This window comes from Nycticebus coucang, chromosome 11 (assembly GCF_027406575.1).
Source record: "Nycticebus coucang isolate mNycCou1 chromosome 11, mNycCou1.pri, whole genome shotgun sequence".
Lineage (NCBI taxonomy): Eukaryota > Metazoa > Chordata > Mammalia > Primates > Lorisidae > Nycticebus > Nycticebus coucang.
Genome location: NC_069790.1, coordinates 16,301,856 through 17,455,288, shown reverse-complemented (window position 1 = coordinate 17,455,288; position 1,153,433 = coordinate 16,301,856). Strand labels below are relative to the sequence as shown.

At 40.1% G+C, this 1,153,433-nt stretch overlaps 6 protein-coding genes, 4 non-coding genes and 1 pseudogene across 19 annotated transcripts; 6 read left to right on the top strand and 5 right to left on the bottom strand.

The window, feature by feature from the left end:
• Nucleotides 1-15,232: 15,232 nt before the first annotated feature.
• LOC128560568 (U6 spliceosomal RNA) lies at nt 15,233-15,341 on the top strand. The gene has a single exon (XR_008373061.1). It is a non-coding gene; the product is annotated as a U6 spliceosomal RNA (small nuclear RNA).
• A 20,282-nt stretch (nt 15,342-35,623) lies between these two features.
• On the bottom strand, nt 35,624-266,016 carry VPS41 (VPS41 subunit of HOPS complex). 6 transcript variants are annotated; one of them, XR_008383626.1, is made up of 30 exons: nt 265,974-266,016; nt 255,573-255,611; nt 225,916-226,023; nt 217,825-217,902; nt 183,960-184,034; nt 166,668-166,730; nt 162,825-162,890; nt 130,159-130,278; nt 128,654-128,800; nt 122,545-122,611; nt 108,362-108,459; nt 105,034-105,163; nt 103,453-103,568; nt 102,176-102,232; nt 98,722-98,783; nt 97,205-97,286; nt 94,373-94,465; nt 81,166-81,293; nt 79,691-79,835; nt 75,565-75,606; nt 75,378-75,428; nt 72,956-73,093; nt 61,433-61,487; nt 59,866-60,006; nt 58,476-58,612; nt 46,143-46,242; nt 45,991-46,035; nt 44,130-44,209; nt 37,411-39,551; nt 35,628-35,798 (listed from the first exon to the last, which is right to left on the bottom strand). XR_008383626.1 is itself a non-coding variant. In XM_053608791.1 (29 exons), exons 1-29 carry the CDS (start codon nt 265,992-265,994, stop codon nt 39,471-39,473), a joined length of 2,565 nt encoding a protein of 854 aa, XP_053464766.1. In that variant the 5' UTR covers nt 265,995-266,016; the 3' UTR covers nt 35,624-39,470. The 6 variants fall into 6 exon arrangements, 2 of the variants coding, with proteins under 2 accessions (XP_053464766.1, XP_053464767.1); XM_053608791.1 differs by having other exon boundaries at nt 35,624-39,551; XR_008383627.1 differs by lacking the exon at nt 44,130-44,209.
• LOC128598441 (dynein light chain Tctex-type 1-like) lies at nt 201,622-202,353 on the top strand. The gene has a single exon (XM_053608799.1). It carries the CDS (start codon nt 201,647-201,649, stop codon nt 201,986-201,988), a length of 342 nt encoding a protein of 113 aa, XP_053464774.1. The 5' UTR covers nt 201,622-201,646; the 3' UTR covers nt 201,989-202,353.
• LOC128560581 (U6 spliceosomal RNA) lies at nt 206,777-206,878 on the top strand. The gene has a single exon (XR_008373066.1). It is a non-coding gene; the product is annotated as a U6 spliceosomal RNA (small nuclear RNA).
• An 88,704-nt stretch (nt 266,017-354,720) lies between the features above and the next one.
• On the top strand, nt 354,721-871,527 carry POU6F2 (POU class 6 homeobox 2). Of its 3 annotated transcripts, XM_053553939.1 has the most exons (10): nt 354,721-354,825; nt 469,400-469,571; nt 592,974-593,065; nt 596,767-596,995; nt 736,988-737,319; nt 817,673-817,813; nt 844,546-844,752; nt 857,278-857,446; nt 867,328-867,496; nt 870,768-871,527. In XM_053553939.1, the coding sequence occupies exons 1-10, from the start codon at nt 354,721-354,723 to the stop codon at nt 871,270-871,272; spliced, it is 2,121 nt and encodes a 706-aa protein (XP_053409914.1). In that variant the 3' UTR covers nt 871,273-871,527. The 3 variants fall into 3 exon arrangements, with proteins under 3 accessions (XP_053409914.1, XP_053409913.1, XP_053409912.1); XM_053553938.1 differs by lacking the exon at nt 354,721-354,825 and having other exon boundaries at nt 469,353-469,571; nt 870,876-871,527; XM_053553937.1 differs by lacking the exon at nt 354,721-354,825 and having other exon boundaries at nt 469,353-469,571.
• On the bottom strand, nt 552,536-552,642 carry LOC128560507 (U6 spliceosomal RNA). The gene has a single exon (XR_008373005.1). It is a non-coding gene; the product is annotated as a U6 spliceosomal RNA (small nuclear RNA).
• A 34,639-nt stretch (nt 871,528-906,166) lies between the features above and the next one.
• Nucleotides 906,167-909,448, bottom strand: LOC128560182 (ubiquitin carboxyl-terminal hydrolase 10-like; annotated as a pseudogene).
• Nucleotides 909,449-964,545: 55,097 nt separating this feature from the next.
• Nucleotides 964,546-966,766, bottom strand: LOC128598749 (high mobility group protein B1-like). The gene has a single exon (XM_053609498.1). The coding sequence runs from the start codon at nt 966,681-966,683 to the stop codon at nt 966,039-966,041; it is 645 nt and encodes a 214-aa protein (XP_053465473.1). The 5' UTR covers nt 966,684-966,766; the 3' UTR covers nt 964,546-966,038.
• Nucleotides 966,767-996,468: 29,702 nt separating this feature from the next.
• YAE1 (YAE1 maturation factor of ABCE1) lies at nt 996,469-1,000,553 on the top strand. 2 transcript variants are annotated; one of them, XR_008372925.1, is made up of 4 exons: nt 996,496-996,633; nt 997,622-997,683; nt 998,129-998,250; nt 999,946-999,961. XR_008372925.1 is itself a non-coding variant. In XM_053553860.1 (3 exons), the coding sequence occupies exons 1-3, from the start codon at nt 996,505-996,507 to the stop codon at nt 1,000,373-1,000,375; spliced, it is 681 nt and encodes a 226-aa protein (XP_053409835.1). In that variant the 5' UTR covers nt 996,469-996,504; the 3' UTR covers nt 1,000,376-1,000,553. The 2 variants fall into 2 exon arrangements, 1 of the variants encoding a protein (XP_053409835.1); XM_053553860.1 differs by lacking the exon at nt 997,622-997,683 and having other exon boundaries at nt 996,469-996,633; nt 999,946-1,000,553.
• Nucleotides 1,000,554-1,057,345: 56,792 nt separating this feature from the next.
• On the top strand, nt 1,057,346-1,148,573 carry RALA (RAS like proto-oncogene A). 2 transcript variants are annotated; one of them, XM_053553602.1, is made up of 5 exons: nt 1,057,346-1,057,544; nt 1,121,354-1,121,509; nt 1,123,154-1,123,362; nt 1,129,441-1,129,615; nt 1,146,539-1,148,573. In XM_053553602.1, the coding sequence occupies exons 2-5, from the start codon at nt 1,121,396-1,121,398 to the stop codon at nt 1,146,659-1,146,661; spliced, it is 621 nt and encodes a 206-aa protein (XP_053409577.1). In that variant the 5' UTR covers nt 1,057,346-1,057,544; nt 1,121,354-1,121,395; the 3' UTR covers nt 1,146,662-1,148,573. The 2 variants fall into 2 exon arrangements, with proteins under 2 accessions (XP_053409577.1, XP_053409578.1); XM_053553603.1 differs by lacking the exon at nt 1,057,346-1,057,544 and adding an exon at nt 1,057,627-1,057,744.
• Nucleotides 1,116,292-1,116,398, bottom strand: LOC128560560 (U6 spliceosomal RNA). Its single transcript, XR_008373054.1, has one exon. It is a non-coding gene; the product is annotated as a U6 spliceosomal RNA (small nuclear RNA).
• Nucleotides 1,148,574-1,153,433: the final 4,860 nt, after the last annotated feature.

The window sequence follows — 1,153,433 nt, the reverse complement described above, 5'->3', positions numbered from 1 at the left end:
CACTGTGGAGAGGCGAGTGCTCCTTAGGGCCTTATAGCACTTTCTCTACTTAACACACGTCCTGATTTTCTTGGAGTCTTAAGGGGCCTGGTAAGTAGCATCACTCTTCCTTGCCTCATTCTAAGATAAAGATGTAGTAGAGCAAAACAAGGGCTCCGTTAGTGGTGAATAGCACCCTGGAAGGCAGGCCAGGCCTGTGTGGGCATGTGGGCTTACCGCCACACTTCTCTGTCTGAAATCCATCACCTCATAAGGGCAACACATGCCCTGCCCTGCAGCCCGTGAGGCGAATGCAGAGAGCTTAACAGGAGGGCGGAGGATAGAGAGAAGCCAACTGGGTCCTTCTTCCAAGCTCTCCTTCTGATAATGCACTCTTGGCCTGGCTGCCAGTGAAGGACAGAGGAGGAGGGGGAGCCTAGCGTGCACTGGAGGATGTTCTTCATGCAAGCAGAAGAATCTTAGAATAAATGCCCCCCTAACGTCCTGTAATTATTTTTATACGTTCATCAAAACATTTGTGGAATGAATGCTTCATTCTGAGGTATCAGTTAACACTTTAGTTTTTAAGGATAATGATAGCTCAAATTTCTACATCAAATAGCTTCTAGTCATTTCTAATTCCCAGCAATCTCTCTGGCTTAATTACATGGTGTGTTGGTTATGTTTGGATACTGGGTACAAGTGTTATTTGTGGTAGAATTTTCTCCCCCAAATAGCTGAGTCCTCCACCTATTTTTAGTGGCTGTCTTAATTTAAATTCAAACAGGACAAAAGCCAGGACCCAATGTCCTGCTGTGTACACAGCTTAAGAATGATTTCTAAATATTTGCTGGTTTCTGTAAGAGGAAAGACTCTTGTGAGGCTTTGAATATCTTGACGGGTTGGAACCAGATGAGAAGCATATGCTCCTTATTTCCAGAACCCATCTTCACGTAGGAGAAGGACTGGCAGTGAAAATTGAAAGCTCCCTTTCTAAATAAGCAGGTAGAGGGAAGCCACATCTGCTTGTGGAATAGTTTGGAAATCAGTAAAGGTGAAGAGAGGCCAAAACAGATCTTGGCAGTGGAGAGTGAAGTGGAAAGAACAAAGGCTTTGGAACCAGAGACTCTTGGCTTAAGAACGTGGGCAGGTCACTTACATCTTAGAGCCATGGTTTTATCGTCTGTGAAGGGGAGTTAATAATAGCACTTTCGCAAAGTTGGTCCAATTACTGACTGAAGCCAGGCATAGGACCTGGGCGAGCTGGCACCAGTCACCACATTTATACATCAGGCTAATAGCACACGGCCGTCATGGACCAGCACCCTGCTTCTTTGTCAGTGCTTGTGGAAACAGGAATGCAGGAGTTTTCTGAGCAAATTTATTTTTCAAAAACTCCTTCAGAGGCATTGCCCATATGTTCTCTGGTTGAGCTGGGTTTTTTTTTTTTTTATTTGTGAAAATGTAAACGCACACTTGGGCATTTTCGCTCTGTTACCATTGTTGTACTGTTTACCTTTTTTACTTGAACATAAGCTGTGAGTTTCAATGTTCATCTGGTCTGCTTGGCTAAGAGAATGACATTTATGCCACTTGGAAATGGTTGACATTTAAAACTTAGCATTAACTGTTGGAACACTTCCAGGCTAATCATGGAAAACTGATTTAAATCCAGTTCTCTGCCATTTCTCTGCCCCCCTCCCCCCCGCAACACCCCAAAAGGAATCATAAGAAACTATTAACGTTAGCCACTTTGGGTGAGTGAGAAGCGGGGGAAAGGAGCAGAGGTGTAGCAGGCAGCCTCTAAGACGGCTGATGACCCCTCCGGCATTCACGCCTTCGTGTAGCCCCTCCTCTCCAGTGTAGATTGCACTCAATGATTTGCCTCTAATGGATAGAATTCAACAGGAGCAATGATGTCACTCCCAAGAGGTGGTTATAAAAAGACTGTGGCTTCCACCCTGGTGATTTCTCTTCCCGTTTCTCTCATCTGCCTACTCACAGGACTGCTGGTTGCCATGTTGTGAGTTGCCCTGTGCATAGACCCATGTAGCAAGGAACCAAGGGAGGCCTGCGAGCGACAGGCTGTGAGCAGCTTAGGCCCTCAGTGCCCATGAGAAACCAAATCCTTACAGCAACCAAGTGAACTTGAAAGAAGATCTTTCCCCAGTTGAGTGTTTAGATGAGACTCAAGTCCTTGGAAACAGTGTGGCTGCAACTTCCTGGAAGACCTTAAGCCAGAGACAACCAGCTAAGCAGTGACTAGACTTCTGACCCACAGAAACTGTGACATAATAATGCTTCGTTAGGTTATGCTGCTAAGTTGGGGGTAATTTTTTACACATCAATAAATAATACAGGAAGAGAGGATGAAAAAGTAATAAAAAATAGATTTCACTTTTTATATCACGCCTTCTATACTACATGGATTTTCTCATTATGTATATAATATATATGTAAATATAATGTTTACTCTTTAAAGTATTGTCCACAGGGGTTATTTAGGCCAGTAGATTATTGTACATACTATAGATGGGCTCAGTCAACATAAACTCCAATGCTCCTATTGCCTTCCAACGCCACAGAAACTAGAAAACTTAAAAACAAAACAAAACATTTTTCCAGACTTTCTGGAAGCTGGGACCTCATACATGACCTAGCTTTCACCAAGCAGACATGCTGCTTGGATAAAATTTCAAAGGAAATTAGCACTGTTTGGTAGTCGCATGTTCTAGCCGGACTTACAGGAGATCTCTGTTGCTCTACAGTCACTGTGGCAAAGGCTCTATGACCTGCATAGAGAAGAGACTCTAGTGCACAGCATTCAAAGTGTCAAGCCATAGAGGGAATGGCTGTGGAGATTCCATGGGGCTCCATGGAGCAGCTGGGTGTTAGAATATGGTGCCATTGTTCCCGTGGGACGACATCCAAGATCAGAGTTTAACTCACCCCTTCTCCCTCCTGCCCCTCCGCTCTTTCTCAAATAGGTTAAAGTATTAACTTACTAATTACTGATAATGTCAGTTAAATGTTTTTGATATATTCACACCTCAAATGATATACATAAAGCCTCACTTATTTTTGTTCAAGGTAAATTAACTTTACCTTGATGGCTTTACTTTCCCTGTACATCTATACTCTTTCTTCCAGTTTTCTTCTGCCTTTTCTCTTTTCTCGAGAGTGAAAGAAGGTGGCACTGTCCATAATTACACTGGGACAAGAAGAGTAGTCAATGAATCTTCGTTCGTGCCTTACAAGTAGGGTTGTATTTTTGGCAGCTCTCTCCATCAGACCGGGAAATATGCTTATAATTTTTTTTTAATTAAAATGTAAGATCAAAATTGAATTAGTTTTTCTTTCAGTAAGTTAAAGTACATAGAAAACTATAGAAGGAAAGTATGCAAAAACATCGGCATTTTTAGATTCCACAGATAAATGAGCCCACACAGGACCTGTCTTTCAGCATCTGGTTTATTTTACTTAACATAATGTCCTCCAAGTTCATCCATGTTGTTGCAAATGACAGAATTTCCTTCTTCTTCTTCTTCTTTTTTTTTTTTTTTAAGGCATATACCACATTTCATAAATCTAAGGAAACTGAACTCACAGAAGTAGAGCTAGAATGGTGGTTACCAGGGGCTGGGAGTGGATGATGTGGGTCAAAGGATTCAACATTTCAGCTAGGTAAGAGGAATAAGTTCAAGGATCTATCTTATGACATGGAGACTATGATTTATAACAATATATTAAATTCTTGAAAATTGCTAAGAGAATAGATTTTAGGTGTTCTCGTAACAAAAAAATAATAAGTATGTGAGACAATGAATATGTCGATTAGCTCAATTTAGCTATTCTACAATGACTACATATTTCAAAAAATCATGTTGTACGTGATAAATAAATATAAGCAATCACTATTTGTCAATTAAAAAATTAATTAACTTTTAAAAATGTTAATATTGGGGTGGCGCCTGTGGCTCAGTTGGTAGGGCACTGGCCCCATATACAGAGGGTGGTGGGTTCAAACCCAGCCCCGGCCAAACTGCAACCAAAAAATAGCCGGGCGTTGTAGCGGGCGCCTGTAGTCCCAGCTACTCGGGAGGCTGAGGCAAGAGAATCACCTAAGCCTAGGAGTTGGAGGCTGCTGTGAGCTGTGATGCCAGCTGAGGGCAATAAAGTGAGACTCTGTCTCTAAAAAACAAAAATGTTAATGTTGGCTACTTTCAGATGATAAGATAATGGGCGATTTTTATTTCCTGCTTCTGTATATTTTTCAGACTTTCCTAATTTCCTCCATTATAAGTGAATTATTTTTTAACTAGAAAGTAAAACTTACCCAGAAATTTAAAAAGTAAAGCTTTCTTCATAACCCACCTAAATGAACATACTTTAATATTTCAGAAAAGTTGCATCTGTTCAGAAACTGAGTATTTTCTCTAACAGATTCTCAGATTGTAAACAGTCACTGCGAGATGGTTTATTTCTGACCGAGAGGGAGGGAAAAGTCAATTCATGGGTCCATAGAGCAGGGGGCAGGAGGTGAGGGGACGGGAAGCCCAGGAATTTTAGAAGGTCTTACTAAGAATCTCCAATTCGGAAGACAGAGGCTAAAGATCTGGGGAAGCAAAGAAAGAGAACGGGGCTCAGTCCCTCAGGACTGGGCAGCAGCAGGTGTCTATGTGCCACTCCCCATCACACAGACTCAGGCTCTGTGAGCGGCTGGACTGTGGCCGGGCTGTGCTCTGCTAAGTCATCAGCAGGTGTGTACATGTGAAGACAAAGTCACCAGATTGCCTAGTGTCAACCCCAGCCATCAATCACCAGAGGAGCTCTCCCTACGAGGGCTTCTTCCCAAGGAAACCCAGGAAAACCCCTGTGTCTGAGGGATTCACACAGGAGGCCCAAAGCAGGGACAGTTTGGTATCACTGCCTGAAGCAGAGGACATAAATACAACAGAATCAAATACATACTAAAAATGACCACTTCACCAGACACACGGACTTCAAGTCCCCCCCCCCCAGGTGGGGCCCTCGAGTCAGTATTTTAATAAGCCCTCCCGGCGATTCTGATCCCATGCTAAAGTTTGAGAAGGACTGCCCCCAAACAGTGAAATAAACATGGGGTGGCTCATTAACTCCACACAACACTAAAATCATTTGAGTATGAAGGTAACAGACCACTGTCCCGTATCTGTATAAACTCAGGAAATACACTTCTCATGGGTATTAGAAAGGGGGTAATTGGATGAAGGAATCCAGTTCTGCTGCTGAGGTAAGCGCTAAGGTAATAAGGGACAGCAGGACACTTGGCGATTAGCAATGGGCTGGCAGGGCATGGACGCCTGGGCCAGAGCTGGGTGGAGGAAGCAGGCCTGGGTCTTGGGGAAGGAGGTGCTGCCTGAGACTCTAGGATCTGGGCCTGAGATCCCACTGGGGTGGGAGGGAAAGACAGAAAGACTCTGCTTCCCCCTTCCTCATCCTTCCAGTTTCTGGCCAGACCCTCCTGCTGGCCAAAACTAGCTTAAAAACCAGCCAAACTGAGAATCTTGGGAAATGTTACACAGAGGAAAAGCCCTTCTGTGATTCACAGCACAGCAGGGGAAGTGTGGGGGAGGACTGAGGGTCCTTAGGCCCAGGACGGGTGAAAGTCTTTGCCCAATCTACTGAATGACAAATCAAAATAAGTGACCGAGCGAGGGAGTGGTCTGAAAAGACTGGGGTCAGGGCCATCTTCATGGGCTTACAAAGTAGTTGCATAGGGTTCTGTGCTTAAAAGGGCCCCACGCAGTCTAACTCAAACAAAGGCCCTACATTTTCATTTTGCACTGAGCCCTACAAATTAAGTAGCCAGCCCTTACAGTCAGCATTAAAGTATTTAAACATAGAATGATCGTGTGCACAACGCAGAAGGCAAATGTTATACTTATATACATATACATAATGTTACAATAACTTAACAATAACAGACAAATGAAAGTCTTGATATTTCCAACAAAACCTTGCAACTGACAGCAGAAGTTAGTCTAAGCAAGTGAATTCCCTAAGTAGACCCCTTACGAAGTCAGGGAAACTGACTTGAAATGTTCACATGTAAGTATATTACTTAAAGTTGAAATAAGATCAGTCTTAATAATTTTCAACTTACCACAGGGAAAAGAGTGAGATGACCCAAAAAACAAAATAAGGACATGTAGCAAAGATAGGAAAAAGACAGCACACTTACACAAAATGTGAGTGAAATTGTCTATAGCAGTAATTTTTTTTATGCCGTGAAAAATTTTAAAGATCATTAATTAAATCAAAGCATGGTAAGTATATTCTTTTTTTTTTTGACCAACATAATTTAAGTGTGCCTCAAGTACAGGGTCAAGTGCCGTGAGATAAAGAAGGTTGAAAAACACTGGTCTAGAGGGACTTTACCTAACAATTGCAATCAGTGTAACCTGGCTTATTGTCCCTCAATGAATCCCCAACAATAAAAAAAAAAAAAAAGAAAAACACTGGTCTATCATTACAACACATATAAATATACTCATGAATTGAATCACAGAATTAAACTAAAAAAAAATTAATGTCTGTAAGAGATACAGGGCATCTATAATTACTAGTCTACAAGAACAATCGAAATTTTCAGTAAAAGGATGGACAAACTATGTCCGAAAACACAAAATGAAACATGGGTTGCAAGATACTATCAAGCTAAAGTGAAGCAAAGAACATACAGAGTGTTCATAAAGTTTCTGTGCAACTTAAAATAGTTGTAAATTATTGCACGCAAACTTTGTAGACACCCTCATAACTTGCCTAAGAGTGTCACTCTGTACAGTTGAAGAGTAAAGTTCTTAAGAGATTCGTGATTGTTATGAAGGCAGTACATCAAAATATGATGTAAAAATTATTTTTATTTATAAGATATTCTTGAAAAAGTCTATGAAAATGTAATAGGCCAAAGCTGTCAAGGGAATTTCATTACAAGGTAGGTAATGTAGAATAAGATTTCTAATTATGCCTTAGAATAAGATTTCTAATTATGCCTTACCTTCTAGATCTGTACCCTCTGTGATCGTAGCCAGTGGCCACACACACGTGAGCAAGGCAGAGTGCTTAAGAGCAGCAGCGGGTGGGGGGATCTAATGTGAGATGGGCTAAATAGTAATAGTAATCCAAATACCACCATTTGTTAATCCATTCATGGGTTGGTGGGCATTGGGGCTGCTTCCAAGACTTGGGAATTATGAATTGGGCTGCAATAAACATTCTGGTGCAAATGTCTTTGTTGTAAAATGATTTTTGTTCATCTGGGTAGATACCTAGTAATGGAGTTGCAGGATCAAAAAATAGGTCAACTTTAAGTTCCTTGAGAATTCTCCATACTTCTTTCCAAAAAGGTTGTATTAGTTTGCAATCCCACCAGCAGTGTACAAGTGTTCCCTTCTCTCCACATCCATGCCAGCATCTGCAGTTTGGGAATTTTGTGATGTGGGCTAATCTTACTAGAATTAGGTGATATCTCAAAGTGGTTTTGATTTGCATTTCTCTGATGATTAAAGACGATGAGCATTTTTTTCATGTTTTTGTTGGCCATTCATCTGTCATCTTAGACTTTACATCTTTTATGTTTACCTGGATGAAGTTGGAACATATTTTTCTTCGTGAAGTATCTCATGAATGGAAAAAAATATCTGATGTACTCAATACTATTATGAAACCAATATATAATCACTTATACACTTATATGAATGATAAAACACAAATATAGTCCAGCGAAAAGAAGGAAAGGGGCGGGAGAGGGGAGGGGAGGGGGCTAGTGGAAAGAGAAGGGAGGGCTTGGGTGGGATCTTGCCTAATGCAAGGCATACACTTCAAAACAACTAAGAGTAAATTATAAATGTCTTATCACAGAAAATAAGTAAGTGAGGTGATGGTTATGTTAATCAGTTTGATTTAAGCATTCCGTATTGTATATCAAATCATCACGTTGTACCCCATAAATGTATACAGTTATGATTTAATAAAAAATTAAATAAAAAATAAAGTGGAAATGCACTGTAAGTATAAAATAAATACCAGCTTTCTCAGGCTTACCATGGAAAAAAAATGTAAATTGCCTTACTAGTAATTTTTCATATGTATTTTGTGTTGAAATAATATTTTGGATACATTGTGTTAAATAAAATATGTTATTCAATTAATTTCATGTGTGTCTTTAAAATTTTTCAATGTGGCTTCTAGAAAATTTAAAATTACCGGGCGGCGCCTGTGGCTCAGTGAGTAGGGCGCCGGCCCCATATGCCGAGGATGGCGGGTTCAAACCCAGCCCCAGCCAAACTGCAACAAAAAAATAGCCGGGCGTTGTGGCGGGTGCTTGTAGTCCCAGCTGCTCGGGAGGCTGAGGCAAGAGAATCGCGTAAGCCCAAGAGTTAGAGGTTGCTGTGAGCCGTGTGATGTCATGGCACTCTACCCAAGGGCGGTACAGTGAGACAATCTCAAAAGAAAAAAAAAAAAGAAAAGAAAATTTAAAATTACCAATGTGGGTTGTATTATCTTCCACTGGACACTGCTGTTTCTCATAATCAACTTAATTAACACAGTTTTTTTTTTTTTATAAAATCATAACTGTATACATTGATATGATCATGGGGCATCATACACTCGCTTCATAAACCATTTGACACATTTTTATCACAGTGGTTAACATAGCCTTTCTGGCGTTATCTCAGTTACTGTGCCAAAACATTTACATTCTACATTTACCAAGTTTCGCAAATACCCCTGTAAGATGCACCACAGGTGTGATCCCACCGATCCCCCTCCCTCAAACCCAACCCCCACTTCCCACTTCCCCCTATTGTTAAGTTGTAGCTGGGTTATAGCTTTCATGTGAGAGTCCCAAATTAGTTTCATAGTAGGGCTGTGTACATTGGGTACTTTTTCTTCCATTCTTGAGATACTTTACTAAGAAGAATATGTTCCAGCTCCATCCATGTAAACATGAAAGAGGTAAAGTCTCCATCTTTCTTTAAGGCTGCATAGTATTCCATGGTATATATATACCACAATTTATTAATCCATTCGTGGATCGATGGGCACTTGGGCTTTTTCCATGACTTAGCTATTATGAATTTGGCTGCAATAAACATTCTGGTACAAATATCTGTGTTATGTTGTGATTTTTGGTCTTCTGGGTATATGCCCAGCAGAGGAATTACAGGATTGAATGGCAGATCTATTTTTGGATCTCTGAGTGTTCTCCATATATCTTTCCAAAAGGAATGTATTAATTTGCATTCCCACCAGCAGTGCAGAAGTGTTCCCTTTTCTCCGCATCCACGCCAACATCTCTGGTCTTGAGATTTTGTGATATAGGCTAGTCTCACTGGAGTTAGATGGTATCTCAAAGTAGTTTTGATTTGCATTTCTCTGATGATTAAAGATGATGAGCATTTTTTCATATGTCTGAAGGCCTTGCGCCTGTCTTCTTCAGAGAAGTTTCTCTTCAAATCCCTTGCCCAGCCTGCGATGGGATCCCTTGTTTTTTTCTTGCTGATGCGTTTGAGTTCTCTGTGGATTCTGGTTATTAAACCTTTGTCAGAGATATACCCTGCAAATATCTTCTCCCATTCTGAGGGCTGTCTGCTTGCTCTGCTTACTGTGTTCTTAGCTGTGCAGAAGCTTTTTAGTTTGATCAAGTCCCAGTAGTGTATTTTTGAAGCTGCTTCAATTGCCCGGGGGGTTCTCCTCATGAAATACTCACCCAGACCAATTTCTTCAAGGGTTTTCCCTGCATTCTCCTCTAGTATTTTTATAGTTTCATGTTTTAAGTTTAAATCTTTAATCCAATGAGAGTCTATCTTAGTTAATGGTGAAAGGTGTGGGTCCAATTTCAGTCTTCTGCAGGTTGCCAGCCAGTTCACCCAACACCATTTGTTAAATAGGGAATCTTTTCCCCACTGAATGTTTTTAATTGGCTTGTCAAAAATCAAATAGCGGTAAGTAGCTGGATTCATCTCTTGGTTCTCTATTCTGTTCCAGATATCTACTTCTCTGTTTTTGTGCCAATACCATGCTGTTTTGATCACTATCGATTTGTAGTAAAGTCTGAGGTCTGGTAGTGTGATTCCTCCTGTTTTGTTTTTATTTCTGAGTAATGTCTTGGCTATTCGAGGTTTTTTCTGATTCCATATAAAACGAAGTAATGTTTTTTCAAGATCTTTAAAATATGACAGTGGAGCTTTAATAGGGAGTGCATTGAAATTATATATTGCTTTGGGTAGTATGGACATTTTGATAATGTTGGTTCTTCCCAGCCATGAGCATGGTATGTTTTTCCATTTGTTAACATTTTCAGCTATTTCTTTTCTTAGAGTTTCATAGTTCTCTTTATAGAGATCTTTCACGTCTTTTGTTAGGTAAATTCCCAAATATTTCATCTTCTTTGGCACTACTGTGAATGGCATAGAGTCCTTAACTGCTCTTTCAATTTGACTGTTGTTGGTGTATATAAAGGCTACCGATTTATGAATGTTGATTTTGTAACCTGAGATGCTGCTGTATTCCTTGATCACTTCTAGGAGTTTTGTAGTAGAGTCCCTAGTGTTTTCCAGATACACAATCATATCATCTGCGAAGAGCGTGAGTTTGATTTCTTCTGACCCTATATGGATACCCTTGATCGCCTTTTCTTCCCTAATTGCGGTGGCTAAAACTTTCATTACAATGTTGAAAAGCAATGGAGACAATGGGCAGCCTTGTCTGGTTCCTGATCTGAGTGGAAATGATTCCAATTTAACTCCATTCAATATGATATTGGCTGTGGATTTGCTGTAGATAGCCTCTATCAGTTTAAGAAAAGTCCCTTCTAGACCAATTTTCTTGAGTGTTCTGATCATGAAGGGATGCTGGATATTATCAAAAGCTTTTTCTGCATCAATTGAGAGAATCATATGGTCTTTGTTTTTTAATTTGTTTATGTGCTGAATTATATTTATAGATTTACATATATTGAACCAGCCTTGAGACCCTGGGATAAAACCGACTTGGTCATGATGTATAATTTGTTTGATGTGTTGCTGGATTCTGTTTGTTAGGATCTTGTTGAATATTTTTGCATCTATATTCATTAGTGATATTGGTCTATAATTTTCTTTTCTTGTTGGGTCTCTTCCTGGTTTGGGGATCAGGGTGATGTTTGCTTCATAGAACGTGTTGGGTGGTCTTCCTTCTTTTTCTACCTTTTGGAACAGGTTGAGTAATATAGGTACTAATTCCTCTTTAAAGGTTTGGTAGAATTCTGACGTGAAACCATCTGGTCCCGGGCTTTTCTTTTTAGGGAGGTTTTGTACAGTTGATCCTATTTCTGAACTTGATATGGGTCTGTTCAACATTTCCACTTGATTCTGGTTAAGTCTTGGAAGGTGGCGTGCTTCCAAGTATCGGTCTATTTCCTTCAGATTTTCATATTTCTGAGAATAAAGTTTCTTGTAATATTCATTAAGGATTTTTTGGATTTCTGATGAGTCTGTGGTTATTTCGTCTTTGTTGTTTCTGATTGATGATATTAGAGATTTTACTCTTTTTTTCCTGATTAGGTTGGCCAGAGGTTTATCTATTTTATTGACCTTTTCAAAAAACCAGCTTTTTGATTTATTGATCTGTTGTATTATTCTTTTGTTTTCAATTTCATTTAATTCTGCTCTAATTTTGGTTATTTCTTTTCTTCTACTGGGTTTGGGGTTGGAATGTTCTTCCTTTTCCAGTTGCGTGAGATGTCCCATTAAGTTGTTAACTTCCTCTCTTTCCGTTCTCTTGAGGAAGGCTTGCAATGCTATAAATTTCCCTCTTACAACTGCCTTTGCAGTGTCCCAGAGGTTCTGATAGTTTGTGTGTTCATTGTCGTTTTGTTCCAAAAAATTGGCGATTTCTTTCTTAATCTCATCTCTGACCCAGCTATCATTCAGCATAAGGTTATTTAACTTCCATGTTTTTGTATGGGTATGCAGATTCCTGTTGTTACTCAATTCAAGTTTTATTCCATGATGGTCCGAGAAGATGCATGGAATAATTTCTATTCCTTTAAATTTACTGAGGTTAGACTTGTGACCTAAAATGTGGTCAATTTTGGAGTAAGTTCCGTGGGCTGATGAGAAGTATGTGTATTCAGTTTTGTTGGGATGAAATGTTCTGTAGATGTCTGCTAAATCTAAATATTGGATGGTTAGGTTTAAATCTAAGATTTCTTTGCTCAGCTTCTTTCTGGAGGATCGATCCAACACTGCCAAGGGAGTGTTGAAATCTCCGACGATTATGGAGCTGGAGGAAATCAAGTTACTCATGTCTGTTAGAGTTTCTCTTATAAATTGAGGTGCATTCTGGTTGGGTGCATAGATATTAATAATTGAGATCTCATCATATTGAGTATTACCCTTAACAAATATGAACTGACCATTCTTGTCCTTCCTTACTTTTGATGGTTTAAAGCCTACTCTATCTGCAAATAAAATTGCAACACCTGCTTTTTTCTGATTACCATTTGCCTGAAATCTGGATGACCATCCTTTCACCCTGAGTCTGTATTTGTCTTTTAAGTTGAGATGTGACTCTTGTATGCAACAAATATCTGGCTTGAGTTTTTGTATCCAGTCAGCTAACCTATGTCTCTTTAGAGGACAGTTTAAGCCATTCACATTGATGGAGAGTATTGATAAGTCTGGTGGAATTTTGGGTATCGAGTTTTTCAAAGGTCCAGTGGACTTTTTTAATCCTTTTGCCAGTGTGGAAGTTGGAGTTTGATCCGAAGTTTCTGAGTGAGTTTACTTTTGTGGTATAGGATTGGGTTGGTCATTGTGGAGGACAGGTCTGAGAACATCCTGAAGAGCTGGTTTACTTATGGCAAATTTTTTCAACATATGAATGTCATTGAAGTATTTAATTTCTCCATCATAGGTGAAACTCAGTTTAGCTGGATACAAGATCCTGGGTTGAAAGTTTTTTTGCTTTAGGAGATTAAAAGTTGATGACCAGCCTCTTCTGGCTTGAAAAGTTTCAGCAGAGAGATCTGCAGTTATTCTAATATTCTTACCTTTGTACGTTATAGTTTTCTTTCGCTGGGCTGCTTTGAGAATCTTCTCTTTCATGTTAACTTTAGTGAAGCTAATTGTGATATGTCTGGGGGATGACTTATTGGGGTTGAATCGTGCTGGGGTTCTGAAGCTGTCTGCTATCTGAATTTCAGATTCTCTAGGCATGTCTGGAAAATTTTCTTTCATAATTTCATGCAGAAGGGCCTCTGTGCCCTCGGAGGCGACTTCATCGTTCTCAGAAATTCCTATAATCCTTATGTTGCTTTTTTTCAAATTATCTGAGAGTTCTCTGAGTGAGTGATCGTTTTTGCTCTCCATTTCTCTTCCTCTTTGAGAGATTGGGAGCGTTCGAAGACTTTATCTTCAATGTCAGAAATCCTTTCTTCTGCTTGCTCCATTCTGTTACTGAGGGATTCTACTGTATTTTTCATATCTTTGAGGGCTGTAAGTTCTTGCTTCAGTGTGTCTAAGTCTTTGGTGGTTTTGTCTTTAAATTCGTTAAATTCTTGAGACAATTTTTGAATTTCTCCTCAAATTCCTAATTCCATTTTATTAATCTTGTCTGCAATCCAAATTCTGAATTCGATTTCTGACATCTCAGCCAGTTGTTTATGAATGGGATCTTCAATCACATCTGCCGTATCTTTTCTTGGGGGGGTTGATCTGTTCTGGTTTTTCATGTTACCAGAGTTTTTCCACTGATTCCGCCCCATGGTTATTTTACTCCCTTTGGTTTTTTCCCCTGGGGTTTTATCGAGGGCCCGTACAGTGTTGTGGCCTGAGAAACTGGGGCCCTGTCTGGTGTGGTGGAGCAAAGTGGTTCTGTCTTGCTTTCAGCTGGTTTCTGTTCGATCCTATTGCAACTTCTACTCTGGCTTGAAGTCTTAGCGGCAGCTCCGCCGTCTCCGCTCCCTCCTTCTGCAGCCGCAGGGCCTGTGGGAAGCTAAACCTTGCTGGTTCTTTGCCCCGCCACTGGCTCTCGGGTAGAGTGCTTTGAAAACAGCAGCACAGAGGATCCCGGGGCACAGAGCCGGCTCCGCGGTTACCCTGGTAACAGGAGCAATGGCGGAGGTGCCACAAGTAGGTCAATTAACACAGTTTTGATGTAGTTCATGCAGTATGGTTGATTTTGTTTTAGTTTCATAGGAGAAGCCTGATCAAGGCTGAGGATTTGCTGCTTTGGGTACCTCTGATGAATTCCATCCTTACTGCCATAAAATTAATCTTATAAAAAACGCTACAGTTCTTACCACTAGCACCAACTTGTTTATGTTTTCATGCTTCGGTCATTTTTTTTTTTTTTATAAATTAGTAGAGGTGAAATCAAATAATATTCAGAAAATTTCATAAGACAAAATAGTGACACTGTCAGAAGTGGACAGTTTGCTGGCTGACAGGCACCCTGCCCTAAACAAACAGCTCTGGGAGTTTTGGGGTGAATTCATGTAGGAAAGTCTGAATTCAGCACATTAGAGCTGATGTAGAAGAATCAGAAGTCATTTAAAAATGTATAAAAGTTTAACTTTTATGGAAATCAAATGTAAAAACGTCAAGAATCACCTATAAGACAAAAAGTTGCTGAAAATATAGAATGTTACCAAACACAATCATAGAGTCATAAATCTCTCCCAGTCATTGACAGATTATATAGAAAAAAATTATAGCTGAATAATAATATATATACACATAAAGATGCATATAAACACCAATGAATATACATGTATATACTCTCATTTACTTTGAAAATATACTTCCTTTAAGAAAACTATAAACATAACATTGGGTTAGACCTAAAGATTCAATAATGTAAAGATGTCTCATCTTCCCAAATCTATCAACAAATTAAATGCAACTGTAAACAAAAAAAAAATCTTATTTTTGTGATTTGATTAGTTTTAAAGGTCTTGCAGGCAGGTGCAGTGGCTCATGAGTGTAATCCTAACCCTTTGGAAGGCTGAGGTGGAGTTGGGAGGATGAGACCAGCCTGAGTAGCAAAGCAACAGAGGTGCCACTCTCTACAAAAAATAAGAAAATCAGCCGGGCATGGTGGTGTGTACCTGTCCTCCTAGCTATTTGGAAGATGAGGCAGGAGCATCACTTGAGCCCAGGAGTTTGAGCTTGGGGTAGCCTAGGTAACAGAGCCAAACTTTATCTTAGGAAAAAAAAGAAAAAGTGTGCTCGCCTCGGCAGCACATAAACTGGAATTGGAATGGTACAGAGAAGATTAGCATGGTGCCTGTGCAAGGAAAAAAAAAGGTAAGAAAAGGAAAATAAAAAGGTCATGTAAGATAATATATAACTAAGAATAGCCAGAAAAAAATTCTAAGAATAAAAAATGACGTAGGTTTGCCCTTTACAAATCAAAACACATGAAACCGTAACAATTAAAATGGGACAGGTAGAGGACTAGACAAGGAATGAATCACAGGAAATTAGTATGATAAAAGATCACTTACAAAGGGTGTGGGAATTCAGCCAAGGGCCAACTACTTGGGATTAACTTTTGCAAAAGTTCAAAATGGAAGGGAGAGGAGGGAGAGGGGACGGAAGGGGAGAGGGTAATTGATGGAATCTCATCCAATGAGCAGCCCCTGGATAAAGAGCTCAAGTATAGCTTGAAATTTACCTTAGAAATTAAAACAACATAATCCAAATATTTGTACCCTTGTATTCATCTTAAAAAAATAAAAAGGTGGATAAAAAGTAAAACCTTAAAAACAAAATATCTGAGCATTAATTTATTTATGTTCTTTTACTGAATTACAAATAAATAAATATAACGTCTTTAAAAATTCAAAAGTGATCCAAGGTTGTATTATGAAAAATGAAATCATTATGTCCACATATCCTCCATCTTATCTTGCCTTACTACTACCATTTGCATTTTATGGCTTGTTTATATCTTTAATTCATCTAGAATCTAGTCTTTTCTAGTGATAGATCTATCTTTATTGTTGTAGTTCTATAACGCAATTTAATCTGCTAAGGACAGTTCACCCTCATTACTTTCTTTTTTAAACCTTTTCTTAGCATTCTCTGAGTTTCTTTTTACTCTTTCACAGGTTTATTCTTATACATTAACTTTAGCATTAGTTTTTATCAAGTTTTACAAGCAATTTTTTTTTTTAGATTTTGAATGGAACTGTGTTAAATATACAAATTAACATGGGAAGAATTGGTACCTTTTCAAGTCTTTCCATCCAGAAATCAGAGCTGTCTCTCCATTGAGTCAATAACTTATTTGTCTCCATAAATTGTTTCCTTCATATTGGTCTTTTATATTTCTTTTTATAATTGTTTCTTGGTGTCTTATAATTTAGGTTTCTATCATATTTTCTTTCTTCCCTGGAGCTTGGTTGCAAAGGTTTGCACTATCACACCACTCCTTCTCATGGTCTGAGCACTTCTAATTTTTGTTGATTTGTTTCTGCCTTTGGTATTAGCAGCTGTGTCCCCAGGGTGCACACATTTGACTGGGCTGTGCTCTCTGGAATGGCCCCATCTTTCTCACTGCTGTGTGTGCCTTTAAGTGTCCTCAAATGCCTCAGTGGCAATTTCCATACAAACTGGGGATGTTTTCCTCTGAAGTTCTCTTTTCTCCAGGAACTTAGCTCCTCAATTCCTAACTGCCTAGGTAGCCCTGAACTCCAATTTCGGGCTCCCCAGTCTAGTGAGACTGTTGCAACCTCCAGTCCTCTTTCAGACTCTGCTGGTCTCTACACCTACTGTGGAAGAGCCTTCCCCACCTCTGGAATTTCCTTTTTCCTTAGTCCTGACTACCTTGTGCTCTCAGATACCTTCAAATAGTTTTGCTGTTGTTGTTGTTTTCAATGGAGTTGTTGTGTGTTTGTGTGTGTGGGGGTGTTTTCCAGCGTTTATAGTTGAGTGAGTCCAACTCTCAGCCACTTTTTTACAGTCAAGCACGAGCCCCTCCAAAAAGCCCTTACCTGGTTAGATGACACTGTATTCTTTCCCTTCAGGGCCCAGAGGTGGCCCCACTGTTATCAAGTGAGGAGTTGAGGAAGTCAAGGGAATAAGTTGTTTCTGATGAAGAGTTCATGACCAGGCAGATGTCTATTCTATGAATTTAGAGTTGAGAAAACTATTTCCTAATTGAAAATCTAGCATGGGGAGGTGGTGAAGGGGGCGAGTCTCTGCCCTCTTCTCCTCCCACCAAATCCACTTTTTTCCATGATCCTTCAGGTACCAAGTCTTGAATATAAAAAAGGTGCCTCTGGTAACAAAGCTCAAGATGAAAAAAGGGACAAACATGCTTTGTCACATAGCAACACACACAAAAGATATGCCTGGGGCGGGTCACTGCAGTGTGAAAGGCCCCATTATCCACTGGGTAACCAGCTTCCCTCCGTTATCTGGATAATTTTGGCTGAACCAAGCAGAGCTGACGGAAGGTGAGCTAGAGGCTCTAGGTCATGGGTGGTAGGGAGGGGGTCAAATGGGGTCCCACAGGGAGGGGAAGAGAGAGGCTGGAGGGGGTTTCCCTGCTGGATATGTGATAGGCCAACAAGTTTTCTGGAGAATTAACTATTGTATCTGATTGCCTTTGGCTTCCAGTAGGACCACCCTGGGTTCTGAATCAAGCCATCTCATGGACGCATCTCAGTAGCTGGATACAGTTTTCTCTACCGTGCCCCCTTCCTGAAGCCGGAGCCCCTCCCTGCTGCTCCAGTCTGTCTGTCCTTTCTGGTGTAGACCTCAATGGCGGGAGATGGTCTCTGCTCAGTGTTGGTGTTCACAACTATGACAAAGTTACACGAAGTTTGGCAAGTGGATGTACCATATTTAGAAAGATTTCATTTCGCTGGAATTTTAAAAAACATTTTGTACTTCCAAAAGAAAATATAGATTATTTTTACAATTCTTGTATATGAATAACTTCATCTTTGTAACAAACAAAAGAACGCACATCAGTGTGGCAGTTTCTATAATTATATTGCAACCACGAACCTCATAAATGTGAAGGGGGAGTGATTATTTGCTAGCATCCATGGAAAATTCAAAGGTCTTTATTTTGGACCTCCAGTGCTGTCCCTTGCACAGAATTTCATGTTACCTGGACGTGTTTAACAACCAGCAGAGGAATGACTTGGTACTAAGCCCTGGCTCCTCAGGGCACATGAACCACATGAACTTTCTCAGGCTCTGTGGAAAAATCTGCCCATCAGGAGCTAAAAATGTCCCATTGGTCCAATTTTAGAACTTTCTCTCTGAGTGAGTCTTTTAGAAGTAAGAGAAACCCAGAGGGGAAAGGAGGCTTCAGGCAGGAATGGAAAAAACAGTCATGACCCAGAAGTGGAGAGGGGTGATCCGTCCAGCCCAGGTCAAGTCACTTGCCCAGTCTCAGTTCCCCTCTTCTGTAAAATGAAAATTGATATGATTCCAATGTCTTTAGGGCTGGACTTTAATATATTAATATGCTTTTTTTTTGTTTTCAAAGAGGAGAGTTTGTGGAGTTTCCCAAATTCATCTCACAGCGAAGTAAGTGCCTTGTTTTCTGAGCTTGACAGAGGATGGATGTTCCAAGGCCCCTGCCGGGAAACACTGGACAGGAGCAGGTTCTGGGTTTGTTCTGCAGGTGTGGCCTGATGTGTTTCCCTTTGTGTGTTCAGAAATACACATCCTGTGCTATAACATGCTCTATCACCCCAGGAAGACAAGCAGAACAGGAAGGAAAGGAAATCTTTTTATCCATCACTTCAACAAACATTGAGTGCCCATTATATCCAGGTAATATGCTCTGTCTTGGGAAGGGATTACAGAAAAGTAAGACAAGCAATTTGAGGTCTGCAGGAGTAGTTGTTTGCCATCTGCAGTTTCCAGGGAGTCCCCAAACTCTGGATCCATTGTTTGAAGGGTTTGTGCTGGGTTGAGTAGGAGGTAGTGACGATACTGGAATTTCCCTCTTCAGTAGGTCCTTGGTCTCGGGGATTTGAAGAATGAACCCACAGACATGGGTGGGATAGTGGGATCTATCCTATGGGTGGGATAGATCAGTGGCAACATAGGATTTTTATTAGAAGTTAGAAAGGAATACAGAAGAAGTGAAAGGCACCAGAGCTTCTGGGGAAAGAACTACTGGGGAGTCTCTACGTGGGCTCTTTTTCTGGGGGTATTAGGTCTTGAGAATTACACTTGGCCAGGACTAGGCAAATAGAAACACATTTTCATCATTAATGAGTGTTATTGACAAAGGAATGAACGCAGTCCCTCCAGCTCAGGGAAAAAGGTCACGGTGTTCCCTTCATGAACTTGCCCAAGCCTAGGAAAATGGTGTCCCCTGTCCAGCCTTAAATGGAGTGGGGGAGAATCCTGTGTCAGTGATGTGGCAATAATTTAACACTGGCATAGAAAGAGTAATCAGAATCACTAAATATCAACCAGAGAAACTATTCATGTATCAGGGAAAACTGGAAAAGTTTTTTCCAAGGTACTAACTGCTACATACTATAATTTATGGCCAGCTTAAAAACTTTACATTTTTTAAAATGAACATGTATAGTTTTGTAATCAGAGAAAAGCAAACAGTCATATTTTATTAATAGTTTATTTATTAAACACGTTAATTAAACACCCCCCACCAGCCAAACTCTCCTTTCTTCTAGAACAGTGGTTTTCAACCTTCCTAATTCTGTGGCCCTTTAATACGGTTCCTGTGGGTCTCAATCGGTGTTCTAGAACATTGATCTAAGTGACAAATCCATTTCAACTGGAAGAAGTTTCCAGGGAAAATGAGGTTAGGAGATGTGCAATTAGATATTTAATTTTGTTATATAGTGAAAAAAGAACAACAGGTTATCCATCAGAGTGTTTACATATGGCCAAGACACAGGGTAGGCTGCCACCGTGGGCACTTAGTAAGAGCTTTCTCCCCAACACTGTGCATGTCCCCTACCACGGCAAATGAGCTTATAAATACATACATCTGAGTTTGTGAGCTAGACAGCTTGTAGTGACTCTTTTCAGTGTCAGCTCTTTCTGTGAAGTCTTTCTTGGGTTGAGGGCTGAAGCCGATCAGGTGGGCGGTTGCCTCATGGCCCACTCGCCACTCACTGCCTGTGGTTTTTGTTTCCTTTTCTGGACTTTTCCCTCATGTGGCCAAAAAAAATTTTTTTTTCTTTTTCTTTTTTTTCCCTTTTTGGCCGGGGCTGGGTTTGAACCCACCACCTTCAGAATATGGGGCCGGTACCCTACTCCTTTGAGCCACAGGTGCCACCCTCAAGGTTTTTCTTTCTTTCTTTTTTCTTTTTTGTTCCCGTCAAAAATGTTATTTTTTTGGACTGTTTCTTCCAAACGGAGAGGAAGACACCTTGGTGCCTGTGGCCCCATGAAAGGAAAAGTGTGCTTCCTACTGACTGTCACTGAGAGAGCTGCGTCATGACGAGGCCTGGGCACCAGAGCCTGTGCTCCCCAGCGCACCCACGCAGAGAGGCCAGGGGGCCCTCACACCCACCACTGCCCACAGTCGTCAGCCCCATGGGACCCCACATCTGTCCTGGTCTTCCTTCTGCCTAAACACCCCAACTCTTCTGTCTGGGCACTCTCACCCCCCTTCTGTGACAAGCACGTCCCTCTCCACCCTGGAGTGATGGCCTCCAACTCTGCCACAGCCTGGCCCGGACACTCCCAGTCCACTTCCCAGGAGTCCTCACCAATGTGGGCAGCATGTGTCAGCCCTGCAGGCCAGAAGGAAGATCCCATCTGTCCTCAGGCCCCTGTGCCTGTGCTCCCAGGGACTGTCCTTGGGGGCACAGTGGCTGAGCCCTGCTTTGGTCCACAGTCCTCCTCCTCACCCATCCTGCAGGGTCTGAATAAATGGCCAAAGAATCACACCAGCCCCAGTTCCTCCCATGGCCCTCTCTTGCTACCTCCCCTTCAGCCAATCACCCTCTGCCAAAGTCACACCATACACCTGGGGTCTCACTCCAGGAGACTGTGACTCAGGCACACCCTTTTCTGCTCTTCCCCCTACCCAGCTCTCCTTCCCTGTGCACCTGTCTTCATCACAGCCGTGACCTTCCCCTCTGTCGGCTGTGCTCGAGTGGACGCCCTCTACTCACTCTCATTGGTCCAGGCAGCCAGCACTGCTGTCACCATGGTTGCAGCCCATGAGCAGTACAGGAAGTCACACGGTCCCCCACGACTCTGTTCCCAGACCTCAGCAGGCCCCTCATGGCCTTATGCGGCAGCCCATCTTCAATGCCTCGGCCGGGCATGAAGCCTCAACCTGAAGGGAGACCCTAGCTCTCCTTTCTCCTGCTCTGATTCGAGCAAACTTCATCTTCTCTTTCTCAGAGAAACCAGCAGTCCCTGGGAAGAACCTATTCACCCTCTCGCACCCCCCTCTAGCCACTGATCTGTGTTCCCCACACTCACCACAGTGGAAGGGACATCTCAGCACCTCCTGCGCCTGTGCCCCGGGTCACTCGCTGGCACTCCACCTCCTCAGACCCTCACTGCATCCGTTTCTCGCTCTGGTGTGTCTCTGGCCCCTCTCTCAACTTGGCTCTTTTCTATAAGCATTCAAGGTGCTCTCGCCTCTCCTTCAAGTCCGTGTGGTTGTGACCACACGGTTGTGACCCATTTCTGGTTGGCATTTCTGGTTGTGACCCATTTCTGCCCTTGTCCCATTCTTCATGTTATAGACACGGTGAGTTCTAAGTAACGAGGGACGATCACAGTGGACACACACCATAGGCATTCGGATGTGTGAGCTAGCGTCCTGGAGGGCTGCCTGGGTTAACCGTGTCACATTAAGATGCAGGACTTAGAAGAATTGGCCAATAAACAATGACCTTTGAAGCTGCAAGAGTGGAGGTGACTGCTCAGAGACGGGGTTTAGAGAGAGACAAGAGGTCTAAGGAGGCCCTCAGACACCACAGCTTCTGTGAAGCTTGGGAGCCACCCACGCCAGAAGTACTTTCTTAAATCCTTAAAAATGACATTAATTGGCATATATCGAGCAGTAACTATGTGGCAGTCATCACTCTAAATGCTTCAAAATCCTCACGACTACAAGAGGCAGATACTGTCCATGACTCCACTTCACAGAGGAGGTACGAATGGCTAATAGAGGTCGTGCAGCTAAGCGAATAATGAAACCCACGTCACGGCATCCTGAAATCTACTTCTGTTACATTTCTATAATATAACTTCTTACTAGAGAGCAGAGAGATGGGATGAGAGGGAAGGAAAGTTTTTATTTAATTTCTGTGAGAAGAATTGTGTGTATGTATAAATATACAGACAGAGTTAAAGATAAAAATGTTCTATAATATAATTGCTTAGTAGGGCTATTTGTCTAAGAACGTCATCACTACCCAAACTACAAAGGGTTGTGCAATTATTTTTTTAATTATTTACAAATTTATTCAGCAACCATTTATTGAATGTTTTTCTTACATTAGGAATGATGCTGAATAGCATGAACGCAAAGATGCGTGAGAGATAGCCTTGACTTTCTGGAGCTCCTTGACTTGTTAGGAATGTAGCTGTGAAAATGCTACACAACAGGGCAAACACCATGGAAGAATTTGCTAGAGGACAGCCTGTGTTTGGGCTCCAAAGCCAAGTAGATTAAGCACTGGTTGTTTATCCAGCACTAGTTGTTTTTATCCCAACAAAAGCGGGATGCTAAGAGTCTCAACGGGCTGTTGCAAGGATCATGGGTGGTGGTGCACATAGACCATCCATGAATGGTAGTGGCTGCTTTATGAGGATAGTAAAAAATAATTATTTGTATTAGTCACCAACTTTTTCCAGAGAAGGTAAAGAAGTCTTTTTGGAAGAGGTGATATTTAAGCTGAGGGTTAAAATTGAGGAGGAATAAGAGACGAGGTCATTTCAGGCAGCAAGCAGGAAATTTACAGAAGTGCAAAAATGGGAAAGAATATCTGAAGTAGGGCCCTCAGGTAATCCAACTTGCTCACAGCACAGGGAAATTCAGAGATGCGGAAGGGATGGCCCAATGATGAAGAAAATCGCAAAAGAATTTGGACAATTATCCTCCAAAGTGGTAGACTCCAAAGTTACCACAAGGATTCACTCATTCGCTAAAGATAAAATTAGAACTTCTACAAGTATTTAAAATCTTTTATCCTTTAAAATTTTTGTATTTTTCACATTTTGAGATAAACACGCTGGTTTTTTTTACAGTATTAATAGTACCTTTATGGAATTTAAAAACAAGTATACATATATTGGGAGGGAATTCTGAAAAATTTTGTAGATGAGCAAAAATGTTGTAGAAAGCCTCTGAGGAGGTGTAGGCAGGAAGATGCTGTGCCCAGTTTTGGATTTCTGGTGGATCTTTCTGAGAGTGGGGAGCAGCTCAGACAGACCGTGGCAAAAAGGAAAGCCAGGCCAGCCGGGAGGTGGTTGCAATAGGCTGGGTAGTGTTTTCACCTTCCTGGGAGATTAATCTGTGGGATTCATGAACAAAAAGGTGAATGGAATTCCCTGGAATTTACACAAATTCCTCAAATCATAAATTATTCTGTATTTTCCAAAACATTCTATATATGTATTTTTAAATACTAAGTGACCATAATAATAAATGGTAAATTATTTTTCTGAGATGAATTATATATATTTAAAGTTTCAGTTTTCCGATAAAAAGTAAAATAAATGAATAGTTTTCAAAACTGCCAACCAATATGCAGGGCCAGCAATAGTAGGTTGAAGAGGAGGGTGGATGTGAGCATTTTTTTGGAGATAGAGGCAAGAGCATTGGCTAAGGGATGTGATGAGCGAGAGAGAGGAATTTTCCAGAACAACTAGAAAGATAAACTATTTCTGTCCAATCAGGGTTGTCTATAAAAGACAATGCTCAAGAAAAATACATTTCCGTGTTTGGGTTATCTGTTGCTGTGTCACTAATCACACATAAACATAGTGGTTCTCGTTAGGGGAATGCAAATCAACACTAGGCATGAGACACACATCGCACCCATTAAAATAGCTATTATAAAACCAAACCAACCCCTCCCCCTGCCCCAACCCCTCACCCCCAAACTCAGAAAACAGTGACAAGGAGAAATGGGACACTTATGCATTGCTGTGGATCTGTGAAATGGTGCAGCCAGTATGGCGATTCCTAAAAAGTTTAATAATAGAATTACTATATGATCCAGCCATTCCACTTCAGAGTGTATATATATATCTATATCTATCTATATATATATATATATATATATCCCAAAGAATTTAATGCAGGGTCTTGAACAGGTATTTGTATACCAACGTTCGTGGTAGCGTTATTCCTAATAGCCATAAGGTGGCAGCTGCTCACCCAAGCGTCCATCAATGGATGAATGAATCAATAAACAAAATGTTGCATATACATATGAAGGAATGTCAGCCTTAAAAAGAATGTAATTCTGACCACACTACAATATGGCTGAGTCTTGAGGACATTGTGCTATGTGAAATAAGCCAGTCACAAAAAGACAAATATTTTATGATTCCCCTTACATGAGACACTAGAGTAGTCGTCGAACTCTAGAGACATTAGAGAATGTCTCTCGAATGGTGGTCATGGGGGCTGGAGAGAGGGCCGAGGGAGTACACAGAGCTTCAGCTGGGGATGAGGAAAAAGTTCTGGGGAGGGATAGTTGCTCAACAGTGTGAGGCAACTCAAGCAACAGAATTGTGCACTTAAAAATGGTTACAATGGTAAATCGTATTTCCTATATATGTTGCCACACTCAAGTAAAAAAGAATCAGAGCAAATTTCCCTTCTTGACCGGGGCCATGATCCAGCAGCAAGGCACACGCCATTTTGCCTCTGCCAACCCCGAGATGCACAGTGATGTAGCAATGATGCTTCTGTCCCCAGCACAGGGCCGGAGTCATGGAGGGAAAGCCGAGGGGTCTTGTCCAGGCCTGTCCTGGTCCAGTTGTGCACGCTGGGCAAGCCACTTCCTCACTCTGGCCTTAGTTTCCTCTTGCAGGGACTAAGGGGAGGGGAATGAATGTCCCACATTCCCTGGGTTTGACTTGAGCCCTTCCATGGGACAGGCCACTTTGAGGCAGTGGGGTCAGGCTTCAGAGTCAGCTGGTTTTGAACAGCAGACCTGCCGGTTCCCGCTGGGTGACTTTGGGAGTTGCTCATATGTGTGATGGTTGATGCTCGCTGTCTGCAGGGACCTTAGCTGAGGCTGTCATTTGGACCACCTGTTCAGAGCCTCTTTTTTTGAATGGTCTGGGCTTTGGTTGAGCTTGTGAGCATCCTGAGGCATGTGCGTGGTGTTTTTATGACGTAGACTCACCTCCGCGTGCTCTAGTGGCTGAGACTGTTACATTGCAAAAAGATCATGCATGGTACATTCTGGTGGCCACTGACCAGTACTGTTTCCCTTCTACTCTATTTTCTCTAAGTTCCTTTATCATGAATTGCTTGAAAAAGGCACAGAATCGGGAGTTTTCTCAGATTACAAATTGTGCCAGGTATAACACTGGACTCCACTCCTATTCCGTGTCTATTTCAGTGTGCCTGTGTTTTATTCACATAGCTGCCATTGATGGTAATCGGTGCGTACATAAGAACGAAACACAGCAAAAGGACAAAGCAACTTAGGATTTCTGCAGTTGGAATAGGCAATAGGCCTTAGAACATTGACATCTTTCCATATGCTAAGGCCAGAGACCTGCTGTGAATATTTTCCTCAAAACCATCGCAAAGTGCTCTCCTCCAGCCTTCACACCTGCGATTAGTATTCTGGAACGGACATTTCTCTTCCATCTTCTATTTTTGTCTGACCATCTTTATACATCTTTACTAGGTTTTTTTCAGGAAAATAAGACCACTGTTTATTTCATGATCTTGCCAGGTTAATAACATTGTCTCTGTTATTTTTTTTAAAGGCTACAGAAACATAATTTCACCCTTCTTTTTAATTTAGGTTAAAATAGTTAATTTTATCATTGATCCTAGCAACTTCCCCAACATCCTAACATTGGTCACAAGATGCACAGATTGAGAAAATAAAATCATACTTTTCAAAAGACAGCAAGCCAAGTTTTTCCGCCTTCTTCTAAAAAGTACATCACCCACGAGCCTGATGATATGGCAAATGCACAGCTTGAGTTGGTTCTGAGAAAATGCCTTAGAAGATTCATTCTAAAAGTGTATCTTGACCTTATTAAGTGAGACTACAAAGTCACAGTGGTACCTGAAGACATCAAAATAGTAGCTGTTAGGAATATTTTCCTTTGGTGTCATTAAGAAAGATGCCAGCCAGTGCTGCTCAACAGAGTTCTTTCCGGTCAGGATGAACTTGGACTTGAACTGTTACCGGAAGAACTGGTAAGACATTTTCATTTCTTAGTCAAGCAAAACACTGAGGGAAAAACAATAAATTAGAAGAAGACAGAAACCCATAAGAAATATGTACTTTTTAATTTTTTTTGAGACAAAATCTCACTTTTGCCCTCAGTAGACTGCTGTGGCCTCATAGTCACAGCAACCTCAAACTCCTAGGCCTCAAGCGATTGTCATGCCTCAGCCTCTTGAGTAGTTGGGACTACAGGTGCCCACCACAATGCCCAGCTATTTTATAGATGGGGGTCTCGCTCTTGCTCAGGCTGGTCCTGAACTCCCGAGCTCAAGCAATCCACCCTCCTTGGCCTCCCAGGCTGCTGGGATTACAGGTGTGAGCCACCGCGCCTGCCCCCTGGAATATTTACTTTAAAAGAGAGTCAGGGGTAGAATGTCTTTGCTGATAGGAGCAAATTGATAACTGTAAAAATCATATCCTACTATTGACAATCCTTTTGACATTTTTTATAAATTATTTTTGCACCAAGTAACGGATATTCTTATAAAAATTACAAAGCAAAAACAAACAAACAAAAAACCCCCAAAACCCATCTTTCCCACGTCTTCCATCCTACAGTATAGAAATGGGTCTTTTCCCTGTATCCCTGCCAACAGCCCGGGCAGATTTCCTTGTATTTCCCTAAGTATTAGTAAGGTCACGCTTACTAGTTTGTTTTTGCTTTTCAGTGAATTCCTTCTTACCATCTTTGCCCATTTCTTACTTGGGTTATTTGATTCTCACTTTTTAAAAACATTAGATAAATGCTCTAGATATTTAGAGGAATTTCCAAAATTCTGGAAGGCAAGAATCATGTCTTACTGCATTTTGTATTACTTAGATTTAACATTGTGCTTATTGTTGTGGCATTTACAAAATAAAAGACTGTTTTTGGTCGAGCCTCAGCTACTGATGAGATTGCAGAGTGGCGCATGCACTTGCAAGATGGACATAACGCAGTAACTGGACTAAAAGCTGATGTCCTGGAAAGTACTAGCTGTGTGTAGAAATATCTGGTCAGGAAATGAAATAGATTCAGAAACACTTTTATTAAGAAATTGGCACATCCTTTTCTTTATTAGAAACCCAAGCAGGAACAAGAAAAACAAACTGAAAGAAAGCTGCCTTCAAGGACAGCCTCCCAGATGGATCTGCGCCGTCAGGAAGGCCCCGGGCGAACGGGCGTCGCAGTTTCTGGCTACCTTGTCTGTCTCTTTCATTCTACATTTCGTTTTTTAGTTTTTAGAGCATCTTTGTCACAACTTCTCTGTTATTTATGTTGTAACCCTACTGCCCAGCACAGGACACAGAGTACAATAGGCTCATAAATGTGAGGATATGGAGTTTGTGCCAAAAATATTGGGAAGCGTTTTATTTGGGGGAGGGGAATCGTTTTAAATGGGTTAAGTGTATTAAAAACCATATCTACCTTAACTCGCGTTCCTACCTCCACCACCCCTCCACTCTCAGCCCGTGTGGTTGGGACAGGCCCGCCCCCCCAGTGGCTCCACTAAGCAGGCTGGCCAATCGCGGCAACACAGGAAGCTTTCTGGAGCTCTTGGAACAGGGGCTGTCTTTCCTGAGACATGTCTCAGATGGGCTGTAAATGCATTTCTAGGAAAAACCTTAGTTCAAGTCTCTTGAGGCCAGTATGTCTTCCCCATTCAGGAACTTCACTATTTGTTACTGAAAAAACAAACAAACAAACAAAGGACGTTTCCATTATTTTTGTGGCCGCAAAGAAAAATTATAATCATAAAATCTTATCTGTGGATGCTTCCACAGACCAGGCTGCTGAGGTTATTAAAGTCATTTTTCTATATGAAGTGAACACAAGAAATTGTCGGCACTTTGGGAAGAAGACTACAATCTGATGTTTCCAGTGATCTTGAAGAGGCATCCTAAGGGTACTAAGGGTGCCGCCTTGCATACAGGGTCATCTGAAGGTTATGTGGGAAGGAATCAAAGGTATTTCAGACAGGACTGAGTTTGCTACATAGGTGTAAGGAAGAAAGCAAGCTAAAAATCAAGCAATAATCTAGTTCCTTTGTGGGTCTTCCCTACTGTGCATCAAACAAAATCATGTTCTTTGGGAAACTGCCAATTTCATAAGCACTCTTTGGATGACCATGTGGCGGAATCATTCTTCCACTGTCTGGCTCTGGGTCTGAATTCCTTTAGCACACGCGAGGACTAGAAAGGGCTAGCCCTTAGCAAAGCTGTGTCAGCTCCCTTTGGGAGCATTTAAATCAAGAAATATATATTAAGAACCTTTGCGCTCAGTACTTTGTCAGGAGTTGAAAGCATGGAGTACTCTTCGGCTTTCATTCTCCATTTTATTTCTGGGTCAGGATGACGTATAGTGTGAAAATGTGGGACCTGGAAGGGTAGACGGTCACACAGACCTGTGTGCAACTCCTGACTCTGCCACTTTCCAACTTGGACAAGTCAGGTTAGCTATTTGGGTCTTAGTTGCTATCTTTGCAAAATAGGGATAATAGGACTAATCTTGTGGGATTATTGTAATCATTACACGAGACAAGACAGATATGAAGGAGCACCCTAACTGTGCAGTGAGGATGCAGGCTCGACGAGAGGGTCACCTACATGCAGATACCACATACCCAGCTACCTTTGGTGACACCGTCTTTCAGTGTTGCTCTTGTCCATACAGAGTGATCAAGGAAATATTTATTAAGCCTTGAAGATGTGGCAAACCCTTTGAATAGGTCCAGAGGGAACGAGCGCCATGTTTTGGTCGTATGTGTATCTAGATACACATAATTACAGCCTCCTGGAGCAGACAGATGCTTTGATTACTATGACATGCTATGCTAAAGAAATGTACAAGATGCTAGGTGAGCACGGAAAGGGGAGAGGCAAATTCTGACTTATCATGAGCCTGGAAAATCTAGAGGTTCATCAAAATGGCAACTTTAAGGAAAAAGAGCCCCTTAGTATAACTGCCGTGTTATCAAAGAATCACAGCTCACAAGATGCTGTTTTCTTCATGGTACACATGAAACTCCATGACCTCCTGATTCCAACACCAATATTGTTTTTCTGCTCCCTTTTCCTTCTTCTCCACCTTCCACTTTTTAAACATCCTTGTAGCCAGAAGGAATCATGCCTTCTTTAAACTATCTCAAAACCAGCATGGCGACAGTACTTGGTGACTGATCAGGGAGGAAGGGGAGACTGAGTGGACACTGGCTCAGGAGAAGGCTTTTAACATATACTTCCTTGTTCAGCCTTCAGCTACAAGATTTGGGTCTGAGTAGACCGGGGCTAATGCAGAGGTTACTCCATCACTATCCCACTAGCCAGCCATCAGTCCATCTGATCCTGCTAGAACAGAATAGCCGAGGCTGGGTACTTTATAAAAAGAAAGTGTTTATTGGGCTCCCAATTCAGATGGCTGGAAGGTTCAAGTCTGGGCAGCTGAATCTGCTGAGGGCCTCAGATTGTTTCAACCCATAATGAAAGGGGAAGGGGCCTGGATGAGTGTAGAAAGAGCACACACATGACGGGACGGGAAGCAAGAGAGAGAGACCAAGGAGCCAGACTCTTTCTTAACAATCTGCTCTTGGGGGATCGGTCCATTCCCTAAGAGTGAGAATTCACCCCAGCAGGAGGGGCATTACTTTATTTACAAGGGATCCACTCCCATGACCCAAACCCTTCCCAGTAGGCCCAAGCTTCCAACACCACCTCATTTCAACATGAGTCTTACTGGGGACAAACCACATCCAAACCATAGCATTAGGGAACATATATTTGTTTTTTATCAATATCTATATCCCCAGGCACTTAGCTTGACATCTGTTTCTATGCTTCATGTACTATCAGGAAGAGCCCAGACTCTGTCCCTACTCATGGAGGAGAGTAGCCCCCACTATTTAACTGAACCTATTCACAACTGAGCAATGCTATGTGCAAGGGTCTCCCTTGCGGATGGAGTCTTGGCCTCACCAACTCTGGGAGACCCAGGCATAGCGCCATATTTCTCGCAGTGCCATTTTGACCAAACTTTGAGTTGTGTTTCCATCATTTGCAACCAAGAGCCCTGACTAATGCAATCATGTTACCAAATGTACTTTTTTTTTTGAGACAGAGTCTCACTTTGTCACCAAGGCCAGAGTGCCGTGGCCTCAGCCTACCTCACAGCAAATTCAAAGTTCTGCTTCAGTTTCCGAAATAGCTAGGATTACAGGCATGCACCACCATGCCCTGCTAATTTTGAATTTCTTTTTGTGGAGATGGTGTCTCACTTTTGCTCAAGTTGGTCTTGAACTGACCTAAAGTGATCCTCCTTCCTTAGTCTCACAGTGTGCTAGGATTATAGGCGTGAGCCACCTTGTCTGGCCTACAAGTACATATTTTTTTTATATGTTTTGAACTGTATTCTTAGCACGAGTATTTTTTTTTTTTTAATTGAAGCCAAAAAGAATCTTAAGGCAGCCATCTATGTTAAAAGAGACTTCAAATTGAGTTCTGAGATGTGAGTGGGCTCAGGGGGCCCCTGGTGTTTATCAGTTGTTCAGGCTGTGGTCTCTTGGGAAGGGGAGGTCTGCTCCTACTGAGGAGACAGAGTCCATCAACAGAATAAAGAATTACCATGTTGTATTACTTTTCTAGGATTGCCATAACACAAGACCCCAGCCAGACTGGGTGGTTTAAACAACCGAAATGTATGTGCTCACAATTCTGGAGGCTGCAAGTCCAAGTTTAAGGTTTCGATGGGCTTGGTTTTTTTCCTTGGCTTGCAGACGGCTGCCTTCTTGCTGTTTCCTCACACGGTCTTTCCTTCACACACAGGTGTTTGTGTGCAAATTTCCTCCTCTCACATGTATAAAGGTCAATGCTGGGTTAGGGCCTGCCTCTATGACCTTGTTCCACTTTAATAACCTCTTAAAGGCCCTATCTCTACATACAGTCACATTCTAAGGTACTGGAGTTAGGACTTCATGCGAATTTAGGGGGACGTGATTCAGCCCACAGCATATGTGGAAGCACTCATTCCCTTTTCTTTTATGGAAGCAGCAGCTAGTAAGAGCTAGCATTATTATAAGCTGGAGAACATACATAGAAGAGGCAGAAAAGGAAAGGAGGCTGCAAAATGGTCACATGGGAGAGACAAGTGGATCTTGCCTGGGGGAGGCTGGGGGAAAGGACCCTGTAGTGACACTGAATTAACAAACCAGCCGAAGATGTGGTATGAAGACACACGACAGATGGGCACAGGATCTGAGTGTAACAATAACAAGAGTGTGAGAGTAACTGATTACATTCGCCATTTCTAGGGGGATTTAGATATGCTTACAGTGGAAAGGGGCCTCAGAGATCAGCTCAGGCCGCTTGGAGTGCAGTCTGCAGCAGCCTGGCAGACGGGCACCAGGTCTCCTGGGTTCAGAATCTACAGATGTCACTATGGCTGGACATCTCCAGACAATAGTTCTCCTACGTTGAAATTACACCTTTCTTGCTACAACTTTCACTGATTAATCTCAGCAATTAGACTTCTGAAGTGACGTGAAAGCAAGCCATCTTCCCTTTCTTCTTTTTATGCAACTTTGTAAACCTCACACATCTACTACTCTCCTCAGTTTTCATGTCTTTAATACAATGTACTATCCAATTCCTTCCTGGTCTCTTAAATTTCATGATTTCAAATTCCATCACTCTCCTAATGACTTCTACTTTGTCAAAATCCCAAGGCTCTTAACAAAGGGCTCTCACGTGTGAACGGAGGATGTTCCTTTCTGTGAATAGAACGAATGGCCTATCAGAATGCTGCATTAGATTTTTCAGCAGTCACTGATGGTATGTATTTGTAGTCAAGTCACTGGCCTAATGATTAGTTACCTGCTGCTGTGTAACAAATGACCCCCACATCTAGCAACTTCTAACAATACCCATTTATGTTTACCAGTTTCTGAAGATCAGGCATCCAGGAGTGGCTTAGGTGGGCGATTCCAGCTCAGTCTTTCCTGAGTTTGAAGTCAAGTTGTTGGCTGTGGCTGCTGAGTCTGAAGTCTTGTCTGTGACATTTGTGAAGCATTTGCTACAGGCTTGTTACTCTGCCTGTGCTAATGCTAAGTATTTTCCATGCATCTTCACTCCCAAGTAGATGATACCATCATCAGCCCATGTTATATATGAGGTAAGAAGCTCAGAAGTGATAAGCAACTTACTGAAATTGTTGCTCAGTAAGCAACAGAGCAGAGATGGGAACGTCAGGTCTAACTTCAGGCCTCTTCTTGCCTTTGGACTGATGACCAGGCCTCTCCAACCTGTTCTTCTATAGATTTTTAGTATAGACCAGACCTCTCTATCCTGTCATTTTATAGTTTTTTGAGTATAATTATAGAATTTTGTATTTCTTTTCTGTTATATTGTGCCATACTTAAAACTAGGTCATTTTCATTCTTGATTCTATCATTTCTAAGTTCCTTTCACCCATAATTTGATCTACAAATACTACTTGCACACAGAACCAGCATGAAGAAACCAGGATGCACAGATGTGTGTACAAAACAGGACACGTATTAACATTAGAATAAAAGCCCGGTGACTAAATGTACACAGTTTTTGATCTAAATTTGAAAGCTGAAAGTAAAAATTGCCCTCCTTAGGCAGATGTTGACCACACAGATGTGAACATGTAATATACGTACCTGAGGTCACCCAGTCCTTCAATATTTATATGAAATTGACTCAACACCTTGTCCACTGCTCTTTGATGAGATTAGCTTTTAACATTGCTGCAAATTTCAGGGTTTTAAAAAAATTCTGGTCATCACTTGTGGGTCTGAGACGCTTTTCCCATTCGACTCCAGCTCCTGCCTGCTGTTGTTCACTTCCCAGAAGTTTTTCTAATACCTACTCACAAATGACATTATTTTTATATCAGACCTTACTGAACATTTGGGATAATTGATGGGTTTGGCATCAATGCAACATGAAATTGAATATTCATCTTTCCTTTCTTAAAAAGTCCTTTGTAGCCGGGCGTTGTGGTGGGCACCTGTAGTCCCAGCTACTCGGGAGGCTGAGGCAAGAGAATAGCCTAAACCCAGGAGTTGGAGGTTGCTGTGAGCTGGGTGATGCCATGGTACCCTACTGAGGGCCATAAAGTGAGACTCTGTCTCTACAAAAAAAAAAAAAAAGTTTCCTTTGATCATCCAGGTTGGTTGGTTTACTCTTTCCCTAAAACCCTCATCTTTCACCTACCCCCCGTTTATTATCTATCTATCCATCTATGATGGGTCAAGTGCAGTAGTGAGAAGGGGGAAGGGTAGACCAGGAGCTCCATCTGTAACTGTGATCAATCTGTACTACTCACTACCTTCGGACCAGCCTCAACACCCTCACTTTAGAAAGAAGAGCAACAAGGCTTTTAGTCCTCTGTAAAACTCTGGGCTAAGCTTTGCAAATCTAAAGATTCAATTATTTGGTCTGCTTAGAAGAAAGAATTGGAGGTTTTGCTGTTTCTTCTTCTATTAGTCATTTTTGTGCTTCTGTAAAGAAAAAGGTTTATTTGGTTCATAGTTCTGCAGATTGTATAAGGAGCATCACACCAGCAGCTGCTTCTGTTGAGGGCTCCAGGAGCTTCCAATGAAGGCAGAAGGGGAGCAGGCCTAACGGCAGAGGGGGAGTGAAGAATGGCTGGTGCCAGGCTCCTTTAAACAAATAGCTCTCTCCCACCAACTCACTCATTACTGAGGAGGGCACTAGGCCATTCGTGAGGGATCTGCCTCCATGACCCAAATGCCTTCCTCTGGGCCCCACTTCCAACATGGGGGACTGAATTCCAACACGATTTGGAGGGGACGAACATCCAAACCATAGCGACTCTCTCCCCAGGACTCTTTGTAATTAGAAGTGAGCAGTATGTTCATCTGTTCTACCAGTTGTGGCTTTAAGTAACATTTTCCTTATTCTGTTCCATGCAGTGTTATACAAAACTACTACAAGTCAGAGAGGGTGACTCACATCTTCGGTTGCCAGAAACAGTGCTGATTTTTAATAACGTCCCTTTACTCTCTGAATGTGTTCTGGTTTGGATCAAAACTTGTCTGATCACTCTAGTCAAAGAGGATTTGATGGGTTTTTAGGGGAAAATCACTAACACTGCAACATCAAAGCAAAGGGGAAGACTGAGGCTACTACCTGAGATAACTGTGGCAAAGATTAATTTTGAACAAAAAAAAAAAAAAAGTTTCAGCTTAACTCACGTGGTGATCTGATCTATTCCGGGGTTTATAGTACCTGTAGCTAAGGACCTTACCGATAGGTCTAGTTTTTGACAGTGAATACAAAGGTTTGTTTTTAGAAGACCATGACATGAAATGGAAACTATGGGAGTTGGAAGTGCGCTGGTAACCAGGAGGTACCCAGAAAGGTAAAGCACAGGAACGGCCCTCTGCCCTCCTATTCCCACCTCTCATCCCTGCAGAGAGAACTTCACACCGGACGGAGAACAAGGTCGTTCTCCGTCTGTGAAGGGAAATTCAATGAGTGCTCTTTCTCTGTTATGACTTGGGGAATTCTAAGAGATTTTTCTCCTTTGAGGAACAATTTATTTGAGAGGATAAGGGAGCATATAAATAGCTGCTGTTTGTGCCACAGTAATGGGAGGCTGGAGTGCAAACTGCCTTAGGTGAGGGGCCGACTGTGTTGAGGAAGACACGGAGGTGCCAGGAGCTTACACTGGGCTGTGAGGGGGACTAAAGACGTTAGAAAGTGTTATCAGTACACTGTTAAACATTGGGAAGTGTACGACTCCTGAGATCTGCATTGGATCAGTCTGGATGGAAGATTAATATAGAAACCGGGTGCAGAACAAATCAGAGATGTTGCGTGTTGGCAGGAAAACTGGGGAGGAACTAGTTAGCACCCACTGAGAAGCTGGGTAATAAGAATCTGGGTTAAAGACAACAGGGGGAGAATGTAAGAGACACTCGGGATGGGGAGGCCGAGGAGAGGGGGCACTCAGAGAGGTTTCAGCTGGCTCGCACCTGGGAATGTACTGTGCCCAGGACAAGAAGGGAAGTGAGGATGAGGAGGGAGGAGTGTTACATGAGTCGAGGTGAATTGGGAATATCCACCAGAACAGGGCTGTGCTGACCAGACACATCACTCACGTCATGGAATGTCACTCAGGCTACAAACAAAAAATACATTCCTATTTACATACATATCAATATCTATCAGGGAGAGAAACTGAGATTTATTTATTCATTCCACAAACATTTGCAAGTGCCTCGCGTGTGTCATGCTCCTCTGGGCTGCGGAGCTCATGGTCCACAGTGACGACACTGACGGAGCAGCCCAGGCCGGTTCTTTCTTCCCTTTGCGCTTTCTGCCCCTCCCTTGTTTAGGAGGCTGAGGTTGGGGATAATAACTGCAAAGAAGAAAAAGCAAACTTTGTAAGTTCCAAAATAGATTCTTAAAAATTTAGAGTCAATAGCTTGCAGGAGCCTCAGCCTTCTGAGTAGCAAAACCCAAGGTTTACAGCAAAAACAATACAGAATATTTAAGAGCAAGTTCCACTGTCCCAAAGAAACATTCCACTGGACTGGAGTGGAGGAGGAGGAGGAGGGGGGGGAGGAAGCGGGCTGAGGGAGAAGAGAGCTGAGAGGGAAGGGAACCCTGCCCTGTATTCTGGTCTGAGTCCTCGGGTGGGGAGATGGCTTTGGAGCTTTGAGGACACAAGGTGTCCCACTTCCTGCCTTTTGGAGAGGTGGCAATCCTTGCAAACCAATTGCTCACTTTCTCCAACTTCTGCCACCCAACTCCCCCTTTGAGCATGGTGAAGAAGCAGTAAAGACCAACTTGGTTGGCAAAGTCTGAATTTCCCATAGCACCAGGGCCGTAAGGCAGTGTGTGTGCAAATTCTCTCAGTCTCCACAGAAGTGCGGCCGAGGCTAGTACAAGGACTGAGCCAGAGTCAGCTGTGAACACAGTCATCTCAGAGACACCAGCAGCGGCTGCAGAAGCTGGGAGGCTGGTGGGGATGGTGGCATTTCACCCAACACCAGCATGGACAGAGGTCCACTGAGGACCACATGCCTCTTTCTCATTGATACTGGGTACAATGAGACCGTCCCCACAAGCCCCAGACTTAGAGGCAACCCAGGATAGAAGGGGGTGCCTAGACTGAAAGAGAAAAGCCCGATTTATCCAAGTTTCCCATGAACTAAGTTACATTTATGCTACTGGTAAAATGTGAACTCAAAAGAAGCTTCAACTTCCTCCTTTTGCGGAGGAGAGTTTGTGGTCTAAGACGGTGCTTGTGTACAGACAGCTGCGGTACAGCCTGGTAAGGCAGATGGAGCTCTGGGTGCTGTGTGAAGACAAGTGCGTGGTCTTCCAGCAGTCTGAGGCGGTCACATCTGAGCAGAGCATGGGAGGATAAAGGACGGCAGCAGTATGAAGGTGACGGGAACTGCCAAGAAATTCACAGCAGCCGCAGTGAGGCAGCAAACAAGAGGAGGCTGCAAAGTCAAAGGCCCGGGGTGCTTAGGCCGAGCCAAGACCACAAGTCCTTTCACACGTGGGGCACAAAGGCTCCCACAGGACTAGAGAAGGGACATGGTATGACTACGTTGTCATTTCCGATCTATCATTCTCGGTAAATGCAAAGAAAAGCCTGGAGAGTGTCTAACCCCAGGGGCCCCACCTCGCAGGCTGGGCTTCTCCTCTCTCCTATCTTGTCTTTACTATTAAGATTATAGTGACCCGAATCACCCCAACATCTGCTTCACGTGAGGAAAGAGGAAAGCATTTCTCCTGGATTTTATAAATTGGTGTTTGGCTAAGAGTATTGAAATGAGAAGTGAAAAGTATGGTTTAGCAGAGTTTTCATAGCCCAAGCCCTGACAGCAGAAACTAGGACGAGCAGATGTAATGTGTAGCACGCAGAAATGTCTCCCACACACGCGTATACACATAATGTGCCTTCATGTTACGAAGAGCTTTAAAAGAAACCGAGAAATGTGTGTATTTTTACTTACCCGATGTTTACTTAGAAATGATGACTTGCACTGTCGTGAGGGGCTGGTTCTCTGACAGAGGTGGGGTGCGGACTCCCCGGGCAGCCCAGTTCTAGGGGGCAACTTTGTGAATAGCTCCTTGGAGCTCTCCTTATTGTTCCCCTAGCCCCATCAGTGAGTCCACAGGCCATGTGCTACTTTGTAATCAATTCCTTTCTGTTCCAAGAGTGGACTTTGCTTTTCACACACTGACCAAAACAGATTAAATAAGCACGTAAAACAACAACAACAACAACAAAAAACCAGGATCAAATATGCAGTGGTTAACATCAATTACTCTGAAGGCAGACGGAGTGGACTTGAACCTTCAGCTGTGCATTCCTTAACCGGCTATCTGACCGCAGACAAGTACTTACCCATTATGTGCTTTACTTTCTTCATCAGCAAAATGATGATGATGTAAGCATGTCTACTTCATAGGCCTGTATGACAACTCAATGAGATGACGTATGCAAAGTGCTTAGCTCGGTGCCTGACACATACTAACTGCTGAATCAATGTTTAACTTTGTAACATTAAAATATACTTCACCCTCAAACAACATGAGAGTTAGTGGCACTGTCTGTCCCCTGCCCTAGTCAAAAATCTACAGATGATGTTTGACTTCTCCCAAACTTAACTACTAATAGCTTAGTTTTGACTGGAAGCTTTACGTCTGTGACCCTAACAACACGTCTATATTTTGGTTTCTTCATCTGTAAGCCAAGGGACATCAGAACTCCTTCCTGGGGACGCCATCACAATTAAATGAGACCTTGCTCGTGGGAACAGCTGGGCATATTTGGGAGTTGGCGCGTGCTCAGTACACACCAACATCCCATCCTCCTCCAAAAGACAGAGGCGGGAGGCTGTACTGACTCCATTTATGGCACTAAGTGAACAGGAACAGTGAGGACGTGTTTTTCACACTTTCATATCTGTTAGAGGATGGCCACACATCCTCACGTTGATAAGCCAGTAACTTTAGATACTGAATTTTCTCCCTCCATGACAAGCTCTGTTTACAAGGGCAAAGGAAGCTCCAAGGAAGGATGTTTCCTTTAAGGAAACATCATTGTGTCTATCTTTTGGTATTAGGCAGCCCCATTTCTCCTGAGAATCCCCCTCAGGTTTCACAGGGCCACTTGTTTCCTTCCTGCTATTAAGACCTACCACAAGCCCCCAGACTCTAAGGTGCTAACACTGTCTTCTCTCCCAAGGGCGCCGGAACTCCTGACTGTAACTGTTCACCTAGTAAAAGTGAGTCTTTCACAACAAGAAGAGCTAACCTTTATTCAGTCAACAAACACCGAGTACCTGCTGGGACCAGGCACTCTGCTAGTCCAGGGTACACAGAACATGTCATGTGGTCAGTAAACACAAAGGTGCAGGAAAACAGCCAGGTGTCACCAAATGAGTGACAATTTGTACAATGGTTCATTAAATGCCTATTAAGAAGATCACCATAGTTAATGACATATAAAAAAATGTCGAATCCTGGGCGGCGCCTGTGGCTCAAAGGAGTAGGGCGCCGGCCCCATATGCCAAAGGGGTCAAACCCAGACCCGGCCAAAAACTGCAAAAAAAAAAAAAAAGTCGAATCCTGAATGGGAGTCTGGGTGCCAGCAGAACATCTGGAAACAAGGTCCACGCTGTGGGTAGGACCTAGCAGGATGATTGCAGCTGTTCTTCAGCAGTCAGAACAATTTTTAATAGCCCACTTTATTGTTGAATAGTTTTACTAATGTCTAAAAAATTCATTTTAAACTCCTAGACTTACAATTCCACTTAGTATATAAAGAATAGTAAACAAACAAATAAATGGCAAAATAATTGACTACCCATAATATTTCAAAGGCCTGGGGAGAGCCCCAACTTTGTTACCAACTGCAAAGAGAAATCTCTAGTAGGCAGACATAGGAGAGGGAAATGTTTTGAGCCCAACATAAACATCCCTTAACAGCAGTGGTATCAAACACTTCTGTTGTTGCAGAAACAGTCCAAAAACAGTGGTGAGGACGAATCCGACAAGCAGAAACGAGCTATTTTTTCATCTCCAAAATTGCACTTCCTGGTCCGCGGTTCTTGGCGCTGCAGATGTTGCAGAATTGTGCAGCGGAATTCTAAAAATGCAATTAAACCACAGATTAAAGAGATGGGCCTTTTCTCCACTCACATTCAGAAATATTATGGTAGCCTTAGTTGGGAGCAGACAGAGAGGAAGTGACAGAACGCCACTCCGTTTTCTAAGGGTTATTTCTGGTTCAAACAGGATTCGGTGTAGACCAGCTATTATTCTGTGGCGCTAGCCAGGGACGCCCCACAGCAGAACAAATGTAATGTGACCTGGAGGAACACGGTGATGCTAAATAATAAGGGCGTTGCAGCACACAAGTCAGGCTAAGGGTCTTACCTAAGATACACAAGTTCCCTCACATCTCTACAGTACGGCAGGCTTAAATCTGATCCAAATGACTCTTCTTGTGTGGGTATGCTTTTATCCTGTCTACTATATAGTACACTAAACATTTTACGTTTGAAAAGTAGATACATTAATTTTCCCCTGATGAAATTGAAAACAAAAGAATAATACAACAGATCAATAAATCAAAAAGCTGGTTTTTCAAAAAGGTCAATAGATAAACCTTTGGCCAACCTAATCAGGAAAAAGAGAGTAAAATCTCTAATCTCATCAATCAGAAACAACAAAGACGAAATAACAACAGACTCCTCAGAAATCCAAAAAATCCTTAATGAGTATTACAAGAAACTTTATTCTCAGAAACATGAAAATCTGAAGGAAACTGACCAATACTTGGAAGCACACCACCTTCCAAGACTTAGCCAGAATCAAGTGGAAATGTTGAACAGGCCCATATCAAGTTCGGAAATAGCATCAAACATACAAAACCTCCCTAAAAAGAAAAGCCCAGGACCAGATGGTTTCACGTCAGAATTCTACCAAACCTTTAAAGAGGAATTAGTACCTATATTACTCAACCTGTTCCAAAAGGTAGAAAAAGAAGGAAGACTACCCAACACGTTCTACGAAGCAAACATCACCCTGATCCCCAAACCAGGAAAAGACCCAACAAGAAAAGAAAATTATAGACCAATATCACTAATCAATATAGATGCAAAAACATTCAACAAGATCCTAACAAACAGAATCCAGCAACACATCAAACAAATTATACATCGTGACCAAGTTGGTTTTATCCCAGGGTCTCAAGGCTGGTTCAATATACATAAATCTATAAATGTAATCCAGCACATAAACAAATTAAAAAACAAAGACCATATGATTCTCTCAATCGATGCAGAAAAAGCTTTTGATAATATCCAGCATCCCTTCATGACCAGAACACTTAAGAAAATCGGTATAGAAGGGACATTTCTTAAACTGATAGAGACCATCTACAGCAAACCTACAGCCAATATCATATTGAATGGAGTTAAATTGGAATCATTTCCACTCAGATCAGGAACCAGACAAGGCTGCCCATTGTCTCCATTGCTTTTCAACATTGTAATGGAAGTTTTAGCCACCGCAATTAGGGAAGAAAAGGCGATCAAGGGTGTCCATATAGGGTCAGAAGAGATCAAACTTTCACTCTTCGCAGATGATATGATAGTATATCTGGAAAACACTAGGGACTCTACTACAAAACTTTTAGAAGTGATCAAGGAATACAGCAGTGTCTCAGGTTACAAAATCAACATTCATAAATTGGTAGCCTTTATATATACCAACAATAGTCAAGTTGAAAAAACAGTTAAGGACTCTATAATGTTCACAGTAGTGCCAAAGAAGATGAAATATTTGGGAGTTTATCTAACAAAGGATGTGAAAGATCTCTATAAAGAGAACTATGAAACTCTAAGAAAAGAGATAGCTGAGAATGTTAACAAATGGAAAAACATACCATGCTCATGGCTGGGAAGAATCAACATTGTTAAAATGTCCATACTACCCAAAGCAATATATAATTTCAATGCAATCCCTATTAAAGCTCCACTGTCATACTTTAAAGATCTTGAAAAAACAATACTTTGTTTTATATGGAATCAGAAAAAACCTCGAATAGCCAAGATATTACTCAGAAATAAAAACAAAGCAGGAAGAATTACGCTACCAGACCTCAGACTATACTACAAATCGATAGTGATCAAAACAGCATGGTAGGGTGGCGCCTGTGGCTCAGTGAGTAGGGCGCCGGCCCCATATGCCGAGGGTGGCAGGTTCAAACCCAGCCCCGGCCAAACTGCAACAACCACAACAAAAAAAAAATAGCCGGGCGTTGTGGCGGGCGCCTGTAGTCCCAGCTACTCGGGAGGCTGAGGCAAGAGAATTGCGTAAGCCCAAGAGTTAGAGGTTGCTGTGAGCTGTGTGATGCCACGGCACTCTACCGAGGGCGGTACGTGAGACTCTGTCTCTACAAAAAAACAAAACAAACAAAAAAAAAAAAACAGTATGGTATTGGCACAAAAACAGAGAAGTAGATGTCTGAAACAGAATAGAGAACCAAGAGATGAATCCAGCTACTTACCATTATTTAATCTTTGACAAGCCAATTAAAAACATTCAGTGGGGAAAAGATTCCCTATTTAACAAATGGTGTTGGGTGAACTGGCTGGCAACCTGCAGAAGACTGAAACTGGACCCACACCTTTCACCATTAACTAAGATAGACTCTCACTGGATTAAATATTTAAACTTAAGACATAAAACTATAAAAATACTAGAGGAGAGGGTGGCGCCTGTGGCTCAGTTGGTAAGGAGCCGGCCCCATATACCAAGGGTGGCGGGTTCAAACCCGGCCCCGGCCAAACTGCAACCAAAAAATAGCCGGGCGTTGTGGCGGGCGCCTGTAGTCCCAGCTACTCAGGAGGCTGAGGCAAGAGAATCGCTTAAGCCCAGGAGTTGGAGGTTGTTGTGAGCTGTGTGAGGCCACGGCACTCTACCGAGGGCCATAAAGTGAGACTCTGTCTCTACAAAAAAAAAAAAAAAAAAATACTAGAGGAGAGTGCAGGGAAAACCCTTGAAGAAATTGGTCTGGGCGAGTATTTTATGAGGAGGACCCCTCCCGGCAATTGAAGCAGCTTCAAAAATACACTACTGGGACTTGATCAAACTAAAAAGCTTCTGCACAGCCAAGAACACAGTAAGTAAAGCAAGCAAACAGCCCTCAGAATGGGAGAAGATATTTGCAGGTTATGTCTCCGACAAAGGTTTAATAACCAGAATCCATAGAGAACTCAAACGCATTAGCAAGAGTAGAACAAGGGATCCCATCGCAGGCTGGGCAAGGGATTTGAAGAGAAACTTCTCTGAAGAAGATAGGCGCGCGGCCTTCAGACATATGAAAAAATGCTCATCATCTTTAATCATCAGAGAAATGCAAATCAAAACTACTTTGAGATATCATCTAACTCCAGTGAGACTAGCCTATATCACAAAATCCCAAGACCAGAGATGTTGGTGTGGATGTGGAGAAAAGGGAACACTTTTGCACTGCTTGTGGCATGCAAATTAATATATTCCTTTTGGAAAGAGATATGGAGAACACTTAGAGATCTAAAACTAGATCTGCCATTCAATCCTGTAATCCCTCTCCTGGGCATCTACCCAGAAGACCAAAAATCACATCATAACAAAGATAATTGTACCAGAATGTTTATTGCAGCCCAATTCATAATTGCTAAGTCATGGAAAAAGCCCAAGTGCCCACTGATCCACGAATGGATTAATAAATTGTGGTATATGTACACGATGGAATATTATGCAGCCTTAAAGAAAGATGGAGACTTTACCTCTTTCATGTTTACATGGATGGAGCTGGAACATATTCTTCTTAGTAAAGTATCTCAAGAATGGAAGAAAAAGTACCCAATGTACTCAGCCCTACTATGAAACTAATTTATGGCTTTCACATGAAAGCTATAACCCAGTTACAACCTAAGAATGGGGGAAGGGGGAGAGGGAGGGGGGAGGTGGGAAGGGGGAAGGGGATTGGTGGGATTACACCAGCGGTGCATCTTACAAGGGTACATGTGAAACTTGGTAAATGTGGATTGTAAGTGTCTTGGCACAGTAACTGAGAGAATGCCAGGAAGGCTATGTTAACCAGTGTGATGAAAGTGTGTCAAACGGTCTGTGAAGCTAGCGAATGATGCTCCATGATCATATCAATGTACACAGCTATGGTTTAATAAAAAAATAAAAAAGTATCCAATGTACTGAGCTCTACTATGAAACCATAACCCAACCATATGAAAGCTATAACCCAACTATAGCCTAAGAATATGGGGAAAGGGCATAGGGAGGGGAGGAGAGGGGGGAGGATGGCGGAAGAAGGGTGATTGGTGGGATTACACCTAAGGTGCATCTTACAAGGGTACATGTGAAATTTACTAAATATAGAATACAAATGTCTTAACACAATAACTAAGACAATGCCGTGAAGGCTATGTTAACCTGTTTGATGAAAATATTTCAAATTGTATATAAAACCAGCACATTGTCCACAATTGCATTAATGTGCACAGCTATGATTTAATAAAAAAAATAAAAATAAAGAAATGAAAAAGAAATAATTTGAGAAGCCCACAGAACCATGGGGACGGTGGGCTACGCTCTGAGCACCTTCCTCTGAGCACAGTCACTTCTCTCTGTTGCCGGAGCCAAGCTGCCAACTCACCATGCTGGGCACGGGCAGGCACTCCTTGTGGAACATGTGTCGGCAGTGGAAGACCACCACGCTGAAGGGCTGAGCTGCATCTGGGGATGGGGAAGAAAGGACTGAGTGCCACAAGCCGACCAGGACCTCTAAAAATCACTCTCGACTGAAAGCCAGCCGTACTTCAATCTTCCTGCAATAGGCCGCCTTTGGAGGGTGGCTTATTTACAGAAGCCATCACTGAGTGGTGCTGGGATCAAACACAAAGCAGGCATTATAACCACACCACTCTGTGACTCAGTTTACGTGCTTGGCCTCTGTGTCCGTGAACCAGGAGGAGAGGTGCAGCAACCTTTATTTTCAAAATTAGAATCAGTCTGTGTCTGTGTGTCCCACCCCCATAATCATCACATACCACATACTTAAGTCAAGTTTGTGGCTTTATAAAAAATCATCCCAGTTCACCTGCCACCTTTGCCAAGACCACTCGCTGATTTCAGAGGCAGCCCTGGTTGAAATCCCGGGCTGTGACCCTGCATTTCCTGCACTCCCATGTATCCCCTCCTCACCTGTTCCTGCTCTGTGTGGCTAATTTACCTCTGGTAAGATTTAGTTTCCTGAGCAGATTAAATTGGGAATTTAATCTAGCTGTACTGAGGGAGTGTGCATGTGGTCTCTTTCTATTGTAACACTGCCCAAAACACCACGAAAGTTCACTCTTTTTCTTGAGCCCACTACAGCTGTTAACAGAAGCACTTAAAAATCTAAAGCTAGTTCCTCTAGAAAAGAATCTAAATGGAATGACTTCTCAGGCTGCTGCACTATTAAATATTCCCTTCATGTTGAGTAAACGTGAGGTCAGCCAGGTGTTTAGCCTTTCTCTAAGCTGTATTTATATTACAAAAGCCTTTTTAACAACCTAACAACTACATGCTTTTTAATTTCAATGTTCACATTATGTGAATCTCATCTCCTCATGTCATAATGAACCTTAAGTAGGGTGCTTTTCATTATAGATGAAGAGGAAGAACTATAAATAAATGCTTATGCCCTTTTAAAGAGACACAGTCCTAATCAGATGGTGGGTATTATGTTTCACACGAAAGGTGAGATGACCTGGGAACTTGGAACTACACAACAGAGAAAAAGATGAAAGAAAAGGGAATTTTCCAGAATTTTTTCCCCATACACACATGGTTTTTTTCTATCTTGGAATCTAAACTGATGATAGTTTTTTTTTTTTTTTCATTTTACCCTAGAACAGTGGTTTTCACAGACTGGCCCAGGAGCTAGTAGCATCAACATTACCCAGGAACTTGTTAGAGACGCATGTTCTCAGGCCCCATCTTGGAACTTTGGTCTACGTCTACCAAGCCTGCTGGGTGCTGTTGCCTTACCCCAGAGCTTGAAAACCTCAGTTCTAAAGAATGGCAGCACCAACATTTAACCAAGAGGGATGAAATTCTTCCCCAAGGCTGGGCACTGTTGCTCACACTATAATCCTAGCACCCTGGGAGGCCAAGGTGGGTGGATTGTGTAAACTCAGGAGTTCAAGACCAGCCTGTCTCTACAAAAAATATAAAAATTAGAAGGCAGGCGATGTGGCAGGTACCTGTACTCCCAGCTACTGGGGAAGCAGAGGCAAGAGGATCATTCAAGCACAAGAGTTTGAGGTTGCTGTGATGTAGGCCGCCAAAGCACTCTACCCAAGCAACAGAGTGAGACTGTCTCCAAAAAAAAAAAAAGAAATTATTCCTTAAATTGGATTATTCTGGAAGTGGCATAATTTTATAAATAGTAATTAGCAAGTTTCAAAATTTTAATTCCACCCCTTATTAAGATACGTATTTGAGGAATGTTTTGTCCCTCCCCACTTCCTTACCTGACGGAAGAGTAGGGGAAAGACACGACTCACAGATATTCTCCTCTGTAAGAAAACACACACACCACTTAGGATCATGTCCTGTTTCTACCTGCTCTGCTGTTCTGAATACAGGGCATGTGATTCCAGATGGTTATTTCAGTCTTACCCACCATCAACTAGAACTCCTTTCATTTGAGTCCGGTGCATTTTCTTCAGTAAGGACAAAGAGTCAGCTACGAGAATCTTCTTGCAGCCTTCACGAAGCAGAATCTAATGCACATGTTTTAAAAGAAAAGCCATCTTAAATAGACTCAGAGACGGGGTGAAGGTGCACCTGGGGGGACTCAGGGAGTTGGACTTACTAGTTCTCCTGCCCACAGCACCCACTTCCCTACAAACCACTGCCAGGCAGACCTTTCCAGCCAGGATTCAGCCACCACTCTGCACTTTTTCTTGCAACCATAAAGTGGCTCTTTAGCATTTGTAAAAACCAAATATAACTTTCAGAGTCTGACAAAGAAGCTGCATATTAACAGACTGTATTGTTATCTTAAAGGGCTTCTTTGCACATCTTCTCTTTGGCAGATTCTGCCCCCATGTGATCTGTCCATTCCAACCTTCAGGTCTTTTCCCAAGATGGAAAACTTGCCATTGCAAAATCGTCCATTTCATAAATCCATCTATTTGCTGCACAGATATGTCCTGGGCCCTATCATGTACAAGGGTGCAGACAATAAACTGCTCAGACGTGATCTCTGTCCTAAATTCCCTGCAGGCTGCAACCTGTCTTCCCAAATCTAATCCAGGCCACTCAGCACTGAGCAATCAATGCAGAGTGTGTGTGCCATTAACCTCCAAGTCTGCTGACCCCTGGCGCTCACAACTGAAAGATGACCACAAATTTTAATATTCTGCCATTAAATTCACTTTCTTCTTCTTCACCCAAGCATTGTGTGTTTCTCTGTGCATTTTTCTTGGTCCTCTGTAGGCTTTTTATTATTTTTCCCCCTTCCTGCCTGGAGGATGACGAGAGAGATCACAGCATATCACCAGTCTCGGGTGTCAGGAGCACACAGCAGGGGATGCTGTGGCTCCTGCTCAGCATCAGTGCTGCTTCAGAAGCAGCAATGTGATGGAATCTGAGACCCCAGCTGCTTCCAGGTAGCCAGCACACAGGTGGAAGGGGAGGCGTCTACCTTTCACACCCATTCTGCGGGCCATAGTGGGAGCAGCCATCCCCTGCTGGGTTTTCTTAGGGGTAAGTAGGAACCTGGGGGAAGGCCCTGTGAGGCATGCTAAAGCCAGGAATCATTTCTCACCAGAACATGCAGCTGCTTCACAAACAGCAAGAAACTCTCTGCTTCGGGGCCCATGTGTCTCTCATTACATGGAGTCCACACAACTGTACGCGTGTAGACACGGCCGTCTCACCACAGGAATCACAGGCCTTCCAGTGGTGAGTTCTGCGGTCACAGGCGCGCCTTGGCTTTCTTCAGATTAGTCACTCTCAGCTCTCAGACTCTGATGGGCATTTTGTTTCACAGATTAAATCACACCACCAGGGATGGGAAGTAAGGAGCAGCCAATCATGGTCCTCCATCCCCAGTGTCTGCAATGACACGTGTTCCTCCAAAATCCCTAAAATTCCCTGCGTGAATGCAGCCAGAGGCTTTGCCCCCATTTTATATGAAGGCAAATATTCAGGAAAATGGAACTGCTGTTGAGATTAAAGATCTATACCCAACATTTCTAGCATTGACAAGCAAGAAATGACCTGATTTCAGTATTCCTACATTAAATGAGAAACTGCCTATGAAATTTGGTTCTTTAAAATTCTACTAGAAATAAAATATTTTGGATTTTATAAAGATACCAACATTTTAACAGATATTATTAAAATATTCAAGAAGAAGAGAAAAATATAGTAAGAAAAATATCTAAGAAATATTGATGCCAGTAAATTGTAAGCAAATTTATAAGCAAACATATCAAGCAGCCCAGTCTCCAATAACAAATATAAAACTTTAGAAAAACACTGCCCATTGTTCCATCTCTGGTAAAACGCTCCAAAAGAAATGGCTCTGACCCTCAGTGGGTGCCCAAGGCCCACTGCATGAATAATACAGGGGATGGTGGAGCGGCCGTCTAGACAGAAGCCAGGGCGTCTGCAAGTGGGAAAGGAAAACAGTAAGAACGGCAAACCCAGAAGGGATCATCTCCTCAGCACAGTCCCACTTTTCTAAATAGGTTCAGTACAATCTGTCTGCCCGCAGAAAGTATTTTCTAGGAAAAACATTCAGAGGCAAACAGCCAGGGGAGGGGAAAGTACACAAATACAGCTTACTGTGTTACTTTCTACTTCATTTGGTCAAAATCCAAGGCGTCAAATCGGAAAAACATGAAAACATTTTAAGTTTCCTTCTGTGACGCCAGGCAGGGATACTTTCTCATGAAGAAAGCGATCATTTGAAAGCCAAGGTGAAAGATGGCTTAGGATTATAATGAATTACATACACTGGTATGGTTTTCAGATGTACAACGATGCATTATCCTGACTGCGGATTCCCAGGGGCAACTACATCAGTGACTCCCAACAAATGTGCTGCTAGTGACACACCTTCACCCCCAAGAGCTGTTATTTGGAATTTCCCACGAACGCCTTTATAATACCCTGAGGGCCTGCAGTCAGATGCCTCAGAGATTGGTGTAAGGTCACCCTCACCCCTTTCTGACCTTCACACTCGTGATCTCTACTTCCGTCTTTCAAGGTCGTCATCCTCAATCTACCTCCCCAGCTATGGACAATCACCTTCTTCCTGTCTCCTTTCTAACTTGCAAATGTGATGTTCTTTACCTAGGGGCACACACGCACTTTCTTCTGTTCTCTAGATTTTCAATAACCAGAATAGCATCGGTCACTGCTGTGCACAATATTTCATTACTTTGTGCTAATTTTTTTTTTTTTTTAGATAAGGTCTTGTTCTGCTGCCCAGCCTAGAGTACAGTGGCGTCATTGTAGCTCACTGTGACCTCCAACTCCTGGGCTCAAGAGATCCTCCTGCCTTGGCCTCCTGAGTACCTGGGACTATAGGTTATGTCATAACACCCACCAATTTTTTCTGATATTTTGTAGAGATGAGATCTCACTATTTGCTCAGATTTGAACTCCTGGCTTCAAGTGATTCTCCTGCCTTGGCCTCCCAAACTGCTAAGATTACCAGCATGAGCCACCAAAACGTGGTCTCTATTTTTATTTTTTAAAAACGAAATATTTAGGAAGAGGAGTGAGAGAGGGGGTAGGGAGGAGGAAAAGTATTTGGGGGACCTCACCTAATGTGCATGATGCAATGGTACATTTCAAAACTATTAAGAAATGAGTATAATTGTGATGGATGTGTTACTTAGTTCAATGTACGCGTTTCATATCGTATACTGGAGCAGTACCCTGAACCCCATAAATGCATCAATGTACAAAGTTATGATTTAATAAAAAATAAAAAAATGAAATATTTGATAAACAAAGAGAACAGAAGTAAAACGTAAATATCCTACCAGTTAGTCACGTGCTTTCTACCTTTTATTCTAGAAAATGAAGTCGTGCGGACGCAGGTGGCACTGTCTCACACTCTTTTCCTCTTTCTTCCTTTCAAACAGAATTCCCACTTTGTTCAGTGTGTGTCTGACCTAAACACACAGCTAGCTGAGACTCCCGTAACACAGATTTGGTCAGTGACATCAACATCAAGCCACGTCCTTTCTGAGCTTCACTAGAAAAAGCTCCTTGCTTCCCACATCTTCTTTCCTGGAATGTGGATATGAAGCCTAATGACACAGCATCCACTCTGTGACCACGAGGCATAGACCCTGGCGTACCTGCTCCTGCTGATGGACAGGTAGGCCGTTTCCAGTTTGGAGCTACAAGGATATAGCTTCAGAGGACATTTTTATACAGATCTTTTTATGGTCCTGCTTTTTTGCTTTTCATCTCTTAGAAAAACACCTAGGAGTGAAACAGTAGGTCACAGTTTTTTAAGTAACTGTCAAATAGTTTTCCAAAGTGGTTAAAGTTATACTCTTCCAATATTAAGTTTTCATATCTGATAAATCTACTCTCCTTCTTATTTATGAATAATCTTAGTCTTATATTTTTAATATAAATTTTAGGACCAGTTTATCGATTTCTAAGAAAAATTCTTTGGGGATTTTGATTATAATTTTATTGATGATTATTTTAGAAAACACTGATAACACTTAGGATACAGATATACTTTTAACAAATACATAAATGGTCTGATTCAACTTGCTACTGACATATATTTTTGCATTTGTGTTATAATAAAGATAGGGCTGTAATTTTGTCCTATTACCCTCGTATAACGCTGGTATTAAGGTTATCATCATATAAGGAACTGAGGAATGTTTTTATTCTATTTTCTGAAATAGTTCATGTCAAATAGGAGCTGCTTGTTTTTTAAATGTTTGAGAAAACTTGTCTGGGAAACTGTCTATGGAATACTGCTGGAGTTGTGGCTGCAGGTTTGACTACTGACTTCAGATCTTTAATGACTACTGGTCTAGTAAAGTCTATAATCTATTAGTAATTTATATTGTCCTAGAAAATTGCTGATTTCTTCTGCATTTTCAAAAATACTGACATAAATGGATATTCTTTACTTAGTTCGTAATTTGAAAACTTACGTCTGTCTGCAAGAACTTTCTCTTTATATATGGTTATGCTGTTTGTTTCCCAGTATCTTCTTCTCAGACTTCATGGAATTTGAAAATATGTTTTGTGATGTTTCCTGAATGTTTACAGACTGCAGAAGTTTATAAGTATGCAGTTTTAAGGATTATGTTCTCCTCCACCAATAGTTCTTTTTTTCCTCCAAAGTATGCCTACTAGGCTTTCATAGACCGAATCATTTTTTTAATCCACCAAAATATTTCTTGCCTGTTTCCTGTTTTACCACGGTTTCCTATTTTGTGTTATAACTGATAGCCTCTAATACCACTTTCAGAAATTAAAGCCAAGGCTGGGCGCAGGGCTCACACGGTAATCACAGCACTCTGGGAGGCTGAGGTAGGTAGACGGCCTGAGCTCATGAGTTCTAGACCAGCCTGGGCCAGCACGAGACCCCGTCTCTAAAAATAGCTGGGTTTTGTGGTGGAGAACTTGTAGTCCCAGCTACTCAGGAGCTGAGGCAAGAGGAACACTTGAGCACAAGAGTTTGAGGTTGCTGTAAGCTATGAGGCCACGGCACTCTACTGAGGGTGACAAAAGACTCTGTCTCAAAAAAAAAAAGAAAGAAAAGAAATTAAAGCCAGTTGGAAACATTTTGCTTTGTAATCTCCAGGATGTCCCAAAAGTTGCTTTACACAGGGACATTGTAACTGAATGTAATTTTATTTATATTTGTAGCCAAATGTAACTTTAATTACAAAATATTCATTAAAAAATTTTATAAAGAGGTAGCCAACATGTAGAGAATATTTTGTAGATTTTTGTAAAATTTGCAATGGATATTTTGTAAGTAAAAGTATTAGAATTTCATTGAGGATAAAGTCTTTTCTTTCTTCAATTTCGATATGGCATTACTTTTCAATTCACAAAGTATTTGCAGGCATTGGTCAGAATGCACAATATTATCTTTTGGAGACTCATTTTTCTTATGGGGCTTTTCTCTGCTTTTCCTGGATGAATAATCTATGGGCCAACTTCTTCCTATATCCTTCCCAACCACTGAGAAGGATAATTCTTCCCTCCAGAGTTCTAAGCTTTTCTAAATTACATGTTTTATTAACACCAGCTTTATTCTTTTCTCTTTACTGTTTTCAAGACAACCAGCTGTAGCTTCTACAATATGTTACTTGTTCTATTTTGTACTACTGTAAATTTGAAGACAGCTGTGGAAAAACCATCCAGCGACCTCAGATTTGCCCTATCTTCTCGTTCTTATTTTTTTGCAGTTTATCATCATTGGTAACAATCCCAACCAAAAGCAGAATTCCAGACTCATAGACATTTTACAAAGCAATAAAAGAACTGTATATCAGCAAAGTTATTATGGTTCATTAGAAACAGCTGCCATGGAAAAAATGCCATCAAAAATTGTGCAGTTTCTGAAATTTTTTATTTTAAAAGATTCCTCAAACACTGAACTTTGTTTAAATTGCACCGATTTTCATTAGAATTGCTAATGACAGCTACCTGGTTTTACAAGTCCCCAATAAGTCACAAGCTAGACTGAAAAACTCTCCTTATTTCTAATCCATCCTTAGGCCATGAGGCTAAGAGTTTGAGGTTGCTGTGAGCTGTGACGCCATAGTACTCTACCCAGGGCAACGGCATGGGTCTCTATCTCGAGAAAAAAAAAAAAGGAACTTTAGAAACAGAAGGTACATTTTAGTTTAGTACCTTTAGCTACTTGGGAGACTGAGGCAAGAGAATCGCCTAAGCCCAGGAGTTAGAGGTTGCTGTGAGCTGTGACGCTACAGCACTCTACCAAGGGCAATATAGTGAGAATGTCTCTATTAAAAAAAAAAAAAGAAAGTATGTTTTAGAGGTCATCTAATCTTAAGGTCCCTAAATGTTAATACATAGGCTAGTGCCAGACAGGGTGTGTTAAGAGATATCAAAATGTTTTAAGAACATTATTTTCTGGTTTCCCCAAGGAGATTCGTCTCCAGCAGATCTGGGTTGGTACCTGAATCCAGTAATTTATAAAACAGGTCCAATAATTCAGGCAAACAGCCAGACTTGATAAACACTGATATAATCAAATGGGAAAACTGAGATCCAGAAAGCTGAAGTGCCCTACCAAAAATCTTAACAGGCCTGTTAACTGCAAAACCAGGACTAGAGTCCTAGTCTATAAGCACAGCATCGACTGCTCGTCCAAGGACAACAGGCTGCCTATTCGTCTTCTGTGCAAATCCCCTGCTGTAAGTGGCCAGCACAATGAGCGCGTCTCCAGAAACCAGCCGGACAGCCAGAGAGAGACACCTGGGATAGAATGTGGAAGAACTCACACAGCAGCACTATACAAATAGTTCAATTTTACCTAAAAAGATAACATAAAAGAAGTACCACCAGGTGCACATGGAGTTTAACAGGCAGTGCTACTGTAGAAAGGAAGATGATGTCATAATCATAAAACAGAAAGCAGGAGCCCTGAGTCTTAGCACTTAGGTGCCTTATAAATAGATACATAAAAACAAAAGGACTCATGGCTATATCTAATTATAGAGAATGGAAAATCTCATCTATCATAGCTTCTATTACAACAAAAAAAATAGTACAGGGTCAATTTTCCTTCCCTCATCAGGTAAGGTCAACCTTACTTTCAATACGCAAGGATTCCACATTTACACCATTTTTGAAAACTAGAGGAAGGGGAGGTGGGGCAATGCCTCTCTTAGGTTGGTAAGTGGGAAGAGAGTTGAAGAAACCGAAATAAAACAAAGCCTCACAACCCTAATCTTGGGCAGATGTCAACAGGTAAAATATAAATCGAAGGTGAGACTAATGAGAAGCATTATCCATGAAAAGAAAAAATAAAACTGCCAAATCTCAGGACCCAGAGTAGCACAGACACACACAAAGGTTCGGCTCTAGTGCATGATGGAGGCAAACTGCTTAACGCCTCCTAGCCCCAACTTTCTCATCTGCAAAGCAGGTCTGTGGTGACAACCTGCTGGGGGACACACATAGAAAGACTCTGTTGAGGGGAAACAGATAGAAACACGGAGTCACCCTCCACAGTAACACAAATCCAGAGGAGTTCCATTGCAAAGATAGTAGGCTGAAGGCTACCCCATCTTGTAAAGGCTAAGCCACAGGTTTCTAGAGAGAGCTTTGAGATCCTGCAATCAGGAGACCCAAACCAGCAGCCCACAGCAGAACATCCTGGTCCAGACAGAAATGCAGAGAAATGTACTCAGGCAGGTGCTGGTCTAGGTGATTCAGCTTTGTAGCTACTGCTGTCCATCCAGCTGGCCTTGTGGATTTCTGGAGCCCCTAAAGCAGTGGTTCTCAACCTTCCTAATGTCGCGGCCCTTTAATATAATTCCTGTGGGTCATGACAAGTATCTAAACTGGAGGTTTAATCTAGCCCCTGCTCTTTCCTTTTCATTTTTCTGGTGAAAATAGGGGTCTGAGAATGTGCAATGACTCGTCAGGACCATTGGCTACTTTACACGGGGCTCAGATTCACACCAGGGACTCGGATGCTATGGCGTCATAGCTCACAGCAACCTCAGATTCCTAGGCTCAAGCGATTCTCTTGCCTCAGCCTCCCAAGTAGGCAAAGTTTAGTCCAGTGCAACTTCCACCATGCTACGCTGCCTCTTTAGAAGCAACTTAAAAACACGCTCGCTGTTTTTTCACCCAGAGATGTTACCCATAATGTAAAACTAAGAATTTACTCTAATTAGCAGACTTTTCAGGGATTATTTGAGGGTGTAAGAGCTCAAATAAAAAGGCATGAGACTTAGAGAATTCGGTTCAAATCTAGTTTATCCCCCTCCAAGATTAGAAAATCATTTAACTTTTTAAAGACTCAGTCTTCTCATCTGTAAAATGGAGATGACAGTTCCTACAAGGCTCTTGTGAAGATGAAATGTTTGTCAAATAAAACTGTCAAAAGAGGCTTGGTGTGGTGGCTCATGCCTGTAATCCTGGTTCTCTGAGAGGTAGAGGAGGTTGGATTTTTTGAGCTCAGGAGTTCCAGACCAGCCTGAGCAAGTGTGAGACCCTGTCTCTTCTAAAAACAGCCCTGTGTGGTGGTGGGAGCCTGTAGCTTTGGGAGGCTGAGACAAGAGAATCACATGAGCCTAGGAATCTGAGGTTGCTGTGAGCTATGATGCAACAGCACTCCACCCAAGGGTGATAGAGCGCAACTCTATCTTCAAAAAAATAAAAACAAAACAAACAAAACACTGTCAAAAGAAAAGTGTTCAAGAACAAAGATGCTAAAATTCTCATGAAAAAGTCTTCAACAACAGAAATGGATATAAATTATAAATAAAATAAAAGCTAAGTGTAAAGATGTCCGAAAAATAAAAACATGAAAATATTAAAAATATATTTAAAATTTTATTGCATAGACTAATTTGGAAACTGGCCATTTTATGGTCAAAACTGAAGTATCATATTGTTTTAGAAATAATTTATATCACAGCAAATCCTATTTGTCCTTGAAATCAGGCTTAGAAACATTTTTAAGTATGTGAAGTACAATACAGGTTGCTTTCAACCAACTGACTTCCTGAAGTCTTTAGGATTAGTGGTGTTATTACACTAACGAGGTGTAAAAAATTGATAAACAAATTAAGCATTGATAATGTAGTTGATACCATTTCCTTCATTTCAACTATGTCAGTCATCTAACGTACCTAATAACGCTAAACCTTGGTGGAAGAGCACTGTTGCATTTTAGAAAATGTGAAATTTTAAAACCAGAAAAGTTGTGCAAGTTTTTATCCTATAACTTTGTCTACCCCCCTTTCCAATTAATAATTGGCTAATGAATGATGGATCATCAAAAGTACTTTTAGTACCCAAGTAAGTTTTAAAATGCTGCAAACTCTATTATACATTTCCCCTTAGAAACTTCCAATGTATACTAGCAAAAAAAGGTGCCCATGAGCCATGTGATAGCATTTCCCTAACGTCTGATCATGGGTCCCTGTGTTAACATCCATGGAAGTCACTGCCCAGCCCCACCATGTCCCATCCCACACAGTGGAGTCCAGATTCTTGGAAATTTATGAACCTGCATGAATTCCCAAATTTTTAGCATTAACAGAGTTGCCAATTTTTTATTTTGCTGTGTAAGAACATGTTTATGAAACAAACAAAAAATGTGAAAGCAAAATTAAAAACATGTATGTGTAAGCCCTTCTGGAAACTGCAAAATGTTTTGTAGATAGATTTAAATTATTTTTATAGAGATTCTAGAGAAAGAAAATAAGTAAATGGCTATTAATAAATTTTGGAAAAGGAAAGCTTTTTCCAGAGAAAAACATTTCTAAAATCTTCCTTCACCCACGAGGATGTACTCCCTGGAATTGTTTGAACAACCTGCCCCAGGAGAGCTTTTTCTCTCTGTATCCTCCATCAAGACATCTGAGCACCAGTGCGGATGAAAGATGTGCCAATTTTCACAGGCTCTGCCACCTTCTCTGGGGGTCCGAGAAGCCACTCCTTGTTTGGGGGGGAGGGCTATCCAGGCAATCACAGCTCTTTGGACCCACTGGCTAAATAGTTCTGAGCCTCCTTAACCCATTACCCAACTGCATACTTAACATGGCTTAAGGAAAAAGCTCTCAGGGTATTTTAGAATATAATTAAAAAGGATAAAATGTCAACTTAGCAGCTGTTTTAGTGGATTTTTTAGTATGCTTTCATTTTGCATCTAATAATAATTTTGTTTTTATTTCCAGCTGATTCAGAAGTATGCAAATTTATTTGTAAAAGATAAATAAGCAGTGACACTACAGTGGTGCCCATGAGCTTTGTTCTCTGGAGGAAGAGCCGAGTAAAAAGGACGCATTAGGTGGCTTTGCAGGCACCAGGGAGGCTGAGGGAAAGAAATGCACGCTTTTCAACCTGGAGGCTGAGCTTCATGCACGAAAGCTGGAGGACACAGTGAAAATTATTTATTACCTGCCTTGGGGTAGAGTTGTTTAAGAGACATCTCAATGACTTCTCAACAAATGTAGGTTTGAAACTTCCAGCATACCTGGCATAGCAGGTGGTGAGGGCCGATGAAGTCCAGATCATTATCAAGCTGGCTCATACCAGACGTTTGTACGGTCTGACACTGAAACCATCTTCACTAAAGCCTAATTCCAAAAGTCGGAATCGGCGACTTCCCTGCCTGATCACCTTTCTTCATTCCGAGGGTGCTGGGCAAAAGGCAAGCTCCTCCCTTCGCCTCTCCTTACCTATTACCCCACTCCCATACATTTCTTTCTTGCTTGCTTTTCTCAGTCTCCCTCTGATAACCTCTTCTCTGGGTTATCCGCAAACCTTCAAATCCTACTAGAAATATATGTCTGTATTTCTTAAGGCTTTTTGCACAAAACCTACTTCTTTGGCTTAACTGAATACCGATTTTTCTCCCATGAACCTAATTTCTCACAAAGCTCTCCTCAGCGAAGGCTCCTTGGTCTCCCACACCACCACCTGCCTTTGTCTATTAAAAGCCTCTTGTCTATTAAAGATGTCTTATCCAATAACACCACAGTCCCCTGTGGACGGCAAGCTTGCTCCACAAGTGTCCCTGCTCACTGAGAAGCCGGAGCTCTTCTTCCTTATCTTTCATGTCCACCTGGATGGCTCAGCAAAGGCTGTGGCCTCACAGTTTTATTCCTTTTTTTTAAATTTCAGATTAATATGAGGGTATAGAAAATTAGGTTGCACTGTCTGTGTTTGTTGGGTAAAGTCCGAGTTGTAGTTGTGCCCCTGACCTGGGAGGTGTGCCATTTACATTGTGCCTGTTAGGTGACAGCACTCCAACCCTCCTCCCCCACTTTGTTCCATTTTTTGAACACGTCTACAGTGACTTCGCTTCAGAAATTTTAATGTAATGATGTCCCATTCTCTGGCCACAGCCTCTTGTCCCTCCAGCTCTGCCTCCCTTTTCCTCTCTTACACCTACCTGTTCTTGAGGCCATCAACCTCCCTGAAATTGCTTCTTTCCATCCGGCCTCTTACCTAAGGTTGTAGCCCTGAGGTCAACAGGTGGCCCCTACTCTGCAGTCTGCACAGTGACAACTGCCCCAATCTCATCATAATGCTCCTCTGATTACAACTCATCTTTAGGCTTTACCTGCAAAATCTTATTATTTCCAGGAAAGCAATTTCATTTATTATGACCAAAACTCATTTTTAAGTGAATTAGAGAAAGAGCAACAGCCCAAATTTTTAAGGAAATTCACTCTAAACAGTTTTGAGCTCTACAGAAGCTACTGGTACCCTGAACAATAGTAATTATTAGATTTATTTTGAAGAAAAGATTAAGATGTTTTGTAATCAGCATATTATTTCATGAAAATGAGTTCCATTATTCTTATCATAAATTCTGAATTAACAGTGATCATGAAATTGTACTATTCTAGGAAACAGACAAAAGGCTATATAAAATCCTATATTTTAATATCTTTCAGGCAATAGATTACTGGATGGCATAAAAAAATTGAACTATTTGAAAAAATTGTTTTATTCCTCCAAATAGTAACTACTGTCACACTCTCCTCAATTCCAGAAATATAAGAATGCCTGCTCAACGAGAGAACATTTGGGGATAGCTAAAGAATCAGATAGCTATCTTAAAGGGTAATGTTTCAAATTTTTCTATTTTAACAATTTTCTAAATATTTGGGCCTAAATAAAACAAAACTATCAAATTGAAGTTGCCTACTGATATCTGACCCTAGAAATGTTTATCCTCTGAGTCAACTCATTCAGTATGCTCACATATTCAAGAAAGGATACTTACCTGCAAATTGTAGTCCTGTAGAATTTTAACCAAGGAATCTCTCAAATTAGGAATCTCCATTCCTTCCTTAATACGATGAATTAATAGAATTGGGTCAACGTGTGTGCCAATATTGTTTAACAAGCCAGTGATAAATGCTACAAAATACCACACAAAGCAATGAACACATAAGCAATGTTATAATGCAATTTTATTTGCACATAATGCATTTTCAGACCAAAAGTTATGTAAGAAATTATTTCCTTCAAAGTAAGTGTTAAAACCATTTAATCTTAAAAACTTTCAAGAATCTTTTTTAAGACATAAAGGAGACACTGCATGCAAATGTTCAAAAACAGTTGAAGAAATGATTACTTACCTTCGGAACAGTTTCTAGTGTCAAAGGGCTGCTACTAATATTGATTGAGGACTTACTATGGCTTAGCTATTACACATTTTTCTCCAATATTTTGCAAGGTAGGAATATTGTATCCCCATTTTACAAAGGAAAATGAGGTGTTTTATTTATCCAGAGTCACACAGCATGTAATGAGCCCAAATTTAAACCCAGGCCAAACCCAAGTTCATGATATAGTCTATTACTTCACTTTGCCTCTTAAGTTTCTTAAAGTACTACTTTAGCATGCTAACCTAGGTTCCTTGTCTTTTCAAGAGGATAAAGTCATTAGAGTCAATTTCAGATTAAGGCAGTTACACAAACATAAAGCCTTTGAGGGGGTGGATTTTACTTTGTCAGTACCACGTGTGCTAACCAATTGTGCCACTGGAGCACTGAGGGGGTGGATTTTAAACCGCTATTGCTAGTTTTCTTTAAAAGAGAAGGTGGGTTACTATTAGGTGACTATTTTTGTTTTTTTCTTTCCAAAATGGAGATCTAATGCAAATGGTCAAGCTGAGGGCCAAAAAAATGCGAACTCCTGGTGTTGCACTGATAAAACGGGGCAGGAAAGAGACCACACACTGTAATGCAAACATTCAGAATAGTCAGTGTCCAGTAATGGTTATGCTTCCGTAAAGAGACTGTTAAGGTCTGTATACTTTCACAATAACTGCTCCTGCATACAAAGTAAAAATAAAACCCAGACCCAGCCAACACAACCCAGATGACACACATTCAATTTGGGTGAAGTAGGTAAAAACATGCCTCCTGGGGACACAGGTAATAAACTGTGCAAGCTCCTATTCTTCAGCATTCAGATAATGCAACAGAATGGAGCTTTATCCCAGCTCGGGAGGGTGACGGGAATCGTTATCACGCACCTGGCCTGTTTCTATTGGAGATATTCTGTCATATTTTTAACCCAATGTATCTTGAGATAATTCTTACGCTATGCGTAACTGACTATATTGAGAGAAAAAAGTTCCAGGCACAGATGGCTTTTGTGCTTACGTGGTTTGTCGATGGAATATAAAATCAAATCTTCCCAGAGTTCTCCATCATCTTGCTCCTTGGCAAATTCAATTGCTTTATCCACATCATGTAATTCCTCCATAATCATCTTCAGGGCGCTTCGGCTATTACCCATTCGGCCTAGGTTGGGTGAGGATGTGAGAACGGCGTCACTTAGAATATTTAAGCAGAACAATTTTTTTTTTTTTAGACAGAGCTTCAAGCTGTCACCCTGGGTACAGGCCGTGGCATCACAGCTCACAGCAACCTCTAACTCCTGGGCTCAAGCGATTCTCCTGCCTCTGCCTCCCACGTAGCTGGGACTACAGGTACCCACCACAATGCCTGGCTATTTTTTGGTCGCAGCCGTCGTTGTTGTTTGGTGGGCCTGGGCTGGATTCCAACCCGCCAGCTCAGGTGTATGTGGCTGGCCCCTTAGCTGCTTGAGCCACAGGCAGAACATTTTTATAAAAAATAGCCATCTCATAATTTGTTCACAGTTTGAAAGCAAAGACAAAAACATTTATTTCCTTATATGAAATCCGCATGTATTATCTGTAACAGCAAAACAATGCCTATTTACTTGATGTTTACCCTGTGCTGAGGACTCATTTTCGGGCTCCCCATGAATTACGTCACTTAATCATCACTGTAATCCTAGGAGATGCCTACTCCATAGAAGAGGAAAAAGAAACAGTAATTTGCTAAGATCATGCAGCTACTAAATAGTAGAGCAGGAACTGCTGGCAGACCCTGACTTCTGCCGACAGACTTGCATGGTTTTTGGATGTGAACACCTTACTTTCAGTCACACTTAGGGGAACAGTCATTCTGCTTCATGAGGCGGCCCTGAACATTGCTTTTTTGCCCGGCTTGTGCCAAATGCACACTCATTTTTCACAGGGTGGCCTTATTTCCTTTTCTTTCAAGTTCAGGGAAAAGCCTTTCAGTAACTCTGATGAGATGAAAGTATTTACCAACTACACTTCTATTAATTATCTTTACACACTTTGCTCATTGATCCACTGGCACTTGAATCGTTTTAGCAATTTCCATGACTTTGTAATATACGACATCCAGAAGTTCTTATGCAGTGGAGGGGACAGTGACTGCCTGGCTGTGCCTTGGCAGGTCCAGGTTATTTCCTGGTAAAGGTTTTGGAGTCCTTCTCACTGTGAGTGGCCATTATCAATGGATAACAGCTGGCTTATGAATAAAACAATATTCCACTGGATATCCCTTCTATGGCATTTTGTTTTTCATATAAATATTTCCACCGTTTATATCTTTTTAAAAATGGCTAACTTAAATATATATATGCATAGGATTTTAAAGTTTTTACACTTATTTCCACAACAGCTGTTAAATCACTCTTCCTTATTTACTGTGCTGTGAAGTCTATTTTTATACTATATTAAATTCCTGTACAAAATAAGACTCGAAATTCTGTATTAATTTAGTCTAAAACCTAACCTATGTCCTTTCTTACACAATTCACATCACATTATTACCCCATTTCTTAGTTTATGGACCAAAATGGAAAAAAAAAAAAAAAAAAGCTACTTACTCAGAAGATAAACAGTCTCTTCTACAAAGTTTCTCTGCTGACAGATCTCAAGGGCCTTCAATCAAAGCAGGGTACATGTTACTACCAGCTACCAAGCCAGAACAAATATAAACAAAGTCACTTAAGCTTACAACCTTCAAGAATTTTCCCACTGTCTCTGTTTGTTTATTTATGTATTTATTTATTAGCAGTCACCTTCTGACCAAACCACTGCCTTTCTTTAAAAACAAAACAGCAAACTAAACCCAAATCTCCTTAGGAGTTATTGGTGGCTGCTCTCAGTTATCTCTCAGGGAGAGGGATTGGGCTCTACACAATAGAGTTGAAAACATCTTTGAAGCGGAACACGCCATGAGCAAAGGCAGAAAACAAGACCAAGAGGCTGAAACAAAGGACCGTTCCCATTAAGCATTTTCTCTTTATGCTATTTGAGATTTCTTCAGAGCACTACTTCCTACCAAATCCATAGTCAATTATTTAAACCATTTCCTTCTACATAAGAAATGTTCATGGTTACATTTTCCCATCATTGAGTATACACACACTCAGGAAATACTTGCTGCCGGAATGAATGGGTGAAGTAACTGGGAGTATTTCTATTGCTACCTTACAGAGTTTTAAAGAACCCTGCTCAAGGATTGGCCAAAGTGAGAAGGAAAAACACACTGATGATCAAGAAGACTCAACAGAGAAGCAACTATGCAGATGACAATATTTCTGTGAGTGTTTAAAAAAAGACATACTATGTATTGATACATAACTCAATCATTCTAAATCAGGTGTCCTCAAACTTTTTAAACAGGGTCCAATTCACTGTCCTTCAGACCGTTGGAGGGCTGGACTATAGTTTAAAAAAGAAACTATGAACAACTTCCTATGCACACTACACATATCTTATTTTGAAGTTAAAAAACAAAATGGGAACAAATACAATCAAACCGCCTCATGTGGCCCGTGGGCTGCACTTTGAGGACCTCTGGGAATTGACTGAAACACATTTATTATATGCTCTGCGCTGGGTGCTAGAGGGTCAGGTTGGATAGAGACGCAAAGATGATAACAAAAATGTTAATGATGACAACACAGAAAAAGAGAACAAAGTGCACAGAGGAGGCGGCTGAGCGGGAGTGGGAGCAGCGAGTCCCCCGGGAGCTCGGGTCCAGAGAGGGACGGAGGCGACCATGCAGTATTCCATGATAAGGGGACATGAAGTGAGGGCCAGCGCACAGAGGAGGCGGCTGAGCGGGAGTGGGAGCAGGGAGTCCACTGGGAGCTCTGGGTCCAGGGAGAGACGGAGGCAACCATGCAGTATTCCATGATAAGGGGACCTGAAGTGAGGGCCAGCGCACAGAGGAGGCGGCTGAGTGGGAGTGGGAGCAGCGAGTCCCCCGGGAGCTCGGGTCCAGAGAGGGACGGAGGCGACCATGCAGTATTCCATGATAAGGGGACAAGAAGTGAGGGCCAGAGCACAGAGGAGGCGCTCTGACCTACAGGGACCTCTTGTGAAAAGCTCCACAGGAGAGGTGGCATCTGAACGGATGTAGTAAGATGAATGACCAGCAGGGAATCCTCACCTCACACCCTCCTGCCTAACCTTCCTGCTGAGTTGCTCGTCGCTCACTCTGACTTAGGGCCGAGAATCCCCACCAACCCGCACAGCGCCTGTGGCCTGTCCCACTTTCCCCTGTGGCTTTGCCTTCCTCTGCTCATCTCTCCATCGTGCCCCATCCTGAAATGCTTCCCTCACTTCCCACTCTCCACCCCTGGGAAAGACTTCAGAAAAATATTCATGTGGATTCCACATCTGGTCAGATCCCAGGTATGTACCCCAGCTGAACCCTGCACATGGCTTAGCAACACTTTATCAGAACTGTAATCAACTTCTCATCCAGTCATTTAATTTCCCTCTGCTGGGACCATGTGCATTCTAAGCCTTGTCTTTTTGCAAAATGCATGGCCCAGAGCAGGTGTGCAACAAATATGGTTTTTGTTTTTTTTGCAGTTTTTGGCCGGGGCTGAGTTTGAACCCGCCACCTCCAGTATATGGGGCCGGCGCCCCACTCCTTTGAGCCACAGGCGCCGCCAACAAATATTTTCTAAATGAATGAGTAGGTAGAATGAGGAAGATCAGTTGATTGCATATTCAGAAACACCCAGTCCAGGTTGTTTTAAAACAAGAGCCAAGGAGTTAAAAAGAATAGCTTAATTTAATTAGCTCTTTCAGGTCAATGATCTACCTTGGGATAGTTAGTTTTGATATTTTGATTTTTGACTTAAAAATTTTCCATAGGCTATACGTTTTAAACCAGTGCCTCTGGTTGGAGAATACCAGCTAAAGGACAGAATAAAACTGATCACAGAGATCAATTTAGCAAAAAAAAGAAAAAGAAAACACCCAACATCTTACTTTAGAATTGCAACGAAATTAGAATGGTGTTTTAGGCTACACATACCATTTAAATAGGTAAATCAAATAAGAAAATGAGAATAACTAAAAGGCACAATGAAAACAATTTGATGACTCACAAGACTTCTCTAAAAACTAGGTGGCAGAGAGTGCTAGCAGATCCCTGAATATTCTTTTCCCACAGTAATAAGATTGTAGGCCACAAATGTGGACTGCTCAGAATTAAAAAACAAAACAAAAGAACAGAAAAACTATCTCCGCCTCCAAGGTGGTAGGGACCACAGAACTAATGCCAACCCAGAGCTGAAGAACGCCAAGTGGCAACTTCTGGGAACCTTCTTTGACGCCGCAGTGTGTGACCCTTGGTTTCCTTATTTGCAGTGCTTACATCCAATTTGCTGCTGGAACCATGGATGGCACTAGCTCCCATCACAAGGTCAAGTTTACACAAGGTGCAGGAACAAGAGAAAAGAGCCCTGGTCTCTCTGACTGTGTGGCAGGATACCCACTGCACCACACCAGGACTTTCACGTGATAGAAAGTACATTGTTTCTTTGTTTAAGCTGTGATTATTTGGGGGAAATTTATCACTTCTAGCAGAATCTAATCCCAGCTAATACCCAGAAAATCCTCATTCATTGTGATTAAAACATGGTTTAGCTATTCCTGTACTGTCTCTCCCATTAATCATTGCTATAAACAATGGAACTTTCTTACCAACTCTTCACTCTCCTGCAGAGAAAGAAAACACATTTTGAGAAGTTAAACAGGAAGGGAAAAATGCAAAAATCTAAAGTCAGAGGACTGGCACTACTTTAGTAAGAAATCATTGAAAAATTTAGTGCCTAGATTTGTGCTGGGTCGGAGATATACAGGATAGTTTATGGTTTGGTAGGACTGTGTCATGCACAGATAAATAGAAGATTGTCATACAAATGAATTGGCAGAATGCTTAGAGAAAAACATCTAAACAAACAAAAAAAAAATCTAAACAATCATGATTATTTATACAATTTAAAATAGTTTATTACTAAAAAGTAGTCACGAATCAATTGTGTACTTGGAAATACATTTACATTTTAAAGTACCACTCAAAAACTTCAAACACAACTATACCTCCTTCCTTGGGCATATGAGAACGCTTGAGAACAAGTTTGTCTCAAACCACAGAGTTTGCAGTTTGGAAACTCGCCTTAGTTTCTAAGAGGTAGCCACTGGCTTTATGTGCTATTTAAATTTAAGTCAATTAAAATTAAATTAAATTTTAAAATTCAGATCCTTGGTACCAACAGCCAAATTTCAAATACTCAGTTGCAAAAATGTGGCTTGTGGCTACCAGGTTGGACAGAGAAGGTCATAAAACATTTCCACCCCTGTGGAACATGCCAAAGAACAATGATGCTGTAGGTTTTTATGCAAACTCTCAAAAATAAAAATTCCTGCAGGAAGAAATGTCTAAAGAAAGGTTGAAATTAGGAAGGAATGGTCTGAACGCAAGAAGATACCTACTACCCTGTTTCCCAGAAAATAAGACAGTGTCTTATTTTAAGGTGTGCTCCCAAAGATGTGCTAGGTCTTATTTTCAGAGGATGTCTTATTTTCGAGGAAACAGGGTACCTAGTTCAAAGATAGTATGATTCTCTGAAATTTTAATTTCACAGATTTTTTTTTAATGTTTCATGACTAGGTTCTAATGTATCTTAAATCGTCTTCGCATAAGTGAGAAAGTAGAGACTGTAGAAACATCTAGAAATTTTAAGTATAAAAAGACAGTATTTCTAGTACATAGAACTTTTCTATTATTGATCCAAATGAAGCCTAAAAGCATGTTTTCTTATTACAGACTTCTGAAGGCTCCTAGACTCTGGTGTTCCTTAGAGGAAAGAGCAGGGAGACGAAGATTTTCCTTAAAAGCAGAGGCATAAACACACACACACACACACACAAAATGTGCATGGAAAAGGAGAACAGAAGTAAAATAAAAGTGAAGAGACAGAATACTGTTAGAACATGAGTAAAAAATAATACAAAAATAATCTTTAATTATTCTCTTCCTGACTTAGTACAAATGTAAGGGACCGAGTTAGAACATTGAGGGTGACTAACAGGAACTGTAGTTTAATTTAGCAACTGTAAATGAAATAATTATTTCTACCTAGCCTCGACCTTGTCATCCTTTATCCAATCTCTTCTTTAAATTTCTTATTGAAAATCTATGAACTTTGTTGTCTCCCAAGTTTATTCTTCAAAATTCATAAATACTGCCCCCTTGTGAATGCTATTGGATGTGAGAGAGATCATATAGATTCAGGCATAAACCTGCCAAAGCAATAAAGCTGATACTCTGCTTTTAACTACCCTAGGCACAAGCAAACTGGACTTGCCCACTGAAAACTCACCTGTAAATTACAGAAGAAAGGATAGTTTAACTGTTTTTAATATTTATGTCTTTCACGATTCTTGCAATATTAGGAAATGCCTTATCTGTTATTATCTTAATTAACTTTTTAAATATAAAAAATGATTCTTTCCCGTCATGGAAAGAATAAGGGGTCTAAAGTTAAGAGATCAAGTTCTAAGTCTTGGTCCCTCAATTTACTAGCCCTAGATTTTAGGCTTTCTTTCAGCTTATCGTATATAAAATAACTACTGACCTAAAAGCACTTTTGTAGAGACTGACTAGAACAGTGCATGAAAACACAGAAACATCACATGTAAACACAACAGAAATACAAAGAATTTTAATTTTTTAAGATTGTTACAGATGTTATATATTTCTAAAAAAACACTATCTTCTTTAGGATGAACAAGTTTGTAAAAGCTCAGGATTACTTTTGGAATTTACGAGTTGTGGTGATTTTAAATCCTGAACTCTGGTCTTTGATAACTGTGTCTCTAAAGGGCTTCTGATGTAATGTCAGGATCTCTACGAAATTTCTTTTTCATGTATCAAACATTTTAATTTTTATGTATAAATTTTTTTCTAAAATTCAAGTACCGTCACCCAGAGGCAACCACTACTGATACGTTCGTGAATACTCAGTCTTTCTGCAGTTCCATCTACACACGTAGTTATCCTGCTAATTTATGTAAAGGGTCATCCTCTAACTCATGCCCTGCATCTGGGTCTTTTATTCAATTGAATTTCAGAAAGATATTTCCATTTCATGAAATACAGAAAAAAAAATTTTTTTTTTAAAGAGTCTCACTTTGTTGCCCTCTGTAGAGTGCTGTTGCTCACAGCAACTTCAGATTCTTAGGCCCAAATCACTCTCCTGCCTCAGCCTCCCCAGTAGCTGGGACTATAGGCGCCAGCCACAACACCTAGCTATTCTCGCTCTTGTTCAGGCTGGTCTCAAACTCTTGAGCTCAAGCAATCTACTCGCCTCAGCCTCCCAAAGTGCTAGGATTGCAGGTGTGAACCACCCCACCATGTCCAGCCAGATAAACATTAATTTTAAAGGTTTTTGGCAGATAATTCCTTCAAATGAAGGGAAGGTGCTCGAGAATGCATGCAGCCAGTCCTCTGCTTATCAATATGGAGGTTGTTTCTAGTTTTCTATTCTCTTAAACAATGGTTCAGTGAATGAAGCTCTGTGTACACGTATTCCTGTATTTAACCCAATAGTTCCTTGAGACAAATTTCTAGAAGAGAAATTTCTGATTCAGTTTTGATATCTATTTCGTGAATGCCAAAATAAAGACTGTGAGAATTCATGCTATCACTAGGTGGATTCTCCATACCCTTATAGTATTACTAATATTCCCCAATTTACTAGAAAAAAATGAAATAAGTTACCCATTTGTTAGGTAAAAATGATAGGTCACTTTTACCAACAGATTTCCATTTGTGAATTCAAACATTTTCATAAAATCATCCAGCATTCCATTTCTTTTGTGAACACAGGCCATTTTTGAATTGGGACTTTCTTGTTTAAGTTCTTTTGCAAATGTTTGTATTATATTATAAATACATACTTCATACCTTTTATGGATTGCCAATGCTTTCCCAATTTGTCTTTTTAATAATTTTAAAATATTAAGGGGATACAAATGTTTTAGGTTACATGGATTGCTCATATTTGAGGTCACAAAACAGGTCAGAACACATTCAAAAACACTGAAATTGTACCGTATATCTCCTCAGACCACTGCACCATAAAACTGGCAAACAATCGCAAGAGAAACACTCTTACCTATACACAGTCACAGGAATTAAATAACCTGCTGCTGAACAATGATTGGGTCAAGAATGAAATTGAGATGGATATGAAAAACATTCTTTGAACTGAATAACAAAGGGGACACAAGCTATCAAAATCTATGTGACTGCAGTAAAAGCATTCCTCAGGGGAAAGTTCATAGACTTATATGCCTATATCAAAACACAAAAAGACCACAATAAACAACCTAATGTCCCCCCTCAAGAAACTAGAAAAGGAAGAACAAATAAAACCCATACCAGCAAAAGGAAAGAAATAATGAAAGTCAGAGCAGAAATAAATGAATTGAAAAATAAAACAGAAATACCAAGGATTAACAAAACAAAAGTTGGTTTCTGGAAAAGATAAATAAAATCAACAGACCTCTTCCTAGATTAACCAAGAACAGAAGAGAAAGGACCGGAAATAAGATTAATCAGCAATGAAAAAAGTGACATCACAACTAATATCACAGAAATACAAAACATCATCCACGAATATTAAGAAAACCTCTCTGGGCACAAACTTGGGGGGGCACAGAGGAAATGGACTAAGAAGCGTCTAAGACCCCAATGGCAATAACTAATACAAATAAATTAGATTTGTTTAAACTAAAAAGTCTGCACAGTGAAGGAAATAATCAACACAAGAAGCAGACAACCCTCAGAGCAGGAGAAAATATCTACAAGCCAGACTTTCAATAAAGGGCTACCAAGGAGAATTTACAAAGAACTCAGGCAAATCAGCAAGAAAAAACAAACAACCCCATTACAAAAGCTGGCAAAAGACATGAACAGAAGCTTCTCAAAAGAAAGACAAATGACCAATAAACATATGAAAAATGCTCTCCATCACTAATTAGCAGGAAAATGCAAATTAAAACCACAACAAGATATCACCTTACCACAAAAAGAATGGCTTTTATTATAGAGTCCAAAACAACAGATGCTGGCATAGATACAGAGTGAAAGGAACGTTTACACACTGCTGGTGGGACTGCAAATTAGTACAACTTCTATGGAAAACAGTATGGAGATTTGTCAAAGAACTAAAAGAATTAAAGTAGACTTTACCACTTGGTCCAGCAATCCCACCACTAGGTATTTACACAATGGAAAATAAGACTTTTCATCAAAAGACACCTGCACTTGAATGTTTATTGCATTACAATTCACAATTGCACAAACGTGGAATCAACCCAGTGCCCATCAATTCATAAGTGGATTAGTAAAATGTATACAAAGACACACACCATGGAGTACTACTTGGCCATAAAAATGATGAATAAATACCTTCTGTGACAATGTGGCTGGACCCGGAGGCCATTCTCCTAAGTGAAGTATCTCAAGAATGGAAAAACAAACACCACAGGCACTGGCTATTATATTGGAGCAAACTAATGAGCACACTTGTGGACAGAGGGAAGTAAAACTTAGTGGAAATGAACTGAGGAGGACAGAAGGAGAATAAAAAACCCTACCTAATGGGTATGATGAGCACTATCAGGGTGACAGGTGCACCTTCAGCTGTGACTCAGGCATTGCTAAAACCATCTGCAAAATTTCTGGCCAACTACTACTTATTGCGGGATTTCAATTAATTCAAAATAAAGTTGACCTGGACTCTTGAAGATTTCAACCAGCTGGCAATTTAAAATCACCCTTCCTCTTAGCAATTACCCAATCTCAACAAAGGTAAAAAACCATAAATGAGAAAGATTCAGGTGACGTTTTGCCAGAAGTAAATTAGAAGCAATAGTGGATAAACATGATCTGGTTAATACCTTTGAACCCCTAAATATTTCTCATTTAAAATAAAAACAACAAAAAAACTTCTTGTACCTAGGACTAAATACCCTATAAACTTCTGAGAAGCAGAGGACTTCTTTGGAGGAGAGGGGCATTAGAAGGATAAAGCTCTGAATTTTATGTTCAGGAAAGGAGGACCCCACATTTTCTGTCTGTGTCCACAACCTTCATGTCACTGCCAGCATGTCCGGGTTCATTTAATGGGGAAATCTACTTTGTCATTCATGAACTGGTACATGTGATAGCTTTTTCATGTGGCAAGTATTCATAAAATAAATTAGTTTCTAAGATTAAGTGTATATATAATTTTTATTTTTAAGGAAAAAGGAATGAGAGCCTTCAGGAGTTCATATGTCATAAGTATGACATCCCCAAAACTGTCTTAAAGAAGGTACTTATGACGTATGAACAGAAGATCTTGATAACTAGACAATCTCTTATGAATAATTCTATATAAACTGAAATACGAAAGCCCACTTAGGGTATTTTAAAAATGTGGATTACTGACTTGATTATTTTATAATGGTCTGTTTCTGTCAGTACGATCTCTAATCCATGTTGTTCAAGATTCTCATTCAGTGGGAAACATGAGATATATTTAAAAACAAACTATATTTCTAATATAACTGGCCTTGGTATGCTTGTGTTGAGTCCTTTTATAATTTGTAGTTTTTAGTGGGCCAGGAAGGAAGGTTCTCAGCCGGGTGTATGTACTAGAAGTTCCCACACGCAGCCTGGGGTCTGCTGCTCTCCTACTGGCCAGAGAGGGGGTGTCTTCCACTGAGTTCTACTGGACCAGGAAATTGCAAACCAGGTGGGCTGCACGTGTGTGAGTGACATGAGTGCACTGGAGTCTGGGCGGTATCTCCGCACCTGTGCTGAGTTGATGAGCAGAACGAGCCCAGGACAGCTGTAAACCACGTCCACGGGGACGGCTCTGTCTGAGAAGTCACATCCTCTCTGCAAACATATGACATTTCCCCCAAAAAGTGAGATGCAAACGAAGGGGCACTGCTAAAGGATGAGACTCTCACTCTACTGCCAGACCACAAGGTCCCGTGGTGAGAGAAGAAGAGAGCAAGATGATGTTTATTCTTCAGAAAATGTCTTAGGGGCCTAAATGTAAAATGTTAAAAGGTTTTTTGTAAGTTAATACGCAGGTAAGATTTTTTTCCTTAACTATAGACATTAAATATCCACTGAGCTGAAATTGGTTTGTCATAAATCTCATACATTTACAATTAATCGGATGGGCTAAAGAAGCAACTATAAAACTTGTAAATGTGCATAAACTGTGTTATTAATCAAGTTCTTTACACATATCTCTTATGAGTCAGATATGTTTTTTAAAAATTTTGTTTATAAACACAGCTGAGTAAAAAGTATTTATCTGGCCATCTAAATTTAGTAAAATATTTATAGATGTTAAATAGTACTAGGTTGTTTCAAGAACTGTGGGAAATAATACCATTGGCCTTAAAGAGTACCCAACAAAGACATTTACACCAGAATGTTTACTGCAGCCCAATTCGTAATAGCCAAGACATGGAAACAGCCCGAGTGCCCATCAACCCATGAATGGATTAACTAATTGTGGTATATGTACACCATGGAATACTATGCAGCCATAAAAAAGGATGTAGACTTCACATCTTTTATGTTTACCTGGATAGAGTTGAAACATGTTCTTCTTAGTAAACTATCTCAAGAATGGAAAACAAAGTATCCAATGTACTCAATACTACTATGAAATCAATATATAATCACTACACATTCATATGAATGGGAAAACCTAACTATAGTCCAGAAAGTAGAAGGGAAGAGGAGAGAGAGGGGAGGGGAGAGGGGAGGCGGGAGGAGAGAGGGTACATGATGCAATGGTACATTCGAAACTATTAAGTAAAGAGTATAATTGTGATGGATGTGTTAATCAGTTCAATGTAAGCATTTCCATTGTATATCAAATCAGTACACTGAGCCCCATAAATGCATCCATGTACATGGTTATGAGTTAATAAAAACAAACAAAAACAAAGACTGCCCAGTTGTCAGCAAATACACAGTAATGCAGTTTATTTTGAAATAGCAGTCTCATAAAACCTACTGGTCTATATTTAGCCCCAAGACCTTATATACATTATTTATTTATTCACCCATGATGCAGCAAATATTTAGTAAATATCTAATGTATAGTGGCTTACTAAAATGAATAAGACAAACCCCTTGTCTTTGAAGAATTTACAGAAAAGTGAGAAAGAGAGACCAGAACACAGATAATTATAACTGAGTGTAGTGTGCCAGAGAAATACAGAAACACAGAAGGCAGATATTTAAAGCAGACAGGTCTGGGTGGTGGAGCCTATAATTCAGCACTTTGGAATGCAGAGGAGGAAGGATCGCTTGAGGCCAGGAGTATAACACCATCCCAGGTAACACAGGAGACCCTGTCTTGTACAAAAATTAAAAAAAAAAAAAAAATTAGCTGGTGCACACCTGTAGTCCTAGCTACTCAGGAGGCTGAGGCAGGAGGACTGCTTGAGCCCAGGAGTTCAAGGCTGCAGTGACCTATGACTGTATCACTGCACTCCAGCCTGGGCATCAAAGTGAGACCAAGAAAGAAATGAAAGAATAAAAAGAAAGGAAAAAGAAAGAAAGAAAGAAAAGCAAGCAAGCAGATAAAGTGCAGGACCTATGCTATGATCTTGGTTTATCAAACTTAATTCCTGACTCTAGCAAGAATTAGGCTTCTGGCTTTGCAGAGACTGTCTTCCTCCCAGGCTCTGACACAGAGGCCACTCTGATCCTGGGAAATGGACTCCAAATCTTATCAGTTGTGCTTGATGATTGATTAAATTCTAGATCCTGGATTAAACCTTTCTTCCAGTTAAGCCTGTCACAGAAATGTTTGAGCTCCTCTTCAAAATTTAATCTGAAAGACCACCTTTCCTCATCATAAATTCCTGGCAAAACCTACTGCTTTGAGACTAATAGTCTTCACCTTTGATAGGGAAGGATGAGCAGAGATAGGAGGGGAAGAACGGCAAACCGCTCACCAGTAACGACAACCTCTTTACCTGAAGTGCACAGTGTGGGAGTCATACCTTACCTTTTCAAGAGGGCAGTGGGTGCTATCTCGGAGAAAGGGAAGCAAATTTGGGCGATCGTATTCCGCATAAAGACTGATCTGTTTCTCATGGTAGCGCTGCCCCTTATGATGGTCTCTCTTGAAAAGCTTATGCAAGTACTAAAAGGAACAAATACTGAATGAATATTAAAATAAGGAAATCAGTAACTGGGTCGCATTGTTACTTTTAGTTCTACACAGCCCCCATGGAGAGGCTGGGGGAGAAGTAGTCTGTGGGAAAAACCTCCAGGTGATGGAGGTGTGGAAAGGAAGGGAAGGGGATTCTGACACTCTCTCCAGATGGGCCTTCCCACTTAGCAACAATGGGACCTTTTGCAAATCACTACCTTTCCTGTGTCTCAGCTTCTTTTTCTGCCATAATCCCCCTTGGGTTGTTGTAAATCAGTGGCCTTTTGTAAACCACTGAGAACCATATGTAGCATACACTAGGCTCTCCAGAAACGTTAATGCTAGTTGTTAATATGGTCATCATCATCTGCTTCAGAGAAGAAATAAAATGATAAGGGGTCCTCCTACATTATACAAATTCTCTTCTTTTACATAAAAGGGGGTAGAGTCATGGGTTTAGCATATGTTCTTGAAAACTCAAGTAGCAGGCACTAAATTAAGTCTCATACATTCCACACTCTCCGCTTTGTTCTTTATTAAAATGAAATGTTGCCTACACCAGTGACATCAAAAGCAAAAATAAAAAGTAAAAATCAAGAAGAATATGGGTGTTCTCAATTTTCAAAACTGATTCCTTACCCAAGCTGTCTGAAAAAGTTAATGGACTTCTAAGGAAATAAGTAATTGACTTTCTGTTCACAGAGAAGATTAAGTCTGTCAATATCATACTCAGATATTAGAAAACAGTGCTCAGTGTTAAAATTAAATGTAAGCAAAACCCTCACAACTTACTGAAGGCAGAGAGACTTAATCATACTGAACGCACACAGTGCAGTCACACCTTTGAGTGGCTGTATCCGAGTGGATTGGTTTGTTATAAACACAGAGCATCAGCCTGCTCTTGAAGCTGTGATTGTAAATGAGTGAGCCATTGCACATAGCCACAAATAAGCCTAAGCACGACATATGCACCTTAAAGAGTCACTCCCTGGACTAACAGTTCACATATCCCTGAGGCAACATGGAGCAGTACAAGCAGTCAGACTGAACCCATCTGCCACGCTGAGGCCTGGTGAGGACCACTGCCGTCTCCTGGCAACAGGTCAGTGTGAGCTCGGATACACGGTGCTGTTTCCCAGAGCACAAACAGGACAGGGAGGCTCTGTCACCTCTACCAAATCAAATTTATACAGATGATACATTGCCCAGCAGGGAAGATGAGCCATTTCACTGTGGGCTCTGCCACGATCTCACCATTGGACTGATTACAATGTCACATAAATAGCTACGGCCTGTAATCCTGTTTTGTGGCTTAAGTAGGTCAGAAATCATTGCTTTATAAATGGAAGGAGGCCAGCAGAGTGGAGCCTTGCTTGGGTAAGCAGATAATCTTCAGATTTCCAATCATGGGCAATATGGGAATAGCATCTGAACAGCCCCCAAGCAAGAGAATAAAACGGTGCCTCACATAAAACTGACTTTTGAATAAAATGGTATTCCCTACGCCTCCTCCTGGGGTGCAAGAAGATGGGCAAAGATACTCAAGTACAGTCATTGATGCCCCCAGTCCTGCTGGTATAATCCCTGTCTACTGAAGCTTTTTCTTGCATAAGTTTTACAGGACATAGAAAACACCTACTGTCCCCTACTATATCCCGATGATCATGCAACACAGAGAGTCCAAGTAGCCCCCCAAGGAAATCTAGAATAATGTGCCTTAATGGTACAACCACCCAGCTACACAAAAATGTGGGATTAGCTATTATCAAGGTGAGGAACAACCACAACAAAAAATAGGGTGCTACTTTTTAACAATAACTCTGTGGTTCTAGACATAGAACATTATGTTCTCTGTATGTTATTACCTTGGAAAGAGAACTTGGTATCTACTGGGCACTTGGCTTTTGCTTTGATTTATGCCATGATTATACTTAATGCTAACTATAGAGGGAATGTGATTACTCCTAGGCACAGTGTAACACAAAGATATTCATTATAATTTTTATATATCGTTGTATTATGTGTATATATATTATAGTTATATATAGATTAAAAACTTTTTTCCGTCACAATTCAATTGTGAGTCAAAGTGCAAGTGCCTGATCTGGAATTAATCTCTCCTCAGATTTATAGCACAAGCCACATTTTTGTTATTATTGAATAACGTTTGTGGTCAACCCTCCAGTCTTGAGTATTAACCTCCTGCAGCAATACTCAAAGGTGACTCACCCACTGTTCAATCAAAAGGGTAAAAGACAGAGCCTGCTGTACTTACCACGTGTTGCAACTCTGGCCTGTCTTCTAACTCTTCTACTACCTTTTTAATCTAGGGAAAAAAGAAAAATTTAAACACGGACTTATGAGGACATAAACACAGCTGCAAAATTTTCTCGTAAACATCTTTCTTTTTTATGGTCCCAAACATTGATCTGGTAACACATATAAAAACAAAAAACACTCACTGAAATTTTATCTTCATTGTCCAAAAGCATGTCCACAGCTTTCTGAAACAAAGAAAGAGCCAGTCACTGAAACCTTCTATTTGAGAAGACAAGACTAAACACAATGCCGTGTATGTGCTGCCACCGTCAAAGGTAGAGGGCTTATTCTTTATAGTTAAGAAGGCCCTTACAATGGCCCTTACATAAAATGATACTTATAAGGAAATGCATTTGCAAATGTGTCTCAGTCTGAGGCCTCTGTGTTTGCACACTGCTAAAATGGTGCCTTGCTGTAACTTACCAAACACAAGACATCTTGACCGAACATAGGTATCTTCACAAGTTCTCATATGACTCTTGGTTGTCTTTATCAGTAATGAGCTTCCCTTCCTATACCAGGACTGAGCCTCCCTCTAAAATTCCAGACATAGGGAGTTGGTCTTAGTGGAGAAGGGGTAAGGGCCAGGGAAGGAATGACAGCTGAAGTTTCGTAATGACATAAAGCTCGTGGATTTCTAGAATTTACTTTAACCACCACTAACATTCAGGAAACACAAATCAGACAGTTCATGTCAAGAGGTAGTGTGAAGACAGCCCATGAGGCTGGGCCTCACCCCGAACACCTGGGCCCTGCTCCGGACTCTGCTGCCACCAGCTGTCTGCTCCACACTTGATGTTGGAGCGGAGCATCCCTAAGGTTACTCATCTTTTCATCAGGAAACTCCAAGATTACTGACCTTCAGTTTGTACTCTTGAATAGCAACTAGTTTTAGCTCATTTATCTTTTTCCCCACAGCTACATATGCAAAACTAAGCCTTAGAGACATGTGGTGAGGGCAAAGGGGAGGTTAAGCACAAGGGAGACTGGATATGAGGAAAAAGTGATTAAATTCTGTATTAGCATCTCATCCTTTTAATCATTTTCCCCCACAGAGGCACAGCCTCTCTACATGAATGTCCTTGGAACTGCATAATTCTATATAGATCTGTAGTCCCTAAAGACTTGATTCAGTATTTTAAAAATGAGTTAAAGAATCTTTGAGAAAAAGAGGTAGATCTAGCTCCTATCTAAATGAAGTTTACATTTGCAGAGATTAATATAAAATATAATTGAAACACAGGGTCCTACTCTTTGATTTATCTAAAATTTCAGTTTCTTGAATAAGAACACTGTGTTTTATGAACCTTGTTATTACCATCACTGGCACTTGTAATTAGATTCCTTTTTTAAATTTAATTTTTATTAAATCAACTATACATTTGTGGGGTACCATGTGATGGTTTGTATACAACGTGGAATGCTTACATCAAAATGATTAACATAGCCATCACCTCACTTATTTTTTGTGGTACACTCTTAGTTGTTTTGAAATGTACCCTTGCACTGAGCACATTAGGTGAGATTCTGCCAAATACCCTCCCTCTACTCTCTCTTCCTTCTCTCTGGACTATATTTGTGTTTTATCATTCATATGAATGTGTTAAGTGATTATATATTGCTTTCATAAAAGTATTGAGTACATTGGATACTTTCTTTTTCATTGTTGAGATAACTTTACTAAAAAGAATGTGTTCCAGCTCCATCCAGGTAAACACAAAAGATGTAAAGTCTCCATCTTTTTATAGCTGCATAGTATTCCATCGTGTACTATAAATGCCACAATTGGTTAATCCATTGATGGGTTGATAAGCATTAGGGTTGCTTCCATGTCTTGGCAATTATGAATTGGGCTGCACAATAAACATTCTGGTGCAAATGTCTGGATACCAAGGAACTGCAGGATCAAATGGCAGGTCAACTTTTAGTTCCTTGAGAATTCTCCACACTTCTTTCCAAAAAGCTGTATTAGTTTGCAATTCCACCAACAGTGTAGAAGTGTTCTCTTGTCTCTACATTCACGCCAATGTCGGCAGTTTTGGGACTTTGCGATGTGGGCTAATCTTACTGGAGTTAGATGATATCTCAAAGCGGTTAGCTGTGTACATTAATGCATCGTGGGGTACAATGTGCTGGTCTTATATACAATTTGAAATTCAAAGTGGTTTTGATTTGCATTTCTCTGATGATTAATGATGATGATCATTTTTTATGTGTTTGTAGGCCATGTGCCTGTCATCTTCAGAGAAGTTTCTGTTCAAGTCTCTTGCCCACAAAGAAATGGGGTTGTTTGTTCTTTTCTTGTTGATAATAATTTGAGTTCTCGGTAGATTCTAGTCATCAGACCTTTGTCAGGATCATAACCTGCAAAAATCTTCTCCCATTCTAAAGGTTGTCTGTTTGCTTTTAGCTTGATCAGAGCCCAGTAACATATTTTTGGTGTTGCTTCAATTCCGGGGGGGGGGTCCTCCTCATAAAATACTTTCCCAGGCTACTATCTTTAAGCATTTTCCCCGCACTCTTTTCTAGTATTTTTGTAGTTTTATGTCTTAAATTTACGTCTTTTATCCAGTGAGAATCAATTTTTATTAGTGGTAAAAAGTGAGAATCTAGAGTCTTCTACAGGTCGCTAGCCCACCATTTGTTGAGTAGGGAATCTTTTCCCCAATGTATGTTTTTGTTAGGTTTATCAAAGATCAAATGATGATATGTGGCTGGGTTCATCTCTAGATTCTCTATTCCAGTCCACATAGATACATCTCTATTTGTGTGCCAGTACCACGCTATTTTGATCACTATAGATTTGCAGTATAACCTGAAGTCTGATAATGTGACGCCTCCAGATTTGTTTTATTTCTAAGTAATATATTGGGTAATTGTGGTTTTTCTCCAATTCCACATAGTACCATCTTTTCAAGTTCTTTAAAGTCTAACATTGGTGCTTTGATAGGGATTGCATTAAATCTGTAGATGGCTTTGGGCAGTATGGACATTTTAACAATGTAGATTATCCCTAGCTACAAGCATGGCATGTTTTTCCATTTGTTAACATCATCTGCTATTTTTTTTCCTCAGGGTTTCATAATTCTCATTATAGAGACCTTTACATCCCTTGTTAGATAAATTCCCAGGTATTTCATCTTCTTTGGCACTACTCTGGAAGAACAGAGTCCTTGACTGTATTTTTGGTTTGAATATTGCTGGTATATATAAAAGCTACTGATTTGTAAGTATTGATTTTGTAGCCTGAGACACTGCTATATTCCTTGATCACTTGTAAGAGCTTTGTAGTTGAGTCCCTGGGGTTTTCCAGGTATAAGATTATGTCGTCTGCAAAGAGTGAGAGTTTGATTTCCTCTGACCCCATTTGCATACCCCTGATCCCCTCCTCTCAGCTGATTGTGAGGCTAGGACTTTCAGGGCTACGCTGAATACACACATGGAGTTTGTATGGCTTTACAGAGCCCCTGTGAGCTATAAGCTTGGATCTGCTCCTGCTATTCAAATTTGTCCTACAATAAAATCACATATCCCACACGTCCTAGACCCGAGAAGTAACTAAGACTAATGGAAACACCACATGCTGGGTCTGTGAAAAAAAAACAGTAATAAGTGAATCAAAACAGAAGCACACTTACCTTTTAAATTCTTGAACATAGACCAAGAGGGTTAAATGAGCCAAAGCACAAGCCTAGTTTCTTTATTTCTAGGAATTATATTGTTCACCAAAAATAATTCACATACACACAACTTTAAAAGTTTCACTTTAAGTTACAGTTGTTCTTATAGAATAAGAACATCGGCGGCGCCTGTGGCTCAGTCGGTAGGGCGCCGGCCCCATGTGCCGAGGGTGGCGGGTTCAAGCCCGATCCCAGCCAAACTGCAACCAAAAAATAGCCGGGCGTTGTGGCGGGCGCCTCCCGCTACTCGGGAGGCTGAGGCAGGAGAATCGCCTTAAGCCCAGGAGTTGGAGGTTGCTGTGAGCTGTGTGGGGCCACAGCACTCTACCGAGGGCCATGAGGTAAGACTCGGTCTCTACAAAAAAAAGAACATCAAGGAAAGCCAAAATGCCAACTACTAAAATTCCTAAATGCCAACTACTAAAATAATCAACATCATCTAATCAACATAATCTAGTGAGGACCAGAGCATGACCATCATACAGCCGAGCTATGTGACTGATTCACAATTCAGCATTTGGATACATGTCTAATCATTAAAAATTTGGAATAGTGAAAACAATATATCAGTTCTGAAAGAGTACCTTACCTCTGAATCAAAATCCATTAATAAAACAATTTTATCCTTGATAGAACTGAAAAGATTATGCTTGTGAATCAACTGGAAAACGTCTTTATGTCTTAATGTTAAGTATATCTCCAGTGCGTTGCCATAGTTTTTGTCATAGGTGTACCTGGTAATAACAAAATTTTTTCATTAATACTCATCAACCACTCTATTTAAAACACACATAGCTTATGTTCCACAATAATAAAAATAAAATCTCTTGTTTAGAGAAAACACAACTTGATTTAGAAAAACATTCCTTGGGATTTAATTATACCGGACCAATTGAGTATTCCATTCTCAGAACTTTGCTTTCCATGGGAACAAAATTTCCCCAAATTTACATTTATTCAAGTAATAAAAAGTTCCTTTATTTGGGGCTCTGCTTCTGAAGTTTTACAGAAACCTGTACACCAAAGAAACTGTGGCCCAGAATGAACACACTTCCAATTTTAGTAATAGAAAAATCAGTTAGAATTTTTAAAAGCAGTATTCACCTGACAAAAGTGTTATATTCCAAAAGCTTGTCTGTAAGGAGGTTGTATACAATTGAAGTGTGCTTTTCTGTTGAACAATGTTGTTGCTCACTTTAAGCCCCTGAACACCAGCGACACTGAACCCAGTTAGTGGACATGAAGAGTACGGCAGGGTCCACGGGGCGTGTGGACGCAAGAGGAAGTGATGGGGCTCTTACTCAGTATGCCACGAACAGGACCTCCTCTGTGCAAAGTCCAACGCGGCCCTGAATTCCAGGCCATTCTGGTGTCCCTTTCATGGACGTGGGCAAAGGAATGAGAAAACGGGAGAGGGGTGGTCTGAAGTGAGGGGATTAAGAGGGGCTGACACGGAAACGGTTTCCTTGAACAGCCCTGCGGTTCTCTGTTCCCCAAGAGCATCAGCAGGTGTCATTCACTTCTGTACACCCAGCACCAAGCCTGAAAGTGCCCAGTAAATATGAAAAACATGAACCAAGCTGCCGTTTCCTGAGCCGTGACTCAGTGTCAGGCACTGTGTTTAGTCCTCTATTATGACATCTTATTAAATCTTAAAATCATCCCATAGGGAACTGTGATCTTAAGAGATACAGAATCTGACATTTGAGAGATTCATGGACTTGAAGAACCAAGAACAGGATGCAGAGCCTCGCTCCCTGGGAAAGGGTGATGCTTGACTGGTCTGAAACCCTGCTCCCTTCTGTTTCCTGACCCGCCTCTCCCAGGCACTAGGGGCAGGGCTCCTCTCCTCTGGGAAACAGATCATATTACAATCGTGTGGTTTCACACATTGTCTTTTCATTCAAGTTGCTGATGTGAGGTTTATGAAAAATGTTTACTAGGAGTGAATGTAGGAAAATGGTATAATAGGCATCCTTCCCATTCAGAGTTTGCCAAATCTGAAGTATGAAAAACTTTTCAGGGTAGATTGGTATGGAGAAAGCAGCACTAAAACATACTCACAAGTCTGCCAGGGTTTTAAGCAAAGTCTTATTCTGACTGTCTTTCTTCAGGTGATCCCGAACTGCTTGAACTATTACTGAATTGTTATACAGATCCCCAGGCCATTCATGGATCAACGTGGCAAAACCCTAAACCAAGGGGAAAAGCAGAAAGAACACTCCCTCAGTAGATGGTGATTGAGATATTATTACATGTACACTTGGTCTTGAGGTCTTCCTTCCCGGCATGCAACTCCTAAAATCCTTGGAATCATCAAAGGAGGCTTATATGCCAACAACTGAGTGGTGGCTGGCAGGCCCTCAGCAGCTTCAGGATGGGGCTGGTCCCAGGAAAACCAAGGCAGAATTAGAGGGTTGGGACACTTAGCCCCACGCCCAACATCCAGGGAGTGAGCAGGTGTTTTCCCTACATACCAAGCAAGCAATCAGTTCTGTGGGGCTCTCACCTGGGAATCCTCTAACTGACCGATTCTGACACCACCTGCTCAGACAGCATCAGCCCCCACAGACTGAGGGCGCATGCCCACAAGAGGTGCCAAATGCAAATAATAGGCTGTCATCTTTACTTCTGACTGGTCAGCTATAAATTGGGGTCCCCACACCCCTTCCTTAGGTTTGACTAATTTGCTAGAGCACTTATAGAACTCAGGAAAACACTTTCCTTACATTTACCAGTTTATTACAAAGAATATTACAAAGGACACAGATGAACGGCCATATGGAAGAACTGCACAGGATGAGGTATGTGGATGAGATGTGGAGCTTCCAAGCCTCTTGGGCACGTCACTCTCAGGAGCCTGTGTTCAGCTATCCAGCTGTCTCAGCCCAGCCCTTTCCAGATTTTAATGGAAGCTTCATTACATAAGCACGATTGATGAAATCACTGCCCACTGCTGACCAGCTTAACCTTCACTCATGTTTTATGACTCCAAGTGGGGTGCAGCACTTTGCTTGCTCACAGAGGACCCCAGGAGCACTCTGTGCCGTGAGAGTACAGTGGGAGGAACTGAGTTTGATTTTACCTATATTCTTGGAACAATCTAAATAGTTTAAACAATGCTTAAAAGTAGTTCACATAACAGTCCACATAATTTTATGATTAAAACTTTGGTTCATAAACATTTCATTAGTTTTCAGATTGGGTTTGGAGATGATGACGGGTGGCAGAGAGAATTACTGCACTGTCATCTCCATTTTACATTTAAGCAGGTGGTGTGGCAACTTCAGTTTTCATTTGTGCAATGCGTAACTAAGAAAGGTTTCCTGCTCCTTCTATAAAGTACTGCCACGCGGAAGTTAGGTCTGACTGGCCCATCCTCCTTGTGGACTAACTGTGCCATTTAGATGATAAACATCTTACAGATAACATCCAAGTCAGCTGCTTTCCCTACCACCTTCTATGCTCTTGAGGTCTGGGCCGTTGGTTCCACTGGCCGTGTAGCTGGGCACTGCACAGCCAGCATGACTGCACACCCTGCTGGGGACAGAGCAGTTCCCACAGAGCAGTGGAACGTGGAGCACTCAACACTTTTAGCAAATCGTCATCTTTATTCTCCTTCCACTCTGACTCCTAGCCCCTTTTTCATGTTGGGATTTAGGACTCTGGCTCAGGTCTTACCCTCTTGGTCCTTATCCTGGCTATATCTGGATCTCAAATATTGTGTTTCAGACAGAAACATCAGATCCCACGATGTGATTCTTGGCCAGTGCCCTGCTTAGGCTCTGCCCTCCTGATTCTTGATGTCAGCCCTCATACTTTATAACTCAAAGTACGGAGGAGCAGTTTACTTACTGATCCTTGACAACTTTTAAGAAAAAAATGTATTTGAAAGGTAGCACAGAGACGTAAAAGATCCCTATCACTTAAAAATTATATTATTAACATTGAATAACTCTACTAATACTTTAATGAACTATTCTCAATTAATTTTAATAAACTATTCTTAATTTATTTATGATATTTAGAAATGAAAACAGTCTGATAGAAGTGGTTTCTGTAAAGTACTAAGACTTGGTAAGAAAATCCTGAAAGAATGAGGAATATAGTTTGCAGTAAAGTTCTGCCCAGTTTCTACTAAAGCAACTCCTAGGAAGGATGGTAAGAGACTAGAACAACTGACCACACATTTCCCATTTAAACTGCAACTTTTCTATATATTATTATCATAATAATTTTACTGAAATATACTTTAGTGATTTGGGGAGGGATTTAATCAGAACATTAAAATGTTTGTAGAACGAAAAAGATACTTTGAATCAAGTTTCTGTTTTCTTATGACTATAGAACATAAAAGAGTCTGCAGACTTCCACCCAATACTGGCAGCTCTCAGTATCCCCTACACTAGAATAATACTGTTCGGGGAAAGAAGAAACTTAGCCCCATTTTCTCTCCCCCCATCCATGTAACAGCCTCCCAGTACTGCCAACTTCTAACACCAAGTAAGACCAAATTACCAGTCAGGTTGTGTGTGTGATAAAAGCAGGATGACCCCACCATAATCTGAAATAAACATGTATTACATTTCATATTGGGTTTCTCTCTGCTTAACTCGTTTTATATACCTTTGAATAAATGGGCTACCTAAGAACTATTGATAAAAATCAACCCTGTGGTCATTATAATTAAAGGACACAGTCTTCAGGGAGCTGTTACGATCGAATAAACTGGTTACAGAACACCCTGGTGTCCATTATAGGAAGTAAAGTTTACTGAGTATTCTTTAAATGAAATGCCATACAAATCTCTGCACTTTAAACATGTATAAATCTTGTCATTAATATTAAAGCTTAACTATTTAAAACAATTCTACCAGGTTGCAAAATAATAGGCAAAGCTGTATGCTGTTGCAAAGTAATAGGCAAAGCTGTATGCATATGACTAGAAACCCCATACAAACAAGTTCCAAAGCATCATTATCTCTAAGAAAATCATATCACTTTGTATGTTTTTTAGGAACAAAAGATAATTAATCAGTCAATATTCCAGAGAAATACAGTTTGTTTTTTGCAATCTGACCTTTAGGGCTCTGTTTAGCAGTACAAAATTTTCATCCACATATTATGTGATCAAAAGTGTTGTTAATTGTTTCATCAATTATGAGACAACTTCTTTCAAATTAAACATTAAGATAAGAACAAAGGAAGCTAAGATATAAAATATTTATAAAATCTTGGCTTGGTGCCTGTAGCTCAATGGCTAGGGCACCAGCCACATACACCTGGGCTGGCGGGTTGGAACCTGGCCCAGGCCAGCTAAACAACAACAAAAAGATAGCTGGGTGCTGTGGTGGGTACCTGAAGTCCCAGCTACTTGGGAGGCTGAGGCAAGAGAATCAGTTAAGCCCAAGAGTTTGAGGTTGCTGTGAGCTGTGACACCAGCACTCTACCAAGGGCGACATAGTGAGACTCTGTCTCAAAAAAAAAAAAAAAAAAAAAAAAAAAAATTATAAAATCTTATGACACTAAAATGAAATTATGTTTAACCTCCTTAATCTGCACTGACCAGGCAGATATCCTAAAACACTTAGGAGCAAACATCTGCAAGCTCCTTGGTTAAGTTGGCTTCTTTCTGTCAGTCTCAGTCAGTAGTCTTCCCGAAGTATGAATCAGTAAGGCAACTTTAATGATACAGGACTCAAAACTGTTTCTTGAAAAATAAGAGCTGACTCATGTGAAACAACTGTAACATAATCATAAAAATAAATTTTTTTATGCTTTAATTATATTACTTTAAAAATAGGAAAAGTATAACACACGTGAGTGTTTCTAAATAAAGTTCACAGAACACTCATAATTCTCTTTCTTTTGGGAAGATGTACAAAGATGGAATATTTATGATGGCCCCTCTGTGTACCAAGGATGTACTAGACCAGGGGTCCTCAAACTGCAGCCCGTGGGCCACATGAGGCAGTGTGAATTGTATTTGTTCCCGTTTTGTGTTTTACTTCAAAATAAGATATGTGCAGTGTGCATAGGAATTTGTTCATAGTTTTTTTTTTTTTTTTAAACTATAGTCCGGGCCTCCAACCATCTGAGGGACAGTGAATTGGCCCCCTGTTTAAGAAGTTTGAGGACGTCTTTGCTGAAGATATCTTTTTCAGTAATTAAGGCCAATAATGGTCTTTCTCTTTCTTGATGTCTTATAGAACACACTGCTCCACTGTACTTATTTTCTATAGCTTATGAACAAGGTCTCTGCAGACAGCCCGGAAACCTGGTAAAGGATAAATAAGACTGTGTTTTTGTTTTTTCCTTGGATCCAACTGAGCATTCAGCCCAGGTCTAGACAATGGTAGGTTCCAAATAAAGATATATTGAATGCAACTGAATAGGAAATGAACAGGAACCATGCCTCTAGCCTATTAGTAGGCTGTCAATGACAGAAACCATTACTATGAAATCTTCTTTACACATTTGGAAAGAAACAGATCTGTGTGGTTAGAGTAGACTGGATTACTACATTACAACATACTGTTAGTAAGAGAAGACGAAGAAACAAACTACCCCCATTAGCATGTGCAATTATTAAGGAAATATTTTGTTAAATTTTAATTCATGCAAAAGCACCTAGACCCTCCCTATGCTAACAATACAGGCTTATAAAAGTTAATACATTTTATTGTAATACATGAATCTGGGTGCTTATATCATACTTAGTCAGGAACACATGGTTGACAGCAATTGTTCAAAAACAGATTAGAGTAAAGGACCACTACCTTAAAGACGGAAAACCATCTCACAATTAAAATGCAGTGTTTGCCATATTACCTCTCATTAAATCTAGTTTCTGGTTAAGAAAGAACGCTGACAAAGTGTTTTGTCCACAGGCACTCAGAACAGAGGAGTTCATTGTCTCAATCCCCTTCTAGTCTGACTGCCTTCTATTCCACGTACTATCCTTCTTGCAAGCCATCTCATATTCTTGTTGGAAAGAGAAACTTGTGAATCACCACGACACCAAAATACAAGAAGGCAATGACCATCCATAGCACATTGTAAAGAATGAAAAATGAAAAATTATCAGTGGGTTAAGCCCAAGAACTTTCAAAGGAGCAAAAGATTTTTTTGCCACTTTCATTAAAGACCATGAAGATGCAGCAAAATTAGAGAACAGCAGCTGAGGTCCTCCTGGTTTATGGACACTCCTGGCACCAGTCACAGCTTGAAGAAAGAGCTTACCAGCCTTTTCTAGAACCTGTGAAACAGAAATACTACAGTTTTCTCTGGATAGAGGGGGAAGAAGGCAGAGTCCCTGCCACACTTTGTTTATAGCTTTGTTAGAGTACTTGGTATATTATAAGATAATTCTCCAGTTTACATCAGGGCGAACAGAACAACTAAAGATGGATCTTCCTCTGTTGCAGGGCCTGTCCTGTACACTGCAGGATGTCAGCAGCATCCTGACACTACCCTCTAAACATCAGCATGGCAAACTCACCAGCTCCAACAACCAAAAGTGTCTCTGGACATTGCCAAATGTGTTTCCTTGGGGGAAAAATAAGCTCCAGCTGGGAACCACAGGTTTGCATGTTTGGGTGTGACAGAAGGGGCATCACTTCACTCATATTTGTATGACTACGGGTGGCACATTTCTGGAATACAGCAGGCACTAATCTGATGTTTTTCTGAATAAATGTGTATTAAATGAACAAACTTAAAAAATGATAGCCCATTGGAGGCGGAGCAAGATGGCAGGCGAGTAACAGCTTCCTTGCATCTGGGCACCGTGAGTCTGGGGAGACAGGACTCCAGGCATCTCTGGCTGGTGGGAACTGCCTATCATCACTCCTATGGGGATACAGGGAGTCAGCGAGAGACTTCTGGACCCCAAGAGGAGGACTAAAACAGTGGAAAACCGGCAAGTGGTCGCGTGTGTTCAATCCGTCTAAACCCGCCCACAACTGTAAGTTCAGTAGCAGCGAGTCTGCAAACCAGAAAGGCCTTACCTGTGAACTGTTTTGATGTCCTTGGACTTGGCACTGAGTTGAAATGCCTTGGGGAAGGCCTGAGCGGGAGTGCGGAGAACTTTGGCCGTTGTCTAGGGCCCCAGTCTGAGCCGCTGAGCCACACGGAGCTAATAGTGTTTGGCGGTGGGTCACACGGAACCACTGTTCAGTGATCTACCCCGGCAAGCTCCGCCCTCAGGGTCGCAGAGCTGGTAACCCAGCAACCAAGTAGCCTAAGGGTGGGGTCTGAGCCGCCTTGCAACCCTAACCCTCAGGGGCAGAGTGAGACCGGTTTTGGCACACTGGGTAAGTGGATAGCCACTTCAGCAGTGATTCCAGCGAGAAAGCTGGGAAAGCTTCTGCTCAGCAAGTTTACAAGTGCAAAGTGCCTTTTAAGTGGGCTGAAGAGAGATTTAGGTTGTCTACCTGCTGGGGTTTGAGAAATCAGCAGCCTCCAGTCGTATCAGAACTCTGACTAACATCTCATACCCCAGAAGACGACGTGTTGCCCAGACAACATTCAATAACATATACAAACTGCTTTCTTTTTGGTTGTGTATTTTTTTCTTTTTTTTTTTGTTTGGTTGGTTTTTTTTTTGTTTGTTTATTTTGACGTTGTTGATGTTCTTTTGTTTTTTAATTTCAATCTTTTCCATACAGATCCCTTTTTCTTTCTCAATTTTTCTAGTTTAATTATAATTTCCCATTGCTGCCTTTTTTAATAACTACAACTTCATTTTTGCTAGTGTTTCTACCGCTATCATTTGGTTTTTCACCCAATTTTATCCCTGTAAAGTTTTCTGTTTGCTTGTTTTGGTTTGATTTATAGCATTTTTGTCTTTCCTCTCTACTTGGTGGAGGTGGGGTACTGTGTCTGATCAGGTTAGCAAAGAGCTGCTGACCTCAAGGGAACCACCCAACTGGGCACACCCAGAAGGTGGGGTTTTTTAAGGTTGTGTCAAAGTACCCTACTGTACACCTATATTGCCCTGTCTCCCTCTTTCTGTGCTTCTCTTCTTTTTGTCAATATTCCTTATACCCACCCCCTCTCCTTTCTCTATCTTTCTTTTTTTTCTTATCACTCGGTCCTCCTTTCTTTCATCCCTTTTTTGCTCTTCAACCTTCTCACCCTTCTGGTCCTGTAACCCTTAGTCCACAGGCACAAGAACTTAAAGAGCAAGAGGAAGTGAAAGGAAAATTAGGGCAAGGAAACAGATAAAAGAAATCACTCATGAGGAAGAATCAGCAGAAAACTCCAGGCAACATGAAGAACCAGTCCAGAACAACCCCGCCAAGGGACCATGAGGTAGCTACTGCAGAGGATTCCACCTATACAGAAATGTTAGGAATGACAGAAAGGGAATTTAGAATACACGTGTTGAAAACAATGAAAGAAATGATGGAAACAATGAAGGAAACTGGTAATAAAGTGGAAAATAACCAAAAGGAAATCCAAAAACAGAATCAAATCAGAGATGAACGATATGAAGAATATAAAAAGGATATAGCAGAGCTGAAGGAACTGAAACAGTCAATTAGGGAACTTAAAGATGCAATGGAAAGTATCAGCAACAGGTTAGACCATGCAGAAGAAAGAATTTCAGAGGTAGAAGACAAAGTTTTTGAGATAACTCAGATAGTAAAAGAGGCAGAAAAGAAGAGAGAGAAAGCAGAACGTTCACTGTCAGAATTATGGGACTTTATGAAGCGTTCCAACATACGAGTTATAGGAATTCCAGAAGGGGAAGAAGAATGCCCCAGAGGAATGGAAGCCATACTAGAGAATATTATAAAAGAAAATTTCCCAAACATCACCAAAGATTCTGACACATTGCTTTCACAGGGATATCGGACCCCAGGTCGCGTCAACTCTAACCGAGCTTCTCCAAGACACATTGTGATGAATCTGTCCAAAGTCAAGACAAAAGAAAAGATTATGCAAGCTGCCAGGAATACGCGCCAGTTGACCTACAGGGGCAAATCCATCAGAGTGACCGCAGACTTCTCTAATGAAACTTTCCAAGTAAGAAGACAATGGTCATCTACCTTTAATCTACTTAAACAGAACAATTTTCAGCCCAGAATTCTGTACCCTGCTAAGCTAAGCTTCAAAATTGATGGAGAAATCAAATCATTTATGGATATACAAACATTGAGGAAATTCGCCACAACAAGACCAGCTCTACAGGAAATACTTCAACCTGTTCTGCACACTGACCACCAAAATGGATCAGCAGCAAAGTAAGAACTCAGAAATCAAAGGACAGAACCTAACCTCCACACTGATGCAAAAGATAAAACTAAGCAATGGACTCTCACCAAATAAGACGAATAGAATACTACCACACTTATCAATTATCTCAATAAATGTTAATGGCTTGAATTCCCCACTGAAGAGACATAGATTGGCTAACTGGATTAAAAAACACAAGCCATCCATTTGCTGTCTGCAAGAAACACACCTGGCTTCAAAAGACAAATTAAAGCTCCAAGTCAAGGGTTGGAAGACAATTTTTCAGGCAAATGGAATTCAGAAGAAAAGAGGAGTTGCAATCTTATTTTCAGATACATGTGGATTTAAAGCAACTAAAGTCAAAAAAGACAAAGATGGTCACTTTATATTGGTCAAGGGAAAACTACAACAAGAAGACATTTCAATTCTAAATATTTACGCACCGAATTTATATGCTCCCAGATTCTTGAAACAGACCTTACTCAGTCTGAGCAATATGATATCTGATAATACCATCATAACAGGGGACTTTAACACACCTCTTACAGAGCTGGACAGATCCTCTAAACAGAAATTAAACAAAGATATAAGAGATTTAAATGAGACCCTAGAACAACTATGCTTGATAGACGCATATAGAACACTCCACCCCAAAGATAAAGAATATACATTCTTCTCATCACCCCATGGAACATTCTCCAAAATTGATCATATCCTGGGACACAAAACAAATATCAACAGAATCAAAAGAATTGAAATTTTACCTTGTATCTTTTCAGACCATAAGGCACTAAAGGTGGAACTCAACTCTAACAAAAATGCTCAACCCCACCCAAAGGCATGGAAATTAAACCATCTTCTGTTGAATAACAGATGGGTGCAGGAAGAAATAAAACAGGAAATCATTAACTTCCTTGAGCATAACAACAATGAAGACACAAGCTACCAAAACCTGTGGGATACTGCAAAAGCAGTTTTGAGAGGAAAATTCATCGCTTTAGATGCCTACATTCGAAAAACAGAAAGAGAGCACATCAACAATCTCACAAGAGATCTTATGGAATTGGAAAAAGAAGAACAATCTAAGCCTAAACTCAGTAGAGGAAAAGAAATATCCAAAATCAAATCAGAGATCAATGAAATTGAAAACAAAAGAATCATTCAGAAAATTAATGAAACAAGGAGTTGTTTTTTTGAAAAAATAAATAAAACAGATAAACCATTGGCCAGACTAACTAGAAATAGAAAAGTAAAATCTCTAGTAACCTCAATCAGAAACGATAAAGGGGAAATAACAACTGATCCCACAGAGATACAAGAGATCATCTCTGAATACTACCAGAAACTCTATGCCCAGAAATTTGACAATGTGAAGGAAATGGATCAATATTTGGAATCACACCCTCTCCCTAGACTTAGCCAGGAAGAAATAGACCTCCTGAACAGACCAATTTCAAACACTGAGATCAAAGAAACAATAAAAAAGCTTCCAACTAAAAAATGCCCTGGTCCAGATGGCTTCGCTCCAGAATTCTATCAAACCTTCAAGGAAGAGCTTATTCCTGTACTGCAGAAATTATTCCAAAAAACTGAGCAAGAAGGAATGTTCCCCAACACATTCTATGAAGCAAACATCACCCTGATACCAAAACCAGGAAAAGACCCAAACAAAAAGGAGAATTTCAGACCAATCTCACTCATGAATATAGATGGAAAAATTCTCAACAAAATCCTAGCCAATAGATTACAGCTTATCATCAAAAAAGTCATTCATCATGATCAAGTAGGCTTCATCCCAGAGATGCAAGGCTGGTTTAACATACGCAAGTCCATAAACGTTATCCACCATATTAACAGAGGCAAAAATAAAGATCACATGATCCTCTCAATAGATACAGAAAAAGCATTTGATAAAATCCAGCATCCTTTTCTAATTAGAACACTGAAGAGTATAGGCATAGGTGGCACATTTCTAAAACTGATTGAAGCTATCTATGACAAACCCACAGCCAATATTTTACTGAATGGAGTAAAACTGAAAGCTTTTCCTCTTAGAACTGGAACCAGACAAGGTTGTCCTCTGTCACCTTTACTATTCAACATAGTGCTGGAAGTTCTAGCCAATATGATTAGGCAAGACAAGGAAATAAAGGGAATCCAAATGGGAGCAGAGGAGGTCAAATTCTCCCTCTTTGCTGACGACATGATCTTATACTTAGAGAACCCCAAAGACTCAACCACAAGACTCCTAGAAGTCATCAAAAAATACAGTAATGTTTCAGGATATAAAATCAATGTCCACAAGTCAGTAGCCTTTGTATACACCAATAACAGTCAAGAGGAGAAGCTAATTAAGGACACAACTCCCTTCACCATAGTTTCAAAGAAAATGAAATACCTAGGAATATACCTAACGAAGGAGGTGAAGGACCTCTATAAAGAAAACTAGGAACTCCTCAGAAAGGAAATAGCAGAGGATACTAACAAATGGAAGAACATACCATGCTCATGGATGGGAAGAATCAACATTGTTAAAATGTCTATACTTCCCAAAGCAATCTACCTATTCAATGCCATTCCTATCAAAATACCAACATCATACTTTCAAGATTTCGAAAAAATGATTCTGCGTTTTGTATGGAACCGGAAAAAACCCCGTATAGCTAAGGCAGTTCTTAGTAACAAAAATAAAGCTGGGGGCATCAGCATACCAGATTTTAGTCTGTACTACAAAGCCATAGTGGTCAAAACAGCATGGTACTGGCACAAAAACAGAGACATAGACACTTGGAATCGAATTGAAAACCAAGAAATGAAACTAACATCTTACAACCACCTAATCTTCGATAAACCAAACAAGAACTTACCTTGGGGGAAAGACTCCCTATTCAATAAATGGTGTTGGGAGAATTAGATGTCTACATGTAAAAGACTGAAACTGGACCCACACCTTTCCCCACTCACAAAAATTGATTCAAGATGCATAAAGGACTTAAATTTAAGGCATGAAACAATAAAAATCCTCCAAGAAAGCATAGGAAAAACACTGGAAGATATGGCCTGGGGAAAGACTTCATAAAGAAGACTGCCATGGCAATTGCAACAACAACAAAAATAAACAAATGGGACTTCATTAAACTGAAAAGCTTCTGTACAGCTAAGGAGACAATAACCAAAGCAAAGAGACAACCCACACAATGGGAAAGGATATTTGCATATTTTCAATCAGACAAAAGCTTGATAACCAGGATCTATAGAGAACTCAAATTAATCCACATGAAAAAAGCCAACAATCCCTTATATCAATGGGCAAGAGACATGAATAGAACTTTCTCTAAAGACGACAGACGAATGGCTAACAAACACATGAAAAAATGTTCATCATCTCTATATATTAGAGAAATGCAAATCAAAACATCCCTGAGAGATCATCTATCCGCAGTGAGAATGGCCCACATCACAAAATCTCAAAACTGCAGATGCTGGTGTGGATGTGGATATAAGGGAACACTTTTACACTGCTGGTGGGACTGCAAACTAGTACAGCCTTTCTGGAAGGAAGTATGGAGAAACCTCAAAGCACTCAACCTAGACCTCCCATTCGATCCTGCAATCCCATTACTGGGCATCTACCCAGAAGGAAAAAAATCCTTTTATCATAAGGACACTTGTACTAGACTGTTTATTGCAGCTCAATTTACAATCGCCAAAATGTGGAAACAGCCTAAATGCCCACCAACCCAGGAATGGATTAACAAGCTGTGGCATATGTATACCATGGAATACTATTCAGCCATTAAAAAAAATGGAGACTTTACATCCTTCGTATTAACCTGGATGGACGTGGAAGACATTATTCTTAGTAAAGCATCACAAGAATGGAGAAGCATGAATCCTATGTACTCAATCTTGATATGAGGACAATTAATGACAATTAAGGTTATGGGGGGGGGAAGCAGAAAGAGGGATGGAGGGAGGGGGGTGGGGCCTTAGTGTGTATCACACTTAATGGGGGCAAGACATGATTGCAAGAGGGACTTTACCTAACAACTGCAATCAGTGTAACTGGCTTATTGTACCCTCAATGAATCCCCAACAATTAAAAAAAAAAAAAAATGATAGCCCATTTGGGTGCCCGCAACATTAAATTTAAATTCAAATCATACATGACTATTTTTAAATGTATGGCTTGGGCAATTTCATTAGTCTCTGGTTTCCTCATCTGTAAAACTGGGACATTACCACTTATGGTGTGGGGAGTAGAAAATGGCCATACGCATATCAAAGGACAGAGTGTATGGAACATAAATAACATATGTGCTGTCTTCCCTCTAGTAAGCAAACAGATAACTTCTAATACTCTTCTCTGATCCTACTTCCTACTTTCTCTTTAATTTCCCTTTGGTGAACTTAGTTCTGAGGCTCAGGTTTTAACATTCTGAATTTTGTTTTTGTTTGTTTTTTTTTGAGACAGAGTCTCACTATGTTGCCCTCGGTAGAGTGCTATAGTGTCACAGCTCACAGCAACCTCAAACTCTTGGGCTTAAGCGATTCTCTTGCTTCAGCCTCCCAAGTAGCTGGGACTGCAGGCACCCCCATAACACCTGGCTATTTTTTGGTTGCAGTTGTCACTGCTGTTTTAGCAGACCCAGGCTGGGTTCGAACGCACCAGCCTCGGTGTATGTGGCTGGTGCCCTATCCACTGAGCCATGTGTGCTGCCAACATTCTGAATTTTTTAGTAGTGTAAGCACTAATAACAGCTTCTATTCTATTTATGATATCCATAAAATGGTACTCAGCCCCTTTTCTTTAGATTTATCATGGAGGTAACTTTAAAAATTCTTTAAAATGTACATGGATTAGGTGTTTTCACCGTCTACATAAACAATACTTATCATCAGCATTTATCTACCTCAGTTCTATCTTCCAAATTTGTTTGTTTAAATCTGTTGCTCCACTGTATTATTTTCTAGACCTTAACATTTCCCACCGAGAACAAGTAATTATGACCACGTCAGTTTACTGTACCTCATAATCACTTTCCAAAAATTCATGTAAGATCATTTCATAGATGAGAGGTTTCAGCACTGGATCCCCTCTTGGCAAATAAGGACTGATAGCCTAGGGAAGGGAGAGGAAAAAACAGTCCCTTAACAAGTGGCAAAACAAAACTATTCCGATTATGCAAAACACAGAAAAGCATATTTTTATTTTAAAAATTTAAGACAACAGAGTATTATGAAGAATTTTTCTTAAGACGAAAGATTCAAAGGAATATTACTTTCTAACAATGAATTATATTTTTAAAAGTCTATGTACCTATGCTTTACACATGAATGAGTAAATAAAAAAATTGCCTAGGTTAATCTATTTCTTTGTTCTTCCTGATAAACTGATGAGAATCTAAATAATAGGAGCGAGAAGGTCACAGAGATTATAAAAGTCAATTTGTTAAGTAATCGGGAAGTATAAGGTCACCTACTCATCTTTCTGTCCTTAATTTGGAGTATATCAACCTTTAACACCTCATAATCACCTTTTGACACTAAGAAAAATGTATCTTATGTTCTTCAGGTATTTTCAGTGCTGTGTTAAAAGTCAAATTTCCAAATACTGTTCAATGACCCTATAGGCCATGGTTTTGTACGAGGGACATGGAACTGGGGTCACCATCCCCAAGGAGCTCACAGCCCCAGAAGGAAGGAAAGCAGACACTTACACGGTAATAATGATATTAAAAGGTGTTACAAGAGAGAGGTCAAAAAGTGCTACGGCAGCAGAGTAGAATGTTGCCTCTCACAGCCTGAGGTTTAGGAGGCAAAGAAAGGAGGGGAAGGGCATCTGGCAGGAGAGCATGAACAGGCAGAGCCCTGAAGACACGTCGTCTGCAGGGGGCACGAGGGGCCCAGACACGCAGGATGGGGTCACCAAAAGGGAGATGTGGCTAGAGAGCAAGGGGTGCTTGTATCATGAGAGGAATTCCAATTTCATTCGATAGGCAGGAGGTAAACAACAGGTACTAGGGAAGTAGGAGTCCAGATTTCATCTTTCTTTTTTCTTTTTTGAGATGGAGTCTTGCTCTCTTGCCAGGAATAGAGTGCAGCTCACTGCAACTTCAAACTCCTGGGCCAACTCTCTCACCTTGGCCTCCCAGAGTGCTAGGATTACAGGAGGGAACCACAGAGCCCAGCCTCCAGATTTTTTTTTTTTTTTTTTTTTGCAACAGGGTCTCCTTCTGTTGCCCAGGCTAGAGTACAGTGGTGTCATCACAGCTCACTTCAGTCTCAAACTCCTGGCCTCAACCAATCTTCCCATCTCAGCCTTCTGAGTAGATGAGGCTTTAGGCAGGAACCACCATGCTTGGCCACATTTGGTTATTTAAGCAGCTAGTTTTGGGTTAGGGTTGCTGGCAGATCTAGTAGAAGGCACCTGCCATGGCTTGGGCACGGCTTAACGCAGTGGTGCCGGAGGGGAAGAGAGACCCATTTGGGATCGGCATGGTAAACTGACAACAGCTGGAGCGTAAGTAGAAAGAGGATGTGAGCAAGATGGTCTCATCAAGAGCAGTGGCTTCCAGCCATTAAGCACTGAGAAATGAGTATGTTGTTTGTCATAAACACAGACTGAAAGCAGAAGGAACAAATTTGGGAAAGAAATGTATTTAAATTAATTTGAGTTATCATCATCAGGAGTATATACAAAGAGAAATGGCCGGGGGAAATTTAAAACAGAGGTCTGGGTCACAGAGCCATCAAGGTAAATGGAGCCCCACAATTCAAGAACAGCCCAGCTGCCCCAATGGGAAGTACCACTGTGGCCGTCAGAGAAGAGTAACTTTAGTGGCGCAAACCAGGAGGAGCCACAGGCCTGGAAGCTGGGTACCTGGGAATTTCTGAAAGCATGTTTATAACTCAAAGGGAGCATTCAAAAGGCCCACAAACACTGAAAATCTAAAAAAAAGGTTTGAAATAGAGAATACTTTATTGATTAATTTGGATATTGTACACTAAGTTGAAATATTTGGAAAAAAAAAAGAAAAAGAAATATCCAAATTATTTATTAGAGCCAGGTGGTCAGATTTCTTTATTTGGCTTCTAGCAGGTAAAATATTATTTAAAAAATACATTAATTCTTCAGTAAATTTTAAAGTCTTAAGTTTTACAATCTATTGGAAGAGATTATACCTGTTTTCAAAAGTCATGAAGAAGAACATGAAAACTTCATCCAAACACAGAGAATAAGATAAGAAAGTGAACATATTATATATACATCAGAAGACAGAATATTACAATGTTATAATATATATTATCTATGAGGTTAAATAATAAAGTTCACAAAGTCATCCTAGAAAAAGTGCTACATACCTGTCTGCTGAATATCATCATGGTCACCAGATAGCCAACAAGAGTACTTTGAAGGTGACCATAGCAACGTTTAGCAATCAGATATCTAACACTTTTTCAAGGATGAGTTTGTGAGCTTACCTGTCAGACTTCATATGGTGACAGCTCTGATGTCCATTACAGAAAAAGAGTTTCAAACTTGCTTTGAAGGGTGGACTAGGAGCTGGCGTCAGTGGAGAGCTTCCAACGGCAAGTACCTTCAAGGTGACCTGACCGTAGTGACATTCAGCAAGAAGGTATGTGTCACTTGTTCTAGGATGAGTTTGTGAACTTAATTGTCTGATCTCCTATGTAAATACTTTACACTAGTTTTATAGTTTAAAAATTAATTTCTAAGACTTCAATTTTTCTTTCCAGCTGAGATATTATCTTGCAAATAAAAAACTTATTGTAATTTTATTTCCATCTCAATATTAATATACCACTTGTAAAAATTAAGAGTTAAAGCTTTGCCTACCTTAAGTTGTCCAATTTCTTTAAATTTATAAACTTCATATTCCCAGAGTGCTGCATTTTTTCCAAGAATTTTCTGGCATTTGCTGGCAGTACAAATATCCCAGGGAGAAAGAAAGTACAATTAAAAAACCCCAGAAACTGAGTAAGAGGACATTTCCCCCACTTAGATAAATTGTTTAGATAAATTTCCCCAGAGTTTTGACAAATTTCTAACTCAAGCACCAATGAAAATATAGGGATTATTGTTACTCACTTCATTACATACATAATGAAGTTATGAGGTGACAACTTATAAAAACTAATACAAAATATTTTCAAATGAAACCCGATCTTTTTCAGAAGACTATGATGATTAGGGTGTTTTCTCTTTGCCTGTTCTGAGCTTCCTGTTTACCCAGATAAGCATTGCTGGTTTGAGGACCTTTCTTGCTGTGAAGAAAATTCACCATCTTGAAAAGTACCTGAAGTGCCAGATCCTTACAGAATAAACCCTTAAATAATGGACTACAAATTTCAGAAAATTAGAATCCTATCCTGTCATAGTATACAATCTGGAGGACTGTTTATGTGTGAATAAAACCTTACTTTACACAACAAGGAAACACTTTCTTACGCAATCTCGGGGACTCAAAGCGGCCCTGAAGGCAACCTTTGGGATGCCATGGACGCCGTCACTTCCCAGCACTGCACACGCTCCAGAGGGAGCACCAACACAGGACAGGCCCACATGACCATGGCAGGACATTTATGGTTTCTGCCCACTAAGACCCCTGCAACCCAGGGTCCTCTGGTCTGGTCACTTCCTTTTAACTGCTACTCTCTTGTTGGGAAGCAATTCTGTCTGAATTGTCAACACAATTTGTTCTGGACCATCTTTCAAGGACACTTGCAAAGCAAATAGTTCGAGAAATTGGAGGACACAGAGGTGTTTCCCTCCAGAGTGAAGGGCAGGTTTGCTTACTGTCCAATACAATGAAAGTAGTGTTTTCTGGGGCAAATTGCAGGCGGGCTTTCTGCTTACTAGAAAAAAACTCAGATACCCTAAATTCAAGATTTCTCTCCTGAAACACAACCCACTGTATGAGCAGGGTCACCTGGCCCACTCTGTGTTGCACTGTGGGAATCAGGGCTTGGGGACCTGGGCAAAATGCTGATACTCTGGTTACTACTGTTGCTGAGATAGTCTGTTAGCTCTGACCCAGAGTCTCATGTCTTTTTCCAGTACTAAAGAAACTGTAGCAGACTAATCTGTTAGCTTACAAATCTCAGTACCCCTGTGATTCTTAACACCTATCTCATTAAATAATTAAAAAAACAATTCTCCTTTATGAGAGTAAGATCTTTGGGGGAATGATATATTAATCCATTCTGTGATTGAAGCCATTAGTATTTAAAAATTGTCTCTGGTAGAAAGATGCAAAAAAATAACCTGTCAGCTGCAAAGAATGGCTTATTTTTGTTGTTAACTTTGGTTAGTTCTATTTACACAACAAATAGTGGTGAAAATGTGGTCATTACCGTGCTGCTATATCATAATCTCCTCTCTCCATCAGGTGGTTTATATATGCCAGGCCAATATCCTAGGGAAAATCAAATGAAGAAATCTCCTAATTCAACTGGAACAACCAAAAAATTACATGTCAGTTTTTAAGGAGGCCATAGTACTAGTAGTATCCTATTAGCACTTCTGACTACAACCTTTTTATCTTATAGTTTGTTCTATGTAATGATGCTGCTTCTTGAGAAAAATATGAACATATTTTTAAATGTACAGTAGAACCTCGATACTTGACCACCTCCTTAATTGACCCAATTTTCATAGACAGGACATGTACCACACCTATGTGTCACTACTGTAGGCCTAGTTCCTTATGTTGACCACCTCCGTCTACTGACCAGTTTGTCACAGTCCCGTGGGTGGTCAACTTGGAAAGGTTCTACTGTATTTGTATTTTTGTATTAGAAAGTCATGGTCTTTAAAAAATAATGTTACTATTTTAAAGGCACCTAAAAGGCCCCTCTCTTAACAGATTTCCTACAGAGGAAATCTTCAATATTAGACACACAATCCAATAATCCCATGTTGTCACTGGATATAAAATTATCTCTTGTGCCTTCACCTGTAAAACATGAGCTACATGCTTCCTCTATCCCAAGTATGAAGAAATGTTTTAAGAAAAAATGAAATAAAAGACTACAATATTAAAAGGAAATATGAAAAACCAAAGCTAATATTAAAGTAAAATGAGCTCAGAAAAACATGTAATTCAAATCCTTAAATTTATAGATGAAGAAACTGAGCTGGAAGCAGGGAAGGAACTGGTGTCAGCATCCCTGTTGATTCACTCGCTCCACTCACTTGACCTATTCTGAAAGGATCTGGGTGGATAGCACCTCAGAAGTGTGGGAGCCTGGCGCCAGCCTGATCACCCAGGACTCTTCTGGGATATTATTTCCACCTGAAACCATGTTCACAAGAAGCTTAACCTCAGACTGTGTAACAAAACTAGGATTTTAACTTCTACTTTATGTACAGAAATGTGTATGTGAAATTTGTTCCTATGTGGCAGAAATGGCAGGAGCTCATTTCTTCTCTGGATGCCTGGTATGAGATTACATGTGCTAGGAGAAAGAATTCTATGCATAATTAATGTACAGACATGCCCATTTCAGGAGTAAAGGGAAATGCCCACAGTTTTTAGTTATTAAATTTTTATTTTAATGATCATCATGTCAGAAATCATACTTAAAAATCTACAGAAATTCGAGTGAAGAAAGAGCATGTAATTTGCTTATTTCTCTCAGGCCAGATCACACACCACAGTATCCATGGAGGGTCATTCTGTTCAGGTGAGAATGTCTCCTGTTCAGAGCCAATCCCCCGACCTCTCTCCTCACAACTGGGCCTCTTCATTGCAGAGCTTGTCCTGAATGCCTCCACTTTCTCTGGACACCTTTTACATCAGCCCTATTTTGTTTCTTTCCCTCAGCACAAGCTTGTTTAAGTGCCTGTCTCACACAAAATACTCAACAATAACCATCATCCCTCAGGCCATAGCCCCTGGCTACAGTGCTCACTCCTTTCCACTTCACAGCTACCCTGAGAGTCCATATTCCATAAATGGAAATTCCATATTCCATAAAGCATTATTCTGCTTTATAATCTCTCATCCACTCCCCCATGACATGTTGAAAGTAAATCCTACATAGGCAATTACTTAGCTACTTTCATATGGCCAAGTCCAGCCTCCAACTGACCAGCCGGCCTTGTCATACTTTTCCTATCTGCTCTCCTCACTACTCAAGCACTTAACTCTCTTTACAACAGGATGCTCTTCTCTCTTTCTACCATTAAATGATCTTCCTCTAGCTCTTCCTAATCTGTTTTATAAACAGAGGGTGCTCCCAAAATGTATACATATTTTAAGAAAGGAAAAACTATACTGACATCTGCAATTATAAGTGATAACAAGATAAGTAATGTTATTGGTATATACTGAATCATTATGAAAATTTTGAGACACACAAAAATCAAGAAATGTAAACTGTGCATGGACTGAAACAAATGAAACTCTCCCAGCAATACACTAGACGAGCAGGTTGAAACTTGCGCAGGTGAATCAGAAAGGACGCTGTAGACTGTTTCTTAGAAGTGAAATAATGGACCATAACATAGCCTGTTTCTTCCCTTGAATGACAGTGTTCCTGATGTTTCTATTATGGTCTTCTGTCCACTGACATTACAGACCTGCTATGTGTGTGGCCTCACACAGTTGACTGAGACTTGTTTCCTAATAATTTTCCCAAATCTATTTTTAAGTCCAAATCTCTCTCTTTCTCTGTGAATAGCAGCACAATCCACCCACAGGCTCAAGCCCAAAGCCTGGAGATCAGCCTCGACTTCTGGCTTTCATTCTTTTGTCCACACAGTCAGTCATCATATTCTAAAGATTCGAGTTCACTGCATCTTCCATCTACCTTCACCTCTCCACTCCTACCAACTCTGTGTTGGCCTCACCACTTACCACCTAGGTTACCAGGAAGCCCCTCACTGATCTCCATGTCAGGGAGATGTGACGGGGCACTGAAAGCTCAAACTGCTTTCTAGAGGTGTCAAGAAAGAACGAAGGTCTTAATTACAGATGGTCCTACCAGATCTGACTCTTGCTAGTGAACCCTCAAGTGTGCACCTAAACCAACAGGCCAGGCCATTTCACTTCTTTGCATCTTGACATACACTAATCTAAGGGCTAGAATGCCTTCTCTTCCTTATTCTTCGTGGTTTTGACTGAAATAATCATAATCATAATGAGAATTAAGGCTTTCAGTGGAGTTTTACCGAGCAGCATAGGTTTAGGAATCAGTGCTGATACCCAAATAGCCCCAGAAGACTGAAGTTTCCCATTTCATCTATAAACAGAGTGCTGGGCTAGAGGATCTCGAGGACCCTGCAGAGATGTGTATGAAGGAGATGACTCCTCTGCTTTCACTGTCACAGGAAGCAGAAAAAGGAGTTCTCACCCACTGTATTTTCCCAGAGTCTAAAATATAATAATAATGTATTGCGTGTCCTAGCTTAGCCTCCATAACAAAACCAACTGAGTGTGTCATTATGGAGACACTGAAATAACGCAGTCTTACAAAACCACTCTTTTCATGAATTTTTGTGATAATGTGATTTTACCTATGATTTAAGAAACTTCCACAAACATAAGTGGAAAGCTTTGTATTTAAAATGTTTTTCATAAACACGGTTTTCAAATTACCTAAATCTACCTCCTAGTAGGTGCTTTAAGTCTCTTGTTTATAAGCACAAACTGATTTGATGAGATATTCTGACTCCCCAGGTTAGGGAATTACTATGAAATGAATTCTCAAACGATAGGACAAATCTGTTCTTTTCTACTCTTAGTCTCATTATAACTTCACAAAGATAAAAGTCATATTTCAAACAATAAAATAGCACACTTACCAGAATCTTATGTCTTTTAATGTTCCTCTGACTAATTGCAGCTGCCATCAAAGCTTCCTATATTCATGTAAGTATGATAAAAGGAGCAAAAAAAGAGGGAGAGGGGAGAGAAACATATTAAGGTTACAAACACTATGTTTTGTTTTAGCATTCTGGACAACATGAATAAACCCCATTTCTCCATGGTTTTTGCCTGAAGCACTGGAATTTTTAAATGCCATGGTTGAATGAACTGCACTGAATTCAAAAACAAAAGCAGTCAACCAAAATGAAGACTTCTTTTATTTCCATTTGAATTCATTTCCACATTAGGATATTGGAATCACATTTCAGACACAAATCAAAACACAACAAAATCTCCTCCCCTCCATACCAAAAAAAGGCATCTAAAGCCTTTTTTCTAAAGTTCTAAATCTTCATGAAATATACTGAGACAAAGGGGTGCTTTTCTTTTACTATAGTGCACACATTTCTGTATACCTACAATTAAGTGGGATTTTGAAAACATAAAATTATTTAAGAAACTACAGGATCTAAAATAACATGGTCATAACTGGGTTATGAACTAAATATCAATACCTGGACTCAAATAGTTTATAAACTAAAACAATTAAAACTTTTCCCGAGTCCTCCCAGGCAGTTATAAACTGAGTGTGACGAACAGGCAGACCACGTATTGCTGCTGTTTTTAGCTGGTTATCTAAAGAGTTTACCAACAAAATAATGCCTTCGAACCTAATGAAGTTGAAAAAATTCTTTAAGAAAATCTTGACTGAATCCAAATTCTTTTAATAAAGGAATTTGTTTGTGAAGCTTGGATTTGGTCGAGGAGCCAGAGTTGGGGATCTGCAGGGCCACACATGGCCTTGAGGCCACAGGTTCTGCACCCCTAGACCGGGACACATTACTCTATCCAAAGGGGTAGTTCACGCCATCTTATGGGTATTAATTTGATAAGTATGAATGATTGGTTTCACTAAAATATCCAAATAGATAACTCTGATTTACTAGCTCTATTTTAATTTCCTTGAAAAAAAAAAATCACAAAAATTTCTGTAGGCTAGATCTACCTCCTCCCCACTTAACACTAAAACCAGTCAACCTAGTGCAATATTCTGTTCCCTAATTTCTTAAAAGCATATTAGAATGTTATTAACCTCCTACATATTTTTGGCTTGGGGCACTTTGCTTTAGCTACATAAAAGATTTGCTACAAAAATCTTTTATCCTATGTTACAGATGAGTCAATACTTTTAAGGAAATAAAATCAAAGCTACTTCATATTTCTTCTTTTCCAGGAGCCAGTCAATGTGATCATCTTGGTCTCGTTCCTTAGCCACTACAACGTCTCTTGGACTCACAATGTAAAAGAGTGATTCCCCTTCTGAGTATTCTAAAGGCGAGAGAAGAGAGGAACAACTTGGGTGACTCAATGGTAGAAAACACGGCAATGGATCTGGGGTCCTCGTTAGGCTAAACAATCTCAGAGTAAAGAGAAGACCCTTTACCTTTGTTGCAAGTGTTTGGCTCTGCTGGAATGGAAGAGCAGAGAAGAACAAAATGTACTGAGCATTACTAACAATATTTAACAGTAAAATTATTTGAAAGGAAGGAAAGAGAAGAATGGAGTGGAGAAAAAAATACTAAAAAACTTAAAAGAAAATAAGGAGGGTTTAAAATTCTGACTTTAACACATTAACTCTGGCTTCAGCTGAAAAAGTGTTCAACATTCTCTATGTCTAGTGCATATGAGAATCCATCTGCTGTATATAAACCTTATTGGTGGCCATTTGCAGCACTGTTCTATTTTTACAGAACAATTACACCCCATAGTCGGCGATAAATGTTTCCTCCTCATCAAGGTCAAGGCCACCTAAGGCATAAATGACAGACGTCCGGCCCTAAGGACGTAATCTATCATTTCAGCATGTTGTGCACAATGCCAATCTGAGGGTTTCCTGCGGAATTCAATTATAAAACCTGTTTTGGAGGGTTTCTAAATGTGCAGCAGAGTTCGCTCTGAGCAAAATACCTAGATTGTACGCTTTCGGTTGTGAATCACTTTTTGCCGAGCTAAGAGTTATACGCTCAACATTTTTCCACTGATTAGGGGCTTCATATAAGAAAGTTCAAACATGTACAGAATATTTCTTAGCTCCTTTGGCCAAAATGATTACTGAAAATATTCTCAGAAAATGTCAATTGCCTTTAAAGCAGTAAAACAATTTCTATAAAGCAATAAAAGATTTCTATAACCGTTCTATTTTCATCAATCTGTTTTCCAAGGATGTAACATTCAAACACAGATGTCCCTGATGTGACTGAATAGTAGGGTTTTCCCTTTATTTCTGGGCAGTAACTAAGTACATTCAGCCATCCACTCAACAAATATTCACCAAACACTTTCTATGAGCCAGGTCTCTTCCAGGCTCTGATTACTCACTTACAAACAAGAAAGATATTACCTCTGCCATCCCAGGGCAAACCCAATCCTTCTAGGGACATAAAGTTGGGAGTGGTAAGACAACCACACAGCCATGCTGCTCAACTGTAAGTGTCGTGTTACATAGTTCGGACAATAGAAAAAATGCAAGAACAAAAAACAAGGAGCCTAATCCTCACCTTGGTCCTAGTCCCATCTCTATCCTCCTGCCCCACTTCTGCTACTAGAGCTCAGATAAGTTCTGCAATATTTCTGGGCCTGGGATGCCTGAGTTTTCAACATAAGAGCTCTGCCCAGATTCTTTCTAAGATCCCCTCAGAACCTCAATTTAAATTCCTTTAATGTAAAACAAGTGGAAAGTGAGGGTGGGGGGGCTGTAAGAAGTCACATGAGCCAGATCTTTGCTATCTCTCACCTAAGCGATAATCTCTACATTCGTTCTCCTGAAAGCCTCTGACTGTCAAAGCATCAGAAGAGATCTCTTCACAAGTCTCGGAAAGGGGCTGGATGATGTCCAGTCTTGGCCTGGCACAGTATTCTCGTTCCTTGTGGGGAAAAGAGAGGGAAAGGCTCATCTTACTTACATGTCTACAGGTTATACAAATTCATTGTCGTTAGCCTTATTTGCCTTGCCTTCGCCATCTTGGCGCGTGTAAGCCTTTCTGACAGCCTGGCCCGGGCGCCCTTTTAACACTGTTTGTTCTGACATTGTGCATGAGGTGAAGAGGACAGGCACTCCCACTTCCCGTGCAGCTCCCAGGGAAGTGGTGGCCCAAGATGGTGACCTTGTACTTAGACAACTTTATTACATCTCTTCCACACAAACATGAAGAAGAAAGATAATACCACACATTGCTCTGTTATCCAAATCGTTGCCACTACTAGTAAACTCGCTGGTAATGCTGAAAAGCCAAAGATTAAGAGTTGTTTCCAGATCAGAACGTGCTGGGATGACTGATGGAAATGTTCTACACCTACACTGCTCACTGTGGTAAACACCAGTCACAGGTGGCTAATGAACACATGGAATGGGATTAGTGTGACCAAGAAACTGAATTTTAAATTTTATTTAATGTTCATTAGTTTAAGTATAACAATCCCATATGGCTGGACGGTAGCCAGATGAAGACAGAAGGAGGGAGGGCCGCGAGCAGGCGTTTACACAGAGTCTGTGACCGTTCAACCAGCCTGGGGGGTGACTGTGTGCAGATTACTCTCCTTGAGTTCTGAGCCTCGCAAAATGAACTACGACTCTTCCTCATTTTACAGATAAAGGAACCAAGGATCAAAAAATTAAGGTTAAACAAATGATAAGGCTGGGATTTGTGGAAAAACTGGGACTTAACGGTGAACCTTGGGTTTGAAATCAAGTCCATTTTACTTCAAAGTTCATGCTTTTGAATATTCGACATGCAGTCATAAAACATGTGTTTGAACTTATCTTCCAAAACAACAATACCTACAGCAGTATGATACCGGTAAAGGGAAAACCAGAGAAGAACAGAATGAAAAAATCCAGAACTATACCCACTGTTCAAGTTTCCCAAACAAAAGAGTACGCCTAGATTTCCTTGACCAATTTTGTAAGGTTAACTGAGTAGTAATTACAGTAGCTTTCTACTCACATGTTGACAATAATCCAAAATAAAATAGCAACTATAAGAGATCAACTAGGACAGGAAAAAACTAGTGATTATATACCATAATTTACCTGATCTGGAGAAACGAGAAATTTCTCACTTTTGAAACAACTAGAAAAAAATGAGGAAAAAACAAAAAGATCTGAATACTTAAAAACAATGAAAACATATCAAAATTAGAAGAACAAAATAAAAATACAATTTGAATGAAACAGAATTAAAAGAATAAGGCTTCACTGGACCATAGGAAAAGCTCCTTTATACATAAAAAAAGCATCGGGAATTGCAATTCATTTCACTTTACACCTTCTGTTCTCTGGTCAAACTGCTCTGCTTACCTGTAAACTTCCTAAAAGCAGGAATAACACACATGTGCTTTATTAATGAAGAGAAGAAAAGTAAAACACTGGGGTAACAGCTTAACCAATTAGGGTGCACTAACCAGATGGACCAGTACACAACTACCAAACATGACGATGATGGCGAGTATTACACGGAAAGTCTCTGCAGCGGTAACACTGAGTAATACATAATTTTCTCTTTTTCAATATGAAGAAAGCAAGCAGGAGAGGGGATGGACCAAAGCTTAGCTCTTTATTCCCTTAGTCTTTCTAATGAAATGTATTCTGTGTTTAAAGATATGAGGTGCACTTTGGTGTTCTGTAAAGGAGTAAATATATATACTGGCATGCATATTTTCAAGGCATTTCCAAGACCCTCATCATTTCTTCCTCTGAAAAGTCCATTTTCTAAATTGCTGTATGAGGCTGGCTTGTCTTTGGCTTTTATCTCCTTCTAATGGTCTCTTTTTTATTAACAAGGGTTTTCTTTTTTCTTTCTCTGTGGTCAACTGTTTATTAGGCCTTCCCTTTTTCATTTCACTGCTTCTTTCCTTCTCTCTTTCAGTCACATTCTCAGTCTTTCCCACATTCCTCAGCAAAAGCACTGTATTTATTCCCTCAGGAGCCTCTGCTTTTCTTTATTTTCAATAAATAAATAAAATAATAGTAAACTGATGTTCTGCAACAGGGCTCGAAGCCAACCCTATTGATTTTAGTAGGTCGAGTGTTCACTTCAGTCTACAGCATTTCACTGCCTAGCAACATGGCCACCGGAGCATCAGGTTACTATAGTGATGGCTTCCTAATGCAGGTCTGCGCTCAGAGAAATGCCCAAGAGCAGCTACCACTTCAAAACCATGGCTCCCAGGGTTTTTCTTCTCCATTTTATTTCTTGCCATTTGAAAAGGAAAAAAAGGAGATGATACAAAGTGAGCCCACTTGCCTACTTACTGTAAAGAGCTAGAGCATCAATTGCAATTTTTTTTTTCTATACAGCACCCAAAAGAAAAACCTTTCATGATAAGCTCTCCTTGTTTATGCCTTGAAGACACCTCCGTCCCCCATCTTCTTGCTGGCAGGACCCCTGGACTCTAACAATAAAGACGAAGTGGGAATAGGACCCAGCAAAGGGAGACTGGATGTGAACGCCCTTCCACTGGGCCACACGCAGGAGCGTGGAAATTCCGTACTAAAGTCATGTAGTATGGAATTCAGATCGTCTGCCACTTTCTATAGGCCACACATTTTGATGTACCATCATTTGCACTGATAACGGAGAGTTAACAACAATCCATTTCAAAGCAATAATCAAGCTACTCAGGATCACCAGACCACTGGAAAGAGAACAGATATGTCTGGACCAAAGACAACAATGAACTGCCCTTTCTGTAATTCCTTGTGACCACGGGGACCCTTGTTGTTGCAGCTGATCAACTTCACTGCTGTCGTTTCTGCTAATGCACAATGTCAGCTTAGTTTCTTTGCCTTTCAGCAAGAGGAATCCTTCATTCCTTCTGACTAAAATACCAAGAGAGAAGGAAAAATAAAAGACCCTCTTTGCTCAGCAAAAGGAACTAAGGCAGGCAACGAGAAGAGTTTCTGAAAGGTAAATATGTTAGGTGTGTATCTCTGCCCACCTTATTTTATAGGTCAGAAAGTCCTGCTCTGATTAGTGAGAACTCCTCTGATGGGTAACCTGATCTGGGTACAATGCCAAAAATGAACCCCCACATCCTTTGGTATTCAGGGAGAAAATAATTACCGTTTTTTCTGAAATCTCTTTGACGTAGGAAAGTACAACAAGCTGATCACACAGAGGTGCAAGTCCACTGATGTAGAATTCAGTTTCAAACTGAGACACTGCAAATGAAAGAGATACAGAATACATCATTAACAGGAGCAAAGGCAGCATGAACCAGGAGGACACAGTGCCTGTGAATGCCAGATGGACCACTTAAAAAAGCCAATGTTGGGCGGCGCCTGTGGCTCAGTCCATAAGGCGCTGGCCCCATATACCGAGGGTGACAGGTTCAAACCCGGCCCCGGCCAAACTGCAACCAAAAAATAGCTGGGCGTTGTGGCGGGCGCCTGTAGTCCCAGCTACTCGGGAGGCTGAGGCAAGAGAATCGCCTAAGCCCAGGAGTTGGAGGTTGCTGTGAGCTGTGTGAGGCCACAGCACTCTACCGAGGGCCAAAAAGTGAGACTCTGTCTCTACAAAAAAAAAAAAAAAAAGCCAATGTTAAGGGGGCAAGCTGAATTCAGCACCATGAGTAAGCACTAAAAATGCTTCACAACAATCAGTACCAGGAAAGAATACTTAGGAGCTTAGACTTTAAAATGTGCATAACAAATAAAACTGAATCCAATGATAATAGCAGCATATAAACGATCAAGGGTGACATGCCCAGCTAGTTCAAAAATGACAGATCTCATGAAGACACTTTAATTTTCTTTTTTGCAGTTTTTGGCTGGGGCTGGGTTTGAACCCACCACCTCCGGCATATGGGGCCGGTGCCTACTCTTTGAGCCACAGGCACCACCCAAAACACTTTAATTTTTTTAAATGTCTGAGTTTGAGTTTTATACAATTGGGGTGTTACAATTACACAAAAGTCAAAAGGCATGCTAGCTGTAATTATAAAACATTATAGACCTTCAAGTTTTAAAAAAAAGTACCTAAATACAGATTACTTTATAATGAAAACACCATTACTTCTTAAATGAAATAAGTCAGAGAAAAATAATAAATTTATTTCCCTTTAAAAAATAATCTATTTAGGGCAGCGCCAGTGGCTCAGCGAGTAGGGCGCCGGTCTCATATACCGAGGGTGGCGGGTTCAAACCTGGCCCCAGGCAAACTGCAACAAAAAAATAGCCGGGCATTGTGGGGGGCGCCTGTAGCAAACCTAGAAGAAATGGATAAATGAGTTTATTTGAGATTACTCACAGGGTTCACTCTTGGATGGCATAGGACTTTTCCAGTAAGTACAATCTATGCTGCCTGCCCATTGTGGCACCTTAAATTTCTTTTTAGTGAATGCTGTGGAATCTTCCTTGCCATCACTGCATGTGTACGAGCTAATTATATTAAGCAGGTACATGTATCTGTCATGTGTCTTAACATGATCTGTGTTATGTTAGTGATATTATAATTGTTTTTTTTTGGTAGGCTCATTTTTTTGTAAAAAAAAAGTGATATTATAATTGTTTTTTTTTTGGCTCATTTTACTAGTAAAATGAGCCAAAGATACTAGTTTACAAGGATTTGTTTATAGGGGCCCTCAGGACCTTGCAGTTTTTAGTGGTATTCCTGTGCTTATCTTAAGCCAGTGCTTTGCTGTTTACCCTTTGATGTCCATTTTCTCTGTTGGGGAACCTTTTTTTTCCCCTCAATGGTTCATTAATTTCATTTATCTTTTCAAATAGCCAACATTTTTATTTTTGTGGATCCTTTCTATTTTTTTAAGTTTCTATTTCATTTAGTTCTTCTGCTCTGATCTTTGTTATTTCTTTTCTTCTGATATTTTTGTTCTTTGAAATACTTTTCTAGTTCTTTGAAATGTATCATTAGATTATTAGTTTATGATTTTTCTACATTTTTGATATAGGCATTTAGTACAATAAACTTCCCTTTTAGCATTGCTCTTGCTGTATTCCACAGATTTTATATGTTTTTTTTTTTTTTTTTTTGTCATCCCGCATAAAGTGCCATGGTATCACAGTTCACAGCAACCTCCTCTTGCCTCAGCTCCCTCGTAGCTGGGACTAGAGGCACCTGTCACAATGGCCAGGTAGTTTTCTGTTTTTAGTAGAGAGGGGTCTCACTCTGGCTCAGGCTGGTCTCAAACTCCTGAGCTCAAGCAGTCCACCCACCTTGACCTTCCAGAGTGCTGGTATTATAGGTATGAGCCACCACATCCAGCCTGTATGTTGTATTTTCATTTTCATTTGTTTAAAAAATTATTTGATATCCATCTTAATTTTGTTATTTACTCTAAGATTGTTCAGGAGAATGTTGTTTGATTTCCATGTATTTGTATAGTTTCCAAAGTTTCTCTTGATACTGATTTCTAGTTTTATTCCATTGTGGTCTGAGAAGATACTTAACATGATTTAGATTTTTAAAAATTTATTAAAACTTGTTTTGTGGCCTAACATATAGTATACCTTAGAGAGTGTTCCATGTGCTAGTGAAAAGAATGTATATTTTGCAGTTGTTGGGTAGGATGTTTTATAAATGTCTGTTAGGTCCATTTGTTCCAATGTGCAGTTTAAGTTCAATGTCTCTTTGTTTATTTTCTGTCTTAATCTTTCTAATGCTGGGAATAGGATCTTAAAGTCTCCCACTGTTATTATATTGCTGACTGTCCCTCTTTACCTCTAGTAATATTTATTTTCTGAACCTGTATTCTCCAGTGTTGAATGCATATGTACTTATAATATTTATATCCTCTTCTGAATTTGCATGCTTCTAGTCAGTCATTTTGAAAAAAAAAAAAAAATTGTTGTCAGCTTATAATTTACCCACTGCACGTAGACTCTGTCTAAATTATTACTGATTCTCAATTGGCAAAGTCTGGTAAAATTTACTGCTTAATAAATAAGCATTTATTATAACAGCTGGAATTGAGACGTGAAACAGATTTGTGCTTCTGCAGTCTTCTTGTGTTTTCCTTAAGAGCACATTAGAGTTTCTATCATGTTCTTAATTAGAGGACAGAAAATTTTCCATCTTTTTCCTATAAGCTATTGTGGAATAGGGAATCAGGATCTGAAGAAGAAAAGATTTGGATAGGATTATTTTCCAGTTTCTCTGTTCTGTATCTTTCAGCTCATTCATAAAAACCAAGACCTTGAGGTACTCAAGACCTTGGTTACTTAAGGAGAGGCACTGACACTGCCTGCTGGGCTGTCAGCCCATTTGGCATCCCAAACAGGAAGAATGCCTGTTTTACTGACCACTTCTTTTGTGATGGGGTGATGTTTTCCCTTCGGGGCCTGTGGCACACAAGCCTAGCAAAGCTTTTTTGTGATTACTGCGAGAACAGTTGCTGAAGAATATCTGATTCTTTGTTCTTCACCCAAGTTACTGATAAGGGAACCATGTATAGAGTTTCAACAATGAAATGTGATTTAGCAAAACCAATTCAAGTCCATTTCTACCAATAAGAATTTAGTAACCTCAGGAGGGTCACCAACACTTCTTTTTAATATGCCTGTACATCTTCTAAAATGTGACATTGCTTCTCTTTCGTTACTGGGTCCTGTGGGGCCCCGGACGATTCAGTACCATCTTACATTCCAGATGGCCCCTGCCCCACACCCCAAATGCACACACAGCACTGTGAGCTTCGCCAGCCGGGTGTGCTGAAGGTGCTCATCTCTGCACCTGTGGTAGAAGTGGAGGCGGTTTAACACGTACGCTCTTTTGTGAACATCTATCACATGCTACTTTACCAAAACTGTTTTCAAGTACCTAGATAAAAACCTTCAGGAAATACGTGTCAGTGGCAGGGCTGGGACCAGAGTACCCTCCCTGGGAATGGAAATTCTGTGGTTTCTTACCAGGCACCAAACCACTCATGAAATCTAATCAATGAAAAGCATAAGAAATACTGTTCTTTTTAGAGTGTATGTTGCTACTTAGTAACTTTTTGGTCATCCTCAGTTTTCATTTTGGTATGAAAATTATTGCGAAAGCAAGTGTGTAAAGTGTAGTGTTTAAGATCAAAAGCAAGGAAAACTACGTGATCTGCAAGGGAACAGAAGAGGAGGAGGAAGGAAATTCATGTTACCTGTATTTTGGATTATATTTCTATTCTGATCCCTTTCTCTTATACATGGGAAGAATTATGCTCATGGAAGTTGAAAATACCTAAACAAGTTAATTTAGAGGGAGTTATAAACCAGTTTTCCTGACTTCAGCATTCAATATTAGTTCCACTATGACACACTGAGTTACCTTATTTAGGGGAAAAAAATTACATGAAAGTTCCTAGATCTGCAGCTGACACCACAGAACTGTGCAGAAGATCTGAAGGAAGATGCTTTTAGACTGTGCTTTGGGTTCCAATGAACATTTACTCCCAGAAGAATCTCTGCAACACCACTCCTGTGTCAGTGGGCTCTGAGAATAAACCACCCCAAAACTCGGTCTCTTAAAACAACATTGATATTGTACAGCAGGTAATCATTAGAATCATAACCTAGTAATATTTGTACTTCTTCCACTGAGCTTTCTGTCAGATCTTTGGAGTCCAGTGTAATTAAATCCATATACTTCTTACAAAATGCTACCTCGTGTCAGTGTCATTTAACTTGCCAAGCTGGACTTTGCTTGAGTCATTTTTGGTCTCTGGACACCATCTCAGTTTGGATAGTGAGTGGTTTTTCTATACTGTCCCAGGATTTTCCCAAAACAACCACTAGCTAGACTAGCCAAGAAGAGGGGGAAGATCCAAATAAACAAAATCAGAAATGAAAAAGAAGACATTACAACTGACACTACAGAAATACAAAGGATTAGCTGAGACTATCATGAACAACTATCTACTCACAAGCTAGCAAACCTAGAAGAAATGGATAAATTCCTGAAAACATATAACCTCCTGAGTCTGAAACAGGAAGAAAGAGAACTCCTAAGCAGACCAATAACGACTAGCAAGACTGAATCAGCAATAGAATAAAACAAAACAAAACAAAACTCCCAACAAAGATAAGCCCAGGACCAGATGGACTTACACCTAAATTCTACCAAAGGTACAAAGGAAAACTGGTACCAATCCTCTTGAAATTATTCTAGAAAATTGAGGATGAGGGTATTCTCCCTAACTCATTCTACAAGGCCAGTATCATTCTGGCCAAAACCAGACAAGGCGACCACCACAACCACCACCACAACAAAAAGTACAGACCAATATTCCTGATGAACATAGATGCAAAATCCTGAAAAAAAAAAAAAAATACTAGCCAACCAAATCCAACAGCACATAAAAAAGATAACACACCACAATAAATAAGTTTTATTTGGGTTAATAGGGATGCAAGGATGGTTCAACATGAGCAAATCAACAATGATGGTACATGACATGATAAAGGACAAAAACTATATTACCATCTCAGTAGATACAGAAAAAGAATTTAGCAGAGTTCAACATCCTATCATGATAAAAACCCTCAACAAACCAGGCACAGAAAGAAGATACCTTACCATAATAAAGGCCACATATGGTGTGCCTTCACTTAACAGTCACAATGCAGGGGAATATGGCACACCTCCCAAGTGAGGGGCACAACTACAACCTGGACTCTACTTAACAAACAATGTAACCTGTCCCTTCTGTTCATCTGAAATAAAAAAAAAATAAAGGTCATATATGACAAACCCACAGAGAACATCATACTGAACCAGGCAAAGCTGAAAGCATTTCTTCTCAGAACTGAAAAAAGGGAGGGCTGCCCACCTTCACCACTCCTATTCAGCACAGCACTGGAGTACTAGCTAGAGCAGTTAGGCAAGAGAAAGAAAATGCATTCAAACTAGAAAGCAGGAAGTCAAATCATTCCCTGTTTGCCGATGATATGATTGTATATCTAGAAAAAACTAAAGATGTCACCAAAAAATTCTTCGCGTTGATAAATGAATTCAATAAAGTTGCAAGACATGGAGATCAATATACCAAAAAAAGTAGCATTTTTATATAAGAATAACATCTAGCTGGGAAAGAAATCAAGGAGATATTTATAATAGCTACAAAAAATTAAAATACCTTGAAATAAATTTAATCAAGAAGATAGAAAATCTCTATAAGGAAAACTGCAAAACACTGATGAAAGAAATTGAAGAGAATTTTTTGGTGACAAAAAGGAAATCATCCCATGTTCGCGGATTGAATGAATTAACATTGTTAAAATGACCACACTATCCAAAGCAATCTACAGATTCATGCAATCCCTATCAAACCATCACTGTCATTTTTCACAGAATTAGAAAAAACAACCCTAACATTCATATGGAACCAAAAAAGAGCCAAACAGCCACAGCAATCCTGGGCAAAACTGGAGGCATCACATTACCTGACTTCAAATATATTACAAGGCAACAGTAACCAGGCCAATTGATGTTTTACAAGATGTCTGACAAGAACGTACATTGGGGGAAGGAAACTCCCATAAATAAATGGTTCTGGGAAAATTGGATTACCGCATACAGAAAAATGAAACCGTACCCCTCTTATCACATACAAAATCAATTCAAGATGGATTAAATACTTAAATGGAAGACCCAAAATTGTAAAAACACTAGGAAAAAACTCATAGAAAATATTTCTGGACAAAAAAATTTATGACTAAGACTTCAAAAGCACAGGCAACAAACATAAAAATAGACAAATTAAGCTAAAATAAGCTTCTAACAGCCAGAATATATAAGGAACACAAATATAACAAAAATAACAACAAAAACTTGCCCAAGGACATGAATAGACATTTTTCAAAATGACATATAAATGGCCAACAGGTATATGAAAAAATGTTCAATATCACTAATTATCAGAGAAATGCAAATCAAAACCACAATGAGACATCATTTTACTCCGGTCAGATGGCTATTATTAATAATAACAGATGTTGGTGAGGATGTGGAGAAAAGGGAACTCCTATACACCGTTGGTGGGAATGTAAATTAATATAGCAATTATGCAAAGCAACACAGACATGTCTCAGAGAACAAAACTAGAACTACCATTTGCTCCAGCAATCCCACTACTGGATATGCACCCAAAGGAAAAGAAATCAGGTATATGAAACCAGCACATTGTACCCCTTGATTGCACTAATGTACACAGATACGATTAAAAAAAAAAAAAAAGAAATCAGTGTATCAAAAAAGATAACTGCAATTGTATGTTTATCACAGCCCTATTTACCACAGCAAATATGGAATCAACCTAACAGTCTACTGGTGGATGAATGAATAAAGAAAATGTGGCATGTATATACAATGGAATACTAGTCAGCCATAAAAAAGAATGAAATCGTGTCTTTTGCAGCAACAAGGATGGAACTGGAGGTCATTATTTTAAGTGAAACCAACCAGGCATAGAAATCCAAATATTAGCTATTCTCAGTCATAAGTGGATGCTAAAAACACGTGCCTGCCCGGACATAGAGAATGGGATGATAGATAAAGGAGGCTCAAGAGGGCAAGGGGAAGAGGAAGGAGCAGGATGAGACATCATTTGGGTGATAAATATTCCAGAATCCAGACTTGACCGCTATGTGATCCATATACGTAACACAATCGCACATGTACCCCATACATTTGTACAAATAAAAAACCCAAAAATTGAAATAAAGAAACGATGTGGTACACAAAAATAATATTGCCAAGATTTGCAGGGGCATAGTTAAGCAAATTATCAACATTCAAATAATACTGAAATGAAATCATTTTATTTTGTTAAAATAATTTCCTAATGTCAACAAAAATCTCTTATAGAAAACAACTCTGCAGGGCGGCGCCTGTGGCTCAGTGAGTAAGACGCCAGCCCCATATGCCGAGGGTGGCGGGTTCAAACCCAGCCCCGGCCAAACTGCAACAAAAAAAATAGCCGGGCGTTGTGGCGGGCGCCTGTAGTCCCAGCTACTCGGGAGGCTGAGGCAAGAGAAATGCGTAAGCCCAAGAGTTAGAGGTTGCTGTGAGCCATGTGACGCCACGGCACTCTACCCGAGTGTGGTACTGTGAGACTCTGTCTCTACCAAAAAAAAAAAAAAAAAGAAAACAACTCTGCAATTATAATAAATATAGTAGAGTATGATTCACAAATTAACAGTCTAAAATAATGGCTGTTTATCTTGCTTTGAGTACTCTCGCACTTCACCTCCAGCAATTCGTCTCCATTAATATCCACTTGTAATGTCATCGCATGTAAAAAATAGCTCACTTCCTAACGTGAGTTGCTGAGTTAAGAAAATGTCTACAGCCATTCTGCCTTAACAAAAGACATTTCAGAACAAATGGTGGTGTCTTGTTTTTCCATTACTCTTCACTAATGCGATGAAACATGACTGCTTTTTAGATGTAATGTGATTCAGTTTAATTTTTATATTAAGCTGAATCCCAGAAAGGCTGGCTGGAGACAGTGCTGTTAAGAATGAATGTGAAAATAGAAGAAATAATTCCTCTCATTGATTTAGAGAAAGAAATGTTGAGTGGTAATGTTTACTCTTCTAAAGAATATACATAAAATATGTAAAATTTATAGACTGACTTTTAGAACATCTTCAAGTAATTACTGGTTTAATATTTCAAATATTCAGTGGGTCAAAGGAAGTTCCAGTTTATTTATTTTCACTAAAATTCTATTCTATTCCACATAAAAATGATTTTAATAATTTAAATTAAAAACGTTGTTCTCCCCCCGCCCACCCGAAGAAAACCCAGTTAGAATACAGGTTGTTCACAGATGTCATACTACCGAAGCTCACCTTTAACTTGTCCAGAAAAGATAAGTCACAAAGAAAATAAACACAAATTATGTTGGAGAGCAAATACACTAAAATAAAACAAAAAGCAAGAGCTGGAGGCAGGTGAGGGGGAAGAAAGATATTAGAAATGCAGCGTTTCCCGGGGAGTCATGAAATGCAGCGTTTCCCGGGGAGCAGCTGTATTTTAGTCAAGGTGATCTAGAAAGTGAGGTAACGGTCGGAGGGCCCTGCAAGGAGTGTGCGGTACGCTTACTCCGGGAATGGACTTGAACTGTGATGTGCAGACAGTTGCAGCGCCCCTCCTCACATGATGTGGACATGAAAGGGCTCCTTCCCTCTGGTTTATTCAGGGGAATAAAAATTTCCTAGATATGCTAGAAGTAATCTAAGAAAAAAAGAGATTCTAGGTAGATTGGGAGAGAAAGAGAAAGAGAAAGAGAGAGAAAAGATCTTATAGCTCCAGAAGGAGGATAATGAATCTATACATGGTCCTGACCCAGAAGTGAGACCCAAGTTCTTGCTCAGCTGAGCAACAGAAACATAATGCAGCCCAAAACACAAGTTACTATGTAATTTTCTGGTAGCCACAGTAAATAGCAAAAAGAAAGAGGTATAATTTCAATAATATATTTTACTTAATGTAACATAACAAAAATATTTCAATACATAACAACATAAAAAGTTCTTACTGAGATGTTTTACTTTTTTTTACATATTTTTTTTTTTATTAAATCATAGCTGTGTACATTGTATGATCATGGGGCACCATACACTTGGTTCATAGACCGTTTGACACATTTTCATCACACTAGTTAACATAGCTTTCGTGGCATTTTCTTAGTTATTTTGCTAAGACCTTTACATTCCACATTTACTAGGATTCACATATACCCTTGTCAGATGTTTTACTTTTGATTTCTATACTAAGTCTTTGGAATTGAGTCCGTATCACATGCCAATCCACACTAGGCGTACCTCACAGAATCAGGAGCCACGGTAGCGAGTGGCTATCCCATTAGACAGCACAGGTCTAGACACCCCTCCCTTGCCTTTGAAGTCCAGTAATTTCATTAGGACCTATGATATTGCTTATCATGGATCATGCTTATCATGTTCTCAGATACAAAGTACAATACTTTCTAATTTAAGGTACTATTTCTTTATAGTTCCATGAAGTTTCTGTAGACTTACTGTTTTGGGTATTTATTCTACTCCTTTATTTTTAATTAATAGACTTTTTTTTTTTTTTTTTTTTTGAGACAGAGTCTCATTTTGGTGCCCTCAGAAGAGTGCCATGGAGTCATAGCTCACAGGAACCTCAGACTCCGGGCTCAAGCAATTCTCTTGCCTCAGCCTCCCGGGTAGCTGGGACTGCAGGCACCTGCCACGATGCCTGGCTATTTTTAGAGATGAAGTCTCTCTCTGGCTCAGGCTGGTCTCTAACCTGTGAGCTCAGGCAATGCACCCTCCTCGGCCTCCTAGAGTGCTAGAATTACAGGTGTGAGCCGTAGTGCCTGGTCTAATTCAGAGACTCTTCAATTGTAGTCTGAATTATCTTTCTGTCTTTAGTATTTATCATGTAACCTTACATCTTTTTTCCCTATTGCTTTGTGATTTTTAACATTTTCCAATTTCCACTCTATTCCTGTTGCAACATTATTTTTGTGTCTATCTACTTTTGTGCTCCTCCTGGCGTAGTCATCATTTCAGCAATGAGGTTTTACTCATAGATATTTCCTGGAGTCTGTCATCTCATTTGAAAGTTTTAAATTTTGATCTCTGTTGTGCTTTCACATCTTATATCACTTTTAAAGATGTAGCTAATTCCGAAACAGGAGATTACAGCTATGGTCTACTTTGCAGGTGTGTTTTCCTGGAGTGTATTCATTGCCAGGGATATTAGTCTGCCCATTACTTACTTTTTTTAAAAACTTGGTATCGATTTGACCTGCTATTTTTTCTGGTGCCCATTTTTAGGTGAAATGTCTATCATTGAAGTCTTAGAGCTCCCTCTTTTGCTGTCTTCATTTGGTATAAAAAAATCTGACCCCTTGCTTCCCAGATTTCCCGGCTCCGCTCATCTCTACCTTTACCCGGAACAGCTCTTTCTTTTGTTTCTGTGGCCCTGTCCTGCCCAGGGTTTCTTCTGCTCCTGTTCCCCACACTTCCCTGCAGGCCCCAGGCCTGCTGTTCTCAGAGCATCCTGGCATCCTTCCCAGTGAACGCTGCCTGTCTACTGTAGAGTCTCCTGGCCTCGAGTCTGCCAGATGACCCCTTCTCCACGCAGATGCTGATACCATAGCAGGTCTGCTGGCTATCAGTGATTTTTTTTCTTTCTTTCTTTTTTTTTTTTTTGCAGTTTTTTTTTTTGGCCGGGGCTAGGTTTGAACCTGCCACCTCCGGCATATGGGCCAGCACCCTACTCCTTTGAGCCACGGGCACCACCCTATCAGTGATTTTTTTTTTTTTCACATACACTATGTCTCGATGTTCTTAGGGCCACCTTTGCCACTCAGCTTTGTTGTAAATACCATCTGTGAGGTCTGGGTTTTGTGATTTAGCTGTTCCATTTTTATGTGAGAACTCACCTTGCTTGAACAATTATGTTGCCATCAACACTCAGAATCCTCCAACTGCAAAGTTTTAACATGTTGGTGGGGGTCTGGGTTACAGTCACAAACACACATTAAGAAATGTATAGCCATAGATATTTCGTTAATCTCAATACCATTTTCACCTCATTTACTAAAGAACAGTGAGCAGGGTTAAATCAAATTGTAATCCAGACTTCCTAATATTTTCCTTTCCTTTATCCTACTCAAGGACTCTTATCCAAACTACTTTGCCTCCTGCTGTGGAAATGGCTTATATTTTTAATGGTTTGCTCTCAAGAGGGCAAAAAGTGGTACTTAATTATTAACCATAGTAGTAAAATGTTAGTAATGTGAAACCATAGTACCCACACATGGTCTATTCCACGTAAATTATAGTACAGATGAACTACACTTTAATAAAGTAATCCCAGGGTTCTGGCCTAATAGGGCTACCACTGAGCCAGCTATTGGCAGTCAGAGTTGGGATGGAAGTTTGCACAACCACCAAGATTTAGTGGGCATCTACTGGGTGCCAACTACCACATTAGGCACATTACCCATGGTATGTCTTATTCTCCAAACCATTGTGAAAGGAAGGTATTATCACCTCTATTTAATAGGTGAGAAAAGCATGGTCAGGAAGGTTGAATAACCTTCTCAAGGTCATACACTTCAGCAAACTGCCTTGCCTCCCAGAATTCTGGTGGTTCTGTAGAGTTATATCCTATCCTTTTTAAGGCCACAGTAGTAAGATCTTGGACAAGCTATTTACCTCCCTGAGCCTCAATTTACTTATTAATAGAATGAGAAGCATGCTACCTGTACTTCAAAGAGTTCCCGGGAGAGTAGGTTAATTAAGGCTGGTAATGCACGTGTACAGCCAACGCCTATTACAACGCCTATTACCTATTACATGAGCCGTAAATACCCACCAAGGAAAGATGACGACTGCTACATTTTATACCTCCCTGGCAATTTTTTGTACCCTTAAAAATGTCTAGAGTTTTTACTTTTGGTGTTTCACTTGTCTGTATTTAAAATACTCAAATACTTACTTCTCTGTACACATGTAAAGAGGTATGCAGACTTTTTTTCCTTGGTGGGCAAGGGAAGGGTGGGAAAAAAGAGAGGTATACTAAACAATTATCTGTATCTCTGAATTATCAGTTTCCTCTCTTACCTGTTCCTCACCTATTTTGTCCATGCATTTATCCTTCTAAGGTGAAAAAAAATTATTGTAACCCTATCAGCAACTTCTGACTTCATGTACAAAATAGTTATACAGGTTTAAATGTATAACCTATTTAGCCATTTGGGCACAACGTTCATCTTTTATTTCTAGAAATAGTCATATGGATTTCAGTTTCAACTTGTCATAATGACAATCAAATTTATATTCCCCATCCACCATCCAAATGGGCAAATGAATTTCTCATCTGACTTAGATAATGATATGGCAATTTTTTTTCCTCAGAATAATTTTTATAACCTAAGTTAAAAAAGTAATGATCTATCATCCATGGCAAACTTCCTCAGAGACAGTGATTCATTCAACACAGTATTATTTAACACCTACTGTGTGCTAGGTATTGTGCCAGGCCATACAAACAGTGAGCAAACCACACCCACTGTGTGCTCCCAAAGAGGTAAAAGTATGGTAGGGAGAAATGCTTTGAATAATCCCAGGACTGCAGCAACCGTGACAAGCGCTGAGAAGGGAAGGTGTGCAGCGTTCTACACGCCTGAAACAGGGGGATTTAACTTGGGGATGGAGGCCCAGTGGCTTTCCCAAGAAAGGAACAATCAAGCTAAGGTCTGATTATGAGTCACTAAAATGAACAGGGGCAAGAAGAATGTTCTAGACAGAGGGGACAAAAGAGCACGGACAGGTGAAAGACAGTAAGTGTGGCTGCAGTGTAGAGCCCAGGGAAGGCTTGGTGGGAGCCACAGCTAGGCGGGCAGCAGGGCCAACCCAGCTCCCTGTGCTGATCCATACCGAGGAGCTTTGCCTGCATCCTAAGAACAGGACGCTATGGAAGGATGATGACATGATCTGATCTCTACTTGGAACTGCAGTGGGGAGATGAGAGGAGAGTTATTCACAAGGGAAGGAGTTGGCCACTGGGGAGGCTGCTTCAGTGGTCCAGATAAAAGACGATGGTAGTTTGGGCCAGACCAGCAATGAGAAAAATGGTGTAGGCACTGTGCTGGGTGTGTGCATGCGCTGCCTCTTGTCATGCTCACACCAACCTGTGAGACAAGTGTTCTTTTCCATAGTTCATAGATCAAATACTGAAGCATGTACAAATTTGTCTGGAGTCCAGCTAGTAAATAACCTAGCCAGAACCCATGGTTATTTGACTTCAAAGCCAACTACAAAATTAGTGTATGAAAATTAGAAATATGAATTTTTTTAAACAAGAGGGTCTCCGTGGTAAAGTTTCAAAACTTGAAAGCTGGTGGCTTCCTATGTGGTGGCTCACACCTGTAATGCTAGCACTCTGGGAAGTTGAGGCAGGTGGACTGCTTGAGCTCAGGAGTTGGAGACCAATCTGAGCAAGAGCGAAACCGTACCTGTACTAAAAATAGAAAAACTAGCTAGGTGTTGCAGGGGGCATCTGTAGTCCCAGCTACTGAGAGGCTAAGGCAAGGGGGCTAAGGGGTTTCGGGGTTACTGCCATGGCACTCTAGCCTGGGGCAAAAACAAACAAACACACACACACAAAAACGTAAAAGCTTCTTGATCTATTTTATCAAGGTACCAAGCAATGAGCCTTGAAAAGAACGTGACCTTAGGTTTCCACTTAACAAAATGGATATTCTTTAAAATTTCACGCTCATAAAGGACAAGCAGGAGACTTACCTATTTCAACGTAACGACTTGGCAGATCTCTCATCTCACCGGCATGCCGTTCCTTCACTGAACATATCTGGAAAACAAATTCATGGGTTATTTTACTCATTTGATGGAAAAGTCCTTCATAATATTTTGTTCAATACATAATATATTTGCTAAATTAACTATGAGCACTGAAGACAGAGTGCATACAATCTATCCTACGACTTAAATCACAGAAATTAATTTGAATAACATATGGCAACCAGTGCTTATATTCGCCAACATTATTCTTCAATGAAGTCTTATTCAAAGGAAACTATAAGATAGCTTTAATGTATTTCCAATGTGAATCTATTTAAGGACTATTTTCACCACCACACGCGTAAGGCCTTGCAGAACATAACCCAGTGCTCCGTGGCCAATATGAGCAACGTTCACATCAGATCCTGTGCTTCTCTTTACACGTTAGTTTATTTCACTGTTGTTAAGCAATACTCTGGGTAAGTGGCACATGCTTCTTATCTCAAGCACATTGAAAACCAGTGTGTTATATAATTTAAATCCAGGGATGGCAACTACAGCCCAATCTGTTTCTGTCATGGCCCATAAGGTAAGGATTTATTTTTTATTTTTTTAAAGGGTTGTAACCAAAAGGAAGGAAGGGAAAGATGGAAGAAGAGGATGAAAGATGGGGAAAAGGGAGGGATGAAGAGAGGGAAGAAAGTGAAACAAAAAGGAACAGCAGAAATGGTATGCAGCCCACAAAGTCTAAAGTATTTACACCAGCTCATTACCGAAGAGGTCTGCCTGCTGCTACTTTAAGTCGCATGTACCCAGTCTGGGTAGAAATCCATACTTACACCTCAGTCTACATGCTACCTCAACCGGTCACCTATCAGTCATACACACGCCACACAATACACGTGTGTGTTGACAGTGGCTGGCTGAGGGTGATGAGACTGGCTGTTTTTCTATTATCTTTGCTGTGTCTTCTGAAGTGACTATTTCTATTTTGTAGTAAGAAACTAGAAAAACTTACATGAGTTCAGCTGTTCAGGTAAGACTCAACCTGAAATCAAGGAGTGACCCGACACATCTTTAATCAGCGATCAGGTCTTTCTCCTCTTATCCTTAGGATTCTTTTATAGCTGCTAGCCTCCCTACAACTACACTATAGAAAACTGTAAAACACAGAAAATCTCAAAGCAGAAAATAAGCAGTACGCACTATTCCAGCGCATACAAAAAAACCCATTATTAACAATCTATTTTTTAGTGAAAACTACTTTTATTAACGTAACAATTTAAAACAAGTAATCCAATATATTTTTTAAATATTATTCCACAACAACATAATTCCTTAATATCTTTATAGTTCAGGCAACCTCCTGTATCCATGGGTTCTGTATCCATGGATTCAATCAACCAAGGATCAGATGTATTAAGGGGGAAAAAAATCCACAAAGTTTCAAAAAGCAGACCTTGAATTTGCCCTGTACTGAGTACTGTACTGAATCCACGCACGTGACCTGATGCACAGGCGCTGAATCAGGTACTGTGAGCAAGGCAGAGATTCAGAGCACATGGGAGCATGCGCTTTGGTCATATGCACATCGGGAGGGAGCATCTGTGGCTCCTGGTATCCACAGGGGGTCCTGACACCAATCGCCCACGGATAGTGAGGAACTGTTCTTTATTACGTGCATGTACTGTAGTTTATTTAAAAGCAAGACTCCTTTTAAACATCAGTTTTTATTTCTGTCTATCTCCATGGTAAGCAATAGTGCGATCAACATACGTGTACATAAAAGTTTTGGACTTTTATTTCCTTCGGATAAATTACTATAAGTAGAACTGGTATTGATGGGCACGTACGCTGTCACAAGGCTCTGCTTTGTGTAATAAACACATCTAAACTGCTGTCCAGCAGCACCGCGACTCAGTGAGTGCAGGAGAGGACTCACTTTCCCTGACGCAGGACCTGAACCCACAGCTGAGCGGTGACCAGATACCTTCTCTCTTGAATGCTGTCTGTCATTTGTCTCCTATCTCATAAAATTTCTTCTCCATTTCCCCAATTTTCTCTATTTCCTTGTCCATTTGGTAGACTTTCAGGCTTATAAGTTATCTACTCTTTTCCCACACTTACCAAGCAAACAACGAATTGTCTAACAGGAGCACTCCCCAATGCCAAATGGGCAATTTCAAATGATTTGAAGTTTAATAAAAAGGCAAATATAATAGCAATATTAGCATTTGGGGGGCTGCTCCTGGCATCGGTCCTGAGTTAGGCTTTGTAACATAGATCCAGTTATTACATTTTCTTAAGATTACGTTACAGTAGGGTCGACCAAGTAAGTCACTTCACGAAAGTGTGATGCAGGGTAGGAAGGCTTCCTGGAAGAAGTGGCAGGTAAGTTGAGACAGGTGCACAGGGCAATGGGCTGCCCAGGGCTTTCAAGTGTAAGGTCAATCAGACAGAAATAGAAAGCATGGGGGAGAAAGGAACACAGGTTGGATCATGCGGAACCTTAGAAGTCATGTTAATGATTACTCCTGCCATAGGCAATGAGAATCGCCTGAGGGGTTTAAGGAGAGACTGAAATCATCTAATCTGCACTCTAGAAAGATCACTGCTGTAGCTGCACTGCTTAGGATGCGGGGCGGGGGGTGGGGGGAGGGCAAACTAGGGCCAGAGAGACTTAACAGAAAAAGAGAGAGATGAATTGAGAGATCTGAAAGATGCTGACAGATCCTCAAGAGTGACTGGGCCTTTTCCAACCTACATACACCCCTGAGAGGCAGTGTTATCATGTCTCAGCACAGATGGGGACACTGATGCTTAAAGAGTTACCCAAGCCCAGCTGGCCAGAACTGGGACTTTCCTGGCCATGCTGCAATCTCTCTGAAGACAGGGATGCGTGGCACTACTGGTGGCTGGGCCATGGCTCTACGCCACCCTCCAGTTGTGTGGTCTGACCACGTGTCCCAGCTGGTCTCATAGGCAGGGAGCAGCAGGCACAGGTGGGTGGAGAGGTAAGTGCTGGCCTGAGCTCTGTCACAAAGCGAGCCTAGACACCTTGCTTTTCACTGAGGTGGCCGGAGTAGCCTCCTAAATGATCCTCCCTGTTTATTGCCCCTTTGCTGTTTAGCACCACACAGCAACCCAAGATCCTTCCAGAACACAAGTTAGATCACTTAACTGACTCCACTGTTCAAAGCCCTCTGCTGTCTTCCCATCTCATGCAAGTTAAAGGCCGAGGACGCCACAAAGGCCCAGGAGCCTCGGCATGATCTGCCCTGCACCCCTATTCAACACACATCCGTCCCTCCTACACCTGCACCCCTCCGATGACAACGGCTTCCTTGCTGTTCCTCAAAAACACGCCAACCACAAGCCTGGCCTCAAGGATGCCGTGCTGATACTTCCTCTGCTAAAACCTTCCCTCCCAACTCCCCCCACAGCTATACAAATCCCTCCCTGCAGATCTCTGCCCAAATGACATGTCAGTTACTGATGGAGAGGCCATCCCTGGGCCACCCTATATTAAGCGACATCTATCCCCCCCAGTCCCGTCCCCTTCTCCATCACCTTGTTTAAGTGCCCCCTTGGTGTTTACCACTGTCAACAGTATCCCTCCCTGGGTAACTGCTCTTCTTGTCCATCTTCCCTCACCAGAATGTACATTTCCCAAGGAAAGGAATTCATTCATTTATCTATTTACATATCTGCAACAGTGGAACTTTACCTGGGCCACTGCAGGCACCTGGTAAATGTTTTTAGGCAAATGAATGAATGAATTACACGGTTAGCTCTAATCATATACATTATTTCACTGTTTCTAGTTGTTTCTCCCCAGCAAGACTGCTCTCTCTCTTTCTTTAGAAAGATTATTTCCTTATCTTCTCCTCCCTCAACAAAATTCACTAAAATTCTAAACTGAGAAGTGCCCCACACCTGAGTCTGAATCCAAATAAAATGAAATAGTTGACATGAAAATTCTGTGTAAGTTGCATCTTAACTTGGGCACAGTGAAAGTGTATTTATTTCCCATGTCTGCTGAACAGATTACCACAAACTTGGTCGTATTCCTTTACAGTCCTGTAGGTTAGATGTCTGAGATCAGTTTCACTGGGCTAAGATCAGGGTGTCAGCAGGGCTGGGCTTCCCCGGAGGCTCCAGGGAGAATCTGTTCTCTGGCTCCCGCCATCTCTGGTGGCCACAGCATCCCTGGCCACCTGGCTCCAGGGCTGACTCCGTGGGGGTGCTGCCTTCTTTTCTTCCGTGGCGGCAGCTTCTCCCTCTCTGAAGGACGCTATGCCTGATAACTGCCCCATCAGATCCTGTTATCTTTGGGGCCTTATCAGTGCACTAGAGAAAGCACTTCCGGTAATAACAAGTGAACTTACTGTGTTATGACCCACAGACTAATTTTCCTTTTCTTTCACCATAAGAAAAGAAAACCACAAGTTTACAACAATGGGAAAAGCCATTGTAGGAATTTTTAAAATATCAAGAGTATAGGTTTACTGGATGAGTAACCAGATACAAGGGATAGAGAGTGGGCAAGCCCTTTTTCTGTCCTATCTATTGGGCAGTTTCCTTCCTGTTGCCCTAAATATGAATTAGGTTGTGTTCATTTAACACACAAAATAAAGAGACCCTAAACCGTTCCTGTATAAGGGCTAGAAAGACCTTATCTCAAGCACAGTGATGCTTGTTTTGGAAATAACAACCACTGAATTAATAAATTTATGCTTCCCTTTCCAGGGAAGGGTAGATTTTACATAGTCATGTCTCTTTCCTGACTTTTCTAGAACTTTATGGTGCGACAATGACAGCTAACATTTATTACCAGTGACAATGTGTCAGACTGCACGCTGAACTCTCCACATGTGTTCCCTCCTTGTTTTCTCTCCCCAGCACTTATAGTCTGAGGAGTACTGCCATTCTGCAGATGGGGACAGTAAGGCTCAGAGAGGGCCACCGAGGAGGTAAGCGGAGAACATGGAACTGATCCTAGGTCTGGCTCTCTGACTCCACAGCCTGAGCTCTTCCATTAGACCAGCGGTTCTCAACCTGTGGGTCGTGACCCACAGGAACTATATTAAAGGGCCGCAGCATTAGGAAGGTTGAGAACCACTGCATAAGACTATGGCTGGGATTCTTTCTCACACCATTTTTACCTCAGCTACTTTTTAGTTTATTTAAGCTATGATTAAACTATAATGTTTTTAAAGGGAAACAACTTCTGGCTTTGAATTATCAAATAACAGAAGCACTGGTGAGCGTGAAATAAATGTGAATGAGCTTTTGAGCCCTCTTTTGTAGAACAGCTAAATTTCATTTATCCAAGGCACATAAGGGTCAGATAATCATACACCAGAAAATATTCCCAAATCTTATTACTGATAATAAGTCTGTGCCTCTAGTCTATCAAATTATTATCAAGCAGCAGGATGATTTTGCTTTAACCTTTTCTGTCATCAGTAACTCTAATGAAGAAGCTAAGGCGAAGGGAAATGGAAGAACTAGAAGGAAAAACCCGCTCAACCAACCAAATTAACCAAATGTTACACATGCAGCTAAAGCCAGCAGGTTGTGGTAAATTTTTTTAAAAGACTGAAAAAAGCAGCACCATCCTGAACATGGAAAAGTTCACGAATTATTTTGCACAGCACAGAAAAGAAAGAATATATCTTAACACTTACACACCTGAAATAATTTGAGCATTAAATAGTAATTATATGATGATAATATTCAAGTGAAAATATCGGGGTCCTAAAAGCCATTTAAAAAGTCATATTCTGGCTTAGTGCCCATAACGCAGTGGTTATGGCACCAGCCACATACATGGAGGCTGGCGGGTTTGAACCCAGCCCGGGCCAGCTAAAACAACAATGACAACTGCAACAAAAAATAGCTGGGCGTCGTGGTGGGCGCCTGTAGTCCCAGCTACTGGGAGGCTGAGGCAAAAGAATTGCTTAAGCCCAAGAGTTGGAGGTTGCTGTGAGCTGTGACGCCACAGCACTCTACCCAGGGTGACATAGTGAGACTCTGCCTCAAAAAAAAAGTCATATTCCTTCAGTGTATCTGTAACAAATGAACTTTTTATAAAGATAGGGAAAGCCACCTTGACGGAAGTACCCCAGCCGATGATCAGTGTCACAGTGTCCTTCCAGCAGAGGCTGCAGGGATACATGTCTGGGCGGAGACTTATATCATCCCGGGGCACATTGGTGATCCTCTGCTTCGAGGTGATGTCAAAAATCTTCACACCCTAGAAAATAAAACAGCATTAAGCATCCTCTACCTGGGAGAAGGAAAGTAAAGGACAATTTATTAACAGCCCCTGCTGCAGACCATCGAGAACCAGCACTAGGAAATATTGACGGTGTTCACTGAAACTGCTAGAAGCTTTGGAGCCTTGAAAGGAACGTATGAGAACCCAAGCCACCAGAAAACTCCAACCTGCTTTCTGAACAAAGGAAATTTGATTACATGGCAAGGGTGACTCAAATCCAACACAAACGTGAAATCTACAGGTATCAACTGCCATTTCCAAATGACAGACAAGTAACATTTCTAATTATATTGTTCCACCACAAAAAAATGAGGTTTGTTTTATAGAAAGGCATTGAATCTGAAAAACCACCTATATAAAGAAAACTACACCTGACATTTCAAAGTTCTCAAATGGAAACATCAAACAAACAGCAAACTGAAAATGAATCAAGGGACCACAGGTTTGCTTATCTTTACTGTGACCTAGAAGAAGTAAGAACATTCAGAATAATAACACAGATTGTGAGGAGATTTCTACCATTTAAAACTGAATAGAACTGATTTACTAAACCATATCTTGAAATTCCAAGAGATACACCAGATATCAAAAAGGCCATTAAAACAAACAAACAAGTTGCAAGAGGGACTTTACCTAACAATTGCAATCAGTGTAACTGGCTTATTGTACCCTCAATGAATCCCCAACAATAAAAAATTAAAAAAAAAACAAAAAAACAAAAAAACAAAAAATACCCGGGCAGTGCCTGTGGTTCAAAGGAGTAGGGCGCCAACCCCATACACTGGAGGTGGTGGGTTCAAACCCAGCCCTAGCCAAAAACTGCAAAAAACAAAAAACACCTTTCCACTAGCCCAAATTTAATAGTAAACCTTAAACAAGAGCAGCACTGAAAATTACAATCTCCTTTCTTAAAGGCATGCCTAGAGTTTTGCCTGTGATTATACTGGGAGTAAACAGAAGTCAGCAATATTTTGCACTTGTTTCATATCAACTGTTTCCTGCCATTGGCCAATAGGCAAATGGTGTTTTCCAGCCCATATTCCCAGGGCAGCCCTTCATTTATTAAGATGGCTTTTCATTTTCTTGGCTATTCTCCATGCCTCAGGTTTCTTACTCTAAAATAGAGTCGGGAATATGTTGGGAATTACTGTATTATGAAAGCCAAAAGCAATCTAATTTCTTTAACCTCCCTGTTATGATACCACCTACCATCTGTATCTTTTAGAAATAACCACCAAAGTGAGTGGCATCCTGTCCCTTTGTTATAGCCCTATCAACTCGGCTACGCCTGCTGACACCAAATGAGCATTTGGAAGACAGAGCTGTGCTTTTACCATGTTATTGGCCCAAGCAATCAGATGGCCTCTCCACTTCACGCTCCTTATGTTCCCTTCCCCTTCATGCAGAACAGAAGACTTCCATCTATTCATCCAAGACCGTTCAAACAGCAACAACTAGGGACAAACAACATAAACAAAGAATTTTAGAATCATTCTCAATATTTTTATGTAGATATATGATTTGCATTTGGAAAGAATTCCCAGCATATCTTACCTTGCCCACAAGGTTTAAAATGAATGTGAGGGCTGATGTTATTACAAACAAAGCCACAAGATGGCACCAAAATACCGAGAGTTGTGGGAAATGCACATTCCTTAAGTCAAAAGATCTGTTATCACAGTAAATTTTTCAAACAATTATCTAGGAACTAATATATTTTGTAAATTGTTAACCAAAACATTAGAAGATTTTCAATGAAGATATAAGTCACAGATTAAACTAATAAAGGTAGCTTATGTTTTTCTTTTAACCCCCCCAAAAATAATAGTGATTTTTGAGCAGTAATTCATATCACAAAATAAGAAAAATCTGCTTTAGGATTAAGCCTTTAAAAAAAGTTCATAGGTCTTAATTTTAAAGGGAAGAATCTTTAAAATAAAACCTGCTGGATACATTTTAATATTAAAATATAACTGGTCAAAATCTTCTTAAGACTTTTTAAAATAAAGTTCTAGGAAGTCAAACATTACTAAGGGTACAGTATTTTTCTTGACATATCTAATTTAATTTATTTAGGATAGGGTGAGACACAATTATAAGAGGGATTACTTCATCTAGCAAATGCAATCAATACAACCTAATTCTTTGTACCTTCAATGAATCCCAAACAAAAAATAAAAATAAAAAGAAATTTTTTAGGACATTTATACACTTTGTACCTCTAGGCGTGTGATCCTGAAGTACATGCTCACCCTTTAAAAGCACAAGGCTAGTAACAGATTCTATAACAGAAAGTTTAAAATTCCTATCATTAGAAACAATTTCAGTTCACCTTAGTATATTTTATGTCTCCTACCTACCCCCCAAAAAGTGATTTTAAAAAACAGATAATGGGAAAAAAGAGTAAATTCACATTTTATTTGTATTTTCTTTGCATTTTCTCAACAGTTGGACGACTGCAAGGCAGAGGAGCATAAAAGAGGAAAGAAACCCTAAAATCAAGGATGATGTCCATCTTTGCAAGTAAGCCAAGTATAATCGCTTTAAAATGCTATAAATTTTTAAAGTTCTCTATTATCTATCAGAAACAAGGTGGCCTCACAACTTCCACAGTGGAGACTGGAGGCAGGGATTTTACTGCCTGTATTTAGCCCTGTCTTCCCAGTCAGTAGATACACACCACACCATACATTCTCAACAAGGTTCTAACTGATTCTACCCTCTTCCAGTCCAGGTTTGAATTAAGAACTCACCACTACCGCCACCACCACGCCGCCTCCGGCCCCCAGTCAAGACCTTCCTCCAGGAGTGTGCCCCGACTCATTCACACTCCCTGTGCCACCTTGTAGAGAACAGAGCCAAGGAGGCCACTGCATCAGACCAAATGCAGAGGGATGACAAATGTCTTTGATATTTTGAAATGAGGAAGCCTGAGCATATGGTTCTTGCTATAGGTAAGATTGTGCACTACTCAAGATAGGCAGCTAATAACAATTATTTTTAACATGAGGAATGGATAAGATCAAAATGTGTATTTTACATCTATGAAATTGTAGGAAATGGGCGAGGAACAGAAACTGCTCAATAACCACCTGCTGGAAAGAATGGTTGACTGGAGGGCTGGGACAATAGCACAGTGGTGCAGGGCATCTAATTCCCCTCTCTCCCCCATCCTCACCTAGAAATGACCAACCAACATAGTATTAAGAGAAGAAACAATCTGTACTTGTGTTGGAAAAATTAAATATGACCCAAATCTTAAATTTAAAATTCTGTAGAATATGCTAAAATTAAGACCCCGATGAAGACGAGATTTTAACTCATTCCCAGAAAAAGCCAGCCTGGGAAATAGTTGGTCAGGTATGTGCTAGAATGTCAACAACCCACCACTCCCCAATACATAGTATAAAGGAGACAGAAGGTAAGGATAGTCACAATCTCATACCAGAACACAAAGGCTTGCATACACAAGCATGCCACCAGCACTCCAACGGTCACTAGGTGAGCACAGCTGGAAAGGAAAACAGGTGTGATGGCAACAGAAAGGTACCTATGGATAAATTCAGTATTTAAAAAGAATACGTTTAAATCTTTTATCCAGTGAGAGTCAATTTTTGTTAATGGTGAAAGGTGTGGGTCAAGTTTCAGTCTTCTACAGGTTGCCAGACAGTTCACCCAGCACCATTTGTTAAATCCCCAAATTTATATTTTTGATGGGGTTATCAAAGATCAAATGACGATAACTATAAAGATTCTTAGAGAGAGTGAAGGGGAAACTTTTGAAGAAATTGGCCTGGGAGAATACTTTATGAGGAGGACCCCCTGGGCAATTGAAGCAATACCAAAAATACATTACTGGGATCTGATCAAACTAAAAAGCTTTTGCACAGTCAAGAACACAGTAAGTAAAGCAAGCAGACAGCCCTCAGAATGGGAGAAAATATTTGCAGGTTATGTTTCTGACAAAGGTTTAATAACCAGAATCCACAGAGAACTAAAACTTATTAATAAGAAAAGAACAAGTGATCCCATTTCATTGTGGGCAAGGGACTTGAACAGAAGCTTCTCTGAAGATAGGTGCATGGTCGACAGACACATGAAAAACTGCTCATCATCTTTAACCATCAGAGAAATGCAAATCAAAACCACTTTGAGATATCATCTAACTCCAGTAAGAGTAGCCCACGTAACAAAATCCCAAAGCTACAGATGTTGGTGTGGATGTGGAGAAAAGGGAACACTTCTGCACTGCTGGTGGAAGTGCAAGCTAATACATTCCTTTTGGAAAGAATGGAGTATTCTCAGGGATCTAAAAGTAGACCTGCCATTCAATCCTGCAATTCCTCTACTAGGCGTATATCCAAAACACCAAAAACCACTTTGCAACAGAGATATTTGCACCAGATTGTTCACTGCAGCTCAATTCATCATAGCCAAGTCATGGAAGAAGCCCAAGTGCCTATCAACCTATGAATGGATTAATAAATTGTGGTATATGTACACCATGGAATATTATGCAGCCTTAAAAAAGATGGAGACTTTACCTCTTTTATGTTTACATGGATGGAGCTGGAACATATTCTTCTTAGTAAAGTATCTCAAGAATGGAAGAAAAAGTATCTGATGTACTCAGTACTATTATGAAACCAATTTACAGTCACTCACACTTTCATATGAAGAATAGATCACAACTATGGCCCAGGATGAAGGAGGGAGGAGGGTGGGATGGGAAGGGAAGGGGAGAGGTCAGATCGAGGGAGGGTGAATGGTGGGATCACACCTATGGTGCATACTGCAAGGGTACATGTCTGATCTAATAAGTATGGAGTGTAAATGTCGTAACACAATAATTAAGTAAATGAGACGAGGGATGTATTAACTAGTTTGATGCAAGCATTCCAAATTGTATATGAAATCAGCGCATTGTACCCCAATAAATACATTAATGTATACATGATCTGTGCTTATGAATTAATTAAGAAAATGATTAAAAAAATAGGAATTATTCAGGGAATAATCTCTCACTCCTGACTCCACACAAATAGGACACTCCAGAAACAAGAAAAGAACTTTAAAAGGTAACAATGAAATTAAGCAAGAAATTCATAACAAAGGACAAGAAAAATAACACAAAACAAAAAAGATAAAACATACTCTCAATCCTTGGGTAAAAGAGGAAATCACACTGCAACCAAAGTACCTGAACATGAGAATGCAAACACTACACAGACATTTGGGGATGTTAGGGGATGCAACCAAAGTTTTAAACAAGAGAAAGTCTATAGTTTTAAAAAGTGAATAATGGCTGGGAAAGGCGCTTTCTAAACTAAAGTTCATCTTGAGAGAAAATTGGAAGAGATAGAAAGTAGAAAAGTGAGAAAATGAGAGTCAGCAAGGAAACTGATCAGAAAAAGATACAATGAATGGGGAGAGAGGATGTGCCTATAAAGTGACTCTGTCATCCAGATAGTAGATGAAAGAACACACCATCCTTGCTTACGAGGAACTTCTCTGGGACAAGTGAATTTAGTATTTGAAACATTGGAACCAAAGCAAAGATGGCTGACTGAAGCCAGCTTTCCATAGAGGTTCCCGTCCAGAAGGAGAGTTAAAGGACAGAAATTTAGCAAGTAACCTGGTGGATTAGAGCTGCACCAAGAGAGAAGGTTGAAGAACGCACATCAACCCTGCCAAGGTGAGCTGCGAGCCCAAGGACACAAACAAAAGGTACAAAATCCATCACCAAGAGGACGGGAGTCCCCTCCCCCATGAGAATGGCTCAGAGTGCCCCACAAACAAACGAGCAGAGCTCAAAGGTCCTCCCACTACACTCCACGGGAGAGACCCTCTAAAACTGGACCTATCTCCCATGCTACGGTGCCACGGTGTTCTCCTGCCAGGCATAAAACTGTATATATTCTCTACCTGCAATTCTGTGCTCCCAGCACTCCCCTCCACTCTTACACTGAGGTTTGGAGGCCTGTCCCCCAGGAGTCCAGATTCTTGAGTGATTCCTCGAGGGGTGTATACAGGGCCTAGACTGCAGCTGGTCAGTGCTGATTCTGCAGCACCGGAGTGAGGAGAGGACAGTCAGCTGAGAGGGAACCAGGCCAGAGCAGCAGTGCCCTGAGGCGCAGAGCAGCAGCCGTTTCTGGCAACAATAGGGCTCACCCCCGGATATTCCAAAGCCACACCTCCTGTCTCCCTGGGCAACCAGAGGAGGCCGGGCATGTTCTCAGGTGGCAATCACCATGAACAGATCTGGAACTGAAACGCAGGCCCCGTGAGTAAAGGGTTTGCCTGAGATGGTACCGGCCTGGGTGGAGCGCAAGGACTAGAAAACGCACACGCAGAGCCGGGAAATTCCCAGGGCGGGGCTGACCCAGAGGACCGCCATTTGGAGCCTGAGACGCACCGGGCCCTCAGGGGATCGTCAGCCTATAGACAAAGGAAGGCAGGAGGCTAAAACTGACACCTAACCATGCTGCAAATACAAACCTGCAGGAGCAAAGACAGGGCCTGAGGCGCAGGTTCTTGGAACTCAAAACAGCTTCTCTTCTGCAGGGGAATTTAGTAGAGACAGGAACAAACTCCCGCCAAGTTGTTCTGTTCTGTCAGTAACATCAATCAGGGGCAGGGCTGGAACTGTATGAACACCCCTCAGCCCCCATCAGGCGCCAGAGGTTGTCAGGCCTTACCTCACCCTGCTGGATAGAGGCAGAGAGTAGGGGCCTGCCTCGCCAGGTACAGATTTCCTTATGATTCAGGCAGGTGCAAACCCTTGGAGTATCTGCTCACTGGAGGCAACAGGGTCACTGCCCTACGGGGCTATCAAAGACCGGGAGTGACAGAGATGCAAGGTGGGGAAGGAGGCATCAACCTTCCCCGACTAATCTATTTGCTGGGTGGGTCATCCTGACTTCAGAGAGCACCCGAGCAAGTCATATTTGAGTTGTCACCAGACCCCTGCGATCCAGTTGCCAGAGACCTTTTAAACTCTCGCACGTGAGACAGGTGCTGACTGAGACAACTGAGTTGGACCTTTGAACTGAGCCAATCGCCTGAAGACTATTCAAGTGGTGTCCTGGGTATGTGGTTATAGGAAGGTTTGATTTTCTTTTTCCGATTGTTGCCTGTGGGGGCGGGGTGACTTAATTGCTGGTATTTCTCCACAGGTGAGACTTCAACCCAGAGTAACTGTTTCACTAGGGTTGGACAGAGAGCAGCTGAAAACAAGACAGAACCACTAAGCCCCACCACACCAAACAGGTCCCCAGTTTCTCAGGCCGTAGCACTGTACAGGTCATCGACAAAGCTCCAGGGGAAAAATTAAATGGTGTTAATTAATCGTGGGGCGGAATCAGTGGGAAAACTCTGGTAACATGAATAACCAGAATAGATGAGACACCCCCAAGGAAAGATATGGCAGATGTAAGTGAAGATCTCATTAATAAACAGCTGGCAGAGATGTCAGAAATTGATTCAGAATTTGGAATGCAAACAAGATTAATAGAATGGAGGAAAATATGGAATTAGAAATTTGAGGAGAAATTCAAAAGTTGCCTCAAGAATTTAATGAATTTAAAGACAAAACCACCAAAGATTTTGATGCACTGAAGCAAGAATTTGCAGCCCTCAAAGATCTAAGAAATACAGTAGAAGCCCTCAGTAACAGAGGGGAGCAAGCAGAGGAAAGGATTTCTACACTTGATCTTAGCCAAAAGGCCGAGAAGCAATAGAAGGATTTCTGACATTGAAGACAAAGCTTTTGAACGCTCCCAAACTCTCAAAGAGGAAGAGAAATGGAGAGCAAAAACAGAACATTCTCTCAGAGAGCTCTGGGATAATTCGAAGAAGGCTAATATCCCTGAAAGTGATGAAGTGCCCTTGCAAAGCACAGAGGCCCTGCTCCATGAAATTATGAAAGAGAATTTTCCAAACATGCCAAGAGATTCTGAAATGCAGATAGCAGAAAATTTCAATCCGAATAAGACATCCCCAGGCATATCATAATTAACTTCACTAAAGTTAATATGAAGGAGAAAATTCTCAAAGCAGCCAGACGTAAGAAAGCCATTACCTACAAAGGAAAGAATATTAGAATGACTGTAGATCTCTCTGCTGAAACTTTTCAAGCCACAAGAGGGTGGTCATCGACTTTCAATCTTATAAAACAAAGTAACTTTCAACTCCGGATCCTGTATGCAGCTAAACTGAGTTTCATTTATGATAGACGAATTAAATACTTTAATGACATTCATATGTTGAAGAAACTTGAGGCCATAACCAACCAGCTCTTCAGGATATTCTCAGACCTATCGCCATAATGACCAGCCCAATCCTCTACCACAAAAGTAAACTGACTCAGAAACTTTTCATCAAACTCCAACTTCCACAGTGGCGAAAGGATTAACAATGTCCACTGGACTTTCAAAACACTCGATACCCAAAATTTTACCAGACATATCAATATTCTCCATTAATGTGAACGGCTTAAACTGTTCTCTAAAGAGGCACAGGTTAGCTGACTGGATACAAAAACTCAGGCCAGATATTTGCTGCATACAAAAGTCACATCTTACCTTAAAAGATAAATATAGACTCAGGGTGAAAGGATGGTCATCCATATTTCAGGCAAATGGTAATCAGAAAAAAGCACCTGCTCCAATTCTATTTGCAGACATAATAGGCTTTAAACCAACAAAAGTAAGGAAGCATAAGAATGGTCAATTCATATTTGTTAAGGGTAATACTCAATATGATGAGATTTCAATAATTAATATTTATGCACCCAACCAGAATGTACCTCAACTTATAAAAGAAACTCTAACAGACATGAGCAACTTGATTTCCTCCAGCTCCATAACAGTTGGAGATTTCAACACTCCTTTGGCAGTGTTGGATCGATCCTCCAATAAGAAGCTGAGCAAAGAAATTTTAGATTTATACCTAACCATCCAACATTTGGATTTAGCAGACATCTACAGAACATTTCATCCCAACAAAACTGAATACACATACTTCTCATCAGCCCACAGAACATAATCGATCACATCTTAGGTCACAAGTCTAACCTCAGTAAATTTAAAGGAATAGAAATTATTCCTTGCATCTTCTCAGACTACCATGGAATAAAAGTTGAACTCAATAACAACAGGAATACATGTTTTGTATACTCATACAAAAACATGAAAGTTAAATAACCTTATGCTGAATGATAGCTGGGTCATAGATGAGATTAAGAAGGAAACTGCCAAAATTTTGGAATAAAATGACAATTAAGACACGAATTATCAGAACCTCTGGGATACCACAAAGGCAGTCCTAAGAGGGAAATTTATACCACTGCAAGCCTTCCTCAAGAGAACGGAAAGAGAGAAAATTAACAACTTAATGGGACATCTCAAGCAACTGGAAAAAGAAGAACATTCCTACCCCAAACCCAGTAGAAGAAAAGAAATAACCAAAATTAGAGCAGAATTAAATGAAATTGAAAACAAAAGAATAATACAACAGATCAATAAATCAAAAAGTTGGTTTTTTGAAAAAGTCAATAAAATAGATAAACCATTGGCTAACACAACCAGAAAAAAGAGTAAAATCTCTAATTTCATCAATCAGAAACGACAAAGACGAAATAACAACAGACTCCTCAGAAATTCAAAAAATCCCTAATGAATATGACAAGAAACTTTATTCTCAGAAATATGAAAATTTGAAGGAAACTGACCAATACTTGGAAGCACGTCACCTTCCAAGACTTAGCCAGAATCAAGTGGAAATTTTGAATAGGCCAATATCAAGTTCTGAAATAGCATCAACCATACAAAAACTCCCTAAAAAGAAAAGCCTGGGACCAGATGGCTTCACGTCAGAATTCTACCAACCCTTTAAAGAGGAACTAGTACCTTTATTACTCAACCTGTTCCAAAATGTAGAAAAAGAAGGAAGACTACCCAACACATTCTATGAAGCAAACATCGCCCTGATCCCCAAACCAGGAAAAGACCCAATAAGAAAAGAAAATTATAGACCAATATCACTAATGAATATAGATGCAAAAACATTCAACGAAATCCTAACAAACAGAATCCAGCAACACAGCAAACAAATTATACATCAAGACCAAGTCGGTTTTATCCCAGGGTCTCAAGGCAGGTTCAATATACGTAAATCTATAAATACAATTCAGCACATAAACAAATTAAAAAACAAACACCTTATGATTCTCTCAATTGATGCAGAAAAAGCTTTTGATAATATCCAGCATCCCTTCATGATCAGAACACTTAAGAAAATTGGTATAGAAGGTACATTCCTTAAACTGATAGAGGCCATCTACAGCAAACCCACAGCCAATATTGTATTGAATGGAGTTAAATTTAAATCATTTCCACTCAGATCAGGAACCAGGCAAGGCTGCCCATTGTCTCCACTGCTCTTTAACATTGTAATGGAAGTTTTAGCCATCGCAATTAGGGAAGAAAAGGCGATCTAGGGTATCCATATAGGGTCAGAAGAGATCAAACTTTCGCTCGTCGCAGATGATATGATTGTATATCTGGAAAACACCAGGGATTCTACTAAAAAACTCTTAGAAGGGATCAAGAAATACAGCAGTGTCTCAGGTTACAAAATCAACATTCATAAATCGGTAGCCTTTTTATATACCAACAATAGTCAAGCTGAAAAAACAGTTAAGGACTCTATTCCATTCACAGTAGTGCCAAAGAAGATGAAATATTTGGGAGTTTATCTAACAAAGGACGTGAAAGATCTGTATAAAGAGAACTATGAAACTTTAAGAAAAGAAATAGCTGAAGATGTTAACAAATGGAAAAACATACCATGCTCATGGCTGGGAAGAATCAACATTGTTAAAATGTCCATACTACACAAAGCAATATACAATTTTAATGCAATCCCTGTTAAAGCTCTACTGTCATACTTTAAAGATCTTTTCATTTTATATGGAATCAGAGAAAACCTCGAATAGCCAAGACATTACTCAGAAATAAAAACAAAGCAGAAGGCATCACACTACTAGACCTCAGACTGTACTATAAATTGATAGTGATCAAAATAGCATGGTACTGGCACAAAACCAGAGAAGTAGATGTCCGGAACAGAATAGAGAACCAAGAGATGAATCCAGCTACTTACCGTTATTTGATCTTTGACAAGCCAATTAAAAACATTCAGTGGGGAAAAGACTCCCTATTTAACAAATGGTGCTGGGTGAACTGGCTGGCAACCTGTAGAAGACTGAAACTGGACCCACACCTTTCACCATTAACTAAGATAGACTCTCACTGGATTAAAGATTTCAACTTAAGACATGAAACTATAAAAATACTAGTAGAGAGTACAGGGAAAACCCTTGAAGAAATCGGTCTGGACAAGTATTTTATGAGGAGGACCCCCCAGGCAATTGAAGCAGCTTCAAAAATACACTACTGGGACCTGATCAAACTAAAAAGCTTCTGCACAGCCAAGAACACAGTAAGTAAAGCAAGCAAACAGCCCTCAGAATGGGAGAAGATATTTGCAGGTTATGTCTCTGACAAAGGTTTAATAACCAGAATCCACAGAGAACTCAAATGTGTAAGTAAGAAAAGAACAAGTGATCCCACCACAGGCTGGGCAAGAGACTTGAAAAGAAACTTCTCTGAAGACAGCTGCATGGCCTACAGACATATGAAAAAATGCTCATCATCTTTAATCATCAGAGAAAGGCAAATCAAAACTATTTTGAGATATCATCTAACTCCAGTAAGATTAGCCCATATCACAAAATCCCAAGACCAGAGATGTTGGCATGGATGTGGAGAAAAGGGAACACTTCTACACTGCTGGTGGGAATGCAAATTAATACATCCCTTTTGGAAAGATGTGTAGAGAACGCTTAGAGATTTAAAAATAGATCTGCCATTCAATCCTATAATTCCTCTATTAGGTATAACCCAGAAAACCAAAAATCACATCATAACAAAGATGTTCGTACCAGAATGTTTATTGCAGCCCAATTCATAATTGCTAAGTCATGGAAAAAGCCCAAGTGCCCTTCGATCCATGAATGGATTAATAAATTGTGTTATATGTATACCATGGAATATTATGCAGCCTTAAAGAAAGATGGAGACTTTACCTCTTTCATGTTTACATGGATGGAGCTGGAACATATTCTTCTTAGTAAAGTATCTCAAGAATGGAAGAAAAAGTATCCAATGTACTTAGCCCTACTATGAAACTAATTTGTGTCTTTCTTATGAAAACTATAACCCAGTTATAGGGGGAAGGGGGTGAGGGATGGTGATGATGGGATTACACCTGCGGTGCATCTTACAAGGGTACATGTGAAACTTAGTAAATGTGGAATGTAAATGTCTTAACACAATAACTAAGAAAATGCCAGGAAGGCTATGTTAACCAGTGTGATGAAAATGTGTCAAACAGTCTATAAAACCAGTGTGTGGCGGCCTCATGATGGCATTAACGTACTCAGCTATGATTTAATATTAATAAAAGAAAAAGTAAATAAAACAAAAAGTAAAAAAAAAAAAAAAATACCAGTGTATGGTGCCCCATGATCACATTAATGTATATAGCTATTATTTAATAATAAATTATTAAATTTATTTAATGTATATAGATATTATTTAATAATAAAAAAAAGTTAATAATGAAGAAATACAGATGTGCCTGACAAAAAACAAAAACACATCATTGAGGGATATTTAACAGGATAAATTAATAAATGGAAAGACACATTATGTTCACGGATAATAAGACATAAAATTCTCCTTGAAGAGTTGAAGCCTCACAAAATTAACCTATGGTGTTAATATAAATCCAAAGTGAGGGTGGCGCCTGTGGCTCAAGGGAGTAGGGCGCCGGCCCCGTATGCCGGAGGTGGTGGGTTCAAACCCAGCCCCGGCCAAAAATGCAAAATAAATAAATAAAAAATATATAAATCTAAAGAGATTATTTTTAGAATTTCCCAAAATGCTAAAAACTTTTTTCAAAACAAATTTCATAACAGGAAATTGTTAAAAAGTTAAGCAATTTTATAAAAAAAAAATACTTAAAGCAGTACAGCAATGGTCCTAGAATTGACAGAGGAAGGAAAAGTAAAAGAAAGAAGTGGAATCAGAGTAATAGGTCAGCCCCAGGGTAGGCCTGGGTGACTGGTTTGCATGTGCACAGAGAAAGAGGTGCCTTCAAACCACTGAGTTGTGGTCTTGGGTATCATCTTTCTGGAAGATCCTCTAGCATTATGAATACAAAGCTTCATAAATGATTCCAGAAAATCCACGCCTGGAATTTTAAGCTAAGAAATGATTAGACACATGAGTAAAGCTGTACACAAAGCTATTTGTAACAGCCAGAAATGGATGAACTGGGAAACGATTGAGTATAATATGGAAAAGACCACAAATGAAAAATATATATCCACTTTAAAATGATTTTAATATATGTACCTTAACATGAAAACCCATTCAGGGAATAGTAAAAAAAAAAGAATACACAATGATATTAAATATGATCCCATATTTATAAAATATGAAGTGTTATCAATATTATAGAAATCTGACAGATACATGACAAAGTAATTTAAGTCTAGAAATTGGTGACAGGAGATTTTATATTATTCCATAATTATTCTACACTGAATATGTGAATTATTTTTATAATGTTAATATATTAACAGGGATGAAAATCTACGCTTATTTTTATAAGCAGGTTTATTTAGAGAACAGATGAAATCAAACAATGAAACATTATCCAAAATTCAATGGAACTTCAAGAAAGAAGGAATGTTTGAGGCATACTGAACATATATTAGAATTAATTTATATAAAACATACCTACTACTAGATTTAATAATTGACTTCTTTAGAAAACTGATGATAAAATCTTGTTGTAATTCCTACCAAAATTCAAACTTGATCCAATGGATCCTTTCTGTTCCCAGCGATGGGAGGGAGCAGAGGCTGCTGGACTCTGGCCTCCCTTTGTGTCCTGCTCTAGCTTCAAGGGAAATTTCCAGCAGAGGGCAGAAGGAAAAGGAATGAGAGAAAAATTCTGAATTCAGGCCATCTCAGGGTTGATTCCAATAGACCCTGTGGACCCTGCTCTGACACAGAATCAAAAGCGCAAAGAAGCTTCTCCCTCACTCACGTTTATAGCACAGACAGGCACACGCCATTCTATGCAACTAATGTATACTCCAAAAAAAGTAGAATCGCATTAACTTCTCTAAATGAAACAAATTTTAATTAACTTTAAATATTTGACAAGATTCACTTTATTTTCTGATTGTCAAATAGCAGTTTTAATCACTTCACTTTTATATTTCGTGCATGAAAAATAAGACAATATCTATAAATAAATAGCCTTAAAATATGTTAGGGAAATTCATCAGTTAGGACTACTCTTTTGTAAGTCAAATAATTTCTCCCACATTTCTTGGCTCTGTACGTGTTGTGTGACTGTGCCGGTTTTATCAAGGCACAATGACCACAACATTATGTCTTGTTCACTGAGACTCCTGTGTTTACTTGGCATCTGCCTAATAGACTATAAATGTACTGGGGGAAAGGAGCATATCTTACACACTGTTAGACACATACGTGTGTCATAATAAATAGTTTCCTTTCCTTGGTCTACTAGCTTTAATTCTTCTTTCTTTGTTAATACACACACCTTTGCTAGAGGAGGAGCTATGTAACTCCCCAAACCCTTCAGTTACTCAGGCTATCTTTAGTTAATAATATTCTTACACTATTTTGAACACATTGGAATTTGCCCTAATCTCAAAAATTTCAAGGAAAGAACTCAGTGACTAGCTAAGGCAGAAATACATCCTTGCTTTTAGAATGTGCTCACTGACCCCATGTCCAGTCTTAAAATGTTGGTCTATTTCCTTTGGCTCTAGGCCAGAGGACAGAAATGGAGACCAACTTGTCAAAAATTTGAAAACGACTTCTCAGGTTAGTCTTCCCCTACTAGGTTTAAGTAATTGCAGTTCCTTTATTTTAGGGACACAAACTGGCCATGAATCTGGCCTTGACAGTGCCTACCTGAAACGTGCTCGGTGGCTGCACTCGGCTTTCTGGAGTGCCACTGCACCCACTTCCCTTCATTCACACCTGGCCGGCTTCCTCCTCTCTCACTGCCCGATCCCTTGGAACATTTACTTCTGTCTTTCCTCTCTATGACTTTATTCTTTACTTTTACTCATGAGTCTAATTTTCTTTTCTTTTTTTTATTAATATTAAATCATAGCTGTGTACATTAATGCAATCATGGGGCAACATACACTGGTTTTATAAACAGTTTAACACATTTTCATCACACTGGTTAACATAGCCTTCCTGGCATTTCCTTAGTTATTGCCTTAAGACATTTATATTCTACATTTACTAAGTTTCACATGTACCCTTGTAAGATGCACCACAGGTGTAATCCCCAGCATAAAACCTGACATGCCAGCTAGTAATTATAGAGTCATTCCCATTATTGTCCTGTGCAACTTTCATAGAGGATTTGATTTGTAGCATTTATTCTATATGACAAAGAATTTCATACAGAAGGGAGAAGGGGTAAACCATCCCCTCTTCATTTCTTTTTTAAAATCCTAATCTATAGGCATTTCAAGCAGAAACACATTTTTTGGTAGGAACGCCAAGGAAAGTTCAGCTTTGGTGATTGAAAGAAAAGATACACTACCCTTCTTACAAATATTCTACACTAGTTTACCACAAAACTATCTGTCTGTGTTTCCTTGGCATTTAGTAAAATCCATTTTTTTTTCCCCTCTAGTCCCAATAATGCCTAGAGATCTTCTGAGCACGAATGTTCTACAAAGCATTTTGGTGAGTAAGCCACTGAGCCAGCAGCCCTTAAAAGCATCTGGTTAATTTATTCGGTTCATCTTCCACACCTGTGATATTGAATTGTCATTATCACAATACTGAGAGCAATTTAAGCTCAATGGGAGCTAAGTGTGTAGGGAGGAAAAGCTGTTTCCAAGAGGAATATTTTTTGTTGGAGAAAGTACTTTAGAGTTTTATTTCCCATAAATCCACATTCTGGCAGTCAGCACTCTCAGTACGTATATTTCAACAGGAGCCCTCACATCCTCTGCAATATACTTTATTCTCTTATATAAGTTTTGTGCTGATAAATCTATCTAGCGCTTTCCTACACTGCAGAGTGGTGTGAGATGCACAGCCCAGATTCTCCCGCACGTGTGGCAGGATTCCTGGAGGCTGCAATAAAGCCGCCGATTCTGGCAGCCCAACGTCCATCATTACCCGTCACCCCCTCTTCCCTGGTGGAGGAAGGGAGTATGACTGGCCCTCTCTTTATCACCCTATGATGTTTCAGGTTTATAAATCACTGAGCTCCTTCAAGCTTCCTAAATACCAGGAACAAGGCTAGCTCTAAGGCAGACAAGAAAATAGGAAAGACCTGGCAGGAGCACCATCCCATGGGAGAGTCAGACACCAGCCATGCTCCTACAGGAAGGACAGGGAGGCTGGGAGGAGACAAAGATTTCCCTAGGAATCTCTGCTGGGTCAGACAAGTTGTGGGAGCTCATGATAAAATCGAGAAATAAAGAAAAGTAAAATCCAGCAAATTAGAGGATGTCAAATGCTCTCAGTAAAAGGCTGTCTCAGTAAAAATAAACAAAGAGCATACAATGATGAGGAAGACTTGTCACAAAAGGATTTAAATAATCAAGGTCGTGAGTGAAATTTAGAAAGTGAAAAAGGCAAGCGAGGAGGTGAGTGTGGAGAAGGCCTGGCACGCGCGGGCCTCTCCTCTCCTTGAAGGAGCCGCCTGACAGTGGCAGCAATGATCAGGAACCCAGTGGAACAGGGAGGTGTCTTTGTCTTGCTTCCTGCTTTGGCTCAGGACCAAAGTTTAAAACACACAGCTTTTTAAAACATCACCAACAGTTTTACTATCGCCTTCGAGAGAGAATGTAAACCATGTAGGAAGAAAAAGGGAATTTCTTAAATATACTACAGTAGAACCTCCGCAGCAGACCGCCTCCCTGTATCAACGCCCTCCTTAAGTTGACCTAATCTTCCTAGACTGTACACGCACCGCATGTACAGATCAGTACACAGGCCACGTTCCTCATGTTGACCATCTCTGTATGGTGACTAATTCGTTACAGCCCCTTGGGTGGTCAACTTACAGAGAGAGGTTCTACTGTATTGATTTAAACTCAGTGGTTATAAGTTAGCCTACAATCTCCTTCACTTGAAGGCAATTGAACATGTTTTTAAAAGTTAAATGCAGACCCAGTGCTACTACCACAGAAAACCCCTGTACACAAGAATTCCCAAAGCTGACTCGATTGGTCACTTGCTTCCAAGTAATAGTTGAGTAAACACAACTTCGATGCAACCCAGACTCTGGACAAGCCCCTTGAACTTAACTAATTCTATGCAAACTATGTTGACAGTCTAATGCTCTAAAATTTAAAAAACACTACCAACATAAGGTAACAATTAATTTAGCAATGAAGAAATCCAAGCCAAAGGTTCCCTGTGAACAAGGGCAGCTACATCCCAGAGGTGCCCTTCAGGAGCAGGTTCCTATGCTGTACATACCCAGAGTGGCTGGGTATTGATCCCTCTATCTACCTACCCACCTATGCAGGTTCCACGATCCAGCCAGCATGCGAGAAGGCTTTATCTCTGCGTGTGCAAACACATTAATTGCAAATGTGATTTCAGAAATGATCAAGATACTTTCTAAATAATTTTACCATAAAAAAAAATCTTCTAAGTGAATCCTACAGACTTAATACAGTTGGTTGCTAACGCCAAACACCCTGAGTCTACTTTTCAGTTTGCAGCTGTCTGAGAATACATTTCCTGGGGCTGGGCTCAAGGTCCCACCCCTCAGTGGCAGGGTAGAGAAAACACAAAAGCCATCCAGTGGGCGATTAAACTTGAATTAATGTCCTGTGTGATGAACAAATATCTCTAACTTGAACTACACACAATGTCAATCGCAGGTGGCTGGTGAGAGATCCCTGCTTAGTGAGCATATGAAAAAGAAATAAAAACTGCAGCCTTGGATAACATAAAAAGTTACCTGAACACACAAGTTATGTATGTGAACAAGCCCTTCAATTTAATAGTAAAGCAAAAGGGGGGGTAAATAAAGATGAAGACACTATCCACAGAAGAAGCCAAGTCAAGTGCACCCAACTTTAAGCACTGTAGTATACTCTCTACTGTCTTTAAGAAAACCTGAATTTGATGGGACACACTGGTCGTTCACAGACACAGTTTCCATGGCAGTGGCAGAAGTGATGGCTTTTGGAGAGACTTACATCAATGTGATAACATATATTTATCCCCCTTTTAGACACTTACGTTGTCAACTTTGAAGTCTTATTTAGATTCCTATAGAATTCATCCCTGGGAACAAGAATAATTATTCCAGATTTAGCCAAAACTGGAGAAAAGGCTGCAGGCTATTCAGTCAGCAGCAAAAATGTGCTCAAACTGCCAGTAAACATCACGGGGACAATCCTCACTGTCCTGGTTTCTGTGGTGACATGAAAAGCTGCCCTGAGCAAAGAATACAATCAAACAAATCACAAAGGAAGACACCGAAGTGGCTGATAAATTAACATGTTCAAAATCACTAATACTTCAAATATGTTGCAAAATAGAAAAATGGAGTATTTTTCTTTATATATCAGATTGATAAAGAGAATGTGGTGAAACAGGTACTCACAGCTGGTGTAAAAAGGGGTGAGCTTTTTTAGGATGCAATTTTCCTGGGCAGTGTGTATCAAATGCCTAAAAAAAAAATTAGTCTTTCAAAAAATTAGTAATTCTAATGCTAGGAAGATATTCATAGTAGTAGACAAAAGTTCACGCCCATAAATTTCAAACTTCACTGCAGCATGATGTTTGACAACTGAACAGTGGACACACACCCTGAAGGTTCCATAATGGGAGAATGGTTAACAAAATTACATGTTTATGATGGAATATTGTGCAACTCACTAAACAGTACTGAGCTAAGAATACTTTAAATAATAGGGAGTTCCATGGAATGCATAAAATTAAGTCAAAACAAGATCTAAAATAGTTGAGAACACATTCTTCAGCTGCTTTTCATTATTACAAATTAATATAAAAGTAATATAGGTATTCATAAACATTTTCTTTTTTAATACTCAAAACAACTCTCAGGTCAGCTAAGGTCACCCTGTCCCTTCAGATTTAGTTAAAATTAACTCAAGCATCTTTTATTGTACATCTTGCATGGATTTGCAAATACCTGCGAATTCTCAGTGGTTGTTGCGGTAAGCTATTTTTTTGCCCCTCCTTCCACACAGCGTTTATCATCCCTTTCCTAAAAGTCCCCCACTGCTGCTTGCTGATTCCTGGGTTTCCAGGGCCCTGGCTTCTGCCTCCAGATCCTGCAGCAGATCACACCAGCGACACTAAGCCACCCAGCACATTGTACTCCTTTGACCACAGAGGTTGAGGGCTGGGTCTGTGACCCAACATGGTCTCATCATGGAGAATCTCTGGACTTTGGATATTTGAAACCAAATATCCTGTTCTGGATGTGGTTTGGTATAAGTCTGGAGCTGCCGCAGCCATTTGCTCACATTGAGAAAGAGCCAAGGGACTCAGAGATATATCTAGACTTCTACTAACATTATAAACCTCTGTATCAGTGTTTTTCAGCTTTTTTTTTTTTTTACCTCATGACACACTTGAACTTGTTAATTAAAATTCTTCAGCACACTTAAACTATGTTGATTCAAAAAAAATAAGAAAAATAATATCCTTTTTTTGATTTACTTATTAATACAAACATGATTAATACTATCATGACCAAAAATAAAACAAAAAACAATTTTTTATAATTTATAATAAAAAGATAACAATTAAAATTCTTTAAAAAACTTATTTATATTTATTATTCTGTTTATTATAGCTTCACACTTAATGAGATATCTGAGCTTGACCTTTTTTAGAATATTCTTTGCAAGGTCAAATTTTGGACAGGCATACTCTTAAATCTTCTTCCAAGGATTCTAGCCATGATTTGTGTTTTTAATATTATTAATAATTAATATTAATTATTAATATTAATATTATTAATTACAGAAAAGCACACTTCACACAAATATGATGCTGAAAATGGAAAAAGCATTTCTTTTGCTTTTTTGATAACATTTGGAAACTCACCCTTGAGAGATAACCAAAAGGTTGTAATATCTGTTATTGAATATCATAATTGCAATCCTTTGTCATTTCTCATTTTTATTAACTCTTCCTCTTCTGTAATATTTAAATTTGCTGACATACACGTGCTTAAAACAAAGGGATTTCTCACCCAATCCAGAGACATTATGTCAAGTGTAGGTGCAGGAAAATATCTTTCAAAATTTGTGCACAATAAATCTAAAGTTTATAAAATTTATGCAACATGATTTTTATCAAATTTACACATTTTCACTAGTTCAGATATTTTTACTGCATTTTCTCTTTTGATCTTTTCCTTCCAGAGCGTAATTTTTCTCTGAAAGCATTGATTTATCTGTAGATGTGACAATATTTTTGTGATTTCCCTGCATACTCTTAAGAGTTCAAACACTGAAATAAATCTCAAGAAATGCAACTTTATTACACCAAACCTCATCGTAAAGTAAATTGCCTAATTTAGAATAATGCATTTTTTAAAAGGTTGATATTTCTTTTAATTCATAAAATTTTGATAGAACTTTTCCTCGAGATAACCATCTCGTATTCGTATGCAGGAGAGCTACGTATGAGAAGCATCCACCGAGGAACATAATTCTGTAAATAATCTTAATTGCAATGGCCTTTTTACATAATTAATAATTTAATAGTGTTGTCTAGGACCTTTTGTAATTCAGACACTGATTATTTTGACGCGAGCACTTCTCTGTGTAGAAAACAGTGTGTAAAAATGATTTCTGGATTTTTTTTTTTTGAGCAAGTATAACAAATCGTTTTACACCTCTATAGATAGGACTCCATTCATACAAATACTTACGCAGGAATCCCAAGACAAGTTATTAGATTTAAAGTAATCAAATCAACAACATCTTAGCCTTTTATTGTTGTTGGGAGTGCTCAACAAAATAAAAACTGTTCCATGATCTCTTCTTTATAGATAAATCTGCCGAATGCTAAAAGGTAGGGTTTGCCACCAATGTCAGCAGATTCATCCAGCTGAACTGCAAACATGTTTACTTCTTTGAGGTGAGATATTACTTGAAATTCTATACTTTCAGATAAATCCTTAACACACTGAGTAACTGTATTATATAAAAGCAGAATTTTTAAAATTTCCTTTTTGTATTCTTCTCCAAACATTGGTTTTACAACTGTACAACAGTCTGGTAAGATAACAGATTCTACAATTATCAGAGATTTCATTTTCCTAGCTACTATTTCTGCAACTATGTAACTTGCTTCTTGTGCTTTATCTGATACCATTGCATATTTGGTCCATATTTTTGCTTGTTTAGTATTACTGCCTGTTAAGTTGTTTGAAATATTCCACTGCTTTTGGACAAGTGGTAATGTCTGGATTGTAAATGTCTCTTTCATTTACTAAGAACCGGAGCTTCATTTGCTAATGTTTCCCCACAAATTACACAGGTGGGATGGGGTGGATTTCCTTTACTATATATAAAACTGAATGATAAATAATCTTCATTATATTGATGACTAGTTGTTTTTAATTTAGTTGCCAATGTCCTGGATAAAGCAGTATTTGACACATTAGCATTATTTTTTAATTTTTGTTTCTTTAAAAACTTGTTCATTTTAAATTGTATGCTATGTAATAAAAATAAAAAATGCCAAATCAAAAATAATACTCAAAAATAATACTTTCTTAAACAGAAATATAGTTGTCAATTAAACACACCTGAAGATTTTTCAAAACTAGGATTTACAAGATAATTGTGTCCAGCTATTTCACTATTTTAAATCCAGACAGAACCGTATGATATGTTCAGTACAAGCTACAGCTCCTTACTATTTCAGGCATAAGAAGGGATTGCTGAGTCACAGAGCTCATTCATTTTGGGTGATTTCAACATATATTCGTGTTCAGTGGCAAATCCTTGTCAAATTGCGCCATCTATGGACGTGTCGCAAAACCTTATTTTTTAAGGCTACCCCCAACCCACTTTAGAAATAAGCTGGTGTTTATTTATTCTAACAGTGAAACGTTTATCATGACAATGATATACTCATATAATCAATTTAAGGAGATTTTAATTTTGATATGTACACTTACTGTGCTTTGAACTTCTTTTGAAATAATTAAAATCTTTAAAAACTTACATGGCAAACCTAAGATCCTCTCCTGGCACACTGGTTAAAAATTACTGATCTAGATTTTAAAAAGATTTGCACCTGAGTTTGGGAAGAGACCGGTCAAACGGTACAGACTTTCAGTTTTAAGATGAATATGTTCTGGGGATTTAGTGTACAGTATGGTAATTATAGTTAATAATACTAAGTATTTGCAATTTGCCAGGATTACAGATTCTAAGTGTTCTCATCCCCAAAAGAAATGGTAACTGTAAGGTAAGAGATATATTAATTAACTTGATTATAGTAATCTTTTCATAATGTATACATATATCAAATCATCACCCTGTATATCTTAAATATGCACAATTTTTAGTTGTCAGTTACATCCCAATAAAGTTGGAAAAAATAAAAATGATCTTGATAATATTTTTTAAAAGGATTAGCATTTCATAAAAAACGCTCTATTGAATCTGCATTCAAAAAGGATTCAAAATGCAAATTGTTGTTTGCTGCTGGAAGCTTATAGAAGCTAGTTGATGTTACCTGTCCTTCAGCTAAAATTTTCCATTTCACATTTTCCTCATTTCATTCACGCAGATCCTTTCCTTGTGTGCTGACTGACCTTTTCCAGCCTATAAAGCAACCGATCCCTGTGCCCAGTTCCCCTCATTCTATCCAACCATGACTCCAAACAGCTGACTAACTCGTTCCTACTGCAAAACAGTATCGTGCCAATTTAAGTTTGTCAAAGTAATAGAACTAGCTATTGTAAAGTGAGTTTCAGAGTTCAAATGTAAAGCTCCAAAGACAATAAAGTTTATTTGCTAATAGACAAACCTGGACAATTAAAAAAAAAATCCAGACAAGATCCACCTGGCAGATATATTTCTAAAATAGAAACTTCATTTGCTATGCTCATGTATTAGAATTCTTGCTACACAAGAAAGTTACACTTAAAAAAATCTACTGGTTCAGGTACTTGAAAGCTCTCTCGACTGGCACTTTTAAGAGGTATGCTTTTTTTCTTCTTTTTTCAACATGGAAACAAAATGGAATTTGGAATAAGCTTTTTATGCTCATATGTCAAGGAGTGGAGTCCATAAATCCAGTGATGGCATTCAACTACTAGTTACCTTGAAAACCTAGAATAAAAATTTATGCCAAGCAGACTACAGCTTCCAATCCCTAGTCCCAGGAGCGCTCTCAAAAGACCTACGAAGCTAGAACCTTCAAGAGAAATACCAACAAATGTGTCAAACTACAGTTCCGGGTTTTTTCCTGTTCCACTGCTATCTTTTGCCACACTATTCTGAAATGTAGGTTCCAATTACTCAAATTTTTTTTTACAAGAATAAAAGATGTTAGTAACAATGAACAACTAAATTATTAAATTAGACAGCCTTTTAAAATATTATGACATCAAGAATATCACATTGTTGACTTCCGATTTTCTTATTTAGCTCCTCTAGTTCTGGTGCCATATTAACCTGTTGTTTACAAAAGTTGGTATATGATTCCAATGATTTATGAGGTCTGACAATTAAGTTCATGAGCTCATCTCTAGAAAAAGTGCTTACATACCTCACTACTGAATATCACTACAGCCACCTTTAAAGTCTTCTCCTGGGGAAGCTCTGCACTGACACCAGCACCTAGTCCACCCTTCAAAGCAATATTGGAACTCTTTTTCTGGAATGGCCATCAGGGCTGTCATCATGAGGTCTGACAATTAAGTTAACTCATCCTAAAAAAAAGTGCTATATACCTCATTGCTGAATATCATATCATGACAGTCACCTTGAAATACTCCCCTTGACCAGCTGGTGTCAATCTACAAATCACTGTTAACAAGGGTTAAGAATGTCTTTATTCCGTATCACACCGTCATATGGCTAGTCTTTGCTTGCATTTTTTAAATTAATTTATTTCTTAGAGGTTATAATGTCTCAATTATCTGATAATTGTCTTTGCTTTTTCCCCACTGTATGATCTGCTACCTGCTCTAAAACAGAAGGTCTTGATACCTATGACATGTGATTATGCAAGGTTATCACCATCTGCCAAATGTTGAACTCTTCAAACTTCACACTTGTTTTGCTTAGCTTATGATGCTAATTTTTAAATGCTGTTGAAATGATTAGATACAAACTCCCATAACTCATTCATAAAAAAAGCTCAAGCAATCCACCCGCCTCGGCCTCCCAGAGTGCACAGGCCTAAGCCACACGGACCAGCCTGGTTTCCCTTTTTTAAAGTAACTTTCTAAAAGCTTTTCTTAGTTTTTAAAAATCAATGGTATGTTTCTTAATGAAATTAGAAAAACACTTCTAGAAATATCAACTGAATAAATTTATTTCAAGATAAGAAAAACACACTAATATCAAAACCATGCAGCATAAGTGACCTTGGAAGTGCACACCATGTACAAAAAGAAGAAAGGAATTCTCTGTAGATTTCTGTAAACCACATCCAGGTGGTGCACATTTTGAAAATCTCTATTGAACTGTATACAAACAGGTCATAATTCATCAAATGTACACTAATTTTTACTACTCAATAACTACATACTACATAATGTGTCCTGGGCACTGGCTCCTCATCTTACTCAGGCTTATGCCAAAGATGTAAAATTTGGTACAGATACCTGAGCTGTAATGCTTCAAGGTGTAGACCAAAGTGGAGAAGAGTGATCACTGAACATAGCTGGGGAGGTCCCAAAGCATGAGAAGATGGCATGACTGATGCAAAGTCAACTGATTTACAGGATGAATACAAAATTGTTGGAGTTAAACTTGTTCAAGATGTTACTAATACCACAAAGAGGCTTGTGGATGGCACAACTACCACCACCATGCTAGCATCTCTATTTCCGAGGAAGGCTTAGAGAAGATGAGCAAAGGGGCTAGTGTAGTGGGAATCAGGAAAGCTGTGATGTTAGTTGTTGCTGATGCAGTAAGTGCAGCCTACAACTATGCCAACGCTCCCACAGCCCCACAAAAAATGCTCCGCTTGCTATGATTTCTGCAAATGGAGAAACTGGCAACATCATTTCTGATACAAAGAACAAGGTTGGAAGGTGTCATTACACTAAAAGGGATGGAAAAACAATGAATTGGAAATTACTGAAGGCATGAAGTTTGATCAAAGCTGTATTTTTCCATACTTTATTAACATAATGAAAGGTCAGAAAAATGAATTGCCAGATATCTATGTTGTATTGAGTGAAAAGAAAATTTTTAGTGTCCAAGTACATTATATCTGCTCTTGAAATTGCCAATACTCATCATAGGCCCTTGGTCGTATCTGCTGAAGATGTTGATGGAAAAACTCTACGTACACTCATTTTGAATAGGCTAAAAGTTGGTCTTCAGGTTGTAGCAGTCAAAGCTCCAGGTCTTATTGATGACAAAAAGAACCAACTTAAAGACATGGCTGTTGGTACTGGTTGTGCAATTTTTGGAGAAGAGGAAATGACCTTACATCTTGAAGACATTCAGCCTCATAACTTAGCAGAAGTCGGAGAGGTTGCTGTGACCAAAGATGACATCATGATCTTGAAAGGAAAAGTAGACAAGGCTCGAACTGAAAAACTTATTCAAGAAATCATGGCGCAGTCAGGCATCACGATGCATGAATATGAGGGAAAAAATGAATGAACGTGTAGCAAAACTTTCAGATGGAGAAGCTGTGCTGAAGGTTGTGAGGACAAATGATGTCAAAGTGAATGAAAAGAAAGAGTTACCAATGGCCTTAGTGCCTCAAGAGCGTCTGTTGAAGAAGGCATGGTCTGGGAAGGGGGAAGGAGTTGACCTGCACAGGAACACTCCAGCCTTGGACTCATTAACTCCAGCTAATGAAGATTAAATTATTGTTATAGAAATCATTAAAAGAACACTCAAAATTCCTGCAGTGACCATTGCCAAGAATGTAGGTATTGAGGGATCACTGGTAGATGAGAAAATCATGCAAAGTTCCTTGCATGATAGAAGTTGGCTATGAGGCTATGCTTGGAGATTTTGTGAATACAGCAGAAAAAGAGATGGTGACCAACAAAGGCTATGAAACAGCTTTGCTGGATGCTGCGATGGTGGCCTCTCTGTTAACTACAGCAGAAGCTGAAGTCATCAAGATTCCCAAAAAAGAGAAGGACCCTGGAATAGACGCAATGGCTGGCATGAGAGGCAGTAACAGAGATGGCGTGTTCTAATTATTAGAAGTGCTTTACCATTAGTATAATGAACTAGGGTAGGAAGCTCAAGGCAGTGTTCCTCCCCAATAACTTCAGATAAGTCCGCTGAAGAAAATGACTGAAGAAAAGGCCAGCTGATGTTTTGGAAAATAACTATAACCACCAGGTACTCTTTTCAGTTGATAATTTGTAGTAGTTTACTGCTGTCATTGTCCATGCCTACAGATAATTTATTTTGCATTTTTGAATAAAATAAATTTGTATGTTCCTGATACTGGAAGCAAGAGCCACGTACCAACAGACTGCTTTCAACTTAAGTGATTGAGACATTTTTAAAAATATTCTGTTAACATCAAGATTTTGGTGCTTACATCTCACCAGATGAGAAGTTAAGCAGGCTTTCTGTAGAAAATAAGAATAATGGCATACAAAGTAGAAAATATCCAATTACATAACAATGTGTAAAATTTTGTTTAAAGTTAAAAAATACTACATTAGATATTCATCACATAAAAATAGGCTTTATTTTAGGTGATTTTGACCAACAGTAGGCTAAAATATGTATTCTGACTCTATTTAAGGTAGGCTAGTCTAAGGTATGATGTTCAGTAGATTGAGTGTATTAAATGTATTTTTGACTTACAATATTTTCAATCAATGATGGGTTTATTGGAATGTAACTCATTGTTAGTTGAGTAGCTTCTATAGTTAATTTTTCATCCCATAAGTAATTACAGAAAAATGAGTGGCTCTGAAACCTAAAATGGGTACCTGTCACATAATCTGAAGGCTTGACTGGGGCTAGAGGGTCTGCTTCTAAGAATCTGCTGCCTTCTTAATAATCCACCATATACTTAAAATACTGATAAGTCACTTTGGTTTCAGTAGTTCCCCTCCTATGTATGAAGGTTTTGACTTTTAGTTTCTAATTTCAGGAGTTAGAGATTTTATTGATGTTCCCCATTTCCCAAGAGTATTAAAATAAAAAAACATACTATCTGTGCAATTTTTGTGGTTATGCTTTCACGACCCAACAATACCATTCTCAAGTCAGGCCTTCAAATGACAAATGTTGGTTCAGCCCATGTATTTTTTCCAAACGTAACAGGGATAGGAATGTGTTTGGTTACATGTATCAGTTTTGTTTTGCTTGAGTCAGAGTGCCTATCACCTAGATAGTATTCACTGTACTGATAGGTAGGTTTCTCTCATCCTCTCCTCCCCACCTACCCCTTGCTTGATTTCCACTGATTTTTACTTCCCTTGTGCACATGTGGCTTATGGGTTAGCTGCAACCTAATAGCAAGTACATGTGTTATTTGTTTTTCCATTCTTTAGACATTCTGCTTAGGATAATGTTCACCAGTTCCATCTGAATTGTTATAAAAGGCCTTAATTCATCCTTCTTCGTGGCTGAATAGTATTCCACAATAGGTATACGCCACATTTTGTTTATCCACTCATAAACTGATGGGCACTTGGGTTGATTCCATGTCTCTGCAACTGTGAATTCTGTTGCAATAAACATTCAAGTATGGGGATCTTTTTGATAAAATGACTTCTTTTCTTTTGGGTAAATACCCAGTAGTGGGATTACAGGATCAAATGGTAGTCCTACTTTTAGATCTCTGAGGAAGTTCCATGCTATTTTACACAGAGGTTGTACTAATTTGTAGTCCCACCAGTAGTGCACAAGCATTCCTTTCTCTGCATCCACACACATGTCCACTGTTTATGGACTTCTGAATAAAAGCCAATCAAATCAGAATAAAGTGAGACATATCATTGTGTTTTAATTTTCATTTCCCTGATAATTAGTGACATTGAGCATTTTTTCATGTGTTTATTAGTCATTTGTCTACTTTTGAAAAAAGCTTCTGTTCATATCTTCTGCCTATTTTTTCAAAGAGGTTGTTTGATATGCTTCAGTTCTTTGTAGCTTTTGCTTATTAGCCCTTGATTGAATGTATAGCTTGTGAATATTATCTCCCCTTCTACAGGATGTCTATTTGCTTTATTGGTTATTTTCTTAGCTGTGCAAAAGCTTTTTGATTTAATTTAAGTCCCATTTATTTATTTTTGTTGTTGCTGTGATTGCCACTGGGTTTTTCTTCATAAATTCTTTCCCTAGGCCAACATCTAGAAGAGTTTTTCCAACATTTTCTTCTGTTGGTTGGGGACTGGCTTGTTCTTCTTTTCCTAGTTCCCTGTTAGTTTGTGATGTGTTTTTGATGTATCGATTTAAGGCTATGAATTCTCCCCTAGGACCTGCTTTTGTTGAACCCCATAGATTTTAATGGCTATATCCCTTTAGTTGTTTAGTTCGAGGAATTTTTGATTTCCATCTTAATTTCATTATTGACCCAGTAATCATTTGGCAGCAGGTTAATTTCCATGAATTTGCACAGAACTGTTCCTCCTAAAGTTGATTTCTACAGTTTCATTCCACTGTGGTCTGGGAAGACACATGGTATAATTTCTATTACTGTATTTTGAATTTGTTGAGAAATGCATTGTGGCCTAAAATATCCTCTTGGAACTGATTAAGAAGGTATATTTCGTAGTTGTGTAAAATGTTACATAACTGTTAGTCCCATTGTTCTAGAGTCCTGTAAGTCCAGTGTTTGTTTATTTTCTGGTTGGATGATCTGCCTAGTTTTGTCAGTGGGGTGTTGAAATCCCCAGCACTAAAATGCTGCTGTTTATCTCCTTACTTAGATCTAGAAGGGTTTGCATTGTGAATATGGGTGTTTCTGGTTAGGTGCATAAATATTTAGGATTGCTATGTCTTCCTGCTGAATTGTTCTCTTTACCATTATATAATGACAATCTTTGTCTTTTTAAAATATTAAATATTGATTTACAGTTAATTTTATGTGATTTGAGAATTGCTACTCCTGTTTTCTTTTGATTTCTATTGCTCTAGTGCATGGACTTTTTTTTTTTTTCCATTCCTTCATCTTGAGTCTGTATGAGTCCTGATAGTTTAGAAATGTTTCCTAAAGACAGAAGATACTTGGGTTGCATATTTTCATCCATTCAGCCACCCTGTGTCTTGAGTAGGTTAGTCCAACCATTCTCATGGGTTGACAGAATTGGTATGTTGCTTCACAGAATTAATATGTTCTGTTCATCCTATTGAATTATTCCTTATTGCTCTGGTTTATTACCGTTTTACCTTGTTCTATGGTTTTATATGAGCTCTGTGCTTTTGGGGGTAGTTTGGGGGTGGTTTTACAGTGGGGGTGTCTACTGTGTTGATCTACGTATGACATGGTTCTGAGTACTTCCTGCAGGGCAGATGTGATCTTGACAAACTCCTCAGTGTTTGCTTGTCTAGATAAGTATTTTTCCATCATACATGAAACTTAGTTTTATACGATAAAAAATTCTAGTCTGGCAGTTGTTTGGTTGAAGACAACAGAAGATGGGGCCTGAATCCTTCCTGGCTTATAAGGTTTCCACTGAGAATTCTGCAGTCAACCTGATGGGTTTTCCCTCACGTGGTATTTGATGTTTTCACCTCACAGATCACAGGAGTTCTTCCTTCGTGCTGACTTCCTTTCTGATGACTAGGTGTCCTGGTGATTATCTATTTACAGTGCTTCTCCTAGGTGTTTATTGATACTCTTGTCCCTGTATATCTAAATATCTAGCAAGACCAGGGAAGATTTCCTCGATTATTCCCTCGAATAGGTTTTCCAGCCCTTGTACACTTTCTCCTTCACCTTCAAGGATGCCTGTGTTTCTTAATGACTGTTTTACACAATCCTATATTTCTTGTAGGCTTTATACAGTCCTCCTTAGTTCTGTTTTTTTATTTTTGCCTGACTGACTTAATTCATAAAAGCTGTCTTCACACCCTGAGAGTCTTTCTTCTTAAAACTATCCACGGTGTTTTGTATTTATTTAAATGAATTTATTACCTGAAGTCCTATTTGGGTTTTTCTTTAATACTTTTCATTCAGTTAACTAGTTTCCCTGAGTTGATTTTCCATATTCTCTTGGACTTCATTCAACTGCCTTACAATTCATATTTGGAATTCTTTATTATCATTTCAATATTTTCATTTTGATTGACATCCACTTCTAGAGAGTTGGTGTTCCTTTTTTGGGGTGTCCTACACTCTGATTTTTTATACTTCTGGAGTTCTTTAGTTGATTCCTTCTCATCTGGAACAGATATCGCTTCTTATTTTTGGATTTTCTTTTGTTTAGATGGGCTCTTCCTTCCCCCCAAACACACATGTGGATGGTAGTCTAGATTCTGGGATGGATAGCCTGATTATAGATACGTTCAGTGTGATGGTTTTTTTCAGCTGTTAGGTATCTGTAGGCTGCAGCAGAAGTGAGTTGTGTGTGGGCAGAGTCCTTGTCTGTCTTGGCTTAGGAAGGATGGAGATCTTTGAGATCTTTCTCTCCCCAGCTCTGTGGTCTTCTGAACAGTGTGAATTGCACTGGCATACCCGTCTTAACCTCTGAGACAGGACGCAGTACTCTGGGTAAAAATCGATCGTACCCTGTGTGACTGAGGCAGTAAGTGTTGTAAAGGGCTGACCTCCCTGTTAGTAGGTGGCCCCTGGGGAAGCAACAAGATGCGATGTTATTTTTGGTACCTGTGACCAACTCTAGCCCCTCAGGAGAAGCACTCAAATGCCCCAAGTGCTAAGTATGGCCCTGAAACTCCTTATTCTCCACCACAGCACAGGTGGGCAGGGAAGTGAGACTGGGTGGGTCTGGATTGGGTAGGCTTGCCCTCAGGCTCCACAAAAGCTGGCAAGGTAGCTTCTAAGAGGAAGCAAAAGGTCCACTCCCAAGCTTTGGGAAAAGCCACCAACTAGAAAGTCTGCTTGTGGAGGCAAGGTTATCTGAGAATCAACCTGGCTGTTAGGAGCAGCTTTAATTCTCTCCCTCCCCTGCAATGAAGTTTCCCTCTGGCATCCGCTAGCAGACAGGAGCTAAAACTAGCTGAGCTTCCCCGCAATGGTACTAAAGACTGGGTGTGTTACTATCCAGGTTCCTGCCCTGGTCTGAGAATGAAGCTTTCTATGGGGATAGTAGAGCTCCATGAATGTGCTGTGGCTAGGACCCACACCATGCTCTCTTTTCAACTCTGCCTGTGTGGGCTACCTCAGTTCCGGAGATTAGTTCACAAATCTGCACTCCATGTCCCCGAGCAACACTATCAAGTCCTGGGGGTATGGGATCTGGCCTGCAGGCCTGTCCCAGCATCCCCAAAGATCAATCCCTGACTATGCCAAGTAGCCTATGGGGTGTTCAAGTAGGTCTGATGTCCCTTCACTTTAGGGAATGCCCTGCTCTGATGGAGCAGGTGGGCAGTCAGTACTGGGAGGGCTGGTGAGCAGGGATTTCATAGTCTAAGCATCCTTTAGTCTTTTGCAGGTCTTTAAGAGGAAAGTGTAGGCCCCATTCTCTGGAAGCCCTATCAGAGGGGAAGCAGCTCTTGAGAGCCCCAGCTCTCCCACTCTGAGGTGTCTCTTTCAGCAGCTGTGGGTTGGGGAAAAGAATCTAGATCAGAGGTCCTCAAACTATGGCCTGCGGGCCACATGCAGCGGTATGATTGTATTTGTTCCCATTTTGTTTTTTACTTCAAAATAAGATATGTGCAGTGTGCAGAGGAATTTGTTCATAGTTTTTTTTTTTTAACTATAGTCCAGCCCTTCAATGGTCTGAGGAACAGTGAACTGGCCCCCTGTTTAAAAAGTTTGAGGACCCCTGGTCTAGATGGAGGAAAGCTAGCACTCTCCCAATCTCAGTCCCTTTCTCTCAAAGGCAGCCCACCTGGGATGTCCAGGCTCTGGAACCATGCAGATCCCCTATGACCCACCTGTCCCCTGTGGCTCTCATAGTCTGGGATGATGTTAGAAAATGTTTGTGGGAGAACAAGCAAAATGAAACTGAGGAGCTGAAGCCCTATTGGGAGGACAAAGGCACATGGTAGGTGGAGAAGCAATATGAGGCCTGCCATCTTACCCTGGGTCCATGGTGACAGGAAGCACACCAAGGTGGGGCTGGAAGTCCTTTGGTGCTTTGTGTTCAAGAAGCTCCAGTTCACTGGTGGCAGCAGCTTCTGGACTCACCAGCCAATGTTTTGATTACATCTTCATGAGAGACCTTCACCCAGAACCTACCAGCTAAGCCACTCTTTAATTTGCAAACTACGAGATAATAAATGTTTGTTGTTTTAATCTATTTTTTAAAAAGCAGTGATCCACTCTTTACCCCACTGAGCTGTAAATAAAAATGCATGCGTACAAATCACAGCTAAATGAATTTATGCTACACTGCACACACAATTTCCTAACCAAAAGTATTTGGTAAAGAAATCCGAGAAGAATTTTAAAGCTATTCTTTCCTTACGTTGACAAAATCAAGCAAGGCAGCTGTTTTCTTGGGAGTGGATGAGCTATAGATCTAAGCTAAGGAACTAGAGATGAAGTCTATAATTCCCTCTAATTATTCCTGTGGACATTTTTACCTAAGGGTAACAGTGGGCTGTGAGGTAGGGGAAGGAGGGGTTCTCTAGCAGCAATCAGAACTGGTGCCATCTGGACTTCATGTGCCATGAAATGGAACCACCATTACAGCAAGTTAGGTAATGACCAGATGCTCTCCTGCTTTTATCTATGAACCATGAGACCAAGGGAAACAACAGATAACCCATAAAACAGTGAAAAGCATCTGATAGCTGGGCCTCAAAGTAGCTACTCCATAGCGCTATACTATAGAAATAACCACAGATTACCTCCTTTTTCACTTGCTCTGAACACAGAACATGCAAAGGTCCGTATGGTGATAGTAGTTTAAAAGATATGTCTGGCTAATAAAAATAGAAAAAAATTGACTTCACTTATTCCACAAGCAGAAAGATTCTTTATTTATGAATTTACTATATCTAAAACCAGAAAGATGTTAATGTATAGAAAGGTTTCACTTGCTTACTTCTTAAACAGCACTTTCAGATAACATTTTTTAATTTTAGATAAAACTCTTCTAAAAGTTTATCAAGGAACGTTCTATGGGGGGAAATTACTAGCTCAATTGCCCTTTTGTTATTTTTATTTTATTTTATTTTATTTTTTGCAGTTTTTGGCCGGGGCTGGGCTTGAACCCACCACCTCCAGCATATGGGGCCGGCGCCCTACCCCTTTGAGCCACAGGCACCGCCCGCCCTTTTGTTATTTTTAAATGCTGCCTCTTCTTTTGTGAAAGGGACAATATTACAAAGATCTAGATGGCAGTTGGAGTAACATCACTTTTTCTCTCCCTAGATCTACTTCAAAGGAATGTGGTAAAAACACTGAGGCCCCAGCTCCCCCAAGAAATTATGGTCATTTCCTCTAATAGTCACACATCAAAAACATTCAGGATAACATATGGAGCAAACACAATACCCCTCCAAAACTACGTGCCAACGTTGAGACAGACCACTTACCTTCTTCCCTCCAGTCACAAACTGCTTGCAACTGGATCTCACAAAATGTGGGTGTACAGCAATGATCTATAGGAGAAAAAGAACCCAATGCTGGATTAGAAGCCACAGTTAAAGCACAGAATGAAAACCCTTTATACATAAAAGTAGTATGATCTAAAACTTTATCCTGATACCTTGGTAGAAAATAATGTACCCAGTAGTATTCTGCAACAACTGATGACATCTGAGTTTTGCTCTTATGTGAAAAGATTTCATCTCTGAAGTCAGGTCAAAGCTCAAAGACTAGAATAAATCACTTTTACTTCCTAGATGAGTGAGGACCCCTCTGAGAGGAGAACCCCTCTTATTAGGGCCACAAAGGAAGTCAAGGCAGCAAGATGTCTCACCTATTTATAACTGAATACAATTCATAGAAGAAACTCAGAGAAATAACTCACTACCTCCTTGTCCAAGATGCCTCCCGATGATGGATGGCACCAAGTGGCAGTGCAGCCAGATATTCAGCACAGTTATACCAAGACCCCTTAACGGGAGAGACGTCAGAGCTGCTGGACCCAGGATCTACAGAGCAAACTGTTCAGGACTTTCTATTGCCCACAACCTAAGTTCCTGCTCCCTAGCTCTCTTCTGCTTCCCACTCGATCTCCTCCCAGCCCTTCGTTACCCAGGTTTCTCCTAAGGCTGCTCCACCCCCCTTATTCCTGTTTACCTCACTTGTCAGTGGCTTTATGAGTATGAACATCATTACATGGTGGGGGTGGTGACAGGGAAGGCAATCGTAAGTTCTAGGGGCTCCAGTGTGCGCGCCTCGGTCTTCAGGGCTCATCGGTTGCGGCCGTAAGCCTGCATGTCCTCTGACTCACCCTCTTTTATCCCCAAACCACCCGTGAAACAACATAACAAGTTGTTTTTTCTAACCTTACTAGAGAATGTTCTAGGTACGTACACGCAAATAGACAGCCTATACAATTTGCGTTTATAAACCTTCGACTAAATACATTTTATATTCTTATTAGTTAATACATTTGCCTCCTCCAATGGAATAGATTAAGATTCCTCTTCCCGTGTTGTCATTTTTAGGGCTTAGCACATGATCTTTCCTTCTTCTGCTGTTCCCACCTCCCAGGTTAGCCCTTCTTCCCTTCAACACTTTGCTAATCCATCCTAAATACAATACTGAAGCACTGGCAGGTTCTGTTGTTTCACATTCCCGACATCACTCATAGAAGTCCTTACGGCTCTCTTGTAATGCATAACTCTAGATAAGTGACTATTATATCACGCCTCCTCGACTCCCTACTCACATTACTGTACCCCTTTCTCCCGTTCAGTCACTAAGAAATGGAGCCATCAGAGCCCCTGCCTTCCCCCTCTCCTCCTTCACTGCTCAGCTTCCCAACAGCGGGCCTCAGCCTCATCTCTTTCATGCCCATCTCACAGGGAGTAGGTCTTGGACTCCTTTCCAAGGTTATGCTCCCTGGCTAAGCTGTTGATCTCATTGCTCAGTACTGCTCTATTTGGTGTTCCCTTTTTTTATTTTGTCATTTTTTTCCCTCTCTACTGATTTTCACTATCAACTAAAATAAGCCCTGCAGAAATCTTCCTTACACACTGTTCCTTTCTATCAGAGCGTCTTTCACCTTTATTATTAAATGTCTTGAATTAAGAGTCTTTACTGGTTAATTCTACTTCTTCAATTTACTTCTTGGTACATGGTGAGCCTCCTGCTTTTGAAACTGTGCTTACCAAGGCCACTAGTAACTTCATAATTACCAAAGAAAATGCCCTTGGTTCCGGCCTCTCCCCATTTACTCTCTGCACTGCTTCAGACGCTGCTGGCCACTCCCTCCTGGGATCCTCTCTCCCTGTGTTCTCTGACTCTACTCATCTGTTGGATTTCCACTAGTCTCTCTAGGTGCTTCTTCTTAGACTCTCCTTTGCTGTTTTTTGATTTGACAGCCCAATTAGAGTGTTCTAGAATGTTATCACCATCAGCACCTCATCTTCCCATTCTGTAGTTTTAAACTAGATAATATCTTTTAAAATGGCTTCAACTTACTCAACGGTGGTTATCAAAGTTGGTTTAAGGGCCAATCTCCATCCTAAGCACCACCCTCTAGGGGTGTCGGGCATGTGAAACAACAGAACCTGCCAGTGCCTCGGTACTATATTTAGGATGGATTAGCAAAGTGTTGAAGGAAAGAAGGGCTAACCTAGGAGGTGGGAACAGGCAGAAGAACGAAGGATCATGTGCTAAGCCCTAAAAATGACGATATAGGAAGAGGAATCTTAAGTTTCTAAAAACCTCTATAAGTTCCCTACCCAAATTCAAGACCAAACTAGCCATGTCCTTACTGAAACTATCCCTTACTGCAGTTGGTGGTATTCACACACACTATCACCAAAGCAAGAACCTAGACTGACCCTGAACTCTCACATCTTTCATTACTCTCATTCAAGCCATCACTAAGTCGGTCTAGCTAGTAAAGGATTTCCAGATTAATTGTTTCCACTCCTTCTTGAATACTATCACTCTTTTTAAAGAGCCCCTGGAATAGCCTGCCTTGAGTACTGCCTCAGCCTTCTAAGTTGTCTCCTCTTCCAAGCACTCTCCATTCCAGTAAACTCAGCTTTCTAGAAGACACATCACACCCTATCTCTCCTTATCTATTGGCCAATAAATATAAGGATAACAGGTGAAAAAAATGAATGACCTCTTCCTTTAACAACAAGAAGAGATATTGTTTAATTATCCTAACTGTTGTCTAAACCTGGTCCTAGTGACTCTTGACTAGCTACCCTTTAATCTACACTGTATATATTTGCCATAATTTCCCTAAAGCTTAGCTCAGTTTATGTCATATCTTTGTACTTAAATATTCAATAATTTCTCCGTACCTACCAGATGGAGCCCAAATTCCTTCGTCTGAATATAAAGCCAGCCCCAATCTACCCACACACTCTCCTGCCACATCATTATGCAACATCTAAACTAGACTATTTGCCACTTCCTGAACACAATTTGAACTTTCTTATTTATTTATTTATTTTTATTAAATCATAGCTGTGTACATTAGTATGATCATGGGGCACCATACACTCGGTTCATAGATCGTTTGACACATTTTCATCACACTAGTTAACATAGCTTTCGTAGCATTTTCTTAGTTATTTTGCTAAGACTTTTACATTCCACATTTACTGGGATTCACATATACCCTTGTAAGCTGCACCGCAGGTGTAATCCCATTAATCCCCCTTCCTCCAACTACCTCCCCCCTCCCTCCCCTCCCTTTCCCCCTTCTCCCTATTCTTAGGTTGTAACTGGGTTATAGCTTTCATGTGAAGGTCCTACATTAGTTTCATAATAAGGGTGAGTACATTGGGTACTTTTTCTTCCATTCTTGACCTCTCCATTTCTATTATGTTGCCCTTCCACATGGAAAGCCAGCTCCTTCACCAGCCCCTGTCCATTTATTAAAGGCAAGACAAACACTACTCCATGAAGGAAGCCACCACTTACCAGGAATAGCCCCTCTTGAGTTGGGACTCCTTAATATTGTTTCTACATTTTTGAATCTTTAATAATAGATAATACATCTGTGTGTGCGGGTGTTTTCACCCATTGTAACCAAAGCCCCCTGGGGACACATCGAGACATCAGTCACCAAATACACATCCTGTCTTCCTTTGTAGCAGCCAAATAGTATCTAGAATGTCATAAGTGTAAAACAGATATTAATGACAAAATTAATAAAGGACAGGTAGTGCTCAGATTATTGTAATCCTCATTGCCTTAGTTGAAAAAACCCACATACATATCGAAACTTGCTGAACACTTACTTTAATGGGACAGTCAAATGTCTCATGAAATTCTTCTCCAGAATATAGTCCAAATACCTGCACCTAAAAAGTAAATGAATTATGTCAGCTTACTATGACAGGAACAGAGAATGCTGCTGAGTTAGTGAGAAGAAATACTATCAAGAAAAAAAGGAAACATTTAATAATTCTAAAGCACTATGACCTCTATTAAATATCCAATGAAAAGAATCCCATCAGGGTGAGAGTGCTTTGCCGCAATGAAGTTTTTACAAGCCTCCCGTGATATAGTTCCCTTCATTTACCACAAATTTGTTTTATTAAGGCATACCAACTTTAAAAAATGAAATATATAGTAAATATTACTAATATTCTTTTATGAATTTCCCTTAACAATTTTTTCATTCCTTACAGGAAAAGAGAGCTGCTTTTTTGAGTGTCTCATTTGTGTGTGTGTGTGTGTGTGTGTGTGTGTAATAAACCAACCAAGTAGATCAATGTGGTAGATTAGGTGAACTGCACTTCATTTACAATCTTAAGCTGAATCTATCAAGAGTCTATAAATAAAAGATTTAAGTTCTACTTACCAGTGCCTCCCTTAAAGTTGACGTAGGTACTTTATTCCTACTTAATATTTTTTCTAACTGCTCTACTTAACAACACCCCAACCCCCAAAATATAATGTATATACTATCAAGGACATAAATCATAAGTTTATAGCTTGAAATTTTTTTGTGACATGAATATAATCCTGCCATCACTATCCTGATCAAGAAATAAAACCCAAATAGCTCCTTCAAGTCCCTTCCCAGTAAATGACACCCTCAAACTTACATTTCACCATGGTCTTGAATCACCATGCATATGTTATGCTGGTTTGAATGTTATAAAAATGGAATCATGTACTATTTCACTGGCTTCTATCATTCAACGTTTTCTGACATTTCATTATTTTCTTTATCCACACTGCTGTGTATAGAAGTAGCTGGCTCTCTGTTACTGCTCTATGGTATTTCAATGTGCGAATATATCACAATTCATGCGTCTGCCTTCCATTGATAGAACAACAGTGGGTTCTTTCCAGGCTGGGTTTATGATGAATAATGCTGAAATGAACATACTTTACAAATCTTTTGGTACACTTACATATACATTTATGAAGGGTATAAAACTAGAAATGAAATTGCTAAGTCATAAGTTATGCATATATTCACATTTAATACAGAGCCAAACCATTTCACAAAGTGGTTTTAATTAGTTTATACTCTTATCAACAGATCATGAGAATTCCAGGAGCTCTCAAAGACTTGGAGCTAATAGTTAGGACAAAATGAGAACTTTTTCCCAACTAATTATCCTAACTGTTGTGTCCACTCTTTCTATTTTTTAGGAAGTGGTACTATTTCTTCCTTAAATTTTGGAAAAATTCACCTGTGAAGCTATCTGGGTCTAATGGCTTTACCATAGTTTGAATATTTGTATCTCCTGAAATTCATATGTTGAAACCTAACCCCTGAAGTAATGGTATTAAGAGGTGGGGTCTTGAGGAGGTGATAAACTTATGAGGGTGGAGCTCTCATGAATGGGATTAGTGCCCTTGTAAATGATCTCAAGGGAACTAGTGAGTCCTTTGGCCTTTGTGGCTTCTGCCATGTGAGGACACAGCATTCGTCCCTTCCATGTGAGGATACAGGGACAAGGCGTCATCTTAGAAGCAGGGAGAACAGCCCTCACCAGACACTGAATGCTACGGCCCTGACACTGATTGGACTCCCCAGTCTCCAGAACTGTAGTGGCAAATGCATTTCTGTTGTTTATAAATTAATCAGTATAAGATACTTTGTTATAAAAGCACAAATAAACTAAGGTTGGCTTCTCTGTGAGAAGATTCTTAAATATAAATTTGACTATTAAAATAGATTAGGAATATTCAAACGATTTCTTCTTGTTTTAATCTTGGCAAATTGTGAATGATTCTTTTTTTAAATTCACAAGTAGGAAATTCATTCACATTATAATATCATTTTTAGAGACAGATTTCTGCATTAAAAGTAAAAATCTTTAGGACACTCATTTTTGTGAACAATATTTTTATACACTGTGCCAAGTATGTTATTTGGGTTCCACAAACAACAAATGATACAAAGGTTGGTTCCGCCTCTTTGCAATTATGAACTGTATTGCAATGAACATCTGAGTGCAGGTGTCTTTTTGATAAGATGATTTCTATACCTTTGGGTAGATACTCAGCACTGGGATTGCTAGATCAAATGGTAAGCCTACATTTATTTTATTGAGTCATCTCCATAATATTTTTCATAGAAGTTGTACTAATTTGCAGTCCCACCAATAGTGTACGAGTGTTCCTATCTCTGTATCCATGCCAGCATCTATTTCTTTTCGAGTTTTTTTTTTTTTTTTAGCCTTTTAGTAATGGCCATTATGTCTGAGGTAATGTGGTTATCTCACTGTAATTATATTTGTATTTCCCTGATGATTAGTAACGTTGAACATTTTTTCATGTTTGTAGGCCATTTCTCTATCTTTCACAGAACTCCTGTTCATGTTTTTGCCCACTTTTTGATGGAGTGGTTTGTTTCTTTCTTGCAGATTTGTAGATATTATTCCTTTGTTGGAGGTATAGTTTGCCAATATTTACCCTATTCTATAGGTTGTCTATTTGCTTGTCATGGCTGCTCAAAGGAGTAAGTTGGGACACAGATTGAGAGCACAAGCTGCAAGAGGTGAGGCTCACCAAGGTGCACGAGACCCCCAAACAACATTTGCAGTGGTCTTTTATTGAGGGGTTGAACAAAAGGTGGCAAGAGGGTATGTGCTCAAGGACCACACTCAAAAGAGACTACATGTGTTTTCTCCACGACTCCTTCAAGGAACTGCCATAAAATGTTTAATGTTTAACATCAGCCTTACTACTGCAGGACCTATCTTTGCTCCTCCGGGATTCCTGAGTTATTTGGCGGCTTGCCTCCAAGTCACAAGAGATCACAAGGCTTGCCATTTCCTCAGAGGAGTTCTGAGATTGGTGACTGTTACTATAAGCATGATGTTCAATCCTCCACATTTGCTCCGTTGATTATTTTCATTGCTGTGCAGAAGACTTTAAATTTGATTAAGTCCCATTTATTTATTTTTGTTGCTGCTATATTTGCTTGTAGAGTCTTAGTCATAAATTGTTTGCCTAGGCCAATTTGTGTCAAAGAATTTTTTCCTACATTTTCTCCTAGAATTTTTATGGTTTATGACTTACATTTAAGTTTTTTATCCATCTTGAATTAGTTTTTGTATATGGTGAAAGTTTGTTTTACTCTTCTGCTTAAAGTTATCCAATTTACCCAGCACCATTTGTTGAATAGGACTTCCTTTCCCCAGTGTATCTTCTTGTCTGTTTTGTCAAACAACAGTTGGTCATAGCTATGTGATTTTGTATCTGGGTTCTCTATTCTGTTCCGCTGATCCATGTCTCTACCTGTATGCCACTAGCACACTACTTTGGTTACCACTACAGCCTTGTTTAATTTTAAGTCAGGAATGGGACACCTACAGATTTGTTCTTTTTGCTTAGGATTGCTGTAGCTATTAGAGTTCCTTTTTTGTTCTGTTTTGAAACTGTGGATTATTTTTTTTAAGTCTATGTAAGACCTTGGTATTTTGATGGGAACTTCTGTATAAAAGAAACCCTGGCCATATTCAAACCCTTTTCTTTGCCCCAACAATGGGGTCCTGTTCACTATCTATACATCTCTTGCTTTGTAAGCCCATATCCTGCTCTTGCTCTGTAACCTTTCTTTTCTCAACAAAATTTGTTTCACACTTGCCTTACTCTGGGGTGTCTGGTCATTTTTCAACCAAGAACACTTGAAGAACTGAGAACCCAGGGAGCTGACCGAAACCCCAACATTTTAGGACACAGCCAGCTGCCTTGAAGCCCAACACTTCTACATGAAATTTCTATACAGGACTGAATATTGCAAATAAAAAAGGTATCTTTTTATACAAAATATAAGAAGAGTATAATAAAAATGGCAAGAATAAAAGAACATTCAAAAGCTTTAAATATTTGCCAAACTGAAAAGAAAGGAATATAAAACTTTGAATTAAGGTGACGTTATAATGGAAGTTGAAACTAAACAAACTACTCGTTCAAATGGATACATTTCCTTCTACCTTACAGACGGGCTAAAGGTGATTTTTAGAAAATAAGTGATGGGTGTTGTGCAGAAAAGTATAGGAGATGTAAACAAATCATACATGAGCCTATTGAGAAAGACCTTTATATCAGTAAATGAACACATCCATATCAGCACCATGGATATAGTGGTGAAGACTAAGTTATGAACTGCCAAGGACAAATGTCCCTTTAGAAATGATGAATCCATACTGAAGATAAAGTACCCTGTTTCCCAGAAAATAAGACAGTGTCTTATTTTAAGGTGTGCTCCCAAAGATGCGCTAGGTCTTATTTTCAGGGGACGTCTTATCTTTCCTGTAAGTAGGTCTTATTTTAGGAGGATGTCTTATTTTCGGGGAAACGGGGTAATACAGTGATAAGCATAAACAAAAGAGAACATGACCAAGGAAGCTCTTAGTAAACAGGCACTGAAGCTCATTACTATCTTTGAGGACCAATCAGAAGCAAAAAATGCCACTACCACCCCCATAGTAGGGGCTGAAGGAATAACTGCTACAGACGTCAAATCAAGAACAGAGCTCCTAGGTCAGTTTCAACTATGTTTAACCATTTTCCTCAACGGTTCTCATATTCTATTTCAGTATAGAAAACACTATAACTTCATGAGACAAACACATAAACTGTATCAGTATCAGTAGAAGGATGACTTGTATAATCTTCCATATTTTGGTTCATTTCCCTACTGGCACATCCCAAACTAGCTGGTCCCAAATTATATAATACTAAAGCTAATAAAATCCAAAACAATTGGAATTGTAGCAGCCCTAACAACTTCCCCAAACTTGCCATCAAAATACCTAATTAAAAAAATAAATAAGACCAATAGATAAACAACTACATGCCTTTAAGCCAGGAAACACACACACACACACACACACACACAAATTCAAGTGGGGGAAAAGGGGAGGAGGAGGGGGAAATGGTGAGCTCTCACCAAATGGGCACAACGGAAGGGTACACAGCACAACCCCCCGGGGGAAGGCCTCAACTTGAACTTTACCTAACAAATTTAAGCAGTGTAACCTAATCATTGTACCCTCATATTAATTTGAATTTTTTTTTAAAAGAGAAAATTACATAACAATTAACACCTTATAGTTATCTCCTGCCAAATCTTGGAAGAATTCTTATTAACTACCAACTGGAGTACCACTATGATTACCACAGAAGGCAGTGATACTACCTGAAATAAAGAAAACCCTGCCCTCATTAAACAGTAAGATGTATAATTCTTTTCCGCTTTAGCACAGAGATCTATTTATTTTCCAATCAGAAAACTGGGCAATAGCCCATCTGGTTTAGAGGAACGGTGAGTGAGGCGCCCAGAGTGTTATACACCCCTTCCAGTTAGTACGTACTTCATACAGCATCTCTCAAACCCTAGCTGCCAAATAACAACAGGTTAAGAATCAGAACAGGGCTGGATGTGTGAACTGTCTTACATATTTGATGGTAGCTAAAGGGACCAACATTGGGGGAGATTGCTGGTTTCCATATTCTCCACATAGGCAGAATTTTCAGACCAGGGAGTGGTAACAGCAGAGCTGCTTTCACTAAATTCCTCTAGCTGAATGAAGCTGAGCTCATTTTAGGGCCTCTGTTGTTGATCTAAGAAGGTGATTCTGTAACACACAAAACAGTAACAAGCAGAGCCAGAGCAAGCCAAACACTGAATCTATTAACCGAGGTTCAGAAAGTGCTTTTCTTCCTGTTCTGGAGTAAATAAACAAGCAAATGAAAACATATTCAAGGTCTCTAACAAAAGCACTATAGAACACTATGCCAAAGACTCATATCGAGAAAACTATGTCTCTCAAATTGTTTTAATAGTAACCAGAACACAAAGAAAAATTAGAAACCTCTTTGGCAACCTCAGTAAGACAACCAGATCTCTATGAGCCTGGAGCAGAAAAACAGGATGATGATAATGATTGTAATACTAGCTCACAATTACAAAGTGTTTCTTCTCTCCTCAGTGCTATTCCAACCAATGTATGCATATTAACTCATTTAATACTCCTAATTAACAGTGAAGTAGGAGGTATTGTTATTATTCCCATTTTACAGACTGAGGCACCAAGATGTAGAAATAACTTACTGGACCTTGTACAGCTAAAAAGTGGTAGGAGAGTCTACTCCTAACCACTAGACCACAATGCCTAAAACTCTAAAGGGTATAAGAAGTTATTAATTTTTAAAAAAATTAAATATATATATCAGGTGAATATGAAAACAGAGAGATCAATTTCAGGAAAACTATTAATTAAAATGTAAAACATACCAAAAATCTACTCCACAAAGCAGTAAGAAAAAACACAGACTTCATAAGAAAAGCAAATCAGCATAGGGAATAAATAAATAGAGACTCTCCTCCTGATGACAGAGAAATAAAAGGATAAAAACAACAAGAAAGCAAAATATGTTATGTGGGTCTCATACAATACAATCAATTTTCTTGCAACCTATGTATTTTCAAAAGAAGAAGGGTGAATAGTGCTTATTCATTCACCTCTTACCTTGAAAAGTTTAGGTCTGAGAATGGGGGAGGGAGAGAGGCCAGACTGCATCCGGGTAAGAAGTAAATGGTGTGCAGCCCACTATCGGCTGCAGAAGGGAGGCATGAGACGTGGGCAGGCCAAGCAACTCAACCAACTTCACACAGACAGCGGGAATGCCAGCCAGTCAGCTGGAATACAGAGCTACGCTCTCAGCCTCTAAGCAACACTGCCTCCAGCTTTATATTATTGAATTTCTTTGAAGAAACGAAAACAAATGGAACTGAAGCAATAATCAAAATTAGAACTGAAGCAAACTTTCCTGAAATGAAAACAATACTTCAGTATATGGATCAAAAGGACTTACTGTGGTCCAGACAAAATTAATGAAAAGAGATCAGAATGAGACATAACTTAGCAAACAGAATTACAAGAACCATTTATTATCATTGATGTTGTTGTAATTATTATTATTAGTCCAAGGTCCAAGGCAGGACAAAAAAAATTGAAAAGGTTTTGTACGAAAAGAAAAGGAGGCTGACCTCAGACATGTCTACAAAAACAAATAACAGAAAAAAGGGAGCAATGTCTCCCAAACTGAGAAAATATTTCAACCCGGGATTTTATCCTGAATTACAGTCTAGTTTATGTATAAATGTAATACATGGATATGCAAGAAATGAGAAAATAAACCTTGCATACTTATCCTAAAAGTTATCTAAAAATAGTTGCCAGTAAGCTGAAACTGAACCCTCATACACACAACATATGTGTGTGTTTCAAAATTTAAAACTCAAGCATAGAAAAGCAATGGAAAAAAAGATTGGAAATTAGCAAGGCTGGCTCAGTGCCCATAGCACAGTGGTACGGCACCAGCCACATACACTGAGGGTGGCAGGTTCGAACCTGGCCTGGGCCAGCTAAAACAACGACAACTACAACAAAAAACACCCGGGTGCTGTGGCAGGCGCCTGTGGTCCCAGCTATTTGGGAGGCTGAGGCAAGATGATTACTTGCCAGGAATTTGAGGTTGCTGTGAGCTATAACACCAAGGCACTCTACCGAGGCTGACGTGATGAGACTCCATCTCAAAAAAAAGAAAAATAAATTAGCAAGGCCGAATGAAGAGTAAATTTTAAACAATAGCTGGAATTATGCCTTTAAAATGAAAATATCGAGGGGGGAGACAAGATGGCGGACTGAACCCAGCTTTCAACAGAGGCTCCCGTCCAGAAGGAGAGTTAAGGGACAGGAATTTAGTAAGTATCCTGGTGGACTTGAGCCTCACCAAGAGAGAAGGTTGAAGAACGCACATCAACACCGCTGAGGCAAGCTGTGATCACAAGGACACAAACAAAAGGTACAAAATCCACTACCAAGCGGACGGGAGTCCCCCTCCCCCATGGGACGGGCTCAAGAGCCCCACAATTAAACAAGCGGGCAGAAATTAAAGGCCTTCCCACTACACTCCACGGGAGAGACCTTCTAAAAACTGGACCTACCTCCCCAACTGGGGTGCCGTGGTGTTCTCCTGCCGGGCATAAAACTGAATAAAACTTTAAAAATCCTTTGCCGGCAACCCTGAATCCCCAACACTCCCCTCCCGCCCACTGAGGTCTGGAGGCCAGTCCCCCAGGAGTTCGGATCCTTGAGTGATTTCTCAAGAGGAGTGGACAGTCCCCGAGTTGCGACTGGTCAGCATTGACTCTGAGGCACGCGAGTGAGGAGAGGGCACCGGGCTGAGGGGGAGTCACGCCTCGGCGGCACTTCCCTGTGGTGCGGTGCAACAGCCCTCCCCATGCATCAATACAGCCAGACATAAAACTGAATGAAACTCTAGCTTCCCCCCCACTCTCACTCGGGGTCTGGGGACCTGTCCCCCAGGAGTTCGGATCCTTGGGTGATTTCTCGGGGAGCGCACAGTGCCTGAGCCGCGACTGGTCAGCGCTGACTCTGAGACACGCGGGTGAGGAGAAAGCACTCTACTGAGGGGGAGTCACGCCTCGGTGGCACTTCCCTGCGAATTAGGTGCAGCAGCCCTCCCCAGGCAACATTACGGGGCGGGCACAAAACTGAATAAAACTCTAGCTTCCCTGCTGAGAGCTGAGAGCCCCTACTCTCACTCGGGGTCTGGAGGCCTATCCCTCAGGAGTTCGGATCCTTGGGTGATTTCTCGAGGGGAGTGCACAGTGCCTGAGCTGCGTCAGGTCAGCACTGACGCTGAGACACGTGAGCAAGGAGAGGGCACTCGGCTGAGGGGAAATCAAGCCTTGGCGGCACTTCCCTGTGGTGCGGTGCAACAGCCCTCCCCGGGCGGGCGTAAAACTGAATGAAACTCTAGCTTCCCCCCCACTCCCAATCGGGGTCTGGGGGCCTATCCCCCAAGAGTTCGGATTCTTGGGGGAATCTCTTGAGGGGTGTGCACCCAGCATAAACTGTGGCCGCTCAGTGCTGACTCTGGGGCGCGAGACAGAGGAGAAAAGGGTCGGCTGAGTGCCCGCACCAGAGCAGCAGTTCCCTGGAGGTAGATCAACAGCCATTTTTTCTTTAACGGAAGAATGCTCACTTCTGGATATTCTGAGGCCACAACCCCTGTCTCCCTGGGCAACCAGAGGAGGCCACCGGTAACCGGGGGATTTCCTGACACTGCTCACAAACCTGGGAAGCTTCCAGGGCGGGGCCGACCCAGAGAGGTGATCGGCAAACCTCCAGTAGCAAAGAGGACACAAACCTCCAGCAGCAAAGACGTTTGAACTCAGAACAGCCCGTCTTCTGTAGGCGATTTCGGCAGGAACAGACACAGAACCCCGCAAAGTTGTCTGTTCTGTTCTGTTCTGTTAGCAGCATCCATCAGGGACGGGGCTAAGCCTGAGTGAACACCTCCTTCCCATCACCTGCATCAAGCACTCAAAGATGTCAGGCCCCATCTCCTCCTGCTAGATAGCGGCAGTCTGCGGGGGCCTGGCAGACTTCCTTGCGATTCAGGCAGGTGCAAACCCCTGGAGTGTCTGTTCAATGCAGGCAACTGGGTTAGCCATCTGCAGAGATACCAGTGACTGGGTCCGACGGAGGGGCAAAGTGGGGAAGGAGACGTCAACCTTCCCAGACTGCTCTGTTTGCTGGGTGGCTCCTCCTGACTCCACGCTGCACTGGGGTGAGCTGTGTCAGAGGAATCACCAGGCTCCTGTGATCCAGTTCCCAGAGACCTCTTGAACTCTCCCACCCGAGACAGGTGCCGATTGAGACAGTTGATTTGGACCTTTTGAACTGGGCTAATAGACTGAGGACTTTTCAGGCGGTGCCCTGGGTGTGCGGTTGTAGGAAGGTTTGATTCTCCTTTTCCAACTGGGGCCAGAGGTGGGCGGGCGGGGTGACTTAATTGCTGATTTTTCCACACAGCTGAGACTTCAAGGCAGAGTAGAAGTTGCAATAGGATCGAACAGAAACCAGCTGAAAACAAGACAGAACCACTTTGCTCCACCACACCAGACAGGGCCCCAGTTTCTCAGGCCACAACACTGTACGGCCCTTCGATAAAGCCCCAGGGGAAAAACCAAAGGGAGTAAAATAACCATGGGGCGGAATCAGCGGAAAAACTCTGGTAACATGAATAACCAGAATAGATCAACCCCCCCAAGAAAAGATACGGCAGATGTGATTGAAGATCCCATTCATAAACAACTGGCTGAGATGTCAGAAATCGAATTCAGAATTTGGATTGCAGACAAGATTAATAAAATGGAATTAGGAATTCGAGGAGAAATTCAAAAGTTGTCTCAAGAATTTAACGAATTTAAAGACAAAACCACCAAAGACTTAGACACACTGAAGCAAGAATTTACAGCCCTCAAAGATATGAAAAATACAGTAGAATCCCTCAGCAACAGAATGGAGCAAGCAGAAGAAAGGATTCCTGACATTGAAGATAAAGTCTTCGAACGCTCCCAATCTCTCAAAGAGGAAGAGAAATGGAGAGCAAAAACGGATCATTCACTCAGAGAGCTCTCAGATAATTCGAAAAAAAGCAATATAAGAATTATAGGGATTTCTGAGAACGATGAAGTGGCCTCAAAGGGCACAGAGGCCCTTCTGCATGAAATTATGAAAGAAAATTTTCCAGACAAGCCTAGAGAATCTGAAATTCAGATAGCAGACAGCTTCAGAACACCAGCACGATTCAACCCCAATAAGTCATCCCCCAGACATATCATAATTAGCTTCACTAAAGTTAACATGAAAGAGAAGATTCTCAAAGCAGTCCGGTGAAAGAAAACTATTACCTACAAAGGTAAGAATATTAGAATAACTGCAGATCTCTCTGCTGAAACTTTTCAAGCCAGAAGAGGGTGGTCATCAACTTTTAATCGCCTAAAGCAAAATAACTTTCAACCCAGGATCTTGTATCCAGCCAAACTGAGTTTCATCTATGAGGGAGAAATTAAATACTTCAATGACATTCATATGTTGAAAAAAATTGCCATAAGTAAACCAGCTCTTCAGGATATTCTCAGACCTATACTCCACAATGACCAACCCAATCCTATACCACAAAAGTAAACTCACTCAGAAACTTCAGATCAAACTCCAACTTCCACACTGGCGAAAGGATTAAAAATGTCCACTGGACCTTTGAAAAACTTGATACCCAAAATTCCACCAGACTTATCAATACTCTCCATCAATGTGAATGGCTTAAACTGTCCTCTAAAGAGGCATAGGTTAGCTGACTGGATACAAAAACTCAAGCCAGATATTTGTTGCATACAAGAGTTACATCTCAACTTAAAAGACAAATACAGACTCAGGGTGAAAGGATGGTCATCCATATTTCAGGCAAATGGTAATCAGAAAAAAGCAGGTGTTGCAATTTTATTTGCAGACACAGTAGGCTTTAAACCATCAAAAGTAAGGAAGGACAAGAATGGTCACTTCATATTTGTTAAGGGTAATACTCAGTATGAGGAGATCTCAACTATTAATATCTATGCACCCAACCAGAATGCACCTCAATTTATAAGAGAAACTCTAACAGACATGAGTAACTTGATTTCCTCCAGCTCCATAATCGTCGGAGATTTCAACACTCCTTTGGCAGTGTTGGATCGATCCTCCAGCAAGAAGCTGAGCAAAGAAATCTTAGATTTAAACCTAACCAACCAACATTTGGATTTAGCAGACATCTACAGAACATTTCATCCCAACAAAACTGAATACACATACTTCTCACCAGCCCACGGAACTTACTCCAAAATTGACCACATTTTAGGTCACAAGTCTAACCTCAGTAAATTTAAAGGAATAGAAATTATTCCATGCATCTTCTCGGACCATCATGGAATAAAACTTGAATTGAGTAACAACAGGAATCTGCATACTCATACAAAAACATGGAAGTTAAATAACCTTATGCTGAATGACAACTGGGTCAGAGATGAGATTAAGAAAGAAATCGCCAATTTTTTGGAACAAAACGACAATGAAGACACAAACTATCAGAACCTCTGGGACACCGCAAAGGCAGTTCTAAGAGGGAAATTTATAGCACTGCAAGCCTTCCTCAAGAGAACGGAAAGAGAGGAAGTTAACAAGTTAATGGGAAATCTCAAGCAACTGGAAAAGGAAGAACAGTCCAACCCCAAACCCAGTAGAAGAAAAGAAATAACCAAAATTAGAGCAGAATTAAATGAAATTGAAAACAAAAGAATAATACAGCAGATCAATAAATCAAAAAGTTGGTTTTTTGAAAAGGTCAATAAAATAGATAAACCTCTGGCCAACCTAATCAGGAAAAAAAGAGTAAAATCTCTAATCTCATCAATCAGAAACAACAAAGACAAAATAACAAGACTCATCAGAAATCCAAAAAATCCTTAATGAATATTACAAGAAACTTTATTCTCAGAAATATGAAAATCTGAAGGAAATTGACCGATACTTGGAAGCACGCCACCTTCCAAGACTTAACCAGAATCAAGTGGAAATGTTGAACAGACCCATATCAAGTTCAGAAATAGCATCAACTATACAAAACCTCCCTAAAAAGAAAAGCCCGGGACCAGATGGTTTCACGTCAGAATTCTACCAAACCTTTAAAGAGGAATTAGTACCTATATTACTCAACCTGTTCCAAAATGTAGAAAAAGAAGGAAGACTACCCAACACGTTCTATGAAGCAAACATCACCCTGATCCCCAAACCAGAAAAAGACCCAACAAGAAAAGAAAATTATAGACCAATATCACTAATGAATATAGATGCAAAAATATTCAAGATCCTAACAAACAGAATCCAGCAACACATCAAACAAATTATACATCATGACCAAGTTGGTTTTATCCCAGGGTGTCAAGGCTGGTTCAATATACGTAAATCTATAAATGTAATTCAGCACATAAACAAATTAAAAAACAAAGACCATATGATTCTCTCAATTGATGCAGAAAAAGCTTTTGATAATATCCAGCATCCCTTCATGATCAGAACACTCAAGAAAATTGGTCTAGCAGGGACTTTCCTTAAACTGATGAGGCCATCTACAGCAAACCCACAGCCAATATCATATTGAATGGAGTTAAATTGGAATCATTTCCACTCAGATCAGGAACCAGACAAGGCTGCCCATTGTCTCCATTGCTTTTCAACATTGTAATGGAAGTTTTAGCCACCGCAATTAGGGAAGAAAAGGCGATCAAGGGTATCCATATAGGGTCAGAAGAGATCAAACTTTCGCTCTTCGCAGATGATATGATTGTGTATCTGGAAAACACTAGGGACTCTACTGCAAAACTCCTAGAAGTGATCAAGGAATACAGCAGCGTCTCAGGTTACAAAATCAACATCCATAAATCGGTAGCCTTTATATACACTAACAACAGTCAAGTTGAAAAAGCAGTTAAGGACTCTATCCCATTCACAATAGTGCCAAAGAAATATTTGGGAATTTACCTAACAAAAGACGTGAAAGATCTCTATAAAGAGAACTACGAAACTCTAAGAAAAGAAATAGCTGAAAATGTTAACAAATGGAAAAACATACCATGCTCATGGCTAGGAAGAATCAACATTATCAAAATGTCCATACTACCCAAAGCAATATATAATTTCAACGCACTCCCTATTAAAGCTCCACTGTCATATTTTAAAGATCTTGAAAAAACATTACTTCGTTTTATATGGAATCAGAAAAAACCTCGAATAGCCAAGACATTACTCAGAAATAAAAACAAAACAGGAGGAATCACACTACCAGACCTCAGACTTTACTACAAATCGATAGTGATCAAAACAGCATGGTATTGGCACAAAAACAGAGAAGTAGATATCTGGAACAGAATAGAGAACCAAGAGATGAATCCAGCTACTTACCGCTATTGGATTTTTGACAAGCCAATTAAAAACATTCAGTGGGGAAAGGATTCCCTATTTAACAAATGGTGCTGGGTGAACTGGCTGGCAACCTGCAGAAGACTGAAATTGGACCCACACCTTTCACCATTAACTAAGATAGACTCTCATTGGATTAAAGATTTAAACTTAAGACATGAAACTATAAAAATACTAGAGGAGAATGCAGGGAAAACCCTTGAAGAAACTGGTCTGGGTGAGTATTTCATGAGGAGAACCCCCCGGGGAATTGAAGCAGCTTCAAAAATACACTACTGGGACTTGATCAAACTAAAAAGCTTCTGCACAGCTAAGAACACAGTAAGCAAAGCAAGCAGACAGCCCTCAGAATGGGAGAAGATATTTGCAGGGTATATCTCTGACAAAGGTTTAATAAGCAGAATCCACAGAGAACTCAAATGCATCAGCAAGAAAAAAAACAAGGGATCCCATCGCAGGCTGGGCAAGGGATTTGAAGAGAAACTTCTCTGAAGAAGACAGGCGCACGGCCTTCAGACATATGAAAAAATGCTCATCATCTTTAATCATCAGAGAAATGCAAATCAAAACTACTTTGAGATATCATCTAACTCCAATAAGACTAGCCTATATCACAAAATCTCAAGACCAGAGATGTTGGTGTGGATGTGGAGAAAAGGGAACACTTCTGCACTGCTGGTTGGAATGCAAATTAATACATTCCTTTTGGAAAGATATATGGAGAACACTCAGAGATCTAAAAATAGATCTGCCATTCAATCCTGTAATTCCTCTGCTGGGCATATACCCAGAAGACCAAAAATCACAACATAACAAAGATATTTGTACCAGAATGTTTATTGCAGCCCAATTCATAATAGCTAAGTCATGGAAAAAGCCCAAGTGCCCATCGATCCACGAATGGATTAATAAATTGTGGTATATGTACACCATGGAATACTATGCGGCCTTAAAGAAAGATGGAGACTTTACCTCTTTCATGTTTACATGGACGGAACAGGAACATATTCTTCTTAGTAAAGTATCTCAAGAATGGAAGAAAAAGTACCCAATGTACTCAGCCCTACTATGAAACTAATTTGGGGCTTTCACATGAAAGCTATAACCCAGTTACAACTTAACAATAGGGGGAAGTGGGAAAGGGGGGGTAAAAGGAGGGGGATTGGTGGGATCACATCTGTGGTGCATCTTACAGGGGTATTTGCGAAACTTGGTAAATGTAGAATATAAATGTTTTGGCACAGTAACTGAGATAACGCCGGAAAGGCTATGTTAACCACTGTGAGAAAAATGTGTCAAATGGTGTATGATGCCCCATGATCATATCAATGTATACAGTTATGATTTAATAAAAAAAAAAAAAGAAAAGAAAATCAGCCCTTAGAAGTTGGAAAAAATAAAAAAATAAATAAATAAATAAAATGAAAATATCAAAGATTATCATTAAAATAACCCAAATAAATAATTGCCTCGGAACACACTAAAGAAAGAAAAAAATAACAATGACTATGTAAACATGCATGAGATCTAGATACTTGGAATTTATGATAAATTTTTATCATCAATAACCACTTTAGGAAGTCATTTCTACACTAGCTTCTCAATTCACCATACTGAGTAACTCATGGTAAGGGCCAGCTAACATAAACATGTGCGCTGCAAGATTTATTTTCAATTCTGGAAGTGCTAATAAAAATATGAGACAACCATTTTTCAAAATATATCATGCTTCTACCCCAAAATATGTCAGTTATAGATTTTATAAAATAGGAAAATAGAGGTGTTTGAAAAGAAAGGTACTAGGAGATATCTGAGGGTCATCTCATGATCCACCAGAGTAGTTAAAATATTCTACTTTGACGCAGGAAATAATAATTCTTCAACATTTAAAGCTCTGAAAATTCCTAGATGTAGTATCTTAACAAGAATTCATTTTCAATTCAAAAAATAAATATTTTCTTCCACCAAATTAATTCAATTAAATTGATATCAGCATTGAAAGAATTCCTTGCCTTTAAGAAAACAAAATGAAGATTTTCTTTACAAATACATGCGAACAAAAATGTTAGAGTAGTGTGAATCATTTTTCTCAATTTCTACACACACCAGCTCCTCCCTTAATTTGACAATCGTGACAATCTCAGAATTTCAGAAAGTACTGTAAAATCTGATAGTGCTTTTTGAAAAGCACTAGTGTTCAATTACTGTTTCAAAAGACTCTTTTGGGCAACATTAGGTTTGGATAAATAAAACGCATTCTTGTATGTCAAGAGGATTTCATGTTGCTTTTGTTAACATTAAATAGGTGTATCTCTCTTACACTGAGCATATTGTTTTTAATTTACCCATCTTAATGGCCCACTGAATTTAGAGCATGCAAAAAATACAAAATTAGATTAGGAAATCAGCTCTCTTCAGTAAGGAATACGTAAGGATCTATAATGAGTCTTAATGCACTCTTTTTTAGAAAAGTAGCTTAAATACACTGTGCATTAGAATTTTATCATTGCAAACCAACATTAGGAAAGACTTCCATTGACTTAAAAACAAAAAAGACATTCTTATAAGTGGAAAATCAATCACCACAACCACTAAATGTCACAGCTCAACATCAGCAAGAAGGGCTGATAATTGTTAGTTATACACTGCTCAGATGATATATGTCCTTGGTTGGGAAGTAGGTGCCAGGTTTTTAGAAAACTGTACATATATTGATTTTGCATTTATTTAATGTGGCCATTGTAAGACACTTTATTTTTCTGATAAACTACGATTGCTTATCAAAAGATTCCATAATTCAAGAGAAACATTCATAACTTGTATGTGAAAATGAAAACCACCAGCCCACAGAAATCATGCCCACAAAATTCAATTCTGTGGATTTATGGCAGAAAGGCATTAAACTATAGTCTTGCAGGAACTGCAGACTAGTCACTCAAGTATAAGTGGCATAGCAGTAATGATTAAGGTGACACGTCACCCTGCCACAGTTGTTAATCAGCTTAATACCAGTAATATTATTGACATTCTTGTAATTACTTTCCCTAAGGCACATTTGTGCAAAATATATTTTATTTTAATTATGACCAATCGGAAGCAAGTCCAATACTCAAAAAAAAAAAAAAAAAAAAAAATTAAGGTTGTCTTAAAGCAGGTTTACAGTAAGCAGAGTACTTTTCCAATCACTTGGGGCTGACTTTCAACATGCCCACATCCTCACCATACCTTGCCATCCTCTGAACAGACGCCCATGTGTTCTCCGCTTTCATCCAGGCTAATCTGATTTATCTTCACAGGACTCTAAAAAAAAAAAAAAAAAGACATACAACATATAAAAACTTCAGGAAAATACACAATAATCAAATGTCTTTAATTTTTATAAAATTTAAGGGACAGAAATTATCTGTTAGTTTAGATGCGTAAGTCCAGGATATATTTTATTTTGCAAATACAACTTTGTTACCACACACATAATAAGGGTGTAAAGTTAAAGAGTTCCCCAAATTATCTATTTCTCATATCTGAAGTCCCAGCTAAAATATTACTTCTTTCACAGAATGTTTTTTTTAAAACTATTCTGTACACACCTCTAAAATTATCTTTCACAACCAAAATCCATTTTTAAAAAAGGTCAAAATAAAAATCATTATGTAAGTAAGTTACAACAGGCCAATCTATTTGTTCTTCTCTTGCATAAATTACTAAGTGAACTTTTTATTTCTATTTTATGCTTAGTACTGCCTGGGGAATACCACAGGGTCTAACTGACATAAACTAACCTTGTTACACCCCCCTTCCCAATTCTTCTGAACAATTTCCAATTTAAAAATCTGTGACAAGAGGAACTAGGCTTCCTACTTGAAGGGATGTGTTTTTCAAAGAGTAAATGCACAATTGTATTTTAAATATTTTTTATTGTTTTCCCATTTGCTAGTATCCAATTGTTCACCTACTAAATTATTCATACAGGTAGATTTTCTAACAGAAGTCAAAATCAGTGAATGTTGACAATATTAATAAATAGCAAACTCTTTGTTTTGTTCTTTAATAATGAAAAGTGTCCAATTATCTCATACAAAGCACAGTAAAAACAAAATAACTACGAAAAGAAAAGCAAGCCTATAATCAGTTACAACATGAGCTTTCAAATTACTTTTTAAAATATCTAACCTTAAAATGACTTGGCTTATTGATAAGATAAATAGAAATACGCAGAGTTGAATGCCGGATCCTCAACTAGAATATATCTCAGGACTACTAAGCAAACGTCAGGGCAGACCAAAACTCCTAGACCTCAAAAGGGCCACCCACTGATTGATGCTGCTAAGGGACATTGCCATGTGCACTGTGACACAGTTGGCTACAGAATCCTTTCTCATCCTGATCTCTAAATCACTGCATAACTAATGTTCTAGAGATACAGTCCATGAAAAATAAATGTGTTCCTTGAAAGTTCCTAGAATGTTAGAAGAGGAAAGGTCTGTGGTGATAAGATATTTGACCTATTTTACAGGAAAATAAACTGAAGTCCATGGCACAGAATAACAACAGAGAAATGAGGGAGCCAGGACTACAACCTCCAGAGGACTGCAAAGGGGTGGGCAGCAAGGAATCGGCGAAAACGACGCAAAGGCTGAGCTGGGAAGGCACCTAGGCCAGCAGGCCTGGACTTCTGGCTGAGAAATCTGAATGCTCAGCTTCTACGTTCTTCTTTGGATACACACTTCCTCAAATTGTGCATGTTCTGTTAAAATTTCCTCATTCTTATCTTTGGCTCACCAAACAACATTTTAATATCCATTTTAGTCTTGGCAAATATAAGCCCCCACATGCTTCTAGTGGTAATTTACTCAGCATCCAGTTGTAATCTGCCTCAAATTATAATTTAATAGGTGTGTGTAGTCTAGGTTTCCTGCCCTGTCCAATATAGTACTATCTACACGTAGTTTCTGTAAATTAAATGTTAATTAAAAATACATTGTAAAAATTGAGTTCCTCCGTTGAACTCACACATGTCAAGTGTTGCACAACCACACATGACTAGTATTGGAATGCATAAAGATCTCAGAGCCTGATCCTAACTGCAGGAAGTTCTACTCAACAGCACAGTAATGTGAACAAAACTGAAACCCAGGCTTTCTTTCCAAGGCCTTTCTTTACTGCAATTTATATTTAGGAGTATATTTTCTTTCCATATACATGTCAAAATCTATGTAATTTTTCTTGGATGGTGGTACTGAAAATCTCATGGTCCGTCCTAATATTCTGTTAACATACCATATCATTTGCAAAGACCTAGCAGAAACATTATTTGATATTCAACCTCAGGGGAAAGCAGTCAGCTAAGGATGGTTATATCCACCACACAATGAAAAAAAATGAGGCTTTGGGAGTTTATGTGAGTTGCATACTAAGCCCTGGTTCTACTACATGGCTAAGTCACACAAGGGTATTATTCCAAGTGCAAAGAAACCAATTTTTTCATACAATATATCTCTCCCTGAATAGAAACCACTATTAGTGCCACAACATTAGTCATGCGGGAGAAAAAAAAAAATCATACCTCTGAGGTATAAGAATCCTCTTTCCTTCAATTCTCTGCTGGTAATAAAAGTTTCTCTTTCTTATTGTTTTTCTGCCAGTGATCAATATTCATTGATTCATTTCCTGACTACTAATAAACTTAGGCATTTTTCTTAAGTCAACTGGCCAATTAATTTGCTTTCTATAAACTGTTCACATCGCCTACTCATTTTTTCCCTATTAACATGCTTGTTGTTTAACAATTTATAAGAGTTCTTTTCTATTTTTAGGGTAAAAGGTATAATATTCACCCACTGAATATATATACACACATTATATATGTAGTCTCCTATTTTTTTTTGCAAGATGGTTATTGCTTTCTTTCTTATATTTAAGTCTTTTATCTTTTCAGAATTCATTTTATTTTCTTCCCAAATGGGTACCTTGTTGGGCTAGCCCATTTATTAAATAATCCATTCTTCCACTCCTGAAGAGAACTATGTTCATTATATAATAAATATTTATGTGAATTGAGATGACATTGAGTTTTCAATCTTGGTCTGTTTGTCCATGCCTGTATCAATTCAGCATTGATTTAATTACACAGAATGTGCACGGCATGTTTTGGTAAGATAAGTCCCAGTCACAATTTTTCACATACCCCCTGGCTTTTCTTGAGTACTTATTTTTCCTCGAGAATTTTAAGATGAACTGACTCCAGCGTTCCTAAACATAATGCCACTGATGGGTCCTAATTGACTGCAGCTCATCAGGGCACATGATGCTGCTGGAAACACCTTCTCTTTCTTCCAGGGCACCACATTTGCTTTTCCTGTTAAATTTCTGGCTGCTCCTTCTCAGTCTCTTATGCTGGATACTCATCATCTCAAGGTTCAGTCCTTGTACTTCTTCTCTTTAACATCCATACTCAAAACACTGATATTCTCTTCCAGAACATGGATTAACTCCTAAATTTCTATTTCCAGACTGGACCTCTCCCTATTCCACAGCAATATAAATCTATTTAAAAAAAGAAAGAACAACAAGAGAGAGAGAAAAACGAAGAATCATAGCCAGATGGTCAAGCAATGACTATCCCTGTGATAAGCCCGAGGCCCTGAACGTCTCCCTTACCCAAGAGGGCCTGAACTTGTACAGAAACAACTCAGATGCTCAGGTGGCCTATATATTCTCTAGAGGGCAACCTTTCCAAGAGACAAAAAGTACACAGTGTGATGTACTGAGAAAACTCTAGGCCAGGGACGGCAAATTTGAGTGCCTCTGGGCCACAGAATGACCAAAGCCAGGTGGGAGAAGGAATGGGTGGTGACAAACTGGAGCACGTGTTCCATTTGTAAGGAGCTGGTCTTGTCTGCAGAAATGCACCACCATGGCCAGGCCAGATCTAACCATTGCCCAAGAGAAGCCCCATATCCAAGTTTTATAGGAAATCTTCCACTTAATGTTGGCAACCTATTCAATTAAAAACAAAAATCAATAACAACAAAAAAAGACTATATTATATCTGTTCTTATATACTTAATAAGCCTCTCGACTAAAACATATTAAAAACCCAGAGCCTGGTATCCCCTCCACAGGGGACTAAGGGCTCTTCCTGATGCTGGCCCCCATCTCAGCTAATAGTGTCTACACTCCTCCAGTTGCTCAGAACAGAAACCTTAGAGTTATTTCTGACTATTTTTCTTTCCCACTGTATAGCAACTCTGTCAGCAATTCCTATCACCTCTTCAGAGGAAATTTATCCAGACTCTGACCACGTTTCACCACTCACACAGATGCCATCCTGGACCAAGCAGTGCTTGCTCTTGTTTGTACAGATCACAGTAATAGTCTAACTAGCTGACTTGCTCCTGCTCTAACTCAACAAGCCAGCACAGTGACACGGTTAACAGGTTGGCAATATGTGACTCCTTTGCTTAAAGCGCTCGCGTGGCCTACCATCTCTGGATAAAAGCCGATGTCTTTACTAGGACCTGACACTCCTAAATGACCTGGCTTCCACCCTCCCTCCAACTTCTGACTTCATCTCCTCTGCCCCTGGCTCTCTGTTCCAATCCTGAGCCCTGCCACTGCCTCTCCAGCGCCGCAGGGCCGCCGCCGCAGTTTGCCCTGTGCCTGCACTGCTTGTCCACCGGCTCTCCACCAGGAATTGTCTCAGTGAGACTCTCTGGCCGCCAATCTAAAATTTCAACATTTTACCCAAACATTGCTTTTCTTTTTCTTAGCACTTACCACTATCTTACTATATATTTATTTATCTTACTTATCATCAAACTCACTCACTAGAATATTAACTTCATAAGAGATAGTTCAAAGAAGTAAAAGTCCAATCATACAAAATTCATCTAGAGAAAAAAATAAAAAAGAATCCTCCCCCTCCCGTTCATTTTATCAAGTCAATATAACCTTACAATGTAAAAGTAAAAAAAAAAAAAATAACTGTAAAAGTACAATCAAATCTCAGACATCCTAAAGAAACTATTAAGAAAGCCAGCATACAGAGAAAAGCCAAGTTTATTTCAACCAATCCAAGGCTGGTTTAATGTAGGGAAATTAATCAGTATCATCTTCTGTTATCAAGAAAAGAGAAAAACCATAGAATTATCTCAGTGGATACACAAAGTTTTTGAAACATTTTTACCCATTCAGGGTTAAAAACTCTTAGCACACTAAGAAAAAAAACCCTCAATCTCATAAAAGGAATCTTCCCAATAGCTAATGAAATATTTCCCTTAATGGTAAAACATTGAGAGCTTTCTCTTTGTTATCTTTATAATACGGATCCTTCTAATCCAGTGGTTCTCAAACTTCCTAATGCTACAACCCTTTAATACAGTTCCTCATTATATGGTGACCCCAACCATATAATTATTTTCGTTACTACTTTATGGTTGGGAGTCATCACAACATGAGGAACTGTATTAAAGGGTTGTGGCATTAGGAAGGTTGAGAACCACTGTTCTAATCTGTAAGCATGGAACATTTCTCCATTTATTTAGGTCTACTTTAGTATCTCTAAAATTTTAAACTTTTCCTCTTAGAGGTCTTACAACTGTCTGTTTTATTCTAGAAGTAGCAATGATAGTGAGCATCCTTCCTCATTTCTGACGTGTATAATGATTCCATTTATTTGACATATAAAAATAGGCAAAACTATATTATAGTGCATATGGAATGCGCATAAAGGTTTTAAATTAAAAAGAAAAGCTAAGAAACTATTACCACAAGGTCAGTATAGTGGTTACCTCTAAGGGGAAGAGGGAAAAATGATTAGGAAGGGTCACATGGTCTATTCTTGACAGAGTGATAGATACACAATAGCTTTGTTTTATAAACATGTTATGTGTTTTTTAAAGGTTACATTTGACAATAAAAATAAACACTATAAATTTGAAAAATAAGAAAGAACCTGCTCATGAAAATGCCCAGGATCAATGTCTTTAATGAGTTATTTTTTAGATTTGGGGATTTGTTTTTTGATTGTTTCACTTTCCCCCCATGAATGTTAGGCTACTCAAATGTTCTAATTTTATTCCAGCCACTTATACTATCCAAGAAAAGAGCACATTTCAAATTTGTAGTAATAAAAAATTTTAAAAATATTTTAAGAATACTAATGATAGTAATACTACTAATAATAAATAGTACAACTACTACTACTAATTAGTTAATATTTACTGTATGGTCATTATGTGTTCTGCCCTAAAGAGTTTTACACATATTCTACCATTCAAATCTCACAGCAATTATATGAGGTAGGTACTTTTTCTTATTTCATACTTATAAATATGAAGATATATACATAGATGTAAACATTTTATGTCCTTTTTTTCTTTGATTATCAGTGTCCGAAGTTTGCCAGTTATACTGGCCTTTTTACAGAAGTAATGCACTTCAATGAAATCAATTTGCTTTACTTTTGTGGGACTGCAAACTAATACAACCTTTTTGGAAGACAGTATGGAGAACCCTCAAAGAACTCAAGCTAGATGTCCCATTTGATCCTGCAATCCTATTGCTGGGCAACCCTATCTACCCAGAAGGGAAAAAAACCTTTTACCACAGGGACACTTGCACTAGACTGTTCACTGCAGCTCAATTTACAATCACCAAAATGTGGAAACAGCCTAAATGCCCACCAACTCAGGAACGGATTAACAAGCTGTGGTATGTGTATACCATGGAATACTATTCAGCCACTAAAAAAGATGGAGGCTTTACATCCTTTGTATTAACCTGGATGGATGTGGAACACATTACTCTTAGTAAAGCATCACAAGAAGTAAGAATCCTACGTACTCTACTTTGATATGAGCTCAATTAAGGTCCTAGTACACGGTGAGGGGTGGAGAACAGGGAGAGCTGAGAAAGGGAAGGAGGGCGGGTGGGGGACAAGGGGTGTGGTTCACCTTTTGAGGGCAGGACACAATTATAAGAGGGTCCTTATCTAACAAAAGCAATCAGTGTAACCTGGTTCTGTGTACCCTCAATGAATCCCCAACAATTAAAAAAAAAATGTTTTCTATTTTATCAAGTTCTTACTGTTATTTCTCATTAATTTCTTCTCTTTTGCTTTAGAACAATTTTGTTAACTTTACTCTAATTTCCTGACATTAATATACTGCTTAATAATTATAGTTACACATTTGTTAATCACGTAATAATAGAATGCTTTCCTATTTATCATTGGCCACAAACCAAAGACTAAAAGATAATGTATAAGTATTTTCATAATTCTTTTTTGAGAAAAGTAATGGTTTATTTTGGTTCATTTCTAAGGATAATGATGGTGTATTTGTTTATGTATCAATTATTAATAAATTCTAGCATGACTGCATAGTGGTCAGCAATTGTAGTTAATATAATATCCATTTTTAGAAATTTAATGACTTTTCTTCATAACCTAAGATATAATTTCAGAATAATCCATATTTGAGCATAAAATAAGGCATATATATATATATATATATATATATATATTGTTTTTTTTTTTTTTTTGGCCGGGGCTTGGTTCGAACCTGCCACCTCCGGTATATGGGGCTGGCGCCCCACTCCTCTAAGCCACAGGCACTGACCAGCCTCATATATTTTTAATCATATTATTTATATTATTTCTGTATATACTTACTGTTTTCTTCTTCATCCACCAAAAACTGATGAAAACAAAGTTTTAAAAATGGCTCACTAGGCTTCAAGTTTTGTTCATTTCTTCATGAACCTCAAATGAATTTTGGTCTGGGTATTAGACGCCCTACAATTTGGCATATTAAAGGGTAAAACTGGTATACACAGTACTATTATCTTCCTTTTAATTAGTAAATATAATCAGTATAAATATACCTTCTGCTGATTAATGCTTTTACCTTAAACTCAATTTTATATGTCACATTTCTATTGCAAATAATTTTTGTTTGGCTTTTTTTGGTGTACTTTTGCTCACATCCTTACTTTTCACTTCCATCATTTTGTGGAATATGTGTCCTTCAAATCTGAGGCTATTTTTTTTTTTTTTAGTAACAGAATATCTAGTCCATTTAACATTGTCTTTGTATCATTTTTATTCTTTCACTCAAATTCTTTCTCTTTTCTGTCCAGGAACTACATGTTATTCATTTCTACTTTTATTTTATTAGCGATTATCTTTAAATTCTTATAAATTATACTTAAACTATGTCTCCCCAAAATCAATGCAATTGCATTAACTGACACATTCCGAAAACAAGGTATTTAGTACCTGATTATTTACTACTTCCTTCCCTTCTGTTCTCAAGCGAGACTACAAATACAGTAAAGCCTCTGTAAGTTGACCACCCAAGAGACTGTAGTGACTGGTCAACCCACAGAGGTGATGACCACAAGGAACTAGGCCTACTGCACTGATACGTACATGTAGTTTACTTTCTTGTACAGCTTTTATTAGAGAACATCACACAAAACCACACATAATCCAAATACAGTAAAATCATACAGTATCAAAGAAAATCGATACATTTATTGTTTTCTCATGGTTTAATTATTCTTTCTGAAAAGATTTAATCTTGGTTTGTTTCTTATTCTTTTTTTTTTTTTTTTTTTGTAGAGACAGAGTCTTACTTTATGGCCCTTGGTAGAGTGCCATGGCCTCACACAGCTCACAGCAACCTCCAACTCCTGGCTTAAGTGATCCTCTTGCCTCAGCCTCCCAAGCAGCTGGGACTACAGGTGCCCGCCACAACGCCCGGCTATTTTTTGGTTGCAGTTTGGCTGGGGCCGGGTTTGAACCCGCCACCCTCGGTATATGGGGCCTGCGCCTTACCGACTGAGCCACAGGCGCCGCCCTGTTTCTTATTCTTTTTACAAACGTAAGTGGAGAAAGCACTCTCAACACTGCTGCACCACTCAGCACACGTGGCCATTTTTCCACAGCAAATGACTTCAGCAGCATTATCAGATGCCTGGCATCGTCTTGTGGAGTCTCTGCAATTTCTGTGTCATCCTCACTTGCTTCTTCCACTTCATCAGCTGCTCCATGCACTTTTCTTCTGGTTGGTACTTTGGTCAATGTTGCTTGGAAAACCGCTTCTGGGCCAGGTTCATCACAGGTTGCGACCTCATCATCCATTGCAACAAAACCTTCAAAATCTACTCTGATTTCTGCCATGGGAGGTAGACTGTCTGATGAGGCCTAAACATTGTGCTCTTGAGCTCTGACAAATCCAACTTTCTTCAGACACTTCTGTATCATTACCGGCTGCCCTTTTATTCCCAGCAGAACTGATCCAGAGGACAGCATCCAGAGTGTTAACCGATTCAACAGATGGAATTTGCTTCCACACGTTTGTGTTGTAGTAACGACCACTGCAGGAGCTGGGCTCAGAAGTGCATTTTAATTGTTTTGATGATGTGTGGGTCAAGAGGTTGGAATTCTGAGACAGCCTCTGGTGATGTCTAGGAACTTTTTGATGAAATTTTCCAACACTTCTACTGGAACTTCGTTGGATTCACAACACAAAACTTTCTGGCAGATCTCCTGTTACAGTTTAAATTTCTGGAGCCAACCACTTGATGCTTAGAAATCTGCCGCCCCAAATTCCTGTGTGAATTTTTTATCAACTTCCTGGATCACTGGCCTAGAGATTCAGGTGTCAACTGCCCTCATTTGTTTGCACCAGCTTAGTGTGGCTTCATAGATTTCATCAAGGGAAGTTTTCCTTTTTCTACTTTCCTTACCACATCTCTCCAAGTACTCATGATGTTTATGTTTTGGGATGTTGCTAACTGTGGTCTTGCTAAAACCAAAATATTCCACCATCTTTCTTTGGCTGCTGCTTTTCAGAAAATGTAGAAGACCAACCTTTTTCTTCAATGTCAGCTCTTCATAAAAAGTCATTACAGATTTAAGGATATTTGCTCTTTGGCATGCAAACTGCAACCAGATTTCTACCTTATCATATATCTTAAAATTTTCTTTGGAATGTTCTTTGAAGAAATTTGTATTTTTTACTCACCAAAATCAAACCAAGTAAACAGTGGATTCACATAAGAAATAGTATAAATTGTAGGGAAACAAGAGTCAACCTCAATAATAACAAATATATGAAAACTTAAACAATGAGATATTTTACCTTTGGACTTAGCAAAGATCTTTTAAGTTAAGTCTAGTTTGGGCAATAAAGCACAAAAATGGACACTGCTGTTGTAATACTGGTAGTAATTTGAATTTGGACAGATTCTGAAGGGTATTTGTCAATGTGTACCAAAATTCTTTAAAATATGCATTACTTGTATAACCAAGGAGAAACAAAAAGATAACTTCACCAAAACCTTTTTACAGTAGGCTTCCTTTGTAAGATACTGAGAAATGGAAATTATCTAAATTTCTGAAATCAAGGATTCAAAAAAAATTTTTAATTACTTTTAAAAAAATGTATTATGTAGTAAAGTATTTGGCTTTGTCCAATGAGAGGTCTTTGCGTTTGGCGTATGGGAAGTAATCTATGTCACAATTGATAGGAAAGTCTTGGTTAAAGGCAGGTGGCTAAATCAGAGGGCTACCCAACCAGATAATAAAGTGGGTCTGCCACACCCAGGAAACAGTGTTAGGGTGGGAGCTTGCCATACCAAAAAGACCAACCATGTTATTTAAAGTGTGGGCTTTAGTGGTATCTGTGGTATCAGTCATTCTGGAAGCTGAATAACTCACCAATCAATTACACCTATGTAATAGGCGAAAATCCTGAACACTGAGGCTTGCTTGAATGAACTTCTCAGGTCGGCACACATCTATACCAAAAGGGTAACATCCTGAGGAGAAAACAGAAGCTTCACATTTGGAACCATCCCTGGCTGCAGCCTATGTGTTCTTTCTTCCTTTGGGGGATTTTGGATATCTGGCCTCTATCCATCCCTGTAATAAACCGTTATCACAAGCATGCCAGCTTTCAGAGAGTTCCGTGAGCCTCCTACCCAACTACCAAACATAAGGGTGCTTTGTGGAATCCTTAGAACTTGCAGCTGGTGTCAGAAGTCTTGAACAGATTTAATAGTCTGTGGAACTGTGCTCTCAAACCTTGAAGTTTGATTAACTCCAGGTAAGTATGCTCCATTGTGAACAAATATTACTATATTTACGGGTTCTTGTATCAAGTATGTGTCCGGAAGTACTCCCAAATTCTAGCTTTGGTTATATCTGACTGCTAAGACATTGTTATTGTTTAGGTTGCCACTTTCTATGTTTTACTAGATTTCTACAACAAATATTTACTTTGTAATCAGAAGATAAATATTTAAAAATATGGCTACATAGCAAATTCATTAATCTAAAAACAGAAATAAACCAAAATTGATATTAATATTTAAAGCTATCATTCTAAGAACCTATAGCACATTTTGAGCAGTAAATGAATAATATTACTATGCAGGTTCCATTTCCATAATGGTTCCATAATATTTAAGAAAGAACAAAAGGATTTCAATATTACGGTTATCAATGGTGTACACAACTGGCCTGGCATCCATTATCATTTTTCTTATAAATAGGAACAAATGCCACATATATATGTGTGTGTGCGTATCTGCTATTTCTATATACTGAAAACAAAGAAACAAATAGCAGCAAAAAACAAAAAAGAGAAAGGGTATAAGATATCCTCAAAATTGGAAGGAAGCCTGTAATGTAAGATTCTGTACTTCTTAAGGAATTGATTTTTCATAAAGGCTGATGAGCAGAAAGTGTCACATCTAAATATACAATTTGAGGTGTGCATTTGTATGGGGGGAGGGGGGGATACCAAAAGAGATGTGGAAAAAGGAAAAGGGCCAGAGAAAAGACAACCAGAGAAAAGTGGCCTCAGCTGTATTTTCCATTAGCTACAATTTTATTCCTAATAGAGACATGTTTGGAATTCTGGACAATATAAGTGAGTTCGTTCAAAAATCAATAATGTCAAGCTGACACTACAGAACATACAAAAATGTTTCCTTAATGGAATAAAAAAAGAAGTCCAAGTAAGCAGGAGGGGGTGAAACCCAGCACATACCTTCTAAATCTAAGATCACTACAGGTGGTCCCAAGTTCTTAAATTTAAAGAAAAGACAAAATTACCAACATGTACACCTCATGTGATAATCAATTACCTAATGTAAAATGCCTGAAATAAATACACTTAGTATGGATTATGTCAGCTCTTCAATTAGGAATAAATTCACGGTCACTTCGAAAGCTGCTTTTAGTGGTGTTCTTTGTGGCAACTTCTTTTCCCATGACACTCCTCATCATCCCACCTTAAACTATTGGTCCCCCAAGGGTGAACCTGAGAAATCAATCTGCTAATGTATAATTTGTAAGGCTCCTCTGACTAACAAATGGATAATTGATTCCTTCAGAAATGCTGCATCCCCCATGGACACAGAGTGGTATGAATAAGAGTCTCAGAGATCTACTAGTTAGCAATCGCAACATCCGCACGGTTGCCTAGGAGGCTTCATGCTCTTTAGTCACAGTTAGCGAGCAAGCCACACTTACATTCCATGTGTGAAAAGCAAATGTCTGTTCTTTCATACTTGGGAAAAACCCATTTTACTGCTTATTTTACTCTTTCTGATGATGCGTCCTGGAGGGAAGAAAGACTTCCATCTGGGTTTAAGAAGCTTATGAAAAAAAAAATATATATATATATATACATATATATACACAATCAGAAGTTTTCTACCATTCTACAAAAACAAAATCAAAAACAAACATTTATTTTCCCACTGATTTATTTTAAAACCAGCACAGCCTCCCCTTTAACTATAAACTCTCAAATCTTGTCAGCTGCTGTAATAAGATCTCATCTCTAGCATTAAGTCCTTCCAGATGAGGAATAGTTATCAATAAGCAATCTTCAAGTTGGAGAACTTTTGTGACGCTTTCTTGAAAAGTCCTAAAAGATGGATTCAGAAGAAGCAAAAGGGAAGATATAAGGAGTCCAGCCGGTTTCTCAGGAGAGCCATCAACTCAGTGCCCCTGGGCTTGCATCCCTTTCACTCCTGAGTCCATGGCAACGGTCCACCGCCCACCTTTCTCCAATGCCAACTTTTCTCCCCAGGGTTGCCAAGAACTTCCTGAGGCTGAAGCAGTGGGAACTCTGCCAGCCCTACCACTGTTCTGTGATGAGTGAGCCTACTAACCATTGCTTCCTTCCAACCTTCTCTTCTCCCACGGTAACAACTGCATTCTCTGTTGTTGAGCCTAGTATGATGGGCTAGATGAACAGTTGAGTAAAAAAATAGGTAAACAATAAAGACCCTTTTTGTTATTTACAGTCCTGAGGACAAAAGCTAAATACATCATTCTTACCTAGCACATCAGTCCCCTCCCTGACAAAAGAGGCTATGAAAATATGTTCGTGGGCGGCACCTGTGGCTCAGTGAGTAGGGTGCTGGCCCCATATACCAAGGGTGGCAGATTCAAACTGGCCCCAGCCAAACTGCAATTCGCCTGTGGCTCAGTGAGTAGGGCGCCGGCCCCATATGCCAATGGTGGCGGGTTCAAACCCAGCCCCGGCCAAACTGCAACAAAAAAATAGCCGGGCGTTGTGGCGGGCGCCTGTGGTCCCAGCTGCTTGGGAGGCTGAGGCAGGAGAATCGCGTAAGCCCAGGAGTTAGAGGTTGCTGTGAGCCGTGTGACGCCACGGCACTCTACCCGAGGGCGGTACAGTGAGACTCTGTCTCTACAAAAAAAAAAAAAAAAAAATAGCCAGATGCTGTGGCGGGCGCTTATAGTCCCAGCTACTTGGGAGGCTGAGGCAAGAGAATCGCCTAAGCCCAAGAGCTAGAGGTTGCTGTGAGCTGTGACACCACAACACTCTACCAAGGGCAACATAGTGAAACATTATCTCAGAAAAAAAAAAAAAGAAAAAGAAAATATGTCCTCATTGCATATTGTTTTGGGGGAAATTAATTAATGACAGTCATTATAATATGCTTCTTCTTAAAGAAATGGGGCAAGAGGACTTTAGATCTCAAGTGGACAATCTTGGGAAATATTAGGAGAAGAGCTTGAAACCAAAATCCTATAATAAAAAAATGATGGATATGCTCCAACTCTGACTTCAAGGCAATATGAAATTCTGGATATGCTATTATAGAAATGTTATGAAGATCTTAAAATATTCAACACAAAAAACCCCAGAAACACTGTTAGAATTAAAGTTAGTTCAGAATTAAAATAATGCAAAGGTAAACACTGAGTTTAAAATGACAAAAACAAAAATTACAAGCCTGAAAATTTCAGTCACCTTTAGCAAATACAAACATTGTATTAATTACCAGAAAGCTAGGCTGCTGGCTTTCACTTACAAGTGAGGACAGATGACAGCCTCCATTAAAACAGTCAAGCTACCCTCAGACCATTTAGACATCTAAGCTTGATTAGTAAGAGTCATCCAGTTCTATTTTTCTGTCTCACACCCCCTACAAAAAATCAAGAGTCAGTAAGTCCTATCATTCTATCCATCTCAAATCCATCCTTTCACCATTGCTGGAGCAGATGACTTCTTAATTGATGTCACTTTCCTAAACAAGCCCCACATGCAGGTCCCCAACACACTCTCATCTCCAACACCCCATTCTCCACACTGCTAATCCCCAGGCCAATGATGTAAAATGAATTTAGACGTGTTGTTACCCTGTTGAAAGTATAAACTCCTCAACCTTCCTTTCAAACAGAGCAGCCACACACACAGGTTTCCTCTTTCATGTGTCTATTTATGACTGCCGTCCAGGGATAATAATTAACAGCTTCCCTTCATTTTCAAGTCCTGAATACTAAAATATACTGCCATCTTATCAATAAGGCCATTCTTCATTGTCTAGTTCCACCTATCTCTTCAGGCACATTTCCAGCCAGACCCAAAAGATTCTAGCCATCCTATTTTCTGAAGTGTTTTCTTTCACTTCTTATCTTTGTCCTAGAATAGGCTGTGCACAGCTCCCTTCCCCAACTCAGCAAATTCCTGCTCTTGTTGTAGATTCAACATAAACATCTATTCCCGGCAAAGGCAGCTAACTTCCTTTTTGCAAGATGATATACTCCTCTTTCAATTTTATTGAAACACAGTATTTATACATAATTATGGGGTGGATGTGATATTTTGTTACATAAATAGTGATCAAGTCAGGATATTTAGGGTATCCATCAGCTAACATTTATCATTTCTATGTGCTAGAAACATTTCAAGTTCTCTTTTCTAGCTATTCTGAAATAGACAATACATTGTTGTTAATACATTGTTGTTAATCATCTTTCTCTGCTGTCAAACATTAGAACTTACCCCTTCTGGGTTTGTACCCATTGACCATCGTCTCTTCATCCCACCCTCCCCACATTTGGTAACTATCATTCCATTCTCTAACTCTATGAGATCAACTTTTTTAGTTCCACGCGTAAGTAAGAACATACAATATTTTGTGTGCCAGTGCCTGGTTTAATTCACTTAATGACTTCTAGTTCCAGCTGTGTTGCTACAAAGACAGATCTCCCTCTTTGGTATAGGAGGGTAATACTGCACTGTGTACACACATCACAGTTGCTTTGTCCATTCACACCTTGATGGGTACTTAGGCTCCTTATCTTTGCTATTGTGAATAATGCTACAATAAACCTGGGGGTGCAGGTATCCCTTTGATGTAGTTCTTTACTTTCCTTCAGATAAATTCTCAGTAGTAAAATTGCTAGATTATATGGTAGCTCTATTTTTAGTTTTTCCAGAACTCTCCATGTTTTCCATAGAGGCTGTCTAATTTGCATTCCCACCAACAGTGTGTTAAGAGTCCTCCTTTCTCTCCTGTCTGTTATTTTTTGTCTTTTTAGTAACACCCATTCTAACTGGAGTGATTTTGTGGTTTTGACTTACATTAGTGATCTTGAGCATTTCTTCATATACCTGTTGCTAATTTGTGTTACCTTCTTCTGAGAAATGTCTGCTCGTGTCCTTTGCCTGCTATTTAATGGATTATCTGGTTTTTGCTCGAGTTGTTTGAGTTCCATTCTAATATTGTGGATATTAGTCCCCTGTCAGATGAATACCTTGCAAATATTTTCTCCCATTCCACAGATTGTCTCCTTCCTCTGCTGACTGTTCTCTCTGATGCGCAGAAGCTTTTTACTTAAATACTGTCCCATTTGTCTGTTTTTGGTTTTGCTACCTGTGTTTGAGGTCTTAGCTATAAAATCTTTGCCTAGACCAACGTCCTCAAGTGTTTCCCTCGTGTTTTCTTTCAGTGGTTTTATAATTTCTTATAAATTATAGAATTTATTTATAAGAATATATTTCTTATAAATTATAGAATTTATAAGAATATATAAATTTCTTATAAATTATAAAGGTCTTACATTTAGGTCTTTAATCCATTTTGAATTGACTTTTATAAATGGTGAGAAACAGGAGTTTAGTTTCATTTTTCTGCAGATGACTATCGAGAGAGTGTCCTTTCTCCAAGGTATGCTTTGTTTTTACTGGCCTTTCTCCAATGTATGTTTTATTTTTATTGAAAATCAGTTGGCTGTGGATTTGTTTCTGGTTCTCTATTATGTTTCATTGGTCTACGTGTCTCTTTTTATATGCCATGCTGTTTGGGTCATTATGTCCTCGTAACATATTTTGAAGTCAGGCATGTGATGCTCCAGCTTTATTCTTTTTCCTCAGGATTACACTAGCTATGCGGTCTCTTTTTAGTTCCATATGAATTTCAACATAGGACAAATAATTATTTTATTGCCTGTCTCTGGCACTTAATTGTGAGATCCATGAGAACAGAAATCAACTTTAAACTCAGCAGCTGACACAGAAAAGCTCAACAAAGCACCTGAAAGAATGAGAACCAGTCATTCAGAGTCTGAGGTGCATTTCATGCAAACAGGAAATACATAAATAAATGCTCTGTAAGAAGACAATCAAAGAGCAGAGTAGATAAAAATTGCAAGAGAATTATGTGAAAATGTTACTGTCTTAAAAATAAGAAAAATGCTTAAAAAATTGTAATGCTTCTAAGTAAGTTTAATGGGAAGAGTTAACTTCTCACATGCCTCTGTTCTTTTGGGACCCAAGGTTTGCAATACTTATTATCAGGCTTGAATAGCTGATGAAAAACTGACAGTTCACATGTGGCAATTACGTCCCCATGCTACTAACTATGTTTCACAGTTAAAATGAATATGCAAGAAATGTGTCTTCTTATGAGGTTTTAAGGATGATCCTACCTCCCTACGATTGAATAGCTACATTAATTTAAGGTTCTTAAAGTGATAATCCAGCTTTAAACAGCTGCTATTTCTGATAGGGGAAAAATACTTTCTTTATCAGCAACAAATCATTCCAACTTGAGAAATAACTAAGAAATTTATAAAGCAGCAAAGTCATTTACTTTCCACTTTGAATAAACAGAAGGGGTAAGTGGTAAAATGTGGCACAGCTGAATATATGTTACACTTAATATTTTGCATAACATGGCTAAAATATCCTTTTATTCCAGAAACTATTGATCACTTACTATGAATTTAAACTTTTAAAAGTTCACCTTACAAGAATTCATTTATATAAGCAAAACTGATTTCTAAATGAAAAAGTATTTATTTGGATAAGTTACATAATAGCTAAAATTAAGCATACCAATATGCCCTGTCTACCATGAGATGGGATCTGTTGTACTCCTAATACGAGAGTACATAAATCACAACCTGTATCACAACCCTGTATCACAACCCACTAAACTGTAGATGACTCCCTCCCACTGATTTCAACCTAGCTGTAGAATTTCAAGTAGCTTTATGGTTCATCAGAGCTATCCTCTGACTCTATAAGACTAATGTGAATAGAGGGGGGCGGCAGCGACGCGCTGGGGGAAAGATGGAAGACTACCAAGCTTCGGAGGAGACTGCTTTTGTTGTTGATGAAGTGAGCAACATTGTGAAAGAGGCTATAGAAAGTGAGGTCGGGGGTAACGCATACCAGCACAGCAAGGTCAATCAGTGGACCACAAATGTAGTAGAACAAACCTTAAGCCAACTCACCAAGCTGGGGAAACCATTCAAATACATTGTGACCTGTGTAATTATACAGAAGAATGGGGCCGGACTTCACACAGCAAGCTCCTGCTTCTGGGACAGCTCTACTGACGGGAGCTGCACCGTGCGATGGGAGAACAAGACCATGTACTGCATCGTCAGCACCTTTGGACTTTCCATCTGACCTTCTTGTTCAGCCTGTGACCTTTCTCCTTTGTCTCAACACTTGTATCCATCTTCTAACCACCAACCACGAATTCAAACACCCTTCTTGTTTTCTTTAAGCGTGTTTTGTGGCACTCTCAAAATGTTGAGAAAAGGAACCAAATGGCTGCACTGTTGTGTAACTGTACACCATAGTCATACAAGAGTTTGCTGTAGGTAGTCTGAAGCCTGTGTGGCCACTTGTCTTAACTCTGAATATTTCTTTTCAAAGGTGCTAAAAATTACAATCTGCTAATGTGAAACTTGCTTTACTCCCTGAACTGATTCAAACACACTTACTTTATACTTTTGTTAGAATAAATTATTCAAATTTAAAAAAAAAAAGATTAATGTGAATAATATAAACTAATTACCTTAAAGTGCACAGAGTATATGGTTTATGTGTATTTCCATATATGGTTTATGTGTATTTCTCTGATAAATATTTTCTAACTTTTACAATAAGAATACTGTTTGATAGGAAAAAATAAATTTATTAGGTATCCTTAATTAGCACTTAAATTTAACTTCTCTTCTAATGATCTAAAAGTCAAATTACCCTATTAGAAAATAAATGTCCTTGATTTAAGCTCTAATGTACTAGAAATAATCTAAAAGAAATAAAAATCATCTGAGGATGAAAAAAATAAAACTTTTTTAGGAAGAATCATCTTATTTGTAAGGAAAATAATTTTGCCCATCCATACATATATCATCACTGTTTTAAGATAACTGAGCTTAAATTTTCTACATTACGAGAATGTTTATAAATCAGCTTTTGCTATTAATTAAAATATTCCTAACTACTCTTCTTAACTTTTAAAAATACCCTTTAGTGAGTTACCCCTAAAAGCACACTGGATTTGACTCAGATGCTGGAAACTTAGGAGACCATAGGCAATGACCATATGCAACTTCCTTTGACCCCTAAAACCCTAGGCTGCTGTCCCTCCCCAGTGACCATGAACAAACAGCTCTGTGTGTGCAGCTGACTGGTAAAAGGCTCAGATGTTCATTCACCCTGCAGCTAGCTGGTACCACCAGGATGGTGCAGTCTCAGCAGACGCAAGGGCACAGAATGGCCTACCTACCTACAGGCTTCTTATTAGAGAGATGTTTGTTTTCTAAATTCTAACAACCTTTAAACTCACAGGAAGGATTGCAAGGGACTGCCTCTGAAGAAGATGGCATCCTGCTGATACACATAAGTTTTCCTTTTGTTAAACATCATCCTCTTCCTGTGCCTGCCACATCCCCATAGAGGATGGTAGGAGGCTGGGCTTACAAACAACACAGACAGTGACCATGTACTTCAGTCACAGTCCCAGCACTCATTAAAGCATTACGTCAATAAAAGAGAAAAACAGGTTTTTTGTGCACTTTCTCTTTTATTCGTGCACCACAGACTGTGCTGGATACCAGGTACACAGTGGTGAACAAAGTAAATGTGCCCTTTGCAGTTATTATGCTTACAAATCACTGTAATGCTATTCAAGTTTAAGAGAGTTGCCTTCTGGGATCCTGCAAATCCTGCAGTTGTCCTGTGCAGTGAAACGGATGAATAGCAAAGCTAGAGTTGGTGTGCACTTGTTCCAGAGCTTGCGATGCCCACAGCCTACTGCTATTGAGAGAAAGTTAAATTTCCTTAATAGTTCAGATGAATGTCTTGAATGAGTTACCTTCTGATCTCCACATGATGTCTTCAATGTTTGTCTATGATACTAAATTTGGCAGGTAAGAAAATTAATAGGACCATCTATATAAATCACAATCAGTCTCAGCAACAGCACAAGGACCCAGCAAAGTTTCTCTTTCTGATATTCATACTTTTAACAGTAAAGTGCTAAAGCACCTGCCGTACACCAAACACAGCACCTGGTTCTGATGCCACTGCCAAACAGACCATTCTACTGGAATACCACTGTTAGAAGTACATTAAAAGGATAAGCATTTTTTCCATAAATAAATAACAACACAACTGAGTTTTCAAAATGGTGAAAAAATGTGTGACATATGAGAAAAATTTGTTCTTAAGCCAAGTAAATATTTTTCTTGCTTGTATGTATATCCAATAAAGATACAAAAAGCAGACTGATAATAAAAGGAAAGCAGAGTCATCAAATCATTGGATTACTGCAAGGGGATAATGAAAAAGAACAACTCCCTAAGAATTTCACTTAACAATAGAGCAACTCATATTACCAAACTCCCTACATGATATAAAGAGAATTAAAATAAAAGAACAAACGTGGCCTGAATTCAAGGTATTTGTGTACAGAGTCTGTGATCCCAGCCCTTCGAATGCACCTCTATTTTACATTATTATTTAACACATTCCATTACAGAGCACTGTTCAGGGGATGAGTTTCACAAGTGACCTGACTCGAGGTCAAGGCCTGTGTTCTATTAAGCTTCTATCCCTAACACATCCTTTGAAACCACTTGCTGAAGGAGTAAGAACCAATTACTAAAAACATCCCCAGTACATGCTCCTCTGTGTGGAGTGATGGAGGATGGTGTCACAGAGAGGATGAGAAGCTGAGTATTTCCATAAGCAAAGTCAGGAAAGCACATTTCAACAAGAGCCGGAGGACAAAGTCTAGATTCACTACAGGCCACAACATAGGGGAACACCATTCGCAAGGCAGCCGAAGCCTGAGGGCCCCACAGAAGAGCTATTTCATTCCACAGGCATCACGGAGTCACTGGAGTGTTTTCAGTGAGGGGAGTAACAAAATCCCAGCACTACTTCAGGAAGATTGCTTGGGCAGCCGTGTGAAGGATGGATTAGGGGAGATTACTTGGGTTTTACTTCAATAACCTAGGTGAGATTCAATAAAGACCTGAACAAGGGTGGTGGCAATACGAAGAATGAGCAGAGGAGAGAACAAGCTAAAAGGAGCATCCAGAAGATACGCAAGGAACAATGGAGACAGACGATGGAAGACCAAATGCCGCAGAGATGGACGAGAACAGGGCCACCTGGAGAGCAGACATTCACCAGCGGCCAGGAGAGACCTCGTGTCAGCAACTAGGCCTGGTGACTTCACCTTGTCTAGCCCATTAGAACCCACTGATAAGAAACAAGGGCTTTTAAAAAGATAAGCTGTCTAATTAAAAGCCTGTGCCACTGGCAGGCCCTTCACAGGTTTAGTGCTTGGAATTCAGCAGAGAGGGCACACTGCCAGCCCTTCAGTTCCAATGGGATTCACAGCACAGACATTCTCATACATCATACAACCAAACTGATTTGATGAGTTATTTTAAACAATAATTTAGCCTAAAAATAAATGCACTGGAAATCCAAATGGATTCAGTAAAAGGTGGACATAGTAAATACGGTGCCCACTGCAGCTGGCCATGCCTCCACAACTCCGGGTCCACAGGGTTTCTAACACTACAATACCAGAATACGGAATTCTTTTCTTTACAGAGAACATTCCCTAGCAAATCTAATAATTTTTTTTTCCTATAAAAGTAAGGCAACAGTAATGGGACTGTCACCCCTGAGGCTATATAACTAGAGAGGGAATTATAAACGTATAAACATATTACTACTCTTTAAAATTAAGTCTTAGAAGGCTCCCCTTCAGGCTGTCCAAGTCCTAAGGATCTGCTGTGCCATAGCTCTGAGGACAAACTTCATCACCGAAGGACACAAGAAAGCCAAACGCAACACAAATCTGCGATGGCGGCAGGGCCATCTGACATCCCACCAGGGCCCACAGATATCCCTGTTTAATTTCTCAATATCCAAGTGAATGATACTATCAAAGATAAAAATCTGTTAGGAGTAGAAACATTCTTACTTATTTTTCTCACTTTTATTTTTGACTCAATAATAACAGTAACAAAAATTCTTATTTATTAAAAAAATAGTAAAAATCGCAGTAAAAATCGCTTACTGAAAAAGGGCACTTGAATATAGCAGCTCAATTCATAATTACAAGAATATGGAAACAATCCAAGTGTTCGTCAACCCACAAATGAATTAATAAACTGTGGTATATGTGTACATTGAAATACTATTCAGCCATGAAAAATGATGGAGACTTTGTGTCTTTTTGTATTTACTTGGATGGATCTCCCAAGTACATTCTCCTAAGTATCTCAAGAATGCAAAAGCAAGCATCTCATGTGCTCTGTACTAATCTGAAACTAGTAGGTCAACTATAGGCTCACAGGAGATAAAAACATAATTAAATTCAAGAAGAGGAAGGAGGGGAAAGGGCTGGGTAAGTTCCCACCTATGGTCACCATGTAGGATATATGACACACTTACTGGATCATGGACTCAACTACCAGACTTTGGAGTCTACCTTACAAACACAAATAATGTAACCCAGTAGTGTGTAAAAAAATAAAATACTTAAAAAATTAAAAAGGCTAGTTTAAATAACCAAGACTAACTTATTAGCCAAAGGGAAAATGCCTAATTAACTTTTCCAACATATAATTAAGACGGACCACTTAACATTTCAGAAATTCAGTTGTACTTTGACCCCAGAAATTTTTGTCATAATGTGCCGCAGCATAAAAACATTGCTTTATCAATTCTCTATTGAATCATTTCCCTGGTAGGTTGTCCTCTCTCAAAAGTTCTCAAAAGCAGCATCTTTGTAAACCAAGTTGCCATGTCTTCATGTTGAGAAGAAATTCTTTCTTATAAAACAAGTTGCAATGTCTCTACGTTAAAAAGAAATTCCCAAGGTCAACTCGCTAGATCTACACCGGGATCCATTTTACAAAGCTAATTACCTAAGCAAACAAGTTCTTAAAACACTAAAAGACACAAATGGGAAGGATATAGAGAGCAGTATAGCCCCCGCACAAAGATGACATGCAAATTTATGAAACGTTCCACATATTCTAAAAAATGAAAACAAGCCCATTTGTGTCCTCTGATAAAGGACAGCCCCCCCCCCGCCAAAAAAAGTAAAGAACCTGAGGCAAAAGGCAGCAAAATCACAACAGAAGCTGTCTGTGCTTCTCTTTTCCCTTCCTCCTCCTTTCTCCCCACCTCCCTTTAGGTTTGCATGCCCTATATACACAATGAACATTATTGAAGTCAACTGTATGAATAAATTTAAAAAATAACCATTCTCCTTTAGGACATGTAGTAAGCGCCTGCAGTCGGACTTTTGGCTTTATCCACCTTCTGACGAGGCTAACCATTTGCTGGGCCTTATACTACATCCTTTACATGTATTAATCCCCCAGATTCTCAAAATTATCATATAAAGCAGTGGTTCTCAACCTTTCTAATGCCTCCTAATGCTGCGACCCTTTAATACAGTTCCTCACGTTGTGGTGACCCCCAACCATAAAAATATTTTTTATGCTACTTCATAACTGTAATTTTGCTACTGTTATGAATCATAATGTAAATATCTGATTTGCAGGATGTATTTTCATTGTTACAAAGGGGTCATGACCCACAGGTTGAGAACCGCTGATACAAAGAAAAGATCAAAGGTGTGACTATAACCCACATTTTACACAAGAAGAAAGTGAAACAGGTTAAGTAACCTAGCCAAGACAACAGAAGTGGAGCAAGGGCTGTCGGGGGCATCTGACAGCGAGCCCAGCCTGCACCCAGCGCTCCACCACCCACTCCCTGCCTCCTCCAGAACCAGCCAACCATCTTGCCAGACACCACTGCCCTCCCAGCTCTTCAGCTCCTCTCACGCCATCACCCCTCCTCTTTCCAAAGCCTTAGTGGGATAGTGGGTTCCAGTTATGCAACCGAGTCACGGGCTGAACTGGGGCTAAGGGTAGAAATGGGAAATGAGTAAGCGCAAGGGGTTGACAAATTTTGACCAATTTTTGTGTAATTTTTGTTTACTAGTAAGACAAGAACTTTACGAATTTTCATAATATTAAGGAATGAATGCTTCCTTGAGAAGAATTTTTTTCTTGAGAAAAAGTGAAGACAATGTAAAAACTAAAACTTTAATACTTTTAGGAAGAAATACAGAAGGACAGCTTTACAACTTTGTAGGAGCAAAAAACAATGTTCTCTCAAAAGACACAAAAATCACAGACCATGAATGAGAAGACTGATACATACATACATATGCACACACATTTACTGCATTAAGATAAAAATGTTTCTGAACTGAAAAGATGATAAATGGGAAATTAAAAGGCATAGACTAAAAGACATTTGCCACTTGCCTTTCACCTGGAGGAGCCCAGCACCAGTATCTGGCACTGATCAGACTTCTACAGACTTTACCAAAGAAAGGGATGTAAAATGTAATCTTACAGCTGTTTGACTTCACATTTCTCTGGTTACTCTGTCATCACTACCAAAATTCAGGCTCTTTTCATGTGGCTACTGGGCATTTGGAGTCCTGAGAACTGCTTGTTCATACTGTTTGCCCAATTTCATACCAAGTAAATAATCCAAACAGGATTCTCCTTATTCATCCATAAAAGTTCATACAATGATAAAGTTCAAATTTAAAATATCAAGTTAGTATGAAGTGGATGTTTTCCTAAAAGTCAATCAATGGTATATTTATAGTAGAAAGATTGGCAAGTACTAAATTTGACTTGTTAGTGACTTAATTATTCTGATTTTGGGCCACCCTGATTAAAGTTTTTATTTCTGCTTGTAAACAATGAACTTTTAAATTACAAATCAATTTAGAACTTTACACATATACTGGCAAAGCATATGAATTAATAATTCTCAAGAGTAAACAGCCTCATTAGTAACCAAAAAAAACAATGAACTAAGTCAGTAAATTCCCATTTTCTAGAAATCTAAGTGGCAATGGATTTCTGAGTAACAGCAGCCATTCTCGGTGATGAGATACAGCAATACCCTCTCAGACAGTGCTGGTGAGATGTAATTCAGTACAACCTAACTGCTGGGAAATGCAGGAATCTGTGGTGCAGCCTTAAAAATGTTAATAGCATCTGACCTTGTCATTTACCTTGCAGAATTTATTCAAAGGAAAAGTCACTCACTAGCTTCCTCACTCCACAAGGACATTCATCTCAGTGTTATGTCTAAATTTAGCATCATTCATTAAAGAGCACAGGACACCGAAAAGTTGGCTTCTAAACAACTTCAGGCAGCAACAGATCTGCTTTTTTCTTTAAGAAATTCATACATGATAAGGTTACTACTCACACATTTCTGTCACTGAGGAAGAAAAAATGCCCAGAATAATATACTACATTTTTCCACTACAGTAAAATAGAAACATGTTTTTAGACCACTTCACAGGGCATTTAATTCTCTTCCTCTGAGACGAAACTCAAGACAAACACTGATCTGCTTTCTGTCACCACAGATTTGCTCACATTTTCTAAAATTTTGTATAAATGCAATTTTATAATATGTACCCTTTTGAATCTACCTTCTTTCACTTAATATGATAAGAGTTGAGATTTATCTTTCCTTTATTGACAAGTAGAACACCATTGCATTGATGTACCACGTTTTGTCTATCCTTTCACCTGCAAATGGACATAAAGATGGGTTTCCTGTTTGAGTCTATCGTAAATACTACTGATATGAATGTTTATGGAGAAGTCTTTGTATGAGAATAAAAAGACTGAAGTATAAGGTGTGCATATGGTTTATGTTTTTAAAACTTGGCAAACTGTTTTCCAAAGTGGTTATGCTATTACACATTTCCACCAGCAATGTATGAGAGTTCTAGTTTCTCCATATCTTCACTAACACATGGTAGAGTTAGTCTTTATAATTTTATTACTCATTCTAATAAGGTATAGTTAGTGAAATGCACTGTTTATTTTACTTAGTTTTAAAATTATTTTTTTCCTTGCTATAAATTAAACTTAAGTATTAAAAAAGCTGAAGTATTAAGATTTCATAGCTGCCCCTGGACTAATGAATTTCTTCTTACTAAAGGTATAGAATAAAGTCTGGACAACCAAATGATAAGGATGTTGTGGAAGAATTTCATGTCTTGGGTGGATGGATGAAAAATATCTCTTTAAATGTACATATATCCTAATATCTCATGGATTCTATTAATTGAAAAAATGTTCAGAATTACAGCCAAGGGAAATAATTTCTAGAGAAGGTTAATAAGACAAAGCTATTCAAATAGAAAAACAGAACTTGTTCAAGGAGTAAGTATATACTACTATTTTGAGACATACCCTGTCAAGGTTCCCAGACACTAAAAAGTCTACTATTAACAAAAAAATTCAAGGTAAACTTATTTGTTATTAAAACTATCTGCTCGAACATCCGTGCTTTATCCATATATAAAGTCCATGCCTTCTGGTCCACAACATCTGATTTACCATCAGCCTTCTGGTTTCCCCTAGTTCCCTACACACTGTAAGCTCCAACGTTCATCACCACAAAGAGACTCCCCTGAAAATACTCCATTCTTTTCCTTCTGGTCCTTAAACCAAACCTGCCAAATAAGTCTTTTCCATTGCATCTCGCCCTCACCATCCATTCTTCCCGCTCCAATCCCCTATTCTCAAGCTACAGGAGAATAAACAAAACATACATATGTAGATTAAAAACTCTGAGATAAATGTTTCTTACCCTTTGGTGATTCCCTGAAGAAGAATGCATCACTCTGGCCCTGCTCCAACATCCTGAAAAACTTGCATTTGTTTTTCAAGATTCATTGTAAATTTTACTTTCTCTGGGTTCCCCATCACCCACTTGCAAAGATGAGAGATTCCTCCTCAGGGTTTCCAACTTGCTCATGAGGCTTTTCATACCTTTACAATAAGCACCTGAGCCCCAAATAGCCACCTAAACTGAAAGTATCCTCCACTACAGAATAAAATTCACAGGCTTCAGACAGCTAAGTCCCAGGCTACTACCCGGATCAGAGCTACTTTCCAAAAAGTTAAAATTACTTCAACCCTGATTTTGAAATATGTGAAGTCCTGGAGTAATTTTTTCAGTAAAGAAGTATCTTCGGGCAGCACCTGTGGCTCAGTGAGTAGGGCGGCCCCATATACTGAGGGTGGCGGGTTCAAACCCAGCCCCGGCCAAACTGCAACAAAAAAATAGCTGGGCGTTGTAGCGTACGCCTAGTCCCAGCTGCTCGGGAGGCTGAGGCAAGGGAATCACGTAAGCCCAAGAGCTGGAGGTTGCTGTGAGCTGTATGACGCCACGGCACTCTACCAAGGGCAGTAAAGTGAGACTCTGTCTCTAAAAAAAAAAAAAAAAAAAAGAAGTATCTTCAATTTTAGTTATTTAAGAGATATTTGCTCAAATGCAGTTACCACTAATGGGTCAGACGGTACAACATTCTGTAAATACGATGATTTAAATAAGAGAAGCACCCTTAACTCTGAAAGTTTTCTTAGCCTTTTTTGCACATAGATGCCACCAAAGTTATCAAGCTACCTATAAACAATCCACAAACTTGAGATAATTTAATGCGAAAAATTGGAAATATGACTTTGCTTGGCATCATTTATCACAAGTTAGAACGATTTCCACTTAAATAATTCTCAACTTGTTTAATACATCTCTTAACACTCTATTGAGTACAAATACAGGAAATAGGTTCTTTAAACACACAAGAATCTGAGACCTGTCAATCCATCTTAGATAAGTATTACAGGCACTGGCACATTTGCACCAACAATGTACCATTGTGATCATATCAAGAGATAGATGCCCTGTTTCCCAATTAATGATGCCACATCTACAGGAGCACACAAGAAATAGATAGCTTCTGGTCACCAAGCAAGTACCACCATCATCAAGTTGTAACAGTACAACAGGGTTTCTTTGTTCAATGATATGTAGCTTAAATTTTTAGATCTGCTCCAAAGATTCTTTCAATAAATAGTCACTCCAACTTCACACTAGCCACACTGTGAGTAAGCCCCAAATAGCTGGGTGTTCAAGGGAATAAAGAATGTATGGCATCTGTATTAACTCTCAAAGAAATAGTCATGTCTCATAACATACACACAATAATCCTGATGCACAAAAGGAAGGTATAAAACCCTGATTATTTAGAAAAGTCTGGAGCATTCCAACCTGTGGGAACAAAAGCTCCTGAGCTCACTCTGGATCCTTCTAGACCTCTAAAAATGAAGAGTGTCCTCTTCATTTGTCTCCTTTAAGATACTCTTTGTAATAAATCGGTAAACATAAGTAAATGCTTCCCTGAGTTCTGTGAGCTGCTCTAACAAATCAATCAAATGTAGTGAGGGAGTCAAAAGAACCCCAATTTGAAGCCAGTCGGTGAGAAGTTCTGGAGGCCTGGACTTGGGCCTGGTGGGGAGGAGGGAGCTGTCAGTCTTGGGGACTGAGCTCTCGACTTGCGGGAACTGATTGATGCTATCTCCAGTGGACAGTGTTGGAACTGAAACCGAGGATGCCCTACTGGTGTCCACTGCATGGTGCGTGGAGAAAACCCCACGTTTGGTAACAGAAGTCTTCTGTGCTGACTACTGTGGTGGGAGAGCAGAGGAAAAACACAGATTGAGAATGTTTTCCACAACATTACCTCTGCCTCAAAATATTAAAAGTTTAATATTAACCTTAACACAAAATGCCTAGTAAGCTCCTGTTTTATTTGTTTATTCCTTTCCTTTTGCAATTATCTATTTTATAAGCTTTTATCTAACATCTCCTGCCATAGCACCTCAGAGCAAAGCCTCATTATTTTCTATTTCTAAACAAAGAAACAAAAAACAAAGGTAAACTGTAGAAATGTGTGTTTGATGGGTGGAGTTCTTTGCTTTCCCACTAGCACATGTAAAGGAATAAATATTTAAAACATACAGCATAATGTTCCGGAATATTCAATAGCCACATGGTACAATCATTTGATCATTGCTTCAAAGCAAATGCTCTTAATTGGTGAGCTTTAAAATAATATGCTTAAAGAAAGTAGAGGCTGTTAAAGAGAATGTACCTACACTTAGGTGCTGGACAGCAATGCTTTAGTCAAGGCAAGACCACATACGTGTGCACCCACACACCACGGATTATAACGAAGCTGAAAAATTCCTTTCACCTTGTGACCACGGCTCTGTTCTTACGCAGCAGCACAACACGTTCCTCGCGTGTCTGTGGTGAGGGTGGTATAAATAAAACTACTGCACTGCAGCTGTATAGATGTCTGAGACACACAATTGATGTACGGTACATAATACTCGATAATGACAATAAACGACTGTGTTTCTGCTTTGTGTGTTTACTTTAGAGTGTCCTCTACTTACACGGTAAGTTACCCATCAGGCAGCCTCAGGCAGCCTTCAGGAGGGACTCCAGGACAGCTCCATGTGTGTTTGCTCTTGAAGATCTTCTACTGGGACAAGATGTAGAGTGGAAGGCAGTTGACACTGACCCTGCATAGGCCTAGGGTAACATGTATGTTTATATCTTACTTTTTTTTTCCTTTTTTTTTGAGACAGAGTCTCACTCTGTCGATCTGGGTACAGTGTCATGGCATCATCAGAGCTCACTGCAACCTCAAACTCTTAGGCTTGAGCAATCTTCTTGCCTCAGCCTCCTGAGTAACTGGGACCACAGGTGTGCACCACTATGCCCAGTTAGTTTTTCTATTTTTAGTAGAGTTAGAGTCTTGCTCTTCTTCAGACTGGTCTGAAACTCTTGAGTTCAAGCAATCCAACCGCCTCAGCCTCCCACAGTGGTAGGATTACAGGTGTGAGTCATTGTACCTGGCCTTACCTTAGTTTTTATTAAAAAAAACTTTCCAAAGTAAAAAAAAAAAAAAATTAAAATAGAAAAAGCTTACTGAATAAGGATATAAAGAAAGGAAGTATTTTTATATAGTTGCATAATGTTTTTGTTTTAAGCTGTATTATTACAAAAAAGTAATAAAGTTAAAAAACATTAAAAAGTTTATAAAGTAAAAAAAGTTACAGTAAGTTAAAGTTCATGTATTAGTGAAAAATAAAATTTTCATATAAATTTGGCGCAGCCCCCCTATACAGTGTTTATAAAGTCCACAGAAGTGTACGGTGAGGTCCAAGGCCTTCAGACTCACCCATCCCTGACTCACTGACTCACACAGAGTAACTTGCAGTCCTGCAAGCACCATTCACTGTATGTCTCCAAAATGGGAATACCATTTTTATCTTTTATGCCGTATTTTATGGTATCTTTTCTATGCTTAGATATGTTTAAATAGACAAATATTTTCCATTGTGTTACAACTGCTGATGGGATTCAGTACAACAATGCGATGTGCAGATCTGCAGCCTCAGAGTGGCAGGTCACACACCACACGGCCTGGATGAAGAGCAGGCTCCACCATCTAAGTATGCAGAAGTACGTTCTATGATGTTCACAAAATGATGGAAGCACCTAATAATACACTTCTCAGAATGTAACCCTGTTCAGTGACATGTGACTATACTGTAATTAATGGCATCGCATAGGGGTAAATATCTTGTGGGAATTGAAAAAGAATCGGAGATTCTCTAATGATCTTTAAGTAAGGTTATTTTATTCTGTGAGTTAAATAAAACTGAACTTTATCAATCAAGCTTGAGTTAACATAAAACTATATCTAGAAGTAATCTCCAAAAGCAATTTGTGGCTAAAGCATTTTAATTCACAGATATGCTGACTATTCCTCTGAATACACTGACGTCTGCATCGACATGCACAACAAAGCATCTCCTGACAACTGTCCTTCTGGAGCAACAGAGCAGTCACAGACACAGACAGTGAAACAAAGAATCCCACTGACCTTTTTATGTAATCATACAATATACAGCCCCGGGAATAACTTCAAAGGCATGATTCCTTTACATAAAGATCTCTAAACAGGATACCAACCCAGGAGGTTTGTTAGCACTGAGAAGTAAGTGGCAGAAAGGGTTGCTTCAACTGACAAGGGTAGTTCAAGCTTTGATCCAGATCAACCAAAGACATAAACATATGCAGGTATTCGTCAGGTATGGTACCCAGGTCGGACTCATACAGAATCCAGGAGACAAATCTCAAAGGCACAGTTCACTGATTTTTACTTGCGTACTTACCTGGGAAACTGTCAAAGACGATGATTTTCAACACTGCGTAAGATTCCCCTGTGTCCTCCATCAGGTCACACTGTTACCTGACTCTGTGACCGCAGTTCAATTTTACCTTTTCTTGACCATCACAGGAAAGTCATCACACACACGTGCTCGTTTGTGTCTCACTTCTTTGGCTAAATATTAAGTCTGTGAAATTCACCCACATTGCTGGACATGTTGATAGTTTGTTCTTACCAATTACTCAGAATGCACCATAATTTATTTATCTATTCATGAGACATTTGAGTTGTTTCCAATTTGAGGATGTTATGAATTAACATCTTCTTTGTGTTTTTTGTGGATGTATTCAGGAGAGCAACTGCTAGGTTGTGAGGCAGGCATATGCGTAGCTCTAGTAAATTCTGCCAAAATTTTTTCTGAAGTATCAGAAGGAAAAGAACTACCTTTTTTCAACATGCAGAATGATTTTTGTTATTTCTTATTTTATACCACATATATGTAAAGTTAGATACCCTGCAGGCCATGATTCCATCTCAACTCAAATGTGACAGTCACCTGGGAATTCTTTTAAAAAGAACAATTCCTTCATCTTCCCATATGCAGCCAAACAAACGCCCACTGGTTGGTGAGGATTAGGAACGACTCCTTCATGACTTGTATTATCAGAAGCAAAACTATAAATGTAATGAATGGGTTAAACAGTATTTTTTAAGAAAATAAAGTGTCATGTAAATGAAATATATTATTACTTTATTTAATTTGTTTAAATTATCTTCACCTAGAAGTGAGAACTAAAGTTCATAAATTTTTAAAAATGTTTAATGCTTGTTTCTATGTTTCTAATAAAAGAGAAAAAATTTTGATTAACTATAGCAACCACTGCACTCAAAATCAGCAAATCCAAGTCAAAATGGTATTTTTAGAAGTGAAAGGAATCCCTTTTTAAGAGAAATAACACAGTGCTCTACAAAGCAACCACATCATCAGAAACAGCTTACAATAAAGGAAAAATCTCAGAGATAAGAGCATTAGTTTAAGACTCCTTTCAAAAAATAATGACAATCTGAAACTTGTCACTTGACCTTCGTTTACCTTATATGATGATCATGAAGAAGTCATGGCCTTATGAAAAACTTTGCAACAGCAGACTCAACTTCTTGAGTAAATATGCAAAAATAGCACCGAGCCATCTCTCCATACCAAAAAAAGGTGAAAAGCTATAAAAAGCTTAATTTTCAGAGATGTTATATAGGAACGATTAAAAAAGAACTGAAGAAAGATTTAGGCAAATTTATGGGTGAGACCATACATTACCTGAAAGAGGATGGATGCCAGAGAAGACACAGTGAAGGCTTACACTGAGCGGACACAGGGACTAACTTTGGCAATGGAACCAATGGATTATGCCTGTGGACCTTAGCAAATAAACACTACCATTTCTCGACATTAAGAAGACTTCTTTAGAAGCAGAAAATCATTAACCTGGAACAGGAAATTTAAGAGACCAGACAGGCAAGCTCTTTTTCTAAAGGAGAGGAAGCATACATAACTCCACAGAAAAGAGTCCCAGCCCAGCACCAGCTCACACATTTTAAAGGATGACAAGTGAAAGACTGAATATGTAGGTCATCAAGATGCATATCCAGGGTCCAGAAGGTAAATGAGGGAGGGTCAAAAGCATATTTCACTTGCCTGAAGAGATGCTAAAGTTAAACATGAACCCACAATTTGCCTGATGCATCAGTCTGATTACAGCACATACTGCCCTTTGTGAGCTGCTCCAAGGAATCTATCATCAGCCTGTGGTTCCATTTCTTTTAAGCAAAAAGCAAGGCATCCCTCTTTCTTTCAGCTGCAGAAACTACAGTCTCTTTTATAAATTACAAAAATAGCCTGTGATGGATCTTTCAACAAGTGCTTCCAAAAAGTATTATCTCTCCCCCTAAATAATCACCTTTTAATTCCAAATGTTCATATTCACACAACTGCAGAAGTTCTTGAAACATTAAAAGTATACCTTAAAACCAAAATCAAGCTTCAAATGCAACAGTTCTTTTATTCTCAATGATTCTAAATCACAACTGAAAAAATAAAAAGCCTGGTTCTTTGCTTTCAACCAATACGTGTATAATTCCAGGAGTCCAATCATGTAAACATTCACATAAAATATCTTAACTGGATGTATTTGGAAGAGACAAGCTGATCCAGGAAGGTGATCAACTTTCAACTTCATCTGGCATCTCAGTAAGATGACAGGACATATACTTATAATTGATATTAGTCACTAATTGAGCGGATTCACACATTAGGATGCTGTAAACTCCCATGGTATGTAAATTGGAGCCATTATTCACTAACAAAGCAGTATTTTTTTCTTTAAAAACAACTTACCCAGATATTCTATACTGTTACAATATATATATAAAAAAAGGAGTATTCTAGATGCTCAATTTAAAGCCAAATGGGTGCTTATAATTAACTAAAGAATTTCAATTATACATATTTATAAAGATAGATTTTTACATGGTGTTTATCTATAAAAGACATCCAGTCAAAATATATAATGTATATATGTAGACCTCTTTCTTCCTAAGTTCACATTTAAAATTTTTAGATTATACCATGAAGTTCATATTTACACTCCTAGCATTGATTTAGTTTATAAATATCCTTTTTTTCCTTTTTTTTATTTTTATTAAATCATAGCTGTGTACATTAATTATAAATATCCTCTTTATGCTATCAAAATAAACTGCTAAGACTAATGTTCTAAAGCACATATTCTTAGCGAAACATTTAGCCATACATTATCTTATACCGTATACTTACTACATCAAACTTCTGAGTGATGTTCCCCTGCACATCAAGTAAATAAACCTTGCCATAATGTGTGCCCAGAGCCAAAAACTGTAAGAAGAACAAAGAGGTAGATTAATTACTGTGTTATTAACACACGATTGGTAATTAAACCATTTTCAAAGTCAAGACACAATGTATAAATGATCTGCAATGTCTCGGAAGATATGCATTCCTTGGAGAAGGCTTGTTTCCAGCTTCAGGGAAATAACAGAACGGGACCTATTTTATTGTGATAGTGTAAGGTAGCTGTCAGAATGACTCATGAGGACCCTCATCTACTGACAACTAATGGTGTGTATGCGGTCTGTACACAATGCCTGACGGACTGAGGTAGTAAATTAAAAATGCAGCCGTGAGAGCACGACCAACCTACAGTTGAACTCAAAGTCAGAAAGAAATGATCAAGAAACTCCCCCTAATTTATGGCAAATGTGTAAATCTGTGCTATCATTTAAACTGCACACATGCACACAAATATTTTTTAGACTGGAAAATCCATGCCATATTGAGGCACTGAAAAACTCAGACACATTATACTATCAGTCAGCTTTAATATGCCTTTAAAGTTAATGTATAATATTGAGTGTAAATGTTTATATTCTAATGTAAAAAAAAAAATCCTTTTCTGTCATAAAATAACCTGAGCTACATGTTCATTTTATGACATAAAAACTACTTCACAAATGTTTAATTCTTTGCACTAACCCTAAGCAAATCAGAAGAAACTTTCGGACCTGAAATATGACATGAGAGTTGTCTTCCTTTTTATTTCTGTAAGCATTACTCAAATAGTCTGAAATTCTCTGTATTTCATTGCATGTGAACATGCTTCATTGCAACCCATAATGAAATGCTCAAATTTACAGGCACTACTAAGCGTTTCAGTCAAGCAGCACAATCTTTGAAAAATAACCTTACAGAAAGTCAAGATTTAAAAGGATTTATCAAAATGGAATTGCTTAAAATGAAATTTCAGTTCGGGCACTTAAAATATGAAGCTACATTAAAGAGGAGTCACAAAAAGGGAAAGAAGGGGTTCATTAGAAATTCATCCCCTGCAATGCCTTTCACTCCTGCAAGGTTGCCTTTTTTCAAGAAGAAAAAAGTCCCCAGGGTAAAAAAATCAATACTGGTTAATAAAACATCAGGTGTGCAGACATAACTAGGTATGACGATTCCGCTGCACAGGCCTGCCTGAATGCACCGGGTGCCATGACGATTAGTCATCCAGGGCAGACAGCAAGCCTGGTGAAAACAGGATGCTTGGGCGCTGGAAGGGAAAGGGGAAGAGGTAATTCTAGGGGGAAATTAGTCTGAATATTTAAGCCAAATAGGAATGTTTCCTCCAGAGCAAAAGAACATTCAAATCAGAAATAGGGGACTCAAATGGTTGTAATTTTATCTCTATAGTGGCATTATGACAATACTTAAGAGAAATAACCACCTATTAGGAACTAAAAACAAATGGTACTCCATTCTGAGGCTATCTGTGGTAAAAGAATGGGTCTTAAAAGCTCACAGCACCCCAAGTATCTCACGGTATTGATCCTTCTCATAAATACTGTATTTAGTTTGTTAGGAAACCGAGGGAGCTCCAATCCTTAAAGTACTTTAATACTGTGTCATTCTCTGACACCTCTGTAAAGGCCATTTTTGAACTTCTATTATAATTATTTTTTATTTTATGGAAGTTTTAGAGGTTTGATACAGGGTACTGTAGTGAAATATTAATTCCTTCCCTTTTCTTTTCAAAATTACTAGTTTTATTCATTTAATATTTAAGGTAGAAAGAAAACATAAATAATTATGACTTTATAGTTTCATTCTATAACTACAATTATGTTAGAACATCTCTGAAAAGGAAATTCAGTTATTTCTTTATGACAAGCTACCTTTTGCTTAGGAAAACATTTCATTATTTAGATTAATTATTGCTATTTCCTTTTAGAAATAAATATGTGCTCTTCACAAGAGTTTAAGAAGCTGATTATATTTAATTACTAAAATTATGGATGACTCATATCCATATCTTCACTTTCTCAAGTTTCTTTTTTTTTTTGAGACAGAGCCTCAAGCTGTCACCCTGGGTAGAGTGCTGTGGCATCATAGCTCACAGCAATCTCCAACTCCTTGGCTTAAGCAATTCTCTTGCCTCATCCTCCCAAATAGTTGGTACTACAGGCGCCCGCCACAACACTCAGCTATTTTTTGGTTGTAGTTGTCATTGTTTGATAGGCCTGGGCTGGATTCGAACCCGCCACCTTTAGGATATGTGGCTGGCGCCTTAGCCTCTTGAGCTACAGGCACGGAGCCGACTTTCTCAAGTTTTTGACTACTTAAATACAACAAAAAATGCAAAGCTGGCCACATATGTTACTGGCCACAAACGTGACAGACTCTAAATACTAATTCTTCAAATTTTACTCTCCTTCCAGGCATTAATAATCTTGAGCTTTTCTAACGACTGAGTTTTGTTTCTTTTTTCTAACCTGAAAGCACTTAAAATCCAGGATGGACAAAGAATACATGCAATTTCATCAGTCCCTTTCATGTTTAACCACGTAAAGTTAACTCATTTAAGCACACCTACTTTTACTTTAAACTTTATGAAAACAACATAAATAACTTACATATGTAAGTCCCCATAAGGATTGGGCTTTTTGTAAGTAAACAAATAGAAAAGGTGAAAAGCAGTTCTTCGGACATCACAAAAGAAACAAAAAATAGTACATTTCAAATTTGGTCAGCTGTATAATATCTACCATTCACATAGTGTCTTACGGTATTCAAAGCTTTAGAGCAGAGCATGCCTTCAATTACACGAGGAAATGAGTTTGGGAACTGGTGACAGTCCCCAGAATCAGTCAGTGAGCGGCTGAGTTAGGGTTGAAATACTTGTGGCTGGATGAGAATCCTCTTAAATAGACCCTGGATAAGGAATGCGGGTTCTAAAACAGGGCTGTCCAACCTGTGGCCCCCATGCTGATTTTGTTGATGACTTTTTTTTGCTTATCTGTGGTGTCAGACATCATGAAAAGTACGCACAGACCATTTTTTGGCAGATCAGCTTGCCTTAGTATTTGTGTATTTAATGTGTGGCCCATGAGAACTCTTATTTTCCAAAGTGTGGCAGAGAAAAAAAAAAAAAAAAGGTTGAACACCCCAATCTAAAAGTTGGCAATGACTACTGTTCCCAATCAGCATGCTTTTTTGGCCAAATTGGTTTAAATACAGTGTTTAATAAACTTTGACCTCTAGGCAGACAAATTTTGTTCTCCATTTCTTTTCCTCAAAGAAATATTACTCAACCAATAGATTAGAAAAGCATTCTAATATGCTGAAAAAGCAAGTGTGGTTTTAAAGGTTATTTTACTGTAATAGTGGGGGAGATAGATATTAAAAATTGATTAATTATAATTAAATTCAAAGGATATGCTTAAAGTGGAAGTGTCTCTAAGATCCTCAGCTGTGCTAAACTTTGAAGGATGATGTAGAAAATAAGACACTACGGCAGATAAGGTGGGCTTGTGGTAAGGATCTCTTTAGACAAAGTGGATTCAGCTTGCTCAGGGAGTCTTGTTAAAAGCAGGAAAAAAATCAAGAATAATTTTAAGCAGTTTTGTATGGATGAAGCATCTAATTCATGCCCAGGGGAAGAGACAGGTGATGAGGTTGAAAAGGTCAGCTAATAAGAGGCATTCAAATATTTATGGAAAGATGAAAGGCAAGAAAGTAAAGGAAAGCAGGGTGCGTCGGTCCAAATCATTAAGACATCAGGAAGCCAATAAAAAATTCTAAGAAGAAGAATGACATGATCAGGTTGGAATTTCTGAAAAGACCATTTTAGTAGGAGTGTTATGAATGGACTAGAGTGAAAGAAAATCTAAAGGAAAATAGATTCTTTCACAGTTATGTGCGTTAGTCCCAGGGAAAAATAAGGAATGCCTAAACAGAAGAAAAGGGCTCAGGATGGGAGTGGATTCAAGCAGAAGGGGTGTTGGGAGTAAAAACAGCCAACTGTTGCTGCCAGAGAACCACACTTACGGAAGGTAAGACATAGCACAATTTTAGAAAATTTTTCAAAAAGTTCATGGAACATACACATTATGAAAAAACTGCACAGATTTCAGAATTGTTTTACACCACAATAAACTCATGCTACCATATTTGAACAGTGTCAAGTTTGAGCATTCATTAGAATAAGACCAGTTTGAAAAGAGCCCCTAATACAGCCACATGAATTCTGCTAACATTGAAACAAGAACACTAAATTTATAGTGACACTTTGGTAGAAGAATGGTAAAATCACTGATCCTCTACAAAAGTATTGTGACAATACCCCAAAGAAATCGGCAGTTTACAAATGGATAACTCATTTTAAGGAAGGAGGATTCAATATTGAAGATGAATTCTGAATTAATTCCTCCACATTAATTTGTGAGGAAAAAAAATCATCTTGTTCATGACCTAATTGAAAAGAACTAATGATTAACAACAGAAACAATAGCCAACACCACAGACATCTCCACTGGCTCAACTTACACAATTCTGACTAAAAAATTAAGGTTGAACAAACTTTCCATTCACTGAATGTCAAACTTGTTGTGCCCAGATCAGCTGCAGACAAAAGGAGAGCTTATAAGGGGAATTTTAAGTGGGATCAAGATCCAGAAGCAATTCTACGAAGAATTAAAACAGGAGATGAAACATGGCTTTACTCTGTGTAAAAACATGGTTAAAAAACATGGTTTTTACACAGAAAACACAAAATCAAAGCAATGGCTAACAAGGGGTGGCAATAGTCCAGTCAACACCAAAGAGCAACAGACAAGAGCAAAAGTCCTGGCAACAGTTATTTGGGATGCTCAAGGCATTTTGCTTGTTGGGTTTCTGAGGGGCCAAAGAACAATCATGTTTGTTTATTATAAGTTTTGAGAAAATTAGTCAAAGATTTAGCAGAATAACACCCAGGAAAGCTTCACCAGAGGGTCTTTCCCCAGAACAGTGCTCTTGCTAATTCCTCTCATTAACTTTGAGAGAGTTTCAATGGGAAATCATTAGGTATCTACCTTATAGTCCTCATTTGTGACTTCTGACTCCTTTTTGTTTTCTAATCTTAAAAAAATCTTTAAAAGAGTACCAATTTTTCTTCAGTTAATAATGTAAAAAAGACTAAAATGAAATGGTTAAATTCCCAGGATCCTCAGTTCTTTAGAGATGGAGTAAGTGGCTGGTATCTTCACTTAACAAAAGTATCTTAACCTTGAGAAATAAAGTTTATATTTTTAAATTTTATGTTTTACTTCCATTTTTCCATGAACTTTTTGAAGTCCCCTTATATATAGGGAGCAAGATCTTGGTGGGCCTTACATAGAACATTAAGGAGCCCAGACTTCACCAGATGATGAAAATCACAAAAGAGTTTTAAAATCTGTATTTTTCAGCACATTATTCTGGCAAGCAGGTGGCAGCTGGGTTTAAAGTAGGAAAATCAGAGGCAGAAGAGATCTCCCTATTTACCAAGTCAAGCAGGAGAAAATGGAGACCTAAGATAGAATAAGGATGGCAAGAAAATCACCAGGACTGAGGGAGGGAGGGAGGGCCTGGGTGGAAGGGGAGGAGTCATATTTGATTTAGCTCAGTGGATCTCAACCTTCCTAATGCCACAACCCTTTAATACAGTTCCTCATGTTGTGGTGAACCCCTACCATAAAATTATTTTTGTTACTACTTCATAACTGTAATTTTGCTACTGTTACGAATTGTAATGTATCTTATGTGCAAGAGACCCCCAAAGGGGTCACGACCCGCAGGTTGAGAACCGCTGATTAAGACGGACGACAAAGGAGATGATGATGCCACCAAATGAAATAGAGGACAAAAAACAGGTGCCAGTTTAGAAGGAAATGAAGATGATTTCATTATGTTGACACACTGAGGTTTAGGCAAAAAAAGAACAAAGGTAGAGATGTTTAGGAGCCATCTAGATAAATTCATATATCATTCAGGTGTGAGTCAGTATGTAGGTAGTCACAGAAGTCATGAGATTAAAACCAAGAGAAAAGCTGGGCACATGGTGGGTGCCTGTAGTCCCAGCTACACAGGAGGCTGAGCCAAGAAGATCACTTGAGCCCAAGAGTTTGAGGTTGCTGTGAGCTGTGATGACACCAAGGCACTCTACCCAGGGCAACAGAGATAGACTCTGTCTTAATATAATGAAAATAATAAAAAATAAAACCAAGAGAAAGTACAAATTAAGATGAAATGTAGATGGATGGCCCAAGTTCTGGGAAATCCAACATGTAAGGGAAAAATGGATATAAAGGAATATGAAAGAAACAGAAGGGAATCTCATCTCATGATCCAGAAAATAAGAGACTGGTATCCCGACAGGTCTTGACAATTTAAGATCAGGATGTCCATAAACTGCATGGATAAGATAAAATGCAGTGTGTACGTACAACGGAATACTCTAGAAGGAACAAGTGCCGATGCCATGTCACAGATGAACTGCAAAAACACTAAGTGAAAGAAGCCGGAATGAGGTTTAAAAATATATGGTTACAGTTTAATCAAATATCCCCAATAGGCAAATCTGTACAGACAGCAAGTAGATCCGGAGGTCCCTCCCTGGAAGCAACTTCAGGCATACCCCATGATATAGCATCTAACTCTGGGAGAGAAGGGAGGAAACAAGATGAAGGGAATAAGAAAGTCCTGTGGGTAAAGATGGAATGGTTTCGATGTCCTTGAATAAAAGGGACAGTGGCTGAGCAGGGGACTAAGGACAAAAGGAGCTGAGGAAGAATGGATAAATAATAGCACTTCTAGTGGCAGATTTGCCTAGGCGTGTAAGGCACGTGACCAGCACACAGCTGCCCTGGGCATCAGAGCACTGTTCAGAGTGGAGAATTTGGCTGGGGGGCATAGTGGGAAGCAGAGACATAAAAGAATCCAGATGCTGATAAAGTAAGAGTTAGAATAATTAATCATTTCACAGATACAGGAAAAAAGAAAAGAAATGGACTGGAGATCAGGACTCCACTGAGTCAGAGAACAAGGTTTGTGGGAAAATGAACACAAAAGCTTAAAAGCTCAGTGGGGGTCTGGAGGTGGGGATCCTCCTGTTCCGAGTGCTGACACCATGCAGCATATGGCCTTACCAGTGGGGACACGAAATAGGGAAGGGGGGAAGTCACTGGAATCAAATTAGGTTGAAGAACTACAAAACCAGCCTTCGAGGGGAGGGGAGTGACAGGAAGCAGGGGTCTGTGATGTTGCACCAGGCATCTCTCAGGAGGGGGTCTCGGACAAAACAAGAGAGAGCACAAATGCTACTGGTTTTGAGTCCGAGAATCTATTTACAATGAAACAAAGTCTCAAGTAAAAAGGCAGGTGGGTGGGTGCTCAGCTCGGCTGGTAACAAAGGATAAAGGCAGGAGACGGATCAGAGCAAGGAGTTCGCCTACTGAGGAAGGACGGACGGGAGAGAGTGATGGCCGAAACTCCTGGCCTCCAGCATTATTCCGTCTACCACACGACTGTTCTGGTCCGCTAATAAGCTAACAGTGCTATTCAGTACTTGGCCTGGACTCAGAAAGTCGGTGGGAGCTTTCTTACAGCAAGAACTCAGATGTGGAATCTAAACATTCACTCATGATATAGAAGTAATAATTTGAGGCATTTTGACTGATTCCAAACACTTGTCATATAATCTCTTCTACCTCTTAAGAGCACTGAGCTTCACACTTTCTAAAATCTTACCATGTTCCTAACCAAATCTTTGTAACTTGAATTCAGTGATTGAATTTCCACATGGATCACTATCTAAATTCTACTTAATATACTCTTGTATTGTATGTGTGTGAATGGGTGTGTATACATATACAAAGTATTTTTGGTAGTAGTTTTGTCCTTTTTTGGTGAGGGAACAAGGGAGTCGATGCAGGGAAACACCAACACTGTAAGAAATCCACCCCCAAAAGCATCAGGACTGCAAAGCACAAACAAACTTACAACAGGAATGGCTTACAGAAGAGTCCTCTGGAAATGCTCCCTTACCTTGTCATGGACTGTCATACAGCTGGCTGCGTCCTTCTGAAGGATCTCCGTCACCCCATTGGAAAGCCGTTCATACTTCAGCTTGGGCTCCTCCTCACTCTCCTCCTCCTGCATGAAAAGCAGAGAGAAAGGACAGATGTCGCGGGTCTGCTTCGACAGACTCTAAACACTTCTCAGAGGGGAACCAGCAATGGTTTCTTCAATGATTGTCAATAACTACAACTAGAGCTAACAGTTAAGAGCTTTGTGTTTCATTTTGCCGAGTGTATACCAATTACTGCAGTTTCACCGGCAAAATAAACCCAGAAGTTGAAAACGGGGGTCTACAGACTTGTACTGCCACCAACTTCGTATGCTCAACCTTACTGCTTGGTACAGGTTCATGCAGTATTTTCATTCCTTACAGTTATGGAATATGGTTAGTAATTAATAAAATTGACTATAATGAACATGAATTAATAAATCTAGGACAGTTGTAAAAATTATTACAATAATTCAGAGTAATATTTTATTTTATATCAATAAGTAATGAGAAACAAAAAAGTTCATAGATTAAAAACTCTGATAGCATGAATCTGGCCAAAACAGAAATCCACAAAAATAATCCAGTCATTGACACTTCCTTCAAAAATAAATGGACAGGAGAAGGAAGGTGAAAATAATAGACTAGAAGCAGCCCACACACGCTGCTCTCAAGGAAAGGATCAAAAGCTGCAAGCAGATGCCCACCTGCAGATGGAGCCTCTTGGAGAGAGCACTGTCAATCATCAGGGAGGCCCCCAGAGATGCCAAGAGTGAGGGAGGGAGACACTCACGCAGATAGGTGGTACCTTGGGGGATGCCCATACATGGAGAAGGGATAAGGAGAGAACATCAGGGCCCCACACAGACATGCGGACTCCAGGTGTGAGGGCCCGTACCACTACCACCACGGGCCTCAGCACTGATCAGGAGAATGGCCCGGAGACAGTATCGTGAAGGTCGATCAGAGAGCAGGCTCAGCAGGGACACACTGGCCTCGTTTCTCAGGTTGCCACAGCTGACAGCACTCTGAGCTTTCAGACCTCTGGAGCATCTGGCCTACGCAGGATTCAGCTTTGCAGCCACTGCCTCCCCATCAATCCTTTTTGGGATGGAGAAGAAACAAGGAACGCAGATGTTCTCCCACACTCATAACCAGGAGCCACGCCTTCCCCTCTCCCCAGGGAATTCAAATGGACCAAGTGCCAATGCTACTCCAGAGGTCCCACAGTAGCAATCCCAGCAGGAGCTAGTTTGAAACAGAACTCTAGCCATCCAGTGGCCCAGGCCCCGCAGCCTAGCCTGCCAAACAGCAGAACAAGACGCCCCTTCCACCGTGCAACACATCCGCCACCACACTCAGAGAGATCCACTCCCCAGAGGACCCATAACCCTACGGACAGGCATGCCACCAGTACCATCTCGATACCAAAGTCAGGAAAGTAAAAGAACAAAGAAAACACAAATATCCCTTATGAACATTGATGCAGGACACTAGCAAATAAATCTAATTCAGCAGCACATCAAAAAGATAATTCACCATGATCGGTGGGTTTCATCCAGGGATGCAAGGATGGTTCAAAATATGTAAACCCATAAATATGACTCACCACATAAACAGAAGCAAAAGCAAAAACTATGTAATCATCTAAAGAGATGCAGAAGCAGCATTCGGCAAAATTCAGCATCCCTTGATGATAAAGACTCTCAACAAACTAGGCATGGAAAGAATATACCTCAAAATTATAAAAGCCATATCTGACAAACCCATAGCCAACATCATATTGAACTGGGAAAAGTTGAAAGCCCTCCCCCTAAGAACTGGCACAAGACAGGGAACCCACTGTCACCACTAGAATTCAACACAGTTCTAGAAGTCCTAGCCAAAACAATCAGGAAAGAGAAGGAAAAAGGGGGCATCAAATATCACTGTTTGCTGATGGTATGATCCTGCATGAAGAATATCCTAAAGACTGCATCAAAAGACTCCTGGAATTGATAAATTCAGGACCATATAGCTACGACCAATTGGTCTTTGACAAAGCAGAGAAAAACATACACTGAGGAAAGGGTGCCTCATTCAATACATGGTGCTGTGAAAACTGGACAGCCACATGCAGAAGAACGAAATAGGACACTTATTTCTCACCATTCACAAAAATAAATTCAAGATGGATTAAACACATAAGTACAAAGCATGAAACGATAAATATTCTAAAACAAAACGTAAGTAAAACCCTTCTAGACATAGGTCTAGGCAAAGAATTTATGACTAAGACCCCAAAGGCAAATATAACCACAAAAAGAAATACAATTTAATTAAGTTAAAAGGCTTCTTCACAGCAAAGGAAATAGAGTAAATAGACAATTTGCAGAATGGGAGAAAATATTTGTAAACTGTATATCAAAATAGCAAGAAAAAATTCCATCAAAAAGTTGGCAGAAAGCACAAACACAAATTTGAGAAGACAGTCAAAATGGCCAACAGACGTGAAAAAAAATGCTCAACATCACTAATCATTAGGGAAATACAAATTAAAACCACAATGAGATACAATTTTACCCCAGTCAGAATGGCCATCATTAAAAAGAAAAAACAAAAAACAGATGCCAGCATGGATGCAGAGAAAAAGGTAGTGAAACACCATCAGTGAGACTGCAAATTTCTACAACCTCTATGGAGAATAGTAGAGGATTCCTGAAGAGGTAAAAGTAGACCTACTAATTGATACAGCAATTCTACTATTGGGTTATCTATCCAGTATCTAAAATCATTTTATCGAAAAGACACTTGTGTTCAAATGTTTATCACAGCACAGTTTACAATTGGATAAGATATGGAATCAACCCAAGTACCCATCAACACGAGTGGACAAAAATTTTCAGAATTTTTTAAAGATGAAAGTAATCTGTCTGTGCACAGCAGCTCACACCTGTAATCCCAGCACTCTAGGAGGCTGAGACAGGTGGATTGCTTGAGTACAGGAGTTTGAGAACAGCCTGAGCCAGTGCAAGATCCCATCTCTAAAACTAGCAGGGTGTTGTGGCAGGCACATGTGGTCCCAACCACTGAGGAAGCTGAGGCAAGAGGATTCCTCAAGCCCAAAGAGTTTGAGTCTGCTGTGAGCTCTGACGCATGGCACTCCATCCAGGGTGTCGCAAACAACAACAACAAAAATAATCCATGTCCAATGATAGAAATATATAGGATTATGGGTAAGTTAACGAGAAAACCATTAAATATCATTTTGATAATATTCTGCAGACTGTACACACATACACACACACTGTGGAGTATTAGTCAGTCATAAAATGGGATTAAATAACATCCATTAACTTAGATGGAAGTAGAGACCATTACCCTAAGTTATCTTTAAGTATGGGAAAACAAACACCACATGTTGTAATAGTTGGGAGGTAACGATGGGTGAACATGGGCACAAAGAGACGGACAGGACTTTGGGAACTGAAAGGAGGGCAACGGGGGATGGGAAACAGACTTACTGGGCACAGCGAACTCTGTCCTGTCGGCAGGCACATTAAAAACCCTGACTTCAGCATTACAGAGCGCACCCATGTAACAAAAACAAACATCTCCCCCTTAATAGTTTAAAATTAAGTAAGTAATTGTACAGTCTTCACACTCCAGCCAATATTAGAGTAGCTTGAGGTACATCAGTGCTGACCCAGATAACTAGTAAAGCTTAATGAAATATACAACATCTGTCCAGGACATTGAAGTGCTGGTGTGGCAACCTGAACCAGAAGACGCCAGGGTGGTGGGGAAACTGCAGAGAGGTGAGTTGGCCTTCCACAGCCACCTTCTTCCTGGAGGCATTTACTGACAAGAGGCTGAGAACCCTAGGAAGACAGCCACTGCCAGGGACAGGGAAAGCAGCAAACCTTGTGGCACGTAAGGGGACAGAGTGACAAGGTTGGAGACCTGTGGGGACAACATCCTAGTGGAAGAGAGAGGCAGAGAAGTAAACGTGTTACACACTCCCTTCTTCCCGTTAAGACAAATTGTCAGTTTCTAAAGCTGCATAGGGTCTGACGCTAAAAAATAAACAGAATGCCTCAGAAATGTAAACCAGCTGCCTGGGCTGAGAAGGTAAGAATTAGTTTAGGAGCTGTCAGGAAATTGTGTGCTGGTGCACACCAGAGACTTAACTGGAACCCCTTATCCATACAGGACCAACAACCTGCCAAACTTAACAGAGTTGCAACTCAGTTCAATTCCTGCGTAAATAAGATGTGTAACCCCAACATGTCTGTGTAGTGAAGAGAAGGAAGACTTCTTTTGGAGAAAGTTACTGGGGCTCCTACAATTTTTCATTTACAATACAGGATTCAGTACAAATCTACTAGGAAGGCCATGGTAGAGAACCAAATGACCCAAAAGCTAGATGAATGAAAATTTTCAACAAAGAGTTATAATCTGTAAAAAAGAATCAAATGAAAATTTGTATGCTGAAAGGTATAACTGAAATTAAGAGGTCAATAGACAGTTAACAGAAGACTGGCAAAGAAGAAAATAAGATCAGTGAAATGGAAACCAGGTTAAAAAATATCCAGAGGGAAGTTCAGAAAAGAAAAAGAAAAATGTCTGAAAAATATAGAAATGTATGAGACATGCAGAGCAAAGTAAAAAGGTCTAACATCCTTTTAAGTACAGTTTCAGAGGGGAAAGGAAAGATGGGAAGGAACAGAACCAACACTCAGACAGGTAACAGCTTTTCTAAAATGAGTAAGACATCAAACCACAAATTCAAGCAGCTCTACAATCCCAAGCCAGATAAAAATGAAGAAAATCACATCTAAGGCAAACCAGAGTTAAAGAAAAACAAAAGAAAATTAGGAAAATTATGTAATAGAAAATGGGCTCGTGGAGTAACAAGTGCTCTGCCCATGAAGGACACAGGAGGCAGAGCTCACAGAAGCCTCCACCTCTGCGGATGCATATTCACAGGAAAAGGGGTTAAGCTGTGGGTACGTGGAAATGACAGATTATAACAGCACCACCCTAAAGACTATCAGATATCTCAGTTTATCCTGAGGGGGAGAAAAATACTACGGAAAGTTAAGTATAATTATCCCATTTTGTAGACTCTCAGTAAAAACCAATGATGAGAAATTCTTAGTAATTTCCTCAAGCACAATGCCTAAGTGAAGCTAAAATTCAAATTCAGTTACAAAGGCATTAAAGACAATATCTGTATGACACACTACCCAGTCTCCTGTAAAAATGACTCAACAAATCACAACAGAAGCCTCTTCTCTGCCTAAAACTAACGATTAACTATGTCATCATTAGGAACTGTTTAAAAATGTGTTTACTTAGTAGATACATTAGGGATTTACTACTGCAAAACAAATTATGCCAAAACTTATAGATTTTCTTACTATCTTTTTTATAGATAGAAGTCTCCCTGCCTTGCCCAAGTTGGACACAAAGACTACTCCTGGTTCAGTCTCTCTGAGTTGTTGGGACTATAGGCACACACCACCCCACCCAGCTACCAAAACTTCCCAATTTAAAACAACAATAAATATGTATTATTTTGGAGTTTCAATTCAGTAGTGGCTTGGCTGGGTAGTTCATTAATCTCTCACGGGGTTGCAGACAAGATGTCAGCTGGGGCTGCAATCATCAGAAGGTTTGACTGGGAGTAGAGTATCTGCTTCCAAGTTGGCTCAGTCAAAAGGCTGGCAAGTCCTTGCCTCATGGACCTCTTCATTAGGGCTGCTTGAGTATCCTCAAGAATGTCTGAAAACATTCTCCCAGCTTCTCCAGGGTGAACGATCCAAGTGAGCACAGAGCAGAAGCCCCACGCGTTGCACGACCTGCTCTCAGAGGGTGCACACTGTCATTTATGATATTCTGTTGGTCATACGGGTCCACCATGTGTGGGTGTGGGAGGGGTGAACACAAAAGCATAAATAATAGGAGGTAAGTGTCACTGGAGGCCACCATGTTGGCTAGCTGCAACAATAGTACTAGAACTTTAAGAACAATAAACCTAGTTTAAAAACAAAACAGTATTTCATGTCTACTGATAAATTACCTCAAATAATTCCCCCAATATACAGAAGCTATTAGATGTTTATTTAGTAACAGTATTAAAAACAAAGATGGTGTACCTATTAAAATTAACAACATTCTGAGAATAACTTCAAGAACTAATAGCAACAAAAGGAAAGTATAATAAAGTCTGGCTATCCAAAGTATGGCTATACGTTTCCATAAAAAGGTAGCTAACGAAAACTAACATAACCTAACGAGCTGTTATACCCCCCCCAGGTGACCTGTTTTTAATACAAAATATGAAATAGCCAAACAACCAAAGTCTAAAGAAACTTGAAAAAATAAAATTACAAAAAGCTACAAATAAACATTTCCACTTATGTGTCTACAAGCAAGAAATAGAAATCATTACAAAGTTAACATTAAATGTGGCACAGATGATGTGTGCATTTTGAAGTAAATGTGTTAAATATAAATTGAATCTTGGGTGTTAGTCTTTATAATAAGATGCCACATGTTGCTCGAGTCTGGACATCAAATGTGCAGCCAATGTGAAAAGTTAATTCTAGCCTCTTCGCTATTTTGCATAAAAGCACTCATCCACGGACCATTAGATAAAGTTACTGTAAATAAGGTTTTCCTGTCTTATTTATAAGTGAAAGCTAAATAATTTCTCCCACATAAATATACAAAAATAAATACTTTCACAACACAGTTCACTGAAGCATCCATGCTAGGTTTCAGAAACCATAAATAAAATGAAAACTCCAATATTAGGCATTTGATGTACCATTTCACGCCCTTCTGACAGCTATCTTTTATATTAAAAGCAGGCTAAAGGTGAATTTTTAAGGATTTTTCCTCCTTGCTGTAAACAAAGAAAATAGAAAGTGATTCAAAAATACAATTCATGGAGGTTATTCTGTTGCTGCAGACTCTATATCACATTTTAAATAAAAAACATTTTCAAAAAACAAGTACACTAATATAGAGTTTCACTTCAATTAAAAAAAGACTTAAATGGGAAAAAAAGGCTTTCATGCAGTTTGGGCTTCCATGGTAAACAACCCAGTGTTAATAAAAAGTAAATCAATAATTTTTGTTAAATTTTAATAATCCTACAAGCCTACAAATAAAACCATCAACAGTCTGAGTTGAGATGACAGTTAACTGCGTTTCTATGACAACCTAGTGGAACAGTACACGTCCTGACTTGCAGCTAAGTGAAGATATGAACAGAGTGACATTTACCCATACAAGAAAAATTTGCAGCTTTCCTTTAAAAAAGAATCAATTCCTCAACTAACACGGATTTTTACTAAGTGTATAGCACTTTTAATTAAAGACAAGTTCTTTAAAGCGTCCTACAGAATTCTAAACACTATCGGAAAATGAATGTCATATCACAATCATTCTTACTGAGTTTTGGATTTGGAAGAGGAAAACATTACTTTGGGGGATAACAAATTAAAGCAATTAAAGATTTCTGTCTGAAAAACCATTTAGTAATTTGTTACTGTTATTACTTTGTTACCGTAGGGCAAATTTCCATGGAGCAAATCCTGTTAACCTACCTTAGACTTGTATACCAGTAAGAATACTGCACTTTCCTTTTTACCTGATCATTTAAAATCTGCGTACAAGGAATTTCTTGTCTGTGTGTGTTTAAATTCGAAGGATGTAACATTTTTCATTCTGTTTTCATTTTATAAATCTTCCACGTTAGTACATTTTATATACCACTGTTACACTCTTGAAGCCTTGCATTTTATTTTTAAAATGTGGGTCACATGAATTCCAGGGGTTAACAGAAAGATCATTATATTTTCTATTGTAACTATTTATGCAGAACTTAAAATTTCATTTCTGGAAACCATTTCTTTATTAATATACAATTTCGTTTAGTTTTCACATAACACAATGATATAACGAAGAGGTGAGAAATCTCTTAAGTCCAAATTAAGTGGGTGTAAAATACCACCAGTTGAGCTCTCCTAGGCTTTCAGAATCTCACTCGATGGAGATGGACGTTGTCCTATCTGCCTTCACCTATGAGAAAGACCTCAGCTGACCCTCCAGAAATTTCAGTGAGATAAATAGCTCACTTGGTTTCATGTCATCAACTACACCTGACTAGGGGCAAACCCTTTTAATAAATATCCAATGTTTTAAAGCTAGATACAATAAGGAAACACTAACATCTTCAAAAGATATTCCCATTGTTTAAAAAAAAAAAAAAAGGCTTTTATGCAACTTGAACCTCCACAGTAAAAAACCAACTATTAATAAAAAGCAAATCAATAATCAACCAGGGGTATGACGGCATAAAATAAAGGCTTTCTTCCTCTAGAACATTCTCCCTAGAACTCTAATTACCTTGAAATATTCAAAATTAGTAGCCAATCTTGTAAGTTCAGCATATTAAAAAAGCTATCAAAATCCAATAATGGAACATTTGAATTTTAGAAAATTTGTATTTAAAAAATTTATCTTCACAAATAATTCAGTTTAGAAGTCCCATGACATATTATACTATTTCTTTTCACTTACTATTTATTAAAGAAGATAGAGAAAGAATAGAAAAATAAAACAACATATAGATGGTGCCAACTATAAAATATATATATGTTTTAAAAAGCATAACTAAAGGGCTGGCTGGGTGCCTCATACCTGTAATCCTAGAACTCTGAGAGGCCAAGGTGGGTGGACAGCCTGAGCTCAGGAGCTCGAGACCATCCTGAGCTAGAAGCGATTCCCCCATCTCTAAAAAAAAAATAGCGGGGTGTTTGGTGGGGCCTGTAGTCCCAACTACTTGGGAGGCTGAGGCAAAAGAACTACTTAAGGCCAAGAGTTGAGGTTGCTGTGAGCTGTGACACCATGGCACTCAACCCCAGGGCGACTGATGAGACACTGTCTCAAAAAAAAATATTTAAAAAAATAACTAAAATTAACAGTATTTCAACCAAACATATAATTTGCAACTCAAAAACACAACTAACAATATTTTAAAGAACAGATCTCATCACTATCACGGGGTACTATCAAAAAACTCAATACAGATACTGAAAAACTATATGTAATCTGGCATACATCTTTATTTGAAACTATAATGGTATCATAAATATACATGAATATAGGACATTTCCAAATATTTCACAATGATCTTGAACTTTTCCTGAAAAGGTAGGAGTGATACACTATGAGGAAAAACATACATAAAAAAGACCCTGGGGGTAAAGTTCAAATTAATTGAGGACTAATGTCTTTAATTAGCTGTTACTTCCCACTCCCTGCCCCCAGATGAATGGTACTTCCTTAAAAGGGCAACTGTGACTATCAATTATTATAAGCTATAGTTTTATTACAGAAAGATCATTTTACTTGTACAAAAAGATGACTATCTTCTAGGAAAGATGGCTTTCTAAATCCTTTAAAGTGTCAAAACATATCAAGAAAACTATATAAAACAAGCTGAATGAGTAACTTCTCGTTTCCATTAATAACACAAGGTATTACAGCTGCATCAATGACCAAACTTTATGAAAGTGACATGAAGATAATGGAATTCATCCACAACAAAACAACTATGGTCAAAGCTCCCAGGATGCCTTTCCATCGGACTGCTGAACATTGTTATGAATGCAAATACGTTAAATTTTCAACTTTCATGCAATACTGCTATTAAGGAAAAAAATATATTAATAAAAAAGCAGCTGAAATTAGGAATTGAGAAATGTAATCCAGAAGGCATAGGTCTACTTTTTCAAGTAGAAAATTCACCATGAATCAACTCACATCCATATATTATTTTTAAAACCTTAAAATACACATGGTTAAAAAATGCTTCTCAAACAGAGGTGATTGTGTTCTCCAAGGATATTTATTTGGCAATGTCTAGAGTTTATTTTTGTTGTCACAGTGAGTGGAGGAACACAGCTGCTTGCATCCAGCAGGTAGAGGCCAAGGGTGATGCTGCACAAGCTAAAGTGCACAAGAACACTCCCCCAGAACATAAACCTTTGGCCAACCTAACCAGGAAAAAAAGAGTAAAATCTCTAATTTCATCAATCAGAAATGATAACGATGAAATAACAACAGACCCCTCAGAAATTCAAAAAATCCCTAACAAATACTACAAGAAACTCTACTCTCAGAAATATGAAAATCTGAAAGAAATCAACCAATACCTGGAGTACGCTACCAACCAAGACTTAGCCAGAACGAAGTGGAAATGTTGAACAGGCCTATATCAAGTTCTGAAATAGCATCAACTATACAAAATCTCCATAAAAAGAAAAGCCCAGGACCAGATGGCTTTACGTCACAATTCTACCAAACCTTTAAAGAAGAACTAGTACCTATACTACTAAACCTCTTCCAAAATACAGAAAAAGAAGGAATATTACCCAACACATTCTACAAAGCAAACATCACCTTGATCCCCAAACCAGGGAAAGACCCAACAAGAAAAGAAAATTATAGACCAATATCACTAATGAATATAGATGCTAAAAATACTCAATAAGATCCTAATAAACAGAATCCAACAACACATCAAAAAAATTATACACCATGACCAAGTCGGATTTATCCCAGGGTCTCAAGGCTGGTTCAATACACGTAAATCTATAAATGTAATTTAACACATAAACAAACTAAAAAATAAGGCCATATGATTCTTTCAATTGATGGAGAAAAAGCTTTTGATAATATCCAGCATCCCTTCATGATCAGAACACTTAAGAAAATTGGTACAGAAGGGACATTTTTTAAACTAATAGAGGCCATCTATAGCAAACCCACAGCCAATATCGTATTGAATGGAGTTAAACTGAAATCATTTCCACTTAGATCAGGAACCAGGCCAGGATGCCCATTGTCTCCATTGCTCTTTAACATTGTAATGGAAGTTTTAGCCATTGCAATTAGGGAAGAAAATGCAATCAAGGGTATCCAGATAGGGTCAGAAGAGATCAAACTTTCACTCTTCCCAGATGATATGATCGTATATCTGGAAAACACTAGGGCTTCTACTACAAAACTTTTAGAAGTGATCAAGGAATACAGCAATGTCTCAAACTACAAAATCAACACCCATAAATCTGTAGCCTTTATATATACCAACAATAACCAAGCCGAAAAAACAGTCAAGGACTCTATTCCTTTCACAGTAGTGCCAAAGAAGATGAAATATTTGGGAGTATACCTAACAAAGGATGTGAAAGATCTCTACAAAGAGAACTATGAAACTTTAAGAAAAGAAATAGCTGAAGATGTTAACAGATGGAAAAACATACCATGCTCATGGCTGGGAAGAATCAACATTGTTAAAATGTCCATACTACATACTACCCAAAGCAATATATAATTTTAATGCAATTTCTATTAAAGCTCCATTATCATATTTTAAAGACCTTGAAAAAATAATACTTCATTTTATATGAAATCAGAAAAAACATCGAATAGCCAAAACATTACTTTGCAATAAAAACAAAGCAGGAGGAATCACGCTACTAGACCTGAGACTGTACTATAAATCGATAGTGATCAAAACAGCATGGTATTGGCACAAAAGCAGAGAAGTAGATGTCTGGAACAGAATAGAGAACCAAGAGATGAATCCAGCTACTTACCGTTATTTGATCTTTGACAAACCAATTAAAACATTCAGTGGGGAAAAGATTCCCTATTTAACAAATGGTGCTGGGTAAACTGGCTGGCAACCTGCAGAAGATTGAAACTGCACCCACACCTTTCACCATTAACTAAGATAGACTCTCACTGGATAAAAGATTTAAACTTAAGACATGAAACTATAAAAATACTTGAAGAAAGTGCAGGGAAAACTCTTGAAGGAATCGGCCTGGGTGAATATTTTATGAGGAGGACTCCCCAGGCAATTGAAGCAGTATCAAAAATACACTACTGGGACCTGATCAAACTAAAAAGCTTCTGCACAGCCAACAACATAGTAAGTAAAGCAAGCAGACAGCCCTCAGAATGGGAGAAAATATTTGCAGGTTATACCTCCAATAAAGGTCTAACAACCAGAATCCACAGAGAACTCAAATGTATTAACAAGAAAAGAACATGTGACCCATCTCAGGGTGGGCAAGGGACTTGAAGAGAAACTTTTCTAAAGAAGACAGATGCACAATCTACAAACACATGAAAAAAAGCTCATCATCCTTAATCATCAGAGAAATGCAAATCAAAACTACTTTGAGATATCACCTAACCCCAGTAAGAGTAGCCCACATAACAAAATCCCAAAACCAGAGATGTTGGCGTGGATGTGGAGAAAAGGGCACACTTCTACACTGCTGCTGGGAATGCACACTAATACGTTCCTTTTGGAAGGATGTTTGGAGAATACTTAGAGACCTAAAAATAGACCTGCCATTTGATCATATAATTCCTTTACTAGGTTTATACCCAGAAGACCAAAAGTCACAATATAACAAAGACATCTGTACCAGAATGTTTATTGCAGCCCAATTCATAATTGCTAAGTCATGGAAGAAGCCCAAGTGCTCATCGACCCACGAGTGGACTAGCAAATTGTGCTACCTGCAGCCTTAAAGAAAGATGGAGACTTTACCTCTTTCATGTTTACATGGATGGAGCTGGAACATATTCTTCTTAGCAAAGTATCTCAGGAATGGAAGAAAAAGTATCCAATGTACTCAGCTCTACTATGAAGCTAATTTATAGCTTTCACATGAAGACTATAACCCAACTATAGCACAAGACTATGGGGAAAGGGCCCAGGAAGGGAAGGGAAGGGGGAGGTTTTGGTGAAGGGAGGGTAATAGGTGGGGCCACACCTACAGTGCATCTTAGAATGGGTAGAGGCGAAATTTACTAAATGCAGAATACAAATGCCTACATACAGTAACTAAGAAAATGCCAGGAAGGGTATGTTGAACAGTTTGATGAGAATATTTCAGATTGTATATGAAACCCACACATTGTACCCCTTGATTGCACCAATGTACCCAGCTATGATTTAACAATAAAAATAAATTAAAAGAAGTAATAAATAAAATAAAATAAAAAAACAAACAAACAAAAAAAAAAACTATCTGCCTCCAAAGGCCAGAAGAAACCAAGGCGGAGAAACCCTGCATTAAAGAAACTTCACAGGACAAAATATAATATTAACAGACATTAAAATTTGTTTTCAATGACAACTTAAAAACAAAGGGAAATTCTCACAATGTCTTGTTAGGTAAAACACTAGGTCATAAAAGCTGCTTAGTATGATAAACATTTTAAGAAGTGTGTATGCACATGTGGAGGGAAAGATTAGAAGAACACCGAAACAATAGCCTCCCTAAGCTTGTTTCTTAAAGACATCTGTAAAATGGGGGCCACAATAGGACCCATATCACAGAGTTGCTGTGACCTTTAAAGAAGACAGCAAAGAAAAATCACTGTTGAGAGCTATTGCCAGTATTTTCTAAAACAAACATGTATCATATTTATTATAAAAATAAATGCTATTTTCAAAGCTGTTATTCAACATCCTCTTGAAACTTTGTATCTACTCAACTGAGGTTCTTATCTCTCAAAGCTGCTTTCCTTACCCTAACACTCTGACAGAAAAGTAAGTAAAAGTTGAGCCCCTAATAATTGAGGAGTTCTACTTAAGAGTCACAAGATATGCAGTCTTCATAAACCTTGGTCTCTCCTGTGCCCTGTGGTATCAGAATTTCATGTTCAATTCAAGAAGGAAAAAATAAGGTGAAGGTTCCCATGCCCTAAGCCACAGACCATAAACAGGATCAACTCCCATCATTTATTTTATATTGGGAAAGCGATAAGAATATATAGAGGAAGAAAAAAAAATAAGAAAAGCAAATAAGCTTTTCATTTCCTTCTAGCCATATGGAATAACCTCACCAATCTTCAGGCTATGCCATTCAGGTGGACAATTTCCGCCACTAAAGCCAACATCACCCTCTTTTCCTTTCCTCCCAATATCCCTGGGTGATCACAAGATCCTCAGAAGCAGGGTTTATACCTTTTCATTGTTCTGAACTTCACCTAACAGAACTGTGGGTGCCTAATAAAGACCAGTGAAAACAAACGCACGCCATGACAGCAGACGAGGTTTGGTAAGCAGCTTTTCTGAGACATTCTCGTTTATATTTCAACAAAGCAAAACCCAAACCACAGAATTTCAACCAAAAGGACGCATGGAGATCATCTGAACTATGTGTTATTTTACAGACACACAGGGAAGGGGGTGGGGAAAGTGGGTACAAGGAGGTAAAGGCACTAAACAGAAGAAAGGGAGCGGCAATTCTGAAACAGGGACTGAGAATCACAGATGAAGTGAGAGCAGTGAAGTTCTAGCAGCTCCTAGTGGTATACCAAACAGAGGTCCTGCAAACTCACTTTTCAGAAAAACTGACATTTATTTCTAATTTGTATGCTATTATATTAAAAAGGAAAATGCGAAAGTTCCTGAAATTATTTTGTTTTAGATATTAAATATTTAGCAAGCATTTCCAAGTGCAAAGAGGTACCTTGCCAGCCGCCCTCACCTAAGCCTCTTACAGCTTCTCAATAATTTCCACAAAGAAACAGATAAACACAATAGTATAAAAATTAAAATAACTACCAAAATCAAGAAGAAACTGACACACATTTGTTGACTGATTTTTAATTCATGACACACCCCCATTTGTTCCAAGAAAACATGAACCACCCAAATAAAAGGTAGACGCTGTCTAGCTCTTCCACCAATGCCCTGCGTCCATGACGTGATGCCTACCCCAATTCCACTGGGCAGACGCCTGCACTACCCCGAGGGACTGTTTTCCAGAAGAGGGCAACTATGCCTGTAGCCACTCCCCACTGTTTCTCCACACTCCATGTAATTTAGCCCTGGTGATCATCTTTCTTCCACAGGCAGAGATTCTAAACCCCTACTATTAGAATAGGAAATCAGGAGACAGGGCTGAGATGGGACGTAGGGGCTTGAAGGTCAAGGGCAGGTGTTAAACTTTTACGCAGAGGCTAATCAGAAAGGCTGAAAATCACAGGCAAGAACCAGCTTCAAAGGGCTTGTCAGCTATCTCTGCCACCTAACAAGAACTTTGGCTCATGACAATATCATTTACATTGAGGTTTTAAAGTTTCTCCACCCTTGAAATCACCATGACAGTTCCAAAATAACCATATTAAGTATAAAAGCTGGAGGAAACCCAATTCTAGGAATTACTACCCAAATTTTTAGTGAAAACCAACCCCTTCGCCTTCAATTCCTCCCTTCAATTAGTAAGAGGACAAAAGGCCCGAGTCTACTTCCTCTCAGCACAAGCACTACACTGCTCTCTTTCATGAGAGTATACTTTCACTTTCAGTAAAGCTTTTGCTTGATTGACTTATGGGGCATCCTGAAATTCTTTTCCACAACACCAAGAACATGGAAAAATCTCCACTAGGAGGTCGATAACACTACCACTTGGGCAATACACTAACCACGGTCTGGTGGTCCCAGCCTGGAGGGCGGCAGGACCAAGGGAACCCTGATAGCAGGAAGGTAGGCACAGCAGAGGACCAGAGAAAAACCAGTAAATGTGAAAGTAAACAATGACTTAATAAACCAGAAAATGATATGATTAATAAGTCCAAGTGTTAGTACTTTTTGAAAGACAAATAGAATAAAATAACCACAAAATAAAAGTCATCAAAAGACTATCTCCTGTAGAACGGTACTAACTAGCCCAGACTGCTTTAGCGGCAAGTTCTATTAAAAACCTTCAAAGAATACAAAATTCTTAGTTATCTGAACTGTCCCATAACAAGGCAACATAATGACTCCCCAATTCATTTTGAAAACACAGCACAACTTTGACACCCCAACTCCCAAAAGGTACACCAAAAAGAAAAATACACACATGCAGGCATCTTATATAGGAATTTAAATGTAAAAATGATACACATCATAAACCAAACCCAGCATATATCAATAGAAAACATTTAAGATCAAATACTGTAAAAATGCAACTACCGAATATTAAGAAATCTGACTTCACCGACAGGTCAAAGAAAAAAACCACAGTTTCTGAGTAAAAAAAAAAAAAAAAAACCTCTCAGTAAATAAAGAAGTTTCTCTTCCATACAGCCAAGAATGAAGAGCTGAGAATGATCGATTTACAATCAGAAGCCAAGAATAATTCCTAACAATGAAGTAAGAGAAGCATTCCCAGCAGCAGGAAACCCACAGGTGCCAACTATCACTTCTGCTTTCTTCAATACCAATTTAGACATTCTAGCCAAACGAAGACAAGGAAAGAGAAAACGTAATAAATAGATCGTTGGTGGTATGATGGTATTTGGAAGCGGTATTAACTATGGAAAGAACAAAACACAGCTTCTGCCAAGACAGAGCGCCCACTTCGGCTGCTGGTCCTCCTTCCTCAGAGCAAACTCTGAGGACACCATACAAATTACAGGAAAGAGGGATTCCAAAAATTAACATCCTCAAGTGAGAAACTGAACAGCAGCTGCCTCCCTCCCAGCTTCACTCATGCATCTCCCATCCTCCCCTACCAAGCGCAGGTGACCTCCTCCCGGAGCTGGTCACCCTGGGGATTTGCCTCAACAGCAAGTCACAAGCTCAGAAGAATCATTTCACAAACTGCCACATTGAAATGTATTTAATGGAGGAAGTAGTCAAATAATAGGAAAAAAATCCAGGAGCTGCTGTTAAGAGATACGAGAAATAAGGGTGAGCAACTATCTAGCTAAAATTCACAAATGTCCTTAAAGAAAGAAGAAGGAGAATTATCCAAAGTCCTGCTGGAATTCATAATCAAGTCACCAGGTACAAAATTAAAGTTTTCTGATGGCCCTTGCACCATACGTAGCCCATGGACACTGGACAAGTTACCTCCACCTCAGTTACCTCAGCTTTTGTGAAAAGGGGATGATAGACACCACAGAGAATTTCTGTAAGAATTCAATGTAATAAATGCATATAAGGCACAAAGCACAGTATCTGGAGCTATCCAGTGAATGTCAGAACCTGAATCTATTACTATTATGTGTGCTAGTCCCAAGTTCAAACTGCAGAAATGCAGAACTCACTTCCTCCCTTCTGAGTTTACCTCCATTATCTTACCGAACATAAACTTGAACAAATGGCAGCACCGCTCTCTCAGTTTCTCCTCCTGCCTGGCTGGCTACTCCTGCTCAGTCTCCTTTGCTGATCTCCCCTCTTCGATTGTACGTCTTAAATGTGGTAGTTCAGGCATCAGTCTTCATCTGTTCTCATCTGCTAAATGATCTCATCCAATTTCATGGTTTTAAATATCATCTCGATGATGACTCATAAATTCTTACCTCCAGCTCAGACCTGAACTAGTCTTCGTTATCCAACTACCTACTAGACCATTCCACTTGGATATCTAATTGACATCTGCAAAGTGAAATATGCAGAATGGGCCTTCTGATCTACCTCCTCACCACCATCACCTCGCCCTGAGCACCAAAGCAGCTCTAGCCACAGTCTTCAATCCCAGTGAAGAGCACCTGCACCTTCCCCACTGTTCATCAGGGTTCATTTCTTTCACTTACAGCCCCATGTCCCAGTCAGGAAGTCTGTTGTTATACTTCAAAAAGATAAAAAAAAAAAAAAAAAAATACTCTAAACCCTTTATTCCTCTTGCCAGAGTTTTACCAAAGCCTCCAAACTCATTTCCCCGCTTCCCAGTTGTCCCTCTCAGACTCGTTTTTGAAACAGCATCCAGAGTGATCTTGCTGAAATCTTACTGAAATAAAGACCCTCCCAAGACTTTCCAGCTCACTCACAATAAAAAACCAATACCGGGCCAGGCATAGTGCTTCACATCTGTAATCCTAGCACTCTAGGCTGAGATGGGAGGATCACTTGAGCTCAGGAGTTTGAGACCAGCCTAAGAGCAAGACCCAGTCACTACTGAAAACAGAAAAACTAGCTGGGCATGGGGACACAAGCCAGTAGCCCCTCCTACTCTGGAGGCTGAGGCAGGATTGCTTGAGCCGAGGAGTGTGATGCTGCAGTGAGCTACACCAGACCACTGCACTCTACCCCAGACAACAGGGGAGACCTTGACTTAAAAAAAAAAGTCCACAAATTGACTGACAGGCTCTACATTCTTTGCCATCCATATTTCTCAGCTTCACTGTCATTCTCGTATATGTTTTCCCTTTTATCTGTGAGACTTCTACATCAGATATTTACTCAAATGCCACCTTATCAGAGAGGCCTTCAATGACCAACCATGATAAAACATCAACTCCTCAGCTCCCTCCATATTTCATTTACCTAATGTTATTTTTTAATCCAAAACATTTATAACCATTTGATATTATACTTAAATGTCTTGTTTATTGTCTACCAACCTCATCAAACGTTGGCTATTTGTATAGCATCCCGAACATAACAGTATTCAATAAATATTTGTTGAATGAATAAATAATCAATCAATTTTGGACTACCTAAAATATTTTCTATCCTAAGTAGTGAAATTATAAATTCTATTCAAAGATATTTCACACCGAGGAGAGTCATGTTCATCTCTCAATCTCAAACCAATAGTAGAAATATCAATTCAAAAACAGTATTTCCAGAGCATTTCTACTTCAGTTTCCAAATATACAATTTTTGTAATATATGCATCAAAAGGAATATTTATTCATGCCAGTATCATGCAATAATCAGCAGAACTTGTTAATATTAATAGCTCATTAAATCAGAGCAAGTTTGTAATCCAAGGGCTATGTGGAAGAATATAACATTATAACCCTGTGTTCCATTTTCCTTAGCAATCAATCTTACAACAGGTACATTACCATTTGGGTTACTAGTAGCACTAAATTTGTTTATTAAAATTAATACATGTAAAGAATCAATTTAAGTTTCAATAAATGATTCATAATGTTCTACCCACCAGGTGAGATAAATAAATGATTTTTGTGTGATGCATTTTCTGATTTAAAAAGTTATCTCTTGCTTTCTCACAATCACTGGTTTTCATTTTAACAAAACTGGAAAAGAACTCAGCTTTTGAACCTAGAAGTTGTATTTTATTTTAAAATTAATTTAATTTAATGTAAAATTAGTTACTCCTTCAATATAAACAGCAACAGTTTTATTTGAAATAGCTTCAAGTACTTGTCAGTTCACTTGGTTTTATTAAGATTTATCTATCTAATGTATCCAAGGCCTCCTAACTGGGATATCTGGAAGAATTAAACCACATCTAAATGGACATCTGCTTAAGAGGCATGTTTTTTTTTTTTAAGAACGGTAACAAAAAATATAAAGACAGGTTTGACAGTAATTAACTGCTCGGTTGTAACATATCTTGGCCTGGGCACTGGGTAATGCAACGTGTGAGCAATCTTGGCTTCAGCAAAACACAAGCCAGCCAGAATAAGCCTTGGTTTAGCTATTCAGTTGCACTCGTAAATCACTAAAGGTCACGGGGACCCTCGGCTGGTAGTGCAAAGCAGACCTCAGTACATTCCAATTTCTCTTTGGTCTCTTCTCTTTCCTGGCCACTCTTCTCTAGCCTGGTGCTTTCTCTGGTCTTGTTTTGCTCTTTGTTGAAATCTTGAAATGTTTGAATAGCAATTTGATGCCTCTACCGTCAAGTTCTTTACATACAACACACTAAACTCTTCTAAGAAAAGTGGGGTGTACTTCTATATATATACATCGAGAACCTATTCAGACTAAGCAGGATTTAAAATATACACATATCTCCATGAAGTGAAGCTGCTGTGTTTCCAGCTCTACGACCAATGTATTCCACAGCACACTGTTTGTGCTCCACAAGTTGGAAAGACCCTACAGAAAATGACATTTCTGTATTGTTGATGTCTCACTACTGATTGTACTCATAAATATACCTGTGTTGTGTTGAGCTCCTACAGTCTGAGAACTGTTTGGTACTTCAGTTTAACCTGCCTAATATACTACCTGATAGGACTGTGGTCCATGTTGAAGCTAATCCATGTAAAAGCACTCAGCACAACACATGGTAAAGTAATTGTTGATTCATGATTTAAATATGATCTTGCATCATTAAAATGCATATGATGGTCCACCGTGGTGGCTCACACCTATAATCCTGGCACTCTGGGAGGTCCAAGCACGTGGACTCTTTAAACTCAGGAGCTTGAGACCAGCCTGAGGAAGAGCGAGAACCCATCTCTACTAAAAATAGAGAAACTAGTCAGGCATTGTGGTGGACTCCTATAGTCCCAGCTACTTGGGAGGCTGAGACAAGAGGATTCTTGAACCCAAGAGTTTGAGGCTGCTGTGAGCTATGACACCACAGCACTCAACCCCAGGGCAACTGAGCGAGATACATGATGCACTAGAATGTTTACTGCAGCTCAATTCACAATTGTCAAGATGTGGAAACAACTGAAGTACCCATCAACTCATGAATGGATAAACTATGGTATATGTACACCATGGAATACTATTCAGCCATAAAGAAATATGGACGCTTTATACTTTCTGTATTTACCTGGATGGATTTGGAAAACATCCTTCTAAAAAAGTATCTCAAGAATGGAAAAGCAAACATTCAGTATACTCAATACTAATATGAAACTAGTAGATGAACAATTACATGCCCACACAAGAAAAAAACACAGTTAAATTCAAGTGGGGGGGAGGAGGACAGAAGGGAGGGAGATTGGTAAACTCTCACCTAATGGGTACAATGTAGGGGGTATATGGCACACCTGGGTGAAGGGCTCAACTACTACTTGGACTTTGCCTAACAAATGCAAACAATCTAATCTAATCATTGTGCCGATAAATTAACCTGAAATTTTTTAAAAAGGAAATAAAATAAAATTTCAATTAAAAAATGTGTAAAAAGAAATGAATCAGATGTGGGAATTATCTGACAAGAATTTTACAGAGGCCATTAGAAAAGAGCTTCAACAAGCAATTATAAATTCTCTTCAAACAACAGGACTTCTCAGCAAAAAAACAGAATTTATTACGAAATTTTTTTCAGAACTGCAAAATACAATAACCAAAAGAAATAACTCACTGGATGGGCTCAACAGCAGAGCAGGGATAAGGAAGGACAGAACAAGTAAACCTCAAGACAGATAAACAGAATTCACCACCTCTGAACATAAGAAAAATTAAAGTCTCAGAAGCCTCCATACCAGTAACAAAAGGGCTATCCTTCATAAACACTAGAGTTCCACAAGGAGAGGAGAGAGCTGGAATTACAAAGTATTTAGAGAAATACTGGCAGAAAACTTTCTAGATTTGGTAAAGGGCCTAAACCTACTGATTCAAGAAACTGAGCAAGTCCCAAGTAAAATAAATCAAAGAAATCCACGCCAAGAGACAGCATAATTAAACTTGTGAAAACTAAATTTAAAAAAATTCTTGAAAGCAGCTAGGGAAACACAGCACATTACTCATGGGCACCAATTCCAATGGCAACAGATTTCTCCTTTAAAACAACAGGTCAGAAGGAAGTGGCACATGAACTGCTATATCTGGTGAAAATATCCCACAAAAACAAAGGAGAAATAAAGACATTCTCAGCTTAAAAAAAAAAACTAGGAGAATTTGTCACTTGCAGACACATTCTTAAAAAGTAAAGGAGCCCAAAGGTGGCATACAACTTTTAAAAGGACAACACAGAAATGAATGAAAATAGGGATAAGTATAATAAATATAATAGATTATCCTTTTTTCATGCATTTTAAAAATAATTTTGATAGTTGAAGCAAAAAGTATAATACCAACTGATGTGGTGCTCAATCTATGTAAATATTTAAACAATTGTCCTTAAAAAGTAAGGAGGATAAATGAAGTAAGGTTTCTACACTTGACCAGAAGTGGCAAAACATCACGGACACCTGCAGACTGTGATAAGTTATGTATACATATTTTAATACTTAGAGCAACCACTGAGAAAACTACATAGTAAATAAAAAACACTATAAATAAGTCATGGTCAAGTAACTCACAGAAAGGAAGAAAAGACAAACACTGGAAATGTAAAACAAGAGAAACGCAGAGAAGAAAAAATGGCAGACTTAAGGCCTAACATTGCAATAATTATTACTCTCAATGTGAATGGTCCAATTAAAAGATTGGCAGAGTAAAAAAAAAAAAAGGCAACTGAAAAGGTTACACACTGTATGGTTCTATTTGTTCATACAACATGCATAAAATAACAAAATTACAGGCATGAATAACAGAGTAAGTGGTTGCCAGGGGTGGAAGGTAGGGGAGGGAGTGTCTGCCATCATGGAAATAACAGGAGGGAGCCTTGTGTTGAAACTATCTGGTATCTTGACTTCAGTGGTGGTTACGTGACTCTTCACACGTGATAAAATTGCACAGAACTAAGTACACATTCATACACACAGTGAGTTACATGTGCTACTGGTAAAATCCAAATAATGTCTGTAGATTGCATCCATACTGATTTATCGGTATGATACTGTATTAGTCACATAGGACACTACCTTTTAGGAAGTGAGTGAAGGGTATACAGAATCTCTGAGTTATTTCTTATAACTGCATGTGTGAATCTATAGTTATCTAAAAATTTCAAAAACATTTAAATATCTCAATAAGAAATGTATATTAAAGTAAAAACAAATTTGGCTTTATTGAAAATATAGAATACAATAAAAAAGGCTGAGAAATAAATCAAATTTCCCCCCAATTCCCTCATTAGTCTGAAATGAAGAAGATGGGACGTGAGGTTTCATTCTGGGTCCACAGCTCTGTAACCCACAAGTTCTGTGGCATCAATACAGAAGACTCCTACAAAATGTGCATAGATGAATATATTTTCTTTAAAAAAAGTTGTTTTGCTAAGTATATAAGTTATGCATAACCTTGACCCTAACCCTAATAGTCTTCACAAGGAATGCTCAAGGGAGTCCTAAAATTGAAAATGAAAGGATGACATTCACCATCATGAAAACAAATGAAAGTATAAAACTCACTATAAACAATTACAGAGGAGGAAGAAAAAGGAATCAAATGGCAACAACTACATAATTTCACCAGACCACAAAGACATTTGTAACTTTCATTTGTTATGGAAAATTTAGAAAATGAAGGCAGATAATGATAACAAAGTAAAACTCACATGATGCAGTGTTAATATGGTCTTGCATTCTTTTTTTCCTAAGCTTTTATGTGGATTTTGGGGAGAGACTAGAATAAACTCTCAATCAGGAATTGGTAAACTACAACCAGTGGGCCAGATCCAGCAAGACACCCATTTTAATGCAGCCTGCAAGCTAAGGATGGTATTTACCCTCCTTTTAATACAGTCACATACCTACGTAATATCCTCCTTATTCCCTCTATATCTGTTTAGCTTTATTTAATACCTAGACCTTTACCAAAAAAGCTGTCAACTCCCCCCCACCCCACTTTTCATAGCATTTTTTGAAAAAAGCTTTTTTCAATAATTTTCAATTATTAATGTCATTAATCATGTTAGTGGCAGAATAACAATGTACTATATAGATATACCTCTTTTAAGTCAATTCCTTATTTCTCGATATTTAGCCCATTTCCAAATTTTTGTATTGCAAATGAAGTAAATAAACACCCTTACAAAACACATGTACTTGGGGTTGGGCAGAGTCTTGCTCTGTAGCCCAGACTGGAGTGCAGTGGCCCATCTATAGCTCACCACAGCCTCAAAGTTGTGGGCTCAGGCAATCCTCCTCCCTCACCCTCTGGAGCACTGGGACTACAGGTGTGCACCACCACACTCAGCTAATTTTTCTTATTTTTTTGTAGAGATAAGATCTCACTATGTTGCCCAGGCTGGTCTTGAACTCCTGGCCTCAAGCCATCCTCCCACTTCAGCCTCCTCCAGTGTTGGGATTACAGGTATGAGCCACCACACCTGGCTTAGATGTGCTTTATTGAAGGTCTAACTTATAATTAGCATTATTTATTTTATAAATAACTATTTTATAAGTATTTTACAATTACTATTTTATAATTAAATGTTATATATTTTATGGTAAGACAGGGGATTTTATTAAGCAATAAATATTATATATAAATAAACTAGACTATTCTCTATTGCTCCAGACTACAAAGTAATTCTGAAATGGGTATCTTTTCCCACAAGTTGAACAAGCCAAAATGTGTAGTATTACCCCATATCTCATTTTATATATGGGAGTAGGAGGGTTACAAACAAGATTTTTTAAAAAAAATTCTGTCCAATTCTACCGAGGTGCATAAAGGTTGAGTCTGGCATAAAACTAGAGTCAGAGGTGGTATAACTAGAGGTTAGGAGCCCAGCCTGTGAGTCCACCTGCTGGACTACAATCCACTTACCAGCTGGGTGACCTTGCAAGTTCTTTATCTATAAAACAGATGCTCTCATCATGGCCAAGTCACAGGGTCAATTAACACCCTAAGGACCATATCGAAGTGCCAAGCACTGTCTTGCACACTAAGTGTTCATTCTTGTAATAATCATCATTAATCACAATAGGCGCCTCATACATTGCTCCATTGTCCAATCTTTGCTCCACAGAGGGCTCAGAACCTACCTCTATAAGCAGTAACTTCTGGGATTTTGAAAGTAAAATAAAGTCCCAGAAAATCAGTCTGCTCGCTTGCTTTTGTTTGAAAATATATCTAATATGGAAGCATGTTATATTTCAGCCCAATAAAACCATTATGAAAGGAGTCACCAATCAATTAAAAAGTGCCACTTTATAAGAATAATGTGAACATCGGGAAATATTTTAGGTTTAGAATTGAGGCTTAGAGCCTCTTTTCCTTTGACTGTTTAACCTTGGACTCAGTTCCTACACCACAGCCAACCTAATGACTTTGGTGTCCTGCCTCCACCACCCGGCTCCTCTCTCACATGCTACCTACCTTTCCTACTGACAATGTGAAAGTATCTCTTGACGGCAGCTTCTCTTTGTCTTCTGTGACTGCCTAGCCCAGGCCCCTGTGCTCCTCTTATCTGTGAAGGGAAATTCCACAAGAACCACACAAATGGTCTTCCTACCATGGTCTCTCCTTCCAGTTTATCTGTCACCAGCCCCAACTCTACCCGACCCTAAACCAAAAATCAAGCCCTGGGCTGGCTTCCCAGTGGCCAGTCTGCACTGCCAGGTTCGATGCTCAGCAGTTTCATAACCTCACCCCAGTTTCCTCACCCCTCATTCACCCCATGCCCACGCTTCCTCCTACATGCCAGCCATACTGAGCACCTCACAGTTGGCTGAATCCAGGGGCACTTCATGACTTGGTCTCTGTGCACAAATTTCCTTCTTCCCAAAGACTCCCAGACTCATCTCCTAGGGTTCCAGGCATATCCACTCTTGAAGGCTCCAACTGAAGCATTCCCGACTATACTCAACCACTCCTCTCGGCTACACCCTACACAACAGCAATCATCCCTGAGCACTGAAAAGATCCAAGAGCTTCAAAAGAGGAGTGAAGCCCTTTTCAATATAATGTACTTCTTTGTTTGCTTTTCAAAAGTACAATACCAACAAAGAAATGTTCTGGCTCATCTTACCAATGTGGAATAGACAGCATACTGCATAGATTTTTTAATCCTAGACAGGAGGACCAATTTTGTTACCCTTCAAAATTTGCCACAACTAACTAAGCATTAACATAAATCTAGGACCTTTAACTAGGTAGCCTATGAAATGACATACTTTAACTATCTTGGCTATAGTATGGTTTTAAAATTTCACTTTAACGTCGGGCAGCGCCTGTGGCTCAAGGAGTAGGGCGCTGGTCCCATATGCCGGAGGTGGCGGGTTCAAACCCAGCCCCGGCCAAAAAAAAAAAACCACAAAAAAAAAAAGAAATTCTCTGGGCGGCGCCTGTGGCTCAGTGAGTAGGGCGCCGGCCCCATATGCCGAGGGTGGCGGGTTCAAGCCCAGCCCCGGCCAAACTGCAACAAAAAAAAAAAAAAAAAAATAGCCGGGCGTTGTGGTGGGCGCCTGTAGTCCCAGCTGCTCGGGAGGCTGAGGCAAGAGAATCGCATAAGCCCAAGAGTTAGAGGTTGCTGTGAGCCGTGTGACGCCATGGCACTCTACCCAAGGGCAGTACAGTGAGACTCTGTCTCTACAAAAAAAAAAAAAAAAAAAAATTTCACTTTAACTATAAAATACAAATGAAAAATTCTTCAAGTTATACAATTGATACATATACGCCACTTTCTACTATATTATTATAATTACATTATACTAGTAATTTCATTTCATTTGATTGCAGTTTTCAAGAGTAATGAAAAACATATGGATATTTTCGGGTAGACAGTATTCTTTTTCAGACATACATTAAAATAAAAACTTCATAAACCTAAAACAATGGTCTTCCTAATCATAATGGCCAAGTTTACATAAGATGGTAAATTGTTACCATACATGACTGAGAATACTACATTGTTATACAGAAACTACCTGAGCACCTGACTAGGAAGAGGTGAAGGTAAACAAGGGAAATGCCTGTCCTGTGAAAGCTAAAGTTACGAACCTACTGAGAAGAGGAGACTGAGGAAGAAGAGAAGGGGTAAAGAAGGATTCTTTGGCAGACTGAATGGTATCTCCAAATATTACTCCTCAAACTGTGAAGTGATTCAAACTAAGTACAGAAGTAAAGAAATCCATGAAAAACTTCTCCGAAGGCTTGCCTCCATAACGACTTACTATACTTACAAAGTCTAAATTTGGTCTCTAAGCAGCTAAACTACTTTGCTGGTCTATAAACTCACTAGAATCAGGAATATTTGGGAGAACAACCACTTCCACAGAACTGGTGAAAAGTCTTTCTCAGCCTTCAGTTGAGGCATCAACCTGAGGAATGAATGACCATCACAGTGTCTAAAATACAAACTGAAGTATAGTAACACAGAGAGCTCCCCGTGCACTAGGCACTGTGCAAGATGCCTTACAAACATCAATCTCATGTAATCCTCACAGCAACCACGGAAGGCAAGCAAACCCCTATTTTTCACGTGAGGAAACTGAAGATCAGACGAGCTGAGTGCTATGCCCAGGTCACATAAAAAGTATGAGGAAGGGCCAAGATACCAACCCGAGGTCACGAGGTCATGACTTCAGTCCTTTAGCACCATGCCAAACAGAACACACCAGAGCAAGAAGGCACTGGAAAGAGCCCAGAGTTGGAACCATTTCTCTCACTAATCAGCTTTATGACTTTAAACACTCAGGCTGCCCATTGGGTCTGCTTCTTCAACTTTAATAGAACTACCTTTTCCTTCAATTTCTTTCCTCAGTTTGATCAACTCTCATTCCCTCACTTCTTAGGGTTTTTTTTTTTTTTTTTTTGTCCATTTCTAGTCTAAGTTTGTGGATTTCTGACTTAAGGTAGTTTATTGTATCTGCAAATGCTTATTTAAGGATACTCAAATAAGTATCATGACAGAGCATTATATCACCATCTCCTGCTGCTGAGAATTTTAATTCTTGTTTTCTGTTTTCTTCCTATAGTGGCTTTGCAAGGCTGTTACCTGTCATTTCAATTCATTTTTAAATGTCACAGATTTTTCTGGGTAGCAACAATAGATGTTACTATGGAGAGGACAGGGTATCTGAGTGGTTTATTAGGTTTTTATAATTTCTTTGATAAGTGGCACCTTTTGTGGTGGTGGGCGAGTAGAGTGGCTAAGTCTCCTGACCTCATGATCATCTCTGACCACCCTTAATTTCCTCTGCTTTGTCTTTCCCCTTCACCACCAAGCCTCTAAGGGATGCCTCCCCCATCTCTCTCAGAAGCAGCACCATCCAACATTGTCATCTTTGGCCCCATGTACCTTCAAGTCCCTTCCTTTAAATTCCCCCAATCCACCAAGTCTTGGGTCTGTTCTCAGTCACTAAGGGTGATTTCCAACTGCATCCTGCCACCGCTGGGGCTCCACTGCATACTGTTCATGTCCACCCAGTTTCTGCCGGACTCTCGGCTCCAGTGACAGCCCCAGAGCTGGCTCTGAGGAATTCTGATGTTTATTTCCCCACCTATATTGAAGTTCATAGTTCCCTATTTCCCAATTACACAGGAGGCCTGGGTTATGTGTGCTTTTGTCTGCTCTCCATATTGATACATTTAGTATCTGGAGCATGTGTGGAAAGATTTATATTTAGGTGGCTGCAAACACCCTCCTCACCTAAAAAATGAAATTCCTGGACAGACAGCTCTAACACCACATGATTCTGAGAAGACCAAGTTCTCAGTTGACTAGAGATTTCAAAAAGAAAGAATGGTGATCTAAAACGATTTGCACTACTTTAAAATTAACAAATTGTATACCCTATCTACAAGCAAACTCAGGAATGCCTCACTCAGTGAAAGCCCCACAGGAATGGAGGTCCTTGGTGGTGAAAATGTTAGGAACCATGACTACACAATGGCATCATATATAAGACGTTCTCTAAAGGAACATGCATAAGCGCAACCTTTCCCTTAAAAGCAAATAAAATTCAAATAATAACTATAATATGTACAATTATCAGACCAAATTTAATATATTGTCATGGCTACAGTCCCATCTGCATGGACATCCAGTAGGTTATCACAGGTATTTTTTCATTCCTCTGAGCTAAATACTTCTTATTAATCCATCTGTAAAATTAATAAGCTAATTAATTTGTATTATACTTAAGCTTATTTCTTATGCATATTCTTAAAAAGGAATTTTTTAAAAAACTTCTCCATCATATATTGCCTTTCTCTCTTTAAAATACAATATTCATCCAGAAGCTGATATACTGGTTAAAAAAAAAAAAAAGATACAATCTTCAATACAACTGAATTAAGTGGATTCTTTTAAGGCAGGGGTTGAAGACTCCCTTCCCAACTTTTAAGGTTGATTAGTTTCCTTTTTGAGAAGCTAACTCCAATTTCAATGATTCGGAAATTCATATTCACTAAATGAACAAATAAAGAATAACTATTATAAAAATCTACAGTGGCTTGGCTTTTTTTTTTTTTTTTTTTTGAGACAGAGTCTCACTATGTCACCCTCCGTAGAGTGCCATGGCATCACAGCTCACAGCAACCTCCAACTCTTGGGCTTAAGCGATTCTCTTGCCTCAGCCTCCCAAGTAGCTGGGACTACAGGAGCCCGCCACAATGCCTGTCTATTTTTTTGTTACAGTTGTCATTGTTGTTTAGCTGGCCAGGGCTGGGTTTACATGGCTAGTGCCGTAACCACTGTGCTGTAGGCACCACAGTAGCTACTTTTTTTTAAGTTAAAATGTTGAGGTTAGTTTCTAAAACTTTGCATCAACTTCACTACTGCCAACATGCTTTAGGTTAAAATGCTATTCAAGATAAAGACAAAACTTTCTGTTCCTTTTTCTATTGTTAATATTTTTTTGTTTTGCTTTTAGCTAATTCATTTAGTATTTTTTTAAACACAATTGGCAGGCTCTTCCCTGAGACTCAATCATCTAGGGCCCCCACTCTACCGCTCTCCCCTGCCCCCAGACCTTGGGAATGCGGCATTTAGCCAAGCAGAGGAAGCCCAAGTTAATAACACGGTTAGCTACAAATCCCAAGGCTCCTGAATCACCATCTTACCTCAGACTCATCTGTAGATTCTTCAAGAGACCCCATTTCCTACAAAGCATAGAGAAGAAAAATGGTCAGAAGAGAAGACAAAAGAAGAAAAAACATCTGCAAGGGAAAGGCATCCTCATGTGCCCACTACCAACACACGTTTGCCCTTTCCGGAAGGGAGTCCGCAACCCCACATTACAGCACTCTACACGCTCCACCTCTCCCACCACGTCTCCTGCAACTTCACAGGCTGGTAAGCCTAAGATGGTTTACTCTGGGGTCACACAGATCCACGACCCTGCTGACCTCCCTCGTGAGTCAGAAGGTGAATAAATTATCCCAGAAACTTGTCATCCGAGGGCCTAGCAGATTCTTTCCCTTGCCAATAATGGAAATCCGTCTGGCAAAGCAGCCTCACTGATGTGATCTCAGAAGGAAAGAAGAAACTGCCATCTCAAATTATCCTCAAGCCGATTTTTATGCTGAGAAGCTCTTACACTATTAATTATTACGCTATTAATCTGGTTGAATCAAAAGGACTGTCTTGCTAGAACAGCCTTTAAAAAGAATCCCCTGCAGTGGTACCTATTAGACCCTGTGCAAACAAGCTGTATAATTTACATGCACTCTTTCAAACCATTACCACTAGGATAAATTCTGCCATTTAACACAGTTTCCCTCTTGCTAGACAATGAATCTTGCTGCTCTGAAGGAAACAAAGCAAAAAGGGAAAAATTGACTGTATCCTGCTAATTTCTCACCTGTCCAGTGAAAGAGAGAATCTGCTGATGCCATGTATCCTCAAAGAGGTCAGCAAAATGAAGATTTACTTAACGTACTTATAGATATCAATAGCAATAAAAGGTTACAACTAATATGCTGACATTCAATGTAAGCATTTTACAACAACCCATAAGCAAAAGAACAAAACACACCAAGAACATTTTAGATTTTTTTTCCAAAAAAAAAAAGAACACGTTAAGCAAGGTCATATATTACTCCATGCAAGTTGGATAGCAGGACAAAAACATTTTAGTGCTTAAAAACATTTTAATTTCATTCATCAAAACTCATTAAGACCCTGGTAGGTAGCAGGCACCCTCTGAGGCACAGCCTGTGAACAACAGTCCCTACCCTACAAAGCCATCTCTAAATGGGAACAAATAATATTTGCAATTTAGTATTTTATTATAGTTCTATCATTAACCTTGATGCATATTAGAATCTCCTCTAAATCCTAATGCAGTCTGTTTAATTTAAGGTCAATCTAAGTCCTAAAAAGTTCTTAGTAATTTGGAATTATAGTAACTTTTTGTTTTTAGCACCACATTAAAAAAACAATTTTTCCACTACCTGACCACTGTAAAATGGTTAAATGACATGTATTACACCCATCCTTCCAGTGTTTCTTCTCTGCATTCACCATCCCAACACCTGGCTTTAGTCCCTTAACTATCTCAATCCTTCGCTTGTGAACACAGTCCACTTTAATAGTCACTGTTCAGACTTCCTTACTGAACATCTATTACAAATTGCTCATTATGCTAACTTCTTCACTCATGGCATCCTGAAATTTCCTAACAACCTCTGGGATCAGAACAGGGAGGAGGTTTAGAGGTTGAACTTAATGACTTCTAACATCCCTCCCATCCCTAAATATTAAGTTATTAGCATTGGCAAAACAAGGCTTTCACAAGTATGCCAATAAACCGCACCTAGATTCCTACTAATATTTCCTACTTCTAGATTCTAAAAAGACACCTTATTACTCTTTTCAGAAGAATTACATTAAACCTAAGGAAATTATTTTCCTATTTGGAATACATGCAAATATGCACACAGAGTTAATGAATGAAAGCCCAATTTATGTTCCCCAGCCCACAATTTCAATCCCAAAACTCAAAACCAAATTACACTGTTGCTGCACACCAGACGCACGCAGTGCCAGGATTTGATACCTCGAGGCCAGCAGATCTCAGAGACCTGAGTCTTCAGAGAAAACCAGGCTCTAAGAATAGCTTCCTTGGCTGCTGTTATCAATAGAGAAGATTTACTCCAGTAAACTCTGAAACTTATCCTCAGCACCAGTATGAACATTCCAGACAGAGATAGCCCTCAATAAAATTCATACTTTTGTCCACAATACTACAAAAACAATGCATGAGTAAGTGACTTCAGGAATTAGTCAGGTCTGTTATTTCCTGGCTCCATTCATTCACTAAGCCCTCCTATTAATGTTCTAAAGACAGAGAAGCAAACAAGAAGACAAAAAGCAAATGTCGCCAGTGGGGGAATCTAGGAAGGCCCAACCTCAAGAGAGATTGCCATCTGAGAAAGAGCCAGTGGTTTGCAGACATTTTTCCAGCCCCACACTCTCATTCAGAGAATCTAACTCCAGGGCTGGTGTGGTGTCTCACATCTGTAATCCTAACAACTTAAAGGTAGAGGCAGGTGTTTGACAACATAGCAAGACCTTATCTCCACAAATACTAAGGAAAACTAGCTGGATGTGGTGGTATGCACCCGCAGTCCCAGCTCCTTGGGAAGCTGAGGCAGGATTGCCTGAGCCCAGGAGTTCATAACTGCAGTGCGTTTTGATCATGCCACTGCACTCCAGCCTGTGCAACAGAGCAAGACTCCATCTCTAAAAAAAGAAAACAAAAATCTAACTTCAAATCATGAAAAAATACAAGCTAAAAACTGTGCTATTCTCTTAAGTGAACTAAGCCAGACACAATGAAGAAAAAGATTGTATGATCCCATGGTGCCACTTAGATAAGACAGAAGTAAAACAGAGGTTACCAAAGGCAGAGGGAGGAGAGTAATGGAGCGTTATTTTCTTAGCTTTCATTTCATGATGATAAAAAGTTCTGGAGATGGAGTGTGGTTGTCTTAGCCTGTTTGTGCTGCTACAAAGGAATACTTAAGGCTAATTTATGGTTGATGGGCTCAGGATTCTGCAGGCTACATAGCAGCACGATGGCAGCATCTGCTTCTGGTGAGGTGCCCCTTCCATTCACGGCAGAGGTGAAGAGGGGCCAGTGTGTGCAGAGATCTGACAGAGAGATAGGAAGCGAGACACGGCAGGAGAGAGCAAGAGGGCAGGTACCGGTCTCTTTAACACCAGCTCTTAAGACTAATAGGAGCAAGAACTCACTCACTAGCTCATGGATAGCACCCAGCCATTCAGGACAGGTCTGTCCCCACAACCACACCACCTCCCACTAGGACCCACCTCCAACACTGGGGACCAAATTTCAACACGAGATCTGAGGGTACAAACATCCAAACTGTTGCAGTGGTTATGGCTGCACAACAACATGAATGTATTTAATGGCATTAAACCGTGCACTTGAAAGTGGTTAAAATGATAATTTTATGTAATGTATATTTTACATAAAAAAAAAGTGCTATTCTGAGTAAAGCAAAAGTGACGGGCTAGAAGACAGCCAATAACACAAATGTACAGCTGGACAAATTGTGGGTAACAGGTCGACAACTAAACTCACAAAAATAGCACTTTACCTTTCTTTTGCAAATGAACCCCTTAAACTCAATCATATGTCCATCGTCTACCCAAACTGCTTCACCTAATGATTTCTGTGTCTTGACACAGGAGCTCTCTAATGTATTCATCCACTGCCATCAGGATTACCTTCCCAAAGCTAGCTTGCTACCAGATAGCTTGCTACCTCCTCAAAGAACCCTCAGTAGTCCCACAGCCCAAAGAAAAGATTTCAGATTCCCCAGCAAGGCAGTTAAAGCCCTTCCTAGGCTGGCTCCCAAGAGACGTTCGGCCTCACTTCCCACTCTCTCCATAAACCTCGCACCTTCAGGCACACTGCAGGACCCCTCACTGAAATAGAGCATGTTCACGTCTCCATACCAGTGGTGGCAGAACGGTGGCCTGGGGTCTGGATACGGCCTACAGATGTTTTATTTGGTGTTTTTAAAAAAGACTTCTATATAAAAATATGTACTTAAAAGTTCATCAAACTCAGACCACATGTCTATACACTGTTCATATTTCCACATTAGATCAGCAGGAGCTCAACAGTTATGCCCAGGACAGAACACATGCCACCCACCATATGACATCTAATTTCCTACACCAGGGCACTCCCATTCATATGTATTGCCCCTGCTGACTTTGAATTTGTTCTCCCTGCCCTGACCCTGTCCTCACTTCCTTCTCTCAGCTTAGAAGGTGCTGGGCCCACACTGCACCCACCCTGAGGGAAGGCTTTTCGAGCTCCGTGGAAGCCTCGGAGTTAGCACAGGGAAAGGGCTGCCAGGAAAGCACGCTGAGGGCTTTCACTTTTGCTGCAGCATTAGAGCTTCGTTTTTATGTTTCATAGTTTCATGATGGCAATCTGACGTTTGAAACTGAAAATCACTGGCTACTTCGGATTCCCATCCTTTGTGTACAGCCCAATCTAGGTCTCACCTCCTTCCCAGAATTGTTTCTGGTGAGCCCGGGCCTCATGGTCTAGACCTGGCCTCCTGTGGCCTTAGTTTCTTCCCATACTCCTCAGTTAGAAGCTAATATTATCTGCCTTGTCCTACTAGATATCATTGTTAATATACTGTGGACAAACCCAAAGGCTTTGGCCTCTTAGTGTCCCATAACCTACCTAAAGAAATAGCTCAACATATGTTTGCTGGTCACCATAAGAAATAAGCAGCCAATCTAAAACAATATTCTGCCTCCTCTGTATATTCTGTGGTATTCGTGAGCAATACCAAGTATGTTTTCCCCAGACAGATGTTTGGACTGCTAGCTCATGCTACAAGATGGCTACAGAAGGGGGACTGCAGGAAGGCACCAGTAAACGCGGACAGAGACATTCCAACCACCTGGCAGGGCCCTATGAGCTCTTACAAGACCTCTCTAATCAAAGCCTTCAACCAACTCTCACCCCTAATCCTACCATCAGTGCAGGACTGTGAGAGCACCCCAAGACTCAGAACGCTGGCCTCAGAGGTCAGCAGGGGTGAAGAAGACACCTGCAGCCTAGGGGAGCAACACCAGGAACCTCCCAGGTTAGGAAGTCCTCAGAATTTTAAGCTTCTTCACCACCACCCCTTGTTTACTGGGAGAGCAAAACAGAATTTAGAAGACAAATGGTAGGCTGGAGAGCCTGAGTAAGGCTGACCTGGCTCCATGTTGTCTAAAGAAAACGAACGGAGACAGGCTCCAAGAAATCTTTTAGCTCCATTTAAGCCTGGAGATAGACATGAAGCATTCAATGCCACACTGCCACCTTCTCTCCCTTGCTGACCAACAGTGTGCCCCAGCTAAGCTTCACAGGAAAGAGGGTTGCAACAGACCCCAAAGTCTGACATGGGCACAAGAATGAAGAAATACTTTGTGTGACATGTACCTGATAACCCTCTGTCACAAAGACTCAGTTTTGATAACCCTCTCTCACGAAGCACAAAGGAGCTATAGCCAGTTTTAGGGACTCAAGGAGAAGGCTGGCTGAGCAACAGAGAGGGAAGAGTACCCGACAGGGGGTAAGAGTTGGGAGACTATTACCAAGCCCATTCAACCCACTTGGCTCAGCTTCGGTAGCCAGGTGACCCAGTCCCAAATTCGACTTTGCATCAATACTCAGTGCGAGAGATAGATTAATACTTTATCTTCACAAATTCTGATTCAGTAGATTTAAAATAAGAGCCTTTAATCCCAGTTGTTAACGACAACAATAAAAAAAATAAAAAATAAAAAATAAATCACTAAGAAGGACCAGGAATTAAGCAGAAGGCAAGGGGGACTGAGCACTGTGAATGAGGAGGAAGCTGCATGCGGCACAGACACCCTGGCCTGATGAGTGGCCTCCCTCCAAGGTGGTGATGTGGGCAACGGGGATACTACTAATAAACAGCCCGTCACGTCAGCCTCCGGCCAGCCAACCCAGAGGGAGATGAGCGGCAATACTTACAAAGCTGTGAGCAAGTTCGGCTAAACTAATTTGTGACTGCACTTTAGTTATACGATGGTAAAGAGCGGGCCCTCAAAAATGTGTCTTATCTTGTGCTTTTGCAACTTCTTGTTTAGGCTTTTTTTTTCCTTTACTTACTAGTAATATTGCCTTTAAAAGATCTGTCTTGGCCAAACTGTTAAGAAAAGAGAACTGTGCACATGTAAGTCCAGGTTTAGATAATTAATCTTTGTCCTACTTGTAAAACAACCTTTTCAACCTACTCACTTTAACACATTTTATCCCATCTCATATTCCCAAGAGTGATGGGGAGTAAAATTCCCACTTCGCAGATAAGAAAACTGAGGCACTCAAATATGTGTTGACTTGATTTTTATTTTATACATTATCACATGTGGGTATACGCAAATGTGCCATCAGATAATCTATAAGTGATCAATAAGGACAGAATCCCCCTAACTTCTAAAATACAGAAGGAGAATTCAAAGCAGAAATTCTCCTATCTGGTCAAGGAATAGATGGCCTGATAGTTCAGATACTGTCATGGAGCAGGGTCCAGGCAGGCTGAGGAGGCAAGATGAATGAATGTGTACCTAGGGAGCAATCTACATTACACTTGAATTAACAACTCTCAAAATTATGTATCAAGTAAGATAAAATAATTCCACATAAATCCTACCAGGTTAACAATTCAGAATGTTATCCTGCCCCCAATAAATTTATTTACACATTTTATTAAACACATAGTATCTATAAAGAACTATCTCTGTGGGAAATACAGACATGAGTAAGTTCTTGTTCTTATTCTTGAGGACTCAGCAATCTGTAGGAAAGATAAGACAAATACACAAACAACCAGACTGGAAGCTGAGTGTTATTCCTAAGAGAGAGATGGACAAATGCTGTTGGGCATCTGTGATTACGAAGGTCAACTATAAATCATTTGGGGGCTAAGCAAAACTGCTGATTAGGACATTTCCAGGCAGAAGGCAGAGTATTAGTTCTTTCTGTGAACTATACAATATACATGTTGTTACTTTTGCAAACTACTTTTATGATATTAGGCAAAAGCAAGGATTTCCCAGTGACTTATAAAAAAATTTCATTCATATCTAAAAAGTGATTTTAGTTTTAGACTCTGTGAACTGTTTTATACTATGTTCACTCACTCAATGCAGATGTCATGATTTTGGTTCTTCCTGAAATTAAGGAAGGAATAAAAGCATCCACCAAAGAACACAACACTCAGGAAAGTTACTGTGTTGCTCCTCTTGGAGAACTGCCTGCATTTACATACATGACACCAAGAAGAAAGATTATGTCCTGACTTCCTTTTTTTTTTTCTTTTTTTTGTAGAGACAGAGTCTCACTGTACCGCCCTCGGGTAGAGTGCCGTGGCGTCACACAGCTCACAGCAACCTCTAACTCTTGGGCTTACGCAATTCTCTTGCCTCAGCCTCCCAAGCAGCTGGGACTACAGGCACCTGCCACAATGCCCAGCTATTTTTTTGTTGTTGTTGCAGTTTGGCCGGGGCTGGGTTTGAACCCGCCACCCTCGGCATATGGGGCCAGCGCCCTACTCACCGAGCCACAGGCGCCGCCCTATGTCCTGACTTTCTAAAGGGTTCAAGGTAGCAAAACAGAACTATTAGCAAATTTATATACTCTACTTTTACATAGTTTTTAACCTTCAAAATTTGTATAATAAAAGCCTAATATCTTTGTCAGATTCCAATGACTTTCTACTAAAATGCAAAATGCACCACAGAAAAGTCTAACCACTTTTTCATCTCTGAGGACTAATAATATAGATACAATTACTTGTTAGCTTTCTTAAAAAAAAAAAAAATTAACAGAATAATCTGGGAATGTTTCTTTCTGTCAATGACAACAGACAAAGACCGCTGATCTTTTTAAGAAAGACACTGACACCACCGGGGAGGAGAACGCCCACTTCAACTTTATTCTAGCTGCTAAAGCATCAAAGGGGGAATAATGACTTGAGAGAAAAATCATCAAAATAATAGAGCTAATTCCACTTCATAAAGTGATGTAAATGATTTAGAGTTAGATTCTTAAATATATTTTAAAAGGCAAGGTACTCTAGTGAAAAACCAGGAGCTTTGGAGAAGACTGGAGATTTTACTAAAAAGTCTAAACAAGTTACTCAAGTTGTGTGAATTTCAATTATCTATTAAATGCAATCATTTAACACATATTTCTTTAGTATCAACCAACATTCTATGTGTTGGGCTATTTAAAATAGCAGTGAACAAATCCTTGTCATGATAGATCACATTCTAATGGTTAAGAGTATATGGAAATATGCAGAATATACAGAAAAAACACTATGGAAATTTAAAAACAGTATGCCAAGTAGTGATAAGCATTATAGAAAAGAACAATGCAGGAAGGAAGATTCAATAAATTTATTTACACATTTTATTAAATACATAGTACCTATAAAGAACTATCTCTGTGGGAAATAGAGATGGTCAAGAGTTCTCACTCAAAAGGAACTCTTGGACAAAGACATGAAGAAATGAGGAGGAAAGCCTTCTAAGTATCAGATTCATAAAAGGAAACAGCACCAGCAAAAGACCCAAGGTAGGAACATGCCTGGCTTGTTGAAGGAACAGTAAGAAAGGTGATGAAGTGACAGAAGGTAAGGAGGAGAGTAGTGGAAAAAGAGATAAAAGAAAAGAGGCAAGGGAAAAGCGAAGGACAAGATCTTGCAGGGCAACTAGGCTAACAAAAGGCTTTGGTGACAAGCCATTGGAAGAGTTGGAACATCAAAGGTATTTGCCTGCCTAACAGAATTCTTTTGGAAGAACCAAATGCACTGTGAAAGGATTTTTAAAACTGGAAGGTGATACACAAACGTAAAACATTCTTGTTATATCCCCAACTTTCTACATGTCTTTTTACAGCAGACAACTCTGCCAAACTCTTTTGTACAAAACAGTAAGAGTAACTTTCTCCATTCCCACTACACTATGTCTAAAAACATAAGGAACATGGTTTTTTGCTTTAAAATCAAATAATGAAATAATTACATTTCAACATAAAATGAACAATGTGAAAAACAATCTCACCACTAATCAAACCAAGCAACAGTATGTCCTTAATGAGCATTTTGTTTTGAACTGACCAGAATAGAAAAGGTAGACTCAAGTATTAGGAAGAGATTCTCTTGTTACCACGAAGAACGGAACCAAATTTCTACTTAAGTCAAATTTCTTAATTATGGCCTATATAACATGTACCCAGGGGAAATTTCATTAAGAACTGAAAATAAATGAAGTATGTTGCAAAATTAAATTAAATTAATTTAAAAATTAAAAAATTTAAAATTTAAATTTAAATTACTGAACTAGGTAATGTCTCTTAATCACTTTTTAAAGTCAATTACACAACTGACAACCCTGTTAATTTGTGAGGAAAAACAGTATCAAACGGAAATAACATTGCAAATGGACATTTAAATTATCTCCCCCATGTTGTAGTCTTGATCCGCTTCTCTTTTTTGTTATTTTGATTTTATTTTGTCATTTCACATAATAGGAATATGTTTATTTAAAAATGGAAAGTGATACACAAATGTAAAACATTCTTATTATATCCCCAACTTTCTACATGTGATTTTACAGCAGACAACTCTGCCAAACTGTTGTACAATGTTATTGTTAAATAAACATATTCCTATTCCCATCACTAATTTCTACCCTAAACTACCGTGTCACGTTGCCAGTTGATGAGTGGATATTGCTACCGATGTCTTGCCATCAAAAAATAAATCTAACTTTTACTGAGCCAAATAGTTCTAAGCACTTTAATCTTATGTATTACCTTCTCCCATCTTAAGCCGGCCCTCTGAGGACCGTAATGTTACTACCCCCATCTTACACTAGAAAGTTAAGTAAATAGCCCAAAGTCATACTTTAAGAAAGGCAGCACTTGCAGCCTAGCCATTTTTGCTCCAGAACCAGTGCGTTTAATTCCTGCTGCACCGTAATAGTACTTCAGCTCTGTACCTAAATCAATAAATAGAAAAGAAAATTTATCATTTACTCTCTCCTGGTTTTCACTGTCCTACTTAAGAGTGGAAAGCAACTTAAATTTCCATCATCTGGCTTCAAAACTCAAGTCATCTCCTCCTACTCCACGAGGAATCAGTCCCTGGGGTAACCTGGTCTGCTTTCACGTCAAAATGTCACTGGCACAGGACGCGGGGACCAGGCCCAAGAACAAGCCCCCTCGGAACGCGCTGCGCCCTTCCCAAGTCCCCTCGGGGGGCCGGCACCCTGCGCCCGCTCTCGGCTCCTAGAGAGGAACTTTCGCCGCCCTTGCCCGCCGCGCTGTGGGGCCGCCTCTGTCCCCACTCCTCCGCACCTCGACATCATCCACGCCACCCCCTCAACCCTTCACCCTAGTCTCCCCTTCCCCTGCGCCTCCAACTAGATGCTGCAGTCTTTACCTGCTCCTCCGCTTCCGCCATGATGCGGCCGGCGAGTCACATGACAAACCCGGAAATGAGAGGAACCCAGACTCTGGTCCCGGGGCCTTCTGGGAAGTGTAGTTTCAGCCTCACCTGCCCCAGCTGCGTTTTCTAGCTGTTGAATTTACGGGGGCTGATTTCTGCTGCGGACTATCCAAGTTTAATTGAGTTCTGCTCTGGAGAATCTGAATGTATCTCTGTTAGTGCTACAATTTATTTTATTGTTGTTCTTGTTTCTGTGATTATTAAAGTAGCATTTATTAAGAACTTTCTATATATCAGTCCCTGGGTGTATAGCTTTGCATAATTATCTTTTTCATCCTCCCTGCAATTTTGTACTATTATCCAAAATTGTTGTAGGGAAGAATATTGGAGCTCAGAGGTTAGTAAGGTTATTGTAGCTCAGCTAGTAAGAGACAGATCCAGAATTAGAATTCAGTCCTGTCTGATGCCAAAGACTCTATGATTACCAAATGCTGCTTTCTCTAGAAGTGTTCTTGCCTTTTATTCCCCAAAGTATATTCAGTGAATATAAATCAGTCTTTCCAGTGGACAACCAGAGAACAATTTGTAATCTAATAAATGCTATTTAGCTCTTACTGCTTGCTACTTAAAGTTAACATTGTCTTCTGGCATGTGAACATTGATAGTATTCTTTAAATCTCTTTTTAAATTAAATTATTTGTTAACTTTTTGTTTTGAATATTTTATAGATTAGCAGTTGTCAACCTGTGGGTTTCCACTCCTTTCGTGGTCAAACGACCCTTTCACAGGGGTTGCCTAAGACCATCCTGCATTTCAGATATTTACATCATGATTCATAACAGTAGCAAAATTGCAGTTATGAAGTAGCAATGAAAATAATTTTATGGTTGGGCGTCACCTCAACGTGAAGAACTGTATTAAAGTGTAACCGCATTAGGAAGGTCGAGAACCACTGCTATAGGCACATGTTCATGGTAACATTAACATTCCAGAAGTGGGCAGCTTAATAGTCATGCTTCTACCTCAAATCACTGACTTGTTTCTTGCACATCATCAGTTCACCGTCTCCCAACTTCAAGGGATGAAGGTAAAGGTAAGATTTAACTCCCCATTTTCAGTTTTTAAGACCTAAAAATTGTTAATAAACTGCAGAAACCAGACCTAAAACATTATTGGTAGATCAGTTCACTAGTTTTAAGGATCTGTCTCTTAAGTTTGTTGTATAGGTCTGAAATAATTTACTAACAATAAATTATAGCCATGTTACTCATAGTGATAACTTAATTTCATTATTTAAACAATATGAATGCTTTCGATATTTTCCAATATAAAATGGTATTTCTAAATTTAAGAAACTTGAAACATCAACAAGGGCGGCGCCTGTGGCTCAAGGAGTAGGGCGCCGGTCCCATATGCTGGAGGTGGTGGGTTCAAACCTAGCCCCGGCCAAAAACCAAAAAAAAAAAAAAGAAACATCAACAAAATGAAAAGAAGTTAAAAAAATATTCATGTCTATATCCTTTATAGAAAAAAGATTTAGAGGATGCTTTTTATTTAATAGATTCTTTTCCTAATCTTGGCTTCCATTCCTTTTGGATTGCTACCTTTTTCAATGCAAAGGTCTTTCTTGATAGCTAATGACAAGCAAAATTACACATTATGCTACTGACTCCAAGCAATCATCTCAGCCTTTATTTAATTAATTCCCTCTCCTAAGTTAGTTAAAATAATATTGATGTTATCTTTAGGAATTTTAGCAAGTCTTAGCTTATTTTACAGTTGAGTTTTGCAAGAACTGTACTCACTGAACCCTGGTACCTTTAATATTCTACATGTCACTTTAAGATACAGTTTATTGGGAAGGTCCTGAGCAAACACACTAGGTTCTCTACATGTTCATGTTAGATAACTAGAAAAAAATGAAAAATTATAAAATAAAATCTTAAAAACACTCATAATTCCTCCATTCAGATCATCGTTCTTGGATATATTTCTTTATTTGTTTTCTCTCCTTTTCTCTCTCTCTTCCTCCTTTCCTCTCTTCTGTTCTCTCTGTATTTACTTAAAGATTTTTCCAACAGAAATCATATATCAAGTTTTCTCACCTGCTGTCTTCACTTAGTCATACTTCAAGATTTTTTCCAATAACATTGTAAAATATTGTTCTTAACATGATTTTAATGTTACATATTACATAATGATATTCTCTGGAAAAAAAAACGTAATTCTTGTAATGATTCTTTTTTTGTTTGTTTGTTTTTCAATTGCCAGTATTTTTTATTTCACCACACTTTTATTAGTTTTTAACAAAACACACTCACCTCTTTAATGAAAGTGTTACGTTTTCTGAGTATATTATTATACCTTGTAGCAGAAAACCAAGTTAGGTCACTTGTTTTCCTCTATAAAAGAAATGACTAAAAGGAAGATTGGCTTGACATGATCTTAGGGTTTATATTAACAGACAGCTTCTTCATTTTGTTAAATAGAATAGAAAAAAAAGGATTCACCATTGTCCTCTAGGACTGTGATCCCCAACCGTCTGGCCTGCAGACCATCTTGTTAAGTATTGGGCCACACGGCAGGAGGTGAGCAGCAGGCTGGCAAGTGTGGCTTCATCAATTTTCATGGCTACTCCCCACTGCTTGCATCAGCACCTGAGCTCTGCCTCCTGTCAGATCAGCCAAGGCATTAGATTCTAACTCTCCAGTAAACTGCACATGTGAGCGATTTAGGTTACATGCTTCTCAGTCAGAATCTAATACTTGATGATGTGAGGTGGCGCAGAGGCAGTGATGCTAGCACTGTGGAGTGGCTTCAAATACAGAACGGACTGTTTAGTAACAGGGAAACAACTTCAGGGCTCCGACTGTTTCTGCATTATGGTGAGTTATGTAATTATTTTCATTATATATTGTAATGTAATAATAACAGAAATAAAGTACACAGTAAATGTAATGCTCTTGAATCATCTGGATTCCCCCCTCCCACCAGTCCATGGAAAAATTGTCTCCATGAAACGAGTTTCTATAAAAAAGTTGGCATCTGCTGCTCTAGGACATAAATTTCTTCTCTTTCCTTCATGTTTTGAATATTAAAACAAAAAAACAAACACTTATGTGGTGATATTTTAGTGTCTTGAAATAGATTTCTAAGCCACCGAAATTAGGGCTATGTATCCCTTTCTCTGCTGAACCTGGGGTTTGTTCTATTTTGCTTGTGATGAGCCTGTCCAGGCTGGGTCTGGTAGATGAGATGCCAAGTGTGCTCTTTGTCTTTTGTCCTAGGTTGGAACTTTGTGATTAATTAACCCTGTGACTAGTTACAGTCTAGTCTTCCTCATGACCACCTCCCTTGGGACTTTTTTTTTTTTTTATTGTTGGGGATTCATTGAGGGTACAATAAGCCAGGTTACACTGATTGCAATTGTTAGGTAAAGTCCCTCTTGCAATCATGTCTTGCCCCCATAAAGTATGACACACACCAAGGCCCCAAACCCCACCCTCCATCCCTCTTTCTGCTTCCCCCCCCCATAACCTTAATTGTCATTAATTGTCCTCATATCAAAATTGAGTACATAGGATTCATGCTTCTCCATTCTTGTGAGGCTTTACTAAGAATAATGTCTTCCACTTCCATCCAGGTTAATACGAAGGATGTAAAGTCTCCAGTTTTTTAATGGCTGAATAGTGTTCCATGGTATACATATACCACAGCTTGTTAATCCATTCCTGGGTTGGTGGGCATTTAGGCTGTTTCCACATTTTGGCGATTGTAAATTGAGCTGCAATAAACAGTCTAGTACAAGTGTCCTTATGAAAGAAGGATTTTTTTCCTTCTGGGTAGATGCCCAGTAATGGGATAGCAGGATCAAATGGGAGGTCTTGCTTGAGTGCTTTGAGGTTTCTCCATACTTCCTTCCAGAAAGGTTGTACTAGTTTGCAGTCCCACCAGCAGTGTAAAAGTGGTCCCTTCTCTCCACATCCAAGCCAGCATCTGCAGTTTTGAGATTTTGTGATGTGGGCTATTCTCACTGGGGATAGATGATATCTCGGGGTTGTTTTGATTTGCATTTCTCTAATATATAGAGATGATGAACATTTTTTCATGTGTTTGTTAGCCATTCGTCTGTCATCTTTAGAGAAAGTTCTATTCATGTCTCTTGCCCATGGATATATGGGATTGTTGGCTTTTTTCATGTGGATTAATTTGAGTTCTCTATAGATCCTAGTTATCAAGCTTTTGTCTGATTGAAAATATGCAAATATCCTTTCCCATTGGGTAGGTTGTCTCTTTGCTTTGGTTATTGTCTCCTTAGCTGTACAGAAGCTTTTCAGTTTAATGCAGTCCCATTTGTTTATTTTTGTTGTTGTTGCAATTGCCATGACAGTCTTCTTCATGAAGTCTTTCCCTAGGCCAATATCTTCCAGAGTTTTTCCTATGCTTTCTTTGAGGATTTTTATTGTTTCATGCCTTAAATTTAAGTCCTTTATCCATCTTGAATCAATTTTTGTGAGTGGGGAAAGGTGTGGGTCCAGTTTCAGTCTTTTACATGTACACATCCAGTTCTCCCAACACCATTTATTGAATAGGGAGTCTTTCTCCCAAGGTATGTTCTTGTTTGGTTTATCGAAGATTAGGTGGTTGTAAGATGTTAGTTTCATTTCTTGATTTTCAACTGGATTCCAAGTGTCTATGTCTCTGTTTTTGTGCCAGTACCATGCTGTCTTGAGCACTATGGCTTTGTAGTACAGACTAAAATCTGGTATGCTGATGCCCCCAGCTTTATTTTTATTACTAAGAACTACCTTAGCTATACGGGGTTTTTTCCGGTTCGATACAAAACGCAGAATCATTTTTTCCAAATCTTGAAAGTACGATGTTGGTATTTTGATAGGAATGGCATTGAATAGGGAGATTGCTTTGGGAAGTATAGACATTTTAACAATGTTGATTCTTCCCATCCATGAGCATGGTATGTTCTTCCATTTGTTAATGTCCTCTGCTATTTCCTTTCTGAGGATTTCATAGTTTTCTTTATAGAGGTCCTTCACCTCCTTCGTTAGGTATATTCCTAGGTATTTCATTTTCTTTGAAGCTATGGTGAAGGGAGTTGTGTCCTTAATTAGCTTCTCATCTTGACTGTTATTGGTGTATACAAAGGCTACTGACTTGTGGACATTGATTTTATATCCTGAAACATTACTGTATTTTTTGATGACTTCTAGGAGTCTTGTGGTTGAGTCTTTTGGGGTTCTCTAAGTATAAGATCATGTCGTCAGCAAAGAGGGAGAGTTTGACCTCCTCTGCTCCCATTTGGATTCCCTTTATTTCCTTGCCTTGCCTAATTGTATTGGCTAGGACTTCCAGCACTATGTTGAATAGTAAAGGTGACAGAGAACAGACAACCTTGTCTGGTTCCAGTTCTAAGAGGAAAAGCTTTCAGTTTTACTCCATTCAGTAAAATATTGGCTGTGGGTTTGTCATAGATAGCTTCAATCAGTTTTAGAAATGTGCCACCTATGCCTATACTCTTCAGTGTTCTAATTAGAAAAGGATGCTGGATTTTATCAAATGCTTTTTCTGCATCTATTGAGAGGATCATGTGATCTTTATTTTTGCCTCTGTTAATATGGTGGATAATGATTATGGACTTGCGTATGTTAAACCAGCCTTGCATCCTTGGGATGAAGCCTACTTGATCATGATGAATGACTTTTTTGATGACAGGCTGTAATCCATTGGCTAGGATTTTGTTGAGAATGTTTGCATCTATATTCATGAGTGAGATTGGTCTGAAATTCTCCTTTTTGTTTGGGTCTTTTCCTGGTTTTGATATCAGGGTGATGTTTGCTTCATAGAATGTGTTGGGGAACATTCCTTCTTCCTCAGTTTTTTGGAATAATTTCTGCAGTACAGGAATAAGCTTTTCCTTGAAGGTTTGATAGAATTCTGGAGTGAAGCCATCTGGACCAGGGCATTTTTTGGTTGGAAGACTTTTTATTGTTTCTTTGATCTCAGTGCTTGAAATTGGTCTGTTCAGGAGCTCTATTTCTTCCTGGCTGAGTCTAGGGAGAGGGTGTGATTCCAAATATTGGTCCATTTCCTTCACATTGTCAAATTTCTGGGCATAGAGTTTCTGGTAGTATTCAGAGATGATCTCTTGTATCTCTGTGGGATCAGTTGTTATTTCCCCTTTATCATTTCTGATTGAGGTTACTAGAGATTTTACTTTTCTATTCCTCATTAGTCTGGCCAATGGTTTATCTATTTTATTTATTTTTTCAAAAAACCAACTCCTTGTTTCATTAATTTTCTGAATGATTCTTTTGTTTTCAATTTCATTGATCTCTGATTTGATTTTGGATATTTCTTTTCTTCTACTGAGTTTAGGCTTCGATTGTTCTTCTTTTTCCAATTCCATAAGATCTCTTGTGAGATTGTTGATGTGCTCTCTTTCTGTTTTTCGAATGTAGGCATCTAAAGCGATGAATTTTCCTCTCAAAACTGCTTGTGCAGTATCCCACAGGTTTTGGTAGCTTGTGTCTTCATTGTTGTTATGCTCAAGGAAGTTAATGATTTCCTGTTTTATTTCTTCCTGCACCTATCTGTTATTCAACAGAAGATTGTTTAATTTCCATGCCTTTGGATGGGGTCGAGCATTTTTGTTAGAGTTGAGTTCCACCTTTAGTGCCTTATGGTCTGAGAAGATACAAGGTAAAATTTCAATTCTTTTGATTCTGTTGATATTTGTTTTGTGTCCCAGGATATGATCAATTTTGGAGAATGTTTCATGTGGTGATGAGAAGAATGTATATTCTTTATCTTTGGGGTGGAGTGTTCTATATGCGTCTATCAAGCACACTTGTTCTAGGGTCTCATTTAAATCTCTTATATCTTTGTTTAATCTCTGTTTAGAGGATCTGTCCAGCTCTGTAAGAAGAGTGTTAAAGTACCCTGTTATTATGGTATTATCAGATATCATATTGCTCAGACTGAGTAAGGTCTGTTTCAAGAATCTGGGAGCATTTAAATTGGGTGCATAGATATTTAGAATTGAAATGTCTTCTTGTTGTATTTTTCCCTTGACCAATATAAAGTGACCATCTTTGTCTTTTTTGACTTTAGTTGCTTTAAATCCACATGTATCTGAAAATAAGATTGCAACTCCTCTTTTCTTCTGAATTCCATTTGCCTGAAAAATTGTCTTCCAACCCTTGACTCGGAGCTTTAATTTGTCTTTTGAATCCAGGTGTGTTTCTTGCAGACAGCAAATGGATGGCTTGTGTTTTTTAATCCAGTCAGCCAATCTATGTCTCTTCAGTGGGGAATTCAAGCCATTAACATTTATTGAGATAATTGATAAGTGTGGTAGTATTCTATTCGTATTATTTTGTGAGAGTCCATTGCTTAGTTTTCTCTTTTGCATCAGTGTGGAGGTTAGGTTCTGTCCTTTATGAGTTCTTACTTTGCTGCTGATCCATTGTGGTGGTCAGTGTGCAGAACAGGTTGAAGTATTTCCTGTAGAGCTGGTCTTGTTGTGGCGAATTTCCTCAATGTTTGTATATCCGTAAATGATTTGATTTCTCCGTCAATTTTGAAGCTTAGCTTAGCAGGGTACAGAATTCTGGGCTGGAACTTGTTCTATTTAAGTAGATTAAAGGTAGATGACCATTGTCTTCTTGCTTGGAAAGTTTCATTAGAGAAGTCTGCGGTCACTCTGATGGATTTGCCCCTGTAGGTCAACTGGCGCTTACTCCTGGCAGCTTGCAGAATCTTTTCTTTTGTCTTGACTTTGGACAGGTTCATCACAATGTGTCTTGGAGAAGCTCGGTTAGAGTTGAGGCGACCTGGGGTCCTATAGCCCTCTGAAAGCAGTGTGTCAGAATCTTTGGTGATATTTGGGAAATTTTCTTTTATAATATTCTCTAGTATGGCTTCCATTCCTCTGGGGCATTCTTCTTCCCCTTCTGGAATTCCTATAACTCGTATGTTGGAACGCTTCATAAAGTCCCATAATTCTGACAGTGAACGTTCTGCTTTCTCTCTCTTCTTTTCTGCCTCTTTTACTGTCTGAGTTATCTCAAGAACTTTGTCTTCTACCTCTGAAGGTACCTCTTCTACCTTTCTTCTGCATGGTCTCACCTGTTGCTGATACTTTCCATTGCATCTTTAAGTTCCCTGATTGACTGTTTCAGTTCCTTCAGCTCTGCTATATCCTTTTTATATTCTTCATATCGTTCATGTCTTATTTGATTCTGTTTTTGGATTTCCTTTTGGTTATTTTCCACTTTATTAGCAGTTTCCTTCATTGTTTCCATCATTTCTTTCATTGTTTTTAACATGTGTATTCTAAATTCCCTTTCTGTCATTTCCTAACATTTCTTCATAGGTGGAATCCTCTGCAGTAGCTACCTCATGGTCCCTTGGCGGGGTTGTTCTGGACTGGTTCTTCATGTTGCCTGGAGTTTTCTGCTGATTCTTCCTCATGAGTGATTTCTTTTATCTGTTTCCTTGCCCTAATTTTCCTTTCACTTCCTCTTGCTCTTTAAGTTCTCATGCCTGTGGAGTAAGGGTTATAGGACCAGAAGTGTGAGAAGGTTGAAGAGCAAAAAAGGGATGAAGGAAAGGAGGACCAAGTGATAAGAAAAAAGAAGAAAAATAGAGAAAGGAGAGGGAGTGGGTAAAAGGAATATTGGCAAAAAGAAGAGAGGCACAGAAAGAGGGAGACAGAGCAATATAGGTGTACAGTAGGGTACTTTGACACAATCTTAAGAAAACCCCACCTTCTGGGGGTGCCCAGTTGTGTGGTTCCCTTGAGGTCAGCAGCTCTTTGCTAACCTGATCAGACACAGTACCCCACCTCCACCAAGTAGAGAGGAAAGACAAAAATGCTATAAATCAAACCAAAACAAGCAAACAGAAAACTTTACAGGATAAAATTGGGTGAAAAACCAAATAAAAGTGGTAGAAACACTAGCAAAAATGAAGTTCTAGTTATTGAAAAAGGCAGCAATGGAAAATTATAATTAAACTAGAAAAATTGAGAAAGAAAAAGGATCTGTATGGAAAAGGTTGAAATTAAAAAACAAAACAACATCAACAACATCAAAGTAAACAAAAAAAACAACCAAACCAAAAAGAAAAAAAAAAAAAAAAAACACAACCAAAAACAAAGCAGTATGTATATGTTATTGAATATTGTCTGGGCAACACATGGTCTTCTGGGGTATGAGATGTTAATGACAGTTCTGATACAACTGGAGGCTGCTGATTTCTCAAACTCCAGCAGGTAGACACCCTAAATCTCTCTTCAGCCCACTTAAAAGGCACTTTGAACTTGTAAACTTGCTGAGCAGAAGCTTTCCCAGGAAAGTGCTTGTCGCTGGAATCACTGCTGAAGTGGCTATCCACTTACTCAGATTGCCAAAACCAGTCTCACTCTGCCCCTGAGGGTTAGGGCTGCAAGGTGGCTCAGACCCCACCCTTAGGCTACTCAGTCACTGGGTTACGAGCTCCCACCCGATTCTAGCTCTGCGACCCTGAGGGCGGAGCTTGCCGGGGCAGATCGCTCACAATGGCTCCCTGTGACCCACAGCCAAACACTATTAGCTCCATCTGGCTCAGCGGCTCAGACTGGGGCCCTAGACAATGGCCAAAGTTCTCCGCATTCCTGCTCAGGCTCTCCCCAAGGCAGTTCAACTGAGTGTCAAGTCCAAAGACACCAAAGCAGTTCACAGGTAAGTCCTTTCTGGTTTGCAGTCTCGCTGCTACTGAACTTACAGTTGCGGGCGGGTTTAGATGGCTTGAACACACGTGACCACTCGCCGGTTTTCCACTGTTTAAGTCCTCCTCTTGGGGTCCAGAAGTCTCTCGCTGACTCCCTGTATCCTCACAGGGGTGATGATAGGCAGATCCCACCAGCTAGAGATGCCTGGAGTCCTATCTCCCCAGACTCACTGTGCCCAGATGCAAGGAAGCTGTTACTTGGCTGCCATCTTGCTCTGCGTCCCCCGTAATGATTCTTTTTGTTATATACTTCAAGCGTACTCATGAACATCCCAGTGCATAATTTGGGAAAATGCTATAATTAAAGGTGGTTTCAATCACAGAAATAAAGACTGACCAAATGAGAAAAGGCATCGAGGATTTCTTCTGAGCTTGCTATACCAAGGGAGTTAGGCACCACCACTTGCATTTGGTAGAGACTCCAAGGCAGGCAGAGGAGTGGGAAGGCTTTACAGTGGGATAAGGGAAGGCTTCAGGTGGGCCCCAGCACTAGGCAGTTGGCATGGGGAAACTGTGGGAGAGCTAACTCAAAGTGGAGCATCCTATGTGATTGTTAGAGGTGCCTGTCTGGTTTTCTCTGCTTGGTCTTAAGTTGGAAGTGGGGACAAAAATTAGACAAGTTGTCAATTGTTAATAAAGTCCTGGTCTCTTGGGGCTGATTGTTAACAGAGGTTAGTGTTAAGCTTCCTGGAAGGGTTTAGAGATAGCAGCCTGACTTCCTACAAGTTTAACTTAAAGCAGGCTGGCTTCCTAGCCTTTATGCAGGTAAGAGATTGGGTTCCTGGGCAGGTTGCTGTAGTTGCTGCAGATTGTGAGTCCAGGCTCTATTTTTATATATGGTCTGGCCATTGTCCATTGCCATATACATGTTCAGTCTCCCACAATTCATATTCCTACAAGCTGTACCCTCCTACCATCAAACATTAGATACTATCATTTTTCAATTTCATCCGTCTATTTGAAGGGAAATAATATTTTATTTTTCATTTTAACTTGTATTTCTTCAACTTCTGATGAGTCGCTATTTTCCATTAATTTACTGGCCATTTGCACTTCTCTTCTGAATATTCTGCTCTTGCTTACCCATTTTCTTCAGAAAGGTGGTCATTTCCTTATTGACTTGAAAAAGAAATGCGGAGCTGATGCGCAGGCTCTGGTTTTGAAGCTGAGTCTGATGCTAGAGATAAATATTAATTAGTATTTGAGGTACAGTATAGTACTGCAATCTCAAAGAGTCTTTGGGAAAACAGGCAGTCCCCGGTTTATGAAGAAGATAGGTTATATAGGTTTGCTCTTAGGCTGAATTTGTATTTAAGTTGAAACAGGTACATTTACCTATTATCTATAAGTGTAACCTCTCTAATTGTGAGCCCAACATCTGTCAGGTGTTTGTAACTCAGGGACTTACTATAGCAGCCTCCATTCTTAAGTGCAAGTTGTACATAAGTTGGATATTTGTAACTCCAGACAGCACTGCATGCCAAGTAAATTAGAGAGAACATTGAAGGGGTTGAGTTTAGGCTGTCTGCAGGGATTATCTGGCTAGGAACTTGTGAAATGAGTGTACTTGTATTTGCACCAAGGGGTTTTATTGTTAAAATCAAATAGTCACTGTATTTTTCTTAATTTACAGAGAAAAGTTAACCAATGGGGAAAATATCCCATTTATGACCTTTTTCATACATGTTTTCTTGGAATCTTTTATTTTTACTCAGTGCTTAGGTAAAAAAAAGCACTGAGACACAAGAATACATTACATTAAAAATAGTAAATAAAGTCTAACAAAGAATCAGAAAGACCTACCATACTGCTTTGACAGCTTCTTACTTTTAAATAAACACATGTTACACCTAGCATAGTGCTTGACACGTGATAGAAGCTCTTTAATTATTTGTTGACTGAATCAATTAAATAATTGAACATATCTCTATTTGTGGTGTTTTCCCAAGAACTAGATTATTTGGTGCCCTACTGCTTGAATAAGTTTCAGACCTGTTCTATGAGAAAATAAGATATTGAAAGTTTAGAGCAGTAGAATGATATCACAAAGGTAATATTCATTGAAGTTTAAGTCAGCAGTGTGAGGGTTCAAAGGTGGAAGTGATCAAATCAGTTGGAAAGATCAGAAACCATTTCATGGGGGAAGCAGTGCATCAAGAGTTTTTAAAGGTTGGGTAAGAGGTTGATGGTAGAAAGCAGAGGAAAGGGAAAGTATCCCATGTAGACAGAGAGAACAGGATGAGAAGAGACAGACATAAGATGTGGAATAGCAGCCAAAGAATCAGATATAAGATCAATTAATTAGGATGGTGCTAGAGTCTGCCAATGCCAGATATAAATCTAGTCATGATTCAGATATAATACCTTCTTGTATTTTATTGGTAAAAGAACTCCTATAACATTGGTGGCAGCAATTTGTTTAAATAAAAGACTATTTTCTGGTGTCTGTAACAGTTAGGTATGGTTGTGGGATTAAGATCAGGTTGATGATGTATAAATGGAAATGTTATGCATATCTTTCAGGAAAGACTCTTAAAGGGAGGCAGACAGCTGGGCAGATCCCTTTTACCTTTTCCTTCCTTCCTTTCTTCCTTCCTTCCTTCCTTCTTTCCCTCCCTCCCTTTCTCTATTGTGTTCTTTTTTTAGATGAAGTCTCACTTTGTCCCCTAGGCTGGAATGTAGTGTCATAGTCATAGCTCACTGCAGCCTTAAACTTCTGCACTCAAGGGATCAACCTCCCAAGTAACTGGGATTACATGCTACCATGCCTGGCTAATTTTTAAAAATTTGTTTAGGTCTTGTTATGTTGCCCAAGCTGGTCTTGAACTCCTGGCCTCAAGTAATCCTCCTAAGTAGCTGGGATTACAACCACCCATGTGAACCACCATGCCCAGCATACTCATTCTGTTATAAGATTCTCCAGCAAATATCTAGATCCATAAGGTGATCTTGAGTATGGAAACAAAATTCTGTGGATGTAGCTGCAGATAGATGGGAGGAGCCTGTGTTCCCGATGACTTCAGAGCTACCACACCTCCCTGAACTACCTACCTCCAAATGCATTTTGAATGAAAGAATAAATCCTTGCATTTTTGTGGGTTGCCTGTCACATGCAGCCAGACTAAATCCTAGCTGATGCAACCATGGGGACTCATGGAGGGTTTTGAGGATAGAAAATTACTTGACCAAAAGACACCACTTCCTGCACGTGAACAGATCATCAGTTTCCAACTTGAACACCTGCAAAAGGGGACAGATCACATGCTCTTGTATGAGAAGAACAAATTTTACATTACAAAATTTTAAATCTGGGGACACAGGGTAAGAAGAGTGGCCCCAGGGTGCAAACTTGCCTTTGGGTCTTTGTAGTTCATTGAAATGTTTAAGAATTTGGGAATCACATCAGGATTCAAATCCTGTCTGTATCATTTACAGAACACTCTCAGGCAAGTGAACTTCTCTAAACTCCAGCATTCTCAATTGTTAAAGGGCTGAAAGTACCTTCTAATCAGCAAGATTAGAGAAATTTTTCAAAGAACTGAAAGTAGACTTATCATTCCATCCTACAATCCCACTCTTGGGTATCTACTCAAAGAAAAAGAAATCATTATATAAAAAAGACACCTGCACTTGTATGTTTATAGCAGCACAACTCACAATCACAAAGAATCAACTTAAGTGTCCATCAACTGAGGAGAAGATAAAGAAAATGTGGTATATTTATACCACCAAATACTACTCAGACAAAAGAAAGAAGGAAATAATGTCCCTTGCAGCAACCTGGATGGAAATGGAGGCCATTATTTTAAGTGAAATAATTTAGAAAGAGAAAAATAAATGCTGCATGTTCTCACTTATAAATTGGAGCTAGAGAAGGACACACAGTGGTATGATGGACTTTGGAGATTCAAGAGGTGGGGAGAAAGAGGGGATGAGGGATGAAAATTATCTATGGCGTAGAATATACACTATTCAGGTGATAGGTACAACAGCCCAGAACTTAGCCACTATACAATAGATACATGTAATGGAATTCAATGTGTACCCCCAAAATCTATTACAATTTTTGAAAAAAGGAAAAAAATATGAGAAAGAGAAGTAAGCGGAACCAGAGATGGAACAAAACTGACCCTGAGTTGATAATTATTGAATTCATGGGCAGGTGGAGGTTTATTGTACCATTCTCTCTACTTTTGTGCTTTTTAAATTCTCTGTATTTTAAAAATAAAGGTCAAGTTGTCAGAAGTTAAGTGGTAGAAGAGGAGGAGGAAAAGTGAAAGAAAAGGTGCAGATGCTGCACTATTATTCCCATCTCACAACATGGAAAGTCAAGGATGTTTTTTTATTTGACCACCAAGAAGTAGAGGCCTACCATTAAAAATTACAGTCAATAAGGGTTATAATTAGTTAAAATGACAGTGTGACTTGCAGGAGAAGTAAACAGTAAAATATCTACTAGGAGAAAATGTGTACAAAGCTCCTAGCAGAAGTCTGGGGCCCAGCCGTGTTTTCAATCAATGTTTTACTGCTTTTGTGTTTCCTACACTTGAAGGTCCATGTAACAAACACTACAGTCTCCTCTCCGGGCTCCATTTCTCATGATCCTCACTTAGAGGCTCAGGACTTCTCTCAAGAATTACTTGTTTTTATAAGAAGAAGAAAAGGAATTTGCTGGAATTTACAGAGTTGCCCTGTTCCTAGTCTCTCAAAGGAAAGTCTATGCAGGGATGATCAGAGGGCCTTTACAGGTAAAAGAGAGGATAGTCTTTAAAAATGTCATTTTCTGTACAATTATAGAGTGCATGGAGTTGTGTCTTACTCATAGTGAGGTTGTGTTACCTCTCAGAGGGGTTTGCTCACTTGGTGGGTAGCAGGCCAGTAGACAGAGCCACTTGGGTTACACCAAGGGGGTTTTATTACTTCGCACAAGTAGGGAGCACCCAAGGTAGGCAATGAGTCCCGAACAAGAGGCTGGGCTGGTTTATAGTCAGAGGTGTGATCAGATAGCATCTTGTGAGGGGGTGATGTCAGGAACAGTGCCCTGACTGAACCCTGCACGGTGACGCCAGGACGCGATCTGGTTGGATCCTGTATCCTGCCATGCAGTGTGCTCTTCTTCATTCAGTCCCCACTCCGGGGTCCGAGCACTTAAGTTGCACCTGTTGGGGTCCATGGCAACTGAAAAACAACTCACAACTTCGTTATATAAAAGTCAAACCAGATTGGTCTGGTGTGGTTACAGGTGGAAAACCCTACCCGTTACCCTTTTCTACAGCCATGTCCAATTAGTGATCATCCCTTTATGTATGTGTGTTATAATTAGAAATATATTGGGTCTTTGTCCCTGGTTACTAGCACAGAGATCTTAAAACCTTTAGAATTTCCAAAGTGAGTGTGGTATCTTGGTATCTTTTGTTGTTCATAATAAGTGTCATCTGATTACACCAGAGTTTATGCTAATGAGGTGACTTAAGGGGACACATTTGTAGCCTCAGGATGAGACTTGGTCATCAGAAAGACCAACTGATGATAGGACTAGAACTTTCAAACCTGCTCCTCCACCCTCCACCACCCACCAACCTCTAGAAAGAGGGGCAGAGAGTGATTAGGGCTGGAGATTAAACTCTATAAAAATTCCTGAAATAAGACTTGGTGAGCTTCCAAATTGGTAAGCCTATCTACATGATGGGGACAGAAGTTCCTGTGCTCTGTACCCTTCCAGACCTTGCCCTAGCCAGCTGTTCATTTTTACCCTTTATAATAAATTAGTAAATAAGAGCAAACTATCTTCCTGAGTTCTGCGAGCCATTCTAGCTAATTAAAGGATCTTAGGAGGGCTCTGTGGAACTGCGGATGTATAGCTAGCTGATTGGTCAGGAGTGGAGGAGGGCCAGGACTTCCTCCTGGCATTTGAAGTGGAGGGCACTTTTATCTGACAGAACCCATAAGCTGAAGGTCTAGGCTAACTCTGGGTCATCTGTGCTAGAAATGAATTTTTTTTTTTCTATTTTAAAAAAATTTTTAAGTGTTCAGCATGATAAACGTTTGCAAACATACACAGCTGTGTAGTCATTAACTAGACCAGGATATAGAAAATTTCCAGAACCCTGCAAAGTTCACTAGTGCCTATTTTCTATCAATACTTCCAACAATCTCTAGAAGTAAACAGTATATTGATTTTTATCACCATAGATTATTTTCCTCCATTCTTGAACTTCATATAATTGGAATCATACAGTATCTACTTCCCTGTGTCTAGTTTCTTCCACTCAACTTGCCATCTGTGAGGTCATCTATATTGTTATATGTAGCTGTAGTCTATTTTTTCTTTGTCATTAATTTGGCAGCTTAAGAGTTAAGCAAGGGCTTACATTTGTATTTGCACACATATTTTCTGTCTACCTCTGTGGAGTAGGCCTCTTATGTTCAGTATGTATGTTTCCCCTCACTTTTCAGGTCACTCTAAGTCTCTGGCCTCTGTCTTCTTTGCCCAATGAGATTGTACGCCCTCTTTCTTGGGTTTAAGACTTCTGCAAGAAGAACTTGAAAATGACCTCAAGGAAGTAGAAATGAATTGTTGAACACCCAGATGGTGTCCACTGTCTCAAAGAGTCTATTGTAGGTAATGGAAAACACCCCAGAGTACGTTAGCATTTCGTATCTATGGATTTCTAAAGGGAATGGAGAAAGTCAATCCCTTTGTAAAAAGAAAAATGTAAGTGGTCTGTTCAATATTACTCAGTAATGAATAAGACAGAGAAGAGCTCACAGAAGGAATTTTTTTTTCCTTATGATCACTACAGTATTTGAGGGGATATATTTTTCCCAGATTTTTTCCCCTCATGTATTCAGGGGACTACCTATATATGAGTTAACTTAGATTATCATCTACAATACTATGGCACTTTGTTTTTTAACTTGTTATTATATCAAAAATATAATGCCACAGAAATATAGAGCTATGTAATTATTTATGCTTATGCAGTCTTCCATTGAGCTGATTACCATAATTTATATAACCAACCCCCTGCTTTTGAATATTAAGGTTGCTTTCAATTTTTCACTATGTAAACCGTATTGTGATGAATATCACAATGTGTACTTATCTGAATCATAAATATTTCCTTAGAAAATTGTGTAGAGTCAACCATATGTTATAAAAGGCACTACTAAAAATATACACTGTTCATTCTCCTTATCTGTGTTTTCTATTATCTCTGGATTCAGCCAACTGTGCAAAAAAAGAAAGAAAGAAAGAAATAAAATTGTGTCAAATTAGAAGAGCTTGGTCATTGAAGCATTTGAAGTTGTCATGAAAATTCTTTGGAAACATCAGGAAATGCCTTTTAGAAAACCTCTTCAGTAATCTAATGTGGTAATTTTGAATAACTTAGGAAGTTTTTTATTCATTATTTAGATTTTTATTATGTGTTTACTGACAAGTACCTCAAAGACCATATGTTTGAGTTTTCCCCAGACATAAAACGCTTATGCACCATCCACTTACTGAACTTCTTTCATACTTTTGACATAAAGGCACAAAACTGATTTTTTAATTCAAGGCATGAATTTGATCTGTTTGGAATCCAGGTGTTTAGCTGTGTCAGAAAAATGTTTTATTTCATAGAGAATCTTTTATTTTCAATCAAAATTCTGAAATGAAATCCTTAAATACATCCTACCACTGAATCCAAATACCATTTAAGAAATAAGGTTCATTCTTCAGCAAGAGTTCAATTTCAAGATATGTTTGTAGAGCGAGAACCTTCTTCAAACATAGACATGAACATTTTTTTAAAAGGAGGAAGAGGAGAGAGAAAGGAGGAAGAGGAAGCCTTTATTGCACTAGGTGAAAGCAAAGGCAGTGGTCAATTGTGTTCCAGAAAATATTACAGTTGCAGTACCAGTAATTAAAGAAAATAAATCCTAGCACTCAGGGAGGCCAAGATGGGATCACTTGAGCTTAGGAATTTGAGACTAGACAGAGCAAGACTGAGACCTTGTCTCTACAAAAAAAAAAAAAAAATAGAAAAATTAGCCAGGTATGGTGACATTCACCTGTAGTCCCAGCTACTGAGGAGGCTGTGGCAAGTAGATCACCTGAACCCAGGACTCTGAGGCTGTAGTGAGCTATGATAATGCCACTGCACACTACCTAGGGTGACAAGGCAAGACTCTGTCTCAATAAAAGAAAAAAAAAGAAAAGAAAAGTAAATAAAAGAAAAAATACGCCATGATGTTGGTTTAATAGTTTTGTACTTACCTAGAACATAAATTTACAAAGAAGATCAAGCTTAATTACTACAGGGTTTTTCTTTTAATAATTTTTTGTTTCTTCTGTATTCCAGTCATTATTGGACTAGCTAGGCTGGAATGGGGTTATTGACCATTTATGTATCAGTTTCATAGTAATAAGCCCTGGCCCCCAAAATGAGGTTTAGGACTTTTTGATGTGTTATTTTAAGGAGTGAAGAACTTTACTGCTAGGCTTTTTTTCCCCCAAAAAGGAGCTTATCAAGGGGAACACAAGAAAGAAATTCACAAATGAACAGCTAAGGTAACATCTCACATGAAAGTGAAGCCAGACCTGTGTCTTTAGGAAATTCTTGTTAGACTCCCATGTGGTATTTCTATCTGGCTTGACAGCTACTGAAGAAAAAGTCTTATGTCGCAGTACGAGAACCCAAGACTCAACATCTCCAGCTGATGAATCATGAACTTCTTCTCTGATGTATAAATGGCTGGAAAGTACTAGAAAAACGCCCTGTGCCATCCTGGCCCTCCCTGTGCCATCTGAAATGCTTTTGCTTTCATGCCTTTCCCTCCCTCTGGTTCCTGCAGATCCTACTTCAGACTGGAGTGTTCCGGCCTCGCCATTCCCACAAGCCAGCTCCTACTCCTATTCCTTCTCCCCACTCCATTCCAGAGACATCCCTCACATCTTTTCATTGTGCTGTGTTGTGGCAGGCATCTATGGGATTGTCTGCCCCACACCCTTTTTCTAGAAGTGGCTCCCTACCAACCCCAGTGCCCCATTCACAGCCTACGAGGTACCTACAGACTTTCCACTTACTGGATACAATTATTGATCTTCATTCCTTCCCTGGGATTTTTTGGAATTAAAACTGAAAGAGATCAAACTATTTTCTGATGCCTTGGATTCTATGAGATGTCCCAGGAATGTTTTGTTTTCCTGTTGAAACAAGTTCAAATTAGTTTTCTGCTGCTAACGGGCAAAGGCCCCTAACTGATTGTGTACACACACGTGCACACATGGTGGTTTTCTCCTCATAGCAATTTTTATGTCATATTTTCCCTGCCCTTTGCTCTAGTAAGTGGGCTTTGGTAACCAGGGAAACGGTCTTAGTTCCCAGCCCTAGGGGATTAAGGAACGGTATCTCACAATAGATGGAAACAGGGAGGAATTCACCGCTATTTGGATGATACATATGATCTTCACTCTCACCTTTCCTTGATATGGTCCCTCAGCTGCATGTGTCACTGACAAAGACCAGGACTTTGTCACTCTTCCAATAGTAGCTGAATTATAGCCAATAATTCATTCTACAATACCTTCTTTGCTAGGTTTCAGAAGGGCAATCAGAGATCAGCCAGATTCAGGGCCAGGAGCCATTTTGAAAGATGGCTTCAAGTTCAAGAAAAACTGCGATACTGAGGCCCTTAGAGATATTGGGTCAATTGCGTGGTTTGGGGACTAGTCAGGAGAGTAGTAGCTTTGGGTTGATCTGATCTATGGCTGTGAAGGAGAAAGTCTTCAGGAGAATCCTGAGGTCAACCAGGCAGCCAGCCAAGCACCTGGGAGTATTCCTACTGCGGTAAGTATTCCTTGAGGGAATAGTCATATTTGCTTAAGTGGCATGTGATTGGGAGAGAAGGCTCTTGCATTTCAATAGAAAAGAATAAAGCACTGAACAACCAAGACTTGAACATAATTTTTTTTAGTATAATCCTTGCCAAATTAAGATACAGTCTTTTCTCAGAGCACTGAATTTCTACTTTCTTTGAGTTCCCATCATACAGTGGTTGGAAATCTTTCCTCTTTCACTAGCAAACTGAAATAAAAACTACATATCTGTATTTTTCTAGTGATCTAAAATGTTGCCAAGTTTGCAAACTAGTCCACAATTTGCAACTATTATCTAAGACTCTGACACTAAACTGCAGGATTGAAGAAAATATTCACACTTTAATAGGGAGAATCTTTGTTGATCTGGCCTAATCTCAGTGTAATTTCATAGTGAGAAAGGATTTATGGTAACAGTTGTTAGCTGTGGTCCCAACGCCACATTGCTGTAAATGGCTGAAAGATCAATCAATGCCTTTAGTTCGGGCAGCTCCCGTAGCTCAGTGGGTAGAGTGTTGGCCACATACACCAAGGCTGGAGGGTTTGAACCAGCCTGGGCCGGCTAAAACAACAATGACAACTGCAACGACAACAAAATACCTGGGCATGGTGAGAGGTGCCTGTAGTCCCAGCTATTTGGGAGGCTGAGGTAATGAATCGCCGAAGTCCAAGAGTTTGAGGTTGCTGTGAGCTGTGATGCCGCAGCACTCTACCAAGGGCAACAAAGTGAAACTCTGTCTCAAAAAACAAAACAAAACAAACAAACAAAAAAACCCCCAAATCTTTAGTCCATCTGCAAACCCAAACAGTCATCTCATTCTATAATAATGGCTTTTTGTGTTTGCACATAACTACATTCTATGCTTTGGGCTAGCCTCTCTGAAACTCTTAGAAATGATACCAGAATGACTCCCAAGTCCCAAGTAGATACTACGTCTTTTAACCAGAAAGCCCTCTCCCAACTTTAAACAAGAAATGGGTTTTTTACACCTTGCTTAACACCACTGCCACTTAAGTGTCGGGAAGCTATCCTTCATTCCAAGTATGAGTTATCAGCATTTGTATACACCAAACCTGGTGAGCTGTAGTTAATATTGTTATAGTAAAGTGTGCTTTATCATGCTCTTTTCTCATTGTTTATTAAAACTATCAAAACGTTCTCATTGTTTATTAAAAACTTTTCTGGGAGTATTTTTTCTAGCCCATGCAAAAGATTAAATAGATTAGCAGTTTTTCCTGGAGGTTGGATGAGTTAATTCTTCGGCAGTTTGCTGGATATTAATAGTGTATTATTACTATGTAATTTATTTTGAAATTACAAAACTGCTGAAAAAGCATATTTTCTACTACCCGTTTACACAGACGATAGTCGTGTATTTAACGATCAGCATGTAGCAAGCACACGAGTGCAAAGATTAAGAGACAGTTCTGCTAAATACACAGTGTTAGAACATTTAACCAAATTCAGAGTCAAGGTGATGACTGCTGCATCTTATTGTAAGTTTTTCTATTTTCTCCTCCCCTTGTTGAGGATAGATCCCAAACTGAGTCCATGATCTCTTCTTGAAAATCTCCTCCGGAGTTTCCTTTCTCTGTGACTGGCACCACCTACCTGCCCAGAGCAGAAAGCTGGGAGTATCCCCCAGCTGCTCACTCATCCATACTCTCAGGTCTCAACATGTCACCGAGTTCCATTAATTTGGCTCTGTGCCCTTCTCTGCATCCCCGCTGTGCCTTCCTGGTTCAATTCACTATCCACCCTCCTCTAGAGTATTACAACAGCCTCCTACTTGGTCCCTGCTTCCATCCCTGTCCCTCTGCACTGTTGCAGCTGGAGTGATATTTTAGAAAGGACAGGTGGTGGTATGTTTCCTCTGAAACTGGCTCTCCATTGCTCTTGGGATGAAATTCAGTTGATTCTTCTTCAGCACCTTTCCAGCTTCGTGTGCTACCACGTCCTCTCCTGCTCTCTTCTCCAGCTGCACAGAATAACGCAGAAGGCTCCCACCCTCTCTAATCCCTGGACCTTTTTCTAAAGAACCTCCCTGTCTCCTGTACCCCACCCCACTCCCATACTTAGTTGCTAAAGTCTCAGGCTTCAGAATTGTTACTCACATTGCCTTCACAACAAAAATAAAAATTGTCTACCAAACCAAAACAAAAATAGCCAAATAGGACGGTAGTAAACTAAAAAATGTCTGCGCAGCAAAGGAAACAATCAACAGAGTGAAGAGGAAACCTTGGAATGGGAGAAAACATTTGCGAACTCTTCATCTGACAAGGGGCTAATATACAGAATACACAGGGAACTCAAATAACCAACAGTAAAAAAGAAAAAAATAAACAAACATTAAAGAGTAGGGCACGGATCTGGATAGACATTTCTCAAAGGAATGGCCAACAGATATATTTTAAAAATGCAATCAACAGGAAGATGCAAACCAAGACCACAATGAAATATCATCACACCCAGTTAGAATGACTGTTATCAAAAAGACAAAAAGTAAGTGCTGCAAAGAATGCGGAAAAACTGGAACTCTGGTACACCGTTGGTAGGTACGTCAATTAATACAGTCACTATGGAAAACAGATTGGAGTTTCTCAAAACACTAAACACAGATCTACTATATGATGCGGCAATCTCAGCACTGAGTATTTATCCAAAAGAAAGGAAATTAGTATATCATAAGAATACCTGTTCCTTACAGCCCTATTCATCAGCGCCAAAATAGGGAATCGTTCATTGCTTATATAAGTGTCCATCAATGGGTGAATGAATAAAGAACTGTGGTATATATACTTCATACTCTGAGGTCTCAACATGTATATATTGTATATTTCAAAATAGCTACAAGAGTTGAAATATGTATAAGACAAAAAGGTAAATGTTTGAGGTGATAGATACCCTAAACCCCCAGATTTGATCATTATATATTGTATGTATGTATCAAAATATCACATGTACCTTATAAATATGTACAAGTTCTGTATATTGATAAAGAAAAAATTAGTCTTGGCTCAGTGCCTGTAGCTTGTGGGTAAGGCGCCGGCCACATATACTGGGGCTGATGGGTTTAAACCCCGGCCTGGGCCAGCTAAACAACAATGACAACTGCAACAAAAAAATAGACGAGCATTGTGGAGGGTGCCTGTAATCCCGAGCTAATTGGGAGGCCGAGGCAAGAGAATCACTTAAGCCCAAGAGTTTGAGGTGTGAACTGTGACGCCACAGCACTCTACCCAGGGTGACATAGAGAGACTATGTCTCAAAAAAAAATTCGTTTCTTCCAAAGGTATAGTCTCTACTTCTGGTTTGAATTTGTCGCAAATTTCTTAGGATTTTAGGCAGCTTAAGCTGCCAGTTTACCTACATCTGGTTGCCACGAAGCTACAACATCTTTAATAAAAATAGGATTGTCCTTCTATCTTTGGAGAGGAGTTTGGGACCCTGGGAAACTGGAGTTTTATTTATTTATTTTGCAGTTTTTTGGCCAGGGCTGAGTTTGAACCTACCACCTCAGACACATGGGGCCGGTGCCCTACCTCTTTGAGCCACAGGCACCGCCTGGAGCTTTTTTAAGACACTAGGGTATTATTCCACAAACATATGGGTATTTACTTCGACTCTTAAGTTGAGCAAGTTGCTTTCAGTGTCTAATGCTGCCTATAATAACCAGGCTGTCATTTGATGATTAAAACAATTTATTTTACTATGTATCTTTTATCAGTAAATTATGAGATAACTTAACAAGTAACTTAGCCCTCAAAACAGTTGTGACTTGGAAACAGTTTTTTTGAATCTTTGTAAATTGTCAGTCTTCAATCAGATGATCATTCAGCTGTTAGTCAGTTTTTTTCTTTTCTTCCTCTCTCTTTCCTCTTTCCCTTCCTTCCTTCCTTTCTTTTTTATAGACAGAGTCTCGCTGTGCTGCCCAGCTTAGAATGCAATGGCCATTCACAGGTATGATTATAGTGCACTGCAGCTTCAGACTCCTGGGCTCAGGTGACCTCCCACCTCACCATCCCAAGTAACTGGGACTGCAGGCATGTGCCACTGAACCCCACTTCTTGCAGTCATTTGATAAAGTATATTACTTACATTGGCACTTAATGTTAGGTTCATAGGGATTTTTTGTTTCAAGATTTTCACAGCCAAAGCCTTTAGAAACATATTGACACAAAATAATTAAATACGGAGAGCAAATCCAGTTTGTCAGTGAGAGTAGTTTATCAGTGTAAGTGATGAGTAGAATTAATTTCATCTTCCAAAGAATTAAGGGTGTACTTGAAAGTCTTACTCATAGTTGGATCAACTGAGTGTATTATAAAGGTTTTGTTTTGTTTTTTGTTATTTTTTTTACCTACCACATCCCACAGTAAGAAACTCATTCTAATATCATAACCTAGTTATTGATCTATATACTGAGAGTGTGTATGTATATATATACACACACATATACATGCACATGAAGATAATTGAAACAAAATTTCTGTGAAATAATGCTTTCCTTTAGTATAAGTGATGCCCACTGACATCACCAATTTTTTTGTTCTTTTTGATTCTGTACTAAACTACGATATTCTAGACTCTCCTCATTCAGCTGATTTCATGATCTGCAATTTGGAAAGTGCTGATCATAATTATCGACAAGTAAATAACAAGGCAAGTGAAATAGAATGGGATAACTCTAGTTTTTCACTTTCTAGAACGTTTTTTCAATTTTTTTACCTTAGATCTCAGTTTCTGGTGAGGCTCAGTCATAGTGTTTTGCTTTTCCATTTCCACCCTTCAAGGTCGGCGTGAGGGCAAGCTGAGCTCCTCGTAGCTTTTCTTGGACACAGTAATTCTTCTAGGTAAGAACTTTTAACTCAAGGTCTACGATCATCACAACTTCTCCTCCAGACTGAGTGTGGAGGATAACCTCTTTTTCCGGGCTCATCTGGACTGTTCATAGCCATCTTCCTCTTGCTGGTGTGGGGAAAGATGGTTGAGTAACAAAGCCAAACTCCACTGAGGGGTGGCAGAGGATGGAGAAAGCCCTGGGAGCAACACTTGAGCTACTAAATCAGGCTGTGAAGGATTCTAAATGTGTCTCGTATTTACCAAGTACACAAGAGAATCTGCTTTCCACAGTTTTGAATTGAGTTTTCTCATTTGCATGTGGAAGAGTCCTGATAATATGATAAACAGATGGACACAAAGGGCTTGATACTGGGGTTGCAAGATCCCATGTCTGTGGCTGTATTGGAAATATCAATAAGTATTAATATAGGCTCTCATCCAGGGACATATAGGCTGCTCGGTGACTTCTATAACAAGATAGTATATTTTAAGAATATTATAGGTGGCTGGGTCGGTGGCTCACGTCTGTAATCCCAGCACTTGGAAGGTGGCCGAGGGTGGATTGCCTAAACTCACAAGTTCGAGACCAGCCTGAGCAAGAGTGAGACCCTGCCTCTTAAAAATAGCCAGGCATCTTGTGGGGGGCATGTGTTGTCCCAGCTACTTGGGAGGCTGAAGCAAGAGAATCGCTTAAGCCCAAGAGTTTGAGGTTGCTGTGAGCTAAGATGTCACAGCACTCTACTGAGGGTGACCAAGTGAAACTCTGCCTCAAAAAAAAAAAAATATATATATATATGTATACACACACACACACACACATTGTAGGGATTAGTTTACATGTCCTTTCATTCCTTTGCACCTGTTCTTCTACCCCGTTTCTCCCCCATTCAGCCAGCTGGGCATTCTTCACTCATTTCCTCAGGAAAGGAATGGTACAGCAAAAACGCAAAGTCTTGGCTTTTCCTTTGCAATTGCCCAGACTTCAGAAGAACAAGAAGGAGGAGTGAAGAATAAGACACAAAAAGCTCTCTAACCTGAAGACCAGAAGGGAGTTCTCTAAATTGAGGGCAGAGACACCATCTGGTAGGAAGTTGGGAGAAGCTCCGGGCCCAGCTGTCCAGTCCCAGCTCCAGCATCTGGTTCCATGAGCAGCATCCAGCCTCAGCTCCTGGGCCCTTCCTGGCTCCAGTCTGGCCAGGCCCACGCAGTCCCTGTGCTGAGAAATTGTGTTACGTGTCCGGCACGAAGGCGCAGTGAGAACCTCCTTCTAACAGCAGTTACCAGATCCCTTGCTGAGCATCTGTTAGGAAGAAACTGCATGTGTCTTGGCATTTCCCTGAGGAGGGAGGCAACACCCACAAAGAAACATAAGAGCCCCCTGAAGTAGGTGTTAGCTCTCCACACAAAGGGAGATATCAACACCCATTGCATCTGGACTTGGATGATGGAAATTATTGCCATACAGAAAGCTAGGCAGAAATAAAAGAAAAAAGCCCAACCTGACCCCCAAGCCCCCTTCCACCCCCAACACACACTATTACCCCTACCACCACCTTCATAGTTGATTATTATAATTGTGCAGAAACCAGGGTTTCAGTCAGTTAGTATGAACCTAATTCACACATTTGTGTTTCAAGGCTTCTCAACAAATGTTAACCACTGTCGATCAGGCCCAATTCTAAGCACGGATAATATAAAGACGACAGCCCAAGATTCCCTACCCTCATGTGGCTTTCAGGTGCAGACATGTTTGTAGCTAATCCCATTATATATGGGAAGTGCTGTCAGGTTCAAAGAGCTGATGGGATAGGCTCAGCCTCGGGGGCCTCCCAAGGCCTCTTCTATTCTATCGTTCAATACTTTTTCTTTCTTTGGTCAACGATTACCCTGCATTATCACAATTTTCCTTTCACTGTAGTCAGAAATATTCAACCTGCATAGTTCAATGCAGGAGTTTTCCTATAATATTTTCTGCAGGGTGAAGTTTGGCATTCCCTATAGTGTCAAAAACCCTAGAATAAACAATGCACATAAGAGCCTCTGATAGATCACCCCTCCCATCACCAAATCCTAGCAAGAGTGTGGGGCTCAGTCCCATCTGCTGCCAGTGCTTTGCAGGGTCTGACTCCTCCCGTCACGGCCTTGCCAACCAACCACATGGCCGCTTCCTTCATTACGATTTCCACTCCAGTGCTGGTATCAATTCTCTCCTCTTCATAGAAATAGCCTGCCCTTCCTATTTCCTCTCTTCCTCCCCAGCTCCTTCAATAATTGACACTAACCCAGAGCCCTGAGCCCAGACGCTCAGCCTTGGGCAGCCCTTGATTATGGAGCTACAGAGTGGCCACGTCAGACATCAAATCCTGATCTCTTGGGCTCAGCTCATCGCCTTTAAGTGGTGCTTGAACGCGACTGCTTGAGTACATGGCTTTGTGGTGGTTCTTTAAAAAATTTTTTTCCTACTTCTTCTCAGCGAGTCTTTCTAAAGAAATACATTTTGAGCTAAGAGCCTCATTGAGGGTAGAGAGTACATTTGCAGGTTTCAAGGAATTAAAAACCAGGCCACCACCTGCCAGGATAGTTAAAATGGAGCCAAACAGCTCTTCTGGAGGAGGGGCCTGCCCTTAGTAGGGAAGTGACTCGGCTTTCTAATCCAGGAGAGAAATGAATTTTTCAGAAACAGAAGACATACTATTTTGAAAAGAGTATGTAACATTCCAAAGACATACACTTCTAAGTAGAGAGTTCTAGTTGGGTGATTGCATTACAGAATAAGTTAATAATTGAAAAGGCTGCATCTTATTAACAGGCAAAGCATTTCCCTGAACAATAGTTTTTCTACATTCTTTTCATTCTGTAGACTCAGAGAAGTCTTTTGATGGATCATAGGCCTTTTATAAACCTGTGACCCAGATTTAGAAAAGCTGTAGTCACTGCACACTGACCTTTTATAGTAAGCAAGCTCTCTGCTTCCTTACCCCATCCCAAAATGAACGCTAAGGGAAAAAAGTCAGATAGCAGGAATTGCATGCACTAGGTATTATAACCGAAGTTTGACATAACTCTGTCACATTTTGGCAATAAATTAACTAGTGAGATGGCATGTTAAGTGGAACATATTCCCATTTATTGTCAAGGACTAGATATTGAGCTCAGTTTAGTGCCATTGCTGATTTGTATTTGCTTTATAGCAACAATAGATTGGTGCCTCTTCTTTAAGACAACAAAATTAACCTTATCATTCTCTTCACACATCTGGCAGCAACTTTATCACATTGATATGTTTCAAGGCTGAGTGGAGAGAGAATTTTTAGTTAGGAAAGACTGGCTGCCCAGCCCTGCCTTCTCTCTCGGCCAAGACTGTTTTTTCACATCATTATAGATAATTCTCAAGCTTTTCTTAGAATCCAGGCCAAAGGAAGAGATGACGGAAAACAGGAAAGGTTGACCTGTGGCCACTGATTAAGACTCGGTTTCCAATTACTAATTTCTTGTAGGGGAGCAGTCTTACTGTATCCTTATAGGACATGACCTTAGAACACAGTTGACCACATCAGAGTAAGAGGTACAGTGTGTGGGTCTTTTCCTTCTATGAGCACATAGGATAAATATGGTCATAATAATTTATACAAATGTGTTACATTCGTATATGGTTGTCTTAAATTCTCTTAACATTCTGATTTAGTCTAGATCATGTCATGTCCTTACTGAAAAGATTCTACTAACTACCCTTTATCTAAAGGACAAAGTCTAAACTCTTTAGCATGACATTCAGGGCCCTCCAAGGAGTAGAATGAAAAATGAAGGAACAGAGTTGGACAGCACTGTAATTTTTTGTTTGTGTTCGTTTCCCTTTTAGATGTGCAGTCTTCAAGAGCATGATTTGGTTCAGTTCTGTCTCTGCCATTTCCATTTATGTGACTTGAGAGAAACAACTCAGTGTTTCCATATCAAGAAACAGAGTTTCTGAAATACCACTAGTTTCTCCAAGGTCACACAGATGGAAAATGGCAGAGATAAGAGAGAGGGAAGGAGGGAGGGGGATGGGGCCTTGGTGTGTGCCACACCTTCTGGGGGCAAGACATGATTGCAAGAGGGACTTTACCTAACAAATGCAATCAGTGTAACCTGGTTTATTGTACCCTCAATGAATCCCCAACAATAAAAAAATAAAAATGGAAAAAGAAATACATAAACCAAAAAAAAAAAAAAAAAGATTGAGATCCAGTCTGTCTGACACCAGAGCCAAGCTTCTATGTGTTCCTGTGAGCCAAGTCACTGGTAATAACAATAATCAGGACACAGCAGAAGCTCAATTCTAACTTACTATTTCCCTGAACAATAGTCATTAGTGTCTCTCTAAGACAGCATTGACAGGTAAGCCCGTGGCAATGCATTGGTAGGTACATAATTAACATTCCCTATAATGAATTGAAGATCAAATTAATGACTTCCATGTCTCATAGGAGGAAATTGAGACTCAGGGAGGTTAAATGGCCTGCATAGTTACGGGGATAGAATGTGGCAGAGCCAGGATTAGAACCCAGATGCTTTGATTCTTAGTCTAGTGTTCTTACCATGCCACCTGTTAATCATATATTTAAAATTTACAATTAGACAGATATATAATTGATAATAAAAGTGCAAACATTGAAATTTTCTAAGACAAGAAATTTCTTGGAGAAAAATCTATCATATTCTTCTACTGGAAGAAGTGACAATTTATCTGTTATTTTAAAAACACCACTGTTGTACTTTTTAAACAAGATTTTAAAGTAAAATCTATGCTTCCCTGTAAATAAGGCAGATTTTAGCAGGTAGGCTCAAAGGGCTAGAAACATAAGAAACTTAGGATAAATATAAAGGAAATCTATTTTTATCAACCCAGTCCTTAGGATATCAAAATTAAAGTACAGGTGTGTGCGTATACATTCTCCTAATCAGTTTTCCTCCCGTCAACGCCCAGGTCACCCTACTAGAAAATATAGCAGGAAGTTCAGAATTTACAGATTTCTTAGCACTTGAATAGAATAGAATGAGGAAAAGCCCAAACGAAAAAGCCTAACGTGGCTTTAGCAAAAGCAAATATATTTCTTGGGTTTTTCTGCTCACTTTTATTTTCAGAAAGTCTTACTCATCTAGCACTGAAAATAAATTCAGCTTTAATCCTAAAAAGAAGAAAGAAAAAGGAGAAGAAAGAATTTTTCCCCCTCCGGTGCTTATAATACCCTATTAAAAGCTTGAGAATAAAACTTCCTTTCCTATCAATGTTGTCCTTTTCCATTAAGCAAATATTGATTTCCTCTTCCCCTCCGCCTTTGGATACAGGAGTCCAAATCACCACTGGTTCTTTTGGTTTCTTGCTTTGTGTCCTATCAAGGCTGAGTGTTTGTGGGTTGCCTGCTGCTAGGCAGCCAACAGGGGGTGCTCACTGCATATTTTGATGAGGGGGAAAAAAAGATTGGATTCAAAGTAATCTTCCACTTTCTTTTCCCTTTTCTTTCAGTACAAAAGTCAAGACTGTAGTTGTTCTTACTTACACAGGTTTTGCAGATGTGCTCAGAAGCAAAGTGAGGAAAATGCATAGGTCAGTGAAGGAGGTGGTAGGGACAGCCAGTATTTATACATGAAATGGGGATTTGATGTTCTAAGGGGCTTGGGTCCCTGAATGATCTGGGTCATTGATCATCACTTACACCTAAATTTGCTGGGCTATAATGACTAAATTTATTGGAAAATTTATCAACTTCTCCCTTTGTGTTCATGGACCCAGAGTGAATAGTCAGAAAATATGTTCTAATTTTGCTTTCCCCCATTACTCTAAGCTCATTTCTTAGCGCCCCGTTTCAGCTTCTCCATGGATAGAATGAAGAATGGCTCGTGTGTTTGTGCTGACAGCTCCTCCTAGGAATGAACTTCTTGGTGTCCAAATGGCAAATGAAAATAATAACGACATTTTGGTATATACAATTTTAAGAACAGCCATATGTTATAAGATTTAGGGAAAACTGGGGAGGTGTTAGGATTTTAAGTAGCTCTTACCTACTTAGATTCAGATTCAGTTTGAATTGATATAGTCTCCTAAAAATAAAAGAACATTTGGCATATTCAAATATTGTTCAATTGTAATGTTTAAAGGTCAAAGCTTAAACTTGAAAGGAGATTAAAAAGAAGTTGCTTTAGCACCAGACAAATGCTGGCAGGAACAAATTATTTTGAATTATTTGCCTCTAAAGACAGATGGAAAAAAATTAGAAGTAACCAGTGCTCGTTAGAGGAAAATACAGTATGTGCAAGCTCTGTAAAATATATCAGGCTGTATCACCAAAAAATACCAAAATTCACAGGTATATACTGAGATATTTTAAAAATCGTTAATATTGCCTGCTGCTTATCAGACTAATAAATAAGATTTCTGATAGAATTAATAAAGCCTTTATTTTGATTTACACAGCAAAGACTTCAGAAAGAGTGATGGTCTTGCTCATTATTCCACAAAAACCACAAGAAAAAATGTGTATCTTAGGAACATATTTTGTTTTCTCTTTCTGAAGCCCTAACAATTTCCAGCTAAAAGACATATTTTGATTAAGATAATATTTTTCCCTAATCAATATTTTTTACCTCTGGGTTATTACTTCCTTGAAGGCTTCTCTGCGTTTTTTTTTTCTTTCTAAATTAGTCCGGGTAGTTTATGAGAAATCATCAGCTCTGCCATCCGCTGCTGTTTACATTAAATCTTTCCCTACGTGTTTACTGCTGGGTGGCAGGGCTTGTCTCTAGCCTGTATGGCTTGGCATCAAATCTTGAAATGTGTATTTATACTTAATTGGAGTGGGGATAGGGGCACAGAAGCAGATTTAACCATCAATGCAATAAGCCTACTCTCAACCAACATTCACATTTCCAATTTGGTTGGCAATGGGCCTGAGCACTCCTTGATGTGAAACCATAGCCAGCGTGGTGTGGTTGGTTCATATGTGTGCCTAGAATCGTGCGCCATTAGGTGTTTATTGACTTGCTGTCAAAGGATAGAAAGGCTTAGTCTGGATTTTTGTACTTGTCTCATTGCGGCTGGGTGATACGTCCTCTGGGGACCAGCCCTGGTCGGCACCCACACTCTGAGGAGCACTGGTGAGGCTGTGGACAGAGCAGGGGAATGTGCTCACACCCAGCCCTCCAGGGTCCTTGGCTTCTCCAAACACTTGGTGGCTGCACATCTTCTCCACACACTCCCACCCACCTCACCCCAGCCTGTATGACAACACACACACACAGAGAAGGATATAGGGCCTAACATTAAAGTTCAACGTTATGTGCTACCTTGACATTTTTGTAAAATCCGGAGGACCCTGAATGACCTAACCACAAGCTCTCCTCCCTCCCTCCCTCCCTCTGTACAGAGAGGATTCCTTATTCACCAATAAGATGAGTAAGCGGCAATCACAACACACACACACACACACACACACACACACACACACACACACACACACACACACCCCTAATAAGAAGGAGGAGATTCAACTTGAGCCTGAATTCTTAGGACAATGCCTCAAATCCTAGTCCTATCCCTGGACTCTTGTTCTAACTCAGCGTGTTTGGACTTTAAAACGGGAAGCAGGGGGGTAATTAAGGTGAAGAGATTGTGGATTTACAGGTCTAGAATCAGATCTGGGAAGAAAACGAATACCATCAAAACCCCCTGGCATATTGGTAGCTTTCAAGTCAATGTGCATTACTTCCTATGTGGTCCAATGTGATATTGGACATGAGTATTGATAGAAAATGCTATCTATATGTATACATACATACACTTTATATATACTTTAAACTATATATAAATACTTTGAAAAATATATGTATTCATACTTTAAAGGGAGCATGGTTCTTAGAAATATGGCTGGCTAACAGCTACTGAGTCCTTCTGTTGGGTTTCAACCACTTCCTTGTCTTCTAAAATGTCAAGGTTTCAGGCAGCTGCTGGGTCCTCAGTTCTTGGAACGCTCTTGGTCAAAAAATGACCAGACACTCCAAAGTAAGGCAAGCATGAAATAAAGTTTATCGAGGAAGGGAAAGGTAGGGTTACAGAGTAAGAGCAAGACATAGGCTTACAGAGCAAGATGCATTCTCCATAGGCAGGGAATGGGCCTCCATTGCCAGGGCAAGTAAGCAAGGAAGGCAGAGTTATGGCTGAAGTTCTCTTTAAAACACCTGGGTCAGGCTTACCTCATGGTTCAGGGGACCACAGGTGCCTGCCACAATGCCAGCTAATTTTTCTATTTTTAGTAGAGATGGGGTCTTCTTCTTACTCACCATGGTCTCAAACTCCTGAGCTCAAGGGATCTGCCCACCTTGGCCTCCCAGAGTGTCAGGAATACAGGCCTGAGCCACCCTGCAAGGCCTGCTGAGTTCTGATTGGTAGATTGGTAGGGTAGTCTCTACTCCCCAGGTGTAAGCATTCTTTTGGGACAAAATTAATGTGGATGGCACCAAGTTGGCAGCCTGGGGGTTCAGCCCTTGTCCTCCTTCCTCAGGAGCACTGTTCCTAGCTCACTCCCTAAAAATTCTGCTCCGTTTTCCCACTAAAGTGTCCATGAAATTAACAACAAAAAAATGCAGCCCTGGACCCAGAGAATGTTGGTGTTCTGGCAATAGCAGATGCTACAGTGCGAGGAGACAGGCATGCCCTTTCCTTCTGCCCTTTTATTCTCCCCGTCCCCATTATCTCCTATATACCCAATTTTAAAAATTTAATTGTAAAATTGACCATTTTAGCCATTTTTTAAGAATGAAATTCCGGCTGGGCCCAGTGGCTTACGCTTGTAATCTTAGCACTCTGGGAGGCTGAGGTGGGAAGGTTGCTTGAGCTCAGGATTTCGAGAACAGCCTGAGCAAAAGTGAGACCCCTGTCTCTAAAGACTAGTGGGGCATTGTGGTGGGCACCTGTAGTCCCAGCTATTCTGGAGGCTGAGGCAAGAGGATAGCTTGAGCTCAAGAGTTTGAGGTTTCGGTGAGCTATGATGCCATGGCACTCTACCGAGGGTGACAAAGTGAGACTCCATCTCTAAAAAAAAAAAAAAAAGAATGAGATTCAGTAGTGTTAGGTACCATTCCCATTGTGCAGTCAACCTGCAGAACTTTTTTTATCTTGCAAAATTGAAACTCTCTACTCATTAGACAACAGCTCCCTGTTCCCCTCCTCTTCTCAGCTCCTGGCAACCAACATTCTAATTTTTTTTTTTTTTTTTATTGTTGGGGATTCATTGAGGGTACAATAAGTCAGTTACACTGATTGCAATTGTTAGGTAAAGTCCCTCTTGCAATCCTGTCTTGCCCCCATAAAGTGTGACACACACTAAGGCCCCACCCTCCTCCCTCCTAATTTTTTAATTTATGAATTAGACTATTTAGGTACCTCTTAATAAGTAGGATCGTACAGTATTTGTTTATTTCTGAGTGGATAGCATAATGTCCTCCAGGTTCATCCATGTTGTAGAATGTATCAGAATTTCTTTCCTATTTGTGGCTGCATAACATCCCATTTTGTACATATCACATTTTGTGATACTGTGTATTGAGTAGTCACTCATCCATCGATGGATACTTGTGTTGCCTCTACCTTTTGGTTACTGTGAATAATGCTACTATGAACATCAGAGTACAAATATCTCTTAAAGACCCCGCTTGCAGTTCTTTTGGTTGTGTATACTCTTTGCTTATTTTCCCTGGCAACGGAGGCCCATTCTCTGTCTATGGAAAATGCATTCCACTCAGAAGTGGAATTGGTATTTGCAGGGTTTTGTTGTTGTTGTTCTCGTTTGTTTGTTTTTTAACACAGTGTCTCATTCTGTTGTCCCAGGCTAGAGTGCTATGGCATCAGCCTAGCTCATAGCAACCTCAAACTCCTGGCCTCAAGTGATTCTCCTGCCTCAGCCTCCTAAGTAACTGGGACTAATTGTGTCTGCTACAGTGCCTGGCTGATTTTTCTATTTTTAGTGGGGTTGGGGTCTCACTCTTGCTCAGACTGGTTTTGAACTCCTGAGCTCAAGTGATCCTCTTGCCTCAGGCTTCAACCTCCCAAAGTGCTAGGAATATAAGAGTGAGTGACCATGCTCAGCTTATTTGAAATTTTTTGAGAAACTGTTGTTTTCCCCTATAGCTGCACTATTTTTCAGTCCTACTAACAGCACACAGTGGTTACAATGGGAGCAATTTATCCACATTTCTGATTTTTTTTTTACAGTGACCATCCTAATAGGTGTAAGTAGATATTTCCTTGTGGTTTTAATGTGCGTTTCCCTAACCATGATGTTGAACATTTTTCATGTGCTTATATGCCATTTGTAGACCTCTAAAGAAATGCCTCTTCAAAGATTTTTCCTATTTTTTAAGTGGGTTTGTCATCATTTTTTGTTGTAGGAGTTCTTTATATAGTCTGCATATTAATCCCTTATCAGATACATGATTTGAAAATACTTCCTCCTGTTCCGTGAGTTGCTTTTCACTCTGTTGATTTTGTCCTTTAATGGATGACCTTTTCCATTTTGATGTAGTTCAATGTATCTATTTTTGTTGTTGTTATAGCCACCTGTGCTTTTGGTGTCATATCCAAGAAAGCATTGCTAAATCCAATTTCATGAAGCTTTCCCCCTGCGTTTTTAATCTAACAGTTTTAGTGTTTTAGCTCTATTTTTAGGACTTTAATTCCTGTTGTGTTTATTTTTGCATATGGTTTAAGGTTAAGGTCCAACTTTATTCTTTTACACGTGAATATTCAGTTTTCCCAATGCTGTTTATTAAAACATATGTCTATTTTTAAAATATTTTATGTATTTATTTATTTTTAAAATTTTTTGATGTGAGAGGAGTATTTATTCATCTATATGGTGGAGAGATACTGGCATTGGGGGTTGAACTCCGTCTCCTGAGGGGTTATTTTGGTCATTAAAGGACTTGGCTTAAAATAATGACCACTTCTGTTATGGGTTAGGAATTTGGCCGCCACTTTGCCACCTGCCTTTGCCTCCAGGCATTGATTACAGCCAGGATGTCAGCCCAAGTTGGGGTCATATCTGGAGGTTTGGTAGAGAAACATTCACTTCCAAATTCACTTGTGTGGTTTTTCAAGTATTCAGTTTCTCCTGGGCTTCCGTTTCATGCAGGCTGTTGGATAGGAGCCTCCCTCCTTGACATAGGCCCTTCTCTGGAGGGTAGTTCAGAACACAGCAACTATGTTCCCTCAGCAACTGGGCAAGTGTTGCAAGATGGGTTTTTTATAACCTAATTTTGTAAATAGTATTCAATCGCTTTTGATAAATTCTATTCCCTAGAATCAAGTCATCAAAATCCCCCACACACCCAAAGGGAGGGGATTACACAAGAGTGGAAATACTGGGAGGCAAGCTCCCTAGCACACAGCCCAGGCACATGTATGAAATGGTGTTTCTCTATGCAGAGGTGAGCAAGGGCTACCCAGATTTGGGAGCGAGCCCCTCACTCTCCATTCCCTACTCCATTACAGGTCTAAAGATGCTAAGTGAGGAAAATTGTACTATTCATCTTGCAATATGGAATCATCCATTGTCTTTGCCAAGACAAATTAGTAGAAATTCATAGGAATCCAGCGAGAGCACTTTCCAACTCATTGGTTGGCTGCAAAATTCAGTGTGGCTAGCAGAAACACAGCCGTAGTTGAAGACTCACATTGCTCACCCCTCTCTCATTCTTTTCTTCTTCTGGGTACATATGAGGATTATACTTTCACTCTCTCCCTCTTCTTACTGTTTGTAAAGTGACAAAAGCATCAGGGACACAAGTGTGAGACCCACCGGCACATTCACCCACCTTCTATAAAGAAGGCTGTGTGTTGAGAAGGAACTACTTCAAGAATGAAGCAGCTGGATCCATGCCGTACCGAGGAGAGTTATTCTCTGCAGGAGACATGTCTGAGAGAGAAATAGACCTGTGAGATTTGGGGCTGTTTGCGACAGCAGCACACTTTGGCCCTTTCTGACTAAATCACTAGGTTTCTTCTGTCACTGTTGGCTTTTGGAGTAACAACCTGGGACAATGGTGGGTAGGGGAGGGGAGCCTGCTTCTCACTGTCGTGGTTTCTGAGGCAGCAGAGACCAAACCAGGGTGAGCATGTTGGCTAGAGCATGACCTCTGTGGAGTTGCCTATGGAACTGGTAGTTATGGTCTGACCTTCAGAGACGCCTCCAGGTCCCCACACTAATGGTAGGTGGAAAGGAGGACCATGACCATTTCAAACTCAGCTCCAGTGGGCCTCAAGCTTTTGCTCTTTAATGCTCAATTTGAGAAGAAATGGACTTAATATCTTCAGGATTCTGAGAGAGAAATGATGTAACCCTAGCATTAGATAACCAGCCAGTTTTTCCTTTGTGTTGGAAAAAGAAATACATAAACAACAAAAGATCATTCTCTGTTCAAAAGAATAAAACCATGGATTCAGTATAGATTAAAATAACCATTAGCAAACACTAAGAAAAATGTTACGTGATAAATTCCTACAGAATGTATGGTTTTCTTGGGGAGAAATGTTTGGAAATGATCACAAATGGAAACTATAAACAAGTAAATATCCAAACGAAGAAAACATCATTAAATGTTGAATAAAAGATCAAAAAATAATATCTTAAAAGGCTTCACAACCACTCAGTTTTACTAGAAAATTCCACTGTACTCTACAGTCTAGAGTCCTGAAATAAAATGTAGAAAGCCATGTATTCCATGAGGCTATGGAGTATGAGGTTATCTTGACTCGGATACTGAAACCTGACAAAAATAGCACACAAATAGTATGGACTAATTTTAATTATTTATATAATTGCCTAAATTATAAATAAAATTTTTGTTTTCTCATCTTGACATGGAGATGATAAGACTACCTACACTATAGGTAATTGGTGGCTATCTTTGTTTCTACAAAAATTTCCAAATATAAAATATTTCAGTGAATTATATATGCCATATTCTCGTTCTTTTAAAGATATTGGTTTTACTCAAATGAACTTATAGGCTTCTGATGATCAACATACAAAGAAGAGTCCCCTAAGAACTTGAAAAGTATTTCTAGTTATTCTTGAGAAATCAAATGGTAATAATAATAAAGAAGAGTTTGAGTAGAGAAGTACTGTTGAAGTATTTCCCCTAATAAGACAATGCATAACAAAGTGATAATGACTAAAACAACGTATGGATAAAATTTAATGGAATAGAATAAAAATCTTAAAATAAATTCTACTTATTATTTGATAGAAAAACACCACATATACATGGAGAAAGATTAATTATCCAACAAATAATGTTCAGGATGTTAACTATTTGGGGGGGAAAAAGCCCAACAGAGTCTTTACCTTTATCTAGTACAGTGAAATAGATCACAAGTAAAGTCAAAATTTTGAACATTGAAAGAAAATACTGTGCAGATGAATGCATTTAATGAATCTTTGCATAGAGAAGGACTCTCTGGCCATACATGCAAAGAAAAGAAGAGAAATGATAGATTCTATGAAAGTTTTGTGCATCAAAAACCCTTTAATAAGAAATCACAAATTGGCCTACGGTGCTGGTTCACTCTTGTAATCCTGGGAGGCCAAGGCAGGGAGATTGCTTGACTTGCCTGAGCTCAGGAGTTCAAGACCTGCCTGAGGAAGATTGAGACCCCATCTCTACTAAAAACTGAAAAATTAGCTGGGTGTTATGAGGCAAGGCACCTGTAGTCCCAGCTACTCTGGAGGCTGAGGGAGGAGGATCGCTTGAGCCCAGGAGTTTGAGGTTGCAATGAAATATGATGATGCCGTTCCATTCTACCTGGCGTGACAAGACAAGGCTCTGGCTCAAGAAAACAAACAAAATAAACTATCACAAATCTATCAGAAAGTGTTTGTCTTTAAAGATCATTTGTGAGTTAGTAAGAAACTATTCCAATAAAAAGGGGCAAAAGACATTCATAAAAGAAAATTTTGAAGGCTAAAACAGCTATGGAAAAAATGTAACATTCTGCATTTAAAGAAATTTAAAATTAAAATAACAATAAGGTAGTCATATTTTGCTTGACATACAGAAAGTTGATTGTGTAAATGTTAACACTTAATACTGCAGAGACTTCAGGGAAGCTCTCTTGGGAATAGCTGAGCATTAAATACTGTGTAGACTTCGTCCATACTCCCAGCTGGGAAGACCAGCAGTGAAACTGCACTTTGGGTGAAGAAACAAGGTAATTAAAGAGTTTGCAAACAACCGTAGTGGGTTCAGCAGGAAGGCACAGTCAGAGCAGGTGGCTGCCTGGACATGCCTCACTGTCAGGATTCTCAAAGCAGAGAACAACTAGCTCCTTTTTAAAAACAAATCTGTTCTATAATTTATTCATCTCAAACATGTGTGAGTTCGTCATAAATTACTGTCTCAGATTATGATATGAATACCTGTCCATACAAAAAATGTCAGTGGTACTAAAAAAGTGATCATTCTTTGATCATGGGATGAGATTACAGGGGTATGTGTGTTTTTTTTTTTTTTTTTTTCTATTTTCCTGTTACCTCTGCCGATACAGGCAATTCTCTTTGTAAGGTGCCTTGGACAGCATCAGATTTAATTAGATGCTAAAATAATGCTTTTTGGTGATGAAGAGAAAATTATTGATCCTACTTATAAAAATACATGTCTTTTTGTCTAGAACACAGACTCAAAGGTTTTAGACAACTGTCGTATATGGGAATTTCTGCATTTTACACCAGCTGCTTTAGGACTAAAATATCTTTTGAAGTCAATTTTAAGATCAGTGTAACAATTTTGTATCACCTCAAAATAAAAATCAAAAACTCTCCCTTCAGAGGCTAAAAATGGCATTAAGGCAGCAGTAGAATTGCAGACATGCCAAGCCTCTAACCACTGATTTTCCTGTTTCTGTGACATAACTGAGATTTCTGGTCCATTTGTTTTGAGACTTGGAATTGGCATCTTCCTGCCTCCCTGCATAGATGTGTCTGACAGTGTAAGACATGGGACTATTTCGGATTTCTATAGCTCTAATGTGTCTATCAGAGCTCATTTACATTGTCTCTGCAGGAGTCTATCAGCCCAGTCTCTGTGACGGGTGTTTTAAGATGAATTATGCAAGAAAAGGACTATATTGGCCCAAGAGGCTGGATTTCTTCCCCATCCAGGGCTGATTCCTCACAGAAAAGGGAAATTTCATGAGATGAAAGGGACTTTCTGAGGAAAGAGACCCTTTGGGGAAACAGGCATATATTGTTACCTCTTTCACGCTCATCCATAATTTTTTCCTCAAAAGAATGATCTAAATGCTATACTTACAAACGCAGATTCCTGAAGGGGCAGCTAGTTGACTTCCAGAAGGGGACGCCGCCCTCGGCTGTGTCTCTGATACTGTCCTCACTGGTCACGGATCCAGTGTGGCCCCTCAGGCAGCATTTTTATGAGGAATATCCTCTTATTTAGGTGTGGACAGCTACAAAAGTAAACAATGGAAACAAAAACTGTGGGTCAAAAGGGCATGTTGGCAAGATGTAGCCAGCCGCTGTCTACCGTGTGACCCTCGTTTACTGTCACGTCAGGGTCCCTTGGCCTAGAGGGCACAGAGCAGTCTGCTTAATCGTTTTTGAGCAATACTACTACTTTATTCCTAAAGTCTTGCTTTGGTACTTCTTAGCTGGGGGAGAGTTTGTGTGTGTGTGCGTGCACTTTAGTCTCCCCAGTAAAAGAGGGATGTTAATCCCTACATCCCCAAGGTTTGTGAGGTCTCAGTGAATCGGTGACGTATGGACCTGATGTATGATTTCTCTTCTCTCTTGTTGAGTTCATTTGTCACTCAGCTCCTGTTTCATCAGTTCCATCACATTCTCTTGTTCTCTTCACTCCCTGTGTTCATTCATTCTTACCTTCTTCCTCTCTTGCTCTACTCTGAATCTGGAATGTTCTCTCCACCTCTCTTACCATTCAAAATGTCAGGCAAAATTCAATTCATGTTTCTTTCTGCAAGAGATCCCTTTGACATACTCCACCCCATGCTGATCTCTATAAACATATTTCATTATTTTTCCTTTTCTAATTGCAGTTCCAGGCACAAAGTAGCTTCTATAACATCTTCATTCAATGACATGTGTTAATTTCAAAACTAGACTATCAACCAATTTGAGTATTTCCAAATAGTTCTTCTCTAGTTATGCTGGATATCTGAACCAAATTCCAACTCAATTTAAGATTTTTCATGAGCAGAGACACTTCTTTTGAATAGTCTGTAAAGCCTAATGCAATGTTTTCATGATAACGAGCACTCAAAGAATGTGATAAATGGAATAATTTAGATGTTTATGTCCAAGGAAGAAAGGTCACTTAGCCTATCTTTGGATAGTCTTTCAAGCTGGGTCATTCAGATCACTGTGTTCATCAAATGTGTGTAAAAGTAAAGCAGGTTACTTATGAATGATTTTTTTTTTGTTTGTTTTATTTTATTTATTTATTTATTTTATTTTTATTAAATCATAGCTGTGTACATTGATATAATCATGGGGCATCATTTACTAGCTTCACAGACCGTTTACCAAGTTTCACATATACCCTTGTAAGATGCACTGCTGATGTAATCCCACCAATCCCCTTCCCTCTACCCACCTCCCTCCTCCCTCCCCTCCCTTTCCCCCTTCCCCCTATTCTTAGGTTGTAACTGGGTTATAGCTTTCATGTGAAAACCCTAAATTAGTTTCATAGTAGGGCTGAGTACATTGGATACTTTTTCTTCCATTCTTGAGACACTTTACTAAGAAGAATATGTTCCAGCTCCATCCATGTAAACATGAAAGAGGTAAAGTCTCCATCTTTCTTTAAGGCTGCATAATATTCCATGCTGTACATATACCACAATTTATTAATCCATCCGTGGATCAATGGGCACTTGGGCTTCTTCCATGACTTAGTAATTATGAATTGGGCTGCAATAAACATTCTGGTACAAATATCTTTGTTATGATGTGCTTTTTGGTCTTCTGGCTATATGCCCAGTAGAGGGATTACAGGATTGAATGGCAGATCTATTTTTAGATCTCTAAGTGTTCTCCATATCTCTTTCCAAAAGGAATGTATTAATTTGCATTCCCACCAGCAGTGCAAAAGTGTTCCCTTTTCTCCACATCCACACCAACATCTCTGGTCTTGGGATTTTGTGATATAGGCTAGTCTCACTGGAGTTAGATGGTATCTCAAAGTAGTTTTGATTTGCATTTCTCTGATGATTAAAGATGATGAGCATTTTTTCATATGTCTGAAGGCCGTGTGCCTGTCTTTTTCAGAGAAGTTTCTCTTCAAATCCCTTGCCCAGCCTGTTATGGGATCCCTTGTTTTTTTCTTGCTAATGCGTTTGAGTTCTCTGTGGATTCTGGTTATTAATGTCTCTTTGTCAGAGACATAACCTGCAAATATCTTCTCCCATTCTGAGGGCTGTTTGCTTGCTTTACTTCCTGTGTTCTTGGCTGTGCAGAAGCTTTTTAGTTTGATCAAGTCCCAGTAATGTATTTTTGAAGATGCTTCAATTGCCCGGGGGGGGGGTCCTCCTCATAAAATACTTGCCCAGACCGATTTCTTGAAGGGTTTTCTCTACACTCTCCTCTAGTATTTTTATAGTTTCATGTCTTAAGTTTAAATCTTTGATCCAGTGAGAGTCTATCTTAGTTGATGGTGAAAGGTGTGGGTCCAGTTTCAGTCTTCTACAGGTTGCCAGCCAGTTCACCCAGCACCATTTGTTAAATAGGGAATCTTTTCCCCACTGAATGTTTTTAATTGGCTTGTCAAAGATTAAATAATGTTAAGTAGCTGGGTTCATCTCTTGGTTCTCTATTCTGTTCCAGACATCTACTTCTCTGTTTTTCTGCCAATACCATGCTGTTTTGATCACTATCGATTTGTAGTATAGTCTGAAGTGTGGTAGCGTAATTCCTCCTGCTTTGTTTTTATTTCTGAGTAATGTCTTGACTATTTGAGGTTTTTTCTGATTCCATATAAAATGAAGTATTGTTTTTTTCAAGATCTTTAAAGTATGGCAGTGGAGCTTTAATAGGGATTGCATTGAAATTATATATTGCTTTGGGTAGTATGGACATTTTAACAATGTTGATTCTTCCCAGCCATGAGCATGGTATATTTTTCCATTTGTTAATATTTTCAGCTATTTCTTTTCTTAGAGTTTCATAGTTCTCTTTATAGAGATCTTTCATGTCCTTTGTTAGATAAATTCCCAAATATTTCATCTTCTTTAGCACTACTGTGAATGGGATAGAGTCCTTAACTGTTTTTTCAACTTGACTATTGTTGGTATGTATAAAGGCTACCGATTTATGAATGTTGATTTTGAATCAAGTGGAAATGTTGAACAGGCCCATATCAAGTTCGGAAATAGCATCAACCATACAAAACCTCCCTAAAAAGAAAAGCCCGGGACCAGATGGTTTCACGTCAGAATTCTACCAAACTTTTAAGAGGAATTAGTACCTATATTACTCAACCTGTTCCAAAAGGTAGAAAAAGAAGGAAGACTACCTAACCAGTTCTATGAAGCAAACATCACCCTGATCCCCAAACCAGGAAAAGACCCAACAAGAAAAGAAAATTATAGACTGATATCACTAATTAATATAGATGCAAAAATATTCAACAAGACCCTAACAAACAGAATCCAGCAACACATCAAACAAATTATACATCATGACCAAGTTGGTTTTATCCCAGGGTCTCAAGGCTGGTTCAATATACGTAAATCTATAAATGTAATCCAGCACATAAACAAATTAAAAAACAAAGACCATACAATTCTCTCGATTGATGCAGAAAAAGCTTGTGATAATATCCAGCATCCCTTCATGATCAGAACACTTAGGAAAATCAGTATAGAAGGGACATTTCTTAAAATGATAGAGACCATCTACAGCAAACCCACAGCCAATATCATATTGAATGGAGTTAAATTGGAATCATTTCCACTCAGATCAGGAACCAGACAAGGCTGCCCATTGTCTCTATTGCTTTTGGACATTGTAATGGAAGTTTTAGCCACCGCAATTAGGGAAGAAAAAGCGATCAAGGGTATCCATATAGGGTCAGAAGAGATCAAACTTTCACTCTTTACAGATGTTATGATAGTATATCTGGAAAACACTAGGGACTCTACTACAAAACTTTTAGAAGTGATCAAGGAATACAGCAATGTCTCAGGTTACAAAATCAACATTTTTTTTTTTTTTGAGACAGAGAGTCTCGCTCTGTCAGCCTCAGTAGAGTGCCATGGTGTCATAGCTCATAGCAACCTCAAACTTTTGGGCTCAGCCATCTGAATAGCTGGGACCACAGGTGCCTGTCACAATGCCCAGGTATTTTATTTTATTTTTTTAGAGAGAGGGTCTTGCTCTAGCTGAGGCTGGTCTAAGCTCCTGAGCTCAAGGAATCTGTTCACCTTGACCTTCCAGAGTGCTAGGATGACAGGTGTAAGCCACCCCACGTGACCCACTTGTGAAGAATCTTGCAATGAGTGTTAGTTAGCTAATCCTCTATGATATATATATGCGCTTTTTTTTTGCAGTTTTTGGCTGGGGCCAGGTTTGAACCCACCACCTCCAGCGCCCTACTCCTTTGAGCCACAGGCGCTACCCCTCTATGATGTATTTTTAAAGAAATCAAGGTCTCTGGACAAATTCTGCCATATAAGCAAACGTTTATTAGATAAGCATTTTCAGGAAGCAGGTACATAAACCACCCCTCAACTCATTCTGTGGGTCTGGGAAGGCTTCATTTTTGGATTTCCTATGTGATCTGCAAACATCTTGAATGTAGTGTTCCCTCGAAGAAAGTGTAGCAATGGTTCAATGGCACAATTTAGTTTACCTGGACATTGGCAACAGACGCCATTATCCTTGATATAATTGGGATGGGAATCAGGCTCTCGGGGCTATCACAAAGGCATGCAGGTGTGTACAAGGGTAACCTACATCTATTTACTCAACCCACATCTCTTAGTACCACTTGTGTAACTTATTTAACCATTTCTAACATTCTTTATGCTAATTATCAAGCCAGTAATTTCATGAAAACAAATCTGTTTCAATATCCAGTATGTAAATGAGTGGTTTCTAGTTTTTGATTGAAGATAAAGATAGCTGTCTCCTCTGGATAGATGTAGTCTTTCTGATTGAAAGCCAGCTGATTCCTCTTTGAGTATAAATTTATCATTAGGATAAGTGACGGCCCCAAAGGCATAGATTAAAATTAACACCCACATTCACTTATATCTTGTTGTCTGGGCTGAAGTATTTTAAAGTGAATTGAAGACATCATAACATTGGGCTGTAAGATATATATGGTTTTAATAACATTTCTATTTCTTCCAAATGGTATTCAAATTCAGGAAGGACTTCAGAATCACTGTCTGGAATGATCATATACATATACATATGTAACATAAGTTACATATACTCCTTAATGACAACACTATTGGGAAAGGGAAAAATACTATTATAAAATTGTTTTTTAATTTTTTTGTTTCAATCCTGTAATCCCTCTACTGGGCATATACCCAGAAGACCAAAAATCACACCATAACAAAGATGTTTGTATCAGAATATTTATTGCAGCCCTATTCATAATTGCTAAGTCATGGAAAAAGCCCAAGTGCCCATCGATCCATGAATGGATTAATAAATTGTGGTATATGTACACCATTATGTAGAATATTATGCAGCCTTAAAAAAAGATGGAGACTTTGCCTCTTTCATGTTTACATGGATGGAGCTGGAACAAGCTGTCAGGACTAGTCAAAAGGCAAAATTCCTCTTAGTTGTAAAAACTTCTCTTTTCAGCAGTAAATAGCCTATTTGGCACTAAAAGTCTGTAGGGCATTGAAAAGCTAGGATTGGGCAGCGCCTGTGGCTCAGTCGGTAAGGCGCCGGCCCCATATACCGAGGGTGACGGGTTCAAACCAGGCCCCGGCCGAACTGCAACCAAAAAATAGCCGGGCGTTGTGGCGGGCGCCTGTAGTCCCAGCTACTCGGGAGGCTGAGGCAAGAGAATCGCCTAAGCCCAGGAGTTGGAGGTTGCTGTGAGCTGTGTGAGGCCACGGCACTCTACCGAGGGCCATGAAGTGAGACCCTGTCTCTACAAAAAAAAAAAAAAAAAAAGGAAAAGTTAGGATTGAGGTCGATAAAGAAGTGAATTCCTTTGCATCGCAAAGTAACTGGAGTTGTTTCCCTTGGATAAAATGAGTGGTCAGGAGAATCTAGCACAGAGAGGGCCTGGGGTCAGAGAAGAAGGGATGGAGAAGACAAGTGAGAGCTGGGGGATGGGACCCAGGGGAACAGAAACAAGTGGAGGGAAGATAGACCCACAAAAAATGACCTGAAGTAGAGACGACCTTCAGATCTTAGCACAGCCATGTCTAATACTCGATTTTATGTGGTTGCCAATTCTAACCTGGTGGTATGTATTTCACTTCTGTTAGTGTAGCTTTCAATAAAACGCCCACTACATTTTCTTGAAGACAGCTGTGACTAGAGGTCCTTTGAGAAAATGAAGGAAGAGAGGTGGACGGAGCATGGAGCAAGGAAGTTCAGAGAGAGGACAGCAGTCCAGGTACTGTAGCCATTAAGAACTCAGAAAAAGCGTCAATCCAGAATGGGAGGTGCCCATGAACTGGTGAGGTCCCTCTGGGAATCCTCCCAAAATCTTGGGGAAGGCTTGAACTTCTGAAAATGCTTGTCAGATAGGCTGGTGCCATCTTATTTCATATATGAAAGGGAAGAGTAGGTACCCTGGAGCCTGGAATACTTAGGGACTTCTAGACCTGGAATTTAGTGTTAAATCAAAGGAGATCCAGATTTATTTGATCCACGTGTTATATTTTCCTTTAGACAATGAAGCAAGCTGATATTATAGTAAAATACTGGAGAAATGTACACCCAATATTGACTGCCCCAAGTGCTGAAGGTTTATTCAGGAATCTTTTGTTTAACTGAAAGAGGGAATTACTTTCTCACATTGGAAGTTTGTCTTTTAAAAACAGGGACAAACACTTCTACACTGCTGGAGGGAATGCAAATTAATACATTCCTTTTGGAAAGATGTTTGGAGAACACTTAGAGATCTAAAAATAGATCTGCCATTCAATCCTATCATTCCTCTACTAGGCATATACCCAGAAGACCAAAAATCACATCATAACAAAGATATTTGTACCAGAATGTTTATTGCAGCCCAACTCATAATTGTTAAGTCATGGAAAAAGCCCAAGTGCCTATCGATCAACGAATGAATTAATAAATTGTGGTATATGTACACCATGGAATATTATACAGCTTTAAAGAAAGATGGAGACTTTACCTCTTTCATGTTTACATGGATGGAACTGAAACATTCTTCTTAGTAAAGTATCTCAAGAATGGAAGAATAAGTATCCAATGTACTCAGCCCTACTATGAAACTAATTTGTGGCTTTCACATGAAAGCTATAACCCAGTTATAACCCAAGAATAGGGGGAAGGGGGAAAAGGAGGGGAGGGAGGGGGAGGGGGGCTGAGGGAGGGTGATTGGTGGGATTACACCTGCAGTGCATCTTACAAGGATATATGTGAAACTTAGTAAATGTAGAATGTAAATGTCTTAACACAATAACTAAAAAAATGTCAAGAAGGCTATGTTAACCAGTATGATGAAAATGTGTCAAACGGTCTATAAAACCAGTGTATGGTGCCCCATGATCGCATTAATGTACACAGCTATGATTTAATTAAAAAAAAAAAAACAGGGACAACATTTTATGATTAAAAACATATTCTTATTCAAAACATTTTTTCAAATTATTTTTTAACAACACATTTTTTTGATGCTAGAATGACTTGATGCTAAAACAAGATCATAAATACAAATTGTAGCTGCTGCGTCTTGATGCCCTGTCTTGGGTCTGGTGCTCTGAAAAAAACAGTTGCTGCCAGATTCAAGCTCTTGCTGGCAGAAAGGCAAATACTATTGAATTTAATGGAATCTTCTTACTCTTTATTCAACATAGCATCCTTCCAAGGCTTTGAGATCATAAAATATACATCTGTCTATAATGTATCTCAATGAGCTTCTTTTTGCTGTGGATATTCTGAGGAGGTCCAACCTTAGTTTCCAATTCTGTGGATGCCACATTTACCTTTGAGACTAAAGTTTATTCAGGAGCATTTTTAGGTGTTCAGCCTGAGGTGTTAGGTCACTAACACTGTAGGTCACTGATCATTTGGGGGTTTCCAGTGATATTATTTATTTGGGTTTTAACATGTCTAAAAAAATTAGACTGAGTTTGCTTGTTTGTAAAATTTTACTGTTTTATCTCATAAGTATATTGAAGGTTTGTTCCCCTACACTCAGCAACCAGTCAACACATAATGCCAAGGAAAATTATGTTTATGGGGTTTGCATGCACTGAATAGGATAGGTATTTGTTACACAGTGGAGGATAATTTAATAGACTGAGTCTGAGTATTTAGAGTTGTGGCTTTTTTTCTTTTTTAGAGACGGAGTCTCACCCTCTTGCCTCAGGGTGGAGAGTGATTGCATCATAGCTCACAGCAACGTCAAACTCTTGGGCTCTAGCGATCCTCTTGCCACAACCTTCCAGGTAGCTGGGACTACAGCTATGGGCCACCATGCCTGGCTAATTTTTTCTATTTTTAGTAGAGATGGGGTTTCAGTCTTGCTCAGGTTGGTCTTGAACTCCTGAGCTCAAGCAATCCATCTACCTTGGCCTCCTGGCGGGCTAGAATTACAGGTGTGAACCACTGCACCTGACCTAGTGTTGTGGCTTTTAGAACAGAAATAGGAAGATTGGAAATGATAGAAGAAACAGGACACTTGTGGTTGGATGTACAAGTGGGTGTGTTAGGGAAGAAGGCACAAGGGAGGAGAATGAAGATTTCTGGGCAAAGATATAAAGTAGGTGCTTCATGCTTCACGTTCACCTGCAGTTTGGTGTCTACACTGTTCTTTGATGTCCTATTTTCTTTCCATACCATCTGACCACCCTGGAAGAACACCACTGTGCTTAATCACAGGTTTAAAAGTCAGATATCAAGTTCAGGATCTATGACTACCTACCTAGTCTGTGTGAAAAATACATTGCCCACTTCAGCATTGTTCCTCCATCAGTAAACTTATAATATCAAACCAAAGACGTTGATCAAAATTACTGTTTCATAGCATCTAAGATGTGATGGATTGAAGACTCAAGCAGTTTCAGGTACAACTGAGGGAAGAATAAACACTACCAGCTACACTCAAGATCATCATTGTCCATCTGATTTTGGGGTTGGTAAAATGTGAAATATTGGCGTCAGTGAGATACAACAAATGAAATATTTAATGTTACAGCGTCTTGTCAGCATTAAAGTGCTATACAAATATTACTTATTATTATTTATATATTGAAATGTATAATAAATGAACCTGATGGATACACAGACATGATTCACTTTTATCAAATTCTGACACATGAGAATGGGGAGCTATCCTCTGAAACTTGAGAGGGCAGCAAGTTTATGAAGCATCACATTAAAGTTCACCTCATAAAAGTGAAAATAGATTCACAAGATAAACCTATTCTTACAGAGCCACTGTTTACCACAGTGAAAATTATATATGCTTTAGAACATAAATATCTGAAGTCTATTACATATAAAATGGGCCATTCTTTTACAGCTCTCCTGTAGAGGAAATGAAGAGGTCAGATTCCAGAGCACCAGGTTTTGTTATCTTCACCTTGAAAGTTCATTCTGAAATGGATGGTGAAATTAGTAAACTAGCACTCAATCTTCAGGAGTGCTAAGTAAAATTCTAACTTATTTTTCATGTCCTGGGTTATTGATACAGCTTCATGTGGAAAATAGTCCACATCATTTATTTTGTTAAGGGAAAGGGAAAATGTATCCCAGCAATAAAACTAGAGAATATATATGGTAAGTGACTTTAGGGCCATCTCAGAATGTTATTTTTAATGGTGATTAACTTTCATGCAAGGTCTTCTCTTGGTCAAAATATGGAGAGGAAAACAGCATACATAGAACTTTTTAAAAGAAGTAGTTGAGAAGAGAATACTGGCTGACCCGTCCCCTAATCCTTTAAATTTATGAATACACTTCTACTCCTTGAACATTGGAAAGATATTGATTCTATTGATAAAATGTCCAAATCTCGATTATGTTTACTAATGGAGTATAATGGAACGTGATTCAAAGTGGTTTTTAATTAAAAAAATTTGTCTATTTGCCTTTCATGTATGTCAACCAGGGTATTTCACTGGACACGCCTATCACCCAACAGCTAAAGCAGGTTCTGAAAACTGGTCTCCACAAGATTGAGGATTTGTCTAGTTTCATTATTCTTACCTTAACTATTACAATGGTTTGGGGTAGGGGGCAGAGAGAATGATCACTTGCAGCCATCAGACAAAACACACAACTCAGTCTCAAACCTCCCCTGGAGCAAAAGTATGGCTTAAAGTTGGAAGCTTAAGGGGTTTTTAAAGCCTGGACTTTTTCATCAGAATGTTAATGGCCTTAAATCCGAGCAAGGTAAGTGGAGGAGTGTGAAGAAGTTGTAGGTAGGGAAGCTTTGACATTTTGCTCTGTATTTAAAAATATTCTTCAGATTGAGAAAAATATGATTTAAATAATTGAAAAAATACAATATTTCCTGTTGAGTAGGTATGGAGTGAAATTAGAGAAAAAATATTAGTTGATATAATAATTCTAGATGTGTATACACTTAATGGAACTTCAACACGCATAAAATAAAAACAGACAGAACTGACAAATTCAAAACTATAGGTGGTTGATTTTAACGATCTTTTCTTGAGAGTGTAAGTAGATAAAGGCATGAGAAAGGCAAACAGATTTGAACAATAATGTCAACCAGCTTAACCTAGTTAACATTTAAAGAACACTACACTCAACAGCTGAGTGTACTGTGCGGGTCCACTTCTGCCTGGATATTTTCCTCCTGTCTATCCTGCCTCCCTTCCCGAGAGTCTTCCCGTTTCTTCTTCTCCTCAGCCTACTCAGTGTGAAGACCAAGATGAAGACCTTTATGACGGTCCACGTCCACAGAATGAATAGTACACACATTTTCTCTTCCTATGATTTTCTTAATAACTTTTTCTCTAGCTTTATTATAAGAATACAGCATATGATACTTATAAATATTAAGTATATTTATATAAATAAAAATACTTATATTTATAAATATTAAGTATATTTATATAAATATAAATACTTATAAAAATTTATGATACTTATAAATATAAATACTAATAATAGGCAAGGATTTGGGTCAACAATAGGCTATTAGTTAGGTTCTGGGGGAGTCAAATTTTTATGCAGATCTTCTGCCGTGCAAGGGGTTGACATACATAACCCCTCGTGTTGTTCAAGGGCCAACTGTACAAATTATTTTCAAAGACACATGGAATGCTCATTGAGATAGACTGAACATATTAAAGGATTGAAATGATGCAAGGTATGTTGTTTAACCACACCAGAGTTAAATTATGACTGAAAAGAAACATACCTGGAAAAATCTTTACTATTAAGAAATTTGAGCAACACACTCCAAATATCCGACGAGCCAAGGAAGAAATACAAAGAGAAATTAGAAAACATTTTATATGCAAATTGGAAACCCAAGATATTACATTTTGTGAAATGCACAAAAAGCAAATCCTTGGAGAGAAAACTTGTATCTCCAAGTGCTTATACTACAAAAGAAGGAAAGTTAAAATCAATTATTCAAACTCCAAATTCAAAAAGTTGCAATAGAACAGAAAAATAACCCTTCAAAGAAGCAAAATAAGGTGGAAATAATAATATTAATAATAATAGAAACTTGAATTAAATGGAAAAATGAATGAACAATAGCAAAACAGTGAAAGCAAAAGTTAGTTCTTTGAAAGGATCAAAAACTGATAAATTTCTATACAGATTGATAAAAACAAAAAGAGACAAAACACTAATTTTTTAGGAGTTTTAGGAGTAGAAGAGGGAATGACTGCCGATCCTACAGACATTAAAAGGGTAATAAGGAGGTAGACTGAATTGGCAAACAAACCTGATATCTTAGATGAAGTTGACAGTCTTTTAAAGATGGAAAATATCAAACTGAAACAAGATAAAATAAATGGCAATATATTCAATCACTTGAGAGATATCAATATTGTATTTAATGTAATACCTTTACTTATTCTTCAGAATTCAGCTTATCTTCTGAGAGAGATCTTAGAAGTCACACAATTTTAATTAATAATGTTGAACACATAAAATATTTGTAAATATGTTTATAGGTCAATTGGTCAGTTCCGGTTACCATAATAAAATACTACAGACCGAGAGTTTTAAACAACAGACATACATTTTCCCAGTTCTGGAGGCGGGGAGTCCACGGTCAAGGGGCCAGCAAATTCAGTTTCTAGTGAGGGCTTTTTTTTCTTTTTTTCTTGTTTGGCAATTTTATTTTATTTTTATTTATTTTAATTTTTTTTATTAAATCATAGCTCTGTACATTAATGCGATCATGGGGAACCATACAGTAGATCATTTGACATATTTTCATCACACTGGTTAACATAGCCTTCCTGGCATTTTCTTAGTTATTGTGTTAAGACATTTATATTCTACATTTACTAAGTTTCACATGTACCCTTATGAGATGCACCACAGGTGTAATCCCACCAATCTCCCACCCTTGACGCATGCTTCCCCCTCCCTCCCCTGCCTCTCCCCCTTCACCCTATTCTTAGGTTATAACTGGGTTATAACTTTCATATGAAAGACATAAATTAGTTTCATAGTAGGGCTGACTACATTGGATACTTTTTCTTCCATTCTTGAGATACTTTACTAAGAAGAATATGTTCCAGCTCCATCCATGTAAACATGAAAGAGGTAAAGTCTCCATCTTTCTTTAAGGCTGCATAATATTCCATGGTGTACATATACCACAATTTATTAATCCATTCGTGGATCGGTGGGCACTTGGGCTTTTTCCATGACTTAGCAATTATGAATTGGGCTGCAATAAACATTCTGGTACAATTATCTTTGTTATGATGTGATTTTTGATATTCTGGGTATATGTCCAGTAGAGGGATTACAGGATTGAATGGCAGATCTATTTTTAGATCTCTAAGTGTTCTCCATATCTCTTTCCAAAAGGAATGTATTAATTTGCATTCCCACCAGCAGTGCAAAAGTGTTCCCTTTTCTCCACATCCACGCCAACATCTCTGGACTTGGGATTTTGTGATATAGGCTAGTTTCACTGGAGTTAGATGCTATCTCAAAGTAGTTTTGATTTGCATTTCTCTGATGATTAAAGATGATGAGCATTTTTTCATATTTCTGAAGGCCGCGCACCTGTCTGCTTCAGAGAAGTTTTTCTTCAAGTCCCTTGCCCAGCCTGTGAAGAGATCACTTGTTTTCCTACTTATACGTTTGAGTTCTCTGTGGATTCTGGTTATTAAACTTTTGTCAGAGACATAACTTGCAAATATCTTCTCCCATTCTGAGGACTGTTTGCTTGCTTTACTTACTGTGTTCTTGGCTGTGCAGAAGCTTTTTAGTTTGATCAAGTCCCAGTAGTGTATTTTTGAAGCTGCTTCAATTGCCTGGGGGGGTCCTCCTCATAAAATACTCGCCCAGACCGATTTCTTGAAGGGTTTTCCCTGCACTCTCCTCTAGTATTTTTATAGTTTCATGTCTTAAGTTTAAATCGTTGATCCAGTGAGAGTCTATCTTAGTTAATGGTGAAAGGTGTGGGTCCAGTTTCAGTTTCTACAGGTTGCCAGCCAGTTCATCCAGCACCACTTGTTAAATAGGGAATCTTTTCCCCACTGAATGTTTTTAATTGGCTTGTCAAAGATCAAATAACGGTAAGTAGCTGTATTCATCTCTTGGTTCTCTATTCTGTTCCAGACATCTACTTCTCTGTTTTTGTGCCAATACCATGCTGTTTTGATCACTATCGATTTGTAGTATAGTCTGAGGTCTGGTAGTGTGATTCCTCCTGCTTGTTTTTATTTCTGAGTAATGTCTTGACTATTCAAGGTTTTTTCTGATTCCATATAAAACGAAGTATTGTTTTTTCAAGATCTTTAAAGTATGACAGTGCAGCTTTCATAGGGATTGTGTTAAAATTATATATTGCAGAAAGAGGGACGGAGGGAGGGGGTGGGGCCTTGGTGTGTGTCACACTTTATGGGGGAAAGACATGATTGCAAGAGGGACTTCACCTAACAATTGCAATCAGTATAACCTGGCTTATTGTACCCTCAATGAATTCCCAACAATAAAAAAAAAAAAATTATATATTGCTTTGGGTAGTATGGACATTTTAACAATGTTGATTCTTCCTAGCCATGAGCATGGTATGTTTTTCCATTTGTTAACATTTTCAGCTATTTCTTTTCTTAGACTTTCATAGTTCTCTTTATAGAGATCTTTCACGTCCCTTGTTAGATAAACTCTCAAATATTTCATCTTCTTTGGCACTGTGAATGGAATAGAGTCCTTAACTGTTTTTTCAGCTTGACTATTGTTGGTATATATAAAGGCTACCGATTTATGAATGTTGATTTTGTAACCTGAGACGCTGCTGTATTCCTTGATCACATCTAAGAGTTTTGTAGTAGAATCCCTGATGTTTTCCGGATATACAATCATATCATCTGCGAAGAGCGAAAGTTTGATCTCTTCTGACCCCATATGGATACCCTTGATCACATTTTCTTCCCTAATTGCGATGGCTAAAACTTTCATTACAATGTTAAAGAGCAGTGGAGACAATGGGCAGCCTTGCCTGGTTCCTGATCTGAGTGGAAATGATTTCAATTTAACTCCATTCAATATGATATTGGCTGTGTGTTTGCTGTAGATGGCCTCTATCAGTTTAAGAAATGTCCCTTCTTATACCCATTTTCTTCAGTGTTCTGATCATGAAGGGATGCTGGGATATTATCAAAAGCTTTTTCTGCATCAATTGAGAGAATCATATGGTTTTTGTTTTTTAATTTGTATATGTGCTGAATTATATTTATAGATTTACATATATTGAACCAGCCTTGAGACCCTGGGATAAAACTGACTTGGTCCTGATGTATAATTTGTTTGATGTGTTGCTGGATTCTGTTTGTTAGGATCTTGTTGAATATTTTTGCATCTGTATTCATTAGTGATATTGGTCTATAATTTTCTTTTCTTGTTGGGTCTTTTCCTGGTTTGGGGATCAGGGTGATATTTGCTTCATAGAATGTGTGGGTAGTCTTCTTTCTTTTTCTATATTTTGGAACAGGTTGAGTAATATAGGTACTAGTTCCTCTTTAAAGGTTTGGTAGAATTCTGACGTGAAGCCATCTGGTCCTGGGCTTTTCTTTTTAGGAAGATTTTGTATGGTTGATGCTATTTCTGAACTTGATATAGCCCTGTTCAACATTTCCACTTGATTCTGGCTAAGTCTTGGAAGGTGACGTGCTTCCAAGTATTCGTCAATTTCCTTCAGATTTTCATATTTCTGAGAGTAAAGTTTCTTGTAATATTCATTAAGGATTTTTTGAATTTCTGAGGAGTCTCTTGTTATTTCATATTTGTAATTTCTGAGTGATAAAATTAGAGATTTTATGCTTTTTTTCCTGGTTAGGTTAACCAAAGGTTTATCTATTGTATTGACCTTTTCAAAAAACCAACTTTTTGATTTACTGATCTGTTGTATAAATCTTTTGTTTTTCATTTCATTTAATTCTGCTCTAATTTTGGTTATTTCTTTTCTTCTACTGGGTTTGGGGTTGGAATTTTCTTCCTTTTCCAGTTGCTTGAGATGTCCCATTAAGTTGTTAACTTCCTCTCTTTCTGTTCTCTTTAAGAAGGCTTGCAGTGCTATAAATTTCCCTCTTAGGACTGCCTTTGCGGTATCCCAGAGTTTCTGGTAATTTGTGTCTTCATTGTCATTTTGTTCCAAAAACTTGGTAATTTCCTTCTTAATCTCATCTATGACCTAGCTATTCTCCAGCATAAGGTTATTTAACTTCCATGTTTTTGTATAAGTGTGCATATTCCTGTTGTTACTGAGCTCAACTTTTATTCCATGGTGTCTGAGAAGATGCAAGGAATTTCTATTCCTTTAAATTTACTGAGGTTAGACTTGTGACCTAAGATGTGATCGATTTTGGAGTTTGTTCCATGGGCTGATGAGAAGTATGTATATTCAGTTTTGTTGGGCTGAAACATTCTGTAGATGTTTGCTAAATCCAAATGTTGGATATTAGGTTTAAATCTAAAATTTCTTTGCTCAGCTTCTTATTGGAGGATTGTCCAACACTGCCAAAGGAGTGTTGAAATCTCTGAGTATTATGGAGCTGGAGGAAATCAAGTTGCTCATGTCTGTTAAAGTTTCTCGTATAAATTGAGGTGCATTCTGGTTGGGTGCATAAATATTAATAATTTAGATCTCATCATATTGAGTATTACCCTTAACAAATATGAAGTGACCATTCTTATCCTTCCTTACTTTTGTTGGTTTAAAGCCCATTGTATCTGCAAATAGAATTGCAACACCTGCTTTTTTCTGATTACCATTTGCCTGAAATATGGACGATCATCCTTTCACCCTGAGTCTATATTTATCTTTTAAGGTAAGATGTGATTCTTGTATGCAGCGAATATCCTGCCTGAGTTTTTGTATCCAGTCAGCCAACCTGTGCCTCTTTAGAGGACAGTTTAAGCCGTTCACATTAATGGAGAATATAGATAAGTCTAGTAAAATTTTGCGTATCGAGTTTTTTTAAAGTCCAGTGGACATTTTTAATCCTTTTGCCACTGTGGAAGTTGGAGTTTGACCAAAAGTTTCTGAGTGAGTTTATTTTGTGGTAGAGGATTGGGCTGGTCATTATGGAGGATAGGTCTGAGAATATCCTGAAGAGCTGTGTGGTTATGGCAAATTTCTTCAACATGTAAAAGTCATTAAAGTATTTAATTTGTCCATCATAAATGAAACTCAGTTTGGCTGGATACAGGATCTGTGGTTGAAAGTTATTTTGTTTTAGGAGATTAAAAATCAATGATCACCCTCTTCTGGCTTGAAAAGTTTCATCAGAGAGATCTGCAGTCATTCAGTCATTCTAATAGTCTTCCCTTTGCAGGTAATGGATTTCTTACATCTGGCTGCTTTCAGAATCTTCTCCTTCATATTAACTTCAGTGAAGTTAATTATGATGTGCCTGGGGGATGTCTTATTTGCATTGAGTCATGTTGGGGTTCTGAAACTGTCTGTTATCTGAATTTCAGAATCTCTTGGCATGTATGGAAATTTCTCTTTCATAATTTCATGGAGAAGAGCCTCTGTGCCTTGCATGCCACTTCATCGCTTTCAGGGATTCCAATGAGGTGGATATTAACCTTCTTCAAATTTTCCCAGAGCTCTCTGAGAGAATGATCCATTTTTGCTGTCCATTTCTCTTTCTCTTTGAGAGTTCGGGAGCATTCAAAAGCTTTGTCTTCAATGTCAGAAATCCTTTCTTCTGCTTCCTCCACTCTGTTACTGAGGGATTCTACTGTATTTTTCACATCTTTGAGGACTACAAATTCTTGCTTCAATGTGTCAAAATCTTTGGTGGTTTTGTCTTTCAATTTGTTGAATTTTTGAGACAAGTTTTGAATTTGTCCTCGAATTTCTAATTTCAACTTTTGAATTGCTCCTCAAATTTCTAATTCCAAATTTTCCTCCATTCTATTAATCTTGTTTGCAATTCAAATTCTGAATTCGATTTCTGTCATCTTGGCCATTTGGTTATGAATGGGATCTTCAGTAACATCTGCCATATCTTTCCTGGGGTGGGGGTTGATCTACTCTGGTTATTCATGTTACCAGATTTTTTCCACTGATGCCACCCCATGAATATTTTACACCATTTGCCTTTTTCCCCTGGAACTTTGCTGAGGACCCGTACAGTGGTATGGCCTGAGAAACTGGGGACCTGTTTGGTGTGGTGTGGCTAAGTGGTTCTGTCTTGTTTACAGCTGGTCTCTGTCCGACCCTAGTGAAACAGTTACTCTGGATTGAAGTCTCACCTATGGAGAAATACCAGCAATTAAGTCACCCCACCCCTCACAGGCAACAATTGGAAAAGGAAAATCAAACCTTCTTACAACCACACACCCAGGGCACCACTTGGATAGTCCTAGGGAAATTGACTCAGTTCAAAAGGTCCAAATCAATTGTCTCGGTCAGCACCTGTCTCAGGTGGAAGAGTTTAAATGTCTCTGGCAACTAGATCGCCGGGGTCTGTTGACCACTCAAATATGACTTGCTCCAGTTCTTTGTGTTTTCAGGAGGACCCACCCAACAAATAGATTAGTCTGGGAAGGTTGATTCCTCCTTCCCCACTTTGCAACTCTGTCACACCCAGTCACTGATAACCCCACAGTGCTGTGACCCAGTTGCCTCCAATGGGCAGATACTCCAGGGGTTTGTACTTGCCTGAATCACAAGGAAATCTATGTCTCCTCAGCCAGGCCACTGCACTCTGCCACTATCCGGCAGGGGGAGGTGGGGCTTGATGGAGTCTAGGGGTGTTCACTCAGTTCCAGCCCCACCCCTGATTGATGTTACTGACAGAACAGAACAACTTTGCGGAATTTGTTTCTGTCTCAGCTAAATTTCCCTGCAGAAAAGAAGCTATTTTGAGTTCAAAGAACCTGTGCCTCAGGCCCTGTCTTTGCTCCTGCAGGTTTGTATTTATAGCATGATTACCTGTCAGTTCTAGCCTTCTGCCCTCCTTTGTCTAGGTTAATGATCCCCTGAGGGCCAGTTGCATCTTAGGCTCAGTAAAGCGGTCTTCTGGGTCAGCCCCACCCTGGGAGTCTGTGGCACTGTGCGTGTGTTTTCTAGTCCCCGCGCTCCACCAAGGCCGGTACTGGCTCAGGCAAACCCTTTACGCACAGTGTCTGTGTTCCGTCCCAGATCTGTTCCGCTGGTGGTTGCCACCTGAGAAGATGCCCGACCTCCTCTGGTTGCTCAGAGAGACAGGGGGTGTGACTCCAGAATATCCAGGGGGTGAGTCCTATTGTTGCCAAAAAACATTTGCTGCTCTGCGCCTTGCGGCATTGCCACTTCGGCATGGTTTCCTCTCAGCCAATCATCTTCTCCTCACTCCCGTGCCACAGAATCAGCACTCACTAGCAGCATCCCAGGCCCTATTCACACCCCTCGAGAAATCACCCAAGAATCTGGACTCCAGACCCCCAAGTGAGAGTGGAGGGGAGTGCTGGGAGCTCAGAATTGCAGGTAGGGAATATATACAGTTTTACACAGTTTTATGCCTGGCAGGAGAGTGCCATGGCACCCTAGTAGGGGAAGTAGGTCCAGTTTTTAGAGGGTCTCTCCTGTGGAGTATAATGGGAGGACTTTTGAACTCTGCTTGTTTGTTTGTGGGGTACTCCAAGCCGTTCTCATGGGGGAGGGGACTCCCGTCCACTTGGTGATGGATTTTGTACCTTGTGTTTGTATCCTTGGAGTTGCAGTTCGCCTCAGCAGGGTTGATGTATGTTCTTCAACCTTCTCTGTTGGCGCAGCTCTAATCTGCCAGGTTACTTGCTAAATTTCTGTCCTTTAACTCACCTTCTGGACTGGAGCCTCTGTGGAAAGCTGGCTTCAGTCAGCCATCTTGTCTCTGCCCCCCTACCACTCATATTTTCATATGAAAGATGAATCACAACTATAGCTTAGGATAATGGAGGGAGGAGGAGGGTAGGGAGGAGGGTGGGTCAATTGAGAGAGGGGACCACACCTACTTTCAATATTGAAAGTACAAGTTGGATCTATTGGGGTAGAACACAAATGTCTTTTTTTTTTTTTTGCAGTTTTTGGCAGTGGCTGGGTTTGAACCCACCACCTTCGGCATATGGGGCTGGCCTTTGAGCCACAGGCGCTGCCCAGAACACAAATGTCTTAGCACTGTAATTGGGTAAATGAGGTGAAGGCTATGTGAATTAGTAGGATGTAAGCACTCCAATTTGTATAAATAATCAACACACTGAATCCCATAATGGTATAAATGTATTCATGATCTATGTACAAATGACTTCATTTGAAAAAAAAAAAAAGAAAGAAAATTAATGTAATTCTAATAGAAATACGAGTGACAATGTTTTGAGATTTGTATTTCCTTTGTTATGCTTTCTTGAAGATACATTTTGTAAAGGGAACATGTATTATTTTTAATCTGAGAAAAGTTTTTAAAATTATTCCTTATTTTTAAGTGCTAAAAATGTCTTTGCATGCTGGGTAGTGACCCACCTGGTGATCTGGGATCCACTGTCTTTTCTTGAGACTGCAGGGTCACTGTGTCTCACATCTCCCTGTAATCTACGTGACTCGTACTCTCTGGAATTGTGTAGTTACAGTTAGGCTGTTACACAAAATGATCCTGCATCTGGAGAGATTTCACTTCCTTTTCCTTTAACTTCAAGGAAAGTCTATTTTCTAAGACTTACTTTTTTGAATGAGTGATACCTTATCCAAGGGGTCACATTTTAATAAAACTTACCTCAGAAGTCAAATCACAAAGTTGTAAAAACATCAGTAGACTGAAATCAGGATTGTTTTACAGCACTGAAGGTATTTCAAAGCTCTCTACTAATGAAAAAACAGCACACCTGATCAAGAAGTTTCAGCACCCTCGTCAAAACTCTTTATCTAAAAAGGAATTTCAGTGTGGCTGTGTTGGAAGCCGGTCATCAGCTGCCTATCACTCAGCTGACTGGGAGTAACAGTGATGCCAGCATTGATTACAGATTGTTCCATCTACAGAAGAGATTGCAGTTGTAAGAAGCTCACCCAACTGTTAACTTTTGAGAATGAATACACAGTTCTCTATTCCTTTGCAAGAGTATCTAAGTAGGTAATAAAGTGTGAAATATGTAACATAAAAGTATCTAAATCTGCATCTGAATATGTAAAGTGCAAAATATGCAGTCTAAACTATTTAAATACATAATTAATATATAATAAATTACAAACTTTTTGTCTTTAGGAGAAAGAAACATTGTGTCACATTAAGAGCACCCCATAGAGTTCAGTGGAGGTTGCACATGTGTTTTCTTGATCAGAGCTTTAACTTAGTGAACACACTATTTCCTTCTATTTCCTTAACTCTGTTGCAGGAACAGAAATGGCATAGTAAGTGCATATTACCCAGGCGTGTGTTTCAGCAATGTCATTCAAGCCTGAGTAAAATGTTGCACATAAAAGGGGCCAGGGATGAGAGATAGAAAGAGAGAGAGATTGATTTTAATTTATCCTCTGATTTTTTTTTCTATCAGACATTTATATTTAAAAATAAAGATAAGATGGGCAGCGCCTGCAGCTCAAGGACTGGGGTGCCGGGCCCATATACTGGGGTGGTGGGTTCAAGCCCAGCCCTGGCCAAAACTAACTAACTAACTACATAAATAAATAAATAAAGATTATTTTTAAGAATAAGATCTTTTAATTTTGTTCATTTATTTACTAATGAAAATGATCAATTTTTCAGTTAATTTTTATCACAATGAATAGGCTTACGATTTAATTTCCAATCCAAATCTTCTGCCATCTGCAGACCTCCCTGCCCCACCCCCCCGGGCTCTTACCTATTTTGGGTGAGAAAGAGGTTGGTGGATTAATTGTCATTATTCTTAATTTTAAAAGAGAAAAACATAAATATGAACTCACCTGATGATTTTATTATCTATTTTAGGATACATAAAATAAAGTGATTTTGTTTATAAATATAAAAAAATCATTATGTCAGAAGAGGTCTGACATAGGATCAGAAAAGGTTATGAAACATTGATAGCAATAAAATGATTATAAAAGAAACAGTGATCCCTTCTTAGTTTGCTCCCCCAAAACAACAGGTCTCAAACTCAGTTTTTTTTCATGCTATAGAGCTGATATTTTCTCTTATCTTCCCCCCAAAGTTATAAACTGTAATTTCTGGTTAGTTTATCATTAAGGTTGTATTGCTATGACTGTATCGGAATCCATCAGAAGAGCGCCCACGTTAAGACACCCACATTACGATATCTGCACACCTGAGGGCAGCCACTGTGTCTTCTCTTTTTAGGTGTCCTATTCCTACTCCAAGTGAGAAATTTCTCAGATCATCCAGTTAATGGGTAACAGTAGCACATTAAGATCAACATCTAATATCTAAAGATGCCCAGGAAGTATTTGGACTCTTCTTATGGGTAATTTGTTCTTTGAAGGAAAGATCCTGACATGCCCCAGAATACTGAACACTCAGAAACCTCAAGTCTCCTGCAGGATCATGCATTTCCTTGAGATTTACCCACACCTGCCAGCATGCCTGTGTGGCATCTCTAATCCTCCTAAGTCCCCAGATCTCTAAGCAAGATGTCATTAAGACAGTGCCAAGATTTATAAAAAATGTCAGCGGTTTGCATTCACCTAAGTTACTCGTGGCTCTGAGTTACATCTTCTGCTGGATTTTCAAAATTCATTTCATTTCTGTTCTAGTGCTTTCCAAACATGCAACAGACTGCTTCTCCTTAATTTGTCTGTCCTTCAAAATGCTACTCACTGAAGGAGGAGTATGTGTGAGAAGTTTTTTCCAGAATGTAACAATGAAAGGCAGTGGCAGGAAGGTGGGAGGGAGTGTTGGGTCCATTTCAGGTCATGGTAGACACCTGAAAGCCGAGGTTACATGAACTCTCCCATCAAGTCTCAATTCTATAAATCAGCTCCGGCTTCCCGCCGAGGTGCTCAGCCCCCTTCTCCCTCTTCTCTCTTTACTGATCTTCTCCTGCCTTGAGCTCCGATTCCTACTCATTGATAAACAGCAACTGCTGAACACCATCAGGCAGTAAGTAGGGCAGTTCTTGCTGCTTTATAGCCCCAGAAATGTTACTAGACCCAGATGCTCGGCCTCCTGCCACTGTCAGTCAATATGCAGAGACGGGGATAGGTCCATCATGCGTTATTTGCTAGAAGGCTGGCAATTCTGATGAACAGTGAGAGCAACCTCTCTTAAGACTGTTCTGTTCTTCCAACATTGCAGCTCAATTCATAATTGCCAAGTCATGGAAGAAGCCCAAGTGCCTATTGAGCCATGAATGGATTAATAAATTGGGGTATGTACGCCATGGAATATTATGCAGCCTTAAAAATAGATGGAGACTTTACTTCGTTCATGTTTACCGGGATGGAGCTGGAACATATCCTACTTAGTAAAGTATCTCAAGAATGGAAGGAAAAGTATCCAATGTACTCAGTACTATTATGAAACCAATTTATAATCACTCACACTTTCATAAGAAAGATAAATCACAACTATAGCCCAAGACGAAAGAGGAAAGAGAAGGGGGATGGAAGAGGAGGGGGAGATTTGATGGAAGGAGGGTAAACGGTGGGACCATTCCTATGGTTCATATTGCAAGGGTACATGTCAAATCTACTGAGTATAGAATATAAATGTCTTAACACAATAATTAAGTAAATGAGGTGAAGACTATATCAACTAGTTTGATGTAAACATTTCTAATTGTATATAAAATCAGCACATTGTACCCTATAAAGGCATCAATGTATTCATGATCTAAAAAATTACAGCTTTCTATATAAAAGTTTAGAGACTACATTAACCTTTATTTTAAATAATAATCAGTATAATTCAGGGACCTATTATAACATTTTAATTTAAAAGTTAATCTCTTAAATCAATCCACCTAAACTACTTCAGATAGGCATCTTTAGGGTTGGAGTTATTTACAAAATAGAAAGAATGGGAGACAGGAGGTAGAGGTCACTTAGGACCTAACCGGCCAGACCAGCTGTGTCTTGCCGGCCCTCGCCTGACGAACTCCGTCTTATTCCCACTACATGTGTTTTCATTATACATTGTTCATGTAACGCTCTGGCAACCCTGAGAAGGAGACACTATTAACCTCATTTTACAAGTGAAAAACCAAAAGTTGAGTAAGACTCAGTAAATCGTCAAAGAGCATACATTTATAATTGTTCTTACCTTCCATCTTAAACTGCTTATCAAGGCATTTCTACTTTAGGAGGATATTTGTCTCTTACTGGTAAAATATGACTATTTTAATCATGCACCGTGTGTGCTCAGATAGAAGAGCTGGAGATAAAGGAAACAGGAAGACTATAGCCAATTTTATGGCTACTGGTTATAATCCATTGAGCAAAGGAAAAAACCCAATGAAGAAAAGGCTAAATGCAGCAGATCAGGTGTTCCACCTACAGGGATTTGCACTGTGGTTGGTCTATGTCCCAGGATCTTCCCACATACCTGCAAGCAGCTAACTGATTAAACAAAGCACCCAAATTTCAATATCTGGCTACCGGTGTTCAATCAAATGGGGGCAAGAGGGACCCAGCCATTACTCTTTTTGGCAAAAAGGCAATAGCCTTGTTCTGATTTGGGCAAACTGACAATGATAAATCAGTGTGCAAAGACAGGCAAATATTCTGCAAAGGTATTAAGAAATTTTTTAAAAGACTGAAAACCCTGGATTAAGAGTACAGTAGTAGTAACTTAAGGACATTTCAAGGGACGTGAATGCTTTTTAGCAAAAATATCAAAGAATATGTGATAGAAGAACAAGTTGGCAAGCAGCACAGTAATAAATTATAGGCAAGAATTATTAATTGATAAAATTAACGGATAAAAGTATGAAAACAGAACATTTAAGTAGTCTTAAAGTACTTATCCATAAGATAGTTGTCACAAGGAGAGAAATAGTAACTTCACATTTGAGAAACCTGGCAAATGTCACCTTAACCAAATAACCAAAATTAACATCCTCAGTAATGAAATGTATTGACACAATGTGTTTCCTGTTATAATGCACTAACAAAAACATATTTTGTTTTTGTGGATCTTTAAATAGATAATCTTTTAATGAATAATTAAATTTGAATGTAAAAAGCATTAAACAAATCCAAATCAAGAGATGTTCCAACAGTATGACCAAGCAGTGCTCTTCAAAATTGTAAAGTTTATGAAAGAAAACAAGCCTTTGTCCGATTCATAATATGCAAATATCTTTTCCCATTCTGAAGCTTGTCTATTTGCCTTGGTTGTTGTCTCCTTAGTTGTATTAAGTTTAATTAAGTGTTTTCAGTTTAATTTAAATCTTCTTTATTTATTTATTTATTTTTGTAGAGACAGAGTCTCACTTTATGGCCCTCGGTAGAGTGCCATGGCCTCACACAGCTCACAGCAACCTCCAACTCCTGGGCTTAAGGGATTCTCTTGCCTCAGCCTCCCAAGTAGCTGGGACTACAGGCGCCCACCATAACGCCTGGCTATTTTTTGGTTGCAGTTTGGCAGGGGCCGGGTTTGAACCCGCCGCCCTCGGTATATGTGGCCAGCGCCCCACGGATTGAGCCACAGGCGCCGCCCTCATTTATTTATTTTGTTGTTGCAATTGCCATGGAAGTCTTCTTCATAAAATCTTTCCCATACTTTCTTCAAGGTTTTTATTTTTCTTTTTTTTTAAATTAACTGCAAACTAATACAGCCTCTTTGGAAAGAAGTATGGAGAATCCTCAAAGATCTCTAATTAGACCTCCCATTTGATCCTGCAATCCCATTACTAGGCATCTCCCAAGAAGAAAAAAAAAATCATTTTATCATAAGGACATTTGCACTAGACTGTTTATTGCAGCTCAATTTACAATTGTCAAAATGTGGAAACAACCTAAATGCCCAGCAACCCAGGAATGGATTAACAAGTGGTGGTATATGTATACCATGGAACACTATTCAGCCATTAAAATGGTGGAGATTGTACATCTTTTATATTAACCTAGATTGAGTTGGAATAAATTCTTCTTAGTAAAGCATCACAAGAATGGAGAATCAAGAGTACAATGTACTTAATTCTAATATGAAGGCAGTAGATTTAATACAAGGAGGGTAGGGGAATAAGGGAGCAGAGACAGGGGAGAAAGGAGGAGGATGGGGGATTACGGTGTAAGGCACACCTCTTGGGGGCGGGACACAATTATAAGAGGGAATTTATCTAACAAATGCAATCAGTGTAATCTAATTCTTTGTACACTTAATGAATTTCAAACAATAAAAAAATACAAAAAAAAAAAGAAAAAAAGAAAGACAACAAAGGACAATGGTCCAAGATTAGAGGATACCGATGAAATAAAACAACTAAATGCAATGTGGAATCCTGCGCTAGAAAAAGGGGAAGAATGAGAGAATTGACAAAATTCAAATGGTGCCATTGAATTAGTTAATAGCACTGTACCAAAGTTCATTTTGTGGTTTTGATGCTTTCACTATACTTTACTGTAGTAAGATGTTAATATTAGGTAAATCTGGGGGGAGGGTATGTGGAAACCCTTTGTGATATTTTTGCAAACTTTTTAAGAGTCTGAAAAACGAAAACTTAAAAAAAACCAAATCTAGTCATTTGACTTTGTTTTCCATAATGTCTGTTATCGTTATTATTTCTTTGGTTTTCTCTCTTCTTTCCTTTCTTTGTGTTTAACTTCTTTCTTTGGATACCTTATAATTTTTAATTCTTTTGTCATTTTCAATAAATGTAATTGTGCTAGCTATCTATTTCTGCATAGCAAATTACCCCAACACTTATTGGCTTAAAATGATATAATAACCTCCCAATTTCTATGGGTCAGGAATCTCAGTTTGTCTGATTTTCAGGCATTGTGGCTCGCAAAAAGCTGTATTCAAGGTGCCAACTGAGGAAGCAGATATTGCATGGCTTGGCAGGGAAGGATCTACTTCCACGCTCTCTCGCTCGGTTGTTAGAAGTTATTCTTCCTGGGATATGGCACAGAGGGCCACAATTCCTTGCTGGGTCTTGTTTGGAGGTTTCCCTCAACTTCTTATTACATTGGCTTTTATTGGTAAGTAGAGCACCTCATCACATGGCAGCTTCAACAGAAAAGAAAGTGAGAAGATTCAGAGGGAATGCCATTGAGACAGAAGTCAACATATTTTATACCCTGCTCTCTGTGACATCCCGTCATGTTTGCCATATCCTATAAATTACAAACAAGTCATTAAGTCCAGCTCCCACTCAAGTGGAGGAGAGTATAGAAGGATCAGAATACCAGGATATAGTAATTAGCAGGTACCATTTTAGAAGCTACCTATCACATTATTCAATCTTTACCTCTAAGTAGTTTATGGTAGTTACATTTCACATGCTGATCTTACAGTTAACCATCTCATTATTAATTTTGAACATTTTATAATTTCCAAAATAATTTAATCTTTGATTTGAGTATAATAGTTGATTTGTATTTTAACATTTCCAATATATATTTATTTCTACTGTTAATTTTTTTGTTTTATACTTACAATGTATTCCTTTCATATTTTTCTTTCTTGACTTCTATTAAACAATGTATACTTTCCTTATTTCTGTTTAGCTCTCTGCTGGCTCAGAAGTCATATTAGTATTTATCAGTGATTACCCATAAAAATTTAACGGACATACTTGATTTCTAGAGATTATCAATATTTATGCTTTCCTTTTGAACAATAAAATAACTTTAAACATTTTCATCCCATACTTCTTCCCTTCTATTTTACAAATTATTTTTATTTGGTAATTTAATTCCACCTTATTTTTATAGATCATCCCCCATTAACATTATGGTTCTTCCCCCCAATCTCTACTTATCTAAATTTATCCACGTGTTCATCAATTTTGTTTTCATTTAGGCTTTTTAAAAATTTTTGTCTTCTTTTATTTTGAATTTTTTTTTTTTTTTTTTTTTTGTGGTTTTTGGCCAGGGCTGGGTTTGAACTCGCCACCTCTGGCATATGGGACCGGCGCCCTACTCCTTGAGCCACAGGCGTCACCCCATGTCTTCTTTTATTTTGCTTATTATTAGTTCTTAAATGCTTCAGTCTGGGTTCAACTTACACACTACGATGGCTCTTTCAGCAAGGCTTTTCACGTGTTGGACATATGATAGGTCTCTTTTTTTATACTCCATGTTTCTTCAATCTTTCAAATGATATCCATCCCCTGGTCTCTTTGAGGTTTATTCTGCGAGTGTCCCTGAGATCCACCCTTCAGTTCACCCATCTCTCTTCATGTTAGTTTCTTTACATAAACCCTCCCATTTATCCATCTATTCTGTTTCTACTTTAGTTATATTTTCCACTACTAGAAGATCTGTTTGATTCTTTTTTTTTTTGTCTGTTTGATTCTTTGACACTTCTCTTTCACTGGTTTTCTTCTTTGAGGTTTAGTATTATCTTTTGTTTGTTTAATTATTATAATCATGACCATTTCACTTAATATAATCTTTTTTTAACCTAAAGAATGCAAAGTATTTATATACACATGCTTGTTATTCCCCATGACTATTCCTATCAGTAAATTCTTGTCTCATGTATTTTTAGTTTATTTTTTAACATTGAAGCTTACCTTCAATGTTTTTTTTCCCTATGGGAAATATCACAGTTTTGCATATTCTTCTGTCAGAGACTGCAGGTAAGTCATGAACCTGGGACCAATTTTTATTATACAGTATAATTGCAAAGTAAACAAATAAAAAAGTAAATTTACCACTTAAAACATATGATAAGACTAGATCTGGTTTTCAACCAACTGAGGGTATAAGTACTATAAAGGAGACCAACTACAATTCATATCTATTGTTTCCTGGAAGCCTCAAGTCCTATCCTCACTGGGAATTAAAATTACAGCCCCTCTACATTATGAGATCTAAAAGTTTATCTCTAGTGTTTTTGTATTAGCTGAAATGTTTACTTTGTTGGATTTCCATTTTCTTTTTATTTCTGCTTCCTGAACATTCTCCTTTCTTTCTGATCAGACCAGGTTTGCCTTTAAAATATCTTCTTAAATAATGTTATATTTAATGTGATTGTATTTTCCTATATAGTTTGAAATGGGAACCAGCTGTCAGAATTATCTATTCAATGAAATACCTACAAGTTTGCTGGGACTGGTATATCTCCTTGGGAGAAGCTGCACCCAAACTCAAACTTAAACTATGATGTAATAATCTCCCAATTTCTATGGGTCAGGAACCTGGGGTTGGTTTGTCTGATTTCCAGGCATTGTGGCTGTCAAAAAGCTATAATCTTCAGAGTCTGAAGCTTTTCAGGTACTAACATATGAATTCACCTATTTGGATCACTTGTGCTTACATAAATACTAACCATATCAATGGGAAGTCCTTTTTGTCTCTTGCACTGGGCACGAAGCTGTGGTGCCCTCTCTGCTTTTTCATCTCCAGGAAGACCCAGATGTCTCTGCTGCAGCCTCTCTCACTCTGTGACTTGTAGGTACTGAGAGATACATAGGCAGGACACTCGGTTATCCTGGAAAGCTGGGAAATGGGACACCTTAACCCCATAATCTATAGTTTAATAAGAACAATTAGAAAGAGGAAAAAGAGAGAAGAAAGGAAGGGAAGGAAAAAAATAAGAAGAAACCACACATGAGGGAAACCAGCAAAAAATTCTGCCAACATGAAGAATCACAACACACCATCTCCCCAAAGGGACTGCAGAAGAATCCAACTATAAATTGTTGAAATGACAGAAATGGAATTCTGATTATGAATGACAAATATGATAAAAGGAATTAAACGGAAAGTGGAAAATCAGCAAAAAGAAGTCCAAAAAATGCCCTAAGAAATTAACAAAATTAAAGACAAAGTCATCAAGGATCTGGACAAAATTAGAAAGGATATAACAGAGCCTAAAAAATTGAAGGAGGTATTCATGGAATTTCAAAACATGGAGAAGAAAGAATCTCAGAGCTTGAAGATAAAACTCTTGAGTTAACCCAGTCATTTGAAGAGGCAGAAAAGAAAAGAGTAAAAGCAGAGCAATTTCTCAGAGAGTTATGGAACTGCCTGAAGAATACAAACATACAAATTATAGATATCCATGAATGAAAAAAAGAGAGTCCCCAAACCATGGAAACTCTTACTGAAAATTTCCCAAGCATAGCCAAAGTATCATACAAAGTATCATACAAAGCATAGCCAAAGTATCAAAGTATCGTATCCTACTAGATAGATATTGAGTTCCAGGACAATGAAATTCAAATAAAGCATCTCCAAGACACATTGTAATTAATGTGGCTAATGTCAAATGAAAGAGAAAATTCTGTAAGCAGCTGAGCATAAGCAGCATCTGACCTACAAGGGTACACCCCTAAGGTTAACAACCAATTTCTTAGTGCATACTTCACAAGCCAGAAGGTAGTGAGTATCTACCTTCAATCTTATCAGACAAAACAATTGCCAACCCAGGATCTTGTATCCTGGAAAACTAAGTTTCATATTTATGAAAAAATCAAATGTTTTATTCACAAGCAAACACTGAGGAAATTTGCCACTACATGACCTGTTCTTTTTAGAACTATACTATAGATAGGCCAACATGATAGATCACCAACAAAGTACAGCTACCTGGAAAATACATGACAAAGCCTAGCTACCACATGGCCCACGTGATAAAAACAAGGCAACAGAGTTTCACACAAAAAGACAAACAGTAATCCATCCTACTTATCAGTTTTCTCAATAAATGTGAATGGCTTGAATTCCCTATTGATGAGGAATGGGCTGTCTGACTCGATAAAATAATACAAGTCAAGTATATACTGTATTCAGGAAATGCATTTAATAAATCCTAAGACCAAATCAAAAGTTTTTGCAGGTTTGGAAAGGGTTGGAAAATAATATTTCATGCAAATGGAAACCAAAAGAAAGTGGCAGTTGAAATTCTTATCACAAATACAATTGACTTTAAAGCAAGAAAAGTAAAGAAAGACAAAAATGGACATTATATACTGGTCAAGGTAGTAATTCAATAAGAAGACATACCAATCCTAAATATTCATGCACCCAACTTAAATGCTCCTAGTTTTATAAAGCAAACTCTACTTGGTCTGAACAATATGATAAAAACAACATCATAATGTCCAGGGACTTTAAAACCCCACTGACAGAACTGGACAGACCCTCCATGCATTAACTAAACAAAGAAATGTTATACTTAAATATGACTCTATAACAAATGGGCTTAAAAGACATATACAGAACATTTCACTCTAGTACTATGAAATGTACATTCTTCTCATTAGCTTATAGATAATTCTCCAAGGTTGATCATATCGTAGGTCACAAATCAAGCCTCAAAAAATAGTTATGTTTCATTTTATGAGCCATTTAAAGCATATTCTAGGATAGGACAAGAACATAATTATATTACTGTTATTTTGAAACAAAGTAATAATCATAAGGTAAAATAGACAACAAAAGCTAGAAGTATAAAATTAATAAGTGAAAAAAAACCTGTACTCTTAAATTTAGTGTCAACTCTTGATTTTTCTCTCTTTAAAAAAATATGCATATATTTTCTAACTTTGACCACTGAAATGACATATTCTCAGCAGTCCTAAAAACCATTTTCTCTAAAAAGAATCTAGGACTAGTATAGAAAATGAACAAAAAAATGAAAATTCTGGAAGATCTTGTTGGCGCAGAGAGCAAGGAAGCTATCAGAGAGGCTAATGGGATCTAGTCAAAGTATGCACCACCAGCTCGATGGGCTGCCCTGGCAAAAGATGTGACAATCTGAGCATCAATGAGAATGATGATTGCAATTGTTTAACACTCACTGAAAATATAAAAATCTGTGAGTTATTAGTTATTTAAAAAAGGAATAAAAAAAGAAATAAAACATAACTCATTGTTACAATATTGGAGGTTGCTAGGGCACAAACTCATTACTCTGAAAATTGACAATGAAAGGAAAAGAGCTGAGCATTTATCTTGCTTTTGCAAGTGTGAATTGTGTTTCAGAGGAAGCAAATATTCTTAGCGAGTGTATTTTTATGTACAAAAACTGCTAATAAAAACAGAAGGCATCATGAAGTATCACCATTTTGCAACCTTCTAAAAAATAGCTTCAGATGATGGTCATTAATGGGCAATGAAAGGAACAGGTTGTTAGTACTAGAACCCTGAAATTTCCTATCTCTATAAGCGAGAAAACCAGGAATCAGATGCCTCTCAAAGCAATGCAGTGTAAAAGTAGGCTTGCAAACATCAAAATTTGGCTCATTTAGGCTGGGCACCTGTAGCTCAGTGGCTAGGGCACCAGACACATATACTGGAGTTGGCAGGTTCAAACCCAGCCCAGGCCTGCCAAACAACAATGACAACTGCAATCAAAAATAGCCGGATGTTGTGGTGGGCATCTGTAGTCCCAGCTACTTGGGAGACTGAGGCAAGAGCATTGCTTAAGCTGAAGAGTTTGAGGTTGCTGTGAGCTGTGACGCTACAGCACTCTACCCAGGGTACATTATGTGTACCGAGGACATAGTGAGACTGTCTTGAAAAAAAAAAGTCTCATTTAAAGCAAGCCTGTAGATCTAATTCTCAGTCCACAAAAATATAAGAGATAGAGAAACAAGTTAAATCCTATTGGGAGAAAACAGCTAAAGTCAGAACATGGAATGAACTTGGCTTCTTCAACATTAAAAAATAATAAACATTTTTTAATAACATAAAACACTAATTGAAGAGGGGATTTTTTAAAAGTGTTTTGTAGGAAACTTAAGAGAAATAAGAAAATACAAAGAATAAACCATATTTGAATCTTAATTCAACCAAACAGAAAAAGACATTTTTTGAGAGGATATCAATTTTGAGAGTTTGAATATGAACTGAATACTATATCATCAGATATTTAATGATATCAGAATTATTTAATTATTGATAAAATATTGAGTAATAGTGATTATTGATTTTTATAATAATCTTTGGACATGTAAGAGAATATCCTTTCTTTTTTGACATTCACATTGAAACTAAACAACAGAGACCCTACAGTTCACAGAGTCTAAAACATTTACTGACTGGACCTTTACAAAGAAAGCTGGCCGACTGCTGGTTTAACAGGTCAACGAAACTTTGCTATAGTTTAATAACTTTTACCCAATACACTGAAATGTTTATATGGAATATGAATATCCATGGTGAAGGCCTTTGGCAATGTTCAGATTAACGTGTCGGTTGAGTATTCAAGCTCTTGTGGACTGAAAACAAGAACAAAACTTTTATAACTAACAATTTTGTTAGGAACAAGGTAGAATGCTAATACAGCATGAAGCTTCCTTTTCCAACTCACATTGCAAGAATTCTAACAAAATTTGCTTTACATGTGTCATCAAACTACATGCTCTAAATATGCTACTAATCTAAACTCATTTTTTACATGGTTACATACTACCTTGTTTTATGGATATGACAATGATTTCCTGACTGATGGGTATTTGGACTATTCCAAACAATAAGACATAACAATTTTATAAATATCCTTATCCTATCTGTTTTTTACACATATTGGCCTACTGTATGCTAAATATATCTTAAATGTCCTAAAAAAAAAAAGAAATCATATTGAAATGTTTAGGTAAAAGAACATGGCATCTGGGATTTGCTTTAAAATAGCTGCCAAGAAAGCGGAAGGGTAACAAAGAAAGTACAATAGCATAGATGTGGTTGAGGCTGGATGGAGTTACAGGTTTAGTGTACTCTCTATGTTCCTGTCTTTTTGAAATTTTCCTTAACAAAAAAACAATGAAAGAGAATAGTTTATTTCTTAGTGAAATCAAGAATAAAGATTAAAACATTTCGGGCGGCACCTGTGGCTCAAAGTGGTAGGGCGCAGATCCCATATGCTGGAGGTGGTGGGTTCAGACCCAGCCCTGGCCAAAAACCACACACACACACACACACAAAATAAATAAATAAATAAAAGATTGAAACATTTCAAATATTTAAGCATTTAAAGCAATTTGCCTACAAAGGACTTTTCCTCTAGAACATTAAGTTTTAGGAGATCAAAGGAAAATGTCCTTAAAGTTGAAGAAAACTTAATATAACCCAAGAATACTTTATCCAATCAGAACTTTTTTTATAGTTAAGGCAACAGGGAATACACTTTTAAATATATAATGACTTGGAAATTTTAATATACTGAAACTCCTATTTAAACAAATAACACACACACACACACACACTCACACAAAAGCAAAGAAAGAAAAAGCCAGGTGTAGTGGCTCACGCCTGTAATGCCAACACTGTAGGAGGCTGAGGAGGGAGAATTGCTTGAGCTTAGGTAGTTCGAAAGTTGCCTGAGCGAGAGTGAAATCCCATTCATGAAAAAAATGAAAATCCAGCCAGGCACTGTGGCCAGCGCCTGTAATCCCAGGGGCTTCCGGAGGCTGAGGCAGCGGGATGCCCAGAGCCCAAGTCTGCAGTTGCAGTGAGCTATGACACCATTGCACTCTGCTCAGGGCACAGGCGGATTGTGTCTCAACAACGACAAAAAAGCAAAGAAAAAATAACACAGCCTAATTAAAGATCAATCCAAATCAGAATCAGTAAATGGGGAATTTGTGTTATTGAACTGGTGGAGAGCACATATTCATTTAGCCATGGAAGCATTCTCAATAATTGTGCTAATAATTTTTATAAAACATAATGTAGCTTTTAAAATGAATTCCTAGAAAAGCTTGAAATTCTCTCATACTCTTTGCCTAGTTTTCTTTGTAGTATTTATCAGAATTAATAATACAGACGTTTATTTGAAGGCTACTTTGTATAAGGTCTGATTCCATGATAAGTCTTTAAGCTTGTTGAGAGCAAGGGCCATTTTTAAAATGGGTTTAATCTTCATCACAGTATGAATTCAACATTTAAAATAATGCCCATCCCATAATAGGCACATAGGTATTATTTTTTAATAAATAATAATAATTTGCAATTATTTGTTAAGGTAAACTCTTCAAGGTGACCATAATAACTTGGGACTGGGAAACCTTTATTTTTTGACAACTTTATTGAGGTATAATTGAAACACAACAGATGGCCATTTTATGCTTATTTATTTATTCTTTTTTTACAGAGCCAAGTTCTTGCTATGTTGCCTGGTCTGGTCTCAAACTCCTAGGCTCAAGTGATCTTCCCCTCCCAGCCTCCTGAGTAGCTGGGGCTACGTGGTGTGCACCACCATGCTCAGCTCAGGCTGTCATATTGAAAGTGTATTATTTGATATGTTGTAACACACATATCCCATGAAACAGTCACTATAATGAAGATAGTAAACATATCCATAACCTCCAAAAGTTTTCTTGTAACTCTTTTCAACTCTCCCTGCCCCACCCCACCCTACTCTGTGCACATATATATCAAAAGTTATTGCATAGTACATTTTAATTGTGGTAGTTTGTTGTGTATCAATTATATCCTGATGATATACTTGATAATGATAACAACTATATCCTGATGTAGTTTCTGTTGCTATAAATTAGATTACATTTTCTAGAACTTTATATGAGTGGACTCAAATTTACCCTGTTTTCCCGAAAATAAGACATCCTCCGAAAATAAGACCTACTTACAGGAAAGATAAGATGTCCTCTGAAAATAAGACCTAGCGCATCTTTGGGAACACACCTTAAAATAAGACACTGTCTTATTTTCGGGGAAACAGGGTATGTACTTGCTTTCGGGGTCTGGCTTTTTTACTCAGGATAATTATTTTGAGTTCCATTCATGCTGCAGTGTGTATCAACAGTGAAATTGTTTTTAATTGCTGATCAGTATTGCATTACATGGATAAGCAATTTCTTTTTCTCTTACTAATGAGCATTTGAGTTGTTTTCAGTTTGGGGCTACTACAAATAAAGAATGCATGGGCATATGCTTTCATTTTCATGAGTAAATATCTAGGATCACAATTATAGCATTGTATAGTAGATGTACATTTGTCTTTTTCAGATGTTCAAGCTGTTTTACAAGAAGTTGTGCCATTTACACTCCTGACAGCCAAGTAGGAGAGCTTCACACCTTTGCTGACACTTGGTAGGTTCAGTCTTTTTAGTTTTAGCCATTTTAAAAGGAGTATAGTAGTATTTCTTTGTGTTGTCAATTGCTGTTTAGTTATTGAATAATGGACATTTTTCTATGCATTCATTTGCCATGTTGGCCTCTTTTGTGGAGTGCATGTTCTAATCTTTTGTCCATTTTATTGTTGAGTTTTATTGAATTTTGAGAGTAACTCATGTAATCTAGATATAAATCCTTTATCAGATGTGTGATTTCCAAATATTTTTTCTGATTCTGTAGTTTCTCTTTTATTCTTTTCATAGTGTCTTTTGAAGAACAGAGTTTTTAATTTTTGATGAAGTCCAGTTTATTACTTTAATCTGTTTTGAATGGTGCTTTAAGGGTATGAAGAAATCTTTGCCTAACTCAAAATCATAAAATTTTTCTCCTAGATATTTTTTTGTTTTAGATTTTACATTTAGGTCACTGATCCATTTTGAGCTAATTTTTGTGTATTGTGTAAGGTATGGATCAAAATTCACTTGTGTTTTTGTATAGGGTTATCCAGTTGTTTCAGCACTGTTGAAATTATCCAATGAATTGATTTCTCATTATTATAAAAAAAAATCAGTCGTCCATATGTGTGTTTTCTATTTCTGGACTCTATTCTGTTCCGTCTGTCTATTTGTCTATCTTGATGGCAATAGTTCATCTCTTGATTACCGTAGCTTTATACTAAGCCTGAAGGTCAGCTAGTGTTAATCTTCGAACGTTTTCTTCCTTTTCAAAGTTGTTTTGGTTCCTTGCTATTCCACATACATTTTAGAATCAGTTTGCCAATTTGTACAAAAAAATACCATTACAATTTTGGTTGGTATTACATTGAATCTATTGATCAATTTTGGAAGACTTGACAACATTGATTTTTCCAACCTATGAATATGGTATACCTCTCATTTTTTCAGGTCTGCTTTAAATTTTCTCAGCTATGGTTTCTAGATTTCACTTTCTAGGTCTCTTCTATTCTATCAGATTTATATCTAAAGAATTTCATATTTTTATGCTTTTGTACATTATATTTTTAATTTCAATTTGATTTTGTACTGCCAGGATGTGATTGATTATTATATATTTCTCTTAGATCTGGCAACTTTTCGAACCTCATCTATTAGGTCTAGTGGCGTTTTGTAGATTACATTAGATATTCTATCCAACATTTTAAAAGGATAGTTTTACTAAGAAGGTAGCATAGAAATGCTGATTTATCTTTCATGGAAAGGGAGGCAATAGCACCTAGAGTCAACTATTTTGAGGACATTTTTATAAAACAAAGTACAGAAACAGGGTGATAGTTGAAAGAAGTTCTGGGGCAGGTACTTTTAAAGATAATCTGGTATGTTTTTCATGCTGATGGGAATAATCTAGAGATTAAAATGTTGCTGATGTAGAAGAGAGAGGAGAATATTTTAAGAACAATGTCATAGAGCAACTGAGAGGAATTGAGACCTTGTGCTCAAGTGCCAGGGTTCTTCCTCAGAAGCAGGAACATTTTGTCCATTGAGGCATAAGGGAAGGCAGAGCATTTGGTATCACTGCACGCAAGTCGGCAGATTTGGTGGTGGGAGTGGGTGGAGGCTTCTACCTCTGTGCTTTTGGGGGAAGTGGAAGGAAGGTCATCACTGAGAGTGGGGATGGGTGAGGACTTGCTGCGGGTTTAAAGAGTGGGGAGCAAGTGCAGAATTGTGCACTTGACCAGGGACATGGACTTGGCTTGCAGGGCAGCCCAAAGTGACCCTTTGAGGCTAATGCTCTTAAGGTAATTAATACCAGAGGGCACGATTTGGGTTTTTCTCCCCCCTGCTTCCTTTGCTTGGAAGGAGGAACACAGTGAAGCATTGTATTTAACCTGTGCTGGGTGTTACCAGTAGTACGCAGGTATAGAAAAGGTGAGATTGTGCAAACATGCCCTGTCTCCACTATTCACCAGCAGCAGGGACTAGGGGTTCAGCCACATAAGCAAACTCATGAGACGCCCAAGGCTTCAAGTTTACTCAGGTATAAGAAAGAATAAACAGTAGGCAACAGAGCTTGCAGAGTAATGTTACCAAGGAGGTCTGTGATTCCTAAGGCAGAGTGTTCCATTTCCCAGTCATTCTGCACGTGGGACGTACACAGTCGCAAGGCGACTTCAGCTCAGGGAAGCCATGAGCTCTTGGTTTCTTTGCTGTATGCCTCACAGTTCATGTAGCTCCCCCAGGAACAAGTTCTCAACTCACAACCCACATGTTCTAGGTCTCATAGATTTTTTTTTTTTTTTTTTTGAGACAGAGTCTTAAGCTGTCGCCCTGGGTAGAGTGCTATGGCGTCACAGCTCACAGCAACTTCAAACTCTTGGGCTTACACAATTTTCTTGCCTCAGCTTCCCAAGTAGCTGGGACTACAGGCACCTGCCACAGCACTCAGGTTTTTTTTTTGCAGTTTTTGGCTGGGGCTAGGTTTGAACCCACCACCTCCGGCATATGGGGCCTGCGCCCTACTCCTTTGAGCCACAGGCAGTTGTTGTTTTAGCTGGCTAGTTTGAAACCGCCAGCCCCGTGTATGTGGCTGGTGCCCTACTCACTGAGCTATGGCTGCCGCCTCCATTCTTATCTATTGATCTGGTATTATATACTCTCCTAACAATTCTTTGTGTTAAAGTTGCAGGAGAGGCCCAACCTCCAATTGAATTCTCAGGTGTCTTGGGGGCTAGAGGAAGGTTTTCAGAATAAGTGTAATTATACAACGTGAAATATGAGCTGGTTAAGGCAGAAAATATTAATAAGATGGAGGATAATAAAAGTCAGTGGTTTAGGATCCCAGTGGGGTACAAAAAATGATAGAATTGGGGTAAATGCTACAGGGTGTCCCAAAAGTCGCCATATAGAGAGAAAATGGGAAACTGTAGCTGAATATGCTTTTCTTTGTAACATATTCACTACAAAATTTTACAAAGTATTTACAAAATGTTTTGTACATGTTTGCCACCTGTTTGTAAAATTTTGTAATGAATATTTTGTAATGAAAGATACATTTAGCTACAATTTTCCATTTTTCCTATGTATGGTGACTTTAGGGGCGAGTTCTAAGACATCCCTGTGTGTGTTTCTGGAAGCATGAGAGGGTAACGGGGTGCTTGGAATTGAGATTATGAAGGTTTGCTGGCAGGGTCTATACAAGACTTTCAGAGTGAGTGGGGAGTAAGAACCCTGAAGACGAGAAGGTCAAGGGAAAAATCATCTATTTGGTGATTCAATATAGATGAAAATAGATTAAGATGCTGAGTTTTTGACTACTGGGCTTGGGTGTTTCTTCAAGAACAACCTCAAAGACTTCTATCATAACACCATGTATGATATAATGTAATGTAATCTATAACTTCATTTTGTTACATTTATCTTAATCCAGTCATTAAGTGTGCTTTTTGAGTTTTAAGCTATATTCTCATCTTATCAAAAGATAAACTTTCCTCTACACTGTGGAAGAGGCCTTTTTTTTTTAGCCCTGTCATTGTGCTCACCGCTGCCATCAGCATCTCTTCTTCTGATAAATTCCACCATCTCTGGCTCTGGAGCGTTCATACCAACAGCATCTGTACATTTGAATATGTTCACTAATGCTACATGTGAAAAAATACAAGGACTTTTCAGGGTGTCACTGCTATCCATATCATTTTTCTTTGTCATTAGAGTCCTACATTTCCAAATGCTGAGGTCAATACAATTTCTTAGGTACTTCTCCAACAATGTGGCCTACCATTTTTTTATGTTATTGTATCATCTTTCTCATTTAAGAACACAGTGTTTCAAAAAAAATCAACACTAGTATTTAAACTCAAACTTTATATACTGTGTTATGTAGAGGGAAAGAAGAAAGTAGAAGATGAAAGAAATTACAATTTATAAGAATCCATCATTGTTCCATGCACTAATGGACAATAGTAGAAAATGGTATGATGAACATTTTCTCTTTTGATATTCAAAACCACAGTCAGGTCAGCTAAGGTCAGCCTGTCCTTTGAGATTTAGTTAAACTTAACTCAAGCATCTTTTATTGTGCATCTTGCATGGATTTGCAAATACCTGCGAATTCTCAGTGGTTGTTGCGGTAGGCTGTTTTTTTTGCCCCTCCTTCCACACAGCGTTTATCCTCCTTTTCCTAAACGTCCCCGACTGCTGTTTGTTGATTCCTGGGTTTCCAGGGCCCTGGCTTCTGCCTCCAGCTCCTGCAGCAGGTCACACCAGTGACACTGAGCCACCCAGCACATTCTACTCCTTTGAGTACAGAGGTTGAGGCCTGGGGGTGTAACCCAACATGGTCTCAGCAAGGAGAATCTCTGGACTTTGGGTATTTGAAACCAAGTGTCCTGTTCTGATGTGCTTTGGTGTAAAGTCTGGAGCTGCTGCAGCCACTTGTTCAGAATGAAAAAGAGCCAGGGGACTGATGAAGAGGTTTATCTAGAGCTCTATTAACATTATAAACCGCTAGATCAAGCCAGACCTGAAGCCTACAACCTCTATACTTTTCAGTTTTGTGAGCCAGAAAATTCTTGTTGTCCACGAAAGTCTGAGCTTGTTTTTACATTTTGGGTATGGTAACAGATCCCACTTTACGTTCTGTGTCAACTTCTTTAAACTCTGCTGAATATTTGAACTCATTACATCTCACTTTCCATAGCTTTTCTCTCTGCTTGTTATTAACTCAGATGTGGAATTCAGCCTCTCTTTCCCTGGGAAAAAAAAAAAAAGTCCCTCTCTCAAGAATTTATGTGTGTAGCAGATTTCAGTGGAGGTTTAGAAATCAAAGAATATGTACAATGCAGGGTAAAGAAGATAGCTACAGTAACAACATATTTAAACAACATTGACTATTAGCAATTCCCATTTGTAGATCTCTTTACTGTCATAGGATTTGTTGAGGAATTGCTCGTTCCCATCCACACTCTCAGGCTCTAGCGGCCTGGTCTTTCTTGCTTTTTTCTTTCCCTCTCCCTCTCTGCCCTCCCTACCTACAATTTTATTTATTTAGCTGTCTCTTTGTTATTTTGTCTTCTTCTACCTTACTTTTGGATCTTTTTGGCTAAGCAGTGTATCCGGTATTTTCCTGAAGAATTGTAAATCCCTCCTCAAGAGAATGATTTTGATGGAATGGCTAGATAATTATATAATTTTATACATTTTTTTTCTGTTTCATGAATGTCATTTTGGGGGGTAAGGCCCAGTGCCTTAAATATAGTTTTACAGTCTAGCGAATGTTTACGAATTATGAATGTCAATCGTTTATAATCTGTGTAGGTTTGCTAACTGACAGAAGGATTTGGCAGTAACAAAGTGTAACTGGAAAGAGCATGAAAAGTCCAACGTCTACACTCAGGCACACTGCTGTAAGGGAGGGAGTGGTAGAGATGGGAGCAGAAGCAGATGGCCCTGGACCCTTTGACTCCACTTACAGCAGCGGTTCTCAACCTATAGGTCACGACCCACAGGAACTGTATTAAAGGGTCGCAGCCTTAGGAAGGTTGAGAACCACTCACCTAGAGGGACGTGACAGTCATTAGAGATATTTGAATTACCTGGAGGTAGGTTTGATGCTGATCACAGGTGAATGTTCTTCAAAAACCTTTAAAAACTTTATTTATTTATTTTTAAATTATAAACAACTGAAATTTATTTCTAATAGTTTTGGAGTCTGAGAAGTCCAAGTTCAAGGTGCTGGCATTCAGTGTCTGGTGAGTGCTTTCTTTTTTTTTGTTCTATCTGAATATTAATTTGTTTGCATTATTATTATTATTATTAAATCATAGCTATGTACATTAATGCGATCATGGGGCACCATACACTGGTTTTATAGACCGTTTGACACATTTTTATCACCCTGGTTAACATAGCCTTCCTGGCATTTTCTTAGTTATTGTGTTAAGACATTTACATTCTACATTTACTAAGTTTCACATATACCCTTGTAAGATGCACCGCAGGTGTAATCCCACCAATCACCCTCCCTCCGTCCACCTCCCCCCTCCCTCCTGTCCCTTTCCCCCTTCCCCCTATTCTTGGGTTATAACTGGGTTATAGTTTTCATGTGAAAGCCATAAATTAGTTTCATAGTAGGGCTGAGTACATTGGATACTTTTTCTTCCATTCTTGAGATACTTTACTAAGAAGAATATGTTCCAGCTCCATCCATGTAAACATGAAAGAGGTAAAGTCTCCATCTTTCTTTAAGGTTGCATAATATTCCATGGTGTACATATACCATAGTTTATTAATCCATTCGTGGATTGATGGTACTTGTGTTTTTTCCATGACTTAGCAATTATGAATTGGGCTGCAATAAACATTCTGGTACAAATATCTTTGTTATGATGTGATTTTTGGTCTTCTGGGTATATGCCTAGTAGAGGAATTATGGGATTGAATGGCAGATCTATTTTTAGATCTCTAAGTGTTCTCCAAACATCTTTCCAAAAGGAATGTATTAATTTGCATTCCCACCAGCAGTACAGAAGTGTTCCCTTTTCTCCACATCCACACCAACATCTCTGGTCTTGGGATTTTGTGATATGGGCTAATCTTACTGGAGTTAGATGGTATCTCAAAATAGTTTTGATTTGCATTTCTCTGATGATTAAAGATGATGAGCATTTTTTCATGTCTGTAGGCCGAGCACCTGTCTGGTGAGTGCTTTCTTATGGAAGGGGTAAATGTGGGAGGAAGGCAAAAGGGCCTAAAAACTTTTTAAAAATGATTTTATTTTTAAATTTCCATTCAGGAAGTATTGCATATCTCAGTTTATTCAGATACTGAAATACTGTTTGGGACATTCACTTCTAACAAACTTCCCATTTATAGTATTCATTATAACACTGCCCTCAGTGCCACCGTAATGTAAAATCCAGATGAAGAATATCTACCTTTCAGGGCCACTGTGAAGTCCAAACATGCTACTACAAGTGAAGCGCTTAGAATACTGCACGGCAAATAGCAAATGCTCTATGTTGTCCACAGTCCCCAAACTGCTTGGTCTTAGGACGTCTTTGCCCTGCTATAAAACTACTTTTGGTTTTGTGGATTTTACTCATCAGTATTTACTGGATTAGAAATTAAAATGAAGATACGTAAAATTGTTTACTAATACTAATTCAGTTAAAATAACATAAATAATATTTGATGACACATAACTATATTTTCCCCAAACAACATCATTAGTGAGCAGAGTGGCATTTGACCTGTTTGTACATCTTGCAAGTTTTGGCTTAGTACCCTCTGCTTCTGCATTCAATCTTCTATGAAATCACACATCCTGCAGCCTCGGGAAAACGCGACGTATGTTCTTCAGAAAATGAGAATGAAAACGGAAAAATCTCATTTTAGTATTATTTTGAAAAAATTTTGTTCTTACAGATGCACTGGAAGGGCCTCAGGAACCCTCAAAGGTCCTCAGACTGTATCTTGGGAACCACTGTTATGGTTTCTGTTATTATTACCATTGTTGTCATTGTTTTTAATAATGATGATGGTGTTTACTGAAAAGCCAGGATAGCAGTGGGTTTTCCAATGTAAGAGCTGTCATTTTTGAAGTTCTCTTGATGAATTTGGTTCATCAAAATGCATAACCACAACCAAAGGATTTCATGAACAGAGTAAATGGAAATCAAGGGACAAGTGGCTCCCTGTGGTATCTTTTTCTGCCTTATTCTGGGTACAGTCGTCTGGTAGAAACGATGACAAAGTCAGAGGTCTGATAAGGCATTAGTATATTCACAAGTCACTCTTGCCCAGAGTCAATAGACTCTTGAACTTCTCTGTTGTTCATTTTAAACACAATATCTTGTCACTGTTTCTCATGGGAAAATCAGTGCTTCCAAATTATGTTGTGGAAAAACTGTAAATCTTAGGTCACCAATGGTGCCTCGGCTCAGCATCATGAAGCCACTCGCAATTGGGTAGTGCCTGGGTCTTGGTGTGCCAGGGTTTCCCTCCTTCCCCCCCAACCTTTTTTTTTTGTAGAGACAGAGTCTCACTTTATCGCCCTCTGTAGAGTGCTGTGGCCTCACACAGCTCATAGCAGCCTCTAACTCCTGGGCTTACGGGATTCTCTTCCCTCAGCCTCCCAGGTAGCTGGGACTACAGGCACCCACCACAACGCCTGGCTATTTTTTTGTTGCAATTCGGCCAGGGCCGGGTTTGAACCTGCTGCCCTCGGCATATTGGGGTGCCCTACCCACTGAGCCACAGGCACCACCCTCCCCCCCCCTTTCTCTTTTAAAAAATCATCATTCTGCTTTTGGTACTTTTCCTGTCCTTAATTTCCATAGAAATATGAAAATAACAACTAAAGATCCCAAGGTACAGATTAGTTTTGCTGGTCAATGTCCCATGGAAGTAAAAGCCGTCTGATAGTGGTTAAGAAAACTGACGATAGTTAAAAAGATCATTCCAGAGATGTGCTCTCCAAAACTTGGAAGTATAGGTAAAAATGCAGTGTTAGGAGGATAAAAATACAGAAAACAATACATCATTCCAGTGGCTGATGGTGCCAGATGAAATTCTGGGAAAAACTGACCTTGCAAAAGAAGACAGAAGCAAACAGAAGTCAACTATAGCTTGTGGAAAGGAGAGTCAGCACTGTCTCGATGGGTGTACCTCCTCCCGTTATGCTGTCTCCTGTCCACCTGTCATCGGGTTCCCACGTCAGCCTTGAAGGTCACATGGTGGCAGAGAGAAACCCACTGAGCTATTTTGTACAGAGCGCCCTGCCATCATGAGTAATCTAGGAAGAAAGGTGAAGTCAGATGCACTGGGGTGGGAGATTTGGAAAGAAAAACCAAACAACCAGTTGGAGGAATGGCAAGATTAATCTTATAGAGGCCAGAAAGGTAAGTATGAAAAATCAAGGTGTAGCAGAGAAATGGAAAAATAGAGTAAAATTGTAAACAAAGGAACAAACTACATCAGAGACAAAGAACAGGTCTCAACAGAGAGAAAGGCGGGTTGTACAGAATTGAAGTGCGCCGAAGACAGCGTAAGAGAAAAGGTCTGGGAGGAATGGATTCTTCTCAGCGACTGTTTGAAACTTCTGTGCATTTTTTTCTGCTTCTGGTCCTTGGAGTGAAGAAGCCTCTAGCTATGTTACATCTTCTTAACCCTAAACATTGCAAAGTGTTCACTGAGTATTAACAGAGATGAGCAACATCTCCACTTTACCTTGGTTCCCAGTGCTGCATTTATCTATGTCCTTTGTGCTTTAATGTCAAGAAATCAAGGGTGTTCCTCCCCTGAGAAACTAGAGGCTAGGGTTTGGGGAAATGGTGGGGCCTCTCCTGGTCTGATTCATGGCGACCTGCTGCTGTCACTGCTATCTCATACACAAAATAATCTGGGTTGGGAGAAGGGCATGTCCAGCTGCTTCATAATCAAGGAGGGGGACTTCGAAGGTCCAAAAGTGCGTGATTTTGTGGACCTTTGTTGGAAAGCTGAGAAAGCAGAAGAGGTGATGGTGATGGTGAATATTCCCCTTGAGGAATCTCCTTTCCTGAATGCTAGTGTGGGAGTGGAGTGAACATTGGTCGACACGTCCCCTGTTCTCTCCCATTTGTTTTTCACTGCTCAAATCTTAAAAGCATGTGTCGCCCACACTGCAGGAGGAACAGATGGTTTTACTCATGCTGTTCCCCTTGCCCTGAACAGAAGCTGTCTTCTGTTTATATCCCAACCCAAATCCTCCCACCATCTGCACGAGTCCTTCTCAATTCCCCAGCAGAATTCATCTCTCTACCTGCTGGGTATATACAGGACAGAACTCAAAAAGCTTTCACAAAACGTTGTCTCCCCCAATCCTTCCTATGTACCTTTGAAGGATTATTCTCTCCTATATCAGATGTGAAACTTGTAACTCAGAGAAGCCACCACTTTCCCAAAGCCACACTCAGAGGTCAGGGATGAAGCACACCCTGACCCAAGCCTGTACATTATGATGCCTAAAAAAATGCAAACACCTTCCACTAGCTAGAACTGGACAATTCCCCAGATAAATCCTTTAAGCACTTGGTTTTTATTTTTATTATGTTTTCAAAGCAAGCCACGCTATTTTGCTGTGTATCTAGCACTTAATACAGTACTTGGCACCTTGAACAGGCTCTGTAAATACTTGTTGAAGGAGCGGAGCTTCAGAAATGGTAGGTACTATTGTACATTATCTGACTCTCTAATGCATAAATCTTTGGCTTTAGCGCACGTTCAAATCATGTGCCTGTTAATTTTGAGCAGTTATGCTGGTGGGAATGCAAATTAATACATTCCTTTTGGAAAGTCAAGTTTGGAGAACACTTAGAGATCTAAAAATAGATCTGCCATTCAATCCCATAATTCCTCTACAGGGTATATATCCAGAAGACCAAAAATCACATTATAACAAAGATATTTGTACCAGAATGTTTATTGCAGCCCAATTCATAATTGCTAAGTCATGGAAAAAGCCCAAGTACCCATTGATCCACAAACGGATTAATAAATTGTGGTACATGTACACCATGGAATATTATGCAGCCTTAAAGAAAGATGGAGACTTTACCTCATTCATGTTTACATGGATGGGGCTGGAACATATTCTTCTTAGTAAAGTATCTCAAGAATGGAAGAAAAAGTATCCAATGTACTCAGCCCTACTATGAAACTAATTTATGGCTTTCACGTGAAAGCTATAACCCAGTTACAACCTAAGAATGGGGGGGAAGGGGGAAAGGGAGGGGAGGGAGGGAGGAGGTGGGCAGAGGGAGGGAGATTGGTGGGATTACACCTGCGGTGCATCGTACAAGGGTACATGTGAAACTTAGTAAATGTAGAATATAAATGTCTTAACACAATAACTAAGAAAATGCCAGGAAGGCTATGTTAACCAGTGTGATGAAAATGTGTCAAATGGTCTATAAAACTAGTGTATGGTGCTCCATGATCGCATTAATGTACACAGCTATGATTTAATAATTAAAAAAAAAAAATTGAGCAGTTATCTTTCTTTTGGAACCGCATCTGTAAAATGGGAATAATCGTTCCTACCTCACGGGTTGTTTTGAGGACTGTGCCAAGTGTCTAACACACAGCTTGGCTGAGCACCCCATCGTACTGGCTAGTAAAACTGTTGTCCCCATGCCAATCTGAACCGGCCTAAGTTGGGGGACCGAGCTTCCAGAGGGCTTCTTCCTAGGCGCCCCTTGTCCCCCAGCCACATTGGGAGGTGCCTAGAAGGCTTAGCTCCCAGGGGGCGGTTGAGCCTCCAGTTGGGCGGCGGCGTGTGGAAACCCGCGCTGCGCCGCAGGGGGGCCCGGGCGGCCAGCTGCTCTCCCCGGGGCCGGCCGGGCAGGCGGCGGAGCGGGGCTCGCGGGCGCCCGGGAGGGGAGGGCGGCGCCCCCGGGGCGCGCTCCGGGCTTGGCCGCGGACCCCCAGGGATCAGAAGCGTGGGGATAGCTGCTCAGCTCAGCCGAGGCCGAGGAAGTCCAGCTCGCCCCTCCTCCGCCGCTGGCCAGGGGTCGCGTTGCGCGGCGTGTCCGTCTGGTGTCCGCCCGGGGCAGGGTCCCAGGAAGGCGCCGACGCGAGGGCGGCCCTGCCCCACCTGCCCTCGGCGAGCCCGCAGGTTTCCCGCAAGTTTGGCTCAGTCCTCGCGGGGTCCCACCGCGCCCCGAGCCCCCGCGTTCCTTGCTTGGCTGCCCCTGCCTGCTCCTCCCGCGCCAGAGGAGGTGATGGACGCGCGGGGTCCTGACCTGGGGTGACCGCAGAGACCTTGGGGTGCGTCTGCGTCTCCGAAGCCAGGGACGCACCCGGCTTCGCACGGACGGTGCATTTTAATGCTGGGTAGCGGGACGTTCCGGGAGGCTACCCAGTTTGTGCACAGTTTCTTTTTGTTTGGGGATGCTGATTTAAGAGGGTGTGTCTGCTTAGATCATGGGACAATTCTTAATAAGTCCTTCGTTCTTTCCTCTTAAAGCTTGCTTTAAAAATGTTGAAAATTGTACTTGCTTCTTATTGAAGTTCCTTTTAATTTTCAAACCGTGATGTTGCACGATACCATAATATACATAAGGGTATATAGTTGTATTAAATAGTTCTCAATCCCCCCTACCTCTCAAGCTTAACACCAGGTGTGAGCCTTGAAAAAGAAATCTCCATTTTAATAACACAAAGATTTCTTGCAAAATTTGTGTTGAAAGTTAGGAAGAGTACGCTAACGGACTTCAATTTAAAAAGTGGACAAAAGCAAACGTCAATAACCCCCCAAAGCCACTAAATTAATGAATACTAAGTATGGATTTTGGTTTTCAGAGAGCAATTTTTGCACTATGTATAAGGTTGGCTTGAAAGTCAGGTTCTGATCTTAATTCTGCAAAGGCTAAAAAGCTACTAGGTTTATATGCCTGTCCCTCCTTATAATAACTGGCCCATAAAACACCTGAAGTGTGTAGAATCAAATAGCTTAAATAAAAAAAGAGGTAAAATATTTGTCAGCACCTTACATCAATTTAGATGAGCTGCAGGTAAATCATTCCCTAACCTTTTATAAGATGAAAAGTTTAGTGACTACTATTTACACACTTTGAATATTTTATATTTGAGTGGTCATCTCAGTTTACACAATGATTGTATATATTCATTTCCAGTCAACAAATATCAGGGTATGTATGTTATGGTGATGGGTAACATTTGAAGCTTTTCCGTAAAAGTGACTTTATATAAAACTGTAGAGATTACTGCATATTGTCAAAAGGTCATTTAAAGATTTTGAAAATAAAATCCTGAGGGACAGCTTAAGAGAAGTAGAGTCATGGATTATAATTTTTAAAATGTATATGGGGGTGCAAAAATCAAAGTCTCAATCATCACATCAAATAGTTCATTTTGTTTTTGTTTTGCTGTAAACATAGGTTTCTAGAGCATTAAAACAATCCTCATAGGTTTGTTAAACCTTCAGTGGAAGATTACAGCCCATGTTTTGTCTTTGGTGAATAGCTGTTTGTCTCACTTTATTTACTAGGTATTGGATATTTGTCAATGTCATTTCATATCTACAGAAAATTCTTAGGCTCTGTGGAGGTAGTGAATGTGTGTGTGCGTGTCTGCTGGAGGTCACATGACAGTTTCATCCTATTTGGTGGAGCGGCTTGACTTTTTTTCCCCTTGCTTTTGGTGATGGTTGTGAGTGCAGAAGTTGATTGACAGATGCGTGCCAGAAACCTCCATTCTCCTTTTCAAAGACAACATATGATGGATTGTGATCTCTCAGCGCAGCAGGACACGGGGACCATGCAAGCTGTAATTGGTCAGGTATGGAGTCAGCCATTTCTCAACTCCCCTTTTTTTCCACAAGGGTCTCACCGTATGATTCACATAATTCATATTTACAGTATCATCTTTCTACCTGTATCTTCAGCTACCTGCCAGCGTAGTGCTCAAAGTGCGAAAGGCAAAAGGCGCCGATTAAATCTGGCCGGGAAACCTCAGCTGAAAACTTCAATACGATGCTTTTAAACAGAAACTAAAACAACCACAAAACCATCGGAGAACAAATCTAGTTTATAATTGGTCTGACTGTTTTGTTTAAGAAATCTGTTTTAGGAATTTATTTTCCCTTTAAATTGTGATCTCTGAAAGAACTAAAGTGGAATAAGGGCATCTAAGTGTTAGGTTTCCTGGGTAGTAGTTAACATTTTTCTTAATGCTGTTCTAGTGTTCTGATGTTGACTGTTTTCTTCTGCCTCTCTTTCTCCATGTGGGAAATATAAATATATAAATACATGTGCCTGGACGTCCAACCCAGATCATGTGTGACTGAGCCCGGTGAATGTAGTAGTGGTCTTGGCGGCTGCAGAGGGGCAGGCTGCAAATTAAACACTGCCACAATCTGAGAGGTCCAGGTGGTCTGCTGGTGCTTCCTAATGCAATCCAGCACAACAGCTTTAATAAACAGCTCTATTTAGTTCCTCCTCCCTGTATCCGAGGAGGTGAGCTGCTCTGGGGCTGCTGTGATGAAATGCCAGAAGAATCTCTCTCAGAGGCCTCACAAGCTGATGTTTAGAGCTTTCCTGTTCTGTCGTCTTTGTCTTCCAAATGGGTCAGTGAGTCTTGCTCTTTTTGTCTGGTGCCTTCTGTCCTCAGTAGTTTATGTGTGTGTTGTAAGCCAAATTAGAAGCCAGAAGGATCATTGTATTTTCATTTTCCTTCAGATAACTAAAGTGGCTGAAAGGAATGATAGTGCCCTGCTGCAGAGGGCGGCCGATTTTTCTGACTCTGATGGGGGTGGGGTGAGGGCAAAGGAAATACTGAGCAGATGGTTTCTTTTTCTTTTTGCAATGTATTTTTGACTCGTTTTTTCTAAGTTGTGCGTGTTTACTTACGAATTAACTCATAAATCAGAATGTGCTTACGAATATTTATAAACTCCTAAAAGTTATTTATTTTTTTATTTATTTTTTGCATACTTTCCAATCTAGACAAGCTGGCAAGGTGATGACATAAAATTTGTTTGCTGTACGTTAATAACATGGGGGAAAATATGCCATCTTCCTCTGTGTTCCACAAAATTATAGCAGAGCACTTCAGGGTTCTGAAAGCACATGGTTTATTAATACCGGCATATTTCATAATGTATTTTTAGATAGAAAATGTCAAATACATAATACCATGTTTCCACAGGCTCACGTTATTTTAAAAGAAGTAGGTATTTGCTTCGACAGAAAAATATTTTTTAAAACTTTCAAGTTGGTTTTTGTTCTACAGACATATGAAGTGAAGTCTCTGGGCGTATATTTGTCAGGAGAAAATATACCAACTGATTTTATATACTGTTAATACCTGTCTCAGTGTGAGAATTCACTGATGAGTAAATATATCAAATGTAGCCCAAATAATTGTAGTGGAGGGGGATTAAATAATGTCTGTTAAAATAGATGATCTTTTCTCATGTAAGTAAATCTTGAGCTCCTGATAACTGTCTTACCCTGTTAAATAAAACTTTTCTTAGGTTGTGTGTTCTCTGCTGTGTGGTGTAATAATGGTACTTAATGCTGTGCAAAATTATTGTGTTGCAGTATCACATAAGAAATAGCATTTCCTTTTCTATATATTTCTGGTGAAAAATTAGGAGACACAGTTCTAGTTTGTTATTCAATATTATTTATTGGAAATCAATTGTAGAGGTATATAATTTTAAAAGGTTCAGGCATATATACTTTAAAAAAGGAATCAGTATATATTTTATAGAGATCAGGGTTAACTTTTGTAAGGATTTAAAATTAGTTATTATCACATAGCTCTGTATTTTGTGTGTATTTATAAGTAACTTGTACAGGTCCCATATGTCCAGGAACTGTGCATGTTAATGACTTGTTAGGAATACTTTGTAAATAGTTGCATCAAAATAGTCACATCTTTTCTTAAGATGTTATTTCTCATCGATTATTTGTTAAAAAACTCAAAATGTCAAATTAGTAAATTGTAAAAACAGTTCTGAATATGGTAAAAATTTCTGTGCTAAAAATATACAAACTAGAATGTTTATTTTTATTTGAATTTGAAACATTAAGTGTTCAAAAGGAAAGGAAAATAAAATATTGTCCTATATGAGTATCATAAATGTCAGAAAATCTAAAGTGAACTTGTATCTATAAATATAAACACGAAGGTGGCGTATGCATTTGAAATGAATTCATTTTAATTGATATAGCACAGATAAGCATATTTACTCAATTAGTTCTAATAGTAAGAGAAAGAAGATGGGAATAATTTTTATTGCTTTTCAGTCATTTATAATCAGAAAGGGATGGTTTAATTTTGAGCTCTTCCTTTAAATATCATGGGCTGCCTACTCAGCAGGTGTGAACAGTCCCACTTAATAATGCAAATGTTTGTTTTTTTCTCAAAGACACATAGGAATAGTTATTATTTTTGTCCCAATCCCCTCTTCTGAGTCTTATTCCTAAATGGCTTTGGATTGGAGGAACAAATAACCAGTTTTCAGTGATATTTTCCATTCAGAATACCAAAAGGTTCCTATGAAATATGAGCTTTGGGTTTTTCATTCACCCCTAGGATCAAATATCCACAGTTGCTTCCATTGGAGGGAAGACTAGGCTTTTCTGTGTTGCTGGCCATGATCCAGCTCAGGGGAGAGCACCGGCTTCGCAGAGTAGATATTGCTGATATATGCCTTTCCCCCAGGATTTCTCCTCCCCTAAGCAAGCAATTAGGCAGTCTAGGACTTGGAAGAACAAACGCCCTGACGCCTTCAAGATTAGGGAACTTGGTTCATTCATACGATTTTTAGAATTCAGACTGGATTTTTGATAGCAGTTATCTATAGCAAGCTTCATAACCCCTTGGATGGACTGTTATGCTTCAGGTGATTTTCAAAACAAACTAAGCAGTTAAGTTAAACAGGTTCTGAACTGTGAGTTTGAGTGTCATTTACAAATGAAGACTTGCCTTTACACCTCTCACGGTCATTAAATGTTTACTACATCTTTTCCTTGCGGTAGAACCGAGTTGTGAGTGACAGACTGGTTGATCAGTATTGCAGTCTTCCTGTTTGTTTTTTTCTCATCTCATGTAGATGCGTGGCTGTGTCCCATGCTCTTTCTGGCACTGCTGTCCCCAGAGGACTTAGCCAGCCTACCATCCTGATATATAGGCCTGAGGGTCCGGGCTGGCTGCGTGTGTCTGTAGAGAGACTTTTGCAAATATTACAGAACAGCAAATATCACACTAGTTGTTAATAAAAACAATAGATGGCGCAAATTAGATGAAAATATTTATCAAGCGTATCTAAGAGTTTGCCAGCAATGGGAGAGACACAGCTGGATAAAGTCATCGTAGACGCACTTCTGGTTAACTTTGCTAAAGTATTAGAAGAGAGGGGAGAATACAAATTCTATATTCAAATAGCACTAGAAGTGCAATCAAAGACTTTGCAATTTTTCTTATTGGTAAATGGGTCTTTTTTTTTTCAAGACAGATGTACATAATTTGAAGTGTTGTAAAGTTGTGTGTTAAAAAAACAAACGCAGGTGTCTCTGAGCCCGTGTTGCATAGGTGTGCACATATTTGTCTAATAGTACCTCAGTGTGTGTTTTTCCACACGGAGATTACAAAACAAAAATACTTCACTGTTACAGCATCATTACAACTGATTTTTATATGGAGGCTTGTTCATAGCATCCCTTGTTCCAAAAAGGATTTAATGTAGCTTTGAGAATAATTTGCTTACCTAAAGCATATTCAATTTGCCTACCTAGAACATCTCACTCAACATAATGTGAGAGGGAGGTCTGCTAGGGAGGAAGGACCCTGTCAGTGTGTGAAAAACACACTTACTCACTGTTCTTGGTCCAAACAGATTGGTCATTTTATGCTCTCTATATAAAAATTAAACTTTGGGGCTAGCCCTGTTATACACATGCCAAGTATAACTCCCACATACAGATTGCTTCAGCAAATTTATATATTTTGGGGGCGTGAAATTATTGCTGCTTGAATTTTGTTGAGAACATTTTGCTCCCAAGGTATTTATTATAGGTGACTAGTATGCCAGAAAAATGTAACTTAAGGATTATTCTTTCTGAATATAAAATGGTGCTAGTATTCTTTCGGTAAGTGCCAGACATAATAAAATTGAATTTGTACTACGTATTTCTTAGTAACCTTAAAGACTTCACTTAATATACTTCATTAAGACTTAGAAGAAAGTCTAATGTTAGCAATTTATGTTTTATCAGATGTACTCAATTTTTGATTACCTTTAGACTTTTTAAAACTAGAGCAGCCATTTAAGTGGGAAAGCCAATTGTGTCCATTAAAGTAAAATTTATCAGCATAGTAATAATACTAAATAATAATGTTAATAATAATACTAAACAACCATTACATGGGATAGGTTCTGGAAACCAATTTTTTTTTTCTGTTTCTAAAGTCAGTTAATGAAACTCTCTGTATACACTATTCAAGCATCATTGTCAATGCTTAAGAATTTAAAGCTTTTTGATTCCTTTCTCAAGCATATGCAGAGAGGTTGCTGCAACTTTTAAAATACAAATGCTTGTGAAAAAGTTTGTGTGTGATAAATGTTTTATGTGTGAAATCTATAGTGCTCATTCCGGAGGTCAGTAGAGGTGTTTCTTCATTGACCTTTTCTTTGCTGTGTAAACTGCATGTTACTGAACAGTTTAGGAACAGTCTGAAGCATTTTTCTCTTTTCATCTTAACTGTTGGCTAAAATTAGAATTTAATTAACGATTAACGTGTCTGCAAATATTGAAAACTGGACTTTTCAATTGCACTGTGGTATTACTGTATAAACCGTTGCTTTTTTTTCTAACACTTGATCGAGTAGAAAATAAAGTTAAGAAATTGTTAAAAGTGCAAAAGGGTCAGTCTTGAAGAAACAATATGCAAAAAAGACAAATATTGACCCTAATTTGAACCTTAAAAGAAAATCCAAACTACACAACGTTTAAATTAATTTGTTTTGGGGGGCCAAACCCTTACTTGGGAGATAATAGCTGCTGTAAATACAATCTCACGCGTGGATTTATATTGTTTCTCTCCCATCCTCCCTCCTTTCCTTTCGTCTTTTTTTCCTTCCTTCCTTTTCTTCTTCCTCCCTCCCTTCTTTCCTCTCTTCCTGCAGTTTCTTCCTTTTTTTTTTGGTAAATGAAATTTGTGTCTAATAAGGTAAATTATGAGTCAGGGTTTATTCTGTGAACATATATAAATTGCTCTGCTGAGCCATATTGTCTTAAACTGATCCAAAATTCTAATCAAGATTTGTACCAATTTTGCTTTTTACACATTTCTTCTGAATCTCAATTTGAAGAATGGATTGTAAGACACTGTTATTTCCATAAAGATTCATTTTTCTTAATTGTCTTAACACAATAACTAAGAAAATGCCAGTAAGGCTATGTGAACCAGTGTGATGAAAATGTGTCAAACTGTTTATAAAGCCAGTGTATGATGCCCCATGATCGCATTAATGTACACAGCTATGATTTAATATTAATAAAAAATAAACAATGAACATGATTTTGAGAAAAGATTCATTTTTCTTTTCTTATTCTTTCTAATTCTAGAATGTGAGCCAATTGTGGTGAAAATTGCTTACATTTTTATTTAAACAATTTCTTCCTGGTTTGCCCTATGCCTGTGTTTTTTTCTTTACCCCATCTATCAATGACCATATTATTATTAATACAGGGCTAGCACTTCTTATAAATAAGAAATCATTGGATGCAAATAACAGCAAAATAATCAAGAGCGTCTCTGATTACATATATTAAAGGAAATTCTGTAGATTTGAAAAGCCTTCATTTTTCATGTTGCCTTGTCTTTAGAAAATAGCTTTTTCTTTTATTACCGGTTGAAAACCCCCATGATATGAAGGATTCTGTCTTCAAAAGACAAGAGATTAGCTGTTGATAGTCGGTACTGATTCTGGGTAAAGGGTGCCATTTTCTAACTTTTACCTGTTTTTAGTCCTTCTCCCCAGGGGGTGGTTAATTCCCAGGGGAACAGGTACCCAGCTCTCCCCTTCTAGGGTTAAAGGTGCAAGTAAACGTGTTGACACCTTTAATGAAAAGGATCCAGCCACTCCATGCTTTGCCCTGGCGTTTTGCTCTCTTTTTTCACTGTCGTTTCTCCATCAGTTTGTCTTCTCTTTTCCTCTGTCATCCAGAGTTTGATGAGTAATAAATGAAAAGCGAATCTTTGTGGGCTTCTCAGGGAGGAAAGGGCACTGGAAAGAGGTGCAAGACCTCCAGCAAAACAAGCCAAACGGCAGCAGAAGACTTACAAACACACTCGCTTCTTTCCTTAGTATTTCTGTTAAGTTATTCTGTAAGCTTACTTCATCTCACCTGGCAATTGAGATCACCCAAAACGAGCAGTGAAACAATTCTTGAGGACGGGAACAACAGAATTAAAAGCAGAGCCGAAAGGAAAGAAATGGCTTCCCAGTGTTTGTGCCATCCACGAATTCCAAAATTAAGGAACGCTTTTAAAACAAATCTCTGGTGCTTTTTACAAGAATTTAAGCAGGGCCCTGACACTGTGAAATAGTAGCTTATTATAACAGATATTTCTGGGACTTAATAGAATCTTGACGGCATATTTTGTAACTTTGATTTTTGATGAATAATTAAAAACTATTTTAAGAACAATATATCTAACACCTAAATCTTAGGGACGCAGATACGCTTTAAAAAACATCAAATACCTGTAAAATGATGTTTTTAACATTGATTGCAAGAACTCAGGCAAGCTCCTCTTTAAAAGAACAAAATGTATCATTTACAGAGAGCTTAGCTTTCAGGGCAGAATTCATATACAGATTTTCTTTTTCTTTAATGAATTTTTTGTTGTTGTTGAGAGTGAAAGGTAAATACTATGCCAACACAGTGGCATGCATACCAGAACCCCAGTTGACACTGAAGACAGACGGGGTGGGGGCAGGAAGCTATTTCTTGAATCTTTAGTTTGCTGACTCCAAAATCAAAAGCCACCATGGGCAAGAATGGAGCTGGGCACCCAACACCAGACTACAGCAGGCCAAACTTTCTTCAGACAGAGCTGGTTAATCTTGTAATCCTTAAGTAATACTAGAAAACAATCCTCTTTCAATTTTTTCTCCAAAAAGTTGAGAGTTGGGATAAATGTCAAATGCTACTTAATGTGCACGAACAAAGCCAAGAACATAGGGCTCATTCTACTTCCTGTCAGTCCCAGTGATTCATCACTGTGGTCAGGGCAAGCTGTAGTCTTGGCCTGAAACAATTTTATCCTTTTTGATTTTTTTTGTTGTTGTTGTTAAAAACTAGAAAGTTCCAGCTTAGATCTTATATCCTTAGGGTTACAATATTGAATTCAGAATTGAGAAACTTAATCTTGCAGCCAGATTTGACAAATGCTGGTTGAATGGTGGGCAGAAGTGGTGATTGTGGGATGAAATGCCCCAGGTCAGAATTTGGGAAAAGTAAGAGATTTTATGGAAATCTGGCTGTGATATAAGAACTCCCAAGTTTGAAATTTCTCTCTCATCATATGGTCTTAAAAGTAGCTGGTTCAATGGTCTTAAATGTAGATGGTTCAATGGTCTTAAAAGTAGCTGGTTCAATGGTCTTAAACGTAGATGGTTCAATGGTCTGAAAAGTAGATCTATGCTGTATTCATTTCCTTTGTTTCAAATCTTTCTTTAGCAGAGTAACTTCTTACACATTCTGAAGTGTGTTTCTTGGTGTATTTCTAATGTTGCTAATATAAAAGGTGTTCGTAGTAATATTCAAAAGGTTTCTGGGAACACAGGATAACAGTATGGCTCAAATCAAAAACAGTCATACTTTGTTCTTTGGTGGAATGTTAATACTAAATTCAAGAACTAAAGTTGTGATTTCTTTTTGGAAATCTTTTCCATTCGTAAACAAACCTGTATCTAGATTTCCAGAGACTAAAGAATGATAATGAGGCAATCACTAATTAGTTAACACACACACATATGTTTAAACATTTTGGGAATACTTGATTAATCTCCAGTAATCTAAAAACATTTTAAGTCACTGTTTTCAATTTTAATACATGAAAAAGTGATGGTAGATATTTACTTAAAATACTCTTCTCACCTAAGTTGTTGAAGAAAATGGAAAAATACTTTGCAACTTTTAAACATCAAGATCATTACCCCGAGAATTATAGAACATAGTTGATCATTGTATGGCAAAGGATGTTTATTTCTTTCCAAAAAACAAGCACTCTTTGTATTGCAATGTACTTCCATTTCACACTTTGTACAAGTGTTCCAGCTGAAACATCAGCTGGAATTGTTTTATTCCTTTCCACCAATACTCGTCAGCTAGAATTTAAGCAGCCAGTACAGAATCCGAGGAGAACCTCCAGAACATGAGTGCAATTATTCTATGCTTATTACTGAGGCGAGTTAGAGGATAGACTTCTATGAGTTTTTTTTTGAACTTTTTAATTAAAAATTTTATTTAACAATGCACATTTATGGCAAAGCATTTCAACAGCACAGTGAGTATAAGGTGCAAAGTCAAATATCCCATCATTCCGCTCTCCACAAATAACCCTTGTAAGCAATTTCTTATACGTACGTAGGATATCCTTCCAGAAATTTCCTATGTGTGTATAAGCATAGAAAATCCTTATGCAACCCAAGTAGATCTATACTATACATAGGGTTCTGAAATTACTTTAATATCTGCTCCTGTTACTATTCTATGAGTAATATGCCTTCTTTTTTGTTGTAGTCCCTTTTATGTATGTGCAATGAGTTAATTAACCAGTTCTCCTTTGATCTAGTTTTTAAAATAAGTAACTTTCTCCAATTAGTTTAATATGCAGAGATGTTTCATTTCTCTTAGCGTAAAAGATTTCAGAATCTTCTAAATGGGGTTTGCTTGACCAAAAGAACTCTAAATGGTGTCTTCTGAGAGAAGGTTAAATGTAATGTTAGAAGCAAAGCGTACACTTATACCAAAAGAAAATGTATTTATCATTTATGAATTGAACACTCAATCAATTGACATAGCAATAAACATCATAATATTCTATTTGGTAATAAAGGAAGAACGAGTGAGAGAGACATAAGGAGCCAGTTCTGTGTCAGACACATTCTGACTTTAAGACCTCTGAATTGGTTCCAAGCTTCCAAACCCAGGGGAACAAAATGCGTAGTTATTTTCTTTCGTGGGACTCAATGCTGTTTATTAAGATAATTGACATAGACGTATGTTTCCCAGGCCTGATTCAGTGAGTGTACCTAGATTAGCGAAAAAGAGACCAGAAGAAACTCATGGTAATTAATGTCAGTTAAATTCTTGCTGTCTGTGTTTCCTATTGTCAGACTAATCCTTCAGCCCTGATTCACAGGTTAAATAATACAGTCAAGGGAAGGATGGAAGCAAAACTCATGAGAGACTTAGCTCTTGAATTCTACTAACTTAGGGATTTTGTTAGGGTGAACAAAATATTTACTGTTATACTTAAATTGTAAGACAATGTAAGAAGTTATATCTCTGCTCACCCATCTTCATCACGTGACCTCACATATACTAAGAAGAAAGTGAATGAAGTATTTGAAAGAGATGGGAATGTGGGCTGACTCTGGCATCTTTCCTTGCACAGATTTCCAGAATTGATACTATGCCACTGCCTATTGTGTGGCTGTATGCTTTTTCTTTATTTATTCTTCTCTCCAGAGGCCAGAGCAACTGTCCCGGATAGAAAATGGCCATGCTTCATCTGTAGGTTTAAAAGTTGCCAGCTTCTTCTCATGCAGCTCAAAACAGCCTTTCCAGAACAAATTTCAGAGCATGTCTTTGATATTAATAATTGCATTTGATACCAATGACTTGGGAAGTAGGTACAAATCATTCCCATTTTATGGAAGTGGAAGCTGGATAAGAGGGGTTCCTTGTTTTATTTGGAGCCATATTGCTAATGAATGGAAGATAGGAGATTTGAACCCAGGTATTCTTTCTAGAGTTTGACTATTTCCGAACACCTTGGTTGTTAACTCTGGTACCATTTTAGAACCACTATGGGCAACCTTTAAAAATACACTGATGTGCGTGACCCATCCCCAGAAATCCTGATTTAATTTATCTGAATGGAGCCTGGATACTTTTTTTTTTTTTTTTTTTTGAGACAGAGTCTTAAGCTGTCACTCTGGGTAAAGTGCTGTGGCATCACAGCTCACAGCAACCTCAAACTCTTGGGCTTAAGCGATTCTCTTGTCTCAGCCGTTCAAGTAGCTGGGACTACAGGCACCCACCACAAGGCCCGGCTATTTTTTGGTTGCAGTTGTCATTGTTATTTGGAAGGCCTGGGCTGGATTTGAACCTGCCAACTCTGGTGTGTGGAGCCCTAGCCGCTGAGATACAGGCAGCGAGCTGGTATTTTAAGAAAAGTTTTACTGATGATTTTAATATACTGGATTAAAGTCCCTCTCAAACTGGATAGATGTTATTTTAAATAATAAAAAAAATGCAGCACTGAACATGGAACAATGTAACCCCCTCAGTCATAAATCAACCGCAGAAGAGGAATGGGGGGAATGCAGTCTGGTGTTCATTCCGTGTTTGTGTTGTGAGCATTCCATTGGGAAGCTTGTAAACGTCATTGAACTTCTGAAAAAATGTTTAATAATGTTTTTCACACAGAAAAAGGACTAAACATTTATCATTTAATATAATCCACCAATGAGTGAGCAGGTGCGAGGTGCCAGGCACCTTATAAGCGTAACTTAATCCTAACAACAGGTCTGTGAGGTAAGTACTGTTACTACCTCCATTATACCACTAGTTACAAAGCTGGAGCTAAGGAAGTGTTTCAAGCTGGAATTTGATCTTAGGGTGCAGGAGGCCAGATTTAAATTCTTAATCACACACAAAACCACGGAACTGAAACACGACCCCAAACAATAGACTGGTGGAGAGTGCTATCTGTTGCTTTTTGGTTGACTCCCCGCCTCCCTCCCTCCTTTCCTCTCTTTCTCTCTCTTTTCTTCCTCTCCTATTTTTTGGCCTCCTCCTCCTGAGAATGCATGACTCATTTAGTTCCTGTATACACGAAATTTACTGTTGCCGCCAACATCTGTTATAGTGGGGTTCCACAGGGTGGCCTGGAAGATGATTCTTCTGTAAAATAGAAAACAGTGGACTAGGGGAGTGGGAGTATGGAAGAGCGCACGGTGGGTGCTCTTTGGTTGTGGCCTTCCTTCAAAGCACTGCTCCTCACTACACAAGGACTCACTGTGGCCTCAACCAGGCGATTTCTAAATCCTCCGTGGGAAGTGCCCACAGACATGGCAGACCTTACATAGAGCGACCAGTGGGTGCTGTTCTGTGTGCCAGAGGAGCAAAATTCCCACAGAAAATTTCAGGGCAGGTTTGAAAACAGGTTTATATTTTATAATGCTGATGGAGTCCTCACTATTTGAGATTAATAGCTGGGTCCTGAGACCATCTGAGCTGGGTCCTGAGACCAACCTTAGAAACTCTTGTGTCTGTCTCTTTTATCTTTTAATGGATTAACGTTCCATCAATCATCCATCTAGCTTTTCATTGATTAGCGTTCTTGCCTGAATTTGAAATTTACAAGGTAAGTTTGCTCTCTCTCTCCATTCTTCACAAAATTGACTAACGTCCAGCCATATGTATGTCTGGCACTTCTGAACTCATTTTTATGAAATAATTATTTTGCATCATTAAGGGTTATGGTGATGGCAAATCGGGGATTCTACCAAAGAGGTACATCTTAACTCAACTTTTGGAAAAATTTTCAATAATATTGTGGCACTTTTCTTATTTTAATTCCATTTTTGGAACTGGTTTAAATAAAAGGTATCTTTTATCCTGTTTAACTGTTTTTAACTAAATTTCTTCCCATTGAATGGCATTTTAAGCATTTGTGACCTTGGAGGCAGCAGTAGGGCTGAGAAAGAGAAATCACTTCTTTACCTAGTTGCTTGAAATACTCTAAAAACAATAGCTTTGTTTGCATTTGTGTGTTTTGAATAGGACCAAATAGAATATACTCCTAAATACTCCTTTAATTTGTACAAATGATTCCGTTATGTCAGACCTCCTGGATGTATGGTTAGGAAACAATATAATGATCTGGTGAATTGAATCACCATGATCTTCAGCAAAGGGCTTATTGCTTTGGAACATCAGAAGGCAACATAATACTTCGTGAAGCTGTGTTGGTCTTTCATCTTTTTTTTTTTTTTCGCCTTGAGCCTGTAATTCACTGCGTATGTCTTATATCACCACCTTTCCCCACATGAATCCCTCCTCCTAATGAACACTCTCAATCAAAGGGAGGAGACATGGTCACTGTTCAGATGGATGAGCTCAGTCCTGAGACCATCTGAGCTGAGTCCTGAGACTATCTGAGCTGGGTCCTGAGACCATCTGATCTGGGTCCTGAGAGCATCTGAGCTGAGTCCTGAGACCATCTGAGCTGAGTCCTGAGACCATCTGATCTGGGTCCTGAGAGCATCTGAGCTGAGTCCTGAGAGCATCTGATCTGGGTCCTGAGACCATCTGAGCTGAGTCCTGAGACCATCTGATCTGGGTCCTGAGACCATCTGAGCTGAGTCCTGAGACCATCTGAGCTGGGTCCTGAGACCATCTCAGCTGGGTCCTGAGACCATCTGAGCTGAGTCCTGAGACCATCTGATCTGGGTCCTGAGACCATCTGAGCTGACTCCTGAGACCATCTGAGCTGGGTCCTGAGACCATCTGAGCTGAGTCCTGAGACCATCTGAGCTGGGTCCTGAGACAATCTCAGCTGGGTCCTGAGACCATCTGAGCTAGGTCATGAGACCATCTGAGCTGGGTCCTGAGACCATCTGAGCTGGGTCCTGAGACCATCTGAGCTGAGTCCTGAGACCATCTCCTGTAAGAGCCCAGTGGTATGGGGCAGGGTGTTGAACCTGCTGAGGGGAGGTAAACTTGAGAAGTGTGTAGAATCCAAGACAGTGGACTAGGACCTGTGTTGGAGATTTTGTGCATTAAGATTTTGAAAGTTTTCTATTCACAACTCTATTTCTTTAATATTTCTTAGTGAGTTTATTTCGAATTCGACCAAATCTTTATCAGAAATAGAGTTTTAAGGGAATGTTGAAGGCAAAGGATCATGCTACCTCCTGATTACTTACTTTAAGTCAGCTCATTAAATTGATACAGCATCATGATACGGGGATCCAAATTATGTTTATGGCCAAATGAACAGCAGAGTATGTTCCCAACTCACTGGCTGTTATTTAAGTTTAGAAAAATTTGCTCTCAGCCACGCGCGGTGGCTCAGGCCTGTAACCCTAGCACTCTGGGAGGCTGAGGCGGGTGGCTTGCTTGAGCTCATGAGTTTGAGACCAGCCGGAGCAAAAAGCAAGACCCTGTCTCTATGAAAAATAGCAAACTGAGGCAAGAGAATCAGTTGAGCCAGAGTTGGATGTTGCTGTGAGCTATGACACCCCAGCACTCTACCCAGGGCAACAGCTTGAGACTCTGTCTCAAAAAAAACCAAAACAATTGCTATCTTATATTAATAAAAAGATAAATAGGTGCCTCATGTTCTCATTTTATTCTATTAGAGTTTCAAGGAGAAGTAAACAGGACACTTTCTCTAATTCTTGAGCTTGTTTTTATTTTATTACTTTTATACTCGTTGAAAACTGTGACTTTAGATCTGCAGCCAAATGGATTTGCTAATGTCTCATGCCTCAGTCTATCTGAGGAACAGACTAATTTCCCCAAGGTTTTTCTCTCCTACTGGGAGTGGGGCAAAGACAGAAAAGACCAAATTCCCATACAGAAGCGAGGGCCATAGATGTTGGACTCTTGCCATGCACCAATGTAATACGGAATTTCTCCTCTCTCGGGTGACCAGGCTGTTCACATTAAAACCCGCTGCCAGAGGAATGGAGCTCTTCCTCCCACTGTTTATCTGGGCAATTCCTTGCAGTCAATTTTTGCAGTAAAGGGTGATGAGGGCGGTGCCTTGCTGGGGCACACTGAGAGTCCAGACAGAGGGGCTGGAATAATACAAGGTCCTGAGCTTTTAGTATCTTAAGTTTAGACTGGTGTAGGGGTGTTTCTTTTTCTTCCACTCTTCTCTCTGTCCCTTCTCTCTCTTTCTCTCCCCTTCTCCTCCCCGCTCCCTTTCTCCCTTCCCTCCAGTGAAATTGGCCCATAATCATCTTAGTCTAGGAGAAGAGTTGCGAGAGACTATACAGGTGGTATTTTCACTCTTTACTCAGCATCTTACTCGCTCCCTTTATCCCACTTTCCCAAATCAACCCTTAATTATCCCTAGAGGTGCCTCTGGCCTGCAGAGGGAGCTTGGTAATTGCTCTGGAGTGATCGCTACTTTACAACCGTCGCTGTCCCAATTTGTACCTTGGTAGAATGCTCTTCTCAAGCGGGTTTGAGGCCTTGAGTTACCTTTGCTCCATTTCTTTCCTTCTTAACATTCCCCGTCCGGGAATTTTGGGCGTTTTGGGTGCTCTGCTCCTAATTTCATTTCAGAAGGTGTAAATGAGGCTGTCTTTGAAAAGGTCATTTTCCATGGTCATAGTGATGTCTGAACGGAAAGGGGCTTCCTAAGCCAGGGTTACTTATTCATAGGGCCTAACGCATTTCATTTACGCAGCCATCACTGTGGTAGCCAGTGGGTGCTTATTTTTAACATGTCATAATGCTGAATCTTAGACATGAAGGAGAGAGACAAAGTCCTTTTAACAGACATTAAAAGACAAAGGGGAGTAGAGAGTGAGGCCCCAGAATTTGTGTTTCGGAAGTTTGCATTGATAAGATGTTGAGTTGTTTGGGGAGTGAACGAACAAGACGTGACCGAGAAATCATGACGGACACTGATGCCATTTGCTACCACAGTTGTTAGGGGTTTCATGAGGAATATTTTTGTATGTGTTCAGTGGAGAAAACAAATCTGTAGCTAACACTTTTCCACCTTTAAAACATATTCCTTAAAATATTACTCTGGGTAGAAATATCGTATTATGAAACATTTCTGCAATGTTTTGTGCCATATGAGACAAGTGACTGAATAATTTTAATTTTTCTGCAGTATAGGAAATGGAGTATTCAAATCCTGTAGCAGGACACCTGTAGCACAGTGGTTACAACGCCGACCACATACACTGGGGCTGGTGGGTTAGAATCTGGCCTGGACCAGCTAAACAACAACAACAACTCCAACAAAAAACTAGCTGAGTGTTATGACAGGCACCTGTAGTTCCAGCTACTTGGGAGGCTGAGGCAAGAGAATCGCTTAAGCCCAAGAGTTTGAGGTTGCTGTGAACTGTGATGCCACAGCACTCTACCGAGGGCAACATAGTGAGACTGTCTCAAAAAAAAAAAAAAAGAAGCCAAAAAACTTTTAATACAAAAGGCCTTAGAACTGGCAGCTTCACATGTACTAACGAATTAACAAAGTTACTGAAAAATAAAATATGATGATTAAAAAGATTATTTTGGTAGTAGTTGCAAAACTTTGGCATGAGTTACTATTATACATTATCCTCTAAGAGCTGCTCTGGTTGACTCTTAAATAAAATTTTCACAAAATAATTCCTAAATAAATTTATGTTAAAGAACAATTTTTTTCTATTTCTGTATATAAGGATAAGCAAATGATAATATCTGAGCACTTGGAATTTAATATTTTTATTGGTTTTCCAGTCAATTTTAAACCTATATAAATATGTATTTATTTGAATGAAATAAGTGTTGCTCTTATGTACAACAAACTGTGGATAAAAGAACATAGGCACGGGTTAGAAATAATTTTAGAGTAGATCAGTAAAAAAAAAAAAATGAAGCATTAATTAGTTTTATTTATTTGACTGACTGTCATGCACTACAGTTATCATTTTCAAGTTTCAAATCAGAATTCTTTAATGTTTTAAGAAGTGATACATAACTTGAAAAATGTGAAAACATCAGGGATAATATTGAGAGTAAAATCAGGTTTTCTTAGGGATTACAAGGTTAGGTTTGTGATTTCAGGAACAATCTACAGCAGTGGTTCTCAACCTTCCTGAGGTTGTGACCCTTTAATACAGTTCCTCATGTTGTGGTGACCCCCAACCATAAAATTATTTTCATTGCTACTTCATAACTGTCATTTTGCTACTGTTATGAATCGTAATGTAAATATCCGATATGCAGGAGACCCCCCAAAGGGGTTGCGACCCACAGGTTGAGAACCGCTGTGATCTACAGGAAATACTGTCTAGCATTTGAACTGAAACTGAGCAACGCTGAACTTCATGTTATCACACACACATACACACACACAATCAATGGTTCATATACATATTTTTAACACTACATGGAAACCTATTTTTTTTCTTCTTGCAAGAAGTTGAACCTTGGGAAACTTCTGAAATACTTCAGGTTTGATCCACGGACGAGGATGTGTCTGGTGTTCTGGGACCAAGTTCCAGGCGTTGGCCTCTTGGTAGACAGAAGGAGCAATGTGTTGTCAGAGGCTGTGCTCTCTCTCTGGAGGCAAAATTCAGCTCCAGTGATTCCTTAGTGCCTTTCCCTACTCTGGGTAATATCTATTTTCTTGTCTCTCCCAGAAGTGATTTTTGTACTTGGTTGAACAAACCTTCGTCCACCTGGAATTTGATGCGTCTGAGGCCAATAAAAAGGCAACACCTTCCATTTTGTTAGTGTCAGCTCATCTTTGTGATTTTCAATTTCCCTATGTTAATTGAGATTTAGAGAAACACCGCTTCATCTCTTCCCAGAAGACTGCAGCAGCGCTGCGCGGAGAAGGGTGAGTGAAGGAAGGGGCACCAACCTGGAAACAGGAAACAGGACTAGCGTGGGCTGGGGGTGGGCCTGGGGAGGCACAAAGCCAGGTAGAGAAATAAAGGCTCCGCAAGACATAGTGTTGTGTCTCAGGAGTGTAGTGACTGTAACTGGTGGGTCCCACAGGGTTGGGGGAGTTGGGCTAAAGGGGAATAAAAGGTGGTGGGGTGATTCCCAGTGGAGGAAGAGAAGGATAATTCTGCCTGGAGGAGCAAGGAATTTGGCACAGAAGCAAGCTGGCTGCCTGTGTGTTGAACCCAGGGCATGGGACCAGAGGCCGGGACACAGGAGTTGCTAAATTGAGCTTAGGACAGGACTGACTCTGGAGGTGCTTGGTCAGCAACCTCTGAATCAAAAAGCATTGTGTGGTCCAAGGATCCAGCTGGCTCTGTCTTGTTTTCCCCATTTCCTCTGCCACTGCCATTAGCCTCCCTGGGTCCGCCCTCCTCACTTCATGTCTATACGCTCCTGGCTCTGCAGTTCCCATCCTGGTCACATCACCCTCAATCCTCAGGCAGAACCTCATTACCTGCCATTGTGATCCTGTCACTGCCCTGCTCACCTCCCCTTGCCTGTGCTCTCATGATTTCATGTGGCAAATTTAAACCCTACCACCTGGCACCATCCTGATTCCCTCGTCCTTGACTTCCAACAGTCACCTGTGGACAGACAAATCGACTCAGATTTCCTTATTGAAAACTTCAAATCATTTCCCAAAGAAATCCTCAAAAATAATAGATATTATATGAGCCATAGACTCTGCAGCTGAGTGCTCAATGCCTGAGGTTTCCTCTGCATAGCTCACTGCGTAGCACTTCAATGCCTTTGTGTCTCTGTTACTTGCATTTAAAATGGATCAAAAGTACTAAGTGGGGCTAGGCACAGTGGCTTACACCTGGAATCCTAGCACTTTGGGATGTCTAGGAAGGAGGACCACTTGAGGCTAGGAGTTTGAAACCAGCCCGAGACTTCCCCATCTCTAAAAAAAAAAAAAAAAAAAAGAAAAGAAAATTTAGCCAGGCATGATTGGGCACACCTATTGTCCTGGCTTCTTGGGAGGCTGAGGCAGGGCAATGGCTCAAGCCCAGGAGTTTGAGGTTGCTGTGGGCTGTGATGATTTCACCAGCTTCTGGCCAGGGCAACAGAGCAATATCCTGTCTCAAAAAATAAAAAAAATAAAAGACAGATTCTTGGGAATTCATGAACATATGAACATCTGTCTCTTCTGGGTCTATAGGTATGATTAGAATTACACGAACCAGGACAATTTAATTAGAAAACTGGTAAGACATTAAATTTCAAGGGATTTATTTTCTCCACATTCAAAATGCTAAAATATTGTTAAAGAGGCTGAGTTTGGCCTCTGGAACTTGTCTCTGTCACTGGCCTGCTCTCTGGCATTTGTTTCTTCTGCAGCCTGAAGGGTGAGGGCCGGAATATCAGAAGGCAAACTTTGGAATAGCAGGCCCATCATGTGACCAGCTTTTGTACCTGGCACAGCTAACGGAGCTTCCCTGTGCCTCGGTTTCTTAAACAGTGACGTGGGAGTGATAAAAACAGCAGCTTGCTGTGAGAACCATCTAAACAAAGAAGCAGGGTGCACCCCGAGCTCGTGATGTGCTGTTCACCTGTTCACTTCTTCTGACCCTCCCTTCTCTTGCTCCCTCTCGATTTAAACTTTCCTAATGGAAGTGCTCCTTTGCATTTTCAAATGGTACTTCATACCATGCTACTTGAACCTTCTTACAGGCTTGGCTTTTTTGACCCTAACCTTCTAAGTCTAGTTTTCTGACTCCTTTTTTTTTTTTTTTCTCCCAGATAAAGTCTTGCCTTTGCCCCAGCTGGGGTGCTGGGGTGTCAGCCCAGCTCACAGCAACCTCAAACTCCTGGGCTCAAGCGATCCTCCTGCCTCAGTCTCTCAAGTAGTTGGGACTATAGGCACTTGCCACCACACTCAGCTAATTTTTTCTGTTTTTAATGCAGATAGGGTTTTGTTCTTGCTTAGGCTGATCTTGGACTCCTGATTTCAAGTGATCTAGTTTTCTTAGCCTTCTTCTATTTACTTAACTTACTCCCGCTTCTTTCTCTTCTGTGGGAGGTATTCATTCCCCCAGGTTCGACCCCAGGTTCCCGTCTATACTCCCATCAACTTTAGGATCTTCAGCATTACTCTACAGATCTGCATTTAAATTCACATCCAGCCTGGACCACTTGATTACCTGGGTAAGATACATGGCTTTCCCGGTACAAAAATCACGTTGGACCCTAAAGGAATCTTTCCTACAAACATGCTCCACTTAAGTATCTGCGTATCTGTCTCAGCGTGAAGCAACGGCACAGGTGGGATTCACCAGGCCGTCTGACTCTGTGTTTATACCGCTTGACTTGCTCGTTTCTGCAAAGGGTGTCACAGCCTTCCTTCCATTCACCTGGGTGTAGAACTGTGGTCATCTCAACTCATCCCACATTGAATGAATGGGCCGAGCTCACGGAAGGTACCTGGGCTGAAAAATCCCTCTGTCCAGTCTGGCTGCCACCTCCCTCCCAGACTGGCCTATGGGGTAACTCCCTCCGAGCCTTCCTGTACTGGTTATGTTTTATGGCCATCAGTGACCTTCAAACATCTCTATTTTCAAGCAAATTCAACATAAAAGGTCCCAAATGCAGAGCAGACCAAGGCAGTGGGGCTCTGATGAAGTTGTGGGAGGAACCCAGGTTATCACCTGCTCTGTACTGACTTATTTTATAAGGGAACCAGATGCAGGATGATTTCCTAAGACACAGCTTTGATTGGATTCTTCCTCGTTTGGAGACATTCAGTGGTTTGTAGACCAGTGATGAGGTCATGCAGAGCCCCCGCTTGTCTCTGTCAGGGTTAGGGTCTTTCCCTCCATCCATTAAGACTTTAAACTCTAGTCTAGTCAAAGTTGGTAACTCACTTTTCTCAACCTTCTGCAGTTTCTTTCCTCCCCACCTCTGAATTTCCATCACAATTTCTGTTTACTAAATTATGTCCATCCAGTTCCAGCCGTCTTCTACCTGCCTGCCCATACCAGTGTCCTCAGAGTATGCTGTGCCTGTTTTCGGCATCCACACTCTGCTTGCTTTACAGTAGGGTCGTTCTAAACCTGTGTTCTCTTTCCTCTCGATGATGACCTCTAGGGGTTATTCTCTATTTACTCCTTTGGTGCCCTATGTCCTTTATGCTTAAACCCAAGGCTCATTAAGCACATGGCCTTGGACCTAGATCTACTGAACACAAACATTTTTTTCAGATTGTGAAAAAATTCATTCATTCAATAAATATTTATTGAGTATTTTTAGGCAGATTTCTAGGTCCTAGAGATACAAGGTCCCAGCCTGTGTCATGGAACTGAAGGCAGGATGGATATATGAAGCAGGGGTGGTGACGGGCTCCTACTCTGAAGCTGTAGCAATTTCAAACAGTTGTAGAATTTTTATAGGAAAGAGATCAAATCAAACTGACCCTAGACCCCCATTTTGACCCTAGGAGATGACCTGATTTGACCAGGGTCAGTGACCAGACCTGGGTGAACTCTCTGTTGTAGAATTTTTATAGGAAAGAGATCAAGTCAAACTGACCCTAGACCCTCATTTTGACCCCAGGAGATGACCTGATTTGACCAGGGTCAGTGGCCAGACCTGGGTGAACTCTCTGCCCCCATCTCTTGGCTCTTACATTGTAGCCCTCAGGCCGCTTCTGACTTATCTCTAAGCATGAGATCCTTTTGGTTTAGAAAAATGGGCAAAACAGAGATTATTCTTTGAATATTTTCTATGGCCATTTAAAAAATGATTGCCTTTTTTCGTTTTAAATTTCAGATTAAGATGGGGGTACACACAATGAGGTTAGTTTGCTTTTGTAAGGTTAAAGTCCAGGTTGCAATGTGCCTTCGCCTAGGCGTGTGCCATACACCCATGCAGCATACCCACTGGACTATCTTTTCTTTTTCCCACTTTGGATCTTCATCCTCCCTCCCTCTCAGCAATCATGAGAACAATGTATTGCTTTGGTAAGTTAGCTGTGGCATCTCCTAGACCTTGACACTTCCTGAGGTTTGAGGGCTGTGCAGGAAATCTCCCACATCCCTTATCAGGTACATTCTAGCTGGACTGGTCCTGAGTGATTAGTGATTAAAGTACACTTGAGTGCAATGTAACAGCTCAGGAATATGAGGCTTCAGCTCCCAGATCCTGTGGGAGTTTACACTGTATACAATATAATCTTGTTTTTAAAAAGCATACCAATATCTAGACATAGATATGTTTTTATACCTATTGACACGTTATGAGATACATAGATGCCATTAGGACAGCTGAACATATATAATAAATAAGTCTAGATGTGTTCTGTGAAGTATTTTTAATGCAAGGGGGATTTGGGGAAAATTTAAGCAGTAAAGGTTTTATTTTGGTGTTAATTGCATTAGTTAGCTATAAGGGTGAGTTGGATGAGGGCGAGGGAAGAAAGGATAGACCAAGACACGAATTTTAATGACTAACAGGCCTTGGGGGGTCCACACTAGGAGACAGATGCTGGAGTTAGGTCATGGGTATTTGGAGGTAGATTTTTAATAGCATTTCCATTTTACAAATATCTCCACATAACATTTAAAAATGTGGAATCTGCTGTCTGACCACAGACAGAGGAATTCGCCCATTCCTTGTAGAGTTGTACGGTCCCAATGGATAGATTCTTTCATTACCTACTTCATGCAGAGGCCATATTTCTCGACAGCCCCTAGCACAATTCTTTACACATAGTAGGCACTCAATAAAGATTTGTCAAGTGTACGAACACACAGGGTCTCCATAAAGGTGTGATCCAAGGCTGCTCGGGTGGTTCTTACTCCATTTTTATCCCCACTCAGGACTTACAGCTCCCATAGCAACAATAACTTGTACCCCTCAAGCATATGTAGTTATTTAGTATTTCTGTATGTGGTGTCAACTTTCAGGTTATAATATATACTATATATGTAACTGGTTAAGTTACTGTTGCTGTGGGAACCATAGGTTTTTTTTCTCTGTCTAAAAGAAGCCTTTGCTGACCATCTGAGGCTATGTGGAGATAACACCATACAACCTTTTCATGCCTAACCCTCTCCCTTGATTCTGGGCCCCCATTTTGGACAATTCGGGCTTAATAATCTTTTTTTGCTAGTAACACTATGACGTTAATCTTTCTAAGCCCACTTTTTCATGTACTATTACTTTGTTGGGGGTACTTTTGTGTTATACATGCATTTTGAAAAGGAGGATGAACTCAAGAGTCAGTCTGGTTATGTGAGACGTTCCTAGGGACAGTGGCGTAGAACAGATGTATTTTCTCATCCTGTCTTGTGCAACCAAAGATGAAATACAATTGCTTTGTTTCCCTGAAGTGCATACTATAACTTTCCCTTTTCTGTTCCTAATGACAGCTTTTATTATAAAAAGGATGTTTCTTAAGACTCGGAAAAAGGGCTTAAGCTTCATTTCAGTTTCCCTTGTAATTCAGTTTTGTGAATGGAGAGCCAAGGGAGGGGATGATGCATGTGTGAGGGGCAGTGAGGGGACAGTGAGGCAAGTCAAGTGGAGTTAAATGCTTCCTTCCTCGGGGGCCAGCAAGCATGTGTGGGGATACTAGATCACACTGTTTAGGCTAGTTGGCCTTGAGACAGCAGGTATTTCTGTTTTGTTATTTGAAGGGTACAGATGCATTCTCTAGGCGGGGAAATCCTCAGAAGATCTATGCCTTTCTAAATTGGGAGCTTCTTACTGTTTAACACTGATTTACCTACAGGGCTTGTATTTCTAGGGATCATGTACAGTGTCTAGAAAAGCAAGAGCAAGGTGCTATTGTTTATTATATATCAGCGGCTAATGTCAGGCTCCTCTCCACGGTATTGACTCTGCTAAACGTTCTCCCCATTCCTCTGTATCTCCCACCGTCTACCTTCCCTCAGTGGACCAGACGTCTTTCCATTCTCGTTCCTCTTGTACCTCCTCCGCCCCAGGAGCAGTGTCTCTTGTTCAGTGTCTGGTCCTTCCTTATCACCGATGTGACCCTTCCTTTTTCTTAGATCTTCTAACACGTCAGTCCTTGGTAGCCAGAAATGGTCTATCCGATGTTCTTTTTTCAGATAATCTGCACATGAATTCATATCTAGTTATTAATATGTGAGCTATCATGCGGCAGTTATACTTTGAAATGAGTTTCATGGCATTACAGTAGATTAGCCTTAAAAATTATGTTAACTTAATGGTAGGAATTTCTTTTGGGCAGTTGAGAGCAAGGTTTCTGAGTAAATAGTTTCTTACCTCTTACCCCACGGTACCTATCAGGCCATCGTCTCTGCCTTTATGCAATGCCTGTTCTTGATAATGCTTGTATCATTTACAGACAGTTTAAAAATTACTTATTTGGGAAACATAGCCAGCACTAAATTTTACACTGATGTAAAATATGCTAGAAAAATCATTCTTTGTCACAGGCAATCTTTATTTTTTTCTGCATTGGTTACAGTTTATAACCAAAGAGTTGATGATGGTGATAGATTTATTAATACTTGTGATTTTTATTGAGGACTTGCTAAAAGCTACCATTATAAAAGGTACTGGGGATAGGATAATGTTTGTGGTCCCTGTCCTCACTGACACTGTAGTTTAGGCAAGAAAATAGATGAGAAAAAAGTAAAATCAAAACTATGAGTACTAAGAAGGAAATGAAAATTATTCCTAAGCTGATGAGTTATGATTGAGGGTGGGGAATACACTTGAGATGGGAAAGTGGGAAGGCCATGTTTGAAATGGTCAGCTTGTGAAGAACAGGGCTGGTGATGGGGTAGAAGAGATAATAATGGTGTGATGGTGATGGCGGTGGGATGGTGATGGTAGTGGGATGGTGATGGTGGTGTGATGGTGATGGTGGTGTGATGGTGATGGTGGTGTGATGGTGATGGTGGTGTGATGGTGATGGTGGTGGGATGGTGATGGTGGTGTGATGGTTTGTGATGTGACCGTAACATCATGATGACAGTAATGGTGACAGAGATTATAAGCCACAGTGAGCTTTAAACATAACCTATAGTAAAAATAACAGAACCAGGTCAAATGTTACTCCTTGACATTTTATCCAAGAACACTTAGGCATAATAACAAACAGGAAGACATTAAGTTGTTTAATTTTACCTTTAATTTTGAAGGTATGCCTTATAGTAAAGGAACAAGTAGTTCTTCTAGAGTTTACACATTTTCTTTGATAAATAATGAATTCTAGAGAAAAACAAAGTGACTGGTATATTATTTTGTTCTTCTACTTTGCTCTTCTTGAGGCAAAATCCAGAGGTTTTGAAATCTGTTTCTTCATATAGTACTGGTTTTGCCTTGAGGTTATGATTTACAAGTAACAGGGAGAGAAATAACATTCGGGGGCAGTAAATTGATTACTGACCTGCTGCTTTGGTAATTTATTGATTTTATCTCTTCAGGGGGAATTTTTGAGTGATTAGTCATGTATGCCTCCTCCCCCCGCCTTGCTCCTCCCTCTCCTCCTTTTCTTCCCTTTCCTGCCCAGACATTCTCAGCGTATAGATACGAAGAGTTCGTTAAGGATCAGGTACTAATGGCAGAACATAAAAAGAGCCAGCATTTTGAAATTCACTGAGTTGCTGTTAATCATATTCAATCTTATTCATGATCCATGGGAGAACGCTTATGGAAAACTAACATGATTCAGATATCTTTGGTTTTGAATTTGGAAAACTGAATGACATGGAAAAAATCTCAGTTATTTAGTTAACCCAGGAAAAACAGATCTAGCACAGTATGTCCTACATGCTTTTGTTTTATCAACAATATAAAAATATGCGATGCATATCTGAGTATGTATGCACGCACACGAAGAGTCACCAAAGACATGCTAAAATGTTAATCTCTCATTCCTGGGATATTTTGAAGTATTTTTATTTTTTTCCCTTTTCTAAGTTCTAAAATTGCTGTAATAAAAAGATGATGTTTGAAATAAACCACAAAAACGATAAACCACAAAAACAATAACGTGTTTTGGCTTTGGACCTGGTAATTCTACTTTAAGGAAATACTCAGATCTGGATGAAGAAATTATCTTAGCACTAATACACAAACAGGAAGCATCTGATGTCTTAAAAGAGGAGAGTGATTAAATATGCTAAGGTAAATACATAGATCAAGTGACATTAAAATTAACACAATAACTAAGAAAATGCCATGAAAGCTATGTTAACCAGTTTGATGAAAACATTTCAAATTGTATATAAAACCAGCCCATTGTACCCCATGATTGCATTTATGTACACAGCTATGATTTAATAAAAAAAATTTTTTTTTCAAAGAAGTGGAATGATGTGGATGTATGCTTATGCTATAATATGCAATGTTAAGTGAAAAAAATTAGTTTATGTAATAAGGTACTAATTACATTAAAAATTACATTATATAGGGAAAAACCCACTATAAATAAGTAACCAAACTTTTGTCAGTGATGATATCAATGATAGTCATGTTTAGTAACTTTTCACCAGACACTCCCTTTGAAATGATATAGACATATGAAGATTTTTCTAATTTTAAAAGGAGAATTGTAATAAAATATCTCAGGAAAAATTCACTTGGATATTTTGGTAATAATTAGGCAGGCCTAGAACAGACTACCTTTCTGCATGTTCCTGCAGTTGGCTTACGTAAATAGACAACAAATAATAGCCTTAAATTTCTTGAACAATTTTTATATAATGCCTAAACTTTAGACATATACAAACAAATCTGAAGCTTTAGAGTTGAACTACTAGACTGTATAAGCAGTTAGAGCTTGAACATATCATTATCAAGATAATTATTAGACCTTGTCAACTCTGCTCAATTGGTCAGGTCAGTTCCAATAGGTTAATGGGCAACAGTGGAGTTCCCTAAAGGTTTTCCTGTATCCTGGACATTTGGCTTTGCCAAACTTGGGGCCTCTGTTATGCTCCAAGACAAACTCAGTGTACGAGTGGACCCCATCACTTAGGAGTTTTTGGACCTCTGGGTTATGGGGAAAAAACTGTGGACTGCTGGTGCCTAAGCCCTTAGTAAATAAATGATGGGCCCGCAAGGCACATTTGCTCCTGTTCAATTCCATCCCATAACTTGACCTGGAAAGTTGTACTTTGTGTATATTATTTACATGAAAAATACCTGTCTGGCGGGAAAAATTAAAACGGGAGAAGTAGTTGTATTTATTAATAGTAATAAAAATATACCAAAACTCATTGGCTAACAATTATTGTGCACCTATTGTGCTCCAGGCCCTCTGAGAGACGCCACGATTGTCTTCTCATTAGCCGATGATGCCGCCCTGATTTGTTATAAGACTTGGCTTTCCTGATAATTCTGACATACAAAGAGCCACAGTAGCCAGGCTCTCAGCACATACAGCGTCCAGTCCCTCCCCACCTCAGCACCTCTCGTTTTTTGGTCTGTGCCCTGGAGGTTCTCCGTCTTTGTCTGAGGCAGATGAGATTCAAGGTGAGAGAAAGAACAAACCCTGTAAGGTAATTCTGTCACTCACCTCATCTTCATAATCTTCCCCGAGCTTCCTCTGCTGCTCACCCCGGTATTGATCGTGTCACTGGCTATAGCCGGCCGAGGCAGGGGGCTGCAAACCTTTCTGCGGAAGCCTCGCCAGTGCTCCTGTTTCAGCTCCAAGAAGAAAAGCCTGCTGTGAAAACAATCAGTGCATTTGCTTTAGATCTAAGTGATTCCAACTAGGTCGATGCTTCATGCTGATGTGTTGAAAACATTTAAAAAATTTCTCAGAGTTTGATTTCCACGGGAACATTGTGGCATGTGTCTCAGTGTTTGCAGTTGTTATTTTTCACTAACACAGGCAACAACTGCTTCCTGCCACAGCACACAAAGCAACAGGGGAACGGAAGCTTTTGTCTGGGTGCATATTTACTATAAATGCTTTTTGGGGAAAGAGAGGAGCATGTGGGAGCAGGTTTGGCTGACAGAGCGTGCTGTCTTGACCTGCACTGGTCGGAGTTTGGGTCTTTTAGTTTTTTTTTATTTCTAGTCCAATGTTGATAGGGTAAAAATGCTGCAAGAGACTACTTTCTGGTTTGGTTTTGAGTTTCAAGATTTTCTTTGTTTTGGCACAATCCTAAGGCAAATCATTCATCATAACGCCAAGAGTTGCTTTACCTTCTGAAGGATCTATCCGATCTCTGCAGGTTTATATTTACATTCAGAAACGATGTGACCTCTTCATCACATCGGCATCGAGTGGTAAGATAGGCATTATGAAAAGGAGCTATCCCCACACAAATTAATATTTAGTTTATCTCTGGCAGGAGCCCAGGACAATATTTAATTGTGGAATCTAAGATAATGGGCTTTCCACCTGAAAAGTAATCTCCCTAAAGGAAGAGAGTGCTGTGCCAGCATTTATGTGATACGTTGTGGTGTTGAGGGAACATGACGAAGGGTACGGGGTCCAGTCTAAAAATGTGGGGGTCAAGGGTACGCATAAGCATATTACACCTGATCACATTGCATGTGGGGGTCAAGGGTATGCATAAACATACTACACTTGATCACACTGCTAAGTTTCCATGCCAGTTATTAATAGTAGAGTCTAAGATTTATTAAAACCAAAAACCAAACAATAACAACAAAACTGACCTATGAGGCCCACCTTTGAAATTACTTCTCCTTTATTTATTTCTTTATTAATTTATTTGAGACAGAGTCTCACATCGTTGCCCTGGGTAGAGTGCTGTGGCATCACAACTCACGGCAACTTCAGACTCCTGGATGCAAGTGATTCTCTTGCCTCAGCCTCCTGAGTAGCTGGGACTGTGGGGCACCCACCACAAAGCCCGGCTACTTTTTTTTAGAGACCTGGTCTAGCTCTAGCTCAGGCTGGTCTTGAACTTCTGAGCTCAGGCGGTCCACTCACTCAGCCTCCAGAGTACTGGGATTACAGGCGTGAGCCACCGTGCTGGGGCCACTTCCCCTTTCTTTAAAGTTGAAGTCAGAGGAATGACATCAGGGTCTGTACTTGTGCTGTGTAGCTCCAAGGAGGATCTGTGGCTAGGTCAGAGTCGGAACTCAGCTGCTCAGTGTTCTCCAAGTTGTAAAACCAGAATGTGTGTCCGTTCAGCTGCGTTCTCTTTGCTATGTCATCATTGAAACAAAATGTTGGGGTTTTCTTCTAGGCATGAACTCTCTGGGGTTGTGTTACCCTGTTTGCTGTTTACTGTCAAGATGCTGAGAGAATATTCTTATAATGAGCCAAGAGGAAGTGGCAAATAAGTGCTCTTCTTCAGGTATTTTGTGGATTTTTCGGAATGCCCACCAACAGGAAATACTCACCCCACTTTGACTCGTGATTTATTGTATAAAATCTGAGGGAAAACATTGTCATGTTTTCTTTAGTCAAAAAAGTGAGATGCCCTTTTACTCTGTTCTGATCTAGGGCTTCTCCAAACTGTTAGGTTTATCTTGTGCCAGAATTATTCCTTAATTCACAAGCTGTCTTCACCTCTGGTTGGTTCTGTGTTCATGGGTGATGTTACGGTCTGTTTTACTGAACGCCAACATGGTGTATCTCTCTCTCCTCACTGGTCTCGTGCTTGGCCATGAAGCTTGTCTTCCAAGTATGAACTGGATATAAATGATCTTCAGTAGCATTTTTATTTACCATTTGTATCTTATTTTTTAGGAATAAGGTAGATGGGGCCAGGCACGCTGGCTCACACCTGTAATCCTAGCACTCAGGGAGGCCGAGGTGGGTGGATTGCCTGAGCTCATGGATTTGAGACCAGCTTGAGCAAGAGCGAGACCCTGTCTCTAAAAAAATAGCCAGGTGGTGTGATGGGCGCCTGTAGTCCCTGCTACTTGGGAGGCTGAGGCAAGAGAATTGCTTGAACCCAAGAGTCTGAGGTTGCTGTCAGCTATGACACAATGGCACCTGACAGAGGGTGACAAAGTGAGACACTCTGTCTCAAAAAAAAAAAAAAGGAAAGGAAAGAAAAGAAAAAAAATAACGTAGATGTGGCTTTTATGGGAAAAGATACTCGAGATCTTTGAGCATTTCTTTACACTTGCATTTTGGTATATCTGTATTTAGGAAGCTCCAAGTGTTTTAGGAGTGTCAGGTCAGTAATAGGTAAGGTTTCCTTTTGAGAAGGTGTCAAGGGAGTTTCAGTTGGATATACTCTGTTTTGAAGGCACAAAAGACTGAGAGGGGGACCAAGGTCATTGCTGATAGATCTAGGAATAGAATTTATCTCCAGCTTTCTAATCACTTCTCTTTACATTTGATAGACACTTTTTATGAAATTGCACAATCCTTTAGATTGTCTTGATCCACAGAGTTTCAACCAATTTGGTCATGTTTACAGTATCTGGCAGCATTATGTTAAATAAAGAAGGTGGTATTTATGTTAAACATGGTCCCTTTTTTCCCAATAGCAGTGTTTGTCTAAAAATGCCGAAAGAGTAGAACTATTGTAAGTCAACGAGTAGGAAAAATAGTTCTAAAATGTCATTTTTCCACCATCATTTCATTCATTTTAAAAATGAACTCCTTGGGTGTGCTGTAGGACTACTATTTGTTGTTTAAATGTGCTATCAAGAGCTCCATTTGTAAAGAATTTACACACTTAATTTATGTACTCAGCTTGCCGGGTTACTTTGTTTCTGGATTTTTTTTTTCCCCTCCTCAGAGAAATGGGAGAGTCCTCATGAGTTGCAAAAAGAAAAACCAGAGGCTTATAATAAACTTATACTGGCTCATGCGTGAAGCTTAGCCTAGTATAGATTTTCCAGAAAATCAAATATGGATGTGGCGGAAATATCTTTTCTGGCTAGGAGAAGCGACTCATTAGGGGACAGTTAGCTGTACGTCTCTTGGGAGTGTCTTTCAGCAGTTACTTAAAAGTCAGTGTTTAGCAGCCAAACCTTTAGAGAAGCATGACCCCAATGCAGCTGCTTTAAATGAACATTTGCCCACAGGAGATGATTTCAGGTGGGGTGTGGAAATGGCAGGTGAATGGGGTCCTTTTGGAACAACTTGGAAAAGCTTGTTTCCCGGAGGATAGACGCCGAAACTATTAAAGTGAAGGTGAACATACTGGAAAAGAAGTGGCGAAAATTAATTTTACAGATATGATAAAGTTGTAGACATTGTTAGCCACTTTTAATGTTAAATCTTTCACCTATCCCTTGGACCAAATGAAGAGAACATTGCTGAGTGGTTTTGTGAGAAGTCTCTGTGAAAGGCAAGTTTTAACTGATGAATCTCAGGAAAATATTTTGTATAGAATCTTCTGGATTCGGTTAACGCTGAAATGTAGAGTTTTCATACTCTGGCAGTTTTTCTTTATCCTTTTGTTACTCTCTCTGTGTTGCTATTGCTTAGAACTGGAAAGGAAACTGTCCAACTTTTCCCCCCTGACTTCCTCCTACCTTCGAGGGTCATGCAGGAGCATACCCTCACAAAGGCTGGAGAGTTCTCGTTCACAGTAGGCTATAAAAACACATTTCTGGTTTAATAAATGATGGGCCCTCCCTACTTCTTAGCTCCTTTTGGCAAAAGCTGGGCTGTTTCCATAAAGCTGTTGCTTTCTTATTCCTCCTGCGGGGATTCTTCCTTTCACTCTGATGGATTCCGGAATCTTTGGTGAAAGGATGGTCCATGGAGACAAATTACTGTCTCCCTCTTTGTGATGCCCATTCAGATGCCACTGAGAATACTTAGCATTTTAGTCATAGATTTAAAAAAAAGAACCACTGGAGTTTTAAAAATCATGTTAGCAACCATCAAAATATTCTGTTTTGTTCATAAGACAAATTTAAAAAAATATTTGGATACCTATAATTTCTTGTTCTTAGAATTCATTTCCTCCTTCTGTTTTTTAAGAAGTATTATAACTATTAATCATATTTATAGATCTAATTATGTATATAAAATCCCTTTTCTCATGACATAATGTAGAAAGAGATGTAATCCACAAGTCGAAGTTGGTTTTAGGTAAAAGATTTATTTGTTGCATTCATTCATTTGTCATTCACCAACTAATCAACAGATATTTGTACAGCCCTTATGTGCTAGCCATTTTGTTGAAAGCAGAAGATAAAAGTAAAAACCACATAAAGTTTAATGTTAAAAAGGAAGTCAGCAAATAATCTTAATGTAAAGATAACTGCCTTCCCTCATCCAAGTAACAAACACTCTGAGCTAAGTATGGCTCTAGGAATTTGGCATATGATAAGGGATGAAAATGATATGGTCCTGCCCGCTTCCAGTTAAGTAGAAAAGACTCCAGCTGATCAAATAATCATGTCAATAAAAATAAAATGTCTTAAAGTGTAGGGAGGTGAATGGTCTGAAAATACATCACAGGGGGATTTGACCTCATCAGGAAGGTGGGGGAAGGCATCAGTGAGTAAACCAGGGCGCTAGACGAAAGCAGACCAGGAGTTAGGGAGATCCAGGTGGTGCTGAGTACGTTCCCAGGAGATATAACAGCACGAATAGTCCTTGAGGTTGAAAGGAATGTGACATATCCAGGGCCAGGGACGTGAAGGCCAGTGGCCACCAAGATGAATCACAGATCTCAAGGGGAGCTTACAGGTGGAAGTCAGCCAGACCAGGTCTTGCTGAAGACTTTGGTTTGAACTGAGGGACACTAGGAAGCCACTGAATGTCATAAACACGGTGGGGGTGGGGGACGCTGGATGCGTTGCTCAGAGATGCTGCTATGCTTGTATGGTTTTACAAGTTTTATTTTACTATGTTGTCCCCCCCCCCAACATGTAACTATGAGCTCCTTGGGGGAGGAACTGTGTCTTCCTTTCTGTCCCGGGCTTAGCTTCATGCCTGACACATAGATGCTGTGTTCAATACCTATTAATTCTGTGATTGGTATATTTTCTTATTCTTTTGGAATAAGAAGTACTGAGTGACCTTTGAAGTATCCCCTTGGCCATCTGGTGACTGTAGTGATGTTCAACAATGAGGCAGATCACTCTTTTTCTAGGTCGAGTTCACAAACTTAATTGTTAAACCGCGCCCTCTTCCCCCTCCTGGCTACCATTCTGACTTCACCTTCTCCACACCTCCCACATCCACTCTGGAGAAGCCCCTCTGGGCCTGCATCACTCACACACTTGGTGTTTTCTGTTACCTCTCTGCCTGGATGGTCTTGTGCTAAATATTCTCATGACTCCTTCTTTATTTAAGACATTATTTTACTGAGCTTATTCTTAGATTTTGTGTGTATGAATGGATTTTAAAAAGCACGATCCTAGTATTTGCTCTTAATTTATTGATTCTCCTGTATTTTCATCATATTATCTGTAAATAACATTACTCAGTACTCTTTCATCTAACAGATACACTGCACTTCTTTTTTTCTGGTTTTGCTGCATTGGCTAACATTCTCAAGCCAAGGGAGTGAACTCCTGCTGAGAGAAGACGTCTTTCTTTTCTTCCTAGCCTATTGAAAAGTCCTTCTCATTTTTGTTAAATATAGAGTTTATCTGAACTCTTTCAAGTGCAAATGACTGAAACCCAAACCAAGCAATGTTAAGCAAAAGAGGGTAACCAGTTCACCTAAGTGGAGGGATAAAACCGGCTGCAGACAGAAGTGGTCTTTGAGGTTCAAAATTTCTATCAGAGAAATTTGCCTCTCTGCCTCCATCTCTCACCATAATTTCCCTTTGTTGCCATTTATTCTCAGAAGTGCTCTCTTTCTAGGAATTTGGAAATACCCAGGTATGGAATGATTCTGATTGGTTTGCTGAGGTTACAAGCCCATCCTTTAGTTCAGTTTCTGTGGCAAAATGCCAGAACTGGTAGTACCAGAGGCAGTGACCTGAACTTATTTGGTCACAGAACCTTAATGAACGGGTATGAACTCAAAAATTTACACTTTTTTTTTATTTTTTTTGCAGAAATATTAATCAACATATTGTTCCTGAATGGGCTGTAAGAGCTACTTTGTATATAATTGAAGTATTGTGTCACCATTGTAAAATTTCTAAAATTCTGCATTCCAATTTATATGTTGTTCCAAAGGATGCATATAGAAAATTTTGAACCTACATAATTAAATTGTCCATATTTACCTATAATTTGAAACTAAAAATAAAAAAATCCAGAATTTAAAATAATTACTATAAAACACAATACAGCAACTCTTAAGTTAAAACATATAATCTTGTATCATTAAAGCAGTGCCACTAAAAGTAGAAATACAATTAATAAAAGATGGAAGCCAGCAGAGAATACAGTAGAGCATTCTTTTCTTTCTTCCTTTTTTCTTTTTTAGTTTAAAAGAATTTTTTTTTTTATTGTTAAATCATAGCTATGTACGTTAGTGCAATCAAGGGGTACAATGTGCTGGTTTCATATATAATCTGAAATATTCTCATCAAACTGTTCAACGTAGCCTTCATGGCATTTTCTTAGTTATTGTATGTACACATTTGTATTCTGCCTTTAGTAAGTTTCACCTGAACCCATTCTAAGATGCACAGTAGGTGTGGCCCCAACCATCACCCTCCCTCCAACCAACCTCCCCCCTCCCTTCCCCTTCCTTGGCCCTTTCTTCATAGTCTTGTGCTATAGTTGGGTTATACCCTTCATGTGAAAGCTATAATTTAGCTTCATAGTAGGGCTGAGTACATTGGATACTTTTTCTTCCATTCCTGAGATACTTTGCTAAGAAGACTATGTTCCAGCTCCATCCATGTAAACATGAAAGAGGTAAAGTCTCCATCTTTCTTTAAGGATGCATAATATTCCATGGTATACATGTACCACAATTTGCTAGTCCATTCGTGGGTTGATGGGCACTTGGGCTTCTTCCATGACTTAGCAATTATGAATTGGGCTGCAATAAACATTCTGGTATAGCTGTCTTGTTATATTGTGACTTTTGGTCTTCTGGGTATAAACCTAGTAAAGGAATTATAGGTTCGAATAGCAGGTCTATTTTTAGGTCTCTAAGTATTCTCCAAACATCCTTCCAAAAGGAACGTATTAGTGTGCATTCCCACCAGCAGTGTAGAAGTGTGCCCTTTTCTCCACATCCACGCCAACATCTCTGGTTTTGGGATTTTGTTATGTGGGCTACTCTTACTGGGGTTAGGTGATATCTCAAAGTAGTTTTGATTTGCATTTCTCTGATGATTAAGGATGATGAGCTTTTTTTCATGTGTTTGTAGATCGTGCATCCGTCTTCTTTAGAGAAGTTTCTCTTCAAGTCCCTTGCCCACCCTGAGATGGGGTCACGTGTTCTTTTCTTGCTAATACGTTTGAGTTCTCTGTGGATTCTGGTTATTAGACCTTTATCGGAGGTATAACCTGCAAATATTTTCTCCCATTCTGAGGGCTGTCTGCTTGCTTTACTTACTATGTTCTTGGCTGTGCAGAAGCTTTTTAGTTTGATCAGGTCCCAGTAGTGTATTTTCGACACTGCTTCAATTGCCTGGGGAGTCCTCCTCATAAAATATTCACCCAGGCCGATTCCTTCAAGAGTTTTCCCTGCACTTTCTTCAAGTATTTTTATAGTTTCATGTCTTAAGTTTAAATCTTTTATCCAGTGAGAGTCTATCTTAGTTAATGGTTAAAGGTGTGGGTCCAGTTTCAATCTTCTACAGGTTGCCAGCCAGTTCACCCATTACCATTTGTTAAATAGGGATCTTTTCCCCACTGGATGTTTTTAATTGGCTTCTCAAAGATCAAATAATGGTAAGTAGCTGGATTCATCTCTTGGTTCTCTATTCTGTTCCAGACATTTACTTCTCTGTTTTTGTGCCAGTACCATGCTGTTTTGATCACTATCAATTTATAATACAGTCTCAGGTCTGGTAGTGTGATTCCTCCAGCTTTGTTTTTATTGCTGAGTAATGTTTTGGTTATTCGAGGTTTTTTCTGATTCCATATAAAACGAAGTATTATTTTTTCAAGATCTTTAAAATATGACAATGGAGTTTTGATAGGAATTGCATTAAAATTATATATTGCTTTGGGTAGTATAGACATTTTAACAATGTTTATTCTTCCCAACCATGAGCATGGTATGTTAACATCTTCAGCTATTTCTTTTCTTAAAGTTTCATATTTCTCTTTGTAGAGATCTTTCATGTCCTTTGTTAGGTATACTCCCAAATATTTCATCTTCTTTGGCACTACTGTGACTGGAATAGAGTTCTTGACTGTTTTTCGGCTTGGTTATTGTTGGTATATATAAAGGCTACAGATTTATGGGTGTTGATTTTGTAGCCTGAGACATTGCTGTATTCCTTGATCACTTCTAAAAGTTTTGTAGTAGAATCCCTAGTGTTTTCCAGATATATGATCATATCATCTGCGAAGAGTGAAAGTTTGATCTCTTCTGACCCTATGTGGATAGTCTTGATTGCCTTTTCTTCCCTAATTGCAATGGCTAAAACTTCCATTACAATGTTAAAGAGCAATGGAGACAATGGGCAACCTTGCCTGGTTCCTGATCTAAGTGGAAATGATTTCAATTTGACTCCATTCAATACAATATTGGCTGTGGGTTTGCTGTAGATGGCGTCTATTAGTTTAAGAAATGTCCCTTCTATACCAATTTTCTTAAGTGTTCTGATCATGAAGGGATGCTGGATATTATCAAAAGCTTTTTCTGTATCAATTGAAAGCGTCATATGGTCCTTATTTTTTAGTTTGTTTATGTGCTGAATTACATTTATAGATTTACGTATATTGAATCAGCCTTGAGACACTGGGATAAATCCCACTGGTCGCGGCATATAATTTTTTTTGATGTGTTGTTGGATTCTGTTTGTTAGGATCTTATTGAGTATTTTAGCATCAATATTCATTAGTGATATTGGTCTACAATTTTCTTTTCTTGTTGGGTCTTTCCCTGGTTTGGAGATCAAGGTGATGTTTGCTTTGTAGAATGTGTTGGGTAATATTCCTTCTTTTTCTATATTTTGGAAGAGGTTTATTAATATAGGTACTAGTTCTTCTTTAAAGTTTTGGTAGAATTCTGATATAAAGCCATCTGGTTCTGGGCTTTTATTTTTAGGGATCTTTTGTATAGTTTATGCTATTTCAGAACTTGATATAGGCCTGTTCAACATTTCCACTTCATTCTGGCTAAGTCTTGGTAGGTGGTGTACTTCCAAGTACTGGTCGATTTCTTTCAGATTTTCTTTTTTTCTGAGAGTTGACTTTCTTGTAGTATTTGTTAAGGATTTTTTGAATTTCTGAGGGGTCTGTTGTTATTTCATTGTTACCATTTCTGATTGATGAAATTAGAGATTTTACTCTTTTTTTCCTGGTTAGGTTGGCCAAAGGTTTATCTATTTTATTGATCTTTTCTTTTTTTTTTTGTTCAGAATTGATTTATTCTAAATATTATAGTTTATAACATTGTCTATAACAAAACACTTACAAATAAAAGAGCAGGAAATAAGTGAATTTTATAGAAAATAAATTTAGGAACACAATCATCTTCAGTTGGTTATTTATCTTTTTAAAATATGGAAGTATTTATTTTATGCATACATATCATTACTTATAATTTTATGTTGCATAATATCGTTATTTTATGCTAGTTTAAAATTATTTCTAATTTGTTTAATATAACCAAATATAAAATATCAAATGACTAAACAAGGAAATAATCATTATTTTAGAACATAAATTTTAAAGTGATTAATTAAGAATATCAGTGCTTTAAAGCCACATACTTACAACCACCTAGTCTTAGAAAAAGTCAACAAGAACATACACGGGAAAAAGAACACCATTTTCAAAAAATGATGCTGGTAAAACTGGATTGCCATATGCAGAAGAATGAAACTGGACCCTTATCTTTCACCAGATATAAAAATCTACTTAAAACAAATAAAAGACTTCAATATAAGACATAAAACCATAAAAGTACTATACAAAAAATGTAGAGCAAGCCTTTCTGCACATTAGTCTAGGCAAAGAAATCATGACAAAAAACATAAAAAGCATAGGCAACAGAGACAAAAATAAATAAATGGGACTTAATTCAGAAGAAATAAACAATGGAAAGGAGAATCAACCTGCAGAATGGGAGAAAATATTTGCAAACTGTACATCTAACAAGGGACTAATATCCAGAATTTACAAGAAACTTAACAGCTTAATAACAAAGAAAAAACCATTTTAAAAAGTGCACTAAAGGCAAGAATAGTCATTTTTCAAAATAATTATTCTGCTTTTCACCTTTCCCACTTCCTGCTAATAGCTAAATTATTCCTTTGTTCTCATTTTAGTAGCTATGACATAATAGAACCTTGGAATAATATAGAGGAAAACAAGCTAGTTTTTTTTTTTTTTTAATTTTTTTATTAAATCATAACTGTATACAATGATATGATTATGGGGCATCATACACTCACTTCATAAACCATTTGACACTTTTTTATCACAGTGGTTAACATAGCCTTTCCGGCGTTATCTCAGTTACTGTGCCAAAACATTTATATTCTACATTTACCAAGTTTCGCAAATACCCCTGTAATATGCACCACAGGTGTGATCCCACCGATTCCCCTCCCTCTACCCACCCCCCCCTTTCCCACTTCCCCCTGTTGTTAAGTTGTAGCTGGGTTATAGCTTTCATGTGAGAGTCCCAAATTAGTTTCATAGTAGGGCTGTGTACATTGGGTATTTTTTCTTCCATCCTTTTCAAAAAACCAACTGTTGGATTTATTGATCTGTTGTATAATTCTTTTGTTTTCCATTTCATTTAATTCTGCTCTAATTTTGGTAATTTCTTTTCTTCTTCTGGATTTGGGGTTGGAGTGTTCTTCCTTCTCCAGTTGCTTGAGATGTCCCATTAAGTTATTAACTTCCTCTCTTTCCATTTTCTTGAGGAAGGCTTGCAGTACCATAAATTTCCCTCTTAGGACTGCCTTTGCAGTATCCCAGAGGTTCTGGTTATTCGTGTCTTGTTTGTTGTTTTGTTCCAAAAATTCGGTGATTTCCTTCTTAATCTCATCTATAACCCATCTATCCTTCAGCATAAGGTTGTTTAGCTTACATGTTTTTGTATGGGTATGCAGGTTCCTATTATTATTGGGTTCAACTTTTGTTCCATGATGGTCTGAGAAGATGCAAGGAATAATTTCTATTTTTTAAAATTTGCTGATGTTAGATTTGTGGACTAGGATGCGGTCGATTTTGGAGTATGTTCTGTGGGCTGATGAGAAGCATGTGTATTCAGTTTTGTTGGGATCAAATGTTCTGTAGATGTCTGTTAAGTCCAGATGTTGAATGGTTAAGTTTAAATATAAAATTTCTTTGCTTAGCTTCTTTTTGGAGGATCTATCCAGCACTTCTACAGGGGGGTTAAAATCTCCAACTATTATGGAACTGGAGGAAATCAAGTTGTTCATGTCTGTTAGAGTTTCTCTTATAAATTGAGGTGCGTTGTGGTTGGGTGCATAAATATTAATAATTGAAATCTCATCATATCGAGTATTACCTTTAACAAATATGAAGTGTCTATCCTTATCCTTCCTTATTTCAGTTGGTTTAAAGCCTATTGCATCTGCGAATAGGATTGCAATGCCTGCTTTTTTCTACTTTCCATTTGCCTGGACTATTGATGACCATCCCTTCACCTTGAGTCTATATCTGTCTTTTAATGTAAGATGTGATTCTTGGATGCAGCAGATATCTGGCTTGAGTTTTTGTATCCAGTCAGCCAACCTGTGCCTCTTTAGAGGACAATTTAAACCATTCACACTAATTGAGAATATTGATAAGCCTTTCGAGTGTCCGGTGGACATTTTTAATCCTTTTGCGACTGTGAAAGTTGGAATTTGATCAAAATTTTCTGGGTGGGTTTACTTTTGTGGTGGAGGATTACGCTGGTCTTTATGGAGAATATGTCTCACAATATCCTGGAGAGCTGGTTTAGTTATGGCAAATTTCTTCCACATGTGAATGTCATTGAAGTATTTAATTTCTCTGTCATAAATGAAACTCAGTTTAGCTGGGCACAGGATCCTCTGTTGAAAGTTATTTTGTTTTACGAGATTAAAAGTCGATGACCATCCTCTTCTAGCTTGAAAGTTTCAGCAGAGAGATCTGCAGTTATTCTAATATTCTTGTCCTTGTAGGTGATGGTTTTCTTTCATCTGGCAGCTTTCAGAATTTTCTCCTTCATATTAACTTTAGTGAAATTGATTATGATATGTCTGGGGGATGTCTTATTTGGGTTGAGTTGTGCTGGAGTTCTGAAACTGTCTGCTATCTCAATTTCAGAATCTCTTGGCATTTCTGGAACATTCTCCTTCGTAATCTCATGGAGAAGAGACTCTGTGCCTTGTGAAGCCACTTCACTGCTTTTGGGGATCCCTATAAGACGAATATTGGTTTTCTTTGAATTATCCCAGAGCTCTCTGAGAGAGTGATCTGTTTTTGGCCTCCATTTCTCTTCCTCTTTGAGAGTTTGGGAGCATTCGAAAGCTTTGTCTTCAATGTCAGAAATCCTTTCTTCTGCTTGCTCCATTCTGTTACTGAGGGATTCTACTGTGTTTCTCAGATCTTTGAGGGCTGCAACTTCTTGTCTCAATGTGTCAAAATCTTTGGTCATTTGGTCTTTGAATTTGTTGAATTCTTGAGATATCTTTTGTGTTACTGCTTGGCATTCTAATTCCATCTTATTTGCTATCCAGATTCTGAATTCAATTTCTGAGATCTCAGCTATTTGTTTGTGCATGGGATCTTGTGCTGTGTCTGCCCCATTGATCCTTGGGTGAGTTGTTCTACTCTGATTATTCATATTGCCAGAGTTTTTCTGTTGATTTTACTTCATGATTGTTTTTCACCATTGCTTCTGGCTGTCCTCAGAGTTGGGGAGGTGTCTCTCCAAGATTAGACCCCAGCGGGATCACTCTATTGTTGCTAGATCTTTGTAGGGAGTGACCTTGTGTAGTTGCCCCAGCCAGGGAGTTCTGGTTGTGGAAGCAGCTCCGGAGTGTGACACACCTAGATCCAGCAACAGGGCGGGAGGTGGTGCGCACAATTCTAGGAGTGCCTGGTGCCCAGTGACTTTGGCACAGAGAGCCCGAGGCTCCAGCAGTCTCTAGCCAGGAGAAGGGCTCTGTGCAGTGGCAGGGAGGGCTCCGGCGGGCATGTGGCTACCAGAGTCCCTGGCCAGATGAGCAGGCTGGTGTGGATGCAGGGAGGGTACAGGAGGGAGGATGCAGGGTTGCTCGGCTCCTGCAGTTCCTGGTCAGGGCATGTGGAGGCCCGGCGGGTGTGGGTCATGGGTTGGGGGTCATGACGCCGCTCTTATGGAGGTCCAGGCAGCCTCAACCCCAGGAGTTTGAGGTTGCTATGAGCTGTGATGCCATGGCATTCTACCCAGGGTAACAGCCCGAGGCTCCAGTGTGCCAAAACTGGTCTCACTCTGCCCTTGAGGGTTAAGGCTGTAAGGCAGCTCAGTCCCTGCCTTTAGGCTGCTCATCCTCTAGGTTACTAGCTCCACCTGATCCTTGCTCTGTGACCCTGAGGGCAGAGCTTGCCGGGGCAGTTCTCTCACAATGGCTCCCTGCGGCCCACAGCCAAACACTATTAGCTCCGTCCAGCTCAGAAGCTCAGTCTGGGGCCCTCGACAATGCCCAAAGTTGTCTACACTCCTGCTCAAGCTCTCCCTAAGGCAGTTCAACTGAGTGCCCAGTCCAAAAACACCAAAACAGTTCATAGGTAAGGCCTTTCCAGTTTGCAGTCTCACTGCTCCTTGTACTTACGGCTGCCAGCGGGATTAGGTCGATCGAACACATGCAACCACTTGCCAGTTTTACACTGTTTTTGTCCTCCTCTTGGGGTGCAGAATTCCCTTGCTGACTCCTGTGCCCTGTTGCAGGGAAGCTGTTACTCACCCGCCATCTTGGATTATTCTCATGCACAGGTGAATCTTCATCAGCAAACAGATTTGGTTCTATTTCTTTTAAGGAACGTCTACCTTGAAGTCGGGCAAGGAGCTCAGTCCCAGACTCAGTCCTATGGAAGTCACTACTCATCGCCCGGAAGGTTCAGACCACGATGAACTCAACCTTCCCGCCACCGACACCATTTACTGACTGCACTGACCCCACAGCCAGTCAGACCCGCCAGCTCGTGTGTGTGCGCATTGTGAGAGCATTCTTTTATTATTTTTTTTGCAGTTTTTTTTTCTTTGGCCGTGTCTGGGTTTGAACCCACCACCTCCAGTATATGGGGCCAGCACCCTACTCCTTTGAGCCACAGGCACCGACCTGGAGTAGAGTGTTCTTAAATATGTTAATAGGGCTTTACCTTTTCATCAAGAAGATTCAGTTCTTCCACTTGGAAATTTATTCCTTAGAATTAATTTTCTTCTTGGAAGCACTCCTTTCAGAGTTCCATGTCTGCCTACTTTTCCCGAACCCCTGTGCATGACCATTTTCCTGGAATTTCCTTTCATTTTCCTACCATAATTAGCCCATGATTTCTTAAATATCTTACTTTCTTCACCCTTGAAATCTATTTTTTGTTTTGGTTGTTGTCTGGGGACATTGTCAAGTAATTCTTCAAAAACATATGTTAAATTTCATGATTCACTACTTGTCTGTACATGACTTTATTTTGTCTTTATTTTTGACTGACAGCTAGAATTGTAGGTTCAAAATAATTTTTAGTCACAACTTCTGAAAGCGTGGTTCTGATGTTTTCTGACATTCAATCTTGCTTATGAAATGTCTGAAACCAATTTGGTCCTTCTTCCTTTGAAGATAAACATTATAATCTCTTTGGAAGCGTTTGGGATGGTCTTTAAAATCCATGTATTCTGAAATTTTACAAGAATGTCTTCAGATAATTTCCCCCCATTCTTTCTGCTCAGCACCATCTGGAATCTTTCCCAAGGAAGACTGAACATTCTATTTGTAGGTTTGTTTAAGCTTTGGATAATTTTGTTCTGTTACTCCTTTGATAAATTGTTCACATTCCTTTTCTTAGCTATCTCTTTCTGGAACTACTAGGAGGCAGATGTTGGTACTCCTGGACTGATTGTGCTGAAATCTTTTACATTTTGTATTTATTTGTCATTTCCCCCCCTAGATCTTGGAAAGTTGCCTAGAATTTTTAGTTTAGTAGTCTGTCTAGCTTTCAAATGTCATTATTTTGAATTTTCACAAACTTAAGATTCCCTTATCATCCCTGAATTAATTCTGTCTCCTCTAGTATTAGAGGGTCAGTTTGTTCTTTTGATTCTTTTTCTTTTGTGGTTTATTTTCCTCAGTTATTTGGTAACCATTGGTAGTGCCTTTTTATTTATGAATGAAGAAATAGGATAGTTATTCAAAGTTGCTGTCATGAGTTTTGAAGCTTACCTGGGTTAGACTTCATTCTAGGAGGTGTAGAACCAGCAGCAGGTGAACAGGTTTGGTGTCTTCCTGAACCCCAAAAGAAAATTGGCTCTCACTCTGGGGTCTTAGCGCTCACTCTGGAAGCCAGTGCCTCTGTATTAAAAAACAACAACAACAACAAAAAACATTGAGAAGGATCAGAGGAGATTCCCTCAGTCAGGCCCTGGATTAATCATGACATCTTTCTATAAGGCCATGGGATAAAATATTTAAAGTGGTCAGAAGGGATAGACCATATTAATCTACTCAGGATACTCAAGAGATTGCTATGCAATCATATTACTCAGGCTTTCTCAGCCCACCATCGATGAGATCTTTTTAATTTCCAAGGTCCATGTAAAAGTATTAATTTCCAGAATCATGGCATTGAAGACAAAGCATAGACTAACTGGAATTTCTTCTTTGGGGGATTTGCTGAGGAGACTCATCCATGACTCCTTTTCATTATTGTTGCATGAAAATTTGGAAAGAAAAAAATTTTGGAAAGAATATGTGTTTTACACTTATAAGATGCAATGTTTTCTCTCTCACTCTTTCTCCTCAATAAATCAACCTCCTTAATTGTGCCATTTCAAGTACTCTTTATGGTTTTTATCTACTTGATCTGTCACATTCTGAAAGAGGTATGTCATCACCCTGAGATTGCAATTTCTACCAATTTCTCAATGTATTTCTGAAAGTTCTTTGCCTAATGTATTTTGAGGTTAGATGTTTTTCCCCAATGTATAAAGTTTTTGATATGTATGTTTGGCAGAATGTACTTTTTATAAACATGAAATATTACATTTAATGCGTTTTGCTTGAACTATACTTTGATGGTAATACTGCCATCTGCTTTCCTTTGGTTTCTATTTGTCTATTGTGTTTTCAAATATATATTTTCAATCTTTTCTCAGTATTTTATTTAAAATGATTTTGTAAAACAGCCCATTTGTGCCTTGCTTTTCTTCCTTAACCTCAATTTTAGACACTTTGTCTGTTAATAGAGAAATTTAGTTCATTCTATTTATGATGTTAATTGATTTATGTGCTTAGTCTTAACTTTAAAAAAATTTATTTTCAATTGGTAAACAATTAAATATATTATTTAATTATTTAAAGTATAAATAAAGAGTACAGTTTGATGTTTGATACATGTCTACATTGTAGGATGATCAAATCCTTACCCGTATCAATTTATGTTCTGTTATTTTCTTTCCTTTTCTGTCTTTTCTTGGATTGATCAATTTTTTCCTTACTGATTTGAAAGCTCTAAATCATATTTCTCATCTATGGGAGGATAATATTAATTTTTATAACAGGTGTAATACTCTTTTATGTTAATACTCCAAATATTCTTTTCTTTTTCCAACAGCAAGAAATTCTAAATTCTATTTGTGGCTTCTCTCCATAACCCCAGGATAAGAAAAGAATTTAGCATTTATTCCACCCCAATTTGCTATATTTTATTAAAAATATTTGAAATTGGGTGGTGCCTGTGGCTCAAAGGAGTAGGGCGCCGGCCCCATATGCCAGAGGTTGTGGGTTCAAACCCAGCCCTGGCCAAAAAAAAAAAAAAAAAAAAAAATTGAAATTTTAGCTCCAGAATTTATTAAAAAACAAATTATTTACTTTCTTTTAAGTATCCCTAATTCATAATTGATCTAAGTTTTAAAATCACATTGTGAACTATTTCTTGGGCTTAACATTAATTTTACTAGTTTTATTCCCAAAATGTTTCCTGTATACTAAGAAAATTCCTTTCATTTCATTAAATGTATATGTTGATTCATATCTTCTTTACATACATTTCACAAAGGGCCCATAGATGTCATATTATTTAAATCCTTACATTTAAAAAATATCAGTAATGATGATTTGCATAGGAATAAAACTCTGGATTTATAAATCCTTTGGTCAGGATTTGGGGAAATTGTACTCAATCTCTCAACGTTTGTTTGAAGATTCATGAACTGTATGAAAAATTTTTGAGTTATCTGCAGAGAAATAAGGAAATAAGAACAATGTATGTATGTGTGTTTACTGTCATTTTTTAAGAATGTTGTCTATAATTTTGACATATCCTGTCTCTTTTCTTGTGGTGGTATTTGCTGATAATATTTTAAGTTTTTACTTGCATACAAAAAATTTTCAACCATTTAAAAAAATTTTGTATTAGATCCTAAAATTCAATTCTGGGAACCCACAGTTTCAGTATTTTTCTTTGAAGGTAATCTTTTTCTTTCTTTCTTTTTTCTTCTATACATCGTCAAGATTTTATTTCTTACACTTGAAATTCAGAAATTGATCATGGTATGTCAAGAAATAGACCCTAAGAAATAATCCTGTCTGGCTCTTAGAAAAACCTTAGTATATAAATACTTGTGACATTCTTCAGCTCAGGGAAAATTTCTTTTACTATATCTCTAATTAATGGTTTCTTTTCACTTTCTCTGTTTTCTCTTCTCTTTTCTTTTATGTTATCAACCATTGGCTATTTGTCCACTCACTCTGGCCTTCTAGTCCACTAATTTGTCTTATTTCTCGTTTGTCAAATGCTCATTCTTCCTGCTTAGTTGCTTTTTTCCTGCATTAGCATCTTCCCCAAATTCACTGAAATGCCTAAATATATATGCTTATTTAATTTTCTCTAGTTTCCTACATTCTTTTTTTCCCTGAGATGTAATTAATTCTGATTGCTCAACCTGATTATCTATCACTTCTCATTTTTTTTTTTTTTGTGGTAAAACACACGTCTGTGCACTTCAGTTAGTTTTAACCTGTGTGCACCTGCATAACCACTATTCCAGCTAAGACTTGGGCACAAAAATCAATCTAGTGCCTCCGAGACAACTGTTTTTGTAATTTTATCATCATAATTTATTTTTACCTGCTCAAGAACTTCATGTAAGTAGAATCATACAATGTGTATTCTTTTGCATATTTCTTATTTCACTTAGTATAATGTCTATGAAATTCATCATATATCAGGATATCTTTTTCTTTTCTTTTTCTTTCCCTCTTTTTTGTTTTTTTGCCAGAGGGATAAACCATCATCCATTCACCTCTTGCACATTAGGGCTGTTTTCACTTATAAGCTCTTATGCATAAGCAGCTATGGGCATTCTTGTTCATATATTGGCATGGACACGTTTTCATTTCTTTTGGGTAAAAACCAAGAGTAGAATTGCCCTTGGAAAGCTATCCACTGACACCAGTACCTCGTTTACCCTTCAAAGCAATTTTGGAACTCTTTTTTTGGAGCAGCCATCAGAGCTGTTGTCGTACGTGGTCTGATAATTAAGTTCACGAACTCATCCTAGAAAAAGTGATACGTCCCTCATTGCTGACTATCACTATGGTCACCAGATGACCAAGGGAAATACTAGTACCATTTACACACTCAATAGCAGGTGTGAGGTCCAGCTCCATATCCTTACTAGCACTTGGTATACTTAATTTTTTTTGGTGTGTAGGCATTCTAATAGGTGTTTTTTGGATCTCATAGTGTTTTATGTTGCATTTCCTTGATGACTAATGATGGTAGGCATTTTTTCATACATTCACTGACCGTGCTTTACAAATATTTGTTCAAGTCTTTTGCTTAGTTTTATTTATTTACAGATTGATTGTTTGGGATTCACTGATGGTACAAAGAATTAGGTGATACTGATTGCATTTGTTAAATAAAGTCCCTGTTATACTTGTGTCTTGCCCCAAGAGGTGTACCATACACTGTGACCCCTATCCCCCTCCCTCTTCACCACTCCCTGCTTCCTCATTCCCCTACACCACCCTTTGTATTAGCTCATTAGAATTAGAATTAGAATTGAGTACATTGGATTCTTGCTTTTCCATTCTTGTGGTGCTTTACTAAGAAGAATGTGTTCCAACTCAATCCAGGTTAATACAAAAGATGTAAAGTCTCCATCTTTTTTAATGGCTGAATAGTACTCCATGGTATACATATGCTGCGGCTTGTTAATCCATTCCTGGGTTGGTGGTTTGTCTAGTTTTTAAAATTAGTTTTTTAAAAATGATTGTTTTGTAGGAGTTTTAAGATGTGTCTGTTACCATTTATTGGAAAAAATAAATACATATATATATACACGCACACACATATATAGTGATTATCTGTCTATAGTTTGCCTTTTCATTTCCTAAACTAAAATTTTTAAGAGAATACATTGTAATTTAGATAATATTTACTTACACCATTTTTCTTTTGGGGTTTGTGATTTTGGTATCCTCTCTGAGGTGTTCCTTCCACCCTCAGTGAACAATGGTTGCAATATCTGAAGACATTTTTGTTTGCCAAAACTGTGGGAGAGGAGGAACTGCTCATTCCTAGGTGAGAGAGGGCAGGGATGCTGCTGAGCACCCTAGAAAGTACAGGACAGCGTACCCACAATGTAGAATTATCCAGCTCCAAATGCCAGTGGAGTTGTAGTTGAGAAATACTGGCTCTAATAACACACAAATGTCCAATTGAGTTTCTCATCTTTCTCTTTGAAGGGGTGTTATTAGAAAGGCTTTCCATCTAATTTATAAAGTATTGTATTCCCCTTACTATCTTACTATAGCTACTGTTTATTAAGCACTTAACTATAACACAGGCTCCACTTTATGTCTCTTATAGGTGTCTGTTATAAGCCTGAGAAGTAGGTATTCTCTATACTTCATAAATGGAGAAGCTTAAGCCAGAAGGAAAAGGGATCAATGTTCTGTGAAAGAACCTAGATTGCCATTGAGGTCAGTGTGATCGTTTACTCCATGACCCTAACAATTCTTTTGTATTTATTTTAATATAAAACTTTTGAATTACCATTTAAATTACTTAATTTTACTTTTAACATTATAATACATCGATAGTCCCCACAAAGATGTGCTCTATTTGGTCTGTGATGAAGGTGTAATCTCAGCTGAAATGCAGGGCAGTGGTGGAGATGGATATTTTCATTTCTACTTTAGAGATTGCCAAACTAAGTAACAGAGGTCAAGTGCCTCATCTGATACCCAGGGACGAATTTAGGCAATTGACTGCTTTTCCCTGCATTTTTGTTTTTGTTTCTCATTTGACTGTCCAACTTTCTGATGATTGAAAGTGGTATTGAGTAGGTTTTGCTTAGGATTAATAAAAGACATAAGCAATTTTTCCTGACAGCGTAGAAAACAATGTAAGTAAACTACTTATGAAGATTATAGTGTACTTCCCGAGTGTTTTGAGCAATCTGAATGAGTAATAGGAAATACATTTATATGCCTGAGACCTCTGAAGCTTCTTTCAAACGCATTGGGTACCTTTGATTTTACAACTGGATATCTTTCCAGCATTCCTCCCTATCACTCTATATGGAGCAGGTGTTCTTTAGAAACACTCCCTAGGCTTTCTGCCATCATCCAATCACACGGATGTTATGTGATGCTTCTGTAATGCAAATTAGATTGTGGTACTGCAGTGCTCAAAACCCTGTTGCCCACAAGGGCTTTTTTCCAACCTGTGCCCAAGCATTAGGAGCTCTGTGCCGTGTCCTCAGGGATCCCATGGAGAGGGAGGAGGCCACTGCCCTCCTGGTCCGAGGTCCTATGATTTCAGTTAGAGCAGCTCTTCTGTTTATTTATTTTATTTATTTTTTTATTTTTGACTTTCAATTTCAAGGAGTTCTGTGATGCTCGAAAATTTTTGGCACATGGAACAAAGTGCGAACTCTTAACCATGGCAAAACCAGCCTGAGTTGGCCATTTGCTAGTGTTGCTAATCAAATCTCCTTTCCTTCCCCATAATCATACACCTCGTGATCCATCCATGGAAATGTTCACGGTTCCCTGAAATGTTCTGAAGGTGTCTGATTATTTCATGCCTCTATCTTTTTGTGTGGGCTGGAGACTTTTTGTTTAATTTTTTTGTTTTGTGACATTCTTTTCTGCCTGGGGTATAAGCCTGCTGAAATTTAACACAGAGTGTCAATTCGTATTTCAGATTCATATACTAACTTGTAGTCTCTGAAGAGTCTCCATTGATCCACATACTCCCCAACACTTGGTATAATCAAATTATTAATTTTCCCACTTTAAGTCATGTAAAATTGTCCCTCATGGTTCTCCAATGCCATTTCCCTGATTACGGAGGTTAAGCACATTTCCATATGTTTAACATTTCTTCTTTTTCTTCTATGAAAAGCCCGTCCATGTCTCTTGCCCATATTTGGTTTTAGCATGTTACATATTCATTATATATTCTGAGTTAGTTACATTCGTTCTAAAAATATTCCTCCTACTTATTCCTTATATTTTAAAATGCTATTGTGCTTTTTAACTTTAATTAAACATTTAATGAAATGTTTAATTTTGATGCAGATGAAGTGAATTTTAAAACTATTTTATTTATTTATTTTTTTAGTATTTTGCTTATGAAATCTTAACCAGCTTCAACATTTAAAGGACACAGTTCTTTTAGATTGTTCAAACATTTAAAAATTATATTTTGCTGTCTTAATTGCTACTGTTTCAAGAAGGTCCTAATATCTGGTAGAACAAGTAACCTCAAAATCTTGTTGAAATTTTGTTTTGAATGTTTTTACACCTTTTTAAAGTTTATTATGTATTTATTTATTTTTATTGATACATATTAGATGTATCTGATATCTTTTTAATAAAATTGGGGAGATTAGCAACTGTACATTATTGAGTTTCTAATGCATGATCATGGTACATCTTATCATTTTTATGGGTTTTCTTTAGTATTTTTGTATATAGTTTGTACATATCAATAGAAAATTTGTAGAGTTGTTCTTGTACAGGTATTTTTCAGATTAACTTATAGTTTTGTAAACATTGTTTTTAACAGAAATTTTCCAACATTTTATATCCTTCTTAACATAGTTTTTCTAATTATGGTTGCTTGTATATAGAGCTGATATTTGTATATTGATTATACCCTATCATCATGCCAAGCGCTCTATTTCTAATATTTTGTTCTTTGGGGTCTTCTAGGGAGACAATTATGTAATATAAAACATAAAATTTTTGTTTTTTCTTTCCTAATGTTTATACCTTTAGTTTGTCTCCTATTACATTGGCTAAGATTCAACTTCAATATTTAATAAATATAATGACAGTGAGGATGTTTGACTTGTTCCTTGTTTTAAAGGTATTTCTCATTTTTTCACCGTCAAAAATCACGGTCCCATACATTTTTTGAAGATTTCCTTTAAAATGGTGAGGATATTCTATTCCTAGTTTTTAAAAAAAATTGTGTATACGTAGTGGAATTCCTATCAAGTGCTTTTTCTGAATACATTCTTTATGTTTAATATGTTAAATATCAAATATAGAATCATTCCTGTATTTCTGGGATAAATGTGATATCATGATGTATTACCATTTTGATATACACAGCTATTTTCTGCTTGCTAATATTTTTATAGGATTATTTACATCTTTGCTCATAAACAATATTAGCCTAAAAATATCTCTTATCTTTTGTCTTAATCTGGTTTGGTATTAAGGTTTTACTAACTTCACAGATTGCAGGAAGTATTTCTTCTTCCTTTTTTTTTTTTTTTAAAGAGTTTATACAAATTAGAATGACTTTTAAAACTTTAACCTGTAGTATCCTCCGAGCCAATGTGTGTGTGTGTGTGTGTGAAGACTCAAAATTACAGATATAATTTATTGAAAAATGAAGGGGTATTATCATGTTTTCCATTGCTTTCTGAGTTTTTTAGAAAAAATTTATTTTCAGAAAGTTGTCCATTTTGATGTAGGTTTTACATTAATCAGCACACATTTTTCACTGAATTCTCTTATCTTTTCAATGTGTTTTGTTTTTAGTTGTATTCCCATTTGAATCCCTAATTTGGTTTACCTGTACATTATCTCTTTTTTCCTCCATCATTCTTGTCTGAGAACTGAGTATTTGTCAGTTTCAAAGGAGCAATTTTTTTTCTGATGTTCTGTATTGAATCATCTTTCATGTTCAACTAAAACTTTTAAAATCTTTATTAGCTCTTTTGTACTGTCTTTGAGTTCATTTTACTATCTTTTTCACTAATGATTGAGAGGGATGTTTAACTCATTAATATTTGACATTTATTCTTTTCTAATATATGCATTTAAATCTATAACTTTCTCTAGAAGGACTGCTTTCTCTATATCCCACAGGTTTTAGTATATAGCATATTCATCATAATTCAGGTCTGTGTATTTTAAATTTCCATTATGATTTCTTCTTTGACCCATGAGTTATTTACTAGATTTGTAAATGTTACCAAATTTGTACATTTAAAATATATATATATATATTGATATTTATTTCTAAATTAATTACATTTTGGCCAATGTGTAGGTTTAATCTTGATTCTTTGAATTTTTTGTGGTTTACTTGGTAACTTAGTTAGTTTGCATAACTTTTTCTTGCTTTTTTAGAAGAATATTTATTTTCTTATTCCTAGGTACAGAGTTCTACACAAGTGCATTATATTGCTCAAATTTTCTTTATTTTTACTAAGTTTTGTGTGTTTGCTGTTGCAAAAATGTACAGATACATGAAAATCTCCTATTCTGGTGAAGGACTTAAAAAATCTCTCTCTACAGTTCTGCTGTTTCTTTGCACATTTTAAGGCTATTTTGACAAGGTACATATAAGTTTAGTATTGCTTTAGTTTTCAGATGAATCAAATATCTTACCAATAGCTAACAATCATCTCTATCTCTGATAATATTTTTTATCTTAAAGGCATTTGCCTGAATTAATATAGTTTACTTTGATTTCTTTCAATTAGTACATTTCTGATTTATATTTTTTGAAACTTTTATATCAACCTTCCTATATTTTATGTCCTTATGATTTATGTAGCTGAAAATGTCTGACAATCTCTTTAGACAAAGGCACACGAGAAATACTAGACTTACCAAAATCTTGATGCAATAGCTACACATAAAATGTTCATTGTGACATGGTCAGCAACTTCCTTTGTTTAATAAACATCTACCAATAAAATCATATTCAACTCATGGTATTGCTGAAGAAGTGATACCTTTGGCCAAAAGCCTATTATTATGTTGATTTTGGAAAATGGTCTGTAAGCCAACTAGTTAGAAGTTTAGTAAAGAATAGCTATTAGAAGCAACAAAATACATTTTTTATACTAAATTTCATATTTCAATTATACTAATAATGTTTTTCAAATTTAGAATGCAAACTGAAAAAGTGTCAGAGAAAACATTTCTTCTTAAGGGTCTGTGTGACATGAACATGCAACAAAACACCTACTCTATACTTATATTTATCAGTATTTTACTCACTGAGCAGAGCTTATTTCTCCTTTGAAAAAGGGTTGACCTCATTTTTTCCTATAATTTAGCTTTCTTAGAAAGAATTGCCTTTATACCAACTTGAGCAAGAGTGAGACCTTGCCTCTACTAAAAATAGAAAAAGTAGCTGGGCATTGTGGTGGGTGCCTGTAAACACAGCTACTTGGGAGGCTGAGGAAAGATGATTGCTCAAAACCCAGGAGTCTAAGGTTGCTGTGAGCTGTGATGCCATGGCACCCTACCCAGTGAGACTCTGACTGAAAGAATGAAAAAATGAAAGAGAGAGAGAGAAAGGAAGGAAGGGAGGAAGGCGGGAAGGAAGGGAGGAAGGCAGGCAGGAAGGAAGGAAGAATTGGCACTTGACATATGATGGGTAAGACTCAGAACTCTGACTTGGATAAATTTGAATTTCATATTTCAATAGTTGTGTCCCACTAATTCTGACTTGGTGAATCAGAAAAGATACTACTCATTATGTTTTAAGCAATGCTCCATTTTGGATACTTAAAAGGAGATACTTTCCCCCCAGGTGTTTACAAATACCAAGAGCTCTTTACTGCCCCACAGACTTTCCCGGTGAATTTTGTTTACTATTGGATGTTGGATTTTAAGCAGAAACTTGACCTTGTTTCATAGGACTCTTCCACTCTCTGGTCAGAAAACGTCACAGAAGCCAGATGGAGGGAGAGACTATAATCATCGTGAGTCCTTTTTCATGCAAAAGAAATTATGGTCATTCTCTTTTGTAGGCGAATGTAATTTTAATTGAATCAGCATTATTTGATTAAAAATGAGGAAAGGAGGCATTATTGTAAAAAATTTGGCATACAATCTCAACCCCTGAGAAGATACTAGTGAGTGTAATTCCTAAAACACTCATGGGCATTCAGTGAGACAAAATTTGCTCACCTTAATCATACCCATGTGCTACGATTCAACATGCCAGTTTTTTTCTTTCCTTCTTTGTCCGAGGATGCTGTACATTAAAATAGTGCATCTTATGGAAGAGTTCCTTGTCAAAGGAGCTGCCCTAATGTTAATTCCGACATAAACTTGCATAAATACAGAGGAATCCAGATTTCAGCTGCCACAATGAGACTTGGCTTTGTTTTATCTGGGCATCATAGGACACGTGATGCTCGCAGGCTCCGAGGCCCCTGAAATATCTCGCTACCACACAGGCCATATTTTTTAATAACCACTTTAACACAGAGCAGGGGAAATCTCAGCCACACACATCTCAGGATGCTATAAGCAGACAGCCTCCTGGGAGCAGCCGGTCCACTCCTAGACTTGTTTTCTCGGGACACACATCTTGTGTCTAAATTCTTTAGTGAGAGGATTCTCAGGCCTCAGTGCAGGGAGCAGCAGTGGCTCCCCAGTTATGAAACACATGGCAAATGTGTTAGTGGGGAAGGGCTGGTAGTTACACCAGTTCAGTGTCATCGACCGGATGTGCTAAAACTGGTGTCTGGGGTTTCCGTGGTCTTTGCTTAGGGGGAGAAAGAAACATTTCTGAAAGAACTATTGGTATCACATGATTCTAAGCACATCACACCCCAGGTGTTTTTGGGCTGCAAGAGAATATACACTACATATTGATGAACAGTTACCTAAGAACAACACAGCTATCTTTGGCTGAGGAAAACTAAGAACGCATCAGAGGCTACCAGCAAACTGATTCCGTTAGAAACATGCATGTGTGTACAGCTATAATGTCATTTTGTTGTATCACAGGTATCAGGTTACAAGCGGCTAATAATTTTCTTTTTCTAGTCACAGCCAAACATTCTAATGGCACACACCATAAATCAATATCAACACGCAACCTTGCTTAGCAAATATAAATGTATGTGCATTGTGGAATGATCTGAGATTACAGAAATATATCAGAAGTCAAAAGTAGCTGGTGGAGAAATGTTATGTCTTTAGTTTATTGAGATTGTTTGGAGGATCCTAATGTACTGTCACTGAAAGAATAATTTTTCCTTTACAATCTACTTAGCAAAGATTTATTGATCTTTTCCCTCTTCATAGAGAATTACTGATCCATTTTAGAAAATCAGATTTTCACACCTTTCATGAGAATGCGCCCAGCGCAGCTCTCAGGGGACTGCCTGGGAAGTTGACTTTGACACACAGTCCCTTGGAACTTGCACACCACGGCCTAGCGTCTCATGGCTGATTTGTTGCGCCAGGCAGTAAAATACTTTCATGCATTTATAGAGAAATGATTGTACTGCAAGGACTTTTTTCCCGTGCTACTGGAGGTATTCAGGGTACTGTTATTTGTGTAAACAGCATTTTTCAGATGTGGTGCTTTTTCTTATTCTTTTTCTCCCCCCCGACTTCTCAGCCATAATGTTATGAACAGCAAGGTAAGATAAAAGTTGAAATTCATGCTGCAAAGCCATGGGATGCGGTAGATCCTTTCAAGGTGTGTAAATAACTTTTTCCGAGATGTACATGTCGCTCAGGGTGGGAGTTAACCGAGGTAGCTAAGCAGCTGACGGGTTATATTGAAGTATGCATCATAATGAAGGGGTGATTTATTGTAATTAAAACACGGTGTCGGGGGGCACTTTGTATTAGACATACTGTTTCATAGAGGAACTTAATAAAGTGCTTTTCTATTAGTTATGGGTTTGGGTGAAGGATGTTGTTTCTTGGGAGTTTCCTTAGTATTAGTCAAATTTTGAGTTCTTTTGTACTGGGAGAGAAGGAATATTCAGCAAATAAAGAATTTTGAGACTGGCAGGAAGCTAGTATGTCGGTGTGTGTGTGTGTAAGAGTAGGTGAGAGAGTGGGGGAGAAAGAGAATAAAATGACGTTCCCCGGAGTGTTCTCGGCAGGAGCAGTTCTAGAATACTTTATTACGTATCTGTGGAGACAGTGGCATGGACTGTAAGTAGCTTCTGTCTCTTGATATAATAATGCACATAAAGTTGGGGTCAGATTGGGTTCGCTCTGGGCTTTGATGCTGCGGAAGGTCACTGGGGGAATCGATGGACCAAAATGAGCCCTGAGTTTCACGCAATCAATGCGATTTTTCTATTTAAAGTGGACACTGCTGGGTGTGAGTCTCAAGCTTCAAATGTGGTTCGGCTTGGGCTTTTCAGATCAAGAGGAGATTGCATTGCAAATAGGTTGTTTATTATCATAATTGAGATGATATGGTGAATGCAGAATAGGAGGGGAAGTCTGCAAGTGCTGCTTTCAAGTTTGGTGCCCCCTTATTTCTGGCAACCAAATTCACTCTTTCTTTGCTAGGAGATACTTTGCTCTCTGTTTCTTTTACTGTTTGTAATGAATCAAACATAAGGAAACCGTTTAAAAATGAGAAACAAATCATGATTAACATGGAAATGTTGCCAAATCTTTTTTTATTTTCTATCTGTTCTTCTATCTACCCATCATTGGGGGTTTGGTGATTGGAAGATAGAATGGTTCTCTAATGTATGTATTTTTTTATCAATATCATTTATAAAATAATTTTAAAAAAAGCTTTCTCTGGTTGGAAAGTGAACGGAAAATTTTTGATTATCTGCAGAGCTGGTAGAAATCTGATTTCCTGTTGACTCTTCAAGCTCTTATTTGCAGTGGCAAGCAGACCCTTACTTAAAAGGGCAAATTATAAATGCAGTTTCTCCACCAGAATAAAAGTTCTCGAGCTGCTGAAGGATCTTTTATGGGTTTCTCTTCATCATGTAACAACGCCACTGAGACACGCTGTAGGTCATTAGGGAAGCAGATTATAGAACGAAGGTGCTTCAGCTTTCTGTGAGGAGGGAAAGACTGGGATTTATAAAAATATTCTCAGGAGGTCTAGGAGGGGCTCCTCTTGGGCTGTCTCACATGGGGGCCTAGCAAAGGCAAACGTCACTGGTAGGCTCTGCATTTTACTTAGAGTACAACTTCGCTTCTGTGAATCAGGCTCCTAACCTGGCGAGGAGAATGGGTCAAGGACACTCCCCATTATCAAATGACCAGGAATCTGGCGATACTAAAGAATATGAATATTAACTTTCCATTAAGCTGAAGCACATTTGCCACTGACTTGCTACTTGATGATTTTACTCCCTACTCTAAAAGATAACATTGCTGCCTGGCTTTTAATTTAACCTTAATTTAATTTGAACTTCCAGGTTTTTAGTTTAGTAAAAGAAGGCAAGAAGAAGTAAGTCAACATCACTGTGGACCCAGGGCAGAAAGCCACATTTCACACTCCCTCACATAGGTGCTGGCAGCCTTTGCATTCAAATAAACATTAGAAAACAAACAAAATATAGAACATAAATGTCTTAACACAATAATCAAATAAATGAGGCAAAAGCTATATAAATTACTTTGATGTAAGCACTCCAAATTATACAAAAAAATCAACACATTGTACCCCATATATGCATAAATGTGTTCCTGATCTATGTGTATATGACTTAATAAAAAACAAACAGACAAAATGACCTGATTGAACATAGGCACAAATGAACTTTGTGGCCACCCTGTATATTTGTACTAAACGTAAGTAACTGGTACAGGTACCCAGAGGACTAAATTTATTTGCTAAATCTGGAAAATTGCCATCCACAGAATGAAAGGTGTGAGGGAGGGGAGAGGTGTGGCGAGAGCAAGTGAAGCCTTTGCCTACAGAATGTGGCTGGTGGGATATTGGCAATGGGGACCAGGGTTTCCCTCCCTGAGATGATGGGCCTCTGTGTGCGGGGCCCAGTCACAGTGTTTAGTTTGCGTTCTTGTCCTTGGCCCTCTCAAGTCTTCTTTCAATCATCTCTGGACTTTCATGAAGTAGGAACGATTAGGGCTCTTCTTAGCCAAATTGTTTTGAGTTTGTTTATTTAATAATAATGGTCCCCAAACTACTTAGAAATAAGCTATAAGAAATAACACTGTAGAGGATGTTCCCATCGGGTAAAACCCTAAATCTCAGAAATCTGAAATATTGTGTAAACACCTGCAAGTTATGGAAGCAATGGTTTAATTATAATTAATCATCATGAATGATGCCATTTATATTTACTTTATATAATACTAAATCCAAAATATGATTTGGGGGCAGGATTTTTTTTCCTTTGCTCTACCAATGACTCTAAAACATATATGTCATATAAAAATGAGAGAAAGGGGGAAATTTCAAATGGGCAGTTGTGATTCTTACCTTCCAGAATAAGTCTGCGAAAAGAATAGGATGCTTAAGTTTCCTCTGACATGGATTTTTAAAATATCATATGCATTACATTCTAAGTAGACGTGCCAGAAAAATATACATTTTTCAGAAATGAGTTTATAATATATGTAAGTCATTTTATATTTTGCAATATTTTATGTGAAATTTGAGCCTCTTATTTAACTCATAGTATCCTAGTATTTTAACTTGTGGGATGGTAAAAGGAAAGAGTATCCCTTATTGATTATGATTTTGAAATTTTTCTTACACACTCCTCATTTGAAAAATGAATTTGAGAGATGTAGTTGCTGTTTAAAAATCCTCAGGCCTTTTGGGGAGGGTGAATCAAGACTTCCAGTGAGATGCTCCTTCCTACAAAATCACTTTTCCCTCAGATGAGGATACTGAGGTAATGGAAAAATCCTTAATCTCAGAAGCATCCCTGAATGTGCCACCCTGAAAATTAACCTCATTCATCCCTTTCCCCCACCTTCATTTTTTTTCTTTTTTGAGACCTCAGAAAAATTGACCACATAAATTAAAGTGTCCCCTTAGCCGCCCTAACTTATGCAACCAGCATTTACTCACCAGCACCCTGGGTCTCGGAGACCTTGGCAACATCACAGGGGTCATATTTTCACCCAGACAAACTGCTCACGAGCAGTTTTTTCAACATCTTAGACCCATACTGGCTTTTCTTTGATTTCAGAAATGAAGGCTGTCTTTTTTTTTTTTTTTGAAAAGGCATTTATTGTATTGTGGCTATTTCTGGGAAAAACCCTCCCACTTTCTAGTAACCTTTGCTTTCTCCTTTGTGTCTTTGGCAATGAATTAGGCAAATAAAGAGGTGCATAGCTTTATTCTGCACCTGTATGTTTTCATTTTCATGAGGCATTATTTCTGTTCTACTACCACAGACCAGTAAGTCATGTCTGTCAACTTCTTCCCAAACCTGGTCTGGTTCTGAGGCAAGGTTTTGGTTGGTTCTACTCTCCGGAGACGTCCTGTGCCCCGTCACTCTGGGAGAAGCAACCTCAGTAGGGGTTATGACATATTTCTAGTTTTATGAATGCCAAGAGTCAATAAAATACCCTCTCACCATTTACCACCTCAAATTAGTTTAGGCAAATGGGAAATGTGCAGCAAGCTATTTCTCATCAATCACCCTCAATTCACATACGTAGTGGGTTTATGGGGACGGTGTTGAAGAGAGGGGGATTCTCATAAATCAAGTATTTGGCGGGTATATGTTGATGGTTTGAAAAAGATGAACCCTTGTTGAAACATTTAGTTCTCCCAGGTGATCTACTGAAGGAACAAGCTGAATGAATGTGTGTTTCTCACAGACCTGCAGGAGTTGTAGCTAACCAGATGTTCAAAAGTGAAGGAATAAAATGTCTTACAACTCTGGAGTCGCTCTCCTGAGGCACAGAACTGTCCCTTCCAACTGTCTGGAAGACTCACTCTGTCCCACTGAGAAGGGGTTCAGCTCACATTTACTGGAAGTGTCTTTTTCTTTTATGTATTCTACTTTTCCATCATTTAGGTCATCTGGTTACTGCTGGAAATTAAAATTTGCATTTGTATTAGGAGAAAAATAAGCTATTTCTAAGGAATCTGAATACTCTTCTGAACATTTAAGAACCTCTATTTTTTAAAAATAGAAAACAGTAAAACTTTATTTTGCCAAGAACAAATGTACTTGAATCCCAAAGGTTAGTTATAAAGACAATAACTAATACCAACTACCCATCCCTCCAAAATAAACACTCTAAAATTTTTGCCTTAAGGCAATTTGGATCTCAGACAAATGTCTTCCCACTTTCACTCTGGCTGGACTTTATTACAACTTTGGAATTAAATGTAGTGTTTATTCTTTCTTATAGATTCCATAAAAACCTTTTCAGTAATGCTGCTAAACCGTGAAAATCCTTGCCTTATTATCTATACTTATTTTAGTTTTTCTTGTTCCCTTAATTAATTCTTCCAATCCTCTGCCATAGTAGAGTGCACCCCATTGAAAAATCACACTACTGGTCTGGAAAGTTGCGCTCTCTTATTATTTGTATAAGACAAATCAAAAGACACAACTTGTCTTCCCCTTCTGTTGATGGGGAGTATTGGGTCACCACAGAGACAGGGAAGGGGAAACCATGGGTGCTTAACAAGGATGGAAGATAAAACTGCTTATAAAATGCCTTTAGTTCCTTGGGAAGAGGTGATATATAAATACAGGGAGGGATTAAGGGCAGGGATTTGAGCCAGTTTGAATTCACGTAAGTTTTGTTGGACAATTGTATCACAATATTGATTGCAGTCCAGGTTACAGCCTCCGGGGTGTCCCTTTCTCTACCAATTCTCTACTGATTTGCAGTTTATTGTTTTCACGATTCCATCACTCTCTGATTTTCTCAATATATTTCTTGCTATTTTATCATGGTCTAAAGTTCTGTTCGGCAAAGGCAGATACAAAAGGTTACAGAATGTTGGCATTGCATTTAATTTCCTTGATTCCTTGCTCTCCATAATTTATTAAAAGAAAAAGAATCAATAGTTGAGAAGCCTTATTAGTTAATATCCACTAAAATCTAACATTTCTTTTTGGTCATTTATGTCCTCTGATGTCTACATCTTCAATTCTATGAAGGATGGATAAGCCCCTTTATGGGTGCATCAACTAATTGCACTCACTTAAAGAAAAAAAGGAGATTATTTTATTTTCTTTACTCACTATAGACATTCTCCATAATTGCAAAAAGAAAAGAAAAATACAATAGTGATCCCATGTAATCCTAATTAGCTTGGCGGATGCTGGGGCTCTATCAATTACTTAAATAACAGGAGTGGGATTATGTTGGGTGAAGAAGAATCAGTGTGTGAGTTCATAGCCTCAAGTAAAAGAAGTGGTTTGGAACACAGATACTGACTTAGACTCTGGGCTTGAGATACCTATGGATACACAGTGCCCCAGGAAAGACATGTCTAAAAATCTGTATTCCTAGTTTTTGTATGATGCCGGAAGGTCAGGTGGAGAATGCATTTGGAAATTAGACTGCCAAACCAGAAGTTTGATTGGGGCTTGACTTGGTGAGATATGGGATTAGGTACAGAGCTCGGTGCAATGACTTCAAATCCCTTCAGAACGCAGGTGCCTGGAATCCTGGGCTTAAGTGGGTTGTACTGAATTCCCTCACCTGCTTTTTATCAGCAGCTGTATTGACAAGATTTTCATTACTTCCTAAATGTCTGCACTGGCTTGCTTTATTTTTCTTGTTAAAGTTTGATATTTATATATATAAAAGCCATTGGTAGCTCTGCCATTTTAGTCACCACCAATTTCATCACCCTTCCCATTTATTAATGGTCCTGTCTTCTCTCTAATACCTCTTCTCTTCCTGACATATCAGTGAAACCCTTCTTATTCTCCTCAAACTCCTTTATCTAGAATTAACTCAGTCAACTTCCACTGAGTTTTGTTTTTGTTACAAGCTTCATAGGGCCAGTAATTCTCATACATGTAAACTACTGCAAATGTAGTAAAATGTACAACACATATATTAATGACTATTTTTTATTTCTGCTGCCATAAAAATCTATCTGTATTTTTGTAGTAACTCTTAAGATAAAAATCTGGTTTCGCGGCATTACCGAGTTGCCTTTAATATACCCTGTTTCCCTGAAAATAAGACAGTGTCTTATTTTAAGGTGGGCTCCCAAAGATGTGCTAGGTCTTATTTTCAGGGGACGTCTTATCTTTCCTGTAAGTAGGTCTTATTTTCGGAGGATGTCTTATTTTCGGGGAAACAGGGTAGTCTACTTATTCATTCTTTAAGACATATTTAGTAATCTTAGCTTTAATCAATAATGAATGCCACTTCTAAAGTAATAAAAAACATTATTTCCTGAGGAAATAATCAGAAATGGAGTGAAAATTTATGTATGGTTAACAAATTACTCACAGAATGTAAACTTGGTTTTGGAAAAGCCCAAAGCTATATTTTCCTGGGGAAAATACCTGGAAGAAACTGCTCCAAAAGAGTAACAGTGGTTATCCTAAAATAGAAGAATTACGGGTAATTTTTATTTTTTCCCTTTTCTTCTTTTATATGAGAATCAGACAGTTAAGTTCCTGAACTCATCCTAGAAAAAGTGCTACATACTTCACTGCTGAACATCACTACTATCACCTTCCAGTACTCCCCTTGGCTACTGGGTGAATGCAATGAGGTAGGTAACACTTTTTCTAGGATGAGATTAAAAACTTAATTGTCAGACCTTAGTATTTTGCAATTTTCCTATAGTAACCATGTATGACTTTTATAATAATAATATATTTAAATTTTAAAAAAATAAATTTTAATTTAAGAAAACTACTGTAGCAATAGTGTTCAACGAAACCAATTGAAATACCCACATGTGACAATTATGTGCTCCTTTGCGTCTTGTTGCTCTGTGATTCTACTCGAGTTTCTGTTTCCTCTTCCTGACACCATTTCATGCCTCTAAACCCGTGCACAAATGCATACATACTTACACACACGCATACACCTTCATATACTTACATACTCACACGCACTTCTTAGAAACTGAAAGCAGGCCCATGCAGTGGTTGGTACACTTTTTCAAGCCTATCAGTAAAGGGTTGGTAGCTTAAATCCAGCCACGGTAAAGTGCTTACCTCATGGTAAATCAGCAAATAATCATCAAGTTCTTGTTTAGTGAGGGCTGCCTTCGCCACACAACACTGGCCCAAGGGTGCCAAAAATTTACACACATTTCGAGAAAGGAAAAACAGTACTAAAATTGTAAACTCAAGTCAAGTTTGACTTTGGCTCTTACAAGAAATAACAGATACAATATGCAAGATAACAAACATTACCGGCAACACTGAGTGTTACAGTTTTTTTTTTTTTATTGTTGGGGATTCATTGAGGGTACAATAAGCCAGTTACACTGATTACAACTGTTACAGTTTTAACATCGTTTTTGCTTTCTTTCATTGTATAAACATTTTTTGGCTCCCTCTGTATTTTATTCTGCAACTTGCTTTTCACTTGATATTTTGTCTCAAGTTTGAGATGCACACTTCTTAGCTAATTCTAAGACCCAAAGAGTAACTGAAAAGATCTCTTCTCTGCTCTTTTACCTATTCCTGTGGGAGAAAGAGTAGCTAATTTGACCGATAAGTTATATGAGCATTTACAAAAGTGTGCCCGGTGTGTTAAAAGTGACAGTTTCCTGTGGCACAGACTTTTGGCTCCCTGGACACATACTCTATAAAGGGTGGAGAAAGGGTGAGCAGGGCTGGGGTGGGGAGGAACGGAGAGGATGGTGGTGCTCCCTGCGTACACTTTTACAAAGTTTTTTTTCAGTGTTTGCTAAGATTATGTAAATAAGACATTAAAAGAAACAGTGTGAGTAGCCACGCCTCAGGATACAGAGAGAAAGCAAGTGGAATGAACGTGACGTCCATCATGCTTTCCTCACTGTGGCTTAGAGTCCTAGCGCTTACAGTTTCCTGGTTCAGGGGAGGATTGAAATGCTCGGTCTTTTTGAAGTTAAGAAGAGTCATTGATGAACCTTGGCCAGAAGGCTGTGGGAAGAAGTGGTGTGCGTTGCTGCCCAAACAGAGCATTCAAGGGGGGCCGTGAGGCCTTCAGCTGCAGTGATCATGGGAGAAAGTGTTGAGAAGAAGCCTCTCTGAGTGACACAGTGAGCAGAGGCCTGTGTTTGACATGTAGCATGAGCCAGAAAAACATGGCTGCCTTCAGACCCCGAGATTTTGAAGTTGTTACTCCAGCCTACCTAGTCTGTGCTGTCACGTTCGTCAGCCAGTGGTAGAGGCCTCACTCTGAACTCATTCCCTTTAATATCAGCCTCTTTAGTGGGGCACTACTCATCTCCCAGAGGGAAACGGATGTGTTCTCAGAGCCTCCTGGAGACCCAGTGAGACGCCTGCTCTTTCTTTGTTTCAGCTTTGTACGTGGACGACTGAGTCCTGCCTTCAGTGCATGCTGACTTGTTTTTAGTTGGGCAGAGAGAATTGAAATCTTCTGTTTATTTCAGGCTGTCCCTTATACCATATCCTTTGACCAGAGACCCTGCATTTGGGGGACTTGGAGACATCAACCAGGACATGAATAAAATTGGCAATTCGATCCTCACTGGGCCAACGATTCTAGATCGTGTGTGCGCACCTTGTAAGTTAGAACCCAGAGGGGATAATAGGACAGTATTAAGCTTCCTAATTTCCCACAAAAGACATCCTCCCTAATTTTAATCTGGTGGGAATATAATATTTATATCATAGAAATAATGTTCTGACAAGTTATGGTTTGCACATTCTTGTGTTTAACATGGTATTTAATTCAGGAAGGTAGTTTTCAACTCTACCCCCTTTTTGTGTAAAAATGGTAAGACAATACACTGGGGAAAAAAAGGAACTCTTGGAAATTTTCCTATCTGACCTACGAATGAGCACCAATGCTACAAAATCGCAAGGACTACTTGTGATAGCAATTTGTGTGACATTACTCTGCTGTCTATAAATACGTGCTCCATGCAAGAAGACCGAGGAGGGAGAAACTCCCCTGTAATACTTATTTAGGGACGTGAAGGACTGCTTTCCAAACCCAGGAGAGTGCTGCTGCAGTAATGGGGCATCAAACAGGCAAAATTGTATGTGTTGTCAATGGCAACAATGTAATTTTATTGATTTGCCATGTTTAAAGTGAAGACATGATTTCTAGCTTGTATAAGGTGTCACACTGGAGTAATTGCACAGCGACCAGTTTTTATGACCAGAAAAGAACGTGGTAATGCCCACACAGATTCCTCAGGCTGTCTAGCATTTATGGTTGTTCAGTAATCAGGGAGTTATTATTAGCAATTGTCCAGCCTGAATACTCATAGAAGGCACAGATGTTACGTGGCTTAGTGTTGGTTTTAGCATACTTGTTTGAATCACCCAAAAGAAAACATCTTCAGGTTGCATGCTTGGTACAGCCTAGATCCAGTCGGCTCCCTCAGTCCTTATGGTGTAGGCGTTCAAGAATCCTTATGATGCTCTCTGTTGAGTGAACTTTAACATAACCCAGGCCCAAGGGCACTGGAAAATCCATCCCTCTTTAAGCAGCATGGCAGGGTCTGCAGCAGTGATTCTCACACCATCTGGTCAGAATCACCAGCTTTCTAGGCCCTGGCTCGGAACCCGCCATGGGCAGGTACCTGGAGAGTGCATTTTGCACCAGCATCCTTGTGAATTCTTCCCTACAGTCGACTTTGGGAACCTGGAAGTAAAGGAAAGAATGTACATCAACTGTGCCCAGATGAAAATCTTAAAGCATGTGTGAGGTTTATTTCCATGATTATTTTGTTTTCCATTTTTGAAGTACCTTTATTCACAAATCCAAGTTTACATCAGTTTTCCAAGTGATTTTCATGCTGCGTTAAGGCACATGTTGTGCATGAGAATACCTGGCCATGCATTTATACTTACTCAGGGATTATAGGCACATTTTATGTAAAGATTATGGCTGAAGCTCAACCATTCTATCTTTGACAGTGAAATGCTTTGAGATATTCTAAGAGTCGTGCTTAATGAAGGAGCAGACTGTATCATTTTGATTTCAAATGAAAAGGTGTTAGTTTTTCTGAGAGCGATACAAATTTATAAAGCAATTTTCAAAATATTGCCACCTCTGTCATTAGCTAATAAATGTTTTCTGAGAATGGCTGATATTGTGACTTGACTAAATTAGAAATCTATTTCTGTTCTTACAAGTTGTTGTGGTCAACTCAGGATGTCATTTCTCACGGACTGAAATTTGCTGACAGAGCCCATGAATAAGTCGATAAATATGAGCATTTTTCTGCAGAAAAATATGCTCCAGTTAGCATTCAGAAAGGTGGAAACATGTTTTTCCATATGTTGTTTTTTTTTTTTAAATTCTCAACTCTTATTTTTAATTATTCTGGCCCTAGACACAAACTTCTCATCCCTAAAAAAGGAATAGGTATAGAAATGTTAGAGAATGTATCCTGGGCGATCTAAAAACAAAATAAATTTTGTTAAAACAACAAACCTGTAGATTTTAGGTTCTGGGATTTACATTAGTGTTTCTGAACTCTTTTTTTTTGTATCAAAATATTAAGCAATAATAATAACAATAATAATGCAAAGAAAGTAACATTCACTTTGTCAAACAAGAGTATGTCTATTATAGAGTACTTTGACTCTGAGATTCAGTATGGAGTCATCAGTTAACTTCTTATTTTTTTTAATCCATATGATGTTTTATAAGAAGGCTGTGATATTTCTGTAATTGTGATTGGCTTAGCTGGGAAACCTATGAACAGTTATTACCATCAGCCTATTTTGAAGGCAGTGAATTTCTATCTACAATCATTCCGGAGTCATGATTTGGCCCCCTTTTGAGCCCTCACCAGATGTGCATCTTATTTGGTCTATTTAGCAAGGCTTCATGTAGAGACAGACTGGCATGGTGAGTACATGGCTTTTTAGGGAGCGACTTCTCTGGGTACGCCTGTCCCTCCCTCTTTACAGTGATGTCCCCAGAGTCTCCTTAAAGTGATCAACCCTATACTTAAGCTTGTATAAATTTCAACTCCTCATAGCATTAAGCATCATGAATTTATATCGTGTGCCTACATCTTGAGTGAGAAATTGTCAGCACCTTGGTCAGCTCCTGGATCCTAGCGGTGGGAGCCAGAGGAGGGGTTTTGGGATTCCCACTCCCACCTTACAGTGTCCCAAAAGATTAGGGCTTCCTATTCCACAAACCTGTGTCAAACGGAGCCTCATTAATCCCAGGAACAAGGAGGAGTTTCCAAGCAAGGAAGAGAGCTCTTTATGCTTTAGCCCTGCCAAGATTCTAGGCATGTTACATCTAGAAGACCTTAAGGCCCTTTTCAATATCTCTCTTTATTTGCCTTGAAACTTCTTGCTCTCCTTTCACTTCCATTTTTTTTAACTTTATTTATTTGTTTTTTATTAAATCATAGCTGTGTACATTAGTATGATCATGGGGCACCATACACTTGGTTCATAGACCATTTGACACATTTTCATCACACTAGTTAACATAGATTTCCTGGCATTTTCTTAGTTATTTTGCTGAGACCTTTACATTCCACATTTACTAAGATTCACATATACCCTTGTAAGATGCACCGCAGGTGTAATCCCATTAATCTCCCTCCCTCCACCTACCTCCCCCCTCCCTCGCCTCCCTTTCCCCCTTCTCCCAATTCTTAGGTTGTAACTGGGTTATAGCTTTCATGTGAAAACCCTAAATTAGTTTCATAGTAGGGCTGAGTACATTGGGTACTTTTTCTTCCATTCTTGAGACACTTTACTAAGAAGAATATGTTCCAGCTCCATCCATGTAAACATGAAAGAGGTAAAGTCTCCATCTTTCTTTAAGGCTGCATAGTATTCCATGGTGTACATATACCACAATTTATTGATCCATTTGTGGATCAATGGGCATTTGGGTCTATTCCATGACTTAGCATTATGAATAGGGCTGCAATAAACATTCTGGTACAAATATCTTTATTATGATTTGATTTTTGGTCTTCTGGGTATATGCCCAGTAGAGGAATTACAGGATTGAATGGCAGGTCTATTTTTACATCTCTAAGTGTTCTCCATGTATCTTTCTAAAAGGAATGTATTAATTTGCAATTCCACCAGCAGTGCAAAAGTGTTCCCTTTTCTCCACATCCACGCCAACATTTTTGGTCTTGGGATTTTGTGGTATCGGCTAGTCTTACTGGAGAACTCAAACATATAAGCAAGAAAAGAACAAGTGATCCCATCTCCTTTCACTTCCTTTCGGTTGCTACCTGTATTCTTACATTAAGACTAGGCTCTTGAGCTTTGATTTAAAAAAATCTTTATTGAGGCATAATTTGCATGCCATACATTCATTCATTGTAAATGTACCATTTGATGATTTTTATTAAATTTACACAACTATTTTTTATTAAATAGTACATCTATCACCACAGGCAAATTTTAGAGCACCCTTTTCCTTCCAAAGTATTTCCTCATGCCTATTTGCAGGCAGCCCATCTCTATTCCTACCCCAGGTAACCAAAGATCTGCTTTCTGCCACTACAGATTCTCCTTTTCCAGATATTTCATTTTTATGTTCTATTTTGTTTTGATTTTTATCACATTGTATTTAGCCATTCATAATTGTAGGCGTAGATTATTTTTTTTTTTTTTTTTTTTTTTTGGTTTTTTGGCCGGGGCTGGGTTTGAACCTGCCACCTCCGGCATATGGGACCAGCGCCCTACTCCTTGAGCCACAGGCGCCGCCCAGGCGTAGATTATTTTTGTCTTCTGCTGTCATGAGGAATGTAACCTTATGGTGACCGTTCACATACAAGGGTTGGGGTGCACGTGTTTTTACTTTTCTTAGGTAGGTTCCTGGAAGTGGAACTCGGGGGTCAGATTGATAAATTTATGGTTCAATTTTTAGGAAACAGCTCAAAATGGCTATCCCCTTTCATATTACCACCAGCAAAGCATCAGGGGTCTTCTCTATGTTCTTGCCAAAAATTGTGTTGCCCATTGTTTATTACAACCATTTTAGCGTGTGTGTCGTGGTTGTCCATGTGGTTCAATTTGCGTTTACCTAATGCCCAACAAAGTTAACTCATCTTTTCGTGTGCATCTTAGCTACCTGTGTGTTTCCTCTGGTGAAAGTATACTTAAGATAAACTCAAGCTGTTTATCTTATTAATACGCTGGAGAGTTCATTATAATACATACATTCTGGACACAAGTGCTTTGTCAGTAATACTATTTTAAAATACATCTTCCTAGTCTGTAGCTTGTCTTTTTTCCTTTCTTAATGGTGTAATTTGCAGAGCACAAGCTAGTCATTTTAATAAATTTTTATTTTTCAAAAAATGGTACCATATCTAAAAAGTCAATATATAACCCCAAATTATGGAGGTTTTCTTCTATGCTTTCTTCTAGATTAGGATTTTGCAATAGCAGAATTTTGCTATTTTGGGCCAGATAATTCTTCACTGTGGGAGGCTGTCCTTTGAATTGTAGAAGGGCTCACAGCATCTATGGCCTTTATACACTAGATGCCATTAATTTCCTTTAGTTCTTTAAACATGTACATTTATGACACCAGGTTGACATTGTCATCTGCTAAATTTGACATCTGAGGACACTCAGGGCAATTTCTATTAACTGCTTCCCCCCCTTCAGTGTGGATAACACTCTCCTATTTCTTTGGGTAGCTCGTAACTTTTTGTTGCGTATGGGATATTTTTGGAGATCATATTATAGCAACTTTGGATTCCGATTTTTTTCCCCTCCTAGAGGGTTATGCCATTGCTGTTTTTCTTTTTAAATTGTCTATATCTTTTATTAGTAACTTGTTGGAAAATAAATTTTTGAAATTCATTTCCTCTAGACTAGAGTGTGTGGACACTACTTTCTGTCCAGTCCCTCTCTACCCCAACCCTGTTCATATTTTTGAGGCTGACTTTTTAGGAGTCCTTCTATTTCTGTTAACGGTCAGCCAATGACTGGTCACAGAGGGGGCCTGCTCACTCATCTCAAGCCAGTAAGTCTTCTACCCTCAGATGATGGATCTATACATGGGTCTGTCTTTTCTTTTATCTCCTCTGCAAAGCACTGAGGCTTGTGGCAAGACAGAGACGTGTGAGTAGCTTGGGCCTCCTCCAGTCAGCCAAGAGTATCAGGTGTCTCCATGACGCTCTTATTCCTCACACCTCCCAGCCAAGCTTCTGGCTGGCCCATGAGTGCCCCTGCCAGGATTGCAACCTCAGGCTAACAAAATTTGTTGTCCTAATTCAATTGTTCTTGAAATTGTTGCTTATTACTGACATCTCAGATGGGCATGGGATTGTCCAACTACTGCTCCAAATCAGGTTATCTTCCTCCTCCAGCTAAGCGGCTGGATACTCAGCACGCCCCCTACCATGTTAGAACAACTGTGAAGAAAGAACTGGGGAAAGAGGGAAGGGACAGCCCAGTAAGAACATTGCGGATTCCTGCTGTTCTCACCCAATACAGTAGCTTTTCATCAATAAGGGTTTATCTGTTTGTTCTAAGTATTTGATCATTGAAATAATTGTTTTGGATACATCTGTCCAGTTTTATAGTTACCATTTGAAGAAAATATTTGGTGACCTCTTCATTTCACAAAAAAAACAAAGGCTTTGACTTTTGTTTCCCCATAAGCGGCACCGTCTTGAATTATTCACTTGGGGCATGTTCATTCGTTGGCTGTCATCCTCGCCAGGAAAAAGAAGATTGTTCCATTAAACAGTTAGTTGGGCATGATCTCAGAAGCAATGCGGATCTTGTGGGTGGAGGAGTGGACAGGCAATCTATGAAAGGGTTTGACTCTAGCTCCTCATGCAAACTTAGTGGATCCATGAGTGTTTTTATTTCCGTGTGGTTCATTTGTTTTGTTTTCTGAAGCTGAGGGTTTGTGCAGTTCCCTACCCCCAACCTAAGGTATACGGCACTTCAGAGAGGCCAGCCTACTCATCTGTGATGGGCCTCAGATATCTAAGAAAGAATGAAATCCATTCTCATTCTTTTGCATTGTAATGTAAATGAGCTTCAGATCATTTACATTAGAGTGAGTTTCTGATAGACAAAAGTTATCCAAAAGGAAGACATCAAGGAGGCAGAGGGCACTGAGGCGCAACAGTGACCTCCCCAAACACCACAACCCACTTCCCATTTTTGCTTAAGATCAAGCTGCAGAGGTGGCTAATTTTCAAGTTGTCTTTGCATTTTATAGTGTATGTTTGAGAAGATTTGGGTAGAAAATGCTGGTGAGGGATAATACTCAAGAGTCTATTTGTTACTTTCTGTGCACATAATACTCAAGGCACTGAGATTGCTGATAGGAAAACATCAGAGCATTTGAGGAATGATCACATTTCTTTACTTTTGCTTTTCCAAGATACTCTACAGAAATATTAATCTCGGGTGGGAAAAGCCAAAGCTGTTAGTGTATGAATTGAACAGTGTTTGAATAAGGCATTTAGTTATATTCTTTGAGATTTTTATAGGAGAGGATTTTTTCCCCCACCAAGGTGTAGATATTTCTCTCGTATTTTACTGCCATCCTCTCTACCAAAAGGAAGATTGTTCTATTAAAACAGTTACCAGTGCATGTTCCAGAAGCAATATGGATCCCGTGGGTGGAGGAGAGGGCAGAAAGTTTGATTCTAGTATCTGTGAGTGTTTTTATTTCTCTGTGGTTCCTTTGTTCTCTGATGAAGCTGAGGGTATCTTTTGATGCACTATAATGTGATGTTGGGAGGTGTGCAGATTAACTATGTACATGCTATTTGTGTGACTGTTATACTTCTCATATACTCATGAATCTTGATCTGCTGGGCTCTCTCCTACCAATAACTGTAGCAGGTGTTGGTGGCTGGCTACTGATTATTTGGGTGTCAGACAATCTGTTCCCGAAGCACTTGGCCTACGCGGTAGTTCACACCACTGTGGCAGCCTTGGAACAACAACAGGAAACAAGCATCACATGTGTGTCTTTGCACAGGTGCTGTACGGGGCTGCTTTAATGGCCAACACTCTTAGTCTTCCGTTTCCACAAGGTAGATATTGAGAAAAATTTAAGCCAAGAGAAATTAAATCATGGTAAAATGTCACAAAGCCAGTAAGTGAGGAAACAAGACATGAACCATGATATAGCTGTTGAAACCTGTGCTTTGGCCACTATGGTGTTCTGTTTTCATAGGCCATTCATAGAACATTTTAGCAAAAACAATGTTACTCTCATCCATTCATCCAATATTTATGGGGTGTTCACTGTGTGCCAGAACCACATGACTCTGCTTCTAAGATTTTCTGTCCTTGCTTTAGGCTTTATAGCTTCCCAAAGGTCTAGATCCCCAGACCAGAAGCATCAGCATCATCTGGGAACAGATTAAAAGCAAATTCTCTGGTGGGAGGAGCAAGAGCTATTGGCAGGATCCCACCTGAGGTGTGTGATGTGAAGGTGTTGAGCCCCCTAGGAGAACTTCTTACCTACAACTGGAACTTTATCTTGAAATTGAAAACAATGTTACCTAAACATTTGCACCCTCTTATTAACTTGTAATTAAAAAAGAAAAGAAAGCAAATTCTCAGGCTTGCCCAGACCTACTGAATTAGAAACTCAGAATATACTGAAGCGGCAGAATATGTCACACTTTTGAAAAGGACTGAACTTAGTAGGGGCAATCGATGATGGAAGTCGCTTTAGGATGATGGGAGAAAAAGAACTTAGTGCTCCTTTTTGAGAAATGCTCTCAAAATGAAGAAGGAAAATTCAAGATTTTGCACTGCAACTTTATCATATGGGTCGTAAGTCTTATTCCAGAAAGTAAGCATTGTACGGTTGATAGCAGGTAAGTTTGTCTATTGCAGGACTTTCTGGTACAGAATCCTGATAATTCTTTTCTTTTTCCTCCCCTCTTTCTTTCTTCTCTGTCCCTCTCTCTGTTTTTCCTTCTTTCTGCCTGCTTTTCTCTTTCTTTCATAGACGTATTTTATAAATGTGTATACACACATTTAGCAACATTATCACCCTTTTCTTCCCAGAAGATCCCTAGGGTGAAGAGTAAATTACTTAAAATTAAGTAATTACTTTCTTTTTTCTGGATATATAAAATGGGTATTTCATTTTTGTGTTCACATGCACATTGGTATGTATGACCTGCAAGCTTATGTTATATAGATCATTTCCAATTTTTTCTGTTTTTTACTACAAGTTTTACCATTCTTCTGAAGATTGTAGAAAGTTTTTCTGGGGCCAGCAGACTGTATAAATAGTTCTAAAGTACTCCATGCCCCTGACCTGAAAGAAATCAGCCCTGATGAATAAAACAACAAAATGAAATTTGTAAAAAAAAATCCCCAAAGACTTTTAAAAGTTTCTATTTTTTCATAGTATCAAAACTACTCCAAGGCACTTTTCTTTATCTTACATTGAGATATATAACTAGACAAATGATGTATTTTGCAAATAACGAGTATCCTATTAAATAGAATGACACTATTCTTTATAAAAAGTTATAAAATTTCTTATCAACTCTGGCCTTCACAATGGTCATGGACAGTGTAATTGCTCTGATTTCACACTTACCATATTGTGATGACGTTCAATAAAATGCAATAAATGGAAATCTAAAGGGAGCAGGTTTGTCCTGGATCTCTGATGTTTTCAAAAGAACCACATTTTATTTTGTTTTCTGAGATTGAGGGATAGAAGGTAAACATGAATGAATACTATTGATGGCCCTCCAAGCATGTGGATAGAGTTGTAAAGAGATAAATATTCGGAGGAAAGTGGAGTGACAGCTCAGGAAGGGCTTCTCTGAGGAGGATGTTTAAATAGAGACAGTAAAGTTGAGTGGGAGAGAGGAGCAAGAGGAAGTGGAGATGGGGAAGAAGAGGGAGGAATGCTAGCAGAGCACAGGGGAAAGATCCGAGCTCTTTGGAGGAAGTATAGACAAAAATAAAAGCAAAACAAAGCAACAACAGCAGGAAAAAAAAAAACAAAAAACGCAGCTGTGTGAGCACATGGAAAATAGAGAAGTTGAGGATGAAAGGTGAGTGAGGCCAGATGATTTAACTTATTCATTATCCATAAGAGAATAGAGAGCTTCTAAAGAGTCTTCAGGGAGGGTGGAGACTGTTGGTGGGGGAGGATGATGACATGATCATATTTGGGTGCTACTTAGAAAGATTACTTTGGATGTAGAAAGTATAGATTGGAAGGGGCAAAAATGGTTACCTAGAAGTGACTTGGACTAGGAGGGGTGTATTTGGGGACCAAGCAGAAGACAAAGTCAAAAGATAGGCAAATGAATTGATTAGACTTGGGGATTACGTGTAGGTGTTGAGCAAGGGGCAATAGTCCTTCAGTGTGTGAGTCTAAGAATGTCTTTTTGGAAATGTTGTTAATTAATAAAAGAGCTATGTGAGCTACGTGAGCTATGTATGTGTTCAAACGTTCTTCTTTTTGGCTGCATGTTGGAAGGATGAGTTGTCTTGGGCCACACACAAACACTAATGAAAGCTGATTAACAAAAAAAGATCCATGCATACTTTTCATGACATGTGACACCACAGATAAGCAAAAAAAAAAAAAAAAAAAGATTCTCACAAAATCAGCATAAGGCTCATAGGCTGCAGGTTGGACACCCCTTGATTATGCATGTGTTTTTCATAGCTTTCTTTTGGATATGATAAAAGATGCAATGGTGAGTTTTCCTTTTTCAGGGCAGATAGTTTATAATAGTATTTCAAGATAGTTCAACACTATATTCCAGGAATTCACTAAATTAAGAACACTGACAAACTTGAATCTTACTTTTAACAGCAAATTTTGTTATTCTAAACATTAATAGGTAGATTCATATGTTTTAAAACTTCTGTTTTTATGAGTAAGAATATTCAACAAATAACATTATTGAGGTTACTCTTCCTGTTGAAGATGTTTATCCTTAAACCCTTTAAGCAGAAGCAAGTGGGATTCTTTTTTTCTTGTTTCAAACCAAGACTTTTTTCTTTTTTATCTTCTTAAGTCTTATTTCTTCCATTTTGTGCTTAGATTCTATGCTTGAGCAAAAACAAAAATACAAAGCAGGTAAATCATATTCTAGACATTGGTAGAAAGAATATTGGGGGAATAGTAGATTCCATCTAGATCCAGACATACATGGCAAACATAGTTTTCTTTTCTTTTCTTCTCCTCTCCTATCCTTCTCTCTCTCTCCCTCTCTTTCTCTTTCTTTTTTTCTTTTTGTCTGATGACATCACTATCTTGACATGGACCATTTTTTTGGTCAACTTTCACTGGGTGGGGTGGCCTTTTAAACTCTAGATTCCAATCTAAATAATATTATTAAAGTATACTTTAATTTTTACTCAATTTTTTTGTTCTCATTTTGAATTTTTTTGTCTCAATTCCTTACCTATCAAAATCTCTTTAATACTTTTTCAAAACTTTGGTTTTGCTTTGTTCAGTTTACAAATAATTTTGCCTGAATATCCTCAATCCCCCCAGTTCACTTTTTTTAGCTATGTTTATTTTTCCAGGTACTATTTTAATTTGTCTTTATTATTTATTTTTGTGACAATTTATTTTTCTTCGTTCCTCAGCTCTACAAACTCCTTGTAGAGATTGTAGACCACTCTTGTGGTCTTACTGTTTTCCATGAGCGATTGAATCTCTGCTTTGTATTCTTGTTTTGTAGAGGTTATTCTTTTATTAAGTTTAAAAATGTAGAAAGAGGGGCAGCACCTGTGGCTCAAGGGAGTGGGGCGCCGGCCCCATATACCATAGGTGGTGGGTTCAAACCTGGCCCCGACCAAAACTGTCAAAAAAAAAAAAAAAGTAGAACAATATAGTTGTGCATGATTCTTTTTTCAAATTTTAGATTAATATAAGGGTACATATGATTAGGATACATTGTTTGCATTTGTTAGGTAAAGTCCAGGTTGTAATTGAGCCCTTCATCACACGAAGTGTGCCATATACCCCTAAATTGTGCCTATTAGATGAGAGCTTACTGAACCCCCTCTCTCCTCCATGTTCCTCCCCCTTTTTTTATTATTCAATCATAGCTGTGTACATTGATATAATCATGGGGCATCATTCACTAACTTCATAGACCATTTACCAAGTTTCACATATACCCTTGTAAGATGCACCGCTGGTGTAATCCCACCAATCCCTTTCCCTCCACCCACCTCCCTATCTCCCTTCCCCCTATTCTTAGATTGCAACTGGGTTCTAGCTTTCATGTGAAAACCCTAAATTAGTTTCATAGTAGAGCTGAGTACATTGGGTACTTTTTCTTCCATTCTTGAGATACTTTACTAAGAAGAACATGTTCCAGCTCCATCCATGTAAACATGAAAGAGGTAAAGTCTCCATCTTTCTTTAAGGCTGCATAATATTCCATGGTGTACATATACCACAATTTATTGATCCATTCGTGGATCAATGGGCACTTGGGCTTCTTCCATGACTTAGCAATTATGAATTGGGCTGCAATAAACATTCTGGTACAAATATCTTTGTTATGATGTGCTTTTTGGTCTTCTGGGTATATGGCCAGTAGAGGGATTACAGGATTGAGTGGCAGATCTATTTTTAGATCTCTAAGTGTTCTCCATATCTCTTTCCAAAAGGAATGTATTAATTTGCATTCCCACCAGCAGTGTAGAAGTGTTCCCTTTTCTCCACATCCGCGCCAACATCTCTGGTCTTGGGATTTTGTGATATAGGCTAGTCTCACTGGAGTTAGATGGTATCTCAAAGTAGTTTTGATTTGCATTTCTCTGATGATTAAAGATGATGAACATTTTTTCATATATCTGAAGGCTACGTGCCTGTCTTCTTCAGAGAAGTTTCTCTTCAAATCCCTTGCCCGGCCTGCTATGGGATCCCTTGTTCTATTCTTGCTAATGTCTTTGAGTTCTCTGTGGATTCTGGTTATTAAACCTTTGTCAGAGACATAACCTGCAAATGTCTTCTCCCATTCTGAGGGCTGTTTGCTTGCTTTACTTACTGTGTTCTTGGCCGTGCAGAAGCTTTTTAGTTTGATCATGTCCCAGTAGTGTATTTTTGAAGCTGCTTCAATTGCCCGGGGGGTCCTCCTCATAAAATACTCACCCAGCCCGATTTCTTGAAGGGTTTTCCCTCCACTCTCCTCTAGTATTTTTATAGTTTCATGTCTTAAGTTTAAATCTTTGATCCAGTGAGAGTCTGTCTTAGTTAATGGTGAAAGGTGTGGGTCAACTTTCGGTCTTCTACAGGTTGCCATCCAGTTCATCCAGCACCATTTGTTAAATAGGGAATCTTTTCCCCATCGGATATTTTAATTGGCTTGTCAAAGATTAAATAACGGTAAGTAGCTGCATTCATCTCTTGGTTCTCTATTCTGTTCCAGACATCTACTTCTCTGTTTTTGTGACAATACCATGCTGTTCTGATCACTATCGATTTGTGGTGTAGTCTGAGGTCTGGTAGCGTGATTCCTCCTGCTTTGTTTTTATTTCTGTGTAATGTCTTGGCTATTCGAGGTTTTTTATGATTCCATATAAAACGAAGTATTGCTTTTTCAAGATCTTTAAAGTATGACAGTGGAGCTTTAATAGGGATTGCATTGAAATTACATATTGCTTTGGGTAGTGTGGACATTTTAACAATGTTGATTCTTCCCAGCTATGAGCAGGGTATGTTTTTCCATTTGTTAACATTTTCAGCTATTTCTTTTCTTAGAGTTTCATAGTTCTCTTTATAGAGATTTCACATCCTTTGTTAGATAAATTCCCAAATATTTCATCTTCTTTGGCACTACTGTGCATGGGATAGAGTCCTTAATTGTTTTTTAAACTTGACTATTGTTGGTATATATAAAGGCTACCGATTTATGAATGTTGATTTTGTAACCTGAGATGCTGCTGTATTCCTTGATCACTTCTAAGAGTTTTGTAGTAGAGTCCCTAGTGTTTTCCATATATACTATCATATTATCTGCAAAGAGCGAAAGTTTGATCTCTTCTGACCCTCTATGGATACCCTTGATAGCCTTTCTTCCCTAATTGCGGTGGCTAAAACTTCCATAGCAATGTTAAAAAGCAATGGAGACACTGGGCAGCCTTATCTGGTTCCTGATCTGAGTGGAAATGATTCCAATTTAACTCCATTCAATATGATATTCGCTGTGGGTTTGCTGTAGATGGTCTCTATCAGTTTAAGAAATGTCCCTTCTATACCGATTTTCTTAAGTGTTCTGATCATGAAGGGATGCTGGATATTATCAAAAGCTTTTTCTGCATCAATTGAGAGAATCATATGGTCTTTGTTTTTTAATTTGTTTATGTGCTGGATTACATTTATAGATTTACGTATATTGAACCAGCCTTGAAATCCTGGGATAAAACCGACTTTGTCATGATGTATAAATTTGTTTGATGTGTTGCTGGATTCTGTTTGTTAGGATATTGTTGAATATTTTTGCATCTATATTCATTAGTGATATTGGTCTACAACTTTCTTTTCTTGTTTGGTCTTTTCCTGGTTTGGGGATCAGGGTGATGTTTGCTTCATAGAACGTGTTGGGTAGTCTTCCTTCTTTTTCTACCTTTTGGAACAGGTTGAGTAATATAGGTACTAATTCCTCTTTAAAAGTTTGGTAGAATTCTGACATGAAACCATCTGGTCCCGGGCTTTTCTTTTTAGGGAGGTTTTGTATGGTTGATGCTATTTCCGAACTTGATATGGGCCTGTTCAACATTTCCACTTGATTCTGGCTAAGTCTTGGAAGGTGATGTGCTTCCAAGTATCGGTCAGTTTCCTTCATATTTTCATATTTCTGAGAATACAGTTTCTTGTAATATTCATTAAGGATTTTTTGGATTTCTGAGGAGTCTGTTGTTATTTCATCTTTGTTGTTTCTGATTGATGAGATTAGAGATTTTACTCTTTTGTTCCTGATTAGGTTGGCCAAAGGTTTATGTATTTTATTGACCTTTTCGAAAAACCAGCTTTTTGATTTATTGATCTGTTGTATTATTCTTTTGTTTTCAATTTCATTTAATTCTGCTCTAATTTTGGTTATTTCTTTTCTTCTACTGGGTTTGGGGTTGGAATGTTCTTCCTTTTCCAGTTTCTTGAGATGTCCCATTAAGTTGTTAACTTCCTCTCTTTCCGTTCTCTTGAGGAAGGCTTGCAGTGCTATAAATTTCCCTCTTAGAACTGCCTTTGCAGTGTCCCAGAGGTTCTGATAGTTCATGTCTTCATTGTTGTTTTGTTTCACAAAATTGGCGATTTCTTTCTTAATCTCATCTCTGACCCAGCTATCATTCAGCATAAGGTTATTTAACTTCCTTGTTTTTGTATGAGTATGCAGATTCCTGTTGTTACTCAGCTCAAGTTTTATTCCATGGTGGTCCGAGAAGATGCATGGAATAATTTCTATTCCTTTCAATTTACTGAGGTTAGACTTGTGACCTAAGATGTTATCGATTTTGGAGTAAGTTCCATGGGCTGATGAGAAGTATGTGTATTCAGTTTTGTTGGGTGAAATGTTCTGTAGATGTCTGCTAAATCCAAATGTTGGATGGTTAGGTTTAAATCTAAGATTTCTTTGCTCAGCTTCTTGTTGGAGGATCGATCCAACACTGCCATAGGAATGTTGAAATCTCCGACTAGTATGGAGCTGGAGGAAATCAAGTTGCTCATGTCTGTTAGAGTTTCTCTTGTAAATTGAGGTGCATTCTGGTTGGGTGCATAGATATTAATAATTGAGATCTCATCATATTGAGTATTACCCTTAACAAATATGAACTGACCATACTTGTCCTTCCTTACTTTTGTTGGTTTAAAGCCTATTGTATCTGCAAATAAAATTGCAACACCTCCTTTTTTCTGATTACCATTTGTCTGAAATATGGATGACCATCCTTTCTCCCTGAGTCTGTATTTGTCTTTTAGGTTAAGATGTGACTCTTGTATGCAACAAATATCTGGTCTGAATTTTTGTATCCAGTCAGCTAACCTATGCCTCTTTAGAGGACAGTTTAAGTCGTTCACATTAATGGAGAATATTGATAAGTCTGGCGAAGTTTTGGGTATCGAGTTTTTCAAAAGTCCAGTGGGCATTTTTAATCCTTTCGCCAGTGTGGAAATTGGAGTTTGATCTGAAGTTTCTGAGTGAGTTTACTTTTGTGGTATAGAATTGGGTTGGTCATTATGGAGGATAGGTCTGAGAATATCCTGAAGAGCTGGTTTACTTATGGCAAATTTCTTCAACATATGAATTTCATTAAAGTATTTAATTTCTCCATCATAAATGAAACTCAGTTTAGCTGGATACAAGATCTGGGGTTGAAAGTTATTTTGCTTTAGGAGATTAAAAGTTGGTGACCACCCTCTTCTGGCGTGAAAAGTTTCAGCAGAGAGATCTGCAGTAATTCTAATAATTTTTCCTTTGAAGGTAATGGTTTTCTTTCTCCTGGCAACTTTGAGGATTTTCTCCTTCATATTAACTTTAGTGAAGTTAATTATGATATGCCTGGGGGATGTCTTATTGGGGTTGAGTCATGCTGGGGTTCTGAAGCTGTCCGCTATCTGAATTTCAGAATCTCTAGGCATGTCTGGAAAATTCTCTTTCATAATTTCATGCAGAAGGGCCTCTGTGCCCAGCATGCCACTTCATCTGTTTCTGGAACTCCAATGATTTGGATATTCGCCTTCTTCAAATTATCCCAGAGCTCTCTGAGAGAATGATCTGGTTTTTTGCTCTCCATTTCTCTTCCTCTTTGAGAGTTTGGGAGCATTCAAAGGCTTTATCTTCAATGTCAGAAATCCTTTCTTCTGCTTGCTCCATTCTGTTGCTGAGGGATTCTACTGTATTTTTCATATCTTTGAGGGCTGCAAATTCTTGCTTCAGTGTGCCTATTTGGTGATTTTGTCTTTAAATTTGTTAAATTCTTGAGACAACGTTTGAATTTCTCCTTGAATTCCTAATTCCACTTTGTTAATCTTGTCTGCAATTCAAATTCTGAATTCGATTTCTGACATCTCAGCCAGTTGTTTCTGAATGGGATCTCCAATTCCATCTGTCATATTTTCCTTGGGGGGGGGTTGATGTATTCTGGTTATTCATGTTACCAGAGTTTTTCTGCTGATTCTGCCCCATGGTTGTTTTACTCCCTTTGATTTTTTTCCCCTGAGGCTTTGTCGAGGGCCTGTACAGTGTTGTGGCCTGAGAAACTGGGGCCCTTTCTGGTGTGGTGGGGCTAAGTGGTTCTGTCTTGTTTTCAGTTCCACCCTAGTGAAACAGATACTCTGGATTGAATTCTCTGCTGTGGAGAAATATCAGCAATTAAGTCACCCCATCCCCCACCGGCAAACAATTGAAAAAGAAAAATCAAACCTTCCTACCATTGTGCACCCAGAGCACCACCTGATTTGTCCTCAGGTGATTGGTTCAGTTCAAAAAGTCCAAATCAATTGTCTCAGCCTGCACCTGTCTCAGGTGAGAGATTTTAAGAGGTCTCTGGGAACTGGATCACAGGGGTCTGGTGATTACTCTGGTGTGGCTTTCTCCAGTGCTGTATCTTGCCTCAGCATCATACTGCAAAAATCCATTTTTATCTGTCTCTATCTCAGATTCTGGCTTGAAGAAATCATCCGGAGATATGACACTGCAATTTGGGAGGTGTTTCTGCAAATTCTTAGCCAGCGTTGACTTCCCACCATTTGTTACAGCACTGATTCCAATGGTAAATGTTTTCATAATTACCTTTGGAAATCACGTCTTCCTAATACTTCTGGCACCAGTTCCAGTCCTCCCAAGCAAGGCAGCAGAGGCGATGGCCAAGCTCAAGCCTGTCGCAAATCCGCCACAACCCGCTGCTCGCTAACCTACAGGCTCATAACCCTTTACCCGACGCCCCTCCTAGGTCAGAAGGCGGCCAGGTAGACTTGGCTACCAGAGGTTCCTTCCCACTTGGGCCAAATGCCGAACGGACTCCAGCCCTCGTTGGGGCGGGGCCTCCTCCCCCTTTTTCTTTCCTGTTCTCTCCTCCCCTCTTTCTTGAATTTAATGTGTTTTTCTTTCATGTGGACATGTAGTGGTTTATCTACTAGTTTCATATTAGTATTGAGCACATTTGATGCTTGCTTTTCCATTTTTATAATGTTTTATTTAGGGATGCTCTCCAAATCCATCCAGGTAAATATAAAAGATATAAAGTCTCCATCTTTCTTTATGGCTAAATAGTATTCCATGGTATACATATACTGTAGTTTATTCTTTCGTGAGTTGATGGGCACATGTGCTACTTCCACATTTGGGGGATTGTGAATTGGGCTGTAATAAACATTGTAGTGCAAAAGTCCTTATGGTAAAATGACTTTTTTCTTCTGCATAGATACCTTGTAATAGGCATGGTTCTTTAAACTGGCTCATCACAAAAGTTTTCAGATTAATATTCTTTTCCTGACTGTTCTTTTTGTGATTGTTTCCTTCCCCATCTTTCTTATAATATATTTTTATATGGATAAAGTGTTGGCTCCTTTCTAAAAATTATTACTCTAAAAACTCAGGACTTTCTGAAACTCAGGACTTTCTGAATCTCAGGACTAGAACTCAACAGAAACTGTGTGTGTGTGCGTGTTTATGTGTATGAATGTGTATGTGCAGGTGGTAATTGCCAATGCTATGTTCTATGCCAGTAGGACATTTTTAATAATAGGATTGTGCATATGAGGATATTTGTTCCGACTTTTTTCTCCCAAGTCAATTGACATCAGTACTGGAAGGTAGTTCATAAGCTGACACTACAGAACTTATCTCTTCTCTGCTGCCTTACAAATAGAATTCTTCTTGAAAATATGACTTATCTGTACTATCCTTTCTTTTCCTCTCACTGAAATCAGACAAGATTCAGAGAAGGTCCATTTCTGTATCAGTTCTTAGCCTCACTTCCACTGTTAAAAACTAACAATTGTTGATTTTTGACCTCAGAAATCCTTTATTCAGAGAAGAGTACATGGGTAGCATTTTGAGCTCTCTTAAGTCTTCCCTTACCCCATTATGCCTTCATTCTTTTCATGGTTCAACGTTTCATGTCTTCCTATTTTGTAGAAGATGGAGTTTGTGCTTTTGTTTCTCTTTCTCCTTATTACTTTCACATGCTTTTAAAAGAGGCGACTGGAGAAAAGGCACATTTATATCATCATTATAAAACCAAAAATTATATGATTTAAAAAAACTTTTAAATTTGAAAAGAAAAATAAGTTTCTTTTAGCAGATCACAGTTTTAGTTTGTTCATGAGACTTGAGTATGCCTGGTTAGAAAGAAAATAAATAATTTGTGTTTTCTTTAACACTAGTCAGTCAACCATTTTATCTTTTGCTATTTCTTATCTTTACACATTTTTCTTGTCTTTCATTTTTTAAATTTGCAGAATAACATCAAAGCATTGTACACCTAGTTTGTTGTATTGATTAGTGCCAGCTTTTCATTTGCCTCCTAATTATTGATAGTGTATTTTACACATAGAATTTTAATAGTTTTGTATAAACTGATATTTTCCTTTGTAGTTTATTTCACTGCTCTATGCTTTCAAAATAGTTTCTTATTTCAAAACTAATTTTTACAGTTTAATTCTTTTTGTTTGTTTGTTTGTAGTTTTACTTGCTGTGTTTAGCTTTTTAATATAATTGTATTTATTTTGGTGTTTAATGTGAGGTGAGGCTTTTCAGTTGGAAGTTCCCTAACTAATCTTTTCCCCTAACATCATTTCATGGAAAATTCCTTCTTTTTCCAATAATTTGTGATGTTTCTATACTAAGTGTTTTTTACTAATTGGTTCCTCACATAGTGAAGCCTTATGCTTGGTGTTGGTTTATTCCTGTAGATGGAATAAATATTTTCTCCAGCTCACCTTCTGTCCACCTGGCTCCTGGCTGACCAGTGAGGTTAATAAACAGAACCTGTCAATCTCTGATGTCCAACAGGGACCTACTCTGTTAAGATATAGTGGACTTAAGTTAATGTCTGTTCCAACTCTTAGACTTTCTCATTGTTCCTTAAAGCTAGAAATGCATCTATTCCTCCACCTGTTTAAATGCATTACCTGAAGAGCAGCATACGTTGGCTTTCATCCTCCCCTCCAATTTACCACAGTTCTTCCATTAACTTGGTTTTCCAGAGGGTAATATACCAACCTCCTGGTGACTTCAGTACTAGAAGTCAGCCAGATGAATTTAGCCAGATAAATTCTCCAGATGAATTTAGAGAGGGCTGATAGGGGTTGGAGGTGGGATTAGGAGAGAAGAAGGGAGAGATTCTACATGATAAAACCCTGTATATCAGGAGTAGTGGTAAAGAGAAGCATGAGCCAACCAGGCTCCTGCACAGTGAAGATGGTCCCATTTCAGGAATACATTGCTGCAGTGATCCTAATTCATTGCCAGCAGGAATACACTGCTGCAATTAGTGTATATTTCCCCTGGAGTTTTGTAAATCATCTTTTTCTATTGCTTTGCCTTCTTGTGTCTAGTGTTTAGTTATTTTCAGGCTCTTAATGGTTATTTTAACTAGAAATATGGAGATGAATCTATTTCCATGGAAACCTGGAATAACAAATAATAAAGTCAAATGATTTTAATGTTTGCAAAGTATTAAGAGAACAAATTATTGTTTACATAATTAGACATATAATTGGGAGTTTACTTACCAATTTTGTATTGAAAATTTTCATTAACATTCTTATGTAATTCAAATGATGAAGGGAATTTCTTTAAAATCTGAATTGTGGGTGGTTTATACTTGGGCAAGGAGTTTTAGTAGTTTATATATTCATAGCTCCTGACTCCAAACCAACACCCAGAATCTTCCTTTTTTAAAACAATTATTTTTATGTAAACAATCTATATTGTATGAAAATCAAGTGTTCAATTTCTTGACAAGGTAAAAAATAGTTCCAAAGACTTGTGAAAATAAAAATGTAAAAATACATGCGTTTTAGAAAGATGCTGTCACAGCAAATGAAAGTTCTAAGAATGGTTTTGAACAGTATCTTTTTGGAAAGCTGACAAAACAGTATGGAAATAATGAAACAGCATAATCATTTTCATAATAACTTTTCAGGGAATGTACCATATCAGCCTCAAGTGTTCATATGGAATTCAATCATAAACTTCAAGAAGAGAAATTTTAAAATATTATATTTATAGATAAGATAAAACTTTTAATTAGGAAAGAAAAGCAATGCCAAGATTTTTTAGATTAAGTTTTTAGATAAATGTATTATGTACTTCTAAGAGACTCAGAGAACAAAGAGAAGTAAGGGGAAAAGGACTGATTGAAAAGCTTCAGAAAGTTGCATGTAATATTTAAAATGAGTAATCAGATCTCATTCATAACAGTAATAATCAAAATGTGCTCTCTTTCCCAAACCCACAATATGATACTACTTCATGTTCACTGAAAATCCTATAATAAAAAACTGAAAGATGGCTTGGTGCCCATAGCTCAGTGGTTAGGGTGCTGGCCACATATACCAGGGCTGGCGAGTTCAAACCCCACCTGGGCCTGCTAAACAACAACAACTACAACAAAAAAATAGCCAGGCATTGTGGTGGACTCCTTTTATCTGTTTCCTTGCCCTAATTTTCCTTTCACTTCCTCTTGCTCTTTAAGTTCTCGTGCCTGTGGACTAAGGGTTACAGGACGAGAAGGGTGAGAAGGTTGAAGAGCAAAAAAGGGATGAAAGAAAGGAGGACCGAGTGATAAGAAAAAAAAAAGAAAAATAGAGAAAGGAGAGGGGGTGGGTAAAAGGAATATTGACAAAAAGAAGAGAGGCACAGAAAGAGGGAGACAGGAGCAATAAAGGTGTACAGTAGGGTACTTTGATACAACCTTAAAAAAAAAAAAAACCAGGGCGGCGCCTGTGGCTCAGCGGGTAGGGCGCCGGTCCCATATGCCGGAGGTGGCGGGTTCAAACCCAGCCCCCGGCCAAAAAAAAAAAAAAAAAAAAAAACCACCTTCTGGGGGTGCCCAGTTGGGTGGTTCCCTTGAGGTCAGCAGCTCTTTGCTAACCTGATCAGACACAGTACCCCACCTCCACCAAGTAGAGAGGAAAGACAAAAATGCTATAAATCAAACCAAAACAAGCAAACAGAAAACTTTACCAGATAAAATTGGGTGAAAAACCAAATAATAGTGGTAGAAACACTAGCAAAAATGAAGTTCTAGTTATTGAAAAAGGCAGCAATGGGAAATCATAATTAAACTAGAAAAATTGAGAAAGAAAAAGGGATCTGTATGGAAAAGGTTGAAATTAAAAAAAACAACAACATCAACAACATCAAAATAAACAAAAAAAAACAAGCAAACCAAAAAAACAAAACAAAACAAAACAAAAAAAAACACAACCAAAAACAAAGCAGTATGTATATGTTATTGAATATTGTCTGGGCAACACGTGGTCTTCTGGGGTATGAGATGTTAATCACAGTTCTGATACGACTGGAGGCTGCTGATTTCTCAAACTCCAGCAGGTAGACACCCTAAATCTCTCTTCAGCCCACTTAAAAGGCACTTTGAACTTGTAAACTTGCTGAGCAGAAGCTTTCCCAGTAAAGTGCTTGTCGCTGGAATCACTGCTGAAGTGGCTATCCACTTACCCAGTGTGCCAAAACTGGTCTCACTCTGCCCCTGAGGGTTAGGGCTGCAAGGTGGCTCAGACCCCACCCTTAGGCTACTTGGTCGCTGGGTTACCAGCTCCCACCCGATTCTAGCTCTGCGACCCTGAGGGCGGACCTTGCCAGGGCAGATCGCTCACAATGGCTCCCTGTGACCCAGAGCCAAACACTATTAGCTCCGTCTGGCTCAGCGGCTCAGACTGGAGCCCTAGACAATGGACAAAGTTCTCCGCACTCCCACTCAGGCTCTCCCCAAGGCAGTTCAACTGAGTGCCAAGTCCAAAGACACCAAAACAGTTCACAGGTAAGGCCTTTCTGGTTTGCAGTCTCGCTGCTACTGAACTTACAGTTGCGGGCGGGTTTAGATGGATTGAACACACATGACCACTTGCCATTTTTCCACTGTTTTAGTCCTCCTCTTGGGGTCCAGAAGTCTCTCGCTGACTCCCTGTATCCTCTCAGGGGTGATGATAGGCAGATCCCACCAGCCAGAGATGCCTGGAGTCCTATCTCCCCAGACTCAGATGCAAGGAAGCTGTTACTCAGCCACCATCTTGCTCCACCTCCCTGTGGTGGACTCCTATAGTCCCATCTACTCGGGAGACTGAGGCAAAAGAATCACTGAGTTTGAGGTTGCTGTGTGCTGTGACACCACGCACTCTACCGAGGTCGACAGAATGAGACTGTGTCTCAGAAAAACAAAAACAAAAACAAAAACAAAACAAAACAAAACAATAAAACTGAAAGATAATGAGTGTTACCAAGGATATGGAGAAATTGGAACCCTCATATGTTTTTGGTGGGAATGTAAAATGGTATAGGTACTATGGAAAATAGTTTGACAGTTCCTCAAAATGTTGGACATATAATTATCATATGACCCCCAAACTATACTTCAAAGTCCATTTCCAAAAGAACTGAAAACATATGTTCATACAAAAACTTATACATGAATTTTAGCAGTGGCATCATTCATTATAACAATAGCATGGAAACAACCTAAATATACATTCATTGATTAGTGGATTAAAAATGTGATACATCCATACAATGAAATATGATTCAGCCATCAGAAGGAATGAAGTATTGATATATGCTACAACATGAGTGGACCTTGAAAACATTGCTGTAAGTTAAAGAAGACACACAGAAATTATATGAAACCATTTATATGAGATATTCAGGAAAAGGTAAATTTATAGAGATAGAAAGAAAATCAATGATTTCTTAGGGCTGAGGGGAATGAGGAGATAGGGGAGTTACAGTTGAAGGTATTTTTGAGATGTTGAATGTTGACCATGGTGGAGATAGTCACACACTTTGTGACTATGATAAAAAAACTTTAAAGTGGTACATTTTGTGATCTGTGAATTATATCTCAATTTTAAAAACTAGAAAAAAGGTCTTAATTTTTTACTACAATGTATGCAGAAACTGAAGACATGAAAATATACAAAGTTCTCAAATATTCTACCTGTTTATTGTCCAAATATGAGAGGAATTTTCATTAACTTCCAAACAGATAAAATGTGAATGAAAAATGCAGTTGGCTATCCCACAATGTTGTCTATCTAGATATAGAAGGTAGCCCTTTTGTTGCTGGTTTAGAAATTCGAAAACTCTGTACAAAATAGGTTGGTAGTTCACAAAATTTTAGGTCTCAGATCCCCATTACAGTCTTAAAACGTACTGAAGACTGCAGGGTGCATGTCTGTAGTCCCAACTGCTTGGAAGGCTGAGGCAGGAGGACCATTTGAGACCAGGAGTCAGAGGCTGAAGTGTGCTGTGATCCTGCATCTGAGTAGCTTCCTGCTCTCTGGAGAGCGAGCCTGGGAGACAGAGCGAGACCCCCATCTCTAAAAAAAAGAATTTATAGAAAATGCAAAGAGTTTTTATTTATGTGAGTGGGTAATATCTATTGATATTCATCAAATTATAAATGCAAATTGAGGACACTTTGACATATTTATAAATACAAATTAAGGACACTTTGACCTATTTATATATTAATAAGTTTAGAATAATAAACTTATTATATGTTAACATAAATTAAAAAATTATATTTTCCAAATAAAACGATTTAAAATAGAAGAAGATAGCTGGGGTCTTATATCTACTTAATTTATTCTGTTATGATCTATTTTTTGGTTGACACTTACGAAGAAATCAAGAATCATACAGCTATGTAGCTGGAAGAGGTAGGAGTGTATTAGCTGCCTTTGGGATAATTATGATTATCCTTTGATACCACATCAAAATTTGACAAGTGATAATTTTGTCAAGCTTAGTTGCAATTATAGAATTAAAACCATCTTAATAAACTCTTAGAACTCACTTATAATAAAACCCATTGATCTGCCTTACCTTTTGAACGAACCTTTTAAGATGCATTGGTCATTTGGAAAATATTAGTTTATTCTGTTAGGTAGCTTTTCTAAACGTTAACACAATTTATTATACAAGATTAAAAAATCATATTTGTTAATGTCACCACGTGTTTTACCAGAAAAGTCTCAAAGTATTAGGAAATTGTTAAACTTTTGGTAGCAGATGTAAATCATCCAAAACCCTAAATTTTTATTTTTGAGAGCTTGAATTTTATTATTGTTAACAAATATTTTCAGGGTTTTTTTGAAATGGCAGACTTTCTTCATTCATTTTCTGAAAAAAGAAAAAAAAAAGTCTGACTGTCAAATACCAAACACTGAAAACCATAGTTTATTTCCCTTTTTCCAAATACAAACATAAACATTTGCCCACATGATTTTCTTTGAAACAGTCATTGTATTTTGGAATGCAGCCAGGGTGCTTTATGTGCATTTTCAAGTCTATCACACAGAATACTAAAAAAAAAAAAAAGATGCAAGGAATGCCATTTTTTAAAAAATTAATATTTTTGCCAGTCCGTCAAGGACTTTTAAAAGTGAAACTGGCTTCTTCCTTTTTTAATTTTAGCTTGAATTCGTGGATACTACAAATATAGTTTGATGCCATTGTTAGGATTTATACCAAGATACCAGCAATTTTATCCATCATTGTTTTTGCATCATGAGCGCAAGTGTCAACACAGTGAAAACGCAAATATTGTCTCGGTACTATTATCAAATACTTACTATTATAAAATTATAGTGTTGCTATAAAAATAATTTTGACCCTACAGATCCCCTAAGAAGATCTCAAGGACCTCAGGGACTTGTAAAGCCATGCTTTGAGAGTTGTAGAATGAGAGAACTGTAAGACATGCCTTTCCTCATAGAGTAACATATTAGGCACTTTGAACGCGGTCCACCTTCTACCACCCTTCTTTAACTTTTATAAACAGGCAGACTTTGTAATTGTCCAAAGCAACTATACAGAATGCAGAGGGTAGAAGGCAACTGCCCGTTTCTGTCCTGAGATGTGTTCTGTCCTGAGTTTGCCATGAAAACACCTGGGGAGGGTGGGGACAGTGGAGCCCTTGGAGGATGCGTGCTAGTGATGGCACCTTGTCACAGCAAGTCAGGCAGAGTGGGAAGGAGAAGAGCCAATTTCAGTCCAACAAAGTCATACTAGACAAAACTTGAAAAGGTGCCTAATCTTTAATGTGACAATGGTCATTGGAGGGAAACATTCAGAGTAGGGACAAGGAAAAAAAATTAGAAGACACTGGAAATGGGATCCGGAGTCAGTTAGGGCAAACTCCTAGCCATCATAGATCAGAGAAAGGGATTTGGTGATCTCACTTTTATGTGGGCTTCTGAAAATGGGGCTAACGTCACCTACTGTCCAAGTAAATAATAGTCTGGACAGCTTTCTTCTGGTGGACAGAAACACAGAAAACAGAAAAGAACAATATTAGACTCATATAAAGATGCTCTAGGCCAAGGAAAAATAATCATTATTATGAACACTCTATAATAGTAAGCCTCTAAGTATGATTTGTGGTAAGAAGCTGAAGAAAGTTTTAGGCAATTCGTTGACATCTTTAAAAAGATGACAGATGAATGGCTAACAAACACATGAAAAATGTTCATCATCTCTATATATTAGAGAAATGCAAATCAAAACAACCCTGAGATATCATCTAACCCCAGTGAGAATGGCCCACATCACAAAATCTCAAAACTGCAGATGCTGGTGTGGATGTGGAGAGAAGGGAACACTTTTACACTGCTGGTGGGACTGCAAACTAGTACAACCTTTCTGGGAGGAAGTATGGAGAAACCTCAAAGCACTCAAGCTAGACCTCCATTTGATCCTGCAATCCCATTACTGGGCATCTACCCAGAAGGAAAAAAATCCTTTTATCATAAAGACACTTGTACTAGACTGTTTATTGCAGCTCAATTTACAATCGCCAAAATGTGGAAACAGCCTAAATGCCCACCAACCCAGGAATGGATTAACAAGCCGTGGTGTATGTATACCATGGAATACTATTCAGCCATTAAAAAAAAATGGAGACTTTACATCCTTCGTATTAACCTGGATGGAAGTGGAAGACATTATTCTTAGTAAAGCATCACAAGAATGGAGAAGCATGAATCCTATGTACTCAATTTTGATATGAGGACAATTAATGACAATTGAGGTTATGGGGGGGGAAGCAGAAAGAGGGATGGAGGGAGGGGGGTGGGGCCTTGGTGTGGGTCACACTTTATGGGGGCAAGACATGATTGCAAGAGGGACTTTACCTAACAATTGCAATCAGTGTAACCTGGCTTATTGTACCCTCAATGAATCCCCAATAATACAAAAAAAAAAACAAAGTATATGTATAAGGACTCTTAGCCTTCCTGTCACAGGATCAGAAAATTACAACTGGAAAAGGGGCCAAGAGGAAAGACACCAGGGGGGAGAGGCAGAGGTGAGTTCCTTGAGGTTAGAAAGCATTTCAGTGACAAATCAAAATTAACATTAGAGAATGAAAATAGAGGCTTTACACTGGCAAGTTAAACTACTGTATTGATGAAACTCACAAACTCTTGTGAAACAGAGACAGAGCCAAAAGGAGCTTAAGATGATGAGAATAAAATAGATAGGAAGGACAGAGAATGGAGACCAATCCCAGACTTCTTGAAGACTAGATGAAAAAAACTTAAGGCAATGATTAAGTAAAGGTGGGGAATCCCTGAGAAATTAGATTTGAGAGGGTTTCCCTAGTTCCAAGAAGATGAGTGAAAAGATACCTACTGTAAGGATATCTTGGACAGTTTTCAATAAAAAAATGATAATTTTATAAGTGTGCAATATGCAACAAAATGTTATTTACAAAGGAGCAAGTATCAGTTGATTTCAAAACATTGATCAACTGACACTTGCTCCTTTGTAAATAACATTTTCAAAACATTGCCATTTAGAAATAAATTTCAGTAGACATTTAAATAACTTCTATAGAATTTTGAGACAGAAGTAGCAATATAAGAAATTTACTAATTCAAGATGTCTTTTGTGTGTGAAAGCAACAGAAAATCATTATAAAATAAACAAGGATTCAGACAATGCACCACCCACAGAATCTTCTTTTAAAAATTGCTAAAAGGCAAATGAGATGAATCAAAATGAAAATCTAAGGAAAGTTTTCTTCACTTTGTCACTCTGGGTAGAGTGATCTGGCGTCATAGCTCACAGCAACCTCAAACCCTTGGGCTCAAGTGATCCTCTTGACTCAGCCTCCCAAGAAGCTGGGATTAAAGGTGCCCACTGCTAGTTTTTTTTTTTTTTTTTTTTTTAAATGATTGGTTTCTCACTCTTGCTCAGGCTGGTCTCTAACTCCTGAGCTCAAGCAATCCACCCACCTTGGCGTCCCAGAGATAAATCTATTTTTTTTTTTTTATATTTCAATGACATTGTGATATTCTCAACTATGATAGTTAAAAAATTAAAAGCCAATGTGTATATTTCAAATAGTAGTTACCAGTTGAGTAACTAAAAGTAGTATATAAAACCCACATTTCTGGCAAAGACAATAAACACACACAAATAAAAGCCAGCAAGACTAATAAACAAACAAAAACCTCTAAATAACAAAAGAGGCATAATAACTGAAAAAAGCATTAAAATAAAACTGAAAATAATAATAAAAGTACAAATAACAACTGAGGTAAGCAAAACAAGATCAAATACATTGATTATGACAATAAACATAAGCATTTCAAATTTCTCTTTAAGATAGGAACAATGACTTTGCATTTTAAATATACAGACATCTTAGTAACCTCTTTAGGTGTAAAGAGATACACCTAAAATATGATATTATAAAACTGGCAAAATAATAAAAGAAGCAAATATTTATCAGTAAAACTCAAACAAACAAAAAACCCCAAGGTAGAATTCAAGACAAAAAGCATTCATTTAGAAAAATTTTGTTTATTTGATGGGAAAATGCAATTGACAACTAATTGAAACATTAAACATCAAACAATAAAAATTAAAAATACAGAAAACAGAAATTCTTAAAATTGTTAAAATCAGGATATGACAAATATTAACACATTGGTCAACTTTAGCTAGACCAAGGAAACACAGAGTAAATGTCATAAACAGTTAAAACCCCAATATTTATTGATGTATTTATTCAGAATATTAGAGGGCAAACAGGTTTTGTTTGCACACTTTGTAAAATCACAGTTTTAAATGCTTAATTTATGTGTCAAGTTCTTTTACAAACTTAGAACACACTTTGATCTTATACATCTTTAGAACATATACAAAAGTGCATCATAAAATAGGCTACAAAAAACATCCCAACAAAAGAATTCAAAGCCAAATTTTCTGCCATAAAATATTAAAATAAAAATTAACAATAGAGAACAACTTTAAAGAATAAAACATCTCCTCCACTAAATTTAAAACATCTTCAAGATAATTGTTGGGTTAAATAATAAAAATCACTGAACGAGTTATTTATTAACAGAAATGTAAACAATGAATATGAAAATTTATGAGATATAACAAACTCACAACCTTTCATTCTCTTATTTTTTTTTTTAAAGAATACGTAAAGTGTGAAACAAGGATATTGGACAGAAGGATATAATAAAGACAATAAAAGAAATCAAATTCATTTTATTAAAAGTTAATAAATGCAAAAGTTAGTTCTTAAAAAAAGCCAATAAAGGGCAGTGCCCATGGCTCAAAAGAGTAGGGTACTGGCCCCATATATTGGAGGTGGCGAGTTCAAACCCAGCCCCAGCAAAAAATTGCAAAAAAAAAAAAAAACCAATAAAATAAAACTTTGATAAACTTAAACTAAAATAGGAAAAACACAGCAACATCAGAGAGAGATTTAACACTGGATATGAAGAATGTTAAAAGAATATTATGTATGGGGCAGTGCCTGTGGCTCAAAGGAGTAGGGCGCTGGCCCCGTATGCTGGAGGTGGTGGGTTCAAACCCAGCCCTGGCCAAAAACTGTAAAAAACAAAAAAAGAATATTATGTAAAATTCCATTCAAATATACTCAAAAATCTTGAAAAAATGGGTAAATTTACAAGGAAATATAAAATTTCCAAATTAACTAAGAAATAAGTAGGGCACTCCTATAATAAAATTTAATAGTATTTTCAAATCTTTCTGAAAGGGGAGGGGGAAGAAAAATGATTCCTAGTGCAGATAATTTCACTAGTAAATAATTTCAAATTTTCAAGGGATAGATATTCCATCACAACATAATTTATACCAGAGGGAAAAATATGAAAAATGATCAAAATCCTTTTATAAACAAATTGTTATATCTTGATACTTACATACAACAGAACAATTGAAAAAACTTGTTACTACAGATATCAATGTGAAATATTCAATAAAATAGTCTAAAACCAAAATTCAGTTTGACAGTTGAATTTAAAACTCAGAATATTCTGGGTCCAAAGATGCTTAATTATTTGGAAATTCATCTGAATGGTAGTTTGTGTCAATAGATTAGTTGAAAGAAAAAAGAAAACATCTGATAAAACACAATAGCCATTTCTGATTAAATTTTTTTTAATGAATTGGGAATTTTTTTATAGTATAAAGTTGATCCCGGGTGGCGCCTGTGGCTCAGTCGGTAAGGCGCCGGCCCCATATACCGAGGGTGACGGGTTCAAACCCAGCCCCGGCCAAACTGCAACAACAACAAAAAAAATAGCCGGGCGTTGTGGCGGGCGCCTATAGTCCCAGCTACTCCGGAGGCTGAGACAAGAGAATAGCGTAAGCCCAAGAGTTAGAGGTTGCTGTGAGCCGTGTGACGCCACAGCACTCTACCGAGGGCGGTACAGTGAGACTCTGTCTCTACAAAAAAAAAAAAAGTTGATCCCTCTTCAGTCAATACTAAATATCCTACAGATATCTTACTTTAGTGAATTACTAATTAAAATTGAGGCTAAGAAAACAATGCTTCCATCACTGTCATTCTGTACTATTTGCTCACAGTGTTACAAGATACGAAGCAGTCATAAATAGAGAGGGATATGTGTTTTTGTTTGATAAAGACATGAATATGTATGTATGGCCCTAATAAATAAAACCACTGAAAACTCAGTAGCTTTTCTATCAACAACCATATATAACTTGATCATAGAAATTGCAATTGACTTATTTCACAATAGGAGCAAAACATAAAATATTTAGGAATTTGAGAACAAAAATGTCTGCAATAGATAGGAAAAAAAATTACCACAATTCACAGATAATAATAGAAGAAAATTTGAATAAATGGGGAGAAGCAAATTTCTTGATGATAATACAATATTATAAAGATGATGTTTATTCCTATCCCTTTTTTATTTCAGAATTTGACAAACGATCCTGATGTTCATCTGGTAAATAAAAAGCTAAGAATATCTAACAATTTTTGACAAAGAGGAACAGAATATAGAGAGGATTTTTGCATTATTACATACATTACATGATATATTAGGTCATTACATGTAATAGAAATATAATACATATTACGTTTCATATAATAGACACATAATATGTAATTTTTATGCATCAGTTACATTTGGTTGTGATATACATAATGCCTATGTAATATATATAGCATGTATATGTACTTAACACATATGTATGGCGTTATATATCATCACATATACTTGGTGTCCAAAAAATACTTGAGATTTCATTACAATCTAATTTTTTATTTAAAGACAAAGCATAATATGCCAATGGGTTATTCAAGTAATTGGACTCTAAAATTTGACTAGTTAGGAAAATAACCCACATGAATTCCAGTAGATGATAGATTTACTTGAAAAATAAAATTATAGAAAATTAAAAAAAAACATGGCAAATACTTATGTCTTCTCATGGATGGTGATGCGATTTCTTAACATAAAAACAATAAAAAGAATATAAAGTTTAAATATGAGTGTATATAATTTTAGTAATCTCTGAAACATTATCAAAAATCAAAGGAAATAAATTCTAGAAAAATTATTTGGGATGTGTACAGTTTGGAATCAGAAAGATTCTGTCAAATATATTTTATTAACTTCACGAATCTCAATTTTGTCATCAATGAAGCGGGAAAAACAACATTATCATGCTCGGCTGCTGAGAGATTTAGAGATAAAGTATGTACGTGCATATTTGTGGTATAGTTTGGTGCTCAGCACAATAAATGCCAGCTATTTTTTTATAATTTTTACTTCTACATATCCTTCCAAAGTTCAATGAGAAAAGTACTTAGATCCCCATGGAAAGACAGGCAAAGGATGTGAGCCATTTATAAAAGAAACTTAATTAGCTAATAAACTTGGAAAATTTAACCTTGCTAATAAGATGCAAATTAAAATGTTAATAAAATGTCACTTGCCATCTAATAAGTTAGAAAAGAATTTAAAATATAGTATGAAAAAGAGGCTTTTTCATACACTGGAAACATAAATTTTCTACCACCTGATCTCGAAGGCAATTTGGCAGCAGTCCACACTCTTTTAATGTGTAATTTCACTCCTGAGAATGTATTTTAAACTGTCAAAATTTTATTTTTGTGTGAATAATTGGGTACATCTTAAATCAAGAGACTGCATGGTTTTTTGATAACCCAGCCTTGCGATGAAATCATTTTACCATGTATTCTTAATATATATGTAGTTACAGTTACTTTTATGCCATACATTTACCACTAAAAAATACCCAAAAAGAATTTAAAAAATTGAAATAAAAATTGAAATTTTAATACATTCTCACTGCATCTCTGTACATTGTCTTGTGACATCTTATAATATACACATATCTCATTTCAAAGGCCAATGTGGAAGAATGTTCTGCAGTTAGAAAAGTTAGGCAAATCATAGCACGTCTATCAGAGCGAATGCTGTGCAGTTGTTTGAAATCACAATTTTGAATACTATTTAATTTTGAGAACATGGTTACAATATGATATGATAATGTTTACAAGGACAAATATAGTGTCTGGCTGGCTCCCATTATAGCCCCAGGCCCTAACTGAGAGCACTTGTTATGCCCTTAATAAATATTTATTGAATGAAAAAGTGAATTACCAAAGCAGGATACTGACTTATATATGTAGTGTGATTCCAAAAACTGATATAACAAAGATTAAAGAAATACCTACTATCTGTGTGTGTGTAAAATTTTTAAAAATTTCTATGATGAGTTCCATAATGCTAAACTAAAACTCAAGGCAGATATGGATTAAAAAGGTTAAGCTTAAAATATAATCTGACTGTCCAATTGAATGGTAATTTTGAAAGGATAAACGATAAAGTTTGAAATATAGAGAATATAAAATGAGTATTTCAAGACTCCAAATTTTCTACCTCTGAGGATGGACTAAGAGGAAGTTGTAAAAGATTTTTTCTTATTTAAAGGTTATTATAAATCAGTGTGTTGCTCTGGCCTCTTTCTTCGGGAATGCTGGAAAACTTGACAACCCTTGCCTTCTGATTCCTCAGAATATGTACCTTTATGATAGGGATTCCCACTCTTCAGTGTTCCTAAGAATTTTCTGAGGAGCTTGTTAAAAATATAGATTCTGGAGCTCTACCCTCTGAGTCTCACATTTAGAAGGCTTGAGGACCGGTCCAGAAATCTATATTTAATCCCCTGCCCCTCTGGGGTTCCAATCCACAGGACGGGAGGATCACAGACAGAAATCATGGAGAGCAGAACAAGCTTTTTGCCCGAAATCATACAGAATATAGAACCTTGCAACACTGCCCACTGCACGCTTGAGTGGCTCAGAATGACAGGGGGGTGGGACTTAAAAAACCTATGCTCCCTGCTAGTGTCACCACACAGCCAAAAACCGCATAAACATGAGGGCTATTAAAAACAGCAGTGCCTAAACTGAGGTCAGGATGGATGAGCCACTAGCAGTTGAAAGGGGGCTTTTTATCAAATGGGACTGGTCTAAAAGCCCAAAATGCAAGTGACCAAGAAAGTGTTAGAGAAGAGACTTGCCTGGAAAGGCCAAGCTGCTTCCAGAATGATGGGAGCTGTAGGAAGGGCTTTCATGCTTGGAGAAGCCTTGGATGATGGCCATTTTCTGCAAAGCTAAAGACTGTGCATGGGTCTTAAGCCCCATGGGAAGGGACAGGTATTATTTTAGCTGAAGGAAACAGAGCTGACCCTTGTACAGTGAAAGACTTATGGCTGCCAACCCCCAAACAGTGGAAAATCCGCATATAACTTTTAACTCTCTTAAAACTTTTTTTATTTTTATTTTTTGAAACAGTCTCACTCTGTTGCCCCAGGTGAGAGTGCCATGGTGCCAGCCTAGCTCAGAGGAACCTCAGACTCCTGGGCTCAAGTGATCCTCCTGACTCAGCTTCCCAAGTCACCAGGACTACAGGTGCCTGTCACAATGCCCAGCTAATTTTTCTTTCTTTCTTTTTTTTTTTTTTGAGACAGAATCTCAAGCTGTTGCCCTGGGTAAAGTGCTGTGGCATCAAGCTCACAGAAACCTCCAACTCTGGCTCAAGTGATTCTCTTGCCTCAGTTTTTCTATTTTTAGTAGAGACAGGGTCTTGCTTTTGCTCAGGCTGGTTTCTAACTTGTGAGCTCAAGCAATCCACCCACCTTGGCCTCCCAGAGTTCTAGGATTACAGGCATGAGCCACTGGTCTAATTTTTCTATTTTTAGTAGGGACGGGGTCTCACTCTTGCTCAGACTGGTCTCAAACTCTTGAGCTCAAGGAATCCTCCGGCTTCCACTGGGAATCCTCCAGAATCCACTCAGCTTCCCAGAGTGTTAATATTACAGGTGTGAGCCACCACGCTGGCCCAACTCTCCTAAAACTTAACTACTAATAGCTTATGTTGACCAGAAGCTTTGCTGATAACATAAACAGTCAATTAATGCATATTCTGTATGTTCTATCTATTGTATGCTGTATTCTTACAGTAAAGTGAGCCAGAGGAAAAAAATTTAGTAAGAATATCACCATTGACAAACTTTGATTCTCGATGGATAAAAGATTAAAATTTAAGACATGAAACAATAAAAATTCTAGAAGAATGTGTAGGGAAAATTCTTGACAAAATTGGCCAGGGAAAAGATTTTATGTAGGATATCCCTTTGACAATTGCAGCAACATCAAAAATAAATAACTAGGATTTGATCAAGCTAAAAAGCTTTTGCACAGCTAAGGGCACCACAAACAAAGAAAACAGCGTTCGGAATGGGAGAAGATTCATGTGTGTTATGAATCTGACAAAGGCCTGATAACTAGAAGCTACAGTCAACTCAATTTAAACTGTAAGAAAAGAGCAAACAGCCCCTCCTGTAAGTGAGCAAGAGACTTCAACAGAAACTTCTCCAAAGATGAGAGGCAAAAAGACATTCTTCTCCAAAGAACGGCCAAAAACACATGAAAAAATGCTCATCGTCTTTAATCATCAGAGAAATGCAAATCAAAACCACTCTGTGATATTACCTAACGCTAGTAAGATTAGCCCACATCAGAAAGTCCCAGATGCTGGTGTGGATGTGGAGAAAAGGGAACACTTATACATTGCTGGTGGAATTGCAAACTAATACAACTTTTATGGAAAGAAGTATGGAGAATCCTCAAAGAACTAGAAGTTGACCTTCCATTTGATCCTACAATCCCATTACTAGGTATCTACCCAGAAGAACAAAAATCCTTTTACCACAAAGACATTTGTGCCAGAATGTTTATTGCAGCTCAATTCATAATCTCCAAGTCGTGGAAGCAACCCGAATGCCCATCAACCCATGAATGGGTCAAAAAATGTATACCATGGACTACTATTCAACCCTAAGAAATGATGGAGACTTTATATCTTTTATGTTTACCTGGATGGAGCTGAAACACCTTCTTCTTAGTAAAGTATCTCAAGAATGGAAAAATAAATATCCAATGTACTCAGTACTAATATGAAACCAGTATATAAACAATTACATAATTACATGAACAATAAAACACAAATATGGCCTAGTATGGGGGCAGGGGAAGGAGGGAGAGGGGTGGAGGGGGAGGATGACTGACAGAAGGATGAAGGGCATTTGGCGGGATCTCACCCAATGAGTACATACAATGCCGGGGGCTCAGCACGCCTCCTGGGTGAGGGACTCTTTTACAACTGGAACTTTACCTTAGAAGTGAGAACAATGTAATCTAAAAATTTATACCCTCATATTAGTTTGAAATTTAAAAAAGAGAAAGCAAAAAGCAATCATAAGGAGGAGAAAATATATTTACGATTCATTAAGTGGAAATGGATCATCAGAAAGTCTTCACCCTTGCAGTCTTCACACTGAGAAGGCCGAGGAGGTGTAAACGGAACCACAGTTGCAACCTGTTTTGTCAAGAGTTAACTGTATTCAAAAAAGTTAAAGTGTGGCTCAGTCCTTGTAGCTCAATAGGCTAGAGCACCAGCCACATACACTGGAGCTGGTGGGCTCAAATCCAGCCCGGGCCTGCCAAACAACAATGACAACTACAACCCAAAAATAGCCGGGCGTTGTGGTGGGCACCTGTAGTCCCAGCTACTTGGGAGGCTGAGGCAAGAGAATGGCTTAAGCTCAAGAGTTGGAAGTTAAAGTGACTTTTGCATGACTGCACAGGGAGTTAGTCAAGTGTCAGGAATGGACTTCCATGATATTAGGGACTCACTCCCTTCCTTACATCCATAGGAACCTCTGGGGACTTTGGTAATAATCCAGTTAAGCCAAACAGGTAAGAAGGAAGCAGCCAGTAGGTAAAGCTGAGAGATGGTTCCTTTGAGTCCCTAATTAAATGATTACAGTGCTAAGGTAAAGTTCCAGTTGTAAAAGAATCCCTCACCCAGGAGGCGTGCTGAAGTCCCAGACACAGGGCTGAAGTCCCAGACACAAGGCTGCAGTCCCAGACACAGGGCTGCAGTCCCAGACACAGGGCTGAAGTCAGAGACACAGGGCTGCAGTCCCAGACACAGGGCTACAGTCCCAGCCCAGGAGGCTGAGGCAGGAGGAGGATCAATCTCTTTAGCCCAGGAGTCTGAGATAAGCCTGGGCAACATAGAGAGACCCCATCTCAAAACAAAATGACAACAACAAAGAAAGAATAAAAAGGACATTTAGTTAAAAGAGAGGCTGTTGGGATAAGAAAGTAAGGACAAAACAAGGCTTAAATTTGAAAAAGTGTATCTAGTGCCCCAACTACCAGGCATTTTGCTCCATGATTTCACTCTGGCCTCCCCACGAAGCAGCCTTTGAAAGCAAGTCAGATCCCATCCCATCATGCCTTGCTTACAGCTCTCAAGTGGTTTCCTCTCACATTCACACGTGGAATTAAATTTCAAGTCCTCACAAGGCCCCAGGAGCCCCCACTTGATCTCCCTGTTGGGCACTTCTCTAGCACCCACGGCACCATCAGCTTCCTGCCCCCCAGACAGCAGCAGCCGGGCCCCCAACGCTGGGCCTTTTCCTGCACCTTCCCCGGGTCATGCCCTCTGATCACCCTATGTAAATTACACACCCACACCTCTCCGCATCACCCTACACCCTGCTTTTTTTTGTTGTTGTTCCTGGTCCTCATCACTACTCCACATCATACTTACTTCATTGTTCATTTAGCTTTTTTCTATGTTCCCCACTGTAATTTTAGCTGCAGGATGGCCCTGGTGTGATCTGTCTCTTTCGCCCAGGAGTTTTGAGATGTTTTGAGATGGGGTCTCTCTATGTTGCCCAGCCTTGTCTTCAATGACGTGCTCCCATCACTTAGATGTGTGGGTGGCACGCAGTGCTCACTCTCACCTCTGTTGGATAAATAAATAAATATCAAAAATGCTACCGATATTCAGTCAAGAAAAATATTTCCAATAATCCTTGTGCAGCAGCAAATCAAAGTATTTTCCACTGGATTAAAAAAACATATTCTATGTTTAAAAATCCACTGTGATAGGCTATGTCTACAGACAAGTCAAAACTTGGACATGTGTTTCCTAGTTTATCTCGATGCTAATTTATTTTCTCTTTAAGATAGAAGATGATTTTTAAAAAGCTAAGTATTCTGCAGGTTTGATTAGAGTTTTGCTTGACATATTAAGGAAATGAGTGCCCCTGGGTGGGCTCCCCACCATCCGAAACCCAAGGGTGAGTTGTGCAGGCAGAGTGCACATCCCACCGGTGTCCCAGCAGGAACCATCTGTTCCCGGGCATGGAGGAAGAGGGGCACATGGCCCTTGTAAGTGGAGTGTGGGAGGGAGTAACAGAACTCAGCAGTATTTCATTCTCATTTGTTTTGTGCAAGAAAGAGAAAACTTTCCAGGCAAAATCTTTGCACACGTGGAGATAGAGTACACACATTCAATGGTGTAGCGTCGGAAGTGGTTAGGTAATGAGGCTGGATCCCAGCCCTGGGTGACTGAGACTTCCGGAACATTTTTCCATCAGTGTCATTGGGACAGAACTCACCTATATATTCAGATTTGGGATAATTCAGCCCTCACTGAAGTTCGATGACTCTAAAAAGCATTCATCTGAGCAAATTAATGGTATCTGGAATGGGCCAGATGGAGCCTTCCAAACCCACTTAACAGAGCCAATTGAATAGGAAGACTTTGGCTCATCTTCTTTTTACGTAATTTTATGATTGTGCCTTACTGATTTGTTAAAATAGACCTGTCTTCCTCTTGACAACACATCAGCCATTCAAGTTATAGCAGGTGTTTGAGGATAGTAAGCCGAAGATCTTCGTAAATGCTCAGTGGCAGACGGCAGTAACTCCCAGGCTTCCCCTGCTCCTTCCAGCAGCATAGCTCTTGCCTGCCAACAACCTACGAATGGACCTGTGGATACCTTGTTTCAGTGTGTGAGTTTCAGAAGGGACACAGCGAGTCACCAGTTGCTGATTACCTTTCTAAAATGAGAAATGAAGCCTTGAGAACCCCGGATTGAAACTCCCTGGAAGGAGCAGCTTGTTTATCACTAGCAACCATAGGAGGTAAAAGAAAAGTACTTCAAAGAGAGAAAGTTCTCTGTATGTGGGTATATGGTGCCTAATGCACATGCTTAGAATACCTTTTACAGAAACAGATCAGAATGACAAGGAAATGTTGTGAACTATGAAAAAAAGTAGACTTGGGCACGTAGATGACGCTGAACACGAAGGTGAACTTTTTGATGGTAGCAAATGTTCCCTAATCTGTACATTCTCTATGTCCTGAGCCCGACATCTTGTACATGATGAACGTTCTGTGAATGTTTCTGGAATTGCATCTGTTTTGTCTTCAGTAGACTTGATGCAGAGCCGCCCCGATCCATGCAAAACAAAGAGTATGCAAGCAAATATTAATGTAGGCTGGCCTGGTTTTAAAACTGCCTCAATTTCAAAGGCTAGAGATTTAAAGAAATATTTAACTAAGCCTCTGTTTATGGTTTGTTTTGGAAACAAATCTGCAAAACATTTTTAATAGGGGTTAATAAAGATAGTTGATAGAATGGAGAGAACCCATAAAAAACAAAGCACTCAGGTCATGTTTTTGTGAGTGGCCAAATCCCCAGGAATGAGAAGATTTAGCTAATCTTTCCAATCACATTCTCTTCTCCCCACCCCCATTTCCTTGGAATTATGTTATCTCTGCTCATCTTAAAAGCTCAGAAGCCTTTTGAATTGGAGCGGCTTTCAAAGGACAGTCAAGGGTCACCTTTGGAATATTAAAGGAGAGTGGATTACAGGAGCGGGAGGGAGGAGAGCAGGTGGTGCTGGACGCAGCCATGTACAGACCCAGGGCCAAGAATGAGAGGGGAACTCCACGGAAGCTGTGTGGGCCAAGAGAAAGCCTTCCAGATTGATAGCAAAGAGAGAAGCAACACTGGAGTAGCCCACATTTAACAGGCGTCTGGGCCATGATATTGCAAATTAGGAACAGAGGGAATGAAAATGCCTGTGGTGAAATCAACAAGGCAATGATGCCCTTTTGACCAGAGATGCACTGGCTCTGTTAGAGACAGTAGAGACATGAACCTTGTAAAATTAAAAGTCAGGTACTGTTTTATTTATTTATTATTTTTGAGACAGAATCTGTCACCCTGGGTAGAGTACCATGGTGTCATCACAGCTCACAGCAACCTCAAACTCTGGAGCTCCAGCAATCCTCTTACCTCAGCCTCCAGAGTAGCTGAAACTACAGGTGCCCACCACAATGGCTGGCTGGTGGTTCTCTTTTTAGTAGACACGGGATCTTCCTCTTGCTCAGGCTGGTCTTGACCTCTTGAGCTCGAGCAATCCACCAGCTTTGGCCTCCCTGAGTGAGTTGTCACATGCAGCCAGGTACTGTTTTAAGTGAAAGATAAAATTCTATGGAATTTACAGCCCTCTTGACACTTGTGTCTTAGAATCTTAAGGCTTTAGGATACATAGAGCAAATTCCTTCTCAAAAGACTTCTGAGTCATTTAGCTTTTAAAAAATCTAACAGTTTTCTGACTCTTTATCCATCTTTCATTGATACTACTCTTATTTTCATTTTTCAAGTACAGTCAATGGATATTTAATGAGGCCTTAGTATGAGCTGAGCATTGTACTGACACTTGGGGGAGGAGAACCCAAGGACAGGCCCTGATCCTTAGTAGCAGTTAGTTATGATTTACTTTTTGTGGGATGTGGCAGGGAGCAGATAGGAAAGGGGATCATGACTCCCTTTAAAATCTAATGAAGTTTAAGGAGCCTCTCCACAAACGTTCTCACACCGGTGGGAAGAGTCAGGCGCACAGAGCATGGAGCAAGCGGTATAGAAACTTCTTATTGTTGGGTGGCGCCTGTGGCTCAAGGAGTAGGGCGCCGGTCCCATATGCCAGAGGTGGTGGGTTCAAACCTATCCCTGGCCAAAATCCAAAAAAAAAAAAAAAAGAAACCTCTTATTGTTGCTGTGTAGTCCACCTGTTCTAAGCACTGTTTGTGAATTCTTTATTTAATTTGAAACCTCAAACCTCTCCCTTGAGACACATGCTATTATGACCCCCATTTTCCTTTCAGGGCCATGGGGGCTCAGAGAGATGTGCCCTTCAGCAATTGGAAAGTGGCACCAGGCCTGAGAACAGGCTCTCAGGCTCCACTGTCCACATGCTCCCCCAGCACTGTGGGTCTGGGGTGTGGGGATGGCCAGGGCCTGGAAGGGATGGCCACAGTCAGCCCATGATGGACCAAAGGGCGTTTGTGGGAAGTTAGAGCAGGCAGCCCCCAGATACTTCATTGCCACATGGCAGAAAATTGTCTGCGCAATTTTACAATCATTACACTGTGAACAGCACACTGTGTGGTTGTGCAGAGCCCAGCAGTGTGTGCAGCCCAAGGAAAGTCTGAATGCGGAGGGCCTGCTGTGTTCTGGGCCCAATTCAGACAGCTCTGTGGACACAGTCAAGTTTTGAACTGGATTTTTAGGAATATTAGTCTGTCAGCAGAGGGCAGGATGGATTTTTCTATTTATTTATGGAAATCTGAATTATAAAGAACTGGCTATTTTTTGAAGAAAAATTTTTCTTCTCAACTTTGTCATCACATGGAAGGACAGAGTTAGATGTGTACTCATATTTAATGTAATATTCACTTAAATAAACATTTTCTAAAAATTATATAATGAGGACACTTGTAGTAAAAGTGCAGTCCTAATATGTGTTGTGTTGTTTGGTAACGCTGCTCCTGAAGGAGGGGTGGGGGAGGCTGGGCTGGCCATCATGCAGGGGCGGTGTCGGGCCGTGAGAGGGAGAGTCTTCCAGGCTGAACAAGGGTCCGGATGGAGCTCCGAGGCTGGGCCTGTGGGAGGCGGGCGCTACTCAGACCTGGGCCACTGGGAGCTCTGCTGTCTTCACTTTGTTGAGCTCATCCCCTCAACTCGTTTGGTAACAGCTCTCTTCTTATTCAACTTCAGTCCTAGGGGAAAATACGACTTTCTTTTCCAGTGTCGCAACACTTTCTTCCATTTTTCCCATGGTAAAGCAAAGCAACATAGTCACACAAACTGAACTCGCTTCCATTTCTGGAAGGAGAATATAGGTTGTTGTGTGTGTGTGCACAGAACTAGAGAAGGCAAGTAGCCAGGGTTAGTCACATTACAGAATTCCAGGAGAAAAATCTAGACACGGTTAAATGTGTGTTTAATTGCATTAAAAATAGCAACCAAAGGCCGTCCTTACCCTTAACTTTCCTCCCTCCCTTCCTCACTATCAGGAGGCAATCAAAACATACTTACCAAGAGTCTATTTTGTATCCGACATAGTGTCAGTATTGGGAATTCTGAGACATGTCTGCCTGCTAAGGGCTGAGCTGTAGGGGCTAACACCTGAGTGTTTTGAAAAAGCTAGCGAGCGATTAACCCATAGAAAAACTGTCATTTTGGTGCCTCTATGATGCATTGTAAATATGGAGTGTGGGCACACCTGTGAGTCCCTTTCTTCAAGTAAACTGCAGATGCCATGCCAAATAGATGAGAGGGGCCACGCAGGCTTTAAAAACTGGGGTGCGTACCTTGGTCTTCCCGCCCTCCCCTGGAGGCCCTACAAACACCTCTCTAAAAACCTAAGGCTTCTCAGAGCTCAGCTTAAACACCCTGGGACTAGGACCAGGTCTTTCCCATTCTGAGAACTGAATGCATATTTCACTTTTGTAAAAATTTACATATGTTGAGGTCTGCGCACAGTATACGTAGTGTGTGTATCGTACTTTTAGGAGATCAGATGTTCTCTCTTTGTGACTCCTAAGCAATTGTACATTCAAACTGCTATGTATACATTTACTTTAATTTGACTTGTATTCTGGTTAAATCCTCATACCTACCTGTTTGAAGCCATCAGATTGCGGAGAATGTATGAATACAGGGTATGTGTAAGCAATGTCGATACTGCTGTATAACCCCATTACCAAAGACCAGATCTGGATGAGGCTGGATTGAACTCTTATTGATGCTTTTTCACAAAGGCAGCAGAAATTGAATTGATGGTGCTATTAGGTTGTCAATACCAGTGTCTCCCTTTCTTCCCAGATAAGTATACATGAAGCATTGCCCATGCAGTCATTTTAACCTCCTAAGGGCAGAGGAGCTGTAGATGTTCAAGGTGATGATCCAGATGAGATGTGTCCAATGTCTAACTGCATGTTAAATGCTTTGTAGAAGTCAGAACTCCTGTTTGATTGATTATTATGTTGTTATTTCAACCTACAGGTTTATGTTGATGAGCTGTTTGGCTTATTTGCTTGTTTATGTTTAAATACAAGTACATCTATTTTCATCCTTAATTGGACTCACTTCTAAAGTATAAGCATAGTTAACAGTACATGGAGGGATAGAGACCCTAGATGGATGCTGACGGGGAAAAGGAAATGGCACATTTACTCGAGGTGCAGAGAAAAGACAAGAGACTCTTCAATTGTGCCCATAGATGTGCATTGTTGCTAAATGAAATGCCATTCTCCGACACCAAAAGAAATCAGATACTTGCTGTTTTATTTTTTCCTTTCAAGATGATTTGGGACATTCATTGTAGCCAAATATTCCCTAGATAAAGTGTTGAGTATTGGGGTGGTGGTGCTGGTAAGAAGTGTAATTTGCCTACAGCACCAACTGAACAGAAGCTCTACACGCTATTTCATGTGTGATGATCTTTCTTGCCTCTAACACAGGATCCATCAAACTGGGAGTCATCAACTCATATAGTGGGTTGACTTGCTGATGGCCTAAGCCAAAATTTACATGCACAACTGGTAGGTTCTTTTGGGTAGATAACAGTACTCAGAGATGGTTAGGGATGGGTGAGCGTTTGTCACATCATCCACAACCCTTCAATCTAGTTATAATGAAAACAAGTTCTTAGGCCGAGAGTTGCCATACATGCAGATATTTCTTAAACTTTTATCACCAACCATTTCAAAATAGTTTTTTCAGTCTGTCTGTAAGCCTGATGAAGTCACAGTTCTCTGTCATTTGAAGTGAACATAACCTATCTTGCATGAAAGATTCACTAAAGGAGATAGGGCAAGGTTCTAGAAGCACGATCTATTTCTCTCGTAGTCATCATCAGACAACTAATACTCTCAGACCCAAAGGCTGGACATGGGATGGTTTGGGGATCAAGTCTTAGGCCCCCAGCCCAAGGGCATAGACAATAGAACTTACTAAATTCTTAAAATTCTCTGGCTCCATGCAAGGGTAGGGAATGTCTCCAAAATATTTTGGTTAATACACGTATTTTGAATATGACTAACTAAACCAAAGGAGAACATATTTTGACCCTCCTTTAAAGCAGATCAATTTGGCATTCATTGTATGCAAATTAATATAAATCATACTAAACAGCAAAATGCAGGGTGAGAGAATGGTAGATGGTGGACGGAGGTGAAGAAGCTATAGTTTGTGGTGGTGGCCAAGCATGGAATGTGGTCTTTCCAATTAAATGCTAGGCCAGGAACGTGGACCCAGGATGGAGCCTGGCGGTTGGCAAACTTTTTTTGTGAAAAGGGCAGATAGTAAGTGTTTTAGGCTTTGCAGGTGACTCTGCTGCTGGGAGCCATTAAAGGCTACTCATTCCTGGAAATGAGTGACTTGGCCCTACAAGGGAGGGTCTGGACAGCACACAATAGTGTCCCCTACAGCATATACAGTACAACTTCCTAGGTGACCCTCCCTGCTTTGACCCCCTGCTTAAGTTGAGCTGATCTTCACAGACCAGAATGCACCACATGTATACATCTGTACAGTAGGCCTCGTTCCTTACGTTGACCACCTCGTATGTTGACCAGTCTGTTACAGTCCCTTGGGTGGTCAACTTACAGAGTTTCTACTGTATTGAGTCTTCTACAACTTCAAGGCCTTAGTGACTTCTGCTTGGAAGGCATGGAAAGAAAAGTAATCCACAAATGCCTTAATGTGGAAGCAGTATTATAGAAAATTGTCTATCTGTGTAATACTGTCTATCTTTCAATGTATATTCATATACATTGTCTGTACATTGTCTCACTCAAGTCTCACAATATCCCCTGTGAGCTATAGAAAGCCATGTTGGTATGGAAACCAAGATGGAAGAGACAGCAATTCACTCCCGTCCTAGTCATTAGTGTTAAATCCTGCAGCCTGTGAGGTCTGCAAAAGCCCACGAGGCCCTGTCCCCTAAGTCTCTTTAGTACTTTATTATCTAACCTCAGCATTCACTTGGAATTTTGAATGCCATGCTTGATTTTCACAGAATACTCATCCTATTTATGTTGGGATAGGATTAAATACAATTTCAGCTCCATTAACTATAAAGTGGAGAGACACGGGGGAAAGAGAGAGCAGCTGAGAATGTTGGGTTGAGGAAGGAAGTCTAGTTGGGAGCAACATTTTGCTGTGAAAATTTACTGTGAGATAATCAAGGGAATGTATGTAGAAGCTTTGCAATTAAATACACTGTAATGCAAATTGGTGCCTGTTGAATATTTGCTGGAAATGTGGTATTTTATGCTTTTCTCCAAACAATTTTTGCTTACAGTCTAAAAGCTACTTTTAAAATAAAATAATCAGTTCTGAGTGAATTTATAGTCCTTTTAGTGTCCTTCTTTGATCTTCCTAAGTTTTCAAAATTTCCTACCATATATATATGTATATATGCATATGTGTATATATGCTTATGTGTATATATATATATGTCCCTTCCTATATGCATATATATATTCATAAATCAAAAAACACTTACAAAAGATAAAACGTCATCTTATTTAAAAATTATTGGAAAAAGGGAGGAAACATTGAATGTTAAAAGTTAGAAATATTTTATAATTTCGGGGACTACTAAACTAATGAATAAAACTGGTTATTGGTAAAAGAAAGAGAAAAATGAGCGGTGCCTATGGCTGAAAGGAGTAGGGTGCTGGCCCTATATGCCGGAGGTGGCGGGTTCAAACCCAGTCCCCGCCAAAAAACACAAAAGAAAAAAAAAGAGAAAGAGAAAAATTGCTTTTCTCCATGACCAAGGATAACAATATTCATACTCAAAGTTTCCTCTACCCCAAACCCACCAAGAACTAGTTTCTTCCTCTTAATCCTTTGTAATTTTGATTTTTACCTCTTTTCAGTGGGAGAAATTAAACACAAAATATGATGTTCCATTTGCATCTTAAATTAGCTGTAGGTAACTTGTTGTTGCCTTTTTGTCTTAAGTTGAAATGTGGCGTTTTGCAGGGGTGAGAGGATCCAATACATTTTTCCTTTTTTTTTAGGCCTTTTAGAAAACACGGAGTTGTTCCTTTGGCCATATACATGCGACTCTACAAGAAAGGTGATATTGTAGACATCAAGGGAATGGGTACTATTCAAAAAGGCATGCCACACAAATGTTACCATGGCAAAACTGGAAGAGACTACAATGTTACCCAGCATGCTGTTGGCATTGTTGTAAACAAACAAGTTAAGGGCAAGATCCTTGTGAAGAGGATTAATACATTTTTTCTTTATAGCAAATATAATTTTTCTATTGAATTCTAGAAATAGATCTTTTGTATATAACTTTGCATTTGGTACTTCACAGGCAAACGAAGGTTTCCTTCGCTTATTGAAGCCTGCCTATCTTATTTACATTTCTCTCAAAGCTGCTCTGATTGCCTGCTTTATAGTTGGTTTGTATGTACATAAAAATGTGCTGGACCAAGTTCAAGGTCGGTTTGGAGAGGTGTGGGTATTTCCATCGTGTGGCTGCCCCTGGACACGGCTGCTTTGCTGAGTTAATGACCTCACTATCGTTAGTTTCTCTGACTATAAAATGAGAATGACTATGCTTACGAAAACTCTGTCCGTTAAATTATCGAAACGCTTTAGCTGAATTATAACTCTGTTTATATGGTATTATTTTTAGCAGCCTGGTTAAAGAAAAGCCCAAGTTGAATTCTCCTCCTTACTGCAGTGTCCTGCGTCTACTCTTAAAGATTTTACAACAGAAATACACTGGATATCTCTATTTAAAATGTGAAAGGATATCAGAAATTTGCATATGATGAGGGTATATATTCAGTTATTATATAACAAATGATCTATTACTGCATGCTAACTGTACATAAATTAACTCGAATATCAGTTAGATAAAATTGTTAGAATGTGCGAAGCACTGGGCAAATAGGTTCTAGTAGAAATCATCTAGCCTGCGATTATAGTTATTGGAAATTTGTGTTGTAATTTAAAGATAATCCAAGCTGGCACATTCAAGATATACGAGATAATATAAGGAAATAATTACAAGGAAAAGATCTCCCATGGTCAGATAATTTGGATGTACAAGGATAAACAAAATTAGACGGGTTTCTTTCCTGGTAGACTTTCCTGCTGTGTTTTCCATGTGGGCACAACTGTAGAACTCTTTCATTACAGAATAACGTTTGGGACAGGAGTTTTGTAGAATGCTTTTAAGGAAATAGTGTTTCATTACAGCCTTTTCATTTTCCAGATGAGGCCAACAGTAGTTCCGTAGCTTCCTGTGCTTGTCTAGAGGGTGAAGCTAAATGCAAGCCTGGGGACTGGACACTATCCGCTGTCTTCCCCACTGCACCTCATATGCACCACAGATTCCGCCCAGGCAGTGTCAGCCGGAGGAGTGTTTTGTTCCTACATTCTGTAGGGAAGAAGATACTATTTATAGGATGCTCTGGCCGTCACCCTTCCAGGCCTCACTGGCTCGTAGTTCATAATTAAAACTCTTGGATAATCTTTGACTTACCAAGTCCATGAACCTTGATTTTTTTTTTTCACTCAGTACCTACTGTACAGTATAGAAGGATGAAGATTTTGTTGTTTTTTATTTTTTTACACATTCCTTTAAAAAAACTTTTTTTTTGTTAAGCAGGCCAAGGCAATGTTTGAACTCACTGCCCCTGGTGTGCGGGGTGGGTACACTAACCACTGGGCTAAAATGCCCAGCTTGGGAAACTAACCTACTGAGGTTCCAGATTCAGCTTTATATTCAGCTGTGTACCTTCGGTACAAATCACCCAGCCTCTCTGAGCCTCGGTCTCTTCCCCATAAAAGGAGGCTAATACCTTACCAAGTTTGGGTAACATTCGATGTTTCTGAAGGGCCTGTCTGGTAAAGTATTCAATGAGTAGGACCAGTTTTTGTTCTTTAACAATACTTCAAGGAGACAAAGAATCATGGTGTAGTTTTGATGTTGATTGCAGTTGTAGGACATGGTTATAATTTTTGTGGCAATTTTGCTGATAGACTCTTCTCTTTGCACTATCCATCCTTGGGTCTCTGATGACCCTCCTGGGTGTCTGTATTGGCACATCCTGTATTCCATTCTTGCACACACTCAACACTGTTCTATACTGGACCAGTTACATGAATTGCAGAGAAGTCGCAACTTCTTCTACTGTTGTAGTAACAATTTCAGACTTTCAAGTAAGAAATCTCCATCAATTCTATTTTATTCCTCTCCTGTACTGGCTATTTCTGTTCCTGTTTATTGCTGCAGAGATCCTGGTACAGGTTGAAATTGCAGCTCTCTTACATTTCTGTGAGCACCTGTGTAAGTGTGTGTCAGAAAATCCTTTCTTCACTCCCGCAGAAAGGATTTCAGAGTGCCATGGCTCCTGGCAGGGAGAGGATGACTTCCAAGCCAAGTGCTACTTGAAAGAGGCACTCCCCCATCACTTATAAGACGGTACTCAGTGGTTACTGCTTGTGACACATTTTCAAATGGACCCCCCAGTGGCTGCAGCTGTGATTAAAAGCTGTCTGCTCACCTCCTCACTGGGAGTTTGCTGTTTAACCATGTTATGTGTGTGTGTGCACGCGTGTGTACATACACATCTATATATATATGTAGGTATGCACACACACACAAACACATGGGCTGCAGCTGCATTATGGAAAATGCAAAGTGTTTTGTAAGGGGCAAAAAATCAAATGAGTACTTGAATGATAAACTCTTGAATTTTCTAAGCTGAAGCCCGAGAGAGGCAGTAGTTGGGAACCCAGCCATGTATGATGTACATAAACGTAATTTAAAGAAGAGCTAATGGTCAGTGAATACAGACCATCTGCCAGTACATGCTTTGCACACATCAGCCAGACAGAACATCTTGAAGATTTAAGTGCACTTGAACTCAGCAGCTGCATTTCAGCTCCTTTCTATGGTTCAGAATTTAGTTTGACCCTTCATGAATACAGCACAATTAGAATATGCGTTTTGAAGTTTATTCTCTGGCACATTAATAATTTTAAGGGTTAATATTTAAGATGTTCTCTGGCACATTAATAATTGTGTTTGGCTTATCATAAGGGTGGCTACTCTTAAAGTAAATATGCCATCAGCATTACCTTAAAAAATGCTCAAATGGGAAGTACAGCCACAGAGACTGGGTGTCTCTAAGCCACAACTCACATCCCTCCCTTTAGATCGGAGAGATTATTTTAACCTGTTGTGAAGTAAAGAGTATACTAGAATTTACACCTGGGTTCTTCACATCAAGTGATGAGTATACTTATAAACACCAGGAGGTGAGGCGAGGCGTACGGTTCCTATCCCACCCTGCCCACAACCTGAATCGGAAGAACACAAACATGCATTCATTCCTAGACACACAAGAAAGAAATCTGAGGCGATTTTGAGAATTATACCTTTTTTCCCCTCTGCTTGCCTACCCCTCTATCCCCCAAGGTTCAAGCGCTCCAAATCCTCCCAACCAGACTCAGTAAACAAAATGTCAATCTATCACCGGCAAATTTAGGCTGACAATATTGCGCATCGACCACATTGATTACATTGATTACATTTCAGATATTTACAAAACAGTGAGACAAGCCTAATTTATTTTGTGAAGAGTTCAAGGAAGGTATCACCGTTTCAGAGGGGGGAAACAATGGAGAAATGTTTGTGGTTGCTATCTGCAATAATCTGATCCTGACAGAGAGTAGTATTTTATTTAGTAATTAACAGTGTAAAGGGGAGAGGAGCTGTCATGTTGGTTCTTAAGCTGGGGAATGTGATGAAAGATGATATCTGCGATCTCATCCTTTCCACTTGTTTAGGATTGTCAGGATGAGAAATGTCAGCATTATGAAAGCTCGGCTCTGCTCTTGATATGATAAAACCCTTCAAAAGCCAGTCTCTCTCTCCCTTGCACCCCTCCTCTCTCTCTCCCTCTCTCTCTGCACTTGCTTTTTTATTTATCCTGTTTTGTTAGATGGCAGAAATATAATTCTTTTCTTTCTTCCTATTATAAGCCACCATTTTTGTTTTATTATATGTTTCACAACCCCTAATGCCCCACTGAAAATTACCTTGTTAAATGACAGTGTTTCAAAGCCATGAATCCTTTCCACCATTCCCTCAGAGGTTTGAAACAGTCAACAGACTGTAAAGAATAAATAATAAAAAAGTATTGATTATTTTGATGACTGTGAGATTCAATTAAGTATTAATTTTGCCCTCCAGTGGACCTATCAAGGTATTCAAAAGGGAGGATTCGGCTCAGCTAAATGCGTGCTGAGTGCTTCAGCCTCAAATAGGGAGAAAATGTGTTTACCTACAGTATTTGAAGAAGTGCATTGATGCACAGGGTCCAATATTTAAGTGCTGTGCAAATTAAGCCCTGGTGACAGTGACATTGTTTTCAGTGGTATGAGTATTGACTAAAGAAGTGCATTTGATGACAGCTTAAACTATTTGTATTGATTAACATTTTCATAGATTATCATGTGTCATATCAAATTCACTTTTTAGGCGTGAATACATTAAAAAAAAAAAAACAGGCATACTGCAACCAATGTAATGATGGGACCCGGGAGCGTGCCGCCCCACCTGTTCCCTGTGCTGGTCACCTGTTTCCTGTTCTGGAACCATTTAGGCATGAACCTGGCAATAAATAGCTCCTAGATCACGCAAAAAGGGCACTTCTTGCCTTTCCTTTCCTTCTGCATCTGATATTTATGCCCAAACAACATTGTGCAGCTTAGTTTGCAAATGGAATAAAAGGCTATACTTGGAGAATATTTCTGATCCTAAAATGCCCTCCTAGATGAGCTGAAGAGATAGCAGATCTCCATTATTAGGGGGGAAATTTGCCTTTTTTGGAGGTGATTTTTGTTTTCTCTTTCTTTAATTCTCTGGGTGTATGATGCTCTAGGTATCCGAGTTATCGAACACAGTTTGTAAGTATTTTTCCAATTCCTTTAAAATTTTTTAAACCAATTTTTGTATGTTGTGTTGTGTATTACTTGCTTTAAAAAATGTTCATTAGATTTGGGGTCAGCTTGTGTCCCCAATCTGGGACCTGTGAAGTCAACTTCTGAGGGTGCTTATAGAATTTACATAAGAAATATCTTTTATTCCTTTGAAAGCGTTTTTTTGAGGTCTCTTTTTTCCCTATCTCTTTTCTGTGCTCTTGGGATAGGGTTTAATTGCTTCTCCCCTGGGGAGAAGGCTTCTTAAAATAGTCCGTGGTTCCTCCATAGGGGCGCCTTCCTTTTTAGTATGTTGGTGAAGTACAAGCCCAGCACTTTCTTTTTTCTGAGTGCATTAAAGACAGAACAAGGTGTAAAAACATTCACACAAAAGCACATCCCACAATTAAAGCCGTGTTGGTTAGGTTGCTTTCAAAGAAGTTTTTTTTTTTTTTTTTTTTCCTCCGAAGCCTCCTGAATCTCTCACATGCTAGTTGAGCTTTAATAGGGTGGGGAGTAATGGAGAACTCATCGGATCTGTAATAGCTCTTCACTTGACTGCAGCCAGCAATAACAGCGGGAGCAGTCAGAGATAAGAGAGAGAGGGAGAGTGTGTGTGCCGAAGGGAGAGAGAGGGAAGGGAGAGGCAGAGAGGACACGCACTCTAAAGCTGCCACTTTTTTTTCCTCCCCTTCACTCTTTTCGCCCATCCTAGGATCCAATGATAGCTGGACAAGTCAGTAAGCCCTTGCTGTCAGTGCGGAGTGAAATGAATGCGGAGTTGAGAGGTGAGGACAAGGCTGCTACTTCAGACAGCGAGCTGAATGAGCCCCTGCTTGCGCCAGTGGAATCAAATGACAGCCAGGACACTCCCAGCAAGCTCTTCGGTAAGTCTGTCTAGGTATTTCATTTCAGCCCTACCATGTTGTCCGGAAGAGCAATCCGCCCCCCACTCTCTCCCCCCCTTTTATTCTGTTGTTCATTCAATTTTCTTGTAAGTATTGGAAAGGAGCTTCTCATCCTGGAGGTGCTAAGCCACCGACGCTGATTCCAGCTGGCTAGGAGAATGTCCTCCAAACTTTTACCAACAAGGAACTTACTTGCTGCCTATTTTTGACTTGTCAAATATTTGCTGGAGTCCCCAGGCTGGAGATTATTAGGGGGGAAAAAAAAGAAAGTAGTCATAATAATCAGGAAATCAGTTCCATTGTGAGAATTGGTTAACATTTACTGAATAAATATCGACTCAGTTTCTGGTTGCTTTGCAGCCTTTTGTTAAGGGGAAGGTGAGTAAAGAGTTATTATCTGTCGTCTAAAGACGGGAGAGGAGAAACTGAAAATATCAATACAAGTCGTGCTATGCCAGGTAAACAAAAGTGGCTACAAATGGCTCAAAGAAATAACATTCTGTCATCACAATCGTAATGACTGTGTCTTCTTTTAAAAGGGCGATGAGGAAAGAAAACAGGTTCTTTGATTCTCTCCCCTACCCCTCTCCCCTTTAACATTGTGTTTATAGCCTCATGCTAAAAGTGGAGGCAGCCCAGGACCTTTCAGGAATCTTTGTTTCATAAACAAAACAAGAACAAGCAGAGTGCCACGCCAGCAAAGACATCTGTCATTCAAACAGATGACACTCTGTAAGCCAACTCAAGCAACTGTGATCTCTAATCAGAAAGGGGAGGGCTGTGTTGAGGCCGGTCCCTGAGTGATAGATGTTGATAGACGTCTGTATGGGAGAAGCACTTCATGGTTTGGAGTGACATTAGCTTTTCAGAACAATTGCTCCTGAAACATCTGCTTCTCATTATTTGCATGTGTGTGTGAGTTCGTGTGTACGCACATACATATGTGTATACACTAACTTGATAAACACAGATATATCAGGCAGAGAACTGCTTAGTCTTAGTATCTCAAGTAGTCAAGCGCCTGAACTTCAAAGAAAAACATCATTGTAGAGACTGTTTAAAAAGTCATTCATTTCGTTTAAAACGTAGGCTTTGTTTATTTAATTGTTTTTAACCTCTACAAAGAAAGCTGTTTGGCAAGTTTGGTAACTCTAGTCCAGCTGCAGAGGAGGGAGCGGTCCCCTAATTATAAATGCTTACTCAAACATTAGAATGATGTTGCAGAGAAACTTTACTTTCCAAATTTCCTCTTGGCAAAACACTGTTTTCTCCTTAAAGAATATAAGAGATTCCAGTTTCAAGAAATCCTGTGACGTTACCCTTTCCTTGAAAAGCAGCAATTTTACCTCATAATTTCAATGCATAAATTTTACATACCAATGCATAAAGGTTTTAACATTTTCATCCTAAAGAAATATTTTGTTATAGTCTAAGTTTTTATTCATATAGGAAGAGTTATGTCTTGAAACAGTCATTTCCTTTTAGGAGGCTAGTAGAAGTCAGATAAAATCGTAAATTACAGGCAAAAGCTATGCTCAGGCCCCTCTGATATTAAAATATATTAAGTAAACTCTTTGATTTTTAAGGAGTGTCAATTTCAAATCCAACAGATAATTGAGCTACAGATAATCAATTATTTGTTTCTAAAATTTGCATACATTTATAAGTAAATAAATATATTTTGCAGACTTGAGCTTGGAGTCCTAACTTGTTTTCTTTCAAGTCATCCATTAAAGATCTGATTAACTTGGCTTTTTCCCAGTTGTTTACGTTTCTCCGTGTTGAACACAGCTGTTGATTCATTCTCCCATCTCGCCCCGATTTGTATGTGTAGAGAGAGAAATAAGCTTCAAAAAATCCAAAAGAGTCAAAGAGATTTGAATGAAGTTTTTTGAAAATGTATTTTTAAGGAGAATCTTTGTGGGATGCCGTTGACTGAGGAATGGTAGTTTAATTTAAAAATTGCAGTGGATTTTTGAAGGCACCCAGCTTCTTTCTGAAATTCTTAACTTCTGACTTTGTGAGAGCTAACAGAAAAATCTACATCCTGTATCTCCTATTCTTCTCATACTCAATTGTCTTTGGTTTCAAGATTGCTTTTTAAACACAATGGAAGTATTTCACAGTTTCCAATTAGTAAAGAAACTGATGGATTAACAGTTTTGAAAACTTGAGAAAAAATGGGGGACAGTATGAGAGAGAGAGAAGGGAAGGTAGATCAAGAGGAAAGCACCCCAATGTTCTTGCAAGGTTTCCTTAGCTTTGGGGGGTATTATGCTCTTATTTTTAATAGCACTAAGCTTAGCTTTAGGAATTCTAGTTTATGTAACTAACTAAAACTTTCCAGGATAATTCTTTCCAGAATTTTAAGCAACTCTGGCAACACAATTTAAGCACTATTTTATTAAACATGCATATGTTTGAATCTTTGTTTTTGTTCTTAGAGATAGTTCTGATTCTTCTCTTTGATGAATGAAAAATTGCATTCTTGATGATGAAGAATTGCATTCTTCCTGAACTGAGAGGATCCATGTTTTTCTCCAAGCAATCCCTTTCTAACAGTATCTCTCTTGCAAACTGCCATTCTTATTATATACCTGGTATTACTGAAAACTATTCCTCTTTAATAAAAGGGGCAGATTAAGACAAATCATGTGCATCTTGATATATTTAGTTTCTCTGAGAGATATTAACCAACAGCAGGAGACAAGAGGAGCTCAGTGTTTTTATTGTTCCTGAAATTTCAGTGTAAATAGATTTCTTTGAAGCCTATTCCCCCATCGGTGCCTTGTTCAAATTAGCAGTCCAGAGGACAAGTCTGTTTCTCTCACAGTATGGTACCTTCAGCCCAAAACTGCAGGAGGAAGGCTAATACCGATGCCCTCTATGGATAAACAAAGGAAATTCCAGGAACCATTGGGTCTTTTATGCCTCTCCTTAAATTGCACCTCTGCACTTAACAGCATCCAAAGGGAACATACTGTGCGGAATGTTTCAGTGCTCTGAGCAGCTCAGAATACCAGAAGGAGAACGGAGAAGCCATATGCCAGCCTAAGTAGAAAGTTCAGAAAAGGGCCCTTGTGTTTTATAAAGTAATTACATCAGGGGTAACGTTTTGCTTAACTTGAACAGCCATGGAAACTAAAGTACACTTAGGAGAGCTAGATCCACATTTCCTTGAGAAACATGTGGTTCGGTGGTTCTCTATGAGATCATTAGGTGGTGCATTATTTATTCTTGTGAAGTCTGTAGAATAACTTATCTCTTTTCTCAGCTCATGACTGTACTATGTTAAGCTCTGAGCGGTAAGAAACAGTATGGAGGAGAACAGCTTGTGTGTTGGGGGCGCTTAAGGGAATCTGGAGCCGTGTCTTACAGTGTGGGAGATCTGTGATCTGATGAGTTATGCCGTCATTTAATATGTGACTGGTGATGTACATGTTGGAAACCATTCTCAAAACTGGCCTTTGGCAAACGATCTCAAAAGGAAGAGGTGGTTGTGTTTCTCTGGTGACATTTATAGTGCTTGTGTCAATGTGGGTGCTTCACTTTTAGTTGTGCCCATCAAGAATTCAGTGTTCCACATTCTTTCAAGTTGGATGCTAAAATTCAAATGGTAGCATCAACAACTCGGTCAGGAAAATGGCCTCAGAAAGGATAAAAGTAATATATATCCCCGAAAAAAAAAATCTGTACTAAAGTTTTCCCATGCACTGTCAGCGGAAGAAGTGAGATCTCATAAAACATGCCCTAAATATTTTCTCCCCTATATAGTTGAGATTTGAAAGATGATTTATTAACAGTGTTTCTCCTGGGAAAATTTTTATTGTTTCAAGGTAAACCTCATGATTGCTTTTCTTTAAGTCCCAGCTGTGGGACTTGGGTGGCTGTGCTGGTCTCCGAGGCTTCCTCCTCAGTTGTGTTGTACCGTTCATGAATTGGGCACACAGTTCAGAGACTTGAGCTGAGATGGAACCACAGAACCATGGATAAGTGTTGTATCTGAAAAAATAAAAAGTGCGTGGTTGGTTTTTCCTCATGATACTAACTGCGTGCAATGATACTGTAAGAGTGGGTGTTTTTAGTTGTTTATCCCTGAATGGATGGAAAGGGCTGAAAGTTGGCTCAGTAATTCCTCCATGCTAGAGAATGTACAACCTATTTTGTGTTTTTTTTTTTTTTTATTTCCTTTCTGTGATCTTTCTCACAGAAACATGTATTATAAGATCCTTTTTTTCTTCAAATTGCCATCCAGTTTGACTTGATTAGAATTTATGGCGGTGGAGTCATTTTCAATGACAAAAGGATAAAGGACTAAATTGTCTGTCACCCCTTGAGACAGTGGTCTGTGCAGGTCAGTGTGGAGGTCACTGCAAGGCATTGTGGGGACTGTATGGTGGTGTGACGCTGTCTCTTGCTTGGGCATAAGTGAAGGCCTTCATTATGGGATCACTGTCTTCATTACTTTATTTAAACGTCTCTCTCAAGGTTACAATACCTTGGGTATTTATAATATTCTGATTAAATATGCTGGAGCCAATAATCAGTACATAGGGCTTAAGCCCAAGAGGGATTTGGCTGAGAGTTGATGAGGAAAATTCTCTAGAGAAATATATCTATATTTTAAATATATATCGTGCTTCTGTATCTTTAAAAGTTTCCGTAGCATATCAATTGAAATTCACACTGAATTCACTGAAAGTAGTATATTTTGCTGGGAAAATATTAAAACAGCATATTTTTAAAATCAACTAAATAACATAAGTAATCGATTTATGCAAGAACAGTCATTTAAGAAAATCAGTAGAAACCTGTATTTGTGTAGGTGAATGGGATGCATGATAAAGTATTTGTCAAAAATCAGTTATGGTTTAATCATCAAACAAGCCCTTGTCGTGCTGCTATCTGACTACTTGAGGGGAAAGTGCACATTTAGACACATTTCTTACATTTAAGAAAATCTAATGCACTGGGGTATTACTTAAAAAAATTGGTGAGAGGCTGTGTGAATTTTGATCAATTTAGTGGGTTTTTTCACCCCCAGAAAACCATTGGTAATGCTGCATTGATAAATAACTCCACTTTAAATAGCATAAATGTGTATGCTTTTAAAGAAAAATAAATCCACGCAGAGAGGCACTGATGTTTCAACTTTTCACCACGCGTGTTCATGGAGCTGTGCTCATTTCCAAGTGGCACTTCAGTGGAGGACAGGGCAAAATGTGTGACCAAAAAGTCCGTGGGGACTTTCTTAATGCCTTCCTATCCTTTTCTCTACCATGCCAGGGTGCTCAGGTCAGGCCTCTGTTAAGAAGAAAGTTCAATTTTCCAGCGTCTAAGGACACTGTGTGATAAACACATTCACAAGTCACATTGTGAATATGGTTTACCTTTTTTCCCTCTTATTTTGATTGCTGTGATTCTTATATTTCCTTGTTAAATAGTCCTATAAACAACTGGAAATAAGACAAGGTGTTAATCTGCACACCACCCCACCTTTTAATGATCCCACGTTGGACTTCTGAATGTCTTGGATGTTTCTGACTTAAAGGTTACATCGCATTCTGGTGTTTTTGTAGTTCACCAGCCCAGTTCATGTCATAATTAATAAATAGAGGTGCGTTCCAGATCCATGCTCCCAAAGCCCAGCTCTTCAGTAGATGGCTTTCTTTCCTAATTATCTGCTTTAATTATATAGTTAGCATTGTTCTTTTCAAGAATTGACCAAATAAATTTTTCTCCCACTTCAAAAATGAGATTTGAATCAACTGTTTCAAGTGGACCTTGTTTGTTAGTTGACAATAAACAGGTAATTTGTGAGGGAATGGGTACTTTCTTTGATTGATGACCTTGCTGGTTTATATTTAAGGATTAATAATACATCAGACATTCGCACATTAAAAAGAAAGTAGAGGTGAAGAGGAAGGGGTGAGGGCTCAGTTCTGCCATTGGGCGGCTGCTGATTATTCAGACCCTCCCTGGGCAATCAGAGGAGCGGGCACATTTGCCCAAAAATGCACCTGGATCCACTTAACATGTTTCTTGATTTTTTTTTTTATGCTAAAGAAAAAGATAGCAAAGTGTTTATACCAAACTGGCGCCCTGTCAGGGGGCAATCTGTATAAAGTTTCCTGCTGTCAGGTTAATAAATTTTTAAAAAATATCCAAAGGCAGAGGTAGCTAGAGAAAGCTCCTAGTAACCGTTGCCATTCTCCAGCGGATGGGTTTCCCTTTAATATCCACCCTGGCTCTGGAATTTTCTTGTTTGTTGTCTTCCTGGGTTCTGTACTTAGCTGGCGTTTTTTGTTCAGCTTTTCTTTTATTCATGCTATTCCAGTCCTGCTTTAAAAATGTTTATCCTTTTAAATTTCAAATGTCTTTTCTTTGGGAGAAGTGAGCATAATGTTTAATTTTTTATATGGTATCTTACAGTTGAAGATATACTTCATCAAGCTATGACTCTGAATGAGGTCTTAAATCTATTGACACTGGACTTTTCGGGGGGAATTATTTTCAAGTAATATTTATATTGAAAACTCATTTACTTGGGCCTTGGCATGATGGGGCCTTCTCGGGATGTCTGATTATTTGATGTGTTAAGTTGGCTCTTCATCTTTTAAATATAAACTCTCTCACCTTCTGATTGTCAAAATCAGATTTCATAAAAATATGAAGCAAGGATAGAGTTGTTCAGTGATGTCTGTTACTCTATACTGTGCTACTGGTATGAGCTATCAGAGATAGATCAAGCCTTGTTAGTGTGAGAAGTTGGGAAGAATAACGGTAAATAACTTTTGGTTAAAGAAAGTTTGTTATTCTCAGAGAAATGCCAATTAACTTTATCTTAAAACTATTCACAGATAATTTTTAAAAAACCACCTAATCAAGATGCCTAACTCTTGCGATGTCTTTGTAATAATTAGCTGCTTTTTACAGTTCCTAGCATGTCATATGAGGATCTGGATTTTATTTGAGAATTTAAAAGAAAACTCATGCTCACTTTTCCTATTTAAATGCTTTTAAGATCTTGTATGTGATAAGAATATAGTGGTTTCTTATAACTAATAAATTAGCTACCTGAAACAACACAACTAACACAGTCTAAGTCACTTTTAGTGGAGGACTGAAATGCCGTGAAGCCTATTTGAAAATGTGAGGAGGAAAAATGATCTGTTATAATTAAAGAAACTAAGTAATATCGTTACACACAAGCTAAATGCTGAGGAGGTTTGTTATGCTGGAAACCATTTGAAGATGGGTTCTGTAATAAAACCTGCGTTCACTAAGATGGTTAGAAATGTTTTTAGAAAAACCTGTTAATTTAGTCCAAGAATGAGGTAGAAAATGAAGGTATTTATACTCATAATGTACCAATGGTAGGCAACATGAAACAATTTAACAATATGTGTGTCCAGCCATAAATGTTTTGGCATTAGCAGTTTTCTTAGTATTTCAGCTTTTCCTGTAAAATAGTGTTTCTTGGAATTGACATACTTTCCCAATATCTTTTATTACTTTAATTTTATCCTATTAATGCCAAAAAACTCCTGAAGTGTGACAAAAGTTTGTGAAAACCAAAAAACTCATATTTAAAAACAAATATTAATGCAGCGTTTTAAAATAACAGTACCCATTTATCCATTTGTTAATCACTTCCATATTTTGTTTTTGTTTCCCCACATTTTCTGTCTCGGGCACAGTGAAAACATGGAATGCTGTCTGGATGAAGCATTTGTGTGTGTTATGGTCTATTTTTTCTATATATTTTTCCTATATTCATCCGCTGCTTCGGATTATCTTGCTAAATTTGTAGTATATATTTTCTCTATCATAACATTTTAAAAGGCTGATTTATAAAAATCAACTTCCTTTTAGTTCCTACTATCTAAGCCTCATTTAAATGTACTTCTCCTGTACTTAGGTATATTTAAAACACAGCTCCCTGATAAATTTATCAAATTTAATAGTTTACCAATAAAGGGCAACCAATTCTATTGCAGTATTGCTTCAGGCATAGCTGGGCTAGCATCCGAGCTCCAGCGCCTTGTTCCATGAGGCACTGAGCAGAGGGGACAACAGGATTCCTCAGAACTGCTGCAGTTTAATTCAGTAAAGAAATTTGAAGCTTTCTGCAGTTCGACTTTATAGAAATTACATGTAATTCTAAAGCATACAAAACTTACCTAAGCTAGGGAAGACTCTTGGGATATAAATTTTGGGAACCTAAATATTGGTCTATTTGTAGGATATACATGTATTACAATATAAATATTTGTCCTTTTTTTTAAGTCAAAGGCATTTATTCAATAGGCATTTTTTTACACGTTTCTGTAAGCATTCTATGTGCATAAACACACATTTACATGTGTGTTTACTGAGGTAGAGTGCCTGGCACATAATAAATAAATCACGTTCTGAACTCTTAGTATTAAAATAGCGTGGAATAATTAATCTCCTTTTGCAGTTTTTGATGGCCGCACATGTGGTGGGTTTGCCTCTAATACTGATATGGCAAGATTTATTTTTACAAATTAATGGTTTGGTGTGCCCTCCCGCAGAAAAGAATCATCAGTGTTAAAGTAGCAGAGAGGCTAAGGTGCTGATACAGTTTAAAAATGCAAACGGATGAAGCTGTTTAAAAAGCATGAGAAATTATTATTGCAGAGTGACTTTTTGCCAAAATCAACTAAGGGTAGAAGAGAACAAAAATTCTAATGGAAAAACATATTATCCTGTACCTAAAAACGTACACACATGCGAATGGTGTAAGGGGAACTGCACTTTATCGGAGCTGGGTTTTCTTTTCTCTTCAATATATCTGTTTCACTTACCAAAATATTGCAAATAGAAAAACACGTTAAAAAGGAAGCACACAATTTGCAAAGAGAGAAGCATGAATGAAATGTTGCATAAAGCGAACATTTTAATGGATCTGTTTAATTAAATCTCTATGCTGTACTGATTCTATGGCTGGATAAATATCCAGCACAGGGATCATCCTCATTATGAGGAAACACTTCCACAAACTTTGGGGAGGAAGCGTACATCACCATTTTAGGTGTTGATCGGCTCATTTTATTTTGATCCGGAAGGTTAAGGCAGGCTTCAGTCTTGAGCCTTACCTGAGACATTGTTCAAATTTTCAGGTAGACTGGTTTATTCTTTGCACAGTTTGGAGTCTACTTCTCCCACTATATTCTGTCTTTATGGTAATTTCCTAACAAGCCAATTGGAGCCTGCAGGCCATCAGAAAAGTGTTAACAATTGTGCATCATGCTTTAAAAGGGATGTACGTCTAAGCTGCCTGCTTACAGAAAAAGAACTGGTCACATTGGAAATTGTTGATGGCACTGAGGTGGTTGCAGGAGCCTGGAATGGTAGCTACACATCTTGTCATCTGTAGTGTATCAATATGTTTTTATAATGATACAATAACCTGAACCCTCTAACGGTTTATGGTCCTTTTGAGAATTCTTATGGATTCTTAGAGTGACTGAGGTCTGAGAAAAGATCTTGAAAGCTTTCACAAAATCTGGCTGGGTGTCAGGAAACTAGCAGGCCTGTGATTTAGCTGCTAAGGACTCCTATTGACTGGGAACATCATTAAACTTTTAAGTTAAAACAAAAACCACAAAACAAGTGACAGATAGGAAGGGTAAAGGGCACCCAAACTACAGTGGAAATTAAAAGTGCTGAAGATTCTGAGATCAGAGGCAAAATGCCGTACGCCCATGGCTGGTCTTGGTCTCCCACTTAGAAACAGGACTTTGTTTATCTGCCATTCTGGATATTGCCATGTGTGCTGGAAATCTGTGTCCGTGCATTTCCTTCATGGAATCTGTCAGAACTGATAGTTGCTCTTTCATTTTCCCTGGCTATTTTTAGTCAATGATAAATAAAGAACTCAAATTTTGAATCTGGCACCAGTGAGAAATAAAACCAGAAACAGCAGGATATAACCATGATGAGTAACTTTCCATCAGCGTATGCACGGAGATCTGTCTTCTTAACATTTGTAATGCTGCTAATTTCCGTGGGCTTTTTAAAATACTTCCACATGAGCTCTCAAAACCCATAAAAGTGCGCCATGTAAAGTAAATTGTTTGTCACTTGCCGACGACCTGCCATATTTATTGTCAGAGAAATGGACATTAGTTGGAAAAGCAGTTGTTAAAGGCCAAACAATTTTTAAAGATGGCAAAGATGCGGGAGGGTTTTCCTTTTTCTAACAATGAGCCACCCCTTCAGACATCAAAAGACAAGATAATAAGACACTTCAAGCACAATTCAAGATTATATTCAACATCTAAAGGCTCATCTCTTGTCAGTTTGCATTTACTCTCCCAGGGATGTGATGCTTCTATCATCTTTCTGTCAAGAGGAGTCTGGCAGAAGAAGCGAGGGCTCTTATTTCACACACTTAGGGTTTTTTATCAAATAGCCCACACTCGTTCTGATTCAGCCAAAATGGGGGGATAATTTGAAGAAGGTCATACACAAGTACAAAAATCTCATATTGATTTGTATGATTAGAAGGCATTAAAATTGCACGTTTATGTTAGTTGCTGAGATGTTTATTTGGTAATACACTTTTGCAGCCTAGGGGGAAAAAACAGATGACTTAAAATTTTAGAATAGATGGCTGAAAGCTGAGCTGGTTTGTTTTAATGTGGCCATATTTGAACATTGAACGAGTGAACATAAAAATAATCTAATGCTTTTGGTTTAATAACATTTGAAATTAGTGTTTATGATGAAATACGTCCTGCAAGGTAAAAGTAAGATAGCACCACTGTGCCTATCAGGTGAGATAAATATATAGAGATGAGATTATTTTTTAAACACTTTAAAAATTGATTTCATATATTTAATATATAGATCAAAGGTGATGACATTTCCAATATAAATTTAATTATCAGGCTATTTTACAGTGGTTATCAAGTTTTTAACATTTTGCACTATTTAAAATTACAATGTCATTATATTTGTCATTTTATGCCATTCTTAGTCTACATGCACTTTTCCAGAGAGGGCACGAAAGAATAAATAAAGGACTTATTATGAGTAGTAGTCTGTGACAAAATTGATCACCTTTCCTCCTTTGCTCTCTGACAGTCTCAAAGCCATACAAGGAAACATTTGATTTTCAGAGGGTGGTGGGGGCATGTTTATAGAAACGAGAAGAACAATCTTACAAAATAAAACAACTGATAAAAATAAAAGTAGGATATTGGGGGATCCTTTTTATATTAAATCTTTGAAACGACTTTTCCTAGGAATTTTCATCAAGTCTCCGGGCCTCTGCTTCTCACATTTCTCTTCTTTCCTGTGAAGTGTTTGAAAACTGGCTTTCTTACTTTGTGCCACGTTCACATATCAGAGCCAAGGAGCTGGGCCTCCGTGCAGTGTAGGACAGCGTGGAATGGAAGGCAAAGGCCGTGCACTGTCCTGTTTATCACGTGGGTCTATTCTATAGGGCACAGTTTATGCATTCGACATCAAACAGTGAATTAATCCATTCAACAAATATTTGTTGAGCACCTGCCCTTTGACAGGTGCTGGGCTATGTTCTGGGGACTCAGTGGGAAACACACCAGATGGTCCGTCACCTCCCTCTCCCGTTATGATGGACTCTGAAGATGCGAAAGTGACCAAGACAGGGTCACCGCCCTGAAAGGGTCCACAGTCTGTGTTATCTACTGACTTTCTATTTTACTTCATCATTTCAGGCACCTTTGAAGGAAATCTTAAATCTTTGGAATTGTGCTTTTCAGAAGTTGTTTCTTGGTCAAAGGCCTCAAAATTAGAGGAAAAAACTATTACACCCCCCAAAAAAAATCGGGGAAGAAAAAAAGGATTATGAAGTGATTTGTGACAGATGACATTCACACTGTTTTCATCATAGAGTTTGATGCATATGTTATGAAACACAAATGCTATTCTTAGAAACTCTTTCTCCAGCGTGTCCAAAGGGAGAATGAATTAGATTTATTTTTTCCTCCTTGTATTTTCTGCCTCCATTCTCCACTCAAAATTCCTGTTTGTTTGGCTTATGGTGTAAAGTAGTGCTTCAGGGCTCTGACGTCGGGCCGTTTGGATTTGAGTCTGGCTCTTGTTAGCTGGCTGGGCAAGGTAAGCAGTGGGGTTAAACCTCAGCAGCCCCATCTCTAAGTGGACGTATGGATGGTACCTTACAGGGCAGTGTGGAGGTTGAAATGAGTGACACATGGAGCCCCCAAAGAGAACCTGGAATGTAACTAGTCCTCAATGAATTCCAGCCGTACCACACTTTATCAAGACTTGAACATGAACGTGCGATTTTTAGAAAGAACCTGATTAATTTTTAGCAACGGCTACCAGAAAACTAGCAAAAGTTCTGAGGCCTTCAGAATTAGCCATACTTCTCCATAAGAAAGCATCAGCCCCCAGCTCTTTCTGGTCAAAGAAAAGTTCTGGGGCTCTTTCCCCCCCTGATGACAACCCTTCTTGCTTCTTTCCCCCTGATGACAGCCCTTCTTGCTTTTTCAGGTCCATTAGTCACTGCTTTCTCTCAAAGTCTCTTTAGGAAAGGATCCACACTTAGAAGTAGATCACAAGCAGGTTCTAAGGCAGCGGTTCTCAACCTGGGGGTCGCGACCCACAGGAACTGTTTTAAAGGGCTGTGGCATTAGTAAGGTTGAGAACCACTGTTCAAAGGGGACGATAATTCACAATCTTCATCCTGGAGCAGATATAGAAGAGGTGGTCTTCAAGGGATGGAACAAAGGCAGTTACTCTTCAAACTCTTCAAATGTAGAATGTTGGAGTGTGAGAGTCTTTCAAATAATAGAGATTTTAAAAGTAATTTTGGCCTTGAGAAATGATATGAAACCAGATGTCTGTGGGTGGCCGCAAATGCCTCTCTAACTTGTGATTGGGTCTGATACCCTGGTGGCAGCCGCCTTTGCGCAGAGTCTCTCCAGGTGTGTAAACTGTCTCACCAAGGGGATCTGCCAACTCCCAGGCCAACCATTTATTTCTCCCTACTTTGAACACGCTGTTACCCAAATTAGGAACATAGCATTTGCCACCAGTTTAATGCTCAGAGATCTTTCATAGGATGCTTAAACATTCTGTTGAAGTTGTGACAGTTTCAGAAGAACAGTGCAGCAGAAGGATCGTAACCAGGGTTCAAATCACCACCCTTAACATAGAGGCAGAGGTATACGAGCTCTTATGCCTCGGTTTCCTCTTCTGCAACATAGCCATCGTAATACTAAAGTGTCTTTGAGGATCATACTTCTAGCCTAATGAGTATCTTTCTAAGGTCTGTGAAGTGACTGCTACCCTGATGGAGGTACTCTAGGGAGTTGGATCAGATATGAATAATCAGCAGGAGTTTCAAGTGGTAAGATCTACTTTCCCAACCTAGCTTTCTGTATAAAAGCCAAAACTCAAGCTAGACAGATTGAAAATAATCTCTGCTTCAGTAGAGAGGATTGGATTAAGTTGTCAGTCTTCAGTGTCCCAGCAGTGAGCTTTTCTCTGCCTCGAAATGAAGCACTTCTCTTAAAGGCTTACTCATGTGTGGGGAATTAGCCCATGACTGCAACTAGAAGCACTTGGAGTCTAGGGTATTTTTATAGACAGTATTTAATTGGAACTTCCTAATCTTCAAGAATGAACCTTTCTTACGCCCCCTTTTTTTTTTTTTTTAAGGAATGAACCAAAAATAAGATGCCAACCTTAAAAAATCTAATGGTGCAACATTTCCAAGAATTGAATATGCTGTGAATATTTAAGTAGCTTAAATGGACATTGGAAGTCAAGTTTGGGAGGAAATGTGTCAAGACTTTCAGTGGGGATATTAGAAATTTTGGTTGAGATTACTAAAACCGAGTTCTTTTTATACATACTGAAGTAGTCAAGATCACTAAGGGAATATCTTTCTGTTGTTGCTACCACGGCAACCCCACACATTTTTAATTATATATTCATGCCCCATGCACATTTCTCAGAAATTATTGGCATTTCTAAAAACACTTATTTAACATCTGTCAATCAATGTCAATAAATATTTGGTGATACTGAAAAATATTAAATTGAGCTTTCAGATTGAATTAATGTACATGTTTGTGTTAATATTAAGTAGAAGAAACAAATTCTCCTTTAAGCAGTGGCAATGATTGTCCCCTTCATATAATGTGACAGTTTTGACTTTCTTCACTGAATTTGTAGACTGTTGTGCCCCTCAGATGTCACAGATGTTATTGCCAGTCACTCTGTGGTTTTGTAGTTGGGCATCCAGATTCAGATCTGTCTCTACTTGGCTACTCCACTGGGTAGTGTTAGCATGGAAAGAATAATGTTGGAAAACTGATACAAAGTTGGGCTTTATTGTACAGAGGAAACAAAATCTGTACCTGTGGTGTAGAGTGGGCCCAGGTTTCTTTGCCTCTCACCCAGCTCTGGTGTGCCATTCCCACTTATTCCCTTCCAGCCACCACCTAGAATGATCTCTGCAATGGAATCTTCCAAGTTTTCATATTTTTATAAATGTTAAATGCATTCTCTATCAGTCCTGACTTAAAATCAGTACTTAAAAGAGGAATTGCTTTTTCTTTAGCAAATCCTTTTTTTCTTTTTCTTTTTACAGATTCCTCTGCTGTTTTGTTCCATGGTCATTCAAAAATTTTCTATCTTGCTTGTCAGCCTTTTGGCTGAGATCAAGTGCAAAAATCTTGCATCCAGCACAATCTTTGACACCCTAAAAGAATTTCTATGCTGGGGGAGTGGGATAAAGAAAGAGGAGATACAGGTCAAATGGGAGAAAGTTTCTGTCAGATAGAAGGAATATGTTTTAGCGACTATAGTTAATAATAATGCATTGCATCCTTCCAAATTGCTAAAAAAAGTAGATTTCAAAAATTTGCACCACAAAAAAATAAGTATGTGGTGTGATAGATGTGGTCATTTGCATAATTTAATTCAACCAATTATACATATATCAAAACATCACTTTGTATTCCATAAATGTATATAATTATTTCCTAATTAAAAATAAAATTAAAAAACAAATTTATAGCCTTACTTCTTTACTTAAAATATTAAAATGGTCTTGTTCACCAAGGCTTTCTTTAAGATGATTGCCCAGGAACACCTTGGTTCTTGGTCTTCTGATCTTTTAGGAATGCAATTTTCCTATCAGCGATCAGGCTTTACAAAAAATCTATAGACTCCATATACCTTGTTAGCTAATCTCACTTCATTTCAATTAGGTGAAAGGGCCAGGCACAAATAACCATTTAATATCTTGATGTGTTCTCTAAGGTGCTTATAATGGCCTTACTGAGAGGTTAATTTATTCAGAAAATTAACGCTTATGGAGTGTGTCCCAGTTTGCCATCCCCGCTCTTCTTGTGGTCAAAATATTTTGGTTAAGCTTTTTGATTTCCTCCATTCAAGTGAATCTTGACTACCCCTGCCTTCCAACTATTCTCTCATTTTTTTAAGCCTCTTTTGCAGTCATTTCCAGTGTTTGTCTAGTATTATCGTGACTTGTGCATTTGTCTGCCTCCCTTGCTGGGCAGCCAGACCCTAGAGGACAGATAATAGATCTCGCATATATTAAGGGGCAGATAAATGTTTTTTGAATTGAACTGCTTCTGAATTGGATGTTTCTGGACATCATCCACACTGGGTAAATACTCACTGAATATTAAGAGAAAATAGACTCTACCCACAGGAGTCTACAATCCTGTCCAGGGACAGAAGTTAAAATATATATATTGGGGTATATTATATATATACACACACCAGGGGGTTATATATATACATATTTTATGTATGTATGTATGTGTGTATTACATATGCATGTGTGTCTATGTATACACATGTATACACACGTGTATAGCCATCCATCACTTAATGTCAGAAATAAATTCTGATAAATGGATCATTAGGCGATTTTCATGTGCAAACTTTATGATGTGTGCTTACCCAGACGTAGATGACATAGCCTACTACACACCCAGGCTGTATGGTATAGCCTATTGCTCCCAGGCTACAAACGTATACAGCATGCTCCTGAACTGAATACTATAGGAAATTTAACACAATAGAAAGTGTTTATATATCTACACATAGAAAAGGTACAGTAAAAATAGGGCATTATAGTCTCATGAGATCACTATTGTATTTGTGATTCATCATTGACCAAAACATTGTTATGCTGCGCAAACCGTGTATATCAGCAAATATTGATAACAGAACAAAGATAAAGATGTGCTTGTTTACATCTTCAACAAATATTTATTGAGTACCTTCATGCTAAGTATTGTACTAGTTGCTGAGAATATGATAAAAAATTAGAATCATTCCATCTTCTTATGGACTTTGAAGATGGTAAGGAACTTAAGCACTAAACATCACCCAGGAATTTCATAATTTACCACTGTGAGAGTTCTCTAAAGAGAAGAGGAAGAAGCTCCAAGAATGAATAATGGGAGCAATGATGTTGTTGATAAATCTGCTGTTGTGATGGACACTGGGTGGACGATATGTGGATATGACTTCGGCAAATGATTCCTCTCCCATTGGATACAGTCTTGGTGGGATTCTCAAACAAGATGTTCTATTTTCTTAGCCGGGTATTGTGGAAGGCACCTGTAGTCCCAGCTACTCGGGAGGCTGAGGCAAGAGAATCGCCTAAGCCCAAGAGCTGGAGGATGCTGTGAGCTGTGACGCCATGGCACTCTACTGAGGGCAACAAAATGAGAATCTGTCTCTAAAAAAAAAAAGATGTTCTATTTTCTCCTGGACTAAGAGATTATTATATCCTACAAAGTAGACACTTGGGTGCTTTCTCATGGGAAGCTATTTCTTGAACTGTGACCCAAGGACTAAAAAGTAGCTAGAGTGTGTTTAAGTGGTGGTGCCTCTGGAGAGTGTTTACTAGTTTTACCATCTTGAATCCTGAAAGAATCTTGATTCCTGTCTCTTCACAACTAGATCTTTGGCTTTTCCCTTGAGCTCTGAAAGCTGTGTCAAACTCTTACAATAAATTCTTTTCTCTGTTTTGCTTAAGTAAGCAAGAGCAGGTTCATGTTATGTGGAGATGGAGAACCCCTGTAGTTTTTTCATGCTCTCCAGACTGAATATAGACAAGACATTTTTCTAAAATTGATATCTCAAATTTAGAATGGTGGAGGCATTGTATGTTAGCCAAACAGCATGGGTGTGAATGAATGAATGAATGAAAAGAGCAGAGTGGTGTTTGGCTATAACCTTCCCTAATGGGTAGTAAAAAATTAGACCTTTCTGGTAGAAAAAGGGGTACAACCAGGCAGGTTATTAATGACAAATCCTAAAATACGCCTTTGTAATTAGCAAAGCTGGAAAATCTGGTGAGAAACTGTAGGCTCTCCAGCCTCCTGCTTAGCCTCAGGTGTAGCCAGAGCATTCCCCAGCAGCCCTGAGTGTCTTCTACTAAAGTGTCCTTTGAGTACAGCTGATTCTTCAAGTACAAATACCTTAGTTACAATTGCATGGTTGCCCCCATTATCTATTGCTCAATTAAAACCCACTCTAGAACTTAGAGGCTTATGTAATGACAACACTTATTTTGCTCATAATTCTTTGATTTGGGCAGGCTGTGTAGAGACAGTGCATTTCTGTTCCACTTTGTCAGCTATGCAGGCCAAAAGCGGGGGCTGGAATCAGCTGAAGGCTGTTCTCTCTCCTGTCTGATGGCTGATCTCTCTGTTGGCCAGAAACTTAGCTGGGGTTGTTGGCCAGGGTACTTCCATGTGCTGTCCCACATTACCTGGGCTTCCTTAAGGTGTGGTGGCTGAGTTCTAAGGGCAAGCATTGAGAGAGAGACCAGGTAGAATCTGGCTTTTCATAAACTAGACTTTTCTAAGCTGTCCTTGGAAGTCAGCAGCACCCCTTCCACCTCTGTTATTAGAATCAAGTCATTAAGACAGTACCATATTCCAGAAGAGGGGAATTTAACTCTACTGTTTATAAAAAAGGTGTCAATGAATGTATCGACAAGTTTTTAAGACCACCACAAAGGTAATCTTACTTCTATGTATCCATTCATTTTCTCTTTCACAAATTAAAATAAGTAAATGCACTTTGTGGGCAGTGTCTTTTTTTTTTGGCAGTATTTGACCAGGGAAGAGTTTGAACCCACCACCACCGCAATATGGGGCTGGTGCTCTACTCCTTGAGCCACAGGCACCACCCAGCAGTGTCCTCTTATTAGTGAATAGGTACCTGAGTGGATCAGATTTTATTTGAGTCAATGTTAAATGAAGGGTAACATCTGCAACATTCAATGAGCATAGTTCAATATCTTCTAGATATTTGTGTGGTTAGTTCTCCTGAAGTTTACCTTTCTTTTATCACTTTCATTTCCTCACAGAGATTAAGAGGTTTAGTTTTAGATTTTGGAAACTGGGTCTGTACTTAATAAACATTAAAAAAAAAGTCTCCTCTATGCGTGTCAGGGGCAGAAGGAAGATAAAATCTAGAAGTCCACCATGTCTGCTCTTATGACAGACCATTGGTTACAACAAATGAAAATAGATTTCCCAAACCTAACATATTAAGTTCAATACATTTCTCGTTGGTAATAACAGACAGAAATTTCAGTTATAATAAACCATTTCTGAACCTTTATGTCTACCACTAGACATTGTAAAGGATAGCTGGTAAAAGAAAGTTGGTATGTTTGAAGGTATTTCAGGTAATGATTGTTGTTTACAGGAGAATCATCTATACAATTCTTCAAAAATATTTAAAATTAACTAAATTTTACATTTAAGCATTCTTTTTTGACCTCAGAATTTTTTTCTTATTGTATCCAGGAGACTCCTTCAAGCATCTTGAATGCTTGTAAAAGTTGATGCCACATTTCCTAATGTATGGTAATTTCTATAAAGAAGAGTAATCACAGGCAAGAATTAGTATTCTTGGTGTCTTAGACAGAGGGATATACCAATAATATATGTAGATCTCTCTGGCTATTTTGAGGAAAGTGGGGGAACAAAAGATCTCATTAAAATTTGGAATTATCTGTGGTTATTCTAAGTATAGACTCAGCAAATTAAAATTTGCTCAATTGCTAAGTACTGTTCAAATAATGATGATACTAAGATTTTTATTCATTGAAAAAGTCATGAACCGAGTTCTGAACTCTTTTTGCTGTCATAAGAATTCTAAGCCAGAATCTTGTCCTCCTAGACCAAACAGTCCAGCCCCCAGATCCCCAAGGCAGCCATGGAAAGCGAGGATAGAATAGAACTTGGTTGGGTTGGGTGCCAGTGTCCACACAGCAGCTGTCAGGGGGTGCCCAAGCAGGAAGGACAGGAGGGCCCTAGAAATTGTTGAGCTCAGTGCTTATAACCATTCCTGGTAGGTCAAGGGCGTGACACAAAGATGCCGTATGAAATGCCATTCTCCAGAATTCTTCGCAAAAGCTCTTTCTTTACATGCAAGAAGAGTTTCATAGTAGATACTCAAGTGTGACTACAAGCTCAGGCTTTATTATTTCCAGACTTTCTTTAATTTGCAATGATGATGAGGATGATGATTGCATAGACTGGCCTTGAAAACATACTGTTGCAGAACTAGATGAACTAGATGCTAACTAGGATTTGGCTGTTAAACCTTAACTCAGTGGTCAAGGCACTAGCCACATGCTACCGTAGCTGGCAGGTTAAGGCACTGGCCATAGCTCAGTGGTTAAGGCACTAGCCACATGCTCCCGAACCCAGCCCAGGCCTGCTAAACAAGCAACAACAACAAAAATAGGTGGGTGTTGTGGCAGGTGCCTATAGTCCCAGCTACTAGGGAGGCTGAGGCAAGAGAATCGCTTGAGACTGAGAGTTTGAGGTTGCTGTGAGCTGTGACACCACAGCACTCTACTGAGGATGACAAAATGAGACTCTGTGTCAATAATAATAATAAAACCTTAGGAATATAGAGTTTATAGAGCTATGAACATTGTTTTTTATCCACCACTTAAGGCCTTATGGAGGCTTTCTGTTTATCTCAGAATAAATTTTAAACTCTCATAAAATGGCTCCCATAATCCATACGATACTTAATCTATAACCTAACATTATAACCATGCTGTGATAATCTATAGCCATGTTGTACTAAAATAGTTTTGCTTTTTTCCATGTTTAGCATGTTTTCATGGAAACGGTATACAGCAGACTTTTTATGCAAATAAACATATATTATAGCAAGAACTTAAATGACCATAAAGTATTTTATCATATGGTTGTGCCACCACCCATTTAATTAATTCCCTGTCATTGGATAGATTGTTTCCGATTTTTTTTTTAAAGAAGAGGGATGAGTTTTATTTTATTTTATTTTATTTATTTATTTATTTATTTTTATTTTTTTGGCTGGGGCTGGGTTTGAACCTACCACCTCCAGCATACGGGGTTGGTGCCCTACCCCTTTGAGCCACAGGCGCCACCCTCCGATTTTTTTTAATTGGACATTTTTGTAGATAAAACTTTGTTTTCATCCTTAATCATTTCCTTAGAAAAAATTAATAGAAGCAGATTACTAGATCAATAGAAATACAGATTCAAAGGCCCTTCAAAGAGGATGCAGTTTGTTCTACAAGGAACAGGGTTTTGAGCCTGTTCATTGACAGCGTTTTCGATGATTTTCTGATTCCTTCACAAAATATGCATTTGATCATTATTTTTGGTCTTGGAAAAATTGGCAGGTGAAAAATAGTATCTCTTTTTACTTTGCCTATCTTTAATAGGCTTGCATAATATTTTTGTGATTTGGGGCTACTGGTAATTCTTCTGTGAATTGCCTATTCTTGACTTCTTTTATTAGGAAAGTCATCTATTTTTATCGCTTTATACGAGCTCTTTTTGCAAAAAGAAGACACCAATGTTACTTTTTCTCATATTTTATAAAGTTAACGTAGACTGTTAGGTAATAGCAAATAAATAAAACATGTTAACAATAGTATGATGGGAAAATATTTTCTTTGGAATTGGCTAGCTATCTGGAGACCAACAATCTGTTTATACATGGAAGAATATTACAGCATTGTTTTAGACAATATTGAAAGAGATGGCAGGCTCACATTGAGTAAATTGAGGAAAATTTAATAATGGTACTATGTACAAAAGTTTAGCTAGAGTGCAGGGAAACATAAAGAACAGTGGAACCCTCCCTCCCCAATAGAATCCTCATCACCTGGGGACCGTCGCCCTCTTCTTTTACCTGAAAGGAAAAAAGGGGAGGACAGACCCTAAAATCCAGAAGGCGAGAGTGACATGGACACTTCTATTGAGGGATGCAGCCACCCCCAAGAAGGGAGGTGGGAGACGAAGGAATAAACATCCCAATTTTGTTCCTGTCCTCCCTCCCTTCACAAAGCCTGAATGAAAATGAGAGGGCCAGGCGAGCGTTTGGTAGGGTCTGTGAGGGCCAGCCTCCCGGAACGCTGCGCAAGGCAGACAGAGGCAGAACGTGACTGGAGGGGGCAGAGGGTTGTAGCGTAAGGGCGCATGACTGTGATTCTGACATTGGTCTCCCTCCTCAGCCTTGCCACTTCACTGTTGTCTAACATCTAGGACTCTTATCGTAACATACGGATCACAGCAGTAACCGCCTCGTGTGGTTTTGTTGATAAGTGAAGGGCTGAGAGCGCTTGGAATAGTCTCCGCGGACGGTATGTATGCAGTTGCGAGAGGGAGGAATGCGTAAGGAGGCTGGCATGTCTCCTTCTGTTTTCTTACCCTTCTCTTTCCCTGTCTCTCCCTCCCTCAGTGATCTTTCCTTCTCTCCTAGCCCAGTTACTGGAGGAGAGATTTGGCAGGGCCCCTGCAGTGCTAGTGTTTGGGGCCAACTCTATTCCTTCCCGCAGACCTGGGCTGGACAGCTCCCTGCAGTGGCTTCCGCCCACATCCTGGCAGAAGTGTGCGCTCTGCAAGGGTCACCCCCCCCTCCCCCGACCACTGAGCCAAGGGAGGCTGTGGGGGCCCTGAGCCACGTCCCCAGACACTGGACTATATTCTCCCAGCCCAGGCTGGAGATACACACCCAGCAAGTCCTTCCCAGAGATATGTGCATTTGTTCAGAGAAATCAGAAGAAATGAATGCAAACCACTCCCCCACAGAAGCTTTTCCTTCTCATAATAACCATATGAGATGTGTCTTTAATATATAGATATGGACTTTTATTTTAATGTTTGCTTTCTAGAAAACAATGAAATTATCAACCCAACAAAATAGATACGTGGAGAGGTTTGTGTATGGAGTTTGCAATAATGTATCAATTTATACATTCTCCTCCTCGGATTGATTAGGTAATAATATGCAACAAAAGTGTATTTTCTTTTGGAGGCTTGGGAGAAGACTTTCCCAGTCAAAACTAGAAAACAACTTCAAATACACATTTGTGAGCAAAAATCACTTCCTAGGAGCCTTTAGTTGTCCTGCATTGGATTCCTAATTTTGCTGTTAATTATTACTTTCTGAATGAAGAATAATTCCATATACAGTTATTACCATTCTAATAGTGATTAATAGTTATAAAATTACCACATTTGTGCTTGTTGGTATCGATCCAAGACAGTGATATGTAGCCTGAGTTAGTGTTTGGAAAGGAATAAATTCTGTCTGATGAGTATCAGCGTAATGTGACTAATGTCTAAAGTGAGTATTCCTTCCGACTGTTGGTTGGGGATTTTTAGCTTATTCTGTGAAGTTAGTTCTTGTGTGTGAGCTTCTACAATTGTTATAGGATTGGTAAAAAGAATTGTTTAGTTTGATAAGTAATTTATATTGCATTTTAGTGCCTTGTAATAGATATTAAGGATGTAGGTCTAACTATTATTTTAGTTCATTTTTTGAGAGAGAATCTCACTACGTCACCCAGGCTAGAGTGCAGTGGCACAATTGTAGCTCATTGCACCCTTCAACACCTGGGCTCAGACAGTTCTTCCACTTTAGCTTCCTGAGTAGCTGGGATGACAGGCATGCCTCACTAATCTTTTTTTTTTTGAGACCAGGGGTTGCTGTGTGGCCCTGGCTGGTCTTGAACTCCTGCACTCAAGCAATTTTCCCACCTCAGCCCCTCAAAGTGCTGAGATTGCAGCCATGAGCCTTTCTGCCAGGCCTATACGTCTAATATATCTATTACACAATAGGAAATATAAATCAAATAGGTTGCATTATTGATGGAGTTATTTTGACTTTATGTGTAGAGTGATGATTCTAATTTGAATAATTCCAGAGCTCAGACAGGAGTCTAATAGATCAAGGTAGATCTTGAAAAATTAAATAACTAGATAGCTTTACCGGTGGTGTATTAGAGCTAGCTCACTCTGGCCTGTGAAGGACAAGTACTATACTTTAAGGAATTTTGTGAGGCAGTTGCTGAACATAGCCACTATTAAGAATTAAATTATATAATCCTACAACTATATAAATTATATTGAAAACAAAGGTAATAAATGCCGAAAACTCATGACTTCCTAAACATTTTACTGTGTTTTATTATCGTCTGTGTCAACGTTATTCACATTTATTGTACCTGCATGGTAGAAATATTGTAGGTGCTATTGTGTGTCACTTCTCAACCCTACATTCAGTGATATGTTTGTAGCCTGAAACTGGCCATGGAGAAAGTATTTACCTCACGAAAATAGGTAAATGCTTCATTTATTCTTTTGTTGATGATCTCAACTTGAGAAATGATGAAGAAAAGATTAAAAATGTAGACAAAACTTAAAATTGTGCTGACTCTATAAATGTTAGGTGACTCATAGCACACAAAAATAAGGAAATAGGTTTCCAGTATTCAAAAAAATCTTATGTGATTCTGCAATCACATAAGGAAATCACTTATGTCATGGACAAATGAGTGAAGTTCTGATATAAATCTTTATTATTTCACTTTCATCATACTTGTAAACATGAATGAAAATACCAACCACAATTTACACCTACGGTGCATCTTACAAGGATACATGTGAAACTCAATAAATGTAGAATATAATTGTCTTAACATAATAACTAAGAAAATGCCAGGAAGGCTTTGTCCTCCAGTGTGATGAAATTGCATCAAACTGCATAAAACCAGTGTATAGTGCCCCATGATCACATTAATGTACACAGCTATGATTTAATAATAATAAAAAAAAAGTTTGTCAATGGCATGAGTGATAGTCAGATAGTAATCAAATCTTTGCTTGTCGTCCGATTTTGTAAGACTATTCTTGGGGATAGAATTATAAAAGTGGATTTTGTAAGAAATAGTAGTAAGTCATAGAATTAGAGATGTACAGACTTTGAAATAGCTTTGTATACCTTGTTATTATTTGTAAACTGTGTTATACATTCTTTATACCAATTTATGATAAATATTAAACATACGCATGCGTATGTATGTATGTTTTTGTTTATCCTCAGAGGGCTAGCTGTTAGGCAGTCGGCACCACACAATCAAGTGGATGTTCTTAGATGCAAAAACAAGTCTAGGAACCTCTGCTCTCTTGATACCAACATATCAGTTTTAGGTTTGCGAGGACTCACACAGAAATGGAAAATTTTACTAAGAATTCTTTGACCCCAGAAACGTCATGAAGACATTTGGGAAAGACTATTGTAGTAACATTTTGTCTCCAAAACCATTTTCTTCTTTTTCTTGAGAGAAGTTGTTCATGAATTATCCTTCGTAGTTAGATTTCTGTAAGTAGTAAAATGAAAGTGAAGAGTTTTATCTTTATTTAGATTAAGACAAATACAACCTTCCTGACCAACCATTTAGGGTTTTTTCTTTTAGGGATTTTTGTTGTTTTTGTTGTTAATGTTTCTCTGTGTAATGAATTAAAAATATATTAAAATCATGCATTTTTATGTTGTGTAGCTGTATCATAATTGTATATACTTCAATACATTAGATGTAGGTGCGGATCTAAATATAAATGTGGAGCCATATGCATAGATCAAAATGACATCACCTGCTCCTGGAAGTAAAGAACATTCAGTCTAGACAGTGAAGAGCTGCGGCAGTCAGACGAGAGGGTCGTGGAATATACAGGGGTTTTGCAACCATGTCACACAAAGACTGATTAATGAAAAAAAATGGTCAGCCTGCAGAAATGATCCATTGGCAGGCCGTGGAAAGTTCTGAAAATATTGGAAAGGATTTACGTTTGTTTGTTTGTTTGCTTTTGTTAAGACTAGACTTATTCTGCGTGGTTTCAGTTTTAACAAACCCCAATGGATGTAGATTATAGGGAGTTGGAGGGGGTATAATACAAGAAGAATTATCCAATAACTAGAACTGTCCACAATTAAATGTAGCCTGTTGAGCCGGCATGTATCTCTTCAATATTACAAGTCCTCAGGCAGGAGGGTGAGTTGCTACAGAAAGGATTCAGGTGACCTTTGTGGTCGCTCTTCCCGTTCTACAATCCTGTGAACATCTGGTTTCTTGTTTGTGTATCACCCAGCCCTTGTAAAGGTGTCTTCCCATCTGAAAACAACAAATGTTCAGAAATTTAAGAATTGGAATTGGTCTTCCAAATATGATACAGGTAACTGAAAGTTACCTATGGTGGTCACATAGTACTTTTAAGTGATAAATTCATGTAGGTGTTCTTCAGATTAAAAACACACAAATGATGAATCCAAGTAAGATCCCATTAGAACAAATACCCTTACAAAGAAGTGCTCTCTTCAACGAAAATGTTTCTACAGAGTGGAGGTAGCACAGCACAACATCTCTATGGTCCATTTAACAGTAGATAATATCACATGCTTACACTATTGGTATATGGTTGAATACGAGTTCTCTTTTTGCCATTCTTTCTTCAATACAATTTTATAGCCCAAAATAAAAGGGAGGGCAGAGAGGTAATCAAAATTGCCATTGAAACTGAGTTGCCATTGGCGAGCTATTTCCGTAAGTATCCATATGAAGTTGCTTAAAGAATCAAGTGGAATTTTTTCCTTCTACTTTTTAAAATACATTATCCCCCTGGGGCCAATTATATCCCCCAAATCACTGTTTTACTTGAAAAAGTTCATAGATCAAATGAACAAAAATGAAACTTGACTGACACTCTGGAATATTAATTAGACTTGGCTACATAGCTATATAATAACTGTGTGCTGAAAGGATTTGTGTTGATTAGCAATGCTAATCAGATTTCTAAAGTTTCTGTTCCCCAAGGAAAAGATACTGCCATCTTAAGCTAGTATGGATTAGATGTTTATATTTTAACTCCCCAATTAACTATTCTTGATTTTTATAAGACAATTGAAAATTTTTTCATTTTAATTTTATTCTTACAGAACAAAAATTATTTCCAGGGACCAGAAAACTCACATAGAGTTTTATCCCTGAGTCAGCTTAGAACATAAATTATAAAGAAACACAGGCTATAAAAAGAAACACGGGAAAAACTTTTGAAGTATATCATTGTCTTGAATTTAAATTCAGAAATGCGGCTCAAGAAAGGGTCTCTTGGTACTTTATGAAAATACATCACCATTGTTTGCAAAAGCCCACGGAGAGTGTGCTCTGGCTGCAAAAGCCCAGGAGAGCGTGCTCTGCTTTTGTTTTGTTATATAGTTTATTTTATTGTCTTTATTACTTAAGCATCAGGAGTAGAAAAAAGAAACAGAAACACTCTAAGTGAAATGAATGGGTTAAAAATTATTAGAACTTAAAAACAGCACCACCAAACAATCTTATCCTGGGGTAACTGTTACAGGCTTAGAGGTTCGTGGCTGCAGTAGACAGAGCTACTACTTGGAGCTGCCCACCCAGGGAAAAACAAACTTCGTGTTCTCTCCTCAAATCAAAAGCAAAAGAGAAAATAATTTACAAGGAAAGAAAATATTCAAGGACATTTTCCTCCAAGTTATGTAGAAGGAACAAGAGCTGAAATGAGCCAAGATGAAAGCAGGAGTCCTAAAGATTTAGCCACCGACACTTATAAAAGGTGTAGAAACTTGAAAGCAAGCTGGGCATGATATTATTATATCTTTCTTCCTAGACTTGTTTCTTTTTATTGCAAATTCACTCTTCGGGGACTAGGTCCCAGAAATAGTTTATCTCTAGCTTCTATAAACTAGGAAAGTGTCTCATTTCCACAAAATCCAGCCTAGACTAAAATAATTTGTGAACACATGGAGTTACTTATAATGGAGATTCAGTGGGACACATTTGCTTCCAACATGGTACGTTGCTGTTGGTCACAGGGAAGTCTGAAGGGCTGCCATTATTGGGGGGAACATTTAAGGAAATGCCTTTTTGGCTAGGTCCATCGCATACTTCTTATATGTAGATATCAGCAGGGTGTAACTTAAAAAAATGGTTTAACTAAAGACTAATTTGGGGGCCATCAGGATGCCAGGATGTATATTGTTTACAAGAAAAAAAAGTGACTGCATGAGTGCATATATAGATAAATTTATATCGAATGACATGGGTTGTGTAATTTCCAGATTACATACATACAAATCAACATTACAAAGGAAATTATTGGATGAACCCAAATTTCTTTGTCATTTTTGCCATTGTTAACAGCCAAGTGATAGAGATGGTGATGGTGATGCTGGTCATGTTTGCTACCTTCCAATTGATGCTAAAAGTCTCACCCATCTTGCAGTAATTTAAGTAAGAGCCAAGCTCATTCATCTCTTCGGCAGGGTTAGAATAAATATTTGACTATGGGATTTAGCATTTGCCCTTCATGGGTCAATGGATATGTGAGTCTTAAAACCTTTTTAGGTGGAGATTATTCTAATAGAACTTCCTCCAGCCTCCTGCCTTTCAAAGGCGCAAAGCAATATTCCACGTTTCTTACAAGAAATAAGGTCACATGTGGAGAATGAACTGATAAACAATATCATTCACATGGAAACCATCACCTCAAGTTAATGAAAAGGTGGTTTCTCTGGAAAAAAAGAGATGGAGCTGATTTTTTTATGGCATAAAAAGCAAGGAATTTTACTTAGGAATATTGCCCATGGTAAGTTCCCAAATCATACTTGTTATGCCACAAAAATGAAGTTGTTGAACCTTGTATCAAAGGAAAATTATCGTCTTTTAATGTTTAATAATAATTTTTTTGTGTTGTTAGCACTGCGCTGCTAATTGGAGAAATTACCACATGTATCTTAGCTGAAGAGGAATTTGTTAAAAGATGCGTAACAGGTTAATTACCTACATAAATATGTAAGTACATCTGCAGATACATGGGTTAGAAATGCCTGTGTTTGTCTGTTTGTATTATCTATAAGCCTGTATTTCTTTGATTTACTCAGGGTTAAATCACGTAGGCTTAGGTAGCTAATATGCATATTAACTGTTAACCTGTGTTAATTAGCAGTTTCTATTCCCAGTTGTGAAAAGACAGAAGAAATCTTTGCAGGTGAGATCATGCAGGCATGGGAAAGAAACCTTTGAAATGATTGGCCTTACTCTTCATTCAGCAACAAGAAATTTGAGGTCAAGTTTGGTGCTGTGATCCTACAGTAGCTGAGGGAAGAGCCAGACCCAGCCAAGGTCTCCCAGGCCTCGGTTCAGTAATCCTCATCTCTCTCTCAGTTATGAGGTGTTGAGGTGTCACAGGTGTGATTGGGAATTATATCTTTCTTCTTAACAAACTTTAGGTTCTTTTCCCATCGGATTAAACCTTCAAAGCATTTTTTGGTAGGTACCTTTAATTTCCGTTTCTCCTCTCTACTCCTCTGCTCCCCGTTGTCTGGTACACTGGGCTCTAATCGAGGTTATCTTCCATCCCTGCCTGCCTCCTGGCACTGCTCTCTATGCCTGGGAAAGCCTCTTACTCTACCTGGCACAGAGAACTTCCTTATGTCTCTAAAAGCTAGCCCAGGACTTGCCTAATCCATAAAAACTTCTTTTGGCCAGAGCGGTGGCTCATGCCTATAAGCCTAACACTCTGGGAGGCCTAGGTGGGAGGATCCCTTGAGCTCAAGAGTTTGAGACCAGCCTGAGCAAGAGTAAGACTCCTACTAAAAATAGAAAAATTAGGTGTGGTGGAGTGTGCCAAATATTTACTTGATTGCAGATCAGATTCAACTGAGTGCTTGTTCTCATCTATAGGTGAGAAAGTAAGAGACTGTTCAGAGGTCAAGTGATTCATTCACTGTCCTACAGAGGTTTGGGGCAAAGTCTACTTAGCAGACTTGCATCTCCTCCCAAGCATTATCTTTTTAGACTAACACACTCAGGGCCAGCTCTAGTTAAAATCATGAAGCAAGTTATCATTATCTTTCTATCATTAACTAATGTTTATTGGATTTTCATGAGGTGCTAGGCAATTTGCTAAGTACTTTTCATACATAACCTCATTGAATCCTTATAACCTTTTGAAATAGAGATTATCATCCCTGTTTTGCAATTGAGAAAATGAAGAGAGAAGACACCCGTACTCAGGTCTATCTGGTCCCCCAACCTCTTCTCTTAACCTCTAAATTGCTGACCTGTGGAAGGACTCTGCTTGGGGGTGCAGTATCTTCTACTTTCCTTCCAACCTCCTTCCTCCGTTCAATGACATCTTTCTTCCCTCCAGTGTCAAATACCCCTATGATATCCCCCTGCAAATGAAAGTCTTCAGATTAAAAAAATAATAATCTTATGTTAAGATTTTTGTATGTTAATACTTCCAAGAGTACATGCACATCAAGGGGAGAAATCCTTGAAGAAAAGGAAATAGAAGTTGAATTTTAGGCCCTAAGTCATACAGGTGTTGGGGAGGTTCAGGGCTGAGTTAAGAGGCTACTTTGATTTCTCTGAAATGACATTATGTAGTGGGAAGCTTCTTGGTTGTATGGTGAGCCTGAGAGGGCTCTTTTGGGAGGTGAATTATAGCCCTGAAGCCCATAGTTGCATAACAAATTCCTATGTTTTGAATGATAGGTAAGTTTCAAGAGAATTCAGCCTGTGTGTACCCAGAGTATTACTTAATAGCAAATGAACTATTGCTTCACGTGTTATATAGTAAATCATTGTGTTAATAAATCTTCAGTGTGGTTGTAGAAAGCTTGGGCATGGGGGTGTGGATTAAGGGGAAAGTAAACATAAATGCCTACCGAAGAAGTACACACATGAGTTATAAAATTATCTTCCTAAAGAAACTGATTCTCTGGCAGCATCTGTGGCTCAACAGAGTAGGGCGCCGGCTCCATATCCCGAAGGTGGCGGGTTCAAACCCAGCCCCGGCCAAAAAAAAAAAAAAAAAAAAACAAATAACAAAAAACCAAAAAAGAAACTGATTCTAGATCAACTAACAAACTAAATACAAAAGCACTGTAATAGACTTTGACTTGGCCATGGGAGATTGGATACACGCATTTCTCATTACTGTCTGCTAAAACTCGGCAAGCTTAATCATGAAGGAATCTAAAAAGGTATAAACCTACAAGGACCCAGAGGGGAGGAAGGAAATGACCCTGAACAGGGTGTGTTGGCAAACGACTGGAAGAGGGGACTGGGTAAGTAATAACTGGCTTGCCCAACTTTCAGAAATTACATCTCCAGTATACGACTTCTCAGGAAGTGCCTGAAGGATGTGTTCCACGAAAGTGCAATATTATGCCACAAAAGAAGACTTGAGGGCTGTAAAGGAGAGGCAGCCCAGAGAGGGGTAGGGGGAATTCCCGGGAGCTTGGAGGAAGCCAGGTCTGGAGAGTGCCCAGTCCTATTTGGAACAGAGCACTGGAGTGCCCCCCAGGTTGCTCAGGCTAAATAGGACACACTTAGATGCTTGACTTGTTCAATAATAGTGATGGCAATTGGCAGAAAGTTTGGAAGAAGAAATAATGATTTACAGGTAGGAAATGATCTAAAAGTTTTAAAAAAAATTCAATATAATCATTATACACTCAGTTGTAAACAATAAGTATATAATTTACACAATAATAATAATGGAAACATCACAATTTTTAATTCAGATGTGGTGACATAATTATTCTGAGAGAGATCAAAAGAAGGATGGGTGGAAGAAGGGAGGGGAAAATGGGGTTGGGAGAACTACGTTCTCATCCTCCCAAAGAGAGAGCTATGAATAAAGATGGAAATAAAAAATCAAGACACAACATTGTAAGCCTATTGCTTAGGAATATCTGTGTGGGGTACTAAGGAGTGAGACAGGAGAGGCCCGGGTAGGCCTTGTACTATTTGATTTTAAAAAATGTGTTATATACCTTTGATAAAAATTAAACATGAGTTTTTAAACCTGAAAACACGACCTAAAGAAAAAAATGCTTATTTAAGACTCAGAACAAATTAGTAGGTTTGGTTCCTTTTGCAACAATTTCTCCAGGTTAATAAGAATATATGTCATAAATGGCTCGAACACCAGGCAATGTGTTAAAAACTAAGGGCTTGCAATTCACAGAAGAGGAGGCGTCGCTGATGAATTGATGTTCTTAGGGTAGGGGAGTACAAGGCTTTCATTTGATGCTGTCTGAAACGGCATGAAATAAATTCCAAACCAAGTTAAGGTGGCACGTGGTAGGAAGAAATTATAAATCGGTACTTGTCCGAAATAGTTTGACAAATACCAAATCAGACATTTACTTGTAAGAAGCCCATTAATTCTGTGAGTACCGTGCTATCATATCAGAAAAATACAGCACTACATTATACTTCATAGATCTCATCATGGTGCCATGAATACTTAAAATAACCTTTAATAACACAGGAATAGGGTGCCAGGCCATGCAATGGACTATTGCCTCTCTCTTCATGCAAATTCATACTTCTAATAAAAAACCACATAATGCTATAAATAATATATTTCTGGTGACTAGGTCAATCTGTTGAACAATGAAATTTACTGCTTTTTCTCTAGAAAAAGCTTAAGAGAAAACTCAAATCTTCTAATTTATTGACAACTCACTAAGGCGACCTTTATATTAGAAATGTTTCTATTCCATTCTTCTTCATAATAAAAAATGTTTACTTCCATGCAGCGTTATGAAGTCATTGTGGCTGGTTAATGATAATATTTAATTTTAAAATAATAAAATAAAATATTATGGAATGGAACATTTGTGGCCCATAATTTGAAAAATACTGCACAATTCTAGATTGCTTTCTTTTTAGAAATCCTATCCCTTTATATTTTTGAAAAACAATCCTCATTGGAATTTGATACCAGATGTGCCAGGATTGGGGAGGACAATATGAACTGGAGAAATTGGCAAACTGGCCAGTTTTGGTGCTCTGAATGACGTTCTACCCAAAGTGGAAAAATCTACAAGGCCACTTAGTTTTTCAATAATTTAAAAATGTTTTTTTACCATGACCCACAGTGAAAAAAAAAAAAAAAGCCAGCATGCACAGAAAGCATATTCTGTAAAACTTTTATTTTAGTTGTAGATAACTGAGGGGGGGTGGTGGTGGTGTTTCTTAGCAGAAAGGTTAAAAAGTCACAAAGACCGTAACTTTGACTCCTGAATCCTAACTGCAACAGTTACAAGTTGTGTAAACTCCTGCACGTTGCTTATTCTTTGTGAATCTCAATGTCCTCGCCTAATAAGTGGAGTGCTATTATCTTAGTTATACAATCCTTTCTGGGATTAAATGCAACAAGCTAAGCTACCACATTTTCCCAGCTTGTGGCAGAGAAGGGCCTCTGTACTTCACCAGACATACCCTCCCATCACTCTGTCTCTCACCAGAATCCTTTGCAAAGTGGCATAATTAACACTGGTAATTTGTAAATGATTTTCCCAACTGGTTAAAAAAGATTGGTCAGTAGGCTCTGCTAAAACATGTGTTTCTCTCCACTTTTCCTCATTCATTATCCTGTGATAGGTACATAATATGTTTGTTCTTTTCTCATTTAATTTATGCTTTGGCCAGCATTCCTGTGTTCAGAATTTTGTATATCCACCCAGAGGAAAAGATGAACATGCACTAACTTATTATACATGGTGCATGGTATTTAATAATAGGTATAGGTAATGCTGGTGCTTATTGATAGAATACCCAGGGTAGGGGATCTGATTGCATTTCTATTTTCACACCTAATTTGTAATGTAATCTTAAATCTATTACTTGAGCCTTTTGGCAAATAGCTGTTTTAGGAAATGTGTGTATGTATTTTGCAGAAGGATTCTGCACTTCCTGGAAGTTGTACTGCAAATTACCTTTAAGCTATGAACTTTCTTTGTGCATTTAGAACGTGGCTCATTCCTAAGATTCACATAATTCACAGGTATGGGAATTCGGGTGCAGCACAAAGAACTTCATGACCCCATGGCAGGAACACACATGCTCTTGTGCAGCCAGCCCAGCTCTCGAGGCTAGCTTCACTGTCCTCCCTGGGGCAAGCTAACCTCTAAAGAGACTCAATTTTCTCAGTTGTTGAAGGAACATACACATAGGCCACTGTGTGAAATGAAGTTTGTATTTAGCATAGAGCATCATGCAGATAATCAGTCAGAAAAGTCTTCAAAGACACCTTGAAAGGTGCGTGAGCACGAGGGTCTAAGGAAGCGGGAATATTGCCCTTTTCCTGGTACTCCTTTTTCTGGTTTTCCTCTATTTCATACTGTTTCTATCCAAACCAGTTGCTAATTAGAAGCCTGAATGGGGAGGTCATAGATATAGATGCCTCTTAATAGTCCACCAGTTATGAGCTGTGTGGTCTGGCCAGCTTACTTAACTTCTCTGAGCCTCAGTTTCCTTATGGGTAAATGCAGAGCCATGTTTAGTTATTGAGAGGATTAGAACTGATGTGTATAAACCAGCTGTCATGATGACTGGTGGAAATGGAACCTCAGTCAATGCTGAAGTTACACGAATGCGTCATCTGGGCCATAGCAGCCGTTGTTTCAGCATGCTCCGTGTCATGAGAGCTCGCCCTGTGTTTCTCTCTGCCTTCCCATGGCGGTAAATACCCAGCCTCCAGCCGCTGGAGACAACTGAAAGCTTAGCTGCCTCTTCAGAGAAACATGAAAATCCGAAACACAGACCAAAGTGAATAACCACGGAAGCAAGCATTCAGAAGGTTAGGAAGAAACAGAACATTTGTTTGATTAGATACTTGTGAAAACAATATCTTCAGTTTTCTTTGATTTGGGCTTGGATTAAAACATCCACTCCTAAAATACAGTTCCTTGTAGCTGAGCGTGACTTTCTCAGATGACAGAGAATCCATTGCTTACTAATTTGGGGCGTTTTCAAAACTATTCTGAAGCTTCTTCTATTGTCCTTTATGGCTTGGCCAGGATTTGAAATACAGTAACGGCACTTCTAGTATGCCTTGCTCATTTTCAGAACGTCTTGGGTATTTTTGAAGCCTTCTATTATGATTATACTGCCTCATAGCAATGACTTCTCAGTTTCTTGGAGGGAGAGTTTTACGTTCCTTTGGTCTGACCTTTGCTCTATTTTTTATTCTTCATTTAGAGCTATATATATATATTGACATTTGAACAATTTCACATTTGTCGAGAAGAGAAGTCACGTAACTCATTGTAAAATCTGTCAATAATAATAAAGACACCTACATAAAGAATAGGAATCACCTATTTGCATATCCACGGTGACTGTGTATAACTAAGAAACCAAAACGGCGCTTCATTCCTTCACACCCTTGCTCTACCTTAATTTCCTTGTCTCCACAATGGATTATTGTTGATTATGTTCATGCAGATCTGCTGCAGGTTAACGAGTTCACACTCTGGAATGTTTTATGTTAACTAATGTGATGAAAATGTGTCAAACGATCTATGAACCAAGTGTATGGTGCCCCACGATCATACTACTGTACACAGCTATGGTTTAATAAAAATAAATTAAAAAAAAAGAATGTTTTAGTCTGAAAATAGGGGCAGCAGAAATGAAGAACACTTTGATTTTTGGTTACTTTGCTACAAAATTTGCTACTCAGTTTGCTACTCAGTTTCCACAGTTATGGAAATTCTATGTACCTTTGTGCATTTTCAGAAATGAAATTGCACCAGGAAAAAGTATTATTTGGTGATCTACAACTATGATTTTTATGAAGTAGCCAATCGTATTTTAAAATAAAGAAGAATAACTTCCCAGATAGTAGGAAGACTTGCTGTTGTCATTACAGCTTTTGGCCTTCAGGTGACAATCGTGGCTTTTAAGACGTGTTGGAGGGTTTAGTTCTCTGGATGTTCTCTTGCTACTAGGGGCTCCCACACTACTAGGGGCTCATGCTGAGCCCTCGTGTCATAGAAACAGATTAAAAATAAATAACAGCAACTAAAACCCACTGGTGAAGACTGACTCTTATACCAGAACAACCGCGTTCCATGGGTACTAATCATTTGCTTCGCAGAACAACTCTGTTAGTGGCAGAAGTCAATTGTACATGTCTCCCTAGCTCTATAAAACCAGGTACTTTCCAAAGTTAAGTTTCCCTACATTTTGACTGGGACGATTAGCTGAAGTACAGGTAGATCCTTAAGCTTATGGTCAAGTTTTCTTTTCTTTTCTTCCCATCTCTATATTTTCTTTGCATGTGTGCTTGTGTGTAGAAAAAGGTAAAGTGTATGTTGCCTACAGAAACATTGACAAATTTGCCAGCGTAACTCATGGCGTGTGGGAGGCCCTTAATGTTAGACACCTGTTGATGTGTGTATGTAATGATGTAACTTAAATGATACATAAAATTATAGATAAATGGTAAAATACCTCTTACGATTTTTTTAAATTTTTCCTTTCCTTCTTTTTAATTGCACTTTAATTTCCATAGGAAGTACTGATTCACTTTAAAAAATAAAAAATACCACATTGTTAGTCTTGAGTTCATGTGCTAGCCTGGTACTTACCTTGAAACTTTCAACTGCGGATGTGTGCAGTAGACATTTATGTATCTCTGGCAGTGTGTTAGCGGAGAGAGTCCTATATAGCTATACAGCCAGAATTCAATGTGAGATGGTATTTTTAAAGCTGAAATTAGATTCTCTGCTTTGATTATTCCATTGTGGGTCCCCAGTTCTATTTTAGTGTCCTTCACCCCTTTCCTCCTTTATTATTTATAACCTGTACTCTTTGAGCAATGACCAGTACTAATCTGTAACCTTCTGTCCTTCTGCCTGATTCGCTGCCTTTTTTGAAACTCCAAGATTGAGGCATACATTCTGAGACTTTCTGAAAAAATATATATTACATTATTTTTTCATATTTCTGAGCCGGAAATAAGAGTCAGTCCTGGGTTTGCTAGTCTCATTCATTTTCAGCAGGCCACCTTCAAAAAATAAAAATAAAATAAAATAAAACAGAAAAAGAAAGCAATAGAAACAGGGAAAGAGAAAGTATAAGGAAATCACATTTTTAAATTTATTGCATTCTCTCTCACATGAACACACAAATGTACTTTTGCATATACATTAGTTAGAAATTTTTGTTTTGCTAGATTAACGCATTGGGTCTTTTTCTTTTTCCTTGTCTTTCTTCTACAACCCCCCTCCATTCACAGTAGCTGGACCTAAATAATAACAAAAACAAAGAATAGCAATTCATTTGTTCTTGGTTGCCCTAAAAAGAAGTGGGGCATAAAGCAGCATTGGTAGTAAATTCCCTGAGGACCAAAGACTCCCACTGGCTGCAGTCTCCTGAGTGGTTCCTGCCCCTCCCATGCAGCTAATGACTGAAATGGGATCCATCGCCACCGGGAGCTTTAAATTTCCTTACATTGTTCAGTTCTCCGTGATGCAATGCAAAGTGACAGCTTCCACTCCAGTCTGCCTCATTATCAGCTCTTACATGAGAGCACGGGTAGACATCCTTATCTACAAGTTGGACCTAACTTCTGTCATCATACACACTGAATTTGATCTTGGCTAAGGTGTCAAGTATACAGTAATGTGGGCATGTGTGCAAACCATCTCATATCCAGAGGGACCAGGGAAAGGAAAAGGGAGGCAAGGCATGGATTCTGCAGGATTCACAAATGAAGAACTTCGGCTTGGTTAAAAGCTACCACATGGAGGGCAGGAAAACTGCCAAGGAAGGTGTGAGAACTGTGGGAAAATTTAAGATGAGAATCTGGAAATGGATGAAAAATGCCATCGTTGGTTCTGATGTCTACTGTTGACTAGCATATGTGGTCATGAGCACTCTGTTAAGTCAGGTGTTGAACAGTCCATGATGGTTAAGGATGTGTTGTGCCCTTCCTCTGGAGTTGGTTGTGTGGTTCGTGGATTTCTGCCATGCCCAGTCTGTATTTAGACATGAAATGATCAAGTCTAACCTATAGTTTTCCCAGGCAAGCCTTACTTAACAGTTCAAAGATGGTCCAACTTCTCAGTGTACTGATGATTCAGAACCCTTCACCTGAAAGCTAATACTCTTTACTGCTGTATATGATCAAGTTGAAACCAATTGCCTGCATAGTTTTCTTCAAAACACACAGAGATCTGAGATATACATAGGTATTTACAATCTATATCAACACATACTTATCCACAAGGTGCGTATTGGAATCAAGAAGGGTAATTTGTTAGACCAGTGGGCTAAAGAGATAAGTTAAAGACTTTTTGGAAACAGTGAAATATGCTTTATACTATCACTGTACAGTAGAAATTAAATGTAGGCTATATTATGTAATTAAAAATTTTCTAGCAGCCACATTAAAAAAAACAAAAAGATTTTAAAAAGCAATTAATTTAAACAGTGTACGAGGTCAGACAATAAGTTTGTGAAGTCATGCTAGAAAAGTGCTCTCTCTGGACCTCACAGCTGAACATCACTAAGTCACCTTTGCAGTATTCCCCTGGGGCAATCTGGTGACCCTAGTGATATTCAGCAATGAGGTATGTAGCATTTTTTTCTAGGATGAGTTCACAGGCTTGTCTGACCTTGTACAATGACAACTCCGATGACCATTCCAGAAAAAGAGTGCCAAAATTGCTTTGAAGGGTGGACAAGGTGACAGGTATCAGTGCATAGCTTCCCACTGTGAGTATTCTGAAGGTGACCATAATAATATTCAGCAATGAGGTACGTAGCACTTTTTCAAGGATGAGTTTGCAAACTTTATTGTCTAACTTTGTAAGTTATTTTAACCTCATACATAAAAAAATACTATCATTTCCACAAGCAAATCAAAGTTATTTATTAGTTTAAATAAAAAACTATCAATAGTTTCATTCTTTTTTGTGCTGAGTCAGAGCCAAGTATGTAGTTTACACTGACAGGACATCATAATTGGACTTGGCATATGTTAAGTGTTCAATAGCCACATGTGAGTCGTGGCTGCTATAATAACACAGTATAAGACAGACACGGTGACTCACAAGAAGCTCTCGTTCCATTCAATACGATATTGGCTGTGGGTTAAATTGAAATCATTTCCACTTAGATCAGGAACCAGGCAAGGTTTCCTATTGTCTCCATTGCTCTTTAACATTGTAATGGAAGTTTTAGCCATTGCAATTAGGGAAGAAAAGGCAATCAAGACTATCCACATAGGGTCAGAAGAGATCAAACTTTCACTCTTCGCAGATGATATGATCGCATATCTGGAAAACACTAGGGACTCTACTACAAAACTTTTAGAAGTGATCAAGGAATATAGCAATGTCTCAGGCTACAAAATCAACACTCACAAATCTGTAGCACTTATATATACCAACAATAACCAAGCCAAAAAAAAAGTAAAGGACTCTATTCCTTTCACAGTAGTACCAAGAAGATGAAATACTTGGGAGTATACCTACAAAGGACATGAATGATCTCTACAAAGAGAACTATGAAACTTTAAGAAAAGAAATAGCTGAAGACGTTAACGAATGGGAAAACATACCATGCTCATGGCTGGGAAGAATCAACATTGTTAAAATGTCCACACTACCCAAAGCAATACATAATTTTAATGCATTTCCTATTAAAGCTCCATCATCATATTTTAAAGATCTTGAAAAAATAATACTTCATTTTATATGGAATCAGAAAAAAACCTCGAATAGACAAAACATTACTCAGAAATACAAACACAGCAGGAGGAATCATGCTACCAGACCTGAGACTGTACTATAAATCGATAGTGGTCAAAACAGCATGGTACTGGCACAAAAACAGAGAAGTAGATGTCTGGAACAGAATAGAGAACCAAGAGATGAATCCAGCTACTTACCGTTATTTGATCTTTGAGAAGCCAATTAAAAACATCCGGTGGGGAAAAGATTCCCTATTTAACAAATGGTGCTGGGTGAACTGGCTGGCAACCTGTAGAAGATTGAAACTGGACCCACACCTTTCACCATTAACTAAGATAGACTCTCACTGGATAAAAGATTTCAACTTAAGACATGAAACTATAAAAATACTTGAAGAAAGTGCAGGGAAAACTCTTGAAGGAATCAGCCTGGGTGAATATTTTATGAGGAGGACTCCCCAGGCAATTGAAGCAGTGTCAAAAATACACTACTGGGACCTGATCAAACTAAAAAGCTTCTGCACAGCCAAGAACAAAGAAAGTAAAGCAAGCAGACAGCCCTCAGAATGGGAGAAAATATTTGCAGATTATACCTCTGATAAAGGTTTAATAACCAGAATACACAGAGAACTTAAACGTATTAGCAAGAAAAGAACATGTGATCCCATCTCAGGGTGGGCAAGGGACTTGAAGAGAAACTTCTCTAAAGAAGATAGACGCACAATCTACAAACACATGAAAAAAAGATCATCATCCTTAACCATCAGAGAAATGCAAATCAAAACTACTTTGAGATATCACCTAACCGCAGTAAGAGTAGCCCACACAACAAAGTCCCCAAACCAGAGATGTTGGCATGGATGTGGAGAAAAGGGCACACTTCTACACGGCTGGTGGGAATGCACACTAATACGTTCCTTCTGGAAGGATGTTTGGAGAATATTTAGGGACCTAAAAATAGACCTGCCATTTGATCCTATAAACCTTTACTAGGTTTATACTCAGAAGACCAAAAATCACAATATAACAAAGACATATGTACCAGAATGTTTATTGCAGCCCAATTCATTTTTTTTTTTTATTGTTGGGGATTCATTGAGGGTACAATAAGCCAGGTTACACTGATTGCAATTATTAGGTAAAGTCCCTCTTGCAATCATGTCTTGCCCCCATAAAGTGTGACACACACCAAGGCCCCACCCCCCTCCCTCCATCCCTCTTTCTGCTTCCCCCCCCATAACCTTAATTGTCATTAATTGTCCTCATATCAAAATTGAGTACATAGGATTCATGCTTCTCCATTCTTGTGATGCTTTACTAAGAATAATGTCTTCCACTTCCATCCAGGTTAATATGAAGGATGTAAAGTCTCCATTTTTTTTAATGGCTGAATAGTATTCCATGGTATACATATACCACAGCTTGTTAATCCATTCCTGGATTGGTGGGCATTTAGGCTGTTTCCACATTTTGGCGATTGTAAATTGAACTGCAATAAACAGTCTAGTACAAGTGTCCTTATGATAAAAGGATTTTTTTCCTTCTGGGTAGATGCCCAGTAATGGGATTGCAGGATCGAATGGGAGGTCTAGCTTGAGTGCTTTGAGGTTTCTCCATACTTCCTTCCAGAAAGGTTGTACTAGTTTGCAGTCCCACCAGCAGTGTAAAAGTGTTCCCTTCTCTCCACATCCACGCCAGCATATGCAGTTTTGAGATTTTGTGATGTGGACCATTCTCACTGGGGTTAGATGATATCTCAGGGTTGTTTTGATTTGCATTTCTCTAATATATAGAGATGATGAACATTTTTTCATGTGTTTGTTAGCCATTCGTCTGTCATCTTTAGAGAAGGTTCTATTCATGTCTCTTGCCCATTGATCTATGGGATTGTTGGCTTTTTTCATGTGGATTAATTTGAGTTCTCTATAGATCCTAGTTATCAAGCTTTTGTCTGATTGAAAATATGCAAATATCCTTTCCCATTGTGTAGGTTGTCTCTTTGCTTTGGTTATTGTCTCCTTAGCTGTACAGAAGCTTTTCAGTTTAATGCAGTCCCATTTGTTTATTTTTGTTGTTGTTGCAATTGCCATGGACACAAAAATGCTTGACCCCACCCAAAGGCATGGAAATTAAACAATCTTCTGTTGAATAACAGATGGGTGCAGGGAGAAATAAAACAGGAAATCATTAACTTCCTTGAGCATAACAACAATGAAGACACAGCTACCAAAACCTGTGGGATACTGCAAAAGCAGTTTTGAGAGGAAAATTCATCGCTTTAGATGCCTACATTCGAAAAACAGAAAGAGAGTACATCAACAATCTCACAAGAGATCTTATGGAATTGGAAAAAGAAGAACAATCTAAGCCTAAACTCAGTAGAAGAAAAGAAATATCCAAAATCAAATCAGAGATCAATGAAATTGAAAACAAAAGAATCATTCAGAAAATTAATGAAACAAGGAGTTGGTTTTTTGAAAAAATAAATAAAATAGATAAACCATTGGCCAGACTAACGAGGAATAGAAAAGTAAAATCTCTAATAACCTCAATCAGAAATGATAAAGGGGAAATAACAACTGATCCCACAGAGATAAAAGAGATCATCTCTGAAGACTACCAGAAACTCTATGCCCAGAAATTTGACAATGTGAAGGAAATGGATCAATATTTGGAATCACACCCTCTCCCTAGACTCAGCCAGGAAGAAATAGACCTCCTGAACAGACCAATTTCAAGCACTGAGATCAAGGAAACAATAAAAAATCTTCCAACCAAAAAATGCCCTGGTCCAGATGGCTTCACTCCAGAATTCTATCAAACCTTCAAGGAAGAGCTTATTCCTGTACTGCAGAAATTATTCCAAAAAATTGAGGAAGAAGGAATCTTCCCCAACACATTCTATGAAGCAAACATCACCCTGATACCAAAACCAGGAAAAGACCCAAACAAAAAGGAGAATTTCAGACCAATCTCACTCATGAATATAGATGGAAAAATTCTCAACAAAATCCTAGCCAATAGATTACAGCTTATCATCAAAAAAGTCATTCATCATGATCAAGTAGGCTTCATCCCAGGGATGCAAGGCTGGTTTAACATACACAAGTTCATAAACATTATCGACCAAATTAACAGAGGCATATATAAAGATCACATTATACTCTCAATAGATGCAGAAAAAGCATTTGATAAAATCCAACATCCTTTTCTAATTAGAACACTGAAGAGTATAGGCATAGGTGGCGCATTTCTAAAACTGATTGAAGCTATCTATGACAAACCCACAGCCAATATTTTACTGAATGGAATAAAACTGAAAGCTTTTCCTCTTAGAACTGGAACCAGACAAGGTTGTCCTCTGTCACCTTTAGTATTCAACGTAGTGCTGGAAGTTCTAGCCAATACAATTAGGAAAAACAAGGAAATAAAGGGAATCCAAATGGGAGCAGAGGAGGGCAAACTCTCCCTCTTTGCTGATGACATGATCTTATACTTAGAGAACTCCAAAGACTCAACCACAAGACTCCTAGAAGTCATCAAAAAATACAGTAATGTTTCAGGATATAAAATCAATGTCCACAAGTCAGTAGCCTTTGTGTACACCAATAACAGTCAAGATGAGAAGCTAATTAAGGACACAACTCCCTTCACCACAGTTTCAAAGAAAATGAAATACCTAGGAATATACCTAACAAAGGAGGTGAAGGACCTCTATAAAGAAAACTATGAAATCCTCAGAAAGGAAATAGCAGAGGATATTAACAAATGGAAGAACATACCACGCTCATGGACGGGAAGAATCAACATTGTTAAAATGTCTATACTTCCCAAAGCAATCTACCTATTCAATGCCATTCTTATCAAAATACCAACATCGTACTTTCAAGATTTGGAAAAAATGATTCTACGTTTTGTATGGAACCAGAAAAAACCCTGTATAGCTAAGGCAGTTCTTTGTAACAAAAATAAAGCTGGGGGCATCAGCATACCAGAATTTAGTCTGTACTACAAAGCCATAGTGCTCAAGACTGCATGGTACTGGCACAAAACAGAGACATGGACACTTGCAATCGAATTGAAAACCAAGAAATGAAACTAACATCTTACAACCACCTAATCTTCGATAAACCAAACAAGAACATACCTCGGGGGAAAGACTCCCTATTCAATAAATGGTGTTGGGAGAACTGGATGTCTACATGTAAAAGACTGAAACTGGACCCACACCTTTCCCCACTCACAAAAATTGATTCAAGATGGATAAAGGACTTAAATTTAAGGCATGAAACAATAAAAATCCTCAAAGAAAGCATAGAAAAAACATTGCAAGATATTGGCCTGGGGAAAGACTTCATGATGCAGCCCAATTCATAATCAGTAAGTCATGGAAGAAGCCCAAGTGCCCATCGATCCACAATGGACTAGCAAATTGTGGTACGTGTATACCATGGAATATTATGCAGCCTTAAAGAAAGATGGAGACTTTACCTCTTTCATGTTTACATAGATGGAGCTGGAACATATTCTTCTTAGCAAAGTATCTCAGAAATGGAAGAAAAAGTATCCAATGTACTCAGCTCTACTATGAAGCTAATTTATAGCTTTTACATGAAGGCTATAACCCAACTATAGCACAAGACTGTGAGGAAAAGGCCAAGGAAGGGGAAGGGAGGGGGGACGTTAGAGTGGAGGGAGGGTAATGGGTGGGGCCACACCTGCGGTGCATCTTAGAATGGGTACAGGCAAAACCTACTAAATGCAGAATACAAATGTCTACATACAATAGCTAAGAAAATGCCATGAAGGCTACGTTGAACAGTTTGATGAGAATATTTCAGATTGTAAATGAAACCAGCACATTGTACCCCTTGATTGCACTAAAGTACACAGCTATGGTTTAACAATTAAAAAAAAAAGAAGCTCTAATTCCTTCCTAAAAATGTATCTATTTTAGAAATAATGAAGCAGGATTTTGGTAGTACCTTAGCTTGTGCCAGCAACATTCATTCAATCATTCCTTCATCCATTCAGATAAAATTCAGAGTGTCTCATGTACCAGACAGTATAGTGGAAATAGGAACCGTATACAGAAGTCAAAAAGGCAAACAAGGTCTCTTTTGTTGTGGAGCTGACACTCTAGTGGGGGACACAGGAAAGAAGAGACAAATAAATATGTAATCCATCAGATGGAGGTAAGGCTCCGAAATAAAATACAACAGGGTGAAAAACTGCAGGGTAATTGGGGGTGCCATGCTAGATTGCAGGGGCTGCCCAGGTGTTTCATGAGGGGACATACGAGCTGAGCCCTGAATGGAGAGATAGAGTTGTGTGTATATCTGGGCAAAGTTTGTTTCACGAAAGAAGGACTCCGAATGCCCTGAGGCAGGAAGTTAAACTCATATGGTCCTGAAGCCACTGTAAGGACTTTAAGATGAAAGCCTTGGAAAGATTGGAACCAATGCATGACACGATCTGTCTGGATGGTGTGTGGAGAAGCGGTTTGGATAATATCACTTACATTTTTATGCATATGTAATTTGTTGATTTATTTCCCTATAACCATATCATCTCTCCAAGATTACATTCAATAATCAAGTCAATGAAATTTCTGAATTCCCCTCAAACTATGCTATTATTAACCAGGAAATTAATGGTGCAGTCTGCCTCCAATTACAGAGGAGCTGGACCCAAACTGCATGTTAGGGCTTGTGTAGAGCGGGCAGCGAACCTGGACATTGGCAGGAATTGGCACATGCGACTTATTACATATCAAAGGGTTACATTAGATGTATATCTTAATTTGATGATTATCAGTGGGAAGTATTTCTGTGTAAGGGCATTTGGACATTTTGGCCTGTAAATGCAGAATGCTAGTCTACTGTCAATCTGTGCAGAAAATTCTGATAATCATCAGTGACGAATGTGCACAGGATGAAATTTGTGGTACTTTATTCTTATTCAGCATGGATATCACTAGGAAACAAGAAAGAAAACCAAAGATATCCAGTTACTTGGATCTGTGATCGCCATGTGTTCTCAGGCAGGCAGGCAGCCAGATAGAAACCATTTCTTATCTCCTATTAGAATCACAAGTTATTCCTGGTCTTTGATTTAAGTTTTCTGCAGAGTGAAAAAAGCACATTTACCTCTGCAAAGGAATTCAACTGAAATTCACCAGGAGTATATTGGACTCTAAGAACAAATCTCTTGCTAGCATCCTTAAATAGTAAAAGACTCTCTAAATGCAGTTAGGATGAAATTCAGGATCAGGATAAGAGTGGATATTGCTTTTGGAATATCATGGTGAAATTAAACATATCTGAAATGACATGAACGCCCCTTAGGAGTTCAGACTGAATAAAAAGCTGCTGAAGGATTCAAAGGGGAGGCTCTTTATCTTGGTAATTGGTCATTTCTTAGTGTGGTCAGAAAAATTGGCTTCGAGTTGTATCTGGCCATTATTTCTCTGCTTCCTTAGGAGAATGGCTTTCTTCTTGGGAATCTTAAGGTTTAGTAACAGCACAGAGGGTGGTTAGAGTCCCAACTCCAGGAGCAGAATCTGTGCCCATCTTGTTTGTCATTCTGTCCTATGTAGAACATGTTTGGCACACACAGTAAACATTTTATAAATATCAGTTCAATGACATTTGACCTGAACTGACTTAAATAGAAATTATTATTTAGTAAAATCTTAAGAAGTACAACTATGTCCTCTCTCCCTCAAGTTTAACTGTCAATGAGCTTACATAATTTGATTTTTAGGTAATGGACATTCTTTGGCTTTTAACCCTGATGGTTGTTTGGCAATTATAGTATCATACTCAAACTAGTAACAAAATGTTTTCATGTATCCAGATGGTTGATAGATAAATGATAGATATAAAGATAGCCAAACGTCTGATTAATCTTACACATTATTTTTACACAATTTAAGACATTTATTTTTCATCTGGCAACAATTCAAACTTGAAAGAGCATTATTATATTGATTTAAAAATTTTTCACAGCATGGACTTAAGTAAAATATCATTCTAAAAAAGTAAAGAAAGGGGGACAGCTCCTGTGGGAGGCACAGGCCCCATATGCTGGAGGTGGTGGGTTCAAACCCCGCCCCGGCCAAAAACTGCAAAAAAAAGTAAAGAAAGGCTTGTGTGTGTCTTGTAACATTTCTAAGATCTTCTTCATTGACTGTGGGAAAAATTATATTTCATATCAGATGAAACAAAGGGAATGAAGGTAACCAAATCCAAATAACTTCTCACCACCTGAAGGCGCGGAAGTCTTGCACCTAAGAATTGGAGAGTTACATTTTTTTCTTATGGACTTTAACTCTTTTAAAACAGGATACCCAATTTAGACACACGTGAGCTATCTAGTTAACTTGGTTGACAATACATGGAACCGCATTATAGCAGTAAAAAAGTCACTTGATTGAAGGTTGTAGGTATAGCCAACATGCTGAGCTAAGCACGCTGTGGCATGGAATTTTCCGATTTAAAGTGTTTCCTTATCTCCCTACACAAAAGTAAAATGAAACTGCCTACAGCAAATTAGGAACTCATTCATAGATAGTATTTCTTTTAAGTTCCAAAAATATATGTGGAAAAGTCACTTAATCACCATGAATTTTATTACTCAGAAGAACAACTGAAAAAAAAAAAGGTTTTTGGTTTTCTTTTTTTTCCAAATAGAAAGAAAATAATGTGTTAAAAATAAGTCTTTTCTGGACCGTGTCCCAAAATTCTTCTGCATCTTTAGATGCTAAGTTCAGCGCTGGGTGGGATTGTCAGTCACCCCAAATGAACAAGTGGTATCTGATAAGGAACTATTTAATGAAAAGGGCACACTTGGGCTTTTGTCGCCTCAGCGTGGAGGAGCCCGCCCGCCAGCGTTCCCACCTGCTGCCCAGCGCTGAGAGCCTCCGAGCTGTGTCTCACGGCTGCAGGTGAACCCAGCACTGAACCACTTTCACAGTCCAGAAAGCATGACATTCCTTGTTACCAGTGGGAGGAAAGGCTAATTGAGAAGTGTGTATAAAGGCTGTAATGAGTAGCATTTACATGTATTGATTAGAAGTAGGGCCACCGTTTCTCATTTATCACCACCAGCAGCTGTGAAATTTTCCCACGTCGATTGGCACGGCTCATATTCCCGCTCCTCTGGGCCTTTATTGCTTTTTTCCCCCTTCCCCTCCTGAACCAGAGTGCTGATCCACCGGCTGGAATGGCCTGGTAATTACTCTAGCTCTTCCACCAGCTGCCACAATTGCCAAACCGCTGGAGTGAAAAATTCCATCCCGCATTTCCGATTTTTTACATTACCATTGCATAATCATATTTGACGAATAATTAACCTGGGTTAATACTTCAGGGAGCCATTTGCAAGTAAATTGATGAGCTGAGTGCTGTCGGCTCACAAGGGCTGAGGACTTTGGCGGTGGTGCACTGATGCTAGGGCCTCGCTGCCACCCCGGGGAGTTTTCTTTCTGACCACCTAGACTGACCAGCAATATCCAATTTTAAGAAGAGCAAAGACTCTAACTTGAAGGTCGCCTTGAATGGCTGAGATCACCTCTTTGTCAAAGAGTGATCCTCATTGTCCACATCCCGGGTGTGAAATGGGTATTTTAAGTGCCATACGTCCACTTTGAGAAGTTTACTAACTCAGGAGGTTGTGTTGGTATTTAGGAAACTGTGAGTGTTATTTCTTTCTTTTTTTTTTTTTTTTGTGATTTTTTGGCCAGGGCTGGGTTTGAACCCACCACCTCCGGCATATGGGACCGGCGCCCTACTCCTTGAGCCACAGGCGCCACCCAGTGTGAATGTTATTTCATCTTCTGATCTTTTGTCTGCTGAGTGGAGAGGCTCCTCTGGCTGGCAGGAGGATGCTCCACTTCCCCTTCCAGTGGTTGGCAGCTATATTGGAAGCAAAGCATTTGTGAATGCTGGACAGAGAGAATGGATGAACATAGCAAATAATGATGATATTTCCAGATTAGATATAATCTGGATGGCCATTTTGGAAAACTGTAAGACTAGAGCAATAGAAGAGCCTTGTTGTCTAACCATGTGAACTCAAATTTATTTATAACTCCATTTCTTTGTGTGTGTGGCCAGCTAGAATATTGAATTTTTTTCAGTTGCTTTATTTTAGTCTTTTCTGAATTCTTATCTCCTCACCTGTTCATTCTGAGCCATTCTCCCTTTCAAGGCTAATCAGAGGGGCAAATGGTGACTCTGTGATTTCAGGAATAATCTCCGTTTTGGAGTTGGGCTTTGGTATGTGAGCTGAGTGTCCCTAAAGTGGAACCAGCAAGGCCAAGCCAGGCACAGAGTCAGCACTCAGCATTTGTCACCACGTGAAGTATGGCAAGGGAGGGCCATTTCTTTCAGACTCAACGGTAGCACTAAGTGAAATCAATGGCCAAACAATCTAACACAATTGGTCACATATTGACAGTATTAAACACTGCTGTTAACGTGGCTTGCCATTGATCCGACAAAAATGGAGCTCAGGGTAAAAGTAGCCTGAAGCCTTCAGACTCTGTGTTTATGGAGAAGAGATTTGAGGTGAGTTTGAGGAAGGAGAAAGGGAAATGAGAATTATTTTGCTCCTTCTACTTAAAGCATGATTTTTGTTGTCTCCACTTACTGTTCTTCATTCTGGAACATGTTTTTAGGACCTTGACTTTTTCCCCCCTCAACAGTGAAGTAGAAGAGGAAACTAGAAGTAGCTCATTTGAAAGTTACGATGTAAAGCTAATATCTATCTCTGTTAAGAAATCTTCTCAATGGTGTGTGAGATTACCTCTTTGACAGAAGTCCTGTAGGTTCTTAAGGACAATGAAACAAGTCAATCCAGTTCATAAACATCCCATTCCTAGTGTATCCCGTTGCGCTGCCTATGAGCAAGGATCTACTTGTCAGATATGAATTCTAAATGTGTTTTCCATCATTTGTATGCAATCAGATAGTATTGCAAATACCAAGGCCAGGAGAGCCTGGCCTGTCATTCCTCATGATGCCTCTGAGCATTGCAGTCGGCTGTTTCTGGGGCTCCATCTGCCGCAGGCTTGCATGTGACTAATAAGAGAACGTCCTCTTGTCAGAGAAAGTCAGCTGCTGCGTGTAGTGTCTGTGTTGTGGTTTTGAGTCAAGAGTGCCCACATCAATCGCTGTGATTTCTGAAGTGCTGTGTGAGAGGAAGCGGCGCTGTGTCAGTGCCTTGTCTCTGCAATGCATAGGCAAGAGAGAGGATGAGTTTGAAAGGTTGGGTCTCTTTCCTTACTACGTTTCAAAATGCTTGTGGGTGTTTTGGTGAATATACCTAGGGATTTGAATAGGAAATATTTTTCTCCATGATGTACATAGGTTCTTCAAAGCATTCTCACAGTCTGTAGTTATCATATGCATTTGATTGTTTTCCACTTTAATATACATCTCTTCCAGTAGAAAGTGTACTCCACGAAAATCATTCTCCATGTTATCAATGTAAGGCCTACTCCTCTACCCAGGACAGAGCTGCAGCTCATGGCTTGGTAGATTGAGTCCTGTGCAACTCCGGGGGTGATATTCACAGAGTCTACAACGTACAACCTGTGTAAGCTCTGTAAGCTCTACATGGCAGCTTAGAGGGGCTGAAATAGTAGATACTCAATAGCTATCTTTGAAATAGATGAATGATTTTTTTTTCTTATGTTATAGTGGGCAGAATATAATTTTAATGCTGAATAATGAATAAATATAAGGCAGTGGTTCTTTAGCATGTGTGAGAATCATCTGGTAGGCCTTAACAAACATGAATTGTTGAGCTCCCCTCCCAAGCTCCCCGACTCAGTAGGTCTGGAGTGGCATCCAAGAATTTTCATTTTAACAGCTTTCCAGGTACTGCTTCTGGCCTGGGAACTCACCTTGAGAACCGCTGCTAGAAAGCCCACAGATCATGATGATGACAACGGCAATGAGAAATCACTTCAATGCCAGTCTCTCTCTCCCCTTCATTTTGTCTTTCACATTTGACGTCCAGAGTTCTTGTCCTAAAAAACTGATTTAAACTTTAGCCTCACTACCAACTTTTGATGAGTACTTATGCCTATAATACAAAGTTTGAATCCTTCTATGGCAGCAGTTCTCAATCTGTGGGCTGCAACCCACAGGAACTGTATTAAAGGGCCACAGCATTAGGAAGGTTGAGAAGCACTATTCCATGGAGTGCTTAAAGCCATCTGCTATCTTTGAGAGTCATCAGTCATACCCCACTCCTCTACCCCCACCTATGTGTGTGAGCTCCAGATACACTTAGACCCAATCACCTCAACTCCACTGTATGCCAGAATCACCCATGAAGCTCTCAAAAGTACAGATGCCTGGTTCCTGTTCCAGAGATTTTGATTAGATAGGTCCCAAGTGGATCCTACATTTTTAAAAAAGCTCCACAGTTTCACTAAACTACAGATATAGCCAAAGGCAAGTTGATAATGTCACAACCTTCCCTAATAAAAAAAGAATTAATAAAAATAAATAAAATAGACAAGAACCTTAAAAAGATATGAAGATAACAATAAAAGAAAACTTATAGCCTAAAATAAGTGCAAAGACAAAAGTAAAATTCAGTAACTTAGAGGATTAAAAATAAATAGAAAGGAAAATTAAATTCAGGAAACCAATCTTGAAGAACCTATAAGACACAAACCTCTGATAAATGCATGAACAAATACATGGCAATAAATTTGAAAATCTGGATGAAAAAGATGATTTATGAGAAAGCAATTAGGAGCAATGACTCAAAAACTTTAAAAATATACTTTAAATATATACCAAATATTTTTTATTAACAAATATTTATCAAGTACTTACTATATTCCAGGCACTGTCCTAGGCAAAGAATCTAGCAGTGAACAAAAAAGACAAAATTTTCAGCCATTGTGGAATTTTGCTTTCTACGAACTGGAGCATCAAATTCTGATAGTCAGTGTAAAGAGGGTAATGAACCAATCACATAAATAATAATGATGGAAAAATAAAAGTATAATACCATGAAACTATTCAACAGTACAAAAAAGAATTACTCATCCACACTCATTCCAGAAGTATGGTAGTTTAATATTAGAAAATATGTTAATATAAGGCATCTAATCAATAAATCTACTAAATTTCAAAATGTTGACCTCAGTCGATGCTGAAATGACATTCAATAAAATTAAATACCCATTCCTGATAAAAATTCTAGGAATACTTAGAATAGGAAGCCATTTTATTAACCTGATAAAGGATATTGAAAACTAAATGCTAACAGCATACTTCATTGTGAGACAGTGGAGGTATTCCCATTTAAACCAGAAACAAAAGATGAATTCTTATTGTCACCATTGTTATTTAGCATTGTCTAAAAGTTCAGGCAAAGACAATAAACCATGAAAATAAGAACAACTATAGAAAGGGGAGGTGAAATTATGGCTCTGTGATGACAGTATCATTAGACATACCTCGGAAATCCAAGGCAACAACTAAATAATGTTTTGAATTAATAAGCAAGTTTATCAAAAGTGAGTGGCTGGGGGATAAATATACAAGAATCAATGACATTTCTGTCTAATAGCAATAAACATGTTAGAAGGTACAACAGTAAGTAAAACTATGAATTATCAAGGAATATGAGACACATGAAGAAAACTACTAAATTTTATTGAATAATATAAAAGATTTGAATATATGCAAATACATATTGCATTCTTGCATGGGAGTACTGCAAAACAAAACGATGTTACAGTCCCCAATTTAACAGTTTCATGTAATTCCAATTAAAGTCCCTATGGGACTACCTGGTTGGCTTGACAAAATCTGAATATAAAAGAACAAAAAATTTAAATTACCATGAATAATTGTAAAGTAAGTTATTGGGGGTGTGGGTAGAGTAGAACTTACCTAACTAGATAAAAAAAAAAATGTATCATGATTATATAAACCCCAGAACAGCAAGATATGGTCCAAAAAACTAAAGGTCAAAGCAAAAACCAGTTACAGACACTCCAGAAACAGATCCTAGGATATGTGATTAGAACAGTGTGTGCCAAAGTCCTAGGGGACAAAGTATGGACATGTTGAAGAACGGAAGTCTGATGCAGCTGGGGTGTAAATAACTTTAGTAACACAATAGTATGAACTTCAGAAAGCAATTTCAGCAGGCCTATACAATAGGTAATTTTAAATATATGACAGAGTCTTTTTGATCTTATTATCTTTCTTTAAAGAATCTTAGAAGGGAGTAATCAGAGGTGTGGTTCAGTTTATTGAGAGTGGAAATATTCCTTACAACATTGTTAATAGCATTAAAACTCAAAACAACTTAAATGTTAATCATCATTTATTGAATATTTTCAAAAATCCAAAAGAGAGAACTTTGAATGTTCACCACACAAAAAAAAGACAAATATTTGAGGTGATGAATATGCTAATTTCCCTTATTTGATCATTACATATTATATACATATATCACAATTCACTCTGTATCCCATAATATGTGCAATTAGGACATGTCAACTATGGATAAAAGGGGAAAAAAGAAAGCAGACACATAACACACATAAAACACCTTAAATGCTAAGCAACAAAGAACATATCAAATGAATTATGGCACTTTCATAAATTGGAATATTTTGAAATTATTAAAAAGTATGATTTGAATGGCCCGAATATATAGGTAAGTGCAAAATCAGGATTTAAAACTACATTTACTGTACAATCCCTTCTCTAATCAATATGCCTTCATACAAAATATCATCAAGAGAAATGTATCAAATGATTAGCAGTGATTAATTCTGGGATTGTGGGTTTATAGACTTTTTACAGTTAAAAAACTGAATTTTCAAATTTTCTGATGGATTACTATAAAAATAAACTTTAACAAGCATTGCATAAACATAAACATTATAGGCTCTTTATGTCATTTCATGCCCAGTTCAATTACTACCTCTTCTGTGATTTCTTCAACGATTCCCCAATTAGCATTACTCTTTACAAATAGCTCATATCTCTATAACCCTTGTCCTTCTCCTCCTTCCCACCGACCTCGCCACGTAACTTCTAAGGTTAGGGGGTGCAGAGCTTAACTAAGATACTTTCATGAGAAATATTACAAAACCCTGGAGAGAGATGTACTAAGCACACAGTCCCGTGAAGAGACTGCGCTTAAGTTGAATGCTTTGCTGTCACCATTTTGTGCTAGGCACTGCAAATTATGCAGCCTGCTGTGGACAGTGAGCCATTCCATTTTACTGATTGCCCAGCAGTTGTGGAAGGGTTATGCTTGCTGATAGGACTGTGATAGTTCCTAGATTATTGAGGCATTAGGGGTGTTTGACTTGCCTAACTTCACTCATGTATAGTACAAGAAGGAGCCTTTGCCCCGGACAGACAGCATCTTGGGAGACTGGGCTTAGAGGATCATTTCAGTGCTGATAGGCTGATGTTTTGCCACTGATTTTGTGAGTTCTGGTTAGCTCTCCTCTGTTCCGCCTACACTGTCTGGTACTTGTGTTATTTATAGGAACAACCATGACTCTTCTGCCTCAAAAGCTAACTGCTATTTGTTTTATCTTGGTTTTTATAAATAAATCACGAAAGCCACATTCTCCTACTCTTGGTGGCCTTTGTTGCTTTCTACTCCTGATCCTCTGAACGCTGTTCTGCAAGCTTGGAATCAGCTTCTGACATCATTTGTGCTCAGACTCACCTTCTCATGTGACATCTATTTTAGAAGCTAGGCTGGGAAGCGTTTTTGAGGGAGCACTTTAATGTGCAAACAGAAGAGAATTTCTTCGAATTGGAGCAGATTTCACTGGCCTCTGAATCCATGTAAGGAATAGGTAGGAGGGATGTAGCCAATGTTCCTGGCTCTCTTCCTAATTACAGGTTGATCCTTCTGGACAGACATTTAAGTCTGGCTTGCACGTAACAGCTGTCCTATATCTAGGAAAGACTCAGGAACCACCAGTAGCTAGATGGTTAGAACTAGCTACTGGTGGTGATAATTGAAAATCAGATGCCAATTCTGTTTTTTACAATTTCAGAATATTATGGGGTACATACATTTTGGTTACATAATTTGCCTTTGTATATTTAAAGTCAGAGTTGTAGGTGTGTCCTTCACCCAGAAAGTCTGCAATGTACCCGTGGGTGGGAATTTATTACCCTTGTCCTTCTCCTCCTTCCCACTAGCTGAACTTCATTGACATCTGCTTCTATGTGGACATACAAGTGTTGATTAAATAGTTTCAATTTAGTATTGAGTACATGTGCTATTTCTTTTTCTATTCTTACAATATGTCACTTAGGAGAATGGTCTCCACTTCCATCCAGGTTGTTACAGAAGACACTAGAGCTCCATCTGCTTTTATGGGTGACTACATATACCACATTTTATTAATCCATTCATGTAATTGATGACTCTTGGGTTGTTTCCACATCTTTGAGATTGTGAATTGTGCTGTTAGGAACATTTTGCTACAAGTGCCTTTCTTATAAAATGTCTTTTTTTTTCCCATCGGGTAAATGCCTACTAGAGGGATTGCAGGATCAAGGGGTGAGTCTACTTTAAATTCTTTGAGGAGTCCCTATGCTACTTTGCATAGAGGTTGAACCAGTTTATACTCCCGCTGATGAGTGTTCCTTTCTCTCTGCGTCCGTACCAGCATCCCTTGCTTTGGGGCTTTATGATGTGGACCATTCTCAGTGGGGTTAGGTGATATCTCAGTGTGGTTTTGATTTGTATTTCCCTGATAATTTAAGACAATGAGCATTTTTTTATGTGTTAGTTAATCATTAGTTTATCTTCTTTAGAAAAGTTTCTGTTCATATCTCCTGCCCAGTTGTTGATGGTGTTGTTGATCTTTTCTTGTTGATTTTCTTGAGTTCCTTGTGGATTCTTGTAATCAGTCCTTTATGTGGTTCATACAGATATATTCCTCCATTCTATAGGTTGTCTATTTGCTTTTCTGACTCTTGGATGTGCAGAAACTTTTTCACTTGATCAAGTCCCATTTATTTATTTTCGTTATTGCTGCAATTACCATTGGGGTCTTAATAAATTCTTGCCCTAGGCTGATATCCGTAAGAGTTTTCTCAACACTTTTCTCTAGAATTTTTATAGTTTTGTGCCTTTGGCCTAAATTTTTCATCAATCGTGAGTTAATTTTTATGCGTGGTGAAAGGTACAGATCTTGTTTCGTTTTTTTACATGTGGCTATCCAGTTCTTCTGGCACCATTTTATATATCTTCTTGTTGAATTGTTCCCTCAACTACTATATAAGGTCCATCTTTGTCTTTGTTTGCTTTTTGTTGCTTTGAAATCAATGGTATCAATGATCAGGGTTGCAACTCCTGCTTTCTTTGGTTTCCATTTGCATGGAATATTGTTTTCCATCCCTTCACCCTGGGCCTGGATGTGTCTTTGGGGGTCAGGTGCATTTCCCAAAGACAACAGATACTTGGATTACATTTTTAAAAATCCATTCAGCCAGCCTGTGTCTCTTAATGGGGAGTTCAAGCCATTCATGACAATTGAGAGTACTGATAAGTGGGGTGGGGTTTTGTTCATCCTGTTGTGTGGGACTCTGATACTTTGTCACCAATGCTATTTTTATAAAATACTGAAGGAGGCAGAAATTAACAGTAGAAAAAGCACTGGAGACAGAGTTGGAGAAGTAATGTTGCCATTAACCATGTGCCATGAGATTTATTCTCTGAGCCTCATTTTTCACACATAAAGGGTGATATTGCTACCTATCGATCCCTACATTAAAGAGTTGTTGTGAGGACCGAATAGGCTGAGGGAGAGCCCTTTGTAAACTGTAGAGCACCATAGATGTATACCAGAGCTATACCCTATAATGCCTACTTATACTAAACTAGGCACAGAATCAAAGTTTATGTGCATTTTCCACCTTGACATTCCTCTACCTCCCAATCTTAGGTTGACAGAATCTTTTGGCATAAGAAATACTATGTGCTAAGGGCTAGAAGCTAAATTGGCACCATTTGTTCAGATGACTACACATAAGTCCAGAGTGACTAGGGCATGGAGAAGGCAGGAGGGAAGTATATTACTTTCCACTAAAAACTACCATAAACTGGTTGATTTAAAACAACATCAATTTATCCTCTCATAGTTCAGAGGCCACAAGTCTAAAATAGGGTGACATCAGCGTTTATTCCTTCTGAGGATCTGGGGTGAAATCTGTTCTTTGCTACTTTCAGTTTCCAGTGGCAGCTGGCATTCCTTGGCTTATGGCCTCATCACTTTAGTCTCTCCTTCTGTGATCTATTTTCTCCTCTGCTGAGTGCAGTCCAATCTCTCTGTGTCTCCCTCTTTTTAGAACCCACTTGGCTAATCCAGGGTGATCTCCCTATCTTAAGAGCCTTAACTTTAGCACATTTGCAAAGACCCTTTTCTGCTATAACACTCACAGGTTCCAGGGATTAGGAAGCAGATATCTTTGGGGGCTGTGAGGAATTATTCTGCCCACCATGGGGAGAGAGATAGAAATATCTTGAAACATCATTAAAGTCTTGCTCAGGTGTTTGGGATTTATCCTGACTGCAGTGGGGAGTCACTGGGAGTTTTAAGGGTCTGTAGAGGGTCATGGGTAGAGGCAGAAGCCTAGCTAGGGCTCTGCCACAGCACAGGGCACATGCTTGCATTTTGGAAGTGGTCCCCAACTCCTCCTCACTGTGAAGAGAGTCTGCGGTTTTTGGACAATTCTAAAATCAGAAGTGCTCCCCAGACTCCCAGGGTACTCTGACCTAATCCACACCAGGGCTTCTAAACACCAATGTCAAACATGCAGGGGGCTGTGCTCTTGTAAGAGATGCACCTGATCTCATGTCCTCTTCCTTTCATTGGGAAAGAATTGAGAGCAAGTAAAAGCTGAACTGATCGTCAATGCAAAATCTCACCTTTCTCAAGAATATTTCTGATTTAATGAGTACCAAAGGTGCTAGTAAAGCAACTTGGTTGAAATTTCAGGTATCAGAGAACAGTTGGAGAGAGTTCGGAAGAAAGGGTTTTTCTTCTCTCTATGGGCAAAGTCTATCCTATTCTTAGGACTTTTCCAAATCCCAGCTCATGCCCAGATAGCTGAGCCTCCTCGCAGTTGGGAATATAGGACGAGGAAAGACAAAGAGACCAAAACCTAAGGCTCTGTGATTTATTTATTTCTCAAGATACTAATAACCTCATTTTACTAAAGTCTTACTATATTCTGTATACGTCTTGAACATAATTTCAGAGATCTTTGTTTCTTTCTAGTTCTACCTTTAATGTTTATTGCAGTCTTGAAAGCATACATCTTAAAGCTGAAAGTAAAAATATTATGTTCTTCCTTTCCTTTCCTTTCATTTCATTTCTTTCCTTTTCTTTTCTTTAGACAAAGTCTCACACCATTGCCCTGGGTAGTGTGCTGTGGTATCAACATAGCTCATAGCAACCTCAAACTCTTGGGCCCAAGAGATCCTCTTGCCTCAGCTTCCTCAGCACCTGTAGTCCCAGCTACAGGTGCCCAGCACAACACCCAGCCATGTTTAGAGATGGGGTCTGTCTCCTGCTCAGGCAGGTCTCGAACTCCTGAGCTCAGGCAATCCACCTGCCTTGGCCTCCCAGAGTGCTAGGATTACAGGCATGAGCCACCTCGCCCGACAAAATATTATATTGTTAAAACTCCCTTTCCTAGCCCCACAATAATCTATCAATAATAATCATAATAAATATTTTATTGTTAAAAAAAGTTTACAGATGTAACTTTGGTAATACTATGAAAGAAGACTGATAAAAGGATTAAAAATATTGGCACACCAAAGCAAACCTCGCTCTCCCAATAAAACTCCTAAGCGTCTTCTAATCGATCGCTCAAAGCTGATAGCTATTGCTCACTCTTCACGGAACATTGGAAGATGTGCCAGAAGAAGAGAATGTGCATGTGGTTTGTTGTCCCCTTGTGTTTATACCTTCTGTAGGCGAGGAAAGGTGGGCAATGAACTGCTGAAAATTGTTTACAAGTGTGTAGGTGATCCTGTGCATTTAGCTGCAAAGCTGTCTTAAAGAAGGTGGAAGAGTTGAGTTTGGTTTATAACTAATGGGGAAAAAAGTAAAAAAAAAAAAAATTAAGCACTACTCTTCAGAAACAAATAAAAATATTACTTAATAAAGTTCAGCACACTATGCAGTTAAGTTTTCTATGAAATTTTATATGCCCTTGATTTTGTTTCCTTATTGATGTTTTCTGTTGAATTGTACACTCCCTTGGCCACCAGAAATAATATTGAATCAACTAGTCCTGGCACTGGAAGAACTTAAAGTTCTCGTCTGACTTATACAGTATAAAAGAAAAAAATTACAGCACCTCTAGCCTGCTTTCCTGTATTCCTCCCCTGAGCTAAGAAATGCTAACAGTTTGGTATGTAAATCTTCCATATATCATGTGCTTTCAGAGACATATAAAAACATAAAAAATGTATAGATGTATAAAAGCATACATACATTCATTTAATATAAATTTAGTTAAAGTAGTAATTTACTAATTGAATGTATTTTTATGGAATTGTTATACAGATCAGCTCTGTTCTTGGTGCTGGGGGACATCATGGGACAAAACCCCTCCCCTCATTTACATTCTAGTGTTGTTGTTTTTTTCCTGAAGAAAGTCTCAAGATGTGAAATAGCTTTGACTTAGAGAAGAACAAGAAGTGAAGATATTATGCATCAAACCACTTGAGGAAGTTCTCTTACCTGGGGTGGTCTCCATGTTGGTTGTTACAGTGGCTAAGTTAGTTTAGAGTCACAAGAGGCTGCCAGAAGACCTGTGTGGATTAATAAAATGAAAGTTGTGTTAGGCACTGTTTTCTTTGTGGGCAAGACAGGAAAACTAGGAGTGCACAGAGCTCATCCACATGGGCTTTATTCTAATTTGGGAGGTGAAAAGCTTCTGGATGATTCCTGAGGATAGCTGAAGGAGTGTGCAGAGGGACTGTCTGGAGTCAGGTCTGGTTAATCAATGGCAGTTTGTGGGATGCTCCCTGTTCATTAGAAACTTCCAAGAAGACAGAGGAATTTATTCATTTATTTAATTGTTGGGGAATCATCGAGGGTACACTGAACCAGGTTACACTGCTTGCATTTGCTGGGTGGGTAAAGTCCCTCTATTAATAGTGTCCTGTCCCCAAGAGCTTCCTCCTTCCCTCTTTCTCCTTCTCCCTCCCCCCACTATGGACTAGCATTAGTTGTCCTCATATCAGAATTGAGTACATTGGATTCTTGCTTCTCAAGTCTTATGATGATTTACTAAGAAGAATGTATTTCAACTTCATCCAAATTTATATGAAAGATGTATAACCACCATCCTTTTGGTGGCTGTTTAGTATTCCATGCTACATGTATACCATAGCTTATTAATCCATTCCTGGATTGGTGGGCATTTAGGTTGTTTTCACAATTTGGCAATTGTAAATTGAGCTGCAATAAACAGTCTAGTGCAAATGTCCTTATGATAAAATTATTTTTTTTTCTTCTGGGTAAATGCCCAGTAATGGGATTGCAGGATCAAATGGGAGGTCTTACTTTGAGTTCTTTGAGGAATCCCCATACTTCCTTCCAAAAGGATTGTATTAGTTTGCAGTCCCACCGGCAGTGTAAAAGTGTTCCCTTCTCTCCACAACCACACCAGCATCTGCAGCTTTGAGTCTTTGTGATGTGGGCCATTCTCACTGGCGTTAGGTGATATCTAAGGGTGGTTTGATTTGCATTTCTCTGATAATTAGGGACAATGAGCATTTTTTCATATACTCCTCCTGGAGTCTTTGGTCTGTCACAGCCCCCCTTCTCCAACAGAGCTCAAGTGGTGTGGCCATTCACTCACCGGAACTTACAACTTATAGGCAACACATCTATGGTGCTATGTAATGAAGACTTTGATTCTCTTCATGTCTAAGTACATTCCAGGCCAGTTTCTCAGTGACACCTTCTTCAGAGTTCTCTCTCCACTGAAATATGATATTTCAGGAGAAAAGAAAAAGTAAGCCACTTTTTGCCATTCTATCTTGTCTTTAAAAAAATTACTAAATATCAATCCAAATAAAGGATTTATTCTCTCCACAAGTTGATAATCAGTATGTTCACTGAGAAATCTGCAATACTTACATAGAAATCTACTCTGAAAACAATTATAGCACCATTTTAGATCATGCTTGGCATTGATGGGCATATGATATATGAGAGAGAGAGAGAGAAAGAGAGAGAGAAAGAAAGATAACATATATCACACATTCTTAATGGGTGTGTGCCATTTAGTATACACAGTTGAATAAAACCTGCCTAGGTAGAGAGAAGGTACTCCTTGGGGGCATTTGTTGAGCCAATTTACAAATCTGTACAGTGAACAGATCTGAATTCTGAACTTCTTACTTCTAGCCTACAGTGGTTTTTAACAGATCCAAATGAAAGTTGAATGATAGGAAAAGGTTTTCTATGTGTTTTTATTAGCTCTGAAAGATAATCACCCTTTGACTCTAGTTAGGGTCTAGGGGCATTTTTACTTTCTTGGTCAATTGGCTGGGGAAGGGACAGCTCCGGTAGAAAGGCTGATACCTCAGGCCCCTTTCCCCCTTTTCAGAAGCTGCTCTGTATATTTTTAAAGGGAGTAGAATTGTGGGAGCGTCTCACTTTGTTTTTCAATATTTTCTTTAAGAGAGAGAGAAGAATATAACCCATCCTCCACTTGTTTTTATTTATTTGCTTTTCTCCTACTGGATTGAGAAAGGATTATGAGGAAACTTACTTTCACAGAGATAAAAATGCAATTTAAAATATTTAGAGGAGGAAATAGCAAAGAAAAGATTCATTCACTTTTAACAACTATTTATTGAGTGCCTACTGAGTGCTCAGAATTGGACTAGGCAATAAAGATACAATGATAAACCAAACAGTTCTCTGTATGGAGCTCATAGTCTAAAGGGAAAAACAAAATATTTATCAAATAACCACACAAATACACTGTGCTAAATGTTGTTGGAGGGAGAATAAAATAAATTATGATCTCAGTTAGCTCAAGAGAAGGAAGATGCATATGATTAGCTTTCCCTACAGACTAAGGATGAACCACTTTTGGAGGGTTCATGGGGTGATGGGAGAATGGTTGAGGTGGCTGTAGCAGGCTGGAAACAGTGGATGCCAAGCCAGGGCAGGACTTGATGCCTTTGAGGACAGAAAGGTGCCTGAGGTGGGAAGCAGAGGGAGGACTGAGGCTGGAGGGTGGATGGGGGCCAGCTTAAGTAGCTGCTTTGGAAGGGCATTAACAGGAGAGGAGGTGACTAGATTGGTTTTGATAATGAAATCAGGAGAGGTAAAATGAACTTGGGGCCCAGGTGAGTACATGAAATTCAAACTGTACAGTTTCATTCATTTGATAGTTGGGGGGGGGGGTGTCACAATTTAGAGAGAGAAAAGCAGGAAGATGCCTAGTAGTGGATGGGAAGAAGAGATGTCATTCAGGCTGGGTTAGGAGGCTCCCCGAATGGTCCTGCAGGCCCTGTGGAGGGCTGGGGCTTCAATTTATGGGTTTCTTCAGTGGAAGTGATGTTAATGCATTGGAAGAAATTATTTTTTTCCTAATTCTCAATCAAGCTACAGGAAAGTGAGATCCAGAGAAGCAGAGTGGGTTGTCCAAGGTCACACAACATGGGCATGCAAAGTAAGCTCTTTATCCCCAGCCCAGGTATCTTTCTGCTGTGCTGCTTTCATGCCCCAAATTAATGGTTCATACCATTATCATAATTTTATAGAAAACTTAATGGCTTAAATTTTTTTTTAATTTGAAGTTAATGTGAGGATGCAAACAATTAGGTTGCATTTGCTAGGGAGAGTTCCTGTTGTAGCTGTGTCCTGCACCCAGCAGGTGTGCCATATACCCTTACATTGTGCCCATTAAGTAGGAGCACACCAATCCCCTCCCCCCTTCATTCTTCTCCCTCCCCAAATCTTGAATTTAATTGAGTTTTTCTCTTAAGTAGGTGTGAATTAGATTGTCTACAGGCTTCATATTAGTATTGAGCACATTGGATTTTTGCTTCTCGATTCTTGTGATGCTTTACTAAGAAGAATGATTCAGCTCCATCCAGGTTAATACAAAAGATGTAAAGTCTCCACCTTTTATGGCTGAATAGTATTCCATGGTTTATTAATCCATTTCTGGGCATTTAGGTTGTTTCCACATCTTGGTGATTATAAAATCGTCTTTTTTCTTCTGGGCAGCTGTCTTATAATGGGATTGCGGGATCAAATGGAAGGTCTACCTTTAGCTCTTTGAAGATTCTCCACACTTCTTCCCAAGGAGGCTGTATTAGTTTGTAGTCCCACCAGCAGTGTAAAAGTGTTCCTTTTCTCCACATCAATGCCAGAATCTGCAGCTTTGGGACTTGTGATATGAGCTATTCTCACTGGGGTTAGGTGATATTTCAGGGTGGTTCTGATTTGCATTTCTCTGATGATTAGGGATTAAAAATATATAATACTAGGTGATAAAATTCGGTTCTAAAACACTGGGTAGAAAAGGGTTTAATTATATAAATACATTTCCATATATTTCTACAAGTTTCCATATTTACATAGTAAAAAAGTAGATGAATGTGTACCAAGACATTATTTTATCTGAGTGGTTGAATTATGGATAGGTTTTATTAACTTCTTTATTTTCTTTTATAGTTTACAAAATTTCAACAATAAGAATATATTACTTTTAAAATTATTAAACATAATTTTAGATTGTAGATATTTTCCTGTCTGATAAAAATTTCAGGAAAACTAAATATAGCATAACCAAAGAAATCCTACTGCAAGTACAACACAAGTTTATGTGTATTTAACTGCAGGAGACAATATGTGAGCTGTTTGGATATGAGTGTACAGAACAAAAAGATTCTGGAAAAATACAAATTTAACCTATGTGGGAGCTGAGGTTGCTTGTAAAGTAATAAAGAATGAACAAGGAAACAGGTTTTCATTTGTAAACATTGATTTCATGAAACATACTTTGAAATGAATGGGAGAGAGTCCCAGCCCAGGGTAGGTTCTCTCCAATCTCTCCAATCTTTCTCTCTTTTCTCCCCCATTGAAAAAAATGCTCCAATGTTTTTGCATTTCTGTTTTCCTTTAACTCTTTACATAGTTACTCAGAGAGATAGGAAGGTCTGGGTTATTGGGGGAACTTGAGATGCTCTCGAAATTTCAGAGGGAAATAACACTACCAACAGGTAACCTTGGGCCACAGCTTGTTTTAGATCACCTCATTTATTTCCTACTACACTAACCCCACAGCCCAGAAGAGATAGAAATGTGTACCCCACACTCACATTGTGTAGTAAATAACACCCTCACACATACATTCCAAATCTTCAAAAGCAGTTTTTAAATAATTCTATTTCCCAAAGGAGGCATCTTTCCTTCTCATCCTCAGGCACTGACCACAACTATACCTTATTTAATATCCTTCTCTCTATCATGAGTATGGCAATGTGGCAGGAGCCCTCTCAGGGACCTAGAAAACCATTTTACAACTGGTACAGGTCCCTCTGCCCATCAGCACAGAGGTTGGCACAGAACAGAAAGGAATTTTCACCTTGACTAGGGTATGGCTAGCCTCTTTGCCAGTGGGCACTTTTCTGTAGACAGGTGGCTTCATAAAGTCAGGTTGGTCCTCCTGAGAATTGATAGGTTGGGACCAGGGGCCCAGCCTGGGGCATTTAGGTTCAGAAACAAGTTCACCTCCTGAATATGTCCTGATCTCTGGATGCCCTTTATTTCCTTGTCACTTTTTGGGTACAGGGTCCCACTATGGTCTACACTGGTCTTGGATATCCTTCCCAGGAATAGTGATGACTACCATGATGATGATGCTGATGATCATCATCAGTGTGACCACCATCAAGTGTGACACCAAGAAGTGTGACCATAACTTCTTGGCTGCTTTCTATGAATACATTAAATCATATTATCCTCATAGCAGCTCTAGTAGAAAGTACTGTGAACATCCCATTTGCAGAAGAGAAATAGTGAAAGAGGTTGAGTAACTTGCCTAAATTAATGCAGTTAGTGAAATGGAGATGTCATGGTCCAGGCGTGTGTCTGACTCCAGAAATCCTGCTTTATCAAAATGGTTATGGGAAACCTTGAGTGATGGAGGTTGAGTGGTGATTGAGGGATGCTGTGGGTGCTAAGAATTCTGTCAGGAAAGAGTGGAAGAAGTTGGGGGGCTTCTTGGGAAGGATTGAGGACTTGTGTTTTGATAATAGAGCCCTGGGCATATTTGTCACTGAGGAGGAGGAAATACTAGTAGGGAAGATGTTGAAAATCCAGGAGAGAGAAGAAATTGTTGTTGACTCTAAGAAGGCAACAGAAAAGCAGGCCAGGAGGAAACAGACTTGCTAAGGCTTTCTGAACTTGCTGTTCTTGATAATGTGGAACATTGCTTTGTTCTGTCCCTTACTGTCTCTCTCAGCAAGCAAGTCATTCCATCTCTGGAGGATTTGTGTGCTGAGACATGCATTATTATTATAGAACTTCATTACTTAGCCTACATATAGGTTGAGTATTTATTCTTACTTACTTACAAGGAATTTTATGACAAAATCTCTAATGATACATTTTTTGGCACAGATATCCAGTATTTAAAATTTAAAAACAAATTTTATCATGTATGCTTGAGGTTTATAACATAACATGATGTTGTTATAGGATACATGTGATTAGATAGTAAAGATGGTTACTATAGTTAAGCAGATTAACATACATATTATCCCACATGGTACCTTTTGTGACAAGAACAGCTAAAATCTGCTTATTTAACAAAAATCTTTAATACAATTTTATTAACTTTAGTCCTCATTTAGTATATTAGGTCTGTAAACTTGTTCATCCTACATGTCTGCTATTTTATATCCTTGGATTTACATTTCTCCATTTTCTCCCCTCCCCGCTGTCTGTGGTAACCACTGTTTTATTCTCTATCTCTGTGTATTTGAGCCCTTTTAAAAATATAAATATTCCTCATTTAAATGAGATCATTCAATATTTTTCTTTTGGTATCTGGGCTATTTCACTTAGCATAATGTACTTTGGGTCCATCCATGTTATGGCAAAATCTAATTTATAAGGCTGACTAATTCCATTATCTGTCTGTCTATCTATCTATCCATCCATCTATCTACCTACCCACCTAGATCACATACTCTATCCATTCATATGCTGATGGACATTTAGGCTGTTTCCACATTTTGGCTATTGTGAATAGTGCTGTGTTGAACATGAGAGTGCAGACATCTTTATGAGATAGTGCAAACCCCAAAGAGGGATTGCTGTGGTAGTTTTATTTTTAATTTCTTTAGGAGTCTCCATCCTGTTTTCCATAATGTCTGTGTCAATCTACATTCCCACCAACAATGAACTAAAGTCTCCTGTTATCTCTATTCCCTTGCCAACATTTGTTATTTCTTACTTTTTGATAATTGCCACTCTCATAGATGTGAGGTGGTATCTCATAGTGGTTTTAATTCGCGTTTTCCTGGTAACTAGTAACACTGAGCATCTTTATATGAGGTATCTTATAGAACTGAGGGAAGATTCCTTATTCATAAAAACAATGCATTTTTTTCTGATAATAAAAATTATTCTTTAGGATCTCTGAGGAACTGACTCACTCTTTCTACCTTGTGTCTTCATAGAAATCACCCATCCCATGAGAAGTGGGGACCTCTGCCCTCTAAGTTTTCATCGTGATTCCAAATTCACTGCTGAAGTGGCATTGCTTTCTTTGCTATTAAACATGGGTTTTCTGACTCTTCTGGAGGGTCCTTTTCCTGATGGAGGTCAGCAAGCTGCAAGGTCTAGCAATGATTGATCTCAGTCTTTCACAGCGTTTTACAAAGCTGAAGTAATAGCAGCCTGAGCCATTGCACAGTAAAAGTGGTTTTATGTTTCCAATGCCTGTCCTAAAGTAGTTTTAGAGGTCAGCATTGATCAATAAATCATTCTGATCACATGTATCCTCTCTGGGGGCCCATTAGCTGGTGGTGATGACTTAGTCATCTTACCATCAAGCTTCATTAGACCAGAATTCCCTGGGACCACAAGTTCAAATCCCTGTTGAGCTGATGTAGCTCTTGGTCCTCCTGAAGTAGATAAATTGAGCTTCACATAGTTTGTTGAAAGGAGATTTCTATAAGCCATCATCTGCTGTCCAGTGGCGGTACAATGCTATGACCTTTAAAAAAAACAACAAAAAACAAAAAGAGAGACAAGCCTAATCCTATCCTGTAATTTCCCTTTTCATCTAGCTCTCGAATAAGACAGATATATGACTTCTGGAGTGGCTGGATTCATTTAATTTCTTAAAATGCAATGTCAGGGCAACAATGGCCTTTTGTTGATGATCCCACACCCTTAGTTGTGTGCAGATCATGTGAGGGCTGGGGAGAGGGAGGGTTTCCAATCTACTGCCTCCCAAACTACAGCAGAGGAATGAATTTGGAACAAAATCAGTGATGAGACTACTGGTCACCATCTTGAAAGGCAATAACAGGATTCCTCATGACTGGTAAGATTATTAGGATGAGAGTAACATCAGGGTACCTTATCTTCCTTTTACAGCCAGAGGGCATGTGACAGAGGGGTGGTCTGTAGGCCCGAGGACCTTGTTCACGCTGTGCCATATACATATGTGTGCTCATCCCAATTTAGAAAGAGCAGCTAACTGTGAGTTTTAGTTGGGTGAGACTATGTCCAAAACTGGAGTCCAAAGATATTAGGAATATTCATATAATTGAGATGCTTAGAGTCCTTGTGCAGAGTCCTCAACAGTCAGCACCTGGTTAATCTTCCAAGACTCCCTAAGAAGCCAACCAAAGGGCCACGTTATCTTCTGGGCTTATGGGTGAGTAAGTGATCCCCAGCTTGTGGTTAGGGACTGGTCATGCATTAGTTTATTTCACTGAGCTGTAAAAGGCAAAAGAATCTTTCTGTTCCCCAAGGCTCTTGCCTCTCCTCCTGGCTGCTGCAGAGAGGTAAGTGAAGTTTGTTGCTGGAGTTCTCAACAGCTGCAGTCCCCAGCTGTTGGGCCACAGACTTGTACCAGCTCATGGCCTGTTAGGAACTGTACCACACAGCACAATTAGAGTAGCAGGTGAGCAAGGGAACCTCAATCTGTATTTACAGCCACTCCCATTAATTGCATCACTGCCTGAGCTCCCCCCCACCCCACCCCACCCCCGTGGGGAAATTGTCTTCTGTGAAACCAGTCCCTGTTGCAAAAAGGTTGGGGCCTGCTGCAGTCTATAGGGTCCAAGCTTCTTCTTTGTCTCTGTGTGAAGGAGTTTCTCCACCTCAAGAGGTGGCCAGTGAACAAAGCAGTGAGAGATGCTAGCCTAGGAAGTCTGGGCCTCTCTCTATGACTGGGCAGGCTGAGATTCCCAAGGTCACTCTGTGATTTGCAGCCAGAGTGGAAATCACTCCCTAGGTCCCCTGACTCGGCATCCAGCTCTCCATCTGTTAGACCATGCAGACTCCTAACCGCCAGAGAGACACACTCAGGACACTTTAATTTCAGAGTTTCGTTCTATGTCTATTTTTCAGCTATTTGCTGCAACATTCTGGAAAAGTAAGGTTTAAATTTCCTACAATCCAAATCATTTTCTAGTTTACTTATAAGTGATTCTGAAACAGTTAGCCCTGGAAAGCTGACACCTTGATAAAATGTATCTTTCAAATCAACCCAGTACTGCCTTTATATATAGTTAAATCATCCAAATCCAGGGTGCAGAGTTAAGAAACGGAGATCTTCTGTTCTCAGGCGGCTGTCACTTTGGGTAAGAAAACACAGAGTGTTATGTTCGCTTACGCTTACTCGACTGGGGTCTCTTGGGAAAGAAATAAACACTGGCTTTTGGCAGGTTTATCTCCTTTTAGCCAATAAGAAATGGTTTCTGCAGTGATGTGCATTGGACAAAGGTGGTTTGGGGAGACTTAGTGTCAAAACCAGCAGCCAATATAATGTTGATGGAGAAAAGATTATATCTATATTTATTATTATGAAAGTTGAAGGGTTGAAGAGCAATACTGAGCATTGAACACCAATGATGACGGTTTCTGGTGCTTTAAAAAATAGATTGATTTATATTTGAACTGATGTGGCACTTATTCATGACACCAAACTGGGACTGATGTGACACATCTGGCCCCTTCCTGCCCAGTCCACACTCCCGTTTGTGGAGGCATCTGTGATTTTGCTACAGTATGGTCGCATCCCACCCTAAGAGAAAAAAAAAAGACGTCAAGAACATGAAAAAAATATGGAATCATTTCAAAACATCTACATTTACAATCATGCAAATGTCAACAAAAGGGTTTTGATGTATTTCTATTTCAGAGTAAATCAGTGAAATGAAATCAATGTATTCAATGTATTCTCATACTGTTACTGCAATTGACAGGTAATTAAAGGATTAATTAAAAGAAAGGAACAGATACAGTGATTAAGCTTATTTTTTTAACTTCCAACATCCCAGGGAAAGTTGCAGGACGACTTGTTCAGTTTTTTCCCTTCCTCTTTGTGTGATGCTTGTTTTCCTAAAGAGTGGAAATGGAAAATCAGTACGTTGTTGAGTCCCGTAACATCCTGGCAAGAGAGTGCAGTACCACAATCAGCCTTTAGGGATAGAGGGGGCGCACTTGAACTAACCACGGGGCTGCTGGGAGGGCAAGAGATCAGACGGTCACCCTTGGCACAGTAGTAAGGACGACAGCTAGCTAATTCAATATACTCCACCACCTACAATGTTCCTAAGTAAGTACACGTAAACATAAATAGTACCTGTTGGAAATCTGACTATTCCTTGGTGATAATTGGCTCTAAGAATATTGAGAAGTGCTACTGTAAACACAATGAATGTTGTACATGATTTGTGGGCTGTTTAGCCAAAGATTTCAGAATAGAAACATTAATCTGGTGAAGTCATTTAAATTCAAATTTAAAAGCCTGTGTTTTCTGCTCTCTTCATATGCTCCACTACTGTGCTCTCTTCTGGCCACAAACCTGTGCAGGGCGTGTAAGACAGTGGTTAGAATGTGGGTTCCGGAGTAGGGGAGACCTGCGGTTGTATTCTGGTTCCACTTTGCTTTATGGCCTTACTTTATAAGTTCTCTTGGTCCTAGAATAATAATACCCATATAAGGTTTTTATAGAATAAAATCAGTAAAAATACAGGCTTTTGCTTAGTTACTTGCACACTAAATGCTCACTTAACAGAACTTTTACTGTTATAGGCTCTTTACATGTCTGAAAATTATGTCTAAATTCGTTAACACAAAAGATCCTTAAGGGCAAGGGTGATGCCTCAGTCTTCTCAACAGCACTTTGCACATTGCTAATAATTGCTATATTTTGTGGAAGTTAATTGGATTAGAAGTCGCAGCCATGGTTAGAACCATTTTCTAGTTTAGATGACTCTGAGTGAAATGTGAATTCGTGCTTTTCTTTTGTGCAAAGGCTCTGTGGGTGAGGGTGGGGCCTTCTGACCAACTTGAAAAGAAGATGATGAGGAAGGAAGAGGATGATATTTCTGCTGCAATGGACATACCAATGAGTGTCCTGGTTCAGAGCACAATAATCTTTACATCCATTGTTGCAACTCTAGGGAGACCCAGCACAGTGGAGGAGCTCGCTGTGTGTCTATAGTAATCTCAGGGCACAGAAATAGTAAACTAGTTCAGCATGCTCCATTTAATTGATAACTGCACACTGATTCATGCTCTAAGTTGGACAGTTAGAATTTGTGCAAGAGAGGTGGATCTGTGGCATAAAATGACCCCAGTACACAGCTTCTCGCCTATCTCCTGCAAAAGAACCACATCTGAAGGTGAAAGTTGAATAGTGACTCTCCTAAATAACCGCTGTGGGCTATAAGTAATAAACTAATCTCCTACCCATGAGGGCAAAACAAGATCCGGTTACAGATAACGCATTGGGGGTTTGAAAGGAACTGAGCAACTTTTGAAAAGAAATGATCATTCCAAAGCAGCATTTCTCTTGCTGATTCTTTTTTGAGGACTCCAGTACTAAGAACTATTTTTTTTTCCTGGTAGTGAGAGAGAGCAACTTTTTGTAGGAGAAAAGAGATGAAGAGGATGAGATGGAAAAGACATTAAAAATATTTTGCTCTAAAAATACCTTGCTTTCCGGAGTTCTATGGAAATGGTGAAAGTGATTTTCATTTTTGGGAAAAAAGGAAGGACAAGGGGGTGATTTGTTGAAGACCATCGTAGGAGAGTATAATTTCCATTTAGGAAAACTCAGCTTGAAAATTATAAGCTCTGAAGTTGCAAATACCTTGGAAAACCTTTTCTAGCAAATCTACATCAAATACATATTCTGCAGTATTCGTCTTAAGCTGGTTGCGTGTGTATTGTTGGGTTTTACTTTTGGGGCAACTAGATGTTACAAGTAGGTGCATTAAATAAAGGACAGACACTCGATTTTAAATTTTACGTTATAATTCAGTGATTTTTTTTCGCATTTCAAAAAGATGTTTATTATGATTATCAGAATGTGAACATCGTGCCTCTAATTTAAAAAAAAATTCTGATTAATACATGTATAAGGGTACACATGATTAAGTATTTGTAATCTGAGTTGTAGTTGAGTCCTCACCCAGAAAGTGCGCCATATACCCGTGCACAGTTCCCGCTGGATGGGAACTTGCGGTCATTTGGATATCTTAATATTAGCCCCTAAGCTTTCTAAAAGGAAGACAGACTTGGGAGGGAAATATTGATTTTAAAAGTTAACCTATAATTTAACTTTTAGTATGAAAATTTGATTTTATAATTCAGATAAAATGTGTAAATAATGATGTGCAAACACTGTTCTACCAACCCCCAATATTAAGCAATGTAATGTGACCTATAGTTTAAAGCCTGAGGCTCTTTCTTTGAACAAATTCCCTTCTTTACTTTCAAAATGCAACACCTCTCTTGAATTTGATAGGTCACATTATTTTTCATATTAAAGGGCTCCTGGACACTTTTCCAAAAATACATGGGAAGTTCACATTTTGGCTGATAGGGGCCCAAGGACCTAAAGAAAAGTTTGTATCCTATTCTCAATCACCAAGTTAAATCCAGATTGTGGGTTTCTTGCCCACAGCAGGTATATAGTACCGATAACAAAGGAACATACGTACTGTGTTTAAGATTAGCAGATTATGATAACAAGCATGCATTTTGTTGTTAAAAAGCCATCCTAACTTCAGACCCCAATTAGATCATTTAGTGAGCTGAATCAACCTAAAAGAATTGAATGAGTGTTTGTTGACTTTTGAGACTCTTCCACCGTTCAGTAGTTATTTTGCAAATTCATGTGATTTTTGCCCTTTCAGCCCCTGTCTCTAGTGTTCATCACAACTGCATAGCTTATGACCAGTGCTGTGCTTTAGATTAATTGGGGGTAATATATAAAAGAGCTCAGGAAACTGTACTGCATGAAATGAATAGACTTATAATTATTCTGTTATGGATAAAGGAACCAGAAATTTAAGAAGTACTGGTTGAAGGCTGATGGAAAAAAAATCTCCGACTGGGTTTTGCAAACTAGTTGTTACATAATGAGGACTGAGTTCTAGATTTTTTAGAGTTCTATAAATGGAAGGAATTTTCCAGACAGTGGTGTTCATCCTGATTATTTAAAGATGGGCAATTTAAAGCACAGAGAAGTTAAATAAACTGCTCAAAATCAAGCAGTATTATTTGGGAAGACACGGGAGGAAAAGAGCATTCTCAGCCCTTCATCACTGCTGTTCTCCTTCCCTGCATCCTTCTTCCAGAAAGGGAAGCCAGGGTGGGGTATCTAGATTTTGACTGTGACCTAGGTAGGTGCAGACACCTTCAGCTGATGTCAAAGGAATGTTTTTGTGTCACTTGGCCAGGCAGCACCAGACAAAACAGCTTTCTTCATCATCAAAGCTTTAAGGATCTTAGCATTTTCCGAGTTGAGTTTTCTTTTGTTTCTACTTCAAACAAAATAGTCTTTCGTATCCTAGTACCATCAAGTCTGTCTTAGAACTTCTTTGTATTTATTGTAATCTGTGAATATTGTGTTTTACAGCTTGTAAATTAGATATAGAATTGAATACCCAGGCAGAGCACAGAGTGTTAAAAATGTTCAACTCCGGTGGGGGAACCCGCCAGCGGTTAAGGCCTGGTGCATATAATGTTAATATTACATTAAGTGTGGTGCTATTGCATGAGATGCTTATTGTTAATGTCTGTGGGGAGGATCCGTTCTGAAGATTTCAATTTCAATAAACAGATTACCAAGTTCCACCATATACAATTAGGGAGGTGGTAATGAAATGGATATAAAGTCCCTTGTGAGTCTGTCATCTTTTTTTTAATTTTGTAAATAACATCAGGAGCATTCTAGGGGGAAGTGCTTATGCATTTATTTATTATTGATTTTTTAAAAATACATTTAACAATTACTAGTTATTGCTAATCCAGTCTCAGTGAGTGAAAGAAGATAAACTATTTCTAGATTATTAAATGCCAAATGTATAGGGAATTGTGAAGTGGGAGGCTTCATATAAATATATTAAATATTAATGAATGGTAATTGCAAGAAATTAATTTATAGCTACATTTACTTTACAATGAAACCGTTTTTAGATTTTGCCTTTTTGTGGCTACACAATATGTATTTTAAATACATCCCTGTAGCTAATGGTTTGGATGACTACAGGTGCTTACAGCTAAAATCGTGTAGACCTTCAGAGAATCAAGTGATTTTAACATACACCCTTTCAACAGAGGGCAGTTAGACTAACAACAGTTAGTCCTCTAATTTTCAGAGGACTAACTTCAATAAGCTGCCCAAGTTTGGGGAGGTCCCCTAAAAGCTTAACTGTCATTCCTTCTGCAGACTATAATACAGCAGTAAAAATGAGTGTTGGATGGTGTGCTGCCAATATATCTCCTTGGAGTAAAATGCTTGTATGGTAGACAGAAATTCAGGATGCTAGCCATTCGTCAGGGAGCTATACAGCAGGCGAAAGAGCAGGGGTTTGAAACAGACTGTCTGGATTCCAGTTTTTCTGAACTTAGCAACTTGGGTAACCCCTCTGAGCTTTAGTTTCTTCATCTGTAGAATGGGAACAATGATAATTACTACTAATAATAATATTTACACTCTTTCTAAGGTGTTATGGGATTAAAAGAATAGTACACATGAAGCTCAAAACAAAGTATGCTGATCACGGTGCTCAGTAATTGTTAGCAAGTTTTAAAAGCCGGGTGGCACCTGTGACTCAAAGGAGTAGGGTGCCGGACCCCATATGCCGGAGGTGGCAGGTTCAAACCCAACTCCGGCCAAAAACTGCAAAAAAAATAAATAAATTAAATTAAATTAAAAAAAAAGTTTTAAAAGCCTTTCTTTGTTCACGTATACCTTCAGTAAGTAATTATGAAATATTCTACCTGGCAGGTCTGAGGCTACACGGGTCGATAGCAGTCCTCAAGTTTCATAGACTTTGCCCAATTTTTAGACATGATTGAGGACTATCAAGAAATTTAGATATTATAGTAGTCGGATTTTTCAGAGAGGCAGAACCAATAGAGACATGGATACACAAGATGGATTTATTAGGGGAAGTGGCTCACATGATTATAGGAGGTTGAGTCCGCCTGGGGGGGGCAGCGAGCAAATTCACCTTTTCTCTGCCTCTTTCTTCTATCTGGACCCTCAGCCAGTTGGATGGTTCCCATTCAAGTTGGGTGAGGACAGATCTTCCTTACTCATGATGTCCACTGATGCAAATGCCAATCTCTTCTGGAAACACCCTTACAGACATCCCAAGAAATAGAGCCTTGCAAGCCTCCTAGGTATCCCTTAGTCCCGCCAAGCTGACACCTGAAATTAACTGTCACAGTTACTGTTCTCCAGTGCCACATTATTACTTTTCTTTTTAATTTAATTTTTTTTTTTTTTTGTAGAGACAGAGTCTTACTTTATTGCCCTTGGTAGAGTGCTGTGCCATCACAGCTCACAGCAACCTCCAGCTCCTGGGCTTAGGCGATTCTCTTGCCTCAGCCTCCCCAGTAGCTGGGACTACAGGCACCCGCCACAACGCCCGGCTTTTTTTTTTTGTTGTTGCAGTTTGGCCGGGGCCGGGTTTGAACCCACCACCCTCGGTATATGGGGTCGGCGCCCTACTCACTGACCCACAGGTGCCACCCACATTATTACTTTTATAGGGTTATGTTCTTAAGTTTTCTGTCTTATCTTTCATTGGCACTTTATAATTACCCGAGGAAATAACAAGTACTCTTCCTTTCTCTGTTTCTTCACCAATCCATTCTTCAATACTCATCCAAGAAGAGGTGTTAGACACAAATCTCCCCCAAATCTAAGCAACATGGAAAATCTGGATATAATTAACCCATTCATGATTTACTGTCCAAAGACTTACACTTTTGTAGCTTTTAGTGCCATCTTTAAGTTCTATGCGGTCTTTTTTTAAGGTTGAAATGTACATACCTTTCAGTTTGGTAAACACGTAAGTATATTTAGCTCGATGCAGATAATTATTGCATACTTACTCTGTGTAAGGCATTGCAGGAAAAAATGTATAGAACAGATCCTACAGTGTGTGTTCTACTAGACAGTGGAGTTAGAAGAGGTAACAAAAAGAAAGATGATGATACAGACAGGAGGAAGGACGGAACAAAGGAAGGAAGGAAGGAAGGAAAAAGGACATGGAGAAAAGAAGGGAAGAAGTAAATGAGACAATCGAAACTGGCAGTTTGGCAGGAAGAGGGAGAGGAGAGGGGAGGAGAGAGTAAAAAAATATCTACTTAAACTTGTCAGAAAGGAGAGGCAGACCAGTGATTCTCCACCAGAAAGACTTCCCAGAATCTCTGGGGCAGGGGGCAACTTAAATGAGCCAGTCCCCACTCCTGAGATTCTGATACAACGGGAGAGGCCCCTATTCCAGTCGCTGGTGTCTCTTCCTGTGTCCACAGAAGTGGAATGAGCATGGAAGACTGAAAAGTAGGATGAGGGAAGTATCAGGAATCGCGGAAGAGGACAATGTCCCAGGGTTGAAAGAGAGAGGGTTTCTGAAGGAGGCTGTGGCTAGTGTGGGGCACGTGGCGTAGTCCCTAGCACACAGTCAACACTTAATAAATGCTAGTTGTTTTTTTAATTCGTTTTTTTTTTATTGTTGAGGAGTCATTGAGGGTACAATAAGCCAGGTTACACTGATTGCATTTGTTAGGTAGAGTCCCTCTTGCAATCATGTCATGTCTAAAAATAAATAAATAAAATAAATGCTAGTTATTAAAATCATCCATAAATTCTGAATGGAGTATCTAGGAAGACTGAGAAAAGGTGAATGGATTCTATATTTTCAGTAAACTGGTGGTTGAAAGCTTCTTTCAGTGCTCAGGGAGAGCAGTGTATGGGAGACAACCTTCCAGCTCCTTCTGCACTTTTCTGTACCATCAACACTCCCAGCTCCTTTAACATAGCGTCTCCAGCCGGCCTCTCTGCCCCATGCACAACTCCATTCCCCAGTTGCCGCCATCTATGGCAAACACTTCAGATCATGTATATTGCCTTGGGGGCCACTGCTTCTTTATTGAGACCTGATATTCATCTAAAACTGGCCTTGCATCTTCCTGGTTCCAAACTTTGGCTCCAGCCCATTCCATGTTCCTTAGCGGAAACCCTACTTCTACCATAATCCTTCTTTTGAAATCAGTGTATTTCATGAAAACTTTGCTGATTCATTCTTTGAAATTGGTTTCTTCCTCTAACTTGCCTCTATGTTCTGAAAACACCTATGATATTCTACTGGGTACAATAGCTGTGAACTTGTAGGTCTCCCTACTAGTCTTAGGCCCTTTAAGGGGAGTGGCTAAAGGGTTGTAAGTAACCAGAGGATAACTCTCATCACGGAGTTGTGAGAACGTTACCCTTTTTCTGTGCCTTCTTTGGTGCCTAACACAGCGTGTTGCATGTATCAGCTTGTTAAATAGAGGTTGAAGTTGTGACAGCCTTTGATATCTTTCATTAACCTTTTAGTCTTCATATTTTGTGCGCACAGAGTGATGAATTCTTTTTGTTTTTTGGTTTTTTGGAGACAGAGTCTCACTATGTCACCCTGAATAGAGTGCCATGGTGTCACAGCTCACAGCAACCTCCAACTCTTGGGCTTAAGCAATTCTCTTGCCTCACCCTCCCAAGTGGCCGGGACTATAGGCACCTGCCACAATGCCTGGCTATTTTTTTGTGCAATTGTTTATCTGGCCCAGGGCCGGGTTTGAACCCGCCACCCTTGGTGTATATGGCTGGCGCCGTAACCACTGTGCTACGGGTGCTGAGCCATGGAGTGATAAATTCTAATGAACGTTCTGGGTCAGACCATCAGAACTGTGAAAGCCTAGAAGAAACAAATGCAAAGGGTTAGGTATAGGAGAGAACTACCACATCTTAGTCACCTGTTACAGTCCATCCCCTACTCCAGGCACTGTCTATTCCTGACTACGGTCTCCGAGACTTTCTTTTCTCTTATTCCCCTCTCTTCTCTTTCTTTACTCTGCTAGAATTTATCTTCACAAATCTTTCAGCGGGTAGATGGTTTAATGCCTTACACTTCATGTTGTACTTTAGCTCTTCAGAACATTCACGTGCATCTCATGGAAACTGATATGCTACTTAAGCCACTTCCATCTGCCTTCAGTGTATTTCTTTGTTCTAACCCAGTCTCATTTCTGTAAAGGTCAGTGGAATTGTAGCACTAAAATTTGGTATTTCCTCAGTTTTCAATCTGCCAAAGACAGCTGTCTGACAGATACATTGGTCTAGGTATTAACCCTGCCAGGCAGATCCATGCTGGTGTCTTTGTTTCATAGATGAGAAAATAGGAGCCTGGAGAGGTCAAGTGATTTGCTCAAGGCAGCTGACTTGGGAATGGCCCCAGCAGACCCATGAGGTATCTTTCAAATCCTCGGAGCAAAGCCATGTGGGTATTACTTGGCTCACGGCCCCACTGGCCGGTGACAGGTGCCTGTCTCCCCACGTTTTCAGGATACAAAAGCAGTGCTGTGGGAAACCAGGGAAGGAGTCAGGGAACAAAGTGATGAGGAATACAGGAAGACATAAAATAGATCATGCAGGAGGTAGATAGCTTTGCACCTGCTTAAGACCATTTTGCCATGATATTTAGGGACTAGGAATTGGGTGTCTTCCTAGGTGACATCATCTTGTGTGGTGTACTGGCCATCTTCGTCAATGTCCCTTTAGTCTGCATGCTGCAGGAATGCTAGCCTTGGAACAGAAAGCAGAGCCCTTGACCCACCATCCATCACACGCAGCCTTGGATGATTTTTTCTATCTGTGTGGACGCCTTTCTGCAGATCCATCTACACCCTCTCATGGAGTTTCCATGGTGACCAGGAGGCAATTTTATAAGACACGTGGGCAGGGGCTGTGGAGCACAGAGAAGCTAAGTGTGTACGGCAGGAGAGAAACTTGGTCAATGAAACCACGTGATGTGAAAAGAGCTGGGGGAGGGGAGAGACAGCAAGTGTGCAAATAAGACTTAGTGAGAGGTGTGTAAAGTAGTTAGGACATTTTTGCATTTTAATTTCTATCAAAAGGTGCTCTATAGAAGAGTGGCACATGTTCCCTGAGCAGGCCTTGCTGGCTGTCAGCTTGAGAAGGTTTTCGTACTGGTCATCCTAGTTGCTCTATGTCAATCCATACAGTAAAATTCTCCTCCCTCCAAAATAACCCAGTTTCAAGGAAAGAGGTCTTCACGTCTGTTTCCTTCATACAATGAGGTCTTGTTGTACCTAAATTTTAGTTTTTCCAAGTTCAGATAATCTCTGTTTGGCAGAGAGATCTTTACAGTGCAAATTTGGTATCACTCCTAGGGAGCATGTTTCCCAAAGTGTATTCCACGGAGCCCCACCTCAGTGGGGTGTTCGTTCATAAGTAACACGCAGAGCTGTAGTTCTATTGTCACAAAAGTTAAACAACGTGGCTTTCTCAGGGCTAGCATGCCATTGTACTGGCAATTTTGATATGCTATTATGCTGGTAAATTTCTAAATGGGGAGGATATTCATTTTCCCCCAGACTTTTAAATTTATTTTTTAAAGCATTTTCCCTAGAACGTATCTTGATATTACTCAGAAAATGAAAGCCTTGGGTAACCCTTGTACAGGGCCTGAGTTTTCTAGGCCTGATGACATTATTTGTTGTTTGTTTTATCATTAGAAGGAAGATGGGGCAGGAAACAAAGTAGCCCCCTTGTAACTGAATGTCTCTCCTATTTCCCTGGCGTCTGTACAATTGCAGTAATACTGTGGCAGCACCTTGCTTAGCTGTCTGAAATTTGGCTTTAATCCTATGCCAGTGTGCATTTAACCCCCTTTCCTTAATCAGAGACAATTGTAAATGCAACGTGTCTGAAAGGGTAGGATCAAAGAGAATCTGACAGGGGTGACGTGAATATCAAGCTCTGACCTACTTAGGGGAGTTGAATGGACAATTAATTAGACAATTTCTAAAAAGCTCCCAAGAATCATGTGTAAAACATTAATATTGACTCAGAGGCTCTGTGTTAATTCCTGTGTTTAAATCTTTGGTGGAGATAAGTTAGCTCCCACGGGAGCTAACTAAAGATATGGAGAAGTTTCTAGGCGCACGTGGAAGTGATAGAGCCGAGAAGGAGGCGTTGCGAGTGGGAGATACTCTCAATAGAGACACAGCCTTGGGATGGGTCCCATGTATGAGGCGACTTTGGCCAAGTCCCTTAAAACCTCTCTTGGTTTCAGTTTCAGCTTTGAAATATAATAGTTAAATTAGTCCCCCTCCTGGTGGGGGGGGGGAATGAAATCAATATATCAAAGAGATACCTGGGACCCCATGTTCATCAAGGGGTTCGTTATTCATAGTAACCAAATAATAAAAGCAAACTAAGTGTCCCCCAGTGGATCAATGGGTAAGAAACTGGGGGGAATACTATTCAGCCTTAAAAAAGGAAATTCTAACATTTGTAACAATACGGATGAACCAGGAGGACATTATATTAAATGAAATAAGCCAGGCACAGGTCACCAGAGGCTGGGGTGGGAGTGAGGGTGAGGACTGGAAACATGTTATTCAAAGGATACAAAATTTCAGTTGGACAGGAGAAATAAGTTCAAGAGATCTATTATACAATACAGTGATCACAGATAATGACAATGTAGTGTGTACTTGAAAATTGCTCAGAGAGTAAATTATAAATGCTCTCATCACAAAGAAATGATTACTATGTGAGGCCATGCACATGTTAATTAGCTTGATTTAGCCATTCTGCAGTGTGTATGTATTTCAAAATATCACGCTGCACACTATAAATATATACAATTTTATTTGTCAATTAAAAAATAAATAGTATGAATCTATTTATGTTCATTCATTCTTTACGAGGTCTTTGTTTCTAGTCCTTATCTTAAACATTGTTATTGTTATTAAATTTTAAGCCTTTTTAATTTTGTGAAGGCAAAAAAATGGAAACCTAATAAACATGTATATGTAAAAAAAAATAGTAAATAAATAATAGGCCAGGCACAGTGGCTTGTCTGTAATCCCAGCACTTTGGGCTTTGGGAGGCCAAGAAAGGGGAATCCCTTGAGGCAAGGCATTCAAGACCAGCCAGGGCAACATAAAAAGATCCTATCTATTTTAGAAAAGAAAATAATAATGAGCATGCTGGCAGGTGCCTGTAGTCCCAGCTACTTGGGAAGCCAAGGTGGAAGGATTGCTAGAGCCCAGGAGTTGGAGGTTACAGTGAGCTATGACTGTACAACTGCATTCCAGCCTGGGTGACAGAGTGAGATCCTGTCTCGAAAAAAAATTAACCAATTAGTTAATTAATTAATTTTCAAAAACAATGTTTAAACCATTAATATTTTCTACCATTTTTTCCTTCCCACATGCTTTTTCAAATAAAACAGTTTCTATAAAGCAGATAAAGGCCTACTTTCGAGGATTAAAATAGGGCTCAGCGTGCCTCCTACTCTGGGGTCCTTCCTCCTGCTGGGACTTCCTAGCAGTACTGTACTGAGCAGGGTGTGAACCCACTGCTCCCTGAGGTTTCTATTAACAATAGGGTTGCCAAGTCCTGATTCGTGATGGGTGCCGTGTTGGATGTGAAGGGGCACCTTGGAGACGTTCACCACCCACAGCTGCTAGTGGCCATCAGTGTTTGTACTGAAGCAGGGCAGAGCTCACCAAAAGAGGTATTTTTATGAGCAGAGTCCAATGTCGGGGAAGCCAGGGACAGAGTATGTGGGCCTCAAAAGTGCTCAAAGGAGGGGATGCAGATGAGAGGGAAAGCTAGCTCACCTCTCCTGAAGTCGAAGGTAGACGTCGATCAGGAATTTTGTATCTGAAAGTTATTTCCCTACGGGGGGCTTTACAGAGACGTTGATCCTCTCACAAACCAGGTAAGACTTTCTCGCCCTTGGTCACTCCGTTCCCCAGCCCGCATTTTGGGACATTGGGTAGGGTCCCGCTCTTCCTTCTGTTAATACTAACTGCTGTACCATCCATTATTCCTAATTCTTTGAAGCCATCCTCAGCCTATTTATTTAAATTATGCGAAGGGTTTGTATTTCGTAAGATTACAACTTCGCTAGGATCAATGATTATGTCACGCTTCCTGGGGGGATTCCAGCCCACCCTGACAGGCAGCAGCGTTTTCATAAGGCTTTTCCATCCTGACTATAATCTAATGTCCTTGATTAAAAGGCAGCCACACTCCCCACGCCTGCTCCTCACAAAGTGGAGTCCAGATGGGACTAACTCCTTCATTTGTTAACCCTTTTAAGCCAGGCTGAGGCTGTGTGTTTGGGGTAATTAACAGGATAAAAAGTCATTGAACTTGAGGACCTGAAAACATCTTCAGGATCATATAATCTACCCCATCCTATCCCATTTTGTACGAGTGAATAGGGAACAGGGCAGAGGCAGAGATGAGCAGAGTGAGAGGAGTGACCCGGCCAACATTTACAAGCCTTTATACACCTTTGCAGTATGCCAAGCACAGTGGGCGTACGTGTTAGACCTTAGTGTAATATTGTGTCTAATTTCTGATAACACTGCCAGGAGGGATTAGTAGCCTTACTTTGCAAATGAGAAAGTTAAGGGCCACAGAGCTTGTCCAAGTGTCCACGTTTCCACGTCCAGTTATGAAGAATGGCTGCGCTGGCCTGAAGCCCCCTGCCTGGCTGGGAGCACATTCCTCCCCCCACCTACCTGTGCCCCCTCCACTCCTGTGGCTGTGGTATTTAGCACCCTGACCTCCAGCCCCTTTACACCTTTCTTTGCATATTTCAGTGTACTATAGATCTTCTCCATGACTCCCAAGTTTTAAAAATGCAATTTCCATGATACATCAACAACAACGTTTCTATAGCAGTAGCTCCATTCTGGGAAATCGTGTTGCTGTCTCAATAGGCCCGTCCCATGCCTCAGTGAGGCTCTTTCTTACAGATGCGAACAGCTCCTACACATTCTATTAAACAGGAATTCTGATTTCACATCTTGTCTGCTACCTCTCATTTAACTTTAAATCCTCAAACTTCTTTGCTCAGAGTTCTAACAGACATCACAGTCGATATCTCTTCAGTTGTAAGACAAGTAAATGATGCATTAATCAGAACTTGGCAGCTCACCCTGAGAGGGTTTGAGGGTAGGCATACACCCAGTACACCTGTTGAGAACCAATATACATTAAATCCCAAGTTAACGAGCCCCACTTGGGCATCCCTTGTACCATACCTGTAGCAGAATCCACACACCTTGGGACTTTCATCTCTTCTCTGTATCAGACAGACTATTTCTTTCCTTTTCTTTTTGTATCTCTCGCACTAAGACCAGGCCCCTGCATTATTTACTGATTTTTTAATGACTTTTTTTTAGTAGTAACAGTACTCAATTGCTTTAAGTCTGTTTCAAAAAATTATTTAATTAAAATAAGTATTTCTCAAGCAAAGCCCCTGAAATGATGCCTAGGACTATTCTAAGCGTTATGCAAGAGGGTAGAATTTTCACGCTAGACAGGAGCATTCTCAGGCTTGTTTAATTAAGTTCACACACAGCTGAGAACCAGCAAAGATGCCTCTAGCGCCGAAGGCCACGTTTACCAATTGTGATCATACTTTCCCTATTTAAGAACTCTGAGACAATCGCCTTGTTGCTGAATCCTGTGGACCTGACCCAGACTTCATTGCTTTGACTCTGCCATGGTAGGTAGGCGCTTTTGGCCATTTCTATCACTTCTCCTTTGCTTTTGTAACATCATTCTGGTATCCTCCTACTTCGTAATCATTGCTGTTTTCACTGGTTTTCCAGCTTCCTCCCCCTGACACTTCAACTCTGGTCCTTCCCAGGGGTTCTGTCCCCAAACTCTCTCTAAGTGATATTCTGTAATTCCAAGGTTCCCTTACCATATATGCTGATGACTCCAGTATTCATTCTTCCGTCTCAAATCTCTTTCTGGAGTGCAGGAATCATATATGCGTGCCTTTCTTCAGACTGGCTCCTCCGTCCCTTATACCTCATCCTCAACAACGAGCACATTCTCTTTTCTGCACAACTGTTTATTTTTCCTGTTGATTTCATTGCTGTGGTTGTTCCTCTGTCTGAGTGATGCCACCATGTGCCCAATATCCAAACTTAAAGAATGATTAGTTTGACATGTCCTCTTCTGTCTCATGTGTCTTTTTCTGTATTAAAGAGAAATGATAGTTAGACCAGATAGTTGATGAGTATAAAAGTATATAAACAGTCATGTTGGTATTTCCTAGCCTGGGATTAGAGGATGATGGAACTAAGAATAATTCTTTCTTTTCTTTTTTTTTTTTAATATGGAACGCTTTATGAATTTGTGTGTCATCCTTGCACAGGGGCCATGCTAATCTTCTCTGTATCATTCCAATTTTAGTATATGTGCTCACAAAGTGAGCACTAAGAATAATTCTTAAATTGCCCCATATTTGGTGTAAATGCCTCCTAGAACCTCACTTGTGATTGAGTTTAGTCTCTTACAAATACTTCATGATACTGAAAAACCAAAAACCCAACTAATTCAGAAAATGGTGACAGTTCTGAGAAATAACTATACCTTGGAGGTTAATAGCTTTCCCCATCATGCAGATAATTCTTGGTAATATTAGTGACCATGAAATATAAAATTTTTTTATATTCAGGATTTATAAAAAATTCAGTGTCTTCTCCAAAACATATTATTGAGTAAAGAGAAGAGAAGGCTAGAAAATAAATTACTTAAGGGTTTTTGTAAGATAAACATGTTCAACTACCCAAAGTTGCTTATTTGTTCCCTCAGTCTAAATTGAAGACCATACAAGAGAATTTATTTCCACTAAAATATGAAAGGTTAAAGCTAGACCAGCTGCAAAATGAGTTGCCTAAGACAATGATGCTTTGCATGAGTTCCTGGAGCCTTAGATATTCTGAAGGCAATAGGGGCAGTTCATCAACCATTTTTTTATTTCAATAGCTAAATAAGAATTCACTGATGATAAGCAATGGAAATATCAAAAATTTCATTGGTAGGCGGAAATTATGTTTTTTTCTATGCATTAAGATGCTATCTGTAACTTGGAAGGATAATTATGTATGTTTTGATAAATAAAAATGAGATCAAAGTGTTATCAATGTTAAAGTTTATTTGGCATCAAAATTTTCCAGGACACAGATGCTTATGATAAAACAGTAGTTAAGATTTAGATGGAGAAAAACCTGGGAACTTGTGAGAAGAAAGGGAAAGAGATGAGTTTTCTAAATAGAGGGTCTAGTTAAATAAAGATACAAAAGCAATAAGGAATAATTAGCTTGGGAGGAAAATGAGGGCTTGAATGGCCGTAAGTAATAAAACTTTTCTCAGCCCTAAACTCACCAAATCCATGTGAGATATTGCAGCTCCCAGGTGATAATTCCTGCTTTGGGATGAGCAAATCCCATCCTCGGGAAAACCTCCCCCATTCATTCCTTTCCCTCGCTCCAGGACCCTCGCATCACCCCTAAGTACTCCTGCCGTCCCTCAGTCACTGCACCCAACTGCCCTACAGCAGCACAAAGCCTCGTGTGAGTGTATCTTGTCCACCAGACTGCGTCATGTGTCTTGACTTTTTCAGTGCCCAGCACAATGTCCAACCCCAACAAGAGATTTCATCGATAGTGGTAGAATTAATAAATACATGAAAGAGTCCTTCTTCCAAGACGTAAGATGTTTTAATATTTTAGGTCCCATTTGCCAAATGAGTATCCTGAAGTTAGTGTGAAAAACTTGGGTGGTTCCATAATTAAAAACAACTTTGGAAAAATGCTACCTACTATAATCCTTTTAGATATTTACAGTAAATTGTACATGTTAAAGGTAGTTAGACTTTCTCTCCAAGTTAAACCTGGCTTGACTAAGATCTCCCAATCTTATTTGATTGTGGTAACTTTATTCACTAAATTATTGTTCCCAGGGAAGTAATATTCTGTAAGACACAGATTGGGAAACAGTTCTTTGGAGAAGGAGGGTGTGCTTACGAAGAGGTGCAGTGGGCATCATCATTTTTGACTGAGCTCAGGAGTACACATGTCCTATCATCTGTGAATGCTGGAGCCATTAGAAAAATCATTCCCCCAGGGGGACTGAGAACTTTTCCTATGTTCTTTCAACCCCAGGGCCAGCGGGGAGGTGGGGGGGGGGGGTTGAAAAGACCCTATCAGCCTCTTTTGTCTTTGTTTACTTTCATGGATCCTTATTCAAGACTGTTGAGCTGTTAAACTTACCTTTGGATAGTAGTGCTGGAATATTCACCTCACCTAAGAAGGCGGAAAGCATCCTCCCAAGTAAATTCACTTCCTAGGGAACAAAGGAGACATTTCATGACCAGTAGTGTCCCAATCTTGAGTGAAGTTTCCCTACAGACTAACATTAGCTCAGTAAATTTTATATATGGAGACAGAGAAAGTTCAGATCTCAGGAAATTTTTGTGGGTTTGCTGTCAACTCATTACAAAATAATGCGTTCTCTTGGTAACATATTCAAATAATATTAATATATATGTCTTCCCTCAAGCCTCATGTTCCATTCTCCAACAAATATTTTGAATGGCTGGATTCAAATTCTTCAACTTTGCACATACTTAAACAAATTTGATATATATGAAGACAGATAATATATAATGTATATAATGCTATAATGTGTACATATAAATATATAATGTACAATAAATACATATCCTATATAAATATAATTTTGTTTTATTACAAACTGAGCTCATCTTACTCATGTTATTTAGACTTTTCCTTTGTACCCCACAAGCCATCATTAACATCTATCTACAACAGTTCTCACTTTTTAACAACAGCATAGCATCTCAGTATCCGTGTTATTCACAATTTATTCAAATAGTCTCCTATTGATTAATTTATCTTTGGGTCATTTGTAAAGTATTTACTTGTACAGGCAACATACTTCAATGTACATCTTTGTTTTTTTTTCTTTTATTAAGTCATATATACATAGTGAATACATTTATGCATTTGTGGGCTACAATTGTTGATTTTTTTTTATACAATTTGGAATGTTTACATCAAACTAATTAATATAGCTTTCACCTCATTTACTTAATTATTATGTTAACACATTTATGTTCTATACTTGATAGATTTGACTTGTACCCTTGCAATATGCTGCATAGATGTGGTCCCCCAGTTTACCCTCCATCTATCAAACCTCCCCCTGCCCTCTCATCCCCCTCCACTTCTCTCCTTCATCCTGGGCTATAGTTGTAATCTATCTTTCATAACAAAGTATGAGTAATTATAAATTGGTTTCATAAAAGTACTGAGTACATTGCATACTTTTTCTTCCGTTCTTGAGATACTTTACTAAGAAGAATATGTTCCAGCTCCATCCATGTAAACATGAAAGAGGTAAAGTCTCCATCTTTTTTAAGCCTGCATAGTATTCCATGGTGTACATATACCACAATTTATTAATCCATTCATGGGTCGATGGGCACTTGGGCTTCTTCCATGACTTGGCTATTATGAATTGAGCTGCAATGAATACTCTGGTGCAAATATCTTTGTTACAAAGTGATTTTTGTCTTTTGGATGTACACCTAGTAGAGGAATTGCAGGAGGAATTGCAAATGGCAGGTCTATTTTTAGATACCTGAGTATTCTCCAAACTTCTTTCCAAAAGGAATGTATTAGCTTGCATTCCCAATGGTAGTACAGAAGTGTTCCCTTTTCTCCACATCCATGCCAAAATCTGTAGTTTTGGGATTTTGTGATGTGGGCTACTCTTGCTGGAGTTCAGATGATATCTCAAAGTGGTTTTGATTTGCATTTCTCTGATGATTAAAGATGATGAGCATTTTTTCATGTGTCTGTAGACCATGCACCTATCTTCTTCAGAGGAGCTTCTGTTCAAGTCTCTTGCCCACAATGAAATGGGATCACTTATTCTTTTTTTAAAATAAATTTGAGTTCTCTGTAGATTCTGGTTATCAAACTTTTGTCAGAAACATAACCTGCAAATATCCTCTCCCATTCTAAGGGCTGTCTACTTGCTTTACTTACTGTGTTCTTGGCAGTGCAGAAGATTTTTAGTTTGATCAGATCCCAGTAATGTATTTGTGGTGTTGCTTCAATTGCCCTGGGGGTCCTCCTCATAAAGTATTCTCCCAGGTCAATTTCTTCAAGTGTTTCCCCTGCACTCTCTCCAAGAATCTTTATAGTTTCATGTCTTAAGTTTAAGTCTTTTGTACAGTGAGAGTTAATATTTGTTAGAGGTGAAAGGTGTGGGTCCAGTTTCAGTCTTCTACAAGTCACCAGTCAATTCACCCAGCACCTTTTGTTAAATAGGGAATCTTTCCCCCAATTTGTATTTTTGATAGGCTTATCAAAGATCAAATGACAATAAGTGTCTGGGTTCATCTCTTGGTTCTCAATTCTGTTCCATACATCTACCTCTCTATTTTGGTGCCAGTACCATGCTGTTTTGATCACTATAGATTTATAGTATAGTCTGAAGTCTGGTAGCATGATTCCTCCTGATTTGTTTTTATTTCTGAGTAATATTTTGGCTATTCGAAGTTTTTTTCTGTTTCCATATAAAATGAAGTACTAATTTTTCCAGATCTTTAAAGTATGACAGAGGTGCTTTAATAGGGATTGCATTAAATCTGTAGATTGCTTTGGGTAGTATGGACGTTTTGTTGATTCTTCCCAGCCACGAGCATGGTATGTTTTTCCATTTGTTAACATCTTCAACTATTTCTTTTCTCAGAGTTTCATAGTTCTTGTTATAGAGATCTTTCATGTCCTTTGTTAGGTTCACTCCCAGATATTTCATCTTCTTTGGCACTACTATGAAAGGAATAGAGTCCTTGACTGTTTTTTCAGCTTGACTATTGTTGGTGTATATAAATGCTACTGATTTGTGAGTATTGATTTTGTATCCTAAGATACTGCTATATTCCTTGATCACTTCTAAGAGTTTTGTAGTTGAGTGCCTGGGGTTTTCCAGGTATACAACCACATCATCTGCGAAGAGTGAAAGACTTAGCCAGGAAGAAGTAGGAATGTTGAACAGGCCTATATCAAGCTCTGAAATAGCATCAACTATACAAAATCTCCCCCCCCCCCCGCAAAGAAAATTCTGGGATCAGATGGCTTCACATCAGAATTCTACCAAACCTTTAAAGAGGAACTAGTACCTATATTACTTAACCTTTTCCAAAACATGGAAAAAGAAGGAATACGTCCCAATACATTCTATGAAGCAAATATCACCCTGATCCCCAAACCAGGAAAAGACCAACAAGAAAAGAAAATTATAGACCAATATCTCTAATGAATATTGATGCAAAAATATTCAATAAGATCCTAGCAAACAGAATCTCGCAACCTATCAAACAAATTATATACCATGACCAAGTGGGTTTTATCCCAGGGTCTCAAGGCTGGTTCAATACATGTAAATCTATAAATATAATACATCACATAAACAAAATAAAAAACAAAGACCATATGATTCTCTCAATTGATGCAGAAAAAGCTTTTGATAATATCCAGCATCCCTTCATGATCAGAACACTTAAGAAAATTGGTATAAAAGGGATATTTCTTAAACTGATAGAGGCCATCTACAGCAAACCCACAGCCAATATCATATTGAATGGAGTTAAATTGAAATTATTTCCACTCAGATCAGGAACCAGGGAAGGTTGTCCACTGTCTCCATTGCTTTTTGACATTGTAATGGAAGTCTTAGCCATCGCAATTAGGCAAGTGAAGGCCATCGAGGCTATCCATATAGGGTCAGAGGAGATCAAACTTTCACTTTTCTATGTACATCTTTGAATATCTTCGTATGTACATCTTTTTCTGTGTATATCCTCCTATCTACATTGTAGTAAGATTGTTACTACAGGAAAGGCAACTAGACATGCAATTCCTGGGTGTTATACATGAAACTGCAAACTTTCCTTCACAATGACTGTACCATTTTATGCTCTTCTTCTATTACTAGCAATATTTTCTTTTCTTAATTATCTATTTATATTTCTTTTATCAATTGTTTATTTGTATCTTTTGCCTATTTTTCTATTAGGTTATCTTTTCATTGATAAATAGGTAAGGTTATATGTATTTTATGAATGTTAATACTCTGAATATTATAATACAGAAATATTTTCTACCAATTCTTCATTGTCTTCAGAATTTGTACTTCAAAAAAGTTGTAAATTTTTCTATAGTCATGTGTTACATTTTAGAGGGGGGCTTTGAAATTTTGTGTCATGCCTGTGAAACTATTCCCATATTTTCTCTCGGTACTTTTTCAGATTTATTATTTTTTATCAAATAGATATTTAATCTATCTGGAATTAATGTTTTGTGGATGATATACCTGGGATATTTTCAAATTGAGAAGAATACCACAAAAAATCTATCTACAGTGGTAATACAATTAATTTACTGTACATTATAAAGGATGTTTTTAAATCTTAGAAAAAACAAAATTAGGAATTTGGGCCAAGCATCAATTATAGCCTGTGCTTTTTTTCTCAAGAGTCATACGTGACAGATGCTTTATATTTATGTAGCACTTTAAAATTGTCCAAACATTTTTGTAACTGGTTCTCTTTCTCAGCGTCATAACCTTATCACTTGTTTTAAATGACTTGTCTAAGGTCTTTAAGGTAATTAATGGCCATATTGCAGTGGTTCTCAACCATCCTAATGCCGTGACCCTTTAATACAGTTCCTGTGGGTTGCAACCCACAGGTTGAGAACCGCTTCCATATTGATTCTAGAAGACAGCTCTCTTCCCTTTCCAGTATTCTTTCTACTATTATAATACACATAATGCTCATTTACACCATTCTCTGCATGCAGAAGAATCCCAAGGCAGAAAGTCTTGATTATAATAAAAGGGAAAGACTTTATTTAAGTTAAGTAGTATAGATTTGTTAGAAATCATCAGCCACAAGCCCTTTCTCTCCATCTCTGGCCTGACATAAATGGTCGTGACTGAGCTACCAGTGTGCTGGAAATGAATCTGGGGTGGGTGCCCAGTGCAAGCGTAACTGGAGAGGTGCAAATTGTGCCAGTATAATTCCTAATACAAGACAGTGGAAAATTGCTAGCACAATTGAGAGTTGTTAACACAATAGAAAAGACATTGAAGGAAAACCTGATGTGTCTCTCCTGCATCTTTTTTGTCCCTGCTGCCATTTTCTGAGGGGATAAAATGAGATGACATTGGGAAGAAAACTACCACACCAGAGCCAGCGGTGATTGCTGCTTTGAATGCCACGCAGCTGCGCCGGTGTGGCCAGATTGATCCATTTCAAAGCAAGGGTCATTATATTGTGTTTTACTCTGAAATGCAGTGCTTTTCTGTTTCCTGAGACGTCTGCTGTGATGGATGGCAGGATGCCTTACCTCAGTATATTATTTTATGCTTAACAATCCTGCATCATGGAATTAACTGAGTTGTACGTTTCAATAGTATCCCAAAGTCTGGACTATGAAAGGAATGTAAATTATGGGAGAGGAAATTTGAACAACTCTACTTACGATTAGATTAGATCCAGCATCTCATTTTTATAACTTTATTTTAATGCCTGCTAATTTTTGTTCATAGGAGAAAACTTGTAATCTTCAAGGAGTTAACTTGAAACCCCATTTAATTTCTTTTTTTTCATTATTTTTTATTAAATCATAACTTTGTACATTGATGCATTTATGGGGTTCAGAATACTGCTTCAATATACAATGTGAATTGCGTACATTGAACTAAGTAACACATTTTTAATATTTTGAGGCCATTATGCTTTGAGCATGGAAGTCGTTAAGCATCTGCATGAGTTGAGACATGTGGGTGAAGCCTCAGAGGTCTTCCCCTTCCCCTAAAAGGAGCAAGTGCACAAACAACAACAAAAGAACAAGACACATCTAATGGGAATAGAGAGTTTAAAACTTTCAGTTGTAAAAATATAATTTCTGGGTTCTTCTTGGGCTTAGCCTTGACATGTAGTCAGGTTGTGAGTAAATACGCCTACACCGTCTGCCACACCCGTGATATTTAACCTGTCATAGTCTAAAGAACGGTATCCAACATGGTGTAGCAAGTTGTTCTGGACTGACTAGATAAATTAATGAAATAAAAGTGAGTACACAGACTAGGGTATGTCTCCATGTTTTATAATAAATTCTTTTATAATTTTTCGTATATAAAAGTGAATCAAAAGTTAAAATATCCTGTTGAGTGCTGTTTGTTTACTCTCTGCCTCCTTCTATTGCTTACTAAGCTTTTAACTTTGCATAGTAGTTAAACTGGTAAAAGTGCTCATTCTTGTATTTTGTCCATATTCTTCAAGGGGAAAAATGAATTAAAACCTAGAAAATACCCAGAATCCTCTACAAACTACGTGCTACCTCTAGACTGTAATAATAATTAGGCCTGGTACTGTGGATGAATTGTTAGGGCTGGGAGAACTGAGGAGTTCCCAACTCCCAGGCTTTGAACAGTACAACCAGGAAGTATTACAATATCATTATACACATTTAATATAAACTAGAAACAATAGCAGATAGATGAAGAACTACTGAATTCTCATTTAAGTAATCCAAGAACCTGCCTGAACATTCCTATAAAATTATTAACTATTTAAATGACAACAGACACAGAACAAAAATCAGAATTGATTTGATAGTGGAGTAGGGAAATTATAGGAAATAATTTATTGTATATTTTTACATAGTTATCAGAGAAGAACTCTAATGTTCCCAACACAAAGAATTGATAAATATTTGAGTTCATAGACAGCCCAGTTGCCCTGACTTGATTATTGTACCTTTTATACATGTATCAAAATATGACATGTATAGCTATGTGATGTATCAATTAAAAAAATCAGAATTGAGGGAAGGAGGGAGAGGGGTGGGGCCTTGGTGCGTCCACACCTTCTGGGGGCAAGACATGATTGCAGGAGGGACTTTACCTAACAAATGCAATCAGTGTAACCTGGCTTATTGTACCCTCAATGAATCCCCAACAATACAAAAATAAAAAATAAAAATAAGAATTGAAATAGTTTACATGTATCTTAGATGTATTTTATAATATATATTTATCCTACAAGTTCTGCTATAAAATGCTGCTAGAAGTTCTGCTATTAGAACTAGAAATTAAGCAATTTTCTCTAATGGAAAAGTTTTAGTGGTTGTATTCAGAGGCGGAATATCCAACTTTTAAATGTCAGGGTACATTTCAATTTGAGAAACAAATAATCTGTACATTTATAACATTTGTATTATTTACATTTAGAGTTTTCTTCGACGTTTTTAGCAAGCATCTCTCAGTGTTGTCTGTGTTCCAAAAATATTGAGTCAAAAAGAGAGAAAAAAACACTGTTAGATAAAAAGAAAAAAAGATGTTTGGTGTTCGACTATAAAACAAAAATAACCCTTCAATTGGTTAATGGCTGTCTCTAACAGACACCAGCAAGAAATCCAAATTTCAGAGTGTTTATCCCTAGGATAAACCCCTCATTGTTCCTCTCCCTGGAGTCCTGGGAAGGAAGGGATATTACTCTGTCCTTGCTCTGTTAAGGCAACAGCACCATTTACTCCATCTTCTCTTTGGAAATCACTTCAGTATTTTAACAAGTTGAAGTGTTAAAAAATTTTAAAGTTAAGAGAGACTTTCATATAATAAACTTGCATCTTTTAAGCTTAACAGTTGTGTGACAGTTATAAAGTAGGGCCATCAGGCAATTTTTGCAATTGCTTTTTTGTTTGTTCTTATTGGAGTGGGGGAGAACAGAGAAAAGCTTGCTGCGGCATTAATTAATTAATTAATTTATTGAGATAGAGTCTCCCTTTATTGCCCCAGGCTAGCAGGCTAGTGGTGTCATAGCTCACAGGAACCTGAAACCCTTGGGCTTAGGAGATCTCTTATCTCAGCCTCCTGAGTAGCTGGGGCTGCAAGTTCCCCCCACAATGCCTGGCTAGTTTTTCTAGTTTTAATAGAGATGGGGTCTGGCTCTTGCTCTGGCTGGTCTTGAACTCCTGAGCTCAAGCTGTCTACCTTCCTCAGTGTCCTAGAGTGCTATGATTACAGGCGTGAGCCACTGGCCTCGAGGCATCATTTTAATAAAAGAAACACTTGCTCCTTTTGGAAAATCAGAAAAGTATAAAGACATTCGTTTTTAAAGAAATCACCCCCCCATGCCTCATTTCCCCAAGAGATAGTAACTTTTAACATTTTGATGTACTGTCTTCAAATTTTTCTTTGAACATTTGTGTTCACACATTTAAAATAATACTGTATATTTAATATTAGATCATAAATATTTTCCAATATCATTGTAAACTCTTCAGAGTTTAACATTTTATTTAACCCCCAGCTTTGTTTTACATACAACAATTTGCATAATCATTTCCTACTGTTGGATTTAAGCTATTACCAGTTGTCCATGAAACCCCAAGTAAGACTTGAACTTGTATTCCAGTTTAATTCCTTGGCCAAGTAAGTCGCTTACACTATGGGATTTACCGGATTATGATATGTAACTAACACAGCGAAGGCAAATACTTAACAAGAATATTATTATCTTTCAAGACAGTTGGAACCCAGGAAGCACAGGAAAATTACACTTGAGGATCAATTACTACCCACCCCACCCCCACCTCTATGTTTCAGAAAACTGAAGATAGAAATTATGAGAGGCTTGTCTCTTTGGGTTTTATTTTTTAATTTTAATTTTTACATACACGTGTTAATTAGGTTTCCATTTTTTTGCCTTCACAAAATTGAAAAGACTTAAAATTTAATAACAATAACAATGTTTAAGATAAGGATTAAAATCAAAAACCTTGTAAAGAACGAACGAACATAAATACATTCAGAAAAGGAATCAGACAATTGCTTCATCGAAATATTAAGCAATAATAATAATGCAATATTGTTGTGAAGTGCTGTCCAACAGAAATATGATATGAGCCACAAATACAAGCCCCAGGTGTGATTTAAAAACTAATAGTATCCACATTTAAAAAGAAATTAATTTTAATATACTTAATCCAATATACTCAAAATATTGATATTTCAAACAGTAATGAATACAAGAAAGAAAACTGCTAATGAGATATTTTATAGATTTTTTTTCATACTGAGTGTTAGAAATCAGCGTATGCACTTTATACTAACAGTACACCTCTGTTCAGTCTAGCGACATTGCAGGGGCTCGGTGGCTGATTGTAGCCTGTTGCTACCACTGGACAGGGCAGCTGTAGAGAGAGCACACAGACAGTAGACAGGAAGGCAGATTCCATCTGGAGCTAGCTACTTATTAGCAAACCTCAGGTAAGTCACTTAACTTCTCTATGCCTCAGTTTGCCCATCTATAAAATGGGAATAATAATAGTAACTACTCTGAAGAGTTGATGCAGGATTTTACGAGACAATCTATGGAATAAGTGCTCAGTAAATGTCCTGTATGGGCATCTTGAAAAACTGATCCTAATCTAACCTAACCAGTATGCTATCATCATCCCCTTTTTTCTTTTTCCCTAAGAATAAATTATTTAGAAGATTATTATTATGCTCTGGGGAAACGGATTAACACTTCACCCAAAGCCTAGATGCCCAAAGCGACATAGAATTGCATGTCTCTTTGTTAGTTGTAATCCTTATTGATGATGGCCCTTCTGGACGGCTCAACGTGGGCCTCCTCTGACAGAGCTGGGCACTGTTTCCTCTTGGCCTGTTGGATGATACGCTCTAGTCTTCTCTGAGTAGTGGAAGGGAATGTGGAGGGAAACTCAGGTTCTTAGCATGGTGACATCCTCTGGTGGCTGCCGTGGTATTTGCATGAGTTACTTAGTGGAAACTTGGCTTTATTCTGCCTCTGTTTTCAAATTCTGATATTCTAGCCTCAGCATGGAGCTGAGACAGAGATAACTGAAAAGAGTCTGGCACAGATTTCGAGCCAGAGATCTTGCTTTCCAAGCCGACTTAAGTGAACATGTCTCAGTGCTTCTGCCAGACGGAGGGAGAGACTTGCCGTGCAGGAAATGTGAATGGAGAAAGCTTTCTTCTGTCGACATGGAGGTGGGCTGACTTCCCTACAGCAGAAGGAACCTGGCTGCAGTCAGGAGCCCATCGCACCAGGAGAACGTAATGGATACTTCCATGTTAAAGGACTCTTGCTGACCAATAGGCAGGCCCTTTCCATGTAGGATGCAGTCTCCGACAAAGGTTTAATAACCAGAATCCACAGAGAACTCAAATGTATAAGCAAGAAAAGAACAAGTGATCCCATCGCAGGCTGGGCAAGGGACTTGAAGAGAAACTTCTCTGAAGAGGACAGGTGTGTGGCCTTCAGACATGAAAAAATGCTCATCATCTTTAATCATCAGAGAAATGCAAATCAAAACTACTTTGAGATATCATCTAACTCCAGTAAGGTTAGCCCATATCACAAAATCCCAAGACCAGAGATGCTGGCATGGATGTGGAGAAAAGGGAACACTTCTACACTGCTGGTGGGAATGCAAATTAATACATTCCTTTTGGAAAGATGTTTGGAGAACACTTACAGATCTAAAAATAGATCTGCCCTTCAATCCTATAATTCCTCTACTAGGCATATACCCAGAAGACCAAAAATCACATCATTACAAAGATATTTGTACCAGAATGTTTATTGCAGCCCTATTCATAATTGCTAAGTCATGGAAAAAGCCCAAGTGCCCATCGATCCACGAATGGATTAATAAATTGTGGTACACCATGGAATATTATACAGCCTTAAAGATAGACTTTACCTCTTTCATGTTTACATGGATGGAGCTGGAACATATTCTTCTTAGTAAAGTATCTCAAGAATGGAAGAATAAGTATCCAATGTACTCATCCCTACTATGAAACTAATTTATGGCTTTCACATGAAAGCTATAACCCAGTTATAATCTAAGAATAGGGGGAAGGGGAAAGTGAGGGGAGGGAAGGGGGAGGTGGGCAGAGGGAGGGAGATTGGTGGGATTACACCTGCGGTGCATTTTACAAGGGTATATGTGAAACTTAGTAAATGTGGAATGTAAATGTCTTAGCACAATAACTAAGAAAATGCCAGGAAGGCTATGTTAACCAATGTGATGAAAATGTGTCAAACGGTCTATGAAACCAGAGTATGGTGCCCCATGATCACATTAATGTACACAGCTATGATTTAATAATAATAATTAAAAAAAAAAAAACAGAACAAAACACAGCTGGAGTCCCTTGTTGAATTTGACATTCACTGCAAAGTGTGAATTATCATTGGTTGCTACTTCACTGTATCAGCTCCTTAGCACTGAAAATTAGTTTGATCATATTTTTAAATTGTGGATGTAATCAGGACTGTTTTTAAGAGTGAGCTTAAAAAGCCATGAGCAGAGCTATTCCCTATTTTCATTGTATTCCTGTATTACTAGGAGTTCTTTCATTACCTTTAGTATTTGAAACCCCTACGAACATATGTGCAGTCACGTATGTCTTTGTGTCTTTTCCTCTGTCCAAATGGAAGAGGGATCCTATTGCAATCAAAGTCCCCGTTCCATTTCCGTCTGTTTCCTCCTTCCTTCACCCCACCGCTGGCCTCTGTACCCTTAGTCTCCCACCAGATTGGTCTCAGTGGGCCCCCTCATGTCACCTGAAGTCCTTCGTATCTTCCTGGACCCTGCAGCCTGTCAGTTATTGCCTGGTCTCACTCTTCCCTGTCATAGTCTGGTACTTGTAAGAACTGGTCCTACTTGCAACCCTCAGCTCTGCTCAGGTCCCTGTGATCCAGGTTCCACCCACGGCTGCAGTGACCCTGCCCTGGCTTAGGTCAGCGATGTGAACGCTTTATTCCCTGACTCACGTGCTCTTTCTTCAGTGTTTGGTGCTGTTGTCTATCCCCCACACTACCGTGTGCGTGTGCGCATGCGTGCGTGTGGGTGTGTGTTTTCTGCTATCTCTTTGGTTTACTAGCCCTCTTCCCCCATCGCTGCCTGAATAGGTGGTCTCGTCAGCCCTGATGATATTAAACACTGATAATGCTATGTGCTGTATTTTGACTCCTAATCTTTCTTCTTTCTTCCAAAATATACTTCCAATTTTCTTTATTTTATTTATTTTTTTGAGACAGTCTCAGTATGTCACCCTCGGTAGAGTGCTGTGGCGTCACAGCTCACAGCAACCTCAGACTGTTGGGTTTAAGCGATTCTCTTGCCTCAGTCTCCCAAGCAGCTGGGACTACAGGCACCTGCCACAACACCCTGCTCTTTTTAGAGATGAGGTCTCACTTTGGTCCAGGCTGGTCTCAAATTCGTGAGCTCAGGCAATCCACCTGCTTCGGCCTCCCAGAGTGTTGGGTTACAGGTGTGAGCCACCATGCCTGGCCCACATACTTCCAATTTTCTACGAGACACTTTCCCTCAGATGTCCCAACAGGTACCTCAAAATAAGCATGTCCAAAAGTTAAAGCATCAGTGGGGAGTGACCACATATTTTATTGACCAAATTAGATTATTTTTGAATGTGGGAATTTTGTAATACTTGTAATTAAGGCATAAGAAGAAACTATTCCTGGACAATCAGGACACATGTGTAGGATCAACTTATCCCACGGACACAGCAGACACAGGGCTCTGAGACTAGGATACTTTTAGAGGCCCATGAAAACATTTTAATTTTGTTTAAAATAAGAAGAAAAACAAATGTAATAATAAATACAATGATGAGTCCAGCCTGGATTATCTCTGTCTTTATACCAATGCAATCTGAAGTATAATTTTGAAGTTTCTTTTCTTTAATGGGGGAAGGGCCCACAACGATCCCAGTGTGGCCCAGCACGTGGTCACCCTTAACGTCCACCTCTCCAGAAGTACTTCCTGCATTGATTTCTTTATCTCAGGGACTGGCATCCTCATCGCCTGCTCAGAAGACCCCACCCTGGAGAACTGGGCACCATCTTTGACTCCCCTCCACCCAGTCCCTTCTGCACCCACACCACTTGCAGAGGGAGTGCCTGTCACTGACCAGTTCCCTAAGCTTGTGTTTCCCTCGGGGGAGACTGTTCCATCACTGCCTTCATTTTAGGCCAACCAGCAAGTCAAAGAAGCAAATTTTTGCCAAAGGTTTTCTCATTTTTCTTCTTGCTTTCCTCCTTGAGTATATCCTTCTCTGCTTCCTTAACTTCCAGGCATCCTTTTATTGGCTGACAATGAAGTGTTTATTTCTGCCAAAGAACCATCACGGGCCTGCAGGCCCTTCCCCAAGCAGCACTCAGTCTCCCTCACCTGCAGTGAGTTTATTGGGAGGAAAAGCTTCTCCCAGCAGCTCAACATTCAAGGGATAACATTTCTCTCTCTTTGTCAGAGACAATGAGCCTGACTTCCCTGGCAAAGCAGTCCCAAGTTTTTGTAGATTATTCTTAATGTATAGTTTTGAGGAAAATTATAGCTGTAAGGAAAGTTAATTTTATCTGTAATGTTATATGCAGATAATGAGAATTCTGGAGAGTGCCTGCATTGTCTGTGTGGATATTACTCAACACCCTCATGACGTCCCCTCTGTATAACATTTTATCTGGTGAATTCCCGTCTGCTCTATAGATTGGACCAATGAGGCAACTTTGGGCAAAGCAGGAATACAGGGAAATCCTTTCCTTTCTGCTGTGTTTTGGATATGGCTTGTGTGGCCCCACCAAGTCTCATGTTACAAGTCGACCCCCAGGGTTGCAGATGGAGCCTGGTGGGAGGGGCTTGGGTTATGGCATGGGGGCAGATCCCTTATGAAATTCTTTGTGTAATTCTCCCAGGAGTCAGTGAATTTTTACTTTCAGTTTCCAAGAGAACTGGTTGTTGGAAAGATGCTGGCACCTCCCGCCACCCACTCGTGACCTGTACACACCAGCTTTCCTTCCCCTCCACCATGAGTAGAAGCTTCCTGAGGCCCTCGCCAGATGCAGATGCTGGCACCATGCTTCTCATACAGTCTGCAGAACTCTGAACCAAATAAACCTCTTTCCTTTCTACATTACACAGCCTCAGATAATCCTTTGTAGAAACCCAAAGGCACCAAGACAGCTTCCAGAAGCTTCCCCAACATCACCACTCTGCAGATGTCTAACTCATCAGAACATTCATATCCCGGTTTGAAATGTTTTCCATTCATAAATGAACAGTAGAGCAAAATAAAAGTTAAAAAGAAAATACATACATACAAACATATGCTCTGCATCTTATGTTAGCGATAAATTACGTTTTTGAATGTGCCATTTCAATGGTACCAAATACCACCAAAAACTTTGAATAATAAAAGAATTCATCACAGGAAACATAAGGAAGAAATCAGTGTGCCTGCCCTGAGTCTGTTAAAAAGCAGGAACACATTGGTCAATAAGCAGAATTAAAACACCAATTTCACCAACATTGAAAGGAATGACTTTTCTTTAGGAAAAACATGACCATAGAAGGCCACAGAATTCTTCTGCAGCTTCTTGGCTTACTCTTAACTTGCCCATCCTCTCTACACCATGGCTCACTCAGTTTTAAATATTTTATCCATTCTTCAAATACAATGCACAGTTAACTGTATTTGCTCATAAAATACTTTATTTTTAGAATGAAGAGCTGGTCAGTAGAGGGGGATCCACATGCTTAAGTCTACCATTTAGTGTGCGGGGCCTCAGATACTAGCCTCTTACCTTCCTCCCTCCCACCCCACTGGCATCTTTTAGATGACTCAGAAGCTCAGGACTCCCCAAGTCCAGCCATCACACAGAGCTCAAGGCAGGGATGTGAAATCTCTTTCAGTCCTCATGATGACCATGCTCTCACGAACACGTGTATTAGAAGAATTCTGATGGTGAGTGTCAGGACTGGCATGCGTCACCCAGTGAGAGGCAGATCACGTGTGGCTGGAGTGCAGCCTCTGGGATCCCAACACCCACATGAGGCAGTCCAAGGGTTTGAACAGAAGAGAAAGAAGAATGCCTTCTTTCTGCTGTGTTTTGTCTATTTGGATAAAACAGAGGTCCTGGCTTAATCAGAAGTTGGCAGTGTCCTTCCAAGCCCTTCACATGGGACAGGTGGTCATGGCCCGAGAACTTGAGCTGTAGGTGCCTGTGATTCTCCCTAAGCTCTGATGGTCTGATACCATCAAATATGAAATTTGTATTTTTTCTTTGAAGATTTGTATCATTCTGTCTCACAGTCAGTCATACTTTGGATAGATCATCTGAACCTAAGAAGTTATTATCAGTGCTACATTTTAAAATTAATGACTTATCTGAATAGAAAGAATCTAATATGCATCCTACACCTCATCCTGTAAACATGTGTTTACAAGCATAAATTTATAAATTGTTTCCGGGTAGCTCTCCCTGGATCAGTATTTTTCCAAGCTTTAAAACTCTGTCTTTCTTTAAATACAAAAAGTTTACCATTCCCATTTCTACATGCCTCAGTCTCCTCCTACAGAAGTCTCTCTTCTATACACCCCTACTGAATAAAAAGTATTTGAGTATAATATTCTATAGTTTGATTCAAAAGTGGTCTTTTTTAAATGTCATAAAATTTTATAAGTATCATAAAAATTATGTTAAAAGTTATAATACTCGATATATTTTAAAAACTACCTATGCAGAAACTCCCTCAACTGGAAAGCACAGCCTACCTCCCAACGAATGTATTGTTTTAAAATTTAATAAGTTGACATGTTGGTGTCTCAAACCTTGTGATTTGGTAAATGTGAGTCTGTCTGTGAAAATGTTCCATCCTGTGAACTAGCAGAATCAATAATCAAGTTCAGAGATGCTAACGCTGGAAAGCAGACCCTGGTCTATGGTGACCTCACCAAAGGTAGGGCCTTTAGGGGGCTGCTTGGCAGGAACCTGCTGCCTCCCTCTGGAGTCCTGACCTCTGTCCAGGTACAGGCCCTCTGGCTCTCCCAGCATACTCAGTTGTCCCCCTGTTGACAGCTCGTTTCCCTTCTCCTGTTGGCTGTGGTGAGAGCACAGATATTTTCCATGCCACCATTTCTATCCAAACCCAGTCGGAGCCAATATGTCTGGGGGCAGGACCTTCTCAGCTAGGCTGTATAGGTGAGTAAAAGCCACTTTTTCATAATTAAAGAGACATGGTGGTTTTCTAACCAGCTGTAGGATCTGCTCTGGAGCAGTTCTAGAAACCTGTGTTTCCAGGGTGCTGAGCTCCAGGTAGCTGGAGTTAGGATGGCATTATGATAATATGATAGTATTCCACTTCATTAGAGCATTACCGGTCAAGGAAGAAAACTCCCGTCACTGCTATTGTATCAAGATTACTGTCTTAAGTGCCGTGTAATGATCCCCAGAGACCAGAGGGGAAGCTCCTGGATTCATCAGCGAAGGGACTAGCTAATGCTTAGGAAGATGCATGCTGGTGTCACACTGCCTGGATTCAGATCCCAGTTCTGCCACTCTGACTAGCCTAGGTGAAGTTACTTAACCTCCTGGGGTCGTGCTTTAGCTGTTTGTAAGATGCAGGTTACAGTGTTATCCTCATCTCCCCTGCTAGGGCTATCTGGGGACAACTGAGTTATGTCAAGTGTTTTGAAGAGTCTGGCACCTGATAAGCTCAATGTGGGTCTTTGCTCTTATTGTTGTTTTGCATGGGACTCAGAGAGACCCCCCCCCCAACACACACACATACTCTACAGTGCTGATTCTCAGTCTCTGATATACACAGAAGGTTCACAAGGACCGTAAAACATGGATTCTGGTGCCTTGGGTCTGGAGCAGCCTGCGAGTCTGGGATTGCTGCTGGCCCAACGGCCACCCTGTATGCGGGAGAGGTGGAGGGCAGTGTCTACAGACAATATTATCAAAGGTGAAAAAATGAATGTGGCCCTGGTTATAACCACTCCCTGTCTTACTGTAAAGTTCACAGAGCTGCTGGGGAGCGTGGAGGGTTCAGCTGCCGAGCCGCGTGTCCTATCACTTAAGGCCTGCCACTTAAGCTGCTGTATTTCATTTCTCCCATCTTTCAAATGGGGATAATCAGCCTTGCTCTGCCTACTTCACAGGAGTGTTGTAAGGGTCAAATGAGAAAATGTATGTGAAAGCTCTTTGAAAAATTAAAAGTGCTGCCCAATTGTAAAGGGATCAATAGTGGAGAAGGAGGGGAGGGCCGGGGGATGTTTGGCTGGGAACGGAGCTCCTCAGAAGAGCGGATTCTGACTGAGGTTTGAAGGAGGCAGGAGAGGCCAATCGGTGGCTGTTCCAATGCAGAAGTAACTAATGGAGGGCCGGGCACAAGGACAGAAGCACGCAAGCAGAGAGCCAACCAGACAAACACGCTTTCTGTGTGGAGGGTCCAGCCAGAAGAATTAATGAGATATTAGACTTTTTTTAAGTAGAGAAAAAGAACATGAAAGAGAGATGGAACACTCCATCTGAAATCTCCAAAAACAAAAGAGGAGTTATTTTTCAATGCACTTCAATGTACTTTCAGTGTCACCCAGTTAGTAAATGTCCCCATCCCCTGGTCAGGCTCACAGTATGGGTGAAGCCTGCACACGGCTAGCCACTGGTTACTGTCCCCACAGGGCCCGACGCCCCTTGGGATTGGCTCAATCCCAGAGCTCTGTGGGGAGCTCTGGACTTGTCTCTTTGCTGCTTCTGGACATTGGCCTTCTCGGGGAGGAGCTGGCTGTACGGCTGTGTGGTCAGCGCAGGCATTGGGGTCTGAGCTCAGTAGGGCTCCACGTTTGCTTTAACACTCTGCCACCACTGTCTCGAGATACTTGATAATTTTTGACTAAGGGGCCCGGCACGTTCACTTGGCACTGGCTTTGCGTTCTCTCCTCTCCTTACTAACTTACCCACAACTGACCTTGCTGCTGGCATTTCCTCCTTCCCTCCACGAACCCCTTTTCATCAGAACCTGTACCTTTGGGGCTCTCCGTTGACTGTGCGTCAGTGTCACCTGAGCATTTCAAACACTGTTAAGGGGGAAGAAGCCATACTCTGTAAAATAATTTAAAGAGGTTTATTCTGGGCCAAATTTGAAGACCATGCCCCAGAGCCATGCCCAGGAAGCCTTGAGCAGGTGGACTGGCTGTGGTAGAGGAGGGCTCCTCAAACTGCGGCCCGCGGGCCACATGAGGCCGTGTGATTTTATTTGTTCCTGTTTTGTTTTTTTACTTCAAAATAAGATATGTGCAGTGTGCATAGGAATTTGTTCATGGTTTTGTTTTGTTTTTTTTTTTTTTAAACTATAGTCTGGCCCTTCAACGGTCTGAGGGACAGTAAATTGGCCCCCCGTTGAAAAAGTTTGAGGACGCCTGTGGTAGAGTTACAGTTTGGTTTTATACATTTCAGGGATACAGGAATTATAGGTAAAGTCATTAATTGATATGTGGAAGGGAGACAGTGGTTTGGCCTGAAAAGGTGGGATATCTCAAAAGGAGACTTACAGATTATAGATGAATTTAAAAATTTTTCAGCAGACAATTGGCTGAAAGAGGTAGGCTTTGTCTAACAGACCAGGAGTCAGCAAAAATGAAGCCTAAGAAAAGTCTTTAATCAGACAAAACTACCAGACTTATGTCCAGGCTATGCAAGCTTAGCCTGTTACTAGGACTCACATAGCCTTAGCCTGTTAATGAGGCACAAAAGACATTCCCTAGGAGGGAGGGGGGTATGATGAGGTGTATCTGAGCTCCTTGCTCATGGCTAGCAGCTCAGTTTTAGAGGATCCCCTTGGCCAAGAGGAGTGTCAAGTCAGTCAGCTGCTGGTGGGGGGAATCGCCTGAAGATTTTATTTTAGTTTACAATACTAATGTCTAAATCCCACCCCGGACAATTAGAACAGAATTACTGGGGCTGGGTCCCAGGCTGGTGTGTTTATGTGAAGATGTGTGTGTGATTCTAATGTGCATTCATCCATGCCAGGGTCAAGAAAAACAGTTGTGTTTGCAGAAAGCATCTTCCACCTCCTGGCTTTAGCCACAACTTGGCTGCTCTCTGTGGACATGGGTCCCTTTGTGGTCCTTTCACGTAGAGATTGCTCATTTGCGTCCACCTACTCGCCATGGCCTCAGAAGGTCAGGCTGGACCCACATCCCACCTGTTGCCCATACACCATCCTGGTCTTGTGCCTTTGAAGGCCTTGCTCGTCTGTGACGTACCACATCTCTTGCTTCATTTCTGTCCCCAAGGGCAATGTCCTTTGGCCACCTCATCTCTTATGGTCTTCAGCTTCTCTCAGGACAAGTATTGTCCTACCTAATCCTGTGATCCCTCAGAACTCTTCCACTTCAAAAACCACATGCTGAGTCCAGCTTACCCTGTATCATCTCTCAACTCTATTTTCGTTCCCACATGTTCTCCTACCACAAATAAGCTAACATTGGTTTGTTATGGAGAATAGGACATGAATTTATTTGGGGGGCCATCACTCAACTCGCTGCATAAACTCAAGTAACTTTGCAGATTGGAGCTGCAGAAAATCTGTGGTTGCCAACCTCTTCAACTGGTCCTGTTACTTGTTCACAAAGAGCTAGTTTTTCACCTCCTTTTAATCTCTGTCTACGTCACCAACCACCCCTCTCAAACTCAAGCTGGTCCCACCTCTCTCCCAGCAGGAGAGCAGGTATCCTTCTTCCCTCAGAAAACTGAAGTGGTTAGGTTATTTATCCATCAGCGTCCTCTGTCCCTTTCTCTTTTCTTCCAGTCCCAAAGAGTGATGTCTCCTCCCTCTTGCTTAAATCAACTCCTCATGCGAGCTCTGAGTCCATGCCTCCCACTTCTTTTGGGGACCTGACCCCATTAGGTTAGTTTTTTAACCTTTTCCTCTTAGCTATCTTTTTCTATACAGATTTTAACAGGCTGTAGTGTCTACCTCCTTAAAAACAACAACAAAAACATTATTTCATACTATCCCTTTATGCTTTATTAACTAGAGGATTTCAAACTTTCTGACTTCATCTTACAGCACAAAACACATTTCATTGTTTATAATATTGACATTGAAATGTCGCATTGCAAGTATTAATAAATTCATCCTTAATATGTGCTAAACACTCAGTTATTTCCTGTCTTATTCTCCTCCGTTCTGTTCTATATTAATACCTTACTCTTCTGTTTTTTTAAAGGCTGGTTGACCCCCACGAAGCTTTATTGAGACCCCACGATGTACTATAAGCCATCATTTGAAAATCATTGATCTCACCCGTCCGCTTTGTTTAAACATGCAGCAGACATGTCTTCACTTCCTCTGTCTTCAGCACTCCCTGAAAAGCAGGGTCAATCTACATTATTCCAATGAAACTGTTCATGCTAGGGTTTATTTATCCAAATAATATTTTAGGTACTTAGAATATGTTTACATATTAACAAATTGAGTGGGTATCTTTCTCTTCTCCCTCTAAAGCATTTGGGATGAGCAGTGATGCTGTCCTCCTGCAAAAATTTCTGCTTCCATTGCCGCTAGGCAGTTGTGACCTCTCCAGGCTTTAACTCATCTTATTGAATGCTTCTCCTCAGTTTAACTGCTGGGCCCCACTTTTCTGCTGCAGTTGTGAAGTGTTGGTATTCCCCAGAACTACATCCCTTAAGTCATTGCTCTTCTAACCCACTTTTCCTCAGAGTTCATTCACTCTATGGTGTTAAAATCACCTGTTTGTTGATTGCTCCTGAGTCTGTCTCCACTTACCCTTAATCCCTGAGCCTCTGGTGGTATCAACATCTCTACGGGAGTCCCTTAGGCACTTCAAACTTATTATGTCCAAACTTGAACTTTTTATAACAGCAAAAATGCAGTGAGAAAAATGATGTTTTCTGGAACCTGGGTTGGTGTCAATTATATATCCTCTAGATGAGTAATTCTTACATTTTTCTTAACCTTGATGATACCAACTTTTTACAGACCACTTTCTTCTATAGCTTCCATTTGCCGAAGAGTGACTTTTAAGTTGGCATTACTATTCATGATCAACAATAACGAATATAATCCTTATTACTGTAACATGGAATTCGTGATGCAAATCTGAACTATTACGTCATGCTCCAAAGTACAAACATTGTTAAAACGATTAAGAATCCAGCATTCCAAACACCTGATTAAGATCCAAAAGTCCAGGATGACACCTGCGTTCCCCATTGAGTCCTGCAAATTCCGGGACCCTCCTTTCCCAAGAGGCTCAGTTCTGTTTCAATAGATAATACAGAAGGACAAAATCATGGCTCTAGTCCTTGGGAGAGGACGAACTGGTCCATGCAAGGAGGCCAATAAATTGTGGACCTATTTTGCACATAAATAAAATCATTATGAAGATTGGAGTGACCCAACTGGTTATTTTTTTCTTTTTCTCTATTTTTGTTAGCTTTCCCCCCTCAGGTGCAGAAAAATTTGGATTGATGCCCATATGTTTAATTGGATATTTTAAAATAAGCACAAAAAATATCAAGTAGTCCTTTTAAGCATTTTAAGTGAGCTCAACAAGGGCCAAATCAATTAAGCAAATTGCTTTTTAAAAATAACCTACCAACTCCAAACAGACCTCTTCCCTATTCCAGAGATGGAAGATGCCAAGGTTTATCCTGGGCACATTTTTCCAGCTGAATTACCAGCTTCCGAACACTGGGGATTTAAAAGGGAAATGCTGACACAATCTCAGCCATCGTAGAAAAATGGTGCAGCTCTGATATCGCAGGGCTGTTTTGACAGCAGCTAGGGGACAACCCCATGCCCACCTGGAGCTCACCAAGTGGACGGCTGTCATCTGATGAGCCCATGCCTTGGGTGGGGCACTCATGCCAAAAATATCCTTATTCTGACTTATAAAATAAAACATTTGTTTCTCCTCTTTGATTTTCCGAAATAAACGTGTGAAAAATCTGAGAAACCAAATGGGCAGAAGATTTTCTTTCCCCCTTTGTTTGCCCCTCCCCCTCACCCACCATCGAACACACGGTAGCGTAAAAGCTGTATTTTCTTCCGAACCGTAATATGGAACCAGAACAAACAGAGGACAGAGGAAAGGTGGAGAAAAGTTAGATATATAAGCAAGAAAACTGAGCTATTGATTTTATTGACTGGTCTGTTAACTTCTGACATCGCAATAAAGTCTTATTTATTTGTATACAGAAGACTCAATTACATAGATACATATCATTTTAACAACTGGGTTATTTACAGGACAATTGCAGCTTCATAAATAATATAGACCTGGAATTTCTTGGGCTGATGCTTAGCCATTGTTACCTAAGGAAGTTGTGATGGCTGCAAGTCCACTACAGTGGGACATCACTAGAACAGCATTACAGTAGGATGGGGACACGGGAGAAGCAGGGCAACGGATAACAGCTAGTCAGGACAGGAGTGTTCGGCTTAGCTGAGATATCCAGCCAATGATACTGTGCTAAGAGCATCCAGAAAGCACTGCTGAATTGTTCTCTATCCTGCCACAGCAGGGCAATCGAGACGGTCAGGTTCAAAAATCCAGGCCTTTAAACTTCTATTTTAATGCTGCAAGCCATTAGGATTATTTATTTCAGGATTTGTTTCTTAAACGTGAAGGATATGCCTCAAGGGATATTTTTGTAAGAATAGGATCAAATATTCCCAAACATCTTCTCTTGACAGGGCAACTGGTAGCAATGAAGGGGAACATCCTAGTGCCTCCCGAGTTCCCTAAAGTTTCCTAGAGCCTTGTTCGCGTGATCTCCTGAAGTAATTCTGCATTTAACTATTATTTTAATTAGTTTTAATAGGTAGCTTCCCTGCCAGTCCATAAGCCCCAGAGGCCCAGGGACAAAATCTGGTTATTAATCAGTAAATATTTGTTGAGAATTTAGTAAATTAATTAAGTAATAAGAGGTACTGACAGCATAGTACAATTTTTAAATGTCCCTAGTATTTTGCAAAATACTCTTCATCTGGCAAGAACTTAATAAATATCAAGTTGAATGAATGAGAAAATAAATGAATGAGTAATTTTCAATGAGGTGGCTAGATCTTATTGTCGGTAGTGGACTTAGAACTCAGACCTGCAGCATAACTCCTCTGCCGGCAGGGACCAGAGAGCTCCTGGCAATCGAGTGCAGTTAAAAGCAACTGCAAGAAAAACCAGAATCCAGGCCCATGCTCTGAGCAAGCATTTGCTACTTAAGGAAGCATTACAGCTGCCAGCACCTTCCTGGTGGCTGTTGTCTACCTGGTCCTTATTTATTTGGTTATTTGTAAGTCAAGCTATACGTGTGTGGTGCACGTGTGCTTATGCTCTGCTTAGGACCTGGGTTCATTTTTGGACCCAATTCAGATGCCACCTCAGCCCATGCATAGACTCCTAGGTACCAAATGAGCCATTTGTGTCCAAACCCATCACCACCAGATATTGCCCTAAAATGATACTTTCCTCACCAGAAATTCTTTCCTTTTGCTCTGCCACTCACACGTGACTGCGCGGATGTCTGTTCTGGGCTCCATGTCCTCTAAGTCTGAGCCATGAGCAGAGCCTCTCCTCCCCATACAGTACAGCCTTTGCAAATCACCATCCCTGGCTCAGTGTCCCTCTCCTGACACACACAAAGGCTCTACCTTGCCCCCAGGAATTGACAATGCTGGGGGCTACTGCTCAAAATCTGAGCATTTGGGCAGATCAAATAGCTGTGACCCAGTTTCCCTGGCATCTGCCTGCTCTGTGTCCGGAACCCTGCTGGGTGACATGCTTACTAATATGGTCACCAGGGTGGTCTCTGTCCCCCTCCAGACAAGAAGTAACAGGTAGCATTAAGCTAGCTCACATTTACTAGGTGCCAGAAACTGTGACTATGCAATTTATTGATGTGGATTAGTGTATTTAGTCCCCTTTGAAAGAGATACCCTTTTTTATTTCCATTTTAGAGATGACAAAACTGAGCTGAGAAAGATGAAGCATCTTTCTCCACATTGGCTGAGTGATGGAGATGGGCAATGCGGATGCACTAAGCTCCGACTAGATTCTGTCCCTGGTGCTGGCATCAGCAGGGGTCCTGATAGAGGCCTCGTTGGTGCTCTCGGCTTCACCCCCCTCACCACTCCCATCTCCTGACTCAGCTTTCCTTCTCAGAGTGTGGGCCAAAGGTGGGGGTATTCGCTGGACGTCTGTCAGTGACAGCATTGGCCATCAGAGCAGAGGGTGGATGGGAGACGGGACAGAGAAGAGGCATTCAGTTGTGCTTGTCATTCATCTGAGTGCCAGGGAGGGCCTCTGAAGGGGACTGGGAGGACAACTGCTTCAGCACTGCAATGGCAGATTTGGGGTGAGGCAGAGAAACTGGGCAAAGGTAATGACAAGATTTGCTTTTGAGCGCATGCCATTAGAAGGATGAACGTGAATAGAAATGTGAAGTTAGGAGGAACTGGAGATTTTGAGGGGGCAATAATAGGGGTTTTTTGTCCTATGAGAAAAATGCAATTTCTTAACACTGCATACAAGCTCCAAGGACTTGTTAGTTGTAGCCATTTAGATTTAGAATTATCTTCAATTCCAGTCTTCCTTCACTGTTTTCATATACCTGAATCCATGGTTAGATGTTGGTCACATGAGTCTTTGATTTTATAGGTTCCTCTAAAGCAATGATTCTCAACCTTCTTAATGCTGCGACCCTTTAACACAGTTACGAACCACTGCTCTAAAGCATCCTCTGTGGCCAGTGATTTCTTTAATTTTCCCTCTTTCCTTCTTTATCATGATTATTTGTGATTGGAAAGTTGTATGTTGTCGTCATTTGTAATAATAATTGATAACAATAGCCAACATTTGTTGACCATTTATTATATGCCAGGCACAGAGCTGGGCTCTTTTTATTCAGTAATCTATTTAAATCTCACAACTATGATGCAGGTGCTATTATTATCTCCATTTTATAGTTGAAGAAACTTAACATCAGAGAGGTTAAGCAACTAATCCAAAGTCACACAGGTAGTGCATGTGAAAAAAGATGAAAACACAAGTAAATCTGACTTCACACTGTTGTCAGAATATGATTTTTTAAAAATACAGACACTCAATCTCTTCTTTCTAAGGGTTCTGGTTATAGGATCCTGAATGATTTCCCTGATTTTTTCAGAATCTGAATTTCTACAGTCTTATACATCTGACTGTGCCTCATATTCCCTTTCTTGATCAATAATCCATCTAGGACTATGTGGTCACATTGTACTGAGGATATTGTTACCACAGCATGGCCCAATTGATCAGAATTAAATCTAGGCTCAGAATCCCACTCTGCTTCCTAAACTCCTGAGGGATGAAGCTGTCAGACAGGCGGACCAGAAATTGATCAGATGCTCTGCTTTTAGCTGACATCTCCAGGAGAAATTCTTTATTACCAAACATCTCCCACTACCAAAATCATATAATTAGTATTTGATGGCATCATCCATATCTCCCATCAGATCTGGGATTCATCATATACCCCCAAATGAAACTTGCACTCTTTGAGAAAAAGAAAAGAGGTCCCTTACACCCAGGAGCTCACAACCAGACCTTGGTGATGTGCAGCTGAACGAAACCGTTTCCATCAGACAGGCCGCTCTGACCCCGACGGATCAGGCAAAACTAGGAACACTCCATAATCACACCAAAGACAAACAGAAAAGAAAAAGAACATTGTCCACACCGTAAAAGAACCAAATAACACCCATCCTGGCTAACAGAGTGAACATTGTTCTTTTACCAATTACACCTTTAGCCTGTGTTCATTTTTTCCTACCTTCTGTGGAAGAGTTATTAAAGTATTCTTCATAAAATTGTCCCAGTTCCAGACAGCATCCAATCCAGAGCAAAACTCTGTTTCCCTGGACCCTTTCCAAAATCACCTGCACAAGCTCAAATCCCTCTAACACCTTCTTACAATTTGCTTCACAGGCCCCATGGTATTCTCCCCCTGTCATGAGTCTGTAAACCCAAATGTGTTCAGCTACATAGTGGTCTGTGGCTGAAGTATGTTGATACACTTAAATACTTATTGTACACATTCATAGATTTGCATATAATCCATAGATTTGCATATGATGCAGTTTGGGATTAAAAGAGCATAAGAATTTCATCAGACTAGTGTTTGAATCCTAATGCCTTCTCTTCCTTTTTTTTTTTTTTAAAAAAAAAAAGGAGGGTGGGGGTTGTCTATCTGGGTCAGTTGCTTAAACTTTCTGAACCTTAATTCTAACATATGGTTGGTAGGAGAGTCTACACTTGTGAAATGAGATCACCAATGTAGAATTTTCTAGTATGTTGCCAGATTCTCAGCTGATGCTCAATGATGGTGAGTTTCTTTCCCTAATCTTTCCATTTCTTTTAAATAAGGCATTTTATCCAGCTATCATATTCCAGCCATAAATTCCAATTTGCCAGATCTTAAGGATATTTAGAAATTGTATGAAAATCTCCAGTTTATTCTCTTGCCTATCCTCTGAACCATAACTTATTGAACTGTAAAAGTTAATGAGTAGTGAATATTGGGTAGTTTATGCCTTTTAACATACAAAGCCTTTCCCCCACACATTATAATGTGACATCTTTTTTTTTTTTTTTGAGACAGAGTCTCACTTTGTTGCCCTTTATAGAGTGCTGTGGTGTCATAGCTCACAGCAACCTCAAACTCTTGGGCTCAAGTGATTCTCCTGCTTCAGGCTCCCAAGTGGCTGGGACTACAGGTGCCCACCACAATGCCAGGTTATTGGGTTTTTGTTGTTGTTATAGTTGTCATTGTTGTTTAGCAGGCCCGGGCCAGGTTTGAACCCACCAGACCCAATGTATGTGGCTGGCACCCTAACCACTGAGCTACAGGGGCCAAGCCTATAATGTGACATCTTAAAGGGAAGAATTAGAGACGGTAAGTGGGATACATCTTATAATCAATGGCATGTTGTGATTTAACTGGCATTTTTTTCTTTCTTAGTGGAACACAAAATATTCATGAGTTTTATATCAATTGAGTCTTAGATTTGATAAAATATGAACGTTTCAACTATTTTGCTTTTGCACCATTGTATTTAGGAATTTGGTCTATTTCTTATTTAAGTTCGGATCCAAAAGTTTAAAGTCAAATGTAAATTCAAAAAAGTAGATTTCTAAAATATTAGGACTTAAAAACTATGAGTTGTAATAAAAATTGAAGTTTGGTAGGCATATTTATATAATATGAGCTCTGATACAAACCCCAAAATAAGTTAATATAAAAATGGGAATTGCTATGCAATTGATATTATCATGTAATGGAGTTAAAATAATGATAAAAATAATCTGAACAAGTTCTGTGAAGCTTTTGTTCTATATGACTTTAAGTGGAATAAAATCTTCAGAACAAGAGGACAACAAAATAATGCTTTGCTAAAAGGATAAAAGAATATGACCTAAGTCTATTAATGATAGAACACTCTATGAATGCACTCAACTTAATAGCATCTTTTAGCAATAGATACTTTTTCAATTACAGTAATGCTAAGAAATAAATAGACTAAGTGAGGGAAAAATGGTCAGAGACATGAATTAGACTAGTTGTTTGCCTGTTGGGTTTTTTTTTTTTTAATAACCAAATCTTGAGGAAGGGAAAAAGAATCTAACCAACAATCTATTGATGGAACATTAATTTGAGTTTTGTATTCTAGACCTACTTAATCTTAATAAGGATGCAATATTTTTTTACCTCATCTCTGAAGAAAGTTGTGTAGCTCTGGGTGATTTTTTGTAGTGAGCTATGCAACGTCTTTCTCTTCCTGAACAATTCTGTGTTGTCGTCCTGTTATAGGAGCTCCTTCACTATGAGGGGTTGCTAACTAGGTATGATGCTGCAATTTCATGCAATGTAATTCCTCTGGGCCTATTTCCTTTCTGTCCTTTGCTGAGTTCTAAATGACCCTGCTTTCACCACTTTTGAGTTGCACCTGAGAGTGATTGCAAATGCTACCCTTTGGAGTATCTGTGTAGAAATGCTTTTTTTATTTCCTCTTTAAGGGATTTAAAATTTTTATTCCCCTTATTTTAAAGTGGTGCTTTGACTACTTTTTCAAAGAATGTGGTGTTTTGAGAGTAAATAACTGGAATGGATAGGCCAGATGCTTATCTTCCTGGAGCCTCACAAAGGGAAAAGTAAAGATATGGATATGGAAGGAGAAAGTGTTCAGGAAAATTGCCACAAATCACAGAGCAATGATATTGGGTTACATTTGGCATCACTTTTGTTGTGTTTTAAAAAAGAATAAATATACTTCCCTTTAAGAATGTGGGACCAGCTCTCCCTGCTGTGAACCTCTTCACTGGGAGTCCACTCCTGCCAGGTTGCAGGAAGTGTCAAGTGGCCTACGGTTATTACTGTGATTGAGAATATTCCTCCTGAATGTTTTCTTTCTCACAGTCTCACTCCTCCCCCTGATTTTTGTGGGACAGGATTTAAAAGTCTATTGCAAATGTCTGATAAAAGTTAGGAGTTTTAGGCACATTTATGCTTTTAATTCTATCCAATTAAAAAAAGAAGGAAGGAAGGAAGGGAAGAAGGGAGGAGGGAAAGAAAGAAGATGGAAAAAGGAAAGAAGGAAGGAAGGAATGAAAGAAAGGGTGGAAGGAAAGAGAGAAAAGAAACAAGAAAGAAATGAGAGAAAGAGAGAGGGGTGGAGGAAGGGAAGGAGTTATGTCCCCCAAACCAGTGTTTCTCACACTTTGTGGTGGACACGAGCCACCTGGGCCTTTTGTTACAATGAAGATTCTGATTCAGACCCCTGAGACCGGGGTGGACTGGGACCTACGGGTCTGCCTTTCTAACAAGGCCCCATATGATGCCAATGCAGCCAGCCCAGTATCATACCTTGGCTATGGAGACCATAAACTAGGAATACAGGCGTTGTTTAGCCCATTACTAAAATTATTTTAAAGAAGACTGGGGGTGCTTGTTTCTTATGAATTTGGTAAGTCTATCTGGGGAAAAAATGAGGCACAGGAAAAGGGTGTCTCTGGTGGGACCCATCCTTCTGCTTCTCCCTTCTGTGTCACATCTCTTTTTCCAACGTCCACTTTCTCAGGCTGGAGTGCTCTGTATTCAGGTTCCACTAGTACAGAAGAAGATAGCAGAACAATGCACTTCTCCCACAGTGCTGGTGATTTATTGCATTGGATGCAGGGCGTAGTATGATTTTTGAGTTGAGCGAAACTGGGTTTGGATGCTATTATTCACTAACTGTGTGGCATAAGTGAGTTATTTTACCCCTCTAAACCTTAGTTTCCACATCTATAAAATGGAATGATAATGCTGACAACACTGGGCTTCTGTGAAGATCTAATGAGAAAATATATATAAAATACTGAGCACAGTGGCCAGCACAGAGCGAGTATTCAGTAAGTGGTAGCTATTATAAAATATCGTAAAGTATTTGAGCAGTAATAGCTTACTACCGACGTTGTGTATAGATGTGGGCCTTCCATCGATCTGAAAGCCCAGAGTATAGTCATCTCCCTGTTGCTTCCTCTCTATGCTTAACAGAGAGTGGCTTAACCTTGGTCTATTTATTTATACCATTTATACAGTTCATAAACAGGCAATAGGAGCATTATAAGGGTTCATAAAATGATGTAAACAAAGTAATTAATGTATAACCTGGAACATCAAAATTTATGTGTAAGAAGGAAATTATATTGTTGTCTCTAAAAAAAAAAAAATATTGGGCCGGGCATGGTGGTTTACACCTGAATCCTAGCACTCTGGGAGGCTGAGGCAGGTGGACTGCTTGAGCTCACAAGTTCTAGACCAGCTTGAGAAAGAGTTATATCCCATTCCTAAATACTAGCTAGGCATGGTGGTGGGCACCTGTAGTCCCAGCTACTCAGGAGCCTGAGGCAAGATTTTCAATTAAGCCCAAGAGTTTGAGGTTGCTGTGAGTGATGATGCCATAGCACTCTACCCAGGAGGACAAAGTGAGACTCTATCTCCAAAAATATATATATAAATAAGTAAAAAGTAAATAAATAAATAAGAAGGATCCATGGAAAAGAGGAACTATTTATTCAAAAGAAGAACCATTTTGGGAGTGTTTAGTCAGAGGTTTCCTGCACCTAGACAAGTAAAATAAATGAACATGCTGTGATTCCTCAAATCCTGCCATGTTAATGAGGAACTCTCAAATGCTCCGGCACAGACCAGTGTCCACCTGTGGCAAAACAGTCCTTGGTCAAATGTGAAGGGGAAAAAAAAAAAGAAAAGAAAAGAAGCACAATGTTATGAGTTTTTCATTTGGCTGAATTTCTTCAATGTAAAGGATTGTCCTTTAGATTGAGAACATATCCTTGGAGGGCAGGGGGAAAGGGATTAAGTTGCCTCTGTTATATGATAATAATAGCGTACAGCAGTTTAGAAAAAATACTTTTATTTGACAAAATTAAATTCTGAGATCTTCTTTCTGTTCACCCAAATGTTACTGTTTTTTAATTTGACTGCCCTGTGAAATCTCAAAGTCTGGGAAAGTCAATGGTCCGTGATTACCCAAGCACCTGCCCTCTGCACCTCCCAGTGCACTCACAGCAGATGGAGAACCAACGCTTTCTGTGCTGGAGATCTCCAAGATTATTTGTATTATTATAAGTGACTGTACCCAGAGGTCCTCATTTTCAACTAAAATAATGATTTATCCTGTTGTACTTCATGGTTAAATTATATTCTGAACATCAGATTATTAGCCTCCTCACCACTGAAGGGTTGCACAGAGTTCAGACCTGTGGAAGGCCTCTAAGGTCTCAGAGGAAAAGAGGAGTGAGATATCACCACGGTTTCCGCGATAACTTCAGTCTAAGCCAGGAGTTTGGGCTCGTGTCACCAATGACATACTATCTCTATTCAACCTCCATCTCCTTTTCAGGCTTTGATTTCCAGATATCTGTGTGGGGCTGCTCAGCTAAGAGTCTCAGTAAACTGAAAACAGTTTAAAAAATCATAATGAGATGTTCAATGGGGCAGCCCTGGATGGCTACAAAGAGCCTAACAGATAGCAGAAAGCAAACCAGCGTGTTTCTGGAAGAGGCCTGGAGGGTGGGATCTTGCAAAAGAAACACAGCATCCTCTGACTCTATCCCTGGAACGCTGTGGGGCTACGTGTGTAACAGGTGTGAGATAAGAAGAAAGAAACAGACTAACTTCTCTCTCCTCCGTCTCATCTTCCTATATCCAGAAATCTCTCTCTCGCTCCTCCTAGGTTAGCACCAAAATTCCAAAGATTGTTTAACAGCTTTGACCATTTTTCAAGAACATTCAAAGTCAATTCTTAGTAATTCTTGCCTGTTTTAGTATGGGTAGGTAACCTTGGAAAATTTCATAACTAAGCCAGTCATACTGCCCTGAAGTGTCTGGATCCTGTCTCCTGATTGCCAAGCTTGGTGCTGACTGGCCAGTCAGGAGGGCAAATCTGTGTTGTCAGTGAATGCGCAACATGTGACAGAGGAAGATCCCAACCTACAAAGGCATGTGATGCCTTTTGCAGGATTCCCCTTTTGAAGCTTTCATGCCCTGTCTCTCTGTTATTGGCACAGATAATGAGAGCTGATAGAGCACAAAATAATACTTTATCTTAATTTCCCCCCAGGTGATAGATGTATGTGGCTGTTCAGAATTGACCTATAATAGATGTGCTGATGATTTGTAGGTTTGATTTCTTGGTAGGGAAATGAGCTGTGTTTACCTTTCTCTGGAGATGTAAGTATTCTTTAGAATTTGCACCATCTAGAAAAGTGACTTTTTGAGGCAGTTGTAAGTTTAGGTGCAATTTTCAAAATTTGAAGATCCTTTATGAGAGGTCTCTTGAGGGAAAACTAGCAACCAAAAACTGCAGGGGAACTGAGATAACAGAAGCCAACAGGAGACTGTGGGCAAGGTTCCCTTCGTGGGCAGGTGACCCCTGCAGTCTCATCCAGGAGAGACCCATGTGTGGGATTTAATGCTCTGAGGTCACCATCTTGAAATTCATCCTAATTTATCTTTAAACTTGTGCTTTGTGAGCAAAGTTCAATGAGACGACTGAGCATCAGGGGAGATGCAGGCCTCACTCCATTGGAGGCCTGACAAGTCACACTCGGGTGGCTTGGAGCCCCCTTACTATACCAGGTCAGAGTGGGCGCTGGCTGCTCCCCACTCCTGGTGCTCCTGGGTGCTGGAGTGAGGCTGCCACGTGCTCCCTTATGCCCTTCTCAGGGAGCCAGGGCTCAGGTGAAGGGAAGCTCAGTGTGTAACTTACACCAGGCCCACCCTGAAGTAAGCCTCAAACACATCCCAGGGGGAGGTTGTAAGCCATTCGGTTCATCCGACTACAATGGATTGAGATAGTGGCCCTGAGGAAGGGGGTACTGACTTCCCTCCCTAAGAAGGACGTAAGGGAGCACATGACAGCCATACTCCAGCACCCACATCCCATAAGCCGTACTCCAGCACCCACTTTCCTTTTGATCTGAGCCCCATGAAGTACAACACCCCATCACAGGTGCAAGGTTGAACAAGGCTGAAGCATGAAGGAAGGCTCTGTAGATGGGCATGAGAGCATAGGATGTACACAGTACATCATCCATGGAGCTCCAGAACCCCATCTTTCAGTTAAGAGGAAAGACTTCATCTAGGGATTGAGTGTCATGTTGACAGTGGCCCTTAGCAACGACCTCCTCAGACAGAGGAACTGCTCATTTCCTCGGAGAAGTGTAATGCAATGAGCAAGTCTTCTTAGATTAAAAGGGCATTTTAAAAATTAGAGAAATATTTTTTGGTGGCTTAATATCTATGACTAAGTTGTTTCAACTTACTTCGATAGATAACTCCATCATTTTAAGAACACTAACTCATTACCATGTACTTGGACACCACCATACACACTTACGTGTTTACACACCAAGGCACAAGCCGGCCTGCAAGAGATGTGAAGGTGAGTTAGAGAGAGTCTTTGCCCTGAAAGAACTCACGCTCTTTTAGAGACAGTGGTACTCCAGGGATAATCCCTACCCCAAAGCATTCTGACGACCAATGGTATGTTGTGGAATTTTGCTAAAGAATGCTCGAAGAGTCTTTTTCATTTGTCTCTAAGTAGTTAGAAAAATTGAGAACTTTATTGGCTCAGCTATCATGAGAGTTTAGCTCTGCTTTCATTAGATGAATATGGAAACAAATGATAAAAGAAATCATTGGAGGAAAACTGAAGAGAGATGTAGTAAATTTTGAGAGAAAAGAAAGTCTTTAAAGTCTCCTATAGCACAGATTAAGTGTATAAATAGAATGGAAGTAATTATTGACTCATTTTGGTGAATACTATGAAAACATCTTCAGATAATTGAATATGAAATTTCCAAATTGGTATTTGGAATATGAAATTTCCAAATTGGTATTTGGAATATGAAATACCAATTTGGTATTCAGACCAATTATGAAATTTGTAAGGTTTATTTTTGTGTTTTATCCAAATGTATTGAATCTCCCTTTCACTTTTCATCTATAGATGCAGCCTCAAAATAAAGATTTAGAATTACTGAGGACCTAGAGCCTCACTCAAAGAAAACTGGACTTCACTCTATTGAAGGCCAGATAAGTCACACTCTAAGAGAAGAAAGGAATTAATTTTCACATTAATGTCATTGGACAGTCTCTGTTCTCCAGGCCTCAGTGGGTGAAATTACAAGTACCAGATAACTGTAATTTACCAGAACACACAAACCCCAATGAGTATAATGAACATTTGATTTTGAAATGGGCTTACAGAATCAGCCTTATTACTTTATAGAGTCTCTAATTCTACTGGGGAACTTGGAGTCTGCATGGTGTTCTGTCCATAGGTACAGGTGTGGCCAGTATCATAAAGAAGTCCTAGCTGGCAATAAAAAGTGGTAAACAGTGGCTCTAAAAAGATTTTTCATAGAAATTGAGAGAAAAGGAAGTTTAATGTAGAGGGGCCTTCCGCGCTGCTTAGCTGGGGTTCACACACCCAACATGAAATAATAATGCATTCAACTGCCCATCTGGTAAGTAACCTTTGCGTCTCCTCCCTCACTGATGAAGACTGCAGACCATGGGTAAGCAAGGAATGAATACCAGAAAAAGCTGATGGAGCTCAGGGACCTTCCTGTGATTATGTTTGCACGAATGCACAGAGGACAGAAACCCAACCTCTGAGTGAAAAACCCACCACACCCATTAAAAATGCATTGGTCCTTACCAAGGGAATTTTAAGCGCTGTACGTGGGAGGGCTGGGAGAAGAGGAACTGGTCTATTTGAGAGAAGCAATTCACATTTACAATTCTGCTTTCTTCTCTGTCTGCTGTGGTCATCGTGTCCTCTTGTAGGAGTAAGGCTCAAGAAAGGAGTATATTCTCGCAGGATTAAAAATGTTATATTTGTTTCTTAAAATGACTTACTTGGAAGAGCTAGCTCTGTAAAAGAGGGGAAAATTCAAAACTGTCCTGAAGGGCACGTCTGTTTTATGAATACTTTTAGAATACCTAAGAGGTAATGAGCTGCTTTGCCTTAGTTCATGAAAACCTATTAAGCCAAAAAAAAAAAAAGAATTTGCAAAAACAAAAAATGAACTTGGTTTGAGAAACATAATAATGGTCATTCAGGAACTCTGAGTTTGCACTGGGGTGGCTGGGACATGGAAGGCTCAATCCTAGGGAAGGCACCGAAGAGAAGAATCAGGCTCCAGCTGTCACCCCTGTCAGCTCTGTGGCTAACGCGGTTCCTACAGGGAAGAGGGGTCTGCAGGCACCTCTGGGAGTTTCAGATGTGAGATCAATCTGGGAATGATGGTGTTGAGTGAAGGAAATGCCCTCTGACAACCAGGACTTTCAACAATTAAAAACAAGGAGAATCCAAGTGTTCCATCAAAACTCCTAATCAGTCTTTCAGGGTCTTCGCCATTTATGACCTATACTTTCCATAATAAGTTCAAATCAGAGTTCCTTTATTTGCAAAGAATTAACCCCTATTGTATAGCTATTTTAAATAGTATGTTATGATCTCTTTAAAAGCAGTTTTATAGCCAGGCCTGGTGGCTCTGTAATCCCAGCACTTTGGGAGGCCAAGGCAGAAGGAGCACTTGAGCACTGCTTTATCCCAGGACTTTGAGACAAGCCTGGGCAACATAGAGGCCCTGTTCTTACAAAACTTTAAAGTTAGCCCAGTGTGATGGCAGGCACCTATAATCCTAGCTACTCGGGAGGCTGAGGTGGAAGGATTGATTCAACCCAGGAGTTTGAGGCTACAGTGAATTATGAGGATGCCACTACATTCTGGCCTGGGTGATAAGAAGGATTCTATCTCTTTAAAAAAAAAAAAAATCAGTTTTCACACTTCTTGAACTATCTGTGAATAAATCATAACTACAAAATAGAAGTAACTGAGCTGATTCTTTTTGCGAAGCTAGAAGTCTATCAGGATTGTGAGGGAAGAAAGTTCCAGGTGCAGAAACTTGGGAACAAGGGGCTAATGCTAGCGGCCCACCCACCTGTGGTCCATAACCCCGATGGCCCCTGGCATCCTCCACATGAAGGAGTGTCAGGCCTGCCTGCGCAGCATCTGAGCCAGTCACTGTCGGCTCCCTGTGGCCTTCAATCACGGGTGCAGTTTTATCAAACGTACACATGAACTACCATTAGATGGTCTGTCAGTGGTGAGGGATGTGAGCCACTGTGTGGCTCCACACGTGACCCACAGGCCTAGTGACGACCACTGATCTAAACCATGGTCTGTGCGAGAATTCTTAAACCATTTGCCGTCATCCTTGTGCCATATTTCCTGATTATGCTGCTGCAGACTAAAAGAAGCACTATTTACGTGCAAACGTCTCACTTTGTAGGCTCTTAAAGACCTGTGTTTTCATATCCAAGCAGATGAAAATATCTAACCTCAAAATCTCTGCTAAAGTTCAGCTAAGTGTTGCTTCAAATCTCTCTGAAACCCTTAGCCAATGTCATTTATTCATTCTTTTTATATATATATATTCTACATTTACTAAGTTTCACATATACCCTTGTAAGATGCACCGCAGGTGTAATCCCACCAATCACCCTCCCTCCACCCAACCTCCCCCCTCCCTCCCCTCCTTCTCCCCCTTCCCCCTATTCTTAGGTTGTAACTGGGTTATAGCTTTCATGTGAAAGCCATAAATTAGTTTCATAGTAGGGCTGAGTACATTGGATACTTTTTCTTCCATTCTTGAGATACTTTACTAAGAACTCCCCCTCTGGCTCTGAGAAGGCCCCTGACTCCGGAGCCGCCTTCCGACCAGACAGATTAGTTTATGGTCCTACAAGGTTATGCGTGATCCATGTGTTTGGGGAAAATGGAAATGCACATTAAGAAGAAGCATTGCTTTGTGATCCAGGCAGGAGAGCATACGTAATCTCTTCTGGAGCCTGTGAAAGACTTCATTTTACACATGAAATTGTGTGAAATTGCCCTGGACTGCGCTGAATGTGGTTTTTGAAAATAAGCAGCCTCAGAACAGGCTGCTGAGCACCAGGTAGGGCCTCAAAACAACGAAGAATAAGTGTAAGCAAATGTCATCAGTGCGAAGGTGAGGGCCGCAAGCGCACAATCTTGTTGCCACAGTGCCTGCGTGGGCCTGATCCCAAACATTGCCGTGCTGGCATTAGAGACAGACAGTGGCCTGTCACTCATGAGTGAAATACAAGACAAAAGAGCCTGGTGTGGTATGGAAAGATTTTAAATTAAGAGATTAATTTTTTCATTGTTTAGAAGTTCTCTGTTTTTCTGTGTATTGTAAAATCCTCTTTTCACAATCTGGTGTGAAAACCCCCTCCCTGGTATGTATGGAAAAATAAGCAAATTTTTTTTAAAACGGTGAATTTTTAGCCATTTGGGAATTCACCTAATCTGCATAGTTGACCAAAAACGTCATTTGGGGGTCTTGAAAGCTCTCTGAAGCACACAAATAAAGCTCTTGTAAGAATTTTAAGGCAAAATAGGACTTTAGAATACAAGAACAGACACTGTGAGATTGACTCTGCACAGTTTAAAATGTCCTGCTTTTCAAGCATAATAAATAAATCGCATACAAAAATATTTAGAAGAAAGGTCTTCTGCACATTATGGGGAAATTGTTGGCGTCTTATGATAGGTCATCTTACCCTTGTTATTAAATGACAACAATCATTAAAATGCCAAACATATTTTGACAGAATTCACTTTATAAAATGTCAGCAAGTCTGTGTTTTTATTAGTTTGTTCCAAATCAATTTAGAAATTTCAATAGAATGCTTGTAAGTATTCCCTAAGCAATGTCCATTCCTGACTTTCTGTGCCAAAAAAAAAATTACAAATTAATCAGATTTTCAGATTTCTGCATAATGGCTTTGCACATTTATTACTTAATCCTATTATAAAATGCTGTTATGATTGACACACCTTGGTGGAGATAGAAGTCAATTGAATAATATGTAACAGTCAATTTTATTTGTAGCTTAATGTGCATTTTTTCTCACATTTCTATTATTTATAAGTCTGTCCCTTTGGAGAATATATAGAAGAATTTGTTTTAAATGAGCTAATAATACCTTCTTTAAAATTTATAAGTCTGACAGAATCATCTTTTTTTCTTGGTTGTCCGGGGCATGCCAGTAAACAGGGTTTCAGCTATCTTCTTGTTATTCAGAGGACAAACATCAGGAAAGAAGATCGTGTTAAGTTTTGCTTGGAATTAAATTTCAAACATCCCATTTAGAAAACTGGAAGAAAACAAAAGCTACCAACTAAAACCCCTCAAGCCCCTGGGCTGTTTGTTTCTGTCTGTATTTATTGTTTCTCTCCCTGTCTTACCTGCTATGGTTTGTTCTGAAACAAAGCACATAAGAACACACGGAGAAACTCTAATGTTAAAAGGGTTTGAAAGCTTTCCCGTTTGGGTGGAATTTCATTTTTCCTGCTTTGGTGTCCACCAGGATTCTAGCAAATGTGGTATGTCATGTCCTGTGTGGGATCCCTGCTATTTCAGTTAGCACCCAGGAAACTTGCTCAGGGAGATCCGTAGTTATTTTTAGGACATTGTGTAAAGTGACATTGAAAAAGACTTTATTTTCAGGAAAGCACATGCAAGGAAGTTTGGAGAAATGACTTAGGGGTGTGGAGGAGATGGGTGAAGCCTATTATATGGGATAACATAGATGAACATGCTCATGGCTGAGATCACACTTTCTTCCGCTGTGGGAGCTGTGGTTTCTGGCGGACTCAGTGCAACTTGACCTCCAATGCCAGCCTATTAGTGCAACTGATGATCATGCTGCTTTCTCTGTTGTTCTGGCCATCAACCTCTCAACGACTTGGGCCATCCAGAATGTCCTTTAGCATCATTTATTCCAGGTGTCTTCAAACTTTTTAAACAGGGGACCAATTCACTGTCCCTCAGACGGTTGGAGGGCCGGACTATAGTTTAAAAGAAACAAACAAACTATGAACAAATTCCTATGCACGCTGCACATATCTTATTTTGAAGTAAAAAACAAAATGGGAACAAGTACAATTCCCACCACCTCATGTGGCCCGCGGGCCGCAGTTTGAGGACGCCTTATTTATGCAATTGATAAGTGATGCAACTACTATAGCTATTGATAAACCACTCTGCCTTAAAATCTGTGCCTTAATGTTACGTGACATCACAGGAAAATGGGGTCGGGTACAATTTCTGGTCTGGATCTGATATTAAGGGAGCACTTCTTGTTTGAATTCCAGGGGCCAGAGGAAACCCAGCCCTCTCAGACCCAGGCACTCCTGACCAGCACCAGGCCAGTCAGACCCACCCCCCATTTCCAGTTGGGCCACAGGTCAGTATCTCTCAAATGCTTTCCGTTAGGCTGTATTTGGGATGATTTAACCATATAAATAACCAAATAAATGAGTTAAATCTAATTAACTCCAACAGAGCAAAGATGGTGATAAATTTTTATGTGAAAAGCTGTGTGACTATTAAATGCCACCAGGAAATAGCATGTTAGCAAAACTCTTCTCTCTTCTTAAAAAAAAAGTTGGTCTTAATCATTCGGAAACAAAATTATTTTTCTTAAAACCCACTATAACTGTGTTGTTGGTTACTGTGCTGTTTTCTGGAAAGTGAAACTTTAATGACTTGCGTGTGAAGAAAATTAAGTTATTTCAACCTTACTATAGCCATTTTTGAAATACAGGATGTGATTTAATATAAAAAAGTTAATGCAATTTTAATGCAAGTTCAGCTTATTGGGTTTGACAATACTGTACATCACACATAGCTCCTGCATTAATAAAGAAATACATTCATTATTTTTTAAAGCCCAATATTTGTTTTTTGCAGCCTGGTGTGGGTTATATGGAGATGTAGAACACAATTATAAAAGGCCAGCCCAGTTTTCCCTCTTTATTTGTTGCCCCTGCCTTCTAGCATGAAGCTTTCAGAGTTCACCCTGCTTTATGTAAAGGAAAGCTGACACTCGGGCCTTTCTCTTCCTTTTGTTGTCTTTGTTGCTGCTGGAAATTAATCACTTTCAGCACTTTGAGGGCTTGCTCGAGTTCAGAGCTGGGGTTGTCCCGACGTACTTCTTCCAGTATCCAGCAAGTGTCCTACAGCCTCAGAACCCATTGTCCAGATAACTCTGTGCCCATGGACATTACCCTGGGAGATGCCTGCCGGCTTATGGAAGCCCAGAGAGAGTTTGCCCAGGAATCTCAGGAATGGGTATCTTTATGTCATACTCTTTTGATTTATTTATTTATTGGAGACAGAGTCTCACTCTGTCACCCTGGGTAGAGTGCTGTGGTGTCACAGCTCACAGCAACCTCAAGCTCCTGGGCTCAAGCAATCCTCCTGCCTTAGCCTCCCAGGTAGCTGGGACTACAGGCACCCACCACAACACCGTGGTAATTTTTCTATTTTTAGTAGAGACAAGGTCTTGCTCTTCCTCAGGCTGAACTTGAACTCCTGAGCTCAAGCAGGCTGCCTCTCCTCAGGCTCCCAGAGGGTTAGGGTTGAAGGTGTGAGCCACTGCACCCGGCAGTGTCATATTTGTTGTAAGTTTGTGCTTGTAATGTGATATGTCTATGAACGTGTGTCTTTGTGTATCTTCATATGTGTGCGTGCTCACACCTGTGAACATACTGGGTAACACTCTAATGCCTTCAGGTTGGGTGAGTAGCTCAACAGACCCCTGGCCATGAGGAGTGGGGGCCCTGCGACAACCTGGAGAGGGTATGTCCTGCTTTGTGCCCACAAATCCAATTTTTAAAATGCTGCAAGACCAAACCCCAAATCTGTGACCTGTCCAGGGTCTGAGGACTACTCATTTGCTCCCCTCTTGCCATACTATCACTGGCAGTGATACCACACTAGGAATCTGAGTGCCAACTTAGAATTTGGTATTTATTCCAAAGTCTGTTTATTAGAATAACTTTTTTTTTTTTTAATAGGAAGCACAGACACTGGTGTGAATTTAGCAAAATGTACAAATGCCTTAGGAGCGAGGCCCCTGGGGTCTAGAGCAGCAGCGCTAATGCTAGGCTTCACGGAGTCCTCGGGTATTTTCAGGGTCTCCCTGGAAGGAGCCTGGAGGGGACATTGTAGGGATTGGCCTAAGAGCAGGCTCAGCCTCTCCACCCCTCCCATCACTCTTTAAATAAAGCAAGCCCTTGTCTCCAAATCTGTTCCTTGTATTGGAGAGGGTGACGAGGCAGGGTAAAATGGGGGTTCTGGGGCAGGCTGCCTGGACTTCAACTTGAATGCCCCCAACCCCACTAGATAAGGGACTTGGATGAGTTACTAAGCTCGCTGCACATTATTAGTAGAATAACTACAGCATTAGAACAGTGCCTGGCTTGGTATTGTGTATTGGGCTTAGTACCATGCTTATGTTGAATTACCTTTTCCTTTGTAGAATCATGCCACATTTAAAAAAAAAAAAAATGTTACAACCCTCTGGTAAGACTTTTGCATTATTTCTACTAGACAAAAAATGGATATGGGTTATTATGTTCCACGGAGCTCCCACAGGAGTGCAATGAAAGTCCTAGATCAAGGACTCTAAAATCAAATGACTCTTGTAGTCACCTGGCCTGGCCAAGTCAGGAATTCTTCCTACAGAGTTCTTCCTCACAGCTTAGTAAGGAGTCACACCCCACGGTCACACAAATATAATGCCAGTGGATGTCTTGCTCTTTCAGGGAAGAGCTTTGTATCCATAGTGAACATGAATGTACGCTCCTATAATACCATTCTAATTGAGCAAAGAATGTTCGAGTAATAAAACAATTTGTAAAAATATGTAAAATTTTATTTTATTATTTTTTTTTTCTTGTTGTTGTTGTTGAAGTTTTTGGCCGGGGCTGGGTTTGAATCCACTACCTCTGGTATATGGGGCCAGCACTCTACTCCTTGAGCTACAGACACTGCCTCTATGTACATTTTTTTTTTTTTTTTTTGCAGTTTTTGGCCAGGGCTGGATTTGAACCCACCATCTCCGGCATATGGGGCCAGCACCCTACCCCTTTGAGCCACAGGCACCGCCCCCATTATGTAAAATTTTATCCACAACAAATGTTTTTGTTTTATATCCCATTTTAGATCTTATGGTACATAAATAATTTTACCATTTTAATAATAATCATTCCAGTTTTAATTATCTACTTTACTTTCTTGTACATTCTCATGTTACAAACATTCTCTATTTTTCTAAAAACGTGTCTTAATGACCCATTTTTTTTTTCTTTTTTATTGTTGGGGATTCATTGAGGGTACAATAAGCCAGGTTACACTGATTTTAATGACCCATTATAATGACTATGTAACATCTCAGCAAGTTTAGTACTATAACAAACTATTTTTCAACATTCATGTATTTTGAAACATGAGGCCTACTTTTCACACATTTGTCTTTTTTTCTTTTGAATTATATCTTCGAGCTATGTCCTAGGATTATATTCTGAGTTGAAAGGGGATGAATATTTTTGCAGCTCTTGATAATGTATTTCCAAATTGCTTTCCAAAGGATTATGCCAGCATTCATGTCTTCCAGCCATCGATCTGCATAATGGTGTCAATACAGATTTTGTAGCATCGAGTTAATCTTTTACATTATTTTCGTTAATCTAATAGTTGAAAGTAGTATTTCATTGCTCTTTTTGAACCAAAAAGTTCAACTGATCCCAATGAGTTCTTTCTGGAATAATACAGAATAAATTAGCTGAGAGCTTCAAATATATGAAGATAGGATCAAATGGAAATTCATTGGAAGAATAACATGTAAGTGTGAGGTATTACTTGTAAAGGCATTTGAGCTCCTCAGAGGAAGTTCAAAACAAATGACATTTTCCAAAGAAATAAATAAGATGCAATTTCAATTTTTTGCCTACAGATCTTTTTTCTAGGATAGAGCATTTTTTTCTTTTTTTACTACTTCTTCAGGAATTTTCTGACCATGTTTAAGGGAAGGAAGATGCTTTAAAAACCCATGTCTTGGTTCCACTGGAAAGTGAGCTGGATTTCTCTGTTTCATTGCAGCCACTTCTGACGGCACAGCAGTTAGCCTCTGCTGTCACCGGCGTGATGCCAGGAGGCCCCCCAGCCCTCAATCAGCCAATCCTCATCCCCTTCAACATGGCCGGACAGCTAGGGGGTCAACAAGGACTGGTTCTCACACTGCCAACAGCGAATCTCACCAACATCCAAGGGCTGGTAGCAGCAGCTGCAGCTGGAGGCATTATGACTCTGCCATTGCAAAATCTACAAGGTAATTCACTGGGTGTCCGTGGGCCATGGAGGGCTGTACTCACTGGTCATTGTTCTCTGCCCTGGATGGTCAATGTGGTTCAGAGTTGCTTCCATCAGAAAGGATAAGGAACGCTTCTGTAGGAAGCAAACTTGGCAGTTGTAAATCCCGATGTTGCTCCAGCCAAAGGCGTTATCAATCCTCATCTCCTAACATTGACATCGAAACCTTTCGGGTCTTCTGGAATCATTTATGAGCAATCATTGGCCTGACACATCAAAAACTTAAAAGTAAAATTATTGTGTTTTTATCTAAAGATCTAGGTCATAATCTTTCCAATTCCCCAGTTTAGCTATGTATAAAGAAGTCAGACGTTATTTGTTTGTGTGTAAAGTGGCTAAAATATCTCCCATAGAAGACATCATTTGGAATAATTAATTCATTCATTAATTATTTTGCTGACCAGGAATTTGTAGTTATAATTATTTAATATCAATTGTACTATTTGAGCTCATATTTTGTAATGAGAAAAAAATAGATTTGTCTGTGGAGCCTTTATATTAATCACCAGGGCATTTAACAGGAAATGGACTCTAATTTTACTCAGGATTAGTATTTGTCTTGATATTATGAAGGGTTTGACTTTTCTTTAAAAGATTGGATAAGATTGACAGATTGATTTACAAAAGATTCTGTCAGATGAAGAATTATTATGGTGGAAATGGCCTGACTATAAATAGGACGCCTGCTAAAGAGAAAATGAATTTATTTTGGACTAGTCACAGATGTTTGTTTTCTTCGTGTACATAAACATTAACAATTAAAGTTTTTGCAGAATGTGGGCTTGGTTGAGTAAGTTATCAGAATAATAATTTAAAATACTTTTTCAGCTGGTGAAATGTCAGGGATACACATAATTTATTAAATTGGTCAGAGCATCAGTCCACAGAAACAAAGCAAGGAAGCACTGGTTAACTCTTGACCCGAACGTGTTCCCACGCTGTATGTCCTGTATCCCACCCATTGTTGCCACTTTTTGACTTTCATTTTAATGTTTAAAACAAAGTCTCCCTTGTACCATTAAATTGTGCCAAGAAACCTGCCATTTATAAATCATGCATGCCTAGGTTACACTAATGCACTAACTTTGCTTGTTTCAAATTTGAGAGTGCCTGGGAAGCCAGGATCTCAAGATTAAGCAAATAAAGCAGGAATACACAAGGTGAAAGCAGAAGCAACAAAGTGAAGGGAGAGGCTTTTTCATGTAGGTGGATGATGAAATCTTAATGAAGAAATGGGCATTATCAAAATGCAACCTTCCATTTGGAACGTGTGCTTATAGGAATATTGAATATTATAAATAAACATAAGCTCTCAGAGCTCCAAGGCCACAAATTAATCCTGCTTGGTTAAGACAGATGCCAATATTAGAGTCAAAAATATCAGGCTTTCTATATTTTTATTATGGGTCAGTATTCTTAGGATTTTAGTACCTGCTATGTCAAGGTACTAAAAATTGGTGACTAATCCTGCGTGGATTTCTTCCATCAAGATTTTCTCCTTTTGTTGTAATTGTCAAACTTACATATGAATTTCTTTTGTGTGTGTGTGTGTGTTTTTTTTTTTTTTTTTGGCCGGGGCTGGGTTTGAACCCACCACCTACGGCATATGGGACCGGCGCCCTACATATGAATTTCATTGTTTGGAATCTGGCTCTTCCTGGAACTTTTGGTTTCAGAAAATGAATCCCGGAGTTTGGTGGCCTAAGTAGAAGCAAACAAAAGCACGAATCCTTTTTATCTCTCCGTGCTTCTGACACCATTTCCCTATCAGCATTATCTCCCCCTGTGTTCTCATCTTTGAAACATGATGTTGGATGGGAGGTGACAAGGTCAGTAAAATAGAACATCTACCAGTTGCAAGCCAGCTGGTTACAGGGAAAGCTTCCTAATTAGTTCTAACGTCGACCCCTCCTCCAACACCTTCATGAATATGCTTATGAGTGAGTCCCAATTCCCAAATCACTGTCGGGATCCAGGAAAGATCCACCTTCTGATTTCCTTGGGCTTTTCTGTCTCTTTCATATCTTCTCATATGATCTGTTCACCACCTAGACCTCACTAGTCTGAAGAGCAAAGAGACCAACCATCCTGGTTTTCTGGAGACTAGGAGATTTCCGAGGACATAAGACTTTCAGTGTTAAAATTTGGAAAGGCCCAGGCAGACCAGAAAGACCTGGCCACCATATGAGAAGTCCAAGGGTGGTGAGGATGGTAACCAGGGAAGTCTCTTATCTCCAGGGTGCCCAAGATCAGTGTTCACCACTTGAAGGGCAAGGCCAGCAGTCCTTGTGACCAGTCCTCCAGCAGCCAACCCAAGGCTTCCCAAGGCTTTAGTGACCTACTTCAGCCTTGACAATCCCTAGGCACCATCTATGGCTTGGGTAATGTCACAAGTTGTATCTTAGATGGTAGTGGGACCCTTGGGGTGGTAGGTGGATGCCTGGCAGGCTGGAAGGTTATTTGAAGGGGTCCTGGCCAAGTTTGAGACTGAGCCAGTTCTCAAGATCTCTTCAGGTCTCATCTTTTCTTAAAGATGGCAGTCTTATAAATGTGCTATCGATGACTCAGAAGGAGTCCTTACAATTGTATAGTCAACAGCCATGAGAGTCATTGCTTCCCCTGATCTGTCCCTAAATGCTAAACACAAAAACTTCAGCCCTAGGCTTTTCACAGTCTTTTAAAATGACTGGTAAGTCTGCTTATCTGTAATAGACACTCCACCTTCTCCAGTGGTTTTATAAAACAGATTTGGTTGGTCCATATGAAGAAGAGGGACTCAAGTGTTACATGCCTTGTCTGAAGTCCAGCTTGTTCCCCCGTGGTGCTCTTGGTTCTGAACAGTGCTCCTTTTTCTCACTGTGAAATGTTAAGCTTTTATTCATAAAACAACTGGGCCAACTGGAATTTTCTCCAATCTTCCTAACTAGCCCTTCACCCTGTCTGAACTACACATCTGCTAAGAAGGAGGGAAAAAAATGTCTAACCTCAATTTCTTTTTTTTTTTTTTTGTAGAGACAGAGTCTCACTTTATGGCCCCCGGTAGAGTGCTGTGGCCTCACACAGCTCACAGCAACCTCCAACTCCTGGGCTTAAGCGATACTCTTGCCTCAGCCTCCCGACTAGCTGGGACTACAGGCACCCGCCACAACGCCCGGCTATTTTTTTGTTGCAGTTTGGCCGGGGCTGGGTTTGAACCCACCACTCTCGGCATGTGGGGCCGGCGCCCCACCCGCTGAGCCACAGGTGCCGCCCACGCCCAGCTATTTTTTGATTGCAGTTTGGCCGGGGCCGGGTTTGAACCCGCCACCCTCGGTATATGGGGCTGACGCCTTACCGACTGAGCCACAGGCGTCGCCCTAACTTCAATTTCTTAATGGTTTGAAATTCAGGGATAAATATTCAAATATTTTCCTTTTTACTGAAGTGACTGAGAGCTATTCATTTATATCCCCTATCAAGTAACACGGAATAGCTCTCAGAGCCTCAAAGGCTGTGATTCACATGTGTATTTTAATGAGCACTTATGACGTGATGGGGACAAGGAGAGCAGCTCTTCTCCACTCAGACAGTGGGGCTCATATCACAATCTCCTGCTCACAACCTGGTCCACAGATCAGTGGCATCAGCACCTCCTGGGAGCTTACCATAAACAGAGCAGCTCAGGCTCCTCCCAGTCCCACTGAACAGAATCTGCATTTTAAAAAAAGCTTTGAATGATTTCTATACACATTAAATCTTAACAAATGCTGATCTAGGGAGATTTAACAAAGTCCATTTGGCACATCTCTCTATTTTAGTCTGTTCAGGCTGCCATAACAAAAATACTATAGATTGGGTTGCTTGTAAAGAAGAGATCTTATTTTTCAGAGTTCTGGAGGCTGGGAAGTCCAAGATCAAGGCAGATTCGGTTTTGGTGAGAACCCACCTTCTGGTTCATCTCAGGCATCCTTCCACTGAATGGCAGAAGGGACAGAAGAGGCAAGGGAGTTCTACAGGGTCCCTTTTCTAAAGGCATTAATCCCACCACCAAGGCTCCACCCTCAGGATCCATCAGCCCCTCAAGGCTCTGCATCCTAATACCATCTCCTTGGGGTTACGATTTCAGCACATGACTTTAGGGGAACACATTCAGTCCATAGTATGCCCGATATCACCAGGAGGCTGCTCTGCCAGATTCTGAGAATTTGTGGTAACGGAGGCCTGGTGAAGGTGATGCCCTCACTAAGTCTTCTGCTTTTGCTTATCACCTGCACTTCAAGACGAGGATAATGACTGAAAGGAATTACTTATGTGGGAAAATTTTTACTTCTGATGGGACATTTGTGTCCCCAAGACCAAGAGCAGCTCTCTTGCATAATGGAGGCATTCTTGATGTCCTCGGTCTGAGATATTATGCAGTGAGAACTTTTCATTGCTGATAAAGAGCCCACATTGCCCTGCAGGAAGCCTGTCTGCATGGTGTAAGGGCTGTTGCCTCTTTCTCTTCAGATCTTTCCTTGAAAGAAAGACTTTCACTCTTTTCTTATCAATGATGGGATGTTATTATGAGGCAATACACTGGAGTTGGAAATCTCCCTGGATCCTAGGAGCAGCCATATAGTACAGTCTTGTTCCAAGCTGGAATGAAATTTGGGCATTAGAGGATCCAGAGAATGGCCAACCTGCAGGCTGCAGGTGTCTGCCCTCCATGCCTAGAATGACTAATAACCTGCCTCCCATCTTCTCTTGTCCCCCCGGACATTACTCTACTCCATTGCTTGGCTTTTCACTAATAATTTCAATTCACTCATGTTCCATTTTCTGTTTTCTGAGTACTGGCTTCTTTCCAACGGTGTCCTTACCAGGAACACTCCATTTCTCTCTCCATCATCTTCATCTCCATGTCCATCTAAACTTCAAACTATCCAAGACAGAAATTACCTGTTGGGCTGAATCTTTTTATTTTAGGCAAACTCAGATGTCACTGGCCAGACTAGAGATTAACCGCGCCCATGCTGAAGTGTCCAATCCTGTCCTATCAGCTATGATGTGGGTGGGAAGGGGGAATCCAGGACTATCAGGAATGGAACATGGACAAGTCTGTTTAAGAACCATGCTGGGCCACTCTCAGCAGCAGAAGGGGCAGTGGGTATGGCAGCCTGTACTTGGACCTGTCCACGGAAACTGTATAGATCAATAGGACCTCCCATAAGCAAGGACTGAGAATGAAATGAACTCTGAACTTGGAAAATACCATGGGGGTGGCGTTTAGGTTCTATTTTTAAGGAATAGAACTTAAAAGTTCTATTCTTGAAGTTCCTTGGAAGTTCTGGCTGGAACTCAAGCCCAGAAGTGCTCTAGTCAGCATCCAGATAAGACCCAGAAATGAGCTTCTCCTCAAGGCCCTGTGTCCATACGTGACATAGGGGAATCTGTGCCCTCCAGATAAGACCCAGAAATGAGCTTCTCCTCAGTGCCCTGTGTCCATACATGACATGGGGGAAGCTCTGTGCCCTCCTGTTTTGCCTCTTTCATCATCACTTACACTGGGTCCCTCCAGCCCCGTGTCCTTTGGCCCCCACTTACAGGGCTTCGGTTTGGGGTGATTGTTAACAAGTCCCTACTCATAAAATAACACTAAAAATGACTACAAACCTCAAAGAAAGAAAATGACTAAGGCCACTCTGTCACATACTGTGTCTTCCATTTTCCTTATTACTTTGGAATACAGATAGCTGTACTAAAATGTAGCGTACACTTGTCCTAGGGTGCAGAGATTATTAGTTGATGTGGTAAAATAAAGTCCCCTTTATGGAACTCAGAAGAATGTGTTGGATCTTAGGACTTTTTGAAACTTAGACAGGAAATGTGGATACATCCGGCCTTGATGTGAGTGACAACAGGAAGCACAGGGGTTAAGGGGACAGTTAGGTGGGTGTACCTGTAGGAGAGAGGACTCAGGTGAGTGACTTGTTCTCATAGCACGGGCCAGAATGACCTACTAATCACTGCAGGCAACATAAATGGAGAATATATATGTGCTATGTAGGAGATTTATATCAAAGTGTGAACATTCCAGTTAAGTCAGGCATAACATTTAAATAAATGGCTAAAAATACATTAGCGAGTGCTACTTTACCTGAACATGGAAAAGCAATTATGTGCAAGGCAAGTTGAAAGAATCAAGGCCAAAGATGGTTTCCCTGCCCTTAGCTCTGGCAGCAAACCTGCCCTGGTTTTTTTCTGGCTCTTCAAATTAAAGTCCGTACATAATAAATTACATGGCAATAGTTCTGGAATTAGGAATTTCATGTGCAAGTTACACCACGTTTCCTTTTGTTTGTGTTGTTGCTTTCACAGAGGTGTCATTTACATGCAAGAAAATGCATGGACCTTATGGGCTCAGTTCAATTCGTTTTGATAATTGCACGTCACCACACAGCTTCCATCCACAATCAATACACGAAAACTTTCAGTATCCCCCAAAGATTCCCTTGTGTCCCATTGCAGTCAATCCGCTTCCTCCAAGCAGGTAGTCCCTTGTCTGCCTCTGTCAGGAGAGATTAGATGTTCTAGAGCAACATATAAATAGAGTCATATAGTGTGGGTTTTTTAGTGTCTGATTTCTCTCGCTTGGCATAATGTTTTTGAGATTCGTCCATGATCTTGTGTGTATCAGTAATTCCTTTCCTTTAATTTCCAAGTAGTGTTTCATTTTAAAAATATGTCATGGTTTGTTTATCCATAGCCATTCTGATGAATGTCACGTGGAGGTTCCTTGACTGATCGTCTTGGGGAAGCTCTTTTGGCCGTTCTTTTCCTTGGCTGTTGGCTATACCCCTGGCTATATCTGTTATCTGTCATCTCCCTTGGCCACATCTGATGAGGAAGCTGAGTAATAGAATGTCCTTTGAGGAGTCTCAGCCCATGAATGGCTTTGGAAGTTTGGGGTCTGAAGTGTTTTGAAGATTCCAACAGTTATAGCTGTGCAGCTCCTTTGGAGATGCGTGCCTTTCAGAAAAGAGAACACTTCTGATCTTTTTGCATCCAGTCAGTTTCATGTGCCGAAGTTTTTTCCAAGATGAACATCTTCAGTCTAATTTGTTTTCACCCCCACCCTGTTCTCTTTCCAATCAGTCAGCCATGGTGTGAGGACACTCTGGCCTCCTGGGTGTTCTCTGAACATACTCCTGCCCCAGGGCCTTTGCACAGGCTACTCCCTCTCCCTGAAGTACTCAGTCCCCATAAAACATCAAGCCTCCTTCCTTCTTCCTCCCCAACCCCAGAGCTCTTGTCCCCCTTGCCTATGTTCTCTATTTCATTTTCCTCTAACATTTCACACCTTCTACAAAGTCTAAAAAATGTTTGAGTCCTATTCTTTCTTTCTTCTTTTCTATGTATTTTGGATGATGCTTACTCGGCAGTGGCGGCAGCCTTGTGACACTTGGCTCTGTGCTATCAAGGAGAGTCTCTGTGTATAATGTATTTATAATTTGCATTGTTTCTGGCTGTGTCCCTAGAAAAGAAGTCATGTGACAGGCATCTTTATGTGATTCAAGGACCAAGAATAGTGCCTGGCTCACTCATAAAAGGTGCTTAAGCATGGATGGATGGATGGATGGATGGATGGTTGGATGGATGAGTTTTAGATAATTAGTAGGATTTACTCAAACAAAGAGAAGAGAATTTTTAGTGTAGAGAAAAATGCATGAAAAGAATAGTCTTTGAGCCTTATGAACAGTTTTGGCTGTTGTTCGAATGAAAATTAGTAGTCCAAGATGGCGAAAAAACAGATTGCAGGAAAAGGAAGGGAGCAAAACCTGGGATCTTGTATGCCTCTCCTGTGTCAGGAATGGTCACACAGGGTCTGACATGAGAGACGAACACACTTAAAAAGAGGCTATGATGTTTTTGTGGCTTTGTGCTTGCCTTTACTTATTTATGCTGGACTAATTCAAAGGATTTGGAGCAGCTTGTAATATAAGAAGCATGAAAGGCCAAAAGTTCTTTATGAGAAAAAGAAGAAATCCAGACTAAGGTTTGGACCTACAGGATAAGCCAAAAGTATATTCCAAGTTACATAGTTTTAATTAGTTAATAGTATGACAAAGCATATCCATTAGACAAGAAAAAGACTTATTTTTGTTTTCTATTAACATGAAGTTTATTCATTTGTTCAACAAATACTTAACTGAACTTTCACAGCCTTGGAGGCTGTGATCTGAAGGTGTTAATACCAGTAAACAAAGAAAGTCCCTTCAAGCACATACATGGGGGTAATAAAGCAGGTGACAGCATGGAGGGTGGCAGGAAAGGGTGCTTGATGTTTTGTGCAAGGTCATCAGTCGTGGTCTCTACACCCATGGAGAGACCCAGAACACAGGAGATGAATCCATGCAATATTTGTGTCCCAGGAAGAAGTCCTAAGTGTTAAGCCCAAAGTCACAGTGTTGTCCTACAATAACAGGCGTGTTTCTTTGCTTTTTCATGTTACACGTTGGCTGGAGGTGGACAGTGACTCTGCGGCACATCTTCTGCATTGTAGGATCCAGGCTGAGAAAGCAGCCCCTACCTGGGACAGGCCCTTCTCATTGCAGTGGGAGTAGAGAAGGGCAGAACCATTGCGGGTCTTACAGCTTTGGCTCAGGGACAGTGCGTGCCACTTCTGGTCACATGCTGGTGGCTGGGCAAGTGTCTGGTCGAGCCCGCTGCCAGAGGTGAGGGGGAGGAAGATAAACAATCCTAAAAGGAGGGAGGAGGGGCACTGAATTGGAACAAGGTGCTCTTTTGTTGAACAGCCATTGTGCTGAAGAGACATGGCACATAAATTTGACGGAAGCGATCTGTAAGATTCCTCCGATCTCCAACACTGAGATTCTAGGATTCCCTGAGGTGAACTCAGTAGGTAGTCTGGGCCATCCATGTGGATCCTTGTAACACACACAAGAATAATTTTTTAAAGTTGCAGAATTTGAATGATAAATGTAAAAATGGATTATAAATATCTGAAACAATTAAGGACTATTTAAAATAGAAAAATGAGGAAATATAAGGCATGATTTCATATATCATTTATGTAACGTCCAGGAAAAAGCAAAATTATAGGGACAGAAAGCAGATCCACAGTTGCTGGGGTGGGGGTGCAGGTGGCTATAAAGGGGCACAGGGAACTTGGGGGGCTGATGCGGCTGCTCTCTCCCTTGATCATGGTGGTGGTTAGACGACTATTGTGTTTGTCACATTTGTGCATAAAGGGGGAAAGTTTACTGTATGTAAAACAGATTTCAGTTTTTCATAAAAAAGGTAAAAGATAATGCTTAATAAAATACCAAGTTATTTTGAAACACTAAAAAAATGTCTGAGTACCAAACGGCTAATGAAATTAAAGCTAGGAAAAGCTTCATGGAAACGAGAAACTCAAGTTATTCTATAAAAGAGTGCTTCGGGCTCAATTTCTTAGATACATAAACTAAAACTAAAATAATAAAGGTTTCAAATACATATAATTTGATCCCAGTTGTTTAAAAGAAGCCCAAGTGCGCCCACACACCTGGCAGAGACAGGAAATGAAAAAATGTAAGTACTACATACAACAAACTATTCTATTCCTAGTAAACTCTAGACAGTGAGAGATTATGGTGTTGCATTCTTCTTTTTGTGATTTGCATATTTTCAAGTATCTACATCAATAAGTTTTATTTTAAAATCAGAATACTTTTCTTTTCACTGCAGTGGAAGTGAAACGTCTTTCCTCACATTGCTAAGGTTCAGTCTCTGAGTCTGCGATCGTGACCTTCTAACTGTTTCTCTTTTTTAAAAAGCAACTCTCAACTCAAAGTACATTAATTCTCAAATTCAAAACAAGACAACCACAAAGCAATTCTATGCATTCATTATGTATGAACAATATTTAATATTAATAAAATTGTCTTTAAATGTGCTTGATTTTGTTGGTTGAAGGAGAAATTGCTAGCAGGGAGGAAGGTGAGTTGGGTGAGAATGTGCACTGAACAGTCTGGTACCCGAGAGGGGCAATGCAGTAGCTGCGACAGAAAAGAGAAGACAGGACCCTGGCTCTCGGTGTGCAGTGATTGTGGCTTGCTGTCACAGAGTCCAGCATTAAAAATACCTAGTGCATAAATTCATATTTGCAGTGTTACTCAGAAAAGCCCCACATGACACGCCATACAATAATACCAAATCCACCATAAAGAAGTTATGAAAAGTAGTTGCGATGTGTCTTACTTTGGCAGTTTTTCAAACCTCTGTATCTCCAAGGCTTCAGACTTTTTATTTAAAATACCTGGAGAGCCTGTTGTGCAGTACATTATCCTTGAAGCAGGCGTCACTGAGTCACTGGGGCATGGATTAAACTGGAAGCACATGAATGAGGAATATGACTAGTATACTGTGTATTTAAGAGATACTGTCAATGGAATAAAGCATTGTCAAAGGATAATGGTTTCCAGCTGCCACATAAATGTCAAAGCAAAGCCAAAGCATTTATTTTCAAAGCAGAAGGCAGGAAAGTGATGTGATCCCTAGTTTGCACATAATAAGGCTGTAAATCCATCAGGGCTTTCGATGGCGTCGAGCAGGGTGTCTACACTAGGAGGTGCACACCGCCATAGAGGCCAAGCCTCTATGAGGCCCCCAGAGTTGGTGGAAGTGAGTAGCCCACTTCCAAGATGGCTGCCCCCAGAATTTCACCCACAGCTCAAGAAGGAAAAGACTGTGTTTGCAGTTCTTCTGAATCTCATTACCGTGGATGAATGGGAACTGGTCTTACTTGTTCACTTTTCCTCTGGAACCAAAATAAAGAGAACTCCTTAACTGAGGGAAGTGTATGTGGGGGCAGGGTAAAGAGTGGGAAGGTATTGAAAATAAAGAAATGGGAGGTGCTTTCCAATTCCTCTCTGCCCACTGTTTAGAGAATGGAGGGTTGATACTCTCCAAGAAAACCCTGTCTTCTATTGTGTATGTGGATTCCCAGTGAGAAGTCACAGCTATTATTTCTCAGTTTCCTCTAGGAAAAAACGAAACCTCATTTACTAAGCGTCTGCCCTTAGCCAGGCACTGTGGTAGGCACTCTGGTCCCCTTAGGAGGCTCCCTTCTCCAGAGAGAAAGGGTCCTGGTGGCAGAGATGGAGAGCAGAAGACTGACTTAAGAGACATTAACAGATGGGTTTTGTAAGATTTGACCATGAGTTAACTGTGGAAGAATAACAGAAAACAGAGGCAAAGTCATTAGTTCAGTTTGACACTATTAGTTCAAGTTTACTGTGGAATATTTAAATGGAGATACCAGTAGCCAGTTGATAATACGTTTATCTGGAACTGAGGAAGGGATTTGTGCTGGTGATTCTGATGTAGAAAAACATAAACATATATGACTAGAGCCAAGGAGGGAAGATACTTCTGGGGAAGAGGTCAGGGAAGGAACACCATTATTCAAGCCGTGGAAGAGGAAGGGGCAGGCAGAGCGCGGCTGAGGAAGAGCCCCCAACGTATCTGATGAGTCTGTACCAGGTTGTGCCGAGGCCCCCGTGATCCTTTGTGTTTGAATTCCCTTTCATGGACATAATCTACGCGTTCGTGTTGGTGTTTTTGACTGTTGCTTACCCCTTATACAGACAAGAGGAACAAGAGGAACCAAAAAAAAAAGCATCTCTTGGTTTGCTTTCTAATCTTCGAAGGACTTGCCAGGTTTCCATGTATAAAGAAGCTATTTTAAGAGCATGTGCATAAAAGCTTCAACAGTGTTTGCTCTTTTGCTGGAAAGTAACTCAATTGATTTAAATCTATTATTTAAAGAATGTATTTGTAGCCTTAAAAATCTCAAAATGAAAATGTTTGATCTTCTTCTTTTTTAAAGAACCTGTAGTTCATGCCTACTATAGTCGTACAGGGCAGTGGAAGCAGCGTGATATCTGTGTTTGGTAAAAATTGTCGTTTAAATAACAAAGTTTTAATTTTTTGCCATGATTTGCCTTGAAAACTATGTTTTGTCATAAGCAAAATTAATTTCTGAAAAACATTTGGTCCTCTCTTAACTTTTATCTTTGGTTTAGTGTTATGATCTCCCAACTGTGCTTACCAAATTTATAGCCAAAACGAAAAAAATAAAATAGAACCCAGCATGTTTGCCATTTGTCACTGGATGAGGATTAGTACAAATACGCAGGTCCATTAACACATTTTATGCATCTCCGTTCCCCTGAGTGCCATTATTTTAGAAATTCTTAGCAGGATATATATATATATATATATATATTTTTTTTTTTTTTTTTCTTTTCAACATTTGACATAAGATAATTTGAGTTTGCTGTGTTTGGAAAATAACTCACAAGGGAGAAAGTTGCATTAAATAAATAATAGAGATAAAATTTATACTTCCATATATTTCAAAGCTAATGCTGCTAACTTACAATGGAATGGTAACACGAAGACACGGTGCTATAATTTGATTGATTTGTTTTGACAGCAGCCAAATAATTGGGAGTGAAAGGTGTCAGCACAGATGAAATATTATATAAGCACATTCAGAAGGCAGCCCAGGCAGCAACAGCAGCTAGAGTTTTGTTTCCTTTGATTCAGTAGCGTTCCTCACTCCCAGTACACTATGAAACCATGAAAGGTGCACAACTTCCCTGAGTAGGGAGACTTTTATGGAGCAGATAGAAATAGGGGTTTGTCAAATAGTTGAACAAAAAATCTAAGATGGCACAAGCACACCGAGCTAAATTATATCAGCCTTTCCCTTTCTGTTGATGTGATTCTGAGTCAAAGCAAATGTTAGATCCGATTTCTAGCCCCTGACAAGAGATGGGCAAAAAAGGAGTGTGTGCGTGGCACCATCTCTTGGCCCAGATAAGGCATTTATACAACTGAAAACCCAAGGGCCTGATAAAAATAAGATCTGAGGCGTTCGATTGATGTGGAAGTTAAATGGTCGGGAGAGGATTAATTAGGACAAAGTCTCTACATGTGGGTAAACGTGGAGCATGGTGATTCATAGACTGGACTGTGACTCACACTGACCAGGTCTAATTCCAGCCCTTCTGTGTGACCAGGATGAGGCACTCTCATTTCTGACACTTGCTTTCCTTGGCTGTTTTTTAGGGGTGTTTCAAAAATTAAATGTGGGACTGCGTGGAACCTGCCTAGCATGGTGCCTGACACTTAGTAAATGAGGTTTACTTTCATTGTTTAGAGCTGGAAAGTTCCATATGGTAGCCAGGAGCCGCTAGCCAGGAGCACATGTGGCTGTTGGGCATTTGAAACATGGCTAGTCAAAATCAAAAGTGGTGTGAGTACCAAATACATACGAATGCAAAATATCTCATTAATATTTTATATTGTTAACAGGTGGAAATAATGTTTTGAATATATTGGGTTAACTATGGCGCATTATTATAAGTCATTTCAGTGGTTCCTCTTTTACTTCTTAAACTGTGGACACTGGAAAATTTTAAATTACATTGTGTGGCTCACATTTGTTGCTCCCAAGATGCTTCTCTTGGATAGCACTCACCTGGAGGACCTGCCTACATCTCACATATGTACAACTGTGCTCATTTGAAAACAGAAAGAGTAATTGGTGCACATTTAAACTGTGGACCCTCAAGCAGAAAATCACAAAGGATCCTCTTTGGTAACAAAAACTAGAATACATTTTGTAGGTCCTCTTCTGCTATTTAGGAACAGCTTGACATTTTTATCTTACAGAGAGGAAAAAAGATGCAATTTTATGAGAAATTTCCATTGATCAAGAATCTAAAATTGTCTTTCTTAAAAGTTATAAATACTTTTTACTTTGAAATATTTAAAATATAGAGCTATTACATGCTTCCACTGAATTTGTACTATTTTTGAAAACAGCTTAAAGCAGGAAGGACACGGTGTTAGAATTGAAGACAACCACGGGATGAGTGCACAGGGATTAGATTATGTTACTCACTGTAGTTGTCTTTCTGGTTTAAGTATTTCAAAATAAAAAATATTAAGAATTTTAAAAAATGTCCCTTCAGAATTATGCTTCCATATCCTTAATGAATTAAAAAAAAATATGCCGTTAAGTTTTTTCTGAAATTGAGAAATTTCTTAACTCATTTGCAGCCCATGTTCCTTACATATTTTCAGGTTAGCTGAGTAAGTCCTGGGATGTCCACACAGAATTTGGTTTGTCCGATGAGAACCATCAGCAATGCTGTCACTCAAGAATATGCCAGAAGGAAGGCCAGAGCACAACATGAGACGCACATGTCATGGGCCTCTTGCTTTCTTGCTAAAAGTTCCCCAATCATTCCACTCAGGATATCTGCAAGTTACTGGAAGTTCCAGAAGGAAGAGGAAGAGACTCTCCCGTGACGAAATTATACACGACACAAAATTTACCATCTTAATTAGTTTTATGTGTACAGTTCTGTCCACATGGTTGTGCGGCCATCACCACTCTCAATCTCTAGAATGTTTTCATCTTTCTCAACCGAAACTCTGTATCTATTAAAAAGCTCCTAGTACCTTTCCCGGCCAGCCCTGGCAGCCACTACTTACTGTCTTAGGAATTTGACTGCTTGGAGTACTTCACACCACATGTGTGTTCTTCCTGACTGGTTTAGTTCACTGAGCATAATGTTTTCAAGCATAATGTTTTTCCATGCTGTAACACGTGTCAGAATTTTTTTCATTTTTAAGACTAAATGTCCCATTGTATATACAGACAGTCCCTATGTTACCAACAAGATAGGTTCTGTAGATTTGTTCTGGAGTTGAATTTGCTTGGAAGTTGGAACAGCAATGTTACCTATTACCTATAATAGCCTCCATTCCTAAGTGCACATTGTACGTCAGTCAGATGTTTGTAACCCGGGGACTTAATATAACAACCTCTGTACATGTAAGTTGTGCATAAGTCGATTGTTTATAACTTGGGGACGGCCTGTATGTCCCACATTTTGTTCATCCGTTTGTTCATGGACACCTTCTGACTATTGTGAATAATGCTGCCACAAACACAGATGTACAAATACCTGCTGGTTTCCGCTTTCGATTCTCTGGGGTGTGTACCCAGAAGTGGAATGCCAAAGCGCGTGGCAGTTCTATGTTTCATTGTTTGGGGGTGGCCGTGCGGTTTCCGTAGCAGCTTCATTCCCACCACCAGCACATGTGTGTTTTTCTCCACATCCTCATCAAAACTCATTATTTTTTATTTGCTGTTGTTTCATGGGAGTTTCTGTTTGTGTGTTTGTTTTATTTTGGTAATCACTATCCTAACGGGTGTGAAGTGGTATCTCATTATGGTTGAAGGAGCATTTTCGAGAGAGCAGTTACCTACTGACCTCTGATATTCCTTAATCACATCTAGGGACGATAGCTAATTTTAAAATAACCTAAGGAGAATGCACACTTTAGAAGTTGCCTTATTTCTGCTTTGTGCCCTTCAAATGGTAAATGTTATTATTAAAATGTTTGTGTAATTGCAGGCGGACTTAACATTTTCAGGTCTATACACTTGCGTTATACATACATATGCATGCATTTTGGCCATTTTGGCCTTGAAAGAAATTTCTGCAATGCGAATGCTCTTTTCCTATTTAATTCCAATATAATTAAAGATTCCGACAGATGAAAACATACCTGTAGGTAAGAGGAAAGTGTCCTTGAAGAAGGTTTTCAAGCTGTGACCTGCTCAGTGAAATACTGACCATTGCAATTCCACAGAAGATCTTAACCATTGTTCTCTTTTCCTCGTGTTTTCTCCCCCTAACCTTAAAATCTTTCCTGCCTTTGTGAGTTGTCTAAATTCCTTCCTGAATCACAAGAATTTCTTCCATACCAAAGTATTGCCTTATATCCTGCTTTTAATACCAAGAATGTTTTACCATATTCATGGTTAGTCTACTAGGAACTGTTCTCTAATCAATGTGGACTATACTATTTACATTTGTAGCAAATTCTATGTTCTAGTGCTGGTTTTACCCTAGCCCCAATTTTTGTCATTAAAGCCTTCAAGTTATAGGAACAAAATGAAGTTGGCTCTCTACTTGAGTATTTCTATCCAATCCTGCTTATTTATTAGACATCTCAAATGCATTTTGTTTTCAAAATTCTCAAATGCAGTAGGTAGTATTGTTTAGGTCAAATGAAATCTGCAATTAAGCAGCTACACTTCACCAACACATATTTTGCATTCTCACAACCTGTACAGTGTGCCCTATACTCTGGCTGAGATTAGAATGGAGAATAAGGGTGGCCAGGTCACTTAAAAAGAAAAAAAGTCAGTGTACAAAAGCCCCTCAAAATCATACAGTCATTGGTGATCATAAAATGACATTGCACACATTTTCAGGAGATTAATGAGTGGATCATAAAATAGAATTAATTTTTTTGGCCAACTTCCAGTTAGAAAGTTGTGCATTTCCTAGATATTACTTTTCTAATCACCAAACCCTTGCTCTGAAAACATTTGCAGTTCAAAACCCTAATGCTATTACATTTCTTTACTTTACAAAAATGAAAGGAAGCTATTGAAGTCCCTGACCAATCCATCATTTCTGTCCTGGTTCATACCCAGTTGTATCTTTTTAGCCAAACTCCCCCAGTCCGGCAGTTAGGGAAGAATGCAGATGTGGGTCCCCATGGGGCTCCCATCATACACATTGTAAAACTGTAGATGGCTGCCTAAATGTACCCCAGTTAGAAAGCTTGAAAATACAACTTATTGGTCACAAGAGTGGTAACATTATGAAATACAAACAAACAAAAAAAATCATTGCTACTGGAAAAACAAATAATCCAGACCAGTTGATCAGCCTCCAGAATGCCTATAACGACAGCACATTCACACACCAAAGGCTCAGAAAAATGGCGTGTGCACCCACCACCACAGCTTTTCAGAAATTCAGGGGGACCCTCAGTAAATGTGACTCAGTCGATAAGTGAAATTTTCTCTGTGAAACCTGGACAGTATTTCATTTCAGTGCTTGCCTTCTGAATGTTCCAGAATATCATGTGGCCACAGGATTAACTGATTTACAATTATCTATCAAGGGTACTTTAAAAATGAGAACTCTACATACGCTTAGCTGAAATAGCCCACTATTATTTCACATAGAAATACCATCTATGTATTTAAAAAAACAAAACTTTAAGCCACTTTGAATTTTACAAACTCTTAGGAGGAATCAGGAATATTATCAAACACAAAAATATATTCAGTTCAGAGTACATTAAAACAATAAACATTTAATTAACAATAAACATTTAATTTTAGTTCACAGCTGAAAAGAGGCCTGTTTTATAATGACTTTTGGGTGGGGGTTCCTAACTGTCCCAACTGTCCCCCAACTTAAAGTTATTTTAATAGGATATTTTATAACATTCTCTTAACAAAAGCACATGATGGCCTTTTCTGGCTGAATATTTCTGAGAGAACCTTGATACACTGAGGTTGAATTCCTTCATCCTCCACCAAAAAGAAATCTGAGGTGAATTCCAAGGTGTGTTTCCATCAAGGTGAATTTTCTGCATTCGCCACGTGCACAGAATTATCAGATATAAAAGAAGACTTAATGTAAAATTTGATCTATAATTTTATTCTTAAAAACTAGACTATATAGCCACATGCTTGTGCATACAATAGACGTGCAAGGGTGTATGTGTGTGTTCTTTAGCAAATGTGCTGTACTTTATCATAGTGTAAAATGTCATATTCATTAATTGTGTCATGACAAATGTTTGACCACACGTGATTTCATGCCTTAAAAACACAGCTGCATTTTAGGAGGAAAATAAGATGCCTCAGGTCTCATGCCAGATTTTAATGTAAAATTAATTCCTTTAAAAAAGAAGGTTTCTTTAAAAAAAAAACACAACATTTTTCTAATGTACATTAAGGATGTCAGACAGTTCACTGAAGCATATGCTCTGAGCTTTCAGGAGCAATCTGTAGTCAGGCATTTTAAATGAAAATTGATTTGTGATTTACATGGTCAGTGGAAAGAAAATTAACTTATGGAGGGTTGTAATGAAATATTAGACAAGTAAAAAAGTAGATGGTGATCTAGTGGAACTAAAAGTCCCATCTGGAAGAATTCTGTGACATTTTTACATTTATCTGTGTTCTGCATGAGTTGTAATGTTAGTGGTAATTTTATGGGACTGAACTGAAATGAAAAGGGTGTTATCACAGATTGCCTACAATATAGGATTGTGTTCAGTGGAGAGGCCTGTATCCTTTTCTCCATTTTCCTATAATATGACTCATTGCACTTTTTTCAGCTACTGTTGTTGGATGCATTCAGCCTTTTACTTGAGGTTATTAAAGAAGAACATCAAATGCTCACAAATACAATCTAACTGCACATTTAAAAGCAACACTGAGGCTTCCCCTTAGTTCTGCATTGTTTTGGTAATGTTCAAGAAAGAGCCTTCAAAATGTACATGAAAGAAGCAAGTGCGTTGAATGTAAAGCTCTTATTTTAAGCCATTCTTTTTGGTCTCAAAAGTATGATTAACACCTCACCAAAACCTAGAACATGCTAGCAGAATGGTAAACTTCTATCTTCCTAAAATTGGGTCATTCGGAAGTTACCCGTTTTTCTCCCTTTTTATTCCAATTTTGTAAAAGCAATCACAATTTGTTCTGTGGTCAAAGAAAAAATGTGCTAGGGAAGAAAGGATAAGACTCTTCCTTTACTGTTTGCTATAAAAGAAATGTCTATTACATTTCAGTAGTAATGAGCCGATGTGAATTTTGAGAGGGGAATGAGTGGGGGGCCCAATTCCATGTGCTGTTCTTTTTCCCTTTACATTTACTATATTTAACAGATGGTCATGACTTTTTGAAATACACAATTTCTAAATTACTGCACCTTCCATATTTGACAAAATTTAAATACTTTGACCCTATGCTGAAGCGTAAGCGATAAAATTATTTGCCTTAGAATTTCAATATCCAATTTCTCTCTCTTTTCTCTCCTTTCATCTCTTTCATCTCCCAGGAACCATGGCTGAATATAGGTAGAACTTCTAAAAAAATTTTAAATATTAAAGTCTTTGGCTAAATTGACACTTGTACTATATTTAAATAAATCCACTAACTGGAGGAAATCTTACTTTTAGGATAGACAGTTTGAATATTTCCTTTTATGTTTGGTTATTTTCACCACGTATTTTTAATTTGTGAAGTTATCTAATTTTTGATATGCTCAGCATTTTCTCTAATGAGAAAGTCACAAGTTGTTTCACTGTTGTTTTAATGGAACAGATTTTTAAGTTAAAATCGTGCCATTTTATTTTACCTATAGTAGCCGCTTTCTCGCCTCCTAATGTTGTTTCTGGGACTGGCCATTAGCCTCACCTGGGAGCTTTGTAAAGAATATCACTTCTAGGACCCGTCCCAGAGTTCTGATTTGATGGGTCCAGGGTACTTCCTGACATTTGTACCAAGACAAACTCCCTGGTTGAGTTTACTGTGCCGGCAGTGTTGAGACCACAACACTGTGAGAACAGCCATAGGAACACTCTGCATGAAGTTACTACGGTTCGGGAGTGGAAGGGCAGGAGGCAGGGTTGGGTTGGTGGGACTGGACTCTCCCCTGCCTTAACAGAGGACACAACCCCCCTTCTTCTATATGCAGCTTTTACGGTCTAGGAATAACTATTTGATCCAGAGCATTTGGCTTTGTATATTTAACCTGCCTATAAACAGATGTAAGAGAATTCTGCATTATTTCTTTAATAGCATTTTCAAATCTCAGGCTCAAACTACTCTTTGAAATCCCTTGGTTCTTGTGTTTGATGAGACAGGCTGCTGTCCCAGTTTAAAATAAAGTATTTTAAAATTTGCTCCTGAGAGCTGACTATAAGTACCTGTTTTCCTGAGCAACGACTGGTCTATTGCTCCCATCCTTTGGGCTTGGTTTTTATTGTTTTGTTCAAATGAAAGACGAATAACCCTCCCACCCAAATGTCCTCTAAAGTCAGAATCCAAGGCTGTAGCTGTGGGTGCTGACGTAGCATTTAAACAACTCTTTGGCATCCATCCTTCCTGTCATTTCTGCTGTGCGTTCGGTTCATAACATTTCTAGGGAAAAGGTCACGGATCTGTCACCAGCAGTGTTTGTGGCACTTGGAAAATAAAATGGGGTGGCTAATGATAGCCAGGGCAGCCCGCCTAATCACAGGATGCCGCCGAGGTCAATATCCTGTATCGGCTTTCCGTCCTGTCCATCTGAAACAATGTACTGGAGTAAATGTAATCAGTAAGTGGCCGCAAATGAATCTTTTAGAGACATCAGCATTGCAGAAACAAGAGATTCAGGAGGAGATGCTAAGTGGGATCTTTGGGGTTGTAATTGTAGCCCGGGGAATAATTACCTTAATTAATAGCTGCTAAACCCAGACCCTTGCTCTCACACTCACGAATGGGTTTGCAATTGCTATTCTGGGAATGTGTTGTGGACTCTGCAGAGAGTGCCAGTTGGGGTAAACGGACCCTGGGGACCAGACTCAGGCACAGGGAGCCTCCTGACTCCATCTTTTCCTCACCACAAGCACGTCCCTGGGGATCGGATAGCCATCTCCATAGACCACAAAGTTACAAGCGGCGGTTGTGGGGTGGGATGAGCGGATCTGTTTCTAAGAGACTCTTAAATCTCTGCCGCTTCCAGCGGATTGATAGCTCTGGTTAGGAAACAGCATCCCTCCTGACATTTGCCTGTGAATATAGAAAGAGCTCGAGAGAGAAAAAAATAATAGGACAGCTTTTGTTTGTGTGTTCTCCAGCCCTGCTTCAGTAGCCTGCCTTTAAGAGCCAGCAAAACTCTCTGTCAGAAGGGTCCAGCCACAGGCAGAGCTGTGACAAGTTGGTTTCAGACCCTTCCCTTTCCTTTGCCCTTGTCAGGGACGTCCACGCTCTCCCCTCCTCGCCTGGCATCAACTGTCCAGGCCACTCTGCCCCCTTTCCTCAGTCCAAACCTCCTCTCGGGGAGGTGCCACGTGCTTCCTCACTCTGAGGTGTAATTTCCCAGCAATGCCTCCAGAAACATTGATAGGAAAGCAAAGGCCGTCAGTTAAAACTGGATTTGGGAATTATTTCAGAAGGATGCAAAACTTCCTCCATCTTCTAGCCTCATCCTGTGGCCCGTCATGATTTCACTAATAAGATACTAGTTTCTGAGGCCACGATGTCCTCACCGACTCATTGACTGATTTACGCCCTGCGTAAGCGGATGCACGAACAACGGCTGCTGATCAAAGCTTCCTCAGCAAGGATCCAAATACTGTCAACACGCAAGATGTCATTCCCATGGGCAGCGTATGTGTTAGAGAGGCTAGCAGGCCTCTGGGAACGGTGGTGTGTCCCCACCACCTTGCAATCTTTGCCTGAGACAATGAGTGTGTCCTAGACTCTGTGAGGGAAGGAGAGGGGACTAACTCAAACGTTTTGAGGAGCTGACTGCCTGGAATCCAGCTCGTATTCTTTGAGGACGTACTAAACGCTGCACGTTCTCAGAACTCATCTCGCTCGCTCACCACAAGCTCCCTGGAACAGGTTTTGTCCTCAGTGTCCACAGTAGCTAAGACACAACGTGATTGAAAGATTTTCCCCCCAATAATCCAGTGAGGTGGCAGCTGAGTCTGGCTGAGACACTCTGCCCCTTCTGTTCCTGCAGAAATTGAGGAATCGGCTGGGTGCCTGTGGCTGAAGCAGCTGAGGCACCAGCCACATATACCTGAGCTGGCGGGTTTGAATCCAGCCCTGGCTTGCCAAACAACAATAATGGCTGCAACCAAAAAAAAATAGCCAGGCATTATGGCGAGGTGCCTGCAGTCCCAGCTACTTGGGAGACTGAGGCAAGAAAATTGCTTGAGCCCAGGAGTTTGAGGTTGCTGTGAGCTGTGATGCCATGGCACTCTACCCAGGGCAACAGCTTGAGGCTCTGTCTCAAAAAAAAAAAAGAAAAGAAAAGAAAGAAAGAAATTGAGGAATCATGTTCACCTGCACAAGTTTGGAAGCTTTGAGGTGGCTCCCACAAGCCACTTTGATGACTTGATTTCATAATCTGGGCCTGCTGAAACAGTACTAGGTGCCCAGTAAAACTCAAGAAATTGATTAACTGGAGCAACTTCATCGTGCCTCTGAATAACATGGGTCGTTATGAAAGTTTTCAGATATACACAAAAATCAAGAAATGTAAAATCTGTGTGGACGGAAACAAATGAAGCCCTCCCAGCAACATCAATAAGCTGAGCAAGTTGAAACTTGCACGGGTGAACCACAAAGTATGCCCTTTGCTGTGCTCGTTGGAAGTGCACTAATGAACCACAATACAGTCTGTCTCAAAACTTCCGTGGTGAGTTGTGTATAGTGTTTCTCCTTCCCAGGAAGTGTTTGCAAGTGAAGCCAGAGGGAGAAAAAACCATAATAATGGAGTTAGCAGAATTGATTCAAATAGTTTCTGCCATTCTTAAAATAAACAAAGAGAGAATGCCAGTCGGTACTGGTCAATATACTCAACGTGTGTCTAATGAATATTATTGCTAAAATTCTAATTAGAATACAAGCCCCAATCCCCAAATAAGTCTGTGGGCTAATGGAGTAACAGGATGCTAGACAAAGGATTAGCACAAGACTTCTCTCCTGGGGGTGATTCTTTCCCCCAACCCCAAGGGATGTTTGGCAAGGTGTAAAAGCAGTTCTATTGTCATCACAGAGGGTGGTGATGCTACTGGCATCTAGAAAGCAGAGATCAGGGACGCTGCTACACATCCTATGAGGCACAGGACACCCCCATAACAAAAAATTATCCAGCCTGGGCGGCGCCTGTGGCCCAGCGAGTAGGGCGCCGGCCCCATATGCCAAGGGTGGCGGGTTCAAACCCAGCCCCGGCCAAACTGCAACAAAAAAATAGCCGGGCGTTGTGGTGGGCGCCTGTAGTCCCAGCTGCTTGGGAGGCTGAGGCAAGAGAATCGCGTAAGCCCAAGAGTTAGAGGTTGCTGTGAGCCGTGTGACGCCACGGCACTCTACCCAAGGGCGGTACAGTGAGACTCTGTCTCTACAAGAAAAAAAAAAAAATTATCCAGCCTAAAATGTAAACAGTGCCAGGGTCAAGAAACCTTCATTAGAGAACTAATGTTAGGGGTAAAAAAATGGCAAAGGGTAAAGAAGACTGATTGAATTTCCAATCTGAAAGTAAGTGCGTTTTGGCTAGAAATTGCCATAAGGAAAGTGTCTTAATATTGTTAGCTGGATTGAAAAATGGTTTCACTGTTCTTCGTGCTTTAATGGGTTTGGTTTTACATTAAATTTCAAGCAGTGATGGAGTTAAATTCCAGGAAAATGACAATGATAATAGGTAGCATTTTGAGACAACCCACTGTATGCCAAGTATTTAATTTATGCTTTATGCACATCATATTTAATCATCATAACTCTGTGAAGTAGGTATAAGTATATCCTTTTATATATGGTGAAACTCTGGCAGTAAGAAATTTGAGTTGGGTGGCAGAGATATTTCTGTGATCGTAATACTTCATTTCTCTTTGTCCTGGACACATAGACCATATTTTCCAACCCTTCTTGCAGTTAAGTGGGCTTTGTGACTGATCCCAGCCAATGAATGGGGATGCAATCAGATATATGTTCTTCAGGATCCCAAAAATTTTACCTGCATGTTCTGTTTTCCCGTAGAGGTAAAATATCCAGTGGAGGGTGCGGGACTCTAGGGAATGGCCGGGTTCTTGAATGGCTGTGTGGAGTAGACCCTGCTCCTCTTCACTGGACATGGATGTAAAAGAAAAAAAAAAAAAAAAAAACCTATGTTTAGCCACTAAGAAATTGGAGAGGTTTCTCAGAGTAGTTGGTATGCCCTTATTAATACAGGCAGCTTTAAGTAAGCTGGAATCTGAATCTATATTTTCCTAATCCCAAAGCCCCTATTCTCAACTACTACACTGTGCTGCAAATAAATGATTATTAACCTTTTCAAAACAAGGACAAATTATTTTCAAGAAATAGTTGTAAAAAAGTGTCTGTAAAGATATTTCTTCTGGATGGAAAAGTTGAAGCATGTAATTATCACGGAATTTTCTCATTATGAAAACATAAATTATACAAATGTGTCCCTGCAGGATACAAATGCAGCAATTTTACAAACAGATAAAAGTGTGTGGATTTTATAGTGATGATAAGAATAGACACTATTCTTAACATGTTCTTCAGATAGTAACTAGATGCTTATTAGCTGTTCTTTCTAATCGCAAAGCTCAAGTAAATAAGCTGCAAGTATTTTAGGGAAAAAAAGAATGGGGAGAAGAAAACCAGGTGCTGTTTATCTGTTCCTGTTCCAAATCAAAATAATATGCTGACTCTTGATGAATGATCAAGATTATCAACTAGAAAGGCAATCACTGCACTTCCACACTGGAGAACCGAGGGGTTCACCTCTAAAAAGACTTAAGTTTTGTTGGCAAGACTTAAATCAGTGTTCTTGCCAACATATTCAATTTCTCACGCATTACTCATGTCATCACAGATTCATGATCACTAGGTTGAGAATTTTTAATAGAAAACATCCCATTTCATAAGAATACGTATAGCTCTCTCCAGTAGATGGTAGGTGTTCAAATACTTATTAAAGGAATCTAAATCATCCTGTATTATTCCAAATATAAGTGCCAACCAGAATGGACACATAGTGGAACCAAAATTGTTAGTCTGTTTCCTTTAACTTCTTGCTAACAATGATTTTACTGAACTCGATATATCAAACAAATACTCTTGCAGTAGCTATCAGTGAATGTTTCCGTGACATGCTAAGCTCAGAAGTAGTACGGCCCATGCCATTTGCCTGAAATAATGTACATGCTAACGGCAAGGAATCATCTGGTGTGGGATCAATTTCCATGGCATTAAACTAAGGACTTGCCCATGAAATGAAGTTTTGTGCTCTTTTAAGGATAGCTGCAGAATCTCTCAAATCCGTGTGTAATATTTCCAGTCTTTCTGGGACTATTTCTTGGTTTTTAGTGTTGATAATATTTTAACTTATTGTAGCCTACGGTATATTTAAGATATTTTCTTATAAATAATTGCAATTCATTCATTGGATATTTTATTAACTACCTACCCGAGGGACCTCGACCCACGTTCCCAATGTTAATGACATGCTAAGTGTGTAATATAGAGGTTGTCATTTAGTGGGAAAAGTAGACAGAAAACAGATAGTTTGCAAAATAATTTGATAGAATATAAATGTGAAATGGGAACTAAAGAAATGTTGATGTGATCTGTCTTACCACAAAATCGTTTCTATTAAGTAGTATCCAGTCTGAATTTAACATTTGGTTTTCCTCAAAATTATCATTAACTGCCTTCTTAATTAAGGAATTAGGTTGCCAAAATTGTCAATAATCTAATTAGTAATTTTTTTAAAGAACTAAGTTACTGCAAACCTTCTTGCGCTGCTATATTCTCATTTTCTGGAATTTGGGGAAGGGTCCGTCCTAAGGGCAGTCTCCTCCCCTCCCTCACTGCACAGAGGAGGAATGCACCTGGGGGCTGGGGATGATGATCTGGGTTATGGCAAAAAGAACTGGGACCTGGGTCTCTTCCTCTCTTCCTGGGCTCCCTCCACAGGCTGCACTACGAATGCCAGTTGCCAGAGTTCTGTAATGGTTAGCTGACCCCCAGGAGAAAGCAGGCATGTGAATGCCACACACCCTCCCCCCCAGTACGGTTGGTTACTCTACTGAACTTCCTAGTAACTCATTCTGTCCTGCACAGCAGTTCCTTTGAAATAACATAAAACCCAATCACTTTAATTATATCAATCCGTCTGCTAGGTTGTCCCCTGTTCTGTTTTCCAGGCTCCCAGTTGTGAAATCAGAGCACAGGGATATTTTGTTTCAGACTTTTCATTAAATGGTATTCTGCCCAGAGAAAGACATTGCTGAATCTTTAATGTTTTGCTACCAAAATCTATATGGGCCTCCCGTTCTGCTTGTTTTAGCATAAATTTCATGGAAACTACATCTTTACTACCTATGTGCTAAGCATACGGCACCACAAAAGCCCCATCTGGGGGACAATAAGCCCAGGATATTATAATTTCTGTTAGACAAAAACGCATGCTTCCCTTTTAATGATAAATTGGTTCATTCAAATATTGAATAGGATGGTACTCTTAGGATTCCTTATGATTAAAATAAGATTATTGAAGGGGAAAAAAGAGTCTGGATGGAAATGTTTTCTCATCTCTGATTAGCACTTGGGTGCTTCCAGGCCAGCCCTCTGGAGTGGTTCTCGCTGTATTCTAAGTGAGAGTCCCTGCTCCCCCCAGCCCCATCCGAGCAACACGGTGTGAATGGTGCCTCCCGTACTGGGCATTGCTGTGGCCCTGGGTACTCTGAAGTCTTAGCCTCTGTGAGTTTGGCTAGGCAGAAGATTAATTTCAATCAGTTGTTGGATGTAGTGATTTTTTTCAGGTGAAGATGAAATGCGTCCATGTTGCTGTGTGTTTTCCTCCAGAAAGGAAGCTGAGAGTAAAGAACAGGGTGCTTTTGGAAACTCCCTTTTCTTTGTGGTTCTGTTTTCTCTATTTGCTGCTTCCTATGCAACCTGCCTCTGGGTGCAGAAGTATCTTTTGTTCCAATGATCCCACTGACCTCCCCCCCCACCTTCATATAAACAAAACTATTAAATCGAGATTTTTTAAAAACTGTCTACTAATATCAGTGTTCTTGCCAACATATTCAATTTCTCACGCATTACTCATGTCATTGTTTTCATCTAGTTCTGTTACACACTATTTTTTCTAGAAGTAAAATTATCCAGATAGGCCATCAGCCAACAGATTAACTTTTTGGCCAGACCACTACCTGAATCAGCCGTCTTGTGCGTTCCTCCGGCCTTGGCTTTCTCGCTGTGTTCAGAGGCTGATTCTTTCATGCTAATCCAATGAAACAACCACCTTCCCACTTTCAGCTCATGCGTGTGTAGTGCCCCCTAGATCCCAGCTCTGCTGTCTTGTGGAGGCTGAGCTCTACGTACTACAAAGGTGGTGATTCTGGGTCGGCTACTTATATTCTACGATTTGCCAAGTTATCCTTCCTAATTAACATGCCCATGCTCACATGCCCATCTCTCTTAGTAGCCTGTCTCCATCTGACCCAGACCTGTAGCTACTCGCTTTTAGACGAGCAGAAGGAAGCAATGAAGGCAACATAATAGATGTATCTGGGCAGATCACAGCAAAAATGCCTCCCAAGTATCAAGTGCAGTTCTCGGGCCTGTCCATATATTGTTTCATTTATACACATCATGGTTTTGAGAGGTCATGATTGTCACCTCCATTTTGCTTGTTGCAAGTCACACAGCTGGGAAGTGGTGGTGCTGAGATTAAAGCCGATGCCTCCCTACCTCCACCACTGTGCCACCCTGTGCCTTTGGCCAGGCTTTCTCCCCTGAGAACCGAAGCTTCAACCTGTTTCCCCTCTGAGGTCCTTGGTGTTGACAAGACCTCATCTAGATCAGATTGCATCTTATCCCATGACTCCCTGTGCATTGTCTCCACTGAGCTTTTTAACATACAGGGAGCCCTTCTTTAGAATAGCTGTCACCCAGGCCTATTGTAATTTATACCTATTGACACTACTCTGCAGATAATTCACCCTTGCAGACTGTCACTTTCCACTGTCACAACAAACAGCTAGCAAACAGAAATCGTATGCATGGTGCCCATCAACAGAGGATCTTGGTGTCACCTGATGCGAACATACATGGAAGAAAATGAGTCTGTACCTCTGAGATCACACAGATGTCTCCTTTCTGAGCAAAAGCATCGTCTGATGACTTTGAGGGAGCCAGACAATGAAAGGAATAACTTTTAAGATGTGATCCTTACTGAATACTGAACAGGAGCATCTGCATTTTCTGGGACTTCCCTTTGGTAGATCTTTTATTCTTAAGTAGCAAAATGCAATTATGCAATTGCATCCCAAGAAACTCTGAACTTAATACGTACTGGAAACCAAAAGGCCCTGCCTATCTGCTTTGAGGGATCAAAGATAAGAATCAGAGGTCCACAGAATTTCTTCAAATGAAATGCACTTCAGAAATTTTTTCCACCTCCAATTTCATAACTAAATTGAGGTGCACAAATATTAAGGGAATCACTCCAGGTTAAATGTGGTCAAGACTCCTCATAGAATATAACTAAAGTGATTCTGAAATTAATATCATAGCAGCTACATAGACTTTGGTATCTGTTACTTTTCTCTGCTTCCCTGGTGTCGATAATAATGGAAACTTACTCCTGCTTTCACCTGGTGTTTATATTTCTTTCCTCATCCTTATGGTTTGAAATAGTTAAAGCATCAGCCCCAACCAATATGCACTTGAATTTGAAATTTGCTTTATGATGCCGCTGCTTTTCATTTTTTACCGTTTCACACCTTGTCCGCATCTTGAGCAAGCTTGTAAGATTCCAGTGCATACATTTCTTGTGATGATATATTGTCCTGGTGGAAAATTTCATTTACTGGCTGTGCCCTTTGCTGAACCTGTTGCTAGTCAGGGAACATGATAAGCGTATAAGTAGCATGCTACTTCATTTATCATACATCGTTTTAGACACTCAAATATCTCATATACAATTCCGCATTCTGCACAAAGGGGAGCTACCCAACTCACAGAAAAAAAAAATCTTCAAAGAAATTGTCCGTTTATGATATATAAATGTATCCTCAATAAAAATTAATCACGGTTTATACTAAATCCGTAAGTATCCTTTATTTTTTTTTATAACCCTGCTAACCGCGTGCTATAGAATCTGGCTTTTGCGATTTGGTGTATAAGAAGATTGGAAGTCATAAAAATGCTGTCTATTTTCAATAATTGAATTACACTGTGAAATAAATCAGGGCCTTGGGAATCTCAGCGGTGTCTCGAGGGCTGTCTGGTGCCACACCCCACACACAGGAACGTGCTCCCACATTTCTCTCCTGCTGCTTTAATTGAAAATTGCTCCGAGTCAGGGCCAACACTTGGAGAAGTTTGAACTAGCCCAGAGAGAGAAAGTGTGCGTCACGGATGGAAAGCAAAAGAAAGCTCTGAGCGTCTGTCTCAGAAAGTGTTGTTTGTTTTTTTAAGGGTTATTTTCGGAGGCTGCTCCAGGAGGTCAAGCCCACCTAATTTCAGTAACTTTTTGTGTATTGATTCCTGTTCTCCTGCCCATCATTACAGTGTTTTACTGGCACCCATGTTTATGTGGAGCATAAAAAAATCTACATTCTGTCAGAATGGGACCCTTGAAATTTTGAGCAGTAAACTTGATTTACATGAAACACTGCTTAGACTAATTAGGATCTGTCTCCGAGGAACTGTGAACATGAAATACAGCTAACAATTATGTGTTCACTGTCTCGCTTTCTTTGTAGTGTAGGAAGTATTAATACTTTGGCAGAATGGAGCCCACACAGAAATGGGAGGACTACTGGCACTGATATAAAGATGTAAATATGGATAGATGCCCAGGCATTTTAATTTGTATCAGGATATTGTCCACCAGAAACAACAATTCAGGAATTCACTTAAATGCACACAAATGTGACTCAGCTAGACCCTGCCTGGCAAGCGGTACTTTCACAAAAGGGGAGATGCCTCTCAAATGAAAACTCACTTTTTTTTTAAATGAAGAAGAATGTCCCTTTCTGAAATATGGGATTAGGATGGAGAACTTAAATGTAACACCACTTCTGGCCACTAAAAAACACTTTGACTAAATATGTAGGAGCAACCATTTCATTTCCTATATGTTCAAGTTGATCAAACTCTCACTATGCCTTGGTTCTTCCCGCTGTTTGGATCACAAAGTCTTTGAGATGCTAATGGAAGCTAGGGATGCTCTCTATGGGAAAAAACTCAAGTTCTGAGACACACAGGTGTCTGCATGTAACCTCAGCGGGTACAAATCCTCTGAGATTCACTCATGGATCCCTGAATGAGATGGAAGGAGAACTGGATTCAAATCACTTGAGCTCAGTCTGGGCCTCTGGGCATCTCAGTCTGAGCACAAGGGTAGTACTTGCCGAGTGAGTTGCTATGGAGACTAAGGAGCTGATGCGTGTACAAGCACATACTCCACCTGGCGGGTATCTGCTTCCTCTCCCTTCTTAGACTAACTTACTAAAGAGCAAAGTCCTTCCCCTGGAAAGCAGAGCTTGGTTTAGGCAGCCTCCTGGCCAAATCTCACTCACCACCTGTGTATCTAAATAAAGATTTATTGGAATACAGCCACACCCATTTTGTTACCTATTGTTTGTGGCTGCTTTTGAGTTATAGTGGCAGAGATGAATAATTATGATAACGATTATGTGGCTCACAAAACCAAAAATATTTGCCTTCTGGCCTTTTATGGGAAAGTTTGCCACTCTGCTCTAGAGCTGTTAACACAAGTCAGGATCATTTGCAGGCTGGTTCCTTCCATCCTGATTGAGGGAATGTGCTTATCTCTAGGCTCTGTTTGGGGTCAGGTCTAGGGTAGATACTGACACTTGGTGGTAGTAAAGTCTGGTAGCTGGAATTAACTCAAATGCCCATAATTAGGAAAGATTGTGAATATATTAGGGTATAGCATTTGCATAGCCAAAACTGCACAGTAATAAAAAGAATGAGCTATTGAGTGTACACAGTAACAAGGATCCCACCAAGAACGCTGGGGGCAGAAGGGCACATACTATGTGGTCACATTCTTATAAAGTCCTAGAACATGCAAAACTAATTCATAGTGACACAAGTCCCTGGGAAGGGGCCTGAGGGAAACCTCTGGGGTGCTAAAGTGTTTTAGACCTCGATCATGTAGCTCCAAGAGATGGTTCTGTACTTGGTAGTTTATATCTGAGGTGAGATAATATGAGAAAGACACACACATGGGTGCACCAGAATGCTCTGAGCTGAGGTCAAGTTTCAAATCCTGATTTTCCACCATTGACCGAGTAAGCGACTTGGGGCAGTGTCTTCATGGGGCCTCAATTTCCTCAACTGCAGAATGATCAAATGGTTAAGAGAGGCTAAACTTCCCCATCTCCAATTCCAAAATCGCAAAAATTATCTCAAAAGGTGTTTCCATAATTCATTTAGCAGAAAAACTGACCTTAACTTGTATCAGTATACTTATAGTTTTATTTAACCCACTTAATATGAAAAGGTATAGCAATTAATTTTGTTGCAGAAATATTAATGTGTTTGGTTGTGGAATGCTGTTCTAGACCATACTGGGAGAGTCATGAAGTGTGGAATGTGTTTTCCATATTAACTTTCTAAAATCTAAAAAATTCTGAATTCTAAAATACCAAGGTCATCATCAGTTAAGAGATTGTAGACACACACACACACACACATATATATATATATATCTGCCTCATAGAGTTTAATGAGAATTAAATAAAGTAACACCTGAAGAGCACTTGGGACAATGCCTGTCCTATCCAAAGCACTCAACAAAGATTAATATTATTGCTTGTGATCTCTGCTCCCACTCTAAGGAGGCTTGTTACAGTTTTTACTCAGGACCAATTGATACCAATTATGTAAAACTATCCTAATTCAAATTTCTAAAGACTGCAGTCCCTAAACTTTCCCTTGAGCAAAAAAGAAGTGGAAAACTGTGGCTTCCCAGAGGGGACAAAATTTCACTGATGGGACTCTCTTAAGAGTAGCTGTTTTCTGTCACATCCAAGTGGACACTCCTTGAACAGGGCACTAGGGTTTCTCTAAAGAACCAGAAAAGGAGTTCTATCTTAGTGCCAATACTGCCTGAATTAAAAAAAAATTACACCATTTCCATCATTCCTGCTGGGTGTTAGGATTCAAAGCACTCCACTATCCCTAACATCTTTGCCTGTGCTGGGATTAAGGTAGCAGTAACACAGAGAGATTCCCCCAAATCAGGATGAGAGAAGGAAAAATTAATGGGAGAAGCAAGTCACATAAATCATATTTCAAAAGGATCTTCAGTATCTGAAAGTAATCAAAAGGAAGAGGCTTTAAAAATGGAAAGGGATAATGGCTCTGAGCACCAAATTCTGGTACTTACTTCTGCTACTGCCTGGACAATTTTGGACAAGCCCCTGAAACCCTTCAGTTTCCTCATCTGTAAAGTGAAGGGAATCTTATCAACTGAAAGCTGGCATCTTAAATAACTTCCAATGCTGTGAGTTCTAATTATTTCAATTTTGAAAGGCTGAAAAGCAGTTCTTAACAATCACTTCAAACTCCTACATATGACATGACCTATAAAATGAGGAACTTTACAAAATATTTGTCAATGTAAGACACAGCCTTGTTTTGTTCACGTCAGCATCCTCCATACCTAAATAGTGCCTAAGTAGAACTCACACAAAGTAAGTACTCAAAAAGCATTGTTGAATGAATGAATATTTTAATAATAGATCTATTAACTGAGCAGCAATAGTTTTTTTGATAAAGAAACACTAATGAAGTTTATACTATTTAATGACTTCTGTAAGTAATGGATAGGCTATTTTCAGCCATACGGAAAATCAAAGCTCAAAGTTATTGACAAGGAAAATGTCTTAGCTCATATAACAAGGATTCAGGGGTGAATAGACAAGATGGCTGACTGAAGCCAGCTTTCCACAGAGGCTCCCGTCCAGAAGGAGAGTTAAAGGACAAAAATTCAGCAAGTAACCCGGTGGATTTGAGCTGCACTAAGAGAGAAGATTGTAGAACGCAAGTCAACCCCACTGAGGTGAGCTGCGACCACAAGGATACAAACAAAAGGTACAAAATCCATCACCAAGCGGACGGGAGTCCCCTCCCCCATGAGAACGGCTCAGAGTGCCCCACAAACAACCGGTCAGACTTCAAAGGTTCTCCCACTACACTCCACGGGAGAAACCCTCTAAAAACTGGACCTACCTCCCCTACTAGGGTGCCACAGCGTCCTCCTGCCAGGCATAAAACTGTATAAACTGTATATAGTCTCTACCTGGAATTCTGAGCTCTCAGTGCTCCCCTTCGCTCACACTGGGGTCTGGAGGCCGGTCCCGGTCGGTCAGTGGGAGAGGGGACTAGACTGGAGTGGCAGTTCCCTGAGGCACAGTGCAACAGCCATCTTTTGGTGACAATACGGCCAGGCATACAACTGTGTAAAGCTCTGTGTGTTCTCTGCCCACAACACCAGGCTCCCAGCACTCCCCACACTCCCCTCTGCTCTCGCTCCAAGGTCTGGAGGCCTGTCCCCCAGGGGTCCAGACTCTTGGGCGATTGCTCAAGGGGTGTAGACAGTGCTGGGTTGCAGCCTGTTGGTGCAGACTCTGGGGTACAGGAGCGGAGAGAGGACGGTTGGCCGGAGGGGAGCTACACCGGAGCAGCCGTTGCCTGAGCCATGGAGCAGCAGCCCTCTTTTGCTAGCAATACGGCTCACTACCAAACATTCTGAAGCCACACCCCCTGTCTCCCTGGGCAACCAGAGACTCTGAGTTTGCCTGAGGCAACTCCAACTTGCAAACCAGGGAAACTCCCGGAGCGGGGCTGACCCAGAGGTCCGCTTTACTAAACCTAAGACGCACCTAGCCCTCAGGGGATCATCAGCCTATAGACAATACAAGAGCAAAGACAAGCTGATTTGGAGCTCAATTCAGCTTCTCTTCTGCAGGGGAACCGCTGAGTTGTTCTGTTCTGTTCTGCCAGTAACATTAATCAGGGGCGAGACTGGACCTGAGTGAAAAACCCTCAACCTTCATCAAGCACCCGAGGTTGTCAGGCCTCACCTCCTCCTGCTGGAGAGAGGCAGAGCGCTGTGGCCTGGCAGACTTCCTTGTGATTCAGGCAGGTACAAACTCCTGGAGTACCGATTCACTACAGGCAACTGGGTCAGCCAACTGCAGGGCTATCAGTGACTGGACGTGAAGTGGTGCAAGGTGGGGAAGGAGGCAGCAACTTTCCCAGACTGATTTATTGGCTGGGTGGCTTCTCCTGACTCCACGCAGCACTGGAGCAAGCCACACCAGAGTAGTCACCAGACCCCTGTGATCCAGTTCCCAGAGACCTCTTAAACTCTCTCACCTGAGACAAGTGCAGACTGAGACAATTGATTTGGACCTTTTTGAACTGAACCAATCGCCTGAGGACAAATCAGGTGGTGCCCTGGGTGCACGGTGGTAGGAAGGTTTGATTTTTCTTTTCCAATTGTTTGCCGGTGGGGGGCGGGGTGACGTAATTGCTGATATTTCTCCACAGCTGAGACTTCAATCCAAAGTATCTGTTTCACTAGGGTGGAACAGAAACCAGCTGAAAACAAGACAGAACCACTGAGCCCCACCACACCAGACAGGGCCCCAGTTTCTCAGGCCACAACACTGTACAGGCCCTTGACAAAGCCCCAGGGGAAAAAAATCAGAGGGAGTAAAACAACCATGGGGCGGAATCAGTGGAAAAACTCTGGTAACATGAATAACCAGAATAGATCAACCCCCCCCAAGGAAAGATATGGCAGATGCAATTGAAGATCCCATTCATAAACAACTGGCTGAGATGTCAGAAATCAAATTCAAAATTTGGATTGCAGACAAGATTAACAAAGTGGAATTAGGAATTCGAGGAGAAATTCAAAAGTTGTCTCAAGAATTTAACGAATTTAAAGACAAAACCACCAAAGACTTAGACACACTAAAGCAAGAATTTGCAGCCCTCAAAGATATGAAAAATACAGTAGAATCCCTCAGCAACAGAATGGAGCAAGCAGAAGAAAGGATTTCTGACATCGAAGATAAAGCCTTTGAACACTCCCAAACTCTCAAAGAGGAAGACAAATGGAGAGCAAAAACGATCATTCTCTCAGAGAGCTCTGGGATAATGCGAAGAAGATGAATATCCGAATCATAGGAGTTCCAGAAACAGAGGAAGTGGCCTCGCTGGGCACAGAGGCCCTTCTGCATGAAATTATGAAAGAGAATTTTCCACACATGCCTAGAGATTCTGAAATTCAGATAGCGGACAGCTTCAGAATCCCAGCACGACTCAACCCCAATAAGACATTCCCCAGGCATATCATAATTAACTTCACTAAAGTTAATATGAAGGAGAAAATCCTCAAAGCTGCCAGGAGAAAGAAAACCATTACCTTTAAAGGGAAGAATATTAGAATAACTGCAGATCTCTCTGCTGAAACTTTTCAAGCCAGAAGAAGGTGGTCACCGACTTTTAATCTCCTAAAGCAAACTAACTTTCAACCCCGGATCTTGTATCCAGCTAAACTGAGTTTCATTTATGATGGAGAAATTAAATACTTTAATGACATTCATATGTTGAAGAAATTTGCCATAACCAAACCAGCTCTTCAGGATATTCTCAGACCTATCCTCCATAATGACCAACCTAATCCGATACCACAAAAGTAAACTCACTCAGAAACTTCAGATCAAACTCCAATTTCCACACTGGCGAAAGGATTAAAAATGCCCACTGGACTTTTGAAAAACCCAATACCCAAAACTTCACCAGACTTATCAATATTCTCCATTAATGTGAATGGCTTAAACTGTCCTCTAAAGAGGCATAGGTTAGCTGACTGGATACAAAAACTCAGGCCAGATATTTGTTGCATACAAGAGTCACATCTTAACTAAAAAGACAAATACAGACTCAGGGTGAAAGGATGGTCATCCATATTTCAGGCAAATGGTAATCAGAAAAAAGCAGGTGTTGCAATTTTATTTGCAGATACAATAGGCTTTAAACCAACAAAAGTAAGGAAGGACAAGAATGGTCAGTTCATATTTGTTAAGGGTAATACTCAATATGATGAGATCTCAATTATTAATATCTATGCACCCAACCAGAATGCACCTCAATTTACAAGAGAAACTCTAACAGACATGAGCAACTTGATTTCCTCCAGCTCCATAATCGTCGGAGATTTCAACACTCCTTTGGCAGTGTTGGATCAATCCTCCAACAAGAAGCTGAGCAAAGAAATCTTAGATTTAAACCTAACCATCCAACATTTGGATTTAGCAGACATCTACAGAACATTTCATTGCAACAAAACTGAATACACATACTTCTCATCAGCCCATGGAACTTACTCCAAAATCGATCACATCTTAGGTCACAAGTCTAACCTCAGTAAATTTAAAAGAATAGAAATTATTCCATGCATCTTCTCGGACCACCATGCAATAAAACTTGAACTGAGTAACAACAGGAATCTGCATACTCATACAAAAACATGGAAGTTAAATAACCTTATGCTGAATGATAGCTGGGTCAGAGATGAGATTAAGAAAGAAATCGCCAATTTTGTGAAACAAAACAACAATGAAGACATGAACTATCAGAACCTCTGGGACACTGCAAAGGCAGTTCTAAGAGGGAAATTTATAGCACTGCAAGCCTTCCTCAAGAGAATGGAAAGAGAGGAAGTTAACAACTTAATGGGACATCACAAGCAACTGAAAAAGGAAGAACATTCCAACCCCAAACCCAGTAGAAGAAAAGAAATAAACAAATCAGAGCAGAATTAAATAAAATTGAAAACAAAAGAATAATACAACAGATCAATAAATCAAAAAGCTGGTTTTTCAAAAAGGTCAGTAAAATAGATAAACCTTTCGCCAACCTAATCAGGAAAACAAAGAGTAAAATCTCTAATCTCATCAATCAGAAACAACAAAGACGAAATAACAACAGACTCCTCAGAAATCCAAAAAATCCTTAATGAATATTACAAGAAACTTTATTCTCAGAAATATGAAAATCGGAAGGAAATTGACCAATACTTGGAAGCACAGCACCTTCCAAGACTTAGCCAGAATCAAGTGGAAATGTTGAACAGGCCCATATCAAGTTCGGAAATAGCATCAACCATACAAAACCTCCCTAAAAAGAAAAGCCCAGGACCAGATGGTTTCACATCTGAATTCTACCAAACCTTTAAAGAGGAATTAGTACCTATATTACTCAACCTGTTCCAAAAGGTGGAAAAAGAAGGAAGACTACCCAACACGTTCTATGAGGCAAACATCACCCTGATCCCCTAACCAGGAAAAGACCCAACAAGAAAAGAAAATTATAGACCAATATCACTAATGAATGTAGATGCAAAAATATTCAACAATATCCTAACAAACAGAATCCAGCAACACATCAAACAAATTATACATCATGACCAAGTCAGTTTTATCCCAGGATCTCAAGGCTGGTTCAACATACGTAAATCTATGAATGTAATCCAGCACGTAAACAAATTAAAAAACAAAGACCATATGATTCTCTCAATCGATGCAGAAAAAGCTTTTGATGATATCCAGCATCCCTTCATGATCAGAACACCTAAGAAAATCGGTATAGAAGGGACATTTCTTAAACTGATAGAGGCCATCTACAGCAAACCCACAGCCAATATCATATTGAATGGAGTTAAATTGGAATCATTTCCACTCAGATCAGTAACCAGACAAGGCTGCCCATTGTCTCCATTGATTTTTAACATTGTATTGGAAGTTTTAGCCACTGCAATTAGGGAAGAAAAGGCGATCAAGGGTATCCATATAGGGTCAGCAGAGATCAAACTTTTGCTCTTCGCGGATGATATGATAGTGTATCTGGAAAACACTAGGGACTCTACTACAAAACTTTTAGAAGTGATCAAGGAATACAGCAGCATCTCAGGTTACAAAATCAACATTCATAAATCGGTAGCCTTTATGTATACCAACAACAGTCAAGTTGAAAAAACAGTTAAGGACTCTATCCCATTCACAGTAGTGCCAAAGAAGATGAAATATTTGGGAATTTACCTAACAAAGGATGTGAAAGATCTCTATAAAGAGAACTATGAAACTCTAAGAAAAGAAATAGCTGAAAATATTAACAAATGGAAAAACATACCATGCTCATGGCTGGGAAGAATCAATATTGTTAAAATGTCTATACTACCCAAAGCAATATATAATTTCAATGCAATCCCTATTAAAGCTCCACTGTCATACTTTAAAGATCTTGAAAAAACAATACTTCGTTTTATATGGAATCAGAAAAAACCTCAAATAGCCAATACATTACTCAGAAATAAAAACAAAGCAGGAGGAATCATGCTACCAGACCTCAGACTATACTACAAATCAATAGTGATTAAAACAGCATGGTATTGACACAAAAACAGAGAAGTAGATGTCTGGAACAGAATAGAGAACCAAGAGATGAATCCAGCTACTTACCGTTATTTAATCTTTGACAAGCCAATTAAAAACATTCAGTGGGGAAAAGATTCCCTATTTAACAAATGGTGCTGGGTGAACTGGCTGGCAACCTGTAGAAGACTGAAAGTTGACCCACACCTTTCACCATTAACTAAGATAGATTCTCACTGGATCAAAGATTTAAACTTAAGACATGAAACTATAAAAATACTAGAGGAGAGTGTAGGGAAAACCCTTGAAGAAATTGGGCTGGGCGAGTATTTTATGAGGAGGACCCCCTGGGCAATTGAAGCAGCTTCAAAAATACACTACTGGGACTTGATCAAACTAAACAGCTTCTGCACAGCCAAGAACACAGTAAGTAAAGTAAGCAAACAGCCCTCAGAATGGGAGAAGATATTTGCAGGTTATGTCTCTGACAAAGGTTTAATAACCAGAATCCACAGAGAACTCAAACACATTAGCAAGAATAGAACAAGGGATCCCATCGCAGGCTGGGCAAGGGATTTGAAGAGAAACTTCTCTGAAGAAGACAGGCGCGCGGCCTTCAGACATATCAAAAAATGCTCATCATCTTTAATCATCAGAGAAATGCAAATCAAAACTACTTTGAGATACCATCTATCTCCAGTGAGACTAGCCTATATCACAAAATCCCAAGACCAGAGATGTTGGTGCGGATATGGAGAAAAGGGAACACTTTTGCACTGCTGGTGGGAATGCAAATTAATACATTCCTTTTGGAAAGAGATATGGAGAACACTTAGAGATCTAAAAATAGATCTGCCATTCAATCCTGTAATCCCTCTACTGGGCATATACCCAGAAGACCAAAAAGCACATCATAACAAAGATATTTGTACCAGAATGTTTATTGCAGCTCAATTCATAATTGCTAAGTCATGGAAGAAGCCCAAGTGCCCATCGATCCATGAATGGATTAATAAATCGTGGTACATGTACACCATGGAATATTATGCAGCCTTAAAGAAAGATGGAGACTTTACCTGTTTCATGTTTACGTTCCATCAAGCTGGAACATATTCCTCTTAGTAAAGTATCTCAAGAATGGAAGAAAAAGTACCCAATGTACTCAGCCCTACTATGAAACTAATTTAGGGTTTTCACATGAAAGCTATAACCCAGTTACAACCTAAGTATAGGGGGAAGGGGGAAAGGGAGGGGAGGGAGGGGGGTGGTGGGTAGAGGGAGGAGGATTGGTGGGATTACACCAGGGGTGCATCTTACAAGGGTATATGTGAAACTTGGTAAATGGTCTGTAAAGCTAGTGAATGATGCCCCATGATCATATCAATGTACACAGCTATGATTTAATTAAAAAAAAAAACAAGGATTCAGGAGGTAGACAGCATTTTTATTGGCTAATTCAGGATTTAACGGTGGCACTTAAGACCTAGATTTCTTTCTTATTTTTTTTTGAGACAGAGTCTCACTACATTGTCCTTGGTCGAGTGCCGTGACATCACAGCTCACAGCAACCTCAAACTCCTGGGCTTAAGCGATTCTCTTGCCTCAGCCTCCCAAGTAGCTGGGACTATAGGCGCCCGCCACAATGCCCGGCTATTTTTTGTTGCAGTTGTTTAGCTGGCCCAGGCCAGGTTCGAACCACCACCCTGGGTGTATGTGGCTGGTGCCGTAACCACCGTGCTACAGGCGCCAAGCCAAGACCTAGATTTCAATATATAAATGAATAAATGAATGAATGGAGGGAGAAGCAAATTCCATCAAGATAAAAACAGTCAAATGTTAAATTGCCAAATGAATGATTCAGAGAATAAGACCAGAGAAATTTTCTGGAGATGTCATTGTGGAGTGTTGTGGTCCTAAGTGTGAAGGGGCTGCAGAGATAATGGCACATGACCCGGACTTGACGGTTTGGATATGGGTTAAGAAAGAGCTGGTGAAGGCATTTTATTTGCAGTGACGATTTGATTCAATGCTAGGAAACAGAAACACATGTGACATGTATTAGTGGCAAAAGGAGTGTTGAATGAAGACAGGAGAGGTCAGGAAGGAAAAGTAATTAGAGATGAATTTGGAAGAAGAGATGTTACCACTTGGCTAATCCAGTAGACCTTATTCTTTTGGTAATGGGAAGAATATTTTTAGTTAGATTTATGTAGCTGTGCTTACCATAAAGTAAAGCCCACTCTTTATAGTTTGAAGTTCCATGAATTTTGGCAATTTTATAGCTGGTGTAAACTACCACCAGGTGGGTAGAGGGAAGGGGATTCTCTGTACAATCAGTACAGAGAATCGTTCTTTAACATTCCTTCTGTCTCCTTGACCGCTACTGCTAGCGACCCCTGATCTGTTTTCTGTCTCTATAGCTTTTCCTTTTCCTGAATGTCATAGCCTTTTGAGTCTGGCTTCTTTCACTTAACATACACATTTGAGATCCATCCTCGTTGAATGTAGCAGTAGTTTTTTTTTTCTATTTTAGTAGGGTTTGTTTCACTGTTTGGATATACCACAATTTGTTTATGCATTTACCGGTTAAGGATATTGGGATGATTTCCCCTTTGGGGGGGCAATTATGAATGAAGCCACCCTAAACATTTGCATAGAGATTTTTCTATGAACCTAAGTTTTTATATCTTTGAGGTAAATATTTAGGAGAGGGATGGCTGGCTTGTATAGTAAGTATATGTCAAAAATTGTCACACAGTTTTCTAAAGTTGTTGGGCCACTTTGTAATCCCACCAGCAAAGTATGAACATTCCAGTTACTCCACATTCTTATCAGCATTTGGTGTTGTCAGTTTTTGATTTGCTTTTTTGTTTGTTCATTTTATTTTCTTTGTTTCTTTTTGTTGGTTTAGCCATTCAAATGTGTAGTAGCAGCATCTCATTATGGCTTTAATTTTCATTTCCCTAATGACTAATAGTGTTCAGTATCTTTCTTGTACTTATTTGCTTTCTATATATCTTATTTGGTAAAATCTCTAAAGAGAAAGGTTTTAATTTTTTTTTTTTTTGATCATGATGTGATAAAATCAAAGCTTTAGACTGTCTGGTCCGGGCCCCGCATGAAGGTGTCAATGATAAGGTAATCAGATGGGGAACACAAACTGTGTTCAAGGAATAAGAGATCTGGTATATCTATGAATATGAATAAGTAGTATATTTGTCCTAATAAATAGATTTGGGACATAGAAAACACTGTGCCTGCCAGTTAGTGTACCAAAAGTAAATCATACATTTATGATACAGCAGAGACACACGGGCACACGGGTACTTCACAGGTAGGAATCTTCACACTACTCCCATGGAGTTCTAGTGTCCTCTTCTGCTTTTCATACAAGGAAACCGAGGTACAGAGAGAACAATCACTCACTTTTGGTCATATAGCTAGTAAGTGGCATCTAGGGGGTTTGACCTCCAGTCATCTGCCTCTGTAACCCCCACAAAATACTCCCCTCATAGAGTATTAATTAATTTAATAGAGTATTAATTAATTCATAGAGTATTTTATTAATTCAATGAATTAATAAAACTATAAGAATCTCCAGAAATAACTATTTCCTAGCCCTGGTTCTTAGAATCAAAACTAGTTTGGCAAAAGCATTATACGTAACTCTTCCCAATAATACATCGCAATTTGGACAATAATAACATGACAGTGCTCTTCCTTATTTATCCAGTTGGATCAAGAGTGGTGGTCCCCAAGTGTAGCAGACTGTACCTAGAGTATAACCTCTGTTTTTCTGTGATTCTTTCTCATGTTTGTCACCCTGCTGATGGAGAGGAGAGGACCACTAAAGCCAGACTGCTGGGGGGAGTTGCCTGCCCTACACCCCTTAGCCAGCTCACAGTTGAGCCATCTCCTCACTCGGCTGGACCCCTTAGCCAGCACACAATTGAGCCGTCTCCTCACTCGGCTGGACCCCTTAGCCAGCGCACAGTTGAGCCATCTCCTCACTCGGCTGGACCCCTTAGCCAGCGCACAGTTGAGCCATCTCCTCACTCGGCTGGACCCCTTAGCCAGCAGACAGTTGAGCCATCTCCTCACTCAGCCGGATATGAGCTCTTTTCATTCTGCACACTGCTTGGGAACAATTATGTCCCTCAAAGGCTTGGGAGCACGCATCTTTGAAACCACTTCTGCAGAGCCAGAAGCATGAGGGGAAGCAAACAAAAAATACAACAACAACAAAAAACTTTTTATTCTTTTTCATTTCTTGGCTCGGCTGCAAGAGAATTATTTTGCTGAATCCCCCAAGAAGAGATAAGAGCTGCTAATTGTAGTATCAATCATTTAGTCTAGGAACCAAGGTAATTTGTGCTCCTAGATCAAAATGAACACATTTTTAGAGATGTTATATTGTAAGGGTGTGAAAACCCAGCTTTGCTAGGATAGTACGCTAATCCCCAGAAATCCATCTAATCTGTCTCTCGGTCAGTCAGGAAACTGAAAATGTGCTTTTTTTTTTTTTCCTTTGATACTGTGCTTTAGCAAAGACTTATATGTGGGCAATGAAGAAGTGGGAGGCTATGCAAATATCTCAGGCCTATTTTTGGTACCAGAAAGTTTACAGGTCCCTGACAGTGCTAGACCCACAACACCAGCCTTCAACTTCCTAAAACTAGATGCTTGTTGAGGGAGGAAACTTGAGTCAGCTTTTTCATCAAAAAGGTTACTGCACTTGATAAATTCCCTTAAACAACTCAAAGTTTCCCTAGTAATTCCCATTAGAAGATTAGAGATAGAGTTCCTCAAGGGAAAATTTACTGTATTTCCAGATGAAGTAAGACTATGAAGTAGAAAAAAAGTGCAGTCCAATTGAAAGTTCATTAAAAGTCTGTGATGAGACAATACAAAAATTTTCAAATGTCATTAATTTTAGATTATGATGTATCCTTCACATAGGCATCTTTTCAATTGCTTCTCAAAGGAAGAGAGAAAACAGTATTTTACCCCCAAAACACCCTCATCTGCAAAATATTTTATGGCTATACCTTTTGGCTAACTATGAGAAACAGTCTGATTCTATGGCAAGAACTGAGCATTGTGCCACTCTCTATCTGCAGGACACATGGATTTTCTTCTCAAGGTTGAATCTCCTCATCTATAAAGTGGGCCTATGAATATTTATACCTAGGGCTACTGTTGTGAGGATCAAATACATTAATGTGTGAGGAATACCTGGAGTAGGTATTAACTTACTGGTAGTCCTTTTCCTTAAAATTATGATATCATGCAATCCTAAGGAATCCCATAAACTAATCATCATTTCTATATGCGAACATGCACACATACGCATGCACACACATATACATTTTATACGAGCTTTATAATGTGAATACAGAAAGATCATAACCTGAGGTTATCTACCCTATGAGGGTACAAATTACAAGCCAGGTGTTAAAATCATTACCAGAATTAACCATCTCCAACTCAGAGGATTTAAACTTACCATCAGGCCCCACCCAGCATTACTTTGTAGCCACTCCTTACCCAGAAATGATTCTTCCTTAGAAAAGAATTTTCTGTCCGGGCACGGTGGCTCATGCCTGTAATCCTAGTTCTCTGGGAAGCTGAGGCGAGTGCATTACTTGAGCTCAGGAGCTCAAGACCAGCCTGAGTAACAGTGAGATCCCATCCCTACCAAAAATTAGAAAAACTAGCTGGGCATCATGGCAGGCACCTATAGTCTCAGCTACTTAGGAGGTTGAAGCAAGAGGATTTCTTGAGCCTAAGATTTTGAGGTTGCTGTGAGCCATAGCACCATACACAGAGTGATGCCATAGCACCATATACAGGGTGACAGAGTGAGACTCTGTATCAAAAAAAAAAAAAAAAGAAGAAGAAGAACGCTAGGTTTATAAAAATTCTATATTTTAATTAGCCAGAAGTTAGTAGCAGCTACAAATACTCCAAATGGCCTCTACTATTTCCCAATATATACTGGGAATCCTGAACTTCATAGCAGCCCATGGAAGAAAAAGGCTGGAGATGTTCAAATTCTACAACCTTGTAGGTATTTCATAGAATTCATATGGAACTTAATGAATTACCAAAGTTAAAAATTTTGTTGAATGAATTACCATTAAACAAAGCTACAGTCTACTTTGGTTCTTGGGGAAAATGTCTAGCTCTGCTTTAAGATAATAAGCTGAAGATAATCTCAAAATTAATTTACTCAAAAATGAAGACAGCTTCATAAAACTTGAGCCAGGTAGAACTTTCATGGGGACCACCCAGCTCTCTAATTCTGAATTCTGAAAAGTGCAAATGATATGTATTTATCTATCCTTCCGATTTTGTACCTAGTCACTGGGGTCTCTTCACTTTGCTCAGCCAAGTCCTTAGCCCAAGAGGTTAAGCAGTATCTACCACGTAGAAAGAAAATCTTTCCTTTTTGATCAATTTTCACCTTCCCTTTAAACCTGTTAACAAGAACCTACTCTCTGTGATGCATCCTTGGGAAGTCTTTTAGCTCCACATGTTGGGTTAGTATTGAACACTTATACTAGTCACTTTTCATCTAGCGTGGGCTTAGTTTTTGCACGAAATGATGTTATCATCCCAGTAAAAACTAGTTGTCCCCAGTGTATAACACATGGGACTGCACATTGTTCCAGTAAGATTTTCAGTAGAGGACATCAATGGGGGAAATAATCCTTAAACAGTAGAAGGAAAACCAAATAATTTGACCAAGAAGATCATGGCTCTGATGCCTTTTGTTTCTTTCTTCACCACTATTTCCAAATCTTTTCTAAAAACATGGTGAAGGGAATGAAGTTCAGGTGGCATCTTGAGTTAAGCACCAGATAAATGGAGGAGAAACTAAAATATTGTTGATGATTCAGTTTCTTCCTCTTCCTCCCACTGACCGTTTCAGGGAGCCGCATATCAGGGAGTTCTGGGGATGGTGCTAAGAAAGAAAGAAACAAACAAGACTTTAACCTTGTACGAAAGGAGCTCCAAGGCTTTTCTGGCACCTGCTACCATCTTTCAAGATGGTCTCATTGGATGGTTATCATCTTTGGCAACACCATCAGTAAAATCAGGTTTGCATTCCATCAGCAGATACGATCGGAGTCCCCACGATGTGCCGGCCTTGTGGTGGGTACTGGAATAGCAACAAAAAAGACTTGGCTTTTGAGGGGACTTCCTTGTGGGAGGGCAGAACAGTCACTCAGTCAAAGGCAGCAGACAGACAGAATATTATTACAGATTTTGATTAGAATATATATTACAAAGCAGGAAAACATAGAGTCAAGATAGAGAAAATAAAGGGGGCACAGCCTAAATGGAGATGGTTAGGTTAACTCCTCCCTCCTGAAAGTGACATTTAAGGAACTTTAATAGAAGATGTTTCCAATGATTAAACCAAGCTGCCTGGGATTGGTGTCAACTCCAGCCCTCCTCTGAGACCAGGTAATTAATCTGAGCCTTGCTTCTCTCATATTAAATTAGAAGGACAAAACAATCTACTTATCTCATGAAATTCATGAGATGACTCTGAGAATGAGTGCACATTGTTCCAATAAGATTTTCACGTGGATGGCTTAATAAATGTTATCTGTCATCACCATCTTCATCATCAGTGGTGTTATTGCCAGTTGTAATATTAAGTTGAGGTCCTCAGAATCTCATGGATCAAGACAATTTTTTCTCACTGTTTCCTTAGCCAATTGTTCCATGGATGTTTCTAGCCAAAGAGAGAGAAAGATTGAAAGTCTTCTCTCTACTCAAATCTCAAACACATTCTAGCTCACCCCAAATACACAATGGATTTATTTTTTAGCTTGTAATCACTTTGAGGACAAAGAACAGAACTGTTTTCAGTACTCTTGATTGGTCCAAGCCCTGTGTTGGGCGCCTTCTCGTAGGATGTCACCATTTAATTCACAACCATTGTTGTTCAGGGATGATTATTTCCTCTCTATAGATGAAGAAATTGAGGCTCAGGCTCAAGAAGTTTTGTTAATGTCAAGCAGCTAAAAAGTGGCAGAAAAGGATTCAGGTTGAGGAATTGCCCCCTCAAGTTCAGATATTTTTCTACTCTAAAGTAGACCCTGAGACATCAGCCTCTTCAGAGATATACCCGGTATCCATCAATTCCTATTTCATGACACACTTGCTCTCATAAGAGATGATGGTGGAATCCCAGAATTCACCCACTTGCCCAGGCTCACACTTACCTCAGTCAAAATATCTCTAACACAATGTCCCAGGGCTCCTGGTAAGTGGGATCCTGCCAGAGTCCAGAAGTTTCTGCTGATTCCTGAGCATCTCTAGAACCTTTTTATTATATTTTCTGCTGCTGTTTCTGGGTAGAGGTTAGGTCGTTTCCGACAATCTAGGATGTATCCTTTTCCTAAGAAATTATAAGTGTGTATCCCATGTGGAAGCCTCAAAATAAACCCGATATTAAAGACAAGATTTAGTGTGTTGATTTTGGTAGACCTCCTTGCAACTGTTTTCTTTTCCAGGAAGAAAAAAAAAAGCACAGAGACATTACCACTCTGGGAGAAGTGGACATATTGACTTATTAAGAGACATCATTGGCTTTGCAAGTGTCAGAACAATGTTTAGCAGGATACAGGGTTAATATTTCTGGCCAGTGAAATGTTAAGTTTAGACTAATCATGAACAAAGGGGAAAAAATTACTAAAAATGACATCTTCCCAATTAAAACAAAAGGAAAAAAAAAAAAACTTGAGAAAAAATCCTTACCAGGGAGATATTGGAAAGGTATTTTACAATGACGAGGTGGTTTCAGGAAAGTCCCCAAAGTAGAACCTTGTCCTCACTGCTCCCACTGCCTTTCCCATCCTCAGCATCACAGCAGGGGGCTGTGCACAGGGCTGTTCAGATGGAGCCTTGTCTCCTCTGAAACAGGGCAGACCAGTGATCATGGAAACCCTTTCCGTGTGAGTTTTTAATTCCCAAAGGCCTTTCTCACTGCCTTCATAGATAAAACGCTTTGATGGATAATTTTAGTGACATATACCCACAATTATGCCCTGTCCACATTTAAACCCTTACTATCAGTATAACCGTTGTATGTATTTCCAGCACTGAGGGGCAGTTCTGCTGTTGACTGTTGGAATGCAAACATAAAGCAACCTTCCTATCATTAATTAGAGCCTGAACTCGCTTGCCTTAGTTGGCCCAGTACAGTTACATGTCACGTGATGGTAGAGACACATTAGCTTTTTTAGTGACCGCACAGGAGGACTTGTGCCCACTGAGTTGACTTTGCCCATCTTGCTTTATTTTTTCAGAGTCAGACAAAATATTTCCTGCCCTCGCGCCTCCAACCCCCCACCAAAAGAGGAACATAAGCAGGTTTTTTCAGGGCTTACCCCTAAGGAGCTTTCTCAGGCCCCAGTTTCATTTCTGAGGCCTCCAGATGCCTGTGGCCATGACTCAGTTTAGCCCATGAGATTTCTTGTCTATCTGGTATATATTTGTTTCCCATTCCACTCACCTACCCTCTAACATCTGGGCCCAGGGGTAGCTGTAAAATCTTCATTGCAACAGGGTTTGAAGAATAAGAAAAAGTGATATCCATGTTGCTGACTGCTTAATGTGCCGTCACAACATCTCTGAGCTCCTTTCCGACTGAATTAATTTCAAAGATTGTTTCTTTTTTTTCTTCATCATTAAAGGCCATGTCGTAAGCCCGCCATACACTTCCACTTAACAGAGGCTATTACCCGGATTAGGCCCTGGCCTCTCCCGCCCCTGCAGCCCCCTGGCACTGTGCCTTCTTCCCACAGATGCTGGAACCCCTGATGCCGTAACGTGTCTCTTTCAAGAACGCAGAGCACCCACCGCATCTCTGCTCTGTCTCAAATTACGTCTGGGGAAACTGAGACACTCCTTTTGAATGATCACACTCCAGCTTTGATTTTTATTTATAAAACATAAAGGACTAATATATATCAGTTAGGACATTTTGCTTCCAAAGTGCATTGTAGCAAAATAATTGGAAGGCAGTTTGCAGTGTGAAATATATGACAGCTTTACAGGACATAAAAAGCAGCCTTTTCTTTGTAATAGTGTAATTGCTTTAAACCCCACAATCATAATTGTTATCAAAAAATAATCCCGAGGAAAGGCTAATATAAGGGGAGCAGACTATTATAAGAGCTCTAATATACTCGATTCCTTGAACGACAAATGCAGCTCTCAATCTCCGGGTGCTTTTAGTGTCAGTCAGAGAGCACTCGCTCATTTCTGTGCATCAAGCCTGCAGTATTGATTTTTCCACTGACTGAAACAGCCATATAAGCATAAATTTTGCATGAGCCTTTCACTTTGTAGACTCTCCTTTGGTCAGATGACACATGATGTGAACATGAAGACTGTATAATAACAATGCGTGGTCAACCTGCAGGCATTAAAGCGTGGGCTCTCACAGCTCTGAAGGACAAAAGCTGGCTCGGCAGAGGCTGCGCCCGAGAAAACAAATATCAGCTCCATCTTGGGAGCCTGCATGCAATTTTGTTTTCTACTTCTCTCCTGTATTTTCACGTCTCCTTTTCAGAACACCCCGTGACACATGCATACCTGCCACGCTCACATGCCTCTGTTGGGCTGCCCCCGCTCCAGGTAAAACTCAGCTTTACAGAAAAGAGTCACTATTCTGGGGACTGTGCAGCCACCTGAGCCCTCTCCCCGCACCACCTCCTGGCTTACTCCATGTTGTTTCACTGTGGTCTGTTGTGGATGTCATTTCTTTTTGTGTCCTGGGCCCTAGAGACTAAAGAGTGTGTAACAACATTTGATAAGATCTGGTATCCCGCTGAGAAAGCCTTATCTAAAGATGTGGCTCCTTGATACACAGGTACAAGAAAAACCAGCCTCCTTAATAGCCACATTCCATTTAACCTACTTGGCCCTGTTTGAGATCTCTGTATTCATTAATGGTTCTTTATCACCTCTCTTTATGATGGAAAATGTTGTGTTTGAAGTGTAATCACTCAGTTATGAGATTTTTGCCTGGGGAAAGAGAGAGGGGAGTATAATCCTACCCCACGGGTCAGACACCCCCTTAATCCAGGCAGTGAGATTGCTGCACCCAGCCACCCTGTTCAGCCTGGTTCACGTCAGCCACTTCGTGTACTTAATTTATATTATGATATGAAGAATTCTTGAGATTAAATTGAATTGGCCTGGGGTGGGGGGGAGGAATTATCTATAAAAGAATAAATCCCCATTGGCCGGACAGAGTTAACCAGAAGGAGAACAACATTTTCCTTTAAGTAAAATTCATGGTGCCAGGCCGCAGCTTGCTATAATGAATAACTGCAAATGTATTCACTTTCTCCCTTTGTGTAACCATCTGGAGTAACAATAATAACCTTCACCTTGAAGCTTGCTAACCTGAAGGAAGAGAGGGGCTAACCCCAGAATTAACACTTGGAACTCCTGTAGCATCTAATTAAGGTATAAACTTCACACATAGGCACTGTTAGTTTATGTAAAAGTAAACATGATTTGGTTTATTTTTATTTATTTATTTATTTATTTTTGCAGTTTTTGGCCAGGGCTGGGTTTGAACCCGCCACCTCTGGCATATGGGGCCAGCGCCCTACTCCTTTGAGCCACGATTTGGTTTATTTTTAATGAGAAGTGGTCCTGCATTCATCTGGGATCTCTCCATGGCTCAGGAAGGAGAAATGGACTCTTTTAATTCTTCTAATGTTTCCCCTTTCCAGAGAAGGCTGCCCATTATTTTTATTATTATTATTTGTTTGTTTATTTATTTGCTGGTGGTTCTACTCGTCGTTTGGAAAGAGTTTTGAAGATGATTCTTTTCATCTCCAGTTGATGGCATCCCAGGAGATACATCTACTTAAAACCAAAGTTGTTATAGTGAGCAGTGTTCTCTGAAATGAGTTTTAGCCAAAGGGAAATGAACAAAACGACACTTATGAGGCTGAGCTTGGAGAAGGGCTGGTTCTACAGGCTGGCGTGTGAAGGAGGAAGACCTAAGTTTGCTTATTCTTTATAGGAAACTAGAAATCTGCGGAGAAAATACTATAAACGTTCTTGTTAACGCTTCATTGAATGGCTTCCTCCCATTAAAATCAGCTCAAATACCAACCGGTCAGAGTAAGGGTGCCTGAGTTTGTTACTAAAAAGAAATCAGGCAGGCAGACTCTCACCCCTGAGTGTCTGCTCCTCACAGTCCCTGCAGTCTCACCTGTAGGACCCCGACCCGGGGAGGGCACACAAGGACGCCGGGGCCTCGGCCAGGCCCCGAGATTGAACACTGGAGGAAGCAGCATCTGCTCTCCACAGCCCTGTCACTGGCAGAGGGGTGCTGTGGGGAGAGTTCTTTCTTCTTTTCGTTTTCCTTTTCCCTTCTTCTACCAGCCTTACCTGAGCTTTGATTATAAACAAGGGAGGAAAACAAAGAGACTCAAGAGGTGAGACAGCTAGTAGCAGACTCTTCAGTGATCACGTTAGAGCCTGTGGCCTTGAATCCGTCCCTGTGTCTAAAACTTATTCCTGTCGGCTCAATGCCCATCTGAAGTGTGAGGGCAGCTCTGCAGCCCTCAGAGTGCATGGCTGTCCTTGTCACTTCTCTCATTCTGTTCAAGTCTCTCTGGAGAGATCAGCGCTTCATGGGAAAGGACACTAGAGGAAGTGACAGCCAGAGTCTGTCCCTTGAGCTTCAGGAGGCTTCGTATCAATGGGGCAGACATGCCAATGCACTTCCCTTCAGCTTGCTCTGTCTGAACATGGGTGCCCTTCTGACTGACCCAAAGAGGGCCCTGAAAAGGTTGGAAGAATCCTGTAGGCCAGTTGCAAAGTTTAGATTCATAATTTTTACAGCCTCTCCAAAGTCACCAGAAACACACACACAGAAATCTGAGCAACCCTATGGGGGAAAGAATCTGAAAACAACAACAAGAATCCAACTAACTGACAGTTTGAAATAGGGAAGTCTTTGCCACTATGAAATAAAAAGCATTAACCTAAATCATGGTTCAGGTCCACAGCTTTCTCTCTCATGGACATATTCTTTCCATCAATGAGCTTCCTGTTTGCAGGGGTTGGACGCTTGTGTTTGGAGAATCATGTGGCCTCTGCAATTGTTCCCCTGTGCTCAGAGGCTTTGTGCTTGCTGTTCCTTCCCTTGCAATGCTTTTCCCTCAGACGTCCACACGGCTCACTTGCTCACTCCATCAATGGTCTGCTCAGGGCATCTTATCAGGGAGACCTCCTTGAGCTACTGTATAGGAAATAGCACCTCACACCTCCACCCCACAGGCACACCTTACGCCCTCTTACTGCTTTATTTTTAGCCATAGCTCTAATACCATGTGAAAGACCAGATATTTCCCAAGTATCTGTCTATTTTCTGCACACTCCCCACTCCATGGAATAGAAGCTCCAGCAGAGAACTGAGTGTGTGGTCTCTGCTGGCTGCCCAGCTCCTGAGACACTGCCCACAATGGACATTACAGGAACACCCCACACAGCAAGGGGTGCAGCCATTGCTCTGTTTCCTCAGGCAATCTGGAGGAAAGAACCCAGCTAGAGACAGAAATATCCCTTCAGTCCCTGAGGTGCTGCTCCAGGAATTTTGAGCTCAGCAGAACAGCTCCAAAGAACTACTGGGAGGGGCGGTTTGGAGACTGGAGAATTTCCTAAAAGATGCAAATATCTAGATGCACCTGTTGCCTTCTTCGCCTCATGCAGGAGCCTGGGACCGGGGGGACCTGTGTACTGACAGAGGCAGGAAGCAGGGTGGTTTGGGGTCTGCCGACTGAGGGGCCGGGGAGCACCTGGTTAACAGAAGCTTCTATCCTGTACATGCACACAGTGGCTTGTGATAGACAAGCTTTATAAAATAACAGCAATAATAGCCTTTATTTAATTTTGGTATTTCTATATTTTTTGTACATTGCCTTTGGGCAGTGTGCAGCTTTAGTAAATAAACACACAGCTTCTAATGAGGGAATGAAATTACAGCATTGCTACCAACCCCAGAACAACAGCCCATCACTACTGCCCGTCACTTAAATGAGAAGCATGTAATGTAGGTCACAGTATTGAGAAGCTGGGGACCCCAGTGTCAAGCAAAGTGTTGGATCTGGGAGAAGGGAGCCCAAGGGGAGACGGGGGGAGAGGAGGCGCAGAGATGCCTAGAGCAACCCCTGAAAATGGGGTACTGCCAAGAAACTTCTATTTCCTTTCTCTTCTAAGCTTCTGATGAAGTATTTAACTCTTAGTTTCCTTGTGGGCCTCTCCCCTGCAGTAATCAAACCACTGTTGTTTTTTCCTCCTGGAGTTTATTCGTTGTCAGCATTCTGCCTCTTTACATCTGGGTTCTTCTCCCTTTATTCATAAAACTTAATCTTGACTGAGAAGCATATTATAAATATTTGTCAATATACTACAGGGAGTTGCCATGAGCCCACCCGAAAGTCAGGACACACTTTAGGGACACTGGAAAATCAGTGCCAGGGAAGTGTGCTTAGATTTGTGCTTTCTCCTGTCCTCGTGCCTGGTGCCTTGTGTCCTGATTTTCCCACTCTGTGCAGTCTCCCCACCCCCTCCTCAGAGGCTGGACAGTGCCAGGGCCGGCACTGGTGTGACCTTCAGCACACACCCTTCCATATAATAAGGCTCTATAAGTATTTGCATAAAAATGGAAGAGTGAATAATTCGGAGGCCAATGACAATGAAATATGCTTCTTTCTTTCTTTCCTTTCTTTTTTTTTTTGCTTAAACATTTCCAACAGCCTGATAGCCATCAAACTACCACAAACTACCATCCCTTTAGAAAAGAGGGCAACTTTTGAATTACCACAAGGGAAATGGGAGAATCCTGGTTTACAGAGTGGCCCCAACCCTCTTTCATGTTAGTCTGCCTCTTTCAGTGTGAGAAGCAGAGGCCCACTTAAATTGCTTCAAGTAGGAGGACGTCCATTGTAAATAGTAGTGGGAGTCTCTGAGAATCTAAGGAAAACACTGCAAAAGAATCGAGAAGCCTGTGTTGCACTCCCTGCGGCGGGCACGTTTTTCAGCAGAGCATCCCAGTCTCTCTCCGAGCATCTGCCTCTTCCCTTCCCATCCCTCATCAAACTGGAAGACTCTGATCATTGATAATTAATTTCTCTTACCCTCCTACATTTCTGGCTTCCCCAGTCATATTGACCCTCCTCAATCTGCTTTCTACCTCTACTGTAACTGCTAAAGGTCTCTCAGTTCCTGATATCAAATTTCAGAGAGAAATGTGATCTGCTCTGCTCATTCATTTGAGTCATGATGTGTACACATTCTAAGAGAGAATTACTATGAGCTGGGATGCTGTGCAGCTTCACGAGGAAAGTGGGCCTGGTTCAGGGCCTCGGCAGTCGCATAAACTCTTAACAAAGTGTGTTTCAAATTCTTGTTGTATTTCCGCCCAACCCATCCAGGTCATTTTGGAGCCCGACAACAACTATGTAGATTAATCTACAGGGAGTGTAAATAATATGGTAGAGTTATAAAATGTCTAGACAACTTTGAGAGTGTGAATATATCCTTTGATTAATCATTGAGCATGCAAATAGAAGAATTAGTCAGAAACACTCCTTAAAAAACCAAATGTTCTTTCTGAAGACATTATCACAGCTTTTAAAAATGAGTGTTGTTTCTTTACATTGGAATACAAATAGCTTTTTTTTACTTAATGATAAACATTTGTTGCTGTTAAAGTTATTCAATTGGGAATGATATATTGAAAATCAGAAAGTCATAGCCATTAGGTTAGAGTATTAGAAAGTCTAAATAGTAAAAGCAAAATTATAAAAGTATAACTTCATAAAGTAGATGAGAATCCTCTCCACTAAATTATTGCATGTGCCTCACGGAAAGAAAACATTTTATTCTTTGTGCTACAATTGAGGACAAAGAAGCATGTCTTTCTCATCTGATGTCAAGTGAAGAAGCTGACACATATTTGATGGTCAATGAATGTGTGGGGAATTTAATAATAAATGACTGTGGTCTTGATATTTTGGGAAATGGAGCAGAATGTAAACTACTTTGGAAAGTATAAAGGCTTTCACTCAAGTTATTTAAAAATTAAATCAGCTAAATGCCTGGTTCGAATTAACCAATAGCAAAATAAGTCATCATATCCTGTCTAACTTCAGAAGTGACATAATGGTCCTGGGTGAGGAAGGACTAATTTAAGGCAATTTGTCCAAAGCTGAGAACATTCTAGGAGGTTCCAGATGGCTTCATTTAAGGAAGAGTGTGTGTGTGTGTGTGTGTGTGTGTGTGTGTGTATAATATGTCTCCTCCATCCTCTTTCAAAGCAGGCCCACCTTCCCAGATTTCAAGCTGTGAGCTCCTCCAGGGAACAAGAATATCTTCTGCTTGGCCAGCTTCTAGCAGAGGCCCAATACAAGTCTGCTGATTGGATATATTGCTCCACACATGGGTAAAACCAAAAATCAACCAAGAGTGTAGAATGGAGCCTCCATGTGCACTTCCCCATGGGTTGGCTGATTTGAGAGAACTACAAGTTTAAGAATGGCTTCTGCCCTTCCCAGCCGGGTTCCTTGGATTCCCCCCTTGATGTTTCTTTGTTCAACATTGAAATCACCTGATTAACTATTCTCTTCTGGACTCTGTCATTTTGCTCTTTGATAGCTTTCATCACTCTCACCATGTTAGTTGTATATTACACTTCTGCTTCATTAAGCACATGGCTTTACACTTAGTAGGCCTTCAACAAGCAGTGAGCATAAGAAAAATGGGATCTGATGGTGCAAAGGAACAATGTGCTCAAAGACAGATGAGCAAAGGAAGACCTCGGTACTGAACTCTCCAAGAGAGAATGGTGTAGGGGTGAGGGGAGAAAAGACAGCTAGTACTAATTCTTTAAGTGGAAAGAGATGAGTCAGGAAGGTCAATATAGAATGTATTCCACATTAAACTCTCTCTCCATGTAGTAGAAAGAATAATGCTGCCCCCTCCCCCCAAGATATCCATATCCTCATCCTTGGAACCTGTGAATGTGTTATGTTACATGGCAAAGGGAAATTAAGGTTGCCTAAGGAATTAAGGCTGCTAATATGATCACCTTAACATAGGGAGTTATCAAGGATTAATGGGTGGAGGTAATGTAATGATGAGGATCTTTAAAAGCAGAACAGCGAGGCAGAAAATGAGTCAGAAATAAAGAAGGGGAAGTGATGACAGCGGGTCTACGCCATACAGTGCAGAAAGATTGGACCACCCCTTGCTGGCTTTGCAGATGTAGGAATCATGCAGCAGGGAATGTGGGTAGCCTCTAGGAGTTGGAAACGAAAACACATTCTGCCTTAGAACCTCCAGGAAAGAACACTCGGATGACACTTGATTTTAGCCCAATAAACCCATTTTGGATTTTTGAGCTCCAGAAATTTTACTTTAAGCATAAATTTGTTATCATACAAATATCATGTCATAAATATGATAACAAATTTATGTTCTCTATGCTGCTAAACTTATGGTAATTTGTTATAGCAGCAAACAGCAAACTAATACACCTCATGTTAATCTATTATCACGTGAAACATTACACCTGAAAGTTTACCGGCTGGCTTGTGAAGCACTCTCATCAGCCTCTCAGAGTGAAGGTCTGTCGCTTCTGTTAATTTCTCCAACTCAAGCCACGCTCAGCAACCACACATATTTATATTTTGGGAAACAATATAAATCCCAATGGAAGGAAAAGGTGGAGACTCTGAGACTTTTCACTTACTGGTACTATGACTGACATACTTGCTAATACTTTGGGGAAAATACATGTACTGGAATTGGAAGTGACTTACATTTTGAAAAACCTAGATATCCTTTTGCCATTGCAAAACCTGGCTAAAATTTCAATTTTTAAAATATGCTTTAGATAGAAGTTTTAATTTCCAAAAGGGAAAAACATCTTCCTGATGCAGTGAAATTTTAAATTTCTATTCCTGTTTGCTTTTCCCTGTGGCCTCTCTGAAAATCATTATGTGTTATTCAGTAAGAAAATCCATAATGAACCTCCTTTAGGTTGCCTGTGTCATGTCTCCGCACAATTCTACACCCACAAACCAGCTGTGGGTGTGGGTGAAAGGCACAACCTCCTGCCTCATATGTACCTGACCAACTTTGGGAAGATGCTAGCTTGGAAATAAAGAGCAAAATTATAGAAGTGAGAGAAATAGACTTATAATAGAGCCTTAAACTATAACCCCAAGACTAAAACATCTAAAGTAAGAAGATATTTATGCATATGAACAAAACTCATACAGCATCACAAATTCCAAGGAGAAAATCCACGTTACTGAGTTTTATGCTCCTATGAGGCAGAGTGCACACAGGGGAAATTTATACATTTGTTGCTTCCTTACACTTATTCTATTTTTTTCCATGTATCTTTTCATGCATATCAAAGTTTTCAGATATATATATAACTTTTATGCAGGGGCAACAAAAAATTCTTAAAAGAAACTATCATTGCTTAAAACTATTTACATCCACAGTTTTGAAACTAAATTGTCAGGTTTACCACCGTTTCCTCCAATTTCCTACTGATGTCAGATTTGCTAGACAGAAGCATAATAAAAATGGAAGGTAAACAAAGATTCTTAGCTCTGGTATCCTTGGGTAATGGAATTAACTTTCAGACGATACCATGTAGATGACTTGGTTATGACTGTAACCCACAATAGAAACAATAGTTACATGTTTTTATTTTTTTCATGTATTTGTCTCCCAAAATAGAAAAACACACCCAGAGGCAACAGCATGCTACTGTAGTCTGAGAGATTGCAAGGTAACAGATCTGCCTTTTACTTTTTGAGATCCTTTACTAGGAGTAGATGAGAAAAATAGAAATATTAACAATAACCACGTTCTGGAGTTTTATCCGGGTATTTTAACCTAGTGGCTTTACTCTGTGCTTCATTCATATCATGCTGTCCTCATCGGTAGCTGACATGAGCCACAAGTGTCATATTTTAAGAACCTTACCCCTAGACCTTGTGTACCATAAATTAATCAAATCATCTGTTCCTTGATTGCTTCATTTCCTTCCAGGACGATCTGTAGGTGGCAATACAATTGTTGTTTGCTATCTTTTCTCAAATGTATTTAACAGCTTTTTGACATCTCAGATGTAAAAACCACCAATAGCCACAAATTGTTTTTTGGCTGCTTTGTGTATCTTTGCTCTAAATGTTAAAGGGGGCAGGGGTGGGGACAGCAGATTTGTGATATTGTGAAGTGGTCAAGCTGGGCAGAACATCACAATGGCAGCACAAACCACCTTACTCATTTTAAATGAAAACAAAAAGGTAAGTGTAACAGGAAGAGAGCTGAAAAGAAAGGAAGCTAATTGCAGGCCGTTTGTAACTGCTAGGAACGGGTAAACATACTACCCTTCTCCAAGTCTAACACACTGTTCTGGGTGGACTGCACCTATTTTTTTTCTTATTATGCCATTTGAAGGACAAACTCATTCTTTACTGAAATTGCTTCAGGGCCTGAGGGCTCATGTAACTTGTTTAATCATGATTGTTATTTGATAGTATTACCTGGTAATCGCTCTATCAAAAGTTGGATGATTATCTAGAAGCCACATTAAACAAAGACATTTAAAGACTATAGGCGGATAAAATACACCCAGCTCCACCTGTGTAGCAGTAGTCTCTGGACTTCAGCAGCAGTTGACTTGTTTTCCAACTCAACGTTGTCTTGCACTGAGAAGAAATAATAAAACAGTGTATAGCTTTTGAACTCAGATGTTTGCTCAGATGTAATTCTGGGTAAGTTCTTTAGCCTGACTTGGTGCTGAGAAGTTTCCTGTCCTTCCTAAAATATGCACAAACCACCACCTGCCTTTGAGTAGAGACAAAAACCACAGTGGCCTGTTGGACCACAGGGGGAAGATGACAGGGTAGTCCAGAGTCTGGGGGCTTGGAGGCAAGAGGACAGGAGAGAGCACCAGACAGGGAATGGCCCCGCTGTGTGCAGCTAGGATGGTGACATGCCCAGCCCTGAGCTTTGGAGCCAACTTCCTCTGCGAGGACTTTCCAAGGGCCATGCTATTCTCCCAGAGTCCAGCGCCAACCAAGCAGCACAGGGACATACAGGTAGGCCCTGCCTGAGCCTTCCTAGTTTTCCCAGGCCTTGAGCGCAGGCTGGTGGGCTCGGAGAAGCCCTACTGACTCTCACTTAGCTCTCCCTGCGCGCCCGTGTGTCCCTGAACGAGCTGTTTTCTCATCTCACTTGCCTCTGCCCCTGCCCTCCAGCCCCTTAGCTGTACATGGAGTTTCTGGTGTTTTCCTGCCATAAGCGTCCTTGTATGTGCTCCAGACTTCCTGTCTCAGAGCCCTTCACAGAGCTGCACCACACTCTGCCCCACTGAGGTCTCCTTTGGCTTTGAGTTTGCAGCAGCAGCCTCCGCAGGGAGGTCAGGTGCGGCTCCCAGCAGCGTGTGCGTCCAGCCGGCCGGGGACTGTGGGGAACTGGGGGCGCAACTGCAGCCTCAGGCCTGGAGATGCAGATGGCCCAGAGCCCTGGGTGCACGCACACTGGTACACACACACCACAGTGTACACATGCATACCACACATATGCACTCCATGTGCCACACATACAGATACACCATCGCACACACTACACATATCTACACCCCCATATATACCACACAGACCACAGACACGCATATACAACGCATCACATCACACACACCACAGACAAACATCACAGCTCCCACTCACACACTACACATATGCCACACTCAGACACCACACACACAGTCACCACAAATCTGTCTCCTGAGCTCTACAGCCATCAATAAGAGCTGCCATGGAGACTAACTTAGGCAGAGGGGTTCTGTGACCACAAACGCCACAGTCAGGCAGGGCTCAGCCAGCCTGTCCGTCCCGCCAGGAATGTGTTCTGCTGGAATGCGCCTCGGCTTCACAGCTCTTCCCCCAACACTCAGCCATCTCCAAGGATTCCAATTCCTCCCTGGCATCTTGTCCCTTCCCCCCTTGGGTCACTTTATTTAAGCACGTAATTCCAGTGATTACCTTTAGGATGTATCCAAGCCATACTATGTATTTCTCTATTTACTTGAAACTGACTTTCCATTTCCGTCTGTCTTTCTGGTTCCCACTTTGATGAGACATTGTTCTCATCAATTCACCTGAAGGTTCTCAGTGAAACTTCCCAACAATGCCCAGGTAGGAACTACTTACAGATGAGCATACTGAGGCACAGGATATTTAAGTACCTTGTTCAAGACCTCACAGCTGGTAAGTAGCAACGACAGGATTTGAACCTACCCACACTCCACCCCACTGTCATTTCTCAGTGAAGAAATGGTGAAATGGAGCTAGGAACTCCTCAAGCCCTTTCCAGCTCTGTAGTTCTGTGACTTGTTTCTTACTCTACTGTTCAGGTAAATGAGTTTTTATTTTTGTCATGTTTATGCAGACTGGCTTAACCAGGAATTTCACTTATGTCTTGAAGAAGTCAGAGTGGATGTAAACCAAATGAGCTGGTAAATCTAAACCACAGTCAGTATCCACTCTCGTTTTGACTTTAGGCTTTGTGGGATTAGGATGTGAGATGTGAAGGAGAGCTAGAGATGTGTTTTTCTGAGTTGGCTGCTGCAGGGGGCAATGCAGAAGGGTGAAGTAACACTGAAAAGGGGGTCTGGGACAAAAAAAAAATATCAATCACTCAGTAGGGCTAGTTTAGGGGGATCTGTAAAGGTTCAACGTTTTTCATGTTAAACCAGTTTATAGCTAAATATAAGCTTCACATATTATGTGATTAAACTGAAAACAGTAGCAAAGGTTCCTGTTTGTGGTAAGAGAACAGGGTTGTGTTGAGGCCTTAGTGAGGATGTCCAGGGGAAGAGACCCAACTGTCAACAGGAAAGGGAAAGGACAGAGTTTCCCAACAGAATGAGTGGCCCTGGAGGGCTACAGGTGCTTGTGTCCATCGTCACAGTGGCTGGAGATCGTGATGCTCAATTTTAGATCCAATTTCTTTTCCCCAGCGGGCCTAAAATTAGCACAAGTTCATTGGCAGACTCCACACTGGATCTCTGTTCCATTCTTCATTCTAAGATGAATGCCAAACACCCACAGCTGCTATGCAGTTGTGCAGGACAATTTTGTGCTCCTTTTCATAAATAACTAGATTTTTTAATATTTGAGGAAAGCATAACATATAACCATCAATACCACACTGGGAATGCTTTAACATTTTCGTCCCCCAAATGTGTAGAATTGTCCTATCAGAACACAAACTAATTTACTATCAAGTCCTGTGGTATGCATTTTTATTTAGAGCATAGATGTAGTTTTTTTTTTTTTTCCCAACACACATGAATCATGCAGTTGGACTTTTTTTAAAGAACATAAAATGCATTGGAACCTATAACATATACTTAACAAAATTACCAGGTGCATTTTCTGTGAATTGTACCCAACTCCCTTCCCCTTCTCTTCTGACAACAAGAGTGCTATTGCTCAGAAAATCATCATTTCCCTTCACTTTTATTTGACTGAAAACAGATGAGATTCTACGGGTTTCCTAAGGTACCATGTTCTGCTCATCGGATGTAAGATCACCTTAAAGATGATTGTGGCAATTTGTTTCCTCTTATTGTGAAACCACATGCTGTCCCCAGAAATTCAGGTCACATTTTTAGGGACCTCTTTTGTGTGCTTTTTATTATTATAAAATATATATATGCACAGTTTCCAGATTCAAAAAAAAAATGCAGAAAAGTGTTAAAAACAAAACTAGAATCACCTTAGCTTCTTGTAGAACTATGAAAAATATTGCTTCATTTTTTTCTGTTTTCAGTATTATTAAAGTTAAAAATGTGTTTTGAAATGACACAGACTCTTAGAAGTTACATACTTATAATGTTTGGTATTCTTCCTTGCAGCATTTCATCTCATTACATACAGTTTATGGATATTTTTAAAAGTTAAGGGCGGCATGTGTGGTTCAAAGGAGTAGGGCGCATGCCCCATATACCAGAGGTGGCGGGTTCAAATCTAGTCGCAGCTAAAAACTGCAAAAAAAAAAGAAAGAAAAATTTAAATTGCTCTTTCTAAAGTAGTTTTTTCCTTAGTATCTTATTCTGAATATATTCCCTAAACTGCACCGTGGGTTTATAACGTAAGTAGACCTTTGGAAATCACAGGATTGTGTATTTGATACATATGCAGGTCACTATGAATGTTTTGAGACAGTGTTATGGTCCATTATTTCGCTTCCAGGAAACACAGATCCCGGGGTGTTTCCTGAGTTACCCTTGCAGGATTCAGCTTGCTCTTAGCCACGTGGCTGGGAAGGCTTCCTTTCTTTCCAACCTCAGAGATTCTACTTTTCTTGATTTTTGTGTATCTCAAAACGTATATAAAGTGGCTCTCTCTTCATACAATGTACTAAGCAAAAAAAAAAATATATATATATATATTTAAAATGTCAAAAGAGGAGATCCTGATGTAATTTATAATGACCTTTGGGTTATGAAACCCAGCAGGCACGGGCACACACACACTGTCACCCACCCGCACCTGCTGTCTCCTATCGCCCACTCCGTAACCTGAACGAACGCAGCTGCCGTTCACCGCCTGCTCTCCTCACCCCACCACCAGCCGACCCCAAGTATAAGCTCCACGCGCACAGTTGCGCGAACCACCGGCCGGACCTGGGGCCGCACCTGACACTGCCCAGTTAGGTCCCCAACAACCGCTGATGGAGCAGGGGCCCGGGCTGCTTCCCGTCTGCCTCCCCTCGGCTCTCCCTCGTGCTCAGTCTGACCTCTGGTGCCAATTCGCTGATTTTCTGCTCAATGGCAGGAAGGACTGACGACGGGAGCTGCTTCTTGACAGTCCCAAGGCCTCCAAGAAATCAAAATTGAAGTCCGGCTCGCTCTGTGGCGAGGGGCGCCGGGGGCTGCGCTGACTCTGGCCCGTCTGGCTGCCCACCTGCAGCCTGGGCCTCTGGGGCTGTTCATCGGCCGCAGCAGCCACGAGCCTCCTGTGATTTAGTATCCACAGATGGGTAGCGTGAAGCCTGGACCGCCGGAAGTGCTCCATCAGCGTGGGTTGTTAATCAAGGGCATCCGGGAGCAAGCAAGAAAGGGGCCCCCTGTTCAAGTGCACCTGGACGCCTGGACCTGCAGCGGCCCCTGCTGAGAAAATTGCCTGGTTCGAAAATTCAATCCCTGTCGTTATAATGAAGACTTGAGAGAACCTCTCTGACCACAAGAGTGGGTTTATGGTCCCCAAGATTGTTCCTTCTTGTTTCTAAAACTGTGTACATCTCTATGATACTGGCAGACCTGGCCCCATCTGGGAGACTGATGTGTGAGGTTGGCAGCCGTTTACCCACCTGGCCCCTCCTCTGGGATAAGCCTGTAGCCCTGGTATCCAGCTGAGGGCTGCCACATACGTGGTACTCAATAAATGTCAGATGAATAAATAAATAAACGGCACAGTAAATAATCTAGGTGTTCAGAATATGTGTACTGCATGTGTGTTTTTATGTGCAGATATACACATATATGCACACGTGTGTGTGGGCTCATACTACATCACAAGGATTGATTCTAAAGAATAAATCCAGAAAGGTATCCAAAATTGATTGAAAAACTGCAGATGTTATACAGCAAAAAAGTTATTTGCTCTTATTGTCAAGTGTGGTCAGAGAAGGATTATTGGAGGAGATTGTTAAGGCCTTAAGCTGAACTTTGAAGGAAAGGTAAAGTTTGGCCAGGCAGAGAAAAGCCCGGCTGGTGGAATAAACAGAAAAGGTCAGAATGTATACCTCAGGCAGTTTTTGATTTGCTGTTTTATAGAAAAAATAAAGATGCCTTCCCCACACCAACTTCAACACACATGCTAGTAAAAATGTTTGTTTGGGGTATGGAGGGTAGAAAATCCAGGCCTTTAGGGTCCACCCAGGCTTTGAGTCAGGGTGCTCAGACTTTGACTTTTTTTTTTTTATTATTAAATCATAGCTGTGTACATTGATATGATCATGGGGCATCATTCAGTAGCTTTACAGACCATTTACCAAGTTTCACATATACCCTTGTAAGATGCACCGCTGGTGTAATCCCACCAATTCCCTTCCCTCTACTCCCCTCCCCCCTCCCTCCCCTCCCTTTCCTCCTTCCCCCTATTCTTAGGTTGTAACTGGGTTATAGCTTTCATGTGAAAACCCTAAATTAGTTTCATAGTAGGACTGAGTACATTGGGTACTTTTTCTTCCATTCTTGAGATACTTTACTAAGAAGAATATGTTCCAGCTCCACTCATGTAAACATGAAAGAGGTTAAGTCTCCATCTTTCTTTAAGGCTGCATAATATTCCATGGTGTACATGTACCACGATTTATTAATCCATTCATGGATCGATGGGCACTTGGGCTTCTTCCATGACTTAGCAATTATGAATTGAGCTGCAATAAACATTCCAGTACAAATATCTTTGTTATGATGTGCTTTTTGGTCTTCTGGGTATATGCCCAGTAGAGGGATTACAGGATTGAATGGCAGATCTATTTTTAGATCTCTAAGTGTTCTCCATATCTCTTTCCAAAAGGAATGTATTAATTTGCATTCCCACCAGCAGTGCAAAAGTGTTCCCTTTTCTCCATATCCGCGCCAACATCTCTGGTCTTGGGATTTTGTGATATAGGCTAGTCTCACTGGAGATAGATGGTATCTCAAAGTAGTTTTGATTTGCAGTTCTCTGATGATTAAAGATGATGAGCATTTTTTCATATGTCTGAAGGCCGTGTGCCTGTCTTCTTCAGAGAAGTTTCTCTTCAAATCCCTTGCCCAGCCTGCGATGGGATCCCTTGTTCTATTCTTGCTAATGCGTTTGAGTTCTCTGTGGATTCTGGTTATTAAACCTTTGTCAGAGACATAACCTGCAAATATCTTCTCCCATTCTGAGGGCTGTTTGCTTGCTTTACTTACTGTGTTCTTGAGAAATAAAAACAAAGCACGCTACCAGACCTCAGACTATACTACAAATCAATAGTGATCAAAACAGCATGATATTGGCACAAAAACAGAGAAGTAGATGTCTGGAACAGAATAGAGAACCAAGAGATGAATCCAGCTACTTACGGTTATTTAATCTTTGATAAGCCAATTAAAAACATTCAGTGGGGAAAAGATTCTCTATTTAACAAATGGTGCTGGGTGAACTGGCTGGCAACCTGTAGAAGACTGAAAGTGGACCCACACCTTTCACCATTAACTAAGATAGACTCTCACTGGATCAAAGATTTAAACTTAAGACATGAAACTATAAAAATACTAGAGGAGAGTGCAGGGAAAACCCTTGAAGAAATCGGGCTGGGTGAGTGTTTTATGAGGAGGACCCCCGGGCAATTGAAGCAGCTTCAAAAATACACTACTGGGACTTGATCAAACAGACTTTGACTTCTGAGCTGTGCCCCCACCTGGTGACTACCTGCCCACAGCCAGCCCTGCCTATCCAGAGCTTTGGGAGGTTTAAACAGAGTATTCCTGTCCTCGCATCCTGAGTTCCTTCAAGGAGGAAACCAGAGCTTCCTCAAAATCTCAGATTCAAGGCTTATCTTCATAAAATGTAACATTACTTATGTTTAGTCCATTTGAAAGTCAAGTACATACATTTTCATGTTTGCCCCAAGAGGGGCATATAATTTCAAATAAGTTATCCTTATTGTTAACTTTGAAATACTGCATATTTTAGAACCTATTATCAAAATTAATAATTTATTTTAATTGCCAGTGGGTTTTTTTCCTTCCAATTTGTTAGTCCTGGGGCTGGTCTTTATGCTGGAAGGCAGCATCACAGGCTGGCAGGAGAGATTTCCATCTCACTTTGACTCCATTACAGTAAGCTTCTATAAACAGACATCAATTACAACCAGTTTTAAGGGTTTTAAAATGTAATCCAGCAGTGCTGCTTAACTAAATGAATCCCAGGAAGTGATCTCCAGTGAATTAATAGAGCAGTGTGCAGACGACTCACTATGAGTCTGAGTTAATGACTGAAGAAGATCAAATTAATTACAAGTGTCTCCAAGGAGTTTCCAGGAAGAATTCTCCCTTATCAGTTAAAGTCTGTTTAACCCTTCATGTTCAAAGTCTATACATTTTCTAATTGCTAAGATATCAAGTAATAACAGGAAGAGAAAGGCTGGTCTGACTTCTTGGAAATGTGGGTTTTCAGATACATCAAAAGCGTCTCTCGCCACCGGGAAGGAAGAATTCCCATGAAGATACTGTGATTCACCAAGTCGTTTTCATGGGTTGGAGTCCAGCTGGATTTGTTTTTGGCTCATCAGCTGAGTTCCCTTGGCAAAAATCCACGGGAGATTTCAGTGAAGTTTCTGTGGTTAAAAACTATCCACGAAAGATAACTTTAATTGGGGATGGAAGATAGACGTGTGAACAGGATCAGAAAAAACGTCTGCACTGACCAGGAAAAAGGCTTCAAGGCCATGCTTAGTTTTGCACCCAAAGACATAGTTGTTCATCAACAAAGAGGTCCGGGATGGGCTGATTTCCCCAGGAACCTCAGAGGGGTAAACTCAGAGGCCCTGCTTGTCTACACTCCTCCCCTGGTCTTCAGGAATCACCCTCAACCCAGCCCTGGACTTTGGCCCTTGCGTTTCCCTGTGTAGTGACTTTTTTATCTTTTAACTGACACCTTGTAATTGTACCTATTTGTGGGACCCATAATAACTAAACCAGGGTAGTAAGTGCACTCATCACCTCATGCATGGGCCATTTCTTTATAGTGAGAACATTCAAAACCTCTTTTCTAGCTACTGTGTAATCGACACTACCTTACTGTTAACCGTCATCACCTCACTGTGCTCTAGAACACCAGCACCGACTTCTCCTCTAACTGTAACTTTCTACCCATTGACCAACCTTTGTGTAGTGATTGCCAATGAAGATTCTGTTTTGTAAATAAGCTGCCTTGTATTTTATTACTAGAGTGACCAAAAATTATTTTGGTGAGTGCCAAGGGCAGTGTGCTTGCTTAAAGGACATAATTGGAGAGTAAAATGGCAATAGTATAGAAAACTAAAGAAGGGGCATGTCGGAAATAAGGGGTGAACAGCAGTGTGTGAGGAGGCTGAAAACTAAGAGAGAACCCCGTCACACGTGAAATGGTATTATAGAAAATACAGAGGAAATTGGGCTCTCAGATTCTCTGCTTTTCAAACACACAAAAGTTACTTCCTATAGTTTTCATGCCTGTTGGGCACCCTTATTTTCAGTCTTTCATGGATTAAATTCATTTACATATTCAGTAAGTGCCCCCTGAGAGCTTCTTCTGAGCAAGGCATATGCTGGGCCCTGGGGAGGCAGAAGGGAGCCCCGTGTCTGAGGGTCACTGTAAACTCTGTGAAGGGCCAGTTTTTAAGAGGGAGAATCCTAGTTATACTCTATAATTTGCATGATTTGGAAAAGATAGTCCTCTGTAAAGTAATATGCCTAACTGATAAGTACTAGCCACTGACTTTTCATAATTTTTTAAAATTTGTTTGTATTTATTTATTTTTAGAGACACAGTTGGTGCTCATGGGGCCCAGACTCTATGTTGCCCAGGCTGGCCTTGAACTCTTAGGCTTAGTGATCCTCCCACTTCTACTTCCCAAATAGCTGGGATTACGGGTTTGACACTGAGACAAGCTGAAGTTTTTAAAATTTACCTAAGCACACACTATGAACCCTAACTGACCAGTCGGTGGACACTTGTACTTCCTCATGTCAGAATTTTTCAATATTACATTTATTCACACTATGAGGTTTACTCTGCCCAAGCCTTTTGTCCTTCTGTCAGTCTTTAAATAAGGTGAGTAACGCACAGCTTCTTGTGAGCAGCATTTGAATAGAAAGGGGTTACTGGGGTTGATCTGTAAAATGCATCCTGCAGCAGTGCTGAGCTTCTCCTTAAAATGTACCAATTCCAGAGAAGCATTAGCTCTTCGTGACTTTGACAATTTCAGCCTCTCAGATAATATACCACGTTTTTATGTATCGTCTACATAGGGAGATGGGGCAACAGAGTGTGAAAGTCGGGTGTCCTGTGCCAAGATCAACTGTGATTTTGTTACTGCTGTAAAGTCCATCAATGATAATGGAAAGTAGATAAAATAAAATCACATTGCTCGTTCTGCACCCACCCGAGCTGGGATTTCAATGCCGGGACGCTAATTGATGCCGATTTTAGATCAGCCTGATGTTACCTTTATGAGTGTTTGTACTTGTGGGACGATCATACAAAACATGTGAGAATGACGGCTTACCCCAGCAAAGGGAAGGAAGTGCGTGAAGTACTGAGGCGGAAGGTGCTTGATGACTGTCAGTGGGGTTTTGCAAGCAGCGGGATAGAACTGTTGTTAAGTTGCTCAAGCAGAAGTGTCTGTAGGGCACTCCAATAGCAGTGTTTTAAAAGAGCTCCTTTGTCACTTTATATTCTTTTTTTTTTTTTTTTTTTTGTAGAGACAGAGTCTCACTGTACCGCCCTCGGGTAGAGTGCTGTGGCGTCACACGGCTCGCAGCAACCTCTAACTCTTGGGCTTACGCGATTCTCTTGCCTCAGCCTCCCGAGCAGCTGGGACTACAGGCGCCCGCCACAACGCCCGGCTATTTTTTGGCTGCAGTTTGGCCGGGGCTGGGTTTGAACCCGCCACCCTCGGCATATGGGGCCGGCGCCCTACTCACTGAGCCACAGGCGCCGCCCGTCATTTTGTATTCTTAGAGTAATAGGTAAGGGACAGACAAACTAATGCATGGCCCAGCCTTGCAGGGTGAAGAATCACCTTCCTCCAGCGTGAGGTCCTGCCAGACATTCACACAGATGGAAAAGCCTTTTTAATGATGATCTAAGAACATCATTTTACATATAAATCCAAGTAACGTTTTATACAGAGTTTATACACATTGCATTTTCCAGGAATGCAACTTTCGTTGACAGGGAGGGCTGAACTTGGTTTTGTTCAGATTTGCCACCGTATTTACCAAGAGTTTTCCCCACTTCACAGAAGCCTCCACTTCACATGTTGCTGGTGGCATTTAAATTACTGGTCTCGTGCTCTTTATCATTCTGATTAATAACGGCAATCCTCACAGGCTTCTATTGGTACAAAAATCGGTCTGCTTCACTGTGTCTTTCAGGATAGTCATTTAGACAGCATTTATGGTTGTAAACGTGTGGTCCTGTATTTTATTATAAATTAGCTTCCATTTATTTCTCCTTGGTGTTATAGTTGAGGGATTATATTGATTTTTTTTAGGAAAGTGTGTGTGTAAGTAGGTTATACTGTTTCAATGCAGGCTGGTAAAGGAGTGTTACAAAAATATGTGATACAAAAAACATAGTGTGGGTGTGATGTGGCTGAGAACTGCCAGTGTAGACACGGCCAGTGTTCACTGTGCAGACGCGGTGGGTGCTCATGGGGCAGACGCAGTCGGTGCTCACGGGGCAGATGCGGTCGGTGCTCACCGTGCAGATGTGGTTGGTACTCACAGGGCAGACACCGTCAGTGCTCACGGGGCAGACGTGGTCGGTGCTCATGGGGCAGACGTGGTCGGTGCTCACAGTGCAGACGCGGGTCATTGCTCATGGGGCAGACGCGGTTGGTGCTCACGGGGCAGACGTGGTCTGTGCTCACCGTGCAGACATGGTCGGTGCTCATGGGGCAGACGCGGTCGGTGTTCACCGTGCAGACGTGGTCGGTGCTCATGGGGCAGACGCGGTCGGTGTTCACTGTGCAGACGTGGTCAGTGCTCATGGGGCAGACGCGGTTGGTGCTCACAGTGCAGACGTGGTCGGTGTTCACAGTGCAGACGTGGTCGGTGCTCATGGGGCAGACGTGGTCGGTGTTCGCCGTGCAGACGTGGTTGGTGCTCATGGGGCAGACGCGGTCAGTGTTCACCGTGCAGACGTGGTTGGTGCTCACGGGGCAGATGCAGTCGGTGCTCACCGTGCAGACGTGGTTGGTGCTCACGGGGCAGACACGGTCGGTGCTCATGGGGCAGACGTGGTCAGTGCTCACAGTGCAGACGCGGTCATTGCTCACGGGGCAGACGCGGTCGGTGCTCACCGTGCAGACATGGTCAGTGTTCACAGTGCAGACGTGGTTGGTGCTCATGGGCAGATGCGGTTGGTGCTCACCGTGCAGACGTGGTTGGTGCTCACGGGGCAGACACGGTCGGTGCTCACGGGGCAGACGTGGTCGGTGCTCACAGTGCAGACGCGGTCATTGCTCACAGGGCAGACTCGGTCGGTGCTCATGGGGCAGACGTGGTCGGTGTTCACAGTGCAGACGTGGTCGGTGCTCACCGTGCAGACATGGTTGGTGCTCACAGGGCAGACGTGGTCGGTGTTCACAGTGCAGACGTGGTTGGTGCTCACCATGCAGACATGGTCGGTGCTCACGGGGCAGACGTGGTCTGTGCTCACAGGGCAGACGTGGTCTGTGCTCACCGTGCAGAAGCGGTCAGTGCTCACAGGGGCAGACGCCGTTGGTGCTCACCGTGCAGACGTGGTTGGTGCTCACGGGTCAGAAGTGGTTGGTGCTCACGGGGCAGACGTGGTCGGTGTTCACAGTGCAGATGTGGTCCGTGCTCACGCTGCAGACACGTTTGGTGCTCACGCTGCAGACACGTTTGGTGCTCACGCTGCAGACACCGTCAGTGTTCAGCTGTAGACTCAATGTTCACTGGTGTTCACCATGCACATGGGTTGTATCATTTCAGCCTCAGGTTCACTTTTCCTGGACAGTTCCTCCCACTGCAGGGATTAGGAAGAAAGCCAGGATTCTCTCCAGGTTCTCCCTGGGCCCCTCCCCTGCCCTGAGACAGGAGTCCCCTGGCCAATACAGATGGTCGGCTGCCCAGAGGCCTAACTGTACTCGGCAAGCCAGACAGGCAGGGGCAAGCAGTTCCGGTAATTCACCACTCGCCCTCTTGGCCTCTTGCCCTTTAGGTGATTCCCCTTCTTCTTCATCCCCTTTTAACTCAGCCCATAGAATCTGCCTCCCCAGAATTTCGAGTTTGAAGCAGGACTCGGTAGCCCGGTAGGTGCTCTCCTGGGGGGCCCCCACCCCAAGCCTGTGAAGCACAGCCTGCTGGGGCTTTGTGTTCAGCTCCTGATGCAAACCAGGGGATTGTGGTGTGGCTCTCTGGTGTATTGTCTGCTTGGACAACTGTGGCACCAGAAGGTGAGAATCACACAGTTATGGGTATTGACTTTGGGTATGTTCCTGTCCTGAAGTCCATCAACGATAAAACAGATCAAATAGATTTGCACCACCCCATTCCAGACTCACTAAAAGTGGAATTTCATTGCCAGGACCAAGTCAAGATAAGCTCTCAATATTTTTCAAAAACAGGAAGAAGCTTTATCTTTAATATATTAAAACACTAACATTACAAAAAGAACCATAACGGTGTATCAGAGAGAATGTGGGGCCCTCCACTACAGGCCTTGCTGATTTCTCCCTGTCTTTGCCTTCGGGGGAGGCAGGGTATCATTGCAGTTGAGGAGATGAGCAGACCTGACTTCAAATTCCGGGGGGTGACTGTGGACAAGTCACTGGCCCAAACACGGGTGTCCTTCTCGGTGGCATATGGTTAATATTACCTCCTTTCACGACATTTTGAGGATGAGGTGGGAAAGCACACCTACAATGTACCAGGTAAGTATCCCAAGGGCCTTGTAGATATAAACTCACTTAATCTTTAAAACAAGTCTTGGGTGGTGCCTGTGGCTCAGTGGGTAGGGGAACAGTCCCATATACTGAGGGTGGCAGGTTCAAACCCAGCCCCAGCCAAACTGCAACAAAAAATAGCCAGGCATTGTGACGGGCACCTGTAGTCCCAGCTACTCAGGAGGCTGAGGCAAGAGAATCGCCTAAGCCCAAGAGCTGGAGGTTGCTGTAAGGTATGATGCCACAGCACTCTACCGAGGGCAACAGAATAAGACTCTGTCTCTTAAAAAAAAAAAAAAAAAAAGTCTTAAATGAGGAAACTGAGGCACAGAGGGGTTAAAGGGCTTTCCAAGGTTCCATAGGAAGTGTGTAGTAGGATGATTGGATCGAGGCACTTGGACTTTGGAGATCATGCTTTTAACACATGTGCTACACTGCCCCAGGAAATGTATTTGGTAAATGGTAGCTGTTATTGCTATTGCTATTTTTATTCTCTTCCTTTCTCCTATGGAATGGAGGGTAAGGGAAGGCACAGAGCCTTTTTAGGTAATGAAGTGTAAGTGGGGCTTTTACCACCTACACAGCCTAGACCTGAGTCTTGTCATGGTAGTAAATTAGGCTACATTGCAACATCCATTCTGGGTCACTCTGGGACTCAGAGGGTCTCAGAATCCCCCAGTGTCACTCAAACTTTATTTGCTTGTCAATTATCTTGCACATCTCTGAAATGCAGAATAATAGAAAGAATCCTAGATTAGAGTTTCGGAACACAAACACCAGCACTCTGCCCCAAGTAGTTATGTAACTTCAGTTTAGCTAGTTAACTTCTCTGAGACTCGCTTTTCCACCTGACTTCACAAGACTATTTTATTTTAAAATTCTGCAAGACCCCTTAGTCCCTAAAGATTCTAGGATTCTCTTTCAGAGTCGGGGCTCATTTAACTTGCCATCACATACCCCACAAAACACAGAGAGGTCTCTACTCCAGCCAGGGGCCAGTACTGCCTTGAGGCCAGCTGGGTAATGCATCCTTTAATTTAGTACAAGAGTCTCTAAACTACAACCAGTGGGCTAACTCTAGCCCACACCTGTTTTTGAATATCCTGAAGCTAACAATGGCTTTTACATGTTAAACAATTTTGTATTTTTATTTTTATTTATTTATTTTTTTGATTTTTTGAGACAGAGCCTGAAGCTGTCACCCTGGGTAGAGTGCTATGACATCACAGCTCACAGCAACCTCCAACTCCTGGGCTCAAGTGATTCTCCTGCCTCCATCTCCCAAGTAGCTGGGACTACAGGTGCCCACCACAATGCCCAGCTATTTTTTCTTGCAGCTGTCATTGTTGTTTTTGGGTGGCCCAGGCTGGATTTGAACCCGCCAGCTTAGGTGTATGTGGCTGGAGCCTTAGACACTTGACCCACAGGCGCCAAGCCAATTTTGAAAAAATTAAATAGAGAATAATCTTCTACGAGACATGAAAATTCTAAGAAATCCACATTTCAATGTCCTCAGGGAGTTTTATTAGAACCCAGTCTTGTTCGTTAATTTAGGAATTCTTTGGCAGTTTTGAAATGGAGTTAAGTAGTAGTCACAACAGAGACTTTTAATCCTGTATGGCTACAATGCCTGAAATCTTTCCTAAGTGGATGCTTTACAGAAAGTGTTTGCCAACCCTGGATCTAAATGCACAGCAAGAGAAAATTTTCTAGGCTGACTTTGTGTAATTTTTAGTTTTTGCTTTTAACAAAGGAAATCTAGGGACTGTCCTGTGTGCTCCATCGGTGAAACAAATGACCCTATGACCAGGGAGCAGTCCCTGTAGTCAGGACATCACAGAATGCCCGGTGCTGGCCGTGCTGGCAGAAGGGCCTCTGCAGCTGTGTGAGCCATAGGAACACCAGATTATCCTGGCAGCGTGAGCTTTGCAAACTTTCCCTCTCGTAGCTAAGGAAACCTGCTCCATGTGCCACAACTGTCCATCAGTAACATGTCTGTGTGCTCATTTTCAAACATTTTCTTTCTTTTTTTTTTTTTTTCCCTGCAGTTTTTGGCTGGGGCTGGGTTTGAACCTGCCACTTCCGGCATATGGGGCCAGTGCCCTACCCCTTTGAACCACTATAATACAGGGGTGAGATACCTGAAGCCGTTCACCCAGTACTTTGATTTCTTTTCTTTTCTTTTTTTCACTAAAATATCCTGGAAATGGAAATGTTTTCAGCAAAACCAATTTGCTGTGGAAGAAAAAACGTGGAGATTTGATTATTTCTGATCAAGTAGAAGGCTGGGTTCCCTGAGATCCAGAGGGTTATGACGAAGATGAGGAACTGGACTTTGCGTGTGTGTTATGTCTATGGTTGTTGTTAGATCAGATTATTAAGAAGCTGGTACTTCTGAAAGCCGTTTGGATGGTAGACTTGGAGACAAACTCAAATATTATGATAGCTACAGAGGAAATTTGGGAGAAAGTCCAGAGATAACCCAGGGTTTTAAGGAAGAAACTCTTCTGCGGTTTTTAAGAAAACATAGCACTTAGTGGTTGCTCAGAGATGAGTCGTAAATAACAAAGAGAAATTTGTTAAGAACTTGTCAGTTCATTATTCCCCTCCCCATCTACTACAGACAGTGGTCCAGGCTAACCTCACCTACACTTCCTTCCCAATTCAAGACTGTGGAAGTCTTCCCACTGAGCTCGTCCAGCCTCCTCAGGGCCAGAGAGGGCCTCGTGTCTTCTACAACCAAACAGAAGCCTCTAGAGACCAGCATTATATTTTATTCCTCAATGAATTCAAGAACTGCTGTCAGGGCCAGAGCCAAAATAGAAAGCCAATAAATAAAGGGATAAAGGTTTGATGAACAAAACCAAACACCTACTTTGGTATTTGGCAGAGGGGAAGGACTTTGTGTTGAGTTTAGAGCTCTCTGAAAATAAATACAGCACCAAACATTCTTTAAACCTAAAATTCAAAATAGATTTTCTAAAAGATTGAATTCATATAAACAAAAAAATGAATTGGTTTGCTATGTTGCACTTTGGATTCATAATTATATATTTTTAGAAAGACCTATTGATAAAAAGAAAGTAAAATCCTTAAATAAAGGTGATTTATTAGTGACAACATAGCTTTCCTGGAAAGAACTTAGCACTTATAGTTACTAAACAATTATATTTATTTTAACTCTAGTTAAATAAGCAATAACAGTGTTAGAACCACTGACCTCCTTCCAGCATTCTTTGCCAATGAGAATGAAAAAACAACTTTAAGCAAACTAGGAACCAAGGGTAAAATAACGGGTGATGATGGGAGAAAGTACGGGAATATGGTATTTTGCAGGATATTAACCCAGAAACTAAAGTACTAACTGGGGCAAGTAAAAAATAAGAAGATAAAAAGGAGTCTCAAATGCTGCTTAAAGAATTCTAAATATCATATATAGGTATTCCTTGCCCTCTAGGATTTGGAACTTAATTCTGCCCTTCTCTCTACTCTAACCCCCTAGGATGGGCTACCAGGGCTGTCCAACCCGCAGCCTGCAGGCCGCATGTGGATTATGTAAGGACTTTGTGTTTATATAATGTGGTGTCAGATATCATAAAAATGATGCATGGACTTTTTTTGCTCATCGGCTTTCATTAACATTTATGTGTTTGATGTATGGCCCACGACAACTCTGCTTCTTCCAATGTGGCACAAAGAAGCCAAGAGGTTGGACACCCCTGGTTGTGACTTGATTCCAAAGCACAGAGTATGGAAAGGGAAAAAATATGGTAAACGGACCTGGCAGACAAGACCTAACCAAACGGTGACAGCACCATCGGTCATGAATTACCAAATGGACACCGCGTATACTCTGGTGTGATGAGAAGGGCATTCAGTCTCCACAAATCCTTAACAACCCTGTCAAATCAAGCTAAAAACATCTGGAAAACTTAGATTTGGGGACTTTGACAGGATACTGGCCAATATTCCTGAGAACCTTAAGTTCATGAAAAACAAGGAAAGGCTGAGAAACTGTTCCAGCCAGAAGAGGTTGGAGAGGTAATTAAATGCAGCACAGCTTTGAATTGGATCCCGAAACTCAAGGCGGACATCAGGGGAAGCCTGGCAAAAGCCAAATAAAATCTAGAGTTTACTTTAAAAACAATGTGCATTCCACAGAAAAACTCCCTTTTTTCAGCCTAAAATTCAGTCTGGAAGCTATTGAATCTGTCCTAAAGACCCATTAATACACATAATAGGTATTAATAGAAAAAAAAAAAAGAGTGCCATCAGGGAAAGAGAAAGTACTGAGTAGTTCTCTCTTGCCTTTTCCCCAGCAGATAGCAATTTGTCAACTACTTTTTCAATGTAACTCTTTAATTGCTTCAGAAAAGTTACAGAAGACCCCACATTGTAGACGTCTATGTTGGCAATAAAATTATGGTGATAGAGCAATGAAAAAATATAAATGGCTAAAAAAATGATGTAGCTAAAATACTTTGGAGTAAGCCGTAATGGGTAAGGACAAAAATAATGAAAAATGAAAGTGACAACCCTATGAATACAGCAACTTTGCTTATTCCCAATAAATCTAATTTACTTAATGCAAACTACCAGCTGTATTCAAGAATTCAGTGACTTACTTCACCTTCAAACTACAAACCAAAATATTTATTGGTTGGCCACTAGCATTTAATTTGAACCAGCCATATATAAAATTCTCCTTCAAAACATAGCTCACAACATTGTGCTTTGGGAGAAACCATGTCTTTTGATTGGAAAAACAATAACTAAGATTTAAGAAATGGTACAAATTTCAAGTAAACAAAGATAGATAGGAAGTTCTCTAATTTTCCAATCCCCTGGCTAATGACCAACTATAATCAAAAAGAAAAAATATACTCACATAGTATTGAGTCTCCAAGCACCAGTGCTCTGATTTCAGCCCTGGGGGATTGTGGAGGGTCTAGGGTCTCAGAACTTTTGTCATGGTCACTTGAGCAGGGACAGACCCAAGGAAAGGGAAAAACAGGTACACTGATTAACTTTCCCTCCAGAAACTTTCATAAGGGGGGGTCACCACCGTGGCTGGGGAGGAACTCTCCTAGGAGAGCTGTGGGGGACTTAGATGAGGAACAGCTCCTGCAGATGCAGGAGGAACTGTGGGCCAAAGCAGAGGTTATTTAAAAGATCCTCCTGTGGTGCATCTTAGAATGGGTACAGGCGATTGCACTAATGTAAACAGCTATGATTTAACAATAATAAAAAAAAATCCTCCTGAGATAGGAACCGCGGGACACTTCAGCACGAGAGTGTGATGGGAAACTGGCAATAAGCTCCTCCCGTAGACCTAGGCCCGGGAGGCACAGACCTTGTGCATGGTGTTGGGGGTGAGGGAAGTTTGCTCACCCAGTGTTTCTCATTCTCCACAGCGGTCAGAGTCCACATGGTCCAGGTCCTAATATTCTTCCACTCTGTCCTTTGTGAAAAGAGCCTGCACTCTCTAATGAGAACGCTTTGCAATTTACCATATCTGCAGGGATGCACAAAGGTGTTTGGTGGATTCTTATACCGGTTTGCAGATCTTCCTTATAGGTGTCACGGGATTGCGGGCAGGTGACCCCATCTGGACACCCACCTTCCATTTGTCACACTCTCTTAGAGGGGGAAGAAGCCTTGTGATTCCCGCAGAGTCTTGCTTTTCGATCACTGATAGTCCTTTGATATTCACCACAGGAAAGCCCCTTTACCCAGGGCCCTGTGGCTGTGCCTTCCCTCCCCCAGTAAGCAGGGACCATCCAGGAAGGAACAATGGGGTTTGTGCCTGCCACCAAGTCCAGGTGTGGTCCAGCTGAGAGGTACTGTTGTGCACTGCCTCCTTCGTGTTTCCTTTCTCAGTCAAGGCATCACCATCCACAGGTTGGAGAACCAAGACCCTTTCCAGCCTCCTCATTCTAGATTCTGTCTCTGAAATAGCACCCAATTTCCCCACCTGTTCCCTAACCCCACTCTTACAGCCTTAGTCCCAACTCTTGTTTCTAAGTGGCATTAGGATGGCCCAGCCTCCCAGCTGCTTGCTTTGGCTCTGGTATCTCCAAACTGCCTGGCGTGGCACACACAACCACAAAGAGGCTCCAGCCACTTTTTCCAATCTCACCTCACTCCCCATCTTGCCACACGTCCTATACTCTAGTCACTTAGAACATCTCATCCCCAAATCCTCTTCCTTCACATCACCCTGGAACACATGCCCTCCCCTGCCCAGCAGTGTCTACTCATGTCCCAAGCCCAACACAGATGCCACCTGCCAACCTTCCAAGACATCCTAAACAGTTTCTGCCTGGACGTTGCTGTGATGCTCACGTGGCTTTTAATTCAGTCCTTACCACTCAGTGTCCACATCTGTAAAACAGGAGAAACAATAACATTTCACGGGGTTGTAGTACAAATGAAATAAAATAATGTATTGGTTTCCTAGGGCTGTAACAGAGTATCACAAACTGGGCATCCTAAAACAACACAAACGTATTGTCTCATGGTTTTAGAGGCTTGGAGTCTAAAATCAAAGTTTCGGCAGGGCTGCACTCTCTCTGAAACCTGTAGGAGAATCCTCCTTTGCCTCTTCCTAACTTCCAGGGGATTGCCAGCAATCTCTGGCATGCTTTAGCTTGCACACACATCACTCTAGCCGTCCGTCTCCCCGTGGCTGTCTTCCTCTCTGTCCAAATTTTCTCTCTTATTAGGATACCTGTTCATATTGGCTGAAGATCCATCCTGTCTCTGATGACCTCATCTTTTATAGTGATTACCCCTATAAAGATACTCTTTCCAAGTCAGGTCACATTCTGAGATGCTGACGGATAGGACTTCAACACATCTTTTTGGAAGTACTTAAAGTTTTGGTGTGGATGGCTTGCCTGCTCCACTCTGGAGCACGACCTTGGGGTCTGTAACAGGTGACCAGGAGTGTGTGTTCATCCAAGGAAAGATCATCCACGCAGTTCCCTTCCCCTCTCTTCCCCACCCCCAAGCATTCCCCACAACCTCATAGGATCCCTGAAAGCTGAAATTATGCCACTAGATATGATACAAGCCTGTGAATAAAGATTCCAATGGACCATGTCTCTGGAACTTACTGTTCGTTCCATTGCTTCTGAAAATTGCTGGAAAGGCAATTACAGCTGTGTGTTGGTGATGGCAGTAATTATGACTGCTTTCTGAAACTGTGTATTTGATATATTCCTCACAGGTAATTTAAGGGGGCAGTGAAGTGGGATAGGTGGGTTCTTTCATGAAAGCTCACACTAGATAATGGGACGGCATAGTGGAGGGAGAACACTGAATCAACTGAGATCACGCATTAGACAGTGAAAGCAAGAGAAAGTAAGTTAGCCTACGGGTTGCCTGGGAATTTCTCTAGACTCTCACAATTGAAGTACTGGGAAAGATCCGTGAGTGAAGACATTTGCCTACAAAGTGATCACCAGATGCCATAGTTTAGATCCCTAAGATGCAGTGATCCTAACAAGTTGGCAGACATCAATGAATTTGCAGACATTTATGATCTTGCTAGAATCCAGAACACACTGGTGCCAAATCTTATGATGGCCCTAAAGATACTTTGCAAGATAAATGCATTTTTAAAGAGTTTTAATAGTTACTAATGGAAACTATTTGGGAAATAAAGAAGATAAGATTCATGAAAACAGATTCACTCACAAATTAGGACATTTTAATGTTTATATCTATGGCAAAGAAACACTGCTTCTGGATAACTCAGCCAAAAGACAACTTAATTCATTTTCCTTCCTAACTTAAAAAACAAATTCACACCTAAGCCCTCTCAAATGTTGCAATTATTGCAGATGGGGATACAGAAACTTAGACCCTTTAAGTGATTTGTTTCATCACTTTTGTCACATCTAGGAAGTGACAAAAACCAGAATCCAAATTCCTGTCTGCCTCCAAGCCTAAGCCTTTCCCCTGCACCACAACCCGAGCCTTACGTGTATTATCAAGATTCTGCACTCTCAAGAAAGCAGGCAATTACCTTGCAAAAGAACCTTGATAGTAAGATAAATTTTTCCGACATGCATATGACTAAAATGGATCCTTAGTCCATATGTTGGTCTGGTTGATTCTGCTTGAAATATCCCAAGCTGGGCTAAAGCAACTCCATATATCTAAATGCATGTTTGTGGCCCAAATTCCTCACAGTAGAGACAAACATTACAAGGAAGGAATACAATAAATTCCTGGGTCCTGCAATCAGTGTAACCTGGCTTATTGTACCCTCAATGAATCCCCAACAATAAAAAATAAATAAATAAATAAATAAAATAAAAAATAAAAAAAAAATAAATTCCTGGGTCCTCCGATTTCTGTGGGTTTTGCAACCGTGGTGGCAGCTGTTCACATGATAAAGTGATCTGGTGGGGACTGAAGAGGCTGCCATATTTACCCCGATGTTCTCCAATGGACATGCTGGAGGAAACTTCTCCCTAGAGATGATCGTGACTACTCTAATGCACATGTGGCCAGCTGTCTGGAAAACAGTTCAAATTTTGAATAGTTCATAAATATGCTGACAGACTTGGTGACAGCACATCATAGCCCTGAACATTTAATTTGATCTTTGTTCTTTAAAATAGTGATACTGCCTTTTGTGTGGGAGTAAGATATTATATCCTTTGGAGATATACACATCCCTTTTGTGTGTGCTAGCTCTCTGATACTGTTTGAGATTTTAATGTGTTTGTGATTAAAATTATAATTGGTTTGGGTTTCTCCGTGCCACTCAAGAAATAAGAAATGGCTTTACTTGCTAAGTTAAATTCAGTCACGCTTGGCGAGAATGTGATATTAATCACTACAGGGGCTGTCTCCTTATATGGATCTGATCTTATAAGATCCCCAGGTATATGTAGCCCCCGGCACTGAGGGTGGCCTGGGAGGGTCTAGGTACCTGTTGCTTCTCACTGGCCTGGTATGCGGGGTCCGTGAAAAGACCCGAGGCTTCACTCCCTCTGCACCGGGCTCAGCCACGGCACTTTCCACGTGGCTCCCGGGCCTCCAGTGTGCACCCCTCTGGGGAGACCATCTCATCTCACAGAGAAGGAAACAGGCTTGGTCCTACAGAAATTAACAAAGTCCGAATTTCACTCCTAGGTCTTTTAGAGTCCAAATCAACAGTTTTTTCTAATTTGTCACAGCTGTGCTTGTTAGATTTTTCCTACTGCAAAGATTGCAACTCATCTTCTGCCTCCAGGAATGTATACTGCACTATAGACATTTACCACTTAAAAGTGCCATGCCCTTGTTGGCTGTATGTATAATGCAGTGATTGACAAAAGGATGGGGTGTTTTTCCAGGCCACCCCAGAAACCCAGGACGGATGGCTGGTGCACTGGTCACTCCGTTTTCTGGCCTGATGTTCCGCTGGTACAAGCCCCTTTGAATGTATGGTTTGTTTCCATGGCCAGTAACAAAGGTTGAGGAATTCCTACCTGGGAATATAGGCAGAGTTGCCACCTTGTTTCAAATATGGTATTTGTGCAGAATCCAATTGCTACTCAGCATTTCTGAAACTTGGATGTCAAAAGTATGGATTTTCACTTCTTAAACTAAAACACTCCCATTAAGGAACTAAAACCTTGGGTATTTACTCATGTGAATTAGATTTTGGGAAAACCTGTGTATCCCAATAAACCATAGAGGAAAGAAATCTGAAATTATATGATCCTCTAATAGGACTGGCCCTTGGTGCCTACGTGAGATGCTGAAGTTTGTCAGTGTCTTCCCCAGAAGTTCCATGTTCTCCCATCTGTCATCTCTACTGAGCCCTTCCTGCGCCTGTCCTCATCCTCACACCTGTCCCAGGAATACATCTGAGCTCAGCATTACCTCCCTAAAGGGAGGAAGCATTGAGTGCAGGTTGATTCTCAGTAAATGTTGAAAATTGGAGTAAATTAGTGAATTCATGGGCAAAGAGGAGTCTGTGAGTTTCTTCCCCCACCCCCATTTGTACCTGAAACTTCATCTCCACTTGTTGACCATGCAGCTTTTCTCTAAAAAAGAACTTTAAAAAGGCTGGGTGGTGGGTCACACCTGTAGTCCCAGCACTTTGAGAGGCTGAAATGGAGGATTGCTTGAGTTCAAGACCAGCCTGGGCAACATAGCAAGACACCATCTCTACAAAAAAATAGAAATAATTAGCTGGGCATCATGGCTCAGGCCTGTAGCCCCAGCTACTTAGAAGGCTAGGGTGGGAAGATAGTTTTAGCCCAGAAGTAAGAGGTTATAGTGAACTATAGCCACTGCATTCTAGCAGTCTGGGCAACAGAGCAAGACCCTGTCTCCAGGAACCCAGGAGCAGGGGAGAGAGTTAGCTGGGAGGTGGAAAGAAAGGAAGGAAATTCTCAAGTCATGGTTTTTCCAGGCACACATCTAGCCTGCTTACCTACAAGATGGATCTCAGGACTACATTACATAAAGTCAAAGACTCTAGAGCTGTTCCCCAGACCAAGGGTTGCAAAAGTATTTCTAGGGAGGGCAATTGGCAGGATCTCACCTAATGTATACAATGTGAGGGTGTTCGGCACAGCCCCTGAGTGAGGGACTCAACTACAACTTGAACTTTACCTTGGAATTGAAAACAATGTAACCCAAACATTAGTACCCTCACGTTAATTTGAAATTTTAAAATAAAACGTAAAACTGCTGAGAATGTTAACTTGAATAAAGTGGTTCAATGACCTTTTTTTTTTTTTTTTTTTTTGCCATTTTTGGCCCGAGCTGGGTTTGAACCCGCCACCTCCGGCATATGGGGCCAGCGCCCTACTCCTTTGAGCTACAGGTGCCACCCGGTTCAATGATTTTTTTAAAAAAAGGTATTTCTATAGCAGGATGGCTGGGGCCATATGGTTTACATGGAGGAAACATCCTAGCTCAGCAGTGACTTCAGAGTAATTTAATTATTTAATTACTTAGTCTTTTTATAACATTATTTCCTAATGTCAATTGTTTTGGTACCATAGCATGATTTAATTTTACCACCAAATTAAGGAGCAAAACCAACAAGACCACGTAAAACACTGGTGATACTTTAGCACCAGCAGCCCCTCCCATAAGATGGCCCATCTCTCCAGATGTGCTCAACTACGCCCCAAACATCATCTTCCACCCTTTCCTTGAACACACCTAGTGATGGGAAGTTTATTTTGGACAGGTCCTAGTGTGAGAAAGTTCTCCTTTCCATCACTCAGGAATCTGACTGGCTCTACGTAATTGGGTGACATCAGCATCTCCCCAAGGGCATCCTAGGGGCAGTAATTAGTTTCATGGGGATGTTAAGAGGTATTGTTGTTTTAAAGAAAGAGAGGAAGTTGGTGGTCAAATAAGAATAAAACTCCTAACTTGAAAGATGTCAAGTAAGTCTGCTTCCCCAAGGACTTCTCAGCACCCTTCATAGGCAAGTGGATGCTTGAATCTTTATGAGGAAGAGTGATACCCACATCACTTTTTTCCTGCGTAGCTTCTCTCAAGATTAGTAGTCCGACAAGCAATGTCTGCAAGCAGTTATCTAAATAAACATAAAATAAACCTACTTTTCCTTCCCCATACCCGCTCATCAGACATCCAAAGAAAATTACAAGGAACGTTAAGTCCTAAATCCAAGCTAAATATCACAGTTCTTTAAAAGATTGTGCCTGTGACATTGCTTTTCGACCTCAACATCCTAGTTTCCTCACGTAGATTCTTTGTTCAGTGTTCCTCCTCCTCTCATGCACAGCATGTTAAAGCTAAAGTCCAGATTTGCAGACAGCTGGCTGTGTTACTCATTCACATTGTATCTTAGTTTTCTCGTCTAAAAAGCGGGGAATGGTATAGTCTACCAAACTCACTAAGTCGTTTTGAAAATTAAACATTAGATACACGCATGTTATGTAGACTATGATAAAGGCGTTAGCTGCGTGATGTTTTCCTATCTTCTCTGCTACTTAGGGCCTAACCTCTCTTAAATATATGGGTCACTACAAAAGTTTTGAGAGACTGTGTTATGGTCCATTATTTCACTTCCAAGAAAAACAGTCCACAGCATCCTTTCGGATTCACCCGTGTAAGTTTCATCTTGCCCAGCTAACCGGTATTGCTGGGAGGGCTTCATTTGTTTCCATCTGTGTGGATTTTATGTTTCCTGATTTGTGTGCATTTCAAAACTTCCATAATGACCCACTTGATCCTGCCTTTCACATTCAGGTTTCAGAGACACAGAGAAAAGTATTGAGTGGATTATCCGATGAGCTAAATTTTACCAGTCCACAGTTATTCTTTGGTTCCTAAGAGCCTTGCTTCCCCAAGATCACCTGGAAGCTGGTTAGAATCTCAGACCTGAGCCCAGATCCATGGAAGCAGAGCCTGCACTTCCTCAGGAGCTCAGACAACCCATGGATACATGAAGTGAGAACCCCGCTGAAAGGGTACATGCCACACCCAGTCCAGGGCTCCATATGCAGCGGGGCTCAGTGGGGTTTTAAGCATCAGTTTTTATCGACTGAACCCACATAAAACCTTTCAGCAAGGGAGGTTGCTAACTGGGAGATTCTGGAGTCAGAGGCATGCAGGGTAAATAGGAAGGAGCTTGCCTCATAGCAATTACCACAACTGACCTAAACAGGGTCAAAGAGCAGATACATTTTCAACACTAAAAAATAATTAAAGACCCAGCTTTTGAATTATCTTTTTAATGGCTTTTTAATTATTTAATCTTCTTTCAATTATAATCAAAGCTTTAAATTGTGAGATAATGTCAACAAGCCAGTGGGCTGTTTATCCTCAGAGACAGTAAGATGTTAGTGTCCCGACCATCATCTTTGGATTCAGACAGACCTGAGTTCAACCTCAGCTCTGCCTCTTAACAGCAATGTGACAGTGGGGCAATCACCTCACCTCTCGGAGCTTCATTGTGCTTGTCTGTAATAGGGGGACAATAGCACCTATGTCACAGGGCAAAGAAGGACAAACAAATGTACATACAGCACATCTAACGCAATGACTCACAAGCAGCAACCTTTCAACAAACACGGATTCCTGACCACATATCAACTTTATTTTTACGAAAACCCTGATGGAGGGAAAACTAGAAATGCTTTTTAGAAATATAACCACCTGGATCATTGGTTTTCAAGCCCATCATTGATGGTGTGATCATAAACCACCTGTCCCGTGGTGTCCACAGTTGTCATAATGAACAAAGGGACAAGCGTTCAGCTCATTCGTGAATTATGGTAAATAATAACCACATGATTACAAAAAGCATATTGTGTGGATGTTGACAACATCAGAGACTTCACTGAATTATGACGTCTGGTACGTAGAAGATATTCAGTGTTGGGAAGTGAAACTGATAGTTATATTCAGCCTCTGTGGATATCTAGTCCAAGCTCCCATCCAATTTGGGCATCCTTCCATACCAGGAGCTCACCCAGTCTCTGCCTGTACAACCCCAGCAGTTAAGTACTCAATGATTCTCAAGACAGCACATTTCCAAAAAAAAGTATAAAGTAATATATAAATACCACATCAAATCATATTATTAATTATAACAGACATTGTTTATTTTTATTTATTTATTTATTTTGTTTAGAGACAGAGTCTCACTATGTCACCCTTGGTAGAGTGCTGTAGTGTCACAGCTCACAGCAACCTCCAGCTTTTGGGTGTAGGCAATTCTTTTGCCTCAGCCTCCCGAGTAGCTGGACTACAGGCACCTGCCACAATGCCGAGCTATTTTTGTGGTGGTTGTTGTTGCAGTTTGGCCAGCCCGGGTTCAAACCCTCCACCCTCAGTATATGGGGCCGGCACCCTACTCACTGAGCCACAGGCACCGCCAGAGACATTATTTATTATTGTTAAATCGGCAAAAGAAGATTAGTCTGCGGCTGTTTCTATATTTTACCTCTTATATAACAAATTGCAGTTTAGTAAGTAAACAAACTGAAATCTAACTTAGGAACTTTTTGTATGTGTGTAACAAATAACCTGGTGTCCAGCCAGTCACAAAAAGTCACGCTTCAGCCAATTCCAGGCAGCCAACTCATCACACCATGCCCAAATAAAGCGGATGCCCAGCTGTAGCCAATCAGTTGATTTCTCTACTTTGCTTCCATGTTCTGTAAAAGCTTACTGCTCACACTGCTGGGCAGAACACTCCGAACCTTTTCTGGCTCTGGGTGCTGCCTGATTCATGACTTATTTTTTTGATTAAACTGTTAAATCCGTTTTTCAAAGTTTCTCTTGTATTTAACATTATAATTAACACTAAAAACTATATGTGTATATATACATGTATGTGTATATGTATGCATGTGTATGTGTGTACATGTTTACAGATATCAATTCGAGGATCAGGAACTTGTCTGTTAATCACCACCATGATATTCACAGCCTGATGTGTTCTAGAGAAGTTACATGTGAACATAGAAAGAGCCTTAGACACCCTCTGGTTCAACCCCCGAAGTATAAATAGAACACACACACACAGAAAGATAGCATATTTCATCCCTATAATTTAAAAAATTAAGCCTTTATTTTGTGCCCAAAACCCACCTTCCTTCAGCTTCGGAACACTATTTCTGATCTTGACCTAAACTGGAGCTACATTAAATATAATCCCTTTTCTTCAAGAGAACATCTCAAAAAAAGTCAAGACAGCACTCAGGCCTCCCTCCGTCTTCTGATCATTATTTCTTCCATGATCCTTTCCTCCCCAGCTCCTCCCTCCAGCCTCTGGAATTCACCACTGCAGCTCTGCCTGACCACAGTCCCCCAGCATCACCTGACACAGGCCACCCTTGCATAGGACATCTCCAGCCCCAGCACTGGAAACAGACAGCAAAGCCCAGAAGGGCTGGTGCACCCTTAATACAAAGTCCATTCCAGCCATTAAACCACCCTACACACAGCCATCTTATTGTCAAATAGTCAAACTGTTAGGTTACAATTAACTAAAATCTTCTGTTTGTGTCATATACTCTGTTCCGCTACTAAGCCATGTTTTCCTGGCTTTTTAGTTGTGTGCTTTTGTTTTGTTTTGTTTTTTACCTAAAAACAGGACTTCACATTTTTTTCCAGTGTTGCTCCCATTAAAAACTGTCAAAGTCTTTTAGCATTCTGATTCAATCATGAAAAATATTAGCCATCATCTTTCACAGATATGTCCCGACTATTGGCAATTCTAGTGTGGCGGTTGATCATTCGGCATCAAAACGATCTTTTCAAAGAAAATGTATACAGTCCATTTTTAACAGTTTTCTTCAATAATCTGGATTTATAGTTCAAAATAGTTGGCCTTGGTTTTGATAGTCCATTAGAACAAATACCCTAACCTCAAGGTATGAAACATAGGTCATTTTCAGTCAGAGATGTTACATTTCCATTATTATTTGTAGTTTGGGGCAATCCTCCTGGGGCTTATTATGTTATCTCTAGACTGTGTTCCTCCTCACACTTGCTGGCAGTAGTGTGAGCGGTGCTGCTGTTAAGCTGTCTTAGCCTAACAACATGGACTTGGGCCTTCGTATTCACCACCAAGAAGTCCCAGTGACACTGGGAAAGAATAGGCATAAGATTTAGAATGACAAAAATGTAATACCATTTCTTTTTATTAGGTATTATAAACTCAAGCACCATCCAAAGTTAGAAAAAAATAGAACTTTAGAAAAAGCATGTATTTTAATATTTTAGCTCCTTTTTTATATACACAGGTTCTGAGTTTTTAGAAGCCACTTCATCTTTTGAGGTGGTCAACTTCCTCTTTCATGAGAGTCTGTCTCCTGAATTGCTCTTCACATCTCCTGTCCCCAGGGCCTCCTATCCCCACCCATCCCTTTTCAGAATCCAATCTGACTGCCAGGATGCTTGATGCTGCAATCCACCTCTTCCTTTCCGCCTTCACCTTGAGATGCACCCTGGGGTAAGGTTAAAAGCTTCTGGTTGCTTGGACAAGTGTCCCCACCAAGCCACTCCCCATATAGAATTTGTCCTCTAGGGCTTTTTGTTCTTGCAGCCCAGATTCTTAACACGGCTGTGCTGTCCTTCTGTCAATGAAGTCCTTCAAGCTGAATCTGGTGAACAGCTTTGCGAGTGACATTTTTCAAGGACTGAAAATATTGTGCTATAAAATCAATAGATGCTATATTCAAATTTAATTATCATTTCTGGGTAAATTGAAAGCATAGCATTTCATTGACGGATTTGTTTGTTGTCATCATTACTTTTTCCTCCTTAAAAAGGAGAGTGCTGATCTTATTGATTCAGCTGTACTCTCTCTTTACAACCTCCTGCAATACTCCTCAGGACATTCTGTGGTGACTGCAGGCCTGTGATTGTGAAATAGAAATAAGGCAAAACATGGTGTTCATGTAAGACTTCATTCACACTATGCAGTTGCCACCCGATAGGAATAAAATGGGCTAATGAAAATTACTTGCAGAGAAGACTGGACAATTGGTGCAAAGCATGTCACTGCTATAAAGAAAATTCTAATCTAGATCTATCAATCCACTTTGATCCAAGTCTCTGTACTAATAATATTTAGAAGCAAAGAGGACAGAGAAGAAAACAGCATAGGGTTACAAAATAAGTAACTGACCATCGTTGCTTAAGGTGTAAACTTTGAGCTCTTATCTAGCTTTGGACACAAATCTGTGTTTCTTCAACTACCTCTCTTGGCTGATAACTTACAGCATTTGGCAGATATATGTGCTTAGAAATGCGCAAATTAATTCCCATCTAATCACCCTCTTTCACTTTAGAATAATTAAACATGAGATAATAAAATGAGTCTTTTGGAGCTGAAATTGTTTGATAGTTTTAACCTACATTTTACCTATTGTGGATGGCATGTTTGATGCCCAGCAATATCAATGCATTATTTTAGGTTTTGCATTATGTTGTTGTGACCTGTTGTAATTATAAGTGGAGATTTTTTCCTGTTGTAATTATAAGTGGAGATTTTTTCTTTATTTATGACACATAATTTTAAGGTGGCTTCCAGATATTACATCTCATTCTGTTTTCCTCTGTATGAGATGCAAACATACTGCACCCATCCAATTATATTGAATCACAAGCTTTACACCTGCTATGATTTAATTACATTTTTGTTCAATCAAACGTTTATATCTTGTACGTGTTTTCAAATCATTCTCGCTCTGGTGGCAATCTCCCAATGTGGCTGTGGGAGAAAATGGCCTTTGAAATGGAGCTTTCTCTGTAGTGTTTTAGAAAGGAAGGCAGCGTATGAAGGAGAACCTCAGAAGATGAGGGCCAGGCTTGAAGCGCGGTTTCATTAATACTGGATGACAGAAAAGGAGCCAAGTCCCAGATAATGAGGAAGGAGTTGCAATTTTTTTTAAAGCTATCTGGTGACAGGGAAAACAAAAATGACATTCAGCTGACGAATGAGCGGAGTTTGACCTAGCCTTTTGACCCTTGACAATCAATCTTACCTGCTACTTCATAAAGAATTATAGCTCTGCCACTCACATTTGACTCTGTATTTTTACTATTCCCTTTACCTTTTTTTTTTTTTTTGAATACATGGTCCAAGAAGATAAATGTTTATGTTGGATATAGCGGAGAGGAGGAAATATGGGATAGTCAGAAGGGGGGAAAAAACTGAGAAAGAGAGGCGAGAGAAACAAGACCCACAGCCATAAAATGCTTTATACATGCAGTTCAGAATCGTCAGGGATATTTTTTATGTGGCTGACCAAAATAGCAACTGGAAATAACTGATGACCCTACACACCTTCCACCCCATGCTGGGCTGGATGTGAAACCCAGAAGAGCGGGGCTGAGTTCTGAGCCCACCTTCCCACCTTGCCTCTCCGCTCCCCACCTCCGCCCACCCCAAAATGCATCCAATGAATTTTGATGAATCCATTCCCTGTCCAGGGGCTCTGATTATGGTGTGCATTGTGAAGGGTTTGGGGGCCATCATTACAGGAAAGAAAGGGCAGGGGGTCCAGGCCACCGAGCTGTTTTCATTATCTGTTCAAGGCATCAACGCGAGCACGAAACAGTTTGTGCTCAGTCCACCTTTGTGTCCGCGGAGAGAGTGTAAATCAACAGGGGTGAAAAGTGGCTCATTGGGGAGGGAGAGGAAACACCTGAGGAATAAGAGATAAGGTCCTCCCTAGCATTCGGGACACTTTGTTTTTATACATAATTTGACGCAGTTTGTCTCAAAACACTAAAACTGAGGCTAGTCAGCAAGAGCAAGTTTATGGAGCTCGCCCGGTGCATAAGCTGACCGTGGGGAGTTTTTCTTGCTTTTATAGAGTCAAGATTCTTTTTCATGACTGTGCTGGAGACTTCGGCAAAAACTCAGTCTCATAGAAGTAGAATGAATTTTTGATCATCTAATCCATCCTGGATTACTGGGAATGTAAAGCAGTTTCCCTCATCGAGCTCGGAATAAGAATCAAGTCAGCAGGGGACGAGGAGGGGGCTGAAGGGCTGGCTGGAGCCTTGAAACTGGCTGTTGATGACAAAAAAGCAAAACATCAGAGTGGGCTGTACACAAATGCACCCTTTCTGGAGCACATTTCCACACCCCGATATGTGCTCTGGCTGCCTCTGTCTTCCCAAAGAGGGAACACATTCAGGCAAGTAAAAAGAACCTGGTTATTGTGTGAAAAGGCGCCAATCTGCCTCTGACACCTTTCTGGGTAAGCAAAGATTAAACTTTGCTGTTAGCAGGTTCGCCAGCTGGACTGCAGTAGCAGCCTCTGTCCAGCCATCACTGGGCCAGGGGCCTCTGCTGCAGCCGGTCTGCTGGTTCCTGGGGTGCCACCCTCCTCCTCCATGGCATGGAATTCATGACTTCCAGAATTACAAGGCTGACAAGCTGTTTATGAGGTGTTCCTGGGCTATGTGTTCGTAAGGAATCTCCCCTCACAATAGGGCAAGCTCGTTAATGGAGGAAGTGAGGTCAGCGTGCTTCTGACAATCCTAACAAGATGACAGAATTTATGAAGTGCTGTGGTGGGAGGATGGAGTTATCTGCAGTCTATTCATATAATAAGGCCACTTGGGGCCCGCCGTTCCTCCCCTTGAATTTGTTTTCCTTTCTTCCCTCCTTTTTGTTGTCTGGCTATTCCTTTGGCCTCTCATTTGGATCCATACAGAACCACCATCATAGCTGAGGCAAACGGGCCCACTTCCTGCACTGGCGCTGGGTGACAAGGGGGAGCCATGGAAGCGGGTCCTTGGGTAAAACCTAAATGTGCTATCAGATCAGTGGTAGCAAATCCTAACACCAATTTGAAATTTTCCACTCAATGAAAGAAACTTGTGATGGTTTCTTTTTAAAGTGCAATGTCCTTTGTATTCCAATGAATGGTAACATCTCTTTTCCCACAACTCTGTGAGATGGGGTGAATCGTATTGTTCCTGGGGAAACTGATCACAATTCCCTGAGGCTGTACAGCTTGATCTGTGCAAGAAGGGAGCAAAGAATTGTGAAAGTGAAAGGGAGGAAGGGAAGAAAGGGAAGTTACACCATTTTTGGTATTAAAATTAAGAGATAGTTTGCTAGTGCTACTTATTAATTGTAACAAGTGGTAACAGACTAAGTTGATTAGCCATAGACAATATGAAAAACAGTGCCTGTATTTAGACTGTGGGAATCACTGTAGGAGAAACGTCCATTCAGAAACTCACAACCATGATGGCAGCAGCTGCCCCAGGTTTTACTCTGACTCATGTCACCTGGACATATTAAAATTAGGTTTTCCCAGATACACTGTTAATAAGATGCATTCATTTTATGTAATTTTTCTGAGTCATAGTACTTCCCGGTTCATTGGGGAGAAAAAGAAAAATAAAGAGAGTTACTTCAGATAAGCAGAAAAAGAACAAAAACACATTCCTATTTCCTCAGCCTATCTAGACCCAAAAAGCTATGAAGTAGCAAGTGGTCCACACTGTGCCTGACTACACAACAAAGTTTATCTAAATCTGATTTAAAAAAAAAAAAAAAACCCATGGTACCTTTGAATTTGATGGGCTGAAAATGTTGTTTACCTGGTTGTTGTAGCGCTGGGGTCCACCAAATGGCCCTGACTCATTGCAGAGCTCTAGAAAGGGACATTGTGGTCTTGATTAAGCCCGATCACTGAGGCTGATCACTCCCGACACCCACGGCTAACATTTATCCAGCCTGACTCACTCGTGATGGCTGAGCCATCTGACCTCCTCCTGGGAGGCTGACTTGCATCTGACCCCAGGAAAGGCCTCTTCTAGGACGTTTGCTGGACGGAGCCCATGTCAGGAGAACATGTCAGCGTCAGGCCCGTGACGCTTCACACTGAGATCAGGGATGGGCCCTTTAATATGGCAGGTGAAACAGGACATTCCACAATACCTCATATGTTCTAAGAAGCAGATTACGAACAGCAGATTCTCGTCTGTGGGTCATGCTGTGAACTACTCCAGGGTCAAAAGATTATAAGTTTGCATTCTGGTAATTCTAAGCAAGATTGTTTTAAATGCTTTCTTTTTTTCAAAATACAGTAGAACTTCCATAGTTGACCACCCCCCTACACTGACCAGCTCCTTAAGTTGACCTAGTTTTCATAGACTGGACATGCGTCACATGTATGTATCAGTACAGTAGGCCTGGTTTCTTATGTGAACCACCTCCCTACACTGACCACCTCCTTATGATGACCTAATTTTTGCAAACTGGATATGCACCACATGTATGCATCAGTATAGTAGCCCTGGTTTCTTATGCTGACCACCTCCTGTGCTGACCAGTTTGTTACAGTGCCTTGGGTGATCAGCTTACAGAGATTCTATTGTATTTAGTCCAGGTTATCTTTTGCACATTCCTTTACAATGCACAGTTTCGGGTTTCTGAACTGGAAACTTAAATGCATGCGTGTGTGTTTCTCTGTAAACAACAGAAAAATAGCCTTACTACTTTTTTGTAATCAGTGGGAGAATCGTGAGATGACAATAAGAAGTTGGATACGGGGAAGAAAAGTGCCAGCCCAAGCTAAATACTTAAAGTAGTCTTGCATATTTTTATGTCTCAATATATATCAGGAAGGCCATGCTACTCAAAATGATCTCTACAACTTTTATTCCAAGTTGTCTAAAATTCATCTTCTAGAAATATTTTTCCTATATGTTATTAAACATATTCTTTTGAGAGAATTAGCATAGTTTCATTCCAGATCAACAGCATGTAGCAGACACTAGCTAGACCTGAGAAGGTAAAGGGGGATTCTGGCCCCTGCCTCCATAGGCTTGTTTTACTGTTAACAGCCTTTCACACTTTAGTGGAAATTAGTTCGGAGCTAGTGTTGCCGCTATCAGCCCTTCACATCCTAATGAGAGTTTATTTATCACATAAATGTCTTCTATAACAGCTTAAAGAGGATAAAGTAACACCATATATTTAAGGGAATAGAAATCTAGGGATAGTAAGCATATGGCGTTCTGTTTGTAATTTCAGAGTAGAGCCTGGTTTTATCACATAAATTCCTGCTGTGCATTCTCTGAATTTCTATCTTTTGTAGAAACATAGGAAAAGATTATAGAAGAGTTATTTGGTGCTCATTAATTATTAAACTAATTAATCAGTTTTCTCCTATTTTTCCTATCAAATTTTAAATCTTAATTTTTGCCTCCCCTAAGTACCCTTAAGAGTAAAAACATCATGTTTTAGTCATAAGTGCCTCCTTAAAATACATGTTTTCCATGTGTAATATTTAAATAAGCTACTATCCTCTCTCCTCCCCAAATTCAGTCTGTCCTCCACACTGCAACCGGAATGATTCTCTCTAAATGCAAATGTTAGCATGTTACATCCCTCTAGCTCTATAGACACAGCCTCAGGCCTCCTTCCCCTGTCACCCTGACCCCCGCCTGGTCTTTAAGTATATTATTTCCTCTGCTTGGAACCTCCTTCCCCCCCACCTCATTGCACAGACTCATCCTCAGGGAGACTCACCCTCCTACCTGTACCACCTGAGAGGGGGATAAGGTATAATTTTGTGTTCATACGTGTGATTCTTGGGCTAATATGTTTTTCCCCTCTTGACTCTTGGCTCTGTGATAAGGATTCTATGCCTGGTTTTGTTTACCACTGTTTTCCCCAGTGTCTGGTCCATATCTGGCAATAATGCATGAATGGACAAGTGAGTCAATGAATGAATGAATGATTAGGTGAGCTTAACTGTTTAATAAAAGCTGCCTGCATTTATTTATTCAAGGGAACAGGGTGTTTAATACAAACATATTTTAACCCCTACAGTATCAAAACTATATGTACATCCCAGACTGCTTTTGATTCCAAAATAACTTTGAAAACCTAAGTCTGTTTATGCCTGGGAGAGAAAAAAGTTAACTTCAGCAGTACTTAAGAAGAGAAAGCTATAACCCAGTTACAACCTAAGAATAGGGGGAAGGGGGAAAGGGAAGAGAAGGAGGGGGGAGGTGGGCAGAGGGAGGGAGATTGGTGGGATTACACCTGCGGTGCAATCTTACAAGGGTATATGTGAAACTCAGTAAATGTGGAATGTAAATGTCTTAACACAATAACTAAGAAAATGCCAGGAAGGCTATGTTAACCAGTGTGATGAAAATGTGCCAAACTGTCTATGAAACTAGTATATGGTGCCCCATGATCACATTAATGTACACATCTATGATTTAATAAAAAAAAGAAGAGCTCATGATTGGAATAAAATCTCTAATGAAAAAGCCTATTTTAATTATATTCTTTAGTGTTTGTACTTAATTATTTTAATAGGGGTTTTTATAAACACACACACACACATGAACTCACATATACACATGCACGCTCTTTTCTAGACCGGCTTCAGCATACCTGTAGGAAGGCTGGGACTTTGCATCATGACGCCATCACTATCACTAGTTTCATGTTGGAATTTACAGTCACTGTAAGACAAAAATCACTTGAAACTCACATTTTAAGGGATAACATGGGCCATATTATTATATTGAAAGAAAAAGTTGGCTAAATGTATAGTTTTAGGCTTGACCATGTCTAGAAGCAGAAACGGGCCAAAGATCTGTTGCTTTAACACTGATAATGAAGGACTGAATTAGTTCACAAGTCCACTGTGACAAACGTTTCTCCCCTCTTCAGTCCAGTCTTGAATAAAAGTCTGAGTTCTGGCATAAATTCCAGCTATTCTTACGATACAGCTGCAAGGCCGCCGTCTGCGCAGTGTAGAGAGGGATTCAGTGTAGTCAGATTAATCTACTCTCACCTGCTTTCCGAGTCTGGCCTGGCAGATGCTTGCAGTTTTATTTTCATTCTCTTACTTCACATCCTTTTTTCATCTTTTTGAATAACCAGACAATCTTCCCTGTTGACCCTTTTGGCTACTGCTGTGTATTTCATCTGTCTTGTAAAGATCTGTTTGGGCCACTTAGAGAGGGAGCCCAAATAAGGAATAAACCCTATTCCCTGAATTGTGCCAATAGCATTTGATACTTCTAAAAGACACTGAAATAAACAAAACAGAAACAGCTCGAAGTGTGTCAGTTTCACAGCGGGCCATGAGAACAACCCTCCCTGCCCAGCAGAAAGCTAGTACTAAATCAGTAATGAGCAGCTTGAGTTGTTTTAAAGTTTGGTATAGGCTCCATTCATAATTGAATGTTGAAATCTAAATATTGTGAGATTTAAATACTCTGGATTTAAGAAGCATTTGCTTAAACAACGCTCAGAGGGTCCCCATCACCCCTGCACTTGTGCTGTTTCTGCACGTAGGTCTCCAACTCCAAAGGAGCCTTTGCTGATGTCAAGGTCCCTCAGGCAGGAAAGACTCTGGAGAATTCTCAGCCAGGGAAAAAGTGAAGAGACACAACTTGATTAACTTAGCACGTGAACATTTGCCTCTAGGCAGCTTCCTTCAGGCCATGATTTTTGCCACAAATAGCCTCCGTTCTCTCCTGCCCCCAGCCAAGAGGAGGCAGACAATCCTTGCACCCAGCCTGCCCATCCCCACCACCCTGGAAGGCCACCCTGACTTCTATTCCAGAGGCTCAGAACCTCTCTCCCTCCCAAGGCAAGCCCAGCCTTGGGAGGATCTGCAGCCTGTCGTATTTCCTAATATCGATCCCCCAGGGTCACTAATGACATCCTGAAACCCCCGTGGAGAAAACTGTGTCCCTCATGAAAATGTTACAAGAAAAAAAGATGAATAATTGTGACTTTATAAAGGCTTAAAATGTCTGTGTGGGTGAACTAAACATTATAATCAAGTACCAGAAATAAAACGGAGGCTGGAATTCAGTTACGTGTACCATGGAGACATGCCAAATAGCAGGGACGTACCACGATCTCTGAAGACCAGGACAGGACTGGAAGGCTGGCAAAGCTGGCAGGGGAGTGACAGGGCTCTCAGAAAGGGGCTTCACCGCACTGGGGAGGGGCTCATGACTCTTAGGCTGGTTCTCAACGCAGGTGACACATTCTGGAGTTGGCTGGTGGCCACCCCCTTCAGCTCTCAACCGTGAAGTTCATCAGCTTGGGCGCCCTAACTAACTGCCACAGACGGGGGACTAAAACCTCAGAAATTTATTTTCTCGTAGTCCTGGAGGCTGGAGTCCAAGATCATGGTATCAGCAGAAGTGGTTCCTTCTGACGGCCACAGGTCACCGACTTAAAATGTAATTTTGATTTTTACTCTAAACTTATGCCTTCTTTCAAGTGAAGACAACTGGTGCTTCTTGAAATTTTGTGTCTTGTACTGTGCTAATCATGGCAGGTGAGGAATGATATGACAGGCTCTGTCCTCAAGGACCTCACAGTGCCACTAAGACCAATCAAACACACAGGGAATAACCAGTGCCAAGTTAGGATATGGATTCAACTACTAAGTTCGATACAAACGTTAAGTATGGAGAGTTTCTCCCTTTCCACTCTGTTCTGCTTCAAATGACTGTTTTACCCAAACATTTCAGTATTGGAACAAAATTCACAAGACCATGGAGTGTGAGATAAATAAATGTCACTCCCAAAGCCTACATTTTTGGTGTGGCATCCCTGCATCGTGATCTTTATTTGTGAGATGAGGCAGATCTCACCATTGTTTTTACCCTGTTTTGAGAGTCCTCAGGTTACTCTATTTCAACAAGACTTGCCTCATCTCTTTTAAATTTGTACAGGAAAATCAAGTATGAAGTTGAGAAAATGTGAAAATTTTCCAAAGAAGGAAAAAGTTGGTTTCTGAAAACTGTGGACTATAGAAATTGACTTCATGGTCGTGCAAAGCATATATCACATACATGATTTGTGACTAATTAAAAGGGGCCATGTGTATAACAGAGCTGCCACATGGTAACCAAAACAAATTGAGGAAGAATTCTTTACTTTTTTTCCCAAGAAACTTACTAAATTTGCAGACTTGGTAGAAACTGTATGCATAAAATATTGCTATTATTATATAGATTTAGGCAGAACAGTCAACATAGTCTTTCATAAGTCCATGAATAAGTTGGAAAAATGCAGGCTGCTGGTGGTGCCATAACGTTCACAAATCCCTGAGCATGCAAATCCAGAGGATTTTCAGAGGGGAAGGGTCAACCCAAATAGAGCTCTCTGGTGTGCTGCTCAAAGATCCGTCCTTGGCCTTTTCCTAGTTAACATTTTCATTAGAGGCTAGAAAAAGGACAGAGAAGGGAGGACGGAGAGAGAAGAGAAGGGGCCAAAAAAGTTCATGACAGGCAAGCACAAGGAAACAAACTTGATTGAGCAAATAAAAGATAATGAAGACAAAGTTAGCAATCCATGCGGAGATTTACACACACGCATGTGCACTCAGGTACCGGTGTTTCTACCGCATTGCTGGAGTGGACCTCCTGGGGAGCAGCAGCACACATTAAAAAGCCTTACAAGTCCTGGCTCAACGCCTTAGTACAGTGGTTACAGCACCAGCCACTTGTACCAAGGATGGAGGGTTCAAACCCAGCCCAGGCCAGCTAAACAACAATGATAATTGTATCCAAAAATTAGCCAGGTATTTGTGGTGGGCGCTTATAGTCCCAGCTACTTGGACGGCTGAGGCAAGAGAATCTCTTAAGCCCAAGGGTTGGAGGTTGCTGTGAGCTGTGATGCCACAGCACTCTACCGAGGGTGTCATAGTGAAACTCTGTCTCAAAAAAATAAATAAATAAAAATAAAAAGCCTTACAGGTCCTGATGATAAGGAGCACCAAAATTACGTGGCTGGCCAAAGCTGAGGTGATTCATGTCTCTTGCCCATTGATCTATGGGATTATTGGCTTTTTTCATGTGGATTAATTTGAGTTCTCTATAGATCCTACTTATCAAGCTTTTGTCTGATTGAAAATATGCAAATATCCTTTCCCATTGTGTAGGTTGTCTCTTTGCTTTGGTTGTTGTCTCCTTAGCTGTACAGAAGCTTTTCAGTTTAATGAAGTCCCATTTGTTTATTTTTGTTGTTGTTGCAATTGCCATGGCAGTCTTCTTCATAAAGTCTTTCCCCAGGCCAGTATCTTCCAGTGTTTTTCCTATGCTTTCTTTGAGGATTTTTATTGTTTCATGCCTTAAATTTAAGTCCTTTATCCATCTTGAATCAATTTTTGTGAGTGGGGAAAGGTGTGGGTCCAGTTTCAGTCTTTTACATGTAGACATCCAGTTCTCCCAACACCATTTATTGAATAGGGAGTCTTTCCCCCAAGGTATGTTCTTGTTTGGTTTATCGAAGATTAGGTGGTTGTAAGATGTTAGTTTCATTTCTTGGTTTTCAATTCGATTCCAAGTGTCTATGTCTCTATTTTTGTGCCAGTACCATGCTGTCTTGACCACTATGGCTTTGTAGTACAGACTAAAATCTGGTATGCTGATGCCCCCAGCTTTATTTTTATTACTAAGAACTGCTTTAGCTATACGGGGTTTTTTCTGGTTCCATACAAAATGCAGGATCATTTTTTCCAAATCTTGAAAGTACGATGTTGGTATTTTGATAGGAATGGCATTGAATAGGTAGATTGCTTTGGGAAGTAAATACCTAGGAATATACCTAACGAAGGAGGTGGAGGACCTCTATAAAGAAAATTATGAAATTCTCAGAAAGGAAATAGCAGAGGACATTAACAAATGGAAGAACATACCATGCTCATGGATGGGAAGAATCAACATTGTTAAAATGTGGAGGACTTTTTAAAACACAGATTGGTGGGCTCTATTCAAAGTTTTCTATTTGTTGGTTCAGAGTAGAGTGTGAAAATTTGCATTTCCAAAAAGTTCCTGGGTGATACTGATAGTGCAGGATGGGGGGCCACACTTGAAGAACCACTTCTCTAGCATACGTGCATGAAAAGGCAACAGTTGTTAGAGCACAGACACCACCAGCTTTAGTTCCTCTACCTGGCTGTTTCGTATGGATGTGTTGAAACTCCTAGCATTCTCAGACTGTAATTGTTATCAACCCGTACTGTTCACAACATTCTCATTCCTGCAACTTTTGGAAGGTACAAAAGGAGTTGATGTTGTGGGTTAGATTGGGTGGAAGGATGCTGTGGGGGTTAGGCTGACTTATCTTCCATAGCACCAACTATGGTTCATGTGATGGTGTACACAGCACAGCTAGCCACGGCCTGGTCCCAACAAGCTGCAGACTGGGGAATGAACATACCATCTATATATTTATAGGAAAAGAAAGGAGAGAAGGAAGGACTTTAAACAAATTCTAAGAGATCATCTCATGAGCAAACTTTTTTTCTCATACAATTAATTCTCAGAGGAAAAAAAAGGAGGTTAAGAAATATAATTCATGAAACATCATGTACTTCAGAATTCTATTGCTACTTATCAAGATTATTAAACTCAGCCTTCATCGTCTTCCGCTTGGGTCTACTTCAAAGTATCACAAATACGTATCAGACTAGTTCATTAAACCCAGTCTGCAAAATGTCACTTTCAGTAGTACTTCTCTCTTCTCACGTGGGATTAGGCATTTCCAAAAGTAAAAGTGAGGAAAACAAATCCATAAAGGAAAATCTTCAAAGATGTGATACATAAAAAATATAAAAGATCTTTACATTAAAGATCTAGTACAGTGGAAATGTAAATGTAAATAATAAACAGAGAAAAAATAGGTGCAACATGCATGACAGAGTAGGAAGTATCTTTACTGTATGAAGAAGTCTTACAATAAAAGGGTAAAAGCATCACAAGAAAAAAATGGGCAAGGACACCAAAGAGAAAATTTACAAATTGCAGAAATGATCTCTGAGAGCATTTTAGAATTCAAATCAACATCTTTTGAGCCAACACTTGGGTCTCTTGGACATTTGAACAACCCAGCAATCTCAAACATTTTGCCACAATTAACTCATTCTGAACCTCTGCTCACCAATCTCTACCATAGATGTATGAGTATCACAGGATCCTCCAAAATTTTGACTCCAAATTAGAGCCAGAGGATTTTGTAAAACAAAGCCAATTAAAAACAGAAGAAATCAAGAAATAATCGTTAAGTACAACTCTGATGAAAACAACAAAGAAACAGGGCTCTCTGGCATAGTAAATGAAAATAATTAACTGTAGTTTAGACAGAAGTTCTTGATCCAAAGATTAAAATAAAAATGATACCCCAATGCAAGCTGAGAGTATACGCAAATAGATGTCTTTCTATTTGGAGAGGAAGTCCTTAGGTTTTTTATAGCCTGTAGAAAATTCTAAATTCCTGAATTAAGATAATTAGATCTGGTAGTGACCCCAAAAGTAAGGCTAAAAATCACTGAGACAATAATTATTATGGACACCAGAGTATGATAATAAATTCTAGAGAATTAAATCATACAGAATGATTTAAAGTCTCTCAGTTAAAGTATGTTAAAGGGGTTAAGATTTATACCTTCAGCTAATCCTTGCCCAGCCAAGTTCACATCAGCCTTACTCACTAAAACAGAACAACAAACAAAAAACACTTTTCTTCAACTATATATAGTGTACAAATTTGCAAGTTAACATATTTGGTGCTAAAAATCCATTATGTCTCTATAGGCAAAAATAATAATAATAATAACATTGTTGAACATTTAATGCCGAGATAAATTCTTTAGAAACATAATTTCATTTAATCTTCACAATAACTTTTTTACTATAGTTTACTCCTTTTTTATTATATATATAGAATTAGGTTATACTGATTGCATGTATTAGATAAAGTTCCTCTTATAATTGTGTCCCACCCCCAAGAGGTATGCCATACACCATGACCCCCCCCATTCCCTGTCCTCCTCCCTACTCTCCACTTGCTAATCCCCCAACCCCCCACCCTTGTATTGGCTCATCTGCTGCCTTCATATCTGAATTGAGCACATTGGATTCTTGCTTCTCCATTCTTGTGATGCTTTACTAAGAAGAATGTGTTCCACCTCAACCCAGGTTAATACAAAAGATGTAAAATCTTCATATACCACAACTTGTTAATCCATTCCTGGGTAGGTGAGCATTTAGGCTGTTTCCACGTTTTGGTCATTGTAAATTGACCTGTGGTAAACAGTCTAATTTATGTCCTTATGATAAAAGGATTTTTTTTCTTCTTGATACCTAGTAATGGGATTGTAGGATCAAATGGGAGGTCCAGTTTGAGTTCTTGGAGGATTCTCCATACTTCCTTCCAAAAAGGTTGTATTAGTTTGCAGTCCCACCAGCAGTGTAAAAGTGTTCCCATCTCTTCACATCCATGCCAGTATCTACAGTTTTGAGACTTTATGATGTGGACCATTCTCACTGGGGTTAGGTGATATCTCAGGGTAGTTTTGATTTGCATTTCTCTGATGATTAGGGACAATGAGCATTTTTTCATGTTTGTTAGCCATCATCTGTCTTCTTTAGAGACGGTTCTATTCATCTCTCTTTCAGTAATATATAGAATTGTTGAGTCTTTTTTGTTTATTAATTTGAGTTCTCTATAAATCCTACTTATCAAGCTTTTGTCTGATTCATAATATGCAAATATCTTTTCCCATTCTAAAAGTTGTCTGTTTGCTTTAGTTGTTGTTTCCTTAGTTGTACAGAAGGTTTTCAGTTCAATTAAGTCCCATGTGTTTTTTTGTTGTTGTTGTTGTTGCAATTGCCATGAAAGTCTTCATAAAATGTTTCCCTAGGCCAATATCTTCAAGTATTTTTCCTGTGCTTTCTTAGAGGATTTTTATTGTTTCGTGCCTTAGCCTTAAATCTCTTGTCCTTCTTGAATCAATTTTTGTAAGTTGTGAGAGGTGTGGGTCCATTTCAGTCTTTTACATGTGGTTATCCAGTTCTTCCATCACCATTTATTGAATCGGGATTCTTTTCCCCATTGTATGTTTTTGTTTGGTTTATCAAAGATCAGGTGGCTGTAAGATGTTAGTTCCATCTCTTAGTTTTCTGTTCAGTTCCAATTGTCAGCATCTCTGTTTTTGTACCAATACCATCCTGTTTTGATCACCATGGTCTTGTAGTATAGCCAAAAGTCTGGTAGGGTGATATCCTCAGCTATGTTTGTATTACTAAGAATTGCCTTGGCTATATGAGGTTTCTTCTGGTTCCATACAAAACAAAGAATTATTTTTTCCAAATCTTAAAAGTATGATGAAGGTATCTTATTGGGGATTGCATTGAATCTATAGGTCATTTTGGGTAGTATAAACATCTTCACAATGCTGATTCTTCCTAGCCATGAGCATAGTATGTTCTTCCATTTGTTAATATATTCTGCTATTTCTTTTCTTAGGGTTTTGTAATTTTCTCTGTAGAAGTCCCTCACCTCTTTTGTTATGTATATTCCTAGATATTTCATTTTTTTAAGCTACTGTGAAGGGAATTCTGTTCTTTATTGGCTTTTCATCTTGGCTGTTATTGGCATATACAAAGGCTACTGATTTGGGGACAATTATTTTATATCTTAAGACATTGCTGTATTTTTTGATTACCTCCAGGAGTCTTGAGGTTGAGTCTTTGGAGTTCTCTAAGTATAAGATCATGTTTTTGGCAAAGAGGGAGCGTTTGACCTCTTCAGCACCCACTTGGATGCCCTTTATTTCCTTCTCTTGCCTAATTGTGTTGGTTGGCTAGAACTTCCAGCACTATGTTAAATAGTAGTGGTGATAGAGGACAACAGTGTCTGGGTCTAGTACTAAGTGGGAAAGCTTTAAGTTTCACTTCATTCAGTATAATATTAGCTGTGGGTTTGTCATAGATGGCTTTGATTAGATTAAGAAATGTGCCACCTGTGTGTCACACTTTATGGGGGCAAGACATGATTGCAAGAGGGACTTTACCTAACAATTGCAATCAGTGTAACTGGCTTATTGTACCCTCAATGAATCCCCAACAATAAAAAAAAAAAAAAAAAATGTTGAAAGCAGCAGAAAAAAAAAAAAAAAAAAAAGAAATGTGCCACCTATGCCTAAGTTCTTAAGTGCTCTAATTAGAAAAAGGATGCTGAAATTTTACTGAATGCTCTTTCTGCATCTATCGAGAGGATCATATAGTCTTTGTTTTTGCTTTTGCTGATCTGGTGAATGAACTTGCATATGTTAAACTAGCCTTGCATGCCTGGGATGAAACCTACTTGATCATGATGAACTATTTTTTTTTTTTTGTAGAGACAGAGTCTCATTGTACCGCCCTCGGGTAGAGTGCCGTGGCATTACACGGCTCACAGCAACCTCTAACTCTTGGGCTTACGCGATTCTCTTGCCTCAGCCTCCCGAGCAGCTGGGACTACAGGTGCCCACCACAACGCCCGGCTATTTTTTTGTTGCAGTTTGGCTGGGGCTGGGTTTGAACCCACCACCCTTGGCATATGGGGCCGGTGCTCTACTCACTGAGCCACAGGCGCCACCCGATGAACTATTTTTTTAATGTATAGCTATAATCTATTGGTTATGATTTTACTGAGAATTTTTGCATCTATATTCATTAGTGAAATTGGTCTGAAATTCTCCTTTTTAGTTGGGTCTTTTCCTGGTTTTGGTATCAAGGTGATGTTTGCTTTATAGGACATGTTGGGGAAGATTCCTTCCTTTTCAATTTTTTGGAATTATTTGTGCAGTGTGGGTATAAGTTATTCTTTGAAGTTTTGATAGAATTCTGGTGTGAAGCCATTGGGGCCAGGGCTTTTTGTTTGTTTGTTTGTTTCTTGGATCTCAGTTCTTGAAATTGGTCTGTTCAAGAGATCCATTCCTTCTTGATTAAGTCTAGGGAGAGAATGTTATTTAAGGTATTGACCCATTTACTCCACATTGTCAAATTTCTGGGCATAGAGTTTCTTGTAGTACTCAAAGATGATCTCTTGTATTTCTCTGGCATCTGTTGTTATTTCCCTTTCATCTTTTCTGATTGGGGTTACTAGAGATTTTACTTTTCTGCTTCTAGTTAATCTAGCTAAGAGTTTATCAATTTTATTTAGTTTTTAAAAAAATCAACCTTTTGTTCTATTAATTTTCTGAATGATTCTTTGTTTTCATTTTCATTAATCTCTTATATAATTTGGTTATTTTTTTCTTCTGCTGAGTTTGGGATTAAATTGTTCTTCTTTTTCAATTCCCTAAGATGGTTCATAAGTTTGTTTGTTGTTCTTTCTGTTTTTCGAATGAAGGCATCTAATGCAATAAATTTCCCTCTTAAGACTGCTTTTGCTGTATGCCACAGGTTTTGGGAACTTGTTTCTCATTGTTGTTATGTTTGAGGAATTTAACTATTTCCTCTTTTATCTCATCCTGAACCTAACTATCATTCACCATAAGGTTGTTTAATTTCCACTTGTCTGTGTGGTGATGTACGTTTTTCTTGGAGTTGAGTTTCATCTTTATTGCCTTGTAATCTGAGAATATACAAGGTATAATTTCTATTCTTTTAATTTTGCTAATGTTTGGTTTGTATCCTAAAATGTGGTCCATTTTGGAGTGCATACCATGGGCTGACAAGAAAAATGTATATTCCTTAGTTTGGGGATGGTGTGTTCTTCCCGGGGGGTCCTCCTCATAAAATATTTGCCCAGACCGATTTCTTCAAGGGTTTTCCCTGCACTCTCTTCTAGTATTTTTATAGTTTCATATCTTAAGTTTAAATCTTTAATCTAGTGAGAGTCTATCTTAGTTAATGGTGAAAGGTGTGGGTCCAGTTTCACCATTGCCAACCAGTTCACCCAGCACCATTTGTTGAATAGGGAATCTTTTCCCCACTGAATGTTTTTAATTGGCTTGTCAAAGATCAAATAATGGTAAGTAGCTGGATTCATCTCTTGGTTCTCTATTCTGTTCCAGACATCTACTTCTCTGTAGAATTCTGATGTAAAGCCATCTGGTCCTGTGCTTTTCTTTTTAGGGAGATTTTGTATGGTTGATGCTATTTCAGAACTTGATATGGGCCTGTTCAACATTTCCACTTGATTATGGCTAAGTCTCAGAAGGTGACGTGCTTCCAAGTATTGGTCAATTTCCTTCCGATTTTCATATTTCTGAGAATAAAGTTTTTTGTAATATTCATTAAGGATTTTTTGAATTTCTGAGGCGTCTGTTGTTATTTCGTCTTTGTCATTTCTGATTGATGAGATTAGAGATTTTAATCTTTTTTTCCTGGTTAGGTTAGCCAAAGGTTTATCTATTTTATTGACCTTTTCAAAAAACCAACTTTTTGATTTATTGATCTGTTATATAATTCTTTTGTTTTCAATTTCATTTAATTCTGCTCTGATTTTGGTTATTTCTTTTCTTCTACTGGGTTTGGGGTTGGAATGTTCTTCCTTTTCCAGTTGCTTGAGATGTCCCATTAAGTTGTTAACTTCCTCTCTTTCCGTTCTCTTGAGGAAGGCTTGCCGTGCTATAAATTTCCCACTTAGGACTGCCTTTGCGGTATCCCAGAGGTTCAGATAATTCATGTCTTCATTGTCATTTTGTTCCAAAAATTTGGCAATTTCCTTCTTAATCTCATCTCTGACCCAGCTATCATTCAGCATAAGGTTATTTAACTTCCATGTTTTTGTATGAGTATGCAGATTCCTGTTGTTACTGAGCTCAACTTTTATTCCAAGAAGATGCAAGGAATAATTTCTATTCCTTTAAATTTACTGAGGTTAGACTTGTGACCTAAGATGTGATCAATTTTGGAGTATGTTCCGTGGGCTAATGAGAAGTATGTGTATTCAGTTTTGTTGGGATGAAATATTTTATAGATGTCTGCTAAATCCAAATGTTGGATGGTTAGGTTTAAATCTAAAATTTCTTTGCTCAGCTTCTTATTGGAGGATCGATCCAACACTGCCAAAGGAGTGTTGAAATCTCCAACTATTATGGAGCTGGAGGAAATCAAGTTGCTCATATCTGTTAGAGTTTCTCTTATAAATTGAGGTACATTCTGGTTCTCCATCAATTTTGAAGCTTAGTTTAGCAGGATATAGAATTCTGAGCTGAAAATTGTTTTAAGAATATTGCAGATGAATGACCATGGTCTTCTGGCTTGGAAGGTTTAGGTTGAAAAGTCTGCTGCTATCCTAATGGCTCTGCCTCTGAAAGTCAGTTGGCAGTTACTGCTGGCTGCTTGTAGAATTTTTCCTTTCATCTTGATTTTGGACAGGTTCATTACAATGTGCCTCGGAGAGGCTCTGTTTGAGTTGAGATGACCTGGGGTTTGATATCCATCTAAAAGGAGTGTGTTGAGGTCTGGAGTCTTTTTCAGTAGCTGCCTCATGGTCCCTTAGGGTAGTTCCTCTGCTTTGGTTTTTCATGTTGCACAGATTTTTCTATTGGTTCCTCCTCATGTGTTCTTTCTTCTTGTTCATCTCCTTGTCCTCCTTTTTCCTTCTCACTGCATCCTTTGCTTCAAATTACCTTGTCTCAGAGTTTAGGTCTTGAAAAGGCCTCAGCCTGAGAAAAACCAAATTCTTCCTCATAGCCAAATAAACAGAAGTCCTTGCTCTTGAAGATAATATGTTGCAATATGTCACCAGGACAACAGGTGGTGTTGTGAGGGGGGTGGGGGTTGGAGACAGCGAGCACAGCCAGTAACCTCTATGGTCCTTATTACAAACTTAGTTGCCCTCGATAATCACCTGATAGTTTCCTCAGCATTCAGACTCTGCCAGGTTGGGATCTTAAAGCTCACAAGAATCTTTTAGGGGTAAGTGTCACAGTGCTCCCTGACTCCAGTTCCCATGGGGTGTGGGAATTCCTCAGCCTGTCCCAAAAGTGGAGTTCTGATCCCAGAAGACAGAATTAAGATGGCACATTAGGTCCCTGCTAAGACCTTCTCATGACCTTCCCACAATGGCAGCCCCCTGTTAGCTGAGACCTTTTCAGTATGGCTGCCTCACCAGCCACCAAACCTATGGCAAATCTACTTCAACCAACATTCAAATCTGGTTGTTTTATACTGTTTGAGTCTGCCCACTCTTCCAAGCTGTCCACTCAATGCGCAGCTTCCCTCAATAACTGAAAACTCCTAAAAGGCTTCCTCGGATCCCAACCTTCTATGGGGGGCCAGCCAATACCAGCCTGTCCCAATCACTTGCCTAATTTATCAGATTTCCACTGTTCTGGATCATATGCTCACCACCTCACCAACAGGTATCCAGCTCACTACCTGTTTGCTGTGGTCCCTGAGCTATGACTCTGAGTAAGGTCCCCACACCAGGTATGGCTGGGTTCTCTCTTTTTCCTCAGTTGTTCTAAGAGAGCTCAGCTGAACAATCCTTTTGGTCAGCCATCTTCACAATAACTTTATCAAGGAGGTATTCTTCCCCTATTTTTCTCTTAAAGAAGTTAAGGCTTAATGAAATCACATAACTTGCCCAAGGGCTTACAATTAATAATAATAATGCCCCAGTTTTATGCTTCTTACTCTATAATCAATAACAATTCCATCCTCTTTTTTTCTAAATTGTGTTTAAATCAAAAGTGGTTAATTCAAAGTTACCTTTATTATAATTCTTAAAATGTATAAAAATCAAGACAGCACTCTGACTTTATACTGAGTTTATTAGTGCGTGGCCAAAATGAATCATACTGCTCATAGCCTTCATGCTGCAATCATGATGTTTATACAGAGATATATCAAGTGTCTGCACATTTCCTGGTGTTTGTGGTTTTTATTAACACTTATGTTTTTATTAACACTCAATGTTGAAATTTTGAGGTTTTCAAGTATCATATTTCCACACGGGGACTGCTGTAGAGGCTTTACTCCTGCTGTGCAATTCCAATGAGAACATACAAGTACAAACTGAAGGGAAATAGATGCCTTAAATTGGTAATATTAGACCTCCTTGAAAATGTAAGATGGTAAACAGGCCTTTGCTAATGTTCTTCAATGTGCTGAGAACATCCTGAGCTTGATACCTTCAATTGTCATGTTCGTGATTTCCACTGAATATTTGTAAAGGAAGAGATAAATGAGTTAAATGTACTCTTAGAAAGAAAGCTTCAATAGTTTTCTTTCTTGGAATAGAAGAGTAAATTTTTAACCACTCTGAAATACAACTCAGTTTCCTTTCCTTTGAGAATAACCCCTTTTACTATTCCTATTTCTTTTCTTTGAATCTATAGTTACTTATCTGTAGCAAAAATTCTCAAATTCAGACCATGAAATCCTATATACATGAACAATATCTAAAATTTCTATGTTTCCTACAAATAGAAACCGGGTTCACAAATCAAGAGAACTCAACATTAAATCAACCAGAACTGCCATTCTGTCAGTAGCCAATAAATTAGCATTGTTGAAAATAAAGTCACGCTTGCTTATAGAAGCAGCTATTATTGATGAGTACAATGTGTTGACCTTCGAACAGCAGTGGTGGAATAAACCCACGAAGGAAGAAATAAGTATCATTCGCAGAGTATCTACTAGTATCCAGACACTTTACCCACAGCATCACGTTTCTTCTTCCTAACATCCTTGAAGGCGTTAGGAAGGTATCAATAAGTTTTCTTTGTGAGTGAGAAAACTGAGGCTCAGGAGATTAAGTAACATAGCCAGGGTCACTTTGTATTAGAGATTTAAGCCCAGATCTTTAAAACTAATGCCCCCCACCCAACCTACCACTGTTGCTTCACTAACAAGATGCCAGCGGAGCCCCTACTGCCTGGTTCTACTTTCTAGAATGCATTATGACACTCTGGCATCTGTTGCAATCATTGCCTCAGGGTTTTTAGCTCTAGTCTTGATTTTGGAGACTATCTAATATGAATATCTAAATCCAGAAAAACTGGCCAGGAATTTGGAATTTTCTGCAGAACTCCAAAAGACTAGGGCCCTCCTTTACAAATAGACATGCTATTTGTATATTATTTTAGCACATATAGAGCATCATTTAATATGTTAATCCTTAGTCTGGGGACTTCTAGCCAAACTGGATTTGATGGTTACCATTTTCTGTGCCAGAGGGCCCTGCTTCCATCCAAGTTGGGATTAAGATTATTTCTTGATTTATTTACTTCTTTTTAAAAAGGGGTTTTACCATTACAAGCTTTAGCTCTGATTTGGGGTGAGAGTTTTGGAGGTATCCATTAGAGGATCAGAAGGAGAGAGTTAGTGATGAGATGTCTGAGAACACTGGGTTGTTCGAATGTCCAGGAGACTCACCAAATGAGTAAGAGATAATGATTTGAATTCTAAAATGCTTTCACAAGACTATTTCTGCAGTTACTACTATACATTTAAAATAATTTACAGCCAGCCACTCCCTTTAAAAAAACATCTTTTTTTGCTAGGTTGGAATTTAATGGGTCAGAAGATTCTTTCTACATGAGCAGATTTGGTATTGTAGAGCATAAAGCTTACATAATTTTGAGAACTGTCTTTAGGAAAAAGAATATAAAATTATATATTAAAGTTTTTTTTAGAATGAAGAAAACTCACAGCAAATTATAAATGTAAAAACTGAAAAAGCCATACACAGAATAAAATCATAAATATAATCTCTCATATTCTGTAATATTACCAAAGTTTTTTGGTTCGTAACATTCAACTGCCTCTTCAGGTGACAAAAATTGTGTAGTATCAACTTCTGTAGAGATTATTGAAAGATTCTTTAATGTTTCCTTGGTCATGGTTAATCTTTTTCTGAAAAATTATTCCTACTTTAGAAATAGCATTTCTCCTAGACTAGCTTCTGGCTTTGCACATTTCCACTGTTGCCTCCACCACCCACATACCGCCGGCACTGGTTCCCCTGAGCAAGGTCCCATGGCATGTCACAAGACGAGGGTAGGAAGGAATCTGCTAGAAGTCCTTCCTACACCAAGATCTCTAACAACAGCTCAACTATTTGGAGAAGAAACTGCAGATCCCATAAATACATCCCAGCAAACCAAAACTAAATGTAGTGCTAACAAAACTTGCCCACAAGCATTCCAAGTGCCACCTGGCTGAGGACAAGTGTTGGGAGTGGTGCGGGGATGGAGGGCATTGTATCAGACACAGCCGACTACAGTCAGAGTGCCTCGTAAAGCGTGTCATCAGATGGACTCAGTGCTACAGCTCCTTTGGGAGTTTTGAAGGGGTCTGTGTCCATAAGGAGCCCTGGGGCTTTAGCTTCATCAGCTTCATGGGGAAAAGGAGGTTGTCGGGTCTGGCCCTGCAAGCTCCCTAATCCAGATCCCACTCAAAGTTGGTACTGGACTCCAAACATGAGTGAGAATTCAACCCATGATTATGTAAAAATAGCCTCAGAGTTCCAACTAGAATATCAGAACACTAACCTCAAAAATAATTATTTGGGGTTCTCTTGCTTCACTCTAAGCCCATACTGCATGGAAGAAGCAAAATATTATAGAACTCTAAACCATTTCCCGAGGGCAGCCAGGAAGGGAGCGATTCTGTTCCACCAATCAGGGCAGAGGCACCCCATGCCCATGTCCCCCTGTGCCACCCCCAGAAACAACTTGACTGCCCAGAATGAACTTGTCTTCTTCCCCATGGGCCCCAGGAGCTGATCCACCTACTTCCCTGTCCACTTGTTATTTCAGCCCAGGGTTTCAATAGCCATTTAGGAAGGAAGTGCCTGACAGCTTCTCCCTCAGCGTCTGTGGCTGAATACACACCTAGACACTTTCTACTTTTCTGATGTTTTCCAAGAGGATGTCACCCACCCTCCTGTTTGGTTTTCCCGCCTGCATAGATAAAAGTAGGCATGCCTTATTATAGATAAGAGCAAAGGGGAGGGACTGTGGCACAGAATATAGAGAGAACGAAAAAAGATTCAACTGCATGTGAGAAAAATGGAGAGGGTCCAAGGAATTTTCTTTATAGGAGCAATACAGGATGCTCAGTGAGTGAGAAGGTACTACCAGGAATCCCACCTAGCGATGTCACACTGGGGAAGACCAAGGTAGATGGAACAAGCTTCAATATCAGTTCTCTCCCTTCCTTCCTCTGCCTTTCTAATCACTCACTAACAGAGGAGGCAAGATGGGATTAGAGAGAAAGTTCCTAAAAGAAATGGAGTGAAGATGGTGAAGGGAACTCCAAGCAATGGCCAAGATCACTGGCTGGGACAGCCGGTCCCCCCGGCTCTCCACAAGGAGAGCACCAGAGAAAAGGAGCTTTCCCAGATGTACAGATACACTTTGTTACACAAAAATTTTTCCTCAGGTTCACAAACTGAAGGGCATTTAAAGAAAACTGAAGGGCTAGTATAATGTCAAGGTTAACATTTTAATTGCATAAAACGTGGAGAAAGCCTACGCTTGTCATTTTTACAAGGTTACCTTTCCTGTACAATGGACGCTTTCATCCAACAACTCTATTCGAGTTGACGACATGACACAGAATGTAACTTACATAAATGGAAGAGCTCACACTCTTTTCTTCTGTATGGCTCCTCCAGAAGGCACCGTCAGGTGGCTAAATTGTGGCCTTTTAAACCTTTCCTCACAGATAAGAAATGCACATATATGTGTCATTTTGTGGTTTTGAATGCACAGGGCCTAATGCTCCTATAGTTTGTCTGGCCCCTCGGTGCCCAGAGCCCCATTGACTTCAAAGAGGGTTTTGCAGGTGGAATGGCAGATAAGCGGTGGAGAATTTAGCTCTTTTGGATGATGTGATCACATAACAAAAGGCTGCTGTAACCCCACGAGAAGGCGAAGTTAAGGTTACTATTGGAGCCTTAACTCTGAATTCCCTGAATCTAGGGCAATCCAGAGTGTGTAGCCCCACAGTGCAATACTTCACAGTGCTTTACAATGAGTGGGAAAAGAGAAAGAAAAAAATCTTGTAAAGGGTGGGAAGCCTTTCAGATCTGGGCATTGAATCTAATTTTTCTTTTTTGGTTTGAAAAATAACTTTCCAAGGTTGAAAAGTAGCTCAAGTTAAATTTCAACACATTCCAGGCACTTAGGAAAATAGCAGCTTTAATAGCACTTACAAATAGCAGCATCCATTTGTATTAGATGTGGAAGGGACAAGTGTCCTTACAGGTTTAGACACAAATGTCTGTTTAAGGTTCCTTTTAAGACTCAGGAATACAAAGGAGATTGTCATCCATAGCAGACTTTTAAATAAGACCATCCTTCTCATAACCCGTTTGGAGATACATATCCAAATCCTCGGTGTTAATTGCAACTGCCTTAAATGTTAACCATTGTGATGAAAATGTGTCAAATGGGTTATGAATTGAGTGTATGATGCCCCATGATCATATCAATGTACACAGCTATGATTTAATAAAAAAAAAAAATAGCAAAATAAAGATACAGTCGCCCTAAAACAGGACTGATTCTTTTTAAAATTAATAAAAGACCACCACACATCAGTTCATATCAGGAGGGAAGAATGGCCACGTGGGCCCGGGCTGAACCTGCACAGAGCAGCCAGGGGTCGCCTTTAGAACAGAAATTCCCCAAATCGCGTCACTCCTCGCTCAGTCCTCTCCAGGGCTAGTGCTTGCCCTCTGTCACCTCGTCCACACCACAGCCTTGCTTGCTGATGACACGGATTATTTCTTTTCTTTTCTTTTTTTGCAGTTTTTAGCCAGGGCTTGGTTTGAACCCGCCATGTCCAGTATATGGGGCCAGGGCCCTACTCCTTTGAGCCACAGGTGCCACCCAGATTATTTCTTTTCTGTCACACTCCTCTAGAATGAAAGCTCCACAGGGGTGGAGATTTTTGCCCATTTTTATTCCTGACTTACGTTTAATACCCAAATTAATGCCTGATGCCTACTGGTAGTCCATAAATACATGTTGAATGAATAGCTTGATTAATAGATGATTGGCGTTATGCATTAGCTGGGCAGAAATATCGTAAGACAGCGATCTGGCTACCTAGGTGTGGCAGAGAAGACACAGACAACCATGGTTGCAATCACAGAATAAAGCCGCCTGTAAAGGCCGTGACAGATGAGACACACATGCCTAGGGGTAAATAAGGCACAAAGTATGCAAAGGCCAAGTGAAGAAGGTATCCCCAAAGAAATTTTTTAAAAAGAAAAAAAAAAAAACTCCATAAAGGAAATGAAATAGGACATGTAATTAATGAAACAACACTTCAAAGAGGCGACGGCAACATTGAATGAAATTTTTGAAGGAAAAATTGAGGGCTACAGAAACACATTATAAATCAGAAACTACCATTAAAGAATAGATTAATAAATTGGGAACATCAATGAACAGAACACACATATCTCTATGCAGTGAAAGTAGATGAAAGGGAATCACAGGTTAGAGCTACTAGAAGAGGAAAGACCGGGAGGATAGACGTTGGTCATCCAACAAATGCTGTAATTGACTTTCTCTAGAGAGTGGAAGGCGTAGTAGGGAAAATATCTGGAAATGAAGAAGGGCTGAATTAGCATGAGAAATAAGTTCCTAAGGAAAAGATTAAATGGACAATGCTTGCTTTAAGGTGTGTTTTCATGCTGTTAGTGAACTTAAAGACTAATAACTCAGGCATACAGACATCAAAAGTTAGTTACCCAGAAAGAACACACAGGAAGCTGGTCTCCAAATTCTCTACAGAAATACTCAATTCCAGAAGATAGGCGTGAAAACTTAAAAAAAGTTTTTAGAGAAAGTGACCTGCGTATTTTGTACTCCACCAAGCAGTCATGCAAGCATCAGAGCCACGACAGGAGCCCCCCCTCTTATCCACGGGGGGTACGTTCCCAGACCCCCCAGTGTGTGTCTGAATCCTGGATATGCTGTGTTTTTTTCCTAATTAAGTACTTTTATCTTTTCACTTATAGGAAGCACTTTACAGCTTCTCTGTGGCACATTCAAATGGCCAGCATCACTACTCTTGTACATTGGGGCCATTATTAAGTAAAATAAGGGTTACTGAACACAAACGCTGTAGTACTATGATAGTCGATGTGATGACCAAGGAAGATACTAAGTCACAAGGGGCAGGAAGCAGATATAAGGTGGACACACTGGTCACAGGCACAATTCATGTCACACTGCTCAACTCAGAATGACACACTCTTTAAATTATGAATTGTTCTGGAATTTTCCCTGTAATATTTTCTGACTATGGGTAACAGAAATGATAGGTAAGGAGGGACTACTCTACCCTCTATGTAAGAGCCCAGGGAATATTGCACTACTGAAAATCCACTCAACAAACAGGTGTGTGGAAGATCCGCCTCACTCAGTAAAAGCCAAAGTTCTTTCAATGATTTACAAGCTATTACGCCTTCCAGTGTCCCTGACCTTTCTGACCCATCGCCCATCCTCTCCCTTCTTCCCCAGCACTCTCCAGCCTTACTCCCTCCTTCCTGAGGCCTGGACACATCAACCGCACACTGGCCTTGCGCCAGTGTTCCTGCCTCAAGGGTTGTTCACCACATGTCTGGATGTTTTCTTCCTTCTCCTATTTGGAGAGGATTCCTTGCCAGGCAATCTAAAATTCCAGTGCTCCAGGAACCTTCCTTTTCTTTCTGTTGCTTGGTTTTTTCCCCTTAGTAATTACTGTCTGACATCCTCCATTTTCTTTATGTATCTTGTTTCTTAACAGTCTCCTCACCTCACACACACTAAGATGTAAGTTCCCCGAGGATGCCAATTTTTATCTGTTTTGTCTGTTTCTTTGCTCCAAAACAGTGCCTGGAATATGCTAGACCAGGCGTCCTCAAACTTTTTAAACAGGGAGCCAGTTTGCTGTCCTCAGACCATTGGAGGGCCGGACTACAGTTTAAAAATAAAAAACTATGAACAAATTCCTATGCACACTGCACATATCTTATTTTGAAGTAAAAAACAAAACGGGAACAAATAACAATTCACACCGCTTCATGTGGCCTGCGGGCCGCAGTTTGAGGACGCCTGTGCCAGGCATTCAAATATTCATTTAGTGAATTAGTAAATACTTGGGGGTGCAAGTCCACCTTCCCGTCCATCTCCTTAACAGTTTTGAACCAGAGTGAACCCAGAGGTTAAAAATACCGGAGAGCCATTAGGACAATCTGATGAGTGCAGAGCTTTGGGTTAATTGATCCCAAATGTATCAGAAGTGAAAAAAAAAAAACAAAAAACACTTTTTAGGTATTGCAGCCAACATAGAATTTGGACATTTATAGAAAGGCAGATTTTTAGTTTTTTAAAAAAAATCATCTTCCAATCAGAATGAATGACGGAATGATGGGTCAGTCCTTCTAAACACTGAGCTTTCTTGCTAATGGAGACTGTGAAAATGTTATTGAATATTTTCTGACAGGGACCCTATAGAATAAATTGTCACTATGTAAAGAGTTTAGTTCAAAGAGTCCCCAAATTCCTCTGCTTTGTGACCATGCGAGCTATGCTTACTTGAGAGGCTAGGGTGCTACACAGTTGCCATGGTTCTCTGGTGTGTGATGGAGTTTTGCAGACGTCTGCATTTGGAAACTGGAGCTGTACTTCTGTGTGCAGGTCCCCAGCTCCTCCACCTCGTTACCGCCGGCTGCCCCTTGAATCACACCATCCCTATGAGTAGAGTCCAGCCAGGTTGGGTAGCCTTTCTTGAAGAGAATTACAATTCAGCAGTATTTCCAACAGGAGAAATCCATGTATAATTGTGTAAGCAGATAATCTCCTGTTTCTTTAAATCGGTCATTAATATGGTCTCCAGGCAATTTCTCCCTTGGCTGAAATAAGACTTTGCATTTCCCTGAAGTAAGGATAAAAATCCTTAAGAACAGAAGATAAAAATTCTAAAGCAAGTTGAGTTGGATGGCATTTCTATGGGAGGGCACATTTTTGCTGGCAAGTTGTAAGGAAAAGCATGAAACAAACATTTTTATTTGTTTGCTTTTCCGTTTTTTGTTGTTATTGTTTTCCTAATAATCATGTTTTATATGGCTATTCCTGTTTCTGAGTCCAGTTGACAAGATAAGGAATTCAAAATAACACTTAACACAATAGTCAAAATTTAAAACACATTCTTACATTAAAAAAAAATATTTACTTGGCCTGGAGGGTTGTAACTTAAATTAATTATGATTTCATTTAATAGGATACATGAACCAAACCATAGCAGAGGTATTACAGAGAGGTAAGGCTCTCAATAGATGAAAAGAATTGTTTCTAGTAATTCTTTAGATGCCTGCCTATTTAAGCCCAGATGACCACAGTGAGCCTCCTGAACTTTAAAGTCGATGTCTTTTTAAGAATCTTTTGACCACGGAACCATGACAGTGATGATCTTCCTAAAGATGGTATAAATAAAGCTTCAGGTGATGAAAATTAAAACGTAACAGGATCCCCGCTCTCTGTTCTCAAGTGCGATGCTTCACTGTATCATGACATTGCCAGGACTGAGATTTATGGTGCTGTCAGTTTCAGCCTCCTGCTTTACAGACATAGAAAGAAAAATTTGTGTTTTGCATTTATTGTTGAGTGGGGGATCACGACCATGTATAGGTCTGTATAGGTAGTAGGGAGGCTTGCTACTATAATTCTATAAACCATCTGAGGGAACCTTCTTTCCATTCGTAAATGTTTCCTTAATATTTACACTGTCAGTTTTCCAGAGAAGCACACAGACTCTAGAATCACTGCAAGAAGAACATTCCTGGCCGGGGTTAAGGGTGGCTGGTCCTTGGCACAGGTCCCTTAAGCCGCTATGTGTGAAGCAACCACTATGAGTTCTCTTAAGAGTATGGAAGGTTCAGTGTGGCTACATCCAGGGACTCAGTGAATGACCCATAAACTTTTTGATTGTGTTAGTATATATTTGCAGGCCACACAAATCTGTGTTGTTGGTAAGGTAAATGCCCACTAGTTCACGGGCAGTTCCCACTCTCTCCTATTCCAGAGGCCTTTCATCGTAGCTACTGGAGCAACACAGCCCTGCTATCTAGGGGACTGTCCTTCCCTTTATTCCCTTTACTCTTCTGTAGCCCACTCTCCTCCTCCAATCTCCTGGCTGTCTCCCTTCAGGCCTGTACACTCCAGTAGCAGGATAAGTGGTGGATTCAGGAGAAAGGAAAGGGAAGAATCTATCCTTTTGATGTTCCTACTTCATGTGTGGCATTGACCTAGGGCTTTACACGAATTATTTCACTTTAGCTTTATAGCATACATGTGGAGTCACTAATTTTTCTAATTGGATAGACAAAAGATTAAAGATTTAGTTAAATTACTTGCCCCAAGTTAATTATTTTATCCTTTTGGTATACTTGTCTTGTGAGAAAATCCTGTCAGTTAAAGCTAGAGAAGCTGTGGAGAGCAGACTAAGAAGGTCCTCCTTGAGTTCACTGTGTTCCAATAATTAATTGGTGAGAGCAAAGGAACATCAATTAGAGTAGTAATAGTCCTACCTGTATTAATAGCAACGGCAGTAGAAGACCTAGAACTCGTACGCTTCAATCCATTGACAGGCGTCAATATTCAACTTGGCATCTTCTCAGTATTCCTGTGTTAAATATCATTCATGTTACTGAGCTTATGGATATGAGTTTATCTTGTTGCTGGGTGCCCTCTGAACCCTGGTAGGAACTTAGTATTTTGGGGGGGTTGTGTTTTTTTTTTTATTATTATTTGTTTGTTTTTTTGAGACAGAAGTCTTACTTTGTCACACTTGGTAGAGTGCCATGGTGTTATAGATCACAGCAACCTCAAACTCTTGGGCTCAAGCGATTCTCTTGTCTCAGCCTCCTGAGTAGTGGGAGGTGCCCACTACAACACCCAGCTAGTTTTAGAGATGGGGTCTTGCTCTGGCTCAGGCTGGTCTCAAACTCATGAGCTCAGGCAATCCACCTGTTTCAGCCTCCCAGAGTGCTAGGATTACAGGTCTGAGCCACCACGCCTGGCCTTATTTATTTTATTAATTTTTTAAAGTGTTTTCTTGAAAGACAGGATTTTTCTATATTGCCCATGCTGGTCTCAAACTCCTGGGCTAAACTAATCCTCCCACCTCGGCCTCTCAGAGTGCTGGGATTATAGGTGTGAGCCACCACATCTGGCCTTGATTTCTTTTTTTAACTCAAATGCTAACGAAGTCTAACTGTGGTCTTCTTCAGAGCTGCATCCCCACCAGAGACAACAAGGGGCTCAAATCTCAAGTAATGTGGCTGGGAAATAGCCTAGAAACTGAGCTTGCCCTTAAGACCCCTTGAGTTTCTATCAGTACCCACTGGTTGCAGAGTGAATGAGCCACTCCACAAGGGTGAGGGGCCACACAAGGTTGGGGACACCAGGCAGTCCCCACACTTGCAGAGTTCTTTGTGTTATTTTCCATGTAAGACTTACAAGTTGGGAGCACCTAAGTTGGTGTAGAACACAGTCCTCCATATCTAGTCTTATCAGAAAGTCTTCAGGTTTCTCCCTTCCCTTCCTAAGTGTGGCTCTGCAGACCTTCCAAGCCTTTATTTCTAAGACAAGGCAGCAGACCCCTCCATCCTCTTGCTCCACTTTGCTGTGTCTGGAGGAAGAAGAGATGCTGTTGCAATCATGAATTTCACAATAGGGCTGGGTTTTATTAACTATCTAATAATAAAAGAGAAAAAAAATCTTGTGAATCTGAGTCTTTTTTGAATATCCATTCTCTTTAAATTCTTTCACTTGAAAAGTGACAGGCAAAACCAGAAGGCCTAAAATGGCTAATGCTTCTTGGTACCGTGAGGTTGTCATAGTTTAAGCGGGAGGACTCTGATGGAAAGAATCAGGAGCATGCCTTTCTCCTTCTATTTTTTTAATCTATAGTTTGTAATTTGAGAATATTAGTGGGATACAAATGTTACATAAATTGCTTTTGTATAGCTAGAGTCAAAGTTTTAAGTGCACCCATCACCCAGACAATATACACTGTACCCATTAGATATGACTTTACCCATCCTGACCCCCCCCGCTTGATTTTCCATAAGTATTGATTGATTAGTTCCAATTTAATAGGGAGTATATGTGGCGCTTGTTTTTTCATTCTTGTGATATTTCACTTAGAAGAATGGTCTCCAGTTCCATCCAGATTAACATTCCAGATCAGGAATTTCTGTCTGTCTCAAATCCCACCTCCTGTGCAAGTAAGTCTCCCTTTTTGCTAGAAGGAGGTAGGTGCTGCTGAGTGCCTTCATCAGCCCTGAATGAGTTGAAGTGGCAACACCTCCCCGAGGACACCCTGGCTCAGGGCCACATACAACTGACCCCCAGTCAACTGCACCAAGAAATCCGCTGCTTACATGCGTGGCACTCCCCGAGGCTTTGTGCACAGCCAGCTCACACCAGAGAGACTGAGGTCCTTTCTCGTGTGAATTTCTCTTTCTTTAATATTTTAAATTTGCTTGGAAGTCATCACAGAGCCTGAAACATAGTAGGCACTCAGGACGTACATGCTGCTTGAACAAATGAAGATAAATATACAACCTGGTTTTTGTGCCAATGGTATTTTTCATGTTTAATAATTTATGGTCAAAAGCTAAGAGATAATAAATTACTACTGGGACATTTTTTCCTACTTACTTGTATTATCTTAAGTAAAATGGTGCTTGGAAAAGAAGCTTTTGGATCCCTTTCCAATTATTTTCCTCGTAAAATCATGTATTTACAGAGATTGTCAATACTAGATGTGGAACTGCCTCTAGAATTTTAAGCCAGCAAGACTCCCCGTGGTATAAGTGGTTATCAGTTCAAGTATATTCAAAACGTAACATAAACAATCCTATCTTTTCCTCTGTGTGCACTTGAGCAAATCATTTAAGGTCTCTTGGTCTCATTTTTCTTATTTCTCAAGGGTGAGATTGGGTTTGATGAGTTCCAAGGACCCTGCCAGCTCTGATTCTCATACATTTGCTGGAGTGCTTGGCAAAAGCATCCTCAAATTACAAGTCACTCTTTCCCTGTGCCTCTTAATGACTTCACCCTTCATTTTCCCTTTCTCCCCAGTCTGACTCTCCTGCCACAGAAAATCTTTCTTTCTTGGCACTTACAATGGGTTTTTTTCCCTTTTCCTACCCGAACCTTACTTCAGTCTCATAGTTTATAAATACTACCAAAGAGATACCCTGTGTAAATGTCAATAATTTGTAGGCTATCTGCATATGCCACCAAACTGTTAGATTTTTTTTTTTTTTTTGAGGGTAAGAAATACATATGATGTCTGGTTCCTTGTGGTATCCTAGGCACCCAACACAGTGCCTAGAACCTGTAGAGACCAAGGCTGTTCAAGTACGGCCCAAGCATCCCTGCATCAGAAACTTGTTTAAAAGGTGCCAACCTCTCAGCCAACTACAGAGCTATGTAATCAAAATTTGTGGAGGCAGAGCCCTGTAATTAGCATTTTTACAAGCACCCTTGATGATTCCTCTGAACCCTGAGGTTTGACAGTGTCTGCAGCATTTCGTCCAATAGATGTGTACAGAATGCTGAAAGAATGTTTCCAAAGGAAGATAATGCCAGGGAGAAAATACAAAAATACAATGCACTTAACCCAGTAGTTCTTAAGTGTCTGCTGCAAGGAACCTCTCAGCTCTAAAGGTCAAGGCTGGTTTCCTCCAGGGTCAGAGCTGCCATACATGAGACAGGCATGGCTTTTGACCAACTTTAAACTCATTCGACAGGTCTGGTTCTTCCTCTGCCCTCAAATGACAGCACAAGGAGGTCTCACAATCTCCCTGGCCACTGCTAGGTAACACAAGCACTGTTTCAGTTTCATAAGTAGAATGTACAGATGTAGATAATGGTCAGAACTCCACTTTGATCTGAAGCATCAGCCCCTCTCTTCTCTCACATCTTATAACTCAACCCAGTTGCAACGAAAAGCCTGCAGTTGGGAAAGGAAGGGCTCTGACCCTTTCAGAGGAAAGGAAAAGGGAGCAGGAAGGTTCCTACGTGACTGGCACAACGGTCAGCTGACGTGATGCTCACTGGACTCTGGAATATGGACAGATGGCTGTTTCTGAAGGAAGATTTTGTGGGATATTTTGGAACCCTCCCAATCCCAGTCTCTCAAATACAGATCCTTTGATGTGGATAATTCACTATGTCTAAATTCCCTTTTACCTTTGGCATTTTCTGACAAAAGTCCTTTGGAGGTCTGATGTGTCCCCCTGCGGCAGGGACACAAACATGTCTCTGTGTCACTCCATGGAAGTCACTTCCTTGGCGTGAAGTGAAGAGGAAAGGGCCCCTGCTCCTTGAGGGGTGGGGGGTCATAGAAGATGATAGCTCTTACCAAAACTACAATTTAAAATTATATTTCTGTATAACATAGATGAAGAATTAAGGGATGTCTACCTATTGTCAGATAGCTCTTTAAAAATCTGCATCCTGGGGTGGTGCCTGTGGCTCAAGGAGTAGGGCACCGGCCCCATATGCTGGAGGTGGTGGGTTCAAACCCAGCCCCAGCCAAAAACTGCAAAAAAAAAAAAAAAATTCTGCATCCTGATCTAGCAGTACACTGTAGTGCCTGCTACCTGGAGCCAAAAGATCAGGTGAAGCCCCTATAACAAATTGAGGCTAAGCCAGACTGTTTAAACATGACGAGTGGGTGCTCAGAGAGCTTCTACTCTCTATGGGGTAGTCTGGCTCCCACTTTGAGCTCACTCAGAATGAATCCCCATGTGGCAGAGAGAGTCTTTAATTCTTTCCACCTAGGAGGTGCATAGATAAGAATCTCAAGACCTAACTTCAAAGGATAAAAACCATCCAGGAACCAGAGTTCCATCAACCACCAGTGGCCCACCATTCAAGCTGGGAATCCCTGCCTGAAGAACTACCTGTCCCCAGCAGTGGACACCATCAGGGCCACCCGGTTCAGGGACGGCCAGATGCCTTTGATCTATCAGCACCCTCATCTCCCAACAGAGACGCTTCACCACATCAAGTGTCTCTGGATGGATTTCAAAATAGCCTGAAATCCTCTGAAAAGTTATGCAATTTTCACATATCCTCCAGAGAAGATACGTATTTTTATCAGATTCTCAAAGAGATTCATGATCCAAAAGGCTTATCACAGCCCTAGAGTCTCAGGATGGTCTAAACAAGGACAACAAAGTTTTAACGTAACGCGATGTGGATAGCAACTACAAAAGAGATGCAGCGGCCCTCGTCTGTGGAGATGCCTTCCAAACCCCCAGCAGATGCATGAAACCACGGGTAATACTGACCCCTACACTCTGGTTTTCCTAGACTTCCATACCTACAAAGTTTAGCTTACAAATCAGGCACAGAAGGAAATTGACGATAAAAATTATTTCATAAAATAGAACAATGATCCTATACTGTAATAAATGTATCTGAACGTGGCCTCTCACATTGAGAGAATGTGTCTCAAAATGCTGTCATGTTTTCAGATCATGATTGACCACGGATAGCTGAAATCAGGGAAAGCGAAACCACAGATAAGGGGCCTACTGTGTGTAGGCACCGTAACGAGGGCATCACTTCACTGCACCCACTATGTGTTAAATGAGAGCAGAAGAGGCTGCCCAGAAAGATGGGCTGAGTTTGCAAAGAAATATATGCTCATGACAGAAACAGAGGGGGAGAGGGGGAGTCAGCATTTCAGAGAGCAGGAAAACCCATCAGCGAAAGCTAAGTGTGAGTGGGAAGCGGAGTGCACATAGTTGGAATGAGGAGCTGCATTTAGGAGAAGGAGGACGTGCAGACCAGAAAAGGGGATAGGGGTTCACATGAAGGTTGAGGACATGTACTTATTTCAGAGATGTTGGAAGACAGGGAAAATCATTAACCAAGAAGAAATCCTATTCACATACAACATTGCATCATAGTTGGGCGTTTGCAGGGTGTTTCCCCAGATAGATGGTGAAGGAAAGCAGAACCAAAGTTTAAGTAACATTGATAAGTTTAGCTGCCTGCACATCCCCTGGCATATGGTAGGTCCTCAGTAAATTTTTAGAGTAAGGAGAGAAGCTGGATAGGAAGGAATGAAGGGAAGAAAATGGGGGAGGAAGAAAGAAGGAAGAGAGAGAGAGAGGTGGAGGAAGAGGGAGCTGTACTTGAGTACACACGTATGGGAAGAGAAAACAGGAGACTGTTCCATCAGCCCAGGCAAGCAAGTCTCAGAACCTTCATGAAGGGAGTAACTTTAGTTATGAGATGTTCTGTTGCCGTAACACACAAATTCTCATCTTCTCTAAACAGTTTTTCTAGTACCTGCTCAGATTTACCAAATGCTTGACTCGTTACGAGTACCAAGGACCTGGAAGTGTTTTACTAGCCCTGTTAGTGGCTTCATGCTCATCCATCCTATGCTTTAGCCCGGTATCCCTTAAGAGCAGAGCGTGAATTCGCTGACGGCAGGGAGTGGAGTGTGGCCATGTGGGGAGAGAGAAGAGTAACTGACCCGCGGGCCCCCTCAGCCCCCTGCTTCTGATTTGGTCCCCCACCAGCCGCTCACTCAATGAGGGCAATGTGTTGGTTATGCCTGGCTGGCTTTTACATCCTGCCAGCCAGGACATACTAAAAACCTGACCTTCAACTCAAACCCTCTTAATCCATATGCTCTATTATGTTTCTCCCAGATTGAGTGGAATTTGGGTCAGCCCTGGGTTAGGATGACACTGTTCACTCTTCTAAGACTATGATTTAATCTGTCCATCTCAGAGCCACCTGAAGCACTTTTCTGTTTATCCAGATAACCTTTCAGGGCTCTCTAAGCTTGTCATTTCCTCCTTGACCACATTTATATACATATTTCATGTGGAATTTCTGCAGCACACCTTCAAATCCCGAATCCTTAGATATTCGTTCACTTCCTTTGATAACTTGCCACTTCATAAACAAAAATATCCTACAGAATTTTGAGGACCTGGCTCCTGATGCATCGGAGTGGCTGCCTTGGCCTGTGTAGATATAAAAAGGAACACAGAAACTTGACTTTAAAAAAAGAAATCTGTAACATTGCCCAAGGTTAATTACAGCTCCTTGCATGCTCGGAGGTCACATGATTTACAAGTAGTTTCCTAGAAACCTGAGCAGTAACTCCCTTTATCCTCAAGAATTCTTTAATAACATCACTTCTTTCATGAACTAAACCAGAACAAGCATGTGATACCTGACAGGTAAGAAGAAGAAAGGGAAGTTATCAAGTGGCCTATCCAGTTATAGTTCCCTATGATTATTCCCAATGATTTAGGGAACATCTTCTATATGCAGGTTGCTGAGAGAGAGGGCAGGAAGGTTTTTAAAACTCTAAATACAAAAATAATTACCTTCTTCAAGAAGCAAGTCAGTAAAAGAGGAAAGCAGGGATACATTAACTGGAGTGCAGGTGTAACACAATGTGCCCTCACTGAGGGCAAAGGAAGGAAATTCACCCAGTGGGCGCGGCATGGCTCCAGTTCCCACACACAGTCACATGGCCAGACCTTCTAGACGTCCTATGTGTATACGTTTTTGTTGTTTTTTTTTTTTAAGAAAAATGGATAATGCATATTTTGTTGGACCCTTTCCTGATTTTTTCAATCTTATCAACCAGAGTAAACCTTTTTAAAGCCCTGACTCCGGAAGTGTTCAAGTAGGGGATCCCAGTCTGCTGCTGTGTGTAGCCATGCACCACACCTTCCTCCTCTGAACAAGGACAGAGGTTATCAGAAGAGCCTAGAATGTGTCTGAAAATGTGGGTTCAAGGCAGCACACACTCATTCTCTAATACTAGGCTAAGCACTTATGGTTTAATTTTTTGTACTATGAGCAATATCACACATTCCATTTTTATTTTATTTTTTCAATTAGTGGGATAATCTCACTTGTGTTTTAGAGAGACAGTTCTGGTGACAGATGAGTACTTGGCACATGACTTGGCAATATTATTATTAAATTTAGTGAAAAGGGAGTGCGGGGCAGCAGGCGATCAAAGGTCTGTTAATAGGCCCTTTCAAGGATCTGGGTAAGGCATACGAGGTTCCACTCAGGGAAATAAGAATAAAAAGAAAGTAAGAAATCTGAAAACTATCTTGGAGGCAGAGTGAGGCGTTTCTGGAGGTCATTAATGCTCTTCTGCCTCTCCCTCTCTCTCTCTGGGAATTGAGAAAATGACAGTTCCCGGCTCCCTGTGTTTGGGTGGTACCATGTGACTAATGCTGGCCAATGAGTTTCGAGAGAAAGCGATGGGTGTTTGGGCCAGAGCATTTAATTCCCCATCCTCAAAACTCTCTTTCCTTCTGGTAATGTTCAGGATGGTGGCTGCTCCATCAGCTTGGGCACCAACATGCCGAGAAGGAACTAAGCTGATTTATGACATATAAAGAAGTAAACTCTGCTGAGATTTTAAGCTTGCTTGTTACCACCGTGTAACCTAACCTATACTGACTGATAGATTCATGTTTTCCTCTTTTGTCTCTACTGCATGAGACAAGGTAAAAATAATAGTATTTTACTCCCCCACAAGCAAGACCAACCATACTGGCAAAAATCCCAAAGATATTTGCAAAACCATTTGTACTCATTGAGATAATGCAATCATATTACATCTCAGCCCCATTAATATTGCAGCATCAATTGCTTTTTTGAATTTTCCCAGGATTCTTTTATTGATGATCCTTTTCTCCTAGTAGAATTTATCAGTAATGTAATTATTTCATTAAAACTACTAGTTATCTTCTTTTTAACTTACTCCATATAAGCCTTTAAAATGAATTATGTGAATTGAATGACTAATTTGCACATCAATACAAAATAACCACATTAATCATGCAGTATATTACTTATCCTACTAAAAAAACTCTACTGCAGTGATGGAAAGAACGGTAATATTATTTATGTTATGAGTAACTTTTAACATTTAACTGGAGTAGCATTTTGCTACACAAAGTCACATTGTTACCGGTTCTTTTCAAAGAGGCTGTAAATGGAATTGCAAATCTAGCAAAGATATATTTTGGGGGTTTTTTGGGCGGGGGGGGATTGAGTAAGATTACAAATTAAATAAGGGTGATACTATGTTGATCAAAGATATATTTTGAATCTTATGTTAAGATATAAAAATAGGCACAGCTTAAGGAAAGTATTATCGTTTATTGTAAGGCAAAGCAAAGTTAGGATACCCATGGTCTTAGAATCCTGTCTTAGATTTCCTCATCTGTAAAGTGAGAGGAATTACACTCTACCTCCTTTTCTCAATAAATAAGCAAGAACCAATGAAGTGAGATCTATAAAGGTTTTCTGGCAACACTGAAGTTGTTGGGCAGGAACAAAATTGAATTCCTTATTTAGGAAGTTTAAAGTTCAAGGTAGATAAGAAAGATATGTAGTGATGGGGAGAAATTAAAGCGAGAGCATAGTCAGATTCTTAAAAAGAAATGTCTTGTTGTACACTCTGGCTTCCACAGCTTTCTAGAGGAATCAGCCACTGCGTCTTTGTCACTTAACTTTTTTTTAATCTGAACTGACAGATCACTGGAGAATAACTGTAGGGAATAATCCATCCCCTCTACACAGGCAGAGGGGATGGATTAAATCAACCATGAAAATAAGCACTGGCCCATGTGTCTATAGCCTAAAAGAAATTTGAGTGAACATAGTGCTGTGTTTAAACCAGGTGCAGGAGCCATTGAATTGCCTGTAATATTTTCTCCATTTGAAGGGGAAGGGAACCACTGATGCTTTCAAAGCCAGGGTGCATTGCTTTGTCTGCTAAATTTAAAGGATTATTTTATTAACATAGAAATATAAAATGAACAGACTTCTCCCTTTCTCCCATAGCTGAGGCATCATGTTTTAGTGACTATGGCTTCTCTTCTACTTTAATTTTTAAAAAAGTAAAAATTTCTCTGAAAAAAAAACATGCTTAAGAAATATTAGCTATAATTTTAAACCTTTTGGCCTCCAGGGTAGATTGGCCTTCTCCGAAAAGGCCACCAAGAATGCGAATAATTGTTTTACACATTTATGGAAGAAAGATAATGAGGTTGAATGTTACATGAGTACCTTCTTGAGTTGCTTTCTGTTTCACCCAAATGCGTTTTCTTTCCTTAAATTCACATGGTTTTAAGAAGAGAGTGAGGCACAGATGGTGACTCTCCAATGTCTCAAAAAAAAAAAAAAAGGACTTGATATTAACATACTGGTGAATGTGCAGTGCGCTGAGAATTGACATCCAAGGAGAATCCCTGCTCCTGCCCTATTCTTCACCAAGTCTCTGCCAAACTCCATAAGAGAAGGATGCCAGTTATTGTGGGAGGGTTGGGATTCTCTGCTGGATACATTTGGTCTCATCTGTTAAATGGATTTCCAATAAAGACTCAGTGTATCCATAGACAGTTACTAGATTCCCTGCAGGTTATGAAAGCATCCATCAAGCAAAATCAAGGAATATGTAGGATCTACCTACCAAAACTCAACCAAAATGCACCTTCAAATCCCAGGAATTCTAAATGTGATATTGGATTAACATGAAAGGATACTGGAAAATTCGATGGGAAAAGGCAGAAGAGTATTATTTAAATTTATTTTTCTTAAGGAAGATCTTATGAAAAAGTTTAGTATTGATAGAACTGAAATTCTTCCTTTACTCACATTATAGGCTTATTTGGGGAACAAGATATCTACACTAGGCTAAAAAATCCACAGCAGTCGTGTTTCCCCAGAGCCAAAGGCAAAGGCACTAACCTCCAGGTTGTTTAACTGTCATAGAAAGTCCCAGCTCTAGTTTCCCAGCTGTTTATTTTGTACACCTAAAGTCTCTTTTCTATATTTCTTTATCCTTTCCTACCAGACTATCTGAAATATTTTGCCTTCAAGGAAACCACATTTATAAAGAAATTCCTATGTAGCCAAGCACAGATGGTCACATCCGTAATCCTAGCATTCTGGGGGACCAAGGCAGGGGATTACTTGAACTCGGGAATTTGAGACCACCCTGAGCAAGAACAAGACCCTGTCTCTACTAAAAATAGGCAAAACAACAAACAACAATAACAACAACAACAACAAAAAATTAGCCCGTTGTGGGCAGGTGCCTGTAGTCCTAGCTACTCAGGAGGCTGAGGCAAGAGGATCTCTTGAGCCCAAGAGTATGAGGTTGCTGTGAGCTATGATAATGCCATGGCACTCTACCCAGGGCTAAAAAAAGGGAAACTCCATCTCAAAAAACAATAACAAGAAAAAGAAATTCCTATATACATATCACTTAACACATATTTATATTTTTTATCAATACAAGATGTTTATTACACTCACTTCAAGTTTCTCTTCAGTAGATCAGTTTGCCATATGAATTAATTCATGCAATTTTATTAGGGATAAACTTGAAAATAGCTCACCACTTCCTTCAGAGACCCTGATATAAACTATATAAATTATAACTTATAATTATACATGTATACAATTCTTACATTTATAAAATGGTCATTAGATACCTTCAGGTTATTTCTAAGGGGACCCATCACCATATTAGCTCCAGACATATGCATAAGTTTGTGTTCACAAAAGCAAGATGGTGGCATTCCAAGGTCAAATGAATTTGGTCAGTGTGGGATGGAAAATATTAATCAGGTTTCTTTAATGCTGAAGCTGTAGTCGTTAATCACCCAATGCTCACTATGGATTTCCAAAAATAGGGTACAACGTGTGGTACCTCCCAAAGGTGTTGGCTATGGAACACTTTTTCCCCCGTGGAACATATGTGGGGACAGCACCCTTTGGAATAGTCCTTGAGAACATCTCTTGGACCATCAGGAACAAATGTCTGCTGTTGACTTTTCAAAAGAAGGTTCATGCCACAGTTGGTGTCATCGGTGGAGCCAAAGGTGAATTCAGTCCCATCTGGAGTCTTGATGTGAACCTAAGGAGCTCAGGAGATGGAATCTAATCAGTGTCCTAGGACGAATCAGAATATCACACAGCTGATGAAAACATAATCAGATTATAAAACCTTTTAATATACAAAGAGAAATACAATTGTTCTTCACTTTCTCTCTTGGGAAGGATAATTCCGTGGAAATCCTTACTGCCAGAAGGTTGCCAGATGAGTATGAATACAGAAATAGGCATACCAATTATTCAAATATATAATGGCCACAAGGGGACACATCTGTGGCTGAACCAGAGAGGTCACAGCCTCCAGCCACCTCTCCAACTCCAGAAGTGGCTTCTGTGGTTTTTGTATTTCTGTCCTTCCAGCAGTGACTGACTCCATCTGGTAGACACTTACTCTCTGTCAACATGTAAAGCCTTCACCAGCTCAAAGCTTTCAGTGACCCAGAACACTTAGCAGTGGGAGAGCAGCAACCCCATCTCTGTTTTGTTCAGTGAGCACCTGTTTGATATTTATTAATTTTTTTATTAAGTCATATATGAATACATTTATGCCTTTGTGGGATTCAATGTGTTGATTATTTGTACAAATTAGAGTGCTTACATCCTACTAATTAACATAGCTTTCACCTCATTTACTTAATCACAGTGTTAAGACATTTGTGTTCATGGGGCAGTGCCTGTGGCTCAAAGGAGTAAGGCACCAGCCCCATATGCCGGAGGTGGTGGGTTCAAACCCAGCCCCAGCCAAAAACTGCAAAAAAAAAAAAGACATTTGTGTTCACTACTTGATAGATTTGACTTGTACCCTTACAATACGCTCCATAGGTGTGGTCCCACCATTAACCCTCTCTCTATCGAACCTCCCCCGTCCCTTCCTTTCTTCCTCCCCTTCCCTCCTGTATCCTGGGCTGTAGTTGCGATTCATTTTATGGGGGCAAGACATGATTGCAAGAGGGACTTTACCTAACAATTGCAATCAGTGTAACCTGGCTTTTTGTACCCTCAATGAATCCCCAACAATAAAAAAAAAAAAAAAAAAGAAAGTGTGAGTGATTATAAATTGGTGTCATAGTAGTACTGAGTGTATTGGATGTATTTTTTTCCATACTAAGAAGAATATTTTCCAGCTCCATCCATGTAAACATAAAAGAGGCAAAGTCTCCATCTTTTTTTAATGCTGCATAGTATTTATTAATATTAATTGGCCAAGTTTTTGAAGCCTTGGGACTATCTATGTCTTTAATGTAGCTGGCTGTGATGTGTGTATGTATATAAAGAGGGTGCAAAAAAATGTATGCACATTTTAAGAATGGAAAAACTGTATTGAAATTGTAATACTCAATATATACTAATAACAAAAGTCACACTGAGCACCTCTTACAATTGCAGAAGTCAAACATGGCTTGTGTATTACAATTTTAATACTGGTTTTTTCCTTTCTTAAAATGTGTATGCATTTTTTGGCACCTTCTGTGTATATGTGTGTATATATATGTAAATAATAATTATATATGATATTATAAGTATTAACATGTCATTATATAATACATGATAGTGTATATATTATATATGTAAGTATGTAAGTACACATATATATAGTTATACAGAGGGAGAGAGTGTCAAGGAGACCTACCCTGAAAATAAGACACTGTCTTATTTTCGGGGAAACAGGGTATTATAATTGTGTTTTCACCAATCCATTAGCTCCATGGAAATGTGTATCATGTTTCTTTTTCTTAAGAGTACCTTAATGTGTCCTGCTACATAGCACCATTACCTCCAACAATATTTTAAAATACTGTACTCTCATTCTTAGGAAGTTATTTGATTCTTGGGCATTGAAGCCACTTACCCCTTAAGAAGAGCTAACTGTGTTTGGAGTTTGTCCCTGTCCCTGCTCCCACCCCCAGTGAATAAAGGATTCCCTGGCACAGGGGAGGAATAGGAAAAAGACAGAGACTCTTCAAGACAGGATGAACCCTAGGTGCTATTCACGTTTCAGAGCTCTCTGCAATCAAAAAGGAGGCTGGGACTTCACCTAACCTTTGCCCCCTTCCTGGTTCCTCTGGGAGCCCTTCCCCGAATCATTTGCACTTGAATCTGCATCTGGAAGAATCCAATTTAGTATGCTTACTTTATAAGGTTCTTAAGAGGACCAAAATGGAAATTAATGTCAAGTGCTTAGAACAGTGCCTGGCACATAAGAATTCACTGCTGTCAAAACTGTTAAGAAAAGAGTATAATTGTCTTACCACAACAAATAAGTAAGCGGGGTGATGGGTGTGTTAATGAGTTGGATGTGAGCATTTCACATTGTGTATCAAACCAGTACACTGAGCCCATAAATGCATCATGTACACAGCTATGATTTCAGAAAGAGAAAAAGAAAAGAATTCACTGCTGTCATACAAGATGTGGCCATAGTTTTGAAACTGACTTTTAGAAATGTTTTTGTCAGTGTAACACATGCATGTGGTTAAAAATCAATTCCATCCAACGGGCTTATGAAGAAAACATAGCAAGTTCTCAGCTATACTGCTGTCCACCCTCAGGGTTATTCCTCCAGGGCAATCACATTGAACCCTTCCTGGCCTTAGGCCTGTGGGTTTGCCTCCATATTTCTAAAGACTTCTGAGTTCTCTCTCTTCCTGGTTTATTAACTTAGTGTATCTTCGGTGGATTTCCTGCTATTGTGTGTGAGGATTTCACTCATGTACGTCTCCTGCTTTCTCTTCCCCCTCCTCCTAACAGCAGTACAGCCCTATAATTAGTTAACCTTGAAGCTTTAAATAGTTAAATCCCTATTTATTCTGCCAACTATGGCGGCATCTCTTGATTCTCCATTGGTGCTCTGGTCCTCACGTTCTGTCCTTCCTCGCTTCCGCCAGCCTTTCACCTCTACGTGGTCAATGATCGTAGCATTTATGTTCTCATTAAATATGTCATGCTGTGTTCATAGGTTGTTCCAAAAATTGAAAGCCTGTGAACACTCTTAAATTTAATGTCGCTACTTTCTTAATTCCTGCAGAACCAAGAAAATGTACTACAAGCAGGTGCCCCTGGTGGTCTGGATTTTAGCACCACTGAGACAGCCAAGCAGTTCATCCTTTCATATTTCAGCAAGAGCTCAGAGTCACCCCACATCTCATTCTATTTCGTTGACATTGTGTAAATGTACGATACATATCTATGTGGTATAGGGAGCCAGTCCAGGTAGTTAGAGTATCTATCACTAACATCTGTTTCACATCTGGATTATGACTTTACCAGAACAACTTTGATTTTTTCCTGATGTTTTTTCTTTCTTTTTTCCATATTCTCAAACTCTTCCAAAATCTCAAATATTTTGTCATTACAATGCAGATATTTCACCTTACAGCCTTCTGCCTTTATGCTCCACTCTGGACTGGCTGCTGTCTAGAGCAGCTGGATGCAGCGGGGCCCCTCATGTTGCTTTCTTGAGGGATATACACTGTTTCCTGAATCCTGTGTCTTCCTCTTTCTTAGCTCATGACTTTATTTTACTGAAGTACCTATTCGACTTTGTAAGAAAAATTATGCGAGGTAGACGTGTAAGTACTTGTGAGTTCCAAAACAGACCTTACTCTGTTCTTACTTTGGCAGATAGTTGAGCTAGCAATAGAATTCTTGGTGCAAGACAATTTTCCCTCAGAACTTTGAAGGCATTGCTTCTCTCATTTTAGCTATATGGTTTTGCTAATAAGAGGTATGTCAGGTTAGGGTAGTACCTGTGGCTCAAAGGAGTAGGGCGCCAGCCCCATATGCCGGAGGTGGTGGGTTCAAGCCAAGAACCGGCCAAAAACTGCAAAAAAAAAAAAAAAAAATGATGTATGTCAGTTTAATGTATGTTTCTTTCTAGGTAGCCTTTTATTTTTCTCTTTGAAATCTTTTTGGGTTTTATTTTTTGTTTTATTGATGAATGTATTTATTTATTTATTTTTTTGGAGATAGAGTCTCACTTTGTTACCCTTGGTAGAGTGCTGTGACATCACAGCTCACAGCAACCTCAAACTCTTGGACTCAAGCTGTTCTCTCATCTCAGCCTCCCAAGTAGCCAGGGTTATAGGCACCTGCCACGACACCCAGGTTTTTTTGTTTTTTGTTTTTTGGTTTTTTTTTTTAGAGACAGGGTCTCACACTTCCTCAGGCTGGTCTCAAAGCTGTGAGCTCAGGCAGTCCATCTGCCTTGGCCTCCCAGAGTGCTAGGATTACAGGCGTGAGCCACCGTGCCTGGTCATCTTTTTTGGATTTTAGAATATCTTCATTATTGGTATTCTACAGTGAGGGAACTAGGTAGATGTGGGTCTTTTCTCTTTCATCTTGCTTGGCACTCAGGAGGAATCTGGAAGGACCCCATAAGTATTTGAAGAGTGACCTGATTCAGAGCCCAGTGTACAAGAGTGAGACTGTGGGTAACCAAGAGAAGTTTACTCTAGGCTGCCATGTCCACATTAAAAATCCTAATTCTTCCCCAGTTTTTCAATTTTGGTAGAGGAGAGCCTTTTTCTTATTTTTCTGAGATGTTAGGCCTAGCTGTCAACCATTCTGCAGGTGGAGATGGTAAGGAGGTCAGCTGCTCCATAAAGGGACTCACCCGCTGCGATTCCTTAGCCTCTGACACTCTGCCAGTGGGCACAGCTCCTCTGGGGCAACTTCCTGTCTGGGGGACTCATCCTTCACTCTTTATCTTCTCAGTTTACCTAATGGTATGTGTCGGATTTAATCCTTTTTAAATAACTCCAACAAGAACGTGCCCTAAAATGTCAACAAAGGCAGTAGAGGTTAGTGAATCTCCCTGATTTTCAAAAGAAGGTTCTAAAGATGACTGGGTGATTCCCAGGTGTCTGTGTTCTTCTATCCAAACAAGGATTTCAGTGATTTTGTCTATATTCGTGTGTGTGCATGTGTGTATTTGCTAATGGCAAAACAATCTGTTGAGATGAAATAGTCTCAAAGTCATGGAGCTGGACAAGTAGGCTGACCTGGTTGGTTGAAGGGTTGGTAGCCACCCCTCTCTTGGCTGCAGCTGCAGTTTGGGCGGCTGGACGCCCCAAGAGCAATGGCTTCCAATCTCCTGGGGTTGTTCGGAATGCAGATTTTGCACTTCTCTCTGGAACCTACCTTCCTAACCAGCTCCCCAGGTGATTCTAGATGGCAGTTTGAGATGCCAACTAAGAAAGAAGCTTGGGTGCCTGAGGCAATACATGGAAAGTTAAAGGGTGTTTTCATGGAAAGAATTTACCTCTTTTCCCCTGACACCTCCAGAGACACTTAGATCTCTGCTTTAAATACAAAAAAAAAATAATAGTAATAATAAAAACGATTAGTATTTCTGGAACCAAGAACACTGACCCCACGCAAGGTGCTCACAGATCATAACCTTTGAGACAGACTTGACTCTGGTTGTTTTTGGACCTTGTTACAAGACAAAATTCCCAGCAAGTTTTCAGCTTCTGAGCTGTTTCAAAATCCCTAGTCCTCCGCCATCTACCTTTTTCCATCTACTGTGCCAAACTCCTGCCTGGCGGTGTGGCTTGCCAGGGATGCCCTTACTGAGGGCACCAGAAGGGTTTCTGACTTGCACCTTTGGTTCAGCTGCCTTACATGTTCCTATCTCAGGGGCACGAGCCGATGTCCTGTTTACTAACTCTAACTCCTCCTGTCGAGTTATTCTGTTAGATTCTAAAGATTCCACTTTTTTCTTCCACTAGAGGTTTCAGTGGGCAACAAAAGTGAGGAATAAATACAGTTGGGGAAGCAAATACTAGCTCTGGAAACACTGCTTTTTTTCATGGGCCCAGTGATTTTTTTTTTTAAGACTGGGGGAGAGGGTGGATCTGGGAGACACTGTCCCCAGTGAAGGACAAATCCAGCTGGAAAATTCTTAGGTGCCACCCCAGTGATACTCCAGAGACAAAATGCCTACTCGCTTGCCTTAAAATGACATAAGGCCTGAGCGCGGTGTGGCTGCCACCCTACACCTAGGCATGGAGGAAACGTTTTCTTACCGTCAACACTCACTTGTGACGTGAAACCGTGTGCTGTGGCCCTCCCCACGCCCTGCCACTCACGCCTCTCTCCGTTCCTTCCTGAAACCCCTTGTGTGCGTTTCTGTTCCTCACAGTAACTCCTGGCTCATTCTCAAATCAGCACCTTAATTCTCAAAACACACATTTACATTTCATATTAGCAGGTTTAAAAAAGAAGGTTTTATCTGCAGCAGGACAGAGGTACAACTGTACATGCTTTCCCAAGAGCGGAGCCATTTGTCACTGAGCAGACCGTTCTACTGAGGCTTGGTGGGCAGCCAGATACCTGAGCCACCTCTTCTCAGGAGCATAGCGTGGAGGGCATGGCAAGCGAGCAGTTACCTTTGCTCAAAGCCTGAGGAGGAAGTGGGCTGCCCCTTTAGTACAAGTAATTCTATCACGTTTTAAGGTTTTGGAAAGTACCCAGAGCCCTCACTGGCTGTGCAAACTTGGGAGGGTCACTTAAACTTTCTGAGCCCATGTTCTAATTTGTAACATGGCAGTGATATCATCTATCCAAATAATTGTCTTGCACACTTATAACTTTCACTTAAAATGCACAAAAGCAAATTATATAACCAAAATGTGCATGCCCCTGTAATATTCTGAAATTTAAAACAAAATTAAATATACAGTTAAGTAAAATTGTCTTGAAAAGCTAACTCATCGTATTAAATGAAAATACTTTCCAAACCATGAAGCCCCGTCTTAGTTTTGATACAAATCACCCTGTGTCCAGCGTCCTCCTTCTCCCCTAGCAGTTCTAGTAGCCTCGGGGATGGTGCCTTCACTGCACTTAGGAATGGATCTAAGTCACTTTGATAGTAGCCCTGCTGCTCTGTCCCAGCAAACCTGTGCTCTCTGGTGGGCAAGGCCTGCTCCTCCCTGTGCTGGAATCTGCCCCAGGCTCCCCTGTGGCTCCTTCAGAACAGCCCTTGCTGGTGGCTGCCCTGAGCCCCCGGACCACAGAGCCATGAGGTGGAGAAGGATCACGCACTTGCTTGTGGCATCCCGAGGCACTGGAGCCTATTCCCCAGCTTGTGAAGATAGAGAAATAGTTCTTTTTTTCTAAAATATACAGAAAATTTTTCATTTTAACTATTTACCATTTGCAATATTAAACTTGCCATTTTAACCATTAACTAAGTGTATAAGTCAGTGGCACAAGTACCTTCCCAGTGCTGTCCAATCATCACTACTATCTAGTTCCAGAACGTTTTCATTGCCCCGTCAGCAGCTCCCCCCATTCCTCCCACCAGCATCTGCTGTTCTGCCCTCTGTCTCTCTGGACTCTCTAGTCAGGGCATTTCACACAAATGGAATCAGCACCGTGTGGCCTTGGGCATCTGGCTTCTTTTGCTTAGTTTCATATTTTCAAGGTTACTCTTTTTGTTTCCATTCAGTGCTCTTTCTCTCCTAGGACCAGACTTATACCAGGGAACTGGGCTAAGAGAGTGTTTAGCTACCATTACCAACATGCTCTTCCAATATTTCTGGTCACTTCAATGATAAACCCTGCTGCTTCCTTCCTCCTTAGCATGGGTCCTCCACCCTCTGTAAACGTATCTCCAAAAAGGCTATTCCAGTTCCCAGACATGCCCAGAGTTTGTGTAAACATTAGCCGTGAATAGCAGCACATGCCCTTTCCCAGCAGGCTCTCAAACCCAATCTAACATTTTGCCAACCATGCCCACATGTGCCTGCACTTAAAGAGCCCAAGAAAATGCTGAGGTCTAGATCCCGACTAAAATGATTATAACAGCATGATGTTATATTTTGGCATAAAGGAGGTTACGATGTTGCTAAAAATCATGTGTCCTTGAGCAGTTGAGTATCATTTTGCTTTCTTTATCTTGCAAAGTATAGGACACATTTGTATTTCTCCAGAATCTTCTGTGCACTTTCTTTGTAAATGTAGGTAGATGTGGTGCTTTTAACTTTCCACTCCCCTGCCTTGGAAGTAATATGATATAAATACCATCCAATATAATTCTGATACCTCTGATGAGATGGTTTTATTTATGTACAGGGTTCACTGAGGAAACCTTTAACAAAGATTTAATATGAAAATTTTTTTCTAATTTAGAGTCAGTATATAGAAACTGAACAGAAAAACTCAGGATTCTTGGCTACTGCTTTGTGATGTTAAGTTACTTAGTTGGAAGTTTCAAGCTGCTGGGTTTGCCATAGCATTCTCTTCTCTCTAGGAAAATCGGTTTGATGACATTTTGTTTTGTGTTTCCTTTTTAAAATGGGAAAGTTTCAAATTTTCAGAATGTATTTCTGTGCATTTTTTTTCTTTCATAGCTGCTGGTATCGTAGTCAAATTTTACATTTAACATTGCCTTGCGTAGTGGATAATAACCAGACGTAGAGGAAACAATCACGAAAGAACATAAATACCAGGAAAGAAAGTAAAATCTTTCATCTTCCAGGCATAGGGTCAGAGTTTTACCCCAACAAGCATTTTATCTGCAGACATTCTTTGTAGTTCAAAGATGTCCTTGAACCGTCCTGATTTTCTTCTTATTTTTTTCATTTGTCTATGTCTATATTTCCCTATACTTTATGCAAGGAGCCATGTAGAAGTGTGGTGTTTCACACTTTTTTAACTCTCGTTTTCATATTAGCGTGTAGGTGGCTTTGGCGTTTATTAGACCAATAGTTATGTTCTCGTACGCCCCTCCTGCTTCTTTTTGCATGACGTACATATCTGAACATATTTTATTTTCCATCATTTTTTGCCTGCAAATAACAAATTATTAGTAGTTTACATAACCCAAAGGGGGTTTGCTTAGGCTGATGCCTTTCCAGTCAAGCTGCTGTTATGGAAAAGGTGGCGCCTGTGGCTCAGTGAGTAGGGCGCCGGCCCCATATACTGAGGGTGGCAGGTTCAAACCCAGCCCCGGCTGAACTGCAACCAAAAAATAGCCGGGCATTGTGGCGGGCGCCTGTAGTCCCAGCTGCTCGGGAGGCTGAGGCAGGAGAATCGCAGAAGCCCAAGAGTTAGAGGTTGCTGTGAGTCCTGTGACATCATGGCACTCTACCGAAGGCGGTAAAGTGAGACTCTGTCTCTACAAAAAAAAAAGAAAAGAAATGTCCCAGCAAAGGGAACTCACTACCATAAAGAAGACGTATTTGGGACCGTGGCTCATTAGTAGGTTAGCGTCTGCTGCACCTACCCGTCTGCCAATATCTATCCGCCAATATTCCCCAGTCTTTCCTGTTTCTAAATGCTGATTTAGATAAAATGCTTTTCTAACCAAAATGAAGCAGTATGCTATGTAAGTCAACCATGAAAATAAGCACTGACATGTGTGCTCCCACTTGAGAGGAATCAAGATGGGCTTGATTTGAATCAGGCAGATAGCCAGATGCAATCAGGTTCCCAAAGTCTGTATCTCCACCAGAGGAGCCATCAGGCCCCACTCCTCTGGGTCCTCCAGGCTGCAGAAGATCTTGAGAGGTCAGGATTGAGCTAGGCTTCCAGATCTTCAATAAAATGTGATCTTCCACGACAGGAGGCAGGGAGGGGGAAATGACAAAACCAAGCCTTCCTCTAAAAGTTTTGGCGAAGGGGATGATGCTGGGGTAGTTTACAGCCCTCACTCATACTCAGCCCCTCTACTTCTGGAGTCTCACCACAGCCCCAGGGCACCCTGGATTTACAAGCAAGGCAGGACATACACTGGACTGTCTGGACAGACCTAGACTCATTCAATGGCCCAAGGAAGACTTGCTGTCCCAGATGGCCTGTCATGGGAGCCCTGCATGGCACTTGGGCACAGAATTGGTACTTGGCAGCCCTGGGAATGGTCAAGCTATCATTTCACCAATACAGCCACATTTCCCTTGAATTAATATGTTTAAAATCTGACTTGCACCAAAGGTTAATTGGAAGGATCCACCTTCCCATCACTTTCACAAGATAGATTCTGCACCTTCTCTAGAAAGCTTCAAGTTATTCAAAACTTCCTAGAACCTTGGTTGCAGGCAATTCATTCTCTATATTATCCTTCAGAAGTATCACCCAAGCCATTGTATGATTTGGGTGTTTATCCAGCCTGGAGTATCTTGTCTTCCTGCATCTCACTCTCCTGAACTCTCTCTCCTCAAATCCCGCATCCACCAGGAATGGCACGTTGGCCTCTCTAACCCACAACAGAGCCCCTCTCCTGACTCTCCTAGCCTTTTTGGTCACTTTCACACTGCCGATCATTTAGTCAATTAACAGAGATGTATCACACATCTACCATTAACAGGACTCTGTAACAGGTACCTCTGAACCTAATTATTTCTTGCAAGTTAATCTTATTTCCCCACCTGACTGTAAGCTCCTTGAAAGCAAGACTATGTCTGCTTTTCAAATTTCCCATATTACCTGGCACATTACCAGTGTCCAGCTGGCATTCAATAAAATTTTTTAAATGATTTTTAACTTTAAAAAGTAGTTACTGGGTAATTTTCTTACAGAGAAAGTTCTTCAGGTGCCCTCAATATGTGGTTCAACATATGTGTATTTTTCAAGGACATACAACCAATAGATTTTTTTTAATAGGGACTAGTTTAATGTTGTAAATGGGAGTTCTTATTTTTGGAAATCTTGTCTAATTTTAGGCAAAAGAAGGTGGAAAACATTGCAGCCAAGTCTGGAGGGTTCAACATTGACCCTTATATCAATTTGATTGTTGGAAAGCTATTACACTGATCCTTATATCATTGATATAATTATTACATTGATCCTTACATCAATGAGATTGTTGGAAAGCTATGACACTGAAATTTGGGCAAAGAAGGAAGTGAACTTGGTCTTTAGCCATAATTTTCTGTAGACCATTCTTGGGTCCAACGAACTACGTTCCTGCTGCAGAAATTGTTCCGTGTTTAATAGGCATTCAAGAACAAAGGTTGTGTGCTCGGTACTGAGACAGCCGTTCCCACCAACTTTTACCTTTCCCCTAACAAGGAGACCTTAGAAGAGGCCTCATTCCCTCAAATCCTTGCTTGTCCTGGAGGTTGGTGAGTCTAATCACCACACTGTACTGTGCTAGCACCTGCTGTGCTCTCTCCAGTCGGGGGCTCAGCAGGCAAAACAACTGAGATTTAGGGTTTCGACTCTGCAAGATGGAGAAACATGTTCTCTCTTTAGGGCGGCGCCTGTGGCTCAAGGAGTAGGGCGCCGGTCTCATATGCTGGAGGTGGCAAGTTCAAACCCAGCCCCAGAAAAAAAAACAAACAAAAAAAAACATGTTCTCTCTTTAAATTAAAAAGAAAAAAAGCCCTGTAGAAACTTGAAGCTAGGAAGTCCAAGCAGATGGCGGAGGTCTGAAGTAGCAGGTGAAAATATACCAACCATGGTGGTGGTGGTGGATGAAGAGGAGACCGCAGACCATTTCGTTTTCTGCTCTTAACTCCAGTCAGGCATTTCCCAAAAGAGTTAAATTGGTTGAACTCTAAAACTCTCAATCAGATCTTGAGAGCAGGCGTGTATTTCCTGAGCAGTCTGGGGAGGGAGAGAGGGGGAAAGCACTTAGCAACGACCTCCACTCCCGCTACACCCCACCTTTAAAGGTAACACCCAGCTGCTACATTCTGCTCCTTACAAAATTTTAAGATGTGCCCAAGACGTGACTTTCTTTCTCCCAGAGCCTTCCATACTCCTTCAATACCAACGAGCCTCCGGGGAGAGGGCAAGCTTTCCCTAAAGGAGGCCGTCGGGGTGGACCCAGCAAGGCCCATGTGGCGTTGACTTCACTCCCCTTTCGCTTTCTTTCCCTGCAGCTACCTCATCCCTGAGCTCCCAGCTCCAGCAGCTCCAGCTCCAGCTCCAGCAGCAGCAGCAGCAGCCGCCCGCCCCGCCGCCCGGCCAGCCCCCGCAGCAGGCCCCGCAGCCCGCCCCGCCCCAGCAGCCGCCGCCCGCCTCCCAGCAGCTGCCCGCTCCGGCCTCGCAGCCGCCGCAGGCCCCGCAGCCCCCGCAGCATCCACCCCACTCCCATCCCCAGAACCAGAACCAACCGTCTCCGACCCAGCAGAGCTGCAGCCCCCCGCAGAGACCCAGTCAGTCTCCGGGACATGGCCTTCCCTCGCCGCTCACGCCGCCCAATCCTCTGCAGGTATGACCCCAGCCCCCGGGGCCATCCCCAGGGGCCATCCCACGGGCAGAGGGCCACCACAACTCCACGTCCAGGGCCGCAGCAGCGCCTAATTCAAACTGATCTCGTAGACGCAGGGACGAGGAAGCAGGTAGCAGGCAACTGGGGATACATGTAAACGAAACAAATAGAAGCCCATTGATGTCGCCCTCCAAAGGATAAATGTTATCTGTTTCCCTCTGTGAGAGGCCGGCACTATAAGTGCACTGGTAGCCTGTAATAATTCCATTTTATGATACTTTCTGAAGGCAGCAAAGATAGCATCCAATTAAAATTATTACTAGCACAGTTTTGTGGCCCCGTGGAGAACTGCGTCTGCTGTCCAGCAGGCTCGGTGGTTATTTCTCTATATTATGAATACAACAGTGTCTTACCTTAAGTACTTTGTGCTCTTTTGTTTCTATTTTTCTAAAGACTCTCTGGGGTTAGGAGGGCAAAGAAATTTAGCCCCAGTCTTACGTCTCAGATTCCAACCATCACTCCGCAGACTAACAAGTGCTCTAAATTCAGGCCAAGAGCCTTAACAAACATGCATCTTTATAAAATAATAAAACTTCTCTGTATCTACTTTAGTACTGTGAGGCTGAGGGCATCAAAAATAGATATTTTAGGCTAATCATGAAAGCTTATCATTAACCTACCTATTGGGAGGGAATGGATGAGAGCATTCAGGAAAATATAACTTTAAACTTCAGAAAACCATTCTTAACTCAGGTGACTTTATAATAAATTAGCATCAAAACATAATGACTGTGATGTCGACACATCATATCTGGAAATCAATAGCTTAACTGAGCCATCCATTCTTTGACTGGCATGCTGATGCCTCCCCCTGTGAGATTTCAGATGACTGTATCTGTAGTACTGTGACAATATCCAACTGGGTGAGCAGACTGTGTACCCCTTTCTAATGCCAACTCACCCCCCTTCCTTGGTGGTCGGCATACACCCCTACCTGAGGATGATAATTGCAATGGCATCCTTGGCTTCTAAATAAAAAAGTTTACAAAATGAAGGCAGATTGGTACCCAGACAGAAAAGCAGGTAGATTAGAGTCTTAGCATTTTAGAACGGATGGAGTTTGTTGCCCCATAGCTTTAACTCTGAACTTGGCTTCCCAGCAGTGGCCCAGTTTTCCTAGAAATGAAAATATTTGGTTGAGATGAGCAGCTGTGTTTTCTTGGGCACTTGGTCCAGGGCTATTTTCAATTTGAACATTTCCCTGAGTCAGGTTTGAAGCTGAATTTTCACAAGTCTTACAAGGGTGAGACATCATAACACCTCTGATGCAGGACTGAAGAACATGGGCTTAAAAGGTCTTCACTGTACACTTGACATCTACAGAGAGAGTATGTTCATCAAATTTATAAAATGCATGATTACAGCAATGCTTATGTCTTCAGCAAATCTATTTTTCCAAAGAAGGAGTTTACTGCTTTTTTAAGACCAGATAAATCAGATGTACCTATACGTCATGCAGTTAAACACTTCCTCTGTCCTAGGCACCAAAATAGGTAAAACTGCCAAGCCCTCAAGGATAAAATTGATTTGCCTTGTCCCTGAGAGTTGAATATGTTTCAATATTCCCTCCTGTTAAGTGAAAGCGTTGAGCTCCGTGGACACCAGTCTTCTCTGAACTTTGTCAGCATCTTCCAAAGCTCTGCCAGCGAAATCCCAGTGTAGACAAGCCCAGTTGAATGACAATTGACAGAACTTTCAATGCAGTGACCACTTCAGACTCATGGAAATAAATTCTCTCAGGAGAATTTCCAAAACTTCTCCTGAAGTTCCCCATGGAAATCAGGGGGCTGTTTGTTGTTGTTGTTCGTTTGTTTTATTTTTGCAACAGAGGAATGTTCAGAGCCACATGGCTTTCTTTCTTTCTTTTTTTTTTTTTTTTTTTTTTTGCAGTTTTTGGCCAGGACCAGGCTTGAACCTGCCACCCCCATATATGGGGCCGGCGCCCTATCCTTGAGCCACAGGTGCCGCCCCACATGGCTTTCTTTATAACCCTGAGAGAATGCTCTGGTTTTTCACTGTTAGGATTTTAACTTACAAACTTAATACATATATTTAGAGTACATTTAAATGTAGATAAAACAGATTCTACTTTAACTCCTTCTGTGAAGCTAATGGATGACCACCAAAGGAGTGACTTGATGCAAATTTTTAAAACATTACTGAGCAGACACAGAACTAACTTTGAATAAATCAAGTCAGTAGGAATAACAGGACTTCTTTCCTTTACTACAGGCATGTGTAAAGGAAATGGAAAATTTTAATGTTTAATTTTTTTTTTTCTACACTGGCTGCAGGGTTTTTGAGTTTGTGGAACATAGTAGGTTTGAACTTTTTAGAAAGAAAACTATTTGAAAGGAACTGCAAAGATATTTAACTCTCAAGGATACTATCTTCACAAAATGTTTTTGTTTGGAGATTATTCAGGGAATAAAAATCAACTAAATTCATACATGACAGCTTAAATTTCATTTTCTAATTCTTTATTTTCATACGGGCTTCATCTTTTTATGTTATTCAAAATCTGTCCGAGATATATTGATTATTAATTTAAAACTATGAGATGTAGATTGTCCAGGAAAGCCAGCAAACCAGAAGGCACTTTGCTAAAAAAACAAAACAACACAACAACAAAACACACACACACAACTTGGAGGATAGCAATTATTTCTAAAACTGTACGGATGCTGTCATATCTTTAGAAAAAATGAATGAATGAAAGTAGGTTGTGTAGGCGTATTTGGGTGAGGATATTTCTCAAAATGGAAAAAAGAATTAATAGTGCTAATTAGGGTATAAACATTCTAGGCAAAAATTCTCCAAATAACTCTTAACAGGTCTTTCTGTAATCTTACACAGTGTAGTTTTATTTCACTCTTTTATTCAATTCCATAAGATGGATTCCATTTACAAAACCAAGTTGTTTCAAGACAAATATGATTTGTCTTGAAAAGTATTCTCTTTTCAGAGAAGCCTATGTAGGGGAATAACTTTGTTTATTCATTTTGACCACTCAAGGTTATAAGAGGTCTGGGGGTCTACAGTGGATAGCAGAAGCTGGCCCCTCCCTGAAGGGATGTCTTTAGATTACCCACTGAGACTCACCACCACAGCTTCTTTCTTGCCCAGGAAGAATGAGGGGAGACGTTCTAAACAGGAAGTACAAACGCAAAGGTCTTCAGGGGCCAAGCAGTCAGTGTAAATGAGTAAAATTGTCTTAGTTGTAAAATCCAAAATCAAATTCAGCCTTTGCACTCCAGGATGGTTAGCAGTTCATACTCCTTACTTTTGCTCTAACCCACTGTCTACAGGTTGAGCCAAAATCTAAAACCAGAAATAGACTGGGCATGGTGGCTCATGCCTATAATCAATCCTAGCATTCTGGGAGGCTGAGGTGGGTGAATTGCTTGAGCTCAGGAGTTTGAGGCCAGCCTGAGCAAGAGTGAGACCCCTGTAATGTACTAAAAATAGAAAAACTAGCCAGTTGTTGTGATGGGCACTTGTAGTCCCAGCTACTCAAGAGGCTGAGGCAAGAGGATCTCCTGAGCACAAGAGTTTGAGGAGGCTATGAGCTATGACACCACGGCACTCTACCCAGAGTGACAGAATGAGACTTTGTCTCAAAAAACAACAACAATAATAAAATAAAACCAGAAATAGAAAGTGTGTTGAACAGAGACAGATCACAGAGACATAAATGGAAGCAAGCTTTTGCACAGAAACATGTAATCTAATCATTCCAGGGTACCAAAAAAAAAAAAATCCAATTAATTTTGATATATACATTTGATCTGGATAAAGATCTCTTAAGCACAAGAATGAATAAATAAAAGCCTCTTTCTATGACCTCTGAATTGTTTTTGTTTGTTTGTTTGTTTCTGAGAATGTTTCTCAGGAGTTTTTATCCACACCAGAGAATTCCAAACATTTTGTAAAAGCCATGATGTGCACAGATTCCTCCATGAGTGGCTGGACATGCACTGGGCATGGGTGGAGCCCAGTCATGATTGAGTGGGAATAGTAGCTCCAGAGTTTGAGGCGTCGTTCTGGTTCTAACCCTGCCTCCAACTATCTCCCACCTTTGGATAAGTCACATTAGCCCTCCAAACTTCATTTTCTTCTAATGTGGCCTAAGGTCTTTTTCCAGCCTGAGTCTACGATCTAAATGTTGGTAGGTCTCTGGAATTTTATTGCCTATCGAAAGCCTGACGGTCCTGGAGATTCACTGAGTATTCTTCAAGGTCAGGTTAATTTCTTCTCACTCAGCTGGGTGGCAGAGTGAAAAGAGAGTAGGGGACAGACATAGGTGGGATAATGAGAGCAGAGGCAGATTTTATCTTAGCCAGAGAGTCCAAATTAAAGTCAAGTTTTTATCCTCAGAGAGTCACCGCTTTAAGCTCTGGTCCCAGATTGCTTTTCCACACCTATACATTAGAGAGGCTTAAGAAACCAAATGCTGCTTTTAACCTTGGCCTTCTGCATACCATCCTGCATGGCAGGAAGCAGGGTAATCTTTTCTTTCTCTTGTTGTATTGCACATTTTAATAAATAACAGAGGGAGAGAGGATCAGTAGAAATAGGAGAGAGAAAGCCCTCTGTGGTTTTATGAGGAATGATGGTGAAGTTGCTGGAGAGACAGTATAAAATGTATTCTCAACCGTATACATTTGCTAATGGAAAGGTCTAGTTACTACTCAGGTGTGGTGGAGTAAAGCTGCATTAGAATGGCACCTCTGTTGCTCCGTGGGCACAGCTTTCTGATCTTCCTATTTGAGATGTTTTCCCACTGGCAAATTTAGTTTAAGTTTCAAAGTGTATATGTGATGGGAGCAGTTCATTATCACTTTTTAGAGTCCAAACTCTTGAGAACAAGTTAAACCTACATGACTTTTATCTTCTTTAAAGCAAACGGTTCCAAATTATTTGCCCTAGAGAAGAGGCTCAGTGTCCTGAACCAAGTGCCCCTTCCCCCCCAGAAATTAGTCTTGATCAATTTACCACAATATTAGTCAAACCGCTGTGGGTCTAAGTTTTTTCATCTATAAAGGGAAGGGGTAAAATTAAATACCTTCTAGAACTCCTCAGTTCTATTTGGAGTTTTATGTTATAACTCCCTAAAACCACGTAACAGTGGGTGAACTATGCAGGCAAATTCATATTACCCCTTTGTGTGGTCACTGTAAATTCTAACAAGATTCAGATATCTTTATACCTACACAGGATAGAATCACTGTATAGAATTCTCCTAGCCAGAACTGAGACTAGGGGAGGCTATGAAGCTCTCATCTCATATGCAGACTTTAAGGGCACACCCAAAACTTCAGCCATCAAGATAAATAATGTTTTTATATAATATTTTAAAAAATAAAAATGTATACCAAAAAACCCATCATCAATAAAATTTCAAATTTTTAAACGTAGCATCAGTAACAGTATTGAGCCATATTGAAGCCCAAAGCAAAAGAAAACTCAGTAATACCAACATTTTACTAATCATAAATTGTTGGTATTCATTTTTTTTTAAATATTGCATTAAAGTGTATTCGTCTTGATTGCTGTGTTTTGGACACACCCTTAAGTTTGGTGGTTGAGGTGAGTGCCTCAGTCACCTCACCCTCATCATGCCCATCTTAGCTACTAGCTGTGTAAATGATTTACACAAACATTCTTCAAAGTCAATGGCATTCTGTCCACTGTAAATTTCAGCCAGACCTTGGATTTCACTTTGCAGTTGAATTGGAATATTGCATCAAATTTTTGTAGAAAAACAAATGCATGGTGGTTAAGGAATTGGGGCAAGGGATGGAGTAGAAATCCATCTTCCCAGTTGCACAGAACTAATAAAACAATCCTTTTATATTGAATTGAGATGTTATGATAATCAAATAACCCTTTTGGTTGACATTTTTCACCGAATTAATTTATGATTTTATGAAGTTAAGTAAGTTTGGTGAAACTGGTAGAACTATCACGATATAGACAACATTGTCCCTGAGCAATCTAAGCCATGAGGACCTTTTGAAAACGGTTAAGAGTCCACATGGGGTGGGCAAGGCTTCCTCTTGGACTGAAGAGCCAAAGAAAACTTTATTATTTTGGATAAGAAAATCCATCCAAACTCAGAGAGCTATTGTGAAAATGAAATAGAACATACTGCTAACAATGCTTTGTATGTCATAAATTTGTGAAGCAAATGTTGATTAGCCTAAAAATACAAGAGTATGAAATTATGTCTGCTTATATAACTGTCCAGAAAACTGAGGGCTTCATTTGTGATTCATTCATTCAGCAGGAGGTCGGGTAGGAAATGAGAATCCCTTTGCCCAACAGTATTAAGCACTGAAGAAAAATAAACAAAACACACATTTACCCATATACTCTGCAAGGGACAATTTTTGCTTTTATGAAAGAAAGAAAATCTCCTTAAAAAAAAAAAAAAACCTCAGTTCAACATTACTGACATTTCAAAGAATTTATTACATGCATTTGAGATCCAGGAGGAACAACAAAGTTTATATTGCTTTGAGAGTGGCAGGGGAAAAATTAGTTTACCAAGAATGTATTTATATGCTGCAATGCTTCTTTGTCATTGTCTAGATTTACCATTCCTGGGTACTGCTCTGTAGATTAGTCAAATCATGTACAAAAGGGTTTAACAAAGCAGGCAGCATGTTCATACCACTGGCTATGGAAGCTCACGTCAAGTAGTGATAGATGGTGAGGGTGCCAGACTCAGGGGGTGGAGGAGACTCTCGCAGCATCTGAACATGAGACTTCTTCTCAAAGAAAACAGAACCACTCTGATCATGACAGAGGCAGACCATGGGCTGTCTTCAGCGAGCTTAGTAAAAATCCTGCAGCCAGCAGCCTGCTGCCCAGCAGAGTTTTGCATATACGTGCATAGATGCAGGACTTAGTAGCAATTTGAGGTGCCCAAAACGTGCTGGCTGCAACTTTGCTCTGCATGAGAAAAACTTAGCCAATATTTATGTGAACTTAATACAATATTCTTGTGCTTTCACAATCGCGTGTTATGCCTCATCTTTTAGACTCAATTCATTGCCCCCAGGTTTAGAGTGAATTGACCAGGGGTTTTTTAATTAACTTTGAGAGTGGCAGGGGACTGCCACACTTTCAAAGTGGCAAGTCAGTATTCTCCAGTTGGTGAAGAAAGTACTTTCATCATCATCTGCAAGCATCTGTTGAGCACCTATCGTGTGCATTGTGCTGGTGAGGGCTTGTGGAACAGACATGGTGGTGCCTGAGAGAGAGTGTGGGCTTCAGAAGCAGACAAACCTAAGTTCAAATGCTGACTCTGCTATATGCATGGGTCAAATCAGCTCATCCTCTAAGGCTCATTCTCCCCATTGGTTGGAGAGTTGATGTGGGGATTAAATGGAATGGCTATACGGGAGCAGCTAATTTGATTCCTGATAGACAGCTGACACTCAAAACAATATTAGTATCTTGCCTGCCTTTTTTCTTTCCTCGACTAGAGATAACCATAATCTAAGGAGCAACATGAGACAAACAGATGCACTCAAAAGCAGACAGTCATGGGATTAAAAATGCTCATGTACACAACAAAGTTATGCAGTGCAAAGGGCAGAACAGATGGAAGGAGGCTAATGACTACATGTCAGTTTTGTAGCATCATCTTGAGTCAGAGAGGCAGGATTCTGAGGTGGGTAGTGTGGAGCACACACAGGGCCAGCCTCACAAGGGGTGATTCAGAGAGACGTGGCACCTGCAGGGGGGTTAGAGACAAAAGAGAGAGAAGTGTAGCCATTGTCTAACTGGGTAATTTTACAGACTTCTCACTAAAACCCATAGAACCCCCATTTTTCCTTCAATATTATTAAGAGCCAAAAATTATTTTTCCCCCTAACTTCCCAAGGTTGTGGTTTCTGGGTACAGAAGAAGAATCTTGATGATCTCGGTTCAGCCACTATCTAGCTTTAGGGCCATGGGAAAGTCACCTAACCTTCTTAGGACTCAGTTTGTCACCTATTACACGAAAAGTTTATGTTAGATGATCTTTAAGCCTTCCCCACCTTCACATTCTATTTAGTAAGTCACACAAATAACATGATTTAAATCCTGTGGGAAAAAAGAACTCCACGCACAGCCCCCACCATAATCCACATCACCTAAGCAATTAGTTCTGAGAGTACTTGGCTGATACTTGTGGTGTGGTTTGAAATTTACAAGGTGAATTTTCCTATACATTATTTCCTGCTTTGACCTTACGAGTTCACAGTTGTAATTGGAATAATCCTGATCATTTATCACATGGTCTGTATGTATCTTAAACTGTCTAAATACTTCAGCATCTCATTTCCTCTTCACAAAAAACCTAAAAGAGACAAAAATCATCTTTATTCAGACCCAAATAACCTGAGTGTAGGAAGGCGAAAGCAAATTCCCCAACATCACTAAAAATGGCGAACTCAAAGTTCCAGGCCCAGTCTGACGTCTAGAGCATCTCTGTTTCCATTTCACAGCCTCCTCAAGGTTCATTTTGGTCGTTGGTGGAATATGTATATTCTTTTTTCCTTATTTGGCTGCCAGCATTTTGCAAATCAGCATTCCCCATAGTGTCTTCCACAAAACACCTATTCAAAGAAATGCTATTGAGAACAGCTTCCCTGGGAGGAACGCAGAGAGATCAACAGAGGACAGAGAAATGCTGTGTTCTGTGTGCTGCTCCTACCTCTTTCTCAGGATTGTTTTGCATACTGACAGCTAAAGGATGGCCTGCAGGAGAGATGTCTAGTTAACATTATTTCACCAAGACAATCCCAAACTTGCGAACCCACCCTAGTTCTTCCTTACCCAAGAGCCGGTGAATGTCCGACGGGGAATCCTTCAGGAACCACGGCTTTTATACTTCCTTCTCTAATAGGTGTAGCAGCAGCTCGACCCAGATCTCCTCCCATCTCCTTACCCAGAACAGCAAGCGGAAGTCCACAAGCCAACTGCAACAGGCTGGACAGGGGAGAAAAGAAAAGTATAGAAAGATGAGAAAAGAGGGGAAAGAGGAACTCAAAGCTAAAGCAAGGGCAGGAAAGCCGAAACCGAGGATGGTCCCTAGAGTCAATGATGAGCAAGATCACTTGGTGGGAGAACATGGTGGGAGTCTTAGAGCCCTTCGCTTTCAGATCTTCTTCCTTCTCCCTCGCTCTTCTTCATAGCCCGGTTTTCTCCTGCTCAGACACGCCCGCTGCACCAAGAGCCATGGCAGGTGCTGCTGGACCACCCAGCCCATGCAGACCCGTGGGCCGCCAGCTCGGGGACAGAGTGCACCCTCCCCTCCCCTGACCTGCACCCTCACTTCCCCTCACCTGCACCCTCCTGTCTTTTAACTGAGAATGGTGCAGTGCCCAGGAGGTCTCCCAGTTTCCTGGCAGCCCATTCTCCCCCCTTGCATTTTGAAAGGATCTGGATTCCAAAGGACAGGTCGAGTTTGTCTGAACTGTGTATGGCAAGCCAGGACTAAGTCTTCTAAAGCACCAGGCTGCCGAAGTCCCATGTCTCTGGGGCATTTTCTTAGTTGTAAGGGCCCCATCCTGCTCTTTTTCCATCTCCTATTTTGATAAACAGACTTTCCGAGTCACGGGTGTCTTCCTTCTCTCTCACCCTCCACTGTTAAGAATCCTGGCATTAAACGCCAACACCAGGGACCTGTGAGTGCAGAGCTAAGGCAAAGAAAGTCACCCTGCCGAGATTTGCGAGAGAGACAACCCCATGGCGAAGGTCCAGGTGCTCCTCGGAGTGGCTGTGTACGGATAGGGAGATCCTGTGTCCTTGGCCACTTGGCAGGATGCCTTCGAGGCTACAGGTGAATGTGCAGACAGGAGGGAATGCTGCGCATTTTATGCCAACAGCTCCAAGCTCAGAACTAGTGGCTGTGTCTGAAGGCCCAGTGGGCTCTGATCAATGCCAGCTTTCTAGTCCATTTTGTCTGAACTATTGTTTGACAGAGATCTACCCGGCCTCACCGCTCAGTCTTCTACACCAGGAGATATTTAGCTGTCATAAAACAGTAGCAAAGTTAGAGACGCCCTTCTTTTTCTCAGCTGGACTCCATATAAACTGTCCCAGAGACTGGCTGCTCTTTCTAGAGTTGAGTTCTCTGTCCTTGTACTGTGTACTGTGAGGTTGTGAAGGTGGCATTTAAAAAGAACAAAGCAGGCTTGGTGCCTGTGGCTCAAGCAGCTAAGACGCCAGCCACATACACCTGAGCTGGCAGGTTCGAATCCAGCCCGGGCCCACCAAACAACAATGACCACTGCAACCAAAAAAATAGCCAGGCATTGCGGGAGGCGCCTGTCATCCCAGCTACTTGGGAGGCGGAGGCAGGAGAATCTCCTGAGCCCAAGAGTTGGAGGTTGCTGTGAGCTGTGATGCCAGGCACTCTACCCAGGGCAAGAGCTTAAGGCTCTGTCTCAAAAAAAAAAAAAAGAACAAAGCAACATTTAAGAGTTCAGACAGGAGAAGATTTAAGAGAAACCCTCTCACTTCCCCTACTCTGGAGTATAGTTGACTTGGAAATGTATTTTTTTTTTAATTAGAGGGAAAACAATCTTCCTACTGTCTAAGGTTCTAAGAAGTAATATTCCTTAGCGTAGTCACCACCTGCAGTCCATGGAAGGAATCTGACCAACCTAGGGCTAATGGTGAATGGTCCTTTGAACCACCACGGTCAAGGCAGAAAGTTACTAAAGCCAGAAAGCAAAGATGGGATGTTTTCCAAGCTCCCTGCTGCAACAATCACACTGAATCCATTTTAAGCATCTTCAAGGCACAATCTACATACCATTTGCATTGCCAGTGAACCTCCTTAAGTGATAAACAGAGTATCTTCTTACCAGAAAGGAAGAATATTTGCATATAATCAAAGATTTTCATGGCGACTGGGACCTCACCTGGCTGACAACTATCGCTTCTTCTTGTCTCACCGCCACCCCCACGCCCCAATCTTCAAACAGCTGAGGGTATACCTGTGCTCCTGCAGCTGTGTTGTGCCCAATTCCTTTGTTTTCCTTTTCAAGACAAAATTTCCCAACTCTGCAACAGTTAGCTTAGATTACCTGAGGAGTTTTTTTCCCCAAGTTAGCAATACTTGGGTCCCACCCAGAGATTGTCAGTGAACAGAGTGGGCATTGGCTGTTTATGAACTCCCTAGCAGATTCCAATGGGTGACTGGAGTTGAGGACAACTATGAAAGGTCTTTTAAATCAGCTCCCTGTTAATTATTTCTGAAAGTATGAATTTGCACCCTCTGTTTATACAACATGCTTTTTACCTTAAATGTTGGTTGCATGAGTTGGCACTGACTTAACTTTTATGATACAATAAGACTGAGGTTTCATTTCCAAAAAGAATGTGCCCTATTCCTCACTAGATTCACAGCCCATCAGGCAAGGAAAATATCTGCTCTTTGTTATCCACTCAAACTCTGAAGTTGGGTTGTTAGTCTGGTATCTGAAGAAAAAAATCTCAAACCTGATGGTTCATATCTGACACTCAAAATATTTTAACAGGAGAAATAAATAATTCTTTCATAATCTTTAATATACTTTCAAAACAAGAACAACTATTACTGAGCGAGAGTGTATTAGATCCCTCCCAGCTGCCAAATGTTGTCTCATCTGGTCTATACTAGGGCTTTGCAGGCTTTTATTTGCGTATGAATCCTCCTGGAACCTTGACAGATAGGGGTTCTGATCCAATGGTTCCGGGGTGAAGAGTCCACCCCAGATTGTGTATTTCTAACCAGTTCCCAGGTGATGCTGGTGCTGTGAGTCCTCAGCCCACACCTGGAATAGTAAAGTTCTGCCCAAGGAACTTTCTGGTTCCTTCCCCCCCACCCCCATTTCACAGGTGAGGAAGTTAGCATTAGAACCTGTAAGACACAAGATTCAACCTAGATCTGGAGCATTAGGCCTGAGGCAGAAAGATTGCTTGAGCCCAGGAGTCTGAGGCTACAGTGAGCTATGATGAGGCCAATGCACTCCAGCCCGGATAACAGACTCTGTCTCAAATAAAAATAAATAAATAAAGGCCAGAAAGTCTTGTGCTAGTTTTAGGCCCCAGCCACTTGGTGCAGGACTGTGAAGTTCACACACACCTATGTCCTAAACCATCTTTCCAGATATATACAAAAAAAGATCCCCAAAATGTATTAGTAGATGCCATAGCCAGTGTCTGAATATGGCTCTTCTACCTGATTTCAGATAGAGGTAGTTTGTATTGTAAGCATTCTTACTCCAGTCATATGTTTGTTTTCAAAAATAGCCATTCCTATTAGAATGAGGAATTGGGAAATTTACTGTTATGATAATTAATAATTAGGATCCATCACTATAAGATAACTTTTTATGTAAAATGGAAGAAAAGTCTTCAGAAACACCTCTACTTTGGAAGGTCTTGGCCTTTCTTTCTGTATTTCCTGCAAGGAGGCATGTGGACCTAGTAACCCAGGCAAAGCCTTGACACCTGCCCAGTATCCACCTATCCCAGCTTGAACAGGCATGTCCTGATGATTCAGTGGCTTTGGGAAGAAATCTCATTAACATCTTCATCTTCAAAGAAACCTAACAGAACTTGTACAAACATCAGCCTAAGGACGCAGAAGTGAATACATGGGTTAACCTAAAAGAAAACAAATTTGGAAAACCAACTCTTAAGCCCTACAGACCCAAATCCAATCCGTGCATGGCTGTGTCCTTGTGCTAAAAGGTTGGACTAATAGGGCTTCATAGCTACGTGCATGTTTATTCAATATTTGTGTGCGTACGGACTGGTGTTAAACAAACAGGTATATGCACGAATTCATTAGAAATCTTTTTTTAAAACACCATGGCAGGGATTCCGCATAGTACCCAGATAATTTGGGCAAATCAGGGGCGTATGAGCACATGGGGGGAAAGGGACATTGTGGCTTTTCTTTCAATTCTGCCTAGGCTGCTTTTTTTTTTTTTTTTTTTCTTTGCAAGAATGACTAAGCAGTGCTGGAGATTATGAATTTGCCTAAGTGTGAACGGCTGATGCTGAGCGGGGAGGCCAGCCCTCCCCGTAGGTGATTGACCGGGGCTGCCGGTCTTCACACTTGATGCCTGGATTTGACTGCAAAAGTCTGCCAAGTCTTTTACTCGGAAATTTATCTTAATTAGATCTGAAAGACCTGCCACAGCAGAATAGTCACACCGATTAAAATGAAAAACAGGAGAAATTACTGATCAAATTAATCATAATGTCGGGTTACAGCTGTAGGTCTGATGTAATTTGCCACTCCAGTGAGTTACATCGGCCCAGGCCGGGAAGGGAAGCGGGCTTGACGCTGATCCCTAACACCCGCGCTCCAGGCGGCCGGCGGGAGGCTGAGTCCATGCATTTTCCTGGCTCGCTCTGACCTCCCTGCTGCAACTAGAAACAAATCAGGCACCAAACAAATGGGCGGGGGCTGGGGGAGCCAGGAGGGTAAACAAGAAATACTCTGTTATCCAAGTGGTGGTACCTTTGTGCCCCTTCAAAATAGTGAGCTCTGGGCTCTGTGGGCTCGGTGGGCTCGGTGGGCGCGCGCTTGTTTGTGCGGTTTTAGGCTTTTGGTTTTTCCACTTAACCTCCTTTTAGTTTCACTTGTGGTGACCTGACATTGATTAGATGCAGAGCGGGAATCAAAAGGTCAGAGGACAAAACCTTTGGCTCTGAGCAATGGGAAAAAAAACCTTTAGAAAAATCTCCTTGCCAACATAGCTCCGCAAATAGAGCGTGGATTGAAATAATCTAAAGTGTCACAACAGAGGAAAAGGAAACCCAGGCAGTGCCATCTGATTGTGCCAACGTGGGGACGCTTCTGGTATGCTCATTTTCAAATAAATGCCACTTTATACCATGTGTTTGGCATAAGATGGGTGATGTAATTTTTTTTAAGAAAATAAATCAGAGTCTACAATCTAGACTCTCAATCAGTGGTTTTCAACCATTTTTTTTAATCTCACAGCACACTTGAACCTATAGTTAAATTTCCGCTGCACAAATTGATCAAACAAAACAAAAGAATATACTTACTGTGCTTTGAAATTCTTTTAAAATAATGTAACAAATAATTTTTTTTAATGTTCATGGCACACCTAACATCTTCTCATGGCACACCAGTTGAAAATCACTTCTCTAGAGCCTTTTCATTGTATAACCCCAAACCGATAGTTCATGCCGTGTTTGTGAAACTTATCATCAGAAATGCAAAGAAAGGGACCCCAAACCACTCCTCAGTCTGGGTGTTTGATTGGGACTTCTCAGAAGTTGGAATTTAGGAGCAATGTAGGACTTCTCTACAACCATTTCTGCTTTATGGGGGAACTAAAGGAAACTCATCCCTTACTGCAGGAAGTCATCTCAAAATAGAGGCTTTAGAAAGGAACAGGGAGAGGGAATCTCCTTCCAAATCTATAGTTGTCAGATGTCCTTGGAGTGATACGACCTTTCTTTTTGACTATATGATGGGTTGCCCCCCAACTGGGCCAGACGTTTTTTCCTCTAGCTGAAAAGTCTTCCCTTTTTACTCCTTCCCACTAGGAATGAATCTGGTACTTTCATAAATCAGGGTCCCCTGAACCAAAAGAAAAGGAGGACAGTCATAGGCCTTGGCATTCAAGAGGCTCTGCCTCAGGACCTTTCTGTGGATCCTTGTGAAAAATTAGGTGGGACCACGTGCCTAGATTAGGGAAGAACATAGTGTTTTCCACCACATTGTGAGTGGTTATTTAAATCAGTTTAATGATTTATAACCAGCCTTTTTTAAAGAAAATAATAAAAGAGAATAGAAAATGCCAGGGCATATCACACATGGCAAGGCTATGTATTTTTTCTTAAAACTTTTGTTTAAGTGATGTACTTACAGACGTATATATGTGTGTATATATATATATGTATATCTAGTTACATATATAGTGATATATATACACACACTCAGAGATATAATTGACTATTTTTTATGATATATATATGCTGGATTGAGATGTAAAATGTATTTTTTTACTATGAGACAAGGTAAGAGGAATTTGAAAAATACCAGCCTGAAAGACCAACTTTTCAGGCAAGCAGAGATGGGATTTCTTAGGCATGTGTCGGACCAGGAAACAGGTTTATCAGTATCCTAACACATTGCATGTGATGATGAACTCCTAAACACCAAACACCCTCCCCAACAGTCAAACGAGAACAAAAAAGGAATCCCCACCAGCCCACACACACATCCTGTGGGGAACCTCAAGATTCAACATTATGCCTCTACCTATGTGGTCGAAAACTCACATCAAATTCGTGGATTAACACACCTATTAACTTGAAAGACTAATTAATATCTGAAAAGCTGATGAAGTAGTCCCACCAAAATGAACAGATAATTCTGAAAATGCGAAAGGGCAGAAAGAAAATGGTAGGTAGGAAGCACAGAACCCTCTGGTGATTAATTGGCTAATTTAGGTTCCTGGAAAGGGCCATGTCCCCCAGGAAGGTACAAATCAGAGGCCAGGTCCACCCCTGCTCAGAGAAGTCTGGGGCTGTCAAACTCTACATTGACAGTCTCTGGAACTTTTCTCAGTTTTTCTACCTGGTCCCCCCCCAAGGGAAGAGCTATCACCAACCTCTCCCTAACTTGCTTTCCAAATTCTATTCTCTCCTAGATCCAATCAACTTTGCAAACCACTGCCAAGTTTGCAAAGATTCAGTATCATACTTGAATGATAAGCCTCTTAAGAACAGATACCGTGTCTTACACCTCTGTGAGTCCCAGAGCTGTCAGTAATTGTTGCAAGCAATGATTTCTCATTTTACAGCTATTCATTTCGCAAATATGTAAGTGCTTGTTTTCAGATGGTAGTAAAATTATTTATAAAATTACTTGATGAAGATAGTTACTAATGAGAGAAATTATAGCTATTTATTATTATAATGAGAACAATGCCTGGCGCATGGTAAGGAATATAACAGCTGTAGATCTTGTTACCATTCCTGGGAAATTGTTTCAACTCCATCCTTCTCTGCACTATCTTTCCATGAGCTTTGGGAAATTCGGACTTGATTTAAACCATCTAAATCAACATCTTTCATTTGCATGGAAATGTATATCAATGAGGGAACATAATTTTCCAATTAACCTGTTTCCTTCTCCCCATCATCTCAGCAATGTATGGTGGTTCTTGAAATTCAGAATGAAATAGAGAAGCAGGCCTTCTTAATGTATATAGCTTTGATTGATCTGTGGGTTAAATTGTGTTTTCCAAAGCATAAAAGTATTATAAACCAGTTGGGGAGACCCAAAGAAAATGAAAGTGGATCTCCCACCTTGATGCACCTTGGACCTCACCATTTAACGTCTGGGACTTTCACATACACACTCTGTCGGAGTCAAACCCCACCGTGAGAGTGGACAACACACATGGACTCTTCCAGTATAAAAATGACGATCCAGTTTAAAACCCAGAAAGACTGTGGATGAGCAATTACACATGCCAGGCACCGCCCTAGGTATTTTGCATGTGTTTTCCTATTCTTGCTTTACAGCCACTTAAGGGAATGAGAAAACTGGGGCACAGAGAAACTGCTAACTCATCAAAGGCCTGCAATTTGTCAGAGGTCGAGTTGGGATTTCAGCCCAGTCTGGGTCCAGCCTGAGGAACCTTACACCTCCTTTAATCAGGACAGTCTGCATGTCTGACATCCAGTGTAACATCCATTTCACTCTCAGAACTGTTCTGGCTTGGAGGACAAATTATTTGGCTCCCTTACCTCAAGCCCATGCTCACCATGTTGCCACCAACATTTTTTTCTAAACTGCTTACACCTGATTTTACTCTATAAAATCCAAGCAATTTGACAGTATAAAAGCCAAGCAATTTGGATGATTTCTTAATTTAATTAAAAGGTAGAAGAAGTAATCCTTACAAAAATGTTGTGGTCTCTCCAGAGCTGAAAATGCAGTGTTCTTTAAAAATTTACAGGTAACATGGAGGAGAAGGGGTGAAAGTTTTCATGGCGGGGGGGCCTTCAGGTACTGATTGCTCCAGCTTCCCGCCTGGGCAGTCCCTGAGGGTGCCTCACAGCAGTCAGCACCCCCAGATTGGCCACATATCAAAACCACCTGGGGAGATTTCTTCAATAAATGAATTTCCAGAAAGAGAGAGAAAGAGGTGGTGGGGGGTGGGCAGCGGGAATCAGGCCTACAGATCAAAAGACACAGCAACCAATCTCACTGTGTGGGGCTTATTTAGGTTGGAATTCAAGCACACCATAAAAAGGAAAAAGTACAAGATTTATGAGACAATTGGAAATATGACCACTGATTAGATATGAAAGAATTATGTTTAATATTTTTGGTGTGATTGTGATAGATAGGTTTTTTTAAGAGTACCTTTTAAAGATATACACTGAAATACAAATGAAATCATGGCATATCTGGGATATTTTTTCCTAAAACAATAGAGATCAAAAAGAATAATATACATAGAGGCAGTTGGGTGAGGTATGAATGAAAGAATACTGGCCATGGGTTAATAATTATTAAAGCTGGATAATGAGTACGCATGAGTTAATTATACTATTATGTCTTCATTATCTGTGTTTAAAATTTTCCATCAGAAAAAAATTGAAAAAACAAAATTTTTTTGATCAGCTGGAGATCCTTTAATAATACAAATTCCCTGAACCCAACCTGAAAAAGACAAAATCAGAATGTCTTGGCTGGACCTAGTGATTTTGATGACCTACACAGGATATAAGAATAGCAGCTTGATAGAAATATAAACAGTTTATTAGATCAAGACAGGTTAGTTAAGGCTCAGGGGCAATACACTAATGTGGTTGATGGATTGAGCCACAGTATCTTAAATTGAGGGTTTAGAGATTAAATAACTGAAGACAGTTGTATACTTTGTTTTAATGGTTCTCTTGAAGCGTAGAGGTGCTGGACCAGATAAGCTTTGTGGTCCGGCCCAACTCTCTGAGTCTGTCAGTAACGCTGAGAACAGAAAAAGGAAACGAGGTTATATTTCTGTGTAAAAAAACTGAGTATGACAGGAAGATACGTTTATGAGCAGGTGAATTAAACTTTGGAACAGATAATGGAGCAGGGTAAAATGTCTTCTTGTAAGTGCTTTAAACACAAGCCAAAGCCTTATTGCACAGACCTGTGAGTGTGACTCACCCCTGGGTCCTTCCTGCCTAATACGACACCTACAACATGGTACGCACTGATGTGACCAATTCAATGTTGTGAAGTTCTCAGATTAGTCGGCTTCTTGAGATGACTCCCATAAGGAAATGGTGGTTGGGGGTGGGGTGAAGTTAATATGAGTGGAAACAGGAAGAGACTAATACAGAATAAGAATCAATCGTTGTGTCAGATAATCTATAAAGGGTTTGCCCCATGTGTACTAAGTTTGGTTTGGGAAAGGGTAGTACCACTTCTAAGCCTTCTTGGGATTCAGACTTCTCATTGGCCCCAAGGATTAGACGTAGTATGTACAGGGAAACACCATCTAACTCACAAAGATACTCATATACTTTTTAAACATTTTGTGGATTTCATATAGAAAAATATTTGATTATAACTATAAATAGTTCTTGTATTAAATTTTTTCTGCTTTTATCCCTAAGTTGTGGAAATAGGAAAATCAGAATATTGTAGGCTTTAATTAATTAAATTATCAGGCTCCTAAAAAAAGAAATAGGGAAAAAACAGAGGAATGAAGTCTTGTTTTGTTTTTCAGATACGCAGTGTTTTGTAACAGTTGATCAGAAGCTGTCAAATGCACTTATGAGAGGTTTCCCAAAGTTAATTTTTCTCATAATACAATAACCAAATTTGCTTTAACACTTGAAAAGGCCCATCCATACTAAAAAGAGTCAGTTGCTTAATCCTAAAATTAAAGGTTATTGCATGCAAGAGAAAATAATTACATGCTCAAAGTATGGAAAAAAGAAAACTTTTTTTTAATATGTAGGTATTTGTATAATTAAAGACTAATCAAGCGTGAAGGGCTGCTGACTAAACCAGAAAATGAGATTGTTGGCAAGCAATATTGTAATGTAAATGCCATTTTTGTTTAACTACTAAGAAGCTGGAGAAACGATATCCTGAACAGATTAAAAGCAAACAGCGCTGATAATAAATATTTATCAGATTTCAAATGCAACACAGAGAATTTTTATATTTTACATGCAAGATTTGTTTGCAACGAAGTATTCAGGCACTTTTCAAGGGGGTAGTTAACATCCTTATTTGGAATTGCATTTTCAGATAGTGTCTTCCTACTGTTAAGTACATGTGTGAAATTTTAGCCAAGGGAAAGGCCCCTTTTGAGGGCTACTGCCCACGATGCAGTTATCTATTAATTGGGATTTTGTTGATTAGTATTAGTTACTTTGACTTGCTAATGAATATACTGAATCTATTTTTAGAGAGGTGAGATGGGAGCTACACACCATGGTTAAAACAAAGAAAATAGAAATATTAAATGTAAAATAAACTCTATAAACTTGAAGTATGTGGCTTCAAGTAGAAAGAGCTTTGAAGTCATATAAAAAATTCTGAGGCTTTCTGTAACTCTAAAATATTATATAGCATACCCATTTGTCTTGAGGATTAAATAATGTGTATAAAGCACCTTTCAGTACCTGAAATGTGTTAGCCACTCAGTGAATCTCAGTTTTGCTCCCTTTCTCCCCTCTTAACTGCTGACTGAATTCAATCTGACCACATACCTACCTTTCCTCAGCGAGATCATGTCGCCTCTGGAGACCCTGATTCTGCACTGTGGATATACACAGAGAACTTGACCACGTCCGACTCTTGGCATTCTTGAGATTCAAAGACGGTCTCCCAGGGTGGAGGGTCTCTCTTTCTTACTTGGCCTGACCGAGCTCAGAAATTCAACAGGAGGCGGCGCCTGTGGCTCAATGAGTAGGGCGCCGGCCCCATATGCCGAGGGTGGTGGGTTCAAACCCAGCCCCGGCCAAACTGCAACAAAAAAATAGCCGGGCATTGTGGCAGGCGCCTGTAGTCCCAGCTGCTCGGGAGGCTGAGGCAAGAGAATCGCGTAAGCCCAAGAGTTAGAGGTTGCTGTGAGCCGTGTGATGCCATGGCACTCTACCCGAGGGCAGTACAGTGAGACTCTATCTCTACAAAAAAAAAAAATAAATAAAAAATAAATAAAAAAAAAAAAAAAAGAAATTCAACAGGAAAGAAAAACCACACCACAAAGAGGCCAAAGATTTCAATTTAATGACCCTTATTGTAAATTTTATTGCCTGTTTGTAGGTAGTAATTTCTCTCTGCTCAACTGTGCTCACCCCTGATTTATCTTATAAATCAAGATTTGTTGCATAAATGTAGATGTGAGCTCTGAAAAAACAGACCATCTTGACCCACTGATAAAAGTATGAATGAATTAATTAAAAGTAGCTTCTAAAACTCAGCATCGTGCTCAACAAGCAGGCTGTTTTCCTCCCACCACAAAGCATAATTATAGATAAGTTTTCGGGAGAAGAGGCAAGACTGTCATTTTTTTACCTTCAAAAACACTAGAAAATTCACTTTTCAGTTTCTAAATTAGAATCCGTCAGTTTGACTGCCTCTGTTTCTTTTGGGTGTAATGCGTATGGTATGTGATCCAGATAGCTGAAAGCTTGCAGACCTACTAAAATGCATTTAGGGATTTTCAGAAACAGATTTTTGAGTGACAATATGATAGCCTTCAGCCTTGCTGCTAGAAATTTTTATTTAACTTATTTTCTCCCTAATGTGGTAGTAACATGTACCTATTTTCTGAAGATTGCTGAACACATCATCAAATGACAGTTCAAAAAACATTTTAAAGTTTATTCTTTTCCTTTTTATGTAACTTACTTTGAGAGCTAGGAAACAGCACTAAAAGATGTGTTTCTCTCACTGCCTCTCCCCACTTGAGCTCTTTGGAGAGGTCACAGTGAAATTGCAAGTTCTTGAGTCTGAATAAAGAATACCCACAAATGTGTGAGCTCTGATTTTAGAGACTCTGAGGTTATTTTCAGAAGTGAGTGGGTCAGATGGAGGGAGGAGCCCACAGAGAGTACCTCTGTCACATAGACATAGGGTATACTTCACAGGCGGCCAGCAGGCAAAGCGCCCGGCTGCATAGAATGATGCCAATGAGGGCGTTCCATGCAACTCAGCTTCCTCGGCCTAAATTGCCACAGCAGTCCTTGCTGTCCCCTTGTCTGGGAATGTGGAGCTGTTCTTTCAGTGAATCAGAATAAAGCTATAATTAAGCTTTAAATTGCTCAAAAAAGCATCTTCCACTAAAACAAATCTTGAAGTTTCTGGTCCTGACCAAAACACAGATAGTATGCAGTTAGGTGAAGTCTTTTTAAGTCCTGTTGAAAGTTAGCAATAGCCAGGGAAAAATGGATGGTGGGGGGAGAGGAGGTGAAGTAGTTTATTCCAACATATATAAGAATAGTTGAGTAGCCCGAGAGAGAACCTGCCAGGGTCCCCTGGGTAACTCACTGTTTTCTGGGCAAATTTGTTTAGAAGATCAGCAAAATGAAGAGGACTTACAGTATACTGAGATTCACAGAGGACTTGAAGCCACCATGACCCAGACTTCTTCATTCTGGAAACTTTGATTTTCAGGTTCCTGGTACCACTTTGAATTAGGTGTCTTATCTACATTTCTGATATCACTTTAATCCTTTGAACCATTCATTCATTCATCAACTATGTATTGTGTATCTACAGATGCCAAGCACTATTCTAGGAGCTAAGGCAGAAATTAGGGGTACACCCATAAATGCACTAATGTATATAGCTATGATGTGATAAAAAAAAAAAAAAGAAATTAAGGGTACGCGCAAATAAAAGAGCAGATTAATACTTGAACACATGTATATCAAACACTGATAACTTATATGGAGGAATAATGAATGAGGTCAAAGTGAAAAAACATGCTAGAGTAGGAGTTTACTATTTGACATAGGTTAATCAGAAAAGGTATCTCTATGGAGAGAGAGATCTATAGGAAGAGAACTTGCTGACAAATGGAGAAAGCACACTCCGGGGGAGGGAACAGGTGCAACCCCCTCCCACCTGGGGTGGGAGAATGCTCACCAGGTGCAAGGAAGAACAGAAAGGCCAGGAAGATTGGAGCAGAGTGGGCAAGGGGCAGGATGGGGACCAGAGAAGAAGCAGAGGCCAGATCACTTTGGGTCTCGTAGGGCAGAGTAAAGACTTTAGTATTACTCAGAAGGAACAGCAAGTCTATAGAAGTTATGAAGAGAATAAACTGTCAAGAGACAGAAGCAGAAGCAAGAAGTCCAAGCATGAGGCTACTGAAGCAATCTAGACAAGGGTGATGATAGTTTGTATCAGGCTGGATGTGGTGGAGATGATGAGAAGTAATCAGACTCTGCCTATATTTTCAAAGAAAAGCTAACAGGATTTGCTGATAGATTGGCTTTAGGATGTAAGAAAAACAGAGGAGTAAAAACTGTCTGCCATGATTTTAGGAGCATGAAGTTCCCCATTTATTGAGACAAGGATGACTTTGGGACAAAAGTCCCAAAACTGCAGCTGCTGGCATGGATGTGGGGAGAAAGGAACACTTCTACGCTGCTGGTGGGATTGCAAGCTAATACAACCTTTATGGAAAGAAATATGGAGAATCTTCAAAGATCTAAAAGTTGACCTTCCATTTGATCTTACAATCCCATTACTAGGTATCTACCCAGAAGAGCAAAAATCATTTTATCACAAAAACATTTGCACTAGAATGTTTATTGCAGCTCAATTCATAATTGCCAAGTTGTGGAAGCAACCCAAATGCACATCAACTCATGATGGGTCAACCAACTGTGGTCTATGTATACCATGGACTACTATTCAACCCTAAGAAATGATAGAGACTTTACATCTTTTACATTTACTTGGATGGAGTTGGAACACATTTTTCTTAGTAAAGTATCACAAGAATGGAAAAATAAAAACCCAATGTACTCCATACTAATAGGAACCAATATATAAACAATTACATGTTCATATGAACAATAAAATGCAGATGTAGTCTAGTACAGGAGGAGGGGGAGAGGGAGAGGAAAGGATGATTGGCAGAAAGAGGGAAGGCATGTGGGGAGATCTCCCCTAATGTGCACACTGGGAAGGTGTATAACACGCCCCTGGGTGAGGGACTCTTACAACTGGAACTTTACCTTGGAAGTGAGAACAATGTCATCTAAAAATTTGTACCCTCATATTTATTTGAAATAAAAATAAAATAAAAAGAATGATTTGGGGGAAGAGGAGGTTTGTAGACATGCTTTATTTTTAGTATGTCAGTTTGAGAGACTGCCAAATGTTTGAGAGGAAATATAGAGGAAACAATTGGATAATTAAATTCTGAGGGAAAAGTCCATTCTAGAGATACAAACTTGGGAATTCAGTGGTGTACTGCTGGCATTTAAAGCCAGGAGTCAGGATAAGCTCATGGTGAGAGTGAGCTCCGACAGAACAGAGGTTCGAGTACTGAGCTCTGGACACCCTGACCCTGAGGATTCTTGAAGAGGAAGAGAAATTATCCTAAGAGACTAAGAAGAGGGGTTGGTAGGTAGGAAAATGAGGCACTCAGAGGCCAAGTAAATTGTTTCGAGAAGGGAATGGCTACCTATGTCTGCTAGTTTGGGTAGGTTATGAAAAAGGAGAGCTGACAATGAACAATTGGAGTTATCACAATAAGTAGTGACCTTGACAAGAACTTCAGTGGAATGAGAGTAATGAATTGGGGGATCAAAATAGATTCAAAAAGAAATGAAAGACGAAGAATTGGAGACATCAAGAATAGACAACTCTTGCCAGGCATTGTGCAAACAAATGGTACAACAGCTAAAGAGAAGTGGGGTAAAGAGAGGTTTGTTCTTTAAGATTGAAACTGAAATTTAATATTTATATGTTGATGGAAGTTATCTCTTAGAAAGAGGAAATTGATTAAACACATCAGAGGTCTTCTTGAATAGACAGCAGGCATGGAATGAAGGGTTTTCTTTAGAGAAGAGCTCAGTGTACTCATCTACAGGAAAGACACAGATGCTGGGGGTGGGGGTGGGAGTAAAAAAGGGGTGTGGGAGTTCTCTTCTGGTTGATTCTATCGTGTGTGTGTGTGTGTGTGTGTGTCAAACAAGGAGCAAGGTCAATGGCTGAGAATGAGAATGGGAAAGGAGGTGCTGGAGGTCTGAAGAGAAGTTCTAGGGGTGTTGTCCTGGGGTTGGTGGGAGGCTTTAGGGTCTGCTAGAGGAAAATTAAACTGTGGCTGGTCAGCACCCGTGTGAGTTTTTCTCCAGCCAAGGTCAGCTATATGGGTGCAGGCACAGAGTAAGTAGAAGGTTGGACAGTGAAATCTAAACTGGGTAAGGAGGGACAGACTCAGGGTGGGGCCGTAGGGAGCATAGAAAGGTGATGAAACTCAAGGGTTACAAACTCCAGTGGGGTTTAAGAATTGTTGGCATTTGAAGTAGTCAAGGAAATAAACTAGGTCGTGGAAAATCCCAGAGTATGACCTCAGGAGAGACATCTGAGGGACGGTAAATGCCATCCTCATTGGAGGAGAGAGGGGCAAACAACTGAGAGATCCACGCACAGGAAGCAGATAAACATCTCTCACACACACACACACACATGCGTGCACACATACACACACGCACACACACATACACATACACACACGCACACATACACATGCACACACATACGTGCGCACACACATACACAGATGCACACACACGCACACACATATACACACATACACACACGCGCACACATATACACACATACACACGCACACATATACACACACATGCACACACATACACACACACGTGCACACACACGCACACACATGCACATACACAGATGCACACACATACACACATGCACATGCACACACATACACACTGGCCCACCCACACCGCAGCAGTCTTAATTTCACAAAGCCTGAGGGAGAGCCAGGAGGAAAGGGAGTGGAGTGACTTAAGGATCTGCAGATTTTTGCAACAAAGGTAGCCAGTGGTGTGGACTGAGGGCATGAGCTTCAAAACTGGAATTTTCAAGGAGATGGGAGGAAGAATTGCCTGAGAACAACAATGAGAACTGAGCAGGACCCCCCCCCCAACCTGAGCCCAGAGACATGAGGAGTGGGTGGAGAACAACCCCACATATGAGATCTTCAGGAAGCAGCACACTCAGGGAAGAGCGGGACTCCTGCTAAGGGAAAAAAGGCACAGAAAATATTGTGAGATGTTGAGTGGGTAGACGATTTGGCTGGTAAAAAACCATGAATTCCAGACACCACAGAGGAAGGGTCTCAAGAACTGGGGAGGCGAGGGGGAGAAGGTGATGAAGCGCGTCCAGGTGTGAGGGTTGACCTGGGCTTCCTGTGCTTCCTGAGATGACCAACACAAACACACATACAAACTAACGGGGTTTCCTTTCAGTGGCCTCCGAGGCATACTACGGTGGCAACTTTGAGAACCCAGAGAAAAGAGGAGTGGTAATTTTGTCAAACATACACAAAGTTTGAGGGCTCATTTTCACTGCCAGATACAGAGTGAAGACTAGAAGAAAGGCAATCTTTTGAGAATGACAAGAAGGCCTTTGGGTCCTATTCACCCATGGCAAATGCTATTCAATATAAGTCAATAATCAAAAAAATTGATGACATGATCGTGGTTTAGTTAGCCATCATCAATAATAACAGTTTAGATATTATTTGCTTTTCTCCTCTCAGTCGAAATATTCATATATATTAAAATTTGAATCTTTAAATTTAAATTTAAATGTTCAAATATATAGCTACCTTGGGGGAGACATTTATCCAATAGCTACCGCCCATATGGTGAAAATAAATATAATTTTAAAATTCAATGATTTGCGCATACCTTCAAAGACACAGAATGGAAGCATATCAAGCATCACACAGGAAAATCTTGGCTATCCATCAACCTCAAAGAAATAAGTTTCTCTTGATGGATGAATTTTCCCAGAAGAACTAAGGGTTAAACCTTTTAACACTAGCACTGTGAAATTTGTAAAATGTAAATCTTTTAAAAGCATTTTGCTCCTATCCCTTGCCTTCTTAAACAGAGTATCACAGTAATAAAAATATTCTATTTGTATCATGCCTTGTGGTTTACAAAGTACTTTTACCAACATTATCTCATACAGGCATACCTCATTTTATTGCACTTTGCCTTATTATGCTTTGCAGATACTGTGTTTTTTGCAAATTGAAGGTTTGTGGCAACCCTGCTTTGAGCAAGTCTACTGGTACAATTTTTCCAACAGCATGCTCTCACTTTCTGTTTCTGTGTCCATTTTGGTAATTCTTGTAATATTTCAAGCTTTTTCATTTTTATTAGATCTGCTATGGTGATCTGTGGTCAGTAATCTTTGATGTTACTATTGCAATTGTTTTGGGGTGTCAGAAACCACATTCAGAATAGATGCCAAAATTAATTGATAAATGTGTGCTCTGACTGTTCCACCAAGCCACCATTCCTGTGTCTCTGCCCCTCTCCTCAGTCCTACCTATTCCCTGAGACACAACAACATTGAAATTAGGCCAATAAGTGATTCTGCCATGGCCTCTAACATGTTCGAGAGAAAAGAAGAGTCACGTGTCTCTCACTTTATCAAAAGCTAGAAATGACTAGGCCTAGTGAGGAAGGGATGATGAAAGATGAAACAGGCTGAAAGCTAGGCCCCATGCACCAGTTAGAATGCAAAGGAAAATTCTGGAAGGAAATTAAAAGCAAAGTGAAACACCCTTATTGCTGATTTGGAAAAAGATTTAGTGGTCTACATAGAAGATTCAAACCAGCGACAATGTTCCCTTAAGCCTTCAAAGCATAATCCAGAGCAAGGCCCTAACTTTCCTCAATTCTGTGAAGGCTGAGAGAGGGGGGACAGCTAGAGAATAAAAGTTTGAAGCCAGCAGATGCTGGTTTATGAGCTTTAAGGTAAGAAGCCAATTCCACAATAGAAGAAAAATGAAGAAGAACAAGGTGAACCAGCAAGTGCTGATGTAGAAGCTGTAGGAAGTTAGCCAGAAGATCCAGCTAAGAAAACTGATGAAAATGGCTGCATTAAACAACAGATTTTTGGTGTTGATACAACAGCCTTGCATTGGAAAAAGCTGCCATCTACGATTTTCATGGCTAGAGAGAAGAAGTCACTGCCTGGCTTCAAAGTTTCAAAGGACAGGCTGACACTCTTGTTAGGGTCTAAGGCAGTTGATTACGTTAAGATAAAGCCAAAACTCTTTTAACATTCTGAAAACCCTCAGGCCCTTGTGAATGATATTAAGTCTACTCTGCTTTTGCTCTATAAACAGAACAACAAAGCCTAGATGACAGCACAGCTGTTTATAGCATGGTTTACTGAATATTTTAAGCCCACTGTTAAGAGCCACTGCTCAGAAAAAAAAAAAAAATTGTTTCCAAAGGTTACGGTTCTTTGACAATGCATCTGGTCACTCATGAGCTCTGATGGAGATGCTTTCATGCCTCCTGACACAGGACCCCTTCTGCAGCCCAGGAATCAAAGAGTAATTCAAACTTTCATGTCTTAGTATTTAAGAAACTATATTTTGTAAGGCTGCAGTTACCAAAGATGGTGATTTCTCTGATGGATCTAGACAAAGTAAACTGAAACCCTTGTGGAAAAGATTTACCATTCCAGACACCATTCAGAATATTCTTGATTCGGGGGGGGCTCCAAATACTAACATCAATAGGAGTCACCCACGCTAATGATGTTGAGGGGTTCAAGACTTTAGTGGAGGAAGTAACTGCAGATATGGTGGAAAGAAAAAACTAGAATTAGAAGTGGAGCCTGGGCAACGCCTGTGGCTCAAGGAGTAGGGCGCCGGTCCCATATGCCGAAGGTGGCGGGTTCAAACCCAGCCCTGGCCAAAAATCACAAAAAAAAAAAAAAAGAAGTGGAGCCTAAAGATGTGACCGAATTGCTGCAGTCTCATGATAAAACCTGAACAGGTGACAAGTTGCTTCTTTCTTGAGACAGACTCTATTTCTAGTGAAGGTACTATGAAAACTGTTGAAGTAACAACAGAGGATTTAGAATATTGCATGAACTTAGTTGAGAAAGCAGCATCAGAGTTTGAGAGGATTGATTCCAATTTTGAAAGACGTTCTACCATGGGTAAAATGCCACCCAACAGCATCATGTGCTAAGAGAAATATTCTGTGAAATGAAAAGTCAATGAATGCAGAAAACTTTATTGTTGTCTTATTTTAAGAAATTGCCATAACCATTCCAACCACCACCTTGATCCGTCAGTAGCCATCAATATTGAGGCAAGACTCTCTACCAGCAAAAAGACTACAACTTGCTGAAGACTCTCTACCAGCAAAAAAGATCACAATTTGCTGAAGTCTCTGCTGATTGTTAGCATTTTCTAGCAATAATACATTTTTTAATTAAGGCGTATGTGATGTTCCTTAGACATAACACCATTTCACATTTAATAGACTACAGTATAGCATAAACATATCTGTGATATATTTCAGTGACTTGCTTTATTGTAATATTTATTGTGATGATCTGGAGCTGAACATGTAATATCTCCAAAGTATGCCTTGTATTGTCCTACAACATCCTGGTAAAACAGTCACGTCATAGATTTGACAGATTGATGAGACAGATACTCAACAGAGTATAAATGACCCAGTAGATGAGAAGGAACATAATTTCATAAATTCCTGATGATTCCATTCTTATCAGGATTATTAGGATCCTCCTGGAAGGCAAGACTAACATAAGAGAACAGAGCGAGAGATCAAACTTAGAGACCCAGAGAGGAACCAGCTGAGGACTGCAAGTGTCCAAGTGGACTTCTTAGAGGTGGAGGAACTTGAGCAGGTCTCAAAGTTCTAGTAGAATTTAAAAGAACAGGAGGAGCCAGGGGAAAATGTAGTAAGGATCCTTCTGGATGTTTGGATCAGTAGTAGTAATGGGCTTGGATGATTTCTCTTTTGTTGCAAATGGATATCCCTGCTTCAGGAAATGGTGCCCTGGCTCCAGCTCCCACTTAAATTAGTTCCTGTAACTGTTATTTTTATGTATCAACTTAACCAGGTCATGGTGCCCAGCTACTTGTTTATACATTATCCTGGGGGATTTTGTGAGTGTGCTTTTGGATAAGATTAACAGTTAAGTAAAGCAGATTGTCTGATAAAATGAAAGAGTGACCTCCCCAAGTAAATAGGGAATTTTGCAGCAGATGGCCTTTAAACTTGAACTTCAACATCAGTGTTCCCTGGGCGTCTAGCCTGTGGGCTCATCATTCAACTGATTGGATGAGGCCCACCCACATGATGAAGAGTAATCTGCTTTTTCATTCTGTCAATTTAAATGTTAATCTCACCCAAAAACACTCTCACAGAAAACACCCAGGATAATGTTTGATCAAATATCCCAGATCCCACAGCCCAGCCAAGTTAACAAAGAATGTAACCCTTCACAGGGGCTAACATTTCACACTTATTTGGGGTACCAAGTCAGTGCTCCTCATTATCAAATGTTTGTTTGTAAAAATCATTCTTAGCTTGTAGGTCGTACAAAAACAAACTGTGGGCCAGAGTTGGCCTATCAGCAGAAGTTTGCCTGCCCTTGCTATAGAGTCATAGTAATGATAATAATGATAATAATGCCCACTAAAAATTAAAGTATGAAAAGGTAAAAATAAAGATAATGAGAAACGCCAGTATAGTGTATAGTTAAGAGGGAAAGTGGAGCTCAACTGTTTAGCCCTTCTATGCCTCAGTTTCCTTCTTTTAAAAATGCAGATAAAAGTATCAACCTCATAGATTTCCAATAAGGATTAAATTAGCATTTGTGGAGTTTTTAGAACAATGCCTGCTGCATAGAATTCTATGCAAGTACTAGGTGTGCTAATGATGGTGGTGAAGTTGATGAAAGAAGGGAGTGCACCAAGAAGAAGGCAGATAAGACCTTATGATGCCAGGACACTGCGTGGTCTCCACACATTGTAAACATTGCTAGAAAATTGATTAGTTGGCCTCTGAGGCCGACCAACTCTACTAGCAACTCAAATATGGGACATTGTATTATACTCCAAGCATCAAGAGTCACAGTCCTGCTTTGTAGCCCAACAATTAAGATTATTAATGTTTATTTTATTCTGAAGACCCTACAGCCTAAGAGGGGCATGGGATGGGGAGAATGGCAAATGGAAGAGTTTGGCACTTGCCTCCGGGGTGATTCAGAACCTAGTACACAGCACACACGGAACAGCCTACCCAGTCTTCGCTAACTGCATGAGTTTACTGGAGAAGCAATAATTTTACAAAGAGGTTGGGAATTGGTATCCTTATTGAATAAAGAATAAGCTCCCAGATTTACATTCATTGATTTTCTATCCAGTTTCTATCTATGTTCATCATGTTGAATTTCTTCTTAGGATCCAAAAATCGAGCTGTTGAGAAAGCAATTGTGTTGGTATTTGCGCCCTCTAGAATGCCCACACCCTTTGAAAATAAGGCCAATTTTTATAGCCCTTAACTCTTAACTGTACTCATTCCAAAAAGATCTTTTTAAAAAATAAATAAGATTTTGAAAAATGAAAAGATCTGGCCTTATTGCTTTGATGACGATCTGCCACCCATGACCCTTTAAATATTGAACTTGGACTATAAAAATATCACTTCTTATTGATCACATGGTTATTAAAGTCAGTCAAATGCTGAATTTATATGTCAAACACTTGTAATATTTCCTGTAAATATTAGGGCAAAGGGAGAAGACAATAATGCCACCACGGAGTCACATTAGATTTGTTCAACTGAGAAATAATAAAACTGTCATTGAGAATTGCATTATATGTGCCAAGCAGTTGTCAAAAACGGCTGCACATCATTCATGTATGTATACATGTGTCTGTGTATGAGCCCAGAGAGCACACACACATGTGGAGTGAAAAGCAGCCCGTGCCCCTGGCCCCCTGCACCGTGCCTGCACAGCACAGCACCTGAGAGCAGCCAGGGTTCTGTGGGACACAAACACGTTGGGGTTCACCTCTTCTTGAACTCCAGTCTACTATGAGAGGCTGACCAACATCTGGGGCTGGGAGAAAGCCTGGGAATTCAACAAGGCAACAAATGCTAACCAAGGGCTTAAGACAGATTCTTAAAGCCCCTCAGAGTCTTAAAATCTCCACCTAATGATATTCAAGAAATCTTTTGGGGAGAGTTCAGCACAGACATCCTTAGATTTCTGGTTTCCCCACGAGACACCTTTTCTTGTAAGCAAATGCTTTCCTATGAGTGAGAGAAAGGAACCCTCAGTCAACCATTGGTGGGGGGGTGGGGGGAATCTGGGGTGGGGGGGGGTCTTCACTGGGAGTCTTGGCTTGGAGGCCCGGGGCAGGCCGGTGACTGGAGGAGTGGAGAGGCATTTCTAATGGCATTTTGATGTACATGCACAAAATTGATGTCGGAAGGATCGTTGTAAAGTCCCAAACAGCGGAATATTGAGGACATTTTCAGGTGGCAGTCAGATTCTGGCTGGGTGAGCCCAGTATATTTTCTCATGTCACAGTTGATTAGGTTCACAGGGAAGTGGAAAGAGTAAAAAATTCTCTTATTACTGCAGCGATGCCGTCTCAGCCTCTTTTCCCTTTGAATGCAACATTAGTTTTTGTCCAGAAGTCTAACTGCTTTCTACAGTTTGGGGAATTGTAAAGCAGAAACAATTTTCCCAGCCAGGCTGACCTTCACAGTAATGAGAAATGACTGGAATTTCTCTCTATTTCTCTAACATTTGGGGAGGTTTTGGAAGGGGAGAATGAAGGAGTATGCTTGTTTTACCTGATATTATGTTGTGGGTGTCCATTTGGCACTTTGAGCCTAATTTTTTTCCATTCAGAGGATTACATGGACTGTTGCACCATATGACCCGGGAGCCAGACCACAAGTGTATTGAGAAACGACAGTAATGCACTTTAAACCTTTTGTTATCACAACAGAGATGGCATTTTGTTTCAGCCATTAAATGAATAAATATTTTTCTCCTGGGGATGGCTATTCTCATTTACTCTCCAGCCCTGACTCAGGTGGGAAATGACCAGAGAGGCTGGGAAATTCCACCTTGGTTTAAGCGTGCCACCAAGTCCCTGGTGCCCTGGGAGTCCTCCCAGCCCCAGCTTCTTGTTCACCACTCACCTGCCCCTTTGCTGGGATGGGGGACACATGGGCTCTCCAGACAACACTGATGCTTCCTCCTTGGTTTTTTTTAAACATTTAAGGTTTCTACTTAAAAACCAAAACGTAGAAACGCCTAGGAGGAGAGTGTGGAAGACAAAATTTAACCCACTCCCCCACAGAAGAAACAGCCCTAAAGGGGAAATTTAGTCACGGGAGACATACCCCTGCAGCTAAGTGTTCAGGTTAATGTTTTACCATGGGGCACATTTTGGCAAAGACAGCAATTTATTGGTGTGGGAGTAGGAGGCCGTTGCTCTTCCCTGCTCCCAAACTCTATTCCTGCAGTAATTAGGAGAGGGTCATGACAATATCCTACTCTGCCACTCACTACCTATGAGACCTTCAGCAAACAAACTTAACTCTCTGAACCTCAGTTTCCACATCTGTAAAATGGGCTTATAATAGTGCCCACTTCACAAGCCTTTTGTTATTTGAAGGAAAAAAAAAAACCCACTTAGCACAATGCCTGCTGTGTGCCCACAATAATTGTCCTCAACAAACTATAGCATGTACTATTGACTCAGTTCTTTCCAGTTTAAGTCCATTGCAAACGGTTAAATAATTTGCCTGTGGTATCACACAGCACTCTGTGTGATAATCCATTCACTGGCATGTGCCCCAGAAAGACATTGGTGGGTGCTCATCTCAGGACAGCAAATGAAGGAGTACGTGGCTCAGGCCTGAAACTTGCTTTTTTCCTGAGACTGCTAAAACTATGGGTGAAAACTAAGTGTGGGATTAGTGAGTCATCAAGAGGGGAATTAACCGGAGAATTGATGTAAGACAGCACCCAGACTGCAAAGGTGTGGAGAATGGGGTCCCCAGCAGGGTTCTCAGTGTCTGCTCCATCACAGCCTGAGAGCTGTGCTCCCTGCTGAGAGGGCTTTGGTCCCACTGGAACCCTCATGAATGACATTCTCAGGCTGTCTTATCTCACAGATAAGGAAAGTGAAACCCGGAGTGTTTAAGAAACATATGCCCAGTGAGTAGACGGTGTCCAAGGACTCTTCAGATTCTAAACTTAGGATCTACTTGAATGTTATTTGCTGTTTAAAATAGTCACTACCATGACAGTGGAAGCCTGCACTTCCTAGAATAGATGTCAGAACTCAAAATGACACTTTAAATATGTGATTATCTATGGTGGACATAGGTTTAGAATATTTAAAAAATATTTTTAGAATTATTTAAAAATCATTTTAGCATATATTTAATGTTAGTATAGTTTAATATTTATTTAGTAATCCATACTTACATATTTATGTTTAATATTTATTTAGTATATTTATTATATGTCTCCTTATATACCTAGTGATTTATTTTTTACTTAATCTTAAATATATTTTATTCACTTATATATTGTATGTGTACAGAAGAAAAAATCAAACAAATTAATTCATACATAATAATTATATTTAAATTATAATAAATAGCTTAAATATTAAATATATTAACACTTACACTTTAGTCATGTATATTAGTAAATGAAAATGTTTGTCAAACTTAAGGGAATGATTCAAGGATTCACATCTCCACGATCTGCCAAAGTTCATGGGCTTTGGCCACTTTACAGGAAGGGTTTCCAGAGCTTCCTTTAGTGTTCAAACGCCAGTAACCAGCTCCCTGCTCCCACCTCTCTGTGTCAACCTCAGGGCAGAAGAATTTAAATATACCTGTTTTGCAATGTGTGTTCATAGATAAGACCTCAACATGTGGGTGTAACCCCAGCAATTTCCTGAAGAACTAGGGGTTGACTTGTGAGGGGATCTTGATAGAAAGGGGGAAAGTTGTATAAAAGCAAGCAAAGACACAAAAACCTTATTAACTTATAAAATTTGTTACTTTTTTAAATAACCTGCATAAAAGCTACAAAAGGGAGGCAGCTCTAAGAAGAGCTTGTTCAGGAGAGGAATCCTTCTCCCCCAACTTTTCTTTTTCCCTCTTATCTCTTGACTAAGTTTCTGCCAACAACCTGTCCCTCAAGAAATCTGCATCCCTCAGGAAATTTTATGCTACTAATTAGTCCAATGAGAGAAGTGGGAGTGCAGAGCCCATCTCCTGGCCCAGGTGTCGCTGGCGTCTCCTGAGAGGATAATCCACCTCTTTAATGATGAGAGCATGTTGTGAGAGAACATCTCTGTGTTAGGAGCTCCTTTGAGGAAAAACACCGATTTGGGGATGTAGCTATGCTCTTTCTCAAATTCCTTCCCCTTCCTCTGTCCTCACTGGCACCACCCTAGATTGGAATATTCTTAAGTTTTCAGCATTAAGTTTCTTCCTGCCCTCCCTGATCCGTGGTTCACCAAAGCCCTGCCTAACCCCCACAACAGACCACGCCAACCTTCCTGAAACTGTGGTGAAACATCTCAGCGGCATAAGGTGGTATGATGTGGCGCGATGCTGGATGGTATAGAGTGAAAGACCATGAAACCAGTCACAGGGCAGAGTTCAAGCAAGTCTTGACTCTGCCTCTCACTTCATGCCTTGTAAATCTCTTTTGTCACTGACTTTTAGTTTCCACTTCTGAAAATTGAGCTCATGCATAGATTTTCTGAAAGACCCCTTCTTTCTCCAACCTTGTGGTATTTATCCAAGGCTACGTTCAAGGGCTATCATCCTTGAAACTTGAGTCATTCAAAAAGTGGCTGAAACTCTTTAAGTTCTTGGAGGACCAATGTGATCCTTATTAAATTGTTTCTGATCATTTGAAAGATTAAATAAGCCATTCTTGGCAATTCTCCTGCTCACAGGCACAAAAGTGTCTAATGTTCACATTGTGACTCAATTAGCTGCTTCTTTGAGTTTTTCTGGGGTGGGGAAGATTGATTAAATGTGGAAAATGCTAGTGGTGGATCAGGAGAATGATCTTACAATAAATAGTCCAAGTGCAAAGAATGAGGACCTGAATGAGCTCAACAGCAGCAGGAAGGAGGCACACGAGTGGACAGCTCATCAAAGTCAAAACGATGAGATTGGAAGTCTAAACTTTGGACAGTGAGTGGACCTAGGAGTGAGAACACAGAGGAGCCAGGAGTGAAGGACCTGGGAATAGGGGAGGTAGGGATCTGGGGACAGAAACTGAGTTCTGCTAGAACAAGCTAAGTTTTAGTTGTGGTGCATGGTTACCATAGAAATACACAACAGACTCTTGGGATGTGTCAGTAGGTAGGCCCAAGTTGGGGCCAGACCCATACAACATGACAAGGAATCACACATGTTAAAGTCTTTCCTGGTGGGAGGATGATGGCTTTTGCTACCCTGCTCTTTTTCCAGCCCTCAGTCCCCTGCTCACACGCCTGGTTTTACAGCTGGCCACTTTCCTCTTCTGTCCCAGACTGCCTACCATCCACTTTCCCCAGCACCCGCTTACTTGCAGTATCATTGCACTTCCTTTGCTTAAGTTCCAACTCTCCTCACTTAGATGTTCAGCAACAGACACCAATTGTGTCTTTTCCTCTTCTACATGACCCATCGCTATGTACCCTTTAGGAAAAATTCCACCTGGCTTCTGTGATTCTGCAGCAGAGCCAGACGCTCTACAAGCCCTGCTATTTTCCACCATGATTACCATTGTTCTCCTTTTTTCTTTTTACTTTTTTTTTGAACACAAATACATCCAGGGCCATTTTCTCTTCCCAGTTCTCCCATCCTGCCTCCCCCTCGCATCACCGACACTCCCCTGGTTTTCAGAGAGAACTGTGTGCTTGGGTCAGTGTGTGAGAGGATATTCCTTCTCAAAATGAAAGCCCTCGTCATTTGGAGGTAAAATGCCTTTCTAGACAGAGCTGTACGACTTTCCGAAAGAGGGCATTTACAGAACCTCAAATAGATGAATCGTTTTCTTTCAAGCAGGGAAATGTATTTTACTCTTCTTGCTTCAACTGGGATTGAGCCCATTCATTTCATTTTTTTATGCTCTCCTGTTTTATTTAGAAATGATCTATTCATCCCAACCCAATTGAAGAAATATAGATAACTCAGAAAAAATTTGCCATATTATTCACATGAGAAGTATAGATGCTCCCACTGAATATTTTCATAGCTCCATTTAATTTGAGCTGTATAAACCTGGCCTACAAAATCTTCTTTTATTTGTTACACTCTCAGAAGGCAGTATAGTGCCTGCAGCGGGAGAGATCCGCATTCTAATTGTCACTGCTCCTGCAGCCCTGGACAACATATTTAACCTCAGTTTCTTCAGTTGAAAATGGGGATGATAGAATCTGTCTTCCAATGTGTTACAGGATTAAGTGGGATAATATGTGTTAAGTATCTGGTACTTACCATGTTACATGGTAAATATTATTACATGCATAAAAATCACATCTTGCAGGAATCTGTTTGCATCTCTCAATGCAAGCCTCAATGCCAGCCTAATGGGGGGGATGCTGTTTCACTCCCTGTAATTGTCAGCTCAGTGCTGCTTCTGTTGTAAATTGTAAGAGATTTGTAAACTATAATGAAATAATGTTGTAAGTGTAAGAATGTTAGATGCTGGAAAAACATTTTTTTAATCTCATTATAAATTCAAACCCTTTTGCTCAGTTGTTTTTTCTCTTTATTGTATCAGCCTGTGTCTGCTTCTGTGATAGACACCCACAGAGGCAAAGCGGTTGAGAGCTGCGCAAGGGCTGCCTCCTGCCCTTCTGCTCCCTTCTTGGGTTCTCGTATAACATCTTTGCTCAGACAGGTGTCACAACAGATCCCCAAACCCTGCTTCATGGTGGCGTGTCCACCAGAATTCTACATGTGTTCAGCTCACCACTTTGTCCAGTGGTCCTGGGTGGAAGCCACGTGAGACGTGAAGGGGAGGGGCAGGCTCCCAGCCCTTCAATTACCTCATTCCTAGACAAGGGACTTCCAGAGCAGGGTGCTGCATAGGAAAGGGGGGTCATCAAGGGAGGTTCAGAAAGGTGCCACATAGGAAAGGGGGGTCACCAAGAGAGGTTCCACAGCAGGGTGCCGCATAGGAAAAATGCAAGATCGGTGCTCGAACTGCCTCATCTTTTCTCATTTTTACAAACATGGTGAATATTTTCCTTCACCTCCCAGACAGAGACATGTCACCTTGACTCACCTTGCACCAGCCCATCCAAAACCACTTGCAAGAGAACCCTAATAAACTCTTTTCCTGTGGGTAGCTACAAAAGACTGATTTGTGTATACAGGTATTTCTTCCCCTCAAGATATTTGCATGATTGCAGGGACAATGCTCCTGTTCCAATTTGAGCAAAAAAATGACCTAATTATGAAATGGATTCCCATAATCAGTTGATTGGATTAGATTCTTGATTTCCATTTATTAACCCAGTTTCTGCCTTTAGCAAAGTTATATAAACTCTTCTGGAACCTGTTTCCATCTATCTTTAAGAAATCTCTTGAGCTAATGGCTGTGAGATTTTATCACAAAGTGGAAGAAAAACAAGTTTTTTTCACCCACACATAGGGTAACAACTCCCCTATTGGAAACTCCTCTGTCCAGCAACTTGGCTCTTTGAAACTGTTGAGAATCAAGTGACAAGCAAAAAATAATACTAATATAAAGATCGTTAAATCTTTGTCAAAATGTCCATGCACATTATTTAAAGGACAGAAAACCCCTAAGCTCTGTCCCAGATCCATCCAGACTGGTTACCTGATTACAAAAGCACAGCAGCTTATAAGCAAGGAATAAGAAGGGAAAGAGGTGCTCTCAGAAGCAAGTCCATGGGTAGCAGCAAAACATGGTGCTAATTACCAGAATGGAAAAATGCAGAAACATGCAACTTGGAAAGCAGAGGACCTCTGGACCAGTGGTGGTGTAAATGTTTCAACAGCATAAGAGATTCAGGGCTTGGAGCATGGGATGGGGGGAGGACCTGGAAGAACCAAAGCAGGAGAGTGGACAGGGTGAGGCAGGCCACTGGGATGGACCCCAACCCAGGATAGACCCCAGCCCAAGGATAGACCCTGACCCAGGGATAGATCCCAACCCAGGGATACACTCTGATGCAGGCATAGACTCTGACCCAGAAATAGACCTGGACCCAGGGATAGATACCAACCCAGGATAGACCCCGACCCAGGATAGGCCCCAGCCCAGGGATAGATCCCAATCCAAGGATAGAGCCCAACCCAGGATAGATCCCAGCCCAAGGATAGACCCTGACCCAGGGGTAGATCCCAACCCAGGGATACACTCTGATTTAGGCATAGACCAGGACCCAGGGATAGACCCCAACCCAGGGATAGACCCCAGCCCAGGGATAGACTCTGACCCAGGATAGACCCCAACCCAGGATAGGCCCTGACCCAGGGATTGACCCCAACCCAGGGATAGACCCCAGCCCAGGGATAGACTCTGACCCAGGATAGACCCCAACCCAGGGATAGACTCCGACCCAAGGATCGACCCCAACCCAGGGATAGACCCCAGCCCAGGGATAGACTCTGACCCAGGATAGACCCCAACCCAGGGATAGACCCCGACCCAGGGATAGACCCTGACCCTGGGATAGACCCTGACCCAGGGATAGACCTCGAGCCAAGGATAGTCCCCAACCCAGAGATAGACCCAAGCCCCGGATAGACCCCAGCCCAGGGATATATCTAAGTCCTAGATAGACCCCACCCCAGGGATAGACCCCAACCCGGGGACAGACCCCAGCCCAGGGATTGACCCCAACCCAGGGATAGACCTCGACCGAGGCATAGACCCAGACCCAAGGATAGACTGACTCAGGGATAGATCCTGACCCAGGATAGACCTCAGCCCAGGGATAGACTCCAACCCAGGGAAAGACCCCAGCCTAGGGATATACCCCAGCCCAAGGATAGACCCTGGCCCAGGGATAGACCCTGACCCAGGGAAAGACCCCCCACCCAGGGATAGACCCCAGCCTAGGATAGACCCCAGCACAGATCATAGGGAGAGGAGGCAGAGCACTGGACCCAGGAATTTGTGTGTTCAGCACATAGGATGAAGCCTGAATTCAGGACAGAGCCCACTCTCTCGGGAGGTTGGGTAGACTAAAGGTGGGGATAGGGTGTCAGACTGGAAGGAACCTTGCCTAGTTTTTAGAGAAAGAACTTCAGTAAGAGAGAATGCGCACAGAGCCTTAGAGTGGGGGCACCACATCAGAGAGGGGTGGCAGGGCAAAGTTCCCCAAATGGAAACCCCTAAATATCCCAGAAAGGTAGCATTGGGGGCAGAAAGCCAGGAAGATCACACCCGCTAATTTATTTTCATAATAATACCCTGGAGTCATTTAGAAAATGGGGAATTTCTTTAAGCTTAGGAAGGCACAAAAAATGTTGGTATAGAAAGGTATGAATAATATGTAATGTGATTTTAAAAAATGAATAATAAAGATTATCCTTTCCTCAAAAGGGACTTTCCTTGTGCCTCTGTTACTCCTAACACACGCATCACCAGGCAGAGGCCCCAAAGGACAGATAGCAAAATGTGGGCACCGTTAGCTCTGTGATCTGGATGGTTTAGTTTATGTCCAATTTGCTAGTCTTTATTTTATACGTTTATTTTTATTTTTATTTATTTATTTATTTTTTGAGGCAGAGTCTCAAGCTGTTGCCCTGGGTAGAGTGCCATGGCGTCACTGCTCACAGCAACCTCAAACTCTTGGGCTTAAGCAATCCTCTTGCCTCAGCCTCCCAAGTAGCTGGGACTACAAGCACCTGCCAAAACACCCGGCTATGTTTTGGTTATAGTTGTCATTGTTGTTTGGCAGGCCCGGGCTGGATTGGAACCTGCCACCTCTGATGTATGTGTCTGGTGCCTTAGCCGCTTGAGCTACAGGTGCCGAGCCTATTTTACAATTTTCAACAGCAAATTTGTAGTTTGTGTGTAATAAAAGTGATAAAGCATTAAAAAAAAATGGGAGTCCAGCTGACACTGCAATTTACTAATATTTCCGTGTATAAGTTGAAAACTGTTTTTAAACCACTTGGCCATTCAGAACTCCTGGTGATCTGACATGAATGCTGATACGTCTCGGAACCCCAGACAGCTGATATTCTCCTTTATCTATGAAATGAGAACCCCCACTACAGATACTTTCTATACCCGTATCTCCAGCAATGTTTTAGCCTATTCTTGTAGGGAAAGTATTAAATTTCCTTTGGTCAGACCATCAAAGACCCCCAATTAGATCAACCCAGTGGTATAAAGTTTTCAGCAGTAAGAGCTATGTCTTTGACCTCTTTGTCTTCAATAGACTGTTGAGTCTGTAGAAGTCACTCAGAGATGCTTATGCACTGACAAAACTCAGAAAGATTACACAGAGGTGTACACAGTCACACAACAAAACAGTTCTTACAAGGGCTAGAATGCAGGCCCTGAGGACTAACTGCCATTTCTATCTGCAGAAGCCACAGCCACATACTGAGAAAGTGTGTGTTTTAAGAAGTCAGGGGTTTCAGTGCCCGTAAGACTGGGGCAACTTTTCTGAGACTCTGATTCCTCATTTGTCAATTGCCTATCTCTCAGCATTGCTGTGATGTGAGATCACCTGGAAATACTCCTGGAAGGATTTAATGACATCATCTTCTCCCCAGAATGCTTAATATGAATATGATAAATGGGACCCCATATGGGGGTTTTAAAATACAGCATGTGGTAAATAATGAATCACTCACACATAAGAAACTCAGAGACCTTTGATCCAAAAGCTGATTCAATAATCCAAAGCACGGCCCAGTTAGAGATCAGGGAGTAGAGGATAAATCCAAACCAGCCCCAGTGGTTCTCATTTGTTCCAATGAAGTCTAAAAGGAATTTTACTGGTCGTGGTTCGTAAAGTAATAGATGTTCCTTCCTTAGAAATACTTGCAATTGATTCAGATAAGTTGCCCCAGGGCTTGGACCAAACACCATGACTGTTTTCTTTCTATAATGTCAGTAACAGATGGCCATGTTAAAAACCTTATAAAGTTGTTTAAAAGTTTTAACAAAATACCCTGCAACTCAACACATGCTCATATTGGTGACTGTGTCTAATGTCTTTAGAAATGTAGGGTGACAAATGAGTTGAAATGTAATGGGCTACCAGGAATCTGCAGTTGTTTTATAGTTATTTAAAACAAATCTGCCATGTGTACTGGGTATAAATTAAAATAACCCACATCCAAACAATTATAAGTATTTTTCAAACCTGGGGCTTGCAAACTGCCTTCCTTCTTTCTGCCTCAGGGCCTTTGCACTTGCTGCTTCCTCTCTACATAGCTCTGTTTTCAGATATTTATGAGGCTGCTTCATCTCACATCTAAACTCTCACCTGAAATCTCACCTTCTCAGAAAGATCTCTCCTGACCACGCAATCTAAAGTCCATTCATCGTATCTTTCTGATTTATTTTCTTCCTAGCACTTCCTACTACCTAAAATTATCTTGTCTGTTATTTACTTATTTACTGTTTGTCTCTTTCATAAGAATGCAAGCTATTCAAGAGCAGGCATCCTGTCCTCATATTGATCTTGACCCTGACTGTGCCTCCATTATCTAGGACAGTGCCAGGCCTATGGCAGGCAGTTAGTAAATATAAAGTGATGAATGAATAAATAAATGATGAATCCACTTATTTTTCCGTTGTTTCAGTATTTATATTTCTACCCTGTGGACCATCCTTGGGCACAATCCCTACCATATTTTATCTATAAAACATTTTTTCCTAACTCCCTATATACTTAGAATGAGAGCAAAACTACTGGGTCAAGTTGACTCAGAATCCATTTGGAAGCTGTGTGTGTGTGTGTTTGTTTGTCTGTAACAATGTCTCACTCTGTCACCCTTGGTAGAGTGCTATGGCAAAGTAGCTCACAGCAATCTCAAACTCTTGGGCTCAAGCAATCCTCCTGCCCCAGCTTCCCGAGTAGCTGAGACTACAGATACCCACCACAACATCTGGCTAGTGTTCTGTTTTTAGTAGAGAAATGGGGTCTCATTCTTGCTGGGTCTCACTCAGGTTGGTCTCAAACCCCTGAGTTCAAACAATTCACCCACCTCAGCCTTCCAGAGTGTTGGGATTACAAGCGTGAGCCACCACACTTGGTGCTTTCTAAATTAATCCTTATTAGTGGAGGGACAATTTCTCATCAGATTGTAACATCCAATGTTTCTAAAGCCAGAATTTAGAAGATATTGTTATTTGCATATATGTAATTTATAAACTACCTACATACAAAAAAAGATCTGAAAAGGCTTGTGATCAAAAGCATAATACTCATCAAAGCCAATAAAACAAATACCAAAATCCATGCAGAGAGAAAGGGGAAAAAGATACTAAATGGCAAGACGAATATCATTCCTATGATTTCTCATTAAATTTAACCCTGGAATTCCCAAGGGTGAAGTTAGAAAAGGAAATAACAGAGGTTCTGTCACTCTCAAATCCTTGTGACTGGAAGAGAATCAGTGTGTCACAAATCACGGCTCTTTTCCTTTCATGTCTTTATTCGTTCAACAAACACCCACTGCTTGCCTAACACGGCGCTGTGCTCAGTACCAGGGGAATAAGACCTGGGCTCTGCTCTTGAGTTGCTTAGGGTTCTGGGGCAGGAGGGAATCAGACATGACTGGAATTAATTACAACATGACAAGTCTTACGTTAGGTACATTAGTAGGAAGTACTTTGAGAATAACAGAAGAGGGAGCAAGCTCCTTTTGAGGGTAGGGCTCTGAACGCAAGACTTCTGTGTTGGCTCTAGGTTGGGAAGGAGCTTGTCTAGTTAGAGGCTTGGAGGTATGAAAGAACATGCTGGGTTCTAGAAGCAGCAATGTGTAAAGTGGTTGGAGCACTAAGATGCAGTGATAACCCCCTAGCACGGGCTGTGTGCCAGAGCATCAGACTTCATATGGATGCCCCAGGGTAAATGCTTCCATTACTCCCCATTGACACTGGGGGAGCCTGGGGTTTAAAGAGGCTAGGTGTGGGGACATTGTGAGGCCCACCCCCCAGGCCCTCCTTCAATGGAAGACAGGTTGCTCTAACTGTGGGAGTGTTCTTGGCACAGAGCTGCCAGCTGTCGACAACCCCACACTCATGGCCTTGGCCGCAGGCAGCCTCCTCATCCAAAGCCTCACCCAACACCATGCCCTTTTCCAGGATGGCCGCATCCAATAACCTACCCATGTGGGGCTTTAAAGGCCCAACCAGGCCACTCTTGCAGACCATCGAGCCCCAGAGCTTCCCCATGGAGGTGGATAGAGAGATCTGGCCTGCATCATAGCTTGAATTCTCTCTGCTCACCTCTGCTTCCACCCCCTCTTTCCTTTGGGGGTCAATCCCAAGGGCACTCCTCCACTGACATCCTACACACTAAACTCACAGAGTCTGCTTCCAGGCAAATTCTCATGCAACTCAGTCATTACGGCTTAGAACCCAGGCAACCAAACTGCAGAGCTAGTTCAGCCCTTTTAGCTGAGCTCCCTTGAGCTTGATGCAGAGTGAAGATGAGGCTGGAAGTCTATTACACTGCCTTTCTGTGTCATCCCAAAGACGTCAGATACTATTCTGAGGTCAAGGGAGAACAGCAAGAATTGTAAACAGAAAAGTTTCAGGATGGTGCCCTCTGGCGATGGCACTGGGACTGGCCTATGACGGGAAGGGTCACTTTATCTCTCTCTATAATGACCTATGGTCAAGTTAGAGTCCCACTTTATTTTAAAGATAATTCTTTCTTTAACTTTCTGAAAGTAGTACAAAAAAGAAAACGGATAACTTGGATCATCTAACAGCCGTGGAATACGATTTATAAATCCTTAGAAAGGGCATAAATCCTTAGAAAGATGGTTGCCTTCCAGTCTATGTTCAACATAAGAAATAAAAGGCTGGGTGGCACCTGTGGCTCAGTGCGTAGGGTGCCGGCCCGATATACCAAGGGTGGCAGGTTCAAACCCAGCCCCTGCCGAACTGCAACAAAAAAATGGCCAGGCATTGTGGTGGGTGTCTGTAGTCCCAGCTACTCGGGAGGCTGAGGCAAGAGAATCGCTTAAGCCCAGGAGTTGGAAGTTGCTGTGAGTAGTGTGACGCCGCACACTCTACTGAGGGCAATAAAGTGTGACTCTGTCTCTACAAAAAGAAAAAAAAAGAAAGAAAGAAAGAAAAGGCCTTTGAATACGCACCCTGTGAGCCACTTAGGAGAAGATGGTAACAGTCAATGCTATGATCCCCCTGCAGCTCCCCTTATATTGGGTTTAGACTGTTTCAGCCCTGAAACTGGGGCAAAAACAGTTTAAGCTAGAGCAGCAACTCCTCAGAGGAGTTGTGTCCCTCTGTAACAAGCAGCTGCCCACAACCTGCTGTACAAGGAGGCGCTATGGCAGGTTGAGCCAGGAGGAGCGCCTCCTGCTAGGGAAGGCCGGAAGCCCCTGCTCCCAACCAGCTCATCCCTGGGAAGCTGCGGTCACCCGCTGGACGGTCCTGCTTGTCTCTCCAAATGGTGGTCACCACGACAAGGCTCTCACAACCTTATTTTATCTTCCATCTTGCCATCTTTAAACACACCACAGGGCAGAACTCAGAGAAACCTGGCATTTGTTTCACAGTTTACATAACTTATTTAATGCCCTTCCTGCAGTTCTATTGTAGCTCTATCAAGTGCACTAGTATCTCCCTTTAAAGAAGAAGGGATAGAAAAGGAGGATGGGAAGGGAGGGGGGAGGTTTGATAGAGGGAGGGTAAACGGTGGGACCACACCTACGGAGCATATTGTAAAGGTACAAGTCAAATCTACCAAGTACAGAACATAAATGTCTTAACACAGTAATTAAGTAAATGAGGTGAAAGCTATATTAATTAGTTTGATGTAACCATTCCAAATTGAATTAAAAAATCAACACATTGTACCCCACAAAAGCATAAATGTATTCATAATCTATGTGTATATGACTTAATAAAAGGGAGAAAAAAGGTACAAATGAAAAAACAAACAAAAATAATAAAGAAGAAGGGATTAGGAGAATCCAACCCTCCCACAACAACACAACCATGGTATAACCTTGGCGGGTCCCTGGGTGATGGGCTCAGGTCAACTGGACCCACACCTTTCACCTTTAACAAAAATAGATTCTCACTGGATAAAAGATTTAAACTTAAGACACAAAACTGTAAAAATACTAGAAGAGAGTGCAGGGGAAACACTTGAAATCGGCATGGGAGAATATTTTATGAGGCAGACCCCCTGGGCAATTGAAGCAACACCAAAAATACATTACTGGAATCTGATCAAACTAAAAAGCTTCTGCCCAGTCAAGAACACAGTACATAAAGCAAGCAGACAGCCCTCAGAATGGGGGAAGATATTTGCAGGTTATTTCTCTGACAAAGGTTTGATAACCAGAATCCGCAGAGAATTCAAACGTATTAGCAAGAAAAGAACAAGTGATCCCATCTCATTGTGGGCAAGAGAGTTGAATAGAAACTTCTCTGAAGAAGACAGGAGCACGGCCTACAGACACATGAAAAAATGCTCATAATCCTTAATCATCAAAGAAATGCAAATCAAAACCACTTTGAGATATCATCTAACTCCAGTAAGATTAGCCCACATCACAAAATCCCAAAACCAGAGATGTTGGGGTGGATGTGGAGAAAAGGGAACACTTCTGCACTGCTGGTGGGAATGCAAACTTATACATTCCTTTTGGAAAGAAGTTTGGAGATCACTTAGGGATCTAAACATAGACCTTCCATTCTCTAGAATGGAAGATCCTGTAATTTCTCTACTAGGTATATATCCAGAAGACCAAAAATCACTTTATAACAAAGATGTTTGTTATAATATTTATTGCAAAATGTTTATTGCAGTCCAATTCATAATTGCTAAGTCATGGAAGAAGCCCAAGTGCCCATTGACCCACAAATGGATTAATAAATTGTGGTATATATACACCATGGAATATTATGCAGCATTAAAAAAAGATGGAGACTTTACCTCTTTTATGTTTACATGGATGGAGCTGGAACATATTCTTCTTAGTAAAGTATCTCAAGAATGGAAGAAAAAGTATCTAATGTACTTAGCTCTACTATGAAACAAATATATAATCACCCACACTTCCATATGAAAGCTATAACCCAACTATAGCCCAAGATGAAGGGGACAGAGGAGGGGGAAGGAAGATGGGTAGAGGAAAGGTAATTGGTCAGACCACATCTCTGATGCATTTTACAAGGGTACATGTCAAATCTATTAAGCGTAGAGTATAAATGTCTTAACACAATAATTAAGAAAGTGCAGTGAAGGCTATGTTAACCAGTTCGTTGTAAGTATTTCAAATTGTATATAAAACCAGCACATTGTACCCCATAAATGAATTATTGTACATAGCTATGATTTAATAAAAATAAAGAAGAAGGGATTGCATCAGAATGCTGGTATCAGGTCAGTATTTTGGAGGGCGCATTCTATCCAAAGGAACCTCCAATGGAACTCATCGGTTGGGCACAGTTACTTGGCATTTGGAAGCAGGAGAGTTTCTGCACTAAAAGCAATTGTTTTCATTTGCTACAGGTGCTCTTGAGCTTCATGGAACTTGATATTTGTCTTGTTAGCCATGGAACATCATGCTTTTATCAAGCATCTCGTCTGTCGGCTGTCAGGCTCTGAGCTAATGTAGAAGCCACAGAGAGAACCTAAAGATGCAATCGGTGCCCCTAGAAATGCACATCTAACGTTCATCTGATTTCTGCCACTGCTCCTAGTTTAAGGGGGGAAAGCCAAACATGTTGCCTCAAAAGTGATCATCCAATCCACTGAAAAGCCATTTCAGATTTTTTCATTATAAACTAAGGGGATACCAGAAGTAGCTATGTCTAGGACATAATAATTACTTGAGTTATAATCTTTTAAGGAAGGAGCAGAGTGAACAGTTTCCAACCTTTATAAAAGAGAATGGAGAGGTTAGGAGGTGAAAGCAGGACTGGCATGCATCTGTTTTCATGGTCAAGGGTTTCATGGTCACTGTTTTGTGGCAGTGCTCAAATGGAAAACTCAACACCACAGGAAAAGGGAGGGGAACTTTTGTAGGCATCATCATAGACCCAACCAATGAAAGGCATCTCCTCACTTCCATTGTTTAAATGTCCTGTGGGTATCCTTGATTATCAAAATGATTTTCAAACCCAAAAAAAAGAACATTGGCTGAGGAATGACTCTCACAATAATGATTTGAATTCCCTAGACTTAGTCTTCTAAGAAAAAAAAAATCAGAAAGGGGGGGAGGACTTTATTTTGCTGTCAAGTTCATCTATCTATTTTGTTAAATTAACGGCGAGTACATAAACTCCACTTTATATTTGAAATCATTTCTATGAGTTAACCTATTTTATAATGTATTACATGATTACTACTCAAATACTAGGTGACAAAGTTCACGAGAGAGAAATGGATTAAAAATGTTTAAAAAATTATAGATTTGTTTTTAGAAAAGTTTTCAAAATGGAATGCAATTTTCACTAGACTTTCTGTTTATTTACCAGAATTGTATTGTTTTACTTTGGGCATTTATGGACATCTACATACATCAGTTTATTTACTCTCAGACTTCTGGAGAAGATGTTTGTCACAAAGAAATATGCTAGGAGGGTCCATAGTGTTACTAACACAGTAGTACCATTTACTTTTAGAAATAATACAAGTCACCATACCATTTTACTTTCCTACACGCATATGTGAAAATCTAGGTTAAAAAAAAAAGTAGCACATGATTATATCATATTTTGAACACACTTATTTTCCAGAACAATAATTCTACACGTTTTAGCTTTATTCTGACACGCTTCAAAATAATCTTAACACAGATTGTTCTAAAATACAAAAGTGATATGTTTTAGAGCCAAGCTCTTAATTGTAAGATTTAGTTATAATTTATATGACCATATTTTTTGTTAAGGCAAATTCCCCACCCCCCCCAAACTTTGTATGTAACCAAACCATATGTTTTTTGTTTTGGGGGGTTTTTTTGTAAGTATAAAAATTCTTTTTTTTTTCTTTTTTTATTGTTAGGGATTCATTGAGGGTACAATAAGCCAGGTTACACTGATTGCAATTGTTAGGTAAAGTCCCTCTTGCAATCATGTCTTGCCCCCATAAAGTGTGACACACACCAAGGCCAAACCAATATGTTTTAATAACTTACCTTTATTTCATTTGTAAAGTAAAGCAACTGATATATAGGTGTAAATACGTTTATCCACCAATATTTCTAAGGTTAAAAAAAGGTTGTGGTTATAGAAACTAAAGAAAATAGACAATAATATGTAGGGTGAGTTTGCTTTTTAATACATTTTTTTCTTACCTATAATACCATATATATGTGTGTGTATATATATATATATTTGTGTTTCTTGGTTTTATTTGTTAACATTAAGTTTTTTTTAAACAAAATGAACATTTTAGTGGCCATGCTCTCCACCTCTGTTTAGCAATTATCTATTAGGGCACATATGAATAGAAAATAGTAAAAAGTATTACTCTCAAGCTGGGATTAGACAAGTCAGCCACAGACGGATTTCAAAATCTATAGCCTTTAAAACAGATACACATGGCCCCTTTCACTTCCCATTACAGAGAACAATTTTCTAGTTTCCCCCCACTCTGAAGAGTTTCTTACCTAATGCATGTGCTTGCCTCCCACTGCACCCACTTCCATTCAGACCTCTTATCCCTCTGATATTTAAAAGGTGCTAAGTCTGGTCATAGCAGTGAAGACACCATCCCATACGATCATGTTCACTTAATGGTAATACTGTGTTTGATAGTAATACAGAAAGATTACCATCACAGTCACTTAATGGTAACAGGGGTGTTTTTCATTCTCAAAGCTCATGAGTCTCCACAATTTGTTTTTAAATCAATAAATCTTATTTTTACTAATTTGCCTGAACATTTTAAAAAGCACCAAAGGGAATGTTTTCCAGAACAAGATGGCTTGTGGAATATCTAGGTTTGGAAGAGGAAGTCCTTCCATTAGATACAGTGGAAGAGAATAGCCATGGTGGATCACAAGCTTATTGCATCAGCCCCTTTTGCTAAATATGTAGATAACAAGTAATAAGAGCTCTGACAACTAAGTTCAGGAACTCATCCTACAAAACCTCATTGCTGAATATCACTCCAGTCACCTTCAAAGTACTCCCTTTGGCCAGCTGGAGACTGTAGTGATATTCATTCAGCAGTGAGGTATGTAGCACTTGTTCTAGGATGAGTTTTTTTTTTTTTTTTTTTTGCACAGTTGCCATTTTAATCACTTTCCATATTTCCTTCCCAAATAAAACTTAGACAAGACTGCTACGTTAAGGAAGATGAACAATATTAACAAACTATTTTGAGGTGGGAAATGGTACCACTTTGAAAACTGTCCAAGCATTTCCACTTCTGAAAACAGATGTGGACATCTTAATTAGCAGGACAATTAAATAGTATTTATGAGAATCAGCATCCTGTTGTAATTAAATGTGCGTTTGGCTAAAAATAGAAAGATTTATAAGTCTTAGTCTTCGTGCTTCAACCTAGCTGGATAACTATGAATAAACCAAGTGACGTCTTCAGCCTGTGAGACAGGACAGAGGAGCTGCAGGCTAACACCTGATACAGCCGGACGCCGACTTGACCTGCCGTGCAGACAGTGTTTGCTGTGTGGCTTCTCTGTCATCCATATGGGCCGCCATGTAGGTGACTCAGCCAAACTCAGAATGCCAGTTGCTCACCCCATATTGTGTTAGCACATCACAAAAACTTACAACATACTCCACAGATGTGGAATAACATACATAACTTATCCGTAGTAGATGAATAACAATAGAACAAGTACCCTTGTGCCTAGCGCCTACCTTAAGAAATAGAATGTTCCAAAAATATATTTTCAATATCCTCATTTGCATCCTTTCTGCCTTCCACTGTGGTGACAGAATACCCTAAGTCTTGGGTTTATCACTCCCTTGCTTTAGTTTATTGATTTAATCCCCAGCCCCATCAGCCCTGTCTGTCTGTCTTTCTCTCTCTCGTGTATGTTGAAATTTGCGTGTTTTGGTCCCTTATACAGCTAGTGTCATACCTGCAGAGTATGCTAGCAGGTTTTATTATCAATGGGGTTTGATTTTATCAAACGTTTTTTCTGTAGTGATGGAATAAACTCACACTTTTTCTACTTTAGGTGGTAAGGTGGAGATCTAGATTTTATTTATTTATTTATTTATTTTTGAGACAGAGCCTCAAGCTGTCGCCCTAGGTAGCTCATCATAGCTCACAGCAACCTCCAACTCCTGGGCTCAAGTGATTCTCCTGCCTCTGCCTCCCAAGTAGCGAGGACCAGAGGCGCCTGCACCAACGCCTGGCTATTTTTTTTTTGGTTGCAGCCGTCATTGTTGTCTGGCAGGCCTGGGCTGGATTTGAACCTGCCAGCTCAGGTGTATGTGGCTGGCGCCTTAGCCGCTTGAGCCACAGGTGCTGAGCCGATTTTTTTTATTATTATTAAATCATAGCTGTGTACATTAATGCAATCATGGGGCACCATACACTGATTTTATAGACCGTTTGACACATTTTCATCACACTGGTTAACATAGCCTTTCTGGCATTTTCTTAGTTATTGTGTTAAGACATTTACATTCTACATTTACTAAGTTTCACATGTACCCTTGTAAGATACACCACAGGTGTAATCCCACCAATCACCCTCCCTTCACAGACATCCCCCCTCCCTCACTTTCCACCTTTCCCCTATTCTTGGGTTATAATTTGATTATAGCTTTCATGTGAAAGCCATAAATTAGTTTCATAGTAGAACTGAGTACATTGGATAATTTTTCTTCCATTCGTGAGATACTTTACTAAGAAGAATATGTTCCAGCTCCATCCATGTAAACATGAAAGAGGTAAAGTCTCCATCTTTCTTTAAGGCAGCATAATATTCCATGGTGTACATATACCACAATTTATTAATCCATTCGTGGATCGATGGGCACTTGGGCTTTTTCCATGTCTTAGCAATTATGAATCGGGCTGCAATAAACATTCTGGTACAGATATCTTTGTTATAATGTGATTTTTATCTTCTGGGTATATACCTAGTAGAGGAATTATAGGATTGAATGGCAGGTCTATTTTTAGATGTCTAAGTGTTCTCCAAACATCTTTCCAAAAGGAATGTATTAATTTGCATTCCCACCAGCAGTGTAGAATTGTTCCCTTTTCTCCACATCCACGCCAACATCTCAGGTCTTGGGATTTTGTAATATGGGCTAATCTTACTGGAGTTAGATGATATCTCAAAGTAGTTCTGATTTGCATTTCTCTAATGATTAAAGATGATGAGCATTTTTTCATATATCTGTAGGCCGTGCGCCTGTCATCTTCAGAGAAGTTTCTCTTCAAGACCCTTGCCCAGCCTGCAATGGGATAACTTGTTCTTTTCTTGTTTATACGTTTGAGTTCTCTTTGGATTCTGGTTATTAAACCTTTGTTGGAGACATAACCTGCAAATATCTTCCCCCTGTTTGCTTGCTTTATTTACTGTGTTCTTGGCTGTGCAGAAGCTTTTTAGTTTGATCAGGTCCCAGTAGTGTATTTTTGAAGCTGCTTCAATTGCCTGGGGGTCCTCCTCATAAAATACTCGCCCAGACCAATTTCTTCAAGGGCTTTCCCTGCACTCTTTTCTAGTATTTTTATAGTTTCACGTCTTAAGTTTAAATCTTTAATCCAGTTGAGAGTCTATCTTAGTTAATGGTGAAAGGCGTGGGTCCAGTTTCAGTCTTCCACAGGTTGCCAGCCAGTTCACCCAGCACCATTGTTAAATAGGGAATCTTTTCCCCACTGAATGTTTTTAATTGGCTTGTCAAAGATGAGATAATGGTAAGTAGCTGGATTCATCTCTTGGCTCTCTATTCTGTTCCAGACATCTACTTCTCTGTTTTTGTGCCAGTACCATGCTGTTTTGATCACTATCAATTTATAGTAGAGTCTAAGGTCTGGTAGCGTGATTCCTCCTGCTTTGTTTTTATTTCTGAGTAATGTCTTGGCTATTCGAGGATTTTTCTGATTCCACATAAAATGAAGTATTATTTTTTTCAAGATTTTTAAAGTATGACACTGGAGCTTTAATAGGGATTGCATTAAAATTGTATATTGCTTAGGGTAGTATGGACATTTTAACAATGTTGATTCTTCCCAGCCATGAGCATGGTATGTTTTTCCATTTGTTAACATTTTCAGCTGTTTCTTTTCTTAGAGTTTCATAGTTCTCTTCAGAGATCTTTCACATCCTTTGTTAGATAAACTCCCAAATATTTCGTCTTCCTTGGCACTACTGTGAACGAAATAGAGTTCTTAACTGTTTTTTCAGCATGACTATTGTTGGTGTATATAAAGGCTACCAATTTATGAATGTTGATTTTGTAACCTGAGATGCTGCTTCCTTGATCACTTCTAAGAGTTTGTAGTAGAATCCCTGGTGTTTTCCACATATACAATCATATCGTCTGCAAAGAGTGAAAGTTTGATCTCTTCTGCCCTATATGAATACCCTTGATCACCTTTTCTTCCCTAATTGCGGTGGCTAAAACTTCCATTACAATGTTAAAGGGCAGTGGAGACAATGGGCAGTCTTGTCTGGTTCCTGTTCTGAGTGGAAATGATTTCAATTTAACTCCATTCAATACGACATTGGCTGTGGGTTTGCTATAGATGGCCTCTATCAGTCTAAGAAATGTCCCTTCTACACCAATTTTCTTAAGTGTTCTGATCATGAAGGGATGCTGGATATTATCAAAAGCTTTTTCTGCATCAATTGAGAGAATCATATGGTCTTTGTTTTTTAATTTGTTTATATGCTGAATTATACTTACAGATTTACGGATAATGAACCAGCCTTGAGACCCTGGCATAAAACCGACTTGGTCATGATATATAATTTGTTTGACGTGTTGCTGAATTCTGTTTGTTAGGATCTTGTTGAATATTTTTGCATCTATATTCATTAGTGATATTGGTCTATAATTTTCTTTTCTTGTTGGGTCTTTTCCTGGTTTGGGGATCAGGGTGATGTTTGCTTCATAGAATGTGTTGGGTAGTCTTCCGTCTTTTTCTACATTTTGGAACAGGTGGAGTAATATAGGTACTAATTCCTCTTTAAATATTTGGTAGTATTCTGACGTGAAACTACCTGGTCCCAGGTTTTTCTTTTTAGGGAGATTTTGTATGGTTGATGCTATTTTAGAACTTGATATGGGCCTGTTCAACATTTCCACTTGATTCTGGCTAAGTCTTGGAAGGTGACGTGCTTCCAAGTATTGGTAATTTCCTTCAGATTTTCATATTTCTGAGAATAAAATTTCTCATAATATTCATTAAGGATTTTTTGAATTTCTGAGGAGTCTGTTGTTATTTCGTCTTTGTCGTTTCTGATTGATGAAATTAGAGATTTTACTATTTTTTTCCTGGTTAGGTTAGCCAAAGGTTTATCTATCTTATTGACCTTCTCAAAAAACCAACTTTTTGATTTATTGATCTGTTGTATAATTCTCTTATTTTCAATTTAATTTAATTCTGCTCTAATTTCGGATATTTCTTTTCCTCTACTGGGTTTGGGGTTGGAATGTTCTTCCTTTTCTAGTTGCTTGAGATATCCCATTAAGTTGTTAACTTCCTCTCTTTCTGTTCCCTTGAGGAAGGCTTGCAGTGCTATAAATTTCCCTCTTAGAACTGCCTTTGCGGTATCCCAGAGGTTCTGATAATTCGTGTCTTCATTGTCCTTTTGTTCCAAAAATTTAGCAATTCCCTTCTTAATCTCATCTCTGACCCAGCTATCATTCAGCATAAGGTTATTTAACTTCCATGTTTTTGTATGAGTATGCAGATTCCTGTTGTTACTGAGTTCAACTTTTATTTCATGGTGGTCCTAGAAGATGCATGGAATAATTTCTATTCCTTTAAATTTACTGAGGTTAGACTTGTGACCTAAGATGTGATTGCTTTTGGAGTATGTTCCGTGGGCTGATGAGAAGTATGTGTATTCAGTTTTGTTGGGATGAAATGTTCTGTAGATGTCTGCTAAATCCAAATGTTGGATATTAGGTTTAAATCTAAAATTTCTTTGCTCAGCTTCTTATTGGAGGATTGTCCAACACTGACAAAGGAGTGTTGAAATCTCTGACTATTATGGAGCTGGAGGAAATCAAGTTGCTCATGTCTGTTAGAGTTTCTCTTGTAAATTGAGGTGCATTCTGGTTGGGTGCATAGATATTAATAATTGAAATCACATCATATTGAGTATTGCCCTTAACAAATATGAAGTGACCATTCTTATCCTTCCTTACTTTTGTTGGTTTAAAGCCTATTGTATCTGCAAATAGAATTGCAACACCTGCTTTTTTCTGATTACCATTTGCCTGAAATATGGATGACCATCCTTTCACCCTGAGTCTATATTTATCTTTTAAGGTAAGATGTGACTCTTGTATGCAGAAAATATCTGGCCTGAGTTTTTGTATCCAGTCAGCCAACCTGTGCCTCTTTAGAGGACAGTTTAAGCCATTCACATTAATGGAGAATATTGATAAGCCTGGTAAAATTTTGGGTATCCAGTTTTTCGAAAGTCCAGTGGACATTTTTAATCTTTTCACCACTGTGGAAGTTGGAGTTTGATGAAAAGTTTCTGAGTGAGTTTACTTTTGTGGTAGAGGATTAGGCTGCTCATTATGGAGGATAGGTCTGAGAATATCCAGAAGAGCTGGTTTGGTTATGGCATATTCTTCAACATATGAATGTCATTAAATTATTTAATTTCTCCATCATAAATGAAACTCAGCTTAGCTGGATACAGGATCCGGGGTTGAAAGTTATTTTGCTTTAGGAGATTAAAAGTCGATGACCACCCTCTTCTGGCTTGAAAAGTTTCAGCAGAGAGATCTGCGGTCATTCTAATATTCTTCCCTTTGTAGGTAATGGATTCCTTGTGTCTGGCTGCTTTCAGAATTTTCTCCTTCATATTAACTTTAGTGAAGTTAATTATGATATGCCTGGGGGATGTCTTATTCAGATTGAGTCGTGCTGGGGTTCTGAAACTGTCTGGTATCTGAATTTCAGAATCTCTTGGCATGTCTGGAAAATTCTCTTTCATAATTTCATGGAGAAGGGCCTCTGTGCCTTGCAAGACCACTTCATCATGTTCAGGGATTCCAATGAGGCAGATATTAGCCTTCTTTGAATTATCCCAGAGCTCTCTGAGAGAATGATCCATTTTTGCTCTTCATTTCTCTTCCTCTTTGAGAGTTTGGGAGTGTTGAAAGGCTTTGACTTCAATGTCAGAAGTCCTTTTTTCTCCTTGCTCCACTCTGTTGCTGAGTGATTCTACTATATTTTTCAGATCTTTGAGGGCTGCAAATTCTTGCTTCAGTGTGTCAAAATCTTTGGTGGTTTTGTCTTTAAATTCGTTAAATTTTTGAGACAACTTTTGAATTTCTCCTCGAATTTCTAATTCCAACTTTTGAATTGCTCCTCAAATTTCTAATTCCAAATTTTCCTCCATTCTATTAATCTTCTTTCCAATCCAAATTCTGAATTTGATTTCTGACATCTCGGTCAGCTGTTTATGAATGGGATCTTCAGTTACATCTGCCATATCTTTTCTTGGGGGGGGGGTTTTGATCTATTCTGGTTATTCATGTTACCAGAGTTTTTCCGCTGATTCTGCCCCATGATTATTTTACACCATTTGATTTTTCCCCTGGACCTTTGTCAAGGACCCGTACAGTGCTATGGCCTTAGAAACTGGGCACCTGTTTGGTGTGGTGGGGCTAAGCGGTTCTGTCTTGTTTTCAGCTGGTCTCTGTCTGACCCTAGTAAAACAGTTACTCTGGGTTGAAGTCTCAGCTGTGGAAAATACCAGCAATTAAGTCATCCCGCCCCCCACAGGCAACAATTGGAAAAAGAAAATCAAACCTTCCTACAACCGCATACCCAGGACACCACTTGAATAGTCTCGGGCGATTGGCTCAGTTCAAAACGTGAAAATCAATTGTCTCAGTCAGCACCTGTCTCAGGTGGGAGAGTTTAAAAGGTCTATGGCAAGTGTATCACAGGGGTCTGGTGACATCTCAGATATGACTTGCTCCGGTGCTCCATGAGGTCAGGAGGACCCACCCAGCAAATAGTTTAGTCTGAGAAGGTTAATGCCTCCTTCCCCACCTTGCACCTCTGTCACACCTAGTCACTGATAGCCCTGTAGGGCTGTGACCCAGTTGCCTCTAGTGAACAAATACTCCGGGGATTTTCACCTGTCTGAATCACAAGGAAATCTATATCTGCTCAGCCAGGCCACTGCGCTCTGCCTCTATCCAACAGGGGGAGGTGAGACCTGACAACCTTGGGCACTTGATGGAGGCTGGGGCGTGTTCACTCAGTTCCAGCCCCACCCCTGATTGATGTTTCTGACAGAACAGAAGAGAACAAGTTTGTATCTGTCCCTGCTAAATTCTCCTACAGAAGAGAAGCTGTTTTGAGTTCCCAGAGCCTGCACCACAGGCCCTGTCTTTGCTCCTGCAGGTTTGTATTTGGTTAGCTATCAGTTCTAGCCTCCTGGCTTCCTTTGTCTATAGGCTGACGATCCCCTAAGGGCTGGGTGTGTCTTAGGGTCAGTAAAGCGGTCCTCTGGGTCAGACCCACCCTGGGAATTTCCCAGCTGTGTGCCTGCGTTTTCTAGTCCCAACATTCCACCCAGGCCGGTACCATCACAGGCAAAACCTTTACTCATCAGGCCTGCGTTTCTGTCCCAGATCTGTTCCACGGTGGTTGCCACCTGAGAAGATGTCCGGTCTCCTCTGTTTTCCCCAGGAGATAGGGGGTGTGGCTTTGGAAATGAAGGAGTGAGCCCTATGGTTGCCAAAAAATGGCTGCTGCTCTGCACCTTGGGGCACCATCGCTCTGGTGTGGTTCGCTCTCAGCCAACTGTCCTCTCCTCACTCCCATGCCGCAGAATCAGCACTGACCAGCTGCAGTCTAGACCCTATTCACACCCTTAGAGAAATCATCCAAGAATCTGGACTCCTGGGGGACAGGCCTCCAGACCTCAGAGTGAGAGTGAAGGGGAGTGCTGGGAGCTCAGAGTTGCAGGTAGAGAATATATACAGTTTTATACAGTTTTATGTCTGGCAGGAGAATGCTGTGGCACTCTAGTAGGGGGAGGTAGGTCCAGTTTTTAGAGGGTATCTCCTGTGGAATGTAGTTGGAGGACCTTTGAACTCTGCTCATTTGTTTGTGGGGCACTCTGAGCAATTCTTATGGGAGAGGGGACACCCGTCCACTTGGTGATGGATTTTGTACCTTTTGTTTGTATCCTTGGGGTCACAGCTCGCCTCAACGGGGTTGATGTGCGTTCTTCAACCTCTAATGCACCAAGTTACCTGCTAAATTTCTGTCCTTTAACTCTCCTTCTGGACGGGAGCCTCTGTGGAAAGCTGGCTTCAGTCAGCCATCTTGTCTCCACCCCCCCCAGGATGAGTTTTTGAACTTTTACATTACATAGCTTTTCCCAGAGTCTATAATATATATAGAATAACTCAAGTTGTAAAGGTTGTGAGTAGTATTACATGAACAGGGGGCCCTATGGTTAAATAATCTTGGTAAATACTGAGTTAAACAGGCTGAACAGAGTTCAGAACACTGTTCAGAACCTTTGTCATGCTGAGGCACCTTGTGGGGGGGAATTAAAAGTTTATTTTTCTTTTTAATTGTGGTAAAATACAGAAAACATAGAATTTGCCTTTTTTTTTTTATTGTTGGGGATTCATTGAGGTTACAATAAGCCAGGTTACACTGATTACAATTGTTAAGTAAAGTCCCTCTTGCAATCATGTCTTCCCCCATAAAATGTGACACACACTAAGGCCCCACCCCCATCCATCCATCACTCTTTCTGCTTTTCCTCCCACCCATAACCTTAATTGTCATTAATTGTCCTCATATCAAAATTGAGTACATAAGATTCATGCTTCTCCATTCTTGTGATGCTTCACTAAGAATAATGTCTTCCACTTCCATCCAGGTTAATACGAAGGATGTAAAGTCTCCATTTTTTTTTCTTTTTTTACTGAGCACTTTCTATTTTTATTATTATTATTATTTTATTGTTGGGGATTCCTTGAGGGTACAATAAGCCAGGTTACACTGATTGCAATTGTTAGGTAAAGTCTCTCTTGCAATCATGTCTTGTCCCCATAAAGTGTGACAGACACCAAGGCCCCACCCCCCTCCCTCTGTCCCTATTTCTGCTTTCCCCCCTCATTTAATTGTCATTAATTGTCCTCATATCAAAATTGAGTACATAGGATTCATGCTTCTCCATTCTTGTGATGCTTTACTAAGAATTATGTCTTCCACTTCCATCCAGGTTAATAGGAAGCATGTAAAGTCTCCATTTTTTTAATGGCTGAATAGTATTCCATGGTATACATATACCACAGCTTGTTAATCCATTCCTGGGTTGGTGGGCATTTAGGCTGTTTCCACATTTTGGCAATTGTAAATTGAGCTACAATAAACAGTCTAGTACAAGTGTCCTTATGATAAAAGGATTTTTTTCCTTCTGGGTAGATGCCCAGTAATGGGATTGCAGGATCAAATGGAGGTCTAGCTTGAGTGCTTTGAGGTTTCTCCATACTTCCTCCCAGAAAGGTTGTAATAGTTTGCAGTCCCACCAGCAGTGTAAAAGTGTTCCCTTCTCTCCACATCCACGCCAGCATATGCAGTTTTGAGATTTTGTGATGTGGGCCATTCTCACTGGGGTTAGATGATATCTCAAGTTTGTTTTGATTTGCATTTCTCTAATGTATAGAGATGATGAACAATTTTTCATGTGTTTGTTAGCCATTCGTCTGTCATCTTTAAAGAAGGTTCTATTCATGTCTCTTGCCCATTGATCTATGGGACTGTTGGCTTTTTTCATGTGGATTAATTTGAGTTCTCTATAGATCCTAGTTATCAAGCTTTCGTCTGATTGAAAATATGCAAATATCCTTTCCCATTGTGTAGTTTGTCTCTTTGTTTTGGTTATTGTCTCCTTAGCTGTACAGAACCTTTTCAGTATAATGAAGTTCCATTTGCTTATTTTTGTTGTTGTTGCAATTGCCATGGCAGTCTTCTTCATGAAGTCTTTCCCCAGGCCAATAACTTCCAGTGTTTTTCCTATGCTTTCTTGGAGGATTTTTATTGTTTCATGCCTTAAATTTAAGTCCTTTATCCATCTTGAATCAATTTTTGTGAGTGGGGAAAGGTGTGGGTCCAGTTTTAGTCTTTTACATGTGGATATCCAGTTTTCCCAACACCATTTATTGAATAGTGAGTCTTTCCCCCAAGGTAAGTTCTTGTTTGGTTTATCGAAGATTAGGTGGTTGTAAGATGTTAGTTTCATTTCTTGGTTTTCAATTCGATTCCAAGTGTCTATGTCTCTGTTTTTGTGCCAGTACCATGCTGTCTTGACCACTATGGCTTTGTAGTACAGACTAAAATCTGGTATGCTGATGCCCCCAGCTTTATTTTTGTTACTAAAACTGCCTTAGCTATATGGGTTTTTTTCCGGTTCCATACAAAACGCAGAATCATTTTTTCCAAATCTTGAAAGTACAATGTTGGTATTTTGATAGGAATGGCATTGAATAGGTAGATTGCTTTGGGAAGTATAGACATTTTAACAATGTTGATTATCCCATCCATGAGCATGGTGTGTTCTTCCATTTGTTAATATCCTCTGCTATTTCCTTTCTGAGGATTTTATAGTTTTCTTTGTAGAGGTCCTTCACCTCCTTCGTTAGGTATATTCCTAGGTATTTCATTTTCTTTGAAACTATGGTGAAGGGAGTTGTGTCCTTAATTAGCTTCTCATCTTGACTGCTATTGGTGTATACAAAGGCTACTGACTTGTGGACATTGATTTTATATCCTGAAACATTACCGTATTTTTTGATGACTTCTAGGAGACTTAGGTTGAGTCTTTGGGGTTCTCTAAGTATAAGATCATGTCGTCAGCAAAGAGGGAGAGTTTGACCTCCTCTGCTCCCATTTGGATTCCCTTTATTTCCTTGTCTTGCCTAATTGTACTGGCTAGAACTTCCAGCACTATGTTGAATAGTAAAGGTGACAGAGGACAACCTTGTCTGGTTCCAGTTCTAAGAGTTAAAGCTTTCAGTTTTACTCCATTCAGTAAAATATTAGCTGTGGGTTTGTCATAGATAGCTTCAATCAGTTTTAGAAATGTGCCACCTATGCCTATACTCTTCAGTGTTCTAATTAGAAAAGGATGCTGGATTTTATCAAATGCTTTTTCTGAATCTATTAAGAGGATCATGTGATCTTTATTTTTGCCTCTGTTAATATGGTGGATAACGTTTATGGACTTGCGTATGTTAAACCAGTCTTACATCCCCGGGATGAAGCCTACTTGATCATGATGAATGACTTTTTTGATGATAAGCTGTAATCTATTGGCTAGGATTTTGTTGAGAATTTTTGCATCTATATTCATGAGTTAGATTGGTCTGAAATTCTCCTTTTCGTTTGGGTCTTTTCCTGGTTTTGGTATCAGGGTGATGTTTGCTTCATAGAATGTGTTGGGGAAGATTCCTTCTTCCTCAATTTTTTGGAATAATTTCTGCAGTACAGGAATAAGCTCTTCCTTGAAGGTTTGATAGAATTCTGGAGTGAAGCCATCTCGACCAGGGCATTTTTTCGTTGGAAGATTTTTTATTGTTTCTTTTATCTCAGTGCTTGAAATTAGTCTGTTCAGGAGCTCTATTTCTTCCTGGCTAAGTCTAGGGAGAGGGTGTAATTCCAAATATTTATCCACTTCCATCACATTGTCAAATTTCTGGGCATAGTGTTTCTAGTAGTATTCACAGATGATCTCTTGTATTTCTCTGGGATCAGTTTTTATTTCCCCTTTATCATTTCTGATTGAGGTTACTAGAGATTTTACTTTTCTATTCCTCGTTACTCTCGCCAATGGTTTTTCTATTTTATTTATTTTTTCAAAAAACCAACTACTTGTTTCATAATTTTCTGAATGATTCTTTTGTTTTCAATTTCATTGATCTCTGATTTGATTTTGGATATTTCTTTTCTTCCACGTTATAGGCTTAGAGTGTTCTTCTTTTTCCAATTCCATAAGATCTCTTGTGAGATTGTTAATGCGCTCTCTTTCTGTTTTTCGAATGTAGGCATCTAAAGCGATGAATATTCCCCTCAAAACTGCTTTTGCAGTATCCCACAGGTTTTGGTAGCTTGTGTCTTCATTGTTATGCTCAAGGAAGTTAATGATTTCCTGTTTTATTTCTTCCTGCACCCATCTGTTATTCAACAGAAGATTGTTTAATTTCCATGCCTTTGTGTGGGGTCGAGCGTTTTTGTTAGAGTTGAGTTCCACCTTTAGTGCCTTATGGTCTGAGAAGATACAAGGTAAAATTTCAATTCTTTTGATTCTGTTGATATTTGTTTTGTGTCCCAGGATATGATCAATTTTAGAGAATGTTCCATGGGGTTATGAGAAGAATGCATATTGTTTATCTTTGGGATGGAGTGTTCTATATGCGTCTATCAAGCACAGTTGTTCTAGGGTCTCATTTAAATCTCTTATATCTTGGTTTAATTTCTCTTTAGAGGGATCTGTCCAGCTCTGTAAGAGGAGTGTTAAAGTGCCCTGTTATTATGGTATTATCAGATATCATATTGCTCAGACTGAGTAAGGTCTATTTCAAGAATCTGGGAGCATTTAAATTGGGTGCATAAATATTTAGAATTGAAACGTCTTCTTGTTGTATTTTTCCCTTCACCAATATAAAGTGAGCATCTTTGTCCTTTTCGACTTTAGTTGCTTTAAATCCACATGTATCTGAAAATAAGATTGCAACTCCTCTTTTCTTCTGAATACCATTTGCCTGAAAAATTGTCTTCTAACCCTTGACTCGGAGCTTTAATTTGTCTTTTGAATCCAGGTGTGTTTCTTGCAGACAGCAAATGGATGGCTTGTGTTTTTTCATCCAGTCAGCCAATTTATGTCTCTTCAGTGGGGAATTGAAGCCATTAACATTTATTGAGCTAATTGATAAGTGTGGTAGTATTCTATTCATCTTATTTTGTGAGAGTCCATTGCTTAGTTTTATCTTTTGCATCAGTGTGGAGGTTAGGTTCTGTCCTTTAATTTCTGCGTTCTCACTTTGCTGCTGATCCATTGTGGTGGTCAGTGTGCAGAACAGGTTAAAGTATTTCCTGTAGAGCTGGTCTTGTTGTGGTGAATTTCCTCAATGTTTGTATATCCATAAATGTTTTGATTTCTCCGTCAATTTTTAAGCTTAGCTTAGCATGGTACAGAATTCTGGGCTGAAAATTGTTCTGTTTAAGTACATTAAAGGTAGATGACCATTGTACTCTTGCTTGTAAAGTTTCATTAGAGAAGTCTGCGGTCACTCTGATGGATTTGCCCCTGTAAGTCAACTGGCGCTTACTCCTGGCAGCTTGCAGAATCTTTTCTTTTGTCTTGACTTTGGACAGGTTCATCACAATGTGTCTTGGAGATGCTCGGTTAGAGCTGAGGCAACCTGGGGTCCGATATCCCTCTGAAAGCAGTGTGTCAGAATCTTTGGTGATATTTGGGAAATTTTCTTTTATAATATTCTCTAGTATGGCTTCCATTCCTCTGGGGCATTCTTCTTCCCCTTCTGGGATTCCTATAACTCGTATGTTGGAACGCTTCATAAAGTCCCATAATTCTGACAGTGAACGTTCTGCTTTCTCTCTCTTCTTTTCTGCCTCTTTTACTATCTGAGTTATCTCAAGAACTTTGTCTTCTACCTCTGAAATTCTTTCTTCTGCATGGTCTAACCTGTTTCTGATACTTTCCATTGCATCTTTAAGTTCCCTAATTGACTGTTTCAGTTCCTTCAGGTCTGCTATATCCTTTTTATATTCTTCATATCGTTCATGTCTTATTTGATTCTGTTTTTGGATTTCCTTTTGGTTATTTTCCACTTTATTAGCAGTTTCCTTCATTGTTTCCATCATTTCTTTCGTTGTTTTCAACATGTGTATTCTAAATTCCCTTTCTGTCATTCCTAACATTTCTTTATAGGCGGAATCCTCTGCAGTAGCTACCTCATGGTCCCTTGGCGGGGTTGTTCTGGACTGGTTCTTCATGTTGCCTGGAGTTTTCTGCTGATTCTTCCTCATGAATAATTTCTTTTATCTGTTTCCTTACCCTAATTTTCCTTTCACTTCCTCTTGCTTTTTAAGTTCTCATGCCTGTGGACTAAGGGTTTGATGACTCCTTTTGGTACAGGACCAGAAGGGTGAGAAGGTTGAAGAGCAAGAAAGGGATGAAAGAAAGGAGGACCAAGTGATAAGAAAAAAAAAAATAGAGAAAGGAGAGGGGGTGGGTAAAAGGAATATTGACAAAAAGAGGAGAGGCACAAAAAGAGGGAGACAGAGCAATATAGGTGTACAGTAGGGTACTTTGACACAACCTTTAAAAAAAAACCCACCTTCTGGGGGTGCCCAGTTGGGTGGTTCCCTTGAGGTCAGCCGCTCTTTGCTAACCTGATCAGACACAGTACCCCACCTCCACCAAGTAGAGAGGAAAGACAAAAATGCTTTAAATCAAACCAAAACAAGCAAACAGAAAACTTTACAGGATAAAATTGGGTGAAAAACCAAATAATAGCGGTACAAACACTAGCAAAAATGAAGTTCTAGTTATTGAAAAAGCAGCAATGGGAAATTATAATTAAACTAGAAAAATTGAGAAAGGAAAAAGATCTGTACAGAATAGGTTGAAATTAAAAAACAAAACAACATCAACAACATCAAAATAAACGAAAAAACAACCAAACCAAAAAAAAAAAAAAAAAAAAAAAACCACAAGCAAAAACAAAGCAGTATGTATATGTTGTTGAATGTTGTCTGGGCAACATGTGGTCTTTCGGGGTATGAGATGTTAATCACAGTTCTGATATGACTGGAGACTGCTGATTTCTTAAACCCCAGCAGGTAGACACCCTAAATCTCTCTTCAGCCCACTTTAAAGGCACTTTGAACTTGTAAACTTGCTGAGCAGAAGCTTTCCCAGGAAAATGCTTGTTGCTGGAATCACTGCAGAAGTGGCTATCCACTTAACCAGTGTGCCAAAACTGGTCTCACTCTGCCCCTGAGGGTTAGGGCTACAAGGCGGCTCAGACCCCACCCTTAGGCTACTCAGTTGCTGGGTTACCAGCTCCCACCCAGATTCTAGCTCTGTGACCCTGAGGGTGGAGCTTGCCGAGGCAGATCCCTCACAATGGCTCCCTGTGGCTCCCAGCCAAACACTATTAGCTCCGTCTGGCTCAGCGGCTCAGACTGGGGCCCTAGACAACGGCCAAAGTTCTCCACACTCCTGCTCAGGCTCTCCCCAAGGCAGTTCAACTGAGTGCCAAGTCCAAAGAAGCCAAAACAGTTCACAGGTAAGGCCTTTCCGGTTTACAGCCTCGCTGCTACTGAACTTACAGTTGTGGACGAGTTTAGACCAATTGAACACACACAACCACTTGCCGGTTTTCCACTGTTTTAGTCCTCCTCTTGGGGTCCAGAAGTCTCTCGCTGACTCCCTGTTTCCTCACTGGGGTGATGATAGGCAGATCCCACCAGCCAGAGATGCCTGGAGTCCTATCTCCCCAGACTCACGGTGCCCAGATGCAAGGAAGCTGTTACTCGGCCGCCATCTTGCTCTCAACCACTATTCACACCGAATTTGCCATTTTAAGTGTATAGTTCAATGGTATCAATTACATCATGCTGGCCATTCATCTACAGAACTCTTCATCTTGAAAAATTGAAACTTAAATCATAACTTCCTATTTTTCCCTCCTTTCACCCCATGACAACCTGTGGGCTGAGGAGAAGAATGTGTATTCAGTTTTGTTAGGATAAAGTGTTCTAGAAATATCTATTAAGTCCATTTGTTCTAGGTCTTGTGTAAGTCCATTATTTCCTTGTTTAATTTTTACTTGGAGGATCTGTCCAGTACTGCCAGTGGGGTGTTAAAATCCCCAACTGTTATAGTGTGTGAAGATATCATATTGTTCATATCAGTTAGGGTTTGCTTTATGTATTGAGCATTCAGATAGGGCACATAGACGTTAACTATGGAAATCTTGTCATATTATATGTTTCCCTTGACCAGTATGTAGGGTCCATCTTTATCTTTTATTATTTTTGTTGGTTCAAATCCCCTTGTATCTGCAAACACAATTACAATCCCAGCTTTTTTCTGCTTTCCATTTGTCTGGAATACTATTGCCCATCCCTTCACCCCGAGCCCTGTTTTATCTTTTGAGGTAAGGTGAGTTTCTTGTAGGCAACAGATATCTGGCCTGAGTTTTTGTATCCAGTCAGCCAGCCTATGCCTCTTTAAAGGAGAGTTCAAAACATTGACATTAATTGAGAGAATTGATAGATGTGGCAGAGTTTTGGTCATCTTGTTTTTCAGAAATCCAGAGCTTGATTTTATGTCTCTCACCATTGTGGAAGCTAGGCTTTGTTCTTTGATTTCTGGGTAGGTTTACTTTGGTGGTGTACCCTACTGTTGCTTGTTATGAAGAATGGGTCTGAGCATTTCCTGTAGAGCTGGTTGAGTCATGGCAAATATTCTCAGTGTGTGGAAGTCAGTGAAGTATTTGATTTTTCCATCACAAATAAAACTCAATTTAGCAGGTTATAGGATCCTGGGCTGGAAATTGTTTTGTTTAAGAAGGTTTAAGGTCAATGATCATCCTTTTCTGGCTTGGAAAGTTTCGGCTGAAAGATCTGCAGTCATCCTTATACTTTTCCCTTTGTAAGTAATACATTTCTTACACCTGGCTACTTGCAATTTTTCCTTCATGTTAACACTGGAAAAATTAATTACAATGTATCTAGGAGATGGTTTGTTTGGATTGAGTCATGCTGTGGTTCTGAAACTATCCACTATCTGAATTTCTGTGTCTTTTATAATACTTGGGAAATTCTCCACCATAATGTCTTGGAGAAGAGAATTTGTGCCTTTGGGACTATCCTCTTCTCCTTTAGGAATCCCTATAATTTGGATGTTTGATTTCTTGGAATGATCCCATAACTCTTGCAGGGAATATTCTGTTCTTTTTCTCCACTTTTCTGTCTCTTTGAATGCTTGGGATAGTTCAAAAGTCTTGTCTTCTTTATCTGAGATTCTTTCTTCACACCAATCAACTCTATTTCTGAGGGACTCTACTATATTTTGAAGCTCTTCAAATACTTTTTTCAATTCCTTAAGCTCTGCTATGCCTTTCCTCATTATGTCCTTGGTGACTTTGTCTTTGAATTCATTAATTTCTTAAGACAATTTCTGAACTATTTTTTGGTTTTCTGTTTCTGTCTTTTCCTCCATTCCAATTATCTTATTTGCCATCCACATTCTAAATTCTATTTCTGACATTTCAGCAATTTCTCTGTAGATGGAATTCTCTTGTATTTTCTTTGACGTCCCCAGGAGGCATTGATCTGCTCTGATTTTTCATGTTGCCAGAGTTCTTCAGCTGATTCCACCTCATGAGTATTTCTAGCTTCTTCCTCTTTTTCTCTTTTTTAATATGTTAATTACATTTTTTTAGTTGAATTGATGGGTTATCCCCGATGAGTCCACTGCTCACCATTGTAGTGCCACCACTGCATTAACAAAGGCAGATAAGTGGTAAATCCACAGCCCCAGACAGTGTCTCCAGGGGGACAAGAACCAGTGGGAAGTACTGGCCCAGAGTTCCAATCAAAGTCACTCTGCCAGTGCTGGCTCTGCCCACCAAATGAAGTTCACAAAGCTCTCCAGTTGACCGCGCTGGCCCAGAGTTCAGGAAAGATGCTTATGTGCTGGGCACCATCCAGCCAATAGAGCCCTGAGGGCTGCAGCTCTGTGGACAGCATAAGTCCAGAGCTCAGACTAAGTCACTCAGGCATTGGGCACTGCCTGCCCAGTCAGGCTCAGGGGGCTGCCCACCACTGGGAAGCACAGGTCTAAAGTTCAGATAAGATTCACTCAGACACCAGGCACAGCCCACCCATTTGAGCTCAGAGAGCCCTGCCTGGTATAGGCCAGAGGTTCAAAGTTCAGTTCAATTTCACTTAAACCCCAGCCATGTTCCCCAACTCAAGCTCAGAGAGCCTCCACCCAGTAGAAAGTGTTAATCCAAAGTTCAGTCCAAAGTCGCTTAAACCTCGGCCCCACCCACTCAACTGGACTCAGAGAGCCCCGCCAGATGGAGGGGGCAGGCCCAAAGTTCAGTCACAGGTCAAAGTCTAAGTACTGGACCTGCCCACCCAGTGGAACTCCAAAGTTGTCCTGCATGGCAGAAAACAGAGCTGCTGAGAATTCCTGAGGAGTTGGAGATGGTGGTAGTTCACCCTCTCCCCACAAAAGTTTGGACTGCCATGCTACTGTTCTCACTCTGCAGCTCGGCAGCCCGCAGTGAGCTCGTCATACACTCCAGACTCTACAGGGGACAGTCTTCCCAGCAACTAGGGTGGGGGAACAGTGATCTGGGTGCTCAGGATTCCAGGAACAATATTTGCTCTTTTGTGCCAGACAGAATAGGGCCCAATCTCAGTGGAGGAACCTCAATAATAAAGGAGGACTGAGACTTGGCAACTGCTCTTCGGTGGGATAAGGTGAAGAGACTTTTCAACCCAGTTTGCTGTTTGACTGATTGTCCACCACAGAGCTCTCATTTGGCGGGAGGAGTCTCCCTTCCTCTGGGAGCTAGGCTCATACCTGTTGTTTTTCTTCTACTTTCTTATTTCTGCTGCTTGATTCAGCCTGGGTGATGTGTACCTCACACTTTCCAGAGCTCCTCTTATTCAGCTTCCATCCACTTCAGTCCCCAATATCTCTCCCTTTGGGCACAATCTGCTGCTAGTCAGCCATCTTCCCACAATTCCCAGTGGTGTCCGTAAAGTTTCCTTCATGATGGAGCAGGTGTCTGAAGTTCCCTCCTTCCATAGGCCAAATACCCACCATGGAATCTGTAGCCTGGGGGCCACATGGGTCCTTCTGGATCCTTGAGTGCAGTCTTTTCCTGAAATGCCTTATAAATCACCAACAGGTAGAAGCTTTGTGCATTATTTCCCAAACCTATTTTATTCCCAAACATTTTATTTCAGAGCAAATCCTGGGTCTGGGGTTCCACAAAACACACTTTGGGAATTATTATAATTCTTGAGTGTTCTACCAAAAACTCATTGCTTGCTAGCATGTATAGCTACTAGTAAAAAATACACTGCTCTAAAAACATGAATTCCTATTTTATTTTGAGATTTTCAAATCTCAGATTCTTAAAAATTATATTAGTATTTCCTCTTGTTACTTTATAGCTTTTTTATTAAAAACTCACATCGCTATCTTGGTCAATTTGTCCAAGTTCTTGAAACTAAAATCTTGAGAAAATGAACGTGTTTAACTAATGTTGGGTTTTCTTTTCATTTCCTATTTCTGTATTTTAATATGTATCTTGTACAATAATTATAGGATTGCCTCCGAAAATATATTTTCTTCTTTTCCTTTTTTTACTCTGAGCCATTTTGTTCTATTTTTCCTTTATGTATGGCAATTGGGAAGCAGAAAGGCATAAAGACTAACAAAATGTACCCTTTTTTTTTTTTTTTAAAGAAAGTGATATACAAAACTAGGACTAAGCCAATCTGAAAAAATTTTAAAAGCATGATTGAAATCTACCATCAGGCATAAGACCTCCAAACCTAGATTATTCTGGAGTTTCCATCCTAAAGTTATCCTGATAAAAACCCCCAGCATGTGTATCTCAGCCTCAGTTTCAGAGAAATGACCATCACTTTCTTTTCCTGACGTCTGCAGAGGTTTGCAGTATACAGGAAAAGCTCAGCCATGCTGGTTCTTAGTCTTGGCTATAATCCTTGAAAGCCTTTGTCTTTTAGCATCAGGTAATTCGCTTATTAAAACTGTATTGTAGATAAAAAGTGCTACTGCTGTTCCCTGTGCTAGAACATCATGATAGCTCCAATAGTGTTGGAAAGGTCCCTCGTCCCAGTCATAGCCCAGAAGTGTTCACATACCTACAACTGCTGTCCACAGGCTTCTGGAAGCCAACCCAGAAGTCAACAAACAGCACATTTGTTTCAGATACTTTCTATAAGTCCTGACTTGCTACATACCTATTTCCAGCCATATAGTCCCACTTGCTTAGTAAAGCAGACTTAGAAAATTGTATTTATTTTTTTTAAAGTATGTATTTTATAGATGAACTTTATTAGGTTGAAACAATACATTTCTTTTTTTCTTTCTTTTTTTTTTTTTTGTAGAGACAGAGTCTCACTTTATCACCCTGGTAGAGTGCCATGATGTCACACAGCTCACAGCAACCTCCAACTCCTGGGCTTAAGCGATTTTCTTGCCTCAGCCTCTCAAGTAGCTGGGACTATAGGCACTCACCACAATGCCCGGCTATTTTTTTTGTTATTGCAATTTGGCTGGGGCTGAGTTTGAACCCGCCACCCTTGGCATATGGGGCTGATGCCCTACCCGCTGAGCCACAGGCGCCACCAGAGACTTAGAAAATTGTATTTAGTCAATATATTTTATGTCATAATTCATAAAGGAGTAGAACTCAAAAAAATGGCAGCACTGTTCCAAATATTCCATTTCAGCAGCATCACAGACTTTTAGCGTTTGAAAGCACCTGGGAGTTCATCTAGTCCAGTGGTTCTCAGACTTTGGTGAGTCAGCATCACCTAAAGAGTTGTTAGAACCCAGGCTGCGGCTCTGCCCGAGTTCCTGAGTCAGTGGGGCTGGGGTGGAGGTCGAGCATCTGCATGTCTAACAGTTCCCAGGTGAGCCCCCTGGGGGAAAGCCCTCTCCTCCAGGTCTGCTCCAGAGAAGCTGAGTATTCCTGGAGCTGGCCCCCCTCTCAACGCTCTGCAGAGCTCCCAGGGAATGGAGCAAATCTTGCTTTCTGAGGCAGGAGGAATGAGTGATTTATCTTCTTCAGGGAAGGCTAACTCTGCAACACACATCCCTAAAACTGCTGTGGCTTCGCTGCTGTTGGAGACCACATCTTGAGAACCAGTGACAGTCTCCTCATTTGACAGACAAAGACAGGCAGGTCAAGCAGGGCCGGACAGCATGACCAGTGAGTTGCCAAGTCAGGAAGGGGACTGAGTGCCCTGACCCCCACCCCCCGACCCCCCGTGTTACTAGTTATATGGTTTCTCCCATTGTTTCTCACTAGTCACCAGTAATGACAAGAATTTTATAAATATTTTTCTCTTTGCCAATTGGGAAGATGAGTTTCTACTGTCCGTGACTTCCTGCTCCCTTCTCTCTGTATGTGGAAAATGCCCACACAGTCTTGCTTTTGCTCTTGGTGAGATTAAGCTTTATATTTTTAAACTTATGTTCAGTTTTATTAATGGGAACTTCCTAAACAATCTATATAACAACTTTTTATATTTTCTTGGCTCACGGCTTCTAAAGGTAGTGGTTCTTACTGTTAGCTTAATGTTTTTAGAACAACCTGTAACCAATGTATTTTGTGAGCAGAGAAGGATTTTATTTACCTCTGAGCATTCTAGTCATGTTTTTTGCTTTCTCTTTCGTGTACTTATCTTTCCACTTCCACAGAGTCATATTTTCTCTAATAACTTTGACTGTTTGTTTTTCCTAATGGTACAGTTCTGGCTGAGCACCTGTGCAGCGGCCCCTCTGGCTCAGGTGTGACAGATGCTCCCGTGACGTTCAGAGTCAATTCTTGAACCACCTCCCAAAAATGCCTCTGTACTCTTTACAGTGAAGGAGTCCTCATGGGTGTTAACTCGGGGCTGCTCACAAATACTCACTTTAGACAGGTGTGACTTGACCAGAAATGGTACTTTTTCTCCCTATAGTCTAAATGATTTATCTGACCCTCACTGTGCATTCAAGAGAGTAGATGTTGTTCTAAGATTCAGTGGCAAATCAACTACAAATGGGTTGGTTTGCTAGTCTTCTTAAAAAATATATATATGTATCTATACATATACACACACACACTTAAATATACTATTGTTTTGTGGTAGGACTGGAATATCTTCTGACTGGCTCTCTCTTATATAACAGATGTTCAGTGAATAAATTTTATGAGGCAAGCAAACCATTATGCATAATATTAAAATTCATTAACAGCCTAAACAAGGCTCTCCATTTGCCCAGGGGTTGATAAAATGAAGATATTATGCATAACATTTGTTACCAACACATTTTAATAACCAATGTGATTAGTGAAATGGAAGGAAGAGGAGGCATATGTTTTGTTCTTTATAAATGATAAATTGAATCAGTTGAATTTTTGAAAAGTTTCTTGGGTTTCAATGGTAAAAAGTAGAATCTGGAGAAAATATGTACATATTCAGGAGGAAAATAGCCAACCCCAAAGTAGACAGAAGACTTCCATCTATCTGGGAAGATTCTCAGAGACCTGAGATCTTATAAACTAATACAGCTCTTATAATTAATTTATAAAATTTAATTTATAAAGTCGTAGTTCAGTCTTAACACATGGACCTGGCCATGGATACCATGGTGGTCCTTCAAAATCTGTCTTTATAGCTTTTCAAAGGAGAGAAATTCTGTTTCTAAAGATGATGGCTTTTTTTTTTATTATTATTCAAAGTCCAATTATTATTTTTTAGTCAGCAGTTTAGGTTTCCCTTTATATAACATAAATGAAAATGCTTTATGACTTGATGACTATCAATTTCCTGGGCCGCAAAGCCATTAAGGCTATCTTTATAATGTTGCAAAAGGATATGAATATTTAGGTATATTCATAGCAACAGCTTGCCAGGGAGTTGCTAGGAAGCATTCTACACTCTATGAACTCAAGAACTCCATTCACATGTGACCTTCCTGGTTGGTATTTTCCCACTTTCTTGCTCTGCCTTCAAAACCCGGCTCAGAAGGTTTCTGCCCAGCTCCCTCTCCTGCCCTAGCTGGATGTGTAGAGCAGCAGCTTTCTGATGTCCCCCAATCCTGTATTTTTTCTTGTCTTCTCCCATCTGCTTGGTGGGTCTGTGATTTATTCAGGACTGAGTTCCTCTCAGTTGAAGCTTCCCTGACACCCCCCTCTCCTCCCATGGAGCTGACCAGTGCCTAGTGTTTCCACAGTTCCCTGAGTATACCCTAACCTGGGTGGTACCCACTGGCTCTCAGCTGTGTATCTTTCTCCTTCACATCCTGGCAGCTCTACCTGACACGTGTTGATGCTCAGTGTTGGCTGAATGAATGAATGAGTGCATGGTAAAGCAGACCATGCTTCTGACTTCCAGCTGTCCCCTCTTCCTAGTTAAGGGCAACCCTCTCCTTCTGCCTCCATCCCAGCTTCCTCCAGCCTGACCCACCCCACCCAATCCAACTTAGTCTCCAAAGTGATCTTTCTAAAATTCATGTCTAGTCACATGGAAAAGCCTGTAAACTCACATCCTTCCATAACTGTACACCTTCCCTCACCACCTATGGGTTCCCTCCATCCACCGATGGTCCCCAGAATATCAGAAGTTCCCAATTCATGCTCACATACACAAAATCCTGCTTCTTGACTCCACATCTTTCACTATGCCATTCCTGATGGCTGAGAAGTCTTTTCCTCTGCTTCTCACCCCATGACCAACTCTAACCATCTTCAAGACTCAATTTCAAGGCAGTCCTTCCCATACTCCCCACAGCCTGCTGAGGCTCCTGTGCCCTTTTCTTAACAGCACTGCCTATAGAGGGCGACTGGACTGGAAGTGCCTCAAGGCAAGAGGCTTGGGTTTTACCTCTACATCCCCCGGGGCCTAGCACAGACTCCCTGCTTTGGGGTTATCAGGAATCATCTGGTGAACAAAATTGTCCTGAAATTCCATAATGGAAGAAACTATGCCTCAGCTTTCATCAAGTTCCTCATCCTTTCTTGTTTTTCTTTTGCACTCAATTTTTAGTTGCCCTGGTAGGGAGTGCAGTGAGTATTGGGAAGTAACTTAAGCAAATTAGGCTTGGATGGTTAGAGAGTACCGTGCTCTTCCGTAGCTAGAAACTATAATAGAATCATACTAACCACTGTACCAAAACAAAACAAAAATCCCTTCATCACAAGAATGCTCCGATCACTTGTTTAAAGTAGATGATAAAATAAAAAAATGAGTAATTTTAAAATATCAACAAATTCACCTAACTAATGTGCCATGACCATAGGCAATTGGTAAGATGAACACTATGGTATGTAAGTAAGAAAATAGCATGAAACTCAATAAAAAGATTTTTCAGGCTATTAAATGGAGGACTACACAGAAAAGGAAATGAGATGTGTAGGCTTGTAGTAATACAGCTTTTGTCTACATAGAACTTGGATAAAATCTGATTTAGAGTTGTTATATTTCCGTAATATTGACCTCTCTACTTCAAAATCAAATATTGGGTTAAGTTCAAAGCTAGTTTTTCCCTTTAACTCTGGGCTTGATTATTTTATCAGTTAACCTAAAAATACAAAAGAAATGCATCTCTTTGGAAACATTTTTAACACTTTGCCACCAAATCATAGTGAGTTGGCCAGACTTGCTTCCTTTCCTTCTGTTAAGTGTGCCCAAGCTCCTGTGGGCCGATCTCTTCAATTATTCTGCATAACTTGGACCCAGACCCCTTGCAGGATCTGCTTGTCACTTCAACGTACTTCTAGAGCACTCTCTAAAGTGTCCACTCCTGGGGAGCCCCCTCTGCCACCTGCAGTGAAATCCAGACTGTGAAGCCGTCTGAGTAGAGCCTCATTTTTGACTGTCCCTCCAATGACCTCCAAGAGCCACAAGCCCCCTAAATGCCCAAGTGGCCCCTGAAATCCCTCCCTGGGGAGGCTACACAAAGGAAGAGAATGCCTCTCCTTCACTCCTGTCACAGCAGTGCTTCTGCCCGGGGTGCTGCGGGAGCCCAATGCACACAAACCCCTTTCCCTCCTCCTTCTCTCCTCCTAATACAAAGACATAAAGGATCTGGCTAGCCCACCCCCCAGAAATTCACACCAAAATACCCTAACCTGACAGCAACCTGTGGAATGTACCCACTCCCCACGGCCCCATATAAAAGTGGTCTCTAACTTCCCCCCTCCAAGCACAGACACCATCTTTGCACTGCCCAGGGGAATTGCCCTCCCCTTTCAATAAACCTGGTGCGAACATCTCTGTGGCCTCCTTGCTGCCACCATTTACACCTCTCACAGGGAAAGCAGTGCCTCAGAGTCATAAAGTGCCCCAGCCCCACTGATTTCTTAGCAATGGCCAAGGCAGACTTCGGTGGGTTGGCAGATAATTGGATAGTCGGCATCTAGTGTAGGCCACCATGGTAGGAAAGTAGGGACAGAGCGCAAGCAGCAAAGCCTGGCTCAATAGTAGGACTCATAGACCCAGCTCCTAACACAATAAGAATCAGGAGACCAGGAGGCCAAGCATAGTTGGACAAAACACACATCAGGTAAGTTGTTAAGATGAATATGGCCACCCTTCCAATATTTGTCTACTGGTATTTCCTTGACCTTTTAAGAAGAGACTCGAGGATGAGAAATCCAAAGACTGATTTGGTTAGAAGAGCCCAGGGAACCAAGAGACGTGTTTTTCACACATCCAAGAAAAGCCAAAAGTCCTAATGTATGTAAATAAACTCAAAAGCTGCATTTACCCTGCTGTTTCTAGGCAGCCCCTGCTGAGTCATTTTGAGCCTTAAATGAGGAGTGAATAGTGATGAATGCATTTATGAATATCCTCATTTAAAAACAAAGGGCTCATAGTTCCAGAGTCCTAAATTTAAAACTTAGTAGCGGAAAAAAAGAGCTGCTCCAAAATCTATACTCTATAAAATACACATAGTTCATGAGAAGAATGATAGAACCATAGATCATAGGCAATTATGCCCCAAAGAAATGTTTTGAGACTGCTGCATTCGTAAAACCCTCTTGGAATAAAGACGTAAACCTAGGAATATAATACCATGGCTAAATTGCCTAATCCTGATGCCATATTTTTATAAATGGGATTTAACATAATAGAATCATATAATCTGCACATTTTCATGAAAAATATTATGACTATTAATGTTCAGATAGAAGAAACCTGAATTCTTTCTGGATGCAAAATAGGAGTCTTTCAGAGAAAGAGAATATGGGTCACGACTTGGAGAAAAAACCTGCTCCATCATCTATGGTGGCATCTATATGATGCCATACATGTGACATCAGCTAAGGGTGCTCCTTGAGGAGACTTATTAAAGATTTTTTTTCTCATTACCATTTAGTGTCCACAGACAAGGAGATATACAAAGCACATAGATTAAGAAATATAGATTCATTCTCACTGTGAGATGAGCCCCCAGTATCCATATTGACATGTGGTCAGAGAAATAAATCCATGCAAATCCTAAGGGGAATTTTTTTTGCAAATCTCTTTCGTACATGCCCTCACTATCAAATCAACAACTGTGGGGTAGACTCATTCACAATATTTTGACATGAGGCAAGAATCAAACTCCAAACTGGATGTCCTTATGGGAACCCAACAAATGTTGTAAACTAAGAATGAGAAAAATATACTATAAAAAAAGGTAATGTCTTTTGCTGGCCTGTCACCTACTGATGCCGGGTTTAGAATCTAAACATGACTTTGTCTATAAATGAGCTAGTCCCAGCAATTAGGAGAGGCCTAAGACCAGGGGGCGATGTTGTGTTTCAAATACTTTCAGCTGATGCACACCACTCTAAAATACTTTTAAACAGACTTCAAGCTGCCTTTAAAAAAAAAAAGTAAAGGAAAATTACCATAAAAATCAAGAAGAATTACCCTGTTCACACTATTTCCAAAGTAAGAAAATATTTAAGGAAGTGAGTTTTAATTCTGATAAACTGATGAATTCAAAATCCTCACACACAATATGAACTTGAGAAAATTAGCTAGCATTTATTAAGACAATGAAATAGCTGGGTACTCTGGGAGGCTGAGGCAGGAGGATCACTTGAACTCAGGAGTTCAGGACCAGCCTGAGCAAAATGAAACCTCCTCTCCACTAAAAATAGAAAAATTAGCCAGGTGTTGTGGCAGGCTCCTATAGACTGAGCTTCTTGGAAGGCCGAGGCAGGAGGATCATTTGAACCCAGGAGTTTGAAGTTGCTGTGAGCTACACTGAAGCCACAGCACTCTAGCCTGGGGCAACAGAGTGAGAGTCCATCTCAAAAAAAAAAAAAAAGAGAGAGAGAGAAAAGAAAATGAAATATGCTAGGTACTTTTTGAAAACTTTGAATGTGTTATCTGACTTAATTCTCATCCTGACCCTGTGATTGGTATTATTTTGCACCCCTTTTATCCATGAGAAAATAAGGCATGGTTTACGCAAAGTCACAACCCAAGCAGTCCGGTTTCAAAGCTGATGCCCTCAACAGCATTCACAGATGGGTGAAGGGATGTGAGGTTTGGAACCCTTCCTCACTGCTACAAAACTAGGAATATTTTTTAAAGATTATTCTGTTATATTATCCTCTAAAATTCTAGGAAGGAGAAAACTGTCTTAAGAAATCTGCGCTTCTATTAGTGGGTTTTTAGACTCCCAAATTGTAACTTGATGCATTCAAGGCCCAGAAACCATTTGGATACAACATAACAACTCTAGCTCTCTGCAAATTCTTGCTTTGAAAGCCTCTGCATTTATAAGCAAGCATGCACTGAAATTCAGTGTGTCTTTTGGGCTAGTCTGTTGAAAGACGACCATGTAATACAATCAGACTTCGTGTGGGCCACCCTGTGCTGGTTAAGCACATTGGCAATGAAAGATTTGAAGGCATAAACTTGGCAGCAGCTTCAACATATCCACATGGTCCTGGACTGTGAACGTGCTCATTATGGGCATTTATCTTATATGGTCTCCCCGCTGTCCAGACCTAACCTGGAGTCTCCAATCAAGAAGAAGTATTGATAGGAACTCTGCTAACATGACATGACTGGGGACAAATACACAGAGACATGACCCGAGGTGATGAGGACACGTGTGGTTTCTCGAGCACCCCTCCCCCTCCCTGCCCCGGATCTTAATGCATATTACATCCCTGCCTTGGCAGTCACACACAGAAAAGCCAGAAGATATTTATGAAGCTACATCCATCAGCCCTAGCAATGGTCCACTTGAAATGCTGTTGGCTTACAGCCTGGCTCAGACCCACTATCTGTGCACATGACACTCTGTGACTGTGCTCCTGACCCTAGTTCTGCAGGGCAGCAGGGTGTCTCCCCAGAGCCCAGACGCCTTTCCCAAAGACCTACCTGGGGGCCTGTGGGAAGAAAGAGGGTCATTTGAGTTGGCATTTGCTTTGTTAAGTGGGAAAGGCAGCAAAAAGAGGAACAAGTTGGGTTTCAAACTAGGACCAGGATACAGAGGAAAGAAACATCAAAAATAAACCAAATTTGTATATTTGTGGTTGCTGAAGCAACCTTCCAAAGCAGTTGAAGGCTCTACAACACAAAGGCCCAGAAGCTCCATTTTAAGTAGGTACTTTGTTTTATAAGCAGAATGATCATTTATCCTTTATGCAATACCTGGATTTGCCACAAATACATGGGACTATAACTGAACAATACACTAGGGTCCTCAGTGTAAGGAATTCTCAATCTACATTATTGTATTATATTCAGACAGCAATTCCATAATTTCCTATATGAATTAAATTTTGATTGACTTAGATATTAGGGAAATGTCTGATAATTACTAAAAATATTTCGTCTTCATTATCTAGGAATAGCTACCCATCTTCTTCAGAGATAAGATAAATTCACATGTACTCATTTAAATTTTTTTAACCCCAAATTCACAGACAAAATTGCATATTCAACATTAAAGCTAAACTGTACATAATTTAATCTTTCTTTGACAATTAAGAAGCTTATTTTGAGATCTCCTTGAAACTCAGGAGTTTCATTATGATTCTAACTTGTACTGCATAAAAGAAGCGTGAACATAGCAGTTGACAGATGGCCTAGAATGGTGTACCATTGGGCAGTGTTGTACTCGCAGTTTCTTAAAAGTATTCCCTAAGGGTTCTTCTTACTTCAGGAATGAAAAATAAAAAATAAAAATAAAAATAAAAAAACCCACAATATGAACTCTTCTCACTTTAGGTAGTCAAGTTAAAAATCTAGAGAGTGTTCTCCGGACCCCTAGTGAATACTATAAAAACATGGAAAACCAAGGTCAAGGCCAACCTGAATTTTAAATCCCCTGGTGTTAATCTGGGATAAGACAGGCTTTCTCTTTAGGCTGAAGAATGAGAATTTTTTTCTCCTTAAAAAGAAAATCATTATTGTCTTTTAGGAGAGAGATAAAGGCAAAAGACATAAAGTAATGAACTTAAAAAGGATTTTTTATTTCTTAAAAAAGAAAAATGTGCTGGGTCAACAGAATTACTGTAGAACTAGTTGTGTGAAATTTGGTTACAAATGAATAATGAAAAATGAGTTCATTACTCAAATGGTTACAAATGAGTAATGAAAAAGGAATTATTAAATTTCTATCCTTTTTGATGTTTCCTCTGATAATTAGAATTTTCTTCTTCATCAGATGATATAAACTCCAGGAAAATTTCTAAAGGAATTAAGTAATAAAATACGTTTTGAGGAAAGAAGGAAAGAAGAGAGGCTGAGACAGAGAATTAATAGGGTAAAGAGGAAAGTAAAACAGAAGCATTTTTAGAAGAGCTTCCAGGATTTGAATGAAGTATGGCATTAATTCTTTTCCACCAAGTCTTAGTCTTGGCAGGTTTTTCATGGATGTGGGAGCTGTTGATGGAAAATGAATTATTATACACTACAATTGTTGTACTTGAGAGAAACGATATGGGGAAAAAATAACACCCTAGAATAAATACAAATGAAATTCATGTACCAAAACCAATACTGTGAAAATAGTTTAAATTTTTCTTGAATTTATATTTAATCATTAACCTAAATGCAGATTTTAGTTCAAGCCACACTTCTGCCTCATGGTCAGAAGGCCTGAAAATCTGTGGCGTGGAAAATTGGCAGGGAGAAGAATATTGAATTGGTCTCCATGGAAAAGCAGATTTTTGGCAGTCGTAACCTCCTCCCTGAGCAGGTCTCTCTCCCACCTCTCGCTTTCTCCCTCTCTGCTTCACTCTTGTCTCAGGAAAAAGACCAAGAGAAGGCCGTATAGTGGCTACAATAGTAAGCAGACGTCAACTTGACCATTTATCAAAGGACCTTTCTCATTGGCCTTAAATCCCACGGCGAGGGTAACCCCCCCCAAAAATATCTCACCCCTAGATTTGCCCTCCTAGAGCATAAGGCTGTAGATTTCCATTTCTGGTTTCCTTCTTCCCTAAAAGAAGGAAATAGGGTGGGACACCTACCTCACCCAATGTCCCTGGAAGAAAGTGCAATTCACAAATGGAAATGATAAATGCACAGAAACTGTGAAAATGTATTCCTCTGCCCCCCCCCACCCTGTTTTACTCCCATATGTGCCTGGTTACCTCAAGGAATGTAGACATTTCCTTGGAGTTTTATTTTGGTCCAGAGGACAAAAATCCAAGGACTTCTCCAAAATCATTCCTCTACAGGGGAAGATCCTGACGAATAGCTCACCTCAGCCCTTGAGTTCAGGCTCATTCCTGCCTGGGATAGCCCTAAGCCCAGGCTCCATCAAACAGCCCAGTGGTGGTGGAGAACATTTTCCTTCCAGCCACGTTTCCACCCCCATTCCCCCAGAGTTCTGCCGGACAGAATGTTCTGCAGGCCCCTTGGTGGGTCCCAGGCCCTTTGCACGAGCTTACTGAGAACTACCCCCCTCCCCCACCCCACCCCGCATCAATGTTGTGTCCGTGTGCTGTGCCTCTCAGTGGTTTTCACAGTGATCTTTTCTCTCTTTGCAGCTGGTTAATAATCCACTAGCAAGTCAGGCTGCAGCAGCTGCCGCAGCCATGAGCTCCATTGCAGGCTCACAGGCCTTTGGCAATGCCCTCTCCAGTCTTCAGGGGGTCACAGGTCAACTAGTTACTAATGCACAAGGACAGGTGAGTGGGAGATGGGAATAAGAGTGAATTTTTATGGCAGATTGAACTCGGAAAGGAAATGAATTTCTTTTGCATGACAGTGATATGTAACCGCATCTATTCGAGGCAAATAAATAATGTTTACTAGCAATGTCAAGAACAGGAGAAGGGTTGGGGGGGTGTTTCTATATTTTAGAAGTAAGATTTGTTTCCTTCCTCTAGAATGTCTAAGTTTTATTTTGTTTTTATTTGTATGGATGACTCATGTTATGACCTTAATTGAAGAGGTTACTTTTCATTACCAGGGCATTCTTTTTAAAGAAAAAAAATGGTTAAATTTTAAAAATAAAATTTCAGTTTTGCTTTTTTTATTTTTCACTCTTTTTTTTAACTTGGGTAGTGGGGGAAACTGGTCCGTTTCCTACCTGAACTGTTGTAGGATTTCTAAATTATTCTTCATAAAGCCAATTTCTGAATGTATAGGAAAGTGATGAAGAATTCTGGTAAATGCAACAAAGAAAAAGGGTGAGTTAGAATGATACCAGTTGCAAGTTGGCCCCAGGGCCCCTGCCTCTTGCTGGTTGTCAGGGAAACTAGGTGGCCTCTTGCATGCTTTTAGATTCACTTCAGTTGGTCGGGGCCGGGAAACCCTCTCTATGTCACGAGGAGGGTGCCTCCCCTTACACTGCTAATGTGCCCACATCATAGTCACCAAGATACTGGCAGAGCTTCCGACAACCCAATAACCCAAAAGTTGCATAAAAGGCAAGTAGGAGATGAAACTGATGCTGTCAGAGCCCAGCCTCGTGGTTACGGCGCTTGGTTCTCTGTCCTGGCTATTCATGATCACAAAACACAGGAAAGGGACCTGGCACCTGGCAAAGGGTTTTCCTCCCAGAGCTATTTATTTAGCAGCAGTACGCTTGCCTGCTCTGGGCTTGGCCTGCTCTGCACAGAGCAGTAATTGCAATGTCTTGAACCCTGTTTTTATTTTACATAAAGAGTAAACAAAGATGCATTATAAGCTAAACCACCTCTATCTACGTCTCAGGGGGAAAAAGCTGACCTTGTTTTATTTCCTACGCGGGTGCAGGATTGTCCCGTCAGAACCCCAAGGGCTGAACGATGGAGCTTGTCAAAGACAGGCCCCATGTAATGAATCATCTTATCACAGGTGCACACCACACATATTAAAGGAGGGCTGTATGAACACTGTGCCCTCTACAGTAACCTTTCAATGTCTGCTTTAACCCTTGTTCCAATCCCTTTTCATCAAAGGATCATTTTATGCAGCCGGCTCTACACGGAGGCTCTCAAAAGCCTATTAAGATTTCTGGAGGGATGGGGTATTGGTGTGGAGGGAAAGTTGGTTTTAATATCTATAACTCATACTCACATCAGGTCAGTCCCAGAAACTGCTTCCGAGAGCTGTGCCCAGAAATAGAACGCCCTGTTTCGCTCCCGCCAGGCGAGGGGCCCTTGAGATGTAAATTTTAAGAGTTCAAAATAGAAACCATTCCCATAAATAGGTATTACCCTCTGATTTTTCTGTCCCAACATCCAAGTCAAATGTACTACTTGGAGTATGTGATGGGAAAAAATGCTGTATTCATTAGAAGAAATTATTAGGAGTGTATTCTTTTGATGATTCGATAAATGATTGCGTTGCCAGTTACAAATTCTCAGGATCTAGAGTTACAACCTTTGCTTTGTTTGGCTTTTGTCTGCCCCCAGGCCCAGAGATAGCTCTTTCAGCCTGGAAGAATCCACAAGAAAATGATCTCTGAAGTAGAGTATTGATTAGTACTGTGCATACATTCAATAAGAGTTGATTTTTAAAATTTTTTTATTTTATAAACTGTGTTATGATAGTTTATTTGATAAGCTACACGAACCTCCTGAAGTGGAAAAAATTAGATTGACAGAGAAATCAATAATGCCCACTCAGAAAATCTCGTCCAAGTTTTAACTCATGTGTCCATTGATGTCACATCCTCCTTCTATTGCAGAAAGAGTCCAGGAGTCAAAATATTCACGTTTCCAGTGGATTTTTTAAATCTTTGGAATATAATCTTTGGGACAGTCATTGTCCCAGACAAAGGTTCATGCCCTTCATTTTTGGCACAGAGATATGTGTCTGGGCATTATGAAGTGGTGTTTAACACTCTATGGTCAAATTACACCAAGAAAAAATAGGCAAAAATGATTTGGGGGGTGTGCATGTGTGTGTGTGTTTCTATGGCTTGTGTTAATGTGGTACAGAAGGTACAAATACATTGAAAGCAGGTTAGTACAATTAGCCATGCTCAAAATATCACATGAAGTAGCATTGCTATTCCAAACCATTTTTAATTCCTCAAAAATCTCCATAGACCTTTCCTAGGAAAGGTACTAAGAGAAAATTCTTAATATATTTATTGACATCAACTTTTTTTTTTTTTTGAGTTTTTTTTGGCCAGGGCCGGGTTTGAACCCACCACCTCCGGTATATGGGGCCTGAGCCCTACTCCTTTGAGCCACAGGTGCTGCCTGACATCAACTATATTTTATATTTGAAAATTCACACAAGTTAGCCGGGCGTTGTGGCGGGCGCCTGTAGTCCCAGCTACTCGGGAGGCTGAGGCAAGAAAATCGCTTAAGCCCAGGAGTTGGAGGTTGCTGTGAGCTGTGTGAGGCCACGGCACTCTACTGAGGGCCATAAAGTGAGACTCTGTCTCTACAAAAAAAAAAAAAAAGAAAATTCACACAGGGATAATAACATTAAAATCTCACCGTAAATTTGAGAAAGCATGTCTTACTCCACCCAGTGTTGGGTGAGGGTAGTTCTGTTGACATGCCTCCAGCAGGCGCATTCTGTCATCCTCAATCCTCACCTGCTAAGACTCTTGGCTACCTAGAACAAAACAGGTAGCCCAGTACTTAAGAGCCCCAACTTCAAAGTCAGACCCAGCAGGGATTGGAGGTAAGCTTCATCTCTTTCTAGCTTATGACCTTGAGGCAATGACTTGCCCTACCTAAGCTCAGCCTTGCCTTTCATGTTCAAATGAAACCTGCATCAGGGAGCTCCAAGACACACTGTGGCCACAGGGGCTGTGGTGCCAGAAGCCTGTGCCAGTGGCCAACATTTGCAGGGAGAGAAGTCCTAGTCCTTGGCTGGACAGATGCCCACTCCATGTGGGAGGCCTGCCCAAATCTTCTTTCAAGCTCCGGGCCTTCGCCTTTCAGCAGGAAAGAGATTCCTCTCCCTCCCTGGAACTTGTACTTTGCTTCCTGTCTTAGAATCTTTCTTTCTGTTAACTGGATCTCAGTAAATTTAAAGAGACAAGAAACCTCCTGTATATTGAAGGACTTTTTGCTTGCTTCTTTTTTCCCCCAACCAGTAATTATGAGAAAATATGGAGGAAAAACTTCAGTCATTTTTATACCTTTCTAACCCTTCCAATTCCTGTGCCATTAATTGAAAGGACAGACACTTCAATGGAGCTATTAATTTTATCAGAAATACTACATTGTAAAGTCACAAAGCATATATCTTACCCAGGTAAGTTAAAGAGTTTTAAAATTATCTCATCCCCAACTTCCTCTGAGATGGGAAGGTAGCAGGCATCCTCCTGTAACTAGTAGTCACGCAATGGCTATGGCATTCCTGAGAAGAACATTCTAATTCTCTCTGCTTACTGGATCTGGAGCCTGCACCAACGTGGAAGGTCGGCAACAGAATGAGCACAGGCCATAAACTTGTGTAAACTTCAGCCAGCCAAAGACTACCCCTGTGACCTTGAGCAAATTACTGGAGCTTTCTGATCCTCAGTTTTGCCAACTATAAAATGAGGATAATAAAATCTAAGCAAGCCCCTAGGTCAGTGATTTTCAACCAGCGTGTGGCCGCACACTGGTGTGCAGTGAGAGGATCTTAGGTATGCTGCAAAAATATTTAAAGATCATTCATTCAATTATTTTTTAAAGAAGTTCAAAAGTGCAGTAAGTATATTCCCTTTTTTTATGCTTTTTCTTTTTGATCAACATAATCTAAGTGTGCCCCAGAAGTTTGACTACAGGTTCAAGTGTACCTCGAGATAAAAAAGGTGGAAAAACACTACCCCCAGTTGTAAAGATGAAATGAGATTATGTGTGGGAAAACCTACCACAGTGCCTGAGTGCACAGTTAAAAACTCAATAAATGGTTGCCATAATTATCATTGTCATCATCATTGTTCAGAGTTTCATCTAGCATTTTCAGAAAACCTATATTCGGTTTGGATATGCAGTACAGTGTACAAGCAAAGAGAAAGTGTTCTGGAGCCAGACTGCCATTCCCCAACTGTGAGACCTTATCTTCTCTGTGCCTCAACTTCTTCATCTGAAAAGTGGGGAAATAATGGCACCAAGCTCCTAGGACTAATGTGCTTAGACTGGGGTCAGGGACATAGTCATCAGTCAATGGTGTTAGTGCTCAGTTTATGCTCCTATTCATCAAGGTGGTGTTTTTACTTCATAACTGTGCATGCAAACCCATACGAAAGCCTGTGTATGTAGGAGAAACTTGAGAATGTAAGAATCTCAGTAGTAGGACATTAAATTGTTTGGAGGGGATCTCATCCTTAACCTGGATAGTTCAGTAGTGATATGGAGGTGGAGGGAATGTAAGGGCGTTTGTATGTGCTCCTAACACTCATTCAGCAGCTCTGTTCAGGATTTGGCAAGTAGATTTACCACCAATTTGTTTAGCTATAGAATTGGCCTCCCTTGTGCCTCTGGCAATATCTCCTTATTGGTGTTATTGCAGAAAAATAAAAGTAAATGAAATTTTATTTTATCCTGGGGCTAAGAAAGCATTTTTACATTTTAACTGAAGTTGAGAAAATTAAGTTCTGCACCACACTGTGAAATTTTCTTAAGTGGCAGCAAGTAAAGTCAAAGACCCTCTCCCTTTGGTCCTTAAAAAGCCAATCAAGGGTGTAAAAAATCAATAAAACATTACATTTTTAATGTATAAGAAGAATAAAAAAGAAAAGAGACTTACGCATTCAGGTTACCCAAGAATGCACATACCATTCTAGGACGCTGAGCAGAGCTGGTTTGGTGAGATGGAAGGATTCACGGTAGTGAGTAGGGTATGAGCTGCCCTCTAAAATGATCACAAGGCCGTGAGGAAAAACAATCTACTGATTCTAACAGTAGCCTATCCATTGTGATTCAGAGGATACAATACCAGTTGTACAAAACCCCTGATTGTGACTTGCCTCTGTTCAGCATCTGGAGGCAAGAACACCACCAGCACCCTGTGTGTGCACATCAACTGGAAAACCATTCCAGTGTCCCACTGTCAAATGTGATTACAAACACACATCTAAGAATTGAAGAACGTGATGCTCAATGGGGCTGCGACTCTGAATTATAATGATAAGCTAAATACCATCTCCTGAGGGCAATGGAGGACTTAAGAGCGTGGGTTTCACCTGGAATACAAATGTAGTCGTTTATTAGCTGTCTGGCTGTGGGTAAATCATATAATTTCCTGGGCCTCTGTTTCCTCATCAGTAAAATGGGAATGATAAGACTTTCCGCACGTATTTGTTGTGGAGTTGAATGTGATAATATCAGGAAAAGCACAGTGCCTGATCCGCTTCTTTTCAGGCTGAAAACCCAGCAATTGACCCTGAACTGTGGGTTGCTAAAGTAACGTAGCACATAATTTAAATAGAAGGATGAGTATCTTTTAGAGCAAATCACTGCAAAATGAATGAAGATAAAGTTATACTACATGCACATCTCAGCCAAAGGATTGAAAACTAATGAATGCATTCAAGAAAAGTCTTTCAAGCCCCTCTGTGGGTTTTAGAGGTCTGCTTAAAAAACTAACAAAGCTGTAGTTGCACACATTCGTAAAACTGTTTCCAAACCCCATGGGAAAGAAATAATGTGTAATCCTGACAGTGTGACTAAAGAAATATGATGCAGTAGACATATTTGATCAGGAATTTAGGAAGTTTCAGATATATTCTTTTATTTCGTTTAAAGAATGAAACACACTGAAACTATAGAAAATAATATTTTGCAGAAAAAAATACAAAGTCACCCTTGTTTAACTCCCTAGATAATGACATTTCCCTCCCATCAGCTTCATTCTCTTGCTTATTTTTAAAAGGAATAAAACATTAGAGACACAGCTGAGGTCTTAACAACCTCTTCTCCCATTCCCAACGCGATTATTACGATAAAGATGGTATTTCATTCCACACAAACTCTGCATTTTTTACTACAAAATACTGATTGAAAAAGCAAGATACAAAATGGTATGAACAGGATGATACCACATTTAAACACGAAAAAGCAGTCGACTGTATTGTTTAGTCATTGTGCATAAAAAAGAATCAAAGAATCAAATGTATCTTGTTGAAAATCCAGAGTTGGTATCTGTAAATTCAGAGCTGGTGTCTGTATGTTTTCTCACAAATATTATGAACAGAGCGTCTATTTATATCATACGTTTAAGTAATGGCTTAGGTTATGTCTTTTATAAACCGAAAATCAAAACAGCCTGACAATAGATTTTATTTTTCTCATTGCAATGTTATTATGGGAAGTTTTTTGGGGGGGGTTAGGCTGTAAAAATTAAATCACGTTGAGTGAACTGTATTTCAAGTAGTATTTTTTAACCAGAATAACATTTTTTAAATCAGCTATTTCTAGAGACTGGGAAAACTATGTTCATGGGGTTAGTAACATTATAAGAATTTTACCCTGGCTTCATCTGAGTTATAAAGATAAAACAATAAACAACCTCAAACTTTCTACTAACATACCAATTTCCCCTTTAAGCCCAGTTGAGAGCTTTATTTGCTCATTTCGGGAGAGGCGATTGTATTAATGCAGTGTCTCCCAAAGCACGTGCCTCAGAGAAACACGAGCCCACCGACCCGGGTTCCCTGGTCGGAGGCAGAGGCAGCCTGCAGGGTGGACAGGGTGGACGGGCGTAGAGGCAGCCTGCAGGGTGGACAAGGTGGACGGGCTGCAGAGACAGCCTGCGGGGTGGACCGGGTGGACGGGCCGCAGAGACAGCCTGAGGGGTGGACGGGCCGGTGGGTTCATTACCAGGAGCCATGCCAGGCTGCGGCCCCCCAGTGACCAATCCAAGGTGGAGTAGGGGGCGCAGCTGGCCGAATGAACCTGGGCGCCAGCCAACCCAAGGACTGGGGCCCTCTCGGGGTAAATGGCACTACTGAGCCCCCAAGCTCAATGTCCCTGAAGGCTACAGATTTGCAGGAGGCTCCTGCTGTCATGCTTGGCTCTCAGAGCCGCTCAGGGCCATGGCAGCAGCACAGTAGAACCTCCTCTGACCCTTCAGTGCGACCTTCATTTCCCAAAGGCTGCCTCTCTGTCCCCATCTCGCCACTTCCTTACCCCCATTTCTGGAGTGAAAGGGTCATCAGCCCAAAAAGCTGGTCAGCTTAACTGGAAAGGAAACCATCTCTGAACTTTCTTTCTATACTCCTTCCAGGACAAAACTCAGCAGCACAACCTGTTATTTACAATAAAGGGAGTGAGCAGGAATAGACAGTTTTAAACATCTGGTTTGGGAGATGGCCCCTGAGATCTGGCCAGAGGACCAGGGTCTCTCTTACCTACAGAGAACAGTTGGGCTGTCACTGTTTTTCCTTTGGTTGCTGGAGCTCTGTTTTGGTTGGGGGGAGGGGGAGTGTTAATTCTTATATCCATGAGTATTTCATTTCCCCAAGAATAGGGAAATGTTTTCTAGTACAGGCTCCTGGGTGAAGACGGTCAGCGCATCCTTTCTGTCTGAAGAACAGCAGAGGAGCCAAGTAGCTAATGAAGCAACTTAATTAACAGCTGTAATTCTAAACAGGTAGTAAGTTACAAGATGATGTTTACAAACAGCCCCCTCAGAGCTAGTCAGAGCTAGTCCCACTTCTTGGATCTGTCTTAGGACATAGTTTGCATGCTAAATAGTGCAGCTTACAGCAAAACCATCGCAAACATGCACGTGGCTCATTTCAGCAGGCAAGGTTCTATAACCGGCATAATTCTTAGAGGAAATCTTGATCTGAGCCAAATGCTCCTTCAGGCCAAGTGACTTCTAGAAAAGAACAACGAAAATAACATCTCCCATACACTGAGGCTTCCCCATAGGGGAAGTCCCACTGGAGAAGTTGGCAGTAGGTTTGATTATCCTAGCTGTGCAAATGAGCAAACTCTCAAGGGGTCCAAATGTCCAGAGTTCCGTGCTTCTCCGGCTTACCATCTTTTTTTGTAAGTGGCAGAACTGAGACTTGAGCTCAAACTCCACACCCTTCGGCCATACCACCCTGATTTTCTTGGGTTCAAAGACCCAATTCACTTCCCGGGCGATTCATAGACATCTCACAAACTCTAGAACCTTCATTTCTTGACCTGCAAATGGAAACTGTACTTCTTGCCTAATTAAAGAAATATAAATCTTACCAAATAAATAATAAGGTATTTTCATTTGTATTCTCTCCATTATTATTTCTGCTTCTCAGAGGAACTGGCGGAGTAGTTTCAGGAAAGTCTCTAAAACAATGAGATACTCTTGAAAAATCAGTATCAGCTCTCCACTTTGTCTTGCCAGGGAAAATCACCTCAAGGTGTCAGGGCCTGGAGGACCGTAGGTGCCCTGCCCTGCAGCCAGGCACCTGAGCTGTGAGGTGGGAAGTACATGGTGAGTGTTTCATATGGGCCCTTAACAAAATGAGCCTTTCCGAGCTCAGTAGGAAACTCTACATTTCTAGATGCTTCCCTTTGAGAGTTGCCTCTTTAATAAGATAAGCCCTTCAGTGAAAAAGAGAAATATTATGTGTCTAATATTGTTTTTTTAAGTCTAAGAAATCATTGATTTTAAGTTACACCATGGATTTTTTTGTGAGGAAGGGAGAAAACCTTATCATATTAAATAAATATATCAATGACCTCATTTCACCCATGTTAAAAATATTAAAAAGTTATACATGAAGTGTTATAATTGAGGGAGATGGTATAACTGAGGAAATATGTTACATATTTGATAAATCATCTTAACCAAACCCAGTATCAGAAAGACTACACACTGAGCTGTCCGTAACAGTTTTCTTCCTAGTGTTTAGTGTGTAGTAAAGTCAGGGATGGGAATAGAAACTATGTATGTTTCAGTTTTTCCAACTAGAGAATGAAAATTAAACTTGATTTGATTCCTAGGGTGGCACGGAAAGGCAGAGTACTGAATTTTGATCTTGCATTCCTAAAACATCAGCTCTTTCTACAAACTATTTGTATAGTTAAACAGAGGATTATCAGAGAGGGGCAAACATTAAACACACGTCGAGAAATATTCACCCTCCAACTAAACATTCAGTGTATCGTTTACTACACATACGTGAGATCACATACCCAACTTTCTTGTTGACCTGCGAGTTGTTGGCATGATGAATAGTCTTAAAGATGTCATCAACTCATGAGGCCTTTGAGAAAGAAGTAAGAAATAGATCAGACGTAGGTAGGAAGGGAAAAGTCACAACTCGGAACAGCCAGAGGAGTCAGGTTCAAGGCCAAATGTACAAAAGTAGGCCTTTGAATGACAGTCAAATGTAATAATGCATTAGCCAAAGGACATTGCTCTAAATTGCCATTTACAGGCAGGCCCTGGGTTGCAAACAAGATAAGTACTTCAGTTTGTTCTTAACTTGAATTTGTATGTAAGTTGGAACAGGTACATTTATCTATTACTTGTAATAGCCCCTTTTTGTCAGTACAAATTGTACATAGTCAGATGTTCATAACCCGGGGACTGCCTGTCTTCCTCAGGGGGCTAGAAGCCCTGTTTTTATTTTTATCTTCTCCATGGGAATTCAAGTCATAACCAAATGAAAAGTGAAAATTGTATGGATTAGGTGATATTAAGCAACATACAGATATACAAACAAAAAAAATCTTGCACACTCCCTTGATCAGACCCTTGGCAACAATAATCAGATCTCAGGAGTAACAGAGGTGAGCAGCGCAAATGTCCATATACTCACATGGAAGGCAGCCCAGGGCTTTCAAATCAGACAGGCAGGGCAGGGTCTGAATCTAACTCCATCCCCAGGCAGTCCTGCAACCCCTGGCAAGGAATCTTCCCCAGCTACAGTTTTCTCTTCCATGAAATGACACCAATATCTTCCTCACAGGGATGTTGGGAGGATTCATACCAAGTGCTATGTGCCAAGCAGTGAAACGTGATAAGTCACTTCATCCTTATCACCACCACACAATACGGTGTATTCCCATTGTACAGATTAAGAAACTTCCAAGGCGCCCATAGTTCAGTGGTTAGGGCATCAGCCACATGCACCAAGGCTAGTGGATTTGAACCTGGCGTGGGCAGAAACTTCCAAGATGGCTCGGTGCCCGTAGCTCAGTGGTTAGGGCATTGACCACATGCACCAGGGCTGATGGTTTTGAACCTAACCTGGGCTTGCTAAACAACAATGACAACAACAACAACAAAAAGTTGAGCATTGTGGCAGCACCTGTAGTCCCAGCTACTTGGGAAGCTGAGGTAAGAGAATCACTTAAGCCCCAGAGTTTGAGGTTGCTGGGAGCTGTAATGCCACAGCACTCTACCGAGGACAACATAGTGAGACTCTGTCTCAAAAGAAAAGAAAAAAAGAAAAAAGAAAGAAAATTCCAAGATCACCCCGTTAGAAATGGTAGGATTCAAACTCAGTTTTGTCTGATATCAGGGATTGCTCTTTAGCACCGTGCTCTAATAATAATTTAAAACATTTTATTTTGTTCACTGGTATATCCCTAGTGGCTAGAATAGCACCTGACACATAGTAAGGATAAGTCTAGTAATAAAGTCTGTGACCTGAATGGAGTATTTCAGATAAGCTAATATGCTAGTTAGTGGGCATTTTACCCATTTCATCTGCACAGTGATTTTGCACTATTATCTCTAATTTGTAGCTGAGGAACTGGAGGCTCAGAAAGTTAACCAGCTTTCCAGAGCCGCACAGAGAGTACACGGTAGAGCCGGGATTGGCACCCAGATCTGGCTGATTTAAAGCCCACCCTCCCTGTGAAGCAAAGTGCTTTCTGCCTAATACCGTGCCTGCCATATAGACATTATTTCATATGTATTGTTTAATCTACTTTGGGTGTTTGAAGTAGGGTCTACTTATTATTTTGAAGCTGTATGTGGAAACTGCTTTTTAAGGGGGCCATCCAGCATTAGTTACTAAATCTGATGAAGGTGGCAATTGCTTATTTACTTAACTTGCTTCAATTTTTTTTAACAATTAACACTTCATTAGCTAGGTGCTGTGGTGGCCTCCTGTAGTCCTAGCTACTCGGGAGGCTGAGGAAAGAGGATCTCTTGAGCCCTAGGACCAAGATATTTGAGGTTGCTGTGAGCTATGACTCAGAGCACTCTCTACCCAGGGTGACAGAGTAAGAGAGACTGTGTCTCGAAAAAAAAATCACAACAAACAAAACACAACAATTAATACTTCAGAGTTGTTAAATAAAGCATAAAATAATAAAAGATGCTCTGCCCCTCCCACCTTGTTCCCTTGACCGTATCTTTCTTAAAATCTGTGGTCTGATATCTCCACCATGCAGAGAAGACCATGTTGGTGATTTTGGTAACTGGATAAACTGAACAATCTCGTTTTCTCCAGGTTATCAGCAGCAGCCAGCTAGATTGATATCACCTCCATCACATGACTCTTTGGCTTCTAGACACAAGAGCATTCACTTTTCTCCATTAAAAAAATGTAGTACTTTACTAAAAAGACAGGGCCCCAAAAATATGACCTGTTAGGCTCACTTCGCCACTGTTGGTTTCCTCTGATTCTCTAGAATAAAAACCATTCCCATCTGCCCTCGGTAAATCTGCAAGTGATGTTAGCAAGCTATCCTAAATAGCCAAAAGGAAGAGATGAATCATATGTAAAGCCAGGAAAACAGAGAAATATAGTCTATGGAAGCTGAAGGTTTGGTTGTAAGTTTAAAGTTCTTTTTTGCCTGGCCTGGTGGCATGTGCCTATAGTCCCAGCTACTTGGGAGGTTGAGGAAGGAAGATTGCTTGGTCCCAGGGGTTCAAACCCAGCCTGGGCAACAAAGCAAGACTTCCTTCCTAAAAATAATATCAAAATATGGAAGCATTTTAAACATGAGCATCTTCTCAATGTCATTAGGTAATAAAAACTATTTAGGTTTAACAAAAAGGGTGAAATTTTTGAGAGAAAGAGTAATCATGTTTAAAAGATTATGTTACTTAAATGAATGGAAAAGGCAGTGACATAATATGCTACTCGGGACTCTGGGAACTTGTTTTAATTTCCAAGACCACAAAATCACAGACATTTTTAAATATTTAAAAAATAAAGTTTCTGCCCCTCTCAGATCACGTGGAGACAAGACAGAAAGAGGATCGTATCTCTGGGTTCGCATATTTAGACTTGTTCCTGCAATCCAGAACCTCAATGAATCAGAAAGTGCTAAGAATTTATTCTTCTCAGAAAGCAAATCTGAGACTACAAACATTGCTAGAAATGCTCCAGATTTTTTTTTTAGGAAAGTTAAGCAGATCAGATTTTAAACTCTGAGTTCCAGATTACATTAATGGTTTTATAACTAGATAGCGTGATTGGTTTTCAATGTAAGTATTACCATACCAGCTCCTCCATTATTTAATAATGTGTATGACTAGTTTGTAAATGATTTCATTTGGCAAGACTGTGAGACATGTTCCTGATAAAGCTGTACTTCAAAAATAACTTTTGAAGTTAAAAATTCCCAAAATGCATGCTATTGGCAGGAATTATAAATTATTGAGCTTAAACAAGACAGTCAAAAAATCACTGCATTAGTGGTTTATGAGCAGTGATAAATCACATTTCCCAGGACCAAAGTACCAAAGTAGTTGAGCAAATTCTTTGTTTCAGGAACATTTAGAGTTGGGATCAGAAAACTATGAAAAAGTACAATTGAAAGAGTATACCTGGCCCTTTTTTCTTACATCTATCAAAAACTGCCTGATCATTAAGGATAAGGGTACAAATTGATCACCTATGAAAATGGGGATACAATTTTGTGAGGAAAACTCATCAGCATAATTCTGATGAGTTATGGTCTTTGTTGTGAGAAATTCTGTGGTCTCACCCTAAAGTACATTAAAAAAACATTACTAACAGGAAATTGAAAAAGTAATATACGTTAGAGTGATGAGGACAACTTTTTTGTGATTGAACAGATAGAGAAATATTCTATGTGAGCATCAAAATACATTTAACTAAAAAAAAATACATTTAATTTTGCCATAACAATGGATATTCTCTTCACAAAAAGCATATGAATCATCTTGGACTCACGAACCTGGGTGGTGATAAACAGATGCATCTATAATGGCGCTTGGTGCGGCTTCATTCCCCACCCCCTTTTTTTTCTTAGATGCTTGTTTTGTTATTTATTCTAATTTAAATTCAGCTTTACAGCCTGAATGCACTCGCTGAGTATAAACACAGCACCAGGAAATGCTAAATATGTATAGTACTTTCTTGAGCAATTGCCAATCATTTTCTTCATCAATTCCCATTGCTCCAGAGAATTTGGAATATTGAAAATCACTGGTGCCCAATTTAGTTGTTGCTTTGTTTTAGTTTTGATTTTTTTGCTATCTTTGCTGTGGCTCTTTTTTCATCTCATGTGGGAAGAAATATAAAATAAACAGTTCTTAGGTCCAGGGCTTTATTTAGGAATCTTTACTAAAGGCTTCTAAGGACCTATGCTGAGTCAAACGTACGATGTTCTCCCAAGCAATAAATAACTTTAATCTGATTTATTCACTTAATCTGGCATCAACAGGCAGAAGCATAAATACTTCTGCAAATTCTAGGTACTTTTTGCTTTTATTAAAACTTAAAGTCTTAAGCAAAGCCATATAAATGTTCACAAAGTTGGTCTTTCTGCAAAATGATGGCTTCACAACGGTTCTGATTCTCTTTTGGGGGAGAAAAAATGTTTTAACAATTCCACAGCATTGGCAGCTATAGAGAAAATGAAAAGAACTTGTGCTTTAATTTGTAGTTATTGGGGAAAAGAGGAAAGAATGATGAAAAGAAATGTTTCCAGTTCACCCTTAAGAATTCTAGTTTGTTTTCCTATACATGGAACATTCTTAAACTTTCTAGTAGACAAAGGTAATGAAATTATGAAATCACTAAAGGAGAATTGGAAATTGAAGCATTAGATCATATTTACAAATATCTTCACTTCCTCCCACTGGGTAAGTAATATTAAAATAAGTAAAGTAAGAAAAAAAAGAGTAAATAATATGAGAAGCTACAAGTTGAAACAAGGGCCCAATGGCTTGAAGGAACTTGCTTTTATGAGACATTCCACTTACCCTTGTTAGAAATAACTGTGCATCAAAATGCCCATTCATCTTTATTCCAACTAGAATTCTATAGATAGGAAAATTAAAATACATTCATAGATGGGAGAGCTTATTGAGACAATGATGGTGGAGCTGAGCTGCTGTTTATCAAGTTAGAAGTCCATAGGGGTCTTGTGATGGAATCAGGTGTGCAGAGGTTATTTCTGTGATATGGCCATAAACTGTGCTGGGCAGAGTTAAGGGCATCCTCCACCATTTGCTCATCATTTCTATGCTCCAGTAGCAAACCAATACTTTCAATTTATGTGCTTGGAGGTGAGAGCTCCCACTGGATCAACTTCCCATCTACTCCTGATTGTTACCTGACTTCTACGGATGTTTTGGCCACACTTACAGAGTGGGTTAAAAGTGAAATTCAGAATAGTCAGATATTTCTCAGGTTCCCGAGATCTAGAACAGTCCCTGGCACATAGTGGGCATTCAGTAAGTAGAATGCAATACAATTCATCCAGGCAACTAAAAATACCTGTTCCCCTACATCTATTGAATAAACAAAAAGGTAGAATGCAGAAGTGAATTTTCAGCAATACAGGGTGTCCCAAATGTTGCCCTCAAAGTCACCAGACATAGGAAAAATGAGAAATTGTACCTAAATATACCTTTATTTACCAAATATTTCATTACAAAATTTTACTAAATATTTACAAAATATTCACTGCCTGTTGGCCACCTCTTTCTAAAATTTTGCAATGAATATTTTGTAAATAAAGGTACATTTAGCTACAATTTCCAGCTTTCCTTATGTATGACTACTTTAGGGAGGACTTTCAGAACACCCTATATTGACCTTCTTCCAAGCTTAAAAAAAAAAAAAAACCTACCACTTTTAAGAGAGAATACACACCTATTTCAATGAAGAATAAACTCGACTGTCCAGCAATACCCCTGAGCAGGTAAATAGTCTTCAAAAAAAGGGACCTGGGGAGATTACCTAATTGCAGCAGTTTCCAGGAGGAGAAGGGAGCTTGTAGGATGCTTGTCAACTTCGGGAGTTGTAGGTAGGTTTATATCAATTGCTGTCATGTTGACCGTCCTGGCCCCAGAGGGGCCCAGGCTTTCTCTTTCTCTGGTGCATTACTAGTGCCATGGGGCAGTGATATTTACAGACATTTTCAGATACTTAATCTGAGAAGAAGAGTTTACACAAACTCAGATGGCTAGGTAATTTCCCAGTCTTCTGCAGTAGAACAAGTACACTATGGCGTGGCCCAGTGCTGGGCCCACAGCAGGCCCTCGGAAAGGATTCCATGAGATGCGTGAGTGACCGTGTGAGTGATCAATGTGTCACATGAGTAAGGCACGACTAAAACAACCTCGGAGTTTGAAGCCATTATATAATAAAGCAGAGGGTGAAAAATGCTGCAGATGTCTCCATGATAATCAAATAGACATACTTTTAATATGTAAAATATTAAATTGTACAAACATAACCAAACTCATATACTCAGAGCCTAAGTACATGTTAACCATAAGCAGTTGATTTCTAAGGAGAAGACAGGTATGGAACCAAATGGCAAGTTCTCTATCCATTTCCTAAAGGATCCCTCCAAATTCCTCTTCCTTTGCCCAAAGAAAATAGAGTGCTGGGTGGTGCCTGTGGCTCAATGGAGTAGGCGGGTTCAAACCCAGCCCTGGCCAAAAACTGCAAAAAAAAAAAAGAAAAAGAAAAAGAAAGAAAGAAAAGAAAACACAGTGCTGACGGTCTCACTTATTTGGCCCTCTTGGGAGATCTGCTTTGTATCAGTTTCTCCCAAGTCACACATGAAGCCACTCAACATTGATTCCAACATCACGACTGTCTCAGTCCCATTCAGACTGTTATTATGACATGCCCTGGACTGGGTGCTTTATAAACAACAGAAATTTATTTTGCATAGTTCTGCAAAATAACTATGGCTGAGAAGTTCAAAATCAAGGTACCAGGAGATTTAGTGTTTAGTGAGGGCTTGCTTCCTGCTTCATAGATATCAATCCTCTTGCTGTGTCCTCACATAACAGAAGGGGCCTGAGAGCTCTCTGGGTTCTCTTTTTTAAAAGCACTAATTCCATTTGACCTCATCACGTCTCCATGTCTTCACCTCCAAATATCATCACATCGGAGATGAAGTTTCAACATACGAAGTTTGGAGGGGGGACATAAAACTTTCAGTCTATAGAAACGCGCACCTGAAATTTGTTGATAGCTAGAGATAACATTTTACAGAATTGACTCTCTTCTCTCCTGTTTTCATTGTCCCATCTTCTCTTATTCAGGGCAATAAAAGAAAAGTAGCACCATGGAGAAACCAAGAGCCTGTAAATAATCTAGAACTTTCCAATATGCTTTTCATTATAGTAGATAAAATTTTAAAATTTTTGTTGATGGTGGGTACCAATACTGTGTTCAAAAAAAAAGGACACTTTTCCTGGACCCTGAATGCTCCAAGAATAGCTTACAAAGGCAGTTATGATTATGATGCCTCACTTAATCCTTATCTCAATGTAATATCATCTTGTGCAATTTTAATTTAGTCTTTTGATTATACGCTGAATCAAAACTTTTTTCTATCAATGTTTCCTAACACTTTCCTAACACCTGAGTGAAAACCCAAAGAAAAAAATAGCAAATATACAATTACAGTAAAATATGTAAGTACAGATATTATGATGCATCTTAAAATAAAAAATTTAAGGAAAAACAAACAAAATAAAATACCTGCCTTCCAAGGGTAGAGTGTGCCGGATTCAGTTGTAATGTTTTTGCAGTAGGAACTGTCAGCTGCTCAGAACAGGGCTGAGGCTGCTAACTTCGTTTTGCTAAAGAACCTGAGAAAGATTCAGATCCAATGAGAAGGATCATTGTCTCATTGAGTTGACTCTTACCTGGAAGGCCTGTCAGTTCCCTGAGATGTGCAGTTTCTTCTGCTAATGAGATGCATGACTAGGGTTCAGGCTGTGCTCTATAAGCCAATTGTCCCTGTGGAACATCTTCGGAATTGACATTATTCATCTTGTCTTACACTGTTAAGATCCCATAGGATCCCTTCACCTTGCCTCATCATTTGTAACTGGAAAGCACAGTCAGACACCTTAGATTTCTTCTTCCCCAGCAACTAAACAAACCAGCTGTGTTCAGGAGTATGTTTGGGAGTTCAGAGTTTAATTAAATGAAAACCCACAAAAGCACATCATTGTAATACCTTATAAATATCTCTGATTACTAACGAGAATAATCTTGCTAACATAATTGTCAAACGATCATGTCAAAATTTTTCCTAAGAAAACAATAGAAATGTCTATTTTATTAATTTATTTTCACGTGTGTAAGATGACTGTCAAGCCCAAACTGAAGTACTACTATAGATGTTTAAAATAATGTAAAGAAAATGTATTTTAGAATAAAGCATAGACATAGTAAAAAAAAAAAAAAAGTCCAACCCAAGTCAAAAAAAAAAAAATCTTTTTTCCTGACTCTTCTGACCTTTTCTTCTTTTTTAGAGACAGAGTCTCACTTTATCACCCACGGTAGAGTACTGTGGTGTCACAGCTCACAGCACCCTCCAGCTCTTGGGTTTAGGCGATTCTCTTGCCTCAGACTACCGAGTAGCTGGGACTATAGGCGCCCACCACAACACCCGGTATTTTTTGTTGCAGTTTGGCCGGGGCCGGGTTCAAACCCACCACCCTTGGTATATGGGGCCAGCGCCCTACTCACTGAGCCACAGGAGCTACCCTCTTCTGACCTTTTCTTAGATACCATCACTGTTGTCTCCCTAGGTAGGCACTGGCTTTCCCTGTTATAATTTTATAATTTTTCCCTGTTACAATTTACAAAACCTTCAGAGGAACCGCAGCCACTAACACAGTGGAAATACATGTTTAAGTCAGCTGGAACGTCCACAATCAGTATTATAAATAGCACCAACTGCTTCTCAGAAATAAACTGAATTCATAGTTTATGGGGAAATGTGCATATTCTGTTGACAATTTTAAGTTCCCTACCTCTGGTGGCTTGTTAAATTCTCTCTTCTCTTCCTGCCCTGGCCCCACCTTGCCTTGCTTTCTTCTCTATTTTTCAAGCATTTGTAGTTGACAGAGTCCTGACCTTGGGTCCCACGAAGTGTCCTTTTTGAGTATTATTGGCCTTAATGTCTGTGGGCAAGGCAGTCCCTTCCAACCTTCTTAGCGGCAATGGTCCTTTCTTTGCCCCAGGACAAAATCTCAAGTTCTTGTTTCTTGAAACCTCCCTGGGTATCTCAAGTAACACAATCCTCTCTGGCCATTTAAAATCATGAATAAGATGCCCAGTTTCTCCATAATAATAAAAACTGCAAACTCACTTCAAACACAGCTAGCAGCATTGAAGGCGGCCCCCATCCTGTTCCCTCCGGCTCTGTGGCTCAGCTTGCTACCATGGGGGAGGGTAGCTGGGAACCTGTTCCTTTCCCTGTCAGAATGAGTCTCCTTCTCCAGCTTGCTAAATGATGTTTCTGACTGGTCCGGTTCAGGTGTGGAGAGCAGAGACGCGGTTTAAGAATGGCCCCAGCCCTCTCCTGGGTCAGAGAGCAGATGGCTCAAGCCAATTCTGGGGAATCAAGTACACAAGTTCTTTTGAGATGCAGGACCATCCAGCAACACACTGCTACAGCAATTTGTTTTCTTTTCTCTTTTTTTTTGAGACAGAGCCTCAAGCTATTGCCCTGGGTAGAGTGCTGTGGCATCACAACTCACAGCGAGCTCCAACTCCTGGGTGCAAGCGATCCTCCTGCCTCCGCCTCCCCAGTAGCTGGGACTACAGGCACCTGCCACAACACCCGGCTATTTTTTGGTTGCAGCCGTCGTTGTTTGGCGGGCCCGGACTGGATTTGAACCTGCCAGCTCAGGTGTATGTGGCTGGCGCCTTAGCCGCTTGAGCCACAGGCGCCGAGCCAGCAATGTGTTTTCTTACAGCCGCCCTTTTCCCTCTCAGAGCTTGGTTTTCTCTGCGTCTACTTCTCAAAGCGCTCTCTGTGCCCGCTCAGTACCAACTCCCCAGGGAGTCCTCTGTGATAGGATCTTAAACGGCTGAGGACAGAGAAACACTCACACGTCCTTGCCCTGGCCGTCAGTGGGGGCATAGCTGGCGCCCAGGCCTGCCGCGCTCTCCCGGACTCTGCCAGCTCTCTGCCCCCTTCCTCCTCTTCCTCCTCTTCCTCCTCTTTTCTTTTTCCTCTTCTCTTCCACTTCTTCCTCCTCCTCTTTTTCTTCTCCCCTCTCTCTCTCTCTCTCTCTCTCTCAGTTTTACTCTCACTCTCCACCCCCCACCCCCCAGAATCTTCTTTCCCTCCTCTCCCTTTTTCTCTCTCCTCCCTCTTCAGCTCAAAAACCATGCCCCTCACCTTTTCATTCCTCGGGACTATGTCCCCCAAATTTGAGGGGACAATATTTTTCAGCCACTTTCATTAACCTCAAAGTAAGGTAAAAGCTCTCCGTCTCCCACCCCAGGGAGGAAGGAAGTCACACGGAATTTCAGACATTCCCTGTGTCTCCCTCATTCTGAAGATCAGAGCTCTGGAACTGTCAAACTGGTTTTCAGTAACTGTCCCTGTAAACGCAGCACATGGTCTGGTGGTTCCTCCTCTGGAACGTGGCACTTAGGGACCTCGCTGCCTCCACGGAAACTTCCAACTTAGCATTCTGTTATAAAACAAGAAAGATTTCATTATTGTTCATCATAAGCTACTGTTTTCTGTTCTTCATGATAAACTATGTTTATGATGAAATTATAACATTCAGAAGAATTTTAAAAAGCTTTTGTGACTCAGTCCAAATGCCTGGGAGTGATTGCACCATCATGTAAGCAAATTAAGTGATGGATGAGCATTTACTGAATGCCTGTGGGGTTGATAATGCATAGTGTTGAGTGCTTAGCACATACTACCTAATTTAGTTCTCCCAGTTACCTTATGAAGCAAAAATTATTATTCCCATTTTACAGATGAGTAGACTGAGATTCTAAGAGGTGGAGAAATTCACCAATGATGTAGTTTAGTGGCAAAGCCTGGGCTTAAATCGAGCCAGTGGGAATTTTTTTCTCTGTATACATCTTAAACTCTATTAAGGAGAATTACCTTTAATGGCTTTTGAGAAGCTTTTAGGGGATATGATTGTTTTTATTGTTGCTATTGCTGTTTCTATAACATCAGTGTTCACGCAAATTATTCCCACCTAATGTGACAGAAAGTGCTATTTTAAATGTCCTGACGTCTCCAATTCTTTACTCTTGTTTGCGAGTGTGTTTCTAAAGTTGAAACCAAATAGTAGAGCTCCCAGCAAGGATTCTAATTGTAACTGACAGTGAAAAACATCAAGTAGGTGGGTATTCCCAGGGTTGAGCACGTGTCCTATAGGTACCCCTAATAAAAGTATTAAAATGTACACCTTAAAAATTCTTACTCACAGTTGCTCATTAAAGAAATGTACGTCAGCCATTTCTGACAAGTTGATCTAAGGTTATTTTTCTCATGTTCTAGACCACAAGGTGATGCCACCTTTAAGCACCTTATCATTCCCTATCCCCACATTACCATTCCATATCCCACACACGAGACATTATCAATAACTATGGCGCTGTTTCTTCCTGAACCCTGGAACCTTCAGAACTCCAGGAAGCCACGCTCAACTGTTGGCATTGCCGACAAGATTCAACGCGTCTGTCCCCAGCTTAGTGTCCTCTGATGGGGTGCCTTCATCTCCATATCTTCATGCCTTTATATTCTCTGTTTCAGCTTCTCTGCTAAAGCCCCTCTCAATATTTACACTTCTCTTGTTCCTTATCTTGGACATAGCCAAATGCAAGAAGGCAACAGATCACATCTTGGAAAAATACATTCTGTTTGAGAGATAATAATATTCTCCTACCCTTTCTAAAATCAACATCCTACTCAGAGTTGCCAGAGTAATTCTAAGAGAGTGTAACTTTAAACCTGGGAACACAGTGAACCTGAAATGAACATATTGTATAAAGAAGACAAAATCATCACTTGGAGAAAAAGAATAGCTATGGCCAGACCAGAAAGAGAGGAGAAGGTGAGTGGCTTCTTCCTTTGGTGATCACTCACCGCCAACTCTTTGGCTCTCAAACGCTATACGCTCTTTGTTCAAGAAGGGACAGAGTGGTGCTAGGTTTAACAAAAACCTCTTGACCGAAACGTGCCAAGGTTATACAAGTATTGAGGAAATAATTTTCTCTGCTGATGGATTTAAAGACTGGAGGAAGTCACCAGTTTGCAGCATTGATGTGTTTCCTTTCCTTAAAGACGTAGGCAACAGGATTACTTGTCAATCTGACATCTGCAATCACATTCTCCATAGCAGAGTTTAACAGCATATCATTGAATATAACCACATGTGGCCCATCAGACGACTTGTCTGGATACCCTGGGCTCCTATGACACAATCCTCACACTGCTGCTGATGGCACCTACACATTGGCAGTGAATGTACTCGGGGCATTTCCCCCTCCATCAGTCATAATTCATCCCTATTGACTACCTCAACTAGACTGAGGTGCACGAGGGCAGTGTAATGATATCCTGATGGCTCAAGGAGCCCTGGGTGTTTCCAAATGCATAGTCCTGAATTGCTCAGGTTTGTCACAATCACAAGGTAATATTCACGATTGCTTAAATTGTAATTGCTGCTGAATGAATGATAGTCACATGTGGGTGTAAGCCACCTAGATTCCTATAGAAATAGGGATCTTTCAAACTCAGGTGAAAATGAACACTAGTAGTCATTCAAATGATTTTTTTTTTTTCATTTGCTCTTACAACATGAACTTTAATTCCTCATTTGTGGTTTATGGTCTTAACTCATATAAAGGAAGACGATGGGCGGGACATGCACAGCAACCACCAAATAAGTCCCATTTCAGCAAAGACAGAACACTGTGGGGGCACAAATGATCACTATGATACCAGCATGGGCCTCAGCCTGGTGAAAGCGCTTGTCAGGGATGAATCATTACTGGGAGACAGTCAGGGCAAAGACATTGAGGATCATTGCAAATGATGCCTGCGCTGTTTGCTATGCGATTGATAGGGCAACATTTCTAATGTTGCAACCTAGGCATAGAGCAGGCCATGCTTTTTGAACTGAAGTGGAAGTCAGCCCCTATGCCAAGGATTCCCTGAGGCATTTTACTACACACTTCAACTGCTACAATAGCATCCCAGATCTCCAGCTGATCTCCAGGCTTATAGTCTCTCCCCAGTTGAACCCACTCTAACCACATGGTCACATGCACACCTGAATAGCTCCATTTCACACTTCTCCCTACCCTCCTAATGCATTCATCATTATCCATTGGGTGGATGGATCTGACTCTTCTGGGCTGACCTGTCTCAACCTTCTCTCTCTCTTTTTTTTTCTTTTTGAAATAGACTCACTAGGTCACCCTTGGTAGAGTGCCATGACATCATAGCTGACAGCAACCTCAAATACTTGGGTTCAAGCGATCCTCCTTCCTCAGCCTCCCAAGAAGCTGGGACTACAGGAGCCTTCCACAATGCCTGGCTATGTTTTTTAGAGACATGGTCTCCCTCTTGCTCAGGCTGGTCAACCTTCTTTTGTATGCCAACTACTCAATGCTCCAACACTCAGGGGTCTCCCCCATCAGTTGGTCTCCTGTTGGAAAGGTTTCCCTGCTAGACCAAATCCCACTCAACCTCCAAGACCCAGCTTGGCCCTTCTTTCTTCTATGAAGTCTTCCCAAACCATCCCTACCTTCTTCCTCAGAAATAACTCATTCATTCCCTATGTTCTTTTGAGCACCCACCATGTGGGTATAGAGATTTTTAATGGAGAGCCCTTGTCACTCATTTGACACTTAATCCTTTCCTCCCTCAGGCTGTTGGAATCTTTGCATTTGCCCTATCTCTCCTTCCCCTGCCCCAATTGCATCCTCTGCCACGACATGGGACAAAGTACTTATGGAGAGAAGGTTGTACAGGTGTTGGGCTGCTCTGCCAAAATCCTCAGCATTTTAGGCGAGTGTGAGTTTGTTGCCTTGTTTGCTCAGGACCATTTCCTTCCATCAGGACTTGTCCTAGCGTAACTCCTTCGCTTCTGAAAGCTGGGAAGTCAAATTCCAAAAGCTAGTTTGGGGACTATAGGATCTCAAAAGCGTCTCTTTCTACCTTTGCTTTAAAACTGAAGACGCTCTTTAGCCTTGTCGAACCTCTGTTTTAATTTCCTACATGTATTTCAATCTGGCTGAAATATATGTAGATGCAAACACTTCTCTTGACAATCAAAAGACCTTCATTATAAAATACAAGTTCCACAACTGGAACCTGGATCACTTCTCAGGAGTAGAGAGTGTCGGGCCTTTGCCACCTCTGCTCTTCTGGCTTCCTCCGTGTGATCTCTGTGCAGTCAAAGCCCATGCAGGAGTTCTGATTAGATCTGTGGATGTGCTCAGAGGAATCACAGCCAGACTAAGCAAAATAGGCACTTCAGAGAATTTTTAGATGACACAGGGTGTGATCATCTCTATCTTTCAGTGAATGGGAATAAATTAAAACCAGTGTATTGTGATACATTGGAGAATATGACAAAATTCTCCATCATGTACTGACAAGTTCTGAACACACCGTTGGTGGCCCCAATTCCCCTGAAAAGGGAACAGAATTGAGAAATGACAACTTCGCAGAAGGTCCCCTAATTTTGCAGCCGCTGCCACTCCCGCCCCAGCCCCTCACCTTGTAAGCAAACCCTCTTGTTAAAGCCTCCTATGATTAGGCAGATGTCTCTGGCTCTGACACAGCTGTTGCCCCGTCCTTGATAAATGATGCCTGGGCCTGGGAAAGAAGAGCGGAGAGGCCGAGGAGGAATGTGAATGGTGGTGCCATGTTTTAGTAATGTCGCTGCAGTGTTGGGAAGTGAGGCTGTACTTGGGGGAGAAGCTGGGAACTTGCTTGCTGTCACCTCCCCTCTCCTTCCCATCCAGAGAGCAGGCAGAGGTTCTCATTATTGCAGAGGTGGGGGCAGCCTCACGACCGACATTCTTCCTGGGGCAGAATACCTCTCTCTGTGACAGTGAGTTCTGTCATATGCTGTGCCTTGCTCCAAACCACTCTCTCCCACCAACTCCAAACACACTGACATCTGCTGAAAATAGAATCCTTCCCCGTAAATGCATCCAGCTTTGGGCCCAGGCCAATCCAATGGAGTGGGGCTGCAGAGGCCCAAGACACAGAGGAAGCCAGCATGGGTGGGCCCGGGGCTGAGCTTTCACTGTGCACATGTAGGCTAGGATGGGAGAGCTGCTATCCAGGCCTCTCTTACTTTGCCTATGGGTCACAGAATCCAGCCTTTTGAGTCCTGGACTGTTTAATGCAGGACCACTCATCAATACAGTACTTGCACACTGTGATCTATCAATGCGGAGTCCTCCTGCCCTCGCTCACGCCAGTGCAGCAGGTCAGTCATCACAGGCTTGCTTGGTGAGACGCAGCCTGCACACCCCCGGGAGCTGCTGACCCCTGTCGCCATAATTAGCTGACCTTTATCAGCATCCATTGACAACTGCCATTGACACTTGATATTCGCACAGCTCCTCCATTAGTGCCATCCCACAGGGGCTCTTGTGGTGGAAGCAATGGCCACATGGGGAAGAGGACTTCCTCCAGCATGGTCTGCCACTGGAGGGTGCGCTCCTGTATTCCTACATCTGGAGTCCCAGTCAAAAAAAAAACATTTACTGAGAAACTTCAAAGCGCTGCTCTGGGTACAGGGGGTAGAAAGTGATGCCGTTTATAAACCTGGCCCACAAGGAGCCTTTCATCCAGTGGGAAATGGCAAATAAGACGCAGCGTGTTTGTAGGAGCCAGCACCCTTCGATGGCCTCCATGCAGGCCCAGGGGGAGCCAGGTGGCAGAACAGAAAAGCGAGCCTTTGGGGTCAGCCAGGCCCGAATGCCAGTTCCAGCTCTGCCCCTCCCAAACTCTGCCAGGAAGAAGCACAGCGGAGTTCCTTGTGCCCCGTCGTTCCTAATGAGCAAAGGCATGACTAGCTCCTACTTGTTTGAGGTGTTGCAAGAATGAAATGAAAGCATACGTGCAGAAACTCCTGCTGAGATCTTGCTGTCACTACATCTTGGTGATGCCCCAGGCCAGGTCGCCGCAGCTCACAGCTGGGAGGCAGCACCCGAAGGCCGCCAGCAAAGAAGCATCCGTGGTGTATGGGGGCCAGAAAGCAGCAGCCCCAGACCCTCCGTAGAGTCCACGCCATTCAGAAATAGATGCCATATTTTCAGTTTTTGCAGATTACCTCTGTCCCCAACAATGTGTGACTATGGTCCCTGCTTCCAGATTCTGTGGACACCCTGCCCATTTGCTGTTCCTATTGGCCATCTCTTGCTCTTTAGCATGGTCATTGGACCCAGCCAGACCCCTCCGGTGGTCAGTCTACATGAGCCATCACTGAAGCCAGAGGCATCGGACAAAGAGTAGAGCTCCTCCGGCTACCTGCCACCGAAGCCCACAGCCCCTCCTCTTTGGGCCCCCCGTTTGAACTACATCATTTAGGGGGCACCTTCTCTGTGGTTTCAGTCCTCAGTAGTCATTTTCACCTCTACTTCAAGAATTCCAAACATTTGTTTATACTCTTGCTTCTTTCAAGCCTTCGGAAAGCTTAGGTCCTCTGTGATAAGTGAGACACAGCCAGAGGGTAGCAGAGCTGGGGGTGGAATCTGTCTGTCTCCAGAGTCTGGGCTGGACAGAGGCTAAAGGACCCTTAACTCTGACGGGTGTGAAGGAGCTGAGTCCCGCCCTGTGAGAGGAGCAGGATGTTTGGGATGTGGGTGACAGGAAGGGGGCAGAGGAGAGGAGGTGGGGCGCAGATGGTGAGGGGGCTCCCCAGCTAGACAAGGGCTGTGAATGCCCATCCTCTCTCCACTTTTGAGAGAAAACAGATGCCAGCACTGCCCTGGCAGAAATTGCATGTTTGTGCTTTAACTGATGCTTGATTTTATTTTTAAATAAGACGTTTTCCCTCCCTCCACGTTCAGGCCATGTGTGCTTGTCTCCTCTTCGGATGCTTGTCCTGACACTTTCTCCCACGCCCCCTCCCAATCTGCCTGTGGATTCCGAGTAGGCTCCCGGGCAGCACCCTACAGAGACCCGGGTGCCATGTGGGCTTGGATTGCATGTGCAGACCCTGAAGGGCGCCCAGTTCCTCACCCTACAGAGACCCAGGTGCCGTGTGGTCTTGGATTGTATGTGCAGACCCTGAAGGGCGCCCAGTTCCTCACCTCTGGGCATGTCTCTTGCAGATTATTGGGACCATCCCGCTGATGCCTAATCCAGGGCCATCGAGCCAAGCAGCGAGCGCTACTCAGGGCCTTCAAGTGCAGCCAATCACCCCCCAGCTCCTGACAAACGCTCAAGGCCAGATCATCGCCACAGTCATTGGGAACCAGATCCTGCCGGTGATCAACACCCAGGGCATCACGCTGTCGCCCATCAAGCCAGGCCAGCAGGTAACAGCTCCAGTTGGGGAAGCCGTGTGTCCATACTTTCCATACTTACAAATGTAGCTTTGTTTCTCATTCTTAATGAATATGGGTGATAACTACTAAATAGGTCTTTAATCTAAAAATGGGGATATGTTAAATTCTAAATGGAGAAAATACTCTAAAATTTGATAGAGGTGTGTTCTTATTCATCTACACTCACGACACCTAATTTTCAGATTTTTTTAAATGTCAAAAAGAAACCAAGACCACTTATGCCTTAACTGTCAATGAAAAAAAAAAAAAGATTAAATACCAAGAGATCCCAAGTTAATGCTACTGAAATTGCTGCCTATAAATGAGGGAAGGAAAAATAAGAAGTTCTTCTTGGTTGAATTTCATTAAAATCATGATGATCCAGTTCACTTTTCCATTCAAATGTCAATTGAGCATTCCCTGTATGTTTATGCTAAAGACTGGGTGGACCATAGCACCCAAGAAGAAACACACAGCCCCTCACCTCCTGGAACTTCTGGTTAATTGATTCCTTCAACAAACACTTTAAATGCTCAGAAACACAAATGAAAAGAGAGCTGCTTTCTGATTGGGGGAGTTCTTTATGCTATGAGGATACAGACACACAAGCAAAGCTGTCGTGCAGCAAAGCAGAAAATGTCCAGGGGCAGGGCAGGTGTGACTGCAGAGATGAAAGCGGTCAGCTCTGTCCAGAGAGTTTGGGGTTCTCCCAGAGATAATGGCTTGGGAATGGAACTTGGATGGATGGCTAAGATTTAACCAGGTAAATGAAAAGGTAGTGAGAAGCAGGTACAAAGACAGAGTGGACAAATCAAGAAATAGGAGACAGGTCCCTGTGATTGGAGCAGAGGAGTGAAGGGCAGTCAGGGAAGACTCTACAGCCAAGCTAAGAAGGATGGACTTTGTGTGATCTTGAGCAGACTGCAGGTTCCCAGAACACACGACAGGTTTCCGTCTGCAACATGAGCCCCAGGCTCCTTGTCTGCAGCGTGGGGATAACCAGCACCTACCTCACGGAGTGGATGGGAGGATTGAATGAGTTACACACATGCAGTGGTTAGGACTGTGCCCAGCACATGGTGAGCACTAACAGTCGTGCTGATGGTGATGGTTTCCTCTGCAGCCCTGAGAATCTATAAGAGGTATTTTAAAATGGGAATAGTGTGCTCAGTTTTTTTTTCCCCCAAGAAAACAATTCTGGTAGCAGTGCGAAGGTTGAACTGAAGTGGTGAAACCTCGATTATAAACAAACCATTTAGGAGACTACAGTAAAACACAAACAAGAGTTGCTGAAAGCATGCACATGATAGTTGCTAAGGTCTGGAATCGTAGCGGAGCTGGGGACAGCAGAGCTAAATCTGGGAGTCATGAGTACACTTGTTGTAGCCAAAAACAAATGAGATGAGAAAGAGAAAGAGGAGGAACAAGAGAAGGAAGACAGACCCGAAAAGGCATCAGAAGAAGGGAAGGAAGACCAAGGAGTCTTCTTGGGAAACACCAGCGTTTTAAGGGATGGAAGAGGGTAGGAGGGAAAGTGGGCAGATGACTAGGAGAGGAACTGAGTGCAGTCATCCAGTATCCAAGATTTCCCCCCAAAATACGAAGTGGACAAGTGTCAAATGCCGCAGGGATGAAATCAGGTAAAGCCGTGGAGAAACATCAATTCCTCCATTTATTTGTTGCAATGTTTTAAAGGCTGCATCATGCCTGTTTGACATACACTGAAACAGGGAGCCCGTTATCTAGGTGAGTTAAGAAGTGAGAGGTGGGCAAGGCTAGGACCCATATTTAAACTTGGTGTGTACGCTGACAAAAGAAACGGGGGAAGAGAATGACGAAGACCACAGGGACGATATGACCGAGCATGTGGCTTTATGTGTTGTTGGAAACTGTATAATGTAAAGCAATTAACAAGGAAATGAAAGACACAGGGAAGGGAAGAATAGAGCACCAGTATCATCATTCATCTACAATAATGCAAAAACATCCTTGCAGAGACTTTAGCCATTGCCTCCCTGTGGCTTTTGATCCAACCAGAAAAACAGCCCATTCAGAGGCTGTCCTTGGACAAGCCATTTGCTTGTTCAATGAATATTAAAAAAAAATATGTTTAATAGAAATAGTTGTTGACTACCTGCCATGTGCTGGACCCTGTACCAGGAAAACTAGGCTTTGTTGGTGGACAAGACAGATACCATGAGCCCTCTCTTCACGGTAAAGACAGATATAAGCTCTATCAAGGGAGATGCACATTTGTTAAAGACTTTTGTAAACATGTCCCTCAGATCCGTAAAGCCCAGGAGAGAGAAGTGACAGAATGTCTGAGAGCATTCGGCAAGGGAACTTCATCCAGTGAGGGAGGAAAAACTGAGCCAGCTCTGAATACACACGCTTCCCAGAGACAGAGGCCTCCATCTTCTTGCTAGACTAAATTGACGTCTCTAGCCTGGAGGAGCCACAGTTCCAAACCACCCTCCTCTTCCTCAGCTTTATCCCAGGCAGTGGGGCAACCCCTGCCACATTTACTATCATTAAGGACTTTCCCTCCCCGCCATCTCTCAGCTGTTCATTTTTTTACTGTTATAGTTACAAGATTCCGTTTGATTCTCTACCCACAAACGGCTCCCCAGCTAAGGCAGGATTCTCTGTATTTCACAGGCTTTGTAAAGCCTGGTTCTCTCTGTTCCAAGTACTTTCAGAATTATCCCTAGAGGGAAGAATGAGGGGATTAACCTCTTCTTGTTTAATCTGCTAAAAAATTATTTCTTTCAGCAAAACCAGTTGCAAATTGCCCAAAAGGTGATGAATTAATTAGAAATGGTTAACATTTGATATAAAGTAACTCTCGCTTTCACCTTGAATTTCAAAGGTGAGTGTGGGTGATAGACTGTTGCTGTTACCTAAAATTACAGCTGTAGATTTCAGGCAGTGTAGCTCTGATCCAGGAAAAGGGCCTGAGCGAGACATGGGAAGTAGGAGGCAGGAGCGGTGGTGCTCCTCACCCTGTGCCCTCAGCAGACATTAGTAATCGCTTCCACACTCTCTTTCACCAGCCCAGACACACCTCAGGAGCTTCCTCCCAGAGCCCCTGTCAGACCCTGGAGTGCAACCTTGTCCCTTACTGCAGGACCATCCAGCCCTCTGCTGGTCTAATGACCACCACAGTCCTCTTCACTACAGAACTGGAGATCTGGCAACTGGGAAGAAACAGCCAGGTTCTTGGGGGTATACCATACAAATCCAACCAATGGACATGTCAGCTGCAACCACCATCCCCAACAGCAAGACTCCCTTCTCCGGTGTGCGTTACGTGCACCCCAGGTGTGTGTGCACACTGAGAGAACATGTGAGCACAGCTGAGCACAGGGGAACTGGATGAAATACCCAAGACCCAGCAAGCACCAATGGGCTCATTCCTTACCGTCAAGGCACATGCCAGTAGTCTGTCCTGCTCTCAGAAAACAATGGCGTACCGAGTCAGAAGTACCAGGGAAATGGTAGAAATAAACGAACGACTTTATTTCTTGGCATCAGCTCCAGTTGAAACACCTGAGAACATGCAGTAAAGCTAACAAGTAGGGCAAATGGACGGGGGACACGCAGGGCTCAGTCTCAGAAATAAAAGCTATGATTCTGAGGCTAGTGGATCATAAAATTGCCAGAGTCAAAAAGTAAAAAGCTCTGAACTAGAAGTATGAGGATAGCAGTCTTCAATTTTTTTCTTTAAATATTACCCTTTACATTGAAGAAATATAATATGGACAACCACTAAAAAATAAAGGATTTCTGTCATACAGGAGAGAAGTTTCTCAATTTATTTTTTCATGTGATTTATGACAAATGCTTGATCTCACAAAAGCGTAGTTCTGACAGTAAAATATGCCATAAATTACAAGAACAGAGAGTTCCCTAACTCAGAAGGAAGCCCACTTTTACAGAGGAAAAGTACAGGATTCTCGGAACAGATGACCTGGACAGACTTGTTTTATCTTAATAAAATTAATTACATATTTAATTTAATTTTTACAGGTGCCTACCATTAATCAAAAGAGACTGGATTTAAGAATAGAGTATCCAACACTCTTGATGATAATTTATCCCAATAATGGATGATTGAGAGGAACTCATTATCATCTAAAATGTGAACAGTATTTTTAAAATATACACCAATATCTAATAACCCTGGATAAAGGTCCCCCAGTATCATGTCAGAGCTGCCTGGTGTACAACAAAATAGGAGTCAGAAAAGGACTAGATGGGAAAAAAGGAGAAATAATAATCTCTGTTCACTTGAAAAAAAATCACTTGATACAAAAACATTTACTTAGTGGAACTCAGAAGTAACCTTTTGTTCCCTCCATGAGATTCTGCACCTCACACAGTGAAACAGGGTGAATTCCCAAAGTCAGACTGGCTCCAGGCCCCCTGGTTTTCTTTCTCCTCATTCCTCTGGGACTGGGAATAGACATAATTGTCACATATATTTATTTTTCCTGTTACTAAATCTTAATAAAAGTTACCAGGAGTGTTCAGCATTGTTAAGGGGATGAAGACATTTGAAAGGAAAATGGTGCAACTTGTAAAATCAAAGCATTAACATTTTTCAGAAATTAAATGCCAGAGCTATCACACTTGGTGACTACCATCCATGAAGGAGCTCAGTTATTCTTCAGTAAGTAGTCTTGGCCTAATAGACAGCTAGGGAGAGGCAGCTTCTTCAAATGAGCTCTCCTAAAATGCCACATGATTATCAAAATTCATCTTTTTTTTCAAGTAAATACAAAAACATACTTGTTTACCAATTTTTAAAAATCAGTTTTTCTTCCTGAATCATTCTCATTTTTTCTCTTAGAGCCACCCAGAATGAGATAAATGAGGCGTGAGGCATTCCCACCCACAAGGGATCTAAAATAGCACAGGAGCTTTCCTAGATGGATAAAATGCATGTGGGCAGCCCCAATACAAAGCAATCCTTTGACCTTCCAGCCTCTCATCTCACTTCTCTGGGCTCACATCTCTCTCCCTGCCAACCTCATCCTGCACGATTCCTGCTCTCTCTACGTCCCGAGTCCCTGGCCTGGAAAGCCTCCTCCCACCCTCCCTGACTGGCGCCCTCCTGCTCATCCAGCCACTGGAATCTGGACGCTCTGTCTCCTCTGTCCCCCATCGCACCTCTCTAAATGCTCTCCCAGAAGCATTTCCCCCTCATCTCTGCTTTTCCCAATGCTGCACTGATTTTTGTCAAACTGTATTGTCATTAAGAGTCTACCCTTCAAAGGCAGGGACACAGGGATTTAGCCCGGTCCACACCTGTGGTGGGTGTTCAGTCAATTGTGTTTCCTTTGGTCGCTGCAGAGTTGTGGTATTCGCTGCCTGTGGCACCACCATCCCCTGGGTGCATTTCTAATTCTGTGACTTCTGCCTTTTGCCAGTATGTACCAAGTCTGTGCCTGCCGGGGGCTTGGGAAGCCCTTTTCCCACGCAGCGCTCTCTCTCTGAATGCAGCCATGCCTTCTTCTCTCCACCCTCTCCCACTTCATTATCTCAACCGCATTCAATCCCCGGGTTCTGCTCTGCGCTGAAATCTCACTCCCGTTGTGTCATTTTCCCCTGCTGAGCTCTTGTTGCACGGTCCAGGCTTGTTTTATGAGTGCCTTGGCCTTCCCCGCCTGCGCTCGAGCGTCTCCACTAAAGCCTTCTCTCCTAACTCTCCTGACTTCTTCACATCCTCACACTGCCTGTACCAGAGGCCCTGCTGTCCTCTTGAATCCTTGAAGCCACTAGCATTCCTGCCAACCGCACTGCCTTGCAGACAGGAGGAGCATGTTCTAGAGCCTTATGTTTGGGGCTCTTCTTCCCACTCAGCTTAAAGAGATGCTTCAGAGTCAGGGAATAGAGCTGAAAGGAAAACTCAGTGCAGGGTTTAGAAGACATTGCTTTTCCTACTTTCCACAAACATAGCTAAAATCTCTCCTGTATCCTCAAAATTTTCCACGGTTGATTAGCCTGATGTCAATTCTAAATCTTCTAGCAAATTGAATACTTGCATTCTCATCCCATCCACAGCAGAAAGAACTCCTCACGGAGACTCAGGTTCTTATGATACCTGGGCTCTGCCATTTTCTTTACCCTTTTTCCTAGAGAAGCTCCTTCCAAAACGAGGTGATCTCCCAACCCCCAGTAGCAGCATCAGCTGTGAACTTGTTAGACATGCAAATTCATTTTTTTTTCACTATATTGCCCTCAGTAGAGTGCCATGGCATCACAACTCACAGCAATCTCAAACTCTTTGGATTCAAGCAATCCTCTTGCCTCAGCCTCCCAAGTAGCTGGGACTACAGGCACCAGCCACAATGCCCTGCTATTTTTTTTAGAGACATGTGATCTTGCTCCTGCTCTGGCTGGTCTCGAACTTATGAGCTCAAACAATCTATTTGGCTTTGCCTCCCAAAGTGCTAGAATTACCCTCAGCCTTGTAGACATGCAAATTCTTGAGGCCCATTCCAGAACTACTAAGTCAGAAATTATGGGGGTGGGGCTCAGGGATATGTGTTTTTCTGATGAACACTAAATCTTGAAAACCACTGGTTTAATTTCTCCTCCAACTTTCTTAAGGTGCATATTACTCACAAAAATTTCTGCCAGGGGAAGGAGGGAGAGTCATGATGTTCGTCCAGAATGTTCTGGCTCCTACATGGCCCCTTAGGGTTCTATTCACTGTCTCCATTGCACCACATGGAGAGTGTAGCCTGTGGTTCACTGTGGCTCCCTGGTGTATTTGCAAAGGGCCAGACCGCCTCCACTTTGCCTTTGCAGATTTGGAGAGGTTTTTCTTCCTTAAATGAATTTCTCTATACTTAATCCTATTTAAATTTTACTGTTGTAGGCATTCACTTTTCCAGTCTATCTAGTACATTCTGCATTTTTATGCCATTTTCCAAGACACTTGCTTCCTCCGTTTATTTTTCTATCAATCATGGATTTAATTAGAAGATGCTTTATTCCAGAAACTAGAACTGTATTAAGGATATAGTGCATTACACATAGGAGATACATGGGAGCAGCAGCACGGAAAATCAGGAAAGCCTCTGCGGTGCGCTGTTATTCCAATCTATTTTGGGTGAATATATTAAACACCCTGGCAGTGCCAAGTTACAGAAGCAAACCAACAAAGCCAGCCTGTGAGCATCAGCAGGAGGCATAAGGCCCTCAGACTCCGCATCTTGCCTCCCCTATTCATCATTCCATGTATGGGACGACATGGGTTCCTCCTTCTCTGGATAGAGCACTGCCCCAGGCTAACAGGGATTGTCCCTCCTCTCTTCTTTCTTGGGGACTCTCCGTGCTCTCAGCCTATTTACACCTGGCTCACAGCTTAAAAGGGGGCAAAAAGAAAGTGATTACGTGAACTTGAATGGAGATAAACATGAGCTCCTTTAGACAGTCTTAGATAGAAAATAAGATCAGACAAACAGGATGCGACACTAAAAAGTGTAAGCTGAGGTTCTACGGATACCAGGAATTAAGTACAGCAAGCAGAAGACAATCCATAAGCAATTCCCTGTCAGGTGTGTCTCCAGACTACACTAAAGCCTCATAATATTTTGGGGTAATCCTCTAGCCACCTGAGAGTATCATGTTTTTGTAAAAGTATGACATTGTAAATACTTTGGGACCTGCAGAGAATAATTACAAAACCAGAAAAATATTAAAGATGTTATGTTATGAAGAAAACACAAAAGAGATGTGTTCAAATTGACAGAACATGGTGATCTACTCCAGGGCAGATCAGCTCAAAAGCATAGCTCACCGCAGTCTGTTGGCTTGAACCTGTCTCATTTGCTCCCACACTTCCCAGCTGGGGCTCCTGCTGTTTCCCTGACTTGTAAGAGCAGATCTCCAATGACTGAACAGGCTCGAGAGGCAGCATGGGGCACGGGGGAAGGGGCACTGGCTGTTATATCAGACTTCAGTGGATTCAAAGCCTACTTAGTTGTGCAATCCCAGATACATCATCGTGTCTTTTTAAGCTTTTGTTTTCTCTTCTGTAATGATAACACCAATACCTAACAAAGAAGGCTATTGCCAGTATTAAAAACAAAATATGTAAAATTACATAGGAAACATCCAATAGATGGGATACATATATTTGGCCTTTCAAGATTAAGGCAATGTGAAACTCGTAAAACATCTCCCTTATAGAAGTTTCTTTCTGGGAAGAAAAAGAAAGAAGCTTTTCCTTCATACTTCTAGTTATTCCCTGACCCCCTGCATTTTCTTTTAGTAAATTATTCCAATTTCTGCAGACAGTTATGTTTTAGGATTCATACATCTATTTATTTTGCCAACAACTGTGCAGTGCAAACCTGTATAATTTTTGCAATTACGTTGGCATTCAAAAAACAACATAATTAAGCCAAGCCCATAATATTTCCCTAATGCTGCTTATTTAAAGTAAATTAAATTTGTGTATTAAACCTCAGAGCTGTTTTTATGAGGTAGATTAAATCTCTGCTTTGTATTTTTGTATTTAATGAGTATATTTTTAAGCACAAAACTTTTAAAGGTTAATATATAAAAATCATAAAATTAAGAACATTAATGACATAGTGCTATATGTCATAGTTTACCGGAAAGAACTATGGGTGATGAAACCTGAAAGTTTGAGGGATGGAAGGAAAGAGAAGAGGCACCTCTGACATCCTCTTTTTCCAAAGAAAGAGGTTACAATGGAGAGGTTAATCTCTAGGCTGATTTTGCTACCTACAGTAGGCTCCAATTCTAGAATTAACAGATACATGTATACACTGACAATTAGAGTAAGATATATATGCTCCATTAGGATGCTACTGATTATTTAATTTTCTTAATTCTTGACAAGTAAAAACTTTTTAAAATTCTAAAAAAAATTATTGTTTTTTCTGCACTGGTTAGACTCTGAAGGTAAGCAAAACCTCAATGTCAAAAAAAAGAAAAAAGACTATTTACTTTGGAAGAAAAATATCTTTCTGAGATTCTTAGAAATCTTAGGTTCCTTTTGACTCTCTCCTTTTTATCGTGCAGACACCAAAAAAGTTCTTATAAAAGCTATTTTATTGTCCTTTCAAATTTCTTCTCCTGCATAGCTTAATGCATAAACCCCAGCCTGCTTTAGTATCTCCTAAGATTGCAGCCTAGTAATTTTTTCTTTACTGAGTTGTGTTCGAGGAAGAAATACTTAAATTGATTATTGTCTTATTCAGTTACTTGATGGTTCTTTACCACACCCAGGGCCAATAAAATATTGATAGAATGGTAAAACCAAAGGCTATCTCATGATTCAGTAACTCAAAACTGTAAAAAGCTTTTGACAAGTATCAGTATTTAGAAGGACAACTCAATAGGTCAGAGGGGATAGATTGACTTGCAAACATCCATCACAATTTATTAAGCAAATTAAAAATAGATTTAATCTTTCATACGTGTCCCCACAGTAAAAAATTTACTGAATTCATTCGTTGATTATATGCTCATCAGCTTAGCTAATTACCTTAGGCAGATGCTGGATGCATATTAATTGGGGGTCCTGTCTACGTTATAACTATCCTTGGTTCACGATCTAGCCTCTACTTAGCACAGCTGAGTCACACTACAGGTGTGTATTTGAAATGTAAATGCAGGCAATTCTGTAGGAGGGACAGAATGTAATCCTGGGAAGACCCCTGAATTCTAATAACTTCTCATAATCATGCCAGATATAACTGCTGCTTAGGAATAACCTGTGGATATGTGACTCCTGAAGAGTCACTACAGGAGAGCAGAAAGGGAAACAGCTCCTGAAGCACATTTCCAAATTAGCCCCTCCCCAACAATTGTTTGAAAGTAAAATGTTAAACTGATGGTTAAAAATGCTTTAAAGACTGAAAATCTCCTAGTACTCTGGGAGGTCTAGGTGAGTGGATTGCTTGAGCTCAGGAGTTTGAGACCAGCCTGAGCAAGAGCAAGACCCCATCTCTACTAAAAACAGAAAAACTAGCCAGGCATTGTGGCAGGTGCCAGTAGTCCAAGCTACTCAGGAGGCTGAGGCAAGAGAATCTCTTTGAGCCCAGGAGTTTGAGGTTGCTGTGAGCTGTGACACCATGGCACTCTACTCACGATGACAGAGTAAGACTCTGTCTCAGAAGAAAAAAAAATTGACAATCCCAAGTGTTGGTGAAGTTGGGGAGCACCTAGAATTCTCATAGATTGCTGGTGGGAATATACAATAGTACAACCACTTAGGAAAATAGTTTGAGAGTTTCTTGAAAAGTGAAAACATGTATTTACACCATGATCGACTAATTCCACTCTTAGGTATTCACATAAGAGAAACGAAAACACAAGTAGGCACACAAAATTGTACATAAATGTGTATAACAGCCCCATAAGAGCCCCAAACTGGAAATAACCCAAACGCCTACCAATAGATGAATGGATAAATAATACACCATTTCCACATATATATACACAAATACTATTCAGCAATAAAAAGGAATGAGTTGCTGATGCATGTAATAACATGGATGAATCTCAAATACAGTATGCCAAGCAAAAAGAAATCAGATAGAAAGAGTACATCCCATATAATTCCACTTCTGGAATCATGTAGACAAAGCACTGGTTGTCGGGGGCAGGGAGTGAGAGGGAAATGGGGTGCAAAGGGGGTGAGGGAACACTGTGGAACAATGAGAAGTTTCTGTATCTTGACTGTGGTGGTTTTACACATGTACATACTTGACAAAACACATCAAACTTTACCTTTGAAATGGGTATAATTTATTATATGTAAATTATATCTTTATATCTTTATAATTTATTATATGTAAATTATATCTTTGAGAGTAAATTCTCAAAACTTTACCTTTGAAATGGGTATAATTTATTATATGTAAATTATATCTTTACATATATGTAATTATATGTAAATTATATAACTTTATAATAAAGTTGAATGGACAGCTGAACACACACTCACATTGGGAAAGCAGTGACAAGTGTGAAGCTGAAACCTCATCCCCCACCCTGCCCCCCAGCTGGCTTAGATGGGTGCTGTTTGGAGGCTGGCTCTCCCACCAAAGTTCACGGCCTGATCGAATCCTATTCCCAGGCTGATTCCTGCACCTCTGTAAAGGTGATGATGGATATAAAAGCACTTTGTAAACCAAAAAATGCTATATCCAGCTCGGCGCCTGTGGCTCAAGCGGCTAAGGCTCCAGCCACATACACCTGAGCTGGCGGGTTCGAATCCAGCCCGGGCTGGCCAAACAACAATGACAGCTACAACCAAAAAATAGCCGGGCGTTGTGGCAGGTGCCTGTAGTCCCAGCTACTTGGGAGGCGGAGGCAGGAGATTCGCTTGAGCCCAGAAGTTGGAGCTTGCTGTGAGCTGTGATGCCACAGCACTCTATCCAGGACAACAGCTTGAGGCTCTGTCTCTAAATAAATAAATAAATAAATAATTTTTTAAAATGCTATATCCAATCAACAAAGGTAGCTAAGAAGAACAACAAATAATGGAGCGAGATCCCTCCCAGCCCTCCAAGTGGAGCTAGAACCTGCAATCATTCCCCTTTCCTCTCTCTTTCCTCTCCTCAACTGAGCTCCTCTCACCAGCAATGATCCTTTGATAACCTGTAAAGGAATAATGAATAAATGAGCACAAGGCAATTTTGCACACAAAATTTTAAAAATCAAATCAATTCTTCTTTGTGGCATTGCAACTAACAGCACAGGCCCCAAGGTCAGACTTTGTAAGTCCAGAGACCCCATCCTCGGCACGGCCTGGAGGAACCTGGAAAATCCCTTAACTTCTCTGCGTCTGGACTTCCCTGTTTGTAAAAGAGGGGTCCCAATAGTGCTCATACTGCAGACTGCTGAGAATTAAGAGAATGTCCTTAACACAGTGGCTGGCACAGGGTAAGAGAATAACAATGGACAGCTACAGATATTACTGGATATTTTGGTCCTGACTCCTTGCCTTCTCTCTTAATTTTTTGTGTGATATCAGAGAGCATTTGATCAACTCTGCAGTAATCTCTCCAGACTCCTGAGTCTGGGGGAGCAGACAGTTCTCATACTAGTTACATAAGATAAAATGGTGAGACACAGCTGCACCTTTAAGTTTGAATTTTGCATTCCTAGTTGATTATGTTATATTTTAATCTACACTTCCTTGAGAAGCCTGTCAAGTATACTGTAATTATATGAATAGTCAGAAGTCCAGCCACACACACCATGGTCAAGAAATGTAGAAAATTGGGTGCTCTAGCAAGTCAGTAGGGAATTAATAATATATGTAGAATTACTAATAAAATGCCTGTCAAGCAATCGGCAACATATTTGATACAAAAATTCCCACCTGTTGTGTAGGGCGTGCTGAGAACCATATATTCTTGGAAACAAAGTGACTCAACCCCAGATGAAACTTCTGTTCCCTGGCATTTTCCCCCTAATTTTTCATTCATTTGTGTATTTTGTTTTCCACATCCCGCCATGTAGCTCCACCAACCCTCCCAGACGTCAGTGGGTCAAGCAGCCTCCCAAGGCAACCTTCTGCACCTGGCTCACAGCCAAGCGTCCATGTCTCAAAGTCCAGTCCGGCAGGCTTCCTCTTCTTCCTCCTCATCCTCCTCTTCTTCAGCTTTGAGCGTGGGCCAGTTAGTCAGCAGTAAGTATCTTTTCTGGCTCAATTTAAATCATGGTGGCCTTCTCATTGCCTGTTTGCAATGTCTCTCTCTCTCTCTCTCTCTCTCTCTCTCTCTCTCTCTTTTTCTCTCTCTCCCTCTCCCTTTCTCTCTGCTTCTCCTCCCCACAGAGGAATTTCCTGGCACTGCTAGGCCAGTACTGGGATGAAGTCCATGTCCAAGGCCAATGGTTCCTTAGGGAAGCAGACCCCTGAGCACGCCACCTGGATTAGAGCACGTTTGCCACAGGGGCCATCCTAAAGTGACTCCTGATGTGCTGAGTCAGTCCTGCCACTTCAGAGGGTAAAAACTGATCAGCTTGCAAGGCATGAGCCACATAGCTCAGAACTGAAATAACCAACAACAGGCACTCAGCTGGCAGGCCAAGCTGCTTTTCGATGTGTTTGAAGTCCCCTGCCGTTCTATTTGTAGGTGTCACAGGAAATAAAAGAGAGCATGCCTGTAGGCGGGTGGGTGTGTGTGCACAATGAGCCTCCTTCAGTGGCATGTGGGGGAAGCTGCATGGGCTGCAACCAGATGGGAAATCTCTGAACAACCATTCATAAAATAAAATAAGCCTGCAAGTCTGCCTCCTTGACCAGGTAAGACACACACACACACACACACATATTTTTAGAAATGGTATTTGGCCCTAGGTGAAAATAGCATATTTTATCACATGCTAATAGAAGCATATTAAGATCACAGAACAATGGACTTGATTTAATGTCAGTAATTAACTTTCAGTGCAATTTTTACTCATGTATAAAATCATAGAACATGTACACAGATTGCATTCTTAGGGACCCAAAATCCAGTGGCTGTGGGTTTAAGCGTCTGTGCCACAAAATGAGGGGTACATGAGGAGGAACTGTGGTCAAGTTTCATGAAAGATCCGTTACAACAGGAACATATTAGGGGCCAATCTGGTAACACAAAGCAAAATCGAGGGTTTCCATGTCCTCCCCACACAGGAAAACCACCTAACAGAAAATTTTCATTGGATATATATATATATATATATATCCAATTATATATACATATATCCATTTTCATTGGATATATATATATATATCCAATTATGTGGATAATTCAGGCAAGAAAGATGCTTATGGGTGGAGAAAAGAATGGTATGAGACATTATGGAAGATGTTAAATTCCCAGGTAATTCAGTAGACTAGGCTGATGCTCTTGATCTTAAAAATGGGTCAAAACCCATCAGAATTTCAGGGTACATCTGCAGTTTTCCATCCACCATATTTTAGGTTGTTTAGATACACAACCCTTTCCGTTTGGGCCAGAAACCCTAGTCTTACTTGAATAAATTCATAAATAAAATTAACTTAATTATAGCCAGATTTTCCCCATTGAAAAAAAAAAAACTTCTCTTAGGGTTGTTGTGGGAAAAGGTTCAAACTTTGTTCCAACCCTGCATAAGTTTCTGCAAAATGTTATGTTTCTAAATGGAGCAGGGTCATAAATTTAGGATAGGCTGTTACATCTTGGTCCTGAAAGAAAAGGCAACAAAGTTAAGCATCTTATCAAGAAGAAATAAGTTAAATATGAAATAAAAGTACAAACCACACCCCACACCCCCCAGCCACGAATACAGCAATTTATACAAGGTTAATAGTTAATACATGTTAGACGGGTACAAAATCGGATGAATGGATGGATGAACAGCAGACAGGTAGGTGGGACTGGGTTCACCCTAGTCACTTGTCACAAGCTGGAGAGGGTAGGATTAACCTTTTTCAGAAATCAGTAACAGTTACATAATAGAACAGATGGAATTTCAATTGCACAGTGGCCATTGGGACATCAAAGTTCTAGGTTTATGATGAGTGAACCATATCACATATCCTTGATGTGAAATAGAAAGACTCGGGGGAAAGAGACTTTTTTACCACATGCACTTGAAGCAGAACACTCCAAATTCATATGCAAAGCCTGAAAAGGAAGCCCAGCTAGCTCTATAGTCTTCTCTGGCAGGCATACGAGGGTCTAACAGCACCACTGGCAGTCAGATTTTGCAAAAACCCATTGCTAGCACTTCCAGTGCTAAAAATTTTAAGTATGTTTTGTTTAGTTAATTCCCTTCTGTTTCAACCCAGCCACAGAATGAATAATACGTGGGTCATATCCCTCTGGTTCCATAATTTGTATGATGGTTCACAGAACTCAGGGCAACATTTAACATTTACTATAAATGATATGGTACAAAATCCAGAAGAACAGCCAGATGAACAGGTATACAGGGCCAGGTCTAAATGGATCCCGAGTGCAAGATCATCTATCCCCATGGAGTTGATATGCACCACCCTTTAGGCACATGGATGTGTTCACCAACCCTGAAGCTCTCCAAATGCCATACTTTAGTGATTTTCATGGAGGCTTTATTGTGTAGTCATGACTGATTATTAACTCAATCTCTAGTTCTTCTCCCTCTTGGAGGATATGGGTGGGAAAGAATGTTCCAAGCTTCTAATCACAGCTTGGTCATTCTGAATGCCAGCCACCATCCTGAAGCTATCCCAGAGCCCACGAAGGATAACCTCATTAGAACAAAAGGTATTCCTATCACCAAGGCAATTCCAAGTGATTTAGGAGCTCTATCAGGAGTTGGAGTCAAAGACTAAATATTACAACAAAATATGCTCCTAGCACCCCCATCATTTAGGAAATTATAAGGATTTTAGTAGATCTGTGGCAGGAATCCAGGACAGAGACCAAATATATATATCTCACTATATCACAATATCACAGAACCTTTGGTCAAAACCATGGCCAATGAAGAGTCCACGTTATCATCAAGGACTCTCACCCTAATGTTGGCCAACCTGTCAGATGCCAGATGAACATATTAAAAACTTTCCCACTACCAGCAAAGGAATGCCAAGTTAATGTCTTAGTAAGGAAGCAGAATCTTTATAGGCAAAGAACAGCTCATCTAGGCTCGGAATTACCAAATATGCATACTTGCTAGAATATCTGCCCAGCACCTGTTCATGGTACCTACACATCTTGCCCTCTGTTAAAAATTGCTCCATCTCCATGGTCAACAGGGGTAGATATAGTTTCTATAAACAGGGTTTTTAGAAAATCTAGGAAAAAAGTCAAACTTTTCTTGACTTGACAAATGTCCCAATTTGGCTTAGGATTTACAGCGTGCCATTTAGAACAAGGTACATTTGAGGGTCTTGATTACTTACTTTTTTTTTTTTTCCAGTACGCTTTACAAAAAAAAAAAAAACATTAGCTTGATACTTAAACAGCAAAGGACTTACCGCTAGTCCCAGCAAAACTGAAACTATGAAGTAGACGTACAGATGCCTGGCAATAGCATACAGTTCACGCCACCTTCCAAAACCCAGCCAAGTCAAGACTGCAAGGCTTGTGGTCCAAAAGTACATTGCACATTCTCAAATGGTTTCTTATTTCTCAGAAATATTTGGTAAATATGCCCATTATTTGTTGTGAGAAAACACTAAAAATAGATAGAGGTTTGCACAAGATGTTAATTCATATTTTTGGAAGCTTCCTTAAAGGTGCATATTTCTCCCATAATAACCCCATAGTCATGGAAGGATGGTGTTGATGTGTGGTGACCGCCTGACCCACAGCAACACCTTCCCAATAACCCAGCTAACAGAGAGAAGGAACAAAATTTAAAAAACAATAAAAGCAGAACATCTGTCCTGAGCATTCCATTCACTGTGGGGCCAGTGACCATGCAACCAGATTCTACAAAACAGATGGGTTTTCACACACTTTGCACTTACCTCCCATAAATTTTTTTTTTACTTTTCAATCCATGCATATGAGATTTGATTCGGGAACCATCACCATTATACTTATGAGTAATTTTCCATGTGAGTTTATCCTAACTCTCCAGGCCAGTTAATCTCTCTACAGGTTGATCAAGGGTCAGACTCAGACTGGACCCTGGGCGTCATTGCTCTTGCTGGCCCTGTATTTCATGTACTGAACCAACTTAATCTGGAGCAAACTTCTATGAAAGGTGTTACTTCCTCCACAGTCCAGAAAAAAAAAAAAAAAAAAAAAACCAGACTGGTTGCCCTCAAGCTGCTTAAAGGTGCTATATCCACCACATGGGAACTCTGAGCGTTCCTCCTGAAGTTCTCACAAGGTGGGCTCAGATTCATCCTTAAAATTAACCCCGCCTCCCCAGAGCCAGGAGAATGGGTGACAGAAAGCCAGACTGACCTGCTCCAGGGCAGAATGTCAAACTCAGAGTTAGGTTGAGAGCTCAGGCAACATTCCAGGAAAGCCTCCATTACCACATTCACCTCTTCTTTCCCCTCCTTAAGCTGAAAAACATAGAGGGTCTGACAATTAAGTTTGAGAACTCATCCTAGAAAAAGTGCTACATACCTCATTGCTGAATATCACTATGATTACTTTCCAAGTACTCCCCTTGGGAAGCTATATACCAACACCAGCATCTATTCCACACTTTAAAGCAATTTTGGAACTCTTTTTCTGGAATGGCCATCAGAACTGTCATCATATCACCCTTAATGTCCTAAATGTCTTCAAAATGTCTTCCTTTCAATATTTTGTTTATCTTGGGGTAAACAAAATAGTTACTGGGGGCCAGATCAGGTGAGTAGGGAGGGCTAAAAACTCCCTTGGCCAGGTGTAGTGGCTCACGCCTATAATCCTAGCACTCTGGGAGGCTGAGGCAGGTGGATAGCTTGAGCTCACAAGTTCGAGACAAGCCTGAGCAAAAAGAGAGACCCTGTCTCTAATAAAAATAGAAAAACTGAGGCAAGAGGATCACTTGAGCCCAAGAGTTGGAGGTTGCTGTGGGCTATGATGTCACGATACTCCACCCATGCAAGAGCCATGAGTTGCTGGCAAAAAGTTCAGGTCGTTTTTGTGTAAATTTTCATGCAGCATTTTCAGCACTTCTAAGTAGTAAACTTGGTTCCCTCTTTGTCCAATTGGTACAAATTCATAATGAACAATCCCTCTGATATCAAAGGAGGTTAGTGACTCTTGTTTTGACTCTTGATTTAGACTGACAGAACTTTTTTGGTCATGGAGAATTGGCTGACTTCCATTGTGCACTTTGACACTTTGTTTCAGGGTTATATTGGTACACCTATGTTTCATCATTAGGATAACACAGCCCAAAACATCAGCTTGCCTCTCCAAAAGGTCTTGGCAAACTTCCACTGTCCTTTATTTTTGTTCATCAGTGAGCTCCTTCAGGATGATTTTTGCATACACCTTCCTCATGCCAAGATTTTCAGTTAAAGTTTTCCTGTTTCTAGGTTTTTACTTGGTCTGCTATGCTTCTGACAGCCAGCCAATGACTTTAATGCATAATTCAACAAATTTTTGCAATGTTTTCATCAGTTCTGCTCACTATTGGCCATCCAGACCTCTCTCCATCACTGACATTTTCTCTCCTCTCAGAAAAACATTTAATCCATTTGTACACTGCCATTTTCTTCATGGCATTATCCCCATAAACTTGAACATTATCCCTGATTTCACCTCCACTCTTGCAAAGTTTAACAAAAAATTTAATGTTTATTCTTTGCTCTAAATCTCACAATGGCACACAAAAACACGTAGTAAAAAAAATGAACACCACTCAGCAAGACACCTGCAAGCATCAACAAGAAGAGGGCTGTGAGACACTGATATACCAAAGTTATGAAGCCTTCCTGAGTTGTCTGTATGGTGCTTCCAACAAAAGCACATGGTGGCAAGTTCATGAACTTAATTTTCAGGTCTTGTATATTCCGAAGGAAGGGAAATTGTTCTCGAAGTGAAATAACCTCAAGAATTTTAGGAAAGAAACTAGGGGATAAAAGATAGCATTAATATTCTGATTAATTGAAAATATCTTACAGACACCATCTAACAAAGTCCCACAAGTTCTAATCAGGGTAAAGCTAATATTTGTCTAGGTATAGACCTCTTTTTTGGATGGGGAGATTTCTATAATCCTGGAACCCATGGAGCAAAACCATAATAATACATTTTGCCATCTGAGTTTTATGGGTAAGAACATTAATGTAAAGAAAGCTGAGTAGCTCACCTGCAGCAATCAAAAAAATGCACAAAGAGATACTGAGTTCCCTTCCCCACCCCTTGTCCAGTAGAACATCACCTTGTTTAAGAATTCCTCTTTTATCACTTCTCTAAGTAGAACCAGGAGAAAGTATAAGAGTGGAAACTATGTGAGAAGAGGAAGAAGAAGTCCAGTTTTCTGCTGTGCTGAAAGATTGTTGGGGCCTCATAGAAGATGCCGGGCTCAGTGGCCCAGGCACCTGCCCATCTCTCTGAGCTTTAGCGTGAAAGAACAATAATCCATACAACACTGCTAAGGCACAGGAGCTAAGAGTCCACCGCTTCCTTTTTAACTCTGGTTATTGTCAGTGCTCTGCCAAAAAGCAACCTGCACAATCACAAATACGGATTTAGTTCCTAGTCTCAAGGAACTGGCAAGGAGACACAAGCAATAGAGGCAGCAGGAGAAGAGAAGAAAGGTGACAGGATATGCGTTCACATGAAACCGCAACTCGAGCCATAGACCTGCCTAGCAGGCTGGGCTAAGTCAGACCCGGAGACTGAAGCCGACCACTGACACCCTACAGATAAACACCTGCCCCACCCCTGCTGGGGAATTCAATTGACCCTGGTTGATCTAGAGATAGGGCTAATAAAGGCAAAGATTTTACTCCCCCAAAGGAATCAGACAAAAACCCTCTCCCCAACCACAGGCTACCCTGGCAATACCGGCCTGCTGACACCTGGACCTGGCCACTTGCCATCCATGGTGGAGGCCTGCCCAGAAGCCCCTCTGGCCCATTCAGCCAACCCAGGTGGGGCAGCAGGTTTTCTGGAGTAGTGACACCTGCTGAATAATCATAGTGAAGGGTCAGGAAAGACGACATAGAGGGTATCCCGCCCAGCCTGGGTCAGGCCAGAGCCTCAGATACGGGCTTCCGTGTGACATCAGTGGCTCCCTGCCTCAGAATCACCTGTGGTCCTTGTTAAAAATGTACATCTCTAGGCCCCAGAAGGTGACTCTGATACCTGCCAAATTTGAAAAACCACAGTTGGGTGCATCTGTAGCTCAAAGGAGTAGGGTGCCAGCCCTATATACTAGAGGTGGCGGGTTCAAACCTGGCCCCGTCAAAAACTGCAAAAAAAAAAACCCACAGTCCTAAAGCCATATTGTTACAAAGACAATCTCCAGCTTGTGTAGTGTTGGTTTGAGACCTCCAGGCCCACCCTTGCAAGGCTGCCAGCCCCTCTTCCTTCTCTCCTGGGAGAAGCCAGGCCCCTGTCCCACTGTATGTACCATTCTCTGTCAAGGTCCCCCCGTGCTCCAATCCAGAGTTTCTCAACTATTATTTTATTAGCACCCCACTCCCCTTGCAAGGAGGCTCTTTAGATTTATTTTGTCCTAATTGTCCTCCTTTCCCCCTCAACATTTTAGTGCACAAATATCCTGCCCATCTGTTCTGTTGACACATCGTGGCCCTTTGAGAAGCCGCAACCATTGTACTATCTGAGACTTTTCCTGCTCCCTGCCTCCTCCCCAATCAATATGAGCTCGTGTTCTAAAGGTGGGGTCACAAAACAGGCTGAGCAGGCAGTAGGCCGCGGGCGGGTTGGCAGGAGGATGCCAAGGAGTGGAAAGGGCACACAGAATCAGTCCCAGCTGATTCTGCCAAATGCAGATACACATCTGGTGCAGCCAAATCTTCTGACGTTTCAAAGAACCTGGAGAACCTAGATTTTTCCTTAGTAATAGATGTTTACATGTTGGCAAGTAATTTTTTTTAAATCGCAAGCACTAGGAAATCTGGGTTTTATTTGCAGGCTACTCATTTGCAACTTCTGCTCTAGGGATTTTTTTCACGAAGCAACAAGAGAAGAGGCTCAAGGCAGCCAGATGTGACCTCCCACGATCCGTAGCAAGTCCAGGCGGACATGCTGGTGGGATGTAAGATCCCAGCTCAGCCTCCACCAGGGATGGCCCAAACACATCTTTCAGTAACCAAGTGTTGCCAGCCTGGGGTGAGGGATAGTTCAGGGAGAAAAAAGAAGATTTTAATTCATCTTTGCCAAACCAGGTTTATAGTCACCCTCCCTGCTCCGCGCCGCACACATGGATTCTCAGTGTCCTGTCCAGAAATAGTCACCCTACTCCACCCTAGCAACCCTGCCGCCTGCTGCTGTCCCCTGCCCCTGCCTCCTCTGTTCCCACACTCGTCACACTGACTAGATATGGGCCCTCCCTTCTCTGAAAGCTGCCCACTGGCAAGGCCCAGATGGATCCTTCCTGGGGTTCTCTCTCCCTTGTCTGCACACCGGGCTGGTGTCACACTCTTAGTTCTTGATTATTCTCTACCTGCTACTTTTCTCTAATTGCTTCTCAAGCATTAGTATTGGATCCCAACTTCCTAAGATGGTAAACTCCACCGAAGCTCGGACAGTTTCCAGTGTTTCTTACACCCCTTCCCTCCACTCAGGGAGGTCACGTTAAAAAACACATACATACTGATCACAGTGGTTGTACCACTTTTCAATCTTTCCACAACAAAATTACGACAATGAAATGTAAACATTCTACAGACCATCCCCCCTTTTTTTAATGTGAATAAAGTTACGACGTGCACCTGTATTGCTGATTCTATTTGCAGAGTCTGTTTTCTTTGGGCTGGAGGGGAGTTCCCACCCCCATAATAAGAGGATCTATACATGAAGCTCCTAGCTCCACATAGATATTAACATCTTCATTTAAAAGTTCATGAAAAAATGGCTCTTGGCACACAAATACTTAATTGTTTTTTGGGTCTTTTTTTCATAACAACCAGAGTTTCTACAGCCCTGAGCCCAGAAGAGCGATATAGTCCACGGCAGTCCTTGGACAAATACTTGAATTTGCTGAAATTGATGGGTTATTGTGCAGAAAAAGGAAGGAAAAACTTTTCACCTAAGTGGGAGGAATGAGTGAGGAACAATAGAGTCAGCTCACAGGGAGAGTGGCTTCACTACAGGCAGGACTGAGCAGCACTTTGAAACCCTCTACCATCCCCAACCCATGCTGTCTGCAGCTTGGTGTACGCTTTCATTTATCCAGGGATCAGTAGCCAGGGGGGTGAAGTTTCATTCTCCAGCTGTTGTGTCATTTCCCTTGATAAGTCCTAAATTGACCGCGTTATCCAGCACCGAAGGAGCCTTCCTGTGGCAGGCATTTTTTATTATGTGCCCTTTCAGGGGACAAAGGCGTCTGTGTCAGTAAACTGCTATGGGGGGAGGGGAAAGACAATATTATTCTCACAGTTTCATAAGCACACTCTTCTGAGGGGTTAATGTGAATGTAAGAAATTAGGCAGCATTACGGTCTGTTAGCCTGGCTGCCTTGGTGACCAAGCAAAGGAAGAAACACAAAACATTATTTTCTTCTAGGGCAATTTTTAGCAACTAATGATTCCAAATTAAGACAATTCAAATGGAAACCTTTCCACTTTTGTATGTTTGCATACTGTTTGAAAATATATATAGGCAAAATGGAGTTGCACGCCCACCGTGCCTGCCCATGTTGGTTGTTATTTGAAGAGCATGTTCTCGTGTTGGGCAGGTGCAGTGGAAGCAAGCTGCAGTTTTTTCAGGGTTAGAAACATCTCGAAGGATGATTTGTGGAGTTGAGGGTGGAATCTCTCGAATGCTTCGCGTGGGAGACAAAGACAATGATGCTGGTTTCCTACCGTTCTGCTGTTGAAGAGAGCCACTTTCTCACAAACCATAACAAACAGACAATGCTCGATTGTATGGTGACCTATTGATCCTATTTTTAAAAACATCTCCACAGATCCTCAAATGGCAGCGGGTGAGGTGGATGGGGTTAATCTGGAGGAGATCCGAGAATTTGCCAAAGCTTTTAAAATCCGACGCCTGTCCCTTGGCCTGACCCAGACTCAGGTGGGCCAGGCCCTCAGTGCTACAGAGGGGCCCGCGTACAGCCAGTCGGCCATCTGCAGGTAACCCGCGCCCGCATGCTGTCACCTCTCCTGGCCGGCCTGGGCCTGCTTTGTCCTCGCGGCTCAGCTTTTCTTCTTTGGGTGGGCAAAGCTGAGGGGCAGAGTGTGGGAACAAAGTTGGGGGCAGCTATATACTGGGATGGGTGATCTTGATGCAAATAAAGACGCTGAAGCAGATTTTGGGGTCCTGGCCCAATAACTCCTGTCAACTCACAAAGAACTTCCAAGGCGGTCTCATTGGAAATACACTACCTGGAGCCAGGCACCTTCCTCTGGGCCCACACGCCTATGCAGCTGAGAGTCACCAACTGCTGTGTACGCACAGGTATCCCGAGCAAATGTTGTAAAGGTGCCAGTACTAATTTGTGTTAACATTTCCACTACTTCTGCCCAGAGATGGCTATCTGGGTTTTCCAGGAAAATACACATCTAAAATAAAAATATTAACCATCTTGTGACCTTGAAGGTTTTAACTTGCCTTCCCAAATACAGCTTTAAAAACACATTTAAAAAAAAAAAAAAGAAGCAGCAGCTGCTTTAAATGGCTCAGAAAAGGGTAGTGAGAATCTGGCCTAACCTTGTCCACCACCAGCATCCCCCAAATTAAATAAATAAATGACAGAATCCAGCCTTGGTTGTGTTCAAGTTGATCCGGGTTAAGCGTCAGAAGCAGACCCCATGCACGCATGTGTGTCTGTTGTACTAATCCCATGTTTATGCATGAGCTAACAAAGGCACTCGGTAAGAGCTTTTTCCTCCTGGGCAATGCCTTATGAGTCCTCCTCCATAAGGAAAAGCCAAGAAACCAACTCTAAACTCATTTAAGTGGATTTTGTTCTTGGTGATCCATGAAATGCTGTCTTTTTATCTGCTCTTTATACTTTTAATGTATTCCCCAAAGGACGGAAGTGTACTTTTCCTGCAGTTTAAGACTAAGGTTATAAATAACATCAGTATGGGGTAGTAGCTTGCAGCTCACATTTTGCTCAATGATTTTCCATAAAACCCATTGATTGTTGTTAAATACAAAAAGCACCATAGGATCCTCTCACTTCTATGGCCTCCCCTACTGTTTTTTCTTATAAGATACCTCCCTGTAGAAAATAACCTTTATTCAGTCTATACAAGGATACTACTGCTGGGAAATTTGTTTCAAGGCTTGTATATGTTATTCCAAACGACATATACAGAAGCATCAACACTAACGAGCAGCATCAGTGATATGAATACCATTGCTCCCTGTTGGGAAACATTAATTTTGTTTCATCTTGACAGACTTGGGATAAAGGCAGCCACAGGTTTTTAAGTTGTTGCCAATTTTCTGCTGGTGCTAAATTCTTCCTTCGCTTATTTTTAGTCCTAAAATGTGAATTCTTTTATTGATGTAAGTGCTAACTAATGTTTCAACTCATATACCTAGCGTTTCTTGGGCATTCCCAATCACATATGTTGATTTCTAAAATCTTCCCTAAAAGGGAGCCAAAAAGGTTGCCGCTAAAATGCACAGACCTTGGGAATTCCCAGTACAATAAGACAGGTCAGATGCCTTGATTCTGGGGCAGCTGTATGTTGAGATTCTAGCTTCCAGCATTTCAGTGAGATCAGCGTAGGAGCTACCTACCAAGGAGGGAGAAAAAGATCCCACCCATACATTCAATAGCCCTATTACAAACTCTGTCCCCTGATGCCATGGCTGTGTAAAGCCGGTTGTCACACTATCAACAGTTGAAGCTCTGGGGCTTTTATGGTGAACCATGGCAAAATGTGGTATGTGGCAAATTAGCGTGAGAATGAGAGCTTTGGGGGAGCTTGCCTCAAATGACAAGCTCATAGATAACATTAATTGATTCCTTCACTTTGTATTGAAAGCAAATGCCCTTCTTCCCTCCTTTACCAGTACTGGAAGTTGAGTTTTTCAAAAATTAACAAATAATTCCTTGAACTTTGCATGAGAGGGAATGTTATGGCAATCTCATCAAGATTTAACATTCTTTCGGTAAAATGTGCTACCGAAAGTAAAACTATGGTGCACAAAGAAAGCCTATTCATTTCTGTCCTTTTGCAAACATCCTCACTAAATATATTCTGCCTTATAAATGTGGGCCCATTTTAGCTCTGTGAGAACAGGCCATTGTAGTAAGTCCCATTCCTCAATCAGGCACAGTGCACTTTAAAAGAGAGAGGGGAATTCTATGTATCCAAAGTTGTCATACTGGACGATTATGAGTTTGGATACAGAATAAGCAAACAAAAGGAATTGGTAGTTTTTTTTGTTGTTTTTCATTGGTAGTGAGTATGAGTTTGGTCCAAGATGACCTCTTAAAACACTCTATATAATTTTGTCCAAGATGCTTCATATTTTTTAAAGTCAATGTAGCAAAGAATTGCTGATGGCAATTGATATATAGAAGACCTCATTTACAGAAAATGATATCGTTCCAGTACAGTTTGCAGATATCACACATTAAACACAGCTTGATGCCCTGGTACAAAAGTACACTATCATGCCGTACGGTGGCCTGTGTTTGGAAGGCATGAGGTGGCCTTAGCACATCCAGGGATGGGTATATTCCATAGTAATTACAATGTGTCCAGCTGTTTGAGCCAGAACACTAAAGTAGCAATGGGCTGTGTTCCACCTGGAAAGGGGGCATGTTGTTAACTTACCTATGGTGAAAATTGTTTGTTCCCGACGAGAGAGAAAAAGACAAGTTAAAATGAGGCAGGAGAGCGATAAAAAGGGAGCCATAAAAGAAACGTCCCAGTCGCCATCACTGACTCTGATAATAGCTATCACATTTTCATAACCAAGTCAATAAGGGTGGAGGGAGATTTAAAGAAAACCAAACGCAAAACATAGAATCATTTTACTTAAAAGCCCGTGACAATTGTTGTCTTTGATGTCATTTTCTGGCGTTAATTTTTTGCCGTAAGGATTCTTGAGATTGGGGAAATGAAGCTGGAACCATAGAACTAAAGGCTTAGCTCACAGAGCTCGCGGGGGAAAGGCCCGCGACTTGCCTGCGTGCCCGCGTTGCTAACCCGCGCGTCCCGCTGTCGCCTGTCCCGCCCGTGTGCGCATGCGCGTGTGGGGTTTGCATGCGCTGGCTTGGAGCAGCTGGGGTGGGGGCGGGGCGCTGTCGGGGGCGGGGCGGGGCTGGCTATTAACCTGCAGTGAAGTCGCCCTGCCAGGCAGTCAGGCAGGCAGGCAGGAGGCCCACCCTGGCAGAGCACTCAGTGTAAGACTGTTCTTTCTCAATTTTCCCCCCAGACACACCATCCTGAGAAGCCACTTTTTCCTACCACAGGAAGCCCAAGAGAACACTATAGCTAGCAGTCTGACAGCCAAACTGAACCCTGGCCTTTTGTATCCTGCCAGGTTTGAAAAGCTGGACATCACCCCTAAAAGTGCCCAGAAGATCAAGCCGGTGCTTGAGCGGTGGATGGCCGAGGCTGAGGCCCGCCATCGCGCAGGTATGCAGAACCTGACCGAGTTTATCGGGAGCGAACCGTCCAAAAAGCGCAAGCGGCGCACCTCCTTCACACCCCAGGCCCTAGAGATCCTTAATGCTCACTTTGAGAAGAACACGCACCCCTCCGGGCAGGAAATGACGGAAATTGCCGAGAAGCTGAACTATGACCGGGAAGTAGTTAGGGTTTGGTTCTGCAATAAGAGGCAGGCCCTGAAGAACACGATCAAACGCTTGAAACAGCACGAGCCGGCCTCGGCCGTGCCCCTGGAGCCCTTAACAGACTCTCTGGAGGAAAACTCGTAAAGAGACGCAAAATCCACAGAAACTAAACCCCTCCACCCTCGGGACGCCGCAAAAACAAACACACAAACAAAAACAAAAAGAAGAAAAAAGAAATGAAATTCAATTTCAAAACAGCCCCAGTCATCATCACTCTTGTAAGTAAAAGACTAAGAAAACTACCAAGTGGACAGAATGGTTAGTACGTGTCCGGTGGTTTTTCCAAAAAGGAAAAGGAAAATTTATAAACAAGGAGTAAATACCACCACCCTGGAGGTGTGTGTGGTGGGCTAGTTCCCGTCCCCCACCTGTCTTCCCAAAGCCAATTTTTTTAATGGACGTAAAGCAAACCAAATAACCACATACTCTCTTTCTGTATATTATGAAAATACGAACACGTTTTAAGAAACAAGGAAAACTAAAAAGAAACGAAACCAAAAACCAACAATCAACACTTTTACCGTTCAAAGCGAATACAAGCCTGCCACCTGGAGGCAGGACCGCCTCCCTTCGGGCTCTAAGTGCTGAACACGATGAAACCTTCTAACCAAAGTCAGAATCGAGGCATCGCAGACGCGCTCGCCCGGCTACTCTCCGCGCGTGAAGTTGTGTTACGAATTTTTACATTTGTACTAACGGAAAAATAGGAAGCCTGATTTCTCCCATCTTTCCCATCTGTTGTCTCCACCCCTGGGGTGGGTACCATGGTTGAAGCCATTCTGTGAGGCTCACTGTGGGATCTTTGGGGGGGAGGGTGGCTTTATTTTCTTTCTTTTATTGGGGGGGGGGGCATCCTGGATCGTGTGCCAAAGCATTCGTTGCTTCTTTCTCACTATGACTTGTGGGTTTGAGAAAAGAAAATGGAGCTTGCATTTCTCTTTTTTCCTCCACTTCTCCATCTCACTTGCATGTGGCTTTCGGGGTCTGCTGGAAGGCCACAGAAGTAGGGGGGAACTGTATCTTTTCCACTCAGATCCTAGTGAAATGCAGGAGAGACTCCAAAATAACTAGGGCTTTGCTCGATGAACTGTCAACACTGACATAAGCTGTAATTGTGCTCACTGTCCACACCAGAGCTTGGGATTTTTCTCAGTCTGTTGGCCACGTACATGGAGAGCTGACCAAAACTAATTTTGTAATATAAACATAAGCTGCACATTTGGTTCAATACTTACATCTATGTTATGCTTCTGTGCAAAGCAATTTCTCTCAGAAGTCTGATAGCCAAAGAAATGTCTCAAGGTTTAGTCAAAATACACACATGGCACGTACACCCGTACACACACACAGACGCACACAAAGAAACAGGCTAAAAAGAAAGCGATAGCAACTGAATCGTTCAAGGCCATCCTGTTAATCTTATCTTTTCTGCTAATTCTTGGATTCCAATAGTGATGACTTTTTTCAGGGGGTGGGGTAGCAGTTATTTGGGGGAATCTATAAATAGAGCAGAAAGGTGGCAGAAATGTAAACAATTGGAATCAGGGACCAGGTTCTCCAGGGAAAAGAAAGTCATAACAGTGAAGTGTCTCCATTGAAAGGAAAAAGTATAGAAGGGGCTTCTCTAACACATCAGAATAGCCTTCACTGTTAGAAATAGAGGATTGTTTCTTTAAAAAATAATAATAATAACCTACTCACAAGATCTGTGGGCCACAGTAACCTAAGCAAGAAGGAGGTGCTGAGATCTGGGGATGGCTGTGCAGCTGAGGGATTGGAACCTGCTGCTCCAATGTGCTCACCCCAGTATAGGCAGAAAATATTCTGTTAAAGGAGCAGTCAAGGGAGAGCCATCAATTTACTTGCTGTCTGAATGTAAATATTTCTGAATAATTAAAAATCATGTTCATGTATTATCTAGAAGTAAATTGTAAAAGGAAAAAGAGAAACCCACCTCAAGCTGCCCAACTGATTAGAAATGCCAACTTCTTCCCTTAACACTCTCCCGCTCCTCTGAGTATTTGAGTTTCTTCAGTTGGCTACTTTGCTGGCTGTGTAAATGCTACAATGTGATGGTCCCCTCAGATGGTTCATGTAGCAATCAGGAGGCCACCAGCAAGGAAACTATAAAAGAAATCTTCCTGGAAGTGGAACTAGTCACGTGTAAAGGTGTTTTCATTTCACCAGTGTGATGCTAATTGAACCACTGCTAACCCGATCTTCAGTGCCAACAACATCATGGTACCCATTTCACCACCTCAAAAACTGCACAAATACCAACAACCCAGGAACCCAAAACTACACTGATTAAAACAGATTCTGTATTCTCCTAGGACCTGCTCCAAATTCCATCAAGAAAAGCTCCCCAAGAAAAGAAGTTAACAAGATATGACGGATGCTAAATGTTTAAATATATGCCAGCAGCAGTTACATAAGGCCTGCTCAGTTCTGAGAGCTATAATTGGGAAGGGATAACTAGGACAGAGAAAATATAAAATAAAAGTAATCTTCTAGAGTGGAACAAAAAAGAAATAGATTCATCCCACAGTTGTAAAACCATTCATGTGCAGTGATTTTTTTTACAGTTTTATAATTTTGTATTGTTTTATAAATTATTTATAAGGTGTTGTAATGCTTCTTATATTAATTTTTTACAGATAAATTTTTTGCTACAAGGCATAAAAAGGTGCCTGAACAGATTCTTAGGAATATAAATTATACTGTGTAACTCATAAGTCTTTGGGACCACACCTATTGCTTAATTTTCTGATGACATTTCTTATTTCCACTTGTAAACAACTTCATATGCCAATAGCATTTAAATGTCTTTTATGTTTCCATGAACTGAAGGTTAAGGTTGCCACCCACGAAAAATAAAAGCCGCTTTGGGCATATGTGATTGTATTTCAAGCTTCAATATTTTTCTCACATATTTTTGTATTAATTGCCATCTTTACTTTCCTCACTATTTGATGAAAAACATGACAAAGGATGTTCTCTTTTGCATTTGTTTGTGGGTTTTCTTTTCTTTTTCAACCAAAAAAAAATATATATTGCATTTGCAAGGTTTTACTTTCTTTATGTTCTAATCACACAGATACATACACACAACACAACACAAGAGAGAACAAAAAAGCAAAAGGAGCTAGGGGGGGAAAAAAGTAGAGGCGTATCAACGAACTCAAGCTATAACCAAAAAGAAATCGTAAAATGCCTTTGCTCGTTCTGTATGCTGGACCAAAGCTCACTATTTGTAGGTATATATGCACATTGTATAGATACGGCTAAATGTTGCTGACAATCTCGCAATACTAAACTGTTCCTATTTTAAGAAGACAAAAAAGAAATACAAACTGTTCATCAATGTTTTACCTCAGCACTCTACTTGCACCCAGTTAATGACCAAGCTAAAAAAATGGAGAAAAAGGAAATTGATTTTCATTTCAATGTTTGACTGTAAAATCTGTTTAGATAACATTATGTAATGAGCTTTTTGTCATGTGATTTGCTTGTCTTCAACTTGGAATTATGTGAGGCACATGTTTATTTGTTGTTAAGAAAGTGGTTTTTTTAATTTTTTTATTTTTATTTTTTTGTCCTATGTGCTATGATCTAGACTGGTCACCAGGGTCACTTATGAGTCACCACAAGGAGACCTGCTTTCTCCAGGCCTGGAGCAGGCAGCAGCAGGGAGGGCAGGGAAACAGACTGGGTTTTGGAAAAATCATCATGACAAGAATTGACATGATAGACTTGTGACCAAGAAGCCAAACTGAATATTTCAAAGCTCCTTACTTGCTCTGACATTGAAACCAAAGCTGATTTATCTGCACAGGTTGCTTAATGTTAAAAAAAAAAAAAAATTAAAAGATTAAAAAAAAAATAAACTGTACTTTATCTAGAGCAATATCTGTATGGTCAGTAAAGCTGCACTTTGTGTATTTCTTAACAGCTTCAGATCTGTCACTTTTAATTTGTACCATGAAAAATAAAGAGAATTGTTTGACATGAGCTTCCAGGCTAAGTGTGTCCCGCACTCAGATATGTCATTTAAATTGTAAGCATTTAAGTAAGAGTACATTATAACCCCTGATCTTAACAAAAGAAAGGAGTTCAACGTAGACTGGTTAATACCATGATTATTTTAATTTTCCAAACAAAATCACTATATGTATTGGGACTCCTGGGGTGCCAGTTATAGAACTCCAAATCAAACTTGCCTAAACAAAAAGATAATATGCTGTTTGACTTAACTGGGAAGTCTATTGTCAGCTTCAAGAACAGCTGGAACCAAGGTTTCAAAGATGTCCTCGTCTGCCCTGTTGGCTTCCTTCTCTAGGGATTCACTAACCATCAAACCCCGGGGCTTGGAGTCATGTGCTCATCTCTAAACTAGGTGCAGGTGCTGGGGATGGTGCATTTCAATCAGCCATTCACAGGGCCGTACGGTCTCATAATGTCAAACCCACAGGACCCCAAGGAATGAAAGAAGAGGCCCCATAAGAACCAGAAGACAGAAGATGAGACCTGGCAGTGGGTACACAAAACCCAAAGCCACCACGGCCTGCTTCTAACACCCAGTGGTGTGCCTGGCGTTGTAGAGAGTTCTGCTGAAAAGATAGCGCTCTGCTGCTCTGAAGGAATGTCTGTAATTGCATGTTCTAGAAAAGTGGAGCATTTGGACTATGCTCCTGTTTGAAGTTTAATGTGAGTAGGAGGGATAAGTTAACGCTGTTATATAGTTTACTAATTTAAAAGGTAAGAGCATCTTGCTAACAATGCCAGTTAAAAACTAATAACATCTAGAATCATAATCTCCATGCTTTTTAGTGACCTTTAGCAAACATTTCTCATTCTACAGCGAAATCTATGTATGATTGATTGATAAAACTGCTTTGGGGTAAGCAACAGAACCAAAAATCTGGATGCCCATGCACTATAAATGGGCAAATGAAGTGGCCAGGAAGCTCGAAGGCTGACTTTGAGAGAATGGAAAACATGGTGATGCCTCTGTCCTCATGGGTAAGGAAAAGACAAAACAAAGTCATTTCCAACCTTTCTTTTCATATAAAATTCTCTAAAAGTATTCTGTGCTGAGGTCCTGCCTATGATTATGCCTATAATTATGAAATACGTTTGACTTAGGAAACTCTAAAATGTCTTCTTTTAAAAGATAGCTGGCATTTAAATTAAATCATCCCATATTCCACCAATATCTGCTAAGTGTTTCAGGTGTGCCAGAAATTTCTCTGTGCTACAGACTCAGAAATAAACAGAATAAATCTTTGCCTTTGAGGAACTCATTATTTGTTGTGCAAAAACCAGTATTACTTCTCCAGAAATTAAAATCATCACATTTCTTATACTATAACGTTTCACAAATAAATTTCAAAATTAAGTTTGAGGCTGACTTCAAAACAGAAAATGAATGAGCAAGAATAGCCAAGGCTTAGAAGACAATCGTCAGCATCTGTTTTAAATGATCTCAAAAACTGTTCCAATAACAAACCAAACCAACCATATACACAAAATATATTCAATGGCAAGTGTGGCAGGTTGATGAGTTTAATGAGAAATCTATGGTTGGGAAGAGTTCAAAAGCAGTGTGTCATAACATGCAAGGAAACCCGCCTTCTCACTAACAAACCGGTGGCTGGGCTCCTTGTCCATTGCCCTGCCCTTTGAAAGAAGCACAACCAAATGGCACCATTTTTAGCATCTACCATACACCAAGGAAAGCCATGATCAAGGGAAGAAGATAGCACCTAAGAAGGTTTTCAGTGTATTAGATGAAAATCTTTCTGAAATGGGAAGTACTGTAGTGTTTTCTAAAAGCAGACTACGAACATAATTTACCATCTTCCTTCTGTTTGTTTTATCCTTGTTAATGTCTCCATCCATCAGCCACCTAAGTCTGGGAGTCACCCCAATCCCTGTACATGTGTGTGTGCACGCACGCACACACACACACACCCCAAGTCACCTAAAGTCCTGGCAATTCTGCCTCAGTTATTCCCTTTGAATCTGTCTCCTGACCTCACCTCCCACTGCCTCTCACCTGTATCACTATGCTATGCTCCTCCTGATCTCTCTACCCAGCATATATTTGCCACCAGAGTAGTCATTCTAATGGAAAAGGCTAATGTCAACCCAGTTCTCTTTTGTTTAAAACTTAACATTCACCTTTGCCTTCACAATGAAAAACAGACTCTAGCATAGCACTTGGTACCTGTCCTGACCTGGACCTTGTCTACCTTCAGCCTGGTCAGTCATCAGTCTTCAATTTACATAGTTGTATCCTTGCCAAACTTCCTAAAATTTCTCCAACACCCAAAATACTTTTGGCACTGTATGCCCTGCTTGGAAAGTCCATCCACTGCACTGCTAACCTCTCCTCCTCCTTATGATGTAATTTACCTCAATTCCACAGGTAATTACTAAACTCCTTCTACATACCAGGCATTGGCAGAGCATTAATTGAGTTTGCATATTTATTTGCCACCAAAAGTTACAAAATCACTGCCAGAGATGTCTGAATGGCCTGTAGACTTGGCTTATGGATAAGCGTAGTTTGGCAATCTGTTCTTTTAACTAGTTGTCATTTGTATGTGATCTTCTTTTGTTTAGTAAGAATAATAGTAACCTCATATCTGTATCATTTTCTAAACCTCTCATGTACATTGTTTCATTTCCCCCCAGCATAAAGCTCATGGAAGTGCAATGATTCCTATCCTATACATAAGAACCAAGAATCATAAAAATGCAGCTCAGTGCCGTAACACAGTGGTAACGGTGCCAACCACATACGCGGAGGCTGGTGGGTTCAAGCCCCGCCTGGGCCAGCTAAACAACAATGACAACTGTAACAAAAAAAAAAAATAGCTGGGCGCTGTGGTGGGCACCTGTAGTCCCAGCTATTTGGGAGGCTGAGGCAAGAGAATCGCTTAAGCCCAAGAGTTTGAGGTTGCTGTGAGATTTGACGCCATGATACCCTACTGAGAGCAATAGTGAAAGTGAAACTCTGTCTCAAAAAAAAAAAAAAAATCATAAAAGTGAATAGGTTTGACTCAGATCCCAGAGTTCATAGGTAGACACTCGAATAAATTAAGAACTAAGGTATTATTAGACTTGATAACTAGATTTAGATACAAAAATGATACACATGATATACAGGAAGAGTTGCTGCAGTGCTAGTTAAGCAATGAAAATTCCCCCTGTGTATTCCCCCTCTAAATATTATTCTGAGCTACTAAAACTTTTGTTCAATAGAAATAAAACTATGCAGAAGAGTAAAAGTGAATAAATTTTCTTGATTTTCAAAAAGGAAAAAGAGGAACTAGAGTATTCGTCAAGGAGAGCACGCACTGAACATGCTGAAATGGTATCTGATAGCACCATGTCTTTGAATCACCAGTGAAAATGACCGTGTAGCAGTTCAGGAAAGGCTTACGGGTGTTAATGATAAACCTAATTACTGAGTCCCCCAGGAGTTAGGTAAACGTAGCCTGGATGATTAGTGTGTGACAGAAATAGTAAAAGGTACATCAGGAGAAGTGAGCAATGCCTTCCTGTGTTGTGTCATTTTATCCTCACTGAGATGGAGGGGCTCCAGGTAAGACCGAGAAGAGTTCAGATATTTCCAAAGGCAAGGGAATTAAAAACAAATGAAAAGTGAAAGAGAAAGCCAGTGACCCTAGTCACTAGTCCCACCAGCAAGTGAAGAAGCTGGCCTGGGCCTGTGAATGCTCTCCAGAACTTTCTTTGATAATCCAATGTCATTTTTAACAGTTTTAGTGGTGTTCCTGGCCATTAGGCACTCCTGGCTTTACCAGGCCTGCTAAGGTGGTCATCTGGGGACAAGTCATGCTCTTCCCACTGCCTTAGCTGTACTACTGCCCTTAGGGAGCTGTCTGAGGATATCCATATGGGCTTTGATATTGAGGTTGGGTCACTGGGACACCACCTCTGAAACAGGGAACGTTTCCAGGGTGTTTGGCTATTTGAACATATGTGATGGTAGGGCAGCCAATAAAACCAAACAGATCCAGAACTGGAGTAGTTCCAAAAACTGAACCTTTGTTGAAAGAGCAAGGAACTCACAGGTGATAACATCACTCACGGTGAACAAGTATATTGAAGCCTTTGCAAATGTTCTTTTGTTGTTGTTGTTGTTGTTGTTGTTTTACTGGGATTCATTGAGGGTATAAGAAACCAGGTTGCGAATGTTCTTTTAAGATGCTAGATAAACACAGAAAAGAGACTAGCATTTCTTGGACATCTACCAGAGGCTGCTCTCATTTTCTAATCTCACACTATTATCTGAGATTTGAGGCCTGCTTAACCACACTTATGCTACTAATAAACGTTCTCCTAGAGAATTACTGACTAAGACTGACTTACATGGGGACTGACTAAACTCCCTTACTAATGCTCCCTGGGCCTCAAATGAGTCCACTTCCCGTCCCTGGGTCTGCTCACCACGTGGGCCACATCTATGACTACAGACCAAGGGAAAGACCATTTGGGAAATGTTTTTGCTTGTTTTTCCCTCCAGCTTTTGTTGTTGATGACGTCTCCTCCTATATGAGTATTTTACATTTATTGTAGAAAAATTTAGAATATACAAAGAAACAAGGATATTTGCACTGTAAGCATATTATAGTTGAGCTTTTTCTATTTATATTGCTCTATTTTCACATTCATGGTATGTTTTAAGGGATTGTCTTGAATTTCAGAGGCAGAGGATAAATTAGAAAGTCAAAAATAGAATTCTTGTATCTTGAAATCCCATCTCTGTGGAATGCCACAGCTGTTGGGACTGCTAAAACTCAGCCATTATTTACCCAGAATCCTAATTAGCATTTTGGAGGAGAACAAAACAGCCTCTGGTTGTCTAGAGGGAGAGGCAATGCCCAAGACTCTTCCCACACAGACTTTGCTAACCAATCAAGAGGCAGCACTAGTGGAGAAAAGTAGGCTTCACTCAGAAACGTGCACCCCGATGAAGTGTTAGGTCATGGCTGACACCATGAACCCTTTCTTAAGGTGATACCCTCCACCTTAAATTCAAAGAATGTTTTGTCCTCACATAAGTCCAAGTCATAACAATGCCTTTGATCACATCATGCACACAATAAATATTATACACATGGACTTAGCAGGGAGCCAGTGTATAACTTGAAGGCATGGGGAAATTAATTCAACCCATCCAACCATTCTCCGCCATCTAACTTGATAAAACACATTGTAGCACACACATCAAACATTTACATTGCTCCTTTTCATGAGCACAAACTTCACACTTACTTTTTAACATACTCCTATTGCATCATCAGTGTCCAGATTCCTACTTTTGGTTGTTGGTCTGCTTTGAATAGAGGGGGAAGTCTACATGGGCTCCTGGTTCTGCTCCTGGTAGATCACAGCACAAGTGATCTTTCAAAAAAATCATGTGTACTCAAGAACTTGCATATATCCTTTATTTCTGCTTCTAAAACTATCGGATTCCCCCAGAGGAACAAAAAAAGGAAAAAATGAAGGTACCTGGAAGCTTCAAAGAGCCCAAGAACACAAGACAATTCACTATTTCTTGGACACACTCCCTCGACTTTCTCAGCCGGGGGCTCTACTTACATTTCGTGTCTTCTTGGCTTATTACTCTTTCCATGTCCTCACATCCAAACCCTAATCAGCCTCCAAGGTCCAGATGATAGGCCTAAGACTTGAAACTATAACAGTGAAACTAACTATTTGGAGTTGATACCTAAATCAGGATAGTATCATGGAAAATAGTAAACATTGCAGCCTTTTGAGGGCCTCTGTGGTAACACAAAATCACCCATAGGCTGTATGTAGCCGTAGGCAGTGGGTAACCAAATGGTAGTGGTTGTGTTCCAATAAAACTTTACTAACAAAAACAGGCAACTGGTTGGATTTGGCTCATGGACCATCATTTCCTTATCGTACTCTATCAGGCTAAGTTGGTTTGGAGGCCACACAGGACCTATACGTTTTCCATGGAATTCCCAGAATATTTTTACTCCTTTTCTTTTCTGTGAACCCTGTCACCTGCTTCAAAATGCTTTGCACCACAATGTGCACCTGTGACTTTTCTAGAAGGCTCCTGGCATCACTTTTGTCTCTAGAAACACAGAGCCCCAAGTGCCTGGGAGTTAATGCCCACCAACCCTACCCCCTGGGACAAGAGGATGGCTGCCCAGTCCCCCACCCCTGCCCTGAGCTCCTCTGAGGCCCTTGCACACTCCCGACTGAGGGATCAGGCTGCAGCCGCCCTCCACAGAACACTGCCTAAAATCACTCCCTGGTTTATGCTGCCTCTCTACCCACTTACCAGGTTTTCCCAAAGTCCTTCCTTAGTAAATCACTTATGCCCAAGTCCTCATCTCTGGGGAAGCTGACCTCAGATACTATCTCAAAATATCCCAGAAATGTTTTGCCTTATTAAGTGTTTTCAGACCCTGGAACAGATGTGCAGCTATTTGTCAAGATGTAGTGGGGCCCAGCGGCCCTGTGGGAAAGACCTCAAATCCAGCCCACATTTGAGGTTCACATAAATGAAAAAGATCTGAGAGAATAGAGTTTCCTCAGGAACCCAGATTGTAGGGAGGAAGAGGGGCTTCAGAGGGAAGATGCCTGAGGAGAGAGGGGTCCAGCAGGGATGATCAGCAGAGCAATGAGCAGCCCTGGGGAGGGGGGAACCCTGTGCGCACCCACGTTCAGCATTAGGGCCTAAATACCTCCCCGCCCCTAGAAACGGGACCATGCCTAGGGTGAGGCAAGCAAGGCTCGTAAGACACAAATTTTTTTAAGGAGGTACTCAGGGCATGTGTAAAATTTAAATTCGAAGTCCCACCACCTCACCTTTGTCACGGCCCTTCTCCAAGGAGTAGTGCCAAGAAGTGGAGAGTTATCCAGGCATGGTGGCTCATGCCTGTAATCTTAGCACTCTGGGAGGCCAAGGTAGGTGGATTGCTTCAGTTCGCAGGTTCGAGACCAGCCTGAGCAAGATCAAGACCCCTATCTCTAAAAATAGCCAGGCATTATGGTGGGCACCTGTAGTCCCAGCTACTGGGGAAGCTGAGACAAGAGGATCACTTGAGCCCAAGAATTTGAGGTTACTATGAGCTATGATGCCACAGCACTCTACCAAGAATGACAGAGTAAGACTCTGTCTCAAAAAGAAAAAAAAAAAAAAGAAGTAGAGAATTCTGGTTAGCCAGAGAAGAGGTTCAGAAAGTTACATGCCTGGTAGAAGTTTGCAGCTTTAAAGTAGCAGCAAGGGCAGCGGCTCTCAGAGAAAGGCTGCAGAGCCTGGAACTTGTGGCTGTCTCTAGTCACAAGAGTCTAGTGGAATGCCAGAGGACTCAGCCTCCTTGCTTTGCTCGGCGTAGGCAGGCCCCTTCCCTAGCCCAGCACCTTCATTTGAACTGTACCCTCTACCTAGAAAGCTCCTCCTTCCTTGTCTTTTCCAGTCTATGCTCAAATCTTGTCTTTTAGGTGCCCTACAGGGACCACCTTAGTTAATATGGCCACCTGCATCACCACCTCCCAGCACGTCCTAAACCTTTAACCTACTTTTTTTCATAGCCCTTTTAATCATCTCATATGTTATATATTTTAATTATTTACTATATTTGTTGTTTATCATCTGTCCCTTCCTACTAGAATATGACCACCTTAAAGTTGGTAATCCTTGTTTGATTTTCCTTGTGCAAGTCCTGAGAACAGGGCCTGGTGGACAATAGGTGCTCAGTAAATGTTTGTTGCCTGTATGAATGAATGCAGGAGGTTTGAGAGCATAATGGCTTAGGGTTGCCAGATCTAGCAAATAAGAATGTAGAACACCCAGCTCAATTTGAATTTCAGATGAACAACAAAATTTTCTAGTGTGTGTCCCAAATATTGCATGATACATGTTCATATTTAAAATTTTTCATTGTTCAAGGTAAGCGTGGTGGCACACACCGCTAATCCCACCTACTCAGTAGACTGAGGCTAGAGCCTTTGCCCAAGCTGAGCCCAGAAGTCCAAGAACAGCCTGGACAACACAGCAAGATCCCTACTCTAAAAAAAGATTAAGGATTAAAAAAAACTATAATAAAATGTGGTGTATGTATACCATGGAGTACTACTCAACCATTAAAAATTGAACTAATACCTTTGTAATAACCTGGATGGAACTGGAGACCATTTGTCTAGGTAAAGTATTGCAAGAATGAAAAAACAAACACCACATGTACTCACTATTAAACTTCAGTTGATTGACACTCGTGTGCACATTGGGTAGTAGACCTCAAAAGAAAGCAAGCGGGTGGGAGGGGTCAGGATAAATTCACACCTAACCAGTTCAATGCACACTGCTGGGTGATGAGCACACTTACACCTTTGACTCACTTTGTACAAAAGCAATTCGTGTAACCAAAACATGTGTACCCTCATAATATTCTGAAATTGAAAATAAACAAATAAGGTTCCTCGCCCATAGCACAGTGGGTTACAGCACCAGCCACATACACCGAGGCTGGTGGATTTGAACCCAGCCTGGGCCTGCTAAACAACAATGACAAGTGCAACAACAACAAAAATATAGCCAGGCACTGTGGCACACGCCTGCAGTCACAGCTACTTCAGAGGCTGAGGCAAGAGAATTGCTCAAGCCCAAGTGTTAGAGGTTGCTGTGAGCTATGACACCACAGCACTCTGTCACTAGTGACATAGTGAGACTCTGTCTCTAAATAAATAAATAAATAAAATAATTAATTAATAATAAATAATAATGGCCATTTGTTGATTAAAAAATTGCAATGTGTTAGGCACCGTGTTAAGCACTTTACCCAAGTTTAATCTGGACAACAACTCTATAAACTACTATTTAATGCCTTTCTTTTGCAGAAGAGGCAAGTGCAGCAGAGAGAGCCTAAGTGCCTAGCCCAAATTCTCACAGCTAGAAGAGAAGAATGAAGAGAAGAGACCAGTCTGTCTGGACCATAAGGCCTAATAGCGGATTCTCCCTAACCCAGATGCTCACAGCAGTGCCCAAGCACAGCCCAAGCACCCCTCTTGTGGCACTTCTCCCTCTGTTTCTTCCCGGCATTGCTGTGTCCCTCCCAGCACCTGACAGAGGGAGTTGACCCTTCCAGTCTAATCCTGACAGAACAAAGCACACTCTCCTGAATTGCGAGCAGAAACCCTGGAGCTGCCACAGGGCCCGTCCTTCAGCCGTAGGTGCTCCCCACTAGTCCCTAGCCCAGACTCTACAAGAAAGGAGGCTCCTGGCCAACTTGACAGATGGTGAATGTCCAGGATCCAAAGGATGACAAACTTTTTCAGAAAAACTGTGGTAAATCAGGCCAAAATGGTCCAGCTTTCCCATCCTGACCTAATAGGGAGAGAAGGAAAGGTCGATCCCTTGTCTGTGAGTCAGAGGCCCAATGTGCAAGATTAGATGTCTACTTTGGTTATGCGTTACCAGGTCATTTTGGATGGGGTGCTGTTAAGGACAACAGGCATAAACTGAGACTTCCCTTAAATATTGCTAAATAAATAAAATGCTATTCATCTGGCTCATTTATTAATATATGCTTTTACTTTGTGAAAAGTAAAATTACAATAGTGGCCTAAACTCAAATGCTAACAAGGCTGGGAGATAGAACAGTGTAAACACAAGGATAAAAAGCACCTGCACTCAGCCTCCCTGTCAGAGACCAGAGGGAGTTGTGGAGAGCGTGGTGGATGGGAGAAGGCACGCCTTGTGGGAAGGCAGAGCCATCGTTGTCAGATCATCTAGTTTTTTTCAGAAAGTCTGAAATCTTTATATGAATTCTCCTCATTTGTAAACATTGGCAACAGTTTTTAAAATTTGAATATACAGGGCTGAGGCCGGGTGTGGTGGCTCACACCTGTAATCCTAGCACTTGGGAGGCTGAGGCGTGTGGATTGTCTGAGCTCAGGAGTTCTGGACCAACCTGAGCAAGACCCCCATCTCTACAAATAGCCAGGCCTTGTGGCGAGTGCCTGTAGTCTCAGCTACTTGGGAGGCTGAGGCAAGAGAACCACTTGAGCTTGAGAGCTTGAGGTTGCTGTGAGCTGTGATGCCACAGCACTCTACCAGGGGTGCCAAAGTGAAACTCTGACTCAAAAAAAAAGAAAAAAAAAACATTGAAAATGGATATAAATTTCAGATAAATCCAGGCCCTCTATGTATGTATTTTAACATCAACTTATGCTAATTTAAATACTTGCATTTCCTTAACAGCACTCAGCATTCAAACTCCAATTCCGAACTTCAATAAATCCCATACGGTTGACACATACACCTTAATTTCTGGTCAAGAGATGACCTTGTGGGACAGATGAGATTTGAAGTCCGAAGGCTTATGTGCAAATCCTAGCTCTGTCACATACTGGCTGTGTTATCTCAAGCAAGTAACCTACCTCTCTGAGCTTGTTTCCTCATTTGTGAGCTAATTATAGTTTGAGGATAAAATGATAAAATTCATACAAAATTGATTTGCAAATAATGAGGTACCATCCTATAAACACCTAGTTAACATAAATAAATAATTTTCTTCCTTATTTGTTTTTTTTTTTTTTTTTTTTGTGGTTTTTGGCCAGGGCTGGGTTTGAACCCACCACCTCCGGCATATGGGACCAGCACCCTACTCCTTGAGCCACAGGCACCGCCCTCTTCCTTATTTGTAATCTTCTTTGTAATGTCTCTTTCATTTCACAAAAGAAGGTACACACACCAGTAGTAAATACTCCTAAGGGATTTAAACCAGTTCTTTCTTCAAAAAAATTTTTAAGTTTTCCCAGAGTACTAGAGCCAGAAAAAACATAATAAAAGATCAATAGTTGATTGAGCTTTCTAAAAATTAATTTAGGTTCGCAAAGAAAAAATGCACAAAATCAAATACAAGCTCCTGAGGCCACTTGCTTTTCCCCAAGAATGGTAGTCATGTCACCCTGGGGACTCCCCTGTTGGACTTTGGGTCAAAATGAAACCCCAGAACACTGTCACATGAACTGCCTCTAAGTCAGATCTCTGCCTCATGGAATCAATTTATGTTCTTAGTCAAAAAATGCACAGATGTGTTGGTTCGAGTCTAAATTCCATCCTGCCAATGTATTTTGCAGTAAGGGTCCTATCATTTAATAAGAACATCCGCTTCTTCGAGTCTGAAGCCAACTTTCTGGCAATCCTAAATAGATATCTTCAACCACGAGTTATAGAGAAATCATCTCTGAGTCTCTTAAATAAGAACGGAAAGTTTATTGAGACAGAGTTAGAAATTCAGAGGACTGGAGTATGCCTGGTTGATTGGGCTACGAAAAAGGATAGAAACCATCCTGTGAGGGCTGAAAGAAAGAAGCACAGTTATCTGCTAGCAGGAATGGTCTATTTAAGAAACTCCCACCACCACCACCTGATGCCCTGGCCCCAGGTCACAGATGCTGCCTTGGACACTAAAATCCCTTCACCTTGCATCTGATTGACCAAGACCCTGCCACATTTTCAGAAGTCAGGAAATGTAGGAAATGGGGAAAGGAAAATCTCTTTTGATGGCTTTTTACCACCAGTAGTGAAAAGCTGAGCACTGCTCACTATATGTACATATCATGAAAAACACACACCATGGGGGATTTCCTCAGTACGGGACCTAGGGTCGAACACTGGAAAGTCAATAAGTATCAAGGTTTGCAAGTGGAAAGCTTTTTTAATGTTTTAGAATAGCATGAAGCAAAAATTGATATTCAGAGGATACGTATTGCTATAGGTATATCTGTTGGTCATAATCAGCATCTGTTCTGATTGATCTTTGTTGTCAAATACTGTATTTTCACTATCATCTTGCATTTAAAGCTATATGAAGCAGGTATTTTGTTTAGAAACAGGATTTCCCTGTGTCACCTAGACTGGAATGCAATGGCATAATCATAGCTCACTGCAGCCTCAAACTCCTAGGCTCACGTCATCCTCCCACCTTAACTTCCTGAGTAACAGAGATTACAGACAGGCACCAGTGTGCCTAGCTATGTTACCCAGGCTGGCCTCAAACTCCTGGCCTCCAGTGATCCTCCCACTTCAGCCTCTCCAGTCACTGGAATTACAGGTGAGAGTCACTGCACTCAGCTGAAATAGATTTAATTAAACAAACTGGATGAAGATGGTAATATAATCTTCAGCCAAATAAAAGAATGTGATTATTAAACAATGAGATGAATTCTCTTTTGTGAATTATGAATAAGCTGTAAAAGTAATTCCAAAAGAAGGGTCCAGAAATGCTTTGCTCTTTGATAGTAGCACTGGAATAAAGAGGCTAAGGTGAGGTTATGTTGGTTCTGGTTCTCAATGCTGTTATATGTATGTCCTGGTGCACACTCCTAGGATAAATGTACTGACATGAAATAAACCATCCTTTATGTACAAAGACAATATGACTGACCAAGTGCTCCTAGTCAAGAATTTTCCAAAGAACAACAATGGGTAACTTGTGGTGGGAAAATGAGTAAAATAAACATCTTTTTTAAAGGGTGGTTACTGTGTTCAAATAGCTGAACATCCAAGCCAGCAAGAAAGTTACAAGGAAAAACATCAGAATAAATAACACAGGCGCACATTCAATGAGCCAAAAGATCAGCACAAAGAGGAAAACAAACTAGACTTAGAGATAAAATTTTCAAAAGTGATGACCACGGGCATAGAAGGGCAAAAGGTAGAAAGAAACGGAGGAATCAAAATGAGCCAACACAAAATCTGTGAAGAAATACAGAATTACAGATCTTAGGGCTGAAAAGCATAAGCCAGTAGGGCCATATAAAGTCCACAGTGAAGGCAGAACAGCTCGCTGCACTAAACATTTCATTTTTCATCTGCTTGGCTCTGAACACACAGAAAGAGGCCTCTGTATACAAACTTCCCCACTCTCCCCATTGTTAGAAAGCTGGATCCTTTGCGCTAAAGTTTCCCTCACTCTGATGGGGCCCATTATCTTTTGCTATACTTTTAACCACAGTCAATAGCTTGTCCCTTTTCCTTCCGTTATTATTCCTCAGTATTTATAGATGCATCACTAGTTTCTTTCCTTCAAAATGTGCATATGCAATTCCCTCGATCCCAGCTGCCTTCAAAATGCACAGGTTTGAAGAGTGGAAAGGAGAGAGAGACGAGGCTTATCTTTATGATACTTTGCATAGCCCCACTTTATCAATGTCTCCTCAATAACGAGAAAGGCCCAGCTGTACCAGGCATTTAGTCCCCTAAGTGGGCACATCTTTCAGCCTTCCCTACATATTGACTGGCTGATTGATTTTTAAGATTTATAGACATGTGCTTACTGCCAAGGTCTCTGGACACCTCTATGACAGTAACATTAAGCAACATAAAGAGGTGGATGTTCCCTGTCCCAAAGGCTTCCTCTTGCCATTCAACAGTTTTTTTAAGTGCACAATAAAAGATTGACTTCGTGCCATGCACTGAAGTCTTTTTGGAAGGTCATCCTAAAAAGGTTTGCTCAGGGATCAAAAGGAAAATGTTTGCAATTTCATAACAAGCCTATAGAAAAAAACCCTCTCTCCAGCCTTCAGAAATCTAAAGAATCATAATCTTGGAAAAGGCCTCAAATACTGTCCCTAATGGTTCCCAAACACTAACCCATGGTGTAATGCCAGTCTTTCACTGGTTCAAGGGACGTTAGATAAAAGAAAAAAAAGTCAACATAGGGTTCGGCACCCATAGCACAGTGGTTATGGCGTCAGCCACATACCCCGAGGCTGGCGGGTTCCAACCCTGCCCGGGCAGCTAAACAACAATGGCAACTGCAATAAGAACAACAAAATAGCCGGGCATTGTGGCGGGCGCCTGTAGTCCCAGCTACTCAGGAAGCTGAGGCAAGAGAATCGCTTAAGCCCAAGAGTTGGAGGTTGCTATGAGCGTGACACCACAACACTCTACTGAGGGTGACATAGTGAGACTCTATCTCAAAAAAAAAAAAGTCAACATAGTTAAGTTTTTTTTAAGCTAACTCATTTAATACTAATACTCAATTAGTATTCTGAGATGATATCCTTTCAAATTTTTGGTATTAAAATATACTTCATCATAAAAAATGATGGCGATAGCATTTGGCAGTTATTTCAAATAATATCTTTACTTCGGCAAAGCAAGAAAATTGGCCAGTATCTACGATAACCCCCACAATTCACTTCAAAATTTTATTGGTCAATGATTTTCAAAATTTAGAAACTATTGATTTTGCAGATAAGAAAAGTGAAGCTCAAAGGGGTTGACTCACCTCTAGATACCAAGCCACGTCGTGGCACAGAGCTGATGAAGGGACAGACCTCCTGACTTCCCAACCTGTGCGGCCACTTCTAACACTCCAGGGTTCTGAGAAGTCCACCTCTGCCCTCCATAGTGGATATTTGTCACTTCTCAATACTCCAGTTCAAAGTTGGGGAATTTCTTCCAACTGTTTAGGTTGGAAGGAGGGAGAGTCCAAAAACTGTTGCATCTAAACCTGACAGCTCAAGGTGCTGGACGATTAGAATGAAATAAAGAAAGAGCTGGCATGGGGATGAGAAGGCAAATAGTTACAGAAAATCTAAGAAATAGGTCTAAAAAGGAATTGCGGATATGGCAACGTTTCCACATATGAACCTAGAAAAACCAACTGGATTGGGGCTCTGCAAACTTGTTCTACAAAGGGACAGATGGTAAACATTTTGGTTTTGTTGAGGCTACTCAATTCTGCTATTGTAAGCCAAAGCAGCCATGGATGACATAAAAATAAATGGACATCTCATTGTGTTATAATAAGATTTTATTTATGAAAATAAGTATTGCCTGGCCATAGTTTGCTGACCCACAAACTAGATAAAAAGCCTACTGAGCTTTTAAGACATTTGTACAGCCATGGAAACATAGCCCAGACTAAAAAAGTCTGTAGCTGACAGCTTGAGACATTAAACATATTGCTGTTCCAGAGTCCTGTCCTAGGCTGTCTCCTCTCACTCTATATTCTCTCCCTGGTGAGTGTGGTCAACACTCCTTTAGTTGCAAGAAACAGAACCCATATGAGCTAGACGGAATTCAAAAGAAGGAATTAGTTATAAGGACACAGGGGAATGTTCCAGAAGCCAAGAGCTAAGGGGAATTCAGACCTCGAAAAATTTCTCTCTCCCCCTCCCCCATATCCTCCATCCTTTCTCTCTGCAAGTTCTGCTTTTCTGTTTCTCTGCAAACCAGCTTCCTCTGCTTCTCTGAGAAGAGTCTGCACCGTATCCTTATGTCTAATGAGCTATGCCCAGGGGAGCGCAGTCTACAAGCCAATATCACACAAACTTCCATTCTGGGCTCTACCCTTGGCGGTGAGGCAGCTTAGTGGTGGCAGTGACTGTGCTGGGTAGAGAGCCATGAAAGTATCCTAAAAGACCCCCTGGCCTGGCCGGCCTGACCTGTCATGGCCCCTGCCTAGCAGCCAGCTCATCCCTCCTTGTTCCTCTGCAGTCTGCTGCGCACCAGCCACCCTGCACTGGTCTGGCCATCCTCTCTCTCTCTCACCTCCAAGCCTTCACTCAAGCTGGTCCTTTTGCTTGGAAGCATATTTTCTTCTCTCTTCCCCTAGCTGACTCCTTCTTGCTGGCTGGTCCCCATGGAGGTGCCATTCCCTCCAACTGGCCTTCCAAGGCAAAGTTGAATGCTTTCTTCTAACTTACAGCTCCCTGGATGATCCCGGCAGTTAGCATTCTATACTATGCACTTACTATCACTCCAACTTGCCTGTGAACTTCTCAAGGACAATGTTCTCAGAACCTATGCCTGTGCCTGGAACACTGTTAATGATCAATAAATACCTGCTAAACAAATGACTCTCAACTCCCAGACACCCCTTCCTTCTCTGCTCCACCTAGCCAAGTTTCAAAATCAATCATTCCAATAACAATTTTACAAACTTTCTCAATCCTCTCTCACTCTGTATTACTATGCCCTACCAGCCCTGCTCCTCCTCAACCCTGATTCAATTCAAACCTCTCTTTTCTTCCTGGGCTGCCCAGCTCCGCTGGACAAATTGCGTACAGATGCTGGACGGTACCATTTCAATCGAAGGTCTCCAGTCTCGGTGGAGCAATGAGAGGAGTTCAGCAATTTTGTAACTTTCTCTAAGCTGGTACACAGAGGCAGTTGTTCTAAAAACTTTCCTGGCATGGGGCTTAACAAGTCTCACTTTGCTGCTGCTAAGAGCCAGTCTGTCTGGAAATGTTGAGAGAGTGACGAAGAGACGGTCCCCTGTAGTCTGTTGCCATGGTGACTTGAGCTGGATTTAGACTGTGTAGTAGGGGCCATGATGGGGTCTGTAGATTCCTTCAGGACAGAGTTTATGTCAGGTGCAGTGATACTGAGCTAGGCACAGAGCCCTAGTCACTGGAGCATTAGCAGGGATTCTGAGAACACGGTGGCTGTCATTCAAAAGCGTCCCTAACCACTCCCCGGGTGCTTGTCTGTATACAGGGGAGAAAGAAGGCTGTGAGCAAGACCAGAAAGAGCTGTCTCCCTTCATATCGACGCTCTTTCAGGCCTCGGAAACACAAGCCAACAGAGAGGCACTCAGAGGGGCCCACAGCAGGAAACTGCCAGGGCAGAGGAGCAGCGGGCAGGACCTCTGTCCAGAGGAGCTGGGTAGGGCAGTGGTTCTCAATGTTCCTGGCACCAGGGACCAGTTTCATAGAAGACAATGCTTTCATATGAATCTACAAGTAATTGATTCGTGATGGTCTCTGTGTCGTCAAACCTCTCTGCTAATGACACTGTATTTGCACCCCGTCCCCAGCACTAGCTTCATCACCTCAGCTCCACGTCAGATCATCAGGCATTAGATTTGCATTAGGAGCGTGCAGTTTACAGTAGGATTCGTACTCCCACGAGAATCTAACACCGCCATGGATCTTACGGGAGGGAGAGCTCAGGCAGTGATGTGAGCGATGGGAGCGGCCATATGTACAGATGAAGTGGCCCAGACAACACTTTACTACTTGTTACTATTTTTCTTAATCTTGGCCCTGCCTCTGGGCACTGAATCTGCCTCCTACTTCACAGACCAAGTAACGATCATGTACAGTCTTCTACACTTTCTTACCTCATCTCCAAATACCAAGCCGAAACTTTTGAGGGGCCTCACTGTAGCAAGGAAGAAGGAGAGCACCCCAGAACCCCCAATGGGGGGAGTGACTGTGGAAGAAACCTGTATGACGTTGGGGCATGTGAGCTTAGGGAAACTGGAGGGAAAAAATCCAAACTTCATTCTATCGCATCATTAAATTCCTGTAAAAATGAGCTGCTTCTGGAGGAGAGGGACCATGTGTTTCCAATGACAAATATACAATTGCCTGGCAGCTCGTAAAAGCAAGACGGCTAAGTGAGTGAATAAGGAGATGACGTAATGAATCCCTAATGAAGATGACTTGATGTCTCCTAGAGAAAAGGGATTTGAGAAGAATAGACTTACCAGCTGCTATCGTCTGCATGCCCCCCAAAATTCATGTTGAAACTTAATCACCAATATGGTAGTTCTCAGAAGCGAGGTCTTTAGGAGGTGATTAAGTCATGAGGGAAGCGTTCTTGTGAATGGAACTAGTGGCCTTATAAAAGGGGTTTGCCCCTTTTTACCCCTCCACCTTCTAGGGCCCCATCTCGGAAGCAGAGAGCAACCTCCATCAAACACTAAACCTGCTGGCTCCCTGATCTTGGGCTTCTCAGTCTCCAGAGCTGTGAGACATACATTTTTGTTCTTTATAAATTACCCGGTCTCAGGTATTTTGCCAAAGCGGCACAAGTGGACTAAGTCCATAGCTAAAATAATACCGACCCAAGGAGTTCGCTGAAATCCGTGATTATGGGTACAAGACATGCAGATGCTTTCGGGAAGAAGGAAAATCTCATTCAAATCTGAACGATGCCTAATCAATGCTTCACGATACTTTTTATTTTTATTTTTATTTTTTTTGGTTTGACAATTTTATTTTTTTTCCTTTTTTTTATTTTTATTAAATCATAGCTGTGTACATTAATATGATCATGGGGCACCATACACTTGGTTCATAGATCGTTTGACACATTTTCATCACACTAGTTAACATAGCTTTCATAGCATTTTCTTAGTTATTTTGCTGAGACCTTTACTTTTTAATCACATGGCCCACCAGGAACATTTCACCTGCCCCAGGCCTACGGCATGAGGGCTGACGGTTTGGAATGAGTGCTCTGCCAATTAACTGTGGGCTGGGCTTTGAAAAGTTAGAAAACTAAGAAAAGAAGCAAGGAAAACAGAAAAACCGGCAGCCTCCAAGCCGCAGTGGCAGCTTCAGTTAAGGAGAGGGGCCACCAGCTCATCCCAAGCTGAGGTCCAACTCAGGAAGGGAGGGGAGAGCCACCCAGAGTAATCTTCTCTGAATTCCTTTACAAGGGATCAAAGGATCAAAGGGTCCCTTCTCAGAGAATAACTTTCCCAGGCCCATAGGTAAGATTAACTAGAGTTCTTCTTAAGTCATGTCAAAAAAACTTGGATTGGTATGGAAAGGCAATAAACTTGAAAGCAGTAGGTCCATTATTTTTTTCTTTCAAGATTGACATTTGTCAATAAATATCCATTTCTACCTGGCCTAGACATATGATATTTAGTCACACTTGTCACACTTGCAGTGAAAATGTTCACTGACCAAAAAGATTAAAATAAAATAAAATCTCAGGTAAATCATTCAAATTAAATATTTTCTTTATTAGATTTCATTTTCCAGCTGTTTCAACCCAGTAGAATTTTTTTTCCCTCTAATTTCAAACTATATAATGCTGTTTGACTGAACAATGATTATCATTCTGGCCCAATGGCCTTTTCCTGTTGATGGCAATTAAATCTACAAAGATGATTTCTTTCTAGCATTTGAGATTCTTATTTTCCCATTTGCACATCAGATGTTTTGCTCAAGTCCAGCAGATTTTGTTAGGAAAATTTTATTTGATAAGATAGGATCCCAAATTCCCAAATTAAGATGCAAACCTCTTAGGGCCATGGCAATTGGCAAATGTCTTATTATGTAATTCCTACAGGGTTACATATTGAAAGACTGAAAACCTGATTTCAGTCTCGTATTTTCTGTTTGTTCTCCTTACGTGTGATTTCTGGTATCACATCTTTTTATCTTCAATATAGACCTCTGAAAATTTTCTTTGATGTTATTTACTATTATGTGACTGCATACTTTATGTATTTTTTTTTTTTGAGACAGAGTCTTGCTCTGTCACCTAAGCTAGAGTGCAGGGGTATCTCATAGTTCACAGCAACCTCAAACTCGTGGGCTCAAGCAGTCCTCCTGCCTCAGCCTCCCAAGTAGCTGGAATAGACACTTGCCCAGTTAATTTTTCTGGGGTTTTTTTGTTGTTGTTGCTTTTGTTTGTTTGTTTGTTTTAGTAGAGACAGGGTCTTGCTCTTTCTCAGGCTGGTCTCAAACTCCTGACCTCAAGCAATTCTCTTGCCTTGGCCGCCCAGAGTGCTAGGACTATAGGAGTGAACCACTGTGCCCAGCCTTTAAATCTCAGCTCAGCGCCCACAGCACAGTGGTTACAGTGCCAGCCACATATACGGAGGTTGGTGGGTTCAAACCCAGCCCAGGACAACTAAACAACTGCAACCAAAAAACAGCCGGGCATTGTGGCAGGCACCTGTAGTTCTAGCAACTTGGGAGGCTGAGGCAAGAGAATGGCTTAAGCCCAAGAGTTGGAGGTTGCTGTGAACTGTGATGCCATGGCACTCTACCAAGGGCGACATAGTGAGACTCTGTCTCAAAAAAAGAAAAAAAGAAAGATTTTTAAATTTCATTATTTCATATGACCATTGCCTACCATTTAGTGAGTACAGGTGACTCTTTTATGGAAGAGTGTACAAAACAGAACCTGAGTCTACAAAAAAAAATCAACAGCAAAACAGGAAGGGGAAGGGGGGGAGGTTAGGACGGAGGAAGGGTAATGGGTGAGGCCACATCTATGGTGCATCTTAGAATGGGTACAGGCGAAACTTACTAAAGGCAGAATGCAAATGTGTACACACAATAACTAAGAAAATGCCATGAAGTCTACGTTGAACAGTTTGATGAGAATATTTCAGATTGTATATGAAACCAGCACATTGTACCCCTTGATTGCACTAATGTACACAGCCATGATTTAACAATAAAAAAAAAAAACTACATTTTAAAAGTTCTTTTCAAACCGTAAAAACAAATAGCCAAATCAGAGGAAAATACAGAGCTTTAGTTCTTCCCTTTCTCCCTTCTCTGTACTATGCAAATAAAATCTGCATGTTGATGGGCTTTAATGTTTTTACAGTCTTATCACCGGAACTGGAACCTTTACTCCCTGCTCTGACGACACCAGAGGAAACTCATTGAAACATGCAATCCAAATGATCCTAGACTTTCCTCCAGAATAGCTTCTTTCTTCTACCTGTTTTCTTATTCAGCAACCTAAAAACGATTACATTCTACCAGTGACCAATGAGGAATACTTGATGCAGTTGTTCAGAAAAAAATCAAGATATCATCTAACTCCAGTAAGACTATCCCACATCACAAAATCCCAAAACCAGAGATGTTGGCATGGATGTGGAGAAAAGGGAACATTTCTACATTGCTGGTGGGAATGCAAACTAATACAGTCCTTTTGGAAAGATGTTTGGAGAATACTTAGAGATCTAAAAATAGACCTGCCATTCGACCCTGTAATTCCTCTACTAGGTGTATATCCAGAAGACCAAAAATCACATTATAACAAAGATATTTATACCAGAATGTTTATTGCAGCCCAATTCATACTTGCTAAGTCATGGAAGAAGCCTAAGTGCCCATCAACCCACGAATGGACTAGCAAATTGTGGTACATGTACACCATGGAATATTATGCAGCCTTAAAGAAAGATGGAGACTTTACGTCTTTCATGTTTACATGGATGAAGCTGAAACATATTCTTCTTAGCAAAGTATCTCAAGAATGAAAGAAAAAGTATCCAATGAACTCTGCCCTACTATGAAACTAATTTATGGCTTTCATATGAAAGCTATAACCCAATTGTAGCACAAGAATATGGGGAAAGGAGCAAGGGAGGGGAAGGAGGGAAGTCGGGAGGATGGGCAGAGGGAGGATAATTGGTGGGACCACATCTACGGTGCATCTTACAAAGGTACATGCGAAACTTACTAAATGTAGAATATAAATGTTTTAAACAATAACTAAGAAAATGCCATGAAGGCTATGTTAACCAGTTTGATGAGAATATTTCAAATTATATATAAAACCAGCACATTGTACCCCATGATTGCATTAATGTACACAGCTATGATTTAATTAAAAAAAGAAAAAAATTAAGAAACCTCTTCCAGAGTCAGACCTTTCTCCTAAATGTCCAGGCAGGGCGAAGATGTTAACAGATGGAAAAACATACCATGCTCATGGCTGGGAAGAATCAACATTGTTAAAATGTCCATACTGCCCAAAGCAATATATAATTTTAATGCAATTCCTATTAAAGCTCCATTGTCATACTTTAAAGATCTTGAAAAAATAATACTTCTTTTTATATGGAATTAGGAAAAACCTTGAATAGCCAAAACATTACTGAGCAATAAAAACAAAGCAGGAGGAATCACGCTACCAGACCTGAGACTGTACTATAAATCCATAGTGATCAAAACAGCATGGTACTGGCACAAAAGCAGAGAAGTAAATGTCTGGAACAGAATAGAGAACCAAAAGATGGATCCAGCTACTTACCATTATTTGATCTTTACAAGCCAATTAAAAACATTCAGTGGGGAAAAGATTCCCTATTTAACAAATGGTGCTGGGTGAACTGGCTGGCAACCTGTAGAAGATTGAAACTGGACCCACACCTTTCACCATTAACTAAGATAGACTCTCACTGGATAAAAGATTTAAACTTAAGACATGAAACTATAAAAATACTTGAAGAAAGTGCAGGGAAAACTCTTGAAGGAATCGGCCTGGGTGAATATTTTATGAGGAGGACTCCCCAGGCAATTGAAGCAGTATCAAAAATACACTACTGAGACCTGATCAAACTAAAAAGCTTCTGCACAGCCAAGAATATAGTGAGTAAAGTAAGCAGACAGCCCTCAGAATGGGAGAAAATATTTGCAGGTTATACCTCCAATAAAGGTCTAATAACCAGAATCCACAGAGAACTCAAACGTATTAGCAAGAAAAGAACACGTGACCCCATCTCAGGGTGGGCAAGGGACTTGAAGAGAAACTTCTCTAAAGAAGACCGACGCAAAATCTACAAACACATGAAAAAAAGCTCATCATCCTTAATCATCAGAGAAATGCAAATCAAAACTACTCTGAGATATCACCTAACCCCAATAAGAGTAGCCCACATAACAAAATCCCAAAACCAGAGATGTTGGCATGGATGTGGAGGAAAGGGCACACTTCTACACTGCTGGTGAGAATGCATACTAATACGTTCCTTCTGGAAGGATGTTTGGAGAATACTTAGAGACCTAAAAATAGACCTGCCATTCGATTCTATAATTCCTTTACTAGGTTTATACCCAGAAGACCAAAAGTCACAATATAACAAAGACATCTGTACCAGAATGTTCATTGCAGCCCAATTCATAATTGCTAAGTCATGGAAGAAGCCCAAGTGCTCATCGACCCACAAATGGACTAGCAAATTGTGATACATGTATACCATGGAATATTATGCAGCCTTAAAGAAAGATGGAGACTTTACCTCTTTCATGTTTACATGGATGGAGCTGGAACATATTCTTCTTAGCAAAGTATCTCAGGAATGGAAGAAAAAGTATCCAATGTACTCAGCCCTACTATGAAGCTAAATTATAGCTTTCACATGAAGACTATAACCCAACTATAGCACGAGACTATGGGGCAAGGGCCAAGGAAGGGGAAGGGAGGGGGGAGGTTTTGGTGAAAGGAGGGTACTGGATGGGGCCACATCTATGGTGCATCTTAGAATGGGTACAGGCGATAGCACTAATGTACACAGCTATGATTTAACAATAAAAAAATAAATAAATAAAAAATAAATGTCCAGGCAGGGGAGACAAAGCAGCTCACCCTTCAGTGGGCCCATGGAAGGGGATGAAGCATCTCCTTTCCTCCTTGTCTCTTTAACTGCAGATTAGACATTAGACCAGTTTATTTTTTGTTTGGATTTTTGTGTTTTTTTCTTTTTAATTAAAAATCATAACTGTATACATTTAGGGGGTACAATGCAATGATTCGATGTACAGTGTGGAATGGTTAAATCAAACTGATTAACTTACTTATTTTTTTGTGGTAAGACATTTAAGATTTACTGTTAGTTATTCTGAAATAGACCCTTGCATTGTGCAGATTAGGTGAGATCCCACCAAATGCCTTCCCTGGATTTTTGTATTTTTATGAGCATTTTCTCTGGGCCACCACAGAAGTTTGGGCAAAGCTATTTATCTTTAGTAAGAATAATAAATGCCACTTATTAAACTCTCCCTTCAAAGAACTAAAATAAATACTTCACAAAAAAACTGTGCATGTGTGTGTATACCTATGCGGTTGTGTGTTTTTAGTTTTCACAACCCCATGAAAGAGGTCTTATTACCTCCGTTATAAAGACAAAGGAGGCGAAACTTAGAAAGCTTATGTAACTTAACGAAGAAAATGTCAGAGGCAGAAATTAAACACCTCAATGCTAAAGGCCCATATAGCATTTATCATACACTCTTCATTTCTAAAATGCTTGTTATGCAAGAACATGGGCCTCTAGCACCTGTGGTTCAGTGGATAGGGCACTGGCCCCATATACCAAGGGTGATAGGTTCAAACCCAGCCCTGGCAAAACTGCAACAACAAAAAAAAATAGCCGGGCATTGTGGCAGGTGCCTGTAGTCCCAGCTACTGGGAGGCTGAGGTAAGAGAATCACCTAAGCCCAGGAGTTGGAGGTTGCTGTGAACTGTGTGACGCCACTCTACTGAGGGCGATAAAGTGAGACTTTTTCCTCTACAAATAAATAAATAAATAAAACATAAAAAAAAAAAAGAACATGGGCCTCCAGTCCAGACTCATCAGTGTTAACGTCTCCATTCTACTTGAAACCCAGAACAAAACTTCTCCAAATTTTGAGCTTTCAGAAGCTTCTAGAATTTCCCAAAGCGTAGACCTGCATGGGCAATGAAGATGACATGTCTTGCGTGTTCTCTGACAATCACTCAAACCTGGGAGTCAGGGGAAAAGAAATAAAATAATCATAACCAGTGTTTATCTCCCCGCCAACTTCTCTCACCCTGCAGGCTCAGAGGAAGAATCAGCTGCACTAGCTGTTTTGAAGACTGGTTCCAAAAGTAGTTCAAATCACAAATATAAGAAAATGTTACTATCTTTTGAGAATCAGAAAGTGGTTTCACTCAAATCTAAATATCTTTATGTGCAGTAGAATCACTGATATGTTTTTAAAAGGGAAAAAGTTTGAAATTTACAGTTATAAAACTGCTATTTACCTCCATGGCACTTGCGTATAATAGAGCACTTTATAATCCCGTGCACTGAAGGCTGTTAAAGCGCTTCACTAATGTACAGATGCACTTTGATGGGAAAAAAAGGAAGAAAAAAAGTGGCACTCTTTCAACTTCAATTGAACAGAAGTTTTCTTTAATTCGTAGGAAAGAAAAAAAAAGAAAAATTTCTCCTAAAACAACTTCTTTATGTATAAAGCTATAGAAATGTGCTGTTTGAATCATTGTTTCAAACATAAGGGATTTTATACCACCTTTTGTTCTAACTCACAGCTTAACGTCCTCGAAACTCATTCTGTACTGTTCGCTTGATCAAATGACATTTGATCCTTTATTTTTAATTGAACGTTTTGCTTGTAAAATGAAATTTTAAAGGAGAAGAGAAGCAGGTATAATAATTACAGCTTTCCCTCAGAGATGAAAAGTCAGGGAGGTCTTCCACCCTGAAGGCACCAAGACAGAAAGATGGAGATGTCCAAGAATTTCCAAAATACTAATGGATGTATTTGGCTCAGTTTTGGAAAATTTGTAATTTCCAAGAAATGATTAAACATAAATTGGTATATTCATTGCTCATTTGGGGAACATACAGAAACAGCCCCTTTGATGATAAAAGAAAGAAAAAAAAAGCAAAGAAATTGAGTTGTTAAAAACCAAAAATATTAGCATTGACTTTGTCCTCAACAGTTTGGAACTTTGGATTTCCAACTAGGCAAATAAACATAACCTGAAATTACTTAAAACAAAGTTAATTTTCACTTTTTATCATCAATCAAAAGAGATTTTTCTATGATCACACGCATTCTAATTTAATCATAAAATAATAGATTGATAAGAATAATGTCATCAATGATTAAGAATCTCCCGAAGGCCAGTACACCATTGCATGCAAGAATTGTCTCTTCTGGGCATTTTTGGTTGGAAGATTTTTTATTGTTTCTTTGATCTCAGTGCTTGAAATTGGTCTGTTCAGGAGCTCTATTTCTTCCTGGCTGAGTCTAGGGAGAGGGTGTGATTCCAAATATTTATCCATTTCCTTCACACTGTCAAATTTCTGGGCATAGAGTTTCTGGTAGTATTCAGAGATGATCTCTTGTGGGATCAGTTGTTATTTCCCCTTTATCATCTCTGATTGAGGTTACTAGAGATTTTACTTTTCTATTCCTCGTTAGTCTGGCCAATGGTTTATCTATTTTATTTATTTTTTCAAAAAACCAACTCCTTTTTTCATTAATTTTCTGAATGATTCTTTTGTTTTCAATTTCATGGATCTCTGATTTGATTTTGGATATTTCTTTTCTTCTACTGAGTTTAGGCTTAGATTGTTCTTCTTTTTCCAATTCCATAAGATCTCTTGTGAGATTGTTGATGTGCTCTCTTTCTGTTTTTCGAATGTAGGCATCTAAAGTGATGAATTTTCCTCTCAAAACTGCTTTTGCAGTATCCCACAGGTTTTGGTAGCTTGTGTCTTCATTGTTGTTATGCTCAAGGAAGTTAATGATTTCCTGTTTTATTTCTTCCTGCACCCATCTGTTATTCAACAGAAGATTGTTTCATTTCCATGCCTTTGTGTGGGGTCGAGCGTTTTTGTTAGAGTTGAGTTCCACCTTTAGTGCCTTATGGTCTGAGAAGATACAAGGTAAAATTTCAATTCTTTTGATTCTGTTGATCTTTGTTTTGTATCCCAGGATATGATCAATTTTGGAGAATGTTCCATGGGGTGATGAGAAGAATGTATATTCTTTATCTTTGGGGTGGAGTGTTCTATATGCGTCTATCAAGCACAGTTGTTCTAGGGTCTCATTTAAATCTCTTATATCTTGGTTTAATTTCTGTTTAGAGTATCTGTCCAGCTCTGTAAGAGGAGTGTTAAAGTGCCCTGTTATTATGGTATTATCAGATATCATATTGCTCAGACTGAGTAAGGTCTATTTCAAGAATCTGGGAGCATTTAAATTGGGTGCATAAATATTTAGAATTGAAATGTCGTCTTGTTGTATTTTTCCCTTGACCAATATAAAGTGACCATCTTTGTCTTTTTTGACTTTAGTTGCTTTAAATCCACATGAATCTGAAAATAAGATGGCAACTCCTCTTTTCTTCTGAATTCCATTTGCCTGAAAAATTGTCTTCCAACCCTTGACTCGAGCTTTAATTTGTATTTTGAAGCCAGGTGTGTTTCTTGCAGACAGCAAATGGATGGCTTGTGTTTTTTAATCCAGTCAGCCAATCTATGTCTCTTCAGTGGGGAATTCAAGCCATTAACATTTATTGAGATAATTGATAAGTGTGGTAGTATTCTATTCATCTTATTTGGTGAGAGTCCATTGCTTAGTTTTATCTTTTGCATCAGTGTGGAGGTTAGGTTCTGTCCTTTAATTTCTGAGTTCTTACTTTGCTGCTGATCCATTGTGATGGTCAGTGTGCAGAACAGATTGAAGTATTTCCTGTAGAGCTGGTCTTGTTGTGGCGAATTTCCTCAATGTTTCTATATTCATAAATGTTTTGATTTCTCCATCAATTTTTAAGCTTAGCTTAGCAGGGTACAGAATTCTGGGCTGAAAATTGTTCTGTTTAAGTACATTAAAGGTAGATGACCATTGTCTTCTTGCTTGGAAAGTTTCATTAGAGAAGTCTGCGGTCACTCTGATGGATTTGCCCCTGTAGGTCAACTGGCACTTACTCCTGGCAGCTTGCAGAATCTTTTCTTTTGTCTTGACTTTGGACAGGTTCATTACAATGTGTCTTGGAGAAGCTCGGTTAGAGTTGAGGTGACCTGGGGTCCTATATCCCTCTGAAAGCAGTGTGTCAGAATCTTTGGTGATATTTGGGAAATTTTCTTTTATAATATTCTCTAGTATCGCTTCCATTCCTCTGGGGCATTCTTCTTCCCCTTCTGGAATTCCTATAATTCGTATGTTGGAACGCTTCATAAAGTCCCATAATTCTGACAGTGAATGTTCTGCTTTCTCTCTCTTCTTTTCTGCCTCTTTTACTATCTGAGTTATCTCAAGAACTTTGTCTTCTACCTCTGAAATTCTTTCTTCTGCATGGTCTAACCTGTTGCTGATACTTTCCATTGCATCTTTAAGTTCCCTAATTGACTGTTTCAGTTCCTTCAGCTCTGCTATATCCTTTTTGTATTCTTCATATCGTTCATCTCTTATTTGATTCTGTTTTTGGATTTCCTTTTGGTTATTTTCCACTTTATTAGCAGTTTCCTTCATTGTTTCCATCATTTCTTTCATTGTTTTCAACATGTGTATTCTAAATTCCCTTTCTGTCATTCCTAACATTTCTTTATAGGTGGAATCCTCTGCAGTAGCTACCTCATGGTCCCTTGGCGGGGTTGTTCTGGACTGGTTCTTCATGTTGCCTGGAGTTTTCTGCTGATTCTTCCTCATGAGTGATTTATTTTATCTGTTTCCTTCCCCTAATTTTCCTTTCACTTCCTCTTGCTCTTTAAGTTCTCGTGCCTGTGGACTAAGGGTTACAGGACCAGAAGGGTGAGAAGGTTGAAGAGCAAAAAAAGGAGGAAAGAAAGGAGGACCGAGTGATAAGGAAAATAGAGAAAGGATAGGGGGTGGGTAAAAGGAATATTGACAAAAAGAAGAGAGGCACAGAAAGAGGGAGACAGAGCAATATAGGTGTACAGTAGGGTACTTTGACACAACCTTAAAAAAACCCCACCTTCTGGGGGTGCCCAGTTGGGTGGTTCCCTTGAGGTCAGCAGCTCTTTGCTAACCTGATCAGGCACAGTACCCCACCTCCACCAAGTAAAGAGGAAAGACAAAAATGCTATAAATCAAACCAAGACAAGCAAACAGAAAACTTTATGAGATAAACTGGGTGAAAAACCAAATAATAGCGGTAGAAACACTAGCAAAAATGAAGTTCTAGTTATTGAAAAAGGCAGCAATGGGAAATTATAATTAAACTAGAAAAATTGAGAAAGAAAAAGGATCTGTACGGAATAGGTTGAAATTAAAAAACAAAACAACATCAACAACATCAAAATAAACAAAAAAAAACAACCAAACCAAAAAGAAAAAAGAAAAAAAAAGAAAGCCATTCTTTTGGTTTAGTTAAGAAAGTGGTTTTCTTTTTTCTTTTTTTTTTTTTTTTTTATTGTTTGGGATTCATTGAGGGTACAAAGAATTAGGTTCCACTGCTTGTGTTTGTTAGATTAAGTCCCTCTTATCATTAAGACAGTGATTTTCAACCGATGTGCTGCAGCACGCTGGGGTGCCAAGAGAGGATCTTAGGTGTGCTGCAAAAATTTTTGAAGACCATTAATTAAATTATTTTCAAAAGAAGGTAATAAAATAAGTATATTCTTTTCTTTTTTTTTTTTTTTTTTTTTTTTTGGCCGGGGCTGGGCTTGAACCCACCACCTCCGGCATATGGGACCGGCGCCCCACCTGTTGAGCCACAGGCGCCGCCAGTATATTCTTTTCTTTACTCTTTTTTTTATCAACATAATTTAAGTGTGCCTTGAAAGTTTAACTATAGGTTTAAGTGTGCCATGAGATTTTTTTAAGAGGTTGAAAAACAATGGGTTAAGATATGGCCTAATGGAGTAATTTTATGACAGTCACAGGCCATAACAACCTGATGAATATCCAATAGGAGAGAAAGAAAAGAGACTCAACTCTAACAGGCAGGATGGCCTCTCTTCAGAGTGTGAGATGGTCACAGCCCATCACCTGTCACATTTTACAAGATCTCCAAGGCAGCAAGAAATAACTAACAGTGAGAATATTTCAGATTGTATATGAAACCAGCATATTGTACCTCTTGATTGCACTAACGTATACAGCTATGATTTAACAATAAAAAAAAAAGGAAAGAAAGAAAGAACAGTGGAAAAACTTTGAGAAAGGGAGTTTGCCGCTTTTGCCTTGTGGCAATGCACTGCTTTACTTTGATTGGGACATTTGGGCTTTCACACACATTCTTCACGAGTTCTACTCACAGCAGCTCAGGCTGCCCAGTTCTCTATTCAGCTACAGCCGGACGACCTGTCCACCTCCTGCTCCCCAGTCTACAGCTCTCAGGTCCTCAGGACGCAGTGGCAGGGTGCAGAAGGCTTCTCTGTCCTGCCCCCTCGTGCTGACCACTCCTTTCCTGCCTTCTTTCTTCATTCCCTACAGTGCTCAAAATCTCCCTTCCCCACCACAAGTTCTTCAAGGGCCAAAATTCTACTTCACTCCTCCTGTCTCTCCCGGTGCCGGTTAAATTGACACACTAACAATAATTTCATTCATATTCATTTTAAAGATACTGACCCCAGAGGATATGCCCTCCAAACCACACTAATCTATTAGGGCTGCCCATGACTCAGGGACTCACTAAGACTGCTGAATGCATTAGTCAGCCAGTTTATTGATTCTGTTTTCCATCTGTAATAAAGGTACTGCCCTCTTCCGAAACAATATCTCAGTAAGGATAAGATAATTCAGCTTCACTTAGAATCTGCCATGAGTTTCTATGAGCTGATTAAGCACTTACTTTTTATGAGTTCAGTGATCCTAGATGCATCAACATCTTTGTCTATAAATGAGCCCTTTTTTTTTTAAACCAACTTAGTGATATTTATTGATGGGTGACAACTTTATACTCTTAGGTATCACTATACTGTGTACAGTTAGGGACGCAGCATTGTAGAAGAGCAGACAGCAGAGTTAACAGAGACGAGGGAGACACCAGTCTTCGCACGGTGCCCACTTCTCATCCTGTGTACACAGAAGCATGAATGCAATTTGATCTTTTAATGGCCATAAAGTTACAATCACCCATTTATGGAGACCAAAATTGTAACTCCAAATATTTGTTTCTCATGGCACAATTATCAAAACGTATTCTTCCTATTAGGAACCAGCAACTTATTTTTGTGTTTATTTTTCTGTGAAGTAAGAACTATTTCTTCTTTGATAACTGGCTCATTTTTTATTGTTTATCAAAAACTAAAGGGTGGGGAGGAAAGTGTGATGGATTAAAAAATTTCTTTTCTAAGGAAAGATAAAATTTATTTTCACAAATTTACAAGTGTTGCTGGTGCATGATTTATTTTACTAAGCAATTAGGCTGGGAATCAGATGCAAATTCCACTTTCTTGTCTCAGGAATCAGCATTATTTCAGAAATACAGGGGGTTGTATATTTTCTAAAATCAAGCCAACATTCTGTTTCAACCAGATGATTTGGAAGTTAGAAGTCAACATAGGTTGTGCACAAAGCCCAAGGCAAGTCCTTTTCATTCTAGCCCGTTTTTGCAAAAGGGAAAGTTTCTCTCTACAGAGCCACTAAAGAGAGGCAGGAAGTCAGTGAGCCATGGAGTTCTACAAAGCGGGCACCAGGCACACACAGGAGCTCACAGCAGGTCCACACGGCCGTAATACAGAAGGGAGGCCATGCGTTCAGCGGTTGGCTTCACCACCTGGTACTGGTTAATCACTTTGACTGTCTGGTCATCGCAGCCAACCATTCAGACCAATCCGGAAGATGTCCTTGGTGTAGTGACCCCCTGTGGTACAGCTGCCATGATGGTAGACCACTGCAAATAGCTGATGTGTTCTGTGGCATTTAAAATTCCTATTTTTGAGGGATGGAGGGAGGGGAGTGGGGCCTTGGTGTGTGTCACACTTTATGGGGGCAAGACATGATTGCAAGAGGGACTTTGCCTAACAATTACAATCAGTGCAACCTGGTTTATTGTACCCTCAATGAATCCCCAACAATAAACAAACAAACAAAAATTCTTATTTTTAACCCCTGGAGAAAGAAGTTCTTTACTAACCTCCAAGTCCACAGGATAGTCGATATTTGTGACAAGCTTCCAACACTCACCAGCCTTCTCATAAACAAACCGTTTCAGGTGTCACATGAGAACAGCAGGCAGTTTTTCCAGAGTCACTCTTTGACTTATTTCAACCTCTTGCTTGTTTTTTGTGGTATAACCTTGGACAGATTCTCTTACCACCAAGCTTTCCAAGGTGTCCTGGACCATCCGTATCCTGTCAGACTGGATATCCAGCTGCAACATGAAAATGGTTGCAAAGGGGCAGATTTTTTTGAACTCTGCTGGTAAACCACAGACCAGACGTGTCCACCAGAGATGCCGGTGATGGGCATCTGAACGAAATCTGCCTGGGGGGTGACTCAAGTCTTGTTCCTGGGGCCGACTTGCTCCCATTCACCCTCGCTTCCTTCCCCTTGCTCCTCCTGCTAGTATTTGCCAAGCAAGTGGCTCTTGGGCCCATTGGAAATCGTAAGTTTTTCATTATTTGGTGAGAGAAGCTTTTCTAGGTTCAACATTTCCTCATGAAGTCCATTTAGAACGAAGCCTAAATACTCCTCAGCATCTTCTTGGCAACCCTTCTCAGACAGGCTAGACTTGTTCACGGTCAGGAGTCTATAGATATACGTGGGTTCAAAGGCAGCTTCAGGGCGGATATCCCTCACAATTTTATCCCCAGGAGCTTGTCGGGGTTTTGGAGGTACTGGCTTGTTAGGAAACTCATTCATTAGCCGAACAAAGCTATCATGGGTGTTGATGTACAAGGCCTTTGCACTTGTGAACACAGAGGAATGAACGTCATCAGGTGGTACATCGGAGGGCGTACCCTGCAACCAATGCCTGCAGTGTGGTGTTAACGTAGCACCAGTTTCCTTTATTGGTCAGCCCATGGGGTGGCAATGATACTGGCTTATGTATTAGGGTCACATTCTCCAGTAACTCTTCAATCTTTATGGCTATGGGATCCTCTGAAACAAGCTCCTCTTTAACTTCAACCTGCTTTTCAGAGACCAGGGGAGATGTGGTAGGAGGGGGATACTTGGTTTCCACATAAGCCACAAGCGAAGAGGAAGAAGGCTTAGAATCATGAAAGAGACTGGCCCAGGACTTGGGCTGGCGGACAGGAAGGGCGCCCAACACAGAGACTGTGCTGTCAGCAGGAGGTGAAGCATGCTCGGATTTAGTTGGGTCCAAATCTACACTCTCCATAGTGTGCAGCTCCACCCCATTGGCAGCTGTGCCCTCACCCGAGGAGTCAAGTATTTGTCTATTACCAACTCCAAGGTTTTCAGTAGTATTGGTACCAACACAGGCTGAGCCCCAGCTGTCCTTAACAGGTTGTCTCAGCCAGCCTCTCCAGGGAAGCAGGACTGGTCAAAATCAGTCTCATGGACCCCTTCAGGCTGCTCTGAAGTCCTGGTGTCACCACTGAGTGCTCCCGGGAAAGGGCCATCAGGCCCACTGTCACTGACAGAGTCCATGGAGTTCTGAGGGCTGTCACAAGTCCTGGGCATAACCGATGGAGGCACGTCACCCCTAAACTCTGCATCCTCTATGCTGATGCTGCTCGCAGCTGGTGAATTAGCATGGCCATTGACTGGGGCCTCTGTGGAAATACCATCTTCACCACCGTCTTTCAAGTAACCATAACATCCAGGTGGCCGTTTCTTCTTCTTTTTTATGCTACCTTTGTCCAAGACCACCTGGGATACCACGGTTTTCCAGAACTTCTACCTCCACACTGTGACTGCTATCCTCAGCAAGGGCAGAGCCTGGGGACTGGCAGTCAATGGAACTGAGCTTGCTTCTTTATCTAAGACATCAGGACTAGGTTTGGAAGTTGTACAATGAAGAATAAACTCTAAGTGTCCATCGATCCACAAATGGATTAATAAATTGTGGTATATGTACACCATGGAATACTATGCAGCCTTAAAGAAAGATGGAGACCTCACCTCCTTCATGTTTACATGGATGGAGCTGGAACATATTCTTCTCAGTAAAGTGTCTCAAGCATGGAAGAAAAAATATCCAATGTATTCACCCCTACTATGAAACTAATTTAGGACCTTTACATGAAGCTATAACCAAGTTTCAACCTAAGAACAGAGGGAAGGGGGAAAGCGTGGGGAGGGAGGCGGGAGGTGGGTAAAGGGAGGGGGATTGAAAGGATCACACATGTGGTGCATCTTACAAAGGTACATGTGAGCCTTGGCAAATGTGGAATGTAAATGTCTTGACAAAGTAACTAGGATGATGCCAGGAGGCCTATGTCAACTAATGAGATGAAAATGTGTCAAATATTCTATGAAACAAGTGTATGATGCCCCATGATCATATTGATGTACACAGCTATGATTTAATAAAAAAAAAGAAAAAAAAAAGAATAACGTTATTATTAATAAATTAGTTTACCACCAAAAAAAAAAAAAAAAGAATAAACTCAGGGGCCTGAGGGTTCAATGGGCTTGAAATACTACAGCTGGGGCAAAGTGTCTGCAAAGTGTCATTGGGTTCAATTACTCCATTAACACCAAATTCAATTCTCTGATATTCTTGTCCTTGACCACTGTTTCTGTCTTTACTTTAAAAAGAATCACCAGAGAAAATGAGTTTATCATTACACCCAGGCATTGACTGTCCATTTTGCTGCCGGGCATCACCTATTCCATGGTGCTCTGAGGCTGCCAGTGCTGAGGGGCGTCGGGTAGTATATCCGCAGCCTGCGTGCCACACAGAACTGTTCCACTGTACGGAGGAAGCTCAACTGAAGAACAAGGAGCCACAGAGATTAAATTCATCAGGGCTAAAATCTCCAAAAATATACTGCGGGTTCTGGAGGGCCATTGTGGCCCGTTTCAATGTGACTCGGGGCTCCCCGGCTCCTCACACTGCTTCCCCCCTAAATGAGCCTTTTTAATAACATTACTCTGGATTTGGGCATCATTCCTTATTAAGTAATCCTACCCATATGTGTTATTTCAGCTAACCTATGCTGTGAAATCAAACAAACCCAGATTTCTTGGTGCATAAAATTTTATGTTTTGCTCACACAAAGTCCAATTTGAACTTCAGAGAGAAAGTTGTCCTTTATCCAGTCACTAGGGCAAGTGAGCAAATGAGAGAGGCTCAAATATCTCCACGTCAAAGTGACTCCTGTCTTTTCCACCCACAGTCTATTGGTCAGAACTGGTAATGTGGTCCCAACACACTTGCATGGGAGCACACAGACATTCAGGAAGTATTTATGGATGGTCTCTGATGCACCATGCCTTAAGGCCCAATTCAAATGTCTTTTTCTCCAAGAGTCCTTCCCCAAATGGGTGTGGTCTCATCTTTGCTCCAAATTCTCACTGCTCCATTGGCCCATGTCCACAGTTTATGATCTATGCCATAGATGAATGTGCTTGTTTTTTTAATTTCAAATTATTCTGAGGATACAATTTTTTAGATTACATTGTACTCACTTCCAGGGTGAAGTTCCAGTGGTAAAAGAGCCCCTTCCCCAGGGGGCCTGTTATACAACCTTGCAATGTGCACATTAGGTGAGATCCCGCCTCATGCCCTCCATCCTTCTGCCAATCATCCTTCCCCTGCCCCCGTAATAGACTATATTTGTGTTTCATTGTTCATATAAGCATGTAATTGTTTATAAATTGGTTTCATATTAGTATTGAGTATGTTGGATATTTATTTGTCCATTATTGTGATACTATACTAAGAAAAATGTGTTCCAACTCCATCCAGGTAAATGTAAAAGATGTAAAGTCTCCATCTTTTTAATAGCTGAATAGTATTCCATGGTATACATAGATCACAATTTCTTGATCCATTCATGGGCTGATAGGCATTTGGGTTGCATCCATGACTTGGCAATTATGAATTAAGCTGCAATTAACATTCTGGTGCAAACCTCTTTGTGGTAAAATGATTTCTGTTCTTCTGGGTGGAATAGGCTTGTTTTATCCACACTTTCCTAACCCTAAACTCCTTGAAGTAGGAGACTATATCATAGTCAGTTCTTTAGCCCTGCACCCCCCACTTTTAAATTTAAGAGAGCTCAAGAATGTTTGCTGAGTCAATAAAAATCAAATAGGGACCAAGAAATGTAAGAATCTAAAAGTGCTGTTGAGAAAACATGGAAAAGGAAAGCAACAAAGTTTATTAAAATTCAGAAGCAAGCTCTTTGGAAAATGCTTCCCTGTTTTCTCATGTTTAGTGGGCATAGCAAGATGGCATCACTTGAAAACCCTGGGCGTGACTGAACAATATATTACAGATTTGTTTAATATTGGCAGTTTTTAAAAAGTGTTCCTTTAAGCAGAGTCTCAGCAAGGCAAAGCTTTTCCTTCCACGCTGCTTTAAAAGTTAGAAGGCAGCTTTCTGCCCGTTCCAAATCACCAGAAGTAAAATATCCAGTCATAAATGCCCCCCAGTGACTGGCGGGGCTAGCCGGGTGGGGTTTTTTCCCTCTACTTCGCAGAAAGAAAAGACACTAAAAGTTCCTTCAGCGAGTTGCCAAGGTGCTCCCAGGCCATTGTGCAGAATCGTTGTCAGGTTAAATTAGGGAGTACAGACTCCGTGAGTGTAAAAAAATCAATACTTGATGGAAGATTGCTCCCCGGAAAATCTGTTTTGATTTCAGGATTAATTCGCGACCAAAGGCTTCTGCAAAACGACATGCCATTAGTCGGAAAATGAACACATTCTATCCTCGAAATTGGATGGAAATATGTCAGCTGATTGACCAGTTCTTTCTCCTCACTCTCTGGACAGAAAGAGTGGGTGTGGCAGCTATGAGAATTAGTGCCCCAAACCTAGTCCATTTTCAAAACAGTATTAAAAAAAATATTTTTTTAAAGTCCAGTGTGAATTGGGAGTAGTCTCCAGGCCATTGTTGCTGAGCTATTGCAAATGTGTTTCGTCAAGGCAAATGCATTTGTCTGAAAGGCCCCACTCTCCTGAGTTTTCTAAGCCTCAGAATAAACCCTACAAAAAAATCTTAAAATAAAACAAAGATTTTCCCCCCTTCGAAGCAGCGACCTGCAATATTAATGACAATGTAATTTCTTTGTCGTAAGTAACACTCCTCACGCTCCTGCCTGTTAGGCTTCTTCAACTAAAAACTTTGGCAAGAGGCAAGTGCCAGCTCTTCAGTTGTGGTTTTCAGGGCACCATCTGCCTTGTATGGTTAGATCCGCAGCAGAATGAATTTCATTCCATACACTTTAATGCAAGTGCAAGTCCCTGTCTTCATCTCCTCTAAATCAAATTAGATCTGACTCGGAGGCATCAGTCATTAGGAATGTTTACCATCTCCAGAGTGATGAAAAGGCCCCAGGAGCTTTACCAGAGCAAATGTTTAGGGACACCCCTCTGTTCTTCTGTCCATACTGGTCACCACTGATGGCCTCATAGTCTGAAACCTGCGCCATCCCTGTTTTACTCAGGCACAGAAAACTGCATCAACCGTGGAGTTCTGGCACCAAGGATCAGGTCTCTCCCCTCTGCTTGCCACAGGTCTGCCATCTGCCCTAAAAGACATACACCTCTCTCTTCCTCCTCCTCGGACTAGAGTCTCCTCTGTGAATTCATCACTGAATAAACCAACACAAAAAAAAGACATTGTTTTCAAACACCAACCTTTCCAGCCTTTTAAGCAAGAGAGCGCAAATTCCTTGATAAATTTTGAAATGGGAGAGGGAAATTGAAACAAGCCCCACTTGATATTGACATATGGATGGTTTATACACCTGCACACACACAGCCAGAAGGACCAGTTCTGCAGTATCTCCACCACGGCTCCCTGCCCCACCTCTGCCCACCAGGACACAGGCCTCATCTCCTGGCACAAAAGGACATTTTCATCTACTTGCTGATGTTCTCCAGGCCAGCACCACTACTGCTAACAGGTCAAACATGCTGAATGCATGGAACTGGAGGGGGTCATGACATTAGACGTTTGTATTCATTTTGCTGGGAGAGAAATCTCCAAGGTGAAACTCACCTCCTTCCAAGAGCACCTTTCCCTGCAGATACAAAAGACAAAGAGAGAAGTAACATGGCTAACAACCAGGCGACAGAAATAGTCCCGTCAGGAGAAGACCACGGGGCTGAGCCTCATTACCCACGGTGACTTCATTAGAATCCTCTTACTCAGGAGTAAATTGAGACAGCAGGAGATTGTCTTGAAGCCTGCATTTAAAAAAGAAAAGCTTCAGAATTGCTGTGTAGGCACTGGCGCTCCAGATGCACCAGAGAATTCTGTGTTATCCCAGCTTAACAGCGTCCCCGCTGGACGATAGCTAGTGTTGATAACATTCCAGGGGGATATTCAGGGAGAAAAAAGAACCTTAGAGAAGAAAACAGATCCTAACTCCCAAAGGATGGATGGCACAAAAAAAACAACCTAAGCTAACTAATTCTAATAATTCAATTTGCAGAGAAAGCATCTCAGAAGGGGGAAAGAGGGTATGTGTGTGCTGGGAGTGATCAGAGTGGGCTCCGGGGCTACCCTTCTCATTGCTCTCGTGGTCTCCTGACACCCAGCCTCCCAAGTGTGGCCAACAGGTCAGAGGACAAAGAAGAGGCGGGCAGTGTGACACTTCTCAGGCACTGCTAAGGAGTGTGATGTGATTTGAAGTTGAAGACGACGTGGTTCAACTCCCAGTTCCCACTCCCTACCATTTCCCTCCCTTCCTGCGAAAGTTTGAACAAGTTAGTTGGTGTCTTGAAGTCTCAACTTCCTCATCGATGGGGACTGAAATAATAATCATCCCTCAGGGCTGAAGTGAGAAGCCGTGACATGAGTACCCAGCGTGCGAGGGGCACTTGGTAGGTGGCCCTTAAAAGTATCATCTTTTTCCTAATAAATGTTCTTTCTTTTTTTATTTATTTATTTTTATTTTATTTTTTTTTTTTTTGCAGTTTTTGGCTGGGGCTGGGTTTGAGCCCGCCACCCCTGGTATATGGGGCCGGCGCTCTACTCCTGTGAGCCACAGGTGCCACCCTAAATGTTCTTCCATTTTTTTTTTTTTTTGTAGAGACAGAGTCTCACTTTATGGCCCTCGGTAGAGTGCCGTGGCCACACACAGCTCACAGCAACCTCCAACTCCTGGGCTTAAGCGATTCTCTTGCCTCAGCCTCCCAAGTAGCTGGGACTACAGGCGCCCACCACAATGCCCAGCTAATGTCCTTCCATTTTAACATGCTGTATTTGAGTAATGCTTCTGGCTGACCCTAAAACCAGCAGGGATGAGATCCATTCTCCAAGACTTTGATCAGAAATCCTCCCAAAATAACATGTCTTCTCACTCCTTAAACAGCAAGTCCTTGACCCAGAGGACAGCCACATGGAGAGTCGTTCAGCAGTCTGAACCAAATCATTGGAGTAAGATTTTGAGTCCAAAGACAGTAATTTTAAGGGTACATGTGAAACTTAGTAAATGTAGAATATAAATGTCTTAACACAATAACTAAGGAAATGCCAGGAAGGCTATGTTAACCAGTGTGATGAAAATATGTCAAACGGTCTATAAAACCAGTGTATGGTGCCCCATGATCCCATTAATGTACACAGCTATGATTTAATAAAAAAAACAAAGACAGTTATTTTCAGGATTTACCTTTAATCCCAATTTCGGTCTTTCTCTTCCCAAACTCATTTTCCTTGGAAGACATAGTAAGGAAGGTAATCTTTAAAAATATATATATCCTTCACTTATTCATTCTTCTAGAGGTTGAAAGTGATATAGAGATGGATTTACAAATGCAAAAATAAAAAAGATTGACTGGATTATGAAATCTCATGAAGAAAAATTTGAGTGAGATCTTACTCCCAAACCAAATTTCCCTACAGAAGCCAGAACAATGAAATTTTGAATCATAATCAGATTTCGGTTTTGAAGTTCATTTAGACATTTCTTAACAGAATTAGTTGGAAGGCTTCCCACCCACCCCCAACCCCCACCCGGTGTTTCATAAAGGACGATGAACTTGACATGTACTTTTCCATCAGAGTTTGCAGATGTAGTTCACAGGAGTTAATGACTTTTTTCTCTTCAATTTCACCTAGCAAGACGAAGCAGAGCTGCACACAGGCAAACTGGTCAATACCTTGCTACTTGCTTTGTCAATGCCATCAAAATATTGTTTAATAATTTAGGAACAACCATGTAATTTTCTTCCCTAGCAAGAGCAAATTAGGCCCTTACTAAATAATTGACAAAAATACTTAATTCTAGGGATGTCTTGAGAATGTGCTATTCAAAAAAGAATTTAAGATAAAGTTTTTCTTCAACTATTCAACATGTTACTTTTTATTTTCACACTAGTTTCATGCCTGCTCATAGCTTAAAAGTTGTATTAGAGTTTATTCCCCTCAGTCCTGATTTCCTTCTTGCCAAGTGGTCCACAAGTGTGCCTACAGGGTGGGTATGTGCTGTCCTTGGTCAAGATCAAGTGGAAAGGTGGGCTGGGACTCAAGTGGGACAAAGATTCTCTTCTTTAGGCCTAAAACACAAATAAGTTTTGTTCCTTAGGGTTTTAACCTCAGATATAGAGACGTTTTCATCAAGGACACTCAGACTTGGAACTCTCTGCCGTGGCCACCTGCCAGTGGTCATGGTGCTCCCTCATCAGCAGGCTCTTGGATTGAAACCTAGTTGTTCAGTCAGGCCCTCTCTAATTTATCCCACTTGCAGGCCTTCATGCATTTTATTTAGCACTTAGCTACCAAAATGGCCAGGGTTAGACTTACGATCAAAGGCCAGCATATTAACCTGTGATTTTACAAGTTTGAAAGCTAGAGGAAGAGCAGTATCAGATCATCCGTCACTATTTCAGTCAACAGTCATTGTCTAGGATGTTCTGGCTGTGCTCTCTCCCCAAAGGGCAAGTTCGATAATAATAATACTTTAAATTATTCAAAGAAGAGCCAACAATCAATACCGTGGGCTCTCTCCCTCTCTCTCCCTCTCTTTTCTCTGCAGAGCATCAGCCCTCCTCTCCAATACCATCTTCCTCCTACCTGACACCGCAGCCTCCCTGGGATCCCGCACAGGTGCCTTCTGTGCCCACCATGTTCTGAGGACTGTATGGCAGTCAAAAATTCATTCTGTGTCATTCTAGGGACTCATACATGATCTGAATTTCAGCAGAGGATGGGTTCTAACAACGCCCACCTCTTGAGCTATGAAATCCAGACTGCTTTTTATAGAGAGTGTCACGATCATATACACGCATTATAGCAGTCCAAATAATTAAAGAACATTTTAACCTTTTCTGGAATTTCTCAAAGAACATTACCACACTCAGTAGCACTTCTTTGAAAGCACTTTTCTTTTCCCCTCTTATTTTCACACACCTTATGACCCTTCAAAACAGCTCCCTGGGTAAGCCCCCTTCTCTGAATTCTGTATCCCAGGTATTCTCAGCACCCACCCCATCCACACAACTTTGGCTTTTATTCCCCTCCCCTTTGCTTTCCACGACTCTAGTCCAGTCTTTTTTCTCCCTATCAGAAAAGCCCATGAATCTGATTGATAAAAAGAAAAAAAGAAAAATCCTAAAGTAATAAATGCAAAGCTTACATCCCAGTGAAGAAATGGAGACAGTAAATAAACAAGCAGTAAACGTAAATTATCGGTTAGATTGTGCTCTCTGATAGACCCAATGCCACAAAGAAAACCGAATATGGTGAAGGGAAAGGAGCACCGGTAGGGACAGTAGCGTCCCTGCAGATTACATGTCCAGAAAGACATTTCCGAGGACAGGGCCCTAAAGCTGACATCTGGGCTGGGCGCAGCGACTCACACCTGTCATCCTAACACTCTGAGAGGTTGAGGCAGGATGGCTTGAGGCTCAGCATTTGAGACCAGCCTGAGAAACCCAGCAAGACTTTATTTCTCAAAAAATTAAAAAATTAGCCAAGCACGGTGGTACACATCTGTAGTCCCAGCTACTTGGGAAACTGGGGCAGGGGGAGTTCAGGTGTTTGAGGTTATAGTGAGCTATGATGTTGCCACTGCACACCAGCCTGGGAGACAGAGTAAGACCCTGTCTCAAAAAATAGCATAATAATAGCATAGCTGGCATCTACCAGCAAGAGAAAGCTATTTTTGCAAACATCTAGGAGAAAAGTTCCTAGGAGGAGGAAACAGCCGGTGCAAAGTCTGTGAAGTGGAAATAAGCTTAGGGTGATGATACTTATGTAGCAGGAGAAGAGAAAGATGTCTGGAACTAATTTGTAGAACCTCCTCCTATCAATGCCCTGAAGCCTGAGCACAGTTAAGTTGGAGCCCCTGAAGGACTGGCTACAGTAGAACTTGCTATTCTTTCCTAATATTCTCTGCCCCACCCTGCAGGGGGACTAAACTACCCATCCCATTGAACTCAGGTGCGGTCTCGTAACTTGTTTGGGCCAGTGATGTGTGATGTATGTCACTTCCGTGTCACTTTGTACTTTATCACATCCTTTTTCTTCCCCCTCTGCCAGGTCACCAGCAGTGTTTCAGACAATGACTGCTCTATTAGCCTGGGTCCTGATATGAAGAAGGCAATGGTGTGGAACAAAGCCCTGAGCCAACCCACTATGAAAGTGATACTAGCAAGAAATAAACCTTTGCTGTTTTTAACCATTGTGTTTGGGGCTATTTGTTATAGCAGCATAACTTTGCCCAGTGTAATAATACAGAGTCCTTGAGCAATACCCTGCAATTACTCCAATTCTAAAGATAAGCAGTTACCCAGCTGGACCCCCAACTCTTCTCCCACCCCCAGCCACAATTACCTGAGAGAGAAAACAGCACAGTGGCTCAGCAAGGAGCCAGTAATGAGCCAGTTCTCCCTGCCTCGCCCCACGCTACACCCCCTCTAGTGGCCTGACAGTACCCCTCTATCTGAGGGATGCCTCCCCCTGGACACCACCACTTCCACTGGACCCTGCATATCAGCTGCTGTTCTGGATTCTGAGACACAGGTGGGGAGGATACAATGCCTTTCTCTCTCTTTTTGTTAAACCCTACTAGAAGAATAAGAAAATGGTGTTGCTTGTGCCTCAGAAATTTTAGTCTGATCAGCTCTTTCAGTCAACACTTTCCACTTTTCTTTCCCTTCCCTGGGATGGGGCTAAGAGGCAGAGCCAAGAGCTAGATAGGGGGCCCTGCTCAGATTGCTACCACCACCACCACCCCCATCATCCTAAGTGCAACTGTGTCCAGTTCGTTCCTTGGGCCTAACCATCTCTTCCTTTAGAATGAGTTAGTCTCCAGGAGGCTCTTCAGTTCTCCCTACAAAGAGCATTCTAGTGTATTCTGCTCCACTAGAAGAGAACTCCTCTTAGTGAAAGAAACATGGGGATAAGTTGAGAGGTATCTCACAGACCCCAAAGGCCCAAAGCTGCTGGAATCCATCACGATTTCAAGGTCATGGCCAAGGCCATGCTTCCTGCGGCCTCCTCCTAACGAACAACTCAGGGCAGCAGGAAGACTAATGCAGGCCTATTCCTGGGAGATTCAGGGTTCTGCTTACAAACAGCTTAGGCTTAAGGACACCCAAACAGCTGCACCGAGCTTCCCCTGGAATGCACAGCAGTCTGACATTTCCACTCAACTTTCTCCTTTCTCTTCTTCACACGGGATCAGATTTGCCTTGAGGTTCTCACAGCTTTATCTAGCGCCTTCCCTGGTTTCTCTCACACAGGTGTTTCCTCTGATAAGTCATTAACTTTTAAGTTCTGTTTTAGCATCTTCTTCTCAAGGACTTTAAACCAACACGCCCTGCTAATCTACTAAATATTTAGTAACAAAAGTGGAACAGCTATCAGTTGGGAAAAGCATCCCCAACTAATGGAAGAGTAAACCAGCAATCAGTGTTCTGGAAAAACAGATCCTGTAAAGAAGATTCATTCCAACTGAATGCAGACCTTCAGTAACAGAATAGTGCAGACGAAAAACGTAACAAGATACCCTATCCCTTCTTGAACTGGCAAAGATGGAAAAAAAAAAAAAAAAGGATGATGCAGGATTTGCAGATTTGGGGAAATAGTACCCTCACGTGTTGCTATTGGGAGCATAAATTAATACAGCTTTTCTAGAAGGTAATTCATCAATAACCATCAATCCTTTCTAAAGATGTACAATTTAACTTTCAGAAATCATCTTAGGAAAGTAATTCAGGGTATGTGAAAACTTAATCATCAGATTACGTAGTTTAAAATGTAGCCATGTATATGCCACTTGTGAACTATCTATTCACATCCTTTGACCATTTCTTCTTTTTCCCTTTCCAATTGTAGCATTCTAAAATATTCCCTCTCCCAGCACCCCTTATCAAACTGGTTTTCATGTTCTTCTTTTGAGATAAAGGGGCTTAGCTGGTACCTTTAAAATTTAAAGGCGTGTTTAACCTTTTTTATCTCTGCTGCACATTGGAAGAATAAGATTTGCCTTGGGCCATACATTAAACACACAAACACTAATGAAAGCTGATTAGCAAAAAAAAAAGATCCATGTAAACTTTTCATAATATCCCAGGCCATGTAGAAGCAAACAGTGTCCTCACAAAATCAGCATGTGACCCTGGCTGTACAGAGCTGCAGGCTGAACACCCCTGCTTTAAATGACGGAAGCAGACCTGACAGGGACAGGGACAAAATAGTCCTGACAAAAAAGGCACCAAACCTATATTGCCCTGGTTGGCTGTGGCCACACGGAATGTGACTCAGGGTAACCAAAACCTGGACATGCAAATTTTAGATGAAATTGGAAATTTTTAGATGCTAGAAACTGAACTTTTTTTGGAAGAGTGTTAAACTGTGTTCCAAAATAAAAGGCACTAGAAGGCCATCACTTTAAACGTAAAGTCCGGTACTGTCATTTTTATAAATAAGCAAATAAGATGTGGAAGCCATGCAAACAGATTTCTTGAATCTTGTGTTGCAAGGAGCATAATTGCCTCGTGGCTCCAGCTGTTGCCTCTCTGGGTCCCTCCCCCAAGCTCACAGGGGAGCCACACTTCCCCCAGGCTGCTCCCGGCCAATGATTGAGCACAGTGAACCATGATGACTCACCCATCGTACACAGCGCTCCCTTCCTCCCTTCACAGCCTGAGGACTCCCCATCAGACTGAACAGAACTTTTGGTAAAACTGGGCTGCAGTCTGAGAAACTCCCTCTTAACCACCCTTCCTTCCTCCCTCTTTCAGAAGCATTAGTACTTCATACTCTGAAGGTTGTCCCACCTTCTCCGGCTCCTTCCCTCTGTCCCTCACTGTCTTTGCCTATAGTAGTCACTGTAGGTCTAATTCTGTCTTGGCATCACCTCCCAGAGGACCGACGAACTCATCAGGCAGGAGGTAAAGCACTTATCTAAAGTCACGAGTTCACTAGACAGTTGACTAGACAAAATTAAAACTCTGACTTGCCAGCTTTTGTGCATTTGTCAAGAGTAACTAATATATTATTCTAACTGGAAGAATAGAAGTGCTGTGAAAAAAATAAGAGAATCTTTCACTCTCAGCTTGAGCCAAAACAACAACAAAGAAAAGCAGGAAAAGGGGCAGCGCCTGTAGCTCCAGGAGTAGGGCACTGGCCCCATGTACCGGAGGTGGCGGGTTCAAACCCAGCCCCAGCCAAAAAAAAAAAGGAAAAGAAGTAGGCTGAGATTGGGTAAGAAAAGTTCATGAATTCCGGGAGATGATATAATGGTAATTTTGGTTTCTATGTGTCACAATGGTCTAGACAGAAGTAACACTAACAAGCCAGTGGTGATTGACTCTAAACAGGGCCCTTTGCAACTGAAAACAAGCATTTACATAAAGAATAGACTATTATATCTGCAGGCCAAAAAGGGAAGGGAACTATGTTCTTCCCAGATATATACAATGGTCTTTATTATCTCTTATGCTGCTCTTATTCATCACCTTAGAGTAGTTTTTGGCAGTGAAAGTCCAAGTTTCCAGAAGCTCCCCTTCTCCATTGACAGGGCCTGAAGATAACTGGTAAAAATTTAAGTCACCTTAAGCTTGGAAGGGAAAGAGAGAACAGTGACTGTCACTGTTAGCCTACACTCCTACCATCACCAGACTCACTACAGGCGATGAGAAGTGAAACAAGATTGCAGGTGGAGTCGCCCACTGAGTATCTAGAGGTCTCTTTGGTATAAAAATCAACTAGAACCTAAATGTTATTTCCACACTCAAATAAGTGAAATAAATAGTCAATGAAAGTCATTAGTTTTCCATACTGAAGAATTTTGTCTAAAACCACTAGGTAGCCCACATGCACTATGAATTTCAAAAATGGGAATATTTATATAGAGTGTTTTCAAGCCTTAACTTGATCTTGGAAAAGTCACATCCTGAGAAACCCCACGGTTTGGCACAACACAGTTCAGAAAACCTTGCCCTGGAGAGATTAAAATGAGATATTAGTTCTCCCGTATGGCGTCTCCCTCACACCTGTTCAACACCCTCTAGTGCAGGGGTTCTCAACCTGTGGGTCGCGACCTACAGGAGCTGTACTTTTTTTTTTTTTCCAGTCTTTACCCAGGGCTGGGTTTTGAACCCACCACCTCTGGCATATGGGGCTGGCGCCCTACTCCTTTGAGCCACAGGCACCGCCCCCAGGAGCTGTATTAAAGGGCTGCAGCATTAGGAAGGTTGAGAACCACAGCTGTAGTGGGCTAAGAGCCAAAGCCCCTAGCTGATTTCACAAAGTCACATCCTCCTCCTTGCTACAGGGCCTTTTTCCTGGATTCTACCCATTCTTCTCCTCTTAGCTCCTGGCTAATTAGCCAGGCTAGATCCTATCTGTCTCTACCTGAGAATCACAGACTTGGCTTGTTCCACTCCATGTCAAGTACCCGTTCAGAAGGAGCTCAGAGTATTTGAGAGGGGTCTTGTCTCTGGCCTGAATCACAGCCAAGCCAGTGGCAGTCTCCTCATAGGGAAGCTGGGTAAATGTTTAACACCAGGCTGAAGGTTAAAGATCGAGTGTGCCCATGGATAAATGGACCATTTAGGGGACTTATTAACAAATACACCCCTGGCCTCAGACCTATGCTCCAAAGCCAACTCACTACTCAAATGTCCTATCGGGCTTCTTAGCCAGCTGATTATGTATTTCCAGTGGCAACATGCTGACAAGCCTGGAATGGTGCTGACAAGAGACATATCAGAGAAGTTACCTGAACAGAACTCGTGTCTCCCTCCATTAGAGGAGCTGGACTTATCTGAACCCGAAACTTCTAATTAGCTCACAATTTCCACTGACCATCACCTGTAGACCTAACATTACTTGCCTTTAAATCACCATTTTTAAACAAATAAATTTGTAAGGACACAAGATCATTAAATTGGATCATAAGCTTTCTGGACAAATTCTGCTGGAAAGACAAAAGAGCATGTTTATGAACACCAGGGAGGCAGAGCAAGATGGCAGCCGAGTAACAGCTTTCTTGCATCTGGGCACCGTGAGTCTGGGGAGACAGAACTCCAGGCATCTCTGGCTGGTGGGATCTGCCTATCATCACCAATGAGCGGATACAGGGAGTCAGCGAGAGACTTCTGGACCCCAAGAGGAGGACTAAAACAGTGGAAAACCGGCAAGTGGTCGCGTGTGCTCAATCGGTCTAAATCCGCCCGCAACTTCCACAGGCATGAGAACTTAAAGAGCAAGAGGAAGTAAAAGGAAAATTAGGGCAAGGAAACAGATAAAAGAAATCACTCATGAGGAAGAATCAGCAGAAAACTCCAGGCAACATGAAGAACCAGTCCAGAACAACCCCGCCAAGGGACCATGAGGTAGCTACTGCAGATGATTCCACCTATGAAGAAATGCTAGGAATGACAGAAAGGGAATTTAGAATACACATGTTGAAAACAATGAAAGAAATGAGGGAAACAATGAAGGAAACTGCTAATAAAGTGGAAAATAACCAAAAGGAAATCCAAAAACAGAATCAAATAAGAGATGAACGATATGAAGAATACAAAAAGGATATAGCAGAGCTGAAGGAACTGAAACAGTCAATTAGGGAACTTAAAGATGCAATGGAAAGTATCAGCAACAGGTTATACCATGCAGAAGAAAGAATTTCAGAGGTAGAAGACAAAGTTCTTGAGATAACTCAGATAGTAAAAGAGGCAGAAAAGAAGAGAGAGAAAGCAGAACGTTCACTGTCAGAATTATGGGACTTTAGGAAGCGTTCCAACATACGAGTTATAAGAATCCCAGAAGGGGAAGAAGAATGCCCCAGAGGAATGGAAGCCATACTAGAGAATATTATAAAAGAAAATTTCCCAAATATCACAAAAGATTCGGACACACTGCTTTCAGAGGGATATCGGACCCCAGGTCACTTGAACTCTAACCGAGCTTCTCCAAGACACATTGCGATGAACCTTCCAAAGTCAAGACAAAAGAAAAGATTCTGCAAGCTGCCAGGAGTAAGCGCCAGTTGACCTACAGGGGCAAATCCATCAGAGTGACCGCAGACTTCTCTAATGAAACTTTCCAAGCAAGAAGACAATGGTCATCTACCTTTAATCTACTTAAACAGAACAATTTTCAGCCCAGAATTCTGTACCCTGCTAAGCTAAGCTTAAAAATTGATGGAGAAATCAAATCATTTACGAATATACAAACATTGAGGAAATTCGCCACAACAAGACCAGCTCCACAGGAAATACTTCAACCTGTTCTGCACACTGACCACCACAATGGATCAGCAGCAAAGTAAGAACTCAGAAATTAAAGGACAGAACCTAACCTCCACACTGATGCAACAGATAAAACTAAGCAATGGACTCTCACAAAATAAGACGAATAGAATACTACCACACTTATCAATTATCTCAATAAATGTTAATGGCTTGAATTCCCCACTGAAGAGACATAGATTGGCTGACTGGATGAAAAAACACAAGCCATCCATTTGCTGTCTGCAAGAAACACACCTGGCTTCAAAAGACAAAGTAAAGCTCCGAGTCAAGGGTTGGAAGACAATTTTTCAGGCAAATGGAATTCAGAAGAAAAGAGGAGTTGCAATCTCATTTTCAGATACATGTGGATTTAAACCAACTAAAGTCAAAAAAGACAAAGATGGTCACATTATATTGGTCCAGGGAAAAACACAACAAGAAGATGTTTCAATTCTAAATATCTATGCACCCAATTTGAATGCTCCCAGATTCTTGAAACAGACCTTACTCAGTCTGAGCAATATGATATCTGATAATACCATAATAACAGGGGACTTTAACACTCCTCTTACAGAGCTGGACAGATCCTCTAAACAGAAATTAAACAAAGATATAAGAGATTTAAATGAGACCCTAGAACAACTGTGCTTGACAGACACATATAGAACACTCCACCCCAAAAATAAAGAATATACATTTTTCTCATCACCCCATGGAACATTCTCCAAAATTGATCATATCCTGGGACACAAAACAAATATCAACAGAATCAAAAGAATTGAAATTTTACCTTGTATCTTCTCAGACCATAAGGCACTAAAGGTGGAACTCAACTCTAACAAAAATGCTCAACCCCACCCAAAGGCATGGAAATTAAACAATCTTCTGTTGAATAACAGATGGGTGCAGGAAGAAATAAAACAGGAAATCATTAACTTCCTTGAGCATAACAACAATGAAGACACAAGCTACCAAAACCTGTGGGATACTGCAAAAGCAGTTTTGAGAGGAAAATTCATCGCTTTAGATGCCTACATTCGAAAAACAGAAAGAGAGCACATCAACAATCTCACAAGAGATCTTATGGAATTGGAAAAAGAAGAACAATCTAAGCCTAAACTCAGTAGAAGAAAAGAAATATCCAAAATCAAATCAGAGATCCATGAAATTGAAAACAAAAGAATCATTCAGAAAATTAATGAAACAAGGAGTTGGTTTTTTGAAAAAATAAATAAAATAGATAAACCATTGGCCAGACTAACAAGGAATAGAAAAGTAAAATCTCTAGTAACCTCAATCAGAAATGATAAAGGAGAAATAACAACTGATCCCACAGAGATACAAGAGATCATCTCTGAATACTACCAGAAACTCTATGCCCAGAAATTTGACAATGTGAAGGAAATGGATAAATATTTGGAATCGCACCCTCTCCCTAGACCTAGCCAGGAAGAAATAGAGCTCCTGAACAGACCAATTTCAAGCACCGAGATCAAAGAAACAATAAAAAATCTTCCAACCAAAAAATGCCCTGGTCCAGATGGCTTCACTCCAGAATTCTATCAAACCTTCAAGGAAGACCTTATTCCTGTACTGCAGAAATTATTCCAAAAAGTTGAGGAAGGAATCTTCCCCAACACTATCTATGAAGCAAACATCACCCTGATACCAAAACCAGGAAAAGACCCAAACAAAAAGGAGAATTTCAGACCAATCTCACTCATGAATATAGATGGAAAAATCCTCAACAAAATCCTAGCCAATAGATTACAGCTTATCATCAAAAAAGTCATTCATCATGATCAAGTAGGCTTCATCCCAGGGATGCAAGGCTGGTTTAACATACGCAAGTCCATAAACGTTATCCACCATATTAACAGAGGCAAAAATAAAGATCACATGATCCTTCGCAATAGATTCAGAAAAAGCATTTGATAAAATCCAGCATCCTTTTCTAATTAGAACCCTGAAGAGTATAGGCATAGGTGGCACATTTCTAAAATTGATTGAAGCTATCTATGACAAACCCACAGCCAATATTTTTACTGAATGGAGTAAAACTCAAAGCTTTTCCTCTTAGAACTGGAACCAGAAAAGGTTGTCCTCTGTCACCTTTACTTTTCAACATGGTGCTGGAAGTTCTAGCCAATACAATTAGGCAAGACAAGGAAATAAAGGGAATCCAAATGGGAGCAGAGGAGGTCAAACTCTCCCTCTTTGCTGACGACATGATCTTATACTTAGAGAACCCCAAAGACTCAACTACAAGACTCCTAGAAGTCATCAAAAAATACAGTAATGTTTCAGGATATAAAATCAATGTCCACAAGTCAGTAGCCTTTGTATACACCAATAACAGGCAAGATGAGAAGCTAATTAAGGACACAACTCCCTTCACCATAGTCTCAGAGAAAATGAAATACCTAGGAATATACCTAACGAAGGAGGTGAAGGACCTCTATAAAGAAAACTATGAAATCCTCAGAAAGGAAATAGCAGAGGATGTTAACAAATGGAAGAACACACCATGCTCATGGATGGGAAGAATCAACATTGTTAAAATGTCTATACTTCCCAAAGCAATCTACCTATTCAATGCCATTCCTATCAAAATACCAACATCGTACTTTCAAGATTTGGAAAAAATGATTCTGCGTTTTGTATGGAACCGGAAAAAAACCCATATAGCTAAGGCAGTTCTTAGTAACAAAAATAAAGCTGGGGGCATCAGCATACCAGATTTTAGTCTGTACTACAAAGCCATAGTGCTCAAGACAGCATGGTACTGGCAGAAAAACAGAGACATAGACACTTGCAATCGAATTGAAAACCAAGAAATGAAACTAACATCTTACAACCACCTAATCTTCGATAAACCAAACAAGAACATACCTTGGGGGAAAGACTCCCTATTCAACAAATGGTGTTGGGAGAACTGAATGTCTACATGTAAAAGACTGAAACTGGACCCACACCTTTCCCCACTCACAAAAATTGATTCAAGATGGATAAAGGACTTAAACTTAAGGCATGAAACAATAAAAATCTTCCAAGAAAGCATAGGAAAAACACTGGAAGATATCGGCCTGGGGAAAGACTTCATGAAGAAGACTGCCATAGCAATTGCAACAACAACAAAAATAAACAAATGGGACTTCATTAAACTGAAAAGCTTCTGTACAGCTAAGGACACAATAACCAAAGCAAAGAGACAACCTGCACAATGGGAAAGGATATTTGCATATTTTCAATCAGACAAAAGCTTGATAACTAGGATCTATAGAGAACTCAAATTAATCCACATGAAAAAAGCCAACAATCCCATATATCAATGGGCAAGAGACATGAATAGAACTTTCTCTAAAGATGACAGACGAATGGCTAACAAACACATGAAAAAATGTTCATCATCTCTATATATTAGAGAAATGCAAATCAAAACAACCCTGAGATATCATCTAACCCCAGTGAGAATGGCCCACATCACAAAATCTCAAAACCGCAGATGCTGGCGTGGATGTGGAGAGAAGGGAACACTTTTACACTGCTGGTGGGACTGCAAACTAGTACAACCTTTCTGGAAGAAAGTATGGAGAAACCTCAAAGCACTCAACCTAGACCTCCCATTTGATACTGAAATCCCATTACTGGGCATCTACCCAGAAGGAAAAAAATCCTTTTATCATAAGGACACTTGTACTAGACTGTTTATTGCAGCTCAATTTACAATCGCCAAAATGTGGAAACAGCCTAAATGCCCACCAACCCAGGAATGGATTAACAAGCTGTGGTATATGTATACCATGGAATACTATTCAGCTATTTAAAAAAATGGAGACTTTGGGCGGTGCCTGTGGCTCAAGGAGTAGGGAGCCAGTCCCATATGCCGGAGGTGGCGGGTTCAAACCCAGCCCCCCCAGAAATAAAAAAAAATAAAAATAAATGGAGACTTTACATCCTTTGTATTAACCTGGGTGGAAGTGGAAGACATTATTCTTAGTAAAGCATCACAAGAATGGAGAAGCATGAATCCTATGTACTCAATTTTGATATGAGGACAATTAATGACAATTAAGGTTATGGGTGGGAGGAAAAGCAGAAAGAGGGACGGAGGGAGGGGGTGGGGCCTTGGTGTGTGTCACACTTTATGGGGGCAAGACATGATTGCAAGAGGGACTTTACCTAACAATTGCAATCAGTGTAACCTGGCTTATTGTACCCTCAATGAATCCCCAACAATAAAAAAAAAAAAATGGGGTAAAAAGGCATTATTTTAGTCTTGCTTTAAAATTGTAGCCAAAGAGCCCACATGTTCTCTCATTTATGTAAGAACTAGGAAAATAAAGCCAAATAAAAGATGCACTGTATATGAATGTAAATACTACATGGCAAAGTGAAACCCTTACAAAATAAATGAATCTGTTGATTAGAAAGAACACTTCAGGTGGAACACAATTTCAATTTAAGAAAAGCCTAAGGGGGAATAATTGAGTTTTATCTTGTTGATATAGTATGCACCCATGTGTAATTACTGACTTTAAAAAGACATTTTAAATTGAAAAAAAAAAAAAAAGAAAAGCAGAAATGCAGTATTTGGGTCATAATCTTGTCTAAAATGGCTACACATGGCCACTTTAGACTGGCAATGTGGACCAGTGTTCCCATCACTAAACTGGTGACCCCTCTGGGCCCCCATTTTCTAATCTATAAAACAGAGGGCATCCAAGTTGCAAAGAATATGTGTCATTTCCCATTAAATAATTAATATAAAATATAATGTATAATGTGAAAGGGGAAGTTTAAAAAAGATTAACAAATTATATGTGAAATGTAATTATTCATATATATTAACGTATTTATAATATATCTTCTGTGTTAGTATTTTCGAGGGGAAATTCTAGAAGAATATGTAACAGGGGTTATCTCTATAGATGGATTGAAGATACTCTTACTTTCTTAATCATACATTTGCTCATTTGCAATGTGAGTACATTTCTTTGATAATCAAGTTAAAATTTTCTAAAAACCAGAAAAAGGGAAACCCACTGTGTCGACTAGAAAGCATTAAGAACAGAAAACAAAACTATTAAAATATGGGGGAAAAAAAACAGAACATCACAAGCACTCCACCCACTCTGCAGGTTCTACAAAGAAGAATCATATCCCTGTCGGTCAAGTTTATGTACAATTCCCCAGCCCCCAGAAGTTGTTCCATACAGAGAGAGGAGGGAGGGGGTGAGGAAAAGGAAAAGAAAAAAAAAAAGAAAGAAAAGAAAAGAGTGACTAATTCTCACATAAATTGGATTTAATTTTGACCAAAGTATATTACTTGAACATTAATTTTTAATTCAACTTGTTAATTTGTTGTTTAGGATATTGCATCCTCATTTATAAGTGAAATATATTTATAATTTCCCTTCATAATAATATATATTTTCCAATTTAAATATCAGGTATACCCAGATGAAGTAGAATGATTTTTAAGTATTTCTTCTTTTTCTATTGCCTAGAAGATTTGGCATGATCTGTTTTTTGAAATTATCTTTTATTTTTATTTATAAATATTAGTTGTCTATTTTTTTGAGACTTTGGAAAAAAATAAGAAGAAGTTAACTGATGACTCCATACTGACCCTCAGAGTCAAAGCATTCTATGATAGACATACTCTTATCTGACCTGAGCAAACAAGTCATTAGACCAAAAACTTCAAAATATCTTCAAAATCCAGTCTTTTTTTTCCCCTTGGAGCCCCATGGGTTGGCTTCATACAGTATCTTCTGTAGATGTAGAAATGCTTAGAGAGCACAGAGGCTTCATATTTGGGTGGTGATAGGTGCAGTATTAAATATAATAAAACAACAAAACCCAGAAGGTTCAGCTAATAGAGTTGCAGCAGTGAGCCTGTATTATACCAGAGGGACTGAGATTACTAAAGAAAAGCAAAACGCCTCAAGATTAAGCAAGGCTCTAGCTATTCTGTTCTACTAGGAAAACTTCAGTGGAGCTGAACTTCAAAAACTACTCAACAAAAACAGGTAAGGATGAAAGGAGAGAGAGACAGAGAATGTGATCACAAAAGGGGTTAGGAAGATAGTTGCAAAAGCTAGAGGCACAAAGTCTATTTTCTGCCTAAGAACTAGGTATTATCATTACCCATATGTATTCAGCAATGCCAAAAATTTTGCTAATACTTTGAAGAATTATAAAAGGTTGCTCCATATTTCATACTCTCTCTCTCTTTTTTTTTTTTAGACAAGATCTTGCTCTGTCACCCAGGCTCAATTATAATGTCATGATCATAGTTCATTGCAGCCTCAACTCCTGGATTCAAGTGACCCTCCTGACTCAGCCCAAAGTGCTGGGATTACAGCACGCATCAGTGCATCCGGCTCTCTCCATCAATGGTGGAAACCAGAAAGCTTATGTAATGTTATAAAATCTTCACTTACTTCTTGCTTTATTTCAGACTGATACAAGGGTATAAACAATTAGATTACATTGTTTGCGTTTGTTAGGTAAAGTCCGAGTTCTAATCAAGCCCTTCACCCATGAGCTGATGAGCACTTGAGTTGCTGACACGTCATGTTGAGTGTGAATGCAAATGTCCTTATGGCAAAATGATTTTTTTTCTTCTGGGTAGATACTTAGTAATGGGATTGCAGGATCAAATGGAAGATCTTCTCTTAGCTCTTAGAGGATTCTGCATACTTCTTTCCAGAAAGGCTGTATTAGTTTGCAATCCCACCAACAGCACATAAGTGTTCCTTTCTCTCCACTCCCACATCAGTATCTGCTGCTCTGGGTTAACTTAATTTTAAATTGAAGGGTATTCATAATATGAAGTTTGCTCATGAGCAGTATAGACGGGGTTTGAGTCTCAAAAAGAAAATAAGAATTAATTAAGTCTCTCTTGCCACCTAGGTGTGAACCAATAGTGATGCCTGCATTTTGCACGCCAGCCTCATAACTCAGTTTACACTGTTTTTATTACCCTCATTTTCTAAGCCCTGTTCCTAACTGCTTTTTCTAATACTGTATTTTGTATATGTATTTGGCCACATTTAAATTAATTTTTAAAGGCTTAAACCAGATAGCTTGTATTTACTTGTGACTAAAACATAAGCTAAATCCCTTCTGGTTAACCTTTGTTATGGTCCAGAAGATTGTGGGGAGTTTTCACTCAGGACATCACAGACAAAATCAATAGTTAGGGGATACTGGTTCTCAAAGCATGGCCCAGCAGCCTCAGCATCACTTGAAACTTACAACAAATGCAATTTCTCGGGTCCCACCCCAGACCTACTACTTTAGTTTTCTATTTCTGCCCAAAAGATTTCCACAAAACAACACACGCGTTATCTCAGCTTCCGTAGATCAGGAGCCAGGCACAAGTTATTGGTTCTTCCACTTGAGGTCTCCTCAGACTGAAATCCAGGTGTTACCTGGGGTGATGATCTCACGGGACACCTGGAGTCCTCTTCCAAGTTCATTTCTTCCAAGTTACAGAAGAAATTCAGTTCCTTGTGGTTGTGGGACAGACGTCTTTGCCATCTTGCTGGCTGCCAGCCAGGGACTATTCTAGAGGCTGTCAGACCTTCCTACCACGTGGCCTTCTCTATAATGTGGCAGTTTGTTTCTTTAAGGCCAAGCGAGATCTCTCTTGCTTCAGATGAAGCCATAGATAAGGTCATGTGACATAATTTGGTGTTAACAGTGATGATCTCATCACCTTCATCATATATCATAGCCTAGTGGAGAAAGGGGTATCTCATCCTATTCCCAGGCCCCACCCACACTCAAGGGGAGAGGATTCCACCAGGCGCCTGTTGAATCAGAGTAACCCATCTAAGACCCTGGATGACATCCACCGGGTCCCCAATGCTTCAGCACAGAGAAATTGAAGGAGATGGAATTATCTAAGGCTTCTGTCAAATGACTGCTTACTTCGAGCTTCAAATGAAACTTCTCCCCACAAAAATATTCAGCCGTCCTGAGCTTTACTGGTACATCCTGATCTATGTGAAGAATCAGACTTTCCACCCTGACAACTGAAAGGCCAGATCAATCAAGAGGTTAATTATACAGATCATTTTCCTGGCTCCCACGGGCATGGAGGCTATAAGTGGCTGCATATTTACGCAGCTGCTGTTAAAAATTCAACTGCAGCATTTATTTCAATGAACTCCTTTGACTACACGTTCAACAGATGCACCAAGGGACTACATAAAACATTATCTCTATTAGTTCAAATTTTCTGACTCTTTAAAAGCTTCCGGTGACTAAAGGGAAAAATGCATCTGTAATATGCCCCCTGCCATTATGAATACATTCATTAAGATACAAACAGCCTGACAATGCTAAGTGAGCATTAAGCACATGGCATGCAGGCGCGCACATATGGGCTAGCCTGAATGTGGCCATTTTTAAATAGCATGTTATGTTTAAGACTTTACAATGATTAACAGATCCAGAGGATATACACAAACTATCAAAACACCTCTTTAAACTGTCATGATCCCTTTGATATCTTAAATGTTTTCCCAAATGCACGGTGCTGAGCTGTGCACCTATTAGACTCTGAGGGGACAGAAGGCTGGTGCGAGTTCCTGGGATCCTTGCTTTGCCCCTACCCAAACTCCAGCCCCAAATCTCCTCCCAGATAGAGGGGTTTTATAGTACAGTAGGAATTCATATGGGTTGGTACCACCTCTTTACTGAACTCTACTCTGGGAGGAGTCCCCAAAAGAATCAAGTTCTTTATCAGAGAGCTTACTGACACAGAAGAGAATTGCCTTTGAAAAGAGAAGAAAAGACCTTCCTTTCTACACTGTCTGTAGTGGTTTTGCCCAGACACCACACAAAGTTTGGATCACATCACCTTTTCTGCTTAGTGTGATTTGATGTCTTTTTGTCACTACCAAATGGTAAGTTGTCTGGAAGGGACCCACTGTGATGAAGTGTGACAGGACTAGCTGCTAAAAGTAACCTGAGAGACCGAAGCCACCATGAGACACGTGGCATGGCCCAACCTCAGGGCAATTAGGGAGGAATTCCTTCGTGGGCTGGGGCCTCCCAGCACTGAGAACTACTATTTGTCCTTGAAAATTCACCCTGAAAGGGGACTTGCAAGCTCCTCTCTATAGGTCCTGGAGAGCCCCTGGTACTCTGTGTTGGAAAAGTGAGGACGCTAGGATGAGGAGCAGAATGACTGGACAATACTGGCCCACATGGTGAGTGGGAAGTCTCCCTGTCCAGCTGGAATGGGTAGAGCTGAGAACTAGGAAGTAAGGGGTAGTTAAGCCCTGTCTCATTGCTACTGGGTAAGGGGAGATACCTCCTCTGCTGTAACTCATTTTGCTGTTGAGGAACTGATGCCCTAAGACTTTGCATCACAGCAAATCAGTAGCGAGGCCAAGACTCACATTTTGGTCTCCTAGTACCATGTTTTCTATATGCATTTTGCATCTTAAACCTCTCACACTTCAGTCCAGATGAGCACATGTTTATAGACTCCTGTTGAGTCCTTGCATGAAACATAACCTAGAAATGTGGAGTAATACATATTTTCTTGTACAACCATTGGCTATCGGTGGGAAGAGAAGATTATCTTAATCACTTTGCAAACCTTAGAATCAACTCTTGGAAAAGCTAATAATACTGTTGGGGGGGGGCGGGTCTTTCTACTCATATAAGATGAGTGAATTTCAATTAGCAGCAAAAGGTTTTAAATAATGTTAAAATGAGAGAATACAGGGCGGCCATAAAGTTCATGTGCAATTTCAATTTTTTTAATTTAAATTAGTTTAATTAAAGTTATTTTAATTTGCACACGAATTTTATGGCCATCTTCTATTGAAATAAATGGAACAAATACAGAAGACCCAGGTGCAAAAGTGGCTCCCTGTTGGCCAAGAAAGGACCTTATCTCCAATTTATGTCAAGCAAATTGGTTAGAACTAGGCCAAAGACACTGGGACAGTCATTCTTCCTCACCACCTCTCCTTCATCTCATAGAAGGACTTTGAAACGGGATAGAGTGGAATAGAAGGAATAAGTCTTTTCATTCTAAGCCTGCAGCCCATTCCTAGTGCTGTATTTGGGGTTCACCTCACTCAGGAGGCTCCATGGTTAGCCTCCCTCTGATGGCAGAAGAACATGGTAAACAGGGAACGGTGGTCCCGACTCTCTTGGTCTGGTCCAGTCAGTGGATGTCTGGGTCAGCTGGGACTAGACTACATGGTGTATTGCGGATGCAGGATGAATTGGCTCAAATATTGTATCCAAAATGGCCCTTGCTAATGTATACCATTCCACTGAGGGGGTGCCGATATCCACTTTGCAAGAGATTCAGCAATCAGCTTAACTATTGGCCTGCTTTTTTAATATACTTGACTTTCAGAAAAGGAAGAGCTGATACTGAAAGCTTCAGATACTTTTCGAAACAACCTTTCTTTCCCAACCCACCCCAAAACTCACTTCCCACAGTGAATGTTCCAGTAACTCTGCCAACGAAGCAGCTTCCTGAGCCTGACTCCTATCAGGAACTCGGTCATTCTTTTTTTTTTTTTGCAGTTTTTGGCTGGGGCTGGGCTTGAACCCGCCACCTCTGGCATAGGGGGCCAGCGCCCTACCCCTTTGAGCCACAGGTACCGCCCAATCTCAGTCATTCTTTAACTTGGTAGACGGTTTCTCGGCCTCCTGGAGTTTACATTTTCTTAGAGCAGCCTTCCTGCCTTCTCCTTGCTGCTCTTTTCCCTAGCTTCTTGAAAGCCTATGGAAGGATTTTGGCTTCATTGTTAAATCTATGTTCTCCATTTTGTGATTTTATTCTCCTGGTACCAACCCCAGAGAAAAACACATTGGGAATTCTAGGAACGGAGAATTGCATTAAATGATAAAGCCCAAGCTGCAGGAATTCTTTTCACTGTCCATTCCCAGAGGAAGGAATTTTAGGGAATGTTTTCTTATTTTGCCTTGTAAAATCTACATTCCTGAGTACCTATAAAGGTGAGAGCAAGAGTGTCCATTCCAAAAAGCAATTTCACGTTTCATGGAAGTTTTTTTCATTTTTCTTTAGAAAAAGCATGAATTTTTATTTCTACTCGAGACCTCAGTAAAGTTACCTTTACTTTATACACGTATACCTTAAAGGAGTGCCAACTTTCCAGAAAAGGAACTTAGACAATTTGACAAGGAAAATTCTTAGTGCCTGCTGGTAACAGGTCACAGTAAAGGCAATGCTTGTCCTTCTTCCCGAGCACAACCATTAAATGAAGAACATCCCCCTTTCCAGGTCCAGAGAGAGAGGATCAAAGTCAGTCGTTTGTCAAATTCAGTCCTTTAGTGCCACCTGGTGCCAGCTACTCTGATCACACTTTTATCCAATAAATATAAATTTCTTTTGGAATTTCCTAACTACATAAAAGTTTGATTAACATAGTACCAAATCCACATATGTAGAAAAAGCCCATATTAAAGGACAATTTAGCATTGTCATTTAGTCAGTGAGTCACAGGGTCTTGAAGCAAACACCAGAGCAATCTTTGTTGCTGTTTTTTATTGTCATGCTACCAAAAGAATTCAAAAGAGGGAAATTTAGGAAAATGTATAGTGTTAAAGATATAGTATATTTTTTTAAATCTCTATAAATTATCTTTTATGAGACACAAATAATAATTACTGGAAAATCTTATAAATACAGTGCTTGTTGTTAAAGAGATACTACCTCCAGTAATGAAAATGCTAAGGAAATTCAAGCTCTCTTGAAATTTAGCCATAACTCCATAACCAAAATGTTGAGTTGCTTATTTTCACATTTAGAATATTCCCATAAAACAGAGATGTCCATACCAATCCCTCCCTAAGAAAACACAAAAAATAATATAACTTTTGATTGTTTCAGAATTATCCAGGGCCTTGTGGCGGGCACCTGTAGTCCCAGCTACTTGGGAGGCTGAGGCAAGAGAATCGCTCAAGCCCAAGAGTTGGAGGTTGCTGTGAGCTATGTGATGCCATGGCACTCTACCTAGGGCCATAAAGTGAAACTCTGTCTTTACAAAAAAAAAAAAAAGAATTATCCAGGGCCTAAAAGTTATCATTCTAAAAATAAGAGTGAATACACAGAACATAAACACCTATTTGAACCCAGGCAGTGGCTTAAAAGCTGAGGCATGGTTTTTCTCATTTTTTTTCCTATTGTTGAGAGGAGCAAAACATTCCCATTAATTAAAGATGAACTATGCTATCCATAAATACATTTTATAAGTAAATGCATATTTATAAATTCTTGAACATAAAAGTCCCAAGAATTCGAGGCCTAAAAGAAATTACTGAAGGCGCTAAGCTATCCTGTAGCAAAAATTATGTCATCTGAAAATAAGTTCTTCAGTGGTGTATAGTTCTAAATGAAGCAGGAAGACTAAGAGGAAACTGGTTAGACACAGGATTGTAATCAAAACGTCAATAATCATCCGGCCTGGTGGCTCACACCTGTAATCCTAGCACTCTGGGAGACCGAGGTTGCTTGAGCTCAGGAGTTTGAGACCAGCCTGAGCAAATGTGAGACCCCCATCTCTACTAAAAATAGAAAAATTAGCCAGGCATTGTGGAGGGTGCCTGTAGTCCCAGCTACTTGGGAGGCTGAGGCAAGAGGATCGCTTGAGCTCAAGAGTTTAAGGTTGCTGTGAGCTATGATGCCACAGCACTCTACCCAAGACACCAGAGTGAGACTCTGTCTCAAAAAAAAAAAATTGTAAAAACAAAACCTTCAGTAATCAAAACGTCACAAGAATCAATTTTTGTCAATTTTCGTTAATGGTGAGAGGTGTGGGTCCAGCTTCAGACACATACCTCTCACCATTGGTAAAACTTGATTCTCGCTGGATAAAAGATTTAAATTTAAGACATGAAATGATTAAAATTCTAGAAAAGAGTGTGTGGAAAACATTTGAAGATATTGCTCTGGGAAAAAAACTGTATGAGGAGGACTCCCTGGCAACTTCATCAACAACAAAAACAAATAACTGGGATTTGATCAAGTTAAAAAGCTTTTGTGGAGCTAAGGGTACCACAAACAAAGCAAACAGCCTTCAGAATGGGAGAAGATTTTTGCATGTTATGAATCTGACAAATGCTTGATAACTGGAATTTACGGAGAACTCAGTTTAAACAACAAGAAAAAGAACAAACAACCCCCTCTGTAAGTGGGCAAGAGACTTGTACAGAAATTTCTCCAAGGATGACAAATGGCCAAGAAACATACGAAAAAATGCTCATCATCTTTAACCACCAGAGAAATGCAAATCAAAATCACTCTGAAAAAAACATGTCCTCATCCCCATTTTACAGCTAAGAAAACTGAGGCACCAAGCATTAAATGATCTTTCCAAGTTTGCACAGTGAGTAAATGGCGACACGGCCATTTTAAGTCCACTTGGGCTGCAGATTCTGCCTTCTGGCAGACTACCCTATGTCCACTAACCATGATATTTTAAATTAACATTAGCATATGTGGTAGCTTTTAAAACAAATTCTTTGACTCTCCTCCCTTCAAAGTGTAGATCTGCTTCATAACATTGATCTTGGCAACGATTTCCTGGGTATGACCCCAAAACCACAGCCAACAAAAGCAAAAATAAATCAAGTGGGACTACATCAAATTAAAAGCTTCTGTGCAGCAAAGGAAACAGTCAACAGAGTAAAAAGGCAGCCCATCGAATGGGAGGAAATATTGGCAAACTGTAAGTCTAATAAGGTGTTAATGAAGTATATAAAGAACTTCAACAATAAAAAACAAATTAAAAAAATTTTTTGAGGGAGGGTTTTGCTCTGTCACCTGGGCTACAGTCAGTGGCATCATCATAGCTCACTGCAGATTCAAACTCCTAGGCTCAAGCATCCTCCTGCCTTAGCCTCCCAAAGTCCGGCAAAATAACCCATCTTAATAATGGGCAAGGAAATCTAATAGACATTTCTCCAAAGAAGACGTACAGATGGCCATAGGAATATGAAACAATGCTCAACATCACTAATCATCAGGAAAAAGCAAATCAAAGCAATAGTGAGATATCACCTCATAACTATTAAGATAGTTAATATCTTACCAAAAAGAAAAAGAAAAGGTAAAAAAAACAAAATAACCAGTGTTGTCGAGGAAGTGGAGAAATATACTGTCAGTTGGAATCAAAATGGTGCAGCTGCGATGGAAAATGGCATGGAATTTCCTCCAAAAAAATGAAAATAAATTAAAAATAAATAAATAAATAAAATAAAAAATAAAAAAATAAAAATGAAAATAGAACTGCCATATGATCCAGCAATCCTACTTCTGGATACTCATCAAAAAAATTGAAAATAGGATGGCGAAGTGATATTTACATTCCTGCATTCACTGCAGCATTATTCACGGCAGCCAAGAGGGGGAGACAACCAGATGCCCTTTGAATGGTGAATAGATAAGCAAAATGTCATATATACATACAACGGAATATTATTTCAACCTTAAAAAAGAAGAAAACACTCCCCACTCTGCTGCCAGAAGTTCTGTTCCTCTCATTCACGTATCATTTATCTTTCAATAAATTCTCTCCTGTTGCCTAAAAAAAAGAAGAAAGTATTGTCACTGTCACATGCTACAACATGAGTGAACCCAGAGGATGCTACGCAGAGTTAAGAAGTCAGCGTGGAAGATCACACACGCCTAGCTCCGCTTAAACAAGGTTTCTTGCGGTCAAACTCACAGAAGCAGAAAGGAGCTGGGGGAGGTGAAACTTAAGTTTCTGTGAAATGGGTACAGAGTTTAGTCATGCAAGATGAAAAAGTCCTAAACAGCCAGTGTACTACTGCACACTTGAAATTTTGTTAACAGGGCAAATTTCATTTTATGTTGTTCTTACTATAAGCTTTTTTAAAAAACTAGAGCTTGATCTCCCCTAACCCCTTGAGTGTGTGTACTTCACTCAAGTACATGAAGTGAATGAACTTCATTCATTCTAACAAAATGAATACAGAGGAGTGCTATTGTGGCTTGGATGACATCAAAATTAGAACCTTTCTTGCTGCAAACAATACTAGGAAAAGGAAAATCGAATACATAGAATAGGACAAAATATTTGCAAGTCATGTGTCTGATAAGGAACTTGCATCCAGACTATATAAAGAACTCCTACAACTCCATTTTAAAAAGCCTGATTCAAACCATAACTATAGTCCAGAAAGTAGAAGGGAAGAAGAGAGTGGAGGAGAGGGGGGATATTGGAGGAGGGAGGGTATTTGGCAGGACCTCACCTAACGTGCATGATGCAATGGTACATTTCAAACCTATTAAGAAATTAGTATAATTGTGATGGATGTGTTACTTAGTGCAATGTACGCGTTTCATATCGTATATCAAAGCAGTACCCTGAACCCCATTAAACACATCAATGTACAAAGTTATGATTTAATAAAAAATAATTTAAAAAAAATTAAAAAGCCCGATTTTTTAAATGAGAAAAGAATTGAATAAGCATTCCTCAAAACGAGTCCTATGAATGTCCAATAAGCACATGAAACTGATGCTCAACATCATTAGCCATTAGGGAAATGCAAATCAAACGTACAGTGAGCTACTACCTCACAGGTACTAGGTGGGATGACCATAATCAGAAAGATAATTAACAAGTGTTGGTCAAGATGTGGGAAAATGGGAACCCTTATGTACTGCTGATAGGAGTGTAAAATGGTGCAACTCTTTGGGAAAACGATCAGGTGGTTCCTCAAAATGTCAAAGTTAACATACGGCCCAGAAGTTTTAATCCTAGGGATATATTCAAGAGAAATGATAAAAAATTGTGCCTGAGGGCGGCGCCTGTGGCTCAGTGAGTAGGATGCCGGCCCCATATGCCGAGGGTGGCGGGTTCAAACCCAGCCCAGGCCAAACTGCAACAGAAAAATAGCCGGGCGTTGTGGCAGGCGCCTGTAGTCCCAGCTGCTCGGGAGGCTGAGGCAGGAGAATTGGGTAAGCCCAGGAGTTAGAGGTTGTTGTGAGCCGTGTGACGCCACGGCACTCCACAGAGGGCGGTACAGTGAGACTCTGTCTCTACAAAAAAAAAAAAAAATTGTGCCTGAATGTTCAGAGCAGAATTAGTCAAAAAGAGGGAACCGCCCAAATGTCCATCAACTGCTGAGTGGATAAACAAAATGTATTGTATACAGACAAGGCAACGCTTTTCAGCTAAAGTCTTAACACCTGCTCCAACCTGGATAACCTTTGAAAACATTCCGCTAAGTGAAAGAAGCCAGACACAAAGGCCACGCATTACATGATTTCATTTATATAATAAAAACATAGAAACAGACAAATTTGTACAGACAGTAGCCGGGGAGGGAGGGAGGAGAGAATGTGGAGTGACTGCTGTTGGGACCTGATGAAGCCACACACAAACCCTTTCCCCTCCCCTTCCTCCTAAGACAAAGACAGAAAGGATCTGCCTCGCCCACCCCCTGAGCAGTTTGTGCCAAAAGCTGTGGACCTTGCCCGCCCCCCACAGGTCTCTAACTGGCCTCTGGGTCATCTTTGCGCTGCCCGGGTGAGTCATCTCTGCTATCAACAAACCTGATGTTTCTGCTGCCCCTGCCGCCTAAGATCTTCTGAGTTCTCTGGGTGCCACTGTTTACACCTTTCAACTACTTTGCATTTTGGAATGACAAAAAAGTTCTGGAACTATGTGGTAGTGATGGTTTTACAGCCCTATGAGTATACTAAAAAAGAAACAAACAAAACCCCAAATCCCACACTGAATGATACTGCATCATATACTTTAAACGGGTGAATTGCATGGCCTGTGAATCATCCCTCAACATCGTTCTAAAAAAAGACAATGTGGTTTTGCCTTGCTCCTCCTCTCTCCTGAGTCCCCTGCTGTGGGGGAAGCCAGGTGCCCTGTAGGAAGAAATTCATATGACAGGGAACTGAGGTCTCCAGTCAAAAGCCACAGGAGGGAGGCACATTAGCAGCAGATCCCTCCATCCCAGTCAAGGACTCAGATGATTCCAGCCCCAGCCAACATCTGCCTGCACTCCCAGGACAGACCCCAAGCCAGGACCACCAGCTAAGCCACTTCTGGGTCTTCCTGCCCCTCAGACTGTCTCAGATGATAAAGATTTGTTGCACTAAACTACTAAGATTTGCGGCACTTTGTTACACTACCACAGACATATTCTTAAGTGAAAAAATCAAGTAGCAAAACATTATGCATGTTATAATTCCTTTTTTGTTTAAAATGTATCTGTGAGGCCAGGTACCGTGGCTCGTGCCTATAATCCTAGGTGTCTGGGAAGCCAAAGCAGGTAGATCACTTGAACTCAAACATTCGAGACCAGGCTGAACAAGAGTGAGACCCTGTCTCTACTAAAAATGAAAAACTGAGGCAAGAGAATCGTTTGAGCCCAAGATTTGAGGTTGCTGTGAGCTATGACGCCATGGCACTCTACCAAGGACAACAAAGTGAGACTCCATCTCAAAAAAATAAATTAATTAAATAAAATAAATCTGTGCATATATAGAAAACATTACAGATGTTGCTATCTCTAGGTGGAATGATTATTTGCATTTTTTCATCTTCTACCTTCTCTTTATTAAGTGACCTCCTGCAGGAGATGAAGAGATGGGGAAAGGGCCAGCTCTGAGGGACTGGGTCCTCAGTCACTCCACTTTGTGGTTTAAAAGTCCGGATATGTGTTACCTACAACTCTAACAGAAGCATCCATTCTCCACTACTGAGATGCTTATCCACCCACCTTCAGGGCCACTCAGAGCCTCTTCGGCCACTAGGCCAAACCTCAAAAAGAAAATCCTTCTCTTATTTCTCAAGAAAAACAAAAGAGTACCTACCATCTTAGGAACATTTTCCTTAACTCACACTGCCACAGCCCCGGGCCAGCTGTCGGCTGCGACCTCCGGTATATCCCACCTGCTGCACAGCCAGTATCTACTGACCATTTCTAGCACCAACCCTGAGTATCGTCCTTAGGTAGCTTAAGCTCAATTATTCTTCACAACATTTTGTGTAACTGTTCCTTCCATGTTTTAAAGAAAGGAAACTGGTGTTCATATAAACTCAGTTCCTGGCCCAGAGTGTCCCAGCTAATGAATAGCAAAGCTTGGCCCTTAACCTAAGTCTGTCAAAAGAAACAGAATAACCCTCTGGCATCTCACTGTCCCAGCACCCCTCCCCAGAAATACCAGTGGTCCAGAAGGCAACGAGGACACCTGCCCCACATCTGAGTGTCTGGGGGGGCTGGCTCCAGCCTTGAGTACTCCAGCTGCCACTAGGGCCTCTGCCTCCTGGGAAGGGCTTTGTCTCCCCGACAGTCACCATCATGACCTCAATAATCCAAAGCCATAGTGATAACAGGCTGTAAATAATTGTAAAAGTATAATTCCTGTCCGTCCTCATGACTGGAAACCAGCTGGACTCTTGATCCTCTTAACTTGTTAAAATGGAGACATGTGTTTATACAAAGGCTATGACACAAAAATAAAAATAACACCTTAGATATACGGGAGGTTTTTTAAGTTTGAAAACTAAACTTGCAACGCGGCCAGCAAGGGACAAGCCCAGTGTCAGGGTTGGCTGTGGGTTTGTCGTTTGGCTACTTTCTTCCCCACTCCGGCTACTGCGAAGGAGCCTGGCAATTGGTGATAAAAGATAAGGAAACCGCAGCACCTCTCAGCAGCAGCTGCTCAAGCCCTGTCTGCGGGCACATACCGCGGAAGAATGGGAGCCTCATTAAACCATGGGGGGGGGGGGTTAAATAAATACTGGTTTCCAGAAAAAGGAGAGAAAAAACAGATGTTTCTCAGGGCTTGCCAGGATGTTGCGCTGGAATGTGAGTAAAAGAGAAATGGAGGTGTGTTCCACCCAGCATCCCTCAAACTGGATCAAAAGCAAAGAGCAGAAGGCAGGAAGGAGAGCAGTGAGGACGGAGATGGGGGCAGAGAAAGAGAGACCAAAGATGGGGAGGAAGGGAGGACAGAGAGGAGGGGGAGGAAAAGGAGGGCTCTGTTCTTGGTGGGACTCCTGGTGAGCCTCTCTCACAGACGCCTTTACAATTTTTCTCTGACATCCTTGTTTCCCCCGCAAGGGATTTCTGAGAGAAGGAGAAAAGCTTCCAGTCTTCAGTGAACACCGCCAGTTAGAGAAGGACTCTCTTAATTAGTTTCTTAACCTCCAGAGTGAGCAGCGAGTGTCATGCTGCAGGCAGTCCTTTCCCTCTGATGCTACACACATGTGCACACACTCAAACAATGTACACATGCATACACACCCACAGCTGCACACGAGCACACATATACCCACACCTGCACACAGACACATGTACACCACTGCACACCAATACATGTATACCCACCCCTGCACATGGACACAAGTATACACACACCAGTATACCCAACACATGTATCCCCACAACTGCACATGAACACACGTATACACACACCAGAGCACACCAATACATGTATACCCACACCTGCACACAGACACATATATACCCACACTAGTGCACACCAACACATGTATACCCACCCCTGCACATGGACACACCTATACTCACACCAGTGCACACCAACACATGTATACCCACAACTGCACATGAACACACATATACACACACCAGAGCACATCATTACATGTATACCCACACCTGCACACAGACACATATATACCCACACCAGTACACCCAACACATGTATACCTACACCTGCACATGGACACATATATACCTACATCAGTGTACCCAACAAATGTATACCCGCACCTGCACATGAACACATGTATACACATACCAGTGCACACCAACACATCAACACATGTGTACCCACCCCTGCACATGGACACACCTATACTCACACCTGCACATGAATACACACATACCTACACCAGCGCACACTCAAATACCCACACTCCCACTCACACTCTTCTTTAGGCACCCCTGGAACCCACCCTGCTAAGCACCCTTTGTCCAGCAGTGGTCCTGCTGGGGCCTTGCCGTCCTCAGGAACTGCCCCCAGCACTTTGGAATTCTGATAGCATCCTTCATGGCCCATGCCCCAGGAAAATGTTTTTATCCTGTGTCCCTCCTAGAAGAGCAGTTTAAGATTCCTACCAATTCTGAGAAAATTTAATAAATCACTTTGAAAAAAAATCTTGAAGAAAGAAAGGAGGGAGGAGGGAAAGAAGAAGGGACGGTGGGGAGAGACATGTAGCCTCCACTGACAGCCTGCAAGGTGCCAGTGCCATGCTGAGTCTTCCTCATGAGCCCTCTCATTTCCCTCAAAACAGTATAAGGAGGTGAATCTTATCATCCTCTTTTCAAAATAGAGGAACTGAGGCTAAGGAAGGTTAAAAAACTTGTCCAATGAAAGTTCATAGCTACATCAGAACCCAGGTTCAAACCAGCCTTGCCTGCCTCTATATACTAAATTGATAAATTACGTGTGATGGGAGAGGGGGTCCCTAGGCCAACTAAACTAATTGTTTCTAAATGTAACGATTGCTAATAAACATGGAGCTCCCTGAAAAAAATTGGACAAGTCTGTGGCCTCTCTGCGACCTCACTGAAGGATGATGAGCTTCTGTGCCCATTGTGTTGTGTCTGCCTCATCCTCTTCTCTGGGTCCATTTCCAGGCCCACTCTTGGTTCACTTCTTTCCTGTGCTCCCTGGCTCTCCAGCAATATTTCAAGTATTCTTCTAAGCCTCTATGAATCTCCATTTTTAAAAACCTTCTTTAAAGGCCAGGCAGTGGCTCACGCCTGCACTCTAGGAGGCCGAGGTGGGTGGATTGCTTGAGCTCACAAGTTCGAGACCAGCTTGAGCAAGAGCAAGACCTCATCTCTAAAACTAGCTGGAGGTTGTGGTGGACGCCTGTAGTCCCAGCTACTTAGGAGGCTGAGGCAAGAGAATCACTTGAGCCCAAGAGTTTGAGGTTGCTGTGAGCTGTGACACAACGGCACTCTACCCAGGGCAACAGCTGAGACTCTGTCTCAAACAAAAAGAAAAAAAGAAAAGAAACACTCCTTTAAAAAACACATGTAAGCCAGGTGTGATGGCTCACACCGGTAACCCTAGTGCTCTGGGAGGCCAAGGTGGGTGGATTGCTTGAGCTCAGGATTTTGAGACCACCTGAGCAAAAGCAAGACCCCCGTCTCTAAAAACTAGCCAGGCATTACGGTGGGCGCCTGTAGTCCCAGCTACTCAGGAGGCTGAGGCAAGAGAATCACTTGAGCCCAAGAATTTGAGGTTGCTGCGAGCTGTGATGCCACCCACTCTGTTGAGGGCGATAAAGTGACACATATAAACAAACTAATTTTAAAAAGAAACGTGCCAACACAATACAGATTCTAAATTCTCTAGGCCCAGGGTGACCCAGTTGTGAGGATGGCTGCTCATGGGCTGCTATGGGTCTGACCCTGAGTGGGGTCTGTAGTCTGTCTTCATTTCTTCAAATCACACTCGCTCTGCCACTGGTTTCCTGAATGAGCGTGCTCGGCTGTTACTCAGTAAAGTGCGATAACAGGATTTCCCATGAGGTGCTTTAGAAAGGTTTTCAAGTGCTTGGGTGGAAAGAACCACAATGTAATCTTTTTGGGTTTTTGAATGTCAATACCTCACACCCACTTTTCACTAACCTTTTAAGAGCAGCTGAAGTGTGTTGTGCTCCAACGCTGGAATGAGGAATCGGTCCCTGAGGATACTTCCAGGCTTTTAAAAAACACCCAGAGGAGAGCGCATCTGAGAGCTCTCCGCTGAGCCCCAGGGAGGCCCTCAAGGCCCTAGATTTGTCTCTTCCAGGGAAGATTATCATCACCCTCACCTGGTGGGTCACAAACAGGCCTCAAATAGTCAGATAGACCTGGGTTCAAATCCTGGCTTCACCACTAACCTGCTACATGGTCTTGTAAATTCTTTCACCACTTGGACCTCTATGCCCTAGTTCAGGATCTGGAAATAATAACAGCACCCATCTCAAATTCTGTCATTATATAAAACCAGATGGTAGATGTAACGTGCCCTGCAGGTGTGAGTCGCCACTGTCCACATGACCAGCAGTGGCTTCAGGGCAGCCTCTCAGTTGTGGGTCATTTCCTCTCTTCCATGGTCCTTTTTCTTTTTTTTTTTTTTTTGCAGTTTTTGGCCGAGGCTGGGTCTGAATCAGCCACCTCCAGCACAGGCGCGGCCCTTCCATGGTCCCTTTTTTAGAACAGACACAACCGAGTCTTGGGTGATGGGGGGTTCATTTTCAACCTCACAGAATGTGCTGGAAACTCGGCTTTATTGACAGAAGCTCTTTTTAAGTCACCCCTTCCCTCAGCCTCTGCCAAGGATTGGGCATTATCTTCCTTAGAGCTGCTCCCAGTCACCCTCAGTACTGCTGAAGCATATTCTCCATCTTTCTGTCTGTGGGTTTAGCTAGCCACTATTGCATGTGAAAATTGAAGGTGCCGTGTGGCTGGGAAGTCGCAAAGACAGAGGAATTAACCACCCAGCACTTCCCCCACTATCTCTTGGATCATTATGGAATTTGAGTCCTTGTTCCAGGGTTTGGGAGACAGCACAGTTGGGAGGAACACTGGGGCGAATTCACATGAGCACTTGACCAAGGTCACTTGCAGGGTGCGTGGGCCAGGCAAATGTTTTTCTGCAGGACCTCTGCCTGTGTAAACTATTTGAGCCACCAAAAGCAGCATTCCAGCACCCCTTGGCAGCACAATTCTGTGTGAGTCCACGAAGGCTCCAGTCTCATAACAGCAGGTTGGGCACAAGGCTGAGCTCCTGGGCCGTGTGGTTGACCCCACCTGAGCAGCAGAGAATGAGAGGATTCCCTAAAGGAAAAAAATGGGCACGGGTCCTGTGCAGGGCCAGGGAGTCCCTTTTGGTTGGTTCTGCTGACTACTGTCCATCCCAGGCATCAGAGAGAAATTAGAAAAGTTCAACGAAGGTGCTCCAAAGAGCAGAAACCCCTGAGGTGCAGGGCCATGCCAAGGGCCCAGTTTTCCCATATCTCAGGACAGCACTCTGATTCCAAATCCTCCATGAAAATTTCCCTCTCTGAGTCAGGCTCAGAAGCAATACTGTTTCCTTCCTCCCATATCATGTAGAATCATAGGAGTCTCCTAAATTCTAGGCCAGTCTTTTTCATTTTTATATTCAAGCATCTCCAGGACCATAGTCATGGGATAGGAGGTCAAGTGCCATTGCATGACCCATTTGCCTATTAGTGACCCATCAGATAGAGGTGAAAACAATTAGGGTTGAATCTAGCCCAGGGGCAAGTCAGCTCCATCCTATCAGGAACTATTTGCAAATTCAATATTGTTGTGCAAAAAGTTATAAGCCTGGACCCCCATCCAGGCCTACCCTAACATTACAGGCCTAGGGCAATAATACAATTGGAGGACCCTGGCTCACAATTCCCCCACCCCCGTCTCTCTTGCTTCGCCTGGTTCTGCCCAGATCATAAAAGACCTTTTCCAAGTGCATGCGGACATCCCAGCTCACCCCGCTAATCTCTACCTCCCCTTGCACAACCACAGTCACTGCCGAACAGCCACCTCACTATTAGCCCTCAAAAAGCCAGACCTGGGGAGGAGATTCACAAAGACCTTGGTGTTTGGGCAGGAATCCCAATATCCCTGTTACCTTCTGAAGCATAATCTAGAAGCAGGAAGGCATGGGCTCCAGAGGGCATCCCCCTCCCCACCTCTGAACCTTCTCATCCCATCATCGTCACGGCCCAGGGAGGGCCAGAGCCGGAGCCAGAGCAGAGGCCCCAGTTGCCTGGGCCGAAGGGTGACACGCATCACCGCGCAACTTGCGAATCCAAGCCCTACTTCATTTTTCAGTTTCTTCCTCCATCTCCTTCAGCCCACTCACCAACTGTTCCTTTTCTCCCATGTGTAAGAATTCCTAGTTCCTATTTCTGAGTCATCCTGAATCTGACCTTGAAGCTAGTGTTACACAAGAAAGGAGATATTATTATATCTCTTTTAAAAGCCTCCAGAACCTGAGAATTTACAACAGGCTACATCAAGATGTCCTGGGAAAGAAATGTCATTCCTGTCACCTATGGCTACTGAAAAATGACTTTCTGGATACACTGGTGGCACTTTTTATCTTTCATAGGCTGACAGATAATGGGATTGCAAGTTTCAAGCAGTAATCTCCTCATCTTACTGTGGTGCAGCATAGCTAGGCTCTAAAAAGAACCCAACAGACAAGCAAACAAAGTCAACAGTCTGCAGCAAGAAGCCCTGTCCTGAGAGCAACCTTTACACTCGTTCCAGGGGAATCCGTGGTATTCCATTTCCTGGATCCAGGCAGAACAGTGGCTCTGAGATTTGCCCCAGAAGTCAAACCCAGGGCTGGCAGAGTCTGAGGTCCTTAACATTATATTATACTGCAATATGAGGTCTTCTCTTTGAAGCCACATAACACTTTCCTTGTAAGTTCTTTATGGTGGTTGTAGAATAGTAAAAAAATAAATATTTGATTTTTATTCCTGGTTCGTGGTACATAGCTCCTAAAATGCTTGGAGTCTTCAGAATATCATCTTTTGTGTGCTAATAAGATTACTGGTGGGGTGGGAGACCCTTAAATAGCTCTAGGAGGGGGCTGGTCACCAGAAAGAACTTTCAGTCCATCTCACAACCCCCAGAGAAGAGAGTAGGCCTGGAGATGGAGTTCATCACCAATGGCCATTGATTTAATCATTCATGCAACCCCCAGAGAAGAGAGCAGGCCTAGAGATGGAGTTCATCACCAATGGCCATTGATTTAATCATTCATGCACAGGTAGTAAGACCTCCATAAAAACCCTGCAGCAGTGGGGCTCAGAGAGCTTCCAGGCTTCCGAAGGTATCCATGTGCCAGGAGGGTGGTCGTGGTACTGAAAGTCTGGCACTTAGCCCCCAAAGTCACATCAGAAAAAGAAGGGCAAGCCATTTGAGGAGCAGGAAAGAGAAGTTTAATACTTAACCAGCAAAGGAGGCAAATAGCAGACAGTGGTCTCAAAATCCAAATTCCTCCTTCTGAACAGGAGCACAGAGCTTTTAAAGGTTCTGATCCCATAATCACATCCTGGGCCAAGACAATCTTGTAGCCGCTGCAGCAGTCATGTGACCTCCACCCAGATTAATCTCGTCTTCCCCTAAGAGGATCTCCTGACGTCCGCCAGACAATTCCTTGGAGCTGTCTGCCGTGGCACAAAGAGCAAGAGGTATCCCCTGCCCCCCTCAACCTGTGGCCTGAGGCAGGGATGCTGGCTTCAGGTCCCAAAAAGTTGGGGAGACGGAAAATATCTTTGCCAGTTTTTTTTTTTTTTAAGGCCATTCCCTTTGCAACAATTGCACCCTAACTCAATAGGACAAAATTGAATTGTTTAACACCCACTTGGTGTCCAGAGAATTGGTTACATGTGTTGGCGTTGGGAAACACTGCAAAGTGGTTCTGACATTGTCTTATATGCGGATCATTCTTGTTCTTATTCGTTTCCTCCTCTTGTTTGAATTCTCTTTGAGGATGAGAACTAGGTCATATTCATCTCTGTACCTCTCATGACACCTAGTACAGGGCCTGACCCATAATAAAAGATGAATAAATATTGTTGAACAGGTTCCAATTAGTCCTTAGATCTTCTGTGTGATCATCCATGTCAGGAAGGCTGGGCTGGACTGGGCTGGGCTGGGTTGGGTTGGGCTGGGCTGGGCTGGGCTGGGCTTGTAGTCCCGAGGCAAACAGGAATCATGGTGCTCACTCAGGATATGTCTCCCGACCTTCTCACACAGAACAAGGAAGAAAGACACAGAGGTTGGGCACAAGCTGCTGTGGTCACTAGGCCATAGACTCAGGCTCAGCCAGTGTGCAGTATTGCTGTCTCAGCAAAAGTACATGTTTTGCCTTCTAGAACAGACTTACAGTTTATGCTCAAGTAGCTGAAACTTTGTTACAACCATAAATAGCCAGACTTTTTTATGTAGGAGAATTGTTATACATTCCAGTCAACTGAGAAAGTGTAGAATAAACTGAACCAATTAGGAGAAAACTCCCTAAGAACTGACTTAAGAGTGCTTCTCAGCCTCTTTATTTTTCTTCTCTTTTAAAGTGAGCAAAGCAAGAGGAGCCCTTTCTACCCTCTATGACTTGCCTAGGCCTCTGGGCTTGTCTCAGACCCAGTTCTGTGACTGTATCAACAACTTGTCCCAGCACCAGCTTCCCTGTGTTTTCCCCAAATATGCTTTTAGACCAAGTGCAATTAATTGGGAGAACAGAGAGGAATAAGAAGTGGGCCTTCAGTATGTTCACTCTGAAGTCTCTTAGAGCTGAACTTGAATGACAGATTTGGTCCTTCCTTAGGGAATTAAAACCTTCCCCCATCACACATCAAATCATTAACAATAGCCATAAAACAATGATGATGCAGAACCCCCAGCACATCTCTGGGCACCCTAGGGCAGGAACAGGAAGAGGATTTTCATGGCAACAGGCACTGAAGGGCTTGTCCACTTGTGCCATGGCCAGGAGACCTCAGTATCCCCATGTCTCACGTTGACTCTGGTGAGCTGAACCCATGTTCTCCTTCAAACACCAAACCACAGTGCAGCACGCAGCAGGGAGCAGGCCCCCATCAGGGAAGGGAGGTTGCTCCTTCTCATCCTGGGAACAGGAGAGTGGAAAAGAGGGGAAGGAGATAGGACAGATACTGCATCGGCTAGCCTCTTGGCTGGCCAGGCCATGGGCATGTGGACGTGTGTTCTAAGATATAGTTCTTCAGTTCAGCTTGGGAACATTCATGTTGGTTGTAGTGAAGGATTGCATAAAACAAGACCTCACTGGACTCCAGAATCATGACCACAAACACTGTGAGTATTGTGGGTTTTTCAGTTCACTCACTGGACCAGACAGCATTTGACTCCCCACGGGTGAACCTCCAGCCCATCATCTAGTCTGCTCTCCAATGGCTCACTCAGGTAGGGCAAATTTCACAGCTTCCCTTGGAAAGTCATTCTGAAAGTTTGAATGGCCAGGCCATTTTTTCCCCATGTGGAACATCCATCTTGCCCTTTCTTAGCGTCATCCCTGTTATCCTGCAGAATAAGCTCCTACCCTCAGCATTGTCTCTATCCCTTGGTGTTTACAGATGCGTGTCCCGTGCTCGCTCATTGTAACCCTTCAGCCTTAGTGCACTCAAGCCTTAGAGATCAAGGAACACCTAAGAAATACAATGACAGATAAAGGCTCTGTCATCCAGCAGGCATAGACATAAATGAGATGAGAACTCAAAATTTCAGTAAGAGGCGATCACTATTAACCTGCCCTCCTCACAGAGCCCCAGGACAACTGCAGAATTTCTCTGCTGGGAGCGATGCTCTGCCAAAGGGACCCTGTTGTCACTGGCATTCAACATCTAACATGTTCTCCCTCCCCCAAAATGGTATTATGAAATACCAAATTTATTTTAGCATATGTGTCCTTAATTTCTTTCATCCCCACTTGGTATATTCTTTATCTTACGGTAATATGTGGATAACTACAAAAGTTTTGAGACAGGCCGTGTTACGGTCCATTATTTCACTTCCAAGAAACGCAATCGACTGTGTCCTTTCTGATTCATCCCTGCAAATTGCAACTTGTTTGGCTTAATGGTGCTGCTGGGAGGACACCATCCGTTTGTTTCTGTCCATACAGATTTTGCAGTTCTTGATTTTTGTGTATCTCATAACTTTCTTAATGATCCTCATCTGGACAGAAACGGGTACCTGGTGTGTAAGTTCTCATTGTACAACCTCTGGAGTATTGACAGTTCACCAGCTCCTTGTTGGCAAAGGGGACTGTAAGACAATGGAGTCTAAAAGGACATTAGCTTTATTTTTATACTGGCAAGTGTGGAAGATTTGGCTGTCTTCTCTCTACAGTTAAAGAACTTTCTTCCATGTTCTGGAAAAACTCTAGTAATTAAAAATTGCTATTGAACCAACCAGCTCCAGTCAAGCAGTTTTCTCTTTTCCTCCCGTCCACACCACACCCTGCACCCACGCAGCCTGCACCCTCCCTCTCCTTCAGACCTCCTACTGCAATGCCTGTTCTAAACTGTCCTTTCCTCACCACCAAACACAGCTGACAGAATTTTATACCTGGACATTTCTTTAAGGGAGAGAACTAGAGACCTAGAGGAAAAACTTGAATCTGATATTCAGGTCAGGCGCTTCTTTCTTCATTCCTCAAGAAGTTCATTTCTTGAACACCTATTATACGGCCTGAAGGAGCGCTCAGACTGACAGAGGCAACAGTGAGTAAAAAGAAAATTGTGATCATGATTCATAAGTGCCGTGCTCAAGTTGTGATGGAGGGACCGGTCATCCAGAGTGAGCACATCATTTGTTTTCATTCTTGACTTCTCTTCAAGACATTCTCCAGATTACAGCCAGCGTCCTTTCAAAGCACGATGGAGATCAAGTCATTCCTCCACTGAGAAAACTTCAGAGACTTTCTACGCATTAAAATAAAATCCCACAGGCAGCACCTGTGGCTCAGTCGGTAAGGTGCCAGCCCCATACACCGAGGGTGGTGGGTTCAAACCCGGCCCCGGCCGAACTGCAACAAAAAAATAGCCGGGCGTTGTGGCGGGCGCCTGAGGTCCCAGCTGCTTGGGAGGCTGAGGCAAGAGAATCACGTAAGCCCAGGAGTTGGAGGTTGCTGTGAGCTGTGTGATGCCACGGCACTCTACTGAGGGCCATAAAGTGAAACTCTGTCTCTACAAAAAAAAAAAAAAATTAAAAAAGAAACATAAATAAAATCCCACACTAGATCTGGCCCTGCTGTCTTGCGCACCTCTGCCTCCCGTCGCTCTGTCCACAGCCCCTCAAATTCCAGCCTCTCTCACCTGCTTTCAGGCTCTGGAATACACTGCGTGTTCTTTCCTGTGCAGGCCTCCCCCATGCACTCATTTCCTCTGTTCTCTCTCTCTGAAAATCTCCCCCAACACACATCCTTTCCACAACTCCCCACTACATCTGCTAGTTCACCTGGCTAGCTCACTGTCATCCTTCAGGTGTCCGATTATCACCTCCTCGGCCTCCTAGTTACAGCAGACCCCCCGCCCAACCCCCATTCCCCAGCCCCTTATTCACTTTTGTTGTTCTCTGGATTTTTTCCCCTTAAAGCACCTCCCATGACTTTCACCATATACAGTAGAACTTCTGTAAGTTGATTACCCAACAGACCTTAACAAACTGGTCAACATGCAGAGGTGGTCAACCTAAGGACCTGGGCCTACTGCTGATGTACGGGACCATGTACTGACATGTGGTGCATGTCCCATCTACAAAAGTTAGATCAACTGCAGGCAGGGGTCAAGGCAGAGACGTGGTCAACTATAGACGTTCAATCAGATTTGCTTGGGTGCTTTCCTGTTTTGTGTTCATCTTTCCAAATAACAGGTGCTAGCAATTACTATTAGACATAAGCTCCATGGGGACGAGGACCTTGCACGTTTTATACACAGGACACCTGCCACAGAGTGGCTCAATAGATACTTGTTGAAAGAATGGTTTCCTGAGGAGGTGGCGCCTGAGCTGGGTCCTGAGGGAGAGCAGGAGTTAGCTAACAAAAGCAGAGGAGTGGTGTCCTCGGCAGCTGGTGAAGCTTATGTGAAAGTCTAGAAGTATGACCACACATGAGCCCTGTGCCATCAGGGTCACTCGGACATGACCTGCAAAAGGAAGAATGGTGAGTGACGAGGCTGGAAATTCCTGCCAGGGAGTGAGGACGTCCTCCTGAAGGCCAGGGAGAGCTAGTGAATGGTTTTCAGGGGACAGCAACACAGTTCCATTTGTATTTCAGGAAGGTCACTTTGGAGAGTGAGACCAGAAGCATAGAGGCTGTTGCAGGTACCCAGTTGGTACAAAACAAGGACCTAGAAAGGATGATTCAGCAGAGATTTAGAAAATCAGACAGCATTTAGTGATCAATGAGAGGTTGTGGCGAGCAGGTGAGAAAGAAAGAAGCCTCCAAGGTAACACCTACAGAGACTCCTGTGAGGCCGCGGGCTGAGGAGTTCCCATTCACCACAAGCCTGATCACAGAAATAACTCCGTTCCGTTATGTGCCCTTCAAGGTCAAAGCAGAGATTCACAGGTTTAAAGGGATGTTCTCCGGCTCCCAACTCCTTCAGCATTTCCTCATACAATCTGCACAACATTTCCCAACAGTGTGGGCTCCTCGTAAGCATCGGGTCCCCGCTGTGGACAGACGGCACCCTCACCAGGGGTGATGCATAAAAACTTCTTGGTGGGGCTATTTCCAAAGGTGTGGACAGAGCTCCGGGAAGCCGGCATGGACTGAGAAGCACCACAGAGCTGGCGCTGACGGAGGTTCTGCTGCCACCCACGACAGCCCCGCACGCCCGGCCTACGCCTGCCGCAGGGCCACCACACCAGCTGTTGCCTCTGCCTGAAATATTCTTTCCCCAATGTCTATATGGCTTGCTCCTTCACCTCCTTAATTATTTAATAAAATATTACCTTCGCTTGGCCTTATTTAAAATTGTTGAAAAGCAAAAATGAAAGCACACTTCTCTTTTTCTCCTGTCCCTCCTCTGTCTCATTCGCACTTGTTATCTGACATGCCATGGACTTGACATGTTTATCTTCTGTATTGTCCGTGTCCCCTTCTAGAACGTAAGTTCCATGAGATGCAGGGTTTCGATCTGTTTTGTACACGGCCACGTGTGCTGCATAGTACAACGCTTCACTCCCAGTAGTGTGCTATTCACGGTGTGCTTAACGACGTTAGAAATTCCATTGTGCCTACCTCAAAAGTGAGCACAGCGTGCATTACATCGTAATCTAATGAAAGAACACTTCTCCAAAACTAAAATTACAATACAAGCTGGAGGGAAATACATGCCCGTATTTGCTGTGTAGTCCCCCATGAGTCCCTGTCCACCTTCTTTGGATTTCCATCCACTAGGAAAGCACAAGACTTACCTGCTCTCCAAAGTTCTGAGTTCTCCAATATCATTCAAGAACCAGCTGTGGGTCTGGGTAATCCCGCAGGCCTCCATACTCAAACAGAAAAATGTAAACACCCCAGTGCCTTTACTCTACTTCTTTACCCATGGAGCAACATTACAATTTTCAATTTAATTTCACCTGTTGATTTAGGAAATATTTATTGAGCACTTACCATGTGTCAAACAATCTAATGGTCAGAGATAGACATCCTTGAACAAAAATATATAAAAACTCTACTCTCAATCCAAAAAAAATGAGTAAATTCAATTTCTGAAAGTAGTAAGTACTTATGAAAAAAAATTAATTAGGGTACATAAAAAGGTAGAGATTTATGGGAGTGCTACGCTCTATGTAGAATAAAGAAAAGCTGTTCTGAGAAGGCGACATTTGGCAACACCTAAAGGACAAGCTGGAGCCCAAGTCTCCCCTCACCCCACCACCCTGATGTCACAGGTGACTCGCAGGAGGTCAACATAGAGCTTCCCAGGCCCTCCAATAGGAGCTAGAGGGGCTGCAGGGATGGCACTGCCTACCCCGGACAAAGTGAGCTCACAGAACAGCAGACTGTACGAGCTGCTGCCGTCCTGCTCCCTTGCACCCACCTTCACAGACAAACACGTCATGGCTGCTGCTCTAATTCTACCGTCTGAATATTGAGCAATGTACCTCCTGTGGCCCAGGGCTAACCTGGAACCACACAAGGAAGGGAACTCTGAGACCCACCTTCAGCCTAGCTACAAAGCCACAGACATGAAAGAATGCCAAACATTTACATAGCAGATACTATGTGCCAAGCGCTGGTCTGTTGAGCTCATCTAATGCTAACACCAACTTTATGAGACACAGACAGCTGTTAGCCCAAGAGAAGCTAGCAAACTTGGCAAAGGTCAGTAAGTGAGAGGGCTGGAATCTGACCCCAGGCAGTGTGGCTCAGAGTCTGTTCTCAGCCACCACTGGAGTGTATTAACACCACACCCATACTCAGGGAGAGACAGGCCAAAGGGAACCCACACTTCAATATATAATATGCTGCCAAGGGACAGTAACTGCTGTGAAGAGAGCCGGAGGCAGGGCTGGACACCGATGCGTAGGGGAACAGTTATTTATAACAACAGGCTTGGTCATGTGCCTCTCTTTGGCCAGAGATATGTCTCTTCCAAGCAGAAGCTTTAAGAGCCATCCCATGTTTCCACCATCTTCTTTTCCCTTTGCCATGAGAATAATGATGTGCCTGAGGGAGATTTCTCCTCCAGCTGGGATCCTCGAGTGAAGACAGAGCGTCAGTCATTCCTTGGCCAGCATCTCACATGGGCCAGCCACCAGCTCTACTTATTTATTTTTTTTTTTTTTTAACAATTGGTTCAGACTGTAAGCTTTGCTCTGCAACCTCCTATTTTCACTTAATGCCTCTTAAGGTCTAAGTTCTCAACCAAGTTACACTGCCTCTGCATATCAAGGTTTGGCCTATAAAATATATATATATATAAAACCAATCTATAAAGCATGAAGACATGGCCATGACAACTTTGTTAAGCCAATTTAGGATTGGAGAAAGGAGTTGAGAAGTCTCAGGTTCCTGTACATATCGTGACTTAAATACTAAGTCAGCAATTAGGGACAAAGGGCTTTTGCTGCACTAAAGTCAGGTATAAGACACTGAACTTAAAACTATTTTTGCCCTTAGGATTTTCAAACCAAGATAAAGAGCTCTTTTCTACCATCCCCTACTTCTCTTTTCATCTTTTGGTTTTCTTTTCAGGAGACCTAAAGAAATCTCCAGAAAACAGCCTGGGAGAAATAAACATGCAAGCCCTGGGCCCTGTTGAAACCAAATGCTTAACAAGAATGTGGCTACATTACTTGATATTAGAGATAAATGAGAAAGTCTTATAATAATCCCAAATACTCCTTTTTAGCAAGAACAAAAATTCTAGTTTCACCTTTCACTATTAATTAGACATTTCTCTGGAGGCTCCCATTCAGCATTTGTGAAGGCAAATGTTAACATTAAAGGGCTCTCTTTTAAATGGCATTTTTCTTATATTATAAGAGTAATGTGCTCATGATAGTAAATCAGGAAAATCAGTACAAATATAAAGAGAAAGAAAAGATAAATAATCATAAATTAAGCATAGTCCGATAATTTAGAGATAACGATTACTCAAATGTTGATGTTTTCCCTTCCTTTATACAGTTTTCTTAACTCGGCTCATACTTTGCATAATGTAGTTTTGTATACTCCTTTCCTCACTGAACACTGTAATTGTAGTATTTTTTGTCTACTTAAAAAGTCCTCAGGGTGACGCCTGTGGCTCAATGGGTAGGGCGCCGGCCCATCTACCGAAGGTAGTGGGTTTCAACCCAGCCCCAGCCAGCTAAAACAGCAATCACAACTGCAACAAAACTAGCTGGGCACTGTGGCGGGCACCGGTAGTCCCAGCTACTCGGGAGGCTGAGGCAAGAGAATCGCCTAAGCCCAAGAGTTGGAGGTTGCTGTGAGCTGTGATGCCACAGCTCTCTACTGAGAGCGACAAAAGTGAGACTCTGTCAAAAAACATCCTCAGGATATTTAATACTGGCGTTTTATTCTACCACTTAGCACAACTGGGTTGGGAGCCTTGAGGCCACGTGTGACCTTCCAGGTCCTAAGTGTGGCCTTTTGACTACATCCAAATTCTACAAAACAAATTCTTTTATTTTTATTAATACATTTTTATTTTGTCTTTTATATTGGTATTTTATTTTTAAAACGAATATATTTAAAATACCAAAAAATAAAATAAGTTTCAACAAAATAATTCTCCCAGACTGACTGGCACAATTAGAATATTAGCACTCCATAAGGGCTAACTTGATGGCTTCCATGCTCATAATTTAGTTCTAAATTCTTTTTTTTTTTTTTTTTTGCAGTTTTTGGCCAGGGCTAGGTTTGAACCTGCCACCTCCGGCATATGGGGCCTGCGCCCTACTCCTTTGAGCTATAGATGCTGTCCTAGTTCTAAATTCTTCAGCCTGACTGGCACCACTGCCCCATAAGCCCTCGTTGGTGAGAGTTTATAGGGGTGCAGTCCACCAGTCTGCTATCAGTCTCTGAAAACAACCCACTGTGTTTCAATTTGAAGTGGAATTTGTGAATAGGTTTTACTTCTTTCTGCTTAACAGCCCATTGTGTCAAAGAAGACCAAGAAAGCTGAAGGAAGAAAACAGATTTTTTAAGGAGGACTGGCACTTGCAATATTATCTTGTTTCTGCTAAAGGTAAGATGATTTGCTTGCTTTGTGATCCTGCACTATCAACATTAAAGAAATTCAATGCTCGTCAGTAATATAACACTCATAAAGGCCACAAATATTTTAAATTACAGGGAGAGGACCGAAAGGTCCTACTGCAAAAATTAAAAGATGAAAAGCAAAAGCAAAGACAATTCTTTCAGGCAGCAATCAGACCTGGAAATAATGCCACTGGAGCAACCTATAAAGCAGCTCACATACTTGAGGGAAAAGAGAATCCCTTAAGTGACATACAAATAGTGAAGGAATGCACTAAGTTGTAGGATGCTTAGACCCTGATTTCATTTCAAAGCACAAACATCTGCCTCTTCCAAGAAGGGTCATAACGGATCAACAGCATGAATTAGCCCTCAACTTAATAGAATAACTTCATGCAATACTCCAAAAGGAAAATATATATTATTCAACACTCTGGATGAATCATTTGATACTACTAACTTGGCATAGGCATTATACTTCATTCTATAGTAACAAGATTTTCTTTGCTATTAAGAGTTACTTGCTTCAGACACTCTTGTGAGCGGAACAGAGAGAATAGATACCTACAACCACTTTCAAGATAACTGTCACAAAGTTGAACTGAATTTGGTAAATTTAGTAAGTGTATGTGCAGACACTGCACCTTCCATAACAGGAATAGAGTTTATTGCACATATTTTAAAAAGTTTCGATAGATCCATATGCTCTCCTTTCTTTTCATTGTATCTCACATTGGCAAAATCTCTGTGCTTAAGCTGCTATTTTAAGTGAACATTGAAACAAGCTGTAAGTATTATTAACCATATTCATATAAATGCAACATGGCATCCAGTTTCATAACATACTAAAGTTAAATGGTGAGGTAGTCAATGTGGATTTGCCATATCATTTTAAAATTCATTGACTATTGCAGGAACAGGTGTGATCCAAAATCTTATCCATGCAAGAACAGATAGTTAAATTCTATGAAGAATAGAATCAACAATGTGAATTATTGAAAGAAAAATTCTATAAGGATGCAGCATTTCTGTGATATATCAAATCAAAATTACTTGAATTTTTTTTGCAAGGTCAAACTAAGTCTAAATATAATATGTGGCAGAAAATGCAAGTGTTTTGAAAAAAAAATTATCTTTTTTCAAAACATTTCTTCTTCAAAAGGAAATTACAAATAAACATTTTCCCCAGTAAGCGAAGATCTTTGATAAGCAGGATGATATATGCAAATCAATTGAAGAATATGTAGCTGTTACAGACCAATGAAAGGTTCATTGACTTCTAGAATTGTGACATCACATTCAAAGTAGCCTTTCCGCCTCACCTAGTTAATATCACCACGGCACCTGAGGAACTACAGATGGAATTGATGGAGCTCTCAGTAGATGACATTTTTTTTTTAATCACCATTGTCCTACCCATAAGCAGAAATGCAGAGCTTTTTTTTTTTCTAGTATTTTCCAGAATTTTCCAGAAATATTTTCCAGAATTTCTCTTATACAGTTTGAGACAGAGTTATAATTGTGGCTCTTATCCACACAGTGTGCACTGTCCCTGAGAACTGTGACTCTGCCCCTCCTACCCGTCCCCTTCCTCCTCCTTGCTTTCTGTTGAGTTTTACTACCAAATGTGCACATGAATGTTGACTGATTAGTTCCGGTTTAATAGTGACTATATGTGTTGTTTGTTTTTCCATTCCTGCCAAACTTCACTTAGAAGAATGGTCTTCAGTTCCATCCAGGTTGTTACAAAAAGTATTAGTTCACCATTTTATATGGCTGAGTAGTACTCCATAGTATACATATATCACATTTTATTGATCCACTCACGTATTGATGGGTACTTGGTTTGGTAACACATTTTTGCAGTTGTAATTATACTGCAATAAGCATTTTAGCTCGTGTCTTTTTTTTTTTTGAGACAGAGTCTCAGGCTGTTGCCCTGGGTAGAGTGCTGTGGCATCGTAGCTCACAGCAACCTCCAACTCTTGGGCTCAAGCGATCCTCTTGCCTCAGTTTTTCTATTTCTAATAGAGACGGGGTCTTGCTTTTGCCAGGCTGGTGTCAAACTCATGAGCTCAAGCAATCCTCCCACCTCAGCCTCAGCTTCTAGGATTACAGGCGTGAGCGATTATGCCCAGCTGTGCCTGAGTTCTTTATAGATTCTAGTTCTCAGCCCTTTATTGGATATATGGCATGCAAATATTTTCTCCCATTCTGTAGGTTGTCTATTGGTTTCTATCTATCCTTCTGTAGGTTTCTATTGATTATTTCCTTGGCTAAGCAGAGTAGATAACATTTTAAAGTCATTGTTTGGGTTAAGAAAGACCCAATTGAAATATGGAAAAATACATTAGAATACCTTTGCCTTTGGCCACATGCTCCCAAAAATGCTTTTTTGCTTTTCAACCACTTATTGCTACAAATCTACATTCTCCTACCGAACCCAAACCAATATACCCTCGAAGGTCACAAGTGATTGTTATTCATCTAGAGGATCAACTGACACTTGGGACCTCCATGCTGCAACCAAATATTCAAATGCTTTCCAAAAAAAAAAAAAAAACAGACACACAGAAGTCACTAGAAGGTTAGTTAACTTTAAAATAAAAACTAGTTTTCGTTTTCTGAAATTATTAAACACAGATTTTTTCAAAATAATGTGCATTTTTAAGTATATCTAATTGAAGTTTCTTGAATGTGACCTTATTTGATTACAGCTAAATTAATGTGACCTTTCAACATGAAAATATTCCCCTGCCCTTGCTCCAGTCATTTCCCTCTCCTTGGGCATTTTAAATAATGCTGTAATAAGCAAGGTTGTGTATAAATATTTTTCCACATTTTCTAGTATTCACTCAGCATTTACTTAGGATAGATTTCTTTTAAAATGGAATCATTGAGTCGAAGATGTTTTAAGGTTTTTGGTGCTGCCTCGGAACCCACATAATGGGCACTCCCGCACTAAGCCCCACATATTAGAGGTCTGCCTATATCACGAACACACATATACGCGTGCCTGTAATGCACATGTAAATGTATTTATTAAAGAACACATAAGAACCTGGATCTATCAGGATCCAAGGTTCAACATCATCTGTAATACTGAATATCTGTTTCACAAATAAGACCACTGAGGCCCTGGGACAAACAGCTGCACCTCTGTGTCCTTAAAACACCAAGTTACTGCATCTGAGTAACTGTAAGGTTTAAGAATTACACCCCTGCCACATCAAAGACGGACACTTCTCTAGAGAGCTAGGAAGCACCTACGTAAGAGACCTACAATTCAACCCGACAAGCCCTTCCTCTCAACATAAATGCAACAGATTCTGAGAAAACAAAGGATCGTCTGCTAAGAACACTGAAAGTCTGTTTTCCAACCTCCCTTCACGTTCCAATTCATGGTCCCCAAATTTCTCATGAATTAGCTCTGTACATGCAACAGTCAAGGAGCACTTTGCAATATAAACCAATTTACATTACTCCTACATTTATTTTCATGTGAGTATAGATAGAACATACGGGAAACATGAAACAGTTCTTTACATTAGCAAATACATGAACATTGACATTAAACAATTTTGAGTCATTTTAATTTCATAAAAATTTCAATAATTACATTTTTAATTCAGATATTAATTTTATTTTGTCATTTAATTTTAATAGATAATTTTGAATATTTCAGAAGAAAAATAATTTTTTAAATATACATAAAAGATAATTTTAATTTCACATTTTTCACATTTAGTTTAATTTACATGTTTAAGAGGATATATTCAAATATATGTTTTTTCAGTACAATTACATATTTTAGATATTTAGATAAATGGCATATGAACTTCATTTATATTCATGTCTTAGGCTCCCAAATGTGAGATCTGAGCCTAATGACAGGGGTTAATTAACAGAGCTCTTTAACTGTGTATTTATGAGCACACACTTTTCTCACATCAAGTTGAAATATGACTGGCTGGGCACAGTGGCTCATGCTTGTAATTGTAGAACTCTGTGAGGCTCTGACAAGTGCACTGCTGGAGCTCAGGAGTTTGAGACCACCCTGAGCAAGAGTGAGACCCCGTCTCTACTAGCAGGGCATGGTGACATCTATAGCCAGCTACTGAGGATGCTGAGGCATGAAGCTCTCTTGAGCCCAAGAATTTGAGGTTGCTGTGAGGTATGATGATGCTATGGCACTCTACCCAGGGCAACAGAGTGAAACTCTATCCCCCCAAAACATAAAAAAAATTGAAATATTACTTATCATTATTCTCAATGATTAAGTGAAACTTCCATTTGCATTCCCTTGGTTACTAGTGAAGTTGAACATGTTTAAATGTACACTTGCTAATCATTTGTAATTTCTCTTACATAATTTGTTTCTTCATGTACCTGGCCCTTTTTTTTTTTTTTTTTTTAGACACAGTCTCTTGGTAGAGTGCTGTAGCATCACAGCTCACAGCAACCTCAAACTCTTGGGCTTAAGTGATTCTCTTTCCTCAGCCGCCCAAGTAGCTGGGACTACAGGCGCCCGCCACAGTGCCCAGCTATTTTTTTGTTGTTGTTGTAGTCTTTGTTCTTTCAGCAGGCCCAGGCTGGGTTCAAACCCACCAGCCCGGTGCATGTGGCCAGCGCCCTAACCCCTGAGCTATGAGTGCTGAGCCACCTGCCCCATTTTTTAATATATATATTTTTTATTAAGTCTTTTGTACATTGATCATAAATACATTTATGCCATTTTCAATGTGTTGATTCTTTGTACAAATTGGAGAGCTTACATCATACTAATCAACATAGCTTTCACCTCATTTACCCAATTATAGCCTTAGGACATTTGTGTTCTACACATAATAGATCCAACTTGTATTTGCAATGTGCTCCATAAATGTGGTCTCCCTACTATCTCCTACTATCCCTCCCACTGCCTCCCCTTCCCTATCCATCCCCTTCCCTCCTTCATCCTAGGCTAAAGTTGTGTTTCATTTTTCATATGCAAGTGTGAGTGATTATAAAGTGGTTTCACAGTAGTACTGAGTACACTGGATACTTTTTTTCCATTCCTGAGATACTTTACTAAGAAGAATGTTTTCCAGCTCCATCCATGTAAACATAAAAGAGATAAAGTCTCCATTTTTTTTACTGCTGCATAGTATTCCATGGTATACATATACCACAATTTATTAATCCATTTCATGGGTCGATGGGCACTTGGGCTTCTTCCATGACTTGGCAATTATGAATTGAGCTGCAATGAACAATCTAGTGCAAATATCTTTATTGCCAAATGATTTTTGGTCCTTTGGATATACACCTAGACGAGGAATTGCAGGATCAAATAGCAGGTCTACATTTAGACCTCTGAGAGTTCTCCAAACTTCCTTCCAAAAGGAACGTACTAGCTTGCATTCCCACCAGCAGTGCAATAGTGTTCCCTTTTCTCCACATCCACGCCAATACCTGTTGTTTGGGGATTTTGTGATGTGGACTACTCTTACTGGAGTTAGATGGTATCTCAGAGTGTTTTGGTTTGCATTTCTCTGATGATTAAAGATGATGAGCATTTTTTCATGTGTCTGTAGGCCATGTGCCTGTCTTCTTCGGAGAAGCTTCTTTTCATGTCTCTTGCCCACAATGAAATGGGATCACTTGGTTTTTGCTTAGTAATAAGTTTGAGTTCTCTGTGGATTCTGGTTATTAGACCTTTGTCAGTAGTATAACTTGCAAAAATCGTCTCCCATTCTGAGGGCTGTCTATTTGCTTTACTTAGTGTGTTCTTGGCAGTGCAGGAGCTTTTTAATTTGATCAGATCCCAGTAATGTATTTTTGATGTTGCTTCAATTGCCCGGGGTGTCTTCCTCATAAAGTATTCTCCCAGGCCAATTTCTTCAAGCATTTCCCCTGCACTCTCTCTAAGAATATTTATAGTTTTCATGTCTTAAGTTTAAGTCCTTTAACCAGTACGAGTCAATTTTTGTTAGAGGAGAAAGGTGTGGGTCCACCTGACCCATTTTTAATCTAAGGCCTTAAAATTTTTTTTATTGATTTGTGCGAATAGATTACATATTAAAGATATTGACACTTGGTCATATTCCTTACAAACATTTCCCCAAATTATCAATTATTTTAAAATTGTATTTATATATATAATGTACTTAAATTTTTAATTTGTATTTAGTCAAATTTTCTATCGTTTCTTTTATGATTTATCCTACTCATTTTATGCTTAGAATTTACTTTCCCATTCAGAGATCAGATAAAAATTCATCTTAATTTTCTCCTTGTATTTTTTTTTTTTTTTTTTGTAGAGACAGAGTTTCACTTTATCGCCCTCAGTAGAGTGCAGTGGCATCGCACAGCTCACAGCAACCTCCAACTCCTGGGCTTAGGCACGATTCTCCTGCCTCAGCCTCCCGAGTAGCTGGGACTACAGGCGCCTGCCACAACGTCTGGCTATTTTTTTGTTGCAGTTTGGCCGGGGCTGGGTTTGAACCCGCCACCCTCAGTATATGGGGCTGGCGCCCTGCTCACTGAGCCACAGGCGCTGCCCTTCTCCTGGTATTTTTACTTTTTGAACATGACTCATTAATGTGCTGGAATTTATTTTAGCATATAATATGAGCTCATTAAGTTGCATTGATTTTTTTTTTCCATGTCGCTAAGTAGATTTCCAAAACCATTCGTTAAATAATCTTTCTCAATAATGTGTGGTATTTCCTTTACCAGGTGGTTAGTTTTAAAGTCTGTTTCCAGGAGATATATTCTCTTCTGTTGATCTGTGGATCTATTCTTGAACCATATTAGCTAATTATTGTAGATCTGTGATATTCTAAATATCTCACAGGACCAGTCACTCTTCTTCTATTCATCTTCTATTTCATACCTCACCTGCCTCTTTCCCATCTTTCTATATTTTCAGGAACTTCTTTTTTTTTTTTTTAAACCTCTGCAATTATTAGTTTATTAGTATAATCCAGGACTCAGATGTTCAGTATTCCTCCTGAAATTACATAAACAAATGCAAATGGAAAGAATCCAAGTCAAAATTATATAACAAAACAGCACTCCATCACAAAAGCTTGTAAAATTACAAGAACGCTATTTTAAAATACTGGCACTTTAAGAGAACGATAATCTCAAAAACCACAAAATTGCCAAATTGTTCCCTAAACTGCTAAGCAGATAAACATAACTCTAATGAATGAGTGTGGGTTTTGTAAGGAAAAATCAAATTCAAATAAATTGAGTAACTTGTATTAAGATGCGAAGTGTCTTTTTTCCTATCAATTTGATTTAAAAAGGGGCAAACCACAATACATGAAAATATAACCGATTTTAAATGTGGCATTATTTTAAAGGGTGGCCCAATTAATTAAAGATACTCTAAATGGAGAATCTGAAGTTTCCTGAGCAGTTCATATTTAGGTAAATGGGAAAAAGACATTTACAGCCAGCACTTGAAGTCTTTGCCGAGACTAACATCAACAAAAAATGCAATATGGCAGTCTTGTATTTTAAGCTCACGCTTTTGGGGCTACATTCTCAGGTCTTCTTTAATGTGGGAACTGCAAAATATAACTGCCATTACATGGTAATGGGAGTTAAAGAATAGAGTCCTCATGTAAAGATTAGAACATACTTTTCTATTAGTCCTTCAAGGACAGACTTTCAAAACGTTTGATTCTAATAATCCCATGCTGTGAGTAGATTGCTTACTCTTCACTTTGTAAAATATAAATGGGCTATGTGAAATTTGTCATCAACTTTGGAGTTTCAGTTATAGATGAAAATTATCTCAATTTAACTTTTATTACCCCCATCATGATATGCAGGGTGCGTAGACAAAAAGCTTTTTATCAGCTAATTATATGAAAAGATAAACAATGTAATAATCATGTGATCCATAATGGGCAAAAAGCAAAAGACTAGCTTCCCCTCAAGAAGAAAAATTTCAGACCTATGAAAAGGACAACAGAACTAATTTTAAAAATTGTATTTACTTAGAAGCATTCAGAATGTCAACAAAACAGCTGCAACTTTTTTTTTGCAATTACAGAGTGGTATTCAGTTAACAGAACAACAATTATTTCATATAAGCTGCATCAGAGACAACTGAAGATGAAAAAACTACCATCCCCATATATAACTAATTTGTGCTGTGCACCAACAAGAACCTGCTTTAAATTTCCATGCCAATTTACAACCCCCAGACTGTACCAGGCAAGGTTAGTGGCTATTGAAAATACCACCAGGACAGGGCTATCTAAAGACACATTCGGTAGTGTGTTAACTATACAAAAAAAGACACTGTACAGTTTAAAAACAAATCTTACACAGCCTTACATTTCAATTTTTTTCTTTAAAAGGAGTGAATTGTGTACAGGGGGGTTAAATGCTTTATAGACAAGAAAAAAAAACTGCGCTAGAACCAACTTATTCATCATCATCCTCTTCTTCATCTTCATCTTCTTCATCTTCTTCCTCCTCTTCATCCTCTTCGTCTTCCTCATCCTCCTCCTCTTCCTTCTTTTTCTTGCTTTTTTCAGCCTTGACGACTCCCTTTTTCCCTGCATCAGGCTTTCCTTTAGCTCGGTCTGCAGCAATATCCTTTTCGTATTTTTCCTTCAGCTTTGCAGCCTTCTTTTCATAAGGCTGCTTGTCATCCGCAGCAGTGTTATTCCACATCTCCCCCAGCTTCTTTGCAACATCACCAATGGATAGGCCAGGATGTTCTCCTTTGATTTTTGGGCGATACTCAGAACAGAACAAGAAAAAGGCCGAAGGAGGCCTCTTGGGTGCATTGGGATCCTTGAACTTCTTTTTCGTTTCCCCTTTAGGAGGGATATAGGTTTTCATTTCTCTTTCATAACGGGCCTTGTCCGCCTTTGCCATATCTTCAAATTTTCCTTTCTCTTTAGCAGACATGGTCTTCCACCTCTCTAAGCACTTCTTAGAAAACTCTGAGAAGTTGACTGAAGCATCTGGGTGCTGCTTCTTGTGCTCCTCCCGACAAGTTTGCACAAAGAATGCATAGGATGACATTTTGCCTCTCGGCTTCTTAGGCTCTCCCTTGCCCATGTTTAGTTATTTTTCCTCAGCGAGGCACAGAGTCGCCCAGTGCCCGTCCGGCTCTCACTTGCCCCGGCGCTGTCTCTATGGAGCTCAATGTACTGCAATCTATTTTCAGGAACTTCAGAATCACAGAATCAGTTTTCAATTTGCTACCCCTTTGGGGTCACTTTAACAGTAATTGGACTCCCCTTGACCGGAAATAAATCCAAAATAAATCCAATCCAATCCACAAGATTGACAGACTCATTAATGTGTGAATACATTGCCAGGTTTGAATACAAAAGTAATTCAAACATGGATCACCACATATTTCTCTAACTTAACTGTGAGCGCCTCCTTGCCAGCAAAGAGCTTACAGTCTAGTAGGGAAAATGTGTTACGAACAGCAGAAAACTATAATATAGACAGAAAGTGAAATGCCATTAAAGGATACGGATAAAGAGAGGCAGGAATGAACTATCCCGAGCAGGGATAAATGATGTTATGTGGGAAGATGAGGGATGACTTTGAGAAGGCTTTTGAGCTCAGCTTCAAATATATAGGAAAAGAAGACAAACACATTTCAGGTGGTCAAAGACAGAATCTTTGGGGCAAAGATTTGGGGCAAAGATCAAAGGGCAAAGCGTGTACGTGGAAAGAAGGAGAAAGAGACAATTTACTTGTCCTGTTAACTGTAGCCCAGGGACTGATTTGCAGTTAGGATTTATGGACCACCTCTGGGTATCCCAGGAACACAAGGAGGGTGGGTAGCACCTGGCGGGGTCAGGGGTAAGGAATCAGGGGCTGCGAAGTGTTTTCTGATAACACTTCTGACACCAAATGTGGGGGGTGGGGGGACCCTTTTTTCTAACACCAGTTTGTCCTGTTTTCCTACAACAATTCTCTGACACCAACTAGGTATCCAACAATTCAGTTCAATTCTGACACTATCTACCTGGACTTAGTCTCAGATCTTATAAGTTAAAGGTTCCTGTGTCACGAGACTACCCCTACTTCAGCTGTCAGCCACCAATGGGGTCCCCAGAAACCCATACTTCTGCCCAGCCTGCAATAAATTTGAGAATTCCTATGATCCCCTGGAATCATAGGAATTATGATTACCTGGCTTGGGCTAAGGTAATTTGATAATTCTTTAGAATGACTCACAGTACTCAGGAAAGTGAGCTACTTACTGTTACAGATCTTTGTAACATCTTTGTAACAGCTCATTAAAGTCAGACAAAGGAGATGCATAGGGTAAGGTTTGGGGGACCACAGAGCTCCCGCATTCTCTCCGAGTGCCACATTCCCCACACACCCTCATGTTCACCAACCTGGAAGGTCCACACACCCCGTTGTTCAGGGTTCTTACAGAACTTCCACTGCATAGGCATGATGGATTAAATCAGTACCCACCAGTAACTGAACTCAGTCTCTAGCCCCTCCCCAGAACGGAGTGGGGGCCAAAAGTTTTAACCCTCCCATCATGTGGTAGTTTTCTGGTGACCAGCCTCCACCATGAGTCATTTTATGAACATATAAAAGGCAGTATTTCAACAGGTTTAGGAGCTCTGTGCCAGCAACTAGGGACCAAGACCAAATACAGTTGATTCTTGAAGAACATGGGTGTCGGGCCATCAAACCTTTGCACAGTTGAAAATCTGAGTATAACTTTCGACTCCCCCAAAACTCAACTACTAAAGTTGAGTTTGACCTGGAGCCTTACCAATAACATAAACAGTTGATTAACACATATTTTGCATGTTATATGTATTATATTCCATATTCTTGCAATAAAGTAAGCCAGAGAAAAGAAGATGTTATTAAGAAAATCATAAGGAGAAGAAAATATATGTAGTGTTCACTAAGTAGAAATGGACCACCCTGAAGTTCTTCACCCTCATCATCTCCACATCCATCAGGCTGAGGAGGAGGAAAGGGAGGGTTATTTGCTATCTCAGGGATGACAGATACAGAAGAAAATTCACATGTCAGTGAACCCACTCAGTTTAGACCCATGTTGTTCAAGGGTCAACTGTATTTATTTTTAATTATACCAAAGAGGCAGAAATCATTTTCTTCACAGTTTTGCCAAGGAGAACAATGATGAGCACAGGTGAGGTGAAGCAGGGGCAGCCTGGAGCTCTGTGGGAACAGCAGATAACACAGTTAGGCCAAAGTGTGTGGTGTCTGTTCTGGACCAGGGTGAAGGCTTGGGCGAAGTAAGGTTGGGCAAGGTGGGGCAGGCTGGGCCTTGTTGGAGACAATTTCACAGTGTTGGCTGGACTTAGAGGCTTCCAGGCTGTAACTAAGGGCAAGTGAGAAGAAAAAAAATGACTTCACCGTATGTTTCTATCTTGTTCTTTTTAACAGATAATTTCTATTATTGGAATGATGCTCTTAGGAGAAAGGAAACTGGGCCCAAGCTAGTGTCACTTCTAGGATAATCATCTAGTAAGTAATTACTTTCTCTGCCTGCCCAAGGATGATCTATCTTGTTAACAGTCAAAGTGTAAATATATGTGTAGAAAGATTTGGAGAACACGCTGACAAGCTGGCTTGAATCATTTAAAGTGTTCACACTTTTCTCTTTGCTGCTGGCAGAAGAAACTTTGAAGGCAAGAACTTAGCTGAAATAGTCCCAGCAGTCCAATAAAGAGGCCAACTCAGGACGCCACAAAACCAAAGTTAACCTTTTCCTTTCCTCTCGCAGAGAGAGGAGGGGGCTCAGTCAGTATGGCATCCGCGAAGCTCTGAGGAATCAACCCTAGAAATGATTTTGCAGAGATACTCCAAGGGCTTCAAAGTCAAGGCTCAGGATTAAAAGCTGCTCGAAAAAGTGGAAAGGCAGGTGCCTAGGGGTATCGTAGCAAGAGTGAAAAAAGGAGAACTCATCAAGGACCCTGTAATGGCTGCTTTACCTTCAGTATTTCTTTTAATTTTTCTGGGCAGCACCCATAGGTTAGTGGGTAGAGTGCTGGCCACGTATACCAGAGCTGGCGGGTTCAAAGCTGGCCCAGGCCAGCTAAAACAACAAGGACAACTCCAACAAAAAAATAGCTGGGTGTTGTAGCAGGCGCCTGTATTCCAGCTAGTTGGGAGACTGAGGTAAGAGAATCGCTTGAGCCCAAGAGTTTGAGACTTCTTTGAGGCTTCTTTGAGGCTTCTGTGCCACGGCACTCTACCCAAGGTGACAGTTTGAGACTCTGTCTCAAAAAAAAAAAAAAATTATTTTTTTCCAAGAGCCCTGTATGGTTGGATTTTCCTGCTTCATATGACAGATAAGGAAACCGAGTTTCATCGAAGCAACATAACTTCCCCAAAGTCATTTGACTACTTGGTCTGTCTGACAACAAGTCTATGCTCTCACTGGTATAAAGCAAAATAGTTGCAGGTAATATGGTTCAGAGTCTCTGATTTCAGAATCAGAAGGAAGTGTGGATAGATGTAGAAAAATTACTATTGAAAGAGACTGTAGAATTATTTTTAGTGATTACCCAGTCCCTCCCTTCTACCTACCAGCCTCAAGAGCAAAATTAACCCCTGGGGTAAGTATGTGCAGAATCTGGTACACACAGTAAGCACAGCAAGGCAGATCTGTCCCTTTCTACACATGAGGTCATGAGGAAAATCAAACATGTCTGGCTGTGCTTGCCCCCACTGTATTATTTTGTCCAGAATCCTGGTTTACAAGACCACTGCCATGTTTGAATCTGGATCAACACACAAAGAAAAAAAGAAATAGCTGGGATCTTTCCTCCCAGAAAGATGATTATTGTTTAATACCACTTTCCTAGCATTTATCCCCAAGCCTCAAAAGCTTCAGGCCATGTAGAATTCTGACAGTAATTACCAAGTGCTTTTCTCAAACCTGCAGACCACAACCAATTCCTGTCACTGGACAACCTCCCTTATTCATTATCTGATGATTTGATAAGAAGTAAAAACTCTGCCTTGTCAATATTTTGTGATTTGCCCTTTCCAAGAGAAGTTGAAAATAGACAAACTTAGATAGATAATAAAACTTGGTAAATTCCCCTTACACTTATCAACCCCAAAGAGTGAACAGTGATCCCTGTTTGTTCCCCACCCTCCTGCCCCAACCCTATGGAGAGGTGTCACAGCTCCAGGGAAAACATTTCCCTAAACTCAAAAGCTGATGAGAAACTCTAAGCAAGAAAACAAGAAAGGCACCAACAGGAAGAGCTGAGGGCTGGTGTCCATTAAGCTGACTCCACTAAATAAATGAGGAGGCTCAATGGCTACACTTCACTTCACTGTGCGGGGGACGCTTCATTTTTATTGCTATCATAAATTCAGACCAGAAAGCGACAGAACATTGGCATTTCAATCAAGGCAGCCTCAGATAGGCGCACAAACACACACTCACATAGCCGTCCCTGCCCGGCCGCTCAGCTCTGTGTGCTGAAAGCTTTATGAAAGAAAGCCTGGAGGATATTCAGAGATCGCTGACAAGATTCAAAAGGGTGGAATTTTACAAATCCTTATAAAGGAAGCAGGAGCCCTTCCTTGCCAATGGGAATTTGAAATATGGCCTTCAGCTCCTCGGGCTATACAGATGAAAAAAATCACAACTTGCTGGGGATAGACATTCCCCTGGAACACATCACCCTCAAGCCCAATTCTCGCTGTCCTCCCTTCTTTAAGAACCAGGAATTGGTGACATTACTGGGGTAATAGCGACACACCTGCCATCTCCAATCATTTGGCAAATTATAAGACAGGGCTATGTCACTTCAGCAACTAAAACAAGGAGGCAGGCCGACATTAGCAAATCAGCACGTGCAGGGCAGGGGTATAAGAAATGGGGCGATATTTCAAGGGCTCAGGAGGTGACAAATTTTATGTTGAGCCACATCTACTGCAGGGCACCCTGTGATATTTCTTCAGGTACAGACATTGCACCAGGGTAACCTGCTCTGTGCACATTTGTAAAGTATTTATACTCTATCAGCTTTCTTGCCAGGAGAAAAATAACAGTGGGTCTTTGCACATATGCCAGATGAGTTTTATAATGGAAGCCGTAGCTTGATTCTGAGTAAATTATTAAATCACCAGCTCTTTGATGGAATGGAATCGTCTGCACTGATCTTCCAGATTTAAAAAAGAAAATGCTCTTTGGTACTGTCCCAGAATAGGAGACATAACTTAACCCTATGCCTCAGAAGACAGTGGAAAGGGAAGAAAACCAGCATTTACTGAGCAAAGCCCCAGACGCTGAGTAGGCACTGCTATGTGACTTCACTGATTTTAATATCAAGCCTGCAAGCAAAGAAAAAGTAATCTCACATTAGAAATGAACCGTTCAAAGAGGGTAAGTCACTTGCCTTGCCACATAATGCTAAGAAGTGGGATAAATAAAATTCGAAAATGTTGGTCTTACTAAAACCTAAGCTCATTCAGATACTGGATGCTAACTCCCAGCCTAGACGTGGCCACCTAGATAGTCTTGGCCTGGCTTTTCAAACCAAAATTAAATATATTCTCAGTAACTAAGTCAATTTGTCAACTGATACATGTTGATGTCTATACATATTGAGTAATTGTACGTCACTCTATTGCATTTCATACACATAGACTCTATGTCCTAATGTAATTGCTAATAGCAAAAAATATTCTCCACTAATGTGGTCAGAACACATTTTTTTGCATTTTTTAATTTCAAAATATTAAGGGGGTATAAATATTTTTGTTACGTGGATATTGTGTACAATGCTTAAGTCAGAGCTGTTAGTGCTCCCATCAACATAACAGTGTACATTGTACCCAATAGGTAAGCTTTATGCCTCATCCCCCTCCCGCCCTCTCCCCTTTTGGGTTTACAATGTCCTTTATACACTTTTTGTGGCCGTGTATGCCCACTGTTTAGCTCCTAATTATTCATAAGAATACACAGGGTTTGGTTTTCCATTTCTGAGATACTTCACTTAGGATAATGGCCTCCAGTTCCATCCAAGTTGCTGCAAATGACTATTTCATTCCTTTTTACAGACACCACACTTTCTTTTCTCTACTCATGAATTGATGGTCACTTAGGTTAATTCTACATCTTTGCGATTATAAATTGCTCTGTGATAAACACTCACGTGGGGATGTGTTTTTGATAAAGTGATCTTTTTTGCCTTTGGGTAGATCCCCAGCAGTGAGATTGCCAATGGAATGGTAGCTCTACATTTATTTCTTCGAGGAATTTCTATACTTTTTTCCACAGAGGTTATACTAATTTGCAGCCCCACCAACTGTGTGTAAGTATTCCTTTCTCTCTGCATGCATGCCAGCATCTATTGCTTTCTTTAAATTTCAGATTAGTATAGAAGTACAAATGATTAGGTTACATTGTTTGCATTTGTTAGGTAAAGTCCAAGTTGTAGTTGAGTCCTTCACCCAGGAGGTGTGCCATAAACCCCTACATTGTACACATTAAGCAAGAGCTTGCCATGAACTCATAAATGAATAAATAAACTGTGGTGTATGTATATTGTGGAATACTATTCAGCCAGAAAGATGGAGACTTTATTTATCTGGATAGATTTGGAGAATGTCCTCCTAAGTAAAGAATCACAAGGATGGAAAAGCAAGCATTTGATGTACTCGGTACTAACATCTATTGTTTTTTTACTTTTTAATAATGGTCATTGTGACAGGGGTAAGAGGGAATGTCATTGCAGTTTTAATTTGCATCTCCCTGATGATCAGTGATACTGAGCATTTTTTCATATGTTTATTGGCCATTTGTCTGTCTTCTTTTGAAAACCTTTCCTTCATGTTTATGCCCAGTTTTTAATAGGATTATTTGTTTCTTATTGTTATTGTTATTTGTTCCCGATTTATTTGAGTTATTTGTAAATTCTGGATATTAGCCCTTTGTCAAATACATAGCTTGTGAGCATTTTCTCCCACTCTATAGGTTTTCTGCTTTCTCTGTTGATTATTTCCTTTGATGTATAGAAACTTTTAATTTAAGTCCCACTGATTAATTTTTGCTATTACCGTATTTGTTTGGGGGTTCTTAGTCTTAAATTCTTTGCCTAGGCCAATGTCTAGAAAAGTTTCTCCTACTTTTTCTTCTCAGAACAAATTTTTTAAAAGAATTGAGTAGCATAAAAATTAAGAGTCATTTAATTCATCCATCCATTCACTCATTCAACAAATAATTATGGGAATTCTGTAACCCATACACTGTTCTAGATACTAATGATACAGCAATTAACAAAACATAGGGCATCTTTACTCTTATAGATTTTATACTCTAATGATGAAGATAGCTAATAAATAAGCAAACAGGTAATAGGTCATCAGTGCAATGAAGAAAAATAAGGCAGAATTGGAAAGGGAGAACAGAGAGATTAGGGTTCTGTTTTATATTAAAATAGTTAATACAACTATGTCACCTCTCTGATAAGGGGAGATTTGAACAGTAACCTGAAAGAATTGAAGGAGTAAGCCATAGGGAGCAAGGTAGGTGGGAAGGGATTGTCCCACAAGTAGGGAACAGCAATACCCTGGGACAAGATTGTCCCCACTGTGTTCAAAGTCAGCAAGGAGGCAAAGGTAGCTGAAGAGACGGAAACGAGGAAGAAAGAGAACAGAACAGAAGGAAAGACAAGTCAACCAAACCCAGTGATTGGAGTATTTAGATTCTGATTCACAGAAAGGTAACTAAGATAATGAAGGAACAATTGTGGTGGGCAGAAATGAAGATGTGGGTAAGGAAATGGAATGCAAGTACAGAGGATGGAAAGGAAAGAGATTCAGGAATCAAAAGTCTCTGAGAGAACTCTGCAGACCCCTGAGGCATCGAATCTGAGGCCGATAAAAGAAATAAATATAACTGCTAACATTTACAGCACCATGTTTGTGTAGTTATTCAGGTAACTTTTATGACACCAATAGGAGGCAGGTACTAGTCTTAGTCAATGGCACAGATGAGGAAATTGAGGCACAGAGAGAGCAAGTCACTTGCTCAAGACTGTACAGTCCGTAAGTGGCAGAACAAGTGTTCACACCTCCGGAGTCTGACTCGAGAGCTTTTGCTCCCGATCACTGGGCTCTCACTGGGACATTCCTTACCAGACAGTAATGTTTCCAAATAAGTCCCGGATGAAAATAATGCTGTCCTTGGCCACGAGAATGCCATAAATAAGTACCATACGGGTAGCTGAAATAGGGCTACTGGAAGTGTTTGGCAGTTGCAAATGGAAAAGTAGAAATCCATAATGGGGGGGTCAGGAAGGGCTCAACCTCTGGAGAAGGACAGACAAGGGAATAGGGACACGCAAATCCTCCTCTTCAACATGGGTGGGACCTCTGCTTGGAGTTCCTGAGTAATGAAGGGAAGAGCTGGCATGCAGAATCTCTCATTTGAGAAATATTTATTGAGCCAAAAAATATATGAAAAATGCTAATCATCAGGGAAATGCAAATCAAAACCACAAAGAAACACCTGCCAGTTAGAATGACTGTTACCAAAAAGGCAAAAATAACAAATGCTGGCAATGGTGCAGACAAAAGGAAACTTTTAGACACTGCTGATGGGAATAGGAATTAGTGCAGCCATCCTAGAAAACAGTGTAGACGTTTCTCAAAACACCAAAAATAGGACTACCAGCAGGTGTGCTACCTCACCCCTGCAATCCCAGCACTTTGGGAGACAGAGGGAGGAGGATCGTTTGAGGCCAGGAGTTGAAGTCCAACATGAGCAACATAAGGGAGACTTCATCTCTACAAACAAAAAATGAGCTAGGCATGATGGCAGGGACCTGAAGTCTCAGCTACTTGGGAAGTTGAGGTGGGAGGATGGCTTGAGTCTGGGAGTTTGAGGCTTCAGTGAGCTATGATTTGTGCCTCTACACTCCAGCCTGGGCAACAGAGTGAGACAGCAGTTAAAACATAAATAAACATAAAAACAGAACTACCATATGATTCAGCAATCTCACTACTAAATATTTATTCAAAGGAAAGGAAATCAGTATATCAAAGGGATGCCTGCACCCCTGTGTTTACTGCAGCACGGCTCATAACGGCTGAAATATGGAATCAACCTAAATGTTTATGGACAGACAAATAAATAAAGGAAATGTGATACACACACACATACAACGGAATACTATTCAGCCAATGAAATCCTATCATTCACATCACGGATGAGCCATTATGTTAAACAAATTAAGTCAGGCACAGAGAGATAAAGACCACATGTTCTCATGATGTGGGAGCTAAGAAATAAATTTTGAGCTCATGGAAGTAGGGTATAGAATTGTGGGTCTTAGAGGTTAGGTAGGGAGGCGTGTAGGATAGGGACAAGTTAGATAATCAATACAAAATTACAAATAGATAAGATAAATGAGTTCTAATACTCTGAAGCACACACAACAAGGTGAATATGGTTACTATAATTTATCATACATTTACAAAAAATTAGATGGCAAGATTTTAAACGTTCACAACATAAAGAAATGATAAATGTTTGAGACAATGTATATAATTCCCTTGATTTAATCATCACATGCTGTATTCCCATATGGAAACATTACTCTGTAGCTAATATGTATAATTATTACATGCCCACTAAAATTAAAAGGAAAAAAATAAATATTTATTTAGTATTCACTATGTGCCAGGCACTATTCTGGGAAAATAAAAAATATAAACAAATAAACAAGCAAGATCCTTTCAAATAGTGTTTGAAGTATCATTATGGATGGGAAAAAATGCCTGGAAATGGAGATGTTCCTGTAGACCAATGTTTTTCAACCTTTTTTTATCTCACAGCACACTTGAATTATGTTGATCAAAAAAACAATAAAGAAAGAATACACTGGTGGCTCATGCCTATAATCCTACCACTCTGGAAGGCCAAGGCGGGTGGATTGCCTGAGCTCACACATTCGAGACCAGCCTGAGCCAGAGCAAGATCTCGTCTCTAAAAATTGCTGTGTGTTGTGGCAGGTGCCTGTAGTCCCAGCTACTCAGGAGGCTGAGGCAAGAGAATCACTTGGGCCCAAGAGTTTGAGGTTGTGTGAGCTGTGAAGCCACGGCACTCTACCCAGGGCAACAAGTGAAACTCCCTCTCAAAAAAAAAAAAAGGAATACACGTACTGTGCTTTGAACTTCTTTCAAAAATAATTTAATTAATGATCTTAAAAAATTTTCGTGGCACACCTAAGATCCTCTCACAGCACACCAGTGTGCCATGCCACGCTGGTTGAAAATCACTGCTTTAGACTAAGTGGACAAGGAAGCTCTCTGTAAGAAAGCAGCATTTGGGCTCAGCGCCTGTGGCTCAAGCAGCTAAGGCGCCAGCCACATACACCTGAGCTGGCGGGTTCGAATCCAGCCTGGGTCCACCAAACAATGACAGCTGCAACCAAAAAAGTAGCCAGACATTGTGTCGGGCGCCTGTAGTCCCAGCTACTTGGGAGGCGGAGGCAGGAGAATCGCTTGAGCCAGGAGTTTGAGGTTGCTGTGAGCTGTGATGTCACAGTACTCTACTCAGGGTGACAGCGTGAGGCTCTGTCTCAAAAAACACAGGCCCCATATGCTGGAGGTGGCGGGTTCAAACCTAGCCCCAGCCAAAAAACGCAAAAAATAATAATAATAATAAAAATTAAAAATAAAGAAAGAAGGAAAGCAGCATTTGAACTAAGATATAAATGATCAAAAGGAGATTGGGGGGCAAAGCATTCTAGGCAGAAACACCATCTCCTCCAAAAGCCCCCAGGGGAGCACAAGACTTATTGACCCCGTGGGGACACATCAACACTGACCTTGTGGGGGACACACCAACGCTGACCTGACCTTGTGGGGAATGTGGTAGGCAATGTACATCTGCTCCCATAGTTCCTAGTACAATAGTTGGAATTCAGTAAATAACTGTCGAATTATAAGACTAAAACCTCACCCAAAAATATTTCTATCTTTGGCAAGAGTATGAAACATTCTTTAGCTAAATCAAACTTACCAGTATCAAAGAAAATCTTAAAAAAAATTTAAAAACCTCAAATCCTTAAGTATAGAGGCAAACTGACCTTGAATGTTCTGAATTTCCTTTCCCCCTCCCACATACACACATTTTAAAACATGTGAGCAAATACAGTAAACATACTTGTGTTCTCCAGAGGTTGGGAATAAATAAAGGTCTATAATTATTTGAAATATCGGCACCCATAGCACAGTGGTTATGGCGCCAGCCACATACACCGAGGCTGGCAGGCTCAAACTCAGCCCGGGCCAGCTAAACAACAACAACTGCAACAAAAAATAGCCGGCGTTGTAGAGGGGAGACTGTAGTCCCAGCCACGTGGGAGGCTGAGGCAAGAGAATTGCTTAAGCCCAAGAGTCTGAGGTTGCTGTGAACTGTGACGCCATGACATTCTACCAAAGGCAACAAAGTGAGACTCTGTCTCAAAAAAATAATAATAAATAAAATAAATAAATGTTTGAAATATACTGAAGTCAGGGGTGTAGGGGTAATAATTCTGAAACTGCTTTACATGTACACTAAGGTCAAGCAAGTATGTAAGAGGCTGGGGAGTGGTGGGAGCCAGGCTTCTCACTGCTGGAGAAGGTGGTAGATAAGTGGGACAGGAAGATGGGAATCAATTCTGTGGTGCTGAATCAGAGGCGAGATACCACATTTAGCTTACTACATACATAGTTGGATAGAAACGGAAATAATCTGGCCCTGTCCTCCAACAGAGACCAAAAGTGATAACACCCCAGTAACAATTAGCACACCCAGTTTGCAGATCTTGATTTCTAAATACCACGCCTCCATGGAAAGAACCAGGACCCTTGGAGAAATGGCTGATTCTAGAGATGGGGCAGAGAAAACACAAGACAAGTTTGAAGCTGCCAGCAAGTAAGGAAGTACTTAAAAAACAAAATGATGAGAACATGTCAAAGGGATATAACGGCCAACCTGAAAGAGCCCTCAGAACAACAACCATAGTCCAAAATACAAGATAAATATATATGATAAGATATAAACCAATGATTGAATAAATACTTAAATGGCAAAGAAGGGACAAATCTTTCTTACAGAAAAATTCTAAGTAGCAAGTGTAGATACCTGCTCCGTGCAGGAGCAGAGTTTAACCTCCCCGTCCCCCAACCCTGAGGATAGACCAGACTCAGTGATTCACTTCCAAAAAATAGCATATGGAAAAAGATAAATAGTAATAATTCTACTGTGATGAAACCTGACAATTACTACCCCACCCAAGTGATGAAAGTTAACATCACCAGTAATGTGGCATCTGTACCCCTAATAAGATGAGCTAAGAAGGGCCCTTCTCCTCTGTGTATTCTTTCCAAAAACACATAACTCCAGTCTAATTACTAAAGAGTATCAGACAAACTCACACTGGGGACATTCTACAAGATACCTGGCCAGTACTCCTTAGGGCCGCCAAGGTCATGAAAAACAAGACAAGATCATCAGAAGAAAAAACAAAAAACTGTCACAGGCCAGACCAGAGGAGACTAGGGAGACATAAGAGCTAAATGCAACATAGTAAGGGCCAGCGCGGTGGCTCACGCCTGTAATCCCAGCACTTGGGATGGCAAGGTGGGTAGATTGCTTGAGTTTCTGGGTTCGAGACCAGCCTGAGTCAGAGTGAGAGCTCGTCTCTAATAATAGCTGGGCATTGTGTTATCGCTTTTGGTCTCTGTTGGAGGACAGGTCCAGATTATTTCTGTTTCTATCCAACTATGTATGTATTAGTCCCAGCTATTCAGGAAGCTGAGGCAAGAGAATCACTTAAGCCTAAGAGTTTGAAGTTGCTGTGAGGTATGACGCCATGGCACTCTATCCAGGGTGACACAGTGAGACTCTGTCTCAAAATAAATGAATAAATAAAAGCAATGTAATACACTGCTCTGGATTCTGGAAGAGAAAGAGAACATTAATAGAAAAACTTGTGAAATCCAGATAAGGTCAGGAGTTGAAGAGTAATGTGCCAGTGTTCTGTTTCTTAGTTTTAGTGAGTGTGCCAGGGCAAAGCAAGATGTTAACAGTGGAGAAAACAGCATACGGGGTTATATAGGAACTCTGTACTATTTTGCAACTTTTTTGTAAATCTAAAATTATTCCAAAATTAAAAGTCTATTTTTTAAAATGCTATAAAAAATCTTATTTCTTTCGGATTCTATTTCTACAAAGACCTGCCAGGAACATTTCTTTTCTTACCCTGCCTTTTTACACACACACACGTGCATGTACACACAACAAGGATTTAAGGTAGTGTTCAAAATTACAGAATACAGCATGATAAAATCAATTAAAAATAGACAAAGGAAATAGGAGTAAGAAAGTAAGATGGGTGGAGGAGTGAAGATTGTACATAAGCAACTTTCTAGAGGTAGGTCATAAATTTAAATAAAAGGATTCTTACAATCTGAAAAAGAAAGCAAAATATGATCAGTTGCATGAGTCATATAATCTTAAGATAAAGAGTGAATTATTTACTCGATAGAGGCACAACTATTCATGGTGCTAAGGCTAAAGAGAAATTTCATCCTGTAGAAGCTCACACAGGAGGCACTGCGTGTAAGGGTGTCCAACCCGTGGCCCACAGGCCATATGCAGATTATCTGAGACCTGTTTTGCTTATCTGCGGTTTTAGATACTGCAAAAAATATGCACAGATTTTTTTTTTCTTTCTTTCTTTTTTTTTTTCGCTCATCAGCTTTCACTAGTGTTCATGTATTTAATGTGTGGCCTAAGAAAACTCTTGTTCTTCCAATGTGTAGCAGAAAAAAAAGGTTGGACAGCCCTGTTAGAGTAACCAATGTCTTCAACAACAACCTACCCATCAATGCAGTCCTGTATTGACACAATGCTTGACCTTATAAATACCATCACATTCCTGGCTGAAGAGAAAAAGGTAATTTGCATGGTAAGTGAAAAAATGGGTTATTAAAACTGAGCAGTTTTCTACACAAGGATCAAATTCTATGCGGGAATGGGAAGTAAGGCTGCAGGGAAGAAAAAGTGGCAAAGCTTCCTCCTGATATGACCCATTGCCTCAACTTCTGCTGGTAATTATAAAACATGCAGTACAAAAGATTAGAATAGACGCTTCACCAAAGAAGATATGCACACGAAAAGATGGGCAACGTCATTAGTCATTTGGGAAATGCAACTGAAAACCACAGCGATCAGAGGGTCTAAAGTCAAACACGGATCGTATCTGGTGCTGGTGAGGATGAGAAGGAACCGGGAATTTCACGTCCTGCTGTATGGCGTCACATGCTGCAAGACGCCAGAACCACTTCATAAAACGGTCTGGCAGTTTCCTTAAACCTACCACATAACACAGCCATTTCATTCCTGCATATTTACCTGGGAGAAATGAAAACCTAAGTCCATATAAAGACTTATACGTGAATATTCATACCAGGGTTTGGGTTTCTGGTTTGAGTTTGTTCTTTTTCTGTGTCATAGCCACTTTGTGATATATCCATACAATGGAATGTTACTCAGCAATAAAAAAGAATGACTACTAACAAACATAAAAACTTAAATTTCAAAATAATTATGCTGAGTGAAAGAAGTCATACAAAAAAGAATGCATTCCATTATATGACATCAAGAAAACACAAACTAACCTACAGTGACTGCAAGGAGATCAGTGGTTTCCAGAAGATGGGCAGGTGTAAGGGCAAGTAGACGCAGGAGGAAAAGATTATAGAGGCACGTGGGGAACCCCATGGGCATATTCACTGCCTTGATTATAGAGATAACTTCACAGCCATGTACATATATCAAAGCTTATCGAATGGTACACTTTTAAACCCTGTAATTGACTGTATATCAATTTATACCTCAAGGCAGCTGTTTTCAGAAAAGAGTGGATTGAGATAGGGAAATGCTTGATTTTGAATAAAATGCATTACAAAGTAAAATTAGCTAAAATGGAGGGAAAGAACTGGAGGAACAAATTGAGAAAAGGTTTTAAAAATTACCTGTTAGAGAATGTTATAAACAAAAGGAACATAGAAGGGGAAACAATAGTTATGGAAAACTTACTAGGTGCTTAATTAATTATTAATTAAATAATTCTTTAAAACTAGTGGGTATGAAATAATACTATAGGTTTAATTGCAGCATGTTTTAGCAGAATATATCATAATAGTACATCTTACAGTTTATGGCACAATCCCCATTTTACAGATGAGAAAATTGAAACAAAGTAAAAAGTCAAGTCCAAGGTCACATAGCTAGAAACTAGGGCAGACTTTTGACTGAACCCAGGTGAGTTTTTTTTCCTTCAACCAACTACACTTAGGATAATAACCGAACGAGTACGATTCCACAAAATGTTTCTCTGTTTCTGGGTTTGTATGATGGATTTTTTAAACTTACACTTACATGTGCTTCAACTTAGCACATTTTTAAAGATTTTTTTCCCATTTCTCCATTTCCCTTCAGCTACTCGTCTTGATGTGGCATTGTTTAAGGTATGTTGTACTGTCGAACTTGGCATTATTAGTGTTAACTTTAATGCTAGATCAGTCTTAGAGACCTCATGCTCTCCAAATACAAATGGTACATCTTGTTCTTAAAGGGAAATCTGTGCAATAGACTTTAAAACCAACTTCCAAAGTTCTACTTTATCCAGAAATATAATTATTGAATCTTCAAAATTTCATTCTTCCCTGCCATCACCATTTTGAGTTGAGATTATAATTTATATGCTATAAAATTCTGCTTTTGTGAAAATCCTAGGACAGCACAGAAACCACCCCCTACACTGAGGGGAAATCAAAAGACTGAAGAATGACCACACGAGACCAGCTCCACGAGGGAGATGAGCTTATTAGAGGTCACTCACACTTGCTCCGGGGCGACACAGGAATTTCTTCCACAGGAGATCTCTTGCATGCAAAATCCACATCTGCCCACCTGAAGGGTCTTTCCTTATATTCCTTCCCAGTGAGTAACACGAAATTTTTACAGTTTGTCTGTGCTTGTTCATGGTGAAACATACCATGCCCACACAGTACTATCATCATAAGCTGCCCTGCAACCCATGTTATGTCAATGATATTACAATTTCTACCTAGGCAGGGACTTTATTATTCAGTTGGCTAAAGGGCACTATAGGACAGCCAAAGCAGCTCTAAAGCAGTCAGGACCAATCAATGTGAAGTGGTTGTTTCAGGGCAAGAAAGTGCTGAGACACCAAAAAAAGTGCTGGGCTCTTTTCCCAGCCCTACCGAGTAGTTAATCTTGGTACTTGTTTAGTCTACTTTGTATCAATTTTGCTGAGCATTTCAGGCCAGCGCGGTGTCTCTGTTGGGTGATGGAGGACCTGCATTTTTCCCTCAAATTCACCTTTTGAAGTGTTATGATTCAGTGGTCTTTAGGCTATTCACAGGGTTGTGCAACCATCAACTTTTTCTAATTCCAGAATGTTTTCATTATCCTGAAAAGAAGTTCTATCCCCATTAGCCTTTACTCTGCATTCCACCCTCTCCCCACCCCCTGCAATCACTAATCTATTATTTGTCTCTATGGATCTACCTATTCTGGACATTTCGTATAATAGAATCACACGTTATGTGGCCGTTTGCAACTGGCTTCTTTCATTTAGCATAATATTTTCGAGGTTCATCCTTATTGCCATGTGTCAATACTTCATTCCTTTTTATGGCTGATGGTGTAATGTTCCATTATGTAGACGTATCACCTCTTGTTTATCTGTCTGTGCTCTGTCAATTCATTGAGGACGTGGTGGTGTCACTATCTGTTTCTGAGAATGCTGGAGGAAGACCAGGTTTGAAGCTATCTTGCCACAGGAAGACTGGAAAACATTGACTTTGGTTATAGATATATGAAGTATGAGGTTCCCGTGGTACCTCCTGATGCAAATGTCTAATTTGTGCTATATCTGTAAGTCTAAACCACAGAGGTAATGCCTAGTCTTGAGATAATTGATGAAGAAAGGGAAAATTAAAACACCAAAGTGTTATTTTGAAACCATGGGAGGATATGAGAAAACACTTACATAAATGAGAACACAGATAGTACAAATCATTTCTCCTACAGGCATTTCTTCCATAGGCTGTCTACCACTTTCCTCTGGGTGGTGACTGAGAGGTCCAGGCTGGCCCCATCTTGTGGCTCCACCATCTCAACAAGTGACACTATGGTTGCTGTATCAGGGGAGGAGAGAACTAGAACCCAGGCAGGGCTTTAATAGCCTAACCTGGGGGGGTGAAGAGTATCATTACCACTCACTAGCCACTGTCTAGAATTAGTCATATGTGGCCCTGAAACCACCTATATTAAAATAAGGCAAGAATTGTGATAAAAGCCTCATTTCTACAGAAGTATAGACATCGCTGAAAGTTAACCAGCAATTGTTCATAGCTTGCCTTCCTATAATCGCTTCCTGCTTAAGAGTTGACCCTCTTATACCCTTGACTGGTATAAGATTTGTGACTTTCCCAATTGCGTCTATAGATAACATCCACAAGACTGGCCTTTGAGATATCTTCAGACTCTGCATTTGGGGGCAGCAACTGATGACAATTGGACCCAGTGGCCATGTGTGGGAACTGACTCAACAGGTTCTATTATCCCTGTGCTCTGAAACTGTCTCAGGGCAAGAAGACAATTTCTGATTCCTAACCATATGAGTTCATCCCCAGATGATAAGCAGATCCAATTCCCTAGCCTTTTGTCAGCCAAACTACCTTTACAAACCTGAGCCCTAAAATTCCTGAGGAGACAGATTTGAGAAATTTTCTCCCCTCTCCTCACTTGGCACCTTGCAATATTAAACTCCTTCCCCGCTGAAACCTGTTGTCTCCGTGTATTGACTTCCTCCTGGGAAGTGTGCAAAGAACCTGGTTAGGTGGTAACAACCCTACCTATGCGCCAACACATTAGGAAGTAGGGTATTGGGGGTAACCAGAAAGGAGAGAATAATCAGGTAATGGTATCAGCAATGTCTGCCATGATTCCAATGGGGAGCAGACCCAAACCTCATTCCAAAGGCACTAATACAAAAGGGAGCAGAAATTGGAAATCCTCCAGGCAAACTCCTTTAACAAAGACAGGCCCTTTCTCGATTGTTCAGCCCCAGGGATGTACTGAGGGAACTAGCCCAGGAGAAAGTGCTGTGGCCCCGCTGAGACCAAAACCTTGAGAAGCCATGTGGCCTCCCTGGGTCAGGTGCCACTTAGGTAGAACGCAGTGCAGCCTGAGTTGTCCAGCAGCTGGAGCGTATGGAAAACCGTGTGCTGGAAGCACTTGGGCTTCCTTTCCTGGGCCCATTCCCCAAACTTCAAGCTGGGAAGAAGACTTGAAGCTGACCTTCATTTATCTCTGTCTCAGTACCCATCACGGGGCCCAGCTTGTGATTTAATTATTCCCATCAAATGTGGGACAGAGTGGGGGGAGATAGTTATTGATAACTAAAACTGACTGGAGTTCCTGCCAGTATTTCCCGTAGGGACTTTTTCTATGTAGTGGCTAAAATTCCCAGGGATGTTTTTTAGGATGCTAGGAGGTCAGACCTGATTGCTCTTACTGTTGCTAATAAGGCAGGAGTTCATTAACACCCCTTGAAACCGGAGACCTCTACCACTGCCACTGCCACTCTGCCTGCCACCTGACACCACTCCTTAAAAAGCAGAAGCTGGGGTGGCACCTATGGCTCAGTGAGTGGGATGCCGGCCCCATATACAGAGGGTGGCAGGTTCAAACCCAGCCCCAGCCAAACTGCAACAAAAAAATAGCCAGGCGTTGTGGTGGGCGCCTGTGGTTCCAGCTACGCAGGAGGCTGAAGCAAGAGAATTGCCTAAGCCCAAGAGCTGGAGGTTGCTGTGAGCTATGACGCTACAGCACTCTACAGAGGGCGTCAAAGTGAGACTCTGTCTCTTAAAAAAAAAAAGCAGAAGCTGTTTGACAGCCTATCTAAACTCCCCCATCCTATTATTTCCTGGGACCGGTCCCTGATACCCTGACTCTCATCACCCTCTACTGGAAAGGAGGAAGTAATGGCTGCATCCTTCTAATCTAATACATGGTTCTGGGTTAAAGAAACATTTGTCAAAATTTGGGTTAATACCCATTAAAAGACTCTCAGGTGATTCCATAACACATAAGCATACATGTATAACATGTGCATGAGTTAGAGTATATATCATACACATCTGTTCAGTTAAGAAGGCTATGGTAAAGTCATCCAAAGTTAAAAATAATAGAATGAGTAATGGGACATTAGGCAACTCAATGAAAAGGAAGACAGGAAGGACGGTATCGACATTAGATGTACGCAGACTCAGAAAATAGCCTCCTCATGAGTCATCACTGTGAAAATCTGAAGACCTCAAAAGAGGAGATAAATTAAAACTGGAAATATGAGAAAGATCATGAATCATAAAGTTTACAGTGTGCACTGAAATCAATTAAATATATTATAGGCCTTAAAAATAAATACTGAAAACATGGGTACCAAACTGAAAGGAAAAGTATAACAATTTCATGAAAAATGATTTATTTATTGGAAACAGAGCCTCACTTTGTTGCCGTGGGTAGAGTGCCCTGGCATCATACCTCATAGCAACCTTAAACTCTTGGGCTTAAGAGATCCTCTTGCCTCAGCCTCCCGAGTAGCTGGGATTACAGATGCCTGCCACAAAGCTAGCTATTTTTTTTTTGCATTTTTTGGGGGGCAGGGCTGGGTTTGAACCTGCCGGTGTATGGGGCCAGTGCCCTACTTCTTTGAGCCAAAGGCACCGCCCAAGCTGGCTGGGTTTTTTGTTAGAGGCAGGGTCTCACTGCTCTTTCTCAGGCTGGTCTCAATCTCCTGAGCTCAAACTATCCACCTGCCTCGGCATCCCAGAGTACAAGGATTACAGGTGAAAAGTGATCTTCAAATTATAATTCTTCCTTTCTGTAACTTGCCAAGTCTATTTACCTTTCCCTGTCTAATCTTAGTAAATTCTTAATTTTATCTGGATTTATAGACAGTTTATTATTAGATAATATAACTGGAACATGAAATAGCTTAGAATAAGTTGTTCAAAGAATTGAAAGAAATTCACAAATGTATGTAATAAGTATTTATTGATGATAATACTAGAAACAGAATTCTTGTCCCAAAGAGCTTATAGTCTACTGGGGAATGTAGACAATTAGGCATTTATAAGTAAGGTGGTAAAGACTATAAATGGAAGGACAACTAACCCAGATTTAGAAGAACATAGAACACTTCCAAGAGTGTTAGGAAGAGACATCTTAGCTAAGAAATGCAATATAAGTATGGCTCAGTGCCTGTAGCACAGTGCTTGCTGCATCAGCCACATGAATCAAGGCTGTCGGGTTCGAACCAGCGGGGCCAGCTAAACAATGATGTCAACTGCAACAAAAAAATATCCGGGCATTGTGGTAGGCACCTGTGGTCCCAGCTACTGGGAGGCTGAGGCAAGAGAATGGCTTGGGCTCAGGAGTTTGAGGTTGCTGTGAGCTGTGACGCAACAGCACTCTACTGAGGGCAACACAGTGAGACTCTGTCTCGGAAAAAAAAGAGAGAGAGAGAGAAATGCAACATAAGTAGTCTTTGGTAGAGGTGCATTTCCAGATTCAGAGTAAAAATCATGTGGCAAAGGACAGAAAATGAGTGTGTACAAGTGAAAGGTACCCAGAAGCCAGGCCAGAGAGGTGAGCGGGAGCCAGATCACATACAGAGCTGTTGGCCACTGAAAGGCATTTGGATTTTATCTCGAAAACAATCAGAAAGTATTGAAGAGAGTTAAACAAGGGGTGGGCCACATCAGATTTTGCTTTAAGAATAATGCTCTGGCTGAGTAGGAAATGTGGGCTCAAGGGGAGATAGGAGATGAGACAGGAAGATCAGTTAAGGAGGCTGCTAGAATATCCAGGTAGGATGGATGGTGGCCCTAACCAGGCAATGGGAAGGAAAAAAAAAAAAAAAGACAAATGTGAGACATACTTATGCCATGGTGAACAAAAAGAAGAGTCACGTTTTTGGTTTGGGCAACGGGTACGTGGTGATGCTATTCAATGAGTTGCAACAATTCTCAAACTTGACTGCGTATACTCATTGTCTGAGAATATAGATTCTGATTCAATAATTCTGGGATGGGACCAGGAAATCTACATTTCTAACAAGCTCCTGAGTGATGCCGACGTTACAGGTGTCAGCACCAAAGCCATTTCTTGAGTAGTAAGAAGCCAGAGAACATAAGAGTTCCTTTTTGTAAAAAAAAAAAAAAAAAAAAGATAAATTTCAACTGATGCATTAAAAGCTCTACAGCAAATCTGAATGGGGATGCCCTGCAGGCAGTTAGATATGTGAGTCTGACACCCAGAGGAGAGCTTGGAGGGAGAGATTTGACAGCTATCAGCAAAAATATTGTGGAAATTGTCTTGACCCCTCACCTTCATTTTAAAGGATATAGAGAGATTGGAGGTCAAATCATGGTGAGTTGAAACAGTGGAGGTGCAGAAACGACTCTTTCAATAAATTTTGTTGTCAAGAAAAAGAGAAGCACAGAACAATAGCTAGACGAGAGCTTCAAGAAGGATTTTTTTTTTTAATGACACAAACCTGAACTGGCTTAAATACGATTAGACATAACTAGTCATCAGTAGGCCTTCAAAAAGACCAGTAAAGAGAGAGGACGGGGAGAGAAAGAAAGCTCAATCAGCCTTCCTCTCTGACTGTCTGACATTTCTACTTTATCCTTTCTAATATTCAACAAACATTCTGTATTGGACTAGTAATTTTCCTCTTAACTTTGATAGATATATTATAACTGGGTCTTCTACAGACCCAATACTTTAAAATGAAGGGGGCAACTATGCCCAGAATTTACCTGCTACTTATTTGGAGGCCCTTTCTTTAGAAGCTGTATTACAAATACTCTCCCCTCTGTTTTCACTAGTAGCAACAATTTTATTTTTCTAGTACATATCACATAGAGAATGAATCTGATATAAGCAATTAAAAGACAACACCCAAGGAGCAAGTTGCTCAGTACCACTACAGATAGTAGAACAGATAAAAGTTTGGAAAAGACAAGGAAAAATGGGGAAACTATTTCACTTGGAAATCAGTTTGGCTGGCTGGTTTTCAAAGCCTGAATGATTAAAGCCAGTATGCTAGAAACTTCCAAGAGGAGTCTAGGAAAGGTCTATGGGTTTATTACATCAACTACAAAAGAGCAGTTTGCAAAAGTCACAAATAAAGTGTTGAAGATGTAGATAAAGAGTAAAACTTAGCAGGAGGGGGGAAATAGAAGGACATAAAAAAGAATTTTTAAAGCCTTTGAAAGAAAAGACAAGGATGAATGATAAGCAGAAGAATGAGAAGAATACACGGTGAATCCTAAAGGTTGACCTCATCATAGGGTATTTATGTAATAAATACTGAGCTGCAAGATAAGTTTACTAAATATTCCACAGTAACTTCACAGTGTGACACCAAAATTTATTCAGGAGATGTCAATGTTATTTACAGCTTATTTTTTTTTTTAAAGGAGGGGGAATGCTATCTTGGAAACAATACACTCACACACTTGGAAGGACCTTGAAAGATCATCTGGTTCTTAAAGGCATAGTTGGCTGTCAGCCTCCAGCTATGAGTGCTACAGAAGCTGCCTCAGATTTCTAACCTAGGCCACACTCTTCCAGCCAATATTTGAGCATGGCAGGAGTGCCAAGGCCTGGCCATATGTGCCTAAGGTAGGATTCCTCTGGGTCTTGGCTCCAGGGATCCCTTTTACTTTGGCCAACACTTTGTCAGGTCTAGATAGCAGTCTGAGACTCTCTACGCAATCCTGCTGCCCCCTACCTTCCCTATCACAGGACTCAGATCAGCATCACTTTCTTTTTTTGTTTGTTTGTTTTCTTTTGAGATAGGGTCTAAGTCCATTTCCCAAACTAGAGTTCAGTGGCACAGTCATAGCTCACTGCAACCTCAAACTCCCAGGTTCAGTGATTCTCCTGCCATGGCCTCCTGGATAGCTGGGACTACAGGAGTATGCCACTGTCCCTGGCTAATATTTGTATTTTTTATAGAAATGAGGTGTCGCTATGTTGCTTAGGCTGGTCTTTAACTCCTGATTACAGGTGTGAGCCTGTATCACTTTCTGAAGGTTTTCACTGCCTAATCATGCTTCCTCCTCTTTTTATCTTTCATAGGTATTATACTCCTCAGCTGCCAATTGGCCTCATGTACTCCTAACTCTATCTCCACATCTGTCTCCTAATAGTTATAACTAATGCAAAGAACATATTCACAAAAACACATATCTGACAAAGGACTTAAGTCCAGAATGTGCAAAGAACCTTTCAAACAGTAAGAAACAGAGCAATGTTTTTTAATGGGGGAAGATTCTATTTAAAAATATATGTAAACAGTAAATAACCACATGAACATGTGTTAAGTATTGTCAACAGAAAAATCTAAACTCTGTAAAATAATTTAATGAGGTTGATTCTGACCTGTGTGGGACAATGGCCCAGGGAAAAAGCTCTCAAGAAGTCTTGAGAAAAAACATAACAATAAAAGAAAACTACAGACCAACATCTGTGATAAACATAAATGCAAATATCCTCAACAAAATACCAGCAAACCAAATTCAGTGAAACATTAAAAAAAATTATTCATCATGATCAAATGGGATTCATCCCCAGGATGCAATATGGTTCAACATATGGAAATCAATTAATGTGCTACATCATATCAACAGAATGAAGGATGAAAATCATATGATCATTTAAATCGATCCCGAAAAAAACATTCAACAAAATTCAACATCCCTTCAGGATAAAAACTCTCAAAAAATTGAGTACAGAAGTAATTTACCTCAATACGATATGCCATATATGAGAAACCCACAGCTATTGTCATACTGAATGGGGAAAAACTGAAAGCCTTTCCTCTAAAATCTGGAAGAAAACAAGGATACCGCTTTTCACAACTGTTATTCAACATAGTACTGGATGCTAGAGAGAGAGCAATCAGACAAGAGAAAGAAATAAAGGGCATCTAAATTGAAAAGGAGAAAGTCAAATTATCCTTGTTTGCAGACAATATGATCTTATACCTAGAGAAACCTAAGGACTCCAGCCAAAAACTATTAGAACAGATAAACAAATTCAGGAAAGTTTCAGGCTACAAAATCAACAAACAAAAATCAGTAGCAGTTCTACATGTCAACAGCAAACATTCTAAAAAAGTAAGAAAGAAGATAATCCCATTTCCAATAGCTACAAATAAAATTAAATATTTAGGAATAAACCAAACCTAAGAAGTGAAAGATCTCTACAGAGAAAACTACTAAATACTGATGAAAGAAGTTGAAGAGGACACACACACACACACAAAAGAAAAGATATTCCACGCTCGTGGATTGGAAGAATTGTTAAAATGTCTATACTGCCCAAACCCTCTACAGATTCAATGCAATCTCCATTCTTCACAGAAATAGCTAAAATAATTCTAAAATTTATATGGAACCACAAAAGGCCCAGAATAGCCAAACATCCACCCCCCACCCCCCCGCCACCCTGAGCAAAAAGAACAAAACTGGAGGAATCACATTGCCTGAGTTCAAATTATACTACAGAGCTGTAGTAATCAAAACAGCATGGTCCTGGCATAAAAACAAACAGACTAATGGAACAGAATAGAGAACCCAGAAATACATCTACACATCTATAGTGAACTTATCTTCAGCAAAGTTGCCAAGAACATACACGGGGAAAGGACAATCTCTTCAGTAAATGAAAAACTTGAAAAACTGGATATCCATATGCAGAATAAAATTAGACTCTTATTTCTTACCATATACAAAAATCAAATCAAAATGGATTGAAGACTTAAATCTAAGACCTGAAACTATGAAACCACTAAAAGAAAACATTGAGGAAAGTTTTCTGGGTAAGGGCTCCTTAAGTAATATCCTTAAAGCGTAGGCAACCAAAGCATAATTGGATGAATGGGATCACATTTAGCTAAAAAGTTCCTGCACAGCAGAGGAAACAATCAACAAAGTGAAGAGAAAACCCACAGAAGGGGAGAAAATATTTACAAACTACCTGACAAGGGATTAAAAACTAGAATATATAAGGAGCACCAACAACCTGATGGGAGAAAATCAAATAATCTGATTTAAAAACGAACAAAGGATCTGAATAGGCATCTCTCAAAAGAAGACATACGAGGTAAGGCGCCTGTGGCTCAGTCGGTAAGGCGCCGGCCCCATATACCGAGGGTGGCGGGTTCAAACCCGGCCCCGGCCAAACTGCAACCAAAAAATAGCCGGGCATTGTGGTGGGCACCTGTAGTCCCAGCTACTTGGGAGGCTGAGGCAAGAGAATTGCTTAAGCCCAGGAGTTGGAGGTTGCTGTGAGCTGTGAGAGGCCACGGCACTCTACCGAGGGCCATAAAGTGAGACTCTGTCTCTACAAAAAAAAAAAAAAAAAGAAGACATACGAATGGCCATTAGGCATATGAAACAATGCTCGAACCTCATTAATCATCAGAGAAGTGCAAATCAAAACTACAATGAGATACCATTTCACCCTAGTTAAAATGGTTTTTATCTAAAAGATAGGCAATAGTGAAATTCTAGGAAGGCTGTGGAGAACAAGGAGCCCTCATACACTGTTGGTGAAAACATACGTGAGTGCAACCACAATGGAGAACAGTACGGAGATGACTCAAAGGATTATAAGTAGAACCACCGTATGACCCAGTCCCACTGCTGGGTATGTATCCAAAGGAGGGGAGTTCAGTATATTGAAAATATATCTGCATTCCCATGCTTACCACAGCACTTTTCATAATAGCTAACATAGGCAATCAACCTAAGTACCCATCAATGGATGAATGGATAGGAAATTTTGGTACATATAACATGATGGAATATTTTATAGGCACATAGATGAATAAAATCCTGCCATTTGGAACAATATGGGTGGAACTGGAGAACTTTCTGTTAAGTGAAATAAGCTAATAGCACAGAAAGACACATCTCACATGTTCTCACTCCTATATGGAAGCTAAATATTAAAAACAACTGATCTTGGCTCGGCGCCTGTAGCACAGTGGTTACAGTGCCAGCCACATGCACCGAGGCTGGCAGGTTCAAGCCTAGCCTGAGACAGCTAAACAACAATGACAACTGCAACAAGAAAATAGCCAGGCATTGTGGTGGGAACCTGTAGTCCTAGCTACTCGGGAGGCTGAGGCAAGGGAATCGCTTAAGCCCAAGAGTTTGAGGTTTCTGTGAGCTGTGATGTTACAGTACTCTACTGAGGGGGACATAGTAAAACTCTGTCTCAAAAAAATAAAAAAAAAAGAACAATTGATCGCATTGAGACAGAATGTAGAATGATGGTTTCCAATGGCTGGAAGGGTAGCAGGGGGTGGGAAATAAAGTGAGGATGGTAAATGTGTGCAAAAATATAGTTAGATAGATTGAATGAACAATATTTGATAGCACAACGAAGTAACAATAATCAACAAGTTAGAGTATACTTTAAAATAACTAAAAGTGTGGAACTGGAATGTTCCTAACACAAAGACGCTAAATGCCTAAGGTGACAGATATCCCAATTTCCCTGATTTGATTAATTCACATTGTGTGCAATCAAAACACCATATTGTTTTGTACATATGTACTCTATAAAGATGTACAACTATTATGTACCCATAATAATTAAAAATAAAAATATTCTTACAAAAAGAAGTCTTGAGAACATGCACCCTAGTCAGCTGGGTTACAATTTGGTTTTGGACATTCATGGATATGGGCATTACAGGCAAAACCATAAATCAATACATGGAAGGTACACACCGGTTTGGCCCAAAAAGGTGGGAGGGACATCTCAAAGTAAGGCTTATAAGACATAGATAGGTTTTTAGGGATTCTTTAGCTGGCAATTGGTTGAAAGAGTTAAGCTTTGTCTAAAAAACCTGGAGTCAGTAGAAAGAAATTATTGAGTTATCTGTCATATGATGCAACCAGAATAAGGTTGGATATTAAGCCATATTTTACAGGGTTAATAAAATGTATTTAATGAGGTTTTATCATTTGTAGGTGTGACTCACCAGGTCTCTTAGAAAGGAATTTGGGCAAGAGAATAAAAGGTCAGAGTTCAGTCCTCAATATCATAAGTCATTTGGAAAATGCAAATCAAATCCACATTAAGAGAAATCACTACAAACTCATCAGAATAACTAATACTAAAAATACTGGTAATTCCAACTGAGGTAGAGGTTGGGTAGCAACTGACACTTTCATACATTGTTGGTGGAATGTGTAAAATGACACAATCACTTTAGACTTTGTCACATTCTTATAATGTTCAATTTATGCTTACCAAATGGCCCAGCAATTCCACTTTTAGGTATTTACTCGAGAGAAGTATAAACATATGTACACAAAATGACACATACAACAATAGCAGCTTTATTCATAAAAGTCAAAAACCGTAACCATAAGCAATCCAAATGTCCACCCATGAGTAAACAGACAAAATATGGAATACCCACACAATGAAAATAGTACAGTATTTAGTAATAAAAAGAACAAGCTATGGTACATGTAACAACATGAATGCAACTCTAAAACATTATGTTAAGTCAAAGAAGCCAAACATTTAAAAAGCATATGATTCCATTACTATGAAATTCTAAAACTGGAAAAACTAAAGCAATAGAAATCAGATCAGAGGTTGTCATTGTTGGAATGAGGAATCGACTGCAAAGGAATATGAAGGAATTTTCTGGCTAATGGAAATATTTTCTAATACATCCTGATTGGGTAGTGGTTTACACAGGTGTGTATCTTTCCCCAAACTCCAGTGTACTGTACACATGATACATATGAATGCATATTATTGCATGATTTTAAGAATGTGTTCCAGACATTTATAAACATGAGACTGTAAATACTAAATACTAAACAAATAGACACCTGATTTAATAATATTTGTTGGCATTGCAAGTAGGATATTCATATCATTTATATGTTTTTCAGTGGTTCTCAACCTTCCTAACGCCATGACTCTTTAATACAGTTCCTCATATTGTGGTGACCCCCAACCATATGTATTAACTGTATTAAAGGATTGTGGCATTAGGAAGATTGAGAACCACTGGTTTAGGAGGTTATTATTAAAAAACAAAGAGGATATTAGTACGTTCATTTTTCTTATGTCCAAAAAAGCTTATCGAATTCCTTTATTCTGTTGTTTTTAACTGAAGTCCATTGAGTTTTCCAGACATACGATATCTTTTTTTTTTTTTTTTTTAGAGAGACAGAGTCTTCACTTTGTTGCCGCGGTAGAGTGCTCTCGAGCTTAGGCAATTGTCTTGCCTCAGCCTCCCAAGTAGCTGGGACTACAGGCATCCGCCACAATGCCCAGCTATTTTTTGTTGCAGTTTGGCCGGGGTTGGGTTTGAACTTGCCACCCTCGGTATATGGGGCCGGCGCCCTACTCACTGAGCCCCAGGCACCACCCTGCAGTTGTCATTGTTGTTTAGCAGGCCTGGGCTGGGTTCGAACCCGCCAGCCTCAATGTACGTGGCTGGTGCCCAACCACTGTGCTGCAAGTGCCAAGCGCATACAATCTTTTAATTTTAATTTTCTTCTGCATAGTGGTTGGCCTCTCTTCTCAGTGCTATCTTGTATAATTTTGTTCTCATTTTTAAAATCAGGGTCATGGAAGGATTATCTATCTTATCAGTTCTTTCAAAGAAAAAAGGAATTGGATCAAGTTTTGGGGCTATTTTATTCAACTGTTATTTTTATTGCTTCCCTTACAACCATTTTGTTTCTCATTACCTTAATATATTTTATATTAATTAAATGTTCATATTAATATTTATAGTTTGTATGTTTTTATTTGTGTATGCCAAATTATGAGGTCTTAAAATTGTAACCTGCACTACCCTCCCACTCCCACTCATGGTTCCCCTTACTTTGCTTGCTTTTAAAATTTTTATAGCACTTATGATCTTCTAACAACTGTATGTTACCCAAAGCTTAGAATGGTGCCTAACACAAGGTAGGTATTCAAGAAAATACGTTCCATAAATCATTATCACTTTACACATTTTACCCATACAAAGGGCAAAATAGGAATACTACTGGTCTCTATTCACCCAACACCTAGTTTAGCATCTACTATGTGTTAAGAACAATACTGAGCTGCACGAATATAAACAAAACAAGTCTACTTTTAGGGCATATGGGCAGGAAGGGAAAACAGAAGGATACTGTGAATCAACGAAAAATGTATTGATTTTACAAATTACTCTTTATATTCCTTGTTGTTCTCAAATTGGCCGCAGTATCTAACTTCGAATCTATTATCCCTTGCTCCACACTCCTAATAGTTAAAAACTGCCGAGTTGTCAAATCCTTCATGTGTACCGAGGGGGATCCCAAGAGTCTTTGGGCAGTGACCACCCAACCGCTTAACTACCCGACGGTGCACAAAACGCAGCCCCCTGCAGGTACACGGTGGGCACGGAAGGTGTTTCACTTGGTCCCGGCGGCCTCCCCAGAGGGCAGAGGCGCGCGGGTTCAGCGAAGGAGGGATCTGCCTCACCCACAACTAACAAAAGCAAACGGCCTTCTGTCAACTGAGGGAGCCCAAAACACACCCAGCTGAAACAGCAGCCGGTCTCCACCCGGGACAGCCGGTCTCCACCGCGCGCACGCGCAGCGACCCGGGGCCCCCCGGCTCGTCGTCTTCGCCCCGCCCTTCGGAACCGGAAGAAGTTGCTGGCGCTTCCGGTGTCCGGCGACCCCCTCTGTTGTCTTGGAGATGTCGTGGGTTCGAGCCGCGGCCTCCGTCCAGTCCCCTGCGGAGGAGGGCGACGTGTTTGACGAGGAAGCTGACGACTCTGCCCTGGTGGAGCGGGAATGGCGGAGTCACATGCAGAGACGGGTCAAAGTAAACCTGGGGCCGGGGCGGGAGACTCGGAGGTGCCGGGTTTGGGGAAGGGGCGCGGAGCTGTGAAGGAGCCGGGTCCCGAGCGGTCCCCCCGCCCGGCGCAGCCCTCCTTTTCTCCCCGCCGCCCGGTCCGGCCCGCGTCCTGCTGGATTTCCCTGTGGGTCACTTGAAAGCTTAGGAAACAGCTGGGCGCGTTCTTTGGGCGCCTGGGGGTGCGTTGGGAGGTGGGGACCGACCGGAATAAACTTTTTCCAGACTTTGAAGAGCAGGCAGTTTCGTTGAGGATCGTAAGGGAAAAGGGGGGGGGGGCATACACTGTGCTCGTTATGGCTGTTAAAGGACATGTACTCAGTTTACATGGGTGCTTGAGTGGGTATCCTAAAGTTAGGTGTGGTATTAATCAAAGCATATGGAAAAGGGGGACTTCAGAATGGTGTCAGGGCAGTAGGAGAAAGCAAACGTGGAATACTGGTGGCTAGGTAAGAGAAAGTTAAAGTTGGTTTCTTTTTTTTTATCTGGCAGGTCCCCCTGTTCACTGAAACTAAGCTTACCTTCCCTATGGAACACTCAGAGCTTAGTGAGGACTAGATGGTGAGGTTGTGTGTCCACTTAGTGTACTTGCCAGCCATTCATTACTCCTAAAGCTGCAGTTAGGAATCCACCCTAGTTTAATATTTCGGTAAAATAATATTTGCTTAGCTCAACAACCATGTTGTCAGTTACAAAAAATGCTTTATGTGAGGCCAGGGCTAGACTAGTAAGTATTGAACATCTTTTGAGCATTATGACATAGAGGTGCAGGTCAAAATCTTTACCCACAGAGAACTTGAAGTTTAGTTGAATCTAGGTATCTAAAACCAGATTCCTCATCTTCCTTTTCCTGAAACAGTTTCCTATTTCCCTATTTTTGCCCTGTTTTTCACCCACCCATACCACTCCAATTAGTTACTAAGGGACTAGACAAGTAATTTTCCGTGTTTCCTTCTAGGAAGACATCCCTAACACAGGGTTTTTAAGAAGCATGAGAATCGGTGTTTGAAATTTTCTCCAGTAAATTTTGATATGAGGACAATTAATGACAATTATGGTTATGGGGGGGAAACAGAGGGAAGGAGGGAGGTGGGTGGGGCCTTGGTGTGTGTCACACTTTATGGGGGCAAGACATGATTGCAAGAGGGACTTTACCTAACAATTGCAATCAGTGTAACCTGGCTTATTGTACCCTCAATGAATCCCCAACAATAAAAAAAAAAAAAAAAAGAAATTTTTTCCAGTAAGTCTAGACTTCAGACGTGACATAAGGAAAGATAAACCAATAATAAACTTTTATTGCCTGGTCTGCTTTGGTTGTGTGGCTGTGCCATATTATGTTCGATAACACAGTAAAGGTCTGTTTTTATCAACTTTCTAAGCTGGTTCTGTGCCTTTCTAGAAGAGCCTACATATGGTTCACTTTGTGTTAGTTACCGCTGCATTTCTTCATTACTTGTTTTAGGAAGGTTATAGAGAGGGGATAGATGCTGGCAAAGCAGTTGCTCTTCAGCAGGGCTTCAATCAAGGTTATAAGGAAGGTGCAGAAGTCATTATTAACTATGGACAACTCAGAGGGACTTTGAGGTAATTTTAAAAACTTAAAGGCTAAATCATTTTAACCTCAGTACTACCAGAGGATTTTTATGAAAGTAGCATGAAAAAATAATGTATTTAAATTTAAGTTCTTTTCCTAGTGCTAAATTCACAAAAGAGTGCTGCAGAGCATCGAATATTAATTGCCTTCAAAAACTCAAAATTATTAACATTCCTTTCACTTTAATGTATGAACCAGATGTCTTTTTTTTGGTATAGAAATGTAGGAAGGTATATGCTTTTTATTACCAGAACTATCACTAATCTCTAATTAAGAAATCTTCAGGTTTTGAAAAAAGCTTTTAGTTCTTGAACCCAATGCGACAGACTTGTAGACTAGAAGTACATAACAAGATATAGTTGGTAATAGAAAAATGATTCTATTAACTTTAGTCCTGAACATTGAATACCTGTCAGGATGCCATAGCAATAATGGCTATATAAGAGGCAAGTGGTCAAATGATACATGGAGCTAGGAGCATGGCAGACTTTCCTCTCTGAAGCTTCAAGCCTCTTAAACTATCCTCTACTGAGAAAAACAGAAGACCTTAAACTGCTCTTTTTAAAAAACTAATTTTAAAGAATGATAGAAGATTCAAGTTACCAAAACAAAACAGCATTTTTGTGTTTGGGGTTTTAGAAAATCCAACTGTCAGAAATCAGAATTTATAGTGAACATCACTTAAGCCCAAGAGTTGGAGGTTGCTATGAGCTGTGACGCCACAGCATTCTACCAAGGGTGACATAGTGAGACTCTGCCTCAAAATAAATAAATAAATAAATAAATAAATCTTCTATAAGCTTAGAAAACTTATTGCTGAATCTTTTATATCAATTGATTCCATTTTTAAAACATTACTTTTTATAACCATTATTTTATGACATGATTATCTGAACAATATTAAATCCATCAGGACTAGAAGAATTCTCACCTCTTTCAAGACGATTTGTTAGTAGCTGAGCAAATAGTGTCTTCCATAATAAGATAAACTTGGGAAAGTGACGTTTCTTTTTTTTTTTTTTTTTTTAAGGGACAGGGTTTTGCTTTGTCACCACGGCTGGAGGGCAGTGGTGGGTATTCTCTGGCCTTCAGTCTTGATGGCAAGCAACTGTATTCTTAGAACAATAGTTTTCAACTTTGGCTATACCCTGAAATCAGTTAGGAAGCTTTTAAAAAATGTATTCCCCCCAAAGTTCTGATTTATTAGCCTGGAGTGTCACCTGGTACTTGATAGGTTTAAAAGCTCCTTGGGTGATTCTAATGTGTGTCCAAGATTGAGAATCACCAGTTTAGAAGCTATTTAATGTCCCTAAAGGAGAAACTAATTTTTCTTATCTTTCTCAGAGTTGTATCCCTCTTCAACAGAGATTGCATACTCTTAAGGGAAAAATTTTAAATTAAGGGAAAAAGTGGATGTAGACTTATGAGGGAGAGATTATAAATTGTAAACAGTTTTATGATTAAGTACAGTTGTTTAATTTTTATTAAAAGATAGTATCTTTGTATTTTTAAGTCCTATTTATCATTATTACTTTCCGGATTTTGACTTGCATAATTATCCTTAACCCACTTTTGCATGGTGTTATCTTAAAGAGAAACATGGAGGTGTTAGCATTAAACATTCTAAAAAGCCTTTGGTTGTTTACTCTTTTCCCTGTTTAACTTTTTTTTATATTTTTGTTCAGTGCTTTGCTCTCCTGGTGTCACCTTCATGATAATAGTTCAACTTTGATCAGTAAAATAAATAATCTTCTGGATGCAGTTGGCCAGTGTGAAGAGTATGTACTCAAACATCTGAAATCAGTCACTCCACAGCCCCATGTTGTAGATTTATCGGACTCCATTGCGGATATGGACCTTTGTCATGTAGTTCCAGCTGAGAAAAAGAGTGATGAAGCTAAAGATGAAAGACTCTGTGAAAATAATGCTGAGTTTAACAAAAACGGTAACAAGAGCCCCAATGGAATAGATTGTTCACATTTAGAATGTTGTAGAACACAGGAGCATGCACCTTCCGAAAACCCAAACCTCACTTGGATTTTAAAACAGACAGCCAATTTAGTTAAACAGCTGGGAGTATCAGTAGATGTATTACAACACCTCAAACAACTATAAAAATTATCTTCCTTTTTCTAATGAAAATGTTCAGAACATCTTAAGAACATTTTATTTCCTGACAGACTAACCAAAATTTGTATTGGTTTCTGCATTGAACACTTTACTAGTAGGGTTATCCTTGATGGAAATTTGAAATGTTTTCAAACTAACACTATTAAATATAATACAAGCCTTTTTTCTTTGTCATTGGTAATTTTCCTGTACTTTAATAAATGTATGGAAGTTTCACTTGTCATTTTCAAATTTACGATTAGAATATAGCATTTTTGCATTTATTAGCAAGTATAAACAAGAATTAAACATAACGACGTAACTGCTTTCTGCTCCTCTCTCCGTTAGGTGGGTAGGGCCTTATCAAACCAAAGTTACCAAAAATAACCTAATGGCTAACATAAATATAGACACATAGATATATTTAAATATATATTTATTTATATATATGGAAATTTGAGAGACTGAGAAACTGAAGCAATGTTATGCTGTTGATTAAATCATTACAAGCAAAATACTAAGATGTGTTTTAGTTTTGTGTTAAGAGTAAGGAGTTAGTAGTGTTGCCTAACTGTGTGCCACATTATTTCTAAACTGCAGTTTTGTTTCATATTCAAATAGGAATAAAACCCTGACACCAGTGTCTTAAATATATTACCTTAAAGCAGTATTAATCTAGCATGGACAAAATTAGATTCAGATTTTTGCTCTAGGACATAAATATGTAAAGATCAGGAAAGATTTTTCATTATTTTTTTTTTACCTGAAGCACAAGTTTGTACGAGGTACCTGACTTTAGACACTCAAATAATTGTCCCTCATTGATAGCTTTAATTGCTGTTTCACCAGTATTTATACTCACCACCCATGCTAAGAGACAGACATCCTGAGACAGTTTTAACAAAATAGATATTTTCAAGCAATTAAAAAAGAAAATGTACTACTGGCTGGGTGCAGTGGCTCATGCCTATGATCCTCGCACTGTGGGAGGCTGAGGCAGGTGGATTGCCCTGAGCTCAGGAGTTCCAGACTAGCATGAACAAGAGTGAGACCCCATCTCTACAAAAATAGAAAAAGTAGCCAAGCATCGTAGTGGGTGCCTATAGTCCCAGCTACTCTGAAAGCTGAGGCTTGAGGATCGCTTGAACCCAGGAGTTTGAGGTTGCTGTGAGCTATGATGACACCACAGCACTCAACCTCAAGGTGATAGAGAGACTCTGTCTCAAAAAGAATAATAATGTTTTAAAAAATAAAAAATACCCAGGAATGGATTAACAAGCTGTGGTATAGGCATACCGTGGAATACTATTCAGCCACTAAAAAAAGATGGAGACTGTACATCCTTTGTATTAACCTGGTTGGATCTGGAACACATTCTTCATAAAGCAGCACAAGAACGGAGAAGCAAGAATCCTATGTACTCAATTCTGATATGAGGACAATTAAGGTCCTAGTACACAGTGGGGGGTGGGGAGAGCTGAGAAAGGGAAGGGGGGGTCATGGGGGTGTGATTCACCTTTTGAGGGCGGGACACAAATATAAGAGGGTCCTTACATAACAAAAACAATATAACCTGGTCTGTGTACCCTCAATGAATCCCCAACAATAAAACATAAATAAATAAAAAATACCGTTAAGTTCCTAGCCTCAGGAATATTGATGGTGTGCTCGTCCCTGCATTCCATGAACACAGTTCCAGTTCCTCTCTGCTAAAACCGGCAGGAACGATAGACGTCTTGCCTGTTGTCTCCTGCCTTGTTTCATATGTTGGAGGCCGCCAGGTTTTCCTGTAAGACCCTGGATGAACATGGTAGTAAAGCAAGATTGCCCCCGAGCTGGCACAGCCATTACAGTGAGTGCTGTGGCTTCCGTAGGAACAGATTTCATCTAAAACAAGGTATTTCTACATGCTGACACATCTGGGGTTTTAAAAAGGAGAAAGACTACAACACTATGCTTTTCTAATACTTTGGTCACTAGAACTGTGGGGGCCACCAAAAATTTTGTGATATACAAATAGAGGAAGTGGGCAGCTGAACACTCCTGCATCCTTGTTTCATTTATATCCTTTGCACACTTAGTAATTGCTTTGTGAGAATCAAAATAAAACCCTTGAGCCAAATCCAAGTTGTGATTCTCACCTCTTCAAACTGAGATTAGGGTTTTGTGTTCCAGTCTAAGATAATAGGGGGAAGTACGTGTGTGTAGACAGAGAGATACATGTGGGAGTAGACTATTTAACTTATTTATTTTATTTTTTATTTTTATTTTTTCTGAGACAGAGCCTCAAGCTGTCACCCTGGGTAGAGTGCGGTGGCATCACAGCTCACAGCAACCTCCAACTCCTGAGTTCAAACGATTCTCCTACCTCTGCCTCCCAGGTAGCTGGGACTACAGGCGCCCGCTGCAACGCCCGGCTATTTTTTGGTTGTAGTTGTCGTTTGGCAGGCCTGGGCTGGATTCGAACCTGCCAGCTCAGGTGTATGTGGCTGGTGCCTTAGTCGCTTGAGCCACAGGCACCGAGCCAGAAGCCTTAACTTATTTTTTAAATGGTTCTTAATTTCAGACCAGTGGCAGAAGTAAATATGCTGTACACTACCAGTCAGACTTCTTGCTCTACAGAAGATAATTTCAGCTCCGTGGTTGCCTTTCTTCTGCCCTTGCTTTCTGCCTTTTCCCAACAAACATGCTGGAGAAAGAGTCTGCTGTCCCTGTCTCCGTTTGCTTACTCCCCATTCACACTTCGTCCTCAACCCACTTTTCGCTGAGGTCCCTGATAGCTACGGTCACAGAGCTGCCCACTACTGACTTTTCAGGCCTACCATTTGTCTCCCCTCCATCGTGGGACATGCTGAGTCATTCCCTACTTTTACCATCCCTTCCACTTGCTTCTTCAACAATACTTTTCCTTCTTGTTCTGCTTATTACTGTTCCCTATCATTTTGTTAATTCTTCCCTCCTTTTGTGCCCTTTAAATGTAAGGATTCCCCAGAGTTTCATTCTTGGACTTCTTTTTGTTTTTATATTCTGACTGGATGATCTCACCACCCATGGTTTTAATTATACTGAGCATCCCAAAGCTAACATTTTAACCCCCGTCCCTCTCCCAAGTTCCAGGTCAGAATTTCCAACTGCCAATTTCTCACGCCTACCTCAGTGGCTTGGCATATTCAGCATGTTGAAAACTAGCCTCCCATCTCCTTCCCAATCCCAATTTATTTTGTCTTTTGTACAGGGTATTCCAAAGGTTGCCCGTAAAGTTGCCATAGAGAGGGAAAATAGAAAATTGTAGCTAAGTGTACCTTTACTTACAAAATATTCATTACAGAACTTTACGAAATATTCTGTACATGTCGGCCACCTCTTTGTAGAATTTTGTAGTGAATATTTTATAAATAAAGGTGCATTTAGCAAAATTTCCCATTTTCCCTATATATGGCAACTTTATGGGCAATCCTTGGGACACCCTGTATTTTTAAGCTATTAATATTTCTGTTAATAGCTCGAAACTTTTAAGTCATTCTTTGCCATCATACTCTACTTCCAACTGAGTTGTTTTACATCTTTAAAACATTTTGAATCTGGCCTTCTTTCATTCTAATCATTGGATTTTAATTAACTTTTGTACCAGCCTCATCACCGGGTCAGCACCCTCAATCTAGCCATCTTCCCGTCCATTCTCTCGCTTGCCACTATTATCTTCCTAAAACATCTTATTTCTCGGATTTAAAACTTGACTTCAGGCTAGGAGTGGTGGCTCATGCCTCAACAGGTGGATAGTCTAAGCTCAGGAGTTCTAGATCAGCCTGAGCAAGAGCAAGACCCTGCCTCTAAAACTAGCCAGACATTGTAGCAGGTGCCTGTAGTCCCAGCTACTCAGGAGGCTGAGGCAAGAGGATTGCTCAAACCTAAGAGTTTGAGGTTACTGTGAGCTATGAGAACACCACAGCACTCTACCCAGGGTGACAGAGAGTCTGTCTCAAAAATAATAATTCACATTCCAGATCATGACATTATCTCTACCAAGCTAAGTAGTAAGATAATGCTGTAAGATAATAGCATTTACTAGTCATTAAAAATTTTACTAATGAGGCCAGGCATGGTGGCTCACACCTGTAATCCTAGCACTCTGGGAGACTGAGGCGAGCGGATCACTTGAGCTCATGAGTTCAAGACCAGCTGAGCAAGAGTGAGACCCCATCTCTAAAAAATTGCCAGGAGTTGTGATAGGCGACTGTAGTCCCAGCTACTTGAGAGGCTGAGGCAAGAGAATCTCTTGAGCCCAGAAGTTTGGGGTTGCTGTGAGCTATGATGCCAGGGCACTCTACCAGGGGCAAGAAAATGAGTCTCTTTGTCTCAAAAAAAAAAAAAATTATACTAGTGGATAAATGATGTTACAATACACATATAATGTTAAAACGTTAAAAGATACAAAATTATATTTTGGTACAGTTTTAGATGTTAAGAAAGAAAGGCCAGAAAGAAACTGCTCAAGACGAAAAACTGGAGAGCTATAAACTTAGATATCAGTTTCTAGCAGGATGTCTGATGTATAATTTCCAGTAACAGTAAGAAAGAGTCCGAGGAAGAGGAGGGGTAAATAACAGCTAACACAGATAGTGTTTATTACATACAGGCAGTATTCTAAAAGCCTTACATATATGAATTTCTTTAATCCTCATAACATCCCTATGCAGAAGAGCTGTTATTATCCCCATCCTAGAGATGAGGAAACAGAGGCACCAAGGAGACTGAGTAACTCTTCTAATTCACAGCTATTAAATGGCACACTTGAGATTAAAACAAAGGCAAGTCTGGTTTCAAGGTTCATACTCAGGGCAGATACTTACTAAATAACACAGCAGTGATTGGGTCTAGTAGGGGGACTCTGCACTATATTTTTCTCCTGCTGCTAATATCTACTTTCTGGCACTTTTCAAGTCTTCATTGGCAAGTATTATTTTATTTAAAAATATGTATAATATCTAGAAGCTACAAGGAAGGAAAACTTTACCAGAAATTTGATACACATTTGAAAAGAGAAGTACAATTGCTTACGGAGAGGAGAGAATCTTTTATCATGTGGAAGGTGATATAAAAATGTTTGTAAGCACATACAGAAACTCAGTTCTCCTTGCACTCCCTAGACTTTCTACCCACCTCATGGCAGAATAATTTGTGTCACTTATTTGGTAATAATGTGTTTTTAAATTGCTACATATCTGCCAAAAAGAGCCAAAAGTCCTCAACATAAGACATCCTCCATTTTCTTGCCCTGTGAATAATCTGATTTCTCCAGAAAGGACAACAAAGTACTAATCAGAACAACCTACGGATTCGGTTCTGCAAAAGTAGACTCCTGGTGCTTTCCTGCGTGTGTATACAACTCACCTTTGAGAGAGAAGAGGCTCTGGACCTTGGGATCCTGTTTCTTCAAGGGAGCTGTTGGATTAGTTCAAGGCCGCTGGGTGGTGCTGTTGCACCCTGCTATGTTACTGTGTATGTCATTCCTGGGTAATGTGCTCTTTACTTAGACTTACTTGGTGGTCACAAAGACAAGAAGTTAATGATTATCCCTAAAGCTATGCCAAACAGATTGAGTCATCTGTAAATGTGGGTGGGTGGGGAGGGTTTTCTGATTATGTCAATAAACAAGAAATTACAGCGCTCCCTGCTTTTTCTTAATTGTAGGCTGAGAATTTTTCCAAGTCAAACAACAAATCATAAGGCAACCTGTTCATAAGAAAGAAGCACCTTTTATTCTCCAAAGCTCTGAGGCCTAAAAGTAAATACCTAGAACACCAAGCATGCAGCCTTCAATCAGAAGCCAAAAGTAAAATTAAAGTTTCACACACGTGAAACACCTCTACTTGCCAAGCAGGTCTGTGCCAAAATTGTTTTAAACAACAATTTAGGTTTATCTGTTGTTCTCTTGCATTTTAGCTATCTTTCTCACACACACACACAAACACAATTTTTCAGGGTTTAAAGGTACGTAGAGATAGGTACCACTCAAATATATCACAATCTTTCTTTTTTCAGTCAACAAATCTACAACCAAATCCCCTTGTCAGAAACAACTCATTTCAGCTAACAGTTAAGACTGTTTCCTTATGAATTACATAGCCATCATTATGTAATATGGCCTTGTTGTGAATAAAAGTATATGGTACTGTATGGAATTTTTAAACATAGAGCTAATGATTTACAAAATCCCTTGTAATGATAGTGATTTGACAACAATAGTATACTGACGGCCCTTGCCAAAAAAGTAAAACTAGGCTGAAATGGGCAGTATAATATAAATAACCTTCCTTTTTCTTATTTGGAGACATTGCAAAACATTAAAATCCGATTCAAAAATAACCAGAGACTCTCTAACTCATAATTGCAAATTATACAATATCAAATCATTTGCTTACTAAAAACTAACCATAAAAATAATTTTTTTAAAGTAAAAGTTTTTAATCCTGGCCCAGTGGGTTGCTTAAGCTCAGGGGTTTGAAACCAACCTGAGCAAGAGGAAGACCCTGTCTCTACTAAAAATAGAAAAAAACTAGCCGGGTATTGTGTTGGTCACCTGTAGTCCCAGGTACTGGGGAGGCTGAGGCAAGACGATCTTGAGGTTGCTCTGAGCTATGACGTCATGGCATTCTTACCCAGGGTGACAGAGTGAGTATTTTTAATTTTAAATTTAAATTTTTTAATTTTTAAAAACCAACCATAAATTTTTAATCAGTTGTACTAGAAATTACTGCAAAGGAGTTGATTGTAGAAGGAAAACCCATTTAATTCATTGAGACATTTAAATCCCAATGGAAGTCAATTAAACATTTTTATCTGAAATCATTTTGTTTTGCTTTTCAGGATGCCAAATGATATATTATTAGTCTGTGATTTTAATCTTATGGGCCCATATAAGGTTCATATAATGTCTGGAATGTTCACTGTGACTCACCTCATTTGTCACCTTGAAGAGGGTTTTTATTCCTGTCAGTGTGCCAAACAAAGGATGGCCTTGGTGAGAGGAGGGAGCCGTACAACTCGGCTGCTCAGAGACCTCTGCAGCCACCCCCCCACCCCCCCCACCCCACCCCCAAGGTCAGAGAATGTGATCATTTTCACTCTGCGGCTTTAGGATGAACATGACGCCTCTGACCTCACCACCTGTGCTCTATCTCCAGGAGGTAACCAAGGGACAACTTGAGAAAGTCAGGCAAAGTCATTTGCCCATGACAGACGGCGTTAAGTTGATGGAAAGAATGAGTGGAGATGCTGACAAATATGCTGAAGAGCTGTACAGCTTTTGATTTGATATAGGAAAATATGTATCAAAGATATTTATATCCATTTGCCTAGAAACTTCTAATAATTTGAGGAAATAAAGAGGTGCTAAAAAACTTCCAGCACAGAGTTATTTGTTGTCTCTACTCAAAGTAGAATGGAAAAAGTCCAAAAATGAAAATCTTTTAAAAAATTGTGATAACATCTACTCAAAGAAATGTTACATACCCATTACAAAGTATCATTATGAGAGCTATAGGAACAAGGAAAACATACACATGTGAATACATGATGTAAAAAAATGTATATTTTGCAGGCAAAAACCCTGGGACTGCCTTCTCTTTCTCCCTCTGTCTTTCCCTCGCCTTCCTTCTGCCTCTCTTTTTCTCTTTTTTCTCCCTTTTTTCTTTTCTTTCTTTCTTTTTTTTTTTTTTTTTGGAGATAGGGTCTAGCTCTGTGCCCAGGCTGGAATGCAGTGGCATATTCATAGCTCACTGCAGCCTCCAATTCCTGGATTCCTGGACTCAAGTGATCCTTCCACTTCAGCCTCCCAAGTAGCTATCATGCCTACAGGTGTGTGCCACCACACCTGGCTAATTTTTTTATTTTTTATGAAGATGGGATCTTGATATGTTGCCAAGGCTGGTCTTGAATTCCCAGCCTCAAGTGATTCAACCTTTCCACTGGCAGAGCTAGAGGTAATTAGCGTGATTTCGTCCTCCGTTACTATCATTGTTTTTTTGTTTGTTTGTTTGCAGTTTTTGGCCGGGGCTGGGTTTGAACCCACCACCTCTGGTATATGGGACCAGCGCCCTACTCCTTTGAGCCACAGGCGCCACCCCCATTATTATTTTTAAAGGAAAAGAAGGAAATGTTTCAAACTTTTGTGAATGTTGATATGAGATTATACTTTAACGTGTTGATGATCCATGGGGGAGTTTTCGGAAACACTTTTTGGTTGCCAGAGTGATTGGCGGGTACTACTGGCAATAGTTGTTGGGAGGAGCTGCTGTCTGTCCTGCAGTGCCTGGGCCAGCAGTGCACAACAAAGAGTCCTAATTGTCCTGTGTCCCTCCCAACTTTGCGATGTCCCAGGAGACGTTTGTGTAAATGAAAAATCTGTTTATAATTATCTAAACCTAGAACGTACCTTTTTTTTTGAGACAGAGTCTCACTTCGGTAAAGTGCCATGGCGTCACAGCTCACAGAAACCTCAAACTCTTGGGCTTAAGCAATTCTCTTGCCTCAGCTTTCAGGTGCCCTCCACAACGCCCAGCTACCAGCTATTTTTAGAGACAGGGATCTCACTCTTGCTCAGGCTGGTCTCAAACTCATGAGCTCAGGCAATCTACCTGCCTCGGCCTCCTAGAGTGCTAGGATTACAGGCATGAGTAATTCTAGGCACCTGGCCTAGAATCTACATTTTAAATACTGTATAAACACATTTCGTTTTACCCTAATTTATTGCATTACCAGATTATAAAATAATTAGGCTCTTTATAAAGTATTTAAATATTATAGGAACATTCTAGAAAATATTTAGGACAAATATATCTTTCATATGCTTACCTTTTATGGATGCAATTTATGTCCCCTCAAAATCTGTGTTCAAGTCCTAGCCTCAGAATGTGCTATATTTGAAGATAAGGGTGGGCCCTAATCCAGTCCAACTGTTATCTGCATAAGAAGAGGAAATTGGATGTGCAGAGAGATGGTAGAGATGCTCATGTACAGAGGAAAAGTAATACGAAGACCTTTTGGAAAGATGTTTGGAGAACACTTAGAGATCTAAAAATAGATCTGCCATTCAATCCTATAATTTCTCTACTAGGCATATACCCAGAAGACCAAAAATCACATCATAATGTTTATTGCAGCCCAATTCATAATTGCTAAGTCATGGAAAAATCCCAAGTGCCCATCAATCCATGAATGGATCAATAAATTGTGGTATATGTACACCATGGAATATTATGCAGCCTTAAAGAAAGATGGAGACTTTACCTCTTTCATGTTTACATGGATGGAGCTGGAACATATTCTTCTTAGTAAATCTCAAGAATGGAAGAAAAAATATCCAATGTACTCAGCCCTACTATAAAACTAATTTATGGCTTTCACATGAAAGCTATAACCCAGTTATAACCTAAGAATAGGGGGAAGGGGAAAAGGGAGGAGGTGGGTGGAGGGAGGGTGATTAGTGGGATTATACCTGCAGTGCATCTTTTTTTTTTTTTGCAGTTTTTTGGCCGGGGCTGGGTTTGAACCCACCACCTCCAGCATGTAGGGCCAGCACCCTACTCCTTGAGCCACAGGCACTGCCCGCCTGTGGTGCATCTTACAAGGGTATATGTGAAACTTAGTAAATGTAGAATGTAAATGTATTAACACAATAACTAAGAAAATGCCAGGAAGGCTATGTTAACCAGTGTGATGAAAATGTGTCCGACGGTTTATAAAACCAGTGTATGGTGCCCCATGATCGCATTAATGTACACAGCTATGATTTAATAAAAAATAAAAAGAAAGAAAAGCAATATGAAGAAACAACTCAACAAGAGAGGCCTCAGGAAAAAAAATCAGCTGATACCTTGATCTTGGACCTCCAGCCTCCAGAACTGTGAGAAAATAAATATCTGTTTAAGCCACCAGGTCTGTGGTGTTGTGTTACAGCAGCCTGGCAAACTAATACACCACTGTTCCAGGTTCTTTCCATGTGCTTTCTAGCAAATGGCATAATTTTCTCTTATAGAAATCCATGTCTTCAACAAATATTTATTAACTACCTACTGTATATGATAATAACAGCTAATGTAATTTCTACTGAAACGAGATCATACCAAATACACAAAAAGCAACTTGTTCTTTTCTCTTAAAAATATACCCTAAGTTTTAGTCTATGTCAGTAATAATAACTACCATTTTGTTATTGAAGTTTTTGTGTGTACGAGTGGGATGAACACTCTGCTCTGTGTTAGAGTACCTCCTGTACCTCCAGGCCACATAAAATGACAGGTTTCCAAACCCGTTGCAAACTGTAAAGCTCAGGGGAAATACAGAGGGTTTCCTCCAACAGCGGCACTTCTCCAGCCTTCAAGACTGGAAGGAGCCTTAATGGATTCTACTCATTACTCACGAGGGAACTGAGGCCCAAAGGAAATGAGGCCTGCCAGAGTTTTTGGCTAAGGTCAACAAATTGATTCTGGTCAATGGAAGCCGAAAAGATAATTTATTTCAGGATCTTGGGGAACGAAGGAAGAACAAAGCTCAGAAAGTTAAGGGACAGTTGGGAGCAGCTCACCCAGCCACCAAAGCAGCCTGAATTCTCTCACCTGCCCATTGACTCTCAGCAACACCACTGCCAATGCAAATAATCTATCACAACTCCACTGATTTTGTCCACTCCTTTCAGATTGTAAGTCCTGGGCAAGGGACTTGCCAATACATTGTTCTGCCAGGGGCAGAGGAAAAGAATATTGGAAGGAAGAGCCATGTCACCCACCAAGCCTCACACTGGGAGGATCCCCAAATCAAGGAAGGGGACGCAGATGCTGGGCGTCCAGCGCAGCCAGGGCCTATCATAAAGAGGAAAAACAGGGCTTGAAATCAGTTTTCCTGACTTTCAGCTCAATCTTTTTTTGGCAGCTCCTTTCTTTTTTTTTTTTTTTTAGAGACAGAGTCTCACTATGTCACCCTCAGTAGAGTGCTGTAGCGTCACAGCTCACAGCATCCTCAAACTCTTGGGCTTAAGTGATTCTCTTGCCTCAGCCTCCAGAGTAGCTGGGACTACAGGCGCCCACCACAATGCCCGGCTATTGGTTGTAGCTGTCATTGTTGTTTGGCAGGCCTGAGCTGGGTTTGAACCCACCAGCTCCTGAGTATGTGGCTGACGCTCTAGCCGCTGAGCTATAGGCACTGAACCCCTGGCAGCTCCTTTCTTTACCTCCTTTATACCATTTCTTTGAAATTTGAAATACAATTTAATATATACTGAATTTTTCAGGGATACAACTACTACCTAGAAGGAATGTAGCACCCTGTTATACTGTTTGGAACTTTACCGACTGACAGCAGCACTACACCTGGTGTTGTGTCACGGGCACCACACTCCTGCGGGTCTGCTCACCCCTGCATTGGGCTTCTTGGTTATGCCTTCATGGAAATGTGCACAAACATTTGTGTATCAAAATGCATATTCTTTTGCTGTTGATTACCTTCCTTTTATTTCTCCTCTATATTACATTTAGAACCTTACACTTCTTTAAAATTATATGTGTAAGTTATCTATAAATTGCATTGCAAGGTACTACATGAAAAATTATATTAGTTATGAAAATGGTGTTCTGTCTAAAAACCACTGTTTCAAGGAAAATTTAGGATAACATTTAGAAAACAAAAACTTTTGTGTATGTCTTCCTTACTAGTCTTTATTTTTTTAAGTTGCTATTTAGTCTCTTTGTTTTGTTTTCTTGACTACTTGGTGCTGATTCTTTCTTAGTCTCTTTTGGTTTCTAGGACTTGTCAATAATAGTAACTCAACCCCTGTAGTTGTTGCTATGAGATGTTAAAATTTCTCCAGTCTGCCCTTTGCTATAACCTACATTCAACTAACAGATTGCTGTGGACTATATAGTTCTGAAAAGCTAGTATTTAGTCCTTCTTTGTACATGGTGGGGGCTAGAAAGCCTGACAAGAGTTGGAAGAAGGAAAATGACAGCCCCCCAAACATTCCAAGGCAGGAGCAGTGAGCGCTGCAGAGTTTCTTTTCTGGTAATGAAAGTCCCCTCTCAAAGGAGAAGCCTTCCCCATTATTTCAAGTACTGTAGTAATTTATTGACTACGTCCACTTACTGTGTCTTACTAACAGATGAAGCAAAGCTTTCTGTTTATTCCCTTGCCTCCTTCTGATTTTTAAAGCACTTGCACTTCACTTTTAGAATTTACTTTAAAAATTGAAGCCTTACACAATTTAGTTTTAGTTTAAAATAAAGGCTGTTTATTATAAAAGAAGTCACATAGTAATTTTAGAACAGGTAAAAATTAATTTACCTTATGGACTGATGAAGTTATTTTTTGTTTGTTTTTTGTTTGTTTTTGTAGAGACAAAGTCTCACTTTATAGCCCTCAGTAGAGTGCCATGGCATCACACTGCTCACAGCAACCTCCAACTCCTGGGCTTAGGCGATTCTCTTGCCTCAGCCTCCCAGGTAGCTGGGACTACAGGCGCCCGCCACACGCTCGGCTATTTTTGTTGTTGTTGTTGCCGTCTGGCCAGGGCCAGGTTTGAACCTGCCACCCTCCGTCAAGGGGGCCAGCGCCCTACCCACTGAGCCACAGGCACCGCCCTGAACTGATGAAGTTTTGAAAAGCAATGGCAATAGATAAAAATTCTTAACAAGTAGTTCAATTTTCTATATAACTATTTCAATGCCCTCATGAACACATGTATTTTAGAGTCTGAATTCTAAAATTGAAGCTGTCGTTGATTGCTTAGGAAGGATATTCTTAAACAGAGGTAAAGGAGCACTGGTGCTCCACTTCTGAAATTATTTTGCAGTATCTGGGTTGCTTAATTAGAATCAGGGGTGTTCAGACTTGCAGACATGTGCAAAAATACTCAGAGATAAATTCTGTTTTCTTACATAATTGGGGGCCCCAAATTCTGCTGGATCTTAGTAAACGTCCCCATATTCTTCTTGATAAGTCGAAGGGTGTAAAACCTAATTCTTTACTGTGCAAGAAACTCTGTTTTCTTCTCCAAAGTGTTTAAGAAGCAGCATGATCTAATTTTCCCCCTTAGCAGTCTCAAATTCCTGAGGAATCCTTATGTAACACAAGGCATCAGTTCCTACGACCTGGTTAGGTGAGTGGTAAGACTTCAATATATAACGGGTAGATTGAATATTATGATAACCTATTCCCTCCTAAAATCTTGTCAGTGATTTTGGTTTCCTGACCTTCATCAGGTAGGCAGAAATCTTAATGTGTATTTACAAAGAAACAAACCAGTTGATTACTGATCGTTTAGATAGATTAGAGAAAGGAGAATCAAAGCAGAAATATTCATTAGAGTATATCCAACAATGTCTTAAAACAAAGGCTTTCCTTTTTCTTTCTTTTTTTTTTTGAGACGGAGTCCCTCTCTGTCACCCTGGTAGAGTGACATCATAGCTCACAGCAACCTCAAACTCTTGGGCTTAAGTTGTCTTCTTCCCTCAGCCTCCTGAGGGACACATAGGAAAAATTCCAAGGCAATGAGTTCCTAAACAAAAGGGTTGGGCTGGTTTTATAGTCAGAACGGGATGAGGCATTTTCTGATGGGATCGTGCCATGGGGTAATACCAGGAAACATACCCTGACCGGATCCTGTGGCGGGGGACACCAGGGCACAATGTGATTGAATCCTGGTTCCTTCCACGCAATGTCTGCTTCTTAATTCAGTCCCTTCTCCTCAGTCCACACATTCAGGTTCTGCCTTAGCTTTCCAGCTTGGTTCATCTGGGCATGGTCAGGTTTCATGACCTTCAACCTGGGGTCCCACAGCCACTGAAAATGACTGGTGACTCTGTTATATAAAAGTTAAGCCATATTAGTCTGGTGTGGTTACAGAAGAAAGAGAAGGGAAGAGTAAAGGGAAGAACAATTTTTTTTTTTTTAAGACAGAGCAGCTCATTCTGTTGCCCCAGGCCAGAGTGCCAAGGCATCAGCCTAGCTCACAGCAACCTCAAACTCCTGAGTTCTAGTGATCCTCTTGCCCTAGCCTCTGAGTAGCTGGGACTACAGATGCCCAACACAACACCTGGCTATTTTTAGAGACCGAGTCTTGCTCTTGCTCAACTTGATCTCCAATTTCTGAGCTCAAGCAATCCACCCACCTAGCCTCCCATAGTGCTAGGATTACAGGCGGCAGCCACCACAAGCATGGGAGGACAATTCCTTAGAAAGAAAGCAGGCCATTGCACAGCAGCCACAATGTCAGTGCCAGAAAGAAAGCAGCAGAATCCGCACCCACCACCGCTGGGGCAGCCCAGGGCCCCTGCGGGAAGAGACTGGAGATGAGGAGGTTGGGAGTCCCGTCAGACCACCAGCCTTCTGGGGCCTCCCCCCATAGTCAGTGGAAAGCCTGGGATCCTTCCCAAGTCAGGAAATCATGAAGTATAAAATATTTGGAACAAATATAACCAATAAAAACCTCATATCTAGAATGTATAAAGAACTCTTCCAGACAAGCCATTAAATAAAAATGACAAAAGAGCTGGGTGCAATGGCTCAGCCTGTAATCCTAGCTCTATGGGAGGCGGAGGCAGGTGGATGGCTTCAGCTTGGGAGTTTGAGACAAGCCTGAGCAAGAGTAAGACTCTGTCTCTACTAAAAATAAGTAAAAATAAAACTAACAGGGGCTCGGCGCCTGTAGCTCAGTGAGTAGGGTGCCAGCCACATACACCGAGACTGGCAGGTTCGAGCCCAGCCCGGGCCTGCTGAAACAACAATGACAACCACAACCAAAAAATAGCTGGGTGTTGTGGCAGGTGCCTATAGTCCCAGCTACTTGGGAGGCTGAGGCAAAAGAATCACTTAAGCCCAAGAGTTGGAGGTTGCTGGGAGCTGTGACACCACAGCACTCTACCAAGGGTGACATAATGAAACTCTGTCTAAAAAAAAAAAAGAAGAGAGAGAGAGAGAGAAAGAAAGAAAGAAAGAAAGAAAGAAAGAAAGAAAGAAAGAAAGAAAGAAAGAAAGAAAGAAAGAAAGAAAGAAAGAAAGAAAGAAAGAAAGAAAGAAAGAAAGCAAGCTAGCTAACAGGGCATGGTGGTAGGAGCCTGTAGTCCCAGCTACACTGGAGTCTGAGCCAAGAGTATCCCTTGAGCCCAGGAACTTGAGGTTGCCGTGAGCTATGACACCATTGCACTCTAGTCTAGAACAGACATCTTATAAAAATGGAGATCTAAATGGACAAGAAACCTGTGAACAAGTATTCAATGTCACTTGTCATAAAATAAATGCAAGATAAAAACATACCACTTTGAACTTGGAACTCTTGTGCACAGCTGGTGGGATTGTAAAATGGTGTAATCACTGTGTAAAACGGTATGGTGGTTCCTCAAAAAATTAAAAATAGAACTATGATAAAATTGGAAGCAGGCTCTTTAAGAGGTATACCCGTGTTCACAGCAGCACTATTCATAGTAGCCAAGAGATAGAAGCAACCCAAATGCCCAGTGACAGAAAAAAGGATAAAGAAAATGTGTTGTATACATACAATAGAATTATGATTCAGCCTTATAAAAGAAGAAAATGTTTTCACATACTATAACATGAATGAATTTTGAGGACATTATGCTAAGTGCAATGAAAGACAAGTAAGGTGGGCCAGGTGTATTGGCTCATGCCTGTAATCCCTGGACTTTGGGAGACTGAAGCAGGAAGATCACTTGAGGCCAGGCTTTCAAGGCCAGACTGGACAACACAGTAAGACCTCCATTTCAACAAAAAATAAAAAAATTAGCCAGGCACAGTGGTGCACCTGTAGTCCCAGCTACTTAGGAGGTTGAGGGAGGAGGATTACTTGAGCTGAGGAGTTTGAGGCTTCAGTGAGCTATAATCACACCATTGGACTCTACCCTGGGTAATAGAACAAGACACTGACTCTAAAAAATAAATAAATAAATCTTTTTAAGAAAAGACCAAAAAAGAAAGAAAGCAAAGGGACCAAGCACATAACTTTAAAAATGGGGGCAGAGGGTTCAACAGTGTGTGTGTGTGTGTGTGTGTGTGTGTGTGTGTGTGTGTGTGTATAAAATACATACACGAGCGCGAGCGCGCACACGCACACGGCCTCGCACGCGCACAAGGTCAGACAATTAAGTTTGCAAATTCATCCTAGAAACAGTGCTCATTGCTGAATATCGCCATGGTCACCTTCAAAGCACTCCCCTTGGGAAGCTGGGCACCCATGCCAGTGCCTAGTCCCCCTTTCAAAGCAATGTTGGGACTCTTTTCTGGAATAGTCATCAGAGCTGTCGATGCAGGAGGTCTGACAATTAAGTTATTAAACTCACCATAGAAAAATTAGCTGGGGGTGGCGTCTGTGGCTCAAAGGAGTAGGGGGCCGGCTCCATATGCTGGAGGTGGTGGGTTCAAATCCAGGCCAAAAACTGCAAAAAAAAAAAGAAAGAAAGAAAAGAAAAGAAAAATTAGCTGGGAGTGGTAATGTATTCCTGTAGCCCAGCGGTTCTCAACCTATGGGTCGCGACCCCTTTGGGGGTCAAACGATCCTTTCACAGTGGCGGCCTAAGACCATCCTGCATATCAGATATTTACATTACGATCCATAACAGTAGCAAAATTACAGTTATGAAGTAGCAACGAAAATAATTTTATGGTTGGGGTGACCACAACATGAGGAACTGTATTAAAGGGTCGCGGCATTAGGAAGGTTGAGAACCACTGCTGTAGTCCCAAGTACTTGGGAGGCCAAACCAAGAAGATTGCATTAGCTCAGGAATGTGAGGTTGCAGTGAGCTATGATCACTCTACTCCACTCTATTCCAGGTGTGAGGTAAAATACAGAGTGAGGTAAAATAAAATAAAATAAACTTTATGAAAAATAAATCAGCTTTTTATACTCAGTTGTATGATCTGAGAATTGCCTTCTAAAATATTAAGATCCTGTATTTAAATTTATATTCTTCTTACTATTGCTAATAAAATTATAATCCATTTTGATCACTAAATTCTGATCCAAGCCTTTGTGTTTTCCAAATTGAAGGTAATTTGCGTAAGTAACTGACATTTCCATTACAAAGTACTCTCCACTTCCTAGGAGGCATATCCAGGGCAATACCAGAAAGGGTGTCTATAACAGTCCCAAAGCTGCTGCAACCTGTCAGCATTTAGGGAACTGCAGCCTTATTTCAGGAAGCAGGGGTTGGAGGCAGTAGACAGAGAAGAAGGTCACACTTCACCACAAGAGACCAAGACTATGACTCACTGAAAGTCCCTTTCCAAACCTTGGTACTTAGAGGAAGAAAACCCCTGACATGTATCACTAATAAAGTGTGTGTGATATTTTTGCAGAAACAGGAAAATTTAGAACACAAAGGAATATAATTTCAGAACTGCCCAGCCCCATTGACATGAAAATGATATATGTATATAAGTAAATTATTATGGCCTATATACAAACGCTATTTACAGAGGGGACAAAAAAAAAAGTATGTGCATTTCAAGAAAGGAAAACACTGTATTAATTTGTAAATACTCAAGTTACATTTGACTTCTGCAGTTATAAGAGGTGCCCGACATGACTTGTATTCATATTTTGTTATCGGTGTATGTCGAGTATTACAATTTTAATACAGTTTTTCCTTTCTTAAAACGTAGATCCATTTTGGGAGCACCCTTTGTATTTAAGTGTCATCAGAAAAGAACCCAAACTCTGAGCCAAGTATGAGTGACGATGGCCCAGAGCCACACCCAGGAAGCCCTGAGCAAGTGGACTCCCCATGGTTAGTTTATAGTTTGGTTTTATATATTTAGGAAGACAAGAATTACATGTAAAGTCAGAAACGGATACGTGGAAGGCATACATTGTTTTGACCCAAAAAGGACATCTCTAAGTGGGGTATTATGGGTTGTAGGTGGGTTTAAAGATTCTTTGATTTGTAATTGGTTAAAGCAATGAAGCTTTGTCTAAAGGCTCACAATGTCGTAAGTGAAGGAATTCTGCTAATCAGAAAGAAGTCACCAGACATAGCCTCACAGATACGTTGAGGAAACTGAGGACTTGCAGGTGCTGTTTTACCTCTGTCTTGCATAGCCTTAGTCCTGTTAATAAGTTACAAAGAATATCTCCAAAAAAGGAAGTGGGCGTAACAGGGTGTGTCTAGCCTCCCTTCTCAGAGCCAGCAACTCAGCTTTGGGCATTTCTGGGGTTCCTTTGGTCAAGAGGGGGATCCATTCAGTTGGCTGGACAACTTAAGATTTTATTTTAGTTCACATAGGTATTTAGTACATTAAGTATGTACTAAGCTACTGCTTAATCTTAATACCGATAAGATTCCCAACATAATTTACATTTTATTTTTTGAGACAGAGTTGTCATGAAATGAAATGTTTAAAAAAATAATGAATAATACTTGGCTCACCACCCATAGCACACTGGTTACAGAACCAGCCACATACAACGAGGCTGGCAGGTTAGAACCCGGCCCGGGCCAGCTAAACAACGACAACTGCAACAAAAAATAGCCAAGAGTTGTGGTGGGCAACTGTAGTTCCAGCTAGTAGGGAGGCTGATGCAAGAGAATCACTTAAGCCCAAGAGTTGGAGGTTGCCATGAGCTGGGACTCCACAGTACTCTACTGAGGGCAACATAGTAAGACCCCCCTGTCTCAAAATAAATAAATAAATAAACGGGGCGGCGCCTGTGGCTCAAGGAGTAGGGCGCTGGTCCCATATGCTGGAGGTGGCGGGTTCAAACCCAGCCCCGGCCAAAAACCACAAAAAAATAAATAAATAAACAAACAAACAAACATATTGAGCACTTAAAATATGTCAAGTAATGGCTAAAGGTTTTATACAGACTATGTTATTTTATTCTCATAAAGTGGTAGTATTATTCCTTTTTATCAAAGCTATTCTCTTAATTGCTATGGTCTTTAACAATATTCCTTCAGGCCTTCATACTAGAGTGCCCACATTGGCTTAACACAGGAGCTTAGTCAAAATGCGTGGGACCTAGGCCATGCAGGGTGTTGGCTCATGCCTATAATCCTAGCACTCTAGGAGGCAGAGGCAGGATAATACTTTGAGGTCAGGAGTTCAATACCAGCCTGAGCAAGAGCAAAACCCCATCGCTACTAAAAATAGAAAAATTAGCCAGGGTTGGTGGTGGCCGCCTGTAGTCCCAGCTACTTGGGAGGCCAAGGCAGGAGGATTGCTTGAATCCAGGAGTTCAAGGTTGCTATGAGCTAGGCTGAGGGCACAGCACTATACCTAGGTGACAGAGCAAGATTTTGTCTAAAAAGAAAAAAAAAGCTTGGGACCAGAAATGAAGAAGTATTTCAGATTTGGGAATTTTTTTCAGATTTTGGAACATTTGCATATGCATAATAAAATATCTTGGGGTGAGGGCCCATGCCTAATCACAAAATTCATTTGTTTCGTATAGACACATAGACTAAAGGTAATTTTATGCAGTATTTTAAATAATTTTGTGCATAAAATAGTTTTTTTGTGACTCATAACATGAGGTCAGGTGTAGAATTTTCCACTTATGGCATCGTGTTTGTGCTCAGAAGTTTTCAGATTTTGGAGCATTTCTGATTTTAGATTTTCAGACGAGGGACCCTCAGTATACAATAACACCTCATATCAGCTGACCTTTTTTCTCTTTCTTGTTTTCCCACTTCTAGGTGCTCCCTAGGATCATCTAGGTTAGTTTACTAGGGCTGGCATAACTAAACACCACACACAGGGGAGCCTAAACAACAGGTTACGGTGGGTCTGGTTCTCTCCGAGTCCTCTCTCCTTGCAGAAGAGCCTTCTCCCCGGGTCTTCGGTCCAGGTTCACATATGCCTGTTGTCTCTTTAGTGTCCAAATTACCCCTTCTTACGAGGACACCAGTGAGATTGGTCTAGGACCCACCCTAAAGACTTCATTTTAACCAAATCACATTTTAAAGACCAAATCTTCAAATATGATTGTATTTTGAGGTTCTAGGTGTTAGGACTTCAGCATACAAATTCGGTGACTAGAGACACAATTCTGCCCATAATGCCTATCAAATAAGCCACTTCACTTGAAACTTTTTCTGTTGTTGTTTTGTTTTATTTTTTGAGACAGAGTCTCACTATATCCCTCTTGGTAGAGTGCTATGGTGTCACAGCTCACAGCGCCCTCAAACTCTTGGGCTTAAGTCATTCTCTTGCCTCAGCCTCCCTAGTAGCTGGGACTACAGGCGCCCGCCACAATGACCGGCTATTTTTTTTTGTTGTTGTTGTTGCAGTTGTCATTGTTGTTTAGCAGGCGTGGGCGAGGCTCAAAACTTCTAGCCTTGGTGTATGTGGCTGACGCCCTACTCACTGAGCTATGGGCACTGAGCCTGAAACTTTGTTTTGTTTGAATCTGGGAAATACAAATTAAGATAAAACATGGAGGATACTGTTTAACACAATGACAATGAATTCTCCTAGTTTTCATATACCTTACAATGTTGTTATTGCCCTTTTATTCTTGGCTGAAATACCAAGGAGTGCAAATGCTGGACGACATGGTAAGAGTAAGTTTAGTTTTGTGAGAAACTACTAGACTGCTTTCCAAGGCCACTCTGCCATTCTTCATTCTCAGCAATGGCTGAGAGTTCCTGGTGTTTCACATCCTCATGAGCATTTGATGTTGTCAGTGTTTTGGATTTTAGTCATGCTAACACAAGTAGGTATGTAGTAGTATCAAATTGTTGTAATTGGCACCCACCACAACGCCTGGTTATTTTTTGTTGCAGTTGTCATTGTTGTTTAGCTGGCCCAGGCTGGGTTGGAACCTGCCAGCTTTGGTGCATGTGTCTAGTGCCGTAACTACTGTGCTACATGCGCCAAGCCCTTTTTATTTTATTTTTTTTAAAGAGATGGTATCTCTCTCTTGCTTAGGCTGGTCTCAAACTCTTGAATTTAAATGATCCTCCTGCCGCCTCAGCCTCCCAGAGTGCTAAGATTACAGGCATGAACCACCATGCTGGGAAGCTGTCTTAGGCATCATTGTTGCCTGTCTATAAGGTGCTGTTTATCTCAGGCTGCTCTAAAGATTTTTTAAAATTTTGATTTTTAGTAGTTTGATTATGATTTGCCTAGATGTGGCTTCCCTTTATATTTATACTGCTTACAGTTTGCCAAAATTTTGTATATTTCATCAAACTTGAAAATACTTTGGCCATTTTTTTCTTTGAATTTTGGCTCATAGCCTCTCTGTCTCTCTCTCTCCTCCCGACCTCCACTCTTTCTTTCCTCCTAGGATTCAAATTACATGTATTTAGACCTCTTGATGTTGTTTAACAATCACTGGGGCTCTGCTCATTTTTGCCCAGGATTTCTTCTCTGTTTTTTTCGAATTAGATAGTATCTATTGATTTATCTTCAAAGGTGCTAATTCTTTCTTCAATCTGTTACACTGATTGCAATTGTTAGGTTAAGTCCCTCTTGCAATCATGTCTTACCCCCATAAAGTGTGACACACACCAAGTCCAGCGAATTTTCTTATATTAGATATTTTTATATCTAGTTCTAGAATTCCATTTGGTTTTTCTCTATAGCTTTTCTTTCTCTGCCAAGACGTCCTGGATGCTCATTCATTAAAATCATGTTTTCTTTTATATCCCTAAGTATTGTTTTAATACAGAATGACCCACATAACTGCCTTAAATCCTTGTTGGCTAATTATAATGTAGGAAGCATTCTGGGGTTGGTCTCTAGTGATTGTCTTTTCCTTTGAGTACTGGTCACATTTTCCTGTTTCTTTCTGTGTCTAGTAATTTTGGATTGTATCCTAAACATGATGAATGGATGTTAATGTAGAAACTCTGAACTCTGTTATGTTCTTCTCAACAATATTGGTTTTTCTGTTGCAAATTGCATTTGGGGGAATAAAAAGGTTTTTGTTTAAGGAGACAGTTCACTTGGCAGAAATTGAACTCTAGAGTCTGTCTCCTCTATGCTGGGCAGCAGCTGAAGTCTTTGTTTGTTTGTTTTTTTAACCTTATATGGTCTGCTTAGGTTCTGCCCTAAACACATAAAGTGCAGGATCCAGCCAGATTTTCGAGCAGAGTTTATAAACTAGTTCCCACTTCTATGGCTCTCTCCCTTCTAGAATATTATCCTTCATGTTCTACGTGATTGCTTTAAACTCTGACTCTTAATACTTAACATATAAGATTACAAGTGTATGAGTGTTAGCTACCCTATGTGATGCTGACTGGACCTTGCCCTCAAATGGTGTCATAAAAGATGGAAAACTCATCTAATGTCTTTCCTTTCTTCTAAATGTTGATTCCCCTCCATTTTCCCCTAGTTTGGTCATTTTTCAATGCCTTCATTGAAAGGCAGTTTCCAAATGAATCCCTTATGTGCTGTTCTCATCTTTAAACTCAATCATTCCAGGCTTGAAAATCACCCATGTAACTTTGTATTGGGTGTGTGTGTGCATGTGTGCGTGTGTGTGTGTGTGTGTGTATGCATATTCCAGAGTTTATAAGTATTACTTGATACTTGTGTAGTGTTTGGTTTAATACATGCTGTTCTGTCATTTTTTAACATAAGAAAAATCTATTCCATATCTAAACATTTGCATCATTTTTTTTTTTTTTGAGACAGAGCCTTAAGCTGTCGCCCTCAGTAGAGTGCTGTGGCGTCACAGCTCACAGTAACCTCTAACTCTTGGGCTTAAGCAGTTCTCTTGCCTCAGCCTCCCAAGTAGCTGGGACAACAGGCGCCTGCCACAATGCCCAGCTGGTTGCAGCCGTCATTGTTGTTTGGCGGGCCTGAGTTGGATTTGAACCTGCCAGCTCAGGTGTATGTGGCTGGTGCCTTATCCACTTGAGCTACAGGCACTGAGCCCATTTCCCTCACATTTATTTATATCAACTCTGTTTCTCTCCACCAAAATATGCTTTGACTTATTTTTTTTAACCTTTCAGAGATAAACCTGTGTGTGTGTGTGTGTGTGTGTATAAATATTTTGTCCAGAGTTTATAAGTATTACTTGTGTAGTGGTAAAGTCTTATTTGTGAGGAGGACTGTGTCCCCCCCAATGTTGGGGCACTTCTGTCTCACTTGTCTGCTAAAAAGAATTGGCTAGGCCACCTGTCTTCCAGAACCTCCACACTCTTGGTAATACTAATAGTATCTTTACTTGTTCTGACTTACACTATGCCTGTGGAAGAGTGAGTAGAAACATAATAGAATAGGACTTTTTCTCCCAAAGTTAAGGACATTTCTGGGAACATTTCCAAGCATTTCATTTAATTATTTTCTTTTTATTGATGAGGATTTTATCCAGAGTTTTTCTGAAGTTTTAAACAATAAGTTTTTGAATAAAGGTGATTTGAGTCCACATTCAGTGGCATAACTAGGAAAGAGAAAGGATTATCACTCTGGAAAATACTACAGAGAGAAACAACCAGGCCACATAGTCAACTCAATTCAAGAAGCCTTTATGCCTCCAACTATCGTGGCCTAGGGGAAAAGACAGTGAGGTACACTATAAATGGCTTTTTCAAACAGGTTATTAAGATATAATTTACATACCAAACTATATATTTTTTAAATGTCAGAATGAATGGATATAGTTTCTAAACAACTTTCTCAGTAACTGCTCTACTGTAGATAAAGAGGGAGATGGCACCCTTACCTCCTTCTCCCAAGTACAGTTGTTGGAAATAAAGATGTCTATGGTGGCAATACGAAATTACATGAGTGAGTTTCCAGCCGAGAATGATTGAGTAAAGATGAGAAGAACAGAGATTTGGGGGTAGTGCCTATGGCTCAAGGAGTAGGGTGCTGGCCCCATATACCAGAGGTCGTGGGTTCAAACCTGACCCCAGCCAACAACAGCAAAAAACCCCCGAGATTCAGCATATAAGGGACTCATTTGGAAACTTTCATTAAACCCTCCTGAGACAGGAAGAAATTTTTCTTTTTTTCTGGTGAAGTCTATATACAGCATATTTCTTTCTTTAATTCTAGCAGCTAAGTTCCTGCCGCAATCATATTTCTCCATTGGCCACACCTTTTTTCTTGATATCTGGCCTTAATAATTGAGATAGAAAAGACAAAGGCAGTCACACGTGGCTTAATTCTCCATCATCAAAATACTATTTCTTTTAGAGTTTGCAGAAGAGAGGCACTTACCATTTGGAACATTTGAAAACTGACAAAATCTTACCAGACTTACCAATCTGGAAGTCACTCCTCGCAATAGTTATTCCTCATTATGTACCTTACAAGTTTCCTTCTCTTTGACAACTTCCCTGACACTTCTGACCTCACAGTTTGGCTTACGCACCATCTTGACTGTTGCCTGAGCATGTCTGCGTCATACTGTTTACCACACTGCATTGCAACTGCCTATTGACCCACCTGTTTCCTATTTGGCAAACTGCTCCTGCTCTAGCTCTCACTTGGCTTTGCACCTTGGTCTTTAGGTCAGTACCTGTAATAAATTAGATACTCGATACATGCTTGTTGAATAAATGAATGACTGTGCCCAAGACACAGCTAATGCAGGAACATTTCCTAACATGTTCAGTAGATGGGCCATGTCTCTAAAAACTTTAAGGGAAAGATTTTAGGAGCAACTGTGATTGTACATCTCTGAAATGTGACTTTCTTTCTCTTTCAATTTGTGCTTCTAATTGAAATTTGTACTTTGACTTTTAAAAGACATTTCTGTAATAAGCCGTGATAACTGTGGCATTTGCCATCACTCAAAAGATTAGAAATGCCAGACTTGTCTGTAAAATGGAATAATTTTCGAAAAGTGGCTTCTACATAGTAAAAAGGATCAAAGTCTTTAGAAATGAAAAAGAAAATATTTAGTACAGATATCCTTTCTGTAATTATTCGTCACGTACTACATATGAAATATATTAGTTTCTGTCTCGGAATCTTGTCACTTATTAGAAAAGAGAGAAGTTAGAATGTATGACTTGGAACCTGTTTAATTTACTGTGAGATTACTAGTAGGCACTTATCAGCTATGAGAACTACCTGGCCTCAGTTATTGCGTCTCACTTTTCTTCCCAAAGTGCCATTACTGAGTTATGTTTTTCTTATGATCCTGAGAAAACAAAATTCTTCTGATCACCCAGCAAACCCTTATCAACTGACACCATGCCAGTGGAAAACTGGTGTCAGCAGCAATGCCAAAGATGTGATGGTAGTGATAGGGGTGAACTCAGCAGATGGGATGTGAACTAGGATTATTTCCTTTCTTGGAAGGAACTTAACCCATCCCATCACTTTCCAAAAGGCTTGCCTCTAAAAGATGAGATGCCTTCTTTTCTTTGTGTTAGAATACACATAATAGGCCAACCACTTCCCACTCAATTTCCCATAGAAAGCCCCGAATTATCAACATGTTCTTTTTTTTTGCAGTTTTTGGTCGGGCAGGGTTTGAACTAGCCACCTCCAGTATATGGGGCCAGTGCCCTACTCCTTGAGCCACAGGTGCTGCCCAGCATGTTCTGTTGAAGAAATTCAGTTTCTAGGTAGAAAGGAAAGCCCTATAAGGAATGGGGAAGAAAGAAGTGAGATAAGATAAATTCTTCTGGGTCGGTGCCTGTAGCTCAAGCGGCTAAGACGCCAGCCACATACACCAGAGCTGGTGGTTGGAATCCAGGCCGGGCCCGCCAAACAACAATGACAACTACAACCAAAAAAATAGCCAGGTGTTGTGGCAGGCACCTGTAGTAGTCCCTGCTACATGGGAGGCTGAGGCAGGAGAATCACTTAAGCCCAGGAGTTGGAGGTTGCTGTAAACTGTGATGCCAGGCAGTCTATGGAGGGTGACAGCTTGAGACAGCTGTCTCAAAAAAAAAAAAAAAAAAAAAGTTTTTCTTTAGGAAGAAATGTTAATGGAAGAAACCAATGGACTTGTGAATGTTGGTTAAGTAAAAGAGAAAGAGAAGAAGTGAGAGAATAGATAGTACTTATATCACTGTTCAAAGGTAGGGGAAGGAATTTTTTTCAGTTCTTCCCATCATTAGAAAGGTATGTCGTGTAGGGATTATACAGCAGTGGTACCTAGCTCAGGTGCCAGCCTACCTTAGCTTTAAATTCTCATTCTCCCCTTTGCTTGGCTTCTCGGAGCCTCAGTTTCCTCATTTGTAAATAAGTGATAATAGTAGTTATTGCCTTGTAGTAGTATTTAAAGCATTAAATGAGATCATTTATGTGGTGATGTGTGCATAGTATTCAAAAACTATTGGCCATTATTATTGGTTTTGGCTATTCTGTCATATGGTTCTCAGACATTTTTAGTTCCCTTATATTTCTTTTCCTTTGAAGTGCAAAGGCTATAAGTGAAAACCACAAGCCCATAACTCGTGTTTCTTGAGAGTAAGGACTATATCTAAGTTATTATGGTATTTACAATACCTAGCACTGTGTCTACCACAGTAAGTATTTGTTGAAGAATTGGAAGAACTATTAATATAAAACATATTTTTGGTGACGAGTGTTGTGTGTTGAATTGTCTCCCCCAAATTCACATGTCCTAACCCCCTAGTTCTTCAGGATGTGACCCTAATTATAAATAAGTTCATTGGTACAATTAAGATAAGGCCATTCTAGAGTCGGCAGAGTCCTAATCCAAGATGACAACCACATTTGTCAAAATGGGAAGTGTGGGGTCAAACATGCACACTGGCATGAAGATGAAGGCAGATGCTGGGGTGATGCATCTGCAAATCAAGGGGTGCCAGATCACCAGCAAAGCAGGAGCTAAGGGAGAGGCACGGAACAGATTACTTCTCAGCCCTCAGGAGGATCAAACCCTGTGGACATCTTCCTCTTGGACTTCCAGCTTCCCGAACTATGAGACATAAGTTTCTCTGGTGTAAGCACCCAGTCTGGGGTACTTTATTACAGCAGCCCCAGAAATTAATGCAAATTAGTATCACTATCACCTTCATAGGCTATAATTTTTACTGGTTTGAATCTATTCTGTGAAAGAAGCTTTACTTGGAATTGTTTTATATAAGCAGGCATTATTTAAATTAAATGAAACCAAGTACAAGATGAAATTGCTTTTTGCTTAGGCACAATTCTAAAAAGTTACCTAAGCAAGTTTTGGGGAGAGCAGCATCATATTTGTAAGTTCTATGCCAGGAGCATGCTAAATTTCTGACTTTACTGCTAAGTTGCTACATACACTAAACAGACTGAGAACCACAGCATAGTTCTGATTGTTTAACTTTACTCAAGCCAAAGTTCTATAGCCACCTTTAATAATATTACAAAACACTGGAAGAAGTTCGCAGAGCCAATAACCAATGGTAAACAAAGATTTTGGTTATGGGAATATTTCTTTTTAATTCTTAAGTATAACTATAAATGTAATAATAAACTATAAAGGACATTCCAACTTCCTTGACTTGACTAATCTTTTTTCGCATTGAATCCCATTTTAATTAAGCAGGCAATTGGGTAGAGTATTAGATAGATTTGATATTCAGGTAAAATTATTTTTATGAATATTTTAACATCAAAGAGCATCATGCTGAAGAGTCCCCAGAAAGCAGCTATGTACAGAAGATGCTCAAAAAGTAGCACATGAGTAAAGTAACAAATGTATTAAGACAGTAGGTTACAGCTTGGCGCCTGTGGCTCAAGCGCTCAGGCACCAGCCACATACACATGAGCTGGTGGGTTCAAATCCAGCCTGGGCCCGCCAAACAACAATGATAGCTGTAACAAAAAATAGCTGGGCATTGTAGCGGGCGCCTGTAGTCCCAGCTATTTGGTAGGTGGAGGCAGGAGAATAGCTTGAGCCCAGGAGTTGGAGGTTGCTGTGAGCTGTGATGGCACAGCACTCTACATAGGGCGACAGCTTGAGGCTCTGTCTCAAAAAAAAGAAAGTAGATTACTTTTGAAAACTGGGCTACCCGGGGTAATTAACAGGAATTTTCGTGGAGGAGTAATTGTCGTGGATTATATTTGTCATTTTCATCCTTTTTAGGAGCAAAGAGATAGTCAGGACATAAGAAACCTAAGAGATAGCCGGGCGTTGTGGCGGGCGCCTGTAGTCCCAGCTGCTCGGGAGGCTGAGGCAAGAGAATCGCATAAGCCCAAGAGTTAGAGGTTGCTGTGAGCCGTGTGACGCCAGGGCACTCTACCGAAGGGCGGTACAGTGAGACTCTGTCTCTACAAAAAAAAAAAAGAAACCTAAGAGAATGGTCACAAATGCATTATAAAATTCAGCATGGATTACTCCTGTAGAAAGTATTCCTAAAATCACCAAGCTGCCCATACAGCACATTCCAGCCCAATACAGACAATAGACGCTTGGCTTCCTTGATAACTAAGAGATTTGCAGAGCTCGGTAGACAATACATTTGTGAGAATTTTTTTTGAAGTCTTACTGTGTATAGAAACTGGTGATGAAATGAGGAATTTCCATGTGGTAGAGCTCCATAGTGTCAGAAAAAGATTCAAAGCTTCTGAGAAGATTCACTTTGCAAATGCCATAGCATAATTACTTCATTACATTGGCATTCTGATGTATCACCCCCCAAAAAAGTTATTTGAAACCCCAAATGACATCATAGCTTCTCCTTTTTTTCCAAGGTGGAGTGGCTGAATTCATATCAGTGGAAAAATTACTCTTTGTGTTACTTCCTTCCGGAGGCGGACAGAAGAGGCAGGAAGGAGAGACTGAAATTTTAAAGTTTCTGCCCATGTTTCTATGCCCCAGAAAAGTAAGACCCAAAGTAGCTGACCCTTAATTAGGCAGAGCATGTAATGAGTTTTGATATGCAAAAGTAAAAGTCTCTCAGTAAGTAGAAAACTAAATTAATTTGAAAATAAGGTATGGGAGGCCAGCTCACACCCATAATCCTAGCACTCAGGGAGGCCGAGGCTGGTGCATTGCTTGGGCTCAGGAGGTGGAGACCAGCCTGAGCCAGAGCGAGACCTGGTCTCTAATAGCCGGGCGTTGTGATCAGTGCCTGTTGTCCCAGATACTCGGGAGGCTGAGGCAGCAGGATCACTTGAGCCCAAGAGTTTGAGGTTGCTGGGAGCTACGACATGACAGCATCTACAGAGGGCAGCAAAGAATAGCTTCCCAAGGGAAGTACTTCAAAGGTGACCATAGTGATATTCAGCAATAAGGCAGGTAACTTTTTCTAGTATGAGTTCATGAACTTAATTGTCAGACCTCGTATAGTAAGGCTAGTTTGATTAGTACTATTATAGTCACAAATTATGGTTTTGATGGTTTTCTCAACACATAGTTACTTATCTCTTCTTTAGGAGAAGAAGTAGAGACTCAAAGTTGATTTTTGTCCCCTCGTATGATGGAGTTAGAGGCACATTTAGAATTATGTGTTCAGTGTAAGGCATCACATTTTATTAAAACCAACAAAACTGGCTTGGTGCCTGTAGTCAAGAAGCTAAGGAAGGGGCCAGCCACAAACACCAGAGCTGGCAGGTTTGAATACAGCCCAGGACTGCCAAACAATGACAACTACAACCAAAAAATGGCTGGGCATTGTGGTGAGTGCTTGTAATCCCAGCTACCTGGGAGGCTGAGGCAAGAGAATCCCTTAAGCCCAAGAGTTTAAAGGTTGCTGTGAGCTGTGATGCCATGGCACTCTCATCAACAGCTGTGAGCTGTGATGCCAGGGTGACAGCTTGAGGCTCTGTCTCAAAAAAAAAACAAACAAAAACCTGGAATATATGAAAGAAATCATATGCATAGTGCCGTGAAGATTAGAAAAATAAGCTGTGTGGGGGAAAAAACATTTGGAAGAATATAACAGGAATTTTAACTCATTTGAAGAGTTAATATGTGAAGTGCAGATTTATTATGAGTAATTTCACAGGTTATAAGCAGGGCAAATACTGAAAATTACATTAGTTTCTTTCAGTTCAATATAACATAGACTGACCTAATAACTAAAACTGCCCTTGAGCATTCTCACAAAATACTGATTCACCCATTGAAAATTCCACTATTTTTGAGAAATGCTTTCGTCCAGGCCACTTTGAAAGCACATATGACATCAAAACCTCACTCTAGCCCAGGCAACAGAGGGAGACGCTATCTGTGGGAGAGAAAGGGGAAGGGAAGGGAAGGGGAAGGGAGAAGAGGGGAGGGGAGGAGAGGGGTCAGGGGAGGGGAGGGAAGGGAAAATTTAAGCTCAAAGAATCAGAAGTAGAATAGAAGGAAGAGAGCGATAGATTGTATTTTACTTTTATTTTTTTAATTGCCACTACTGGTTGTATTTTATAATGATCCTTTCAAAAATATAGAAACATTAGGATTTAAATATCAAATTTAATGTAATGAATTTTTAGCAGATAAAAGAATGCTGGCATGTTATCTACATACAGTTAAGCTTTTAGTTTAACACTGGGAAATTTCATCCAAATTCAAAAGGAAAAGAGAATTTTAATCTCACTTTGTTTGACAATGATTAGTTTGTGGCTCATAGCAAAAGCAAAGAGAAAAAATGAAACTGTTATTCTGTGCTGCATGAATCTACTCCACCCTAGTGACATTTGCTGAACACAGAGGTGGAACCAGAGGAATGGTGGGATACCCATAACATCCCGGTTGCTGTATTTGTGCATACACATGAGGGTGTGCCCAGCATTTTCTATTTAGGTTTAGCAACAAATTAGAAAATGCTAGACGTAATATACCAAAATAGCACTCAAAGTCAAAATCCAGGAGAACATTATATGGTACTTCTGAGAAACCTTATACAATGAACTGTTGAGCAATTTACAATCCAAAATTCATAAAATTGTATGATTATAGAATATAATCCTTTCATAATTTTTGTGAACTTAAGAAAAATATGTTTTCTTGTTTCAGGGTGATTTGTATAAACTTACCTACTGTCGTCATTTTAAGTTTGAGTCTTTCAAGAAATAAGTGGTACAATTTTTATTCTTTTCTGAAATATTAGGTTCTTTTTGTTGTTGTTTTGGTTTGATTATTTACTAGTACAAACTGACTCGGGTGTTTTGTTTTGTGTCAACAATTACATGACTTATCCAAGTTCTTTCCAGCCAGCCTCATAATTCTATGAGAAATGTTAAGTATTCCCAGCACCATGCACTGTATGTCTTCAGTGCTTCTTGTTACCATCTACTCCTTCAAATTATGGTGTTGACTTAATGTCATAATTTTTCTCTTCTTTGGGATTGTCTGGATCCTCTCTTTTGTTCTCCATGGCAAACAGAATAATGCCACCCCCTTCCCAAATATATGTCCTAATCCCTGAACCTGCGAATACGTTGTATTACCTACCAAAGGGGAATTAATGATGCAGATGGAATGAAGGTTAATCATCAACTGACTTTAACATAGGGAAGTTATACTGGATTGTCTGAATGGGTCCAAAGTAATCACAAGAATCCTTGTAAGTGGAAGAGGGAACTGGAAGTGAGAACCAGAGAAATGGCAGCACAGAAGGCCTTGGCCTGGCGTTGCCAGCTGTGAAAGAGAAGGAAGGAGGCCAAGAGCCCAGGGAGTCAGACCCTCTGGGACACACCTGCTGACGCTTTGATCTGAGTCAAGAAAGGTCTATGTTGGACTTTTGATCTAAATGAAGAACTGTAATAAATTTTTGTTGTTTTAAGCCATAAATTTATAGTAATTTATAAAAGCAGCAAGGGAAAACTAATACATTCAGTTTGGTCCAAGTGTAGTATTGTTTGCAACTAATTGATCACACTCCCACTGCTTCAGGTAACTAACCTTACCAAAAAAAAAAAAAAAAAGGAAGAAAATGAAGACATTTGTTTTATTTGGGGCCTTTCCTCTGCACTAATTCCATTTCTATTGAAATCCTTAATAAACTTCAGATCAAATCCAAAGATCATAGTAGTACATGTATTTTCCTTCCCTTGACTTCTTTATTTGTGCCAGAAAATTAATTTAGTTAAGGAGACCACTGAATAGCTCCAAAATCAACAAAGTTGACATTGTATGAAGGTTTAAAGGTATGCAAGGTTTTTTGTTTGTTTGTTTTTTCTTTTGCAGTTTTTTTTTTTCTTTTTGCAGTTTTTGGCCAGGGCTGGGTTTGAACCCACTACCTCTGGTATATGGGGCTGGCGCCCTACTCCTTTGAGCCACAGGCGCTGCTCTAAGGTATGCAAGTTTTTTAAATTGACTTAGAAACAAAGATATAGGTGAAAAGCCATTTGCCTATAGTTCTAAAATCTTTCAATAAATCTTTCAATCTTTCAAATAGTTCCTTAAATGCCTATAAAATATTCAGCACAACACTCTAAAGAAGTTAAAATTTGGGATGATCCACAGGGCAAAGTCCTTGGGAATACACAGAAGGTACCGGTGTTAAGCAAGTGACTGCTGACCAGGGAAGAGGTAGGGATTGAGAGGTGGGAAGTAAAAAGTAGAAGGAGCGAAGAGGTAGAAAAAGGCTAACAGAAAAAAAAAAAAAGAAAGAAAAAGGTTAATGAATGACTTTTAGAATGGAGAAAAAGAAAAGGATAGAAAACAAACAGAGGAAGAGGAAAGTGGCAAAGTTAGAACTCTTAGGAGACTCGGTGTCACGACCATAATAAACACCCAACAAATATTTACAAAATGACCAACTGGTGGGACTGTGATTTCTTCTTTGTGGAAAGCTGGGAAAGAGGCTCATTACATTTAATATACATTTTACTATCATTATTATTATTTATTTATTTATTCATTTTGGAGACAGAGTCTCACTATGTCACCCTTCGGTAGAGTACTGTGGTGTCACAGCTCATGGCAAACTCAAACTCGTGGACTTAAGTGATTCTCTTGCCTCAGACTCCCAAGTAGCTGGGACTATAGGTGCCTGCCACAAAGCCCGGCTATTTTTTGTTACAGTTGTCATTGTCATTTAGCTGGCTGGGACTGGGTTCAAACCCGCCAGCCTCGATGTATGTGGCTGGTGCCATAACCTCTATGCTACAGGCGCTTAGCCCATTTTATTTTATTTTATTTTATTTTACTTATTTATTTTTGCGTTTTTGGCCAGGGCTGGGTTTGAACCCACCACCTCCGGCATATGGGGCCAGCGCCCTACCCCTTTGAGCCACAGGCACTGCCCCCACACTTAGCCCATTTTAGACATGATTAACGTCTAATTAAAATTTTATGTTTTCTGGATTTCATTCCATATTATGTGCTAATTTTTCTTCTTTTTTCTTTTGTTTTCTTTTTTCTTTTTTTTTTTTGTAGAGACAGAGTCTCACTTTGTCACCTTAGGTAGAGTGGCATGGCGTCACACTGCTCACAGCAACCTCCATCTCCTGGGTTTAAGAGATTCTCTTGCCTCAGCCTCCAGAGTAGCTGGGACTACAGGCGCCCGCCACAACCCGGCTATTTTTTTGTTGCAATTTGGCTAGGGCCGGGTTTGAACCCGCCATCCTCGGTATACGGGCCGGCGCCCTACGGACTGAGCCACAGGCGCCGCCCTTTTGTTTTATTTTTTTGAGACAGAGTCTCACTACGTCGCTCTCAGTACAGTTCCGTGATATCACAGCTTTCAGATCTTGGGCTTAAGCAATTCTCTTGCCTCAGCCTCCCACATAGCTGAGACTACGGGCACCCGCCACAACGCCGGGCTATTTTTCACAGACCGGGTCTGGCACTTGCTCAAGCTGGTCTCCAACCCATGAGCTCAGGCAGTCCACTGGCCTCAGCCTCCCAGAGTCCTAGAATTATAGGCCACTGCACCTGGCTAATTATGTGCTAATTATTGGGGGCTTAAACCCCCAGGACCCACCTCCCCACCTCCTCCTCGAACAAAATGCCCAACTGGCCCCACTCCAAGGGTTCCACCAGGAAGACCCTAGCCCACCAGAACCTTCCAGCGAGTGTGGAATCTTCCTTCTCCTATGCCCAATATAAAAACAAGTCTCTAACCATCCTCTGAGAAGAGGCCATCTTTGTTCAGTTGAATCTCTGTCCCCTTTCTTTAAACTTGGCCTGAACCTCTCCTGGTCTGGTCTCTGGGTGCACTGCTGAACCCCTTTCACTAATTACTGAATCCACTAAGTCTTCAGAAAGCATTCAGCTTTGGAGAGTAAACTAATGCTTTCAACAATTCTTTCCTTCACTATGTAAGAGACTGCTGGCTTGTAACTGAAGAAATTATTAAATAATCAATTTAAAACAACCAATGCTCTTTCTGAGTATTATGTGGTTGCGAGAAATACTAAGTCAGGATTCATTTTATACCAACGACAAGCCTGGCTTATGAGCCTAATGATTAAGTCAGATTTTAAGGTCTTTCCCATCAGGACAGTCCAACAAGCCAGAAATCTAACTTTCAGAAAAGTTGTCACCATTTCTCTTCCACCCCATTCCCCATCCCTTTTAATGCAAGTTATACAGGAAAACAGTTTGGAGAATCACAGGATGACAGATCTCTGCTGCAGATCTACAGATCAGGAGGGCTGGAGGACCCAGGAGGAAGGGCTCCAGGAAAAAGGAGACCTCTTGGATAATATGATGAACTATTTGGAAAGCATTAAGAACATCTGGATAGAAAATTATATGAGTTGAAACAGCAAGGCAAATATGCAAAGACAAATGAAAGTCTTTAGAAAAGGAAATGCACGGGTGGTCCCTGGGGCTCAAGGAGTAGGGTGCTGGCCCCATATGCCAGGATGCCAGGGGTGGTGGGTTCAAACCCGGCCCCGGCCAAAAATTGCAAAAAAAAAAAAAAAGGAAATGCAATCCTACTTTTCTATTTGGCTCTGCAATAAATAATAAAATCAAAAATCATCATAATAATAGGAACACTGGTTATTAGTTTATCAAAAATAATGATGTTATCAAAGTGGGAGAATGGAGAAAGTTGGAGGTGGGGGAAGTTGCAACTTATCCAAATCTTTGTCAACGCAATTGTCTATCAAAACAGGAAGTCAGCAGGTTGAAGCCGGCTTGGCTCGCGAGCCTGCGGAGGGGCTGGAGGTCGGGCGCGGGTCTGGCCGGGTCGGCGCAGTGTCCCGGCTGAGCGACCCAGACGTGCCCGCGTAGCCCGGGGCGGCGCTGCCGAGCCGGGTCCCCAAGCCGCGCCCCACCACACTCGGCTGCAGCCGCCTGGCCAGACCGCGAGCGGCGCCTTCCAATCCCGAGCTGATTTTTTCAGAGTCCGAAACGAGAATACAGGTAGAGATGGTTAGAAGGGGTTCTCTTAGAGGGAAGTTTGTGCTTCGGGAAGGCCACCTCCCTCTTCAGCGCTCGCGGGAACTGTTCTCCAGATTCCTCCTGGACCAAGAATGACCAGCTCACCTTTTGCCCTCTGAGAAGATGGGTAAGGTACGCGTCTGTGAAACGACGACGAAGATAAGATTCGGAAGAACATGAGCAAATCCCAGGACCAAACTAACATAACAGTATCAGTTTTTCAGGAAATGGACACGTGTGCAGATTTCGCGACAGTCTGGTGCAAGGCCCACAGCTGTGTGTCCTGAAGCTTTGTCACATGTCTGGCTGTCAGGTTTGACCGCAAGAGATGGCTGCTGTACACTGTTTGCAACTGGTTTGATATTTTAACTCCAGCTTTGCATCCTGAGAACAGATCAACGTTTCTACAGATCCGTTTTATATAATCTGAAAGACCTTACAACTTTCTTGTTGCTACAAGGATATCTTTCTTTTTTTCTTTTCTGCTTATACAATAAGCAGATGCTCCTTACTGTGATAAACTTTCCAAACAAATATACCTGGAGCAGCAGTTTAGCAAGATACACCTTCAGTGACACTCACAGTTTGTGTGAGAGTGTATGTACATGAGCATATATGCATTTATTATTGTATTGTGCAAATTTTTGATCTTGGGAATTCTGGACATGAATTTGATACAGACAATTATGGTTTAAAAGTTTGCTTGGTCTACAGAAGATCATTAATATTTTTTCATCTTCTAAGTTGTAATAGTAGATTGTTTTCTGTATAGGTAATATTATTAAATACGAGGGCTATCTAGAGGCACAGAATATGAATCATAAGTTAAGATGGACATTACATGTGCTTATGATGCTATAGCGAAGTTCTGTGGTACTAAATCTACAAATGTATGGGAAGAAATTAGAATAAATTGGAGATGGGCCATTGACGTATGGACTCTGTCTAGCCATGTTAGGAAATACTTTGACTCTGAGCCTCAAAATACATGGAGTTGGCACTTAACCTCATTCACACAAAGAGCTTCCTGGATACTGAACCTCTAAAGGGAAAAGGTCTCCCCTTTCCTAATGAGTTAGCTACAGAACATAACGTTGGTGAATGCACGACTGCGCCAGCCCCAGGTGGCGCTGCTACTTGAGAGGGGCCACTTTACTTTTGTATCAGTTATTAAAAACAATTTGAGATAGGGCTGCAGTGGCTCACACCTGAAATCCTAGCACTCTGCGAGTCCATGGGGTGTGGATCACCTGAGCTCAGGAATTGGCAACCAGCCTGAGCAAGAGCAGAACCCATCTCTACTAAAAATAGAAAAACTATTGTTAGCACCTATAGTCCCAGCTATTCAGAAGGTTGAGGCAAGAGGATCTCTTGAGTGCAAGAGTTTGAGGTTGCTGTGAGCTATGATGCCACGGCACTCAGGGCAACAGAGTGAGACTCTGTCTCAAAATAAATAAATAAATTTTTAGAAAATAAATAAAGAATAAAAATAGAATTTGAATCTTTTGGTCAGGTTCCCCAAAATTCTTTTAAGGTGCCCGTGTTCAACTGCTTGAGCTTCATTTTGGCAATGTCCTGCCCAAACCTATTTGTGGCTGTTCTTTACCTTGTTTCCAAGGTTGAGGAACAGAAAGTAGTCTCTATTTTGAGGAGGTGGAAGTTAAGTATACATTTATTTTTTACTGTTTTCTGGGCCACATTTTACAGAATGCCTTATTTCTTTTAATATTGTTTCTAGAAAGCAGAGACCTCCTAATATTATTTTAGTTTAGAATAAAGAATAGTCCGGGGGGTTTGAAGGAGGTTTGTGTTTGGGGTTTCGTTGTTGTTGTTTGTTTTTTTGTTTTGAGACAGAGTCTGGGTAGAGTGCCATGATATCATCATAGCTCACAGCAATCTCAAACTCTTGGGCGCAAGTGATCCTCTTGCCTCAGCCTCCCCGTTAGCTGGAACTACAGGGACTCCTTCATGATATCCGGCTAGTCTTTTTTTCTATTTTTAGTAGAGATGGTTCTTGATTTTGCTCAGGCTGGTCTCAAACTCCTGAGCTCAAGTAATCCACCCACTTTGGACTCCCAGAGTGTTAGGATTACAGGTGTGAGCTAATGTGCTGGGCTAGTATAATTTGATTTTTAATTTATGTTTATCACTTTGATAATTATTTATTATAATGAGCTGAATAATGAGTCCACCTCAAGATGTTTCTGTCCTAATCCCCAGAATCTGTAAATATATTTTGTCAAAGGTAAAAGGATTTGACAGCTGTGATGAAGCTAAGACTTTTGAGATGGAGAAATTCTCCTGGATCATCTGGTAAACCCAATGTAATCACAAGAGAGCTTATCAGAGGGAGATAGGAAGGTCAGATTCAAAGATGTGATGATAGAAGCAGAAGTCCAGGTGATAAGATTGCTGGCTTTGAAATGTGGAAGGAAGCCACAAGTCAAGGAACATGAGCAGCCTCTAGAAGCTAGAAGAACTGAAGAATAGGATTCAAAGAATAGGATTTTCCCCCTAGAGCCTTTAGAACAGGGGTGTCCAACCTACAGCTCTTGGCCCACATGCTGATTTTGTGAGGATTTTTTCGTTGCTTATCTGGTGTTGGATAACATGAAAAGTATGCACGAACCTTTTTTTTTCTTCTTCTTCTTTTTTTTTTTGTTTATTTAATGTGTGGCCCAAGACATCCCTTCTTCCTTCAATGTGCAGCATAGGGAAAAATAAAAGGTTGGACACTTGTGCTTAGAAGGAACGCAGTCCTGCCAATACATTTTAGACTTCTGACCTGCAGAACTATAAAATATTTTTAGATTTTCTAAAATATTTATTTATTTTTATTGAGAGAGAATATTACTTTGTCACCCTGGGTAGAGTGCTTTGGCACAATAGCTCACAGCAACCTCAAACACTTGGCCTCAAGCAATTCTCTTGCCTCTGCCTCCCTAGTAGCTGGCACTACAGGTGCCTGCCCAGTGCCCAGCTATTACTATTACTTTTTTTTTTAGCAGGCCTAGGCCAGGTCTGAACCCACCAGCCTAGGAGCGTGTGGCTGGCCCCTAATCACTGAGCTATGGGCACCCAGCCAAAATATTTTTTAATTTTAAGTCACTAAATTTATGTTAATTTTCTTTCCTTAAAATCATCTGATAGGGGCGGCGCCTGTGGCTCAGTTGGTAAGGCGCCGGCCCCATATACCGAGGGTGGCGGGTTCAAACCCGGCCCCGGCTGAACTGCAACCAAAAAATAGCTGGGCGTTGTGGCGGGCACCTGTAGTCCCAGCTACTCGGGAGGCTGAGGCAAGAGAATCGCTTAAGCCCAGGAGTTGGAGGTTGCTGTGAGCTGTGTGATGCCATGGCACTCTACCCGAGGGCCATAAAGTGACACTCTGTCTCTACAAAAAAAAAAAAAAAAAATCATCTGATAGTAGGTGTTAACCACATCTACGAAATGCCTTCCTAACCACACCTAGATTGCAGTTTGATAGCTGGTTACCATAACCCAGCCAAGTTGACGCGTAAAATGAATCATCACAGTCCCCAATTCTTGAGGAGTAGGTGGCAGGCACCATGTTTGTTCTCTGTGACTCCATCTCCTGCCTCACAGAGACAGAGGTGAGCACATCCAGGGGTGAGCACTATCTCCCACCAAGCTATCCAGAGTCCTGACATGGAGTTTACTAAGGAAACTGGAAAAACACAGCCAAAAAATGTTTTTTTTGTTTAGAATTGTTTCCTTGGAATTGCTTTCTAGTTTTATTACACTGTGGTCTGAGAAGATATATAGTATGACTATGATTTTTTTTTAATTTGCAGAGACTTATTTCATGGCCTAACATAAGATCTATCTTGGAAAATGTCTCATATGCTGATGAGAGGAATGCATATTTTGCAGTTTTCCTGTAGAATATTCTATAAATATCGGGTAGGTCCATTCGTTCTGGAGATCTGTTTAAGTCCAGTGGTTTTTGTTGTTTTTTTTTTTGTTGTTGTTGTTGTTGTTTTGATTTTTCCACCTCAATTATTTGTTCGGTTCTGTCAGTGGAGTTTTGAAGAAACCAGTGATTGTGGTGCTATTTATTTCCTTGCTTAGATCTAATAAAATTTATTTATTTATTATTATTTTTTTTAATTTTTGAGACAAAGCCTCAAGCTGTCGTCCTGGGTAAAGTGTCCTAGCATCATAGCTCACAGCAATCTCCAACTCCTGGGCTTAAGTGATTCTCTTGCCTCAGCCTCCCAAGTATCTGGGACTACCGGCGCCCACCACAACACCTGGCTATTTTTTGTTTGTAGTTGTCATCGTTGTTTGGCAAGCCCACGCTGGGTTCGAACTCACCAACTCTGGTGTATGTTGCTGGCGCCCTAGCCGCTGCTGAGCTATAGGCACCAAGCCATAGAATCTTTTTATGAATCTGAGAACTCCTGTGTTAGATGCATATATATATATACATGTAGGAATGTTATATCTTCTTGTTGAATGGTTCCCTTAATCATTATATGATGACTGCCTTTGTTTTTCAACCATTGTTGATTTAAAACAGTGGTTCTCAACCTTCCTAATGCCACGGCCCTTTAATACAGTTACTGTGGGTCACGACCTACAGGTTGAGAACCACAGATAGAAACTCTATGTTATGGGTGGTGCCTGTGGCTCAGTGAGTAGGGTGCCAGCCCCATATACCGCAGGTGGCAGGTTCGAACCCGGCCCTGGCCAAACTGCAACAAAAAAATAGCTGGACGTTATGACGAGCACCTATAGTCCCAACTACTCAGGAGGCTGAGGCAAGAGAATTGCCTAAGCCTAAGAGCTGGAGGTTGCTGTGAGCTGTGACGCAACAGCACTCTACCGAGGGCAACAAAGCAAAATTCTGTCTCTAAAAAAAAAAAATAAATAAATAAAATAATAATGATAAATAAAGTCTATGTTATCTTATATCAGAATAGCTACTCCCAGACCAGGTGCATGGTGGCTCATGCCTGTAATTCTAGCACTCTGGGAGGCTGATGCGGGTGGATTGCTTGAGCTCAGGAGTTTGAGACCAGCTGGAGCAAGAGTAAGACTCTGTCTCTACTAAAAATAGAAAAAACAAAAAAACTAGACAATCATTGCATTGGGTGCTGGTAGTCCCAGCTACCAGGCAGGCTGAGGCAAGAGGATTGCCTCAACCCAAGGGTTTAAGGTTGCTCTGAGCTATGACGTCACTGCACTCTGCCCAGGGTGACAGAGTGAGACAATCAAGAAAAAAAAAAAAAAAGAAAAGAATAGCTACTCCCCACACCCTCCTTGCTTTTGGTTTCCATTTGCATGGAATATTTTTTTCATCACTTTACCTTGAGTCTATAAGACCTTTGCAAGTTAAATGGGGTTCTTGGAGACAACATATATTTATTTTTTATTTATATATTTTTTATTTTTTTTTGAGACAGTCTTACTATGTTGCCCTCGGTAGAGTGCTGTGGCATCACAGCTCACAGCAACTTCAAACTCTTGGGCTTAAGTGATTCTGTTGCCTCAGCCTCCCAAGTAGCTGGTGCTACAGGCACTGGCCACAATGCCCAGCTATTTTTTGTTATTGTTGTTGCTGCAGTTGTCATTGTTGTTTAGCAGGCCTGGGCCAGGTTCAGACCTGCCAGCCCTGGTGTATGTGGCTGGTGCCCTACCCATAGAGCTATAGGCGCCAAGTTGACCGCATTATATTTAGTTGTGTTATTTTCATCATTCATCCAATCTGTATGTTTTAAGTGGAGCATTAATGCATTAACATATAATGTATTGATATGTGAGATGCCATTCTGTTCACAAGGTTGCTAGTTGCTTTGTTTTCTCCCTTGTGTTACTGTTTTGTAAGTACTGTGAGTTTAACTTTTGGATGTTTCTGCTATGGCGGAGATCAATTGTTCTGTTCTATATACAGAACACATTTAAGCTTATCTTGTAGGACAGGTCTAGTGGTGACAAATTCTGTCAGTGTTTGCTTGTCTGAGAAAGACTTTCTTCTTCATTTATGAAACTTAGTTTTGCAGGATATAAATTTCTTGTCTAGAAGTTATTCTGCTTAAGAAGACTAAAAATGGCACCCCAAACCCTCTGACTTGTAAGGTTTCCATTGAGAAGTCTGCTCTTAGTCTGATAGGTCTTTCTTTGTATGTTACTTTATGCTTTTCTCTCACAGCTCGTAGAATTTTCTCCTTCGCTTTGACTTGGCCAGACTGATGACTGTGTGCCTTGGTGATGTTCTGTTTACTATGAATCTTCTGGGTGTTCAATAACATTCAGGTATCTGTGAGCCTTTAACACCTGTGGTTTTCACAGGGCTGCCACAGCAGGGCCAGCCTATAGCAGGGTAGGCCCATGGTAGGGATCTGCCCAGGTCCCATGGCAACAGCTCCATTGGTGTTCACCCACCCATGTCCCTCCATGGTAGGGCTTCCCAGGTGGCAGCAATGGCAGTTGTTCTGCTTAGATGATGGGCAGCAGGGACTGAGGGCTGCAGGCACATGCTCCTCTTTGGTCTTACGGGAAATGTGACTGGATACACAGACTACGCCAGGTCCATGGTTACCTGCTCTGCCCAGGTACCCTGGTGGTGGTGGTGGTACGTAGCACCTGCTTCTTCCCTAGTCTGGCAGGAGCTGGGGGAGGTAACATCTGGATCTGGCTCCAGATGTTTGCAGTGCTTAGGGGCTGGGACCTCAGAATGGTGCTAGCCTCAGTGCCCAGTGTTTAGAAGCCAGCTGTGCCTTCTCTCCAAAGCAATGCCACTGCATAGCCTATAGTCATGTGTCTGTAACAGTCTGGAAGCCTGCTGCAGTGGAGGGGCCCTTCCTCAGCTCTGGTTGCAATGTTCACAGGAAGTGTGGACCTCTTCTTTGTCCCTTGCCCATGTGTGGGCACCTTTCCTAGATGCCTCCAATTCTGAGTGGGCCATCCCACTTCCTTCTCCTTCACTTTGGATATCTCCTATCACCTCTCTCATCATTCTCTTTTTAAATAAATGAATATTTTTCTTATCGTGCCTTAGCTAGATTGAGTTGGATTTATGTCACACGCAACTAAGAGAACCTTGACTAAGACAGAGGGTATGATACCATAGGGCTCCATCAAACGTTCATGTTTCCTTTTCCTTCCTGGTGTGTGGTTTGATTACCCACTTTGATCAGGCATGACATGTGACTTGCTTTGTCAATGAATTTTACCCAAATATATCACTTTAAGAGCCACTGCAAGATTAGCCAGGTTCCCTGCCCCCATAGTGATTATGTAAACACAAGTCACTAGGTATCTCCAACAGCCGGGTTCATACCTGTGAGGAACAAAGAATCCCAACAAACTGCCTGTAGCATAATCAAGCAGTAAGCTTTTGTGATGTTAAGCCATGAGATTTTTAAGTTTCCTTCATTTTAACCAAGTATAAAGACTAAATAATCTACACAAAGAGAAGACAGTATTCTGTGTACACACATACATACACACAAGGTCTGACAATTAAGTTTGCGAACTTGTCACCATGTGCATATGTTGACAGCTCTGTACAGACAACTCAGTAAGGTTGTGTGACCTTGGTATATCAGTGACTCTCACAGTTGTATCAGTGTGTGGCAGTGTCCTGCTGAGTGGAACTCATTATTTATTGTTTCATGTTGTTGTGCACCGTCACAAGAATGTTGGAGCTTGAATTAGAGCCACAAACAAACATTTGTAAATTTCTTACTAAGCTTGGCAGGAGTGGAAGTGCCAAGTTTATGTTAGTCCAAGTTTATGGGGATATAAACTTTGTACAGTGGATTAGATGTTTTTCTGAGAGGAGAGAAAGTGTCACAGATAAAAAGAGCTCAGAGTGGCCAGTCACAAGCAGAACTGGTGAAAACATTGCAAAAAACTGAGGAATTGTGCCTCAAAATTGTCAGGTAACTTGTGAGAAGCACAGCAGACCAAGTAAACATCAATAGAGAAGGTTAAGAAAATCTGAACTGAAACTTGGCCAGTAACTCATGGTTCTTGCATCACAACCATGTGCCAGCACTGGCTATGAGGAAGCTTTTAGATGTATTAGAACACCCTTGCTACTCACCTGATCTGGCCCCCGATTACTTTTTTCTTTACCCGAAGATAAAGCAAATATTGAAAAGAAGACTTTTTTTTTTTTTTGAGACAGAGTCTCACTCTGTGTCCTGGGTAGAGTGCTGTGGTGTCCTACCTCACAGCAACCTCAAATGCTTAGACACAGGTGATTGCCTTGCCTCAGCCTCCCCAGTAGCTGGGACTGCAGGTGCCCGCCAGAGTGCCCAAAAGTTCTTCTATTTTTTGTTAGAGATGGGGTCTCAGTCTTGCTCAGGCTGGTCTTGAACTACTGACCTCAGATGATCCACCCATTTTGGGCTCCTAGAGTGCTAGAATTACAGGAGTAAGCCACTGTGCCCCATCAAGACTTTTTTTTTGAGACAGATTCTCACTCTCTTGTCCAGGTTAATGTGGCATCAGCCTAGCTCACAGCAACCCCAAATTCCTGGGTTCAAGTGCTCCTTCAGGCTCAGCCTCCCAAGTAGCTGGATGATAGGAACCCATCATAACACCTGGCTCATTTTTCTATTTTTAATAAAGATAGGATCTAAGGTATGAGCCACTATGCTTGACCAAAAGTAGGACATTTCAATGACATTCAGGACATCAAGGGTAATATGATGACAGCTTTGATGGCCATTCCAGAAAAAGAGTTCTGAAGGGGGGACTAGACAGTGGCATCAGTGTACACCTTCCCAAGGGGACTACTTCAAAGGTGACCACAGTGATAGTCAGCAATGAGGGCAGCACTTTTTCTAGGATGAGTTCATGAACCTCATTGTCACACCTTATACACATATATGTGAGCATAAAGGAATACAGAAGCCACTAAAAATTGATGCTAGGTATGTGGTAATGCCTCTGAAAAATAATATATCTTGCACAATGTAACAGAATCTAAAATGGATATCAATTTTCAGTGACAAAATGCTGACAAAAGGTATATTTTCACAGACTTTCAAAAATCAATCAAAGAACTCTTTAAACTTTTAAATTGGGTTCTTCATTTACTAGTAATGAAAAGGCATAATTCTATTTATAATTAAGAAGTATAAAAACTTGTTCAAGATTGAAAGACTGAGAAGGGAAATAATTACAACCAAGCATAGCTATTAACCTCATTCAAGGGAAATATTTCATTTGGAAAATGAATCCAAGCAGACAATGGCTTTTAAAAGATAAATACTTTTTTTTTATTGTTAAATCATAGCTGTGTACATTAGTGCAAACAAGGGGTACAATGTGCTGGTTTCATATACAATCTGAAATATTCTCATCAAACTGTTCAATGTAGCCTTCATGGCATTTTCTTAGTTATTGTATATAGACATTTGCATTCTGCCTTTACTAAGTTTCGCCTATACCCATTCTAAGATACACTGTAGGTGTGGCCCCACCCATTACCTTCCCTCCACCATAACCTCCCCTCTCCCTTCCCCTTCCTTGGCCCTTTCCTCATAGTCTTGTGCTATAGTTGGGTTATAGCCTTCATGTGAAAGCTATAATTTAGCTTCGTAGTAGGGCTGAGTACATTGGATACTTTTTCTTCCATTCCTGAGATACTTTGCTAAGAAGAGTATGTTCCAGCTTCATCCATGTAAACATGAAAGAGGTAAAGTCTACATCTTTCTTTAAGGCTGCATAATATTCCATGGTATACATGTACCACAATTTGCTAGTCCATTCATGGGTTGATGAGCACTTGGGCTTCTTCCATGACTTAGCAATTATGAATTGGGCTGCAATAAACATTCTGGTACAGATGTCTTTGTTATATTGTGATTTTTGGTCTTCTGGGTATAATCCTAGTAAAGGAATTATAGGATCGAATGGCAGGTCTATTTTTAGGTCTCTAAATATTAGTGTGCATTCCCACCAGCAGTGTAGAAGTGTGCCCTTTTCTCCACATCCATGCCAACATCTTTGGTTTGGAGATTTTGTTATGGGGCTACTCTTACTGGGGTTAGGTGATATCTCAAAGTACTTTTGATTTGCATTTCTCTGATGATTAAGGACGATGAGTTTTGTTTCATGTGTTTGTAGATCATGCGTCTGTCTTCTTCAGAGAAGTTTCTCTTCAAGTCCCTTGCCCACACTGACATGGGATCACGTGTTCTTTTCTTGCTAATATGTTTGAGTTCTCTGTGGATTCTGGTTATTAGACCTTTATTGAAGGTATAACCTGCAAATATTTTCTCCCATTCTGAGGGCTGTCTGCTTCCTTTACTTACTATGTTCTTGGCTATGCAAAAGGCTTTTAGTTTGATCAGGTCCCAGTAGTGTATTTTTGATACTGCTTCAATTGCCTGGGGAGTCCTCCTCATAAAATATTCACCCAGGCTGATTCCTTCAAGAGTTTTCTCTGCACTTTCTGCAAGTATTTTTATAGTTTCATGTCTTAAGTTTAAATCTTTTATCCAGTGAGAATCTATCTTAGTTAATGGTGAAAGGTGTGGGTCCAGTTTCAATCTTCTACAGGTTGCCAGCCAGTTCACCCAGCACCATTTGTTAAATAGGGAATCTTTTCCCCACTCAATGTTTTGAATTGGCTTGTCAAAGATCAAATAACGGTAAGTAGCTGGATTCATCTCTTGGTTCTCTATTTTGTTCCAGACATCTAATTCTCTGTTTTTGTGCAAATAAAACAGTGTTTTGATCACTATCGATTTATAGTACAGTCTCAGGTCTGGTAGCGTGATTCCTCCTGCTGTGTTTTTATTTCTGAGTAATGTTTTGGCTATTCGAGGTTTTTTTCTGATTCCATATAAAACAAAGTATTATTTTTTCAAGATCTTTAAAGTATGACAGTGGAGCTTTAATAGGAATTACATTAAAATTATATATTGCTTTGGGTAGTATAGACATTTTAACAATGTTGATTCTTTCCAGCCATGAGCATGGTATGTTTTTCCATTTGTTAACATCTTCAGCTATTTCTTTTCTTAAAGTTTCATAGTTCTCTTTGTAAAGATCTTTCACGTCCTTTGTTAGGTATACTCCCAAATATTTCATCTTCTTTAGCACTACTGTGAAAGGAATAGAGTCCTTGACTGTTTTTTCGGCTTGGTTATTGTTGTTATATATAAAGGCTACAGATTTATGGGTGTTGATTTTGTAGCCTGAGACATTGCTGTATTCCTCGATCACTTCTAAAAGTTTTGTAGTAAAATCCCTAGTGTTTTCCAGATATACGATCATATCATCTGTGAAGAGTGAAAGTTTGATCTCTTCTGACCCTATGTGGATACCCTTGATCGCCCTTTCTTCCCTAATTGCAATGGCTAAAACTTCCATTACAATGTTAAAGAGCAATGGAGACAATGTGCAACCTTGCCTGGTTCCTGATCCGAGTGGAAATGATTTCAATTTAACTCCATTCAATATGATATTGGCTGTGGGTTTGCTGTAGATGGCCTCTATTAGTTTAAGAAATGTCCCTTCTATACCAATTTTCTTAAGTGTTCTGATCATGAAGGGATGCTGGATATTATCAAAAGCTTTTTCTGCATCAATTGAAAGAATCATATGGTCCTTATTTTTTAGTTTGTTTATGTGCTGAATTACATTTATAGATTCATGTATATTGAACCAGCCTTGAGACCCTGGGATAAATCCCACCTGGTCGTGGTGTATAATTTTTTTATGTGTTGTTTTCTATTTGTTAGGATCTTATTGAGTATTTTAGCATCAATATTCATTAGTGATATTGGTCTATAATTTTCTTTTCTTGTTGGGTCTCTCCCTGGTTTGGGGATCAAGGTGATGTATGCTTCGTAGAATGTGTTGGGTAATATTCCTTCTTTTTCTATATTTTGGAAGAGGTTTAGAAGAATAGGTACTAATTCTTCTTTAAAAGTTTGGTAGAATTCTGACGTAAAGCCATCTGGTCCTGGGCTTTTCTTTTCAGGGAGATTTTGTATAGTTGATGCTATTTCAGAACTTCATATAGGCCTGTTCAACATTTCTACTTCATTCTGGCTAAGTGTTGGTAGGTGGCATACTTCCAGGTATTGGTTGATTTCTTTCAGATTTTCATATTTCTGAGAGTAGAGTGTCTTGTAGTATTCCTTAAGGATTTTTTTGAATTTCTGAGGGATCTATTGTTATTTCATCATTACCATTTCTGATTGATTAAATTAGAGATTTTACTCTTTTTTTTTTTCCTGGTTAGGTTGGCCAAAGGTTTATCTATTTTATTGACCTTTTCAAAAACCAGCTTTTGGATTTATTGATCTGTTGTATAATTCTTTTATTTTCAATTTCATTTCATTCTGCTCTGATTTTGGTTATTTCTTTTCTTCTGGTGGGTTTTGGGTTGGACTGGTCTTCCTTCTCGAGTTGATTAAGATGTCCCATAAAGTTATTAACTTCCTGGGCAGCGCCTGTGGCTCAGTTGGTAAGGCGCCAGCCCCATATACCGAGGGTGGTGGGTTCAAACCCGGCCCTGGCTGAATTGCAACCAAAGAAATAGTCGGGCATTGTGGCAGGCGCCTGTAGTCCCAACTACTCAGGAGACTGAGGCAAGAGAATCACTTAAGCCCAGAAGTTGGAGGTTGCTGTGAGCTGTTTGATGCCACGGCACTCTACCCAGGGCCATAAAGTGAGACTCTGTCTCTACAGAAAAAAAAAAAAAGTTATTAACTTCCTCTCTTTCCATTTTCTTGAGAAAGGCTTGCAGTGCTATAAATTTCCCTCTTAGGACTGCCTTTGCAGTATCCCAGAGGTTCTGGTAATTCGTGTCTTGATTGTTGTTTTGTTCCAAAAATTTGGTAATTTCCTTCTTAATCTCATCTATAACCCATCTATCCTTCAGCATAAGGTTGTTTAGCTTTCATGTTTTTGTATGGGTATGCAGGTTCCTGTTGTTATTGAGTTCAACTTTTATTGCATGATTTTTTTTTTTTTTGAGAAGATGCAAGGAATAATTTCTATTTTTTTTTTTTAATTTGCTGAGGTTAGATTTGTGGCCTAGGATGTGGTCGATTTTGGAGTATGTTTTGTGGGCTGATGAGAAGAATGTGTATTCAGTTTTGTTGGGATGAAATGTTCTGTAGATGTCTGTTAATTCCAGATGTCGAATGGTTAAGTTTAAATGTAAAATTTCTTTGCCTAGCTTCTTTTTGGAGGATCTATCCAGCACTGCTAAAGGGGTGTTAAAAACTCCAACTACTATGGAACTGGGGAAAATCAAGTTGCTCATGTCTGTTAGAGTTTCTCTTATAAATTGAGGTGTGTTGTGGTTGGGTGCATAAATATTAATAATGAAATCTAATCATATTGAGTATTACCTTTAACAAATATGAAGTGTCCATCCTTATCCTTCCTTATTTTGGTTGGTTTAAAGCCTATTGTGTCTGCAAATAGGATTGCAACACCTGCTTTTTTTCTGCTTTCCATTTGCCTGGAGTATAGATGACCATCCCTTCATCTTGAGTCTGTATTTGTCTTTTAATGTAAGATGTGATTCTTTGTCTTTTAATGTAAGATGAGATTCTTGTACACAGCAAATATCTGGCTTGAGTTTTTGTATCCAGTCAGCGAACCTGTGCCTCTTTAGAGGACAATTTAAACCATTCACATTAATTGAGAATATTGATAAGCCTTTCGAGAGTCTGATGGACATCTTCAATCCTTTTGCGACTGTGGAAGTTGGAATTTGATCAAAATTTTGGGTGGGTTTACTTTTGTGGTGGAGGATTATGCTGGTCTTTATGGAGGATAGGTCTGAGAATATCCTGGAGAGCTGGTTTAGTCATGGCAAATTTCTTCAACATGTGAATGTCATTGAAGTATTTAATTTGTCTGTCATCAATGAGACTCAGTTTAGCTGGGTACAGGATCCCAGGTTGCAAGTTATTTTGTTTTAGGAGATTAAAAGTCGATGACCATCCTCTCCTAGCTTGAAAGGTTTCAGTAGAGAGATCTGCAGTTATTCTAATATTCTTGCCCTTGTAGGTTATGGTTTTCTTTCATCTGGCTGCTTTCAGAATTTTCTCCTTCATATTAACTTTAGTGAAATTGATTATGATGTGTCTGGGGGATGTCTTATTTGGGTTGAGTTGTGCTGGAGTTCTAAAACTGTCTGCTATCTGAATTTCAGAATCTCTTGGCATGTCTGGAAAGTTCTCCTCCATAATCTCATGGAGAAGAGACTCTGTGCCTTGTGAAGCCACTTCATCACTTTTGGGGATCCCTGTAAGACGCAAATTAGTTTTCTTCTAATTATCCCAGAGCTCTCTGAGAGAGTGATCTGTTTTTGCTCTCCATTTTTCTTCCTCTTTGAGAGTTTGGGAGCGTTCAAAAGCTTCATCTTCAATGTCAGAAATCCTTTCGTCTGCTTGCTCCGTTCTGCTACTGAGGGATTCTACTGTGTTTCTCAGATCTTTGAGGGCTGCAACTTCTTGTCTCAGTATATCAAAGTCTTTGGTCATTTGGTCTTTGAATTCGTTGAAGTCTTAAGATAGCTTTTGGGTTAGTGCTTGGAATTCTAATTCGATCTTATTTGCTATCCAGATTCTGAATTCGATTTCTGACATCTCAGCTATTTGTTTGTGCATGGGATCTTGTGCTGTGTCTGCCCCATTGATCCTTGGGGGTGTTGATCTACTCTGATTATTCATATTGCCAGAGTTTTTCTGTTGATTTCACCTCATGACTATTCTTCTCTGTTGCCTCTGGCTGTCCTCAGAGTTGGGGAGGTGTCTCTCCAAGATTAGACCCCAGCGGGATCACTCTATTGTTGCTGGACCTTTGTAGGGAGTGACCCTGTGTAGTTCCTGTGGGGCTGCCCCAGCCAGGGAGTTCTGGTTGTGGAAGCAGCTCCAGAATGTGACACCAAAAGATAAATACTTAATTACACAACATTAAGAATTGATTTTGGAGCCAGTTTAGTGATAGGACTAAGGTAAGACCTCATCGTGTATACCTTAACTATATCTTTTTCTTTCTTTTTTTGAGACAGAGTATCACTTTGTCCCCCTGGTAGAGTGTATGGCATGATAGGTCACAGCAACCTCAAATTCTTGCCTTAGCCTCCCCTGTAGCTGGGAATACAGGCACCCTTACCACAACACCCAGCTAATTTTTATATTTTTAGTAGCTCAGGGTGATTGCAAATTCCTGAGCCTCCAGCAATCCACCTGCCTTGGTCTCCCAGAATGCTAGGATTACATGTATGAGCCACCATGCCTGGCCTCATAACTATGTCTTAATTAAGAGAATATAAAAATATTACACAGATGTGAATCCATAATTTTATTTAGTAAGCATATCATTGATACTAGTATGATAAACTACATACCATTAACATATCTCTTTATGTATCAGGATTAAAAGAAACAATATAGAAATATTTTTAGCAATACAAATTCAGAGCTTCCAATAAAAGCTTTATTTATGACAAATAAAGGCTGACGATTCCACTTTCATTTACATATATTTTTTCTACATAGCAACATTGATATCCAATACAATGTTACCTAATTTAACCCTGAGCAAAGTGAATATTGTAATTAGACAATGGAGACTTGCTCATGTAATACTTACATGTACTTACCATGTGGCAGAGCATGCCACAGATATTAGTCTATTTAATCTTAAAACTATGTAATAGAATACAGTAAAAAATAATTTTTAAAAATTGCTTTTTTTCTCCCCATCTCCTTATCCTATTTCATCATATGTAGTCAATAAAAAGACAGCAGAAATCCAGTGAAAAGATATTTCACTTATACTCATAATATTATGGTTCTTAGGATTCTTAGGGTTGTTATGACCTTGGACATTGAAACTGGAACTTCCCAAACTGGACTGATCATCAGAATTCAAGGGAGGGCATTATAATATTCACAGATGCCTTGGGCTTTACCCAAGTCTTTTTAATTTATCATGTTTAGAGTGGGACTTGAGAATGTGAATTTCCTTTAAAGCTATACAGATGATTCTGATAAGCAGCCATGTTTGGGAACCACTGATCTAGTAGTCTTATCCTCTAACTTCGTATCAGAAAAGTAAGGAAATATGTGGTCCACAAGAGATGACGTGAAGGGGAAAATTATCAAGACCTAAATTGTCATAACTCCACTCTTTACACATTCTCACTAGAGTTGCCACTACAAAAGGAGTCATGTAGAATATCTCAGCCCAAACAGTCACATCCAGAATAGTCTCACACAAGTGTCTGTCATCTCCAGGACTCACTTAAGCCTACCCATCCAATACATGATGTCAACAAAAGTGAAGCAGGAAGAGGCAACGGTCCCAGGATCTAAAAGTATAAAACAAAACAAAGTATCTTTACCTGAATGTGCAGAAAATAGGCATACATCCCAACATAAGGCTCTAAACATTTCTTAGGTTATCATGTTTTTTTCTAATTCAGCTAAACATCATGCTATACTTTATATTCATACCCTAAATATTTTCTGAGTACTTATGCTAGATACCATGAAGAATACAAATATAAATAAAACAAAGTACCCGTCTTCAAGCTATAAACATAAAAATCTAGGTTTAAGTTTTAAAAAATCACATTTGGCTGAATTTTAGAGATTCTGCAGGCAGTCAATAAGCTAGAAATGCCCATATTATATGTTCTGGCATAACTATCATATCAAGCTGATGACCATGGTATAAAGTATTAGAAGGAACAGTGCATTTGAAAATCTCAAGATAATTTCAAATTTGACTCTGCAAATTGACAAATTGTATTAAGTCTTTTTTTTTTTTTTTTTTGAGACAGAGCCTCAAGCTGTCACCCTGGGTAGAGTGCCATGACATCACAGCTCACAGCAACCTCCAGCTCCTGGGCTCAAGCGATTCTCCTGACTCTGCCTCCCAAGTAGTTGGGACTATAGGCGCCTGCCACAACGCCTGGCTATTTTTTGGTTGCAGCCATCATTGTTGTTTGGAGGGCCCAGGCTGGATTCGAACCCACCAGCTCAGTGTATGTGGATGGCACCTTAGCCACGTGAGCCACAGGTGCCAAGCCTATTAAGTCTTTAAGTAATATACTTAGTCAAGTCTTTAAGCCCAATGAGCCTATTTCATTGACCATGCATTATCTCACAAAGTTGTGAGAACAAAATGAATACAATTGTTAAGACGTCGTGGTTCTGGGCAGTGCCTGTGGCTCAATGGGTAGGGCACCGGCTCCATATACAGAGGGTGGTGGGTTCGAAACCGGCCCCCACCAAACTGCAACAACAACAACAAAAAATAGCTGGGCATTGTGGTGGGCGCCTGTAGTCCCAGCCACTTAGGAAGCTGAGGCAAGATAATTGCCTAAGCTCAAGATTTGGAGGTTGCTGTGAGCTGTGATGCCATAGCACTCTACTGAGGGTGATAAAGTGAGACACTTTCTTAAAAAAAAAAAGTCATGGTTCTTATAATGTTCATGATTCTAATAAGTAATGATAAAACATATACTTACTTTTTTCACCAATGGTGACAAATTAATCAACTACTTTCTTATCCTGCCTCAAGAAGGGCCCCTAGGAGGCTTTTTTGTTCTTACTGGATTTGTAGTTAATGTATACATTTTTACAAATTGGTATATAATAAACATGTTTAAAAATAAATATGCACATTTATAGCCATGAGTATATTTAAGTTTATATTCACATACACCTTTCAAAAGAGAAATACTGAAGTCACCAATCTAATGGAAAAAAAATGTATCTACTTTAGAGATGGCCATTAGGCCAAATCTCAGAAGAATATGTATTTCATTTTGTTTTCTCTTTTTTTGAGATGGAATCCCACTTTGTCACTCTCAGTAGAGTGCTATAGTGTCCTAGCTCACAGCAATCTCAAACTCTTGGGCTCAAATGATCCTCTTGCCTCAGCCTCCCCAGTAGCTGGGACTACAGGTACCTGCCACACCTGCCACAATGCCCAGCTATTTCTAGAGATGAGGTCTCACTCTGGCTCAGACTGCTCTCAAACCCCTGACCTCAAGCTATGCACCAGCCTCCGCCTCCCAAAGTGTTAAGGATTACAGGCATGAGCCACTGCACCCAGCTACATACTGTATTTCATTATGTATTTAATATTTCTGATTAAACATTGATGAGAATGACAGAGGGTCACTTGAATGCTCTCACCTTAATGTGAATGTAAATTCTATAGGGACATAACTTTACTTGCATGTAAATTCTATAGGGACATAACTACATTATTCTATAGGGACATGAGTAATGTCTTTAACACAAAATCCCAGTTATGACTGTTGTAAACTAATCATTAATTCCAAACCAGGATTCTGGCAAAAATCATACCTACCTTGTAATTTCCCCAAAAGCATATATTAGATTTGAGTGGCAGTGAACATGATTGTGGTTACTATAATTTCCTTCCTTTTACATTTTACTAACATATTTGGTAATGCACAAGGTTTGATCATAAATAACAAAAAGCAAATTTACAAGTCGAAAAAAATTTAAGTGGATTTTAAAATAGAATGCTTCATGTTTTTTGAGTTGCACAGGTAAAATATTTAGGAATGTTCATGAGTTCTATAAGATATCAGCACTAATAATAAGTACCTTACAATGATGCCCTTTCATCCACGTACCTCAAAGAGATTAAATAGCATTGTTATTTCTTATATCTTTGAGAAGCAGACTGGTAGAAAGTTATTATTATCTCTATATTACAGACAGAGAACTAGGGCATAGAGAGGTTAAGTGACTTTGCTAGGGTCATATGGTGAGAACCAATAAAAAAGGGACTTGTTAATGTTGTCATTCCCAGTTTAGTATGTCATCCATTATATAGTTAATACACCTAAATTTATCTCTATTCTAGGAAAATTGAGAACAGTATACTTAAGTAATCTAAGAACTAAAGATAAGTGAATGCGTTCTCATTGTGTTCAAAAATACCGTTACAGGCGGTGCCTGTAGCTCAGTGGGTGGGGTGCCAGCCACATACACCCAAGCTGGCGGGTTCCAACTGGCCAGGGTCAGCTAAAACAACAACTGCAATACCAACAACAAAAATAGCCGGGCGCTGGGGGGCGGGGGCGCCTATAGTCCCAGCTACTGGAGAAACTGAGGCGAGTCACTTAAGCCCAAGAGTTTGAGTTTGAGGTTGCTGTGAGCTGTGATGCTACGGCACTCTACCCAAGGCAAAAGCTTGAGACTCTGCCTCAAAAAAAAAAAAAAAATACTGTTACACAGGAATATAGAGTAAAAACTGATAATTAGTCTCAAGTTTACAGTGTAGCTATTAGTTGTAGGGATTTGGCTACTTGTGGCTTTCTAAAGCCTCTGCTCAAAATGAACTATTCTACCTCTGACTGCTTTATGCCAGGTTAGCATAGTTGTCAACAACCAAGAAGCGTTGAGGCAGGCTGACTAATGAATTTGAGGTTGTCTTTCATCGTGTCCCTACTGCTCACTCTTCTGGAAGTCACCCTCCTAATTCTCTGTTCAGCAGATATTTGAGCAACCCATCATCCTCAATCCTTGCTTGGTTGCCAGTTTAAATAAGCTATCACCAATGATTAGATTAAAACATTTTAATTAAAGTATCAACACAGATTATATTTCATTTTGTTGAGTTTGATGCTAGTTACCAATGTCAGATTCAGTTTCTAGTACATCTGACCAGAAGGTCCTTAGAAGAGCATCAAGCATTAGAGTACTGGTCTATGGATGGGCACCTATTGCCATATGGGAATTTTTAAACATGTAATATTTTAGTAATTTTTTTCCAAGGTGAAAGAAGTGGTTTTGAACTGTAGTCAATGAAGTGAGACTGTAGTCAGCTTGGATGTGGTAATGTAAGCCTGTGGAGTTTCTGACTGCAGTCCAGTAAGTCTCCAGAGCTCTAGACCCATATTACAACTGCCTTCAGACAACATCATTCTTACTTCAAACTCACTAGTCAATACTGTACTCAATTTCTTCAAAAATGAGCTACCCCTTATTCAACTCATCCCAACCCTTCCTTATTTCATTTGGTAGAATACACCATTCTGTAGCACCCTGAGAGCAAAACAAGGCTTTTGCCACTTCCATATTCTTTTTAGAGACAGAATTTCACTTTGTCGCCCTGCCCTTGGTAGAGTGCCCTGGCATTACAGCTCACACCAACCTCAAACTCTCGGGCTTAAGTGATTCTGTTGCCTCAGACTCCCGAGTAGCTGGGACTACAGGCGCCTCCCACAACGCCCGGCTATTTTTCGTTGCAGTTTGGCCGGGCCGGGTTCAAGCCCGCCATCCCAGGTATATGGAGCCAGCTCCCTACCCACCGAGCAACAGGCGCCGCCTGCCAATTCCATATTCTGACCCAGCAGATGCCCCCAGCAACCAATTACCAGTTGATCTGGTCTCCTAAATATTTTAGGAATCCATCTCTTTTGGATGATCAATGCCATCACACAGGAGCCTTATCTCTTCTCTTCCTGACTTCTGCAATGGCCCCTTGTCTACAAGTTCTTCAAAAGCCCTGCTCCTCCCTCCAAATAAGGTGTTCTCCACTAACAGAAAAACAGCTTAAACTGTCTACCTGTCCAAGGCATGGAAAACATTGGCTCCTGTTTTCTTCTCCACCCTAATGTTTTCAACAACCTAGGCTTGAACTTTAACACCCTTAATTATTACTCAGTTTTTCCAACACACATTATTTATCCCTGTGCTACATGTCTTTTCTGTTTAGATGGGGATTTGCCATCCAACTCCTATTTTTGTGCTGGAAAATGCCTTATTTTTATCTTTAAAATTCTAACCTAAAATTAGTAAAGTCGTCCGTTCTTTCCTCTGTATACCATACTTCCAATCACGATTTTTGCTTTCTGTGTCTAGAGTCTGCCCACTAGACTGGGCATTTCTTGAGTAGGTCTTGCCAGGCACGCAGCTGGAACTCAAACTGGGGGCGAGAATGGGGCGGGGGGTAGAATAAATACATGTCAAGAGAGAAGAATCTGTGCCTGCTAACGGATTAACGACGTATTTGGAAGGATTTAAATAAAGCTACCAAATCACAGTGGCAGGATTTAAATAAAGCTACCAAATCACAGTGCCATGCCGGCTGCAGGATGATCTCAGCACCACACCGACACTACCCTTGGGGTGTCGCAGGGGGGTCCTAGGCTCCCCCGAAAAAACTGGCAGTCCATCGTGGAGCTGAGTTCTCCAAGGGTCAGCAGTTAGATGAGGCCCAGGGCAATCACCGACACCCTCCAGCCAGGGCGGGCAACTGATCCACCTTCTAGGATTTGGCCCACGACATGCCACGTCTCCAGTTCCTCTCTGAAAAACTCCGGCCAAGGAACGGAGCGCCCCCAACTCTAAGACGCCCTAGGAGGAAGAGTCCCCGCTAGAAGCAAGATGGCGGCCTCCGCTCTCCCCTCCTTCCCTTAAGATCCCCCTCCGGGTCCCCCAAAGAAAGACAAGGACCGCAGCGCCGACGCCGAGATCCGGGAACCTCCGCGAGGCCCGCGGCCACTCCCGGGCCCTCGGGAGGTGACTTCACCTCGCGGCACTCAGAGGGAGTCTCCCGAAACGCAACGCAGACCGCCCTCTACACGCGAGGCGGAGGCCAGCCAACTCTCGCCCATCAAACCATTGTTCTCCGGCCCGGGCCCTTGATCACCCTCCTCTCAGCCAGAGGACAGGAAGTCGCTCCCCAGCGGCCCCGCCCCTCATCCCAGCGCCCCGGAAGTGATCGGTGGCTGCTGCTGCAGAGCCGCCAGGAGGAGGGTGGAACTCCCCAAAGCGGAGCGCTGGAGTCCTCCTCCACCTCCTCCTCCTCCAGCCTCTTCGGATCCGCCGCCGCCCGTCCGACTCCTCCTTCTGCCGCTGCCCGCGCGGCGCCTCCCAGGCGACAAGGGCTCAGCATCCTTCGGCCGGAGCCGGCGCTGCCGCGGCTTCTGGAGCCCGTGGGGCGGCGGAGCGGCTCGCGGTGCAGGTGAGCGATGCCCGCCCGGCCTCCCGGGGAGGGGCTGGGGCCGCCAGGGTGGTGGCGGGGGTGTGTCCGGGTGGCAGTGGGCTGAGGCCCAAGCACCAGGTCGGGCTGCCGGGATTGCACATCCCGAGTTCCTCCCCGGGACGAGCTACCGCAGAATGAGCCCGGGCTGGAACCCGGCGCGCCGCGTTCGCGCTGTGCGGGTGAGTGCGCCCCCGAGAGCGGGCGGCTGCAGCGAGGGCCCCCGCGCCCGGCAGCCCCTCGGAGTTGGCCTAGTCGGAAGGTCACCTCGCACCTCGGGAGGTCCTCGCGACCCCGGGAACCCGCCGCCGCCGCAGTCCCCGCGCCGCACTCCGCCCTTTTCCGCTCCTTCGCTTTTCACTCCTTGTCTGTACCAGAGGAGTTGCTTTTTAAGCATCTCGGCCAGGGTTTTTTGTATTTTGGTCTTTTGGCTGTTTGTTTGTTTTTTCTTTGCCAGTTGAAGGAATGACTTTTTCAGACTTGAAGTCATTAGACGCTATTCGGAATCGAATAGTTGGCCTTGGGTTCTCGCACAGGTTTAGCCCATATTCGGCTAATCTAGCCTCTAAAACGAGGAAGAGAATGTAGATATTTTAGGTGAGGGCGTGTTTCCTTCGTGTTCGTTCCTGAAAAATTTCCAGAAGTGGAAGATGTGATTTGTATGGTTTAGCCGGTGTACATAGGTGTAAGTAGGCGAGGGTGTCTGCACACAGAGGTGGCAGTGTTGTTTCAGGGTTTAGGGAGAATTAGGGAGTTAACTGGTCTTTGCTTGGAAACCTGAATGTCCAGACTTGTGAGAGCTCATCTAAGTGTCATTGAGGTAGTATGAGAACTTCAGTGCCACGCCCTACGTGTCAAGCTGAAAAGCACCTAATTTACAAATTGTATTTGGTCTGCTTGGGGGACAATCTTTATAAAACATGTGTCATAAGTTAATTCTTTTCCTGAAAGTAAATTACAACTTGAATCACGTTCCAAAAATTGGATAACAAATTTCGTTAGTAAACTTTTAACAGTATAAGGCATTCCTTTTAGCTTATATTTACTGATGCATTTAAATGTATCTTATTAGCTAATGTTTTTCTCTTCCTATTAAGACAGTGTTAAAAATGACTTGTATTCAAATAAAATATTATTATAAAATATTACCTTAAATGTTTTTAGGCCTTGAATTTCTTCAGAGCCACGTCTTATCATTGTTTCCATGCAGTGTGCCTAGAACAGAGAAGTTACTCGCACTTTTCTTCACTGAATGAATGAATGAATGTGTAGGTGATCTCACAGTCATCTTCCAGGAGCCACTTTTATTTTGTTGGGCTAGAGTGTTTGTTTTTGTTTTGTTTCAGACTCTTGGTAATTACAGACTCTTCTCTGTCTTTCTGTTCTTTAGCAAAGTCAAAGAATAATTCAAGAAGAATTCTTTGCCTTCTTAAACACTATCCTTCTCTCAGACTAAAATTATATTTGGGGGGATTGTGATAGGAGATCATAATTAACTGGTATTCCAGTGTTTTGTATTTGGGGGATTGTGGTAGGAGATACAACAACTGGTATTCCACTATTAAATGTGTACTACTTGAGCATATTAAGGATTAGCAGGAAGAGATTTCCTGGTAATAGGCAGTGAATTTATTTTGGGGGTTGATAACCATACCCTAAAAGAGAGAATTAGGAGTTACCACTGTTTGGAAAACATGGTGAATCCCAGAATTACTTATAGTAGCTCATTCTTATGTATACGTGAAGTCCTCTGACATCCTGATGTGACCTTGGCATGATTTACCAATAGCCATTTTCACATTTCCTTTCCAAAATCCAGATGCAGTTCTGTGTGTCTGCTGAGTGTGCAGCAATCTGTATCACTTATGTTGAAGCAGTACTTCATTACAGCACTTTGTTCAGAGGGCTTTGAGAAAAAAAGGGGGCAAATTGTAGGAAAGACTCTTGTCTACCATTTGTGAGGTGAGATTTTTTTCCAATGGATGATTAGATTCTTTTCACTTTAGGGAGATTCAAATAAGAAAAAAAATGTTGATACCTTCTTTCCTCTCAAAATACCTGTTGGTGGTCTTGCACTGGTTTTCCAAACTCAGCCTCTGTAGACTGTAAATAAATGGTTATCAGTATCACTTCGGTATATGTGTTTATCAGTGTAATATGCACTTGTGTACTTCACTAGATGAGTGACAAGGACAGTCACTTTTAAAATACTAGAAGAAGAGGCTATGAATGTTAATGAGAAAAAAGCTTATGATTTTGAAGGAGTAGGGAGATAGTTTATTATTTTTATTGTTTTATAAAATGTTTTTATTCTTAGACAATAAGGAAAGGGAAGCCTACAGTTTTTTATCTCAGTGATATTAATAGTATACAGAGAGGGCTGGGCATGGTGGCTCATGCCTGTAATCCTAGCACTCTTGGAGGCTGACGTGGGTGGATTGCCTCTATGGTAGTAATGGTTCTTATATACAGTAGAACCTATGTAAATTGACCACCCAAGGGACTGCAACAACAGGTCAACCTATAGCAGTCGGTTAACATAAGGAACTAGGCCTTTTGTACTGACATGTACACATGGGGCATGTCTGGGTTATGAAAATTAGGTCAACTTATGGATGTGGTCAGTGTAAGGAGGTGGTCAACTATGGAGGTTCTACTGTATTGATTACCTACCCAGTGCTGTGATAGGAGCTTTACTTATATTACTTCCAATCTCCTCAGTATCTCCACAAGATAGATAGTTAAAAAAAAAAAAGATAGATAGTTTTCTTATACTTTATTAAGGTTAAGTGAAGTATTTGCCAGAGGCTGGGCACATAGCTGGTGTATAGTAAAAGCCTGGTTTTGAAAGTTATGATTTCTGAGAGTATTGTGTTTGTAGTTAATCCTGAAAGGCTGAGTAAAAGAGGATTCTGATTGAGCCATGAGCCGGAGCTTTGGGAAAGGCTTCAGCACTCTTGGCCATCAAGTGTGGCCAAGGTTTACCAGTGACGCTGGCTAGATGGCCTGAAGCAACAATCAACCATTCTTTTTATGTACAGTGTACCTGTAAGTACAGTATTACCCCTCTCTGTGTGGTTATTGTGCATTGTTCTTACAGGTATTGTGGTAGAGTATTAGGAACTCAGCTCTGGTGTTTGATTAGTGCATTTTACTTCTAAAGTACCTGAACTGCCCCTATTTGTGAGATGTACCATCAGCTTATTTGTTGTGACCTTTCCTTGAAATGATGTTGGTTTTTAGTTCTTTCTTTCGCTAATGAAAATGGGAGAGAGGTTATGGATGATAGTAGGAAGAATGTAAAAGAAGCAGAGATTTGCTGAGTCTGTTTTTGCCATTCAAAACTGTACAAGATGCCCAAGGTGAGTACTTCAAAGGTGCCTGTAGTGATTTTTAGCGAAGTATGTAGCACTTTTTCTTTCTTTTTTTTTTTTTTTTTGAGACAGAGCCTCAAGCTGTGGCCCTGAGTAGAGTGTGGTGGCATCACAGCTCAAAGCAACCTCCAACTCCTGGGCTCAAGCGATTCTCCTGCCTTCACCTCCCAAGTAGCGGGGACTACAGGTGCCCACCATAACACCCAGCTATTTTTGGGTTGCAGCTGTCATTGTTGTTTGCTGGGCCCAGGCTGGATTCAAATCCGCCAGCTCAGGTATATGTGGCTGGCGCTTTAGCCGCTTGAGCCACAGGCGCTGAGCCATGTAGCACTTTTTCTAAGAGGGGTTTGCAGACTTAATTGTCAGACCTCGTATGTCATTTTCTCTTTGGGTTTAGTATGGAAGCTTATAGGTGGCAGAACTCTCTTTTGTAAGAGTCTAATTGTCCTTCGGTGGTAGTAGAATTCTCTTAGCTCTTTCCAAGTCTGTGCACTTTTTTTTTTTTAAGAGACAGAGTCTCACTTTGTCACCCTTGGTAGAGTACCGTGGCGTCACAGCTCACAGCAGCTTCCAACCCCTGGACTTAGGCGATTCTCTTGCCTCAGCCTCCCGATTAGCTGGGACTACAGGTGCCCGCCACAATGCCCGGCTATTTTTTTGTTGCAGTTTGGCTGGGGCCGGGTTTGAACCCTCCACCCCTGGTACATGGGGCCTGTGCCCTACCCACTGAACCACAGGCATCGCCCCTGTGCACTTTTTTTAAACGCATAAATAGGCTTAATTTGAAGGATATATTCATCTTTTAAAGGATAAAGTCCAGTATTCTGTACTATATATAAAAAACTGTATATATAACTATAATGTGTAAAAAAGTATATCTTTAAATAAAAACAAAGCACATTCCCTGGCTCCCATGAGTAACAGTGATTCTTTGTTTCTCTTTAGATCTCAAATACCTTTTTTTTTTTTTGAGACAGAGTCTCACATTGTTGCCCTGGTAGAGTGCTGTGGTGTCACAGCTCACAGCAACCTCAAATTCTTGGGCTTAAGTGATTCTCTTGCCTCAACCTCCCAAGTAGCTGGGACTATAAGTGCCCACCACAAGGCCTGACTGTTTTTTGGTTGTAGTTGTCATTGTTGTTTGGCAGGCCCTGGTTGGATTTGAACCCTCCAGCTCTGGTATATGTGACTAGAGCCCTAGCTGCTGAGTGGCAGGTCCGGAGTCCCAAATACGTTTCTTAACTACCTTTCTGTAAGTGGTTACCATGTAGACAAAAAGGAAATTAAAGCTCTGTGAGTTTTTTTAAGGATTTGTGAATAAATTTTAGAAGAGAATTTGCATCTTTGATTTAATTATACATAAAAGTGAAGATGTATTTCCTCAAAGTCAAGCAGGTAGTCTGTATAAGTCAAAAAAGGCAAGTTTCCATGAAATATTAGGATACTATTCTTAAAGGCCTTCAGAGTTCTAGAGTTCTGTATTAAATTCAATAGACGGATGTAAGTAACACTAATACACATAATCTCCTTAAAGTCTGGGATCCAATTTTATTGCTGAATTCACCTTTGAAACTACATATCAGAGTTGTTTTTTTTTTTTTTTTTGAGACAGTCTTCAGCTTTCACCCTGGGTTGAGTGCTGTGGCATCATAGCTCACAGCGACCTCAAAGTCCTGGGCCCAAGTAATTCTCTTGCCTTAGCCTCCCACGTAGCCGGGACTACAGGCACCCGCCAAACTACAGGCACCCGCCAAAATAGCTCAAAACACTGAGCTATTTTTGGACCAGGCTGGATTCGAACCTGCCAGCTCCTGTGTATGTGGCTGGCGCCCTGGCCGCCTGAGCTCAGGCTCTGAGGTGTACATTTCGGAGTTTGACAATATTATTTTGGACAATAAAACAGCAAGATTATGAAATGACTTCCAGATGCATTGTGAAGGTGGGGCAGAGATCCCCAGTTTCCACAGTGATGATTGTGGCTATCTAAGCCACAGGTTCTGTTTCTTTCTGCAGTTGAGTAGCCAGCATCGTAATCCATTAAAAGTACAGGTTGCAGCCCTGAGTAATTGCAGATGCTTTAGTTAGCTGTCCTGTGTGGATGTATTCTGGATTACTGTAGCAGCCTCTTGCCTCTGGTTGGACCCTCTCTTATCTTTTTCCCATTGTTAGAACAGTCATGAAACTTCCCTGCTTAAAATCCTCATGTGGCTCCTCTTTGCCCATTAATAAAATTCAAACTCCTTTTCTTCTTCTTCTTTTTTTTTTTTTGGACAGAGTCTCATTATGTTGCCCTCGGTAGAGTGCTGTGACATCACAGCTCACAGCAACCTCAAACTCTTGGGCCTAAGCGATTCTCTTGCCTCAACCTCCTCCAAGTAGCTAGGACTGCAGGCACCCGCCACAATGCCCGACTATTTTTTGGTTGTAGTGGTTATTGTTGTTTGGCAGGCCTGGGCTGGGTTCGAACCCACCAGTTCCATTTATGGGGCTGGCGCCCTAGCTGCTGAGCTATAGGTGCCCAGCCAAACTCCTTTTATTTTTTTTATTTTTATTTTTTTATAGAGACAGAGTCTCACTTTATGGCCCTCGGTAGAGTGCCGTGGCCTCACACAGCTCTCAGCAACCTCCAACTCCTGGGCTTAAGCGATTCTCTTGCCTCAGCCTCCCAAGTAGCTGGGACTACAGGCGCCCGCCACAACGCCCAGCTATTTTTTGGTTGCAGTTCAGCCGGGGCCAGGTTTGAACCCGCCACCCTCAGTATATGGGGCCGGCGCCGCCCTCCTTTTATTCTTAATCTCATTACAAAACATTCCAGATGTACTCCTTACCTAACTCTAGCCACGTCTCTCTTTTACTGTGATGTGATTCACTTCTAGCAACACAGACCTTTTGGAATGCTAGTGTTTACTCATTCCCCCATTTCTCCTTCCTGGAATTCTAGCCGCTCCTCCTTCCCCTAGTCTATTATACTCCTGGACCTTCAGGACTCTGGGTTATTATGCCTTTTCAAAAATGAGGTTCTACTCAGTTAGATTCTTTGTCTGGACCTCATCCTTCAAAAAAAAATGTATCTTCCAGACTCTTTTAGTTGCTTTTCTTATGTGCTGTCATAACATCTGTTCTGGTACTTGCTGTGCTATGTAGAGTACTTACATTAGCTTATTGTAAACTTCGTTGACCACAATCCACAGTTACCTCACAACTACACACACACACTCTTTCTCTCTCTCTCTCTTAGAAAGACTTTATCAGAAGTTCCCAAATTTTCTCAATTTGTGGCACCTTACTATATCACTAATTTTTCCACAGCATCCCTAGGTCAAAAGAAGCACTTTAACAGTTTGATTTATTAAATAGTAAAGTCCAAACAACTTAAACAATTATCTTTGAACAATTCAATAGCTATTTGAAAAGATAATCTACTTAAACTACACTAAATAACTTTCATTCTTAAGAGCATAGTACTCTGTTGTATGTACTATGGTATTTTCTTTTTTTTTTTTTTATTGTTTTGTTTTTTTATTGTTGGGGATTCATTGAGGGTACAATAAGCCAGGTTACACTGATTGCAATTGTTAGGTAAAGTCCTTCTTGCAATCATGTCTTGCCCCCATAAAGTGTGACACACACCAAGGCCCCACCCACCTCCCTCCTTCCCTCTTTCTGTTTCCTCCCCCATAACCTTAATTGTCGTTAATTGTCCTCATATCAAAATTGAGTACATAGGATTCATGCTTCTCCATTCTTGTGATGCTTTACTAAGAATAATATCTTCCACGTCCATCCAGGTTAATACGAAGGATGTAAAGTCTCCATTTTTTTTAATGGCTGAATAGTATTCCATGGTATACATATACCACAGCTTGTTAATCCATTCCTGGGTTGGTGGGCATTTAGGCTGTTTCCACATTTTGGCGACTGTAAATTGAGCTGCAATAAACAGTCTAGTACAAGTGTCCTTATGATAAAAGGATTTCTTTCCTTCTGGGTAGATGCCCAGTAATGGGATTGCAGGATCAAATGGGAGGTCTAGCTTGAGTGCTTTGAGGATTCTCCATACTTCCTTCCAGAAAGGTTGTACTAGTTTGCAGTCCCACCAGCAGTGTAAAAGTGTTCCCTTCTCTCCACATCCACGCCAGCATCTGCAGTTTTGAGATTTTGTGATGTGGGCCATTCTCACTGGGGTTAGATGATATCTCAGGGTTGTTTTGATTTGCATTTCTCTAATATATAGAGATGATGAACATTTTTTCATGTGTTTGTTAGCCATTTGTCTGTCGTCTTTAGAGAAAGTTCTATTCATGTCTCTTGCCCATTGATATAAGGGATTGTTGGCTTTTTTCATGTGGATTAATTTGAGTTCTCTATAGATCCTAGTTATCAAGCTTTTGTCTGATTGAAAATATGCAAATATCCTTTCCCATTGTGTAGGTTGTCTCTTTGCTTTGGTTATTGTCTCCTTAGCTGTACAGAAGCTTTTCAGTTTAATGAAGTCCCATTTGTTTATTTTTGTTGTTGTTGCAATTGCCATGGCAGTCTTCTTCATGAAGTCTTTCCCCAGGCCAATATCTTCCAGTGTTTTTCCTATGCTTTCTTGGAGGGTTTTTATTGTTTCATGCCTTAAGTTTAAGTCCTTTATCCATCTTGAATCAATTTTTGTGAGTGGGGAAAGGTGTGGGTCCAGTTTCAGTCTTTTACATGTAGACATCCAGTTCTCCCAACACCATTTATTGAATAGGGAGTCTTTCCCCCAAGGTATGTTCTTGTTTGGTTTATCAAAGATTAGGTGGTTGTAAGATGTTAGTTTCATTTCTTGGTTTTCCATTCGATTCCAAGTGTCTATGTCTCTGTTTTTGTGCCAGTACCATGCTGTCTTGAGCACTATGGCTTTGTAGTACAGACTAAAATCTGGTATGCTGATGCCCCCAGCTTTATTTTTATTACAGAGAACTGCCTTAGCTATACGGGGTTTTTTCCAGTTCCATACAAAACGCAGAATCATTTTTTCCAAATCTTGAAAGTACGATGTTGGTATTTTGATAGGAATGGCATTGAATAGGTAGATTGCTTTGGGAAGTATGGACATTTTAACAATGTTGATTCTTCCCATCCATGAGCATGGTATGTTCTTCCATTTGTTAATATCCTCTGCTATTTCCTTTCTGAGGATTTCATAGTTTTCTTTATACAGGTCCTTCACCTCCTTCGTTAGGTATATTCCTAGGTATTTGATTTTCTTTGAGACTATGGTGAAGGGAGTTGTGTCCTTAATTAGCTTCTCATCTTGACTGTTATTGGTGTACACAAAGGCTACTGACTTGTGGACATTGATTTTATATCCTGAAACATTACTGTATTTTTTGATGACTTCTAGGAGTCTTGTGGTTGAGTCTTTGGGGTTCTCTAAGTATAAGATCATGTCGTCAGCAAAGAGGGAGAGTTTGACCTCCTCTGCTCCCATTTGGATTCCCTTTATTTCCTTGTCTTGCCTAATTGTATTGGCTAGAACTTCCAGCACTATGTTGAATAGTAAAGGTGACAGAGGACAACCTTGTCTGGTTCCAGTTCTAAGAGGAAAAGCTTTCAGTTTTACTCCATTCAGTAAAATATTTTCAATGAATGTCCTACTTGGACATTAAAGTCATTTCCAGTATTTTGCAATCACAAATGATGTTACAATGAAAAGCTTCCTGTACAAGTATTTTTGTGTTTTAGAGGTATATCTTTAGGATAAATGCATATATAAATTTCCTAAGATGGTGCCAAATTCCTCTCCCTATGGAGCCGTATTGTTTGACAGTCCCACCAGCCCTGAATGGGTGGAGAATGTGGTTCCCCACAGCCTCACCAGCAGAGTGTTCTGTTAGCTTTGACTTTCTGACAACTTAATGAGTAATAAATGGTATCTCAGCATAGTTTTCATTTGTATCTCTCTAATTACAAGTGAATTGAATGTTTATTCAGATGTTTAAGGGCCATTTTAATATTTCTTTTTGTTAATGTTATATTGCCCATTTTCAATGTGATTTTTGGGTTTTTTTCTCCTCAGCTTTTAAAAGTTCTTTATATTTAAGAATATTAGCCATTTAGCATTTGTTGCAGGTTTTTTTGGGCATTGCTTCTAGAGTTATTTGCCATGTAGGAATACTCAAAAATATTTAATATAATTTATATATTAAAATATATATTTAAATACTCAAATATATTCTGTATACTCAGATATATTAAAATTATTGTATCTGGAGTTTTAGTTTTATTTAGAAGGCCTTTCCTCAGGTTATGGAGGAATTCACACGTACTTTCTTCTAGTATTCTTACAGCTTTATTTTTCACTTTTAGTTCTATTTGGAGTATATTTCTGTATGTGCTGTGAGGCATGGGTCTGATTTTATCCTTTTCTAGTGATTGTCCAGTTGTCCCAGTAACATTTATTTTTTAAAAAATGTTTATCCCTTTGTCATATACTACATTTCTATACGTAGTTAGGCATACTTATTCTGTTGGGTTGTCTGACCAATCACGCACTGTATCCACACCACATAATCACAGAGGCTTTGTGGGATGCTTCAGTATTCTGGAGGGTGAGTCCCCATTGTAGCTTCTCCTCTTCCGTGTTTTCCTTGCTCTTGTTGCATCTTTTATTTTTCTATATGAATTTCAGCATCAGTTTGTCTAACTTCACTAAAAAACTCATTGCTATTTTTATTGGTTTGTATTAAACTCATGATTTAACTTAGGAAGAACTGACATCTTGAGGATGTGGAGATATCTTAACCTAGAACAAGCAATGTCTTTTCATTTTCTTAAGTCTACGTTTGTGTCTTTGAGGAATGGTTTATAGTTTTCTTCATGTAACTTTTGAGCATTTTTTGTTAAGCTTATTCCTAAGTATTTTATCTTGTCTATTGCCATTATAAATATTTTTCTTTGCAATTGTGTCTTGTTAATATTTAAGTATATGAATAGTGTTGATTTCTGCATATTTTCCTACTACCTTGCCAAATTCTTTCTGTTCTTTTTCAAATTCTTATAGTTATTCTTATCATTGCTTTTCTTAGATGTTCCAGATATACTATTATGTCATCTGTAAATAGAGAGTTTTCTCCTCCTTCTTTTCCAATATTTATGCCTTTAACTGTTAATCTTACTGAATTGCATTGACTGATATTTCCAGAACAATGATAAATAGCAGTGTAATAACAGAGGTACTGATTGTTTTATTCTATTACCTTTGCATGCATTTGTATATACACACTGGGTAAATACTGTGATGACAGGCAGGAAAGGTCGGCTTTCCTAGTGGGCAGAAGCAAAATATACTGATGAGCACGATAAGGACAGCTCTGTGGTTTCCCAGCTCATACAGCCTGTCCTGAATGACTGTCTGGTCATTGTGGGTGCCTGTCGTCCCAGCTACTTGGGAGGCTGAGGCAGGTGAATTGCTTGAGCCCAGGAGTTTGAGTTTGCTGTGACAATGCTCTACCCAGGGCAACAAAGTAAAACTCTTGTCTCGAAAAAAAAAAAAAAGTTTATTTTTATCTGATTACAACTGAGTTTTTTTATACATTCATTCATCATTTATATTTATTACTCTGTGGACTTTTAAAATGTCTTTTGGTTATTTATTTATTTATTGCACTAGCGAGCTGAATCTTCTGTATAGTAATAGGTTTATTGAAATAATTCATATACCTTAAAATTCACCCTTTAAAAAAAGTGTGCAGGCTCAGCACCTGTAGCTCAAGCAGCTAAGGCACCAGCCACATACACCAGAGCTGGTGGGTTCGAATCCAGCCCGGGCCTGCCAAACAACAATGACAACTACAGCCAAAAAATAGCCGGGCGTTGTGGCAGGCGCCTGTAGTCCCAGCTACTTTGGGAGGCCAAGGCAAGAGAATCGCTTGAGACCAGGAGCTGGAGGTTGCTTCAAAAAACAAAAAAAAAGAAAAGAAAAGTGCAATTTTAGTGATTTTTATAGTCATAGAGTTAGGCAACCATGACTACGTAATTCTAAAATATTTTTATTACTCCCCAAAGGAAAGCCATGCTTATTGGCCATCATTCCTGATTTTTTCTTAGCCTTTGGTTACTTCTTCAGCCTCTGGCTACTACTAATCTACTTCCTGTCTCTACAGATTTACCTGGGGAAATTTTTTGCATTCCATAAATGGAATCATAATGATATGTGGTCTTTGTGTCTGGTTACTTTCATTTAACATAATGTTTTGCAAGTTCATCTATTTTGTAGCATGTAGCAATACTTCATTTGCTTTTATAGCTGAACAATGTTCCTTTGTATGCATACGCCATATTTTGTTTATTTATCAGTTGAAAGACTTTTGGAGGCCAGGAATGGTGGCTCATCCCTGTAATGTTAGCACTCTGGGAGGCTGAGGGGAGTGGATTGCCTGAGCTCCCTATTTTGAGACCAGCCTGAGCCAGAGCAAGACGTGGTATGTAAAAATAGCTGGGCATTGTGGTGGGTGCCTCACAGCAACTTCAAACTCTTGGGCTTAAGCGATCTCTTGCCCCAGCCTCCCAAGTACATGGGACTACAGGTGCCCACCACAACGCCCGGCTATTTTTTTTGTTGTTGTAGTTGTCGCCATTATTTGGCGGGCTGGGGCTGATTTCAAACCCGCCATCCTCAGTGTATGTGGCCAGCACTGTAACCGCTGAGCAGCAGGCGCTGAGCCACATAACTCTGAGTTTAACATTTTGAGGACCTGCCAAACTGTTTTCTAAAGCAGCTGCACTATTTTATATTCCCAGTAGCAGTGTTGTGGGGGTTCCTTGATTTTTCCCATCTTCACCAACACTTATTATTACCCATCTTTTTGATTATACCCATGCTAGTGAGTATGATTTCTATCTTTGCCCAGGCTTTCCTCTGTGTGTATGAAGTAATTAATCTACATCTTCATGTATCATGTCTTTTTCTTAGATATCTTAGTTTGAGGTTTCAAAGGCAGGAATGCTTTCATTTTTTTTGAGACAGAATCTCACTCTGTTGTCCTGGGTAGAGTGCCATGGTGTTGTAACTCACAGCAACCTCCAGATTCTTGGACTCAAAGCATCCTCTTGCCTCAGCTTCCCAAGTAGGTAGAACTATAGGCACCCTGCACAACACCCGGCTAAAAATGCTTCCTTTATTGTAAAAACTGTAAATAGAACTTTTTGTTTGCACTTCCAGGTGAACGTTCCTTATGATTCGTTAATAAGATTTCTCTTTTATATTACTGTGTTTGATGAGTTTTAAGTTTTTAAAACATTAAATTGTTAAAAACATGCTGTTACAAGTGTGGCATAGCAAGTAATAAGACAAAATGAGCTAGAGTAATGCAGTTTTATAATGAATTGTTATAATGAACATTGACAGTGTCTTTAAATGAATTGTTAGTTCAATGCTGACTACACAATTGAGGTGCCCCAAATATAGTGAGAGAAACCAGAAATGATGGCTAGATTTAATCAGGTATTTCTGTCCCTATCAACAGGAAGGTACAAAATGGAAAATTTTGTGCTTTAGTATACGTGATCTTGTTTGGTCTTTATATCAGCCAAGAAATATAGATGGGATAGGTATTCGTCCATATGGAAAAATTTATTCACTCTTATTCAGCAATGGTTTTTCGGTAATGCCTATAATCTTAGCAATTTCAGCACCAACTAATAAGTTTGTTGATTTGACTTAAATGATATTTCAAAAAATATTTGTTATGGCTGGGTCAGTGGCTCATACCTGTAATCCTAGCACTCTGGGAGGCTGAGGCAGGAGGATCCTTTGAGCCCAAGAGTTTGAGGTTGCTGTGAGCTAGGCACTCTAGTCTACGTGACAGAGTAAGACTCGGTCTCAAAAAAAAATATTTCTTAAAAATAGCATTTTCACAAAGCTTTAACTAGTTCACTTTCTGCGTAATTATTTTATTCTGTAAGTTCCTATTTGTTCCTTCTAGTTTCTAAATGCTAACAAAGAGTTTATACGTTAACTATGTGCTTCTAAAATGTACAGCTAACTGCACTGGTGATTCCTTTTGCGTTTGGTTACAATTTAAGATGAGAGCGTTGTTTTCCCCCAGCACTTTGTTTTGAAACATTTCAGACCTACAGAAAAGTTTAAGAAAGTAGCGTGGTACATTGGATGCCTAGATATTCACCAATCACCAATTATCGTTTTGCCACATTTGCTTTTTCTTTCTAAGTATGGGCGCTTTTATTTTTCTGAGCTATTTGAAAGTCGGAAAAATTTTATCTCTGTGTACTTCAGCTTACATCTTCCAAGAATAAAGACATCTCCTGCATTACCATAATATTGTGACACCTAAGAAATACTCAAAAACATTATTTAATATCTAGTGCAAATTCAGGTTTCCCAGTTGCCTCCTAATCTCTTTATTAGCTATTTTATACCCTGAACTAGGATCCAATCAAGGTTCACAATTTCTATTTTCTTACATCGTCTTTAGACTCTTATTTTTTTCTGTTGAACTTCTTGAGATGTAGTTTAAATATCATAAAATTCACCTATTACAGTTCACAGTTATTTTTGGTGACTTTACTGAGTTGTATCACCATTGTCTAGTTTTAAAACATTTTAATTCATAGTTTTAAACCTTGATAAGCTCCCTTATGCCAATTTTAGTTAATCCCTATTCTCCCTCCAACACAAGGCAACCAACCATTAGCTTATATTCTGTCTTCATAAAGTTTCCCTTTGTGAGGGTGGCGCCTGTGGCTCAGTGGGCAGGGTGCCAGACCCATATACCAAAGGTGGCGAGTTCAAACCCAGCCTGGGCCAAACTGCAACAAAAAGTAGCCCAGCATTGTGGCAGGCGCCTGTCTCCCAGCTACTCGGGAGGCTGAGGCAAGGGACTCGCCTAAGCCCAGGAGTTGGAGGTTGCTGTGAGCTATGTGACGCCATGGCACTCTACTGTGGCTGATAATGTGAAACTCTATCAAAAAAAAAAAAAAAAGTTACCCTTTGTGGACACTACATATGAATGGGATCATACAATGTATGGTTTTTTGTGTCTGGCATCTTTTACTTAGAGTAATGTTTCTCTAGTTCATTAATGTTGTAGCATGTTTTAGTTCTTTCCTTTTTGTTCCTGAGTACTGTTCCGTTATATCAGCAGTTCTCAACCTGTGGGTCGCGACCCATAGGAACTGTATTAAAGGGCCACGGCATTAGGAAGGTTGAGAACCACTACATTATATGGATATGCTAGATTTTGCTTATCCATTTATCAATTGATTGACTTTTGGATTATTGCCACTTTTTCATTGTTATGAATAATTTTGTGTCATTGTGTGGACATAAGTTTTGATCTTGATGAGAAATCAGTCAATCAACATTTCTCATCAACATTAAAACTTATGTCCACACAATGACACAACAAAATTATTCAACAGCGCCTATGGCTCAGTGGATAGGGCGCTGGCCCCATATACCGAGGATGGTGGGTTCCAATGGCTGAACTGCAACAAAAAGTAGCCAGGTGTTGTGGCCGGCGCCTGTAGTCCCAGCTACTCAGGAGGCTGAGGCAAGAGAATCGCTTAAGCCCGGGATTTGGAGGTTGCTATGAACTGTGATGCCACGGCACTCTACTAAGGGCGATAAAGTGAAGCTCTGTCTCTAAACAAAAAAAAAAGTTTTACTTTCTTATGGATATATTCCTAGGAGTGTAGTTGTTGAGATGTATGGTGAATTTGTGTTTAAGTAACTACCAAACTATTGTCCAAAGTGACTGAACGTTATTTTGCATTCATAGCAGCAATGTTTGAGGGCTCCTGTTTGCATTTTTACCAGTAGTTAAAGTGAGGACTTAAGGTAGGTAGGTTCTTAGAAAGTGTGTGACTTTACGCAAAATCAGTTTAACCATAGCTGAATTGATATAAACAACTTAGAAATACCCATAGGCGGCGCCTGTGGCTCAGTGAGTAGGGCGCCAGCCCCATATGCCGAGGGTGGCGGGTTCAGACCCAGCCCCGGCCAAACTGCAACAACAACAAAACAAAAAAAATAACGGGGCGTTGTGGCGGGCACCTGTAGTCCCAGCTGCTTGAGAGGCTGAGGCAAGAGAATCGCGTAAGCCCAAGAGTTAAGAGGTTGCTGTGAGCCGTGTGACGCCACGACACTCTACCCGAGAGCGGTACAGTGAGACTCTGTCTCTACAAAAAAAAAAAAAGAAAAGAAACACCCACAAAGCTAATGTATACATCTTTGGGATACGGGATAAAACTGGAAGGCTCAGAGAAAACTCATAGCAACATGGGCGAATGTGCAAACCACACAGATAGTAGTTCCTATCAGGGATAAGTTTTTTTTCCTTTTTCTTTCCTTCTTATTTTTTGGCACCCTTGGTAGAATGCTGTGACGTCAGAGTTCACAGCAACCTCAAACTCAAGTGATCCTCTTGCCTCAGCATCCCAAGTAACTGGGCCTACAGGTGCCTGCCACATCACCTGGCTACTTTTAGGGACAGGGTCTTACTCTTGCTCAGGCTGGTCTTGAACTCGTGAGCTCGAGCAGTCCACCCACCTCAGCCTCCCAGAGTGCTAGGATTACAGGCGTGAGCCACCATGTCCAATTTTTTTTTCTTAGCAACATTAAAACAAAACTGACAGTAAAACAGTGTTATTTAAAGACTTACTATAGTTTTTGTTGTCATTGTAGTGGGTATGAAGTGATATTTCATTGTGGTTTTAATTTGCAGTATTCTAATAATTTATGTTTCAATAGTCGTCTTCTGCTTATTAGTCATTCATACATCTTTGGTGACATTTCTAGTTGAATCTTTTTGACTTTTGTCTCATTTCTTCTTATTTTTAATTAATCAATTTATTTATTTATGGAGACAGAGTCTTACTCTCTTACTGGGTAGAGTGCCATGGTGTCATCAGTCTCTCAGAGTGCTAGGATTGCAGGCCTGAGACACTGCGCATGGCCTCTCATTTCTTTTTAAATATTGTTGTTTATCTTCTTGTTATAGAGTTGAAGAGTCTTTGTGTATTCCAGATAGAAATCTTTCATCAGATACATGTGACCAGCAAATATTTTCTCCCAGAGAGTATTGTGGCTTTTTTATAATGATGTTAACCATGAGCCTCGCTTAATCATTTGTAATTCGTTAGAGGGCTTTTTTGGAGGATTAGAATAAAGGCTAAATCTTCTGTTTTTAACTCCTATACACGTCCAGCATTGAAGCAGAGTCAGTGTTTAAGATAGTCACCTTTGTCTTGACTCTACAGTTAAGCAGAGACGCTCTTCCCCTTTGAACTGAGAGACGAATAGTCATAACTGTGGGAGAGCCGCAGATCTAGTACGGCAAAACAGACTTTTGCTATTTTTCTCTCCCTTCCTACGCTTCCTTCTTCCGTTTACCGGCAGACTCTCTTTATGTGGTCAGGAAGATGGCCACCTTCAGTTCTTCCCAACTCACCAGGCAGGCATGGAGTATTCTGGCCAGTCTGAGTCTCTTGCCTGGCTTCTGCAGGAGGGAGGTGTCTGGATTCAGACCTGTTACAGAGTGAGGAGAGGTTGGATCCCTAAAGAGGAAGTGATGCTGGCCACACAGTTCATATATCTGCCTTTTTTAGGGGTATTGCATCATTTTTGCCCACTTTTATGAGATTAAGCCAAAAGTAATGAATAGAAGGTTAATATTTGGGGTATTAAAAAAAGTCATGTTTGTTATCTGATTAATGTTAGCTGTAAATCGGGCTTTACTAACAGTACATGTGATACTTGGTTTACCTCTTCCCACCTCCCAAGGAGGTGAGAGGACCTCCATTAACAATGACAACAACTTGGTAAGAGCTGCTGGACACCTCCCCCTTCTCATGAACATTGTTTTCTTTAGCTCTCTGAGTGGGGGTTATATCCAACTGTCTTGGAGTTTCTACATTCCTACAGATTGCTGAAATCAATTTTTTATAATTGGTTTGCTTCCCCTCCGCATTCATATATTTGGATTTGCAAAGCTCTGTCAGTGTCCATATGTTATATGATTCATTTTTGAAGTGATTTTTTTTAAAAGGATAGTTTCCAGTTCCTTTTTATGACATTGAGTGTATGATATGTGTGTATAGTGATGGTGCTATTGATATAGCTGTTATGATTTTCCTGCTCATAAAAGGGAATAATTTTTATCACTTGAAGTTCTTATTTAAATCCTATAAGTGGTATTTATTCGTGTAGTTGTACAGATAACTTTGGATACTGTGTGGATCTTTCATTTCTTCCATCTAGTACTCTTAAGGATTTATTTTCCAGTGTGAAAATTAAATGCAAAAGTGAAAACTTCTGGCTTTGTATTGTCTCTATAAAGTGTATCATTTGTCAGAGTTGGAATGGGACCCTAAAAGGGTACCTAGTGTATTCTTGCACCTGTAGAGAAGGCTAAAGGTCACCTAAGCCCATTTTAGTTCTTAGTTGGGATAGACCCTTGTAGCAACAGACAAAAAAGTTTCAACAGTAGGAAAAAAAAACCCAGCAAGCACAAAGCACGTGAGAGAACCTCAGTGAAAAGTGACTCAGAGAGAACAGTGGCTTAGAACTCTGGCTTATGTAGCATCTTCAACAAAGAACAGTAAATTTGTGGTTGAGTGACAGGACAAAGGGAGGGAAATACATGGAGAAATCTAAAGAAGCAAGATTTGTTTGTACATTTCTGTAGGCCAGGAAGTGTCTAAACTTGTCTCTAGTAAAGGACAATTTATACACTGTCTTTAGGCAGATAAGTGGGAGGAGAGAGCCTTTCTGGTTTGCAACCTCTCAGTTGCCCTCAGGTCAAAATAATTTTTATGTCAGAGTGTCATGTTTTGGGGATGACATTCTGATTTCCTTCACAACCTTTACAAAAATCTCCTAAAAACTATCTAGCCACTAGTTATTCTTAAACTCTTGTAGTGATATTACGGAAATAAGCTTCATTTTTGGATGTTTAAATTTAAAAATCTGTTCTTGTTTTGAACTGAAGTCTGTTGGTGTGTGACTTCTCTTTGTTCCTTGTTTTGTGCTGCTTGTGATCTGGAGCAGCACTTAGTATATCCACATTTTTGAGCACTTGTTAAACAGTGCACCTGTTGACAGAATTGATCTAGTTATATTACATAAACCCTTCTTCAAATAACTGAAGCTGGCAGTCAGAATAGTCTCCTGCTGGCTTCCCAAGTGGTCTGCGTGTATAGGCCACACATCCTTTATTTCTTCATTTAGTTTCTAACCATCCTGATCAGAAGCTTCTAAAAATAATGCAGTAACATTCACTCTCTTGGAGCTCAGATTTTACAACTTCAATGTGAAATACACTTGGAAAGGAAGGAGAAAGTTACTAGAATCTGTGGCCTGGCCCTAAGTGATTGCAAATTCATTATTTCCATTTAATCATCCAAATACAACTCTGTGAAGTAGAAGATGAGGAAATTTAAGACTGTGCCATTAGGAATTATGAAGTAAAGTTAAAACAAGCAATGACACTTCTGAGCATCCCATGTAGAAATGCCAAGGTCCTAGTACTAAAGCCCATTATACACCTGATGCTCAGGAGAACAGTTTGGCCATCACCCAGAAGCTACTTACTCTTACTTTATATTTAATAAGAACTGTGGTGGTTTGCTTCTAAACAGTTTTTAGGGGTGAAAGAGGATGCTACTGGAAGGTGATCAGAGAGGGACACCTATGAAAGGGAGGGGAAAGGCAGAAAGACTATACCTACGATACTGAGGGGAGAACTTAAGAGTTCCACATTCTATGGCTGTTGAATCCAGCGAAAACTGCCTTGAATTCATAATAGCCTCTAAAAACAGGATTGTAGACCATCATCATGATTGTGGGTTATTAAGAAATTTTTAAAAAGTATTCAGTTAAATTGAAGAAATTGTAAGAGATGGAATCTGAACTCAAAATCATGTTGAATAATAACCCTATTCTACTTGAATCCTGCTGCTAGTGGTCAGATTGTTTCTCATTGATAATGTTCTTGTTGGGGAATTCTATGATTATTTCTTCTGTGATATGTGTTTGTTAAAAATTAAGTATAATACTTGGTAAGTAGTTCTTCGGTCACTGGTGCTTATTCTGTGAGATTATCTATCTATACAGTTAGAATTTATCATTTCTAATAACCTTGGTGACTAAACGGACTTTTCCCATGGTTAATCCCAGGTTGGCTTCCCTTTGTGTCACTACATTTCCCCTGCTATCAGTTGTTAGGTATTTAGAGACTGTTGATATTAACTGAAGTGAAATACAGTTTAATTTTTCATGTAAAAATGTATGCCAGTGCTTTTAAAATGATCTAGTTAACAGTTTGAAACTAAAATTAAAGAAAAGATTGTATTATTTGGCTCGGTGCCTGTAGCTCAAGCGGCTAGGGCACCAGCCACATACACAAGAGCTGGCAGGTTTGAATCCAGCCTGGGCCTGCCAAACAACAATGACAACTACAACCAAAAAATGGCCAGGCGTTGCAGCGGGCGCCTGTAGTCCCAGCTACTTGGGAGGCTGAGGCAAGAGAATTGCTTAAGCCCAAGAGTTGGAGGTTGCTGTGAGCTGTGACACCATGGCACTCAACCCAGGGCGACAGCTTGAGGCTCTGTCTCAAAAAAAAAAAAAAAAAGATTGTATTATTCCAGAAATATTTTAGTTTCATCCTCATCTCATTTTCCTCCAAACCTCAGCTATTCATTGGTTGCTGTTTTGCCTTTAGTAGTCAGAGTAGCCTTTTATTCGTATGGATTAAAATTGTATTTAATTTTATTACATCTTTAAGTCTTTGATACACATATTGACACTTTGTTCTTCAACCAAAAAGGATCAGTTAAAATGTATAGTCCAGAATATTTATGGTGTTATTTTTTGTTTAAAACCTAGAAGTAATCCTTCTCAGAGAATTACTACCACTAAGACTATAAAATAAGCTTATCTATGCTTTGTTGTACAGTGTAGAATGTTATCACGTATCATATTTGTGCAAAATGTAGGAAACTCAGATTCTGCTTATAAACTACTTTTTCTAGTTTCTTTACATGGATGGATTGAGATATGATGCAATCAGACTTTTGATGATGTTCCTAGATCTTAGAAGTATGAAGTGCTCTTTGGTTTAAAATACTGATATTATTGTCTAATCATACCACTTTGGTTCAGAACTGAGTACTCTTTTTTTTCTAATTTAATGTCAGTATAAAAATGTCACTTACATTAAAATGCTTGGACCAAGGAAAAATTAGTAACAGGTTTTCTTTTTGTAGCTTATTTTTATTGTATTAATCAATAAGCCTGTTTTGTAAATTCTGTGTCACGGTGTGGGAGGTAGGGGCATAAGGGTTCAGAAAGCACATTCCCTTGTAAGGTAGTCATATGAAAGTCATTTTGAGATAAAAGCTGTTACTTGTGTGTGTTTTCTTCATTCTTTAACTGGGATGTGTTGGCAATTGTGGCTTCATAAAATGAGAAAGAGAAGAATAATAATTGAGGATTTTCTTCTTTAGAAATTATAGTTTTTTTTAATATTCGAAGCTAATAGAAGTTCATTTATTGTCATTAGAGTGTAAGGTTTTCAATAGAAGCATGAAAACTTTGAAGGGGGGGAGACTGATCTTTTTGTAAAAATACAGCAAAAAATCATTACTAGATATAAAAAAAGAGAACAAGTCCACTTTTTAATTAGATTGAGTGAACATAAAATGACTACATATTAACTTCCTCCATATAAGTTTCTGTGTACTCAACTTTGTTCTCTCTTAGACATGCAGTGGTTCACTTGAGCACCTCTAATGTGGAGGAATAATGTCTTTTTGGTCATGGAGGCTGTCACTACAGAACTCGAGAGCCCTCTGTGTGTATGTATTTTTCAGACATACCCATGTCCATTATAAACCATAAAATATATATTAGAAAATAATGACAGGTTAGATAAGCTATTGTACATTTTAAAATTTTATTTATTTATTTATTTTTGGTCTGGGGCTGGGTTTGAACCCGCCACCTCTGGCATATGGGGCTGGTATCCTACTCTTTTGAGCTTCAGGTGCCACCCTTTAAAATTTTATTTTTAGTAGTATAAAAATAATGTGTTGGCACTAAACACTGTAGTGAGAGCAGTGTATTCAAATGTGCTTTATTATAACTTTTGAAATTCTTGATTCATTCATACAACAAATAATTATCTAGGCCCTCTTCCAGGTGCTGGAAGTACTGAGCATAAAATATATGAAAATTCCTGCTTATCTGGAGCCTTCATGCTAGCAGAAGTTAATGCTTTGTGATACGGTGATTCAAATGCCTGGTTTTAGTTCAGTCTATTTTGTATTTTAATGGCTACTATAGTTGAAATAGATGCCGAATAAAGATATATGATCAAAATGGGAAAGTCATGGTTTTGGCTGGGTTTCCTTAATAATAATAATAAGAAGAAGAATAAGAATAATTCTGTTTTCAATTTCATTGAACAATAAAGTCCAGATCTTTAATGAAGCTTGGCTTGCTAATTTCCATTTTCTCAAGTGTCAGTTCTTGAAACTCATCAAATGAGCTCGTTTTTTGTTTGTGTTGTATTTCTAAAAAATGTGATAAAAATCCAGTGAAACTGTATATTTTAAACAAGTTAGAAATCTATTTTCAAGTTAGTTTTCATGTAAGATTATCTTTTGAAGGAACCACATTTTGCACATTTACATTTAGGGTAGACAACTCCACTGCCTTAATTACTGTAGCTTTATAGGAGGTCTTGCTTCTCAATAGATCAGGGGTCAGCAAACATTTTTCTAAAGGGCCAAATAATAAATGTTTTAGGCTTTACAGGCTATATCATCTCTGTTGCAACTACACACTTCAGCTACTGTAACTAGAAAGCAGCCATAGGCAATACCAAAAAAAAAAAATAGGGGAGACTATCTCCCAGTAAAACTTTATTTACAAAAACAGGTGGCCTAGTGGCCAACCCGTACTTACTTTGCTGAGTTCTTCAAGGTTGTCTTAAATGTTCTTGCCTTTAGAATTTCCATACAAATTTTAAAATCAACTTACCAATTTCCATAAAAACTCTATTGGGTTTTCATTAGGATTGCACTGAATCTATAGATAAATTGGGAGGATTGACATTTTTTACAGTAATGAGTATTCCAGTCCATTAAATGACGTAAGGTGTTATTTAGGTCTTCCTTAAGTTTTCTCAGCAGTAGTTTAATTTTCTATGTAAAGTACTTTGTGGTAGCCATCCTCCAAAATGCCCACCCAAGGTGTTTGCCTCTTAGTGTTCATAGTGTTGTATGGTTCCTGTCACAGTAAGGCTGACCTGTGGGACCCAAAGGACATTTGTGAAATGGCACTGTGTGACACACAAGTCTAGGTCATAAAAGACATTGTGGCTTCTGCCTTGTTCTCTAGGGTCACTTAGTCTGACCACCTGTCATGTTTTTAGGACATACTTGGCAGCCCAGTGGAGAGACCCAGTCAGGGAGGAACTGAGGTCTCCTGCCATCAGCCATATATCATGAATGAGATATCTTGAACACAGATCCTCCTGAGATAACATATATAACTCTTGGAATAATGCAGGCTGATGTGATGGTGTCCTGAACTAACTCAACAGGATCAAGAAAAGCAGCTAGATTTGAAATACTAAGGAGATCGAATATATATGATTTGGGATTGAGTGCACATGAAGAGTTCCAGGGCGGTGGGGGTAGGGGACACCTGTGACTCAGAGGAGTAGGGCGCCAGCCCCATGTACCAGAGGTGGCAGGTTCAAACCCGGCCCTGGGCAAACACTGCAAAAAAAAAAAAAAAAAAAAAGAGTTCTGGAGGGGGCATTAAGAATCACTCTGGAGGTTTGTGGTAGTTCACACCTGTAATCTTAGTACTACGGGAGGTTAAGGCAGGAGGATTGCTTGAGACCACAAGTTTGAGGCTAGCCTGAGTAACAGCAAGATCTGACCTCTACCAAAAAATAGACAAATTAGCTGGGTATAGTGGCACATGACTATAGTCCCAACTACTTGGGAGCCTATTGCCTGAAACCAGGAGTTTGAGGTTGTAATGAGCTATGATGATACCACTCTACTCTGGCCAGGAGGCAGAAAGACCTTGTCTCAAAGGAAAAAAAAAGAAAAGTCACTCCAAAGTTTTTGGAGTAGATACCTAAGCCTGAGTGAATGGTGAAGTTACATAATCACTTGGGTCTTATTTTTTTCGTCTGCCTTACAGATCATTTTGATAAATACTAGAAAATATTAAAAGATATAAATGGTAGGCACTCTTTTACAAATTTTAATTTAATTTTCTTTAAAAATAAGCAGGGATATCTAAGTTTGTATTGAGACTATAACTGAGTTTTCCTACTAGCTTGAAGTATTATGCTACATTGGAAATAATGTAGGATTGGTGTTTCATAGCCCTATATTTGAATATACTAACAGTGTTACCTTAGACATGTTTGTGATGGACTAAGTGTTTATATTTCACTAAAATTCATATGTTGAAATCCTAGAGCCCAAAGAGATGGTATTACGAGTTGGGGCCTTTAGGAGGCAGTTAGGTTGCAAGGGCAGAATCTCATAAATGGAATGCTGCTCTTATAAAAAAGGCCCCAGGGAGACCCCTTGCCCCTTCTACCATGTGAAGTTACAGTGAGAGGGCAGCCACCTAGGAGGAAGTGGGCCTTCACCAGACACCAAATCTGCCAGCACATTGATCTTGGACTTCCCAGCTTCCTGAACTGTAAGAAATATATTTCTGGAGGCGGAGCAAGATGGCAGCCGAGTAACAGCTTCCTTGCATCTGGGCACCGTGAGTCTGGGGAGATAGGACTCCAGGCATCTCTGGCTGGTGGGATCTGCCTATCATCACGCCTGAGAGGATACAGGGAGTCAGCGAGAGACTTCTGGACCCCAAGAGGAGGACTAAAACAGTGGAAAACCGTCCACAGGCACGAGAACTTAAAGAGCAAGAGGAAAGGAAAATTAGGGCAAGGAAACAGATAAAAGAAATCACCCATTAGGAAGAATCAGCAGAAAACTCCAGGCAACATGAAGAACCAGTCCAGAACAACCCCGCCAAGGGACCATGAGGTAGCTACTGCAGAGGATTCCACCTATACAGAAATGTTAGGAATGACAGAAAGGGAATTTAGAATACACATGTTGAAAACAATGAAAGAAATGATGGAAACAATGAAGGAAACTGCTAATAAAGTGGAAAATAACCAAAAGGAAATCCAAAAACAGAATCAAATCAGAGATGAACGATATGAAGAATATAAAAAGGATATAGCAGAGCTGAAGGAAATGAAACAATCAGGGAACTTAAAGATGCAATGGAAAGTATCAGCAACAGGTTAGACCATGCAAGAAAGAATTTCACAGGTAGAAGACAAAGTTTTTGAGATAACTCAGATAGTAAAAGAGGCAGAAAAGAAGAGAGAGAAAGCAGAACGTTCACTGTCAGAATTATGGGACTTTAGGAAGCGTTCCAACATACGAGTTATAGGAATCCCAGAAGGGGAAGAAGAATGCCCCAGAGGAATGGAAGCCATACTAGAGAATATTACAAAAGAAAATTTCCCAAATATCACCAAAGATTCTGACACACTGCTTTCAGAGGGCTATCGGACCCCAGGTCGCCTCAACTCTAACCGAGCTTCTCCAAGACACATTGTGATGAACCTGTCCAAAGTCAAGACAAAAGAAAAGATTCTGCAAGCTGCCAGGAGTAAGCGCCAGTTGACCTACAGGGGCAAATCCATCAGAGTGACCGCAGACTTCTCTAATGAAACTTTCCAAGCAAGAAGACAATGGTCATCTACCTTTAATCTACTTAAACAGAACAATTTCCAGCCCAGAATTCTGTACCCTGCTAAACTAAGCTTAAAAATTGATGGAGAAATCAAATCATTTATGGATATACAAACATTGAGGAAATTCGCCACAAGACCAGCTCTACAGGAAATACTTCAACCTGTTCTGCACACTGACCACGACAATGGATCAGCAGCAAAGTAAGAACTCAGAAATTAAAGGACAGAACCTAAACTCCACACTGATGCAAAAGATAAAACTAAGCAAATGGACTCTCACAAAATAAGACGAATAGAATACTACCACACTTATCAATTATCTCAATAAATGTTAATGGCTTGAATTCCCCACTGAAGAGACATAGATTGGTTGACTGGATTAAAAAACACAAGCCATCCATTTGCTGTCTGCAAGAAACACACCTGGCTTCAAAAGACAAATTAAAGCTCCGAGTCAAGGGTTGGAAGACAATTTTTCAGGCAAATGGAATTCAGAAGAAAAGAGGAGTTGCAATCTTATTTTCAGATACATGTGGATTTAAAGCAACTAAAGTCAAAAAAGACAAAGATGGTCACTTTATATTGGTCAAGGGAAAAATACAATAAGAAGACATTTCAATTCTAAATATTTATGCACCCAATTTAAATGCTCCCAGATTCTTGAAACAGACCTTACTCAGTCTGAGCAATATGATATCTGATAATACCATCATAACAGGGGACCTTAACACTCCTCTTACAGAGCTGGACAGATCCTCTAAACAGAAATTAAACAAGGATATAAGAGACTTAAATGAGACCCTAGAACAACTGTGCTGGATAGACGCATATAGAACACTCCATCCCAAAGATAAAGAATATACATTCTTCTCATCACCCCATGGAACATTCTCCAAAATTGATCATATCCTGGGACACAAAACAAATATCAACAGAATCAAAAGAATTGAAATTTTACCTTGTATCTTCTCAGACCATAAGGCACTAAAGGTGGAACTCAACTCTAGCAAAAATGCTCGACCCCACCCAAAGGCATGGAAACTAAACAATCTTCTGTTGAATAACAGATGGGTGAAGGAAGAAATAAAACAGGAAATCATTAACTTCCTTGAGCATAACAACAATGAAGACACAAGCTACCAAAACCTGTGGGATACTGCAAAAGCAGTTTTGAGAGGAAAATTCATCGCTTTAGATGCCTACATTCGAAAAACAGAAAGAGAGCACATCAACAATCTCACAAGAGATCTTATAGAATTGGAAAAAGAAGAACAATCTAAGCCTAAACTCAGTAGAAGAAAAGAAATATCCAAAATCAAATCAGAGATCAATGAAATTGAAAACAAAAGAATCATTCAGAAAATTAATGAAACAAGGAGTTGGTTTTTTGAAAAAATAAATAAAATAGATAAACCATTGGCCAGACTAACCAGGAATAGGAAAGTAAAATCTCTAGTAACCTCAATCAGAAATGATAAAGGGGAAATAACAACTGATCCCACAGAGATACAAGAGATCATCTCTGAATACTACCAGAAACTCTATGCCCAGAAATTTGACAATGTAAAAGAAATGGATCAATATTTGGAATCATACCCTCTCCCTAGACTCAGCCAGGAAGAAATAGAGCTCCTGAACAGACCAATTTCAAGCACTGAGATCAAAGAAACAATAAAAAAGCTTCCAACCAAAAAATGCCCTGGTCCAGATGGCTTCACTCCAGAATTCTATCAAACCTTCAAGGAAGAGCTTATTCCTGTACTGCAGAAATTATTCCAAAAAACTGAGGAAGAAGGAATCTTCCCCAACACATTCTATGAAGCAAACATCACCCTGATACCAAAACCAGGAAAAGACCCAAACAAAAAGGAGAATTTCAGACCAATCTCACTCATGAATATAGATGGAAAAATTCTCAACAAAATCCTAGCCAATAGATTACAGCTTATCATCAAAAAAGTCATTCATCATGATCAAGTAGGCTTCATCCCAGGGATGCAAGGCTGGTTTAACATACGCAAGTCTATAAACGTTATCCACCATATTAACAGAGGCAAAAATAAAGATCACATGATCCTCTCAATAGATGCAGAAAAAGCATTTGATAAAATCCAGCATCCTTTTCTAATTAGAACACTGAAGAGTATAGGCATAGGTGGCACATTTCTAAAACTGATTGAAGCTATCTATGACAAACCCACAGCTAATATTTTACTGAATGGAGTAAAACTGAAAGCTTTTCCTCTTAGAACTGGAACCAGACAAGGTTGTCCTCTGTCACCTTTACCTTTCAACGCAGTGCTGGAAGTTCTAGCCAATACAATTAGGCAAGACCAGGAAATAAAGGGAATCCAAATGGGAGCAGAGGAGGTCAAACTCTCCCTCTTTGCTGACGACATGATCTTATACTTAGAGAACCCCAAAGACTCAACCACAAAACTCCTAGAAGTCATCAAAAAATACAGTAATGTTTCAGGATATAAAATCAATGTCCACAAGTCAGTAGCCTTTGTGTACACCAATAACAGTCAACATGAGAAGCTAATTAAGGACACAACTCCCTTCACCATAGTCTCAAAGAAAATGAAATACCTAAGAATATACCTAACGAAGGAGGTGAAGGACCTCTATAAAGAAAACTATGAAATCCTCAGGAAGGAAATAGCAGAGGATAGTAACAAATGGAAGAACATACCATGCTCATGGATGGGAAGAATCAACATTGTTAAAATGTCTATACTTCCCAAAGCAATCTACCTATTCAATGCCATTCCTATCAAATTACCAACATCGTACTTTCAAGATTTGGACAAAATGATTCTGCGTTTTGTATGGAACCGGAAAAAACCCCGTATAGCTAAGGCAGTTCTGAGTAACAAAAATAAAGCTGGGGGCATCAGCATACCAGATTTTAGTCTGTACTACAAAGCCATAGTGCTCAAGACTGCATGGTACTGGCACAAAAACAGAGACATAGACACTTGGAATCGAATGGAAAACCAAGAAATGAAACTAACATTTTACAACCACCTAATCTTTGATAAACCAAACAAGAACATACCTTGGGGGAAAGACTCCCTATTCAATAAATGGTGTTGGGAGAACTGGATGTCTACATGTAAAAGACTGAAACTGGACCCACACCTTTCCCCACTCACAAAAATTGATTCAAGATGGATAAAGGACTTAAACTTAAAGCATGAAACAATAAAAATCCTCCAAGAAAGCATAGGAAAAACAGTGGAAGATATTGACCTGGGGAAAGACTTCATGAAGAAGACTTCCGTGGCAATTGCTACAACAACAAAAATAACCAAATGGGACTTCATTAAACTGAAAAGCTTCTGTACAGCTAAGGAGACAATAACCAAAGCAAAGAGACAACCTACACAATGGGAAAGGATATTTGCATATTTTCAATCAGACAAAAGCTTGATAACTAGGATCTATGGAGAACTCAAATTAATCCACATGAAAAAAGCCAACAATCCCTTATATCAATGGGCAAGAGACATGAATAGAACTTTCTCTAAAGACGACAGACGAATGGCTAACAAACACATGAAAAAATGTTCATCATCTCTATGTATTAGAGAAATGCAAATCAAAACAACCCTGAGATATCGTCTAACCCCAGTGAGAATGGCCCACATCACAAAATCTCAAAACTGCAGATGCTGGCGTGGATGTGGAGAGAAGGGAACACTTTTACACTGCTGGTGGGACTGCAAACTAGTACAACCTTTCTGGAAGGAAGTATGGAGAAACCTCAAAGCACTCAAGCTAGACCTCCCATTTGATCCTGCAATCCCATTACTGGGCATCTACCCAGAAGGAAAAAAATCCTTTTATCATAAGGACACTTGTACTAGACTGTTTATTGCAGCTCAATTTACAATCGCCAAAATGTGGGAACAGCCTAAATGCCCACCAACCCAGGAATGGATTAACAAGCTGTGGTATATGTATACCATGGAATACTATTCAGCCAATAAAAAACATGGAGACTTTGCATCCTTCGTATTAACCTGGATGGAAGTGGAAGACATTATTCTTAGTAAAGCATCACAAGAATGGAGAAGCATGAATCCTATGTACTCAATTTTGATATGAGGACAATTAATGACAATTATGGTTATGGGGGGGAAACAGAAAGAGGGAGGGGGGTGGGGCTTTGGTGTGTGTCACACTTTATGGGGGCAAGACATGATTGCAAGAGGGACTTTACCTAACAATTGCAATCAATGTAACCTGGCTTATTGTACCCTCAATGAATCCCCAACAAAAAAAAAAAAGAAATATATTTCTGTTGTTTGTTTTGTTATAGCAGCCCAGATGGACTAAGGCAAAGTTATATAATTGGGGGATGGCATTTACACAGTCAGTTTTATACACACAGAGTATTAACTTTTAAAAAAGTATCTAGCAAAAAGTCTTGGACATTTAAAGTATGACTTTTTTTTTTTTTTTTTGAGGCAGAGTCTCACTCTGTTCCCCAAAGCCAGAGTAGTGTGGCATCATAGTTCACAGCAACCTCAATCTCCTACGCTCAAGCAATTCTCTTCCCTCAGCCTCCCGAGTAGCTGGGACTACTGGCATGTGCCACCACACCCGGCTAATTTTTTCTATTTTTAGTAAAGAAGGGGTCTCACTGTTACTCTGGCTGGTCTTGAACTCCTGAACTTAAGCAGTCTACCCGCCTCAGCCTCCTCAGAGTGCTAGGACTACAGGTGTGAGCCACCTCCCCTGGCCAACTTGACACTCCTATACAGTATGACAGTTTTTTTTAAGGAAGTCAGACTTATACTTCCTAGGCAGCACATCTTTGTGGAAGCTATTATCATATAAGCCTTTGAAGTCATGTACAAAATTTTGAAATTTTTAGATTTTCAAAAGGTCTGGGTTCTGCGTTCAGTTCTCTCATCTTATAGATCTGAAAACCATGGATGGTCTTTAGAGGTTTGTAAGTGGCAGAAAATCGGAATCTTTAGAGGCCAGTAAGCGATAGAATGTAGGCCTATTAACTCATATTCTAGTCCTTTTTTTGCTATCATGTATAATCAGGGGTTTTGATTATGCTTTAAAAAACGTGAAAATGAGAAATGATTTAATATATACAACTTGTTTTTCTAGTAAGTTTTACATCAATTTAGAAAATATTTTTTGTCTCTTTTCACGGTTAACTCATTCACTCATCCTGTATGTCAGGCGCTATTCAGGGTAATGGCAATATAGTGGTTAATATACTAGACAAAATCCCTGCCCTTGTGGATCTACCTTCTGCAGAGGGAATTCCTAAAGTAGGCCATGTTTATCTTACAGAAGAAGTAATGGCAAAATAATTTAGGACCATTGTATAACTTTTTATTCCCAGTGATTCTCAGTGATAATGGGAAGTCTTTTTAGGGTATATTGGTGAGAGTAGAGCTGACAAAATTTGCCTGCAGATCCAATGTGGGCTGTGAAAGAGAATTAAGAATGACTCCAAGGGTTTTGGCCTGAGAAACTTGAGGAATGGGATTACCGTTTACTGATAGTGGGAAGACTAAGAGAGAGGCAGATTGGGTATGTGAATAAGAGCTGCGTTTTGGACAGTTTTGAATTTGAATAATTAAGTCCAAATTAGATAACCAGTTTTATTAATAGATGTTAAAAAGTCAGTTGATTATGAATCTGGTGTTCAGGGACAGATGAAATCTGGAGGTATAAATTTGAATATCATCCTCATATAGATGACATACTGAATGGTATGCTTCGAATGTTTGTGTTTCCTCCAAAAGTCATGTTGAAATTTAATCTCCAATACAATAGTAATAAGACATAGTGCCTTTAGGAGGTTATTAGACCGTGAGGGCAGAACCCCATGAATGGAATTAGTGACTTCATGAAAGGACTGGAAGGAACTAGCTTTTTGCTTTTCTGCTGTTCCATGTGAGGACACAGCATTTGTCCCTTTTTCCCTTTTGTCCTTTCTACCACATGCGGACACTGTGTTTGTGCCCTCTGGAGGATGCAGGAACAAGGTGCCATCTTGAAGTAGAGGGCAGCTGTCATCAGACTCAGAATCTGCCAGTATCTTGATTTGAACTTCCAGATTCCACAACTGTGAGAAGTAAATTTATGTTCTTTATAAATATCCGAGTCTCCAGTATTTTGTTATAACAACACAAATAGCTTAAGACACTGAATGGGATCATAAAGAGAATGAGTATAGACAGAAAAAAGAGATCCAAGCTCAATCATGTGATACATCAACATTTGGAATGAGATTTGCAAAAAACCAGGTATTTGTAGAATCCTGGAAATCAGTCAAAGAAAGTATTTTAATGAAGAGGGAGGTATTATCCAGGTAAACTGCTACTGATAAAGTGAAGCATAGTGAAGATGAAAATTGGCCATTGGATTTAGCAGTGCGGAAGTAACCTTAACTAGAGCCTAAAAAAGGTAGCTTTAGAGAGGATAAGAGGGACAAAATCAGAGACAGTGTTTTTGAGAAATAGAAGTAGGGATGAGAGTTTTTTGTTTTGTTTTTTTGTCTTTTAAGATAAGAGATAAAACAAATTTAGGTCCACTAGAGAGAGACAAATTGATGTAATGAAAGGAAGGAGAATTTCTGGAGCAGTGTCTGTTGAGTTGGCGGCAGAGAAGGGGATCTCCTGCCTGAATGGAGGCATTATACTTAACTAGTATCTTGACTGGTTTTATTTACAGCAGGGGTGTGCAAATCCCAGCTCTGGAGCCAAGTCCAGCCTACTGCCTGTTTTCAAAATAAAGTTTTATTAAAATATAACCATACTCATTCACTTAGCTATGGTCTATTGCTACCTTCAAACAATGGTGGCAGAGTTACATATTACAGAAAAGCCGAAAATATTTACTAGAAAGAGCTTGTCAAACTTAGATTTATAGTAACTAAAACTAAACAACTAAACAACTAATTTTGGTTGTAGTTGTCATTGTTTCACAGGCCCAGGCCAGATTGGAACCCACCAGCTCTGGTGTATGTGGCTGGTGCTTTAGACACTTGAGCTAAAGAAAAGATAGAATGAGAGTGGCCGCTTGTGCCTCAAAGGAGTAGGGCGCCAGCCCTATATACTAGAGGTGGCAGGTTCAAACCCAGGCCCGGCCAAAAAAAAAAGAAAAGAAAAGATAGGCTGAGATATGAATGGAAGAAAGAACTGAACATTTTGAATAAGATATTCAAATATCTTCTGGTTTGGGTCAAACTCTGAACTTTAAGACAAAATGATTTGCAGCCTGGGTACTTTTTTTTTAAGATGGGTTCTTGGAAGGGGCCATAACCCTGACAGTCATTGTCTTAGTCCATTTTGTGCTGCTGTAACGAAATGGGTAATTTGTAAAGAATAAAAATTTCTTTCTCACAGTTGGAGAGGCTAAGAAGTCCAAGATCAAGACGTTAGCAGTTTCAGCCTCTGGTTCCAAGATGGTGCCTTGTTGGGTTCTCCAGAGAGAAGGAATGTTGCATCATCACATAGCTGAAGAGCAAGAGCGAGCAAGGAAGCAAGTTCAAGGGGGGACTTATCCTTTTATGACAGCATCAGTCCCACCCATGAGGGTAGAGCCCTCATGGCCTAATTGCTTCTTTAAGGTCCCACCTCTTAATCCGTCACACTGGTGGGCTAACCATCCTGGCTTATACCTGTAATCCTAGTACTTTGGGAGGTTCAGGTGGGAGGATTGCTTGAGGCCAGGAATTAAAGAGCAGCCTGAGCAAGAGGAGTCAGTGTATCTCTATAAGAAAAAAAAAAATACTATTACAGTGGCCATTAAATTTCAACATGAGTTTTGGGGGGGGACAAACTCCAAAAACATTCATTCCAAAACATTCAATCCATAGCAACCATTTTCCCTCCAAATATCAGATCTTGCTAATAATTCATATGTAAATTCAGCAAAAGCATTAACTGTAGATAAAAGCTTTCTAACATTTGTATTAGTTTTTAATGGAATCGTGATAGGCCTGCTGGGTTGAGGGTCTATCAGCTTTTATTGGGTTCTCAAGGAGGACTAGGATATTTACATCCTTAGGTAATTTGCAAAAATAGTTCAGTCACTATAAGTATGTTATATAAACCTATTGGGCTAGATATAAGAATTTAGCGATATAATGTTCTTCAAACTTTTAAACATCAAAATACCTATATAAGGTAAGAAGCAAGAAAAGTTTTATAGAGGTTTGCTGCTTTCTGTAGTGATTTTAGTAAATGACTAGCCTATCATAAGATTGAATTTCTTTCTAGTCAAGTTTTATGTAACATTATTATGGTTGTATGACTTTATTAAGAAAATTGCATGAAGCTCAGCAAAATTATCTCTGACAATCGGTTTTTATTGTTTTCAGGGGCTCTTTTGAACATTAGTCTTGTAAAAGCTAACTTTAGCTTCTGAGACAAGTGTTTAATTTATTTAAAATGCATGGTACCTTGTACTTACAGGTGGTAAGACATTATGAGATGCAGGAGCAATCTGACTCATCTGCTTTGCTGGTTCTCCCTTCCCTGACCATTTCTTTTTTCTTTCTTTCTTTCTTTTTTTTTTTTTTTTTTTTTGAGACAGAGCCTCAAGCTATTGCCCTGGGTAGAGTGCCTGGCATCACAGCTCACAGTAACCCCCAACTCCTAGGCTTAAGTGATTCTCTTGCCTCAGCCTCCCAAGTAGCTGGGACTACAGGTGCCCGCCGCAATGCCTGGCCATTTTTTGGTTGTAGTTGTCATTGTTTCACAGGCCCAGGCCAGATTGGAACCCGCCAGCTCTGGTGTATGTGGCTGGTGCCTTAGACACTTGAGCTACAGGCACCAGCCCCCTGACCATCTCTTAAAGTAAGAATTCCTTGCTTGGCGCCTATAGCTCAGCAGCTAGGGTGTCAGCCACATACACTAGAGCTGGTGGGTTCAAACCCAGCCCAGGCCTGCCAAACAGCAGTAACAATTACAACCAAAAAAGAGCCTGATACCTGTAGTCCCAGCTACTTGAGAGGCTAAGGCAAGAGAATGGCTTAAGCCCAGGAATTCGAGGTTGCTGGGAGCTGTGATGCTCAGGCACTCTACCCAGGGCGACATAGTGAGACTCTGTCCAAAAAAAAGAATTCCTAAGTAGGATTTCTATTCCTTCTTTTATCTGAAGAACAGAATTAACTGTTCTCCCTAGTCATTTCCTAGAGTTTAATTTCTTTTTCAGGTGTGTAGGCACTAGTTCTTCGCAGATACTGTGCTGGATACTGGGATTGCAGAACTGGAAAAAAGACAGCTCTGTATATAGAAAACCTCCTAGTAATTAATGTAGTAAGAAGCAGTAATCAAAGTTATCTACAGAATACTATAGAACCACCCAGATATTAGCCAGTCAGGTCTGGAGAGCAATTGTAAGGCAGGGAACACTACCCAGAAGAGATTCTGTTTAAGCCAGTTTCCTCATGCTGAATGAGGGAAAGTTAAAAGCATTTCCCCTAAGAAGTAGAAAAAGACAAGGATGCCCACTATCACCAATCATATTAAAGATAGTACTTGAAGTCTTTGGCAGAGCAATTAGGCAAGGAAAAAAAAATAATAAAAGGTACAATTTGGCCATTTAAAGGTTTAAAAAAAAAAAAAGACAGTACATCCAAATCAGGAAAGAGGAGGTCAGAGTCTCTTTTTGCTAGCAGTATGATCTCACATACACAAAATCCACCAAAAGACTCACAGAACTGATAAATTCAGTAAAGTGTTAGGTTACAAAATTAATGTACATAAATCAGTAGTATTTCTCTATACTAATAACAGTTAAGCTGCAAGTCAAATCAAGAACTCAGTACTGTTTATAATAGCTGGAAAGAAAATAAAACACCTAGGTATGTACTTAACCAAGGAGATAAGTCTCTACAAGGAGAACTATAAAACACTGATGAAAGAAATCATATATGGTATAAACAAGTGGAAAAACATTCCATGCTCATGGATTAGAAGATTCGATTGTTAAAATGTCCGTAGTACCCAAAGTGATTTACAGATTGACTGCAGTTCCCATACCAATGTCATTTTTCACAGATATAGAAAAACAATCCTAAATTTCTATGGAACCAAAAAAGAACCCACATAGACAAAGTACTCCTAAGCAAAAAGAACAAATCTGGAGACATTACATTACCTGACTTCAAATTATACTGTAATACAAGGCTATAGTAACCAAAACTGTGTGATTCTGGTATGAAGATAGACACTGAGACCCTGAAACAGAATAGAGATCCCAGAAATAAAACCATGTAGCTATAACCACCTGATTTTCATCTAAGTAGACGACAACATACACTGGAGAAAGGAGGCCCTATTCAGTGAGTGATGCTGGGAAAATTGGATAGCCACATGCAGAAGAATGAAACTGGGTCCTGTCTCTCACCACACACAAAAATTAAGATGGATTAAATACTTAAATGTAAGACCTAAAACCATCGAAATTCTAGAAGAAAACAGGAAACACTCTTTTGGACATTGGCCCATGGAGGCAAAAAATTTATGCATAAGACCCCCCCAAACAAATGTAGCAACAACAAAAATAAATAAGTAGTACTTAATTAAACTAAAAAGTTTCTGCACAGCAAAGGAAATAATCAACAGAGTAAATAGACAACTTACAGAATGGGAGAAAATATTCGTGAGCTATGTATCTGATAAAGGGCTAATACCCAGAATCTGTAAATTAGCAACAAGAATACAAATATTTACAACCCCATCAAAAAGGGGGCAAAAGAAAAGAACAAATGTTTTTCAAAGGAGATCGACAAATGGCAAAAATACATGAAAAAATGCTCAACATCATCATCAGGGAAATGCAGATTAAAACCACAGTGAGATACCACCTTACCCCTTAAAAAGTTAAAAAAAAAAAATAGATGTTGACACAAATATACCAAAAAGGAACACTTTTATGCTCTTGGTGGGAATGTAAACTAGTACATCCTGTATGGAAAACAGTATGGAGATTCCTCAGAGAGCTAAAAGTGAACCTCTTATTTAATCCAGCAGTCTCACTGGATTGGTAGATTGGTATCTACTGAAAGGAAAAGAGGTCATTTAATCAAAAAGACACCTGTATCCAAATGTTATTGCAACACAATTCAGAGTTGACAAAAATACAGAATCATTCTAAGTGCTCATCAACTGATGAGAGGATAAAGAAAATGTGTGAATACACCTTTAGTACTACTCAGCCATAACAAGGAGTGAAATAATGTCTTTTGCACCAATTTGGATGGAACTGGACCCCATTAGTGAAGTGTTTCAGAAATAGAAAAACAAATACCACATGTTCTCCCAAGTTGGAGCTAAACAAGAATTACGTACAGTCATAAAGTGGTAGGATGGATATTGACAAGAAGGGGAAGAGGGGGAGGGGGTGAGGGATGAAAATCTACCTGTGGGGTACAAGGTACACTGTTGTGATGATGGATACACTGAAATCCCTGACTTCAGTGTGATACGGTTTATTCCTATAACAAAAAGCCACTTATACCCCCTAAATTTTATTTGAAATAAAAATAGTTACAATGATTTAAAATTTTCTTTTCTTCAGTGTACATATTTGATATCCCTACTAGGCAATGATGCTTTGATTGAAAAATCATTTTGATTGAATAGTATGGACCAAGAACATAATTGCATCTTTCACCATTGAATAATACGGTATCAATTATGTATTAAACTCATCATTTTAGAAATAGCTAAAATTTGTATTCATAGAATAAGAAGGAATTTAAATCTAATCCTATCAATCTCCAACCCCCTCAATTCTCTGAATTTGACGGGAGATTGCAGACTGTACTTTCCATTTTGGACAGTAGTACATAATCAGAAAGATCTTCCTGTTGATGAACCAAAATCTGCCTCTTTTTGTCTTTTCCTCAGTAATTTTAGTTTTAAATTCTAAAATTGTCAGGCGGCACCTGTGGCTCAGTGAGTAGGGCGCCAGCCCCATATGCCGAGGGTGGCGGGTTCAAACCCGGCCCCGGCCAAACTGCAACCAAAAAATAGCCGGGCGTTGTGGCGGGCGCCTGTAGTCCCAGCTGCTCGTGAGGCTGAGGCAAGAGAATGGCGTAAGCCCAAGAGTTAAGAGGTTGCTGTGAGCCGTGTGACGCCACGGCACTCTGCCCGAGGGCGGTACAGTGAGACTCTGTCTCTACAAAAAAAAAAAAAAAATTCTAAAATTGTCTCTCAATCTGTGGCTTTTTAAAAATTCCCTTTTAAAGTGCAGAAGTTTTTAGTTGTAATGTAGTCTAGTTAATCTGTTTGATCTTCAATGCATTTTGCTTTTGGTGCTATGACCAAGAAATCATCGCCTAACCAAGATCGTTTGCCTGATGCTATGCTTTCTTCCAGTAGTTTTTTGAGACAGAATCTCACTTTGTTGGCCCAGGTTTGAGTGCCTGACATCAGCCTACCTCACAGCAACCTCAAACTCCTGGGCTTAAACCATCCTGCCTCAAGCCTCCCAAGTGGCTGGGATTACAGGCCCCCACTGTAACACCCCCTTAGTTTTTCTATTTTTTAATTTTTTTAGTAGGGACAGGATCTCATTCTTGTACAGGCTGGTCTTGAACTCCTGAGCCCAAGCAATTCATCTGCCCTAGGCACCCCAGAATGTTAGGATTACAGGTGTGAGCCACCATACCCAGCCTTCTCTTTTTCTTTTTTAAGCAGTTGTATCCAGTGTTATATAAACGAAACTTTAAATTGGCTATGTTTAGCAAATGTTATCAGAGAAGGAGATGTTTATGGACTAAATTACTTACTTTCTTAAATTTTTTTTTTTTTTGAGACAAAGTCTCACTTTATTATCCTCTGTAGAGTGCTGTGTCATCATAGCTCACAGCAACCTCAAACTCTTGGGCTCAGGTGATCCTCTTGCCTCAGCCTCCCAAGTAGCTGGGACTACAGGAGTCAGCCACAACACCTGGCTAATTTTTCTGGGTTTTTTTTTTGTTTGTTTGTTTGTTTGTTTGTTTGTTTAAGTATAGATGGGGGTGTCTCACTCTTGCTCAGCTTGGTCTCAAACTCCACCCACCTCAGGCTCCCAGAGTGCTAGGATTACAGGCGTGAGCCATCATTCCTGGCCTGCCTCAAAAAATGTTTAAAGATAATTATTTTCAAAAGTTTAAAGCACAGAAGTGTTTATATTTATATATATATACACACACATATATATATTTTTTTGAGATAGAGTCTCACTTTCACCCTCAGTAGAGTGCTATGATGTCATAGCTCACAGCAACCTCAAACTCTTGTTTTCAATCAGTTGTCTTGCCCCAACTTTCCAACTAGCTGGGACTACAGGCAACCGCGGTAACACCCAGCTATTTTTAGAGACGAGGTCTCACTCTTGCTCAGGCTGGTCTCAAACCTGTGAGCTCAGGCAGTCCACCTGCCTTGGCCACCCAGAGTGCTAGGATTAGAGGTATGAGCCACTGCGTCCAGCCCCTGTATTTTTTTCTTTATTCTTTTTTTTTTGATCAACATAATTTAAGTGCACTGCAGAAGTTTATTGTAGGTTCAAGTGTGCTGTGAAATAAAAAAGGTCGAAAAACACTGTCCTGGCATCATTGTTGAAAAGTCCATCCTTTCTTTACTGCATTGCCTTTCTGACCTTTGCCAGCAGATCCTTTAGAAAGCTAAACTACCCAAATGTGCCTCAGCAAGTGAATGGATGGAATACCACTCAGCAGTAAAAAGAAATGAGGTATTGATAACCCTCAAGCTGTCGTCTTCATAGCTCACAGCAACCTCCAACTCTTGGGCTCAAGCGATCCTCTTGCCTCAGTTTTTTCTAGTTTTAGTAGAGACAGGGTCTTGCTCTTGCTCAGGCTGATCTCCGCTGTGAGCTCAAGCAGTCCACCTGCCTTGGCCTCCCACAAAGATTAATCCTGTGCTAGGATTACAGGTAAGAGCCGCCGTACCCGACCAGAATTTTTAATCTTTGAGCAATATGAAGTCTCTGAAGAACTTTAAGCAAGCTGTGTCAAACTCTTTTCACTTTCTATTGTGAAAATAAAAGGCAGGCAATATTAACATAAGGGGCTATGTATCAACCCCTTTGGTATTTTAGTTACTATACAGTTTTTTTAGAGTGGCAGGGTCAAAACCCGTATTCTGATATCTTAAACTTATTCCTGTCTTTGTACATTACAGTTGCGCTGTGTCAACTCAAACGTAACTAGCAATTCAAAATTAAGAATTACCTAAATTTTATTGGTTGTGTGTATTTCTTGGGTTTATAAGAATGACAACTATATCTGGGCCTAAGAATTTAGTCTACTGGCATTAAACAAATGAAGTTCTTATCTATTCATTCTTGCTGTTTCTCAGTTTAAAATCTTACAGCATGTAAAAGGTTTGGTATTTTATTTTTCTACCTTTGCGAATCTTTAGAGTCAAGGCTTACTAATTTGGGATTACTTAAGATTCTCCGTGAGGCCACTACTGATTCATGACAGTGGCAAGAACTCAGAAAAGAAAAAAGGTAATTTATGAGTTGCAGCCAATTGCCTGGCAACCAGAATGCTTTGTTGTTAAAGAAAATCTATTGTAACAAGTCTCCTTGTCATTATATATCACCTGTCACTGTGCATCCAGCACCATGTTTTTGAACACTTGGCACAGTATGAAACTACTAGGTCACACTGTGCTATAGGAGGTTAGTTAAATTCAGGTTCATGCAGTTTAAACTCATTCCTCCAGTTTAACATTGGTGAATATGGCAGCCTGGAAGCGGGTGCCAGGTACTGAGTAAAGCAAACGTGCTGGGCCCCTCCTTTGAGCTGTATCCATTTGGGGATAGAGTGAAAGAATGAAGGTGAAGGATATTTGCTTTTAAAGTCATCTGCAGTGATTTTACATCTGTCTGACTACACTTTCACAGATATGTAGAATCTCCTGGATCATCCTAGGTCAGTTACAGTTTTAACTCTGCCAGAATTCTCTGTGGAACTTCTTGTAAGTGATGTAACTGCTTTCAAGCCTTTTACTTCCTCACATAAAAACTGAAGGGTTTAGATTATTTTAAGGTTCCCGTCTGTGGTTCTTCAGTTTCATTACTTACTTGACTTAAAAAAGTCATGCAGTGAAAATGCTAGGTAAAAATGAAAGCAATGTAAAAATCATAGTGCATTGTAAACTGGAGAAATAGACTAGTGTATTAAAGGATATTTTATTAGAGGCCGTCCCCAGGAAAATCCCACTTTTGTGGGCGTGGACCTTCTACACATTATCTTTATGGTCATCAACCTGTCCTCTACATTAATTGAAGCCTATAAACCAGTGATTTTCAACTGGTGTGCTATGAAAAGTTTTAAAGATCATTAGGTAAGTTATTTTCAAAAGAAGTTGAAAACACAGTAAGTTCATTTTTTCACTCTCTTTTTTTATCAACATATTTTCAAGTATGCTGCAGAAGTTTATAGGTTTAAGTGCTGTGAGATAAAAAAGGTTGAAAACTGCTATAAACCTTAAATGATAATGAAATGCTACAACTTTGCTTCTGAACACTAGTCTGAATTTAGGTGCATGTGTTTAATATTTTTTTTATTTTAAATGTATAATTGGCTTTTAATGATATAATTTTTAAAAATTAGAGGTTTACTTGTGCATGGGCCTTCTACCAAACCTGTGTGATACTGGACCAACCCAGTAAGCCCCTGGGAGAGTTCATTTCTTCCCTCCTTTTCTCGTTCTCTGATTTAGATTAATAGGACATGTATTCTAGTCCATATTCTTGATGTTAGATATGTTGGAAATGACTGAGTCAGAGACTGTCCCCTCCTTGACCACAGTCTGGGGGCTTGTCTTAAATTAATGTTCTCTGGTCTTTTCTACCACCACCTCAATCCGTCAATAACTCCAGTGTTCTTTATCCCAAATGTAACAGTGATTTTTCACTGTAGTATCCATGACTCTGCTCCACTTCTTTCTCAACAGCCTCTCCTTCCCTCTCACTTCCCCATGCAATTTTACCCACCTCTTGCCTACTGTTATTAGTGCTTTTGAGCAAGTGCAAAGAACTTAGTAAAGCACTTCATACAAAGCAGTATGGTCAGTAAGTATTGACTGTTTTTATTCCACAGCTACTTTCTGTTAGATAAACCATATGAAAATTGCTGAGGTCTTCTTTTCTCTTCTAGAGATTGGGTCTTGCTATCTGGCCCAGGGTGGTCTTGAATTCCTGGCCTCAAGTGATCTTCCTCCCTCAGCTTCCCAAAGTGTGGGGATTACAGTCTGAGCCACTTCACCATGCCCACTGTTTTTGTATGGAAAAAAAAAAAAATCTCGTGTTGGCAGTCTCATGTGGTTTAACTTTATTGATATACACAGTGATGGTCCTTAACCAGAAATGTGAATTACAAGTATCTAGGCAACCTTTTGAAGAACATACACACACTGTCCACATCCTAGACCAGTGAGTCAGGATCTGCATGGATGGGTCCAGGCTAAACGCATTTTTTAAAAAGCTGATTCTTAATTTTACTCTTGGTTAAAAACACTTGTAAGAGAATCTTCCCTTCAGACTGTTTTTGTTTTAATGTTGTTTTCTATGCAAACCCATGGTTTTTGTGTAGTCAGTTGTCTGATGATGAACTAAAACTTAAGGTTTATGACTCTAGAAATTACTATTTTAAATTTTAAGATAAGATCAGATGTCAAGTTTAGATTTATAACTACTCAATCTTAGGAAGAAAAATCTACGTGCTGCAAGATGGTTTCATGATTTTCAGGGAATTTCAAAGTCTTTTTTCTCTAGTTTGTAACTTCTCGGTATCTTTTATATAACTTAAACTTAAGATTTTGTACTTTTCAAACATGCTTTTGTCTTTCATGAAAAAAGGAATTAGCAGGAGTAAACAATCCACAATTTTTTATTGACTTAATGACTCATAATGCAGCATACCTACATGGTTCAAAATTTTAATGTATCCAAGAGAAAATGGAGGGAGTTTCTTTGACTAGCAGTTGCCTCCCTTCACTGATGGCGATTTGTATATTATGCTCCTGTTACTATTCAGAGTTTGGGAATCACTGGGCAAGTTGTCTCTAGGTAAGCTCAAAATTGTGGTTAAAATTTTTCCTTTAGTTCATTGGCAACTACAGAAAAGAGTACTAAAACCCAGAAAATAGAATTCTGAACTTCTTTTAACCTCTCACTATCATGTTTTCTTTAATTTGCATTTCTTAGAAATGAGTTGTGCTTGCTTTAGTGGTATATATCCTTTTTTAAAATACAGAGAAGTTTAGTGTATCTCCTGAACAAAAGTGATCCTCAAATGTGTGAAGCTTTTCATTAGAAATACATACGTGTACTCACACACATACACTTAACAAGGGACAGCCTCTAGTGTTCAGAAGAATTTTTATCAGGAAGAAATATTGTCTTTTATCTAATGCCTTGTTTCCCTTTTGCATTGATTGTATCCATTTTCTCATTGAGCCTACTCATGTGATTGTATTTTTATAGCATTTTTAACATTAAGCTAATATTGCATTTTTGGAACACATTTGACTCTTGAACAACACAGATTTGAACTGCACAGGTTCACTTATATGTAGACTTTTTTCAATGACATGTTTGAAAACTTTTTGGAGATTTGCAAGAATTTGAAGAAAACTTACCGATGTACCTCAGAGACTAGAAATACTGAAAAAAATCAAGAACAAGTGAAATATGTCAAGAATGCATAAGATGTATGTAGATACTAGTCTGTTTTATCATTTACTATAAAATAAACAGAACTATATTATAAAAAGTTAAAATGTATCAAAAGTTACATAAAACATGTAAAGACCATAATTGCACTATTCATAGCTGAGAGAAATATAAGCAAATGTAAAGCAGCAATATTAAATAAAAACTGTGATAGATACTGTACTACTATAATAATTTTGAGGTCCCCTTGTGTTGCCTTTGCAGTGAGCTCAAGTATTGTATCTGCTTAAATTCCAGTGTGGCCCTAGGCATCTCTATATGAATAGTTCATCTCTCCAGTGAATTTGGTGATTAGTGCCATACCATAAGCCTTGAATAACACCATGGGACCCACACTATCATACTTGCATGTGTAACACACTCCCATTATAGTACCCACCCAAGTTTTGGGCCCAAACTTTCAGGATAATCTTTTATTTTAATTTTTTAAAGGAGGGCAAAAGTAGCTGCACAGTGGTGCTGCCTTCTCTCACAAGGGGAGCCAGGCACAGAGTCAGTCACTGTGGAGAAGCCAGGAGTAAGTCCAGGCAGTGGTGATAGTGGTCCAGACAACCTGAGTGCCCGACCTCCCCCAGATGTCTTCTCCCCAGCCTACCCTCATCCTCATATTCTCTCATTTCCCAACATGTCCCTTGGTGGGAATGCAGCCACAGCCACTCCATGGGCGGGCTTATTTCCTGGGAAGCTGGTGTGAGGGGCTCGAGCTCGCATTGCCTGCCCTGGGCTCCTGATGGTAGATCCCTCTAGGGTAGTGGTTCTCAACCTTCCTAATGCTGTGACCCTTTAATATAGTTATGGTGACCCCCAACCATAAAATTATTTTTGTTGCTCTGTAGCAGTTTACAACAGCAGACTACTAGTAGAACTGGGTCTCAGAACCCAGGTCTCCCAGGCCCTAGCTCAGGAATCTTCCTCCTCGGTGTGGTCTCTCGGGGTCCTCAGAATGGAGCCAGCTGCACAAAAGACAAGGCAACCCAGAAAGGGCAGGATCTACTGTCCGGATCCCAGGGCAGGTAGGCTGGCCCTGGTCCTTCACACCAGTCCAGGAAATAAACCCCCCTGGGGTTTTCAGTGGAGTGGCCATCACCATGTTCCCCCTGATAGACATAGGTGGGAATAGGAAATAAGAGGATGTAGGGACAAGAGGGGACAGTTGGGGGAGGCCAGCTGCTCAGGTCATCTGGACCACTCACTCTCACTTGCCATCTGGGCTCCCAGCTTCTCTGCAGCAGATAGGTCCGCACCTGGAGCCTCTTGTGAAAGAAGGAGGCTCCACTGCACAGCCATTTCCACTCTCCTTTTGTCAAGGTCCTAATACTGACTGTGTTGCTGTTGGAAGCATGCCCACTTCCATGATGGCAGCAGCAACAGTGTCTGGTGTAATTGGCTGGGCAGGCAGGAGGCTCCTGCAGCTGCAGCGCCTGCCCGGTGAGGAGGTGGCCAGGGAGGGGAGTAGTGCAGAGGGGGCATGATTGCGTATTCCAGAGTATTTGTTTGCATACAAATATTGTTACTTCTTTCTATAAAACACATAAGCATAAATTAATAATTAAAAACATTTATATAGATATGGAGTTAGTACTACTGATGTATTATGTGCATCTTTATTTTTCCATCAAAAATTTGGGCAAAACAGTGGCCATTATATATAGCAAAATATGATAAGTGCTGCTAGTGATGCTGGAGGTGCTTCTAAGAAGTAAAGTCATGACATAACAAGAAAAAGTTGAGTTGCTTGTTATGTACCAAAGATTGAAGTCTGCAGTGGTGATATTTTCAACATAAATGAACCCAGCATAAGGACCATTGTGAAGGGGGAAAAAAAGGAAGAAAGAAAGGAAAGGAAAAGAATTTGTGAAGCTGTTGCAGCAGCTACATCAGCAGGCACAAAAACCTTGAACTTTTTGCAAAGTACTCTTTTATCTCATGTTGAAAATGCAGTGCTTTTTTGTGGGTATAGGATTCCACCAAGAAAGGCATACCTATAGACTATAATATGATTGGGGAAAAGGTGAAATTATTTTATGACAAAGCAAAAGAAAATGAAGGATCTGAAGGTGGAGAAATTAAAGCCAGCAAAGGATGGTTTGATAATTTTAGGAGGAGGTTTGGCTTTTAAAATGTCAAGATAACAGGAAAAGTAGCTTCTACTGACCAAGAGGCAGCAGACAAGTTCCCAGAGGTTATTTTAAAAAAAAAAAAAAATCACTGAGGACCAGGTATGGTGCTTCACACTGGGAAGCTGAGGTGGAGGATCACTTGAGGCCAGGAGTTTGAGGTCAGCCTGAGCAAGAATGAGATTCTGTCTCTACAAAAATAGAAAAATAATTAGATAGGCATGGTGAAGTGGACCTGTAGTTCCAGCTAATTGGGAGGCTATATTAGCGGGAGGATCTCTTGAGCCCAGGAATATGAGTGAGCTATGGCAGTGAGCTGTAATGGCGACACTGCATTCTACACAGAGTGGCAGAGCAAGACTCTGTCTCAAAAGAAAAAAAAAATCATTGAGGAGATTGATAACTTGGGATATAGAAAAAAAAAATCACTGAAGAGAAAGAATATTTGCCTGAACAGGTTTTTAATAAAGAAGAAATTGCTCTATTTTGGAAAAGAGTACCACCGAGGACATTTATTAGCGAGGAAGAGAAGCAAACACCAGGATTTAAGGCTGGAGGGAACAGGCTAACTCTAACCTGCAAATGCACTTGGGTTTATGATCAGAACTGCCCTAAGGGACTGCCTTTTAAGTTCTTTTGGCGTAGGGCAATACCCCTGACCACCCAGAATCTCAAGAGTTCAACACTGAAGATGTCAAAGTGGTCTCCCTGCCCCCAAACACTACATCTCTAATTCACCCTCTAAATTGAGGGGTCATAAAGACCTTTTAGAGTCAAAACACACAGTACTCCATGGAAAGGAAGCTGTCATCTTTATATACGAGCACCCCAGTAGAGAGAATATCATGAAAGTCTGGAAGGATTGCACTGTTGAAGATGCCATCATTGTTACAGAAAAAGCCCTGGAAACCATCAACCCTGAAACAGTAAATTCCTGCAGGAGGAAACTATCTAGTTGTTTTGCATGTCTCCTCAGGATTTACAACGGAGCCAATCAAGGAAATCACAAAAGAGATTGTGGGTAGGGCAAAAAAGGTGGGTGGTGAAGGGTTTCAAAATAAGCATCTTGGAGACATTCAAGAGCTAATGGACACCACACCAGAGACTGTAACAGAAGATGACTTTTGATGGAGATGAGTGCTTTGGAACCATTGCCAGATGATGAGGAAGAAGTTCAACAAGCGGTGCCAGAAAACAAGTTGCTTTCAGACAGTATTCAGGACGACTTTTGATTTCCTGACATGGACCCTTCTATGATATGCACTGAAACTAAAGCAAACAGTGGACAAAGGATTGGTCCCTTTAGAAACATTGTTAAAGAAATGAAAAAGCAAAAATTCAGACAAATTATGATGCATTTCTATAGAATTACAAAGTGTGCCTGCCTCTCCTGCGCCACCCCCTCTACCTCCTCTGTCTCTGACACCCTGAGACGACAGCAAGGCCAACCCTTTCCCCTCCTCTGCCTCTTTTGCCTACTCAACATGAAAATGACAAGGATTAAGAAGACCTTTATGATCACTTCCACTTAATGAGTAGTAAACATGTTTTCTCTTCCTTATGATTTCCCTTCCCTTCCCTCCCCTCCCCTCCCCTTTCCTTCCTTGTTTTTTGAGACAGAGTCTTACTCTTTCACCCTTGGTAGAGTGCTGTGGTTTCATAGCTCACAGCAACCTCAAACTCTTAGGCTCAAGTGATCCTCTTACCTCAGCCTCCCACGTAACTGGGACCTAACAGAGTGTTTTGGAGATTACAGTGTGTTTTTGGAGACAGGGACTCACACTGTTTTCTAGGCCGGAGTGCCTGCACGCCTAGTGCAATGCCCAACTATTTTTAGGAGACAGGGGGTCTCACTTTTGCTCAGGCTGATCTGGAAATCCTGAGTTCAGGCAGTCCATCTGCCTTGGTCTCCCAGAGTGCAAGGATTATAGGCATATACAGGCATGAGCCACCTTTCTTGGCCATCTTTTTTGTTTGTTTGTTTTTGTTTTTTTGAGACATAGTCTCAAGCTGTTGCCCTGGCTAGAGTGCTATGGCGTCATAGCTCATAGCAGCCTCCAGCTTGGGCTCAAGCAATTCTCTTGCCTCAGTTTTTCTATTTTTAGTAGAGATGGGGTCTCGCTTTTGCTCAGGCTGGTCTTGAACTCCTGAACTCAAGCAATCCACCCACCTCGGCCTCCCGGAGTGCTAAAATTAACACGTGAGCCACCACACTCGGCCTATCATTTTTCTTAATAACATTTTCTTTTATCTGGCCAGGCGTAGTGTCTGATGCCTATAATCGCAGAATTTTGGGAGGCAGGAGCATTGCTTCAGACCAGAATTTCAACCAGCCTGACAGCATAGTGAGACCCTGTCGCTATAAAAAAATTATTTTAATTACCTGGGCATGGTGGTAGACACCTGTAGTCTTAGCTACTTGGAAGGCTGAGGCAGGAGGAGGATCACTTTGGGCCCAGGAGTTTGAGGCTATGTTTGTGCCTCTGCACTCTGTCCTAGACAACAGTATGAGACCTTGTCTCCAAAAACACCCAAAAATGCCCACTTTTTTTTCCTCTAGGTTACTTTATTATAAGAATACAAGTCTGTATTAGTCAACTATGTTATTGGTTAGGCTTCCCAGTCAACAGTAGTCTGTTAGTAGTTAAGCTTTGGTGGGGGCAAAAGAAAAAAGTAAATAAATTAAAAAAAAAATTTTAAAGTTATACATAAATATTTTGACTGTGAAGGAGGGAGAGTTTGGCACCAAGCCCTATATTCAAGGGTCAACTGTATTAGCTCTAAACCATAATGGATTAATTTTTTACTCAAAGATAAACTTCAGGGGTTGCTGATATTTTATGAAATTTCTGAGTTTGTAATGTAGGTTTTTTGGTGTGATTATTGCTAATAACACTGACTTTTTAAAATGATTTGGGTAACTTTTCTTTGCTACCCATAATATTATCTTTTTATGTTTAAAAGAAATTGGCCTTTTTCTGGGCCCCAAGCTTTAAATGAAGTTCATTCTTGCCAGTTTCTTTCATAGTGGTGGTAAAGTTAAAATGGTAAACAGGATCTGAATTTTTTTTTAAGTCTTGGCTTCATATTAGGGCACATTTTTAAAGCTCTGTGTAGTTCAATTTTCTCACCAATGAAGTGTGGATAATAGAATAAAAGTTGTTTTGAGGGTTTCTTGAGATGAGTACATAATTCAAAAAGCGAACAGAACAAGCCCTCATTAAATAAAAAGATTATTTTTCCCAGAGCTATTGTGCTATCCAGGTATTGTGATTTTTTTTTTTAAAAAATCTTTTTCTCCTCTTCTCTGCTTCCCTTGGAATTTTCCTCTCAACTTCTATAATGCCCAGTTGGTTGAATGGTTTGTATAAGTTAGTCCCAGAAGAACATAAAAATCCAAAAATATTAGCATTGGGTGACAAGGCCAAAGAGATGACATTTTCCATCTTCTCTCTATCTCCAAATTGCATATGATGAATTTAATTGATAATGCTCAGTTGTCTTACACATCATTTCAGGTAATATTTTTATTATATTCATTGCCAGAGGGACTCTTTAAATTAAAAGTGACATTTAAATGCCTTACTTTCATACAGTCAGCATCTTCCGGTACACACCAAGAGGTTAGCCTGCGAAAGTGGATATGTGGTACCATATTTAGTCAGTATTTCACAGACTACAGTTTGTACTTACTTTCTTTTTGAAACTGCTCCCTGTTACTCCTTAAAGGGAACTGGCTGCTCACTCACAATTCTACAAGGTAGGAATTCAGCAGGTGGTCTGTGAAAGAGAGTGGTCTGTAGGAAAGATGAATTGGCACAAAGGGAGTCTTCGTTGCTGTAGAATTCTCAGTTTGTAAAAATAATTTCAGTACTTAATTTTCAAGGCCTCAGCTGATCAGTATAACCTCTATAAATTTTGAGTTTTAGCCAACTTATCTCAATACTATGACAAAAACATATTGCGAGGGAAAAATCCGTTTCAGCCCTCTCCTCGCAATGAAGACTGCTGTCTCTGCTTTCTCGTCTCCCCCATTTCTGCCTCCCTTCCACTCCTGCTTCTGTCATATATTGCCTAATCTTAAACTTTGTCATTATTTATGATTCTTTGGTCATCCGTATCAGAAAACTGATTTTTTCTTAAATTTGCTACTGAATAATGGCATTTAAAACCCAAGCTAATTCTGTGTCTTTGAGTTTTTTATAGTTGATAAATTTGAAATATTTTGGGTTTCAAAGTCAAGTTAACTCAGAATTTTAACTCAAGTTTATAATGAAAGCCAGCAAACTAAATTCATGTGTCTATCTCCTCTTATCCTCATCTCCCTGTGAAAAAAACGGGAAAAAAATTTACAAACAGAAATCTGTATGTCTGTGACAGTGCCGAGAATGGGAACAGATCGAGTGACCATGAGCAAACCAGAGACTTTGCAGGTTGTGGAAGGCAGAAAACAGATGGCGTGGATTGATGAAAGCAGGGCGGAAGAAGCTCCAGCCCAGCACATCCCTGAGGGAAGACTTGACTGGAATCTATTCTTCCCCAGAGTCCTGAAGAGCCTTTTAAAAAGCAATGTGTCAATAGGAACAGAGAGCAGAAGAGGTGATAGGACATACGCTGTTAATTAAAGGATTTAGTATGTATGAAAAGCTAACTGGATATCCTGCCCCCACACCCAATACAAAGACTACAACGATTTCCTGTGCTAGTTTTAGAAATTTACTTCCTAAAAAATTTCTTTCAACTCTCAGCCTGGGAGGACTATGATGAGTTCTAATGAAGTGTTAGCAAGGGTAAACTCTCCTTGTTTTGATATTTGGAGAGATAATCTGTCATCCTGTTCCTTGCCCATCAGTCCCAAAGTGAACCTGGTCTGTTGTGGGAAGCAAGATCTACCAACAACAGAGGAATCCTGGTACAGTGCTAATGTTGACATGAAATTATGTAAAATGTGGTACATAATACTATTGCTAGATAAAGGATATGAACAAATAATTCACAAAGTACGTAAATATTACATAGAAAAAAGTGCACCCTCTTTAATCAAAGATGTAATTAGAAATAATGAGATCTTTTTCACAGCATATAATCAGTAGATTTTTTTTAAAAGAATACCTATTGCTAGTAGGGATATTATGAACAATTGTATTTTCAATTGTTCAGGAGGAGGATTGAGACTACAGCACTTTTGAAAAGCATTTGGACAATATGTATTATAAGCCTTAAACAGTCCATTCATTCATTTTCCATTTGTTAGACTCTGTCTCATGGGAAGTACTTTAAATGTAGAAATAGATGGTCATCCACACCTTTCCCCACTCAGAAAAATTGATTCAAGATGGATAAAGGACTTAAATTTAAGGCATGAAACAATAAAAATCCTCAAAGAAAGCATAGGAAAAACACTGGAAGATATTGGCCTGGGGAAAGACTTCATGAAGAAGACTGCCACGGCAATTGCAACGACAACAAAAATAAACAAATGGGACTTCATTAAACTGAAAAGCTTCTGTACAGCTAAGGAGACAATAACCAAAGCAAAGAGACAACCTACACAATGGGAAAGGATATTTGCATATTTTCAATCAGACAAAAGCTTGATAACTAGGCTCTATAGAGAACTCAAATTAATCCACATGAAAAAAGCCAACAATCCCATATATCAATGGGCAAGAGACATGAATAGAACTTTCTCTAAAGATGACAGAGGAATGGCTAACAAACACATGAAAAAATGTTCATCATCTCTATATATTAGAGAAATGCAAATCAAAACAACCCTGAGATATCATCTAACCCCAGTGAGAATGGCCCACATCACAAAATCTCAAAACTGCAGATGCTGGCGTGGATGTGGAGAGAAGGGAACACTTTTACACTGCTGGTGGGACTGCAAACTAGTACAACCTTTCTGGAAGGAAGTATGGAGAAACCTCAAAGCACTCAAGCTAGACCTCCCATTTGATCCTGCAATCCCATTACTGGGCATCTACCCAGAAGGAAAAAAATCCTTTTATCATAAGGACACTTGTTTTATCATAAGGACACTGTTTATTGCAGCTCAATTTACAATCGCCAAAATGTAGAAACAGCCTAAATGCCCACCAACCCAGGAATGGATTAACAAGCTGTGGTATATGTATACCATGGAATACTATTCAGCCATTTAAAAAAATGGAGACTTTACGTCCTTCGTATTAACCTGGATGGAAGTGGAAGACATAATTCTTAGTAAAGCATCACAAGAATGGAGAAGCATGAATCCTATGTACTCAATTTTGATATGAGGACAATTAATGACAATTAAGGTTGGGGGGGAAGCAGAAAGAGGGAAGGAGGGAGGGGGGTGGGGCTTTGGTGTGTGTCACACTTTATGGGGGCAAGACATGATTGCAAGAGGGACTTTACCTGACAATTGCAATCAGTGTAACCTGGCTTATTGTACCCTCAATGAATCCCCAACAATAAAAATAAATAAATAAATAAATAAACCTCCTTGTAACAAAGGCTGAATGGAGGCCTTTCGAGGCAACTTGGAAGTGTGTCTTACCCCAGTAGTCCTCAACCTCAGCCCAAATAAACTCTCTATATTTAAAAAAAAAAAAAAGAAATAGATGGTCATCCATTATAATTTTTTAAGAATTTATAACAGGCTTAATGTCTAATGCTACGGGATTTAGTAAGTAAACTGCTCTATATATACAGGATGATACATTAATAACCATTAAAAATTATAGTTATGAAGGCAACAAAACATAGAAAATCAAGTGTGACTTAAGTAGGAAGGAATGCAGAAGGCAGAATGATGTATTACAGTGTAATACATGAAGTACCTGCCCCCATCCCTCCATCTCTGTACTTTATTCTGAGAAACTTGAAGTCAGGAATTGTAGCTTGCTCATCTATATACTTACCCTCCAACCTCTCTCAATGCCTAGCACAGCATCTTACTCACAAAATAGACATATGTTGATGCAGAATATGGAAACAAGAAAAAGAAAAAGGAAATCCAAAGGCAAAGCAAAAGATCCGAGAAGCTACTATCTAAAGGGATAATTTACTTATAAAATATGTATTAAGAAGTAGAATTTTAGCAGATGTCTTGATGTAATCAATACTTAGATTCTTTTTAAATACTTCAATTAATAATGGTTTACTTTTAATCTTTTTTTTTCAATATTCTAATTTGTGATTTGGTGTGGTAAGTCTTAAGCAAGTGTGCTACTCATTTTTAAGCTTTATCAATCAGGAATGATTAATTCAGTTATTTTTTCTGCTTTAAAAAACTTTTTTTAATTGGCAAAGTGTGCATAGACAACTTTTTATTCATAAATATACCAACAAGAGAAACTCTAACAGACTTAATTTATAACTGATACAGAGAACCTAAACCAGTTATAAATCAAATAAATTATATTTAAAAAATGAATCAGTGCTTGTAGTACAGTGATTACAGTGCCGGCCACATACACTGAGGCCAGCTAAACAAGGACAAACAAAAAAATAGCCAGACGTTATGGTGGGCACCTGTAGTCCCAGCTACTTGGTAAGAGAATCATTTAAGCCCAAGAGTTTGAGGTTGCTGTGAGCTGTGATGCTTCAGCACTCTACTGAGGGTGATGTAGGGAGACTCTGTCTCAGGGAAAAAAAAAGGAATCTATTAAGCATCCAGGCTTTGAATATTACTTCTTTATTCAGTTTTATAGCTGTTAAATTCAGTGAATAAAAACATTTTATGTGCTTAATTTTTAAATATGTAATATATTCATGTTCAAAATTCAAAAGGTTATGTATCTCTCTAGAGTTAGCAAAACATGTTCTTTACAATTAATAATTACTAATGATTTCCTAAACTGCATAATCTTATTTTGAAAGCACATTAGGGATTTAAAAACAAATGTTAAAATAGCTGGTGGCGCCTGTGGCTCAGTGAGTAGGGCGCCGGCCCCATGTACCGAGGGTGGCGGGTTCAAACCCAGCCCCGGCCAAACTGCAACAAAAGAATGGCCGGGTGTTGTGGTGGGCACCTGTAGTCCCAGCTGCTCGGGAGGCTGAGGCAGGAGAATTGCTTGAGACCAGGAGCTGGAGGTTGCTATGAGCTGTGTGAGGCCACGGCACTCTACCAAGGGCCATAGAGTGAGACTCTGTCTCTACCAAAAAAAAATAGCTGTAAATAGGCTGGGTGGACACATGCCTAGTAATTCTAGCCCTCTGGGAGGCCCAGGCAGGAAGATTGCTTGAGGTCAGGAGTTTGAGACCAGCCCGAGCAAGAGTGAGACCCCACTTATACTAAAAATAAAAAAATTAGCTGGGTATGGTGATGTGCATCTAGTCTCAGCTACTCGGGTGGCTGAGGCAGGAGGATCACTTGAACACAGGAGTTGGAGGAGGCAGTGAGCTCAGGCTGAGGTCATAGCATCCTAACCCAGGCCACACTCAAAGGAAAAAAAAAAGGCGTAAGTAATAATTTATAAGCTGTCTAGTCTTCCACCTTTTAGATCCCAGCTTATTACTTATTTTTCAACATTGCTAAAAACATTCGGGTCATTATGTGACAAAACCTTACTTAAGCTGATCTAAATAAACTGCTTATACTTCAACTATCCTCAAATTCTTTTAAAAGATCAGTATTGATTTCCATCCTTTCCCTGCACTAACTTCACTCCTACCCCCACCCAGTCAGATAAAGCTGTTTGTTACCGATATTCACTCAAGCCAGAAAATTGCTCGGAAAGACTTCATTTTCCTTCCTCCCTCATGTCTAATCTATCCCCTAGTTCAGCTGACTCTGTTATAATTTCTCTTGAATCCATCCATGTCTCCTCCCTCGTCTAAACTCAAGTCATCCTCCTGTAGCCTCCCAACTGTTCTCCCTGCCTTCTGAGTCCTAGTCTCTCACTTAAAAGCTGCTGGTAGTTCTCTGTTGCTCTAAGGATAAAAATCCCAGGGACTGGCTTATAAAGTTCTGTCTTCTGGGCTCACTGCGTTGCTCAGGCTGGTCTTGAACTCCAGCCCTCAAGTGATCCCTCCCTCCTTGGCCTCCCAAAGTGCTGAGATTATAGCCTGAGCCACCCTGCCTAGCCCCTGTTTCTCACCATCTCGTGGAGGTGCACTTGGTTTGTTAATGCTCTTTCAAATCTCATTTTAGACATCACTTTTTCGTGTATTCTTGGAAGTGTTTGGTTTATTAGTTTTAACTGTAATGAGGGCTACCTTTGTGCTACCAGTAATAATTTTGCACTGACTGGAGAACTGAACATATTATATTGTGTATAAGGCTAGAGTCTTCTAAAAAGATGCCGGAATGTTTAAGTTATCCTCTATTGAATATTTAACATGTATTAGACAGCTTACACTGCTATTTTGTTACATTAACTTCAGTGTTACAAACAACCCGAGACTCAGGGAGATAAAATAATGTGAGCCTTTGCGATTTTTAAGGTTCTATGCTTTGCTGTCTGACGACATAACTGGCAAAGTCATACAAATAAATTTTATTTTGCAGACAAAGCAAAATATGAAGCCATCTTCAAGGAATTTTCAACTACTGTACCTTTAAAACAGATTATTGCTTTTCTTCAGTTTTTGTTATAATTTTTTGTTCTTATTCAGTGCAATTTAGGTAATTTGAAAATACTAAGTTGTTACATTTCAAAAGTAGAACAATATTTAAGGGATTTTCTAACTTTGAATGTTGTTCCTATAGAACATGGTTGTTTTCTTTTTTTTTTTTTTTGTAGAGACAGAGTCTCACTGTACCGCCCTCGGGTAGAGTGCCGTGGCGTCACACGGCTCACAGCAACCTCTAACTCTTGGGCTTACGCGATTCTCTTGCCTCAGCCTCCCGAGCAGCTGGGACTACAGGCGCCCGCCACAACGCCCGGCTATTTTTTTGTTGCAGTTTGGCCGGGGCTGGGTTTGAACCCGCCACCCTCGGTATATGGGGCCGGCGCCCTACTCACTGAGCCACAGGCGCCTCCCATGTGGTTGTATACTTTAAAATGGAGGAAGAACTTTGAAGAGTTTAAGGAGTTACTATTACTAATGTTATGTTTTGCCTAGGCTTCCTTCCATCTTCTTTTTATAATAATTACTGACTAAATAATAAGGCTTTATAAATACTCAAAACATAGTACTTTCTTTGTCACTTTAAATTTGTTAGAGAATTGGGGGACACCAAAAGCATGACACATAAAGCACAAATTAATAATCGGATTTTATTAAAAGTAAAGGCTTCTACACTTAAAAAATATGCCAAGAAAATGGGAATATAAATCACAGACTGCGAGCAAATATTTTCAAAATATGTCTTTGGTAAAGGATTTGATTCAGAATATACAATGAATTCTTACAACTCACTAAAAATACCAAAAAAATAATTTTTTTTTTTTTTTTTGCAGTTTTTGGCCAGGGCTGGGTTTGAACCCACAATCTCCGGCATATAGGGCCGGTGCCCTACTCCTTTGAGCCACAGTTACTGCCCACCCACAAAAATATTTTAATGGGAAAAATATTTGAACACTCAAGTCATATGGATGGCAAATAACCACATGAAAAGATACTCAACATTAGTTATTAGGAAAATGCGAATTAAAACCACAACAAAATACCACTGCACATGCACTAGACCGCCTAAAATTAAAAGACTAGGACTGTACTACTATCATTAATATAACTATAATTAATAGTCTTTTTTATTGTCTGAGTTTTATGCCTTTACCAAAATAGATTCTTCTTGTCCCAAGAACAGGATCTATTTCCCTTTATTGGTCACCTTTTTTGTTGTCTAAGCATCATTATTAAATTGTTTCCATGTATGTCTTATACAGACTATGCTAATGTTATGCCTAGCTGTATACTCTTTGTGAGTCAGTTGTAAATTGGATCTTTTCTTTCATCATGTATTCTAACTAGTTATTCGGAAAGAACTTAATTTTATTTACTATATTGTTTATATAATTACCCTTTGAAATGTCTTATTTGTAGCAGCTTTTCAGTTGATTGCTTTGACCTTTGTAGATGTGAAATTATGTTATTGGTGAATAATGATCATTGGCTTCTTTATTTCTCTTGGTCATCGGGTGCTGCTTTCAGAACAGTGCTAAGAGTGATGACAGTGAACTCCCTCATCTTACTCCTGATGTTAAAAGAGATGATTTTATTTTGTCATTAAACATATTTTTATGGTTTGGGGTTTTAAGTAGCCAGTTTCTGTGTGTATTAAGTAAGTGAATGCCAATCTATTTCTACTTTTTAATGAGCAGTGGACTTTGAATTTTGTCAGATACTATTCCATAACCTGTAGAGATAATCTTATGATTTTTTTTTATCCGTTAATATCAGGAATTATATTGACTTTCTAAAATATTAAGCCATTCTTGCATATCTGACTGAATCCCACCTGATCAATTTGTGTTGTGCTGGGTAGAGTGCTGTGGCATTACAGCTCACAGCTCACAGCAACCTCAAACTCTGGGCTTAAGCGATTCTCTTGCCTCAACCTCCCAAGTAGCTGGGACTACAGGCACCCACCCTAACACTTGGCTATTTTTTGGTTATAGTTGTCATTGTTTGGCAGGCATGGGCTGGATTCGAACCTGCCAGCTCTGGTATATGTGGCTGGCGCCCTAGCCACTTGAGTGAGCTACAGGTGCCAAGCCTGGTTTATTCTTTTTAATATAGCAGATTCTGTTAACATTTTTCATTTAGAGATTTTTGGCCCATATTCATGTAATATGTCAATCTTCTTTTCCTGTTTCTTTGTTAGAACTTGGCATCGGTGTTAGGCTAGCTCTCTAAAAACAATATAGAAGCTTTCTGTATGCTCTGAACATTAAATAGTACAGATTGAGTGTACCTTTTTTTTTTTTTTTTTGAGTCAGGGTCTTACTGTGTCACCCTCGGGAGAGTGCCCTGGTGTCAGAGCTCACAGCAACCTCAAACTCTTGAGCTTAAGCGATTCTCTTGCCTCAGCCTCCCAAGTAGCTGGGACCACAAGCGCCCGCCACAACCTGGCTATTTTTTGGTTGTAGTTGTCATTGTTGTTTTGCAGACCTGGGCTGGGTTCGAGCCCACCAGCTCCAGTGAATGTGGCTGGCGCTCTAGCCGCTGAGCTACAGGCACCGAGCCTTATTTTATTTTTTATTTAGACAAAGTCTCAAAATGTTGCCGACGCTGGTCTTGAACTCCTGGACTCGAGCAATCCACCTGCCTCAGCTTCCCAAATAGCTGAGATTATAGGCACACACTACCATGCCCAGCTGAAGGTAATTTTATGCAGTATTTTTAGTAAGTGTGTCTGTGCAACAAAATTAGTGTACATCGGATCATTTTATTACCTTTTGTGGGCATGCTTTGGTTGGGAAATCTGGGTATTTGTGCAGCAGAAGAGGCTGGAAGTGCCTTTTTTCCCCTCAGGGATACTGAATAAAATGTTTTGTACATCTGCATCTTGACTGAGGCCCATCACATGAGGTCAGGTGTGGAATTTGCTGCTTGTGGCATCATGTCAGTGTTCAGAAAGTTGCAGATTTGGAAGCATTTTGGATTTCCGATTTTCAGATTAGGGATGGTCAACCCATATGGATGATACTTGTTCTCTAAACAGTTTTGAAAATACTCCTGTGATATTGTCTGGGCCTGGTAATAAAAAATAGCTTTAAATCCCTTTCAAAATACAATTATGTATCTCCTTTTCTTAGTCAAGTATATTGCAACTCTTCTAAAATTATTCATTTTATAATAAATTCTAGGGGAGTTTTTTGGAGCAGATATTCTTACTGCAGATAGGAAGTGTCATAGTAGTTTGTAGAAAATACTTTCCAGTTTTGAGAGAGATTCACTAATTTGGCTTCTATCTACTTGTGATTTGTAAAGATTAGATCAGTGAACTTTATTGATCATAAGCCTTCAATATACTATTTAAAGTGTGGAATATGGGAATGCTTTATTACTAAGGCATCTTTTCACAACTTTTACCAGTCAATATTTTTGTTTAAAGCCTAAAACAGGTTGTATATCTCTTGATATGCACATAGGGGCCAGAAGTGTTTTGGATATCAAATATTTTAGATTTGGGAACATTTGCATTATACTTATTGGTTTAACATCCCTAATCCAAAATGTTCCAATGAGAATTTTCTTGGGGATGGACAAACTTTTTCTTTCTGGAAAAGGCTAACAGTAAATATTTTAGGCTTGTAGGCCACTAAATTCTCTGTCACATATTCTTTTTGATTTTGTTTACAACCCTTCAAAAATATAAAAACCATTCTTAACTCATAGGTCATGTAAAAACATGCCAAGGGAGCTGTAGCTTGCAGATTCTTGCACACATATTGTTATCAACTGCTGGATAAAGCATTGGTGTCCCCATATAGTCTTACTTGGATTTCTCATATCAGTAAGGTAAAGTATATTCAGAATCATCTGTATTCTGTTTTCTGTGATTATTCATATTTTTTGTCCAGTTTCCTACAGTTTTTTATGTTATTTATAGAACTCTTTATGTAGAGAAATTATCTCTTATCTGTGAAATGAGTTGCAAATATTTTTCCTTTTTATCTTTAATTTTTTTACTTGGCTTATAGCAGATTTTGTCATACAGAAGTTATTTTGTTTTTTCAGTTGACAAAAGTAACTGCATTTTCATGGAGTAAATACAATGTCTTGATACGTATAATGTATGGTAATCAAAATAAAAAATATAGATTGCTCTACAAACTTGGATGCTATTCTTGCATAGGGGCCATGCTAATCTTCTCTGTATCATTCCAATTTTAGTATTTATGCTGCCAGAGTGAGCCAGAAATTTTTTTTTAGTAAAATTTATCAGAATTATTTTATGACCTAGGTTTTATGTAATGGTTTTAGGTCTTCCCTGCTCTTAAGGTTATAAAATAATTCTTTTGTGTGTTTCTCTTGTGCCTTAGTAATTTTATTTTGTTGTTTAAATCTTTGGTCCACTTAGACTTTATTGGTGTAAGGAACATAGATGCAACTTTATTTTCTTCTGGCTCGTCAGTTGTCTCCACATCACTTATTATTCCGTCTTCCCCCCACTTCCCGTTTGGAGTGCCACCTTTATTACACATTATATACTACTGTGTACATTTGGACCTATTTTTGTATATTCTGTTCTGTTGACCTATCTAGACAGGCTTGCTTTTGAATTGCAACTCCCTTACCAATTATCTGTGTGATTGTATTTTATGTATTACTTTTATTTGCACAATCAAACACAGAAATAACCCATCTGTCTTCATCCCACACCTGTAACCTGCTCTAGGGAGACATGCTCTGCCTCTGTTATGTGCTGGGTCCCACCCCTCCCATCGGCTCTGGGACACGGCTCCTTGAGTCACCATGTCTCTCAATATCATTTTAATATCACTATAAAATGATATTTTTAAAGTAAAATCCTTGTTCCTAAGAGCCCCTTACAGTTACCCCATTTCTCTGTTGCTTTACTTTCTGTTTCTCCTCAACCCACTCCTTTCTTACTTCATTTAGTGAAATGACTCTTCCCGACGTTACCAGCAACTTCCATCTTGGTAAGTCTAGTAATCAGTTCTCTTTTTGTCTTTCTTTTTTTGGGGGGGGTTGGGGGGCCAGAGTCTCACTATGTCACCCTCCTTAGGGTGTTGTGGTGTCACAGCTCACAGCAACCTCCAACTCTTGGGCTTAAGCAATTATCTTGCCTCAGCCTCCCAAATAGCTGGGACTACAGGCGCCCGGCACAATGCCCAGCTGTTTTTTTTTTGTTGCCGTTGTCATGGTTTGGCAGGCCTGGCCTGGGTTCGAACCTGGGAGCCCCAGTGTTTGTGGCCAGCACCCTAGCTGCTGAGCTACAGGTGCCGAGCCCTCTTTTTGTCTCTTATCTCACATTGCCTTTCAGTCTCTCAGCTTGATTTGAGCTCAGCAGCTTCAGTGACTGTACAATCACCAGATTTCCTCCCACTGAAGCAGCCTGTTGAGTTGTCTCAGGGCTCTTCCTCTGCTGCTTTCCCATATCCATCTCCATCTGATCCCTTTGGTTTTATGACTTTAAATACCATTTGTAACTCGCCATGCAAATTTTTGCCTCTCTCTCTATCGTAACCATTAAAATCCAGACTAGAACTTGCAATTTCCTGTTCAGTAACTACAGTTGGCTGTCTACTATGCAAGCAGAGCTTGGGGTTTCTTTCCCAGACCTTTCTTCCTAAGCTTTCTCTCCTTCAGGTAGTAGTGTTAGGTCCATGTGGCGGTTCCCTGGTCTCCTGGCTCCTAGTGTCAAGACTGAGTACTGTTACTGAGTCGAGCCAGTGACCAGCGATACAAATACAAAGCATTCCACATAGTTTACTACAGGCAAAAGAAAAAGAAGCTATAAAAAGTAAAAGTGAAGAAGAAAGCAACACAAAATGAAAAATTGTGAGGAACAGGCGAGTCTCCACATGTGGAGAAAGAACTGGAGTCTGAGCACACACTGCCTTTTATAAGCTCACTAGTTTGTCCCGCCTTTCTCCTGGCAGGATTGGTTGTTGTTTCCTGCCCTTTAGAGTGATTGGCATAGTATAATAAATTACATCACAGGTTATAAAACAGTGGTTGGGGGTGGCACCTGTGACTCAAGGAGTAGGCCACTGGCCCCATATACCAGGGGTGGCGGGTTCAAGCCTGGCCCCCGCCAAAACTGGAAAAAAAAAAATAAAGTCAAAACGATGGTTGTATAACAATTTCTCTTTCTACACATGTGTCTTCCCTAGAATCCTCCATGAAGCTCCAACTAATTAGATGATAATGAACTCTAGGTCAGTTAAAAGTCACTAGGAACTTTGTACTATGTATATTCCTGCCAGGGAATAGTTCTAGCTGCAGTTTGGTTCCTAACTACGATTTGGTTCTCACTCTCTGCCCTCAGCCACCTCCTTGCCACCTGTTTACCCTCCACCAGACGTAGCAGTAGTTCTACCACACATTCAGATATTTAGGCAAAATCGTAAAAGTGACTCTTGCTCTCTTCCGTCCAGTCAATCAGCAAGTCCTGTCGACTGTTTCTCCAAGGTGTATCCCAAGTAACATAGTGGTTAGGAGGAGAGCCAGGTTGCTTCAGTTTGCATCTGGCGCAGCCTCGAGCAAGTTGGCATCTGTGACCCAGATTCCTCATCTGCTAAATGAAGTTAAATAGTTAGTTATGAAGTTAAAATACCTCATAGGATGGTTAATATATGAAATGTAATATTTAACCAAATTAGTATGTGCAAAGTGCTTAGAACAGTGTCTGACAGTGAGTGGTAAGTGAATTGTTGTCCCAGAGTGAATGGTGCTAGTAGTTGTGTTGTAACTAGTATTATTACCATTTCTGCTGCTCCTCTCTTGGATGGACCATTGTACTTAAACTCCTGCACTTCTGCTGTCCCTTCTCCATACCCTACCCAGGATCTTCCTTTTAATTACAAATTACATCACTGTCCTGCTTTAAAACTCTCCAGAAGCTTCCCGTTGTAATTCTAATAAAATCCAAACAGCTGAGTGAAGGGCTCATCTACAACTTGGACTTTAGCTAACAAATGCAAACAATGTAACCTAATTGTTTGTACCCTAATATTAATCTGAAATTAAAAAAAAAAAAATCCAACAGCTTTCCGTGCATTTAAGGCTTTTCCCTCTTTGCTTTAGCCTATCTCTCCATCTCACATTATGTTCCTCCCGGCACACTCTAGATGCTGTAGTTTCAATGTGTCTTCCACATTTCATGTGGTGGAAACTCCCCAAATTCATGTGTTGATTGGAGATGGGGCCTTTGTGAGGCAATTAGGATTAGATAGCATCATCAGAGTGTGGCCCCTGGTGGGACTGATAGCTGTATAAGAAGAGGAAGAGAGACCTGAGCCAGCGCACTCTTGCCCTCTCACCACGTCATGCCTTCTGCCGGAAGTGGAGTAGATGCGGCACTGTGCACTTGGACTTCCTAGTCCCAGATACTCTGTTAGAGCAGTAGAAAGCAGACTGAGACACTAGGCTTCATCCACTCTGCTCTCCTCTAGTCCCTAGAACGTTCTAACCCTCTCCTGTCTTAGGGGGATGCACTTGGTATCCCCTGTGTCTGCAGCACTCTTCCCTCAAAACTGGTTCCTTCATAATATTCTCTCATTCTTCATCCCATTGCCCCCTTATTTTCTTCATTGCACTTAGCACTAATGGGATTCTCTTACTTATGTAAGCTTGTCTCAAGTTCCAAATGCACAGTGGCTTTGGCTTCTTTGCCGTTCAAAACAACGTTTAGACCAGAGTTCAGGAGCTAAGTTGTGGAGTGCCAAGTTTTTTGATGGGGTATGGGAAATGTTTCTTTGATGGGAGCCGCTTTTCCTAGTCTGAAACGTGCAGCTCCTAGGGAATGTTTGCATTTTGGAGAAATGTCTTTGGGAATCTCTGCCATTTTTATTTCTGAGTCACAGACTACTTTAAATTGTTCTGTAAGGAAAAGTATTTTAACCCAGTTGGAGTACCTGCTAAATGTTCTGCTTGAAAAAAATATACACAACTCTTAGAGTATTAATTGATGTGGTAATACCTTGAGCTCTTGTGATATTTACTATTTTAAAAATAGTAGTTATGTAGCTGTGAAATGATTACAGGTATTCATAAGTGAGGATCATAACAGAAAGAAGTAATTTCCTGATTTACTGAGAAACACCAACAACAGCATCCTTCATAAACTGGCTTAGACTTGGTATCTTTTAGACTTTTCGTTTATTTCAGTTATATTACAGTTCTTGCTGTTTTTGAGGCTTGTTCTTGATACCCAGGTAAACGAGATGCTCAGTTCTTAATTAGTTGAACTGGACTTTTAGCTTATATGTGTACATTTTTTGCCATACCCTTCACAATTCAAACTGATTCTGCTAAAATGTTTTCGTAATATAATGATCAGAACGGCATCAGAAATTACATGTGCAGTGTGACCTCAATTATGTAAACATAGAAAGCAATCTAAAACAAAACCTGGCCTTCTCCATGCTGAACGCAGAAACGTAGCAAACAGATGCATGTTCTAAGGAAAATGAAGGCACCCTAGATCCAACTATATAAGGTAGATTGGCCATTTACTTCCACAAACACACGTTCTGGTAATGTGGTAGTTGGGGTGCACAGTGTTGGATTCTATTAATAATTATAAACTAGATGCAAGTATTTAAGTTAGATTGGCCGTCTACTTCCACAGACACATGTTCTGGTAATGTAGTTGGGGGTGCACAGTGTTGGATTCTATTAATAATTATAATTCTACCAGATTTGGGGGATGAGATTTCATTTTTTTATAAAATAGTAAGTAAGCCTTTCAATGAGGTCCTTAATGTAAGTATAGCGAAGGTACTAGCTATCTTTTTTTGGTCACTTGTTTCTTTGAAGTTAGAAATAATATGTCTGCACTTACTGCTGTTGACACAAATAAATGTGAAAACAGAGAGATCGTTTAGCCTGTTTTCATAATCTGTGTGGGTATATTTCAGTACAGTTGCACTCCATTATTGTCAGCATATGGTTGGACTCGGAAATTTTTACTTTGGTCATAGCTTATTACTGAAACCAGCTATTCTAAGAGAAATACCCTTGAGTCACAGGCTTGTTTTATTGCCAGGGTATTCTCTAATAAGTGGTTCTTCCCTGAAGTGAGCATGCTTCATTTGTCAGCTTGAACTCTGAGAACATACCTCTTTCCTACACTAGAATTCTGAAGGATGTGCTGAGCATTACTTATTCTTTTCTTCTCTTAGATTCTTCTTCTTAATCCTTTGGTGAAAACTCTGTGACAAAAGATGGCCACAAATAAGCCCAAGGGTCAGAATTCTTTGGCCTTGCACAAAGTCATCATGGTGGGCAGTGGTGGTGTAGGCAAGTCTGCTCTGACTCTGCAGTTCATGTATGATGAGGTAAGTGTGGGTTTTATAATGCATATTGAAGTTTGGGCTTTCAGAGAATATTTTGTTAGCTTAGTTTTGTTGCTATTTTGGATGGATTCTTTGACTACTTACTGCTAATGTTGTTTTTCATTTTTAGGTTCAGAGCTAACGGTCTGTGTATGACTTGATTTTACAAGTCAAAAACTCAAGATTCTTTAAAACCTCATGCTGTAAAAACAAAGCAAAATTGAAAGTAATACCTATTTTTTGAGTAATCTAATTATGGCTTTTTTATAGTTAAGGTTTTAATGGAGAGTCCCACCTTTAATTAATAGACCGGTAAATACAGTACTTAATTGAGACTTGAGATTAACACATATAAAGTGTCTTTTAATGACCTCAGTTTAAAAAATCATGTATTGTGTGTTTGGCATGGCACTGTGTTCTCCATTAAACAGGTAAGGGCTGTGTCACTAAATTTATCATTACTGGGCAGGTTACAGATTTTACATGTATTTATATTAGACTTTTTCGTTCCAAAGTTAAGGTCGCAGCCTATATGCAGCAATTTATTCTTTCTCTAGAGGACTGGTGTCAAGTCTCAGATGGAGAGCCAGTGTAAGTGTTAATCTTCAATTCTTCCTGCCAACAGAAGCCAGGTTTTATGGGGTTCTTTCAAAATGTGTGTGAACGTACACCCATGGTAACAGTGTTATCAGAAGGTTTATCAAGGTAGATCAAAGTAAGACTTAATGGAGTTGATAAGATTGAGAATAAAAAGTGCTTTCATTGTACTATTTTAAAAATTAAAAGTTTAAGGAAAAATTTCAAATTTGACTCTCTGCAGAATAATATAAAGCACTTTATTGACATGGCTTATTTGGTCTCACTTTATCGCCCTTGGTAGAGTGCTGTAGTGTCACAGCTCACAGCAACCTCCAACTCCTGGGCTTAGACAATTCTCTTCTCTCAGCCTCCCGAGTAGCTGGGACTACAGGTGCCCCCCACAACACCCAGCCATTAACATTACTTTCATTGCTTACCTAAATACTGACTTCTAAGTTATTTCTGCAGTTTTCACAGGAAAATTTGTATTTAGAGTCACTTAGAAAAGATGTTCCTGTAAATTTGACAAAATACATGTGTAAACACTGCAGGTACAGTTTTTTAAGGAAGAAAAGTACAGTTTTCAGGCTGTAAACAGCTCAGAGGTAATAGCTCAGTTGTCTAAAATGAAAATGTAAATTAATATCGTGTTTACCACTAGAGGACACTGAGTACAGAATTCTTTATACTATTTTGGCAGCTTCACATGGATCTATAATTATTTCAAAATAAGAAGTTTTAAAAGTTAAAAATAGTGATTTAGACCAGACACGGTAGCTCACACCTAGAATCCTAGCTAGCACTCTGGGAGGCTGAGGCAGGTAGATCACAGGTTCTAGACTGGCCTGAGCAAGAGCAAGACCCCATCTCTTAAAAATAGCCGGGTATTGTGGCGGGCACCTGTAGTCCCAGCTACTCAGGAGGCTGAGACAAGAGAATCGCTTGAGCCCAAGAGTTTGAGGTTGCCATGAGCTGTGACGCCACGGCACTCTACCCAGGGTGACAAGGGAGGCTTTGTCTCAGAGAAAAATAATGGTGATTTCAAAATGGATGTTTTTCCTCTTCTAGTTTGTGGAGGACTACGAGCCTACCAAAGCAGACAGCTATCGGAAGAAGGTGGTCCTGGATGGGGAGGAAGTTCAGATCGATATCTTAGATACAGCTGGGCAGGAGGACTATGCTGCAATTAGAGACAACTACTTCCGAAGTGGGGAGGGCTTCCTCTGCGTCTTCTCCATTACAGAAATGGAGTCCTTTGCAGCCACAGCTGACTTCAGGTATATCCAAGAGTAATGTCATTGTGCCTAATGTACTATACAACTGTGTCTTTTCCAGTTGTAAAAGGTTCTCACTTGTTAATTTTTTACTCTGCCTTATTGTGTTTATTCCCTTCTTGATATCAGTCTATGACTGCTTACTCTGTATGTACATACAGGTACTCAGGATACTTTGCATAATCTTACAGCTACCCTGGTGCCAGCTGTATTAGAGCTTGACCTTGTGACAGCCACAAATACCAAAAGTCTCTTTGCATTACTGGAGTATTTCTCTTTAGAACAAACTGTTACTGCTGCTGCCATAACAGTTAATAAATGGAGCTCTCCCAGGTTTCCCAGGTTTCTGGCTGGTCGCTGATTTCTCAGCACCTGTGTAGTCTCAGCAGGTACGTCGTCATCCTCCTCCAGTCACAGACGCCTTGGCAGCACGGACTGAAGTTTATTAGATTAGCACACTGGTTTGTGCTATATAATATTTTTTAAATCTCATTTGCTATTTACTTAATCAAATGTGGCATCTACTTGGTTTTGGAGGAGGTGGTTTTGATGAAGGGGAAAGGGGCTCTACTCTCTGTATCTAAGAAAAATTTGGCATAAAGTTCTTTTTTTTTTTTGTAGAGACACAGTCTCACTTTATCACCCTCGGTAGAGTGCCGTGGCATCACACAGCTCACAGCAACCTCCAGCTCCTAGGCTTAGGTGATTCTCTTGCCTTAGCCTCCCAAGTAGCTGGGACTACAGGCACCCTTCAGAATGCCCAGCTATTTTTTTGTTGCAATTTGGCCTGGGTCGGGTTTGAACCTGCCACCCTCAGTATATGGGGCCGGCGCCCTACTCGCTGAGCCAAAGTGCTGCCCATGGCACAAATTCTTGAATAGTTTTGCAAATGTCATATACATAAATCAAAGGTGTTCTTTATATAATACATATTTTTATCTCTGTGAATGCCTTGGTTATGAAGGACACAAAAGAAGCACATAATGGGTCCTGTTTTCAAGATTCACACACTGAATATGTAAGACATATAGCCAACAGCAGTTAGTGACAAAGTAGCAGACCTGGGCAGTGGTCATTACAGAGGATCCAGAAAGGGAAAGAAACCTTCATGAAATAGATGAGCCTGAAGAAAAGGAAGGATTTCCACAGATGAGGAATGAGGACATTTTATGTAGTTGAGAAGAAACTAAACCAGCGCTTATACAGAGCATTCCTTGTTACGTATACTTAAAAGTCTCAAGAACTTTAAGTATTCTAAGAGGACATTCTTTGTGAGAGGTTAAGGACCAAAAATGAGAGATAATTCCGAGATGTGAACAAAAAGAATCGGAGTCCAGAGGGTGCCTGTGGCTCAAAGGAGTCAGGTGCCGGCACATTCCTTCCTTCCTGGACGGGACATTCTCTTTGGGCAGGTCCCTACATTCGGCCCTATCACTTTGTAAAAAGCATTCACTAAGAGATTTTAAAAATATGGATTCATTTGTGAAATGAAGTTTGTTGGTTTCCATAAGGAAGGAATTCCCTTTCTAATAAAATGTAAAGAGTAGCAGAACCTAGTAACCTGTAATCCTGGCAGGTGAGTTGGAAGTTGTGTAAGTGGCGGTGCTTATTCATTCAGCAGACATTTGAGTGCCTATAACGTAGCAGTTCCTGTTCTGGGTAATGGAACAAATGTTCTCACCATAGTCACCAAAACCAGAGTGATAGCTCAAGAGAATAAAGTATTTTCATACCATGAGAGAATCTTAGGTGATTCCTGTTACGGAAAGTAAGGGTGATTCATTACTCCTCCAATGTGTTACCCTTCCTGTAAATAAAAATGGCCCTAGTGACTCACCAGAAACGGGAAAGGCATTTGGAGAAGGTCCAAGTAACAGTAGACATTCCACCTGTTCTAGCCTGCAAGAAACATAAATGTCTGCTCCTCCTCTTGGCCTTCCTGGTCATTGCTGTCATTAAAGCAGAATCCATCGCTTCCTCGTCTGTACATGCAATGTACTTGCAACAGCTCCAGTATCACCTTTAATACACTCCTGCTGAGCTTGATTTATGTGTGTTTTTCCTGAGAAGGTAAAAGCTCTTATGAGAGCAGGACCTATTTCTTGCCAGTCTCAGTATCCTTATCACCTGTATATGGCTCAGTTGTACGTGTAAAATAGTTGTTACATGGAACATATAATAAATACATGTTTCCTAAACATTTCCTTTGATTTGAAAATTCTTACTTTTTTTTTCACCTCTAGTCTTTAATGTTGTATTTAAACAGAACATAACAGCAGGCTAATGTGCATGAATGTAATAGACATAGCGTTACTGTTCTCTAACATCCAGAAAACCAGCTAATAAAACTAACCTATTAACTTTAAAGAATATTGTCTTCTCACCTCTGAACCCAGTAGGTCAGGTTTTCTAAGGCCACGTTTCAGTAGCATCAATCACACTGTAATTTCAATATTGTTTTTCCTACCGTGCCTGATTCTGAGTAGCTTGGTGGGTATTCATTAAGAAATAAATAATCGACCATATTTCTACAAATGACCAGAGGTGCATGCTCCATGGTCTGTTCATGTTAGGAAGACAAAATTCAGGTCCAAAGAACTTCCTGCAAGAAATGAATCTGTTGGAATGTTAGTAATCAGGTGAATTAAGTAATCAAATGAATAATGAAAGTGACACTGCCTCATACTCACGCAGCACTCACCATGTGCCAGACTCTGCTCTAAGCATTAACATATATAATAAGTTCATTCATCAAAAAAACCTATGAGGTGAATATTTCAAAGAACTAAGATGTACGTTTTTGTACATTTTATTGTCTTAAAATCAGGGCTGTGTCTTACAGTGTGGCATCATAGACTTATAATTAACTTTTCTTTGTAGTAGATGAAATAATTCTTATAATTAGTGACTTCATATATTTGATCTTTTTAACAAAAGGGAAGCAACTTGCCCCAAGTCCCGCAGTCATAGCAGTTATGACCCGTAGTCATAACTCAGGCATAGCAGAGAGTTACAATTCAGGAGCTCTGCCTCCATATCCTTGTGCTCGATGGGGAGGCTTTACAGGCTCTCTTAAACTAATGATGGTTCTCTTATAAAACTATGTAGCTAGGCGGTGCCTGTGGCTCAAGGAGTAGGGTGCCGGTCCCATATGCCGGAGGTGGCAGGTTCAAACCTAGCCCAGGCCAAAAACCAAAAAAAACAACTATGTAGCCACCACTTGTTTCTGAAATGTAATGCATTATGTTTCCTATGTAAAATATAGCTGTTTTCTCTACTGTTTATTTTAAATGTATTAAGCATTTTTACATAGGGCATTATTTTAAAATCATACAATTAAAGCATTCTGTGACATTGTATTATAGTATCATCTTATTTTGTTGGGATCAATTCTAATCCTCAATTAAAACAACTAATTAAAAAAAAATTTTTTTTAGTAAGGTAGAATTATCTTTATGTGATTAACACTTCCTTCTACCTTGTTTTTTTTAACCTCATGTTGTCCCACAGGTTTGATCTAACTCCTATATATATAATAAATAATTTTTCCCTCTACCACTTTGTAACTTTACCATGCAAGGAAATACCATATAACTTGAAGAACCTCACCCTGATGCCACCTTGGTATCCACACCATATCAGAGGTAGGAGTCTCTCGTGGTGAGGAGCTGTTGGAAACTAAACCTCTTAAACAGGGTTTGTTCCCTTAGCTATCACATCCTGGGGAGCTTCTGCAGTACTTCCTATACAAGGCGAGCATATGCTCTGCTGTTAGATTTCTCAGGTTCAAACTCTAGTTCTATTTAATGTGAGTCTGAGTGAGTTAATAATTCTCTGTGTCTCAGTTTCCTTATCTGTAGAATAATAATGGTCCTTAAACTTTATAGGTTTGAGGTGAGGATTAAATGAGATAATGAGTGTGAAATATTGAAAACAGTGCTTGGCACATTATGAGCGTTTGGTAAAGTGTTAGTAGTAGTGAGGGGAGGTAAACAATTCAGGAAACATTGTCTTAGAAGCACAAAATAAAACTAACCTGAAAGTGAGCCATGATGAGGATTTTTTACCCAGTCTTTCAGGCATCATTATAAAATGTCTGCAAAATCAACTGTACTTTGCCAATCTGCCATTCTATAATCTCTGTAATTTTCTTATTTTTCTCTTAGTCTAAAATATAGTCTGGGTTAGGCGTGGTGGCTCATACTCATCCTAGAACTCTGGGAGGCCAAGCTAGGAAGATTGCTTGAGCTCAGGAGTTTGAGACCAGCCTGAGGGAGACCCCATCCCTACTAAAAATAAAAAAGTTAGCCAGGTGTGGTGGTAGGTGCCTGTAGTCTCAGTTACTGGCAAGGCTGAGGCAGGAGACTCTCTTGAACCCAGGAGTGTGAGGTTGCTGTGAGTTAGGCTGATACCATGGCACTCTAGCCTGGGCAACAGATTGAGACTTCTGCTTCCCCTTCCCAAAAAAAACAAATTTACATAAATAAATAAAATACACTTGGTTCCAGGACCCTCTGTGGATACCCAAATCTGTAGGTTATTAAGTCCATTATATGAAATGTCATAATATTTACATATAATCTATACTCATCTTCCCATATACTTTAACTCTAGATTACCTATAATGCCTAATACAAAATGTTATGTAAATGAGGGGTTTTTATTTTTCATTGTATTGATTTTTTCCCCCAGATATTTGTAGTCTGCAGCAGTTGTTTGAATCCACTGATGCAGAGGATTAACCATGCTTATATTCTTTTTATTCTTTTTTTTTTTTTTTTTTTCTTGAGACAGAATCTCAAGCTGTTGCCCTCGTTTGAGTGCCGTGGCGTCATAGAGCACAGCAACTTCCAATTCTTGGGCTCAAGTGATCCTCTTGCCTCAGTTTTTCTCTTTTTAGTAGAGACAAGGTCTCACTTTTGCTCAGGCTAGTCTTGAACTCATGAGCTCAAGCCATTCGCCGGCCTCAGCCTCCCAGAGTGCTAGGATTATAAGAGTGAGCCACGGAACCCAGCCATGCTTATATTCTTATAGTTTCAGCAGCAATTAACAATCTCAAGGAGAAGACACCTGTCAGATAGCAAGATAATGAATCTAAATCTTACAGATTTCCTTTTGTCTATTGATTTTATAAGAAAACATCTTCCTCTAGTAGATTAATAATAAAAAGATAGCTAGAATATACATGGTATGTTTGCTCTGTGCCAGTTAGTTATAAGCAGTTTGCATTAATCCTCCTAGCAACCATGTAAGAAAAGTATTATTGTTGGCACATTTTATAGCCAAGGAAACTGAAGCCAAAAGTGCTTTGCTCAGAGTCAGAGGACTAGGAAGGGCAAAGCCGTGATACTTTTAAAATTGTTGATACCTTCATAGTAAATGCAAAACTTATGCTCAAAAACTGACTTTCTTTTCTGGCATGTTGTGGGGCTTTAAAAAACATTTCATGGGACCCTTGGTGAGATGTAGTTAGAATAGCTCTCTCTACTTCTGTGATCTTTCTCCCCAAAACCCTTAACCCAAGTTTAATCAGAAAAGTATCTGCCAAATCCCAATTAAGAGGCATTCTACAAATTACCTGACCAGTACTCCTCAAAGCTGTCAAGGTCATCAAAAACAAGAAAAGGATGCTAGGCAGAAACTAAGGATATCTGAATAAAGTTTGCATACTGGTTAATTGTGATAGATGTATCACACTAAGATGTTTAGGGGAAACTGGGTATAAAGTAAATGGAAACTCTTGGTACTATCTTCACAACTTTCCCATAACTCTAAAACCATTCTAAAATAAAAAATTTATTTTTTAAAAAAGCATTGGGGTAAGTCGCATTCGACTCTCATTTTGTACCTTTACTGCCTTGCTTATATTCTCTTGGTATATTTTTCCTTCAGTAGAGAAGTGAATGTATAGCTCAAAAGATTGATGATAGAATAAGATTATTTTCTACCATGTAAAAACTGAGCTCCTTGTTACTATATAGAACCATATGTAATTATAAATAAATGCTGATTACAGATGGCTAGTTTGTTATTTTAACATGTAGAAGTAATGTTAATATTTCTTTCTTTTGTCTTATTCAGGGAGCAGATTTTAAGAGTAAAAGAAGATGAGAACGTTCCATTTCTACTGGTTGGTAACAAATCAGATTTAGAAGATAAAAGGCAGGTTTCTGTAGAAGAGGCAAAAAACAGAGCTGACCAGTGGAATGTTAACTATGTGGAAACATCTGCTAAAACGCGAGCTAATGTTGACAAGGTAAAATGTGACTTCCTTACCATTTACTACATCGTGTTAAAAATAGGTTGATTTGCTTTAACTCGGCTCCATTTTGTCTAGAGAGTCTATGAGACTTCAAATAGATCTAATACGTGTTGATTTTTATCATCTGTGGATGCTCAGAATGCCGCATCTTAGGGATTTCTTATTTTTCCATGTCCTTAGCTTCCCAAGAGACATTAAAACGTGAGACACTGCAGCTAAATATACTTTTTTTTTAAAGCAATGGTGACATTTTTGACCTGAATGAAACCCTGCCTTTTTTCTTACCCTGATGGGGATGGGAAATTTAAAAGGACTTGTATAAATCTCAGGATATATTGTACTATATGTCCCCACTTCTGATTGACACCTGCCCAGCCCCATCTAAGTTCCCAAAAGGGAAGGTGTCTCCTAAGATGAGCCTCCAGGTAAGAGGGTTTTAAAATCTCTCTTACTGGCTCAGCGCCTATGGCTCAAGCAGATAAGGTGCCGGCCATACACACCTGAGCTGGTGGGTTCAAATCCAGCCTGGGCCCGCCAAACAACAATGACGGCTGCAACCAAAAAATAGCTGGGCATTGTGGTGGACGCCTATAGTCCCAGCTACTTGGGAGGCGGAGGCAGGAGACTCGCTTGAGCCCAGGAGTTGGAGGTTGCTGTGAACTGTAATGCCATGGCACTCTACGTAGGATGACAGTTTGAGGCTCTGTGTCCAAAAAAAATCTCTCTTACTACTACCTTTATACTCCCCACTCTCAACCTTTGTTCTCCCCTGAGTCGAAAGGGAAATCCTCTTCTCTGTGTTTTCACTTGGTTCAGAGTAGCCCTTCGAGGGACCAGGTATGGAATTCCCTGTCTGGTTTCTAGGAACTTCCCCACGTGCCAGGAACCCTCACCAGTATTCACATCGGGCTGAGACAACACGGGATCTTGAAGGTCTCTGGGTGGGACCTTTATTCAACCTCCAAGTGTCTAGGCATGATGGTGGTGTCTCTCAAACTCTCATGGGCAAAACAATCATCTATCAAGTTCAGTAAACACATTCTTGGGTCTTAACCCCCCCCCAGAGATTTTGATTGATTTCATCTGCAGTGAAGCCTGAGCATTTGTGTTTCATAAAGGCCCCCAGGCAGTGTGGACTGTGGACTGGCGCACCACACTCTAAGTCACCTCATGTTTTCATGGATTGGCCTGCTTGTGCCTGGAAATCCAGAAAGCACTGGATTAAAAAAAATTAAGAGACTCTTCCTGTTCATTTACTAGGGGCTAAGAACAGTCTCATTTCTGTCTTGCACTTTTTTTTTAAGCACATGGTTAGATTCCTATAGGACAAGATAATCTGTACAAAATGAATGCAAGGTTTCTACTCAGTATTAGTTTTCTCTAAGGTAAAGGTGTTTTTAAAGTGCTGATGAAAATATTTTAAGATTTAGTGCGTTTTGAAAGGAAATATTGACCATTAGCATATGTACACTTTTCCCCTAATTGAGTGTCTTGAGCAAATTGTAGAACACAACTACAAAAGCTGCTGAAACTAAGGGGCTGGGGAAGAGAGGCTAACAGGTAATAGCCTAACGCGTACATCGTGTGGGATTAGAGACCCTGGGACAAATGGTGTGTGCGTTCTCACCGCTCTTACAGGACAGTGAGAAAAAGACCAATGACCTAGTGGAAAGGGGCTAAAAAAGAGGAGCAGGCATGTTGTAGAAAGGAAATGCAAATGGCTTCTAAACGGGAATAGAAGCATGGTCTCCCTTAGAAAAAAGGAAGTACAATTTTAAAACATAATGGGATATTCTTTTGTTTTTTAACCTGTCACAGTAGGAAAAAAGCAAAGAATTTAAAAATATACTGTTGGCAAGAGTGTAGAAAAACAGGAACCTTTCATATGCCAGTGGAAGGACAATTGATAATTGTCTATTAAAATCATGACCCAACAATTTTAGTTCTAAAAATGTATTACTCAGAAAAAAAAAAAATCATACAATCCTGCATAAATGTATGTTCAGTGGTAGTCACTGAAGCATTATTTGTCGAAGCAGAAGACTGGAAAATTGGGCAGTGCCTGTGGCTCAGTGAGTAGGGCACCAGCCCCATATACCGAGGATGGTGGGTTCAAACCCAGCCCTGGCCAAACTGCAACAAAAAAATAGACGAGCATTGTGGTGGGCACCTGTAGTCCCAGCTACTCAGGAGGCTGAGGCAAGAGAATCACCTAAGCCCAAGAGCTGGAGGTTGCTGTGAGCTGTGACTCCACAGCACTCTACTGAGGGTGACAAAGTGAGACTCTTGTCTCAAAAAAAAAAAAAATTAATAAATAAAGAAGACTGGAAATACCCAAGTGTCCAGTAACAGACTGGTTTAAATTATGGTGTATCTGTTTAAATGGAAACTATCCAACCATTAGAAAGAAATGAGAACAGAACTAAATGTGCTGATCTGGAGAGATCTTCAATATAGAAAGAGTGAAACAAGCCAAGTGCAGATATATGCAGTGTTTTTATACACACTCATGCACATAGGAGTCGTATCACAAGCCTATATAAGACTCTGGTGCATGTGGTTGCCTCCAGACCAGAGAACTAAGTCACAGGTATATGTTCTTTTCGTTGTAAATACCCTTTTGAACTTCTGTATTTGAACTTTTTTCCGTGTGCACGTACAGTTGATCCTTGAACAACACATGCATAACACAACAACGCACTGTGCAGGTCCATTTATGCACAGATTTTTTTCAGTAGACTCAGCCCCCAGTATCAGTGTTCCACACCCACAGCCAGTTGCTGGTCCAGAATAATTTGGTGGAATGCAAAACCCTTGTATATGCATGTCTGACTTTCTGTAGCCATGGGTTCTGCTGGGCCAACCACAGGACTTGAGTTTGGGTGGAATTTGGAATCCACAAGTGTCCTGGGACCAATTTCTGGCAGGTACCGAGAGACATTTGTATTTATTACTTTTTCAAAAGAGAAAAGGTAAAGATATAGGACTATTTTATTTACTATGGCTGCATAACAAAATATACCCCATAAACTTTCTGGGTAAGACAACCATTTATTCTGTTTATAGATTCTGTGGCCAAAAACTTGGGCAGGGCGCAGTGGAGATGGCTTGTCTTAGCGACAGTGTTTGCTGCCTCAGCTGAAAAGTTTCAAGTCCAGTGTTAGAAGAATCTAAACTTAGGTTCTAGAGGTTTGTTCACACATGTCTGACTCAGCCACTTGCTGCTGGCCCTTGTCCAGAGACACCTCCATTCTTCTGCATGTGACCTTTCCGTGGGGGCTAGTTTAGGCTTCCTCAGACACAGTGGGCAGAGGTTCAAGGGCAGATGTCAGACGAGAGTAAGAGCCATGAAGAAACCACCCTGCCTCTTAGGACCTGGTCTCTGACATTATGCAGTCTTAGTTTAGCCTCATTCTCAAGGTTGAGAACTAAGTCCCACCTTACTTCGTTCAGGAGGAAGGGGAATACACTTCACCTCTTGATGGAAAGCACATAGAAATATTGCTGTGGCCAGTTTCTGAATATACAACCTACAGTAGGTGTTCACTACTCCAAAAGAAAATTACATTAAATGAGTCTGCTTATAAACTGAGGCCCGGATTCCTAGTGAAAACCGTAATTTCCTGTCCTGCTACATCCTGCAGAGTAGATACCAGATAAAGTACCTCAGTGGCTAAATAAAAGTCATTTGCAGCAACTATTCAATTTCCAAAATTAGGTTATATTTTATTTTTTTTTTTTATGTTTTGCTGAGGAAATAATCTAATAGTCAAAAGAGCTAATATTAGTGCTCGTAAGAGCCAGGCACTATGACAAGCACTAACATTGAACCCTTAACCATATGCACCACAGAAACTCTTCTCTTGCTCACATTCTGGATGAAGAAACTGCAGTATGGGGAGATTACTTAGCTGGCTCAAGGTCGCAGGGTTGGTGTTGGCATCTGCTTCCTCTGGGTCTGGCCAGCTCTGGTACTCACATGCTTTCCTCACTTTTTCACTGAAAACAATGGTTGGAATAGCCAGTGTTGTCTCCCATTTTGTATATCACTGTTACTAGAAGCCTAATCACAAATGTTCAGAGGTAACAAGTGCTAATGTCGTTTCCTTCTATTGAATTGCAAAGTATCATGCATTGTTACAGAGAACAACTACCAACCCTCCATGACATCCCAGGACTCTTGGCTTATCCTCATCTGGATTCTGAATAGACCGTTGGATAGACGTTTCAAAGAGGCATATTTTAAATGTCCTCTGTGAAAAAGTGACATACAGTAACTTTTAATGGTGGTCTCAGAGACCACAGAGGACATTTAAAATACGCCTCTTTGAAACGTCTATCCAGCGGTCAATTCGGAATCCAGATGAGGATAAGCCATGAGCCTGGGGATCTCGTGGAGGGCTCATATTAGAGCCCAGTTCACTGGGTTCACTCTTTGACCTTGTTAGTACTCCTCTAGCTCAGTATTTATTTGTCACTCCAAGGTTCCTCTGATTTTACAGAATTTCTTGACATAATGGAAAGAAGTTGAGCAAGTAGATACCCAAAGGAGAAGTATGACTTATTTTGTTATGTCTCAATTTCATGTTGAGAAAAGAATTTTGGTAGAAACACGCTGTGTTTTTTCAAAATATTATTTTTTGTTTTTTTTCATTATACAAGTAATATTTGGATACATGCTTATAATATAAAGAAGAACTCAGAATACAAAAGTCTGAGTAGGAAAGTGAGTTTATTTACTCTCAGATTTTACTCCTTTTTCCTCCCTTCCTGTAAGTAACCAGCACTACTAACACTGGTGTATAGTTCTGCACATTAGAGGCAGGAATATATGTATCAGCAGGAAGTTTGTGTTTGCTGTTTCACCCAAATTAATAGGATTTATATATATGCATCTATGCTAGATATGTGTGGGCATGTTTGTGGTTTGCTTTTTAAATTTTACCACAAATAGATGTGGTAAAATCAAAGCAAACCTTTCCATGTTGCTTTGTGTAGATGTACCCACATTTTATTTTTTTGAGACAGAGTCTCAAGCTGTCACCCTGTGTAGAGTGCTGTAGTGTCACAGCTCACAGCAACTTCCAACTTGGGCTCAAGGGATATTCTTGCCTCCATTTTTTTATTTTGTTAGTAGACATGAAGTCTCACTTTTGCTCAGGCTGGTTTCAAACTCGTGAGCTCAAGTAATCCACCCGCCTCAGCCTCCCAGAGTGCTAGGATACCATGTCCGGCTCATATCCACATTTTTTTTTTAAAGATCTACAAAATGTTCTATAGTTAGGTTTTTCTAGAATTCAGTCATTTTCCTTTTTTTTGAGACAGAGTCTCAAGCTGTCACTGTGGGTAGAGTGCTGTGGCATCACAGCTTACAGCAGCCTCACTCTTGGGCTTCAGCGATTCTCTTGCCTCAGCCTCTCAAGTAGCTGGGACTACAGGCACTGCCACAATGCCCGACTATTTTTTGGTTGTAGTTGTCATTGTTGTTTGGCAGGCCTGGGCTGGATTTGAACCTGCCACCTCTGGTGTGTGGCTGGCTCCCTAACCGCTGAGCTACAGGCCCAAGCCCAGTCATTTTCCTATTGATTGCACTTTGATTGTTTGCAGTTTTTCTATAACAGGTTGAGTGTCACTTATCTGAATTCTTGGGACCCAAAGTATTTTAGATTTCAGATTTTTTAGGATTTTGGAATATTTGCGTATACATGATGAGGTATTTTGGGGATGGCTCTCAAGACTAAACATGAAATTTATTTATGTTTTGTTATACACCTTATACATATAGCCTGAAGGTAATTTTATGTATTTTTTTTTGAGACAGAGTTTTACTTTGTCACCCTCAGTAAAGTGCTGTGGCATCACAGCTCACAGCAACCTCAAACTCTTGAGCATAAGAGATTCTCTTGCCTCAGCCTCCCAAGTAGCTGGGACTACAGGTGCCCACCACAACACTCGGCTATATTCTTGTTGCAGTTGTCGTTGTTTAGCTGGCCCAGGCCGGGTTCAAACCCGCCAGCTTTGGTGTATGTGGCTGGCGCCCTACTCACTGAGCTATGGGCACGGCCCTTTATGCAATATTTTTAATAATTTTATACATGAAACAAAGTTTTGACCATGACCTATTACACAGGGTCAGGTGTGGAATTTCCCATTTTTGGTATCCTGTCAGCACTCAGAAAAGTTTTAGATTATGGAGTGTTTCAGATTTGGAATTTTTGGATTAGTGATGGCTGAACCTATACAAACAAGCGTTCAGGCAAGAGTAAGAACTAAGGTGCATTTTAAATTATAACGACAGGCTACCCTCCAAAAAGGGATTGTGTGAGAAAACCCTTTCCACACAGTTTTGCCAGCACTAATTAAAACAGCCTTTAAAAATCACCAGTGAGGTGGGTAAGTCATTGTTTTAATTTGTGTTTCTTGATTACCAATGAAGCTGAGCATCTTATGATCAATCAGCTATTTGTATATGTTCTATCATGTCCCTTCTGCCCATTACTCTAGTGGTTTACTTTTATTTTTTGACTCAGTAAGTCCAGTTTTATTAAGGACATTAACCCTTTGTCCATTTATATTTTGTAGATGTTGTTTCCTAATCTGTGCCATATCTTTTAAGTTTGTTTATTTTGTCTTTTGCTGTGGAAAAACATTAAAGATTATGTCGTCAAATTTGTCAGTGTATTCCCTTGTGATTTCTGGGTTTTGTGGCTTTCTTAAAAAAGCTTTTTCCCATCCTAAACTTAAAAATCTTTTTAATTTTTTACTTTGTTTTTGATTTAGCTTTTATAATAGATCCTTAATCCATTTGAAAATTTACTGTTGTCTGTGATGTGAACTAGGGACTACTAAGTACTTAAAGTGAGGAAACCGTTGAAGACAAAGATTTAGATTTAAGCTAATAGCTGTGATTCTTTTTAGAGAGATGTAATAAGTTTTATATATTTTTTCATCTAGAAGTATTCTAAGCTAAGCATTATGAGCCCATATGTTTGTTTTGGTTAGTTTTAATTTGATTTATATAAGAAGAGGGACTTTCTATGGTCTCTAGTCTGGAATTTGAAAAGCCCAATTTTGTACACACTGTGTTGTTTTAAAATAGAAAGGAGATAGCTGGGCGTTGTGGCGGGCGCCTGTAGTCCCAGCTACTCGGGAGGCTGAGGCAAGAGAATCGCTTAAGCCCAGGAGTTGGAGGTTGCTGTGAGCTGTGTGAGGCCACGGCACTCTACCCAGGGCCATAAAGTGAGACTCTGTCTCTACAAAAAAAAAAGTAAAAATAGAAAGGAGAAAGAGGGAGATAGGAGGAGGAGAGGGAAGGAGGAAAGGCGAGAGAAGTGAATTTGAGAATGTCCGTTTTAAACAAAAGTGAAGGAAGCCCTGTGCTTAGAGGATTATCATTTGTCTGGGTTTATCAACACCAGTGCTTTATTCCTATCCCTAGTTACTCATTTCCTTCCACTTGGCAGTTGGAAGGACTTCCTTTAGCTTTAATTCATTAAATGAGCTAATGAAGACTTTTAAAGTTTCCCACTGTATTTGCTAGTTAAAATGACCTTGGCACTTTCGAATAGGGATTCGTTGGAAATTTATTGCAGAGGCTGATCTAAAATTATACACATAATAACCTTTCCACAGTGATGTATCTGCATTAGAAAACAGTACTAGGCGTACTCTGATAATTGCATTTAGTTAGAATGGAGGCTTCCTGCTCTAGCTAGTTACCAATGAACTTGAAGCAGAGGTCTTCCAAAATCCCCAGTCTCTGGGGAAATAGAATCACAAGAATTCTCGGGTTTTATATCATTGTTGTGTTGCAGTCTGTTGCATTCTTCTTCTTTTTTTTTTTTTTTTTAATGCTCAATTTTTTCCTTCCTTAACCAATTCATGGCCCTTTAGTTGATCCTGTGTCCATTTGACTCAGCCCATTAATCTTTGATAGCTTTCTTTTTTTTTTTTTCTGATTTCAAAATATTACAAATGTTTTTGTTACATGGGTACCTTGTATAAGACTCAAGTCAGAGCTTTTGGTGGGTTCCTCACCAGAATAGTATTCATTGTACCCAAAAGGTAAGTTTTTAGCCTGTGCCTTCCCCCTATCTTGGTTTCCAGCGTCCTTTATATCTCTCTGCCCTTGTGGATCCATTGTTTAGCTCTCACTTATAATTGAGAACATGTGGTGTTTGGTTTTCCATTTCTGAGATATTTCATTTAGGATAATGGTCTCCCTTCCATTACTGCAAGAGACATTATTTAATTCTTTTTTATGGCTGAATAGTACTCCGTGGTATATATGTATATAATATATGTATATATTGTGTGGTGCCTGTGGCTCAAGGAGTAGGGCGCTGGTCCCATATGCCGGAGGTGGCGGGTTCAAACCTAGCCCCGGCCAAAAAAAAAACCCACAAAAAAAAAAAAAAAAAAAACTTAAAAAAAAAATATATGTGTATATTATATATATATTATACACACCCATTATGCACTCATGAATTGATGGGCACTTAGGTTGGTTCCACACCTTTGCAATTGTGAATTGCACTGCAATAAACCTTCAAATGGTCTCTTTTTGATTAAATGATAATTTTTCTTTGGGTGGTTACCCAGCAGTAGGATTGCTAGATGGGTCTACATTTATTCCTTCAGGAATCTCCATACTGTTTTCCATAAAGGTTATACTGATTTGCAGTCCTACCAACACAGTATGAGCATTCCTTTCTCTCTGTATCCACGCCAGCATCTGTTGTATTTTTGCTTTTTAGAAAGCTAAAAAAATAAATACGGTCATTCTGCTAGGAATATGGTGGCATATCATTGTAGTTTTAATTTGCATTGCCCTGGTGATTACTGGTGTTGAGCATTTTTTCTATGTTTTTTGGCTATTTCTGTATCTTCTTCTGAAAATTTTCTGCTCATGTTTTTCCCCCACTTTTGATAGGGTTGTTTGGTTTTTCTTGCTAATTTGAGGTCTTTGTAGATTCTGGATATTAGTCCTTTATCAGGACTAATATCTATACTAAACTATTTGTATAGTTTGCAAATATTTTCTCTCACTCTGTAGAGTGTCTGTTCACTGTTGATTATTATTTCCTTTGCTGTGCAGAAGCTTTTTAAATTTAATTAAGTCCCATTTCTTTATTTTTGTTGTTGCTTTTGCAGACATAAAGAGTTTTCTTCTAGAATTTTTCCAGTTTCATGCCTTACACTTATGTCTTTTATCCATCTTGAATTAATTTTTTTTTGAAACAGAGCCTCAAGCTGTTGCCCTGGGTAGAGTGCTGTGGCATTACAGCTCACAGCAACCTCCAACTCCTGGGCTCAAGCCATTCTCTTGCCTCGGCCTCCCAAGTAGCTGGGACTACAGGCGCCTGCCACAACGCCCAGCTATTTTTTTTGGTTGCAGCTATCATTGTTGTTTGGCGGGCCCAGGCTGGATTTGAACCCGCCAGCTCAGGTGTATGTGGCTGGCACTTTAGCCACTTGAGCCACAGGCACTGAGCCTTGAATTAATTTTTGCATATGACAAGAGATAGGTGTCCTTGCTCGGCACTGTAGCTCAGTGGTTAGGGTGCCAGCCACATGTACCAGGGCTGGTGGGTTCAAACCCAGCCTGGGTTTCCTAAACAACGATGGCAACAACAAAAAAGTAGCCAGGCGTTGTGGCAGGCGCCTATAGTCCCAGCTACTTGGGAAGCTGAGGCAAGAGAATTGCTTAAGCCTTAGAGTTTGAGATTGCTGTGAGCTGTGATGCCAGGTACTGTACCAAGAGTGACATAATGAGACTCTGTCTCAAAAAAAAAATATATCAATAAATAAAGATATGGGTTCCTGTTTCATTCTTCTGCGTTTGGCTATCCAGTTTTCCCACTAAGTAGGCCTTCCTTTCCCCAGTGTATGTTGTCTGCTTTGTCAAAAATCAATTGGTTGCAGCTATATGGTTTTATTTCTGAGTTCTGTTCTGCAATGGATTACATGGATTTACTTCTCTACTTTTGTATCAGTACATGTTTTTGGTTACTATAGCCTTGTAGTATAACTTGAAGTAAAATGTGATGCCTCCAGGTTTGTTAATTTTGCTATTATTTAGGGTCTTTTTTTTTTATTTCTGAGGAAGCTTAGGATGATGTTTTTCTAAGTCTGTGAAATAAGACAGTATTTTGATAAGAATTGGTTTACATTTATAAATCACTTTCAGCAGGCTGGGCACCTGTAGTTCAGTGGTTAGGGTGCTGGCCACATGCTCCAGGGCTGATGGATTTGAACCCGGCTGGGGCCTGCTAAACAACAACAACAAAAAAAAAAATAGCCGGGTGGTGTGGCGGGCACCTGTAATCCCAGCTACTAGAGAGGCTGAGACAAGAGAATCGCCTGAGCCCAAGAGTTTGAGGTTTCTGTGAGCTATGACACCATGGCAGTCTACCGAGGGTGACAAAGTGAGACTGTGTCTCAATTAAAAAAAAAATCACTTTGGGCAGAATGGACATTTTAATGATCTTGATTATGCCAATCCATGAGTAAGGGGTGATTTTCCATTTGTTTGTGTCATTTGTAATTTCTTCCATCAGTATTTCTCAGTATATTCATCATGATTCTCCTTCTAGAGATCTTTCATCTCTGTGGGTAAGTGTATTTCTAGGTATTTCGTTTTCTTTGTAGTGATTATAAATGATATTGAGTCCTTAGTTTGACTCTCAGTTTGACCATTATTGTTATATAGAATTACTACTGATTTGTGTACAATAATTTTGTAACCTGAGATTTTACAGAGTATATTTATCAGCCTAGGAGTCTTTTGGTGGAATCTTTCAAGTTTTCTAGATAAAAGATCATGTCATCAACAGACAGGGATAGTTTGACCTCTTCTTTCCTAATTTGGATACCTTCTACTTCTTTCTCTTGCCTGATTGCTCTGGCTAGGACCTCCAATACTATGTTGAATATAAGTGATGGTATCGTTTTCTTGATCCAGTTCTTAGGGGGAATCCTTTCAACTTTTCCTCATTCAGTATAATATTGGTTGTGGTTTTCTCATATATGGCTTTTATTTTGAGGTATGTTCCTTCTATGCCAAGTTTGTTGAGGGTTTTTATCCTAAAGGGAGTGCTGGATTCTATCTAATTCTTTTTTTGAATTTATTAAGGTAATCATACTTTTTGTCTTTAATTCTGTTTATGTGGTGAATCACATTTATTGATTTCTGTATGTTGAACCATCCTTGCAATCCTGGGACGAAACACACTTGATCATATTTGATCCTTTCTGATGTGCTATTGGATTTGGTTTGCTAGTATTTTGTTGAAGATTTTTGCATCTATGTTCATAAGGGATATTTGTCTGTAGTTTTCTTTTTGTGTGTGTCCTTTCCTAGGTATACTGGCTTCAAAGAATGAATCCGGAAGGATTCCCTATTTCTTGATATTATGGAACAATTTCATTAGATTGGTTCTGGTAGAATTCTGCTGTGAATCCATCTAGTCCAGGGCTTGCTTCCCGCCGCCCTTTGGTTGGGAGATTTTTTATTACTATTTCAATCTTGCTACTCAGTATTGGTCTGTTCAGAATTTCTATTTCTTCCTCATTCAAGCTTGGGAGGTTGTGTATTTCCCCAAATTTATTCATTTCCTTTAGATATTCAACTTTGTGTGCATAGAGATTTTCAGAATAGTCACAGATATTTTTGTGGCATCAGTCGTAATGTCTTTTTTCATTTCTGATTGAGCTTGTTTGCGTCCTTTTTCTTGTACTTCTAGTTAATCTTGCTAGTGGTGTGTCAAATTTTATCTTTCCAAAGAACCAACTTTTTGTTTCATTGATCCTTTTGTATTGGTTTTTGTTTGTTTCCATTTCATTTAGTTCTGCTCTGAGCTTTTTTTTTTTTTTTTTTATGCTGCTGGCTATGGGTTTCGTTGGGTTCTTTTTCTAGTTCCTTGAGGTGTGACATTAAGTTGTTAATTTGTGGTCTTCATTTTTCTGATGAAGCTATGAATTTTGTTTTAAAGCTATGAATTTTCCCCTTCAGACTGCTTTTCCTATATCCCATAGATTTTGAAAGCATGTGTCCACTGTGTTGTTCAGTTCAAGGGATCTTTGGAGTTCCATCTTAATTTCATCAATGATCTAAGGATTGTTCAGCAGTAAGTTGTTTAATTTCCTGGCTTTTTGTAGAATTGAGTGGTTTTCTTGGAATTGATTTCTAATTTTATTCCACTTTGGTCTAAGAAGACACATGGAATGATTTTAAGTTTCTTGAATTTGCTGAGACTTGTCTTGCAGCCTAAGATTTGACCAGTCTTGGAAAATGTCCCATGTGCTGATAAGAAGAATGTATATTCAGATAGTCAGTAGTTTGGGGGTAGAATATCCTGTAAATGTCTGTTAGGTCCACTTATTATAGAGTCTTGTTTAAGTCTGGCATTTCTTTTATTCATTTTCTGCTTTGATGATCTGTTCAGTCCTGTTAGTGGGGTGTTAAAGTCCCCTGTTAAGATGCTACTATTTAGGGCAGTGCCTGTGGCTCAAGAAGTAGGGTGCCGGCCCCATATACCAGAGGTGGTGGGTTCAAACCCGGCCCCAGCCAAAAACTGCAAAAAAAAAAAAAAAAAGATGCTACTATTTATTTCTTTGCTTTATGAATCTAGGAGCTCCTATGTTAGGTGCATATATATTTAAGGTTGTTATGTTTTCCTGTTGCATTGCTCCCTTTACCATTATATAATGATCATCTTTAAAAAAATTTTTTTTAATTTAAAGTCTGTTGATTGTATCTGATATGAGAATGTCTGTGCTTATTTTTGGTTTCCATTTGCATGTAACATTTTTTCCCATCCCTTTACCTTGAGTTATCAGTGTGTGTCCTTGTGGGTTATATGTATTTCCCTGAGACAGCAGATACTTGAGCTCTGTTTTTTCACCCATTCAGCCAGTCTGTGTCTTTAAAGTGGGGCAATAAGTTGAGTTGAGTGTTAGTGTTGATGTGTGTGATACTGTTGTGTTCATCATGTTAGCTGATACCTTATTGTTTTGGTTTCCTTCTTCTATTATTTTATAAGAGTTATGAGCTTTAACTTTGGGATATCTTTACACGGTTCTGTTCCATGTTATAATGCACTTTTGAGTATTTCTTGTAGAGCACATCTGGTAGTGAAAAATTCCCCTAGTGCTTCCTTGTCTGGAAAAGTGTTCTATTTTTCCATCATTTATGAAACTTGGTTTTGTAAGATACAGAATTCTTGGCTGACAGTTCTGTTTTAGAACGATTAAAAAGTTTGTTGAGGTCCCACTGAGAAGTCTGCTGTTTGCCTGATGGGTATTCCTTTGTAGGTTAGTTGTTGCTTTTGTCTTGCAGCTTGTAAGATTTTCTTGATGTGGACTTTAGCCAGGGCACTGACTGTGTGACTTAGATATTTGCTGTGTGTTATAAATCTTCCCATTGTGTAATGACCATCTTGTGTCTGGATCTGAATCTCTGATGAAACCAGGGAAATTCTCCTCAGTAATTCACTGGAGTAGGTTTTCCACAGTTTTTGCTTTTTCTTCTTCTGCCTAGGGATCCCTATAATTCAAATATTGTCTCATTTCACCTAGTCCCGTATTTCTCTGAGTGATTGTTCATTCTTCTTTATTCTTTTCCCTGCATCTTTGACTGACTAGGTTAATTTGAAAACCTTGTTTTTAAGCTCTGAGATTCTTCTGTTGGGTCTATTGTGGGCTTTTGTTTTGTTTTGTTTTGTTTTGTAACAGAGTCTCATTTCTTTTGCCCTGGGGAGAGTGCCATAGCATCATCAAAACTCACAGCAACCTCAAACTCTTGGGCTCAAGCAATCCTCTTGCCTCAGCCTCCCGAATAGCTAAGACTACAGGTGCCCTCTTCAAAATGGCTGGCTAGTTTTTCTGTTTTTAGTAGAGATCAGGTCTAAATCTTGCTTGGGCTAATCTTGAGGTCAGGCTATCTACCTGCCTTGGCCTCCCAGAGTGCTAGGATTACAGATATGAGCTACTGTGCCCAGCCTACTGACATTTCAGTAATTTCCTTTTGGTTAGGGTGTTGCTGTGGATCTGTCGTGATCCTTTGGGCATGTTAAACTAACTTATTTTCTCATGTTGCCAGAATTCTTTTGCTGGCCTCTCATCTGAAACCTCTTTTCTCAGCTCACAGCTGATAAGTTTGTGGCACACCTGTTCTCCCTTTCTGGGAACTCTCTACTTAGTGAAAAGGATGATAAATCCCCAGTGAGTGCTTTTTTTGTTCTATTCCAAAGGTCTGACCCTGCGAGAAAAGGGCCGATGCTCAGAGAGCCTGTGCTGCAGTTTTTCTCCTGCATCATCCCCTTCTTCTGTGGTTGTCACAGTCCAAGCTGGTACTGGAGGATATTTGTCCAGGCCCCTGTTGAAAGCCTGGGCAGGGGGCTGGGAGTCCCTCTCACCAGAGGCGGTGTTATGTCCTTGCCTGGCATCTGGGCAGGTTACAGGAAATAATGAGTACCTGGGCATATGGCAGAACTGCAGCCAGTGGCAGGGTGGGTCCTGGGTCCTTGGTGAGGGCATGCAGAGATCACTCGACCTTGGTGGGCCTGTTTTGGACACAGGTTCTTGGTGGGTACCTGAACAGTTTGGGTGTCTTGGCTGGTAACTGGGCAGGTTCCAGGACTGCAGCTAGCCACAGGGTGGCTCCTTGGGCCACAGCTGCTGGACCATCCATGCCTGGCAGGGCTGAGGTGACATCAGGGCCCCACCAGGTTGCAGTGGCTGGAGCTCTCACTCTGCCCAGGTGGAACAGTGGCAGCTGCTGCAGTGCTGTACAGTCCTGGTAGTAGCACTGTCAGCATGACAAGATGGTGGTTGCAGATGCTTAGGGCTGGTGGGTGCTGCCTGTTCTTTTTAGATCCCCTGGAGGCAGCCATTGGGGGATTTGGTGGGGTGCGTGGCTCAGTCACAGTGACCACACCAAAACCCGACCTGACAGGGCTAATGGGGAAGTGGCTACAGTAGAGCTGACCCCTCTGCAAACTAGGGACTGAGAGCGCAGACTGGCACCTGTTGCAGCAGCCCAGGACCAGGCATTGGTAGACCCCACTGTGCCTGCTGTTGCATGCAGGGCTTGCAGTCTCCGAGCAGCTCCCTGATCAGTTAAAGGCCACTGTGGTGGGGGAGTACAGAGCCCCAAAGATCTCTCTCCTAACCCTCCCCCAGTACCTTCTTATCTTGCTGAGTGGATTACCTTTCCTCTCTCCTCTGCTTTGGATATCTCCATTTGCTCCTCTGTTGATTCACAATAATCTCTCCGAGGTGTCCGTCTATGAGTAAACCTCTACCCCAAACCTTTCACCTTCTCCTTGAGATGGGTGAGTACAGGCTGCTTTTAGTCTGCCATCTTTGCCCCTCTCCAATAGGGTTCTTGCTTTCTGGCTTAAATTTTATATTTCTGTCTGTAGATCAGGAACCAGCCATTCATCTAAGGAACCTGGTTCGGTTTGATAGGAATGGTATTCAGCAGCCACGGCCTAGGTGTTAATTTGCTCTTCGCTGTTAGGCAGTCATTGCTTAGTGTCCTTCCAGCAAATAGTGCTGAAAATAGGTGGTATTAAATTTTTCTTAATGTGATCATATCATTATTGCAATTTTAACATTACAGATTTATCTTTTCTTACACTGAAAATCTTGTTTCTAAACTACAGTAACTTAATCACTTTCTTGCGTCATCCTGCTGTGTGTATCTATAAAATAGCTCCACACATATCACTGTCACCAACAGTCTACAAAGTGGACTTTAAGATTTGTCTTATTTTATTTGTTGGTAGTTTGTTTCTATTTTTATTCTGAGCATCTATTCTAAGCATTATAGACTGTGTTTTCAAGGTACTTGATATGATCCCTCTATGAATATATCACCAATTTGGAACGTAGTTCGTCTTACTTGTTTTAATTTGATTTTCAATTGTTAGAGTTTGCCTCTTTGTTTTTAATTTCATTTTTGAATATATAAAACATTTATGTCTCCAGAGTAACAGGGTATATTCAGAGATACTTCATTATTCCCTCTATATTCTTTCCTTCCTCTTTAAAATAAAATTGATAATTAGAATTTGGTTCATCATTTCATTATTTCTTTTTGCAAATGCAAATAAACACATGTGTACTCTTTTCCTACTAACACACAGGTAGCTCTATATCCTATTCTGCATCTTGCTTTTTCAGGTAAGGTTTCCATTGGAAAGCTAAACACCTGTTAGAATGGTACATATACTTACACACGTATACAATAAGTATATGTGGTGTACATATACTTATGACATTGATCATCTCTTAAACATCATGCTAGCTTTTAGTCTTTTTGAGTTTGTTTTAATTTTATAAGTAATAACTGAATTTTTTTGAAATCCAGTATGCAAGAGTGTGGACTGTAAAAGTCATTCCTGTATTTGTTGTGTACTCACCACTATTCACGTATACTTTTTGAGTCTGTGTCGTTCCAGGCCCTTCTCTATTAAAGAATAGGCAGCATATGTTATTGAAATTACCTTTTGAATTACTATACTAGTATTTTTTTAATTATTGTGCTAATATCTCATTTTTTGCAAATTCCTATTAGACATCAGACAAAAATTGATAAATTCTCAAATGGAGGGTAGCAAAGAAAGTTGTTTTCTAGTGTCTGATGTCAAGATCATAAAGAAAGCACTCATTTTCCTCAGTTCCATTTCTAAGAATGGAGCTTTGGAACAAGTTATGAAATATAATTCAAAGTTATTAAGTACAAATTTCATTAAAACTTTAGTTTTGTGCTGCCTTCTTTCTGTACTCCCCAGACAAGAGATCTCAAATATTTGTACTTCTGTTATCCCCAAGGTTTACTGCTGTGATTTGGAGAAATACTAAGTTTATATTGTATATTTTGCTTTATTTACCCTATTTTCTTTTTTCTAGGTATTTTTTGATTTAATGAGGGAAATTCGAGCCAGGAAAATGGAAGACAGCAAAGAAAAGAATGGGAAAAAGAAGAGGAAAAGTTTAGCCAAGAGAATCAGAGAAAGATGCTGCATTTTATAATCAAAGCCCAAACTCCTTTCTTATCTTGACCATACTAATAAATATAATTTATAAGCATTGCCATTGAAGGCTCAATTGACTGAAATTACTTTAACATTTTGGAAATTGTTACGTATCACTAAAAGCATGAATTGGAACTGCACCGAAAGCCAAATTTACTTAAAAAAGAAATCAATGTGGCTTCACCAAGAAACAGAGTTCATGATTTCATAATTGCCTACATGTATCACAGTCCTGAATGTAGCGTTGTGAGCTTGTGTGTCTCGGGCAGTCTTTCTTGATCTATTAAATAAAGACATGAGATGGGGGTGGGGAATGGGAGGAAAGGCTCCTTCCTCTGGTGTTATTATAAAGCTTAAATTTTAAATCATTTTAAAATGTTTTGGTCTTCTACTGCCTTGAAAACTGACAGTTGTGAACATGATAGTTTAACTGTACCACTTTTTTAAACCATTGTTATGCAAAATATAGAAGAAAAAGTTATTGGCATGTTGTTGCATACAGTTAAACTGAGAGTAATTCATCTGTGAATCTGCATTAATTACCTGGTGATTAACTTAGAAAAGTGGTGTAAACTTGTACGTGGAAATTTTTGAATATGCCTTAATTTAGAAACTGAAAAATGCCCAATTACATCATTCTGGGTGTGTTCTCAGTGGTGCCAGGGGTCTGTTGCCCCTTGTGTACTGGCAAGAGAATATATGCCTAGCATGGAGTATAACTTTTGTATAGGAGGTTCAGTTGAGAAATAACTGTCTGCTAGGAGTCTGTCCAAATTAAAATGTGTGCCATACTCTGGTTCTTGAAACTAGGATTCCAGAGCTCCTTGATTGCTTCTAATAAAGTATAAAGTCATTTAAAATGAAGGGCTGGCATATACTTGTAAGATAATTTTAGACTGCAAGGCTTCAGCCCCAGTTATGTTTGAGTAAACAGTCTTTTTTCTCTAAGATGCTGGTCCCTGGAAATCCTTTTCTGCCAGTGATAAGCATGTAACTGTGTTAAGTTTTTAATCTCCTGGGAGCAGGACATAGGAAGAAATGTCAGCAGAGCTAATGCGTTGTGCACTGGTACACTTTGGGAAAACACTCGTGCTCACCGTACCGCCTGTTCACTTCTGCGTTTGTACTTATGAGGTTATTTTGGCTTTACAGCAGTTAGGAGTATTTGTTGTCTGCTTATGTTCATAATAAAGAATACTACATTCTTTACTTTTCATAATAAAGAATAGCTACATTTTCTTAACATCAAGCAGTCAAACCCAGGTATAGTGTAGAAAATATGTTTGGCACACAGACCGAGACTTAGGCTACGTCACCATCATGTGGTGTTCCCATGAAAAAACTGTAGCACACGCTATTTGAGAACATGATTTCAGTGGGAAACATGCCACTGTCAGATTTTTCTTTTCCTCTTTGGAGTGAGACTAGGGCAGTTAATTCAAGAGTTTTCTTTCTTTTTTCTCAGTCCAAATTTCAACAGGTCTTAGATGTCTTCAGGCATTCCAGGTAACAGGTGTGTACGTAAAGTTAAGAAAAATAGGCTTTTTAGGAATTCAGCTCTTCAGATATTACATCCAGCTTCTCATGTACAATATTTGTCCTAAAGGGTTTGAGATGTACATCTTCCACTTCGTGTTTCTCATAGGCTTAGTCAGATGCAGAAGTTAGCAGGGTGGCGCTGGCCAGCGGGCCCAGCCGTCTCTGTGTGTACTCACTGCAGTCTTACCTAACCAGGGGTCCTAACCACTAACATTGTGATTTGCTTTGAGACCTTTCCTCTCCTGGGTACTGAGGTGCTATGAAGCCAACTGACAAAGATGCATCACATGTCTTAGGCTGATGCCATTACCCGATTTGTTTATTTGCAATTTGAGCCATTTAAAGACCAATAAACTTCCTTTTTTAAAATGCTTGTGGTGTTACTTGATGTTTACAATGGAGCGTGTAAAATTCAGATTTAGCAACCAGGGCATCTTTAGCAGTGATTTGTTTATTTATTTATTTATTTAGCAAAAAAATAGAAAATATTTTAACATGCCCAAATAGAAATTCTAGAACTGAAAATTACAATATCTTAAAGATATTGGCCTTCCCTTCAGAATGAAAGTGGACGAGTAGTCAGTGAAGTTGAAGGTACAGCAATACAAATTGTCCTATCTGAAGAACAGAGAAAACAAAGATTTTTTATTTATTTTTGAGACAGTCTCAAGCTGTCACCCCAGGTAGAGTGCCATGGCGTCACAGCTCACAGCAACCTCAAACTCTTGGGCTCAAGCGATTCTCTTGCCTCAGCCTCGCAAGTAGCTGGAACTACTGGTGCCCACCACACACCTGGCTATTATTTTGTTGCAGTTTTCATGGTTGTAGCTGACCCGGGCCAGGTTTGAACTTGCCAGCCTTGGTGTATGTGGCTGGCACCCTACCCACTGAGCTACAGGCACCGCCTGAATTTTTTTTTTTCTTTTTTTTTCTTTTTAATGAAAATGGCGTCAGGGACCTGTGGGAAAATGTCAAAGTATAATATGCATATAATTGGAATTCCAGAAAAAGGAGAGATGGAAGGGTGGAAGGGGGCAGAAGGAACATTTGAAGACACATCGTATGTGGGTGGGCCATGTTGAGCCTTGTCTTAACCGTAGAGCTTTTGTATGCCTTTCAATAAACTCTGAATACTCTAGAAAAAAAAAGACAGAATATAAATGCCTCTCAAATTTGGTGAAGGACATGAATGTACAGATAGGAATAAGCTCAGTGAACCCTGGACAGGATGAGATGAAAATTATACCTGGGCATGTTACAGACAACTATTGTAAATTATAGATAAGAGAAAATTTTTGCAAGAAGACAGAAAAGCAGTGCTTTACAAATAGGAGAATAACAATTTGAATATTGTGGACTTATTGGAAATTTGGAAGGTCAGGAGACATGGAAGAACATCTTTAAAGGGGTCAATATACCATAAAATAACCAGCATTTTAAAACATTCTTAAAAGATGAAGGTGAAGTCGATTTTATGAAACTGTAACAATTTACTGCCTAGACACGTGTTCCACAAATAACTATATTTTTATATATTACACATACAAATATGTAGAAGTTGTTCAGGCCAAAGTAAAATGGTATCAGAGGGAAGCTTAAGACATTTCGGAAGAGATAAAAGCCATTGGAAATGGTGTGTTATGTCTTCTACCCAGCAATTTAAAAACACTCCTGAGCTCTCAGTTTGGGGACTTCCTTTTTGTAACATTAGATTTCCAAAATAACAGTGTCATCGATGCTCAGGCTTAACCAACATTCAGAAGTGGAAAGACGGTCATGGCCATGATGACGTAGACGATGTATGTTATGCAGTCATGAAAATCACAAGTGTGTATGTTCTAAAATGCTACTATAAACTTAAGGAAGAATAGGGGACTGCTTTATATTCATGTTCTAACCAGAATGACTCCAGAGGCAATTTAATCTCCAAATTATAACAGGAATGACTACCCCATTACCATGTAGGCCATTCACATTTGATGTCTGGTGGGGAATCTTGGCCTATTAACTATCAAACAGCCTGTGAGTTAGAAACAACTTGGCCCAATATTGAGCACAACCTTCCAATATTCAATTCATTTTAATTTTTTACTTCACTCAAACAATGCTAGAATGAGCACGTTTAAGTTACAATTGGCATGATACTAAATCTTGCTGTGTCACTTTTTTTTTGAGACATAGTCTCACTATGTCACCCTGGGTAGAGTGCTATGGTGTCACAGCTCACAGCAACCTCCAGCTCTTGGGCCTAGGTGCTTCTCTTGCCTCAGCCTCCCAAGTAGCTGGGACTACAGGCACCCACCACAACGCCCAGCTGTTTTTTGTAGTTGTCATTGTAGTTTGGCAGGCCAGAGCTGGGTTTGAACCTCCAGATCCAGTGTATGTGGCTGGTGCCCTAGCCACTGAGCTACAAGCGCAAGCCAATGTGTCACTTATTCTTAACATCAACATGGGATATGATGTCAAATACTATGCACCAACCAAAGGTTAGATTAAGTTCTGGTCTCAGATTGAATTAGAATGTCCCAAAATTGGGCGGCGCCTGTGGCTCAGTGAGTGGGGCTCCGGCCCCATATGCCGAGGGTGGCAGGTTCAAACCCAGCCCCGGCCAAACTGCAACAACAAAATAGCCGGGCGTTGTGGCGGGCGCCTGTAGTCCCAGCTGCTCGGGAGGCTGAGGCAGGAGAATCGCGTAAGCCCAGGAGTTAGAGGTTGCTGTGAGACGTGTGACGCCACGGCACTCTACCCGAGGGCGGTACAGTGAGACTCTGTCTCTACCGGAAAAAAAAAAAAAAAGAATGTTCCAAAATTTTTGTGACAAAGATGTAAAACAAAATTTGGCCGCCACCTATTACTACGTTAAGGGAAACTCTCAAAGCATTTACTAAAATTCCTATAGAGGTTTCAGAGTAATCCTTTCTTATTTAAACCAGTGTTAAAAGTCTGCTTTAGTAAATTAGTAGTCAAGAGTAGCAGGTTAATCGAGGTTTTCATGCATGCCTTTAGTTTTCCATACATTGTAACGGACCCTGTTGTGGGCACTGCTGGGGATACACGGGTAAAGGACAAACAAGAGTTAAGGGCAATTGTAGAGGTTTGGAGGAAGTAAGTTTAGATTGTCTAGTTCTCACCCTGGGCTAGGCCACCCTTTCTTATCATTGTCAACCCATATGTCAATAGCAAACAGCACATCCTACATGCAGGATTATGTATATTTAAAATTAATACTTAACCCAGTGAAGTAAGTGATATTAACCCCTATTTTGCATATGTCAAAGCACGCATAGAGAAGTCAATGAACAACTTGCCCAAAGCCACAGAACTAGTCATTTTTAACGGGGTCTGGAAGCCGGTAGTCTGGCTCTGCCCAGTCCACGCTCTTAATCACCGCACAGAGAAGGGGCAGCAGTGTGGAGCTCAGACGACCTTGGCTGACTCTTCAGTAGCCTATGCTAAGGTGAGAAAGGCCCGAGATTTCCCTGAGACTGCAGCCACTCATTTCCAGGGCTCTTGAGAAGGTTTGCAGATGTTGCTGTATAAGCAGGAAAGCAGCTTCTTGTGCTTACAGCCTGGTTGCTAAGAGCTTTGAGAGCCTGGAGTCAGGGCTTGGCTGTGCTTTTTATCAGTAAGCATATTTCTTTTTAACTACAGAGTAATTTCCTAGTTCTGTGCTCCAGAACCTCTGCATGCAGCTGTTGTAGACAACTGCCTGTGGGTGCATGCTTGGCAATGGGCGGGGAGGAAGGATTGCTTGAGCTCAGGCATTTGAGACCAGCCTGAGCAAGAGTGAGACCCTGCCTCTACTAAAAATAGAAAAACTAGCTGGGCATCATGGTAGGCACCTGTAGTCCCAGTTACTTGGGAGGCTGAGGCAGAAGGATTGCTTGAGCACAAGAATTTGAGGTTGCTGTGAGCTATAATGCCAGGGTACTCTACCCTGAAAGTCTGTCTCATAAAAAGGAAAAAAAGAAAGAAAGAAAGGAGCAGATACATCTGCTGGGCCTCTGCTGACAGGTGCTGGTCTGTGGAGCATGTGCAGTGGAGTTTCAGGTTGTGGACCTGAGAGTTGCGTCATGTGCCAGCTCTTTTGTTTATTTATGAACCGATCTTTGTAACAGATGCCAGATTTAGTGGAAAGAAACTTAGATGGTTTTCCTGGAACACTAGAAGTTGGCCTTTCTAGGGGCACCTTATAATAAGCCTTTTCCTCTGCTTAGGGGTCAGAAGAAAGATAACTTGCACAGGACACATGAGTAATGTAAGAACCAGAGTTAGAGCAGATCTTCTGGCCTCTAATTCCAGCTCTTCCCATTTACCCTTCCAAGTCCTGGGGAGGGGCAGGGGGCACTTTAAATGGAGACAGCACAGTAGAGTAGGGCTCCCAGGGCTTGAACTGAGATTCAAATTCAGCCTCCATCCTTCTTATTGGCCTTGAGGGACTTGCTCCAACCCTCAGGCTCTTAATTGCAAAACAGGCATTATTGTGAGGAATGTACAAAGAATAAGCTGTTTTTATTATAGAATATATATATATTTTTTAAGCCAAAGGAAAGGTTTAACTGTCCCTGGTCTCCTGTTCTCAATAAAATCCTGTTTCTGTGTGATATTCTCTTTGGCACTGATTAAACCATGAAAATACCTCTGGAAGTCCATTTATATTGGCAAGTCAAGAAAGAAAGAAAACAGAAGACTCTAGTTGAAGGAACCAAAGATTCAGGTTGGCCCCCCTGTGTATTCACTGAATCTCAGCAATGCAAAGACCCTCAGATGTCCAATCCTGAGTCCAGGGAAGTGGAGTCTACAGACAGCAGGTGGCCTGTGCAAGGTCACGGCTGGAGAGGCAGGAACAGGACTCAACCCTGAACTGCTGGCTGAGTCCCTCGTGTTTCTTCCACCCCATCCGAGTATCCCTAGTCAAAATCAGGAGCTCCTGCCAGCGAAATGGGGGTGTGGAACTTGAGGTCCCTGAAAGGAAGGGCAGGTTCGAGATACAGCTATCAGGTATGGTAATGCTCCTAATCTCAGCCTCCCTGGAGGCCTGGGGCAGCAGGGGTGAAACAAACTCAAGAGACCATTAATGTGGGGGTAAATATTCTCTTTGGGCCCTGATATGTAAGCTCTGACCCAAGAAGAGATCGTCAGTACAATTTTACTGGCGAGATTGAGGCTTTCTAATCATTTTGACCCATGGTTAAGCAATGCTGACGAATTTTCATTCTCCAAGAATTTTT

Excerpts from the sequence above, each read along its gene's own strand:
- POU6F2 (XM_053553939.1), top strand. The coding sequence starts at position 354,721 with ATGCGTGCCAGAAACCTCCATTCTCCTTTTCAAAGACAACATATGATG. Across the intron at positions 817,814-844,545 it reads TTACTAATGCACAAGGACAG|ATTATTGGGACCATCCCGCT; the intron begins GTGAGTGGGAGA and ends TGTCTCTTGCAG. Across the intron at positions 857,447-867,327 it reads CGTGGGCCAGTTAGTCAGCA|ATCCTCAAATGGCAGCGGGT; the intron begins GTAAGTATCTTT and ends ACATCTCCACAG.
- VPS41 (XM_053608791.1), bottom strand. The coding sequence starts at position 265,994 with ATGGCGGAAGCGGAGGAGCAG. Across the intron at positions 108,460-122,544 it reads AAGTCGTTACGTTGAAATAG|TGTCTCAGTTTGAAACTGAA; the intron begins GTAAGTCTCCTG and ends TTTCATTTGCAG. Across the intron at positions 94,466-97,204 it reads AAGAAATTGGACAACTTAAG|GCTATCAGTCCTTATTTGCC; the intron begins GTAGGCAAAGCT and ends TCCCTTCCCTAG.
- LOC128598441 (XM_053608799.1), top strand. The coding sequence starts at position 201,647 with ATGGAAGACTACCAAGCTTCGGAGGAGACTGCTTTTGTTGTTGATGAA.
- YAE1 (XM_053553860.1), top strand. The coding sequence starts at position 996,505 with ATGTCGTGGGTTCGAGCCGCGGCCTCCGTCCAGTCCCCTGCGGAGGAG. Across the intron at positions 996,634-998,128 it reads ACATGCAGAGACGGGTCAAA|GAAGGTTATAGAGAGGGGAT; the intron begins GTAAACCTGGGG and ends TACTTGTTTTAG. Across the intron at positions 998,251-999,945 it reads CAACTCAGAGGGACTTTGAG|TGCTTTGCTCTCCTGGTGTC; the intron begins GTAATTTTAAAA and ends ATTTTTGTTCAG.
- LOC128598749 (XM_053609498.1), bottom strand. The coding sequence starts at position 966,683 with ATGGGCAAGGGAGAGCCTAAGAAGCCGAGAGGCAAAATGTCATCCTAT.
- RALA (XM_053553602.1), top strand. The coding sequence starts at position 1,121,396 with ATGGCCACAAATAAGCCCAAGGGTCAGAATTCTTTGGCCTTGCACAAA. Across the intron at positions 1,121,510-1,123,153 it reads TGCAGTTCATGTATGATGAG|TTTGTGGAGGACTACGAGCC; the intron begins GTAAGTGTGGGT and ends TTCCTCTTCTAG. Across the intron at positions 1,123,363-1,129,440 it reads GCAGCCACAGCTGACTTCAG|GGAGCAGATTTTAAGAGTAA; the intron begins GTATATCCAAGA and ends TGTCTTATTCAG.